General features: G+C 35.7%; 1 protein-coding gene and 4 long non-coding RNA genes across 19 annotated transcripts; 2 read left to right on the forward strand and 3 right to left on the reverse strand.

Annotated features, from left to right (window-relative positions):
- Positions 1 to 320,659: 320,659 nt before the first annotated feature.
- Positions 320,660 to 323,470, reverse strand: LOC121077387. Its single transcript, XR_005824012.1, has 2 exons — positions 323,299 to 323,470; positions 320,660 to 322,453 (listed from the first exon to the last, which is right to left on the reverse strand). It is a non-coding gene; the product is annotated as an uncharacterized LOC121077387 (long non-coding RNA).
- Positions 323,471 to 366,150: 42,680 nt separating this feature from the next.
- On the reverse strand, positions 366,151 to 415,565 carry LOC121077154. Of its 5 annotated transcripts, XR_005823923.1 has the most exons (4): positions 415,449 to 415,565; positions 391,965 to 392,089; positions 380,531 to 380,657; positions 380,110 to 380,136 (listed from the first exon to the last, which is right to left on the reverse strand). It is a non-coding gene; the product is annotated as an uncharacterized LOC121077154 (long non-coding RNA). The 5 variants fall into 5 exon arrangements; XR_005823922.1 differs by lacking the exons at positions 380,110 to 380,136; positions 380,531 to 380,657 and adding an exon at positions 366,151 to 367,237; XR_005823924.1 differs by lacking the exons at positions 380,110 to 380,136; positions 380,531 to 380,657 and adding an exon at positions 376,652 to 378,329.
- PCDH11X (protocadherin 11 X-linked) lies at positions 372,078 to 860,134 on the forward strand. 11 transcript variants are annotated; one of them, XM_040572066.1, is made up of 8 exons: positions 372,078 to 372,462; positions 372,917 to 373,930; positions 425,031 to 425,614; positions 443,946 to 443,993; positions 447,094 to 449,580; positions 602,356 to 602,427; positions 727,827 to 728,025; positions 857,149 to 860,134. In XM_040572066.1, the coding sequence occupies exons 3-8, from the start codon at positions 425,075 to 425,077 to the stop codon at positions 857,538 to 857,540; spliced, it is 3,738 nt and encodes a 1,245-aa protein (XP_040428000.1). In that variant the 5' UTR covers positions 372,078 to 372,462; positions 372,917 to 373,930; positions 425,031 to 425,074; the 3' UTR covers positions 857,541 to 860,134. The 11 variants fall into 11 exon arrangements, with proteins under 11 accessions (XP_040428000.1, XP_040428001.1, XP_040428002.1 ...); XM_040572067.1 differs by having other exon boundaries at positions 372,917 to 373,151; XM_040572068.1 differs by lacking the exon at positions 372,917 to 373,930 and having other exon boundaries at positions 857,149 to 857,388; positions 858,374 to 860,134.
- On the forward strand, positions 812,471 to 813,719 carry LOC121077156. The gene is made up of 2 exons (XR_005823926.1): positions 812,471 to 812,662; positions 813,616 to 813,719. It is a non-coding gene; the product is annotated as an uncharacterized LOC121077156 (long non-coding RNA).
- Positions 838,744 to 860,165, reverse strand: LOC121077155. Its single transcript, XR_005823925.1, has 3 exons — positions 860,041 to 860,165; positions 847,335 to 847,345; positions 838,744 to 838,755 (listed from the first exon to the last, which is right to left on the reverse strand). It is a non-coding gene; the product is annotated as an uncharacterized LOC121077155 (long non-coding RNA).
- Positions 860,166 to 1,153,433: the final 293,268 nt, after the last annotated feature.

Below are 1,153,433 nucleotides of genomic sequence, written 5' to 3' on the forward strand. Positions count from 1 at the left end.
ATGCTTCCTTCGAAGAAGCAAAAGCATAATTCTGAGCAAATAATTACTAGGAGGAAGTAATATGAATCAGAATTGAGGAAAATGTAATTATTTTTTCCCCTTCAAGAAGCTATGAAATACTTCATTGTGCATTTCCCAGTAATTTTCCTTGGGGCATAAATTACTACTTCACTTTCTACCTGGAAGATTTTTCCACACAAAACTGTGGAAAGCACCCAAGCACTAGTCACATCCCTACAAAGAGGTAATCAAGCATTTTGTTTAGATTTGACAAACCTCTATAATTTTTTTTGATTTACCTGCAAAATGCTATGGAGCTTTAAAAGAAGTGCAAGCAGTTTTATTCACAAAGTAGAAAAGATTTCATTATTATTCTTTTGTGTTTCAAAAAGTTTCATATTTTGAGAATTACCTCAAAAATAATCATAATAATCAGACTCATCATAATCATGTTTTAAAACACACATTATTCTAGGAAAGTTTCATGAAAAATTGTATGTGTAGCAAGAGTCAAGAACATCTACTTACACAATGAAAATAAAGTTATCAATCTTTAAAAAAATCATCCTAAACACCACCACTAATTAGTACTAAGCTGGACCATCAGTCATTCCTAAGAATCCCACTGCATTTGGGTACTGAGATATGTTTTCTGATCTGGCCCTAAATTTGTCAAGTGGGGATGCCAGTAACCATAAAGAGGAGGGCTAAATGACCTGTCAGTTGCCAAAATGAACTTTAAACAGAGCCATACACTTACTAGTTTTATTATAACAAGTCAGTTTTACTTTGGCTTTGGGGGATTTTTCTTTTTTGCTACCCCTAAGCTACACATCTTACATTTTAATGCTACTACACTGCACAACACAATGCCCTTTAATGAGTAAGGTATTTCATTTTCTGAATGCAAACCAGATTGCAGAAGAAGTTAGTAAGCAGAATAGAGAATTATATATTTCATGTAGGCTGAAAAATTAACAATATGCATTTGTTTTTCTTTTTGGCTTTTATCCATCTATTCTTCTTTGTACATAAAACATTACTCGTTAGCCCACCAGTGAACTGTTTTAAAAAACACAGGATGTTCTGGAGCCTCTTAAAAAGACAGAAAAGCAGCAAAAATTAAAAGACATATACTGAGCTATCTCCTTTACAACAATCTCTCACAAAAGCCAACTTTATTTCATTTCTAAAATGACTCACTCAAGCACAAAATGACTGATCATTGCATTAAATGTTGTTCACTGCATATATTTAAGCCAACTAATCAAAGACAACCCATCCTACATTTTTATCAATATCGTATCTATTTCATGATTAGCAAACCAGCTGTCAACCTTAATATGATTTCTCAAGGTTAGGATAATCTATGAAATTCTGATGCGAACAAAATTCCTAACTGTATTTAATATATTTGCCGAAACAAAACTACATAACGCAGCAGGGCAATTCTAACTTTGATCTGCCTGTTACAGAAGCCAGGACACTTTAGACTGGAAAACAATTTGGTGTATGCACCAATCTGCACCAGGTGCCTGAAAGTTAAGTTTCATCATGTGACATGACTACGTCTAACAAAGTTATGTGCTTACCCTACTCAACTCACTGTAGTTCATAAATGTTTGCAGATTTTTATGCCTTTTCCTTTCCTTTCCCACGTGACAGGCTATGAGAGATCTGAACTGGAAGCCAGAAAAATATATGCTCTCCCAATCCATCTTCAATTCCTTATGAAAACTAGAGATTAAAAAACAAAAACTAAACAAAATAACAAAAACCCCACCACATATCTAGTAGCCCACACATGCTGTGCATCAAGAAACACAAAGGAACAAACACTTCCCATCTCCCTCTCCCTTTCTCTCTTCAAAAAGATCCAAAAATATTTTTGTTTAGGCAGTTGAGAATTATTATAGATAAAACAACAGCTTTTTAAAACTCTAAATATAGTAAGGAACACTAGGAGATTGAAAAGCACCATATCCTTTGAGAATGCAAATACAATCCAAATTGAAAGCTTAGGAAGAAGGGGACATGACGATGAGGATGTTTATTATAACTCAGGTAAAAGTAGCTCCTTTCATTTCTTATAGAGAAACACTGAAATACAGTTTTTGAAATGCTGATGCATTTCAGACTGTATCCACAGTTTCTAAATCTCACCTCTTCAGCTGCTGATTTGGGATTTTAGCACCGCAGGGCAGCCAAGTTTAGAACAAATGCTTTCAAGGCTTCCTGTTCTGCTTGACTTAGTCACTTGGAGAAAATTCAAACCAATAGAAGAGAACAGAAGGGTATTTTTTTCCCAGGCTATAGTTTCTCTGTTTGACTGATTCCTGACCATCCTATTAAGAAAACTTCCAAGTTTACCAGCAAATGTAATAAACATTAGACAAACTGCTATTTCAAGAAGCTGTTCTACAAAATCTCTCAATTAAAAGTTTATCAGTAGTCTCTGTATTAGTGAAAGAGTTTTTATTGTTATTATTTATTTCATACTTGTAGGTGGAGTATTGCTGGAAAAAAGAGGTAATTCACCTATAATTATTGCTTGTTACAGTTTCATCTTCTATATTTGCAGTTTTCTTGACCTTCAAGCTCCCTCCTTAGAATGCTACTGTCAATCCTTGCTTTCAAACCTTCTACTAAAAACCTTAACCCTTTCTTAGTGCAAAAAACAGAAGCATAGCCTTTTTCAGCCAAATCTTGCAGGGTTGTCCATCTTTTAAGAAACAAAATACAGTTATTCCAGTTAGGTACACTAACTGATTTTATCACATACAATAATACACATGCAATGTATTTGACAAAATCCTTTTCTAATACTTCTGTAGTAAGATTTCCCTGCAACAGCACACTCTCCTGTTAGGCAAGTGGAATTTATGAACAATAACAACAGTCTTATAAAACTGACCTGTAAGTAGAGACAATTTCCATATGCTACTTGTAGACTTTTGTAGACATATTGTTAGGAACGAGGTGTTAATGGTCCATCTCTATGGGAGTTAGAAGCAAATATGTTAAGTAATCTCATTTAAATAAATGAATACTAAGCACTCATATTAAATTCCTATGTACAGTAAAATCACAAAAGGGGATAACTGGTGCTACCACCTAAGGCAGGGTGGTCTGACAGAAGCATGGAACTTATGGATCTAATTCCTACATTACTTCAAAGGTACACAGTAGAGACAAACCTATTGCACAGACCTGAGCAGGACAGCTCTGCACCTCCTAAAACAGCACAAAATCAGAGCGCAGAGTAGGCATTCCAGAAAAGCAGGAGGAGGAACGCTGCTTGCATGTTTTGTTCCTGCCACTCTTCAAGGAAAGAGAAAGCGTTTTTTTTTTGTTGTTGTTTTGTTTTTCCTAAATAAATAAATTACAAGAAAATCCCTCAACTTTCTGTCACTATTTCTCAGCCAGCCTTGCACTAGAGCATGGCTGCTGCTGGGCCAAGCAGACAGTCATGTCCCTGTCTGACTACTGATTTGAGCCCTAAGACCCAGTTACCTTGTGACTTCCAGCAGATTCTTTACTGATGGAAATAGATTTCCTTGTAGGAGCTACTCATCTTAAAGAGCATTCAGGAATTATAATTTTGGGGCAAAGAAGTGACATTTGACAGGTTACTCCTCGGTGAAGCATAACTGGCAGGGTTGGTCAGCCAGCAATGAGCTTGGTCCCTAACTGCACAGGAGAGAAGGTAGTTTATTGAATATAGGTCTACCCCAACCACCAGTAATATATAGTGCCTGATGCACAGAAACCTTGAGATACTGGGTAGGTTAAACTGACCTAGAACTACATGGTTTTGACACTCTATAATTCTTTAACACCATTAGTAAAACATCTGAAAGCTAAAATACTTCCATGTAAATTTTTAATGCATTTTTTCTGATAAAAATAAATTCATCTAGCATAACAGAATTTTTCTAAATAAGCTCTAACATGAGTGGTAATTTAATTTTTGCAGAGGCTGGTTTTGGTTTTTCTTTTGGTTCAGAATAATATTGCAAGGTGTCCTCATCATATTTTGCAGTATTGTCTTTCATTTTTCACTGGAAACCTACCACATATAAGTTCTTCATAGAGATAGGGTATGTATTACTATTCCAGGCTAAATGACATAGCTAGGACAGCACATCAGAATCCCACAACATCAAATGGAAATTAATAGGAAGAGGGATGTAACTGAGGTAACAGTAGCCTGTTCTGTACTAAACTAGCAATTGAAAATAATCGGTAGGTAGTATTTATTTCTTTTATCTATTCCTGATTACCATTAGTCTGAAAACCAACCAGCTTGTCATTACAATATAGCCATCATTAAATATCAATTTTGAAAAAAAAATGACAATGCCATATTAAACAAGAAAATCTTTTCAAGTTTTCTAGACAAATGTAACATATAACTTTATAAAGACATAAAATGCTTTCACTTATTACTTTACAGGCAAAAGTCTCCATGCACAGTATTCATTAGATTGAGTTAAAATGGATGTTTTGGATGCTAGGTCAGCTGAGGCTACTTTGTAAGTTCTTTGTAAAGAATAACAATTTCAGGTTTTGTCTGACTGTATCAGACAGACCTTTCACAACAGCTATGTCAGGAAACAAACTTCACAGGCTATCAGTGCCCTTGAGTGCGCGGAGCATACATTCACATAGCAGACTTACAAGAGTTTCTCAGAGCACGTTGCTCACAGATCTGCCAGACCTGGCAGATTTAGCAGCAACATTTTAAGATGGCCCCAACTGTCCTCCAGCTCTCGACCAGGCTGGCTGGGTGTGCTTCTACAGAACAGCTCCCCCAGTTCTGCCTAACGAGCTAAGCCTCAACAACTGGCCAAGGTGGATCAGCACCACGGCGTCTGAGAGTACTATGGGAAGGTGAGCTGCCATTAGATGATGATTCCTATTCTTCCTGCCACCTCACCCATGCAACAATGGCGGAGCTGGGAAGCCAAGGACAAGGATGCATGATCGGAGCACTCACATGACTTCACCACTAACAGAAGTTGCTTTCCTGTAGCTGCTGCCTGCTCTTTATGAGCTTGGTAAGGATTCTTAACCAAGTGACAAAGTGCCAAGATCCAAAGGAAGAAAACTGTGGGAAAATAAAACGTATCTACAAAGCTGAAGCTATTGCCATCAGAAAGCATTAAACATTAGTAAGTTTAACAGGGTGATTTACAGTCTGTTCACAGAAAACAGGATATCTGAAATCCCTCATGTTTTCCCCTTTCTTGAGACAAACAAATGCATAAAGCTGAACAAATAACGGAAAAGAAAATCTTGTGTGAGTTTTCAATTAAAATTAGGGCAAGAAACATTCTATGCAAAACAACCTTTCTTTGAACACTGTAATACGAAAGCTTCCTAGCAGTTCATCTATTTGGATGATGATAACAAGTGATGCACTCGGCACTGAAAAAACAGAAAGCTTGTACTCAAAGAGCCCCTTCCCCCATAGATGTATTTTCCCGAGCATCGCTTCTAAAATATGCCTCTGGGGAGAAATATCTCACCAGTTTCAGAATGCTACAATTTTCTAACAAACCCGCTGCCAAGAGAAAGAAAATATTTATATACACCTAAGATGTATTTATTCTCTTGTACACTCTTCTGTGAGCTTAAGGATATGTAGAAGTGATCCTCTTCACTGCTTGTAGTTAAAAGTGAATTGATATGTACAAGGCTGATGAAGAGTTATTAGATGAAGCATTACGTGACATTGCAGAGACTTACAGTAGCAAGGACAACATACAAGTATGTATGTCTCCCATTTTTCTGTCTTTAATAAGCTTGTGTGTAGCTAAACTGCACAGATAAAGGCAGTTTCTTATGTTATCAAAAAATGACAATACAGAGGAAACAGGAACTCAAAAGGCTAAGGTGAGAAGGGACAAGCTACTTTGCAGTCCCTAGCTAAACAAATGCATGGTGAGACAAAACAGAAAAAGTCATCTGCTCCCTCTTATGCATATAATCATGCAAAAGCCATTTTACATCCTTTTTTTATCCATCTGTGATAATACAGAGATGTATCAGAACTGAATTGCATAGTCCTTCGCTAAAGCATGTGATCTATTAGTAAAAGATCATCTCCTCTCATTACTACATCATACCAAAATGTTGTATCATTCTTAACTCATACACAGGAAGGATGTTAGAAAAAGAAAATATGCTGCTTCCTGTTTGTGTGCTTGGTGGTGACCTCAGTTAGTATCCACATTTTTTACAACGCGTAACAACTGCATGAAAGCATATCCCAAGAAAATAAATCTCACAACTGAAAAAAAGACTTATTTTTATCCTAAGCATTTGATTTTCTAGGTAAATCTGGTCTTTCTGTTACAAAAAGAGAACAGAAAGAGAATTTTTAAACAGAAAAAATATCTACATAGTTTCACACAGTATCATAAAGGACACAGAATAAAACCTTCCATCATGGCTTTAAAAAAAATGTTTATTCTAAATGCACTAAGGCCACCTAAGTGTTGTATCTGTCACAAACTGTTCAGGTTTTATAATACTCCTAAACTTCACAAGTAAGCTGGATTACAAGAGCAGTAACCCCTTTTTAACTTTGTACTTCATGTAATAAGAGCCTTATCTGCAATGTATTTTTGACTGAATTCCAAGTTTTCTGTTATAAGAGCCTTACATAGTGGAACCATGTATTATCAGCATTCTTCTGACCTTATTGCCCTTTTATTCTCAAGAACATTCACTAGAAATTCACAAATAATTTTATGGCATTTAGCAAGTCACCTCAGAACTGCAGATGCTTTTTTTTAAGAGAACAGTTGGAAGAAAATGATAATGGGTGATCCCAAAAGAAAGAAAAGTGATTTCAATATCCAAAAAATAAACAAATAATCAATTCCCAACATTCTAAAGGACTGAAACATAAGATATCAGGTTTCCTGTCAAAGAAAATTGGAAGAAAACGTGCATGAAATGAATGAAGTCTAAGAAACAAAGCATTTCTGGGAAATTGGGGCAGGGAGGAGTTAGACAGCATGCTTTTTATGACAAGAAATGAGCTATATTATGTGAGGGACATTCCTGGAGGAGTTTGCGAAGTTACCCTGTTGCAAGACAGAGAAGATGCATTCTGCAGCACCTGTTTCTCTTCTGTCCACCCTCTTAGAGGCAGGTCTGAGTTCTGCCTGTGCTGACAGCCCCCTGTGGCCCTACTGATACCTTCTCTCCTTCCAGACCTCCACCACACCTAGTTGACAAGAAAAAGGGTAGGAGTTCTTACATGACAATCAGATAACTCTTGGTTGATGAGAAAGAGTGATGCAATGCTGCAGCAGAGATATGTGGACATTTGTTCTTAAATACTGGGTTTGTTGGGTTATGGAGGTGTAAGTAAGTCACTTGATTCTATGTTTCATTTGCACCTCTTTAAAATAATGCTGTTCCATGCTCACAGCTTCAACACAGAACTAAAAATCTACTCAATATGACTGAGATAAAGAGAATGGTTTCTGCCTTCTCTCTCATGTTGATCTTCTATTAGCTGCTTATTCGTTTATTCCCCTTTCTCTCCTTCAATATGAAATAAAAGCAATTCCGAGAGGAAAAGTGTTTGCTCAGAGTAAACCTTGTACCAGAAACTTGGGATGTTCAAGGGCTGGGGAAAAAAAAAAAGTGATGGCTCATAGGAAGTGGAAACAATAATAACTCATTTAATATGTGCTCCAGATCCCTCGCAGAGTACATTAATATGAGCCTTTTAAAATTCAAGTAATAATTTTGTATGTCTTTTCCTTTTGAGCCTGTGTGAAACACCACCCTCTCCTGGACTAAGAAAAGAAGGTAATATTATCCACACTTTATGGATGAAGTAGAGAAGATTAAGTGTCATGCCACAAATCAAACACAAGTCTTCAGAACAGCTCCTGAACCAAAGTCTGGTACTTTAACTGTATGATAACTTTCTTCTGCCAGGTATTTAAATTTTAGCCCAAGTAGTTCTGGAGTTTCCAATAGCACAGAATTCATTCCAGCACCTGTCACTGATGAAAGTGAAAGAGATTAGAGTTCATGACAAGGATCCTATCTGTATCCTCATTATCATATTTTCCCCTTACAGAAGAAGATGGGACGTGGCTATGGAGTGCTGCCGAAGGAACTGAGAGCACTAGTGGAAATGAAAGAGCAAACACCACATTGCAGGGGCTACAGCAATTTTCATGAAACAACACTAACACAGAGTAAGTCTTTGTAGTTTTGCTTGGCTCTGCCTGCCTTAGACACCAGTCTGGACCTAGGAGATAATAAATATGAAAGACTTGAGGGTGAAGACTTCACAGGACAGGTTTCTGGAGAATTGTCATTCTATCTTGGCATACACACATTAGGTATTATACCAAGGTGACAGAAAGAATTAATCAGAATTTCTAATATTTTGGTAAATAATACTTCATTACTATTATCCTGCACTGAATTTTAAGTTTGACATCTGATTTGCAGCTGCTGACTTTCCTTTCCAGGCTTGCATTGACACTGCACATCTTTTAAGCTAACAACACTTGCCCTCTCCTTAACACTTAAGGGCAGAACATGGGCTGATTAAACCCAGATATGGACCTTTCACATATCAAAAAATAGCAGCATGAAATGTAACATTTGAGGGGAAATACGATGAAGCAATACTGGGGAAACACAGGTCCTGGAATACATTGCTTCATGTTGCTCAGAGGCTCATCTCTCTACAGGCATAATAATATCACAGCAGTGTAGATTATCTAGCCCCTTTACTACACTTTCTTGATATGGTGGTAAAGGCTGTCAAGGCATGAAAAAAGAATCCTAAGATATTCACTGCCATGCATACACCTTGGAATTAAATGAAAATGAAGTTAATAGATTTCATTTTTAATCCTCCTTTGTTATTAAAATGATATTGTTAGCTGCTATTCAAATAACACATAGCAATGTTACATGTGGAGAGGAGAAGGTGTTTCCTCATCTTCTGAAGCTGAATACAGGAAGCAGAGGATCTACAAGGTACATGTATGGATGTACCCAGATGTACGTATGCACCTTTCTATACTCAGCAGCTAGAACTATGTAGATGGTATTTTGCCATCTTCAAAGATCTGTTATCAATTTTAGCCTTAGCAGATACCATCAATACTGATGGTATCTGCTCAGCAAACCCTATTAAAAATCAAAATATCTTTTTGAGTCACTACAGAAAAGATTAACGCTACAAACAGATGGCTTCTGTTTCTGCCAGAGAGGAATGTTCATTCCATTAAATCCAATTTTTGTTGATTTACATTCATCATTAATATGTTTCTAATGAGATCCTAGGAATGCCTAGGATCATGCTCAGAAAAAACAGAACTTTCATCTCCTAAGATTAGAAACATCTTTAGCTCAAACTTTAGCTTGAATATGAAGTCCAAGTCTTGGCATTCTGAAGACCTGTATTCTGACCTCCCCAGTCCAGCAGGCAGAAGTTCCTACAAGGAACATGTGACAAACTAAATTTAATCTCATAAATCTCATAACCTCATTTTGGTAGTAATATTTTGGAGAGAAAAAAAAATAATAAAAAATGCAAAATTTCAAAAAATTGTAAAAAAAATTTGCAAAAAAAAAAAAACCTGTCTGATATGAGTGTGGATATTTTATATATTAGAGAAATACCATAAGGATAAACACCAATGATTTTGGAAATGAAAAGCCTATATAAACACACGACTCCATTGAAGCTGATTTCAAAACTCCTAGTGGCTTCACTGGGGCAAAAAATTCATTTTTCATCATGGAATATTCAGCAAATGCACATGGTAACTCATACCAGCTTACTCATTTAAGCCTTTCCTGAAAAGGACACGCTTATGCCTGAAGCACACTAGCGACAGCTTAGCTTCTGAGTGGAAGATGCATGTTATCTATTTCAATCAATCAGTGAGCTATAGATCAGTATGACAGGAAGGTTCAGTGTTAAAAAGCTAAATGAAGACTGCTTTCTGAAAAGTCTACTTCAGCTTTAAGTGTAAGTTGCCTGTCTCTGCTGAATCTGCAATATAGACCACAAAGTTAAGCACTGAGAAGGATAAAATAAAGATTAAATGATTGGTAGCAAGACCAAAAGTAAACAGAAGATCCTACATCTTATGGTCATTAAAACAAACAAAAGCAAACAAACAAACAAACAAAAAAACAGAATTAAATGCAGCAAGAATATTTCCAATAGGGATATGTTTTTTAGTTCACAGCTTGGTTTTAATATTTGAAAATATATTTCAGAATTCTCATTTAACTTTCAGATCATGATAGAAAATTAGTGTCTTGATTATATAGTTGGTCACTCCCACTGATAACTTCCATGCTGAAGAAATAACATCAGCATACATAGCCACTCAGCCATGGGAGTTAATTTTGTGTTCTAAGCTAAGCTATTAGCTTATTATTATCTAAGTTATTATCTAAGTTATTTCTAAGTGCTGATTTATGGATTTTATATAAAAAGGTGGTCAAAATAATACTCAGAACTCCAAAATCACAGTGGTATAAGCTATGCAGTTAAAAGTCTAGAATTCAGAAAAGTCTTATGTTGTCTTCATAATCTGTAAGACTGTAATGCAATCCTTTGCATAGTATGAGTTATCGAAGAAAGCTTTTAAAACAACAGCAAATTAAGCTTGTAGAACTACAGCAGTGTAGCAAGAGGCAGGCAAAGTCCATTTTATTCTCTTGCAATATTCAGGCTTGAAACTTGGAAGTCTTTTGGTTTATTGCTGTTATTATTATTGAAAGATTTTAAGTTTGGAAAAGACTATTATCTCATCTGATCCGACTTGTGTCTATCACAAGTTATTAGCTCTCACATCTCAGCCAGATCTCTCCACGAAGACCTCTAAAATGGAGTATTTCACTCCTCAAGAAAATGTCAATGACTGAGTTGCCAGATATGTCAGAAGCTCCTACAGTGGAGGAAGCCTGATCAAGTGATGCACCTGCAGATGAACTCACAAATACCAAACACTCCTTGCCATTATGGGAAGGAAGTATAGTTTAAATTTCCTACTGATCTGGAAAAAAAAGCTTCACCAGCTTTACCTGTCCTTATTTTCTTTTTGCATATGTGCACAAACATTCCCCAAACAAATAAGATTTATAGGCAGGGCTATGTAAGGTGCCTGTTTAAAGCACACATACATGTTTTAACACACAGACAAGCCCCTCCCCAAATCTATTATGATTTAACATAAAGATATCCCAGCTACCTAGCAGAGTAGTACAAAGCCCTTATTTTGAGCCACGCTAAACCACTCTGATAATAAAAGTAAGTGAAGTCCCTGTCAGCAATCCCTGTCAGCAATCCCTGTCAGGGATCCTAAGAAAAATTCAAGTAGAAATGTGAAGTGTACTTCTAGTGAAGCCATGAGGTTATAGCACAGTACCAGACTGAAGACTCTGACTCACGCTTGCTAGGCAAACAGCTGTGCAATGTAAAGCTGTACTTCCCCCAGCTGTTCATTATCACTTAGCCAGATGTTACCATCCCTGTAGCAGCAAATGAAACTCGTGACATCACCTTCTCTCTTTCAGTGCTAGCTGGTATTTCAGCACAAAGTGACTCTGATTGTCAATTTGTATAAACTATGAATGAAACACAGAACCTGTCTTCCCCTGCTCAGTCACATCAGCAGAACTACATTTGCCAGAGCTCCACTATCAGAACACTGAATCCAGTTGCATTTACAGAAGAATCTTTTCTGTTCAAAGTTCAGCCACACACAGGTAGCAGGGTAGCAGTTTTCTACCTCTAAGAGAGCTAACTGCTAACCCTTTCAAAACCAGGCGAACACACAAATGTCATTTTGGTAGATTCCTCTGCAAATCCCAGCCTGTCAGCTTTACCTAAATTGCTGTGCATTACATGTCTTCTCAGCATAGAGACAGCTCTCAATGCTGAGTTTATCTGTTTCAGCCCATTTTTATATCTATGCTAGAGTTTAAGCGAGGTGAGCAGACAACTGAAGCCCTTCTATAGCATACTGCTGCTTTACTACTTGGTATGGCCTCTGAGGGTCTTTGGGCTCTGAATTACAATACAATTTCTCTCTGCTTCAACTAATGTAGGGGCCTCTATAAAGATAAGACAAGACTTGTATTACGTGAACTTTTACAGAAGTTAGTTGTTTTAATAGCAGTCTCCATGGACAGCAGGCATTATATATTCCAAGATCAAAGACTTCTTTTTAATTTAGCAATTAATCATCTTCTCAGCATATTCACAAATAACAAGCATAGTTAAAATCTTAATGCCAAGGTATTACAAAATAGGCATGCAAATATCCCTTACAGCTCTTGCAACACAGTCTCAGTCTTTGAAATTACTTGATCTAAAGACTTAGTGATACTGATACTGCTATTACAGTGATACATCCTCCATCCTAATTAATGCAGATTTCTGGTCCATGATAGTCTGCTTTTTCTTTGACTATTCAACATTCAATAGCAGCAGCAAGACCAGAACCTTATCATACTAATAGTTGAAAGAAGACAAGTAGACAGATCTTACTGGCTATTTATTTCACTGTTTTTTTTTCAACATTACATATTGTCTAAAAAATAACAGCTGGGTCTTCACAAGCAGTGGTCAGCAAATACATGCCAATATGCAGAGCCCATTCATCAGTGAATGAGACAGCATGTAAGATGTGGATAGGATGGCTGTGAGTGGAGAAAAAAAGGAAAAGAGTGGAGAAAAAAAGGAAAAGGCATATTAGTTGCTGAAACAAGAAGAGGACTGTGAGAAATACATTGCTATATACACCCAATAGGCAATTGTTCCAGTTCCCTTTAAAATAAAAAATGTCCACAACTGCTAAAGTTTTCCAGATCACCACAGAAAATTGCTAAAAAGATATCTTGATACACTGTAATGAAGAATGAGAACATCTTCATTGCTGGCAGGAGTGGTGCTGTATACTTGTTATCCTGTTTGAGTGGAAATATTAGAATCCCATTTTTCACCTGATCTTAATTTTTGCTGTTGTTCATCAATTTTAATGCACAAATAAAGAAATAGTAAGAAAAATTTCTAATTGCTTAGGATTATTTTTCATTTCTTTTTGCTACCTACAAACTTGCATGCAATTTCACTTGAGAAGGACTTGAAGGTTCCAAGGCAAGGAGATCTCAAGTAAGACAAGGGACGTGATTTTCTGAGGGCAGAACTAGGCTGCACTATTGGTAAGGACGAGATTCCTGACATGGCAAACAGCTTGCAGCAACCAAACACGTCCTAGTTCCTCAGTGATGCTCTACCTATGCCCATAATTTCATTAAGTTATCATTGTAGGATTCACCAAAGTATTTTAACCTTTTTTTAGAGAGTTCCATTAACAAGAAGATTTTCAGGAGCTGTAAGAGTTGTTTAACTTCTTTCAGTCTTTCAGCCATTTTTATCCCATCTGCTATCCATGCAACTGCTGCGCTGTTGGACACACATAAAAACATGACACTCCTGGGAATGGCTGTGGCAGAAAAGGTTCCATGCATATAGACCCAGTGGCTACACATACTATTAAATTTAACAGCACAAAGGAATAAACAATTACTGAAACTGAAATTCAATTGCCTATACTATGAAATTGCTAAAAAAGTTCTGGTACAGTTATAAATAAATCTTATATCAGAACGTAGCTCAGACCATGGACTATTCCCAGTAGATATTCTGACTTTTTTGAATCTGTTCTGGAAGCTCAGTGAGCTTGATGCTACAAACACAGTCTGTCCCATGCTCCTGATTTATTAGTAGAGCTACAGCCTATCGTTCTATGAATTAGGGTAGCAGGGCTGCAGTAATCAATCATAGTAAATGAACATTCAGAGTGCTAGACAGGCATGTATACATTTCACTTTACTATGCACAGACTTGCTGAACAGGACACAGTATATTCAAAGTTAGCATGTATATAGCAATATACAACCACCAGTTGTCCCAATACAAAGAGCTGTTGCACTGTTCAAAGAAGCAGCAAAGTTGATTTAGCGACACAAGAAAATGCGAGGCTATCACACAGGAATAGCACTGTGCAATAACAAGACAGTTGGAAAACCTACGCCCAGGTTTGGGTGCATTGAAATGGTCAGCATGGACAGGTCTGGTTAATGCCAACAATTACTGTAACGCAGTTATATGCCACCTTTCATTACTTCCTGTTTTTTACAGGAAAAAAATCTCTGGGATAAAGTAATTTCCTGGGTAGAAGTTTTAGGAATACAAAGCTCACTCTTGCTGAGACGGGCAGTCTCTTTACAAAAAGAATCACATTTCCTCATTCTGCAGCAACTCTGCAGCATATTATTCTAATCAACCTTTCATTACAGTACGTTCATCTCTCCTCAACTCCTTGTAGCTAAGAAATTACCGCTGTGTATGTTCTGGCTCAGATTGCTTTCTCTTCACACCTTCACCATTGCTTGCCAGGGTCAAATAAAATTGTGTGAAGAAGAAGCCCTTGCAACCAAGAATGGAATAAGAAGTCAATGAGAAGCATTATTCATATACATACAGCATCTTTTCTGCTCCATAAAAAAAATCAGGGAACAAAGTAGCCATCAAATTCTGAGTTTAAAATGTATGTGGGGTAAGGGCATATGCTTAGAAACCTTTTGAAAAACTTAACTAAAACCATCACATAAAAATATACTTGTCAACTAAATCAGCATTAAAATAGTTTCTAGGAGATAAATAATTCACAGATTTTCACAGTTAACAATCTGCTTTCTGGAAATAAACTTCACAGTTTACTATAAAATCATCAAAGAGGGATTAGGTAGCTATTCAATTTACTGGAAAAATGTTACACCATATCATTGAGACTGAGAAAATGACTAAGGAGCTGAATATGTTAGAGAAGATGTAATGAATCTGAACAGTGATAGAAATTCACTATGTATGGAGTCATTAATGTTAATTTTACGAATATTAAAATCACCAAGGGGAACAAATTTGCTGGCACTAGAGTTGATAATGGCTAAATAGTCCAAAAGATTTCATTTTTTAAAAGTTTAACAAATGAATTTTCATCTTCGAATTTGGAGATCTCTTGCAACATAACATATAGAAAGCAGAAAATACACATGGATCCTTCACCTTGTACAGACTTGCCTACTGGCTAGAAATAACTTTGGTGGCCACCCAGTATCTTTTGACAGTTAAGTAATACAATGATGAGAAGACAAAAATGCAGACTAGCACCTTTCAGCTGGATGGGCTACTGAAATCCAATAGTGTAGTGCCTGTTGGAAGCAAAGGGGCTTCCAGTACCTGCAGTGGAAAATTCATCTGTCGGTGGAAAAGTCTTTCTGGTGTTTTAGGATTTTTTTTTTATTCCTGTGACAGGTGCCAGCATCACGGTTCTCCCTATTTTTTGGGCAGAGGACATGACAGGATCATTTTATGAGACAACAGTCTGCATCTTTACATAGAACATCTGATATGCTGTGTACAGCACACAAATTAAAAATAATAATTATTATTATTAAAAAGAACCCACAAAACCAACATCTTTGACATAAGTTGATTTAACCTTTGCTGTGGAAGTGAGGTTACAGAGAATAACAATATTCATTTTTAAATGATTGTAGTTTACTATGAAAAATTCTGTGCAGTCTTCAACCTTGCTTCAGGGCATCATCTTATCATTAACCTTACTCAATCCCTCCTGGCCGTTCCAGGAAGAATTGAAAAAGCAAAATGGTGCATGTGAATATGCTACATGCACAGAAGCACAAAATGGAATTTGAGGTGACATGGCTAACTCTGCCCTGAAACAGCTAAGTGAAGTTTCCACAAGAAACAATTAAGTATTTTCCTTTTCTTCCAGAAAACTGTGTTACTCTCTTAAACAACAAATAATAATTATCAAATGGGAATCCCCTCTCTCTTCTGCTTCGTTTGTTTTTCTTCATTTTGTGCATCTTGAAATATATTATAACAGTAGGAGATTTTGTGTGCACACTATTAGTAGTAAGTAATAGATCTTCAGCATCTTATGTTTCATAACTACTTTTGGAAACTCTTCAATACGAGTGTTCTTTCCTTTCCAAATGTAGATCTTCACAATAATTTACCACAGTTACAATGTCTCACATTTGGAAAAGTATGCTTTTATCTCCAATAGTCTCTAGTTTCTCTGAGAAGAATGGAAGTTCCAGGGAAGTTGACCACTAAGAACTTGCTTTATTAAGGTAAGAAAAATTCACTTCTTGATTATGTAAGTAAAAGGGAAGCTATATCAAACAGCAATACTTATTCAAGGCATAGTTGACAACTCATCTTACACTGAGAAAATGATTACTTTAGAATCTCAGAGGCCATAAAAACACATTTTCAACTCTAAGCATCAAGTTGAAAATGAAATAAGCACAGCCTAAAAATACAGAACCTAAAAATCTTACATCTCCAGACCAATATATATTTAGGAATGTGTGAATTGGGAACCTTGGCTACTTAAGTTTGAAATGACAAGGAAACAAAAAAATTAGAATGAGCCTCAGAAGCAGCAAATTTATGCCTACTTATGAAAATGGACCCTCCACATTCCAAAAAATGCCACTCGTATCTCCTGCTATTGCATGCTGGACACTACAGTGACATTTCCAGGCAATTTCTTTATTTCATTTTCTTTTACAGCATCTGCCATCATCTGTGATCTGAAAACACTATAGGATTGAAGAATCTGATCTCTCATCACAAGTCAAAACTTTTTAATACAGTTTGCAAATGAATGGTAGCGAATCCGTCTCCTAATATTTGCTTGACGTTCAGATTTCTGAGCCTGAGTCTCTAGACTCAGTTTCCACTTTCCCTTTCCCTCCAACAATTTTAATCACCCTTTTTCTCCACTCCTGGAGAAGTCCTTGCTGTCTCCATTTACTACCATTAGCAAGCAAGCAAAAGCTAACAACAAAAAAGTACAAAAAAGAACAACAACAACAAAAAACTTATTTTTATTTTCTGAATTGACCTGTTTGGAAATTGATTAGAAGTTCTCTTTAATGCTTTTTAAAATTATTATCACTTAGAAACAGCAAAAAAAACATACTTAAACCAAAAAAGAATAACTTCTGAAGTGGACTGTAACATCCTGAAAGTTTCTTCTTAAAATTTAAATATTCTAAATTTATGTCACTGAATTGTCTGCTTTCATTTTCTTCAATCTTCTACTTGAAGACAAATATTGAAAAAGACTAATTAGTTTCTATTGTAATGAACTGTAAAATTTATAGAAGATTATGAAATTGAGAAGCATAGAACAATATTATCATTAAGGATTTATAGCTTATAAAATTCAAATTATATATATTTCATAAATTCTTTCTGATCTTCATAGCTATTATGACCTTCCCAACTATCTTTGCTGTTTCTTATTTCCATCTGGCATACTCTCAGATTTTAAGAGAACATTTAAAAGTTGCACAGAGCTAATGAAAGACAAGTTTTTACGTGGGTCGTCAGTAACAGGTATCCTTTTTTTGGTTAATCAATATATTTTTCTGTGGCTTTCTGTGTGGTTTCATGTGAGAACTACAACTCAGAAATAAACACCTGTCCTGGCTACAGTGTGTGTTTAAAACATCCTGTTTAAAACATGTTTTTTACAGTAATTAAAATAACAATGACCTTTTAGCATAATATAGCATATTATGGTACTCTAGAGAGAACTAAGCACTTCTTTTGGAGCACTATTATTTCATACTCTCTCCTTTATATCAGCTTGTTGACAGGTATATTGTAGGAGTGGAATTTAGCTAAGTCCCCCTTTTCAACCCTAAATCTTCTATGCTTTTTGTCCTCTTGTGGCACAAACAGCATAATGGTGCCTTCCCAAAAGCTTTGTAGCTGGCAATACTGACACCTTGCTGAGAGCAGGCAGCAAGTATCTTTCTAGTGATCTAAATTGACATTCTTCTTTTTCAGCTCTCTCTACTATATATCTTCTTGATAGAAAACTACCATATGAAGTGCTTCTGAGGTAAAGAAATTCACTTCAGAGGTTTGGGAGATTTTTTTCCCCTATTTTTCCTTAAATTCACGGCTCTCAAAAACACTGACAGTTTTGATGGAAGACGTTGCTGCCAGCAAGAAAACAGATGCAAAATTGAGGAAAACGTGTGAAATGTTGAGAAGAGTAAATCAGCACTTCAGCATCAGAGTCAGTATTTCATTATTCAGATGCAGTAGGCTGAGCAAAAAAGATGAAATGTGTCAAAAGTAAGAAAGAGGTTAGTGTTGAAGTTCACTGAGAAACCTCAGCACCTGAGACTCCTGCTCTGTAGTATTTGTAATTACTCTGCAAAATCCCTGTGCTTCTCTGACTCATTTTATTTTCAGTCAACATACCTAAGCATGTTACTGGGGTATCTTAGGTTCACTTCACTGTAATTTTACTGAACTCAATTGAAATTCACCAGTGTAAAGCTAAAGCTACACTGCAATGAATCAATCCCAACAAAACTACTTACTTAAAAGTACATAAAAGGTAATACTGAAAGAATGTAACATGTATGGGAAAGTTCAAGGAAATTAAATTCCTTTTTGAAAAAAAACATCTAAAATACCTAAACTGCAGCAGGATTGGATTTATTGCCTATAAATTAGATCTCATAGGGCTGAATGTGGATACAGATGTATGATTATCAGTTTTGGAGGGAAGGACATGTATTCCTGCACTTATTCCTGTTCACGTTTTTAAAGTAGTAGCATTATGATCAGTACCTCTTGACAGAAATGATCTGCATAAGACCAAATAGCGGCTAACCTGAGGACCAAACTCCTAACAACAATACCACGCTGCACCACAAGCTGAAGTCAAGCCCTAATTCTGGGATACGTCATTGCTTCCAGAACTCACCACCACGACAACCACACTGTACCAAAGATAGGGTTAATTTAAATCTAATTTATTTTAATCTAATATTCTTCACTTTACTGTTTCCAGCAAATAATTCTTCAGAGGCAAAAAATCACAGAGTAAACTACACTCTACCAGATCAATTATGTCGTCACTTCGTACCCTAAAATGTGACCTTAGGTGTTTGGGGTTTTCTTTTGTGCAACTCAGTTTTAAAGATAGATAGATGCTCACTACTGTACCCCATGAAGAAGGAAGTTCATTTTATTTTATGAGGGTGGTGAAAAAGTTACTTCAAAATCCTTCACAAGTTCAACTCATTTTTTCTAAGCGTTTTCTGGAATGCAAACACATTTTTTTTCTACAGTAGTCACAAAGCATTTCTTTTTAATCTTTTCAAATTATTTTGTTACTACATCCTATCCAAATCAGCTTTTGACGTCCAGCTCCACCATCAGTTTTAAAAAACTGCAATTGTAAATATTTTAAAACAAAATTGGTTTAGTAACAAACAAAGTTTTCTAACATGCCAGTTAGTAATTACTACCAATAGCAATTAGTTATCTACCTATCCAACAGCCTTAACCTTTCTTACACTCTGTAGACTACTCACAGAAACACTTCAATCAGATGAGTGTCCTACATTTTCAAGAATAGCCTTAGCCTCAGATTTGGCAATTTGGTTTTACAGACCTGCTCAGGATTCTCAGAAATAGGCATCAGTATCCATCCTCAGATAAGAAGCAGACACTAAAAAAAACGTCATACCCATTGTGCCTTGCTACTTCAGTTTTCTATGATCAAGAAGAACAAGAAGATAACGAGGAGCTAGCCCACAAAGACCCTGATAACATAATACATAAGAACATAATAAACATAGGAAAACATAATAGTTATTAAGGACTGATTTCCTTAAATAAAGCTTCTCTTCAGTGTCAACTATCATTGTCTGTAATTTGTATTCAGCATTCCCATGTTTTACTTTTTATTAAACCAAAATATTGAAGAAAAAAACCTGTACTATCATTTTTGAATTATGTCTTCTCTAGGCCTTAGTGGCAAGTCTTCACTAATCAATAAATTTCATCTATAAAACTAAATGCATTGCCAAGTATCTGTCAAATGAAGAGTTGAGGCGACAACTAGAATACACATTTTGAAAGCTCTTTTAACTACTTTTCCTTCCCAAACAAGCTTTGGTTAGTCTGAAAGATTTTCAGCCTGATTGTAATCTCTCAGTCTCACTGGGGAACATACCGCGATAATACTGTGAATTAATATTTCATAGTTTATATTGTGAAAATAGTAATCTATTTTCCAATCCTCACTCTAAATGAATAAGGAACATTTATCATTTCCAAGAACAATAGTTTTTATTCAGATTGTGCAGGAAAGAAAAACAGCCATTCTAAAATAAGCAACTGACTACTGCATAGAGGAAGGAAAGATGAAGGCAGGTTTACAAGAAATACAAAAAAGAAATTTCTCCTTTTTATTTTTCTTTTTCCCTTGATCAATTTCTTTTTTTCGAGGTGCTTTTTTAACAATGAGGCAAGACAATGTACTTGGCTCTGTCAAATCCAACATTGTTTGCAGAAATAACAACTTTCTACACAAAAACACACATTTCAACAGATAGCCCAGCAGATACGTCTTTCAAACGGGACAGACAGTCCTGAAGTTTTGTACCAGTTTTTGGAAAGCAGTTTTATTCCTTAAAAACCAGATATACTGAAGTTCACATTAAAACTTGACCTCCTGTCCTGAGCAGATGAAAGAAGCAAGTTTCTGGAAAGAAAAACAAATAGAAAAGAAAAGAAAAAAAAAAAAAGAGCAAAATCCAGGCTGGAAGGCTTTAACAGAAGTGGAAGTGGTAACAACTAAGAAGACTTTAGAAAACCTTGATACACAGAATAAATCGTTTTCTATTCAAAGCCTTTCCACTGCCAAGGAGTTCCAGATGACGCCCCTTATTTCATCTGCAGCCCTTGCATGCGCAGCAGAAGGAGGCGAGTGCTTTCACAGGCGGACTTGCATCCCAGAGCTCCCTACCAGGGAAGAAAACACCTCCCTTGCTCCTGACCCTCTGCGCAGCTCTTCTCCCGCTGCCTTTTTTTGCAAGGCATCACCACAAGAGAAGGCAGCCTACCACCCCGCACTCCATCCTTGGCAGCTCTTGGGGGTTGTGGGTGAATTTATGCAGGAAGCCATTTAAAGGCCGGCGGTTTACTTGGTTAGTGTCACCGCTCTAAAGAAGTGGTGCAACAGCTTTCAGAGATAATATTCCCTTCTACCAAAGCCAAAGGCACTTCTCTCTCAAGCAAGGCAGACTGTCACAGCTGTATTTGACATGACCCCTTTTAAACCCAGGGGAGATGTCTCACCCTCCTGTCCCATCTCGGGCCCCGCTGTGCATCAGTGTCGAACCAGACACGAGGAGCAGCCGCAGGGCTGTGCAGCACCTCAGGCAGGGTGGCTGCTCCTCCAGGCCAAAGAGGGACTGGGCAGGGCTGGGGACAACAGCAAGCTCTTCTTTGCAGATGCAGAGCGCCCAGCTGCCTTCCCCTGATGGCCACTTCTCTTTGCCCCAGCCCACGACATCGTATTTCTCACTAAATGGAGCAGATTCCCATGAAGTCCAACTGCAGTTATGCATTGCCATGCTGATGGACTGGCTTTGAACCTAGTCCTGTGTAATACAAGATGCTTGCATAAAAGTACTTCTAGCAGTAGATATGAAACAACCATGAAGCCATCTCAAAGTTTTTATGCCACTTTAGTTATACATGTGTTCTCTAAGGCCAAATTTAAGGTTTACTAAAATATGCAAAGCTTCAGGGGTCCATAGCACTGCCCTAAACTAATACCAGCACACATGTTCGCAGGGAACATGGGCAGGTTAAGGAGTATTTTTTCCGTTGGATCAGCAGTTCTGAAAGCTGTTCTTCAGAGGGTCTATCACTAGGCTTCCATACAGATGTTGACAAGTTTGCCCTATATTTTAGCTTATTCTTAGAGTGATTTTTTTGTAATATATGACCAAGATAAATATTGTGTGGAAAGCCACAGTGTGTTTTGATTGCCTATAGATACTGCAAATAATTTAACAAGCACCCTCATGGCATTTCTTGCTGTAAGCAAAACATTTCTTTTCTTCTGGTTAAAAGAAATGTTTATTATTATTATTATTATTTTCTTTGTAAAAACATTTAGGAAAGTACTAAAAGGAATGCTTCTAGTATAATCTTTTATGAAACAAGCAATGTAACAAATTTCGCTCCAGGTCTCATTCTATTAAAATCAAATCACGCTTGGCCACCATGGACTGCAAGTTCTAATAAATATTAAAAAAAAAAATCTTTTGAGATTTTGACTATTACAAAAGTCTTCAATGGGCAAAATTCCCTACACAGAAATATGTAAAAGATTCCAACCATACTATGCTGTATTAATACTTAATTAATTTTTTTGTTCTAATTAACAGCTACTGAGTACCCTATTTACGATTCTTTTCTTTCCTCTGATAATCTCTCTCTCCCTAAATACAGCATCAAAACCAGATTTGGAATACCATCTTTCTGAACACTTTGATAAAATATATTATGAGCTAGATTCTGCCCAATATAATGCCCCAAAAGCCACAGTTTCACAGTGAAATAACCCATTTTGAAAAGAGCTTTTCTCCTCTGAAGCTCTACAGGATTAGCAATCCATACAGGGCCAAAAGAGCAGTTTAGGTATACAAACTGGAATATACTGAACCCTGTTATGGGACAATGCACAGTACCCCAGAAAGGTGGTAGGTTTTTTGTTTTTCTTCTTTTTTTTTTCCTTATTCTTCTTCTTGGAGAAAATAAATTAAAAATATAAAATAAAATTAAGCTATTTTTGCAAACATTGCTTTCCACACAGGCCTGCCTTTTTAAAAATATACATTCATAGTGCTAGGAACATTGTTATTGAAAGTCAGTGTGACTGTTCCAGAGGTGTAGATTAGGAAATCCATTCAACTGACAGGAAGTATTTACAACTAAAGCCATGTCCTGATGGCAAATCTATTAATGTAAATCTGTGATAATGACAGTGATTTATGTGGCTTGCATTTGTTCTCATTATTTTCACCTTAAAAATATATTTTGTTTTCATTTGCATTTATTTGCACCTGTTTACATTTCCTTTACTGTCAATTGATATCTTTCTTCACAGGGGCCAGACTGTTTTCTGGAGCAAGGGAATGGTCTTGTCTTAGAAAAGCAGTTCCCAGTGACCCTCACTGGTGCAGAATATGTACATTAAAGGTAAGAGAGTACAAGTAAATAAATTCAGCTGCTTTGGTGCTATCTTTGTGGAAGGACAGCAGAACAGCAATGTTCTCATTGCAGTCCAAGCAAATGACCAATAATTTTGCCATTAGTAGCAGAATAAAACACAAACAAGGACTTTAACTGTAGCTCCCATGCTATTTGTGGCTGAGATGCACCTGAAAAGTTGGCAATTAGTAGAAAAATGTGCTCTTCAAAAGGCTCTTAAAAGTACCATTACATCTGTATTTACTTAGCATTTTCTCTAACTCCCTTATTGGAAAACAAGCAGCAGTAGTTTCAGAAAAGGTAGCGAGAGAACAAATAGCTATTTGCCATTTTTATGCAACTAGAAGGAATGGCTGAATTTCAGAATGCCCAACTTAAAGACGGACAAACCTGGAAAGATGCGTTACAGGTTCAACCACAAAATACATCTCCAGAATAAATTCATTACCCCATTTATTCCAAATAGAGATATTAACTGCCAACTGCATAGTCTATGACATTTGAATTGCTTTGAAATTTTGAGACTCTGTAAGAACCGAGAGATTTCAATGCTCTGCTCTGTGTAGTTCACTACAGTGATGCAGAAGCAATAGATTTAAGCCTGCACAATTTCAGAAAAGCATGCACAGGCTCAGCCATACAACTCCTACTGATCTAAAACCATAAAGTTACCTAGAAGTATTCAAAAATGCAGGACTATAACTTCAGACCAAAGCAGAGTAATCCTGTTTTCAAAGTTCCCTGATAATAGCTGCAGTCTTTTGAATTTGCCTTGAGTTTCAGTTTGAAGATCTACAAAAAGATAGATATCTCTAAAGGACGCTTCTCAAGAAATGTCAAACGTAAACAGACTTTGAAGGAGTTAAACAACTGTTTCCAAAGCAGCAATGATCAATTTTAAGCTCATTTCTTGTTTTAGTTTGATTTAACAACCCAGAAAGGAGACCTCGACACAAAGCAATAACATGCAGTGATGTGGTAGGTTGCAGTGTGATTAGATATCGCTGGGTACCAATATTAATTCTGGGGTAATGTATGCATATACAGCACTTTGCAGCTGACTTCATTGTAATATGTACAGAGTGTACGTTCTGACAGCTGTGTGTCATAACAGGATCCCATCTCTGTTTGACATGATTGATGTGCAACCCTCGAGGCTACTATCTTTCACCACAAACAGGTATTATACAGGTAGTTAGCATGAAAGAGGTATCTTCTGTTAGAGGGAACCAAAGGGAGAAAAACAATAAACTCAAAAGAGTTGCTTTTATTTAAAAAGCAGCAGGAAAGAGAAAAATAGTTCTTTAAAGAAGAACTTTTCATCTCACACTGTAGGCTTAGAAGATAAAAATGCTTCCCAATTTTCATATATGAATATCTAAATTCAATCTACAGACAGAAATTGAAACAGGAGTGGCCTGGTTTCCAAATATACGAAACACTTTCAATTCTTATGATCTCTCTTATTTTTTATATCATGCTGGCTTTTAAGGTATCTCTGTATTGCATATTGCAAGCTCATGCAGCTTTGTTGTGCCCAATGTCCAAACTAGCCAAATGTGAACCAGCTGCAGGCAGCACGCTGGCTAAACAACAGCTGCCATACATGAAATACTTGATGGGGCTCAAGGCTGTAGTAACTGCACAGAGAAATGAATTGTCGCTTTCAGGTGAGCTAGCTCACAACATTCAGAAGGTGCCCTATATAGTCAAGTACACTGCTCAAGTGCCTCATTGCTCTGAAAGATGAGTGTAGCATTTAAATAATGGGCTTAGATGGGAAAATACAGGAATCTACAATAGAAAATGGTTGTCCTCAAATGCAACTTAGTGTGAAATGATGGCTATTTAACAGCTAAGTGAATAGGTAATATTGATTTTTTTTACATAAAGACAGTATCTGTGACTATACAGTTATTCATGTGGGAAGGGAGTTATGGGACGGTGCCTTTGGCATAGCAAGTCCTGGATCAAAAGTATCACCACAGAGGAATCCAGAACTAGAGACAAGGATGATTCTGACTAAATGTGGGATAATCACAATACTATAAAAATACAGCATCTACATCTAGTATCCCCTCTGCGCACACAGCTACTTGATATCTGAAACTCGTTACAATGAGACGTCCTACCTCTGCTTTTGAAAAGAAAGGATGCCTGGGGAAATTAGGAGATTCTGTAGCCTAAGCAGAGTCACTGTTGTTCCCACTTCTCTTTTGTCCAGTGACCAACTCTCTATGTAAGTGGAAGGTGCTAAAGTGAAAACCCTGTCCAGGGGTAACAGGTACCCCACAGGAAAAGTAAGTTTGAAACACTTTCATCTTTTGTCCAAAAGGATTCATTTCCTAGTGAGACATATAATTACAAAGGTGTTGCAACTACAGTGCAAAGGTAACAGTAAATATTAGGGGACACGTTTTAAGTACACTTAGCAAATCCAATTCAGAAGAATTAATGAGCATTTGCTTCAACAATCCCAATAATACTTAAGTGTGAGATATGCACAGCAACTTAGCACTGTCAGAGTAGAGATATCATTAAGATGGTCCTAAAGCGCAGCTTTCAACACTGGGATACATTAATTTAAAAAAATGATTTATTAACAGCCATATTCGAGTCATCCAGTGGGTTAGGCTGAATACAAACTGACTCAGAATGAGCAATGGCTGTGGCAGAAATAGAGAAATATAGTATAATAGTAAAGGGAACTATAGACTTTTTTTCTGATTTTCCCACTTGAAGCAGCTGTACGCAATCTTAAACGTTTCCCAAGTGCCCCGAAACCATTACATTCTGCTAACGGGTTGATACCCATGAGTACTGCTGGAACTACTCTCCTTCATCCCTCATTATTCCCACTTATAACTATAATCTACCAACCATAAGTACTTGTTCTGTAGGATAACTGCTTCACCATAACTTCACAATTAACTGTGGCCACACCGGAATGCATGGATCTAATACTAACAGAAGTCACAAAATAAAACCCCCAGAGTGTGTATGGAGGATCACCTGGAAATTTATTATGCTTTGGACTCATATTAAGGAATCATGACTGGACTGCTGTCATTCACATCACCACAGAAAAAAAAGTTAAAAATCCTCTGAAAATCTATGTGCCTGCCTATATTTGGCACTGCCATCGCTAGTGACCTATGAAATGAAAATATCCATCTCTAACAGTTAGCACCTTTTTTTCCTGAAAAAATATATACGCGTACCTGTCAGCTTCAGAGCTGAGCCTCAGAAAATCAGGAGAATTAGACAATTAAGTTCATTATTGATTGACAAGTCAACAATATTTCCATATCGTTAAGCTATCTCAAAATACAGAAATAAGAAAACCCACAGTATGGGTTGCTTAAAAAGAGCTTAAAAAGCACCACACGATGACTGCTATGAAATGAAAATCATTGTGCAATTAATCAGAAGTACTGCTATGGAATGTTCATCACAAATAGGAAGTAAAAGCTTCCCGCCTTAAAAAAGTAATTGACAGAAAATCATCTCATTTCCAAAGTAAAGAACATTGTTTGTGCATATATTATTTCAAACCAGACAGACATCAATTCCCAATTCATTGTCTTCCATGGAAAATTAAAGCTTGTCAAGCTGGTTTAGTCCAGAGCACTAAAAAAATCTCCTTGCAAGCAGATTTTCAAGAAGAATAAAAACCACCACACTTTATTTAAAAAGAAAAAAGAAAAAAGAAAAAAAGAAAAGTACACTGATCTAAGCGTAAGGGTCCAGACCAATATTACACCAAGTATTTTGCAAGAGCCCCAGTGTGCAGATGAAAACCTTCTGCTCCACTGCCTGAGTTTGCTGTCTCAGCAGGTGCCTCAGTGCAGCCCCAACAATACACCTGCACAACGCTTCCCAGGCCAGAGCAGCTTGCAGCAAGCCAGAGCACTCTGCTCATGCAACTGCTTTCCAAGCTACCCATCACTTCCTCTGTCACCAGCTACCCTTCCCACCATCATTAGTTACCACGTATTATTCCTGTTCTCAACAAAGTAGTTATGGCTCATCTTAGCCATCAAGCATTGATCCAGAAGTGGGGGGGCTCAACTCTCTGTCAACAAGACAACTAGCTTACATGCAATGATGTCAAGAAAATTAACTAAATAAATATGCATCTCATGAAAAGGGTGACCAACACTTTTCTCAAGCAGGGCAAATATAGTCAATGGTAGAACATGCATCGAGATCGCTACATATTAGCAAAGTCAGCCCTGGTTATTATGGCATTTCAGTATTCTTCACACCACATGAAAAACACTAAGTACAATTCTTTTAAATTAAATCTTCCAAGCTCATAAAAAATAAAATAAAATAAAATAAAATAAAATAAAATAAAATAAAATAAAATAAAATAAATACTGCCAAAGCAAAAAGCAGATATATTTTTCAGCTGACAAATGACTGATTATTATTAGACGTTTTGTACTAGATCTGTAACATCAAGTCTCCCCTTTGAGAAATTCTACAGACCTTTCCCAACAATTCTGAGGCACATTTATGGACAGTATATGGCTTTTCAAAGAAATTGAACCTCAGAATTTTGTTTCTATGACAAGAAATAAGATTTCAACTCCCTGTTTAGGTTCAGGAGACATACTGAGGGTCAATACGGTCTGCATATTTAGACCTCTAGAGTAAGCAGAAGGTGAAAAGGCAAGTAAATCATCTTAAAAATACAAGAGCCCAGCCATAAAAATCTATTGTTTATCCTTTACAGTGATGATATTTTACTTTCCAAATAAAAATCTCAGTTCTCCAATGAACAGAACTATTGAAGTAACACTACTACACTATTTTAATTTCAGGTATTTGAAACGATACCATAAAATGATCTGAAGTATTGTTGTCGCATAAATCTCAAAGCACTTTCCGTGTCCTTAATGTTGAAGTCTAAAATTGTTTCATTCTTTAGCTGACAGTGCACATTGTAAAAGTTGCAGTTTATCACTTCTCTTTCATTCTTTTCCAGCAGTTACATTACCACATCCTCTTTTATTACTATTGCAGGATGTCACTATATAATGACATCATAAGGGAAGAACAAGGATTTGCCAGTAATAGTTGGAACTGCTCTGCAGTGCTACAGAGCTCTACATTTCAGAGAAAAGGAGACAAGCTGACATTTTAGCATGCTGAACATGTGCACTGTCAAATCTATTGCCTGTCACCACAGTCCCTTGTACTGGATAAATTATATCCCACAGTTGGGTAGTACAATGGTAATTCTGTTGCCATATGCTGTGCGCCAAAGACCTCATGCCACGACAGGGTGCACTATAGATCATGCTTTCCTATGTGATGCCCATTTTCTCCCTCATCTATGAGGGACAAACCTTGTCTCCTTTAAGATTTTAATCTACCCAAAAGAAAACAATGCCTCCAACAAGCTGGAAATGCAATTCTGCTTAAACAAAGTGTAGAGAGAGACAGACAGATGGACAAAGAGACAGAAAAAGCCCAATGTTTTTTTCAGATTTTGAAAATGACTAGCAATGTCCTGCTTTGCATGCAGAATTCACTACATATCAATCTCATGGAAATTCCAGCCCCAGCTCTAAATAAATAAGTCAGAAATAAATGGAGTCAAGAACCTTGTGATCAGCTTCACACGTTTTCTCTATCAGAAGCTCTGCAGTGTTTTTGAGTTTCCTTGGTTGGTTGATTTCATTGGCAGCAGCTCACACATAAAGAAAAGAAATATCATGAGAGTAGAAAGAAAATAGGTAGAGCCCTCTAGAGCATGTTTAAGAGATTTTGCTTGTCTGTTCAATTTATTACTAGATTTCATTATTTAGCAGAAGTGAATTGAAGTGGTTGATAATATGCCACGAATGATTTCACCCATCAGCATCCAGCTCAGTTCAGGAACAATCCAAAGCCATTGCTGCAGCACTAGAGCTTGTCACTGGAGAGAAGGAAGGCCTGTTCTAAGTCCTTCCCAAGGTAAGGAAATGACCACATCACACGTGTCACCTGAGTGAACAGACAGGCTTCATCTCACAGAGCATAAATAAAGAGAAGTACATGTTGTGTGTAACTACAAAAGAATAGACTATAAGTACCTAACACCTCACATGAGGAAAACTCCACTAGGTGCATGGCTTGGACAATGAATGCACATACAAACACTTATCATATTCTAAGAGATTCAAATAAAATACATTCCCTAACATATGCCATGACAGGGTGCATGTGCTATGTGCAGCCATACGTACTAATAGCTCATTTGCTTCAGTAATTTTGTTTAAACTCTGGGAAGCGAGAAATTTAGAAAGGGCAATGTAAGTTTTGCATAACTATAGCCTCTGCAATGCAAAGACTTGCTATACAAAAGCATTTGGGGTTAAGAACAAGAAAAATCTTTATTACCAATTTGTTCAGGTATAGAGAGTCTTTGTCACATTAATTTCTCTTCATCCATAAATCAAGAAAGAGATTGAGATATCCTTCCAAAGAATCTTGCAGCAGTGTGAACCCCAGCCCACACCAGAGGCTTCAGATACACTGTTGGCAGACTGTGGAGTCAAGGAATACACACACTACCTGCCAAAGGCAAGCTGCCCTGATAGAATGCCAACTCCCATGGTAATATTCTTCTTTTACCTTTTTAAACAATGAGTCCAGATATTTGTCATGCCAGTAGGCAGTCTGTAAGCTTCACCCCAATTTCAGGGTTACTAGAACATAGACCTTTTGATTTAAGGCCCTTTGCCTTCAGCTAAAATAGAGCTTACTCTAATTATCTTCATTATAACATCCATAATTTTGGGCTCCCGTGGGCACTAAGGGTGTAACAAGGATGGCATAAATTTTTACATCCACTGACCTCTAAATTAGCACAAGCTTATTTCAGTAGAAGAGGGTACAAAGTAAAAGAAAGTCCTTGCTTTCCGCTTCCTTCACAAATATGTGAGAGAAACTTTGTGGGTAGGTATGTGAGTCCACGTCATCTGCATGCCTGTTTATCGGTGATACAGACAGCTTATGGACCAGATGCTGCATGCATTCAGGCTGTTTTCTGCACTTCATGGCCACACTGCCATAAAACGCAGAAAGGTTTATGGCTACATTGAAGAACATTCTCACATCAAGTCATACACTTGTAATAGCTCCTGGACACCACCTCTCTCTGTAAACTGTACAGGAGTTACTCATAATACAGCCAGAGGGACTGAAAGCATCAGCTGGTCATTTACCGTAAGAAAACACTGTGAAACCTTCCTTAGCTTTGGGGGTCTCCATTTGCCCTAGGGTTCCCAAGACAAGAGAAATGTAAGAACAGAAAAAGTGATCAGGGTGGGGAAATTATTATTGTTTTTTTTCAGCTGTAAGAAATTTCACTGAAAAGCTAAACATTGTTCCTAGATGCTGTCTTTTCTAATAAACACACCCCCTGTTGTAGAGATCCAGTTACCATAGTGAAATAATGAAAAAATGGACACAGCAGCATGTGGGCAGTGGGCTGTTACTTACTTTTTCATTGTTACATTCTTAAGTTATTTATCACAAAATATAATGAACGAAACCATTGCCTCTTTGTGCAAGGTATGACACAAATCCAATAGCCCCTTTTTGACAAACAAAATAGTAGAAGGTGGAAGCAGATAAAGCATTAAATGAGAAGCAAATGTAATGGCAATATGGAGAGTATCTGAGAAAAAAAAAGTTTATGTTCGGTAAACATTGTACCTAGGACAGACTAACATATATGATTCAGATATTTAATATGAATATTTACTATCTAGAACCTGGCCAGAGGTTATTACATTTATTTCACGTATTCCGCCAAGACCTGTCAGACCACCTACTCTTAAGAAAATACTATGAGTGAAATCTGATAGGATTTGTTACTTCTGTATTTCTCTTTTTCATTTTAGCATGCCCTGCTAGTCGGCAATTACTTCCTACTGTACAATCTATTAAATATTCATGTGAGATATTATTTGCATAGAGCAGCTTTTCTCTGATAAAAAATATGCTATTCGTTCACTGCTTAGATGATTGACCTAAGGTCCCAACTTTAAACACACAGTTATATTGATTGTGAAAATACACTTGGAAAATTATGTAGTTTATATGCATGCATTACTTATACTGAGTCATCTTGAAGCTTATAATTTAAGCCTCAGTGTTTCAGGTAGAATAAAATAGCTTCAGTAAGTAAGACTGCTTTGATTTCAGCTTTGCTCCAAGCTTTGCCAGGCAAGCAGAAAATCTTCATCGTTTGAAAGGTCTTGTTCATATAGAATGTATAGTCATGCATTGATAAAATCGTATGCATTCAAACCATACCATGCCTTTGTCCAAAGACTGTTTTACCAAACCCTTTTTTAATCTTATGTAAATAAGCCTATATCCTATATTAATGAAAGCTCATCATAAATGAACAATGAATTTAGATTTCCAAAGCACTGCTGTGACTACTGCATTATACATAGCATAGAGAAGACAAAGAAAACTAAAGAGCTTCCTTCAGACAGGAATAAAATCCCCAAACTAAACCAAAAGAACCCTAAGCTACAACAGGAAGATAAGTTAACAGGATTTACACTAAAAAGAAATTTACTTCTTATGAGTGTGTCCCCTTGAGGAAGAAAAATTGAAATACCCCCAATTTTTAAAACCTTATCTGCATTTTATTTTTCTGCCCTTCCCACTACACTGGAACAGTTTAAGAGCACAAACATTAAAAAAAAAAAAAAAAAGTGTGTAGGGGGAGAAAAGTAGACATTCTTTGATTTCCTTCCTCTTCTGTCTGGATTTTGCTACTTTCTTACCTCCAGTCAGCTGCTAATCCTTCCTAGGTCCTCTCCACCTTCTCTGTCTCTTGTCTCCTTGCTCTCTCTCAAGTCCCTTCTGTTTTCTCCCCGTCTCTGTCATGGTCTCCTTTGGAAGACATCATCTCTACTATGGTATTTCACCATAAAAATCAGAATAATGAGGAAAATTACAGTGCAACAACTAGAGGAATGAGATTATCCTGGCAGTGTAGCTCACTATGACAGGAAATCCATGTCGCAATGAAGCCTGCTCACCTTTTAAGTCTCGCTGCTCAAAGTAGATCTCAGGTTGTCTACAAGCCTTTCTTTGCTGCCTGTGTGCAGATAAACTGCAATGACTCTGCAATGCCATTTCATTTCAGGAGTTACAGGTCACTCTACTGCAGATGTAATCAAAATGCTGAGGTAAACTATGTGTTTGAAGAACAGACTCCCTTCTAAAACTTTGGAATAGGCCTAATATACTGGGCACGTTTGTCCACAATAAAAAGTCAGGAATATGGTGTTCTCCTAAATCGTAAATTGAGGAAAAAAAAGTTCTCCAAAGAGAGTTAATGCTAATATTCGGTGTATGCAATATTCCACATGCTAGCCTGATGAGTTCTATATTTTACCTGATGTTCTCATTTAGTTCTGTACAGACAGTAAAAACTTTAACCTCCCTGGAAACACTGGCAAATTCCTGCTGAGTTCTGTTACCTGAGAAACTCACCCATGGTACTGCAGGGTTATGGAGGTTGCCTGGCTTACTTTTCTCTCATTTATCAACTGAAAAGTTTTTTTCTTTTTTTTTGGCCAACAATGAAGTTCAGCTGCAGATACTAAGCAGTTCTTTTTTTCCATTCCAAAATCCAATTCTTCCATGTTCCTATATGTGCATATGCCCTTACTTTCCTTAACTCCTTTCAATTACTCTGTTTCATTAAAAAGATGAAAAATCCAGGGAACATATAACCAAATTTCAATTTATAAAAGCAAGTGATAAAGAATTGCCATCATTTGTACTCACTGTGACATGGTAGAGAGCCAAGCACAATCAGCTGGACTGGAAAATAGATGCAGAGGCTCTTATGGGACTGTATAACATACTGAAAGTAAGAATAACAGGTAAGAAGATCCTCTCTCCATTGATGTATTACAGCAAATGCATTAAATGCTTGTAATATTAGCTTTTAAATTCTGTTCCAAGACATTCTTACTTCTTAAAAAGAGAGGACAGGGAATTCTAGCAGCATTTATTTTCAGTTTTCAGAATGATAAATACAATTATAAAAACAAGGTGACCATATACAGTGGACAACATCCACCAAGCATAAGGACAGCGTGGGACCCCACTGAAGCTACATGCTCTGCATCCTACTATTTTTCTGTTATTTCTTTATATTTCATCACAAAGAAACATATCGTGTCTCAAAGAGGAAAGTCTACCTAGTTTTACTAAATCTGTAGCACTAGGCAAGACACAAGTTCCTTATGTGGTACCTCAGCCATCTGCAGATTTAGACTAGCATATATTGTTTCACAGTATATTTATTTAGACTAATTTCTAGTATATTAACTTTGGTATCCCAACATAGCAGAGTATATATTTCAGTTAATACTCCCCTAATAAATAAGATTCTTCTCAGTGTGGAAAAAGTCTTCTTAACCTGTCCCATAAAATGGATACCACATTTTAAAGACGTGAAGTACGCTATACGAACAAATGAATTTTTACTATACCTTTGCATTTTTTTCCACAACATCCAGAAATAGTCAACAGTGAAACCAATCTTCTGCTACTTTTTGTATAGATTTTTACTTTCATCCATAAAAAGCTCTTTTCATTTATTACATTGTTTATTAAATGATTCAGTAGAAATGTTTCCTGATTGTGGTCATTCAACAGAACACTAAACTACACTAGAACTGGAATACTCTTTCTAAAATGCTCCCAAGTCAATCTGAGGCTTTTTCCTTCACATTTTTATCCAAGCACATTTTATAGCGAGAATGGATGTTTCCTACATTGTTCTTGCAATATAGGGAAATATCCATAAAATGTATTTCCAGAAATAAATCTGTAAGAACAATTCACATCTCATGTCAGTGAAAATCGAGAATAATTCCATTAGTGATTCTGAAATTATCTCAATGTAAATAATAATTAAGTAAAAGAAAACATAGACCCTTTTGTCTCCAAGGTCTATTGCTATACAAATAATTAATTAGTGCAGCTTGTGTGCTGTGGGCCTGCCTGTCTGACCACTGAGCAATTAAATAAAGTAATTCTAGGAGCTGTAAGTAGTTGCTTCTGGAAAACATACTCTCCTTCAAACCAAAAATATTTGTTAGCAATTCACTTTTTACATCATTATAACCTAATCAGTTGTATGGAGACTTTTTAGCATCACTATTCTTGCATTGTTATAGCAATTCATAATTTAGTCTAGCACTAACAATCTTAACAACAAAGTTTGGACACATTCCAGGTAAAAGGGCAAGGGACAATTTCTACCAGACACATTAAACATGCATTCTATCACTACTTAATATTTCAAGTAAGGGATACACATATATTGAGAGATTACGATTTTCCTTGGAGACAACTCACAGGCACTATAATCATTAGCTAAATGCCCACCAACTGCATTACGGAATACATCACCATTTTGATTTCCCCAAAAAGCATAAAAATCACAAAAATAGGAATAAATAATTCTTATTTATGGCCTGCTAAGAAAAAAAAAAAAACTAAAATTGTTATACAAAAGTTAGCAGCAGACAAAAAGAAAACATGACAACACATTATGTCATCAGGTATTTGGAGCCTTACCCGAAAACTCTCTTCGATAAGAGATGAGAAAACTCTGCTAATAATAGTTGATGGGAGGTTACAGAAAAAAGAATGTAATTCAGACACCTGAAGGCTCCTCTAACCTTTGCTGGGGATTCAACAGGGCAGAGATGACTCAAAGCTATCATTAGAACATCCTGTTGACCATCAGGCGCACCAACACCGTAACTGAGAAACAGTTTCATGCGCAGGGGAACAGAAAGGACTTTCACAATGTGTTATATTAACATAAAAAAGAAAGAAAAGGAAGTCTAAGCAGTTGGAAAGATATTAAATGTTTTCTTTAAACTTATGTCCAAAAGGATTTCTGTTTTCTACTTTAATTGAAAAATTATGGTTAGGATTAAATGTGTTTATTGCAAACCCTATAAAAAGAAACCTAAATAAATCAGGGACTTTTCTTTTTTTTGATATTCCGAAAGCAGTGGCATCACTGACCAATGATCAATAATACATTAGCCTATATCCCGATAATTCAGAAAAGTATGGTTACAATTTTTAAAGTTAAGATTCTATTCTGTATTACAGTTTGATGCAATTAGAATTTTAGCCACAATCCCCTACAATTACTTATACTTTAAAACAGATGTGTCACAGGGGAGAGAATTTTTGCCTTGGATCATCATCAAAGCTGTTCTTTTATGCAGTCTTTGTTGGCAAAAATGTGAGGTGTGGCTCATGTGAGGACTACCATACTCTCACAGAGTCTGAATGAAGAGCTCACATCCACCCAAAGCTCCCTTCCAGTTAGTGTCTGGCTTGTTCAAGGAAGCATTATCATCTCTAGCAGTTGAAATATTGAATGGAAACATGAAATCACAACCAGGCCTTGCAATGCTAGTGAGAATTCCCATCTTCTTGTACAGTGCTTTGCAGCTGGTCTGAGATATGAAACCGAGGTAACTGTTAATCATTCTAAAAGGTTTGTTTTGCAACCACTGTTAAAGCAGGGGTTCATCAATTCTGTGCAATTAGGTTCAGAAACTACCCTCCTCGCAGGGGAGTATTTAATGCATCTAGACAAACACAGATGTTTCCCAGTAGTCCCTAAATACTCTCGTGTTCAAAGATTCACAACATTCTTCAAATCAACTATGCTAATGTCTGCTCTCCAGTATGTTATAACTTGCCTTCAGCAGGATCAGTTATGTTTAGGCGTAATTGAAAATTATGGTTATCACTAATATTTTCCTCTGTCACTGAACTGATCCAGTCATTATTTCTATCAAAAAAAAAAAAAAAAAGAAAAAAAAAAGGAAAAAAAAGGAAAAGAAAAAAAAGAAAATTTCAAAGGAGCAATGCTGACTGAAAAAAAAATAATCTGAAAAAGCAATGGAGAGATATATTCATCTCCAATTGTTCCTTTTTATAACTGTTAACCAAATTTCTCCTGCTATTTAATCCCTATAGATTGTGATTATCTTTCTTTGTCTTCACTGAGGTATTCTGATAAAAAATTAATTAGAAATTATATTCTTTCCCCTATTTGTGACCTAGGGATTTTCAAAGACCCTTGAGATGTCAAGGAAGTAAAAACTTATCTATTTTTTCCTTTGGCCAGCTGAAACTTAAAAGAAATTTTATGCCAACATCGAGGAGATGCCATTCTTCACCTATGCAGACTCAAAAAGATCTCCTGACACCTATTTTGTAGGTCTGTTTTTCCTTATAAAAACACAATAATCAGAGTTTAACAGTAAATATAAACAGATTAAATAACTGCTCTGACCTACATCTAAAGAGAGAGATATAATATAATCGGATTCTTAGGTCAACCCTTCTTATTCAGATTTTCCAAAAAAAATCTTTTGTGATCAAAGTAGTACATTACATAATAGTATATTAGTTATACCTTGAAGTATACCTGGAGATTTCAGACATAAGAGTTTACTCAGAAACATAAACTAACTGATATGATGTGGATGCAGGAGTCTGTAACCTACTTACCCCATTCTGTTAAAAGATATTGTGTCTTTAGTGGGTTTTCTCCCCTTCTAATAGTTCCTTCATCTCTTTACTCACTTAACCTTGGTTTGAACAGTATAAGACAACTTTGGGAGCACAGGATGGCCTCTGCACTGAGAAGCACATCCCAGCTCATTCACCAGTGAAAGAACAGGAAGGCTAAGTAGGCACTACTACATAAGGAAAGCACGAGGGGTAGATATCACTGGAGGAGAAAGAATGACCTGACAACAAAATTGTAATTCAGAAATACCCCAAAGGAGAAACTGATGAATACTATTTTTACCTACAATTCACAGCAAGAGGAAGTGCAAGGTTCAATTGTAATATAAATACAGTTAAATCATTAGAGGAAGCTCACCAGGCTAATGGCAAGACCAATACAAACTGAAGTACTCCTGGCCTGTTTCATGACAGAGACATGCTGAAAATTAACAGCAACCTGTGACCCAGCACCCTGGATCTGGGTGGGAGTAGAGCCTGCGACAATACTACTCCAAGGATATCAACTTAAATGAATACTGAAAGAGGGGTAGAAATTCTGAACTGTTTAATATCAGGTACTTCCAACTTCAAGCCTATCCTCTGAATCCCCAAAAGAATAGTGTACTCAGATATAATTTTGAGTAGGTCTGAAAAGAAGGTTGTGATTTTATTCATTTAATACTGGCTGCTCTACAATAATACCTCATATAAACAAAGGAACAGCCCAGTATTGCTTGTAAGGATCACAGAATCCATCCTGATATGTTTTGGCTTGAGGCATGTGCTTGTGGTTTTAAGCTAATCCCTTAATCACTGATGTGAAAATTGCTAGGGATACATACAAACAGGATAGATAGGATCCTCAACTCAGCATCGTCTTCTTTCATTTCAAAGAACAAGCACAGTTTGAAGAATAAACAATTAACATTTGATGTTATATACCTAATTTAATTTAGGATAACAGAGGGATATCTTTACAACATACATAATGAAAATGCAAAATAAATAAATAAATAAATAAATAAGAAAAACAGAATAGGTTTTATTCAACTGAACACAGAAAATAAAGTCACTATACAGAGTCTAAAGTTAGGATTTATTAAAGGAAGCTGTAGAATGAATAACATAAAGCCACTATGAAAAGGACCATAACAACTAGAGAGGAATCTGCTCTCCTGTACTGCAGTGTAAATTAGTAGTACCTTCACAGAAACTAATTGTTTAGGCTGCATCAGAGTACTGTCAGGATTAATAAAATTAAAACCTTCTACACCAATATTTATGGAGTATTTTGGAATATCTATGCTTAAAAATTTAAAGTGTCTTTGAGATTCATTGTTTATTATACCATAAACTAGTTCTTTTTTGTTGGGAACGGTAATCTTCAGAATTTATCTCCTGAGAAAACAAATGGTAAAATGAAATTCTCTGAAGATTTTTTTGTTTCATTCTGCTCCTTTCAAAGGGCTTTTAGACCAAGCAGCCCCAGATTAATTAAACCAGTTCATAACTTCTGGTAGTCTGATTTGTTAATTGACTTAATTCAAGTCTTATAAGATCTATGAAATGTAAATTTAAGTTTTACAGTAACATGAGAAGTATACAGAGCCTAATTTTCAGTTGGACCTTTCTACCCTGTTTAAGTGTCCTATTTACTGATCTGCAAACACTCCACACTTCAGAAAGCCAGGGCTATGTTATTTTAGCAACAACAGGGTTATAACTAAGCAGCAAGAAGAGAACTATGAGAGCAGAAAAACAATAAAAGGTAAAAAGATCAAAAAGGACACACCATGTGGAAGCCTCATACATGCAACAGCAGCAATGGCTACAGTTTCTGTAAGGTATTTAATACAAAATGAAAAACAGAGACTACTTTTTCCTGAAAAGTTCTGATTAAAAAAAAAAAATCTCCCAAGAGTTGCTGACTTTCCTAGTTTGTGGGAAAAAGATGTGTTCTTTCATTAATGTAGGATAATATTCTGGGTCACAATAATGCTATGGTGAAAGTTTTTTTTCGCACAAACAGCATATGAATTCCTTTAGCTCTCCTTCACATATATATCAACAAAGAACAGGAAAGCACAAGATAAATCGTGTTTGAAAATCAGATGAAACCTCTCTGAGACCATGCTATTACAGTTAAAACAGTCTGACAATTCTAGAGCTTATCTGAGGGAATGACTGGTCTCATTCTATTTTCAGGTTTACCATTATCCTATATAGCTTTAATCCCTAAAACTTTGCTGGATTTCAAACTATCCAGGAAAAAAAAAAAAAAAGAAAGAAAAAAAAAAGAAAGGAATTTTTCATGAAGCAACTTCACGCTCCAAACTAAATTAGATTTAACTGAATTAAAGCCAAATTGATTTCTGAAAAGTCAGCTTGCAAAGGCAGAGAGATAGATTATCTGTTGAGTATTGGCTATGTAGTAAGAAGGAGGGGCTAACTTAGCTCACAGAAATTAAGGTTTACTTTTTGCTCTTCATCACGATTCTGAGCAAACCATTCTTTGGCTCAGTCTTTTTATAGTTGCTGAATAACAGTGCCTCACAGGGATGTTGTGCTCACGACTGCACTAACCATCTTAATGAATTCAGTACTCCTGAACAGTAGGTGGAAGTACATCAGATATTTACATATGAAAGACAATGCAAACACAAGTGTTCACAGGTGCACAAGGGCTACTAACATTTATAATGCTATTTGGGTATTCAGATGAAAGATCAAGACTTAAATTGTTACATGATACATAGCAAAAGTAGCAAAAGGCTCCTTAAAATACTAAAAATAATTATGGCACCCTTTATTCCTTCAAACTTCTGCTGGAAAAACAACCATTCAGGTGTTATGTCGGGGAAAAGTATCTAAAAAGAATCCTGTTTTAAGAATGCCTTAAATGTAATTGTATATTTCAGTTTCTCAAAATCATCCATTAGTTTTTTTCTGCTTACCCTTATGAATTCACATACTTGTCTTCCATTGTGACTTGTTTTCTATTGTTGCATTTTCTTTAAATGCCACGGGAATACTAGACATTTTCTATTAGAATGTTAAATGCTTAGGTCCTGTAAGTGCCCTTTCCAACTAAAGCTTGCTAATACGCATTTTTTTCTTGTTGGTCTTTAATTGCTGGATTAATCTATGTGAACATATTTTAGTTTTTTCCATTCATTGAATAAAAACATTTTCAGCAGCAAAACCAAGGTTTTTCTCCCATGGACAACTGATAGCAGATAAAGCCAGCTGCTACTGTTTCAGGAAGGCCTGAATGATCTGGGTATGGGAAGGAGGCATTCCTAGCATAGCAATTTCCTTTCATTTGTGCCTATTTTCCTCATGACACTTCCGATAGTATTTTGGAATTGAAATACACATTTATTCATAACAGATTTATATCAAGGTGGAGGGTGGTTTTTTTTTTCATATAAAACCAATTCACTTTGATCAGATTAATTTTTCTCTATATACATAATTGAAATCTCTTCACAAGACATTTTTTATCATTACATACTGCTATGTTTTCAAATTTACTCCTTTTCTCCCTTTCTGGGTATCTGTTATTGTTAACCCTGATTCTTCAAAGTCTCTCTGGAATTAATACAAAGCTTCAATCTCTCAAATCTATTCTGGCAGCATAATTCTTTTGTCAATTTTCTTTTCACTCAATAACCTCCATTCTTTTATATGGTTTTATTGACTCTTTTAAGAATATTCAGACCTTAAAAGAGGTCTGAATAAAAAGAGAAATATGAATCTTTAGAAAAGATGATCAAGACTTTTGTCTTAACATTTAGAAGGTAACTGTAGCACACCTTCTTGAGTCTTGAACAAGATTTTTGCTAGTCCTTTCCCATGAATAAACAGGATAATGTCTAATCCTACATTAATGTTCAAACAATTTTCCTAATATTACAAACAGGAGAAACCAATTTTTCTTCTACGTATCTGGATGCTAGCACCAATTAACTGATTTCAATTCCTCATAGCCTACATCAATTACTGCCAAGCAGTAGTAGACATTCCCAAATTCACTACCTTGCTGAAACAAGGACAACTTATCATTTCCAACCATCGCTTTACCTAACAACAATAATAATAATAATAATAATAATAATAATAATAATATGCAATCAATGCTGAAGATTTTTATTTTTCATATCTTGTTTATTTTCTAAATTACATTAAAACCTGAAAAGCAATTGCAGCATTTTAGGAGACATTTTTTCTCAGAAAGAGCAGTCAGGCATTGGAATGGGTTGCTCAGGGAAGTGGTGGAATCACCGTCCCTGGGGGTGTTCAAGGAAAAGTTGGACCTGGTGCTTAGGGACATGGTTTAGTGGGGTGATATTGGTAGTAGGGTGATGGTTGGATCAGATAATCTTGAAGGTCTCTTCCAACCTTAATGATTCTATGATTCAATTGTGGAGAAGCCATCAAGGAGAAAAATGCTTGACCAGACGTTAACTTACATAAATTCTGTTTCAGAGTTTTACCCCTTAGTAAACTTCAAGAAAAAGACTCCAATACAAGGTCAAATACACTTCCAACAGTAATGGATTCTTGCAGTATTTCCTATACTTCTCCTAACATTTTATAAAATTTGAAAATGATTAGAAATAAAAACTAGGCAGTGTTTTACCAGCTCTATTATGTTACTTGTGTAAAACTGGCACTATGTCATATAAGCACCACTACTGGTATTACTAATAAATCTTAATATAATAAATCGATAATTTAATGTCAGAACTAAAATGGAAATATTTGTATTTATTAATTTGTAGCTTCTGAGCATTTGTCTTTCATTTGGCTAATGTCTCCAGAGTACAGAAGTTTCCTAAACAAAACAAAACAATAACAACAGCAGCAAAAACTTATACCCTTGCATGAGAAAGAGGACTGTACAGTAAGTACTTCTCTTACTTTGATTTTATTTTTTGCAATTTTCAAAATTGAACTTTAAAAAATTATTCCAATACCTTCACTTTACATAATCCTTATAATTAATCTGCTGTATTTTTCTGTTACGTAAATGGCTATAGAAGGCTAACACAGTGTAACTATACATCAAGAGGTATTTGTGATCTCTTGCTTCTATTTGTCTTTGGAGCCCAGTGATACTAAAGAATTGTCTCCTAAAGAATCTGAAGAAATAATTTCTGGAACATCTGTAAATTAGATTATTATGAATCTGCAGAACTTGATCAAAGCCACTCTGTACTCATGAGCAATAATTTCACTGATTTCACTGCCCTTTGGATGAGGACTCAAACCCTAAGAGTTGATTTGCTCCAAATACAGCCTGGGAAATGTTCAACTTGCAACTGAGTACAGACTTTTAGAGTAACTAAGTTGTGTTCCAGTTTATTATTTAGACCTTTATTATTATCTATCTAACCTGTTTGTAAATCTAATCCAAATATAAAAATTACACTCCCTTATGATGCAAGAATGATGAAGAATTAAGGCAGGTGTCCAAGATAAAACAATCAGATTACACAAGAAAACCCCAACATGGCTGTTTTTTGCAATTTATTTTTACATTCAATTAAATATTGAATAAAGCTCCATACTGGATATATATTCCTGGCTGTCAGCCTCTAGCTCTGTAAATAGCCTCTGTGAAAGCTAGCCTGAAGTATTTTCATTTAACAGATAATACGAAGAATCACTGATCCTTTAATGATCTTCTCAAAAAGTCAAATTTTTCCAGGAAATGGCATTGTATATAAAAATCTGGTATGAAACTTAATATAATAGGAGATGTATTTAATTCAGAAAGACTGAATATATAGATATATATATATATCTATAATATATATATATATATATAATACAATATATAATATATATATTATATATATAATATATAATACATAATATATATATTATATATATATATAATATATAGATAACACTTCATAGTTTGAAACAATTCACCCATTTTCTGTTCTGTCTTCCTAGCACATATATGCAGAATTTGAGAATGGCTTCAGCTACGAAGAGCCTTTGAAGACTAATTTAAATATTTAGTGGGATGGTGATGTAATTTGCTAGCAGAAGTTTTTGTTTGCTTTCTTAATCACTTTTTAATTGCACTGCATCCCTCTCTTTGATAGATAAATCAGCACTATGGAACACAGTAGAACAAGGTATCTGAATGTTATTAGTCTTCTATGAAATAAGATATTTCATTTCTATTTCCACTCAATCGCTTAGTTTCTCAAAAATCTTAGATGCTGCTTAGTCAAGTTACTTGTAGAAGTATACACAGTAAGGTTAGTAAGATGAACGGGATTCTGACCTTGCTATTTAAACAGTTTGAAACAATAGGAAGCATCCTTCATCGCTCTCAGTTAATAAGAAAATTGCAGTACGCACTTCTGTGTGTACTCAACCAGAGTATCAAGCAGATATTCAGTTCAATATTTGCTAGCTTTGGATTATCCAGAATTTTCTCGTTTGTTGTTAGTCATTTACCAAACCCATAAAATCATCAGTGATTTTAGGTGGTAGGTATGGAATATTCTAAGTTTAATGTTTTCATCGCTGAGTCAGTTATGGAATATTCTAAGTTTAAGGTTTTCATCGCTGAGTCAGTGGCCTCAAGGCAAATATTTCTTTAATGAAAGAAATATTGATTTTCTTTAAACTGTGATTGTTTCAAATGCCTTGCTATTTTTCATACAACTTGATTTCTTTTGTCCAAAAAAAAGCACGTGCCACTGAGCGGCTGAGTCAAGATTACCAAGAGCACTACATACCCAAATCTCTCCATGTCTATCAGTGGAGGCATGACTGGCTCCATTCATTATAATGACATATGTTTTGCCACTGTTGAAGAGTTTCTTCTACCTCTTCAGAGAGGATAACCTCAGCAGATAACAAGGCAAATCAGTGTTCATGACGTTGTTCTCAGCAGCTACCAGCTGCTTCAAGGTATGTTTATTCACCTTATGGAGAGACACCTGGGGTACCAGGTGCAGTGTGTCTAACATCATCCAAAGGTTATCTCCTACAGAGGATGCCATGGAGGCTGGTCCCATAAACATTGCATAGCGGTAGCCTAGTATCTCTTATGCACTGCATCATTCGTAGGTCTCTAAGACAGAGTGTGTGTGTAGATAACCAGCAGAAGGGGATGCAGCTGAAGGCTCCAGGCAGATGAAATAGACATGGACTCAATATTGAACATTCTATTTAGTTAGCAGAAGAGTTTTCCAGGAAAATGGGACTTTTTCCTACATACCTTTAAACTGGTAAATACTTTCCCTCTATACTAAGAATGGGGAAAATGTTATATCCATTGTAAATACGAATTCTGTTTCATTGACTGTGCTCTTATAGAATGCCTTTTGTATATGAGAATGCCTTGTATCTCCTGGTAGATGTGTACAGAATGCCATCTCTTATAATTACACAAATAATGAAAGTCTATATTATAAACTTTTGCTGCATATTTGCATTCACATAATTCTTTTCTTTTTCTTTTGAGGTATTGTCTTTTGATATTGTAAAAACTCTTTTATCTCACCTGAATGTCTTTCAGAGTACAGGAGAAAGTCAATACTTCTATAAGCTTTCTTCCCCTGTAAGCCTGTAATACTCTTATGTCATTAAGGTATGTACTTAAAGACTTGATTGTTGGCTTTCATTTACTTAATACCTTGGCAAGTTTGCAGTACTGTCACAAAATCTGTTTAGTAGCAAAGCACACAACTGTTCTGCTTTTTAAGCTAGGCTTATTTGTATAAATTTATTCCATAGCCTGCTCATCTTATTTTAATGGCCAGATGTTCTTTTCTCTCTCCTTCTTAATAAACAAATACCCTTAAATAACCAGACATTCTCAGAGTTCTTCATCCTAATGGATTTGATATTTCCACCATTATTTATTTATTTATTTTACTTTTTGGCTGTTTTCTCCTATGAAGGATTAAGGGCACTAAAGATATTTCCAGCTTAAAAATATCTGTTTGAAAGAGATGGACGGAAGTATATCAAAAACCTCCTCTCTGAAGCAGTTCACTTCAATATCTAACTGCAAGCTCAACACTTTTTCTAAAGTGAGCCTGACATCTGTTTTTGTTTACCATTTGGTAATGACATGAATTCATACTAAGAGGATGAAACAAAATTTAAATATAAGTACTCCTTTAGATGCACTGGATAGAGAATATAGCATTTTCAAGACTCTGCTCATCTCCTCACAGTCTACATGAATGGTAGAGGATGGCTTAGTAACGTTAAAAACACCATTTAGGTTTGCTACTAGGTTTACAAAAACAATTCTCATTCTCAGAACATCTCATGGGGGGGGGAAAAAAAAGGCAAAACAGAAAACCAACAACCAAACACAAAGCAAACTTTTCCATTTCTGAAGGAGTATTTTAAATCAATTTTAGTTCTGAGTGTAAGCATTCTTTTAAAGATATGCAACTGGATATGTTCTTCACCAAAATTAGGCTAAAATCCATTGTAAAATATGAAAACAGACAGTGTAAAATTGAAAGATGATGAAAAGAGCAGACCTCTGGCAGAAATCTAACTTTATGAAGTTATTAGTAATTTGCTAAAATCCCAAATAAAATATTTCAATTCAGTACTGTAGGATTAGATCCTACATTACATGTCTGTATAACCCTGTCTGTATAGTCTCTTCCTCTACATTATTTGATACTGACTCAGTGCCAAAGTAGGTAAAGGACTGAGGCTAATCCAGTTTTGCGAAGGCCCTCTTCCTAGAATTGTTTTCCTGCTTCTGAAAAGCCTACAATCATTCATATTCATGATTAAAAATATCTGTATTCTGAGAGTAAGATACAAGTACTATAGTTGCATCTAAATGACATTGTCAGAAATAGTCTGTATTTAATAAAGTCAAATTATGGAATTTTACCACTGACAATATATTTGTAAAGTTCATTATTTAACACAACTCCATTGCTCTGTTCTAATCCTGTCCTGTGTAAAATTAAAATGGAAACTGAGGCAACAATGAAAAAAATATTTTATTTAGCACTATTTTTCCTGTCCTATTTTACTATGTATATATGCTGGATATTTTTTAAAAATAGTTCACAATGACACCTAGGCAGAGCTGTGCTCATCTATTCTAATCTTGCAAGACCACAACACATTTCAAGCTTGTAAAATGTGGTTTATACAAATTACTCGTGCACAGCTGACCCACAGGCAGCACACAGTGAGTGCCAAGTGAAAGTCCTAGATTTAACAGTTCAGGCAAAATCCCAGACACAATGGTAGCTGAGGCTGCTCAGCCTATCATACTAAATTGCTCAGTCTTTGAGGTGGGAGACTGCCAACTGTTAGGGCACTAACTTTCCTAATGCTTGAGTCACTCATGTGGTAAAGCTGAGAGCCACAAGATGCCACTCACCATTCCTTTTATCCCTTTGGAAAGGTTCTGGCTGCAATGAGAAATAAAAAGGAGGGAAGCACAAAAATAATGAAACATATGCAAAAAGAGCAAGAACAATGTACTCCAATTCTAACAGTTTTTACATCCTAAATAGAAGTTAATGTGCAGTATTCTCAAAGGTGCTGATCACAGAGCCCTGGGAATCGGTCACTGACATGCTTGAAAGGCATTATGCACCCAGCCAAAACTGAGTTTCCAAGCCTCTTTTGATGTCTAGGCATCAGGTAGTGTGCACTGAAGTATGGATTGCTTCCCCTGAAATTAGTATCTTTCACTAACCATCAAATCTCAGTGTTTACTATCCTGACTAATGATTTTTACTCAATTAATTATTTTAAACCAATCAACTCAGAAGGTTTTTGTTCAGCTCAAAAGTGGCTTAGATTCAGATTCTGTTTAACCCAGGCATATAGTGAGATATTTCCGAGATACACAGTTACAGAAGCCTGTTGAAGTATGCTGGGCAATAAATACTCATAGGCTTAAAAACAGGCCTGAGTGGGGACTTTACGCTCAACAGAAAAACTTATATGGATATACAGAGATTTTTGCATACTACGTTATAATGATCCACATCATACATGTTAAAACTTTCATCAAAAAATGGTTCATCACAATTGTAAAAGTGAAGTGTAAAAGTGAAGGATAAGACAGGTAGATTGGTATGCCCAAAGTTCTCAATCATCCAGAAAATATTAATCCTTTTTCTACCTCTTGCTCCAGGTGCTTTCTGTCAACTTTCTAGGAGATCCATATTGCCCATAGAAAATAAATCTTTTTAAATATTAACTAGCTGATCTATAAACTCATAGTACTTTTGTTCTTTTTTGTTTGTTTGTTTGTTCTGCAATTTACTAAATTTACCTTTTAAAATTACTTTTAGAAATTTTCAAACAGAGAGAAGACAATTAACAAGATCCCTAATTTTATGGGAATATCAAGGAAGACAGAATAAGTTAATGTCTTAGAAATCTTTTTCTCCCTTTTCGATAGCCATATTTAAGGAAAGAGAGGAGTAATATGAATATTATGCAAAAACGTAAGAGAAGGATAATGCAATCATAGAGGACTTCAAGCACTGATTTAATCCTCAACATTTTAATTACGGATTTTATAAATTAATTTTGATTCTTCCTGGAAAGTTCTTCATGGACTGTGTTCTGAAGTAATAATATCTGATATAATTTATAGTGTTAGGGAAATCCTATTACAACTCACATATGATTGCCTTCTGTGATAGTAATTACTCCCTTCCTAAATTTTGATTTAGAGGTCTCATTTCAAACGAAGGCACCAAAGCCAGGGGTAAAATGGTTCTGTCTCTTGAAGACACTAAGGAAATGCTCCTTTAACCCTACTGAAGCAATCTTGAAATATTCCAGGTAAGGGATATGTTTCCTGGTGGGCTTTTACATTTTCCTGTATTGGATTCAGGAGAAACAACTTTTCACAACTTGATTATTCTCCAAAGCCTTGTATTGCTAAAACCAATAGCTAGATTGTGATCATAAGAAGGGCAGGACAAAAATGTTTCATGATTGAGCCTTGAGAAAATACTTAGGAGTCCTTGGTAGGGTGGCCACTAAAGATCTTTCCTCTTTTGGCGCTACCAAATACCTTACAGATTCCTTCAATTTTAGTCCTCTTTCTAGATCTCTACAGTACTCATCAGCCTGCCACATTTTGTATGTTATTCCTGAAAAGTGAGAGCTCAGTAATATAGTCTTTGGCCCTTTATCTTCCAACTCTTGTTGTTACTCAGAAACTACCAGAGCTAATTCTTTGCTTACACAAATTGTCCTTTTTGTTTTTCTGCATCTAACTGATTTGAACGTAATTAACTCCATTAACTTTCATGGTTACTTTTTTTTTTTTTTATTATTGATACAAATGAAAAAGCCTTGGACCTCTACATACTAAACTTAGCACTGTGGGGAAAAAGGCTAGAGAAGCCAGCTACCCTGGAAATACAGTTTGTTATTTATAACACTATCCACACACACCACAAGGATTTCTGAGACACTCTCACAACAGACAAAACAAGGTGCATTTCAATTTATATGAGCACTTGTTTTTGTAAGGATTTAGACTATTTCAATAACCACTGATTGACATAAAATTAAAAGGGAGAAAGAGTAGTTTTGAAAGTGTTTGTGCGCATATTTAACTTGGTGATGTACTGAGGGAATGAATGGACTGCCTCTTATGACCTGTATGGAAAGACAGTAGAATAAAAATGTGATTCTGCACTTAGCCTTTCCTTTTTAATACCTGTCTCATCTCAGATTTGCCACCTTCAGATGAATTACTGCTCCTCCCATGCATAGTGTGAATTGTTTGCTGTATCTCTGAAGCAGCTGCTAAAACTGGGCTAGAGTAAAATCCAGTGATTTATCCCGAGTCAGGGGTGGCATGCCTCTCTACTGCACCCAGCAGCACAACAGAAGGACTTAGGTTTCTCCATCTTGCTTATTATTGGGAAGAAGCAAGTTAGTTCCACACTTGAGCTAGAAAAGTTTATTTCCTCTCCTATGTCCAAGCATTTGTTGTGGCCAGCAGAAAAAGAAAGGAGAGGTCACTACACCAACTGTCTCTTACGCAAAAAGACATAATCCCTCTTTTCTTCACATATTTAGCTAGATTCATTCTCCAAACAGAGATATACAAGAATGCACCAGATTGAAGATGTTCATAAGAAAAGTTTTCCTGTAAGGCAGCAAACTTACTGCCGTTTTAACAGAAACTACTTTTGCATTGGTATGGTCTCCCTTTGGACTTCTGTCTTTGTTTCGGCTGGGATAGAGTTAATTTTCTTCCTACTAGCTGGTATAGTGCTATGTTTTGAATTCAGATTGAGAATAATGCTGATAACACACTGATGTTTTTAGTGGCTGCAGAGCAGTGCTTACACAGAGTCAGGGGCTTTTCAGCTTCTCACACCACCCTGCCAGCAAGGAGGCCAGGGGTGTACAAGGAGCTGGGAAGGGACACAGGCAGGACAGCTGGCCCAGACTAGCCAAGGGGATGTCCTATGCCATGTGGTGTTGTGCGGAGCAACAACAAAATGACAAACATAAGCAAAGCTGGGGGGATTGGCCAGGGGAGGGGCAGGGAAGGGGCCGCTGCTCAGGGGGCGGCTAGGCAGCGGATGGTGAGCAACTGCACTGTGAAACACTTGCTTTGTATATTCCCTTTTTTAATTATTATCATTTTCCCTTCCTTTTCTGTCCTATTAAACTGTCTTTATCTCAACCCACAAGTTTTACCTTTTTTCCAATTCTCTCCCCCATCCCACTAGGCAAGCGCAGTGGGCGAACGGCTGCGTGGTGCAGAGCTGCCTGCAGGGTTAAACCACAACTTCTCACCATCTGAGACTGTGACATTCTCCTCTAGAAGGAGAAATGTATGTTCCAATCAAAACAGTCACTTTCATGGTAAGTTTATTTTAATCTGCATTTCAGAAACTGTAGCTCTTGAAATAGCAATCCTTATATAAACGGTTGTGAGCAGAAATAATATATTTCAGTGTATTAGAAGTCAAAATGAAGTACGGGTAGAAATTTCACAATAGTCCATAACAAATACCTGAAGTTTATAAATAGATGAATCTGACTGACACCTGGCTGAATTCTTCTTAAGTGACTGGTCTATTTTTTTTTTTTACACGAAAACAGCCCAGGCAAAACAGTAAGGGGGGGAGGGTGGGGTTCAAACTGAAACCACCGATACATGTGACAGAGAGGTACTCTATGAGACTTTCTTTGAATGTTATCAAATCCTGCAGAGAACACCAAAAATTCAGTGAAGAAAGGCTATCCAGTGATTTCATGGGAACCGTGAGGGATCGTATCAGCTCATGTTTAAAAAAAAACATTGCTCCACTCCTAATTCTATCTCCTGACAGATGGGACATGATTTTTATAGGCTGAAAAGACAGTAAGAGCACCCTGCAGGACATCCCCCCTTCCCATTACCTGTACACGACTGGCAGGGTCACAGGGTGATGCCCAGCACGGGCACAGCTCTGCTGCTGTAGACTGGGTATAAAGCACATTGGAAGCGATTTGCACAGCACACATTCAAACCCTGACTATGTGTTTAAACAATACTGTCACTTTCTTAGTATAACTTGCTAGATATGCCCTCTGACACAGTTAGTTTTTCTAAAAACCTCAAAGTAAAAAACGCAGGATGTAGCAATCCCTTCAATGTTAAAAGCTTTAGTTCTGAGCCTTTCATTAGTATACAGAAGGTGAGCCTCTAATTACTAATCTTTCACAGTCTGTAGCACCCTAGGGCTTCCAAACATCCTGGTGAAGGCAGGAAGGATATTTCAGACTTCATTTCAATTCCCTTAAACTTTCGTCAACAGCCTCATTTCAAATGGAAACTGCTCAGTGCTGCTCAGCTGCGCTGTCTCAGCTCCTGAGCTAACCCGGCCCTGAAAAAAAAATGCCTTCATTAAAAGAGATGGGCATGAAATAGGACTCGGTTTCAAAAACCTGTAAACTACTGCAACACTGAAAGATGAATATAAACTTTTGGGGCTTTTCTATATCATGAAGACATTTAGCCATAAAAATATTTTATATACGCTGTGGATGGTAAACTGAAGGAAAATACTGATCCGGTTGATATGTATGAAGCTTGTACCACAGCTTTCTTCTAGCCCTTTGCAGTGTTGCTATACACACACATGCCCCAGGCAGATGCTTTGGGGCTTGCATAGACCTGCAGGGAGCCTTTCTGAAAGCTTCTCCTTGCAAATTTGTGTCACCAGAAGGAAATGCTTCTCAAAATTTAGCAATTCAGAACACAACTGCCCATTTTGCAGGCTGGCAGAAAACATTTCCAAACTCTTTTCCCATGTGATGTGGGCAGACTTCTACTTTCACCTTCTTCTTCTTATATTCTTTAAACGTTTTTTTTTGGACATGATTACAAATGCCCTGATAGTTCAGTCTTACTTAATGGTAATCCTCCATAACCCAGTGCAAACCTCACTGGCCAAGTGATATATGAACTACGTAGTTATAACTGATGGCTCTTCCTAGGAAAGACACCTTGGATGATTAAATGATATTTCTACTTCATTCTTAATTCAAAACTGATTATTACATGTGGAGTTACTCATGTTACACTTCCCAATTTGAAAAATGAAGACAACAAGAGATTGAAAACCTCTTTAACAATGCCAAAGAAGGAGACACACAGATATTCACACACAGACACACACTCAAACCATGGAGTGCAATCTGACCTCTGTGTTTTAAACTGTGTTCAAAACCTCTCTTACAGTTCCTGTTGACTTCCAAAGGGAATTCTTGAAATCTAATAGTATTGTAGCTGTTCAGGAGACAGAAACTGCTGTCTTGAAAGAGTTATGATATAGTGCAGCTTGTTGAGCTACATCAGAAATGCACCACACCTTGTACGGCTGGTATACTCTTTTCTTACACTTTATGAAAATCTGTTAATTATCACTGCATAATATTTCAAAACCTGAGTGTATTTTCAACTATTTCAATTATTTTCAACTTTTCAAATCTTTCCTTTCAAAACCAGTTTAATATTCCACAGGAGTCTACCACGGTGAAGTAGTTGTTTTTTAATAGGAAAAAAGTTTTAAGTTAGTGGTCTCTAACATCGATGATCTGAATATTAAAGCACCTTTGACACTGATGACACAAGTGAACTGCGGTGCACTATGCTTCATATTTAGTATTCAGGGAAAACATGATCTGTAGCAGCTCTAAAGGGTAATTCTTATCTCTAGAGAAGAGTCTCAATGATCCCATTAACATTGATCACATTTGAAGAAGTCTCAGGCATAATACATTATTAATATCACCCGTTTCTGTTTTTTTAATGGTTTGAAAAGAAACAGGGGAAATTAGATAGAAATGTCGCCATTAAAATAACATAAGTGGTCAGACTAAAACCCACCGAAGACAGGAAATCCAGAATTAAAAGTTACTACTCCCACCAAGTGTCTCCAGACATTAGCTGAACTTGCATGCTATACTTTGCAATATTGAGTCCTGGCATAAGTTCAAAACAGGGTGACTAAAAGATGAGTCACCTCCTTCCTGCAGGTTTACGTCCAAACCTTAATGCATTTTTTGTGTATCATAGCAGTAGATGTCTTGTAGTTCTCACTCCTTTAGCACATGTGATTGTGCACAGGAGTTTCATCTTCCATAAGGATGAAATCAGGTTAAGAGGAAAAAATAAAAATTCTCAAGGGATTTGATTGAAAGACTGCTCAGAACGCTTGTCTCCCAGGCTAGATATAAAGTAAAAAAAAACACAATCAAAAATATGAAAAACAGAGAATATATTACCTGAGAAGCTCTTATTTTTTGAAGTAGTGAAAAAGAATACTTAAAAAACGTCTGCTATTACAATATTTAAGGCTACCTTCAGGATCCAGAACCAATGTTCATCTCACATAATATCAGTTCCAAATTTTCCATCAAAATATTCTGTAACTATTTTGAAAAAAGATGTAATTACGCATCTCCACACATGGACACCTTATACCATGTAGAAATCTGAGACTGAGGTAGAACCGTGACGGAGAGGCCAGACCACCAGGAGTGTTGAACTGTCCGAGTGACTGTCATGTTCCCCCAGCGCTAAGAAGTCTGCATAACCTGGACCAGAAGGGCAGGGGCCCTGACTGGTGAGGGTGTGAAGTGTGTGAGTATCACAGACTAGAAACCTTAGAAAAGGAGGAATAGAAATTGTTATCCCCCACTACAACCATCTCACTTGGCAAATAAATTTTAAATTTCACACCACTTGGTGGTATGGTTCCCTTTTCGAGGCCATTCCACCCCACATTCTGTCATGGCACCAATTCCTTACCCACAGACATGTAAGAAAAAAAAAACACCTTGACACCCTGTAAATATAGCTGTAAGCTTTAGCTATTCCTCTATGAACAATAAATGCCCTTTGGTATGTTAAAAGAAAGTTGTGTATTTCTATCACACAGTCACTTAAGAACAAATAGAAAGTTTAAGTTCACAAAACAAGAGTACATAACCAAACAAATTCCTGACATATAAATAGTTATGCATAGATTTATATTCTAGATAAACACTTTCTGAATTTCTTAAGTTATGAAGTTATTTGTGAATAACTTCACCAACTTTTTACACACATACAGATGAGAACAGCAGTGGGCTATTGGCAAGGTCAAGGGAATTCTCAGGGCACTAAGTAGGAATTCAAGCACCAACACTGAAGAGTGTTGGGAATCCTGCACTGAAGCTGAATGCAACTGTGCAGAATAAGTCTCTAAAGAAGACTCTACATCTCTATCTACAAAAGCTGATTTTGAAACAGATACATATTCAATTGGTTTCTCCAGAACATAGTCACATGATGTGCTAATAAATGAAATCACTAGTATTATTCAAGAAACAATGTTCTCATAATAAGGCATAAACACTGCTTTTAGAAAGGAGGAGGCTAAGGAAATCCTACACAGTCCTGTCTGAAAGCTGTTTTCTCTCCAAAACCTAAAATAACTAGCAAATTGCAATGGTTAAACCTGTTTATTCTACCTATATTATCTAGGTCTGACATTTTTATGACCTAAGAAAGATAGATCCCATAATACGACAAAGATTTGTAGGCTGGGGTCACAAACAGGAACTGCAAAACAAACTCAAAAATTGTCAGGTAGTTCACAGTAAAAAATTGCTCTGGCATTGCTATTATGTTAAATAAAGGAGTTTATTTAGCTGCCTAATCGATACAAAACAACAGCAAAAGTACCCTTTTCTTTTTCTTTCTTTCTCTTCCTCCACCTCTTTTTCTTTGCCAGTAGCAAACTTTCATAGTGGAAATGCCACTTGTCACTGTACCCGTGCATTTTTTTCAGCACAGCAAAGACTTCAGATCTATCTTCATCAATGAGACTATAGGGAAAAACATCCCCACTTTGTTGTAACAGATTTCCTTCTTTTTTAATGTGAACTCTTTAAAAGGTTACCACATAGCACTTCTGTACTAATGAATGAGTATTAATCTAGTTGGCTTATGGGTCTTTGTTATATGTAGTACAGGAAAATCTTATTTGATTTCAAACCAGCATCAATGATTTTACATTTATTTTTGACAGTATTCTTTGTCTAGTGAGAAGAAGCTTAAGTATTACATTATGTATGGATACATATACATATTTATATGAACTGACGTGTATTTCCACGCACACGTATATATATTTTATATACATTTATTTCTATATGTGTGTGCATATATATATATTAAAGTATGTGTGTGTATATATACATATATGTATAAAATCAAAGAAATGCAGTTGCCTAGGTTTTCTTTCAGACAGCAACAGCAAAAACAGCAGGGGGCAAGCAGCAGCAAAGAAACAAAAAGCTTTAGAGTGAGAAGCATAAAAAGGTCCCAAACACATTAGAAACAGATCTCAGTAACAGCATCTCAGCATTAGGGAAATATAGAGTTATGTTGCCTTTTAAAAGTGCATCCCCAAGCAGTTGATATCTATTACCATAAGCAGGTAAAATTCCAGTTCTATGTACATTTGTGAAGCAATTTCTTTCTTTAGGGGAGATATTTTCTATTTGTATCCAGAAGAAATGTAAGAAAGAGGAATTTATTTCATCACATTCATATTGTTTTTGAAGATGTGATTCAAAACCAAATGTTTTAATGATAAGTATATTTATATTTGTTCCATGTATATTAAACTAAATACTTCAAATAACAGGTACTTTCTTAAAAAAAAAAAATCTAGCAAGCTGAATCCCAGCAGGCACTATAAAAGTATGCAGAGCCACTAAAATCCAGTTACCAAGAAGATTACAGAGTGATTTGTACTAGTGTTCTTTTCAAACAACCTTGAGAAGAGAAGAGAAGAGAAGAGAAGAGAAGAGAAGAGAAGAGAAGAGAAGAGAAGAGAAGAGAAGAGAAGAGAAGAGAAGAGAAGAGAAGAGAAGAGAAGAGAAGAGAAGAGAAGAGAAGAGAAGAGAAGAGAAGAGAAGAGAAGAGAAGAGAAGGAAAAACCTGTCTCAAAACAGGGATAGTTGCCTCCTGATAAACTTTACATCTTTTTGCTATGTTTTTCTTAGCTGTTACCAAGGCTGACTGGTTTATGGTATGGTTGCTTGTGGTATGAGACAATCTCTTGCTAGTCAGTCTGGTATAGAGGCAGAGCTACAGGCTCAGCTATATGTGAAACCTATTGGCAGCTGTGGACATAGCTTAGGAAAAACAGCTTTCATTATAAGAGTAAGGAAGAAAGAGGGGGATAAGTGGCACAGACTTCAGGTGTCTAAGTGTCTTCAGGCTCTGGAAAGATGCATCAGTCAAAAGAGAGGCACCTATTCTGCCTTAGGCAGCTAGACTCTGAACCGGAGCTCACACATTATTATGGAAGGTTTTCACCCTTCTCTACTCCTTTCTCTTCCACCCAACCACAGAATCTTGAATAACCATTTCTGTTCATATTAGGGTTGAGGGAAAACTCTGCTAGTAAGCTGTAAACCCCTTTTTGTTTAAAGGTAGACTGATTAAAGTACTCTAAGTCCACACATCTATTTGGATTTTCCTGACATTTGATATTTGCTCTGGAGTTCAGTAAGATTAACATCTTGAGGTCAAAGTCACTCAGAGAGTAATGCTTACAGTAAAACCCATGCCATTCTTCTTCACACTGGCAGGTATTAACTACTCCCCTTCTACAACCTCAGGTACCAAATCAGAACTATAAACTTTTGTAAAAAGGTCTTGATCACTCTCAACACTTACCCAATTCTTTTTAAATATTGAAAATTATGCTTTAAAATAAATTCAGTTTCTTAGATAATGTCTATGGTCTAGGCAAACAGTGCCCTCCCACCCTCCTATTGTGAAAGTGGTTCTTGTTTGTTTACGAGGAACTTCAGCACTTAAAACACTCCCTTTTCTCGGTAGTGGAGTGGTGCAGGTATCCATTTCCCCTCTGCTGAATTTGTCCCAGAACATAACAGGAGGAAAAGCTGAAGAAATAGAGGATAGCAAAACACCTGCATCAAGATTTTTCAAAAACTCTAAGCTATATGTGCACATGCAAGAGTGGAGGGTTGTAGGGTACTGCTCTACAGAAAATCAGAGATGGTCTTTTCTTTTTTCCCCATTCTTGCCCATGAAGCCCCAGCCCTGTCCTTTTCCTGACACCAGTATGTCAGCAAATGGACCATTAACTGGCTCAGAGAGCTGAATAGCTAAATATATCTCTAAAAGAAGTGAATGGAGAAGGCAGTTAGCTGTCCAAGCTAGTTAAGGTTAATAGAAGAAGGGAACAGGACCACAGCATCCCCACACAAACCTAGGTTGGGATGGGTTTCTGTCCTTTTCAGAGCATTCCTCCAGTCCTAAGAACAATTTCAAGAGTAATTGTACACTTGTACAACTATTGTACAAGAGTGTTGGACCCTGGAACAGATTGTTGACCTTTGCCTAGACATTTGGAGGATACACAGCTTGTACTACTTTAATTAAATACAGGGACAATAGCCTGGACCAGTGGTCAGAAACTCATTAATGAGAACGCCTTTGCAGCTATCTTCCAGGCTATCTTTGTAAACTCTTCAGGCAATTGTATGGCTGAGAACAGGTCTGAAAATCTGCAAGAAGAATAAATGACGGTGGCAGCTCATTATCAGATGAGGGAATGAATCCAGATGGCTGAAAACATGGATAGGGAAAGTTCTACCTAGTTCTTTTAATTTCAGCTAGAATTTTTCCACCCACAGCATATCAGGGAATTAAGAAAATGTCTGCATAAAATTCCTATTTGTAGTGCACTTCTGAAATGTCCGGGGAAAGCATTTGATGCTCAGATACTGGGTTTTAATTACTGTACTTTAAAATTCAGTTTAAAAGACGGACAAGGTGAAAAGAACAGATATGGCTATACATCTGAACTTTTCACAAATCCCTCTTCCTAAAGTGCCTGTAACCAGAGTTTTCCCCAGGATTAACTTCTTGAGCATCCCTTCCTTCACAACCTCTGTCAAATCCCTGTTCAAAACCCCTGAAGGCAAAGCAAAACCACAGAGCCATAGCTATGAGATTCCTGCCATCAAAATCTAAGGCGTCTCCATAGTATTGCTACATAACACACAGTACAAGCACTTGTTAAGCTCACAATGGAACTGGTTTTATCAAAGTAAATTGTGATCAATCTCAAAAAAGCCTTTGTATTATAATTTAAAACTCTGCATTGGCAAAAAGGCTTCTAGAACTTGTAGTGACTTGAATTTTCCAAACAAGGACATACAGCTCATTGGTTTAAATGTAAAAAATTTGCCCGGTTGATTTTATTTCCCTTGGCATTTTTCCTTTTTTCTTGATGGAAGACAGCTTCATTGCTATGCTGATAAAAGAGCAACAAAGCTATATGATACTGCCACCTCCATCAAAAGTCACTTCCTTGTCAAAAATCTATATATTACTGTTGTAGCTGAAAGTGGCTTTGGTGTAGATTCAATGAAATGCTACTGGGAAACTCTATGTGCTTGCATTAAGGCTTTTCTCTCAGTCAGGGAACCTTTTTTTGTCTTTGCTATACTTGTCAACTGCTTAGTGGGCAGGCTGTTGGGAAAACTGAAGCTTTGAGAAGCCTGTTTTCAAGGTAATTAAAAGTAAAGATTTTTTCCTCTTGTTTTTTTGCTGCCCCAGGACTTTCGCACTTGAGCAGAAACTCCCTATTGAAGTAAACACAGCTTTCAAGAATGACATCTTCGGTCAGTACAGCTGCACTTGTGCAGCAGTGATTTTATTATGCAGTGCTGTGTTTAGCCAACTGAGAATGAGAAGACAATTAAAATAAAGCTCTTGTAGAGTACCTGCATTCAGGCAGACATATTATGCACTTATACGAGATAATATGCCTCGGAGAATGAGAGGGCAAAATTCAGCTAAGATGTAAGCTCTTTTGAAAAATACCCATCACCAGTTAAACTATGCCTATGTATACCAGAGCTGTTGTCATCTAAATAATTCTACAGTGAGCTGTGAAAATTAAGCAGAATTTCTGTGGCAGGAGAACATTGAAGGGAGAGAATTTCAAGATTCTTTTTTTTTGTTTGTTTCTGAAGAATCTTTTCTCTATGATGCTACCATTCCTAGATGAATCTACAAGTTATTACCAAGATACGTCTTGCTCAGATAGTGGGAAAACAGGGCTTTTACTTTTTAATTAAAAAGACTTGAAAAAAATTCTCAAACAGCCTGAACTTAAAATGTTGGTAAAAGGGGAAATCAGAAGTTCTTATCTTTACCCTGTACAGCTCTACAGCTCTTTCCAGGTCTTCCTTGGATGCATTCTCTTCTTTTCTTTCTTATCCTTTACACCTTTTTTTCCCTTTTTTTTTTTTTTTTCTCAGGGAACAACTGAAGAAAACTAGGCATTAAAAGACGAGAAAAAGACAACTCTAGACAAACCAGTATGTTTCTGTCCATGCACTCTCTTGAGAAATCAGAAGATACAGTGAAACTCACAGACATCAGACAAGTAAAATAAAGCCTCTAGCAAGGCCACAATAAGACATAATAGCTGCCAGTGAAATCTATCACTGTTCAGAGCCCACCTTAACAACAGCGAAGAAAAGGTAAATCTCCACTCAAAAGAGCTGCACCTGTTAAGAGGATGATGATTTATCTCCATGAAATATGACTGCAAATCTTCTAATAACTTACCTTTCTACCCTTCTATCAAAACACATAAGAGTGACAATCCAGTGGTTAAGGCAATTAAATGTCAGCTTCAAATTTTCATCATTTGTAACATTGGGAAATGAGGTCAAAAACAAATTATTCAAATTCAGAGATTAATTTTCAGACACTGTTCTCAAAATTTTAGTGAGAGCCAACTATGACACTCAGAAGTCAGTTTACAGGTTTAATGTACACAGATCATATGCTCAAATGCTAGAATGAAAACCATCTTAGGGTCCATTTGGGGTTTTGGGTAGAACTGTATGAAACTGAGAATTTACAGACTATGAGAAAAATTGGCATATTTGTATTTCCTTTGAAAACTGAAGAAAAGTAGGTTTAGTATTTTCACCTATATTTCATATATATAGAATGGCTGCAGAAAAGTTTCATTTTTAAATTTCATGCCTTAATTTAAACTTTTTTTCCTTAAGTATCAAGTCATTTCATACCAACACAAATAGGAACGCTCTGTATTAAAGGTCAAGTTATTTCATTATAGCCATCCATTCAGAGCAGGAAGAAGGGAGTATCTTTCAAACATCTTTCAAAATATCTTTCAAGACATTCTGTACTGCAGCTGCCCTTTTTTGAACTTACTCAGGTTTTGTTAGATTTATAGAAGTAGTAGGCTATTTTTGCAGTTTGTCTGAGATAAATGAAGTTTATTATTGATATGTAGATCTACAGAAACTTATTACTTAGAAAAGCTTGGTTAGAGAAAAATAACAAACTGGCACTATTTGTAAATTCTACCATTTGTGTGTTAAACTTTGTTTTGGTCAATAAGTCTTCTACTATGCAAGTAAAACTAGCAACATATATGTAGTGTTGCAACATATACGTAGTGTTAAACAACATTAAATCCCAATGTAAATTTGTTGTAAATGTGCATGTACTCTGTATATGAATTATATGCATTAAGAATTAGGCATATTATTGTTTTAAGGAACCTAGCAAACATAGATAGTAAATGCTTAGAAGATGAATATATGAAGTAAATGAATGTAGGAAATGTACAGATGTGATTTCCGGAACTACTCTCCTCAGGAATCATATCGAGAGCAGGCTTTCTGACGGAGTCAGGTTAATGCAAACTAGCAGGTCAGTGCACCCATTGATTTACACAAATAAATATATATTTATATGAGTAAAAATATAAATTGATGTTGGAAGTTCTTCCTGAAATAATGCTCTTATTTCTAGCATTTTCAGCGACTAAGTAAAAATAAAGAAAAATAACAGCATTAACAGCTCAGATTTAATTCCAAAATAATCTGAAAAGAATTATAAGGACTTTTTACTTTATTCCAAGTTAGAATAATAATTCTCATCTACATTAACAGTTTCCATCAAATGAAATCCAATGCAACTTTTCATGGAATCTAGGATTTTCCATCCTAATCTTTAATATTCAACTTATTTCTTCCCAGCTCCCAAATACAATTCTCCAATACAGTTCATTTAACCTCAAATCATCTCAATTTACTACATACTCTGTGAGGCACTTCTGTTCCTTTATAAATCCCATGAATTCATGTTGCATTGGTCAAACAGCAGAGATTTTTCTATATATCCATTTCAATTCCTATGCAGTGATGTATGAATTACAAGGATTCTAGAGAGCTCATGCAGTTCTGGTGTGGGCAGCCTGATGGGTCAGTCTCTGGGACCGGTGCAACATGCCCAGGTACTGTACACATCCATAAATCTGAGTTTGTTTCAAGGGCTTGGAGTAGGTTCACAGTGGAGGATATAACTCAAAGATTTTGTGGCCACATACTATGAAGTCTGCACAGAACATCTAATAAATGGATATTTTCAAAAGTCTAAAAATGTCAAGAGAGAAAGGAAACAACAAAGAGGGTATATCTGAGACAAATACCTGACTCTGCCGAATACCAACTCCCTATTGCAAAAACTAACAGTGCCAAGCCTTCTCAAAATTAAGTCACCAGTTTCTGTTTCAACCACAGCAAAGAATACTTTATTTCTTTGCCTTGATCTTGTACACACGCAGAACATTTTACATCACATTTTAAAAAAAAAAAAAAAAAAAAAAAAAAGATTTCCTTAACCTTGATACATGCATGGTATGGAGAATTGCAATCCAAATCCTTAGTTTTTTGCAGAGTTAGGATAGATGAAAGTTGATGTTAATAATGAACCAGTGATTGCAAATTCTCCTGATTGTAATACAGTTAATATAGTTCAATGTAAATATTTCATACTCTACAAAAACAGTAAGCAAGATTATATTTTGATATTTAAATCAATATTCATTTTTGTTTCCAGTTCATGTTTAGTTATGCAAGTGCATAAATATAACTGGAATCTGCAGACAAAAGCAGCTGTGCATTAAGAGGCATGTGCTGCAATTCTAGGCAGAAACATAGGTGGAATTCTGAGCTTCATCTGAAACTCCCTATTCAAGCAGTATTCCTAACGCCATATGTTGTTGCAGTTGAATGTTGTTAGTCTTCTAACATTAGTTGATTAGTCTTTCCTTGTAAATCTGAAATAATGAAAATATCTCAAAATACATTTTCACAGTAGAGATTGTACTTAATGGAAAAAAAATGGCACAGAATCAGTTAATTCTAACAAATAGCAAAGGAGAAAAATTAGCTATTTTGGATTTCTTAATTATGAAAAATGTTATTAAATATTTATACCTCAAAAATTTAGTAAATCTTATTTATGCTTATAAACCCATCATATATATCTATCATATTTGTATGTCTATGTTTTATAGGCATAAATAGACATGCATGCTTCTGGGTACAAATCTGGTATTTCTAAATAGGGACAAATATAAAAGTACTTAGTATCCAGGAATACACTCACAAAGAAAACGTGGTAGTAACTTGCTCTACGGCAGTTACATTTAACTTTGCCTGCTTCCACAGTTAAATCGGACTCCTGCAGCAGGAAAGCATACCCAGAAGGGTATGGAGAACCAACCACAGAGTCTTGAGGGTACGTCACCGTCATTATATTACATGGCATGATGCCCTAGCTGAGCTTGCTGTAATTACCCCTCCTGAGGAACAGGATATATTAGCCTGAGAAAACTACACCATTAATGTTTTTGCTGTACTACTGCTATTTTCCTATGAGAAAGGCTAAGGGGCTTCAGAAGATGAGGGTGGGGAACTTGTGCCCTTATTCTGCTATGACAGTCATGTTGTCTGTCAGGGAAACTTGCCAGATTGATCCCTTCCAGGAGCAGGGCGATGCCTGAAGCTCACACACTACAAGTGATAGAAGTACTGAGACACTAGTTACTTGCCCAGGAGCTAGAAGTGGGCCCAGAGGAAGGAAAGTGCATATATATGTACATGTACTATAAAAGAAACAGTAAGGAAAACATAATAATGGTCCAAGTTTCCTTTCAAAGGAGGGCAGTGACATTTAGAAGATGTGACCCTGGCACACAATTATGAGAAATTCAATCAAAACCAAAAAAGTTTCAGACAGGTTACTAATTCTAGCAGAGCAAGTTATCTCAGCAATTTTTTACTGAGATATACCCTGATCAAACATTTGGTTAATATGGTCTGGTGTTCTTATACAGTTCTACATACCTTAAAGCCTTCTACACCAGTAGAAATAGCCCAGCAAATAAAAAATTAAGAGCTGGGTTAGCAAAGGGAAATGGCTCAAAAACAGTGCAACAAGCATCAAGGCAGAGACAGTTTCCTTTAATATTACGATATTAGTAACTACGAAAGAACAAGAGCTGCTGTGGCTACATCTTCATCAAAATCCTGATGCTATTTTGGTATTCTCACTAAGGTGTTCTCAGTTCTTGTAACTATAGGCACCCTCATCTTCATACTCTTCTCAATTTCCATAAGTGTCTGTAGACCAAAGTATCAGCTGTCTCGGCATTATTTTGATAACCTACAGAGGCCCCTTCCAACCTCAGCCATTCTGTGATTCTGTGATTTTAGTTTACTTCCTTCAGAAAGAATGGTTGTAATCTTCCCATGAAAATGGGACTTAGGGGACCACAGTTTTTCTCCCTTAAATGTAACCTGTTGCTTCCTCAGGAATTCCCAGTTCCTGTAAACCTCTGGCATTGCTGATAATTACAAGTAGGAACCTAGCAGATTTTTCCTGCTGTACAGTGTTTTGAAAGTTTGAATTTGATGTTAGCATCTCTCCTCTGGTACAGAAAACTCATGACTATGTCTACTTATGGATGATTTTGGTTGTAACACTGATGCTGTGGTAAGAGTTGGTGCCCCACACCATTAAGCCATCAACCTCGGCGTATGCCTAGTGTGAGGAATCTCCAACTGTGTACCACTTCTAATAAACATAGATACTAAACCTTATCACCTGAAGGCAAATTAGACAGGAAGAGAAAGACAAATTTATGTGATCAAATAGATCGCATCCTTACAAACTGTGATAACATATATGTAGTATAGAGATAATGTGAAATGCATATAGGTTATTACAATTTCTGTCCAAGATTTAAACATAAATTACATTTAAATGTGTTATTCATAAGCATTATAAAAGAAAAGAAAAATATCTGTTCCATTATCATCAGGATTATCATTATTCTCCAGCAACGTAAATCAGATGTGGAGTTCCTTTAAATATACTGTCCTGTATTTGTTTTCCTACTTTAAAGCAACCTGGAATGTGTTCACATGGTAGAGCTTACTCAGGGATAATGCAAAATAAATGCATTTTCATAAGAGATCCATTTCAGTCTATTGCATACAGGTGTATCGAAGACAGGCTGTGCATATTAAACCTCCAAGTAAAAATCACCTGAAAAATATTGCTATCCAAGCACTTTTTCCTATTTCCAAAACTAACTGAATCTGCAGATGCACAGGATACTTAACAAAGACTAGGGATAATGTATGCTTTATTCCTTTTACTTGCTACTTCCTCCCACAGCTCTCAGCATAAAGGTCTAATATTATATGACAGAATGAGAGAGAAGAAAGAACTTTACAAATTGTGCCAAATTACATTAATTCATAGAAAAGGACATAAATTAATCCTCTCTTTTCTGTGACTGAAGGCTAGGTATCAGTGAGCAAGTATTCTAGGAGCTCTTATTTCATTTCTGAATTGAGAAACCTTCATTAATTTGGACCATTAATTGTGGAGATTCATTACGGGCATATTTTCATCACTATAGTTTCCTTTAAAGTATTCTTAATGAAATGCTTCTATTTTCACACAAGCCTGTATTCGAATTAACTTGGGCAGCTTTAAAAAAGCAGCACTATAAAAAAGGCAGATGAATGAGCCATGTGCTTACCATAAAATACTATGATTTACTAATAATGCTAAGCACACTTCAGTATCTGGCATTACATAATAAAGGCTCTGTATGTTTCTTGTATAGAATAGAGAAACACTTTTTCCCCTTAAGAACAAATTTGTGCATCTACGTAATCCTGTCATAAAAACAGGCTGATTTGTCTACTGGGTGATAAGTATTAGTTTCAGGTGTTTTTTTTCCCTGCTCTATTTTCCTTCCAAACTCACACAAAATTCCCAATGACATTAAGGGAACCCAAAATGTGTGCAATATGGAGAAGTAAAAGGACTCCTGCAGTGTTCAAGTAAGATACCTAGGAAAATCTGGATGAGCTACACATTAATTATCTACCAGGTGCAACCGTTCGTAAAATATGACATAAATAATGGGAAAACAGTGCTGGCAAACATATGATACACACACACACACACAAAATGCACAACTTCAGGATTCTGAGACATAAACCTGACGTAGTTAATTGGACTTAAATCGTGAGGCAAAATGATCTACAACTTCTTCTTCCCCATTCTCTGGACCTGTCCTTATATGCCTTTGTTTAGGATAAACAAGAAAGCATTCAGATCCTATTCACAAGTATCTCATACTAAAGTAATGACTGCAGGTATACAAAATCATTTAACTTTTGTTTTAGTATATTCACTGGCACTATCTATGAGTTGGATTTCCTTTCACACTGTTTATAATAAATCCAATTTTCAATTAAAAGAAGATATTAAAATTATCTTTGTCTCATTCATATCATTTCCATTAGTTTATTTTCACATTTAATTACAAATTCTTCATTTTATATTTAAATTAGACAAATAGGTTCTCACTGAAAATACCTTTGATACTTCACTGCAATGTATCATCTAGATAGTTCTTTCCTTTGACAGGTAACGTAACACATTTGTAGGTATTAGTTTATTAATTGAATAAAATTAAACATCTTTTTCAAATCTAATTTCCTACAGTGTTACTGTGGACTCACATCAGGAAAAGTCCATTGAAACTAACTGCAGCTGTGCAAATGCTCCAACATGTTGGTATTTGGAGTTGCATTTAGTAAGCCCATTTCTAACCAATATAGATTTTAAGATATGGGTTCAGTGCTATCAATGACTTAATCACAACCTTAACATTAGGAAAAGGTTCTTCACCGAGAGGTGGTCAGGCACTGGGACAGGCTCCCCAGGGCAGCGGTCACGGCACTGAGCTGCCAGAGTTCAGAGGCGTTTGGAAACTGCTCTCAGACATAGGGTCTGTTTTTTGGGTGGTGCTGTGTGGAGCCAGGAGTTGGACTCGATGATCCTTGTAGGTCCTTTCCAACTTGGGAAATTCTATGATTGCATGATTAATTATATCTTAAACAGTTAGTTGAGACCAAAGAGGTAGACTGCTTGGGTTCACCCAACTTTCGTTTCATTTCATAGCCAAAAATATGCAGTTTGCTCTTACCGTAACCTAGACTGCATGGAACAATTTGTCCTGAAACAAACAAGATTGGCAGAAAAATCAGTGTAAAATACAACACTTTTTAAATTTATTTTATTAAAGAAAAGCATTTTAGGAGTTTTGTTTTGTTTCACCTTTGTGAAAAAATGTTTCATAATGCTGTATTCCTTTTAGCACAAATGTCCTTAAATGTCACTGGCTCATTAATGCAAGTATACTTACTTCCGCTTATAATTATAGGTTAGTTATGATTAATGTGCATTTTTGAAATGGTACCTGTTCCACTGAGGATTATTAAAAATGGATAATTAGAAGCATCTCCTTGAGAAGTTAATATTCTAACACTTAACCTACATAAGTATTTGCACATAATAATCACATAATTTAAATGAACAATTCCAAATTGTTTGAAATGCAACTTAAGGTAAGTCTAGTTTTCCTAATCCTTCCTATCACTGAATGGCAAAACAAAAAAAAAAAGAAAAAAAGAAAAAAAAAAGATTCAAATATAAAAAGGGGAAGCAAAACCAAGCAACACACAATACAACAAGACACAGTACAGGACCCAGCGTATCTTAATAATAATCAAGCCTTTGATCAAAGCCCAGGTCTCAGTCCTGGAGGATGTGAGCACTTTGGTCTCACAAAGCTACATCCTGCTATGGGATATCCCTGGGGTCTGTAGGCAGTGAGGTGCGTACTGTGTCCTTATACAGGGAAGAAAAAAAAAAAAAAAGCCATCATCACATGAAAGGTTTTTCTTTTACAGGAAAAAGAGAAGACCATAACTTTCCCAACAGACAAGAAGATGTGTGACTTGCTCTGCAACTATAGTCACTTTGTGCTACCTTACAAAACGTATGAAATTTCGGAAAACTTACTGTGAATAGGGCATTTCCAGAGATTTCACTTGACAGCTGTATGAGGCCTATCACTAGTAATCTGGAATTTTTACTATCTGAAGTTCTTATTTAACCTTTTTATTTGATAAATACAACCAATCTAAATTGGTGGAGTGCCCTACAGCTAATGAAACTACTGGCAGCTTCCCAGACCACTGGGCTATATGCGCAACATTTTAATTCTGATAGCACATTCATTCCTCTCTCAATATGATTTTAGTGATCCATATTTTTCCCTGTATTGACACAGTTATTTATGGCACTCCTCAGGTATAGGCCTTGGGTCCCATTCTACATTTATCTACTCCCATTAAGTGGTGTCATTAAAGACATTTCGACAGCTCTCTCGGCACTCTATGAATGTTTGTGACATTAAAGCTTGAATGTCTTCAAATTTCCTACAGCTAAATGTTGACAAGCTTGAATTCTTATTTATTGGTTCCCTGCAGTAACAAACTGCATGTTCATCTTTGACAGTTCCTTTCACAATGAGCTTTATCCACAAAAGGCTGCTGTTCTGAAAATGCATTTGAATAAACCCACCTATTTTAGAGGCCAAAATTATAACAGCACTAAGAATATACATGTAATATGAAAATGTAATACTGAATCACATGTACTCCTTTATATCAAGCCAGTTACATGTAAAAAATAGCTTTAGTTGCTTTTGATTAAAGGATTGATATGGGATGAAGGGAAAAGTATGTAAGATTTACTGAAATTTTATCCTAATTCGCGAGCACCACTAAAAGACAAGGTTCCCATAGTCATAAATTGCAGATGCATATCAGGATATTATGTCACTGTTCAAATTCTAAGTACATCATCACATACAGAAAACTCAGAACATTACAAATGAATTAATTTGATTGTTACATCCTTTCAGATACATTCCACTAAATGTTTACTAAACAAACCCAGCCAAGAAAGTGAGATTTCCTATGTGTTTTCCCATTTTCCATTAAGCTGAACATCTTAAACAATAAGAAGGAAGCAGAGTAGTAGTTTGTTTTAGTCATCTGAAGAAGAGAAAAAAAAGTTCATCTAAGGCATTAGGCTCACCTAAGAACTATGTTATCAAAAAGAAACAAAAGAAAGGCTAAGTGATCATCAGTATCAAGTTAAGCCAATAAGTCAACAAATACAAAAACAAAAGAGTATCCTAAGCAAGTCTTCAGGGAACAGCATAGACAGAATATTGGAAATATTTGTTTAGACAGAGCCTACAAATTCTATATAGACAAATATATACAAATTTAAAGGTATTGTAGTCTCTACCATGTACTAGAAATGTCCAAACATGGAGTAAAAGAAAAAGATAATCAAATGATAGTGCAAAAACTTTGCTCTATATCCATTCATCTTTCAAACATGGTTGACATGAACATCTTTGTTTCCTGTGCCTACACATCTCCTTATACCTTGTGCTAGTGTACTCAATATTCAATCCTGGGTACCATTTTACAGTGGAAATATAAGTCATGAAATCTACTTATGGCAAAGGCAAGAAACAAGCCACCCAGAACCCAGAATAAATAATTCACAAAAGCATAAGGCCAACATAGGAATGTGTTCTCCTTATTTGCAGTACTGAAATACTTTTCCAAATGTTTAGAAATAGGTATTTACAAATAAGAGTCAAGTGACTTCACTCTGGAAGTCATTTTTCCCCTGGTATCAGCAGGATAACATTGATTTATTTGGGGACAAGTTCAAGCCCAGCTTTTGTTCTTTGTAGACTGCCTCTCTAAAGGTGAAACTCATAGTTCGAATCTTATACACCAAATAAATTCTACTTAAATCTACTTTGATGGTTTAATTGGGGTGTATGGCTTGTGTTGGCCTCCTGCAGCGTGTTGGATTTCACTCTATATTATTTGACCTTATCGTGAGAATAGTGTTGCATCTTTTACTGTTTGTTTTATTCATGATCCTGAGGTGAATACAATAAATAAAAGCTTGGAAAAGCATTCTTGAAGCAATTCCACTGTTAGAGAAAACCACTCTTTACCTTACTCCTGGGTAAGCAATGGGACTACAAGCACCAGCAGTGCTCAGGTTAACTGTTCATTATAGATACATGCTTTGACTTCATTTACGATTTTACAACACCCCCCCCCCCCCCCCCCCCCCCCCCCCAACCCAGTCTTGGTTATTAACGTGGTGTGAGGCACAAACAATACAGAATACGCAGAATACTCATAAAGGGAATTTTCCTCTTTACCAAACTATTCAGCGTATATTACAGGAGATGGTCACACCTAAATCAAGCAGGGGAACAATTTCCTTGCTGATGACCGAGTAGGATTTTCAGATACATATACAAAGTGCATATTTGCGCTACACTTGCTCCATCAGCATACAAACTACCTTTTGCTTGTTCTGCCTATGCTCCAATAACCTGCCAAGTGAACCAGTGTGCATCTAGAAATCACATTGCTTCATTAGAGCACTACTTTGCTCACATTAATAAAGACCACTGTTACTAACAGAGGCTTGTTTTCTGGAACTAGTGTCATATTAATAGGTTTACATGCATTTCAGGAACAGCTCACTCAGCTGCATCTTGAAGTGCTTTTAACTTGTCCGCCCTTAAGGTTTTAAGTGTGCTAGTGAGAAAAGGTAAGTCAAGGGATACTGTAGTGTCATGATGGAAACAGCACCCACCTCCTGTTGGCACAAACCCCGCACCTGGATGGCTCCAGGCCGGCAAGTTCTTCCCCTGAAATTCCCTATTCCCCCCAGCGCTGCAGAACTGCACAATGTTGCTCTGCCCAGAGCACTGCTCCTTTAACGCTGACTGCCTCTGCAGCAGCCACAGCTGCAGCCACACCACACAGACAGAATTGGGCAGGCATTAGAGAGCAGAGCGAGGTAGGCAGCAGTCCCTGATGCAGTGGCCTGGGTGTGCACACACCTGAGGTATTTAAACACAGGGAAGACTTGTTACTGAAACACCACCTTTGCTTTTAATTCCTAGGATACAAACCAAAATCTCAACTCAGGAAAAACCTTGTTTTCAGAGAGAAATGAGTGGGCTCATATACAGCCAAAAAATTTCTGTATGAATCTATGAAGTTCATGCTTCCAACATGTCTTCCACTGTGCAGAAAGAAGAAATTGAACAGGGCCATATTGCAGATGTGCTGGGCAAATTTGAAAGAAATATTCCCTACAATCCCAACATTACCCTCAATTCCACCGATCATGGATTCAGCGTCCTCCAACACCAATCCAAATACAGAAGAGAAACAAGGATGCTTTTGGAAAACAAATGTGACATATCCCTTATGTAAGTAATGGATAATAAAAATGACTATCAAAACTAAAACTGAAGCTACTTCTCTTGGTATTACCTACCACCTGCAGCCCCATACAAACACTCTCCAGAGAAAGCACAACCTTGAAGGAGGAGTAAGAAAGGCTGTAAGTCCCTTGATAAAACTATCCTCATAAAACAAACACACTCCTGCCCTTTAAAAGAAATGACAGCCCATGACCTCACGTTCCAGGTGCTTTTTGTGTCTGTAACATTTTTTAAGATACAGATAGTAAGTCTAGAGCAAAATGTCAGCCATACATACACTTTAACAGTTTAAGGAGAAGAATTAGTTTAAGAAGAAAAAGAAGACAAATCCCCTACCCTTGCAATTTTTCTCTATTTCTAGATATTGATTGTACTGAAGTTCATAATATCCACTTCACTAAGACGAGAGGGGTGATAATAGCAATTATCTGTTCACAAAGAGACATATAAAAGATCTATTAGGAACAATGCCAGAAATTAATTTAAGAATAGATTTAGGTGAATTTTTTAGTCTGAAATCTTTAAGGGACTTAATAATTTACATATTCGCTTCACTGACTATTCAATATATCACAATATATAGCAAGCTATATAAAGACTGAAAAAATATATTTCATCTTGACAGTGCTGACAAATTCTCTTCAACTATTCTTTACTATAAATACTCAGAAGTCCAACAGACCTTCATTTCACAAAGCAAGATATCAAGAAGTAAGGCAATTTCCAGAGATTTTTCTCCCCAGAGGTATCCTTCCTGATAGAGGAATCTACCAGTCTGGATAAAAAACATCTCTTCTTTGCCAAATTACTAGAGAGTATTTGTATGCCCTTGATCCATCGTGCTCATCCTGTGAAGATATCTAAGGAGGAAAATGCCCAGGACAACTTAAATTTTCCCTCTGGCCACAGATACTAAATTTAAAATCCTGAATAACTCAAAGAAAGAACAGAAAATAAATTCAGTTTCATCTGACGCATCTTGAGGAACTCCAATTTAATTGTACCTTCCAGTCTTTGAGAGAGAAACCTATTACCTTAATGCTGCAGATAGCTCCAAAGAGCCTCCCCCTTTCTGGAAATCATGTGACAAACTCTTTTGGTGCCATCTGATGTCTCAACAGCAAGTGAGGAGTGCTTCCACATGCCACACCATTGCTCAGCACCTCAGAGATGATATAGTGCATAGTGAAAGTATGAGTGTAACCCCTGTTGCTGCATAACAGATGTCAGATGCATAGACGTTTCTGAACAGGGCAGTAACACACATTTCATTTTAGGCCTAATAAATCATCCATTTAAAGATTCTAATATATCATGGTTAATACCCAGCAGTCATCTACTCCCTGGAAAGTCTACTGCAAAGTGTCAGAGTAAGTCATATATAAACACATTAAATTCTAACAAGTAGATGCAGAACCATTGAAATCACTGTACCTCAAAATCACTTATTAGTCATACTAATTTAAGGCAACACTCTAAAAATAAACCTCTGCTTCATAAGTCTAAGCTATGAATCACCATAATATATGAATCACAACTTCAAATGCAGTAATGAAAAGACATGGGAAAATAATACGGTTTGTTCAGGAGAGTGCTGATTATTCCATTTCACAGAACACTGAAAAAAAACAAGTTTCATTATTTTTATATAATCATTCTGAATTGCAAAGTCCTCCACATATCCAGCCTATTTAAACTGCATTTTAACAATGTAATTGCAAGAGATATTTCTTTCTGTCTTCTTTTGAAAAAAAAAACTAGACCAGTAACAACACCTTAATTTATTTTCATATTCATTATTCTAAGGGGCTGACACCTGGAGGAAACTATTTTGTTTACATTCATTCATATCAGGGTACTCAGCTGGAGAAGGCCCAAGCAAATAATTAACTAATCAGTGGAAGAACACTGCACTTCCCAGTACAGAAGAGATACTCAAATTCCCAGTCTGTGACAAAGATAAATTCACATACAAACATGGAAGTCTCAAAATTTGACATCTTTAAAGATGAAACAAAAAATTGTTTAAAATTTTGACTATCATTGTCAACCTTTTATACACTTAAGACCCATGAATCAGTCATGAGACTATGCTCATCTGTATATATATTGGCACAGGGAATTTAATAGCAGCTTCTAATGTTTGGTATCACTTCCAAGCTTATAGCAGTGCCAGCCCTTGAACACACATTAGCCTTTTCATGGGAGTTAGTGGAATAAACCTTATGCAAGGGATGCATGCTACACACTTAAGATGTACTTTTGTTTATATTTTCCCCATGTTCCTTCCAAGTTTGAAAAGGTCTGTGTACATTCTTGATTCAATCTCTGATTCCTACACAGAGGAATAGAATATAAAATCTCCTGTTTTCTAATCTCTGCTTTCAGGGACTGGAATCAGAAGTATTGAACTTAATTTGCCTAGACCTAACCTCCCTGTGTACTACCCAGATATCTTAGACCTTAATATACAGTATGTAAGCATTTCACTTTAGGATCAAACACTTAGAGTTAGGCACCAAACTAAATTTTCAGGTTTTCAAATCTTTAAGTGATCTAGCCATCATTTTCATAAAGAGTCCTTATGTTTACATGCAAGCACTTCAATAGTCATAGGGGAAAATACTATACAAGACTATTTGCAGCTGTTCTTGAGCAATGAGCCCCTCCAACACAACGTACTTCTTTGCACATGTTACATTTGTACTCTCATGACATTTTGATTAAAAATGTAACTAATCTTACAAGAAGTCTTGCCCAAATGCAATCAATTATACTTTGTCCAAAATGAACCTGTAGCACCTTTGTGGAAGAAAAATGAGAGGAGATGCTGGTTTGTTGAGAATCTCTATTGATGAATGGACAGCGAACTGCGAACATACCAACTCCATTACCATTAGAGACAAATTAAAACTAATGCACTTCTTTGTATTTCATGTGTTAAACTTTTCACCCCAGAGACTGACTAAATTGGACTTTGGATCTTCTGAATCTTGCTAAAGATTGACTAATGAGCCAGTAAATTTCCATCATGTGTTTCCTTGCCCTTAGTAATATGTTAAATACATAATAATTGGAATAGTTTGATTAACAGATAAATATAGAACTTGGTCAGCATTTACTAGGTACTAATAACTAAAGCTCTTAGTTTTTCAGAGTATCGTAATATACTACGTGAAGTTCAAGCTGATGAAAGTATTCAAGCTAGATAAAAGTAGTTGATTCACAAATCAAAGCTCTATAGCACAGTTGGGCTTTCTGCATTTCAGAAACCACGTTGAACAGGTAGTAACAGTTTGCATTTTAAATTTGTGCTCATTTCTTCAGAAGATATAGAGAAACTACATGTCCCTCAAAGCTATATTCTGCAATAGCTATAGCAAGAAATAATACAAAAGAATAAAAAATAACACAGCAGACTAGAGGTAATGGCCTAATTTTCTTGTCTGGTATGTTGTAAATGTAATGTTAATCTTAAAAGTACAACAATACATAAGGAGAGAGATCCCAAGCCGATGTAGTCCTGCTGACATTGTTGGAGTCCCCATTATTTACACTAACTAAATTAACAGCCCTGTAAAAGTGCAAAAGCAGGAGAAAATTACAAACTTAGATATTCATGAAGAAGGAGAGAAGAAAAATATTCCAGACTAAACAATGGAAACAAACAGTGAATTCAACGATCTCAAGAACTCCCATGTCCTAATAGCACTGCAAGAAGTATTGACTAAGTTGAAACCATAAAAAATGCGTGGAAGCTTCAAGTAATTTTTAATGACATGAATTACACTTTTTTTTTTTTTTTTTAATATGTATTAGCTTCTGGTGCAAACCTCTACATTAAATAGATACTCTACATATATGTCTACTATGCTACATAGACTGAAGGTTTAATACATTTACTTTAACAGTGCACTTTTTAGTCTTGTGTGTCTGAATGTTTAAAAACAGATTACTGTTAAGATCTGATTATTTTGACATGATATTTTATTAACTAGATTTTCTTATGACACAAAGCAAAGAAATTCATTGGCTTTAGGTGAAGGTACCACAGATGTAGTATTACAAAAACAGGGTATATAAATGTAGTTCCCTAAATTAGAATACTGTATTACAAAGCTTTAAGAAGTCTGCACATTTCTCACATACATATTATATACATATATAAGCGCACAATAGTCACACTTGTTTAACATAGTTACCTTTCTTCTGTACTAGCCTATGTATCTAGGTACTTCCTATCTGTTCTGAAACATACGCATCTTGATAGAAAAGGCTGCAATTACAGAAAAACTGTAACTCAAAAGCTGTTTTCATCTCTAACTGTTCATTTTATTTCCCTCCTAAGACAGATAATGATTGCTGTCTCAACTATGAGACACCTCAGACCAACCACATCCCTGTTGCAGTGACTCTGATCAACTTGGCCCAATTAACCTGATAAATAACAAGGACAAGTCATCAACGATCCTCTTACATGTCCTTGTCTCCAGTGAAAGGCATACTGTTTAGATGTTTTGAACAGTTTATAAAACTATGGATGATTCTATACATCTGCACAGTTATTGAGGAGTTTCAAAGTGGCAAGAATATCTTCAGAAATGGCTTATTTCCAACACTGACTTCTAGAGATGAAATTATTGCCAGGATCTCTGACAGTCTGGAGATATCGAGAGACTTGTTATTGAGAGCCTGGGTCCCATGAAAGTCAGTGGTTCTCTCCTAAAGACTATTTGCAACTGCATTGGTTTTGCTAAATTGTTTGTGCAAAGCTAAAAAGAGATTAATTTCCTATTTGATACATACAGTACTCATGGGAGGGAGTAACTATTAAGACACCTAGTTCAATCCGAAGGCATTTACAACTGACATTAAAAGACTATTCTAATACAACTTTTGGAACTTTGTGGACAGATTCTACACCAAATGATTGGGAAAGAGAAAGAAAAGGCCACATACAAAGTGGACATTTTATTAGCATGAATTCAGAAAAGATTGTCTATGAACCAAAGATGAAATAATTCTCCACTAATTTACATAAGGAGTTACCTTTGAACCCCTCCCTTCCCCCCAAAAAAAAATTTAGCTCCCTTAAATTGGATGATTCCTGGAGAATAAAGATGATGTTATACTTGGGTCATGCCTTGGTTTTAATTAGTGAAAGAGAAAATAACAGATACTAAATAGCCCACTATATATTTTCCATATTGTATAATGACGATTTATGTTTTATTTAAAACTGCTTATGAATCTTGAAGTTATAAGGAACTTTACATTTCACATTTAAGTGCAAGTAGTATACCAGTACCTTGGCACTGTAATATACTCATCAAATATCTACAGTGCCTACAGCTGTCATCTGTCAGTCTTCAGTACATTATATTTCCGGGGATGTCACATCACTGGGGTACTGACTACAACCCCTGAGAATGCAGTTCTAGAAATAGGGATGTCACTTTCAGGAATGATGCAGAAGCATAACTTGTGACAGTTTTAAAAGTTTTTATAATACTCAAGCAGATGCACACATTGAGTACATAAAGCATGACTCACTTTACTGGCAGGCCATATCGTTTGCCTAGCGCATTCAGTATTTTCTTTTTAGATGAAAGCCACTGTATTAAAGTAAAATGAGATATGGCTGTTATATATTCAACCACAAATTCTAACACAATTGTGACAACAAATACAACACTAGTTATATCTTTTTAGATGTAACTTCTACAAGTATATTTACATATATGTGTCTTATGAAAGTATCATTAGAATATGCTAATTTTTGAAAACTACTACATTACTTGGACGTATTCCTTATTATTTTAAGCTTCCTTTCCAAATTAGATTCATCAAGTGATCAGAAATACAATCAGGGACATACAAAGTAGGTATTTACACATCAAAAATTTTCCTTTGATGCTTTAGCTTTGTCTAATATCAGTTAGATAAGCTGTATGATACAATATGTGTTTTGTTATTTATGCATCCAGAAGTGTTCTATTACAGTAACAGCTTCATGATTGAAGCTATAAAAAGATGATGGGCAAAAGATTCCCACTATAAAAGCATTTTGAAGACACTTACAGACCAGGAGTGGCCAATAGTTTGCCCATCCCCTGCAGTTACACTGATTTATGCAAAAATCCAACAACAAACAAACAAACAAACAAAAAGAAACATTTTTAGACCCTGTATCAATATTTGCCACAATTTTTGAAGTTGCAGGTATAAAGACATATTTTTGGTATGAATGTAAGGACATTTCTGTGTGTCAGGACAAAAATAACAGATGTAAAACTTTCTACAGCTGACTACCCAAGGCAATAACTGCACTGGAAAAGGTAGCCGTGACAATATCTAAGTGATAAGGAAGAGGTATTCATAATATCAAATATTATGTTTTATTCAGATGAACAGCCCTCTGAATGCTAATTCCAGACACAGATGAAAAATATTTACCTGACATTTACCTGTCCACATGAACTGGAAGGAACCACGTTGTGGCTTAAATGCTCAATAACATCAATCAGAACAAGGATGCAAGAGCACAGCAAGGTATGAAACTACTTCAGAGTTTAGCTGCAACCTGAATTATATTCTGTGTACCCAGCCCTCTCTATTTACTGCAAAGTGTGTTTAAGCTTAAAATTAGTAATTGGCGGTCTGAATTGTACCTTGGCTAGAATGCCCAAAACAGGTTGCCCAAAGGTTTGTAGGGTCTCCCTCCTGGGAGATCTTCAAAAGCCACCTGGACACAGGCCTGGCCAACCTGTGCTGGGTGCCCTGCTAGAGCAGGGGATGGACCAAATGGCCTCCAGAGGTCCCTTCCCACCTCGGCCATTCTGTGACTCTGCAATTCTGTGGAAATAAGCACATATGTGCATATGTATATATGCATGTGTATCCATATAGAAATAATATCGAGATATCTAATGAAATAGGCAGGCTACATATCAAAAGGAGTTTAAGTATCTAATATATAGATTTATGCTGCATTTTTATTACCTAAGCAAGACTTCAAACTCTACAAACACGTAAGCTTTTAGTAAAAAGTAAAAACCGTGATTCAGGAAATAAAGGATACATGCATTCTAATGTATTTCTATTCAAGGAAGATAACGTTCCATGATTTATCTACCTCAAAGTAATCTCAGAAACATTAAGTAGCACTTAAAAGTTTTTCACAAACACTAGAATTAAGGTGCTCTTCCCTGAAAAGGTCTTCCACAAGTTTATGAAATTACCAGTGACCTCCCCAAAAGCTGCAAGTGTTCAGATTTACAAAGCAGCAGTTACATGAACCAGTGAGCAAACTGTTCAATACCTATCTATCAGTCAAGTACAATGGGCTCATTCATTCTGACATCGGTCGTTAGCTCTCCTCCGAACAAATCTGGTAAGAAAGCATGTAGCAACATGTAAGAATAAAGGAAAAAAGGATATATAGAAAATTACATACTGAAGGAACTGAACCACATACTTAGAGCAGAGCTCACTCAATGTCTCCCTCTTTTACTTCCACGAAACAGAGATAAAATGAGTGAAAAAATAAGGGAAAAATGTTAATTCAGAAAAGTAAAAAAAAAAAAAAAACATATTTACTGAAATTTTAACTGCAATTCTTTTCCTGAAAAGATGAAAAGGCGTAAGAAATGGGTAAGTGGGCAGTTTCTTTAAAACTTTTCCAATTTTGTGTAACTTCTGTATGTGTTGTTTTTTTTTTTCTTTTTAATTCTAATCAGCAGCATCCCTTGTGAAGTTATTTACACTTCCTTACCAGTTATGAATAAAAAGTAAAAATAAAAGACTCTGCTCTGAAATATCTTTCAATTTACATCAGTATCTCTACAGACAACATTGTTATTCTTTACTTGAGCTATTTCCAATTCAGATTAAAGTGAAAGCATATCCAGTCCTCACTAGCAATTTAAAAATCCTCCACTCATGTGTGCCAGGTTTTATATATTTTGGAATATATGCCAAAAAGTGTCTGCTTAAGATAGGATGTTTTAGGAGACAGAATCAGCTGAGAAAGAAAATGAATAAAACAATCACAAAAAAAATTTTTTTCTTCTGATTGAATTTTTATCTCATCTCATTATCATGCATTTGCTTATTTTTTCTAAAGCCAGTGATACTGAATGCTGATAAGATTGTTGGTGCAGGTCCAGACCATCACATAATTTAAGAAACTCGCACATACATTTTAAATAAATGAATCTGTCTCATCTTGAGAGAATTTCAGAAATGGGTTAAAGAACCAATCTAAATACTATAAATATCATAGTAAAAGTGATTGGTGGCAGATATTAAATTATCTAAATGATTCACTTCTGCTCTTGGAATGCTCTGTCTGGTGTTTCTAACCTGCTGACAGATATTTGATAGCCATGCTCCTATGGCAGTGACCAGCAAAGTCAAAAACAGCACCTTAAAGGTAATCACTGAAAGTACGTTTGCTGTGAATAACAGTGAAACAGCAATTTGACAACTATCACAGGAAAAGGTTTTCTTATAATTCAATGACAAAAGCTATTATTTACATAGTTAAAGTTATTGACAGTGTCCTGTGCTTCTAGAAAATGAAGTACACTGGCACTCAAGCATCTGCAACACAAGGAGTGACGAATTAGCGTTCTTCAAATTAAAATACCTGAAAAGTTAGATGATGTATTCATAGAATAAAAACTGAAGCAAACTTAACTGCCCCTCCAAGTGGCCACTTGAAAGAGTCACTGCATTCATTACCACAGCTCTGGGTCCTGAAGGGATCGGCTGAAGCAGCTCCCTTGGGCTGCACTGAGAAATGACATCCAGGGACCAGTATCGAGGAGTAATCTGTTTTCAAACATGTGCTTTAATGTAAAACATAAAGTAGAAATCAGGAGTGTATTCCTTCCATGTAATAAAAATTTTAAAAAGGGTTTACTTCTTCTGCTAAAACATTCTCCTGCAATTAAAGCAAAACACTAAGAGATATGGAAGCTACCTTATTTTCCACTCTCTCCATATTTTCTTCATTTACTTTTCATGAGCCCTACAAGGCTCTTTCAAAAATGCAGTTGCTGTGTTTGAAAGGGTTATAAATTTCATGGGTGAAGAGTCCCTAACAAACATGCTGGGACGTGTTATTGTCATGCCACTTCTTCTTATATTGACAAGTCAATGAAGAAAGTCTGATGTACTTTCCCCAGTTCTGATCTACTGCAGCTTCTAAATCTGATACGGGAAAGACAGCTCAATATGAGACATAAGTCAAGGTGTGCCAAGACCTCTGAGAATTCAGTGAACAAAGATTTCCTCTAATTTTAAGGTATTAGTATTTGTGAGACATTTCCGCTTCCCATTGAAACACACACTACATTATCCAATAAAGTTATACTACTCAGAGCTCAATCATGAAGCTTTTCTAAAGAGAGAGAGAGGAAAACAACAACAACAAAAAACCCACTTTCTTTAGAATAATCTGAAGATACTATACGGTTTAGTTGAATTGGGCTTATCACAAAAATCAAGTCACTGGGAAGATGGGCCAATTTCCATCCCAAATAAAAATGGTCCATAGGCTTCTCTATTTACGGCTGTCTATTCCTGGCTCATGGCTATTCCATGAGAGGGAGACCACAGGGATGTTGAAATACAATCTCTCTCCTTCCACTAGTTCCAAGTTTCTGAATTTAGAGGTGCAGGAAATCACTACTGCTTTCACCTCAGAACTAGTGGGATCAGCAAGGATTAGTGGAGAGTCGTAACAATGATTAAAGAACTGGGACACAAACATTATAAAGCTCAATCTATTTATCTCAGCAAAGAAAGTTTAAAGGACACTCAACTTGAGCATAAGTATCTAAAATATATCTGAGACCAAAGAGGACAAGTGCAGAACTTTACATGCACACAGGAATACCTAGTTGAAAAAGCGCAGCCTACAGATGCAACTGATTAGCAGCAACAGCAATTCTTCAGAGACAAAACTGACTGTTATCATATATATGTCTGGTTCAAAAAGGCAAGAAGACACACTGAACAAATGTGCTTACATAAAGTGTAGAAATCCTCCTCTTTTTCTACTAGCTGATAAATCTTCGATAAAACACCACACATGAAGAAAAACAATGAGATTCCTGAAGAAACCAACACAAGAATGAAGAGAGTAAAGGTGACTTATCAGTAGGCATGATTTTCACAGGCAGTGGAAAGCACTTTAAAGTCTAATCCATTAATCCTGTAAGTATATTAAAAGGATGCTAAAAACACGCAAAATACTCAATTGTGGGACTAGTGCCACCAACTAACAGGAACTTTCAAACAATTAAGAGACCTGTGTCTGTAACTGTATTGCTCAGTGACCAACGTCTCAGCAAGCTTCTCCATTCCTACATTGGATAACTATTGCTTACATGGTGATGGGATGCCTTCAGGACTCCTTAGAGGATGAGAGTCAACAATGCTGGAAACTGAATTTTAAACTGGAATTCTTCCCTTTGGAAACACTCAGAAGAAATGCCGCCAAATTATAACATTTGCAGTAGGAAGATCTGTATTTCTGGATGATTCCCATTACTAGGGACTAACCACATAGGATCATTACAGGTTACATTTTTCAGCACTTTAATTTTTTTAGTTTGGCAGGAGATGATAACATCCAGTGAGGTGACCCAACTTCAAATAATTACTATCAAAATTGGTTCTGCAGCTTCAATTGGAAAACGTTTTCTTCTTCACTTCCTGCCTGAAACCACTGTGCTGCATGGGTGCACTTCAGTACCAACTAAAATAATTGCAAGAATGCATAGGTTCAAGACTGTAGGATTAATTCTTTGCCAAGGTCTCTCTCTTTTTTTTTTTTTTTGTGACATATTCATTGATTGTGCTTTGTTTGCATTTTCATTGTATTTGCTTTGATGATTAATCAGTTGCAATTTTTATTATTTAGAACATAAATTACAGTACTTAGTTGGAAGTAGACACAAGTGACATGATATGGTCTACTTCCACTTTTAGGGACTTGTCATCATCCCAAGGTTAAAGAATATTTTGCCACTGACTTAAGTTGATACTGAAAAATCATAAGTATAATCAACATGAGGACTTTAAAATATTGTATTTCTGTAGAGTTGGATAGAGGTTCATATCTAAACAGAACTGGGGCATGTAAAAGAGATTTAAAAATGTCTTTCTGGGCTTTACCCCTCAGGACTCCCTGAGGCTGGATTTCCAGAAAAAATACAGTGCAAAAATTGATGAGAGAGAAAGGTTGATGTGGGATACAAAGCATTTGCACATGGTCCAAGGAAAAGATGTCAAATACACTTCAGTAAATACTTTCTAAAGTACTTACAGTATTTGAAGTTCCTGAATTCCACAGAATGCATAACTTCTCTATTTTCTGTTATCTGAGGTGGGAAGACAGTTTGGGAACATTTATAAGCACAAGTCAGATTGACTACTTTTCTCTCCCAATCTGGATGATTATTTTAATAAAATAAAATCTTTAAAGACACAGGATTTAAATATTCAAGAAGGAACACTGGAATACCACATGCTGTATCACAGCCAGAGCATTTGGTCTGTAGGTCAGAAAAGAAAACTTACAGAAAAAAGCTTGCTGACAAGACATTTTCTTATTCAGGCGGGAAGTGTGAACACATTATTAAAAATGTACTTGTCATGGACCAAAGAATCTTTTGCATGTCATAGATCTTTCTGAACATAATAGTTTCAAAACTCCACAGAAGAAACTGCTGAGCTTCACTGAAGTTCCTGATGAAACTGCAGAAATAATTTCTCAACAGATTCTGAAGACTGCTAAAAAATATGAGTTGGAAACAAAAGTAATGAGTTAGTCTGCAATGTCAATAAAAACTGGAAGACTCTTACAAAGAATGATTGACAACATCCTGACTAACATAAAAAAAATGGAAGATAAAATAGTTCTTAGTCATAATATTCACACAGTCTATGGCAGCAGAGAGACAGCTTTGGATTCCTTTCCAGAACATACTAGAAGACCTGCCGTAAAGGTGTTCAGTGTGTATCTTATTCAAGAAGACTCAACACCTTCTGTCATTTCATCTGAACAGATACTGAACTACTAAAATCTTCTCTGGAACTCACTAGTGTCTGCTTTGAAGAGAACATTAAACCTGTTCGCAGATTGTTGCAGTTGCTGTTGAATTTAATTCTTTTTTTCCTAACCAGGCATCCAGAGTCCAACAGTACTAAGCAGGCTATTTGAAGATCCAGTAGAGAAAAGCAGATTTGTGTAGCTCAACCTCAGTGTTACCACATAACGGTCTCTCCATGATACTACAAAGCTTGTAGAGAAAACAAACAAACAAACAAACAACAACAATAAACCACATAATTTAATCTTGTTTATTTGTGCCAGAGCTTTTGAATAAACTAACCTTCAGAAGAGCTTACAGTTAGAGATACTGATTAGAAATGGTTACACAGCTGTTGAAGGAATTGGAAGGGACTCATACTATTATTTCAATGAGGCTCATCCTACCAACAATACTGTGAATCATTTGAAAGCACAGTACCAGGATACAAATGACCTTCAGGATCTGAACTACTTGTTTCTTAGCAGGATGCTGGCTCTAGAGAAGTTACAGGATATTATCAACAACATTAACATCGGTAAGTTTTTTTTGGTAAGTTCCCATACTTCAGTGAGTTCGTCACTTTAATAATGGTAAGTAAATTCATCGACAGAAGAAGGTGCAAAGTTTTAATTTCAAATCCAGCATGAAGATCATGAAGGAACTTAGAGTGTGCTGTAAGTGGACAGCTTACAATACAATTGAGAGATCTTTTCCACTGAGAAAATTGTTTCTGACTAACACAAAATATTAGGACTGGGAAAATATAACCATGGCAAACTAGGCTCACACCAAAAGAAGTTTTTAATAAGCTCTGAAAATTTCAAAGACAGAGAGAAGACTGCCTTTTTTCTTATATTCATAAATATTACAGTTTCATGCCTCACTTTAAAATGAATAGCATTCCACTGTGTTCCTGTCAGAAATGGAAGAAACTACTGGGAAACCAGAGTGACTTTCAAAGCACAGTCAGTCCCTGCAAACTCCGAGTTCTGTCTCTCCCCATCACGTGAAAGCTTGCAGGTTGTACCAAAGCCACTTTTGTGGTGCTGCTGAATTATTTTTCAGGATACGATGCCTTGGGTATATTGATAATCCATGTTTTCTTCTCTTTGTTGTTTTGTAGAAATAAAGTGCTTTCAAAATCCTTTTCCACATCAGTCCCCGCAAAAAATCTTCATATTCCTGTAAGATGCTTCTCCTTTCAGATAACAGGACAGAACTGATGAGGTCCGTAAGCAGTTATCAACACCCCAGAAGAGCTGTTAACAGTTTCTGCAGGCATCTCCATTAAGTAGTTTCCATCTTGAGTGAAGTATGGGCCAAGAAAGCCAAATTGTACTGCTGATAAGTAAGTCTATCCCACAATACAGGCTCATTTTTTTGGTTCCCAGGAAGATAAAAGAGCTGTTCCCTGGGAAGCCCTGGGAGCTGTTCTCTTGCCTTCTTTGGCAAAATGCATTGGAATGCTATTTTGGCAAGGATACAAAATATACTGGAATGCTCATTCGCTCTGAACATACCTGGCGATAAGCAGCATCCATCTCCCAAAGATGACTTCATTTATTAGCATAAAGACATATTTGGCAAAAATTCTCAGATTACCTTAACGGTAAGGAAGGCTAGAACATATTTACGACAATGAGTAAATTAGCTCAGACACAGCATTTTTTTCTCATTTTTAAGCACTTCATTTATGAAGGCCTCCTTTTTTTATGAAGGCCAACTCTTTGTTTTCAAGGCTGTGGCTTTGTCACTGAGACAGGCAGAATGAAGAAAGACAGGAATTGTTTACTTGCCCCAGGCAGGTCTTCAAAAGAAAGAAGTTCACCTAGATTTCTGTGTCACAACTCATAAGGTGGATATTAAATATATATATATATATATATATATATATATATATATATCTTGAAATAAGAGAGTCTTAGCCTTCCAGTTATTCTAGAGATGGAAAGAAAGTTCATTCCAAAGCCCTGACAACTGGACAGAACAGTAAGTATGGCCATCTTTTGAGTGGATCTCATGCAGATACCATGTACATAATTAGAATGGAAAATGTCTAGTTGAATCTAAAGGACAAAATTTTAGTTTTAGCTTGCATTTTTAACTAAATTGAAATCATTTTGTTGCAGCATGCACAGTGCTATAATTTTAGTCTGTTCATCTAGAACAAAGAGTAACATGTTAATAACCTTAGACATAGCTTTATATCTATATAACCTTAGATATTATATACATATATATAACCTTAGATAATCTTATATTTATATAACCTTAGATATAGTTTTATAGTTTTTTTTTTAATAGATTTATCCTTTTGTGTGTGTGTGTTTGTTGAGACTTAGCTTACACTGGAGCTGCACTATCTAAAACATATCATACACGTAAGAAAGGATGTTTTGTACATCCAAGAGCTGGTGCTGATAGCTAAGCAGAGAGAAGAAACAAAAGTATAGGAAGGAACAGAATTAACATACTGTGAAAAAGACAGAAGTAGAATCCACCTCCTAGACTCTGAGTTGGTACCCTATCCACTCCAATGTATTTATTTACAGGGGTCTACTTCAAATCAGTCTGAAAAAGAAAGACTTTGTTTTGAAAATATTGCTTCAAAGAGACTGTATTTCATGTAAAATGCTTGTAACTGGCACTCTCTTTAATTTTCATGAGCCTATAGCTTCTCTTCTATTTCAAAATTTGGTCCCAATAATGAAAGGGATGATGGGTGCTTCTCCCCATTTCTTGCAGAAAAAATAATAATAATAATTCCTTTGGAAGCTGCATGAAGGAAGAAAAAGAAAACACTCTATATCAGGCCACTGATACACCAATCCTGCCTCACTACTGTTGCTTTGGATTGGTTTGGCTCCTGAGGCAACATACATTCCATGAATCAAAAGAATGAACCTCACCGTTTCCATAATATTGCCTTTTTAATGAAAGACTGGATGGATCTGTCCATTTGTTGGAACTAGAGCCAGCACCATTATTTCACTTTCTCAATTTTTGTCAACATATGCCTTCTCCTTTCTTGAAAATACAGGTTTGTTTTTAAGGTATTTTTGCAAAAAGCAACTCACAGAGTCTGTACAGAATTTAAATCTCTTATCTTGTTTTAAAATACACCTTTGATGCTTCAGTAATAAGTTTAAAAAGAGTATTTAATTAAAACTATTTGAGGAAAACTTGATGAAAATTAAATATAAAAGATAAGGGTTTTTGCATTTTATGAAGAAAACATCCAGCTACGATGAAGAAAGTGCTTTCCTTTGTACATTTGATAATAAAATAACCTTTCCTTCTTTCATTAGTAAACCAAGGCAGTGTACTTTTTCTTAACACTTTTTAACCTTAAATTTTTTATGAAAAGAATTTTATAAATGTCATGGACTGATAGAACCAGCTGACAGTAGGTATAATGAGAGATTGGTGCTATTACAGAAGCTCTTGCAACTAGCATTGCTACCATATCTTTAGTATGACCTACAGCACCTCTGTTACAGAGTTCTGGCTCTCCAAAATACAAGACAACAAAAGAAAGTGTTATTTTCAATTTAAAATCTTTCTTCGCAGTACTGACCAGTACAAATACAAAAAGGGTGGTTGGTGACCTATGGATGTGCTGCAAAGCTAATCTGTCACCAGCAGAGGTGAACAAAGCAATCAGCAGACCACAGCAAAAAATTATATCCTATGCTTTGTACACTGCTGCAGACACAATAACAGCTGTCCTTAATAGAATACGACTGCTGGGAGAGATCACCATTTGTTTCTTGATGTTAGTGTCTCCTTCAACAAAAATAAACAGTAATAACAAAGGCAGAAGCTTTGTTGCTGTATAGTGCACTGGCTCTCAAGAGGATTTGGGAATTAAGATGTCTTTAGGAGGTCTTCTTAAAACACAGTATCTCTTGAAACCTGAACAGTTTTTCAGTATATGAGAATTCAAAACAGAGGGAGAGAAATTCCTTCTAGATATCCTATAAAGCCCCTTACACAAGAAAGGACACTTACACTTTGTATTAAGAAGCAGCTGTCCTCGTTTTTTTCCTGGTTTTGTTTTTTCTTTTTTCTAATTAGCTTGACTATTGTCATTAGTTGTCAACAATGTTCGGGTGAAATAGTCAATGGGTATTTACTACTACTAGAAGAAAATAATGCAGATAGAGAAGAAATATAAAGTAATATGTTTTAATTTGAAATTTTAGAAAAAAAAAACAAACATATTAATTTTGTGGCTTTAACATTTTTAAGACTTTGTTTTTACAGAATATACCAAGTCTGTATCAGCTCTCGAAAACATCCTAAGAAGCAAAAACTAAGAATGATCAGGCAGGGTAAAAGAAATTCAGATGTACTCTCAAGGACTGTTGTGAGTGATGGAGGAGCTTACTGATAGTGTTGGATCTTCCTCTTGCAGCATAAAATAACTGTATTGTTCAGAGATGCCAGTAAAAAGAAAATGCTTTCACAACATTGGCAGTCTGGATGAGTACTTTTCAGAAAATGTCATATAGATTCATGTACTGCACCTGATTCACTTCTGATAAATTAGATTTGCACTTGAAAAGCAAAGGACGAAGTCAAATGCACAGACCTGTGGGCTGGTACACAGATGCCATCTGTAAAAACTACGTCTTCCAGAAAATGCTTTCCTGATGTTCAGTGGAGAGCAACCCAAACTCTCAATGTATAGTCATACTAGTGCAGAAGTGAAAGCGTGAAAGCGTGTCGTCCCCCCCCACCTTCTGATCAAGGCAGAAACTTAAATTTAAACTACAAAAAAAAAAAAATTACCTTCTCTATCATGTCTAATATACACAATATATGTGGTCTTGGTCTTGACAATTTCACTTCAATGTCACAGTATTCTTCACAAAACAACTGGTAAACATGTTCAAAGAGTCCAGAGTGATGCAATGTGTATGATGCAGGCATCTGTGTTATTTTGCCTTCACTGGAAAACTAACAATACTACAGCTCCCGACTGTTTGATCACTCTACCGGATACCATGAAGCATAATTGATAAATGTCAGATCTGCTTTGTACATGAAGAGTTTTTACTGTGAAACACTGCTCTTTGAGCTGAGGACAAGAGTTAATTAAAAAGTTGGTACCAAAGATAACATCCTCAGCAGGCATCATCTATTGATCTCTTCAGCAGCATGAGAGAGAGACTGATATGAGATTATTAAGACGTTCACATAGCGCAAGGCTTGCCACAACTTTTCTCCATCTTACACGCGTTAAGATTGGATACTTACAAACTGTAAGAAGTATGAAGAGCAGTAAATCATCAAGGAAAAATATGAAGCCCATACTGCTCTTTCTCCATGCATGTTTTACTATTCCTTTTCAAACTCTGTCTATAAAGCCACAATTTCTTTAATATATATTTATCCTCCACTTTTCTCCTACGGCTATTAATTTCGTTTAGAACCTGGAAATTTTTCAAACGCTGCCTCTGCACTGTCAAGCCTTACCCTGCTTCCCATGGCTGACACTCGGATTCTTGGCACATCATTGTATAACTTAGTTTTTCTTTACTTATCCTATGCTAGTGTTTAGGATGGATGCTGAAAAAGGTAACAGGACATACCAGCAAGTTCTTCAGTCCACTGTACTATTTTATTTTGTCAATCAATTTCCTGGCATTCCCTGGCATTCTTCTGCCCATTAATATTTTTTGTAAAATTTATAGTGTACGGGTTGCTCAACCAACAACTACTTCATTTAATTTGGCAACATCTTGGAAATAAAAGAAAGCACTTGTATAAATACATACATATATATTGCACTTTTTAAAAAACAAAACTTATGGTGGCCTAAACTCTCTCTTTTCTTTTTCTTTTTTTTTTTTTTTAAATCTTGCATGTTGCTCTGAGTAAGTAATCTCCTCTTCCCTTGTGGTCTCTTGCTGAACTAACCAATTTCTCATTACACTTAGTAATAACCAAGAATATCCATTTCTTTTTTCTCTCCCCCCCCCCCCCCCCCCACCCAATATCCCTTCCTTCCCATTTTGCTGGCAGTACACTGCACACACCCTTGTCACGTGCTGCAGGTTTTAGCTCTCCCCTCTCTGTCTTGCTTCAGACAAAGGCTCCACTCACTCCTGTTGGGAACGCATGGGTCTGTTCCCACTGAACAACCCAAGGCTCAAAGCCTGTGCAATGTCCATGTTTTTTTTGGAAATACCTTTAATCACACACTGCCAGCTTATTTCATGGCATCAGACTCTTTATTGACTGAACCTCAGCTTGAGAGCAGTCTTAGAACTTAGCTTTCAGATTTTTTTTGTAATTCTATTTTATTGCTATACAATTATAAACCATACACTCTGGGAGGATGCAAGGAACACAGTAACTAGCCTCAATTAAGACTGGCAAAGAGAAGAGAAACAAATTTTCTATGTGTGTTTGAACTCCACAGAGTTATAGTGAATGATTTTCTTTCTGGTTCAGGAAAATAACAGTTAACATTATTTGAATGAAGTGGATTGGGTTCAAAATAAATCACCTTCAGGGAGAGCAAACTACTTTTTATTTAGGGTTCTATTATTCACTTCTGTTTTAAAGACATGTTGTTGGGATCTTTTCAAAAATGAGACGAGACCTTCCATTTGTGAGACCTTGTTTTCTGAACTGGCCATTCTTGTTGTGACCTGCATGGTGCTCTGTTCTCTTCTCTAGCCAAAATACGTTGCTAAAAGCCTATCTTTTTATAGCATATTGTAATTATTTTACATGGCAGGATCTTGGAGCAGCACCATGGCAGCTTAGTATTTATATTAATCAAAATTAAATTAGCTTTTGAGCCTTCCAGATGGAAATCCCTTATTGTCAGTGACTTCCTGTTGAAATTATGGTGTAATTCAGAAGAAAAGCCAACTCAGAGCCCAAAGCATTAAGTTTGTTGGGTATATCAGGACCATATCAGAATGCAGAAGTGATCATCCATGAACAGCATGACTAGAGGATCTTTACTGTAACTTAGTCATTGCATATTCAAGAAATCAGGGGACAAGTGATCACAACTTTTTAGGATTGAGACTTACACAAGCAGGCCTTTCCATGCATTATTTCAAACTGAATTTAAAAAAAGACAAAGATATAAAACATCATATATACAAAGAAAAGGACATGGCCTGATTGATGCATCAAAAAAAAAAAAAAAGTAGACAAAAACATTTCTAGGACATTCAATAGAATGAGGGGTGCCTCATGGCTTTCAGCCAGGGTAGAGTAAATCTTACGAGATGCACACACAGACTAGTTGGCCAAGTGCATAAAAGCAGCAGAGGAGCATGAAAACTTTGTTGGTGCAGTGGTTGTCCAGTTGTGGCCTGGGAAACCTGACTACCTTTTCCAGTATAGCACGCAAAGCCAGAAAGTCAGTTCATCACTGGCATAAAGCTGAGGCCACATGTGAATTTCAATGTGAATGGAATCTGATCATTTAAAATACTCCATGTAGTAGAATACGATGAATCAGGTCGTATCTACGTCCAGAGTAAGTTAACTGAATTCAGCAGGTCTGATTATAAAAAAATATTAATCAAAAAGAAAAGTTGTATCAGAATTTATCCCATAGTTTTGTTATTACAATTACTAAACATGCTGGGTAAGTGATTTCAAAGACTTTCACACTGATTGGGGTTTATATGTCAACATGGTGATCTTTGCTACATTTTCTATGACTCAGGCAACAGATTTTTTTCAGTGCTGAATCTCTTCATGGAATTTCCACAAAATGCAATCTTCATGGAGTTAGGATTTTTCTTGTACTCCTGTCAATGCTCTCAATTAGTGACCATAAATAATTTCATTTTTATTATCTTCCTTGTGCATTTTTGAATTCCCTAAGGCTCTGTTTTGAGCTCTAAGCTTTTGTGTATTTACATGCATCCCAGGGGTGTTATTTTCCATCAACCTCACTTCACTTTTAATTGTTATTCAGATTATGTTTAAAAAAATGCCATTTTCTCTGATCACTCAAAAACTATCTATGCTCACACTTTTGCTTTAAAGCTCTGCCATCCAGCACATTTTTTTTTCTTCAACACTGATAAGACTAAAACTCTTTCAACCAGCTTTCTACAGCTCATAAAGTCTTTTTCCTTCTCTCTTATTTATATTTCTTATGATTTAATATCACCTTAAAGAGCACCCCCACCTGGGAATGTTGAGTTTTCTGGTTCCAGTCTATCTTTTAAGTGATTGGATAACATATATATTGCATTGCACCATCTCAGCAACAGCTTTAAGCAAGTGCCTGACACATCTGAAGCTGCTATTGCCCTCACGCTTTTGCAAGATACAAAATTAACTTGATTACTTTTACTGTCTTGGCAGCAGAACTGATCCATGGATTACTAAGAATCAGCTGCACATACTGGGAATATTGAAATCCATTGAACCTAATTCAGCATTTGCTATCTGTAATTCTATCGACCTATGCCTTGTCTTTGAGCAATATCTGGCTAGATACATGAAGAGGTGAGGAAAGCACATAATTTCTAGTTGTCACAGAAATGCTAGTTAATCATTTCACCCCTCATTAAAGGTGTAATCCAGCTTCGCCTACCAGAGACAATGCAATACCATCAGAAATGGTAAACGTGTTGTCATTAATAATATGTGTAATTTTTCACCTATCCACAAAAAGCAAATCTATCTACATAGATTCGGGGGGGGGGGGGGGGGGGGGGGGGTGAAGGTGCTAAGCAATAGGTATGGTACTTTTTATGAACAAAAATTTCTAATAATAAAGGGCTACCTAACAATATGGAAGCAAACAAAAAAAGGAGCACAATATTACCGGTTTCGATTTTTAACATAAACTGAGAAACCAAGCATTAGTATTAATCCTCATGCTATGCAGCTTAATGAATATGGCAAGAAAACACAAAACAAGGAACAAGAACACGGAAGCCAAAGATGATTATTTAATCTATGTGGCTAGCTAAGGAGGCAGATATTTTGACTGTTAGTACCATGGTGATACTGACAACTAATTTACAACAAAAAGCAGCAGCTTCAACTCCGTAAAGGACAAAATCCAAAGAAAACCAGAAAGGCATTATGCAGATCTTCAGATTCCTTTTTTTTTTTTTTCCACTATGTTGCGCAAACCTTGATTTTACTTCTGCAACTATGCTATCATGAAATTGGGCTAAATGAGGAATTTTACTATAAAATACATACAACTACATATGTCACTGCCTTCTACACATTAAAAAAAATATTTGGCATTTTTGGTACAAACTGCTCCCTTCATAAAGACAAAGAAAACCCTGATGCCGAACTGGAGAACCGATCTTTTGTCCTCTCCCCAGTGACTGCTGTAATCAGTTTGATACCTGACATGCACATTCTACTCAAGGTGCTGCATGACAACCATGCTTTGAACTTCCAACATTAAAAAAAAAAAAAAAATTGAATTCTAGCAATAATTTATTTTTGTTTAACTGCTTTTCATATTTTCCTAAAAGGTAATCCTTTGCCAATGTAATCTGCCAGGTTAAGAACACTAGAATATGAACAACGCTTCTAAAATAACTAAGTAAAAGTGACACCTTTTCACATATGTGCACCTTATTGTTTTTATTGCATTTTATTCCTGTTAGCTTTGCAAAGCCAACATAATAATGGGAAAAAGGAGCTGAATTCCAGTTAAGACATTTGCAAAACTTTTAATTACACACTAAAAGCAAATTTTTTATTATTTATGAACTACAAGCCAGAAAGAACCTATTGGACTTTCGTTTTGCAAGATTTCCAGTTAGGAGAATTATATATTTTTTTCCTTTTCAGATGAGAAAACCTGATCTGGAAATTACTAAGTTACTGTAAATTTGGAACATAATGGCACAGGTTTTCAGAACAATTCCTTCAGAGTATCATTTAAATTTATTTTTTTCACCTAGGAAGCAAGCTAGGCACTGTGCCTGTCAGCCACTCCTTCTCAAGATACGAGCTTATTTCTGCCTGTACACCCTCTCCATTGTGAAATCCTGAGCTGACACAGGAATGCCATTCCAGCACTTATTGAGAAGATCAAAATGTAAAGTTAGCAATCCTAACCCAGCCATCAAAGCAGGATATTTTAATTCACATCTCTAATTGTTTGGATAACCACCTTGCCAGCAAAAAGATGACAGATTTACACATGCAGGCCAGACTCTCAGAGGTGTGGAAGAAAGCAACTCTCACACCTGCTGTGATGTTACATGCTGATTTGTCACCCACTGAAACCCTTATTAATCTTGTAGAACCATCCATGTGGGTCAGAAGAGTTTTTTGAAAATATAGTTTGCTTTAAAATCTTGAAGTTATATTTTGGATGCAGACATACTGATTACTGCTACGTCCTGGATCTATTTTCCTTATCTTTTAAAGGATTGCAATAATGGTCAATCAGAGAACGACAGGAAAAATTCGGCACTTTCCCCATTTGGTCTATCTGTTGCACAATGCTATCATCTTTTTACCACTTATGATGTACTGATGATAAAAGAAAAAGCCTAACCCAATTAAAAGTAGAGGTCCCTATTCTGAACTGTGCATGGATTGAAAAGAAAACAGAAATTTGATATGTAGAAGTATCTGTTATGACAAATTCTATTTCATAGGGTAAAATTTTGTAACTGAAACTGTTACAAGGGATGTTCAGAGATGCAATAATGTTTTAAACACCAGGATATACCATGAAGCATTTCAGAAAAAGTTTAATTCACCTGTAATACATAACTGGATAAGAAAAGCTAACTGTGAATATATAATCAATAACGTGGTGTGTGCCAGTGTAATGGGATATATAAAAGCTTTATGTTCTCTTCCAAGTCTCACTTCAAAACAATTCAGCAAATACCACTCTTCACTAAGCTTACCAAAGTGATCATTAAACATTCCAAACTTAAGAAGATGCAATATTTTACATTATGTAAAATAATAATTGAATTACTCTATTTTTCAGAACTTTCCTCCCATACATTTGATTAGGCATTATTATATTTTTTTTGTTAGTACTTCTACTGTAACAAAGAAATATATTTAAAGGCTGACCAAAATATGCAATAATTTGTATTTTGCCCCTAAATTCCATTCAGAGTTCTGGCTATCATCTGTATTTATGTATCATATACATAAATTATTATGTGACACATCTAAGTATTTAAAAAAATGTTTTACAAGACCTCTTCTCCATAGAGGCATATCTGCAGCATCCTACAGGACCAACAGTAAAGGAGGAAAGACTGCTATTTCCCTGGGAACCTGGCAGTGCTACACCTCTATGTTATTACCTATTGAGATGAAGAACTTAACACAACTTGCCAGACACCATCCCTAGGGGACTGGGAGGCAAGTTAAGCACTTCAAAGTGCGTGACATTCACAAGCTCCATTCCTAAGAGGAAAAGTGGCTAACAGCTCCCGTCTCTCCATGACTCCACTCCTGCCTGATAACCTCCTGGGAGATATAATACACCCAGTGAACCCAAATCAGAGATGTCAGAGAACGGCTGTGAAACCCATCTGTCCTGCTGACCCTGTTGCTCTTTGGGTCTGCCCATACAGAGACTAATCATAATTTAGGAATGGCCCTGAGGCAGAAAAAATGTTTATGGTGCTATAGTAACAAGTCTTAGGGGATTTAAGAATCAGTGCACTTTGTGCCAGCTCCCTTTGACTGCTGCAGCTAACAGCTCATGCCATGTGCCTGTTGGGTGAGAATGAAACCTATCATACAAGAAGGCAAAGAATGCTCTGCTAACCTACTGAGAAGCCCCTGAAGCGAAGTCAAAAAGGTTCAGCAATTAATCATATACCAATACAACACACTGGATTAATCATATAAGGATTTTAACAGGAGCAATTAGGAGAATTGATGGTTAATTTTCTGACCACCTTTGAAATCTACATAATAATAACAACAGTAAAAGAAAGAGCTATGAAAGCATTAATAGAGATTGCCAGTTAAGAAATTTAAATATGTAAATAGTAGACTGATACGTCTCAGTAAAAGTCTACTATTAAAAGCTTGAATAGAATGTAGACTGATATGTCTCAGTAAAAGTCTACTATTAAAAGCTTGAATAGAATGACTACTCTTGCAAGTGGGGTAGAAAGGAGAACAGCTTCACTTTAATTTAAATTGGACATGGCAGGTTCATTACTCTAAACTGAAAAAAAAAAAAAAGCATCAAGGTTTCGGTGGTAAGGACAGTGAAGCATAGGAACAGATGGGCTCTGGAATCCCTGGCACCTCCATCAAGAACTGACAGGCAGTCATCCAGGCTGTTAATTGTCAGCACACCCCAAAACAGTTTGGCCAAAGCCAACTAGGATGCTCCCATTAAGTGCCTGGGCATGGTTTAGGCAATTGATTGCAAGCACTAAGAACCATTCAGAGTTGGCAACGTGGGTTAGGTGTTTATCCATCTAGACATAAGACATGCGGTAACATTTCATTCTCAGGGCCAAAGAACAGAGCCTGGATTACTTTAAGTAGTAAAATAAATATAATTTCTAGTCCTTCACAACCCAATTTGCCAACAGTTCTGTAATATGTTCTAAGCTGCTCACTAAGATACAGTCATAAAGCAACATTAAAAAGAAACTCATTACATGAGTTTTGAAAAGAATTATTCAGTGGCTCAAAGGAGCAGAAATTGTTAAAGACAATTAGGCAGAACAAGTAGTAGAGTAACTTCTTTCACCTTTAGGTCACCAATTTAAACTTGATCCAGCTCAGTGGTGACTGGAACTCATTACCTTCTGAAAGCTTTGCAAGATAAATCACTTGTCTTTGTCAATAGCTTCTCATGGAGAAATGTAAGCATCACCGGGCCTGGCATTCCCTGGTTTTATTAATGTTAGCATAACCAGGGCCGTGGCCAAAGATTTAGTTTTATTATTGGGATTAAACTCCTGTTTGCGCCTGCAGTTAGAACACCATCTTTTGACTGCAAAGTAACGTGGGGTCATCTCTAATGAAGTGAGGTCACTTCACCTTACTTACAGTAATGGTTTATGCATACAGAGATGGAATTCTCGCACTTTTTTTTAAACAGAGACTGAACTACTGTGCTCATTTAGTTCTGATCCCTTCAGGTGCCAAAATATATGAGGCACAAAGAAGGTGCCAACTATGAAACGTCAACAGCATTGTTACTTTTCTGCTACTATTTGTTATCACCAAATTCAGTTTAAAGTCAGCCTATCTTAAGGAGACATTTGGAGATGAAGATCAAATTAGAGTGTAGTATGGTGTACATTAGGAAGTAATGGTGGTAGTGAAGACTTTAAATGCTGAAAGCTTAAGAAGGGTGAAATGATGGGCAAGGTATTAGAAAAACTAGTGAGATTTCATTTCCTGAGTCTGGCTATTTGAATATTCTTTAATCAGCACAATTTCAAGACAGTAAAGAAAGGAATAGCAATAACTGAGATGGGAAGCAGTTCAGCTGAGAATGGAGATCTGAACAGAGGATAAGTCAAGAGAAAAACAAGGCAAATTTGCTTGGGTTTGAAAGGAGCTAACACCAAGATTTTATTTTATTTTTTATAAAAATATCCTGATTTCTCTTGAATTCCTTCCTTCCTCCCTCTATAGGTCAACCAAAGTTCCTGTTGTTTATTCAGAACAAAAGTACATTACACAATTTCCTTCTGCATACTTTGAGGTTTTGTAAATATATGAGTAAATAAATTGTTAAATGTTACAATGTTAATAAAAGATGAAATCTGCCTCTAGTACTGACTATACCAAGTGAGTCTAATATTGTTATAAACGAAATAATCAGAATAGCATATCACAGCATCTTTAACATGGGGTGCTTAAAACCTGTATTTTTATTCTCTTAATGATCTGTAACTTCTTCTACCACTCATGCCTGCAGTTATGGAAAAATTATGCCACTGAACCCAATAATGAGAAAACCTGTCATCAGTTTGAGACATTTAGTTTAAATGTCAAAACAAAGAATAATCAGCTTTAGGCTTTTCTTTGAGGGAGGCTATGAGTTAAATAATATCATTTAACCTACATCAGACTCACCTTTCTTTCCAAAATCCTAAGTGACAGGCTGAAAGAAGGAATTAAATCTCCTTGCTCTCCTTTACTTGGACCAGGCTGTCAAGTCAAGGCAGGGTAACTCTGAGTGATCCATGTGCATATTTCCCAATGCTGTGAATAAGAACATAGCAGCAATGAATTCTTCTCATTCAGTTTATTATGAGTTACATGTTTTAAAGGTTTACAGAAGAAGAAACCACATCTAGTTGAATGTACTGGGACAGCCTGTCCTCCAGAGACTCCAACAAGAGGTACAAAGCACACCATGTTTCAGTAGACTATATGAGGATAAGAAGGCACCAAGAGCAAGGGTATAAGTGATGCTGTAGAAAAATCAGCCTCAGGTAAAAATCGTGCAGTGAGGGACAGCTGCCAGAAGTCAAAATGTTATAGAAAAATGCAGAAATTCCCATTAAATCAGAGCTAGCAACATTGCTTTCATTAATGATTTGTCCCTAAAAGGCAGTTGCATAATTTGTACCCTCCGTTTGGGACTAGAATTAGTCCTGTGTAAATGTACTCAGTAGGAAGCACAATACAGTTTAAGTTCCTGAGTATTCTGGCAAGTTAACCACCAGTGATGGCTCTGATGACAGGACTGAACTTCTCAACAAGCCTGTAAAAAGCTGGAATGCCACTCAGCTATCTATCCACAAACTACTTAATGAGAACACAACATAACACCTTTGAATAGAGATCAGTGGTGTACAAAAAAAAAAAAAATCCATCTAATGGTGACTACAGGCAGGAGGAGAACAGAAGCCAGGCAACGGCATGGTAATGTAGCTTACACAGGACCAAAAAGGTCAATGCTAAAGACTGGGATAAAAGCCTATTAGACTGCTTCAGTTTTCACACAACACAAATTAAGGATTGCCTGAGTAAATTTTAAGTACAATACTTCATGGTGTGACTACTTTCTCCTCTTCTCTCAACCTGAGCACTGGTCAATATGCACTATTCAAGCCAGAAATCTGCAGTGTTACCTTTTCCTTTGACAAGTAGCTTATTCAGTTGAAATTAGACTCCAATCAGATGTTGAAATCAGATGCTTATAAGAGAACGTGACACCCTTCACCAAAGATTATTTTCTTTCATATACAACTTCATCATTAGTCACACAATCTTAATCTTGATTTTGTCTCTAGACCACAGTGACAATGTCTCATTCTCAATATATTGGTAAGCCTGCATTGCCAAAAATGCATGAGGACATCAAATACTATTCTGCAGGATCATCTGTATTTTCTTTATAAACTAAACCCTATTGTATCTAATTTTGTGCTCTCCAGCAGGATGCATTGTTTATTTTGCACACAAACACAGCATGATATATTGAAGCTTCTTGTTCTCCTCAGAATCAATAAAAACATCCAAATCTTTACACATTTCATTGTGTAGGTTATGCCCAAATAAAGACTAAATTTTTATTCCAGCTAATTTTACAGAATTGTTTTCATCTCATCCACTCCATTTAAAGGTTTTGGGTTTGTAGCATCTCTTTCACATTGTAGCTGAGGCACTGTGAGCGATTCTTTGCAGAATGAAAAAGGGCCTACCATCAGACAGAGCTACCAAGGCACTGGATATGATCTTGTGCAGAAGATCAAAAACAGAGTAAATATAAACAAAGAGCCAGTGTGACCACCATTAGTTCTGCAAAATTTGAAGTAAAAGGTTTTCTCCTCAAAAAAATCTCCTGTAAAAGTCTTAACCTCCAAAAAAAGACTTCAGATCTGTGCAGCCAATGTAGCCTTAAGGGAGCTCAGTTAAACTACAGAAAGCAAAGGTCTGATATATTATTTATGAACTATGACAAACACAAAGAAGAGCACTAAATTCTTGTCACTTGCAAATGGACTAGGTGACTTGTCCTAGACAATCTGACTAACAGGAAAGGATATAGAACAAGATTAATTATTTCCACAGATGAATTTAATCCTTATGAATTGAGACTGTAATATAACTGGGCAGATGGAGGCAAAAATACAGCCAGGCACAAAGTGAGCTTCTTCACAGCTCCTTGCTCCTACATACACTCCTACACAAACTCCTGACCCACACACACCTACTTTTCCAGACCAGAATCCCTTTCCAGCAAACTGCTGCTTAAACCGAGCCATCTAAAAATATATAGCAGTTTTACAAATTAAACCAAGTTACAATAGGACTAAATTAATTTTCAGTTGCATGTCAATTTCAAGCAAGGATTTGATGAGAGCTTTTCAGAAATGTAAAGCTAGAACACAACCCACCCTTTTTAGAGCTTAAAAGCAGAAAAAAAAAAAAAAAAAGGAAAAAAGGAAAATGGAAAAAAGCAAAATGAAAAGCAGGAGAAGCTGTGTTATATCATAATGCTCTGGAATCAGAGGTTGCCTTTTCAGGAAATTTGATGGGCTATTCTTGAGTCACTCTCCTAAATTCTGAGGTTTAATTTCCCCCTTATCACACAGTAAAACTGTATCCACCATCCATTCAAGCAGAGAGCAGCAAGGTATTCTCTAGCCTAATCTTAAAAAACAAACAAAACAAAACAACAACAAAAAAAACACTAACACAGCTCAACTTATATCCTATCATTTGCTTTTTTACAGGACAGCCCCAAGAGTTGAATAAGAAACTCCAAAACCCCTTATAAGCAAACTACACTTTCACAAGAGTTGCATACAATTACACAAAAAGCCAATCAAGCTTAAAGTCTGACAGTTACAGTGACTCTGTATAGCAGGATTATATGTAACTGCCAGTGAACTGCTAACATACTTGTTTCCTTACTTAATAATGAGTAATTCTCCTCACAGGGTCAAGAAACTCCCACCAGAAGGGGAGCAACCATGCAAACATGCCTGCATGCACACATGCAATCATGTGTGCTGTGATTACCTGCACATTTCTGAGTTAGGTATCTGCAAATCAAAAGAGCCTAGGAGACACATACAGTGCAGTGAAAGGAAAAACTCACCTCATCCTGGCTTCTGCAAAGAGGCTGCTTACAGCTGGGAAACGTGGCACCACCTTCAAACCATGTCAGTGCAGGGCTATGACAAAAGCACTCATTCTATGCACACAAAGAGCACAGGTGTTTCTTTTTCTGTCTTCTCCTATACTATACACTTCTCATGTCTTCTTTCTTTTCCTTATGTCTTCCATCACATTTTCCTTTGTTATCTTTCCCACACATTGGCTAGCCTTTCCCAGATGGAGGTATATACTCAATAAGGTTGTTTTCTAAGTTTAGACACTTCCAAAATAAAAATTAGCAGTGAAATACAGACCACGTAGAGGTCAAAATCCCAGTCCTTTCACTAAAGGTAGTTCTTCATCCATGGTCTTTTCATAGTCTGAATTAATTCAACATCACGTTGCAATGTTTCATCTCAAAACACTAAGAGTGACTGTCCTTTCTTTCAAAAAATAACGTGCAAAATCTGCAAATTATTGTTGAAAAGTGTTTCTTCTTGGTATATACCATATACCTTGTCTTTTATATTGCAGTATGATAATACTGATACCATGTTTAAATGTTGTACCACAGCAAACAACAGTGGATTATTCTACCTGCCACTGCAAACAGATTTTCAGAGTTTCATTTTATTCACCTTAAAATATGGCCACATGTATCTTATGCCTTTTAAGAGCTTGTAAGTTTTCAAAGTGATATTGTATCAAAATATATCAAAATCCAAGGCCCATCATTGTTATTTCACACTAAATTAATATTTTGGATTAATCATGAACTGGAAATAAATCCTACCAAGGTTCAGTTTCCTAAACACCACTTGAGGGTTATTCTTCCCACGTTCCAGTACAATGCTATGTTTTTAGAGAAATACTGCAAATATAAATACAGCATTTTTAAACAATGTTCCTTTTAAGTTAAATTGAGTTTTCATACTGGACTTATATTGCCAGGTTTTCTGCTGGGATTGTTCACATCTCATTTCAACCGTATAACTTACGTTTACTATACACACTGTTGTTATACAGTTTTTCACAGCACGTAACTTTTTCCCTCACCACAACACAATTTAACAGAAGTTTATATTAACATTTTATGAGTGTTCATTAAAGATTTGACTAAGCACTGTTAACTTACAAGTCTAATATACAAAAAACTTAACAATAATTATAAAAACTTCACCAAAATATTAACAGCAACTAAGTAGGTTCCTTATATAAAGGTATTATTTTTTAACAGAAGTGCATACCATTAACATATGCTGCCTGTGTCATGTCCTAACATAAGCCAAATTAAATGGATATATTAAAAAATAAAAGTCAGTCAGACACTTCTCCAACAATTTGAATTCTTTTTCAATTCAGCCAAGCTCACACATTTCTTTCACTGAAGTTAAATATTAATTCATGTCCTTCACTCAAAATGAAGATGTGAAAATAGAATTCTCAGAGCCACAGAACTTTTTCTATAATACCTTCTCCTTTTCAATAGGAAAGACCTTCAGGGTGGTAAACCCTAGTTCAAAAGTGGTATTTGTAATGCCCAAATCAGAAGGGGAAGGTGCACCACATTGAACTTTAATGTAGACTATCAGGGCACTAAAATCTTTTTCCCCTGACAGGAGGGTGCACAAGTCCCTTTGTAGCTTTAGCACTTAAACTCCTAATTTTCTAAAGATATATATATTGATTTTTTTTTGTTATACGGACAAAGAAATACCACTAGAACTTCAGTCTGAAATACTTATTATTAAAGTATGTTTCTTATGTCCTTCAGATGGCTTAATGCTATTGGCTAAGCCACTGTATTGTATATAGACTTAAGTATACTATAATGATCATATTTGTTCATGTGGTATGATAAAAATGCATATATATAAATTTCCACATGATGTGTGGCATGGAATGTGGTATCTCACCATATTGACTACGGAATATTCCTAACAAGAGGAGCAGACTTGTGCTATGTCTACAGACCAGATACAAAAATAAAAGTAATTGCAAGTAGGATGCCAGTAGCCATCTTCAGGGGAAGGTGAAAGAGAAAGAGAGAGAAAGAGAGAGAGAAAGAGAGGAAGAAAGGAAGAAAGGAAGAGAGAGAAAGGAGGAGAGGAGGAGAGAAAGAGAGAGAGAGAGAGAGAGAGAGAGAAAGATATAAATCATTCATTTAACTTCTTTCATTAATAAGGCTGCTTCTTATTTTCTTAGGGTTGTCTCCTGAACTTTACTTACGAAACCCACAGGCTATAACCTGACTTGATTTATAAGTAGAACTCTCCGATGAGAGCAAAGAGGAGCTCTGTTGATAAACGTATAGTGCATTATGTTCAAAAAATGTAGGAAAAGCTCCTGAATTTTGTAAAAACAATGGAATTTCTTATCCAGACAGGATTCACTTTGAAGGTAGAAGACATATCCAAAAAAATAAAGGACACAGCAGAGTTCTTTAAACTTTTTTCTTACACATTTCTAATACCTCCAGTAAAACAGATTTTTTTGAGTGCTTTGATTAAGTCTACTTATCAATTCCACACAAAGCTGCACATGAATGAGCTACTCTTCTAGCCAAAGGGCTGGGGAAACACAGTCAAACCAGACATTCCCACTTCTTCTTGCTTCCAGTTCCCAAAATCCTAGCAGTGGGGCAATGGGGAACACAGGAAGCTTCAAACTTAGCAGAGAAGAATGTATACATTGTGCTGCATGTTACGTACACAAGTGAAAATACGAGCATCTCTCTAAAAAAAAAAAAAAAGAGAACTACAATCAACTGAAGAGTGAAATTCGGCTGTAATCAGAAAGCAGGTGAAATGTTGATTACAGTACAATGCCATGTAGGAAGAAATAATACATAATTCCTGAAAAATCAAATACCTCATTCCAACACCATTTAAGGAACAAATTTTCCTGACAGACAACGCTTTCATTATGTATTAGCTGCTAAACTAATCAATAAATAAATACAAAAATTTAAAACTTGATAAAACTTTTTTAAACATCAAACATTTCAAGTTTTAACTGGAACTAGATTGATTTTTGTGTAACAATAAACCTTTGAGATTTTGTATTTCATAAGGTTCCAGAGGAAAGGTAATTTCCAGAAGAAAGGTGCACCGAAAGGAAATCTCAGAAAATATGAGATTTAGCACTCATTGAACGTACACTGTTCAATTTAAATATTGGCTGTTGAGCTCTGCATTTTAGCACGTTGCTCTAATAAGGAAGAAAACTGACATCAAGCCTCATCCAAAATCACTACAATATCAGGTTTCACTAGAAGTTCTGGGGAAGAAAGGGCAAACCTACATTTGCTCCTAACCTGAATTTATTGTTTGAGACTTCCTCCTGACACTGAAAATAGTACTAAATCTAGAAAGAGGAGGAAGAGGAAGGGAAGAAAAACAGCCTTCAATATTCTATGCTGAAGAAAAAGCAACTATATAAATCAAAAGGCTGACTGATCAGTATAGAGATTTTTAATAGAAAAAATATCAAGGGGAGCATACCATATGGATCAAAGTGCTTTTCACATATGTTGGTTTTTTTCATTTGAAAAGTAACATATGTGAGAAGATGCATAAAAAGTGGTTTCTGAAGGTCTCATCTGGCTTATTTTTAATTGGAATAATATTAGATTTTCTATCTGACTGAATAACAGCTGACTGCGGTTGCTTCACTAAGTATAACTGCCAGCTATAGACTGATAGATTTGGATTCTATTTTCTTTGAATATGAAAGGTAGAGTCAGGGATGCTAAAATAATTGCAATACAAGGAGAATGAGGACTACACAGCATGAAATGCGTATTAGCCATGGAAGGTTATATATTTGTATATCATATTTATATATCTATAATTTTACTGGGCCTTTAGAGTCAAAGGATTTCACAGCTTCAGGAAGGCCAAAAGACATTTAATCAGAGATACCCACTTAGAAAATCACAACTCTACACCTCCATATACAGTTGCTTGAAATTTTCTAGATAAAATTTATTTCTCCGGTACTGGTGTCCCTTGACAGAAGTCAGAAATCCAGCTACGTGTTGCCTCTCTGCAATGTATATGCTTTCTGTGTGATGGTACCATCAAAAGTGATTAAAAAACTAAACATGGATCAGATAAAAAAAAAAAACAAACAATGCATTGATAAGTATGACAGCAAACATTATCAGATCGTGATTGTTTTCATTATACTTAGATTTTTATAGATATTTATTATAAATATTTAGATATTTTATATTTATACCACTCTCAAGTGAACAAAAGCCTAATGCTAAGGAATCTGCCAGTAGACTCCTTCAGCCCCTAGACCTGAAATGCAGATATCCCTTTGTCACACATGTAAGCAACTAGGAGCGTTACCTACCCACCTTCTTCTATCTTTGTTTAATTCATATCTGCAAAAATAAGTTTATTCTCATTATAAGTTATTGTTCTCATTTATAAGTGTGTAATCCAGTAATTTCTACCAGGGGAAGGGTACTCTTTTTAGTTCAAATTACAACAATTTTACTGCTGCTGCTAATCAGCTTGAAAAGTTCCTGTATGAATCAGTACAGTCTGTCCATCTCTAGATGTCATGGGTCTCTATAAAAGGATTGAGGTACTTACCAGGAAGTCTTGGAGATATATCTCTTTAGCTGTAAAAATCTAATGTAAACCACAAATTAATTATTTTGTTCTCTGAAGAAAAAGATTATGATATATGAAACTTCTAAAAGATCCTAAGTCAGGTGCTCAAATGAAACCTTAACTAGAACTGACACGGTGTTAAGAATGATGCCAAGCCACTGCATAACAAGTGGCTGGTTTCTACGAGCAAATGTCTGGGCCAGCTCAGTTCCATTAATGTTTTACTCCATTATCTGAGAGCTGACATCTTTTCAGTAATTACTGCAGATGATACCACCTCTAGTGTAATTAAAGAACGATTATTTAGAGTGAAGGGAGCCAAGATCATCCCTATTCTCTGTTTAGGCCAAAGCCAAAGAAAGGGTTGTCAAATAAAATGGATGTTTTGCATTAGGGAGCAAAAAAAGGGTGATGTAAAGAGTCAAGTAATTTGATGGGCAACGCTGTAGTGGAATTAATTCAATATGTTCAATATGGTCAGTTCCATGTGTAGTAATATTGGACAGATGGGTATGATAGCTATGTACTTTCACTGCCTTTGCATTAGTGATTCAGTACTTACAAAGCAAACCTCAGACAGTTCCTGGCATGTTGCCCAGTGAGAGAAAGACTGGAAGCAAAACACATTAAATGCTCCTGCAAATCCACATACTCTGCAACCCTTCTGAAATGAGCCTCTTTCAAAATGACCCTTTGGACACCAACCAAAAAAATAATCATCATCATAACATGAGCCTATAAACTTTTTGATTAACGGTTAAATAATAATGAACGGGAACTGAAAGAGCAATTCACTTTGAATGAATACTAACGAGAGAGGGTTTGAAGTATTCTTTGTTTTTGACAGTAGCTAGGTGTACGGACTAATTACATCTCTTCCTTAAAACAAACTGCATGTTTTAAGGAATTATTTCACAGAAGAATGGAGTTAATGAATGCACTCTATCAGACCCAGGAAGGTAAAAGATCACAACTGACCAAAACATATAATTCCTAATGCATTAGAGTTCAGTGTTTACACAGCAAAGGTCATGTCTGGTCAACTAGAGATAACAAGTTTTCCCTTCAGAAACTGATAGAAAGGCAGCAATTCTCAGACACATAGGGAATGATGTAGAAACAGTTGCAGTAATTTTAGCTCTGTGGACAGTATAGTCATCTTCTCAGGCATTTGCACATGACTCCTATAAATATCTGCCACAGAAGACGGGTAAGTTCCAATATCCTGAAAATGAACATCTCATCATTAACATTTAAACAACAGATGCAAGAAGAAATCCGATATTGTCTGGAATCCTGCATGCTGGTGGCCTTGCTAGCACAGTAAGATGTCCATTGACCGGGTTCAAATACTTGACATTCACAGTCTGTTTAGTTCAGCTATCTATTACTTCAAGAGGGAAACAACAGCTCATATATATATTACCGTTTGACCATTTCATTTTGGAGCCTGGTAAATTCCAGATTCAGAAGTGGGGTTTGTTTTACGATTAAGCCTTCTGAATTGAAGGCTGGGCTTCCCCTTTAGTTACAGGACAAAGTATTTTGAAAGGTGAGAGAAAAAGCTTAAAATTACAAAGAACTGGCAGATATCAAAGACTGAAGGTGGTGCAGTCAAATGAAGAAATACTGACGTTGAATGATAGTTCTATTAGCAGGTTTTTGTTACTTCCTTGAAAGACATCCTCCTCTCACCAGTATGACAAACTGCAATTCCAGACTGAGGAAGCTCTGAGATTTGAGACAGACAAACCCCGGAAACATTTTTTTCCTGAATGAAAAAATAGCAACCACATCTGTCCATTTACCAGACTGAGGTAAAAGTGCTAAGACATGCACACACATTCTCTGTGAATGCTGAGTACCGGAATTCCTAGAGCTGAGACCTGAACACATCCTCGTGCCACAGCAGGATCACTCCCTTTTCTTCTGGTCCCTGTGACTAGGCGCTGGTTGCACACCACAACTGATGGGAAGAAGCAGCATGCCTGGGTGGACCTCCAGCTCTGTGCCTGGGGCAGGCCCAGCTGAGATGCCATCTCCTCGCTCTCTCAGGCAGAGGAGAGGCATGAACGACTGCAGCCGCATGTCATTTAATCTGAGGTACTTCAGGACGGGACAGAGAGGAGTCCTGTCTCTGAAGTTTGCTTCATTTGCTTCAAGAATAGGCACCAGGTAAGGCAAAACTGATGGAGGAGCATCTAGAGTACAGAACTTCGTGAAATAGGCCCCTACTTTGTTCAACTGTGTTAATACTTAAACCCTTGCTTGATTCTCACGGGGAAGTAAAGGATGTTAGAGGGAAACAGAAGATAACTAGAGAGGGTAGGTAACAGCTGAAGATTATATGTTTCCAACTTTGGCTGTTCAGTCTGGATGACTCTGTAGACCATGAAAGTGTCCTGCAAACTGCAAAAGATTGTGCCACATCGTCTAAGAAAAAAGTGAGCTAAGCTAGGACAACCTATAGAGTGCCACCACTTACAGACTTTTAGAGCATACTTTTTCCATGAGTAAGATTTTTCTACTATTTTTCTATTACTTTTGAGTAAGCAACATAACATGCAAGACAAATGAGAACCTCTGGCTGAAGAATAGGCAACAATAAATAAGCAGTTCAGCCTGTATATTTGTTTTGTCTTGCAGCCAAGCTAGATATGGGATATATTTTCTATGAGAATGTCTCAGAGCAACATTTGCATCCATTCAGCAGCTTATGTATATGCTCTCCTTAATGCAGATCAAAGTCTAGCGTCAAAGTTCTCTGCATAATACATATAAACAGAATGCAGCACCTTCAGAAATAACATCCAATACATGTTTCTGATGCACTTAATGTGATTTTAGTGCATGATTTACATCCATTTAGTTCAAGAAACACGTGTAACAGTACTCAGCAGCTCAGTACACAAGTAAGAAATGTATGACCTCAGACAAGTAACAAAAAGCATTCACAGTATTTTTTCATTAAAAAAAAAAAAACAACCTTAGGTTTAATTCTTCTTTTTGAAGTAATTTTAAAGTTTCTTGATTTGAGACTGTTCAGAGTTTCCAGTACTTAGACAGAGACAACACATTAAGTACCCTATAACTCCAATTCAGTTGAATGCATTGTCCAGCGAAGAGAAGAGAGCCAGAAACCAACTACACAAATATAATTGAAAAGCACAGAGATGACAGTGCATGTGCAGCTAGGGCCATCACTGTGCTCACAGTGAAACAGACACTGTCCAGCATCCGTTTGCCTTGGTTAATGTGATTGCAAGTGCCTAGATCTCATGTTCCCTTTGTATCATCTGCATTATTCAGAATGCACAGCTAGTCTCAAACCAAACCAAAGAAATTCATCCAACCATTTACTTAATTTGATAAGCCATTTCCTTTCTTCCTGTTATAAAACAAGCTTTTTTTTTTTTCCTTCCAAATCAGCTATCAATTGATGTCCTTAATATTACTGGAGAATTTTTTCAGAACTGCAGATATAAAGGAACAGATAATACACATGGCAATATTTTAAAGAAATTCCCTTGAACAGGATGCAGCTCATATTACAACAGCTATAGTTTTTCACCATCCATTCTGTCATTCACCCAAGCAGAAACCCTTTTTCACAAAAAAAACCCTGTGTCAAAATAAATTTGGTCCATGTTCTTGCAATACTGTACAAGACTGTTCTTACTTTTCTTTTTCTCTGCTGTGGAGCACTCTATATCACTTACCTGACCTATGTGCAAGAACATTAGCAACTTCTATTTTGGGAAGATTTTCAGTGATTATACAGCAATTCATTTTTCGTTTACAGTAGCTACAGACTGCAACTCAAATATATGTCACAGACTTTCTTACCTAATTATTTGCTCTAAGGCCTTCTAAACTGGAGTTGTTGCTTTACTCACATTACTTGCATTTCAGAACACACAAAAAAATACCACTACCTCAAAACAAAGAAAACTTGAATGGGATGATTCTTCAGATAACTTACAGTTGATGCTGCTGGATATGGTTGCCACCGTCATGGGCTGCATCCAAAGCAGTGTGGCAAGCAGGGCGAGGGAGGTGACACTCCCCCTCTGCTCTGCTCTCTTGAGTCCCCACCTGCAGTGCTGCGCTCAGCTCTGGACCCCCAGCACAAGAAGGGCATGGACCTGTTGGAGCAGGTCTAGAGGAGGCCTCAAGGATGACCAGAGGCTAGAGCACCTCTCTTTGAAGACAGGCTGAAGGAATTGGGGTTGTTCAGCCTGGAGAAGAGACGGCTCCAAGACCTTATAGCAGCCTTCCAGTACCTAAAGGAGGCTACAGGAAAGCCGGGGAGGGACTCTTTGTCAGGGAGTGTAGGGATCAGACAAGGGGTAATGGCTTTAAACTAAGAGAAGGGGGCTTTAGATTAGATGTAAAGAAAGAATTATTTTTCTATGAGGGCAGTGAGGCTGTGGCCCAGGCTGCCCAGGGGAGCTGTGGCTGCTCCGTCCCTGGCAGCACGCAAGGCCAGGCTGGACGGGGTTTGGGCAGCCTGGGCCAGCAGGAGGGGTCCCTGCCCATGGCAGGGGGCTGGAACTGGGTGGGCTTTAAGGTCGCTTCCAAACCAAAGCAGTCTCTGGTTCTGTGATTCTATGATCAAGACATTTGTTTCTATCAGTACCAATAACGTGAATTTCTCCCCTCGTTTTGTTAAATGAGAACCCTGAATAATGGAACACTTAACATGTGCAGAAGGAAAGTACCCTCTCCTACACAGAGAAGTAATTCTGCGACTGTTACAAGTTAGGTGTTAAAGCTTAGGTTTACAGTGTGGAAAGTAGAATGGACATTTCTGGCACTTGCTGTAAGAATCAGAAGGAAAGGGAGGACACAAAACAAAGTGACAATTTTTCATTAAAATTGTTGTGAACTTTCTAGGAAAAGGCTTTTCAACACAAAACACTGACAAAATTTATTTTTCATGTCTTAGATAGAATTCCTAGCTAAATTATGTAAATAAAGGAAAGAGAATGAGACAGCTTAGGCTACCAAAATTTGCCAAACAATCCAGAGATTAGAATCCCAATATATGATGCTAGATACTCCCTGGATATTGGCTCATTAACACTGACTTGTCTGTCTGTCTTTGATGAAATTAATATTAAATATTTCCCTGCAATATGAGTAAATTAATTTCTATTTTTTGCTACTTATCAGTGTGCTTTTGGCATCAGAATTATTAGCATCCCTATTCTCTACTCTTGCTCATTAAGGTTTTTCATAAAGGTGTCACATTGTTTCAAATGTAGAACCCAAACGCATACTTTAGGGAATCTGGAATATGACTTTTTGCCAGTTCCTTTCTCACAGATTACTATATATGCAAAATATAATTGATTATTAATAATTATAAATATATGTTTGGAATGAAATTTCAAATCTGAAATTTAATATTGAGAAAGTTAAAATGTTACACTATAATCACACAAATTATAAATTATCATAATCAAATTAAATGATGACAAAATTCAGTATGTAAGCTTTTCCCATACCTATACTGAATCAAGCAAATTTCATATATATCTTTCAAAGCTCTCAAGATATATAGTTCTCTAGGCTTTAAATATGGTGACATTACAAGAATCATACAGCTTCATTTGGAGGTCTTCATAATTTTTTTTCTAGATGAAAGGAAAAGATATCCCTGATATCCCCTGTGATTATCATGGAAATGATTGACATGGCCAATTCTTTGCTGGGAATACCACTGGAGTATGATTTAGAAAGGAATTATTATCACCCTCATTTTACACATTGAGAACCGATGTGCATATGGGATTAAGTGATACAAGTCACACAGAAGACTCTGCAATTGAAAACTGTCTGTTCATTGATCCGCTTTTTCCACTTAATGAAAAGACCCTTCGACATCTGCCTTCCACTTCTCATTTACACAGCCCTGTAGTATGGTTTCTATCCCAGCTGATGACAGTGTTTGCTACTGTAATAGAAACACTTCTAGTGTCCCCAGTAAACTGTTGCTCAACATTCTAATCTTTGCTTTATCTCATTTCAATTGCTAAATTGCTGAATTGTTGATTGCATGCTTATAGTATTTTAAAATCATGTTGTAATTATTTATTTTGAGAAGGATTTTTATGTTTGTTTTTAATCCTATATTACATATAGGCAGAAGTGTATTTGCATTCTGCCAGTAGGTTTCTTGCTAGAATTCTATGATAAAATACACTCATATTTCTAATTTTTGAGGTCACTCAGAGACTAAATATCATCAACATCACATCCATACATCCCTAATTTTCAGAGTATCTATGATGACAATAGATGACCTAGTCGAAAACTTATTGCAGAGAATGTGCAGGATACCAGTCAAGCCACTGATTACTTTTATTTCTAGTAGTGTATAATATATATTTCCACTTTGTTTCCTTATTGAATAGATATTTTGCCGATTTTTCATTCATCTAACTCTCCTCCACACATTTTTAGCCTTCTTTTTCTTACCTTCCATTCTACAGTTATCTATGACTGCTACCTATGTGCAACTACACTTCCAGTACTGCAAAGAAATTAGGTAATTTGAAGAAAGTTACACAATTTACAAATGACCATGAAAGATCTGTATGGACATTTAGAAGAGAAAAATTGGCTAATTATTTTGGGAGTGGTGGACCTACTGGGGGCCTTTGTACTATCTTTCTCCCTTTACCACCTACTTTCAAGAGGTGACGAAAACCTCCACAGAACATTCTAGTATAACTAGGCATCTCTCTGGGGACCTTTTTTTACCATTTTTTAGTCAGTTAACTGACTAGCAAATAAATAAATAAATATGAGAAATGCTGCTTATTATTAACTCTGAAATTCTGATTTTCAGATATTTTAATTTCACCTAATCTGCAAGTTAAAAGTCAAATTCAAACCTGGTTAGACCCTGACCTAGACTTTTCTAGGGTGGGGGTTGGAAAGCTTATTTATAGCCTTCCTTTAAGGTTATGAAACCTCAAAAACAACAGTGTTTTAAATATGAGCCTTCAACAGCTATATCATCTTCCAAAAGCAAATTTCTGTTTTATGTAACGTGAAAAGTGAATGTTACCTTAGGCTGTGATTCTTACTTAAGTTCATACAGGGCTATACCCTAAAAGGAAATTCCTTTTCTGAAATGTCAGAATAAAACTAGGATAAGGGGATGACTTATTTTCTGCCTGATGCCATTTGATTCTGAATTTAAATTAGCAAAACCTCAGGAAACTTTTTTTTTTCCTACAGAATCTTGTGGTGTTTCCCATGGGAAAATATCTACAAGTGAAAATGCAGTCGCGAAAGACTGATGTTAAACACAGGTGTCATTGGAACTGCTTAGACTTGTTCATACAATTGTGCAAAAAAAAATAAATCATTAGTTCTCTTTGTTGACCTTTTCTGCATATTATATGAGGAAGTGTTTACAGTAAGCAATCAAAATCAATGCTTTAATATCTAGCAGTAGAAGTGTAACTCTGGCTCATGAAAGTAACTTCAGTATTTTAAAATCTTTATCAGAATCAATGCAATCACTAAGAAAAAAACACATGAATGACTTAGAGTCATTTCACATCATTTTAGTAGCCTGGAGTTGCCCTCTGTGGTCCCTGGAAGACATGTTGGAAGACAGTTGCCTCTTGGGACTGCATTTGTCACCATCTATGTTAACAGCTTAGGCACTAGGAAAGTTCCTGCCTGTCCAGCACATTCTCTTGAGTATGTCCCAGTGAAGGGTGCATAGGAAGAGGACTGGTAGCACAGATGTCAGGAGATGAGTCTTTCTGAGACTGCTGGCAGCCAGGAAGACTCTCTGGCTTGTACCCAGATATTGGAGAGTTCACCTGAATGCCTTTGGACCCTCTGACACCATGGGAAGCCCAAGTGGTAAAGTACGAGACATATCAGCTTTCCCATATGATTATAAGAAAAATCTCTTCACTGTGAAGGTGGTCGGGCACTGGCAGAGGCTTCCCAGCGAGGTGGCTGATGTCCTGTGCTGGGCAGTGTCCAAGAGGCATTTGGGTGATGCTAATAATGGGCTTTAGCTTTTGGGTAGCCAGCCCTGAGGTGGTCAGGCGGTTGAGTTCAGGGATCTCGGTAGGCTCCTTCCAACTAAACTATTCTATTCTAATAAACACATTTCATTTAAATAAAGGCGGGGAAGAACTCATAGAAGACAGTATTTAAAAAAAAAAATAAAAAAATTATTCTCAAGCTTTAGAAAACAGGGAAAGGAAAATATTCTAAACAGTGTACTCACTAAAACCATTACTTCTACCCAAAATGACACCTTGTACATAGAGAAAATTGCTTGTATAGTATTAAAAAGAAAGGAAAAAATACTTCCAATATTTTGTGTGCAATGCAATATCACTTACTAAACACAATGTATTTCTAAGGAGCTAAATTACAGTTGTGGTTACATAATTTTCAAGTAAAATTATGTTGCCAAAATTCATATTTTCTCCTATGTTTGAGTTGTGCTTTCTTATGTAAAGACCACAAGGGAAAAACCTTTCCATTTTGCAACCAATTTGCGTCATAAAGGAGCTTTTAGAGAGGGGTGGTATTATGTGCTGTCTAATGTATTAGCAGAATTATCAGCTCAACCTTGATTCTAGTAAGATATTTTATGTAAGAGGGAAAAAGCCAGTAGCTTTTCATGACCCAGGACATGGTTTTGATACTGACCCTCCTGGCTGGAAAAGCTTTATCTCCCTGAAGCTGCAGTTTGCCTATAGAGCAAGAAGTACCAAGAGAAGCCAAAGATGCTGCCTCCCATTGCTCTGGCACATCTGCTCTAAACCCTAATGAAAGCATCACTTACTACGATCTCAACAGAAATACCAGCTGTTTGTGGAACCGTTTGTGATTGTGGACTACTACAGCATTTCATCCTCAGTCTGATAATCATCTTCATATTTTGTGTTTGTTAAATGCTAGCTGAAGAAAGCAATAGATTTCCATTTAAATGAAATGTAAAGTCTTTAACATTTAACTGCAAATGAGCTGCAGTGAGAGAGAAAGCTATGCAGTTTTTTGTTTCCCACAGGAAACAGTCCACTGTCCAGAACACTGGTCTTAATTCCTAGTAGATTTAAAATTCTATTATAGCAACCAACCATAAGTATCTTTACCAGAAGCTTCAGAGTAGTTCCAATCATTAAATATATATATATATATATTTTTTTTCCAGTTGTGCAACTCTTCCAACTATTAAATATTAAAACTTTAATTTGCCACTCAGGTCAATTCAAGAAATCAAGTAAACTCCACAGAAAGTATCCTACTGGCCTTTCTGGTAGAGCAGGAGGCTGCAATGAGAAGTGAAATAGAGGCAAGGGGTCAGGACCAGAAAGATTTTACTTGGATAGCATTTCGCTGTGTTTACTCACTACTAACCCAGTACATACATGGGCCTACAGCATTTTGGATTCACCATAGCTTACCTGAAGAAATATACAAAGGAAAAACAGCTCTATGAACTCCAATGCAATGACAAGCAGTGCGAATTTCTTCTGGAATACATTTGCAATATTTAATCTGTATTGATACTAACTTCAAAAAATAAATCAATGGAAAAGCATCAAAGGGGCACAGCATCAGATATATTAAAAGTATACTACCTCAGAGCTAGAATCATAATCTATATTTCACTAATATATAAAGTGTATTATTCCACATATCACACTGTACAAATAAACCAACTGAGCGAGAATGTGATCAGTAAAAGCAGTCTCTCAATTTAATTATTTTTAAAATTGGAAGTTGTGTTCAAGAGAAATAGGATGGTCAGGATTCTATACCAAGGTATTTTCAATCTTGTTACCCAAAAGCAAATTCCAAAATACATTGCTCTAAATAGATAAAGGCCTATTCACAACTTCCATAACGCTGCTTTGACTTTTTAAATCAAAATGAAAAGTTTAACCATTCCCAAATCAAAACACTTCATTACAATTCAATTTAGCATTAACCTATCTTGACAAGCTGCCACAGTGCCTTGTCAGAGCTATAATTTATTTGCCTTATCCTCCTGTATGAAATGGGTTCTTTGACCTTTGATAATGAACTGTGGTGATCCTTTGACACTCTCAGGGTATCATTTGGTTCAAAAACAACAGCAACAAAATCAGCAGCGCATCATGGGAATTCAGCTCAGAACAGAGTTCAAAACAGATAAGAAATCAAAGAATGAGGAAAGGATATACTTAAATCCAAGAATTAAGAACCCATTAGAAAAGCTATCAACACTCATACAAGTTAGGCACAATAAATATATCAGGACAGCGAAAGATGCATTCAGATTACTAAACCCTAAACTACTGTGTGATTCTGAACAAAGAAAACACTTCAGTGATGTATAGAAAGTAAAATTTGAATAGTCTAGCAGTTGTTTATTCAGGACAGAAGAAATGCTCTGAGTGTATTCTAATAAAGTTTGAAGAAAAGAAAAGCATTGGTTAGAAACATACAAATCATGTAAAAAGCCACCGTTGTGGGTTAACTGTGGCAGGCAGCTCAGCCCCACTCAGCCACTCACTCCCCCCACAGAGGGATGGGAAACAACCAAAAGATCAAAACTAAAGAGAACACACGGGTTGAGATAAAGACAGTTTAACAAGTAAAGCAAAAGCTGCATGTGCTGGCAAAGCAAACTAAGGAATTCATTCACTGATTCCCATCGTCAGGCAGGTGTTTAACCATTTCCAGGAAAGCAGGGCTTCATTACACCTAACAGCTACTTGGAAAACAAATGTTATTAACCCCAAACATCCCCCACTTCCTCCTCCTTTCGCTAAGCTTTTGTTACTGAGCACAATGCCATACGGTATGGAGTATCCCTTGGGTCAGCTGGGGTCAGCTGTCCTGACTGTGTCCCAGCGTCTTGCCCATCCCATGCTTGCTCGCTGCTGGGGCAGTATGAGGAGCAGAGACAGCCTTGTTGCTGTGCAAGCGCTGCTCAGCAACAGCTAAAACACCAGTGTGCTGTCAACACGATGCTGGTCACAAATCCAAAACATAGCACTATGACTGCTATGAAGAAAGTCAACTCTATCCCACCCAAAACCAGTACAGCCATTAAAAAACGTTAGGAATTGAATCTGACTGCATAGTTCTAATTTTGTGTTAAGATGTAAACCTGAAGAAATAAAAGCAGCAGAAGTAAGATATCAGGGGGTAATTCCAAGAAGTTAATAGATAGTATCTGAAGATCATAGAAAGCCCAAAATAGCATCCAATAAATCCCTAATCAAGTTTGAAAAGTAAACATGAAATGAAGAGAGCACCAGTTAGAAAGCAAATTTAAAACTTATTTCTCATTCAATCCATCGAGAATTGCACTATGCCTTGTAGCATATACAGAATACAAACTAGTTATTTCCCAAATAAAGGTGTTTCTCTATGATCATCTCACCTGTGATGATTGTCTGCCAGTTCCAATTAAATTCAACACAGAAAGAGGCTAAACTGAGGGTGCTAAAATGCATAACTACAGGTACATAAAATCCTCTCCTTGGCTAACAGCTGATAACATTGACTAACAGTCTGTTAAATTACAATAGACCTGTTTGTGCAAGACAGATTTTAGGTAGACATTATGAATGACAGATCCCCCCCCCGAATTACAGAATAGTCGATACGCAACCCAATGGATTATTAAATTAAGGGAAATACAATGAATCCTGCTGACTTTATGCAACTACAAATAATAATGTAGAATAAAGAAAGTACAAGCTAAATTGAATAAAATTAACTAATTGAAGGGTCTTTTAAAATAAACATAAAAGTAGAATTCTCATCAATATGTCCTTCTAGCAAGAGCCCAAAGGACAGGTTCTTGACCTTATGTTGTTTCACTTTTATTCTGTCAATTGGAAAGAAAAACATCCAATCTTCTCTCTGGTAAATGTCGCAGATCCACAATGATCAAAATAAACCATTGAACTATAAACTGGATAGTCCTTGAAACCAAAGCAATCTGGAGAGCTTGGTAAGGTGCATAGTAAAGTACTGTTTACTTTGATAAAGCCATATATAGTCATACCTTTAGTAAGAAAAGAATGATGATTATACAACAACAGATTTTCTTCTGAAAAGCAATGGTTCTTGAAAAAGCTATTGATATTTCATTGTGTAATCAGCTAGGATGTAAGATTTCAGCAGAATCCTAGAGGTCTAATACTCACAAATAAACAGAATTAAAACAAACAAACAAAAAACTCAAGTAAGCAAACATATTCAGAATGCCATAACAAGCTTTGGCCAAACACTAAATATATATATATATATATAAAATAAAAATAAAAATTCTATTCTAAAAATAAAAAATCTATTCCACAAGGATGGTTAAACACCTGGACTATATGTATACAGAAGCTCGCTACGCTTTATTTATCAAAAAGCTTAAGGTCAAAGGTTTGAGATCAATTATTGCTCTATAGATAAAAATTTTGGCAATTGGCTCAGTCTACCAGACAGAAATATAAGATTAAAATGGCTGGAAGACAAATTAGAAACAGTCAGAAATAAGGTTCTATTTTGTAACATTGCCAATACAGGGGAAAACAGAAGATTTTTCAACACTAATTGTCTTAAAGATGAGGCAGTTTATTTTTTTCTATAAGATCTTCACCAGTTCAAACAAGATTTAATTTATAAAATCAGACTAGATGACAACAATACTCCCTTATGGCTACATAATCTGTTATCTAGATGCCATCAGTCATGGCATCTTACATAAACAAATATTTCATTTAATGAGATTTTAAAAACTGATAGTTAATTTTGGAAAAGCAACTTGGAATAATTATTTTTCCTTTAATAATATAGATTTTTTGTGTCTATTTTAACTTCTTTGAATTTTTCTTCTTATATATACCTCATGTTTCAGCTTAGAAAATTAAATATAAGCTACTGTTACAAATGCAATACATTCTAAATGTATTATACTGCTAAAGTTATCTTTATACTTACATTTTTCATCAAAATATCACATTTTTTATGACTTACAAAATGTCAGTAACACAAACTTTCATTCGCAAACACGATTTCTTATTGTGATCCCATTTTTATCTAAATTGAAAATAAATTATTAAAAAATAAATAAAAGTGATATAGTAAGAGTATTTCAGGTAGCATTAGTTGGATCATAATATTCTTAGACTTAATTGCATGCTGCTCCTCCATGTCACTTTCACATAATATACTGTCTCATCCTCTCTACTTTTTTATATGCTACCATTAATATTTAACTACCAAATATCTTTTACTAGAAGACATTTATAAAGTTTGGACAACTAGGAAATAACCATTCATGTACCAACTATAGACTAAATTATACTCCAGATTGGAAAGCCCTTCCATCTAAACAGTAAATCTACATACATCTTTGCTAGATATATATAAAACAGTTGGGTTTAGATATTCTCCTAAACAATTCAATTCAGGACTTTGCAATGTTATTTAAAATATTAGGTATGAGTAGTCATTTTAATTTCACAAGCTTAACATTAAACATGTGCTTGAATACTGTGTTGAAATATGGACTTAAGACTGCAGTAAGCATCAGAAGATTTTGGTCAGTTGTGAAAATTACCTTTATAGATTTAAAACAAAAATAAAAACAAAAATAGCAATATCTTAAGAAAAGACTGTGACTCAACACAGGATTTGCTTCTCGGTAGGTGCAGGATAAACTTACATACGCACAGGATCATAGCAGTGAGGAGGATCATAGCATCATTTTCAGCTCTGTACATGTTAAGTCCTAGCCATTTCCTTTATTTAAAATGCTATGGAGTTTCTGCAAGACTAAAAACATCTTTCAGTTTTTCTGACTAAACAACATGTAACAACTTTCCTCCATTTTTGCAGAGGCTGTTTTTGCTTATTTGTAAGGTGAGGGAGATAACTGCTGTCAGCCTGATTTACAATGTTTTGTGTCTTTCCAATTCATATTAAACAAATAAATACTAATCAACCCACCAACCTCACTCTAAACATCCCTTTTGCTTTAAATGATGAAAGCATTCTCATTTGTTTCCTTCTCCTAAAATATATGTTTGTAGCTTCACTGTGAAGTTGCAGCTTTGTGTGCCAGTCTACAGGGCCAACTCTGCAACAGTGACAGAAGTTAAATGGAAGCCAGAGATGGAGCTTGTAATTCTGTGAAGTACACTGGAAGCTTCCAAAAGTGTTAAATCAATCAATAAAAACAACAGGATTACAATCTAATTTCAGCAAGATATCATTCATTGTTTTACTTCCCTCAGAAAGCCTGCCATTGAAATTACCATCTTCTCAAAAGCTGCTTTTAAAAAATCTTCGTGATTTGTCAGCACGTTGTTACTTGGCATTCAGAGCTGACAGCCTCTCTGAAGAACCATTACAGGCATTCATTGAGCTCTTCTTCTGCTAACTCCAAGCATAACTCATATTTGTTACCATACTGGCAATCACAAGTGAAGACAATTTTCTCATGGTAGTGTTACAGAACCAGTAACAGCTGATGATACATAAAATATCTTTAGCCAACCGTACAGTAGCAGGTGATACAAAATTCTTTGGAAAAAAGAAAAAAGAAGGATACAACAGGCAGAAAAGTCAAAGGGAATACATCCTGACTGTGAGAACAGAGCTTTGGGTTCAAAGAATTAGATCTAAAGGCAGGTAAAAAGACAAAGGAATACATCTTTCAGGGAAATGAACACAGAAGTAATCCCGTGTTAAAAATGTATTTGGAAAGTAACCTATTGCCATTTTATTGTCTTTTTAAAAATAGAGTTCTTTTTAGAAACAGGCATAAATACTTGCACTTGTTCTAAATTTGATGGGAAAGCATACTGCCTAAAGGTTTTGAGAACCATCTGCTCCCCAGAATTTAAAAATACGTTTCCTATCTATGCAGTACTGTAACATCTTGAAGATTCATGCTGTAGAAACACAGTACTAAAAAGGTTTTCCTTTCTTCTCCCAAATAAACATTTAAGCCAATCAGCATGACAGAAGGTGCATATTAGACAATGTTTCCACCACTGAGGAAAAGCTATTGAAATAACAAGATCCAGATGTTACACCAAACTGAAGTTTATCATCCTCAGAACCCCCCCAAATTGTGTCTGATGTTTCATGCAATGATTGCCTAATTTGCAAATGTGCATTTTCTCGCTACATGATAGGAAAAAGTACACCTGTCAAGAAACCTGTTTTCGACATGCACTGAATGACATCTGCAGCAGCTAAGCATCAGGGGAATCCAGATACCATTAACTTAGAGTACATCTTGCTCTGCACAACTTCCTCTGGAAATCACCAAGACACACAGAGTAAAGAAGCCCATTTATTTATTTATTTATTTTTGCAGCATCTGCAGTTAGATTGAGCGGGGAAAATTGCAAAGGAAGATTTTTGAATAATAAATTCATAGATTGTTTTACAAAATTTAAAATATTTAATTTTCAACTCTGGGGGTTTAGAAGAAATTAAATTTGTTGGTAAGGTCACAGGACTAGACAGTCTGCTTCAGTAATGAAGTTCAGTAACATTTATGACCTTCTACAACAAATACAGAACGGCATTTAGAATTGTCCTGGTGAAATATTTTTGGTATCATCTTATAAAGCCTTGCAATAGACATCTAATCCTCTATTAAAACTGACAATGTAATTCTCAGGATCTCCTAATTTCTCTATCAAAATCTCACTTCAGGTGAACTTTTCCCATGACATTTTGTAATGTTTACTTTTAAGACTTGAGGAAGAGGAGAAGGAGAAAATACCAGACTCAGTAATGATTAGCCAAAAGCATACCTGTGAGCACAACTGGACTACCATGTACGGAAAGCATTGCAACATCTGTCCCTATTTTTATGAATGTTTGCATTATATTTTTAATCAATTATTTTTATCACATCTTCTACACATTTCAACTAAAATCCTGACCCCTAAAACAGACTGTGGCCCCAAAGACCTTATGCTCCGAGGGAACAGGTGATAGAATGAAGAAAAAATGAGCCAGACACAGATGGATGAGGACCCTGATTCAGCAAGGCATTTAAGTGCATCTTATTACAAAATAACTGAGTAACCACAGTGATTTCAAAACAACTGTTCTTGTGCTTAACGTTAGGAACAGTCTTAAGTATCTTGCTGAATCAGACTACATTAATTTTAAAGGTCATGTAAAGTGTCAGAGATCTGCAGACTGAAACATTTCTCCTGAACTCGTCTAACACCTTCAGCTGAACAACCTTATTTTTTGCTCTTTATACTTGAGAGTATTAAGAACTTCTAAACCTTTCTTTAATATAAGGATATTTTCTGAACACAGCTGTTACTTCCATATAAATCAACTGTGCCTCAAAGGATGTGATATACATAAAATATAATCTAAAGAAGGATTCTGTGGCACATCTAATACTTGCATATTTTTAAGCACAAAATATATCTGGGCTTAAATATAAGAGCAGAAATTAGAACATAGCAGTAGAACAAAAGAAAATGAAAGAAAACATCTCAAATGGTAACAATCCAACTTAAAAAAAAATAATAAAAAATCTTCCTTTCACTGACAAATCCATGAGTGATATAGAAGGACTAGAACAACAGCGATGGTATGGCTGTCAAGATATTTGATTCATAGATATCCTAGCAGTGGAACACACTTTTGCTTAAAAATAACAGTAGAACATATTCTAGAAGTCTTCTGAGAGTCCTTACAAGCTGGCTCATGATTCTGTGATGGATATTTAGATTAAGAATGGCTATGCTTAGCATGTAATGCAATTAAATGAATAAATAATATTTTGAATAGACTTCTAGACGACAAATGAAATGTGATATCAACCGAGACTTAAATATGTTTAGGAATCTAAACAATAAAAACATCTGTACAAAAAGATTCCCTCGAGATAAGAAGAGTTTTGTTTCAGGAAGTATGAATTCTTTTTTATTGCAATGTTCTGATACCTTACACAAGATATTATGACCATACTCTCAAAGATAGTATAACTTCTACTAAAATTTTAAGTGTCACAATACCTTTAAATATTGCACAAGTGGATTTTAACCTTATTCTTACTGTTCAGCAACGTACAGTCTTCACCACTCAGAAAGTGAATGATACAGTTCTTTCAAACCAGTTCTTTCATTTAGAAACTCCAACTCTGTGTTTGTCTTCCCACCTGTAAAATGGTAACAGTACTCTCTTCCTGCCATTTCTGAAATGTATGCAGGAAAAAAATAAAATAAAATAAAATAAAATAAAATAAAATAAAATAAAATAAAATAAAAGGAAACAAACAAACAAACAAGGTAAAAGCAGAGTCTTTCTTTTACTGATTGAAACTTTTAGTTGTGAATGATGGGGCTCTGACTTTTAGAACTTGTTTTACTTATTAGACTTATTTTTCACTGTAATGTAAGAGGGACTTTTTCCACCAGGATTGTATTTGATGGCTAACACCTGCTTTTGTGAAGGACTTCTCAGAAAGATTTGTAGTGTCTTTCTGTCACTGATATCTGAACAGAACTTAATGTTTTTCATCTACTACAAAAGTTTGGAGTAGGAGGCTTCTGAAGAAGCAAGCAGATATAATGCTGGAGTTAAGCACATCTAATTATCACAGGGTACATGATTTGTCATGTTCATTCTTTTCTTCTCATAAAAACTGCTGAGATGCTTAACTTTAAAATGCAATACAGGTATCACACAAGTGAATTATTTTACTTATTTTCCATATATTCTAGCTCAATAGCAGTTCCACTATAGCAATGGTTGAAAATTGCTTACTATTTAATACAGCCATTCAAAATGCTCCGAAATCCACCTGCTGACTCAATGCTTTCATATTTTTATGGTCGTGGTGGCGGCCAAAATATAGGGTAACTTGGAAAACACATTCTTCAGATACAGGTCAGCTCCCATAAAATTAGTTTGTGTCACCGTTTTCTAATGTTTTTCTCTTTAATTCAGAACTTAAACGATGGACTATGACATGTATTTTCCTTATGGTGAAAGAAACACTATAAAATAGTTGAAGTGAACATTTAGAATCACGGCATAAGAAAATGATGCATAAACTGAAATACACCTTTAGGTTAACCAAGGACCTGTTCCACTGAGGTTTACGACTAATCTTTTCCAAGTGGCACGACAGGTCCTGACATATCCCTGGTAATATGATATTGAAATCTATCCATATCCATTTTCTAGGAGTACTGTGCACATGGGCTAAATCTAATGATGTTTTGTCTGAAATTCAAATTGATGACTTCAGTGTAATATTTTAAACTAGTGACTTACCTTGAAATTACTGTAATGAACATTAATTAACTATAGAGAAGACAGGGTAATACAACCATGTGTTTTGCATGACTGAACCGAGTCTGGCTAAGAGAAAGAAAATACTAACTCTCTTGGTTAAGTTATCTCAAGTTCCCTTGCTAACATGAACTGCTTGGCTTTTGTTAGCTCTTTAACAGCTTGGTGGCAGAGAATGAGGAACAGAGTAAAAGAATTCAAGTATACTGTGTGATGAAGCAAAAAGAGGCCAGAAGTGTTGTAGCTACTTTTGCAAAGAATGCTTGTGTAAGCTCTACAGTGCGATGGCTTGGGCAATTCCAAGTAACAACTTCTTGTTGTGAACATTCAGTGTAGTTTTGAAAATCTATTTTAACAACTATAGAGTTGATCAACTGAAGCAACCTGCACCCTTTCTTCATCATTTCTTGATGAAACAAGCAACATCCTTTAAAAAAACATCTAGTCTCAAGGAATTCACAGATGTGATAAGAGATCCATCAGGCACAAAAGAATCCAAGCACCAGGCTACCTACGACCTTCCTGCCTTTTACGGTGATGGCAACACAGCATTGCATGGCTGTGGGACACTAATGAGATGCAATGAGCAGCACAGGCCTAGCAGAGGGGCGGAAATCAGAGATTCTGGTGAGGAACTGAAGACTGTGCACTGCATGTACCCCCCAAAACGGACGTGTGAAGAGCTGCACCTCCCATTTTAAGGCTTGAGCATACCTGAAGTTGTGTTCAAAAGTTTACAACTTCCCCTCACTGAACTTAATGCTACATTAACCAAGTTTTGTGGCACTTTGTTTATATCTTCTTTGATACCATCTTTTCAAACTCTACACAACACAGATCAACAACCGATTAGAAACCAAAATATCAGCGGAAACAATTCTTACACATTTACACTTAATTACAGCAATACAATCATAAAGACATCACTTATACAAAAACTGGAGATTCACAGCTATAAAAAGAGTGAAGACCCAACTAAGAGGTCAAGAAAAAATGGGGTCTTACTAATATGCCATTCTGAACTGCTATGGCTTGATAGTGGAATGCAATCCTTAGCAGAGAATCTTCTTGCTTTAGTAGTCGTAAATTAAACCGTTAACACAATTTTAATGTATTTTTGTGATGTGAAAGAACAGAACTGTCTTATGTCGGAAGAGGAAAAATATAGTTTAATAAATTGTCTGAGCCAATATCTTAGTAAGGTTTATCTTGCTTCTCCAAATGTCTCATACAGAATGTTAAAAAAATACAGACTAAAAAAGGCCTTTAAGTTAAAAAGGGGATTTGGATAGCTAACTTTTTTGTCTTTGTTAATGATGCCACAGCCAATTACAGTTGCTGAATTATTTGTTTTTATAATGCTACAAAATAATTCTGTTTTGTTGGCATATGTGGGTCTGCATTCAGAAATACTCAAAATCCTCAGAGAATACAGAGCCTGTATTATTCCCAAAAATCCATTCCACAAGTGACTAAACATACAATTTTTTCTGTGCAAGAAAAAATGCTTCCTATCTCAGCTTTCAATGTGCAACAGTATCACTGAAATAAAAACCATTGAAAAAAGATAAAAACCATGAAAGAAAATGTTACATTTTTAGGGACCTGTTTATCCAGAATCAAAAAAAAAAAAAAAAAAAGCACCCAAATAGTATTAGCAAGAGAATAAAATACAGATTTTACAGAATGAATTCCAGAAAAAAAAAATCTAAACCTATTTTTAATAATATTCAATGTGCTTTTCAGACTGCATATTCAAACGAGCATAACAAAGATCATACTTGAATATTTTATTGCTCTTCATCAGAAACTTTTTCAAAATCATCCTGGCATATAAGAAAGTAGGTGTTTTCAAATGGATACTCCTATAGAAAACAGTGAAATGAAAAATTATTTTGCTACAACTATAGGACTATTTTCATCCTGGCTTTTTTCCCTTGTTCTTAAGTGAAAAAGTGTAAAAATGAAAACCAAAAAACATTTGAGCATAGAGCAGGTAAGATTAGACAAAAGGGAATAAAGCTAAAGGTAGACTTGCTATTATAAATTAAAACTCTGTAGAAACTCTACAATATTCCATAGTAGGTATTTTTATTAAATCAATGTCCATACGTTTAATCCCTAACCATGACACAGCACTCTTTCAGAAAGTCTTGTGTACAGGAATTCGTATTTAACTATCCATTTAGCTCCTCCCAATGTTTATGTTCAATTAGTTCCTCCCAGTATTTATGGTATTGTAATTTGCTTGATCAGCCAATACAGCTACATTTATAATTGTTACCTGACAAAGGCATTATTGGTATACATACAGAATAGCAAAACCTTAAAGCACAGGTCCTATCTAGCCCAGGGTTCTGTCTTCATGTTTGCTGGCCGAACAGGGGGTTTGTGGACCAGTGCTCCTTACTTGAATACTCTCTGTCTTCCCCGAGAGCTACTGAATTACCTCCAGTTAAGCCTAGGTTACCATCTGACTGCTTTAGAAACTTGCAAGAGTAGATCACAGTTAGGGATTCAACATGGGATATTTTGCCCTTGCAGTTGATATGGGCAGCATCTCTGGACAGTGCTTTATTCTAGACCTTTGGTCTTACACAAAGTAAAACCCAAACAGAACAAAACACTCTACCAGATTACCTATTCTCAGTGCCCCTGGTGAAATCACTTCTACTTTATTTGCATTTCCGCATGCTTTTTTTCTATAACTAGGAGCTTTATAACTTTCTCAGTTAACTATTCAAACAGTTTTTGCAAAACAACTAATAGGAGGATTAAATTGATTGCTGCGGACCAAAAGGTTAAGTATTACAGAAAAAGGGATGAATTTCTATACCTCAGCACTTATAAATGATGATTGCAGAGTAGAAAAAAAAAAAGCATCTTTCATCCTGTTTTACTAAAACAAACTTGAAAGTGCTTTTCATTTCCAACAGTTTAAAAAAAATAATAAAGGACCATGTTTTCATGACTGAAGTAAATCTAAGGAGTTTATTGTAGGAAGAATGTCTATGTTAAGACCCCACCTTATACATTTATTCATATTTAGCTTCCTACAGTGAAAAAAATGACATGAAAATAGTACTGCAATTAAATCTCATAGTAAATGTTGCAAATATACAATAATCCAGTATTTTTAAAGGCATTGTATTCTGTTATGTATTCACTTAATAATTAATTAAAATTAAAGCAAACAAAAAAAACTACTTAAATCATATCCTGATATCTAAAATTTCTGACCAGTTATTGTTAGCTGACCCTGCTTTAAGCAGGGGGTTGACCTGAGGACCTTCTGAGGTCCCTTTCGATCTAATGTTACCTCTCCAAAGAAAGAATATAACATCACATTAATTTACAAGATTTTGATCACAAAAATAGATTCACTTTGATGGTACTACATTTAAGGACGGTCAAGTTGATTCTGTTACTCAAGTGATCTCTCTAATTCCAGAACTGTCATTAGTCACAGCAATATGCTCCATTGGAACTGATGGAAGCAGTAGTAGGTTATGCTTAACCTCACAGAATTCAAGTGTAATAGCTTTTTGCTTCATTTAGACCATCTCCACATGCACGTTAACAAGCAATATAATTTTTCTGTAACCGGTTTTCTAATAATTTTGCATACTAAGAATCTTTTCCTAAAACTGAATTTTTCTAAAAATAGAGTCACCGTTATTGATCCAGAAGCATAGCTTTCAAGTAAGCAAAGAATGAAGTAATATGGAGAACCTATTACAGAAAAGAACAATTTACTGAAAACAATAATTCCAGAGCCTACAGATCAAAAAAGGAAGGGGGTGGGGGTGTGAAGATTTAAGAGAATTGCAGCTATCTTATCAAGGTAGTATGGTGAGTAAGCTCATAAATTGTTGCTATAACTTATTTATAGTTGATAGAAAGATATAGCTGATAGACAATAGAATAAAATATGAGTGGCTGTTTCTTGGGGAGTGAAGTGATAGAAGGAAGTAGAACAAATATAATGTGTAAGGACTACAGAATCTTTATAACCATTAGGCTGAGAAATCTTCATTTACAGATTCTACAGCACTGCAGTAGAACCATGACTCTATACTTTAGCAACCTTGTGAAAGAGGACAATGATTTCCGAAGATGGAAACGGGTAACATACAAATCATTACTCGGGTGTGTTCATATTTACCTTGAGTTCAAGTACTGAAAAGTTTCCTTGATTTCTCTGTAGATATGCAATCAGTTAAATAAGCTAACAGCAACTATTTTAAATTATTCATTTGGCCTTAATGTTTCATTACTTTGGAGAATAAACCAGAAATAGAAGGCTTCAACTTTTGATGATCCTCTAAATGATACACAACACAATTTAATGCCACTGGCAATAAAGCCTTTTTCTCTACCATGAGCACCTTGATAGGACAAAGAATCAGCATCTCATCTCACCAGAGAAACATGAAAAAAAAATATACTGAAAAACATTAAGTTAAAAGGAACATAGTAACTGAAAGTTCAGACAAGATGCCATCAGCTTTGAGAATGGCATGACTGGAAGAGATGGCAAAGGAAAAAGGCATAGAAACTTTGTTGGTACTAGAGAACTTCAGGTTAAATTTATTTCACCAAAGAATTCGTTATATTCAACGCTTCCACTGCAGAAATGTATTGCATCTACTGACTCACTGCAATGAAGCTCATCAGGGATTTAAAATCTGTAATTGCAAAGTCAGGAGCATTTATTACCCTCGTCTTGGTACAATCTCTCCCCAGCCCTCTTAAGTAACAGAAGGGTAACAGTTGCACTAAAGAAGACTTTGAAATATATCACCATCTGTGCCTGCCAGCACTGTATCTACTTTTTGCCTAGGTCCAGTATCTTCTGCTGACAATATTCATTGTCCCTCTGTTGACTTACAGAGCAGCAGTCATACTTCTGTGGACTGACTTTGAGCCTTTTCCCTGAGGGCATCAGGCAGCTCTCACTCCGTAAGAATTTTGTATCTGCCAAAGCACTAGGAGTCAAACAGCCTTCCTCAAACACATCCACAGCACGAGCCACAGAATCTTCTAGGGGAAAGTCAAAGAATTCAAAAACATATTATACCTGATGAGTTCTATAAAAATACACTCTTCAACCCTTTTGTCTATAGGTGAGAACATTAGAGACGTAGAAACTTCATGAAGTTATTCTGATACTTTGCTGAACACATTCAGGCGTGAAACCAGTACTGTGATGTGAGACGAAACATAATAAATAGGAACGCTGCCTGTCTGAAAGGAAAAGTCAGGGTTGTTCTACTTTTGCTCAGTCTCTCAATATAACTTACATCTAAGGGTATCTATTAAAAATCCTGTTGCTTTTCTCTTTGATCTAAAGGTGTCAAGGAAGCATCCGTTATAACACACTGCCTATTCTTTTAAAAATCTGAATTTCCTTTGAATGGAAAATCACATAGAATGACATCTTTTTTAATGTATGACAAAAATGCTGTATATTAGGAATTAAAGAGATCAAGACAATTGACAATAAAGACTACAAAGGACTGGTAAATCAATAGAATGAATGAAATGTATGAAAAGGAAAAAAAACACCACCCACCATTCTTCTTAGACAAACGTGGCAGACAACACAGTAGGGAAGAATAGAGTAAGACAAAACACAATAAAAGAGTGACTGTACTATTAAAGAAAGAAAAACTTTGTAGGTATCAATTAATTGACTAGGATCATTATTCAAAACCAAGTCACAGTATTTATCTTACTTGTCAGTAGTCTAGAGAACAAAAGAAACCTGAACACAACCGAAGATCAACAGAGTAAATTATTGTAGAACTAGATTATGGGACTGAGTGAAGGTTTACTGATGAAATTGAATGAAGAATGACAAACAAGTACACAGACAACAGCATCATTTGCAGTCTTTTGGTAGAGAGGATAGACAGTGAAGGGCATCAGTAACTCATAAGGTTTAACTATTAAAACATAAGGCTTACTCACTAGATGCAGTTTTAAACAGAAGTTTAAAGTATAGCTCATAAAACCCACCAAAAACAGGTTAAAATTCTTTCCTAGCATTGTCCAATGTCTGACAGTTTTTTTCCAAATTGTCTTAAATGACTCAAAAATTTAAATTCCACTAAGAGTCGCTGGAGAAACATCAACATGTATCCCTCCCCAAAGCCTATTCCAAACCCACTAAAATTAGTGCAAGTTTGTCTCTGATGTTATGTAGACACAGAAACAAACACTGAAGGTGATGCATTCTTCATGATGCCTTGCATATATATGCTTACACAGGGTCCAGTACTAAGATGACAATTAGGTTTTGGATAATAAGGTGTACACACAGCTCTTGACACTCATTGAAGAAAAACTAGCATATTTCAAGATCTGCTGAAAAAAAAAACACAACAACAACAACAACACAAACAAGCAACAAGCAAGCAAGCAAACAAAACAGAAAACCACCAAAAAAAAAAAAAGACACAGGTATTCACCTTCCTAAATTGGAACCAATTTAATTTGGAGGGTGGAAGGGGAAGACAAGAAGAAATAGCCCATTGAGACCAACTGCTATCAGTTTCATATTTTGCTATTTGTATGTGCAGCTATTAATGAGCCCAATTGAAAAGGGCCTTCATACCTCTGCCATGGCTGCTTGACATGAATGACACTTAACGTCTGTTCTCTGCTCATCCCTCCTCCCATGCTGCCTGCACTCCACTGCTGACTAGTCATTCGGACTGTGACCAAACCTGAACAACCTTCTTTGAAAAAAACCTTCCCTAAAGCACACTCACCTAAGTATAAAGCAGATACGTTGTTCTTTCATTAGACCTGGATAGTTCACCTACAAACTAATAACCATTCTTTCCCATGGCAAAATAAATAAATCTGGAGACACCAGGCTGAACATTCCCAGAATAATTGAAGATTTTTTTCCCTTTTGAACATTTGTCAACAAGCAGGATTATTGAACAAAATAAGTTTCCTTGACAGACTGATTTCAGCTTTTGAGAAAATGTATTCTGTCAACAAGACAGAGTAAGGATTTGACAAAATAATATGTCCGAACTGCTGAAGTGTTTGAGTTTTCTTCTCAGGCATAACAATGAGAGGTTGTGTGTGCACACTGTCAAAAGTAACTCTTTCAACATTATATGCATGTTTTCTCCTCAGGTGTCAAAGTCAAAGACAAGGTCTGGCAACCCCTCTAATGTCTTCATATAATGAGCCACAGCCAGAGAGCAATATCATTTACAGAGACTGACCTCAGGACCCTTAGACAAATTCCTTTCTAAGCTAAACAATTAGCAAAGAATGAAGCAGCAAAAGAAAAGGATGACAACAAGCAGAGCACATAAAAAAATAATCCAAAAGAAAAAAAAATAAATCTGAACGTTGCCTGGGAAGAATCTCTAGGCTAAGAAAGTCACACAGTTAAACCCTCGTTCTAAAATTGTCTGAAGGTACTGGCACTCATCTTACCCAGAACTCTGTACTCCATTTCAGAAGCCCTGCTCCTGAAAAACACTGGTAAGCTTTCACATCAGTCATGATATTCCTGCTAAAGCTGAATTGCCTTTTACGAAATTATTTGCTGGAAAAGCTATGGGGGAAGAAGGAGAAGGCAGTTTCTAGTCTTAGTGGTTTTTTCTGAATTCAGCTTCTCAGTATAGGACTTCCGGCAGTAAAAACATCCAGCACAAACTTCTAAATCAAAGGTGAGATTTAAATACTTCATTCTTGTCCTCACTATCAGATCAATGTTGGATGCTGATAATTTATAGCTACCAATATAAAAGTGCACTGATAGAGTCAGCAACGGAGAGAAGCTAATAAAGAAATGGGGAAAAAAGGAAGAACATTATTTACAGCATGCTTTGCCTGCACAGGAATGCGCTCACCGTTGATATTTTTCACTGGGATTTGTTCTGCTGGATATACCATATTTCCTGATGGGTTCCAGTGAGGGGAGTTAAAAAATAAATAAATAATATAAAACCCCAGGCATTACAATTGTCAATTGTGAACAGAATTTCCTGAGTTCTCCATAGTCTTTATAAACAACTTGCTAGGAGATTACCTTTCACAATTGAATTAACTAAAATAATTTTGATACTTAATGTGGAAGTTCTTCATGTTTATTTGTGTTGCTGCAATAAGCAACAACGAATTTTAAGAACCTCTCTCTAGACTACACCAACTACTTGTCAAAGGTTTTACTGCACTTCTGCTTGGTTTTGATGTTAAATATGCATTTCTTGCTGTCCACATGTAAACCTGGCATTAGGCTTCATTTAAGGTCTAACCTTTTTTGGTATGTTCTGCACCTCTTAATGAAACAGGCATAAGCAAAATAAAATGTGTCTTTCCATGATCGGAACATACAGCATCAAAATCCAGGTACAACTTGTTTCACAGCTGGAGTAAAAGCCTTGACAGTAAGTTTTGCTTTTAGCAATCTTACCATATTAAGCACTATTTCCAAGTATGAAGACACCCTTTTCCAAGTCAGGCACTGCCTTTTTTTTTTTTTTTTTTTTTTTAAGCAAATTTCCAAATTTCAAGATATGCTTAAGAGTTCTCCAATGCGCCTAGCAGGGAAAAGTTACATTGTCAGCACTAAATGGTTGAAATGGTCAAAATGCAAGAAAAACATGACCAAAATAATGTAGCCAAAGAAATCAGTGCAGGAAATGTTCAACAGTTCAACAACAAGCTATTTTTCAGACACTTGAAAGCCTCATGCACCAAAGCAGAAGAAACAGACTGGGCAGTGTGGAAATAGTGAGACTACCAACAAATTACACAAAAGATAACAGCAGGTCTTTACAAAGAAAAAACTTCTGGTCCAATGTCAGCACTATAAGCTGAAATAGAGCCTTCAGGCTCATCTCTTAGAAACAAATCCAATTCGATACAAGAAAATATTACTCACAGTTAAACAGAAATTTGCTGCATTACTGAAGATGGTACCAGGTTCAAAATACAGGGTGTGCAAATGTGTGTAAATACATGACACATATATACAGTCACCACAGCCTATACATAGAATAAGCAAGCATATATATGGATATGTTTGAGTGTGCATGTGCATATGCACACGCACACAAAGGCCCTTAAAGCAAACATGTATTTGCTACTTTCTGAAAGAACATGTATAGGTAGATAAATTTATTCTCAGAATGGTCCTTTCAGTAACTCCAGAATGTCTCCTGAGGTTTACCATTTGTGTCCTATTACTTTAAGGAAAAAGACCTGATGAATTTCAAATTCAGTAAAAGCATGTTCTACAGTGTTCTTGCATAAAGAATATGACATTTGAACAAATATAAAAGGTTTTTAAAGAAAGTTTATAAATTTATTACATAAATATTTTGAAACTTGTTAAAATATTAAAGAAATAAATGCCATAGCTGAACGCTAGACTCCTGTGCCAATTTTTTGTCTGTAAATTTCCCTTGAGGTCCCGTAAGTGGCACTTCTGCAGCCTATGTTCTTAAAGCCCCCAGGATCTTAGAATTTAAGATCAAAAGATCTTTTAAAAAACAGCAGGTGCTAGAAGCTTTTAATATATAAGATGCTGGAAACGTTAAAAAAAAAAAATCTGCTTTTCACCCTATCCAGCTATATATCTCATGAATCCCGTGAGCAGGTTAATCTTTGACACAGCCTAGAGCTACTTTTATTGTAAGAAGTTAAGCAAAGAATGGTGTACAACCTGCCACATACCAGTCTAGGATGTAGAGTGGTTTGGATTATAGCAAGCTACAGCACACATTAGGATTTCTATTAAAAATAAATAAGGTCTTCTCAACGTTTTTCTCCTTAAGAGGGAACAACAAAGGATGCAGACTCAAAAGTGAATATTAATCTTCCAGTTTAGCTTTGTACTAGGGTATGCCACAGAGCAAAGGGAAATAACAAGAGCTAGTGCAATCAGATAAGTTTATACTGGCACATGGGTGGCTTCTTATCATTCAGATCAAAGGATGCGCCTTACTGGATCAGACCTTCGGTGTGCGTGTGATCCGCCCTAGGAGGCTGACATCGCCATATAATATACATCTAACCAATTGTGTGCTTTTGCACAGAAGCTCTTTGAAAAGTCCATTCTTATTGACCGAATGCTTCTAGCTACACATTCCACAGTCTGATTAGGTAGTGCAGCACTCCTGTATTTCCTTCTACTTGTTTTTAATTTCTTTCTCTTTGCAGTCATAGCATGTCCCTTTGCTTTCCAAATGCACTGCAAATTTTTTCCCCTGGCACAGCACCCATTAAAAAACACCAAATCTCTGAATATTACCAATTAAAACAAACAAACAAACAAGACAACGAGTAATTGGAAATCTGATACCACAAAACCAAAACAGCTTAATCATTACCTATGGAAGTCTTAATACACACTCCAGATGGTCTAAAGTATTTTACATGAAGCAGTCTCTTCATGCCATTGCCCTGCAGGTTAGGCCAAAGCCCGTACTCAAAAATAAACAAATGAAGTGCAATTTCTCCAAACATTCAACAATCCCTGTGGTAATAGTAACTGTCTTTACTTTCTTCTGACATTTTGTAGCATCTCTATTACCTGTTTATGCTGCACGGAGAGATAACACCTAGTGAGGATGCGCAGATCCAAAGGAATATTTTTCATTACCTTTAAGGAATAAAAGAACTGAAAGAACAGTAAATACCATAAATGCTCTCCAATAAAAAAGTGTTTCTCTGAGGAGCTACCAACAGGCAATTCACAGCAAAGGAAAATACGACATTCATTCAAAAAAGAAAAATAGTTACCTGTCCTGGATTATAGTTTATGTTTCCAAAACTTCTACATACAACAGGCATAAGTGCTATTCTTTTACTCCATGAAGAGGAATGCTTGTATGCAAAGATCCTCTCCACGATTCCAATGTAACATCCAATGATAACTTTCACCATTTGGGTAATACTATTTCCTCCAGAAGAAAATTTTCATTTCTCCATGAGAAGTTGGGCAAACACCAGAGCTAAGAAAGAGCACTGTAATCCTCTCAACTGAATTTTTATTATTTTTTTTATTTTTGAAAGTCTACAGAATATGAATAAAAACCATTTTATTTCAGTCTTTCTGTTTGACAGCTTTTCTGAGGTGGCCATCTGCATTAGTTCTGCATGCCTGCCAGCTGACAAGTTCTGTTTGTTGAGCAGATAATTGTAGCTGTTTTATTTTCCCAGTAACACACTATCACAAAACACAAGAGCGTTCAGCTTACTTTAGATATGTTCTTCAATATACAGAGGGCACTGAATAATAGTGAAAACCATTTTGCCTGACAAGCAAAGCATGAATGTGTCACATCAAATACTTTGTCTTTCTCAGTATTCCTTCAGAACTGATAGCATTTAGCCTTCATATTTTACAAGACAGACTTGCAAAGATAGCTGCAAAGAGGTCATATTTCAGGTACACCTTTTTAGAAAGTTTTCTTCAGATTTAAAACTTCATTTCTAAAGTCTCTAAAATATAAAATAGATAAGCATGCATTGCAACTCTTACATGAAAAGAAGGAATTCGTTAATTCAGGGCATTTTATTATACCACAAACATAAATATTTATAAATATTTATAAATAAATATTATCCTCTACAAATACATCTCTATTTTAATGAACTCTTTCAACATTGAAGTTCCTAGGGATGATTTTTAATTACATTCCATTTAGTTGTATTGCTTTCCAGAAGTTTTGATTGTTTTTGTAAGGACAGACAGCCAGCTACTGAGTTATTCAGCCACAAATTTTCAGAACTGAGGTCTGGGAGTCATTCGCATGCAGTTCCACAGTAACTAAGCTAACTTAAAGACAGTCTTATTGCTGACATTTCCCTTGCTGTTTCTTAGGCATTTCTGAGCCTATGCTTTTACCTTACTAGTATTTGTATAAGTCCAGAGAAACCATTTTCAGAAGCTAAATTAGCTCCAAAATGGTATCTTTTTCCATAGGGTCAATATTCAGGGAAACAGCTCCCCAAGCCCTCTTACCACAGAGTAGCCTAAAGGCCAGCGTGGTGCATGGCAGGAACACAAACTTGGCAGCAGATGGGAGGACTGGACCCCACAAACTGAATTTACATCAGTTCACACTTCCATTTATACCAGAACCTGATGAAATGATTCTCTATCAAACTGGAAGGTGAAAACTTTTTTATGTTTTGAATATATGAAATTTTGAAAAAAAAATAAAATATATATATACACACACATGTAGGGCACCAGCACACACGTAGAGTGAAACATCATGCTTTTGTTCACCAGAACAGGAATACAATCAGTACTGCATATGAAAAAGTTACACTACTACACAGACGGAACTAAAGATCACCCTGTTTGGGCAGCTGATTATGATGGTCACATGTAATGCATATAAAGCAGTTCTTCTTCTTCCTTCCATGCTGGCTACGTGTTATTTAATCAACTCGGGTAGGATACCAAGGGGCATATTGTAGATCTTCAAATAGCAAAAAAGAACCTTTAAAAGAGGGAGCTGCAAACAGGTAGAGAAATTAAAAATAAGAATTGCTTGCCACTTATATGTGGAAAACATAATTACTCAATAAGTATCTCATGGGAATTCAAGTCCTGACCAAAATGCTGTACCTCGTATAAAGAAAGAAAAATCTCTCATAAAGGAGAGGAAGAGGATCTGAGATGCAGGCACTTAAATGGAGAAAAGTAAGAGGAACTAGAAGAACCAGAATAAACTGCTGTACACAAATGGTTTAAGGCATGGAAACAAAAAACGCAGTGCCTACTTTTGGCTAAACTACATCTCACCAACCTGAGCTACTAATGCTATCACTACACTAAAGATGCTGCCAAAAGCAGCACACTGCAGGTAAAAGGCGATTTACCAGGGCACATCAGGCCTGTTCTATTCCAGTACCTGCAGAAGAATCAATAGGCATGACTCCCTGCTGCCCGGCCTATGCTCTGCTCTAGGGTCATTTTATTTGCTCAAATGATTCAAGAATACCATGAAAAGAAATAAGATCCATTACATACAAGCATTTGGACTTATGACTTGTCCCTCTCTAAAATCAATGGCAAAATTCATCCACATCCTTTTGTCAAATACTGTTGCACTCAAACGCAGAATTCAGTTTTTAAAAATAACTTTTAAGTCTGTATTTTCTTATTACTTTGTGTTAATCAATCATTTACACATCAATGCTATGCCTTTATAATCCCATTATTTCATCTTCACTGATTAGCTAAGAAAAGTTCCACATTAACTGCAAAGAATAATTGCTAGAACTTATTAAGCAAACTTTTTATATACATAGTTCAGATTTGATTTTTCTTAAGATCAAGCCTATCATGAGTTATCACATCAAATTCCATTTATTACTAGTTTAACACTTTAAGGCCGAATATTGAAGTGACTAAAATACAAGTACTTGTAGCAGCAGACCTACATGTTTATCGCTTGTATACTGGATGGGCCGTGAACCTCCTGTATCAATGCTCTAACTTAAAAAGAAAACCCTGCAAATAAACAGTGCAGTACTATGCATACATACATGCATAAGCACACACGTAACAACAGCAGCCTTTTTTAATTACTTATTATAAGCTGATTTTTTTTTCTGGTCCATTAAGGGAGAAATGAAATAATTACACTTGCTAGTACTACAAAGAATAAAAAGCCTCATTTAAGGGCACAAAATACAGGGGTAAAATCTTGTTGAATCTCTTTCTCTTTCCATGTTTCTCCTTCCATTCTTTACAGAGTGGGTTACTTCTAGCACAGTTAGAAGCTTACAGTTTAGCCAGAGAATTTTATAAATGGTCTTCTTTCCAGGAAATAAAGGAGATTTATCTGCATTTTAGAAAGAAACAGGTGTAACAGTTGAAAGCACAATACTCAGGAAAAATAAAACAAGCATTTGTTCAGTCTTTCAAGATCCTTTTTTTGAGTGCTTGAGTTTCTGCCTTTAACGCATCTCTTTTTGTCCCAGTTGGTTATCACAGCATATCTAAACAAGATGGTATTCTCCTCCTGACTGAGACTTTATCAGATCAATAATATCCTTTAGGTTTAGTACATCTTCATTTTTTAATATATAAACAGCATTAATTTGGAGGAAAATGGACTGAGTGCATGGAATTTCAATGAGATTTTAAGAACTATATACTTAGCAAGGTAAATGGTATTTTACAGAATGGCTAACACCTTGAACAAGAACCACTATGAGGCAGAAAGGGAACAGAAATAGAGATGATGAAAGCCTACAGGGAACTGACAAAGTTATCTGGGACTTCTATGGAACTAAAATCATTTCTCTGAGGAAGGGAAACATGCAAAACTACTTAATTTTTAATCTGAATTTTAATATTTAAAGTCAGACCGTCTCAGCTACTTCTAACTAGAGAAGGGCTAATGTAATGTAAGTACAATATTAGCTTAAGATAACAAACTGTGCCAGTTAAATGCTTGGCTCATAACTAATCTATATGTATTCTCTTTGCATATGAGAAGCCAAGAATAAAGGAAAAAGATGACCTTTCCAAGTAAATAAGATAGTACAATTTAATTGCAGAGACATACAAAATTAGAGCCATGGTTTTGTAAATTACTGTGTATAATTAAATTGACAAAGACTAACATTTACTTCTTTAAAAAAATTATGCTAATATACATATGCAATAAAATGTACTTATGTAAGTAGAACTACTAGAGTACTGCAGCAAAATAAAATTGTAAACTAGAATACCACACAACTGTAGAGGGACTCTGCCCAATTTTGACAATGGTAGAGGGACAAAAAGGGACGTTTATGTCCCTGTTCCACAGCTGTGTAAAAGGTCAGTGTTGTTACAAGCACCAGACTTCCCAAAGCGGATGAGCTAAAAAGGAGCTGCAATCACACTTTTAGCTCTACCCATTTTCTGAAACCAGAGGACAGTCTGTGAAGCTATTTTTCAAGTTATTTCCAAGAATACTACTGCATTACATGCTGCTGGTCTTTTCACAGCATAAGAGAAAGAAAACAGGCATGTGGACACAGAGATGGGCAGCAGTTTGTGCAACATATTTCATCATTGCAGTAAACACAGGAAACTCTGCTCCCATTCGAAGCACAAGGCTGTACCAGAGGAAATAAATCTACTAGTGCATAAGCAAAAAAAAAAAAAGGAAAAAAAGATGATACAATTACAGTATGAAGTAATTATAATTCATATAATTCAGAAAAAGCTTTTCTGAAGTTAAAATTTCTAACAAAGTTCTCTTTCTTCTTTCGCTGTCAGCTTGGAAATGAATTTAAAATTTCTTTGTATTTATCTAGTGCTTGAGGGGTTGAAAATACAAATATTTGTTTTAAAGATGATGCATATTAATAGATATTTTAGTTAAACCAACAAACACTAGAATGACAGGCCAGCTTTGATTTACAGCAATACCATAAATTATCATCAGGACAGAGAATTAGAGCCATGTGTTTTCCTAATGAGCATGACTAAAACTTGAAGACTAAAAATACTGTGTTGCAATTTAAGGACACTTCACAGTATATTCACTCCTATTTTAGTGTCCCACGTTAAAATCCCAGTTTATTCAGGAAAAGTCTCTTGCAAATCGAACATCGAAACCCAGAACTCCCTTTGTTCACTGTATGAATTGAGAATGGAGTATATATATGTTCTAAGGGTGTCTTGCCGGCACAATACTTTCACAGATCAATACAAAATCTATAGTGTTTAGAATACTTATGTCTCCTACATACAAAAATACCATATGGCCAAAAACAGCAACACGGGAAGTTCCACACAACCATGCTTAAGAACTGCCTTTCAGTGAGGGTCACAGAGTGCTGGCACATGCTGCCCAGAGAGGTCAGGGAGTCTCCGCTGGAGACAATCAAGGTCCATCTGGGCGCTTTCCTGCTCAACCTACTGCAGAGAAACTGCTTTTAGCAGGGGGTTGGACTCTCCAGAGGTCCCTTCCAACCCCTACGATTCTGTGATTCTGTACTACTATTAACTTATTCTTGCCATCTTTTTTTTTTTATATTCTTTTGTCTTCTGTCCAGAATTTGTTGTCTCGTAGAATTTTTGACATATTTCAGTTTTACACACTGTCACAAGTTTTCGGGGATACAGTCAACAGGTGTAAACAGAGTCAGTTTGTGTTCACATATCTGTCACACATTTCAATAAGAAGCTATCAGAGATTTTCCTTCAGACCTTTCCTAGGCACTTGAACACATGGTGAAGTCTAGTATTTAAAGTTCCCTGCAAGATTTTGCTTACTAAGTGAGTTAATTTAGTATGTTGGACACAACAAGTACATCAGTAAAGCGTCACCTATATGAAGAGGAAGTCATTAGCAGACTAAATGAAAAACAGATTTTTTTCAGAAACTAATTCTAATTTACTTTGAAAATTATGTGAAGAGACAACATGCACTAGTTTTGCACCTTCTGTCTTTGGTGCCTAAATACGAACATTGCCATTCCTCACTTGTCTACAGATACTGGAGATAGGAAAAGAATCTTCCAGTGACATAGTCCAGATATTGAAACTAAGCAGTTCATAAATGTTGATTTTGTTGACATTTAAACACAGTTCCACTTCAAATTCTTATTCCTCTACTATATTTTGAGATCATTTACCCCAACACTTCCAAAAATTTATTACAAATAATTTCTCCAAATGCTTTCAGAATAGAAATGAAAAATGCTTCATAAAAAGTTGTAGACTGGGAACAGTTCAATTGTTTACAAAGCAAAACACTTTAATTACAGATGACTAGAATCCTGACTTTTTTTTCCTGTAACTTTAAGTTCTAATTTCTGATTAATTATCAAGTCTTTAAACAAACAAACAAAAAAAAACTTTTTTTTTTTTAGCTCTAGATTGGAAATCAAACATCTTGGTGCACTTCTGTCAATAATAAATAGATACTGCTTTTGTCCAAACAGATGGTAAATTTAGCACAACAGAAAAAAAACAGAATTGTGAAAACAATTGGTTATTCTGACCAGAGAGAGGAAAAAAAAAAGGGGGGGGAGATAGATTTTTTTTTTTTTAATTCTTTTTGATCCAAGAAAGATCTTTTGCTTTCTTCCTGTTCATGTAAAAACCTTCATAGTAATTCACTTTGCTTTGGAATTCAAAGGAATTCTGAAATGTCTGAACACAAATCTGACGACAAATCTATTCACCATTTCTGCAATGCAATCTATCACCCACCATCATAAATGAAAAAATATGGCACTGACCCAAACCTGTTTTTTTAAGGGAAGGAATGAGGCAATTCACATGTGACTTGTGGCATTCCTCATGTTTGCAACTGAAATATTACTATGAGCTATTACTTTTTTTTTTTCTTTTGAGATGACCAAGAGGAGAAGAGCTATGTGGCAAGTTGAAAGACAGAAAAGAATCGTTCTCTTATACAACTTTGACTTGCTAACCATGTAATATACTGTGAGCGCAATTGTGCATGATATGAAGCATCCTCAACATCTACTATGAGGAATCCTACCATCAAAAGCAATAGCAGCAGAAAGTACTTCTTGACTGCCTGACAGCATACATTTTGAGCTTTAAACAATGTTTATCTCTCTGTAATAACAAATCCTTGTCAAATAGACAGTAAAAAAGTCAAAGCCAATCCTTACTAATTCGTTTAGTATAAAATGAATTCAAACTTAAAGAAATGGGATCCTCAAATGTGTTCTCCTATTTTTGAGTACCTCTAGTTTAGGTTGGGCAGTACTTTCAGCAGAAGAACAATTTTATCCTCTGAAAGAAGATTATTGCGTGATTGTGCATTTGAAAACTGTCAAGAGCTATGATGAGTGGAGGTTAATGGAAAAGCGGAAAAATGGCCCCAAATGTTTACACATCCTACTCAAAGAGATTAAAAAAAAAAAAAAAAAGTTGAATACTGTATTATACACAAATAACATGGGAGAGAGTGTGAGAGTGTTTCCCACCTTTGGGGAATGAATACTTGGATTAGCAGTCCCAAACACTGAAAATGTTCATCTGTATTAACACAGGTTCTAGAAAAGACCTTATTTAAGTGTAGCAAAGTGGATATAAACTGTCATATAGATAATGGGAATCTGAGTGCTTTGTTTTCTCTTAGCTGCACTTTGTCACTAACCTGTGGAATCAAAGCAAAGATTAGCAACATGTAGAAGGGCATATACAAAGTAAACTAGTCTGAGAGACAAGAACTGGGTCATCTCCTGTCAGCTGTGCAAACTTCTACATGTTACAGAGAAGAAAGCAAAAAAATACTGGTAAAGTTATTTCAGTGGGTTTAGAGTGCTGACAAACTTGCCATGTGAAGAAACTCCTTACTGTAACCTCACCAAATGCAACATACAATCTTATTCAGATCTGCACAGGCTATGCCAAATTAGGACTCCATTTAAAATTAAAATCAGTATTTGTATTTTTTTTTTCCTAACAATCATGAGTTGTTTATTCTGTATGATTCTACCAGTAAGGTTTGAGAAACAAGAAAAAATTTGTAGTAAGTTACCCCAAATCACATATGTTAAAGGCTGGGCTGAAAACCATTTTCATTCCAGGAACATTCTTATCCATTTCACAAATTCCCTCTGACTAGGTAATTCTTTTAAATCTTACTGAAACTCATCCTAAAATAAACTAAGCCAGAAGTAGTAGATAGTAATGCAGAGATTTAAAGCCTAGGGACGTTGGAGGAATATTCAAATGCATGGTCTCAGATAGAATATAGAGCTTGACACTGGAGCTGATGAGCACTGTTCTGATAATATGTTTTATTGAAAAATGCTGTCTCAATGAGAAGTTAAAATTGCATTCATAACACTTTGAATTTTCAAATTCAAAGCAAAATTTCCATGTAAAGCCTGTCCTAATTCAAAGCAACTAGATTTTATTCCAGACTGTAAGTATGCAGCAGAGACATAGCAAAAGTATATTGGCCAAGAAGGACGGCACAAGCTTGTAGTTCCCTTGAATGAGGGACAATGATTTCCTCCAGTGACAGAAAGCATCAAGAATTTTTATTAATTAGGTAAGCATTCAGGTAAGCCCACTGTAAAGCAAATCTTGCATTTTTGTTCATGCACTGTTATTGAATTGGGAAAGAAACAAAAAATACAGAGATCTAATCAGAAAATTATTCATTAACCCTTTTTTTTTTTACATAAATCTGTTGTGTTTTTTTTTACATAATACATCTGTTTTTTTTTTTTTACATAAATCTGTTTTTTTTTTTTACATAAATCTGTATATACGTAGTCAGCAACACTTATAACTATACTTAGAGGTAAGCAACATATCCATTATAATGAATGACCCAAGCCTTTCTATTTGTTTTGTGTGACAGAGTAGAAAAAGAACATAAAATCCTTTAAAATAATTAATTTGACATTAGCTTTTCAGTAATTCTGGGTTAGCAAAGGAGAACACGTTCAATAGCTTGGATATTCTAACACATTCAGTTCATTTTGCATACACTCCACTACTCAAAAAAAAATCATAATTTTATGTTTGTGCTGCATCTGTCAAGCACTTTCAAATTAATTACACTTTACATTGATTTTTTTTTTTTTTCAGGCATAATTATTAACCCTCAGAAAGTCTTCTAACAATCAATTTATACTTAATTAACCTCTCTCTGACATACCCTTTGGTATTTCAGTTGACACACTTTCTAAAAAGTTAGTTCCAACATGCATGAATATCTCAACTTCTTGTTACCATTCTATACTGCTTTATTCCAGACTGCATCACCCAGGTCCATCTCACCAACTGATTGGGTCAGTTGAGCAAAGATCTCCAAGATCAATGAACATTGTATATATTCCAGTGCATAACAATGCACTATGAGCAAGTAGTTATCAGATCCAGAGTGGCAGCCCTGGGATCAGCAGGTTTAGCTGTGACAGACAGCGTTCTTGCGCCTAGCACAGGAATGGCTAATGGTGGTCCAGGCGGGGAGATGCTAATGCAACAGTCCACGTACAAGCAGTATTTTTTGGTAACTAGCATTCATCACATGCTCTTTGTTCTACAGCAGAATAATGAAAAGCAGAATAAGGCAAAACCAAGATGGTGATACAAGATCTAGTAAGCAAACTCTTCAAGGGCTGTATAAGACAGCTCTGGATTCTTACGAAGAGAGTTACTTTCTGTAGTTTAGACAGCTGTTGAACAAGATGATCACAATTCAAGTCTTTTCACCTTGTACTAGCTTAATCAAATAGATTATACTTCATCAAAATATTATGTTGTACAATACATAGTGTATATGGTATGTATAATTAACATAGCATATATTCCTGTAACTATCCACTAATAAATAAATAAATTAGCTTGAAATTATATGTATGAGAAAAGAGCGTTTCCTTATGACAAACACCAAGAAATCATTCCACTGAGAATGAAACTCAGGAGGGAATCCAGTTTTATCTGTGACCAGATAAAGTAATCTCCCTCTCCAAGTCAAACAAAAAAAAGTATCTTAAAACGGGCTACACTTTCTTGTATGATGTCCTTGGCTCTACTTTTTTGCCTCATCTCAGAAGACTGCAGGGCAGCAGACAGCATGAGATTAGCAACTGAAGTCTCTGCACCATTAAGAGCAAACGCTGCAGCAAAAGCAGGAGAGTGGAAGCACTATCGACTGAATACTTTCAATGTCCGTATGTCCTCAGCACCCTGCACAGGAGCTGCAATCGATTACTAGAGCCTAAAGGCTGGAACAGCTCTGTGACCTGACCATGAATTTCCTGAGCCTTGTGCACGCCAATCACATTAAACCACTCTGCAGAAGCCGTGGTCTTGCATCCATTTCCACCCAACAAACTGCATATTTCATAAATGTTACGAGTTCCACAGGTAGACCAGCAAACATTGCAAACTTCTATTACTCACACATTAAGCTATAACCAATGCAAACAATTCTGCATCCAGAAAGGATGGTATCTATACTGAAATGGTTCTTTCACTCTCTATGTGTGTGAAAGGTTTTTTTTTTGTTGTTGTTGTTGTTTTGTTTTTTTAGTATAGTGAAATGAGGAGCACCTCACCACTTTCCAGCTGAGCTACCTGGTATTTTATCATTAGCAAGTATCAAAAGTACTAATTTAGGCTACTTAACAAAGTTGGTACTTATAGAAAGGTTACAGAAGACTTGTCATGAAGCATTTGATGAATTGTCATCATGGTTTGTGAGGATGTGATCAGAAATTATGTACAAACGTCTTTTCTGAAGACAATAAGAATCACTGAAATAGATGTTATTAAATGCACTTGATAGTTATCATTATGCTTGTATTTATTTTTAATTAGCCAATGGAACTCCCAATTTTCACCAATAGGAGTTAATATAGAAGATAAAAAAAAAAAAAAAGGCGACAATTTATTAACAGCAGTGAATGAAAACGGACACAGTCCTATCCCATTAAAAGCAGAGACATGCAGGTTGGTATGACAGCCACAGACAGGCTTACTAGAGATCCCAGCAGTCACGTAAAGCCTGGTATCCGAAGGAAAGCACACTGCATTGCTCAGTTTTATCATCATGTTGATTTCTCACTGTGCACTATTGGGAAGACCTAACAAACTGTTAGCGAAGTATAGGAATAATTCAATTTCTGAACAGAGCTGCAGTCACTCAGAAAATCTCACAATTGTCTTTTTACCTTTCTGTAAAATTCTGGAAGGGCTCAACAAGCCTTGCGTGTCAAAAGCTGCTAATGCCTATAGAAGCTTTCTGACCCAGGCACCTTCACATGGCACACATCTCTCTAAACTTACCAGCAGTACAGCTGTATTGAGTTTTCTTCCTCACATACCCCCACTTTAATTGCTGCTCTTCTGGTCACACTCTTACTGCCATTTACTTCAAATATCTCTTTACCTACTGCTTCTGAGGTACAATGCAACAAATCCATCCAAGTTTAGTGTCATTATACCTGACATTGCAGTTAAACATACAAAAAAAAAAAAGGGCAATTTGGCCAAATTAATGTTTTCATTTGCCACATAACAGTGGCAAGCAAAGCATCCTACGTAATCTCCATAAACCACGATCATTTATTTAAAAATAGTAATATCAATGCCAATAACGAACTTCAAGGATGCCATCTTAAAAGCTGAAGTATCCACAGTATCTAAATAATTTGTATAAACCATCAAATTATATCTTTCTATACCCATATAGTGCTTCACATTTTCAAGAGTAAAATTCAAAATTCATTGTAGAGGCCTGTATGTTCAGTTATTGATGTACTTTTATTAGGAGGAATAAAATAACCAAAATAGATTGCATGCATTTTATTTAGTCTGTCAGATCGGGATCGCAGTTCAACAAGTAAAACTGTTCATAACAGCTTTCCAACTATATGTTTTACTTTCTAGTTTTATTTGTAAACTTCATAACGAAGTTTTGTGTCACTGATCAGGATAACGCTAATTAGTCATTCAACACTAATTAGTGTTGTCCTGATAATCCTCTGGTGAAAGTGATAGTCTCAATAATTTACTCACCAGCTCTCTCTTCAGAGAGAACACACAGTCTCCAAGAAGAATGTGTTTGCAGGTACAGAACTGTCTCATGAATGAGAAGTTTCCTCCGAACCTGTGGGGAAAAAATAATATATATAGATGTCCTTACCAAAATTTATCATTGACTGGCTTCCCTGGAAAAATTAGTTTTGGTCATTTTACATTCCATATTGAGACTCTCCCTGTACCACTATATTTATTTAAAACAGCAACAATGACAAAACCCCACAAAATATTTTATGGTAAAATCCAAGAAGAGTGGTGTTTATTTCATTTTAATTTGAAATCTATTCTTATTGAAGATGCCCATAAAATTTAATTTGAGAACCATAACTTATATCTACAGATTTTAAAGCAGTCTAAAGAATTTTATAACAGAGATAGAATTTTCTATTAAATTGCATAGGTTTCTAAAGTTTTATTGAATCCGATTCAAACTCTGCACTAGACTATGAAAACAATGTTAAAGGGTTTTTACATAAAAGGAGACTGTAGGAATTAAATGTCAGAATGTTTCTGATTCTTCCAAGACCGTCTCTTGCATATGAACACTAGCACTTGAACATGTGCTAGTCAAATCATAAATTACTTTTGCACATAAAGTAATGCAAGCACATTTACATATCTTCATGAGAGTCAGAGTTTAAATGAGACTGCTACTATTTTAGAATACTGGAATATTTATTTATTTATTTATTTAGGTGCAATGAAGATCCAGGTCAGTTTTGGGAAATGCTGGCTATATAGTTATACAAATAACTGCTTTAATATTACAATAGAAAAGAGTTTGCTACTACAAAATCATAGTCAATGGAACTGAGCTTATAACTGAAATGACTTATGTTGTCATAATAGCTGAAATGAAAGAAAATTACTGAAGCACATTTGCAACACAAAAGCACACTTTAAGTGAACAAAACATTGATGATGACATTTTTCAGACAGTAGTTTAGTTTGCTCTTTCCTTGTAGTTATGCTACTGACAATCAATTTTTTAAAATAAGGTAATATTTGGGGAATAAACATGCAGCTCTATTTTCCACACAGAGAAGAAGGAACCAAAACAAAGACATTGGAACTTACAGAAAACCTGCCACAAGGTCATGTAAACACATGACACTATTATTATTATTATTTTCTTTTTGGCTGGTGCAGCATCAATCCATCCTCAGGCACTAAAGATTATCAGACAATTTTGCTGACCACTGCTATTGCTTCTAATGTGCAAGTATCTACTTTAAAACTATTTCATCAGTATAAGTTCTTTTTCTGCAACCTAATTCTATTGAGAAAATAAGAAGGTTGCAGTTTAGCTATTCTAATCCTACCCATTTTAACAAACATCTGTCCTGCATGTTTATTCTAGTGTAACAGCTGGCCACACACATTTATGTTACAAGAATTTGTTTTGCACCTCTTTGCAAATCTTTGTTTCAGTTTCCTTCTCTGCTGTACTTACCGCTCTCACCTTCATCTGACTGAATCTTCTTTTTTTTCCTCTTTTCACCCAAGAGAGGCAGTACTACTTTATTTGTTTTCAAAACCTGGATTTTCCATTATACTTGTTCAGTAGCTAGGCTACTTGATGCCATACTAAACCAGTTGATTGGATGAACAGAAGTAATACTTATGCCTCTGAGAACAGAGCAGATAGTTTTTCTAAAAATATATGGGTCTGGTTGATTGCAGATTAAAATAAACTGTGGAGCCAACAGCTTCCTCAGAAAAAAAAAAATATATCATTAGACAAGAAGAAAAAAGGATAGCATCTTTTTGTGATTCACAAAAGGAAGCTGAAGCTTTTAACATTACAGGGGGAGTAGGGTGTAAACGAAACCTTCAATTTTTAAGACAACGTGGTTGGCTTAAATATCTATAGAAAGCAGTCTGGCATTTCATTCAAGTCTAATTCTAACCAAAAACTGTAAAGACGTAAATGCAATACTAAGAACAAAAATCTACCTATCTTTGGGTTAGCAGTTCATATGCCGCAAAAGCTAAGAGTATCCAAAGATCCAGTGCTGCCATCATACATTTGCTCAGCTTAAAATGTGAAACAAGTCAGCAATTTCTACCTATCACTTTACTTTTCAAGTATCTCCATCACAACTGGCACTAATTAATGTTGCAAAGAAGTGGAAGATACTAATTCAAGTGGAGTGCCATGCTAGAAAAACTCTGCTGCTTCTCCGTTAGTACAGTTACAGCCCTAATTGGCTGTGGAAACCCTAATTGGGTGTAAAGACTGAATATTCCAGGGAGAAAAAACATCTCCCTTTCCATTCAGAAACAACTACTCTCAGCAACACTTGGAAGCAGCTTAGCACGTGCATTTGTGCTACTCATGACGAATATGCCTTCTCAATATTGAAAAGCTTTTATCCTCTAGGAGTATCTAACATTTAGAAGCATTATATCCAACTTGGAGGTTTCTCAGTCTTGTAGACGAACAACTGGCCATTGGGTTGTGGTTATCTTTTAACATGAACTATGCATTAAATGGGGGAAAGAGGACACCCTTTCTAATATACATTTTTTCTTTGTCCCTGGGAGGGAGTAGCTGAAAAGCAGAAATGCTGTCAGTATCAGAACTGAGTCCCTCACTCTTTCCTTCTGAAGACACAAGTTATGTTGTATCTGCAACATTTTCCATTCCAATATATTTTGCCTTTCAAGTACTACCAGACATCAATGAATCTTCACTCATCTCCACACTCTGAAGAGGCAGTGTGGTCCCCATTGCTCCTCTACTGCTTACATTAAAGCTAAATCTAAGTTTTATGCTTTGCCCCAAAATGCTGAATCTTACAAACACCCGAGATCACAAATACATCACATAACTTTGTTAACAGAGTTAACACCCTGCACCCCAGTGAACCTGTACAAAACCGTACTGGATTGACACCCACTTCTGTTATGACATCTACTCAACACATCCCGTACTACAACTATTACCAAATGGAAATCTTAACACACATTTTGAAAATCTTGGACACAAAACTGTTTTTGACAATCTATTGTTGAACACAAGAGTATAAATTAACCAAAAAGCCTTTACCGTTCTGCACTGGGTGTACGTGTTCAGGTTTTGGTGGCAGCAGTGTGGCCACGAGGCCTCTGTGAGATTCTGACTGGTCCCAGCTGTCACCAGGCCCCAGTGCAAGGCCTGGCTAGGCCCAGCAGCGCTGCCACTGGCAAAACATGGAGTAAGGGCAAAATGCTGCTCAGCAGTGAGAAGTGAGGGCAAAAGTGTGAGAAACGTCCTTGGCAACAGCCAGGCCAGGGAGGAAGGAGGGACAGAGGTTCTGCAGACATGGGAGTTGCTCCCCCGCAGCCTGTGGAGAGACCAGAGTTGCACAGATATCCACTCTGCACCCAAATAAAAGGAGCGCAGTGCTGTTTCATGGCAGGTTCTGGAACAATACCAATTCAGATTTCACTGCTATTTTTTTGTCAAGCAAGAACTGCATGAGCAGGAAGAAGAGAACTAGACAAATGTAGATTCATTCACTTTTCCATAAAACTATGTAAAATTGAAATCACATTCTGAAGGAACAAAGAACAGCCAAAGACAAAATAGAGAATGAGGTAATAAGCAACCCAGAAATAGATCATGCTGGAATAGCCCAATCTCTTTCATTTCATAAAATAATTCCTTGTCCAGAGAAAAGAAATACAGTAAAATCTCTTTGGACTGCAATGAAACATGTTATACTACACATTGTAAGGCATTTTATTTGAATGGAGTAAAAGCGATACATGTGTTAAAGTGTGGATAAAAGGAAAAGAACAGTGTTTTCTATGTTTTCTAATGAAAAATAGATGAATATTAAATGATCTTAGAGGTCAAGTTTTAATATTCAATATTTCATTTCCAATCTGGCTGCAAAATACTGGAACTTGTTAATGAAACCTGTTAATAATAACAGTAAGTCATCATCGCCACAAGAAAAAACTAGAAGTATCTGTAGAAAGATTTGGATGACCTTGAAATCATGTCTTCAAAATCAGTTGCACAAAGAGCCTGATTTTTTTTTATTTTTTTTTTTTACATCAAGATATGGGCTTATCCATTGGAAATGACACAGGTAAAGTCTAGATAAATCAGTCAACAATGTCAGGCAGTTTTAAAACAAATATACGACACTAATGGTACAGAGCGGTAATTTCTAAACTACATAGGTTTGCACCTAGACTAATATGACTTCATTTCAATTTTTTACAACTCTAAGCACCCATGTGCAAGAAGTATTAATTCAACAACTGAAACAACACTACGTCTGCCACTTTACATACTTGCTAGTTTTTTGAGATAATGCATTACATTCTACAATTTTATCTTACGGCATCACTTCTTCACTCACTCTACGTCTTTCTACCTTGACAAAAAATTGCTTATATCAGCTAAATATTTCCAAAGTTTTCTGAGCTTCCTCAACCGCTATCAGGTTCTTTCCCCATGGTGTTACGTGTCTGTCCTTTAATTGGCTCCTGTAGCATTCAACTCACAGCAGAGTGTTCCTAGAGTAATGAATTTATGTGGTGGAACAGATAATTAATCCCAAATCATCTTAAGAGGTCTTCAGCTTTCATTTTTTTTAATCTAACTGAACAATTTCCTATCTCAATTTCTGGTCACATCTATGAGGGAGGACTTAAGAGATTTAAATATGCTTTTAAGTGTATGTGTGCATAGACACACACAATTCCATGGGACTGAAACAGGATATCTCCAGTTGTGTTGAGGCAACTGGTTGACGTGATTGAAAGACTCCTTTCTGTCACGTCTGAAAGGCTGTGGTGAACATGGCAGGTCTTTGGTCACTAGAAGGCAGTAAATTCCACATCCAGATAGAAAAGGGCAAAAAGGAGGTTCCAGGGAAATACAGGCCACCCTGCATCAGCTCAATCAGGGGAACACTGCAGAGCAAATTACTGTGAGTACCAACACAAGGGAGATACTGATAAACTAGAGAAGGTCTAGCAGAAGGCCACAATGATAATTAGAGGGCTGTCATATTTTGCACGCGGAAACTGCATATACTCGCCTGGAGAAGGCTTAGGGGAGAATCTCACTGTGGTTTTCGACTGTCTAATGGCTTACAGAGAGGATCAAGTCAGATTTTTTCCCAGAGGTGGACAGCGAAAGAATATGAGGTAATCATCCTATATTGCAGTAAAGGAAACTCTGAGCAGGTATACGGGGTAGAAAATAACAGGAGGAGTGTTTGACCCCTAAAATGGGGCTCGGAAGCTGTGGAATCTCCTTCTCTGCAGTTTCAAAATTCACCCAGAGTAACCTGGACTAACTTCAAAGTCAGCCTTGCTTTGAGCAGGGTATTAGAATAGATAACCTCCAGAGATCCCTTCTCATCCTGATTTATTCTATTATATACATATATACATACTCATGCATACACAGAGCTTCTTTTTGACTACAGCACCACACTGCTCACCTCACACTACAAAATAACTATAGATACATGGCTTCCCAATTTCTGTTGGACCAGAGAATGACCCTGAATTGTTAGCATTAGTCTCTTGTTGCACACTCCCAAGCAACATGCTCTTATTCAGGAGGATTATCAGAATCAGTAATGGCCTTTGCTCCTGCATGGATTTAGAGTATTTGCAAGTATAACTTGTGCTGCACTGAGGTAGGCAGAGTAAACAAGGCTATAACAAAGGAGCAATACCAATGAGTTCTGGTTATCAATGTCAGGCTTCAAAAGAGAAATTTCAGTGCTGAAAAGATGAAAATCTGAACAACTGGGACTAAACAGAGTTTCTCATTAGAATAGGAGAAAGTTCAAAGATGTGAAAACTTAGTTTTAATGGACATTCTCTACATTCTCTTTGCTATTTGTTTTCATGCACTACATTTCTTAAGACAATGGAAAACTAATTCCTTACTTACATAAATAAGCACCATGTGGTGTATTTGCGTGTTCACTACGATTTACACAAAAGCTAGAGAGAAAAAAATATTGTACTTTCCAAATACAGTGTGACGGTTAGAGCCTGTCATAATGATAAAAGCACCTAACCTTGCTGTCAGTAGATGTCTTTCTTGAAGTAGCTTTGGAGCTGAATTTCCAAATTCAGTGAAAACCAGTAAGATTAATTCTAACATGCACAGTTCATTACCTCTCACAGAAAACACCATCAACAGAGTTTAATAACTTGCTTCTAACTGTGATGTCTCCAATAATAATTATTGATTACGTCAAAAAAAATTACATTTTGTATAAGACTACTGCAGAACACATACAGTAACTAACTGCCAGCTGATACTTTGCCAATTTGATTTATTAAGAGTTATGCATACACAAGTGGCATCTAATGTGCTGGCTGCCTTCCTGCTATGCCTACTCTATCCTAGTCCCTCCCCTTCAATGCTAATCAGTGAGCAGAGCATAACAAGGAGATAATTACACATTGCTTCTATTTGTGCCAAGAGACTTTATGTAAATATTTTTAATACATTCAGTTACTTTTCTCTAGCTACAGGTTACATTATAAAGCAGAAGTTGAGAGAGAAGCATTCAAGCATTGTTGTGTGGTAGTAACTATTCAGACCATGTTTAAGATGATACTAAAAATGTGCGATTTGTCTTTTAGTTTGCTTAAAACATATGAGAATATTTATTTTGAAGGCAGCAAAGTAGAAAACATTCAATAGCTAAAGTAACTGTTAATATTGAGTGTCTGAAATTGAATCAATATATTACATTTTTTGGAGGCCAAAACGTGCTCTACTATCCTGGTACTTAAAACTGGGTATATGCAAGCCATTTTATAATTTTAGTTTTGTAAATATCCATATGAAAATCACTTGAATTTTTCTTTCTCTATTCAAAAAAACTCACAAACTCTCATAGTAATGCCTAATTCTCTCCAAGTCAGTGCTATGAAAAACTATCAGAAAATTAGAATACTCCATAGAAAATACAGATAAATACAACAATGAGCTTAGCTTGTGTAATGTTCATTAGGAGAAGCAGCAATTAACATAAAAAAAAAAAAAAGCCTAAACAAGACACTAAAGATTCAGGCTATTACTAGCAAAATTTATTTCCTTTGTTCCTTGTTTTAATATTAAAATTAAGTTGGAAAGCAAACTAGATTTTAGTATTCTTAAACACATAGCTTTTCATATTACAATAAAAACAGAGGAACTGAAAGAAAATCCCAGAACAATTAATTCTAATTTGTTTATACCAAAAACAACACTGTCCCTTGGAAGTGGACACCTTCATATAAAGTCATTAGACTGTTATTTCAATGGGCAGGGATGAGCCAATGGCAACTTGCTGATAACAATTAGATGAGATGAAATTAAACCATGCACTCTTTAAAAGAGCAATGGTGCTCCTGATAACAGAGACTTAATCGTTTTACATGATTGGCCACATGTCTGGAACTTACTTCACTGCAGACTTAAATTTAGTATTAAATGTGCATCAATAACAGTGTGCAAATAAAAATCATGTAAGCAAACTGATTTAATGCCAACCTAATGAGACTGGAAACTCTATTTAAAGAATTACATTTGAACCTTTATCAAATAAAGTACTTAAGGGGGATGGGGCTTCCCTGAATTTACTAGGGTAGGATATTTCAGTGGCTAATGAGAGGATCAAGACTAAATGTCAGACTAAGTAATATGATAAAATCTTCATTTCTGCTGCTTGCCAATTCAGAGTCTCAGTTTTCATACACCTTGTTGTATGTAACAGGTTAGTAGGTCAAATTTGAATTTCCAAAAATAGTAACCTCCTTTCTAAATGTTCATTCTGAACATACCATCTGAAGTCCCAGCATCCAAAAAAGATCAGTGCAATACTCACAAACAAAAAAAAATTACTGAATGGTCAGGGGTGAACCAAATTCCTAAATTCCCAGTTACTGACAGGTTCTCGTGGAAGCTATAAGGAATATTTTTAAAGGTTTGTGATACAAAGACAAATACATTAATGCCTGCAAATATCAATTTTATTTATTTATTTATTTTCTGCAGCACTAACATAAAGTAAATGACTTATATGATGAATAACATTATTTATCCTGTCTGCCCGGTTATGGTTAAGTTTGCCTTTTTCTATGACAGGGATTTGCACATGATCAATGTGCAGGCAAAATATGGAAATTCACAAACAAGTTAGGAATTGGACATATGTAGCTTGACTATTTATTTGTATGTAAATTATCATATTTCCTTAATAATTTTGGCTGCTTATTAAATTTAGAAAATCAGTAACTTTTGGAGACTTGACCACCGTTCCAAACACTCCGATTTTCTGTCATAGTGACCTCCTTGCCATGCTTTGGTTTTCCAGTAAAAACAACAACAATAATCTAATTGAAAATCAGAAACAATATCATCTGATTTAGCTAAGCCAGCACACTGCACAACCAGAGTTAGGTGGTGCTCAGCTCTCAGGCTATGGTCTACTTCACCAGAAATGAATATTTCCACATGGGTTATTGCTGCCTATACAATACCTAAACCACAGAAACGTGAAAACATTTGAACATAAACAACCCTATCGCTTTATGCATGTCAACAACTACAACTCTATTTCAGTAATTTTTCAGGCCTTCCCATTTATGCTTCAGACCATTTCTAACCAAAGGCACTATGTGGAACATTTTTAAGGATTAACCTTGAATAAGACGGCCTTTAGAAATAAACATTTTCAAGAAGATCAGCAGAGGTGGGGAATGATGAAAAAGAAAGGAAGTCCAAAATGAAGCTTTCAGATTACCTTTAAAAATGTGCAGGAATTTCAAAAAGGATAATAAAATATATATTAAAATATGATTTATTTTTTTTACCCTCTCATGTTTCAGCAAGGGACTCTAAATATCATCATGGGAGAAATCAATTTGCAGCAGCTGTGGACTGCCTTGAGGGCTTGAGGAGCTTAATTGGAAAAATGTTTTAAAAGTTAAAAGGCCAGAGTCATGTCAAGTACATGAAGCAAAAACTCACAGATGTTTTTAAATTTATTCATTACACAGTATTAGGAAGGATGGCATCATTGTAAGTAAAAAATGTTCCAAATGATCATTAAAAGCTGTTCTATTGATGAATTCTAATCAATTACCAAAATATTAATACAAGCACGCATATTATATTTTAATCTATTTAAAAATTTCTATTAGTAATTTTTAAGAATTATCTTTTAATATGTATTTAATGTACAGAAGCTAAATTTTCAGGTACTTAGAAACATAATAACCACTTAATTAAAGTCAGGATTGAAATTTAACAGTTCACTTAAACTACTCCTCTCCTAATTTAGTTTTCTTCTTTATGTTGAATTTAGTGTTCATGCAGGGAGAAAATCTGACTTTCATGAAAACTGAAGCCCAAATGCATACATATGAATGGGCACAAAACCTCTGGCTTTTAATTTCAGAGCTAAAATGCATACTTACTCTTTGGCTTAACTGTACATAGAAATAACGTTGGCTTTAAAAGCATCTGGTTTTGCTGAGTTACTCAGACCTTAAGGATGAAAATAATACAGGAGGGAAATAATGTCCAGATAAGTGGCAATTCTACTGTTCGCCATTACCTCCCTTCATTAGAAGTGTGTATTTTACCTTTCCCATCATCATCCCTCAGCGGTGTTTCTTAGGAAGCAGACAGCAGCATTCATTACCCATCATTCCCAAGGAGAGGTTCTTCAGCTACTGCTCTCTCCAGTGAGATATGACGTGAAATGTGGATAAAGCTATAACCAGCACATCTCATCTGGACATACTCAGTACATCATGTATAGCTGATTTATATGTATAATGTGGCCATTTTCCCATGCTTTTCTCAAGATTGTTGGAAACCCATAAATCCAAAAACCAACAACACTAAGAGTTGTAGTCTACCTATCACTCAAACCAGTATGTACAAGTTTGGTGTTCACATAAGCACAGTAGAGGTAGGTATGCAAGCATTCAGCTCCAACACTTCCAAAAAAAAATTACCTGCTCAAAGACATTCATCCTACTATTACCTCAAAACATGGAATTGCAAAGACTGATCACTGACGATCATAAGTGTTTATTTTCAGATCAGACAACTGGTTGTATTTTAAGAGGCTACTTTGAGATGAGTAGTTCTCATAAATTCTGCTCTTACTTATTACTCAGTCATCTACCTTTGAAGGCTTGCACAAACAGGCACAGCACACGTTCTTAGAGATTCCAAAAATTTTTAACATGAAACTTCAGATAATTCCATCAAAAGTGCCTTACATAGGTCATCATCAGGTTAACTGCAGAGTATCTGGACAGAAAAAGTTTCAAATAAAGTGGCAAGGACACTATCAGAAGGCTCTTTCTTTTTTTTTTTTTTTTTTTTAATTTCCCTGTAGAAATACATTATTCCACTAAGTATGTTCAACTACAGCTAAAATGTAATCCAAAACTGATTCAATAAACAATTCAAAGAAAATGCTGCTGTTCTGGAACTACTCCAACCATACTAGAGGTAAAGGAGGTCATGAAAATCTTAATGTTTTGTCTCATTCTTTCACTGCAACTCAAATGGCCTTTGAGTACTATTCCAGATGTGCAATGGCATTACGTGTCTGGAGAAAAAAAAAAAAAATATATATATATATATATATACACCCTTGATTATACTTTGGTAGCGTTAATTTACTGCACCACAGCAACAATAATTGAGCAATGATGCCACAGTTCATTATATCTGCACTGGCATTAGTAATGTTATTCTATGAATAAACAGTCTGTAATTTATCATACGAAAAGGTATAAACAGATTGTTCTAATAGTGATTAGGTTTATACAATATTTCTAGGTTTTTAGATTGAACATATTATCAAGGACCTCAGCTGTAAGTGGTATAAACTGTGATATCCTCATTGGTCTATTTACAGTTTCTCAGTCTAGTGCCAAGCACTCTGTGGTGTTACAGAGGATTATTTGTTCAGTAATTATTATAATTCTTCTGTGTTCTGCTTCTTTCTATCTTCTGAGTTCTCCCCGATTCACCCTCTGCTGGAGTTAGTCTGAAATCCTGCACCACCAAAGCTCCTTCTCCACCTCCTGCACTGTGACACAAGACCCCCACCCAAATCCTGTTACCTTCTGGGCATCTTCCACATCTCCAAAGACTGTTACATGTTCTTATATAAAAATCACTATATTATGCTGATAAAAACCCAATGCAAAAGAAACCAGTCCTAGTCACTGCATCACAAAGGCTGTATCTTTTCAAGTAGTAAGGTCAATAAATGTTTTACCTAAGAAAATATTCAACAGCCTATTTCTGTTCAGAAAATATTCAGCTAAACAGGTTTTAAGTACTTGTCTGTCTCCCCATTGCAGCAAGCCATATTTAAGGCTGATCTCTATCATCTCCAAATCCATCTGCTTGCCAACTTCTCTAGTCTCTATCAAAGACTAGTAATCAAAAGCCTTTGATGATCTTTTATGTTTTTACAATAAATAGCTCTGAAGATATCTGTTATAAAAATTATGGATAGTAGTGAAGCTACGACACAGAAGTCCTCTACAATAAGAAACTAGAATTAAAAGATGGATTAGGTCAATAATTGAACTAATTATTGGGAAAGGAGATTACACAAAGCCCAAAAAATTATACTGAGCCCCTGTGGAATGCCTTCTTGTGACGAGGATATGAAGAGCCCTCACCCACGTCAGAAATTATTTGTCAGGAATACAGACGTGAATGCTAGGTAAACGGAGTCCAAGAGACCGCTTGTTTAAAGAAATATCTATCCAATCATTAAAAAAACAAACAAACAAAACCCCAAAGTCCTTCTGTAGAACTTCCTGAAGTCTTGGCCTTTGTCATAGATGCAATCTCAGCTGCACCTGTGAGGTTCAGCTTTTGTTTGAGGATACAGAGGTGAAACTCGGTCACTGGCTCCAACTGTACACCTAGAGCTAGCACGAGGCTGAAAGAGTGCAGGCTGAGAATCGGGTGATTCAAAGCACCTATCACTTTAAAACTTTATTAATAAACATGTAGGCCATGTACAATGGACTTGAGCCTCTACTGTGCCACTCCAAGTTTCTATCTTTGAAATTTAAGTAATTATTTTTTCAGAATGATATTACTAAAGTGTCTCAGTTTTAGCAGTGAAACCATTCAGTATTTTCACCATGTATGTGTACAATACTTATTTTTACAGTTTCACATAGCTACTTCCAAAACAAGTCCAAAAGCATGTTCACAGCTGGAAATATCCCTGAAAGCTTTTCCCTCTTTTTTCTTTTCCTACCTCATTGCAAAGAACCTTGAGCATCTCTAGCTTTAGGGTTTATTCTGCATTTGGCTTTCTCAGTGCTAAGAGATGCCACAGTAAATAACACATGCAGTGTCAGAACGCAGAGGTGTATTTCCTGATTCCTCTTCTGTTAATAAATCAGAGAAAACACCCCCACCTTTTTATTTTAAAGATATAATTGGAAACAAACGGCTAGGTTTGCAATATTTATCTTTCTGTATTCAGACTATTAATTGGGGTGCACAGTCCTGTCACTGTTATTTAGCCTTGACTAAGTCTGTACTCCTCATGGCTTCCTCTGGCAATAAGTCAACAGAAAGATTTGCTGGGAGCAGCCCCAGCTTTGCAGTCTCTGCTGCTGCAGAAACCCACAGGCACCATCGGATTTCCCCCTGGACCAGGGCAGCCTGCCCTCTGACACCCAGCAAGGACAACCTTCTCCTAGGGCTGGGGCAGCAGCAGCTAGCTGGAAACATCTGCACAGTAGCACTTCCACAACTGATTGTTTTAATTTACTGGTTGCTGTTTCATTTACACACCCTGAAATTTATTTTATCGTTTTCATTTTCTACTCATAATACACACAGGAGGAAAATGAGTCAGAAAAGTCATACCAGAATAACCTTTCAGGGTATTTTGTAGGTAGATGGGATATTCTGATATGGAACTCCATTATTTTTCCATTTAGGCATTACAATATCCTTTAACTTACTCCCATTTTCCCTGCCTAATTTGCCATCTCTTAGATGCCAAGAATGTGTAGAAATCTCTGAGGGGCGTTTCTCTCATCAGCAGAAAAGGAACATTGGAATAATGACTTTCAGGCACTGGTGGCAAGTATTGTATTCTCAAAAGCATAAGATCAGAAATGGAAAAACTCCTAATAGGTCACCTAATCTATCTTTCTGCACAAACTGAGTTCTGCATAGCTGAAATATCCTCTATTTCGTTAAGAAGTTGTCTGCTTTGGATTCCATACTCAGATTTCTTTCTAGCAATACAGTCATATGCTCTTCCCCATGTCCCCTTTCAGTTTCAAGGAGGAGTTGAAATTCAGAACATACAAGAACAAAGGATGAACAAGCTCAGAGAGTTGTTACATTAAAACCACCATCTTAGCCTGACATAACCCAGACTTTTGGGCTCTGTATTAACATGAAAAAATATTAGACAAGCGTAATGTTTCTGTGGCAATAATTCCTTTCTAAATGTATTGGAATAAATTTAATCTTGATGAAACTCCATCTGATGCCAATGCAGTGACTACTGCCTTCAAATACACCTCTAATTCTCAAGCCAGGAGGAGGAGATCTTGAAATTCTGGAATAATGACCTGTCTTACACATTCACTGAAGTTACACTTTAGCATTTTTAAGAAAATATAATAATGTTTGCAAAAGCTAATAGGTCCATATTTGCTCTCTGCTTACTTCCACAACTTTGGAGTTACACCACTACTTTATTTGTGTTACTGTCATAAATAGGGACTTAAAACATTAAATGGCCCCTGACCTAGGCATGTTTAATCAAGCTACACTATTCAACCAGTTTCATTAGCAGAAGCTGTGACACAGTATCTACCCAGATCCATATGGTGTTAGCAAACTTCTCTAGACCACAGATCACCAAAAGGTGCTAATCCTGTCAGGAGTTTCAGGCCATAGTCTTATGCTACCAGGGGAATAAGTCTTATTTTTAATACATCCTGAGGATGAAGGAATTAATTGAGGACGAAGAAACAAAAAAGTTTATCTTATATTCAGAGAGCTGTTCTGTGGATCTGGAGAAAAAAAACACCTCATACGTTCAGTTGAGTGGCAAACAGCCACAGATGGATGAGGAGCTGACCTTCTAAAGCATCATTCTGCAGAGCTGAATTAGTGCAAAGGTATAAATAATCACCTATTAGTATTGCAGCAGAAGCAGTGATTCTGTCATACCGCAGGCAAGATTTTGTTTGTATGTAATCACAGTTGCTATGGGGTAGACAGGAGTGAAGAGAGACAAATAAATTATAACCTTTTTGCAAAAGTAAAATCAAAATAGTTTTGTGGAAGCATTTAAAGCAATAAGAGTTCTTCCCAAATGGGGCTTCTTGTATTCATTTTGACAGCAAGGGATTTTTTTTTTTTCCAGATCACATAAAAGCAAAAAAGAGAAAGTTTCTGTCATAGCTTAAGCCAGTAGTTTTCTCCTAGAAATGTGTTTACAGTTTCAGTCTCAACAGGGAGGCATGTTTTGCATGTAAATAGCAGGTGGTTATGGAGAGTTACTTTGACAGCTAATGTCTTGAGCTGCCTTGACATCTGTGGTCTAATAGAGTGGCTCTGTAGTAAGCGAAGTTCCTGATGAAAGGCAACCAAATTAAGTGGAGTTTTTCATCTCAGCTTCTAGCCGGCTATACCGCGACCATTCAAGGGGGAATGAAGAAATGATTAAAGAGAGATTGCACTCTGGCTCTGGTGGCAACTGACATAAATGAACTTGAAAAGACAAATAAGACGACACTAATTTTAAAGCCACAGTGGTTCTTCTCAGTCAGCTTCACTGGAAATTGCATTGCTGAAAGCACAGGTGGTCTGACTCTTGCCCAGAAAACAAGCAATGTCGTGCTGCGACAGAGGGGGAAAGTCAAATGCACCCCAAAGAGAGGCAATTAAAGTCTTTATCTTATTTCTTCTTTTCTGTAAAGAATTAATAGCTACCATGTTCAAAACATCTCCCGGATCTTGTGCTTAGGTTTAATTCACATTTTCTTTCTTTCACCCTAAATTATAACCTGAAAATTACACTGCAGATCTCAGGAAGGTACATGATTCTCAGTAGTAATGTCTCTGCCAAATAATTGATTTCCCAGGCTTTAATCATGAACTTTCCCGTTTCAGATGACGGCCCTTCCTGTTCATCTTCTCTTAGAATCACCTGTGACTTACGAATCCTACAAAGATGCTTGGGCAGAAGTATGTTATCCTCATGAGAGTCAAACAGATTCAAGAACTATTAGAAAACTCCCAAATCTGTAAGACTCTATGAAACTACAGCAAATGTACAACTCATCCACAAAGGCGTTTATTTATGTTTTGTTTTGTTTGTTTGTTTTTTCATATGCGGATTAGAACAAGGGATTTTCAGGCATTTAAATGATTCACAGTTCAGCTACCAACACATTCTGGCCCTTCCTACTAGACTTTTGAATTCAATTCAGTGGCTTTCTTGCAATAGAAATTTTATTCTTCAACAGCACTTATGGAAGGCTTGCTACAAGAGCTGCCAAAGACATATTTTAAACAAAAAATATTAATGAAAATAGTATAGCATTTTTGCTGAGTAAAAGGCATTTTCAAGATATTGCCACTGTCTGATTTTATGGTACAATTTCAAAGCAAAAAAAAAAGCAGATGTTGAAGCATTCCATTCCTTCCTCAGACTGAAAACTACATTTTCAGAAGTGTTCTGGATGTTTCATACAACTATGAAATGAATGGGAGTTCAGGCAGCAGCTGCTGTTTTGCAGCATGCTGCTCAGACATTTCCAGGGAAGCCACTCTCCAAATAACAAGTGAGAGCCCAAAGTGCAAATGTGGCCGTCTTCTCATGGATTTGCACATTTCCGTGCCACCAGACCCTACAGTGGTGTGAAATATTCTTTGAAGGGAAAGAACAGTGTCACTGCTAATCTGTTTTCTCTGAGAAACATCCCAGTTGAATGGGAGCAAAGGTGAAAGCTGCATTTGAGACATGTAAGATACAACATCAGTCTGCCAAGCTATAAACAAAATGACAGTCCTAACCGTTCCTTAATTATTCTGATTCTACTTTGCCTTCATATTGGTTGTTGGCAAGTGCACTTTATTTTGCCCTACAGTTCTGCTTCAGAGAAAAACTGTATTTGTCCTGCCTTCACTGTCTGTCAGAAGGATGACATTGTACACATGGCAGTCCTAGAGGCATCTGTCTTGACAGGTAATCTCTTACATGATGTATCCTGAGTCTATGTCTACTTCTTGCCCCAAAATGCAGGTAGAACTAGAAATATAATTGGAATAACATAGTACTGGCTGCTGCTTCTTCCATTCTATATATCTAGTTGCATCAGTTGTTATGTCCAGGGGCGTTAAGAAGCTATGTGCATGTGGGGAAAGGAAAAGAAACTCAGATTAGATCAGACTCTGCTGAAAATTAAAACAGTGAAGCTCCATAACCAAATCTTGAAAATGAAACATTGACAAGAAGATAGTCCATAATAATCTCCTAAGTGTTTTTGCTCTGCCAACTATGTGCTAAAAATAGTTGGAACCCACATTTGACTTAAGATGAAATTACCATGCAAGTGACATTTCCTCCTTTTGCATCTCATGATGAGACTTTGACTTGGAAGTCACAAACAATCAGAAGAGTTTGTTAAATCCTTGCCATTTTCTTTCAACTCCGCACCCTTGACATCATTAGCATTGATATGACTATAAAGCCATTGCTCAGCAAAATGAAGTTAACCACTTATGTTCCAGAGAGCACGAGTTGACAAGGAAATACCTAAATGCAGGGAAACAAACATGCCTGAAAATACGCGGTAACAAATTTCTGTTCAGCTGAGAAACAAATAGGCAGGAGGAAGGCTGCAGCTGAGAACACGCCCTGGGGGCAAGCCGTGGTTACACAAAGCATTGCTGAGGCCTGATCCCGTTAGTGCATGAGGGTATGGTCACTCTCACGCTCAGCCTAGCCCCGCTGTGCCCCTCTCACGGAGCTGGTAGCTGTTCACACCCTCCTCACCTTCCTTCTCCCGTAAATTGTACAAACCCAGCTATGATGACAGATTCCAGATCCCATCCTTCCTGAACTGAAACAAATTTGAGCACTCCCAGGAATAGAGATTCACCTCGTAGGAGAGGTGAGAGGTGCAGATGGCCTTTTTTTCCACCCCCCCGCACCCGATCTAAAAAATCTAATCCGTAATAGATCATTGTGATACTTTGGTATGCTTTGGTCAAAAATTCAGCTATAAACTTACATAATTCCTCCTGTAGTGAATGGTATACAATGTGTGCACAACCACTCTTCTTGTATTTTAACAAATCTGTATGTTAGCAGGAGAAAGCTACAAATGCTCTCACTCTCTCTGTGAGAGATGCAGAAAATGCAGAATTGCTACAGGGTACACTGAATCTACTACAATTACCTCAAGTCACTTATAAAAACACTAACTGCTGTAGGATAAAACTTTCAATAATAATTAATAAATTATTGTATTACACCATTTTAATTGAAATTTCTCATTAATGAAGATACAAAAAGTGTAATAGCAGAGCTATGGAAAAAAAATTAAGATTATAGCGTATGAAAAAATATATGTATGTTGGGTGTCTAATATACATCTGCACGCATAGGTATGATTTATTTACTATAGACTAGCTATCAGTCTCTGAATGAAAGTTATCCAATGAAGAAATAAAGAAAAATATCAGAGAGCAGGAAATAAAACAGAAAACACCTAATTAGTAGCTGTTGGTAACAACTTAGTATGTCTAATTCAGAGTAATTCCTCTGTCAAACTATACTTCCACTTTATCAACCAATATTCTCCTTTGTGCCAAACCTGTCCAACAAAAACAAACAAAAATGGAATTGGAAAGTTGCAAAAAACAACTATAAGTAGTGAATGAACACATCGATACAAGAGTATCTTTTCAGCAGGTCATACGAAGACCCAGGTGGTACCAAGTCTTGCATAACACAAATAATGATGTTTGATAAACTGTATCTTCCAACAAAGCAATGCTATGCTTACACTAAAATCATTTTAGAATTCCATTTATTTTTAAAAATGCTGTGGAAAAATAGGTCCTCAAAAAACTATACCGATTTCCTCTAGACTACAACTGCAAATATTTCTCAGTATAACACTGATTTAAAATCACTAGCAGGAAATCATTTTGCCTGGGAAAGCAAGCGGACTGAATTCAGTCCAGCTCCGAGGAAACAAAAATCTGTATCAGAAAAATCAGTTCAAACACACATTGGGCACCTCATTAGAAGGCTGACAATTAATGAGGCCAGAAAACTAACTGCATTTTGTTCCTAGGAATAGTCTTTGTCAGATTACAGAACAGACACATTGACAAAGCAGTATCCAAAAATGATATAGGTATTGTCCTTGATGTTTCTGTTCCTTGCAGAGAGGACTCCTGTGCCCAAGAACAGCAGTTAGTGATATTCAGATGCAGTTAGAATGAATCTTAAAAGAGGTGTGATAGATTTTTATCATTACTCTTAAATTTGTTTGTTAAGATTAACAAACCACATTTCCAAACCTGATAATGTATTTACCATTCACATTGACATGCCACATTACTAATAAAGACTGTATTTATTGCCATTACTATTTATTGCCACTCTTTTTATAAAATCAAAAGAATAATCCTTTACAGAAATGGCTGGTTAACTTAAGATGTTACCAACCCTTGAATTTTTCATATCTTAGACCTCTTTGTTTTGTTTTGAATAAAAAACTGTCATCGGAATATAGTTCAGTTTTAATAATCTCAATATCAGCTCTTAATTAATGCTGAATAAAAGTGCATCTGTTGCCTGTAGTCAGTGTGTGGCATGCATTCATCATATACAGTGTATGAGATGAAGAAATCAGTATATTGATTTTTTTTATGCAATGCATCTTAGCCATTGTTATTCTCTATCCTGTCAACAGCCAAAATGAAGTGTTCAACAGAACATGGGAATGAGTAACTGAACTGAGGCCAGCTTTCAGTTTTTGACTTGGCATACTTTGCTCTTTCTTGATATTCCTTATAAAATTAATCCATTTGCTACCACATCATGTTTAATTAGTATTGAAAATGATTCTCTGAAGTCCATTTTAACATCAGCAGTTTCTAGGATATATCTCCACATTCTGATGATGTGATCTATTTTTTAATTCTTTTTACTCCATTTATTAAACCTTAATACACACTCTATCAAGTAATCCAGAGGTTTTCAGTCTGAAACTTTTATATTATATATTTTTTTGATTTTTTTCAGTTTGAAACTTTTATATATTTTTTATGATTTTTTTTCAAACCATATTTTGATTAGTATTGATCTATCCTAGAAAAAAAATATATATATATATATGTAGTACCAATCTAACCCTGCTGATGCATTGTAACCACCAATATAATCTCAGATTCACCTGGATTCAGCCTCAGAAGGCATTCTTTCACATCCCAGCTATTGGGTGCACATTACTTTACCTTTTGGCCTACCTGAGTGGAAAAAAAAAAAGAAAAAAATGTAAAGAAAAAAAGAAAAAGAAAGAGAGGTTACTACCATCAACATGTTATAACTATTTTAATCTCTATCTTCTTCGTAACGCCTTCAACTGCTCGATGTATAAAGTGTGAAACCTCTAGTACAGTTCCACTTACAAAAGCCTTGTGAAGCAGAAAGCAATTACTGAACTTCCCTTTAGGATCTCCTCTGATATGATCCTACAAATTAAGCTCTTCTTTGTGTATTGGATTATGATGCCATAAAGAATCAATACAAAGATTAACACCACTTATCAAGCAGGCTGCAATGCAAAACAAATTACCACAAGACAACGGAATTCTCTCAGTGTTTTTTTTTTTTTTTTTTTTTTTTTTAACAAAATCCATTGCCATTTAATAATTACAGTTTAATTGGATGTAGCAATTTCTCCATATGGACTTTGTGACAGTGAAAGAATGCTGCTCACAAAATTTGAATGAAGCTGTTGCCTCAGGAGGCCAGCAGAAAGGAGGCCCGTAAATATGTTGATAGTAACCTTCTATACAGACTCACGTAGGGTCCTTTTTTATTCTTATTACATGTGTGTGCAGCAACCAGACAGCAGGACTCCCAGTCCCAACTGGGGGGTTCTACTACTCTGAGATAAATAAAATATGTGATTAATAATACACACTAGAGCAACATCAGTGCTTTATAAGAAACTGGAAAATATATTCCTGGAGAAGAATCACGTACTTTACAACAATTCTACTTAGCATTCTGTTTTTCTTCTCACTTATAAACAACAGCAACAGGACAAAAGACAGCAATTTTAATTGTAAAGCAGCTTACTCATTTTATAAAGGGAGGTGTACTCCTGCTGTACATAATGGCATAATGAATTCCTTTTGAAATGGGAGAAGGAAAGAATAATCCCAGAAGCTCTAACAGATAAGATGAAACGCCACCCTAATGCAATCTGCGTCTTGTTCCCACCACAATAAGTAGCAATTTTTTTGAGCTAATTGAACGCTTCATTGTTCCCAATAACCGGAATGAGTGTGGATGGGGAAGAATCTGCTTACACGGGAATAATTTTTATGTAATTATTAATGAAGTTGTTTATAGTTCACTTTGTCTGTGTAGCCTATAAAAATGCCTATATTGAACATTCAGCAAAACTTAGACGAACCATTCGTCTCATCTGAATAGGGGGAATGGATCAAAGAGACCAGAACATACTTTCAGAAGCTTTTTAAATTTTAGTTTAATAAAGTAGAGTCCAACCTACAAATCTCCAGTGATTTGTCAGACTGTAAGACTTTTATATTTATGTATCTCTCTATTTGACTTCATAAATCCTTCACATGTTTCTGCCCAAATGTTTAAGACTTTTACTTTACTGTATTGACTGGCTTTGGATGAGAACTTTTTATGGCTGTCAGTGTTTGAAAAACTTGGGTTTAGTATGAAAACAGAGATTCTCTGGAAAGAATTCTGAACGAGTATTATGGGTTCCTCCAAACTCATAACAGGTTATATTTTTTAAATGCCATATGGCTGTGACATTAGAGATCTTACAGTCCAGTCATGCTTATATGCAGAATTATCGCTTGCACTCAAGAAGACAGCTACCATAATCAGAAGAGCAGACAGAGCCTAATAAGATACAGAAAAATCCTGGGTTCTCTGAAGACCACTGTCTGATTCAAAACATCCTATAGAGTGCTAACAAATGGAAACAAGATTTGAACCTAGATGGAATTTTTCTTCTGTATATATCCATTATTTTTTTCTGCTGTGCTTAGTGGTTAGAAAGGTATTTATTAAGCCCACATATTATATTACTTGCTTTTGAGACCATAGTATAAAAAAAAAGTTAGTGATTGGATGACTAAATTAACACTCTTAACAATAGAAACATCACTTCAGCAGTAGTGGGATACAAAAATCACCGGTGGGACGCTTATGCTGGGGCGAGAAGCTGCACTATTCAGGTGCTACAGAAAGCACAAGTGTGTATTAATGGGCCACCAGGTGATGCCAGGCATGAAGATATAGGTGAAGATTAGGAATCTTGCAAGGGTCTTAAGCTTTAAATAACATGCTGTTAGAGAGAGTGATGATGGATGCTATCCCAGAGCCCAAAGAACTAGTAAGCCAAAGTGAAACATGTGGCTGAAAACAGAAGGATTTCAGAAGCAACACCTACTATAAGTGCTCCCCTTCCACTTAATTCATAGTTTTTTTATTTGTTTTAACCCAGATGAGTTTGCTGATCCAATTCGCAACATGACTCCGTAAACAGTTGTGTTTATATAAAGGAGGGAGCACTGTGCCATAGCATGACACAGAAATGAACGGCTCTGGACATGGCAGGAACTCATGCCAGCATTGTTGCTGAAATTATGAGATGGTCGAGAAGGCTTCTCTTCGCACCTCAAGGTACGTTCTGCATTGTTTTAATTGTCTGTGACAAGCATTTGATCCAGAATAAAGGCAAGGTGCAGTTGCTCTACAGTTGAAAGGTGCCCTGAAATTAAATTCCACCATGGTGACAGAATACAACTTTAGGAAAAAAAAAAGTATTGTAAAGCTGTATATGTTCAAGAGAAGTACAATTTGGCTTTTGACAATAAAGCTTTAACCTGATATGGAAATCGCCCTATTTTCTAACGGTGAAAATGCAAACGATCCTGTAACAAGTGGAAAAGCAACCTGCCTCTTATTTGACTGTCAGAGAAACTGTATGAAGCACTCAAGAGGATGGGAGTGGGTTCATTCCTTACTGATCCTCAAAGGGATGCTCAATACATTATCAAATGGACTTCCAGCCATGGCTCACCAGCAGAAAACCACAATTGTCCTTAGAGGTCTGCTGTATCTTATGCATACATGCACAATTCCTATAAGGTTCAGTGGAAAGGATACAGACCAAATTTATGATACTCCAGCATCTGCACAAATGCACAGTTCTAGTATCTACAAAAAGGCAAACAGCTGTACTTAATCTCTCAGCTTGCTTGCACTATCACCTAGTGAAGTTACAGAACTGCTTGCAATATAAGGAGTGTTCAAATCCCTAACTACAAATATCAGTATAATTTACAAAATGATTTTCAAAAAGATAATAGAAGCACAGGATGTAACATAACCTTCCACAGTGAAACATTTGCAGTGAAGTATGTATGAAATAATATCAAATATCATTTCTCTCTTTTCTCTTATTCTGGTTTTTAAATACAGTAAATTTAGTCCCCAATAGAAACTTCTCATTTCCCTCAAATTAGCTGCCCAGTGCAGATGAATTTCTTAGATCCAGTCTGAAAGTTCTCACAACTTCTGATGCTGGCCATTTTTATATAAACATTGCTTTAGGTCTAAGCCCTCTGCAAGCATTTTCTGATCCTACACTTTCACTATTCCAGGAAGAGTGTCCATGGTTTGGGCAACCTTCTTTTTCACGGAGGCTTTCCCTCCAAGTCTAAGTGAGCTCAGACTTCAGATAAAGCATTTATCCCTATTGGATCTGTAAAAGAGCAGGTGTTTGCAGAGACAAAGAGCAGCCTTTTCCAAATGAGTTGGCACTTTACTAGTCAACTGGAATGCACTATTTTAGAATTCTTAGGTTAGAATAGCAAAGCACTGAAAACCTATGATAACAGACTTACCTCTCTGCTTCACAGTAGCTGTAATTTCCCAAATTTTGCTCCAAGCAGCCAGTTCCAAGTTCAGTTCTGGAGCAAACGCTGCCAGTTCAGTAGCCCCATACTGTGATCCTCTGACCCTGTGCCTGGCCAGGGTATGGGGGAGCTCGGAGTAAGCTGCATAATCCACCTAGATGCAGGCTAAATTACCTGTGCTTAGTTTTATGCTGCCGTGGCTAAGGTTTCTCCTGGCACTGAAACAAAAGTGTTCCCAATCCACGCTAAGCTGCCGTTACTGCTGCAACTAGTGAACTCTAACTTTACTGAAAGAGAGAGACCACAGAGAGCAATTACACAGCAAAAGACAGAGGTTGAAAGTCTGGAACTGAGACGGCAAGATTTCACATTTATGATGATAAAGTGGATCTTCAGATTTTGCTTATTTGTTACTTCATTCATTAATTTTCACCTCATTTACAGTATTTTAATAACTGCCATGAAACAGACTAATGATTTGCATTATGATAAGAGTATTAAAAATAATGCGCATCTCTATTTAAAATGTTTAATTTCTGTGATTTCCAAGGCATAAACTTTGTTAAAAACAGCCAGGAGTTCACTGCGTATTTTAACCATCTCAGATTTAAATGCCATTATTAAATGATAGAACTATTTTCCTTAATGGGTAGACAAAAAAAATCCATAAATTACTGAATAAAACTAAACTATTTCAGTGTAGACCTCAGACAATATATAATTTTGTTTTAAATTCTTTCAAGGGAAACAAACCCCCAACAAATCATATATTTTTCACCTTTAAATTGATTTTCAATATTGTTCTGCTTTATTTGCTCTCTCCACATGGTTTCTTCTTTTTCCTTTCAATTGCACATCTTTTTCTGATGTGTAATTTCCTACTTGCTTTTTTTTCATTTATTCTATTTTTTCCATTATCTTTCCTATTATTTCATCTTCCTTTCTGTTTGTCAATTTCATGCAGGTTTTGTGTTTTTTTTTCTGTTTTTTTTTTTTTTTTTTTTTTTTTTTTTAGTGTGGCTTATTGTTTTGACATGCCTTTATTCTTCTCTATTGTTGCATTTATTTTTATTTAGTTTTTTGCTTTCATTGTTCTATAGATGAGTTACTATGCCAAGTCAAATCCCTTTTCAAATTTTCTTTGAATAAAAGATGAGCTGCTCTGGAATCAATCCAGACGTAGCTGCCAAAATGAACTGGTCTAGCACAGCTTTCTCTGGATCATGTTCCATGATCATTTCACTACCACTCTAGCTGTAAGAGGAATACAAGAACTTTCACTGTGAATCTCTTTTTGCTATTTTTGGTGCCTCTGATTATCTCAGTTGCATTTCAGAGTCAAATCTATGGGGAAAAAGTCTCTCTTGTGCTGCTACTGATGGAAACCTTCAAAACAAACAAAAAAACAACAACAAAAAAAAAACAGTACCCATGTAAACAATAAAACAAAAAAAGGACTGATTTCCTACAGCTCTGTTCTGCTGGGATTCTCCTGTGTCTACTACTTTGGGTGTTTTGAGGTGATTTTTGTTTGTTTGTGGGTTGTGTTTTTTGTTGGTGTGTTTTGCTTTGTAGCACATTTTTATGCAACTTGCACAACCTGAACATTTTTGTATTTCTGCCATTGTGTCAACCCTGTTTGTAATGTGACAATGGATTCTGACTCAATAGTTTCTCACCATATCCATTGCTTAATGTAGCACTGGTAAATTGAACACTCCTGACAAATAGTATGTATATGATAATGTCCACTGCTGGCTTCAAAGTCAGTTATTCTATTTCAGATGGGCAGGATGGATTTTTCATGTTTATTATGAAGAGAGTAATCTTTCCAGTAGTGTTAAAAATGCACATAGTAGGATCAAAATCTTTTACGAGTTATGCAAAAGTTCAGGTCTGCCCCTAAATATTTTGTTTAATACATTTAGATTACTTGTGAATTCTTACAACACACCTGAATGAAAAGGCATTACTTAAATGCTTATTATTGGAACCTGAATTATTAAACAAAGCTACTATGTGTCCAGGTTTTCCACCCTTATCATAGATTCCTGAATGTCTGACATCTTTATGGATCCCTTTACATGTACCCAAACTATTGTTTCTACCAAAAAAAATGAATATATTTACTGCCTGTGTACAGACAAATTGCAGGATTCAACTTATTTTACTGCTTTGTCTAAAGCACACAGAAATCCTAAACAAGATGTTTAGTTATCACAAAGCAGAACCTACTGTAGATGTCTAAACTGGCACAAGGCCAACCTTGTAGCACTGACCAGAGTGTGAAGTGCTGAATATACCTACCAAGCACACTTTATACAGCTTATTGGTGCACACAGGGGGAGTCTGACACTTCTATAAAGCTATTCAACTGGCTTTCACTTCCACGGAAAGTACAACACATGGACAAGTACCAGAATTACTTGGTGCGCCCAGAACACCCACATAGTCATGCCACAGACCATTTATACATATTTGGGTCCCAGAAATTCCAGGCTAAAACGTGTTAACTGTACAAGCACAAGTAAATTTGTGCTAACAATCATAACATCTTCAAAAAAAACACAGGTATATGGACACATGTCAGTGGAAGATTTTGTGGCCACTTGAATGCCAAATCCTATAAAGTCCAGGAAGCATAGCTCAGAAATAAATATCTGAGCTAGTTTTGAGCTGTTTCCTTATCAAGAAAAAAATAAATAAATAAATAAAATTTAAATAAAAATAAAAAATAAAAATATGTGCACCCACTACGTAACATCCTGTTCTGATGCTTCAGCAGAATGCCACTCCTCATAAAGGCATTGCCTGCCTTGTTCATATCTAGCTCAGTTATTTCTGCATGGCAGCACACAGACAGAACTTTACATCCTTATGTTATGGAACATTCATAGGCCAATTTCCAAACAATGTAATGCAAGCTAATTACATTTTCTTCTACTGTGCTTTCACTACGGAAATAATAATGTTCTTCATTTTTGAGTTATTATTTCCACTGTGGAGGTCTCTATTTACATCATCTCTAACTTGTGCGATGTTGCACAGGCTTCTAATGCCATCAGAGACCTCTGCACCCATCAGTTAATTTAGCAACAGAGAAGTGCTCTTGGATGAATTGTACATTTAAGGATCAAGTCTGTGGTTGCTCTAAATCTGAAGTGATAACTTCCTCTTTAAGAAAAAAAAAAGTAAAGAATTTGAATCCGACACCATCTCTGCTATGCTGTGCTTTAATAACACTGAAAGCCACAATGAAAGTTAATTAGTAACACTACATCATGTATACCTGCAGGTATAAGAAACAGTGCTAGCATACTGTCATTCCCAAGGTAGTTCAGGAGAACAACTCCACATCCAGCAGTCAGTAGAGCCAAATTTCAACAGTATTTAAAAATACTTCTTATTTAGATTTGGAAAACAGCTTCTTGGAAAGGAAAACATTGACTCTACTAGCAGGTTGTACCCAAATGTTTCTGAATCTATTCAGCCCACCTATAATGAAAAAAAAATGTCAATCAGCATATGTGTTTGTTTTTTAAAGGAAAAACAGAGGAGAAAATTGGATGCAAGACAGCATTATGTTTATGAATGCAATTAACCAGAGGATGTATCATGCATCAGCACATAGTACTGATAGATACAAATTTGCATATATGGCACAACATGATACAGAAATGAGCAGACACATTCAAATAGGTAGACAGAAAGTAAAACAAATGCAGTGAAACAGAAACAAAAAAAAAATCTGACTTCCGATACTAAACCAACACGAGGTTTATGTTTATATGACTGGAGGAAAAAACACCTATTAGCATGCTTTGAGTCTGTTCTCACCATCTATACCACCTCTTTCCAGGGAAACTTACAGTCTCCCAAGTCAGCAAATCCTGCTCGATCATGGAAAACGTCTTCCTTTGGAAAAATGACTTTTTATATTTATTTTTAAAAAGAAAAGAGTTCATTGTCCACCAGATATATCAAGCAAAGAAAATTTGTTTGTAGAGGAAAGCCATATAACACAACTATATCAAATTGTGAGTAGTCTGAATTAATTGTTGCATTAAAAATGAGAGATTGGATATCGTATTCTAGGTTACATTTTTATCCAGAGGAATTGGATATCCATTTTAAAAGTATGCATTTTCAAGAAAAGTCATGAAAGCGTCAATAATAGAAATGCATGTTGCAATACTGTGTTCACAATCATACGTGTACTTCAGATGCCCTTTCAGATGCTTCAGATTCAGTACAATCCAACACCAGAAATGCTGCTGGGCTCCCAGCAGGAGGAGCAGGAGGGACAAGACTCACTTATTTTCTTCATTTCCTTGCACACTGAAAACTCATATTTTCATAGTGCCAAGTAATCCTACCTTCGGGGCTTCCACCTTCCAGGTGTCTTTTGTCCCTTCATGTCCAAGACAACTACTAAGGCCTTCCCCTGCACACAGGGAAGAAACTCTCCTCTAGCAACTTGGACACTTTTAGCCTTCTCATAACACCTCCATCCAGTTAGTAGTTACAGATAATGCAGGCCAGCAACGTTGATGCATTATACTCTCCTAGGGCTGTACTCCAACATATTGCTCATTTTTACTGTTCCCTAGATCACAAATAAAGGCATCTCTCTGCATTGTGACAGGGTTTTGGTTGCTAACTGACTCCACCTATTACTATTACTGACTCCACCTCCACCTATATTACAAATGCTAATTAGAAAGAAATATACTACAGAATAAATCTAGTAATTTAACTTATTTCTTTCTACAAGCCAAGTACTTGAAGGGTAGGTCGAGCACAGTCCTATTTACAGAATTTGACTTATGGAACTGTCCCCTCCTGTGATATTACTGGAGAAAGAACATATGAAATGATCTAACAGATTAACATGAATTTTTGTAGTGGCTGTGGCCATTATTGGCATTCTTCAATTATCATTGACCTTTATGTTCTAGGACAAATACTATTCCCTGGAGTAGCCACTTAGAAGAAAATCTATTGTGCTGTTCCTGAACATATCATTTTTATGCTACTTAACAAAGAAATGCTGCTTAACCAGCTAATTGTAGAAATTGTATGTCATCTAATGATAGGTCTTCTTGCTAGGAAAGCTACAGTAAATTAACACTGCAAATGGGATGGGGCAATTCTGCTGTTTTCTGGTAGTCTGTAAATGATAGATGTTCCTGGCATCTAGAAATATTTTTGCTTTGTTTCCCAAAAGCTGTAAACTCATTAGCATCTCATCATATTCTTGAGTGCAAAGCCCCGCAGCATGCACCGGACATCTGGGAAAAGCTGTAAAAGCAGATTAATCACTGCCTTTTTGTGATATGGTGAAATCACTGGAAGGATCCTTTACTCCTGGCAACCACATTTTTGTTCTGTTCTTAATCTCTAATCCCTTTCTCTATTCAAAATAATGTTAACATGAAACCTATTTTCTCATTCAGGACACTTAGCAGAAAAACGTGTATTTGTCAATATATGTTGCACAACTGAGGTGTTGAATTTTATCTTTAGCAACGTAGTATTCACAGTGATTTTTTGCTAGATGTGACCGGTAAGACAAAGGCCTTCCTTTGGGAATAATTTATGTAACTAGCTAGGATATATGTAATCTACATGTCCTTCTTCAAGGAACAGCCCATGTCCTTATCACTGAACACAGGGAACTCACTTGCCTGTTGTAATCAGAATCAAGTTCCTGAATGGGCATTTATCTGTCAACTTCCATTGCAAACGACACAAGTATCAGAGGATTTGATTAATGAAGAGTATAAGGCAGAGCCAATGCTGAGGTGTAAAGACAGAATAACAGCTAATAAAACTGTCTCTTTAAATATGCTTTCTAGTCTGTTAAATGACATACCTGTTAGTAGCAACAGATTTTCAAGTGAATTTTCAAATGACGCCATCAGTTATCATTGAGAAAAAAAAAAAAAAGTAGAAGAAAAAAAAGTTAGAAATGGCTGACAGGAAGAAACCTTACCTACCAGATCTTGTCCACTGAACCTTGGGTGCATTTCTGTATCATGTTCACACAAGAATTTATTTTCAGATGTTCATATCCCCAACTTCATTCTGAGACCTTATCCTGAAATTTTATATCACATTACAGTTCTTCATCCATACACTGAATTAGGATCATCCAATTATGCTCTAATGGTTGCAAGAAATTATGAACATATCTCTAGTATTGAAAGTCACAATAATTAAAAATATTACTAATGAGAACTGTGCATAAGCAAAAACAGGGTTGCAAGTGTACAGTATGTCATAAAAATGCATCAGCCAATACTTGTAAATCTGTCTTTAAAGTGTATTTATCCAACTGTGGACATAATGCACCCACTCTTGCAATGCCAATATACTCTGACAGTCTGGGCTATGCCACATCAAGCTTCTGGGATAGATTTCAGAAGAGAAGTCAGAAAACGATATCCGTTTCATATATATCACATAAATTTATATACATAAATGGGATCACAGTAGATTTGTGTACAGTAGAATCACATGGTTATCTACTTTGAGGAGCAAAGACCTAAACTCTTGTTGAAACTTCCTAAGAAAGATAAAACAAGAAAGTATTAAACATTGTTTTTATTCATCCAGTTCTTGATTCCAAATGGTAGTTTAAAAAACTACTAAAAATGCAAGTGAAGCCTGGTGGATGAAAAACAATATGAAAAAAATCTATGTTTTTTTTTTCAGCAAACAATATACATACAGCCAAAAGACCTATCTGTATTATGTGAAATAAAATTTTACCAAATTGTTGTTTTCTTACACTCAAAACAATTCACAGAAGTAACCCTTATAGGAAGGAAAGACCCTCTCATTCTCTGAAATGTTCACTTTAAGAATTAAGCTTTAAATTCAAGAGACTTTAAGTATCTAGAATCAGATAGAGCAGAACTTACAGCCCAGTTCCTCCCACACACTGCTCCCTCCACATTTATCATAAGACTCTTTCAGCATACGCTTATCTTCCCCTAAAGCAAACTTTCTGAAGGTGCTCTGTTGTTATGACTTAAGCTGTACAGCCAGAGCAAACTAGAAGCAGATCTCTAAACCTCAGAGATTGACACTGTTGAGGATCATCTTGGTATATCATCTGCTTTAGTTTGAAGAATTATGACGGTATTACAGGCTTCACTAGCTGTAGTCTCTAAAATACCTGCAAAAAAGCTAAGAACTTCCAATGCTTGGGACTTGAGTGCACATAATACAAAAGCTTCCTTTTGTTTTCAGAAGGAAAGAAGGAAGACATCCTGGATTTGCTAAGGCTTCTTTTCCACTGCAAAAAGGAAAAGCAGAAGATACCTCAGGCAGTCACTGCTCATTGGCTAGCAGTGGACAGAAACTCGTTTAAATAAATGGTGACCTGGTTTCCTGTTTCCTATTTCCACTGATTAAATAATAGCAGCGTTAAAAAGTTGGGTTTCTTAAATAAAGTGAAATGTGCTTGGCCTCTTTTTTTCTAAAGTAAAATAAATGCTACATACTTTCCACTACATTGCCAAACCCTCCTGCTATCAGATCTGCCATTTCTGCCCCAGTTATTTAAATTAATCTTGCAATTTGAGTTGATGTACTTCTACACAAGTACCAATTACAAAGAAAGAAAACAAGCCAGCTCCACACCCGATGTACCTTGAGCTTCACCAGTTTATACCAGATGAGTATCTGACCTCAACATGTGTTAGATCCCAAGCCCTTATTTTTGTGTTAGAGAAAAATTTCACAAAGCCCTGTTAAGGCAGCATGGATATTTCTAGTAGACACTTTAAAAATAAACATGAACAGTTTTTCATCAGACAATTCCAAAGAAAAGAAAGCCAGCAACCAAGCAGATTTTTCACTATTTTACCTACGCCTTTCCTTTCATACATGCAAATAAAAATAAGAAATAAAAAATAAACACAAGGGTGTCTTGCTTCTAAATTACTGAAGAGCAATTAAATAAAATAATTTTCAGAGGTATCTTGATCAATAATTACTATCCTATCTCTATTAGTGTTTTGAATTGCATTATATTGCTGAAAATGTAAGCCAACATACCGCCCTCTGGTCATGCTAAATGCAAGTTATTTTCCAAATTGCTAAAGTCATAAGAAGAAAGTTACTTTTTTTTTTTTTTTAAAAAAAAAAAAAGAGCCTATTTTTACTAAATGGAGAATATAACAGCACCTGATTCTCATGTGTGTCTTTTTGAAGTAGAGGACTCTGATCCTCCAACAAAGTAAGGGAGGCAGACACTGTAATCATCAATTACATTGTCAGAGAGAGCAAATTACATATTAGCATCCAAACCCAAATAAGCTGAGGGAAATTGACACAAAAAAGGAAACCGCTCCCTTCACTCTCTTCCCCTGCTGCAGAGATAAAACAGGAATTGATCTTTCATAATCTAAATTAAAAGTATGAAGAAGGGAAAAAAAGAGAGACATTCTTAAAATATTCTCTTTTGACTTGGACTATGCAAAGGCTTCTACTCCCACATAAAATAGAGGTCATTCTTTATAAGGCGGTAATATTTAAAAATGTGTTCAGCGCTTCATAAGCATATAGAAAGGCATGGTTTTGGCAATACGATTAAAAGGAAAAAATATATAGATGTAAAAAAACAACAACACTTGAAAGGAATATAATACTCGCAGAGGGAAACACGCTGTTGCCTTTACATAGTGTATCTTTTCATTCCATAGGCAGCCCCATTTAACTTTAGGTACTATTCCGATTAAATAAATGGGACAATACTTGATCTCAAGTGATCAATATCATCATTAGCCCATGTTTTACCAGCTTTCATTTTTAAAATACAGCTCTTAGAAACAAAATATTAGAATCACAGAAAACTGTGAGGATTTCTACAGACTTTAGATCCAGGTAATTACATTAAGCATGGCAGAAGTAGGATGCTGGTCCACAGATGCAAAACAACATAGCTTTTAATATAAAATACCAGTATTATAAAGACCTAAACTTAACATTTGTCTATTTTCCAGCCCAATCAATCTGGTCTTTTTCCATATAAAGCATAGTGCAAGTATTAGATTAAAAGTAATGGTCATTATTTATGCTACATCTTAAAGTAATTAATCTTGAACTCTTGGCAGAAGGACCAGAACTTGTATTTTATCATGAACTAAACCTGTCCAAAGGGCAAGTAACTCTTTAGTGTTGCAATGTGCTTCTCCTTTCTGTATCTCTTAAATTACTAAATGCTGACAAATCTTCCTGATGGCATTTCAGAAGTATACAAATATATATAAGTTATTTTAAAATAACAAGCTCTTAGGAAAAAAAAAAAAAAAAAGATAAACCTACATTCTACCAGAAGATGGATTCATTTGGTGAGAAACTGTGCTATTTGCAAGCAGTTTGACTCACTGCATGTGAAAAATAGAGTGGCACTTGCTATCTGCCTGAGTGAGTTTGCTGTAAACAAAGCATGATGTGAACAGGAGATGCTCCTGTCACTGCTTGAGTTCTGCCTTTTTCTTTTTCTTTTTTTTTTTTTTCTAAACCTGGAAAAAAGTGGAAAATAAGGTCTTACATTTGAATGTTGAGTCCCATAGGCTCAGAGAGCTCGTGATCTGCCCTAAAACGAAGCTTCGAGCTGTACCGAGATGAGATGCTGGACACACTGACCACACAAAAAGCTACAGGATGCGCTGGGGTGGGCAGGGCCCTTGGGGCCCAGCTCCCGGCCCTGCCCCAGACACCCAGTGCCACATCCCAGGGAGGAGGCCCCACAGCCTCCAGACAGCCAGCACCAGGTCTTTGGCACCCATGCAGCACACAGGTGCCTCCCAAAAACATCGCTTAGGGAGACTGCGCTGTCACATGCCTAAGGCTACTGAGCACCTCTGTTAGGTATACCAGACTACATCTCAGTAGTCTTTACAATACCAGTTTGCAACCATGCCAACACCTAACTCACTGGGGGAAAAACCATGCCTTTTGCCAAACAAATGCCAAATGCATAAAATGCAAGTATCCACAAAACTCATCCCTGGTAAGACAGCGTCCACTTCCCAATGGTATTCATCATGCTGTCTGCAGAAGCTTATACAGCTCATTCCTGAGGGTAAGATATTTTCTTAATGAACAGCAAGTTTTGCCAGACTTACACTGTTACCTAGTATTTTCCCTGGCATTGTGTCAAAAAAAGGGTTTTAAGGCTTATGTTAAGAAATGATGTTTAGAATGATGCTGGGCCAGGCCCTGAGCTGTTCTTAATCCTTCATATGTCTATTGACTCCCACAGAGCCATGGTAATTCACACCAGCTGAGCAGCTGTCCTATCTGGAAAATGTTTTATCCCTTGATCTGATAAAGGAGATCTTCACATAAAGCCATGCGGAGTCATGCATGCTTCTGTAAGAAAAGGGAAAGTTTGATCCAAGATCAGGAACAGACCCTTTTTGATTCACAGTAGTATCATCAGGCTTGTACCCCAACTTACACAGTCAGCTATTATTGCATTGCCTATGGCAATTTCAGTTCAACAAAGAAAATCAGCACTTATCTCAGTATCAGAATAACACATGTAACAACTCCTTGACAATTAGTTTCAAATATCTGACGTGTCAAGCATAATATCAAGAACTCCAGGCCTTGTGGAGCCCCAAGCTCTGTGCCCAGATGCAGCCCCATGGCCACCCAGACAAGCTTGTCAGCTGGGAGGGTGACACATCTGCATGACCTGTGTCAGAGCTAACGCAGTCACTGGCCGCTCCACCGCCTGTCTGAGACAATTGGCTTGGTCCCGTTCTAGATGCTTGTGATGAATAAGGTACAAACAAAATGACAAAAAGAAGTAACGGAATTTACATTTCAAAGGTTTGAAGCATTTACTGGAAGTTATGAAATTGAAAAACCTTTAATCCTTCCTTTCTGGGTTAAATTTAAAAAATTCTTATCGTGAGCCCTGTCGTGTTATCAGGTGAAGTCAGTGGAAGGTTCTAATTGACTTCAGCTGTAGAATGCGTAAGGGATGACAAAGATACTCAGGCACTACAAAGAAAACTGATGAATTCTATTTTACAGACTGCATAACAAAAGGGCTTTGTGAAAAATCATTTCTCATTACTCTGTAAAAGAGGGAAGACCTCAGAAAATATTCCTACTCTTGGTAGCAGCTGAAGATCTTAACACAAGAGAAATGGAGCAGAAGCCATCTTTGTGCTGATACATTACAGTCTGTGGTGTACATTACTTAATCTGGATTAGTCCAATAAAGCCATACGTGTGGTGAGGAATGGAGTTTTTTAAAGAACTTGGGGATTCCTGCAGGAAAACCACTATAAATGGCAGTTATGTTGATACTGCTAGTATTTTATTAATCAGCTACTGATCAGGAGGTTACAAGGCTTTACACAGCAGAAACTCACCAGACTATGCACAGCTACACACAGAGAGGAAAACACACACACACATCCTACTGTTTTTTCTCATCTCTTGGCTCCTTGGAAGAGAGAATTGGTTTAGGAACTTAAAGTTACTTTATAGACCTGGCTGCAAAACCAAATCATTTAAATATAATTAAAAGAAGAAATGAAGATATCACATAAGTCTTTTCTTTTTGCAACTGAACTTGCAGGACAAGACTTGAAATGTAGGTGTATAACCCCACATACATAAATATACAACATACAGACATACATATACAAATAATGGAAAGGAGTAGTCTACACCTTAAAAATCATAAAGGCTATGAAAGAGCAAAACCCATCTTTCCGCATTCTTTACATCAAATTATGATGCCCTTTGACACTCTGCTATTATATTTAAAATATTTTAAACTATATGTATATAAATTTTAATTGAAGAGTATTATTCCCTGACTATGTCATTATTTTTTCCTTTCAAGAGACTTAAGACAATTCATGTTAATAATGTTTATCTAGAAAACTATTAGAACTTTTTGACACATTCATTGTGATCTAACATAAGAAACATTCTCAAAAAATATTTCAGGGTTTTCAAAACAAAATACTAGATCACAATTGTTTTTCATACAAGAGCGCTTCCTGCCTATAGAAAAAAGGAAATATCAGCTCCCAAAAGACGTTTTCACTTTTGATATGTGCAGTCATTTAGACTTACAGTAGCTGACCAGGGATTTTCTTTGTGTATGTACATTGCTGCCGTTGTTTTTAAGCACTCAAAACCACAAATGATTTGAGCCAATACTGACCTTTAAATATCAGTTATACCACTTTGCGATAAATTAATGTTGCTGCTTGAGAGCTGTGTGAGGCGCACAGAACCCTGAGGATTGAGTGGCTTAGTTGGTAGCACAATCAGTAGTAGCTCTGATTAATGAATAAATACAGATGGGACAAATGAGAAATAACTGAGCTTTTTCCTTTTATGTCTCAGTCAAAAATAGAAGAATAAAATAAAATCAAAAAACAGAGGCAGCTTTAGCCTCTTTTCCATTACCAGGAATCACTAAACAGTGGGCTCAGCTCATCTGCGCAGTGCAGAGCAGCAATGCAGTAATGGAGAGGATGAAGAGGAGGATTGTTACTGCTGCTACTTTCTCTATCGCATTCTACAAGTCATCAAGATTTGAACAGTGGATGCTGACCACATTTGCTTGTTGCCTTCATTGACCTCCTCCCAGTCTTTCTGGGACTGGGTCCCTTCTCACGTGGGCACTGTGAAAAACTGAAACTACTGGAAGAACTGGGAATCAAAAGCAGTTGCTATTCAGTGTCCATGGTGGTCTTTTATGCCATAAACTTACAGGCTGTGCTCATTCAGTACCTGTCTCAGGAACATCCAAATTAATAAGCCATAGATTATTTTAACCTTACTCAAACTCTCTGCTTGGAGTTTAGACTTTCAATGTGACTTTCTTCTGTACTTCTATTGCGCACACACCCTGATCATGCTAACTTCATTGTTCCCTCCATCTGAATTATCTTTCTGGACAAACTGGTGAGGCATTTTCTACAGTCTCTTATATCTAACAGAGTTACAACAAAACTAAAAATGAATTATCTTTAACGTGACAAAAGATCTTTGTTTTATATTGTAAAGAATTAAGCACTGAAATTGTTTCCACAACCCACCACTGGAACCCAGCAATACTAAAAAAAACAAAACAAAACAAAACAACAACAACAAAAAAAAAAAACACACACAGCATACCAAGATAACAAAAACTGAAAAGATACAGAGTTCCACTAGCTAAGACTTTTTCCCAATATATATATATATATTTTTCCAATAAAACATTTTAAATGAAGTACATCATTATTTGTGACATCCACTGATCAGGAACATGCCTGAGGAAGAAATGTACCTTATGGGTAATGGGTTCCATTACTATTCACTTCAGAATTTCTTGCATATTCTTTAAAATCTCTGGTACTGGTCACTATCAAATAGAATACTAGACTAGGTGCATTCCTAGCTCCTGTGGCATGGAATTTCATTTATACTTTTCATCTGCATATTGAAGTGAAATATGGTAACATACAAAGGCGATCACAGGAATGCTAATAGTAAATAAAATCTTCCAGAAGAAAAATAAAATAATATATATATATATATATATATGTATAGGCTGAAAGTGAGCTAACTGTATTTGTGAACAGAAAGCATTCTATGTAAAGTAGTCATATTGCCAGTCACACTTTTGCTACAGTATAGTTTAAGGTCAAATCATGTTTAATGTCATGTGACATGTGGATACGATGCAAATTCTCTAATGTAATGTTACAAGAATACACATAAATATTTCAAAACTAAGTGGAAAGACAAACACAATTCATCTTGTCTAAACACACATTCTCTTTTCCCTGCATCATCCTCAGTAGTTAAAGACTATGATCTACTGTAGACATTTCCAAGAATATAAATCTTGCAGCAGCTGCTAATGATTCTCTGGCAAACACACAAAAAAATAGAAAGCTAGATTTTATTTAAAAAAAAAAAAAGCTATAAATGAAATGCAAATTTTGTTTCTTTAAGAATCAAGAGAGTGCTTCAGGGATACACCTGAAAGAAACAGTTAATAGCCCAGTATGGAATTAATAGTGAATGGATACCTGCAACAGGTTATGTTACTTACTTTACCTATAAAAAATATTCACATAAATCCTTCCACTACCACTTGTATCCTACTCTTCAGGACCATGTGTAAAAGAAGGGCATATGCTGACATCTCTGATGAGAAGCTGTCGGAGCTTTCATGATCATTAAAAGCAAGAGAAATATTTACACCCTGAAGTAGTTAAATTTCAGTGGAAATCATTAAAAGACATATATTTCCTAATAGTTACACTGGACATGAAACAGAAGCTGTGGACAATGGACTTCAGGCTACTGGTACTGCAAAATGCTCTCGGCCCATAATATGCAGTAGGATAGAAGAATTATAACCATCTCCTCTGGATATAAATGTATAACATTGACAGTCTTTGGACTTCTATTTTCTTCATAATTTCCAGGTAGATGAGCATAGTGTATGGAACTCAGTAGGCATAAATGCATTATATTAATGTCACAGGATATTTTCACATATTTCATAGGCAAACTCATTAGCTGTGAAAGCGTAATAAACAGTATTTAGTAGACTTCCATCTACTTTGGATCTTTTATTTCCCTATACCATTCTTTCAAAGATATGATGAAAAAAATATTTAAAGTAAAATCATGCACAAGAATTCAACAGGACCCTGGATTTATAAAGAAAATATACCAAAGATGCTATGCCACATCTAAGGAATGTATTCCACTTAGTTCAGAAATGTGGCACATCCAACAAAATGGAGTGCTGTCATTACACTAACCCGTTAATAATGTTTCAACAAAATGAAGAATAAGAATATGCCATTCAAATGGAATTGTTTGACTTGTGCTCAAAGGTGTTATCTTAGAGACATAATATTAATCTCATTCTCACATATAATAAAATCTGCCATGCATGAATAATACTATTTATATACATATTAGTATGAGTTTAGGGTGTTGTGTATGTCTCGATACAAGTCTCAGTCTAAGCAGGAGTGAACTCTGGAAGTATGTGACAGTAACTAATGCAAATATGAGAAGGAAGAGATGACAAACTCTTATATGCTCTTCTCAACTTTTTTTCTACTGCTTCAAGAACTGATATGACTGTCACCTCACCTTCTCTACCCATAAGAAATAAAAACGTCTTTGAGAATAGGATCTATTAGCTGCAGCTGATTAGCACTCCAAAGATGATTATTTCTTCTTGCACTGTTTCAGAACTTTTTAACAATATGCAATAATAATTGAAAAGTGAGGGGCATCAAAATCAACTACTTAAGATGAAGAAGGTATTGCTGAAAGGATGATAATATGTAAGAGAGAAGTACTTACATTTGGAGGCTCAACTCAGCTATCTAGATAATTCAGCTCTTCCAATTGTAACTAACATGCGTTACGGGTTTAAGATTGCAATTACTTTCCAGTTATCCTCTAACATTTAAATGCCTCTTTACGAATGCGGATATGTGAATGCTGATATTCACATCATTTGTTATTGGTGACCAAATGGCAAAACTTCATATAAAAAAATGTATCTTCAAGCAATTTCCAGAAAAGTAACAGAAACCATGTTGTAGGTAGAGGTACACAGTAGAGACTGGAGCAAGACTGCCAAAAAAAAAAAAAAAAAAGTAGTATCTTTTCTAGAAGAGACTTTGAAGATGGATAGTAGAAGAAAAAAAACTAATAACCTAAAAGAAAGATTCTTGAAAAGAATTCTTGAAAGAAATTACATAGTGGAAAAGGCTGTGATACATAAGACTGAACATGATGGTGAGAAAGTTTCAGTAATCAGCTATGTTAATCTTGTTCAAAATGTAATAAAAGACAGATTAGATACAAATGACAAACAATACACCCAAATTTGTGACAGTAATCAGAGGACAAAAAGATACAAAACAATGTAAAACATACTGTGATCCACTTCAAAAGAGATCAACAATGTGAACTTCGGAGCTTAAGGAAAGTTTAAAGTGGATGAGTTCTAATGTGGACCTGAACTGGCCTTTTACATAATCTCAGTCCTTCCCCAGTCCTTCAGTTTTCCAAAGGACAGTCATTCTTGGCTACGCTGCTGGAAAGCTTAAGAAACTCTGGAACAACCAAAAAAATATGGCAGTGCTAGCATTTTCAGTTCCAAGCAAGAATGATGTTTGAAAGTCACATGTTAAAAGGCTGCATGCACTCCAATTCTAATTCTGTAAGAAGCAATGGCTAGTAGGTCAAAAAACCATTTTGATTGTTAGTCTAATTTTATGTCCTCAATATATCTGTAACAAACAAAAGTTACATAGTCTGAAAGCAGATTATGATTTCAGGTTTGTAATTAAGCAAACCTCTAAATCATGCTGATACAAAACCAATGACAATTTGGAAAAAAAAAAGTAATTTAAAGATTGTGTTTTTTGCTTGATATTTTGTCCATTATAAATGTTGTAGATAAAATATATAAATACTATATATAAACACTGTTCAAACCCAGACTGTGTTTCAAGGCCATGCCTCTGGATGCTCTAGCTTTTAAAATGAAGACTCTGCTCATAACATCTCAGAAGTTCCCTTGGACTCAGAACAAAATGACAAAAAATTAGCAACTCAGAGTGAAAACAAGTTCTCAAAAAATTAATAGCTTCCTTGCAGCAGTATTAAAAATTAAATTCCTTGGCCTCTGACAGTGCTGTTTTGATAGGTCACATGCTATTACATCAGTCATGTACTGTTATGTTAGTATGTTGAGATGAATCATGGTAATGCCATGGAAGCCAAGAAATGTCAAACACCAATACCTTGAAATTAAGGCAGAAACAGGCCTTATATATGCTTAAGCCTTTTGACTCACCACAAAAATATTGCACTCACTATGAAGCAGAAAACGAAGTATTTTTCCCTCCATTTGGATCTTTTTTTAAGTACAAACTGTAGAAGTTTAAACACCGTAAGGTTTCATCTTCTCAGACTGTCAGCTTCTCATTTTAAAGACAGATAAATTAATTAATTCACCCCCTTGTCATTAAAAAAGTAAATAATTGATTCAGTAAGAAAGAATGATGGAAAATCACTGAGAAAATGCAAGCTTGTTTTGTATCTGTGATTGAGGTAATAAAACAATAACAACAATATGGATTTCCCTCTGTTTTTCCTAATGGACTATCAACAACACCTAAACCGGAATTTATTTAAAATAGCATACTCAAATTCAGGTTACAAAATATCTGTAATTTTAATACCAAGTCAGGACACTGACTCAGCTTTAATTCTTTTCAAATATCTGCAATTAAAAAAATTATAATTAAAGATAAAATTAGACTGGCAAACAGGCAGACCTCTGGTTAATTTCAGTAACAACTATTATCTTTACATATTTAGCAACTCTGCTAAACGCAATATTTCCTGATATTACAACAATCCTATACGCAGTACTGACACCACTTCTAATTTAAATATCTATCAAAAGGTCTTTATTTCTCAGTTTATCAGATGATTTACATGTGTATTTGAACGTCTTCATTTTCCTTTAGAGGATGAACACATTTACCTGTATTTTTATTTCTTTTTCTGGTAGATCTTAAGCACATTTTCTCTCCACCCAATTTAAATATATAGCCATATAGATGCTATCCTCCTTTTGTAGCATGTCTTCCAAGAAACAGATTAATAAGGAGTCAATGGCAAAGGCTCTGCAATAGCACCTTCATGGACTCTTTAAATTATTCCACTGCAAGTGTTAACCTCCCACTGCATTTACATTTGGAAGGTTAGTCCTCTTGAACTCACTCCAGGCATTATACAGACTCAGAAGGCTAGATTTAATAAGAACAACTTGGTCAGAGTAGCTTAAATTTATACATGTACAAAGGGAACTCATTAGAAATGCAGTTCACATAAAGCCATGCACTTATGCATTCAGATTCTGGCCCTTTTTCTACTTTGGCAGAAGAACATGAGGAGAAGGGAAAAAAAAAAAAAAAAAAAATGATGATCAAAAGCTATGGAAGTTTTGCAAGAAGCCAAGTTAGTTCATAAGACCATAGAACAAAGTAATGTTATTTCCTAAGCTGATGTGGCCTTAAGTGTCTTAAATATGCCTCAAGCATGCTGGAGGCAAACAACTACTACAGACCATCCTACTTCTCGTCTACTTTTTGTTCATTCATTAAAGAAAGTTGTTCACATTGTGTCTTCCCCATCCCAGTCTTCCCCCTTCTTTGAAAACACATTTAGTTACTTTGAGAGTACATCTGCAAAATATACTCTTACTGATGCATTTACTTCATACAAGTGTGCAAACACATGGACATACACTTTTGCATAATTGTTTGTTTAATCTTTCCTTACGAACAGTGTTGCTGTGATATCCTTTGCCTGTATATTTGCTATGCTTAACAGAATTACCAGCTGTCACTAAATTCATGTGCTGTTCATAAATATAACTAAATTTTTTGGACAGCTGTTCATCTGGGAATAAACACACTCATTCTAATAGTTACATTAGCTCTACAAGTATATGTTTGTATGTTTGTTTTTAACTTTCACTCAATATAATTAGTTCTGACATTCTCCCATGAAATAACTTTATATGTGTTAAGAGTTTTCTTACTTTCATTTGCTTTAAGCCAATCAGCTACCATATGTGTATATATATATATATATATATATTATTTTCCATAGCAAAGCTATAACATGATGGACTTCAAAAAAATCCATCCTGAAAAATCTGTCCCATTACAAATGAAGAGCTGATCTGCTAAGTGTATCAGTTAATACTCAGCACACCTTCCCCTGACTTTTAGTCAGCAGAACTCCTAGCTGAATTTCAAATGATCAAAAACGGGTGCAGCAGCATTTTACCCCAAATACAGAAGCCTGCTTACCTTCAAGCACAAGGTATCCTACATTGTCGAATGCTGATAGGATAACAGATACAGCCTGGAGATATAGGCAGGTTAGTATGGGAGGGAAAGAGCAGGTGGGAACTGGATTTGAATCACTATAGTCATAGGGTAACTAATTCAGTAAATGATCATGGAGTCAGTGGAGACTGGTCTCTGTCTCATGTACCAATACATTCAAAGCCAGCAAGAAATGATAATCTGTATCTGGCAGAGAAGACATTCCTCTTGGTGCTAAGTGGAAGGGGCCAAATTTCAAGCTCATGACTCACAAGTGTTTCTGGGAGCTCCTGAAGCAGATTGCCTTTTGCTTCTTCACAGGTGCTGCTGTTTTTCACTGCTCACCATATCAGGAATGATTAACTGGTATCATCTGCAGACAGAATAATTAACAATTGGTCACAGTACAGTTAAATAACTTACTCATTTTGAGAATTCAGCAGAAAATTCACTCATTTTTGATTCACTGAGATTTGAGCAACTTGCCCATACAGCATCCACATACTTCTCTGTTTCTGTGGATTTATTGGTGCCCTGAGTATCTATGAATCAGATCTGATGTACTTTAACATAAGCATCTGAAACACATTCCTCTTTATGAACATTGGTTAACTTCTCTGTGAGGATTGATATCCTTCTATTTATCCACTTCTGTAAAAATAGTTCAAATTCACAAGGTAGCAAAGTTATTATTAATGATTACGGTCGACTGCAGCAGAATGGTTAGGAACTCCTGGTTTGGTACATCGTCTACTTAAACTAGAATGAACAGATGAAAGGATGAAGGGGAAGAGATACAGAATTTGAATGAAATTTTTGAAGTATGAAGACTGGCTCATATTTCCGTGTACTGGCTTCAGTTTTACGACAGAAGCATGCGTAGTTTAAAGAAAATTGAAAATGCAAGTAGGAAAAAGGAAGAGGGCAGTGAAAGGGATAAAAGACATGCAGAATTGAATAGCAGGGACAGAGAGAAGACTGGAAGCAGAAGATGCTATGAGATTAAAGTGGCAGAACAAAAACAAGGGGTAATAAGGATTATTCATCACTTACATAGCATTCAGGTGATGTGGGCCACATATAGAGAACTGCAGTGTCCTTTACATCAAAATGTATTTGCAAGTACTAAGTATATAGCCTTCCTAATACGAAGTGGTATATGAAGTTTTATACAACCACCAAGAATTTTGAAATTCTAACAGAATTAATTCAGTAAATAAGATTCCCTACTTCTCTTATGATGCCAATAACCTGCGTGAAAACTAGCAGCATGCTAACTGTCAGCACTGGCACTCTATTCCTTAAGATGCTTTTACTAAAACTAATAGTGTTCACTAGATTGTGTGGATTAACCCCAACTGAACAAAAAGGCCCCACTGTAAAATATATATTTGTGACTTGATCCAGATAAGAACAGTCGTCATGCTAGGGGTGGTTGTGATGTTGCAGGAGAGGTCATTTTGCTTACTTGGCCTCTTTGGCCCCTGGAAACAAAGAAACAATGGTAGATGAATGACTACTGTAACCTAAAACGATGAAAGACCACATTTTTTAAAATCTCAATGCAAAGAAAAACAGCATTACATAATGTTTACACTTCAAAATTCAAACATGTGATTGATCAACCTGCCACTGGATGTCACTGTTCTTTGAGAGCTGAAAACATTTTAGGGAAGAAAATGGAGGGGGGAAAAAGACAGAAGAACAAAAAAGCACCCTGTTTTCTACAGACCTATGAAGTAGTGCATTCAAAAAACTTAGATTAAGTAGTACTTTTTAAATTCTTTCTTTTAGCCTTCCAGAAAGGTTCTGTTTAGTAGGTAGAAAAAGGTTCTGTTTAGTAGGTTCTGAAAAGAACTCTGCAAATGGCTTGCATAAAGCCAACAAAACAAAAAGCTGTAAAAGCATTCCTCAGGTGTTTCACAGACATTATCAGAAAGAGATGGTACAGAAAAAAGCAAGTGGATTTTCCATTATTCCAACGCACTTACTATGTTCTGAAGGACTGTTATGATAAGGAAAGGAGTCACAAATCAATTTGGATTTTACATTCCATTTAATTGCATATATTTCTAGTATTGTGAGTCTTTCTGTGCAATCTGTAAGCTGCCATCAGCACAATAAAGCTGTTCGTATCTGTAGCACCACCATAACCAATTTTTTCTAGGAAAGATGTATTTTGTGTCTGGGAATCAGAATAGAATTTTTGGTTGAAGATTGCTAGGGCTTGAATTAAGATCCACTAGAAATTATAATTAAAGCCCGTTTTCTAATCTGACAGAATGAAATGTCTTAAAGTGGGCAGAAATTTTCCCATATCGTTTCTCTTACAGAAAAACAGACACGAAGTAAAAATACTGCATCAGGGTAGGATTAGTTTTACAGTATTTCAGGATTGCCTGCCACCGCAGCTATGCTTTGTTTCACTCTCCAGGAAGCAAAGCAATACAGAATCTCCTGTTTTATTGCTGAGGGATCTGGCAGCCATCTGCACAGTTCCAGAACAGAGTATGACTCATACATATGAGATATACGTTATTCATGAGATGTTCCAGAGTTGCTTTCATTCTCTTGTGTAAGAGGTGAAAAGCTGTGTCAGCAAGGAGGGCTGCTCAGTAAATTGAGTTCTGTGTAGAGAGGCACCTTTGCAGAGAAACCTGGATCCACAGATCTGGATGCTAACAAAGCCTGGGAACTTGGCAATCCAAAGCAGACAGTGCTCAGCTCCATGAAGTGGCAGGTTATACAAAAAATCAACATCAGCTTTTGCTGCAAGGTACTCCTAGAGCACTCCTCATCATTTGTATGCTTGAGGTGTAAGCATCTTGGGAGTCTTAACAGTGTTTTATGGTGTTTGTAGGGTGCAAGAAGATTCATCACCAATACTGCAGATTACTGAAAATTTTAAAAGAAATCGAAGAGGCAGGCAGAGGTGAGAATCATGCTGTCTGTTTCTAGTCGCTTTTTTAGGTTTCTCAACAGGATAAAATGCAAAATAGAATGACTATGTTCCAAAAATAAGAATTATTCATACATGGTAAGTGATACAGTGAATTCAAAAAGCCACAGAAGGAAGTTCTGGAAAGCCTGCTTGCCTCTTCACTTGGGGAACTAAGACAACTGCTCTATCTTCCAGAAGTAGCTTTAGTTTTTGTAGATTCCTGTCTCTCCCTTAACGACACCAGCTACCCACCATGTTCCATGTGGAAACTAGTTTTAATGTCAGAATATGCTTTCCTAACTACCGTAAGTCCCCAAAGCTTCTTTGGGAGAATAAACACCCTTTTCACAAAGTTCCACCACAGCACTATAAAATATCTCTGGGTGACTGACTTTGTCAAATCTAATGATCTTCATTAAGACAACATAGATTTCAGTTTATTTATACCTGGACTGCAATTTGCTCAGGAATGAACTTTCAACATTAGAAAAGACTGCATATAAACACAGTGTGTTGACTGTAAAGTCTTGTTGATCAAATCCCCTTCTTCAGAATAATCATTGGCTTTGTCAGTGAGCCTCCCTAATCAACGATGTATGTAATTACTTCACTGTGTAGACTGAACTTAAGAAGCATTCCCTAATGCTCTAAATATATGGATACCAGTGTTTAAATATCCATTATCATAAGTACTGTTCAAGATGCATTTTTTTTCCAATGGATTTTGATTGGATATACTGACATTAAAAATACAGGATTATAAAGACACCAGAAATCAGAAAGCTCTTCTGACATGGAGACCAAGTATTGGTGGGAATAGCTACAGTGCTCAATTTCTAGTGGGGACTTAAAGTTGAAGGCCCCCCACACATACACTCAAAGGAGTGCTCTGATCAAAAGAGTACTGGTTGTTCATATTTCAGTGCTTTCCAGTGAAGCAAGAATTTTGTCACGAGCATAACCTATAGAAAGTAAAGTACCTTGGTAATTCCAGGAGAAAAGTGTATAGATATAATAGCATCAGCAACAAAAAGTCTAAAACCTCTGGGTTATTTTTTCCCCTCCGCAGATAGTTCCAATGCATCTCAGAAACTCTTTGCTCAGCACCAGAGACAGAATGGTGAACCTGACAGGCCAAAATGGTAGGCCTACAAAACTCTCGTGTCTTACATTTTAAGTCATCACTTCTGAAAAATCAAACACATATTTATATGGATACAAAATTACATAAAAATGTTAAAACTTTATGAGCTATACATCGTTTTAAATATGTTTTTTCTTACTTACCATCTCAGTAGAAGAAAGAGCAACTATATGAAACAATGGCAGATTTCAATACTGCTGATAAACCTGATGATTACATTTGTTGTTCTTAATTGCCCAAATAACCCATTCACCGATGTGCCCACTGTTCGTTTTTATCTGTATCTAAATAATAATTTAACTTGAAAACTAAAACCCTCTACTTTGAATTGGTCATTCTGTACAAGGTTACCAACTGGTAATCATTTTTTTCACGCCATACATTAGGCAATGATCAGTGTGAGACCATTTACATCTAAATATTAAATGAGGTTACTTCTAAAGCTTCAAATATTTTGGTGTTTGCCAATTCACATGTTTTGAAACAAAGTACATGGAAAGTTTGTACTCCTCAAGAGAGAAAACCACATTGGCTCTGGTCACAAAAACTGTAGAGAAAGTAGTGCAGCGCTTTACCCATGCTATTGAATTGTAACTCCCAAGGCTTCAAGTTCTCTATGCAAGCTCAGGGATAACAGCATCACATGCTAAAAATACCCAAAGAACCTAAAGGCACCTGCAATGTTCTCTACTTGAAGATCCTAACTGTACTAAAATCTGCTGACCTAACAAGTCTCTAACTGACTATGAACTAATCGCTACGGAAATCCCACAAAACTGTTACTACTTTGGAAATACGAAACTTTGGTGACACAGCTTGACCTTTCTCTGAGACCTACAGCAGAAATGTGTATGACGCGTGCTTGTAAGAACACTGATGCAGCCTGCTGTGCACCCACACTGGCACCTGCTGCCGCTCCTTCCGCACTAGCCAATGCCTCCACCTGCATGGATATTCTGATTTGTTAAGGTGCTAACCACCACCATTCCACCAAGTCATTTAACTGCCATCTTCTTGTCCCCTACAGAGGGGTGAGAATTTCACTCCCAGTGATATACTAAATTTGAAGAACAAATTATTGCTTCAGAAGTTTCAGCAGAACATTTATTTGAGCTTATCGTCTTGGTCTTCTTGCTTTTATGCATGCAAAGTAATAATACAAGGACATCATCAAGTGCAGCTCTAATATTGCCTCGCAATTATGGCACCAAGCTCTAACTACATTTACTGTCATTTTTTAAGATGAGAATTCCCCCTCCCCCCCCCTTTTTTTTTTTCCTTTTTCTGAGTTTAAGGGAATAGGAAACCACACAGAAAAGTATGGCTATGAATTTTAATTGCTGAGCCTTAATCACAAAACATAGTGAGAAAGAGAATTAGCCAAATACAGTATAGCAGAAAAAAAATATTCATAGCTATGCAGATTGCCATAATGACATCTGGGACTGTCAAAACTGGCAGTTGAGACTCTTACTTCAGGATAAAGCCCCGAACAATATGCATATTCTAAATTCCCATGAAGTTTAACAGATTTAACTCTCAATGCCTTTTAACCCTCAATACTGAAATCTTTGCAGTAGGTCATAAGACAAAACAAAAATCCAAAAACCAGGCCAGAACTTCAGTTGATGGAAGTCTCCACTTCCATTGACTTCAAAGACTAATGTAAAGCAAGTAAAGATGATCAGACATGAAGCTTAAAAGATAACGTTGGCCTAAATTTGAGATTTAAGATAGGAAGTAACTCAGAAACTACGATGTTTGTAGAATAAAACATGTTCCCTTTGCCAGACTTTTAATTCATTCATTAATGCTTCTCAAGAGCACTTTTATTTTTCCATTTTCAGTTTTGTGAGCTGCTGCTTTCGAGGAAAACCACAAGCTGAATTTAATTGTAGTTACAGAAATACAAGACTCTTCTCAATATTTCTATGCAGCATGTCACTTGGTACTTTTTCCCTGTTATATATCGAACTATACCAAAATTAGTTCTAGGACTGTGCATGTTTTTGAACAACTTTATGAAACCTTAATAACTGATAGCAGTTATTTAATTTCATTTTCACATATTCTAAAAATGCTAGAGAAAAATTTAATGCAAAGTCCATTAACTGCAAACTATACCATTTATTTTTCTTATAAGTATGTTTTCAGAAGCAATTTCCTTTGTGCTGTTGAGAATTTCCTGTTTCCAGAGTAATCTATATCATTCTGAGCAGGATTGCACAGTACAGACAAGGAGGAAACAATAAAAAAGCGAGCCAGAAAGTTATAATGTTGAACATTATACAAATCACTATAGGTCCTATGAGAGATATGTTCTCCAGATGGTTTAGTATTGAAAGTAATACTCTATTATTTAGAAGTATTTTAAGCTTCTTCAAGTTAAAAAAACAAACAAACAAAACAGTGTTCCCCATCCTGTATTGCCTGTCTCCCAAGAGTACTGCTATGAATGGTGGTCTTAGGAGACATGTAGAACTGATCCTCCCCTCTCACACTTCCTTGTGTTCCTCTTCCACACCACACATTGCCTTCCTAACTTGCAGCTATTTACTGACTCATCAAACATGTTGTCAAGACTCATAAGTCTCTCTAGAAGTAAACTATTTCGTTAGTACTCATTCAAGCTTTATTGCACTTTTTTTTTCCTTTTCTTTAATGATTTGAATTTGGAGACACAGATATTCATGTTATCATAGTATTATATTAGTATCATAGTATCATTTATTCATGTTATCATAGTTATCATTATTTCTGTAATACATTTTATAGTTAAAAGGTGATTAACTGCTGGAACAGTTCTACGTAAAACCACTAAGAATTTATTTGCAAGCAACGGTTTCTATTATAACTATAATATTCAGGACAAAAATACCTTAAGGATTTATTTTTTTTTGTTTCACAGAAGTCCTGGATTTATTTATTATTTTGCATAATTGCATAGCATAAAAGAAAAAATTATGACATGCATTCATATATTTTTCACTAATAAAGTCATTAAAAAGGATGTTGTTTTTATTAGTAGTTTGGCCCCTTTCAAAGATTAGCAAATACTGAATTTTTCATGGAAGTTCTTTTTATCATCCTATAGTACATTAATAGATGAAATATTCATTACTTTCTTGTCCTGGTAAGCATTCTACATATGAAAGACAAATATAGGTAAAAGAGACAACCTGGGAAGTCAGAGATGAGGCAGAAATACTTGCTGATGATGCCTGAGTTGCAAATCATTGTCTGGTCTGCTGCTATCTACAGTTTATTCAGTGATTCTGGAATAGTTTAGCCTTTCTTACTGTATTTTACATACAGAATTTATTACAACTATTTCACTTTGAAAAAGTCACAAATGCTGAAGTCTTCTGTCTCTAGCAGACAGTGCAATCTCTTACATACAATCTTTCCTAATGCTTAAAGTTAACTCAAGAGATAAACCACTGTCTTGGTGTAAGCAGGTACAACAACCCTAAAAAGAATCCATCTTCAGCTGCTTATGTGAGGGATGAATTGAAATCCAGGTGTACTAAAGTGCAGCTAAAGTATGCTTGCTGGGCAAAATGATCAAGCTTTTTTTTTTTTATTTTTTTTTTAAATTCTTTCCTAGAAAACTTTTCTAGTCCACTATTTCTACACCAACTCAGTCCTTTGCAACGCATACTACACTGGTCTGAGATTCATACAGAATTCATTCTGTATTTCTACCTTTTTATTTTATTTTATTTTATTTTTTTTACTTTTGTCTCTTTAGAATGGTAAATAATAATTAAAATATATTACTGAACTAGATAAGGATCTACTTAGAGCTTTTATCATCTTCTCTTGTGTGAATTTAACAGCGAGCCAAATGCTTTAAGTTTCAAAGACGTTAGTCATGTAATTATATATCAGAGCATGACAGAAATCACACAAAGATCAGAAGAAAACCTCAAAAGAACTCATCTGAAGGAACAGTTTCCAAACTTGGCAATATTTTATATTACAAGACAGTACATTAATAATATGTCATGGGTGAAGTTCAGGTGAAAAATTTAGACTGGAATGTTAATAACATCATTTCCACATCATATTAGGCAACCTCAGCCAACTTCAGCTGTGCTTGTACAGCCACAAGAGGTCAAGTATTTCAGTTTTTACAAATAATGAAATATAACCCAAACAGTGCTCCTTCTTATTCTACATGGGAAAATCTTAAATGAGAGGATGAAGTATTCCTTATGGCTAACCGGCATACTGTGAAAACACAAAATTCAAATATCCCGCCTTCTCTTTTCTCATCCAATATCCTAACAAACTCCCTGGTGCCTGGATGCCTGTGGTGGCACTGCCTGGTGGGGCCAGTCCCTCTGCACAGCTGCTACCTGCAACATCACTCAGCCGTGCTGCAGCTCTCCTGCCTCCAACAGTGGAATAAGGCTAACTGGTTTGCCTTATCACAATGACACATTACCAAGCTACTGCATCTAAATCTTAAAAGCAAATAAAACAAGTCTCATGGCTAACTTCTGTATTACTGTTCTTAGACTGGTGATTAAAGCCTGCAGGGCTTTTAGAATAGGAGCTCTCCTAGCTCACTTTTCTAGAGAAAACTATAAGCTCTATCAACGTTCTAAACCAATTTCAATATTTATGCTGCATTTCTTAAAAACAAAACAAACAAAAAAAACCCATGCTATATGCATTGTGGCTCCAATGGACAACAGTCAAATTTCAAACTCTACTAATCTCAGCACAATTTATACTTTAATTCAAAATGATTTTATTAGGTCAGTGGAGCTGCAGTCATTTACATCAGCTACAAAATGCTGGGGAACAAAACTAGGAAACAGAGCTGGAAGGATCCTCTGTAAATACATGGCCTGACTGCATTTTGACAAGATGCAAAAGAAAGAAGTAAGTTCAGTCATTTTAACATACTTAGCAGCTCTCTATAAAGAAACTGAAGTAAAAATAATGTAGAGGATTACATTAGAAATTGTTGTGCAAGAAAGAAAATTGAAAGACTACCTTTCCATTAGATTTATTATAACATGGCACATGGAAAATGAATACAACATCAAATGCTACCTAAGAAAACTGGGGCAGATGTAAAACAGTTCTTCAATCAAAATAAGTAAGCTATACTGTTTTGCTGAAAGTATTCCAGCAGTCATGGTGGGTTTTCCTGCTACCTGATGCCATAGCAACAATAATCCATTTTTTAAATTGTAGTAAGAAGGTAATATATTATCATGACAGCTGCGTTAAATGACTGCCTCTCCTGTGTTATGTTCTTGACTTTACACAACAATGTTAAGATGTTTTTTAACCAAGTTTTCAAGATGAAAATAACATGGTGTCAAAATATTTTTTCTAACCAATCAGCACTATTGAAAAACATCACTGAGCTTTATGTTTCCATGACAACTAGTCTCAAATGTTACAAAAGCATTCCAGATTTACTTACAAAGGAGGGTTCTTATATGAAAAAATGGTTCATGTAACACTGTACCATGCAAACTTATGTATGTAATACATGCTCACAACAAAACATGCTGATAGTTAACTTCTTTAGATTTAGTTGTGGGAAATTTTCAGACATGAGGGATATAATACACTTCATATCATCTCTGTTTTAATAAAATACAGATATAGCAATGAATCTTTGATTAGAACCTGTAAACACAAGAATCTAAAACTTATTTTTTTCTATCAGACAGAAAAGGGGCAACTTTGTCATTGATGGGCAACTGTACAAGTAAAAGAGAAAGTTATCATTCTGTGGTTTCCTTTTATTTTATTCTGTATACTTGCACCAACAACAGCTGAGAAACTCAACTTCGTTGCTTCTACAGCCAGCTCATCTTGTGATTCCAACAAATTGTGGCTATGGAAAATAACCCACTTTACATACTAGTGGAAGAGATGGGAGATGGCTTATCAAACACAGCCTGCTCTGCTGCTTTGGAATTAACAATTCATTATCATATCTAAAATCTACCCAGATTAGGGGAATAGTGTGATTAACTACACTATCAGTTAATAAACAACATCAGAGTATGATAAACAAAAAATGACATTACATTTACAGTAGATTTGGAAATTACCAATTGCAATTTACAATCTATTTACAACTGTGTAGATTTTCATCAGTGTTGTGGATGGGCAAAAAAAATGAATTTCTGGTACTGTTGCACCCACCATTAGTAAAAAAAAAAAAAAAAACTCTTAAAGCACATAGTAAAATAATAATGACAGTGCTTAAATTAGGTATTCTTTGACAATTAACTTGAACTTTTAATGAAGTAGTAATATCCTTTCTCAGTAACACTGCTATATGCATGTTCAGTAACTCTGAGATCTACAAAAGGAATGAGAAAAAGAGGGGTTATAACCTGTATGAAGCGAAATGGAAAGTCAAGGATTTAGAATAATTATTCACTTTTAAATGGTTGTAGAATATTCTTTTAACTCACCTTTTCACAGATGTGACTTTCTTTTGATTAAAAAAAAGGAGAATTTGGATGTCACTAACAAATGGGTTCAAAGTTAGTAAGAATCTTGGTTTTAATTGGTTGACATAATTCAAGCTAGTACATTATTACAGTATGGAATCAAATCAAGAATAAAAGAGATGTCAAAGAGGAGTTACATACTTGATTCTTTATTAATAGACTATTACACCTGTCATTCTTGTGACCTCCACTAGAAATGTTAAAGAAATCAACTCAGAACAGTATTTTTCATGACTAAAATGGAACGAGGAAACAATTTTTGAGCTTTATCCAGATGTTCATTTTATTACTGGTATTGCTTTGAGTACAGTAATCAATCTTTCAGCAAGTACTGTTAGAAAGTGGAGGTTACATTTTACTTTGGCTAGGAGACTCAGGGAAAGATTGCTTAAAACCGTACCCTACCCACACCGCCAAGCAAAAGCTCAGAAGGGTCATTCCAAATGATTTCTATGCAAGACCTTAAATGAAAAAATATTCCCAATTCCCCATATTTTCAAGTGATTTGTCTGCCAAGCTAGCAAGTTCTGGTCATAGATAATTCTATGGCAAAGTACAAGATTCAATGAAGTGATCAATCTAAATGAAGTATGAAACACAAAATGTTTTTCTGCATTGATTTCACCACATCTTGCAATAATCATTCCAGCCTTCTTGATTGACTCTTAAAATTATAGCATACATTTTTCAGAGTGATGCATCTATAGCATCAAATCAATATATTCTTGTGTTCTGGCACAAAGTACCCATTATTAAATACCTTTTAGAAAGTGACATTAAACCCCCATAAAAAAGACATATTCAAGTTCTGACTGGATGATAGCAAATAGTAATGAACAAACAAAACAAACAAAAACACAGAATGAGGAATTCTGAGGAAATTACATTGTTTTGTAAGGATACAAGCACGAATCCGCTATCATAATTTGGCCTGACAGTTAACTTGACAACTGACGTTCTGTATATCTGCAAGAGCATACAGTTTTTCATTCAGCAATGTGAAAAGCCCTACTTTCCTTCTGGAAACTGGAAGCTAAAGAAAGCCATCAAGAAGATGCTCAAATAAAAACATATGCTGGTCGCATACCTTATCTATTATTTTGGTTGCTTAAATTCTTATTCTTCCATATAAAATTTATTAGCATTTGTATTTTACTTCAAAACTTATTTTACTTAAAACTTAATATCCATCTTATGATATTCTTTTTTTCTTTTAACACAATTCTTCAGTTGTTTATATTATCATAATCTCTGTTTTAATTTGAAAAAGGCTTTTCCCTTTGAGGAAAATACATTCAACATTTTAAGCATGTTATACAGATTTATAACAAAATTTCAGTGTCTTTTTTTTTTCTTAAAAAATAATGGCTTTAAAAATAATTTCCAAATTAAATTCAAATATAGGTAAATGTACAATAGAAATTAGAATTGTAAGAAGCGGTTATTATTATGCATTTATAGTTTTAACTTATAACTAAAAAAATGTAACTCAAATAACTGGACAGGAATAGCAGTTGGAAATCCAAGTACTACAATAGCTCTTTGCACGACCTTTTTCAGTTGACATTGTCCAAGAAATTGTGTATAATTAAAGTTTATCTTCTTACAGACCAGAAACTGTATCAAACATAAGGGTGGAGATGATAACTTTTAGATGAGACCTGTACAGAAAAAGCACTTGTATGATTTCTATTTTAATTGCTTACAGTTCCAATAGCTTGATGCTTTTGAGAAAAAGGTTTCAAGAAGTGTCTGTTTTTGAGACACTTAACCTAACTGGAATACAGTCAGAGTGAAAGAATTTATATTAGAATACTAGAATTGTGTCTAGTATGGCTTTTCACTTCTGCTACTTCTACTCCTGGACTGGACAGATAGGTTTCAGGTCGGGGATCTCTTATTTGCTGCATTTTCACTTTTGGATGTATTTGTCTGTATTAGAAGAAGCCGGAAGATAGGTATTTAAAATATATATCTTTTTTTTTTATGCCAAAACATTTTAATTTATTTATTTTACAGCTGAGACCATGTGAATTTTTCCTAGAAATTCAGCAGCTTTTTTGATGAATTTTATTATTGATTATTCTTGGTAGTAACAGTTGAATTTGTAAAATCATTTGACAAATTGCAAATACCAGCCAGGACTCTGAACTACTTAGAAGTCATTCCTGGTAGTCTTGCTAATGCTGATGGGTTAACAGATTGCTGTATAACTTCTATGCCCATACTAAAATAACTGTCAGGATTTATAACCTTCATACTTTTTTTAGTTTATACAGTAATTTATTTATTTATTGGTCTCAAAACAAGAAGCTGAAACAAACCATGCATGATGAGAGTGTAGCTCAAGAACAAGCTAAGTAGACTTGAAGAGCCAGATGCATGACCAATGTATCTGTAGCCTTCCTGGTCAAGAAGTGGCCAAATTTCAGAAGCTGCAGAGTTCTGCAGATGCTTCAGTTAAAGTGGTTTAATTACCTGCATTCTAACGTGGGCAAAAAGAAACAACCTCATGACCAAAAGCCCTTTCAAATTCCATCTACCCTATACAATCCTTTTCTGTACTTACCCAGTCTTGCACCACCTCCTCTGGTGCCCACAGCTGTGCTTTACATCATTTCAGGATTGAATCGGACTCTCTGACAAGGCCCTGGTAGCCACTTTAGGTAATATTCTTATAATCAAGAAATTGTATGAAAGCCTTTGTATTTAAGCTCTTAGGTCTACAAACAGTTCATAAATACCAAGCACTTAACTACCACAATGGTCACTGAGTTAGATAAGTGCAACTGAACGTACTCTACAGATGGAAGAAAAAGGCTGAGAAAAGTCAAGCAACCTTTTTCAAATGATGGCAGCATCAGAGAACAGTGAACCTGGCTTTGATACTCCCCAAACGGAAAGAATTGAAGTCAAAACAATTGTGAAGTTTTACCTTTTTTTCCTAAGTGCTTTGGATGCCAGAAGCAAATGAGCATGGCTTTTCTTTGACTGTTTCCTTGCGACAGAAACCTCATTCACTCCCACACATGAGGAAGCAGCCAAGCCAAGTGTCAACAGGAATCGTTCAGTAAGAGTTCCTGAGTCACTCTCTCAGTTTCCATTTTGGGGTTTGAAAGGACAGCCAATAACTTCTGAAAAATCTTTTTGAGAAAACAAGGTTGCTTGGAATGAAAAACAAACAAAACAAAACACTGCATCCCTGATAGTAGCACAGAAAACATTTAATCCTAGAAATGTATACCAATCAAAAAACTGGAAAGCCAGGCAAAATAAGTAATCAACCACTGAATATGATACAAAAGCCACATATAGTTCTGCTGATCAGCTCAAGTTTCTCACTGCCTTTCTAGCACATTTGTTGACTGCATTAAAACATACTCAAGGCTGTAATATAAGCACACAAGTACTGAGCCAGACAAGTTCCTCTGTTCTGTCCTCAATGGTGGCAAACTGTGGGTACGTACAATTATTTGATGCTGTGGCTGGAGACAAGGTGAACACACAATGACACTTCTCTAAATCAAGTGAGTCACCCAAACTCCAGGCGTTTGCAGCACAAGGAGCTTTTCTGCCAGCACTAGGTTTATAATAGTTAGCTCTGAACATTTTTTTGTATGTTTGTGTACAGCATTTATGACCCATGTAAACTTTCATCATATCTTTGTGGCAGTTCCCTAGTTTTAGCCTGCTCTGAATGAAGAATTTCTTTTTTTTCTGAGCTTGGCACCTTTCAGCTGACATTCCCTAGTTCTTATCTGAAAAAGAGACAGACATTCCCAAGAGGTCTCCTTCACTTTATGTATGGTTTAGAGACCTCCACGTCTCAGCTATCCTTTCTTCTGGCTGAACTATCTTGGTGTGTTTCATCAGTCATTGTATGGAAGCTTTCCATACACTTGTACATCATTTTCAGCCTTCTATGCAACTTCTATTATACTATCTTCTTTTTTAAATGGCAGAGACAGAGGTAGTACCTAAAGTATTCAAAACATAACTACACGACAGTTTTACAGAAAAGCTTAATAGTGTTCTATGTTTAATTTTTTTATTCCTTTTCTGAAAAATCCTAACATTTAAGATACTTTTTTAGACATTATTGAGAATTGAGCTACAGTGTGATGCTTCCAATCAGTTAATTTGTTTTACCAGGCTAATGATTTCAACAACAGAAGAGTCATTCTCCTATGGCAACATGGCACTTACTCTCTGCCTGCACTGCCAAGAACAAATGCGTTGTTGGGTTCGTTAATGTTACCTGAAGCAATCTGTTGGCCTCACTGCCTCTACCTGTGGGCATGCCAAATTCACAACAGAAATAATTGTTTTAATGTCTTTGTCTTGTTTGTATGTTCATTTCAATAACTGCCCTCCTCCTGTCCCCCATCTGAGAATGAATTCAACTTCCTGGTCATCACTGAAATATTAAAGAAACAAAAGAGAAAGGGATACTTTCTTACTGTTCTTTCCTCAGCCTTTTCAGTAAGGTATTTTCTACCTTCACCAAATACATAAGCAAAGTAACAGCAAATTTTATTACACCTCTTTTGTATGTAGGCCATTTAACTTTCTTGTACATTTCTCCACATCAGCCTCACCTGCACCCTTGCCAAGACACTAAGACAAATTAAAGAGGGAGGGACAGATTTTCTAGGAGACAGTTTAATATATTCTCATCTTTGCCCTGTGCAAGACTCTTACCGCCTTCTCACAATTACTCTTGGGAATAAGAAAGGAGCAGAAGGAAGGTTTTTGTCTTTACAGACAGCACTGCAAACTTTTTTCCTCAGTTTGGCTGGACAATCTGGTCTCTCTTTGTTCATCCACATCTAGAATTACATTTCAAATAGGCCAACTAATTGCCAGAATTACAACCACACTGACATAGAGGTAAAGCCAGACACTGCCTTAAAATCTACACACAGGATTACATTCACGGCTGTCTACTGCCCACATTTTTTCAAAGGTCTTAGGAGGAATACACACTGTGGTGACTGCCCACTACCACCACTTCTGAGCTACCTTTGTAAACTTTTGTGGCATGGATGTCGTTCTGCAAAGACATGGAAGCACACATGGAATAGACTGAAATGAGCTCAGTGCAGAAACAAATGTGTGGCAGTTGAAGATAATGACTGTATAGCATTTCATGCAAATTTAGCACTTCTCAGGGTTAAGGCTGCATTTGCAGAGGATTCATAAAGACATTCAAGAAAACAAAAAATATTACTTCTAGGAGTTTGGTCTAGAGTAATTACCAGGTCTCTGGAGAGACAACTCCAACAGAAGCATGAATGCTTCTGGAATATCCCACCTTAACCATCTTCAACATTTTAAATCACAAAATATTATTAATCCCACATGGAGAATGAGACTCATGCTGAAGTCACTCTTCTTCCACTCCTCAGGCCTTTAGATATAGCTAGACAATTGAGAGAAAACACTTTCAATTGGAGCAATTCTTTAGGCCAATTATAAATCTCTGAAACCAGGAGTTTATAATAGCAACACTGACTTAACTGTAATACAGCCTCACTGTAATAAATCAGTTGCTTGTCTTGTAAGTCACATGTTCTATAAATCAGAAATTTGGAATGTAAATCTCAGCACTTGTTCATAAATCAGCAATACTGATCAACACCAGGAATAATATTTTGGCAGTAAGTCACAGTTGGCGAAGATGTTCTCCTGTGTTAGCTCACTTAAAAATTGCTTAAAGCTGTATTTCAGGGATTCTCCAGCTGAGTCTCCCGAATGCATCTGGTGCACCCTGTGTTAGTGCAGGACAAGAACACAGCATGAGGCAGCCCTGATTGTTCAGAGTAACTTTTGTTAGTCCAGGGGGATGTTTTGGAAAGACATTTCTGCTACTAATGTTTGTACCATAAAAGCAGTTAGTACCCAAGCAGACATCTGAAAGGTAACACCCCAGGTTTCTGCAAGCTGTGCGTGCCTACTTCAGAATCCAGCAATCTTGCTGACGGATGAAGCCCATGCTATCTTATTCCACTACACTTAGTGCTGGGGCAGGAATGGGAGGCACAAAGATTCAGTGATACCTCCGTTAGTGCTACAGACCTGTCCCAGAAAACAATTTTCCACCTTTTTGTCTGGCTTACAATCCAGACAGGTATGAAAACATGCATGGCAAGTAGTAGGAAATGCATCCAACAGGGTAAAACAACAAGGCTGAAAGAAATAAGCTATTATTAGTTTGGGCTCATCAGCTACTATCCAGCTTAATGCTACAGCTCTTGGAACCTCATCTCATCGCTAACAGCTACTATTTTCAAATACGTATCAAACGTTTTACCTAAAAGGGAAGAAAACATAGCATGAATTCAATAAGTATTCTGGTTTATTTTCTGGCTTGTCAGTGCCAACTTGCCAATGGTTTTCTTAAAAACAAACAGAAAAACAACAAAAATGGGGAAGTGAATTTCAAACTTTCAGGATCCTTTCTAGTTCAGTGAAAATGGCACAACATAGAAATAACACTTCTTTCTAACATGCATGTTTAATGTGAAGTACATTTCTAAGTGAAATCTATTTATCTTTTCAGTGCAATCAGTACCCAAAACAAACGCACACACATAAATGTTTATTTAGAGCAGCATGAATGGTCAGTGAATGTTTACCGAAATTAGGAAGGATAATCAGGGTTCAGGCTTAATTCTTTTTCCCTTACATCCTTCAATACATAAAAAAAAAAAATAATAATAAAGGAAAAGTTATTTGCTCTCTACTACTGAATTTTGAAGAACTTGTTGCTGGACCATTCTGCATCAACAGAGAGCAATGCTGAATGAAATAAGTTTCTTTCCTCACTAGAATTATATACTGCCTTTAATTTATTATTATTATTATTTCTCGGTATTCTAATATAAATCAGTGTAATTTCTGAGAGTTAGACTAAATTTGCTTTCTTTCCTAAACTACCACTAATTCTGCAGATTCTATGGATTTGAGATGGTGATTTCTCTTGTGGAAACCTGTAACCTCCAAGGGGCATAACTGATACTGCTCTAACAAATACTGCACCAGAAGAATCCAGCTTCTATTAACGGTGTTGTTCCCTCGGTTTATAGGAACAGCACACTGTCACTGATGTGACACTGTAACTCAGCTCGAATGCAACTCTTGAGCTGTCCATCTACTTGCAAATTCCAGTGGCTGAACTGGCAAAATAAATAAATGCCATTAAAAACACTCCTCAAGGTCTCCCAGCAACCCTTGTACACACAGAGCAGGATTCCACGAACAACCAAAGGTGTGACCTTAAAGAGCGTTCTCCAAACATGACTGCCACTGCTTTTTCCCACAGCACTACAAATGTAATTAAATGACCAAATTAAAGGGGGGGGGGGGATTCTGTGGAGCCATTAATCATAACAAAATGGTCCTGTGCCATCAACCAACAACTGTGAAGGCCTGATATATGCCTTTTGCTCCAGTACCTTCTTCAGAGGCCTCTTGCAGAAACACATATTGGGCATAACTCACAGCAGCTATCAGAAATGAAGAATTCTGACAGTTTGTTGCTTCTCCCCTCTGCCCCAAATCCTTGTAGATTCATGCTCTAGAGGCAGGAGAAGAACATTTCTGTGGGATTATGGACTATGGATTACAAAACTGGTTTATTCAGAAAATTATACCAGAAAATAGAGGAAGATAAACATCCTGTATAATTCTCCTACAATTACAAATTCGGATAACAAGACTGACATGAAGTCCCCATTTAAAAAAGTATTTTCATATTGTGTTTATGAACATTGAACTAGTCTGGTATGTTCTATTAAAAATAATAATAATAAAAATTCTCTAGCAACTTTCAGAGATGTAGTTGAGGTTCCAGTTTATTTTTGTGATGTTTTGTACTAGAATATCCTTACATAATGCAGATACCCTATGTCTGAATGCCTTTACCTTCACAAATACCTGGAAAAAGGGAGTTATAACAGGAAACATTAAGCAAATTCAGTATAAAGTTTGCTATGTTATCATGAAGTAATTATGGAGTATCTGTCATTTGCCTTTAGAGTAAGTAATAACGGAAGAATTAAATTTTAAATTAATAACTATATAAAAGATGACATTTATAGTTCAGCATTTAGGACATTTAAAATGATGCAGTGATTTAAGTGTGGCATTTGGCACATGGGAACAACTACAAAAAAAAAGAAAAAGATCATTACAACAGCTTTAGTTTTAATGAAATAAGTATCAGTTACCTACTTCATTTCCGCTGGCACTTTTTATGTTAACATTTTCCTAAAGAATTTGATTAGTATTTTAGAATTTTTGATCAAAGTGCGTTACTGGAAAAGGGGCCATCGAACATACAAGACATGAGGAGACTGAGGTCACTTCCAAGCCAGATCAGTGTGTGTCACTACATGCCTACATGCTCGTGTTACTTAGACAAAATCCAGTACAATCCCATGTTGTATCCTTAACTCTACTCACGACATTTGCAATCAAACAGTGAGACATTGCTGCCTATTAAGTGCCGAGGAATGTTTTCTCTGATGCTCCTGGAGCTTCTTCCTGGTATACACTGTTTTATGAAACATGTAGGTGGAGAGAAGTGGAAGAGTATCAAGCCTTGTAGCAAGTGAATGCTTACACAGGTTCACACAATTTTTTATGACATGTAGGCAGCTGTGTTTGTGTTTTTGAATCATTTCAAATTATTTTGAAGTGATATTAAAATCTCCACCAAGCAATACATTTTAAAGATTCACACAGACTGGCAAACTGTAAGAAAAGTATTCTGAAACATAACCTTTGATTCCAAAGGGATTTTGTAACTGTGCAAAAGGAAATTGAAAGTATTTGATAGTTATTTGTAAAGAATAATGTCCAGACTTGTGAAGGATTTTAATAGCATGTTACAATGCAGATAAAGTATTTCTGCCATACAGGTATTTCCAAAGAATCTCTCAAGGATTCTTGACCAACCTTCAGTAATTGAAAAGATTATAAAACTGTTTCTGAAGTACAACTGAAAACTGTTAAAAGTATGCAACTATGAGCAGGTAAGGTTGTTCTTTTTACAAGCTTATTTCCCTAACAAAGTTTACACTGCTCCATTGCATATATTTTGACACTCCAGAGAAGAATTTTTTTATGTCTAGCATCTAAATGTTCTCATGTGTATGAAGGAGGGGATTAAGAGGATAATGAAGGAGAGGTAAGCCCATTGTCAGCAAGGTGTTAACTTTACTTGCACTCATCTTTTTTCTTGTACAGGTCATTATTTTTGCTGACTTATTCTTCCAGTGGATTAAAGACATTAAATGCAACTTACAGATGAAAGCAAAACAAAACATGGACACAATGCAGTTTCTCAAAATTCAGATATTCATTTCCTGTCTCTCCATGGCTTTCTTGTCCAGGATACACTAGTTTTTGAAATATTATCCTCATAAACAACAAGAATTTTAAGTCCCATTCTGGAAGATCATTTTTGAATCATAAATGAAACTCTGAGGCAGATGCAACTCACCTCCTTCTGTGAATGTAAAGTGAGATAGGTAAACATAGGTAAATGTTATGTATTTCAAAACACACAAAGTTTAATCAAATTAAAGCTCTGTTTCACATTCTTTGGCTCTACTTCCAAGGAAACATTTCTATTCTAACTAGCTGAATATTTACTTTAATACACAGCACTGCAAAATATCATCGTACTTCTGTTATTTGCCCGAAGGAAATTCATTTCAAATATGAAACTTTTACACAATATTTACTGTTCAAGTATTGCAGTTTTTATTAAATGGGACTGGAGAGGATGCCAAGGGATTTAACGAGAGAATTAATAACAACCATTACTAATTTAGGCTTATGCACTACTTTATTGCAAAAGCAAGGATGAAGATAGGAAACCAGGGATAATCCAATTGATACTAAACATTTTGAATCTATTAACTGTATTTGAACCAAACATTTTTAAAGAGAAGGCTACAGAGCTAAAATAAGACCCATAATCCATCTGAGATAGCCTACAAAATTAATCTTTTTAATTTTTGTAAATGTGTGATTATAGTGTGCAAGTACATCTTCCTCACCTTTATATGATCTACAATGATTTCAGTGACATCTCCAATATATAAATACAAAGTTAAACAAACAAACAAAAAAACACTACTGTAACTCATCAACGAAGCTTAAAAAATATTTCAATTGGCAATTCTTTTTTAAGTAGGAACACTGGAACAAAAACAGGACCACAGGATAATTCGGACTGGAAGGGACCTAAGGAAAAATCTACTCCAACCTCCTGCTCAAAGCAGACAGAAGACTGTACAACCTCTCTTGGGCAACCTGTTCCAATGTTTGATTGCCCTCGTCTTACAGAAGTTTTTCCTTAAATGCTCTCAGAGGTAAGTAAAGATATGTAAGGATATCTAAGTGCAGTCAGGACTGCAGTACAGAGAAAAGGACTTTACATTTTAAAAATATGATATACCTCATTTATACAATCAGCCAGGGTGAGAAATGAGTCTCTGGTTTAATTTTGCAATTAATGAACTGGTCTGCTATTATAGTATCTTTACAGACAAAACAGAAAAAGCGCAGAGAAACCCCACGTTATTGGAAATCCATACCATTAGAGTCTCTCTTTCTTTCAATAGACAGGGTGGATGCTCTCCTTTTAATTCAACATGAGCATTCTAAATTCAATCCGCTCTCTGTTGGTGTTATATAACAACCATTTTGAATTAACTTACTCTTTCCCTAAAGTTACCTATAATATGTTAAGTGAATAAACAATTCTGTTTCAATGGCCATCACCGCAAACCAACAGAGGTCAATGGTTTAATCTAATTTAAGTACAGATGCCAGCAGAAAAAAAAAAGAAACAACTAAGCCTCACATGAGTCTCAACAATGTTCTTTACGATGCAGTAATAAAATTTCTATCTGTAAATAAACAGAAAAATGTTACATATAATAGTTTTAATGAACATCAGGCATTTATGTTTCATACCCAATTGTCTTCTTAGTTCTTCAGTCCGTCTGTAAAATCTAAATTTCAGATCAGATAGTCAAAACAAATATAGAGGAAGAAGAGGAGAGAGTCTAACTGAAGCATTCAAAAAGCATTCAGGCATTTGTAACATAAAATCTAAAATGCTCTTTCTTTTATGAAAATATTAATGTAAGGATAAAATGTTTCTCATGCAGTTGCCGCTGCAAAAATTCTCCCCGAGTCTTCCTAATTTAAAAAGTTAATATTTAATTTAAAACATTCAAAGCAATGTGTAATAGGGAAACTATGGATATCTTAAGTGAATAATAACTGCCAGTGAATTGCCTCTTCTGTGTATGGTTCGCATTACACAGCTAATCCAGCAGGCTCAGTTCTACCGCCATAATTTCTAAGAAAGTATCTTCTACATACCTAATTCTGGGTATAAGTACATGTTTTATATACACTTTCCACTCCTCCTCCAAAATACGTTAACCAATTAAATCTGTAGAATCAAGCACTCAGAAATTTGGGTGTGACAGAACTACATTGTTACTACAAACTTACAAGTACAAATTATGTAATTCCAATTCCATGATCACACAACATTTGTTTCCACAGGATCCCTGCCTCACTGAATATGTGCTGTGAGCTCACCACACAATTCACGCTCTCACTTCTAATGAACTGCTCGCTATTCAAAATCTCCACTTAAACACAGGAAATATTTTCTGTCCTCTGGGATCACAGAGCATCCGAAGTTGGGAGGGACCCACAAGGACCATTGAGCCCAGCTCCTAGCTCCTCACAGGACCACCCAAAAAACAGACCCTATGTCTGAGAGCGGTGTCCAAATGCTCCTTGAAGGCTCAGTGCCGTGACCACTGCCCTGGGGAGCCGACCACCATTCACACAGTAATCGAATTCATCTAATCCAGAGAATTCTAATTCTTCCATGTATGTATTATTGGCTTACAAATAATTAGTTTGTTCATTCAGGTAGCACCCTTCTAGTCTATTTTAGAAATAAGAAAGTGAAGCACAAAGGTACTTCAGTTACAAATCCCCACAGATATTGTGTGCAGCATTTGTGATATCTACCCGCATAGTGCTATCGTTATGTGGAAATCAGTTCTCATGGACTTGCACTGCAGGAGAGCCCCCTCCACAGAACAAATGGAGGAGCCTCCCAAACCAGCAGTCCACCGTCGTCCTTAAACACTCTTTCTCTAAACAGTCATGAAAGACAACTGCTGATGGGAATGGACTGTTCAGACACACAAACATGGGTTTTCTCTGGAGCCCTGAAGAGCAGTGCTACTTCAGATTTTCTTTGCCCTCCCAAGTTTTTACCTTGCCCTCCCAAGTTTTTATCCCTGCCACCTCTTTGCCCTTCTTTGTTTAAGCCAAATCACAGCCTCCAGCAGAACGAGTGTAAACTCCTTCCTTTTAGTTCACGCACATGCAACCATGAGAGTCTTCCATGTTTAATGGCTTCAGGAGACAACGTACAGACTGTCCAGCTGGCAAGCAGGAGCTTTGGAGGACTACAATGTGCTTAACACACATTGATTTTTAAATAATAATTTACTTTTTGCTCACCTGTACAGAACGTGTATATGATGAAATGCTAGCAAATTTGCATGGCTTCTTATAGGAAGAGCAAAGAGCATGTCCCCACACTGAAATAATCTTATGATCAAGTTTCAAGGTCATTCTGCAAATGATGAAATTTTTTCTCCATGGATCACAGTATCATACCAGCATAACACCGTAAATTACCTGAAGATGATGCGGTTTCTTAGACCTTACCTATCCTATCCTATCCTCCTCAAAAATGTCAGACTAAATCCCTCAAAATTTTTCATTCCTAAACAGAACCTAAACGGAATGCAGCAATTAAATTATTCCCTTCTCATTCTTTTCAAGGTCTTTCTTATGATGAAAAAATAATGAAATTCCTCCGGAACTTAAAAATAACCCTCTAAGGCAGACTCCTGCCATAAAAACATTTCAGCATGAACATTAAAGCCAGCACTGAAGACAGGAACCTGTCACTGAAGCTGTTAGGGAACTTTCACAGGAAATTAAATAACAGCTCCTTTACAGGAAGCACATGAATATGGCAGAACACACATATATATATTAATCCAGTGGCTACTCTGTGGGTGAATTTTGCACAAAAATTTAGGAAATCTGAGTGGAATTAATGGCAGATAAGCAAGACAACTTTCCCTTCATTTGTTTATTCCAACAAGGAACTTCCATGAATTTATCAGTCAAAAAAAAGGTCAAAAAGCATACATAATCCAGCAGTGTGACATGGTAGTGAACTTCAACAGACAGAATCCAAAAACTTTTCCTCCTTTTTATTAATTAATTAACTAAATGGGAATATAAGTGGCCATGTTTCTTTCTTTCTGTTAACAATCTAAACAGATTCAGTAAGCACTTACCACTAATTATTTATCTGTGTTTTTTGTTGTTATTTATAATGAATGGTAAATAATATAATAGAATGCAAGAATATGCAGAAGACATACAAATATCCTTGCATCAAGTAGCTTAAAAACTATCATCATCACAAGTCTATACAATGTTGAAACAAGCATGGAGTTAACTTTGTGGTAAAAATCCTTTACGGAACAGATAAATCTTATGCATTGAAAAAGAACTGAGTGTTTTATGCTAAGGTATATAAAATTAGCTACAGCAAATGACAATGAAGTACATTAACTATTAATGGTTCTGATGACCATTAGCTGGAATTATGCTTGAAGCATTAATGAAGATATAAAAGATACCCCAAACAATTGCAAGAACAGGAGCTAAAACACCTATGCTTAGGAACTGGTAAGAGTTATTCTACAGAAGAAAAGCTGCACTGCACTGCAAGCTGTCATAGTCCTGGCACAAAACCTGTTATCTCTGGAGGCCTCCGATCCGTAAAATCTCAATTCCTGCATTGCTTTCAGGAACCTCAGTTTTTATTACTTAAAAGTCAGATTGCTTTTTGTTGCTCCCCTCTCATATAAAACCCAATGCAAGGTGATTTTTCTTTCCTGTACATCTTTCCAACTACCACTCCTATGTTCTCGTTCCATCCCCTGTGTTCACCAAATGAACCGCTTGCATTTGCTCTCAGGGAAACGACCTCTCCAGCTCTGCCCCTGCTCCCTGCACTGCACTGACACTGCTTTCAGCAAAGTCTCTAACTACATCTCACTGGTTACAGTTCAGAATCAATACTCGTTTCATCCTAACCGACCTGCCAGCCACTTCTGACAACCATCAGCCACTTTCTTTTTCATGGGATCTTACCATTATTAACTTCTGTGTCGATCCTCCGCTGATATTCTTCGAGCATTCCCAGACCAGCATCCTGAGCGCAGTGAATACAACTCTGTGTGACATCCCTACTTCTTCCCTGTACCCTGGCTCAGGGTAATCTCTCAAACAAATTCACTGCTTTACAGGACTACAATAGCCCCAAAATCTCACTCCTGTGTAACGATGTCAGCTCAAATCCCATCATCTCTGCATCACTTACATTTAGTTACACGCATTATTATCTTTATCTACTTAGAAAAATTCCAAGCTGCCTCTCTGATATAACTTTGTGAATGTCTAGTCAAAAGAACAACTTCAGCCTTTCTAAAGCAGAGTTTTTATGCTTCCCAAAGCTGCTCTAAATACTTACCTTTGGTGGCCACCGAGATTTATATCACCGTATTCCTGTTAGCCCCCTGGTTAATAGTAACCTGTTCCACAGATCCATAGCACGAACACATGATTTTTATGACTCCGTTCTCTCTCCCGCTGCAGGGCCATACTGACTTTCCTTCGTGGCACTACAGAGATACCAAGCTTCACTAGAAGTCTTCCCGTGTAGGAATCGCTCCCTATCAGTAGGCTCGTCATTCTGCCACTAAAAAGGGGAATACTGAAATGGGGAATTACTGAGAAGGATGAAACTATGCTCATGCCCACTGCTCCACAGAGAGGCTAAGTTAAGGCAGAAATAAAACTTTTAACGCTCAGGGATCCACCGACCTTTCAAAAGATACACACACCCCGTCATTTTTCCTTCCTCTTGATTAAATGGCAGGAAGATGAGATTTTTTTAATTTTTTTTTTTAATACGAACAAAAATTATACTAATGCTTGAAAGCACTTAAAAATGCAGTGCAGGGAGGTAGTTTTCCACCAAGACGAAGCAAAAAATAAAAATAAAATAGATAAAATAAAATGTCCATCACCAAATAGATCAGATGACTCCATTCTCCTCAGCAACCGCTAGTTCCAAACACTGTAGGGAAGTTAAAAAGACCGTGGACTTTGTTGTGTGTGTTCATAGAAGCCCACACCGATAAATAGTGTAGCTAATATTATGATTGATTGATGTAATCGAAGTAATTAATAGCAATTATGAAACTCTTGCATTATAACCCTCATTCCACAGCCTCACTTCTTTCTCTTTTTTTTTTAACCCCGATTACACCAAAAGTAGTTCAGTCAAAAGTCATCAACTGTTCCAGCATCCCCACCCCAAAATACTGACTTCTGGTTTTGCAAGAAAGAATTAAAATCTTTGGCACAATCTGACATTTTCCCTTTAAAATGTAGTTTTGCTCAGTGTTCAGCTTTCTTTAAAAAGTGTTTGTCATATTTTAAGTTGTAACTGTATCTAACACAGAACACGATGGGAACGAGTTCAGTAGAGACTGAAAACCTCTTCTGCTCAAACTTTCTAAAAATAGCCTGTCAGTTCTCCCCCTACAAACACTAATTAAATGAGAAATTTGTATTTCTATAAAGATAAAAAAGCAATTCCAGTCCTAAAATATTTTGCTGACTAAAATATTTTGAAGAGGTAGTCATTACAAGCATAAACTTTCCTTCATTCATGATCTTGTGGTCTGCCACCTTGTATAGATGTCAGGCCAGGCAAAAGGGGTGGGATCATACTATACTCGTTTGAGACATTTACACCTCAGATCATAAATCAAAGTGCTGGTGCTCTATAACGAAAGATCGATGGTGTTTTGTAGAAAGACCCTATAGAATTTTATAAATAATGAGAGTTTAGTGGAATGTGCAGGCAACATAGAACAAACTAAATTTTTTCCAGAGGGGTTTTTAAAACCACATCTTAAATGTGATAAATGTGGTGTGATGGGAAAAGCCACCTATGTTAATGTGTTGTGCAGCATAAAGTGTTCAAAAATCAGAAGCCAGAGCATTTACTTTCTGCTGTTTAATGGTTAAGTGGTCATTTCATCAAGACATTTTCTCTTGTTACAGCAACAGTGGGTCACAGCTAGCATTTCTTAAGATTTTATAGATGTCACCAAAACATGATCTTTTTTATTAGCAAAGGTGTTGATCTGAATATTTTAACATATCTGTAGCTCACTGAAATGCGCTGCAAGTGTAACAAATATTTCTGCAAATTCATTGCACTTCACTCTTAAGCAACGGGGTAATACAGTCATCAACTAGGGCACTGTCTGGGAGTCACAAGGATAGCTTTTATTTCTGAACTTAACTTTCTGATCGTAGGCAGGAGGGTGTCATGAAGCCAGATGCCTCCTACGTCAGGTGCAGGGCAGCACCGATTACCCCAAAGGCTGAGGATTTAGGTTGAACAGCCTCCCTATTTCCTTTTTTCCAATTTTCATTGCTCTCTGCTGTTGCCCCCACTGACATGGGAGGGAGGGGGCCGGTGCTGGGGATGACAATGCAGAGAGTGGACAAAAAGCTCTTCCTTTCTGCCTCTCTTCTACCTCAAGGACCTCACCTCCTTTCTCTCTCTTTGCTCGGTACGAGAATCAAGCCTTGACTCCTTTGGTGCCTTTCCTCTCCTTTCACTAATAATGCGGTATTGCAGCACAGAGAAATGAGCAGAGCTCAGCAGAAACAGGGATAGAAACAACAGCTCAATCACCTCTTCACAGATAGAAAGTTGAAGCAGCAGTTACTCCGATACTCTTGAAATGATCCCATGAACCAAGAATACTGTCAGGGAGCCTTGACAGTAAGGTATTATGGCCCAGGGCTACAAAACAAAGTCTGAGCCTCTAGCCTGGGTAATAATGTCTGCCTGAAGACTTTTTCCTATAGCGTTTCCTATACAGCTGTCCCAATGTACCAGTGATGCTCTTAAAACTTGCTTTTAGCAGACACTTTAAGTCCTCAAGAGGAAAGGGATCACTTGGGAAATAAAAAAGCTCTTCTACCATTTCAGTATTTAAATCAAATACCGTTATTAGTCTGGAAATATAAAAGTTTCCTTATATTCCCTTCTGTGTTCTCCCTTGCTTACTCTTGAAATGTAAGAGTGTTAAAAGTGACAGGCCACTTGATAATTACTACACGAGATCACTACTTGTCAGCTTGCATGTTTTTTTTACCCTCTACACGTCTAGGTGCTGCTCTCTCCCAGTCTGACGTAGGAATCCTGGTTCAGTCAAAGGCAGAATTGTTAGCTGAGCACACATCAATACCAGATCACTGACTCCACAACGCTCTAAGTTCATGTTTTCAAATGGCATTTGGAAGGAGGTAGATGTTCTCTTTGAACATAATTTTACTGAGTAGGTTACGTGAGGAATGCAGTCTTACTAGAGTTTCTTTTCAGAGGTATGCTGCCAATCAGTTTGGGTTGCTTTACTATTTTAAAATCTGTCGAGGAAGTTCAGAGTAAATAATGGTTGCCTTTCTATGTCATCGTAAATCAAAGGAAATAATGAATAAAAACTATGTTCCACTTCATAAAAGTTCTTTTTACTCTTCTAATAAATTGAAACTTAGAAAAATACGAATGTAAAGACTATCTCTATGTCTAATGCATCCAAAAGATTTCAGTGGGGAAAAAACAGTGGTAACTGATAAACAAGATTTACCTGATTACTGCTTAACAACGTTAATTAATGAACAGCTGTGTTCACAAGCTTAGAAGTGGTGGGGAACACTGAATTCTTTTCTTGGTCCTTTCAAGGTCATTATAGCCTTTATGCTCTAGACAGTGGTAGCCCAAAGTCATACAGTTAGTTTTAAGTTATTGCAAAACGTTGATGTTAATTCATCTAAAAGAACACCTATTCATTTTGATGTATTTCTAGAAGGGACTTAGCCTACTTGGAGGCTGCAAGAAGTCAATAAATTTCATCAGCGTTTATAATCTCTTGGCAGGGACTGAAAAGAAATGATGAACTGACAAAACAGAGAGAATCAGTAAAGTGAAAATGCTAAGCCAGTCTTTGAAATATGCATACCTTCTTGCCTCAGATAAACAGAGACACAGTGCAGTTACAAATGCTGATATCTGCTTTCCTACTCATCGTAGCTCACTGGACCTTCTGCTCTACTTAAATTTCAGAAAAGCCAGACATAAAATTCAGTAAGTTAATGAATTTTAAAATCAACTATCCCTACCACGAGTGTTTTGTATCTATCCATCTGTATGGAGAGAGACAGAGAGATGTTAGCACGAACACTTAGCACTGTAAATATTTAGGTTCGTAGTTTTAGTCTGCTTATATGAAATCCCAAGTCTTCCTATTGCCTTTTACTTACAGAATAAATTACATGTTATGCAATGAATGATATTAATTTACTTGGGAGTTTCTGGCCACTTACTGAAAAATGCAACTTTTTTCTTTTTCCTTTTCCAACTTTCTAATTACTAAGACCAACTGTCTGCCCATCTCAGGACTTCCAATCTAAGGACAAGAAGTCTCTTCCTATGTGACAACGAGCTGAACACTCTGGTTACTTATCCAAGTATTTTGGTCAACCAATGCTCAACCTGCTCAGTCTGTTTTGCTCAGGATCTCTTTGGGTCAAGTCTTCATAAGATGCCTCACAAATATACAAACAATAAAAATCAAGTTGGCAACAGTGCTCAGTGCTGTTCTGTGACACTCGAGAAACCAAAATATCTACGGTATTTTCCTGATACAGAAGTGTGAATTTAGAAGTATCCTAGTAGATAAATAAGAAGCAAACATAGCTGTGATAGCAAGAGTAATTAAGAAGTTCAGGTTTAAATGAATACAAGATACAAGGTCCCAAACACCTGGAATGCATACTTGAACAATTAAGTAACTTCTGTGATTCTTCTGTTTACTACACAAACTGCACACATTTATGCAAAACTGCATGCTAAATTACAACAAAAAAATCCATATAAGATACTCGTTAGAGCTACATATCGATAAAGACTTTCAACTGTTGCAGTATTAAAATGTTAATCCGTGCTCTGTGACAGAAAATTGACTTTACTGCCCATTAAGTACTGACACATCTATTAATGTTTTTGATACTTAAAATATTAATTCTTAAGCAGGTACCACATGGGTATGTTAGTCAGCTTAGTGGAAACTAAGGAAAAACTTTAAGAAATTGTGTCTTTAGAACTGTCATCTTCAGTGAAATAGGATTTTTTTTTTTTTTTTTAAATGAAAAATGATTACTAAAGGCACTAAGGAAGCAGTATGGGAATGTCTTTTTAAAGCTGCTGTTACCAGAACAATACTCAAAGAATTTGTGGAATTTATTTATGCCCTGAAAGACATAAATTCTTCAGTTGGAAGAATGTGCTCATAAGCACGTGCAATAAAACATTTCATATTTTTAAACAAAAGTAACATGAACAAAATGCCGCACAGGAAATTCTTCTCATTGTTATTACATCGTTTTTGATATATTTTATTTATTTTATCATTCTAAAGAGCCTGCAGGATGAAATAATGTAAGAAAGAGTAGAACGGAAATTAAACAGTTATCATGATGGGCAATAAAATTCTATGTGGGAGACTAAAATTCCATTATTCTACAGATCAAGATTGTTGTTTAACCTAAAAAACAATAGTCCTTGCATATCTTCCCTCTCCACTATGATCGCCAGATCTAAAAGACCTTTACATTATGTTATCAATAAAAGAGCCAGATCCTTTGCCAACTTAAAACACTTTACATCTATTTTAATCACTTTACACTAAGTACCTTTCATATTTCTAACCAACAGCAATCAAATTGAAAAACCCTGTTGACATAATTAACTTAATCTACTGTTCCAAGTTACTACGGCTGAGAAAGACACCTGCAAATGGAGGTTTGTAAATTCTTTGTAAAGATTACAAGCCGTTGTACTCAGTACACATAAGCAAGTACTGGAATTATACCTCTGATAGGCACAGTGGTTTCTCAGTGGAAACAGGGTCATGTAAATAAAGACAGCAATATACTACTTCTCTACCTCTGACTCTTTCTCTCTCTTCCATGTTGCAAGCAGCCCACTAATAAGTGGACCCAGGAAAAAAGTAACTGGAAATTCATCTGAATTTTGTGGTAATGTTGTGGTTTTATTGGCTGAAAAAGTAGCCTTTCTGCTATTTCCAGGGCAACTGTTCCATTGAAGAAGTGACAATATTTTAGAAAACACTACATGTAGACAGGGAAAGCTTCCTCTCTCAAACAAAAATATGGCTCACATTTCAAAGCTATATCTCTCCCTGAAGTGTTGAGTGCATCCGTCGCTCCTAAGAGTACAGTAAAATTCAACAAAATCTATGTAGCTTCATATTAATAGTGGAAAAACAATAAATACTCTCCAATTACTCTTACATGTAAGAAATATATTCCTTCAGGATATACCTTATCGCTTCAAGCTATGAGAAAAAACTTAAAGACATTTTAATATCTGGGAGGAACAGACTTATAACATGCATGCAGTATGTAGAAGAGTTAATATATAGTAACTATAATAGTCAGACACTAAAAAATTATCTGCTTAGAACAGGTGACTAACCCAGTAATTATACATACATATTTAGGTTGGACATTTAGCTTTCAAGTTAATTACCAGCAAAAAAAATTAACCTGGGGTGTCAGCAGGAAATTAAAAAAAAACTGATGTGTTAGAAACACAAAGCAGAGCAGTCTGCTTCAAGGCTCAGATCAATTTAATTTTTTAATCACTCTCTTACACATTTATTCTATTATTCATACTCAATTTATTCATCCCAAGATGCACCTGTGAAACCGCTAGATACTGAAATTTTGGTGTATTAGCTTTGGAAAAGTTGGGGTATATTTACTTCTGAAAATACATGAAAAATAAATAAGAAGTTTACCTCTTCTGCTTTGAGTGGTACATAGCTCTCCCTGCATGAACACATAGTTTAGTTTTAGCTAGCTAAAGTGACACTAGATATTATACATTCAATTAAAACATTTAATTGTGGAAGCTGTTTCTGAATACACATACTCAAATTCACCAAGGTCCAGATCCAAAGTTCCTGAAATTAAAAGTTTTCAGCTGGCTTTCCATCAGCTCCTGCACTCCATAAACATCATCAACACTTAGCCAAGTCCCTCTCTCTTTTAAATCTACATAGGCACTATCTATTTACATTGTCTCAAGCTGAAACAGATTCCTGTGATACAGTCACTTTTCTCTTGACACTTGGACAGAGAACAAAGTGAATAGATTCCGGGGACATGCACAGTCATCTCGAGCCATAAGTTTGCTCTGATTCCTTTGCTTTTACTATCTGTGTTTGGAAAAAGATAGGTGAAATATATCCCACAGCCCTTCATTTTCTAAACGCATTATAATTAAAGAACCAGGACACGAGGCATGTTAATAAAGTTAAAAGACAGACTAATTGGGACTTTAAATCAAACCAACCAGCTTCAGTTCAGGTGACATTTACTTTTAGTCCCAAGATTTTCATGCAAGGTGTTTACGCAGCAACCACCTCCCCCTCCTCTGCCTGCCTGTATGGCGAGGTTTTCAAAACCTGTGCTACCATAGCCTGAATTTGGGATTTTCTGAGGTGTTCAGACAGAAGCTTTACAAAAATCAAGGCAAGGAGAGGCTGAATGCTGGGAAAGGGCTTTATCAAGAATTTACTTTGCTGCAAATCATGTCTATGAATTTGCCTTATTCCCCTGGAAGTATAGAGCAGACTTCTACCTCATACACATAACTTGTTCAACTGTCCACTAAAAATAATTTAACCTTTTTTTAAAACACTTTTTTCCCCCTGTATTTTTTTTCTCTAACAACAAATTTGTGAAGAAAAAATAGGAAATGCTTATGCTCTAAATGTAGTAATTTTCATGTAGTTTGTAAATAAAAGCTTTAAAATGACCTAATTTCACAGCAAAACTATGCTCAGTTCAGCAAATGGAGATCCATCTGAGATCTGAATTAGGAATTCTTGAGTTTCTGATCTTCTTATAAAATATTTTGATCCCCAAAAGGGGAAATAAGTAAAAGCTTAGAGCAATTTGAAAATGAAGAAAGATTAAGTGCAGTTAATGAAGTCTGGAAATAATTTCATTTAATTATCACATCTTATATTTTGTCATTTATTAATCTTGTCAATGAAGTGAACCAAATTATCACTTTATCCTTCTTTATTTGAAATTAAAATATTTTGTTATGCTTATGTGGGTCTACTGAAGCAGCTAGGTGGTATTTTAGTTTCAAAGCATTTACGAAAAAAACAAGATGAAGAACACTGGTGAACGGCTTTAGTATTTCACCACATCCCACTACAAGAAGCAGGAGGAGGGAGTGTTATCTCTCAGATTATTAATTGCATAGAATTGAACAAATAATGGAAATAGAAAAGAGGATGTACACAGTGGCATTATCAGACACTGATGATAGAAGACCAACTGACCTGGGCGATGAATTGGGTGACTGCAGCCCTCACACCTCGCATGCGAGGGAGTGGACATCGTGGCAGCTCTTACTCAGACCACAGGGCCTTACACACTACAACCCCACGCTGCCCCCCACATGAAATATCATATTTTCTCTTGAGCCAGTTCCTGTCACCTTTCGCCTGTTCACTGGCATCTTACCACTGAGAGTTCTTGCAGAATATGCTGACAAAATTTAAGATCATTGACCTGTAAGCTCATTAGGTGCCATCATTATAAATACAGAGGAGTCTCAGAAGTTTCAGGAGATTCTGCATCATGTTCTGAGTGGTCAGTCCCCTGTTTTTGTACACTTTCAAAAGCCTTCATGTAAATAAATGTAACTGTATCTGACCATTATGATGGCCAGATCTACAAATTCCTCTCTGGGAGGAAAGGAAAATAGAGGAACATAAATTGAGATATTCCTTCAGCAACTAATACTACTGGTAGGTTCTCCAGAGGAGAGCAAGGCACAGAACCTGAAAGACCAATGAACTGTGTGAAGGCAGGGTGGAGAATCCAACAAAGCCTCATGCTTCCCTTTGTGCAAGTTAGCATCACTCTCCTTGCTAAAGCTGTTGAGGCAAAAATGTGAGCATTTAAGTTAGTAATTTCCACTTTCAACAGATTCTTTACTGAAGTTACAATGTCACTGACAAATCTGGTTTTACATCCATCCTTCTATTTCTTTATTTTTTAGGAAAACGTGGTACACTACAATTTTGATGACAATTCTAGATTATTAAAATATGTTACTCAGAAACCGGGGTTAGCACCCAGTTTGAAACAAGATCACGAAAACAAGATGCAAAAGTACAAGTCCTGCTTCCAGCCATAACTGCAATGCTACAGATACACTGGGAGCCCTGAAAAATGTATGTGGAAAATTAATTACTAACTGAACATTCAAAAATGAGATCTCCTACATTTTGGTGCATTGCACCAAAATGGAATAACTTCTTCCCACATTGTGATGTTCTTGTAAAGAAACTTCATATTATTCTGGGGAAGAAGGGAAGTCAGTATGACAGAGGTATAATTGTCTTTCTTCTCTTTGTTTACTAATGTTACCCACCTTAATTATTAAATTTCTTAAATGCAATATGTGCTTAAAAAAAAACTAATCGATTGCTGCATTAATCCAATGCTGTGTAATATACAATTAAAAACAAATTGAGAGTTACTGAGTTACTATTATCCAGAAATGCATATTAAGGGAAAAGTGTGTATAGGACTATCACAGATGTTTAACGTACATGTTCATCACTCACACTACTGGGTTCAAGAACAGTTCAAGAGATACAGTGCTTATTCCACCTTCTTAACTGACTTGACTTTTGGGTGCTTTTTAAAATCTCATCCTTGTTATTCTCTGGATTCTTTTTATTTCATAACGGCAAACCTCCTCATGAATCAAAGGACTGAATCATTCACTGCACTACTCAATCTGACATACAGCAAATTCTTCTGCCCATACAGCACTGGATAGAAATAGGTCATATTGAGGTGAAGGCTCAATATTCCATTATAATAAAATAATGGCAATACTTAGTATGGCTTTCCATCTCAAAGAATTTTAGAAACTATTATTAATCTTCATACTTTGCTATGAACCTGCACGGACTAAGTGAATAATTTCCATATTTCTTCCTTTTTGCATTCATATGTCTTAAACTTAAAAATGGTATCACTCTGGTTGAAAAGCAGAGACTATAAACTAATAATGGACATTATTTTTAGAAGTATTTTGGTTCTTGCAGCTTTTAAAGCAACACTACTCTAAGGCCAGAGAAATTATAAGGTATAAATGGTGTCCTGTATCTTGTTCACCCAATTGTTATATAATCTTGATATTAAATATAGAATTATATGAAAACAAATTATTTAAAAATGCCAGAATGCAACATACTTTAATAATCCAGTAAAGAAAGTAAATTAAAATCCTGCAAAACCACATTCTTATTGGCGGGCTCTAAAACATACAGTTAATTTTTATTATTTAATAACTAGGAGACTACTAGGAATATCTTACAATACCAAATATCTTACAATACCAAAATAATCAGAGCTTTTTGTATGAGTTTCCAAAGATACTTCCCACATTTTAAAAATAATTAACTTAATTTTCTCCAAGTGACAGACCAAGGAGCAATAGTTTAATTTCCCTGAAATGTAACAGACACACACCCAACACCCAAGTACTGTATTGCAAAGAATTTTAATTAAATCTGTATAACAAAACAAGGAATGCTTCAAATCTTAATTGAAAAATCACCAGCTAGAGAACTGAGACAGTGAAACAGTCCAGAAAGCACTGAGATACAATTGACGAACAGAATAGATGAGAGTATTTCAAATGGTCTCACTAGTCAGCAACTAGTCTAAGTACTGCAGTCCAAATAACAGCATTTTAGTGATTAAGAGAAATAATTTCTATTCAATTCCTCCTTTGCTTTGAGAATTATACTTCATCCTTTGGCTGAACACAAAACTTCATCATATACCCTACCAAACCAAAAGGCTTACTGTTGATATAAGCATTTTAGATGTTAGATACCAGCCTATAAGCAATACAAGATAAGCAGGTATTTATCATCACTTCTGCAGCTTTAACCTGTACTACAGAAATCACCACCTTCTTGAGGGTCCTTATGAATGTATTTGGAAAGACTGGCATTTGTGGGCTTTGTATCAGGCCACTTGTTCTGTGCTGTTACACCAGGTGAATGCTGTAAAGAACAAGGTAACAGTTGAGCTTTAGTCCATGATACGAAATGAAGCAGTTAAGTTCTAAGATTTTGACATGGGAAACCTGCCAAGGCCAGATGGAAATCTCAGCTGTCATAAGCAAAGGTCATTCTGTCCTTCTCAGTACAAGGTGTTGCTAAAATTCTGGCTGCTATTCATACAAGTTCATAATATCTATCCCTTTTAATTAGGAGCTAAAATTACTTGTTTATGTTATATGTGATTTTCTTCTTATTCATTGTCCTGTCTGTAGTTAGTTCTACTTTTTAATTATAGAAGTCCATCAGATAGCCCTTGAGGTAGTGCTGATCATATAGGTTTATATTTCTGAATAATTTGCTTAAGGGAAGCTTGAATAAGTCTTAAAGGGAATCTTCGATAAGCTTTTGTTCTTTTAAATTATTTTATCATAATGCAGCATTTTCAGAAAGGGCAATTCTTGCTGAATAAATAAAAGGTTTATTGATGACACTTTCATAGTGGAGTTTTAATGAAACTACTTCTAAAATACTTTTACAAGCCCTGCTTAATCCTCCGAGACTATCTACGAACAGCTCTAATCACCAAAGGTGCTTAATGTTGATGATGTTGTCCACCAGAGAAATGTACAGAAATACCTCTTATATAACTAATCATTATAGGGTGGTTGGTACTTCTTAAATTTCTTTTTAATAAAACATGGAATCCAAGGTTTTTGTTATAAGAAGCTACCAAAAAAATAAAAAATAAAAAAATAGCAATGACTGTTCAAGTTCTTCAAGCATTGATGAAAACATATGCATGCAAAATGACAAAGAATATTTTAAAGCAGGAAATAATACCACAGCCCATGGAGCAGTAGGAGAAACAGTAGATTTGAAGGACAGCAAAGAATGTTAACTAAAAGATCAGGAAAACTTTCAATTTGTACTAGCAATAGACAAATAATGGTTGAACCTTCCTGAGGACTCATGAACAGATTAAATACATCCTGAAGCACCTTTAAGTCCTACTTTTATAGCCAAATGCCTTCGTCTTTCAATAGAGTCCTTCACCAAGGGCTGTCAAGACAATTACACAGAGGCAGGAAGAAAGGTCCCTGCCTTTGTTTATTTATTATGCCTAAAGAGCTCTTTGAAGAATTTGTAGTCAGATTCTTGGATTCTGTCAAAATCTGAGACCAAGTAAAGTTGATTTCCAATTTCATTAAATGAAACCTGAAAAGTTCTAATACTTCATTGTAAAGGACAGAATTAAAAAAAAAAAAAAAAAAGTTGGTTATCTCCTGGTCATTGATGATGATATATGATGGCTTGATATCTTCATGTGAAATCAGAGTGTAACGAACCATGGGTTCCAGGTATAAAGAGCCACAAAAATGGAGGCAAGGATTTTGAAAACCCAGTGGGTCAAAGAAAAAAAGGCAATTAACCTATCCTGTCTCTCCTACCACAAATTCGTTCAGCCCAGAGAAGAGCAGGCTGACTGGAGGCCTCATGGCGACCTGCAGCTTCCTCAAAAGGGGAGCAGGGGCGCAGGCGCTGAGCTCTGCTCTCTGGGGACAGCAACAGGACCGGAGGGGATGACAACAGGGTGTGGGGTCAGGCTGGGTATTAGGAAAAGGTTCTTCACCAAGAGGTGGTCAGGCACCGGGACAGGCTCCCCAGGGCAGCGGTCACGGCACCGAGCTGCCAGAGTTCAAGCAGTGTTTGGACACCGCTCTCAGACATAGGGTCTGATTTTTGGGTGGTGCTGTGTGGAGCCAGGAGTTGGACTCGATGATCCTTGTGGGTCCCTCCCAACTTGGGATATTCTACGATGCTATGATAAAAGCATGTAACCAACTACAGTATCAAGTAAGTCTTCCTATTGCCACGAGAGAGGGAGAAGGAAAAGCATTCTGTAAAAGTTCGAAGGTACACACAGTATGTCCTCTTACCTTTAAGCATTCTTCCACCTTCTTACTCACCCCAGTCCTGTATCTGCAACTCACCCAGTTAGGAAGTTGCATGGTTAAGTACCTGTTGTGGTTTAGCCCGGCTGGCAGTCAAACACCACACAGCTGTTCGCTCACCCTCCCCCCTCCCTCTCCGGGATGGGGGAGAGAAACAGGAAAGTGAAGTCTGTGAGTTGAGATAAAGACAGTTTATTAAGACAGGGAAAAGAATAACAACAACAATAATAATAATAATAGTATTAATAGTAATAATGTGTACGAAATAAGTGATGCACAATGCAATTGCTCACCACCCGTTGACCGATGCCCAGCCTAACCCTGAGCAGCCGGCCCCCACCTCCACCCCGGCTAGCCACCCCTATATATTGTTCAGCATGACGTCAGATGGTATGGAATACCCCTTTGGCCAGTTTGGGTCAGCTGTCCTGGGTCTGTCCCCTCCCAGCTCCTGCTGCATCCCTAGCCTGCTCGCTAGCGGGACAGAGCGAGAAGCTGAAAAGTCCTTGGCTTGGTGTAAGCACTGCTCTACGACAATTAAAACATCAGCATGTTATCAGCGCTCTTCTCATTCTAATCCAAAACATAGCACCCTGCCAGCTACTAGGAGGAAAATTAACTCTGTCCTACCTGAAACCAGGACAGTACCTGACTTGAACATGTGAATTAATGTTTGTGTTAATAAAATGTATGGCATTTTTTCAAAGGAAACAATAAGGTTTTAAGCACACTATATTCCGTCTCCTAAAAAGAGGAAAAGCAAACCATCTGGGTGCAAAACCTTCCATTAGTATTATATTTATTGCCAAACACTTTATATCCTTAAATCCAGCCTATAACAATTTCAATATGCCTTACAGCACATCAAATGGACATCAGATAAAAAAGGTAAGAAATTATGCCAATGATCATAATTATATATAATATAGGCATCTGCAAAGTATCACACCAGAATCGGAAGAGGCTATTTTTAATGTTAGCTTAATATTTTAGCCATTATTAGTTTCCTCTTTCTCCTTCATTTCCCATATGAATACATCTATCAGCATTAGTATGTGCAAGAAGAAGTCACCAGTCCTCCTCACAAACTAGCACAACATAACACTCTGCAGAGGGCACCCACGGTACAGTCAGAACACATCACTTTTTGCCACTGCATCTCTCCTTCCCAGTAACTTTAACTACATAATAGCACATTTAAAATTGCAAGAAACATAAAATAGCAAAAAGGCTTTCTTGATGGCAGCATTACAATGCATCATGTAGTCCTGTGAAAGAGAACAAAGTATACCTATACAGAGTACAGTCACTTTTCTTTTCAAATATCATCAATGCTTTTAAGCTTAATAACTGATTGTGAATTAATTTTCTGCTGAGAACTACATGCTAATACTAGATACAGCGTATATCTGCTATTGTTATTTTTACTCCATTTTCTCTACTGCCTTGTTCCTTTGAAGGCTTCAATCTATTCAAAGATACAGAAGAAGCTTCTATCCTAAATGAAAGGGGAAATTCAAACAAACATAGTAGCACATATCCTATATGACATAACATTAAGACTTTTTACTATTTTAACAATGAGTTCTCATAATTGAGGCAAGCTACTGTCTACAGTAGGAGTGCAAGGAAAAGCTCATTTAAAGTGTTAACTAAAAGCATATTCTCTCTCCTTTGTCCTACTGCTCAAACCATTCACACCCAATGCACTATTTTTTCTGCTGACGTCGCTGCTTCTTTTCCAACACTGCTGCTCACACAACCTCTTTTTCCCCCCATCCTTCAGAACCGTAATTTCTGGGCAGTTTCACAAGAATTTTGATTGCTGTTGTAAAGTTTATATCATTGCCATCCGACAGCTGTTTGCTGGCCTTTGTGAAATTAGTTGATGGTCTCAGTTCATTTCCTAACAGGCAGGTGGTCACAACTTAAAAACCAAAGCATCACCTCCATTGGCACAAAGACTTTTACTCAGGAAAGGATGTGAGCATATGCTCACCAGCGGGTGAAATATATGCTTAGAGTACAACACATCTATAAGTGCTCTTTTGTGATGGAGGCTGATCTTTGAATACAGAGTGAAACAGCAACAGAGAATGATCTCTGGTAGGTAATCGTAGTGCAAAAGATCTAACCATTATTGGTGGATGACTCCACTTTACTACTGTGAAGCCACAATTTCAGGGAAGTCTCGCTGGTGACAAAGCTGGGCTAGTACAGCTGGATCTGTTGATACACAGTAAGGCTGCTCGTGAAATTGGTAGAAAAATACATGCAGAAGAAACCAAACTTGAATACTCATGAATGTTGGGAACACTTAACTTGCTAGCTACTCTAAAACCGACAGTTAAGTGCTGCAGTTAAGAGATGTCCTACTACAAAATAATTTGTGAGGATGTTACATTATTCCCTGTGTGCGTTTTCTTTACTAATTCAAAGATCAGCCTCCGAGAAAAAAAAAAAAAAAGGAAAATGTTAGTTTAATTACTTGAATTCACCGTGATAAAAGCAAAAATTATACAATATCTCTATAGGCAGCTTACATATGGGTTCAATATAATCATTTGCCATTAAGAAACTTGCTAACCAACAAAAACATGTGGCAATTACTAAGACATCTATTAAGAATACTGTAATCTGAATCTTTGAATTCAATTAAGACATGATGTTTATTCAAGAAATAGAGAGAAGTAGAATGTACTATCCTTAGAAAACTGGTAGGATATGTGAATTCACAACCAGTACAATTTCCTCATGAGAAGCAACCACTTAGCACTGTATCCCTGTGTTCTTTTCATTTGAAAAGGAAAACAGCTCTACATTAATGGCAGAGCATTCTTCTGAGAGCACCTACTGCTACTTAGTCGTATTTCCAGTGGAGAGCATTTTTTCTCAGATTCCAGTAAATTGACTTGCTCTTCCTTTATGTTGATTAAATCATGTCAGCAAGTGTTTTAATTTATATCCTCTAGCTAATGAAGTAGAACATGATTTTCATTTTGGGACAAGGATAATAGTAATTAAAAACATTTTAGCTAATCATACCAAACATCCATTCTTAAAATATATATTCTACAACTCTACACCATAATTTATGAGTTATGATGTTTTAGCTAACCCAGTTTGAAATGGCACAACTTTGTAAGCTGACAGTTGGTTTTGATAACAATACAGCAGCTACTCAAAATGGAACACCTCAGATATGCCAGCAATAGCTCTGAAGGTTTTATGGTAGCCAGGTCAGGTCAGGTCACAACTGCAGACACAAAAACGCTTCCATCAACACACTAAAATCTTAGCTAAAACCTTCACAAGAATTAATGAGAAACCAAATCTGAGATTTTTAATTTCTATTAATAAATAATTTCCTACATTTTCTACAGCTATTGTTATGAAGTTTTCAGGGAAGAAAAATATCGTGGGTAAAGAAAGCCTTCCCTTTTGAATTTTGGTTTTTGATTTTGGTATTTCAAACAAGTTTGGACTTCATTCTCATTTTCAGCTACAATTCAACTCAGAAGCTTTAGAACAGACAAGAATCTTCATTTTCAGTCATTGTGCTTTGCTTAATATACTGCATTCTGGTGCTTGTGCCCACTACAGTGAACAAGTCTAACGCTGGGAGAGCAGGAACCAAGTCTGTAACACTGTGTTGTGTCACGATGCAGCATCAGACCTCTAAATATCATAATTCACTAGGTTCTCTGGACATGCAAAGTTCTTTAGCCACAATCATCTTAGTGATCTTTATGTAAAACAAAAGATGAGAAGTAAATTTTAAATGACTACTTCTAAAATAAGCATTGAAATACTTTTAAGCTTGGGTGGTGTTTTGTCCTCCAATGATGAAGGAAACTTCTCTAAAGCAGACTCAATATTTTATATTCCTATATGGTAAAAATATGATTGATATAATTGGGAGCGTACTACTTCTTCATGTATCTACTAACTTAATTTTATCCTTAAGTTTTTGACATCTCCCATAAGTAAATATATCCCATATAGGACATTTTGCCTTAGCAGGTATTCATTTTATTGAGCTCCACTATAATTTGTTAGTCTTATATGATGCCTCAAGATGTTTCATGCATTCTGAAAAGGAAGCTAAAAGGGAATAATTTGCATATATTACTTAAGTTGTACATGTTGTAAATATTGATCTGCTGATAGAGGAGCAAGAGAAAAAGTTATTCTAAATTAGCACTTGAGTTTATGGTTTCTAAGAGTCACTTTCCAGGATCAATTTTTAAACTTGGTGTAGAGGTTACAGCTTTGCTCACCACTGAAGCTAAAGCCTATTCAACACTCCAAATCTAGTCTGTGACATTCAGTATATATCATGGCAATCTACAGATCATGAAAGCTCTTACTTTTTTTCTTTTGGAGTTACTCCACATTTATTACAAATGGTTCACATCTCAACTACTGCTCTTTGTTATGCAGACAGTGAAGATACATTTCACTATTTTGACCTGGTATTTCAGCCAACTCCCACTGACTCTCAAAGATGATGCACAGATATTCTCGCATAATGATTTAAATAACTTTGAAGCTTTTTCTCTCTGCAAAAGTGCAAAGCGGTAATTTACCTAATGCCTGAGAACAAAAAAACATCAATAGAAAAGCCCACCTTCATGCCAACCTCCACAATAACTATCCCTCTTGGATAGGTTCTGGTGGAGAATTACAAATCTCGGGAAATATGAATAAACATAAACAGGAATCAGCTAGATAAAATGATCACAGTATATATTAGCTCAAACTAAAATGTCACTCATTTAAAAAGCCTACTGTCAAATGTGACGAATACGTGAGGCTTGGGAGCACATCTTTTTCTTTCACAAGCTCACAGCAGGTAAAACTGCCATGGCCAATGTACCATTCTGATTAACAATGTAATTGCCACTATTAATAAAAACATGCTAGATAAAAGGTATCAAATATTCCACTGATTGCTCACACCACATCAGTATCTCAGTAACAAAATATGGAAGGAGGAGGTAAGAACGCATCATCAGGATAAATGTGTATCTCACAATGGTTCCTGCACCACCATCCCCACTATCAACCTTCCCACACCCCAGCCCCAGCACCCCCCACTGCTTCTTGTTGGTCATTCTTTCCTTCTGTTCTTTCTGCGAGTGAACAGCCAGAACACTTACTTTCTATGCAAGACCTCTCTTCCTTAAATGACTGCATATACTGAACTTCCCCTCCACCTTCCTAACTCTCCACAAATGCTCATCACCTTTCTTCAGTCTCTGGTAGGGTCTTCTAATCACTTTCACTCTCCTGGAATAAGCAGTTGCACAGAGTAGGAGCAAAGCCTCCTAGACGCCACCAGGAGAAAGTGATTCAACTTTGAATTTAACTGTAAATTTCAAAAATCAAATTAAAATCCAAATCATGATAGCCTTACTCCACCTCTGGAAGGACAACTTCGATAAGTAAAAAAGAAAAAAATTAGACCCTAGGGAACACAGAGTGCCATTTGAGAAGCAGAAGAAAGTCACACTGTTCTGAATCCAAGCAATTAACCTCAACAAATAAAAATCTGTATGCTGATCATTCCCAGACAGAAATCATACTGCTTTCCTCTGAAAACAGTTCCATTCGTCCAACTGATGAAAATTTTAACATTATGTCATATCTTACCAATAATGAAACAATCCTAAAAATAACAAAAAGCTATGATGGATTCATCTACAGGACTGGACAGCAGTTCCATACAACCATACTTTTGGGTTTCAGTCTTTGTTCAAAATGCAGTGTTTCTGCTGAAGTTGTCTGATGTACTATTTCATGTTACAACAAAACAAAACACTTTATTCTAGCAGAGAATACTGTTGGGCCCATTTTTTATTGCTGGGATTTTTATTTTTAAGGATTTTCCAGACAAGCAAATGCTTTTGCTCTGACAGCATTTAATAACAGGTTTGACCTTGGAGTGTCTAAGTTTAAATGATTTCACGGAGTACACTACAGCAGAAAATCAGGGGCCAGGGATTCTCTTCCTTATTTTAATTTTATTATTTTGGGAGAAGGGGGAATCCCTTGTTTCACAGAAGAAATTACTTTTGAGCCATAGTGCAAAGACTTTTTGCATGAGTGCATTAAGAGCCACAACTTTTTTATGCTTACTGAAGTTGATATATGACTGTCACTTTTGCCAAAAGTAACTGTGCTACCTCCTCCTGGGAATATCCCTGCAAATACAGTACAGAAAGCAGAAAAGAATTGGTTTGTATTTAGAATGTGTTGGAGAAGGAATATTATCCTAACAGACAGCTTGAGCAGCATCCCTTCCTGACAGCCCCATGGGCTGATACAGCTTATAGAGTCTCTTTGTGAGACTGCAACCCAATCCTTCGCTTTTCTCATGGTCTCATGTCCAACATTACTACTCTGATGCTGCTCATCCTCATCACCAAGCATCACTCCCAGGAAAGGCATAGGTTATAATGCATAACTAGCAATGACTAGTTTGCTGTATTTTACCTACAGAGTAAAACATGTAGTGTTCTTTATATCTGAAGGGACAAATATGTAAGTAATTAATTTAGAAGAGTAAATTTCCAGAATTAATCCCATTCACATATTTGGGGCTTTTTCAATTTATTAATTTCCTATATATACCATGTGAACTTTCAAAAATAGTGAAGACACAGACACATACACAGAGTAATTATTTCATTTTAATGCTCAATAAGAATGAAAATTAACTTCTGATGCTGAAGAGAAAAAAAGCTAATGTGGTGCAAAAATATTGTTTGTTATGTTTGGCTTAGTCATTACATAATTAAAAGATGAAATTATCTTTGCTAGAGCTGCATTAATCTTTTTTTTCCGCCTGAAATAATACCATCCCAACTACAACAGCACGGATAGAACAGTGGGGCATGGTCCCTAACGGTCTAATCATTGGTTTATCTAAAAACACTCACAGGGCATCAAAGTGTTGTTAAGCCACTGCCCTTCCCTGTTCTAAAAATCCACCAGGTGAGCCATTGCAGTGAAAATAACAATGGAAAACAGCACAAAATAATTCATTGTCAACAGATCTGCAGAGAAAAACAACACTGCAGACAGAATATTGATTGCTGTAGGTAAAAACATTTCAGATGTACTCTGCATCAGAAATACACAAGCCCGCTTAGGTACCATGGAATAATGTTACATTTTATGGACATTTCATTTTCATGAAAAAAAAAAAACTCTCTAAACACACAGGTTATTAATGTTCTGTACTGTTCTAAAGGACTTTGAGTGCATTTGAAATGTTCACTGTGGTAACAGTTACACAGAAAAAAAAGTGCTTCAGCACTGATCTCTGTATAGGATTCCCCTTTTTTAAGGGTAAACACACAAAAAAAATATATAAAAATTCTGAAAAAAATATGGTTTTCCTGGTGCATCACACAATTTCATAAATAGTAGAGGAGAAAAAGAAAAGACAAAAAGATATTGAATCACAAAGACAATTCAAATAATTTGACCACTTTGTTCTTTGTCCTGGAAAATGAAGATGTTGATAGAAATTACGCTCCTTTACTTGTTCACAAGTTATCTTCTGTTTGATAATGACATTTCCCATGCAAACCTCTCTCTGTATTTGTGATTTTGGTGGGGATGTGTATTATATAATTTACATTCAGAGTTACAGAGATACTCGGAAATGGCAGAGAAAAACATCAAAGTTGCAGTGACTGTCACTGGTGACTTCTAAAGCAAGTATTGTTTAAAAAAAGAAAGTGTACGTGCAGTTAAACATATCAACATAATTACAAAGTAAAAACCATAAATGAAACTGAAGGCATCAAAAGCATTGCATTTAATATATACATATATGTATTTGGAATTGTGTATTTAACTCATGATCATTGCAAAACCCATTAGATTTCACAAATGACAGTTACTAATCCTTCTCTAAGGCCTCACAGGGAAAGCCATTCCCAAGCAGGCACCCCCCGCTTATCACCACCCTGACCAAGGGCAGGTGGATTGTTCCCATTTGTTATCCACTGTCTCCCAGACATTATTCAGATGTTTCATCTCAAGCTAAGAGACCTAAATACAACCCTATGATGTATCGACTTCTTTGTCCCCCATTACTAGGCTGTAGTCTCTTTCAACCACAAGCACTCCAACTGAATTTGTATTTTAGAGCAAATAGAGCTAATTGAAAAGTCCTTAAGGACCTTTGGGTGGTCCTGTGCGGAGCCAGGAGTTGGATTTGATGATACTTGTGGGTCCCTTCCAACACGGGATGTTCTGTGATTCCATGAATAAATTATTCTATTGAACCCACATATAGTGCAGTTGCAGTTTTCTCTTGACTCAGACTAGTACAAAATGAGTTTCTGAGATTCCTTTAGAATGCAGAATAAAAATAATTTCTTCCCTCTTTCTAAGAGAAATTGAAATTACAATTATTAGGGAATTTATACAAGTAGAGCTAGTATTAGTATCATTTACATTATATCAGCATTCAGAAGCTCAAGCCATCATAATGGTTTCCGTACTAGACATTCCTTATTCACAGAGCAGGAGATAACCCCTTATCTTGAAAGTCACACGACTGAATGGTAGAAGACTGCATTAAATACTCCCATTTCCCAGCTGGGGAGCTGAAGTACACCACGTACTGTGCTGGTGGTCACACAGCAAGTCTGCAGATGAGCTGCACAGTCAGTCCTATTCTGCACCTTGGGCCTTAGATTGGTACATGGGCTTGCCACAAAAATACTTTGTGCAACAGGGTTGAACTTTATTAAGCCTGGTCAAGAACAGTACTGCAAGGATACCCTGAAATTAAGTATTACCTATAGTTTCTCCTTAATGGAAATTACAGCTACATACAGGCACTAAATGCTCCCATCTTCAGGAAAAAAAAAAAAAAAAGAACAAAACAAAAAACAACACCACAATGGAATTCAACTCACTACCAGTGCACAAAATATACAGTGAAAAGTTATTTATCTCCATTTGGCTAAAATTCTGACATTTATTTACAATGAGTAGCACAGGGATAGCCAAGCAGACTTTATATTGCTGGTGATTATCTGCTATGACTGGATATCATTCTGTGACTGACAGTTCCAGCTTCCTAGGTGGAAGTAGATGAGGACATACTTTTAATTGCATTAACCCTAAAACCAAATTTAGAACTAAGCCAATAAGAGCTTTTCAATGTTCTTGCTAAAAGCATGAATTGGTATAGAGAGATCTCATGCCAAAATAAAGTCTTTAGTGCTTTTAACTTCGATGTGATTTAAGAATTCAAAAGTGACCACCTTTCTAAACATTATTATAGCAATCAGGACGCTGGACTGATAGGACTCTGGACGGATAAAGCATCACAAGAATAATTAATTTCTGAGACTTACAACACTCTTTTAAAATACCAGCTAAAGAAGAGATTTGGGGAAGGCGCAGGGTGGGGGACTGTAAACATTCAGCACAACTAAAATTGTCTGAAGGGCAGAACACAAAAATGCCTCTCAGGTCACACTCCCCGCTGCTCAGAGCAGGACCAACCAAAACAAGTTGCCCTTGACTGTGTCTTGTCGAGTTCCAACCATTTCCAAAGACAGGCAGACCATAACCTCTCTGGCTGCTTGAATATTTTCTCCTCAAAAAAAGTTCTGTCTTCTGTTCAAAGGGAATTTCTTTAATTCGTCTTGTCCCCCTGCCTCATCAGCACCATCCTCTTTTCCCAATCTGGTATTTACACACACTGACAAGACCCCCTCATAGCTTTCTCTTTTTGAGATTAAGCAACCCCAGCTTTCTCAGTCTCTCCTTATAGGAAAGGAGAAGTTAGAGCACACCGGATGCATCTCACCGATGCTGGGATGGGGGAGGAATCGCCCCCATGGTCCACTGGCAAGGCTCCTCCTAGGGAAGCCAATGTTGCTGGCGGCTGCCCCAACCTCAAGGGCACGGCTGGCCCACAGCCAGCCCGGATGCCAGGGTGTTTTTTTTTCTGCAAAGCTGCGGAAAAAAGTTGCCATACACTCAGCCCCAAGCTCTACCGCTGCATGGGGTTATTTTTCCCCAGGTACAGAATTTCACATTCCCCTCTGCTGAACTTTGTAAGACTCTTGGTTGCCCATTTCTCCAGCCTGTCTAGGTCACTTGGAATAGCACCACCACTGTCTGGTGTATCTTCATTTCCAACACGATGGACAACAGGCAAGTCTGTGATAGCAAAGGATCTCACTTTATGAACAAGCTTTTCATCAAATAAATATTACTTTCTGCAATATAGATAATTTATTCTTTGTGTATAATTGATTTGTGCCTGCACTTAAGAATGTCTTTTGAAATCCATATTATAACTAATAATGCCACGTAGTAAAACGCAACACTTTTAATTTAAAGTTAATTATTTTCCATTACTCAACATTAGTAGACAAGGCAAGAACTTTAGCTTACTGCCAGAATGTAAAAGAAGTTATTCTGAACTCATAATACATGGGTTTAACAGCTTAATGTCAAGAAGCAAAACTGTAAATTAAAAACTAAGGATTATACAGTATCACATTTGGAAATTTTGCATGACTACGGATAATAATTAAGGGAAGCAAAATATTCTTGAAACATTTCCCTGAAACCTGCAATTGTAAATAAACTACTTTTCTAGCAGCAGCACAGCATTCTGTAATTACACTAGCTGTAACATTGCTACAGCATTTGAGCCTCTTACTGCAATATACTGATGCATTATTCAATACTTTGTGGCAGGTATTTCTAATTCTTCCTTTTATCAGTAGTACACAAAAGCCCACTTCGTATAGGTTATCTAACCACAACTGGAATTGGTAAATCCCAGGTATGACAGAGAAAGGGAACCTTACTCACTGCAGATTTATAAAAGTGCTACATTGGAGGCATCTTTCAGAAACAGAAATCACGTGTCTGGAACACAAGATTCTTTGCTGCTAACTAAAATTTGAAGAATCAATAATCTTCATAAGACATCTGAAATAACGACTGCCGATTTTCTACAAATGCGAGAAGTTTTTGAAATAAACACAACGCCTGGAAATGACCACCATCTAATTTTGAATGTATTTATCCTCCAAAGAAAAAACATTCTCACAGGAGACTAGAAGACAATACTAAACTTTAGAGATGGAGAACTGTAACCCTCTATGGAGAGTACAGAATAAATACAAAAGATACTAAGAACTACATGAACCATTCAGTAGTTCAGGTCTAACTGACTGCAGAACTTAATTCTCATTTTCAAGAGAGATGCTTTAGCTCTAGTTAAGGTTGTGAGTGGGATTAATTTAAAATATGATTTGGCCCTTTGATCTTTGAAAGAAATAAATTCCACTTCAAGTCTCACTACTACTTTTTATCCTGATCAGGGGAGAAAGTGTTCGAGCCTGCAGAGAAGGGGCTTAGAAACGCACGTGGAATTGCCCGCAGTCGGGTACGCAGCAAGAGGCAAAGGGGGCAGTCAAGCCAAGACGTCAGTTCTGTCACCTTACACTCTACTGCCATTTTTTCATGCCTCAATATCAGGTCAGAACTTTTAGATCTGTTCCATTTAATTGGCCTTTGTGAGGACTGGGTACTATAAGAAATACAAAAATGTCACTTTGGGGCCACATCTGAGAAAAGCAGTCTAACTTATGAAGTTCTCCCATACACCTTTCAGCACTTGCAGCTAGCACACCCAAGCCACCTGCTGTCTGACACACTGCTAGGTGAGCTTCACACCATTCTTTGCTTGACCATTTCAGTATTTAATATCTATCAAGTAATGCTTCCAACAAAGAACTGTTTGCACTAGGGAAAAGCAGTAAATTGAAATAAGGAAAACAGAATTGGCCTCGGAAAATATACCTTTAAAATAAGATCAGCAACGTAATTAACTAAGGTAAAATTGTAGACCTCTAATGGTTTTGATTATCATTATAGAGTTTTTCCACATAAAAATCTAACTCTTCCCACATTGCTGTATAACTCATATCACAGAAAAGATGGCACTAAAAGAATGGATGCAGAATAAAACATTTCAGATGATGAAATGAAATTCCAGTTTGACCTGTAACAATTGTTGCCGACACAGTTCACACACAGCATGAAGCACTTTTTACTATATGAACTTTCTGACTACAGTGCTGAAACCATGATTAAAGTTTTCTTTTCAAGGAATCAAATCAACACCTTTTCTCAGCACATTAACCAGGTAACAGGATCTAGCTAAACAGGTTCTAATTCCCTTACATCAGCTGGTGAGACTGTGCCTTTTACGTTGTGTTTCTTTAGTCAGAAGTGATGCGATCTAAGCACAGATGGCAGGTGCAGTGTAAAAAGTCATGCCTAAATATACTTCAATATGTCAACAAAAATTAAAGCTCTGTGTTATGTAAAAATTGAATCTTAAAAAAAATGAAAAATCACATCTATCACATCATTTAAATTACGTCAAAAAAAAACTCTGAATGCACTAAGATTAAATCCAAATCTGTGCTTCCCAAATCCCAGTGACTACTCTTGGAAACAGACTTCTCCCTTCTGAATAATTTTCTTTTGTCCTTTAATTAATTTTATTAACAGATTTTTTGGCTGCACACATCTTTATGCCCTCCCTCCCTCTACACAAACTCACCTTGGTGGGTGTACAGGAAAATAAACTGTTGGGAATACAGTACCATGTGTGTGTTAGCCAGCTAATAGACAGCATATCAGGAAAAAACAAACAGACTCTCATCTCTTCCAGTTCCTTAGATGGCAGCAGGCCGAGCTGTTTTTCCTCATTAGGGAAAGAAATATACATGTAATCTTCATAAAGGTGGAGTTGCTCTCATCGCAGAGAGAGGGAAGAGGCAGTCTCCTGTATTACAAGTGGGCAACTGAGCCTCGTGCAGGCTTTGTGCTCACAGCGCCAGACAAGGAATGCCTGGCCACAACGTGCAGAAAGTCACTGAACAGCAAGGGCAAGCCACCACTGAGCCAAGCGAATCCGGGTGTTTTCTACCATGTGGGAGGAATGTATCTGTACCAGAATGGCAATTTGGTCATGCAATCACTTTATACTCGATGGCACGAGGACACGAAAGCTGAGACGTGGCCTGACAGGAGTGCTGGATACTCTTGTCTATAGGTTGGTTGTTAAAGCACTCTCTCTGTGAGCCCCTCTAATCAGGTATATGTTGAAGCACCTCAGCGCTTCAACCCAGACAACCCGATTTCTGTGGTGCCACCTCTGGCACAAGCACAACGTAGACCATCTCTTTCAATGCTCAAACACAGCAGAGGAGGGAGCAACAATACTTGTTAAGGTGCCTGAAAGCCACGGTTTCACAGGACTTACTGAGTAGCGACATGTTGTTTCCCAGCTAATCTCTCTTAGCACAGAACAGTCCAAGATAACATTCATTCATAAACCCCCAAACAGACTGCATAGGCTGTTTACTATAACCCAAGCAGGGACATTTTGAAAAACTTGATGCTTTACCTATTTAGATTAATACAACAGACAAACTTATTCCCCTGTCTTGACGCCTCTCTTCTGAAAAAGTAGCAGTCAGATTTTCAGTCTCTGTGTATTCCTTATGCATCAGATTACGTTCGTTCAGAAGTCTCTGTCAATACAATTAGAAGTACTGCATGATTTGCATACTAATGTAGACTGGATTTGCACTTACTTAAAATCTTTTCCCTTACCAGCTTGGAAAGTATTGACTTTCATGGCTAGTCTTCAGTTTGAAGTCTTTGGAGTAGTCCAGAGGGCTTCAACATCCCCACCTCCCCCAAAATTTACTCTGTTCTCTCCTTAAACAGATTATCCAGGCACTTTCCTAATTGACAGGAAAAAAAAAAAAAGTAGTTTCCCTGACTAATTATGTCTGTCCTGGTTAGACTCCTAGCTGTGCACAGCCACTGACCAGCCCCTTGTCTCAATCAGGTGCACCATGTCGCTCGTCCCTCCCTGCCCCAGCCCACCTGTACTGTTCAGCATGTTTCACGATGGAGCATCGCTGGTGCCTGATGTTCTCAGTCAGCTTGAACACTGAAGCCACACATGGTGTAATTACACGTGCACCTCTGTACCGGCCCTTGACTGAGAAAAGGCATGATGGCAGTTAAGTGCTCTGGGCCGACGGACTGTGTAAGTCCCCTAGCTTTAAGCAATATTTAAGGAAATCAGCTCACATTTACTTCTGCCAGACCGTAAGAGCACAAGTCCACAAACCCCATGACACAAATTACTACGTTCATGGCATACGATAGCTTTTCAGAAAGAATGTGTTCATATCGATTCAGTAACTCCATCAATTCTCCCTCTGTAGGGCACAGATTGTAATCATCTGATATCCTCGTACTCTACATCTAATGCAGCAAAACTGTTGAATAAAAATATAACTCCAAAAGACTTCTGTCTTAACAGTATACGCGCACATATGCAGCACAACAGACCACTGGCAATGCACTTAAAAAACTTTCAATCTCATCAATTAACAACAAATAAACAGTGCTGTTATAGGCCCACGGAAGTCGTAACATCCTCGCATACGGACAGATGCGCCATTGCAACAAAGTCCCTTCTGCAGGCACAGGAAGCTTTCCAGATAATCTGTCCTTTAGTCGGTACGAGATTACTTTTATTTTAATGGATGCTGGTGTGTGAAGGAGAATATAGAACCAAATTTTATTTCTGAAATGTCTGCATCAATAAAGATGCCTAATTAAGGTATTCATGAAAGTATACAAAGTTAACTTAACAGGAAAAAATCTAGAGAGTACTATTACATTTCCCCATTAAACTAATTTAATTTGGTTATAACGCAAATTCTAATAAGATGATATTATTAACTAGTTCAATTTCAAAATGTCTTATCTTGTTTATTTTTATTATGTTACTAAGCAGAGTAGCAATTGACTTAATTTATTTTATTAAATAACATTTCTCAATCCATTTTAAAAGGGACAATGGCCTATTTCTGTCCTTAGGCAGTTATTGTGCTGCCATTTTAAACAACACAATGCGCTTAGAGATTTTTTTATTTTTATTTTTTTTTACTGGTTTCAGAAACTAGCATTCAAAGCTGTACGTATTCTTTTTGCTCAAATCTGGCACTTGGCATGCAGTTTAATGAGTGTTAATATTATTGCTACTAATGAATAGGGAAAAAATTTATTTCAGTTAGTTTACCTTCTACAGACAACATAGACTAATTTCCATTATCATTTAAAGGAATTATTGATGAAGAACTACATAGCAATGCTTTATCATTCTTCTAAATAGAAACAAAAGAAATTCCTCCATAACATGTTAAGGTGCTTTCTGAGTTTCTTCAATTATGTTGTATTCAGTATACAGAACACAGAAAATGTAATATGTAAGGTTCCACTGGCAAATTCAAAACTTCCCTGTCTAAAATCTGGACATAGCTGGCTAGAATAAAGCTAGTTACATGAAGTTATGCAGAGTTTGCTAATCCTGTGGCTTCATGGCTGCTGCATTTCACTCCAGGTGTTCTCAGCATATACTGGGTACCACCAACAGTGTACAAAGCAGCATTCAAAGCGGCGACCCATGAAGACAGCATTTCAGGGACTGGAAGGAACCAGATATCCCTGCAACCATTACTGGTTGCATTACCTAGTAAAGGAGTCTTTAACCTTGGCTAAACACCCTGGAGCAGGAGCCTAGTAATACTGAGACTACTAGAAAGGATGCACAGAAAGGCGTAATGTTGGCAAGTGAAACAAAATAAACACATCTCTGTGCCTTGGAGGTGTTAATTATCACTTCTGATTTCTCCTTCCCCTATTGTTATCAGGGCATTCCACTCACTATCACTTCACCTGCAACTTTGTCCTTCCCCCATCTAGTCTTTCAGATAACCACCTCTGCATGTTGAAGATTCGTCATGTTTTCCATACTTAGACTCATTTGATCTGCTAAAATATTGATATTAGTTAACATGGTATATGCATTAGAAAAATCAATAAAGACAAAGTTTTGAAGTCCACTATATTGATATGGTTCAAAACCCAGAGTGTTAGCAAGGTTATTCACTGTCAAACTAGAATGAAATCTGAGAAAAAAAAAAACAACCTTCTGTTAGTAATGGACAAGTAATTTTCCACTAAAGACCTTAATCAAAGTAAAGACCTTTCTAATAGATAATATAACATAAACGTATATGTAAAATAATTACAAAAATATAAACAGATACTTGCATAAGCCAAGGTTGTCCACTAGCCGCATTCTTTTTTATCTCAGTACAGAATATTCCAAAACTAAACATCCTGGTCATAGAGGTCAGACTAGTTTAAAAGCTTCCATCTGCTCTGCCACATTGATTTTCTAATGCACATAACATGTTAAAATGAATATAGTCAATAGTTCAGCAGACTAGACAAATCAGAGTCCAGAAATGCTGCAAAGACTATCCTGATGCTTCACCAATCCCGAGTATGGCCTAATGTCAGGAGAATAAATGGATTTAATTTAATGTCAAGGGATTAAGTTTTATACTTCATTACAAGTAAAGTTAAACACTTCATAGACAATTATAAACACTATAATATGCCATATTAGTTTGGAGAAAAATGGTATTTTAAGTCAGAAAGTGTGAATCAACAATGAAAATCTTGGGAAATGTCATGAGCACCTCCCCTCACGTGTCAGACAATATGGGAAACGGGTAATAATTTGAATTGTGAAGAAGAGAACAATAACAGATCTCATCAGACTTGTAAGAAAGCTTCTCTGAATTCTGTTCATCCAGTCAGGTATAGTATGTCTTGATAAACAGGTATGTTTACAGCAATATACCTTTTATTTATTGTAGGACTGATTTCTATCAAAGAGGGTAAAAAGCCAACATTAAGAACATGAACTTGTTTTAGCATAAAGTCATAAGAAACATGTTTTTCTGTTTCAAAATTAAACGTGAATTTTAAGTTTTATTAGAAATGCTACTCCAAAGAGGTGCTTTTTGTTGTTTTTATTTAAAAATATAAAGAGGCTTCTGGGCCAGTATACATGAAAACTAACGTGCAGCCCAGGATGGGCACTGGGATGTGAAGATCCAGCATACCCTTGACGTCAACAGGCCTTATCAGCCTGGCTCCATAAACAATTGTCACAGCACACTTGCACATAAAAGTCGGAATAGGAGATTTCATGGTGGCATTTATTATCGATTTAGTCTTGTAGCTGTGGGAAACATTTGAGATTTTTTTCACCTGATGCAAGCTGCACTTTTTAGGTGTCTTTCCCCTACTGTTACCTAGCTCAGAAAAACATTATAACGTAAAACATTTTTCTGAAATAGTGGTTATCTGATTACACAAACTTCCTCCCATAATCTCCTTTAAGCAGGAACTTGAAAATAGCAATACAATACCCTAGCCTATAAACAAACACTGAATTAAAGTTTTTGGAGACCACAAAATTTTGCAGTTCCAGAGACTGTGTCCATCCAAAAATGCATTTCTTTGATCATATGGTTCTAAGTTGTAAATTTGGAAGGAGTCATCAGGGTTTCTTTCAGCTGAAAGATGCTTATACTTCAGGAAATATAAACCTCTGTTTCCTATTAATTAACTCTCATAGTGTATGAAGACTTACAGTACATTCCTGCATTTCTTTTCTCTTATCAATGTATTACAGAGTAATGAGAGATATTTGCTTGTTAATCCATTCATCTAGTTCATTATCATCAGGGTGAAAATATTAATGACCTTCACGTATTAGGAAACGAAGAGAACACTAGCAATACAAAGCAAATGCTAGTAACTACTGAAACAATGATGAAGTACATGGATATCCAGTGAAAGTCTCTTGCTTTGCTGACACCTGGTAAGTATTAGAAACTAGTACCTAGTTACTGAATACAGAATAAAGAAAAACTTAAATAGTATTAAGTTAAAATTAGAAATTTAATTCACTGACAGTGGCTTATGTTATATAGAGGGTGGAGGAATTTATCTGCAGTGCAAGCATTTGTTTCACTACTTCAAGGTAGTATTTCTATAAGACTGGTATTTCAACTATGAACCAATAGTAATTAATGCTAAATATATAATAAAATGTCATGGAGAAATCTCTCATAGTCATGTGTACCCTTGGTTCAAAATGATTATGCCCTTATTTTTCCAAATTCTACTTTTGTCCTCTTCCTTTCCTCCCCCTTCCTCCACAAATAAAATATTACTGTTGTTACGATTTGTCAGGTAGAAGGTATCATAAGAAGCGTAGATAGAATTTCCAAAGTAGTTGCTGTATCATTCCTAGTACAACTGAAAATATATATATAGAAATAGGACATTAACAGTACCAGATTATCACACACAGAGGCAAGAATAGCCCTAGCTATTGGCTACTTTGAGAAGAAATCGAGTCATAAAACTTTGCTGTCACTCTTGTCCGTAGCAGATTCTGAACGGGTTTGTAACCATGCGCTGAACACTCAAACTCTGAAACTTCAACCCAGACATGGGCCAATTCCTTCAACGGTCACATGCATAACACAGTTTTTTGCTATTCACAATCAAATACATATAACTAAGTGCTTGTATGCCTGTGAGATAATTCTTTTGCCACATGGTAAGACTGTTAAAGTCTAATATTTCTCATGTACTAATGACATTGTCGTCATAATGAAAAAAAAAAGTGGTTTTCCTGAAGGTATCAGCATTTGTCACTGCACATGATCACTACTGCCACTCAGGATGGATATCACATAAAGTGCAAACAATTTCAGGGAAACTTTGAAAGATAGACAGATTTAGTCCACACCACAGCAAAGATGTGCCTATGCATAAATTACTTATTCTCACTACTGCTAACAAGACTAGAATACAGCTACTTTGTAAAGCTCAGGCAAGTCATTTCAGACATGGGCTGAAGGTGCTTAATGGATTGGTAAGCTCCACACTTTTAGCTTTGGCTGAATGTTGTGGGTTGGCTTTTTTTTTGTTGTTTTGTTTTGTTTTTCAATTTGAATTTATTCAAAGACTTTCTGCAGAGCTTGTGAAGCCTAGCCCCATCTGCCTATCAGATATGTCAGAGAGCTGCATGCTTTTAAGCAGGTCTCTCTCAAATATGCAAACAAAGAAAACAAACAAACAAAAACAACAACAAACCAACTAATTCAATTATTAAAGAACAAACTTCATTTATATTTCTGGATATGATTACACTTGGCAGCAAACTTCTGCATACTTCCAGGAGAAGATTATTTTAGCTGCTTTAAAATATTACTGAAGTCTTCACTTTTATTCTAGACTCATCATTTAGAGACAGTCATCATGAGACTTTCATACCTTCCATTTCTTTTAATCAAAATGTAAACTCGGTATATATTAATTGAGGTTAATCTTAGTTCTAACAGATACAGCCTTTTTCATGAGTTTAACTGAGTTCCAGTGACTTTGTGTTAAGTCTTATCAGCCCACTTCTGCATAGCTTAGCAGTAGCTTTTCTTGGACATTTCCCCCTAGATGTTTACCTTGACTAATGCTCACAAAGATGAAACACTCCCTTTCAAATGTTTAAGTGATGTGAACTTAACCTCTTCGGTATCTACAACCTTCTGTGACTTCAACTATGGCTGTGGGGGATGGGGGCTTTTGCTTCTTTTTCTTCCTTTTTTTTTTTTTTAATATGAGGATCAATTATTACTTTTTTTTCTTGCAGAAGGATTTCACATTTATAGCTGACACCCTTTCCTGCTACAGTTTGACATAAATACTCATCCTGTGGTCACTGCAGATCCCATTCATTTGTAGACAAATGTTTCTTGGCAGACAAATAGATTAAGAATTCAGATTTACTTCAAAACTTTACATTATATATCAGAACACAAAGTGAATAAATTGCTGGTTTATTCTGTTGCCACTGTTGAACAAACACATGAACCACTGTTCACCTCTGTGTACTACCTGAGGAGGACTTGTTTTAGTAATCTCTGGTAAGAAAAGATAGATTTATTTTGATATCGTCAATGATCAAGACTCCAATTAGTTTACACAGAAGCAATCTACATGCTCATTTCCAGGACTGCTGAAGTGAAAAAAATTGCTCACAAAAATTAATTTGTGTGAGCTAGTGATGGACAACACCCATCCATCACAGTGCTAGGTACTTAAATCCTTAGAAACACATGACAGAGACTATAAAATATAACAAAGTACTGATAAACTTTAATTCTAGAATGCTGCAAATGCTGAGTTATTTCCGCAGAAGGCAAATTTAACACAGAATATAATTCATTAAGTAGATCTAAAGCTATCTGAATGTCAGCTTTCCAAAATACTGCAGAAAATACAGCCAAAAAAAAATAGTAACCACTAGTGTATCTTAATCAGAAGGTTAAAAAAGTATCAGTTCTACCCAGACCCCGGCTCCCCCGGCTCCAAACTCTCAGCAAGCTCCAACTCTCAGGACAGGCAGAGGAACGCTGCCCACTGCCTCCCCACTGACCTGCACCTCTGAAAGTAATCCCCATAAAAATCCAGAGAAAAGGAGGGCCAACAGATTGTCTGGAGGGCAGAGACGAAAAGGCTGGCTATTACATAATAAAACAATAGGAATAATAATAACAGTAATAATAATAGCACTTCATTGCTAAGCTTCCTTAGAAATTTTGCTTTATTGAATACTGTAAATCAATTCTGATTCTGGAGACAGTGCTGTAACTCACACACAATTTAATTACAGGACCTGGCGTAATACAAAGCCAGTTTACACAAGAATCTGATTCAGTGCGTTTACAGAAATTTTAATGTCTTCATTGTACTTTTATATATGAGAGCTCCATTCTGCAAGGCCAGTAAATGTCTTGGTGGCTCACACTGATGGATGTTGCTTAGCAAATCCAGTTTCTTCCCAAAGTACTTTGACTCATTGGATAAAAAACATTTTAACATTCAGCTGTTGGTTGTGCTTTTTTTTTTTTTGCCTATAAAGTGTCTACCATCTGAAGTGTTGCTGTATGTTTTTTTCCTAAGCGCTTAATCCTAAAGAAAAAAGACCAAAGAAATGGCTCTTCTTGCAATTGAAAAGGAATGATCAAAACATCAAATCATTTCCCCAGCATCTGCCCTAGAATTTTGCCTAGCTTTCACTAGTACTGGGAAAATGAAGCATCTGAAACTAGTAAGAGCACAGAAAAGATTTCTTCTTGTTGACATAGCTGTCAACATTTCTCAATAAAAAATAAAAAAGAAAAAAGAAATAATTTCATCAAAACAAAGTGTCTTTAATGAAGCTATCTACATTGGAAACTTGCTTCTTACCCTTTAATGAACAATTTGTTATAGAGACTTCAATGCTCCTGTCTTCTAATTGACACATTTTTATACCCAGAGTGTTTTTCTCTTTCTTTGACTATATCCTGTCAGGCAGGACTTAGATACAAAACAAAATTAATTTGATTCTGTTGATTAAAAAAAATCTGTCAAATGATTCAAACCATTCTGTCAACAAAACATCTCTGGCTACTTTCAGATCTTTCTTGCAGATGCAATTTACGAAAGAGTATGTTTTCTTGAAAATTTATTCATAATTTTAAAATGTATAGTTCAAGAGCCTTATCTCCTGATGTGCTGAATGCCTTTGTTAACATCTTCAACTCTCTCTGAAGGCACAAATGTGAAAGAAATTGTGTACTTTGCAAATTCACATTCAAAGCCATCACATGTATTACAATTTACTCTGTCACAAACTATTTCCTAGTCTGTCTCCAGCACTTCTAACTTTTATTACTACAGATCCTGCCAAAGGGCTTATTAGACAAAACAGACTTTAGTTATTTATTGGTGGCATTAAATCAAAAAGCCAGATTTGCAAATCAGATAAAATTTTCTTCCTGATTTTTGTATGAACTCAGAATTCTTGTGGAACTTCGTATGCACCCATTAGCTTTTCAAACAAACTGATGACCAAGAAAAATTAGCTTTGGACAAAGCAGAAATCCTTTGGTATTTTACTATGATAAAAAATACAAACATGCATTTGCAATATATTTTTTGGAAAGTTATATACATATTTTTTCATTTTGGCTTTCATTTCTGCATCAGGAATGCCTAAGATAGAAAACAGCTGAGATCAGAGATAGAAAATAGCTGAGATCAATGTTAGAGTCATTTCACAGAGCCTGACTGTACTGTTGAAAGTAGTAAATTTGCTTCCAACAGAGGAAGAGTCTGGAAAATGGAGCAAAATCGCACCTACTTATGCACAGCTATGACATCTGCTCATGGCAGTCTCATTTAGTGACACTCCTCAATTATTTTTTTTTTTTATTTTTTGTAAAGGGGATAAGTTTGAAGGAAATTGAAAAATTGATTGCACAGTGCATTGAAAACCTCTGCAACTCTTAAGAGATTCAAGGTTCTTTTTTATAGCTTTATGTCTATATGACTTTTTTGGCACAAATAGTATATATGACATGTATGTACGTTAGTTTTCAAAATTATTGTTAGAGTATAGCTGAATGCCCTGCTGTTTTTCCACTGTTCTTTAGCTTAAAGAACAGCAGATACATCTTAATTTTAGCATGGAAAGGACGATACATTACCCTCCAATAGCAGTTAAACTCTTAAATTAAAGATGTGCAGTCAATTCCTATCACTAGGTATTATTTTTCCTATTTAAGAATAAAAGGCCCCTCTACACAGTATAATGAAACTACAGAACACCCATGCGTACATCTCAATAGTGTAGCACTGAATATTCATCAGCATAGAGCCTAGATGGTCAAATAATTCTCAATTCCAAAGTCACATACAAGGAATAAAAGACTGATTTCAAACAAGGGCATCTAGGTCTTGAAGCCTGTTTACAATATGGATTATATACATCATATTACTGTCCAATAATAATAACAATAAAGCCTGGATATCTCGATTTCAAAAGTGTTGTTGTTGTTGTTCTGCGTGGGGTGGGGGGTTACAGTTCCTAAATTATTAGAAACACAAGTGCCAATGATTTCAATAAGACTTGCAGTCATAAGTCATTTAACTGCCTGTGCAAACTACATGTACTGGAAATTTCACATTCCTATAAAGCTGTTTTCTGTCAGCACAGTGAATACTTTACTAAAAAAGAATTGCAAACAAGAGTCAAGAGAAAAAAAAAAGAGCTATTGAGACAACAGCTCTGCGTAAATCAAAGTAGTTCTAATGAATTCAGTGGAGCAAAGCCAATTCAGGGAAGCTAAAAATCTGTCCAAATATATTGAACAATCAGTCAAAATTGAGTGTAGTTGTTTTCATAAACATTATTATACCATTTTAAGATCAGTTGATCTATTCAGTTAATTAATTTAGATATATCTATGCCTAACACAAAACATGTTTTCACTAGAATAAAAAGGACAACACTATTGATCCTGAGGTGCTGAGATATTGTCAGTTTGGCACTTCAGATAGAATTCGGAAGGACAGTCTATATACTCCTGGTTTCATCAAATTAGACATCCCACGCAACCTAGAAGATTGCTTCAGGGCTGTATCAAATCCCCAGAAGGCCCTAAATACCCCAGCAGACAACCCTGAGGCTTTGAAGAGGTGTTCACCCCTCCCCAAAGAGCCCACTCACGTAAATCTGTCTGCAAGGAGAAATAGTGGAAAAAATACATACTCTATGGCTGTGCTGTCCTCTTTATCCACATCATGACTAAGAAAGAAAAGATAATACATGCAAAATCTGTCAGGAATTCTCTAAAGTGGGATTTTGGACAAAGATAAAGTCTTAAACAACTTAAACCACCCGCTGTTTCTGGCCTACTTTTGAGAAACTCAGTGACTGTTGCAACATTTCCTGTAACATTACCAGTTCAAGGTAACAAAAATAGGAGCTGCACAAAATTTCACCTTCATATCTTCAAGATTCCTTTGGAAATTTTCTCACTGCTTTAAAATGTAAGAAGCCTAGAATTATTTGGTCAACAGTAAATACTGCAGTTTTTACATCTTTAGCCAATTTTGCAAAAATGTTCTCCAAGGACTTACTGAAAATATTTATTTTCATCAGGCTTAGAGATCTTTGCCCCCACCCCCCTTACCATATTTCAACTATCACTGCTGTTAACCACATTAATAACATATCAAACATTATGTATTTTGCAATTTGGGGTAAATTCACTGCCATGCTATGGCACTGTATTTAGTGCTACACTGTAAGTCACTTCTCACATAAGTCTAATTTCTGACTGGGGCACTTCATTCACAGAGTAAGGACACACTTATGAGAATTTATACTCGTATGCCTGCAAATGGTTTCAATTTAAAGACAAGAGATCAAAAATGGCAAGCATTTCAGTAAAAATTCACACAATACCAGTCAAGATTTCCCATATTTCTTGAATTTATTGCTTGAAGCTTATTTTTCTTGCAATTCTGGGATCCAAAGAAGGGCAAGAAAAACTAACCTCTCTATCCTCTTCATGACCAGAACACCTTAACCTGATACACAGCAGACAAACTCACTGGTAAGGGAATGAATCCATTTAGAAGAGAAAAAAAAAAAACTGTCAGGAAAAATAAGAAACAGACAAAGTCTTCATTTACTGTACAACTAAAATGATTTCAATGCACTGAGGTGGGGGAAAAAGATTTAATTACAGTGGTGGAAAAAAAAAGGCAGAAGAGATTTGATGTTCCACGATACTGAAATTTTGAGCATTTATTTTTGCTCAAATTAAGTGGGAAGCACCCATCACAATCCTCAATGGATCATGGTAAGTGCAGGAGAAACTAGTGTTTCCCATGTATTTACAGTAGCACAAATAGTGAGACATCAAGTCAGTTTATTAAGAAAGCACATCAATTAAAAAGAAGGAAAAGCAAATGAGTGAGAAAGCAAAGAAAAAAAGAAACATTAATTTTGTTTTACAATATAAAAATTCTTTATTACAAAGATTAGCTGTATCTGTCACTGTTTCATCCTGAGTACCAGAACAATACAATTTATAATCACACAGTGATTTTGGATCACATATAGCAAGGTATTTCATGCTCCATGGAGTAAAAAATGTAGGTCAGGACCCACAGGCTATAGTCTAGCTATGCTGCTGTGAGTACAGTATTATAGTATTATTCTTTTGGGAAAATAAAAAAGCATTTTAATTTCACACACAACCCAATGATCTTCAAATATTCTGATTCTTTTACTCTTAAAAGGAGACTGACATCTAATGCCTGAATGGTGTGAAAGTCATCTCACCAGATGCAAAAAGTTTTCAGTAGGAAACCAAGTGGAAAATGTGAGTTTTGCCTTGCTTGTAAATGAAAGGCATTACGATGGGTCAGGAGAACTGCAACCGATGTTGAAACCGGCAGCCAGTTCATTCACCTGTACATTTTAGCATAGACACCTCCTTTCTGCTCTAACAGATTTGCAATAAATTGGTTTAACTGAATGGCTCTTAAAGAATAACAAGGCTTATTCAAGACTATCTCTTCCTAAATGCAAATCATCTATAGTTAAACTCCAGAGTAAGGCTCATTCATTACAAACCTGAAAAAGTGCCTAGGAGAAGACAGCAGCCTTAACAGAGCAGGTAACAGAGCACTGCTGCTGAGAAGTTACGTGCCTACGTGCTGGAGACAGATACGCAAGACTATGGGTAAAAACAACATAAAATACACTGCACATACAATAGTGGCTCAGAAACATGAGGTACCAAACAAGTTTTTGTTATGGAAGATCTATTCAGGTCCCAGTTCATCTTCCGCACCTGAATGAAGATGTCCTGCAATTGAGATGAGCCTCCTGCTGGCACATGCCCGCTTGGATCAGCAGGCTACCCACCGGTGGGGAATTGCCTTCAGAACAGCGCACACTAGCTTTCATTTCTAATGGAAAACTTAGGTAAGAAATTGAGAAGTACACCTTGAACCTAACAAAAAAGGTCAGTTTCAAAACAGACTTTATAAATTAGGTAGATGTTTTGTGTTGCTAAGTTATATAAAACTTAATAGCATGCAAAAACCAGCGTAAATACTGGAAAACATTTGAGTTCAACATTCTCCTATTATTAATAAGAAAATCTCTCTTAGATTTTCTCAGGGGATCTCTCTTAGATTTTCTCAGTGGAGATGTGCATAACAGCATCCAGCTACCAAAGTCCAACCTTCAATTTGATAAATCGCGATTTTACAGGTGGAATAGGACGTAGCTTTTTTTCAAGGCATTTAACACAGTAACAATAGAAAAAGTCACCTTCTACTTGAGTTCACATTGGGACTCATGATGAACCTAAATTCCCAAGTTTGTCTGAGATCCCACAGGAAAGACAGAGGAAGAGAAAAAGCAGCATCTGAAAAACAGATGGGTCATATCTCCTCTTTTCAGTGTAACTATTCAGATTTCTTGTTTACGATTCAAGCCTTTCAGCCACTTACATGTAAAAGTGCCAGACAGTATGGGCTGCCTACTTAGAAGACCATATCACACTAATGTAAAAGGTTTTCCTTCAGTCAAATATTGCAGTATATTCTGGAAATAAAATGAAATTAAGCATACCGGTATTTGACCATTAAAATGAACAAGCTTCCCAATCTATCCGTTCAGTAATTTAAAGCCACTTCATTATAATAGTGCCTTTTATAAAGTAGTAATATTATGAGTGCTTCTAGTTAAACTATTAAGTTTGTCTTTTTTTTAATTAAATTTAGTTACTCCCTTATATAGAAGGGATGAACATATCTAAAACTAAAATTGTCCTCATTCTATGAATATTTATACAGTTTCTTTCCTGAGAACATATTTTAACACCTCAACAAGAAAAATCTGCTCATGTGAAGATAAAATGCAACATCAGAGCAGCACGAACATGCGCAAGGTCACTGTTCTTCTATCATTCAGTCAGAGCACTGCAAATTATTTGTCTAATGTGCAAATTGCTGAGCTGTTAATGGTGAGATTCTTAACACTTTTAAGCACTGCCAAAGTTGATCTCCAGCTCTCCTAGTCTAGAAAACAAAATGCAGTCGCATCATCTTCACCTATTCTTAAATATTCCAGTTATATGTACTTTAGTCTCCGAAATACACCAAGTGTTTTGGTCATTTTCTAAAAGTGCAAATTTTAAGAAAGTTTAAAGCCTCAATTTGCAAAACAAAGACTAAAAAAGAAAAGAAAGAATGGCTGAGGTACTGCTTTCATTCTGAAAGTCTATGGAAGAACGAGACTTTTACAGTGACAGGCTATGGTAAGTATGCTTTTACAAATAACAGGCTGTACGGATATCAAATCCCTTTTAAATCTCCAATTCTTTTCGTGCTGTCTGCAGTAACAGAAGTACCTTAAAAATGTATTAAACATATCCAAGATAAACCTTTGCTTCCCCGACTTTTATTAGTCGTGCCTTCAGTCCTATTATATTATACCAGCCCCAAATGAAATGCTTTTTTACATTTAAGAATGCTACTTAATCATGGTTTGTTTCCCAATATAGGTGAGTTTTGCACCACATGTATTGTGCTCAACACTTGGACATAAAGGTATCAATTATATATCAAAATAGCATCAATTATGAATATGTATTCATTTACAATGTCTAAAACAGCTAAAAAAATTCACAGAATAAATTACTAAGAGAAAGATCACGAGAGCTCCAAGTGAATCTGAAGGTGTAACAGCATAAATAACAAATACTGCTTTTCAGAACTTAAGTATTTTTTAAACACCAACTTGGAATACTACTAGAACTATGTACCTTCTGTACAGGACAGAACTTTTCTTCATGCATTTTTCAAAGCAGGATTATTTGCTTCATTTTGCAACAAAGGAGGTTACATGACTCGGAAAATTTCACATCACTACTCAGTAAGAAAGACAGAAACCGAATCCAGCTCTTCTGAACTTTAAGCTCCCTGTCAAAATAGACATTTATTCCTCATTGAGGGGAAAAGAGTAAGAATAGGAATAAGTAAATAAATAAGCAAAAAAATCAAGCATTAAAATGTAGGTAATAACAAGAGTATTGACCGAAGAAAGGATTTCATTCATTGTATTTGATTTACAACAAAAGTTTTCCTATATACAGTATTAATTTTACATATGGATATTGCTCTAGAAAAGGTTCAAGATATGGATTTGCATCCATACATGAAATTGCAAATAGTCAAACATACTAATTCATGTAGTCCTTTGACTTTTGTCCTGAGCTTTGTACAAAACCAATACTGGTTGTTTTTAGGGTTCTACATAATGATGAGCAGGTGCCAGCATTTCAAGTCTTAGGAAATTACTAGCAAATTAATTGACAAGTTATGTATATTAAATTTGTTCTTTCTGAACGTGTTACAGTTAAAATGCTGGGAAGATAGGAGATGTGTCTTTTACAGAAAAATTTACATTGGTGTGGCCTGAAAGCTCATAGCCAAGTTACCTGTTGACACAAACAGGAAAGATCTGCTGACTTTATCACAGTTGTCTATTTGTAAATATTAAATTATACAAATAGCTGTTTTTATAAGCAGAAACTGTGATTCTTGGTCTCACAACTCCTTCACTCTCTTATTTTTAGGATCTACTTTCCAGCTAGAAAAGAAAAAGCAGACTGACAATCAGTTTATTGCAAACTGTTCCAATTATGCAGTCACTTGATTTCAAGTGTGAATAGTCTGAATATGATACAAGAAAAATGCTGGAATGGAAATAACTGTTGACAGGCTCACACCTATGGGAAACAGGAAACATATCTACTGTTTTAGGGTATTGTCATGAAACAGCCACTCGTGTCTCCAGAGTCTCTTTCAGGATTCCAGGGAAAGACTAGAAGGCTCAAAGTTTCTTTCCTCCAAGGTTTTTATTAGCAGAAATTCATTCAAATTCAAAGACTCCAACAAACAAGCAGACAAGCAGAGTTAGATACAAGTCCTCAAGGTATCAAAAACTAGGTGTGTGTTTAGTGTATCTCACAACTATTAAATTTAGCATAGATATATTTTTATTGAAACATAATGCTCAAATGCAACCTTTTTGCAATGCTATAAATATGCTTAAATAATACATGCCCTACAGATTTCTGCTACATAATAATCAATATCAAATACTTGCCGTTTAAAAGTCTGTTGTAGCTAACCAAAGATAGAAGAACTTAATCTGCATTACCTTAAATCATTTACTTCTCCAGACACTTATGACCAACAGTAATTTAGGCAGCTATGTACCAAACAAGTATGTTTAAACAGATTGCCTTTAACAAAAAATTGGTAAATGTTAGGTATCTTTTGAAACCATCTAGTTTCTAGGCACACATTCTAAAAAAATACCCACCAAGCAAGTATCTACATGTCAGAGTATGTTTGGCTGTACTGAAATATGAATGTTGTCCCCTTTAACACTGACATTATTTATTTTATTTCTCAGTGGAATTTTAATAAGTGGGAAAATTTTAGTAAATTAAGTAATTGGCTGGCACTTCAACTTTTGTTTACACATTTTGTAAGTGCAAAACTTATTAAAATAATCACCATTAATGTTCCTATTGGAAGTGAAGAGGAAGATGATGTTTCTGTTTCCTTATAACCAAAAGACAGCTGAAATAGCTAAAAGCTTCAAATCAGAAAAGATGTACTGTAGAAATGCCTTTTAAGTACCTTTGGTGTTTCTTCATAATGGACTCCAGCTGTGGATTGTGCAAGACCCATGAAACACCCTGCAATAGAAACATTAAAGGGCAACGATCCTCTTGCCCATCAGGTAACTACACCTTTGTAGGAAGTCAACTGAAGAGCACTGATTGCGGCCACTCTCTTTTTAGCTTCTTAAACCCCAATAACACCAGCAAGCAAACAGCAAAGAAGTACCTTAGCAAAATATCACGGTGACTTTACTCATTGCATATTGTATGCTGAACTCCTTTAGAAGGAGCGTGCTGGGCAGCCAACGAGAGCTTCTCCTTCTTGCGGGTCCAGTGCCCTGAGAGCCCCAGCCGGGAACAGAATCACAGCTCCCCTCTTCGGGGAGGGTGCCGCGGGGCATGGGGACAGGCCAGCGGTGTGGGGACAGCCAGTGGGGCAAGGCTCTGGTAAGGCACTACCAGCAAGGAACTGGGAAGAGAAGTGTGGGCAGACATCATGAGGGACGGAATGAATTTTCAGTAGGCCTAAAAGAGAGTGTTTTTGCATTCTGCAAAGCCACTGAGCACTGCAAGAGTGGAAAATTTAGAAACAGGCAATTGTTTTTACAAATATACATGTATTTCTATTCTGTCTCAACTGTTTAGTTCTATTTTTAGACTGTAAAACTTGTTGCTGAAGACTGCACCTTGATAAAGCTCAGTCCTTGGAAGTCAAAACCTTTTTGGTATCTTTAGGGAGCTGAAGACAAGCAAAAGGCATACAGCAGACCCCTCGACAACCTCTGACCAACTCCTGGACTACAAACTGTTTCTAAATACCATGACACTGTGAAATCTGCTACTACCTTTGAGTGTGAATACATTTTCACCCTGTCATTTGAACTTACTCTAAAGGCAGAAGTTCACCTACAGCCACCACTTCTAATCCCAACAAGAGGGAAACCCAAACAAAACTCCACAGAAGCATAGCAACAAATGTGTCAAGAAAACAGACACAAACTGAAGAGGAGCCATAGAACAAAAAGGTGACCATCAGCACTGCAGTCAGTTGTTTATACAATCTTGTTGCAGCCATTGACATGTCTCACACATTTGAATTCCAGTTTTGTTCTACAGCCTTCCGAGGAAAACAGTGCAGCAGAGCCATTACTCTCGCTATCAGTGCTCTCACACAGGCAGCTGAGATGAAATGACCAGAAAGGTGTACTTGAAAGCTTCCAGACCCTCACAGCTCCGCAGCGTGGCCTTAAAACGAACACACTGGCCTTAAACATGGCAATGCATGTTACATTCAGATCTCCAGAGGCCATACAGTTGGAGCTTCTGTTTTCATAAATCAAGAGTGAAATGTAGATATAGCAATAAGCCACATTTTGGCAGTACACAACTGTGTATTTACTCATGCATAAGAGGGCCAAGTGGAAGCTGGTATGTAACAGGCTAAATAAGCAACTAAATCACTTATCAGTGTAACATAATAGGGGAACAGCGGAATTCAGGCCAGAATCAGGAAGTAATTTGTCCACACAGAAACATCATTTAAGATACGTATGTTAATTTCTGCTGGTGGTTGTTTAAGTAGTCTCATTTTTCTGAAAAGACAGAAACAGAAGTACTATCCTGCTTGTCTGCACCCCAGAGACTGGCGAGCTGCCAGCTGAGTGACCTAAGCCTGAGGAGGAGGAGGAGGAGGAGATCTCCCAGGGCTGACACGGTGACCACGCACTGCCCCGCTCCGACTGCGCAGGGACCTTGGAAGGAGCTTCTCCTCTGCCCGGCCACCCAGAGCCTCAGAGCTGGGACTTAACCCAGTGGCCGTGACAATGAGGAGACATTTTAAAGGAAAGGGAATATAATTTAATATCTGTAGAAATAAACCACTGAGGTAGGCATTAAGAAAACTGCTTTATAATCAGTAGGATATTTTGCTAATAAATAAATATGTTTACTGTCCTACCGATTGCAAAGAATCTCTGCTGATGTTTCTTCTCAGTTGCTTATTTTTTATTCTACAGTTGCACAATGTCTGGCACAATGGGGCTCTGAGCTCCTCTGGGCCTCTCAGCACTGTCATCATAGCAATCTAAAAAACTGGTGATAGAAACACTCAATATGAGTAAAAATATAGATATATATTCCATTTTCCTGAACCTTGGTGACCTCCTCACCTTGCTTGCCTGAAAAAAATACAGCTTTAAACGTGCATGCTTATGAAGTAACAAACATGGATTATTTACACATAAAAGGCTTGCATCCAAGGGTCCCAAGGTATCTATAAAATTTATTCTAACAATACAGTGATGAAGTACACTAAGTAGGAACCACTAAGCTCTTTTGCAGGTGGATGAACTTACACAATGTTTTTTCAAATATTATCAGTAGGACATATACTCATGAAACTGTTTATATTTGCAAAACAAAATGCACAAAGTTTTGCTTCTATCTTACATCTTATGCCTTATTTTTAAAAACATATACCAAATTTTAAAAATTATAAGTATGCAATAAATAAAAAGCTTTTCACATTTGAAATCAAGTTTAAAAGGAAATAAATATCAGTGATTAAGATTTCAGACATAATATTTGTTATTTAAACTATTCATAAAAGATGGTTTAAAAAATTCCAGCTGATAAACACTATACTGTCTAGTGTTTCGACAAGTTTGTTATTAAAAAACAGTACTGACAGAGGGAACTCCTGAGGGCAAAGGTAAATAGAATGTCTTGTATTTTTAGCCTGAAATCTTAAAATCAAAGAAACAACATACAGCCAGAGAATGTGTTCTTAAATAATTAAGAAAATATGTTCTTTACACCAAACCTCTTCTCTTTAATTGTCCCAATTAAATGAATGTTTATATGTTCACATAAAGAAGTAAACTTATGTGTAAATGAAGTTCTTACACTAAGTATATGGTGGTTTCATTCACAGGGATATGCAGCCCTGTTGGATGAAACTGAATTGAGTAAGTATTAAGGAAAAACAGGTGCTAGTTCAGTATAAACCTGAGCTGCGGTGTGATGCATCAGAATACTTCATCCACATCAGTTCAAGTATTTCCACAGTCCATCTGTTTGGATAACAAACACTCAGAATACAAAAGAGCTGCCAAGTGAGGAAATCATTGACACCAGCTGGGAAGCAGGTCTGTGCTCAGAAGAGAAAACTAGAAATTCAGAAGGCAAATGCTGATCAAATACACTTAACATCCAGAAAGTGGTGTTTGCTGGTTGTGCCTGGTTGTTGCCTCTCACCAAAGGAAGCACTGAGGACCAGCAAAGCCATATGACAGACCATACTGGAGAGCCACTTTCCGCAGAGCTCCATCTTTACTTTAACGCCCTGTGTCTAAACCAGGCTCTTAGAGATAACTACGTCCTAAGCAATTGCTGCTATCAGTCCCCCAAAACTAAACATCTTAATGGCAGTGATATGACACTGCAGATTAGCTGATGGTGCTGGCTTTTAAGCTAAATCACAGCTGCAACTAGCAGTGGATTAGAGACAGGCGAAATTGTGGTCCCAAAACAATAACCTTACACACAATGCCACAGCGAAGCAGTAACGTGCATCGACTCATGGGTCACAGCTGAATGAAGCACACAACACGCCGCAGCACCCAATTTCTCATTCCTCAGATATCCTTTCACTTGTTGCTTCTGAAACCTTAATTCTGTGATTTGGCTGGTCATCAAAGTCTTTATCTTTTTAAAATTTGATAACTTTCAGGCAGAGCCGAAAGCTAACTGAAGTCATTTACAATCCACAAAGACTTTCTCAAGTCTTGAATAATCCCCTTTGTGGTCAGTTATTCATTTTACATGATACTGTTCTAAAGCAACACCAAACGAATGGTATTACATCCTGATATATGCTGGACTGAAGAACGCTGTCTGCTCTACAATCATTATAAATGATGTTTTGGGGTGAAATTAGATACATTTCTTTGATATTTTAAGGTTAAGTAAGTACACCAAGCTCTGTACCTGACCTGAAGTGGCCTTAACTGTGTCGGTAACCAACTGCCTGTTAGCTTAAAGGAAGCTGTGCTGCGCAAAAAGACATCAACCTTAGAATTCGAGATGAACTTGAAAAAAGAAATGCAAAGTTTCAAAAAGTCTTGTCAGTTACTCTATATGGCAGTAAAACTATCACTTTTTTCCTACTTAGTAGAAAAAAAACTAAGATTTTTCCCTTCGTATTTCTTCCCCCATAGCCACATCTATGTTCAGACTGCAGCCAACTGTCTGACATTCTTCCTTCTGACTGCTCCTTGCTAGGCACCCCTCTAAGTCTAACTCTCCCACTGCTACAAGTAGTCTTTACAGCCCTTTCTTCGGTTATATGGCACTTGTGTATTATGGAAGTTAGCTGAGGCACACTAAGAGCCTCCTGGAACTAAGCAGAACTCGCTAGGGCTTGTTTACATGCAAATACTGAATAGGAATAACACAAAGATGTGAATCCAAACCATTACAGCAAAATTAGCTGAAAAAGATCAAGACATTTTTATATTTCATTGGGAGCATCTTACAAAAGAGATTTAATGACGTGAAAATTAATAATTCTTATATGAAAATTACTGTGTTCACCCATAGTATTCTGTCTCAAATCACACATTGCAATACATCCATCCACAACTGGTGGGTGGTTCCTAGCTAGGGAAAGTGGTAAATGCTGGGCACGGCTGCTGTTCAGATGGATTTCAACAGGCTGGAAAAACAAGCCACTTCCATGCAGCTAAGTGCAAAGTCTTGTATCTGGGATGGAATAACCCCATGCATCAGTACAGGGCAGTGATGGGTAAAAAAAAAAAAAGGTCTGGGGATCCTGGTAACAGACAAGTTATTACGTCTCTCTTCATTGATGTGCAGTTCCACATAACACCTGAATTTTCTCTGCTGGATACTTTTTCTGTTCATTTTGTTGCCTTTAAAACTGGTTATACCCTGGTCTCCAGGTTGCCTTCATTGAACAACCAGTCTTTGGCTACAGACATGAGGCACTCAGAGCCCTAGAGCATCTGGTATCACCCTGGGCTTGCAATGGGCAGCCCCGAGTGTACCCCCATTAAATGTCAAGGTACATGCAACACCCATGCCCCCAGATAACGTACAGCAGAAATAAATCTACCAACCTACAATTTCATTGTAGGTCAAAATGACAATTTCATTGTCATTTTTATCATTGTCAAAATTCCAACAGTTTTGGTGAGTCACTCCCATTAGAAGGGAATTACGGATTGTAACTTTCAGCAATTACTCCCCTCATGATCACAGTAAGCCTAATCACTTTTACTAGTATATCCCTTACCTAATTGTTTTAAATAAACAATTAAACTTCTCAACAAGTTTCTTTCAACTTACAATTTTATGCATTTCTCCTCAGAATGGGGAAGAGGAAGTCAAGGGGTAGTCAGGGTCTGCTATTTCCAGTATTGTCACAGGGTATTTATACGAATCTCCTTCAATCCATCTGTAGGAATCCTACACCAGCTCCTCAGGAAAGGTTGAAACATCTCCAAATTCAGGCTTGAGCAACGAAAGTCTAGTCAGCCACTAAGAGAAATTTCCCAGCCCAGGAAATTAACTTCCTTTGGTGTAATAATTGAGGTGATGCTGTGATCATTCTCTTCCTTGTGTGAGGTGTGGCAGGTTACCAAGGCCTGATTACAGGGGTGAGGGAGAAATGAAGGCACTGCCTATCCCCATGGGCCACAGCCAAAAGAGATTTCTTCTACATATGAACAACATCTGGTGTTATGACTAGAAAAATGCATCTATGAGCATTTGCATGTGAAGTACATGTAAAGCCCTGACTGTCACAATTACAGAATCGTCAACACTACATAAGTTACAAATGGTAGCTGACGGTCTTCTTGGCTGTGAGGGACCAAACGGCTAGCTCTGGCCTTGTGCTTCTTGTGCAAGAACTGTTTACCATAAGCAATCAGAGTTAGAAGATAAATTTATTACTGTTTTAAGGCTTTAAAGTATTATAAACAAGAACTTTATTTCACCAAATAGTCTCACTTCTTCTCATATCTGAAATTGTGGAAGAGTATTATGTCAAAGAATCCTTTTTTTTTTTTTTCAGAATCACATAAAAGCATTTTTTTTTTCTGTCCTACACAGTGACAAAACAGTGGGACATACTGTACACATGAAGGGACACTCCCATTGACACAGTTACTCTTGCCTTCTCAAGCTGAGCGTCTTGTCTTTTTTTGGAGAGATGCAGAATCCAGAGTGAAGTATAGTGTAAGGCTTCTGTCAGTGCCTATTTCAAATGACCTGAATAGCCCATCACTGCTTTGTCAGTACTAAGCAGCATCCCAATTCCAACAGCTTGTTAAAACCCCTCATATTGAACTGCACTATCATGCATTTTGTATAGACCGCTTCTTTTATAGTCTGGTTAGCAGATAATAACTACAGTTTAGTGAAGTTAAAAATGCCTTTTTTCCCTTCATGTGTCTATGAAGATAACAATCACACTGGGCCAAATTCCACAGGAAATAACTATGCCACAAATAGCCTCCAAATCTCACTATTTCTGTTCTTCAGTATAGTGGGTTTCTTCAATAAATCCAGAAGTTTCCCACAATTTGTGTCAAATGCAATATTTCGAAGAAGCTTTGCTTTACAGAGCAAAATTTTAAAAAGGAAAGTATACTACTTTGTGCAGAGGGGAAACCAAACAGCATCATATAGACTGGTATTTACTTTGATGCAGTTTTATGCACTCCTCTCCCTTTCATTTACCCGAAGCTAACCAGCTGATAAACAGAAAAATGTATCCTAGAAACCAAAGATTATTCACTGGGGAGAACAAATTACAAAACTGTTCTTCATGCCCAGTAATCACTTAAATCGCAAACCATTAGCAGCAATCATACTGATCACATAAAACAACTCGCATCCCCAAGAAGCAGCTAACCGTAATCCTTCAGAAAGCAGACTATTAGCAACTGTAAGATTTAGTATTGCAAACAGATAATGATTTAAAATGGCTATTAAAGGACTATAATATCAATAGCCACTTTACTATGAAGCTTTGACCTTTGACTACTGAACAAAGCAGTATTTTAACCAAACTATTCCAGTGAAACTCTTTTCTTATATAATGACTTAAAAATTTAGTGTTTACATATAGCAAGGACTTTGAAAAATATATTGAGTGTTGAAGACATTCAACTACAATTTGTAAATGAAACCTTTCTACCCAAACATCACAACATACCTGCGATCAAATCACTAACTGATTTCCAAAATACATTAACCTATTTGTCTTTCAGAATCCCAAAAAGCCCTTTATATATCCATTGCCATGCAATTCTGTTATAAAGAAATTTTCTTGGGATTTTGAGGAGCATCCAGTGAGATCCTTCTCAAATATCCTTGCAACATTCAGAGTTTCATTGCATCACTGACATACCTTTTATATGTTTTAAATTGCTGCAATAAGGAATATACAAAAGATCCAAAAAGATAATAGAATTCTTAACATAAAAGAAAAAGAGAGTTTGTCCATTCCCTATTTCATTCTCCTTTTCTGTGTGCAGATAGCATCCATCCCTGCAGTAGGTAGCTGTTCAAGCACTCCAACTTCAGAGCAATACACTTGAACAAAAAGGAGGGAAAGAAAATGGGGCTTTGCTGAGCCCCAGGATGAGCCAACATAAGTAAATGTGGCTAAAATGAAACACTGGGTAAAAAGAAAAGTCCAGAAGAGAAAAGCAGCAATGACTAGTAAGCAACAGAGTAACTGGAACCAGCTGATGTAACTACACAAACATAGCAATTTTTATTACATTTCTTTAAATACTTTGAAGTGCCTTAAATTAAGGTCTGGCTTTCCTGCAGCATGCCAGGTAAAACAGATGTAGATGATTATATGTCATTTATTAATATGGTATTTCATTGCCAGATTCAGACATACCTGAATATGAAAAAATAAAGATAACACATGAAGCTAGAAAAACAAATAATCTTTGATAGTAAAAAAACTCCAAACAAGGGGTTAATGTAGGAAATCCTACAAGCCCATAAATAATAATCATTAGAAGCCAAGTTTAATTTAGTATCTTTGACATTTCTCTTATCTGATTCTTGTCCTAGAGTGCTCTACACAAAAATAAAATTTAATATTAAAGATAAAACTAATAGCCTCCTATAACTACATTAAGTCAAACTAAATTGATATTTATATACTTCCTGGTATGCAGTCATTTATAACCGTAAGCAATTACAAATATATGTGGCTGAATACTTCGCAATACTAGCCTTTGTAATGCTGGGAGAATGAACTCATGATGGGCAGTAAAGCCAGCCTTATCTGCAAGCTTTTTGGGGCTGAACAGAACTCCCAGTCTTGAAGAGACAATTCTGTTTGAGGGACCTTCAAGCTGGAGTAAACCCCAATGAGAGTGAAATAGGGAACACGAGGGAAAAAGGAAACTAGCAAAATACAGTTAAAAGTAACAACTCTAATGTAAAGAAAACATTTTTAGGTATGCAAAACTCTTATGTTTGGATAGCCTGATAATGTTTTCATCACTTGCAAGTGATTTACAGTCATTAACACAACTACAAAAGGCAGAAAGATAGAAAACAGATACCTTGGCCAGTTCACCTGGCATCTTCCTAGAGCACAAGAACTGGTCTGCAGGATGGGCAGAGCACCTCACAACTCAACAGCTCCACAGACATAAATTTGGAGAATTGGCCCAGCCCAACAGCAAGTAACCAGGCAAAAAGGGAAGCCACTGCAGGAGAACAGGGACAGGCTAGCTGTCTGCACACCCCAGGCACCAGTAACCACTGGATTAGGGTTGTCCTTGCCCATTCTATCCTTTCAGTGTCTTAATTATTTAGTTTATGGGCTACCTATCCAGGAATTTCCCTAATTCCTTTTTGAATTATCTGAAATTATCTTTCGCAAAAACCTCTTACGCCAACAGATTTGCAAAGTTTTCTATGCAACAGTATTTTCTAGCATCTGTTTTAAATTTCTCTCTTACCAGTTTTAATTAGTGATTCCTAGTTCTAGAACCAAGATTTAGTGATTAACAATTCTGCATCTACTTTACTCACTATCTTTATGGTTCTGTAATCCTCAAGTTTTCTATATCTCTGTCTTCTACTTTGCTAACTGAAGAACTCCAGCCTTTTTAGCTTGTCCTTGGTAAGGTAGCGTTCTCCATCCTCTTGATTATCTTATCTATGATATTCTATACTCAAGACAGAGTCATAATGTTTTAAATGACATTAATATTGTTCTCAATATTTTTCTTGATAATAGAAAAGACGAAGTTGCCTTTTTGGAGAACAGAGCCAGGGATCTAGGTCACTTTTCTCCAGACTCATTATTTTAAAAATTATCTACAATGAAATTTATATGGCACTTCTTTTGCATGTTGGTTATATTTTGTGTAGTACATCTGGTACAGCATGAAGACTACCCAAAAGAGCTCGTTTATCTGCAACCTTGCAGACTTCACTGCATACAATCTCAAAATTCATCACAAATCACAGTCCATTTCTCTGCTAATTTTATGAAAGGAGCCCATTGAAGAGCTGTCAATGTTTTCAATAATTATGCCTACAGATTAGAATATATTAAGACTAGAAATGGCATTTCAGTTATGTACCTATTATATAGGCTAATAAAACTAGCCGTAACTTGCTATTAACTAACAGTAAGTACTGCACAAAACTAGGGTATCTTAGAAAATATCTCCTAGTTGTAAATTTGAACCTCAGATTAGGAAGAGTAATGCAGCAATGACACGTGCTACTTTCCTGTGGGCATTCTGTGGCAAAATTCTAGTGACAGTGCGGCCTCAAAAGTCCTGAAGGTTTGGTCAAAGCAGAATGTAATTATCAGACTACCCATACACAGGCACACAGCAAGTGACAGAAGATGCATCTAGCTTAACAATAACTAATTGCATAAGGTTTCTGAGTAACAAAGTTCAATGATAACGTTAAGTAACTACTACCTTATTTATATTGAATCTTAATGAACAGATGTACACCAGTATGTGTCTCTTAAAAGGACACACACATATTCCCTACCTTCACTTTGCAAATTCACAACAAAGCTTGCTGTGTATCACACGGTGACAGCGAGACGACTTGCACACTATGAACAACTCTCTTGATGAGACAATATTTCAATTTGCTCCTATACATACTTTCATCTTATTTTCAAAGATAAAATTCCAGGCAGAAGTATATGAAGAGTACTCTGGTGCAGAACCAGGAGAGAAAAAACTAACAAACAAACAAACAAACACTGCTTTAGAGAAAAGACCCTTCAGGCTTTGGAAAAAATTGGCTTAGTGTCAAACTGTTGTTTTGGATGGATTGCAATGTTTTTTTCATTGGGCAAAACTTAAGTGATGAGAGAAGCAGAACTTGCAGTACTAAGTGCTTTTGCACCTTCCCTTGTAGCTTTCCCCATCACTTTTAATTAGACTTTAAACTATACAACAATCTTTTCAATCTTTATCACTTTTGTTTTCCTTGTGTATAACTTTACATTCACGACAAGAAAATATCATTTATAAAGCTATAAAGTTCCAGACAAACCCTTCAGATCAGACTATAGAAGGTGTTATTTCATCTTTAGGAAATGTTAACTGTATCACATATTGACTGCTTCACGGATAGGATTTTATGGTCAGCTTCATAAGAAATGCAATCGAGTAGCAGTGATGGGCTAGCTGACTTTGTAGAAAAAAATATTTCCTTGCAATCTCTGCAAGGAAAATAACTCTCACATAAAGAGAGTAAGTATACACTAGGTGCTCTCTAAACACAAAAGTAAATAAAAATTTTCCATGTATATTAAAATCAAAGTGATATTTTTAACAACGGGAGCTAGTAACACAGACAGGGAAACCATCCTTCAGCAGAGAGCACCCAGGAAGCCCAGCCTCAGGCTTGGCAGCCTACACAGCGCAGTGCTGCGTCCAGAAGAATCAGCAGCAGTGCGACGGCAGGCCAGTCACGTGCCTGCACCTCCTTCAGCTTCAGGCTTGCATTTTAACACACACACACAGCAGGAACTCCGTAGCACCACCTTGCACCATACCGTAGCAGAGGTGAACCGATTTAGGCTCCAAGAAGCTAAATAACAGGTGCCAAAATTTACCTCTAGAAAACATTCAAAATTTGATACAAACTGTACATACGATGGTGCATATGTGTATCTATCAATCTGATATTTCTTCTGCAGGTTTGTACATACCTTAAGAGCATTTAATATTGTTTTGAGGTTTTTATCTGTATCATAAGTGCTGGTAGAGTGAGGTTTATAGGCCATGGATCAGGAATGTCACAAGCAGAGTCCATGCCCTGTGATCAAAGCTGGTCTGGTAACACCACACCATTGTGTAGAAGTCAGAGAGTACCGCCAGCAACACAGGCTAGAAGCTATGAGATAATTAATTAGGTCTAGATAACTATCCAGACCTTGTTAAGAGGCTATTTGAAGAAAGAAGAGGCATGACTAATGTCCATCTTTGTTACCACAAATTTTGCATCCCTTTAAATCTCATCATTAAAATCAGGCAAGGAACATGAAAAGGGCTGCTGCATAAAACCCAATCAGAGAAAGAAAAAAGTGCACTGACTTTGTAAAAGCACTCTTCTCTCCAGCTGTCTTCCCTTCTGTGGTGCTACAGTGTGACAGCACCAGACTCCCCAGGCTGGGAGATATAAAAAGAAAATTGAAGGGCTTGTTTCAGAAGCTCGTAATGGTATTTGGGAGGAAAACAAGCAAGAAGGAATGTAGGGAGAAGACTTCACAATAGTTTTCAGAGCCTAAGTTAATCCTCCCAGAATCAGTGCATGGAAGAATCTCTTGATTATGAAGATGGGATAGGAGGGTAGTTTCTCTCAAGACCAAGTCAGTTTTGATGAATATTCTCCTTCTTCAAGAGAAAAAGGGTCTTACTTAAAATTAAGAATTAGGCCATTAACAAGCAAACAGGAAACAATGTAAAAATTGTTATAACAAGTATCACAAAGAGTAGGAAGAGCTATTTCACGTGATGCAAAACAAAGACTCTTGCAACCTTGACTTGAAAGTTAATGGTATCATAATACTGAAGTTTTTCTTAAAGTGTAAAAAAAAAAGATACAGCCCCTGCATAGATCACTTGTGTCACTCTTGCTTCCCATGCTGGGACCAAATGCTATACAGAATTAGCTTCACAACACTGCAATTCGTAAGCCAGACAGTCCAACTGTGTTCTCTCTCTTGTGCAGTCATTATTTGAAAGTCAAAGCAACTGTGCTGTGACGTAACATGCGAAACGCACCTCCACCAAATCTGTTCTCAAATCTGAAGTGAAGGAGAAAAAATGTGAACCGTCATTTTTGAATTATTATTATTTTTTAATTTGTGAGGTATAGAATAGTAGGAGTTCGTACTGACTCCTATAAGCCACTCATAATTACCAGGCAATGAAAATAAAATTGAACAGCTTCAGTGGACTTTATGAACGCACACTCCTCTTCCCCTCACCAAGCCCTGTTTAATATGCAACTGGGCTATAATGTTTCTTATTAGGGAGACAGCTTAAAATTAGAACTGTGGGAGAAGTGATTGATGACCTGAGTTCCCACAGCCCTTTCAATGAAACATATTCCATTTCAAAATATGTTTATTATGAATTATTGGTTTGTCATTGGACTTGATGATGATGAAAGTAAATTTATGTGAACAACTCAGGCCTCTGCAAGGGGAAACACTTTAATTAGGTAACCTTTCCCTCACTCTTTTCCATGCTTTACAGAAACAGACACTCTTGCTAGAATTTTATTCTTTGCATACAGAACCAGTTTATTGATTGAATAATGTTTCTTAGTGTGGAAGCCATTTACTGAATGTCAAAAAATGTTGTGACCTCAACCCCTTACTCCCAGAATAAATCATTAACATCAGTGTCTCAGGCAAACTTTTACACTATTTGTGCAAAATGATGAAAAAGCATATTAGCACTGGACTAGAGAACAAACATCTTCTCAAGATGTACTTGTAATTACAAAATGTTCAAGGAGAATGGTTCTTGAAATTCAAACTGATTCCCCCCCCCCAATACACTTCAACTTCCAGAATTACAGTTTTCACAGCAGCCCTAGTCTGAGGTTTACTAATAAAATCCAACACAAGGAAAGAGAAGAAACCCCTATTGACTACACAACCATACCTCAGCTTGCCGCTGCTTAAACAACTAGTATTCCCTGGAGCACAGGGACTCCCTTCATTCACAATCCAGCTGTTATACTGCCTCTGTTAAGCAAATTGAAACCCAGTTGAATATGGTTATTGTCATCATCTCTCAGTCACAAGAAGTACCATTTTAACAACAAAAAGCATTATGGAAATGCTTCTTCCCCTGTCCTACACAGCAGTGGTTATGCAGGCAGGACCTATCTGTAACAGAGGAACAATAGTTCTCACTGGCCCCCGGCGTAAGAAACCGACTCGGAGGGACGTTTGATAGCAGGGTGGTATCAGACTCAATATGCACGAGTAACTGCACCCACTGTCTTCAAAGCCCTCAAATTCCTTGGCATCAGCTGTTAAGTCGGCGGTTCAGCTGACCATAGATCTCATTTAAAGTAGAAACTAGCTCTTGCCAGAGTGTGATGAAATGATTGCAAGGCCTGTAGCAAAGGATAAATTAGATTGCAATTAAAAGCATACAGGAAACAGTAAAATGCTCCCTATAGAGAAATTAAAGGAGCTTCTGAAGTTTAAGGTCACTGCACAGTGTTGGTTGAAGATCCACATCAGCACAAACACTCCCACACCCTTATTTTCCTTATATTTTAACATATGCTTCTGAAATATCCCAATTCACTTTTGACTCTTACCAGAAAGAAAAATAAATACCCAGTTTTTTTTTGTTTGTTTGTTTGTTTTGTAAAGGACACTGGTCTGGGCATTTTATTAAACAGTACCTGTGGTACCTCAACTACAAGGATCACAACTTCAAAACAGCAGAAACACCAGAACTGTGGTAAACTGCACAGTATGTTTCACATCTGGGGATATAATTTACATCAACTTATCAGTATATCAACATTTTCATTGCACATTCTAGGGTAGACTTCAAAGATCAATGGCAGAGGACAAACCAGCAGGCCAGGTTTGGATTTGCTACTGAGAAAAAAATCTCAGTGCTACAATTAATACATCTCACTGGAAACTGTAAAGTTTCTCTATCCAGTCTACTTAAATTAATCTATTTTTCTAGCACAATAATTTCTAGCAACTTGTTCAATTGGTCCATTTTTTTTTTTCAGTAACATGTCTCTTCAGCAGTCACATTCATTCTCAAAAACACACACTCTTCCACTCTAGCAGTGAGTTCATTCATACTTGAGTCAGACTTCTATTTATTTTACTGTTTTCAGTTAGGTTGTACTGTTAAATTATAAAGTGATTTATACAAACTATGAGTTACGTATTTCAACCAGGGTCTTTTAACGTGCAAACTTCAGAGCAGTAAAAGTGATCAGCCAAGCTGACTGTCCACTTCTTTAATGTAAAATTGATAATGTAACAGATATAACAATACTAGAAAAAAATGTACCATATATCAGGTACAAAACTAACCATTCCTTCTGTCTTGTGCTGATTCCTATACCTGAGGCAATTTAAAAACTAAACCGAGTATTTCTTGAACTTAAAGAATTATAGATCCGTGTCTGTCTATATATTTTTTTTTCCTTCTTGGAACACCTCCCTAGTTTTGTAAGACAACCTGACAATCACAGACAGAAACCAATTTTACTGTACTTGATAGTCTTCCAAGTCATTCTATCTACTTTTATTTAATTCCTAGATAAGTGTGTCTACAGAAATATATTATTAAATATAATAAATTAAATACAATTAGAGTAGAAATATACCAAATGTTCCTTTTCTTGGGTAAGAAATACTCCGGAATAGCACTGAAAGCATACTTCTAGGATACAGGAACAGCAGCACTATCCGAGCTCCAAATAACAAAGATTTTCCTAAACAGTTCATTTGGACTTCAGTTTCATTAGGACTGCATATTACAGTTTCTGCTTAGGGCTGATTTGTTTAAGCATACACTAGAGGATAGCCAAGCCAAAGAACAGTTTTGAGAGATCTACTAAATGGTTCAGTAATAGTCTGAATACTAGCAAAGTGGATGTGATGGATAGTAAATAGGGAAACACTTATTCCACAAACAGCATGGTTTCAATTTTAAAATCATCATCTGATAGGAAAAGAATATGTATCTTTATTCACTGGCAAACAGCTGCTCTCAATTAGCTCAACAAGTAGGTAGCATGAGTCGTCTTCTCCTCCAACAAAGTATAAGCCTATAATCAGACTGATATTTCATGGAAATCTGCAGCATTCTTAAAAGTATTGAACATTGCTTTCCTTTCCCCCCTTTGTTGAGAGCATGCTTCATGGTGCCAAACATTTTCCAGATGAAGCCACATTCACTCTTGGGTAGTTACAAGGGAAAGAGATGAGAAGAAACGGAAACAAAAATCAGAAAGGTAGCCAGATTTTTCTTGTTCCTTTAGTTATTCATTCTGATTTATTCATTCTGATTTATATATATATATATATATATATATATATATATATATATATATATATATACACATACACACACACAGGTCGGCTGGGCGGGGGGGGCAGAGTATTTTGAGTAAATCCTCTCTCTGTACTACAGGCAAAGTAGAGATCTACAATTCTCTCTGGCTCTGCACTATTATCTACCACTACCATGCTGATTTTAGTCTTGTTCTCTCCTGGGTTGTCGGCCAGACAGAGCTTGTAATCTGATTTACTCCAGAAGGCGGTTTGTAGACATCTAATTTTATTTCTTTATCTAAAAATTGCAGGGTGTGTAATTTTATCTTCTATATTGTATGCCAGTAAAAGTACAACTAACATGATATTCCATACTTGTATATTAAATCCAAAATCTGTTAAGATATTACATGCACAAATACCTGTTCATTTGAACTCTTAATGATCTTGGTTCCAATGTCTATCTTATCAGTCAAGCTTTAGAGAATCATGAACATTAAACCTAAACCATTAAGAATACAAAAATATAAGTTAAAAATAACATATAAAAGAAAGCCATTGTGTATTAGATAACTACATATATGTACAGATACACGTACGGTTTAGTTCTTCTGCGGAATTTTCCATTTAAAAGCATCGATTTTCTTTGCAAAATGCATCACACTGTAGTACACAAACCTCAACACTTACTGTAAATTGTCTTAGTATTACCTCCTATTTTACGAACACCGAAGTCAAAGAAAGCTAGACTGATCAGTTTGAACACCAAGCAAGAACAGTGGGCATGCTGCAAAATGCCCACTGGACTTAAGTGTTCAAATTAAGAGCATTAAATTTCACACTTAAAAATGAAAATTTATTACTTACATTTTGATTCTAATGACGTGTAGTAGCCCAAAACTGTGAAAAGTAAGGTTACAGATTTCCTAGATTCCCCAGACTCTAGGAGAAAACTGTTTTTGCTACATTGCTGTTCTACCTATAATCAGTGGCAGAAGCCAACCAGAAAGAGCTTCATGAATTGGGAAGACAATTCCTCTGACTCTGTGATTTCAAATTTTTCATATCTTTAAGTATATATGCTTACATGGCTTCCAATATTACAAGATTCCAAAAGATTGGTTTGGCTTCAGATTCAGTATTTGTTTTCAGCAAGCATGTTTTTCTCCAGATGCCTTGAAGACCAGGTGAGCTACAGTACAGCACAGAATACAAGAGGAATTTGATATTCACGAGTGTACTATCAATAGAAAAAAAAAAAGCACTCTGCCTCCCTGTTTTCTTCCTCTTCAGCACAGTAGTACAGCTATTAAACAGATTTATTGATGGTATGTATGATTATTTCAGCAGAAATGGGAGGGAGCAATGGATCAGCATTCACACCTCATTTCCCATCACATCCCACCAGAACAGATGACCTCTCACGCAGTACACCCAGCTGATGGATAGTACCAGAGAACATGAGAGAATTGATGTCCAAAACAGAGATACTATTTTTCTGGCTTTGTCACAGGTAAGAGCATAAATTTGTTTCCTGTATGTAGAGACGTGTTCATTTGCTTTCAATGTACAAAGCAGCAGAGCAACATAATTGCCATCTGCCACTTCATCAAGGGAGAGAGATACAACTTTTAATTCTTTCCTTTTTGTTTTGGTTTGCAACCCTTTTTAATGATTTTAACATAAACTAAACCTATGCAATATGAACTAAGAAGTTTTCTAAGTAACACAGAGCAATGCTTTCACTTTACAAAAAAATATGTATTTTTGATATATAAAGTTGGTAGTCTCATCCGCTCACAGTCAAACTCACAAGCCTTCAAGTAAACACCGCATCTCAAATGTCTGCATGTAAAAAGTGCCGGTGCTGGGACGGGACTATGACAGACTAAGTCTCTAAAGAAACGATAGCACCTGGTGGTGCATGCATCCAAATGTCAATGAAACGCACAGCCCTGGCAGAGTCCCAGGCACAACTAGCAACACGCATCCACTTTGAGCAGGGCCCTCCAACACTGCACTGAACAGCACTCATGTTTTCTACAGGTGATAAACATTCTTTAGTGATGAAATTGGGAGCACCACTGAGGCAGGAAGCTTTGGATTTTAATGCATATAAAGGTTGTTTGACACTAGCATTTATGTTCTGTAGCTTGCAGAGTTCTAACTCTTCTAATCAGAAGAGTTAGAAAACACGCTGCCAGCACTGAAAAAGTGTACTCCAGCTGTAGAGGAGGGCTCTGGGATTATAAACCAGGTATTGTTCTGTGCTTGACAAGCACATTTTTTTTTTTAATTTAGTTTGTCATCTCTGTTGAGTCAGAAAGCATTGCCAATAGTCGGTATGATCTAAGTAGTTAAAGCACGCTTGCAGTACATTTTTAAATATGCCATTTCAATGTAGTCTTCTCCTATTTCATAATTCTTGTGCAGCACGATGATTCTGCAAGTATTGTAAAGGTTTTGTCCACTTTGTTCACTCCTCGTTCCTTTCCCTGTCATTTCCCTCTCAAAGTGCTGTCCTGAGGTGCAGCAGCAGGTGCAAAGCAGCATCACACTCCTTACCACCAGGCTGCTGATAGAACCCAACGCTTCCCTCTGTCTTCCAGACTTTCCATCATTAGGGAAAGTTTAAACTCAAGATCTTTTAATAGATAACTTTTCCTAATAGGAACTGCAACAATGGAGATAACTAATGTAAACTATATGTTTGTAGACAGATCAAAAGTAACTGTTGGGGCACCGTCCGTGGCTTTCAAAACATAAGAAATTAAAGAACTATTAATTTTTATTAAGAATTAAGTTATTTCACACATAACTGACATCAGTGAATTGAATTATTTCATTTAGATAAGCTTTCAGGGAGAACGCTTCCCAGTCTGAATAGCTTCTCTCCAGGAAAAGCCCCCAGGGAAACAAAAGGATGATTTTAGGAAAAAAAAAATGTAGCATTTCTATGCAAGTTGTATCAGTTACAGCATGGAAGCGTGCTCTACCTTTCATAAATATACACACCCACAAGAAGAGTAGCTGTGATACTTCAAAATACATATTGCATCATTCCAGCCCTATGCAAGAGACTGAATTAAAAATGTTTACCTTGCCTGGATATAACGAATGTCATATATTTATACCCACCCTAGTCATGAGGGTGAGAGCAAAGTCATTTCATTTTTTGAGTAGTTGCTACTCATGATAGATTTCTTCTGACAAAAAACTTTTCTATTTAAAATAATGTAGAACTTCTCTGAAGGCAAAAAGACCAGACATTCACCACAATACCAGGTTCACTTTCACCCTCTTCATCTACACACTTCAGGTAACCCAATCCATTCATTTCTTTCATATATAAACTTTTCAGTAGTGCATACCTCTCATTAATGAAATCCCAAAGCAATGATGAGCTTGTTATAAGACTAACTTGATAGAGATTATTATTCAGTAAGGATACAGCCAGTAAAATAAAAACAGCTTAAAATCAGCATTTGGCAGTGGCTATCAAATCCAGCTTGTTACACAGTGTTACCGTCATTTGTAAAAGTGCACTCTAATTAAGGTAAATGAGACAGCAAGAACACAGTGACATTGTTAACTTAATGACCCACAGCCAAATTATTTAAAACTTCTTTGAAGTTCAACTTAATTGTAATGGATATAATATTGAAGAATTTAAAGAAGCTCTGGATGCCTTGTACAATAACCTTAATGATCTTTCTCTTCCCTCCCTTTAATTTTTGTGTTTGTGTGTATATTTAGAACATTGCTTACAATCCATGTATTTAGTATGGAAGTGAATTCCAGTTTATATCTGGTCCCATCCTCACAGTAATTGACATCCAAGTTCCCCAAAACAGTCACCATGCCATATTTTAAACTAACAATGTACCAGAACCTGGAGGTTATTACGAGGACATTGAGTTTTGATCAGACTCTGTTCTGTCGAGTGAGATTTTGTCTATACAGAGAAGGATACTTCTGTAGATTGTAAAGGCACTTTAACATTTCAAATACAAAGGACACAAAAACCACTTTAAATTAATTACCATCATAATTGCATTTTGTCCTGTTCTAGAACACAGTCTCAGAAGCACCAGAGAGTATTGCGGGTTTCCAACCAAAACAAAACCCATTAAAAATGCAGCTTTACTGCAAATGGCAAGTTTAAGTTACTCTGGAGACTGGTAGTGAAATCCAATGTACTTATTTTTCTTACCTAAATTATGAATGCACAGTTTTCATCTGCAGAACAAGAATGGATGTCTAATTCGAATGTTAGAAAACAGAAATAGGAATAACATTTTATTATTTTGTTTTATTTATTTATTTTAAATTATTTGATTATGGGATCCAGGAGGATAATTATTTTAGACCTCCAACATAATGCAGAAGAATTAGATGTGTTTAAGACCATTGGGTACAACTCATGGAAAAGATCTGGAGCATTCAGAGATGTGCATTTCCGTACTGGTTATTATGGAGTAAGGAAAGAGGCAAGAGCAATTTAAGGGAAGTTTAACACATAAGGGGGGGGACACGGGACTTTAATCAGCTTAGGCTGCAGTCTTTTGGTGCTGAACTGCTACAGAAATACTGCACACAGCAAGTCCAGCCACTAATGAAGGGCACAGTTAATTAGCATATATTACTGTTAGAGACAGTTTTGGATGCCCTTAATTCCTTTAGAATGATCTTTTGTTTCATACAAGACATTAAAAAGACCCAGTAATACTCACAGAATTCCTCTGTTAACATCTTGAGCTATAAATGCCAAAGAAATTAGTCTGAACGCTCTGTCATCCCCCTGCTCCGCGACACAGGTGATGACTTCATAAGCTGTGCCGCCTGTACTACCTCATCGCCCCCTACTTTGCTCTCAGCGAGTCGAGCACACGGGGATGGGGCTGCTGCAGTTTTTACTTTGAGAGCCAAGTGAGGCTCTCAGGCTGCGAGGCCAAGGGCTCCAGAACATGATTCAGAAAGATCAGTGCGCTCAGCGCTGCCAGCTTCATCGGCTACCTCTTTGAGTCCTCCATCACAGAGGAAATCCCACACACTAGGTCCTGTTAACAAAAATACCTCACTTCTCCCTTAAGCAGAATCTCCTTTTCCCTTTGTTTGAAAGCTTCTTGAAACACCTACGTTTTATTTCTAACTGAATCTTGTTCCTGAACAACACCAGCATGGCTCAAACACGGTACCGCGCAGGAATTTCTCCCTTCAGTAACGCTGCGGCAGAGCAGGGCAGTAGGCTGTAAGACAAGAGTATCAGTAGTGAAATGGATGCCCCACACAGCCAAGCCCAGGCTGGCTTAGGAAACCAGTCATATTACTTACTATTTCAATAAGCCGATCAAACTGCATCTTACAACTATTTAGATTTTTTTGCCTCTTCCATTTCTATGAACTCTTGTTCCAGAACTGTCTTTAATTAACATTATCTTCTTACATGACAGAGTTTGTTTCTGTTTCAGCGGAAACAGTCATAGCCTAAAGCCATCATTTAAGTACAAGCAATACTAAATTTCACTAAAGTGAAATTAGTTTGAATTTGCTTACTTACGCTGTTAATCCCATTTTCTTTAGCAGAACAGATAGATTACAAAACTAAGCCTTTTCAAATGTATGTCTTATTATAAATACATACCAAGAAGGGCAACTGGCACTTACAGACAAACACTTGAAGATTTTGGTCTCTTGCCATTGTCACATGCTGCCTGGGCAAACGGTCACATCACAAAGCTGTTCTGTTCAGCAAAATGGGGCTCTGACCTCTTAAGCCTTTATTTCCCACCTACGCACAAAGATCAACCTTCCCATGGACTTAATGCAAGTTTTCAGATTTAAGTACTAATGCTACACATGCAAGATAATAATTAAAAAAATCACATTGGCTGAAGTAAAAACTAATATGACCCCAAGTGTCTTAGTAAACTCATTTGTTCTGTGCAGAATACTTGGCCATGCATAATTGGCTATGCATAATAACCATAGTATTACGTGCTGATTTTTGTGGGGGCTCTGCTTTTCTCTCTTTAATGACAGACTTTTATTTTGGGACTTTTATTTTTTATTCCCTGAAACCACTATAATCTGACATTAAAACTGCCTTCCGACTTCCTGCCTCAGTTCCCATTGCCTGCAGAACAGCAGGTGCAGTGAGCAGTTGCTGGTTCCTCAAGTTTTGCATGCGTGCAGTCTTCACATAACAGGTTAGCTAAAAATACTGCTGTCTGCTGTTCACTTACATAAATAAATAAATATATACTAGGGTGTTATACTATTAGCTGAACCATGAAAAACAGTTATTAGCAATAAAATAGTTCAACGGGTGACCAACTGGCTGCTCTCAGCCCATGGGAAGTCAATGCTGTTCAGCCACTGGCTTTGGATTGTTTGCTTTCTGCCTGCCCAAGGAACAGAGTTAGACCCTTCAAACAACAGTACTCATCTTACAGCCAGTAGTAAAGCTGCTCCTCTGGAATTGGTTACGGCTGACCAAAAGCTTCCTTTCAAGCTGCTTCAGTGTCTTCCCAATTGTAAATCCCTTCTCCTGTGAACCGTCTGCTGACCAACCAAATTTGAGTTCCAGCTTTGGCCTCACCATCACTCTTCTGAGTTTCTTCTACAGAAGCACCTATTTTAAAAAGGTTTGAAGGAAACTCAAACTCCAGAGGTCTCTGTCTATTCCTCTGCTCAGAATTCAGTTTACAGCTTCAACAGTTACTAGAAGTTCATCTCTCTCTTTCTCTCTCACACACACAAATTAAGTACATATCCTCACCTTAGAAAACTAAGCTGTTGGAAATATGAATGTTTACAAATAACATTAATAATTCTGGTCTAAGTTACTGACAGTCAAATGAAGGGAACTGAATTCCACTTGCTTGTATCTGTCAATGAGTTGTCTTTTACAAATAACTTTCCAAAATTCAGATGAAACAACTGGAACCTTCCTGTTGCTATGAATTCTCACTTTATCAGTCTATGATGAAATAAGCTCCAAATCTGATGTAGATGGCTTTCATGCCATTTGAAGATTAATACAAACAATAATAGAGATTTGTGCTGCATTTTCAGGAAAAAAAACTGGTTTTATGTTTACCATTTTTGTTCTTTAACCACATAATTTTCAATCTTTCTACAGTCAACTCAACAACATATCAGATTATCACATAACATAGAAGAACAGAACATTACCAGCATTCTCAGAAATGCCTTTTTTCTTTAGTCAGACCAGGTGAATTATCTAAAATTTCTCCATTGGAGAAAAGATACTTTTTCAGAGCTGCTTCAGAAACTCCTTAGTGACAAAGTACTTTCTGTACAGAGCCTTATTCTTAGAGGTGAAAAACATGACAGCCTAATAATATGTTGGGACTTCAGAGACAAAAGGAAGCTCAAAAAAAGTACTAGAAACTGGATTATTTAACTTTCACATTTTCAACACAGATGGGAAGATGCTGTCCTTTAGATGGCTTCATTCTCTTTTTAGTCGTTTCAGTGTTATTCAAGAAGTGAGTAAAAACTGAAAAAGGGATTTGCCTTAAAGAATCCCCAGTGCAGTGCTGTCAGCTCCCTTCATACTGTCTTTTAAATAGTATTTGCAATTCAGCATTAAAAACTGTCACCTTTTTTAATACAAAGTTTTCTATTATCATAAGTGTGAACTCTAAAGACTGGTTTTGTTTATATCAGTAACTGCTTGTGAATGAATGGAGTGAAACCCCAACTTCTCTCCACAGCACAGCAACTTTAGATAAAGAATCAACAACCAGTATTTGACAGTACTTCTCCCCAGGTCAGAGCCATTCAATTTCCGCACCCTAGAACTGCGTATCTCAAAAGCACTACTCTGAAGTAGCGGAGAAAACAAGTGCAGATATGATTTGCATTCTTTAAGACCCTCTCCCCCCAAGGCCAAATCAAATCCTGTCCACTTACTTATAGGCATGGATGTGTATGTAATACAGCAACAACACAGCAGGATGTTAGATGAAGAAAAGATGTCGAGACAAGAAGAATTTCCACTAAAACTGCTCCCAGCCATTCTGTCCTACAAAGCAGCAGCACACAGAGATCTGAGGAAAGGTTTCTGTGCTACAACCATCAGCCTGAAATGCAAGAACGAGTCTGCAGCCTAATGTCTCAGCCGGCCGCTGGATCTGGTACTGCTGTCCTGCTCATAAAAAGTGGTTAAAATTGTGCATATAAAAGTTAAGATTGAAGGCCAGTTACTCATTTCTCTGGCTTGTAAGAGCTAGGCCTGCTAAGCCACTGTAGTCACCCTCGGTAGATCTTATAATTTCAGCAATGCTGTTTCTACAGAGTCAACCAACACTGCACACATCCTTTAACAGATGGTTGGAGAGAGTTGTAATTTAGTTCAAAGAGTTCCTACGTTGCATGATGCAACACAATGCACAGACCCCCCAACGCAGGCCAGGGCGCCTATGATATACTGTAAACCGAATGACCAAAGGAATCAAGTTTCCTTGACTGTGATTTCAGCCTGAATATATATTATCTATGAATACTTTGGTATAATGACATTTCAGTCACAATATCCAATACTAAATATTTATTTCAAGTTTGAAATTTTCCGAACCATTAGGCTGATGATCAGTTTTAAGAATCATACATAACAAAGAGTTGAGATAATGACAAAAGCAGAAAAGACTGTTTAGGAATTAGCAATGGAAAAATAAAAGTTAACTGATGAAGAATGGCATTTATAGCCCATGCACCTTGTACACAATAACTTTTTTTTGGTAAATCCTACTCCCAGATATTGCTCAGATAAGTATGTCAAAACTCATCAATATTAATTTCTAGCAAGCCTTGGAAAACTCAAGAAATTCTAGAAGACAGGAATGTTATCACCAAAAAAAAAAGCATTAGTATTCAACACGGAAACAACAAAATTGAGGATGTGCATTTAACTTCTGTGAATATAATATTGTCAGTAACCACAAGTCATAACTTTCTGCAGTTACCATACAAGAAAATTTATTGCACTTCAGCTTTTTCTCTTCTATGCACAGAGGACATTACAGTGCATCAAATATGCACTGTAGCAACTTATTCCACCGTAACTGTCAACCCTTCTACATTTGTTAAAACAAAACTGGTATGAATCAAGAGTTATCTGTTAGTTTGAAAATGCTCTTACTGTAACACCTTGTAGACTTTCATATTCTATAGCAAAAATTATTTCATATTTGATAACAACTACTTATTCTGCCTCACAATTCATTTTATTAAGCAAGCTAGTTCCCACTCCCATTGCTGGATTTTACTATTTCTTTGTAAAACTCAAACTCTTAAAACGCAATGTAGAAAGGTTGACAGTTATTACTGTGCAATCACTTGCAGTGCCCAGCTGCTATAAACCTGTACTGTTTTTGGCTGGGATAGAGTTGATTTTCTTCATAGTAGTCAGTTATGGTGCTATGTTTTGGATTTGTGACCAGCACCGTGTTGACAGCTGACCCAAAGGATACTCCATACTGTATGGCATCATGCTGAGCAAATAAAAGCTCAGCGAAAGGAGGAGGAAGTGGGGGATGTTTGGAGTTAATAGCATTTGTTTTCCAAGTAACCGTTAGATGTAATGAAGCCCTGCTTTCCTGGAAATGGCTAAACATCTGCCTGACGATGGGAAGTAGGGAGTAAATTCCATACATTGTTCTGCCAGCATGTACAATTTTTGCTTTCTTTCTTAAACTGCCTTTATCTCAACGCATGAGTTTTCTTAATTTTGCCCTTATGATTCTCTTCTCTATCCCGCCGTGGGAGTGAGAGGCTGCACAGGGCTAGGCTGCCTTCCACAATTGACGCAAAACAAAACATTACAAACTTTTCTGAAATATTAATTTTGACTTAAATTAATTCTTATTAAATAAGGGACATGAAAACCGATTACAAAAACATCTTGAAAGAAATGAACAACCCAAGCTTTTGAACAGTATTTACACCACAACTACTTCTGTCTTGAAATCCCGTACTGATGTAACAACATAAAATCAAGCAGAACTATTGTGAACTTAAGCAGTGACTTTTCTACCCATCCTTTTCCATTACATCTTTCACTTCAATATCCCACAGCAGAAGGAAGCAAAGGGCTCCTGATGAATGAATAAAACTCAAGGAGCATTAGTGGTAACACATATGCATTTGCACTCTGATGTCTAACATCACACCTAATCTATTCCTGCTTGAAAACTCTCACCTTGAATACACCAGGGATTTGTTGTTTCCCTGAGCTGGTATAAATCAGTGTTATTTGTTAGTTCTTAAATGTTCTCTGTTATAATATCTTTTAGTGCTTCATACTGTATAGCAAAATGCATTTCATATTCCATAATCTACCTACTTTTTCTACTTTGTGATTTTTTTTTTGTTAAGCAAGCCAGTTCCTACACCCATTGCTGCATTTTACTATTATTTCCTTTTGAAACTCTAATATTACTTAGGTGCATCTCTGCAGCCAACATGTTCTGTTCCTTTAGACAGAAAATACATTTTCAGCAACTCTCCTTATTAACAGAAGGCCTAAGCAATCTTTAGTCTGTTTCCACAGTAGGATACCAGAAAAAAAATAAATCAGTTCAGAGACAGAAATGCATATGGATAACAAAAATAGAAAAGAAAAGGTAAAATGTAATCAATGCTTACTAACTTTCATATAGGATCTAGAGACTTTAAATTTGTTTTACACTGACATTATAATTGGCTTCATTAGTCTTGAAAATTGTCGCTGCAAGTCAGACAGGCTGACTGCCTGGCTCCTGCAGTTAGAAAATAACATTAGAAAATGCTAATTGCTAAATGAAATTTCAAGCTAAAATGTCCTACATGAAAACACATTGCACTTTAAGCACATAGATACAGAGAGTTTTAAAGCAGACAAGCAGAACAGAAATTCTGAAATACAAATCCTAATCCCCAAAGTGAGAAAGTGGGTGCATTACAGTTTGTAAGACTGCAGCTAATTTGAGAAAGGACACACAATATGCCCAGGAAACACCAAGGCTTATAATAAAACAAACCCTACATGCTCTGCTAAACTGTTTGTTTTGCACTTTTAACATTTTATACATTTCTAAGACACACCACACAATATAAATTTCTAGGAAAAAAACTGTTAAAGATATTGCTAAATGGTAGAAACATGAAAAAAGCTCCTTTACATTCTTTGCTTAATGTACAGTTGCATCCTTGAAGTACTTATCAGTAAGCCCCACCAATACTTCTGTACAAGGCAAGTTATTTATTGGGATAAAAGAGGGGGAAAGCAATTACAAGATCTAACTTTAATATAAATGTTTTGTTGAGGTTCTCCTTAAGCAGAAATTTATATCTTAACACCTTTCTGCTATTTTATTAAATACTTAGGTATTCAAGTTTGCCTCTAGATGTCATCATCTTTTGCCCAGTAGTTCTTCATTCAAATATCAGCATAAGTTGCAAATGTCTATGAAAAAACATGATTTCTCTCCTGCACAATGGTCTCTCTAAAATGGGCTCTTTCACCTGATTATTCCACTGAGGCTTCTCCAGACTGTTTGCCCAACAAACTTCTTGTAAAACAGTACACTAACGGAAGCATTGCAAAACTGGAAGATAACTGTCTCCATATGAAATCCAGAATGGATAAATCGGAAGAAATAAGCTATTTAAAAAATCCTTTGAAACCTGTCATTTACTTCGCTGTTTCAGTTGCATATGATACAAGAGTGAGAAGATGACTGGAGACAGTCTCCTGATCTCTCACACAGGAGAAAAAGGACCCTAGTCAAGAAGAACTTTGCAGGTCTGAAAAGTCAGCTCATAAATCTCAACAGACTTTCAGAGCTCTGTTTCAAGTTCGGGATGCAAATGCCATGAAGATCTTGTCTAGAAACAGATACTCAAAAATCTGTACAGGGCAAGATTTTATTAGGGTCAAAATCTAAAAAGGTTCAGGAGAAATTAGTGAAAGTAACCAAAATCTCAAATAGGAGTCAGCCTGTAACCTCCAGTCTGGGTAGGTATTAAACTAAACCGAACTGAGAATTGGGTCAGTCAAAATGCAGGAACGTGTTTCCTTATCACCCCTGAAGCAGAGGAGGAAACGTTCAGCAGCTACAGCCAACAGTCCCCAGAGGAACTGTCCAGGGAGGTGTCCTCATTGCCCTCCAGATGCTCCACAGGCTCTGGCAGCTGCTATCATTCAGTTGCTGCCACTTCTAAGATGACAGGAAGACGGGGGGTGTTGGCTTGGAAATTCTGTCCCTAAATCTTCTTAGGGAGGAGAAAATATGAGTACCACTGCCAGCATCTTTTGAGGATGAACTGTACATACACACAGACATAGTGAGCTATTAGTTACTGCTTAGGCTTAAATAAAATCATGAGGCATTTATTTACTGGCAAAAGCTAACAATAAGCAGCACCTCTGACACTTCTTTAATATTCTGTGTTTAAAAGATCACAAAGAAATTTGTATTTATATATTATGCAACAAAATAATCTGGCAAGATGCATTTTCTGTGTTTCACCATGTGCTTTGTAAGAGATAACAATTACAAATGCTATTTTCTCCTGTAAGGCTACTGTAGTTTTTAAAGTAATGTTTATGTATTACTACAAGATATGTTTTCCTGCAATTGTTCAGATATCCATTGGAGACAAAAAGTAGGTTCTGCTTATTCCAATATTCTCATGTAAACAATAAATAAGTAAATAAATCAGTTAGCAGCAGGCCATTACGACATGCAAAGGAAAAGTTGTCTTTCTTCTGCCTAGCCCTAAGGAAGTAATAACAGCTGTACTTCATCAAATCAAAGTTCATTCTAGCACTGTAGAGTCTGTAGCACTGTAGTCTGTCTCGTGCTCCTCACTGCAACAGAAAGCTGATGCCTACAGAAGAGTCTTAGGACAAGGCAAAGAAGATAAGATTTTTTTCTCCTTCTTAGCCTCTGTTTGTGTTCACAGACTCTGAACCAGAAATGGCTAGCTCATTTATTAGCTCTCATTTCATTAACCTGCTCAACCTCTTACCTCTATATCCAGAACATCCTGCGGCAAGGAGATTCACTCTCAAAGTTTACATAAATTCAAAGCATGAGGGACGAACTCACAATCATTAAGCAGCACTGAATAACAGAGATCTTTTCTAGACTTCTGCAGAGTTTTGGGGGTTTATTCCCTTACAGTGTTAATGGTATGGACTCCAGGCCTTGACAAAAGTGACTGAGATTCAAGGAAGACTGTTCTAGACACAAATACAATGGTTTAACGTTCCCATTTCCATGAGATACTTTGGCAGTTGGCATCTTTGGCATCTTCATTCCCAGGAATTTTATTTGCTACTACTCTTCATGTTGTATTTGTGTAAATCATTTATCAATAGACCTTCTAGATGGGAATTCTTTTGTATGAAGAATCAGAATACTGAAATATAAAGTCAAGCTCTGTTCTAACTGCTCTTGACAATTTAACTCTTTGAAGTCTAAAAGACTTACTGAAATTTAAGCAATGCATCATCTAACCACAAAACAATTCTCCTTACCATATACCTCTGCCTTTTACTACCACCTTTATTGCTAGTACATATAACATCAGCTGATTTAATACATGTAAAAACTAACATTTCTCTAAGGATATCATTGAGCAACTAACTTATAACTTCTGTCTGAATTCTGATTAATGAAATATCAAGCATCAGGGTCCTTTTTTTGTCAATGTTTGAAGAAGGTAGGCTTTTAATCTCAAGCACATGCAATATTGATCAACTCTGAAAACAATAACCACACAGTGATCTCTATCTTATTTTACAAATACTGATGCACTTCCAAATACAGAAGTACCTTGTGCAAAACTAAATTAAGAAGAGGTTTATCCCACCTATTAATTGCACTAGTAGCAAGAGATGTGTGCTGAGGTACAGACCTCAATAGGATTGTTTTTGCAATCTTTTACTGACAGCACGCAGGCCAGAATAAGCGATATACATATTCTTACAAGTTTTTGTAAAATTCAGTAGAAGCATCTTGGATGGCTGAGATATTTCATAAAAATTGCTCTAAGTGTATGGAAAAATGATGATGAATTCTGTCATGGGACTAATGTCAGCAGGCAGAAGATCCTGCAGGGACTGTAAATATTTCAGATCCTGGCAAGTAAAGAGACTTTAGTTTTTAAATGTCTGAATACAATAGTATGAAATTCTAAAACTACTAACTTAAGACATATTCGAGATTACTAACAAACACCAGAATATCTCCTGAAGTATTAGTCTAAAACGTTCTGTAGTTTTACTTATTGAATTCTAGCACTCAACTCCAAGGCAACCACTGTGATGGAGCTTTCACACTGCCGACATGTCTCAACCAACAGTACCTGCAAGACAAAAGAAGTGTTGATAGCTAAAGGAAATATGTTTGAGATTTTAAGCAGATTAACAGCTGACCATGCCCTACACATAGAGAATCATAAAACCAGTATTCTGTCTTACAGACAATAGGTATCTTATAGTGGTTATAAAAGTTTGATAGAACTGCTATTTAACTTGAAGCATAGCTACAGGTAACCATAGCGGAGCAAACCTGACTGCGCTCTGTGTATGACTTATCATGACATAGTGTGGGACGCTTCTGCGTAAAGGGGAACGCTGAGCAAATGGCTTGACAGTCTTGACAAGAAAAAACAGTATCCCTTGGACATAGGAAAGAAGTTAAGTCTCTACTGCTCGTTTACTTTCTTTTCTGATTCCATGCTCCAAAAAGGGACCTTGAGGCTACCCTTTATTTAGCCTGGTGTTTGAAGCTTCGATCTGTTTCTCAAATGGCCAATTCTGTTGGGACCTCTGTTGTCACCCGGCTTAGAGGTAAAGGTTTTAAAGAACTTAAAAGCTTTCTGAAAGAAAGCTACGAAGACATAAAAGTGAAAGGAATAGTGTGTATCTTGTGGTTAGCAGTATGGTCTAAAATATTTGCATGAAGGGTTGCCAAAGATTCCCTATAGTCTATAGAGGGCCATAGTAATAAGCATGTATGTGACATCAGACCTGATAGAACATAACAGCTCTCAGCAACAAGATCCTTTTTAATCCAAAATAAGCACACTGTTAATCATCGTACTAGTTTTAAAAAATACCTATTTTTTCCACTTCTGTAATGTTTTCCAGAATAATAACGGTTATGGCCCTTGTCTCAAATGGATTCTGAGGCAAAGTGCTGTGAATTCCTATGTCATCAGCAGATGGATCTTGTGCCACCTGGATGAAGTTTTGCTTAAAAACAAAACAAAAACAAACAAACAACAAAAATACTTGTGTTCAAAGAAGACATGACAAAAAAACAAAGAATTGATGAAGAACATAGAAAATATTTTCTAAGCAAAAGTTGGCTGAAGAAAAACATTTTTGAAGTGATACTTCATTTCCTAGCAGGACTTATCAAATTTAGCTAGTAGAGAAAGGAGAACACTGCATTAAAAAAGGAAAAAAAAAGTAAGTCTTAATCTACTAGTCCACCTCTCATAATTATTAACTGCCTTACATGCTTGCAAAGCCAAGAGTTCTCTAAATGGGCTTTCTTTCATCTTCTGCACATCAACAGAAGATTCATAACCCAAAACCCAGCATTCAACTTGACAAAATATGAAATTCTACTATTCCTATTCTCATCAAGTATTATGCTTCTTTGAAGAGATCAAAGTTGCATCATACGGAAGGCTCTGAATCTATTAAGAGCACTTGGTTCTGGAATCAAAATAAACAAACAAATTTATTTTGCACTTAGAATAAAAATATCAACCAGTGATAGACAGAAATGAATGCATTCAACTTAAAAAAAATGATTTTAGAGAATAGGTAAGCAGCTGGTACCATACAGTTCACATTGCATTTTTCAACCTTTCTCCATGACATAGATGTTTCAATGGAACAAAACAAATAAAGCAACGGGGAATACATTAAGAACAAAATCTGGTGGGTAGGTACAGTCAGCACAGTTCAGCTGATAGTTACAATCTCAGTATGCTTTCAGGGGCTATTATCCTCACTTCAGCATTCTGTTTATTGTTTTAGTCCATCTGCAAAGCATGAACGCTTGGAAGTATACTATTCTTTCCTATCACAGATTTTGTTTGCACTTAAATATTGCCACGATTGAATAGATATGCCCTCTCATATCTGCCATAGATCAAAAAGTTTCTTACAGATGGCTCTTCCCTGAGAAGGAAATACAGTAATTAGAATTCCTATTTTCTGTCCTGACCACATGGCATCTATCAGTTTATTAGCTGTGGATTTTCAACACTGACACTGCCCACAGGATGCGTTGTGCCCCGTTTTGAGTTTTAAAAGACAAAATGAAGGTTACTGTAACACTTAATCAGGATACAGGGGACTAGTTTTTCCACTGTTGCAAGCAGGCTGCAGTTCTCTGGTTGAAAGCAACCGCTGACAGTCAGTCAGTCTTCTGTTGGCTTCCTACCTCCTCCATCCCGCACACGACTCCGGCTCTCACAGTGGGGTACCTGGATGGGGTAAATCCACCCAGCGCCGTCGGCAGTCACATCACTTGCTCGCACATCTGAGGGTTTAGATATAGAGCAATGATCTGTGGCTGTGGGCACGCGCTATTTGACACAAAATCACTTGATCATGAAAACCCCAAACACCTAAAAGTTTGATCTGTGCCAACCTTATAATTCTGTCACAGTTCTCTCTGGTCAATCGGACTGCTGTATGATGAAAGGAGAATGCCAAAGAGAATTTTGTTTTCTTTTAGTTTAGAAGACCAAACACCATTACATTTTCAGCCATTTATACTTTAATGAGACACACAGGTCCTCATCCCTTCAAAGAGTAAAAAATGGAAGGTATCAGACTTGACCAAAATTTCATCTCACATTCAAATGTGGCCTACTGATAGGCTGTTTGATTACTGAGATTACTGGAGAAATAGGTTTAAGTATAAAAAGTAAATGGCACTGAAACACTGGTAGGCAAATATAACCTTTTTCTTTCTTTCTTTCTTTCATTTATTTATTTTTGTACAGTAATTCAGAAAAACATCCTAACTTAAAACTGTCAGACTCATCCAAATCATAAGCCAAACATTCTGAAAGGAAAGCAAACAGAAGAAAGAAGTTGCAGTTTGGTTCAGACCAACCCATAACAACACCAAGATGGACAGAAATAAAGGTTTAAAAAAAAGGGAGAGAGAGAGAAGAAAAAAGAGACGTTAAAAAGTAAATCTTTCCCCAAGGAAATATTCTTATAAATATAAATCTGTTGCTATTGAACTTTAAGAACTCTTTGTCCTAGGTCATCTTTTTGTATGAGTGTGTTATGTCAAGATTCACTTGACAATAAACGAACCAGCCTATTTATTATAGTTACCTATCCAGTTTTATAATTTGACTGTATATTTTTGCCTATATATAATTTGCCTATCTATATGTAATTGAGACAGAGGTTATCCATTACCTGAAATGACATCATCCAGAGACCAAAGAGTGAAAGAGGAAGATGAAACAAAAAGGCAAAAAGGAAGACAAACACACACTTTCAGGTTAAAAAATAAAAAAAATAAAAAACACCCTCACTGGAACAAGAACTCCTACCATTGTTCAGCCTTTCCTCAGGCCTTCAACTTCATGGATATCAGCGTCACTGTCAAGCTTGTGTTACAATGACTTGTCCCAAAGGCAAGATTAAAATCAAATGGTATCCACTGGACCAAAAAGTCTGTTGAGAAGCAAACAGCCATAGAAACTCTACCCCACCTTTCACCCTAAGCCAACATATTAATGCTAATTGTCAGCTACAACAGTTGAGGCACCACAGGAGGGATTTTTTTTTCCCCTCTTCTAAAATCTAAAATGTAGACTTTTCACCTCCTGCCTCTCACTTGGAGCCTACTTCTCATTAAAACATGACAAAGAAGTCTGATAGCAGGTGTTTCTGAGAGTTGGTATTTTAGATAACTTACAATTGGATTGTGGGTTGTTGTGTTTTGTTTTTTAAACAAAAGAATACAAAACTTATCCAGAGGTCTTACAGAAACCGAATCTTTTATTTTAAGCATAATTTGGAGGTAAAAATCAAAGCAGGAACTAAAACTAAAATCTCAGCTACAGCTGAAAATCTTCTCTGTAGTGTTGAACAGAAATACTAAGGTGATTATGTAGTCCCTTAAGCTGAAGATAATCAATGCACAGTACAAGTTCTATTCAGCAATTCCTCCTGCTCTGGCAACTGGAATAGTGGTATCATTATTAATGGCAGAAATCATAATCTGCTACTCCAGCAACAACTGTGATGACACAGATCAAAGATAAGCAGTAGCTGACAAGGAACTAGAAATAAAAAGAGGCCTATTCTAGATATAACACTGTATTCCACAGTGAGCACTGAACAGACTGCAGTAGAGAAGGGACAATACTGTCTAAAAAGGCAGATCAAATCTGTTTTCCAAAGATTCTTCACACATGACTCCTGAAGTTGTAAGGGTAAATTACAACCTGCTGTTTTGAATTATCTGCTCAAAATACATATTTAATTTATTCTTTTCTTTCTCTTCACTGAGAAAGAACTGTGCTCTGCACTTTGCTCATATAAGCAAAGAATTATCTGACATGATCTGAATCCTCAGCTCTCTCGGTATTGCATACACACAGATCAGCTAGTGCTCTGTGCTTCCGTAACTCACCAGTGTTGCGAGACAAGTACTAAAGCTACCCAGGGCACTAAGGAATATCACAACGGAGATCCTAATCTGTGCTGGCATCCCATGACCCCCTCAGCTGCTTTGTATGTGGCGGCTCCCACACATGGCATATGCTTCAATGTAAAAGCAAACACAGCATTCATGGCTGTGTGTTCTTGCAGACCCTTCAGACTGTTTTACCATCACTAGAGCAGACACACACAACATTACCATATTCCCTAGGTAGCTTCTACAGGGGCAAAATTTCACCTGCACATTCACCATGAAGTCACCAGAAATGGGATAACAAGCAGGAATTCAACTGTAAGCATATAAGCAATGTTTTCTTTTTGTTTCAGCTAGTGTTATGCCTTAATGTTAAATTTGATGCATACTTATGTTTGGGGTTTTAATTTGTTTGTTTGTTTTTACATCTTTGTAAGGCAGACAATGAATAAAGAAAGTTTCAGAGAAGACATCCATTGATTATAGCAGGCCGAGAGTTAAGGAAGCTGCCCAGTTTTTCTTGACGCAGTAGCTTGACAGTTCATATTGAAATTTGTCATTAGTTTTGCAATCTGTGTGTGATTTTAGGTATCTATCAACATATTGATTATATATATACTGCATTGATTTTACAGCTTCTGTCTCTATAACGGAGACCTTCGCCACCGTGATAGAGAGGGAGTACAACAACCTGAAAATCCCGTGGCACTGCACGCCACGAGCCCACTAGCGGGCAGAGACCACCGCTGCCCAGGGTGCGGTGCTGCCAGTACGCTGGGGATCCATGCAGCGGGCAGGGCGCCAAGCGCGATGCGCTCTGCTGCTTTACCTGACCTCGCGGCCATTAAGCACTGGACTGGGAGCAAAGCACAGCTGTCAGCTTCTCTTTCCACAATGTAGAGAAAAGCCGACAAGCTAAACCTGCTCTCCACATGAAATAGTTTTGAGAGTGAGGTTAAAAACTCATGAACGGTGCGTAAATTAAGGAAAAAACTATTTCTCAGCATGCAATGTGTTAGTTAAGCACCAGGGTGAAAATTCCTATCAGGATACTGACTGCTTTTATTCAGCACGTCTTCTCACACAAGCTATTTTGCCACAACATCACAGGAATACTCATTCTGCGGGTTATGCTGTCACCGGTGAAAGGTGTAAGGACAGGCAGCATACCTGCAACGTTCAGTCATATAAGGTCCACAGGGCACCACAACTGTCTCTTCAAAAGAGAAAGATTATATTTAGGAAATAAAAATAAGTGTTTTTATTGTCATTTGTGTTTTTTGTCGTCTTTTTTTTTTTTTTACTTCAAGCGTAACACATTACATACGTAAACCTGAGCACCAGTATAAGCACCGTATGAGAGCCTATAGCAGACTGATTTCATACACACAGACTGACAACAGCACAGTTCGAGTGCTCAGTTTTCACTCCCACAAAACTCCATAGGATTAAGTACAGGTAAGGGTATTAAGGCCCTTACGCATTTGCGACACTTGGCACTTCTCACACACCTCTGCATTTTATCAATACATATACACATTTTATCTTCCCTATTCTTTGAGGATAGCAGAACTGCATTGGTTGTACCTGAGGTACCTATTTGATCGGCGTACTTTCAGTGTAAGACTTGATCACAAACAGCAAACTCCTAACTCTCTTGCAGAAAGCATCAGAGGCTAGCTGTGAATATAACTGATGATTCCAGCAAACCAATAAAAAAACACAGGTAAAGCCCCAGTTCTTCAAGTCCTGTACACCACTTGGAAATTCCTGTGGAGAAGTAGTCAGATGCAGCTGTAGCAAAACATCGATCCAATAGCTGCAGTTAAATGATTCCTTTAGTTCAACATCTGAATTGCAATCATGTTGTTATTCCTGGGTTCTCTCTCTTTTTTTTTTTTAATGATATGCTAGTATGTCTCCAGACTTAATTAAGCAGAATGCGAAACATGGAGGATGGAAAACTCACAGCATACAATCATCAACAACCTAACCCCAAAAGTGTGAATCATTACTACTAAGATTAAACAATTTCCTCTTGAGAATATCAAAAACAAACTGCAACCCCAAGTCCTTTCACTTTCAAAGTCAATTAAATGCATTTTGCAAACAGATCCTGCATGGAAAAATTAAGTAAAAATTAAATTAAAAAAAAGTTACTGCTTCTCTAATTAAGAAGTTTGTGCCTCAAGTTTGGTTTGGACCTTGGGATCTTCCTAGAGGGAGAACAAAGAGGGGAGAGTTCTTTCATATTTATAGACAGTGCTTTAAAGAAATTTCTAATAAAGGGATGGGACTTGATACAGGATGCCATGGCTGTCCCACTCACTGCAATTCTCTTCTTTGTTTTAGAAATAATGAATTAACCACCAGATGTTTCTTCCACCCACAACATGTGTGTGAAAGGAATAAACCTCTACATAACAAAAAATCATTTCATGTTCTTTGTGAGTCATTCAGAAGGATAAAAGATGCTTCTGAAAATAAAAGGTATTTTTGCTTCCTTTCTAATAAAACAAAGTTGATTCTAAACTGATTTACCCAAACAATTACACAGTTGACTTTTTTGGTAATTTCCCCCATTGCCAAATCTCAGCTTGAGGCTCTGGACAAAGTAATGTCTTGCACAAAAATCAGACCTCAGAGGAACTGCAGCTGTGTATTCATCATGCTTTAGAAAACCAAAAACATATTTCAAGGATTTTTTTATTTTCCCTGAGAGGAAAGATATTTCGTGTTAATATTCTTATGTAAACCAGTAAATGGTTTACTATTTTCATTTAATTACTAAGGGCTTCCACAAAGCATTATGGAAGAACAGTAACAAAAATACTGCTGTTCACAAAGTGGAGTTGGCTTTGCAGTCAGTTTCCAGATTTCTGCACTGGTGCACTAGCTGAACAGTAAATTGTCAAAGTACTAGGCAGATAAAGCTATAGGAAATAAACCCAGAAAAATCTAAGAAGTATGCACTACAAAATACAATGCTGCAATGTACATATCACAGCTTGTAGAAAATATATAAAGCTTCTTCACAAAAGACTTACGTTCTTTTATTTGCCCACTGCTTTCTAATGCCATCTTCATAGTTACATATCAGCTCCTTATCAGATTTGAGAACACAGTTCCTGCTCTTTTCAACACTCAGGATTATCAGTGATCCTTTCACTTCTCAGTGCTGCTCTGACCCACACCAACTTACTGGCGGCCCCGAAAACTTGTCTTTGCCCCAGGACTGCTGGAGCTCAGCAGCACTAGTCTTGCCTGGCTGCCCTTGCTCATTACCTGTGGAAAAGTCAACAGCACAGTCTGTTGTATCATGAGAGCCAGCAGACGACACAACCAACATTTAACACCTATACTGTGGTACCACCTTGTGCCACCAAACCTTGAATTGGAGCCACGCTGGAAACCTGAGTGTCCACACCTTAACACACAGGAAGGCATCCAGTGGTCTCTGCACATAAGCCACATCCTATGCAGAAGGAACACAGCACTGTTTTCTTACTCCAGAATGAAAGAGACTTGCATGAATGCTTTTCAGAGGGGAATGACGGAACTAATGGAGCTATTGCACTTTTCCCCAATGCCACAAATGAAATACTGCTTCCATAACACCAAAACCCACCAGCAGTGTGTTTGGTCCGGCTGCGGTGCCTGAACGTGGGGCTCTGATCGAGCCCCACCATTACACTTGTACTGCCGGAGGCACCACCACACCTGCAGAGGAATTCCGAGCACAGAAGTAAAACCGGAGGAGGGGAAGGGGCAGGGAAGATTAAAACATTTCTATGAGGTGAAACCTTGAATCAACGCTTTGAGAAGCCAATGCTAGAGACAGAACATGAAGTAGAGATACTACAAGTCATAGATTAGTTAAGTTTGTACAAAGACATTTAAGTATGTTAGAAAAAAACGATCATTATTTTAACGTGACAGAGTATTTCTCACAGCAGGACATCTACTGGCAGAGGATGCCAGCTAATACCTGGTGGTTGTGTAAATCTCCTTTTGGGATTCATTACAAACAGCTGGTAGGTAGATGGCAAAGATGCTCAGAGTCCTGTAAGGACAGTAATTTGCAAGGCTGACAAGGCTTTGTTGCTGTCTCCCATTGTCCTTCCTTCTGCTTTTCTTGTACTCAAGTCTCATAATTTTTTTTTTCTCTCTCTCTATTACAGAGAGTGCTTCAATGGTAATGGTAATGTTATTTTTCTTCCTTTGTTGACGTAAATTGGCAGACACCTGTATTTGGCAAATAATCCCTGCAAGGCTCTTAAACACCCTGTCAATGGCCAACTTGCTTCTCCAATCACTTCAGGCTGGTAGGGAACTGCTACTGCCACAGGCAATCAGATTTACCTACTCAGCATTACAGGAGAGAAGCAGATTTGTATTTCTTTTGCTACTTACTTTGTTTCCTAGATTAAGGCTTAACATTAAAGATCTTCCTTTGAGTCTCACACTAAGAAGCTAACCATGCCAATACTGAGAGGGCTTACACAGACTTAATTAGAAGGAAGCAGAATTCAAGAATATAATCTGGAATCCCGTCCCCATCCCCAAAAGGATACATAAAACACTATTAAAGGGTACAAAATATATTCTTGGGTTCAGAAGTAAATGGGGGAGTTACAGATATAAATACTCCAGGGTAGATTTTCTACTGACAGAACTATCGATTTTTATTAAAACAGTGTGTACATGCAGTAATCCAGAAAAGCACACCACGCGTTGCACATGAATTTAGAATCCACAAAGCAATGCCTCACTCTGACCGACAGGTTGGATGGCATACTGGGTAGCCCTTACACAGGGGTTACTGCAATTAATCAGTAAAAATCTCTGACAATCCTAGACAAAAGTAGGAATTTGTTTGAATAATAATAATAAAAAAACAACTATGAAGTTTCCCTTTAAACTTGAAAACAAAATTTAAATGTTATCGATGTTTTTTACCACCAACCATGATAGCATATGCAGTCCCTACCCTCTGGGCCATTCTTTCCTTATCATCTCCTCATTGTCGTTGATAACAAACACAGTGTATAATTGGACTCTGATTTTGTGTAAACTCGTTAAGATGTAGCCAGCGGGTGAGTCAGTCACAGTGCTTTTAACTCCTTGAAATGTTTGAAAGCATGAAAACTTTCTTCTCTGCTATCAATGAAAAAAATAGGTCATAAAGAGGGAAAATAAGCAAAACCCTTAGCGTGCTGAAAAGGAATGCCAGTAACCAACTAGAATTTAAGGATGACCAAGAAAATAATGTAACCATTATGAAGAACCATTCCTCCTATGCCTTAATCACTCACAGGAGGATTGGAGAGCAGAAATCTGTGCCTGCCTTCTCCATGAGAGGGGATTACGATGTTGCAATTATTGGTTGCATATTTTTGCCAGCCAGAAAATGAACATGTTTGTCCAAACTCATGTCCTGGATGATTTCAAAGTCTCATTTCTCCTCACCCTTCCACCCACCCACCCCCCACCACTCATTTGACGCAAGTGACAGACTTAATGAAATTTTTAATAAACGAAACTGGTGCAGGGTGGGCTTGGCATTTGGAAAGTTAGAAGCAGTAGAATAGATCTACCTAAGTCCTCCAAAACACCTTTAAAATGCTGGATGAAAACAGGAAGAATTTGAGAATTACAGAGCTAGGACAGGGAAAACAGAGGAATTACTTTAAACATCTGATCTTAATTCCCAACATGCCTTGAGAAAATTACAGTGGGGAGCCCATGTATTGTTTCTGCTTACATACAGAAGGTACTTCTAGCCTGAAGAAAGATGAGAGGAATACAGAAATCCACATGTGTCTGTTGGTCTAAGACACGCTTAGAAAAGAAGGAAACTAAGCTCCCTCTCTGGATATAGTATAGGAAAAAAAATGACGCTTTAAAGATTTTGTACTAACGTAGAAACTCTGCAGCTGTACGGTGAGCACAGGCTCTCAGGAGGCAACACAGAGTTTTATACCACGAGTCCACCCAGAAACACAGAACAGCGACCACCTCTGGCCAGATTCTGAGGGACCGTGCTCGTCTGAAGTGGAACACAGTGGTCTGACGGGTGCCACCTGAACACAGTTTAGCAAGGAAAGACATCTTCAGCACTGTAAGGGTATAGAGGGATGGCATTTTTCCCCAGTCTCCTCAGTATATCTTCATTGTTCTTTAAAACAAAGTTACACCAACAGTTTACCTGGTATAGCTGCTATGTTTTTGAGAGCAAGGGAAGAATTTCTCTTCTGGTGAAGAACCGAGTAAAACCACCTAAGAAACTCCCTGGAAAGTAAAAACGTGTAGGGCAAAGATCCATTAAACATGAAAATTGTGCTGTAGGTGTAGACTTGACAGACCCAGGGACAAGGACTTTGAAGGCACCGGGAATAAACCAGCAGGCTTCCTCATCACAATACAGAAAAGAAATAAAATATTTAATGAAGAGACTATGTGCAGTTTATTCCATCACAGGGAACCACTGAAAGCTCCTGTGCCAAAAAGCAATACTAGGAGACAAGGCTGCTAGAATCTGCAGGAACCCAGGTTGATTGCTTTGTTTCTCTCACACGTCAGTTTTCTCCAGAACACCTACAAAACATCTAAATTTTAGCTACTTAGGGAGTTGATATTATTAGAAAAATGACTAAATAAAACTGCTTAAGACAAGGAAAGCTTCTGGCATCACCTGGCAAATTAATACCCATTAAATAAGGGTTCCAGTTTCTACGTGGTCTGGCAAGGTCCTGTCACACTTCAAATCTACTCTAATAAGCTTTCACACTTTGGGAGTTAGTTGAAACTGTGAATTTGCATTGCTTTTCTAAGTATATTTAGAGTTGGCTATAAAGTATATTCTTGTTAGACTGTTATGCCTTGATTCCAAGCAATGTAAAGATTCTGATGACCTCAAAGTATCAAGCAACTTTCAAAATAAACAGCTCCTGGAAATCAGCCAGTAAAGGTCTTGCTAATGGGCTTTGCTTTCTTCCATTCGGCTCCAGCTTAAACCACAAAAGAGGCAGATAACCAAGAATCAACTAAAAATGTTCCTATACTTTTACTATTATATCATTGTAAAGGGAATTTTTAGAAGTTTCTTTTCCGACTAGCAAACATCCGAGCTACTTGTCCACTGCTGGCTGCTGTCATCTGGCAGCTCTATGAACTGCATCATACAGGTCTGAACTCTTAAAATGGCAGTTAACATACAAGATTTTTTACATTGATGCCGCAAGAATTAGAGTATATTTGCAGTTGTTTACTCATAAACAATACCTTGTAAACTTTGTCAGGGTTAGAGATGTGGAGTTCTGCCCTTTGTTGTGTTTTTCTTTATTCTCTTTTTTTTTTTTTTAAAGAGAATTTGAAACTTTTGTTCCTATGCTGAGACGTGATTCAGCAGCACTGCGTAAAGCTTTTCAACAAGTCAGAATTCTTCCATCCATTTTTAGCGAAAGAAAGAGGCTGTGTGGGAAGGTATGTGGAAATTGTGGGAGTTCAGAGAACATTAATTATGTAACTCAGCAGGGAACAGGAATTCAAGAAGCAGAGGAGAAGCCAACAGACTGAGCAGTCAAGTCAGCAGTAAGAGTAAGCTACTGCATCTTCAGAGGCTTTAAGTTACATGTCCTCCCTCTTCTTCTTAACAAAGCTGTCACTTCTTCAGATTCAAAGCCAAAAGGAATCCTTAAAAATCTTTAAGCCACCACTGAAAAGTTCATAGTGGCCAAACATCAGAAGTACAAAATAACCTTGAATATCTTGCATTAATCTTTTAAAGTAATCTTTGCTTCTCTAGGCTGTCTGCTCATCTGGAACTCATTTTAGCTAGATATGAATTTACCCGAAATCCAGGATGTCCAAAAATCTGAAGACAGTTTCAATACAGAAACAAGCTTTATAATCTGAACTGTCTTAATTACAGCAAAGTACAGTAAAGCTAGGGTGCATATGGAGCCCTCACCAACATGAAAGCTGTGCCAAGTAAAAAAGCAAAGGTTACCTAACTTTGCATAAAGTGGAAGAAAAGTCTATTTCTATTCTGGAACATTTACAGTGAACCCAGCAACGTTCCTGAATTAACAGCCTGAAAAGCATTAATGATTGATCTGGACAAACCCAGCAGACAGTGGCTGCTCAGCTACCCAGTATTCTACGCTTGAGCACATCAAAACCTCACTGTGATAAAATGAAACCAAACGAAACCTAATTTCTCTTGAACCATGGTATGCAGTGTAAACATGGTGCATTTTATAGCTGATGTAAAATACTTTCCCAATTAAATATTTGCAATCACCCACAGAAATGCACTTCAAGGAAAAAATGGCAGAATAGGTCGTAAAACGTCCTCTATAATTCCTGTTTGTAATCCTAGAGACCTACTCCCTAAAACATTTCAGGGGAATGTTTACTTCACGCTTTCATAACTTGACTTGGAAGACAAAAAGTTTTTCTCCATTTTGAAAATGGAAAAGACATTTACAAAGAAATCAAAATGCTAGTGCCTCTTTTTTGGGGTACATGGTGATGGAAATGCTCCTGACAAAATTTTTCTCCTTGCTGATGTTTAGCTCACACCTAAGAAATCCCTGCAGAAATATTACAAAGATAGAGATATCTTTTTAAGTAACTGTTTTCTGTTAACTTCAGTACTTTCATCCTGAAAAGCACTAGCACCTTTTGCATACATGAAAATTCCTGAAGCCATGCTCTTTCTGTATTCTGACTGCTAGAGTAGGACACGCAAGACTGTAAGCATCTCTTACGGTACTGCAAATATGATATTATCAGGATTGCACAAAAGGAGATATAAATATTAGCAGCACAATCTCATGTGTGACATTTCATATTCAGTGGGCATACTAAAAGTTTGGTTTGGGTAATTTCCTTCTATTTAGGTAAAATGGTGAAACTGTCTTGTCTGTGAATCTAGGTTCAGAACAGCAAAAATGGCCTTTCGGTGAATATCTACTAGCTCTGTGGAGCGTTCATCTTATTTTCTTCTCTGTACTTCTTTGCTTGTTGGATTAGTTTTGGCCTATTGTCTGTTTGTTCACTCTCCTGCTGTCACATACTGACAGCTGCCCTCCTCCGTTCTTCCTTACTTCTTTCTGGGGCTTCTCTTCCCTTTTAAACATTCATGCACAATTTCATCTTTCTTCCACTCACACCAGTTGCACACAACAGAAGGAGCTGCATAGCGATCAATTGGTAGCTGTCCTTTCCTACATATTTCTAATAGAGATGAATACACTGTGCTATTTAGGCTTCTCTGACAGCTTCCAAAGAATCACAAAATGCATTACAGGAACAGTCATCATTTAGCGTTTCAGCCACACAGGTTTCACAGTCACTCTCGTTCTTACAGCTCCTAACAGAGGCACATTAGCACTAAGACTGCTTATTTGCCCCCTGGCAAATTGTAAAGCCTCAGCTGTTGCAGACCGTGATTGATTTGGGTCTGATGCAGTGCTCTACAGTTGAAGACACCCAAGCATCAGCTAAGTTCTTCCCAACACGCCTTCTGCAGATCTTTATATAGAAACCACTCCATTAGTGGCGCAAATGTGATCTCAATGGACAATGATTACACAAAACAACAGCACTGCACAAGAAAACAATCCAAACATAACCGATAAGGAAATTGCGCACAGTAATCTCCTGAAGTGTACAAGTTATTGCTGAAAACTTCTGTACATCAGTTGTGGTTTTTTGTTTGTTTTTACTGCCACCGTGCAGCCATGTGCAAAGGGCCCAGCTACCACATCTTTATTTGGCAGCTTTCTCTCCAGAGAAGCAGCAGGGTAACAGTGAAGCCTTTCGTGACATATTGCTGCTCCTAGGAAGGCTCTTCTGTGAACTAACCCACCACAGCCCCCTCTTAACCACCTGTATCACTCGTCATGGAGTGGCCAATCTCTAAGAAACTGAGGACTGTAACCAAGTCATCCTAGGGGTGGGAGAGCTTTAAGGATTCAGACAAGTTTCGTTCTGTCAGCATCAGGCAGCTGTCTGATGACGACTGTGAAGTTTCTAAGTACACAGCCAGCCCTGCCAGCAGATCTAAATCGCTATTTCCAGTGGTTCGCACTTTTAACGTATTTATTACATACTCAAGATGGGACATTGTGCTTTTCTGCTACAAAAATTCATTATCTTATGAAAGACTGTATGGAGTTACTTCTCTGGGTGACAGAGCTTCTGTTAAATTCACAGTTAGTATGAAAATGTCTTATCCTTTGAATAAGTGTCCCTGAAATTAGTGTTGTCTTTACCTTTGATAAAATAAAAGAAAATCCTGTAATGTTTATTTTGTTCCTCCCCCCCCCATGGAAGGAAAGGAAAGCTATGATTTAATCACTTCACTACTGCCTACACTGTTTCTAGATGAAATATACAGGAGCAGATGAATTCTTGGCCAAGTGCAGTTTATTTCCGTTTTGTGTAACAGGGATTTCTTTTTAAGATTGCAGGGGTAGGCTTCTTGCACATAGAGATGCACACATAATGGGTTTGGTTGTGTTGTTGTTTTAATTTATATAAAATTAGAAAAGCAGGAGCTGTGTCTTATGACTGTCATCAATAGTTACGTGCTGCTCAGCCATTTGGGCATGACAATATTATGAGCAGCATTTTTTTTTTTTTTTAAATGGTGAAATACAAGTATGAGTTATCTAAAACTGAAGACTGAATTTGAGTCTTCAGTACTCTGGCTAAGTTACCTGTAAAGGAGAGGATATCCCTTTCCTGCAGGAGCAGTCACCTCTGCGATCTGCTGAGGCTGCTATGGCAGGAGTACAGTTCCCAAATCAAGCAGAATTACCTCAGTCATGGACCCCAGCAGAGGGAACGCGTTAGCAGTGTTATGAACACCCCCAAGAACTGGTTAATCCTATGTATGCGGGAAGGGATAAATCGAGCTAATTCAGACACTTACCCATGGAAATCATCTTCGGACACCTTAGTTAGTTGACTTTAAGTTGTATGTTGTGAACTACCCTATTTATGGTTCCAAGACTCCATAGAAACTCAAGAACTATTAGTTTTAGTACCAGAGCAACACACCAGCACCAAGATAAAATATTTTGAGTGTTTTTTGCCTATAAAATAAGAATAAAACCACTTTTCTGAATTCCAGTAATGATGTCAGATGCCAAGATACTATGGTATCAAGTGTCATGGAAGTACTGTTCCGGCATATGCAAAGATGAGTTAGCCTACCTGGGTGGGTGGGTATGTTTTATAACCCTGCTCACAAAAAAAAATAAAGGTATTCACTCCTGATAAACAACTTCCTAATGCCTGGATGGAAAACAAAAACAAAAACCTATACAAGACAAAAGTACTTATGTGGATATACAAGAAAAAAATCTAGAAAAATGAGATGCTTTTGTTTTCACTATACACATTGCCGTGAAAAAATTATGTTCACCTAAAGCCATATTCACACAGTATATTCATTTTTTATATATACATATAATCACTATTTCAGCTGGAAAAAAAAAGTGAAATCATGATTTCAGTGTAAAAAAATCCAAGTTCACAAAAAGTTGCAAAATTATGGGCCGAACCCTGTTTCTGGTCAAATCGAATCCTACTTCAATGGAGGTGTTTTCATCTGCATCAGTACAAGCAGTTCAGGACCCCAGTCTTTCACTGTTAAGACATTTCCTTATTGAATTTCATAGTAGAATATCTGTCTGAATGCATTTGAATGAAAATGATCCAGCAATCTAGACTGTATGGGAAGAATACCACGAAGCACAAATAGTTGCAGGCAGAAGTAGAAGCAGTCGTTGTTTTGCTGTGAATCCATTTGTGCGCAACGTTTTACTAGACAGCTGATTTTGGAATTTCAGCTTAGATTACAGCAGTTCACTGGCAAGCCACAAAATACATCTACAGACCAAAATACTTAAGAACAAATCCTTATAAATTAATAACAGCAAAAGGCAATCATCCGTATTGCTCTTTTGGGTCATAGAAGATTCAGTTAACTGAAGAGCAATTTGATATGAGGGTGCAGCAGAATTGGCTGTTTTCTGAAGAACAGAATTTTATCCAAACAATATAAAAAGAACAAATTGTACACTACAGTGCACTCTATTCTTCCTTGTATTTGAGAGCTGAGTTCTACTGTTATGGTCAAAAGTACACTAGCATTTAGGGATCTAACTCAGTTGGCTTCAAAAGAAATTATGTACATAGTGCCCCTATCAGTACGAGCTTTTTGCCTTCATCTTAGAGGTATACACCTTCATGGGGAAAAAGCAATTTAAATGCAAACCAAAAATAATGACATGGATGTTCAATTTAAGCTCTATTCACATACTAAACTTAGTGTTTCTTTAACAAGGAGCTGAGTCAAGTCTGTTTGAGCTCTAAGAAAAGGTATTCCTTCGCAGTTTCCTAGATTTGCAGGTCAAATGCTTGAGTAAGAAGAGAAAACAAACACAGGAATTTGTTTTCCAAGTAAGGTTTTTACAAGTGGTATATGCCTCCCTTAAGCACCGGTTGAGAAATGTTGATTTAAATATTTGCAATTAAGCAGGCAAAGGAAGAAAAGCCAGATTCAGCTCACAGTTGCTGAGTGTGTTCTAACCTCAGAGTTTCATCTCCTGGAAGGAGGAGGAAACAGAAGGAAAGTTCCAGCATTTATCTGGATTTACCTCTTTTTTTTTTTTTTTTACTTTTGAAGTGCTGAAAGAGAATTATTCCATTTTGAACAGAGCATTTTGCTTCTAGTAACACTGTTCATTTTGGCAAAATGAACCAGAACAACATTTCTGTAAAGTGCTACATCTTTTGTACACTGTTAGCAACTCAAACAGAAAATCAGTTATTAGATGTAATTTGCTATCAGCCAAATAGGAATACATTGAAGTTCTGGCTTTGCATGGTGTCAAGAGGAAGAGAACAGAAAATGTGAGATTTGTGGTTAGTGGAGGATTTTCCTTTATAATGCCGTTAACATTGGTTGTACAGTTTGGGGAACATATGTTTTCTTTGTTTTTCATTTGTCTGTTGTTTTTTTTTTTTTTTGAAAGGCTCATTTCTGTTGGAAATACTAAAATATTACACAGCATCACTTACAGATTTAGGTGCAACTTTTCTTGTCATCTTTAGAAGCTAGAAGAACTCATGAAGGATAAGAAAAGAAAAGCACTGCAAAGCACTGCACAGTAGAGAAATTTATCCTAAATCTGAGGTGCTACTGAATAGAGAAAGACATCAAAATACAGAATAAAGCAAAGTAGGAGGCAGTAAACAAGAAGTAGAAATTGTTTATAAGCCATTCACAGAAAGATTGCTTTCACAGAAATAATATTATAGAAGATGATTGCTGTTATATGTTTGCTATTAAAGCCCAAAAAGCTTACCACCAAAAATAAATCAGGATCCTTTGATTCAAACCCAAGAAGAGCTTTACATTCCAAAAGTCAGTCCACTGTGAGCTTTTAACTACAACTATTATTTGTCTCCTCTGTGTAGTTTCAGGAGGTCACTGGCAAATAGTGGATTTTAACATGTGCATACAAAAATACTACAACATCATCACAACAATTGCTTTGAGGATCTCAAACTGAGAATCCTTTTCTGTGTTGAACTGCTGCCTAGCCAGTATTGCCCAACAGCTAGCAACAAACAAAGTAAAACATCAACACCTCTAATTTCTTGCAATGTCTATTATAGCTTTAATTACTTTGCTAACTTTTCTCACCTTCTTCCAGGGGACAGGGGAGTGGGGAGGAGGGTAATGTTTGAAAACAAACCAACCAAAAAAACCAACAGAACTCAGTACTGAGACCAATATTTCACAGTCAGCACTGATTCACAAACCTGTAGGCATGCTACTTGCAAGTTACTTTTCTAAGCTGTTGAACATTTCTTCTGTCCCTGTTTACCTTACCTTCTGCAAGTCTAAGCATCCATATTTTTTTAAGGTGCTTATGCTAGTTTTGGCTGGACAGAGTTGATTTTCTTCACAGTAGCTTCTATGGTGCTATGTTTTGGATTTGTGACCCAAACCGTGTTGCTGACACACTGATATATTGGTTATCGCTGAGCAGCACTTCCCCACCAGCCAGTAGGCTGGGAGGTGCCCAAGAAGATGGGAAGGGCCCAGCCAGGACAGCTGACCCCAAAGGGACATCCCATGCCACATGAGATCAGGCTCAGCGATAAAAGCTTGGGGAAAGGAGAAGGAAGGGGAGGGAAGGTGGGAAACACACGTTCAGAGTACGTAGGTTATATTCTGCTTTCCTGACAGCAGCTAAACATCTGCCAGCTGATGGAAAGTAGGGAACAGATTCCTTGTTTTGCTTTGCTTCCCCATGTTTTTTGCTGCACCTATTGAACTGTCTTTATCTCAGCCTATGAGTTCTCACTTTCACCCTTCCAATTCTCTTCCCTGTTCCATTGGGGAAACATGAGCAAGTGGATGTGCGGGGCTTAGCTGCCTGCCACAGTTAAAGCATAACAGTGCTAAAATATCCCGTAGCAATATATCTACTAGTAAGTGACAATGTTAGCAGCTCTTATCAAAGACAATAATTAGATATGCAGGATAAGGAACAGAGGAGGGTGGATAGAAAAAAATACGTATAATGACAATGACATCTCAAACTGCAATTTTTCATCAATATCTATTTTTCATGCAGTAATTATAATGCTAATCTGTTCTTTTGTGACAAAAAGGCACCTCCAAGTTATTAATGACAACTAATATCTGTAATATTAATTTTATATAAATAATTAATGCAATAATTTATATACTAATAATGTAATTAGACCAAGGTTATGATCTCTGAATAGTAGATCAGTACTCAGTTCATGTTGGTGTCTACTTTCTTCCAACACAATGTTTCTTGAGGCTTAATTAAGGCCTGCTGCAATATTCAGCCTTTATTCAGTATATAAATATTCTACTCTCTCTTTAGTCTATTCTTGCTCCCTACCCAAAAGGACTACATTTAACTTTACGTCTGCACAATTTGTAATACCGTAGAAAGGCAGGTGGACATCAAGGAGTTACACAGAAGGAAAACACCAACTGTGTGCAAGCAAGCTTCTTCCCCACGAATGCAGTGTCTGGTCCAGAAGCCTTTTTCCTCCTGACTACCCGTCAAGCCTACTGCAAAGTTACCCACAGTACAGATAACCTGCCTAAAATCAGACACGTACCTACCGGTATTCCAGGAAGAAACAACTTGTACACCTGCAGTTACTACCCTAAACCCATGTCCTCTGCAAGCGCCACGAGCACCTGCACCAAGCTCCATTTCACTGCCTGGGCTTTGGTAGGGCACTAACCACAACTCACAGCACAGCAAAGTAACAGGACAGATACCTGAGCTGCCTCCCAGTACCTCAGCAGAAAAGCTGTGTTTGAGAAAACTGAAAGGAAAATACATGATTAGATGTGGATTTGCTTAGCATGATGTAAGTGACAGGTAAGCAGCCAGAGACACTACAGGGCAAACTGTCAGCTAAGGGTGGGAATTTGTAAGACTAAAGACGTGATTGGTTTCTCCTCCTCATTTGCGCTATGTTACTCAGAGCATGTAACGTGCTGTCCTGAATCTAGAACATGCTTTCTTCTAGCTCTATTTTGTGGCCTGTGCAGTTAACCTTCGTGAAAGAAATCTACTCAGTAAAAATTCCGCAAAATAAAAAATAAAGTAGTTCTTTACTCAAATTTGGAAAGCAGGATTTGAAAATCGTTATGTGAGTTTTGTATCTTTCTTTTCACTGCTACTAAATGCCATTACACCAGAATTCTAAAGGAACATAATCATGTAATTTAAATAAAAATACAACAACTATGAATGGGAAAAGTATACATGAGAGACAGTGATGAAGTCAAACAAATGAATCCTTCCATTCCAGTCCTGTTTACCTCTTTTCTGTTGTGCAGGGTTCTAATATCAGGGCCTATGCAAACTGCTCACAAAAATCACTCTAAACTCATAATAGTTCCCAGTGGCCATACGTGTCTCTGTACACAAATCTATGCAGCTCTTAATTGACCAAATGACCTCTCTCACTTTGTAAACTGAGTTGGAAGGGTGAAGCAAGTTCTCACTTCTCCTTTTGATGTACTACCTTATTTCCAAAACACAGAGGGGAGGGCTGGGACACAAGTAAAAACTACAACAGAGCCTGTAAATTACCTTATCTTAGAAGAGAGCTTCAGATTTCCTCTGCTCAGTACCCATACTTGTCCTATGGGCAAACCACATACCTACTTAATTCAGACTAAGTTTAGACACATGCAGCATCACAGTGAAATGTTTTCTCAGTGGGCCATAATGGTTGTTGTACTGCTTTTCCATTCCCAGACTATTTGGGTATCATCTAGCTCTGCTATTTATCAGGGCCCATCTATGCAACTCAGACGGCAATAAGCGTAAATGAGAAGGGAAAACACTGCACTGTTTTCCATCCTTATCTGTGTATCATTCATGTGCTTACTGGATAGTTCTTGGCAGATTATTCTCCTCCTGGTTCCCATCAACAGGAACCAGATAATGCATCTGCTTTTCACCCTATGGACTGATTGAGAAAAAAATTGGCTGAGAGTATCCCATTGCAGTCTAATAATAGTCATTTAGATTAATCTGAAAACATGCTTTCTATTACAGAACTCCAATTTCCTAGAAGAAATGTCTTAAATGCATTAGTAGTATGCTGTTCAAGTCTGCTTGGCACAGATTTTGTCTTCTTTCTACAACTCTATTACATGAATTTATGAGGGATATATTTCATCTTTACAAACAGTGAAACCTAAATAGTAAAGTCAGATATTCAGGGTTGCTTCTCATCTAGTACCAAAGGACAATTTCACTGTAGTGGCTGAACCACATCTCATAGGAAATTGTTTCAGTTGGGACCCCTGCAGTTATGTAACTCCTGAATCACTTCAAGTTGTCATTCTTAAAAATTCCATCTGTTTTTCAAGACATGCTATGTCTTCTTGCAAATAACTCTTCTGGACTAGCAGCTGCTGCCAACCACTTCTGGATGTTTCTCTGACCATCTTCTCAATGCTACCACCACCTCAGTCCTAGAACCATTTGCCAAAACAACTAGCAATTAAACAAATGCAACTACACCTAAAAAAAATCCAAAATCGCTGACAAACACCCAGTTAACATTTATATGTACATTTTGTTAGATTTGCTGATCAGAAAGACAGTATCCAATGGATGAAGAGAAACAATATAAATGCTCTAATAACTTTTACTGAGTTAGTATGACAATGTCTGGAGAGTACAATTCATCCAAAATACTGTACATTGACAAAGTCTTGATTTTAGGAATGGTTTAAAAAATAGATATTAGTGCTTCTGAAAGGCGGTGACAGTCTATGACTGGGAATTAAGTTGTCCATTTTTCCTCAGGACAGGTAGTAAGCAAACAGAGCAAGTGTTGAGGACACTTCTGACACGCCAAGCAAGGGACAGTGATGGAACTGGTGAATCCATCAGTGACAATTACTGACACCGCGTCCTGCCAGATCACTACAAGATATTAACCCCCCACCTGTGATCTGAGATCAGCTCTCTACCACCAAGCCATGGAAAACAGGAATAGAGAAAAAAATTGCAGCCTGCTAGAGTAGGAAGATAATCATTGTGACTAGACTAGAGAATTATTGAGTCACTGAATGAATACTGAGTGTACAGCAAAAAAATCTGAGACCTCTGAAATCCTGCCTGTCTGAACAGGCTGTGATGAAAGGTGTCTGACAGGAGCAGCACCGATCAGGATGTTCTGTCACATCAGGTACGTGGCAAATCGGCTGCACTCTGAGGGCCGTGCAGTGCACAGCTCCCTTTACCAACAGGGAAGGTACTCTTGTTGATGGGGTATTCCTCAGGACAGCAAGGGAAAATGAAGTGGTATGCAGCAATTCAGCCAGCCATGTTTACCCAAACATTGCTACATATCTTAAAGTTAACTCAAATTCACCACTTCTGTTGTTTAGGAGACTGCCTGTATGAAAAATAAAGATCAGAACTTCATGTACTTTTGAGTAAAGCTTACATTAAGTTCTGGGAGCCAGAAGACCGCTTACTGTGCTGTGATTCTGGAGCACGATTCCAGAGTTTACGACCATTCCTGTAACACAAATGATCTTCACAGGAACCACAAAGTGAATGAGCAAACGGAGCAAGTTAACCTGTGCATGACCCACTCAAGATAACCGGCCTTGACATCTATTTCATGACCAGACAGTTTTGGAGTTAAGAGCCTCCCACTACCGTTCACTTGAACCTGGTTCTACTGAGACACTTTCAGCAGAGCTTCCACAAACTGACCCGAGCTCGTACCTCTTTCTAAGGCAGGAGGGAGTGCTGAATCTTGCACAGATGGTAACTGATGCTGTACTCCGCAGTACTTGCCGCTCTAAGGCCCTTTGCTAACTCAGAGCATTTCCAGATAATCCAACACACCTGTACCTTACAACACTGCCCTTTAAACTACTTAGTTTGTTGTGTTCTCAGCTTATCCTGATACTATATTGGACTCCAGGTGCTGGCTATGAAAATCCATAACTAAATGCTTAATTTCTCTAGTATTTATCTTTTATTTTTTGAAAGTTAGCAAGCAAGCAGTAAAGAAAAAAACTGTAAAGCTTTGTAATTTCCCAATCCAAACATGTTGTCATATGGCAGTCTCTTTCCTGACAGATACACTGCACAGAAGAGGCTGCTAGAAATTGTAAATGCCATTGTTCAAACAGGATACTCGGAACCCAAGAGGAGAATCTTGGCAGCTTACTGAGAAATCTTCTGCTCTAAACAACAAAATTAGGGTGAATCACACATTCTCAATTAGCTGAAATATTTTAAAAGCAAATGAATGAAGGCAAATTCAGGACTGTGCCATCTTCCATAGCAAAGAAACACACTCCTATAAAGGTAACTTGTGGGTAAAACACAAGCTATCTCAGTCTTAGAATTAGTCTGCTAGAATTAAAATCAGGGTAAGACTGGAAAAAATTGTCAGTTAGTCACTGAAGCGTATCAAACTTCCAGGTAGAAGTGGCTACTGTTGAAAACACTATTTGAAGAAGCAACAATGCTCTTTCACATTAAGATGGAATCTGATGAGCTGTTAATGATTTAAATCCTTTTTTTTTTGGTTTATACTTCACGAAAGGTCCACTCTACAGTCACGGTTTTAGGTTTATATTGCAGGCAAACCCCAAGAAAACAAGCACGCTAACCCACTCCTCTTGTCAGAGGGGACTACGCAAAATGAAAGGAAGGGACCTGCCGTACACACCCTGCAGCTTCCCTAACGCTTCAGGACTCCGGGAACACAAACGCAGGACACTCTGGAGAATGCGTCTGCTCAGCGGCACAGCCCCCGATTCCAGCACTGCACAGAGAGCTCTGACCCTGCGGGGATCAAACACCGCATGGGGCGATGGCGGATCTCAGCCAGAACTGCTGATCACGCTTACCATCCATCATGCTCACGTCATTACAGAAGTGCTTTCCCATCTTTCTTAGTTCGAGCCAACAAGCCAGGTCCATTGCAAAGTAAAATGATTCCATCTAGCAGCTACTTTTCTTCCCTTTCAGTAGCATTTAATTTTTAATGTCAGAGTATATTCGTCTTTCTCCTTCCAAGCAAAATGTAACTCTTTATCTCCCCTCCAGAATCCTATCTCCAGTTCTCCCAAGCCAAATAAATATAACTTATGTTTTGCAATACTGCTTTTGGGTAGCTCTTATTCTTGTTTTCCATTGCTATTAACAAATGCATTGATCTGTGTTATCAGTGAAGAAATCTGCTCCATCAACAAATAACTCAAATTGTTTAAATTCCAAGGGGCTGGTAGACATGCACGCGTGCATGCACGCGTATTTATTAGTGCGATTAAGGGACAGGCAGAGAGTTTTAAAATCTAAATTCTATTTTTAGAATATAAGTTATCCTCAGCAAACAGCCAAGGAGCGAACTGAAATACCCTAAAGTAAGCTGTTTATACAGTTGCAGAAAATGCATGTGGCTTTCGTGACAGGGCCTATTCCCATTCCACTGTGCACGGCATCACAGAGGGAGCTGGCAGTTCGGGGGCTGAGGGCACGTACACCTCCTGCAGTTGCAGAGGCAATCTGAGGCTCCTGATAGACTCCCACACCACCAAAGGTTTTCAGATGTTTATGAAAGGAGTACAGCATGATGCAATAGACAGAACAGAGGAAAATATTCTGATAAGCAGTTATCCCATTCATTCTCTCTTCTGCTGAATGCAAGGAGCTATGAAGATGCAGGCATAAAGCAGTAACAGCATCCAGGAAAGCACACTGAGCCCTACTAAGGGTGAAAATTTTGTGTTCTCTGTATCCTTGGTATTATTACCTTAAACCAGCCTGAATTCAAAATTAATCTGGAATCAAAACATTTAAACGTGTGTTTTTGAATAAATAATATTGAACAAAGCAGTATTCAAAATGGATGATGCAGATACAAATACAAAGAATCAAGGTGGAAAACAGGAAATGAAATCTGTGTTCACCCTACTAATTTGTAAAGTCCATCTGTCCTCCTGTCCAGCTGCCCTGTGAAAAAGGCAAAAAGTTTCTCTCTTGGATAAACTGAATGGAAGGAGGAAAAAGCACTGAATTGTTTTTACTACATCAGGAAACTATGCACAGATTTCATTTGCAAAGCTCCTGTCAGTTACAATCTTCCTTTCATCACACTAGTCTTATGTATTTATGTAAACATAAATCACAAAGAGGCAATAAATTGCTGATTAGTTTGTGATTCAGTTTTCATTTATGCCCTCTGCAGAAAACCTGAATGCAAAGTCTTTTATGAAAGCTGCATATCCAACCCTTAAAACATTTTTTAGTAGGGAAAAATTGTGAAAAAGTCACATCAGACATGACAACGATCACGTGGGGCAGGGTGAGAAGATCCCAGTTACAAAATTATGGTTAAATGATTATTAGTTTAGGAAAACCTACTATATTAGAGCATTTGAAGATTACTTGGTTTTAGAAATATGGAGTAGTTAAAGATTTAGAATAGTGAATTATGTTGCCTGATTAATTATAGATTAAACATGCTTTCAGAAAGGAAGCAGAAGTCACTCTTGTGCAGGTTTGCAAATACAGGTATATACTTCTTTCCCACTTAAGAAAGCTTTCACTTCAGCTTTCACTTAAGAAAATACCAAGAGAAAACAGGGCAGTTAGGCAAAACAATACTCAGCAAGCTAGGTAACCTTGCATCATTACTTACAAGCAGTGACAAGAGCAACATTAAGGGTAAAATATTACATATTTAAATAACATGAGTAATTGCTGTACACATCTATTTAGCACCCATTCAGGAACGAGTTGAACAAGATGTCTCTTTCTTCTAGCTAAAAAGTCTATCAGCCTCATTTACAATTAACAACACACCAGAAACAAAGCTGTCAGAGCATGAAAACCTCACTGGTGAGGGTTTACATGACACCAACGTTCAGATTTCAGTCGAACTGTTAGCATCAAGTTACAATCAACTCAAAGAACTGCAGAAGTACTATAGCTGTAATAGTGGAAATCGATCTTCCAGTCATTGCAAGTTTTTTCTAGATTTTTTACAAAGAGTATAAAAGGTCAAGATAAAGACACACAATCCTAAACTATTCTGTTTTTAAAAGGGAGTCTGAGAAAATATAAATGTCTTCTTGGTTTTGACTGCTAGAGTAAACATACCATATCTTGCACAGGCAACTACTTATAGAAACATTTTTTAAAACAAAGTTTCCTATGAGGTATTTTGAGAAAAAAAATATACTTAAGCTGCAAGTTCCATTGTAGTTTTGCCTTTATAGAAATGCCCAAGTCAATCTAAATCAGATAAATGCCTATTTAGATAAATGCAGTGTAATGCCATTTTACTGCTCCCCACTTCTCATGATTTGCTTGCTATGGTTAAATCTAACGATCATGTTTCCTGCTTGAAAATAGTGATGCTTTCTGACCACCTGTGGTGAGAAGTTTTTCCACGTACATGATGTAAAATAATAAAATATTGTAAAATTTTATTATCAGGTACACTTTATACCTCACATTAGATTCCCAACAGGAAAAACAAACAAGCAAAACTTATGGCCTGCTCTTGTTCCCAGCAAAAGTGCAGTGACATAATGTAAGAGCTCCTTGCAAAGCTCAAACTAGCAATAGTGACAGCCAAACCAGGCAATCGATAACCAATATACTACATGACCACTCTGAAAAGATGTCGGTACAGTTTATACATGTATTTGTACATATATTACAAAGAATTTTTAACCGAGTGAAGAATAGTTTAAAAGATATGGATACTTACTGAAAGTTTAGTCATATATTTTAAGTCCCATTTTAAGAGTTCCTGAATTACAAGGTGAAAGTCAATTGCCAGAGTCAGTTCTCTAGTGGAAAATCACTTCTAAAGTTTTTTTTTTCAAGTTATTTAAGAAACTTTCCAGTGATTTAGCTACAAAAATAGCACTTGTAGCAAATACTACAGGGAGTAAATTAAAGGCAATTAAGTTTCAAAACACAGAACTCATTAAAGCAATGCTGCTATACCTGTGACTAGAAATAATCAAAGAAAAGGCCAACTCTGGGGAAGAAATGGGTTTGTGTTATGGGAGCCTTAGAGTTACCCTGTTTCATTCTCTTTAGATAAATATGATTACAGAAAAAAAGTAAAAGTTGAAATACCATAAGAAAAAATAATGACAGTAAAGGAACTTGATCTGCACAGTAGGGAAAAATGGTAAGAGTGCAAGCTAAAGGCTTTATAAATTACCACTGGTGGAAACTAATTGTCATTGCAATTGTAGCCTTCATCAAAACATATCACGAGATAATCACCTGAAAACACACCAACATCTCAGTAGTACCTCATACTACACATACTATTTTGGACAGTAAAAGCACTTAAAGCAATGTTGTGTAGTTTGTTTGTTTTTTAAAATACAAACACCACATCATTTTTTCCTCCCTCACTTAATATTGTTTGTGGTTTTTTTCTTCCTTTTTGGCCTCTTTTCCTCAGCTCGGCTGAAAAAAACATTTTTCATCATTCTGAAGGCAGGTAAATGGTTAAATAGTTATTCTAATCTTTGATAGCAATAAATAAAGTCTCAGCCTCAGTGGCTACCTGCCACTCTCAGGACTATAACCCTTAACAGCTTCATTGATCCTGAAAAATACACCATTTTAGGAAGTCATTAGCACAAAGATATTTATAAGACACCTGCTACCTACTTCGCAATTAACATGTAACTGTCGACTCAGCATTGTAGGAAGCAATACTGTCTCAAAGATCTTTGCAGTGAGCCAACCCAAACCATCACAAAGTTCAAGCGTCTCTTCATACAGACTGGTTTGGAAGTCACGAAGAAACAACTGCTACAAATAAGTCTGGGTATTGCTTAAGAAGAGGAACAGTCGTATAAGGATAAACGCTGCAAGAGAAACCTAAACAGGGAGGTACCTATCACAGGTAAGTTACAACGGCATCCAGCAATAGAGAAACAGTGATGATCTCAGCACACACAAACAAAACTCAGGATTTTTGTGACACTACCTCAGTTGTACACAGACCGTAATGCAGAACACAGGGTCCCTCACTACTTGATCATATTTGTTCCCTTACTCAGTGACAGGTGGTCAGTGACACACGGTGAGGGCACGAATCTACCATTACACTTGCTGCCCTGCCCACCCTCAGCACGCACTGTGCCAGTAGCTAGAGCAAGGGTGTAAAAGGGATCAGATGAGCCCTAAAGACAGCTGCTGCGGCCGGCTCAGAGCGTCACAGATTCTGGAAGAAGTACAGCCACGGGGATGTTTGGCACCTCCAGGCTCACTGGGGCTGCAGAGGCAATGCTTCCCTGCAAGTCCCTCCCAAAGCCTGCTTCCTTCTGTTTGAGGACAGAGAAGGAAGTCTAAGTTTTTCCCTCAGAAACGAACAGCTATTCCTGTACTTATTAAGCATACTACCTGTATTTATATTTAGAAACAGCGCGTTCTTACTTCCTTGCTGTGAAGAGGTGCTTGTGCTCAGAATACTTCATGTTTCCTGTCTGATTCTTACCAGAACCAGCAGCCCCAGCCCTCAGCCTGAGGGAGGCAGGAGCAGGGAAGCATCGGCAGGCAAAGCACGTGAGCTGTGGGGCACCAGAGCACAACTGCAGGGGCACGCAGGATGACAGCGAGAATCAGGAAACAGTTTTTTAAATGGAAAACAGCAACAAAACTAGATAGATTGGAAGTCTTAGAGTGGAATAAGAATTTAGCATTATAGCCCTGCGCATGAAAATCAAGACAGTAACAGCCCACTAAGCTTTTTTTTTTAAAAAAATCTAAAAACAATCACTGCAAAAGCTTATCTAAAATGGGGTATTTGTAAGTCAGGCTATTCACAAGTCCTCTACAGCACCACCTTCTCCTGTCAGACTGTACTGACTTAACTACTGTTGACAAAGTATGCCCAGCTGTTTTCCCTTCAGCTGTTCCTATCTATTTTCTTTATATTCCTGGTGCACAGCTCCAGTAAATAACGTGCAATGATTACTTGCTTAATGCTGTCTACAGAACCCTGCTACTGCATGCCTGCCCCAAGTTGAGCAGGATGTGTTTGCCACAGCGTTTCTCTGCCCCAGCTGCCCAGCCATGGGTGAAAACACTGGGTCTGCAGCTTCCCTTGGCACCGCAGCCCACGCATTTGAGGAATCCAAAGCAGCGTTGAACACAAAGATAATCCTGTTTCCTTCAGTCAAGCTCAGATGTATGGGAGATGGGGAACTAACTCCTTTTGCCATTTAATTATAAGGAAGGTATGTGCATGTCATCCTCACAAGTTTACCAGCATAATTAAGCCAGTGTTTTCTAAGTGACTTTTTCCACAGTGAGGTGCATATTATAAAATAAAATAAATTATCAGTTGCATGTTCTGTTGACAGCTTTTCCAACCTTGGGAACAGAGATCAATGCTGACTGGACTTTCTGATGAGACAGGGCTTTATGCTTGCATTAGAGGGACAAGCAAATGATCTTGCTTAATCTTTAAGCACTGACAAAAATTAATAAAAATAATTTTTAAAAAATCAGCACATTAGACAGTAGTAAAAGACAGAAGATCATGCCTTGAGAAAGTGCTAACACGCTAACTGCTTATGGCGGCCCGTATTAGAAGGGCGCTGTATCAGTGGCTATATTCCCTCAAGACACTTTTTTAATGCAACAGTTGCCAGTATAGCAGAGAATAGGACAGAGCCTAGGACTGCAATTCAAAAATTGAAATCACCATTTCAATTGTAGTTAACACTCTAATCTCATCTTATAAACAGCTAAGAAGTCTATCCAAAATAAACTGTGTGCAAAAGTATGACCTTGACTAGAACACAAGGACCTGATTTTGCTTGTTAATACTTCAGAAGTGTGCAACAAATTCGAGGACCACCACAATCTTAGAATAATCAGTGACAGAACTTGTAGACACAAGGTTTTTACTGTCAAAATGTGTGAAGTACATGTACAGAATCCAGCGAGTGTAAGTACAAGCAAAGCTTTGTCTTTCACTTGGTGCACAGTGAATATTTTCACAAAGTGAGCACTGCTGAAGAAACATACCTTCCGTTCTGATTGACTCATACAGTGCTGCAGGTGCTCATCTTTGTTCAGTTTAGGCAAGTACATTTCAAAAGAATGATCAATAACATAACCCTACAGGCAGAACTGTGCCAAAATGTCTAGCTGATCACATCCAGGAGCAGATCCAGTAAAAACACTATTTGTTACAGTCACAAGTTGGTGATGGTTTCATAACTAATATACAGAAATATGTAAGAATACATATACTTTTAGGAAAAAAAAAGAGACCAATATTTATGGTTCTGAAGTACAGCCTGTGCTGCAATACATCATCAAGATATTTTGGCTCAGCCTTCGCTTCTCAAGAACCCCTATCATTTTGACAGAGTAATACAGAAGCAGTAAGCTACTGGTGAGTATTCAAAGATCATTTCTTCCACATAACGGATGTCAGGAATCCTCCAAATGAAAGACGAGGTTTCAAGTTCAGATGGTGTAACTATGAGATTTAGTTTAAAAAATAAACAGTAAAAAAACGCATTAGACAAACTATAAGCAAGGAAAAAAAAATAGAGGTTTGTTTGTGGTTTTGTTTGTTTTGTTTTTTAAATAAGCCATTCTGTTATCAAGTTTTCCCCCTTTACAGACAGCAAATGCCTGCAGTGTTATGTAAGGGAAAATGTTCTGCAAGAAAGACACCAGGTTGTCATCAATACAATTGGCAATGCAGTCTGACAGACTGAATTCCTTCCTTGCAGTTATATTAATCATACATACTATATCACACAATTGGTTTTTTCAGGACTTCAAGCATGTTCACAGAAGTGCATACGCTTTGCTGACTTTCTAGCACTCCAGTATTGGCAAGAGTGTTCAATGAAGTCTTGAATTACTAGCACATGTTTCTGAAAAGAAAATTTGGAACGTGCATCTGCACCAGAATCCTGAGAGGAGGAGTTATGTCTATCCAGGGAAGGAATGTTAACGTGGAAGCCTGTCACCGAAGTCTCTAAGTAAAACAGCTAGTTTGTTATTCTTGTCACTAGTTAACAATATCACCTTTGAAGGCACAAGCAAAGACTTCGACACGTAACAATTGTTAAAACATTTTTACAGACAGTTTACAAATTAAGAAGCAAGCTATCCAAACGATACCTAACACAAATTAGAATACTAGCATCTTGTTTCAATCATTTATTCTTACAATGAAGTTTAACACTTTGTTAATTAAAAGTCAGTCATTATGATGACATGCCATGGCTGTCATCTTCCAAATGTTCTTACTGGTAAGAAAGCAACTGCTAAGTATGCTAGGTCTGAAAGAGAAAGCTTGTATTATAACCATGCAGTAATTACAGAAACAGACCTTCTAAACAACTATTATTATTATTCCCATACTGACATACATCACAGTATTATATGAAAGGCTCCCTCCAAAATAGCAGTATTAACTATACACTATAAACATTTTTGCTTATCAAGAGAACAGAGGCTGATTACGAAGAACATTTCTTGGGAAATGGAAGCATTAATCCATTATTATAGTTTTATTATAGTTCTTGCTTCGATAATATTTATGTATGAATTTACATAATCCCCCTCTAAAATCCTGCTGAACAATCAGAAAACAAACCATATATATATTAAAAAAGACAATGCATTAAAAAAAATCAGCTCAAGTTGTAAAAATTACTTACAAGCATTAGAGGACACAACCACATAATGGCAGACATTAGACAAACCGTAGCTCAACTTTACTGCCCAAAGCTTTTGTTGCTTAGCTGTCCATTACATATGACCAGAAATGCACAAAACCAAGCTGTTCACTTGACTCAAATTGAATACACTGGAAAAGCAGAAAAGGGGTCCTGCCTTTTAAGGCTCTTAATACCGATCATCACCCAGACACAAAAGGATTGTAAAATGAAAGGTTTTAGAAGCAGAACATTAGAAGTCCTTCAGAACATTTTAAGACAAAATACTATTTTCTACAGTGTTCCCAGTTTCATCACCCACATAAAAAAAACCACTTCCTTTTGGGAAGTGCTTGTGGAGTCCTCATGTACTGCTTGTGAAGTAGTAAAAGATTATTACTAAAAAGACACCAAGAACTTTAAACAGATGGGGTTTTGAACTCTAATAAAGAGAAGATGAACTTCTACTACTACAGTCTTTACTTCCACTTTATGTAGTATAAATTACACCCACTGTCCACATTTACTGAGCCCTATTAGGTTCGTCTTGGCTTCTTCTCATTGACAGTGCATAACAAGGCTGCTCTTGAATATAAGATTCCCTTAAGGTACAAATTCCTGAAGTTTTCTTATCTCAGTATACCTTTATTCCCATCTGTTTATCATATACTATGAACAGCTACTCGCTTTACACTCATTAAGGCTGCAAACAGAAGGATTTCTGTTGTCAAGGTACATTCTCTTCCTCTTCTTCAGAGAAGGGTTTTCAAAAGGAAGCAAGAGTACCAGTGATGCAACCCCACAGCCGCATGAGCAACAAGCTTAATACTTGCAAGGGACTCAGCAGTGGCCTAGTACCTGGGGTACATTTCTGGCTGCTACTCCTACAGTCCAGCTACAACCCTCAGCTAGTTTAAACCCCACTTGGATATGTCAACATGAGCGATAGATATTTTCTTTCCAAAGGCTTTTTGCATATAAAAATGCCCCATTATCAGTTCCTTAGACTCTTACATCTCTGAGCAACTTTGAAACAAGATCCACTGCAGCTTAACTAAAGCTGGACATGAAGGCTATGGAAAACCTGATTTTAATTAGGTCACGAGAAACGACTAGTTCTCTCTATCCAATCCCAAGTGAAGCATCACAGCTGTACAAGAAAAGGAACTTCTGGACTGAACAAGATCCTAAGACAATCAGCACCCATGACAGGACCAAGACTATCATACCATTCTCATGGACATCCCTCTTTGAAAAGAAAAGGTATAAACTCATTACTTCACAGCTGTAGAAGGATCAAGTCAATTGTACCTGTCAAAAGAAACAGGTTTTCTCCCAGATCTTCCAGAGTTTGGCTCTGGAAAGTTTTTTGCACACTGCAGATGGATGATACAGTACTTCATTATGACAGGCAGGGCAGAAAGGCCAGGGGAAGGCAGACTTCAGGAGAAAGAGACTGAGACTAAAGAACAGGGGAAAGGAGTAGCCCACCTGCTGAGGCCTTCTAAAGCACCACACTGGTCCCGGAACGCGAATCCATTCATTTTATTTCCCACTAACACTGATGGAAATAACTTCTCTGATCCTTGACTTCCACAACAAGGAAACTAGGTTTTGCAAAGATAAGCACAAAGAGCTTTACTTGCTAAAGAAAAAAAAATACACTTTAATTGAAACAGATACATGTACATTGAAGCTGATAAGATGGTGGTGTGACCAAGTACTCTACTACTGCTTTTCTTTATGCTATTACTTGCTACTGTGTCCTGTGTTGGAAAGTAGATAGCTTTCTAGGTGGAAAAAGAACATTTATTATAATCTTTTGCAATAACAACTGCAAAAACAATACCAGAGAATAAGATAGAAAATGAAAATATAAATGTAATTACAATGTATACTTTAAAATTAATAATTCATAATTAAAATCGTGAACATTTAATATCCTCTCTCCATGGGCAACGTATCATCCTCTCAGATCGCTAACTATACTTACTCAACCTGTGTATTCCTTTCTTCAGTCTATGCATTTCTAATCATTCACTTTAAGTCCAAACGTCACTCTTCTCAGTGTTATCATTAAATAACTACAGGGGGCTTAGGTAACATTAAAGACTATAATGAATTGGAGGGGAGAAAAAGTACAGTCAATAGAAAATACACAGACACACACAAGATAAAACAATACTGTTAGATATACATAATTGTAATTTTGGTCACCTGCAGAAAGAGTTATCAACATATTAAGCAACCATCCCCTTTAATTGAATTTTGTATTGCACGCCTCTTTTAATCTCTGTCAGGTAATTAACTGATCAGTTGCACAGCAGCACCCAAAGAAATACCAACATTTTACATTAAAATGCTGCAAAGCTCATTTGAGCTTCCAATGGGCAAACTATGTGCAAGAAAGAGGCAAAATAACGTGGGAGGGGAGAGTCAGTATTGGAGACACTACAATTAGTTCTGTTAAATGGCTACGTCATGTTCAAAATAAATATTTAATTAAATTTCACTGAGTCGATACAACTTTTATCATGAAATCTGCATAGAGTCTCAGCTGTAAAGGATTTGTAGGTCTACCGAAAACAAATTAATATTAAAGTCAAGTTTAATGGAAGTCTTATGGACCTAAGTTCCCTCTTAAGTACAAGGTATGAAGCACCCCAAAGCCTTGAAGGAAAAAAGGCAAGGCAGTACCTTCCTGATTTGCGAAAAGTAAGGATGAAAAGAAAAAAATACCTTCATTAGATTTCAGTCTGAAGTAATCTGAAACATTTGATACAACAGTAATTAAATAATCCAACAGACAGGTACGCGTAAACTTATTTACTTTACCTGCATAGCTGTCACAGCTAAGATGATTCTGTGGACCGATCCCAAAGATCTTAGAGCCATTCCTTGTGTGGCTCTAAAAAAACCACACTGAAGTAATATTAAAACTTTAAATATTAATTCCCCTTCTGCTCTAAAATTCTCATTCTAAGCTGGCTTCTCTCCAGACAGATAAGCCAATTCACTTAAACAAAACAAATAAGACCGACCAGGACAAACGCAGCTTTACTTGGAAATCAATGACCAGGTCACCTAAAATGGAGGTTTGCATTTTCTTCATGATCTTAATTCTGCTAGGAATAGCTTAGTATTTCCTTATGGAGCCTTGTAAGAAGTAATAATAAGAACTTGTAAACATTGATTCATTTGTTGAAATAGCTTCATATGGCTCTCACGGGAACACAAGGAGACAGCACAGCCTAAGTACCAACACAGCTGAGCCACCGGAGAGCAGCAGCAGCCTACCCCTCATACCACTGAGGCCTGAGGATTAACACAGTTTCTGTCACCCTGACACCACATTTGGTGATCTGACCCACTTAGAACCTGCTCTTCCCCCATCCTTGCATCCCAGGCTTTTATCTCCCATGTATTTTTATTTATTTATTTCTCCTCATATTATTCTGTTGCTATACCAGCATGGAAATGTCACCATAACCATAAATTAATAATTGAAGATGATAAAACTGACGTTTGTCACTTTATAGCTGTGGCCTCCCAGTTACTATTGCTAAGGATAATGCAAACAGCCTTCTGTGACCTTTCATTTTTGGTTCTTTTGTTGTAGCACATGCTTTTTAGTTGAAATAATCTAACCTACAGATTAGCACATTGGTTTAACAGTTATCTGAACCCTTAAACAGAAGCAGTAAGCTCTTTATCAGTACGCAAAGGAGCTCTGTCAGTCAGTATCAGATGAAGCCCCACAAGAAGAAGGATTCCACTGTATGGCCACATGTGGGGGGAAAAATTAAGGGTGGCCTGAGCTAGCTTTGCACTTCACCTACTTGAAAAATAATCATAGTATCATTAAGGTTGGAAAAGACCTCCAAGGTCATCTGGTCCAACCATTAATGGTAACTTTAAGAACAAAAATTCACTACTGTTACAACTGTGACCAGGAAGTTCACGAGCAGTGCATTTTAAGCCTGATAACTTTCGTCATAAGGGTACTTTCTAATTCAGACTCCCTTGCTCAACAGCCTTGCTACTTAAAGTCTGCCCGCCTGAACAAATTACACAAATACTGTAGACGTAGAACATTTGAGAGCTAGCTATAGCCATATATTTTTTACCTTAAAATTATAAGCATCTGTTAATTAGAGCAGTCACAAAAATTAAGCTTTAAAGTGATCTTTTATTTAATTTTGTCTGAGTCCCTGTCCTACTGTCAGATAACGCTTCTATCGAATACTTTTATTACTTGGGGAAAACCAGGATTTGCAGGGGGCAGGCGGTAGGCAGATGCAGACTCCCTAATGGCTCTGCTCATCTTTTTTTCCTTGCCTCAGACACATAGCTGCAACTGTGCGGTATTATCAAAAAATTAAATCAAAAATTAAAACTTCAGGGAGCCTGAATGTCTGGTTCTAGTGACACAACACCTAGTCAATACTTATCTTTTCAATTTGCTAGCAGAGCTTGCTTTTTAGCTCAGCATTTAATAGTTTCCGTGTTGAATTACACCTGAATTATGTAAGGCCAGTGCAACAAGGCTGCTTTGCATCTCTACAGCCCATGTTCCATGCTGATCAATTAGGCCATCAATTAATAATGTATTAATTTTTCTTTCTTCATTAAAATACTTGGGGGTTTCTTCATTAAAATACTTGGGGGTTTCTTCATTAAAATACTTGGGGGGAGGGGGTCAGATGGCATTAAAAAAGCTTACAGTACTAAGAAAAAAAGGTCCACACAGATGCAGATATAAAGGTAATTGACCAACAGAAGTACATTTAATGACAGTAATAGAAAACAGCAAAAGTAGCACGCATTATAGTTTTCATAAACTAGCAAAAGCCAAGGTAAAACAGCACGGTTCAGCCCTTCGCCTCGGGAGCTGCAGTTGGTGGCCATGGCTGTATCGCCAGCTTCCCACCTCCTGGGCACGGCAAAACACAGCTGCCCACACGCAGTGAAGGCTCTCCATACGCATGTACATGTACCCTCCATACGCATGTACATGTACTCTCACACAGGTTTTCTTAACCTATGAAAAATAACAGCTAGAAACTTCAACTGTAGCGCCTTCCATGAAGATCAAAGTATTCCCCTTAACTAATAAAATTAGAACCAAGAGTTGTTTGGTCTGAAAAGAGAAGCTGAAGAGAATTCCTAGACAGTGCTTGGGCTACACATTTCCATACACTCATCTGTAATAAATTTAGATTGTGTGACTTGTGACTAGAGCAGACAATTTCACATTGAACTTTTTTTTTTGGTTGGTTGGGGCATAAAACCTACCAGATGAAGCTACACTCCAGAGCTCTGATCACTAGCAACCAGCTTTGTGTGACCTATTAGCCACTGCCAGGAGCACAACTAGCCTTCAACAACACATGTACATGGATTTTGCTGTGTCAGAACACTCAAATTGGTTAAGAATTAGTATCAGAAAACTATGGCCAATACAGACTGGGAAACTACCTTTCTACATAGGCTTAGACAACTCAAAGTTTTTGTTGTCTGACATATATAACATACAGCAAAGTGATACATATCAGACTGAAACTAATACCTAGGGATGAAAACGGCAAAGAAGAGTAAGGTCCTACTACCCTTTTAACTTACCTTCTTCCTGGCTATAAGGAACTGTTTAGGAATCGGGAAGTTGACAAGGAGTGGTGGAAGGGAGAAGTGCTTTACTCAGTGTAGCCTTATTTATTGACGACAAATGGCTCAAGTCATATTGAGTCATTCCAATCAAAGAAGAAAAAACAAGAACCAAAACAAAAACAAATCAAAACACAGAAACATCAGTCCTGTGCCATGGAACAGTGATACAGGAAAAAAAAACATCGACTGGATTCTCTACATTTCTTGCTTTTGGTGATTATTTAAGTGCAGAAGGTTTTTTCTTTCATTAACTTAGAAATTTTGTACAGTAATAAGCAGTATTTCAACTAAAATTTCTACATCTACATTTCACAGAGAAAAGACACTTTTACCTTCAAATCCCTAAACATGCCAAAGCACACATATATTCTCATTTTTTTCTTAGGTACGACACCATAGGACTTCAAATTAGATCTGTAAAGAGCAGCAAAATAACCTCATATATATTAAATGTACTTTTCCAAATACAGAATTTAGAAGGTCTAAGGCTGAGCTTAAGTATGAGCTATAACCCGCAGAAGTAAGAGAGGCATTCCCCACAGTTACACGAAGTTAAGAGTATCACCTGGCATTAAGAGAGGAATAGACCTTTTGCAATGGACTTTGCATCTTTCAGCTCCTGAGGCTTCCTCCTGTCATGCTTTGGTTTTTGTTGCTTGGTTCTGGTGTGTTTTTGTTTTGCTGGGGAATGGTTTGGTTTTAAACAGGAAATGGCTGTGACCTGCAGCAGACAAGCTCTTTCAGGCAGGATTTGATCATTCACTTTCTCACTCGTGAATGTTAGAATTCCAAGTCTACTATAGATTTGCCACTTTTCATAATAACCACTGAAAAGGGTTGGTTCAAAAGTAGGTTTTCTTCAAAACTTTTTACTCTGGTACGCACACACACCTGTTTAACACTCATGAATGTGATAGCTACAAATTATTTCTTTTGAAAGCTACCACGCAAAGCTACAATGAGATTCAAAGCAACTATAAAGACTGCGTGTTGATACACAATGATGATTAAATCTTTCAGCGTAGCATCAGTAATAAGAAATATCAAGAATAAAAGCAGAGAACAGGTATTAAACAAAGATTATTTTTCTGTTGTATTACTATGAGCAAAGATAATCCTGACAAACTTTATCCCCCCCTCCCCCCAAAAGAGTGGTTATTATTCATGACATATGTTTTTGCCTAAACTTGTCTTTAATTAAAAGCATTTTTATTTATTTTTACTACTTTTCCAGATTACAGCAAGTAGGAGGAATTTTACCTATTAACAGTAATTTCAACAGTATTAAATAGTAATAACAAAATACATGTCTTGGGACTTCGCAGTTATTATGGCCTACTTAACCTTTAGGCTCCTTTCTTTCTAGTCTTAATTTACTATTTACAGAAATGTAAATAAGAGTTCTCCATTTCACCACTGCTTTTTACATATAGCTGACAAGCATCCAAAGCAAGACTTCTCAGTTTTATAGAACAACGCCTTCTGTAGCTATATATTGTGCAAGGATTTTGCACATTTTAAGCACAGACTCTAGCTCTTCTACTCTGATATCATTTCTTTGTGGGAGAAGAGATCATTAAGCAACTACACTCTTGGCTGCTTACTATTCATCACTTCAAAGAGCACAGCACAATTTTTGATGCCATCTGAGAAAGGAAGACAATCCTTTCACTTAGCTTCCTCAAATTACACTATATATACACTCTTAGTAAAAACCTTATGACAACTTAGGTTACCTGGGTCACTTAAGAGGTGGTGAAAAAATGCAGGCTAGCTAAGTTACCAGTAAGAATCCAGGATTACCTCAGGTGATGATCGTCCTTGCCTAAAGAAAACCCAAAGAAACCAACTGTATGTTCTAGCTGAGAACAAACAGTGCAAGACACTTCAGTTTTATCTTGCAGACAACCTCACGTAACACCCACCAAATTACTCTATTAGGGCACTTCATTTATATTGCAAAACATGCATCCCAGGTGCTGACAGCAGACAAGACGCACATGTTGAAAGTCAGTGCCCTCCTAAGGGCCACAGCTGCTGTGCTGAAGGGCCCACATTAAAAAAAAAAAAAAAAAAAAAAAAAAAAAAAAAACCATTAATTGAAAGACCTCAGTTCTTCAGAACCCTGAGCAACCACTCAAAGATTTAAGTATAGGGAATCACAACTTTCTTGCTGAGGCATGCATTAATATTCAAAGGAAGACTGCTTTGCACTGAAGAAGAAAACAAAGTGTTTTCTAACATTCTTAGAAATAACTTGCTTTTTTACATGTCAGTGACCACTTATCACCCAAAATAATAGATGCATCTATCAGGTCTCATGGTGGAAAAAAGTAAAAATTGCTTTATCTTGGATATGGCAGGATGGCCCCACTTCTGCACGCACAAAGATGCTGCAGACCCAATGTCTGGGGTTTCTGTGGAATGTCCTGGGCAGACCCTTGCCTTTGCATAGTGTTCCTTGGGTTTCTTTCAGTCAGCCCCTGGCACGCTTTGTAACTGCAGAGCACAGAAAGGAGGTAGGGATTCCTCTGAGTGTTCATTGGCTGTCTCCAGGTGTCCAGCAAAGTTGCCTGCAACAAGTCTGGATCCATTTCTGGATAAAGACCTTACCCTTTTCAAAAGGAAAGTTAATGTTGATTGCAGCGAGGCATTCGATTTTTCCTGTACACAAATTAGCACATACTGGTCATCCAGATTACAGGTGATTCAGACAATGACAAAACTATTATTTTCATCAGTGAATAGCCAGATTATTCTTTCTTTCAATCCATGCAAGATATCTTTCCTGCTCTAATACTTAAATCTGTATTTCTTTATGTGACTTGGCACTGTGCAACAATAAAACTCAGTTTGCAAGGTATATGTGATGCAGAGGGAATGAACCAAAAAAAAGGTATCAGATGTCCTTTAATTGAAATTTTAGCTAGAAGTGATGTGGGAATATGTAGCCCAAAACTTGGAAAGATGCCCATGGGGAATGTCAAGATTAGGACCACCAAAATTCCCTAAGTTAGTATTAAAACCAGGAATTAGATACCTTCTCAGACCTTGGTCAGAATAGTTCCAGCTTCACAAGAAAGCCAAACTGCTACTTGCATGCTACTGTACTTGAAATAATACTTTGATTTTTCTTTTTTTTTTTTTTCCTACAATTCATGGATTTTAAATGTAGGTCCAGCCTAGTTAATTTTTTCACGTACAACCAGCTATTTCCCCTAAGCTATAATATGGCTTATACTAATTTAAAGACTATTGTACTTTATATAAAGTCCTTTTTATAAAAAGTCCTACAATATGCAATATAAATTAAACAAACACTGAATATATTGGACAAGGTGGTCCACTATTTTCAGTTTTCCTTTGCAAATCAAGACAAAACAAAGCTATATGGAAAAGGGTTAATTGTATTTAGTTTAATCAAAATTTTGGTTCTAGTTATTTAACTAACTTTCAATGTGCAAACTAGGAATATTACCAGAGCACTGCAGAGTCCCAACACCTGCAACATATATCCTGGAGAAATTAGGAGTTTTGCATATAGATAACAAGCTTCATTAAAGCCAGATTTAAAATCTTCAGATTAAAAAGTCTAAAGTATAACAAATTAGTAAGTGTACAGAACCCCTTGGTGAGTAGCCTTATTATGTCACCTGGTATTTTCTCCATGGAAACCTGTATTTCTGAGTAATCTCAAAGGACTGAAATTCAGTGTTGATCTTGAGTGTAAGCTAACATTGAGAATACTAGAACTAAGAAGTTGTGTTATCACACCTCATTTATTTGGATTTTCTTCCAAAATGGTATATCAGCATTTCTGGAATAACCTCAGAAAAGGTAAAGAAAAAAATGTTTGCCTTCTTTGAGTTAACCATACTTATTAAAAATGAAAAAATAAATTACAAAGAACAGCCAAAAAAATAACCCATAAATGCTTTGATTTTCTCTTCAGCTGTGAATAACAGGTAAGTTATTTTTGATGCTTTTGAACCATATTGCAGTCCTTGGAAAGCATGAGAAAAATGCTGCAATTCCATATAACTTCATTCCCTTTGTGTAATACCAACAGTCGGCTGGAGAGGGGAAAAAAAGGGGGGGCGGAGGGAATGTGGCTAACAAAGGTTCTGCAGTGTTCAGACAACCCCTGGCATCGCCAATCTAGCAGCTCTTAACCAGTCTCAGGAGCAGACGACTCATGAATGTGGCAACCTGCCACTTCGCCTTTCTTTTACTGGTCCTACACTGAATGGACTTCAGTCTTTAAGAATCTGTCCCTGCAATTGCCCAAATCAAAACCAGATTATGATGAGAACCCATTTGAGCAGTTAAATGCACATTTTGCTTATTCAAGTGTATCTGCCGAGGACAAGTTTCAATTGTGTTGGTGTAAGATGCCATAGATAACATAAAAGGACACCACGAGGCACTGACTAATAAACAGGTTATAAACATCATTTAAGAGTCCCATTTTCAGAGACTTGGCAAATGCAGCAGAAGCTGCCTGGAATCAGCTCAGTAATGTCCGTTTCTAGCTGGAATTTCTGAACTTCCTCTTTGCTACTATGGTATCATGCCAAACTGATTAAGAACATGCAACAGGAGACAGTAATTTATTTTGTTTTTCTTTAATGTAAGACTATCTCATCATTATACTAGGCAATACGTTACTCAGCAAGAGCTGTCACTGCAATCAGCACAACATTCATGGCAAGGGATCAGGAGGAGACAAGCAGCACGAGACTCTGGTTGCAAGTGAGCACTGAAAAGGAGTCTCATGAAACTCAAGACTGAGAAATGCTTAGTTTTGCTCACCCCCACCCCAAGGGCACGACTGCCTCTCATTAGAGTCTCAAGGAATTATGAACACCCACACCGAAAGCAGAACATGGCCCTAAGTCTAAAAATTCTCCAAGTAATGAGCCGCAATGTGAAAGGGGGGCAGCAGAAGGAAGAGGTAGCTATTGGACAAAAGTTTGCCGTAACAACCCCTGCTTGGCGAATTCTCTGCCAAGCAATTTATAGCCACAAGAGGTACATTCCATTCCCTTAGCCTCCAGTGTCTTTAAAAGTTAAAACTTCTTTCTTGCTGCAGTTTATGGCACATTTTTACTATGTGTACTTAGGAAGCAAGCAAGGCTGACTAAACAGATTTCCTTCATGACCTTTACTACTGTCGGCTGAAAACAATTTAGTCCATTTTAAGTCATTTGAGAGCACTGTAAACATTATCCAAGGGGCTTAGGAATGACTGCCTAAACCATGACCTTTCAAGCTGACAGATGACAAAAAATTCTCCACTTTAAACCATTTTAAAAGATATGATAAAGGTCTCTTATCCTGCTGAAACAAAAAGGAATTTTCTTTTTACCACTACAGAGGTAAAAATGCTTTTTGTTCCATTTAAGAAATAGTCTTTTTTTGAGAGGAGCATGGAAAAATGAGGGGAATAACCTCAAGTACCTGGGTCCTTTCTCTCTTGACTAAAAGCTCGATTCATCCAATTAATATAAACTTGGAACTGAAAAAGGGGTAAGCAAGTGACCAAGAAAGTTAGGCCATGCATAAAGGAAAAACCTTACCATGAAAATACCTCAACTGGAAAATGAAAAGAGAAACTATCCAAGCTGATTTTATTAAAATTTTGCATACATACCCATGTTTCAACTGATTCATACTCAAAGCTAGATCTTTCAACTGATTCATACTCAAAGCTAGATCAAAGCTCTATTTCTTGTCAGTCTCATTTATATTGGAAGTCAAGACATTAGTCATCAGTAAATCCCGGCCACAATACAAAAGCTACTATGCTGTGCTATATTTAAAAAAAAAGAACTTTTTGAGATGCTGGCTCTCAGTCTCTTGGTCCACTAACTTGGTCCCTTGGCTCTGGCAGCACTCTTTTTCTAGGGCTGCAGCTCTCTCACTGATAGACAAAGCACAGATGTAGCATGCTTTTTGGGCAATGACTACATTTTAAACTCTGTGAAAGTGCGCTCAGCACACGAGATCCCAGATGTCGTGCTTCCTGGCCTTCATGGCTGCTTACACACGCTCTGTCCCAGAATTGCAGCCACACAGGTGGGTCGTGGCTGCAGTTTCTCTCTTTAGCCTGCACCTTGGTTAGTCCTAACGTTATCTAGGACCTCAGCTCAGCCAACCTACAAAAGCAGATGGTCTTCCTACCTGTTACCCAGCTTGTACTATCTGATTTTTACCAAATGCTTATCTCCTTCCATTAACATTAACCTTATTTGTTCCATGGCCCAGACCTTTGCTACATTCCCTAACTTCCCCAGAACCGATCTGCCTAACTCTAGCTCATATACTAACAAAACAGAGCACAACCATCTGCTCTCTGTTGTCTCAGATCTGGTAAACTGGGACCAGAATTTCTTTTCAGAGATGTACAAATAACTCATTAATAATCCCAGTTACTTTTACATAAGCAATCCAAAAAGGATGCAGGGGTCTTGTTACTTCCATGAACGAGCACCACAGCACGCCCTTAACAGAACTTTCTAAAATACTCTCTATTAAATACTTGAATTTACTGTCAAACTTGACTGATACATTAGACTCCTTCTGCCTTAAAAAGGGAACTGAAGAACATAAGACAGACTTTTAGTATACTGGTAGAACAGAGAACAAGTGCAATGACTACACACAAACTCTGCCCAGGTAAGAACCTAACGACAAGTAAACCAACAGGTGGCAAAATCAAAATAAATAAAAGGAGATTATTTCTTCACTAATTTTAAGCTGTTGTTTCAATGTCCTCCTGATCACTCCAAGTAGACATGGCATTGTGTGCTACACCACATGCATAACAATGTTCAAATACAGAATATTCTGTACATCGCTGTATACAGAAGCAAGGGAGAGTACAGCCAAGAAACCCCTCTGGAAAATTTATACACTGCTCTTCAGCATGAACATGACATTTTTCAAGTGGACATCCATCACACTGTATTAGTGTACCACTAATACAGCCTTTCTGTCTGCAGCTTTCCTAAAGTACCCCAGTCGTGCTCCTGATGACTGGGGTTATTGTTAATTGTCTTAAGTGCAGAATTGGCCAAAAGGTTACACTGTCTGTACAAAATGAGGTTTAGTGAGCAACAATGTCAAAAAAAAACCTAGCTCATCAAAGCTGTAGCATCAAACACTTCAGTCCTCCTTCAAGAGTACTGGAAATCAGTCTGCAAAGCTAAGTGTTTTCTCTCTTGATTTAAATAATCAGAAATGCAATAGGGCTTTTTTTTTTTTTTTGACTTTCATTTTTGATGCTGATTCACACAGTCTAACTGGTGGGTTTTCCTATCCAGCTAAGGGATGCTGTTCTCCAGGTAAAATCTTTACATAAAACAAATCTATGTTATGTGAAGATGATAGACTTCGATATTTTTGCCTACTTCAAAGCTAAAGGAACACACTGCTCATGAACCCACCTCTATTCAGAAGAGGGCCTTACTTAACAGAAGAATCAGAAAATGTCCAGAAAAAGAAACATATCATGTGTGATTCCATTTTGTTATTATACATTCGATACATTTAAAGTAGGATCCTCTCAATGCCTTATAAAAGAACTACAAAGGATCAGATCCAGTGTCTAGTCAGTAGAAGTTAGAGAGGAGTATCAGTAAAAATGGAAGCACAGGATTTCTAAAGCATGAACTGCATCCAACATACAAAAGAGGAGATAATAAGAGAAGTGCTTTTCTGCTTGAGGACATGAAGAATAAGGTGGCTAAAATACACAAGTCAAAAATCACAAAAGTTTCACTTAAAAATAATGAAAGAATTCTGAACTTGAGAGAACATTGTGCTTTAACGCATCTTGTCGCTGAATGGAGCACAGTAACGGCAGATTGACACAAGGGGTAAGTGCCCAAAGACAGCATTCAAGCACTCCTGTATCTGCCCTGAGAGTGATCCGATGGATCTCTGCTCCTCCTTATGCTTTGGCAACAGCAATATACACGTGCAATTGGATTTAGTTCTCTATTGCCACGCCCAGAGAACTCTGCAGTTTCCTCACAGCATCACGGTACATGCACTATGCTCATCTCCTGGCAATACAGAGAGCACGACTGCTGGGGCTGGACCAGTTCCAGCAGACAGAAGCCTGCTCAGGATCACTTCCCGTCGTGCTGAAGGGTCGACTCCGTCTCCTCCTCTGAAATTCAGAAATGGAGAACGCCACTGCCTTGGGCACCTCCTGCACGAGAAATCATGAAAGAGCTCTTCAAGTGAGGAAAAAAAAATCTCTTGAAAACAGATCCAGCTTTGGCCTCACAAATTTGCCTGCTGCCAATGCTCAGCCAAGCCACCTCAAAGCAGGTAAGCGCACCAGCTGAACCGCTCCTGGGAAAGGCTGGCAGCGCCGCGGCGGTGTCAGTGCAGCACCTCAGCCATGCTTTCTGACAGTCTGTCGAGCACTGACAGATGTGGTGCTGTGGCAGCCTACTTACAGAGTGCTGGACTCCGACACTGCGTGCTGTTACCTCCATTACAAGGAGCTACATGCTTCAAAAATGACACCCATCCTCCTCTGGCAACCACTCTTGACTTTCAGTGAAAGGGCAGAACACTTAAGAAACCAAAACATAACCTAGATATTTTCCCAACAGTGTAACTTACAGATTATGAAAAGTAAAGTCAGAAGAGCAAGGTAGTTAATGCACGCGTTTACTGGACCCATATATATAACCATTTAAGTTCATGAATTTTGATAGAATTGCTCCTTTTTTTAATAGCCAAAAATTTCCAGATATAGATCTCCATGCAATTTACAAATATTACTACTGTTATCCAACATGTCATATTTCTGACAGGTAAAATACAGAAAATGAATCATACACAGCCTGCCTGCATAAACAGTTGTAAACACATTACTTGAATTTTTACTAGAAAAATTGCTAGATGTCTTCTGCAGTTTAGGAAACGTGGTGAACCGATTAGGTGATTTACTAGAGCAACAAAGGCAATGCAGTAACTCGAAGAGAACAAGTTTTCACATTCCCACCCAAGCGTGGCGACAGCTAACCAACTCCTCCTCCAAGCTCCGGGAGGAAGCCCATTAAGACATGCATATTCACATGCATCTAGCGCAAGAGAAAGCTACATACATTTTCAGCAGCAAATTAAACACCATGATAGAAAAAATCCTACTATGATATTAAGGCAGATTCTAAGAAAAGTTTCAACTGCTGCTGTCCATTTACTTATTGCATTAACTAATTAATTTGTCTATACAAGACCAGTTGTTACCTTTAATAGATACCAAGTAGAAACAGTTCACATCAATAATATGTCATGCTCATTATTATTCTAAGTGTCTTATTAAGACATTGTTGAGGTAGAAAATTTAGATACAAAAGACAAAATTTTAACTTTTCTGAAATTTTCACTGGTATAATAGAAGTATTTTACAGCCACCACTGAAGAGAAATGATAATACCTTTTGCTAATTACTGCAGTTTGCAGTTGCCATGGAATATTACACTGATACCTTGGGACATAAAAACTGTAGGATGCAGATTCTGTGCTTCAGGGCAAAGTGGGAGAAAGAAGCTTGAGACACTTTAGTTAACCAAAATATCAGACAGAGTTCTACTAGGTGCTGATGGCACCAAGCTCTTATCTTTGAATTCACTACACTACCCACGCAATGGTTATCAAATCAAACTGCATAACAGAGCACTACGACAAGTAAGATGCACATGCATATTCGTAAGGAGTCTCTCCTGCATTTCAGCAGGGAACTGTTTTCATGCAGACATTGGCAGGTATTGATTTTATTCAGTGTGCAACTGTTATTTATAAAATAATAAAACTAGGGCTTCCTGATTTGATATCATTTGTGATATTCTGATTTGTTTTTTTAGTTTTGTTTTTGTTGTTGTTGTTGTTTTCAGTTCCTGACTAGTTCAATTAGCCATTCTCTACTCTGTATGCAGACTTTTGGTAACACCATGCATTTAATGTTAATTTTCCTTTTTCTTCACAAATGTATACAGCTTTCTTTCAACTGAAAGCATTTAATACATAAGCCTAGCAAAATCTAAGTACGTTTACACCATCACTTCATTATCTTAAAAGCATAGTTGGGTACAATAATTGTATCCTGAGTGGGAGAAATGTTTGTATCACTTGCCTCTGGTTCATATCAAACCACTAGTAAGCGGACAACAGCCCAGAGAAACATTCTACTCTCATTAAAAATAAAAATGTTACAAGAACAAATGAGTTATTGAATTCCATGGCATAGCTGTTTGATCTACCAGGAATTAGTCTGCCAAAGTTTGACCTTCTTTTACCTTCTGACATGCAATACATAAAATAGTTTATTTATCACTTCAGCCACAGTCTTCTGTATCCAACTCACGAAGGATCGGAATTGTACTGTGGACCTAATCACAGAAGAGATGCTTTTAAAGTCAAAGGGGAAAAATTTCACAAGCTCTTCAGTCCAGAAGTGATGAAGTCATCTAGCCAGATTTTCAATAAGCCCTCTAAGAAACTAAACCAATTTAAAGAAATCACAGTAAGCGATGTCCAATCTGCATTCCCAGAAATATTTTCATAATGCATACTTAAGTAATCAGCCAGTACCGAAAAAAACAGTTTCAGCAAGTCTTGCAGCACAAAACTCAGGGTAGAACTCCCCACCCCCACCCCCCCAAAAAAGACAACTACACAACAAAGCTACATACACAGTATGCCACAGTATGCATGCATGATGTTGACATCAGAGAGAGATGAGAGACCTTGTTATCTAACAGATAACAAGGCACAAGATTTGTTAATGAGAGATTTGACTTTGTAAGAAAATACGGGTAGTTGGCAGGATCGCCAATAAAAATACCACTTACTACAAAGTGTTACTACAAAGTTAGTGGTTCCACATTTAGTAAGTCTTATAACAGTTCCCAAGATCTTCAGTGTAATTCTGAAGGTGGTGCAGAGAGTACTCTTTAATCCTTTTCATGCTACCATACAAGAAACAGACAGTCACAAACATTTGAAGAGGACCACATATGCCCTGACATGTAGAAGACCCAAAATTTCAACAAAAGAAGTAAAAGAAGCAAAACGCATTTCCATTTCTGACATTAGAGCTGGGACATGGGAAACAAGACAATGGGGAGTGACTGCTGCAGCCATATGAACTTGAAAGTTCTGGGAAGCACCAAAAGCAGATGATGCTCCCTTTTGCAAAAGCCTGTCACTGCCAGACACCGAGCTCTACCCAGTACAAGTACAAAGTGACATTTAAGACTATTACTCCATGTGCCTTCATTCAAAATTTCAACAGATGCGCAGGAAGTGGTTGTTCACTGGGTTACATCTGGTCCAGGTGTTTGTCTAATGCTCTCTTCATAAAGAAAATTACCTGATTTTGAACTGCATTAGAAGTGCAGAAGCAGAATACTCATGAAAATTAAACAGACACGATTCAAAGGTTCAAAAAGATATCAAGTCCCAAGCTAAATTCTTTTGGTAGGGCCTTCAGTAATCCAACAGAATGGATTTCCATAGCTATGGCTCCTAAACTGTGACAGCTCCATGTTTATTCAAATTAACCTTCTAATGCTTTTTTGGTTCGTTTCCCGAACAAACTTGCTAGTATGAACAAAGAGAAAAGGAATGCAGGCTACCTAAAATGCACTGAAAAGCCTTTAGCATTTATTTGGTCTTCTTACCTCACAGGAATACTACTGAGAAATTCTTAAGAGGGATATATTCAAGCACCAATAAAGAAAGTATAAAAACTTCAAGACTACCAGTTTATAATCAGCATGTCTTCTGTCAAAACATATACATATATATATAATTCAGGGTTGTTACTGGCTACATTCAGAACCATATATATTCTTTTTTTATTCTTTTTTTTTTCTTTAACATAGAAACTTGCTAGAAATTCTGCTATGTAGATTTACTTGGTACTCTATGGTACCACATAGTAACACATTATAAAATGCCTTGAGGGAGAGCTGAAAAAAAATCCCTATTTAAATCATCTTGTTCCTTTTAATGTCACTTAGCTTGATACTGTAACGGTCTTTGTAGTAGCACCCTGTCGTGTCTGCTGTCTAAAATATTCTACTGTAGCCTAATCAGCTAAACACTCTTTGTTTAGGTCCTAATCTTTCCCAACTTTTTCCTAACTGCTGAACACCTGCAGAGAGCTCCCATGGTTATCTTTGTGATACAGAAACATAAAAGATGAGACATGGTGTGAGTTAGAGAAGCTATGCATACATGACAAAAACCTCAAAGGATTTCCAGACTGTCCATTTACCATGGGATTTTTCCTGTAGCTCATCTTTTATGCAAGTAAACTCACAATATTGCATTGAACTGTTGTTTTGTTAAATGAAGAGTGAATACAATTCTGTCTCATTTACTGAAATACTGAACACCCCTTATGTAGCAGTTTAAATGAAGGCAAGTAGAGAAGAATCTACATCTACCTGTCCCTCACTCCTTCCCTTACTTAATTTCTACTACATCACTTATTTTATCAGGTGTTACTTCCATTATCTTTCTCATAGTGGACACTGTTTCCTCCCATGCAGAGACCCAGCTACTTGAATAAAAGTCTTCCAGACTTTTTAGAAAGTACGCTTCTACCATAAAAGAATAATGAAAACATGCACTTCTGTAGAAAAGCTTTAACATCTTGCACATCCTCCACACTGCAGTAGATTTTAACAAACCAGTTTGTTAAAAAAACATTCAGTTGCTTCAGGGCTTTTAAAAGCATATTCTTTTCTGGTGTCATACCACTTTGAGCTATTTTGTGTCATTCCCTTTTCCCCTCCTTAGACATACCAGCACTGCTAGAATCTGCTTTTCTCACCCCTGAGGATGTGCGCTTTGCCCTGCACTGCTCTCCACACTGGTGCAGAAAGCAAGAGAAAACAATGGGAGTGCACTGGATCCAACTACAAGAGCACCAATACACAAAGATGCTGCAGAAGACTTAAGACACCATGGGTTCTGTTTCGTACCCTACAAAATAATGTCTGTTTCATAGACAGCTTACGACTGATTTAATTCCATGATAAGGAATCAAAATTAGACAAAAGAATTATGGTACCTTCGCTAAGAAGACTCAGATATTATAGTTCAATGTATATTTGTTTTCATTTAAGAAGAAATGTTCTCACTCAATGGCCTAATTTCCTTTAACGCAAATTCACAGAATCACAGAATAGTTTGTATTGGAAAGGAACTTAACGATCATATAATTCCAACATCTAATTCTCGATCCTAAATACATTCCAGAACTGGTAGGCAAGAAAATCTGTCCCCATGATGTTGAAGATTTTTACCAAGTACCAGTAATCTTGAGAGCAGAAAACACATTGTGAACAGCATTTTTTTTCCATCCTTTTCCAATCTTGCTTTTTTGACCAGGTATTTCAGGTCTCTACACATATTATGTCAACCATGCATATTTTCTCTTCACACTATATTCACAAGCTTAGAGAAATCAAATGAAGTCCTGAGAAGTTCCAGAGTACAGATAGCAATTGTCAATTTTGCCTTGCTTATAAGGCTACTTTTAGGGAAAACATTCCTTACAGTCCATTTGCCTTGACCATTAAGTCTCTGAAATACTGATTTGGAAGTCACCTGGGAACACTGCTGGCAGGAAAAGTTTCTCCTTCAACTAGAAGGGGGATTTTTTTTTTTAGATCCCTTGCGTAAGCCATGCAATACAAGCTTCTACTTGATGACAGGACCTTTACAATGTTTTTTAAACAATATTGCAAGACATTGCAAAGTTGCTGTTACAAATTCTCAGGGAACAGCAAGGAGATGGGCTACTCTAAGAGCAGAGGGAAGCCAAGAAGTGAGGGCGATCCCACCACAGGCTGAAGCAGCTTCACCAAACATGACACAGCCCCACAGGGTCTGGAAGGGTCGGGCTGGGAGAGGGACAGCTTCCCCTGAGAGGCCCAGACAAGGCAAGGTCCTGGTGCCTTTGGGGAGGCCAACAAGCAGCAGCAGAAGACAAGGCCAGAGGCAGGACCAAAGAGCAGGCTACGAGATAAATCCAACCTCCCTCGTGAAGACAGAACCAGAGAGGAGACTGGGGACAAGCTGCCCACAGAACAGGTCTAAGGCCCATCCAGGAAAACCATTCAGTAAATCATGACAGCAGGGGACACAGCTGGGACACGTGCCTGTGGTATACACCTCAGACAAGGCCAGGGTGTCTTGGACCAATGGACAGACTACAGAGGGGACCTGGGTGGGAGGAATCCTCAGGCAAGCGGCCAGAGCAACCAAGGCCTAGCAGTGCAACCACAGCCCTGACACAAACCAGTCTATGTTCTAGCAGAGGCTGCTGCGTACTTCACCGGCTCACGTGCCAACATCTGTTTTACTTTAAGACTGTATCAGTTTCTATTAGAAGGATTTTAACTTGAAGCCCATGGTGAGGTTCAGAAGAGGAGTCAGAAAGGCATGAGGAAATTCTTCACATAGTTTTGAAGAACAGACACTTGATCAAACAGAAAATTAAAATATATTACAGCACTTGGAAAACAAATTCCAAGCTTCATAATTTAACCTGAAAAAGATCTGTAACATACTCATCATCGTGTGCCAAGTGAAAAGGGAAAACATAATTTGTTCTCCACAGATAATATCTGAAGCTTGTATTTAGCCCCAAAAAACAGTGAGAATGCAGAATTGTATGAAATTCTAAACAGACATGCTATTTTGAAATGATAAAGTATCAACCGCAGTTGAATAGCCATTATACTGCTTGCCACACATATTCAGTATTGGCTTTTCTACAGCATTTTCCATTAAATAACTATCTGCAACAATGAATGAAAAAGGAATGAAGTAGCACAGGTGTGTGTCCTGTTAAAATAGCGATGAGATATGTAAATCAATGAATTTCTCTCTTCCCTCAGGCAGAAAAGGTACATGAATCAATGACGACCATTTTAAAGCATACTTACTACACTAAGACAAGAATGAGATGGGTGTTAAAAAGCAAAGGAAAAAAAACAACAACAAACATTGTCAAGAGGGTATCTGGGTACAGATAACCAACACTGGATGTAAACAGAAAGCACACAATGTTCATTAGCAGCTACATCTGGCTTCCATGTCTTCTCAGCAGAGAAGGCTGATGACTAACTGGGCTCCTAGTCACAGAACAAGTGTCAACAAAAACAAACAAACAACAACAAAAAAACCCTCAGATCTCAGATTCTGTGGTTCCCAGCTAGATCCCTTTGCTTCAGATCCTTGCTGTTCAATCAGCATTAGCTCTGTCTTCATGTAAAACAATCTCTGAGCTTACTGAAGCAGGAGAATCTTCTTAGCAGAAGGCCAGCTCCCTGTCCAAAGCCTTTCCCAGCACCAGTTTGGTTTCCCTACCTTTTACAGCATACCATAGGATGTAAGAATACAATAGCCTTTCCTCACAAATTGTCCAATTTCTTTGGTCATTAGTAAAGGAACACAAGGACATTTTGGACACTTAAAGGGAAAAAGACATTTAACAGTAAAGATGCAAGGATATAGTTTATATACACTTTTGCAAAGCTTTAGAGAAATTCCTGTATAAAGATCAAATCTAAAGAGTTACTTTACAATATCTGAATTACTGGGGTAGATTAATAAAAGCAGATTTCAAATCAAAGGAGACTTGCAAGTGGGAATAGTTTTGAAGGAGTACAGCAAGTACAGGACTGCCACAAGAATCAATATTATGATGAATACTGTTCTTTTCACTATCTCTTAAGATTTATACAATGCCACATGGACTGGAGTGACAGTATTCACTTAGAGTACGAAGCAGGGGCAGTCAGCATTAAGCAAGAAGGTTATACAATTCACATGCATAAAGGGATCATGCTACTATGAAGGGGACAGTGATGAAAAACAAAAAGGAACATAACATTTTAATGAGTTATATCCTACAGAGATGTGCCGAGGAAAGACCTATTCTCAGAAACAATTGTATTTCAGCAACACAAAGAAAGGCTTTTCTTTCAGTCTGTATATTTGGTAGAATTACCACCAAAGGGAAAGAGTATTCTGTGATAAAGTTGTGAAGCTGCATTTATATAACTAGTTTCTTTGTTTATAATAAATAGAAACTCGGGAGAGCATAATACAAGAATAACAGGAAGTAGATCAATTTTGTATGAGGACCTAAAGTTCCCAGATGACAAGAAATAAGGTAGAGTATTCTTAATGGGAATGTGATTTATTTATGAATACAGCTGAAAAAATAGAACATATGGACAATATCACGTCCTGCCAAACATTATACCTTGGGTTTAGTAGGAGTTTGACTAACAGGATCATTCAGGCCAGGATTTTTGTTCTTATTCACAGCTTCTCGAAGCCATGAATTTACACCCATGTTGTTCAGTACATTGAGGTGCCCAAGTTTTCTGAATAACTGTTTTAATTACATATTTAACAAACATTTTCAATACACACACAGAATGAATACATGACATCTTCACTTTTTAGAACTGGAGGCGTATTTACTGTTACCTAAACTGTCTCCCAATATATACAATCTCACTTTCTACCTTCACACATTTTCTTATACCTTCACTACTTATTGCTCACAGTGTCAAATAATCTCACCTGTTCAGCATAAAATAATGTTAATTGTCAGCTCCATCAGAAAGAAATAGTTAAGACCATAGATTCCGTAAATTCACCAGTAACATGAAAAACTAAGTTTTAAGCTCACTAGTCAGTAAGCTCTCTCCAGTTTCTCTTTGTTACAACTGTAACTTCAGTGGCCAAGGTTTTCAGCTTTATCATAAAATTTCAATGAGCCGCTGGCCTTCGTTCAGATGAGCCCAGCATGCAAGCTTATCTTCAAGCACCTGTTTAAACTCTACCAAATTCAACAGTATTGAAATATGTAATAAATGAAGACACAAATACACAAGCATACAAAAAAACAACCGTACATTTTGTATGCAGTGAAAAGTACAATAGCATTTTCAGCAACATTACTTCACAACGTAAAAACTTAGGCAATCGTTTCGATGTTTGGCACGCAGCACAAATGGAAAAGGATGTTAGTTTAGACATTTTGATTGTGGGGAACATGTAAAAAAAAACATACATCATTACCTAAGGAATGTTTCAGAAAAGAAGAATAAAAATTCTAATTAAAAATTGCTAACTCCTATTTCAACTAATCTAATCCCTTTATTTGTCAACCTTTCAAACACTACTATCAACCACAAATGACACCTAAGCTTGAGAGAAAGCTGTAATTACAGTAGTGATTTTGTAAGGGAGTTACAAAATGCAAGTATTTCAGTTTTCAATTAAAATTCAGGGAAAACGACAATAATTCTACAACATGCTGGTGATCACAACATGAATCTTCAGTTGTGTGGTTTTTTTCCCCTCTTAAAAATTGTCATGCTTTCAACTGGTATGCTGTGAATGATAAATTAAACAGAGCTAGCCCCTTCCCCTCCCTAAATTAGAGATTTACCTGCAGCACAGAAGCAATCCCACTAAATAAGAAACAAGTATATTGTAGTCTTGCACTTTGCAAACTCAAGTAGGTGAGAGACACCATCTTCTGAACTGAGGGTAAATCTGATTACAAAGACCTCATGCTCAGGAATATTTACTGCTTCATTAGCTGAGAATACAAGAGGGAGCACCACCAAAAATAAACACGATGGAAACTTCCCAGCAGTAGCTAAGAAGGTGTCCCATAAAGGCTTTGGCCTCTACAAATGGCTGGAGTAGCAATGGCATCAAGAGGTCTATGTACTTATGAAAAAAGAAAAACAAAGATTACTGTGTGGGGGGGAAGGCCCTGCTTTAGGTAGGAATGAACTATTTAAACACACATTTTAAAAGCTTAATTTTACATATATATATACATATATATATATATATATATATAAATTGCTGTGTGTGGATTTCTAACAACATGATAAAACATTCTCAAGAAAAACTTTGTTTCATCTCTATTTAAAAATCTTGGTGCCTCCCAAACACAGCACACAAATCGAGCAGAGAAGATAGACTTTGGAGACAAAACATACCAACTAAAACGTATCGTCGTGCACAAACATTTTACCAGAAACACTGGAATAAGATCGACAATATGTATTAGAAAACGTCTGAAACTATATCATAAGAACAACACCCAGAAACCCAAGGTGTCCCTTTTCTCTCAGCAATCCCTGGGCAATCAAGGGAGACTACTTCCTCTTGATACTCAGGCTGAAAACAATGGTTCAAAGAAGATTAATTCCAAGGATTTTTGAACAGGTCTATGCTAGCCATCTTAAACTGCGATAGCAATGGAGGAAGCCATACAACTTGACAGGTCAACAACATCATGACATGGCGGTGCCAACCCCTGCCGCTCCTCACGGCACAACATGGTGCCCTGCCCCTCACACCGCGCCACTGCCGCACTCTTACCTTACCAGGGGCCACAGCCCCTGCCGGATTCTGGAAGTGTCAGCCTCAAAAGAAAGCACAGCCCAAGCCGCTGCTCACTTCACCTTGCTCTCCCTGCAGACAGCACGGCAGCCCACGGCCAAGTAGTGCCAGCTCTGGAAGCTTCCTGAAGGTGGGCGGCAATGGGGGCGGCACAGCCGGGCCTTGCCTCACAGTGGCCCTGCATGCTGTCCCTGCGCTGTAGCTGCCCAGCTGCTGGCAGGCGTTTTCATGGCTTCTGTAAGCAACTTGTGCAGGACTTGTGTAGAGGTGAGGAGCAGCATAAGCATGCTCTAGAGCAGGAAAAGGCAGTGCTTGGGTGCACCTGTAGGCATCTGTGCGTCGAGCCACCTTGTGTCCCTTGTAGCTGCTGTGTTCTGCCTCCTGTGATCACTCGACAAAGCCCTCCTCTTCTCCTGATCCCTTACTTGGCAAGGTAGGATGACAGAGAATAATTTAATGTGTGTGTTTAGGATCAGTAAGTTTCCTGTCAATTAAATTCAAGCATTGTGAGTTTTTCTAGTGGTAGACTTTATGTCTTTTCATTATTTATTAGAAATGAGCTAACTAACCCAGATATTAATGAGATTTGGGGCTTGTGAACTGTGATACCTGCCAGGTTGTGAATACACAACATACTTCAGCGCATCCACAGAAAAGTGAAGGTAACTCATAAAGTTGGTCTTGTGCTTTGCTGACCCTGGCCTCGCTTGCAAACGTCGTGCCCTGGCTTCACCACAGACTGGCCTCCTTGTCACAGTGCCTGACATGGCCGCTGTCCGCAGGCCAGCTCTGCTTGCTGTACCTGGCCCCCCGCTGCTCCTGGCGTTGCTGCTGCCTTGTGTCCCACAGGGATGGACGGTACAGTGACAGGGCCCCACCTCACCTGCCTCCCTCGGCCCACTGAGCACCACAGCCTCAAGTTCAGCCATCTACCTACTGTGATCCCAATGACCTTGCGTTTTCTTTATCCTGTACGTACTTCCTGTATTTTGGGGCCTAGATATGTGAGGTTTTATCTGTACAGTTATACATAGTGTTTGCTGGAATTCACCTCAGAGATCTGTATCAGCCACCTGCCCTACTTGTTGTTTGTGTAATCCATGATAATTATCATAGAAGATTTGATGTTTTCTTCTAGCTCATTGATGAAATGTCAGGCAGTGAAGGAGAAAAAAACAATTACATTAAGACCCTATCAGAAGGATGTCAACTGGATGACAGTTTCCCTCTGACTTCTTAGTTATTAATCCCTTAAATGCATTGTTTTAATTTCTTAATACGTCATTTCCTAGAATATCAAGATTCCTGATATTTCATGTCCTAGAATATCAAGATTTCTTGTTCTAGTTGGCGTTGTTTGTTAGTATTTGGTTTGTTTTATTCAGCAAATAGCTAGTTCTGCATTACTGACACAAGGGCATATTAAGCGAAGCCAAACAATAAGGTGGGCCACAGCTCTTCCCTAAACAAGATACTTGCCCTAAAGTTGTACATGAATAAAAATATCCTTAAATTCATTGCTTAAGGGTAATTTCAAAGTTAGCAGTTCTGCTTCCTCTGAAAGAGTCTGCCAGTGTTTTTTATAGAAAAGGCTACAATTAACACAAGATCTTTTAAAGAGACAGAAAAGTAGAAAAAAACACATAGAAAATCCCAAACAGAAAAAAGTAATGATCATGAGCACACCAATTAGCCTCACATAAAAATAATGGAGAATTAAATAAAGTTTACGATTGGCTATATAGTTTCATATGGATTTTGTAAAAATGGATTCTATTTACTTACTACGTTAGAAAGTGATAATGAAAAGTGGTAATTCATCTGGAATTTCATAGTTATTATCGTGTTTTAAGAAGGGCAACTCTGACGTTGACTTTCAAAAGAATCCTGCAGATTTCTTTCCAGATTAGGATAAGGTACTTGGGGACTGGAGCCCTGGTGCTGTTGTCCCAATTCATGCAGTTGACCTGACCAGTAGCTCTCTGATACCTTCAAGCAAAAGACATGCAACCCACATAGTGCGTACGGATACAAATTTTACCTATGCTTTCATGTTGGGAATCATTTATCAATGAGTCACATGCCATGGACTGTTCTGTAAACAAACAGTACCATTTAGTCTTTGACCTAAGAAATTGCATTAGAAAATAAAAATGTTAAGTCATGGTGATTCCCCTACTTCTTCCTTACTTACTATCCAGTTATTTTTTAATCTTTAGCATCACAAAGCTTTAGGATGATAATTATTTTTTGTACTGTACTTACAAAATTAAGGAATGGGTTCTTGATAATTTGGTTGTTTTTGTTCCTAGTATAAACTATTTTTTAACTACTTTTTGAATTTAACAATAGTTGAGTGAATGTTGCTTTCCTGAAAACGCTGTTCTACACCAATATTGAAATACCTGTATTTCTATTTTTCTTTTATAGCGAGCTGTGAAAACTAGTAATTTCTTTCTTTTCTTTTCTTTTTCTTTTCTTTTTCTTTTTTCTTTTCTTTTCTTTTCTTTTCTTTTCTTTTCTTTTCTTTTCTTCTCTTCTCTTCTCTTCTCTTCTCTTCTCTTCTCTTCTCTTCTCTTCTCTTTTCTTCTCTTTTTCTTTTTCTTTTCTTTTTTCTTCTCTTTTCTTCTCTTTTCTTCTCTTTTCTCTTTTCTTTTCTCTCTTCTCTTCTCTTCTCTTCTCTTCTCTTCTCTTCTCTTCTCTTCTCTTCTCTTCTCTTCTCTTCTCTTCTCTTCTCTTCACTTTTCTCTTCTTTCTCCTCTTTTCTTCTCCTCTTCTCTACCCTTCTCTTCACTTCTTTCCTTCTCTTCTCTTCTCTTCTCTTCTCTTTCTCTTCTCTTCTCTCCTTCCTCTCCTTCCTCTCCTCTCCTCTCCTCTCCTCTCCTCTCCTCTCCTCTCTTCTCTCTTCTCCTTTTTTCTTTTCTTTTCTTCTTTTCTTCTTTTCTTTTCTTTTCTTTTCTTTTCTTTTCTTTTCTTTTCTTTTCTTTTATTTTCTTTTCTTTTCTTTTCTTTTCTTTTATTTATAATTTTCTTTTTTCTTTTCTTTTCTTTTTTCTTTTCTTTTCTTTTCTTTTCTTTTCTTTTCTTTTCTTTTCTTTTCTTTTCTTTTCTTTTCTTTTCTTTTCTCTCTTCTCTTCTCTTCTCTTCTCTTCTCCTCTTTTCTTTTTTCTTCTCTTCTCTTCTCTTCTCTTTTCTTCTCTTTTCTCTTTTCTTTTCTCTCTTCTCTTCTCTTCTCTTCTCTTCTCCTCTTTTCTTTTTTCTTCTCTTCTCTTCTCTTCTCTTCTCTTCTCTTCTCTTCTCTTCTTTCTCTTCTCTTCTCTTTCTCTTCTCTTTCTCTTCTCTTTCTCTTCTCTTCTCTTCTTTCTCTTCTCTTCTCTTCTCTTCTTTCTCTTCTCTTCTCTTTTTCTTTTCTCTTCTCTTCTTTTCTTTCTTTTCTTTCTTTTCTTTCTTTTTCTTTTCTTTTCTTTTCTTTTTTTTTCTTTTCTTTTCTTCTCTTTTCTCTTTTCTTCTTTTCTTTTCTCTTTTCTTTTTTCTTTTCTTTTCTTCTTTTCTTCTTTTCTTTTTTCTTTTTTCTTTTCTTTTCTTTTCTTTTCTTTTCTTTTTTCTCTTCTATTCTCTTCTTTTCTTTTTTCTTTTTTCTCTTCTCTTCTCTTCTTTCTTTCCTTTTTTCTTTTTCTCTTTTCTTTTCTTTTCTTTTTTCTTTTCTTTTCTTTTCTTTTTTATTTTCTTTTCTTTTCTTTTTTTTTCTTTTATTTTGTTTTATTTTCTTTTCTTTTCTTTTCTTTTCTTTTCTTTTCTTTTCTTTTCTTTTCTTTTCTTTTCTTTTCTTTTCTTTTCTTTTCTTTTCTTTTCTTTTCTTTTCTTTTCTTTTCTTTTCTTCCCTTCCCTTCCCTTCCCTTCCCTTCCTTCCCTTCCCTTCCCTTCCCTTCCCTTCCCTTCCCTTCCCTTCCCTTCCCTTCCCTTCCCTTCCCTTCCCTTCCCTTCCCTTCTATTTCTTTTTTTGATCCAGCCATACCATGTAAACATTTTAAAACACATTTTTCTGTCTAGCACATTTAAAAAGTATGTGCCTGTTTACAATAGCAGGAAGCAGAACTCCCTGATGGACTGATGCAATTGCTCAGTACCTTCCACAACAATGATATGTGGAATCCTGTGTAATTGTTCAAACAACAAGAACAGGATCTAAAATAGTCTGTTTTCTCTCAGACATTTGTAACTTGAATTTACACATTCATCGTCCTTTATTATATTCCAGTTACTGCAATAAGATAGGCAATGTACAAGTGGGTAAATAGACTGTCAGTAACAAGCCATCAAGTAAATGCAATAATATGTGAATTCTTTCTTTTGTTTTGACATAAATCACTTTTAAAATGTTTTACTTATTTTTTTATTCAAAAATTAAAAAGAAAGCAAAAGAAAAACACTGAAAATAATAACAAAAAAGGCCATGTTAAATATTGCAACTTTTAGGTCTTAGCCAACTGCTATTTCATTCTACCTTGTATACAGATGTTAGGCATAGCATCTGTAAGTGCCCCATAGGCTGTTTTCTCAATCACTTCCCCATAGAAACCACTCTGCAGATTTTCACTGGTATGGGTAGGTTTTTATTCAGGCCCAGAAAGCCTGAAGGATCAGACCAGTTGTCTGCTCAAAAATGGCATTTGGTTTTTCATTTACAGGGACAATCTGTCATGAAAATACCAGGAGACAGAAACATACCTCTGTGCAGTCCCTTCAATTGTTCACTGCAGACACAAAGGATAGAGCAAAGGTTGGGCAACTAGCGTCTCTTCCTCAATTCTCAGCCATAGAGCAAAGAGATGTGAGATTTTGTTTCCCACCCAAATGTCTCAGCCAACAGAGAAGGGAATGAATACAAATTTAATATGCTTCTGGTCAAAGTTCAGCACAGAATCTTGTTCTTTGCTGACTAATACACACAGATCTCAGGGTACTCAGCTGTGTAAAACAGAGAAAGAAGAAATGAAATGTACAAAATGTTATGGCTTTGTTCTTTGTCCTGGTACCTGGAATAATTTCTGAATTAATTTCAGTGTCTTTTTCACAGCATCATATTTCAATTTGCTTCTGCACTTACCTTGTAATTAAGTGTTAACCAAATTACTTCCAAAGAAACATTGAATTTTGATAGAGAATTCCCTTCAAAATCCATTATAATTCATTCTGTTCTTCTCTGAAGGCTATATATTAGTATTTACTTCTTTTCTTGTGTGAACAAACACCAATGTTTTTAATAATCAACATATTTTTCTTTACATTTCAAAGTGCAAAAATACACACAGTGACAGCCACAAAGTAACAATAACCTTATTCCAAGAGAGTGGTGGCAAACCAACATTTTTTCTTGCTGTTACGAGCCATGCAAATTGCAGGTGTTTGTATTGACATTTGCTTAATATGAAAATATACTTGCAGGAAAATATACACTATCTGGCATCTTTAGCAGTCATTCTCACCATTTTCTATGAGATTGTAAACATGTGGATACAAGCAAAGAAAACATAATTGAAGCCGCATTAGTAATCATTTAAAAATGGTTTTAAATTATGATGATATTCTTTCACATTTTCTAGAATAGGTTGTTTAGTAAAAAAACTCAAACAGTGCTGTTCACAGCTGGCTTCTCTCTCTGTTTCTGTTTTCTTTATTCTTCCAGTCCCAGCACACCTTTTACACAGCCCCACAGCAGTGCTTCTTCACACCAATATGATGCGCCAAAATTCTCTCTTTGTTTTACAGCACACAACCTGTCGTTCTGCTGCGCAGCCCACTGCAGCCTTCTCGTTTCCCACATAGACTGAGATTCAAATCTCAAATGATATCAAAAAGCAAAGCATTCCCACTCCAATTTCATACAAAGCACAGGATTTCAGATATATTTTTATGTGGAAAGCCAAAGTCTACAGCAAGATTTTACTGTCATTTCAAGTAGTAGAATATTGTGAATTTTTTACTCATTTTTACATTATATGTCATGATTAAAATGAAGTAGTATTTAGTGTAATGACATTTTTAAGTGTTAACCAATGTATTCTTATGCTAGAAACAAGTATATCCGTATGATCAGAATTGTAAGTACAATTCTTGGTAAACATAAAAATCTCTTTTCTTGTTTTCCCTTTTTATGCTTTTGTTTATGTTTTTAGAACAATTACTAAATGAAAGATAACTGAAAAAAAAAGCTGCTGCCAATGATAATGGAAATTTACTGTGTTGTGAAGGACTCTTAGTTTGTCATTCTTTAATACTATTAGTCATAATATTCATATTCATGGAATTTTTAGGGTGTAAGCCAAAAAAGTAAAATTAATAGTTTATTGTGTAGCTGATCTAAGCCAAACGCTGAGAAATCCATACACATCTAGTGGTGTTAGGCATTTTTAATGCATCCTGCCTAGCCTCTCTAAAGTCACCTTCAGAGCTTACAATATTTACCTTCTTCTCCTTTCTCCTTTTTTTTTTTTTTTCCTTTCGGTACAAATTTTGCTTCTTTTTGTTTTCCATGCAATACTGCGCATCTTGTGTGAGCTTACCTGTGGTTAGGACATGATAATGCTGGTACAACACTGGAACTAAGTTTTCTTCTACACAGCCACGGGGCTACTAGGACCTTCATGTCAGAGCCTGAGGCTTTACTAGGCCATAGTGGTCCTGACCAGCCTCCTCTGGGGCCATCCATGCCCAAGGGCCCGGGAGCCCTTTCCAGGTGAGGCCAGAGCCCACAGCCCCAGCCTGAGCTCCTGAGCAGGGGAAGCAGGGAGGGAGGCGCCGGGCTCAGCTCCCTGGTAGGCAGCGTGCGGGAACGGCACGGAGCTGTGCCTGGGGAGGGTCAGGGCGGACATGAGGAAAATTCTCTTTACTGAGAGGGTGGTCAGGCACTGGCACAGGTGTTGATGGCCTGTGCCTGTCAAGATGGATGAGGATATTTGGATAATGCCCTCAGTACTGTGCTTTAACTTTTGGTTAGCCCTGAAGTAGTCAGGGAGTTGGTCTCAATGATCTTTGTATGTCCCTTCCAAGTGACCTACTCTATTCTATTCCATTCCATTCTAAATATTTGATAGCTTAATACCAGCTCAAACTCAACATCAGCTTTCATGAAGCTACATCATTTTTCTTTATTCTTTTTACTTGCTATTGCAGAAATTAACTCTTTCCAGTTTGAAAATGTGGTACTATAGCCATTTCTTTTGTCCTTCTATTTTATAAGCTGAATGTCATGCCTCCAAATATAATTAGGTCTTTCTATTTTTCTAATCTCTGTTTAAAGTATTTACCTGCATTCTTTTTTGTCCTAGTACTTTTCCACTACCTGCTTATACAGCATTGCCCCGTTTCATGTTTAATTGATAACTCTTCCCTACTTCATATATATATATATATATACATATATATAGCTGAAGATCAACGGTCATACAAAAAATACATGTACGATAGAGCAAGGAATTTCTCTCATGTCTTTGAAGTCCTTCCAAATCTTGCATATTTTTTTTCTCCAAGTAATGGTAGGCAGTATAAATGTAGACTATTCTTTGCTAAAAAAAACTAGGATCAAATTATTACTTTTTATTTCTTGGCTGTACTTATTTCATCTTGATTTCTGTACCTCACTCATGCGTCTTTCCTGAAATTCCATATCCCTCTTTTATCCTAGTTCCTACTCTATTCCATTTACAATCTATCTTGCTTACCCCATTTGCCCTTACTGTATATTTTCATACTCTTCATGCTGTTTACACGCAGTTGCTTAAGCTCTAGCGGCACTTTCCAGCAAGAGAGCTGGACCCCAGGTACACAAGGTATGTTTATATCACTCTTGAGTATAACTATTTTTCTTCTGAAATGAGGCATGTGTATTTAGCGTCCTATCATTCACATTTTTTCATGATTACATATAATAAATATCATATACTATAAGGAATCAAATAGAAATACCATTTCTGATGCAATTATAAATCACCCTTTGTTGTTTTCAGTCTGTACCTACAGAGATACACACCAGTCAACCTCTCCTTCACAGAAACAACCGGTAAAAACAAACAGATCTCCTTAGTGCTATTTATCTTTTAAGATCTTTCTCCATAACAGAGTTGTGGCAGAATTTTCTCACAGAGTCAGTGTTGTTTTTGCAATAAACAGACCTTTATTAGATTGGGGGGAGGAGAAAATGTGCCTGACACACGTGATTTGGAGATCTCAGTGCTCCTTTCACAAGAATGGAGGCTGATAATGATGAAGGGACCTTTGAGGGACTCCAGGACTATGTACACCTCTTATTTTATGTTAGTCTAATAAAAGTGTAGCTGCTTCTACAATTCAGCTGTCTAGTTCTGTTGGCAAGAACTATATTTTTCAATAAATCATTTTCAAGCTTCTTTTGATATCTAATCCCTTGTGTCGATGATATGTTTCTGAAAAAGCAAAAGCAAAAAACTCTCCTAGGCTGTTTTTCAGTGGCAAGTACTAGACAAAATGGATCCCAAATGCTGCCACGCACTTATAAACAGTTGTAACTATATAGTGTGTTTACAGTAACGAAACTCCCAGTACTGTCTCAAGTAAGTAACATGGTATAGTATTTGAGGTACTAGTTGGAGCCTGGAGGCATGAGTTCTGTTCTCAGTCGTTGCTCTCCCCATCTTGTGTGTGACTCGAGCATGTCACTCTGGGCCTGTTCCCCATCCTGCTCCTCACCTGCTTTGCTTGCAAGTTCTTCAGATGCTAACCCCTCCCTTATATGACAATCCTACCACTGTGAGGCATCGTTATTAGAGAACTGTGTAGCACACTAAGTGGATAGTAATAGGTAATTCATCGCTCGTGTACAACATATACTTATCACTTAGAAAATAGTACAAAATAAAACTTAGAGTTGGCCAACTGCCATTTTGTCATTATCAATTGCCATTTGTCAACGTTTGTCACTGCTGCAAACTTCCCATATTATCAGTGGTCATAGAACTCCGAAGTGATGGACATCTCCCTGATGTTCTTTTGAATATGTTACAGTTTTTCCTCCTAACTTTGAAAAAAGGTTATAGTGACAGATTCTTTAATAAATAACAGGATTGCTTGGTTTGTACACTTCTACCATTGTGGTATCATATCTGGAAGTATGACCCAAGCGTAAGGATCAGACATGGAGCCCTTGATCATCTTCCTTCAACCATGTTTATCGCCTATACAAAAAACACCTTTCATGTTACGTCCCTTTCAAGAGTATTGTAAGCCTTAGTAGATCATAAACTTTCAAATAAAATAATAATAATAAAAAAGTAATTATCATTGTTGATCATTACTTAGTATCATTACTTGGTCTTCTAATGTCACTCATTTATTCCATTTCTGGAACTTCTTTTACATCTAAATGTAACTGACTCAAATCCATGACTTAGTAAATAACTTGACCGTCTAAAGAAGATAATGTAAATACAAGCATACAATATTTTATATTCAGAATAGCATAAATATGCTCTCATCTCACTTGTCAACTAATATGCATGTACTTTTCACATGGAAGCTTTAATGTGTTAGGCATTTTGCTACTTTCGCGTGCTGGCCAAGGAGTACTTCCACATGCATTACATTCCACATTCATTGCAAGCTAATGCATTATACAAAAATAATTTTTTTAAAATGAAATATTTACATTCCTTTGAAGGTTTAATAACAGATATCCCAAATGGCTGCATTTTCTCATTTCTGCATTTTACAGTAATTGCTTTACTCACTATGTAATCTTTGGTGATTTTCCAATTAATTGCCAACCCATCTAACTACCTTTACTCAGTGTTTTATTTCTGGCTTTTGAAAAATTTTAGCAGCTGTAAAAACCATCATGGTAGTGTTTTTGACTGCTTATGATCTGAAAATGCTATGCAGACATTAATTAAGTCAGATAATGCTATTTATCACACACTACTGTGATTGATGCAAGTACTCTGTAGACTGTGTATGTGTAAGCAATTCAAAGCACAGTCATAGTTTCAGTCACAGGCAGAGTTTCATTGGTAAAGTCCTCTTATTAATTAGTGGGAAATTTAACTCACAGTATCAACAACATGACATGGTAAATTGTTGCAGTAAGTAACAGCAGCCTGAAAAATGTTAAATGGCAACAAAATCTACTCATTTCATTACTGAGTCTTCATATGCTTTGCATTTGTATAGACTTTACTGTATTGAGTGTGAACTACTTGTCTCTCCAGAAAACAGGAATTAGGATAAGGACAGGAGTCCTGTGCTGCAGTGCCTTGCTGAAGAAAATAATAACAAGAATCACTGAAAAAAAGAGAAAATAATATAAGACTTAGCTGTGCGGGCTCTGTTTGGCAGAGTTTCCTTTTAGGCCCTAATCGCAGGAACGAGGTTTGTTCTAAATTGTTTGCATTTGCTTCCGAATGTCTGGAAATTTGCTCGTTAGGTGTTCAGGTGGAGGAAAAAGCTTTCTCAGGTGCAGAAAGAAGTAATGCTGTGCAGCCAGTGGAAAGGAACATTCAAACAATTATACACCCTACTGCTTCAAGTCATATTAAAACAATCTATAAGCTAATTCAATGCTAACACAATGTCTCATAAATGGTAAGCGGGCCGGATGAACATCCTGGCTGAGCAGGCTGGATGAACACCTTTCCAAGTTGAGAAATAGAGTAGCACTGCATTGTTCAGCAAGGTTTTAACTGCCACTTCTGTGTTTAAAGCGGGTATATAAAATCAGTGTTTCTAACACAGATTTATTTCTGGAATGTGTCAGACAGTTCAGAAAAGATTATATTCTCCAGCACTTCATATAATTTCCGTAGTGGTCCTTTAATTTTTGTAAAATGTACATTTTGGTATATATGTTCCTAGTTCTAAATTTATTGCTTAGAAGAAAAGCTAACAACTAGCAACTAAGATTCTGAAGTTAGATGATCTTTTACCTACATGATTCAATTCCAAGATTTTCTAGTATGACCTGGCTAGGGAAATTTAACCAAAAGCAGTCAAATAGAGGTTTAAGCCAGTTCTAATACAAGACAGTTCACCACCACCCCCAGCTCCGACCACAATTTATAGCTAGTCCCGTGGGTGTGGTGTCAGACACAAAAAAATTGTGCTCAAACAGTGAATTTATAGTAGAAGTATCTGGACTTTTTTAAAGCTCTCCTGGTCTTGTTTAAAATCATGTTCCTGGCTAGTTCAAGGTAACTAAGTAATTTCCATTAAAACACAAACCAAAATGGTACCACTATCATTAAATAGGAGGAAACTGTAAAAGACATTGAAAAAACATCATCACCGAGGTAATTTTCCCTGAGTCCTAACTACAAAGAGGTTGCAGCTCATAATAATATGGAATCCACACTCTGATCTCTTCAACTACCACTGTCTAGCCAGTTTAGGTAAAGAAAGAAAACTCTATATAAATGACAGGGGAACTTGGACTTTGAGAGTCTAAGGTATCTATCAATGAAGTAAAGACCCATAGGAGAATGGGACCCCGTGGCCCAGCGGCTGATAAAGCTGTGCAAGGTGTATGAACTCAACTGACACTGAGATTTAATGTGTTTTGTTTTTCTAAGGAGGGTATTCTTCTTGATTTACTCTCTCTTTCCTCTCAAATTGCAAGTGGTCAGTTATGCGAACATTTGCAGTCTTGATTTGAGTAGGAATATCTATGTTTGGAGACAAAAGATTGAAAAAGTGAACCCTGGGATCTCCAATCACAACTCAAAAGAAGTCATAGTCTCTTAATTTAGTAACATTTAGCACCCTAAACTAAGATTTGGTTATTTGACAGTGGCCGTGAGGTGTTGAAGGATTGCCTGTCTTAGAAAAGGCTGCCTCAGAGTTTAGAAAGGGGCTAATACAAAGATCTATTAAAAGTAACAGCATGTACATCAAATTTCTGCAGGCACTACTAATATTTTCTCTTATTTTTCATTTGATGGACTGCTGATGGACTGATTTCCTCATCTCCAAGTGCCCATTTACAGCTTGAATCTCCCTTTTGTAATGTAACCATGCTCCTACGAGCACAAATTGTTAGGTATCATAGAGACAGAAAGATTGTTTTTATAACTGGCAAATCTTTAAACGGATCTTGGAATGTGAAAATCACACTGAGCTTTTTTTGGTATGCCTCATGCTTTGTTATCTCTAATACTAGAGCAGCCAAGATGTCTCATGAAGCATAGTTAAAAATGTGACTGTAGTTACTATTTCCATGTACCTCAAACGAAATGTTCTGCTACTGGAACTCATTTAATTCATCTGTTAAAATAGTGGTTAAATACAATGTCTTCTCCTGACTGTCTTGATTCTTCAAGGTGAATCAGGAAGATTACGTATTACCAACTTTCTAACTTTTTTGTTCTTTGTTTCCTTTTTTTTCTGTGGAGCAAAATTTTGGCTCTAAGCTACGAAAATTTTCCCACTTTAAGGAAAAAAAATCAAGAATATAACAACAATTATCTTAAAGAACTGAGGGGCATTATAAAATTTGAGGAGGATGCTTAATGCAGCTTTGAAGGCTGTTATGAGGACTGACAGGTCTTTCAACTGAAAATTCAGTGGCTGCCTAGTCTTTCAGATACCTTTAAATTTTCCAAATACTTTCTTGCGTATTTTTTCATAGTGATTCTATTTGATGAAAAAGTAAAGCAAAACAAAACAAACAAAAATGAATGTAGAAAGAGAGTTAAACATGAGAATCATGAATGCTGGAAACTCAGGGATTACCAGTAAGGGATCTCCATGCAGACAGAATGAAAGCATCATCTTTCATATCCTGGAGTATCAGTAGCATCAGCTATATTTATTAGCTGGGATATAGTGAAGAGAAGTACTTGGAATCATGCTTACGGTACTACTTGCATGAAATTTATAGCCTCATCTTTGTAAAAATGGACTGGTGTTACAGATCTGAAAACCTACAGTTCTCATAAATGAAATATTTAAAGATACTGTTGGAAGTATCTTCCTGCTTCTTCTGATTGCTGTCTGCAAGGCATAGTAAGTTCACTTATCTTTTTTTTTTTTCTTTTTCCCAAAATTACTTTATGTCTGGAATGTATCTGAAAATTCAAGACAAGAAAAGACTGCCCAGAAAGACAAGGTGGTACATACCATCTGTCAGGCATCCCCAAATGTTAATTACTTATGAGTAAGATTTAAGATCAAAATGGAAATGAAAATGATCTTCAAAGAGTATCTGAAGAGCCATGGCTGTAATTCAGATCTCTGTATGTCTTGATCCTTTTTTTCTACCACTTCAGTCAAAGTATGATACTTATTTTTACAGACTATGTATTTTAGCATATACTGCTTGTCTGGTAAAACTTTCAACAGCACTAAAGGGCAATGCCTATTGAGAATGAATATTACAGGAAATCTTATATTTATACATGACTCAGACTGTAATTAGAGAGAGACATTTAACAGTTTTGGTTTTTTTCCTTTTAGGTACTATGTAAAAAGAAACAACAGCAAATTTCTTCATGTTTCATTGGTATTGTTAAAATGACAGAATGGTTGGGATAGAAGAAAAGATCAAACTATTACTCTAATTTTGAACCTATAGATCTGAAGTGTTAGATCCAAAGCAGCCCAGTACTTCTGGTTCTAAGTTACATCCAAAACTGAGCAAAATATATTATTTTACCCTTAAGATATAGAAGAATTTTTTGTAATAACTTCTGTTCACTCAAGATTTTGCCCTGAGAGGAACAAAGACTGCACAAAAATATCTAATCTTCAGAGGTTTCTATGCTTTACAACGAAAAATTCCTGCACAGAGAATAATCTCTTGAAAAGAACTTATTTACTTAGCCCTCAGGTAGAAGAGTTTATGCACACATAGAAAATCCAGATAGTGTCTTACAGTCTTGTGTATCTCACATGCAGCCTCTATTCACTTCTCTAAAAATGAGTAACAGAGCTTCAAAACAGCTGTATGCAGGCTCGTCTCTCGGATGAGTTGAAGCTAAGCATATCTATAATATGTTTCCCAAAAAGACTAATAACATTTTACAATAGAAGACTGGAAATCCTAATGCTCAAATTTTCTTCGAAGAACTGTTTCTTTATATCCTTTGCTCAGAAAAGGCAAACTGGCTGTTGAAAGCCCCTTGTTTTGCTTAGGAATGTTTTTGTTGTTACTGCCCCACAGTGGCTCATTGGAATATGTATGCAGGGCGGTTGTTTTTTTCTGCTTGAGCAGGCATTTGAAGAGGGGGAGGGTTGCCAGGGAATCTTATTTTCACTCAGACTGCCTTGCTAATGATCTACAGTTATAGGCAAATACAGCTATAATCCAAGATCACAATTTTTTTTCAAGGCCTTATTAGAGAGTTAATGTATTCTTCTTTTCAATGTATAGATTACATTTTCCTCTTGCAAATAGTTCTTTATATTGTATGTAATAGAAGGATTTAATAGATAAATGGAGGACTGATTCAGAGAACAGGCATTTCATTGAGTCCTAATAGTGACAGTGAATCCTGCAGGATGTCATGAATGGTAAAACCCTCAATGAGTGTAAATACACATCCGTGCGTGTAAATACTCTTTCACACACTGTTCCTCTGTACATACTTCTCTTTAATAAGACTTATTCTGAGAACAAAATCAAAACATATCTTACAGTCTCAAAAATGTAGTTCTGTATTATATATTTAAGACACATGTATCGATCAGGATCTCATTTTTAGGTTAGTGGTCTGATAGTTTTGCTAATAATTTTTATGTGGCACAGCTACCACTTTGCACAATAGACCAAATTCTCCTGCGCACTGTGGCTTTGGATTGCTCTGCAAGCATCATCCATCTTCCAAAGCAATGAGGAGGCTTCAGTCATGCATATTTTCATACCACTTCAACTCTCTGCTGTGACAGTAGGCAGTAAAAGGGAGGGTTAGCCTAGAATGTTACGGTGCAAGTTCAACCTTTTGGCCCTCCTTGCCAAGTACCTTCATTCCGTATTGAGACATCAGCCTGTGTGCACAGCAGCAGTAGTGTCATGGTAGTTTAAGCACAAGTATCAAATTGCTTTTTTGAATTATTTTCCTACCTCTTCTTGCAGATTTGTGTTTAGATACATTTAGTCCAATGCTCAAATTGATTTCAGTTTGAAAATGTGATTAAAAAAAGGAAAGTACACTGAAATTCAAGACTGTTTTGAGTCAGTGAAGCAGGGAGACTTTCGAAATTCTGAGTCACCCTTCATTCTGACCTTGATTTGCAATATATAATTTAGTGAATCTCACATCACATCAGATGCTCGTTGGGTTAAAAAGATCAGTGAGCTTACCTGCCAGTACATATGTAGCTTACCTCTTTGTTTTCAGTTCAGCTTGTCAGCATACTAGTGATCTGCGTTCCATCTGCACATGGAGGGAGAAATGTTTCTTCCTCTTAGTACATAGGCTAGCACTGCACTGTAGTTCCCTTTTCAGCTGAAGACTGTTTATGGGGCTGAGCATACTTCTGCTGTCATCCTAATTTTTCTGCATTGTTATTGTACCAGCACAAAGTTCTTGAAATGTGTTGTTTAAAATGCTGGCTGCTCAGCAAATGATCTAGTGCACACAGCATTGTAATAACACAGAAATCTGCATGTTGAATTTCAATTATGCTTTAAAGCTTTTTAAGCAGAGTGCTTACACTTTCTTTTCAACATGCAATGAAGTGTTAGTTTGGTTTGGGTTTTGTTTTGTTGTTTTGTTTTCTTTCTTTTTCTAGAAACATCAGCATAGCAGGGCACTGGAGAGCTTCCTTCTGTTTAAGTGATTGTTTACTTTAGCTCCTGTGCCCTGTGGAAAGCCTGCCTAGTGAGTGACCATATTATAAAAGAAACTCGCTCTGTTTTCAAATCAGTTAATGCATTATATCTCTCTCATGAAAGAGAGGAAATTAATTCTGTGAAATGCTTTGTACTTTCCAGTGTTTAAATACCCGGTGCAGTAATGCGTTTTGAGGTTGGTACAGAGTAGAAGGGTGCCCTATTACAAGATTTATTTGCAGAAATTTGTCACTGGTGCATGCAGACAACATTTGATAGGGATTGACTGCTTAGGTCATGAAATAAGAATCGTTATTTACTGCTTTGGACTGAGGCTTGCAACTCGCTAGCAATTATCGGCTTTGTTATGGGAAACATTTGGGTGCACCACTCTCTGCCAGGCCAGATTTCATTGTCTTTCTCACAGACCAAAAAGAACATCTTTGATAACTTTAATAAAATATACAGGGGAAATAGTGCGAAGCTTGATTCAGCCATGGTGGCAGCGGAGAGGGAGCAGAAGAGGATTTGTACAGTAGCAGAGCATTCTCATTGTCACAAAACATGGTCACTATAAATTTAACACCGGAATGCAGTAAATTCTCACAGCCTAGACTACTAAGGCAATCCAGAGGTCACCAAATAAGGAGATAGGCTTCTATGCCGTAATGCAGCAGTGTGCAGAAATGCAGGCATAGAGCCTAAAAGCAATATAATCAGGTTAGTGTGGCTGAATATAATTTTATTAGCCCAGTTTGAAAGGCAGAACTAAGCTGCCCAACTGCAAATTGTTTTGATGAAGCCGTAGTGCTTCAGGGGTCTCTGCACTCTACTGCACTGGTCTGCGTAGTAAATCCATGATCGGTCAGAGGAAGGTGAAGTAAGTTGGATTAGGATAATGGCATCATCCTCATTAGCAGCAAAATCACAGGCTGCAAAAGAAAAGCAAAACTTTTTTTTTTTTTTTTAAAGTCGGGGAGGTTGGGATAAGCTAGAACAATTTGAGGTTTGAAAAAACGTAAAATGAGAAATACTAGAAGCTTATGTCCCTTCTGTAGGAGCCCACCTAATAGTACACGGTTCTTCAAGCTAATGGACAGAGGAATGATGAGAACCAAGGTTCTCATTAACAGCATCTGAAGAGAAAGAATCCATAAACTCTGAATAACCACTTCAATAACCTTACTTACAGAGGGGTGCAGTTTAAACAACAGTTTATAAAACAACATAGGCTCAAAAAAGAAGATACAGCATATAAAAATATTGTTGCAAGTAGTTCTAAGAAAAGTGAAATACCACGGGTAGTTGGTAACCAAGAAGACAAGTAAAACGTAGGAAAAAGTGAAGGAAGAATGATTTTAACTTGCTCCTTGTGCAACGTAAATTAAAAATGGGAGTACTATACTATAAAAAAAGGTTGTAAGTACATTTCAGGGGCCCTGGTGACAGAACAAACCACTTTAGCCCTATTTTTTTTCAGTTTAGTACAATGTCACCAGAGTCCCTTGATGTGAATAACTTTATAATCCACAGAAACCTCCAACACTAATTCTCGGTTTACGCATGCATGCATTTTGCTTGTAGAAAGCAAGAAAACCAAGAGTAAAATTTCAGATTTTTCATAAGTAATGAATCCAACTGTAGTCTTGAAATACTATAATAACCTTTACCTTTCCAAATTTTGGAGGTAACGTGTTTAAAATACTTTGCTATATGAATCTTGTATTTTAAAAAATTACTTCAGAGGATTGCTCAAAAAATTAAATTCAGTAACAAAACTTTGTTAGTTACACACAAATTACGATCTGTATTTATTATAGTTTAATAACAAACAATATTAATCCATTGACTCAACTATGATGATGATAAAGGGGAAGGAACTTCGGTGTAATACCCCACGTTCACAAGACAGGACCTCAGATATTTAAAACTGAATTGTGATAAAGCATCTTCTCACAGCCAAGAAAACAACCTCAATACAGAAATCATGACCCTAGTCACCAGAATTAGGATTATCTCATATTTTCAAGTAGAACTTGGCTTCCTCTAGAACCATTGGTGTTAAAACAAGTGAGACAGAAAGAACTCCTTTTTGGTAGCTGCCAGCATTTAAGTTAAAGTGACAATAGAAGAACATCCTCTAAGCACACATAATGACTTACACTCCAGACAAAAAGGGACTAGTCACAAGCAGGCGGGTGAGAACAGAACATGGTCTCCTGTACCTTGTGAATATGCTCTAACAACAGAGCTGCTTATGGCAAAAGGCCATGAGGGCTTCATCCCTCCTTTCTTGTACATACCATCTCACTTCTCAAATTGTGTTTCTGGAAGGGTTTCCATGCCTTAAGTGCCAAAACAAGGGAAAACCTCATACTGACACTAAGCCCCGAAGAGGGGCAGAAATTCAAGATAAGTTATGTTCCATGTTTCTTCCCTTAGCATGCTAATTTTTGTTGATCCTATTCTGCAAGTATAATCCCAGCAAAAGGCTGTGTAAGAAGCCTACACTTAGCTTTACCCTTTACCTTTTTTTCTTTTTAATTGTTCCTCTTATCAGAGGTAAAATTAAGTTCAGTAGTACTTGTTGGTGTTCTGTGCTATTCTAACAATGTAAAGCTGCTTGAAATTTGCTCTCTGTTAAGCCAGATGTAGTCTGTTTCTATCAGCTGAACGATATAAAGCAGCTAGAGCTGGTGAGTCTGATCTGAGGACCGTTTCCTCCTGAGGCATAACTCTGTTTTGCATATTTGTGTAATACATACAGGCATCTTTGAATGTATTATATTACATTTTTATTTTAAAATAGTTAAGGTTAAGAAAAATATCTATAAGCACATGGCATTTCTATGACTAGCTCCTACATCATTCAGCACTGAGAGAGCTTAAAATGGATGGGAGCACTTGAAGAAGACTGTATCTGGCTAATTTGTGTTTGTCACTACTACACGTGTATGTGTCAGTGGTTGGTGATTCATGTTTGAGGAGATGACTGGCAAATACCAGTCCAAATTACTGCAGGAAGCGGATAGACAGGAGGATAGCAATTTCACACGTATTACAGGGTTATAAAAGCAAGTTAATGTTAGGGTGCTTTGAGCAATGGAAAATATAGTGATACAAATAGGCAAATATTTGTTTTTGTCTTATTCATAGGCAAACACTGAAAACATTTCAGAAAGATACTGAAATAACTGTAGAGGAAACTTAACACTAGTCTGAAAAACACTCAGCTTTGCTTTCATTTCGCATTAGTCATTGTGAGAACTGTCTTCTGAGATACTGAAGGTATTATCATGGTTGACTACGTTACACTTAAAACCCTCAGGGTAGCACTACACTTACCTGTACATAACCTGCAATCAAATATGAAAAATAAATATTAAGGCACATTTTGGAATCCCTGAGGCCTTTTTTGAGTGGCTTATGCTGTCGACTTTAGTTTATATCATGTTTTAAATTTGGCAGATACATCAACAGCAATGCATACTTTATTTTCAGTTCAGATAAAGCGTTTTGTTTAACCATGGCTTGAATATGCCCTGAATTACATGGCAGTACAGATTACAGGTTGAGATTTTTTTTCTTCATAGACTAAAGCGAGACCTTTTGTAGTTCAGGTCTAAAACAGATCAGAGTCTCTGTTCTTCATTTACAACAGACAGATTGCAAGCAAATGAATAGAAGCAGAAGGAGAGATGGACTACAGTACTTCACCTTTGCCTTTTAGTGTGCTGACCCATTACCCAGCAGAAAATTGTATTCTCTGAAGAGATCTACAGTCTGTGCCTCTGTTTCACATAGTGAAAGAAGGCAGAGCTCATTGGGAATTATAATACACAGTGATATGTAGTCAAAATATAGTTCAACGATGCCATAATGTACATACTCAAGTGGTAATCGTAAATCTGGCATTTATTGCTGCCGTACCTGGGTGTCTTTGGATTAGGACATGACTGTCCATAGTGTAGCTAGACACCTGGATAGCTCTGACTTGTGTTGGAGGATAAACCACATGAAATTGAGGAATGTTTTACTGAGGTCAGCTTCTGGTCTTACTCTCCTCTCACGTCCAGTAAGCCTGACGCATAACAGACATTCCTGTTGTCAGAGCTAGATAAGATTTAGGCTTGATCTCATTTAAATTTTATCAGCATAGCTGTTGATCAGCTGTTGTTATTCATACAACTATCCTGATTCTAGAGTTATCTGTTTAACTGCTGTTGTACTGATGCCAGGGTATGCCAGTAGAAACACTTTTATACCTGTGTAATTGGATCTACACTAAAGCGATTGAAATAATGATAAAAGCAAAAGCTGGTCTTGTCTGTGCAGGGATTTTTATGAGCAGAAATATATTGCTATAAGCAGGGGTTCAGGCACACCAGTGACTACAACAGCAATGCATTAAAGCATACTATCAGCTTATCCATGGCAACTACAACCTGTGTGGTCTAAACCACAGTAAAAGCAGGATGGGAGTGTGTTCCAAAGTTTAAGTTAATGTATTTTACCAGGCCTTTGCCGTGGGCAGAGGGCACTGACTTGGTCAGTTACTTAAGGTCAGCTGATGAATTATCTTCTTAAGCTTCAATAACTTGTGAGCAAGTCTGAGTTCCCTCTTTATATAGTTAAAGCAATTTAAGTCACTTTGTGGTAATGTTATGAAGAAAGAGCAGCTTTGGCCTAGTTTGCCTTGTCCTGCCTTTACATTTCTTCAAGGCATGCAAACAAAACCATCAAAATCATGACAGTAAATTCTTTTCAGTAGCCGTCTTCTCTACAAAGAATACAAATATCAAAATTTTCCACTGCTGAAAAGCCAAAAGAAGTGTTCATGATAGCAGAAGGTAAGTAACTTAAGTATAAGCTCTGTGAATAATTAAGAGTAGTAATTATAAATCCCAGCTACCTGGAGTTAGGTAGAGATTGTCCTGTTGAGTTCTGTATTTGAATTTATGATAATGATAATGAAAAAGATGGTAAATATTTATAGATAATTTTCAACATTTATTCATAAATATGAAAATTGGAACTGAAAAAGTGGCAAATTTTCAAGCTTTTGCCCAAGATCCATTGCTGGGCAGGAAACAGAGCCCATCTTATACCCTTTCAGAGAACTAAATTATTATTCTCCTCAAATTATGATCATTTATAGTATATATATATATATATACACATAATATATATATATTGTTAGGTCCTATTAAGATAAAGTTTAATCAAATTGTGTTCCATTATATATATGTATAGCCAATATCATAAATAATCATAACTCAAATGATAAATATTCTGGGCTATTTACTCTTAGATTTATCAAACTTGATAGTATCACACTAAGGTTTTTTGATCCATGTGCTTATTTTGTAGAAGAAGATTCAAAATATCTTTAGAAGTTTTAATGACATCATTGTGATAATAACCTGAAAGACGTAGTCTTGAAAACTCATTCCTTCCTAAATCCGTTTCATCAAGAATAATTAAAGTGTCTTTAATGAGAAGTGCAGAGTCCTGCCCCTGGGGAGGAACGGCCCCAGCACCAGGACACACTGGGGGACTTCTGGCTGGAAGGCAGCTCTGGAGAAGGGCCCTGGGAGTCCTGGTGGACACCAAATTGAACATGAGCCAGCAATGGGCCCTTGCTGCTAAGGAGGCTGACGGTACTCTCGGCTGCATTAGGCAAAGTATCGCCAGCAGGCCAGGGGAGGTGAATCTTCCCCTCTGTTCAGCACAGGTGAGGCTGCACCTGGGGAGTCCCGTGTCCAGCTCTGACCCCCCCAGAACAAGAGAGACTTGGGCACACTGGACAGAGTCCAGCGGAGGGCTGCCAGCCTGATCAGGGGCCTGGACCACCTCTGCTGTTTTCGGTGGCTGAGAGAGCTGGGACTCCTCAGCCTGGAGAAGAGGAGGCTCAGGGGGGATCTTATCCGTGTGTACAAATAACCTGAAGGGAGGATGGAAAAGGATGGAGACAGGCTCTTTTCCGTGGTGCCCAGCACCAGGAGAAGAGGCAGTGGGCACAAAATGGAGCACAGGAGGTTCCCCCGGCCCTCAGGAGGCACCTGTGTGCTGCGCAAGAGCTGGAGGCCTGGCACCGGTGGCCCAGAGGCCGTGAGGCCTCCTCTCTGGGGTGCTGGGTGCCCAGGGCACGGCCGGGAGCTGGGCCCTGAGGGCCCTGCCTGCCCCAATGCGTCTGTGGTCCACAGCTAAGATTATGAGTGAAAACAAAGCAACAAATAATGCAAATTACAAGCAAAACTTTTTTTTTTCTTCTCTAGGAATGTGTGTTTTAAATGCAGAAAGATTAATTGAACTTGTATAATATACAGGATTAACATTTAAAACTCTGATCTAATCCACTGAACACCAGTGGAGGAGTTGAGAGAGGTTTTAGCACAGGCTTCGCCGGTCGGTCACTTGATGTCGAACTGTCCAACAACTTTGAACATCACTGATGATTTGTCCTGGAGCTCTGTAGACCCATTTTTGTTTCCTAGTTAATTTTCAGAGAACGTTGATGAAATTAGAGTGATTAAATGCTTAGAGTGAAACTAGGTGCTCAAGTTTTGCAAAGTATACTGATACAGCTGAAGTGACAAAACCTAAAAATCTTTGATTAATATCAGTTTAAAAATAGTTCAAGTTCAGGAGTTGAGAGAAATCCTTTTTGCACCAGACTGCTAGGGCTTTTATTACCCTGATTATGTCTGTAAAAAAAATCACAGCCATAAATGCCATAGTGGTGCAGCTAATTACACATATTTTTAAACTGTATACCTAAGACACTTAAGAAAATGTCACTTGTATATTTTTTGTCTCATGTTCTTTTCAAATAATGGGCATAAGTAGCTATCTTTTGAAAGCAAGCTGTGCTTCAGTATTAAGTACTATAAGTACAAAGTTGTTTGTTTCTTTAAATTGCATTTATTATTAGACTCCGGAAAGAAGTACATGCTAATTTCACTGGATGAATGCTAATTTAAGACCTTCAGGCTATGTTGGTAGCTACCAGTTATGAAAAAGAATAATCATGTGTTAAGAAAAACAAACAGTAGTTTGTTGTTGATCGTCTTACTATAAATCAAATGCATCATCTACAACTTTTACTGTGTAAATCAGAATATTATTTCATTGCATTCAAAATTACCAGGATTAAGACCATTTTTTTTCCTAGTTTTTCAGTTTAGAGAAATTCTGTGAACCTACAACTTGGCTTCAACATGGGAATTGTCTAGGACAGCAAAAATTCAATTTTTTTCCAAGGAGCATTTTCTTCTTTTGGCAACAACAATGCTATATAAAACTTAAAATACAACTGATTTTCTTCTACTGGTTGGAAATCTAACATGGAAATTTAAACAAAAAGCAAAGGAGGCCTAGGCAAAGCTTAATTAGACAAAGGTGCAGAAGTCTTGCTAAAAACGACCATCAATGTACTTTTAACTGATTTGTATTGATGTTTGATTTTTGTTTTGTAAAATTCCTGTGAGTATATTCTCAGCACTGTGTCTGTGTTTTTAATATTAACTGAGAAATATGTTGATTTAAAACCTTGTGTGGTACATTTATCTTGCTGCTTTGTTGTGGCTGTTTGTTAAGCAAGATCATGATTTGCTATAGATGCCTTGTGAGGGTAAAACAGCTTCATTAATAATCAGTAACTAGGCAGTGAAATTAAATTACAGTGATTAAAATTATCTGGTATTTTTTCTGCTAAATATTATCCAAAAACCTTTTCTAATTTTTTAGTTGCAAACCTATTGGAGATCCTGAAGGAGTATCATTGCCTATGACTCCCTCTAGTGAATCTGCTATGGGAAATGCAGCCATCTACAGATAACAGCCATATGAAGTCACCCCGAATTCTTCACTAGATACATTCTTCAAGTCTAGAATAAAGTTTTTCATAATGGCAATCGAATTCTCAATAAATTAAATTGTTTTTATAAGCAGTGAGATAAAATATTCTAGAACACACACTATTTGGGGAAATTGATATTTTGCAGCAAATAAATAGTTTCAGATGCAAGGAGCCTGTCTTCCTACTATTTAATGGAAAACTCTGAAAAGCCAATAGAAATACAAGCTTCTGTGTTTAAAATGAATAGTGCTAGTGCGTTCCTAGCTTGATACTGTTAAATCGATTTTCAAAAAATGCTGAGAATCCTTTGTGGGATAATTGGGAAACTTCAACACAAAAATCAGTCTAATTCACTTACTGCATCATTTTGTATATCACTTTTTGCATCAGTTTGTAACACAGTCAGACTGAACGTCATAATCTGACGATGTACAGCCACTTCACTGGGTGTACCTAGAATTTACGTTCTCATTAACAATCTCTCATTACAATTTTAGAGTCTTCTCTCCACTTCAAATACTTGCTAACCATTACCATCAGCTGATGGTATTTTTACACTATCTCAAAAAGCTTTTACAAGCACATCTTCAATTTTCACAAGCATTTTAATAGTGTGTGAGTTTTATTAACCTCAAATATTATATATTTTGTCTCTATATAGATAAACTTTGGCACAGAGAAAGCTAACACTTCTCCTTGTCATAACTGTATATCACATTTGTGGTCAGGTTTGGAAATACTACCAGTCAGCTCTTTATAAATAAGGGCCTACATCCAGTCTGGTCTCCACAGAGAGCTCAGTACATCTGTCAATAGGAAATGATAGCCTGTTTCTCTCTGCATTCAAGAAGATAAAGGGAGAGATTGCATTTGTTCATTAGTCATAGAAATATTTTAGAAATGGGAGGAAGTTACTACTGAAAAATCACTTGTGATAATGCAATAATTATTTTGATTTTGGATAGGAGTTTTCTGCCTGCATATATCTCGTGGTTTTATTTTTATGGGTATTTCAGTAAAATACTAAAAACAGGTGAAGTTGTGATAAAAAAACAAAAACAAACAAAAAAAAATGCAAATTCAGATTTTGTTTAACAAAAATACTTTTTCAGGTGGTATATTTTGTGTCCACACCTAATAGCCAAGAATGTAATGATAGACTATAATGTCCTATGAGGTCAAAGCAAAAACCAGGCAAGAATGACATATCAGGCTATACTGAATCCTTAGTTTTCTTGTCAATAAACCACTTTATGCTCTTGCTTCGAAAGGCAAGTCCTAGTATGATACATAATCCTATAAAAAACTTAATAAGAAACATTTTGTTACAAACTGAAGGAAAGGAATCCATATCCAAGTGGTATGCATTTCTGATAACTCTTTCTTCCAAAACAATCCCAAGCATTTTCGAAATGAACAACCTCCCTCACTACTGTAATACAGAAATCTTCGGAATGGGAATTACTAACCACTTGGTAGCAGTACCCAGTGAGAAGTATTTATACACATTCTCTGCTATTATTGTGTCCCTGGATCAGTTCTTTATTCAGAAAGTCCTATCTACTACGTTTCAAGACTAAATGTTTTTGTTTGCTCCAGGTCTGTGTTCCATTCTTGGAAACTATTTTGCAAAAACAGTTCCTCTGTCCCCTAACACACGAAGGATTACATGCTTCAAAGTTAGGTTCAAAGATACCGAGACAAGGGACACAACTGTTTCTTTCCCAAGTCCTGTTATAAAAACAGTGATAAACACTTCTGAGATTCAGGTTACAGAGCATGAAAAGCCAGGGCTCATCATTCCCTGCAAATCATGCATCAGAAAGCAAAGTAATACGGCGTTTATGCCTCCCTCCTGCTTCCAGAAATCTGAACTTCAGAAATATTTTTTTTCAGTGAGGGTTCATCAAATCACTACCTCATTAGCGGACTTTTTCTAACTACTCAAAGATTCTGCTTACTGGAAGAGTCTCCTTTAGGTTTCATTCTTCGGCTACTAATTTGAAAGGAGGCCAAATTCTCTTGTTACTGGTGTTACCGGACTTCTTTCGTGACGATGATTGTCAAATAATAGCATTGCTTATGTGTGGTCTGGACACGCCTTACCTATCCAGTGGGAACATACTCACCTGAACAGAATCTATCTTCTGAAACAGTAAGGCTGCTGTAGTTTCTGATTCTAAAAAGGGCTGTGAGCCTTATTTCTCAGTTTTGTCCTGACTCTAAGACAGAAGCAGTGAGTCCCATCTGAAGCAGTTCCTAGTGCACCACTTCAAAAAAAACCCCTTTTGTTTATTTACTATCCTGAAGAAAAGAAGACAGCTTATCCTCATAATCTTGGTATTCCACACATGCTAATTTCAGTCAGCAAAATAAAATAAAATAAAAATAAATAAAACATTAAAAAACTGGAACATCTGAGTGCACACTGGGCCTAGTACAGAATGCAATTTGATTTAGATGAGGTCTTTAGTCTCCTGAATGTATGTACTTCAAGGAAATTTCAGAAATCTAATTTTTGGAAAGGAACTCTCTTCAATATTATATGGACTAACAAAATCCTCTTGCTAAAAAGAAATGCTTTTCCCTTTTGTGAAATACAACGTACTTAATACTTTAAGAAATCCAGGTCTGATAAAGATTTAAAAGCATTTTATTTTAACAGGCCTTTGCTCCCTCAGCAAGACAATACAAATAAATCCAGCACACTAGGCATGTAAGGTACACATGAAATCAATGGCATTTTTGAATGTGAAAAGTTTGAGCTATATCAAGCATTACGCCGATGATATTTTTATTCAAACATAATTTGTGCAACATTTAAAATATATCTATTAGAGAATTATTACTTTTCAAATTTAATAAGGATCTGACAGGCACAGAAATTAAACAACTTGACAAATGTCAGGTTGAGGAGAGTACCTTGGAGGAAAAATGGGTCTTCCCAGATCCAGATTAGTGCCTGATTTACCCAACGCTTGTTCTGCAGCTACAGGTGAGGCAGAAAGGCGTTAGAACCCCTAGAAGGAGCAAAGGAGGGCGCTGCATTTATCCCATTGCTTGTCGGATGAAAATGGCCAGGGCGTTTGAAACACTCTTGACAATCCTTTCCTTACAGTCTTACAAAACTCTCCTGTCACGATGGTGGGGCTTCTCTTCATCTTTGTTACTAGCTAAGGGTAAGTAATTAATGTTTTATAATTGATGTGACAGCTGAATCAAGAATACTTTCTAAAAAGTGCAACTGAAATTTTCAGTTTACGTTCAAAGTTTGTCTCCGTAGCATCGTAAAACTGTCTCTCTTGATGGGTGGTTTTGGTGTCATAGAACTGCCTCTCTGTCCAGAAGCCACAGGAGCAGTTACGGGTAGGTGTGACCTGCTTCACTGGTTCCCTGCGAGGCACAGGGAGACAGGTCCATCGGCTTCTTCCATTGCTGCCCTCCACAATAAACAGCTAATTTCTGTACTCGTGGTCATAAATTCAAAATCTCAATCAGGACTCCAGATGATTATTCTGTAATTGCATACACAATTCAGCTGAAAGGAGAGTAAAGAAAAAATATTTATTTAAGACCAACCAATATTTGAAGCCCTATAATGAATATTAAATAGTATTTAATGATGTTTATATGTTAAAATGGTTAAACAAGCCACTAAAATAAGGAAAAAAGAACCACCCACGAAGTGACTTTTCATAATCCCAAGTAAAATACCATGAAGTTATTTGGAAATAAAGTAAGTTTTTTGTTGTTGTTGTTTTTGGTTTGGTTGGTTTTTGATTTCTTTAATAGGAAATCACTTGTAAGTGCATTAACTCCTAAGGGAACTTATATTTATAACAGCAGGTAACAGAATAGCCTTTTAGTATTTTTTGTTTTGAATATATGAATAGATATGCAATCCTGTTAGTGTGCATGATTCTGAAATTTATAGCTTTCCAGTACAAGCTAATTTAAAATAATGAAAAAAATATTGTTTATTCTAGCATTTTACATGTCTAGACTGCTTCTTAAACACAAGCTGTGCTGTAAAGTACAGCAAAAGACACAATATATTTCAGTTTTCCTAGTCTGTTTCTATTTTGCAAGACATAAATCCCCAAACACCCTTAAAGATGGAGAGAACAGCACAGACTAACACTTGTAAAGTTTATAAAGTTAATTTAAACGATCAGTTTCAGCAATATTATATTCCTAAAATAATTTCTTGTTATCAAGGACACAAAACAAATATTTATTATACAAAAGGTATCCGGGAATTCCTGAGCTAAAGACTTGGTCTGATTCTTGTCTTAAGTCAGCTTCAAACAGCCCCTGTGCTGGCAGTGCCGTAGCTCCTGGCCAGCAGGCGTGGGGAGCCGCTGCCCGTGTGCCCAGCTCCTTCAAAATCTTTCCAGGCTCTTGGCCCACGCTCCCACTCCAAAGGCATGCCCTTTTGGTATGGGCGCGTGAACTCTCAAAACGTTCAGGATAAAAATCAAGGTATTCTATACATTATTCAAGACATTTAAAAACCATTGTCACTTGACAACTGAGATAATAAAGTTAGTATGTTCTACCTCCTGCTGTTGGGGACTGGACTTCTAAAGGTCCATACTGTAATCATTCTGGCAACAGCCCTGCAAGACAGCAGCCGCCTCTGGTGCCTGGCTCTCGCTCAAAAAGGCATGTACTTAGAAATAGTAACCCTACTCAAAATAATACAGTCTGAACTTCCTGCATATTATCAATCGGGGTGTAATGTCTCCTCTCTTGGAATGAAAGGAATAGGTACCATTTTGTCACATGACAATTGTCCATCTAGAGTTGCGGCTGTAGGTTTGTAGGTCTGCTGTTTCTAATTAATACTGTATGCATATGATCACGGCTAGCAATATTTCCAGTGGCGTAAAACCACGATTGCAGCAGAATGTTTTATAGCAGATATGCTCTAACTGCTCTGAAACTAGGTTTTCAACTAGCTTGCATTTCAGACATTTATGAATCTGGGTGGAAAAAAAAAGGTGATTTGTCATTTTCTTGGCAAAAAAAAGTATTCCTACAAATATTTTAGAAAAGTTGTTCAGCCATTTAAAATTACAGATCACTGCAAAGGAGGGGAGTCTAAAAGAACCACTGTATTCAATGTGAAGTCCAGATACAGTATCAGCTGGCAGTTAGGAAGCACGGTGCAACCTAGATAAATATTGCTGCTACAGAAGGAAAAGAGAGGGAATATCCATTATCGAAAAGCAGGAGTAAAAACAGTGCTAGTGCTCCAGGATCCCAAGTGAGATTTGTTTTACATTTTCAGTAAATGGGGATGAGGGAAAAAGAAGAGAAGGAAACTATTGTTCAAATAAGTATATGGAGAATAACTTGGGATTGAGGCAAAATCATATTAAAAGATGTAGTAAAACGTAGTTACAATTTGTTTTTTGAGTTCTTCTGTTGGTGTGACAAGAAAAAGAGAAACAAAGCAAAACCACACAAGGCCTTCAGCAGAAAAAGACCTCCAACCTTATCTGTCACTCATGTAAAAGTAGCTCCTTTTCGTTCCCTACACCAGTCTCCACACCCACCCCCTTCCCAATAGCCAAGGGAAGGCTTGTGTCTCTTATTTTCTTGCATGGAGACATAAAAGTGAATTACAATCTTTCTTGGAGACTGTCATCTGCAGTGGCCTCTCCATGACTTATCTGGGTGACCAAAGTAAGGCTGCTCAAGCAATATATTCTGTATGACCTTTGCAAAAATGCTGAGAATTCGTCCTATAGCCAGTGCATTTTTAAGAGGTTATTCCGTAACAACTCTAAAGCCAGTAGCTGTATAAGATCTATGAGACTTTTCTCCTTTTGTTTTCAGCAGTTTACAAAAAGGCACTGTCTGGAGGAAGAGAAGCCATAGAAATAGCAATCGGGGAAAGGCGGGGAGAGCTCCCCTCTTCCGCGAGGCAGCCGCCTGCAAGGCAGCCGGCGCCAAAGTAGCAGGGACCTGGTGTTACATAAATTGCTCAAACTCAGCCACAGCACATGCAGCATCCAGCCCAGCAAGAGGGAGACAAGAATCAGCTGAAGTTACTGTATGGAAACCATATTTCGGATAGTTTTTCTCTAAAGTGGAAGGCTTAGAAAGGAAGCAAGCTTGACCTTCACAGTATGCAAAACTTTGGCTCTGGTCCTAGCTCTTTTCACATGTGAATAGTTCCTGTGGGGCCTCTTCATGTGCTTAGAGTAACAAACAATTTCAGGATTTAGACCTTGATCTGCACCAAGGGTAGCAGCAATACTTTCTGATATGAAAAAATATTTTTTGTTCTTAGTAAAGTGATGTATTTGCTACATGAACATAGTTAATCCTACTCTGACCCTTCATTTTTATGACATTCCTGGTTTGATTTGTGAAGGGGTTTTGCCCTTTTGGAGGGCACCAGTTTGCCTCTCAGATCAGTTAAATAAGCCACCAACTTCTCAAACTTTTTTTTTTTTTCTTTTTTTTTGGCAAGGGAAATGACAATATTCACTTTTGGCTGTGCATTTCAAATATAGTTCAAACAGAACCGCTGGATCCATCCCAGCTCATCCCTAGCCACCACTCTGAAGAGCAGGACGTGCTGATAGCTGTCCGTGCTGCAGTGGCTGGTGCTGGTGGGCTCGATCGCTCTCACGCAGGACAAACTGGCACGTAGGTCTGTACGGCTCCCAGTAATATTCAAATATCTTTCAGGATTTTTTTTTATTTTTTTTTCCAAGTAATAATCTTAATTTTAATTTAATCGAAGGCAAGGAGGACAAGTGCCCAAATACTATCATTTGCCTCTTTTTAGGTGCAAAACTGTTGTCTGTTGGAATATGCCTCTCATGGACTTGGCTGTTGTAGAAATCCCTTGTCACGACAGCTCAGCGAAACAGGTATGAAAAGGATTGGCAGCCAGTCTTAATCTGTGTGCCATCAACACGACGTAAACCAAACTGCATGCTGCTTTTGTATTTCGTCCCTTTGTTGCTTATGTATGCTTTATTTCACATTTTATTAAAAAAAATATGTTGATAAATAAGTGTATTAGAGTTGTGGCCTTCTCCTCCTCAGCTTTGTGCTGCACTGCGGCTGGGACACGAACCCTCTTTGTGGGTAATGTTCTGTTTGTGCATGAGGCACCTCTGCTGCACGGATATATATGGGACCAGGAAAAACGAAGTGACAACTTATTTCACTAAATTCCTAGAATTTAGTACCCAACATAGTAAAATACAATGGGCGATTGGTCAAACTCGGGCAACTGAAATACAACGTGGAAATGTAACCTAGAAGAAAAGGAATTACATCTGGTCTGTGGTACTTTAGCATGGTTAATGGCCATGCAATTGTTCATTCTGGTCCATGTTCAAAGCCTCTCATTGAATATATGAGTTAACAGGTAAAAATGGAGGCAGTTCACTGAATGACCGGGGATTTTTACAAGGTGTTTTTAGAACTCTCTCTCTCTCTGAAAAAGGTACGTAGGGAGAGGGTTTGTGGTGTTTAAACTATATTTAGCTATAAAAGTGAGACATTACCTACATCCTTCTATAGCGGAGAAGGTAAATCAAGGCTTTCACATCCATTTCCAAACTATTTTTAAAGGCCACATGCAAAAGATTAGGCTCTTGGGGTTAAGTGCAAGTTCTCTCGTTCACCAGAACAGCGCCTAAAACTGCCTCCGCACCCAAGAGCAGAGCATAGCGAAAACGCTATTTACCAGTAATTACCGCGTTCACTAAGAAGTGCCTACTGCAGGCATCTGGCGAAGCGCTGCCAGTAACTCGAGGTCCCCCGGTCACTAACACCGGCGCGGACGCCGAGCTCTCCCTCGGAGCGGGTTTCCGCACGGCCGCTCCTCACCGGCCGCTCTGCCCCACGCAGCCCCCGGCCCAGGGCCGGGCCCCAGCCCCGAGGCGCGGCGGCGGCTGCGGAGCCCCGCGGAGCCTCGGGGGCCTCCGGAGGCCCCCGGCCTGGCCGGGGGGGGGGGGGGGCGCCCCGGCCCTGGCCCCGCAGGGGCCGCCCCCTGGCGAGGCGGCGGAGCGGCGGCTCCGGGGGGATCCTGCGGGAGGGGGCGCCCGGCCGGGCCCGGCGCCGCCCCGCCCCGTGGCGGTGATGTCAGCGGCGGGGCGGGCCGGCCGGCAGCGGCGGCGCGGGGCGCGGGCGGCCGCGGCAGAGCCCAGGCGGAGCCGGAGCCGGAGGAGCCGGAGTCGCCGCCGCCGGGACAGGGCGGGCTCGGGGCGCCGCCGGCAGCGCTGCCCGCGCCCCCCAGGGCCGCCGCGCCCGCAGCCAGCCCCGGCGGGGAGGGGAGAGCCCGGCGGCGGCACCGGCACCGGCGGCTTCCCCGCGGGCGGGAGGCGGCTGCCCGCTGCCCTCGGGGCTCCGCCGGTCTGCGCGGCCGGGCCGAGCCTCCCCGCGCAACTTGGGCGGGCGGCCGGACCCCTGCGGACCCGTGCGGGGCCGCCACCGCCGTCCCTGCCTCCCGCCGGCTGCGCAAGCCAATGGGCAACAAAACCCAACAGAAATAAAACAAACTCAGGCTTACCTAAAAGTTAGGAACCCCCCCTTATTTTTTTTTCCTTTTTTTTTTTTTTTTCTCCCGCTCCTCCTTCCCCTTTCTCTTTCGGCCTCGCTCCCTATGCGGGAGCCGCCTGCGGCCGCTGCCGGGCAGGAGCCGCCGCGCTGGGGAGCGAGCAGCCCGTGCGGCGGGGCAGCCTCCGCAGCAGCCCGGCTGGAGGGACGGCCTCGGCGCGCACGGCACTGAAGGTAAGCAGGGGCGGCAGAGGGGTTTTCGCACCCTTTTGTGTTGTACCTTCTGTCCGTCGCCCCCCACCCCCCTCTTCAGCAGGGCATCGGCGGTGCCTCCGGAGCGGCGTGAATGGCACGGAGCCGGCCAAGTGAAATGCAAGTCTGCTCCCCTGGAAAGCACATGGAGCGCACAGGCGATTGCAAATGTGTGTTTGTTGCTGCTCCGCTACCATAACGCTGACGGTCTCTGCTCGCAGCGACGGCGGGGAGCCAACTTGCACGGCTCAGGAACGGGGAGACCCGCGGTCTGCCTCTGACGGCGGCTGGCACAGGCTGTTACGTTTTGTTGGATGTGTACCCCCCACCGCCTCCCCAGAGCATCCCGGCGTCCTGTTTGATTTGCTGGGGTGTCGGGTTTTTGGTTTTTTTCGGTTGCTTTTTTTAAATTTTATTTTTTTTATTTTCCCCCCAGATAGAGCGCCTGGTGTTAATGAGAGAGGGAGAGCGATGGGGAAAAGGAGGAAAAAAAAAAAAACCATATGGAGCATTTTATTGATGTGATCATAATCCTGTAATGGAGATTGCATTAAATGAGGATTGCATCAAAATGCCTAGCTGCTGTGGGGAGATGGGAGAGCAGAAACTATGCTGGATTGTAAATGAAGTTCTCTGATTGAAGGATTTCCTTAAACCATGGAGAGGTATCTGTAAGCTTAAAGTTGCTGTATATGTGGAGTACTGGAATGGGATAAAATACAGATCAAGCTGAAATATTTTAATTTACTCGAGCTCCGGATGCAGTTAGAATCGGTTAGAGAGGCACTGCAGTGATGTCCAATGAATACTTGGTTTCAGCTATGGAGACCACAGAAAGGCAAGGATAAAATATTATTTAGCATTTGGGGAAGGATGCTTCATTTATGACTTTTGACATAATGGCACAAAGCCTACAGCCTGCTGGTTATGAGCAGAAACCTTGTAGGCGATCTGGAAAGCAGAGGATTTATCTCATTTTCCTTTTGCAACCTTGACATAGTTGCCTTTAAGAAGTAGCTCCGAGTTATCTGACAGGAGGCAAACGGGGACTTATTTGCCCCTTCGGATATTAAAAGAAACTGTAAGCTTGAGAGAGAGGGACTCGACTCGTCTGATCTTGTCTTTCTGAGCTTGAGTTGATAATGCATTTTGAGTAATTGTTGCTGCTTATCTCAATTGGCAAAGGAGGGGAGAAGATGTTCAAGTTTACTGAACCAAAGCAGAGCTGAGGACAGTAGATAATATCAACTTACCCTTGCCTTCTTTTTTTGCTGAATTTTATTCTGACATAGAAAACTGAGCCACAAAGAGCACCTTCTTCAAGCCTTATTGAAAGGAAACCAAGGAAACCCAAAGAGAACAGAAAGATTAAGCCAAAGATAAATTTTGACTTTTCTCTTGTCAGCGGTGGAAGTAGCGTTGATCTGTCAGGTTGCATAGGTCAAAGGAGGTAAGATAGGAGAAAAGTTACTTATTTATTTACTGCTGTTTTCACGTACACAGAGAAAGTTGTTGCACAACTAAACATCATGAACTGGGAAAGAACCATTTCTTAGAACCACCTAAATTATAACTTAAATAAACAAAAGAGATAAGGATACTGTAAGGATACTCATCGGTATCTCTGTGTAACTGCAAAGAGCAGGTTAATGATAAAAATTATGTAGAACAGAGCAAAATATCTGAGGTTTTCACAAGTAATTTGTTTTCCTATTTGAGTTGTCTGCAAAATCAGAGCTAGTGGCTCCACTGTTGAGTGTCTCTTGTGCTGTATATTTAGAGTAAAAAAAAAAGTTGAGATAGAATTTATTTATTTAAAATAATGAAATAAAATGAAGAAGAGCAGCTTAAATGTATTGAATTCCTCTTAAGCATTTTGTTTTGGCAAAAGGAGACTTGTGAATGGTGTGTAAGAGATGGGTTTAGAATATTCATGGCTATACTCCAGGGAGCTTCGTGTTAGCTCAATAGGCAGAAGGTTCTTCTTCCAAAGAGATACGTGGAGAAGATGTGCTTAAATATCAAGCCATGTTCAGATGAGACTGTTGGTATCTACATTTCAAGACCAACTGTTAGGCTGCTGAGGGGAATGATGCTTAATCTGGAAAATAAAGCAAGTATTCCTAGCTCATTTCTTAATGAGAATAATTCATTAATTCATTGATTAATTTTACTTTGTACGAATGTTCCAGATGTGACTCTAATTTTTACCAAGTCACAGCTGAGGAAAAAATGTCTTTTGAGAACGTGGTTATCCATGCAGATCGGGGTCTGTATATTTTTACAGAAGAACTCTTCACTGCTTCATGGCTGCATTGTTCATCCTTGCAGCGTTTCTTCAAGTGTGAGCCTTGCTATAGTTAAAGGATAATTTATATTCAGTGTAGTACTGTCTGCTCAGTGGAATTGGCTTTATACATCACAGCCTCTGCAAAAAAGGAGATCAAAGATCTGAACCTGTGGTCCTGTATTGCATTTGTATTCTACGTGGACTTGTGTAATCGTATACTGGAGCCATTCACACTCCCATAGTTAAGAATTATGTCAGTCTTTCCATTAAAACACCCATTTGTTTAGTAATTTAACATTTAAAGACAGGCTCTAAGCTCAAGTTAGACACATTCATATAGTTTAAAAAAAAAAAAAGTAGATATCCTAAGCTATGAAGTACAATAACAACTGGCATTTGCTAACGTAGCACTGTTAAGTTGAATTTATAGAAAGCTTGGTAGAAAGTAATGCCCTGCCTGAAAAAGGTGGAGATGAAAAGGAAAAAAAAGAATTCCTCTCAGATCTAGAAGCCCTGTAGAGCCAGGTGGGTGTTTATACCTGGATTTTAAAGGGGTCTGCGATCACTAAGCAGGCAGCAGGGTTTTTCAAGTAGGATGGCACTGGCTCAAAACAGGAATTAGTTAGATCTCAGTTTACTGGTTCAGTCTGAGGTTGTATTAGAACTGATGCCTTTGGCATTATTCCAGTTATTTCTTGTGAGAAGTTAGAACAAAACACAACTCCAAACCCCTTGTGTTAGTCTGTCAAGTTACGCTTTCAATAAGCTAAAAAGGACAAGATGGTTTTGATTAACATTGATTGTGTGACACAGGTGATAAAAGGATTTGGGGGATGCTGGTGCTGAAGTGTGCTTACCAAGTGGTTCACCGAAGATCACCACTGCAGAAATCATGCCCTTCCATCACAGGTGCAGGGAGTGGTACTAACGGTCAGCTTACACTTACATGGAGCCCCCTTTCTTCCAGAGCATCCCAAAACCTTTTACAATTGCCTGTCTTAATTAGTTGGTCATCTTCCAGCAGTGGAGTAGTTGCTTCATCTCTGCAGACAAAGTAGGTGAATGTTTATAACCTCTTCATGTGTATTTTGGGTTAGAAGTGACAGACTGAAAATACACGTGGATTCAGTGCTACAGTCCTGTGTTCTGCGTAGTACCCGTGGTCGGTGGGCAGGTTCCAGATACAGCTTGCTGTAGTCCTAGTGTGTTGGGGTGGATGGAATAAATGGTGTTGTTTGAATGAAAAATTTTTATCACTTAAAAATTGATAAGGGAGATTAATAGTCTGCTGTCCCTGTTACCTCTTTCTGCAGTGAGATCACTGAGAGGGAATTTATAGCAGTTTGTCTTCAGCATGGTGAAGTAGTGGTGACCGTATCTTTCTTCCTCTTGTGAAAATTCATGCTCCCTGCATATATAAAGGCAAGTAATATGAAGCAGGAAATTTAGGGTGGAAATGGGAATTTGATTATCCCTTAAGATCTGTGGGGAGACTCCCATTCTCATTATCCAATGGTAAAATAAGGAAAATAGGTTTAAAAGACAGTCTTTTTCAATTACAGCCTCTGCGTTAGTGGAGTGACTTGCCAGGAAGCATAAAAACTCCTATAGCTTTGCATATTTAAAAAAAAAAAAAAAAAAGCTCCACTGTAAGAAGAGTTTAAACTGTCCTTAAAATTTTCTTTGAGGTGTTGTATTGTGAGCAATAGTCAAATACGTGGAAAATACATTTTTGAGTGATAATAATACCGTTTATTTTATCTGGTGGAAGTGAATGGTTACATATATAAATTTTTCAAAAAACTTTTTAGAACAAAACTCTTGTGTCTAAATCGAGGCAACAAATACTGTTTTTCTGTAATTGTTCAGTAAGATTTCAGATTTGAATGGAAAGAAAAAACTTACCCCACTTGCAGGGGAAGTTTCATGAAAGTCCAGTGGAAGTTAATATAAAAAACAGAATATAGCTCTAAAAGAGCATGGAATGTAATCTGTAGATACAATCAAATCGTGGTAGTTCTGACAGTAAATAAGAAACTGTAAAGGGTTTTCTGAAGTTGTGTCATAATTAAACATTCTTTTTATTTGAAGTCCTGCCTGTATCATTGCTTCTAATATCCTGCTGAATATTGCTGCGTTTCAGGTACACTTAGAAAATAAATGTTCTCCCATAGATAACGTAAGACTTAGTCTTCTTGATCCAACAGAATCTGAGTCAAAGCTTCTTGCAGGCTGTGAAAACATTTCTGTTGGAACAGTGCCTTGAATAATTGCTTCTTGCATTACAAAACATAACAAACTTTAACTTCTGCCACTTGCTTAGAAGTCAAACGTTAATATGGTATCGAAGGTGTTGCTGTATAGGATTCTTGCTTGCAAGGGTGGCAGAATTTAGGCTGTTAAGCAGCAAGTGCTTTACTAACTTTTCAGGGGAAGTTCTGTTTAAATTACTGTTGTTTTCCCTCAGGTAAGTTATGACGTACTCCACAAGGATTATTTCGTTGCAAGCGGACATAACTAACCTGATCAGCAGAGAGCTAAATATGTTCTCAGAGAGACAAATGAACACAAATTATTGCAGACTTCGGATTTCAGTAGTGAAAATGTAAGCGGAGGTGGGCCACTGAATTTAAAACCCATCACTCTGGGGTTAAATACGCCTAAGAAACTTGAGCTGTGCTAAGAAACTTAGCCTGTTTCGGTTACCTGCCAGGGGAATGTTTTGTGTTGAATACTGCTTTGATTTGACATGGCTGTTTAGGGAATGATTTTCTTCCTCTGAGCTGGTCTAGAAATAAGATGTCACTGGTGATGTAGTTTGCAGTGTTTACATTGCATCCTTAAGGACATGGTTTTATTATTTTTGTAAGAATTTAATTAGTAATTGCATGAGCTTTATGCTGTCTACCAAAGTAGCAGGAAATACATACTAAATAGAAAAAAATCCATGTAAAACTTTGCAGTGCTTTAGGCACAGAGTATTTCATTTAACCAGCTACTTACACCATCATAGTTACTGCTTTGTGCTAGCTTGTTAAATTAACATGTGTATGTATGGAAGGCTATGATCTGCTGGATCTATGATCATGATACCTGGAAAGCCACACAGTCTTGTTTCTGGCACATAACATGCGTAGTTGCCCACCAGAACAAAAATGGAAATTATTTGGGGGATGACAGAAATACAGGTTCCATTAAAATGCAGAGTAGGGAAAAACTTAAAATACCAAAATAAATAAATAAACAAAGGCACCTGCCTACCTTTAGTCTGTAGCAGATTTCATTAGATGGTCATCTCTTTTGATATTCCTCCTAAGAAGGGAGGTTTCCTGACTTTGAGAAGGAAATGAGTTTTATTTCTGCTAGTGGAAGTCATAGTTTAAACTCTTGTTTAGTCAATTGTGCAGGATTTGTAATTACTTCTGTAATTATATAAATACATTTCTTCCTGTCTCTTGACAAACAATTATGAAACCATGTGTCCTGGCAGGCATACAGGTCACTTTAATAGCTGGTTTTGCTTGGGTATGTGGTAGGGTTGGTTTTTTTTTTTTTCTTCCTGCAAGGGAGGGTAGCTTCAATAAGAAGCATGTGTCATGGGGCAGGCTGGATTCACAAATGGGAAGGAGATGTTAATCAGACACTTAAGATGTTTACGACAGAAGTATTACACTTGTCGATGTTAAACAGGGGAAGCATGTGTCATAGCATTCCCGAAATCTTAGTAGAAAAAGTGCAGAGGAACTTCACCATTAAATCATGATGTAGTACGAAGTGCAACATGCGTATATAGTGCTGGACTCAAGTAATTTGGAACCTGAAGCTTGCTGTAACAGCTTGTCCAAATTATAGTTGCCGCAAGTAATTTGTAAATGTACACAAGATGTAAGTCATGAAACTAAAGCTACCATTAAAGGGAGTAATGGCTTTATTTTGTCACTCATTTAATTGACCCTTAGAAGATGTATGTTGCAATGCACCTTGTGTTCCAGATCTTAATTTACAACAGCAAAGTAATAATTCTGGGGATGAAAATTGGTAATGAAATGCATAAAATTCATCTTCTGTCCATCTTCTGCCTTGTCTGCATGTGAGACTTTACCAGAATGAATGGACATCTACTAAGGGCTTCAAGTTAGTTTTCTGTTATCTGAATTCTGCTACAGGAGGTTAGTTAAGTGCTTGTATATATGCAGAAGTATTATTGTTAAAAAGGAATTATCATTATATACAAAAAAAGGAATCATTATTATAAAAAGAATTATTCTTTTTAAAATTAATGTTCAGGAGATGTGTAATTTCATGACTCTTTAAAGAAAACTGGAGAAAAAGTAAACGAAACATTTTGTGTTCTAGTTAGTTTTTGATGATTTTACAAGCCAACTGAGAATGGCCTTTTCCTCTGGCCAAATAGAAGTTAAATTATCAGATATTGCTGCTTTATCTTCTGTGTTTCTATTGTAAACTTGAGGAGGAAAAATCACGTGCAGTTGAACAATTATTAGTTAAATCTGAGGAGTGAAAGTTACAGAGGAGTCTTTAGGTACTGGAAATAAGTGTATTTAATTTGTATATAATCTAGAGTACTGATGACTTCAGAACAGAACTACATATAACATTCTTGGTATTTGCATGCTCTTACCGAATTCTCACATTCTTCATATATATGCCCCTTGAAAAGACTATACGTCTAGGAGAACACTGTAAACCACGCTTTCTTAACACAACTTGTCTTTAAAATACCTCTAAAAAGGCTGCAGAATCATGGCCTATCAGTTTCTTTTTTGTGTGTGTGACAGTGTGCACAGTTATCAGTTTATATCTTTAAGAGTTTAGCTTTATCTACATGTTCAAAGAAAAACATTTTAAAGAACTGCTCTGAAGGTACTCTTAAAGCATAATACAAAGTATGTTTGAGATGAGTTTATAACTCAACGTGTTTCAACAAACAAAGGAGAGGGAAAAATAAATAACGTACAAAAGATGTTTGGCATATCAGGGAAAAAAGATGACCACTTCAAGCAAGTGCACGTGAGTCAGAAAGCAAAGACATTAATAGTCTTTGTCAAAGAAATGTGTTACTAGTGTGTAGTCAAACTGTTGTTTTCTTAACTGGGGAATGAGGTTATGATGTGTCAAGCATCCATGGTCTTACAATGAGAAATGAACCAGTAATATCTTCCATCTGTACTTCTGTGTCAGTACTGAGACATCTGAGCATCACTGAACAATCTGAACCCTGTGTGCTCAAGGAAGAGATGTTCTTGGTGACTAAATACAAATGACTCTCAAAAGAGTTTGGGTGTTGTTTGTTTTTGAATGTTTTAATGAAAGAGTTTAAAAATTCTTGCTTTCTTCTCCAGCCCCTGAAAAGAAAGAAAATTGTATTTACGTGATGTCCACTCATTGCTTGTACCTCATTCATGTTTTCTTGCATTTCTTCAGCATTAAGGGTATTAAAACTAGTCAGCAGCAGGTATTTAAAATATGGTGTAACTCAAATGCAATAATTCTACCAAAAAATTAAAAGCAAACTATGCACATAAGTTAAACCTTTGCAGTCTTCACCAAAGTTGCACAGAATAAACTTTTAAAATGGATGATTGTCCTTTTTACTCTTTCTGTTCTATTCAAGTAGATTTAAAATACTTCTACAGAGAAGAAAAGGGGGAGCAGAAGAATTAGAAAAGCTGTGATAGGAATGAATCTCTTTTATTAAGACTATGTGGCATCACGATTTGTTAGGTTGGGACCTGTTACCTTTCACATTCTGTATTTCGTGGCTCGTCAAACAGAGAAGTTTAAGCATTGACCAGCCTTTGAAGTTGCGTTAAAGTTGAATAGAGTCTTCAGAATCAAGTTCATAGAGTACCTGAGGTGATTCTGCCTAAACGGAAACAGTTCCAAACGCTTCTGTACCTTTTTTCTTTTGCTTCCATCCATTAGGAAATTTATTTCACAGTTTTGGACGTGGAAGTGCATTTGTATTAGACCATCATTTGAAATGAGGTTGGATTTAGTTTAGTTTCTTTGTGTGTATTGCTTCTCCTAACATTTCCATGAGTGATGGAAAGAGGTGTGATAGCAGAAGATTCACCCTCATTCACTGTTACTAAGTTGAACATCCAGCACTGGAAAAAGTCCTGGTTATATTTTAAGATGATCACTCTAAGCATGTATTTCAGTCAAAAAGAGAGATCGCTTTTACTTTTTGCTTGTCAGAACTTTAAAATCCAGGTTGTCTAACTGAGACAATAAACAGAAGTTAAAACACAGGAGGAGGGGTTGATTTAGTAAAAAGAGAAAGAACTGACAGAAACTTGTATAAATTTACAATAGCTCAAATTGTATATTTTTATTTATTATAGTCTATATAGGGTGGACTAAACCTGAAATCATTTTTATTGTCTTAAGTTGGAGAAAAAGGTAAATGTGCTTGTAAATTTGTTGCAATAAGACAGTGTTTTTGTGATTGTATTGTGTTACACAGCTCAAATTCACTAAGAAGTTTATGACAAAATGAATTGAATTTGGTTCCAATTTTGTGTTTGAGCAGTGTTCTTCTGAATAACAATGTAGGTTATTTTAAAATTACCAATAAACCTTTATTAACGACATATTACTGCTATGCGGGACTGCTTATTTTCTTGTATTACACAATTTGTTCAGCAGCTGCTTGCTGTAGGTACTTTTTCTCTTGCTAGCTTAAAGCAAGTGTCAGGTTTTGGTTATTGTTGTTTAACATCACTGGGAAAATATAAACAAATAGAATGCTTTCCTGTTAAGTCTGACAAAAGATTAAAAATGCTGGGTTTTGTTATGAGTCCCCTTAATATATAAAGTTGGTATTTTCATTGCACTATACTTAACAAAAATAAATATTTAAAATTCATGGCTGAATCAAAAATAGTGCAACATCAGTCTGCAAAAAAACATTTACAGTCTCAGTTCATTATGTGTAAATCATTTTGGCAGGTACAGTACTTCAAGTTTTATTGTATTATAAACACTAAAAAAGCTTTAAAGAAATCATTGAAAAAAAATTAGAGTAAGTGATTTAGATGAAGCTGGCAGGTGGTATAGTATAGCTATTGTGAGATTAACTAAATTCTAAAAATTCAGTCACTTCAGAGAATTGGATCTATGTCGATTTAGTCATTGCTGTAATAAGTCATTGCTGCTGACCAAACTGCAAGGCAGTGGTTGATGGATGTATCAAACAATCAACAGAAACTACTTTCTGAACAGTTTAGGACACTTTGGTGATCATAGTGATAATTGTATCTGAACATCTCTTTAAATGCTGTCCATGTGGTTATATGTATATATAAGGAATATGCGTCACCATGACCTTACAAATTTGTCTGAATGGGAAGGCAGAGGGTAAGAAACCTCTAGTGAAGTCAAAATTTCAAATGCTTTTGCAAACGGCATCAGAAAGTTACTGTGGTAGTAAAATACCTGCTGAAGAGCCGAACACTTGTTAGACATGCTTAGACATTTCTTTGTTTGATCGCTGAGGCAATTATAAATTTTAATAGAATATTTTGTGATCTATAAGAAGAGGTTGAGGATGGCATCATCTTGTGGACCACAGTTGTCATTTTCTCCTCTTTCTTTTAATAAATAGAACTTTGGCTCATGTAGTTCTTATAACCTCAGCTGTAACTATTTCGGGGGGAGAAACATGTCAAGTTATTTCTGTGTTGGCAACATCTAGTTTCTTTCTCAGATTATAGAGATGTTACTCAGCTTTATGATGGGAGCCCTAGTTTTATTGAGTTCTTTCAAATTGAAGAGTTGCCTTCTGTCCTTGATGCCAGTGTGATTTCAGGCTGGGTTATGCATGCTAATTTGCACTAGATCAGTTTTCTTTTTTGTTTTCCTGAACCTAGACCAGTGCTTTCAACCGTGTTTCTTAGCAATAAAATTCATCCCTGGTTAGGTGTGAATTATTTGAAGCTCAAAGAGAAAGTAATGTTGGTAGTAAACCAAAAGAAGTATTGAAGTGCTTTCTCCTTTGTTTTTGCATACTAAAAAAAAAAAAAAAAATAATATTCAGAAGAACCCTTGGAAAAATTCAGATCTAATGAAACTAGACTAGGCTGCTAAGCAGCCTAGTGTAACTTAGAAACTTTGAGCAGGTTTGGCTAGACTGTATCTCCAGACATGTCTTCCAACCTGAATTTTTCTATGATTCCATGAGAAAGCCGCTAACTCTTCCATGTAGGACATACCTTTTACTTCTGTCTTGATTGGGATTTTTTGCTCAAATCCAGGAGCTTGCTATATCCTTGCGGATCTTATTGTTCAAGGAGTAGTAAAGAAGTGAGGGACAGGAAGAGGAACCTACTAGTGAACAGGAGAGAGCTGTTATTTCTGTTCTTGCACTTGGATCTTAACATTGTTTGCTATTCCTGTCTCAGTGTGTGCTATCTGATGTAATTTTGGAGACCTCCTTGAACTGAGGTTATAAAGACAAGCTCACACTTCAGCAAGTCATCTGTTCACTGCCTTTCTAGAGTGCTGTTCTAAATACAGTTTAAAGTACTGCTTTTGATCTGTGAAACACCTTTTAGTTTTATTTTGATTTCTGAGGAAGACTTGCTGTGTGATTTTATTCTTCTGTGAAAAACAGTAGAAGAGCAGAAGCTTCAGCTTTAAACATCTGAGCTGAGGGCAAGAGAACTTGAGATTGATTCTTTTCCCTTGGTACTACAAGACCTAAGTTAGTTGACATTCAGAGCTGTAAGACAAACCCATTAATCTGTATTTTTCTGAGGGTTTTCTGGAGTGGACACATTAGATGGAGTGTAATTTTGTTTGTATTTGTGAAGAGTATTCTGCTGATGCTTCATGTTGATGATTTAGTGCTCTTTACTACAAGAGTGTCTGGAGGTTGACACATTCACTACAAAAATGCATGAAATGAAGTTTCTGGAGAGGGACTTATCCATATAATCCATACAATATACTAAGAGAAGAGATGATAAGGTTGAGAATAGGTGTTGTTTTTTATAGACGTAAATTTTATTAGTTTCCCTAGATGTAAGATAAGACAACTGTAAATGAAGCTAAAGTTCTTCAAAATTCTTATCAGAAGCTGAATTTTTAAATTGGTCAAAGGCCTGCCATTTTCTGTTGAAAAGCATCCTAGAAGCTACCTGTTTGGTTCAGTGTTCTCATTCTGCTTAAATATTAGTACTTCACTGCATTGAAGCTTCTAAATAGTACTCACTGGCGGTAATGGAATGAATGATCTGGGTTCACTGAGGTAAGAAAAAAGACCAGAACAAGTTGTCTGGGGGGGGGGTGTGCGGTCGCTATTCTGGGAGGTTTTCAGGACCAGAATGGATAAAAACCTGAGGAACCTGCACAGACTTCATGGTTGACCCAGAGAAAGAGATTGGATTAGGTCACCTTAAGAGATCCCTTCTGACTCGAATCATCCTGTGATTCTGTGTCTTATTAGCTCATAATATATTTAAGGATACCCTTGACTCTGCAAGAGCCTTCCATTTTTTTCCCTGAGTATGATAATGTTGTAGGCTGTTATTTACATGCCTTTTAAGGCAGATCTGCAGACAGATATGCTGTGCTATATGGCATTTTAGGATTATGGTGTTTGGAGAGTGAAAGAGATGTTTGCAAGCATTTTCCTAAAACCTCAAAAATGGAATAGGTATCACTGAGGGAAGAGAAGGAATTTTGTTAGCTAGCCTTTTCTAAATGTCTTTCTTTGTCTTGTACTCCAGGCAGTAGTTCTAGTATAACAATGTTTTGGTATGTGACCGTGTAAGCAGTTACCTTTTAAAGAATCCTTACTCTTACAAAACCTCCATTTTATTCTTAGTTTCATCGTGGAATTATTCGTCAAAGTAGGCAGTCAAACCAAAATTGGGCACTGAGAACTAGTGGTGAAGGCTGCTGAGTCTGAAGTAGCTTTTTTATTTTTTGGTTGTTAAAACTAGATTAGACTGTCTTTCAGGTACTTCCACTTATTTTCTGTTCTGTCTGTACTACATGGTATCATTGGTATGTTTTTTTTTTTTAAATGTCTAAAAGGGACATAATAGTGCATATGCTAAATCTGAAATCTACCTTTAAAATTTACTTCCATGGGTTTATGTTAGTTTATTTGGGCTGATTTTAACTGAAAGCTCAGCAGAATACTGAATGCACTCATTTAGTATTTTCTATCCACGATTCTTGCTGTACCATTTAATTATCCATTTTGTTTCTGCTTTCTGAACAAGAATCCTTTCTCTTCCTTTAAAAATACTTAGGTGTTAATAAAATACTGTGATAGATCTCTGCTGTCTGCAGTTTATTTGTAATTGCCTGGTCAGTAAACACAGTTGTTACATAATGATGGACTGTTCCCTGTTACACTGAGGAAAGTGTCTTAATTATTTGTTTATCTTAATGAGTGTAAAAGACTGCATTGCATTTATACCATAGATTGTCTCAGATTGATATTTTGAGGATGACCTCCCCCCCCCCATTTTAAATAACAGCAGATGGTTTATGGGAAAATCTTTGGAAGGCCAATAGGCTAAATCAAAGTTTCCTTGACTTTCAGGAAGTACCCTACAGTGGGACTGTTTTTCTAACAACAGGAAATTTAATAATAAAGCACTAATGCACAGTATGTCATAGAACTTCCTAAATATGCCAAATGTTCCATAGAAAAAGTATATTCCGTTTACAAATAAAAATTAAAAAAAAGTGCAACATTCACTATCTGCTTGTTAGCATGTATTTTAGACATGGGACTTAGGCTTGCTTCAAGATGATCTACTCTGATAGTACTGAATATAAAAATGTCAATATAATTATTCATCTCAGCAGAAAATCATTTTTGCTGTTTTTTTTCCCCTGTGGAGGAGGGGATGAACTGGTTTTCTATTATTCTTTATCATTTAGGTTTTCTATTTTTACCATCAACTGGGAACATTTCCCAGTTACCTTCCATCATGTATTCAGGAATGGGCCATCTTATAAGACAAATCTCAATAAAAGAGATGCCCTGATGAGCCAGAATGAACTAGTGGTAATTCAGCAAAAGCTATTCCTTGACTGATGATCAGGAAACATGGTCAGCTTTGGATATAAAGTGAACTACTTAACATTAGAATAATGCTAATCCAGACTGTCTCTAAAGATATTACAAGTATTCAGTTGTAGCAACTTCATATTAAATGCTCTGAATGAGGCATGTGTATATGAACAGATTCTGTTTGTTGTTGCATTGGTGCAACTACAAGAAAATAGTGTTATGCAAATATAAGTTACTATCCACAGACTCAGAACCCTGGCAGCTGTTCTGATCCTTCCCTTGTCTGAATCAGCACAATTTTTTTTTTTGAAAAGATACTTCATTGCAATCACTGCTAGGCAAGACAGTGTAATTTGTATGTATAGTTACCATCATAGATAATATATTTATGAGCTGTATAACCATGGGGAAATCACAGATTTTCAATTTCTCTTGGAAAATCTTCATTATTAGAAGGTGTTACTGGAGTATTGTTTGTTGTAAGAGAAGAAATTCAAGTTCAAGATTTTAATGAATCTCTTGAGAGAATCATCAGATTTACAGGTTAAAAAAGCTGTAAACATTCTACCGGGAGTAGTCATTAAAGAGAAGATGAATGTGAGCTATCTGTACTTTTCTTACGAAACAGAAATCTTGAAGATGATTTACAAACCAAAAATGTGTTTATCTTTAAATGGTCTGTATTGCTGCATTATATAATGAAATACAAAGTAAGGTTAAAAGTAAGTCTTGTTAGCAAGATGAGATGCAGTTTCACTGTTTCGTTTGGGGAAGTTTATAGGTAAGTCAGCACTGATCAGAATGTTTATGGAAGAAGCCTGAGAATATTGCCTTGATTTCTAAGTTTGAAAAAGCATTAGAGTGGAAAAAAAAAAATCCTTCCTGCATAATCATCTTGGACGGCCTTATGTTGAAAATTAGATTTTCTAAGTTAAATAAAAAAGAATTAATAAAAGATCTGTAGATTAAATAAATAAATTTGGTGAAAACAGTTCGATTCTCTGGTGAGTTACTTTTTTTGTAAATCAGAAAGTGACAGCATAGGACTGCAGAAAGACTTGCTTTTCCACAAGGCACTTCATACCTTTGATTATTCACCCAGGCTTGACTGAGCCAGCAACATACTAGTGCAAATTCATAATTTGTGATGAAATAGCTTGTTTAATCCTTGCTTTTCTTCTGAAGTATTACAGATGCAGTGAAGGGAACAGTTTAGAATATGTTGCTAATAAAAAAAATTGCAAATATTTTGAATTCATCAAATATTGTTGCTTCAAACTTTTAAATTGGTCATCTAAGATGTGTGAATATTTAATTGAAGTTGTCTCCTGCTTCTTCAGAAAGCTCTAGAACTGTCATGAAGAAGCCACTTTGTTCGTAGTTTGGGTGAATTTTTGGCATGAGTTTTGTTTTGTTAGTGTAACTCTTCAGTGGAGCACAAATGTACTGAAAACTTGGATAACAACAAAACGTGAACTGTGTCCTAACCGCATCTGTTGAACATAACAGTAGTTTTGAATTCATTCAGCTTTTGAATAGGTCACGCCCTTTGCAAATAATATGCATAACAAACTGCTGTATTCAGTGCCTCATCATTATGAATAGTGTGTATTTCAGCTGACACAGCCCTTCACGGTATGATTTTACTACTTCCGTACATGACTGAGAGTCTGGGCTTTTTGTCATACTGTAAATATTCAGTAGTTCAAAACAAAATCACCGTGATAATGAGAGGATTGATGCTTCCTAATACTTTTATAAAGATTACCTGCCATTGAGTACTTGATTTTTTTTTTTTAAGATGTGTATGTGCATTTTCCTTTTTTTGTTAAAAGCATGCATATGTTACTTATATCTGTGCGTGGACATGCTGTTGTCATAAAAGTCTTACTGTTATACGTTACTTATATCCTTGGTCTGAACTAAACATAGTGCTTACAGGTTTTTGGGCAAACTTCTTCATGAAGCATTCCCGGCAAAATTCATTGCTGAGATACCAATGCGCAGAATACTCTTAAGGAGACTTCCAGTCTGTGTATGATGATGATGTGTATGATGATGAATGTAAATCAGGACAAGAATAAGGACATCAGGTTTCTTCTAGTTTAAGACTGAAATATCACAGAATGTAAAGGAATATGCTCATTCATGTAGAATCAATTTTGTGATGTAGACTGTTAGTAAAAGGTGATTAACAGTCTTGTGTTTTCTAGTGGCATTATCTTTGTAAAAGTAAAGAACATCGAATCTAACAAGCTGCAACACTGATATTTAAGACGCATACAATGTTCTTTTAGCGTGAATTTGCACTTAGACCATCACTTCTCTAGATGACTGGAGAACATTTTGCTAATTCTCATGTATACACTATCTGCTACCTGTTTCTCTCCCACTGACTCCTTCTTTTCTGCTGGTATGAGCCCTAAAAGCAACATCTCTCGTTATGAAAGCAGTAGATATCAAAAAATTATTTGAAACCCTGTGACTTTTTCCTTCACAAAGGCTTGCAAATGTGGGTTTATCATTATTTATTTATTTATTTATTTAGGAAAAATGCCAGCTAGTGCACAGACAGTTTTTCTCTCAGAGCCTAGTGTTAAGGTTAACAAGTTGTCAATAGCTGCATGTTGCCATTATTACAAAACCCTGCTGCTTTCAGTTCAGGTTGAGGAGTCTAATAAGAATGTTCATTGTTTCTTTTTTTTTTTTTCCCATGCTTCTCATTCCCAGCACTCACCGAAGAGTATGTTTTAAAAGTTGAATGGCTTTTGGTGGGGTGTTGATGAAATTGTTTCATCTTACTGGCCAGCATGATACTGATAGAACAGCAAATAGTTCACTGAGATGGGGGGGAACTACTCCCCAAACCTGCCACTGTTTCTTGAACTATTTATAAGAAGAAATCTAATTTTAGAGTAATTTTATTCTACAAAATTAAATTCAGTGTTAAGAAAGCAGAATATATTTACATTATGTAGCACAAGCACTCGTGTAAGACTTTTTATAGCAATAAAACTGTGCACATCTTGATGGATGTCTGTTGAGACATGCTGACAAAAAATGGGTCTTATCTATCATGTATCATTCAAAGTTACAGTATCTGTTTTTGTTTTTTTTTTTTTCAAACAGAAAACCTATGTAAAGTATTTAATGAAACAAAATATTTTCAGTGCTTAAGAGCTGTTTGCTGTTCTTTTGGGATATCCTATGTATTAGCTTTTCGATATATTGCTCAGTGAAGTGTCAACTTTGGGAAAAGGCTGGTAAATGAATCCTTGTTGGTATATTCTTGTCATCAAGCAATCAGTGTGAATTTGACACTGATCCAGGAAGAGTTAATGTATTGAAATTATGAGTTCTACATGCTCATTTATTTCCAAAAGAAACCACCAACAATGACTATTAAGAAACTCTAGACTTGGGTGTACTAGGAAATCTGAAGCTTGATGTCATGAATATGTAGAAAAACATCATATAATTTGATTTGGAAGAGTGAAAATGTTCCAAGTAGACAAAATAATAGTGCTAACAATGGTACAAGAGTGACCAATCTAACAGACTACCTAACCAGGAGCAACAAAAGTCCTATGAGACTTCTCTTTCCAGGAGTTTCTGATGCGTCAGAATAAGAAAAGAAAAACAAACTGGGCATTCATGTTATGTGTCAGGAGCTGACTTTCAGTCATTAATTAGGTTATGCCCGTTTCATGTCGGGAAAGGATTAGAGTTCAGGAAAAAAAGAGTACACTGTGTTACTCAAGAGCACTGTGTTATGCCATTGTCTGAGATAATGTTGGACCCTACCTTAATTCTGGTAAATTTACAATGGAGCAGGAGAGGAAAAAAAAAAAAAAGAGCAGAGCCCTAGATGAAAACTTCATAGACGTGAAGACATGGTTGCAGATGTACATGGTCAGCAAGCCAAAGAACTGAGATGAATATGCTGCAATACCAAGGCAAAGTGCCAGGATGAAGCGAAAGTGTTCAAGGAAACCATGGCATTGGAGCCTCATAATAAAGAGAAGCTCTGAAGCAAGACATTCAAATACTGAGGAAAAAATATCCAAGAGCCCTGATACATTTTGCCAAGCTAGGAGAAAGCAAGAAACAAGGCAAAACATTAAATTCTCATGAAGAAGCACCCCAGTGTTGAAGGAAAATGCTGATATGTTCAGATAAAATTGATGGTTCTAATGCAGAGTGCTTAACAGGTAAAAGTTAGGAGTACAATAGCTTCAAACTGAATGCCAGAGCTGTGGAATTTCTTTGGTGCCTTACCCACTGAATACTCACACATTTTTTTGTCAGTATTTATTTAAGAAGTAGCAAGGTGACTATAAGATAAATGGTACCCTGTAACTGGTGTGGAAATCTGGTGAAGGAAAATGAGTTGCAAGAACCGAAGACACTGCACTTCTAGCTTATTTTCAGGCAAAATGTGACAGAACTGTAGAACAAGGGAGATAGGTATAAATTCATGGAGGCTCAACTCAACCTGAAGTAAACTTGTCTCACTAATAATGGTTGCAGAACCAGTGATGACAATTTACGTGTGAAATTGTATCAGTTGTTGTGGTTCAGTGCACCTTGAAAGGGAATACTGTACGTATTATATACGTGTTGATGTCCATAGAGCTGGAAATCTGCCATTTGTCTATGCATTTATTTTCATTAGAAATTGCTGTGTTGCCAATTGTATAGACTATAAACTACTAATTTATGCAGGGACTGACTTAGATTGCCAGCGATACTTTTTGGGTAGTTGCAGAGCTCTTCATGAAGATTTTTAGTATGATGCCAGAAGAGACAGTTTATTCTTTCCCTTTTCTCTGTTTTTTTTTTACAGTTCTGATTAGTGTCAATTATCAGTATGACATAAATACTACCTCACTTGATAAGACCTGTGTTGTTTCACTTATCCTCATCTGTTTCTTTTGACAGCAAATGACCTACACTTCCAGAGTACACAACACCTTGTGTTCTGTGCAGATTCTGACAGATTGATTGCAACAGAACATAGATATATGCATTTTGCTCACAGATTCAACATGAAATATGGCAAATGTATTTTGATTACCATCTTTCAGAATGTCCTTTTCATGGAATAAAAGGAGAGACGTCTGGTGCAAGGTTTTTAAAATCTTTAGAGGCTAAATCACACAGATCCACTAGGAAGGATCCTTCAGGTTGGTAAACAATGATCTTGGAGCAGCTGATATTTCATCTTTACCCTTCAAGTTTTTGCAACGTTGTTCTTTAGCACTGAATGCATTATAACTCCATAGGCATTGGAAATTGTGGGAGAATTACTGGAGATTCAGAACAGAATTTGTACATAGTCCAAGTCCCTCTTGGGCAAATATAGCACACTGGAAACTTGGGAAGAATGTGAATGATGTAACCAAGCTCAGCTTCACAAGAGATTTAGAAAGAATATTTAGCTTCCCAGAATGAGATCTGGGCAAAGAAATTTTGTCTTGACCAAAGGCAGCAACTCATCCAGTTTATATTCAGTTGTGCTGCAACTCAAGCCCCTACTTCTGCTCTGTTCCATTCTACCAAAGAAGGATTTTTTTTTCAGAAATACCGTGTGGTTCTGTTCGACCCAGCTGATTAAAATTAATTAAAAAAAATATTTAAACAAGTTCCGGCATATTGTAATGACATATAAACAATTAAAAATACTTAAATGATGAATCTGTGTAGTAACAGCCAGCTGCAGAATACTTACAAATGGAGTATGTTAAACCATTTAGATAATCCAAATATTATGTACAACAGATCTTGTACTAATTCATTATGAAACAGCAATTTCATTTAATCATTCATTAGCTATTTATAAGGTGTCTGCATAGTAAGTATGCATACAGATTATTGTTCAGCATGATGGCCAGTGTAATGATTGCAAAAGTGTCACCCATGTGTAATCACTAACATTTGTTGGTTTGGTGTTGCTTTGTGTTTGTTTTTTTTGGTGATCATTGTTTTCAACTTACTAGAGTTACCAAAATGACTGTAGGTTATGGTTCTCAAACATGTATGTGTAATAGAGTGAACGAGCCTGACTTCCTAAGGAAAAAAAATACTCAAATTATAACAAGTAATTTGTTATTCATTTCTGGAATGTGTATTTACCGCTTCCATCATTGAGACAGTAAAGCAGGTAGCCGAGAAACACTGTAGAATGTTCTTGGAGGTTTTCAAGGCCCAGCTGGCCACAGCCTGAAGCAGTCTGTCTGGAGCTCAGCACTGGCACATACCTGTGGAGGACATGGGACTTAGAGCCCTTTCAAGGACTCTTCTGACCTGAACAGTTCTGTGATTTGGTGGGACACTGAGAAGAATGCTATTAGTTATGTGTTATGTTTGCAAGGTTGCTGAACTTGATTTTATTGTAGGATATAATGTTAGACCGTGATTAAACAGGAAACAAATCCAGAGGAAGCAAATTGTGTAATACTCTGTCATTCTATGCTGAGTTATCTTAATCATTAGTATTAAAAAAAAAAAAAAACACCACCCACGGTGCTTTGTTTTTTCATATGAATGACATGTAAGTTTCAGCTTCCCTGTTGTGATAATGAGTTTCTTTGTCTTACTGTACTGTAGGTGTAGGGTACTGGAGGATTCAGTTCTTATCAGCAATACACTGCTACATACCTTGCATACATATCTGTATAAACCTACTTATCTGATGATTAAAGCTTTGTTAACCTTGATCAATAATTTGTTACCAAAGTTAAAAGTATCTAAGGATTTAGGTTACCAAATCAGACCACAATTATAATTTGTCCCATAACTATTTACTATTGTGAAAGATACACACTGCTATTTCCAAAAATTGCAATGGTCTTAGTTTAAGCTCCAAACAGCTTTAGAACATAACGTAAAATGGTAATACTAATGATAAATGTAAAAATGTACAAAATCAAACATACAGACATCTTGCTAAAATTCAGCTGATCATGTACAAATACTTTTCTTCCAAGCCTGGTCACATGCCTATCTGCCTGCTTCAAAAACCAGGATGTGCACTAAATTACATATAGATTTAGTATGACTGTTAACATTCTTAGAGAGTACTAATGGGGTTATTTATCATATATACTCTCACTCCTAAAATGAGTATGTGAAGACTGGAAGAGAGCTTGTGGGTTTTAACAGTCCTGAACCTTGCTACTGCAAATCCCACATCACGTGGTCCCTTTCATATATGAACTTAGAGTATTTACGTCTTATAAAGAAAGTGGGAAAGAGTTAAGATTTTGATTTAAAATAATCCTTTTTATCACATGCTTGGGAACTTGCATTCTTTTTTTAAGTAAACAAACAAACATTTCTCTTGGTATCAAAGAATTGATAAATTTTAAAAGTCCATTTCATTTCCGTAGTGATGCATCACTTTGTTATATCAACTTTAAATGATTAGATGCAAAAATGTAGTGCTGAGGTATTTGATGTTAGCTAAGTATGGGTTTATTGTGAGGTGTACAGTCTAATAGTGAAAATGCAAATTATTTACAGACCAAGTAGCTGTTGGTTTGTGATGCTATATGCAAGTGCACCTGCATTAACTTGTATGTTTCCCATTCTAGTTAAAACTGAGCCTGCAATTTGTTGTAAACGTCTGTATTCACAGGTTCCATTTTCAATTTAAATAGATTTATTTTCAACTGTGAGAGTGAAATTTCCCTCTTTAGGAACTTCAAAATGAAGAGACAAAAAAAAAAACCAACAACAAAACAAAACGAAGCCAGGTTTTTTAAAAGAAAAACAACAAAATTCAGCAATTGGTAAAATGAAATGGAAGGTAAGGAGAGAGAACTGCAAAAAGCCAGACTCTGAAGTCAGGCATCGTTACTTGTGGGCAATGGGCGATGTGGCACAACACGGCACTCAGTCAAAATGAGTATTGCTTAAGCAACAGTGATTGAGCTTAAAGTTCTTGAGCATTAATGACAGACTGAAAGAAGCTGCTAGCTTGTGGTAATCAAGAGAACTGATCTAGCTGTTAATTGCCAGGAATACCTGCATTGAAATCTTCATTGCTATTGTAACATGAAATTGATGGAAAAAATGGTAGAGATTCTTTTTGTATAACGAGCATTCATTTCCTGTTTATCATTTTTTTTCAGTTTGTTCATATCACCTGAATATGTTTCCAAAAATAGAAAAGAAGAAGAAAATCATCCAAAATTATCTGCAAGGGCTTGCATAAAGTATTGCTTTTGTTGCTATCTAGAAGAAAAATACGAGTTACAAGTATTAGGATAGAAGTATCGGTAACTGAACTATAAAAACCAGCATGAAACCAACAAAAAAATCAGCAACAGTGATACCACAGAGACAAAGGATAGCAAATAAATAAAAGTCTTGCTTTGAAGGCTGCCATGGTGAACCGATAATTACTATTCAAAGGTGTGGAAGCCTGTCATTCACATAATCCACCCTAAAAATTAATAAGACCTATTAATTGAATTTGACCACATCAGGAAAGTTTTCCAATATACAGAACTGCAGGAGTATTCTCTGGATGCTTAGATCTATTTTGAGTTGGCTGTCAAGGCATCTTTGGAGTCTGGGTTCACTATATTCTAACCAAGAGGCAAACTTCTTTCCTGCGTAGTAACACTGACACCAGTCAGCAGAAGCATTACAATGCACAGGACTTTCTTAAACAGGGAAGACTGGTGATAGGTTGCTTTCCATGAAGAGAAGTGGCTAGTGGGACGTCCTCTGTCTGTCTGAATCTGCACCTGCAGATGTTGAAATGTTGAAAACTCGCTGTGAGTTTTCAGTAATCGGATGTGATGTTTATTATTACTATGAACAGATATATTAATCTGTGAACTGAATACACCTCTACACATAGATATACTGTGATTTTAACATTTACTTTTTTTTTCAGAAATCTTAAAAGAATCCATACCAAGTAATAGTCATTTAATTTAGACACCACTGGTAAACTAGGAGTCAGCTGATTTTATTTATAGCTCTATGAATCTGAGTGACTGAACTGAGATCACTATGAATGAGCTGCAATACCTTGTATATTAGATATGCCATTTACTTAAATCTTCATTAGGTGTTCAATTTACATTACGATTAGGCAGAAATTACTGATTTAGAAGACATATCATGGCAGGTATGTACTATCTGGCAAAATAGACGGCCCTATGCTGAATGTTCTATTCCAGTTACATTTCTGATTCAGAAATTGTATTGAAAAGGAGAAGACGTAAAAGTAAACAAAAACAGTAACAAAAATTTGTGCAGACTTAAGTTACAAGTTGAAATAGATAACGCTGTTTTATCTACAGCTTTCAGCCATTAACAACTTGTTTCCAAAGCATTCAGTCATCCAGCATAGCCCCACTATGCATCCAGTATTTTAGGACTCCATGTGGGAAAATGGCCTTTGCAGGGAGATTTCTTTCGTGGTTTCCCCCATACACACAGCCGTGTGAGACCGAACTCATGAGAAGGCTCCAATGTCTCAGGTATTGTATATCATCGTAATTCCAAATGCTTCAAGCCTCGCTTATGTCAGAGAGGATCTGACCCTTTCTACAAAATTAGTGAAATTATTAGAGCTTTCTCTACAACACATCGCTATGGAAAGCAAAAACATTTGGGAATAGCTAGTGCATATATGGAGTATCCTTGTCTTCAAGGAACTTCGAAAGATAATTGCATTACAGTTAGTGGTTCATTTTTAGTTTTTACAATTTAAATTCTGTCATTTCCAAAATGTTCTATTTAAGTTAGTAAAAATGTTTCTATAGAGAACCATATAATAGAATCACAGAATGGCTCGGGTTGGAAGTGACCTCAAATACCTGTGGTTCCAACCCCCTGCCATGGGCAGGGATGCCACTAGAGCAGGCTGCCCAGGGCCTCGTCCAACCTGGCTTTGAACACCTCCAGGGATGGGGCATCCATAGCCTCTCTGGGCAGCCTGGGCCAGTGCCCCACCAACATACTGACTTGCCTTGCACCCCAAAGAGAACGTTTCTGAAGTGACATCATTTTACATCCATTTTGGTACTCTGAAATTAGTTTGATGTGAGCACACAGTCAACCTTCTATGCATGCTCTTTTTACACCAATGCACTTACACTGATTTACATGAAATTACATCCTGATGAAACATGAAATTTTATTGTCTTTTAGTGTTAATTTGTAACATTAACTTCCGGAAGACAATTACCTGAAGTTTAGAGTGAACTGTTCCTTAAATGCATGACTGCAGTGAATTGTAATACTTGTCCTTAAAATTGTGTAAGGAAAATCACAGACTACTGAGTACTCAGCCCTGAGTCCTGAAATCCTAGAAGTGGATTGCGTGGCAGACCATTCGTAAGTAGCAGAATTGGCAACCAGCATCTAATTCAGTTTCAGTAAGCAAGGAAGCCAGTAAGCTAAGTTATGATCTTGTATTCTTTACAAAGCAAATCAAGGAGAAGAAAAATCACATTTGTTAGTTCAACAGACCTTGGAAAGCTCTTACTTTATAGTGCTGCCTGATTCTGTACATCACGTGAATATCCTTTTATTTGCTACTAACAAAGTAATCTCTAAACTACTTTTCAATTTATACTTAACCGTGTTGATTTGCGTGTACGCAGAAAAGAAAATGATGAAACTTTAAACCCAAATCTATATTCTCAGAATTTGATATTCATGCAGGTTTTATTGTTGGTGCTGTTTGTTTCTGGTTTTTGTTTGTTTATTTTTTCATGGAATTTTGATTAAGGTTACTGAAAGAATTACATGCTGGGAAAGTGATTAAATTCCCAAAATTTCATGAGGAATAAGAAAACTGTATCTTGCTTTTCAATTGTCTGTTAATGCTACTGAGGGAGGCATGCACAACTACACACTTGTATGTTCAAACCAACCAAAAGATTTGTATGAAGCTGAAGTGAAAGCTATAATTGGACAAGAGTCCATGAGTTATTCACATCTCAGAAGAAACACTTTTTGGTTTGACTTCTGCTTCAAGTGCTGAATAATTTTTGCTTGATTTTTCTGTGGGAAAACCAGCTTTAATAAGAATGTGAACGCATATGAATGTGTGTAAATTAGATTAATTACACGAACATCAACTAAAATTAGTATCATGCATCCTAAATAAAATGTAACCATTTAGATAATTACTTTGGTTTTTGTTTTGTTTTTAAGGCTAATCGTAAATTTAAGAAGTTACACCTTCGTTTAGAACTGTCAGTTAAACATAATATGGTCTCAGTCGCATTGGTGTGATATAACAAAAATTTCCAATCTCATCTAAATTAAAATACATAGCAGCTTCAACCCACCCAGTTGCAAAATGTATCAGAACCTCACTTCGTTTTCTGTTTCTAGGGTAGCAGCACAGAATATTTTAATTCGTTTCAACACTGCTCTCTAACCTGTGGCAAACATTTGGTGCCTCATTTTGCCAGATAAATTATACCAGAGGATTTGAATTAATAGAGACATCTTAGTCTGGTGGGGATGAAAAACCCGAAGAAAGATCTGCTTATTTAGTCTTAACTGCTACACAGTAATATACTGTGCACTATACACTGTGCAGCTGTTGAAATCTATATGGTGAACTCAAGCAAGTGTAGAAGGAAAAAAAATGGAAGAATACCGAGCAACGGTTATTGAGATTGCAGTACTGAAGCTTGAATGGATGTATTTTACCTGGGAGAATTAGGGGAAGCTTGTTTGCTGCATGTTTTCCTCTTTATACTGTTTCTGAGTTTTCAGTCCTGTGGAGCAACTGCAAAGACTATTTTTTTAGGATTGACAAAAAACAGTGAATGAGAAGGAAAGTTATGTTTGAAGAAATATTTACATGCTTTTCTTTTTTTGGGTTAGATGATTTCTAAAACATGGGTTTTATTTTAAAATTACTTCTGTTGTGTTTATTTCTTTACTTCTTACAGTAATGATTCTCAGCATCGCCAGTATTCTCTCTGACAAATAGTACTGGCATGAAATAAATCATTTGGAAATGAGGGTAGTTTGAGTTTTAGAATTTAGATTATGGAGAACTGAAACGTTCTCGTCAGGATTGACTGCTGAAGGTGAGGTACAAACATAAACTCGCAACGCTTGCCTCAACAATCTAGGAATATGAAGTGAGTGCAATGAATACATTTATTCCTGAATAACCAATATGAAGTGAAAATAGGTACGTACTTTATGAACTTCTGTTCCTGGCATGAGAACAGTTACTGTGAGTTTCATAATTCCATCTCAGCAAGTTGGAAGGGAAAAAATTAACATAAAAAAAATACAGAACATTACATTCTTAGTGCAGAGTTTGCCCTTTGTTCCTATAGGTGTTCAAAGATAATATTGGAAACATAGAAGTTTGGTTTTGACTTTGATTTTATTTTTAAATGGTTGCTTTTGCATTGGTGATATACAGGTCAACCTACATGAAGCCTACCCAACGGAATCAAAACAATTCTCAGAAAATGTGCAAATTTAAGTCCCACCTTTTAGTACCAGTTTTACACCATAGTATGTATTTTTGTTGATAAATGCAGAGGTGCTTACAGTATATTTTCCTTTTTTATGTAGTGATCCTATTTTTGACATGTACTGATAATTTGAACTAATGCCATGTAAAAGGGTATTTTCTTTTAAAAGGGACTTGTTGCTCATTTTCACTAATAAATGCTTTTTAGTGATACTGCAGACCTTATTATCTACACAGTATGTTACCTACACAGTGAACGGGCTGCTGCAGCAAGCTTCTTCCTTTTTTTTTTTTTTAATAGTTCTTAAAAAACATTAATAATTTTCTAGTTATGGTAGAAGTTTAAAAGAATAAGAGGAAAATAAAGATCTTAAAGTTTTGGACTTTTTCTTAAATTACACGATACACATGCTGTTCCAAATGGAAAATGCTAACTCTTAAATTTGTAGTGTTACGCTTTCCTTCATATGCATGCGTTTGCTACTTCGATATCGAAAGGCTTGCTCTGATTTATAAATGCTAAGCATACAAGCCAGACCTAAGGCAGGGCGAGTATACCTGTGCAAATACTGAAATGCTCATGGTAAAGAGACCAGAAAGGATTGTGCTATCAATTTCAGTTTCCAGCTGACTAATAAACTACCTTTCTGCTATTATTTTTATAAATTGAAGCTAGCTTTGATTACGTATCATAATTCTGACTTCATGTATTTTTAATATTTTAAAGGAACAAACATCAAAATATTTTGCAAATTTCTTATTTTTTGTACTGTGTTTTGAAATCATTTAGCAAAACATTTTACAGGTTTTATTGACTATTTCCATTCAGACAAGCTACAGACTCTGCACAGAAGAGAACTTTCTGGTATATAAAAAGCTCTTCAGTTCTTTCCAGAATTCAGATTCCTTATGTAGCAGCGTCTTAGATTATTGTCCGGATTCATCTGGCTGGTGTAGATGTCAGTAACATCCAGGCACGCTTTTGTCTTTCTTGTGGGACACATTAGTATACCTTAATTCTGAATTGCCCTGGCAGCTGTACGTCAGGGAGTGTTGTCAAGAATTATAGGTACTTGTTGGCAGGGTAAGAGAATTTGTTCATTAGAAATATCTTTATTTTCACCCTTTTGCTTAATGCATAATGCCTCCTGCTTGTATTTTTTTTGACTTCCTTTAGACATTAGACTTGTTTCACCTATAAATGAAGGATTGGGCCATTAACTTTACAGCAAAAACCACACCAGATTAAAAAGAAAAGAAAAAAGAAATGAGAAAATATAATTGGTATAAAAGTTGTCTAAATTAAATTTCTTATTATTTTTCTTTAAATAATGAATTATTCAGTATTTTGGTGTTAATAATTAAACAGAACCCAAAGTAAGATATCAGCAGGACGTATGTGGGATGGGTGGTAGTTCAAGTTTGATCTAAAAGGCTTGCCTTTGTATTGAAGTTGGGTTGAAGCTTTGATCTATTTATAATGAGTATTCTAAGGGTTTACTAATTATTTTAAACCTGAAGAGAATCTCATAGTCCATTTTTTTCAGTTGGAAAGGAACCAAAAATAAACCCTGCTGGAATATAAAGGCAGAAAGTCATAAAGTTCAGGCATGTTTTTTAAAGTTAAAGCACGACCGCCTACTGGCTATAATTTCAGATAAGTTTAGGGGAAAAGATGTATTTTCTCTCTCCTTTTTTCATTCTGTAGCTTAAGGAAAATGTCTGAGGTAGTTCTAACTTTTGACTAGTGACATGGCATCCTTTATTTATTACATCCATTTAAAAAGTTTGTAACCATAAACTTGAACTGCTAATTTATTTATTTATTTATTTTGGAATTGCACCTAGATAAAACACACATCAATTTCAGTTACCTACTATATTTAATCTTTTAACAAACTAAATTAACTAACATTCTTGTTTATGAGAAATTGTGGGATCACAATTAATTTGTGAAGGGCTATTGTATATAACATGTTCACAACTACACAGATACAGATTGAAAAACAAATCTGAATTTACTGCTTAGAACATTGCTCCTGATTTCAGAGGGTTTTTTGGAAATCAGATACTTGTGCCTGAACGTTTAATTCCATCTGTAAAGGCAGAATACTTATTCCACTTTGTTACAGTTTATTTGTACAATGACTGTAATTTCTCAATGGCCAAACTTTCTTTAAGGTCTGCAGATACAAAAAACACAATGTCATTTTCTAGAATGATCATTATGAAGCAGCAGTGAAAGTAATCAGGTGGACATTACAGACTCCTCTAGCTGTATGTCTACAAACAGTACAGCCTGTAAGATGCATAGCTGTAACAGCTGTAAATTTCCATTGTCTTTGAGGGTTCATATATACCTATTCCTCAAAACACTGGTAACCAGGCTAGGGAGGTGATATAAATTGGCACCACAGCAAGCAGAAATCCATTTAAGACAGTTCTGTAGATTCTGGCTTTGAATCAGTCGTTTCAAAATCTGGAATACTACGTGAAGTTTATTTTTTTTCTCATTATGTGGAAAGTATATTTTCTTACACAGATGTTATTTTAACTTACTTGGTGATGAGGATGAATGCTTTCTCTTGCTGAAAATGCATACTGTTATAACAAACACTGAATCATTGTTCCTGAACTGAACGTAAAATGGTGTGCTTAACTATGGTAATAAGTGCTATTTACATCATGTGAGAAATATTTTTTCCATTTGCTTGGAAATTTTCCATTTTTCAAGGTATGCTGCCTAGTTTAACAAATCCATAATACATACAGAATACTTTTTTTCCCCCTTGAATCAGTATTTGGGATTAAAGATGAACCTATTTTCATGGTTCAAATCATTTTCATTAGCAGAAAGGAAAAACATGCCCAATAAGCCTGGTACTGCTACAAATTATTTAAAATAGTTCTGAGGAGCAGTTTTTGCTTTTTCAATTATGCAGAGTGCTCATCAAGTTTTTGTCTTTGATAATCTTTGGCTGATATTAAAAAAACTGACACAGACTTTTTGACCTGACACAAATGTGATTCCTGTGAAGATTTTTTTATACCTTTACCCTGGCACAAGATTAAAGAAATGAAAGTACTGCATCCCACAAATCAAGCTCATATTTATACCTGTATTTTATCCTTGCGATTAAATTTTTATAGAATTATAGAATAATTCACATTGGAAGGAACCTTGGGAGTCTCGAGACCAATCTCCTCTTGCTCAGAGAGATGTCAGCGCTGAATTCAGAACTGGTTGCTTCAGGCTTTGCCCAGTCAGGCCTTGAAAACATCCACAGAGAGATTCCACATCCTCCCTGGGCAACCTGTTCCAAAGCTTAATTATCCTGAGTGATTTTTTTTTATTTTTATTTTTTTTCCCCCTAACCAACCAGCCAGAACCTTCCCTGTTTCAGTTTATGACTGTCTCTTGTTCTTCTACTGTGTACCTCAGTAAAGGGCCTGGCTGCATCCTGGAATCACACACGTCCTGCGTGTCCTTTTTGCACCCCAGCTCAGCCACGGATTCCCCGTGAAACCAAGCAGGTCTCCTGGTACGTCTGCTCCTTTTCCTGCGTTATCAGGATGGAGTCCCTGCCTAAGCTGAGCGGCATTCTGAAGTCCAGGGTGTGATCTCCGCTACTTGTCTTCCTTTGTCACCTTGGCATCTTGACTGAATATCACTTTTCCATGGTCACTGCAGGAAAGGTTGCCGCTGATTATCACATCCCTGGTTAGTTCGTTTGTGCCTAGCAGACCCAGCAGTGGGACTGGTAATTCTGTGCCACCATCTCTGGTTCTGTCAGCTTGGGGTCCAGAAGGACAAACAATTCTTAAATTATTTCCTCATGGGCTAACCACAGAGCTCGATTATACATCCAGCTTTCCAAAGATCAGCCCACGTATTTCATGAACCTAGTTCTAAGCAGTTCAGTTGTCCACATTGTAGGAAGAAAAAGACATGGTCTTTCTGCAGTGACTTTTTTTAATCACCATTACTGAAGTAGTTCATGAGATGCTATTTAAAAAAAAAAAAAGTCAAAGTGGCCCTACTTCAGAAGGAAAAAAAAAAAGGGTTTTCAGAGAACCTGACAGTATCATCATGCAAATTAATATGCTGAAATTATTTTTAGAAACTGAATAACCATGTTTATCATTAGTTTTTTATCTATAACTAGACTGCTAGACTGGTATAACTCATCTAATAGTACATGGTAATCTGTCTGTTCATTAGCATACTTGTAGAACTAGACACATTTTTGCCAAATGCAAAGAGGTATAGCTATTTTCTGCTAATTAATTACTGGTTGACCGTATAAGACTTTGTCACTGGGACCTACCTGGAATGGATAATGAGACAGCTTGTTATAGATTCAAATGAATCTAGATCTAAGTGGAAAGTACATAAACCAAGAATATTAGAGTTAGACCTAACTGATCACTTAATTAGCTGTACCAAGGAAAAAGTTTATAGCTGAAAAGATCTTTAAGTGTTCATTCACAGGATTTTACTTCCCAGGTGCTGTATTTCAAAGCCATGTAACACAAAGAGAAGGTCCATGCAATCTCTAGTTAGTAATATGAGATTTTTCAATGTAGTTTACTACAGTAAGTGGAGTTTATCGGTGTCATCAAATGCAGCACTCGGGATAAGATTTGCAATGCCATAATATTAGAGATGGCTTATGCCACAGTAAGACCAGGAATACTGCGACAGTGAATCTCTCACACACCACACCAAGATGAACATTGACTCCAATTGGACTAGAGCAATGGGAGTCTTGCCCAAATCAATGGAACATCAATACAAATCAAAATACAGGGCTGTACTGTTCTTTAAAATTAATTATATATCTATGTCATTGACTTTACTGGGATTACACTGGGGTAGGCTTTAGTTTGTTTTATTTAAAATACTTTTTTTTTAAAATCAGGTAAGAAATTGGGGGGGGCTACTTTTCTTTTATGGAAAAAATATTTCTTTTTTCTTTCACTTCTCCCATCCTTTCTGTTTTACTAATGTCAATGCAAAAGGAGATACTTAAAGCTCATAGCTTCCTCTCTGTATAATGTGCAACTGGAAACCATATGTGATAAACCACAGTGCTGAGAAGTCATAGTTTATTGAGCAAAAGCGTACTTAATTGTAATTTATTCTGATTAATTACAACTTATTGGTGAGTTCAGACACGCTATAGTAATCCATTAGCTAAGGAATATACAATAAAACTGATGTTTTTCTTCTCTGCTCTGTATTTTGCCAACGTAGTTGACATGCGGAGAGGGACACATGGTTTACAGCTTGTACACATTTTCCTTGGGTTGTGGTATTTTGCATCTGAACAACAATTAAATATGTAGTGTATAGAAGATAACAGTAACTAGGATATATGCAAAAGCCTTATTCAAAAAGTATTAAGCTGTTCTCAGTGTTTGACTTTAATATTTTAAGCAAAATCTTTTTTCTGTTGTTATATTCTAGTACAACAGACATTTTATGTAGTAACATATGAAAAATATTTCACTGTTTATAATTTATGTTAATATAAGAACACATTAATTCCCATTCAAGGAAAATTACGCTTTTTCTGCCATGGTTTAAATATACACTATATATAGTGGCAATACATTGAGCAAGCACAGGAGTATTCTGTTTATAAGAAGAAAAGTTTTAAAAACATTCAAAAGCAGAAATTTCAGAAAGAACTGAGGTCTATTTTTTATTTACTGAGGTGTATTCATTATTTAACATAAAAATAAATTGATGTGTAACAACAAAATGAAAAAACGAGAAATGTTTACATACCAGTGACAACTGAAAGTATAAGCAATGTATACAAATAATCTTTAAAAAACAGGCTTTTTTCACTCAGTATTTACTATGTTTAAATTCCCCGAAGACTACCATAATTAGTTTTCTGCCTTACAAGTAATTATGAGCACCTGTAATTAAAAAATATATATATATATATTTGTGTCTGAGATACAATCCCTTGGGTATTTTTCTTTTAGAACCTTCCTCATTTGCTCTTCAAAGTTTTTTCCACTAACTTCTACTCTTGGGATACTTTAAATGGAAGGAAATGTTACCCTTCAATTACTTTTAATACCAGATGAGGCCTGAAGCAATACTGAGAATGTTTTTCCTCCCCATGTCATAGGTTCAGGATAGCTGAATATTGCCTGATAAGACAGGGAGATAAGCGAGGTCTATATAGGGTATAGTTAGACCAAGAGTAGCCTTGAAATGGTTTTACGTGATTAGCATTTAAGTCCTCTGAAAATGTCATAGCAGAGAGCAACAATGTATGGGTCCCTATTAATTGCTCTACATGATTCACTCCATGATGGCCACATCGTTTGAAATAATTACGAAGCAAGCAAAAATCTCCCTTGCTGTGAACCCCGGTGACAAGGGATGTCTAACTGATGTCTTGCTGTCTACTGTGGGAACAGTTAAAAACTCAGTTTTAATAGAGATGTGAATTTTCCAAGTAGCTGGATCTTAAGAAAGATATTTGTTAAGGGATGGTAAGCCAACACTAAATATTTTCTCACTGTTCTGTTGCACCCTTTCTCAAAATAGACTTTTTGGGAATTATGCAAAACCACAAATCAGAGCACACTTCTGACATTGAAAACCCTGGCCTTATGTTTCTCTACTCTTCTTTCTCCTTGGAAGTGTAGCAGGTCAAACTCTAATGAAATAATTCTTCCATACCTGAACACTGGCATTAGCTTGAGGCCAAAAGATTTCCTCAGTAAGGATTATTTAATATTAAGCTTGCTTACTGGGAGAAACAGCCAAGATAAGGGGCGAAGTCCGCAAAGAATTGCCCCTTAATTTGACAAACCTACAGTGCTGACTATCCTTGAAAACAATGTGCCTCTCTCACAGTGTATTGATCTTAAAATGATCTTAATATTCATTTCAGCACAGTAGATGAATAGTAGACGTAGTAGACAAAAATTAAATTTTGTGTTTTCTTAAGATACCTTGCAATTTCTGTTCATTGTATCACTAATACAATCCGATGGAACTACTTTATGTAAGCAAATTCTCAGTGACAATTAAAAATCAGTGAAACTGATTTGGTTTAAAAACCACTGTGGTTTAAAGGTTGTCAGATACAGTACATAACCCTAAATTCACATGAGGTTCAGTAAGTGTCCTTAGAGTATAGAGATACGCAGCCTTATGATTTTGAAGCTACAAGTAACATACACAGTACAGGACCTATCAAGTCTTCTCAAGTCCCAGACAAAATGTCCATCATGAGAAACTTCTCAGCTTCCCATGAGGAATTCAGTCCTTTCCTCTTCTGTATCCTACTTCTGTAGAAAGAAATGCCAATTGCACAAGCTTAAAGGAGAAACGTGCTGCCCCAGTCTTTGGTCTGGCTGACTGGGAGACCAGGAGTCAACAACTCCTGTTGTACAGATGAATAAAAGCCAACTGGCTCTGATTTTTGTTTTCATCCCTCCTTTAATCCCTATTAAAGACAATGTACGTGCTCTATTTCTGAAGGACAAAAACATCCATACACTGTTTTTAAGCTATAGCAGTTTCAAAATTTCTCTGCCTTCCGTGGCATATTAATACTAAACTGAGAAAAGGTTAATTAATACCAAATCAAGAAGTACAGTATGCTTCAGAATGCCTTTCCTCTGTCCCATCATGAAAATGCTTTACAAGAGCAGGAACAGTATGAAGCTATTATATCAGCCCTACACTTGCCTCGGAAATTACCTATTGAAGAAGATATTTTAAGGACTTGTGTTCATTCCCTTTAAGACCCCTTAATTTGCCAGAGACTCAGCGCCACCTGGTAACATTTGACCTGGTTAAAGACTGCATTCAAAGGAGAACTAATCTAGATTCCTCAGCAAGAATATAAAAGAAAGCAATCACTGTCTTTTCAAAATTTGCAGTGGTCGTGGCTGGGTGTCTTCACCTTGTGATTGTATTTTCCCAAGAGTCTTTCTCCCAAAGAAGAGGTTGGGATGCTATTGTAATGTCAAATCTGACTCACTGTTACTATTAAAAGTTAGCAGCTGTAATTAGTGGAGAATTTTGAAGCTGCAGTGTTGTATTGTCAGTTGTAACAGCTTTTAATTATCTTATTTTTTTCTTTAAAGTGATCAGCTTTGCAGAAGTTGAATGTGCTTTTATCATTTTTTTACTCTGGAAATGAGCTGACACATTTAATATAATTTAGATAGAAATACTGTTACTGCAGAAAACAATTGGAATCTGTTAACTTTTTAAAGGATTTTGAACACAGGAGACAGCCATAGTGCTTAGAGGGATTTTGCCATCATCCAATTAAAATAGTCCTCCATTCTCTCTAATACCATTTTGTCTGGTCTTAAAATGCATAAGACTAATTACATTAGTGCACAGAGGCTTGCATGGCTAATACTATTGGCCATTTCCTCAAATAGAAGAATTAGAAGTGATTAACCACTTTCCAAGTAACACTAGTGTTTCTACTGCAGGACTAGATTTGGTACATAGATATGCTGGCATTTCTACGCTCCTCTTGCAGCAGTGCATGGTACTCGAGCTTCGAACAGATGCAACTGTTGAAAATGCAACTGCCCGCTCCATTGTCCCTCCAGCCTGCTTTAGCTCATCAGAAAACCAAAACCTTTTGTTGTTATTCCTAATCTGGTTTTATGCGGAGGATAGAAAGAATAAAGATTGAGCCTTACAGATTAGCCTTATAATAGGACAAGGCTTGTTATGCATGACTTGACTCTCCTGAAGTCCCTTCCCTCCCTAACAGAAAAATAAGTTTGAGATTTCCAGGGAAGGACCCCGGTTCTTAAAAGATCTGAAAACACTTGGTACAGGAGATACTTGTGAAAAAGAGTAGACTTAGCAGACTGTTCAGTGGCATACAGCAATCTAGGAGGCTGGATACAGCTAAAGAAACGCTGTGTAGTATTGTCATTTTTGGCAGGCAGCATCCTTGTCAATATGCGTGAGCAGTCAGAAGAATGAGAGAACCTGTCACCCAAGGGATGTTACACACTGATGACAACAACCAGTCACAGGTCCTCCACTCCAGACACGTGTGTGTAGATTAAGCAAGTTCCTTAACAGTCATCACTCTTAAAGGAAAACTGCTAGGCAGCACAGGACAGGCAGCATTGATAGTGCTGCCATTCCTGCAGCCAGTATTGATGTTTTCACTTCTTGGATTCAGCTTCATCGTTGATTCCTCAGGACTGAGAAAAGTAAAATTTCTGTCAGCTTCTGGAAGCCCAGCAAAACTGAGTATGAAGTATATGAGTATATATGAGTATATATGTATGAAGTATATGAGTGTATATATATATATATGTTTATGAGTATAAAATCCTTATATCATGATATTGTCCACTGTAGCCCCATTAGAGACCAATTTAGCCCTTGATTCTTAGTTCTGGGAATGCTCTCTCACCACAGCACGATCGTAGTAGAGGAATTTAACATTCATTCATATACAACGAAAAATCCATAATGGGACAGATTCATGGTCATGTCACGATCTGGTTCATTTACTCTCTTTTTAATTATCACAGACGTTAGTGGCTCTATCATCCAGTCCCCAGATTTGGGGAGGCAGATAATAAATAGTAGTTCTATTTTTTTATTTTTTTATTTTTTGCTGTTCTTAACGTTTGAGTAGGGATATTGTGGATCAAATCACAAAAGCAGAAGTTTCCAATCAAGCAGGTATGGATGTGTTTCCTTCACCTTTCTAACACTGGCTACTGTATATCAAGAGAATGAAAATAAGACTATACTGTTTCAGAAAGGATAAATTGTTTTTTACTGTGGAACTTTAAAATTTCACAAAATGCTACAGGGGAATTTGATTGTATTAAATAAAAATTTTAGATAGGTCACGAACACTTAAAATTTGGCAAATGGGAGATTTCACTTACCACAAAGTAGTCTTTTCTTTCAAACATATTCAGAATTTACTTTCTGTTCTAGGCTGGGAAAAGCATTATGGGTATAACACCTCAGAGTGATTTTTTTCTTGTTATAAGTGCCCATCATCAGTAGTAGATAGAGCACAGTCTAAATGGATAAAGCTGCACAGCTATATGGTCACAGTCACCTACAGAAGAAGTCTTTGGGAAAGAGAAGTCTTTTTTAAATAGTCCCTTGAGCTAGATTTATAAATAGAGGTCATGTTCCCTTAAATTTTGGTTCAACACTCAAAAGAACTTTGTTTCACTGAATGCTTATTATTTCTTCTTCATGTGAACCATGTATATATAAATACACACATGTACGTCCTAACTTTACAAAATGAAGCAGAAAGATAAGATTCAGGGTGTTATACTTTCCAGAATAAACAGGTTTTAGAAATAGTATTCGACTTGAGCTTCAAGAGCACAGGCTGAGATACCCAGCACTGGATACACATTTCCCAATGCTGTGGGAACCTAAGTCCTACTGGGGCTTAGGAGGACTAAAGCATTGGTTCTGCCTAAACCATTTGTGATTTCACTTACTTTCACTGAGACGTATCGTATCCAATTAGAATGTTTGAAAATTAGTTTATAGAATTTGAATAATAAAATATTTTCAGTATCTTCTAATAACTTGGAACATAATCTTACCACAAATATCACTATTTCAGCGAAAGCATAGAGGGTAATTTATAGCTGAGTATAGAAACAAAGTCTTTCTTTATGTTGAGGGACTGTTGTCTGCTTCTTGAGATTATTAAATTTTCACTCCAGTGAGTGTACAGGAAAGCAGTATATCACCAAGATGAAATGGAAAGCTTAATAGGCACTGTATCTCTTGATGTTTACAGAAACCTTGCCAAATATCTTAAAAGAAGCTGAATTGGACTCTAAAATACTGACACAAATGAAATTAGGAGGAAATTCCCCTTGCAATGGTAATACCAGATGTGTCATTCACATTATTAAAATTCTACATTGTTCTTCAGTCTATTAGATGAGAAATTACGTGTCCAAGAATAATAGAAAATCTTAGTTGCAGAAAAAGATTGGCATTTATTTTTTCAGCAAGAGGTTGAAATTGTACAAGAAGCTTGATTATTCACAAAATTAGGTTTTAAAGAAAAGAAGTCAGTCTTTCATAACAAGAAAAAGGTGTGTATCTATTCCATATTCAAAAATTTTACAGGAAACTGTCAAAATCCCACTTTATGGGAAAAAAAATACTAATTCTCTTATTTTTGCAGAAATGTAACAAAGTAAAACGATTTTGATAGCCAGTCAACCAAGGGTAGTGTTAATTCTTGCAAAACTTCTAAGATTCTTACGGAGTACTTGTTACTGTTAGGCACTAGGTGGCCTGCTTGCTAAAACATAACAATGAAGACTTACACAAAGACAATTTGCAAAAGCACTGGGTGAAAATAAATAAATAAATAAATAAAGCCTCTTTCATTTTTAACAGAGGATGATACATTTGAACTATCACATGCAAAGTCATATGTGCATATACAGGAACTCTAAAGATAGTACAACCTACTTAAATCCAACTTAGCACACAATTATTTTGCTCTTTTTTTGCAGAGAATTAATATTTAGTTCTCTGTACGTTTGCTTAAGGACGACCAGGAACTCATTCATGCTTCTAGTGAAAACATTCTTCTCTTACTCTGCAATGTCTTACCAGTGCTGGTGTTGTTGTGATATCCACCTATATGTGACCTTTGTCCTTCCCACTACTGTAAAAGATCAAAAGTGCCCACAGACAGAGAGGATACTAATTATGTATTCTCCAAATCATAAGCTCTTAGTTCTCTTGAGCAAAGTTAAAAACTAGCAAATAAAAGGTAGTAGTAACATTTGTTTTAGAAACCTATTTGGGTTATTGAATTATGCTCAGAAACATGAAAAGGGTCAGTATTACTTAATGCTTCTAAGGAGCAAATGTAAAAACTAACATTTTAGGAATGAGTTGCTCACATTTGCTCAGCAGTCTACAAACAAACAACAACAACAAAAAAATGAAATTAAGTAAACAAAGCAGCATCTTGCATCTTTTTTTTTTTTTTTTCTTTTAAAATAACTGAAGGCTAGATTGATCTGTACTCCTCAAGTCTTGCAACCTGAGCCCTGTGCTGGAACAAAACATGATAAACTCTTCATCATTTTCAGCAATTTTAAAATTTTCGGTTGTTTGTTGCTGACTGTCATTAGTGGAGATAAATGCTAACTTGAGGTGATGTTCAGCTTAAGCTTTCTGACATTTTCTTTTCTTTAAATAAAACAAAAAAATGTATAATTTGCATGATTTTAAATTTTATGAAATAAAATGAAATAAAATTTTTGATAGCAAGTCTTCTTTAAAAATAGTTGTACTGTTCAACTATATCGTTAAATACTTAACTACAGGTTTATTTCAATATGATTATTCACCTTCTTAATTTCAGGTCAAATGCAAGATTAATGAGATGGCTGAATTTCTAATGATTGTTTTATCTGTGTCTGATAGAATTCTAAAATATTAGCAGTCAAGGAGAGTGCAAAGCTTTTAATGTTCTCCAGAGACCAGTGAAAAGCATACATCTGAACATAATCTGCATTCCAGACAACACTATTTTGGTCATCAGCTTAGAAATTCATCTTGCAGATATTTTTTAACTGGATTCCCCTAATGTCTCTGTGTTAAAACCAATAAATGAACAAACAACAGAGAACCCCACTGCACCGATGTCTAATTGTATAAGAAAGGATGCTGTGTGACTAGCATAATTACTTGTTTCCTTTCTCTCCTGAAATCTTCCTGAAATCATCTGAATTTAAACAATGGATTCTGATAACTGAATATATTTTTCCAGGAACAAACAAACAAACATATATATCTCAAGCTCATATTTGTGTGTTTTAAGTCGAGTAAGAGTAGAATACACCAGCAAATACATGGCAGAATACTCTTGACACAACAAGTTCCATGAAGACGTCTCATTTTTTTCTGCTACAAGAAAACATTGCATGACGATAGAAGAGGAACTACAAGTATTTGTATTTTTGTGATTTGATCAAAAAGTGTATGCCTTCACATTCCAGACAAGCCTGAACATAAACCTCTTGAACTGATTTAAAAAAAAATCAGACTTGTCAGTATCCCTCAGATACAGAGAATTATTCTCCATTTGAAAAAATGCAGCATCCATCCACACTGTGCACTAAGGAATAGTATACTTCCTCAAACTCTGTCAGAAAAAGAAAAAAAAAATGTGATATGTGGCATACAATCAAAAAAAGCAAAACAAAAAAACATCACTAATGCTGGTATTGGCAGTAGTCAACAAATAGATGATATGCATGCTTCTCCTGATGCATAGAGACACATCACTATGAGACTTTATACTGCCTCTAGGAAATCATCATCTCTAGATATGAGAAAATAGGTGTCATGTACCAAGTCTCATAAAATACAGTGGAATTGTATTAGACAAATAGGCCTGCAAAACCCATAGAGACATAAGACATTATATCACTCTTTTTAATAGTGTCAAGTTTGAGAAAGTTCAAAATCTCTCATAATACTTTACAATATGTATGGGACTACTATCATTAAGTTCCAGTAAAGTATTCCAGTAATCTTGTCAAGCCATCTGATATTTGTTTCCTAATAATTATTATTAATAATTATTAATAGAAATAGTGGCTACTTTTCAATACCATAATACTTTAATACATCCAGACCCTATAGCAGAACAGAACAACTGTCTTTGGAAAATTTGCTCTAGGGCTTAATACATACCACAGATGATGTAACCTTGGAATTTTGACATATTTTTGTAACAGAATAGCAAGTTTTCTTTACTACACACTCTGGGTTTGAATTTTGTAAGTTCTGAGCACCTGTAATTTTACTGGAAATCACTAGGAGTTCTAACTGATAGTTACATAAACACCATCAGAGGTTAAAGATTTGAAATATTATTTTCTCTATTCACTTAATCACAAATCAATATTTCTAATTCTTACACCAGTAATTGACAGAACAGTTAATCTTATCACTGTTCTTATACCTCATCAAGCAACATATAATTATGTCCTTATGTCATTTGCGTTGATCTTGCTTAAGTCATTCAAAACAACTTTTGTGTATGAAGAAAAACATCCATTTTCTCGGTAGGTCTTAGATTTGGAGGCATAATTAGCTGATGAAAAGGAATACTCTTATCTAGTGTTTTCATGACATTTCTGTTACAACATTAATACAAACATCTAATCTCCAGAAATAACTGAAAAGCCTTTGGTCATTTCTAGTTGACTGAAACAGGCAGTATTATCACAATAGGAAGCATAAAAACTTACAAATGATACACTATTTAATACAATCCCATGTTATTCAAAGATTCTCTGTGTTGTGATTACTTCAGCTAGTAGGCTGGTGTGTGGTTTTTCATATTTTTTGTGCTCTTTTCCTAACTTTTTTTTTTTTTGCGTTTAAATAATAAGCTGTTTTCAATGGGGAAGTCACTCCATTTATATGCAAAATTAGCTTTTTCACTTGGGCTTCTGGAGTACTGGCATGACTTTTAGACAAAATAGGGGAAGACTACACATCTCTTTTAAACCTTAATAGTTGTTCACACTATTCCTTTAAGGCTTTCCTCATTTAATTCTTACTTTCAAGAACCAATATTCCATTTTCTTCAAAAATGTTCTATGCAGTGCACCAGTAATGATAAAACGCATCATGGGTCCATAATATTCTCTCAGAAAATGTGCTTCAATATAATTTTTAAAAGCTTTTTCATGAACATCAATGGCCTATAGGACTCTGATATACCAATGTATGCTGTTCTCATTATTAATATAGTGGTGTCCTCTTTTTCTCATTAAAAACCTTCAAAGAAGTCATTCATCCTTGTACTATGTCAGAAGAATGTAGAAGGACGCATGACAAATAAGACCCCAAACCTGCCTGTTATAGATTACAACCCTTAGTCTATGCCACATCACTTGTGCCTGGACATTATATGATTCTATGATCATTGGCAGTAGGCTGACCACACTTACTCAATGGACGTGTATTTCTAGCTAGAAATATTTTGTACATCTTTTAAATCCCCTTTTATTTAATTGTAATTGTTGACAAGTTTCAGTGGGGAGGTAGTGAAGAAATGCAAATAGCACATTTTCCATTATTTAAATATGAATTCATAGGGAGGAGTCATAGTATCTTCAAAAAAATTTGTGGATTCCTGTAAAACTTTAAAAATCATTTTTTCTCAGATTCTGTTAAGCATCTACTTTACCACAATAGGCTATAGTCAAGAGTATAGCTCATTTTGATATGGCCTGATACTTGTAATAGAATCTAAAATGAAGTATTCAATGTTGACACATAAGATTCTATGTAAATACTGAATAAAGTTCTGTTGTTGAGATACGTAGGTTCTCTCACGTTACTCTTAAGATATGGCATTGAATTTCCAAAGCAAAATGGAAATTGAAAATCTGGCAAATTTTGTAAACCCTGCAGAAGATGCATCTGATTTCAGTAGGCTTTGAATCAATTTAATAGGAAATTGTTTCCCAGATCCTCCACTTTTAATAAGACATTTACTATACAGGTAAAACAAAATTTGAAGCAGAAAATTGGGTCCTGCACATCAATTTGCTAGAATACATTTAATAGTATCTTTATAATTCTGTTCCATCCAATTCTGTGACTCTTTTTATTTTTTTATTTTTTGTACAAATAGTCCAACTGAATGTTGCTGTATGTTTTCTTCCAAGTCTAAAGAGCTATGCTCCATCATTTCCACTGGATAATTTAGTTTTCAATCCCCTTTCCAGAATCACTTTAGTGTAGCGCTCCTGGCACAGAACTTCAGTGCTTTGAGAAGCAATCCGTGTGTTTGCAATCTCTACAACAGTTTGGGGATCTGTCAGGATGGGAGAAGCTATGCACTAGAAAGTATTTTACCAGAACAGTTAGAGGATTGCAGTGGTGGTAGGGTTTTTGGGGGAGTTGGTTGGCTGAGCGGGGAGGGGTGTGCTTCTGCTTCACTTTTTTCTGTTTAAATAGCAGAGAAAAATATTTTACATTTTTATCTATACAAACTATAGAATTACATGGTTTATTATACATATCAATAAAGCAGGACACTTTTTAATAATTAGAAAGAAAATTCTAAAATATTTAGACTAATTCTCCTGATAAATGTTGGCATCTTTAATAGTCGTGCATATGCCGATATAGTCACTAAAAGCTCAGTCCTATACCATTAGTATATAAAGCATTAAATTTTGTTGCAATTCATACATAATTTCCTATTCATCCCCTGTTTAAAAGTTACATCAAACAATGTGAAATAACTCAATTTGCAGAAATCACAGTATAAAGTAACCATTGCTGTTACTACTATCTTTGATTACTTGCATGGTAGCAATGTATTGAAATGAAGGTCACTTTATGCTACAGAGGTATAGCAAGGAGAGAATTTCTCCTTAACATTGGAAGAACAGTTAATTAAAGACAGTTGGGTCACGAGGAAATAATTGGATGGTATTACTGAATTTGAGTGATAGAAGAGCATGAGAGATAAACGCACGTTGTTAATGTTGTAAGATATGAATTTTGAGGCTTGATCTTAAGCCAATTAACTAACAATCTTGGATCAAACTCATGCTATTTGTGTCCCACTTAGTAAATCATGAGAAATCTTATTTCAAACAGGTTTCCTTTTTCTTTTATATACTTTTATTTTCTGTAGTTAGTAGAGGAAAAAGGGTGGTTCACTTTTCCTCGTAGAGTTTTCTAAAACCACATGGCACTGCAGCTGTTATTGCTAACACCTTCAGTGTATACAGCACCTTTCATTTTGGAAGATCCCTGAAGTGCTTTACAGCACTAAATACAGGGATTATTTCTCATACCACTGAAAGTCTGTACCAAAAGTGTTGCACTGAGGGAGCTCGGAGAAAGGGAGCACAGAATAATTGATCCAACTGAACCTATGAAACACAGGCATTTATGTAGGCCGACAGCCTGTGGTAGCCTGGGCCAGAACGTGCAGAGAGCAATACTCTTTTTAAGTGCTTATTCACGTAAAAATTTACAAAAGCTATAGCCATTGCCCTAGCTTTCTTTCAACATATTGAATGAAAAAGGTGACGCGCAGCGCTGTGCCAGCTCTTACCAAGTAGATTTGCTGTTCCACGGGTGAGAGGTCCCTCAGTGTTTTGTGGTAGTCATAGGTGCTACTCGCGTACCTTGTCCCATGCCTTGCACTGGGTGGTGCTGGGGGAACCCCAGGTGGGAGATGGCAGCAGGGGAGCCGCAGGAAGGAGATGGTGGCATAAAGGCAGCTGAGCGGGGAGCCTCCTGCTGTAGGGAGGCTGGTGGCGTCCCCGGGAACCTTCCAGAAGGAGGCGGTGGCCATCACAGCACTGTCCCGCCTTCAGGCCTGGTGCGGGGGAAGCGTCAGCTGTGATACTGTCCCAGCCTCCCCACAATATATGCCACAAGGCCTTCCACAGGTAGAGGTGCTGCCTCTCTGGGCGTCCAGGTGAGGAAAAAGGATGGGTTTTCCTAAAAGAGGCTGGTGGGCTGTGGAGGGACCGATAAGCTCTGAAGCCAGCTGAGCTCAGGCGCGCCTCTCAGGAAGAAACTGGCCTGCCAGGACGGTTAGTGGAGGGATGTCTACCTATTCTCTATTTCTTTTTTCTTTTTTTCCCCCTCACCTGTAACAGGTGTGTGATTCTGACGTATTCCGATAAAACTTCTGTTCAGGTGGTTTGGTTCTACCCTTGGAAAAGCCCTTGCTGTCTGACGTTATCTTCTCATAGGAGAATCTTTTGTGTTACATAATGCAATTTTTTATTTGTGTTGTGTATTTAGGTGGGGAAAGTAGCTAAGAATCTGATTACTTTCCTAGCTTTGGACTTATATACAACTTAAGAGACTGTTTTTTCCACTGTTGTAATTTGTGTGTGTGTGCATGGCATTCTTACAGCTTCCAGGGTTGTGTTTAAATTTGTTATTTATAAATATTTATTCTTTTGTATTGCATCCATGTGTTACATGTGACAACTTTGGACAAACAGGCTGTTTATTGGTGAGAATTGTATGCCAAAATATGGAAAACCTCTTTTGTGGTATGCTTTATATTTTAAACTTTTGATCGGTACCTTCTAGTTAAAATCTCATTTACATTTAAGCCATCTATTAAAAGGACAAAAAATCCCATATGAAAATGGGTAGCTGCACTGCTAGTGAATGAAAAATGTTTAGTTTCTTTTCGAAGCCATTCCACGAGAATCTTAAAACTTTTTTTTTTTTCTGTATTTTGTAAACCTTTGCTTAAAGGCAGTGGGTTGAATAGGAAACATTTTGCTGCTGTGAAGTTTTTGCAAGAATAACAGAGTGAATGTGAAATTTCCTGAACTGTTTTATTCTTATGCTTATTTTCTTCATTGTCAGTAATATAAGTTCTTTGATTATTAGCTAGTTATTATAATTGTGAGTAATTGAATACATTAATTAAGGACTGCATAAGTGTATGAAGTTTGTATGTTTGAATGTGTTTGTTCACGAGCCTTACAGCATTAGAAATGGAACAGAAGTGTCCATTTTTAGACAGACAGAGGGGAAGCTGGAATAAACAAATCCTAAAATATGTTCTATAAATGCTTTGTTACTGTAATCTCCTGGGCCTATGTCATGCGAGCACACTGAGAAGATAATAGAGGTAAAGTTCAGCACCTCCTTTCCTTTCAGGCTTGTAGGAGTACTCCGAGGACCTTTAAAAAAAATCTGAGAGTTAACTTCACAGGATGCCTTGGCTTTTGGGAGTGTGTTATGCTGAGATAGAGAGAAATTGATGGAAATATGAAAGCTTAAGACTAAAAAGAAGATTTATAGAAAGAGTAAGGTTTTGGTATTAATTGAAATTTAATACATGAATCCTTATACCCAGGGGACAACTTTTTTTTTCTTTTCTTTTCAGAAACTTGATGCAACTAGTGCAATATTGCAGATTACCAGGGTTTAACAAGGATTTCAAAATATAAATAGTTTTTCTTTTTATAGTACAAATCTTAATTGAAAGAAAAGAATACTATTTTTTTTCTAAATGTTTTGGGAACAATGTACTCAAAAGTGGAACTTTTGAGAAGTTTATGTTAATTCAGTTACATCGTCTCAATGTTTTGAACTGAAGGGGGTTGAGGTAAGAAGGGGGCTGATTTCTGCTAGTCTACAATGACAAAATGTCATTATGCATATGCCTGGGCTCTAGTCAAAATCATATTTACTGTGGGTAGGTAATAGATGATATAGCATTCAGCTGTAAGCAATATTTCCATTTTTATTCAGAAATACTTGAATTGTTTAGTAGACACTGTGAAGTGTATTTTTTCTATTCAATAATGAAAGTTATTAACTGGCAGCAGGTCAATAATGCAAAATGCATTATGTATGAAACAGGTGATCTTGACAATCACTGCTTCAAAGGATTTGACACAAGTGACTAAACTCAGATTTACTTTCTCTTTTGAATAAAAATGCATTTGAAGTTGAAATACATCCAATGATCACATATGTTCATGTGATTTCTTTTTGTGATACCACATGCTCTTGCCATTAGCTTATGGATGATATTTCTTTGCTTTAGTAGAGACTTCATTTTCAGATTTGAGGCATGAACAGATTTTCAAGGAGCAAAACTAGAGCAAATTTCACTTAATGCAAAAAGGTGTTCATGTGTTGAAAAACAAATAAAAAAATAAGAAAATGACATTGCAAAAAAAATCAAGTTACTAATAGTGTGATTCACATTGTTTTTGAAAGTTTGTCATGCTCTACAATTTCAAATATATATTCACTAAAACTCAATGTTGTGTTAGCTTTGGAGTTGTAAGAATTATTTGCTTTTTTAAATGGTTTACAGTGTTTCTGTCAAAGAAAATTATATAGCCATGCTTATCATCAGGGAGATCTTCACCTTTTTTCCCCCAATATTTCTGTCCTCAACCCTTAGCTTTCTGTGCAGCTCTGGTACAAAACTTTACAATGCTAATAGCAGGATCTACTATTTCCTAGAGTTGACACTATATAAATAAACTTCATATTGCATATTCTCACAGTTTTCTTAAATAAGTTACAGGGTATTTTAAATATATTTGCTGAGTGATTGGTAGATGCGTTTTCCCAAACATGGATTGTGCTTACCATTTTAGTAAAACAGTTTGACGGATTAATTTGGAACAATTAAAAGAAATTACTGTTTATGCCAGATACCAAAGTGATTGAGTTCAGTTTGTCCGTACAGCATAATTACTGCCTGTTGTGTATTTGTGGTTTTGCTCACTGTTGCCAGCATCTCGATACAAGTTTTAATAAACACTCTTCCTATTAGTTATAGATTAGTCTCAGGAATATGTAATTCAGCTTCAGTAAGGAGGTACGAATTTCTTGGTTTACACACCTTGACTGCTTCTTCATGTGGCTGCAGAAATCTGTCCTTTGCATGTTAACTTGTAATTTCTTTAGCTAAAGAGTATTTCTTAGCATGGGGGGAAGGGGTGCGTTAGGAGGAAGGAAGCAAAAATAAACCTAAAAATACTCTGTTTCTAAAGCAGTGAAGACTGAATCAGGAGAGCATGGAACGGCAGAAGCAAGTTGTTTCACGGTCATTTAATTCTTTTGTTGACTTCAGTGGGTGTTAGGTGGTGTTTTCATCTGGTGATAGGAACTTTCAGATTCATTTTGTTCGTCTCTGGAAAAAAAATCATATTAAAGAAACATCATTGAAGTCAGTACCATCACGCTAATAAAAAATAGATCTAAGAATAAATCAGTCCTTTAGTGGATTTAGAGTAAAATCATATGAGGGAATGAATTTGAAAGCCTTGAGAATATAGCAAATTGTCTGTTTCTCTTTGAGGTAGGTCTTTCTCTTTGAATATGATCATGAAGTATATTATGTAGGGAGTGCATTAGGTGGAAAAATACTGATGGCTGCAAAATAATTTCACTTTGAAACAGTTTAGAGTGTGAAAATGAGTTAAGGATGTTCGTCATCATTTGCTTCTTTGGTGTTAAAAAGAAGAGGGAGATTCCTGCCAGGCTATAGCTTTAGAGTGTTTCTTCTTGTCATCAAAAATGGTAAGAAATACCAGTAAAAGCTTTACTTTTATTTTTTATTTTTAAAGGGAAAAAAGGGAAAAACAAGTTAACCGCCATCAAAACCAGTCAGTCTGAAGTAAAATATTGTATGTATGATGATGAGGGTAGACATTGCTGTATTCAGCTATGTTAGTGACTTACACCTAAAAACAAAACAAACAAAAAAAACCCACAAACCAAAAACCTGTGGTACCAGAAAACAGTCCTAACGGTCTAGCAGCTGAGATTTACAGAATAAAATTGAAATCTGTATCAACATCAAACAGGATTCAGCAATTCAAAACCTCTGAAATATAGTACAGAACTGTTTCATTGTCAGTGGGCACTTCAGAGGGAGCCTTTCTGAACTGGAATAGTTAAAATAGCTCAGTCTTCAGTTAGATAATATTATAACCATGCTACTGTCTGAAAAAAGAGAGTCCATGTCATGGGGATCTTTTGCTTTGAGGAACACTTTTAACATAGTGATTTCAATACTCCTATTTAAGGGTTCAAGGGTTGCTAGCAGCAAATGAAAGGGATATTATATTGAAAAGTAGTGGTATACTAGCTAAATTAGTCTATGTAATTAAAGTAGTTCGGGAATATGAAGATAAGAATGGGAGTAATTTTCAGGGTTTCTTCTCTATTGTAATTTTTCAATATTTAGATACTGTAGCCGTTGTGAACTTCAATGCAATATTCCCAATTTATTTAAACAGCCTATGCTCCTTTTTTTCCTCAAAACTTGTTGCAGTTACAAAATATTATCAAATGTTATTTGTTCATACTCTAAATCATGTCTGAACCTAGGTATCAAGAAATAGTGCTGCTTCTACAGTTGGCCTCTTCACTGCATTTGCTACTTCTCTGTGATTTTCTTAAGTAAGAACTTGAAATCCAGTCCCTTATTAAGGGACCAGATTGAGCCTTGTGTATAAAGAACATATTTAGATTCTACCTTCACATCATACTCCATTAGGTACTTGTAGGTTTTATATTCTCTCTACTTCTGAAGGTAGATATGATTTGACAACTACAAAAAGAAGATGATAATGAACGATGATAATATGGGGATTGTCATTAATATTTAGTATATTGGACAAAAAAGCAGGTGCATTTAAGTGCATAGATGCTCAGATGAAAGAGCAAATTTGTAATTGCTTTTTTCCCCTCCTACCCTCCATTCTGTCCATCTGGTCCATTTGCCTTTCTAGTTCAGAAGTCAGCAGTACAGACACCAATGAATTCTTTTGAAAGCTGGGAAAATGGCTTGGCAAGCTTATTGTTACCTCCTGTTAAACAATTTTGTTTGTTCTTATTTTTTACCTTTTTTTTAATTTTATAAGTGTTGTTGAATGTTGGAGCTTATGACAGGTGTTTCAGACCTGAGCCACTCTATTTAGTCTTCTGTGTATTTTTTATTTTTTATTTTGCTTCTATGTTTCGGTCATCAAGAAAGGTTTTGTCCGCACACTGTACTGTGACTGACCTTCTACTCAGTTCCTTTCTTTTTTCCTTTTTGTATTTTTATCTTGCTTGTCTTTCTCAGTTCATCTCTTTTTCTACCATCTGTTACCATTCGCATGCTCTCTTTTGACGATTTCACTTAATGTCCCATTTTCGTTGACTGTGTCATCCTTATTTGCGGTTTCTTTAGCCTTTCATTTTCTTCTAGGATTTTAGAATTCTAGAAATGCTCAGATTTCGTAAATGTCTTTCAGAATGATGCTTGGTTGCTAGAGAGTACCTCCTGCTCCTCTCTTCTTTGCATTGCCGTTGCCATAGTATTCCCATCAGTGCTATGACACAAATGACAGGCAACTTACAGCTATAACTACATAAACAGGTTGCTTAAAGAACAACACTTTTCCCATGGCATAAGAAGTTCATCATATGTCTGAACAGAAGACTTGAGTAATGTTGCTCCCCCCATTAAAGGGCCACAGGTATAGAATAGTTCTTAAAGGTTCAAAGCTGTTCCTAAAACTGCTTAGAAAGGCAGGTAAAGACCATTTAAAGACAGTTTATTATCCAGAAGTTCAAGAATGATAAGTCATTGCTGGTTGTTTTCTTTATCTTAACACCAGACAGTTTTCTACTAAACTCCTAACAGTCCGTGCTACATGTCTATGCCATTTAGTTTTTCAGGAAAATCTACAGGGATAACATACATTACAAAAAGTTATGTTAGTATTTATCTCACATGATTTATAATAATGGTGTTCTGTTATTTCCGTGTTTTACTATTTTTTTAAAAATACAAAATAAATACAGTTTTTATAGAATGGTTCAGGCTTTGTCTCATTTTAAAAAAGAGAAAAATATACTAGTAATGTAATATGAGGAAATTCCACCTCACAGTTTTCCTGACTGACCTCTTTGAGTCTTTTTTTGTTGTTATATTGTAGTCCCTAGAACCTCTACCGTGGCTAAAACTGGAGTTAATGGAGTTCTTATTAGTTAATTTTAAATTTAAATTATTTACTGGTACTATTAGGAATTTCAGAATTTATTTGGAAAACTTTTTTCATGAACCCTTTAGAATTTTTGACTTGTACTCACACTGAAATTGTTTTCTAAAACTTTCTTGATTAAACACAAACTTTTGTTTCTAGTACAATTAAAATTCCCAGTATCCTCAAAACTAGAGAGAGAGGAGCAGAGTAACGTTAATAACCCTGTTAATAGTCAAAAAATGTACTATATAAATTTACTTGGAAGATATATGTACATGTATATGCAATATTTTTAATCAATTATTATGATTTATAGACAACTCTTCTATCAATGTTATTACAGAATAATTTGGGATAGGGCAGGGAATTTGGTTTATTTCTAAATTTGTTTCATTTAAATGCACAGAAATGAACTGTAGGCTTAAAATATTACTCCATGGACATCAGGATCCCTTTTTAGTATTTTTTTAGTTTAACTTCTAATAGAGAAGGAAAAATTGGCATAATTGTGCCAATTAGTGCCAACAGTACGTGCAGGACATGCTGCCATTCTGAAATTTAGTTTTGAGGAAAAGGTTTAAATATCAAGTGTTCACAATAACCCATACATTTTTGTTGCTGTTTTGTCTGGAAACAATGTAAAAATAAAAAAAATATATAATATAATATATATATATATATGTATAAAAACTATAGTCAATACAGAAATTACTTTTCTGAAATAAGATCTTTCTGCAGTTTGAATGCATGTGTGCAGCTCCTTTAGCAGGTGTGATAATTGTTAGAGATGTGCTGACAAATAAAATGCACACAGTTAAAAATATTATTAGTCAACCTAATATATTTGTACAATATCACCACAGTTCTTTCATTAAACTCATGCTGCTACCATAGTGTTACTGTTAATGATAATCAGTATCTGCTGATGACTTCCCTATTTACATATTTAAATGGAGTTTAATATTGTAATGGATTTATAAAATGGCTGTTCGTAGAACACTGTTTCTTCACTCCTGAATACCTGTTCGATGTTGTATCATGTTGACCTACTGAAGTACTGCAAGTAAGTCAGTGAATTACTAAAATAGTGCAGGTAATGCAGTACCTATGCCACATAAACTGCATATCCAGTTCTCACCGCTGTCAGTAATCTTATTCAGGTTAATTGAATTACTCCAGTGAGTAATGCGTTTTTTCATAAACGAAGACTTGCAGGATTGGATTTTTCTTTCATGTTGTTCCTTATGTATAATCACAAAGCCAGAAAATGCTTTGCAGTTAAATCCTGTTGCTGTGGAAAGATACACCTTGCAGATCTAGTTGGAATGTTACAGGAAGTTACTCTCACTGAAAAGCAGGTTACAGAGTTGAAATGGAATAACTATATTAGTGTTCCTAATCTGTCTCACTGTAAAGTCAAATGTTTTAATTTAAATTACCATGGAAGTGATACTGCTGAAAGGCAGTAAGTAAAGGGTGAAGACAATTACTGGCTTCAGTAATTTCTTAAACAACTGCAGCTTGGTCCATGGGAGTAAATCACTCTGTGCTATGACGGAGAGAATAAAATCAGAAGAGGAAGGGGAAAGGTTATTTTTTTTTTCACCTGAACAGTGGAAAGAATGTAGGTGTGCTAATACAGCTATATTTGAAAAAGACACTAAGCTGGTAGGAGCAGAAATTTCACTAATTAAAAAATTATTTTTAGAAAGAACTCTTGAATGCTTACCTTACAAAAATACTGTTCTAGATTATCTTAAATTCTGCAAAGGCAGAATGGTGTAAAGATTAGGCAAAGCAGCATGTTCTATACATGGAGCTATATGGTGTGTTTTCCTCTAGAAGTTGTCAGCTGAAGGCATTTATCTGTATGTACCTATGTCATCCCCTTCTATTTCTGTCTTTCCATAAATTTAAGGTTGTTAACAATCTTGAGATGAGAATATATTGTTATTCAGAAATTAGATTGAAAAGTACAAAATGTTATTTTCTTCAGCCCTAAACAAACCTGTATCTCATTTTAAATGTGTTGGCATCTCAGAGTATTTAGTTCATATAGGAGCAGATTTCACCAGATTCACAACTACGTAACATTTCGTTCAGTTCAGTCTCCAGTAGATACATTAAGTACTGTCACATACCAGAAGGGAAATTATTTCTGTGCAGTCTGTCTTTTATTTATTTATTTATTTTAATCAAAGAAAGCACAAGAAATCCCACTGTCTTGGAAATTATCCAAGTATTATAACAAGTACCCAAGATAGAGATTATTTACTGGTATGGTGGGCTGTTGGAGAACTGAGACTGGTACAGGGTTACCCTTGGTGCTAGGAAAAATCTTTTAGCCTTATTGCTACGTTGAAAAGTTCCAGTGTTTGCTGTGCTCCTTCTTTGTTAGAATTTGTCCTCTGTTGTGGTTTTAGACCCCTAATCCAAATTTCAATGAATTGAATGGTAGTATTTCTGTTTATTTCCAAAGCTCAAATTGGATCTTGTCTCCTTAGAGAAAAGGACTGCTGTATTACTGTCCCTTTGCTAGAAAGACTTCCACCAACTGGTGGCTGAAGTTCACTATCTGCATAAGGTTTTCTTGCTAGTTTAAGCTCCTTTAATAAAAATAACAGCAAAGAAATCTGGTGAACAAATATAATGAAATTTTGTCAGTGCAAAACTTGGGGGCAAATTAAGACGAGTATTCTTGGTTTCCCATCTCTAAGCAAGTGGTATAAAAAGATCTTGTTCTCAGCAGATGGTTGCTTGCAAACTCCTTGCCTACATTTTTCCTTGGAGACAAGAAATTGAGGATAAAGTGGCAGAGGGTTCAAAGGAAGAGGTTTTCTTAAGGAGAAACGAGAAATCTAATGGTGGAGACAGAAATAATGATTTATCTTTGTTTTTATTTATTTGTTTATTAACTCTGATCCAGTTCTAAGATTCGTACCTCAAGTATTTAGGAAGCAGATGGAAGTAGAAATATGTGCAAGAGATTTTATGTTTTCTGACGGATTGTTAAGTCAAATCTCATTTTACTAATTGGGTTTTCAATCAGTTCAGTTTATTTCTTGTAGAAAGAGTAGTCCTTTCATATCTTCATCGTTTGAAAAGCACAATATTCTGTAATTTTTAAAATATTTTCTCTCTTTTCCTTTTTCCAGCTACTCTTGGTGTTCTCCACAAATATTCATTAGTCATTCTGGAAATGGACTTGCTGTCTGGAACCTACCTCTTGGCAGTCTTATTAGCCTGTATTGTATTTCAATCTGGCGCACAGGAGAAGAATTATACAGTGCGGGAAGAACTGCCTGAAAATGTCCTCATTGGCAACTTGCTCAAGGATCTTAACTTAACGCTGGACCCAGATGTCCCCCTTTCCTCACCGTTACAGTTCAAGCTTGTGTATAAGACTGGGGATGTACCGTTAGTACGGGTGGAGGAGAACACTGGTGAGATATTCACAACTGCCAACCGCATAGACCGAGAGAAGCTGTGCTCTGGCATCTTTAGTGAGAATCGCTGCTTCTATGAGGTGGAGGTTGCTGTTTTGCCTGATGAAGTTTTCAGACTGGTCAAGATCAGATTTCTAATAGAGGATATAAATGACAATGCCCCACTCTTTCCATCAACAGTTATTAACATCTCTATACCTGAAAACACAGCAATTAATTCTCGCTATTCTGTTCCATCTGCCATTGATCCCGACATCGGTGTGAATGGTATTCAACATTATGAACTTCTTAAGGTGGGTTTCTTTTCTTCTGTGTTATTGTCTTTGTGTTACTGCTGACCAACAGATACTGCCAGTTGTCATCAAAACATTAGAAATATGAAGCTGTTTACTGTAGTAGTGGTGCACTGTAGATAACTGTCTTGAAATGTTAACCTGAGAGCATTATAGTGCATCTTATATTCACTTTGTAGAAAGTTGTTTATGTATGTGTATCTGTGTAACAGTGTGAAACATGCACATCTTCATTAACTTTCAACCAGCAAAGTATTTGTACAACTTTGGCTAACAATCTTCTTGAGCCACCAAAAATATGTTCTGATCACCACCAATGTGACAGACCTGAACGGAACAGTATATTGCAGTGGGTTTGTGTCTCCCTCTTGTGTGACTGTTAGATTTGAGCAGTAGAACTTCACTAGAAGATTATGCGATGTGTTTGTTGTCTGTCATAGAGAAGCCATCAAACAGCAAGACAGACTCTTCTATTCTGGAATAGCTGATCTGTGTACCAACGAGTTATGGTAGAATGGAAATGAATCCAATTATCAAAGTAGTTTTGTAATGTTTGGTCAAACATCATGTTTGAGTAGGAGAAACTCCAAGATATGCCTAAATGCAAGGATAAGAGTACCAGTGGCCTAGTAAGAGCAGATATGTCATATTCTAGCTTTTACCCTTTCTAGCTAATGACAGAAAAACTCTGGAATTAAGGAGCAAAAGAACAACATGTTAGCATGTTCCAACAGCTGGGAAAGGTTTGAAAAGGTGTGAGGTTTGAATTTACTTACGTAGAGAGTACAAGGAAGAAATGTATCCTAAAATGGTTGTGTTACTACGTGGGAAGCTGAAAATGCCTTTACTTCCCTTGATTTGGAGTGGGAAACTAATGGGTAGTTAGCAACCAGATACCCTCATCACTGATTGCAAGAATACAGAATATGCAGGCCATTATATTGCTTGATTGACTTGACAGCAAATATTCACTAATACCAGTACTTACTAGCAATTTAATAAAAATAAAATGCTGCCTTGTTTTAGCTCCTTTAAATTGCTTATGGTCTCAAGTGATCTTGGCAGTTCAGAGGCCAAGTAGTGACAGACTCTTTCAGAATACTGCATGCTGCTCACTTCTGGTGAGCTTTTTAAAATAACATGTTGGTCTGTCCATTCTCTTTGTAGTCTGGAAATTTAAGACTTTTAAAGAATTTACTTTTTTAAGCAAAGACCTCAGTGCTTAAAAGTTTTTAGCCTCAGTTACAATGAGAGTAGACAGACCTACACATTATTTTAGGTAGATCGCCAAAAGTGTCCGACAGGATATCATCTTCCTGATTTGGCATTTTAACTGAAAATCTAGGGAATGGATAACAGCATATTAAATAAATAACAGTAGAAGTAGAAAATACTAAAAAAAAAAAAAAGCCAGGGGTATAGACAAAATGTGGCAAAATAATACACCGTCTACATGGACAAATGTTAGATAATTTATCCAAGGAAAAAATGCTGTTATTGTAGGAAAACAAGAAACACAAAAAATAGCAAAATCATGAGTCCCTGGGATTGAATGAGCAACATTTTAGGTCACCACAACAGCAGCCTTGTTTTATGTGTTTGAGTTGTGTGTTTATTCATTTTTGGATTGTGTCAGAAACAGAATGTAAGAGATCAGCAGAAGAATATCACACAAGTGGGAGCTCATCTAAAATACAACCTACAGCTCTGTACATCTCTTTACCAAAAATAGTTTAGCGTGCAAGGCCTTGTCTAAAGATCAAATGTGACATGAGGTGGTCTGCCAAAGAGAGCGGTGCAAATAACCCTTTTTTTTTCCCCCCATTTACTTTAGTATTTGAATAATAATAATAATAAAATAAAACCAGTTATACATTTATTTATGTTTCTCTGCTGAAAAACTGTTTTTAACAAATAATAAGGGAAGGAAAGGTGATGTGGATGAGGACACGCACTGAAAGTTGTGAATTCTTGTGCTAGATGTGCTGCAACGAAAAAAAATTTGTAAATTCACAGCCCTACAGACAGATCTCCTAAATGAATTAATTGCATTTTTCTCTTGCATGCCTGCTTGTCAGGTGATTCTTGAGTTATGGATTCACTGTCTTTTTAAGGCAGCAATAGCTTGGAAAGTATCTCTGAATCCAAGAAGCAGTTTATGACAGCCAGATACCATTTGGAATAATAACATCGCTGTATTATTCCATTCAGGTCCTAGTAGTTTTTATGATGTTAATGCCAAAACTGACCATATGAGTAGGAGAAAAAAGTGGTAGGAGGGAAGGATTCTGGTGAGCAGGCAGGGAACACAGCATATATACAAAGATCCATTCATCACTGTGGAAGAATAAGGATATGAAAGAGGAAGGGAAGAGTAGTGCATGCGAATCCTTTCATGGTTAACCCGAATGCCAGGAGCGAGAGTGACAGACACACAAAAATGATGTTGCTTGCCTTTTCTCCCAAAATGCTGCTTGAACGTTTGTTATTCCACGCTGGTTTTGGGGGTGCACTGTGAAGATTCGCATGTCTTCTGGCCTTCGATACATGTTAACCTTTTCCTTCATTTTATAATCAGCATACAGAAAAGTGAGGAAACTGCAGTGCGTAAAACTGCACAGTGTGAATCTAGCAGGGCTGATGTGGCAGCGTTGTGGGCTGCTGGGGAAGCACCCGATAGCGGGGTGGTGGGCAGGGCCGTGAACCTGGAGGGCCACAGAGAAGTGGGAGGTGATCAGGTAGGCAAGTCACTTCACAGGAGCACACAGGCTGATGCTCTAATATGCATACAGCAACAGAGAGAATATGTTGAGCTGTACTTTAGAGAAATTAACATCAAATTAACAGGCTGTGCAATAAAGAGGAAGCTCTTCAGTTATATTTCACTTTTAAAAAAGGTTAGCTAAAATGTACTTACAGTCGGTATGGAGCCAGGCCTATTCTCCAGGAAGAGAAAGAGATTTTTGCCATACCTGTTTTTGCTAACTACAAACACATCTGAAAAGTTTAGAGATCTTTAGCACACTTTCAGCAACTCTATTTTGTTCGGAAGAAAACATTTACGTGTTACAGTATTTCCTCACTCTGTTACTCAGTGCTTATGTTACTGCCCCCCTCCTAGTATGGAAAAAAGATTTCATGTAATTGTTGTATTCTGTTTCTTTTGCAAAATAGATCGTTAGCGAATTATAAAGTCTTTTTACTTTGCAACTGACTTTATTTGAATCTTCTGCCTCTTTCTAAAAATCCTTTTAAGTAGAAGAAAACAAAGGCAAAGAAATTGTGCGCAGCATTATACAAGATCATAATCCTCTGCTGAGGTGCCCAAAGCTGACAACAGACAGGATAACTTTAAGGGTTCACGTGAAAAATGGTAAACAATGTTTATTATGAACAAGGCAAGGGAGAGTGAACTTAGTTGGAAATGATTTAAAGATAAAAGAAAAAGCATTCAGAATGAGCAATTGCTCTAAGTCTAGATAGGAAGAAAAGATGGCATAACACTGATAGTAGGAGAAGGTGATAGGAGGGGCAGCTAAGACAGATGGTGACATAGTTCAGGGAAAGAAATGGCCAGATAAGAAAGCAGCGATTTTGTCTCAGTTGAGTATAAACTGGGAAGAATAGGGAAAAAGAAAGACATTCACGAAGAGAAGTAATATGTTAAAACCGGAGGATGAAAGAGCAGAATTTAATTTGAAATGTTAATCAGTAGTGACTTCTGATTAAGGATGAATCTACAAACACTACATATTTTTATGAATGCATTGTATGTAATACGATATGTACGTAAATATAGTTTATTCCAGATTTTTTTTTTTTGTCTGAGGCCTTTGTTGTCAATGCCAAGGTGATCCAGTCCTCAGAGGTCTTCCATGATGAGTGGGAAGTGAAGTAGGTTTGTCTTTTGTCCTCTGTATCTTTTCTTGATCATCTGTAGTCTTTTGCATTCCCCTCTCTGCCCCTCTAACTGGGGCTGTTTCCTCTGACATTCGTTACCTTGCTTTGGTTTTGAGAGTCCTCCTTGCTGTGTATCGGGCAGGCTGCCCGGCCTGTTCGCAGTCCCTTCTGCATGTTTGGTTCTTTATTCTTGCGTCACTTGGCCTCCTCCCGTGTGCAACTAGACGGGTCTACAAGCCTTGGTTCACATCTTCCAGGTCGTCACATTGCTGACATACGCAACTAAAATGTGTACACATTGTGTCTGGTAATGCCACCGCAGTGTTAGAGGTAGGCGCTGTCATTGATGGCGCTGCTTCAGAATGTGTTTGTGTCCAAGGTAAGCTAATATTTAGTATAACCCAATTAATACACTTAGAATTTACAAGTGTCGCAAGCTTCTGCTTTGACCATAACAATTTTCATGTGAAGCATTTCTTTATTCTCTTAGCTGTTAAAAAGGGGAGCTGTTTCAGAACAGTTTTCGAACAGGATTTCAGCGTGGAGCACTGTAATGGAAAGTCACCTTTGCTTGCTTATTTTAAATTTGTATTATTGATTCCTGAACGTTTCTTTTTGACCAGCTATACCACATAAACAACATGGTGCATGGTTGCAGGAATACCCAGTTAGTGGCAGACTAGAGTGAAGGCAGAACTCTGCACTTACAGGGGCAGGGCTGAGAGCTAAACTTGTGTTCCATCAGGTTGCTGCTTGCTTTAATCTGTGTCTGCTTGGGGGAAATTCGATTGGTGATACTGCTATAGCTCCATTACTCCTACCTGTTAGAGTATTATTCTTGTATTTACCTCTCATCAGATGTAGCTGGTGGATTCCTTCTAGAATTATATAATAATCTTTTTGTAGCTGTCAGTTGATACCTCTGGAAACTGACAAAATAGATTCTTACTCAGTCTCACAACACGTCAGTCTTGCCTCTGATGAGGAGTTACCTCTTGCTACTGTAAATCATCTCTTGTGATGTCTTTTAGTATAAGCTTTCCCCAGTTTCTGATACCGTTTGTCAATTCCATTACCCATGGAAGATGGCGATGACGAATCTTCATCAGATTTTTAGACTGCTTTTGAAACAAGGTTATTTCTGAGCCTCACGGGAGTTTGGGATCAAGTAACTTATGTCACTGCTTGTCTGTGAAAATGGAGAATGGAAGGAGATGAATTTTATGTAAAATGAAAGCCAGGAAGTTAGTTAAATCAAAATTACAGAGTGGGACTAGATTTGTACTTAATTCAGACCAGAAAGTAGGATTTATGAAATCACTGTTAAAAATGATACCGTAAACAGCGATACAAATGTGATAGACAAAGAGACTAACAATGAAGGAGGGCAGCAAAACTTCTCTGTGGCCTGTTTGCCTTTTAATGTTATACCAATACCTAGCGGTTGAGTGCCTTGGAGAGAAGGGAGGGAATCACAGTTCACGTCCCTGCGAGCACAGTGCACAGCGACACAAACAGAACCTGTGGATACCTCCCCGCTTTGGGACACCTTAACACAGGCGGTCACTCACCAGAACTTCTACATTGACCCAAGCATCAGTTGTTCAAACCATCTGGCTTCTGTCCTTTTTTATGCTTTCATTTCTTTAAATGGAAGCTGAAGCAGCAACCCTTACTTTGCTCTCAAACCGTGTTTGAATGAGGGAGCACACCACAGCTAATCATGCTGAAATTAATGCAGATGATTCTTCTGTGTAGGCTTCACCAGCATGAGAGGACAATGGAGGGGTATATTGTCCCTTTAAATAGGTCACAAAAAGCCTGGGGTGGTTGCTATCAACATCTGCCTTCTGTGCAAAAACTGCCGGGATGGAGCTTTTTCCCCATGTAAATGGACCTTTGTTACTATTGTCAGGTCTTACTGAAAATCGCTGTTAGAGACTAGTAAGATGAGGTAAGCTCCAACTACATTATTCTGCTGTTATCAAAAATCCTTTGTACATTTGTAGAACCCACTAGTATCAAAGTATTTTGCATTTTCTGATTAATTTTTTTTATTAACAACCCTTTCTAGCCATTGTCTAAGGAATTATGGCCAAATTATAAAAAATGTCTGTTCAAAATCCTAAGAATTTTCGTTTCACAGACTTTTTTATACTCAGAAAATGTTTGATTTAGATAGGAAATTTCTTGACTTCCTGACAAAGCAACTACAATAACTTTTAATTTTTTCTCTTCTGTCAAAGCTAAATGGTTAGTAATATTTCAAGATTTGCTTACAATAAAAAAATCAATTATACACATACATATATCCCATGTACCAATAGTACTTAAGTATTTGAACTTAAAACTGAAAAATAATGAGAAATAATGGTTTTGTTAAAAATTCCATCTTAGTTTTGAAAGTGCTTATATACAAGATGAAGACAATATGTGTGATTAAAAAGATTTTTTTTTTTTTCCTCCTTCCACCTTCAAAATGTAGTTTAGGCTAAGGTTATGAGTTTCTGTCCACATAGAGGGGCGATAGACTTAAGAAAGACAGATTTAGCTCTAAGATAGATTTAGGAAATTTTTTGTCCTGGATGTGCACTCCAGTCAAGCTCTAAGGTCACCCTCTAGTGCCTGTAATTTAATAAATACGGGGAGTTGGATGTGTTGTCTTTCTATGGTAACTGCTAGCTATCCTTTAGAAGAGAAAGATTTGCTAGGACAGACTGTGAATTATGACGACTAATTTTTTTTGTTAAGTCTACAGTGCTGATGGGGAATACGTTGGAGCTGAAACAGCTTACTCTTTCTCTGTCACTGCCCAAGGATCAATGTATTTGTTTAATATTATAACACAGCTTCATTTTTTTCACATGGGTAGTTACCACTGTAAGCTACACTGTAATACAAGTGCAGACAATACAATGTGCAGACTTTTCCTGTTAGCAGTTTCCTTAAGATATAAAACCTATTTTGAAATAACGAGACGTATTTTGAGTAGAATAGAACAGAGAGTTTATCCAGCTTTCAGTTTAGGTGAAAATTTTTGAGTGGGTGGATAACAAGACGTGAGCTGACGTAAGCTATAAAATGAGATGCAGAAACTTGAAGGATGCTTATGAGTGCTATGTGACATCCTAGTGTCTTGAAACGCTCCCCTGCAAATTTATAGAGGGACAAATGACTTTCATTTTGGTCTTATTTTTTATTGGTAATCATAGGAAAAGTTGGAAGGTGGGCTGTGGGAGGAATTTGATTTATAAGAATCTGAGAGTAGTATTCTTATCCCTTAAGTCTGTCGCTATCCTTGAAAATATAGTGGATGTATTTGCTTCTCACCATTTTCCAGTTACTTAACTTCAGGTATGTAAGGAAATGTTATTTAAAAAAAAAAACAAAAAAACACTTCCCTTTATTTAGCTCCCTTACCTCAAAGCCTTTTAACTTCAATCTTTAATCTTTCCATCAAAACAATATTTTCATTATTTTATTATGTTTTTCAACATCCACCTTCCTACAAAGCCCTCCCTCCATTTACACATTTTTATTATTACATGAGTATGAACATGTGTAATCCTTATGGGAAGGTTTTGTAGTAGAGTAAAAAATATTGCCTAGTAGTAATTTGTCTAGAGAGATCTGGACAGTTAAGTGATCACCTATGAACATTGTTTTGAAATAGTCACTGGATTTTATTTTTAAAGGGGAAAATAATCTGATTTGCATTCTTATAGCTGTGAATCTGTACTACCAACTGGTGGTAGTTTGATTCTAGTGAGTCAGGAGTCAAGGTAATTGCTTCTTGTTGGTTGATACAAGGCTCCTTTAGGGTGGTTTATGGCATCACTACTGTAAAACTGTCAGGCTTCATTGTCCTGACATCCCTTTGGGGGGTTGACTGAAGACTGGAGGAGAAAGTCTTGCTTCCAGGCACAGTAAGTTCAGCGAGCTAGGGTGAGGGACAAGTTGGTGTATCTTTTTGCATTCAAGGCTCTGATTTTCACACTAGCTGTCACGAAACAATAATATATAACTTAGCACGTCTCTGTGTGGGCAGGATGATAGACTCAAGCTGGAAGGCACAAATCTGTCAAATGGAGATCTTCAGTTCATCTGTCTTACATGAATATTATCTTTTGCTGATGTCCAGACAGATTAGTATGTTAGTTAACACAGATACGGTGATGCTTTTTGAGCATAATAGACTAGGGATTTGCTTACATAGTCCTCTTGAAACCAAGTGTGTAAGAACACTTAGAAATAAGTACTGCATCCCTGTTAAACTCTTCCAAAAAAATGTGTAAATACTTCAGTTTCATCTATATGGACAGAAATAGTCAATTAAAAATGTATAATGCGCTCAACTAATCCACAGTAAAGCAGTAGCAAAACCAAAGAAAAATCCGGTATCTCAGTAAAACTATAGTTAAGTTTGCATATGTGTATGATACTGGAATAGCAAACAGGAGTGTCAAGGAAAATTTTTTAAAGTGCTGCTTACTCTTAAGCAGTTATATTGAACTGTTCTCCTTCAAATAGTGAATTTTGCCATGTTTAACATACAATGGCAAAGTAACACACCTCTGAGGAAAATGTATATATAAAAAAAAAATCAGTAAATTCATATTTCATGTTCAACTGATTTTTTCCAAACTTGGCTTAATTTATTTTATTTTATATATATTTTTTTAGGAATATTTAAAATCTTTGCAGGTTGCCAAAATTTCTAATATCAGAAATATCTGAATTAACTGCAGGTGTAAAATACATGGAAGAAATAGTGTTTTCCAAATGTCATTCGTGTTACAAGTTTTAAAGTTAGCTTTTTAAGTGAACTTTTTGAAGGTCTTTGAAAGTTTTAAGCAACAGTGTATGGTGTTTTTAATGTGCTTGTTTGTTTTAGATAGCTGTAACTTCCAAGCTACTTTGAGGAAATAAATTGTTAATAGCTCAAAATAAGTTTAAGTTAACGAGTTGAAGGCTTGTGAGGGTCTCTAAAGCATGTGAATATGGAAAGCTCAAAATATTTGTAAAAATGCTGAAGGGTCATTGAAGAGAAGTTTTTCCAACAGTTAATTGTGAAAGATAGTGGCTAAATGTTTCATAAAATATGCAGACAGACAATAAAAATCACTAGGAAGATCTTTCTGAAAGTTAAGTATGAAGCCATGATTGAGTCTTAGCGATCAAGACTTCGTTTGATTTTAGTACAAGCTGCCCCGAGTCTTTAATTTGTGTTTGTGACATGCTTGCTTTAAAATGCTTGCCACTCTTCAGTCACCAAGGGTAAGCAACTGTTCTTTTTGTTTGACTCGACCTCTTTTCTGCTGGATGTAAGCAGGAAAATGACAATTTTAATCGGATATCAGTACAAAGTATGCTGTTGTTACAATTGCATGTAGATTTCTTGCTTACAAGTATATCACTACTTGGAAAATTAATGTGAGTTACGACAGCAGAAATGTGCATGCTGTCTCAACGTATTTCACGTTCTTCCTGTGGGTTATATTTAAACACGTATGTAAGTCAAAAAAAAATTAATTGTTACCTACTATCATTAGCCTTCCTCATGAGAATCTAACAGCTGAAATTCAGCTTTGAAAAATTGATACTCTCACAGTATGGAATAAAATAAAGGAAGTAAATTTATCAGTAGTTTTTGAAGAGTAAGTGCTTTTATCAGTTATAAAAGCAGCTCCTGTTGATTGTTTAACCCATAAAACAGAATGGGTTTAAAAGTTTTTCACATGAGAACAATTTTGAAAATGTTATATAGAAATAAACTCCAAATTTGCCACCAAGGAATTCAGGTGAAAAGAAGGATGCCACTGTATACTTCGCTAACATTTGCATTAGGATGCTCTTTGATACCTTGCATTGTTGAAAAGTGCAAAGATAGATAGGAGTGACAGTTGTATCCAATGGGACTTTTTTTTTTTTTTTAGTTTTCTTTCTTAAAATGTTTGTACTAAACTAGAACCTTATTACTAAAGCAAGCACCATCCAAGTATGAACAATTTAGTTTGAATACCATTGCTTTTTTGATCAAATTAAAAGTAGTTATTGCAAGTTTTAGGAGAGAAATAGCTAATTATGCTCTGTATTGCTTCAAGGGTTGTAGAAGTTCTTAGAATCCATCGTAATTCTAGTTTTGCAATCAGTTTGTGAGGATTACTTTCTGCTGCTTTTACTCATTGTGGATGCAGCAATACAAATTTTACTGATATTTCAGATATCTGTCGTGAGAAACCTTTGGTTATATTAACAACAGGCTTCATATGAATCCTAATATGATTCCAATTCTATTATTAAAAATTCCAAGTTATTTCATGACTAGTCTTCTCCACACATATGTATGAGGTGACCAAAAAGTTGCTACTATTTTCAAAATGCTCAGCAAAGAAACCAAAAAATAAAGGAGAATTATAATATTCACCAAACTTTTAGATTTTTCTTTTGCCCCAACTCACTTTCCCATCACCTCTGTTTTTTGAGGTATGTTTTGAAAACATTTTTTTCAGTCAAAACTGTCAATTTTTTTCTGGTTTTAGTTGTCATGAAATATAAAATTAAAATATTAAAGAAGCTTATCCAATAATGATGTTATTGATTTAAATTTTACTTTTAGCTTTCTCTAATATTGGATTGTTAGTGATAGAGATATAAATAATTCTTGCCATTTTTAACTGGAATATACAGTCTGCAATGTTTTTCTTCCTTTCAAGAGGAAGTACAGTGAGGAAAAAAGATAGGTCCAAAATTATATTCTTATAGCTGTCAAAGAATACGTTTAAATCCACTGTCAGCCATGGATTGTGGCACTTGACTGCATTAGTATGGTTATTTTTATTCCTGAAAGAAAGGTTTATTACAAAGTAATTTATATTCCCTGGCCCAGAACTATAATGGGTCTGAACACTGAAGTCCTGTAGAGCTTTTGAAGCTGGGACATGCAGCAAAGAGCATTTCAGACAATTTCAAAGAAACAAAAAAGAAACATTGGTACAAGGAAAGAATTCTGAGTCATCAGCTGTCAGTATTGAAACACATTTTTCTCACATTGTGCTATAATTGCTGGCTCTATTAATGTGATGTGTATTATTGCTTCCGTTATTGCTGATGTTCCAAAGTCAAATTATTGTAATTTTTTTTCTTTGCCTTATCAAGAAAATTGTCTTTTTTTTTTTTTTTTTTTTTTTTAAGAGTCAGCTTGTTCCTCTGTGCTTTTCAGGATGAGGTATTATATGAGTTTCTCACTTTAAGATTACTTTTTCTATTCATTTTAAACCCAGTCACATAATTTTCATCCTCATTTCCATTACGGACTTTCCAAGCCTATTTGTTGTAGCACATTTAAAGGTATAAACCAAGTAGTGCTTTCCATTTTATTCCCCATCCTCTTTCCCATGTAACTTCAAAAATAATATGTTGCCAGTTATGTTAGTATTTACCACTGGTGAATTGACCTTCGTATGGAAAGCCAACATAAAGTGTGAATACCGTAATTCGAAAATCAGTCATATAAATTGACCGTAAATGAGTGATAGAACTCCCCTTCTTTCTATCAGTGTTGCACACCTTTTATTGTTTCACATAAATGAGATATTCATCCAGGCTGAATATCCAAGATACCTGCTTTGCTTGTAAAATATCAGAACATGAATCAGTTCCTTGAAGTATTGCTAATTTTACGTAGGATTTTACATTATCCTTAGTTATTTTTAACCTCTGAAGTAACCCAGTAGTTGTCTTGTGCTCACTTAAAAAATAATAATTTGAATAATTGAATAATTTAAGGCTGGACCTGCCAGCATCACCCAGAGTTCTTGGCAAACATGTTGGCTGACCAACTGGGCCTTTAACCAAGTTAAAGAAATAAACTTGTTAGTGTATGTTTGATCTCTGCTTCTGAGGCTTTTGTTTGTATTATTACTCAGATTTCGAAGTGTCTTGTTACAGCTTTGTGACCTTTGCCGTATACCTTCACATCAGAAGCTTAGATGGATTTTTATTCGTTTCGTCTTTCCTTTTCTCCATTTTCAGTCTCAAATAGTTGTCTCTACCAGCACAATTGGTTTTGTTAAGTACTAAATAAGACTGCAGTAGACAGCATGAACAGGAATAGAGTTTTTTTTCTGTTTCTGTGATGATCTTTGCTTTCAGGGTTGCTTGTGAGGGTGGGGTCCTAAAAGGCAAAGGTGCGTGCACTTCAATCATACAAACAGAAGAAACAAATAAAAAACATTGAAAGAGTTTGAATGAAAAATGAAAAGGACACAAACCATTCTAATGGCCTGTCTTTTAGCAGTGTGATATATGGGTGCACAGTGCTTATTTACAAAGTTCATGACTTCCATAAATGATCATTTTTATCATCTGTCTTTCTTACTAACCAGAGAGAATAAAACAAGCAATTTAAATCAAGTTTTTTGTTTTGTTTTGTTTTGTTATTTAGAGCAGGATTGTATGAGAAATAGTGGTGTCTTCTTTAAGGTTGCCTAGGCAGTTTTCTAAGAGACTGAAATCCTGTTCTCATTCTGTAATGGTATCTAAAACAGCAGTATTTGTACTTTCATGGTATTTTCTATAAATCATATATTTTGTGCTCTGATGTGATTGATTTGTGAGGGTCACTGAACTGGGAGATTCATTGTGGATTTGTTACCGGCTTGCAGAGTAGTTCTGAATGAGTCACTTCTGCTTTCCGTGCCTCAGTTTCCTTATGCGATATGAGTGATATTCACTTGACCTGAGAGTGGCCTTGCTAGGTAAAGGAAGATTCATTTAATCTTCCAAGCTTTAATACAAGCTCTTGCTGTAGTGCTGTGTGCTGCCTGCCTCTGAATGGACTAAAAACTAAATGCAAAGAGAGATGTAAATACGCGTATTCCTCTGGAGCGATCGGTTGGCTTTTCCTTCTGGGCAGCTGTTGGAACAAATCAGGTTGTGCCTAAGAGCACGATAAAGAAAAACTTTAATAAAGCTTAGCCCTCCTGGAAGCTCTGTCCTTTTAGCTATCATACTCGCTTTCAGTAATTTACTCTAGGATTTGCTGTTTTGTTGGAAGCCATAATGCTGAATTTCAGAACAGTTTTCATTTAATTTTACATTTTACAATGGATTCATCCACATATACCCACAGCAGGCCTCTTGTACAGTAACAGTAAAGTTAATTGAGGGTAGAAGTGGAATTTTAACTCTGTAGGTAGGATGCGTAACAAATAGTGCTACCTTATGATGCTCTAAGCTGTCATTCCATATAACAACTGAAAACTGTTTTGTTGTACTGAGCGGTCATGTAGATTTCTGTGCAATAATTAAAATAATTGATACAATCCCATTTTTTTTCCTTGTTTTGTTTTATTTCAGTATCTTTGAATTTGATGTCTACGTGATGACACATAGTAGTTGGTAGAATTTCCTAGGTGTTTTACGAATAGTAATATGTCTAACAAAAGTTACAGTGGACTGTTCATTTAACTCACTGATACATAAACGTGAGAAATTGAACTCTTGTTCACAGCTTAATAGCTTAATACACAAGAATCATAACAATACATTAAACGCTTTATTTTAAAGAAGTAGAAATTAAGCAAGTGTAAAAATCGAGGTCTAAACTAAGTCCTTGTGTCAAAGCTCAAAATTGTTTAAGGAGAGTTTGAGGCGTGTTTCCTTTTCCATGTTGGTGGTCAGTCTGTAGAACAGTACGGTGCATGTCTATGTCTAGTCAGAGCTGCACACTTGATTAACTTCATTAACTTACAATTTTGCTTAACTTTAGGTTGTTTTATTTTAGTAGTTTGGGTTTGGTAGATTCAGTTGTTTACACCACCGTCTTTTTAGAATATAGAAGCTTGAACTTCTTGAAGAATTCAGAGCACCTGTTCGTGCTGTGATGGCTCTGTAAGTTGAAGTTACCATTGCAGGGGAGTAGGTGTGAGGAGCGCAGGGAAGGCTCCCGGTTCTGGCTTGTTAGCAATGCCACGCTGCCACACTGGTGGTTGCGATGGTGTTGGCTGCCAAAAACCTGGTATTTTCCACTAAGGAAGGAGCACCAGGTCCAGTTTCTGGGTGCATGTTAAAAGGTTTTACTGTATCACAAACAGTGTGCCTAATGTTGTTTGGAAACATTTGTCTTAGGGCACTGAATTGAGCTCAGGAAAGAACTTTGAGCTGACCCAGACCAGTGAAAGCTTGCCTTTTCTCTTACTTGGATTACAGGTTGTTGCTGGGCAGAATTAGCTTGAACGATCTTCGCTTCATTTGCTTCTTCTGGAATAGTACAGTCTGTCTGAGGCCAGTCACATTGCTGTCATATTGAAGTAGTAACACTTCAGCTGCTTGGTTTATTCTCAGGTTACTTTTCCTGCGGAGATACCAGCAAAGTGAATGATAGGCTGTAAGATGAACTGCTTCATGCAACTTTACCCAGGAACTGTGCGAGAGCTTGTCTCAGCCCCGAAGTTTCGATGGTTTACAATTTATTAGAGAATATATGTTACCTGGTTGGACTAATCTAGATCTTTGCAACAGGAGGTGGATATTATAGTTCCCTTCTGATTTTCATGCTTAAAAGTTGTACATTCAGTGTATATTCAAGATTTAACCGTTAGTAGTGATCAAAAACAGAGCAGCAAAAATGGAATGGCATGTTAGGTGTTTGGTGTTTCCCTTTTAAACATGCCATTTTAACAGTCTGAATATTATTACCTTTCTTGCAAATCAATTACATCAACTAAAATTTAACATGACAGCAGGTAGATAGACTTACAATGTGTAATTCAGCAGTGGATTTGGTTCTTTAGACTACTGCGTTAATAACTTCGTCACTGATTTTAAGTCTGAGAAATAACGTGTGTATTCAAATTAATGACAGGTATGTGGAGGACAAGTTTAAAATGTATTAGATAAGTTGTAGGTGTAGCTTTCCTGGAAGACTTTAAAAACTACTCCTCTCTATGTATCACTGTAATAAAATACTAAATTACTCCTCTCCTTATATAGTTGTAATGATTTGCGTTGGAAGTAAGAATTAGAATGAAATCGGAATTTGATTTTTATAAGAAAAAAAATATTATTGCATATGATTACTTCTAAAAGTGTGTATCAAATACACTTTCAATCGTAAGATTTTGGATCCCAAACAACTAAGAGGGAGGCATTTTTAGGAATATAACTTAAACAGAAAGTCACGACAGTTTATATACTGGAATCCTCAATATACACAGGTATCACAAGATTTCAGAACTGGGTTTCAAGGTGCAATGACTACTGTACAGTAAGAAAATGCATCTTCCTTTTTTCTTTTTCTTTTGTTCTATTGAATCACATAAATAGGAGTCAGAAATATGGGAGAAGGAAGATGATGAGTTGGCTTTCTGATAAATCCAACACCAGAAAATACATTTTTGGTTTATCCCCAGCATCTCCTGATCAGTATGGTGAAGACACCGTAAGATACTTCTGGAGTATTGAAGAATTCAATCTCTCTGGAACTATTTTTAGTACTTACTGGCACTCTGTATATCTTCTGAGCAACTCTTTCTGATTTATTAATCTGAAATTGCAGTATTATTTATTAACTTCCAGTGTGCAGTGAAGGGGCATCTTGCATTTGTGTTATATTACACACTTTGCTAGTTTAAAATGGTAGTTCCACTGTTATTTTCTCGTAGTGCAAAAAGGATAAGCTTTCATGATTTGGAAAAGCACATCTTCATTTATTTCAAAAGCAAAAAACAGATGCTGTGGTAGTTATATGTCCCACACAAACTTTCTCTTCTGAGTTTTACAAAACCCTGCAGAGGGTGGAGGCCTTGAGATATGCTAACTATCATGTTCATTTTAGCAGTGTCTGCACCAGGCTTACAATCTGTAAAAAAAGTGTTTGTGAGTGTTGGGAGAACCTAACTGTTGAGAAATCTAATCAAAAAGGAATAAAAGATCTCTATTATATTAGGTTATTTGTCATTCTATTACATTTTGCCCACATTAATTGTAAATTTTCTGCATTGAGATTGTGTCTTTTAATGTCAAAGTTCATAACGCAGTGATAACAGACATGAAAGTATGGACTCTGCATGTGAAAGAATGTCCTCGTGATGAAAATCCAGAGAAGATATTATTTTATTAAGTTATTTTCTTAGTGTTTCTGGATTTCAGAAGAGAGGTGTGTGTGTGAGATATTCATGCCATTCAGACAAAAATTTCTCTCAACACTTTGTCCTAAAAGTGTTAACATAAAAGGAAGATAACAGTGGTTTTACTCGCTGGTGAACTTCAGTTTAAATGGGCCTCAGATCAAGTAAGATACTCTTGCTAAGTAACTTCCCGGTAAAAGGTTAGGATATGGGTTTGAAGATGCCATCCGTTTAAAGAAATCATATACTTTTTCTTAGCTGAAATATTTTTTAGGGTGGATAAGAGGAAACAAAATAATTTAATGAACATTAGTTTGCAAACATTTGTACTTTTTAACAAGTCAACCTATCAGAGTTTTTTTTTTTTTTTTTTTTTTTTTTTTTTCCTTCCATTTGTCATGAGCCAAATGTGTATGCGTCCATCACCTTCAGTTCCCACTGAAATTACCAGAAGCTGAGGATCCTGGACAGTCTCTGCTTGAGGGTAAAGGAATTTTCAGAAACATCTCAGTTGTTTCTGTTTTCTTTTATACAAGTGGCTGTCAGTTTGAATCCCCTTCTGCCTGAGAGTACTGATATGGTTATAGAGCAGGTAGTGAATAGGAGGGCATTGGGGATTCACACTGCTCCAACACCCAGTCAGCATTCATCTGAGAGCTCTAAAATGTGGGATTAGGAGCCTAAGATACATTGCTTGGCTGTCGGAGTGAAATGAGGTGGTGATTTAGAGCTGTTCTGAACAGCGGTTCAGAACTGTTGCCTGTTACCACCAAAAGCACAGCGATGCATTAGAGAATTACGTGACTAAAGCAGTCATTTACGTTTATTTGAAACAGAGTGTAATAGTGATAGAAAAACATGAACAGAACTCATAGGAATCTTGACCCACAAATTAAAAGTCTGTAGTTGTTCTGACAAAGAGCTAGTGTTTCAAATGTGTAAGCAACTTTGCATCTGCAGCGTTTGTGCATTGTACAATTTTCTTATCTTTGCAATTTTATTTTCTCTTTTGAGGTACTGTCACTCAATTGACAAGGTAACCAACTGCATTAATTACACACACATAAGTAACCTTTCTGTAAACTGTGTGCTGATAGGTGTATTAACTCAGCACCCTTGAAACAAAACAGCTGTCTAACAGGCTTTAATATTCTAGAATGCATGAACACGTTAACTGTACACTGTGAAGTATTCACAGACAAAGGACCTTTATTAGAGCCTCAATACTTAGGATATTATAGCTCTGAGTGTAGTAATAGGCACCAGTTATAGGAATTTGTATCCGTTATTGCCTATCATGTAGAATATTTTGGGTTTAGGGTTTTAGCTTGGCTTTGGGAATTCACATTTTCACATTCAAAGTGTCAGCTGTGAAAGAAAATGCAAGTTTAATTTTCACCTTTTTTTAATAATATTGTCCATTGTATAGCTGTTGTCTAGTTTTATGAATTAGAAATTGAAACTCTGCTACTATAATCTTTCCTTTGATAACGCAGCACTGTAGTTGCGTACCAGTTCCATATGTCTTGACAAAAGCAGACAAGGAAGCAGAGGCTGAGACCCATCTTTTAATTTTTCAGGAGAACTGCAAAGGTTTTCTGTCTTGCTACATATGAAATAATTAGCAGTTGGCAAACAACTGCATTAATTTCTGGACTTGCTTAAAAGATTTTAGGATCCTTTGGATGCAAGACTGTGTTTCAGCCAAAGGTTTTATTCTAAAGTAATTGCTTTCAAGTAATTCAGGAATTCATTAAAATGGGAACCTGAGGTTGTGGTTGTTTTTTGGTTTTGTTTTTTTTAAAACCTTTTATGTTAGCTGTTTTTGTATGGTTATATAGCACAATATTCTTCCCCTTCCTTCCATTTTCCCTATTTGTTTGAGAAATTACTATGTTCTATCAACTTATATGTGTAAGTGTATGAGATGTTTTGGACACAACAGACCATACCACTGTAGCTGCTCTTTTTCCTATTTCTCTTGAAGATGAAGCCCACTTTCCAATTTCTGGACTGAAAGAACATTCATTGCAATGCAAATGTAGTCAGCATCCCATGGATTTTGTGAAATATTGTGATAAGAGACTGTGATTGATAAGAGACTGTGATACCTCAATGTGTATAAGGCAAGTTTATGTGTAGGCTTTAGGTGCACCTTGCTACATGCAGTCCTGTCTGTAACACTTCTAGCTCTATAGATTATTATGTTAGGTGTCCATGTTTCATTGTTTATGTATTTATTAACCTACCTAAATGTTCCATTTTTTTAAAAACTCTCTCATTTTTTATTTACTTGGCAGCCCAAAACAGCTCCGAAAAGGACATTTGGATCCATTACGAATGACCAGGTAAATATACAGCAGGCAGAGTTCAACAAATATGCCAGTTTCATCATTTTAGAGATTATTTTATGCATGAATACTCTGAAAGGATTGTTATAAAAATTGAATAAGGTAACAGAACTGGTTATAGCTCTGATAAAGAATCTTGTGATTAGGGCTCAGAGCCTCTTAAAGCTAGTGTTGGCTCTGAGATGGGCATAGCTTTGTTCTGCCTCAGATAGCTAGGTTACATTGCTTGAACTGTCTTTTTAGATTTAAAAAGTTAACATTTTTTTATTTCTCACTCCCGTCTTGCTATAGTTATGAAGACAAAGTGACGGATTTTTTTTTTATCAATTAATTTAATGGTGAAGGGTACTATATAAATCTTAATTACCTATTATACTACTTCTCAGGACACATAGCCTTCCTAGTGTGAATGAAACCTTCAGATCACTGGGATAATGTGGTGACTGAGGTATACTTCAGTCCAAATAACAATCTATCCCTATAGGAAATACTGACTTCACCGATGTTTTGATGATGATAGATCAAAACAATCCTGAAGGTTTTCCTTCACGTTTCTCTCAGGCTTTTTAACTCTCAATTTTTTGCTCATGCAGGAGAGAATTAGATATTTGTAATCTTCAAAATTTGTTTCCTGAACGTTTCATCATTTTGAGGACTGTTTAGAGTGGAAGAATTCTCTCTTAGAAAATGCAGTTGTTAAAATGCAGCATAACACCATACCTAATCTTATCCCTTAAACAACGTGAAGCAGATTTGCCTAAATTAGGAAAAGGCATAATTTTTGTAACTTTCTCTTTATTTCAGTGCTTTAAAAAGATGTATAATCCTCTAATGAATAGTAAGAAATTATCTTGAATACCGTCTTTTTCCATATAGAAAAATTAATCAAGTGGTAATAATTGACCTGGAAGAGCTCTTTGCATTCTTTTCTGTTTCTCCAGTAGCTTACTGCTGGTAATGGAGAATTGAAGCTATATATTTTATATCAAGTCATATGCTATAATTAAAAATATCTTTCTCATAGTTAAAAGAAAAGCAGAAATGTGTATGCATATGTATAGCTGCGTGTATTGAAGGTCTATATGAAGTGTTTGTTGTAGTTGTGGGATCTAATGACAGAATAATCAGTGCCCATCTGTCAAGTTGTGTACAAATAAAGAAGGAAAAGATAGCTGACTTTTTTTTTTTTTTTCCTTTTCTCCAGCTTCTGTTATATTTTTCTGGAAATCTATGTTAAACTATAGAATATGTAATTCATCATTTCTGAGTAGTTCTGCAATTTATTTCAACTAACTTCTAGCCAGATTGAAGATGAAGAGGAAACCCACACTTTGCCTTCTTGAAGAGATCAGTGTAGAATTACCATTCGAAAAATTAACCTAATTGGTTCAAAATGTAAATCTTACACTTCTTGTAAGAATAATCTTTTCATGTCTTCTGTTGAAGAAGCCAAAGTTGTATTTTTTTTAATTGTTTCAAAATGTATTCCAGTTCACTTTAGACTGTCCCTAGTTGCAACGTAATGTTGTTACAAAGGCTGTGCAAGTGGCACAGGAATGTTTGAAATGTGGATGAATTGTTCTTTTCCATGAAAGAAATGATTCCTTATGTAAGGTCAAATTCTGGCTTGGAGAAAACACATCAATGAAAGAGTACAGCCTTACACAGAATTAGACCTACAAATGCATTCATTTAATGGTGGGTAACAAGATGCAGTGAATACAAATCTTTTAACAACAATGAGAAATAAGGAAACTTGCATATTGGGAACACTTTCTTTCCCTTTGGTCTGAAGTGTCTCAAATCAGTTCAGAACACACATAATTAGGACTAAAGGTGAGAGACAAGCACAATAAATGCAGAAAGAACGAGGCTAGAAGTAGTTGTTGCAAGAATGACACATACAAAGAAAATCCTAATTACTCAGCATTTTTATCAATGCTTTCTTCTCCTGTTTATCCTGTACACTCAGCTTTAATGATCTGTGTTTTAGCTCTGCCCTTATGGAAAACATGGCTGCAAAACTGCCTTTACATCCTTTCTTCTTCTGAAGGTTGAGTGATGGGAGAATAGAAAAGAGGATAATTGCGATATTCTTAATCTCTGCTCATCTGAAGACACAGCAGAGGAGGGAATCTAGTTCTAGATTCCAATTTTTGTATTAGCATACTCTGTCAACACAAGGGTTTTTAAAGGAAGCCATGTTTGTGCAATACATATAGCATTTGCTATTCCAGGGATGTTATGTATTCAGCAATCCCCGTGAAAAGAAGTGATTATTTTCGAAGTGAATGTCATAGTTCTGTGATATCTTTTAAAATGAAAATATATCTTCTCTTCTCACTTGGATTGTAATTTTCACTACAAATAGAAAATAAATCATGATGAAGAAAGGAATAATTTTAAGGAATTTATGTATTTCTAATAAGCTGTTATGGTTTAGTTTTGTCTGAACAATCTAATGACTGAATTGTGTAGTGAGCCCCTCTTCGGTGATGTGGGTGGTGGTTTTTGCTTTTTTGCTTTGTATGCTAGGGATTTCAGATCATGTCCAGAGTTGTTCCATGAACTGTGAAATAGTCCCTTTATCTTTGTTGTTTTCCTTGAAATTGAGGATTGGATTAGATCATCCAGTGTATGCATACTACCTTGCCTTTGGACATGGTTGAACTTTGGCTACATTCCTCTTCTTAACACTCACTGGTACGGTACAGAAAGCAAATTACATCTGTCCAGAATTCTAACTTATTTTATTTTATTTTTTTCTGTAGAAAGAGAGCAATTGATTAAAAAAAAAAACAAAGACAACAACAAAAAGCAATATATTGTGTGCCCCTGCCCCCAAAACAATCAAACACAAAACCCCTGTTATTCCAAATTATTGGTTTCTTCATGTGTTTGCTCTGAAGCTTTCTTAAGGCTCCTGGTCTTAAAGCATAATTGGATATTGCAAACTAGCAGTAAATACACAAATGTGTATTCCTATATACCTCCACCCCCCATATATATGTTTCATGACGATTTCAAAACATTAATGAGATTATTCTCTGCATAATTATACTGCTGTGCTAAAGTATATTCTTTCTGTGTCTTGTAGGGTCAAAATGTGTTTGGTCTTGATATAATTGAGACACCTGAGGGAGATAAGTGGCCTCAACTGATTGTCCAGCAGATCCTGGATAGGGAGCAGAAGGATACCTATGTGATGAAGATTAAAGTTGAAGATGGTGGAAGCCCTCCAAGATCTAGCACCGCCATCCTGCAAGTCACAGTGACTGATGTGAATGATAATCGCCCAGTCTTCAAAGAAAATGACATTGAAGTTAGTATTCCAGAAAATGCTCCAGTAGGCACCTCTGTTTCTCAGCTCCATGCCACTGATGCAGACCTGGGCTCAAATGCACAAATCCACTTCTATTTCAGCAATCAGATCTCCAGTTTGGCCAAAAGGCTGTTTGCCATTGATAATGCCACTGGTCTTATCACCATAAGAGAACCGCTAGACAGAGAGGAATCTCCTGTACACAAATTAACTGTTTTGGCAAGTGATGGCAGTTCAACTCCATCAAGAGCAACAGTGACTGTTAATGTCACAGATATTAATGACAATGTCCCATCAATAGACACAAGATACATCATCAATCCAGTGAATGGGACGGTGCTTTTGTCTGAGAAAGCTCCACTTAATACAAAAATTGCATTGATAACAGTAATGGACAAGGATGCTGATCTGAATGGAAAGGTTACTTGTTTTACAGATCATGATGTCCCTTTTAGGCTGAAGCCAGTGTTTGATAATCAGTTTCTCCTGGAAACAGCCACATTTCTAGATTATGAAGCAACACGGGAATATGCTATTAAAATAGTGGCTTCAGATTCAGGGAAACCTCCCTTAAACCAGTCTGCAATGCTCCTGATCAAAATTAAAGATGAAAATGACAATGCCCCAGTTTTTACACAGCCTATTATAGGTCTTTCCATCCCTGAAAACAATGCTCCAGGTACTCAGCTAACCAAGATAAGTGCTACAGATGCCGACAGTGGGCGCAATGCTGAGATCAGCTATATTCTGGGTTCTGATGCACCCCCCATTTTCAACCTTGACCGCCGTACAGGCATTCTGACAGCAGTCAGGAAGTTGGACAGAGAAAAGCAAGACAGATACTCCTTCACTGTACTGGCTAAGGATAATGGGATGCCACCCTTGCAGACCAATGCTACTGTGACAGTGTCGGTCCTGGACCAGAATGATAACAGCCCTGCTTTCACACATAATGAATATAATTTCTATGTGCCAGAAAACTTACCCATGTATGGCACAGTAGGGCTTATCACAGTAACAGATGCTGACGCTGGAGAAAATGCTGCGGTCACTCTCTCTATATTAAATGGTAGAGATAATTTCATTATAGATCCACTTACTGGTGTAATAAGGCCTAACATTACCTTTGATAGGGAACAGCAGGGGTCATATACTTTTCAGGTGAAAGCTGTGGATGGAGGAAGACAGCAGCGTTCCTCAACTGCCAAAGTGACCATCAATGTTGTTGATGTAAATGACAACAGGCCTGTTTTTGTTATTCCTTCATCTAATTATTCATATGAGTTGGTTCCAACATCATCCAGTCCAGGGTCTGTAGTTACTAAAGTCTTTGCAGTTGACAATGACACAGGCATGAATGCAGAGCTCCGTTACAGCATCATAGGTGGGAACTCAAGGGGCTTGTTTACAATTGACCAATTAACAGGCAATATTACTTTGAAAGAGAAGGTAATTACATCAGATCATGGCTTGCACAGACTGGTGATAAAAGTCAATGACCTAGGACAGCCGGAGTCTCTTTATACTATAGCTCTTGTGCATTTGTTTGTGAATGAGACAGTCACCAATAGTTCCTATGTACAAGAGCTAGTGCGCAGGAATATGGAAACTCCAGTTGGCCAGAACATTGGGGATGGTGAGATAACCCCACAAACCAATGATTATGTCAAGATCATAATAGCGATTATTGCAGGAACAATGACAGTTATTCTGGTAATTTTTGTTACTGCTTTAGTACGGTGCCGCCAGACGCCCAGGCACAAAGTTGTCCAAAAAAACAAGCAGAGTGGTGAATGGGTTTCCCCAAACCAAGAGAATAGGCAGATCAAGAAGAAGAAGAAGAAGAAGAAACGCTCTCCAAAAAGTCTCCTCCTCAACTTTGTGACTATTGAAGAATCTAAGCCTGATGATCCTGGCCATGAGCACATAAATGGCACTTTAGACATTCCTGTAGAGCTAGAAGAACAGACTATGGGAAAATATAACTGGGCCACCACACCAACCACATTTAAACCTGATAGCCCAGATTTGGCAAAGCACTACAAGTCTGCTTCTCCACAGCCTACCTTTCAAATTAAACCTGAGACTCCTGTACCCCCCAAGAAGCACCATGTCATTCAGGAACTGCCTCTAGATAACACCTTTGTGGTGGGCTGTGACTCACTCTCCAAGTGCTCATCAAGCAGCTCGGACCCTTACAGTGTTTCCGAATGCAGCTGTCAAGGAGGCTTCAAGACCCCAGGCCCCATTCACACCAGACAGGTAATGGAAATTTTAAGGTTCTCTCTTTCTCCTTCACTTCGTGCTTTTCCATTCATATAGCTCTACCTCTAAGCACTGCATAATAACTTTCTCTGCAAGGATTAAAAGTTTGAAAGGTTGTGTTTGATCCGGGCACTGAAATGTAAACAATTTGAGATCCATCAGTGTTAACGGGAAATAATTAAAGTGATTACTGGCTGTAAGGAAATGGAGCAGAGAATTATTTCACTGGTGGGTATTCCTGACTGCAGATGGCAGTATGGCACTTCCTGCATTACTACAGTACGTTGTGCAGCTCTGTGAGACAGAGGGGTTACGATACTGTCCTCTGTAGTATTGTATGCTCAAGAATTGAAGTAATCTAGGCCAGGTGGAAAGCAATAAAGCTTTACAGGATCTGATAAGTGGTTCTTAATATTAATGGAGTCTGGAATTGCAGCCTTCATTTGGGCACAGCTTTACTTCAAGGTCCCTCAAAAGCAGGCAAGGATTTTCCTCTGAGAGCTTCAGTGCCATTTTCAGACTAGAAAAGTACTGGACTACTTAAATCTGGTAGAATGACGCAGTCAACAGGCAAAGCTAGGGGAAAATTGGAAGCATCAGTATAATTCCTCTCACTTTTTAGCTGCTATGCTTGATAAACCAGATACTAGCTTCTCAGAAATTAAGTACAGCATAGGAAATGTCTAAAGACTCCTTAATTTAAAATTAAATTAAAATGAGGACCTACAAGACACTATAGAAAGGCTGTAAGTCACTGGAAATTGAATCTAATTTCCATCCATGTTCTGAAAAAAAAAAATCATTAATAATAAAACTTTGCTGTTTGTTTGCTGCTTTTTCTTCGTGAATATCACAGAGTATTCAATGAAAATAGTTTTGTAGTCAAGTTTTAATTGGTGAAGGAATCAGTCATTAAAGAAACAATATTTCTAAAGAGTTTGTTATATCATTGATAATATATTTTAATATTATTGTTTGGGAACATATCCTCAGCATGACGAAGTCTGCTAGACTTTTTGCTCCAGTTGAGGTTTTGAATTTTCTCCTGTGGGCTTTCTTTTATTACCACTACAGTGATATCGAAATGTTCTTAAAAAAACTCTTTATGCACACTACGCATCATATGACTAAAAATTACAGAACAGGTTGGTTATTTTACTTTATTCCCCTTAACAACACAGTTTTGTATGGTAGTTCATATTGCTATATGCTCTAAAACATTCATCTTTTGCTTAGCTGCATTAACTGATAAATTGAGGAAAACACACTAGAATTTCTTACTTCTAAGACAGCAGTGGAAAATGTGTAGCTTTTGAGATTTGAGTATTTTGTATTAAAGGTATTTGAATGTGTTAATTTCAGTTGCGTGTTAGAAAAGCCTTTTCCTAATTTATTCATCTTGCTGAACTCTCATAACTCCGAGGAGGGTGGTGCTGTTTCAGCATCTCTGGAGGCCTGATCCAAGTGATTTTTCAATTGAGAACAGGGACTCCAGTATAGCTCCTCTGAGCCAAAAAGGTTCTTCCATTGTCTGCTCAAAAACACTTCGTAATGCCGTAATTCTGCTAACAAAGAAGGTAAACTCATGACACTCTAGGTTTTTACTAACCTAGTTCTTCCATTTTCAGGCACTTTTAAAGTAGAATGGAAAGCAATTCTCTTCTGCAGAAGCTGGTTGGAAAAAAGTGTTTTCTTTTATCTGTACCTTAAAGGTCAATGACAGGCGTTTCCTGTCGGGGAGAGCAGGATAGAACTGTTTGCTTTGCAATGCTCATTACCTGACAGTAGCTTATCTTTATATAGCTGTACCTGAAAATATATACGTGTATTATATATAATAGAATATATAGGTATGATGCTCAGAATATACCATAGTGATCTGAATTTTCAGAAAAATGTAGGACAGCCAGGAGAATCGAATATAATAAGTTCAGTTAAAAAGACAGATGTGCTAGATTGAGAAATGAAAATCAGAAATATGTTTAATGTGAGAAAAAATATTTTACTTTAACAATTACTGTGATGCATCCCTTTTACAAGCCAGAAGCTCTCTGAAGGAGGAGACTAAAGAAGATTACACTCACTGTGAAGATATTTGTTTTCATTTTCTAATGGATGTTGATATTAACAGGCTTCACATCTCAACTGTTCTTAGCTTTGTCCATGCAATGCAAGCCTAAATTTCTACTCAGATACTTGAAAAACTGAGTTAAAGATAAAAATTTATGTGGTTTTGTTTCGTTTTGTTTTATAAGCTCTAAATTCTGTGAATGTCTGAATGGTATTGATTCAGGTCACTAAAAAAAAGGCAATTATTTCTTTGCTGTACTGTTAAATTTGTTGAAGTGATCTCTGAAATGACAGAAAATCATAACAATTGTACTCAAAAAACATGCAAGAGAAGATGAAAAGGTTTTTATACTGAAAAAATAAAATATCTCTTCACTGGCCATGTGGGCAAATAAACATGGGAATAGCAACAGCTGAAAGTTTTATGGGGAAGGAATCAGAGACTCCTGAAGCAGCTGAGGACACATTGGATCATCGACTACAGGAAGCTCAAGAGAAAAATGTGTGGTGCTAATGGTGATACGAGGAAGAAGAGAGAAAAAGCTTCTCTGTGTAGTTGTGTGTGAGGAAGGGCAATGGAAAGAGATGTTAGTAATATTTTAGTCACACAGTAGGAATTAATGAATACTAGTGACAGTGAATTGGAACCTTCAGAATAGCATGCTTTCTTGTGGGATGCTGTATGGAGATGTAATCGTATTAAAGAAATTTTGCGGTGTGATACATTGTGAAGGGGCTTCTTGTCCATTATATGTTTTTTCAAAGTAGGATATATAGCTTGTAAAATCCAGCTAACTTTCAGTGTCATCAGGTTTTCATTGTTTCAGTAGTCATCAGCCTCTTAGCAGAATGTATTTCTTTGGTAGAAAAACATACAGCACATGTACAGTTTATCTGTCTGCAAGCTTTGTAAAAGCTTAATTGCTTTTGACATTTACCTTAGTGAGAGCAGACTCTATGAACTATTCCATACTGTCACAAATCTTTTTTTTTTATTTGCATTGGAATGATGAAAAGAAAGGACAGTTTTTTTCAGTCTAGTTTTCCTGCAGTATGAAACTATTTTTTAATCTGAAAGTTTCGCTCAGGTACTTTCAACATTCAGACAATTCAAATGCCTGTCTAGGTAGGCAACAACCTGTCTAATCGAAGCATGCGTAATTACGCTATACAATGTTAGCTCTGGCAGCTGGGCTCTACAAAACTATGGCCACGAAGGTTCATTAAAATTTCCCATGCATCCTCCTCCTTCATGTCTCCTTCTTTTAATTAATGTGATTTCCAACATTCATTCATTTGAAAATAGTATAATGCATTTTATAGGAACAGAAAAAATCTCATAAAGTAATCACCTGCTCACTGAAGAAGGGTTCTGTGGCCTGTTTTATTGTCATCTTAAACTTTGACTCCAGGAAAAGTTTTATTTGACCTTCTGTTAATGAAGAAGCGTGACTGGTTACGAAGGCAGCAGTGGCACAACTTGGTTCGGTTTCAGTCCACCTCTCCAACTGGTAGAGCTGTAATATATCATCACGCTCCGAATCTATGATTTTGTGCTTGGTGCTCCTGCCTGCTTTGCAGTGGACTGCAGTCTGTATGTTAACATCTCCACTGCTAGCATGCTATACCATCTTTGGAAGGTTGTTAAGAGAATGAACAGGCATGCAGATTGATTTTTCTCATGTTTACTGCTGTAAATCTTCATTAATTGATTTTATTTGCTAGGATTCTGCAATGTGTGACCGTACCCATATGTATGAATGGAAATTTCAAATGGCACAGTGATTTCTGCTGAACTTGTTTGTTGGAAACTTACTGGAGATAGAAATTCTATTTCTTTTAAAACTCCATATGGAAAGTAGACCTCATTTAAAATACCTTGCCTTTTGGGGGCCTACTGTCTCACTAGCAACTGCTTAGACATGCTAATAGTTATGGTATATTTGGTCTTCTGGTTCTGATTTGAAATGTGGTGAAATGTCATTACAGTTTTCCACTTGCTATGAGAGCAGTGTGCTCAGAATGTGAGTTAAAAGAATATTGCGCTTTTCCCAAAACAAACAGCTCTGAAAACTCACCTGATATATAAATCCTTAGATGAAATATTTGTTGTTTTGGATAATAAGTGAGTTTAATCTACTATCCTGTAATAATCAGTAGGCAGTACTGATGTGTCTGATACTTGAAAAGTGTATAGGTAACACCAGTGTTTTTCACTGACAGATGCGGAGTAAGTTACGCTCCAGGAACATTTTCTTCTAAACATCAGATAAGTTTGTTGGTATAAGCCCTTCCCAGAAGCTGCTTCAAAAGTGATCACTATGATTCTGACTATTGTTATTTTCTCTTAACTTTCTGGCTGCTAATTTTGCTGGTAATTCTGATATGCTGTGATATATATACATTTCAGAAAGAAATGGAATTCACATCTGAAGAAAAAAGATTTCACTGAAGGATAAGTGAAACTTGCTGTCTCTTAAGTTAGTTAGCAGTGACTTAAATGTGCAGTATTACTGAAGCAAAATTGGTCAAGAAAATGTTTTTCTTCTGTGGAACAATTTGGAATTTTTTTTTTTAATCTATGTTTTTCACTGAAAACACAAGGGAAGGGATATCTGAAAATGGTCTCCATTGCCTCTTAATAGAAAATAAAAATTGAGCAAAAATGGAAAGAAAACAAAAAAGAAATTAATGTTCTCTTTGAGGAAAAAGTGAGAGAATTTGAATATGACACTTAAGTAGAAAATAACTTGGAAAAAAACAAAGGCTTTTTTTTTTTCCCCAGTAGAAGCTGTTATACTGACTTTATACGGAAGTTGTTAGACAAAGTTCCAGCGTTACCAACTGGGTGATTGTTTGGCAAGCTAGAATGATGCTCCACTCCCTCTCCAATAACAGCTTGCCTTGGACTAGTAGCAGTATAAATATGTATGATTTTTCCTGAACATTAAGCACATTTCACCTTCATGTTTCCAAGGCTGAGCTGAAGCGTTTTCTCTTTTACTCTTAGTGACCCAAGCTTTTATTTTATTTATTCATTTTTTTTATTTTAATGGCCTATATCTACCAACCATTGTCAACAATGAAGTCTGATTTAACTTCAGTTTAATTTTCACACTTCTTTCTTTTCCTATTTTCTCCCAGAAGGTGTTGCATTCAATGATCTGCACTTGATAGCAATTTCCTGACCAGTGAGTGACTAGTGTCTTGTTGGCTGTGTTATTGGTAGTGTTTTCTTTCCTGAGAGATAATTGATCTGAATGGCTTCATTTCAGTGAATTTTGTGGACTTTAACTCTGTTGATGATAAACATGGATTAAAGATGCAAAATAACTCTTCAAATCAAAATATTTTATGCTCTTTTTAGTTCTTAGGGAATATGCTCTTAAATGAAATCTGCCAAAACTCTATAGAACCTATTTTAGGTACTGTGATAGTCTTCTGATGTATCTGTACGCTTGATACAGCACTCGGGGTTTCAAGCTGATAAACTAAAAAGTAGTAAGAAACCTAGGGTAACGTATGTAGAAGCCGTTTCTGTGACTCGAGTTTTAGCATTTTTGTTGTGTGCATATAGAAGTGTGCAGATCTGTGTGTGTGTATGAAAACCTGTAAACACACACACGCACACCCCAGAGTGGTTGGTTACTTTGAAACAAAATAGTTAGGTACTTCTCAAACCATAATGATTGACATGGTAGAAATTTGGAAGGAAACTTTACGATATATGGGGAAAAATATGCAGGAAAGGGCTTTTCTCATGCTGTTTCTCTGTTTGCCAGCTCTGAACGTCATCGCATCTGATGTTATATACTGAAGTCGTACGTGTACACAATGATGTTAAGCCAGCAAACATGAAAACAAGGAAATAGCACGAGAAAGCCCTTGTCCTGTCTCTGATTGCCGAAGAAATTTATCGTCTGATCTCCAGAGGGGTTTGGAAGTGACGATGAACTGTTCAAGCTGCCCTACTGAAAGGTATCAAGGGCAAGAATTTTTTAAAAGGAAAAGACAAAAAAATTTAGTACATTGTGCTATAGTGTTCTATAACGTAGTTTTGCTAAGAAAAAAGTAATGTGACCCATCATTCCTCACAGTTGGCAATTATGGTAAATCTATTGTTTTCTAATTTTGCTTGTAATCATCTTCTTGTCCCAGATTTTTTCCTTATTTATTTTAGTTGAAACAATTAGAAGTTTTAATTATATAAGTATATTAAAGGGAGCAATAAATTTTATTCATGCTTTAAAAAGAGAATGTAAAGTTCTTTATACTCCCTGCATTAAAAAGAAAAGCAAATGAATTGTTGTCATATATAGCACCATTACACATATTAAGAATTAAGTGGTATTTATATCTATTCCATAATATTTTTAATGATAATATTGCTGCTATGAATCATAAATAGAACTGATCAAATCACTGCTTTCTCATTTTATAGGCACAATAGTAGTAGTGAAAAAGTACCTTCTGCTTTCTTGACCACCATTTTTTGTAAAAAATGATCACCTTTTAAATAACTCAAAAGTATACACTTAACTTCCTAAAATAAAATCTAATTTGCATTTTGCTTGCTGGAATCTAGATAATGCATAACAGGTGCTATACAGCTAATTGTTTCAAATACTTTTATTTTAGAAAAAGTCATAAATCCAGTGGCTTACTTTTTAGTGTGATAAAATAGGAAATAGTATACATTTGTTGGAACCTAGAACTTCTTGCACTGTTAGCCAGCACGTGGGGAAAAAAATGGCTTTTTTTTTTTTCTCTCCAAATTATTTCTCTATATAGTTAACCTTTTTTTTTTTTTTCTTTAATTTAAATTTGTTTTGTTATTTAGTATGGCTCATTTAACAAATATAATTTAGGTATCATTGCTTGGTTTGCAGCCTGGTTGCAAATTTTTGTATATTGCTTTGCATTTTAGAAAATAATGCTTAATATGTATCATCTATAATATTTGCATTTCATACGCAATGCGAAATCTCTTAGGAAGCAAAGGAGTATAAAGAACCCTGTTTTCTGCACTTATATGAAGACATGTAATATTAGTTTGCTAGAATAAAATGAATGACATTTTAACTGACATTTTGACTTTTAACTGGGATGTATACAGTATGTATAACTTTCTTTTAAAGGCAAAATTATTAATGATTGATCAATTAGACTACAACATGAAATTACACCTTACTGTATGTTTGATGTAAAGATATTTATAGGCTTGTACTTAATATTCACGTTGCCTCAGTTCTTAGACTGCAGAATGTCTACCATGACTGTTGCCTATAGTATCCTCCACATTTGCTATCTGGCTCCTTCAAAAATGTGTATTTGGCTATTTGATCTGTAAAATAAATTCTATTAATACTGAAGTATGTATTGTAATTTAGCATATTGTATTGCATAATTATAGCTATGACTGTTAAAGAAAAAAATTAATTCCTATAATGAGATCATTTTCTTGAGAAGATGTTTATGTATCTGTAAGACAGTTTTGCTGTTTCTAGTTACCATATCCTTGCATCATTTACGCTTCAAATTAAACAACACATTCAGTGGTTAGACATACAGTAATGATATTTATTGACACAATACCACAACTCAGCCAGTTCTTGTGGTTTGAAACATCATTCCGGATATAGTAAAGAGTTTATTCAAGATGTATTATTGAGTGTAACTAAAGATGGGTACTGCCTATTGCTATTACGGTTGTTTGCTTAGATGCCTCATAGTTGGGTGATGGGAAGCATGTAAAGCTCTTTGTTAAGAGTAATTAACCTTTGGCCTGGTAGAGTTCTTCATTAGGAAGACAGTAGGATTTCCTGGACTTCTTTTTCTGCTTTTTCTTTCTTTATTGAATCTTTAGATTTTTGTCCTTGTAGTAGATAGGTTTGATATCCTTGATAATAGGTTTGATTTCCTTGATGAGAAAACTCATGTATGTAAAATCCATGTTTGATTAAGAAAAGCACCAAATTATTTGAATGCTTCTTTTGAGCCTTTTTTTGAGACTTTTGAGGTTTGGTTTGTTTTGATTTGAGGAATACTGATCTGAGATACTGGACAGGGTTCACCTGCATGCTAGAGGACTGCACGCCCTCTATAAGTGCCTACTTTCTTACACTAAGTATGAAGAGAACCTTTGATAAGTTGTGCTTGCCATTTCTTGAGATGAATGTTAATTGTTCATGAGAAAAATACCTCATGGGACTCTTTATTTCTTTTGTTTTTAAACTAGCTGAAGATCTATCTTTTTTCCTGGTATTTCACTGGTCAGATCATTATATTCTATAAATAAATAGTTCTAGAATAATCTAGGATGATTTTAAACTTTAGAAAAGATAATGGATGAAATAAAGGCTCATCAGGTGGTTGGATTATTGGTCCAAATCAGTAATCTCTCTTCTAGTTCTCTCATGAGTCAGCACAGCCAAATACAATAACCCTTCAAATGCACTAAGGGAAAAAAACAGCAACCTCCTAAGTGGTTCAGTTTCATGTGTTTCTCTGTTTCCATTTCTGGTTTCTTACATCTAAATATCACTTTCTAAAAAGTGATTCTTTTACAAGACTGGAGTAAGACTAGTTCAGAGAGCTCATTTCCTTCTGATGATTAAATGCATTCATGATAGTCTCATGAAAGCCTAATGTGTACTTAGCAAATGCGTATGTGTGCTGAATATTAATTTATACACTTTTCAAGGAGGTAAAGGATAAATGGAGGCCAGTCAAAAAGATTCTATAGTTAGGTTTTTATTTTTTTTTTATGAATATTAGCAACCTGAGTCAAAGCTAGGCATATGTCAGTGTTAAAAACATTTTTTTCTCAAGTGTTTTCACCTACAGAAATAGTCTATCTGGCTGCATGGAAGTCAGAGTAAATTAAGAACAAGAGTTACTGAGTTGACCACATTTAAAACTGAAAACTGTATATTTTCTTTGGAATATCAAACACACCTTGTGTGTTATTTTATTGTGGTTTAGACTGTTATTACTATGATTCACCATCATCTCAGTAAAATTCTTGAGAGATTTATCCTTTTGTTCTGTGCACATTGCCACCCTTGTCACCAGTGCAGAAAGATCTTTGTCTATAGATAGTCCTAGAGTTTGTTTTGGTTAGCTACAGTGCTATGTGTGGCTCAGCAACAAGAATAGCTCTTTATTTGTTGCCAGTTTTACAGTGTAAATTACTTGCATTGCATTGCAATGCCAGCAGCCAAAGATGGCTCAGATTTGCTGTCCTGCATCCTGTGTCATATTGTCAATGCCTGGATTTCATATGGATGCGTGTCTACCAAAGCTCAGTGCCACTCTATCTCAAACACACCCTGATGTCAAGTGAGTCACTCCAAGGAAAAGCTATGGCACACAATCTGCAGGTTGCTTGAAAGCTGCCTATCATATCAGAAAATATATTGGACTTTTTATTGGTGGTTTTTTATTGGACTAAACCACCACAGGAGGATATCTCTATATCCTTCTGAATTTCTTTGAATAGAGCACTGCTAAAGGGCAATAGGGTGCTGTCAAAAGCAAAGCACATTTATGGTGTAAATAACTTTTTTTTTTAACATAAACTGTAATGTTGTTTTTGTTGTTTTTGTTATTACACACTTTCAATGATTTCCTATTCTACCATACTACAAATATTTATGGCATAGCCTGGTGTTAAGTATTATTTGTAAAATCTTTTTAACAAATCTTTTTGAGTATATATTTTTGCTTTCATATTGAACTACCAAGCACTGTTCCTTTTATGTCTTATTTATCTGTTTCTAAAATAAATTCTGTTTAAAGATTATATTTATATATGTTTTGGAGAAGCACTGTTTTTAAATACACCTTTGGTCTCTTTGCTCAGTGCATGCACACTGTCAAATCTATACATATGCCAATATTTCTTACAGTGATTGGAGTCTATAATTATTAAAATAAATTTACCACACAGAGATTACTAGTAAGCATATTCCTTAGCAGCACGTACTTTTTATTGTCATTTTCTTCAAAGAATGTGGTCTAAGCAGGACTTTCCAAGAGTTGCACATCCTCTAGCAATGTTTACATGTATGTGTGTGTTTATATATTTTGTATAGATATATATAGTCTACATATATATATCTGTGTATGTGTGTATTTTCTGTGCATGTGTATATAAAAAGAGCATGAAGGTGTATGTACACACACATATATCTCATATTCAATTAGCACAGGTTACAGGCAGCATATTTTACATAGAATAGAACTGTAGCTATATGCGTATCTCAATACCCAATATATGTCTTTTGCTGTGAAAGATAGCCAAGCTTTACACATTCCTTTGAGGCTGGTCTTCTCTTTTGGGAACGTTCTGTGTTCTGTATTCGAAAGTGACTCTTGATAAGTTGGAGGTTAGGATACAATATGATAAATGTAGTTTAAATTTCTCTTCTCCGAATATGTCACTTTTCAGTTCTGATGGTACATTCCAGTACTGACAGCTGGAAAATACGTCCCTCCCTATTCTAAAATATATATTTTTTTCTTGTTGTATAGGTACTCTCTTAAATCTCACCACCGAAAATGTCATGAAAATGATGTTTCTCTATCTCCTCCAAATTGTGAGCCCCTGCAGATTTCATAAATAAACATATGTAAATCGAATCCAGTTATTTAAGTTCATATAGATGGATATTAAATAATTATGTTATCAGGAGTTTTTCAGGGGTATAACTGACTTCTGCAGTCTTTTAAACAACCTTTTTTCATTTGTATTTAGTATATTTTTCCTTTTTAGGGAAGGTGTTCATAAAAGCTCAAACAGCTTATTTACAATAAAAACTAAATGGTGATATCAAATATTTGAGGTTTGACTTCCCATTACTGAATAGCAGCTAACAATTATCAGCTGAATTCCAGTCCTTTTTCTCAGTATATTTTTCATCCTTTTTCTCCTAGGAGATATCCATGGCAATTAGATGGATGAACTGAGTTCTTCTTATGTTCTCTGTTTACTGCTGGGCTGTGATGTTATTTGTCTTTCTTTGTGATCTGATCAGCAGAGTTTGACATGAAATTTGAATCTAAGACCTTTCCTCAAAAGAATTTCCTCCTTTTCATTGTCTGGCAGTTCAAAAACTTCCCTTTCATCCTGTACATAAATTGCAAATAAATCGTAGGCATATAGGCCCCTTGACACTAATATGGATCTGAAAGACTCCACTAACAGACCCTCCCTTACAAAAATATTTTTTTCTAGGTCCTTATCTAAACTATCGATGGGCTGATCCTTCACTCCTTTGGCTTACATACATGGTTACATACGTTGGTTTTATTTTTGGGGGGAGTGAACACAAATTGTTCTGAATTTTCAACTCAATTTGTTGATAAGTTGATTTGTACAATCTTTATGCTAAGAAACATGAAAGCATTGTGAAATATTTGAAAGAAACTAACAGACTACAATATTAATATTAATTCTTGCACCCAGCTAAACGAAGAATACTTTTGCCTCAGCTATTTAATGCTATATATCTTTCAAGACTGTCTGTCAACCAAAGTTGGCAGGGTCTTCCATGGACAAGGTCATGATCACGTTCAGGACCTAGGCAGTGTTAGGATAGAAAGGGAAAAAAAAATCGATAAATAAAAGATCCTGCTAGTGTATATTTTTTCTTGTGGTAAGATAGCTCTATCAGTGTCTGAAGTTCTGCATTGGAGAACTTTGCAGATGTAGCTTTGAGTCGCATTCTGCCACGTTCAGACATACTTTCTTAATTGGCTTAATGTGTAATTATTACTATAAATAAAAGAAGCAGAATGTTGCCTTCTACCTAATAATGTATGCGAACACATGGATGTGTGTTCACACATGATTTTAAAGTTTGGTATCAGGCTTACCTGGTGCTTTTAAGGTAAGATGTCTAAATTATATTATTTGACTGATTTTTATTGACTGTTAGAAATTTTGTTTCCCTACCTTGGGAAGTTAATGTATGTTGAACTGAAGGTGAAAAACAAATGCAACTTAGACTTTAAAAGTGTATGGTACAGTTACCTTTGCTATTTTAACTGGATGAAACTACTTAATTGTTAAGGATATTACAAAAACTTTGCTGCATGATTTACCTTTTTGCCTTTTTTAAACTTACCTGAGGTAAGTGTATTAAAATGATAGTTAATATATAACAATAAAAAGTCTTCTATCTTTGTCACATTTTATTTCTTTAAATAGGTTTGAAATTAAAAAGGTACTCTTAACCAGTTATTGTATTCCTCCCAAGAGGGGAGCAAAACATTGGTTTGTGTTCTCAATCTTAGCAGAAAGGAGGCAGTGACTTCTGCAGCCTGCTGAGATTTTGGTTGCTGTTGATTTCAAAGTCAGCATCCAGAACTGCTGCAATTTATAGAAAAATGTCTCTTCCAATTCATGTTAAACTCAGGACTCAGTGAGAGCTGCAGCTGAGAGTTGCTGCCATTTGTAAAGGTATGTCTGATACTGTTATTACCAGCGGTAATCAGCATTGTTGTATTCACTGTCTTACAGTTCATGCAGAGTCATCTAGATCTTTTTAGAATTCAGTGGGAACAGTGGTTATACCAGGAAACCTACAAGAAAATCCTGTTCTCCTCCCTCAAAATACACTAAGCTACTCTACCAAATACAAATATCTAATACTTCTCAGAGGTACGTCTGATAGGACACATTGAAGTAAGATAATTGTATGTGGATCTTTATTCTTCATGCTAAGTATTTACTGTTTAACTCTTACTTTACTCATTATAGGGCTGTAGAAGCTAGGGCGCAGACATACGCACAAAAAGAGATATTTTCTAATACTTTCACATGCCTGATTTCTCTATCAGAAGGTATTCCAAGATATTTCTTGCTGTTTAGTAGCCTGTCTGAATGCATTTTTGAATGGCCTGAAGTATTTTTTTTTTATTATTTTAATCTAGCAAAATTATGTCAGTAATTCAAAAGCAGGGATGAGCAGATTGGTGTTATTGTGGGGCAATTGTCAAACCTGCTAATTCCAAATATATTAGGACTGAGGATTCCTTCAAACTTCATGTTAAATCAAAGATAGTAGCTTCTAAGTATGTGACGAATATACTTTCAGAAAGTAGCATTACTATTATTATTATTACTATTATTATTATTTTCATTTTATGGCCAAAGTTATGAAGTTACACGTGATAAGTGATCTCTGCTGATTCAATTCCCTTTCTTTGTTGTATTTATTGTAAGGTCACTTCTCTGTATTATTCATTTGACCAGCTTCCTAACTCAAGGTACTTCATCTCTCATTCATCAAATATTTTCCTTGTTCTCTCAGGGTTTAAAAGAACATTAGTACTTTTATAGTCTAACACTGTGTGAGATTCCTGTTTCCTGCTCTCTATAAAAAGAGTTAGGATTGCATTACTTATGTTTCTCTTTTTTAATATTAATGTATTGAAACTGTGATTTATTTTTGATCTAACACTCTGGACATCACAGAAGCATTTAGGTTGGAAGAGACCTCCAGGATCAGCTAGTCCAACCTATGACATACTTAAGCTTTTGCCGTAGGCATTTTGTCAACTTAGTGTTTGACAAAAGCATATTGGAAATAACCAAAAGAATTAGTATCGTATGTACGAATCTCATCTGTCAAAATAAAATATTTCTTTAGAACATTAGTGAGTCGTAGAGCCTGCCTGCCTGCCTGCCTTCCTTCCTTCCTCTCTCCCTCCCTCCCTCCCTTCCGTCTGTCCTTCCGTCTGTCCGCCCTTCTGTCCACCCTTCCATCTGTCCTTCCATCCTTCCGTCCTTCCGTTCTTCCTTCTCTCCCTCCCTCCTTCCCTCCTTTCCTCCTTCCCTCCTTCCTAATTGCTTCATTCTGAATGAGATAACTTGTTTGCAAGAGGGAGGTGCAGGATAAGTTGTTTCCTTACTCCCAGTCTAACTTTTGTCTGTAGCTCCACCTTTCTTTTCACTTTTAGATATTGAACCATCTTCAGCTTTCACATCATGCCTTACTAAACTTGTCTTCATCTGTTTCAGTCTTGAGTTTAATGCATGTAGTATCATGTTGCATTGTCACACTCTTTGTCATTCCATATTAGTACTAATATAGAACCTATGGATATTCACACATAAAAAATTTAAATCAGTGCTGAAAACCGAGTATATTGGGAATTTGGCTCCTTGTCAAATCATTACTTTCAAGAAAGTACTTTTTCCTATTCACCCTATTTCTGGGAACCTAATTCCTCCAGGAGAAAAATATTTAGCATGGGAGACTTGAACATTCTTTGACTTTTTTGGAGCTTTGCCTATCTTGAACCTCAGGCTGGCATAAATTTATCCCAAAGGAACATAGCATCTAGAACTAGATTCCATCTAGTTCTACTAGTGAAAACATTGATAAGTGGACATAGTCACGAATGCTTTACTCACAAAGTAATTAATCAAACCTTTTCAGAAACTTATGACGCTTAGATATTAAAAGCAGATAGAAATGATAGAGTAGTGCTGTCAATCTGAAAACCAATTGGTAAAGGAAGGCTTAATTGGAGCGGAAAATGTTCTATTGATACGTTCTGTGTACAAGACACACGATGGCACATTTATATGTACTCTTTCAGCTACCAAGAATTATTTATTAGTTGCTGTATTCTGGCTTTGAAACAATAAACATGGATAAGACAGCACGTGCTCAGTTGTATAAGGGTTCCAACATCTGTCCTGACAATCCTCTTACAGAAAGTCCTTTTGGAATTAGCAAATGACAACATAAGTTCTGAAATGGATATGAAAATGTTAATGGGGGTTGGGGGGAATTAGAGGGAAATATTTCATTATGTCATTGCCCCCTTTTAACACATTAACTGCTTGAACTGTTTGTTTTTATGATTCCAGATGGTAGCAAGATGCATAAAGAAGAATAAAATGAAACAGAACAAATCAAATGCTTGGCTGCTGTTCAAGAGCAGTTAGGGCTAAGCTTTATTAAATTCACATGAGGATATGATAACTGTGGAATTTCACAGAATGAACTGCAATAATCTTACTTATGAAGACCATCATTCTTCTTGAGATAGATGGGAGAATATAAAATTTTGCCACCAAAAAAACCACACCCCAAACCAAAAACAAGGCCCTCTTGAAGCCTATTTTCAGAGGGCCTTCACTACTTGTGTGAAATCTGCGTGTACCACAAGCAAAAAGAAACATGCACAATTCATTCTTACACATCAAAAGTTCTAAGGATTTGTTCTTTCTCAGCAACAAATTAGAGAATACTGCAAAGGAAGTTAATATGCTCTTCTCTGTGGCATATAGAGTCCCTTTAGGGATAAGCATATTTATATTTAAAAAGGAAAAATATTAAATTTTAAAATTATATTAGACATATATAAAAAATGAAAAAAAACAAAGCTGTCTAACAAAATATATATTTTTTTTCAGGATATAGTTCATGTTGTTGATGCCTTTTTTGTGACTGTAGGTCCTTTTTTATGCTTCTGCAGTTGAATTGCAGTCTCTAACTCCATGTTTTTCAGACATCTGCTTTGTCACTTATAGAAATTATGTTCAAGCAAAAATATTTCAGTTATTTTTCCCTCATTTCTTTGCATAGGACCTCTAAAATACAAAATGTTTTCCTCAAACATGTTGAAATATTTTTTCCTGCCAATACTTGCAAGATATATTTTGTTAAATTCTCCATTTGAAAATCATTTAAATTTTATGCCATTCATAAAGTAAATTACATTCTTGTATCTAAAAGGAAGGAACAAAAACTGTAGAACTCAGGGCTAAATTATACTGAGCATCCAAATCTGTTAAGTAGCTGTCCAGGGAAAAGCAAGGGAAAGAATAAATCCAAATCTGCTTTTATATTCTCTTTATGTTTGTGAAGTCTGCACAGGGAAAATACATTCTTAATCACTCCTAGATATGCTGGTAGTGACCATCTACTATGATTACTGATCTGCTCAGGGTTTACTAAATTTCATAGTAGTAGGTAAAGAAGGTATGTAACAGGTGGCGTAATTTATTAAAAACAATCATATGCATTCAAGTCTCGCAAAATCTGGTATTTGTGCATTACTGATGGGCCATGTAAAGTACTCCCTCTCAGTAGGGTCACTACATTGATCAAGAGAAGAGGTGAAAAGGAATACCCTTTAAGGAATATATCTTGTAAAAGTTTCTGCCTGAAAGTTCAAGATTTTGAGGTAGCGTAAAGGGTAACTGATATGATAACTGCAATAGTTGCAAATGCAAATGATTTTTTTATTTTTCATTTTTAATTTTAATGTTATTTTATTTTATTTTATTTTATTTATTTCCCCCCAGATACATAACATTTTTTTAGTAGTCCACAATATGTTTTCTCTTTTTCCTGGACAGTATACATATATATGCTAACAGCTGTTCTGCCATTTAAGGGAAAGTATGAAGTAAGTTAGATGTGCTAAATCAGCATAGTATTTTGTAATGATTTTATGCTGGGTACAGGAACAGTGCAAATATATGTTATGTATTTTGGAACTTTTATGTAACAAAAATATTTTATAGGAGCTGCATCCTGTAAAGTGAATTTGAGAAGATTAGACTAGTGGAATCTTTTGATCTTATGTGTGTGTTGGAGACTGACTTCTGTGGTTTTCAGTCCTGCATTGAAATTATTCAAAATTAGCACTTTGGAATAAAGGGCTAGCTGCATTAAAAGAGAGGAGTGAAATATTTTGAATATTATATGAATCTTATGTCCAAAATATAAACTTCCGCTGTAACGGAAACTTTATCTAATAATTGATTGTTTATTACTTTTGAGTGATCTTACTGTACATGTGATTACTGTACATTACATATGTTCACATGAAAGTTATCTTTTAGAAATACACAAACCCAGAGCATGGTTTGCAATAACATTGGGAAATATTATAGTACAATAATTACAATTTTTTGACAGGTGACACTCACTAAAATTTATCGATTCTGTATCAGGAAAAAAAGTGTTGAAGGAAATGGGAAATCTTTGTAGAAACTGAGGAATCATTGCTTTCCAAAAATTAGGTATAATTAGAGTGGACGTCACATGGAAATATAATTGAAAACAATAGAAGGCAAGTGCAGTTTCAGTATTTTTATGTAGTCACTTTTAGAGGGAATTTGGGTAGTGCCAAACATGATAATCTTGTTTGGGGGGGTTTAATAACTTGTTCACTGTTACTCCCTTTGAAAATGAAGTAAAAGACAGAATCTAGCTGCTTGATAAATTGAAGGTATTCATCAAAGCTACAAATGCAAAACTTACTGAAGGCTGCCTTTACTTACTCCTGAAAATAATAGTCTGATTGTCTATATAAAAATAATGGCCAGAAAGAAATCTGTCATATGTCATAACAGATAGATAACCTTTTCTCTTTGTGAAACCAGCCCAAATAAAACCTCTCAGATTTAATCAGAACTGTTCTTCCTTTTCCTATGTCAATCAAACCCTGCCTATTGATAATTCGAACAAAATAGCATTGAGAACACAAAGTCTACTTTTGTCTTATTAAGGTGAAAAGATTCTGCCAGGGTTTGATAACATTTGAGATGCAGAGGCTGTTACAAGAACATAATGAATATCAAATATATCTGCAAAAAAGACTTTTTGTCAAGATAAAATCCCAATGAAAAATGCCACTTATTCTTTATTTTCCACCGGACAGGTTTAAAGCCTGCAAATCAAGAATGTAAATCTTTATTTAATGGATGTACTTAGTTTAGTACACTGTGTCATCACACAAATGGGAGCCTTGAATTATTTAGTTCTCACCTGATCCAATACATAAATCACAGAATCACAGCATCACAGAATTGTAGGGGTTGGAAGGGACCTCAGGAGATCATCGGGTCCAACCCCCCTGCCAAAGCAGGTTCCCTAGAGCAGGCTGCCCAGGTAGGCGTCCAGACTGGCCTTGAATATCTCCGGAGAAGGAGACTCCACAACCTCCCTGGGCAGCCTGTTCCAGTGCTCCGTCACCCTCACCGTGAAGAAGTTCTTTTGCATGTTGGTGCAGAACTTTGTGTGCTCCATTTCGTGGCCGTTGCCCCTTGTTCTGTCCCCACAGACCACTGAAAAAAGGTCGGCCATATCCCTTTGTCTCCCAAATAAATAAAAATAATGAATAAAATAAATAAAATATGAATAAATGAATAAAAATTAGAAACTGTTCTTCTATATTCAAATACAGAATACTCTATTAATAAACCAGAATTTACGAATAGATGCCACAATCTTATGGGTAAATCTTTATAAACTTGTATTTCAAGAGAGTGCTGTAGCGTTTGGACTGGTTTCAATGTAAATTTATAATATATACTCTGTGGATTGTTTCCAGAGGAAAAAGGATCTAAATAGTCACTTATAATTTACATACCTGAGTAGTACTATGTTTGTTCCATGGGAGAAGAAATCAGATTGGATACAATGAACAAAAAGTTGTCACATTTCATATAATATTTCAACCATCCTTCTTTGATTTGAAGATAGAAGAAGGTTATTAGCTTGTTGTTAAATCTTTAATTGGTTTATGTTTATTTCTGATTTTATCTAGCTGTACAACATGTCCGACACTTTGTTAAGGATGTTATTCAGTACAGAGAGTGGAGAGCTAGTACAGGATATTCCACTGCTGATCAAAAAAAATGCTACGTGGTGGGAATTCACAAGTAAATGTGTTGTAATCTCCCACAGGGATTGTGGAAGATTGTCTTGTGCTGTTTCCATTCCATGATTGGTGTGTGGTTGTAGGCTTTGTATGGATTTTCTTTTTGTAATTGTTTTTGCCTTAGCCATATTGTGGCTGGAGATTGGAAGGAAAAGAAAAAAAGATCAGAGAAGCTTGATAGTAATTTGGTTTTCAAAAGGGAGAGACTGGTTGATCCAGCTATAAACATTTAAGCTGGATCAACCAATAACCTTTGAATTACAGAGACAAATGCAAACTGTGGAACCGTACAGGGAAGCAGTACACTAGCTGTAAGCAAGAAGTGAGAAGGAAAGGTGAGTAAGTAGGACATATTGTAATAGTATTTTGAGAGGATATCTAAAAACTGATATACAACAATGGAAGTAAATGGCCAACAAATATGATAAAAGAAAACTGAATTTCGGTGCTGACATGCAGTGTTGATGAAGATGAGTGGTTTTTATTTAATATGAGACAGAGTTCTAATTCACAACATTGTGAAGATGGAAAAACCTGTACACTGTAGTGTTTTTGCAAAGGGAATGGACTGTATTCAGGTCTGGATAAGATCTCACTGAAGTAGTGATCATACCGAATCCCTTATACTGCTACAAATGAATGTTCTGGGTCCTTCAGTGGGAAAAATGCTGAAGAGTGATGATCTAAAAGGTTCTGTTTTTGTTTTTTCAGTCTTTGGGTTACTTAATTCTCTTTTGCAAATAAGAATAGATTGACTGGCATGCTGGATCAGTAAATATGTTGTTCCAGGCCTAGGTACTCAGTTGTCGGTGGGCTGAGGCAGAGGCTTAGAGGGGGAGAAAAAGCAGAGTCGTATCATTCACTTAGTATTACATAACGCTTGATAGTGAAGAAATACATCAGAATCTCATAGTGATTTCTTCCAAGTGATAGTAATTTTCCCTTTGAATGAATGTGAAGGTAGTAGAAGTATATTTATGAAGGATTTAGGCTGGAATTCGTTTCTTCTGTAGGAGTTGAAAGAAGAGACACACCTAAAGAATCATCCGCTGTGGCTGTCTCAAGTACACCTCAAAGGCTGAAATGAGTCACTCTCTGTAACTGTTTTTTCTCCATGCGCTGTGGGAGGAAACTATACGAACACTTAGCTTTTAGGTAGCTAAAGATGAGTAAGATGATTTCTAAAATATAATACAAAAATGACTTTAAAAAGTAGGGCTCACAAAGCTGAGAAGGTTTGGAGGCTATGACCTTTGGTGCTATAGGCATATATGTGCTGTGTTAGGAACAGTTGAGGTAATTAAATAATAAATAATGAATGCAAAAAGGAATTTTTAAAGTGAGTGACAGTATTGTACTCAGAAATTTTCACTTCCATTGACTGTAATTTTAGACTGCTTATTCCATTATAACTGTATGCATGCTGTTACAAGTTGCTTAAAATATAACTAAAATTTAATCTGTAAACAGAAATAAAATCTCTGATATTTTCATTCATTTTTATAGAATAAACATTTTATATGCTATGTTATAAAATCATATTCTTAATTTGTATTACCTTTAATTTGTACTACCATAATTTGTATTACCACATGTAATACCATATTTTTCTATGTGTATTTCCATTAGTCTGTTCACCTCCTTTATTCTTTGCCATAAGCTGCTAAAGATGCCAGTGCTTTCATTCTGTTGTTGTTGTTGTTGTTATTATTATTATCATTAAAACATTTAATTTATTACTAGGGTATTTACAAAGAAAGAAGGACTTTGGAGAACATGTATTTAGTATATCAGCACATGCCTCCATACTGCCAGCAATCTGCAGTGGCTCCTGGTGCATTCCTATACTCCAAAAAACATGTCTGAGGAGAAAGTGTTGTCCTCAGCCAGCTACTGTAATCACTTTCTTGTTTGCAAAGTTCACAGGTGTCAACATGCATGTTTTTGTTTGCTATGATAGCATTTAACCTTTGGAGAAAATGTCATTCACTCTGCTTTATGACAGCAATCACTATCAAGTTCAGCCAATGAAGCATTGGTCAGTTTTGTGAGTTTCTTTGGCAGCACATCATTACAAGAGAAAGTTCATGTCATGATGCAGGAGAAGTCAGAGTCAGTGTCTTTTGAGCTTTATTACTATACTGTTCCTTAGTATCTTGCAGCAAAACATTTGGGGAAAAAAAGTTCAATAAAAAAAACATTTTCAGGAAATGCTAGGCATCTTACTGTATAAATACTACTATCGAAGTCTAAATGGTGATTATGGCTTTAAAGAGTTCATGTTACTTTAGGACTATTCCACCAGGACTACTTTCAGAAAAACGGGATTAAAATTATAGTTCACCATAATAATTCTGAGATGGGACATAAACGGAGAACATCAGACTCAGTGGCCTGTCTTCTTCCCAGTAACCTTTGGAAGACTAGCAGTGTAGTTAAATCTTTCTGTGAAAGTGTAAGAGTAGAAGCTGGAAACAGAGTGATAGGAAAACAGGAAATAGACACTTCCTTCAAGGGGGAGGATTTTATCCATTAAATTAGTCAGATTCCAGAAACTCCTAAAATGTCACAGGAATTTCTGAAGCAGAATGAACTTGTTGCTTTGCACAGCTTTTGGTAAAGTCCAGGAATTTTGATGAGTGTTAAGGAGTTTTTATTTTATCTTTCCTTTAGAGGGAGTACTATTCAGGGGGAAGGGAACCTTGTGATGTGGGAAAACTGAAGTTAAACTCCACTGCAATAAAATTCTGCCTTTTATATAAAATAATAATAAAAAAATAATAAAAAGCAACAACAACTATTGTTCTTTTACTGTTGGATGTTGATATACATCCCAAATCTCATAGGTTGCCATCCCATGTCATATTAATTAACGCTTTTACTGTGATGCCCACAAGGATTTCAAAGTCTAATTAGCATCTGACAGCTGAACTATGTTTTCAGCATAAGTACAGCTCCCAACATGTCAGCATTCACATGTGTTGGAGTGGCATGATAAAGCTGTTGTTAAACTGTGATATGTTTCAGACTGGAGGGGTTTCAAACCTTCCTGAGCAATCCAGATATTCACGTGGAAGATTAAAATAGAAAAAAAGTAAAACTATATTCTAATCTAGTTTTCATTAAGATAATTCGACTAAATAAATAAATAAATACCCTTTGATGGCTCCATTTTGGTAAACCTTAAAAAAAGAACTTCTTTATTGCTCTTTATTATATAGCTGTTTTTTATTTCATCAAGGCCACATCTTGAATTGATTTAAATGGAAAATCGAAGGTTCATTTATTATTTGATACTCCATCTCATTTGCTTCCTTTTAGTTTGGAGAAATAGCTTGCTTTTATTGTATGAATAATAAAAGGCCAGGGAAAAAGTGTAGTAATGAAAAAGAATGATATTCTGTAAAGTCATCTTTGCAACATTATACATTGCATTGCATTATATTTGCTCATAGCTTTGCATTGTAAGAAAACTACAAGGGTATGATACCTCAAGAGAATAAGCCCTATGAAATGATAGCAAATGTTATCAGAGCATAAGGTGTCTTGCTAACCTTTAAAAATGCAATTGAGTCCCATGTTCTTCATTCTTCATTTGAGCAATCTGCAGCTCTTTAGCAGTAAACAAGTCAGTTGAGTTCTCACTTTATATATGAGTTGAAATTTAACAGAAAAAAATCTTTCAGAAAACCATATTCATGGAGGTTCATTTTCAATATTCCCATTTTGCTTTCTTTATCTACAGATATGGATTCTTCCACATAAATGGATAGTTATAGAGCTATCTCTGCCCCTAGTGCCCTTCTCTAGTCTTTGTTTCATTTTTTTTCTTTTTCCTTTTTTTTTTTTTTTTAACATGCCTTGAAGTCCATATAGCAGTCTCTGCTGCCTGTTTCTTCCATCCTACCTTGATGTATTAATTTAAGCTGTAGAACTTTGTAGGTTAAAAGTTTGGAACCATCTGTCCTTCAGTGCACTTTGACATGTTATATTTAATTTCTTTGTTCAGTATCAAAAGATTGCTGTCGCTTGATAGGAAGGGATTTGATTGGAATATTTTATGAAACCAAGCATCTTTGCATGATCTCACATTCTGAATAAAAAATGAAAAGTGAAGATAAAGTAACGGAGCTACTGTAACATGTAAACTGTTGAAGTTCTGAATCTGGAGACATTACCTGATTTTAGCACACTCTCTTACTTACTTTTATTTTTTGTTGTTGTGAACAACATCTAGAAGCCAAATCAAAGGCCTTCTCTTTGTTGCTAAAGGTTTCTTGCTTGAATTAACTTATATACAGAAGCTGTCCTGAGGTAAAACCACAGTAAAAGGGCATATTAGTTTCCCCACAATGAAAGGTAGGTGAGGTCAGACATATGCTGAGGCACATTAGTGACTAGGTCTAATTCATCTCACAATAAAACGGAAGTGTATTTTTGTCTCACTTTTGTTTTTTGTTGTTGTGCCATGTTAGGTTCCTTAGAACTGGAATGTCTCACACACTAACTGCACAGAAGTAAAAAGAAAAAAAAAAAGTTAACCATGAAATCAGTTAAATAATATAACTTAATTTCATAATTTGTCCAAATTATCATCAGGAAGAGATTTTTTGCTAAAGGCTTTGTTCGATGTCATTGGTCAATATGAGATTCCGATCAGATATTTTCTGAAATTTTTAAACGTTAAAGGACTATGACATTAATGAATTCAGTAATGGTTAATTATATGCATTTCTCTTGGTTTCCTAAAAGTATCAAATGTACCATTTCTTGCTATCTGGCAAGAAGCTTCTCAAATCTTCAAATTCTCCTCTATTTCACACTCACAGTAAGAATTCTCTGTGATCAAGTTCTTTTATGTGAGTCAAAATAGAGAGCCATAAGGATTAAATCCAATCCATTATTTTATAGATTATCTAGGCAATTGAGTATCCTAAGTTCAGTAATAATAAAACCAGTTTTCTCAATTACTCAAAGCATAGATATTAATTTGCATATGTAGATACTGATATACCAGGGTTCTTCATTCCTTCTGCTGTAACAGAAGTAATTTAAAAAAATGCCGATTTGGCAATTTATTGGCATTAAAGACCATTTTCCATCTGTGAAACTGTAGACAATGGTGTATAAATACTAATGTGGTAAGTTATTTAGTATGTAAAATATAATTGAAGTATAAAAATTTGAATATCATACTTATTTCTAATTTGGGAACAAAGATCAAGGAACTGTGAAAGGTATTTGCTATAAAACATCCTTTTGCGGTAGGCAAAGGCAGCTGGGGCTTTGTTGAATAGAGTGGAAAAAAAAATCATCAAAGAAAGGAAGCATGAGTTTTAATTTTATGGCTTGAAGAACCTACGATAAACTCCATTCCAAAAAGAAAGGGACAGAATTTTGAAATGTGCTAATCTTAAATCATGTGCAAAACCTGCTGAATATATTAAATAGAATTTTCTTTTTTTTTTCTTTTTTTTTTTTTTCCCCACAAGTATTGAGGCTTGGTGTATATTGAAGTCTACCATTTAGAATGAAATAACAACCAAAAAGAACACAATCAGTACCTGTTCTTCCCATTTGCTAATGAACATTTTCCTGTAGGTAGTAGAAATGCCAGTGAGGTAGTAATGCAAAACCTGGCTGTTTGAAAGATGCCAGATAGAAGTCTGAGTCTTCATTCAGAAAAGTTCTATCACTTGCAATTCCAGCCTTACTTGCACTCATTGTCAGATAGTATCTGTCAAATTTTCGTAATTGAGATAAATCTAAAGAGTTCAATCTCAGCTGAGTGATGTTCTCCAAGTTCTGGTTTTATCTACCTGCTTATAAAATAAAGATGATTAATAGATACTGTCCACATCTTTATAATAGGTACACCATCACAGCTAAATAGATTAATCTTCATCTTTGTTTTTATTTCTCGAAGTTCATCTACTCCCGTTCTGATAACTGGGATAGTATCTATGCAATTCCGTTTGGGGTTTTGCAATCTAGGAAAACTGCAGCTGTGCACAATATTAAAAACCTCAATTTAAAGTAGAAAAAGTCTTTTCATTGTGCATTTATGTAAAAATAGTCACACACAATCAAGAGTATCAGAGAGATCTTTCAAGATCTCATCTCATCTCAGTGATGTCGGATACAATAATTACTGAGAGCATTCCGCGAATGTTGAACCATGACAGAAATGTGTTTGCGACTCTTGAGTTAAAACATAAGCTCTTAGAAGCATACTATATGCTAGAAAAGATTGAGTTTCATTGGAAGACATACCCCACTTCCACTGCCTCTCATGATCCCAGCCTTTCATCTAGCCTAAAAAGCTGCAATGGAGGCTTACTGTTATGCTCTAGATAAAGTGAAGGATGGTTTGGCATGCTAGCATATATGTTAAGATGCCTGGCTTATATGTTTCCAGCACTTGTAGGTAAGCAGTGTTTCGTTGTTTTTCCAAAAGGCACAACCATTTATTCATACCATTCAGAACAGGCAACACAATTGCAGCTGTTCTTAAAGACAGGTGGAAAAAAAAAAATCAAATCTATGTTGGATCTACTTGTGCAATGTCTACCTCGAGTTTCTTTCTCTGCATTTGGCAGAATGCAAGGAATGCATGATTGGAATGATGTACTGAAATGATCCACCAGCATAAATTAACATAGCTGAACAGTTATTTTAATTCAAAGTGAGTAGCAGTGTAGTGACATTACACAGTGATTACAAAACCGGGAACATCTCTTAGCCTGGCCTTGCATTCTGTCAACCCAGGAAAATGCGTCTCAGCCACTCAAGTGAGAAATCTCTAGATCAGTTTTTATTTCAGCTGCAAATAAAAGAATAGCTCAGCTGTACACAATGAGCAAGTGATTCACATTCAGATTAGGCACACACACTCTTGAGTTGTTCAAGAGAATTGGTCTCTCTCAGTGGACAGTATAGCTGAGGCCTCGTCCTTATGTTACATGCGGGAATGTGACTGATTTAATAAACCTGGTAAATTCTTTATCACCAGATGTTCTTCAATACAGGAGCTATTCTCAATATCTGATTGCATCACTTACAAGGATACTATCTAGAAATACGTGATACAAAATGCATATCTGTGACTAAGTCAACAGTCCGTGCCTAACTTCCTGTGATGTTTTGAGGCTTTGTTAGTTTTCATATAACATCTTAAATATGAAGCATGATAGTTAATTTAATATTTGTAATTAATATGCAAAATGTATTTTATTTCGTATCTTTATTTGCAGAGAAGTTATCTTCCGAGTTTCAAAATGCTAATGTACAAGTAAGTTAAATAAATATATGTAACTTTGCATGAAGTCAACAAAACAAAACATTGCTTGAATATAACAATGTGATTTAGCTACATCTAGAATGGAGTAACGTACTTGGTCATGATATCTATAGTCTAGAAAATATACTTGGGAATTTAGTGGTGGCTGGAAAATAGTAAGTGAAACCATTGTGTTCTGTTTTTAACTAAGATTAAAAATAACTTACTGGAGGTTTCATGGTCTTACTAAAATCAGAAGGCAGCTGCTAGTTTTACTGTCAACCTGGGTCATTTAACCAAGATTTGATCGCACAGAGGAATTGACTCTATTTTCTGACTTCAAAACTAGTGTGCATATCAGTTTTATTTTGGATTGCATTTTGTTTAGCTGTCTGAATTTTGTGAAAACATTTTTCCGTAACAATTGAGGAAGCATCCTTAATTAAGGATGTAAGTGTATGCTTATGTCATATGGCAGTGAAGAAAGAAAGGAGAGGGAGGAATATTGTTTGGCACCATAAATCAATATGCACAAAGATGCTGACACTATTTGTATATTCTGTTGTGAATTCTCTCTCTGCTTTCCTGTTTCCATTAGCCGTTGCTATTGCTTAGAGAATGAATGGAGCTCAATTAACAACAAGAAGAAGATTCAAAATGCTTGTCTGGCACTGTTGTTCCAAAAAGCAGGAATCAGACCCCCCCCCTGCAGATTTTCTTCACTAATGTGCTTCAGTTAAAAATCTTGCTAAGGCTGTTTTTAAATGTTTGCTTCCTAGCTTTTCAGAAGAATTTTCTTAAGAACATTGTGCCTCAGCACAATCTACATTTAAAACTTACTTTATACGTGAGGATGGAAAATACTATGTTTGCTTGTATTTCAACAGTAACAGATTGCAATAATCGCCTTGGCTTACCCTGTACTCCTCCTTCAGGCAAAGTTCCCGGGGAAGTAAGACTTCAATGGAAGTTATGAGTAAGGAGTTCTGAACAAGATCCATTATGATTAGACATGTATTTTGAAAAAGCTTTCAATGATAAACTGCATAGTTGCAGTATTGCTACTTTATTTTACATTTAAGAAAGATCAATGAGATTTGGAGTCTTCTGAGAGATGAAAACTGTTAGTGAGAAGGATGTTCTCAGAGTTTTCCTGAAGGCACTTGTCTAATTCTGTCAGGCTCTAAAAAGTGTAAAATACATTGTGTGAAAACTTCTACAAGGAGAAGCTTTTTTTTTGTCAGTGTAATGTAGGATGTAGTCTTCTCATTTCATAGGAAATATAGTGGACTAAAGATTAAAAAGCTAGCAACATTACAAACAAGTAAAAGATTAAATGGGGTCATCATGCATACAGACAGTGAATAATTCAGGGTTTTGCTGTGTCATCTGTAGAGCTCAAATATTTCAAAAAGTGTAGAATCATGGTATCCCGAGTTGCGGTAGCAGCATAGTTTATGAACAACCAATAGACAAATATAGCCATTATGTTGGTTAACTGGCTCCAAGTAAGCGAGGTCAGTGCTTATGTCTTGTAGGGAGTTAAGCTGATAGAAGGAAGCATGGAGCATGTAGTCAGGTGCACAGCTCAGCAGTCTAACCTTAGCTGTACATCTTACATTGGAGTGCAGGGTCAGGTTTATAAACCTAAATCAGACACTTTATACTTTCATTTTACTTTGTTTGTATGATAATTGGTTTTCTCTGTGGAGCATGAGATGGAGGACATTAAATAGCAGTTGGGAGTGAAACTTAGCGCTAGGCAGTCACTGGATAAGTAGTTAGAAGTGACAATGATTCTCTCTAGGGAATCATGTACAGGGTGTCACCTGCTGGCTGCAGCACAAAGGAGCACCACAAGGAGACTGATAGGAAATAAAAAGCATACAATTAGGAAACACAAAAGCGAAAATTACTTTGAAACTCAGTAGGGGTGCACAGCAATCCACTGCTCAGAAGCAGATGAAAACTACCTAGGTCAGAATCGAGTCGTCCAAGTTCCACATGGCACTACAGATAATGAGTCCATTGCCAGTGAATCAGTCAGTGCAAAACTGACTACTTAAAGTGTCAGAACTGTCAAGGACAGTTTGACTCATCTGATGACAGCGTTGAACTCATGTCACTTGCAGGCAATCAGCAAATTAAGTTTGAAATCTCAAAAAGATTATCTCAATTTAAGAGACGACGTGTGGATCAATAGGCTTTTGGATCTTTTAGTAAAAGAAGGATATACGTTGATTCAAGTTTACAAGCTATAGACAATGGCCTGTTAAAGCAATTATAGCCGGACGTCAGGCTGGTTGGAAATCAATATCTTCAAATGTGAGATATTTGCATTTCTTTCTTCACAGGCCTATTCAAAATAATCTAATCATTTTCCTCACTCCAGGCTTCGAGTTACTGCTGTTTAAAATGCACTATACATTCTACATTCAGGATTCTTAGAATCAGGTAATACTATTAGAAACAGTCTAGGAAGAAATGAATGCCAGGTCTTGATTAAAATTACTGTCATGTACACCCTAGGAGAGAACTTAAATATTCTGTGAAATGAACTTGATTTACTGTCAGTTGTCTTTACTTAGCTTTCAGGTAGATGTAAAGCACATCAGTACAGTGATGCTAGCTTATTGCAGATGTACTTAGCCACACTTCCAACAATCTTGATGGACTATTTTGATTCTTTTAGTTCTTTCTCAGAGTAGTTTTAAAGAAACACTAATTAAAGCTTTTCTGTTGAATAATACATGTGCTTCACCCTCAAAAGTTTAGCTTAGGGGACTCACATTGACAAAAATACATTATATTCCCTTCACTTAATTTCATTAGTGGGACTTCTCTTTTACTTTGTGGGAACATGCAGATTTTCCTCCAGAGCATGTTAGAGCACAGAACGATTAGCAGAGCATTAGAAGTAACCACAGCCCAGGAATAATGTCAGTGAGCCCTATGGCAGTACGCGAGTTCCAGGGCAATTTGTAGATGTTCTGTTCAATGGTGTATAAAATAGGGATGCACTGTATTGTACTTGAGGCACTTTCTCTAGAATTCCAGCCAAGTCTGATACACTAAATAATTCAGACTTGTACTTTCCCATGTACCAAGCATTAAACTTCATATACTTTATTGACAACTGAAGAACTTCAACTTAAAAAGGGTTGATTTTTTTGTATGCAAACCTAGAAAAGGTGGTTTGATTCTTATGTTTTTGCTACCGAAAATCAAAAGAAGTTCTACTGAAATCAAGAGAGTTTTACTGGTGTGAAATTAGGTTAAGGAAGAAGAGAATCGTGCTCTCATGAAACACTAAAAGGCAAGGGGTGACAGTAGAATAGCATTGGTATTCTACTGTGAAACTAAGCTTCCTGCAATAATGAGTGCATAGCAGAGGCCAAACAGAAAGCAATACATTTGGGTTCAACATCGCATTCACCTTTTATGGTCTGAGAGCACACGGGAACAAAAGGAAATACGGGCAGTGATTTCAAATATTTCTTGTTATCCTTTTATTTCTGTACTGCTTTCTATTCCTTTCTGTCAGTTATCAGTGATCATCATTTTAAAACCACTTGTAGTTCTGGGAACAGCTCGTACTCCTTTGTTGAGGCATTTACGATTGTCAGTAAAACTTTTCAGGCTATCATTTTATTTAATGTAAGCCAGTCTTACTCTCTTTCAGGCTAGTAGAAGCATTTTCTTTTTACATCAGCCAGTCAAGTTGCATGGCTGTGCCCTGTGTGTGAAGTTTTGAATTAATGTTCTGAATTGCATTGCACTCATTCTCATTTCAGGGTAGGTCTTGCTCTTGGTGATATATATCTGCTCACTATCTGCAGACAATTTGCCAACATTGATACGAGTTTATAGTTACACACTATTACTAATAGTTACGCACTATTATTAATGCTTTTTTTTTTTTTTTTTTTGATATGACAAATCTAGGAAAGTGAAGAAACTCAAAAAACCTTTCAGGACTATCCATTTTAACATTTGTTCTGTCTAGTGCAATTCACAAAATTCACATTACACAGTTATTAACTAGCAGTAATACAGATTTTAAGATTATTTTCTATAATAAATAAATCCCAATGAATAAATTTCCAATTTAAAATGGTAATACAAATAAAATACAAGGCAAAACTGACTGGCATTCTGCCACTTACTGAGTTACTTCACAGTTAATATCTGCAATTACAGCTGCTGTTTTACAGATTTGAAATTACAGTTTCATAACCTTTGCAGTACTGCCATGACTTTCCCCACTAGGTCACCCACTCCTTCTCTTCTTGGTTATGTGATCATTTCTTTATTGTGTTATCCAGCCAAAAATCATCTCCTCTTTTATCCTCCACTACACTTCCGGTGCATTTTTGTCACTTCCTTTTCTGTCTCCCTCTAGATAATATAGCTGAATATGACGAGTTTAAAGGCCATCACAGTACTGATGATTCACAATTCTACACCCATACTCTAGATCAGATATCTCCTGTAGACATCTAACTGAAACGTAACAGTCAGAATTATGCGTCTAATTTTATTTTCTAGCCGTGACTGCTGCTATATGTTGTTGGATTGCATGCAAATTAGCCAGTTTTGAGGATGGAATGCCACATTAAACCTAAACAGTGGAGTACTAATCCAGATACAAGCTATTCCTTTCCCTTCAAAGAAAACAAAAGCACTTGTATACGTGGCAATACAGGCTTCTAAAGAGATCAATTCTTCTTATCCTAATGTGAAATAAGACAGCAGCAGAACTAGTGTTTTTTTGTTCCTGACTTGCATACATAATTTAAAGACAAGGCTACCCATGCAATCTGGTTTATTATATATACACAGCAAGTATGTGACCCTACACAACAGCTAGGCAGTGTTACAGAACATGTTCCTGCTTTTTCTTGCCATCATTCAAAGACGTTTTCTCCAACAGAGGAGTTTCGTTTTTACCAACACTCTTTAGGATACAGCTTTCTGATAGCATAAGTAATGGCTTCATTAACACAATTAAGCCATCCACGCAACCTTATTTTTGCCATTGTTTTTGTTATGCCCTGAAGCGAGTCCTTTCAAGGTTGCATTCTGTATTTGTCCACAATTGGTCATCTCCATTAATATTCCCGTGGCTTCTGGTTTCATCTTGTGATTGTTCACTCACAATGCAAAGTTTGTAAATGCTCGTTGACATTTCACACTACAAAATAACGGTTTATTAAAAGCATATATATTTGTATGTATATAATACTTTTTCAACATCCTGTTGCAGAAATAGTTATAAAACTAGTTTTTAGACTTGTTTTCTTTATGTTTGTTGGATTCTCTTCAGGTTGCAATATCTCTAAACAGACTGCTTCGCATCTGATACTGCAATCAGAAGCATGTTGTACTTGAATCTTCCTAACATGCTTTTGTGCCCACATCTTTCTTGGTTACAAGTGAATTAACATGTTTTTACTAGATTTTGCTCCAACTTGGATATTAAACTTGTCCATTTGGTTCAAATCTAAGATTGTCCTGAAGGGTGAGGGGAAATGATCTTTCACTCAGGGAATTATTCAAATTTACCATGCAGCAGATGTGGCATTTTAAAGGCACAGTAATATAAATAGTGAGTACAATTTTGATATAATTTGATTCTTCTTGTCCGTGTCAACTTGGATGCACAAGATTCTGGAGACAACAGAACTTTCCTCTCTCTTATACCGTTCATGCCCTTTTTTCATCAAATTCTTCAAACTGGGAAAAAATTAATTAGTAGGTGACTACATATAAATATGAGGAACATTTTGTATTGTCTTACAAGTTCTTACTTAAAATGAGAAGTTGATAATAAAACATTAGCAGATGTCCTGAAGCAATGCTAACCTCCCACTTACTTCACTTCTGTGTTGAACAGTGAAAGCTTTTCAGTTTGTTAGTGAACCACAGATCTCTCTGTTTTTTGTTTTGTGTTCTCACATTAGGCGATGCATCTGCACACCGTAGCTCAGACTTGAAGTGTTTGAAGTGTACTGCCATGTGCAGTACTGTAATCAACTATGCATGCAGAGCCAATTTACTTTTTGGGCTTGACCTCACATTGGGATTTCCATTTCTTCTCTCACTGTGAATGTGGGGAAGTACATAGAGTTTTTATCAGTTTATTTTATTCCCAGAAGTTTCTTGTGATGCACAATAGCATATCTCCTCAGACACTTTCTGCCTTTTCAGTCAGGATTTTTTTTTACACTAGCTTCTTGTTTAACATTGACTGAAACTATAGAATAATATTCTTCCTTTTCAAAGGCAGATCCCCCCCCCAAAAAGTGTCTGTTGTGCAGATACTGTCCAAATTTCAATGACAGCAGTGTAAGCATGTAGAAGATATTACAGCTGTTCAATAAAAATAAAAATGTATTATTGGTATATATATAGTATGAATTTTGTCTTATAAAAATTGTTCAGCTTTTTAAAGTTACTGTCTTATTTTTAGCCATACAAACAGAACTAGCCTCTGTGCATATACACATTAGTATAAATCAAGGATTATGGATTTTACAGGCAAACTTTATAAATCAGAGTGCGTTGGCTGTACTTGTGTAACGTCAACTTTCAGTATTCTTGAAACGTGTCTTCTGAAAAGAGTGTCTTTCCACATAGCCTACGGAAGTGAGTTTGAATGTGTATGTTAGTGCATTAAGTACATACCAGTTTAAACAGTACTAAGTTTACTAACGTACCAGTAAACTGTGCTGTTGCTAATTTTAACAACCTTTTTCTTTTTTAACTGCAGAAAAACTTAGATATGTCTATGTGGAAATGTTGCCCAAGTTCATAAAGAAAACAAAATTCCATCAGTCTATTCTGTGCTTAGGATGTAGGAAAATAACAGCACCACAGGTTTTTCAGGCTTATAAAAATCAAATTTAATTTTAGCCCTCCCTTTTACCATGCTTAAACGTATACAACCGTACTTAACTGTGCTTGATTGTGTTTAAATTCTGCCATTCCGATCTATTGCTATTTAGAAACATTTTGTACACTTCATGTAGATATAAACAAGCAGAGGTAATGCTGAAAGCAGTGGAGAATCAGGCCAAATATTATTGTCCTGAAAGAAGCAGCAGTCATTTGAAGTGAATAAATGTACATCTAGTGTATGAAATCTACATTAAAAAATAATAATAATCTTGATTAATATCTATCCTTTTGTAAATTCTAGATACCCTATTCCCAATCACAATATGCATATTACTCCTCCCCAGTCCATAGTTACTTGACCAAATGAAAACCGATGTATGTTTTAGAAATATAATGTAATATAGAAGCAGTAAATTACTAGACATCCTCATTTTAGAAAAAAAAATAATAATTACTGTATTTAATTAGTCTATTTTATCTTATTTCTTTCCATGACAGAAGCTACGCTATGGGATGTACGTAGTTTTAAAATAATCTTTTCGCCCTCTTCCCCTTGAAACCTACACTACTAGACTGAAAAATGTAAATGGCAGATGAAATGGAAGACAATAATGTATCCAACCAGTCTATTATTGATGGCATAACAGAATTTCTCTTACTCTTTGATCTTTCTTCTGATTGTTACAGGCTAGTCAGAAGAATAAAAATGAGCCTTCTTACCTGGAGAAACATCTAAAAAGGAGATTTTCCTATTCAACCTGTATAATAGGACTTTCCCCCTCCGTCTACGTGAAAATCTACCTGTTTAAAACTGCAAAATCTCTTTAATTACTATCATAATTAAAGTAAACCTGACTAAAATTTGTTTCCTTGCCATAAAAGAGATTGTTAGACATAAAATGTACCGCTCATTATAAGTGAGTCACCTAAAAGGGCTATTTTTATTGATTCCGAGTCTTCCTTTTCATCTTCCCCCAAATCCATTCTCCTGGTGAATGCTGAAGGGTTTTTTTTGTTGTTTTTTTTTTTTTTTTTGCTTCGTTTCTTGATTTAAAAAAAAGAACAGTAGATTATAATCAACATTGTTTCACTGCTTGACTTCCTAAATACTAGGGACTGGATTATGAGCTTGCCTCTGGATAATCAGGAAAGGCCAAGAATTGCCTATTTTGAAAATCCTTTCTAACCAGTGGGTAGGAATCTGTATCTAGCAAAGCTGATAGTAGCTTTTAATTCCTGATTAGTGCCATTTGAAAAGCTGTAGAAATTAACTGTCCAGACAGTAATCAGAAAGCAGAGACAGACAGAGGCTGGGAATGCTTAGTGGATAAACTTCATGATTATTAGCCTAACGGTAGAAACCTCATTGCAGTACCCAAAGTAAACAAGGTTTTTAACTTAAAAATGGAGTAATATGTACTTAGGACTAAAAAATAGATGAAGCAACTTATATATAATGATAGGAAGTCCTTTTTGTGCTACTTAGTTTAACTATGTATAGTGGAATGAATTGCCGTAGCACCGGCATTGTTGGTTCTTACTTCCAGTGCCCCTTGGACACTTTCCTGACGCATACATTCAGCTGCTTGGCTTGGTTACACTTGTGTCTCAGTTTAACCCCTAAATGCTTCAAGATTTGAATGGCCTCTGCTTGCTTGCACTGTGCACCCGCAAAGGAGAAGGGAAGAATGGAAACCTAAGGGTGTCCTTAGAACAAGAGCTATTTTTTGCTCCTGTTCTTGAAGGATTAAGAGTTATGCCCAAAAAGCACAGGAGATAACAAACAGATTATTTTTCCCTCTACATTCTTTGTGTCTGTGTATGCTTCCATGTACCAATGAGATTCTTGCCACGCCAAACTTCCTATCTATGCACATTACAGAACCAACCCTTTTATGCAGCAACCTTGAGAAGAGAAAGTGTAACTTTTAAGATTCAAAGCATATCTTTCTGTCACTAAGAACACTTCGTTTATATCTTAGATTCCTTGTTAAACTTAATTCTTCCCACATTTTTCCTTTCCTAAAAAAATGTTAAATGTTACACTTCAGAATATGGTGTTCGGAGCCTTGTTTTCAGTTTGAATGAATTCTAGCAATTTCCTTCAAATAAATTGACTTAAGGCTTCTCTTCCTTTTCATTAGCGCAACTATTCAGGTTTTAATAGGAAAAGCAGTTTAATGAATTTTTAAAGTTATCAGCTGTTAATGTTAGGGTCTGGGCTATAACAGTAATGCCTGGAAAAATTAATTCATGACATTCTTAAAGATGTTCCAAAATATGTTTTTTTATTCTCTGAACTGGAAAAAAAAACATTTGGCAACATATCTAAGAATGCATAATGTTCTAAAAAGAAGCTTCATTTCACATCTGCTATGTGTGTCATTGGTGTTTGTGTTTGTGTTTTTTTTTTATTTTATTATTATTTTATTTTATTGTCTAATTGCACCATCTCCCTATGTGTAGGAATGAAGGAACTAGTTAGGATGCTCAGAGATTTTATAAGAATTAGTTTGCAATGTGTCACACAATTCATGATTGTCTGAAATAAATATAATCCAGCACTGCCAGTTAATCTGAAATGCAATGATTCACCATTGCTCCTTTAGGATATAGGAATACTTTAACTGATTTAGGCTGTTGTTGTTATATTGTAATGTCCTCTGAATCCATCACACAGAAACTCACTGGATATCATACATACAGATATACAGTAAGAGAATCAAATTGCAACTACAAATTATTAAGAAACTTAAGTATCATTAATTAACCCACCTGTCAGCTTTCAAGCTTGTGGAACTTCAGATGTTTTGTTGATTTTCGCGTGAACTTCACCCATTATTTAATTTCTTGATCTAGTTTTGGCATGGCTCTGTTTTACTCCCCCTTTTTAAGTCATAGTGACCCAGTTGCCCAGTGCTAGTCACAACTTTATCTTCTTCTTAAGATGTGAAAGGAATTGTCATGTGTGACCTTTCTTTTTTGAATAATCTTAGGCATTAACAGAAAATAATGCAGAATGAGTGTTCTGAAATTCTTTGCTGGAAGTGTCTTTTCTTCAACACTGCAACTCCATAGTGAGACAAACTCTTTGTTGTGGCACTGTGTATGTGCTTAGCTTTCACTAATGTGACATTTCTTCCTCTCCTTGAAAGTTATGTCATTTTTTTAACTAAATATAGTACAATGTAGATCTTTCCTGTAATGCTAATATAACTCAGTTACTCCTAGCATCAATAGTCTGTCATATGATTATTAATAAATCTTCAACATAATGTAGGTAGAAGTAGTTGGATTTTTTTTGTGCATTACTTGACCAGATGTGTTACTTCTCCAGAAAGGGTAAATTCACTTCCTCTATGGCATTTCTGGCACTTGGGATTCCAAGCACAACAAATAACTACCATAGTATCAATCAGTCTAATTTTTTTCCTCTTCAGGCTTGAAAATAGGTGGTATATAATGCATGGAGGGGGGAAATATTGAATGTAAGACATATTTAAGTCTTAATAAGAGTGAGAGTAAAAGAGAAAAGTGAATGAATGAAACATGATCTAGAATATAACAAGCTGAATCAATGGTAGAGTTAACAGTAGGAGATGGGAGAAGTCATAGTTTTTGTTGAGTTGGCAGGTATGTTAAAGCAGAGAAACAACAGCCAGGTTAGATATTACAGTTGCAGGCAGAACAAGAAGACTTAGTTACAAGAATCATGTGAGACTTAGTTACAAAAATCATATGAGCACTACTCATGGAGAATTAATTTAAACAAATGATTGTTTCCATTCATTTAAAGAGTTGTTGCCAATTTGAAAAACAATGAGAAGTAAAAATTGATGGTAAATATCTAAGAAACTGCCAGAAACATCAATTAATTAGTTGAAGTTTAAAAGAAGTGTAATGATCAGAAAAACTAACACAAGGTATAATGAAATTAAATTGAAATTAGTATGTGTGAACTGGAAGTTTTTTTATTCATGTGTCTCCATGGAACCAAAGAGTTATGTATTATACTCTGTAAAACAAATGAAATTCTGTACCTTGCTTTGCAGAAGTCCTCTAATGGAATGGTGGGAATCTGGTCAGAGTTCGGCTCCTTGGTCCATGAGACCAGATATCCCAATCATTCAGTCTTGTCTAATTTTTGTCATGTACAATTAGAAACTTCTAGAAATGCAGGAAAGGAGAAATAGCCAACAGGGAGCATTTGTGATCTCATGCTATTATTTGGGACTTGTGTTCTTAAGAAGACTTACAGAATGAGGACTTGCACGGTATCTTTCACTAATATAACCATGATTTTTGCTAATATAATAATGATTATATGAACGTTAACCAGTAACTGAATTTCAACAAATTAATTAATGAAGAAATACTTTTAAGAACTGGAGAGCTCATTTTGATACAATTGAAGCATTTTCTAAGGCTCCAGTTGGAAACAACACATGACAGTATCAGTGCACTTCTCAGGTATTTTAGCTGTTCTCTTGTTAAGAAGTTGGTCATTCTTGGTAGCTTTAATACGAAGGGGACTGTTGTGTTTCATTAAATGGTCCATCCATCTGCAGGCTAAGAGATAAGAGGATCGCAGAAATAACTCTAATATCTATCAAACTCTATGGGTTTTTCTTTTTTTTTGAATGGGGAGAGGTATGTTTCTGGTTTAGGATTTTTCACGTTAGGATGAGAGCATTTTCTCATTGTTATCAAGTAAATTAAATAATTGGCAGGACTTGATCACTTGAAGCATAATATTCCTGTGCAGTTTGGGACATGAATGTGTCCAGGGTGATTGTAATTTGTCCACTGGATCAGTGCATAAGTACTAATGTTAATATGGTCATAGAGGGATTTGTTAAATGTACAAAGTGAATTCGTTATAAGCTAAATGTGAAATCATTTACTTTTGATTAATGTAGTTCTGTTTGAGAGTCTGGAAAGCAGACTGCTTATGGAATTTTTACTAATCTTATTTTGCATCTTTATTTCAAGGAATTCTAATAGGAAAACAGCAAAATAAAACAACCCTTTTTTAGAAACGATATGATATGTACAGGAAAACATAGTCTTGTTTTTAATATGAATTTTGACAGACAACATTTGGCACAGTTACTCTATGGAAGTACAGCTTTAAAAAGTAATTGTAATTGAAGTATCTTTACCTTCTATTTGGGGTAATTTTAAGACAAGAGTAAACTTCATTTACTGTACTGTCTGTAGGTTTTGGGTGCAAATGCAGTAGTTTATTTCTTCAGACAGCTCATCTCACCTAACTGTTTTCTCATGCAAAACTCTCTCATTTCATTGAATTAAGTTAAATTATGGACTGTTTTCTCATGCAAAACTCTCTCATTTCATTGAATTAAGTTAAATTATGGACTTGTCTGGCTTTGCAGATACTTCAGGAAAGCCAAAAAGGTTATCTGAGAAGAAGCGGACCTGTGGATTCTTCCACTGTTTGTTGCTTGGCTTTTTCAAGAAAATGAATATATATTTTTCTTATTAATTTTTCGTCTCTTCGTTTTGTCCAATTTTTTTTTTGCATTTTTTTTTTAATATTTTTATCTAACTATCAATGCTGAATGAAGCACTAGACTAGATAGAGGCAAATTTTGTCTATTTGGTGCCATCACTTTGCATTATATTATTATGAAATTTTAAGCTCCTTACTTTTAAAATAAAGATCAAAGCCGTTGGCTTTATCCATCACATTTTTTTCGAAAGCCAGATAAATCACAGAAGTTAAAGTCACTCAGAACAACTTAATGCAAGTCTACTCACAGTAGGATTGAAAACTATGAATTAAGCTCGTAATTAAAAAAAAAAGTACTGCAAAGTTTAAATATTGGGTTCTTTAATAGATTATAAAGTATTTGAAAGGAGCATATTTTTATGGCCCATGTTCATTGTTATTATTAAATACATATGATCTTCAAAACTCTGGTTTGGTGAGATCTTATGTCCGCTCACTGTAAGAAAATAATTTTCTACTTCTGTCCTTGAAGTTGTTTTCTGCCATTTAAGTCATTGTTGTCCAATAATTATTATATCTAGATGAAACTGTGACTATGTAATGCTTTACAAGATTGCATATCAATTTCCCTAATGAGATTTGGTTTAGAGAAAGAGGTCTTTTTCTGCTAGGTACCATTTTCTATGCTTTATTCACCATGCTTGATTCACTTTAGTGAATAGCTGTTCATGTTACGTATGTGCTTTAGAAAGCTTTTAAAAATAGCTCTAATAATATGTTGCTGGTTCGTCATGTATCTTAACTCAGTATTTTACTAATCGGCTTTAATATAAGTGTGCACTAAGCTTTGGTTGATGTTTTCTAGTATTGTCTGTTACTTTGTCTTTTTTTTATTTTTTATTTTTCTATTTTCCTTATTTGAAAAAAGGATGGCTTAGATTAGTAAGAGCGTCATTCATAAAATTCTTTAAGAGTTTGTATATCACTCTGCAAGCATCCTGATTGCTCATGCATTTTGCCTGTGCAGTTTGGAATTAGGCACAGATCCTTCTGGTGGGTCTTTATGCTTCTTTCAGTGTTACAGTCATTGAGTTCTGTATTACTAATACAGCATGTGTCTCAAGCATCTGTGCAATCTCCTTGGCAGTGAAATCACATGTAGCGATTTCTGTTCTCTGAAGTCCACAAGAAATTTCTCCTTGTTGTTCAGAAAATTGTGGCTCATATAGCATACAAGTTGATACCCTGCATGGTGCATACAGCAGTTTACAGCCAGACACTAGATCTCATATCTGAGAGGAGAGAGAATGTTAAGTGTTCTTTCTCTACTTGTTGAGTTTGGATTAATTTTATTTATGATAAGGCTATTCCTCAATATAGAAAGTGGCAATAAATGAGTAAAGTAGGTCTGGTTTTAATGTCCAGTATATGATGTGCTGAATCTATTGAAAACTAATTCTTTGCTAAGTTTCTTAAAGCTTTTCATGATGTCTGGATATTAGTGAAAAGAAAGTGCAAGTTTGTTTTCCTTTTCTAAAACCCACTTATTTTACTGCACAAAATACCATGAAAAGTTTATTTTTTAAGCCCTTGCTCTAAACACAGAAGTAGTTTAGGAAAAAAAAAAAAAAAAAAAAAGGAAAAGGAAAAGCCAGTATCGGTGACCCTAACCAAGGAATAATCATTTGGTGATTGGCTGGAATAAAATCACTTGTCCCTTCATCCTTCATGCTGGAGTTTGCTTCTTGCTCACTGCTTAAGACCTGGGTACCCAGGCCCTGTGCAAATGGCACTCAAGGAGACCTTCACCTTTTCTGGTGTGTCCATTACTGCAGTCTCTTCCAGGGTGGTAGGAATACCTATCTACACTTATTCTGATAAAATCATGTTGCCACAAGCTAATCTTTTAATTTTCTTATCTGCTCAGTATGTAAAAGGATACACTATATTTTATTTTGACTGTATGTTACGGGAGTTCATGTAGCAGATTTTCAGTAGTCCATCTTTACAAGTTGGACTCTCAATTTTTTTGCGTTCAGAGACATTTCAAAATGGCTGCAGTAGAAAAAAAAAAATCTAATTTCAGGGCCAGTGTTTAGAAGTTGTATAAAATTCAGTTAAGAAATTAAAGCTTGTGTAGCAACAGCAGTGAGCCTAAAGTACCAGCATTTTAATGTACTGAATACTACACCCATCTTTTGCAAAGATTTGTATTGTTCTTATTATTAAAGCTATTAAAATGCTATTTGTTAGAGAAGTGGTTTTCACTTTCATTTTTCACATTGAAAATAAACTATATTCACTGTTCTGACATAAGTCTGTAGTGAGCTTGTTGTATATATCTGCAGTGTACTGATCTGCTGTCGGAATAATCATCTTCAAGTTATACAGCACCAAAGAGAATTAATCTTTGGCAGGTTGGTTGAAAAAAAAAAATAAAAAATAATAATAAAAAAAACAACCTTAGCCAGATGGTAAAGGAAAGTGATATATGATGTTTTATTTTACAAATTGTGATTAATTTCAATTTCATTTTATAATCCTTGAGGACTAAAGCTTTTAAAGTCCTGAACTTGATTTGAATAAGTATGGTGACACTTAAAATCCTAAACTGAAATATAGCATCAACTGAGTCACTCTGCCATGTACATAAATTTAGAATTAATTTGGAAGACTGTAATTGGCATAGAGGACGTATAATAATTATGTAAAAAGAGATTTATTGTTAAGTGGAAATCAGACTATTGTCTTCAAGATTTCAGTTTGGATGTAAATCTTGAGGATACAACTCAAAGCAAGTATTAGTTAATAACTTTGAAAAGCTAGTTCCATTTCTCCTGCAAATTATAATTCTAGCAAATATTAGCTAGCTCCCAGGTTCTTTCTCCACTTTCTTTGATCTTCCATAATGAAAAAAATTCAGAATGGGAGACTTGGGATACTGCAACACTGCATATTTATCACTTTGGAACTTTTGCCTAGACTAGATCACTTGATTTTTAACTTATGTATACAATTTTTTATTTATTTATTTTTTTTTGTGTATCTTTCCTAAGAAGGATGACTTCAAAAATTACATTTGTACTTGTTCTGCAGACTGGAAAGTAATAGAGTTTTTAGTTCTCCTTTAAAACTGAGGGATGCTGCTCTAGTGGATTCCTAGATATAACAGCGACCTGTTCAGCTTTTTCACTAGTGGTAATGGCTTAACCTCCTTTTTGCAATATTTGTTTCTCTTTATAAATGAAAAAGAAAACACAGAAGTTAAGATTGGTAAAGTATGATAATAAATACAGGAAATTACATCTGAAATCTGCCATTTGGCCAAACAATAAAGTGTGTGAAGAAAATAATGCATGCTTATATATCTGCTAAAAAAAAAAAAAAAAAGAATCAACAGAACTGCACTTTACGTTAAATAAGTACATTTTTCTGTGAGACGGTCTGGCATTAAGCTGAGTTACCATATCTTTTAAGGCACTATTTTATCAATGTATATTGGTGGCTGGGGTGAATGCTGGAGTTTTTTATTATAATTTTAAATTATTTCCATAGTTCATTTATTTCTCTTACAAAGTGTCATTTATTCTGTGCTAGCTTGTTCTTAACACTTCTTAGTCAATTTTTTAACTTCCATGAAGTTCCCACTGTTAAGCAGAAGAAAATTAAATTTCCTTGGATCACAAAACTCAAGAACTTTGATAAATTGTTTCCTTCATTGCACTTTCCTGTTAGTCTTATTTTTCCTTTTGTGTAGAAAACATCTTCCATAAATAGTTCACTTTGAGCATTACTTGCTAAGGCTTTTATTTTGACCTTGAAGATTTCATTTCATTTCTGAACTACTATCAGATATCTCTGATCATCTGCAATCCCTTTGGAATGACTCCTGGAAGCAAGCAGACAATTTCAGAGAAATCTTACTTTTACAGGAAAAAAAAAAGGCATATTTGCATTGGCCACAATTAGGGTGAAACTTCAAAGTTTACTTTATGACCTTCATTTTGAAACCTGAAATCAAAAAACCTTCCTTTTTGTTTTATAAAGATAAAAATCCTCCAAATGAATTGCATGATTTTGCTTAAACATGAATGGAAAATTGGTTTCCTGAACTCTTAGAATTTAATGATCTGAGACAAAAGTTAATCCTATATTTTGTTTTGAAATAAGAAAAGAATTCACACAGCCAAAATGGAAAGTATAATATTATTATAACTTCCAACAATGGAGTTGTAAGCCTGTTAAATTACATCTGCTTAAAATACAACTGAATTTGCTTCCAAATATAAAACTATAAGGAAGATCTTCCTTAGATATAAAATCTCAGTAAATCATTGTAACGGCAAATAACACCCTCTTCATTACACTTTTCTACACAAAAATTGAATTTACTTTTTTTTTTTTTTAATGTAAAACCTGATGAAAGAGGAAATTATCTCAATAATAGCAATTTCAAAAATGGTAGTTTACTTCCATTTATTGGTTATGTGACATAACTAAAAAAGTTACTAGGAATGCAACCCATGGCCCATGAATGAACTATCAGCAGCTCATGGGATCTTCTACAAGTGTCTTCTCGGTCAGGCTGCCTTTTTAATTTTTAAAAGGAAGAGCTTGAACTTTTACTAACTCCAGCTGTTTCTTATATCACAGTTGTGTTTTAGTATAGAATTCGTCTATTATGCTTGGGTTGTACTAGAAAGAATTTCCTCCTTGTACAACTCCATCATCTCTAGATATGGCTTGATGCCAGTGAGATTATTTAAGAGTATAATCAGCCTTTCCTGTTTCAACAGGTATGTTTGAATATTCAAAAATGCTCTTTCTGATCTTCAAATTTTCTCAGGTTTTGGGGAATAGAATCTGTCAGTCCACATCACAGGAGCAGCTAGTGTAGAAACTTATTTCGAATGCAACATATCTTTGTTATTTTAAACTATTGTGGGACAATCACAGATTGCAGATATCTACTGTTTTGTTAAAATGGTGCCATTTTCAGTATAACCTGAGTTATGAACACATGTGGCCATGCAGTGCGATTTGCCTTTTCTAGAGTACAGCTGCAGAGCAAGATTTTTTTTAAATACCTACGGCTGGATTATTGCCATTAAAAATGATCAACCATTGATTGTGATGTACTCTTCAATACATCTAAGCTGTTCTTTTGTTTTGTTTGGATCCATTTGAAATCAGATATGCACAATGAAGGCAACAGGTAAGCAAGAAAGTATCTTGAAGTACTATCAGGGTTTGATAGCAGTAGTATCTCATAGTGTAACTTTCTGTACAGATGGTTTTGTGTGCCTTTTGTGGTTATGCATGTGCATATGTTTATGTGTGTGAATAATTCTGTCTGGGATGTGACTTTGAATTTTGAGAAAGTTGAAAAAGAGTAAATGGTTAACAAATTTATGCTTTGGGTTGCTTCTTGCTAAATCAAACACATTATTCTACTTCTGCCTTGACATCTGAAGTTAAATTCAAGTTATACAAATCATGTGGTTTTATTTGTTTGTTTGTCTCAATATACAAGTTTTTGACTTTAGGAAATGAGTTCAGGAGTGTAGGGAATATCCAAATCTCAAAACAAAATCTTGTGGTAAATGGTTAAGTGTTGATAATGTGAAAGAATGGGGCATATATTTTCCTGAGAGTTAGTATCAACACCTAGTATCAAATAGCATTTTTTTTTATCTTGTCATAAAATCAAAATGAAAACGAAGATGCTTCAATTTGAAGAAGCTGTCCTCTACTCTGATTCGTTTTATTCTTCCCTTGGGGTAGATAAGTTGCTAGAGAGGTAAATGCCAAATGTCTTACACTACAGTCCTGTACAACTGATGCTTCTCCCACTCTGTGATACACACCACTTAATTGCTTACTTAGTCTCAATGTATGTTGGTCCATTTTATCACCTAATTAGATTGTGTTTGAAACACCATTTGATAGGAACAATCCAATCTGCTTTGCCATTTGGTTCTTCATTAATTTACTTCCAAGAGTTTGTTTTTACTAAAAAAGAAAGAAAAAGAAAGAAAAAGAAAAAAATAAAGCTTTTTTTTTTTTTTTGTCTACAAGATAGCTAACACATTAGCAGTCTAGGATTACAAAAACATGCTGAAGAAAGCACACAATTTTTTGGTAGGTTGGCTCTGCATTCCACCTGGATTTCAACTTCACTGCATTTTTACCTGGGGAGAGCAGACGCATACGTATTAAAAAGTGCCCAAACCTCAAGTGCTCTTTAACTGTGTGCAAAAACATATGCTATTCCAAGCTTTCAGAACAGTAGATATCTGCAATCTGTGATTGTCCCGCAATAATGTTTGATAACTGAAGATATTCTGTGATGAAAGAAACTGCCTCCTTCAACCTTTTGTTTTCCAAGGCTGATTGCCTGTGGCGTGATTGTTTTACCTGTGTCTGAACAAGAGAATACGCAATTTACTCAGTGCTTTAAATCAGGGAACTCACCATGAATGAAGAATAAAATGTTGCCCTCGCTCACAGAATGGCACTATGGACTGTACGATAATGTAAATTTAGCACCTATAGAATTCTTTGTGTTGTTACAAAATATGTAATGAAACTTCATTTTGTCTTGAATGTAGCTAGATCATTAAATGCTGTAGGCAGCGTACAAAGAACCGCAACACCCTTGCAGATCTGTAGACAGTGGATAAGCAGAAAGGAATTCTTAGAGTTCTTTTAATGTACTATGTATATATATACATATGTATTGTACAAAAGCAAGGTACAGAATTAGACCAGAAAAACAGAAACTTGTTAATGAACTTCCCATTCGCTATAGTGATTTTGCTAACCACAGTTAGTCATGTTGTGCAATGAATCATGATTCTTTGAATAATTCTGTATTTCCCTCCCTCCCCTGCCCAACACACTTACTTGTCACAAAGCATTTAGGTCTGAAAACTATCCTGGTGAATAATAGTAAAAAGGAAAATGTAAAAGAGAGATGTGACTGATGCATTTCAGGCATTGAAAAGTTAAGAACTTGAGAACTTATAGTCTGAAGTCAAATGGCTTTTCTTATGTTTATCTATACCAGCACCTTCTTTCTAGACAAGAGAAAAAAAAGTGGGCAAGGAGGGACTAATTCTTGTCAGCTTGTGATAGTGTTTGTCTTAGTTATGCTTTTGATTCTGATAGCCTTTAATGCAGTTTACTTTCACAAATTAGTCCAGCTTCTACATCAATGAATTCCCCATTTTAACTACAGGGTGTCTGAACAACCAATTTGTTTTGTGTTTTCACTCATTACTTTGTAGTTCCCCATGATGCCCTACAAAAGTTCTTCAAGCCTTGTTCCAGTACAAGGAAAAAGTAAATAGGCATTCTTTGCCATCTCTGTGCCACTCAATTTATAAATTTTCTATCACACTCTCAAAAGTCAACTCTTCTGGCAGAAGAGGAGTTGTTAGCTGTCTCTGATACAGAAAGTATCCCATATTTTTGATTATGCTGTCTCTGCATTTTTGGAAATACCTTGCATATTTTTTCAAAGGGTAGAACCAGGATTACATACAGTATTGACATATCTAGTAGTGCCCTAGATGTTTTTCATGATTAACTGCCAGAAAATTACAGCTGCAGACTGTTGTCAAGGAATAAAAGTATTTTTAATATTTAGATTGATATTAACTGACAACTAGATGAATCTGAGGTGCAGGTTTGCTTGTCATTTAATGTTTTTCAAATATCTGACTTGAAGTGAGAAATAGCTCTTGCTTTAACGTATTTACATCTCATATTTGAAATCAGAATAGCAATAGGACAATTAAGGATCATAGTATCTCTCACATACATGAAATCAGTGCCTTGTGACATACACTTGTCAGCATTATAAAGAGCTCCATGATATAAGAAGACTTAATGTTGACATAAGAGGATTTAATAAGAGAATTAATTACATATGTGCTTCTTTTGTACAGAACCATAAAATGACTTGTATAGGCATAACAGCAGATAAATGATGGCACTCTCTTAAAAGTTTCTATAACTTTTGAAGATGTTTTTGCTTTATAAATACCTCAGCAGCAGAAGGACTAAGGAGAATCTCCATCCCTTACTGGGGAGCCTCATGGCTCTCTAGAACTGCCAGAAAGAAGGCTGTAGCAAGGAGGGCATTGGTCTCTTTTCTCAGGTGACACGTTACCACGTGGCATGAGGGAAAGGTCTCAAGTTGTGCCAGGAGAGGTTTAGATTGTTGTTAGGAAGAATTTCACCGTGGAGAGGGTGGTCAAGCATTGGAATAGGCTGCCCAGGGAGGTGCTGGAGTCCCAGTCCCTGGATTTAAGAGACATGTGGACTTGGCACTAAGGGATGTGTTTTAGTGGTGGGACTGGGTAGGTCAGGTTGGTGGTTGGACTTAATGATCTTGAAGGTCTTTTCCAACCTAGATGGTTCTATGATTCTTTGTTGCCTAGTTCTGTACTCAGAACACACATTTTACAATCCAGGCAGGAATAGGTACTAGCCATTTATGTTTTATGTTCTTTCTGCATGTTTACTGCATTTGCTGAAGCTGACCCTCCAGCTTTAAAACAGAGGAACAGAAAACAAACAGCAAAAACACGCAGAAGAAAAAGCATTGAAAGTCAGGAAACTGCAGTGGCTATTTTCCATGGACTACTGTGCAGCAGTCCTGTTACAAACAGATTAAAACAGTGGGGCAGCAGTTGTGCTGGTAGTACCAATATCTGTTGGTGTTATTTTTCCCCAGACATGGAGAGAAAGTTTTGTTGCAATTTCATCTTTAATATATACGCATTTCCAAAACGAAAACAATTTTGATATCTTGGACAAAGTGAATATTAAGAAACTGTAAAAATCCAAATATCTGATTGCTTATACTTTCATTATTTGTAAACACTCAGAAGTTTTCTAATGACATTGTGGCTGCTAATCTGAAATTTTCCTGCATGCAGTTGACATATCTCAAACTTTGGAAGGTTTACAGATAGTGATTCTAGTTTCTGAGTTTCAGTACTAATATGTCTGAAGCTGATCAATGGAGGGTAATGAAAAACAGTAATTTTTGCAAGGAAGTGATCTCAAATTAATGAAGAGATCTTTATTTTATTTTATTTTATTTTATTTTATTTTATTTTATTTTATTTTATTTTATATTTTATTTTAATCCCTGGTTAGATATCCATAACTTATTTGCCTTGAGCAGACCAGTATTAACCTCTCCCTTCATGGTTGAATAATCAAATGGATTTTCTATTTTTTTCCAGTGCTTCATTCTTTTGGGACCAGAAAGGTGACAACTGATAACAATCCATTACTTTAAACAACTTCTGTATTTCAGAGAAAAATGGGGACATTCAGATCTTTACGTTATCCATACATGGAAATGTATGAGAAACGTACACAAATCCATCTTTGTTCAGATGTCCACAAGATTAAGCAAGAAACAGATTAAGGGTACGTAAAACAGGATAGGTTGAATGTTCTAACATAGTGAGAATTGAGTTTTGCAGTCTATAATGTAGCTCTACAGTTGCTTAGTTGACAGTGGCTAAGGCTGTGAGTGAGGTTGTACACTTTTTGCAAGTCAGCAATAAAGAAAAGTTTGTTTTTATCTTGCTTGATATACTTTGCTTGTCCTATTTTGAACCTCTTTCTTTTCAGAGTTGCTTTCATGAAAATTATATTCTATTATTTGGACTGTAAGGGAAAATCCTAGATATCTGTGATCAAATTTCACATACAGTATGAATAGGCTTGCTATACTGAGATCTGAATTTATAGAGAGTGATCAATTGAAAGCACATCATGTTGGTCTTCTGCAGAAGTCTTTCACAATAATCAGAGGGAGGAAAAAATCTTTCTGCTTTTTAATTTTAATGACTCTTCCTTCCCACAAACTGTTCAAACCCACAGACACAATTTCCTTACTTCAGTTTGAAGGCTGTTGATTTTGCCAAAAGGTGTGATAGGATTCATCCACCTTGAAATATTTTGCATCATCATAAATACAAGCTGTTTTTGTCTTCTGAAGAACTGTGCCTTTGGGATGTCCTGTCACTGTCCTGATGTATATCTGAAAAATTAAATGAACATAAAATCCAAGTAAATTCTTTCCTTGTAATGAGCATACACAGAGTCATATCACAATATTCACTAATGAAATGGGATGGAAAGTACACAAATGTTTGCAGTTCCATGATTTTGTGTGTGTGTGTTGTTATATTTAACACAGACTAATGGAAAAAAAAAAAGAAGAAAAATACACGATGATTGCTTTTTATCCTGAATTTTGTGAAACATGCAAGAACGTTTCTTTGTGTCAACACTAGCCTCTTTCCTAAATAAATCTAGGTATGGAGGCTGGAGAGAAAGTTTTCTGCAAATACAGTAGCTGAAACTCATTCATGTCTAAACCAGCAAGGAATTTGGGAATATGCACCCAATTTTCAGCCTTTAGTTTGTACACCTCAAGTTGTTTTTATCTTAATATTTCAACTCTTAAGAATACTTGTGTGCTATTTCCTATAAAAAGCATATCTATCTTCTCCCTCCTTTCCCAGAACAAATAATTCTCTTGTCTGACTCTCCGAAGGATGGGAACAGCTAACCATGATGCTAGCCTGACTCTTCAGTGCCGCTCATCTCCTCCTGACTTGTTGCTGACAATAAGGGTGAAACAAGAGCTGGTGTTGTTTGGGCAGCTTGAATTGAGGACAAATGAATCAAGTGACATTTGGGAAGACAAAAGAATAGGAAATTGCTCCATGTGAGGCTGCAGAGCTACTTTGAACTCTATTTTATCTACACTAGGGGACCCCCTCAAGTAGATATTTATCCCTACAAAATGCACTACTTCTCAAATAAGTGAAAAGGTATTATAAAACTTCGTGGTTTTTAGCACATCGGAGCTAATCCAGGATTTTGTGCTAGTTAATGTGTTTATATACAAATATATTAGAAAGATAGTCTGTATACAAATGTTTTTGAGGACAATAGGAAATTGAACTCAGGGGGCTGAAAGCCTGAAGATTGGCTCAACATTTTGAAGTGTGTATTGTAATGGGAGTTTCCCATCAATTTGTCTGCTGGTAGTTGTGAGATACGACTCTTTGTAGCTAGAGGCAGGAAGAGTTTTGTCCGAGAGCTGTTAATTTAAAACAAACAAGAAATAATGAATAATAACCTTACTACCAATTTAAACAGGAGTTTTTTTTTTTTTTTACAGTACAGACTAATAATATTAAAAATTAAATCTAAATTGTAACAGTTTTCGTAATACAGTGGCCTAAAGCAATAAACTTAGTACATATTTATGAATTATTGGTACTTCCTATCACCCTAAAAAGCAGAAGTTCTTCCTACATAAAAATTTACATTTGCGAGTGGTCCAAACGCATAGTATTGAATAAGTGTAAGAGCAGCTGAGAGACTGGCTTTGTTAGTTGTGGATTAACATAGAGCCATCAAAGTTTCTGCAAACAGCCTATTTGTTTTTAGAAATGTCAAGTTCTTACTAAAAGTTTTAGTCAAGCAAAATTAGTATTAGAAATTATATTAATTATATTAATTAGAGTATATGAAGCTATATTAACCAGGATTTAATTTATTTCTACATATATATACTTTTTTTTTTTTTGTATTAGAAAGCTTTAAATGGTTACACCAACACTAATTAAAATAAGTGTACAGAAATCCTTTTCTATAACCAGTCTGCCTCTCTTGTTCAACTGGTTGACTCTGTGATCCTTGTGTGTCCCTTTCAACTCAGGATATTCTGTGATTCTGATGTCAAACCATGCAGATAGTTATAAAACAGAATTTAGAAAAAACTACTTAAATTTAAATAATTCTGAATATTGCTGTATTTCATGGATCATTAAATGTATAGCAAACTTCATTGTTTCCTGCAGGTCTTTGAACATAATGTCAGATACTGAGCTCAAAATAACATGGCAGTTTTCTGAGCTTTGCCTCAAAATGTGCAAAAAGGAGCATTTAATTGAATTTATATCCATATATAGTAGTTTAAGGATCTTGCAGCCAATTATAAAGACTATAGCAAAATTTTGAATATTAGAAAGACTGCAAAATTACAATTTATTTCTTAAGATTTAACGTTTTTGCTATGTAAAGATAAGTAAAAGTAGTGATCATAATTGTTGCTGATTTTTGGAGTTTAAAATGGAACTGCCTGCCCCTCAAGAGACCTTGAGGGTCTCAAGGTCAAAAGAGACCCTCAAGAGAGCTACAAATCTCTGGTGTTGAGTACCTTGGCTTCTCTCCTTCCCTTGCCCTCTTTTTTCAGACTAAGCTCTGACAAGCTTACTGGGAGCTATAGAACATCAATACAGTATTCCGTAATTTTATAATGTCGTCTAGGGAGGAGGTATTTTTGTCCCCAGTGCTTTCTTCAAGAAGCTTTCAGCAGAGGACTTCTGTCCTATCATTGCAGAGAAGAAATACGCTCGCAGTTTCAATGAACAGTGGAGCAGGCTGAGGAGAGGGGGAGGCATGTGTGTGTATCAGAATGATTTTTTCACTTAAAAATCTGATAAATACTACACAATGCTATTTTTTCTGCCAGAGGATATCCAAAACACGAACATGGGGATGATGGGTCTTAAACAGAATTTACCAAAGATCGGGCCTCTGTGGTCTGGTATTTGGTGTCCAGCAAAGATGACATAGGGCATGGTGGTACAGGCTGAAGGAACAATGGTGTTGCAGGCTGAAGTTTAGCCAACCATTTCCAACTTGGTATACTGGCAAATAATAGTCTAACACTGATGAAAATATACTTAGAGGCCCTCTGATGTAGTTAGCATTGCTGCCAACTTCAGGTGCACTGTATTTTTGCACTGAAATTTTCATGAAATCTCATGTGCATTTTCCTAACAGAAACACAAAAGGCTTCTTTTTTCTTAAAAGATGACTTTAAATTCTGCTCCTGAGTTTTCAGGTATGTGTTTCTTAATTAGTGAACTGCACCTGTTAGCCTGTAAATTATCAGCTCTCTCATTATAACCTACAGGCATGTGCATTCTTGGTTTTGGCAGATAGGTTGGAGGGGATGGGGGGAGTTGAGAGCTGGAGGTGTTTTGAGTTGATTAAAAAAGTGGCTACTATTAGAAAGAGCTGTTTCGTTGCCTGAGGTTTAGTTTAATCTGGGGAGAAATTCTTTGGAAGCCTTTGGGCATTTACAAATATTTCCACATGTCAAGGCAGTTTATGTGGTGAAACAGTTTTGAGCTGTGAAATGAGTGACTAAGTGCAGTGACCTGGGTTGTTTTAAAGTGTTCGTCTTAGATAATGACGCATTGGCAATTTAAAAATCATTCTTCATTAGTTTCAGCTGAATGCAAGCCAGACTGCTTAGCTTAAGAGAAAAAAAAAAAGAATACTGTGTCAACAAACTAACCACAGGAGGCTCTTGCTTCATAGTGATGCTCAAAAATGTGCTAAAATGTTAGGAGAGGGTGGGAAGCCAAAGAATAAAACCTCCTTTTGTCTGATCTGACATGTAAATAAGTGCATTGATCTGACGTAAACAAGTGGATTAATCTCAGTTCTAATGGTTTGCAATGATCAATATGCTTTTGTTATAAACTGGTACTTGTAGGAGGGGAAGAAAAACCCTCTACCTGCCCTTCACCGATTCTTATCATAAAAGAAAACATTAAAGGAACAGCAGGACAAGATGTATATTTCAAGCAAAACAGAAGAGATTTTCTTTTCTGTTTGATTTTGCACTTGGGGAATTTTACTTCATCTCTCCCTTCAAAGGTAGCAGAGAATTCATTTACTGTAGCCTGAGGTTATGATAGCAAAACAAAGGCTTGCAGCTTAACATACTTCAGAAAAAAACAAAACAAAACAAACCCAGAAACACAAAATAATTCAATTAGGCTAACTGACTTAGTTGTTCTTGGACACTTGTGAAGCTAGGAAGGACACACAACATCTGTTTTTAAAGGAGGTAGTCAGTAAACTGAGAAGAAAAGGAGAGTCTGGGAAAATAAAAGGAGAAAAATTGACAGGGGGCACTTGGACAAGAAACATCGCTCAGCTTTCAGTTCTTCACCTGGTGAACAGGTTTTTAAAGTGCAGACCAAGAGGTCAGGGCAAGAGGGCTTGTCAGTTCTACAGGTAATGACTTTAGTCAAGAAGATAAAATGTTCATTAAAGTTGAGGTAGCTGAATATTTTTACAGGTGGACGTATGATCATGAGAGCTGTGTCCTAATGATAACACAGCTGTTTCTTCTCTAAAGAAAGTTACCTAACCTTAAGTGAGTAATTTGTCTTCAAGACTTGATGTATTATCCTTTTAAGTGACTTTTTCTGCTGTCCTGAGACTTCATCTGATGAATTTTGGAAGTGAACAGATGTCAGACAAGCCTCCATTATTTCTAGGATATTTTGGTTCGCTGTACTGGAGATATTTGAGGCCTTAATATGGTTGGATGTGCTGATATGAGTCCCATCATATTCCTAAATTTAGTGGCTCAAGACTTTTTGACCTACACAATGTTGTATATGAGCTTGAAAATTATTTGGGGATAAATTTGATATGTAGAAATCTGGTGGATTTTTATTAAAAACAAGGACTGCTAGTGGTTTTTGAAGTAAACCAGCTTTGTATCAATCTGTATCAAATCTCATTGATTTCCTCATTTAAGGAGTGTATTTCTCTAAACTGCACTATCTTTCAGTTCCAAGTCTTCTCTAGCCAAAGTAAGTGCAGCCATTTCTGCCATCTGCTTCTAGTCAGCATCCCATTGTTAAATGTTTTTAAATAACAAATCAAAGTTTAATTTCTTGGCAGCCCCATCCAATCAACCTGTCTTAGATTTCCTAATCTGCCATTATAATTTTTTTTTCTCTATTATAGGGGAAAAAAGTCAATAAATGGAAACTTGAACCTCTAATAGGAAATATACATCATAAGTATATGTGAATATACTAAAAGTTATTTATATTATTCCTTGTGTCTTTTGCCATCACAGAGGAAGTGTATTGGCAGCCCTCTGCACTGTTGACTCCACACCACTATAGTTGTTTCCCTGGAAAGGGAAGAAAGCTTATGTATGCCTGGGCTTAAGCGTGAGCAGTCAAACTAGGATTTATGTGTGTGTAGTGTGATCCTTAGGATGCTTTAGCAAATGGACAATTCCGTTTGCCTCCTTTGCCCAGCCCTTCTGAACTCGCTGGAGAAATTTCCTACTACCCTGCTTGCAAGTGTCACCTTTATGACTAAACTTATGTATCCTTTGAAGGGTGAAGTTTTAAGCTCTGCTCCTCTCCAAATGCTGTTCTTTGCTTCTTTGACTTCAGAGAAGAAGGAATGCTAGCCGATCTTTGGCTCATCTTCCCAACTTCCCTATTTTTCAGGCTAACAATTTGAATGGGCTTGAAACAATTTGTTCCTTAACTTTTATATAAAAATGTCAAGGGAGAAAAATTATTCCCTTCTTCCCATGTTATTTCAGTTTGCCTTTCATACACAGTCACCCTAGTGATATAACTCATCCGTTTTTAAAGCAAAACCAGATATAAGTAGTACTCTTGGTTTTACCATTTTGTATCCAGACGTTTCCATGGTGCTGAAAATTGGTTTTTAATCTCCCCAGTTAAAAATAGAGTTTAGTTCAATAAACAAGAAGATGAAATCAATTCTCTCTTCTCTTCTCTCTCTCTTTTTTTTTTTTTTTTTTTTCTCTGGGAGGTGACTACATCTTTCCCAATTTGCTACGTATTCAATTCTTCTCCAAATCTTGATAAGTAATCCTGCTTTTAAAAGCATATTTAGCTTCATTTTTGGAGATGAGAGTTACAGATGGTGAGATTTTTGTAAAAAATATTTAATCTGGAAATAAACCAAAGAGGATTTAAAACTATGATGGGAAAAAACAGATGAAGAAAGGAAACCTGAAGTGATCCAGGATGTTCAAAACACAGCTTAAGCCTGTTATATTTAGTATTTTAGGGCCTGTTTACATTGTATTGTTCTTCTATACAGAGCTGTAAGCTTAAATTTCAAAACTTTTTGTACGGACATCATCTTTTATACCAGTAGGGACCATGTGAATTTAGAAGTTCTGTTTCTAACATGATAGTCCACTAATGGTGAAATAAACATTTCTTAATTTAAAGAAGGTCAAAGATTTTTGATCGTTTGTACTTTTGACCTTCTTTCTTCAACTCAAAACTTGTGTTTTATGCTTTTATTAATGAATCAATATTTTTAAAATTGTAAATTTTACTAAAGGAAAAATATTGTAGAAGTCTGAAATAAAAAATTTCAAACAGGCGTATGAAAGAAGGTAGTGGAAAATGTCTCTGTGAGATTGCTTTCAGTTGAAGAGCTGTAACAAACAGCACTTATCCCTTTGTTAGCAAATGTAAGATCTGGAGGCATAAGTGGGCAGCTGGAAGTGCTAAAAAGGCATAGTGCTGTTTTTATAACAATAAAAAAAAGGAATTGAGTTTCATCCCACCTGTGGAAGACCTTTTAGCATTTTAGAGAAAGAGAAATGTGTGCTTGTCTGTAGAACGTTAAAAATCACTGAATCAGCATAGCTTAGTGGATATTGTTTCAGGAAAGAAACTTTCAAGGCCTTTAAAAGGGCTTCAAAAAGTGAATATGTTACATAAATAAATAGATATCCTTAAGGAGATAGATAGTTCATTACTTCTGAAAAAACAACTTTCTAAGTATGTCACAGCTGGGAAAGCTGCATCTTTTTACTCCTTCTTAAGAAGTGATTCCTTTTCGCATTTTATTTTAATACCCAAAGGGAATGATATGGACCACAGTTAGAGGCTTAAAAATGTTATGTGTATCACTTATTATTTGATTCTTTAAGGAAATCTGCTTCACCGAATAGGAAGATGGGAGGAAAATGGAGTTTTGTTTGGTTTTAGTTTTGTAGCAATTTAGAGTCTTCTTTTATAAGCTATGAAGGAGAAAAAAAAAGTTATTAAAGGATCTTTTCATGCCTATGATTGCCAATTTAAGTTATATTTTTCTTTTGTCCTCATGACATTCCAGTCATTCCAAAATGACTTTTGCCTTGGGATCTAGATTCCTTCTGTAAGAGTCTTCAGCTATCCTACGTCTAAACTCAGCTGTGGCTCTGCAATCTCAAAATAAAATGTGAACTAGAGGAAAAACACTCAAGGTGAATTTTGTAGCTTTTGCTAAACAATCTTGTGGTCTAGAAGATTCTTATTCATATGTATTAACATGCTGTGATGCCCTTAGAAGGCAGCAAAGTCCTGAACAAAGGTGGGTAGCCTGCTCTGCCCTCCAATCCATTAACTGCTCCTTCCAATTTGTCGTTTGCAAACTTGCTGGAAGTGCACACCATCCCCTTGTTCAGACTGTTGACAGCCCCAGTAGCAACCACTGAGGAACACCACATGTAACTGGCTACCAGTTATATTTCGAATCAGTGTCCAACCCTTTTTCTCTTATCCTTTTTTTTTGTTTAGACATGACTTCCGTGTAGATGTGCTGCATAGTCATCACTGAAACTGAGTTGGGGCTGACAATACTGGACGTCTTTCTTGCAGTTATGAAGATGAGCGTAATATTTGCCTTTTCCTAGTCATGGGACCTCTTAAAATCATCCTGATCTTTGAAATGACACAAAGTGATGACTTTGTTCAGCTCCTTGCACAACCTTGGATGCAGCTGATCTGATTTCATGCCTGATCTTGCATGTGACCAGCTTATCCAAGCAGTCCCTACCTCAATCCTCCTGTATTGTTTGTAAGTTTTCTTTCCTGCATAAACTTTGCTACTAGATGCAGGCGAGTGCAGTGACTGCAAAAACTTGCAAGTGAAGACTGAGGCGAAGACAGCACCAAACACCTCAACCTTTGCACAGCTGCATTGAGATACATAGCACATAAGGCTGTTACAGTCTTCCATAAGCGCTGGAGTTGCATACTCTTTATTGAACTGTTTTCTAAAAGAAGGTTATGTTTTTACCATGAGGCGTTGCTATTAATCTGTAATAATACCAACTTAAAGACTAGTAAGAGTACCCCATCGCAGTAAAACAGTTAGAATACAACTAGGGATTTTAAGAAAATGGAAACTGAAGAGGTAGTATGGGTTGAACATATGGTCAAACAGAATGCTTTCTTCAGTTTTTCAATGAAAGTTCTGAAAAGCAGCCAGAAACCATAGTCTTGTACTGGTGTGCTGACACATAGTACCGTCAAAACCTCTGAGGTCATTCATGCACTTTAATTATAGGTGGGAACAAATACCTAGTTTAGTCAGAATACTGTCTGTTAGTTAAGATATATGTAATACATCTTAAGATATCTTAAGATATATAAGATACTAAGATATATGTAATATGTCTTAGCTGCCTCTTATTTCTCTGAAAATATGGCTGAAATTTGTATGCAAGTTTTATCTTGTCTCTCATAAGATTTATTCTTTTCCATGTTTTTTTTTTTTTTATATAGTTTTTTGAGTCAGACTGCAGTCAGGTACATGGTTTATATGCCTCTACAAATAGAGATATTATAAAATGGGTCTAAGCTTAGAAATAATTTTTCTTTGAGTTATCTGGACATGTATTTGAAATTGCAGCGGCTGTTACTTTTACATTGTCAAGCTGACGAATGCAGATGAACATTGCCACTGGAAAGGGGAGGGATACCTTGCAGTATAGGATATGTTATTCAGTGTTTGAGATCTGTGCATTCATTAAAGGTAATGAGTATCCCAAACAGGCAGCCCTGTCAATTGCAATGGTAATGAATCAGGAGAGCTGAGTTTTCCATAGATCTGAACGTATTATTGTGAAAACAGTTTTAATGACTTCCTGACAGAACACAATAAAAACGTAGTGCAGCTAATTAGTTTTGTTTATATTCCTCTGACAAGAGGGCCATGGCATGTGCTTGTTATTCCCCTTGGACTGCAGTGTTTGGTTTTACTATGTACACTTTATTTTCCAGCATTTAGTTTATAAAATAAGAATGAGCTTTCTGTTTTAGTCCCTTCTTCCTCTGATGCCTGTATCAACTGTGTGAAAAAGTCACATAACGATTACAGTTTCCTAGAAAGCTGTATTTTTGCTGGAAAACTTGAATTAAACATCTGGACATTTTTCTACTTTCTTTGCTCTTATATGTTTCCATTCTTCCTTTAGGTTAGCCATCTTTACATTTAAATAAAATAGATTTTCCTGTACAAGCATATGTGCCTGCTCTTTTGTAAAGAAGAATAGCTAAAAAAGGAAGAAGAGCAGGAGATAGTTTCATTAATTGATTTAGAAATGTAAGTTTATAATGGTAACAAAAATACAACTTTATCTAAAGTAGTACTGAAACTTCAGTGGTAGTAAGAGTGATCAGACTACCAACCATTCTTCTTAAAGGATTACCTCTATATTCTGCACAGAAGTAACAATGAACATAAAATTCCTGTGCTGAGAGCAAAAACCAGCTAAAATATGAGCCTTATTCTAAATTTGGGTGAAATTCCTAGCGTCTCTTGGGATACTTTTCTGTTAGATACTTTTGTCCCTGTTCTGATTCTGATAAACATATAGTTTATCTGACATTAATATCAATCTGGGAGCATGGTTTTACCCAAGCTGGGTTCTTATCTCTTACTAGTATCCATAGTACAGATGTAAATAAGGTAGATGGGTCAGCCAGGAAAAGATTAAAATTAAAAAGAAAAAGAAAGTCAAACAATGAACTGAAGAAAAAGTACAAAATAGTATCTTTGGTTGAAGTCCTCTAAATGCAGATCTTCTTAAGCAGTGAAGTTGAACAAAAAGGCTGAACTCTTCGGAGGTTTATATCATTTCTATATTTATTCAGTTAATGTCTTTTGTTATCTGGAGGTATTTAGTGATTCTCTAATAATTACATACATGTTTGTACTTTTATTTTTTATTTTATTTTATTTTTTGTAATAACGTTTTCTTCTAGTCACTTCTAAACATGACCATTAAAATTCAGGAACTGGATCAGCTCCAGTTGTTTTGGAAGTATACAGAGTTTTATCATTTAGTTCTTGTTGCTGTTCATGAAAACTCAGTTAGTGGCACAATTGGAAAAAAAACAAACAACGCCATAAACCCGTTTTCAATTCTTACTTTGATTTAAAGATTTTCTATTAATTAAAATTTATTTGTGATTGAATATTACCAGTATTACAGAAGCAATTAGAAGCTCTGAATAAGAGTTTATATCAGAAACTATAGACATGGTAAGCAAGAATAAGAAAGGCTATTTTCCAACAAACTTTTAATCTTACAAGATAAATGTATGGTGGAAGAAAGGAAGCTTCTTTGTCATCACTTTACAGATCAGACTCCAACAGTCTTTTCTTTTATTTTTTTTTCCATCTCTCTCTCCATTGTTGTCTCTGTCATTTGAAATATCTTGAACACATAGACAACCAGCTTCCTATAACAGCAGAATTTCCTCCTGGGTGCCCAAATTGCATTAGTTACTATAAACCATTTTATATTATATTGTAGAATACATAGAAGTAATGAGCCAAATTTTCAGTACAATGGAGCTTTCCATCATTTTGCCAAGTCAAGTAAGTGACTGAGGGCAGCTTTCAACACCCTGATTGTGGGAGTGTTCCTACCTGTGTAGAAGCAATGTATACTGTAAGAATATCTCTATTACTTTGGCCATTTTTCACAATTCTCTGCTAAGCTTGCTGTTCGATAAATTGCATGGAATTATAAGATACTGTATATAAAATGCTTATAGGACACTGGATATGGGGTATATCTCAAGGTAATATGGCCAGTTCTTAGTAAAATATGGTCAGTAAAACCAGATAAAGCGGAGTTTGGGTGTTTCTGTAGTAATAACATCTAAAACAAAAGAAAAAAAAAACAAACAGTTCTCTATAAAAAGCAAAGCATAGCATTACTGAAGGAGTTTAGGGTTTATCCTAGACATGAAAACAGAGTATATGGGAGGAGTGACCTAAGGAATAGAAACCACTTGAATAAAAGAAGAAACTTACTTATGTCAGTATTTTAGAAAGATATCTTATTCAATATCATTCATAGGAAACCTGTATTTAGAGAATTTCCTTCTATTTCTTCGATATTTCACTCCTAACTATATGTTGCTGAACATTGTTTCTTTAGAAAAGAGCATTTTAATTTTGTGCAAAGAACAGATTTCTTGATGTATTTTAATACAGGATGGTAGAGCTACAACTACAAATACTTTTTTTTAAATTCTTTTTTTTTTTTTTTGTCTTGTTGTTGTTCCTTACAACCTACAAGGCAATTTACTTTTATTTTCCTTTTAATATAAACAAACACTTCCTAATTATAGTAATCAGTTCACATGCAGTAATAGCATTAGCTGTGGTAATTATTGTATGCATCACCTGGACCTATTTGGTTTGATAGAAAAAATCAATAATTTTCAAGCAGACAGGAGTGTGATGCTGATTATGTGTTTGAGTGATCAGAGATAAGATTGCATTTGATTAAATGAATTCATTAGAGATTTTAGTAATTAATATTCTTTGTTAAAATACAAAGAACTCATAAATTAATGCATATGCTCTACCCTTGCTGATAAATCATCATGCACGTTGAATGCCATGATTTGAAATGGAAAAACAGAGTGGCAGCATGATATCAAGGATTCAAAAAAATATATATAATAAACAAACAAACAAACAAAACACCATTCTTTAAGTCTTTCTGTTAGTCACTTATGCAATACTGAAGATATAAATTCACAGAGTTGTAAAGTCTTGCTTTTGGTGCTGTCTCATCTATCAGATAAGCAGTCTTGTATGAATTTCTTTTTCTCTACAATATGAGAACAAGAATGTATTGTTTTCAGCCTAGCTGATTACTGATCTAACCAGCAGATAGTAATACATAGCTTAATTAAAAATAATAATAATAAAAAAATCTTGCAGTCTCCTTTGTGTTTAATGTTTCAGGATAAAACATTTCATGGAAGATGACTGATCATGCGAATGGACAAGATATTCAGCATTAATGTAAATCCAACACAGCAAGATAATTGGTAGCTCATATATGTAAAGAAAACTTAAATTTTATTCAGAATAAAGATCTTGGATAGAATTACATAGTTCAGCGCACCAATTTTCAGATTTGTTTTACCTAACCACCTAAGTTATTCAACAAAATAAAAAAGAGGAAAAAAAAAAAAAAAACAGACCATATCATACAGTATTCCTACAATGGATGTTTTTTGTATGTTTTATACCTAAAAATGAGGTTGTGCTAATTTTAAAATTCATTTAAGTTGCCTGGATTTGTGTTATCAACAAACTAGTAATAGTTTGAGCAGGAATTGCTTTCATTTAAAATAAACTTAGTAAAACCTGAAATCTTGATCAACGTGAATCTATAAAGGTTCTCACTCAGCTGCATTATTCAGCAGACTGAATCGAACCCCTTTTTGGATACCCTGATGGATTGTGATCTTTTGAAGAAAAGCATTGTAGATGTGATTTAAAAGGTCCACAAACAAATATCAGAAGTTAAAAAAATAAGTGATTACTACAGTTTCCCTGCTATGTTAGTACAGTAAATACTAAAGACTTAAAAAACAGGACTAATTTGAGGTACTACATTTTGTGCAGTACCCTCAGCAGAACCTCAGCAGAAGGTATGGGATGCGAAGACGAACCCCTGTTTCACTTCCCTTACTGTAGGTAAAATGGATTGTCCTATACAGAAATAGAATAACAAAATAATACAGAGTACATTAATTTTTTAATTAAATTATAGTTGCAAATGTGGTCTGGCTAAGCAGCAGTGAATCCTGGCTTTGCCCTCACTTTTCAGTGGACACAACACAAGGGGACCTGTTATGAAGATGAACCTGTTTAAAATGCTGGCTTTACAGAATCCATAGTACAGTATACAGAGTACATACGTTAGAGTATTCTGAAGCCCAAAGAGTTAAAGTACCCTGAAAATATTTAATGATATCAGTTTGTCTCAAAATGAGTCCAGAACACACTCACTAAAGCAGTGAATATACTCACTCATTAAACAGTCTCTCTATATCCAAATTGTGACAGAGGGATATTCTCTGTCAGTAGTATTTTTCTGTTTCTCTTTGGGCACACTGTGTGGAAAAATAACTGCCTATGCAACATTTATATGTCAACTCTATCTTGGAGAGAGTAAGGAAGCAGTAAAGAAAAAGAGGACTCAGGTTCACATGACATGAAAACAATTGGGAAAAAAAACTAGCACCAGCATTAATTATGCTACACATTAAGTAACATGTTTATGAAATGGCAGCTGCATGTGTGTTAGACAGTTCAGAGAAATGCGAGCTAAATACTCAACTGAATGGAAAGTTATTCCATCACTATGGTAAAAGCAGAACCAGTTATTTGCTGAACGTTGCTGAAGGTCTAGCTCTGCATCCCCAAAAGAAAGTTTCTGTGATCAAAGGAGGCATCATGTACTCATCTTGGAACACTACTATATCCATGACCAAAGAGAATCAGTGGAGAAGCATCCAAATTACAGGGTAAGAATGAAAAAGAGGTGGAGAAAATGCCAGAAAAGTATTCTGTACATCAAGATTATGTTTTTTTTTTTTTTTTTTTTTATAACTGCATGAATTTATACCTACTCCTCTCAGCAACACTAGGCTACATGAAAGTGCTTCTCTGCACATTACAAATTATTCTACAACAGCACTAACTTAAAAAATTGTGCTGCCTGAGGTGCTTGTTACTGCTTTATCTGTAGACTTGAAAAGGACAGCAGAATGAGAAGTTGCAGGCAAGTAGAAATAATGACCAGAGGCCTGGAGATGCTTCTGTCTGAAGAGTGACTACGAGAAACAGAAATCTTCAAACTGAAGAAAGGGCACCTGGTGGGAGATTTGATATGACAGAACTCTAAACCCATGGGTGGAATGAAAAAAGGAGATAGGGAGCAACTAATCACTGGTCTCCAAAAGATGAACGAGAAGACATCAAGTTAAGTTAGCATCTAGAAAGTTCAGAAAAACTGAAATTCCCAGCTAAAGTTAAGCTCTGGAATATTTTGCCACACAGTGCTGTTGATAACACATTTTACATGAGTTGAAATCATAAAAAAATCCACTGGGAACTTTAATAACAAAACAGTGGTAGTTGTTCAGGAGGTTGCCGAGTCAGAACGTAGAAGAAGCTGAGGAAGAATTCTAAGGTTGTGTGTTGTTGTGTCCATCCCTTCTTGGGGATGTCACTAATGGGACATAACCCAGAGTTTGACAAATCTGTAATCTATATGGCTGTTCTTTAACATGTAGTTTTCAAAGATACATCAAAGTATATTTTGAAATACTAAAGCAAGCTGGATTTTAAATTGGAATTGACAATTGAATGAAGTGCCTGCTCAGAACTCGTCTAGCTCACAGCCACAAGATCACTAAAACCACAGCAGCTGCTGGGGACAGAACTCAACCAGGCACTGGTAAAAATCGAGAGCTGGAAGCAGAGCAACAGGGCAAGAACCTCTTAAAATAGATCAGACAGCAAAGAAAATGCTATGTAAATATGTGTATATTTTTTTTTCTGTGATTAATTTCAGAAATAATGCTGCATGTGAAGATTTTTGAAGGACATATCGCATTATCTGTAGTACTTCAGTAAATTGGACTGTATTACAGAAATTATGCTGCAGGAGAATTTCTTCACGTTTTTGGTATGTGGTAGGAATGCAAAAAAAAAAAAAAAAGGAAGACTATTAAGAGCATTTATGGAATAACCTAAGTCCTTCCACAGCCTTAATTTATATACAAACAGATTCTGTCAGCAGGTGACAAGTAATACTAAAGAGGTTACCCTTCTTCTAGGGATGGGATTTAGCCCTTTCGGAGCCTGATTGTTTACAGAGATGAAGAGGCTTTCAGGGGTCACCAAGAGAAAGGATAGGGCAGGGAATCTAATATATAACCCTGTAAGTTTAAGTTTCCACCAAATGAGCACAGGGAGATCTCACATACAGTGATGAAGCTGAGCTGGCTTTTCATGAAATATAGCACCCTTTGTCGCAGGGCAGTGCAGCCGACTGCTGGTTCCAGAGCTGTGGCTGTCACTGCGCCAGCCTGCAAGGGCTGTTTCTGTAATTGATCAAAGGTGCAATTGTTTCCTAGTTGGCTGCCAGTGTCCTTGCTCTTCTTGCAATTCTACCTGCAATGTCTGTTTGTTTGTTTTCTTCTAATTTTTACCAGCCCCCTCCTGCCCTCAAAGTTAAAGAAGCCTACAAAAGCAAGTAAACAGAAAGTTTAATTTGGGCATTGTCTTAACCTCAAAAATGCTCAGAATCTACATTTTTGTGCCTTGGAAGGTCATCTGCAGAGAGTGTGAATTGTATGCATGTTTGAAAGAGAAATTATGATTGCTATAAACTGGAGTAAGCAATGGAAGAGAAGTTTTTCCTTTTCTGCTACAAACACTTTTATCTCCCTGGCACCTGTGTAACAAATACCAATTTAATGCTGTGCAGCTTCCAGAGCTCCCAACAGTACACAAATTTAATCGATATCAATATAAAACAGATGAGTGATTACCTTACTTCAAGACTATAATTTTTAACATTCTTTTCACTCTGTTTACTATATCTTAAATTATCATAAAGATAGGATTACTGTAACAAATCCAGTCCAGATGTTTTGTTTATCAAATTCTGTTTTGTGTTTTTGTTTTTGTTTTTTCTTCTTTAAAAGAAGATGATTTCTCCTATTTACTAGAAGCAGAGTTGTTCTTTGGGTTCACTTAACAAGTACTTCCTTTTAGTCATTCCCTATTGGAAAAGCTTTTGAAACCACTGTCTTTAGCCTATTAAAGCTGAAATATAAAGTCTTTCAGAAAGCCATTTCATATTCTAAATTTTATAGGGTGAATTGCTAAGTTGTCTTGTTTTGCCACATTTTTTCTGTAAGTAGCAATCTTCAGGCAAGCATTTCTGAATCTCAAAAATATTCTTGCTTGACGTATTAGTGCTACATCTGGAAACTTTTCATGAGCTCTAGCCATATTTATCATGGAGTTCACTAGACTTCAAAGTACCATTAAAGACTGTAACAATTATCCCTAATGCTACACAACCTCTGTACTCACAAAGAGTTTGGTTATGCTGAGCAACACTGACTGAAGAAGTAATCATGATTTAGGAAACCAGATCAAAGCATTGTTTTGGTAGAATGTATTTAGTAGCTTTTTCTGTGACTAGTGATTAAAACATGTGTCATTAACATAAAACCTTGTTTGTGAACAGGTAAGAGAGAAATTATGCTGGTACACAAAGATTCATAAATTAGTTTGAAATGAGCAGGTGAGATTCAGCCTCCTATCTGTTGGAGAAAAGTGCATATAATTTTTGTATACGAATATGCATTATTTGTAATCTATACGTTTGGATATTTTTAATATGAATATATATATTCTTAACTACTATTATCTGATCACACCAAAAGTGTGTATTGTAACCTGACTAAATCTTAGACATCATTTATAAAAATTTGTCCATGTGCTAGATTTATTGTGTTTTCATGGCAGCAGGGTTTGGGAAAGAAATAGATAACTTTCTGGACAAGGGTTGCAGTTTTTATGGAGTTGGTCTTTCATTTGCTGATTTTGTCTGCACGTTGGAGAAGGTGGGCAATAGTTCTTTTTACATTTGTTGAAAAAGAGATAGAAGGGCCAAAGAACTGTCTCTTAAAATTTCTAGGTGTATTGTGTTTCCAGATTTCCTACGATTTTTATACAATTTTCTTTATCCAAATGGGTAAGAAGAGTTTCATGAAAGTAATGTGAAAGCTTAATAGTAAAATGATGTTTTCAGATCATGAAGTGAAAGAAAAGATTTGAGCCATTCCAGACATTTCAGTTTGGAGTTTTATGGAGAGTCTTTATTATCAACTGTAATGGTCAACAATTCACACAGGACCAACAGTTTGTGGATCTTCTGCCTGAGAACAGTTCTTTTTTTCTTTTCTCTCTTCTTTTTTCTTTTTTTTTTTTTTTTTTGTACTGAAGCAGTCTGTCAAAAATCTGCTTCTTTTAATATATGCTTCTTGCCTAGGCTAAGAAGTTTCTTCATGTACAGATTTCATTTGCACTTTCTCACCTTTGCAGGAATGTAGTTCAGCTACAATTAACACCTTTATTTTTTTTTCTAATATTTTTAAACACCAGCGAGAAAAAGAGAATCTAATATACAATCAGTGAATTATCTTGGATAATTTTGTAGCTAGCCCCAGATGGGGGAAGGCTGGCCACCCTGGCTTCTTACAACCAATGCATTGGTACCAAGCAGATTTCAAGTCTGTTACCCCTTCACCCCTCTTTCCCTCACCCCTGGGCCTTTCAGAATTTATACCATTTAAAATCAGTGATTTTCCTTTTATATCATTGAGCCAGTAGCTACCACCATTTCACTTTTTTTACTCTTCTCTTCTTGGCTCTATCCTATTTTCTCACACTTTCTTTCTAACAACTTATCAATTTTCTCAGTAACCAGCGCCAGGGTCATCCAGCTATGCTGCGTCAAAGCTAAGCCTCGGATCACAGACAGCTGAACCTCTAGGTTGAGAGTTATATCTCTAGGATAACTGAAGTGCAACAGGTTTAGGAAATACATTTCCTGAACAGATCAGCCTGGATTGGAACTTAAGTGAATATTTAAATGTTTCCTTTGGCTTTATAAAATAAAGATAGAATTGTCATAATCTTAAGTTTTTCCTAAATAAAGGTATTAGTTATAAAGTTTGAAGAAGTTTGAATTTGAAAGTATCTAATAGAAACATCTTTAATATCATAAATTTGTCTTCCTAGATCAATCAGCATTAAAGCTTAGTAGTGATTTTTTTGTTGAAAGTTTTCCAAGAAGCAGTATTTTTCAGGGAGCTATATTACAGTAATAGAGAATACTTTTAAAGGTTAGGTATATCACACAAAGTAACAACCAAACATGTTTGTACCACTCATTCTTACTGGATGTACTTAAATAACTTTTTATATACACTCAGATATTAGATCCTGTAAGATCTTTGGAGAGATTTCCATGATTTCAGTGGCTAATGAAGATAAAAACTCCATCCTTGTTTCAGTCAAAACAATCTGTATGGAATATTTGAACTTAAAATTCAAAGAAATTGGGGAAAATAGTGGGAACTGAATTACTTCTAAATTCCTGTTCATTGCTCAAAGTTGTCAGAAATTAATTTTAAAAGTTGCTGGAAGATATTTAATAGACAAGGGTTGTCTTTATTAGTGAATCCCTACTCCTCTTTCACTGATTTTACTGAAGTCTATGACTATACAGAAAGCTGATGTTAAGGACTGACTCACAAACAGGAGTTGCTTAACTTGACAGCTGTTGTTTCTGTTCAAAGTGGTCTGCTCCTCTCCTTAGTTAACAATCCCATGTTTGTGAATCAGCAGCTTAACCACTATTATTTGTTTCATATTATGTTAAGCAGTCATTGATTTTTGGCTTTCATTAATACATTTCCAGTAGTTTTCAATGATTCAGTGAATGTTAAATGGGTATTAGAGCCTACAACATGGAGGCTTTCTACAAGTCACATGTTTAGCCATCTCTATTTGTAAATCAGAGTCCAAAGAATGGTACAAACTGGATATGTTTGTCATACAGTAATATCCCAAGCTCATCTGTAAACAGTTCCTAGCTACTCCTCAGTGATAAATGATGATACAGTCCTTGACCAGAACAAAACGACACCCTGATAAGGTTTACATGAACGGTGACAGGAGAGAGATGCAATCAAATATACACAATTTTCACATGCAAGCATGTGCTTGCTTTTATTATTATAAATAGTTAAAGTGTAAGTAGTAAAGCACTAGATCCTCATTTCTGCTGTGGAATTATACTTAGCCTTGTGTGCTTATCCAAAGGAAAGTGATAGTTCTTCGCTTCCATTTGATATGTTTTTTTTCTTCTCCCTCCTGCATAATGAAGAATGATGATACTTTTAGATGTTGACATTTTAGAAAGCTGAGATGGTATGTAGTAGACTACAAATGATGAAAGCTTAATGAAAGTTATTTTCTCATAATGGCTCTAAATTGGCTATTTTGCAGAGCGAAGTGAGTCTAGTGGATTGAGATTGAACTTCTTACCCCTCTGTAATCCTGTAGTTACCAAAAGTAATGTGGGATCCAGAGTTAAGAGAACTGATTTAACTTCAATTTTCACATTATTCCTATATGTAGGAATTTGTTACTTCGAAGAGAGGAAGGATTTTTATGTCCTGATATACTCTGTTGTAAGCCTGGAAGTCAAAATTTGAAACTATCTTTTATGAATATACTGAAAGATAATAATGTAAAGCAGCAGGAAATGGGGATTTTAAACTTCTAAACTAGGATAAAGCTTTCTTATTATTCAAATTATGAACCAAAAGATTTTACTGTTCAAAACATTTCTAGGTCAAAGACCCAGTCCTCCAGCATTAGTCATATCAATAGAAAAAGCTTTTTTAAGACGTGGGTATAAACAGTTAAAAAGCTAATTAATATACATTTTGTATTTGAATTTGCTGAGCTGTGTTGCTATATATGGCTTTTTAAGAGCCATCATTAAAATACAATAGCATCTGTTCACTCTGTTCACACCTTCATGAGTACAGCTGAATCTTGTCAACGTTCATGGAAGTTATGAATGCTAAATGAGAAGATATTTTTTCCTGAGTTTTTAATGCACACTTTTGCATTTTGGAAAGTCCATGAAATACTGAGAACATAACAGAGAAACAGGGATGGAATATAATGCTATATGTATATCATCTATGCATACTATTAAAAATACACTATTTGTGTTAAATGCTATAGTAGCATTTAGTAAACTACATCATGTAAACTAAGATTTTCCACAAAGGTAGAAATTCAATCTGCCAAGACAAGGGTGATCAATCCAATGAGATATCTTTTGAAGATGGTCAGCCTTGATTTCTTATAGAGTAAGAAGGTTTAAAAGATATAATAAAATGCCACAAACACATATCCAGCTTACTGTTTCTTTCCCAGAAACTTATTTTAACCATATATTATAACCTGATGGAAAGTTGAAGGGATATTGGACCAATCTGCTCTTTCCTGCTTGTATGTGACCACCTTCGAGAATCAATATACTGTTTACTGTAGAAGCCTTTAATTGTTCTCATTTTAGTCTAAATCTCTTTGCACTCAGCAATTAGTAGATGTCGGTCTGTTTTTTTCCCAATTCTGTCAGTTTGAGTAAATAGTATTGTGGGAAAATTCAGTAAGTCATCCTGTAATCATTTAATGTATGTACAGCTTGAAGGCTCCTAAATCTTGTTTCTATCTGGGGAGTTAGGAAGATTGCTCCCCAAAACATAATAAAATGCTAAATTTTCCCCAATCTCTCTTAAAAAAAAAAAAAAAAAAAAAAAAAAAAAGATGAAACAAAACCTCCCAAAGCACAAAAACCTTATTTCAGAACACATTTTTCAGTACCTAGAATTCATGAATATTGTCATCCTTATTCATGCTGACTTTCTGAGGGCACAATGATTTCGCACATTCATGCTACAGTTGGTCATAGATCCAGGATACTAAATCTGAGACATGCTAATAAATTTCTAAAAAGTTGCAATTTTTTTCTGTCCTCAGTTGTCAGTATTTAGATACAAACCTATATGATCTAACAAATATATTAATAATATTTTGGGATGTGTACATTTGTAAGAAAGGTTGACTTTAGTTCTTGTAACTGTCTGAGTGTAAAAATAGGGTGGTAAAATTTTGAAGGTCATAAAAACATCATCAGCATCCTGGGCAAGCACAGTATCAGAAATAGAAATGTTTTTTTAGATCTGATGTAACTGTATCAGTTTATTAAACATAAGCTTCTATTCTAATCTGTAGGTGATTGGTAGAATTAGTGAGAAAAACCCTGCTTTTGTAAATCTCCATTTTGCAAGCCTGAAATTCCCAGTAAACTGTTTGTTCATCTTACCAATTTAATAGAAGTATGTTGTTGAACTTCCTAAAGATATATTCTAGTTGCTTGGTAATGGATTGTGGAACAATTCATTTAAAGTTCAATGAACACAGAACTAGAGTAATTTATTCAAATCCACCACTTATTAAATCAGGATTTGACTTTTTTTTTTTTTTTTTTTTTTTTTTTGACTAATGAAATGGACTTGAAAAGAATTAGCTAAACCTCTGTGGAATTGTGACAAAGTAATTCTGATGACTATGTTGTCTATTAAAGTTTTACTGCCAGTAAGTAAGTAAAATGGAGATGAATACATTTCCCATTGTTTTGTGGATTGTCAGAAAGGGATTTATATTTAAACAGTTTATTGTCTCAACATCCTTCTCCTTTCAAGATAAGTAACATGGAAATAATATACTTGCATTTTTAGTAGACATCTGAAGCATCTGAATATTCACAAGATGTGATGTTTTCTTTCTCTTTCACTAGTAAAGTGAGTTAAAAAACAAAGACAGACTGCATGTGTGGAATTGGGAGAATTTTCTGATGAGCATGAATAATTTAATTCCTTGAATTTTAAATGTTGCAACAATAAATACATTTATTTTAAGTATCAGTTTTGGCCAAATTTTACGAATGCGTGTATTTCTAGTTGGATAGTTGCTGCTTCCTTAATCTAAAACATAGACAAGACAAATATAATGTGACATATTCTAAAATGTCAAGCTCACCTGCAGTCACTGGATTTTACCATGGATGTCTACAAGCTTTTGATCAGACACATAAAGTTTATTTTATTTTTTGTACAATCTGAAAGAGGGATGCAAGGGATTCTGATGGTTGTATGGGTGTTATAGCATTATCCTCATTCTACCTATAAATCTTATCTGTAGACCAGGGCACGAGAGCCATATGTCCACTAGGAGAAAACAAAGCAAGTCAAATCCACGAGTTTACAAACTTATTATAAAACTAGATATAACTAATGAAAAAAAAATACAATTCATTGTCTCCCTGGTGAGATAGTCTGTAATGTTTTTTTCTAAATACCAGTCAAGTGTGGGATCTCCAGCTATATGCAAGTCCAAGACAATTCATCTTATTTTCTTCCTACCCATCTTCTGTTTTGAAGGGAACTCAGATATGGACAGGGTGCTGCTGAGAGGCCATGACATGGCAATGTCTGCTTGTGTCTAGCTGCAAATTTTCTCCTAGGCAGAGTATCTGACTCAGGCAAGTACCGGAAAGTACATTTATTTTATAGCAAAAGTGTGTTCTGTGCTTCCTCTGGTTGGTTTCATCACAGGATAAAGTGGACAAAGAAGGTGTACATGTATGTTGTAGCTCTTATTATCTAAGGATATAAGCTAAACAAAGTTTGGGTGTAAGTCTTGAGGCAGATAAGCCGTTCTTCACCAGAGTAGTACTCTATTTATGGAGAAAGGAAGAATTTCTGACAGTCTTCCAAAAGAGTAGAATATGAAAATATTGCAGTGAATTACCAAAAAATGACAAGTTGGTGAAATCCAAGTGTTACATCTTTCACAGTAGACTTTGCCTGACACACTTACAAATATTTATGATCTGCATTACGTATTTCCATGAGGAAAAGTGATGCGAATTAACCAAAGGAATAAAAATATGAGTGAAGGAATGGACTTCAGCAAATGAACAGGATGAAGCCATATGTAAAAGCTGCCTCTTGTGACTTCACAAGTATCATGATCATAAGGAAATTATAGGATCTTTCTGAGGGAGCCAGAAATGTTTGCTAATTTTGAAGATTTTTGACAGAATTAAGTCAGTCTTAAGGTACACATTAACTAATATTTTCTTAAGTCTGAGCACGCCACATGTGTATGTTCCCTTACATTGTGCAATGTCTGAAATAGGTTTATGTGACTTCCCTGCTTCACTGTACATTAGACCTTGTCTTTTGTCTCTTTCCTGCAGAATACTTTGGTTCCAATGCCACAGAATATCCGCACCCCCCCTTTTTTTTCTGTTATATATATTATCATGAAAATGTCATATTCTGACTTAATGAGAAATGTCTCTTGTTCTGACTTAATCAGAATTCCATGACCGAAGCCTCACTCACTCAGATGTGTCCAAGTACACATCTGTGCTGAAGATCCTCAGCATAACAAATGATTCTGTATGCTTGTCTTCTGGTATGGATGTCTCAAAAAGCCCATAAGCATACAGCAAAACACTGGCCACCATTTCTGGAAAATTTTATGCATTTGAAACACTTTGTGTATTTTTTAATTGAATAATTAGCTTCAATTATTAGCCAATAATTAGTCTCAATTATTAGCCAATATTTAACTCAGCGTTTAATTTCGCCCTGATAAATTAAAAAAAAAAAAAAAGACACAACTCTTAGAAAATGAGCAAAGTGGATTTAGAACCTTATATTACAATTCTTCTTTCTTATTTTATTTTCCAAGCTGAAAATCCATAGAAAAGAACAGTATTTGAGGAAAATGTGCTAAAACAAACTGGTATTAAATCTCTTACATGTGTAGGATCATACTGTTTTCTTTCAATTTGTGTGTGTGCTTGCCAAGATAATGGACTCAAAGCATAAAAACACAGGTGCCTTAACAAAGGGATTCAGCAATGATGTATGATCTAAAAATGAAAAGCTAAGAGCAATTGCAAACATGACAGTGCCTATCATGGGTAGCAGGGGTGAGAGGAGACATCAAGAATATTAATGGATTCAGAAGTAGCTAGAGAGTCTCTGAAAATGGAGCTAAATTGGACAATATGTGATCATCAGTGATGAGTGGATGTGGAACAGCAATAGTTAAAAGTAATCAGATATTTATAAAGAAAAGTGACATTTTAAACAACATGATTTTTGGATCCTAGTGTTTAATAAACAGTGTGATAGAAAACCTGTTGTTTGCAAAGATCTTAAAAACTAGTAAATCAATCCCCACAACTTCATTAAAATGGTAAAACTTTTCAAATGAAAAGGGAGAAAAAAATGGCAGAGAAAATAGATACAGAATATACTTAGAATTACGGGGCTTTTTTTTTTTTCTTTTTTTTTTTTCAGGAGTTCTGTAACTTTAATTTGTGATTGCATAACTAGCTGCTAATCCTTCCATAAATCTATTCACTCTGCTGCTTTTTTCCACCATAGTTTGGCTCAGTCACTATACTTAGAAATGTAATTATATAGAGAAAACTTTATAGAAGAGAATAATGAGAGTTTATTCCACTTGCTGTTTTATAAATGAATTCAGAACCAAAGAATATAAAATGTTAGAGGAATCAAATCAGTTTTGTTTCTTACTCAGACATATGTTTAGATCCTGATCATTATAGCTGATGACCATTTTCACCACTTACCACTTTTATGTACCAGACTCTTCCATGCCTAATATTTTAGTAAATTATTGCTTCTAGAAATCACTGAGACATGCACAATCTCGCACAAAATGTTTGTTACCTATGGGTTCACTGTATTGTGGAGCTATAATTGCGTTACGAGCCAGAAGTTAAACATCTTTAAAAATCACTACAAGAACTTGATTATTATTTTGACATTGTTCAAGTATTCGCTCATTACTGATAAATAGAATATCTTAATACTAAGAAAATTCTATCTGTCAATGTTGAAAATCACATAAATGTGGACTCCTTTATGTAAGATCCTTCAGATGTGAACAGGTGCCAAAAATGGATTTAGGTAATCATGACTAAATTTGTGGTAAAATATGCCAGCAATATTCCTGTGACTTCTGTTCCACTTTCTCTTCTTATAGTCATCGGTAATGTATTTATCTTTCTATTTTATATATCTAAGAAATAATTGATTAAAGTCTGTGTTTGACACATTGAATTTTATTCCCAGACAGAAATTCAAAGTGTGAAGTTCAGTGAGACTGGGGTTGTAGCAGCCAGCTTTGGGAATCCCATGCAAAATTATTTAAAAGAAAATCAAACATACAGGAGAGTATGATGACGGAAATCTAAAAATGGAGACAATGTGCATACTCTGTGTTTTCTTGCATCTACCTGGACTCTAAGTACTTCTGAAAAGAGCTTCCTTAAAAATGGCAACAATAAAATCTATGCATTCCCTAGTGAAGTCTTTATGTGTTGATAGCAAAATCTAATGGCATCTTGGAAAAAAATCAGTGCAATGAATCAGAGTAGACTGGGGTAACTCAGAATGTGTTGGAAAGAGGTGAATAGCACTGGGTGTTGAAGTAGTGGATATTTCATAAATGCATCATGTCTCAACTTACGTTCATTTTGTTAACTGATTACAGTACTTTGTGGTTTCTAGTGACACTGAAAGAAGAGGAGGATCATTTTCTGTATCTATGGCTTCTGACTTCTGCTTGAGAGAAAATAATGATGTTAACATGAATTTTAGAGGAATGGTCAGGAAGCACTACACTGCATGTGTCTGACTATGTGGGAACAGGAAAGTTTTTGCATTTCAGATGAAATTCAAGTTGCTGCTCTCCTTTTAATTACCTAGTGGCACCACCACAAATTCTGGTACTTATTTCAGAACTATTCTGTTCTCTTTCCACGTACATTCTGTTATTCATCAGCACTTTCCCCTTCCAGAAACAAAACAGAATCTCTGAGAAAACATACATGCAGGGCAATTGCTCATCTTTGAGAAGACAGAGAGTAAGAATGCTGCCATAACATTGTTTCTGAGAAAAAGGAAAAAAGAACAAAACCTATGTCAGGTTCAGTACATTCAATGAGAGAGCACAATACACAAAAATCAAACTGTAATTATGCAAAACAGTGATAAAAAGAAAATCTCTTTACTACCTGGAGATCCAGTCTCTAAAAGTTGTTAGGGTGTATCTGTAGGGAGCAATAATGAACACTGATCAAACTGAAGCATGTCAAAATGGATATCTAACTCTACACTTAGTGTATGTTATTATTAACTGTGCCCAGGTGATGGTGTAATTCTCTGACTATTCAGGTAATTGGGGAACAACCTTAACCACCAATTTACAAATCCCTTGGACTGATAGCAAAAAGAAAGATGCAGGAATTTGTGATTTTGTATCAAGCTTAATGGATTTGTTGGATGCTACAAGTTCGTGTTCTTAGAGTGGAAGGAGGAATCTTTGGAAGGAAATGCCATCACTTTTGTTACCTTCAGTGGGTTGTAAAATGGATCTGCTTTACTGAATGGAGTGGGAATAGAAAAAGAATAGTTATTTTTATTGTTTATTTTTGATTATTTATTATTATTTTAATTATTTATTATGTATCTTTTGACTTATTGTGTAGCACTGTTCTCAAGGTGAACTTAGCTGGTGTTTGGGACTTCCAGAGGCATAAGTAAAATATATGCGATTATGTAGGTTATTCAAATAGACAATTTTTAATGGGTGATTGTCTTAAATTAAAAACAATATTAAAAAATTAAAAAGAATGTTTAAAGAACATGCGGCTATAGTTATAGCATAATAGCAACAACTGCTTCTAGAGCTTAATGGCAGAGGTGTGCCATTATATGGCTGTTTTAACTTTCCATAGTAGTAAGAGTATTGGTAGGTTTCTTTTAAAAGAACAGTACAGAATATTTAAAGAGCTTTAAAAGGAAGAACTGTTTTTGTGCTGTATTTCTGCAGACAGTTTTATTAGATCTTTAAAAACGTATATACAAAGGGCAGCATTTCTTACCAAGAAAATGAGATTTAAAAATAACTCACATTAGTGGTCAATCCTTGTTATGTATGTTTGAGTTCTAACAGCTGTAATGATTTGTTTTAAAGGGGCCATATCAACCTGTGCTGATTTTTAAGCCTTTGCTGATTGATTTGGCTTGTTTGATGTATTATAAATCACACAGCTATAAAGTCACAGTAAAAATTCCATTAAACTTGTGAGGTAAAAAAAAATATCCATAAATAAAACACTGCGAAATGCAAGACAGCAGCAAATGTGCTATTTCTTCTTTTAAAATTGAGGTTTACTTTTACAGCCAAGGCCATTTTCCTGTGAAGAAAAACAATGGCAACAAATAAAAGTCTACTCAGAGCCTAGCTCTGGAGGTACCTGAACTTGAAATGCAACAATATTTCACTTTCCTTCACTGTGCCACTGTAAAGCTGATTTTGTAATTTCATTGCTCAGAACTGGCATTATTTGCTTTCAGACTAAGACTCTTGACCTGGAAAACTATTATGAAAAATATCTAAAACTGCTAAAAGAGGAAATGACTTTAAAATATGATCTATCTTAATACTAATTCTTTAATTCTTGTGTTTCCACAGTCTAGTATTATCCAGACTGTCAAACCAGTAACCATGATGAAACTTGCTCAAGCAAGCATTTCCAGTACGATTTCTTGCTGCTATATATTTTGTCTTGTGAATCTTCCCTTTAGATTTTCCACATTTAGGCTGAGTTGATAAAACCAAAGTGATTCTTTAGAATTGAAAAAAAAAAAATAATTCTGATCAAGATCTCAAAAAGGGAAAAATACCTAAAGTTTTTGAATTCTTTTAAAAAGTAGAATGAGTTGTTTAACTTACACAATTGTATCAGAATCTTTGCCATTTTCTTCAGACACACACACAAAATTAAACTTATCCTAAATTTAAATTAAAACAAATGTTCAATTTCATTTTTAATACCATTCTAAAGTAGGGAAATATTGTTTGAATCTAGTGTGTTTTCTTTATTTGTTTTTCTTTTCTTTTTCTTTTTCTATGGATATAATAAATTCAGGGTATACACACAGATTATTTCATTGTATCTTAGCAGTTTTGTAGATGCAAGGTATAGTACTAGAGATGCAAGATTCTCGTTCTGGGTTCTGTCATAACAGTTCAACATGACATATTTGGCTCGTTAGTTACGCTAGTCTGCTTGTACTGGAAAGCTAAAGGTGACATGTTTGTGTATGCGTGAGATACATGTTAGCTGGCTACTAAAACATCTGAAGTATCTTAAAGCTAGTCGCTACCTCTTTCATCTACGGGCTTCATTTTTATAAGCAGTAATGCTCATGCTGATGATCTACCTGCCTTTTTTTTTTTTTTTTTAATTTAATCCATCATTGTAGCGTGGCTTAAGAGCTTCTGATTTTCTGAGGTTCTAAAGAACATGGAATCCATTGCGTTGTTCTTTATCTATATTTGCATACTGATTGTTCCGCACTGTTGTCCTCACCCTGCCTCCTGCTACTTGCATTACTAGAGCTCCACTGTCGGTACAGTGGGTTCTGTTGGTCTCAGGCTCTGCCCTGGTACAGTTTGCATCAGAGGAACAGGATAGCCTCTGAAAAATGGCAACCCAGTGTTAGGTAACCATTAAGTGCTGGAAAGTCTCATTAATAATTGTAGTGATTGAACAGATGAGGTTTCCAAGCTGTTCTGGGAGGTACGTATTTATCCTATGCATACTATTTCAAACAAGTTTAGGAAAGAATACTTTTCCTACTATACAGACTTTTAAAGACATACCTGTGGAATCCTGAAGGGCATTCATCAGTATATAGCAGGCACACAGAAAGGAGGCACAACACAAAGATGTCCCATGGACCTACTCATTGCTGTTCACATCAATGAAAGAGTCGTAAAGAGGGGTCCATTCCTTTGGAAAGCCCAGCCTCTGACAGCCCAGCATTCATTCTCTTCCCCTTCTGACTAATCCTCATGCTGAGAGAGTTGTATGCCAGCAGGTCAACAACGCGTTTAAATGTACACTGAGCAAGAGCTGGCATTGGTCTTAGGTGCTGTGCAGTGCGTTACAGTACACAGTTGTGGCCCACCATGTAAATCTGTGTTAATGGGAAATCAAGGGGGAATGGCAAGAGGAGAACATAGTCACACCGTTATTATTATTGTTCTGAGACAGCATGTACTTGTAGAAATCAACGAATGTAACAGACAGTTGTATTACCTGGCAGGTGGGGATTTCTGCTCAGCTGGCTGGGAGATATATGAAAATGCGTAGCTGATTGCATATTTGGACTATTCCTTTCTGTGGGAATGAAAATGCTAATAGTTTTAAAGTAGTGGATATATAGTTGCCTCTAATTAGCATCAGTGCTCCACGTATTGCATAACAAATGTTGTAACTCACGAGTATGAGAGGGCAAATGCACACATTTGGAGTGTATTCCAGTTCACTGCGTTGTGTATTGATGCATAGAGTTTCTGCAGTTTCTCTATATCAAATTCTTTATCTTATTCACTTCTCACAGGATTACAGCAGAAGGCTTAGAAAGCAGCTTCTTTCTCTCCATTATTGTCGTCTTTTTTTTTTTTTCCTTATTTTTAACTTCAAGTATTTTTATGAATGTGTGGAGCACATCTCATTAATCTGTTAGCAGATTCCCTCGGCTGCTCTGTCATTTTGTCCAGAACTGCAGAATCTTGAAAGAAAACTTGTTTTGTATGTTTTTCTTGCATATGCAGACACTATTGCAATTAAATAGTAATGGACTTTTTGGGGGTTGTTTTACTCAAATGACATTCCTTCATTTTTCATGCACATATACACTGGGGTTATTGCTGAAGAAGGATTAGTCAGACAATTCTACCTTTTAACAGCCACTGCAGCTTTACAAGATGTGATACTTCAGATACTACAATGTAAAAGAAACCTGCTATTTCATGCACTGGGGTTAAGACCATCTGTTTTTGCTAAAGAAATTTTTGTATGTCTTTTGACAGTTAAACTGATAAATAACCGAATGGGAATTGCAAGTAGCAGTGGTAGCAGTGTGAGGTTTGTCATGCCAAGAAATCTCAGAGACCACCTGGAATTACTACCGAATGAAAAAAAAAAATGTTTTATTACTCCTGAGTACCCTTCCTTTAATCACTTTATCTTTCCTGTACACTGATGTCTAGCCTTCTTATCTCATGTTCTTCCTGAAGCTTCTTATAAACACTTTGGTTTGTTCGATGTTCTTCTTTGTTAAAGTCACGGGTTTTGCTCATGTCAGCCACAAACTGCTGCAAGATTATTGCTCCAAGATTACCATGAGTCTGTACAAACTTCTTGACAGGATTAGTAGGGGCCATTGCTGCTTCAGATAATGAAGACAGTCTAGACTGTTGAAACTGCAAGCAGCATGGATGTGTGAATACTAATCAGTGAGATGTTAAGACAGCCTATTTATTGTCTGAAAGTAGAGCACAGAAATGGTAAAACAGCGTAGATGAAATGGGTTCAGTATGCTTGTGGAAAGGTGGGAGGGAACTGTGGTACCTGCATTTATTTCAGCTACCTTGGCTGCATGTGTTCCCTTCAACTTATATTTGTAGCAAGAAGACAAATTAGATACTTTGGTACTCACAGCAGTGCTTATTTCTCTGTGTTTGGATAATAATGTGTGGGTAGATATTCACGTGTGCCAGAGTAACACAGAAGAGAAATTTCAGCATACAAATTTTCTGTGTTGAAATCATGGCCATTGCTGAAACAACTGCTGCATGGCAGAGGTTCAGTTTGTTGTCTCCAGCAGAGCTTCCCTGGTAGACCGGGGGCTATTGGCTTTGCAAAGATACATGCAGAATGCAGGAAAACCTTCTGCATTTGTTTTTCTTTTAGATTTCTGCTGTTAGGATAGCCAGATCTTAGAAAAGCAAAGCCTGGGTGGGTGAATACGTCTTGCTGAGCTGAGTAGAGGATGGCAGGCAGCATTTTCTCTTTGATGTCTGCTGCATTTGACAGAGTTTCCCGGGTGGCTAGGCTTCTTTCAGGATGATGTTCCTGTTAGAAATAGCTAATTCGAGAGACATCAAATAGTTCCCAATTTAGCTTATTTTAAAGAAACTCAATATTGAAATGAAGCAGATACCAGTGAGATACTAGTGAGAGCAGCGGGTGGGTAAATGTATGGGGTGAATAAGCAAAGGAGCCACTTCAGAGTACTAAAAAAAGGTCCATTTGCCTTATGCTGCTTTGGCTTCAGAAGCATGTCTTCTGAAAGTGTCTCTGAAATAAGATTTCCCTACTGTTCTTCCATACAAATACGAGCGTATCTGCTTGTTACTTGCATGTGAGGAATGAAAATTGAGGATGCTGAGACCCTTCATTCAAATACTAAGCATGGGTGTGAAAACATCAGTCACAGGAAATAGCACTTGGAGATGTGATGGAATATAGAGTCTGATTTTGAGCTAGTGCATGAACGTGTGCGCATCTCCTGCTTGAAAGAACACCTTGAAGACAGGTCCAATAGCTGAGGATTTTTTTTCCCAACTTCTGATGCATAGTTTATATCAGGCCCATGGATCCAGTCTTACCTGCAGCCTTCTCCTTTCCTGACATTCTTGGATGTTATTCAAGTGACTAATTCTAAAATGCCAGCTGGTTGCTGTCTTCTTTTGTAGCCCTTCCCTAATAATGGGATAGATTTGCTTGTGGTCACAAAAGCAGTAGTGATCTGGGAAGACCGGGCTTCCAAATCTATACATCCATTTCACAGTTTGTTCCTTAGTCAGCCAGACACAGACTGGAGATGACCTACTCTGGTAGTGGTGTCTTCCAGTTGTCCTCTCTTCTCTCACCCATTGGATGCTCAAAGAGAGCAGGTGCCCCTTGCTCATGCAGAGTGAAGATGATTTATTCATGCGACAAGCTGATGCTCTTGCAATATGCCTGACCAGCTGCAGACCCACCAGTTCCTGTGTTCTGCATGAGAATGAGTGGCTTGCTGCAGTATGAAGGTGCTCTTTATATCCAGCTTTCCCAAGAGCTTGGAACGTTTATTCCATTACACTCTGTACTGTAAAACTCCTTCAACAGACTTTCTGAAAAGTTAAACATTTGGGGTCTTTAACACATTTTAGTATTGCAAGATCTGCTTGCTGGATAGATAAAACTTTCTTATCAGCAGTTTCTCTCAGACTAAAAATCTAAGTGAATTTTTGACACTGAAAAGTTGGTGATGAATGAAGAAATGACGAGCTTTTTACTCACTTTGGCTATTATTTAGCATGAAGACTGGCAAACCTAAATCAGATGATATTTCAGATGCCTGAACACAATCAACTTGGAATCCATATAAAGTGATAAGCATATGTAAACAATAAGAATTTTGTTTACAATTCCTTGTATGATTTTACATTTAAAAAGCCTTACTGACACTAGAGAATGTTTATTATTTCCTATACTATATGTCATATATTTCTTTAATTTCATTTCACAGGCTGATTTATTTTCCTTTTTCTTAAATGTGGGTCGTATTTTGAAATGTGTTTATTCTCCCTCAGGGGAGGCATATGCCAAACCTAGGTAGATCTTCAGTCATATCATCCAGTAAATGGCAGAAAGTCAAATGACAAAGTTTTCTGAGGTGGGCATATGTGTTCATGCAGAGGTATTTGGCAACAAAATTAACCATTTAGCTCTTTGTGAAACAGCAGTGGTTCTCACGATGTAGCATTGAAGGAAGGAGCTTTAAACAATCCTTTAACAATATCATCATATAGATCTTCTTACAATTTTTGTAACCCTTAATTAGAAATATTTTCTAGGTGATTATTTTGTACCAGTCTCTTGAATCTCTAGATAAGGTTCACTGTATCCATCATATTTAATAGAACATAAGTAGCTTATCTTGTATTATTTATTTATTTATTTATTTTGTGTTGTTTGAGGAGGTTTAACGTAGGTGCACTAAGTGTAGTTCAAAGGGTGGCTAACGATGGCTATGGGAGCTACTGAGAGTTAGTGTTTTTCAATGATTTAGCATCTAGGTTTCTGTCTATTCTTTCCTTGCAAAACTCCAGCTTGTCTTTTAGCTGCACAAATAGACCTATAAATAGGATTGCTGAGTACTTTTAACTTACAGCGTCACTGAATATTGTGTGGTTATAGTGAGTCCTAAATCTATACATTTATACTGTGATTCATCATTTTAAATATGTAGAAATGCTAGATAACATATTTGGAAAGTTCCAATTATAAATAAAACAAAAAATACACAGAGTTAATCAGCAAAATAGAATTCAGAATGGAATCATAAAAACTTCTATTACCTTAAGTCAAATTTACATTGAATATGTCATTAATTGGTGGAAGAATATAAGGAAAAGCTCATCCATACCTGAAGTTCTCAATCAATGAAGAGCTACCATTTAATCCAAAATTACTGTGACAGTTGGAAGAAGATCCTCTTACATTAATTAGTTCACAGATACTTTACGATATCTTCAGCAAAACACCAAGATCTGGCTGTACTATTGAATTGAGGTTGAATATACTGGAAACATAAACTGACTAAACATCACTGTTTGCACCTAGGAAATATCACAGTGAAGATTATGCAATGTAAAATGTTTTTTTTCTTTTGGAATATTTTTCATGACTTTTCATATTTTCAACATTACAAATTCACAAGTGGTTGGGAAGTGTTTCTGTTTATAGTAGTCAAACATCCAGTATGAGATTATAATAACATATCACTCTGATTACTATTTTGCCTTCTTTCCTTTACTAGAGGATTGCATAATGGGTTCATTTGATGATACCTGACTGAATAAAAAAGAAGGTAAGTCTTTCAACATTGACAGCACTATATATATGTTTAATAGAAATAAACTTACTTGCAATCTCACCTAGAAATTTAAGTTACAATCTGAAGCGCAGCAATTAAAGACAAACCTGAGTCCAAATAATAATTAGAAGAATTCGATATAGCTATGTTCTCGTGCAAATGAAATTAGTTTTTGCATTTTGTTCACATGTTTGCAGAAGGAAATAAAATCTTTATAATGTTCTTTAATGGCGATAGTATTGAGATCTTTACTACAACTCTTTCTGCTGAAATGCTCAGGCCAACAAATTTATTGAGTGCTTTATTCCTTGCTTACACTGGAATCTCTAAGACATAAGCACATCAACTGAATGCATTACATATGGAGAGAAAGCACTTCCCAATGCTCAAGAATCAATTATTTTTATAGTTTCAATATCTGTTGCCACACTCAAGAAGTGAAACAGAAAAAAATTAAACAAATGGTAAGTGTTTCCAAGAATACCTTGACATACTGCTTTCAAGAAATATTCCAGTTTTAGATTACTTTTTGAAGAGGTACTAGAAACACTATTCTTCTCATGTATAATGCTGTGAAGATTTTTCCAGAAAAAATATCTGATTAAATTCAAGGTGAGTTTTTGCTGAATATTCAACTATCAAAATCCCTGTAATAGAAGTCCTGTACTACATTCAGTAGAGTAGAATTTGTACGTACTTTATTCACAGTAGCAATATATGAAATAATCAAGATTCTCATAAAAGGTATTCTGACTTCTTTCTCTATAGGGTAGTTGCATTTTCGTGGGATATTTCAATGTGCTCTCAATTTTGTAAGGTTGAGGCTTGCAGCAAACAAATACCATTAATAGATCATGGCAGATTTTATTGTGCACCCTCAGAAAGAAGTGAGATGCAACACATAGTTCAGATACACTTCTCGATATTAGATATTTCTTAATACCTCACATATCTATATTATATATTTGTTAATATTATACGTATTAAATTGTTATATTTAATCACAATATATTATAGCATATTTATATTATTAATTTAATATTTTATTGGACATATTAATACATATAGTGGTTTGGGTGGTTTTTTTAACATAATATCGTGGTTTTAATGCTTAACCTGCCACTACAACTGCTATTCTCTAACTGCGCTTAAAAATATATTTTTCTTGCATTTGTGTTGTTGTCATATAGTTGCATTGCTTTTAGATGTGTCTTCATTTTGGAAGAATTGCTGTATTGTGGAGAGATTAGACCAGTTTTTAGCCTGTGTGAGCTACCATCCCTTTCATCATACTTTATCATTACTAAGTGATACCATGAGAAATTCTGTCAGTTCTTCAGAAGAAAATCTCCCTTTATAAGGGAGTGAATAATGAAGAACACAAAACACAGGTTGTAGTATCAAACTTTTAATCTTGGTCTTTTCTTTAGGAGACTGTCTTCTGCTTACTGAAGTCTACTTGTATTTTGTCATTGAATTCAATAATGTGTAATGTAGTTCATTTGTTTCGGAAGTTAGGAGTTAGGTTTTGTCCTGAAGTCCCCTCTTGAGAAGACGATTACTACTATGTCTACTGGTTGATGGAATGGAGTCCAGTTTATCAGATTTATTACTAATATTAAATCGTAGCTCTGAAATAAAGGTGCTTAAATAAGCTGGTGAAAGGCAAATGCACAGACTTGGAATAAAGTGAGCTTTTTTATGTGTAGCATTTTATTTTTACATGCTTTGCATATTTTCACAGTCTGTGTTCAGTAAGAACCTCTGTCATAATCAAGTTTTGACTTCATAAGAGTAGTAGGATTATGTATTTTGTGCCTTCAGTTTATAGTCATTGAATTTGACTTCACACTGGCATGGTAACAATAACAAAACCAACATTGACAAATCACTTTGTCCCTTTAACCTGACATTATATTGTCTGTGCAGGCAGCGGCATGCTTTCAACTCTGACAAGTTATCTTTGGTTACCTGTCAGGTAACCAAAAAACACCACTCAGTCTCTGTGTTAAACTTTTGTGATTGGTTTGGAGAGCGGTTGGACAGGAGAAGAAATGGACTCATATATATTTGCATGTTAATGCCCTCTTTCCTAAAAGTTTATTCATACTTAGTTAAATATAGGATCACAAAAACATAAATTTAATTTTTGCAGTCCAGTGAGTGTATAAATTAGGACTTTCTGGTTGAGGTGGATTTAATGTCAGAGTAGGCAAATTGTCCTGTTTCTGACATAATTGTTTTGGCTTGGATAGTTGCAGATATTGATCAGGAAACCTTCTTATTTTTAGCAATATAATGTCTTCACAGATAAAGTGACATATAGATTTCACTTTGCTATGTGGCTTTAAGTGAGCAGCTTCATTGAGTGTTACTATTGAAGTCAAACCTGTAAAACAGAGAAGCAGGGGAAGACTTTATCAAAGCAATCTGTAATATTTAAGCAGAATGAAATTAGCTTGGTAAGAATGAGATCAAGCTTTAAGTGAGGTTCGGAGGGTAAAGAAAAGACGGCGTGGGAATAGCGATTACTTGTAGTTAATTTAAACTCCTGTAAGATTTTAAGGATCAAGTTGGGTTTTTGAGGAAGGGATTTCATCCAATTTCCTCTTCATATTTTTCCAACCCAAATTAATCTGGATATATTTTATGAGCTGCTTACATTTTTATAAGCGCAGAAGCACTTTGACCACCATCTGCTGAAACTTAGCTTTTGCTTATTCAAAACACACAGGAGTTTTGTTGCTGCTGTCTCTGGGTCCTAAACCTATGGGCTGGCTCTAGTCCTTCCCCACAGCAGAACACACCAGCCCAGACCCAGTTCTGTGCTTAGGAGGATAAATGATTCTTCTGCAAGGCTGTCTCGTATCCAATCAAATGTGAGTGCTCGAGGTTTATATTTTTGCTTGTGGGTACCTTTTGGTACCTATGTGCCTTTGGTATGTACATGAAGTCATCAAAAAAATTTCCTTTCTGTAGTTTATGAAATTGAAATTCTTTCACATTAAAATTACATTCTATAAATTATATTTTAAGGCACATTTTCACCATGTGTAGTTTCTCAGACTGCAGACTAAAGAAATAAAAGTTATCTGCTGCAGTGCTGTTTCTAGTTTAGGGTAGCAAAGAGTAGCTACCTGTATCTCAGCTCAAAGTAGGTAGTGAAAAATATTTCTCAGAGTATTTCTCAATTATGGAAGCATAAAGCTATCTGATCTTTTGAGTGTGCAGCGTGGCCAAAAATGTAAATGTTGTGTTCTCAGGTAATTCTATTAAAGTGCTATTTAGTACAACAACAACACATTGTCAAGTTTTGTTTATTTTCTGTTTAGCTTTTAATGCCTCAAAAAGTTATCATGGCCAATGATTTTATATCTTAAACCTATTTTTGTAGTACCTGTAACAACAGGTCTTAAACAACCTGTCTGCTACTAGTTGGATAATCTATTTAAAAAAGCACATTTTAATGAGTGAGTGATAAATACAGTTCCTTATTTGAAACCTAATACATAATTCACCTTCATAATATATTTACTGCCCTTCAAAACTATTATGCTGTTTTATAGTTAATTACTACTGCCTATATTCCATTCAATTACTAAGCTTCAGTGGTAAATCTGTAAAGATACAGGACTGCAGTATTCAGCAAAAAAGCATTTTAACACAGTGGCAATGTTGCTTTAGGGTAACCTTTCAGAGTCTCCTTTCTCACTTACCTTTTGTCATCTGTGAAGGTATCCTACCAGATAATGTTGTCCAATGACTGCAATGTCTTTTCTGCAAGCCTCAAAAGCCTCCAGAAATGTTTCATTTTTTATTTGATGTTAGTCTTCGACAGCTGTGGGTATACTATTATATAATGCTAATTTATAGCTGAATGGCATTTTAAGTTGAATATATTATAAATTGTCCCATTCTAAGTAATAAAATGAGCAACTGTGTAGAGAAATAATAAGGAAAAGATTAATTAGGTATTACATGGGAATAAAAATTACCTTGGAAATTGTATTTCAAGAGGGTATTTAGTCATAATTTTGCTTTTCTTAAAAATGTATTCGGATAATTAAATGTATGTTCCAATTTTAACAAAAATATTTATGAAAAAAAATCATCCCAGACAGCTCTGTAGGTGAATAGTGAGGTTTTCTTGCAGGTAGTGATGTAACCCCCACATTCAGTACAATTTAAGAACTATGAGGTAGGTTACATCCATTTATATACTTAAGTGAATATGAAATTACAATAGAAAGTTTAAAGTAAGAATAGATTAACCTTGTTTAAGGTTATAATAATCTTATACCTGGTTGATTGTTTTTAGGCTCAGACTCTCATGGTGAGATTTCACCTGGTTGATGACACTGTGAAGTGCTGGTGAATATCCCTTTTCTCTGAATGTGACTGCATGCTGAAGCTGGTTGCAGTGATCTTTTAGTGATCGGGGTGATTCATTTTGTGATCAAAAGGGAATATGAAACAAACCAAACAAAAACCCAGCTTCCTTAGCTGGGTTGCTGAAACAACTTGCTTCACAATTTAACCATCAATGTTCTGATGCACGCGAAAGACGGGAAACCAGTCGGTTGCCAGTAGTTTGGTGCAGACAGGAATTGTGCTGAGCAGCCAGCCTGTACCTGCTTTCCTCTGGGCAGCTAAGGACAAGTCCCTGAATCCAACCATCAGACTGCATTGCTAATGATTTTGTGTTTAACGCACTGACGAAACTGACCATGAAGTCAGGCAACTGCTTACATTCTTCCGGCCAAACCTTTATGTAGCATGAAGTGCTGGTGTCAGTCTTATCTCTCTTTGAACTAGATAAGAATTTGGCCCTCTGAGTTTGGAGTTGTCATACTTACTAGCCTCCTGTAGATTTTCTTTCCTTCAGATCCTATAATAAATATGACTTATATCTTTCAGTTTTGATGATTGTATCATTAAACAACTGTCCAAATCAGGGCATCTATTCTGATGGCATCCTGTATACAAAGCATACTTGCTGGGTCTACTGACTAGGAATGTGTGAGAAAATATCTTTTCTTGTCTGTTCTTACCTCTTTATTTCTAAGTTATAGCTCTTAAAATGTCTTTGTTTATCCCCTAAAATGAATGGCAAAGCTTCAATAAAACATTGGTGTAAGGATTATGAAAGTCTTAGCTCTCAATTCTTTTTAGTCTAATCTTCATTTTCTTTTCTTTTAAATCTGAACCACGTTTAAAATTTTATCCTTAATTATAAAAATCACAATTGTTATATCTTCAATTCACGAGCTTCTTCCACTTTCTAGTAATTACATCCTGGGGGAATAAAAACTTGCTAGTTTCTTTAAGGCTGAAATAGAAAGTCGTGAGTTTGTAAAATACTGTGCTCTTTCTTGACTAATACTTGAATGAAAGCACTGGCGTTGCACCTTCAGTTTGGTCCATGAGGCTGCTAGTCATTGTCACAAAACAAGGAATAATTCTTAAGCCTATGCAATGCTCCAGAAGAATTATGCTAAGGTAATTCTTCACTCATACACTTAGTCAATGTATTCTGCTGCATACAGTGACCTTGGCAAGGAGTTTTAAAAAACTGCTTCTGGTCAACATTTATAATGTGTAATTTTGCACTTCTGTAAATCCAAATATCACATAACTAAACCTACTTCTTTAATAAAAAAGAATCTGTACTGCAAGTTTGTATGAAAGGCTGGGATAAAATAAATGTACATAGTTAGCCTTTAGATTTGGAAGGGATGCAGGGAGTTGCATCTCTGAGTTGGTGATATCCAATGTTTTTAAAGACATGGAAGTGTGCATCTCCACAGAAGGCTTTTTGATTTACAAGGATATTACAGTATTCCTTGAAGAGAGTCAAATTCCAAAACTACTGCCACCTGAAAGTGTCTTATCTCCATATCTAGTTTCAATGAAAAGACACATAACAAAACATACTTAATCTTTTCTGGAGCTTGTCTAAAGGACACTGTGCACAGGTTGATAAAAAATAAAATATCTGTGGGTACACACACTTCTTGCTATCAGTTTGTTGCAGAATCTGTCTACCTGCAGGCCTTCAATTACCAGATGAGTAAGGGAAATGTTAGAATGTAACTTCTCACAGGACCAGCAGGTAACTAACTCACTGGTCAGTCAGATAAAGAGACATGCATGCTCAGGGAAAACAGCATTTGCTTCTCAATGAAGTATTAGAATAATCAATGTAATTCATTTATTTGGATACATTTCATAACTATTACCTAAATGAAGAATAAACATGTTTAGAACAGGTGAACAAGTAGAATGAGAGCAATGTGTTAAATCTGTTCATCACAGTGAAGAACTCAAAATGGAGATTAACTATAAAAGCTAACATGCTCCACTTTTAAATGGGCTTTTCTGACTAAAGAAACTTGAGGAAGACAGAATCCCTGAGGAGGTTTTGTCAGGAAAGCATCTAGAAAAAGTCTGTTGGATACATGAAGAGAGAGACCTTAAAGATGTAGTCCTGCTTTGATAGACTGTGTGCTTTTTTCTGTCACTTCTATTTCTTTTGGAACTATGAGGAACAGTAATGTCTGCATTGGATGTTGCATAAAATACTTTTATTTTCAATTTACTTTTAACCAAGATTGTGTTAAAGGAAATGTTAAGGTTTTCTGGTCATCATAAAACTGTCCACCAAAGGGTGTCATATACAATCAGGCTACTGAAACATGAATAATACTCATCTAACATTAACACATCACTCTGAGGTATTTAAAAAGTAATGGTGTGTATCCCCTTAGAAATTTCATAGGCCATTTAGTGATTTGCCTTTGAGGTGTGGAATAAAAGTCTTTCAGTGAGCAGTTTTAACTAGGATGGGTCTCTGGAAAGCAAAAAAGGTACTAATAGTGGCAGTCAGCAAGGTATCACGATGTTCTTCAAAATCTAAGTTTTATGGGGGTAGGAAATTTAATATCCATGCACACGAAAACACAATACAAAAAACTTGGGACCCAAGACAAGTATTTCCCGAGTGGGTTTTGGCTTGTGAACAGGGAACATTGTAAATAGAGTAATGTTCTCTGTACGTGTTGGTGTTTGGAAAGATGTTCCATGAAAACAAGTAAGATTCCTTTAGTTTGAAAATGCCAGAGTATTTACTTGCTAAATAAAATATAAAGAAAGCTGTAAATATGCTTCATTACAACACAGCCTGGTCTTTAGAGGATTTTGAATGGCTGTTGTGCACAGTGGAAGACAAATTAATCTCTCTGAATCTCTCTCAGCTGAAACATTCTAATGTTAACTAACAGTTTCTAGTGATCAAAGTGATTTAGTTAAATTATTTATTTACATATGCATTTAAAAGTTTTTATTGTTGTAGCCCAAGGGAAGAGAGAGAATGGGGAAAAAGAAGAAGAAGGTCTTAAGATAATTACCTGAGATTTAGGAGCAGCTGCCCTGCCTTGTCTACTTTCACAGTAGGGCTGCAGTGTCTTCTAGCTGCCTAAGATCTCCCAGTTTCCACATGGTCCTTGCTGTGGCTTCTCACAATTAGAAGTGAAGTCATATCTGTCCTTTCTCTTTAAGTAATAATCAGGGTAACTGATAATCAATATTTTCATATGTTGAAAAATCAGTTGCGCTATATTCTACTTTAGTCAAAATGGTTACTTAAATTGTAAATCTGTCATTTTTCCTGCATAATTTTAGTATTTTTTTTTCTTTTCTTTTCTTTTCTTTCTTTCTTTCTTTTCTTTTCTTTTCTTTTTTCTTTCTTTTTTTTCTTTCTTTTCTTTTCTTTCTTTCTTTTCTTTTCTTTCTTTTTCTTTCTTTCTTTTCTTTCTTTTTCTTTTTCTTTTCCCTATTGATCTCTTTATTAGGAAAATTGACAACTTAAAAATCAGGACCAAATTGTGTTTGGCACACAAGAGAAATCAGTGGAAGGCTCAGATTATAGCGTTGCTATATACATACATTTTTTCTTTCCTTGAAGTTAATTAGTTGCAATTGCATATTGCTGCTTTCAGTTAGTAGTTTAGCTGGTTTGCTATGTGGTAGTGTACTGCCTCAGGAAACAAACCAATAAATGCCAGCTAATTGGGGTGCAAATTGTTTGTATTGGCGTTGGAAGACTGAAATCAATGCTATATAACAAACAAAGCAACTAAACTATCAAATCTTTATAGCTCAGCTTCAGAATGAAAACAGCATCAATTTTTGGTTATTAAAAAGTATCTGATATAAAAAAATGATGAAGAGAGAAATTACCAGTTCTTAGTATTTCAAAAACTGGCAATTCTGTTTCATTTTCTAATGCCTTTGGAACTTTGATAAAGTAAAATAAAATGAAAACAAAGAATTAAAAACATTTCGAAAGGTCAAGGAGAATGATGTTGATGTTTTGTCTTACCACCTTTACAACTGTGGAGACACCAATTCTCAGAACTCTTAGAAGGAATATTCTTTTGGCTTTCAAAATGAAATAAATGTAAAAGAATACCATTCTGCTATTCCCAGAAGGAGAGTCATCAATCTGTATGCTTTGGCAGTCTTTACTTTTGTCATCTTTAGGGCTGCACTTTAAATGATTGTCTGTCATACCCGTATAATAAAACATATATGAAAAAGGGCCTAAACAGTAGTTAAATCATTTGTTACATTATTTTTTTCTCCTGCAGAACAGAAATTCTTATTAAAAGGTTAGTGCAACTTCATATTTTGATTTTTTCAGCTATTCTTTAAAAGAACGGTCCCACGGAGAATTATAGAAAATAATTAGCCATATATATCATGTTTGTGTCCAGACTTCAGCATGTATGTACACATATCCGCATATTATTATATAGATATATAGGATTCTGTAGGAGGAAACTTAATAACAGGTTGACTTTTATAATTATTTATCTGTTTTGAGATTTTTCTAACAAAAACAATAAACTCAGCATTCTGAAATGTAGAAATGGGGCAAAAACAGATACACTTTTATTTCAGATGGCAATTTATAATACTAGCTATGACTAAAAAGACAACTGTAATAGGAAGCATAACTGATTAATTTCATTGCCTCAGATCTGCTTTATGCGCTTATCAAATATGAACAAGACTTTTCTTTGTTGTGCATGAATGAAAATCTATTAAATTGCTAATTGTTGCAGTTACCTTTTACAGAAGAATCAGTAAGTGAAATATTCTAAGATTAGTTTCAAGTCTGTGATGTATTATTATATTCTGCAGATAGGACATCATTATGTTAAAATAAATCATGACTATTTTATTGAAGTTATTTCACATTACTATGATTTTCAAAACAGCTGAGGTTTGACCACACTCTGCTCACATTGGACTTGGCCATTTTATTCTTTTTATTTTGTTACTCTGTTTGTGTACAGTCTGAAGAAAACCATAATGTATTAAATGGCACTGACAAAATATAGAGATTAAAAATGTTCAGAAGACTGCATAAACCTCTCTGTAAATCTGTCTGAGATCTGTAATTTAATCTCAGTATGGCCTGATTGACACTTATTTTTCCCCAGTTCTGGTTATAGACTACTTTTTTGATGTTGTCAATTATTTGAATGGGCTAGATGAAGGCTTTAAAACAACTTTTCTCTAGTAGTTAACTCCCAGAGAAGGATTAGAGTTGAGGTAGTTTTTTCTTACAGTTTTGTAATGACTGATGGTTGCATTCATAAACACTTGGAAATTGAATGCTCACACTGAGTATAGTTTGATATGTAAACCTGATTCCACCTATGGATCCATTTTTAGCACAGTATAAGAAAATGCAGACAAAAATACCAAAGGAAAATAAGCGATTTTTTTCCTCACTTTTAGATCTTAACACTTACATAACATTACTTCTTTCCTGTGTGTTACTCAGACTTCAGATTGTTTTTCTGTGTAAATAATCGTACCACTATGCTTTTCTTTTCACTTTCAGATATATTAATTTCATATTAATATAGTCAGACATACTTCCCATTTTCAAATTTCAAGGATACTTCTTCTTTAGAAATTTTTAGTATTTTAATTTTTACATTTTCTCATTTTCCTGTCTGCCTGCATTGAGTTTGGACAGTATACGTGGGAGATTATTTTTCTTTTTGTCAAGTTTAAAAAAAATGTATTTGAATAGCTCCATAATGATAACTGCAACAGTTCTCTAATTCAAACAGTCTACAAAAGTAATATCTCCTGGAAATATTTTAACCTGATTAACCTGATCTAATGGAAGTAAAGGGTTTTTTATTTTACTTTTTTTTTTTTTTTCAAAAAGACTCACTTGAAAGAAAATCTAGTTGCTGCATATTTCAGTTTTGTTTTAAATAGTGATCCTGAATCTTGGAGGCTTTAAGGATGGGCTTTTAGCATGTAAATTGTTGAAATTTAAAAACTGAGGATTCTGATTCAAGGGGTATGCAAGCCATTATTAGAGGGAGGTGCAACTCATCTAATTTTACCCAGCTGTCTAAGAAGACTTAAATTGTTATGAAGGTTCTAGAGACTGCCATCCTATAAATCAGTAAATTTTCCCTGTCATATCTATGTGAGAATGCATGCCATCCTTTTACAGACATTTTTAATTATGCTAAGTATGTTAGTTGTTGACACAGATCACTGCTGATAAACAAAATCAAGAAAATAGTTGCAGTAAATGTATGCTAATGCTTATTAGTAAAAATATGTAAATACCACCTAAAAGACTTAGTAAAAGACTTAAAGGCTATTGAAAGTTGTAGTCTTTGTAATGTTAAAGTGCATAGCACATGAAACTGGTTTTCGTAAGTACTCATGGTCTTATCTTGAAAGTTGACTTTTTAAAGGTCTCTCTTCTCACTGTTTCAGAAGTAGCTTACCTAGAAAAATTACTCTGGGATACGACCATCATAATGCGTTCTTAAACTGCTTTTAACTCATGATCTATAATAAAGATAATGAGTCACCTTACATTCTACCAGATTGGTTTAAAACTTAACTTCAAACCACCTTACAGTTTAAGGGACTAGGTCAGGCTGTGAGTGGAAGAAAGGGTCTAACTGTATTCAAATGCTGATTTGAGACAAAGCTCAACTGACTTGCAGCATTCAGGATGTTCTCTGTCAGGACAAGACCATATTCTGCCCTTTGGACCTCTCGTTAAGTTCTCAATTCTCAATAGAAGGGATATATTTTGGCCATTTTGTTATTCTTTGTGAACCATTTTTGCAGTGCTTTCTCCTTACCTCACAAAAAATGTGTTTGTGTTCAGCAGAACATGCACACTCTTTTCCTTTTCATCTAGCTCTTTTCCTTGTCTTTCTTTCTGGTGCAATTAATTCCATATCTATATATTATGTGTTGATCTTGATGTACACATTCATTCCACTGAACTGAAACTCTGAAGTACCCTAACATGTGATAACTATCAATTATTCAAATTTTCAATCATAAATTTTAATTTGATTCTGAGCATACTAATCTAAGGGGATGTTAAGTAACCTTTGCAAGATACGTAGACATATAAATTGTGCATTAATGCCTCTCAACATCTTGATAAGTGCTCCATTGTATCATACATTCTTTATCTCCCAGTTCTGAAAGCCATTGTTAGTATTTGTAATTTTCTTTGTGAATTTTTAGAGGTCGATTCCTTACAGAGCTGGTCTACAACTGTTTTGCATTCATTTTCATCACAGGAAAATAGTAGGATTGTAGGATTGTGTGCGAAGAGTTTAAGGAACTACTCTTGCCAATTATCATCAAGTAATCACGGAAAGATCTAGGCCATGAAGGGTCTTTGGATGTCTTCTAGTCCAAACTCCACTCAAACCTGGGTAAACTTCAATATTGCATTAGGTTACTCAGGACTGTTTCCAGTCACCATCATGGGAATGGTGGTTCCATAAAATCTGGGCAACTTTTCCGACTATATTTTTGAATGTTAAAGGGTCAAAACCAAAAATCACTTTGAAGTATTATGATTAAAACATAATAGTTGTCCTTTAACTTCAGGAGGAGCCATTAGTTAGCACAATGTGCTCCTCCATGTGAAATGAAAACACTAACAAAAAAAATCTTTTTTACCAATTAATTTTATTTTTAATTATTATTACTTTGTAAACATCTTTGAGTTGTCATCTAAGAGGAACAGCCCGTAAGGTTTCTTTCAGCAAAATGCTGCATAGAAAAAGCATTTTTTTTTCCCAGAGTATTAAAGACTCTCATTTGATTTAAGAATCAAACAAAACTTTTTTTGTGAATTACTGTAAACTGTAAAGAATTGTTTGGTATTGTTGTAGTACAGGATTATTTGTAGTAAAAGGATTAAATAAACCACAGAAAACAGTCAGTGGCAGGAAGAAGAAATAATTTGAAAGTTTATATTTGGATATTTCCTAAAGTAATTGTTAACTATGATAAGTAGAGGCAGATTTTATAGCACTGCAGTATACCTGACAGGAAGTATGTAACAAACTGTTCAATTGCTAATGCACTGGTATTAACAGAGCAATCCATGACAATTGTTCTATCATAATTACTGAGACATGTAAAAAATAGTGCACATTGCTTGATGTAGCCAGCCAAATGGGGTCCAATAATTGTCTGCTGCATCAAACTGTAAACTCTAATGACTTTTGAAGGTTGAGTTTATGAGAGCAGTTCATTATGTGTTCCAAAACAATGCTTTATTTTGCTATTGTTTCTTCATTATGTGGATAGGAAGCACTGTAGCAGAATTGGGCTCAAGGGAACCAGTGTCTACCAGTTGTTTAACCTTGTGACATTCCACTAAAAAGCACATTTCTTTTGAAATACATATACATGAACTTCTCTGCTGTTTAGCATTGATCAGTACTCAAGTAAATGAGTTACTATCTTATTAACATAAACAGTAAGGCTTTAGTGATCCTCTTCACCCTCCCCTGTTATATCAAGTGGCTTAGGGATTTCTGCCTCTTTAAACTGAAAGTCAATTTAAAACAAAACAAAAACAAACAAACAAACAAAAAAACACCACAAACAAACACATAGTTAGAAAGCTCTTTAACAATAGAAAACTATTTTGAAACACCATCCTTCTGATTGCAGATGCATCCATTTTAACTTCAATATTCATCTTCCAGTATAGATAGTTCTCAGACTTCTTGTCTTCTGTTGTCAGGTCTATCTGTCATGCTTTTCTGTCTCTCCAAAACTGTACTAAACTATGCAGATACTGCATCAGATTTCTGTAGTAACATTATTAGTCTCCATGCCGAAGTTAGCAAAATTTCTCCCCTTTATGACCTGATAAAGCAGAACATGAAATACACGTGTCTTACTCAGAAACAATGAAAGCATATTTTAGAAGCATGTTGTCCCTTTCTTTTTAAATGTGTGCACACAGGTAATTTCTTTAAAAAGCTAGGAGTTTGACACTGAAGATGCTTGGTTTTGCCACATTATTTTTAATCTTTTCTCCCTCCCCTTCACCTTTCAAGTTGTAGAAAGCCAACTGGTCAAAATGAGTGGAACATTTCTAATATAAAGTAGACTTACTGAGTCTACTTTTGTAATTGGTTGTACATAATTATAATTGTCAGCATTTATTTTTAACTCTCAGCAAAAGGTCAGGATAAATAATATGTTGAATCAGGGGAACATGCAAGATTAAGGCTAACCATGTAACCAAGAGCATTTAAACTCTAATGGAGGTATATCTGTCTAAATTAAAGTTTGATGTTGTGGGAACTAACTTTGATTTCATAATGTTCTGAGCCAGTCATCCAAGTTATCAAAGGTAGTATCCCTATAAGAGAGGGAGAAAATATCAAAAAGAACCCTTTCCAAGACTAGCTCCTAGATACTTAATTGTTTAGCATCTCTGATAGCTTTCAATCCATCCTTACTTGTCAACACAGCCTGAGCTGTTTCACATGATGTTTGGATCTGTAGAATCACAGGAACATAAGAATCACTAGGCAGCATAACCACAGTTTTTTGTGTCTGCTTCTTTGTCTGCAAGGTGATGATGTTGTAGCTTATTTTTGAGGAAATTAGCAAGATGAGTATCTCATTAGATAAGTGAAATCATTGTATAGATATATGCTATCATTTGATCAGAATGTAAATTTAATCTTTTGCCTTAAAAAAAAGTATTGCCAGAAGTCAGTAACTGTGCATATATATTTGACAGAAGATGTTAGGTGGTATCAGATCAGGGAGTTTGGTGTCTTAATCTTTGCTTACCTTTTTGTCATTTTCTCATTCAGTTCCTAAATATCTTCCGGTTGTTAAATATCGTTCATTCTTCTGTTCATGTACAGACACTCCAGAAACGGGATAATCAGCAGTGGGATACTGATTTCTGGATGCACAAGCCTCTTGATGGTTCTGTGAGATGGGCTAGTATCTGTCATTTGGTCTGTGTCTCTCTGAAGTTAATGTTCGTTTACAGTATGTGTAAATTCAAGTTGGCATCTAGGCAAACAGAAAAGAACAAGACCGAGAAAAAATGTAAATGTGAAAACTGCTTCTTTCAGTCTACTTCAGAGGAAATGGAGAAACAAATAATGCCCCTTTTGGACTTAGGATTTGGTCAAAGAAGCTAAGTAAACAGAGCCATTAGTCTTCACTAGCCTTACTCTAGTGCTTCAGCAGGTTCAGCTTCATTCACTTGACTGTTTATAAATAATAATAATTTTTAAAATAAATAAAACAAAACAAAAAAAAATTGATCTTAAGGTCCCTTGGCTTCTTTTGGATCTTTCCTGCTCTCCCTTAAAAGGTACTATCCTACTGTTGTTTCTGGCTCATCCAGAGAAACCTATAACGATTTGAGAAGATGCTGTAGGTGGTTGACCACCCATAGGCACTATTAACACTTCATGTCTCTGGGCACAAGAACATGAGCACGAGCTGGTTGCTCTTAGACTTCAGCTGGCCAGAACCTTACAGGTTGCAAGATGGCTCAGGAATGAGTTACATGAGTGGAGGCACAGCTGTAAGAAAAGGCTTGGATGCTTTGGAGGGTAGTGGCAGGCACTAGGAGACTTGAAGAGATGGTGAATAAGGATGCTCTTACTTATGGATCATTGTAAAGTAATTGCTGTACACTGTAACTATGTTGTTTGTGAACTTTGAGAGCTCCTTAATGGCTCGATATACCAAAGGATTTCACACCCCTTTTACACCAAGGGTATGTGTCTGCACAGTGTGCATAGCAATGAATTCAGCCTCAAGTCAGTTAGGGGCATGAGGCAGTCCTGTGAATGTGAATTCTTACTCAGGAAACTGCTAGAATTGTTGAATTGGCTCACTGTAGTAAGGAATTTAAGAATTCATATATAGATTCTTCTGTAATTAGTGTTTGCACAGATAATGATCCTTGTTGGATCAGAGTTCCAGGAGTTACGTTTAACAATAGACAAATAGAACATTTTCCTTTCCAAATTATGAAATAGCAGTTATAATTCTCTATAATATCATTCTCCTCTAGGATACCATCTCTGATTTATCTATCTAGTATCAAAATATTCTATCCACAAGTTCCATTTGTTTTGTTTCAGCCCTAGTACCTCTATTTTTTAGTATCAAGCATCATGCCATGTAGTTCATACTTCTGCCTAACATTTATTGCTCTGAATATACTAGGTTATGTTATGGCATAGGATAATAGCACCAATTTATATAATTCAGTCATTCTGACTTGAGGTGAAAGGTTAATTTACTGCTTCTACAATTTGTTTTCAGACCTGATGAAACATTTCAATTCTGCAAATATAATTTGTTTAGATATGTTTCTTACTTGATATGTGAAGAAACTAAGTCAGAGTAATTTCACTGTAGCATATGTCTTAGGATATAACTTGTGTATAGCTACATGGCTGCAATAGAAATACATTGCATTTCCTTTTAAATAGATTAATCACAGGACTCTTGTATTCCATCTGGAAGTGCAAATAAACAGCCAGAATGAAGAAGAATCAAATGGTTATGGTATTTTTTACTCTGTAAAATATGCAACTTCTTTGTAACAGGTTATTGTCAACAGACTTAGGTATGAATATACTTCAAAGTGGCAAGGGGAAGTTATGATTTCAATATGTCAGTGTAAATCCTATGTGATTTATAGATGAGCTCTGTTGGATGAGTCAGAAAATAAAAACAGTTATTGGGAATGTGCTAATAACAGTTTACAGCCTATCTGACAATGTTTTTCTCATCTGTACAGAAGGAATAATCAGCCTCATTAACATAGTAAGACTTATTAGTGCAACTGACAATTTGCAATCTCTACATGCTTTTATAGGAAACGCTGAGAAATGCTGATAAATATTGTTTGATTAAGAGGCTGAAAAGGACTTGCTGAAGAATCATATTTTTGTCATTTGTTTACCTGAGATCTCCAGTAACCCATTTCTGTGAAACATTTTTTTTAGGAAGGCTAATATCAAAGATTTTGAAGGCTAATATATTATCAAAGATTTTACTTAAGTACTTTGAAAGAATAATGGTATGAATTTTCTGTCAAAGTGTATCAGAACTAAATTATTCTCAGTACTTGCATTTGAAAAGTGCATGTGCTTTAAATGTGATTTTAAACAACTGATCATTAGACAAATCTCAGGCCCAGTTCCATTTAGTCAAGTGGGATTGAAACTCTTGGCATCTGAAGATTTTTATCCACCAATTTAGAGTGTGGTTTTAAAAATCATAATCTAAATTAAGAGCATACGCTTTTAACGGACAGAAATATGTTTAATTCACTTTGTGCATAATCTCCTTCCTATTGGAATTGCTGCTGACTGTGTTTCTGTCTGCCTTTTAGTAGATTATAAGGTTTGAATACCTGCATATCTTTAAAAGTAGCTATAACTAATAATTTCTACCTTTACTTTAAAAGAATTTGGCAAAAGTACTTGATTTTGGAATTCATCCTTTTTCTTCAACTGACATAATCTATTATAACTTTTTTAGCTACTGTCTGCAAGATTTAATATATATATAATAAATAATAAATAATAAAATTTAATATATATATATATTACTAACTTGATTTTTTTTTTAATTTTATTTTATTTTTTGGAGTGTGCAAGTTGAATTAGCTTAATAGGGAGATTAGTGTTGCGATCTTACCATCTTGAAGCACACTTCCTTCAAATTGTCAAAACTGAATTCTCAAGAAATAACTAATCACTTTCTGAAAACTGACATCATATTGCTATTATCCTTTGAAAAGAATTAGTGGGGCATTTTTGCAAAAATCTAGTGTTTGGACAGAGCTCTGTAGGTAGTTCCACCATAGTTTCTTGAACAGCTTCTGTCGCATTCAGATTAATGCTGCAGCCTTGCAGTAATTAGGGATTAAAAACTAAAACAGTGAGTTCCCATTTATGCTTGACGAAAAATTGCTCTTTAATCTGTGCTGCAGGGTAATGTAATCAAAGCACCCACATCAGATAGCTGCACAGAGGCAGCCATTTGCCCTTCAGCATATATAGAGTCTGAGGCAAATTGCTTGAATATTGGCATGAATTTAATATTTATAAAAGAAAAGAATATGCAGGTATACTATGAAACCAAACTGTAGGAGAGCTGGCGTGGAAGAACTAGCCTGTTTGATATCTATTTCTGAAAGTAAGAGATGGCAAGAATTAATAGACCACCTAGTTCATCCTTGCAGTACAATCTAACAAAATCTAATAAGCTCAAGCCTTCAACTAATTTGATCAAAGATTTTAAATAATCAAACTACATCAAAATCATGCATTTTAAACAGGAATCCAATCAAAGTATTCTCATTATGGCCATACAGGTATACATCTGTATGCATCTCTGTATGTCAACTGTGTACATCTAGATAGACAATCACGACTGATATGAACACTGACTCTAATAACCTTCAGAGAGAAATACAGAAGTTTGAAGCCTAATTAGAAGTAACGTGAACAGAAAATTGGTTGGAAGATAGATGTTAAGACAAAGTTGCTCATACTACAGAAGAAAATACATGCTAGAGAAAAGCTTTTAATCTTTTGTTACAGAGATTGAGAGTGGAATTTCTTTCCAGCAAAAGAAAAATAATTATTTTAAAATGAGAATTACAGATTTTTGAGAATTCATTTGTTGTGCTAGATTGAAAAACAGATGTACAACATATGAAAATTTATAAAAACATTATCAAAATCTGATTCTGAAATGTTTTTATTTGAAGGCAACTTTCACTTAACTCAGTTTACCTCTGTTATTATTAGCTAAAGGACAGTGATAATTCTCTGAAATACCACCTATCTCAAGGAGTGGAGGAAGATATTTGTCCTTTGCAAATCGTCAGATAACAGTGATCCTGTAGAGGTTGTATTTAAATGACTAATAATGTCTTGCTTCCTGACATTGAAGGAACGGTTGTCCTTAGCTATTTGTTATTTATCCTAAAGAAGGAATTTTTTATATCCCTTAGACATTTCAAAATACTCAAAATGGATCTATATTTTTCTCCTATGTTCACTCCATTTGTCTACAAAAGTTTTGCTCTGCCTGTTTTTCAGATATACAGAATAGTCTTGTATATAAAGTCTTAATGGTTCTTAATATTGCATTTTATGCAATGTCTATCCATCTCATATATTATGGCTTTCATCTTTCTTTGACTGAAAGGAATATTTTCATGCTTTTATTTTTTTGTAATTTATATCTGCAATATCATATTATAGGTGAATCTCCACAGATTTGGACTATGTGGCACTTAAATTCTAAGTACAAACACACAAACATTCTGAGCTGGTTTTGAATCACGTAATAGATTAATTTTCTTTTAATTATCTTTTTCTCAAACTCCTAAAGTCAGCAGTCTTTGCCCAGCAGATAAAGATATTTTTTCAGGGAGAAATATCAATAAAAAATAGACCGACAAATCCATATTTATCCACTTTTTCTGGCAGTTTGCAAACAAATACCTTTAGAGTAGAATTATTACCTGCTCTGCTGATAAATTTCTCATCAAAGCCATATGCATTGAATTTAAGTGTTTCTTCCAAAACTCTTACTCTTCATTCCTTGGACAATATTTATTTGAAGTTCTCACCTAGCAAAAGAACATTTTCAGTATCTTTGTGTTCTTAGACTTGATTAGTACTGCATTTTCAATGGATGAGTTTTCATCAATGTGTTTATTATCTTTGTTTCCCTTCTGCCCTTCTTAAGGAGATATATGTTTGTTTGTTTGTTTGTTTCCTAAATATGCTTATCGCATCGTTATATCTTTTTAAAAAGAGAATCTTCCTCACAGTTGTAAGTATTAAAAATGTTAAGTAGCATGAGAATTTACTATGGTCTTAGGAAAAAAAAAGGAAGAAAAAAGGAAGAAGGAACACTTATAACATTTATTTTGCTACTTTTTTAACAATAATAGTTAGTTCTGGAGTAGAACTTAAAAAAGCTGGCCTAAATTCCTGGCTCTGCCTACATCCCCCTTCTCAGGGCAGGGGGAGAATTTTTTTTATTGGCTGAAGTAATATGTTACTTCAGCTACCAAGTAATTACTAGAGATCAGTCTTTGTCTTCAGGGAAACATAAGTTCAAATGTAAACCACCAGATATCTATTTAGTTTACTAAACCATGTTCTGTTTGTGTGAATGTAAAGGTTTCTGTTAAATGCATGGGTATAAATGAATCTACATTGTGTGTATTCAGGCCAGTATAATGGTCTGAAATAATTCCTGCTGGTTTTGTATTCCTTAATAAATAAGTTTAGCTATGATTCATATGGCTCCCCGTAACTCACTGATGAAGATTATTTCAGGCTTGCATTTCAAATATGGAAGGTATCTCACTGAAAAATAACATTGATTTCTGATAACAAAGGAGCATAAATTTTCCTTGTGCACTTTGTTTCCTCTAGCCAATTTTTTTCTTTGAACTTCTCCCACTAAGCTTGCTGATAATTTTCATTATTTAAATTTCAAGAAAAATCAACTTAAAATTTTATTTCTGCAAACAGATGTACAGAATGTGACATGCCTGATCAGTGTCGATACTGCATTTAGTAAATCAAACATACCTTTTTATACACAAAAGTCCGTGACTTTACAGAAGGAGTATTTTTTTCCAGGCTTATTGCTTTTAGGGGATGCCTATAGTAAAGGCTGCAAATCAGAATGATAGTCAAGAAGAGAAGCTTGATATCCGTTTCCTATATGTCCAAACCACTCCATTTACGCATAGAATTTGATTGCTAGGCATAACTTGCAAACTTTAAATTATAAATTAAGCAGAACTATGTGATTTTTGTAAATTTTATACAGTTACTTCCAAGAAAATTAAATACAGTATGGAATTTTATTGAAAAAATGTTCAGTAGTTTGACAGGACGAAACTTTTAGTATCAGTAAGTTAAGGAATTGTGTTTCTTGTGTGTGGCACCACTTAAAATAATTGTCTCAAAAACATAATCTTGATGTGCTGAAATTGTTATCAAAAAGCATACTAAAATATTGGGATGCTTTTTAAGAACTTGCCCTGCCTGAAAGATTGCTCCTTATGAAAGAGGCAGTGAGAACGGAGATGATTAATAATGAAAAGAAAGAAAAGATGAAGAAAATTAACTTATATTAACAAATACTGCAAGAACAGATAAAATGCCAGCATCAGCATCTGTTACTCTAAGTAGTAATACTTCTGTTTTCTTCAGCTCAGAACCTTGAAGAAATACTAGAAGAAAAGATTTATTTGCTTAATATTGAAAAAATTCAAGTAACTGATGCAACTGAATTGTCTCGTTTCATGGGTCAATTCCTGATTCCTCTGCTTCTATGGGGTGAATGTCTCTCATAAATCTTGGAACTCTTACAGTGAGATAATTGACCCTTGATTTTTATCACACTTAAAACCCTAAGAGAAACAAAGACCAAGACTTGTGTTGGGAAGCTAAATTGGCAGTTCTTCCTGACCTGTGGACTGACCCTATCTCATCTGTCTCATCATGAAGTAGAGATAGTTAACTCCATTACAACTTTACAGGACAGTAGATAACTTGGTTATCACATAGAAGAGAAGCACGCCTATTTATTTATTTATTTTCTTCCATTTTTAAGATTATCTGCTTTTATATACATAAATTATTTGTGTAGTAACTTGTTTTTGACACAACAAAAGGTAGTAACTTGTTTATGACACAACAAAAGTCAGTTTAGGCTGAGTGAGTAGTGCAGAGGGCGCAGAGAGAAGCTTAGGTAGGCAAAAAAAATGTTTTGTTCTCATTTTGAATTGAAGATTAAGCTGTTTTAAAAAAGAAATGTGTCTGTCAAGCTGGAGAAATATGTTAGCAAGTGGCTTCCTCTAGGCTTTTTCAGTCCTTCCTGTGTTAGTTTATTCATACGTACATCTGATGGTAGACTTGTGTCAGGCTGAGTAAAGTTCTTAAAAGTCTCATTATTTTAACAATGAATGTTGTTACTTTTGTTCTAACTTTCATGTCTTTTAAATTTTATTTTGTCAGCTACATCTTTGAAGTGTTTTCATTTAGATCTATTAAAATCTGATTCTGAAATATTTTTATTTTATGGCAACTTTCATGACATCAACTTAACTCAATTTACCTCTATTATTATTATTAGCTGAAGGACAGTGATAATTCTCTGAAATACCACCTATCTCAAGAAGCGAAGGAAGATATTTGTCCTTTGCAAATCACCAGATAAAAGTGACCCTGTAGAGGTTGTATTTAAATGACTAATAATGTCTTGAATCCTGACATTGAAGGAAGGGTTGACACTAGCTATTTGTTATTTATCCCAAAGTAAGAGTTTTTAATATCCCTTAGACATTTCAAAATACTCAAAATGGATCTATATTTTGGGGATGTTACACTACAGGTAGGCCAGTGGCCTGCATTTTAAGGTTTCATGCTGTTGCACAGCCATTAGGAGTAAATTGATTAAATAGCTACTATAACTCTTGTTAGCAAATTATTCAATCGGTCTAACAGTACACAGAATTAGTTGGTCTAAGCATTCATATTTGGTGGGATTTGTTGTAATGCCTCCTGAAACTTAAATTTATTTGAACTTGAAATGACTCAAAAGGCTAATACCTTGACTGTTAGTTCATTTTATTAAGTTACTGGTGACTTTATAACAGCATTACCAAAGATAGATTTTTCTTCGCACTTTTGCAAACCTTGAGAGAAAAAAATAAATAAAAAAGATTACATATGCAGTAGCACAGGATATGCCAACATCAGACTTACCTGAACAATTTAGGAGGAATTTACGCTGAAACCCAAGGACTTTCTTCCATGATATCGTGAAGTTCTTCAGTATTTTAAAGTATTGCGTTTACCTGATATTTTTCTATGTCCTCCTTTAAGTACTGTGGCTCTGTTATGAATCACTGAAGTTCTGGAAGTAATTTTTGAGTTCATAAAAGTCATGGAAGTTTTATAATTAGTTTCAGAGAGGAGCAAGACTGGAAAACAGAAGATAATTAGCTACAAAGAATACGTCCCCATTAGCAGCTGAAGAATTTGGTAGTTTTGCTTGGAAATCACTCTGGCAGCTGTATGCCAGTTCTGATACAAATTATGCTTCTGAAAAAGGAAACTCTGGCAAGTGATTTCCATAAAACAGCCAACCTCAGAGCCAGCTTGGTCCAGCTGGACCATATGGAACTGTCAGCAGTGGCAGCCCTATCCCACTCTCCCCTTCCTTCTCAATCCGTATGGAATAGGAAGAAGTCAAGCACCAGCAGATTTGGCAAGCTAATTTTGGTATTAAGCAAAGTTGTTCCTAGGAGAAAAAATATTACCTGGGGCATTACTGTTTCTTATGAGTTCTTCCACAAGTCATTGCAGTGGTTCTCTGGAGATCAGTGCTTTTGAAGTGGCTGGAGTTATATTTTTGGCTTGATAAGTTCCAGAATAGGGTAACTGCCAAAACAGTGCAACCCTACATTTCTCTACCTCTTAAAAATGATGCATCTTTCTGTTCCTACCAGTGTATCTAGAGTATGTCATATAAGATGCAGTTATCATGTAAATTATGTAATGTGTGTCAGGAGAAATTTTATCCAAAAAATTGGAAGATATCGGTCTACAACACCTAGGTTATTAAACCGCTGTGTATGCTGGGAAGGAAATGTGAGAAAAGAGATTCTTCTACATTATTTTAGGATCAAAATTACATGTTGATAAGGCATAAAATTGCTGCTCTGAAGTCTCAAGTTACATGATAACACTATGAGATTTTATGAAAGCTGAAGGCATTTGTCTCATCTCAAATGGAATATAATTGTGCAATATATGTCAGATAAAGGGGTTGTATGCTGTCTCAGGCAATACTGCAAGACTGCTTTTAATGAACAAATATATTACTTTTTGTTTCTGTTGCTTGTATTTTACCTTGTTGAAAACAATATTATATCTCTTTTCTAAAAGAATAATGCTACCTAATTGAAGAAACGTTGCTGTAATGGACAAAAGATCAGATGTAATTTTTCCTAATTTCCAATTCATCTCTTTTGCAGAAAGTAGCCTAACAGAAGAGGCATTTAAAGAGTATTAGTTCTTAATGGCTGCATCTGTACTGTTCTGTATAGACGTCCTCAGGGAAAAGAGGAATCTAAATTTATCTGTACATATTTCCTGTCTAAAGCCAGCTTTTAGAGTTGGATCTAGAATGATCATGTGGATTTTTCTAAAAAGAAACCTCATTTCTAACCCCTGCTATAGAGGCCACTCGAGGATAGGATACCTGCTATTCCATCTTTACAAAAATAGTTCTGGAAAAGATGAAGGAGAACATATGGGAGTATTTTCTAGATGGGCCCTGGCATCAGTGAATGTAGAATATTCAAGTAGGCACACTGGTGAAAGTGTGCAGAAAGAGGAGGGATATTTGCTTCCTTCAACTTAAGAGAAATCGGAAAGAGCAGACAATTTTTCAAACAAAGAAATCTATGATGGGTTTATAATCACTTGGTAATTGTTTGGGGTTAAATGGCTAAAAACACTGGATTGAAATCCAGAGGTGGTTTTCTAACTAAAACTTGCCAGTTTAGGCTAATCTGCAATGTGGTATCGTTATTAACCATTTTGTCCGTATGAGCTTTTATTTATGGCTCAGAAACTGTGATTTTAAGAAATGTATGCTCTGAAAATTTCAGTCAGTTCTAAAAGTAACATAAAGATCAGAGAAAATGTAGTCTCTGAAAATCAGTCTAATTAGAATATCAGTAGCTGCATTTTCAGTGTATCTGCAATAAACATCATGGGAAATTAGCAAGATAATTATGGGAATTGTTACTCAATGAACTTGACTGCTTATTTGGCAGATAGTCCATTTGTACTGAAGTGCTTTGTGCAATGTGAAAGACATTCTACTGTTCTCTTTAGAAATAGATTCCGTTTTATACCAAGTTCTCCAAGCACTGTAGTACATTTAAACACTCATTTAAAGGGGAAAAAAATTGAAAAGTGTAAAGTTCATTTTTAAGCAAGTGATTTTGCTTGGTAAGATACTGACAAAGAATAACAGGAACTTCTTTTTTTTTTTTTTAAATGGTCAGTGCATGATCTTGATTTTTAAAGGACCATACTCAAAAAAACTATGATGCATGTGCATGTATTGTAGCATAAAGAATCTTTTTAGTTATTGTTACTTTTTATTTATTTGCTGCTGAAAGAAGGGTTAGTTTTGAAATAGACATTACAAGTATATAAACTACGATTTCACAAAAATGCTCAGCAAAAATAACTCAAGACAAACTTTCTGTGAGAGATTTGGCCAAGATTTGTCATCTTTTTGCTTTTATTTATTTTATTATTTATTTATTTATTTATTTTCCTGTTGCACAGGCATGAGATTGGGTAAAATATCGTAGACCCTGATTTTATTATAACCAATTAAATAACTATTGTGTATATTTCTTCTTTTACCCTTTGCCTTTTGCATGCTTTTGATTTTACAGTTACTGTCAATACAGTTCTTATTGCTTTCTCTCTCATGCTAAGAGAAGATTAATAGTGTGTGTAAGAAAAGAAGAGATGTACTGTACAAAGTTTGACTCTCAAAAGAAGTCTTATAAACTGTGAGCTCTGACAGAAGCATACACTTATTGCTATTGTTTGGTATTTATTTAAAGCTGCCAGTCTGATAGTGATGTTGGTACCATCCCCGGAGAAGAGAAGCTTTATGCCATTGCCAAGTAGCATCTCTTTGATTAAACACATCAATTAATTCTGCTGTAATCTAACAAAATGGGGTCCTTTTGACTTTAACCTTTCTTAATGTGGCATGTCTGTTGCAGACAGGAATGTTCGTAAATGATGAAATAATGCTGTTCACACCAAAGAATGCTAATTTTTCTAGTAGAGAGAGGCCATAGCTAAACACTTAGATATCCCTCTGGAGTGCATTTAGATAGCACCATTAGCCAATATTTTTTATTTATCATGAACAGCCGGTATTATTGCAAGAGTTGTAATACTCAAGTCCTGCAGCTTTTGGGGCCTTTCAAGACTCACAGTAAACCTGCAAGAATGGTGAGTGCTCCAGTCCAGTTTTCAGTTATGTTCTGCCAAGCTGAATTTTTTTTTATGCCTTAATCCACAGAGTTTCACTTTGTATGATCTGTCCTTGCACCACTGATGGCAGGGAAGACATGGCAATTTACACTGGATAGTGAAGCTTGCTGTATGGTATTATTTCATCCATATTGTTCCATGTGTATGATGGATTTGGGAATTGTTAAAAAGTTACTGCGCAAGTCCATTAATTTGTGTGGTATCTGAAGCAATCTTAAATGAAGTGGCCCCATTTCTCAAAGTTATGGAATCCATCACAATCTAAGAAGTAATATGCATGTGCCTGTGTAACCATTGTAAATCTGTAATAAAGGGATAGGAAAATATTTTGCCATTTCCCATTTTCATCTAAGCAAGTTTTTTAATAGAATCCAATAATTACTTGACAGCAGAGAGAATTAATGACTGAAAGAAGTCAGCATGGAATTTATAAATCTAAGTTAATTTTTCATGTTTCTGCCATGATATAGGTTAAAGATTTTTTATTTGTGTTTTTGTTTGATTGTTTCTGCTCTGTTTTTCACTAGGCTTCCCTGCAGGCTAACCCTGGCTCAAGAAAAGCTCAAAAAATGTTTTAAATAAATATACAAGGCAATGAGCCAAATTAAAATAAATGAAATTAATTGAAACCCCAATACTCAAATTCTTCAGTATTTCTGTTCATAAAGTGATACAGTAATAAATGAAGTCTAGAGTGACAGAGAAGAATGTAACTTAAAATTACCTTTTTCACTGTAATCCAAAGAAAGAAGTCATGAAGAAGAAAAAATGTAAAGGTATGACAACGCTTTTATTTTTAGTTAGTAATGAATATCAGTAATAATCATTCTTTAAGCATTGTAATAATCTGCAGTATGCTAATATGTGTTCATTACAAAAATGTTTTCGGAGGCCCAGAAGTAGTGCTGTGACTCCTGTCTGTTTTCGATTGTCATGTATAGTTCACTGCTTTCATCTGAATTTGTACAAATGTGCAAATATCTGTGATGAACTAACAGAAAAATGCTCATGACTTCTGTTTTTGCTGAAGTGAAGCTCAGGATATCCTAACACTTGTCTGACTTCATTTTCAATTTTTTTTTTACCTTGTAAAGCCACTCAAAATCCTACATTTATAAATCAGAGAACAATGTCATGTAATGAAAAGTATGTAATCCCATCAAGTAGAATTGAGATGTTTTATAAATTATGATGATTGATTTATGATGATGCCTACTGTTCCCCCACCCCCTTCTGATTTTTGGCATGATTATACAATCTAGCTCTGAGTTTTAACCAGGAATTCATGCTGATTATTTTTCTTTAGCCATTAATGTAGGTTAACTCCTCACACATGAGGCTTATTGATATTTTTGCCCTTCTAATGAACGTTGCAGTTCATCTGGTTTTATCACAAACTTTTTTTTTTTTTAATAGTCATGAACCTCTGTGTGAAGACTTTATCTGCAGAATCTACGATGTACTTTTTATGGTACATACAGGGAAGATGTGCCAGCAAGAGACACAGAGTTGTTTGTTCCTTTTTTATGTTTTATCCGTACTAAAAGGCCATACGCACATTTGGAGTGAAAAGTCTGAGTCTTTAAATTACTAGAGAATGGGATCTGGTTTTAGACTGAGTAAGAAAGGCTCTTTATTTCTCCCTGGAACTGACAAAATAATGAGTTAAATGCTGATAGTGCAGTGACTTGGCAGGCAGATGGTACAAATATAGTATACTAAAGAATAACTCACTTACTGTCTTGGACATTAACTATAGAGTATTCTGTTGAGAAAAGACATGTTGATTGGTGGGATGGATTCTCCTTTTTGTTTTAGCCCAGAGGCCAAAATGTGATTTTTGTGAGTGTTAGGAAATGAGTAAATAGTTTGAGCAGATTTAGGTCTGCAATACAGATTAGAAGCAATTAGAAAATTGCATTCCTTTTTTTGTTTGTTCTGTTTTGTTTCCCCCTCTCATTTTTTATCTTTGCATTTTCTATTTTCTTTCAAATTTGAGTAAGCCTCTAATGTTGAAGGTCCTCAGCTGCTCTGCAGTAACAGGACGACAGAGCTCAATCCAGTAAAATGCTGAGCACTCTAAACGCTGTGCAATAAAGCAAATAAGTGCATACTTACAATTAAGATGATTTGTTTAACAATGAGGATTTCAGTTTAACTGCATTGTAGGTTTCTTTTTGACTTTGAGGAAAAAGCAATGTATCAACTTCTAGGGATAAACTCCAATTAAGAATATGTTTATTTAGTGGTTTCTGTTGATGTTACTACCCTAATACATATCCACGCTAACTGCATTACTTCATTATTAATGTTATATATATGAAAAATGTTGTAGCTTGACTGGAACAAGTTTTGAATGAAATCCAGACTTTGTCAAGTTTTCTTATGCTCTGGGCTGTTATGAGTTCTGGAGTTCTACATGCAAAAAATGTTTACTGTTTAATGTTGAGTGATCAAATCTCATCTATGAGTACTTGAAATACTTTTGTGCCAGTTTAAACCATTTCTCATTAACATTTTTTAGTTTTTGTTTAAGCATGTAAAGATCCCTTTTATCCTACTCTGTAACTCAAGCAGTGAAATGCTGGGAAAGGCAATCCTGTTCAGACTTTGTTACAGGAAGACTTAGCGCATAAGCCTGGACTTTCTCATTATAACAACGTCTTGATTTTCTGCTAGTCTGCAGAGCATCAAATTAAACTTTTACAATCCTGCAACTGAATTCTTGTAGACTATTGCAAAAAATAAATAAATAAATAAATAAATAATCTCAGAATTACTGCCTGATTTATGATTCAAATGATATTAGGAAGAAATACTGTCCTTTTCCTAACTTTGAGGAAAAACTGTACATTTGACCTTATGTTTACTGAAGACAATAGCCAAGTAGCTGCTTCTACCTTTCAGGCCAAGTTGACATCTCGGGGCTTTATTATAGATTTGCCTTGAGGCATTGGCTCTTTCATTTTGCTTGATTTAAAATAACAAAAATGTTTTGATTAAAAGGACCAGCCAAAGCTAACTTCAGTGTTTACCCTGAAGCATGATCCCTGTGAACACATGGGGTTTATTCATCCAACCATTACAGAAAATGGTTTAAAAAAATTACTCTTACATTCACTGATTTCATTGTAAATGAAGGCCCACAGCCTTCCCTGAGGGCCTGCCATTACAAAGAAAGGTATAGATTGAAGAGGAGGGGAAGGCTTGTGTGTCTAACTCAAACATGTCAAGCGTTCACTTCTTTCCTGAAGAAGAATAATGCATTTAATTAGACTATCATTGTGACAAATTGGTTGTGATGAGGCCGTCTATCTCAGGAGAATGATGCTAATCTTTCCTGTAGTTTAAAGGCTCTCCAGTGTTGGCATAAGATAGATAAGTAGTCTTTTGGGGGGGCTGTGCGAAAAGAAGAAATTCTTACTATTAAAATAATTCAATTCTTTGATTGTCTTGTATATGTATTTGTTTAAATGAAAAATGGTTTTGAGGACATAAAGGTATTTACAGCACTAAGTTCCATTAATGACTTAAGCAATGCAGAACTCTGTTGATGAGTGCATAAGACTTCTGCCCCTGTAGTGAAAGCCTCAACCTACAGTTTAACCTCACTGTACAGTAAGGAGAGAATTAGGTACCTGTGGAGGCTGGTCCAGAAAGCTACTTACTGACTAAAGGACCATTCCGAATGGAACTGTATGGCCCATGCTTTGCAACTGAGACACTTTAGAAGACACTGTGTGTCTTTTGCTCTGCAAAACCAAGAATTCTTTCTTTAAAAAGGTATCGACAAATTTATTTCTCAGTATTAAGCATGCCTGCTTTCATTTCAGAATGTGGCCTGCACCGCATCACCTCCAAAAATTTAACAATGAAAAAAAAACTTCACTAATCTTTACAAATATTTTCTATTACAGGGCTTTGCATAAAGAGCAATAAAGTATTGTTCTGCAGTGCTTGATGCAAATTTTGAATGCTTGCTTTAACTTGATAGGAGTGGTTTTTTAGAATCTTGTGAAATTCAGTAAAAATAAACACTACTGTAAAGACTATTGCAGATAATGTTGAATTGATACAGTTCATCACAAAAGGCAGAAGATCGAATAGGTGAAACACAAAATCTTTGGTGAAACACTTAAACACTCCTGACCCATCACCATTAGCTAAGGACAAATGTTTTGCCATTTCTGATGCTGTACCTTAGCCTTTTGTAAAGGATCTCCGCTTTTTTTTTTTTTTTTCCTTTTCCTCCTTAAACTTCTTGTTTCATAAACTTTTGACCATTTTGTTATTCTCTGGCTTCAAAGCACGGTGAACAAATATTACTGTGCCTGAAGCCTCATTGGAGTTGATTAAAGTAATAGCTTGCTATCTTTCATATAAAGTATTTCCAAAAAAAGATTGTACTTATGAACCTTTCTGTTGCAAATAATCACATCTTAAGTTTTTGACACCTATAATAATCTCTAACTTTCTGAGTGACAAAATGTGAGTTTTTTCTTAGATGTAGTTCTCAAAAAGGAAAAAAAAAAAAGGCAATTTCTTAGTGTCTTGTGGCCTGTCTGCCCAGACCAAGCTTCTCTGAGCAGGCAGCTGCAAAAAATTGACTAGAAAATTGAAACAGTAGAAGCATATCAAAGTTGGCATTGACTAACAATTGTGAGCCCAACAGTTTGGCTGTTGATTCAAAAGGAACAAATAGAATAGGAGGAGATTGGGGATGGGGAAATAGCTTGTTGCTAACACCTTGGAAAGCACAGACACTTCACTTTGCAATGACTGGACTTACTATCTAAGGTATTCTAGGCAGCATCCAGCTATTGCCTGCCTTTCATTCATTTATTACAAGATGCAAACACCTGTATGGTACAGCTGGGATGCATGAAGACGAGTATACTTTGTTGGAATGCTAACTAGCTCTTTTAAGTAGCTAAACTCTATTAAATTGACAGCCACGGTGTTATAGCATTAAAGGTCATGGGAGGCTGTTAGATGTGTGGTAATTATTTCCCACTGTTACATACTGAAGTATCAGCTGTATCTATTGAATCAGTGAGATATGTTTTTAGAAAGAGCTGTTTCCTCTCTTCCTGCAGGTTTACCTGCAATAACATAACAGATAATCTGCAAGGACTTTCACCTGTTTACAAGGTGACTATATATTCCTTTAACTCTCTTATGCCAGCCAGTTAAAATGAGTCTTATAAAACTGAAGCTTATATTGATGAAGAATTAATAAGATAAGTGCTGTTCTTGAATAAAAGCCTAATGCAATAGACTTATGGGGAAAACATTGTTAATCTAGACAGTTGATATCACAGAAGGAATCTACTTATTTCTTTTTACTGTAATTGAAATAGAACCCAGGACATGGTGAAGATAAGAATGCTTATGTGAGCTGATCTTTATATGTCCACTTAAATGTCACTTAATTTGTCCATTTATTAGCTGCAAATATGGAGGCTCCAGTGCAAGCATTCTACACTGCTTGACTAACAGTGAGCTGCTGGAAGAGAGAAACAACAGAAGTTGCTATATGCTTGCAAGATCGCTGCTTAACCTCAGCTGGGTTGTTTGTAACAGGGAAATGGTGTCATCTTGTTTCAACCCATGTTTGTTAAATATAGTATCTGGTATAATAAAAAGTAAGAGAATGAGTATATGTGTGTGTATGTGAAAGTAATCAGCTTGAAACACCTTGTTACTTCAACTGAAGGATTTTTTTTTTTTCTCTCAAAGATCAGATTCAGGAGCTTGAATAGCTCTGCTGGCTGCCTAGCACAACATTGTCATTAGTTCTAGCAGCAAATGAAGCGAATGTGCTTATTAGAAAACAAACTAAGAGAATTCAATTTCCCAATGATAGTTCAAAAATCATGATGTGGTTATATCTAATATGTTTAAAGGAATTCTGCTGTATTGTTTCCTCCAGCACATGTTTAGTACTCTCAGAAATGGTTGTTCATTTGCTGGAGTCAGAGTTTGGTTGATGTTCTGCAATATGTAAACATCTGCTGGAAGATACCCAATTGCTGCTATATAATTTCAATGCCTGAACTGGGGTAACACTTTTTATGATGTGGTATATCTTGATATTAATCCAGTTATGACTGAAGATGCACTTCAATTCTTCTAGGAGATAGAATCATTATCTAATAAAAGCTAGTTATTTTTCTTCTGTCCTTCCACTTTCCCAGATCTCTGGCCTTTCTGCCGTGTTGAAGCAGGAGAACCAAATACAAACATTAACAGAAAGCTATGAAGCATGTCTCAGAGGAAGAATTAGGAAAACAAATGGTTACTTAGAGACTGATCTGTAACTTGAGATGTATTTTATTTGAAAGGAATATGTGTGGGGGGCACACCTATCAACAAATTTTCCTTGCAGAAGGAAGAAGCACATTACCATGGAAGAGTGAAAGAAACATGGAAGCAATAATGTAATGTGTGTAGCAAGGCGGGAAGCATGGTGGAGTTTTGCAAAAACTTTAAAAACAAAAACAGCAACAAAAGAACAACCCTACAAACCCAAAACCCAAAGAAAAAGCCCTTCTGGGACTTGCTCCAAGAGGTGAACAAAAATAGGGGTTGGCAGCTGCAAGCAAGAGCTCTTCTCCTTTTTGTTCACATACTGCAGACATGACATTTGTCTGTTGTACTTGCTGATAGCTGCCCTGATTGATTCATGTATTCTCTGTGTTCCCTGATACAGCGTCACTGCCATTTCTTGTCAGGTGCAACATCCCTATTTTGTTTGCTTATTCTGATTTTTGTCTTGGGTCACGGTATAGTCTACTTGACACCTTGCAGGTGAGTGAATAGTTATCCATCCTACCACAAAAGTACAGCAGATGACATGCTAGTTTCCAATACGTGTGAAATAAATTGTAATGATTGCCTGGGAGTTATGTAAATTTGCAGGTAGACCCTGTAAATATCGCTAAATCTCCGAGTGTAATGTACTGCTGCAAATATGTATGAATTGGGACAGCCATCCTAAAGCAGTGCAGCAGAGGACTGCTTTCTGTTGTGTTTCTTCACGGCTCCTTTTTTTGACACAGTTTGAGACTCTTGTTAATGAAGTCTGTTTCAGTAAACTTCACTACTTGCCTTAAGAGAAGACAGTACAGAAAGATGTGCAGAAATGTGATCCTAAATATTTTAAGCAGTTTCATGATGTCTTGTCTATTTTTTCAGTTTTAACTGAATAATTGAAATTGCACATGAAACTAATCTTTGTCTTTCTGAGAGGAATGTCTGGGGACTCTCTTAAGCATGACACTGGAAATTAACACACAGGGTGTTACGAGTTTCTGTCACAACAGCAAGCAAATTATAGTATGGATTGCTATGTTAAAGTGTCAGCTGTTAAGCTTTTTCTCTGTGGTTCTACAGTTTTGGAAGCCCAGTCTTACAGGCTGTTCGTGGGGCACAGAGTAAATTTCAGTCAGTTATTTCAGATAGGTCTGATTTTTGCACATTTACAACTAAATACTACAGGAAATCGTCTTTGCATAGGAAATGGTATTCATGGGTTTTTATACCAAGAGAGAAGTATCATCCCCTACTTAATAAAAAATAGATGAGAACTGTATGTATGCTCCTACGCGCAAAGAAGGAATTATTTTAATACATGGATAGAATTTGATATACATGGAATAATAGCAAAGCCTAGTCTTCTGCCTGAGTTAGAACCCAGAGGTATATCCTGAATCTTTCCCATCTGAATAATGATTTAGTTTTGTGATTTAACACAAAATGTCCATGTAGATTAATCCAATAAGAATGTTTCACTTTGCAATATTATGATGACTTTTGGGGTTACTATTTAAATAAATATATAAATTACTTCTTTTAAAATTGTGAGTACTTCACAAAAGAATTCCCCAACCATATCCTACAGCTCATTAATGACAAGTTCTTTGTTTTTTGGCCTTTTAACTTTCTTCCAACCCTTTCTGCCAAAGGTCACATAATACTTCACTGCCACGTGGCAGGAGTAGCGAAACTGGGCATATTTTCTCTGCAATTTTGAATGATTCGTATCATGAGTAGCACAACAATTCTAATGAAAAATATTCTGTTGAGTGTTTTGCATTAACTTCCATGGCTTTTAAGTGCTACTGGTCTTACCTTTAGCATACAATTCAAGTGACAGGATTATTTAGGTGGTATTGCTTTATGACATGAACATTTATTGCTACTAACTGGGAGTTTCTCAAGCATGGCTGAAGTCCTTACTAGAGATGTCTTTCTTCCAGGAGGAACTGCCACAAATTAAATTTTTGGTGACCCAGAAGCTTACTGGTTAGCTCAGTTGTGCTTGGTTCTAGTAAATTTTGGTCATTCATTATGGTAGGTAGTGGGCGTTTTGGTTTATTTTGCTTTTTTAAAAATCATTCTTGGGAGCCCATAGAAATGTAATAGTAAGCCACTTCCCTGCAGCAGTGAGAGACACTTCAGAAGAGCTTTTCTGATAGTTTATAAGCACTGCCATGATGCAACACCTGCACAGTTATTTTTCAAGAGCTCCTTATATAAACCTAACGTACAAACAAGCATTGTATGTGGCATTAGTTTGTTAGAATTGCCACCTCTACAGTGCTTAAGAGCTGTTGTAAGATTGAGGCTTAAAGTACTTTGTTTCGTGTATTGTTGATGGATTCTACAGAAAAATTGAGCTGTTGTTATAGGTGCATTAGATGTGTTCAACTGTTTGAGTTACAGTGTGACAAAGCACTACTACTAAAATTATACATTAGGAATTTTGAAGCAGAAAGTCAAAGGTTGGTGACTAACAAGTGCCTGTAGGAATTCCCACTAAAGTGTGTTTTGTTTTGTTTTAATCTATTGACAAGGCTTCTGTTATGTTACAGCCAAATTTTTGCTTTAGGAATACGATAGATGGATTTTTTTTTTTTCCTGATCTCTGCTGGGTTTTTGCTGCTGGTCATGGGGAAGATGTTTTTATTAATGTTTCTTGGTTTCACAAACCTTTTTTCTCAATATCTAATTTTGATGGAGATTTCCTGACCAGGTCTGCTTACAAGCTAAGTTTCTCAATACCAAAATATAAAAGCAGGTAATAGGTACATATTAAACATTTATTAAATATAAGTATCAAATATTGGGGAAACCTTGTCAAACTTGAGCTGTTTCTTCAGCTTGTTTCTTCCAATTCCTAATCAGGCATCTATGTACGCACATGTATAGGCATGTAATACGTCCCTTCTATTTGGAGTGGCAGGGTGGGATTTACACTATCCAAAAAGAAAACTACAATCCTGGGTGCAGTCTGAATGTAAACTGGAAGTTGTGGGAGATACGGAGAAAATGTCAGAACAAATCTTTCTTGTACTTTGCAAGCCTGTAACTGTGTTAGATTGAAGGAAGACTATTGGCTTTAGCTCCATTGTGATCCGATGCTTTAAATGATTTCTTGTTCCCGTAAGGACTGATGGAACCCCCAGCTGGGGAGAGAGCTTACACTGCTTTTATCAGAGTGAGGTCTGCATTTCATTTTTTCCTCAACAGTCCTTTATTTATTTTCCCCTGGTTGTTAGTGGCCAGTCCTTTTCCTGGGTCTTTCCTGCACTGACCTTTCTTGTGGGCAAGGTGAACTTTGCCAAGGTTTGTCTAAGGAGGTAATATAAGTGCACTGACTTACTTGTCCTAAAGTCTCCAGCCAATTAAAGGTTAATTGGTAAGAAATGGGCCAAAGCTGCAGCGAGAGGATGAATGCACACACAGCCCGTATTAGGTGATAAAAGGACATAGAAATACTAGTGGTACTGATGGTTTATATAAAAATGTTTTAAGATTTTAAGATTGTGCTGGGGTATTTCAGAACCTAGGGTATGGTAATTCTTGGCAGATGGTGGACTTTGAAAAGAAATCTGTTCGTTTAGAAATAAATCATCCAGAGAGAAAAATTACAGTAATTTTCTTGACCTGGAGAGGGTCTGGCAAAGAAGTTGTCAAAGGTTCAGTTTGTTTGTTAGAAGGTTTATTACAGTTTGTTAGAAGGTTGTTTGTCTTGTTGCAGAGGGAAATGCAAAGGAAAGATTTCAATAAAAGCTGCTTGAAACTGTCATCGTGACTCTATGCTAGCAGATAACACAACGTTTACTTTTTCCCTTCTTTTGCTTTCCCTTTTCTTTTTAATGAATGCTAATCACCTGCTTCACAAATAATTGACCTCATCAAACAATGTTCTTTTAATCAGTTGCTTTCATCTGGTCTGGAACATTTAAATTAATTTAAATAAATGTAACTTATTTTTCATTGATTTGAAATTTTTAGAATAATTTTCTCCAATTAACCTCAGCATGGTATCTTCTCATTTACAGTGTTTAATATAATCACAATAGAAGGATATATCTCTGTTCTTTTAATTTTGCATGTTGTTTTGCCAAGTAGACTACCAGAAAACAAGTTAGACCTGCTTTCAGATTTTTATAGTGCTATTGTATAGTCCATTATATATTTGTATCATATGTGTTGGTTACATCTCTGCATACAGAGTTAGCTTCAAAGGTTTTTTTTACCTGATATTTAAAGTAAATAAGAGTCCAAGGACTGGACTCATCCTCTAGAAATACTGGGCCAGTGATAAAATTCAGTCTTCTCATCATATTGAAAAAAACAGTGCTAGGATTCAAATCCCGAGGAGGACTATCAAATAAATATGTCACATAGGTATTCATTTCAAAAGCGAAGTAAATGAAGTGTGTCAGCAATATCTGTCCTCTTTATGTTGTTTGCACATATTTTAAAGTGACCCAAACTCCCAGCTTCAATCCCACAGAACTTCCAAAGCTGTTCTTGTTCTTTTTAGTCAATAGCCCTAGATTTGCCTTTGCTGGCAGTTTTCTCTTTTTCTACCTATCAAGAGTAGAATTTTAAAATGCAAAGGTTATCTACTTGTAAGAGCTTCTCTTCAGAGATGAAAATACGATATTTCTTATGATAAACAGCTCATTGTCCGTTCTTGCTACACTGACAGGTCACCAGCATGAACTGAGAAAGTTTGATATTGCTTCTGTTTTCTGTTTTCCAGATTATCGACAGCATACATCTGTACATCATTACTAAAGCAATCTGATAATATTATGTAGTCAACACGTAATCAAAAAATATATATATTTTATTCAAAGATTCTCTTAATTATTCAAGAAAGCTACCGGAGCACAGTAGCTATGAAGCATTATTTCTCTTGTTGTTTTTTTTGCAACAGATAATATGGGTTGGTCAGTCTGGATACAGCACCAAGAGTATTTTTTGGTTTTGCTTAATGCAAGGAAATCTGCTTTGTGTGATTGCATGACTGAACCAGGAAGCAAACTTATGACCATTTTGGTATGTCACTGTAGCCCTGATCTTAATTTATATTTAATTTCTGTCCTACCTGTGAACTAACTGGAAGGTCGGTGATCAAAATACTAAGGATGATTTTAGTGATGTTAATTATTTTTCTTCATTAACCTGTACGTTTCAAAGATATACTTGTGTTTGTTCATTTTTACATCTGTATTTTGTTTTATATTGGTGATCTTATTACTGTATCTCTGGAATTAGCGGACATGAAAATGCTTCTTGCTATGATGCGCTTTGCCATTGTTCTGCTTTGTCGACAAGTACTTTAAGCCTAGGGTTAGTTTTCTCCCTAATAAGCAAAGAAACCCCGCACAAAATTAAAAGCCACCATTAAATTCAAATGGACAAAGCACCGCTATTAATTTGAATGGAGTGGTTCACTGAATCGGGGCCACGGGCTTAAGGCCAAATGGGTGGTTATCCAAGCGTGAAACAAACTGGCAGGTTGAAATCACTGTCAGTCCTTATCGACTGGTAGAGAATTTGGGGGTTCTTGCGTGTCTGGTCATGGAGTTGTTTGGGAACACGTGAGTGGGAGCCTAGCCTGTTTTTCTTGCCACTGTTGGATGCAACAGAAATGTTTCCAAAACAATTTTCTTTAATAAAAGTACTGTATATAAAGGTAATAACACTGAACAAATCATAGCACTTACAAACCGGAAAATACGTTTTTCTTCTGTCAAGCTGTGACTTAACAGAATGCTGGATTATCGTGTGTACACAACTTAGACTTAGTTTAGTTTAGTTAGATGGTATCAAGGCCTCATTTGACCTGGAGGATGGTGTGTTAATTGAGTAAAAATGTGTCTGTCAGCCGTATTCAAAGACAAATCTTTACTCTAAACTAATCACATTGTCTGGATTTATTATTATTTGGGGGCTATAACTTCAGAAGTGAAGTTAACATTTACAATCAAATGTTCTAGAACAATTTATACAGCTGCTGTGTCCAGCTGTCGGTAGGCTTGATAACAGAATTTAGAGATTATGTCTGCTTTGTTTAAATATTGCAATTTGGAAAACTCTAATGTTCCAGTGAGATACCTTTTAAAAGAAAAATTTATTTTTTTTTAAATCTTTATCCTTTCATGTTTCTTACGCAATAGTTTCTGCACGTAGTTCTGTTTACTTCTGCCTCCCAACCCTTCTGGCGTTGCAAGTCAGTGTGATTTGAGCATTTGAATAAATCTTCCTTCAGTTTCTTCTATTTTTTTTCTATGTGCACTCCAGTCATATTGGAGGAGTTGATGTGTATATAAATCCCATTCAAATCAAATAGAAACTAAACATTGATAAGATTATGCCACAGTTTAATAAATGCAAGTCCTGATATTTCAGGTAAATGGTGAGTAAAGGAGCACACAACTTGACTCAAGGAAAGTTGTATCTGGGAAAATGTGTTTAAACTTATTGGGGAGCTTTGTTTGCTGATATTAAGCTGCTAGAATTACTTAACAAATGCTCTTGAGCCTGTTTAATCTAGAACTATATTTGTTTTGTTGTTGTTTTGGGGTTTTAGATCTTATTATATTTGTCTGAGTTTCCATGTTGTTTGAGCAAGGAGCTAAAAGTCAGAAGGCGGTATTCAGAGAGCGAGACTGAGGCTGCAGGAACAGAATTGTTCTCAGGAGACCTAGCAAAAGCCGGGCCAAGTCTCCCATGTCAAACAAAGAAGATTCCTGTGTGCAAGAAGAAAACAGGCCGAATACTAACCACACACTGGCTGAGATAGGAAAATGTAGGTCTTGTTAAACATCCTGCTTCTTTTGTGGAGATAACAAGCTGATTTGCAAGAACATTCCTTCCTCTAAACTTTATTAAAATACATGCAATTTTGTCTAAGTAATGTAAGAAATAAAACATACATTACAGCTCTGTACTACAGATTAATGAAACCCAGAATATAATTTTTAATGTTGGGTTTCTACCTATATAATGAATTTACTTTGGTCCAGAGTTTAGGCTGAATTTTACTGTTTAAAATATGGACGTCTGAGTGTTTAATAGCATGAATTATATTTGAAAGGTGGTTTTTGTGTGTGTGTTTATGTGCCTAGTTTCATCAAAAGTGTTTTGAGATTCACCTGTGTGCCCCCGAAGGTAAAAGCTAGATACTTTCTTACACTTTTCTCATTACTAGGTACATTTGCATTGAAACAAGATAATTACAATACCTTCTGCTTACAGTAGGTTCCCCATGTACTTTTAATTGGATGTGGCCTCCTTGATTTCATTTTGTGAACAGTTATGTCGCTTGCTATGCAATGTTAAACAGTTTGTGTTTCACCCTAGAAGTGTGTGAAGTGATTCATAAATATGATAGGATCATAAAATCACTTTGTTGGTATAAAATTGCAGATGGCGAAAAGCAATCCAGAAACACCATGAGCCGGCATAGATAGTCAAGGAGGTGGGTACTTTCAGGAGAGGGAGGGAGACATGGAGCCACACTTAGCAGAGCAGAGGGTTCATCTACTGCAGCTCCTCCTCTCGCCTTGCCTCTGTCCCCCACCCACAGTGGAAGTGAGAGGAGCTTCCCTGGTAATTGCAGAAAATTATGTGCAGATTTCAAAAGACATGTGAGGAGGCTAATAATGTTCTGTAGAGCTAGTGGTTAGCAGTGGGAAAATGAAATTTCTTTTTTATGCTGTGGTATCCTAAAACTCTGAAGATTCTGCTGGTGTCTTGCAGAAAGACAAGTATAATGCATTGTGCCAGTCTTCTGTTGCTTTGTCCTACCATAATTGCTGTGTCTTTGCTCGTGTTCATTTCTTCACTATGGGGAGCTTAGAGTTAGCTTGTTAAATGCTCTCAGTACCTTAAGCAGGGCATTCTGCAAGTGCTTTTGATATGCTCACAGGGCTAGAAAAGCCTTTGGTTTTTTTTTTGCCCCTGTTCTTTCTGAGCACTTTCTGTGCATCTTGCTTATCTCGGGTGTCACTCTGCATTCTCCCTACATGATTTGTGGCTACTTCGTTGTACATTTCACTTTCTTAACCACTGTGGGCTTGGGTTTTTTGGTCTTTCCCTCTTTCCCCTCTCTTCTTTCCCCTCTCTTCTTTCCCCTCTCTTCTTTCCCCTCTCTTCTTTCCCCTCTCTTCTTTCCCCTTTTTCTTTCAGCCGTCAGTTTCTGTCAATATGCAGTAGAAAAGAAGCTTGTACAAAAAAAGATTTTAACACAATAGCCAATCTACGTCTGTACCTAAAGACTTACCTTGGTGCTAAGCCTGGTCTCTAAGATGTCTCAGATATCTCTATTTGCTCATTCCTTTTTCTTTCATGAGGATTCCATGTCTCTCTTGTAAATATAGTTTTAAATATAACAGTCATGTCATGATCACAGTTTGCGTTTGTGTATTTTGTCAAAAAAAAAAAAGCTTCCCATGCATTTACACTGTACTTAACAGCATTCAGAACAATTGAATAGAGGTGTTACATTTAGGCCTAAGTGGAGTTGGAAAAATGAGCGGTGTCTAACCTTCTAATGTGTGGGTTTTTTGTTTGTTTGTTTGGGAGGTTTTGTTTGTTTGTTTTCCCGGATAGGCACAAAAGTTTAAAATTAGTTTCTGGTACTATTCCATTTCAGGGCAGGCTTAATGCTCAGATTGGCAGCAGCAGGCAATGTGCTCACTGTTTCACCAGACAAGCCACACATATTCCTTCACTCTATGGTAGAGCAGTGCTCAGCAGCCTACTCATCAGATAGCAGTCACTTGAAAATAGCTGGGAGACTATCAGAACCAGTCAGTTTTTCCATTTAATTTCCAACTAGAATAGGATAGCCTTCTAAAGGAAGGCTTAATTAGAGGTAGAAGAGCTAAGCCTGCATCTGAATACAGACATTTGTTTTCTTTGATAGTAGCCAGTCTTAGCCATATCAGCAAAAAGTTCACAAAGATTATTATGCTTTGATTCTCAAACAAGTTTGTGTTTTTTTCATCAGATCCTAAAGAACAGACACAAACTTCCAATCCAGTGACTTTGTACTGTTACCTTGTTGCATAGTTCTAACAGCTTTTTCATGCATTTTGATGTTTGGGATTTTAATTTTTAAACCAAGTTCTCTATTGCTGATGAAAAGTCAACATCAAAGATACTAATTTGGAGGCAGGTCTTCTCCTTGTCTAAAAGAGAAACAGAAACATTCTAGCTATCTGATTTCCAAGGGAATGCTTAATTTTATTATGCCAAATGCAGGTGCTACATATTAAATGATAAAACTCTGCTAGCAACAGTCACTCAAAGGTAGAAGGCCACAGTATAATGTAATTTTAAAATGGGAATGTGGGGTTTATGCATATGGAAGAGGATAATAAAAATTCTTGATTTTTGTATTACCATTTGCATAGTTCAGAAACAGAATGTCCCCTGTCTGTAGTTGAGTGGAAGGTCAGAGGGTTTCTGGTTTTAATGAATTGAAAATCTCTTTGTTATGACAAATCCTACTTTCTTGAGCAAATGCATTTTCATTTTGCCCTTGCTACAGTCATTCACGTTTAATATGAAATGACATACTCCTTCCATAGACATAATGCTGCAATGTGTTTGGGTTTAGTGTCCTTCTGCATTGTGCTCTGTTCCTAGGCATGGTATCCATACCCAGTTCATCATAGGGATACCAAAGTATGACATTAACTCAGATAAAAGCAGATGCCAGCTGTCTATATCTGAATATTACACCTGTTTTTCTGTGATGGTACTGTCTCTCAAGCCTTCACATCCAGACTTGGGAATGAAACTTGGAAAGGAGTTGTGGGATATTACGCAGTCGGCATCTGACAGTAGGTGTAAGAAGTGGTGTCCTCTTTGCAAGGCTTAGGTAGCATGTTGAGTATTTCAGAGGGCGCAGGTATCCTGAGATTTTTCACTGGACAGCTTTTGCGAGACGATGTCAAAGCGTTATTTCTGTGATGAGCTTTTTCTGTGATTTCAAGAACTTCAAGAAGAGTGAGGCTGCTGTGTAGGTACTGGGGAAGGCTCATTGACCATGAGCACTTTGGTAAGAGAAATGTGATAAAATAGACCTTCCTGGTACAGCAAGGAAATGTCCTCCAAAACCATATTTTAACAAACAGTCTTGTTTTTTGTTTGTTTGTTTGTTTTTAACACTTCAGCAGTACAGTGGTAGGAAGTAATACTATCTAGTTCTTATGAACTGCTCACTGGCTCTTTCAAACATTGTACCTTCAGAGTTTTTCAAGCAGAAGTGTTTTTTCCCCAAGGTTGTTAAACAATATAGCAGATTTATATTTGCTTATGTAGCTTTTGTTACACTTCATGAACACTTCATGAATGCTTTGAATACTGAAAATGTCTCAGACAACTTAGGGAAAGCTGGTGGTTTTATTTATTTATTTATTTATTTATTCCCTGTAATGTTTTGTTTTGGATCTCATTATATTTGGACTGTTCACTTATCTAAAATAAAACTGTCACAGTTCTCCTCAATCTTACATTTGCTATTTATCAATCTAGATATATATGGGCCAAATAGAGGACCAAAATGCTTTAGACAAGTTTTGATAAAATTATTATTACTATTATTTTCTAATTCATTGCTACAAATACGTTTCTTCAGTCCTGACTGTCTTTTCAGTAGCAATTGTCCTTGCTGTTTTTTTTCAGTAGCCATTTTCTTTGGTACATGGAATATGTATGTTGCGCTATACATTTAATAGCACTCTGAGAGATGTTTCAGATTGCTACTGGGAATCTTCTCTGTGGATAACTGGCCTGAGTTGTCGGGCCTCCCAGGAAATTCATGGGCTGAGTGTCCTGGCTGTGCTCACAGATGCAGCCCTGATAGCCAGCTACAGCACATTTGTAACTCGGGTGCAACCTGGGCTTTGATCCTTACAACTGCCTTATACCTTAAATCCCACAGCTCTTGCCACAAGAACTGAAGACTTCCCAAGTAGAAGTGACTAATTTTAAGAGCTGATGAAGTATACCTTCGGTGGTTTTCTTTGAGTCAGATTTTATCTATTTCTTTGGAGACTTTGATCAAAGTGATATTTATTACAGTATCCATATTATGTAAATAAGTACAGATTTTTTTCTCGTAATGGCTGTACAATGCGAATGTAATTATATTTGAGGAGGTGCAGAATATGGAGTCTGTTAAAGTGTAGAGTTCCTTACACCTTGAAGAGCAGTAGCAAAAATTAAGTGCTGGCTGAACAATGTTATTAATTAATGTTGATACAGAGGCAGATAAAAATAGGTCTATTAAATGCATGCTGTTTAATTAGGTCTTCCCTTTAAAGTCATGCAAAACGTACATAATTATACTAAGTATTGTATGCTTGCTCTATAGAAATATCACTTTGTCTTCAACGTTCCTTCATGTTAATAAGTCCAGTAAGTTATTTCACAATGCCAACCCCTGAGAATGTGTTGGTACTTGCAAAATACTGAGTACATGAACAAAACAATTCAGACACTTTATTCAGTGAAACAAAGGAAAGCACCCTTTCTGTCTTCTTAGTGATCTTATTCACAGCTACATGTAAACTTTTATCAATTTCTAAGGCATTTCAGAATGTTTTTAATATTTATTCTATATCACAATTAAATCGCCCTTGTATTAGAGAATGAACAAATATTGAAAAACAGGCTAAGGGCTAAAATGTTAATGCTAATATAGACACAGTATGTTATCTAGTTTATACAGTTGCATGTTAATGTAAGATAGAGTAAATTGCTTTTATTATTTTGCTAGTATATTCATTAGTGTGCTTATGTTCAGTTGTACATGTATATAATACTTATACTATACCACTATTCTTTCTTATACTAAACAAAACACTTTCTCACAGGGCTTTCAAACCCCCCTTCTGGCTTCTATTTGTGTGTCCTCATACTATTGGTTCTGGGAGCTTTAATATCAGTAACAAATACCTTGTTGGAGGCAATAATCATTTGACTCCTATAAATAATTTTGAACATTTTTTTTCCTAACACCTAGCATATCTACTGAGAAGAAACTGTTTTTAGCATTTTGTTTGATCATAATCAGTACCTATTCAGGAACTTAATCAGTGTTCCTGTTATAAACCTGCTTCATTCATACCAGTTCCTGTATTTTTATCACAACCTATTTATTTATTTATTTTATGTCTTAAAATACCAAATTTTTAATGATAAAAATGCGCCTGTGTCCTGATGGGATACTGTTAATGATGATTAATTATAGTTAAGGAAGGAAAATATTTTTTTGCACATTGGTGACTGGAATGACATAAAGACATTTGTACATTTTTTATATATATTATCAGAATGTTAAAGTATTCCCCTTATGAAATCTAATGTAGCATACAGTGAAGGCTATAGTGAAGTTTCAGATATGTGTCTCCCTCATGTAGTCTACTCCTTGATTCCATGGCTGCAAAAAGTCACGTGCAAGGTCTTATGCTCATGCAGCATAACTGGACCTCAGTAAAATTTCATACTTACACTGAGCTCAGTGGTTTCGCATCGGTATCTGGTTAAGCTATGTTTCTAACTCTATGTAAACAAGTAATTCATCTGAAATCACAGGGATGGTTGTTCGGGACTTGAAGGAACACAAGCAGGAAAGCCAAAGTCTGTTTCTGTATTGGAACTGTAACTCTTTGTGCTTTAGTAGGATTTGATATAATCAAAATTATTATCTTTATGTTTTTAATTAGAGTCTTTACATATATTTTTGGTGAATGACTGGCAAAGAAAATGCTGGCTTTGTTTGGAATTGCAGATCTCATAGTACAGAGTTAGCAGCACAGCATGCAAATGGTTACTCCAATAAGGGCTGGATACTGCTTTGGGCACTGGAGAAAAGCTTGATCAACGGTACTAAAATCAGAAAAACATTTACTTGTTTTCATAATATCAGTATCTCATCATGCTCACTGTAATCATAATATGAGTGTGTGAAAATGGAAAAGAATTGTCTCTTCTAAATGCATTAAAAACATCCCTCTCCAGGGAAAATGATTCCTAAATACTCCTCCTATTGAAAACGTTTCATAGATTCATCACAGCCATCATGCTGTCCACACTTAGGAAAAAGAGAGGAAGCAAAACAACTCTCCTCCACACCTCAAATTAACTGTGTATCTAAATTAGGGTACATTGTGTACACTGACAAATTCTGTTTTCTTATTTTGAAGCCTGCTGATCAAATCGTGTTTGGAAATGGCTTAGACTCCAAAGTGAGTTCAGTAAAGCAGTGCAGTGAAGTGTAAAGTAACAGCAGAGAGATTAAAAAAATCCTGCATGTATATTTGGAAAACAGTGAAAACAGAAGTTGTTAATTATATATATATATATATATATATATATATATATATTATATTTTTTTGAACTAAGTTATCTATTTCATACTGTGTTTTGTTAAAAGCTGTATAAACATGGCTGAGCTAAACTGTGTTGTGCTCGTAATTGCCACTGGTGTTTTAGTACAGTATCTGTTAGGAAAGTCCTGGTAACCTGTGTAATATTCTGCTGAAGTTTGTGGGTGATTTATTAAAAAGTGAGTGTTTTTTTTTGTTTGTTTTTTTAAGGCGATAGTATTCCTAAGGGAGCTTATGAGAGCCATCATGTTAGCCCTATTTTAGGATGTGCCTTATCATCATCAAGCCATAACCAGTTTATTTTGAAAATACACACAACTGGCAGGTGGATGAAGTTTTCACAATAAAATTCTATAGAAAATATTTCATTGAAAATAAATGAAATATGTTTCTCAAATAATTCAACCTAAATTTGATTCACCAATTACCAGTAGGTATGTACTAACACAGAGGAGATGCTAAAACTTATATATTTAAAATAAATCCTCCTTCACAGGGAAACAAAAGCACAAATGACACTTTTTTATTTTCATCTGAGTGATTTTTGTAGCTTCAAAAATACAAAATAAATTATTAGGTTACCGATTGTAACAGAAGATAAGGTGTGGGCAATTGCAGTGAGTTAGTAAGCCTAAATCCATGTCAGTTTAATTAATAACTGCTTGAATCTGAAAATTTTGTAATCTGATGTGTAGAGTTCAGTGACTGTTCACCCTTTATTTAGTTTGCATTGATGACCGTGACGTTTTCAGGGTTGGGATTTGATTTTCAATATCACTGGAGGAATTTTATCCATCTTCCAGGCTGAAGCGAGTGCTTAAATTGGTGGTTACTGAAGACAGATGTAAGTGTTATTCTTATCGCCACTTCATGTAGTTTGCTTGTTTTCATTGTCCAGTTTTTCACCCGAACTACACAAGAGGTGTTTTAAAACATTTGTGCTTGTGTAGTACATTGGCTGGCAGTGTGCAGTCTGTTCCACCATGTTTTTATCTGCTGCTGCAGTGTTACAACATCACAGAATATTATTTGATAGATAGGGCATATCACTATAGGTAGCTTCACTGCTGTTAAGAGACTTGCACAGTAGCTCAGATCACAGCTGTGATCTTCCAATTAACTGTCATTACTGGTAACAGCACATAAACCTTGCAAATAGAAGGGACAACCACTAATGTGCTCAGCAACTTTGCCTTCTGGCCTCTTCTTCTGAAAAGACGCATAACATTAAGGTTTTGTTTCAAACTTTTTCTTGAGGCTGGAACTATTATATATGTGATGTTAAAGATATACAATCTAATAGACATTTTGTGCATGAGAGAGTTTTTTTCATTTTTTTTTCAAATAAATGCATATGCTATTACTATTTAAAGCCCAGTATCTGTGATGCTACTTTGTAATACTAACATATATTATTGGTTTTAAAGTGAGAAAAGAAAAACGTCTGTCCGTTTGATTTACAGACAGCAACACAGAACTACTGTGCTTTACTGATTTAAGTGTTAAATTCTTGAAAAAAAGAAAAAATTAAAAAGAAAAGAGTTAATGTTAGGTTTCTTACGAGTGCATCACCTATTGTAAGTAAGAACTCTTTGATACAATTCCTATTTGCAACCTGGTAATTTGATGCATAGCCTGATAATGCAAAATAAGTAAATCCTGATAAATCTAAATAATTTTATCCAGCTTGATTGTTCAGGGTTCACACCAGAAAGTGCTTCAGTGTGTACCTACAAAAATTCAGGAAGATAGAGACTCTCTTTCCTAGAACTGTATATATCTTCTAAATGTGGACTGTTAAAGAAGAGGATATGTTAATTATTTGTTTATCACTTTGTTTGGACTGAGTAATATTGCTCAGGAAAAAAATTATTTGTAAAGTAGGCATTGCAAAGTTAGAGGAGTTTGCAGAATTTAGCATAGTAATAGGATGTGTATATTTGCTAGCATTTCTGCTCTTTGGAATAGCAGTTTCATTTCTGGAAACATAAAATACTTTTTCATTGTGATTTATAGGAAGATGCTTCAAGTAATTCAGTTTGATAAGTAGGTTTTTCAAAGAATGATTAAATGCTTCCTGTTCTCTACAGAAATAGATACATGCTTTAGGTTATTGTATACAGGCTGGCAAATTGCTTCATAATGCTTTCTGTCTTATTTCTGTACCCAGCTCTGAAAAGCAAGAACCCAATAGCTCCTTAGACATCAGCATAAATGATAAACAAACTTGAAAAGGAACTTTAGTAAACAGGAGAAGCCTTTAAGAATCAGAATATCTTCCTGGCCAGGCACCATTGTCTTTAGCATCTCTGTTAAAAGGAATTCATACCTGACAAAAGAGGCAATTAGTTTGCTGAATGACAACAAGAAATGTCACCACTGGTAGTAAACTGATGACTCTATTCCTTATTCTGTTGGCAGGTCTTATTATTATGAACATTAAAGTAATCAGTTCCCTGTCACTTAAAATCTGTACCTGCCTCTTTCTCTCTTCAAATCCAGTTGCAGGCTGTATTGTATCATTTATGTACTGTTTTTACTAATCCTTGCTGGCCTGAAATATTACAATAATCTTGCAATCTTGGTAGAAATATGGCCTGTAATAAGCATGAGGAAAAATGCTGGCATATAATCATTGTTGAAGTGCTGTTTATAGCTTTGTAATGACACAGGGGACCTCCACTGATTTCAAGACAAAAGCAAAGAGGATGTAATTTTAAAGTATATTATTAGGAAAAAATTATTTTGTAATGAAATGTAAATGAAGTAGAGTTTTTCTTCTTTGTTTTTTTTTTTTCCTTTTTCCTTTTTTTTTCCTCAGCTGTCTGCAGCAGCTCAATTCCTTCTTGGTATCCTGGCATGGTCTTTTCATAAACAGATTCCTGTGAAAATGTTATTTATGAAATGACCAACCTGACAATGGTTTTGCTCCTTGTTCTGGTTTTCTCTCTCTGGGATTGCTTAACTAAAAGTAGTAATTACAAAATAGCAATCAGCTGGTTTTAACTGATCTAAAAATAAAATAAAATAAAAAATCAAAGCCCTGTTTACCATAATTTAGGAGATGATATATAGGATAAATAAAGCTGCCTCTTGATGTTTTGTGTAGCCCTGTGGAACACTTGGAAAACAATCCTGAATTTCCCAGTTGGCTGGATGCAGAAGATGTATCTGTGTAATTATTTTAGCTCAGATAGAGTGATCACCTAGTGTGCTTCACTTCATTTTGTGACATGGTTTTGAAGAATGCAAACTGGATTTAGTTGAAGTGAAGTGAAGGATATGGTTTCAAGAGGGCCTTTCTGTGCTTCAATTCAGAGTTGTTGCTTACAATCAGGTTAGACTGGAGCAAGACTGAAGCTCCTGAAACATTCACAGGGCAAACATCCTGTATGGGTCACAAACCATTTCACTGTACAGATTTCACTCTACAGCAGACTCCAGTCTCTAATGGGATTTGATCTTTCTCCTCTGTGTTGGTATCGTGGTTTAAACTTTGTCTCGTCCAATTGTTAATTTGAAATATGCTCAGTTCAGTCTTAGCAAACCTAAGTGTTAAGAATGAGCTGGCTGGTCTTTTCTTGATCTTTTGCTATGGTTGTTGCATATGGTTTGCCCTCAGCCGTTGAGTCAGAGCAGAGCAATGGTTGCCTCCACTAATGCTCATTGAACTCCGAGCAATTACTCCCACTGTATAAGGTTACAGCTGTGTTATATTTTTATTATCATTTTTAAGTAGGTTCAGGGATGCATGTAAAAATAAGCCAATGTATAGTCTAGGAAAACCCTCTCAAGAAAAAGAAATAGAGATTGCTGGTTGCAAACTTGTTTGTCTAAACTGTGCATTTAAGGAAAGAAAACCCTTCATTTCACCTCTTGAGTTATGTGGAAAACACTTCTCTGAAAAACTGTGCTGTTGCTCTGGCTCTCCTGCTGCAAGGCACGTTAGTATGGAGAGAGAATCTTAACTTAATGACATGATTCATGGCAGTTTCAATTTTGAAATCCATCACTGGTATAGCACATTAATGACTTACCATAACACCGCTTATCCAGCAAGCATGCAGTTCTGTTGTTCAGTCTTGTATACGTGGATGGCTGCTGGCCATACAAACAGTCTGAAGTGCGATTAGCTAAATACTTTGATGATAACTTTCAAAAAACAGTCACAAGGTAAATGGTGTAACTCGTTTTGGCAGTTGGTGATTTACAGGGACATTAACTTTCAAGCTCAATTGACAGCCTCGGAGCTATGTTTCATATAAAGTATGTGCAGTTTGGAAAGAAAGTCACAGAGACAAAGAAGTCATCTATTCCATTAGAGGAAGTACGCTTTTAAAAATAACTTTAGCATTATTAAAGGAGACATTAATGAACTATTACTCTCCCAACATTTTTCTTGATCTAAGCAAAAGCCAGACTTGCTGTTACAGACACTTGCAAAATGTTTTTTATGCTGTTATGACAAATTTTTATATGAGATTGGCACTTTGGGAGATCTTCCACAGAAGAATCAAAAGCAAAAAGATGAGGAAAAACGAACAAACAAACAAACAAAACCAACCAACCAAACAAAAAAGATTAGAAGTCTTGGAAACTAGGTAACACTGTTAAAAATGGTCTTCAAAATAGATGACCACTCTGCAAATGTGTATACTATGCAAGAGATCTTGAACAGAGTAAAAAATATTATTCTAGAATTAAGTATCTCTTCACGGATACTTCAGAGACTTTCTAACCTTATAATTTAAAGTTAACTTTGTACTTAAGAGACTCTTTTTTTTGTTGTTTTTTTTCTGATTGGATCAACACTTCCAAGATGAAGTTGATGAAATAAGTGTCGATGAAATAGGCTTGATCCTATTTGCTTTCTCTGTTTTTCTAGTTTAATCCATATTTTGTACTTTTAATGGAGGAGAGTTTTTGTCTGACCTTTTGCTACCTTGGTGAAATCAAGTGATATTTAAGAGGTTGAATAATTCTTTGTGTCAAATGAAAAGAATTGCAATTTTTAAAGTTGTTTTCCATTGAATGAGATAATATATAGATAGAGTGTACATATTTAACTTTTGTGTCTGTTGTGTATCGAACTGGCATAAAAAAATCATGTAACAGTTCTCAGTAACAAAAATTATTGTCTGAATTTGCTTTAGGATGTTATGTATTTTCAGATATATCTCTTCAAGAATTTAATCTGAGACCTAAATGCTAAAATATCTGCTCTGGAAATATGTATCCCAGTCTAAGTAAAATGATTCATGGGAATGAACAGAATGGTTTCATCCTACTGTTCCACTGTGCAATATCTGACCCTGTCCACTTAAGAGGGGTCATTAGCATACTTATAGCAGGAGGGCCATTGTATCTTTCATTTTGTATTTCTACTCTGCTAGACTAACTGTAGGTATTGGTGCTAGGAGCTGCTACTTTCATTTAGTCCTTTCCTATGAATTACCCAACATACCACCTTGGACAATTCACTATATCTCTCAAATTATTTTTCTGTCATTGAAAAACACAGTATAATAGTGCTTACGTAGGGTGAAAATTATTTAATTCATTGATTTTACTGTAGTCTTTGTGCTTTGAAGAATTAATTACTTAATTACATTTGAAAGGGCTATAAAATGTTGCCAAGCCTATTTGTTCTTTACAAAATCCACCTACCCAGAAAAAACAACAACAACAACAAAAATACATCAGTATATAGAAAAAAGTTATCAGCTTTAGGACTGCTCAGTTAATATTGCAGATGCCGTCTTTTCACTCTAACTGTGCATAAAATTGAGGGCAGTGTGAGTACATACTCAAATTTAAATAATGTTCACACCACTTCCTAAGATTTGAAATGACTATTTTATTTCAAGAAATAACAACACTCAAAATGAGGCTAGCTTCTGTGGCAATGAATGTAACATGATCTACATATCATATGTAAGGTAGTGCTTACCTTTTCCCATGGTGATACTTTCAGATTACTTGCATGGTGATATGTAAGAGCATTAACAGAAATCTCTCTACTTCAGCTTTAGAAATCTTGTTGACATCTCTAATTTAAAATACTCATATCTTTGTTTAATTAACACCTGTTAATTTACAGGTTAATTAACTGGGAGAAGTGAAGTGAAAAAATTTCTGCCTAATTCTACTTAGTATTCTATTTAAATTAAAATAGTTATATGCACACTCACATATTGTCTTAATTTGATCTCCATGCGTGTTTTCCAAACAAAGCATCCTATGTTTAAAAGAAAAGCATTCATTATTCGTCTGCAAGGATGAATTAGCTCTGTGGATAAAGTGTGTAAAGAGAAAGGGAAGATGAAAAAAGAGATTTCACATAAAAGCAGACCTGTAAGGAAACCAAGCTAAGTCTGCCACTTCCACAGCATTGTGCTTTCAAATCTATGTAGTCTTTGTATTCTGGGGACCTGAGCAGGGGGAGGGGAAAGAGGGTATAAAACAAACCTTTCGAGACAAAAGAGGAATTCACATTTTTATCTTCCAACTTCTAGAATGCATTTACTGGAGCCATTCATTCTGGCACTCACTAAAAGTGCTTTCCGTAGGTTTCCAGTTGCCTTGAAAGCTTTCAGGGTAGAACTGTTGTGTTAGCTTAACAATCATGTTGTGTTCTTAGTAATCGTGGTGTGTTCTCACTGGTAGAGTTTCAGAAGGCTGTATTTCACTGGTTAGTTTCTCTGAAAATCCAGGAGATTGTTGCTTTATAAATTTAATTGCGTTGTGAATTCCCTCTTCTGAGTCTGATTCATTGGTTGGCTGAAATACAGTTCTGCCTCTCAGGGAGGTAAAATCTGGCATTAAATATTCTGCCACCTGGAATGAAGTGCCTGGAGAGAAGCAGGGATGGTAAGAGCAGCTCTGAGGTGCTCAGAGGGGTCTGAAGGCCATTCCAGGTGGGAGCCCTTGTGTGAAGGGGCAGGAGCTCTGCCTGCATCTCAACTGGTCTCCCGTGCCGTAGTGCACTGTCAGAGGGTGCTGTTTTATGGGTTACTTTGAGGCTTGGGATGGGCATCTCCTTAGGTGTCATGGAGGTGTTCCTCTTATCTCAAAGAAACAAAGCACATAATCAAATTCAGTGTCGTTAGGCTACAAGTTACAGCATTAGCATGTGGATGTTACGTGTTTCACGTTGTAATTGTTAATCTTACGTAATTAGTTGGAGAGTCTTTTCAGGATGCTGATCCCTGTCTAAAAGCACAAAGCATTTTTTCTTCGTGGTGGTGATCCAGATGGCTAGTTACGGATAACTAAAAGTATAGAAGAGCAAGTGAAATTAAATAAACGTTTGAAATTCAACTCTTACTGCAAGAAGGTTTAGTTAAGTAATTTTAAACACCGGCAGTTCAGTAGAGGGCCTGCTTGTTCTGTTGTATTTGAAATGCTGAAGAAGTTTTTCAGCTTAGAAAAGAAGAAGAAAACCTGAGAGGAAAGTACTTGAACATGTTTTTGAAACAAACAAACAACAACAACAAAGAACAATTCTAACTTCTGACAAAAAAAAAAAAAAAAAAGGACTAGAAATCACAAAGGTGCAGAAAGCTTTTTATCCTTCCTTAAAATAAAGGTATACCCACAAGGACTAAAAGTTCCACATAAGCCCTAAGGGATTTTTGTAGTTAGTGGCTTCTGCAATTATATTGTATCTATGATGTTTAACAATATTTTTGAGAGACTGAAGAAGGTTATTTGATTGAAAAAGCACCCCTCCCCCCCCCCAAGAAAAAAACACCACACTATCAAAACTAGATACTTTGAGAGGTGTTAAAATTCACAATAGTTGCATAATTGAAACAGATGATATGGTTATTGTACACCTAAATATGTTAGCAAATTCTTTTAATTTGCTTATTTACCTTTAAGAGATTGTAGCATTGAGATAGGTAGCATTGTTTGCTACCTATCTCAATAGGTACATATGCATATATCTAAACAGTACAAAAGCAGGATAAATGTTAATTGTAAGTAGCATTTTTATTCATGTAATAAAACTATATAAACTAAAACTATATAACATTTGATAAAATACTCATAAATTGATATGCAGCCTGTATTATGCCCCCTAGGAAAATAAGCATACTCTATTAATCACTGTTAATATTTTATGGTATGCTGAAAACCAGTGACAGCTAAGATAATATATATTAACAATTGCACAGATATTTGTGGTCATTTTGTTTTTCATAAAGATACAGGGCACAAAAGACAACTTTGAGAGTTCCTTGGAAAAGTAGATCTGGGCTCAATGAGTTTTGCTTTTATTCCAACATAAACAAAGCTAGGTTGAAAGTATTCTTACTTTCTGACCACAATTGATATTCAGTACAGGCAAAGTGTGCTGTTTCATACTGGTGGGACATCCCTGCACATATCGGTTTGTGGTAATCAAATTTATTCTCGATGGGGCAAGTCTCTTGGTGACAAGTTTTATAAAATGTGGTTGTTGTGCTGCTAGATTACACAGCGTCAGTTCCATAAAAATTGACGTTTTCCTGTTTTTCTGTGAAAATAGGATACTCATGGGTATGGACTTTCATAGGATTGTTTTATATTGGTAGGGATTTTAAAAACAAAACAAAACAAAATTATACAGCCTGACTAGAAAGGGCTTGCTAGAAAAGTCCGGAAGACTTTCCATCACCTAATACATGGCTTTTTACCATGGACTGATAACTTTAAATAAACAGTCACCTTTAAATGAAAGAAGTCAAAGCAGGTGTGTCCAAGTATGCATGTACATATATATGCATGTAAGCTACAACTTAACTCCAACAAATCTGCAGACTGGGACACCAGGACCAAAGGAGCCAAGGACACCCCTGTGTGTTGGCAGTTGTGCAGGGCATCTCCCTCGCGACCCTTTTAGGTGTATTTCCTTTACTTCCTCTATGCTCTAACAGCTAATGATTCTGATGAAGAACTTAGCTGTAAATTTTAACATTTGGCTGACAAGGTCAACGGGCTTGCCTGCTTTTTTGTTTGTGCAGTGCGCCTAACGCCGTGCATTTGTTGCACCTCTAAATGTGCACGGTTAGCACAGAGGGGCAGCCTCAGCAGTTTCACATTCAGTACAGTGCACAGCGCCGTGGATGTTGTGTGTGATAGCAGACTTCCCGAGATTTACTCGCACGGCCAGTTGGTGCTGGCTGATAATGAATGGGGTGATTTACGCATGCTAAGGGCATGGTTAGAATGGACTTGTTGACATCTAAAAGCACAAAAGTGCACGCTGAGCCTCTGGAAACTGTAAAACCTTTTTCTTCAAGTGAATGCTTACTGTGCATTAGGGAGCTGACCTTAATGCCCCACAACATTTAATTTTTTCTTTTCTTCTAAATTCCCTGAAATACTCTTTTAAAACAAAAACCAAAAAAACTTCTCTGTGTTAAAACTATTACAACCCATGGCTTTATCTCATAAAGCTTATATTTCATTCTTTTCTGTACAAGTCAGAAACAGATTACTATATTAACACACAGGATTGGAAAACGACTATCACAACACACTCTAGCAAATACAGGACAACATGTCTTCCATTAATGTTATGATTTTCTCCATAAAGAGAAAATTATTATAAAATATAATTTCTATTATTGCTGAAACTCCGTTTACCACACTGTGTAACTTACTGAAAAGATCATTGAACTTGCCTCCTAGAAAAAGTTCACTAAGATTTTAAAGTGGTTTATTAAATTCACAAATTCCCCATTTCTCCCTGCTGTCTTTTGTCCTGTACGATAAGTCACAATTTTCTAACTGTGCTTCTGTACTGAGAACTTGTGTTTTTCTAGTAAATTAATACTAATATTTTGATAATGTTTAAAACATTTACCTTCTAGGTGAATTACTGGGTATCCTGTATCGGTAAAGATATAAGGTTCCTTTGAACTCTCAAATACAGTTAATTGAATTAAGCTTTTAGGAATGTTCCGGCTTATGAATTTAGCCAGTACACATTATTATGTCTTTAACAGCAAAATAAAATATTTTGCATGTTTTACAGACCATTACACAGGAACTGTGTGTGTGGTATGTGGTAATGAAATCTCTTCTGTAGGTAAGTTTAGAGGCTGTTGGTGCATTATGCTTGCAAGTGTCTGGCTTGAAAGATTCTGCTCTAAGACAATTTTTCTGTGTTCATATTGCTTGCTTTCTTAACCCTCTTATTCCCAGGTAATAGTGTGCTATGGTGTAAACTGTGATCTGCAAAAATAGGTTAATATAATGATAAAGTAAAGGTTTTGCTAGTGCTGTGGTCACGCGATCTGTAGTGATTTGGAAGTGGGTTGTGATAAGAACCATGAAATGCCCTGCCTACAGCAGGAAAGTTGGGTCATCAGAGCTCTGACTTCCAGGTGCAGAAGCGAAGTCACCAGAGCACACACATAGAGACGTCTTGGCACAGACTGCTTGTCAGCAAGAGAGCTCCTGTTGTGCAGGGGTTGTTTCACTCTGGAGACAAGCTATGGTTTGCCAGCTTGTATCAAACGTGTGTGGACAAATGCAAATCTGCAGAAACAAGAAACATCGTGTTGCTAAAACTGTAAAGTACACCAGAATTAACATGGGCAAATGTGAGTTGCTTACAAAAAATGTGTTAGAATTGCCATAGGGTGGAATTATCACTTAGAAAGATCTCACTCCCACAACTCAGAAAGGTGTAAAGGTGCTGGAAAATGAGATTCTGCACTGCTCGCTGGAGATCATGTCTATTTTGACTTCATTATTACACCTCTGAATATTGTTACTCTTTAATGCCATGTTGTCAAATCCATGGTCTTACTGGTGATGTGCTCGGTGCTCTAACCATATATTGAATGAGGTATTTTTTTTTTATTCCCTTAAAAACTAATTTGACACACACAGTCCTTTCTTAAACTATAATTTTGCAAGCAGTCCCTCTATAAGTTACTTGATCTGCAGATATACCTGTGTATATCAGTACACATCCTCTTACACCATCCTTTTTTTTTTTTTTTTTTTAAACTTGGAAGATGAACAATACCATTCCTTTGAATATTTCTGTAGGAGTGATATGTTTACCTTATATATATCCATTTTTTTCCATCTTTGATGAACTATCAAATAATGTATTGTTCTTTCCAAGATAAAGAAATGTCTCATGTGAAGTTGAGTTATTGATTTGCTCCATGTTGTCTGGAAATTAAAAGTAGTGAAGGAAGTATTCCCAAACTGTAAGCGGGAAAGGCACATCCTAAGAGAAGCTTTGACTTTTGTGCACATTTGTGTGTGTGAGAGGGTGGAGAACCCTTACTGGTTTAAGCAACATTTCTGTTTGCAGCAGCATATTCACAGTGCTCCTGCCATCTTCCAGCTCGGATGGACAGTGAGACTGGGAGCACTGACTGGTCCACTGGCTCTCTCTAAACCCACGTATGATGGCAAATGCTTAATGTACAATGAATCTTTCTCCGCTGCCACGAAGAAATACAAAAATGGAGAAGAAGGATGATTCCAATTTTCCTCTTGCAATCCAGAGATAAGCCTTCAGAAGAGTTGGAGGAGTCAGAGGATTGATTTGTTGTGAAGGATAGTTAGAGGAGACAGCAAATCAATTTACTGAAGCGAGAAGTTTGTGGGAGGGTCTGCTAGGACCTGCGGCTGGGGAGGACTAAGTTAAACGATGCCCCAAGGTAAAGTGATGTAGATAAAGGCGGACATTTCTGAAATGAAAGGAATGAATGCAGATCTCAAAGCAGCAAAGAACCTCCTATTGTGCTTGAGAATTTAGGATAGAGGTAAATTATAGAGGGCAATTGTTGGCAGCAAATTGCTTGAAGAAATTTTGAGAGAGATATTTTCATAAGGTTTAAGGACTGAGAAAGAAAGAGAAAATAAAAATCAAATCCCAATATGCTTCTGGGAAAGAAATGCTACAATTTTTTTAGAGTAAACCTGATTTCTGATTGTGATATATTATTAAATTTTGTAATGAGATGAGTATTTAATGCTTTACTTAAGCTGTGTAATTTCCATTGTAGTCATTTTAGCTTTTTATGATAAGATTCTTCCACACTAAATTTTGCTGAAACAAACTGTTTTTCCTAAAATGAATCATTCATGTTTTATGCTACAGTAGAATACTTCTCTACAGTCAGAGATAAATGTAAGAAAGTCTTTTAAATAGCAAAGTGGAAAAATGATTTCCACACTGGCTTTTTTCCTCTAAATCTTGTATTTTGTAGTAGTTCATGCATACTACCAATGTCACCCACTAAACCAGGTCCCTAAGCACGAGGTCCAACCTTTCGTTGAACGCCCCCAGGGACGGTAACGCCACCACCTCCCAGGGCAACCCATTCCAATGCCTGACTACTCTTTCTGAGAGGAAAAATCATTATCTCCTGAGAGGAAATCATTATCTCTGAGAGGAAAAAATTATCTCCTGATAATCAGAGATTTATGAAGATGTACTTGTTTGTTGCCTTACAGATGTTTTCTGTAAGAAGGAATGCAACAAATCCACATGTGGCAAGTTAGAATATGAAAGAATATGTGGCAGCCAGAATATGAAAGAAGGTGAATAAATTGTAATAGGAAGTATATGACAAACTTCGAAATAACTCTATGGAAGAGAGAGCTTTGTTGATATTTTAATAATTTTATTACAGCTTAACTAGTAATAATTAACTAATTGTGTAGCATACAATATAGTATTTGGCTGAGATTTTCCCCTTACTTCATCTCTATGTGTGTTCTCCTATTCTCCTAGGAGAAAATGTTACTAACTTAAGTTTTTTAACTGCAGGAATGGGACTGGCACTTCAGCTGGAAGTAAATGGATATTATATTACGATTTAACGTGACTTTCTTCCATCTTTTTGAGTAGATTAGAAATATGAAGCTTTTTTTTTCCCAGTTTTTAAATGGACTGTTTTGGGATGCTGAACGACACTGACACAAGCAGTAGCCCTTTTGCAGGTAATAATGCATAAATGGGTCTGCTGAGGATTTAGTATATCTTTTGATGATCTGTCAGCACATAGCATTCTGTTACTTACACAAACTGAGTAATCACCATTCATGTGGCACAAACCCTTTGGCACTTTCATATCACTGTAGGAAGTATACGAAGCAGCAGTTACTGGTGACAAAAAAGGTAAATGCTGAACAATCATTCATAAGATCATTGATTATAAAGCATAATCTGATTGGTGAAAGGAACTTTTTTTTTCTTCTTTTTACAAATTTCCAAGGCTGAAACCAGTAAGTTCTCTAAAATTTAATCTGCTGAACTATGTATTAATTTTAGTACTGTATTCTCATTTTGGTTTGTTTCTACCTTCTGTTATTTTACATAACTTTCAATCAGTTGGAAACCTTGCCCGTATCTGACAGCAGGATTGTGCACTTAACATGTATATATCATTGCAATAAAAGACAAAATCCAATATTGCTAGTTCATAAAGCTAAAGATAAAATATTGTACAGTTCTAGTACTCATTCACAGTGAAGGGAGGTTATGTAAAATTCCCCACTCAGAGGATTCAGGACAATGCAGGATTAGGTCTGTTTGTCTTAAGGTTTATATTTATCATACATATTTAACATAGAAAACAGTTTTGCTTTTTTTTTTTGATCTTAAGTAGTCCAGAAGTCTTTGTCCATCCCTGTTGATGTGTCCTTCTACCATCAGTTGTGTGATACACACTCGTTTTGCTATGTATTGAAGCATCTGTGCTTGACGGAACTTTTATGTATTTTTTTATGTCTTTTACTGCTTTTATTAATTGTTTTATCTGTGATTTATAAATTTTCAGTGGATAAATTTTCTTAGTATAATCAGAGTATGTCTATAAAGGAGAAGAAATGTCTTTTAATTCCCTGTTTCAAAAGATTTATCTCTAGGTTTTTCAGTTCTTTAGTATCTTAATCTGCAGTGTCTCTTAGCGTCCAGTGACTGAGCAGCAGTAACATTTTTGTTCCTCTCATTTTCATTTTTATTCAAACGTCTTGTTTGCTAAAGAAACAGAACTGGATGACTGTATCAGGCTGTTCTCAGAATAAATTCCTTGGGCTGGCCAATGTAGGTCTTGCTGAGTGTGCTTGTGCCAGGCAGTCTTCTGCACCAGAAGGGAACACAGACATTTTGAAGAACATAAAAAGTTTATGATGTTTGCTTTCTGACTTCCACTTTACCAATATTGAAATGCAGTGTTTGTGCTCAACTATTTAGAGAAGGAAAAGGAAGAAAAGTTGGTGCATTTGTATAGTCAGCCTGTATGTTCTTGCCTGGAAAATTCCATTTGGTTCAGCTGACAATTTTTGCATGGCCTCTTCTTTCTTTCCTGCTGCTGTCTTTCAGATAAGTTTGGAATAGTAAAGAAGAGAAAAATACTACTTTTACCTTGGACTGCTGAGGCTGCATATCTCTATATGTATAGATCATAACAGCTTTACATGCTTGTTCTAATGGTGCTTTATCTTATGTTACAATGGGACTGACAAGAATATTTAAAGGTTTGTGGGAGCAGGTGATTTCCACTTCCCTGTTTCAGAAAGAGGTAACTTAAATAACTTCTATTTGATCTCTCCTGTTGGTAATGTTTCAATTTACACAAAATATTAAGCTATACTTGCATTTACAAAATAAAATTGTCTGTGAAAATAAAGAATAATGACCCAGGATCTTTTCTGTTAGTTGATGTTTTGCTTTGTATTGTTTTGCTTTTGTAGTAAGCCTTGGACTAATATTGCTCTTATAAAAGTCATTTGGAGTGAGTTCAGATCTTTCATTTTAATAGTATTACATGGGGTGCAGGAATCTGAAAAACAAACAACATAACCTGGAAAGGTCTAAGGGCTGCTATCATGTAAATTGTGAGAGTGTTTCTTATTACTTAGGATGTTGAACTTACACCGGCAAGTTTAGTGTAATAATCCTGAGATAACTGAATGTTTGCTCTAATACATAAATCATGTGTATTACAGAAGATCATAGAAGACTTGCACAACCTTTTAGAAAATTATCTCAATCTTTATAAGTGACATTATTCCCGGTCTGCTGCATATTGACAGAAAAATGCACTTTCTAATAAATTAATAAGTGGCCACTGTGTATGATTTCACTGCCATATATTATTTCGCTGAAAGTGTGCTTAGTGTAAGACAAATAGCAATTCAACGTGAATAGTTCAGAAATCCAGTGATGGCAATTTGCTATGTTTTCGACATTGCTTTTCATGTTCCAAATGCTTATTTGCAAATCTCTTCTATTAAGTAAGATATGCAAACCCCTCAACCTCCATCGGAATGATTCTCCAATTATTTTTATCTTAATAACTATTCCTAAAAGCTCAAATTATGTGTGGAATGCATCACCTGGAAGAATTAAAGCAAAACCCCTTAATAACCAGTCTGCCACTTAGTTTAGCATGTATAAAAACTCCGCGTAGTAGCTCTTTTGATATTTTCCTTAGTCCATTGTGATGTACTTTTTTTTTTTTTTTTTAACTACAAAATAAACAAAAAAGGAGGAAAGTTTAACTGGGGTTAAATATCTGTACTTCTGTCAGCATGGTACCACAGCCTCAAAGGTGACATCCACAGCCAGGCAAAGTTTCTGATAAATTGTAGGTTCCCATCTTCCAGAGTGGCATAGCAGACAGATTTATGTAGGTCAGCAAGAGAAGTTATTACTGTTATTATTTATTATGTTTGGCTGAAAAAAAGGTTACAATTTCAGAATACTTTCTGTAGTAGAATTATTATTCCCTTGACAGCATTCTCTATTAGCACAGCTAAACGAATAATATAAAAGTAGGATTTTTCTTGTAACTTTAGAAGGGATTCCAGGATTCCAGATGTAGGGTGAAGATAAGGTTCATACCCGTGGATACTAGTCTCACCATTGGAACAAGTAAATATGTATTTTCATGTTGCTTATGTTGATGGAAAGCCAATGTGCATAGCTGTACAAGGAAAGGGAAGGAATTGCAGAGGCACTGATTTCTTTTGGTTAACAAGAATGTAATACAAGTTGAAATAGATTTTACTGTAATAATATTGACATTTCAAGCTCTATCCTGACCGCAACTAAAGTAACAAAGGACAGAAGAATACAATTACATCTGTTTATGCTTGTAAAAACACCGGTATGTATTTTTCACAAGTTCTGTTGGTATAGCATGCAGACATTCTTGACTTAAGCAGGGTGATGAATCTACTTTGCATTTATCTGCTGTAGAGTAGATGGATGTATGCCTACCTATAATTATCTTTGCTGACTCCTACATGCATTTCCCTCTTCCTCCCTATTTTAAAAGTTACACTGTGTATATTCAATCTGAATTTTATGCCACAGGTTAGGATACATGCTGAATAATTTACTCAGAGAATTGATAAGAGAAAAATTTATTTCCAAACACTTTTTTTTTTTTTTATCTCTTGAGGGATTATTTATTGTACAAGTACTTGTTCTGGACATTCTTTTGCCACCTGAAGAACAATCTGACTTTTTATTTTACTTCGTATACTAAGAACTACAATATGCACTAGAAAAATCAAACACACTTTATAAGACAAATAGTCACAACTGGGGATAAGGAATATAAATAGGATGACATCAAATGAAAAAAGCTGATGATCCAACAAGGCTTCTATAGATCATGTTGTTTTTAATGTCAGGAGAATTGTAGATTAGTCTTGCTATTCTTTATAAGTAAGCCTATTTATCAACTTTCAGGAAAAATCTAATTTAAGGTGGCACATTTTCCTTAGTTCTGCCACACTTCAAAGCTTAAAGTACACAAGTTTGTCAGCCATTCTCTCCTGGCTGTAATCAGCGTGTGAGATTCCCATTCAGGCCTTTCTTCATCAGCCAGGTCCTAGCTAGTCCTGGCTGCCTCTGATAATGTAATTTTAGTCTGCTTGATTAGTAAAGTTAAAAATAAATAAATAAATAAATAAAACTAGGAAGTCTTAGCATTTAACACCTTTATCCAATTCAGACTTTATGTTGAAATAGAGAGAACAATTTAAACTGCAAATGTTCTCTATAAGAAGCTGGATTTCTGTAAAGTATAACTTAGTCACACCATCAAGAAAAAAGATGACAAACCCTAAGGAAACAAAAACATTTGGACAAGGTGGATTCTGGCAGAGGTTATGTTGTATTTCCTGGATTATTTACAGAAAGAGAAACTATTTTTCTGAAGAGATATAGCAAGAAATGTGAATTTTAACAATTTTGGAGAAAATATGCAAGAATATAAAAAATCATACTTATGCTAGCATGTATTACATTTTTAACATGATGCTTTATAACTGAGTCACAAAATGGATTTGTGTACATTTATATTCGTTCTTTAAAAGCTGAGTAGAGCTCAAGCAACTAAAACAAGCTGTTTGATATTATGCTCTTTTTTATCCATTTCACTTGATGTAAGAATACCTTAGCATATAATGTCACATTAGTTTTATATATGTAAATACTTTCAAGTCAAAACATGTCGTGTGAGCATATTTTGTCAGCTATTATCACTGACATATTTACATATACAATCTAAAAAAAAGTTCCATGTTTATAAAAATTTAAAGTAATTTTGCTACTTTAGGATTTTCTGAATTTGTGGGAATACATTTGTTCTTACAGTCAGAAGGAATTTAGCTATGCATTGACTAAGAAATTTTTATCATTTCTGAAATTGGGGAAACTTGTTTGAATATATTAGCAACGATGTGCAAGATAAAACAGATGTGAAACAGTATCTGATTGCTGCTTAAATATAATAAAATCAGCTGAACAACAAAGTCATGAATAGCACATTATCGTAGATAAGAAATTTTCTTAGGCATTCCAGAATGCTGATGTTCTTACAGAGAGCTTTAGGATAAATCCATATAATTCCCCTGTGTGACATTTTGAAAAGCCCAGAGCTGTGAATATCACACCTGATTGCTTTTAAGTCTAAAGCTTTCATGTGCAGGAAATAATGTTTCAATTAAAAAGAGAGGGAAAGGGGAAGTCATTTGACATTACTATATTGCATTCAAAATCAAGTACAGAAAATGAAAAGGAGAGCTGCTGACTCAAATCAAACAGACTTAAATATTTGTATCAGCTGTTCAAAAGGTTTTTAGGTCAAAAGTGTAATGACATTACAGTATCAGGTCTGTAAACCTGATGGTTTCAGTCTCTTGATTATTGAAATTTTGCTATCACTAGTTACCAAACACTTGTTTTTCTTCTCCATTTTTCCCACTTCAACTCTGTCATCATTTAGTGCCTACAGTCTATAAATTCCCTCTACTATAATTTGTAACAGTGCAATTGTGAAGATACTAAGATTACAAATACTGACAGCAGGTAGAAAGAATTTCTACCCATTACTAGACTGACATTGCTTTGTGCTTTTCCATGTGAAGTGTATTTGATTTACAATTAAAAGTATATACGTGCACTTGTAAGATTAGTGAGCATTTTAATTTTTAATACCACATACAGTATCTGACATTTCCCTGGGGATGCAGAGGGAATCCTTCTCCTTGCATAAAGACAATAGGATGCATTTACCCTAAAATTGCCCTTGAAATAGATACTTCTTCTAGTAATGTTCGGAATAATTTCTCCCAAATGACCTCTCCTTTCCTGTAAGATGTTTAACCATTAAATCTTGAAATACAGATTTGGCTTTTGCTTATGGATGGTTTTCTTTACAGAACCACTAAGAAAAGGATTTTGCCATGTGAAGATACCTCATGTAGGAATTTGCTGGCAGTATAAAAAGCATTGTTCTTGTATGGATGACCTCCTTGCGCAGAATGATAGTTTTATCCTTCTCTACATCATTATGTTTGCTGTACAAAAATCCTGCTGTGCTACATCATAATAACATGTAATCTTCTTGCTCAGTTTAGCTGAGATTTAAGGAGCTGCTGTTCATGGAAGCAGTTTTCTAAAGTCTGATCTATAATTTACCAGAATCAACCAGGCAAAAGAGCAAGAGGCTTTATAAGAGGGATACAGCCCTTAAAACTCTTAAATGAAGATTAGTTTAAAGTTTTACAATCCGGTACAGAACCATCTGGCAAATCTCATGTCAGGCTTTGTTAAACCCCTGAGCTTTCCTAGGATGCTGTAGTCACTCATCCCCACCCCACAGCTGGCCCTTATCATCCATTTCCCTGTCTCCTACCAGACACCGGCTTTACTCAAAGATACATTGCAACAAAAGAAGGTAATAAGTAAGTGAGGGGCTGCTTTTTCTAAAGTAATAGTATAACAGCTCTAAATAATGGAGGCTGTGGGTGTGCAGCACCTCTGGAAATCATGCCCTTATAATTGCTGTCTGGCTGTATATGCACTAGGTGATTTATTACATCTTTGAAGAGGTAATTGCAAGATAAAAGCTGCCTGTTGGCAGAACCATTAGAGACTTGCTGGGTTAAATTGTGGCATTTGAGGCCAAGGAATCACTGGGAAGACATACAGCAACATCACAGGGCATTTTGATATTTTCAGAAAGGGAATCACAGTTGTTACAGCCAAAGCAATGTAGAAGTTGCATAAATGGTGATTCCAGGTGGCTGTTTGGCGTGGAAAGCCGATTGTTCTCGTTGTGCCTAAATCACATTTCAGAGATCTAGACTGTGGGTTCCCCGCTGTTAGCTCCACAAAGGGTTTAATCTGTAGTTCTAAATTGTCTTTTTGTTCTTTGGCAAAAGGCAGACCTAATGTGTTTCTCAAACAGACAGCAAAAACATTCCCATATGAATCACTACTATCATATTGATTTCAGCTATCCTATGGCTTTCCCACATACTTCTATGTCATACAGATTTATTTTCATATTTATCTAAAGCTTGGAAGTATAGAACAAAGTGGTTTTTTTGTTTGTTTTTTCTAGCAGTATGTTCCATCAAATTAAATTTTTCACTCAAATTAACCCGTCTGATCACCTTCCACGTGAAGGATCACAGGAGGCTGAAGGAGGCGATTGCAGGAATCCAATTACCTGAAATCAACTCACAGGCAGGAACATGGCATTGTTAATGGAGATTATCTCCTCCTCAGGCTTATAGCATTTCTCTCTCTCAATGTGATGATAAAGATGTCCTCTCTGGACAATGAAATTAGTATACATGATTTCTTGATTATAATGTGGGACAGAAAAACACTAAATTCTGCAGTTCCTCTCTAAGAATTGTTGCTTTTGTCTGTTTACTTTAAACGTAACTGCAAAAGACAAAAGCAGCCCCAAACAAACATATGCAATCCCGACCAGACTTTGATAATGTAACGTGCTAACACACTACTTACAAAATGTCTTTTGCTGTTTGTTTCCTAAATCTCACTTTAAGCAACAGAGTATTTCAGCTTGAAAGACAATTTCATAAAGCCCTTTTTTTTTTTTTCTTTCTTGTAAAGTGCCGGAGTGGAACACTTTGACTCAGACAATCTTAATGCTGCCATAGCAATTTTGTAAGGCACCAGAGAAAAATGCATCGTATTATCTTTGAATTTCAGTCTGCCTTTGCTTCTCACAGCAATCAATAACCATTAGTATTATTGGTGGTAGTATCTGTCTAGATAATTTTAGGGCTTTTCCAGAAATCAAAATACATAAAACAAAATTGTCATGTCATAACTTTTTCTTTACTTTTTAACTCTAATAAATCCAGCTTTTCTTTTAAGAAAAGCAAAAACCTGTCAATAGGGAGGTGGGATGAAAAAGAGCTGACACCTAGCTGAACAAATCCAGTAGCTAGTACTGGAATAAAAAGTTTGAGGGCCAGAGCAAATTCCTTTTGTGGACTGGAAAAGTGATAGTAATTGAAAAATTAGTCATATCCATGGGTCAAGTTACTTTTTTTTTTATGATTATTTTAAAAGCTTCTTGTGAAGCTGAGGCCAACCAATTAAATATAATTTAACTTCTTCCTAGCTAAAAGGGAAGAATTTTCCCATGGTTTCAGAGCGCGTATTTTGCACCAGAGGTGAGCCTGGTGGCTCAGGATTCCCGGATGGAGAAGGTGAAGGGATGCAGCCGGCCTCCAGTGGCTCCCGCGTAGCAGGGTGTGGTTCCCACGCACAGATGGACCTGGCAGCCTGCTCTCTTTGCTGCTTCTGCCGCGATGCGCTGTGGAGAGGGGCAGGCAAAAGGGAGAGCTCGGTGGGTGGCTGTCAGACAGGATCGTGGGGAGTGGGCATCCTTCTTCCTCAGGCAGCTGTATCCCACCTCCCTGACCTAGGCAGGGCACTGGCGGGGCAGGGTCCAAGGCAGAGAGTGCTGGAACTGTGCCATAGGGCAGAGGGAGCACAGGGCTGAGCCTGCTGGAGAAAATAGGTTGAGCAAATTAGCAGTGTCTTGTTTTGGCTCAACCTAACCTGTACGGACACTGGGAGCTGAACAGTGTAGGGGGAAGGTGCCATCAGAAGGGAGATCTCTGCACATACAGTTGTAAAATTAGTTTGAGAAATCTCAATTGCCCAAGAGATTTCCCCCTCGTATTTCAGAATGGAGACCGCTAGTGCGGCAACTTAAAGATAAAAATGAAGCCTGACTTAAAATGATGACTTACATGACCTTTAGAATCAATTTTAAAATTTATTTTCTCTTGTAGATTTTGTATGTGTGGCTATTACCTGCCAAGCTGTCATAAGTAATTATATGTTCCTTAACTTATTGTTCCTAATAAACAACAGAAAATTTTCATGATGAATTTCATTTTTGCCTAAAGAAAAGATTAATAATTAAATTGATCGAATGTTAAAGCTTTGTTTTGCTGTTACAAATAGATAGACAATTCCAAATATCAGCAAAATATTTTGTGCACAGTGTTTTTACTACCTGGCTATTACACTGGACTTTATTGATTGCTGACATAGTTGATCCGGATAATTTGTAGGCGGTCGTGTAGGAGATGACTGATGTGATCGGCCATGTGATAACTCAATAAACTAAAATTTCTTTCTTACTGTCTCAGTGAAAATACCTGAAAACTGGACTTTCTGCAAATAGACGGGATTGCCTGGCCTTGGGGAATAGTTGATAGGAAAAGTGCATTTCTCACCGGGCAAAAGGGATCCGTAAGATAGAGGAAACTTTTAAAGCCAGTGAGACCCTTGGTGTTTTTTTGTTTGTTTGTTTGTTTTTTGTTTTGTTTTGTTTTGCTTCTACTAGTGCCTATACCAAGGCAGCTATGTAAGATGTCAAGTAATGATGTAGAACAAAATGAGTCTTCGTCTACTCAAGAGGATGGGGAAGGTGTTGAATGAATGGTGGGTACTGAATCAGTTGTCCAGATACGCCCTGAGTTTGTGGAATGTTAGCTGGCTGTAACAGAAATGACAGGTGTTTCATCAAAAATGAAAAGAACCTAATTTATCCTAGAAGTCATGCTTGCCTGCTAGAAAAAAAATCTAATCTGTGCATGTACAAGAGCTAAGGGAGCTTTAATGGCACTGCTGAAACCATAATGTAATATCCAGGTTGAAATCATTCCATCTTTATCTCATTATGAGTACAATTTTCTTCTATGTGTGAAACTTAAATGTCAAATTGAGGAAGTCGAGGGAACATAAACAAAAGACTGTGGGCATATTCCTATTGTTTCTTTACAGAAACAGTAGAAACTGCAGAAGGTTGTAGGAAGACGCTCCAAGCAAAATGGGGGGATAAAGGCTTCCAAAAGCTTCCCGCATTTAGTAAGAGCTTTTTTATCTGTGCTGGAAGGAAGACGCTCACAGGAGGATTGTCTGTCATTACCACATTCTTCCTCTTATAAAAGGGAAAAGGGAACTTGTGGATAAGCACTACTTACGTGATCCATGAAGAATGTGCGTGTCTCAGCGAGCTGTAAGTAGGCAGTGCGTAGACTGAAAGCACAGTTGCTAGAGTAGCGCGTAGTTCAGAACAGGTATTTGCACAATTTGAGTTTTGCAACATGCTGAGTTTGAAGCTGCAGCAGATGTGCTGCTTGTTAGCAGCCCAAGTGCTGGTTGGGAATTGTAAGCTACTTTGTGTATAGCCACAGCTCACATGGATGTATTTTTTTTTTTTTTTTTTTTCCCCCCCAATGAAAAGTGGCAGTGCAAAGAGACTGCCTGGTTCTTTGTGGAAACCAGACTGGTATCGTGTTAGAGCCTTTAATTTCCTGAGCTTTCATTCCTTTAGTTCTGAAACAGCATTGTAAAAATGGAATGAGAGCTAGAAGGAAGATGTTTTACTGAATCCCCTGTTGTGATTCAGTACCTTGTGTGAAAAACCTCAGTGGGCTGAGAGCAGTGACTGCTTGGTTGGTTTTGTTTGTTTGGTTTTGTTTGTTTGTGTACTTTCTTCCAGTGTTACAGGATGCAGGCTACAGACAGATGGGTAGTTGCTCCAGAATCTGCTTTATCTGTCACTCTTGCTGTGTTGCATACTTTCTGATGCTTGTCTTTGGAGGGATGAAGGGGTATACTTGGGTGCTGGGCAGTGGGAACAGTAGGAAGCAAATGAAGAGCACAAGGTGCTGGTCTGTAAGAAGCTCAGCATTAAGAGGTGATCAAGTCTTCAGTAAGTTGTATCTAACTCTTAGAGCATTGTTTTAAAATGTTACTCAAGAGTTTTGGGTATTGTCTCACCTAAGTGCACTTCAGCATCCTTTATGATCTCATTTTAGGGACGTGGTTTAGTGGGTGCTATTGGTGGTAGGGGGATGGTTGGACCAGATGGTCTTGGAGGTCTTTTCCAAAGTTAATGATTCTGTGATTCATACACTTGCTTCTTGCTTTTTCTCTCTGCTCTAAAGTAAAATTAACTGGACAAATGTTCTAGAAAAAAAAAAAAAAAAGAAAATGATGTGCAATTCCAAGAGAAACTATTTGTAAAGAAATACTCAGATTTTTAATGTCAGTTCCTGGCAGGTTATTCCATATGGAATTATTATGGTATCTTGGCACCACAATTGGTATGTTTAATAATTTTCAGTATGCGTTTGGGTCCCTTTTATGCTTGATTATTACATTTAAAGAAAGATTATAAGGTAGAATACATTTGCTTTTGAACATATGAAAAACACAAGCTGCCCTTTCCAGATGCATTCATTTTAACTCTGTATAGCATTCACTAAATCTGTGGTTATTTCTTTTTTCTTTTGAAATGCACTTATTGTTCTATTTCACGAATGAATCATGTTCAGTTGCTACCCCAAAATATAACACAACAAAAATGGTAAAAATGATTGTCTGTAATCTATTATTACAGGCAATCGAACCTGCCAAAACAAAATTGCCATTTAATAAGGTGTGTTTTTTTTTTTTGAAATGAGCCCTGTGAATGTTCCATGTTAACTGAAGTTGCCCACAAGTTCTGTATATTAAAAAAATGTTTCCTTTTTAAGTGACCGCATTTTACTGTATATGACAGAAAATCCACTGGCATATCTCTTCCTCTCTTTGTCAATCCTTGCAGTCTCCATGGGCATTTAGATAGCTCTCATGTGAGACCTGGATAAAATGCTATTTATATTGAATATTGTCAAAGGCCTTATCCAACGGCTAGCACGTTAGAGATGTATTTCTGGAGGAGGAAGATCCTGACACTTAATAGTTTATTTCAGCACAAGACCTGTTCTGTGAACTTCATTGTTTCCATTTTATGACTGAAAGAAGTTAGGCAGAAGGAAAATATAGGCGACTTGTTTGTATTTATGCAGCAGTGTGCAAAGTTCCTTCCCTGGGAAATTCATGCAGAGAAAATTAAAAGGAGCTGACATACTGTTCAGTGCTTAGTCCCAATGCTTACAAATCTCACATATTTATTACTGAAGCAGAGCAATTACATATATTAACAAGTATTTGCAGAATGCTTTGGTAATATTAAAAAATAAAAATATAAATGGAAGTATGAAGGGTCAGCAAATCTAATTCTCTGAAGATCACTTTAATCTATTTGATTATACAGAGTTCTGCTTTACGGTGGTCAATCTTGAAAAAATTCCAACGTAGTGAAAAGCTGGAGAAAACAAGCTATTAACTGCTCGGTCTTCTGGGCTCCAGCTAGGAAGAGCATTAAGGAGAGGCAAGGGCTATCATCTGAAAATGTGATCTGTCTGTCCAAATAATGGAGACTTGAAATTATTCTTCCATGGGATTTCTTTTAATTCACCTACTTAAGTTTAATTCCACTTAAATAAGTGGATTTTTAAATTTCAGTGGAACAATTTAAATTCACCTATTTTAGTTAAGTCTCTGTCCTTCTCTCAGGGTGTGCATTCAACACAGCACAGCCTAGGGAGGAAATGGCAGAAAAACCAGAGCTGTGTTCTCTCTGAAATTTTGCTCCTGAACCTTGCTGTGTTGGCAGATGACTTCAGGCTTTTGTCTGAGGTTTTCCGTCTGTACTCACAGATGGAGGTGTGCACCCCCCACACCTGGAAAGTTAAAGCTGCTCTATGAAAGTTAGGTTAATTGGCTGCAAAAATATCAGACCTACAGTCTACTCAGAATGTATGCAGTCGTCAAATATTATGATTATTTTGTATGAATTTTGTGCATGAGTGTTGTTTTATTCCCTCAAGAGAAATTAATGCTGATTGCTGATAGAGTAGTTGAACATATAACCTAATACATACTTTTCTCTCCTAACAGCACACAAAAGAAATGGGAAGACCACAAACTCCTTTAAAAGAAGCAACACTGGAGCCTTGGACTCAGCCACAGGTAGGCTGGAACAACTTTTCTCATAATGCTTTTTTCTTCAGAGGTGGCTTCTGTATGTCTTAACAGAATCAATCTAAAGAAACATTGCAATGGGTAGCTTTGCTGTTCTTAACATCATATGCCAAAATGATTTGTTTTGCTGTTAACTGTGTTAGTGTCCTTTTAATTGAACTTTCAGGATCTGATATAGCTTTTGTTCTAGGGTACAAATGCCACAATTATATTTCCTTCCGTTTCTTAAAAGAAGGAAACTTCAGAGCTTAAAAGACGGCAAAACTTCACAAAACCAAACCACTTTCTGAATGGTGTGTCAAGAAAACTGTGAGCATCCTCTGAAGTTTGTGGAGTGCTATTTTGAAAGGAAGGTTTGAAAAATCAACCTATTAAACCATAACGATTTACCCAAAAAGAGAGCAATACCTAATCGCGCAAAAAAATAATAAAAAAAATTAAGAAATTGGGAGATTAATATGCATCATATATGTTCCTTAACACAAAGCGGTTTGGATTCTTTGGCCTTGCATTTGTGTATTGAGCAAAACAGTTATAATCTGATGACATGCAGAAGTTCAGATCCACCCTTGCTGTTTGTTCCCTGTGTATCAGTGTACTGAACAGCGCATTGATGTGTGGCTTCTGAGTGGCTGGAAGGAAGGAAAGAGCCAGTTCATACTGTAGGTGATACTGGACGTTGCTGTTCCAAGGATAAGGGTTGGGGACTGTACAAGAAGAGGAGCTGGAGCAGGGTGGAGGTGAAAAAAAGAGCTGGGAGGACAAACCTGGAGAATCGGTCTTCTTTTGCAAATTGTCAAGGGAAGATTGATGATGCTTTTTATGGATGTGGGGGCATGTTTCTTTCAGCAGCAAATCAGTAATTCATTTGGCACAGTGCCTCTTCCTGACACAAGAACCTACCTCTGTTTTCAAGGTTCACTTGTTGCTAAGGGTGGCAGTGAATCCATATCTGTAATGCCAAAGTTGAGAGTTTGCTGGCAAAGACGGAGAGAACCAGGCAAAGGTTACAACCCCTGATCTGTAATTATGGTGTTACTGAGTCTAGAGTAGGTTCTGCCATGTATTTTCAGTCTGTAAGAAATCTGACCAAACAAAAATTCTCCTGTTTAGTCTCTAGATTTAAAAACTAAATATGTGTGATCCTAAAGTTTAGGCTTGTTTTAGAGGCGTTTACTCGAAAAGCACATGGCAAACACAGCACAGGGATTTTGAAATAGAAATGAAAAAAACACACATCTCTATTATTGCTAACTTTGTTCATGTTTTAGTATTATTATTATTTTTTAATTAGTTGTGATTCTAACTGTGTAGGCTTTTGTAGTACAGTCTGTACAGCCAATTACAATTTGCTAACATTGCTGGTAGTTCTTAACAGGTAAGTTCTTCACTGTAGTTATACTTGCACGGTATTTATATCCATGCACTTCTTCATGCAGCCTGTGCCCGGCCTGTTTCCAGGTACTGTATGGCCCAAACTCCCAACGCCTCTATCCAGACAGTTTCTAATCACAATCGTTAGGCGTGCATTGATCTGTGTCTGCAATCAATAATGTTTATGTACAGGACCACAGGAGCTTGCTATGGTCCATAGTTACTAATAGACAGTAACTCCTTGTATGCAGGCACACAACTATTGAGGAAAATGTTTTGTTAAGTCTGTTACTGCTGAACAGCTAATGAATCATTGCGGAGGGATAGCAGGCCCCTCCTGTTTCCTTGCTTACGGCAAGTGTTGCAGGGAAGCAGAGAGTTTGGGCTTAGGGCCGGATTTCAGCTTGCTGGCAGACGTGAGCGAAGTTTGGCTTTTGACTTGTGAGAGGAGGAGGCGAAGCACCTCGATGCGGTGTTCGTAGTGTAGTGGGGCTCTGGTGCGTGAATGGGGGTGATAGAGGTGATCTTTTGCAGCCAGTTTTCTTTCATGCTTTATGTGACTGCTGCCAGTCATGTTGTTGAAGAAATACTCTGTTGGACTCTCCCAGTGCTGAAAAGAATCCTTGTTCTTCCTTGTTCTTCCGTGTCACCTGATCACTTCTGAAAGCTGCATTTGCCACTGCTCTGTTTAATAGCTACCCAGATTAAAACACGTAAAACGCTTTTGTCATTTCTATTCATTTGTTGAAAAAAAAAATGTATATATTTTTTAAATGCACACAAAGAAGCTAACACCCATATGCCTTTTTGTTTCATGGAGAGAAGAAATGTAATCAACAAAATCAAAAACTGCTGGAGCCATTATTGTTGCACAAAATTAAATTAGTTGTTAATTCTTTCACGGATGTAATTCTGGCCCCTGCAAATCCCTCCTTAGATATTTTGTATAAAGTGAGTAAAAATTCATGGCATGGATAAAAGCTTTGTCTATTTTATGAGCAACAGGCAAATGATCCAAATGGTGCTCATAAAGCAAATGGTTCCCAGCTCTAAAAGGAGGAGGAATATATTTAAAAGCTGCTAGAATGAACCATGAGTAAAACCAACTCCTATTTACAAGACGGTGTTATTTACATGAAAGTTTTTTTTGATTTTTATTTTTTTCCCCCTGAGGGAAAGACTCTCTACTTTTGTCTACTTAATAATAACAATAAAAAATCATTACATTTTCTTGGGCTATTTACTGCATTTTCAGTGTTCAGAGTTGCTGTGGGATACGTTTTATCAACAGAGTGAGTGAAAGAAATAGCTGAGAGCACAGCTTCAGTGTTCAGGGCCAAACAGTCAGTGAAGCAGAAAGCACCACATCTGTCCCCTAATACCAGGAGGTGAGAAGCTGATACACATTAGTGGTTGGACAATTTCACACAAAGTCTGACGGAAACAAAAAGCAGCTCTTTCCATGTGGAAGGAGGGTAGGCTGTATGTTTCATGCTCTATCACAGTTCTATTTTCCTTATAGGCTCAAGGTTTCATCTCAGAAGTAGCCAGTTAGCTGACAATTTTGAACCTGAACTGATCAATGATAGAAAAAGTAAAGAACTATAGTGCTTTGACAGGCTACTTTATTTTTATTTTATTTTATTTTATTTTATTTTATTTTATTTTATTTTATTTTATTTTCTACTTCAAGATGCTTTTTCTTTGTTTGGCCATGATTTAATAAATTCCTAAAGCAATATGACTTTTCTAAAGTAGGAATTCTTTTTCATGGCCATGCCTTTTAACTTGCAGTTTTCTGTATTTTTTTCAGTGCACTCAGTGCATGGAAACTGATGTTGCTGCCTGGAAAATAAAGTATGAGAGACTCATTCTGATAAATCTGGGACAAGGCCTTTGCAGATAAAGAATGTGTGCTAGTAGTTGCCCAAATAGACTTGTCATTGGTTTACAAGCTTTATTTAAATGCTAAGTAGCATGTATTCCTGTGGTTATATTTTTCTGCTTTGCCTGATTAAACAGTTAGCTGATAAACCCTGTCAAGACTGTTCAGAGCTGCTGCAGTTAAGAATACCTATTTATAGCCTCGATGTTTATGGTCAGTTAGACATAAGGCACTTTATAATCAAACTAATCTGTGATTGTTTAAATTCGTGAAGATTGCTCATACTATTTTAAAATCTGAATTTTGTATGGTAATGCCATACAATTTACAATTTCTTACAATTTACTTAGATAAATCCAGTGAGAACACAGATTTACCAAAATAAGGGAAAAGAACAATGAGACAGTTACATTGCTTAAAACGGCAGCAGTGGCAAACAGTGAGTTTTGCCAGCATGGCAGACACAACAAAATCTCCGCTGTTCAGTTGTACTTTTGATTTAATCCTTTTTTGTTGTTGTTGTTATTTAGAGACTCTTACATGACTATCTATTCTATATCTATCTAAAGTACTGTCTGTGAGTGATTCCTAGAGGTGTTTCACAGGGTACAATGTGAGAAGGCGGTGTTATTAGTGCTGGAACTTTGTTTATTAATTCTAACTGCTCCAGGTGCTCTTACTCACTTAAGATAATGGCTAAAAAGCCAGGGTACTGTTGCATTAATTTTCCTGGCCTAAATGTAGCATAATTACCTTAATGAACACATTAATTTATCCTCTTCCCTCACACTTCTTCCTTCACAGTGCTGCGTAGTCCCAGTTGTCATAGGGAACCCTGACCACGAAGGTTTGTAGTTCTCCCAGGAGTTCTTAGTGAGGGATGAATATCCAGGGATTAAGATTTGTCCGTCTCATGTTGTGCACATCCACATGCAGTTTATAAATAAGCAACATCCAACATGGCTTTATTACCACCTGGTGTTTTATTACAGCAGTGAGTGTGACAAGCAGGAGCAGTAAGATACAGACTGAGTGAAACCATTTCTCTCTCAAAAGCAAAAGAGGAAAATTATTTTTTTCTTCTTTGGCATCTCTGGTTTTGCTTTTTTTTTCTTTGTGTGCAGTGTACAGTTTTTTTTTTTTGTTTTTTTTTTTAAACGATTACTTTTGTGGAAAGGCAAAAAAAGACTGAAATCTAATTACAAATGATAGAGCACAGTATTTTTCTGCTCAATTTTAAAGAATCACTTTATAATCTTGGAACAGTGGATAACAACATCACTAAGCCAATATTTTAACAGTAAATACGTTTGATGATGGGAATTGCTACACTAATCTTATATCCCTCCACAGTATAGTTAAGAAATCCACAGGGGTTTTACTAATCAGTTTTTGTAAAGTAAATCAAGTCATGTAATTCTCGTTCACTCTAAATGCTCTGCAACTGCGGGCAGAACTATGTGCATTATTTTTTGTTCTTTTCATCAGTTCTGTACCCTCATTTGCAGTCGAGCTCTCCCCTCCAATATGCAGGAAAGAGACTTTGGGAGAAAGAAGTCTCCAAGCACCCTCTGTAAGACAGAGCTTGCCTTATAGAGAAGGCAATTCACCTTGTCGCCCTGCCCTCTGGGTGGAAGGGAGCCCTGTGGTTGTCACGAGTCCACCTCCCTCACACCAGCAAAGAGCCTCCAATAGCTACGGTCTGACCACAGGTGCTACTACACCTCGCATACACGTTTCAGCTACATAGACCCCAATTTTACTGACCCTAGAGTTTTTTGCAATATGACATGTATGACAGTTCTAAGAAACCATCAACAGTAAATCAAAAGATGTTTTTTTCTTAGCTTTCTTAATCAATAGAGCATTTTACATTAGGAAGAAATATTAACACTCATGGTTAAATATTTGAAGAGAAGCAACTAAGCTATTCTGTGCATATTTTCTTCCCACAGTTCACAGGAACTGAATTATTCTCCATAAAGTCCCGGTGTGCTCTTTTTTTGCCTGGCTCACAGCTTCAGCTTATAGGATTTGCAGTCAGTGGAAGTCAGAATGAAAGTAAAGCTTATTTCTGACTCAGTGTCTTCTGCTTAGATACAAATCATTCACCTAAATATATCTATACATTGCAGCCTTACCTTGGTAACATTTAGTGTTTTGAATCTCTGTGCTTAAAATAATCCCATTTTGCTTGATGCCTTAATAAATTTATGTATGCCTCAAGTATGTTTTTTATTTGAATGGAACTTCAATTTTAATCCTGAGTTCTGACACCGAAGACTTGGTAATTAAAAAAAGAGAGAGAGAGAGAGAGTGAGATCAGTGCAGAAAGTGTTAGGCTTCTAAATGCAATTAGAATTGCCCACAGAAATATTCAAACTATTTTTGAGCACTCCAATCTTAAAACCTGATCCTTTGTCTCTTAAAATGGAGGCCTCACAAGCTAGAAGCTAACTGGAAGCACTTGGTTGTTTTGGTCTGATTTGAGTACCAACAAGAATGAGGTAGTATTTTATTCCAAATCTTGAGAGAAAAACATGCTAACTTTTGCACTTTGAAAATAATTATATACACTAATAAAAGTTTAATCTTTCTGGCATGAGCTGGTGCAGCTCCTGCCTACCAAAAAAGTACAAACTTAACCTCTCACAGATAACAACACTATTTCATTTTATCTGTGTTTCTAAGTTATGATGTGTACAGTATTCCTGACATTCTACAGAAATAATGCATTCAGAAATCAGGCTATGGTTCTGAAAGGCAATTTAATAATTGGAAATGGACACTAACCATTCCCTGTTTAGTGATCAGTTTCCATGATTGTTGCATTTAATATGGAGTAGAAGAATAATAATATGACGTATGTAAAGCATTATATAGATATATATTGTGGTTGAGTTGGTCCACTGGGACTATTCAGCTGCAAATTTGAAAAAGGTTAATTGTGGGTGAATTTATGAGTAAATATAAGTTGAATTATTTTAAGGTGTTTATCAAAAGTTAAAAATGCAATTATTTTCAGGATTATAAATGATCAGAATACTTCCTTAGTGCTTCTGATTTGTAAACTTTGTCTTTGCAAGATATTCAGGAGGTTGTTGATAACATTGGTTGCCTTTTAGCTGAAGTGCTACAAGAGTTGTTTATTGGGGAAAACTGGTTAAGATTTTTTTTTAATGTATTTTTGAGAGCTAGTGAGAGTAGCATATCTTGGAAAAGAGAATGTAGGTACAGTTAGCTTTGAATTTTCTTGGAGTTCTGGAAGATGGAAAATATTTTTTTTTTGTGATAATAACTAAAAATTAATAGTGTTCCAAAAAATGGTGCCTCAAAGCATGATAGGCAATGTAAATATTGTGGAGCTTTGTATTTTATATATGTTGTTATAAATTGAAACCAAGAAGATGGGAAAACTACAATTGCATTTTGTTTTTCTCTGTGTGAAGCTTAATTTAGAGATGCACGCACGTATAGTCTTAACTATTCATAATCTAAACGAACACTTCTGTCATAGAGCAGTGCTGCTTAGATAACCCGCCCAACAATAATAATTATATTAATTAATTAATCTAGTAAGGTTTTGGTCATTTGAGATGCCTTGTGTATATATATATACATATTTAGAAATAAGTTTTTTTTCAAGATCTAGTTTTGCCATAGCATATGATCATTGGAAGTAAGTAGCTGATGTAGCTGGAAAATCACTCAGAGAAAATAAGAAAAAAACTCATGATAGCAGAGTCTTGTGAGCACTGAATTTGCTATCGATTTCAGCAGGGGACACGATTACAAAGGCAGACAAAATTCCCGTTTCATTTAAGTTTATCTGTTGGTTTTTCAGAAGAGCGTATGATTCTGTGATTAAAAACTCTTGGTTTGAACTAAGCTACTGTTCTGAGTTAATTAAAATAAATGAGAACTCGATAGACAGTTTCCATACAGTTTCCCTTGGTGTATTTTCAGACGTTTGGCTCTTTAGAAGCAGAAAGCCTGTCACTTTGCGGTTTGTGTCTCTGAGGGCAGACACTTGCATGTTTGTCTGTGTCAGATTGTTCCATGTATTTTCAGATCCCAAATGTCAAAGCTGCTGAGTGGGAAATTGAGGGATAGTGAAGGTTTCAGGTCCTTACTACCTTTAAATATTTAAATCTTTTTTAACTCATTCACTCAGACTTTGAAGAACATCTTGTCCTTTTTCGCCCACCACGACAGCAGTGCTCTCTGTCTAATTGCTTTGGCTCACACTGTTAAATCTTTTCCTTCCTTTTGCTTATGACATGTCAAAGCTGTTGTTACAGCCGTGAACAGTGGTGTAAATGGGGAAAGAATTGTTAACAGAAGAAGGGAGCTCAGCTGCAGAACATTACCTGCAAATGCAGTCCAGTGTGCATGCAAACTGGTAACCCTGGAATTCACGCTGCCAATGTGCCTCTTACAGGAGCTATGGGAGGGGAGAAGACTGCTTAGATTAGGCAGTTGATTTATTCTCCATTGTTATATGCTGAGGTGGATGAGATGGGGTACTCAGTAGTGAAACATCCCGTGATATCGTTTAAAAAGGGCAGGTAGACAGCTACTCCTTCAGCTTGTGAGGTGCTGGAAAGCCCTGTCAGTGTTTAAGTAAATCACCATGGACCAGCTTTCAGAAAATGTAGATGAGATCTTCAGGGTGCTTAGTTATCTATTGGGATTGTCAGAACAGCTTTCCTCCTGACAGTATTTCTTCTGAAATCTGGGCAAGAAAGCAGAGATGTCCCCATTATTTAGGAGAAAGCACTGAGTAACAGAATCATTAAGTTGCATCGGACTGTAACTTACTTGCTCTGAGCTGTGCTCAACATGCTTAAATCTTCAAACAGAAAACATAAACATGGCATGATTCACAGAGGTGTCAATTTTTTCTGGTGTCCAGTTCGATGTCCCTCGCAGAGCAGTTAACGGTGCTGGAAGGCTGAAGCTGTACTAGGGAACAGCAACATCTTCCTAACTGCTGCAGCTGACGGGTGTATTGATGCATCGCCGAATAAAAGGAGCAGTCTGTAAAGCTTTAGGAAAGCATGAACATAATAAAAGCTTTCCAGTGTTGTGTTTTAAACCGTAAAAATGGTATCAGCTTCAGAGAGGACCTTTGCATGAAGAGTGGGTGTGTGAGGGTGTGATTCTGGATGTGTTGGGCTTTTAAATGTCTGTTAATCTCCTGAGGATCTTCTCTCCCACTCTAATGCCTTTAGAAAACTTTTATCCACTTTTTCTTGGTGGTGGTGTGTTATTGTTATTACTATCATTTGTTTGCTTGCTCGTTTTCTATCAACTCATACAAGGTTTAATAAGAATGCCTTCCCTCCTGATGAATTAGCTACACAAATTTTATTTTCCGGGATAGCAAACAAAGACTACCATAAAAGGTTCCGTATCACAGGAACTAGCAGAAGTAGGCACTAGATGCATCATGGGAGCTGTTCACATGGAGGTCGTCCACACTGGTCCTGATCCTGTACCACTGAACATTTTACTACTGATCATAATGGAAGAAGAACAAAACCCAGTATCAGCTTTCAGGGAAGAGGGCCAAATAGCAGCAATTACTCACAGTCTCAGCAAGGGCCCTCATTGTACACTGATCAGACTGTAGTTTGTGTATATTTGGTGTTGGAAATAATTTTTAGACTAATTTTTTTTTTTTTTTAAATTGAAATAAGCTATTTCATCAGTCCGTAAAGTTATATTATTATTGTGTATTCAGACTGTGGTCTATGCCTCTCCTGGTTGCTGTTGCCAGGTCACTTGCCCTCAGTCAGTTTCTCAGCTACAAAATCAGTTGTTTTTCTTGAAAGATGTTTTGTGGGCTGATTAATTTTTTGGCTGAAAATTATTGCATATAAAGCAGATATGTTCCAACTTGGTGCCCCAGTGGCTATCCAGTAATGGATATTACATATCCATTCAAAGCCCAAACGAGATTAATACCACTGTTCTCTCCATCTGCCTTTGAGAAAGAATCCAATAAATAACGAGGCATATAAGGGAAGATTATCACATTATATTCAGCATTTGCAGTAGCTTATTATAAGTTGTATAAACTGGTATCATTTGTGTATTAATTATTGAAAGGAGACAGGAGTCCGCTCAGAGCAGGTAGGCACCATGCCTGCTTTGAGCTCTTCACCCAGCGCAGCACCAGCCTTGCGGGCTGCTCGCTTTTCTCTCCCCGCCTGCAGTGGTTTTACCCTGTTGGCTCCTCAGGCCGTGCCTCATACGGACACAGAAAGAAAAGCTGCAGGTAAATTTTGCCTGCCTCTTCAGAACATCCTGTACTGCAGAGCCTGGCCAGCCTCTTGAAAACTTCTTATTAAGATTTTATTGGTTGGCTTGATCTGCAAGGGACTGCAAACAGGGAGGGGATAAAAAAGCACTGTGGAGATTTTGCCTGTTCTGGTTGCTTTTAACTGCAGATTTCAATGCTGTGCTGTGAGTGTCGAGTCCAGCTTGGCCACACAGCTCCCTTGCAGAAGCCCCCGATCTACAGCCAAGTGTCTATGCAATGTGTAGGGAAGGAAGTGTGTCCTGTCATAGTTCAACAAATAAGACCTTCTTGCATAGCTCTTCCTTCTGTGTCACCTGTCCTCCCATTGCGTATTACTGCACAGCAGCAGCAGCTGCTGATTTTCAAGCAGGTCATGAAAATAATAGCAGTAATACATACCCAGAAGGACTTTCAACAGAAAGGGGAGATTGTTCTGGCAGCAGCTGGAAGATGATTCCAAGCCATTTCTGTCCGTCTGTCTGACCCGGCCTCTGTCATCTTCCAGCAGCACAGGTTTTTGTAACAGTATTTGTTTTCTCTTAGAAACTAAAATATTTTAATTTACCATCTAGCCAGGAGATGCTGTGGCTTATATGTGAATGCAAAAAATGAATCCCAATATCTACCAATACCATCATTTTTTTCCTAAAGAATTGAATGGATGTCATTCTTATGTAATTTAAAGCTTTTCAGTAGAATATGTTTAAGTAGAATCTTCAAATTTTTCATACCGACTCAAAATCTGTACTTATTTGTAAGATAAAAAATTAGCATAATGAATGAAAGGTTTATAAAGAAGACTGCAAGAAGAAAATGAATGGTGACAGAGGAAATACTTTGGGTGTCTATGGGTAACTTTGATAATAGAAATGCAAATTTTACTTTGACTATACTAATAAAAGTTGCTTTGAGAAGAGGTATTTCTCATTAGATGTAACTTGCATCTGCACAACATGGTTTTCACATCAAAATAAGGTAACTAAATTCTCCAGGCCATCTGTCCTGTTCCGTCTAGGAGACATGAACTCTTTTTTTGATGATATAAGGTAGTTTTTCAGTCTATATCATTCTTACCATGCATGAACTCTGTCTTGCAATGATCATACAACCTTCTTCTGTACTATTATGAATAAGAATTTTACAAGCCAAGTCTAATTGATCTGTTTATTTATGAAGCTAGATTAAGGAAAATACCATTAGAAAAGAATGCCAGGTTCCAGATAGTAGATTTTGGTGCTGCAGACCAAGACCATCGTTTGGAAAACGATGACCAAAACAGTACTCTATATTTTGAATTTCTTTTGACATGCTTCTATACTTTCCCAAATACCACACAAGGATAGTAAATAGATTTGTTGTGCATTATGCTGCTTTTCTAACACCAATGGATATTTGAAGTAGCTCAGGCACAGGAAGGAATTAATGTTGCAAACACGATGACACTCGTTGGTGTTTGTAGTAGAATTCATCATTCCTGAAAAGATACTTATTGTACTGCTTTGTTTTTAAATCCATAAATTTTCACCAGTAGCGGAACACTTGAATGTCGCTATATGACTGCAGGATGCGTGGCGTAAACTATGAAACAAGAGAGAAATTGTGCCTTATGTTTAATTCGTCATACCCTCTCAATGTGTTGCCATTCTCCCTCAGGATTTTAATCTAAATTCCTCTTCACTCCTAGGCAAAACTTCATATTAAATAGTCAAGTTGCCATGAGTGTTTACTCCTGTTGCCATGACTTGTGGAAACTTCCTCCTGAGGTGCCCACAATTAGTAAATATGATGGCCAAGATTAGTTCTAGGTGCTCATTTTACAGTTCAAGGTTTTCAGGGCAGTATCTTCTTAATCCTGAGATACTAACAATTCCTTAACTATTTATAATGTGTGGACAATTTTAGTACTGGGTTGTTTATCTGGTAATATTCTGTACTTAAATTTATAAAGTTCAATATTTCTTAGAATTTACCCTCCAGATCACTGTAGTTCTTGGGTCTGTGGTTCAGATAACGTGATAACGTATCTTCTTCATTCTGTATGTTTAACACAGAAGATGTGTTTGCTAGAGGATCTTGCATGGCTTTCTGGGTATTTATGTGTAACCTAACTATGGACTATGAAAATCCAATCCCTGGTTTTAATGGGAAAGAAATTCAATTTGCACCTGTAGAGGAAGAGACCAGGAAGAGAGTGGGAAGTGTAAGGAGCACTGTCTGCTCTGCAGCTGAGATGTGTATCTTAAACTTACGTTGTTCTAATGCTGGCTTTTAATCAGGACAACAGCCAGTGCTGATGGATCTAAAGAATGCTTTTAATATGGATTCAGTATATATATAAACACCACTATTTTGCTGTATCTCACTTCACAAGTATTTGATTGCCTAGGCAGGCATTCTACAGATGAAGGAGTTGTTCTAGCAGATGTGTCGGTAGAAGACCAGGCCTGTAACTGGCATAAGCGTGCTTCTAAAATTTAATGTTGTTCTGGTTGTGCTTCTTCTTGCTAACTTTATACAAATGAGTGAAAGTATGGAAGTATTACTTAGGATTTTGTTATATCTCTTTGTTTTGTGGAAGAAAAGGACGAAACTCTACTCTAAAACTGGTGGTATCGTTATTTTGTTTTGAGAATGTTATTACTTTAGAAAATTTCTGATTATTTTATTTTCTGAAAATTAATGTACTCTCTGTAATCAAAGATGAATTTTGCTTCCTTGTCTATTCTCTTGTATTTCATTGTTTTTTCCTTGCTGTCTTCTGCCATTTTTCCATATAGTAAAAACTGGTCTTTGCAATGATCCCCTGGCATATGTGAGTTATGATTTTCTCCTTCTGGACTTTGTTTTTGAATGTTATTGATCATTTGTCAAGACCCATAAAACTTTTCTTAGTCACAGTTTATTCCTATCATTTGTATCCGCCAATTTTACTTTTGTGTTCAGCAGTTTGCGTATGAGGTGAGTGGGACAAGACAGTCAGGTCTCGGTGAGAACAAAGCTCTTAGTCCTTTTGAATTCTGGTTGCTTTTTTCTTTAACTGTGTTCATATGTATGTCAAACACAGATCTTTGTCTGTTTAAATAAAAGTAATGATGCTTTGTGTTCTATTCCATTCTCTCTGTTTCAGGATTTACAGGTGTTGTGACTCAAGAAGCATCTGAACTTTCTTTTAAAGAGAAGAAACAAGGGGGAGTAGGTTGCTTTATTTATTTATTTATTCTCAGAACATTGCTAAAATGGAAGGCTTCTGGGCTTGGCAGTTTTACAGCAACTTGATAAAATAAAAATAATTGTGCCATCACTATTTTATCTTGCTTCTTTCAGATGTGCTTCCTTCAGAATTGCTTCTTTCTTTCATATATGTGGAACTCTGCTTGTCAGAGAGGCAGTCTGTTCACAAGCTCTGCCAGGTTGAGGGTTTGAGAGAAAGTAAACAGCTCAATTGGAAACATGGATAGCAAGCATTGCATATACTCTAAGAAGCAGAGATATGCTGCTGTATTATACAAGAGTTCACTTAATGAAAAAATACTGTTTTCCTCTTAGAAGGAATGAATCATTCTTGCTAACCATGGTAAAGTAATCCAATCACGCTTGACAACTGCACTCTACTCAGGCAACTTTTACTATCAATTTTTTATAGCACCTTTCCTGAATTAGAAAAAGATTTTTGGTCCTCTGTTGCAATATAAACTGATGTTTATATGGAATAAATCCTCATGCTAGAACTACCTAGAAAGAACCGAGAGAAAGAGCTGGGAACTACCTATGAGAGCTGGGAGATGAGCAGTTACTGAAGAAGTCTTTTCCTACATATGAAATAGTTGCTCCTCATCTATTCCGTATAAACTGAGCTCCCTCACCTGGCACATGGAGCAGGAATGGTGATGGGGAGAGACAGAATGAGGAGGAGGTATGAAACAGGTTAGGTGATATTGTAATCAGAAACAAGGTAAACTAGTTCCTTAGGAGGGAACACACAAAACAATAGGGCAGAAGACCAAACAAACATAGCTTCAGAAAATCCATGCTTCTGAATAAGATTGTTTAGGTATGATAGATGCATTTTCAAGCTGATCCAGCTATAAGCTAAATACCTGAGTTGAAGAGGAGAAAAAAACACAATTGAATAAAATCAGTCATTGGGGTGTAGGCTATTAAATGTTGTCAAGTGGTAAAGACTGGATATACTGCTCTAAAACTTAAGGAGATAGCCAAGCACCTTTGAGTAAACTTATACTCTTTAAATCAGAAATGAAAGTTCGTTGTTTCTTTCATGGCGTTATATGTCAGGGGCCAGTATTCTCAGAGACTGTTTCACAGCGTGAAATTACAGTTTTACTCGGTTCTTTATATTTCTGACCTTGAGATCTTGATCATTACAGTCTATCTATCTGACAGCTGCAGAGTTCAGAAAAAGTTTAGATTCTCTAACAATAAAAATCTCATTTTGTTATAGTTAAATAATGAGCAATGCTGTTCATGCAAAGTGAAAGAAACCATATTCATTTTGTTCTACAGAGAACATAGCACAGAAAATCCACACAACTCATTTGTTTTTCTTCTATAGCTAAAGAGTTCGCCGCACAATTGCATGAAAATGCAAACTGAAGTTTTAAGTAGGCAATATTTCAGACTATTTAGAATTGCTTTCTTAAAATAACAAAGCTTTCATTGATTTCTACTTCCCTAATATGTTTTAGACTACAAGGTTTCGATTGTTTAAATTTATGTAGAAAATAGGGGGAATAGATAGGGTGTGCTTACACTATGGAGACTCTCACAGGACTTCAATTTCATGTTTCTTTATGCATTGATCTGGCTTTGTTGTTTTGTGGTTCTGCCACCTTCTGAGGACTGAGCACTAATTGCCAACTCTGTGGAAGAATGAAGAGGACCTAGTAACCAGATTTAACAGTGACAGCTTGCTGTCCTCTTCTCTTACCAATGGCTAGGAAATGCATTTCTTTTTATGTCAGTTAATACACGAATACATTGAGGAATACAAAGTCATCAATAGTAGTCATGACTTGAAGTTTTCACTTTATAGACCTGCAAGGAACATATAGTAAAACCACTAATAATAATAATAATAATAGTGCCTACTACTAGTTTTGGTGAATTTTTCAAAAATATAATTTAATCTCCCTTGTAATTTGTGTTACACTTACTATTTTTCTCAGTAATACAGTGTTGGAGTATCATGATGCATACATTATTTCTGACACATACTTGTAGCTGGATTGCACTGAACAAAATGTCAGATATAGTATCCTGAAGGGAAGCAGACTTTGGTCACTTCTTAACCTTTTCTGATATTTTGGTCAGCTTTTATGGGGCGAGAGCAGGTGGGGGAAAAATTACTTGCTTACAATCATCATATTTGTATTCTTCTGAATGTTCTTCTTAGGGATGCTTGCCCTAGAGTTAGCTACAGTTTCCTAACACAAAGAAGAAATTGCCTCAGAATAAAAGCATACCAGAAATTATAAATCTTCCATAGTTGCAGTAAAATATTGGAATAGAAAGGAAAAAGTAATATTGTGTGTTATATGGCCTATTACTGACTTCCAGGCATTATTACATAGCAATCAAGGCTTCTGTGCAGAGTGGATGGAACTAAATGTATAACTGCTAATTAAGCCTAGATAAAATAAATTTTACGTGGTGTTTCCTATAGGTAACATCGTATGACTGTGGCAGACTTTACAAGGAAATGAATGCCAAATGAAGAAACTGCTCTGCTGCTGTGCATGTATTAGTTTTCCTTAGAAAAAAATATCAAGAAATATTCTCTGGTTATCGTATTTGCCACAGTGGGGTGTGAGGTTAGAAGGAATTTTTCAAATGCTATTCGTGGTTTTAAAGATTTTCTAGTTTAATTGTAGAAGCCAGTGAAGAGATACAAGGAGATACAGCAAATATGGACTTTTTTTTTTTCCTCTGTCAGCTAAGAGAGTGGTAACTGCCTATTTTATATCATATTTGCAATCCCTGTGTGTTGAATGGAAACAAGGCTAATTCACAAGACTTCTTAGAAATTCTTTGTTTTAGAAATTTTCATTAGATTTTTAATTTATTTGAATTGTTTTCATTTGATAGTTTTGTTGTTGATGCTCTTTTTCTTAAACTAATCTTATATCAAGAGACCCATATTCTTTTTTTCTTCTTACAGTGAGTTTGGATATGCAAAAAAAAGAGTAAGATGACTTGCTGCTTAAAAGTTACCAGAATGCAAAGACAACAGAAAGTCTAAAAGTTCCTTAAGTTCCTCAGGAATTTTTTGGCTGCCTTCTTTAAATTAAGGGAAGTGTGAAAGTTTAAGAGCGTGTTTTTACTGGTAAAATCTTTACTTTAAAATAGTCCCTCGATGTCATGCATGAGATAAATCATAGCTGTGGTTGTTTTGACACTCTGGAGTGTAGTTATATTATGCACTGGTTTCCCAAGAGATCTTAAAATTTAACAAGCAGAGGCCAGTGTGAGTGATGAAATGAGGCAGCAGCAGAGCCATTTCAATTATACTTTTATTACACAGCCATTCTTCGTGGAGCACTTCATACTTTTTGTATTGCTTACTAGAGTATGAAGCGCTCCATGTAAAGGAAAGGTAGCTCCGATTTTATGACTAAGTGGACGGTGTGATTTCAACTTGGTTTGACAGCAGTGCTGTGGTTGTAGCGGCAGGAGTAACACAGGAGAGAGCAGGGAAGAAAAGGCTGCTCTGTGCAGCTGTCATGGCTGAGGCCCTCTGCAGAGAATGCTGTTTTGAGAATTCAGAAATAATCTAATGAACTGAGGTAATTGCACAGATTTTAGGTTTCCCTTGTTTCATTTTGAAGATGATTTACTGTTCCAAGGCTATGCTTAACAGAGTTACCTTCTTTTTTTCTTTTCTTCCCCGATAGGCAAACTCAATGGTTTACTATTAAACAAGTTCCTTATTATACTTTTTTCACTGCTGGTTGCATAGTTATCTTCTTGTACTGTGAATTCTTCCTGAATGTTTGTTTTTAATATAGGTTATCATCTAGAAAGCCTATTAAATATTTTTGAAGTGGTAATAGCGTAACTTACACTTTAGATTCCCAATAAAAGTTCCCTTTACATGTGAAAACAGTAACAAGTGTTATACAGATTACATGAGCATGTATGTAGTTAAAGATCTGAAAGTTTAAACTGTCTTTCTCACTACATTTTAAGGAGCAATTTGGAGTTATCATAAGGGAATATGTTAAAGTAACTTCCCATTTAAGACCATAATAACAGCACCAGGCACTGGAAACCCGGTTGGGTTACCTAGGATATTCAACTTCTTTTTTTTTTTTCTATAGTAAATTTATCAAGTGTCCTCTACTTGCTTTAGGGTGTGCACCTTTTTGTATTATTTCATGTGACCCTTCAACCCTTGGTATGGTCGAGTTGGCTCCACTAAATGCACAACCAATGCACATGTAACCCAGACAGAGAATCACCAGCGTTTTTTGGGACAGCACTTCAGGGAGGAGACAAAAATCACTGCTGGTTCTTTCGTGATTGAAGCGTTGCACATATTCTGGTCAGGCTACAGTTGATTGTGGTTATTAAATTCCCATCAGAATATACTAAATTTCATTCTAATGCAGTGTTATTAGAAATCTCCCTCAATGTCTAAGGTAATTGTTAATTTAGAGCACTTGTGTCTTTCTGAGATTAGCGAGAAGGGAATCTATTTTTTCTCCCTTTACAAGCAGACCTGTTAAATCCTTTAGCTGAATGGGTAACGATTACAAGTCTCAGCTGACAAGCTACAATTTTTTCAATTCCTGAAAGGTCGTTTATAATAACAGAAATGACTAGCACAGCACACCTACAATATCTGTGTTGTGAGGGAACTCTGATTAGAATTTCATCTAGTACCAAGGGATACACTTTTTGTATGCAGAGGGTGGCTGTTAGACTGCTATTCATGTCCACGGCTACCCTGGCCAGCATCAAATGCTCACATTCCGTTCTTAGGAAAAAAAAAAAAAAAAAGAGAGAGAAAAAAAGTGATGGTATAAATGCAAACTGCTCCCATTGATGGAATAGTCTTAAGTTCTGATTAGAAACAGATGTGCAATATTTCCTGTTACGGAAAGTATCATGTAAATAAAAGCTGTAAAGATACAGGGCAGTGTTAGCATAAAGGAAAAGAGGGAAAATTAAATTTCAGAATGTGCAATGGGATTTTTTTTTCTTCTGTTATGTTTGTGCTCAAAATTACATACTTAGTGTTTGAGAGCAGAGCTCTATCTCTTTGACAGTGTTGGGAGAGAGTCTTGTGTTTTGTGTTATTTAATTATTTTTCTTTGTTCCTGCTATCTTTTAACAATGCTGGTATGTGTGTGGAATTTCTGGTGTAGGTCGAATACTTCTGGTATAGTTGTAACTCTCTAAAATTCAGGAAGTTTGTGAACATCACCACTGGATACAAGACTGCAAAGATTCTGCAGCTCTGCTTTAGTATATCTTCCTCGGGTTGTAGTGAAATTCATACAGTTCATGTCATGATGTTCCTTCTTTTGAACCTTCAGACCCCAAGTACCTGTAAGAGCCCAGCAAGCTTCTGTGTGTTGATTCAGGAGTGGTAACTTATGTTCTGTTCTTTGCTTGAACCTTCATATACTTCAATATCTATTGTGAAATCTTATTTTCTCTTGTAATATCTGTGATCTGAAGTTAGATACTTATTATGCCCCCTTTTTTACTTTGCTTCTGAGTTTTAAAAGGAGCATTTTCTGGACAAAATGAAGTGAATACCCTGATGCAAAGAAGTTCAATCAAAATTGCTTCTCAGCAATTTAGCCAGCTATTCTGTTCAATTTTGGACGAATGATGTACTTCTCTGTTTCATTTTACTTTTTTTTAATCCTTCCCATATAATAGACTGCCACAGTATAAAGAATGTTCCATCTGACAATATGCATACATATTTTCCAGGAATAAATTAGAACATTTCCCAGTGCTCCAGGACATCACTGTTTAATATAGGCCAATAGATCAAAGACAACTAATGTAGTTTCCCTCCTGGGTCTGTTAAAGCCAGTATAAATGTGACCCTTTATAACATGTTCTGTATTATTTAGAAAGCCACTGTTTCGCTAGAGTTAATCTGTTCAAAAAGTTATTGAATTTGGGCTTCTTTTTAAGTGCATCTTTCTATGGTACATGTGCTTATATAACTAGTTAGCTTATTTTATGTAACCAGTGCACCTACAATACCATGTTGCATTTGGACTATGAACCAGCGGCCACAAATAATTTCTCCAATTAGTAACTTCACATTTCATATATAGAGCCTTTACATAGTTAATGAAACAGACAATTACCAGTTTGCTAAGGAATCCAGAAAGGAGTATATTGAGGTGATCCTCAATTCTTATTTTTATATATGTGATTAACCTATACAAAGTAATTTCTACTTGCGAAGAGTAAATTTTGTGTTGTGATATCTGTAAAATAGCTCTGCTATTCTTGTGAAATGTCTATGTGATTTCCTTCACAATACCACATAAGTAAAATTGCTATGTTCATGTGTATGTAACAGAAATGAAGAGTATTTGAATTATTTGTATGACTGGTGTATATGGACTTATTTTCAAGAGATTCCTGTGTAATATGTTGCTTACCATATTAAACACTGGCAGCATATTTTTCAGAGTAAGAAAATTTGTGAACTTTACTAGAAAAGGAATTCTTTAAATGATACATCATTAGTCTAAATATTAGCGCAAAGAAATGTCATCTCACCAATAGAAATGAATGATCACAACCGTAACGTGATTTGAAAATCTCTCCTAACATTTAGGTGATGCTGTATTTATTACCTGACTGTGAAGTAATTATTAACCTACCACTGGGAAAAAAGGAACAAAATGCTTTGTTCTCCTATGAAAATCAGAATGAGGAATAAAAAAAGTTTGTCATTTTTAAGAAAAACTCCAGGATTAAAAAGTCAACATCTTTCTAGTATCTATTCGGTATTTGTTTCTCAGATTATGAAACGGTGCAAAAGCAACTTTTTTATAATTTGCAGTAGGAGAAATCTGTGATAGCTATACCCAATTTATAGATATGTATGTTGGTTAGCTTACAGATAGAAACTAGAGATGTTAGTGTCCAATTTCATGATTAGATATCATTGATGCTATTTCATAAATACTATTATAATATGAATAGTATTAATATTATGAATAGACTTTATCCCTGGTTTATGGGGAATAAATGTGGAAATAACTGACTGATAATATTGCTTATTTCTGTGAATTTCTGAGATGTTTTTGTTTTTATCCTCACCAAGCTGAGGAACCATGAGTTCCTGGGGGTGCACATTGCTGGATGTCACGACAGCTGACAAGATCAATGTTCCAGCCTTGAGCTCATACATTAAGTGACCCAACTGTCTGATTGGGCTGTGTAATACAGCTCTGCAGTGCTTCATTCCCACTCTGTCACACACTGTAGTTATGTATTATCCTCTCTTACACAATTTAGCACACTTTGTCATACGTTCATATGAATTACATCAAAGATCAGTAAGGTCTTTTATTTTCCCTTTGAGAATGAAACTTAATCCTATGAAAATTAACGGGCATTATTGTCCCCACCCAATCTGTGTTGTAAAACTCACAAGATAAAAGTTGAGCATTGTTTGCTTAATTTTGCACTGAAAAAATGGTACAAGCAATAAGAGTTTTAGACACATTAAAAAAGTCTGGTCACAGAAATCATTACTTTCTGCAAGTAGACACAGAGAATAGTTTATATGCTTTGGATGTTAATATGGAGAGGGCATATGTGGCAGACTTGCTGTTTCAGACTTAGACAGTCTTACAAGTGATTTTTTATTTAATGAAATTTCAAGTGGCTGAGGTAAAGCATCAAGTTCACTATAAACAAATCCTTTATTATATAAACAAATGAGATTTAAATTACAGTGATTTTTCACCTGATATAGATCAGTGCAAAGTAAATAGTCATTTACATTACACCTTGTAGCTGCAGTGTATGAATATGTATTGCAGTGCTGACAAACAGAGACTGCACAGGAGAAAAGGATACAGCCCTGTTCCTTCCTCCGCCTGGCTTCTGTCTGGGAGCACAGGATCAGGGGTCTGTGTGCATCCAAGGGAACCTCCCTTCCTGCTCTTGCAGCCTGTGTGGGAGGGTGAGGGCAGCTGAGCCCTATGATCCTAAATAGCAGCTCATGTCAAAGGAGATAAAGGAGCCTCAGTCATTCTCATCAGTCTCTTTGCCTTGCCTTGCCTTGCCTTGCCTTGCCTTGCCTTGCCTTGCCTTGCCTTGCCTTGCCAAACTAATGATTCTTTCTGTAAAATCTGATCAGTCAGGAAGAGGAAAAACAGCTTGCATCTGACCTTTCCTTACATTAATGCTACAGGGCTAAAGCAGTTGGATTTATTTATTCTTCAACAACTGTGTATTTTAACATAAGTATTACTTGCTCAATTCCTAAGTGTTGGAACCATGTTGGCCACTGTGACATGTTTTGGGAAATGACCAGGCTTGGAAAACTTGGCCCAAGAAATATCCAAGAGGCAGCAGCGAGTAGAAGCGCTGGGGCATGGGGTGGGAAGGGGGCGGCTGCTCTGCGGGGTGGCTGCACGGTGTCTGGAGGGCAGGTCCAGTGGTGCAAGACCGGCTGCACGCAGACACACACACGCGATGGATGTGGTTTCTGGGTTGCGTGATTTTAAAAGAAAAATTCTTAACACTCAGAAGGGAATCCTATTACTGGGTTTGATCATTACATTAGCTGTCAGGGTAGCTACAAACTGTTTTTTCTACCTTGTTGACCAAGTGGTCTGTATGTGTCTCTCAAGTGCTGGGTAAGGTGGTAGCTGTTGTTGTCATCAGGCAGAAAATGATTCCTATCAGCAAGTTTGACCTTCACTTGAACTATCAGTACTGTTAAGTTGTTAGTAATACACATTTACTCCAGCCTGGTGCATTGGAGAACATTTTCCTGACCCATTTATGTTTCTCCCGTGTATCCATAGTATAGCACTTATAAAATATTTTCCTTTCTCCTGTGCTTTAGCACTAATGATTAATAGTAAACCTAGTGATGAATGTGAACCAAAGGGTAGCAATTATAATTTCATTAATCACCTAATAATTGGGATCCAGGGCTAAACTGTGACTTTAGACTTTTACATCCTAAGGAATTAAAGAGAAATTTCTATTAATCACTGTCCTAGCTGCTGACAAGGCCTGCTCTAACAATAGATCTAATCACTTCAAGATGGGCTACAATTAGAGTGAGGATGATAAAGGAGTTCAGCATCTGAGCCAGCATCTGATCCCAGGAGGTTACAGGAAGGAGCCTGTCTATTACACCAGTGATTTGACTTTAAATGTTATGCATTAAAGTCATGTTTCCCTGGAGATTTATAAATGTTTAAAGCTTTTAATAAACTTAACCTGACTTCGGGAGTATATTCAAAGCCAGATGGTTTGTTACAGTTTGATCTCTCTGTGGTGATTTGGCATTCCATTTGCTGGGTCATACATATCCCCACACCCCAACCTCTCCAATGGAAAAAAAAGTATTGAAATTAAGGATTTGTAATATGTTTATTCATTTTTTCGCACGGAAAAATGTCTGGTTGCAATTTTCTCATTGTTACTCAGCTTATTCATAAGGTTTGAGCAGATGTGTGATAAAATGGTAAATTAGAAAATAGTGCTGTACCTGATTTTGTATAGCCACAGAGGAACTTTGTCGTAGCATTAACAGCAAATATGCCAGGCTACTTGAAAATAGGGAAATATGCTGTGTATTTCAGACCTCCAGCTGGGAAGACCATTGTTTGTGTAAGTCTTCCAGAGAAATTCTTCAAGTTCACTGGCTCTCTCTTATCTGGTCTAAGTACAGAAGTAAATGAAGCCACCAATGTGCAAGCAAGATTCAGAAAATAAAGACTCCATGCACAGAAAAATAATGAATTTTCTAAAATCTATATGGAGAGATAAGCCACGGGTATCCACATTTAAGATACTGAAATGATGTAACTAAGGCAACTGGAATAATAATTTGACATCACAAAGAAGCTGGTATAAATGGGATTCCAGGGAGTTGTGTACATTTTCCAGAGGTATATTTAAACTCTTTCAAGCAAAAATGGCTTGTCAAAGGCATGAAAATCTGTTGGAATTATCAATGCTTAATGTTTATGTTTATCAATCATTAATGTTTATAGTAAATCTCTGCAATTTTTTAAAAATAAACATTATAAGTAATTTTCTAAAAACAAATAGAGCATTTAAATGTTTGCAAATTAAACCTTCTAAGGCACAAACAGTATGTGATTTTATAAGTGGTTCCGAGTTTTGAGTATTCATAGGATATCACTTAGCTCTTATAAGTACCAGGGTATAAAGCAGCCTTGCCCATGCATAAAAAACTCACTTAAGGCCATTCCAGGGGCAAGATTATTGAAAGCATTATTAAAGCGAATGAGTTTTGGATGTCGATTAAATATTTGAAGCTGGCTAATCATACATGGGATAATTCATCTTGTAGAACAATATAATTACCTTATATATACATAAAGTACCACTTCGATCCAAATTGTTCATTTCAAGGTAGTGTTAGAACCGTGCTCTTTCTAAATCATGCTTTTGTTCAGAAGAGTGGATGGCTTCCTGTTCCTAGTAGCAATCTAAAACAAGAGTGTAGGAGCCTTTCTTACGGTAGTTACTTATGAACAGTGCAAACGAAGTCAATGGAAAAACTGCTTTGCACCTTGTTCATGAAATGAACACGTTTTTGAAAAGTTGAGTTCTAGTCTTGACCAAGTGATTAGGTGAATCAGACCTGATTGAGGTGAGGCAGAGAGTAGTTCAAAGACACAATCTGAGGTAAAAACAGCACAATCAAATACTTTGTTATTGAAATAGAGCTTTGCAAATAATTGTAATTTTCATAGTGGATTTAACTTCCCTTTCAATTCAAAGTTTGTTTGAAAGCAAGTTTTGTTGTTTTCCTTCATGGTGTTTGCTATTCCTTTTTTTTTTTTCTTTTTTTTTTTTTTTTTCAGTTTAACTCTGTGAGGCAGTGAACTGTTTGCCTTGGTTATTTGCTTCATCACATTCAAATCTGAGCTGTTCAGCTCAGTTGGTGTTGCTGCCTGTACTGCTTGGCGAAGCATGTGTCTCAAAAGGAGGATTTGATAAAACTTCTAAAGCTTTAGGTGCTTAGAATAAGCAAACAGAAACTGTACCTTTTGTATCTAAGTTCACTAGAGCTAAAAGGGGCTATACCTCTTTGTGTGGCTCATTTAAGTCCCTGGTTCTCTTCAGAGGGCTTTAAGACCTTTGTCCTTTTACTGTGTAAAAGCACACTCCTTTTCCTTAAGGTATGCTTATACTGAAATGAGAATTTGGAAGTCACTGTCCATGAGAATTTGTACACACAGAAGACATTGCTTGGCAGCATGGAGAGAAGAACTGTCTTGAAGACTGGAGTAGGTGTCTTTTAAATTCAAGTGAATTGGATTTTATGCAGCATTCACTCACCTCTTACAGTATGTTTTCATGATTCTGGTTAAGGCTCATTTTTCCAAAAAACCTCTTAAAAATAGAGGGAAAATATGAGTGCCAGAATCTTTTATGAGCAAATGAACTCAACTTCAAAGCTGTGTTTGTTGTAATAGTACTGGATTAAATTATATGACCTAATTATTACATGAAGAAAAGGTGACTAGCATCCTTTTTAATACAGGCATATTATGACATGTAACTGGAAATAATTTGAAGATCATAAAATTAAACCTCAGCTGCTGTTATTACACTCCCCTTTCTCCTTTCTTAATGAAGTTTCAAATCTGTCAGCTATGTTATATGAGGCTGTACAGCAAAAATATAAGGACAATTTACAATTGTGAAGAAATGTTGGTGTTGACTGAAAGTTTTATTTGGCTTCACTAACTGAAAAAAAAAGTCTTTTGCATTCTTGGTATTCGTCAACACTCACCACAAAATGACTGCATACAGAATTTTGAGAATTTTAAGTGGAGTTCAAAATTATTAGTCTGAAAAGAGTCCACTCTAGGATGATGTGCTCATTTTAAATGATATTGTAAACAATGCAAGTCTCAGCATAGACCAAATGAATAAAGAAAGCTAAATTTATATAACAGCATGGAAACAGAACACAAAGAACAGAAATATCGAGATGAAATGTTCCCAGAAAACAAATTACTTTTAAAACTGTTTGCTAACTATTACTGTTAGATTTTTGACACTGCTGCAAGTTCTTAAAAGGCTTATGTAATGTCTTTTTACAAATATATTTATTTTTTGTCTCCTTTTTTCATAGTGTTGATAGCACTTTGTCACACAGGAGGGTACACAAAACACAAGTTTTGTCTGTATGTGTTTTGGTGCAGTTCCAGTTTGTTAGAATGGAAATGAATAGACATATACTGTTTTCTGTTACTAAGGGCTTAATAGTAAGGTTAAATAGTAACTGAAGGTGTGGGCTTTACATACCATCATTTAATATTCATGACTATGATTTTTTATACGCTTTTACTCTGTATTAATATATTTGGATATATAAAGAATTTGTAATATAGAAAACATTTCAAAAGTGATCTTGCTCTGCTGATCATATTGAAAAGCAGAGCATGAAAAATAAAGAAATGAAAAAAAGCTCTTTATTTGTTCTTAGAATATTTGCTTCCTTCCCTCTCCTAATACCATTTTCTTCACACTTTCTTTCATACTTGCACAGATTTTTATATATACTGCATAATGAATAAAATAGTATGATGTTATGCCCTCAGATAAGGATATTGTAGATCAACATACTTTAGAATTACTCTGGAATGAAGTTTCTCTATAAGCAATTCTGTATATTGTAGTGAATGCTTGTATATGTGTTTTTATTGTTGTGCATTTGAGATGGTACATCTCAGGGCAGCCAATTTCTAGAACTCCTTGGGTCATGAAAAAGACTTCTTGTGCTTTCTTCCATGAGTACTACAAATAATAAAATTTCCTTATTTGTCCCTTTCTCGTAAGGACTGAGAATAGCAGCAGCAGCTGTATTATGGCAAGTACTGCCATTTGGGATCCTGCTGGCAGATAATATAGTGTAGCAAAAAGGTGTCATTATGATGACTCATTTCACCCAGGTTGTGAAAGGCTGTGATTCATTAGAGCCAAATATATGCTCAGAACATGATATCTACTGCAGCCTGAAGTTTTACAATAATGGCAAGGCAAGAATAAAGTAGATTTTAAGAAGAAGAGGGGAGAAGGAAGATCCTCTACCATCAGTTGAACATATTAATTTTCAATTGACATTGAGCAAAATGAATATGCAATAAAAGTAGAAAATAAAAACAGTAAAAATTTAAAATGGTGGAAGAGAGGCTATGTAAAACCACTATACAGTTGAATATTAGGAATAGCCAATATTCACACACCTTTGCATAAAATCCTTTTATGTTCTTCATTGTTGTTCTTTCAACGTATCTTCCCAGTTATGGGAATCTTGGCTTAGAAAAAGATCTAGCATGCTTATTTGACATTTTAAGATAATCAAAAGATTTATGTTGTTCTTTGTTTGTTTGTTTGTGTAAGAATACATTAAGATCTGTGGCTTGAAAACAGTTACTGGTGATTTAACTATACTCAGTAAAGGTACTCTCATAAGTCTTGTTGCAAAATTAGGATGTGAAGTTATTCTTAAAAATTCTGTGAGGAAACTTTTTTTTTCATTTACATCAATCCTTTAAATCCCTACAACTTTTCGTAACAAAGGGCAGAAGGAAAATAATTGCTAGATACATGGAGATTTTGTTTAGACAAACAGGAGAATATGTTTTTTGTATCCTGCATCTTACACTAAAATTAACTTTAGATTCTAGAAATTCCTCAGATTTTCAGCATATTTAATTTATTCTCTCAGTAAATTTTGTTGACATCTACCTCCTGTGATTTAGGACTTTAAATTCACCTTGAACTTGAACTTCATACTAACTGAAGTAATCTTTCCATTACTTTGTCTTAATTTTTGGCAAAAGTTGTATTTGCAAATATGCATAGTGTGCTTGTGTATGGTATCAGCTCTATGGCATTGTGGATGCACTGCTTTGTTAAATGATTTTTGGCAATAAATGGTTGCTTTTTCATTTTTCCCTCATGGTGCTTTGCTCTAATATTGAAATTGTCTTATATTTGCTAGAGTTTGTTTTCATTATAGATGCCATCTGTAGAACAACTTGGCTTCAGACTATGTTGGAGAATATACAACCTCTTCAGTAAAAGTAATTCTTATGTCAAGATATGGGCATGCTATGGATTGTAAATTTTGCTTTTATTGCCAACCTCTGCCAGATTTTACTTGTTGCTCTGTGCAATTCTGTGTTGAGCAAAATATTTTCATTGTTATTCTCTGAACGGTTAAGGACATCATTTCAGGATTAGAAGGAAAAAGGCTTCTCAGTTTTACTTCTTACTCTTTTTTGTTTGATGGTGTTTTTTTTACCCACAGTGGAGCAAAGAATGCATGGCTTGGTACTAGTATTTTATTAGTAATCTCACTACCAGTGTTTTTTTGTGTTTTTTTTTTAATGGGTACTGCATTTCAGGCATCAGAGGGAACCTCCCTTACCCAGTCACTGCCATTGCTAACCTGCATACTATTATGATAAGAAATGTTTTCATTTATTTGGTCATAAATGCTATGGCAGCATGGAGTGCCAGCTCTGCACAAGGTGTTAGAACCTTACAATTACTAAAGTTTCCATAAAGACTTTGGTGGACATCAGCTTTCCCCATCCCCAGTGCGGAAGTTCCCATAAGATAGCAGTGAGGGACCGTAACGCTGAGGGATGCCTTTTCTGTTGGGACTCACCTTGCGTGGCACGTCCAGCAGCGACACATCTCAGGGCACAGGGGTGGGTGTGTGGTGTGGCTCTGATCTGCTGTGTGTGGCACATCCTGTGAAAGAGACTCGAGTCTTTTGCGTGAAACTTGACAGGTCTGCCATATGGGATCTCTAAATATTTTAGTGAAGTAGAACGCCTTTACAGACAGTACAAACATGTACCTGAGTCTGAGCACCTTGTACCAAAAAGTTTCCATGGGCAGAAGTGTATGTCCTGTACCTGTGAATCTGAGGGTAAGGAGTGTTAAGGGTGGTTCACAGGCAGGAATCTTTGCCTCTGTTCCCACACAGGTGTACTTGTGCTGGATGTATCTCTTGTCCAGTAGTTGTGCAGCAAGGGCAGGGTCTTTTCACTCAAATTTTCCTGCGTTTGTTTGCAGGTTTGGATTGCAACAGCACCATTCAGGCACAGTGGTGGGCTACAGCATGGGAGCCACGCTTGAAGCATCCAAGGCTCAAGGGAATATTGGCCACACTTAATGTGTTATTTCCTTAGATGCTCTTGCACCCTCCTTTATGTCCTAGTGGCAATGGAAGAGATGTGGCCAGATGGTAATGCTTTATTGGTGTACTGCTGCACTTCATCTGTGTTAGGCTGTGAAGTGATGGTTAGGTGACCTCTGCTGCACAGCGAATGCTTCAGCTGCCTGAAGTCTGCTCTAACTTACCCAGGTGACAGAAATCTATTTTCTAACTTTCATCACTAAGTTGAAGAGCAGCGTAAAGATGGTTCTGCTTTTTTTTTAATCTTCTGCTGAGTGTCAGCAAAGGTGAATGACAAGCTTGATGCCTTGAGTTCCTTGCATAGGCATAGATAACAATGTCATTTGCAGCACCTCACTGCTGAGCATATTTTCATCTTATTGTTGATCAACATTGTAAATCTTAGAAAAGCAAAGATTTTACAGATGTGCTTCGAATTACACTGCGCAAATGATACTATGAATGCATTGTGTGCATCTGTTTTACTGAATTATGGTATAGTAAGTAGAAATATTTAATCTCCAAATTGTTAGCATATCATTGCCTGGGAGGTGTTGAAGAATTACTTGTTTGTCTTGATTTGTAAAATTAGCTCACTGAACAGATATACAGACTTTATAACTAACTGACTTTATAATTAACGACAATAACAATAATAATTTTGCTTTTCCCACATTCTCCCTATCATTATTTATGTTGAACATGCATAGGCAATAATGTTATATTAGTGTAAGGTAGGTTTGTATTAGGTACATTGGCATTGAATAACTTTCCCTTTTTTTTCTTGGCTTGTTTTTTGTAGCTTGCTTTTTTGCTTTTTTATTTTTAATTAAGGTAGATATTCCTAGTTGTGCTAATGGTGGTGGATAATTTGTGAGGAAATCAGGTATCTCAAAAAAGTCTGCAAGTTATATCCTTTTGCATTTGTTCTTTTTTTGAAAATAGACAAGAGTGAAAGACCATTTCCTCTATTTTGCTTTTGTCCAATTTGTGTAGTTAAGTTTGCATCCATTCTATTAATACTAATCCTAAATATATACATATAGCCAAAAATTATAGATAAGATTTTTTTTATAAATGTACAATAGAATTTTTCTAAAAATATACAGATTTTGTATTAAAACTCTTTAAATATTAGAAGTTTAAGGTGTAGGTATTGTTTTGTTTTAGTATTGAAAAGAAATAACCAGAAAATTTAAGGTCACTGTATCCATGGCTGAGAGAAGCTGTCCTGGCAACATGCCACAAAATGACACAGTTTATTTCCTTTATTCCATCAGAAAATGGTAATTTGTTGATTTAAAAGGTATCATCCATACTTCAATCTTTATTTTCCATGCCTTTGGGAATAGCTGCGGTTCACTGCTGGTTAGACCGATCTGCCCTGATATATGCACGTATAAAAATGTGTAGATGCATTGGAGTTTTCTTGTGAGGCTTAACTAGCTAGTATTGCTTAGTGAAAAGTTAAAATCAAAGCATTATGATGAAAACAATAAATAGCATTGGTTGAGAACACAAATGCACAATATGCAGTGTAAAAGATCCCAAAGCGTGGCACGAAGTAGTCTGTAGCCCTGTATGCCATGAACAGAGGGTTGGAGCCATGTGCAAACTCCTTTGGTATGATTTGGGGTAGTGCTAAGGGAAATCCTAAGGATTGCAATTTTTCTCCCAAGCATAAAGCCTGTTTGGGATGTATTGCCTCTGCTTCAGATGACAGTTCTATCATTTTACAAAACATATTAAAAACTGTACTTCAGTGGTTTAAGAATGGCTTAGTATGGGTGGGATAGTTTCTTTCTGTAGAAACTCTGTAAAGACAATCAAAAGTCTGCAACTCATATAAAATTATTAAAAATTTATAAAATGATTAGACATTTGCAATCAGTTGCAAATGAAACTGCACTTAACTTAGCCATTCACTGGAGACTCTGTTATGCAAAGCGCAAAGGATTATGGGAGGATAAGGATGAACTTTCCTCTTAGCCACCAGCCCTGAAAACAGCGTTGTAAATATGAATTATGAGTGAAGTATCTATTGAAGCCAAGAAGGTGAACTAACACTGACTAGATGTTCAAACCAGAATGTCAATCAGCATGATCACTGCGACTCATCATGCTTCACTCCCAGCAGATGGTCTGATACCACACTTGTAATTTATTAGCTAATGGGAGACACTGTATTAATTTAATACTCTGCTATACTGGCTTACTGCTATGTGGTGCAATTTTGCTTTGGAGCATGACCTCAATGAAATCAGCTTTAAGTCTATAACAGCACTAAAATAAATCATGTGTCTCACCATGACACTCCTAAATGTTGACTAGTAATTAAAATTTGCATGGAGATGCGCGTATGTAGCCATCACCATGAACTGTGTTTTATAGTCAGATATCTTTGGTATTTATGTATTAATTACACTTCGAGCCCTTTGTCTAGTTTTGTAAGGGTGAATGCAGTCCTCATTTGAATTGGTACGAATCCATATTTCAGACATATTTTCAGAATATTGTGACTCCTAATTTTATCTGGTTTCAGCAGAGGGTTGAATGCCAAAATACCTTTGAGAAGCTGGGAAGATTATTTTTTTCTAAAAGTGTTTTATTGACTGTATGAAAATTCAAAACTTGCTAGAATCTCTCTTGAGCTAAGAAAGTCTCAAGATATTTTTTTTTTTTTTTTAAATTGAAGAAAAAGTTAGGAAGGCACTTTTTCCATTACCTTAGAATTAATATTTTATTTATATTACTTTCATGATGTGTGTCTCCATCAGTCTGAGATATATGGTCAAGTGTATTCTTTCCATTTAACTGCAAGTTTTCAAGGTTCTCTGGGGACGTGGTATCCAGTATTTCTATTAAAAGAGAGCACACAGAATAGAGTTTGACTTCCCTAAGGGAAACAGAATGAAGTTGGCACAGATTGCTCTATAGATTCATAAGCAAAAAGGGCAGGAGGAGGAAGATGTGAGATGTATGTTCAGTCAGCAGCAAGACTTGGTCGCATTGGCGGCATTCAACACTGGGTCACTAGTTTAGGAAGGTCATCTGTATAGGTGAATGATTTCACAATTTGTAACAATAAAGAATCATGTAGGTCCTTTGATTTCCAGCCTGCAAGATTGGGAATTTTATGACTACACTTTGGCTTTTGCTCATCATAGCACTCCTGCACAGCTATACTGCATCTAGTTCTTAGCCACACTTCTGTGTGTATTTACAGCACTGTGTTTTGTCTCTCTGTGATTTGTTTGATGGATAGCTGCCTCTGAGTTATGCTCCATGTTAGTACAACTGTTAAAATAAAGCCATGTAAATTTTAAAGACATAAAGACAGGTCCTACATTTAAAATCCACTAATAGACAGTACATAGTCAACTATCCCTGCAAGTTACAATGAATGTTTATCTTTGTACTGCATCAGAATTTATCACAAATGCGGGGGGGGGTATGGATTTGTAGTTGAAGCTTCTAGGTAGTCTCTCTAAAAATTAAGTTTCCAGCCTTTAGATGGGAGTAAGCAGCATGTATCTATATGAAATTTGCAGCACCAAATTCTCTCTTGATTAAGGCAAGGAGAAAAAAAAATATTTACAGCAGTGTTCACTGGTTATTGATAATTAGTTTCTAGTAGTTAATAGAATAGATGGAATTAAACCAATGCAGTTAGCTAGCAGTGTTTTGCCAGACAAATAGGATTTAGTGGTATGCTGAAAAAAGTTGGTGGATGGTAATGGATAAGTGACAGCTTGTATTAATTTCAAAATGTGATGCTCTTTCTTGTAGGTATGGTAGTTTCTGAATGTTAAATGAATGATTCCTACACTGAATTCTGAAAAACTAGTTATGTTAGTTTGGAAGAGTATTTTAAAGGCAAGATTGCAGATTCTTAGTAAGAATATTTTCCCTCCAAAATTTGTCTTATCATCTTAATGTTTTGAATCTGTGGTGAATAATGGAACTGTGGTGGCACTGGAAAGTCTGTAATGCTTAATATTTTGTGAAAACTGTATGAATATAAGAAGCAGGAAAGCAATGAAAATGTGGCTTGTGCTAAGGAGACTAAAGTCAGGTATAGAATGTCTTATGTGCTAATGAAGTCACAATCTGTGAGTACACAAGTGTAAACTTGGCAAAAACTAACCATTTCACATATGATTGGTAACTGAGAGAGATGTGGATTATTTTTGATTTGTGTTCTGGCCTGAAAAATGTGACCATATCCCAGAAGATCCACTCTGGGACTTAGCCCTTAATAAGTTTCCTTGTAAAATTGTATGGAAAATTTACCATTTTAAGAAAATTGATCACATTGTATGTGATGAATTCACACACTTGTGTGTAAGGTTTGAGGGATGTGCAGTGCTATTTAATCAGGTCTGAATTAGGTAATGGCTAGCAATGATAATAATCAAAAAGTCTTGATGGACATTTTTGGAATATTTCTTTTTTTTCCAGGATGAGAAAGCCAAACACAGAAGTGCATCTCTGACTGTCCTGGTCTACTCCTAGCAAAGTAAATAAAACATGATAATGCCAATTTACAGATATTTCTAAACTGCTTTTAAAAAGAAACAAAGAAAGAATCCTAACATAACAATATCAATTACTTAAATGCCTACTTATCAGTAAAAAATAAATATAAAAAACTTTCAGTTATTTCTTACGCTGATCAGGCAGTTATGATTACCTCTTTGTTTGAAAAGGAGTTTTTCTTCTGGAATTGGGATCTTGTTAAAGGTATACAAGCTTTTCAGAATGAAACTCATTTGAAATAGAAATTTAAATGTTACATATCGTTGAAGATGATATTTTTTTTCTCCAAGATCCTCTTGTTTGATATAAATGTGTTGATTTCTGTGAAACAAGTATTTTAAAATACTAACTCTTTGATACTGATCTTGTAAGCAGTTTTCAATCTGACTTTATTTTCCCACCAATAATATATTTCCTGCTGTTCGGAAACTACATGCAGCTGGATGTATTTCACTTTGAAATATTCTTATATTAAAATGTAGCACACAATGATAAAGTGAACTTCACTGATGTTAATTCTCCATTTAACCATGCCAAAAATTAGTGACTAGAAGTTGTAAAGTAAGGAGAGGGATTATGAAGCAAGTGTGGTGATAAAATGATGATGTGTTTGGCCTTTGCTGCAAGGGTACGTGGCAGATCTGTGTTGACATTGCCACTGAAAAGACTTGATCAGTCCTAAATTAGGCTTGTCTTGCCTAGGTCCACAGGCTGTTGCCCTTATTTTTTATGAAGAACAAAGGTTTTACAATATTGGCAGCTTTTCACATCCATGACAACTAGCATATCACTGGCACAAGTTCCTTAACTATGGCACGAAGAGAAAATATCAAATAAAATGTGACTGCAAGATTTTAATACAAAGTAATCTACTTTTCATATTTTTTTAGTAACGCGCTAAAGTAACATGGCCATAAAAAAAGATCAAATGGAACTGTTAAAATCTGGTGGAGTCTTTATAAACAAATATAAAAAGAGAGACCCCAGAAACTGTTAGGCAACCTCAGTAATTGCCAGCCTGACTGGCTCACCTTGTTGCAGCTCTCTTGGAACTGTCTACAGCCCAAAAGAACCAGATCAAGATGTGCCTGACATTATCGCAGCCACAGGTGTGCCCTTGCAACTAAAATGAAGTTGTTTGATAAAGACTCGATAGTCAAAAACAGAGCTTAAAATAAATGAACTCATCTGGCTGACAGTTGTTAAGGAACACACAGATGTGAAGGGGGTTTATCAGTGGGGATTGGGCTAATTTATTGGAAAGATGACTTCTTCAGTGGGCATTGTTGGAGTCAGTGGAGGGCACAGTCTGATACTTCCAAATTAATAGTGTCTGAAAACAGACCTGAAATCCCAGGTGGTTTCTTAGATTGGCCTTTTGTTTAAATAAGGTTAAAAATGTATTTTTATGTGAGAGTTGACTGTTATAGAATTATAGTAAGAAATAAATACACACCCAAAATGATTTTTACGTACATCTGTGTTGAAAAATATTTAAAAAAAAAAATACACAGCGAGAGAAATTGTGACTTGATTTCAGAATGCTGATTAATTTAGTCCTTGGTGTACATTTCCCCAAAATGGTTAATGCATCTGTTGAACTAATGAACTTTTCTTAATTAATACAAGTTTCAATTTTCTCAGAGCAAGAGCATTAGAGAAGAGAGCAATGAATATCACACAAATAAGCACACATTCACTACATTTTTGTCAACTCTATGTACTACACATGCATAGATGATGAGTTATTTTGCTGCATTTATAGAAGATAACTAAGGAATGAATCTGTACTTGCATATGTAAACATACATGGAAATTTCAGGACTCTCTCCAGAGTATTTTTATAGGTAGAGTTTTTGTCTCTCTGAGACTCTTTTTCTTTGTTTAGCTATTTCAAAGAGGTGAAATTCCTACAAGCAAAAATCAGTTCTTGTAGTTAAATTGCCCTATAGATCCTAAGGTGGAAAGGTTCCTGCTCAGTGTGGCAGCTTTTTTTTTCTTACTAATGTCTAAAATTAAATCGCCCCGAGGCCTTGAGCAAATGGCCAGCCTTGTAAAAGAGTATGTTCACCAAAGTGCTAAACTAAAGGTGGCAGCAGCTGAACTGATGGGGATTCTCAACGGAGCACATGGCGTACTGCTCCGTGTTTGCCTGAGGTGAAATTACAAAGTGGTTTCTGTCTGTCGAGGCAAGCAGGTAACTGAAATAGTAGCTCAGTAGCTGGGAATGTAAAAGTCGCTGCCTGCCCCTGGCCACTCGCCTTCAAAGCAGCTGTCACCGGTGCAGTCGGTGCGTTCGTACTGACATGAAGGTGTGCAGAACCATCTGAGGGCTTGGGAAAACATATGTTCAAACGCAAACTTCCCTGCTTGCCTGCAAGCATCATGCTGTACCTTTTCATCCTCGGGAATACAGCTAACTGTTTCATAGCTCTGTATCGTAATAGGAAATTATTTCCTTTACTGCTTTTCTTCCATTTCTGACTGAGTTCCCCCTCAGTATGTGCTTTGGACAGAACTGCACTCATTTGTTCCTCGCAGTCCAAACCTCCATGTTCGACTGGGCTGGAGGCAGGAGGCTGGATTGCAACCTTCAGTTAGTGGAGGGCAGATCCTTCAGGTCTGACCTGTATTTGGCAGGCTGAGTGAAGCCAGCATTTCAAGTGTGCAGGCTGCATGTTTGACTTCAAATTCAGGAAATTTCATTTCCTCTATAATTATATTAAATGCTTTAATAAAGGAAAAGGTATTAAATAGATCATTCCTATTTATAAAATTAATATTTATGCTGTTATTCTGCTAAGTAGCTATTAAGGATTGTCAAAGATGATCTGTAAGATAAGAAGCTAGATCTTAACTATGTAGACTTCCGTGGTTAAAAATGCTGACTGTTCATCCTCTTTTTGAAACAAAAAAAAATATTTATTGAGGTAATGCACAGAAGTGAAGCAACCAGGTGTGAGGGAGAGAGGGAGGAAATACAGCAGTTGTGAAGGTGCACTCAGATGGATGTTCTGTTTTATGGGATTTCTTCTGAAATATACCTCCTGACACCCTGTGTGTTCGAGAACCTTATATCCAGTTTCAAGAGTTCTTTATTTTAGATCATGGATGCAGCAGCTTAAAGATCCCTCTAGGTTTTTCTATCCTTAAATTATCTTCCAGTTTCTCAGAACAAGTTCTGAAGGACGTCGGTGATGCTTTACAGTACTCCTGTGTCAGTACACAGTCCTACAAAGGAGTTACCTTACTGATGTGCAGGATTATGCTGAATATGGAAAGAAATCCCTGTTTCTTTGTACTTGCTTGCTTGTCTGGTCAGAACCAATCAGTTCCGGCAGGAGAGGAAGTAAACTGCTGTCAACACAGGGCTCAGAAAGAACTCGCAAGGAGTAATGGAGCAGTGAAACTATGCCTGATTCAATTCTAAGGGTAGGCAGATTCCTGTGACTTGGCTGAAACTGAAATTTTAAACAATCTTTTAAATCCTCAAATTTCTTTTAGAAGGTGCCCTTCTAGTATAGTGCATATGTTTTATAAATGCTTTTATAATGTTTTAATATTTTAGTACTTAATAAAGACAACAAAAACAATTAACAGTTTAATGCTAATAAATTATTTTGCTATAAAAATATATTTTTATATTTACCATTATATATTTACCAATATATTTACCATTATTTTCCAAACATAACATTAAGCAATTTTGCAATGTATGCAAAAACCATCAGCCAAACAAAATTGTATGAATTCTGTGTCTGTGTTCTCTCTTATGTTTTCTTCAAAACTAGTTTTATTATTACTTTCTAAAGTACTGATGGACCTGATGTATGGATTAAACTCTTCTATTAAGTAACAATTTAAAACTTTGTTCTTCTGTACCTCTGAGTATTACAAATGGATTTCAAAGCCCCTTTTGAGAACTTTAAGCTTAAAATAACTTTGGAGAAAATAAATTCAAATTGAAGATATGGTCTAAAGAGCAATATATAAGACTGTCCTTACTGAAAAAATCTTACCCCCAAACTTCATATGTGTATTTAAACTCAAAAACATTATTTTATCAAGATAATATTATATTAGTTAATAATGTACAAAGTATAGAAAATGGAATTGACCTCTTTGCTTTTCATTTATCGGCAATGTTGTGCTTCTATTTCCAATTCTGGGAGTTATATTATTGATGATATTACATGACTCACATTAACCTTACAAAAGTACACAGGACAGAGGGAAGAACTGTTATATTTGTGTACTTTTAGTAATTTACACTTCAAAGGTCTTAATGTATGTTGCTTTAATGTACAACCATTCGTGTAATCGCTATTCATTCTAAAGTACTAACACCAGAGATCCATCTATGTTGATATTGAGTTAGCAGTATAGATTGAACAGCTGCTAGATGAGCAATATACACATGCAAACAATAATCAAATGCTTCCTTTGAGATGGAAGCTGTAAAAGAAAGCATCTTTAGAGTAAGAGTGCTTTAAAAAAAGAGAGTTTGTGCTCATGAACAATGAACATAAGTAAAATCAATGCCAGGAAACAGGTTTATGCCCCAGATCCTTCCATTCTTCATTCAAGATACTTAGGTGGATGCTTACCAGTAAAAAGATAAAATGTTTTCTACTCCTTGCAAGGCCCAAATATCTCAAGTTGAAAAACGCAGAGCTCTTGTGAGGGCTGAAAGGGGTCTTCTTACAAGTCCCTGTTTTTCTCCCCAGCATTTACAGGAAATCAGTCATATGAGTATGATGATTAATCTTTGTCTTACATTGATTGAGCTGTTTGTACAAAACCAACTATGTTAATATACAGCTCCATCTGTAGATAATACAGAATGCTCAGGCACTATAGTGAAACAATCAAGAAAAGCAGCTCACATTCTTCCTGGGAGAATACTAAGAGAATACAATACAAGAAAAGCAAATGAAAATGTTACCTAAATATCAAGTACCAGTATTCCTTTAGTGTTTATATAATACTTTGTTCAAAAATCTGTTCTCTCTAATATTCAGTAAGCTTATTTGTATTTTGAAAATAGGATTTGGTTTTGCTACACTCATTTTTAACTTGTATAAATATTTGCTTGTATTTTCATATTTAACTACATTGTATTTCTTTTTTTTCCACTGTCACAGATGTAGACGATTTTCTATCCCTTCCCCCCAGCGTTTTTTGGCAGCTAATGAATGTAGCCCTTTGGATCTCATCTCATCTTTGGCAGGATATCTGGAATTGATGTCCTAGGATGTGCGTAGCTAGCTCAGTAATGATGTTACAGGAAAACTAAACACTCCAAGCTACAAAGCTCTATTCAGAAATTTTATCTCTGATCCAGAGGCAAACTCAAAAATGCTATAGTACTGTGAATCACAAAATGAATATTCAGTAATGCGCTCAGATTGCCAAGGGAATGAAAGGGTGATCCTCTAAGGAAAGCATAATACCAGCAAGTCAGAGTGCTTGGACTCCTTGTAAAAGGAATGTGATATATTCTTGAACAAGTTGCTTAATTGTTTCTCCATTGTCTTCAGAAGTAAGTGTAATGATGCAATACAAAGTATTGTTAGTATATGGGTTTATATCCATATTCAATGTCAAGATCCTACCATGAGGGACTCTAAAGTCAGTTTACATTTCACCTGCTTAAACTAATACCCAGTTCTATGAGAATAACACAGCAATCCCATCTAGGATTTATTCAGGATGCTAACAGGTGAGAAGAGCTATTAAACCGTACCTGAGCTGATGTGAGACAGGTGGAGGACTCTGTCACTCTTCTCATCTCTTTGGAATAATTCCTTAAATACTTCAACCTGTGTCAGTTGCAGGTAAAACCCAGGGTGGAATTAATTGTCTCTGCTCTTGTTAATCCCTTGGCTGTCAGGACTCATCAGGTATTATATTCTGCCTGCCTTAGCAATCTCTAAGATGCAAATTCTGTGGCTGATGAAATGCTGCTGGACTGCCTCATATAGGTGTATATTATGGATTTGGGTGTCATACATTAATCTTATATTAATATTTCTCTTTCTAGTTTGATCACTTTCTTGCTCAGTTTTTAATAGCAAATAATTGAAATCCTTTAAGTTTTTTCATGCAAGTAGGCATTTCTTTTATTTATTGGTTTGTCCTGAAAAATCATATACTCAGAGTTCCAGTTCCAACGGATGAAAGTGTACTCCAGTGCAACTTGTTAGATGCATAGTGTTCTAATAAATTTTACATGATGATGACTGCATTGACAATAGCAGCCCTAATGCTTTACTGAAATCTAGCTACCTGGATGCTGGGCACTAGCAGTCATGTAAATGTTAAACCTTTGTGTAAAATAACAAGTCAAAAAGATGAAGTGTTATGTATCTCCATTTAACATCTGAAAGGGGACACAGAGACTTAAGCTATGTCTTTAAGTTTCAGCTAGGAAACATCAACTTCTTAAGAAGCATCATGGTCAAGCTTCTGTTTAAGTGTTTCTTTTACACAATATTTAGGCTCCTGCACTGTTTCACTCTGACTTGGTGCATTATATGGTCTTAGGAAAAAGACCAAATCATTAGCTTAATTTTCTTGTGTCTTAACAATAGTAAAATATTGATAAAATAGTATGCTGTATATATTCTAATTTTTTTTGTGAAGACAGGATGATAAATCAACCATCCACAGACCTTAATGAGGTTAAAGTAACTGCATTTGTATTTGTTTCAGATCTGTGGTTGTTAATGTTTAAACTTTTTCTGCTGTATTTGAAAAACTATACATTTTGAGTAGGCAGTACAGTTTTGCTCCTCCATATGACTTGTACCTACAAAGCTTATGTAGGGCTTGGTATGTTTAGTTCTGCTTCTTGCCCAAAACATTCTTCCTGTAATTTTTATTGAATATAGAAATCTTTCAGCAGCTCTATCTTTAGAAACTATTTATCTTTGGAACTACGGGATTTCATCCCTAGTGACAATGAATATGCTTGTTACGTATAGACCTGTAACAGTATTTACTGCACATCATGTAGAAAGAATAGCATATTCCTGTAAGATTACTCACGTTAAACAGGGATATAGCTGCATGTTTTCTACACACATGTAATTATACATACATATCTATATAGTAAAGAGAACAATTCACTGTGAAGTAGTGTGTACCAGGGAGCTTCAGAGGAGTAGGAATGTTTTTTTTGTTTTGTTTTAGTAACGCAATTAGAAATGTGGTGGTGGAGAATAGCCAATAAACACTGTCCTTGCACGTTGCCTATGCCCATTCGTAGTTTTAAGAGTAGAATAAATTGGAAGTATGATATTGCATCAACAACTTTAACTTGGAGAGGACAGAGAAAAATGTAATATGAAGCATGGTGGACAGAATAGGAAATGAACAGAATGCTGTAAGAAATCATACAGAAAAATCCTCTCACTCTTCCCCCTAAAAACGCATGAGCCCAAGAGCTGCCTCACCTCCAACAATCAACAACAAGTTATTTATTACTAAAGAAGGATGCAATATATTTCTGAGTGGAATAACTAATTTTAAAACTGTCATTTTTTTCCAGCACTTCAAGTGCTAGAAGCCCAGAGTACTTTCAGTACTGTTATCAAAAGTGGTTTTGTCCACTTTATTAGGCTTTTAGCGTAAAATTGGATCTTTGTGGATTTCTTTCTTTTGTAGAACTGCAAATGTGTACAGAGACTGTTTTGATAAGCCTGAACGAGCAGTGGCATATGTTTTGAGTACTATTAATAGGTTGGAACCAATGTCAAAGAGAACATATGTATCTCTTCTTCCAGCCACCTCTTTTGGCTTCTGTTTGAGCACTGATGCCAAATAAATGAATAAAACTTGTCAGTCCTTTCAGGCCATTCATTAACTTAATCTCTTTTTGTTGTTGTTGTTGTTAAATAATTTCTTATTACTCTGAGGGATACCAACATTTGTAGGGTTTTTTTTGCATTAGTTTGACTTTCAGATTTATACACTTATTTCCTGTGTGTCAAGCAAAGGCCTTTTCCCTTTTAATGGTTTGTGTGTGTGTATACTTACTTAAAAGTAGAATACTCATTTTTTGTTATTTTTTGGAGTATAGGATTCCCTACAATTCTGAAAGCTGCCAATAATCAGTCCCTCATTTGGACCGGTGTTTGTTGTTTATTGAAGAGTAAGACCTCTTTAAGTTTCCTTCTTCTAATTCTAGGATTTAAATACTGTTTTAAGAGGTCATTGGTGCTTTTATCTGTTTTCCAGTAAGACAAAAACATGGGCCAAGGGGTTATGATGCTGTTCTATGTACTGCTGCAATGACTGAGTTAAAGGTAGTGAAAAGAAAATCATGACCAGGGCAGCACAGTAGCCTTTCTTCCAGCCTAGTGTACTGAAAAGGCTTAGGAAAGGGTCAGGTGATGAGAACTAGCCCAAGAGATGGGCAGGAAGGTGTAGTTTGAGATACAGCAACCAGCAGTAAGGTGGATTAGGCTTCTGGAGGTCCACAACCTCAACTTCCTGTCTGGTCACATTTTTCTGTCATGAACACTGGAGCTTTTAGATGCATTGTTGGAATACCTACTGAGTAATAGGACAGCCAAATGGAAAACATCCTTCCTCTAAACCTTGTGGCTTCCAAAGGAGGGAAGTCAATATTCTTTCATAGCTTACCCATCTCATAGCAGTAATTGTATGGAGTGATTATAACATAGATGTGTTTTGGAAACATTAAAATTATAAATAATATAGGTTTATTACTTTTATTCTTGCTTTTAATAAGACAGATATGAAATTATAAAGCTCTGTTTTTTTATGCAATTCTATGACTGTCAGTATTCCAGGGGGAAGGCTGTCTCCAGGAGAAGGTATCGGACTACAAATATTGCTGAAAGATTCACTCTTAACTTGCTTTACTTTGTTAGAAGTTTTTCTGTTGTATTTTCCTCAATAGTATTTTTTTTTCCGTGCTTTAATAGACTCATATTTGTAAAACAGTTGAGGAGGTGAAATATTATTATAGGCCAGTGACAAGTGGTCCCTCAGGGGTCTGTCTTGGGACTGGTACTATTTAATATCTTTATCAACAACATAGACAATGGGATCAAGTGCACCCTCAGCAGGTTTGCAAATGACTCCAAGTTGAGTGGTGCAGTCAATACAAGAGAAGGAAGAGATACCATCCAAAGGGACCTGGACACACTGGAGAAGTGGGCCCAGGTGAACCTAATGAGGTTCAACAAGTCCAAGTGCAAGGTGCTCCACCTGAGTCAGGGCAATCCCAGACATGAGTGCAGACTGAGAGAAGAATTCATTGAGAGCAGCCCTGAAGAGAAGGACTTGGGGGTTCTGGTGGACAAAAAGCTTGACATGAGCCAGCAGTGCGCGCATGCAGCCCAGAAGGCCAACTGCATCCTGGGCTGCATCTGCAGAGGAATGTCAAGCAGGGGAAGGAGGTGATTGTCCCCATCTACTTTGCCCTTGTGAGGCCCTGCTTGGAGTACTGTGTCCAGGTTTGGGGCCTCCAGCACAAGAAGGATGTTGATCTGTTAGAGTGGATCCTGAGGAGGGCCACAAAGATGCTCATAGGGCTGGAGCACCTCTCCTATGAAAGAGAGGCTGAGAGAGCTGGGGATGTTCAGCCTAGAGAAGAAAAGGCTCCAGGATGACCTTATTGCAGCTTTTCAGTTCTTAAAGGGGGCTTATAAAAAAAAAAGATGGAGAGCAGCATTTTCTCAGTCAGATAATGTCAGGACAAGGGGGAATGGCTTTAAACTGAAAGAGGGGAGATTTAGATTAGATATATGGAAGAAATTCTTAACTCAGACAGTGGTGAGGCACTGGCATGGGCTGCCCAGAGAAGCTGTGGATGCCCCATCCCTGGAGGTGTTCAAGGCCAGGTTGGACAAGGCCCTGGATGACCTGATCTGGTGGCTGGCATCACTGCCCATGGCAAGGGCTTGGAACTTGATGATCTTTGAGGTCTCTTCCAACTCAAGCCGTTCCGTGTCTGTATGGTATTACTTTTATCTCATAGATTGCACAATGTGGAAAATGAGGTCTAGTGGACTTCCTTAAGTAGTCATAAGGTTCATCTGGGAATGGAGCATGCATATCCCTATATATATATATATATATATTCTATATATTCCTTCCCTATATATATATTCTTCATCGTAACAAAAAGATATCTTTTTCAGGGTACATACATGTGAACATAGCACAGAGAAAGAAAACTCCTGATTAAGGCAGTTGAGTTACTAGAGAATCTGTATTTTTTTTCTCGTGTGCTTGTAGATATCTGGTGTGCAAGAATGTGTGTGTTAAACACTAAGACCACCACTTACATTCTAGAGAGGCTGAGGAACAGTAAGCAATAAATGAGATTATTGACCTACTTTAATAAATGGCCTGTTGAAAGAAATAGCTTATGTGCATAGTATTTCTTCTATGCTACATAAAAATCTCTGATGTGGGCCTGACAGATCTGTTCAAAGAAAATATGTATTGTACGCTGAGCTATGTAACATGTCTTGATTATTGATGTTTGTTGTTTTCTGGCACAGAATGATTTTGTTTGTTCGTTTGTTTGTTTTAAAGAATTCCTGGTGTTATTCTTAACATTAAAGAACCAGGAGCTGGGCACCCTTGTTGCAGGGCTTCACATGGTATGCTAACTGTGCATGTTGTGTGTATCTGTTTTATAACCTATTGAATACTGCTACTCTTCTATTTACTTTCAAGGCTGTGTGTGTTTTTTTTCTTCTTCCTCTTTTTCCAAGGAAAAAAATGCTTAAATTTGTGTATTAAATACAATTCAAATGAGTCTTTTATAATTATACTTGGAGCTTACGCATCTTAACAAACAGCTTTTTTTTTGGGTCAGCTAGATGATGCTGAGACAGCATAACACACTTTTCTGCAGCAGTTACCTTAATTAATGGGGCTCTTGGGTGCTTTCTCTTAAGTCCTCTGCAAGCTCCAAAAAAGCCTCCTGATTCTTTAACCTTTCTGACCAGAACAGTGCTATTGGTGGAAAAAAACAGCTTAACGCGAAAGACAGTTATAATAAATTAAAAACAAAAAAACTTTTGCTTTTTGGACTTTCAGAATATGAGCCTATGCATTACCTGTTTTAAGAGTTTAAGTTAAGCAGGAACAAGATGGTTCAATATTTTTCTGTATTTTCTGAAGAAACAAATATATCGCTTGTCTGTGTCATTGTCTGTTAAGAAAATGCTAGTGAGAGTAATATTTGATGCAATATATTCCCATTTGTATCTTTATGACATTTTGCTAAACATAAAAGCAAATGGGAAAATAAGGTGCATCGGGGGATGTTATGGCTGAGAGGGAAGTTTATCACTGAGCTGTCATTGACAACTGAAAGAATTCATAGACCTAAGTGTCACAAGATAACACATTGCTAACAGCAACTTATTTAAGTATATCATTCTGAATTTAATCTGTGTGCTACCTTCAAGGTTAGTAGCTAGAGGATACTTGGATCAAAGAAGATAGAGTAGGAAAGAATCTATTAGATTCCAAACCAAGTGCTTAACTTATTAAATGTTAAAATGGGTTTATCACCTGCATCCAGATCAGTGTTGCAGTGTTTTGGCTGTCCAGAAAATGGTTCTGTCCTTGAAGACTAGGCATCATGTGTACCCTGATCTTCAACAAAATGGTACATGAAGTGAGCTGAGTTTCGTCTTCAAGAACAATTGAATCCCAAGAACCCTTGTCTGTGGTAACTCACACTGTAATGTTAGATTGGGTATTTTAAGGAGAAATGAATTTCTATCAAGTTGAGTCTGAACATTATTATTGAAAAATTAAGGAAAAGAACAAAAAAGATAGGAAATTGTTCAATTGCAGAGGACACTTTAGCTTAATATTTTACTTTAAATATGCAGCCACTTCTTGTTAGCGTTATATCTGTCTTTTTTCCAGAGGAATTGGATTATCCACATAGATCAAGTTGACTCCACTTCTTTCTCCTTAGCTGTCTCCCAAGTACAAGGTTAATTTAACAATAAATACATTTTTAAAGGTTCTGGTCCCATGAACATGTTCCTATTGACACAGACCTCCAGTAACGTTCTCCATGGTCAGTTCAGCTTTGCATGTCTGTATTACTTGATTAGATTTCAAGGAGATCCATGTAGGTACAGTTGTAAATCTGCTTGAATATATAGGGCTGATGAATATGCCTATATGAAGTCTCTTGTGGAGTACCAACCTCAGGTAATATAGTTTTAAATTAATCACATTCATTACAAGTTCCAAGTGACTGCAAAATAAACATCTGGATCTTTCTGCTGTATGGAGAAACAAGCTTTATAGGGTGTAGATACTAAAACCCTAAGACATCTATTTCAGCAAACAACAGAACTGATAGAATTATGAGGGGAAAAAAAGAATGTTACACTGCCCTTCATCATCGTAGAGAAACGTGTGTTTTTTTCTCCCTCATAAGAACCTTGCTAGCAAATTAAAATACACAACTAGCATTTCCAGGTATGGATTGAAACATTCTGTGTAGTCAAAGAAGGTCTGGGAAGAGCAACACGCTTTATAGGAGTCTTATGAAGCCTCTGGACAGGAGCAAGTAGGGATGTGTAAGAACCTAAGAGAAAGGTTGTGTTTGTATGCTGTGATTTTGAGGAAGAAGTAAAATGTTCCTAACTGCATTATTAGCTTGAAATGATCAAGGCAATTGAACTAGTTCCAGATTGAAAGTCAATGGTGTTGTGTGGAGGGAACTGAAGGAAAGTGGAGAAGATGCTCATGGCAGATTTCAATTGAAGTGAGCAGGTATTGTTGTCCTGTGACTTCCAATAACCTTCAGTCTTCATTTTGAGATGATTTTTAGCTGCCTCTCCTGACATAAAGACATCTAAGTTGAAAGGCTGGTGTCAAAAGCATTGGGTTGCTCAGTTAACACACTGCCTCTCACCTAAAATACTATATCCTTACTATGGGACATGTTTCATATTACTGCCTGGTAGGATGGAATCCATGCTTCCAAATACATTTTTCACCATTTACAGCTTTCGATGCAGTGCCTAAAGCTTGATTTGTCGCTTCAGGATGATTCCATATCAAGTGCCATGAATCAAATTATTTTCTAACACAATGGGGTTAGCACCTCTCCTGCTGTGACGAATGGTTTTGCAGAGATACCAAAATAAATGCTCCTCAGCAATGAGGTTTATCCCATGTTTCGAATGAAATCTGCCCACTTGTCCACTCTTCAGTTAGCTAGAGAGCAGCACAGGAAATTGTTTTCCTTTGAGATAAATGCGCAACAGTATACATCATGGGCTCTTTGGAATTAATTGTTCTTGGTAGAAGGATTTCACTGAATATGTGGAGCAGCTAGCTACAGAAAAGTGTCTGTAAATTGTCATTCCATTTCAGTACCCCTGGCAATGTAAAAGGAAACTAAAACTACAAAAACTGAAAAGTCTTGGTGTTTCCTTTCTAAGTCTATATGCATATCACTCCTTATGTGTTTTTGTAATTCTTTGAATGGGAAACAATATATATGTTAGTTTTTTAGGCCTTAAAAACTAGAACCTTTTTGGGGGGTTAAGAATACAAGTTAATTTCAGGCATCTTTGCTGATGTGAGTATTCTGGCCCTTCAGTGAAGGAAAGATTAACCCATCCATGTTTTTTCCTTTACTTAAATTAGATTTGAAAGGTTAAAAAAATAAGAACACTGACTTTCTTGAAGACTTTTCAGTTGAATACGTTCAAGCATATAATATGAATTATTTTATCTTTCCATCCATTATATGCTAGCAGAACATTTTAATCTCCCTTTGTTGATGAAGTTATCGAGTCACATTGCAGTTTTATGGAGAACTTAGATCATGATGGAGAGAATAAAACTGAGACATGGTGGGGACATTTTAGGTGCAAAGAGACATTCTACATTTTGTGGATCTGGGCACACACACATGAACACACACGTGTAAACAAATTTTAAAATAATTGTATGTGTTAGCTTCCAGAGTCTTTGATATTTTTTCCCCCAGTCAAATGCTTTGACATTCAAATGGTGTTTTCATCCTTATAAAATGTTAGAATAAAAACACTAGGGCTATACTGGAGGTAAACTAGGGTTACTTTCTAAGTGCTTATTTGACTGCAGCAAGCACTAGCATATTATCGACAGAACAGTTTTTCTTCACATGAAGGTTCACCTTCATCTAGAAGTTTATGGGACATAGTTTTGTATGGAAGCTTTTCATTTTTACAAATACAGTTTTATATTTTATACAGGATATTTTCTGGACATTCAATTTTATACTTTTTTTTTTTTTTTGGATTGCATGTTACTGATGCTTTGTAATTTCTCCAAGATGCTGTGCAGGAGGAGACATATTGCTCAATGGTTTTGTGTATTTTTATACACGAAATACTAGCCATCTACAACAGGTACTGTATTTCACGTTTAATTTGAAATCCCCATTGAGGTATACTGGACTGCTGAAAACTATTTGGGTAGCTGTTGAAGCACAAAATCAAAGCCCATAGATAGTGTAAGAGACATTTCTTACTTTTTTTTTGTTGTTGTTTACCTCTATCAAAAACAAAGCAAAACAAACAAAAACCACAAACCAAACCAAACAAACAAAAGTGTCAGAGCTAGGGTTACAGCTATTTGAATGGATCAGAAATGTTTTAATTCTCTAAATTGCAAAATCTAATGAAATTGCTGCATCGGTGGTGCAACAAATTTTGCAAGGAAAATCCCATGCTTGTGTTACTTCAGTGTTGCTATTATCTATAGGAAGGAACTATGCACATTCACGTATGCTTGCATGCACACTTGCTGAAAGAAATATTACAACAGAAGCTTCAAAATGAATAAAGGTCTCTGATATAGAAAAATCAGACTTAATCATGTAGCATTTATATTAGCACTCCTATTTTACTGGAGACAAATTAAGGGGATGACTTATTAGAAAAAAATTACTTGCACATGCTATAATAGCAATAGTTTAAGAATCCTTAAGTGCTATCCCAAATAATAGAAAGAAAATTTAATCATTAAGCCTCATGAAATCTTGTCCATTTTTGGTGTTTTGTACTTTTGTAAGGCTCTTTGGTAGACTCATCAAAATTGCAGCAAAGTATATTTAAGACATACACATTCTGTGTGTAAACACGTAAGAACAATGAAACAAGAATTTCAATATATAATTTTATAATATGAATTTTGGCATCTGCCAGTTCACTCTTGTCCAGAAAAAGTCATACATACCATTTGCAATCCATTTTAAGAGAAATGTTTGGAAATAGTGCATTTTGAGATGCTCAGTGACTTGTCTTGAACCTGTATGAAGCCAAAATTCTATTTTTTTCTAGTATTGTAACTATTCTGTAATTGTGAAATATAAATACATGTGAAATCTCCATTTTTCATAATTTTAAATGTGCATGACTGTATCTCAATAGATATTTCACATCTGTTTAGTGAAAAACTGGATTAAAATCTAGAAATCCCGATTTTATTTTTTTGCGTCAATCACAAATACAAATCTAGGCTTTTGGGGTTTGATTTTATTCTAGCAAAATCATACTAATATAATTTAACAAGGTAGGTTCCAGATCATCCTGTTCAATACCTTGACAAGTAGTAGAATGTTTTGCTCCTCCATGTTCCATGGAGGCAATTTTTGGATATATATATATATATTTTAGCAATGGTACAACGTCCAAAATATTAATTCTACATGCTGCAACAACAGTAACAACTGCTAGTTTGCTAACTCCTATTAAAGTGATAGAATGTAACAGTATTAATGAACTCCTTAAAGTAAAGACAATGATTATAGTGATAATGAGCAAACCTCTTCTATGTTCATTAGTCACAGAAGAGTATATTTTTATTATGAAACTAATTTCTGTAGAAGAAGCTCATAGTGTGATTGAAATCTGAAGCATCATTTGTATTAAATATGACAAAATTATTTATAAAGCAGGTATATGAATCATGATTCAAGGTTTTACATCTTTTTGACTTCCAATCAAAACTGTATTGTTGCTCTTAAATGCTTGTGACTGACTTTATCTGTGGTAGCATCTTTAGTAACAGGGTAATGTGTTTTTCTGATTGTTGTTGAGTGAAAGCATGAGTATATTTCAAATCAGGAAATAAAACCAACATTGATGCAATTGCAGTAAATGAAATAAGAACGTTTTAATGATGAAAAGAAAATCAAAGGCACTTCACTTATGTAAGCTGAGTTCTCTGGCACTGAATGCCTAGTTCAAAAATTGGGCATGTAAAACCCCATGCTCTGAATAGGAGGACAAAGTCAGACTCAGTGGGTAAATAATGTCTGTTTATTCCCTGTTTGAGGAGCAGAACTTCGTACTTCAAAAAAATCACTTTTCTGTATTTGTAATTATTTTCATTTCCATTTCATTTTTCTCGTTCTAACAAGAGACTATGCACCTCTGTATTCTTATTCATTGGTTCTGCAAATTGGATGGAGAGTTCTTATTTTATTTTAATTTTTTTTAAAAAAGGTGCTTGGATCTCATTATTATCACTTGAGGAAGACTCTGGTAAAAGCTGTACACAGGCTGTTTATAGTGTGGAATCACATCCCTTCGGAATCAAATCAGTATAATACTTACAAAGCTTAATGGTTGCTTATCATTAAACATGCTGGTGCTTTGCTGTTGCTGCTAGGAAGGGGGCTGGTCCCCCATGGGGAAGAAGTGCTTTTGCTACCCACACAGTGTGGACCTGAAGCCAGAAGTTACAGAATGACAATCAAGTAAGAAAATTTTTAGCACTGCAGTATGTGTGAATAGAGACCCTGCAGAGCAGTCTGTGTGAACTGAGACTTCCTAGACATGTTGGAATCCTCTGGAAAGAGCTGAAGTGGCAAATCACCCAATTTTCCTCTTTTCTAGCTAACAAATTTGTCTGGATGACTTGTAACTCTCTCTGCTTATGAATGAGAGCTTTCAATTTAAATATATCAGTCCTGATAAGAAAAAGAAGATTAGGAGACAATGACATCTGCTGGCTTTGGAAAGAGAAGACATCAAACCAGCATATTCTGACTAGACAAAGACTCTGTTTTTTAGCAGTCCATTATTTTCACTTTGCCCTGAAGCTGTGAACCTGTAATGTAAAAAAGGGGGCACAGAAAATACTGCCATCAAGAACTGGCACCTTGTGATAGAGAGTGACTGCTGGCTTCTACTGTGATCCTGAGCCTGTTCAGGAGGGCGTTTCAGAGGGAAGTAAGGTCCTGACCATCAACTCAATGGCAGAAGTTACTTCTTTGGGGCACCCTTGTAAAACTTTCCCAAGAGACACTTCTGGTGTACTTATTTTTTGCATCAAAAAACAACAATCAGAGCTAACTATCCTTCAAGGAAGATGCTGTCCTAGAAAACCAGAATAAAAGAAAAAAAAATGAGAGAACAAATTTATGTTTTATTTCTTCTTTGGGGTGCTGTGACAGATCCTCTTTTATATTTTTGTGTTGAAACTCTTAATTAGTACTGTACTACATATAGCATCTCTCATCTGGCAATGTCAGAAATCTTTAAAAAATAAGTTAATAAGAGGTGCCTCTCTTTTTTGCAAAGTTAGGAACTTTTTATCCAACATTTCCAGTATCAGTTGTTTGGAGAACATAAGATTGGATTGAAAATCATAAAATTTGCATTGAAGATTTTAGGGAGATTTTTCTGTTTGCTTTGCAGTCTTGTTTGATTAAGACTCATATTCTAAATCCCTCTGCAATCTCTTAAATCTCTGAGTATCATGTTGTCACATCTCTCCAGAAGCAGAGATCTAAGGAAAATATTGAATAGGAGGTGTTTTGATTTAAAAATTGAGATTTTTTTATTACCATTTGGAAGCATTTGTAGCACAGTAGCCACCTGAAGGAAATGGGCATTCTTTGTTTCAAAGATTTCTTCAGGGGCCCAAAAGCTGGATGGAAACACCAGAAATAAAGCCTGTTCCTGGTCTCTGACTACAGTGAGTCTTAATGTTTCTCTTGAATAGGTAATCTGAGACAGAGATATAAAAAGTTTGTCTGCAGTAAAATTATGTCCAAATGTCTGTGTGGCTTTTGAATTCATCGTTCAGACTCTGTATAAATGGAAAAGCTGATTGCAATACAGGCAGGAGACTCAAGGTACTTATTATTTAGTCTCTGTTGTCCATTTTCTATTCATCTTTATTATAGCATCTGTCTTGCCTTCTACCACTTACCCTCAAACTCCAGAATTTGACTTACTAGCTGATAACTACTAAAAGTCAGCATAGTGGTTTTTTTTTCGTTTTGTTTTCTATTGTAATCATACTTTGAATGTCTTTTTCAACCTGCTTTTCCTGTACTAAACTGTACTAAAAGGAAAAGTGGAATCTGTTTTCAACAGGATATAATAGCATACGTTTGAAGTCAAATGGATATATTACAATTATGGTTCCACTTCAGAAACAATTGTGCTGTGTCATCACAGTGCTTTTGTATGTGAAATATAATTTACTTATTTCAGAGGGAGAAGTGTAAAAATATTTCTGTGATTCTGTCAGCAAGCTGTCATTCACTTTACTCTGTAATAGGTGAGCTTTGTTGTCATTTTTGCTCTTTCTGTTTTGTTGTTTTGTTTTGTTTTGTTTTGCTTTTTTTGCTTTAAATCAAGCCTGGTCATCTAGTTGGCACACTGTACCTGGATTTGTATGAAAAATGTACTGAAGTATCACAAAAGCAAATTAAAAAGATTAGAGTTCTCTGCACCCATATAGGCATGTTTGAAAACTCTTCTGTATAGAAGAAAATAATAGTTAACATTCATAACACACCTCATAGAAATGCATTATGTATTGTTACCACATCAGCTTGTAATATTGGTACGTGTCTTCAATACCTTGCTTGTGTTTGTAATTACATTTAAAAAATTTAACTCCCCTATAGTACAATGACTAGTGGAAATGCATGATTCTTTAGGCAGACATTTCCTTTCAGACTGATCTAATGACTTCAGAATATGTCACTATTATTAAAGCTTATTAACTATTGATACGCAAAAATAAAACTTAAAGTGCAATAGAAGACATTAGTAAATATACTCATTGTTGAAAACATTTCTGCAGTGAGTTATCTGATAACTCTTTTGATTTGGGTTCTGTGTCAGATGCACTTAATACCCTGAGTAGCTATATTTTGCGGATCATTGGTAGCTTTCATCAAAATTAGGCTAGGACTGCTCCAGTGGATGAGTGACTGAAGTGTTCCAGTAGAGTGCAATAATTAGTCTAGAATAATACAATATCCAGCTAAATTCTTGGCTGGAAGCAAGATTTCCTGGACTGCAACAGGGCAGCGTTCACCTGATGCTAGAGAAGAAGGCAAAGTACATACTGTAGAGGTTTTCTTGTATGTTTACTGATAGATTAATGTTTGATGTGTAAAGGGTCCTGCAGCTTTATATCTGCTGACATTGATTGCATATTTTGGTTTTAATTCACACAACCACTTTAAAGTGGCTTTTCAGTCACCTGTTGATGGGTTTATTATTTTGTTTTGCTTTAATTGTGGAGAGGAGTCTACCACAAGTTTTGAGTATAAAATATTACATCTCTCCAACCAAATGTGATGCTGGAGAGGCACCTAACTTCATTGAAAGTGGCATTGGTGGAAAAGTCCTCTTTCTTTTTCTGTTCACACTAAAAAAGCCTGTTTGCAGTCTCAGTGACAGAACTAAATACTAAAGATTAGGACTAGCACATTGTTTTTTCTCCATACCAGTGAGTCCTTCCTTAGCAGCACCAAGGAACAGAGAGAGAGAGAGCTACAGTAATTTATCAAAGATGTGCAGTAAATCTGTTGCACCTTCTTGCCCATGAGCTGCTGGTTCAGTTCTTTGTTATCAGTCCATAAAATGGACTCAAGACTTTGCCTGTTGCTTTCTGAGTGCATGTCTGAGGTTCCTTTAATTCTTCATTTACTTTTTCTTACCTCTAAAGGCTCTTTAAATGTCTTTTTGCTTTTCTCTTTTTGCTTATTTTCCATTAGTGGATTGTGGAGAACCCAAATGTTCATCTCAGGTTTGCAGTACTTGGGTGCATGTGATATGCTCTGGCACTGTAGCAGCACTTTTCCATATGCCTGCAGCCCAGCCCTGGAAGAATCTCGGATTTGTGTAACTACAGAAAAAAAAATGAAAGAATCTGGCTCAGCTTTTCCAGCCCATTTATCATAAAACAGATTTCCTTCTTCTTAAGAGGCTGCAGAGGAGGAGCAAGAGAAATTGGACATAAATGAACCTAAGTTGAAAAGATCTGTGTAAAATTTCAGCACTGTTTTATTTTGCAAATGTATTTTTTCTAGTTTTGCAACTAATGGCAAAATTAATGGATTAAGATAAGTTTTTTTCTGCATGCTAATGACCATGGCTGGAAAATCTTTTTATGTATTTATTTATTTATTTGTTTATATTTATTTATTTTTAAACATACACCTTTAAATGTCTCTTTATAAAGTACCATGAAGTTTGGTTGATTTTAAGCTAAATGGCAACCATCTAAATTTCTGACCTTGTATTTTCCTACTGAACTATATGCTTTGATCTACTTTAATGTAATCAATTACAGAATGAAACTCTGATTTGGAGAAAAACAGATGATTAAGTGTTTTTGCAAAATGGAGACAAATAACCATCTCTCCCTGTTGTCAAACACATTTTTTTTTTGTTTGAGAGAAAGTACAGGTATTTTCATTGTATGTTGGCTGTGCTACTTAATGAAATCGACCTATCGTTACAGCTCAAAACTATATATAAATTACATATTGTTACAGTTGCTATGGCAAATAATTACCATTATTTAATGGTAGCTTATGAAACCATTGAATAAGAAAGGAAATGTAGTTTTGAAATGCAAAATGCTTTTTCTCTGGGGAATGTATTTAATACCAGCTCTTAATTTATATTATTTTCATATTATCTGCCCTCATAGTTATTTTAAATTGTGTCTCTCTTAAATATAAACAGGTACACAAAGAAGGCCGCTTGATCTGGATAGGCTAGACCGATGGGCTGAGGTCAACTGTATGAAGTTCTACAAGGCCAAGTGCCGGGTCCTGCACCTGGGGCGCAACAACCCTGAGCAGCGCTACAGGCTGGGAGATGAGTGGTTGGAAAGCTGCCTGGCCGAGAAGGAACTGGGAGTATTGGTTGATAAGCAGCTGAATATGAGCCAGCAGTGTGCTCAGGTGGCCAAGAAGGCCAACAGCATCCTGGCTTGTATAAGAAGCAGCGTGGACAGCAGGTCTAGGGAGGTGATTGTCCCCCTGTACTCGGCTCTGGTGAGGCCACACCTCGAGTACTGTGTTCAGTTTTGGGCCCCTCGCTACAAGAAGGGCATGGAGGTGCTCGAGAGAGTCCAGAGAAGGGCAACGAAGCTGGTGAGGGGTCTGGAGAACAAGTCTTACGAGGAGTGGCTGAGGGAACTGGGGTTGTTTAGCCTGGAGAAGAGGAGGCTCAGGGGAGACTTCATCGCTCTCTATAGGTACCTTAAAGGAGGCTGTAGAGAGGTGGGGGTTGGTCTATTCTCCCACGTGCCTGGTGGCAGGACGAGGGGGAATGGGCTAAAGTTGCTCCAGGGGAGGTTTAGGTTGGATATTAGGAAGAACTTCTTTACTGAAAGGGTTGTTAGGCATTGGAATGGACTGCCCAGGGAAGTGGTTGAGTCGCCATCCCTGGAGGTCTTTAAAAGACATTTAGATGTAGTCCTTAGTGATATGGTTTAGTGGAGGTCTTGTTAGTGTTAGGGCAGAGGTTGGACTAGATGATCTTGGAGGTCTCTTCCAACCTAGACGATTCTGTGATTCTGTGATTTTTGGACACAAAATATAGCTGTATGTACTCTGCAATCCTATTTGTTGTACTTTCTAGTTTTAAGGATGTTTTTCACTCATTCTCCAACCTTGTCTCTTTCCCATCTTAGTGTTAAGAAACAGTGCCATTACCATCTCATAAATTAGTCGTAGACTGCTTCAGGCTTGTCTAACTGTGGCTCACCTCAGTAGGATATTGCCTTCTAATATCAAAAGGATTTAGATATTTGTCATAAATGACATTCTGAATTATAGCCAAGAAGATATTATTAATATAAGTGCTTGATACTGGCCTCTTCAAAAATTATATGTTCTATCATGCATGAATCTTATGGGATTGTTCATAAAAATCAACAAATATGCCTCTTTGCAGAAATTTTCTAAATAAAAAGTGAATCACTGTGGTTTACTCAGGAGAGGGAAAGATGCAACCACATGTGTAACTAAGTAGAAAACTTGAAAGCTCAATATATTTCAAAGGCAAAGATGGAAATAAATCTTATGGGTACATTATGTTGTCAAACCCAGCAGTAATTTTAAGATTAATTTGCCTCCCAATTATTGATATGTGTCACATTTCACTGGAGTTGAGACAAACCCTGTTTATTTCTTGCCTTTTCTCTACCTCCATCAAAATTTGAAAGGTGTATAATATAGAGAGAGGTCTGGATCTGAGACTTATTTAAATAACAGATCAATCCAGGGCTTTGTACAAGCAAACAATATTGGGAATAATTGCAGATTCTGCACAGGTCTAACAAATCTACAGCAATTAAAATAAAAATCTAGCATTTATTTGCAAGTGTCATGCAGTGTTGTTCCATCTTCCTGACAATAAACTGATTTATACTATCTCACTCTGGTAAAGCTTGATCAAACTTGGTCGTTGCTGTTTTTTCAGGTACTGTTTGTTACTCTACTTAACGTTAATATAGGGCATAGTAATAGTGTGCATGCTACTGCTGAATAAGCTCATTCTAGCCAATAAAGATGATACAACCTTGCAACAGAGACTGTGTGAGCATCAACTGGCTTGAAATCCAGATTCTGTCATATGCAGTGTTGATGGTCTAGCGTTTCCAGGTTGACTTCTGTTTTCAAGGAGCCAAACAGAAATGCTGGATGTAGTTTTAACTTTACAAAAGTGGTTTTGGCTCATTTCTCATTAGTGCACTTTGTTCATACCTCAAATGTAAGAAAGGAAGAAAAATGAAAACTTTATAAAGGAATGTGATATTTAACACAATGTAACCTCGTGATTAAATAGCTTAGATTTGGAAAGGAGTAGGTATTTACAGTATGTAAATAAAATTATTAATTACTTAAGATATTGTTTACCAAGATTTTTAAACTTCCTGATTCAGGGTGTAAACTAATTAGTAGGCAATGTGGAAAAAAATTCATCACTACATGGGACGAGTTCATGAAAAGCTGTGGATGAACAAAAAGAAAACTGCCATGAGGTATTAATATACCAGCAGAGACATCACTCGCTCTTGACAGGAGATTGTAAATGCAGAATGCTAGGAGAAATAATCCTCACCAACTGGAGAGCTGAAGTGGGGATGGCAGCAGCTCTTCAAGAAGGAGGAAAGCTTGAAATAGTGTATTCAACTTTCTTTGAAAATGGTATCTGTAAGAATGGGCAATAATTAGATTTATATCTTAAATAGGCCTTTCTCAGCAGAGACCGCACCATGGCTTTTTTAAGCGCAGGTGGTGCATTTATCTTTCTGAAATGTGAAAATCTTTCTTAGTTTTTTAGTCACCAGAATAACAGCTTACAAGAACCTAGTTCAACAGTGCAGTTAAATCAGCGCTGTCTCAGTTTGTGGCAGGGCTGTTAGCCTGTGGTCCAGGAGTGCTTTGGCAGGCTTTGTGCTCCTGTCGGTAATGAGGGTTAGGAATGGGCAATAGCTAACAGAGGTCAGACCCCTCTAACAATTCACCTTCTTCCCACAAGCATATAAAAGGAAAAATAAACCAACATTTTATTCAGCAGCACAGTGCTACCACTTTGAGCACTACAGATTTCTCCCAGCCTACACAGAACCCTGTGCATCTTTGAGCCACTGTAGATCCTTTCTCTTACTTGTCTGTAGCCTGAAGGATTTGCTGATAGTTTCATGAGAAGTCCAGACTCCTGACCCCAGCACACTTATCTTCTCTGTCCTATTCAGAGAAAAGTGTAACAGAGAGAAGCTCTGTTCTTGCACAATGCTGTGCGGGGAGCCTACCAGGGAGCCTCTATAGCTATCCATATTCCCAGATCTTAAGCAGGAATTCATGAATGCGATGGTGGCATAGAGAAACATATGCCACTGTTCAGCTAATTAAAAATTGTATCTGCATTTTTTCTTCTTGTTGTTGAATTTCCAGTGCCTTTGGACTTCTATGCATTTATGTGTATTTTTGTGGAGGTTTGTGTGGGACTACAAAGTGAGTGAGTATATCTGTTAATCCTGAACAGGAAAATGGATGTCACAGAAACATAAAACTACGGAGTTATTTGTTTCTGTAGGCAGAGTGATATTGTAATTAAAGGTAATAAAAACATGGTAGGATTCAGCTTCTCTGTTCTTTACAATTAAGTGTAACAAAGGAACTGTGGAGTTAAAGGTAGTTTGCATCAAGTATTTTCTTGAAAAGGGACAGAGTCCGAAAGCTTTGGAGAATCAAAACATTTGTTGTTCTCATATGCAAAAAAGTGACCTAAATACTATTTCTCTGCTTCTGTTTTTCTGTTCCCATAACACTAGGGAAACTCCAGTGACATCATAGTTCATGAAGCTTAACAACTCTTGCTTCTTTCTGGCTACAAAGAAAAGCTGATTTCAGCATTTTGTTCCAGCTCAGAATTCTGGGTGTGGTAGCAGAAGACTAATCTCATACCTGCCTGTGTAAAGTATTCTGAGACATGGAATAGTATGCTCTTGTAGTGTGCAGTGTTACGAGCTATTATAAACTTTGTGGATGTCTTCATACCTATCTTGTAGCTGTGATGAGTGTAAGGGTTTCTGGTTACATATACATTGTGAAGCAGAATAAACTTACAGGAGCTCCTATATTACAGTATGTATCAAGCTGTATCACAGCTGCAATATGTATATTTCAGTATACAAACCAGAGTTGTTGCTTCTCAAAGTTCACAATAGTGATATTGTAACAAGTCGAAAGATGTCAGGTTACATCTCCATTTTACAGAACCGTTCTTGCAGCTCTTTTCCCTTCCAGTCTAACGTTTTTTCTAAAGTGGAAGATCATTAATAATTGTACTGAGGGAATTATTTTTCTAATTCGTTGCATTGAAGTCAAGGATTGATGATATTCTCACTCATTTCTCAAACTTGCTCACTATTATTTTAATTTATTTTTCTAATTGTCTTGTTATTTTGTTAAATGATTGGTGTAATAAGGCTTTGCAAGGCTTTCAAAATCAAAAAAAAAGAAACATTCAATGACATATTTCAATCCAGGGCATGAAACCTGAAAGTTCCTGGGCCAGACTTTCAACAGATTTTAATTTTCTAAGTAGTCAGTTGACGAACACAGTGCTGAATTTGGAACTGCACATTCATCTGTTTATGTAATTTGCTCTTATTTGGGATTGCCTGCTTTTGTCAATAGGCTGTTAGACCTTCGGCTCGTGAAATGTTGGCTTGGATTCTGTTGCTGCTTTCTCTTTCTGATCATGGTTCTGACTGAGTCTTTCATTTGGCAAAGTGCTTGTAGGCAAGCAGTGACTTTTTTTGTAAGAGTTTTCTGGCTGGCTGATTTTTATTTTTTTATTTTTTATTTTTTGCATGGTTGAGAACAATACAAGAAGTAGTGAAAAGGAAATGGAAGAAAACCGTGAGTCACAATTGCGACTGACTCTGATTCCTGAACCCTCAAGCACATGCTGCTGTTAAACCCCAGCACATCTGCAGTCAGCAAATAAAATCCTAGTGAGAAATTAGCAGTGTTGAAGTGATTTTGAACCTGGCATTCCCCTGGAACTGTAAACTGTTGCATCGCCAATATCCAGATGAAGATACCAAGATGAAAAATTAGTAAAATTATGTTAATCTAACTTAGCACTTAAATGCACAATTTCAGTTAACTGGATACTCTAGTTTCAGTTACTTATCTACTTTAAGTCTTCCCGAGTGAATAAGTCTAAGTGCTTCATTTAGATGTTGATGGTGTTTTTCCAAATACCATTACATCCTAGTCAAGCAGAATATGGAACATAACTTGTACAGTTACAGTAGAGTTTACTGTCTTTACTTCCTACTGAAGGGAACTGGAGGGAAGTAATTTCCTTCATGTGCTGACAGCATGAATTAGCTTATGTTTGCTGATTAGCACAATAATCTTCCAGTAATTCATTATTTTTCTGCATGAGTTTTCACTTCAAGTGTTTTTTATTGGTACAGCATCTTTGAATTTTGTGTGTTTTTCCAAGTGTAATTAAGACTTTAAGCTCAAAGGGGAGAAGCACGAGTAACATCTAAACGAGAAATTTGTTGCAGTAATGCTTAATACTTCCCAGAAAGACTGGAGAGAGATCTGACTCTAATCTGTATAGAGGAATCAAGATAGAAATCATTTTATATTCTTTAGGGCTTGCATAGTGCTTTGTGTTTGCGGAAGGCTGTGCTAATGTTACTGAGTGGTTGCCTGTGGACTACTGAGTGCCTGTGTCCCCTTTGATTTATCCTGTACACTGGAGTTCTGTAACGGTAACGCAGCAGTTGGAAAGAAGTGTTACAAAGTGTGACAAACCCAGTTTCCTTTGAAGAGTTCAGCTGCCATGATGCATATTTTACATCTTTCTCTGATATAAAGAGAGGTGTGAGTTCCTTTCTGATGTTACATTTTGGAGCTGGCTATACACATTTAGATTTGCCTGGAGCCTGAAGACGTCCATCAATATAAAACACTTTATTTTGGGTGAAGGGGCAACAAATCTTTTGTAACTGGATAGAAGAAGCGAGTTTTCTAATACAGTTGACCTCATCTCAGGAAGTTAGAAAGTGTTTGACACAAATGCTGCTAATTTTGCAACATACTGTGTAGGCTGATAAATATTCTGACTTAAAGAAGTATTGTAATGAAGTCTATTGAACGTTTCGGGAAATACTTCAGGAATGTAGAAGAAAATAGGAAATTATCTGCAAGTGTCTGCAGATGTAGAATTAAATCCAATAAAAGCATGCCTCCCCAGGAAGCTTAGCTAAACTGAGAAATAGGCAATGAAATGATGATATAAAATGAAGAAATTTTGAAGGATGAAGCAGAAAGAATACGGGGAAAAAAATGTGAAAGAACAACAAATCTTTCAATGTAGATAAGTGATTTGGTGTGAAAAGACTTTTTTTTATTTAACTTAATTGTGCTGTATGTTAAAGCAAGAGTCAAAGCTCCAAGACTGAGACTTTATCTCATCTGTATAAATCTCTTCTGAATCTAGTGTCATCAAGTTTTCTGCCAACCCTTAGGCTATTGTTTTATTCAGCAATGTGACTGATTAATTTTAAGAAAACAAACAAATAAAAACCCATCCATGGACGTCTGCCCATCAAGAGAATGTTTAGATTGTAGAGTTAAACAGAGAGAACCAACAAAATGACCCCTCTAGATAAAAATAGCCAAAAAAAAATGATACTGTTTGTCTTTCTTTGGTATATCCAGTCTGTTCTTTGTGTTGAAGCTTACATATGTTCTTTATTTCTCTAAAGCTGACATCAATTATCAACTGAGGGACAAATGTATGAGCTACAAAATAGAGGTAAAAACAGAAATATGAGATTACCTCTTTAGGTTTTGATTTTTCTTTTTTCAAGAGGTAAATAAATACACTTTTTCAAATAATCCCACAAGGACATCATTTAGGGAGAAGAAGCTAAGCAAAATATTGTTCCTTCTCACAGTGGGATACAACTAGCTGAAATGTCTTCAGGAGTGAAATTTGATTGTAATAATAGACAAAGACCACTTTGAAAAGCTCCTGTGATAGAAGGTTTTTGGGATCTGGCAATGCTAAACTGTGTACCTGAAAGACACTTATGTACATAAAGCCTGAAGAGAAATTATTGTAATCAATTGTATTGTTTTTCCTCACATTTCAGAATGGGATGCAGCATACACAGTATTACAAAAATCAAGTGAGGAGAAAGGGATGTCATTTTAATTCATCTAACTAAATTCTAATTTTCAGGCCCTTTGTCTGGCTGAGGAATAGCCCTGGCAGGATAGTCACTGTTGGCAGAGAAGTTTATTTCTTTCCCAGAAGAAAAGAAATCAAAACAGCTTTGCACTGATCAGCTGGCACAGACTACCGGATCAATGGTTGGCAATTTGCAGGGCTGTGCTGTAGATAAGGCTGTCACATTTTGGCAGTCTCATCACTACCAGTCAGCCACATAATAGCTGATAGGTCCCTTTCAGATAAAGATGAGAAGAGGACAGAAAACTGAAGAGAAACAGGAGTGAAAGGGGTATGGAGGAGGAAGAGAAGATGACAAATCAGGATTTTTGACCTCACATTGTGGTTTGTCCTTTGGTCTCCAGTCCATTTAAATATATGTTAATATTGCTGTTAATTTTTACAGCTTTCACCTGATAAATAGTGGCACTTGACAGTTGTTTTTTTTTGAGTGTATGTCTTTTATCCTTCTGAAAATGTGCGGATGTGTCCTGAAAACTGAGTCCAAAACTCTCCCTCCCCTAACCCCCCAAATCAAAAGCATAGGTTCAAGGTGTGTGCTTGAGATGCCAAAAATATACCTGTTTTATGTATTAAGATCATTGTCTTTCACTTTCTTCAGTGTAAATATGACATAGTGCATATGTTATCTTGAAAAAGGAAAGTAGATTTTTGCCCAGATACACTCTTGGTCTGTTATTTGTTGCAGCTTAGCAATAGTTGATAGTCTTGTGGTTTCTTTCTGTGAAGCTTGTGTCCTAGGGAAGACAAGCTAGTTAAGAAGTGAAAACAACAGGGAAAAAAAGAAAAAAAAAAAAAAAAAGAAAAAAAAACACCACTTAAGCAGCAACTGAATTATTTTCAGATGTTTCTGGTTTTGAGAAGACTGAAAAATAGCGCCTTTCTCTGAATTCTGATGCTTTATATTTTTCTAGCAGTTCATTGGATGTTAAAAAGAAATCTGTTGGTGACTGGATGACAGTACAGTGACAAGAGGTGTGGGAATCATTACATTAATACTGATAAAGCTGCTAAATATGCATAGGGAGATTCAGACATTTCCAGAAGCATGAGAACACACAGAGTAAAGGATTCATTAGTTAAAAATGCCCAGGCTGTTCTCAATCAACTTGAATCTTGAGCTTACGTTAGATATTCACAACTACAGGGAATGCTCTTTAATTCCAATGTCTACTGTTGAACAGCCTTCTAAAAACAGTTATACGCAGTGTAGGGAATGAGTAATTTTTTTTTAGCTTTTTCTTTCAAATTTGCAAATTTTACTGCTCGAGATAGAGATTTGTGAGGGAGATTTGTAAAGGAGATTTGAAAGCCTTTTCCCCCCCCCCCCCCGAAGATACAGTTTTCAAATGTTTTTATCAAAGCAGTATAATATAATATTTGGAAATCTCTATACAAATCATCTCTGCTATTTCGTCTTTCATCCTCTTCTTTGTGAATAGAGGGAAACCACTCTTTCTGATCCATTGCAGACAAACTGATGAAACTGCATGTAGCTGCAGTTAGGTAGAACAACTCTCCCTGAAGTCCAAAAGCATTTGCAATATAGTCAGCCAAGTCTTTGATACTATTTTCCAACTTGATTTAGACAATTCTTATGGTGCATTGCACCACTTTGTTGTGACTTATCTCAGAAATGCCAAAAAGAGGAAAGGAAAAGAAAAGAAGGGAAAAGAGAAAGAAAAGAAGGGAAAAGAGAAAGAAAAGAAGGGAAAAGAAGGGAAAAGAAAAGAAAAAAGAAAAGAAAAAGGAAAAAAGGAATAGAGAGGAGAAAAGAAAAAAAAAGAGAGGGGAGGGGAGGGGAGTTCCTTTCCTTTATTGGCATTCTAGGGAATTAGAGACCAGGAATGAGAGAGCCACAGTGGCAGGCTGACATGGATTGTTTATTTAATTCTTCCAATTTGTTCACCTTAATGAAACACCAAAAGGTTTGACTGAGCGGTAATTAACAAGAGAGAGCCTGTCTAATGAAACCAGTACAGGATGATATTTGTTTCAAGGATCAATAAAAGACTGTGAGTGAAGATCATACCAGTATCATGCAGGAAAACAAATCGCCTTGTGTCAATCAATTGTCATGCTGCACATGCATGAGTCTGTGTGAAGCATTTTAAATATTGCATCAGTAGAAAGACAGGAAAGGAAAGGATTGGTAAATTTGGAGGTATCTAGTACTTAATTTGTTGGTCTGTCAGGTACTATAATTATAGCTGCAGCATTCTTTTTCTGTGCCTTCAATAGTCATTACTAAGCAATTCTAGTGACATAATCAAATTAAAGTACGCTTCTATTAGAGCGCACAGAGTCCTTTGCGTAGAGTTTCTTTGTACACTTACTATTACCGCTTGCAAGTTTTTAGGAAAACAACATAGACTGCATTCCCAGAAAGAAAAAGAAAGAAAGAAAGAAAGAAGAGCAGCTGATAAGAAAGATACTTCCCTAACAATCCTTTTGGCCTTCCATAGGCAGCAGTTGGATTCCCCATTGTCACTAGTTGACTTAGCAATTAATAATGCAGCAATTTGCAGTGAACTTCCAGATCTCAGTGCACAAGGCGTGATTTTGTTTATACAGTAAAGTTGCTACTGACAATAACAGAGTAAAAAGGAAACAGTGGTAGAAATGTTATATCTCAAAATGCATAATCAATTTGATTATGGAAGAAATGGAGTTAGTGTCAAAGAAAGTTAAATATGTGCTACACAATTTTTTTAATCCCTGTGGATGCAAAGATGAATTACAAAATTTCATTAGAGTTATTGGTAGATTTCCATGATTCTGTACTAGAGCACTTTTTTCTTTTTATTCACCTGTATAAAATAATTAGAAAAATAATATCAGAGTTCCATCTAATGTATAATTTGTTAGGTATTCAGAAAAACTCATTTGGATGATTGGAATGTATTCTTAACACAAATTCAGATACTAGACATACAAAAAACTATAAACAGTAAAATTTGAAATTGAACTTTTGTCTGTCTGTTTAATCCAGTGAGTTATATTTGCAATGGACTTTTGTTCTACTCATAATTTTAGATAATAATTATATGCTTCTGTTTTTCACCTTCTCAATTTCCCTAACTTTCACAAAGATGTATGGTTAACATGGGATTTATGGGTAATTAATGCATTTGGCTAGTGTAGTAATTCCACATATAACATTAGCACAATTGGGAATAGAATCTTATCCTAAAATTCATAGTTGTTAGATATATCATGTAAAATTGTGAATTTTACATGCCTGCTGATGAAGTATATACTTATATATGGATATATATATATTTCTGTGTTCATAAAAGTCTTTGATTGACTAGAATTTGAGCTGGGAAGCTTTGGAGTATTAATTCCATGAAATTTCTTCTGTTAACCAGAAATTTAAACCCTCATGCAAATCTTATGGGCATCACTGAATCCAGCTGCAGAAATTGTATTCATCAATTGCATTTGTAACTGACGGACAGTTTTTAAAACTCCTCTAATCTTATGAAGTGGAAAATAGCTCTGACTGGTTTCATTCCTTGTGTGGCAGAGTCCCAGTCAAAAAACTGCCTTTAGGAAGTGGAATTTGTGTCGATTAGTCAACCACCAACAGCTGCAAACAGGAGGTAAGGCAGTAGAAAGACAGTGACTATGCTTTTTGTCAAAGTATCAAAGACAAGATGATCCACAAGTTGCTCAAGATGGCAAGAATTATAGGCCAGAAGCTGCAACAGATTATCAAGAGAAAATCATCTTTAGGCAGTAAAAATAGTAGTTTTGTTTGTCAAGATACTTCCCTGTCAAATTATTGGAAGACACATGGGATAATGTGAGCAATGAAGATTGCTTCGGTGACTACTCAGAAACATTATTTCTTATAATTTCACTCATGTGTATGTATGTTGATGGTGTGTATATGAAAATATATGTGTGTGTATGATGACACAATTAACTCCTGTCATCAAAATCAAGTAAATGGGTTGTGGAAGGGTACGTGACAAGAGTGTGTTCAGTTTGCAGCCTTTTCTTTGTGTGACAGAGGCATTATAATGGGATAAGAGAAAGACCATACATGGTGAAACAGATTTACCATTGATTAAAACCCTTTAACAGCTTTCAGTTGTAACAGTGAAACTGTCTTTCTGCAACCATCAATTTGGCAAAAAAAAAAAATCTTACAAAAATAATTCAAAAATACTATTTGTGAATATGTCAAAAATCTAGATTTCATTAATCAAAATGAGATGCAAGTCATCACAGCCATTGAACTATAGAAGTAGTAAATGAATACAGTTATTTAGGATCCAACCTAAGCTCTTCTACATTAGGTACCGGTTTTGTGCTGCTTGTCGGTTACATCAGTTGTTGGGAGTTCTTAAAAGTTCTTAAGTGTAACAATTTGGAAACCTGAATTTTACAAGGCTTGATTGGTAAAAATTGCATTTAGATATATAGATATATGTGTATATATATATATTATATATATATTTTTTTCCAGTGACGAGCATGTGAACCATGAGAAAGAAATGTTGCTGACAGGAAGATAATTGAAATCTTTTAGGTGCAGCGCTAGCAAAATTTCTGAAAAGTAGACAAAGGCTTATGTTAGAAAAATTAACTGCAGGGACTTCTGTCCAAAATAGATAACAGCAAATTGATGTGTTTAATCATGACAGCCATCGGAATGATCATAATCTTAAAGATAGAGTTATATGGCAGAGTGCTGGAAGGTCACAGTAATAAAGGGCAGCCATGGTCATGTGAGTAGGTCTGTGGCAGCTCACTGGTAGATTAGCTCCAAGTGCTCCAAGCTTGCAGTAGCTCAGGACAGCTCCTTAAATTTCTCTTACATGAAGGATATAAATGATTTACACTTCTTTAGCTATTTTTCTTTCATTATGTTTATTTTAACACTATAAATCTGATAATGTTGTTACACTACTTCTGGAAGAGGAATCGATCCTCCTCCACATTTTACAAATGATACAATTGAGAGGTTAATGGATGCTAGATTGCACGGATATTACCTATGTGTTAGTCCGATGTTGATTTTAAAAAAAAAATCTTAAGAATACATCTTATGATAAAGCATTACAAAGACATTAATTTGCTACAAGTGTGACCCTGTGTCATGACCGATAGTGACCATTTCTCTAGAAATCTGTGTTCCAGGCCATCTTCTTTTTGAACTAGGTATTCATACCTATCCGGAACAACGTGCCTCCCATTGGGGTACATACTTATTCTGCAGGAGTGAACTCCAAATGGAAGAGAACCATACAATACATGAGAAAAATGCCCATGTTTTACCTGTGCTTCTGTTAGGACACTTGCATCTATTAAAGTAGCACTGTTTGTTCTTTTGTTACTATTGAGTGTACATATATAAGTTGATAAATACTTCTCCTTTATTTGATACTTTTTCCTTTTCTTGTTTTGAATTTTTTTCTAATGTCTTAAATAATTTGTTTTTGAAATAAGAGCACATGTTTAGAGTATGACTAGGTACATTTTCAATGTGGAGAAAAACAAAACATATGGAAGACAATTACTTTGCAAAGGAACAGAAAAGTAACTGTATCTAGTTTTCCGGTTTCATGTGCAGTTATAACAAAAACATTTAGAATGGAATGGAACGGAACAGAACAAAATAGAATAGAACAGAATAGAATGGTTAAAAGAGCATCCTACTTCTCAGTAGCAATAAGAAAGCTGAATTAAAGTACATTGTGTTTTAAATTGTATTTCACTTGTAAATTGGTCTGGAAATTTGGGCAACTTATAGATATTCTAAAACAGAGCATCCACCAAAATATGACATTTTATCAGGAAGGCCAAATTATTGGTTGAAATGAGTTGGAATTGACAAGATAGTCTTTTGTAAATACAAAATTCCTGAATTTCTTCGTATTTTTTAATATTCCTTTCTTTCTAAATTTGATAGGCTATATTCATTTTATAGGCTATATTATTATATAGGCTATATTCATTATACTGAAACAACATATCTAAATCAAGCATCCAGACTGATATCTCAGAACTAATTATTAGTTGAAATTAAGAAAAGCTAAACATGAATAGGTATGCCTTAATGTAACATGTGAAAAGGCAAAGGAAGCATGCTCTCAGGTCTGGCAGTTTTGCTTTAGTGCTAATGTGTGTTGTGTTTGTATCTGAAAATTTTCTAATATCCCATGTGCAAAAGTAATCTCACATTTGTTTGACACTTGTGTCTATGTCTGGGTTTTTGAAATTAGGTACATAGGTATCTATGAAGTAGTTTGTTTTCAGATGCTAAAAGAAAAGGTTTCTATCTTCCATTCCCTGTAATCTCTCTCTCTCTCTCTCTCTCTCTCTCTCTCTCTCTCTCTCTCATGTATGTCTGTCATTTTTATCCTAAGAACCTGTCTTTATTGTTGAGGACTTTTTATGTTTGACATTTCAGCCATCTCTTGTCCACAGCCTTATCATTCATGTTGGTGAAACTGTTTATTTGTAACACCACTAGCGCCTAAATATCTATGAGAGATTTCAAGGAAAAAGCGTGAGGAAAAAGTGACTTGTTTTTATGTTGTATCAGTATTCATAGCACTTGTAATTGCTGTTGAGTTGCAAAGAGAAAAAAGGAAACCTATTAAACAGATAAAATACTATGTATCTGAATTGTGAAATGATGGGTTTAGCATCTAATCTAGTTCAATCTGTGCAGATGCTGCTGGAAAGACTTAAGGCTATTTCATTCTAAAATTTTTGCAAGTAGTTACTTTTACTTGTATTTATGTGTTTAGAGTAAGTTGAGTTCCTTCCTTTTGAAGGATACAGGCAATTAAATATGTGTTCTTTCTTTTCTTTTCGGTAAACAGAAAAGAAGAGATGTCAGCACAAACTATTGTGTCACACAGATTGGAGGATATGCCAGTGTGACTGGTTGCTTTCCTCCCTAATACTTTGAAACTGTTTCTTACTGTTGTATGGATTGGGTATATGACAGGTAAAGAAACATCTACTCATTTAGGATAGAAAAATACAACTGTAAAGTCTCTAGGTGTTTGGTTTGATTTAAACCCATTTGCAGTTGTGTAAGAGAGAGAATAAACCCTAAGGAAAGCTATAGAACTGTGATGTATTGCACTACAAGGACTGCATTAGAGTCCCTGTCTGGTAGTGTAAATAAAGACTTTTATATTTTCATTTATTGATTGTAATTCTAAGAAAGCTTCACGTTGTCCAGTAGAAGTGGCTGAAAAATAATGTATGGAAAATCTATTGGAGATACAGAGGCATTTTAGAAAGTAGAGAACCATTAGCTTTATCATCAAAGACAAAAGTATTGTTATATACATGCTGCTTTGATTCTCTGAGAACCTATTGCTATTTCCCCTTGTGTTGAGATGTTAACAATACCTTCAGTAGAAAAGGCAAAATCTGTTCTCACATAAAGGGATGTGGCACTTTTTAATCCATTTGTATTTTCTTGAAAGCCAATATTTCCTGAAAAGAGTGGATCCAAACCATCTGCTATTGGTATTATTGGATTTTTCTCTTTAACTAACTTCATTATGACCAGATTCAGCTCGGGGTTCTCTGAAAATACATGAGTACTGGTCAGAGTGTGTGCGGGGGGTTGGGGGGATACTAAAAACTAAACAAGCTCAACTTGGAATCCACAATGTAGCCCCATTTTTAACAAAGGTATGAGAAAATTGCACAGCAAAGTCTGTGAAAAAAATTACATATTCCATTAAGGCTATATTCATATTTCTTTTTATAGGCTTTTGTATCACTGAAGGTATAGAGGTTATGACATAGTATGTAATATCTTCAATATTTTAATAGAAATGACTGATTAATGTTTCACAAAGCATTAAAATTCACTAGTCACTTCATTAGCTTGTGAAAATTAGCTCTTTTCAACACAGCATATATACATTGTGCTGCTTTTCTGCTTTCTGTCTGGAATAAGTATATGTAATATATACAGCAGTGAATGTCTCCTTCAAGGTTTTTAACTATCAAAATACAAGTGCTTGAGTAGGCTGGAAGCACTGGCCTGAGTTCTACCACTTTCATGATTCTCAGACTCATGAATCATTCCTTGTGGCCCAGATATCATTGTTAAAATGGAAAGGTGTGTTAACAGTAAAAAGGAAGAGATCACAGCTCATATTAGTCAATCTAAAGCCATCTTTGTGAAGTCTTGCCTTGCAATCAAAATCTGTTTTTACTCACGTAGATAACAAAGAAAAAAAAAAAAAACAAAACACAATGATCATGATCTAAAAATTCCCTGGGTATATCTAGAGAGATGTTTGTAGTCATCTCTTATTTATACCAACTCGATGAAAGAAAGAAATAGCATCAGGATATATAGTTTGTCACCTAGTCTTTGATCAGCACCTCTATAGGAAATGCTACTTAGGGGGGAGAAATGTATTCCATGATCATCAAGTCACAGTGTTTCTGTGTCCTGAGCACTGATCAACAGTGGGAAATGGTGATGTGAAGGGACGGGAGTGTTAAGATTTAACTGGAAGCTTTGCTACATGCAATAAATGCAAATAATATACAAAGCAAATATTTGTAATACGCCACTTACCATTAAGGCATAAGAGAACTAACGTCTTGAAAAGAATTGAAGGAATAGAACAAACAGCTGAACCAATGACACAGAAACACGGTCAATGGTTCTGCAGAAGCACTAAGCAAAGGTGTGCTTTTATTTCTCTAGAAACGCAAAATAACTCTATTGATTTCAGTCATATTGCCCTGGATTCACACAACTGGAACAGAGGAGACTTCTGTTTACCATTATGTAAATCTGCTTAGTGCCTATTTACTTGTCTAGGATATTTTCATCTGTGTACCAACTAACGGTGCTAGTAATTATATATCTGTTAAATTCTGTAACTTGATTTTTCATCTTCCTAACCTTCACACTGCAAATTCAAATGCTTTAGAGGGAAGATGAATGCCTCTTGTCTTTTCAAGTTAGAAATATTTAACAAATACCCATACATCAGCCATCTTATAGACTCTGCAACATTTCTATGTTTGGTACCCTGTTGCAGGAAAAATCTGCAGAAAACATAGACCTGTAATTTGAAATTTGGTCATTATATATGCATTAAGATGTATTAAACCTTTCAGTGTAGCTGCTTATTTTAAACGCACATTTTAAATATCAATTTTATCATTAGAAAATATCAAATCATTCTACTATTATGTATGCTGAGGAAACATAGCGAGACTAAGAATATAGGAATACCACAGGGACTGCAAACAGCATTCAGCCTATTCTCATCTCTGAGCACATCTTGCTAGTACCAATGGAAGCTCTTTTCTCCAGAGAAAGGAAAAAAGACATTGAAGTCATGCGGAGTCCCTCCTCAGAGACAGACGAACGGCAGCCCCTCTGCTCACACAGATTTGGTTCCATGTACTGCAGAGTACATCAGTCAAATCTCACCCAGAGTCAACACACTAAGCAATGTGTAGGACTCCTTGATAAATCCCAGCCAGCCTACATGCCCACTTGATTGTATTTTAAAAAAATTTAAAATCAAGGTAAGTGAATATAAGCCAAATATTAACTAAAAGACAACATTGTTTAGAGACAAAAGTTGAACATTGAAAGTAACTTTAAACTTAGCATATACTAATGGTAATCACTAAATCCTGTGTTAACTCCCTATTTCAGTAGCTGCAAGGACCTAAAAGCAGCAAAATGACCGGTTTAAATCTAAAAAAGCAATGGTGTTTAATTACATGCTTTTAACATACATTTAATAATAGGTTTATTTTTCTCTATTTATGGTTTACACACACACATATCCAGATATGTAAAATACGATCCAGTGCATCTAAGAGATACCTACACTACTTACAAATGAGCCTTGGCTACAGTGCTGGCTTATCCTGTAGACGCAGGTAAGCATGTAACCAGAAATTAGTGCAAGGGTTCATCTTTCTCCATGCTAGAAATCTCGCAGGCTTTTTCACTGCATGTCCCAGCTTCGCATTCGCTGATCAGGTGGTGGGAATTGGGCAGCTGCAGCTTTTCAAAAGCTGAAGAAGTTCTGTGTGCAAACTTGCCAGTTGTTTTTAAATAATTTAGCGTGTTTATAAATGACTTCACACAAGACAAACATAGCTCGTGGATCCAAAGTTTTAACATTTTATCGTCACATAAGCATAACAGTAATATTAAAAGAAAAATAATGGACATTTTTTTCTGTTCTTTGAGGTCATTATGAAGAATTTGCTTATCACAGTGCACTGGTTTGCTAATAAGCTACATGCTTGCTTAAGCCAGAAAATAACATGGGCAGGATTGTGCCTTTACTCTGCAAGTAAAGAGAGTGACAGTAAACACACTGCCAATTTTTGGCTAATAGTTTTTTGTTTGTGTTTTTTCCTGTGGCCACCGTGAATGGTCAATCTGGAACCTGAGGGACAAAGCAGAACCTGTGTGACAGATCTGGAGGCCATGACTTCACAGAAACATAGCCAAGGCTCTGTCAGGCTCCAGCTGTTAAACACAGCATGAGTTTCATAATTTCAATTTTCCTGCTGCTTCTCTGTTTTAGTCTATTTTTCTATATTCTATTTTAGCTGGAGTCTCCCTAATTTCACAACTCCCCCATGGTGTATAGGATTTTTTTTAGCTGTAAGGATTGTGAGTTGTTGCCTTGGAAACACAGTTGTGCATGCAGCTGTTGTAACTGTACTTGTTACTTCTGCTTTATCACAAACGGTTTCAAAGCTTTTCTGTATTTGTCTGACATTTTTTGATTCTGTAACTCTTTATAACGATATGTTTGACAAATTACCGGAGAAGGAAATAAAACCTTAACCTTGCAATGTACAGAATGCCCCCAAGATCCTGACTGAATCAGCTGTTTTCTTGGCCTCGGAAGCCCCAAAAGCCACATTCAATCCCCTGCCTACCTATCTGGAAAAAATATTGAAATGTAAGATTTTTTTATTTATTATTGTTTTTTTTTTTTAAGTTTTGATATTCTCCATCAGAGCTTCTATCTGCAGGACCTGGGGACAGCCTGGGACTGCAGCTCCTCCAGGTTTCCAGGATGAGAGCAGACATCTGCAGGAATGTGCCTGTGCCAGCCTGGGCCCCGGCAGGGTGCTGGCTTGCTCAGACAAGGACAGGTCCAGCAGGTCCAGTAGAACATAGCAGATGATGCGTGAGTATTTCACCCAAGTAGAGCAAAAGCCTTTCCTGTGAAGGCTATGTTGGTACCAGAGAAGGACTGCTGTTCATACTTGCCGCCTTTCTTGTGAGAGTCCTTAAGCCTTTCCCTGGGGCTGCCTTGAAGTGAAAGTTGTTTGACCCCTTTCAATACCAGGAAAAAGGGCTGTTAGATCTGAGAGAAACCACACAGGGCCCTCTTCCAGGGCAGGTTCTCCCTGCTTGCCAGCTGGTAACTAATGCCAAAGCTCAGAGACTGCTGAAATGCGTAAGACAGTAGCATAGTTTGAAAGTTGTATATGTTCGCTTTTTTTTAGCCAAGGCTTCTAATTGCCAGCATATTTTCAATCCATATACCTGTCAACTACACCAGTTTAGCTGGCATTGCACTGCCTTTATATTGTCTTCTACTTTTATAGCAATATAAAAAATGGTTCGTTTTTTGTATGTCGCTCCCTCGCTGGCACTCAGACTGCTGAGCTTTCCCATTTCCCCTGTGTGTAAGATAAGCCATAATAGGAGCAGAGGAGGACAGGTGGGCACTATTTCTGTTACGCTTTCAGAAAGAGGAAAAGAATGCTGCACAAATGAATAGAAAGCCTGCTAGCTCCAATAAGATACTAAAATGTTTCTGTCTCCTTGCATCTAACTGTTTTCCATGGACCCCAGTACATTGCAATGCGCATGTCTTGTGCTATGCATTGTTTGTAACTAAATTTTTTTAGATGTCTTTTCCTGTGAAAATGTGAGTGAAGTCAACAATTTAAATTGCAGTCTTAACTGTTTTAGATGAATAACCTGCAGTTTGATTAGAGTTGCCGTGGAGAAAGGTAACCTTAACTTACGAAGTGATGCTTACAATAGTGTAATATAGTTCAACTTTCTCTTTCAATTTAATGTCTTAAGCTAATTTAACCTTAGTACGTTTATAGTCTGCCTTTTGGTTTTGAAAGGATTTTGTTAGGAAAGCCACCTAAAAAACAGAACAAAACAAAAATATGTTGCCAAGTAATGTGCAGCTATAATACACAGTGTTGAAGCAGAGAAGGAATGGTTGTTCATGCTTGCTTGTAACCAACCTCTATAAACTCAGTGAATATATGTCCTTTTCGTACAGAAGAATATGTATTATAAAACGTCATTCATATGATGAAAAGATAAGTTAACAAAATTATATTCCAATTGCAATTGAAAAACTCCAGGCAAAGGACTGGATAGTTGGATAGTGGATGATTCTGGAGTTTCTTGAGCTCTGTCTGAGAAGTATATAGAACATCCTGCAAGGCAATCATAATCCAAGGGGCCATTTTACCCCTTGCTTTTTTATGGCTCACTCTTCAGAATAAGAGATGTGTCTGCAAAGAAGCACAAGCCATATCTTTATTTTCATTTTACATTCATTAAGCTGACAAGGCTGATGTAGGAACTGTTATATTGCAACAGTCGCTCACTGTATGGGAAGAGGATTCACAGGGCTTATGATCCTTTTGTCTGGGCAACTGCAACAAAGTGAATTCAATGAAGTTCAGAATTAGAGCAAAAATGTGAAGTAAATGATAGCATCAGTTTCATCTCTATAATAGTTTCAGAATATAATAAAACATTAAAACAATTATGATCTAGATTGTTAGAATGTTGACACCTAAACTAATCTGTATTTTTACAGCTTTTATCACAGTATCTGAAATATTTGCTTCTACCATTTGTGTTGAGTATAGAAAAAATTGTATGTGACTCCACAAAAGAAGCAGTATTCTGGAGGTTAGATATTAATGATCTTTTAGCATCTGTAGCTTAAGCATTTAACTTATTAAGAATTTATTGAGGTTATGCCCTTGGTTGCTGATTGGAGTGAGCTGTGAAAAACATTGTACAGTGTTCTATTGTATTCTGAGATTTTCTTCCTCTGTCAGCTCTTCCTCAGAAGACAGTGTTTAACATAATAACTTTTACAACAGAAGTTTCCAGAGCCTGAACTCTGGAAACATAGCCTAATTTGGACTTGCATGTTTTTTGTTTGCTTTATTTTTTAACTTGACTTGGGTGATCTTTTGGTTGGGAATGAGATCTTCAACTGCAAAATGCTACCTATGTAATAATACAAACATATGCTGTGCTGCACTACATTAGCAAGAGTGCAGTCAATAGGTCCAAAGATAGGATTGTTCCCCTCCATTCAGCTGAACATCACCGAAGGATGTTAAGCAGAGGCCACCAAGATAATCAGCAATCTGGAAAACTTGTCTTGTGATGAGAATCTGAGACAATTGGGTTTGTTCAGCTTGGAGAACAGGAGGTAAAGGGAAGGTCTTGTCTGCAGTTACCTAATCTGCAGTTACCTAATAAAAGGGCAGAGAAAAAATGGAGTCAGACTTTTCTCAAAGATGTGCAGTGGTAGAATGAAAGGCAAAAGAATCAGGGTACAAAGTGGGAAACTCAGTTAGATTAAAGGAAAACTATTTTCACCATGAATGTGGTCAAACATTCAAACCAATTTCCCAAAGATGCTCTGGAATCTACATCCTTGGGGACATTCAGAATCCAAACAGGCATTGCTTGGGGCAAGCTCTTCTAGGTGGATGTACTCTGAGCAGGAGGTTGGACAGGGTGAGCTCGATAGGCTACTTTCAATCAAAATTACTCTTTGATTTTTTTTTCTTCTCATCAAACTTCTCAAAAATGTATTCAACATCTAAAAAAGTAGTTGTGTGGGGGAGGCTTTTCATTTGACAATTCTTTTTACTGATTGTTCAGGCACAGATACTCGATACTCATACAAATTGGCCAATATTTGCCATTGTGGAAAAAAAAAACAGAGAAAAATGAGAGAAAAAAGCCAGACAAACACTAGTGAAGGTTGTCCAGAATGCTACATTTGCTACAAATGATAGCATCTTAATCTACGCACTTTGTATTTCCTCAACTCTCTTCCCTATCGTATTTCAACTGTCAAACTCCAAAGTCAAAAAGTTAACAGCTTTGCAGATGAACTTCTGCTTTCCCATTCCTAACTGCAATTGCTTCTGACAGCCTGCGTTTGCCTATCTCTGAGATTCACACAGATTTATTTCCATCTTGGCACTGAGGACTGGCATCAGGCTATTAAACATACAAGGATGCACTGAGTGAATACCTGTCAATATCCTGAAGACACTTGGGGTCTTAAGAGCCTTTAGGGACTTGTGCAGGTAAGGAGATACCTCAGTGATACCTCAGATACCTCTGGCAGCTATTGCAACAGCCTTATGAACTGAAGATTTAGGAGGTTTACTTACTGCTTTGTTCCTGGTTCTACTGATAGAAATCCTCTGTAATAGGAAAGGGCAGTGGATACGGTGCTTATGAAATTAAATGTAGAGAATTAATGGTCACTAAAGTATTATTTTCTGTCACTGTTCGTACCATCGAGAACGCAACACTTTTCCAAAGAACGTCAAACCACAAAACAGGATTTTTTTGTTAATACCTTAAGACTTTGTATTATTAAATCCAGAGATGTATATCTTATGTATGATGATCATTTGTCACCTTATGTGGCAAATTAAACAAAGTTTAATACTTTTTAACAACAATCTTTTCTATAAAATATGAGTCTTTGCAAAGTAGCAATGGTGACTTTTTGACAGAAAGTGTAAAAGATCTTCTATAGCCTTTTATGAGCTCTCTTATATTAACAAAGTTTAGTATAGACCTATTCTGCCTTCTCAGGACAGTTTTATTACACTGCAATGCATTCTTCAGTGCTTTGCTGGAAAAGAAACTGCTATGATTGGTGTGCAGCCCCTGCATAAGATGAAAGTGGTAAGTTCTTCCCTCCAAATGGCAGAGATGTGTCAAAATTCTGCATAATCTCTAAATGGTGGCCTCCAGTCTCCCATTTCTACCATACTTAAATGTTTTGGCAAGTTGTGGTAAAGGTACAAAGCACTGATAGTGTTCTGTTACAAAGGTTAAAAAAGGTTAGTTTGACAGGTCTTGAAAGCACTGATGTAAAAGTATGTGGCAAATCCATTCCGTAGTCAAAGCAAGGGGGAATAGGGGGGATAACTTGTTATTAATGAAGCATTTACTGTTATTTCAGAAATAACCAGCACTGGTCACAGAAATAGAAGGAAGATGGTTTCTTTAAGGTACTTAATCTCTGAGGGGAGAAACATGGAGACTGTGCTGAATAAAATTTGGACAGTGTTGCCTTTTCTTTTTTTTTTTTTTTTTTTTTAGCTACCATGCCTACAGGTACAATAATTAGCTATTGACCAAAGCAAGAGTTTGATGCAAAGACAGAATGTCCTTAAAATGCCCTGTACTAACAAATGAGTTATTGAGTCAGCTGAAGTAGCTGGTAAAAAGTGCGGATCTGATATTTGTTAGTTAGTCCTCTAAATGACTTTAAGCGTAAAACCCCAAAAGAAAACTAAGAATCAATTAGTGAGTATACATGTGCCATCCTATATACTATGACAGGCAAACTGTTGGAAGCTGAAAGTGTTTTGTAACTCCCTTTCAGCATGGTTGGGCTTCTTTCTCAAATCTTTGGACAGTTAGCTGATGGTGACCCTGCTCTTCAATTTATCATTTTCCCTGCAAGAAAAGAACTAGAGGGAATAATGGTTTCCCATTCATTGTCTTTAAGCGAATCAGATTTCTGGAGCTCACTTTTTTGTTGTTGTTGTTGTTTGTTTGTTTGTTTGCTTTTGTATTCTTGAGAAGAGGCTTGCCATTATCATGGAGCTTACTTTGCAGTTGGAAAGAGTCAAAAAGCATCAGCGTTTTTAAAGCTCAATGAAGCTTTTCTTTTATGATATGTTTTCTTTAATAATATTCCAACAAGTTGATCAGTACATTGAAGGTACGTATGTGTATGTATGTAGAAGTATGGCTAGGCATACTGCTTATAAATTAAGAAAGAAAAAACAAACAACAAACAGCTAAGAACTCACAGTAGCTATCCCACAGGTGAGAGGGTGAATTTTTAGGGCCATTGAACACCGTAAATGTGTTCATTGTATCAGTGCTTCAGAAATACCCATTCTAAATGACTTTGTGTTGATCCACTGTGAAAATTCATTGTGCTCAATTGCCCTCAAAATTTCTCATTTCTCATCTGTGATGTTGCAGTCTGCTGACTGCACACTGGACTGCTGTACAAAGCATGTAGGCACCCTGCTGCAGCGTCTTAAAATACTTTATATTGCCTTCAAGCTTTCCATGTATTTCTTAATAACTGAATAGAACTGTGTCTAGGGCTTGTATCTATGAGACTTTCAAAGATGTGAATACATTTCACAGTGAATTTGTAAGTTAAAAGGCATGTGCACACAACAATTTTTGTGTGTGTCACAAATCATATGCATCTAACAGAGAAAGGTGGGAAATGGAAATTTGGCTATAATTTTTAATCATAACTTTGATTCAGAGAAATCAAAACCACTCACATATCATTTCAATTCTATTCATGAATTTAGGGGGAAAAAATAAAAGAAATAACCACTGACATAAATAACTTTCTTTATCATGACTGGCAAGAAGTTGAGTCATAAAATGATTGTGTCTTTTTTTTCCCACATTTTTTCTCACTGAAAACAAGATTTGTGTTTTTGTGTGTGTGTGTTTGTTTGCTTGTGTTTCAGCTTTAAAAAGGGGCATTTTAGTATGTTTTTGATGTGGCTTAAAAATGCTCCTTTAATTTACTATATTGTCTGATTTTTTATAAACACCTATGTACATCATCCGTTAAAGTTTAGGAGAAACAAATGCTTGTTTTGGAATAAAGAATGAGTGAAATTTAAAGATCTTTCCACAATATGTATAGAGCTGTCTCATTTGGTCCTTCTTGTGTTAAAACAGTTTGGTTATGGCCTGTAGATGCTCTCAAGTATTAGAAAAATTATATCATTATAAAAACCTGATTGGATTGACAGAAGCATTGGCCAAGGAAGGTGAGATAGTGAGAACTTTGCATTCAAATTAGATATGGCAGAAAGTGTCTTGAGGACTGCAAAGTTGCAAATTTAAAAGAAATGCTGTTTCTTGTTCACCTTTTAATTTTATGCTTTTAAGTTGAAAAGACAAAATCTTGTCTGTAATGTAGATGTTGGACACCTCTGTCCTAAAAATTGGAGCAGGAGATACTTAATCATTTTAGAAGACTGTTTCTTCTATTTAATATGAACTTTAATTATGTAGTTGTATTAAAATTTGGCAGGAGCAATGGTTCATTTTTGACTTGCTGTGGAGGGGAATACCTCCTTAAGCATCATACAAACCACTGCTGCAGGAATGATTGTGAGTCAACTGGAGAATGCCAAGATGCCAAGGTCAGACTGCCTCACTCAGAGTCTACTAAGCATGTGAACTCCCTAGTAACTATTTAATTCATATTTCACTACAAATTTAGAACTGTATTATTTACAGCCTTGAGGTTTTTAATCTTTACCACCAAAAATGGGGACAAATATAAATAAGGTGGTTTTTTTGTTTGCTTTGTTTTGTTTTGTAATTAACTATCAGGACAGTCCATTTGCTTTCCATCCCCAGTCTGCTCTGGTATTTGTTTTTCATATAGATTATATGTAAACAGGTGACAGCTGTCTTCTAGGGACATAAATATCAGAACATCAGTCTTTTTTTTTTTTTCCTAGAAAAACAGTATTTGAAAGCACATTGCCTTTCTAGTCTTGAATGTTAAGTATACAACAAATTATAATCTTGGCAAACATATAAAGCACTTTTGTGTCCCTGTATGTCTGTACGTTCATCTCTGGCTTCCAGTAATAATGTTCCGGGTGGCAAAGAAGTACTAACTCATAAATGATGGTATAAAATGTCATAATTCATCTGTTCTTCATGTTTAAGGAAAAAAACTAGTATTCTAAGCCAGAAAATATTGTCTGATTTGATTTTATATAATAATTGTGTTCTTTTGAAGATCTTGAGAGCAGAAAGGTCTCCTTCATTTTAGTGATACTTTTTGTATTTAAATCCATAAAATGAATAGTCATTCTTATAAATAAAATAAAACATCAGAAATATTTTCTTCTGACTAGGCTTGTGAAAGCTGGGTTTTGTCTAAAATATTTGCTGACTTCAGTCATCCATTTCTTGTGAAAAAAAAAAAAATCAGGTACTGTATCACATAATCTCAGCAGGTCCCTCAAGAGAAGACAAGGGCCAGCTCAAGTCTATTGTCTAGACTCAACTGTTCCATACTCATCATCTTTATTCTTTTTATTCTTATGCCTCAAAGTAGTTTTAAAATGGCAAAAGATAATAGGAATAGTTGTATGAGAGTGGTATCACTGGCACCTATGACCATATCTATAAAAAAGAGCTTTTCTTGTAATATAGCTTTAATTTTCTTTTACTTAGCTTTACTGTATGTCTTCAGCATTTCACTGCTGTTTTTATGATCCCAGTTATTTCAAAAACATTCCCTTTCACAGTAAAATATTATGTTTATGTAGTCTTTGAATTTATACTTTTACATAGTTACAATTGCTTCTTTTGTTTCAATAAATTGCATTTTCATTGCAATTACATTCCGTTTCATAATTCAATCACTTGTAATCTAAATAAGTACAGGAAATCTATGCTTAGATGTGCAAGTCTGCTGAGAAAGTGAAAGGTAACCCAATTCTCGTCCATACAACTTTTTACTTATTTGCTACATATCTGAGGACTAGGTTTGTTGGGATGTCTTGCAGAAAATAGCATTAATGTCCAGTTTGGTTGAGGACTTGCAATAAACAAACAGAATTAATAAAGCTATTAAACAACTGTCTCTGATGACCTCTTTCTGTATGTACTGTGGCTGGTTTAATTTTTAGGTGGTCCTACGTGAAACCAGGAGTTGGACTCGATGATCCTTGTGGGTCCCTTCCATCTCAGGATATTCTATGCTTCTATGAACTATTCTAAGCCACTTCCAAATACAGACAGTTGAGAACAGCTTATCTCTCACTGGTTTTGCTGCATCTTATGGACTATCTAGGTATTTTCCATTACAAGCTAATATGCATTTAAATTTGTCTAACATATTTTCCAATGTCTGCAAAATCTAGGTGGAAAATAATGCTTTGTTACAAGCTCCGTTATCAGCCCTCTCTAAGTACATTATTTCATTTTCCATTTGTCTAGGTTTGGGAATATTTGCATCTGAACAAGATAGCCTTTTTGCCAAGTTAAAAATTATTATTTTAGAGATGAAAGGTTTGTTAAAGTATGCCCTTATCTGGAATATTTTTAAATGAATTGATATGTGAGGAATAGTTTTGTGAAATGTTCTGGATGAGCCTCTACAGCTCGAAGTTAAATTATTGGTATTAAAAACCAGCTCATCTAAAGTAAACCTGGAAATCATTTCAGGCTTATATTAACTTTTGAAAAATGTGGAATTTGAATGAAAGAGAACTGGTACAGAAAAGTATTTTCTGTATTTTCCAGTATCCCTTGGAAAATAAGCTCTGCTATTTAAGTCCTGCTAAAATGACTTTGATTTTGTGTGGAGACTTTTATTTGGTTTTATGGTGGCATGAATTCACTTTACTGTTACAGCTTGCTAATACATACAGGGTTATAAATCTAAAACATACTTTCACAACTTTTCCTCATAGATCATTGTTGATGGTTCATATTTGATTCTATAATATCAAAGATTTTGCTTGAGAAAAGTAAGACTGCTCCACACTTTTCTTTTTTTTTTTTTTTTTTTGAATCCTTTGAAAACATTAAAATTCACTTAACATTTACCAAATTTGACTAGGAGTCAAACGAACTCTGGCTTCTGTTAAGTGAATAATAGCATTTCTGCCTCAGCCTTTTCCATAAGCAGCTGAACACCTTTTCTCATTTTTCTCATCCACCCTTTGCGACAAAACATTCCAACCCACAGCTCAAACAACTGTTATTAAGGAGGCACACACCCAACGGGAGTGCTGAGCCCCTTGGATGTTGATATGTGAGGTGCTCTGTACTACAGTGGGGCAGCAGAGCTGTTGGCCTGCCTCGCAAAGTGTGACAACCCTGCAGAGGATGTAGGCACTCCTGAAGCACCTCTCTTCAAACCTTAGCTGAGTAATGAAAATAGAAACTGCTTCCTTTAACCCAGCAGCCTGTGAGATATATTAGCAGAGAGGCTACTCAGACATCTTGCAGTGGGGCTGCAGAGCAGCATCCTCCAGGAGGGGGTTTGGGCAGGCTGCTAAGGAGAGTCATTTCCCTAGCTGTCCCAGTTCAATTTGTTGCCAAACTGATTTAAGCCTCTAATACTGAGTTAAATGTGCTAAAGTGCTGCAGGTGGTGTTTGTCTAGAAATTTCATCTTCTACTATATTGCAGTGGGTGGCCAACTACTCGGAGAGGGAATCTGTGTGTGTACTGACTCCTCTACTCTTCCCTGTGCGCTTTGCTCTATGCTCTATGCTGGACCTGCTTAGAGTTTTGGGTATTAACTCGAGAACAAATGAGCAATATTCCAGATTGTAACTGCCAAAAGAAGCAAGCAGTTGAAGAATATTTCAAAAGAAGTTGTCTTGTGACTTTTCATAGCTTTGAATGTGGGGGGTTTCTTTTGTAATTTGTCTAAATTTGGGGGGGTTCTTTTCTCAATGTAGTCTACTGTAGTCATCTGTCTAAGTTTTGTTTGTTTGATTGTTTTTCCTTGTAAAACAACACACGGAATCTGATTCAGATATAAAACAGCATTTAGGCTATATTCTTGGTTGTTTGTGGGCTAGTTTTGTGTAGACTTTAAAAAATATCCTGATATATTTACTCTATTTATGCTTTCTGAATATTATTGCATGTCACATATAGAAAGTTTATAGAAACAAATGCCAATGCATTTCTAATATATAAGTGTTGTGGGTTAACCCTGGTTGGCAGCTAAGCCACACTCCATACAGTAAGGTTTATTTCTAAGGATCTTATATATGCTGTGGTAACTGATGTGAAACAAACCTAAGAAGAGTAACCTTAACCCACAGGTGCAAAATTGTTTGTGCTTCTTTTTAATGGAGTGAGTTGACATTACCCTTTTTCACCATCATTTCACTGCCCATTTGTTGATGGAGAACAGAGTGCTGATTTTGTTCGGTGGTTTCTTCCTTTACATTCAGTAGTAAATACCATGCTCCCTTCACTTTATAGGCCAGGGCAAAAGTCACATAAAGGATATCATTTCTTCTTGTAACAAAGATCTAATTATTTAGTGTAAAATGTTTGCTCATCATGTCTTGCTGCATGGCTGAACACTCAGGATGCTGATATGAATAGTTAATCCACTGAAATAGCACAAGTTGTTATTGTCTGAGGCATTGCTTGTTGTCAGCAGGAAGGATCCAGCAAGTGCCTCACCAACATCCGCAGGGAGCTCGTTAAGCTCCATGATGTTTGTTGCTGTTAATTTAGTATGTCATTGCTTACAAGACTGGCCCAAAGTCCACACTGCAGTTTAGGGAGGAATAGTGACAGGATACAATATTCTTTCCATGTTTGGTAGAGGTTTTCTTCCACCCGTGAATTTCAAGTTATTTGAAGATTAAATGCAAAGTAGCTCCATATTACAGATTTGCAGTTTGCTTTCATTCCTTAAATTAGAATGCCATAAATTGCAGCTATACATGGCACTACCTTTACATTTTCTAGCTGCCTTGTCAATTGGGTGGCCTTTTACCAGGAACAAATGGATTGAAACCTGGGTTTTATGTGAGAGTTGGGGGCAGGCCACGCATCCCTGCCAGCTGTCCCACCTTTCGTTCTGTAAGGCGAGCGACCTGCATTAGCCTTGTCTCTGGTGCAGTAACCCAACACCTCCTCCTTTCATGTTGAGGGGAGGATTTCTGATGCATCTGCTGCTTAGCATAAACATGGAGAAAGTGAAAAAATCTTACTCAAAAAGGATCCTTGTGCTATGAAGGTTTTTATTGCTTAGCCATAAAATATGACAACTTCTAAACCACTTTAATGGAACTTTTTCTATCAGAGATTGATATTATATATGAAGGTACCCAGGAGGAACCTATTCACATGTTGATCTATTGAGTTCTCAGGAGAAATTAAATAAATAATAAATTGTACAGACATGATAAATTTGGAGGAAGCCTTTAATCAATTATTAATTGATTATTCACATGAGCACAACGCTTGTAAAGATCAAAACCTAATTTTGACAACATATGCAAAGTTTTCCTTTTGAATTTAATAATATATTCTCAATCTGTTGTTCATTAAGGTGAACATCTGTGAATTCATTAATTTTCCTCCAAGCTTGCTGCACCACGAACTTCATTTCTTTAACAAATTTTCCAAAGAATAATCCCATTACAAGCTTAGTTTGTAATACATACAATGACAGCTTCGTTAGCGTGCTTATCTTTCTTTTGGTCTAATAAGTCTTTGCAACAAAATCTATTCCAAGGTGATATAGGGCAATAAGACCAGGAAGAGTGTATAAATCTGATTGAGGAAACTGACTGCAGAGTTTGAGATTTTACCTAATCTCATAGAAATGAAACGGTAGATTTTCTAAACTGTTGTGATTCTTAGCTGTAAATTTCTATTTGCAAGGTACAGAAAATATAAATTTTATCCAGCATGATATTTGTCTTATGTCAAAAAACAAAACAAAACAAAAAAACACCTCTGTTGTAAATTCCCTCTTTTGCTAATTTTACATTACTATTTAATAGAAATTATTGTAGTTCTTGATTAAATTTCAAAGCATAGTGGGAAGGAGAAGGAAGAAATGGGCTCATGATTCCACCTTGATTTTGAATTTTTAAAAGAATATTTGTTAGTAAAACTGTACTCAAAGACAATATCTATAGGTGTTTCTGTAGACACTTTCCAGGTGACATAGACACTCTTCCCACTTACTGAGTACAACTGTAATTGAAATCTGCATGTTTAACCCTTTCAGGCATGTATATAAATAGCTGCCTCTTCATTGGCATTTTTCACAAAGCTGATGGTAAATGAAATACTGATGTTTCAGAGAAGATGAGTTTCACACGGTATTAATACGACCAGTCCACATTAGGATAGCACTGAGCAGAATTTGCAGCTGTAGAAGATCGTCATTGTGCTCCTATGTTTAATGGAATAATTTAGGCATAGAGACAGAAAGAAGTCTATGCTAAAACGAGTACAAGCAATTTTAAGTAGAAAACCTGTAGCTAATTTTCAGTCCTGTAATTGAATTTGCAGGATAGCACATAAATAAAGCTAGGCTTTTTTAAAAGTTGGATGCTTTCCACTACATAACAATGTTTTTTCCCAAGTATTTTCCAACATACTGAGCAATTATATCACCATGCTGCATGCCTGGAAACTTCACCCATGAAGCTGCCTATGCAGTGTTGCATCAGGGGAGCTTCAGAAATACATGCCAGTTGACTGTTTGCTAATAATTGACAGCCTGCTCAATATGAGTTGTTAATTTGTAATTTGCTGTAGCACGCTCAGGCATCAGTGCCTGGTCTCTGCTGTGTCACATCCTAAAAAGAGGTGCAAAGGTGCTTCTTCAAAGCCTTTTGGTTATCTTTATGTCTTGCTCCCACTAAAAGTTAGAGCAATTCTTAAGAGGTTCAGTTCCACGCCCAAGCTTTGAACAGTTTCAAAAGAAATTCGAATGAAAGAGGATTATGTTATGAAATACACGACATTCTTTATATCTTTCTCTGATGTTGTTGGATTACTTGCATTTAGTAATTAAGCAAAAGATTTTGCAAGTTACCAAGTAAAGTGGTGTTAGAAAGTTGACATAATGACGTCTGTGAGATTAAGCAGTCTTGTCCTTGAACTGTACTACTTCACAAATGAGTATTAGATTATGTATATTTGAGATTCAATCTTACGAAATACTGCGTTCTCTCAACCTTTTTTTAAAGTCAATGGAAGCCGAATCACCTGGGTTGAAGCAGAGAACATCGAGCTCATTGCAAGATTAAGACTTCACTATAACTTATGCTCTTAACATTTTAGATAATCAATTGATCCCTTTTGAACAGATAGTATCTGTAATAATGCCACATTTCTACATCATCTGAAGTCAATTAAAATGCTTCTATTATAGCTATATTTTAATCAAGACTTACTGGGAAATGGAAGTGAAGAATTCTGCTTTTCTTAATAGTACCACTTACAAAGAGAAAAGCTGACTGGAAAATCAAATGAATTATGTTCCTTATACATCCTTTAAATGTCCACTTTCTCCCAAAAAATGAATTTAAATTACCTCTATTTAAAGAAGAAAGTATTTCAAAGTCATGAGAAAACATAAATGGATCTTTCTGGACTTTGCACATGGAGAATTCAAGTGTAATTCATTAAACCTTATTCTATAAATAGGAACCCAGCAAAATACAGGCTGTCATAAATAGATGGTAAGTTGACATCTAAGTTTAATATCTTCCAGTCCTGTCTACTTACAGGGCTTAAATTAGAGGGCATGCATTTATTTATAAAGTAAGATGTGGAAGAAACAAAGTTTTATATACAGAACTGCATGGAACCGAATACACTATAATTTTTTTTTCTCACTCTTCCAGTCTGAAAACTAGGCTGGTTTATATATATAACCACTCTGTACTCTGCTATTCAGAGTCAGCAGCAAATACCTGCCTTCAGAATCTCATTCTGAGTAGAAATAATAGGCTGTTGTATTATTTCCGAACTGGCCAGTATTAGTATTACTGTGTACTCCTTTGTTAAATTTTGAAGGGTTTCAGGGCCACTGTTGAGAATCATTTGCTAGTTTTTGGTAAAACATAATTGTGTAGTTAAAAATCACAGTCTTACTGTTGTGGTTTAACCCTACAGGCAGCTCACCACCATACTGCCATTTGCTCACTCTCCCCAGGTCAGATGAGGGAGAGAATTGGAAAAAGGGCAAAACTCATGGGTTGAGATAAAGACAGTTTTAGAGGACAGAAAAGGAAAGGAAAATAATAATTATATTTTTTTTCAGCGAGAAGCTGAAAAGCCCCTGACTCTGTATAAGCACTGCTCTGCGACTACTAAAAACATCAGTGTGTTATCAGCATTACTATTCTCCTAAATCCGAAACACAACACCATACCAGCCACTCTGAAGAAAATTAACTCTTACCACTTGACACTTGCCAACTGAGTCATCTCACAAAACATGATCTCACATACTTGTTCAAAGAAAATAGTTCATTGCATGTTTACTCTAGAGGTGTGGGGATTATCATGGACATTAAAATTTATTTTGAAAATCTAAAGAAATAATAAAAATGTAAATCTACAGTTCCTCTAACACTGTCATTTACATTTTGTACCTCTGTGGTGGGTAAACTCATGAGCTTATTTAATTAGGAAAACAAAGGCTGATTTGCTATTTACCACATGTTAAGAATGGAAGAGAAGATACTGCATTGGCAATGAATCTATTGGTCCTGTGACAGATTTGAGATTAAGTTCTTACACTTCCATGACATTTTGAAGTAGACCATTTTTGTTGAGGAAAAGAGAGAGGAAAAGGAAAGGTCATGTCTCTCTTATCAGGCAATCATAGTCTCCTGTAAAATAGAAATGTCTGTTTAATGTCAGTGAACAGCCCAGATGGAGATTCATATTGGAGCAAAACATCTACACTTTATCTTACACCTTAAAGTTTATACTACTTAAACCTTGTGATAACGGAATCCTAAGTTGTTTTCAGATGGGATTCCTCTAACATTACACCATAATCCGTCATTCATGCAGACCACCTTTTTCGTGTTCTCCTCCAAAATTAGTCTCTCTTGACTCCTGACAAAACAATCCTTTGTATCACACAAATATCTAAATACACTAAAAGACTCGTTGAGGCCAGACTCACGTTACTCCAATAAAGTATTCCACAATTTTTGCTCAGAGTGGATTTTGCAAGTTCTTTTTCCTTCCTGGCAGAATGTATAGCCTGAGCAGCCAAGCAAATCATTGACCAAAGTGATTAAGAGCAGTTGTGGTGCTTATAAGGCAAAAAGGAACGGGTGGTAAATAAAAGCATATTACCTACATAAAGTTTGACTTCATAATTCCTTTGAGCTCTGTATAAGGAACAACTTCATTTCTGTACTGCTTTTTGGTTTATTTAATTTCTCTCCTCTGTCTTGTGAATCTATTTCTGCCATGTATATTTACCTAAATAATTTATTTCAATAAATTATTGTTTTAAAGCTTTCCTTTACCTATGAAACAAGATTCTGTTCTTCTTTTTAACCTTCACAGGCTATATAAAAATGGGAAAAAAATATTGTTGGCAGTCATGATAGTTTAATTATAGTAATAAGAGCAATAGCTTTTACTTCATTGCTCAGTGGAGTTATGCTCTTGAACATAACTCCACACCTCAGCTTAAAAAAAAAGAAGTATTTAAATGCAGTCTACCTTGAGGTTAAATGTATGTATATGCATTTAAATGTTTTGTACACATAAGGGCTTGGAATAAAAATGGGTAAAATTGGACCACCTGTAAATTAATATGCTTGAAGGAAGTCTTGATATTTCTATAAACTAGAATAAAATCATTTTAGAATGTATCTTTTTTTTTTTCTTTTGTGTGCCTTTGTGTGCATGTGTTGTCTTTTAATTAGCTATGTAACTTTTTTTCTTACTGTGCCCTTTTACATAAGGAATATCCTTCAAAGAAAAAATACACTTTTTTAATAGCTAACACTTTTACGTTATTTCTGGCAATAATTGGTGAATATTATTTAATAAGTAATGATTGAAATAACTCTTTCACAGAAATTACCTATTAAGGAATTTCAGAAGTGATGGGAAAATATAATGCATTCCATATTCATGCAGTTTGATTTAATACAATACTTAATGTAAAATATGACATTAATTGCTTATAAATAGTTTCTTATTCTCTAGATACAATTTTTTAAAATCCTGTACTATCAGAAATAATGACCTGGCATTATGCTTTAATCAGTCAATGTCTTTGTTAATATTAGGTATGTTGGAAAAGCAGGAACCATTGAAAAATATGGAAGCTTTGGTTATTTAGTCAAACAGAGGATTCCAAATCTACTGGAGTCTGACATCCTTAAGTAGGTGAGGTCCAAACTTGGTTTTTGTGAATATTTTGACAGCTAAGATTGCAAGAAAAGTAAATATAAGCAATTAGTTTGTTAGCGTTTTATTCTCTTATTCCATTTTTCCTGCCTTGTCCCTTTCTTCTACCCCCCCACCCCACCGCACCCCCTTTTAATTTTCTCCCGTTTCTTCTACTTTTCTCCAGTAGCTTCATGTCACAGCTACTCTACTTTTGGCCTATGGTAATAGTTTTTAATAGTTTTTGTTTGTTTGTTTTCTTTTTCAGGGTCAGTCCTCTTCTTACTCCCTCCCCTCTATCTTCTGCAATCAGCTTTCATTTTTCATCCTCAAAACTTTACTTTTCCTGACATTTCTTTCCTTCTTCTTGTAACCCCTTGGAAGCTTTTTGGCTAGAAACAGAAGACAGCCATCAACTCACAGTCCTCATAAGCCACAAAACACAACACTCATGTCTGTTGAGCACAGGCTACAGCGGTAAAGTCAGTGTATATGCAAAGTCAAATGCATATACAGGTACCTCTAAATGGTTTTGTCCTAGATTTCTGGACTTTGAGGGGCAGAGCTTTGTGTGTCACCTTCTCTCTATTTCCTTCTCTTTAGGGACAATGAGTTGTTCATGTAAGTTGTGATTTGCTGTTGTTGGTATTATTTTACATTCCTTTTCAGATCAAAACACAAAAATGTCTCTGGGTTTCTTGGGAAGCTTTAATCTTCTAAAGTAGGTTTTATTGAAGACGGTTTTTGTTTGTTGGTTTGTTTTTTACTTTCATGATAAGTTTGATAATTACATTAATAATTATTCTTTCATGTTTTCCATTTATGATCAACAATTCATCTGATTCTAGATCTCAAGGAGAACTCAAAGTTTTGGTAGAGTAAAAGCTATAACAACAATTAAAAGCAAAGACAGTTTATACTGGAAAGAGAAAGTTGAGTTTTAAGGGTTCTGGACAGTTCTCTGCTATTACACTACCTCACTGTAATGTTTATACCAGGTGTGAGTTTCAGCTATGACAGAGCAGAAACCTGTGAGGAGAGCACAGTCAGATTCCCTATTATACTAAGTAACCGTGTCATCTAACTTTCTTTCATAAACTAATCAATTTCTGCCCTAAATCCCTGGAGCTGCCATTTAAATAACTGGGAGCTCAGTGTGTCTTATGTTTTCAATTTACAAAATTTATCACTTCACCTCTGGCTTTATAGTGCGGATGTACTGAATCTGTACACTTCAAAGGAAATTTAACAGTTGGAGTTTCTAATAAATCCTTAGCTTACCCATCTGTATAATTTGTATTAACACATCCATTAAAGTTTTGCTTACAGCATGTAGATTTTTTTTTTAGAAATGCTTAAGAAAATTGAAATAAGGAGAAAGACAATAACAACATTTTCTACATTTACATATAATAAAAGCTCAGACAGTATTTAAACAAATCGAAACAAAAATGTCATTTCTTCCTCCTGTTATAATTAACCAAGTGCCGTACAACTCCCAAGCTATTTTGCATCCCAGTCTCTCAAGCTGGGAAATATTGGACTCCATCCTTGTCCTCTTCCTTGAAGTGATCTGTAATTTGGAAGTTTCTGCTATTCTCATAGCACTGGGTCTGCTCATTGTTTTTTATATTAGTATTCTGTTAGACCATGAGAAATTATTGTTCTAGTACTATGGTTAAATTTAATTTACCTGACAGTTTGTCTATGGGAGGTAAACACTGGGTGGATAGTGAAAGCTATTCTTCAATAAGATTTTATATACCTCATGACCATTTTTAAAAATAATTATTTATTCTATTTTCAAAAGAGAAGGAGAGAAAACTTGAATTGGTTAATTCTACTGTTTTGCTTTGGTTTATTTTTTAAATTTAGATACCCTGCAGGGGCTTACTACCCCTCTCCTGGGATGAATGCACTTGCATTGCTGCTAGTATGAAAGTATTGTCTGGAAATTGGGAGATTTAGACTCTTAGGTATCATTGGTCCTCTGTGTTGCAGTCTATGAAGTTCAAATAGTTTTTTAATATTTTTTTCCTGATTCCTAAATCTCATGACACACTGTAAAAATCCCCCTTCCCCCACTCCCTTTCTTTTTTTTTTTTTTTTGGAATTCAGATAGAAAGCTTTTTTAATACTTCAATTTGGCCACCAAAGGTAATGTCCAAACATTCTCTTCAGCTTCTTTCATCAATTATTTAAAGGACCGTTGTGTGTGTTTGTGACAATGACACACTGGCTTGCTCTGGCCTCATAAGCAGAAGGTATTAGAAGAACTGTAGTTCATCAGTACATTGGCAGAAATGTTGAAATATGAAGACATTTCCAGTGGGAATGGGGAATGCGTGCTACATTTTAACTAACAAAAATATTTATTCTTAACATCAGTAATCATCTAGAGTCAAGTTGACTCAAAGCTCAAGTATATATAGCCACCCCCAGACTGCGCCTGTTTATCCCATCAGCTTCAGTGTAGCTCCATACAAAGAAACAGGCTGTGACTGTCTCTTGCTTAATTCAGTTACAGGAAGATAATCTTGTAGAGACTTCAACTGGGAAATTCAAAATATATGTAGGGGTGTGAATTTTCGGATATGCTTTATATTCTGTTCTTTTACCATGTTATTAAACATGTTTCCTTATTCCTTACAACTGCCTTGATTATTTTCTGTTTTGTCATAAAATATTTGCTTAGTAACAGGCATGGGAAATTGGCAGTCATCTCTGCATTTTTGCCTTTGATTGTTAGAAGCTTTGAACCCATACAGATCATTTCACAATTCAGAGGGGAAAAGTAAGCCTGGCAGTTGATTTCCAGCTTTTAAGGAACATGCAGAGCAAAATATTTATTTACAGTGATCACAGTTCTATTGTTCTCCATACTAGAGGAAACAATAATGCCTAATCAGATACTTCTGCAATTCAGAACCTAAAATTATCTTGACTTTTACAGGATTAGTTTTAACCTCTATCACACAGATTTTCTTTCTGCTGTTCTCCTCAGATTTTTTTTAATGGCAGAAAAAAATGAAGACAGTTTTGCATTTCTCTGACTTCAGGATAGAAGTCAGAAGGTTTTATTACCAATCTGTCTGTCTCAAGTTAATGAGAATATATATCAACTCTATGCAAGATATTAACAATATTTATCAAAAAGGTCATTTTTCACATGAATCTAACATTATTCTTCGCTTATCTAGTAGAATTCCTCTGAATTCAGCAACTTAAGGAGATTCACTAGAAAAAGTGGCCCCAGTAGCAGAGTCTGTTGTGGGACAGAGTAAGGTGAAGCTGGAATGCATCTTAGTCACAGCTAGCAGAGTAGGATGCTCAGTGTTTTTGAGTAAAGATAATTTCTGCAACTGTATCTACACGTTGTAGGGTATTTAAACAATCTTTTGATGTGAAAGGCACTTGTCTGAAGGGGACAAGAATTGAAGGAACCTAGTGAAAATATATTCAGAGGATGTTGAGTCTCATTGTTCCTAATCATAAGGAAATTGAGGTGAAGTGAATGTTGTATTTCGGTCCATTTCTGTTTCTTACAGAAGAGAAGAAGCTACTGCTGTCAGTTATTTGGTTGGGTCACTGAGCATAAGTTTAATGTAGCAAATGAAAGGGTTTGGAATTTGTAATTGTTTTGGTGATGTGAATGAGATGAAAGTTGCTTTAAAAACTAGGAAATTGCAGAAAGAGAAATGGAATTACAAAATTATTCAATGAAAAATTAGAAAGTATTAGAAATACAGTTTCAGTGAAGCTATCAGTCCTATTATGTATATTTATTATAATACAATCCCATATTGTTCTGTCTTGGAAAGCATGAGTATGAATCAGGTTCATGGTATGAAGTTCCAGGTACAGTGACACTGTGGACAGAAGGATCTAGGGGATCTTGTGTTTACTTACTGTCTGCCATAGAAGAAGAAGGCATGGCAGGAGAATGGTTGTACATTTACATTGCATAAGAGAACTGCCTACAGTCCCCTTAAAAGCTGTCTTTTCTCCAGATAAATCAAAAAAGTATACTGAAAAAAAAATTACTATTACTATTGCAAAAAATAAAGTAATTAGTAGCTATGAATCACTAAGCTACACTAATGGTCTGTGTATAAAAATTATTAAGAAGATTAATAATTAAGTATTCATCAGTAGTATGAGAAAAAATTTGAAAAGTATACAGAAACACTGTATGCTTCTTCAGATTAAGCAAGAAGAACAAAATACTGAAAAGTTCCTTATTTATTGAGCATTTCTACCTTGTAAATGAGCCTTGAGTCCTGGGAGAAAGGTCAGATGTAATTATGTTCTAATTAAAGATAACTTTATGGTTTACGTATGACAATGAACAAATTAAAGCTCCAATGGCATCCTTAAGTCATTGATTTTGCATGCTTGTATTTGAAATTTAATTTTCTTGAACAAAATAATTTAGATGTTATACTTTATAGTTTTGCAGAACTTGGAATCAGTCTTTACAGGTACACTGAGTCTCGTGCTATGAAAGACTTGTAAGATGAATGTCTACATTTGGCAGGCGTGTATTCCCTAAAACCTCCTTAGCGTCTTATTATGAGTCTAATTCAGCATAGGCTTCAGTCTATGAAATCACAGATATTGTCTTCAACGGAATCTGTACCAATATTTTTATGAGCCCATCACTTTCATATTTTAAAATGTATTGTCCCATCTAGAAGTGATTTCTCAAATGTGAGTAGGAGAAAGGCCAGGGTTGGTCATTATGTTTCCTTTCAGTGAGCTCCTAATACTGTTAACTAATTCATTTTTATTTTAGAAGGAAATAACATAACTTTTTGTCTTTTAAAATTCATCTGATAACTGCAAATAATTTGATCATTTCCACTTTCTAGACAAGACACATCATGGTCAACAACTTAACCTAAGATATGGAAGGAATGTTTCTATTTTCCGTGCTTGAATTTTTGCATATCTAAAAGTAAGCATCAGGAATAGGCCCTCTTGTATAAGAAGAAAATCAGGTGACCATGTAAGTAATAATCAGCAAATTCTAACAACAGTTTTCTGATTTTCAGATCATGTCACGTAATCATGTTTTTACAAACTGCTTTGAGTTACTGCATACTCATCTTCCCCTTTTCCACAGAGGTGCTGAATTTATTTATCCCTAAATACTTATCTCATTGAGCTGTCTGACATGTGGCAGGCCCTGATAATGATCCAGGCATGCTCAGAAACACTGGTTCTTTTAGCAATGACCAATAAAATTATTGGATCAGCTCTGTAAGAGCTGTGCGGTAATCTGTGCTTTCACAATAAATCCCACAGGCCTTGAGCATATCCAAAATGCTGAATATCTACTTGCTGTGCTTTGGAGGTTTGGATGTTTGACAGCTTGGGAATGGTGGACCCACACTGCATATTCTGAATATGATACAGTCCTATGGTGTGGAAATCTCAGTGAATAAATTTGATACCTTTGCATTCCAAGTGTTTTCCCAGAGGAATATATCAAGATTGAATAAATGTTTTTAAAAAGTTTTTTTCAAACTTCTGAGGAGTTTGAAATTGAAGAGGTAGAAGTTTCCTGGTTTTGCTCTGTAAATGAATTTAAAATCTGTTGTATAAATTAGCTTTTTTTTTTTTTTCAATTAGAACACTGAACAAATGTTTTAGCTTAATTGACATGTACCTTCATTTTATGTTCATTATGTTTATGCAAAACGTTTTCAAAAACTTGATTTACAAAAATTTTAATTTGGTTTGGGAAGCATAAAAGTGCGTTGAGATACAGATTTCTGATTTTCCAATAACTCTACTGTTGTCTGAATCCTTTTTCTCTAGTTTGTACAGGGAAACTACAGACAAAATTCCATTTCTTGACATGTTTGTACAGGCTAGGTCATAAAGGCATCTATCAATTTGAGTACTTAAATCATTTTGGGCTTTGAAATCTGTTTATGTTGAGCACAGAAAAGCCTGATGTATAAACTTCTTTGGCTTCTTGAGGTTAGGTGGAATAACAATGCAGATTTGGCTTCTCTAAGTATGTTTCCTTTAGAATTTGATTTTTCATTTTTAGGGAGAACAATGAATAGAAACATCTTTTTGTGCTGTTCCATGCAAACATTGGGTCTAATAATGCACAGATCAGTGTCACAAACCTGGTTACTGAAAGTTAAAACATGGTATAGTAGTTTCTCCTATCTTACTTAAGTGGTACATTGCAACAGAAGAACTTCCTCATTTAGTGTTTGAATAATGTTCTTGAAACACAGATAGTCCAAAATTTTCTTTTATCCCTAAAAATATACATCCAGGGAAATAAAATGAATAAACCTAGTATGCTAAAACAGAAATGGTGGTGAATTCTGCACAGTCCCTGACAGGTAAACAAAACTGTTCCATAGCCATTCCAGCCTTATAAATAAAGCACAGACATCAGAAATCAACCTCATCTGTTTTTACTATCTCTCACCCTTTGTGTTCATATTTTTCAGCAGCTATGTGTGCTATGAATCTGCATTTAGGTATGCAACTGAATGTCTATCTACTATGTACTTATTAACAGGTGTAGTGTTCAATTCGCTGATTGGGATTGAGGCATCTTAAAATACTGTCCTGTGTTTTAGCATTTTGCATGATATGTTTCCCCAGTTTTGATTAAAAAGCTTACTGTAGTAAGAGAAGCGTGAACCACCATGTTTGTTATTTTTCCACGTTTGCCAGCAGTGAAGCAGATAGCATACAGTGAAACTCTCCCTGATTGCTTGCTAATCTGTAAGGATCTTTCTGGTTGCCTCATTACTGCATCAGCAAATTACAGGCTGCTTGTTTGCTCTGTGCTTGACTAGGTCTGAGGCACTGCCAATACATTCCATAAAAAGTAATTGTGTTGTTCTGCATTAAAGCCTTCTTCAGATGTAGTTATGCAGGGTAGATTCTGGCATGTTTGTAATCAGCACTCGTTGTAACATAAACAATTAGTGATACTGCTCAATGATGTATACCACACGATAGCATATATGAAGTCCTATTTATTACTTTCAGCAAGAAATTAAAAGAGATTGTGACTGTATGGCTGTGGTGATAGTACAGTTTCCCTTGAGAAGGATCTATAGGTTTCTGACCAAGATCACCAGTGCAATAACCTCAGACACCCCAGTGTCTCTGCAAACACAACCTTTCATTGTCATTCTCTGCTCAGTTCTCAGTCTCTCACATTCAGTTTGTCTGGGGGGAAAAAAAAAAACAAAAAACACCGCTGGTTTTGCTACCCTTCTTTTCAAGTATTGTAGCAGAGCGTTAAGGAAAGTTTTGCCATCTTATATGGTTGGGCTGGTATAGATGGTAGATCTGCTCTGTGCTCTGGGAAGGAGCAGAGTCTATTCATTCTGAAGAGCACAGAGCCTGCATTCTGCCTATCTATGGTGTAAATGTATCCTGAGAAATTTTTTTCCATGTCAGTGCTCTGAGCAAACAGCCACACTTTGATCCATGAGGGAAATAGTCCCTGGGAGATAATCTGAATAGCAAAGCAAAAACCAAACTGCTCTTTCTGTGCATCTTTGATGCACTAGGATTTAATTTACTTTATGCCTAGAACTGCTTTAACTTTACCTAGAGGCAAGGTGCATAAAAACATAGGGTGTAGATTAACCATTATCCCTTTATATTTTTCAACTCAATCAAATTGAAGCATGATCTTTTATGACTTGTTTAGTTTGGATCCACCTAAATTAACTATGAATTTCTTGCAAATCCTTTATTATCACAATATACTTTCAAAGAAATTTCTAATATAAATATGGCTTATTCTATTCCGCAGGTAGATGTTAACATTCTCATGTCCTTAAATGACAGCAACACAATATGCATGTCCAAAGAAGAGAGTTGCTTAGTATAAAAGATCATCCTGTAACACAATTTAGACATCCCAAATTGTTTGAGTAGCAGTGATACAGCTGTGTTTTATCAGTGGGAACTCTGACATCCAAGTAAATGAAAGTCAAGGTATATACAAGAAAGTGCATGAAATTAGATGTACAAATGAAATTGCAGTATTTAGGTTCTTAAACAAATTTTGACCTATTTTTTTCTAAATGTCAGCCACTTGCTATTCTCATCCACCTCACAAGGACAGATTTTGGTTTTCTATATATGGGAATGTAGCTTTAAACACTCCATTTTGAAAAAGAAGCAAGGTAAAAAATTGAAGTCCCTGTGTTAAGCCTGAATCTCTGATCTTCTAATTTGCAGTATTTTGAATGAATATTTATTAAAACATAAATAACTGTGACATAGTGACATTAGCAGTGAGGACTTAGTTCTTAAACAAAGCTTATTTCCACCTACAAATAAATGAAGTTCAAATCGGACTTTTAAGTTGATTCATGTAGGTTTATAGATTTTTTTAATTCTGTGATGACTTATCACAGGATGCCAAACAGCAGCTGCCCATTAAGTTTTCACTCTGTCAAATGCTGATTTGTATCTGTGCTAGGATTCTTTTCCAGAAACACTGGAATTACTGTGTTGTCTAATAAGCAAAAGCAACATTCTTACCAGTCCAGATTTTAATTAGAGCATTAAATTGTAGTATTGTAGAATACTAATTTTCTTAACTGTAAATCCAAACAGATTTTGTTAAATTTTGTTGTCCATGGGTCAGAAATCCCTGCTTAAAGTAAACTAGCTATTGGTCTCAAAAGGAGTTAAAAGGGGTTACTTCAGGCAGTGTAGGCTCGGTAAGGCAAGTGCATTAATATTTCCATCAATTCCAGCTAACTTACAGTATTTCACTGGTCAGATCTAATTTGTTTGATGAGACATCACTGAAAGATGTTATCTATAGTGTAAGCTTAGAAATTGATTGTAACACATAATTCAAGGGCACTGTTTCATGCCTAGGGCAAGAAATACTATTTTTCTCTTCATTTCATTTGCTCTTTTATAATAGCTTACTGTTGCCAAACTGTATTCACCAGATTTGTTTTTAGATTTATAGAGAAGCAAGAAAACCACCACCACCACCACCACCATCAAGATGAACCAACCTCTCTCCTCCCCAGAAAAACCCTAAACTATGTATTTTTCAGACAGACCATTCTGTAAAGTCACTTTTGTTTATTTTTGCCATAGTATGTTGGAAGGCAGGAATATTTCATGCAAATCAGATCTATTTATATATGCATTTATAGCTACACATAGCATAGTTAATTTGATTATCTCATTCTTCAGTCACTAAAAGAAGAGAACTAGACTCTGTTAGAGTTTTAACAATATTGTGAAATTCACATTTTAAACAGACTCCACTGGTACGTTATGTATATACACATATACATAGATTTACATGTGTGTGTACACACAAAAACACAGCAGTCATGTCTTTAGCTAATACCCATTTAGTATGCATCTTAAAGCTGAATCTTCATGTCTGGGACTGAAATTCTTACAATAATTGGCATAAGTTTTCCTGCTTCTTTGCCAATTGGTTCTTATTTAAGTCTAGGGGCAGCCTTCTGCTTTTCATTCTGAGAGCTGGAGCTTTCATTAAGCATGTCCCAGGATGTTGTGTATTTCAACTGTTTTCTTCTGTTCATGGTGGTTTATTCCCCCTTGTAATATGAGAATATACTGTGATGAGTCAGCTGAATACTTAAGGTACAACTGAAATTTACTGCTGCATGCCTTTACCCTTATCACAGTAACTCCTCTGAGACTACAGACATAAATACATTTCCTTCTGTACAGCTGTCATTCTAGCAATCTAGGAAATGCTGACATTCAAAGTATTAAAATAAACCACCAGTAATTTTCCACAGTTCCTGTGAAAAATTCAGATTTCAGACAATTCAAACATCATTGACCTTGAATGTAATTTATGATGTTTTTGTTGTTGTTGTTATTGTTTTGTTTTTAGGAGGGACTGACTGTTTACTTTTCCTATAATTGCTATTAACTCAAATGTGCATGCTTTCAGTAAGTAGTAAGCAGTGTTAAAATATCCTGCATTAGTACACACTTCATCTGATAAAGGACACAGGAATAATTTGGGTTGCATTTGATAAAGTCTTTTCCGAATTTTGAAGGTTGAGCTAATTAGCTAAATTTATCAGGACAGTAAATTCTGCTCTTTGCTTTTAGTGAGAGCACAGAGTAAGAGCAGCCAGTCTTCTTAGAAAATCAGGTCTCTATCTGTCATGATAGCTCATCTATTTTATTGCTCACAATGGAGTTTATGTCACCCTATCTTGTTGCTTTGTTTTATTCAGAACAAATTTTTCTTTGTGTAGTTAACGTTGATGCTGTTTTATCCTTCTGCCTTGGTTTCACCATGTACTTGAGGCTTTTATGTGTGGAAATGTATTGTTATAATCACTGTGTGAGTGATTGGTCTTTCACATTGCAAAACTCTTAGGTGTGATTTGATTGCTAATACGATAGTAATTAATGGAGAATTAGTACTGAATTATGTCAAATAACTCTTTTCCTGCTCAGATACTAGTCTGACTTGCCAAAAAGTTTCTTTTCAATACTTTGGAAAGCCAAGTTGCACCCGTATGCAGTCATATCAGTATCCCTCCCAGGGTAAGAATTTGTGTTCGCTCAAATGTAAGCTCCAAGTATCACTTTGCACAACATGAGGCTGGACCCACTTTTTAGCTTGATTTCTGTGGTCTCTTCCCCATCTTCCTCTGAAAAACCATAGTTTGACATCTCATGACATTTTTTGGAGTTTTTTCATTGCAACATTAGAGTTGGTTATTGGACATTGGAGTACATTCAGTGGCCTCTTCTGTGCAGTGACTTGTGGAATAGATGTTCTTCATCTCTCTCTCTACTACCCATGTATATTCTGATTGCCTGTGGCCGTAAGGGCCTTGAATCAATGAAGAAGTGAATGCTTCCAATGCTTTGATTGTGCTATTTAATCCAATCACTATGTAGATCCAGCATTGTTTTTCAGTGTTCGTTTCTCATTCAAGCAAAATTACCTGACTATTCATGTGAGGTTATGCACTGAATATATTTGATGCCCCTCATTCTGAGCATTGTCTTCTCAGGATTCAACACTTTTGTTTGACTGAAATTATAGTGACTGAAATTATAACAGCACTGTTATATGTGCTGTTGTCATAGTTCAAATTAATTTCCTGTTTAACCAGGATACTAACGAGCTGCAATGAAAAGAAGTACAGCAGGAGTCTGCTCAGCTGGGAACTGAAAAGTAAAGCAGTGGTCTTTTAAGTTCTCAGTGATCACCTTTCTTATTGGGGAGGCTCTATGATTCTTCTTTTTTAATATAATTTACCTTTTTGTGATAGCACAGGTGTACTTACTTGAATGACATTCTATGCTGAGCATCTGCATCCTTGAAGAAAATTGCTTAATTTACCAAAATTTGACCTGTGCATATTTCAAATATTTTGGTGGATGATGGACTTCATTCATCTTAATTTAAAACAAACAAACAAAAAGGCAGTCCACTTGGGTCAGCTCCTCAATTTTAGGACTTTTATGGGATCTACAGGGCTCTATGCTATGTATGAAAATGAGCAGCTCTGGAAGAAATGAAGGACCTTTTTAACCAAAAATGTGTGGTCACCATTCTGAGTCCTTTGTCTAATCAGAACAATCACAAGAATGTCATTATACTTCTTAGATGAATGCCCACTCCCCAGTATTGATCAAAAGAAAGGTTTTCTTCTTTATTATCACATCTGAGTTCAGAATCTGTAAACAGTATATTCTTCAGTAAGGTTTTTATGTACACCTGTTGCCATGCTAAGGAACTGGAAGTCTACAGAAGGTTTTGGTCTTAGATCACACATAGTCACCTGTTCTTGCTATGCTTCAGGTTAAGTGAGAATAATATTCATTTCTCTTTATGAAGGAATACTTAAGATTTGTTCACAAATGTTGAGTAAGTACTTGGAAGGGAATCCTGAAAGCAAATTACTTGAAGAAGAATGTTAAAAGATTAGGCATTAAAAAACAAAACAAACAAAAAAGCAGTAACATGTATTAAAGAAAGTAATAATAATGTATTTCTACTTCTCAGATACTAGATTTTTAAATATAGCTTTCCATAATAAAAATATACTATTAACTAAATCTTTTTCAAAACAGGAGCATTCCATAAATTCTGGCTTTATCACCATTTTGAGGCATACTGGAATGTTTTATATTGTTTTTTTTCCCTATTAAAAGTGTTTGCAATCAGATATATTATGTCAAGTTCACCACTGTTCTCATTTCTTTTTAATATTTTATATATTAAGTAGCTGCAACAAAGAATACTTTTTCTTTCCAGAATACTAACAGAGTATTTTCTGCCATCATTTAAGAAAAGGATTAGGAATACTGTTATAGAAAGGTAGGAAGATCCCTGGCTCTTAATGAGCAATCCCTAGGATGATGTTTGTGTTGTCCTCTATCCCTGTGTTTCTGATCAAACCCTTAGATCAGGTCCCACAGAAACAAAACATATCTGCATTTTAACTTGTGCCCAAGTAATCTCATAACATTTTGTCTTCCCAAAATGTGCCACCGTTGAGATCACTGTGCCTTGCTAGCACTATATGGACTGATTTTTCTGTCTGCTTTCTTCATAACCACCAGTGCCAAAGCAAGCAAATGAAAATGAGAGAGGAAAAGTGCAGTGTGCATTGGTGTAGGACAGAACCTGCAGGATCATGCAGTAATCTTTCAACATGTGTCAGACCATTTCCCAAAAGGCAGTTTATTACTTTGTCACCATCCTCACACAAAAAATAAATAAAGTGAAATTACTCAAACAACAAACAGCTGAAAAGAAAACCAAACCATAGCGAGCACCTGCAAAGGTGGACAGCTGTGCATTGGCATACATTAAGGGGAAGAACATTCCGGAGTCACCAAGCAGAACTTGGCTTCATGAGCAGCTCTACTTGACAAATTTCATGTCCTTTGCTACTCATCTGCAAGCTTTCATCATTATGAATTTCCTATTCTGAATTACCTGTTAAGTATTTCCTACAGACAAATGTCAGCTTGTGAATTGCTCAGATGCTCCTTTTTGTCATTACTAGCACTGATTGCCCACTCGATTAAATGCTCCAAGTTTCTTACCTCCCAGGCAGAATACAGCTGCAAAGAGGGAGAGCATAGTAAAGACCCCACACCAGAATTAAGTTTGCATCCAGACTCTTTACTTCTGTTTGCATACAGAAGTATGAGTCTGTTCCCAAAATGCTTGTGTTCGGGTTTACTATTGAGTAATGGAATTAACGAAGTAATGGCACCGTGGTTCCCTCACCAGTTTTGACCCTGATGTCATATAACAGTTATATGAAAAAAAAATAATAATCTATTTATGCTGTTTCTAAATGGCTATTGTAAAAAATCTTTGATTTTGGAAAGATAACTGCCTTAGGTATCAACACATGCTAGAAGTTCAGAGTCATCCAAGCATGTGGAGCTCATCCCAGTCCATTTTGCAGTCATACAAAGAAGTTGTGACCCAATGAGGGCATGCTGAGCTGGAGTGGTATATATGGCATTGGGGTACTGACTGGGAAAGAAGCAGATTTTTGTTCTTTCCATATCCTGTACCCCTGTCATTATCTCTGCATCCTCCTGAAGTTTTCCTACAATCACCAACATTCACAAGCAAATTAAGTTTCCAAGTAGATGTTTAACTTTTTTGGTATTGGGGTAAAGTAGTGTAGAAGGTGAAGTAGTGAAAGCCCTAGACACTGATGTCTCTTTTCTTACTGCAGAAACAAAAGAAATGAACTCAAGATTGCTCTAATGTGGTCTCACCTATAGCTTAAAGGGTTGAAATGATTCCCCCTTGATTGCTGCACAATGCTTTGGTCATAGAGCTCTTTCTCTGCTGGAGTTTCATCTCATTAGTTGTACCACCTCTTTTGCTGTAGTCTGTCAGGACAGCTTGAAAGGATATTGATTAAGGGCTTAAATCCCTTTTTATCACAGCTAATTATAATTTTGTGGCCAGGTGCTAGATTTGAAGACACTGCTTTTGGAGCAGCCTCTAACAAATGGAGGGATGATTAGAACTTCGGTGAACTGTTTACTAGAGTTTTGATTGTTGGCTATCCAAATTGGTATTTGTAAAAAGAGTTTAAAGAGGAAGATTTTTCCAGTTTTCTGAGGTATCTGTTAAAAATTCAGAGCTTAACTTCATAGTGAGTACAAGCTGCTTTTCATCTTCCCTTAACTGCACTATTGCTTTTCAAAATTTTGTGGGGGTTTTCTGCAGAGCATGCCACAAAAAAGTTGCTCAGGAATTGGCTCTAAGGAAGCCATTACATTTCTCAGTGAGCTGTTGGGCCCACCTTTGAAAATGACAGATGAATAATTAACTGGTGTCAAAGGTCCTGATGTACTAATTAACTATAATTATGCTTGTACAAGTATCAGCTCAATGACTTTTGCTTTTTGCTTTTTTAATAATGTTTGCATGTTTATAAAATATTCATTGTAGTGAGATGCTAGAATTTTCTTGTTATTGCATGCTTATTTTTTTCTTTCTGAATCTAAACAGACATTTATAATTGCATTTTATCATCTCAAATTACATAATATTTTAGTTAATCTGGGAAGTATGCTAAAACCAGGCTATTTTGGGAGAAGAAACAACACTAATTATCTAGAGATTGAATGAGATTGATACTGTTCTTTTCCAGTTTCTCAATTTGATTTCTCCATTCCACTTTCCAAAACCAGAACTGATGCAGGATATGGTCACAGTTTTCCTTATTGCTACAGTTGAGTAAGCATCTCTCCCAGTTTCCTCTGCAAACATAATCTTGTATGCTGCAACCATTACCAGTTTGCTGCATCCAAATCACAGAGGAGGTCACTTGACTTCTCCAGTAATTTTGCAGTCAAAATCCTGTGGCAGGCAAAACCCCCCACAGCTTCTGTGCAAAACCAAGAATTTTTGTTAGTCTAATTGAAGCCCTAATGATCTAAAAAGCTATAAGTAGTCCAGTTACAGTGATACTTCCACTTGTAATTCAAATTAAATACCATTAAAATTAATATATGCAAACTTTCTAGTATCTTCCCCTTTCTCGGGTGTTAAGTTACATTTCCACTGTCTCCCTGCTTAATGGGTTCGTTGTGGAGGGAGATGAAAATACATCAGATGAGAATACATCAGCATTCAAGCCCTTTGCCAGAAGTGTGATATTGATGTCAGTGGTTTCTTGTTCCTTGCCCTAAGCTCCAGTTGGTGTCACCTTTGTGTGCTTGCTAAATGTTCTACACCTTGGTCTTTCTTCATTGGACTACTTTCATTCACATTTACAGTATATGGTGTCTTCCACATGTATTGGATACTTGTTCTTGTCTTCTTTTTGTTAGCCCTAAAACTGGTTTTACCCAGCTCCCACGGGTGCATTCACCACTACTTTTTTTTTTTTTTTTTTTTTAATAGATCTCAGGGCATCCAGTGTTATCCTGTGCCTGCACTATTAAGGCTGCTGTAATTCTGTGCCTATATTCCTCTATGCTGCATTTTATCTATACTCATAGATCATTTTACCTAGAATAGCTGCATGTTATTGCTGTCTATTAGTTTCATGGTTTATATTTATAAGGGTATATAAAAAACGATAGATAGTTCACTGTACCAGAAGTAGAAAAACAATTGCACCTGCTTTTCTGATTCTTGCTGCTACAAGCAAAGCAAGCAAACAAGAAAGCCACATCTCTGTCCAAACACAGCAAGCCCAGACACAGCCTGAGAACCTCCGAGGTCTGTGCTGCGGCTCAGCACAAAGCCTGGGGCCTGTTCCAAGCAAAGGCAGCACCATATTTACTGGCTACATGCAAAAGTACAAGTTACCTGGAAATTTATTCTCTATGAACATACCAGAAACTAAACTCTTTTCTCTTTCACCACAATAAGCTAAAACCTATAACTGTCTTTTTCACACTTACCTGTTTGCAAACTTAATCTTGTTGTACTCACAGTTCTTGCTCCCCAGGCTTGTACCTAGATCTGCTACACTTGTGTCATTCATACCCTGATATTGTGTGTATTTTCCTTACCAATGGATAACTTATAAAAGGTACCAAGCAGTGAGGTATCTGAATGCTGGCAAATGATAGTTGAACCCACTTAATAGTGAATAGTGAGGATGAAATGTATGTCTGTGCATATTCCCTGAGTTCTTAAATTCCGAGTTCTGGGCAGAGGGAAACAGGGTTGTGTCTGGTGGAGATGCTGAGTAGTAAGCACACTAAGAGAAAAATCTGGACTCCCACTAATTTGCAATAAGCATTCATAATTAATTGCAAGTATTAAGAGTAACATTGTTCACTCCTCCTGTGATTTTCAGCACCCATTTTTCCCTCCTCTTCCTTGATTGCTAATCATATCACCTACAGAATTGCTTTCCTGATGCATCTCACCCATCTGTGGGATCTGTGGGCAGTCTCTCATATGTACTTCACTACCAAAACATATACTTTGATTACTGTATGCCCATAGAATATAATTTGTCTTTTCAGAAGCTTAAGAGTCAAAATATCCCAGAAGGCCATTAAGTGGACTTGTCCCTCAAGTCTTAAGAAATAAACAGAGTTCTGATTTGATATTGTTTTGAGCACAGTTTAAATAACCACAATATCCCATTTCATGAACTGTGTGCTGTCTAAGGCTCCTTTGTATTGATTTTCATGTTTGGGAATGCCACTGTGGGTTTTTGTAATTTTGTTTGTTGGTACTGAAAAGAAAACTAACAGATTAAGAGAAAGAGAAGAATAAAATAGTTCTTGCTATGTCTCTGAAACATCTTTTTTTTTTTTTTTTTTTCATATGTGGCAGGCTTTTAGTATTTGTCCAAGCTCTCAAGGATTTTCTATGTTAGATTAGTGAGGGTCAGTGATTCTGAAAAAGTAAGATATGAGGGAATAATGAAAATGTCCATGTGAACAGGATATGGGACAAAAGCAAGCTGTTGTTGCATTGCTGTGTCTGTACACTGTGGCAATAATGCTGCGTGATTGCAGTAATGGACCTGAATGGATAATAAGCAGGTGGTAGTTTTTTTTTGTTTGTTTGTTTTTGTTGTTTTTTTTTTTGAGCAGGTTAAACTGTCAGCCTATCCCTAAAATATTCTTCTGTCTGTCTTACTGAGTTAGCTGTAGCTCTTCCAGATGCTGTTTTTTTTTCTCTTACTTTGCAAGCAGAGATGTTACACCAGCTGGCTTTTTCCTGTTTGTAGCTCCTGTGCTTCGGCAAAGGTCGGTATGTGAAGTTTTCTGCTTGACTTTGGCATGTAGTATTTGATGCTGTACTAAGGTTAAATTATCCATTTAAGCACTGTCTGAAATGAGTTGTCCTTTGTTCACTATGCTCTTATTTGAGTCATACTGTATAATAAATAATGAATGAAAAAGAAAGGTTGCAGTTCAGTCACAAATTATTATTTGCAGAATTACTGCTGACCTCTCATTAGCACTTACAAGTGTCAGACCAGCTGTTGAAGTATTAAGGAGATTGCATAATGAAGATTATTTTATTAAGATATATGGCTGGCCAGTAGACTGGTCATTTCATTGATTTCAGAATTGGATCAGACTATGAGCAACCTTTGTGTAACTGAGGAATGACAAGGAGAAGAAGCTAACTACCTTGATCAACTTTGACTATAGTATTTTTGGATTTGCCTACTCTTTGAAAGAGGACCAAGTGTATTAAGAGGTAGCTCATTCTTCATTCAAGCTTTCCTTTTTTTGAAGAAAAAAAGTTCGTTTCGAAAGCAGGATTTTGTATAATAGTTCAATAAGCTGTTCCACAGTTAGGTATTACATTTTCATTACCTATTGTAAGGCATTCACATAGGCACACACAGTCTGTTCCCCAGTTTAGTGGTTTTGACAGACAAATTATATAGGTATCTTGAAAGTATAAGCAACATGGACAAATACAATGTCTAAAATACATTTTAGTCAAAGGCATGCACCATACTGTTACTAGATATCACCAAATCAGGGAAGATAAATGTCACTTTGACCTTGACAGTGAAAAAGTGGAAGCTATTTATAGGTATAAATTAAGGATTGTTCTGCAGCATGCCCCTCCACCCCACTTCTATTTTGTCATCTGTTTTCTTACCAAAAATCACCTAACTTGTAAGAGATAAATAAGTACACATTGCTTAGGAATGACATATTTTTTCTTTCTGAATGAAATCATTCTTGGCATGCAGTCACCTTTCTTCACACCTTCCTTTTCCTGGGAGAGGTAGAGGAGTATGCTTGTTTTTGGAGTAGCAACTTAAAAATATCTCCAGGTGTAAATCCAGGGCTTATAAACAAAGGAACCTGGGGTCTGCTATGTGTCACACACTAGGGGCATTCTGCCCTCCTGATGTACTGCTGGAGCTCCAGCCTTCTAGTTGCTGTTTTATGATAACAGTGCTTCAGCATCTTAGCATTTTTATTGTGTATGGAAGAATCAATCTTCCTTGCAAAATACCCAAGGGTGAGTGAGTGTGCTTATGTGGCAAATAGTGCTATATATGCTAGATTATAGCCACAATTCCAGTGTTGAAAGATATTGTGTGATCTGTCTGTAGAGTTTTACTGGATTTACATATGAGTAAAGTACTAATGGCACAGTCATGCAGTGGCTTTGTGTTCAACTGTTGACGGCTGGGAACCTGCTTCAGAGAGATGAGCATGAGTAGTGACCTAAAGAGTGACAAGCTTTCAATTTTCTTTGATGACAGAGTCTTGTACAAATATAGCAAAGTAGATTTAATGTATTTAAGCAAATGTTTATTTACTTATTTGTTTTTAATTCACTTAAATGGAATTAAGTAAAGCCAAGGTGAAGCATTCTTTAAACTTTGGATTTTTCAGATTTCTTCTGTTTCTGAGTTTTGCTTCAATTTCATGAAGAAGTTCACTATTGTTGTTCGGTTGTCTTTGGATTTTTTAGGGTCAGACAATTCGATTTTGTCTGAATTTGCATTCTGGTGAACTTAAATTAATTACAAACACAGAAATTAACCAACCAACCCCCACCCCCAGCAAACAAACAAAACAAAACAAACAAAAGAAAACCAGATATGCAATGCTTTATTTTCATGGATGGGAAAACAGCCATTGATTGTTTTACTCACGTTTTAAGCTATTCTAGCTGGGATAACAGAGATCACTACACTTAAAATGTAAGTTTTTTATAATTGCGCCTTCTGCCTCTGGGGATCTCTCAGTGGGAAACTTTGTCAGACATTGACAAGACACTGACTGCTTCAGTTTTCCATTTCCGAAGTTAATTGTCCGCTCTTCCCTCACCACTATGAATTGATCAGTTTTTCATTTTTCTTTTATCTGCAAATGTACACTTACAGGACTGGTGGACAGTAAGGCAGCATTTGGTAGATGTCTGTGCTAGATTTCTGAGCTGCAAAACAGACTCATTAGACAAAGTCTACTTTATGTTTGCTTGTCAAGCAACAAGTATCACAGCATTTTAGTTAGAAATTTCTAATTCAATGGCATCCCTTTGTTTGAACACAACCATAGCAGTGGGGAAAGTGCATGCTTTCCCTGTCCGGATGGCGCGGCCTTCAGCCCCTGTGAGAAGTGCAGTCTGGAAGCAGTAGTCATCCATCATTAACAGCAGAATTTGACCTTTTTTAGTTTTATTATTTTTAATGAGCCTAGCATTATGATAGTTAAAGCAAAATAACTCACACAAACCACCTTTCACCTGGTAAGAGATCCTTTTGAAAGAGAAAAAGAGAAACATATTTGCACATTTGCATTAAGGTACAAGATTTCTTCCAACTGTGATTAACTGTGACTAAAATCAATTTGTTTTTCAATGTTTTTCAGTCACTGAAGCTATCAGGAAAATAAGATTAATTTTTCTCACAGGAATTATCAAGTTTCTTCAAAATAGTTTAGAAGTCAATCTACATACAATAATATAATAATTTGAGTGAACAAAACAGTAAAAAGCTGAGGGCATTGATATCATCAGCTGTCTAGAAATTAGCTAGATCCACTCTGGCTTCTGTTTGGAATTAGGCATGATGTTGTTCAATATTTTTAGAAATTAGACCAGTTTAAGCAAACTATAATTAAAATTTAAAAAGAATTGCTATTGTTTTTTTTCGGGGGGGGGGGGGGGAAGGAGGAGGGGCAGGGGGCGAGGGACAGAGTTTATTTTTGTTTTTTGAAGGTTTTGTACAGGCTGAATATTTGGTTAATCTGTGTGCTGCTTGTGGCAAGATGGAAAAGAATACAGTTTAAACTAGAAACGCTGGTGTGACAGCTAATGTGTTTTTCAGGAGCCTGTTGAGTAAATCATGCCTAGCAGTATGACTGTACTGCAGCTTTGTATATGCACTGGGGGGTGAGTTGGTTCTTGGCCACTGTACTTTAACCTGGGAATTAGCAAGGACTCCTGGCTGGCCTGTTGTTGTGGGAAGGGGATGCATACCATTGTAGTCACAGGTTTTTCACAGGTTGGTGTTGAAAATGAAGCAGAACATACAGTGCCTATGCAATAATTCAACCCAAGCATATAGACTGTTATGGGAAATTTTCTATTACCATTTTCAGTGTTGCTATTTTTTTAACACTTCAGTTAGTTATTTGAGTGTATTTGCATCTGGAGCTGTAGCAATGTGTTTGTAAGAGATGTAAGCTCTGACAAAATCAAATCTTTACAGAAGAATGTATAAATGTGTTGGTTTGTGATGTAATGCCTTTAGGCATCCTGAAATCTGATTTTGATTTGCATTGATTTGCCTGTATTTTTGTTTGATTACTTCTAGGCTTTTATTAGAAATGTGGTCATTGCTATTTGTTCCTCCATAGGGCTTTTACATAAATGTGCTACTTATGCAGGCCACTCAGTTTTTCATTGGTCTCCTGCTGAATTCAGCTCCACTCCCATGTGGCTTTGGAGCCTGAAAAATTAAATAAAACAATGTAGTAGTGGGCCTGGATCTGAGCAGTTCTGATACTCTGAGTTTCTGAAATGAGTAACTGAAACATTTCAGCATTCATTTAATACGTCTTTCATGAAACTTCTGTGCTAACACTTCTGAAGGTTTCTAGTGCTCTTCTATCGCAGGTCTTTGACTAAAGAGTATTATAGAAAAATATGATCATTTTCCATAGAATGTTATTTCTTCTGATATTCTGGTACAAATTTTGACAATATTGAATAGCAATATTGATGTAGGAAAATCACTGAATATTTGTCTACTAATGTTTCCTTTGTGAAGGGAAATTTGCCATTTAAAATAATATTTACTTTTTCTCTGAGGATGTCTGGTTTTGTCAATGACAGCATGTTGGGACTCAAGATTTAGCACTCTTGTGTATCTTTGAACTGATCAGTATGACCATGTGTTAGTTTATCAATCTGGACTTTATTAGGGCTTTCATCAGTTACTTCACTCAATAAGTTTCACCAGTGGGAGGGAGATGGGGTTTGGGGGAGATTTGGATAAACTCTGCTAGATGTAGATAATGTTTCTGTCTAGGGTGTGATGGTACTACCTAGAAATATTTTAAAAGTCTGAGTGAGCAGATTGTAAGATTAAACTCAGAAAGGAACACCCAGGCTTCTAATTGAAATTCTTTATTATATTGTGGAGCTGGTGAGATGACATATGCGACAGAGTTCAGTCCATGTGCTCAGAGCTGCCTGCAATGCTCCAGTGGTTCTCCTGGAATAAGTGGCACATGCTGGCAGGAGCACTGCTGGTGCATACAACTTCAGAACAAAAGATATTTCTGAAGCCATATTTTCAAGTGATATCAGATAATTATAATGACTCAATCTTAAGCCTTGTGAACCTGTAGAGCTTTTAAGTGGGAACTTTGCTTGTCAAGGCACTCCTCTCTTAGCTTGGAGTTTCTTGTCTCTAATTGGAAGATTTCCATTAATGAATTGGTCTTTTATTCACAGATGGAATATTTGGCAGAATCCATCTTCTGCGATCACCAGTTTTCCAGTCTTGTTAGAGCAGATAAGATCATTATTGTTCTCTCACTTGTTCGCAGAGGTTTAGTGTTAGGAGGTATTACTAATGGCATTTTTTAATCTGTATGGCTCCCTTGAAACAGACTGCATTAGACCTTCAGTGAATACCTGTTAGCATTGGCTAAACTAGGCAGAAAACGGTTTTATTGAATATCTTTCTTTTGGCTTTGTGGTGTATGTTCTGGGTTTGATATGTTTTTAAGTGACGCCTCATGTGTGTGTGTTTATGGGCATTATTCTTATAAAATGCACATGCGTAATTCCCTGTTTGGGGCAGACTGTGGTAGCATATTGGAATGTTTTACAACCGGTAAATACTTTTTTTTATATATACATTTTGAGAAAGAAAAGCTTTTTCTCTGTGGAGGTATAGTAGATGGAGAACATGAAATGTAATTATATCTTGCATAACAGTGTCCCTTCTGTCCAGAACTCCTGATTTCATTTCTGGATTTTACCACTGACTTAGCTTTAACCTTAAATCACAAGAGTCAAGTGGGCATAGCTGTTTGTGCTTTGGTTTGTTGATTTGTAAACTGTTTTAATAACTATCTTTTCTGTTCTGTTATTCTGAAACTGAATTCATCTTTCTAAAGCCCATTGGAATAAAGAATGATATATATGTGCAAAGTACTATTACACTATAGGCTGTTTTTCAAATTTCTAACATGTATTGTCAGTCTGTGGCAGTTATTGTATATTTGTATCACTGAGAAAAGATTTACTGAAATGCAAAACCCACGGGATGCAAAAATACTTAATGTCTACCTAGCAAGTGTAAGAGTGCATCACTGATAAGGAACTTTGCAAAGTTATGCTGATACAGCGATGTGCTTGTGGAGTGACAAGCAAATTATTGATTGGAGCTAGGAAGTCATCTTCCTGTAGTTGTTGTTAGTCTTCTCTTTCTACTGCGAGTCCCTAGGGACTCAGTGGGGAATTAGACTAGTCTGTACCAAGAGTGGATTTATAGTCTTTAACTGTGGAAAAAATCGGGTTTATCTTTTGAGGCAAGGTTGTAAACAATTATAGAAAGTGAATTTGTTGGCTGGGTTTACAGTCAGCCAACACGAGGGCATATAACAGGAGAGGAAATGATTGTCTCCCAGCTTAGGGAAATTACTTGCACAGTTGCTTCATCTCTTTCATCAGAGTCTCTTGGCATTAGTCATTATTTCTGTTATGAAACAAATGAACATATCATGGCCTGAGTCTCAAAGGCAGCTCTGGAGATGTAGTTGAAAGGGATCTCGATCACTTCTGTTTCAACATTCGTGACAGCATTTACTATCTTCCCACCTTCCTACATGAACACTAACTGAAATCTATGCTTGATTTTGATTGTGTTATGTTGAGATATGGTGGTACATTTCTCTCGTAAATATATTCCTGTATGTGTTTCAGCTACCTATGTCAACACAGCCCAAACCTTTAGAACTTATGGTAAGAGTACAAATAAGTTGGTTTTGCTTCAGGCTGCTGCTTCATTTCTGATTTCATGGTAAACTACTTTGAAACCCAAGCAGTGCTGCCAAACTTCTTTCAGTCAATGAGCCTGCCTCAACCTTCTAAATTTATTCCACTTAATCTTAGACGAGCATTGCTTTTATGGGGAACGGGTTGTTGGCTTTCGTAAGAAATTATTTTTTTTTTGGTTTTGATATACTAGAATGAAATCAAAGTTACTTTAGTTTGTATTCTACACAAAGGTCTGAATCCAGTTTTCTGGAAGTGAAGCTTCATCTCCTGCAGCTTTAATTTCCCCCTTGCAAATATCATGTTTTTCTATTTTCTTTGTTATGTATTTTGAAATGTTTAAAGGTCTTACACATTACAGGTATTATTTCTGCTGTTGAATTGACTACAGCATCAGTTCTGCAGCCATTCCTCCCCTCCCCATCACCCCCTCCTGTAATACAGCTTCTTTATTAGGGTATTTATAAGCAGTGTGAGCAATTAGCTTTAACAGTAGCTACAGATATTTTTGATTCCTCAACACCATATGAAATTAAAAGAAGACAGCAGAATTCACCCATTAAAGGCCCTGATTTCTGACTCCTAATAAAAACACATTTCAAAGTCTGTTGCAAGGGAAGTTGTTTAACAGTAAGCATTTACCTTCCTCTTATTTTTCATCAAGTACCAATATGATTTAAAATAAAGTGGGATTTATTTTAAAGTGATGATTAGTCTCTGGTATAATGAAGGGTCCTGGAAGCGTTTAATTAGGCAACAACAAAAAGCACAAAATGAGCAAAGCTGATTCTGTAGATAAGTGATGATCATACTGAGAAAAATCAAAGTAGAGAAGCCTTTTGCTGCTAATAGTTTAAGTGCATTGCACACCCACTGCCTGCACTGAGTACAATAAAATGTTCTATTGCACATTCTCTCCATCATACCCAATATATGATCCATACTCCTGCAATAATAGCAGAGATAATTAATTCTGGCTTAAGTATTTAGAAAGTTATTAAGTGCTGCAATTACAGGCTTTCCAAATGGCAGTACAGAAAAGCAGGAAGCTATTCTCTACACTCCCCACCCCACCCCCCCAATATCTGAGTGTGCTGAAAAACTTCAATTCAGTAACGTAAGGAAAAAAACCCTGCAGGAGTGCATCTTAATGTAGTGTTAATTGCATGAAGGAAGAATATAGCTCAGGAACACAGAGGGTGCATTTCGTAGAGGACAAATAATCCAAAATACAAGTTTGATGAATTCCCTTTGTCTCTGTGCTGTGGTTGTTGCAGCACTTTTGTTTATATTGATCTGAACGGCATGGAAATTTTCTTTCATCTGTCATTTACATTCATTTTACCTTGTGCAATTGCCTCTGCCAGCTTACATGCTTGTTTTCTGGTGAATCTATTAATATTTCCAGTACATCAAAAGAATTTCTTTTGTGCAAGGGTAGAATATAATGCAGCTAAAGTGTAGGAGGTCTCCTAGCTTCAATTTTACCTACTAAAAGTTATTAATGAGTTCTGTGAAGTAAAGGAAAAATCAAAAGGAGAATGCTAATTGCATGCTATAGATTTTGTTCCATTGCTTACTCATTTAGTTGGTGACTTGCAGAATAGGATATTTACACAGTAGCTTTCTTCTGATTGCAATATGCCACCTGAATTGACAAAAAAGACCAAATGTCAAATTAATTAAAAACAGTATGCGAAGGAACATAACTAGTACTGCAAGTCTGTATTTAAACATTTTGCCTGGAAAATGTGTGAAGTGCATTTTTGTTTTGTGCAAAGCATAGACACGCTGTATGCCAATGAAAATAAGAAAACAGTGAGAAATATCTTGAAGAGTAGAATTAATTTGAATTCTTTATTCAGGCAAATTTGTGCATAATGTTGGTTCCAGGGTGAGCAAACAGGGCAGTTACCATGTTTATTCAGGAGTGTAACTGATATAGGAGTGAAAGTCTGTCTGCATGTATGTGAAGAGTGAGCATGGAAGAAGACAACCGTGCCCATCATGTCCACCTGTTGCCCACATGACTTTATACCAGCTGTTTTGGCATTAATGCTATTACCATTCTCTCCAAGCCCTTTTTTCCTGCTGTTTTCCTTCAGAGGTCCTCTCTTGTTCTCAGCAGTCTCACTTCTTTCTCCTGACTAGTAAGAATATAGTGTAGAACCAAATCATTGCATCTGTTTTCATATGGCTGCAAGTTACAAGGGAATTCTGCGCCATTGTGCTTTTCTGTGTCACCTAGAGCAAGCAGTTACCTTTCTTGATCATCTCTGTTGTGTGAGAGTTGTGAAAGTATTGTGGATTTATTGGTTGCATGTTTATTGGGGCTTGTATGGTGAATATTTTCACAGAATTGCAGGATCACAGAATGGTTAAGATTGGAAGGGACCTCCGGAGGTCAGCCCCGGTGCTCAAGTAAGGATACCCAGAACAGGTTGCCCAGGACCATGTCCAGGTGGCTTTTGAAGATCTCCAAGGAGGGAGAAGTCACAACATCTTTGGGCAACCTGTTCGAGTGCTCCGTCATCAATATAGTAAAGTTCTTCCTGATATTTAGACAGAACGTCTAGTGTTCCAGTTTGTGCCTATTGCCCCTAGTACTGACACTGAACACTACAATAAAGAGCCTGGCTCCATCTTCTTTGCAGCCACCCTTCAGATATTTATACACATGGATAAGATCCCCCTCCAGCCTCCTCCAGGCTGAAGAGTCCCAGCTCTCTCAGCCTCGCCACATAGCAGAGGTGCTCCAGGCCTTTGATCAGCCTGGCAGGCCTCCTCTGGACTCTCTCCAGTGTGCCCAAGTCTCTCTTGTGCTGGGGGGGTCAGAGCTGGACATGGGACTACAGGTGCAGCCTCACCAGTGCTGAGTAGAACATTTAATTACCTCTGATTATTTATCTCTGATTATTTACCTCTGATTTAACTGAACCTTACATGAAATTTGAATAATCCTGCAGGAAAGATGGTAGAAGTATTAATCTTTTGTCTATCACATGAGGAAACAGAAGTAGCCACTGCATCTCCTTAAGGAGTTGCAGGAGAGGCATTTGTTGTGCCCTTGTGTTCTTCTCCCCCAGCCTCTTTCATTTTTCAGCTCTTTGAGTCACTTCTACTTGGGCATCTTTCCACAGGTGTGGGGACTCTGTCACAGGATTATGTGATTTATGAGTATGCAGTGATGTTATTTTTGGTATTATACAGTGAATGACTGGTACTAACTTGCTCTTAAGCAAAACAGCAGTATGTTCAGTGATGCTGCTGCAGGCCCTTGGTGGTCTGTGCAAAGTGGCAGCTGGTAGGCCTGAAAGGAAGGCCTGGCCTTTGTGCTCACTAGAGCTGCCCAATCCTCACTTCTGTGCATTTCTCTCTCTCTTCTCCTTGGTGTGTTTTTTTTTTTTTTTTTTTTCCTCCCATTAGTGTATTTCTCAGGACTCCTTGAGTTACTTCTGTCTTGCTCTCTACTTATTTTGCATGGCTTTAGTTCATATTTTCTCACTCAGGTCAGTAACGTTATTTTTCAGTAAAGCAACCCAATGTCCAAGGTCTGCACATTATCAAACAAGGCCCTTGGTGACAGACATCTGAACCTCAAAAATACAAGCCTTGAGTTACAGCTGCCTTCCACAGCTGCACTCTTGTTGTGGTTTAAGATCACAAGCCTCATGTTTGAAGTCGGGGCTGGTGTTGAGTGGAGGCAGCTGCAGGTGTGGCAGCTGTGCCATGGGCAGGTCGCATGCACTTAAGCTGCACATGGCTGCTTGCAGCTTGCTGTGGAAGAAAATGGCTTTCCTCAGGCTTCAGCCAAAGGCTCGCTGTTCTCCTCACTGAGAACTTCATTATTTCTTTATGCAAATTAGCATATGCTTCATTGTATATTTTGCTCTGTGAAGAAAGATGAGTAAGTAATCTTAATAGTCACACGGAATGACTGCACTGAATATAGAAATAAATTAGGAGGATTAAAGAACAAGGGAAGGCTAATGGTTCTATATTTTGCTTTACTGAAATCACACAAGTGGTGAATTCTGAAAGACAGTTATATATTCTGATTATCTGAAAGGACAATTGCAGAGACATAGCTCTGTAGGAGGGAAGGATAGTGTCAATGATACAATACAGCACTTAAATTCATAACATTTTTCTCATTTACAAATACGTATTTCAGACATCCATTTAAGAATGTTAGTAGAAGGTAGCTCAACTTATTTTAGTCATTTTGAATATTTCATGTATTCTACTCTAAACAATTTTAAAACTTAATAATTACCAAGCTGATAGTATAAGCCATGAAAATAATGATGAAAATGGGAGATTTCTGACTTTTATCAATTAAAAAATAATGCTTTTTGTTAAAACAATTTGGAAATTAAAATAGATATTTCATATATTTGAAATAAGTATTTTAATAGTGTTCACAGTGACATGTATCCCATAGCACCTTTCCTATTTACAGTAACAATATTGAAACAAAGCAATGCTTACCTGTCAAAAATTCCTTTATGTCAGCATATAGAATAACTTCTCCTAGGAGTAAAACTTTTATCTTGTGATTAGAAAGGTAATTTCAGGATACATGTTCTGACCCTGAAACCATTCTTGGATTTTTCTCAGTGGTATCTCTTCTGGTTAAAGTTTTCTCGATCCAAGACAGATTATCCTGGACCACTGGACTTTAGCAAATGTGATGCTGATAAAAGTTGCCATACTTAAACGCTATAATTTTACTTTGTACAAAACAAATACATCATGAGCTGCATCATTGCTTGTGAATTTTGGCCTACAGATTTTCTTTATACTCTCTTGCCTCTTCTTAACCATTTCACCCAAAGGTGGACTAATTATAATTGCCATGAGAATGTACTTTAGATAGGTTACCTCAGATTACAAACACACTGTACATTTAAAATTAAGAATGAGTAATCTAGGTGGCTAAAGGATGTTTGCTGAAGGACAAAAAGTTAGGCTTTACAAGCAAATATTGATACAGGTATTACATATTATATATTATATATAAAACTACATAGTAATATCCTTTTACTACCTACAGGGGGCTTATAAAAAAGATGAAGAGCAACATTTTACATGGGCAGATAGTGATAGGACAAAGGGTAATGGTTTTAAACTAAAATTGCGGAGATTTAGATTAGATGTTAGGAGGAAATTCTTTACTTTGAGGGTGGTGAGGCACTAGCATAGGCTGCCCAGAGAAGCTGTGGATGCCCCATCCCTGGAGGTGTTCAAGAACAGGATGGACAAGGCCCTGGGCAACCTGATCTAGTGGGTGGCATCCCTGCCTGTGGCAGAGGGTTGGTACTAGGTGATCTTTAAGGTCCCTTCCAACCCAAACTATTCTATGGTTCTGTGAATATTCCCCCTTAACTATCCTATGCAACCTGCAGGCACAAATTCTGTAGAGCTCTGATTTATTCTGTAGGGTGAAGTACAGCTGAACTGATACACAGCTACCTGTGGTAGAGTATTTAAGAATTGTACTGTAGCATGCCTTAACTATGTATGTCTTTGTATGTCTAATATGTATGTCTTTTCCTGATTTCAGTACACTTTCAACTCAAGAACCGAAATAAGATATGTCCCATTTTTTTGAGAAATACTAATAAAAAAATAGCCCTATTTTGGTTAGAAATGATGAAGGCACATTTTCAAGCCTCTTCAAGTGAATATTTGTAATGGCTTGTGAAGTTCTGTGCATGTATACTGCTTCAGAAAGATTTGACCTTTAAATGAAAAACTGAATAGAAAAAAAAAATCGTGAATGGAAGTTGAATCAGGTTCTTGAGATTTCTTCCAGGTCTCTATAGCTCTAATCACCTCATTGTGCTTGAACTTAATGGCTTAGCCTTGACTGGTATGATGCAAAAGTAGGAGCTGGAGGTTGGTGAGTAATTCACTGGAACAACATTTATTATTCCATAAATCTAAACCTAATAAATAAATAAATATATATATATTTATCTGAGGCACAACTGAAATGTATAAATTAACAGAATAAAATTAGAGCTAGAGTGCTAGGTACATTTATGAAAATATAAAATCCGTGCTATTTCAGTATTAACACAAAGAAAATGCTAGGTAAGCAGTACTGTTGCTTTTAAAATAAATGTTCACAATTGTAGTAACATCTGATCAGTATTTCTAGTAAAAAAGATCTGTTGTTGGGTTAGCATGCAGAAGTAATGTCAAATATTACCAAAATATTTCTAAATTATTATTTATTATGTTATCATTACTTATATGGCTTTGCCTACCAGAAATCAAGCATTCAAGATAATAACTTCAAAGATAATAACCTGGAAAGTGAAGAACATACTAAAAAAAGAATCAGAATCGAGACTTTCCTATTTCTCAGCCTTAGCAACAACACGGCTTTAGTGCAACTTTTGTGTGTAATTTTTATTTAATCACATGTCAAATTGAAGACTTACATGAATTAAACTTCAAAAAGCATGCTTTCAGCTTTCATTTTGACATCTAGTTAGCATACAATAACTGCCTTTCAAAAGCAAAATAAAATGCTTGACAAGCTTTAAATGTTATTTTCAGTTTTATTTGCTCTTTTATTTCAGTTCTTTGTTGTTATGTTGAGAAGTGAAAAAAATCAATTCAATTATTAAATGTTACTGGAAATTGTTGTATTAGAAACACTCTGGTACAAGGAGGATGAGATTCTGAAAATAACTATCCATTGAGGTTCTCAGGCAGAAGTTTGTGAAGTCCCAGGTTTTTAATGTTTTGGGTGTTGTGGTTTGTTTTTTTTTTTTTTTTCAGCAATGATTCGTCTAATGAGTTTGTTTAATGGCCTCTGTGCTGCAAAAGCATCATCACTGTTTCATGCATCATCACTGATGCATGGAAGCATCAGTGCAGCTTCTAGTTACTGCAGTGAAAATGGCATTCATAAAAATTTACTCCTGAAAGCAATAGCTAATAGCTGAAATATATGAAATTTTTACTTTGTATCGGTTAGGTAAAATTTCACATGCCTGCAAGAAATGCCTATAGGGGTGTATAGGTATAGTTTTTAAAAGGCATCCTGTGTTGTTACAAGACAGTCTTGCAAGATTACTTCTCATCACTTCAGCCAACTATGTGTGTGAGGGAACCCAGTTGCAAGTGATTTCCATTTGAGCAGGAAAATGGGTACCTTATGTTCCACTGTTTTGTGACAGGAAGTAATTCTTTCATTTAAAAACTACAAATCTGACTAGGGTAGTCATCCAAATTTAACTTGTGTTTGTCTGGGCAGTCAACCAAGCTTTCATTTGCCTTATCAAAATTAATAGATTATGAGTCTTGTGTCTAAATAAATTAATAAAGTGAAAGGAGTTATTTCAATCAATAATGAGTGAAAGCCTAAAACTATTTACATGTCTCATATTACTCTGGAACAGTTAGAATGTTAATCACAGTGATGAAAGGTAGAAGTATTTATCAAAGCTTTCTGTTCTTTTGAAAGAAGCCAGATGCTGTATTTTCCATTAGTAATTAGTGAGGATGTAAGATACCTATTATTAAATCAGGAGGACTAGATAAAATTATAACAAGAATGTCAAAAGGAATTCTCTGAATCACACAGGTTTATATTGGGTTTCTGAAGTTTTAGATATCTGAAATGTAATGTTTTGCCAGTATTTAAAAACAAATGTGGTAAACTAGGAAAACACAAAGTCTGTTTGACTTGACAAACATATTGAATATCAGAAGCTGAAAAGGATGCAATTGATAGTAGAACAGTAGCTGATACAGTTGAGCATGTTAAATAAAAAAGAGGGTTGGTTCAACAAGCTTGATCTGTATGAGATGACAATTAAGGCTGATAGTATTGGCAATAATTGGGGGGGTTGCTTTTTCTTGTGAGGTGGGGAAAATGCTGATTTTAATGTCCACAAAGTTTGGACCTGAATTTATAATACTGAAATCAGCAGGATACTGTCACTTTGATGTGCACTGCCTCTCCCCTTCCCCCAGCAGACAAGCCCTTCATTTTGCTCTTTTCAAAAAAAAACAGTCCTGTGCAGGACCATTGCAGGCCATAGTGAAGAAATTTTTAAAACAAACTAAATCTTAAAAGCTAAACCTTAAAAGGTGGTTACAATAGTGGTTTTATTATTAGTGAAGTGTTTCGAGCTGTGTGTAATATTGGTGACCAAAAATGTTCAGCATTTTATGTATACTCCAAAAGAAAATACAGGTTAGTGTTGGCAAAAATTTAGAAGCTATTCTGATTTGAGTGATAAATGATAATGAGCTCCATTCTGTCTATCTATTTGTCTATGCATCTATCTCTATACAGAATATGTATGTGTTTTTATTTATATATATATATATATATATATATGGAATTAGGCTTAAACTGTAATCCAGTATCAATAATACTGTAATTTAGCTTCTCTGTAATGTTTGTCCAAATGTAATTGTCAGTATCATGCTGGTAAAGACCAAGGCTTCATCTAGCCTGTGCCCAGCAGTGGCCAGAAATGTGCCCAGGGAAGGCAACAAACAGGGCAAGAGTATATGAGACATCTCCCCGTGCTCCCAGCCTCAGACTGATTTCAAGGCAGGCTGTTATCATGGTCTGCCCAGAGTAAACCCCAGGGGATCTTTCCCCCTGAACCATGCAAACTTTTTCATCCACAACACCTTACGGCAACGAATTCTGTAAATGTTATACTTCCAGCTTGCTGGAATGACTCCAAGGGAGATTGTGATGTTTTAAAGTGAGCTATTGAAAGCTCCCGAGTTTTGGTCTATGCACTTGGCTTTTGGGGCATGATTTGGAAGAGATTTTGTAGAGTAGAAAGTTCTCAAACTAGAAAAGTGTAGGATCTCTTGGTTGAACAGGGACATAAAACGCCCAAGAATTTTTATTATTTTTCATGGATTTAATACTATCACTTCAAAACAAAACAAAACCCTCAGTTCATGAGCAACTTTAGAGTGAAGATCTGATTTGCTGTTCATCATTTTTTGCTATAATACAGATCATTAAGTTTCAAGAATGTGAAACTGAACTGTATTTTATGTGGAAAAGAGTCCTTCAAATCTTCAAAGGACTGATTTACTTTTTTTTTTTTAATAATGCTTTTTAAAGAAAAAAACGTAGGGAGTGCCATATCTTTTAAGTTGTGGCTTGTACCTTAAAAGGAGTACTCTCTTGAAGTGATATCTTGCTTCAATGTTCTGTGCTGCAAATCAGTATGTGAAATGCAGACTTGGAAAACAATTGATAGAAACTGTTTGGACTGTAGTAGCTATATTGCACACTATTAAATTTAGAGAATGAAAAAAAAATAAAAATACTGGCTTTTCTTTTTGAGTTTCAGCAGAAAGATTTGTTTTCCATTGGGCTTGGGGTTGGATCCTTTTAAGCTGTTGAGAATTTTACACTGTAAATCTCTGTCAAAACACATGGAACAAAAGATTGTAGTTATGGAACGAAAGGTGATATAAAAAAAGTCTATAAAGATTAGAGCTGGAAGTTATACTTTGATTGGGGATTTTATTTAAGAATAGAATTAGCATTTGTCATAACTGAAGATAGTTATTGTTAAATTATTTAAGGTATTTATTTCATACTTTCCTAGCATCTGAAAGACGTAAGCAACTAAGAAAATAGATTTTAAAGTTAAAAAATATTTTGAATAGTTCTATGTTCACTGTCTGCATACTAGTGAAGAAACATACTGAAGTAGTCCTTTTGTTTTATTTGCATGCTATTTTAGAGCATCTCCTAAATAAGGTCTGTTTTACATCAGAATTATCTTCTAAATAATATAATTAATTCAATATAAATTAAACACTATTTTTTTCTTTATGATCTCCTTTTAAAAAGATATTAATTTGCTTCAGTGAATGAAGATAATAAGGTTAATAGTTTAATGTGCTTCAGTTTATGTCTGCTGCATTTTCTATTACCTTTTTTCAGTTTTTGATTATAAATTGGCTAACCCCTGGTGTATAATTCTAGAAATCATCCCTTCAGTGTATCCAAAGCTATTTACTTAGGCTCATCTTTTATTATTCCCTCTGCCACAGCCTAATTATTGTAATGAAAGATTGAACACAGAATAGTTTGGGGCTTTGATCAGTCTTCATATAAATTTCAATAATGGGAGTAAAAGGTTTGAGGTCTTCTGAGATAATTTGATCCCTCCAGACACACTGCTTTTACAAAATGCATTTCTTTTTCGGATACCATATGAGACCTCTGACAGAATTTGTGGCTGGGTTCATGACATCTCTGGAAGCAAAATTCTCTTCCGAACAATAAAAAATAATTTAATACTGTTAAATATATCAGAGCAATTGTATAATATTGGACATTTTTCCTTAAATTTTCCCCTCTTTTACCTATCAGTCTCATTGTTTGTATTAGAAGTTCCTACCTACATCAGCATTTTTGAAATGCACTAAGAATACATAGGAGTTTTTCTTTCATTTTTCTCTTTTTGAAAAAAAAATATACTGTCATTCAAATAAATAAAACAAACCATAATCCATGTTATTCTATTACTATCAGTGTTAACTCTTTGGAGATAAACAGAAAAGCAGCTGGAGTCTGAGGATAATTTGTAATCTTATAAATTGAAATTTTAATGCCTCAAGGAGGAAATTTCCAAAATAAATGTGACAGAAGATAAGTCACAGCTTTTGGGAAAGTTTTATTAGAATGACTTGTTCCAGATCATTGTCTGATATCTGCATGAATTTAGAAAATGGTAGCACTGCTATGTAGAGAAAGAGATGTGTTGTTGCTGTTGTTGTTTTGTTTTGTTTTTGTTTTTTTGACAGTACTCTGTCATCAGTGTTATCAGGTGTGGCCTATCCAGGGACACTATCAAAATAAAAGTCATGAGCCTTTAGCTGATTCCAGTTTATTTAAAATCATATATTTTTCATCTTTCCTACTAATAACACCTTAATTTATGTAACTAAGTATTTAGAATTTTATGGTTAATTTGGGGGATACTTTTTGAGATTTAAAACTTTTTTGGGGGCATGGATTTTGTTTCTCTTCTCACTGAGCTAGGCAGTTAATAAAACAACTTCATTACTTTCTCGTCTCCTTTACTTCAGCTGCTAAAGAGTTTTTGCTGTATTTTGACTACAAACCATAAACAGAAATATTCATGTGTGTAAACTCAGTGAATCCTCATTGTACATAATAGTAACAATTGCATTCCCAACGTTTTGCAAAAACTAATATTGGTATCTAAATCTAACACTTGGGCTGATAACATTTTAGGAATATTTTATTCTTAACATTCAGTGGTAGCTTGGAGATGAGAAGATACACACTAGCATGAGTACCAAATAGCAACGTGCAATGCAAGACAGCACAAGGCAATGTAAAACTCACAAAATGTGCATAGTTTTTACAGACAGATTATGCAGTAAAGGTTGATTTCTCATAGATATTGTGAATATCAGACTCATTTAAGACAAAAGCAATAGTATATTCAATTCCTACATGCAGTATTTGTACGTCTGTGCAGGCCAGGTACGGTTTTGTATGCAGGGAGCAAATCAGAAGTATTGCAGGAATATTTTTGCTGGATCAACTCCACTAAACTTCATTTTTTCAGGTTTTCAGGTAACAGTAGACTGAGACTGCTGGTATAAATAAGGCTCTGAGAGGCAATTGCCAGATAAGAAGTAGAATAGGATAAATCATATTAGTTATTTCTGTGGATCCATCTGTCTTTCTGGACCATGCAGAGACGCCGCAAGTATCTCCACCCATCTGAGGTGGGAGAAGGATCAGATAGGTGGCAGGATGAGCAGGAATACTGTCCCGGGCAGCCCTTCACAGAGCCCTGCTGTGGCTGTGGGATCAGCTGCAGACAACTAGCTGTAGGGTTAAATAATAAGATTCTTCAGGTGACACCAAAACTGGGGGTGGTGGTTTGCGGCTTAGCTCTGAACTATTCACTGTCTGCATTTTTTTTTTTTTTCCAGTGAGCTCTAAGGCTGCTCCTGCAATCCCAGGACGGATATCCTTGCCCCTTTCCGTTCTGTGTGATGAGGAATAGTTCTGTACTTGCTTTTCTAGAGCTCTTCAGCTTATTCCTTGGCTTGATCTATCCAATTTTTTCTTAGACTACTGCCAAATGAGGGAGAATCTAATAATTGAAAATCTGGTAAATGTACAGAGCTGATTCAGAAAGCAGGACTGGAAAACACATTATACTTGATGATCAACAGAAGAAATCATCTGGAAAAACAGAATACCAGACAGAACAAATGCAAGATGCTGCACTTAGGCTGCAGTTATCAATGGCACACACCAGAAAGGGTGGCCCCCAAAAGATCATTGGAAAAGGAGCTTGGCATTATAGTGGTTGGCAAGGAAAACATTCCTTGAAAAAGACAAAGCAGTAGTAGAACCTGTGGGAGATGTGAAATGATCCTTCAGCTCTACTCCGCGCTTTGAAGATCTCAGCTGAATCTCCGTAACAAATTTTGAGTAGTGCACAGAGAAGCATGTGAGAGCATGTGTGCAGGGAAGAGCACTAAGAAATATCAGAAGACAGAAGACAGACAGAAATAATGTCTGCTTATTCTGAAATAGACCGAAGTGGCAAATACCACAAAGATGAGTGGGGATAACCAGACCATGATGGATGGGACTGTAGCAGTGATTTATTTTGTAACAAGAGTCAGGTTAGACATTAAAAGAAAACCTATCCATTAGTAATGGTGAAGCACTAGAATATACTTTCTGGAAAAGCAGTGAATTTCCTACTGGTAGCTTTTAAGAACAATTTTGACTCACATCTGTCAGGAATTACATAGGTAAAGTTGATCTTGCCGTTTTCTTGGCTGTACCACACTGTGCAGCAGCTGTCTTTGGTCATACATAATAATGTCACAGTGGAAGAAATTTTGAAAAATAGATGAACTTCATTCACTTTTTAGCAAACCCTTCATACAATGAATGGCATTCAACACCATCACCTATAGTGACCAAATCTGACAACATCTGCTGTACTATAAACACAGTGTGTATATATATATATATATATATATATATAATATAAGTATATGTAGGTGAGCTGGTTTTTTTTGCATAATTGCACGGTTCTCCAGCATTACTAATCCTAGCAATTCTGGAACTGGACAGTTTTGCATAGCCTTTCAAATGAAATTTTGAATATTAAGCTAAGTACATTTCATTTTTTTTTTTTTTAACATTTGTGTCCCATGTTTTCAAGACACAACTAGAAGATCTGCTAATTTCTTTGCTCCTATATATAAAAATACTGTGACAGATTTACCTTTCAGTAATAATGAAAATGTTGTCCTGTGCCTGATGCATCGGGTCCTTTATTCACCTAGCCCTTTCTTCAAGCCAATAGCCATACTTTGGCAGCTTTCCTTCGCTTCCCAGCTTCCAGTCTTTTACTGTTAAGACACAGATCTGTGTTATAATGGAAATCAAAGGGATTGTAATGAAATGTCTGAAGCAGAGTAGTGGAATCTACTTTCAATTCATTAGTTTAATGGATGTGCAAAATCTATTAAAATTGTTTTCAATACATAAGACATGTTATTGTTTGTTCCTTCTCTGACTTGGAAGAACACAACAATATTAGAAGTGTGTCACATTTTTTTAGGCCCCAAAGTGTGGAGCAGCTTTTAATAGGAAAGAAAATGTCTTTTGAAAACTATAAAACTGAGCAGTGAAATAAATTGAGCCTCGAAAAGTGATTGAAATCTCCAAGTCAATATACAAAAGGCATCCAAAGACTTGTGAAGTCTGACAGAATCTCTTTAGTTTGAGGTGTCTTTCATTTTGCATCAGGTCTTACATTTTTAAAAAGTAGAAAAAAGCAGTGCTGTCAGGTGAAGCAGGTTTGAAAGCAGGCTGCCTGTTCATGAAAGCCTGAAATTGTGCACAACTGTAGATAATGTGTCTTCAGCAGATAACTGAAATAATACATTTCCTAAATTGGTTGCATTAAGCAATTACTGATACTGTAGTAGAAACCATATAATTTTCTTCCTTCCTTGTAGCCTCAGCGCCGTGTCACATTTCACCTACCAGATGGCTCCCAGGAAAGCTGCAGTGACAGTGGGCTTGGAGACCACGAACCCACCAGCGGTGCCAGTACATCGCACCCTCTGCCCCTTGGCTTTCCCCAGGAGGAGTACTATGAGCAAGCATCGCCCAACAGCCGGACAGAAGGAGATGGCAACTCAGACCCCGAGTCCAGTAAGTGATGAACTCTGGTTGTGTTGGTCATTAAAAAGAAGCCCCTTTCTGATATTTAAATGATTTAAGGCAGTGATTATAATTGAATGTTGATTTTAATATGGCCAAAAAAAGCCCTACATTTCTAAAAATGCAGAGTAAGTATGTCCATTGGGAATGAAACGGTCTTGAGCTGTAAAGAGTTTATGGATTACCTGGTATTTTTATAGGTCTGAGGTGCTTTATGTATGGGAGCTTTCTGATGAGGTTAATACTGTTGCCACAGCAATCATACATGCTGCTCCTAGGAAGTTTACGCTTTCTTATATGTTTCTGTATCCAACATTAACGTGCACACTAGTTTGTGTAACACAAAGAACTTCAGGATGACACTACAGTCTTTAGAAATAAGGGTTTATTGATTTGTCTTTTGAGAGCAACTGTGATATGTAGTAATTATCTCAAGAAAGTGTGTCATATGACTTAATTCAGCAGTTATCACTGGCTTTTTATGATATTGAAAACAGGCAAATCAAGGTGAGCTCGGGACCATGCTAGGACTATAGATACTAGTTTTGCTTTCTCTGCCTTGACATGATAGCCACTTAGAAACTCCACTGTACAGGCAACTGTTAATTATCCAGGGGCTCTTTATCTGGATTAAATTGAACTGTGCCATTGATAAAAAGACACCTGAATGTGTGGAAACCTCTAAGGCCTTGTTAGAGGCCTAATAAGTGATTTGGAAATACATCTGTTCTGGGCAAAACTTGGCCCAAAAGGTGTATTTCAGCTGCTTTATTATATCATGAAGAATGAATTAGTAAGTCCAATGCAGTTGAAATAGCTCTGTGAGAAGGTAGTTACATCTCTGCACTGGCAAATACAGCATCCAGCAGAGAGCATTAGCTCTGACTCAGAGCTGCCTTTAATAAATTCAGCTTGGCTTTTGGAAACCATGCTGCTGTCTTTGTCTTGTACTGCTTGAGACTAGAGTCCGAGGGCCTTGTGTGCAAAGATGAGGTCTTCTCTCTGTTTTTCTTTTAGTTTTTGAACTATTAACTGGGGATCCTCAGTTTTAGACTTTTAAAATTTTGTAAAGTTAACCGGTTCCTGAAGTAATTCCAGATTATTATTTTTTTCTGAGTTGATAGACAGCTGGCAAGAACCAGCAGAAGTTTTGAATATTCTGTTGAAAACGTAACTCATGGTTTGGTTCTGTGTGTGTTCATATATTTGAAGCTGTAATGTACCCTTAAGAATATTTTAGACAGTCAAGCTGAATTTTTCACAGAATGAGATTTTAAGGGCTACATATATACCCCAAAAGAAAGCACATATCAAGTATATATTGTATGTGCTGCTTTTTCGATGCATACACATGATCTGAATTTGCTTTCCAGCTCCGTCCTCCTTTCGGTCTTTGTAACTCTTACTTATGCTTTACTGAAGTGAGCAGGTTGTACATAAAATCAGCATTTGGGTCCTCTTGTACAGAGGGCATGGTGCATGGGAATTATTAGAACAGGCATGTGGATGCTGTCTTGCTATTTAAAAAGAGGCTTGGGTTTTGGACTTGCCAGTGTTTTTTGAACCCGTTTTTTGCAATTGTAGGAGAAATATTACTCATGACTCTTCTAAAATGTTGGCCTAAAACCAATATAGCTTTAACATCTGAATCTCATTGACACATATCACTGTGCAGGCACCTGATGTCTTTTCAAGTGTGAAATTTGAAGAAAGTTTAATCACCTGTCTAACTACCTGACAGCTCAGTTTTAAACTTGAAATCACAGTTTAATTAGCATTTACATTTTGTGGAGATTCTTTGCCCTTCTAACTTGTTTCCTTTTGAAACAATTTAATTGACACAATATAGCTTGATGCTACAGTATTAAAAGTGTAGTTTGCAGTCCTTTTTAGCATTTTATGCTTATATTAATGGCAGCATCTAGTGGCAGAAAAACATGTAGATATAAATAGATATCTGTGATGTGCTTTCATACATCTAAGTAAAAGAGAAAAGGAAGACCCGCGGCATATTTATGTTCAGTGTACTGCTAAATATGAACTAACTTTTACTGGGTAAAAGCAACCAAAATACTTTCTTTAACGATCTATGAAAGTGTTCAAACTGAGGTTCATTTCACTCATCTGTACATGTGTGGCAAATTTAGTCAACAGTGAAATAGTGGAAAACATTCTGAACTGATAGTTTCCACTACAAACATGCTGTTAGGGTTCTTTTTTGTTTGTTTGTTTTTAAAAACATGCTACGGGAATGACATGAAGCTACAATATGGGACGTTCAGGCTGGATGTCAGGAAAATGTTCTTCATTGAAAGGATTCGCTGGAAAAGGCTCCCCTGGGAAGTGGTCATGGCACCAAGACTGCCGTTGTTCAAGAAGCATTTGGACAATGCTCTCAGACAATGCTCTCTAATTTTGGGGTGGTCCTGTGTGGAGCCAGGAGGCTCCAGGACTTGATGATGCTTGTGGGTCCCTTCTAACTTGGGATATTCTATGATTCTAAATCTAGTTTGGAATGGCATAATCTATTTGAAGTACTTCTATTCTTGTTTCATGGACCAAAATGTTTTTAATGTAAACAGAGAGTATGAAAAGAATATACAGTCAGATAATATGAGTAAATACCTCAACTCATACAGCAGAATAACCATAGCCTTCATTCTGTCTTAAGATCTCTTGTATCTGACCTATCTTAATATGAAACCTGTCTAAAATGTTAAGCCTGATTAATCATCTGATGGTGATTTAGTTCAACTTTGCCAACCAAGAACAGATACAGTTAGGATGAAACAATTTCCATAATGTCCAGAAAATACTGGGACATTAAGTGGTTTATGAATGCAGATTATGGATGCCACCTCACACAGGAATATATTCAGAGGTGTTTTCTCCCTCTTGTTTTTCCTGAATACAGCTCTTTGGTTTTATTTGTTTCTCTACTATTGGAAATGATTTTATTTGGGAAACTATCCATTTCCTAGCAATAGCAAAGCATTTATTAAAAAGCACTTAAAAGATCCTGTATTGGAATAAAATAAAATAACCAAAGCTGAGAACTATTGGTGAGAGGAAGCCTTACAAATTCATATCCAAAATAGGACTGAAACAAGAGGGTAAGAATTGCTCTAAGTATAAAGTGGTTAAAAAACTATGAGCAATTGCAAAGTACACCTTTAAAATTAATTGGCTGTACTAATTAAAATTAGAAATAGACTATTTAAAATGATTTGTCTTCTCTTAATTTTGTAGCCTCCTCATCAAAGCATACAGAAGTAATGTGCATTCTAGTAGGTGCTTCCTAAGGAAAAGATGCCAATAAAAACTAAGTCAATAGTAATATAGAAATGCACGTAGGTTTGTAGAGAACATTGTCCTTAAGTAACAGCACTAAAGTGTATGGTGTTAAAATATTCTCTGTTAATAAACTGCTCAAACTAACAAGGATGCTTCAATAACTCCCCGTGCCCATGATTTTGACCATTCCACCTTTCCCCTCCCTGTATTATGTTTGAATACAAAACACACCACAACCATAGACAAAATTTAGCAAATTCCTTTTAGCCAGACTACTCCAGCAAACTGTCTATCAATGGTGCCCACTTAGTGGTAGTGATATTGACAGAAGGGTTTGAAGTAAAAGGTGCATATTAACTGCAATTTTGCTTGGTTAATGGATAAATGTGTAACATATTAATGACAAAATTTCAAACTTCTCATATTTTTAAAGCCTTATCAAAACAATCTGGCTATTTTTTTCTTCTAAAAATGCTCTAGGTGCTCAACTATTCTGTGATTCTGTAAAAAATAAAACTATTTTTCCTATTTTCATTTGGAGAATATAAGACACCCAGTTCAGCTAATAAATTGGACAGAATAAGAGGAATATATGATAGCAGTTTACAGAAAAAAAAAAGAGAGAAGTTGTTTATATAAAATAATATGCAATTACATAATGGTAATTGTAAGCAAAAAGAAAGTATAAACAAAACTAGTTGAAAATTAAAGGGCTAGTTAATGAGATTACAGGCTTTTGAATGGGACAAAACTGACATCTTAAGGACAGGGGGCTCTCCATAAGGATACTGAAGATGAATTGAGAATATACAAAAAAGGGACTAATAACTTAAGAAAGTTGTATTCAAAATCATAAGATGTAGAGCTAAGGAGAGGATGGCTAAAAGGCAAACTGATGTGCACTTTAACATAATGGTCACTTCAAGCTGGTCTTGCCAGAGGTGTGTTTGACTTCTTGTTTGTATATCCCAATTGCACCTTCTCTTGTGGTAGCACAAGCATTTGTATAGCTATTTGGTGAACTGAATAGAATAATTACTCTAGTTCAACTTGATCTTGGATCAGAAAAAAAGTTATATTTAAGCAGATCAGTCCCCCAATCCCACATGTGGACATGCAAGTAAGTGAATGAGGAGCTAGGGCAAATCTTGTGCTCACTTTAAATGATTATCGAACTTCAAGAGAATTAGTCTTAAGAATTATCCATTAATCTATGGTTATTTAGCCATGTAAGAAGGAGGTTTGCAGCAAAGATGACATCTGTTGATTATTAAAAGTAACATGAATTTCTTCCCCCAAAATAAAAGAACACTTTCACCTTGCTTTAATTTTTGAAAAGGAGGATGATGACGGGAGCAAAGACAGGCTGGTGAAGAATGACGATAATGGAAATAAAAGTCAGAGTTGGTTCAGTGCCTTCATGTGGAGGAGTGGAGATACTCTTCCTCCCAGAGTATCAAAACCGGTAGTGTTTCCCTTGTTTTTCTGTAATTCGAAGAGACAAGGTGTCAAGAAAAAAAAAGTGCTTCTGAATAACTAATGACACTTTGGCCAGGCTTCACTACTGGAAAATGTTTACAAGAAAGAAACTAAGATATGCAAAAAGAAGAGAATAAAGGGTGTTGTATATTTCCCAAGGATGGTACAAGATTAGCTCTATTATCTCATTTCAGTGACACTTTTTTAATATTGGGGAACACATGTAGTTTTAGTCTATATAGATTTAAGACCTAATAACTATCATTATGACATTAAGGTTGAGCATTAGTAATTAAGAAGGAGAAGACACATTAATACAAGAAATGAAAAATCTCCTTCATTATCTTTGTTAATGAGTTTGACATTAAAAAGTAGGGACATGTCAATGAAATATTCTGCCATCTCAAAGCCAAGCATCACTGAAAATACAGAGAAGGAGGTATATGACAGAAGAATTGGATTTTGCTAAGGATTTGGAGTAATAGCAGTGGGATGAAATCTAATAGTCGCAAGTCCTTCTCATAGGAACTGGTGTATGTAACTAGTATATAAATCACCAGCAGAAAATGACATAAAGCAAAAAAAAATGAGTATTACAAAGATAAGCTATAAATCATCAGTACCTAATGTGATGTGAAAAAATCCTCGTTTACTCCTGGTACAGAGGAAAAAAAGCAAAAACAAAACACACAACAACAACAAAAACAACCCACAAGGCAATGATGATACCACAACTGGAATATTATAAACAGAACTGACTTCAGAAGTTAAAGAGAGGAGAACTCACTTGATTAACAGGTGTAAAGAAATATTATTAATAACAAGGGAATAGAATGCCTATACACAGAAATAAGAATTAATATTGGCTTTTTTAAATTGCAAGTTAAAGGCTGACTGGGGACTCAAACTGCTTTCAAGTAATACGAAAGAATAAGGGAAGAGAGATTCTGGTGGCTGAGATGAAGTACCAAGTTGCTTCATGGACAAATGAATAGGTCGTCTATAAACCAGCAGAGACCAGAAATTCTGAGATTTCAAACTTGAGAACAGTATGTAGAGAAGCAGGGAATGAGAATACTAACTTCATTTAAACAGAAGCCTGATAAATTTTTGAGGGGGCAAACAGAATGCCCACTGTAATAGCAGCAAATGTACCCTGTGATCCAGGAAGTCACCTTTCTATGTTCACGGTACAAAAGCTGCCGGTGCGAGCTTGCTGAGTCTCAGTACAGTGTTACCCCCCTGCTTCCAGCCCCAGCACCAGGTGCCCACGCGGCATTGCCTGGCTGAGAGGCTTTGCCTTGCTGCTGCTGACTGCATGCGCCGATGGAGCCAAGCTGGTGGCCTTGGCATTCGCAGGCACTGGGGGAAGTTTGCCTAAGTAACATCCAGGATCCTATAAATCTCATTGATGTCATTGTGAAGAAGAAAGAGTCAATGCTGCACACTGTCGAAAGACAGCCAATGATAGGAAGCTCTCTCTCTCCCTGGAGAAAATGGCTGCATTTTTGACCATGCTGACTTGTCTGATAATCGGAAACTCTGCAGTTGCTGAAATATACTCTTTAAACATCATCAATAACACTGCTCTGGCAGCTGGACTTCAGACCTCATGCTGGGGCACAAGAAAAAATAAAATTACAGCATTTTGAGTATCTTGTTCCCTGTCCAGATACTGGGCCTAGGTGTGATTGCCAGACGATGTGATTACTTATTTATTTATTTATTTATGTTTTCGATTTTTTCGTTCTCTTCTTGTGTGCTTTTAGTTCCACATTAAGGCTGAAATGTAGCAGTAATATTTTAATTCTGTCATTGCTGAATTGTAAACATACTATAGCAGTTAGGTCTAATTTGAGAAAAATAGGAAGACACTGTCATTAATTAAAGGTAATAAATCTTGAGCTAGAATAGATCCCAGTGTAGCACATCTGCCCATTGGGTGCCTCTACTTCTACTGTATTGGTTTTTTCTATCCCCATGGCTGTGCACTAATTATTAATTCTGAAAGTGCTGAGGTAATTAATCTTTCTGAGGCAACAGAGTTTGATTGATCTTCTACCTTTTAATCAAATTAGCTTGTATGTAGGTGAGAGAATGTAAAGGCTGACTATAGTACTGTACCACTCTGTAAAATGCCCACTTTTCTGATGACCTTCTGAGAGCGCTAGCATGAATCGCATGTATATAAACCATGAGGGCAAACCCTGAGTGGCCATTTGACTTAAAGGATGGGGAATGGTCAGAAATCAAAATCAGGGTGTGCTGCGTTTTAAAGTATGTCTCCTTTAGAATGGCAACTTTACAACTTTTCGGCTTATGTACAAGGGTATGGAACGTCAGTTGAGGCTGACAAGAGTGTGGGTTTTCCTGATGTTTTAGCTATCTGTTTATAAAATAAAATTACTGACTAGTCATAAGTACATGCAATGAAGCAAGGCTCCTATAAAACAAACCATTATTCTTTAGATTCTTGATAACTGGAGATTGGAGAGTGGGGAAGAGGTCAGATTGGAGAGGTGAATTTACAATGATGCCGATGACTAGCTTTTGCAAGTGGATTTTTACTTGTACCGAAGAGGTACAGATTGCATATTCAGAAACAATTCCATAATTTGGTAATTTGATCCCTGAGTGCCTGACTTAAGTATCGTTAAAGCAGCTGACACAAAGGGGAAAAAAATGGACAAAGTGAATGAAATGAAAAAATACAAAAACAAAAAGATGCTGGATCTCAGCTGACCCTAACAGTCACATACTGAAGAGGACATCACTATAATTGTTATAACTCTGATTTTAAAAATCTTTTCCTTCTTGTAAATAAGGAGCACTCTATAAAATATTTTATATAAAATAGTTTTTGATGTTTTCTTATTGGTATCAGACTATAGTCTGATATACATAAAGCCTTGATGTACATTTTCTGATTTTTGAGGATAAGGAAGATAAAGGCACATTTTCCTAGATACATCATTTTCTTTCACACAGAATCAATGGGGAAATTTTCTATGTTGCAGCTGTTCTCTTTATGGCCTCCCCAGCACTCTGTTGTATCTTCTAGACTACATGCTGGGATGAAGTAATTCAGGCAAACAGTAATACTGTGTTTGTGAATTCCATCTAATGTTATTCTTGACTGAGGTTTATGACAGAAGTTACTCTGCATAGAAAGATTAGAAAGAATAGCTCCACCTTACAGTTTAGAAATCAGTCATTTCTTGTGAAATAATAAGAAAGGCTTTAAAGTGTTTTTTTTGTGGTGGTGTTTTTTTGTTTGTTTTTTAATAATAAATGAGATCTGACATCTATAAACAGTGATTTAGTGGCAGATGTTCTGTGATATATATTTATGTTATCACTTAAGCTGACATGGTAATGGATAATCCTATTTTTTCTGTTTGAGGTTTATCAAAGTTTTAAAATATATCACTATGGCAAGCAGCCTGGCAGGGCAGAGGTGGAGAGAGAACAAATTTCTTTCCTATACTTTTTCAGACTCCTTTTATATCTGACTTGCTGTCACATTTGCAGTAAATAGAGGCCCTGAAGTTTGGCTGGGTAAATAGAATCCAATTTGGAGCACCCTGAATCTGGGAACATGTTAGGGGTATGATGGTTATGATAGCTTGAAAAGTCACAAAGGGCACAGATTAAAACGGAAAGTTTATCTGTAATATATGAAAGCTGAAGTCATTGATAGAGTTCCCTTCTAGTGACAGCTTTGAAGATGAGTGTATCCTACCTATCTTAAATCTAGTTATGGATGAGATAGAACTTTATCAAGAAGAAGCAGACCTCTGTGAGCAAATCAATCCCTTATCTTGTCCACAGTGTTTGAAAATGACAAGTGTGAAGACCTGGCACAAGTGCCAAGCGAAAGCAGCTGTCACGGGGGCTGCCAAGTCACCCAGCTCGAGCGAGTACTCCATCAGAGGGAAGAAGTGGCCTTCTCTTGACAATAAGCTTGTCTTTACTTCCAATTTTTACTGGGCCACCCACACAGTAAAATAATGTTCGTATGACATTTGTGTTTCTCTTACTTCTGAGCCATGAGGCAATTCACCTCATGTCTTACTTTGTCTCGTACTTTCACTTGTTTCTTATTTTTAAGAAAAGATGAGTCAGTTAGCTTTCCTTTCTTTTTTCAAGTTAAGATAATCAGTGGCACCACGAGGAACTTTTGAATATATGAAATACTAAGACATTTGTTAGTATTTAGTTCTTGTTTTAAAGGTAGAAATATAGAAAAGGCTCCTTTTTTCTTTTCTTTTCTTTTTTTTTGGTATTTTAGATGACTTAAGCCATGTGAAAAATTGCATGTTTATAATTGTGTTTGAAGTGTCTTAATTCATTACCTGATTTCACTGTGATTAATGAAAAATATATCAAGACATATATATTTAATGACTGTCTACAGCTACCAGTGTGTCTTAGAAGTTAAAAGGAAGAATTGAACAAAGAATATTCCCAATTGTCAGTGCTCTTAAAGTCACAACATTTGCTGAAACAAACTTGATCAACTCAACACATCTAGTGATTGTAGTCCTTGTTTGTGTAGAGATGTGGTCCTGGATGAACATCCTTTAATCTGATGTTTTTCTTGTAATTGTGGAAATTCCAATCACAAGTGGAATTGTGATTGGAAATAGGATCTAATATTGAACTATCCATCATCATGTGTTCCTTTCATAATTTTCTTCCTGCTCGCATGCTATCTTGGTTATTTGTACATATCCATTTTCATGTTTTGGTTTAAATTGAACTCCCTGGATTACACACAGCACGTCTGCTATGTTTTGCGTGGCTCCAAGCACAATGCAGCTGTTATACTTGTGTTATGCTTCTAGTACAATTGCAGTAGAAGTGATCACTAATACTTTTATAATATATGAGACGCTGATCTATACAAATAACATGCTGTATTAGCAATGTTTCCGAGTGCATATCAAGTCTTTTTGTTTTCATTTCATCCTGTAAAAATAGGTAGTTAGCTTGCCTTGTATTGGATTCCCTAAATTCAATCACACTGCTAGGAATTCTGTGAATTGGGTAACTCATTATGCTTTGAAAAGGCAGGAGCCTTATGTGGATGAGATGTCAGAACATGTGCTGATGGTGCTGTGAAGTACTGTGGTAGGCTAGCATTGTGCTGGCTTAATATGTAGAGTCACCCGACTGCCAGATCAGCCATTTCTCTTAGGTTCTTGCAGTAGGAAGTTAGTTTAACTTTACTTTTAAAAGTAGCTGGCAAATGTCGCCTGCACCTGTGCATTTTAGTAACACTATTTTGCTGATGGTATTTAAACAATGTTTTTGTGTTATTTGTGTTACTTGTGTCTGTGATCATCACTGTTGCAGCCTAAACAGCTTGGCTTAGATGAGATAGTGAGATGGAACAGGAGTTCACAGACATTCCCTTTTTTCTTCTTTTTGATTTTTAAAGAAAAAAATATTTTTCTGACATGTCCTACTCTCAAGCAGCATTGCTGCAATGCTTCTCCAGATACTTTTTAAAGTTCTACTTAAAGCCTTAGTGCTTCAAAATAAATTTTTCTCTAGGTAACAATCAGAAGCAACAACTAAAATGCTAAAATGCTGTTTCTGGGATAAGGACCTGGCCAGCTAATTCTGTATGGTCTATTGTACTTGAATTCCTCTCATCCAGAACAATTGTTTCCTTGACATATCAAGAAGAACAGTGGCACTATTTCAATAGCTGTTTTTTTGCGTCTGGTTATCTTGACTGATGTTCCAAAACCAGTGTCCCAGAAGATGAGTCCTCTTTGGGATGAGACGTTATAAAGTCTAGCCCTCACCTAATACTTTAACAGAAAGCAAGCATTTCCCTTACGAAGGTTTTACTTGTCACATACCAATCATACACCAAAGAACTTTTCAGAAAATGAAAGAAAACCTCTGCCACTCGGTAGCAATACATGGGAAGAAAAACAGTGGCAATAGGAGGAAATAGGAAAGGTGAGAGAAAGCACTTTGAAAACTATAAAAGCAAAACCTGTTTTTATCATAATACAACTGATATTAAAGCTCTTTATTCATATGCTAATTTTCCCCCTGGGGGTCAAATATCACTGATTACAGATTCTGCTGGGGGCGGAGCGCTAAAACACCTGTCTCTAAAATTAGCTACTTACTTCTGCTTTTTGGGAAGATCATAAACAGCTCTTTCCATAGGCCCCATTACAAGTCAGCATGTTGTTACTCTGACCTACTCCCATACTGGAATGTATTCACAGTATTGTGAAAAAATCCATGCTCAAGAAGATCTGCAAATAACACAGTTCCTTCACCATTCATTGCTATGTCCAATGAATGGAATAGCATTTGGTTATGTCTGTGTGTGGGGTCTGAGTTGTATGATACTTAGGAGTTGAGTCAATGAAATTATGATTTATATGTTCTAAAGAATACGAAAGGCTAAATAATCAGCTTGGATATTGAAATATCCAGTTTTCCATTTGAGGATTCATGATTGCAAGATATGTAGATTTTGGCAAAATGCGAAGGTACTTTCTCTTCAATTTGTTCTTATATTTTTGTTCACCTCTGCTAAGTTACAGAAAGATTTCAAAAGTACAATGCTGTGAATTATTCTGGAGCTGGAAAAGGACAATTCTCCCTCCCTCCTTTCCTCCCTTCCTCCCTCTCTTTCTTTTTTTCCTGGACTCTTCTGATTTTTTAATGCAGTGAAGTATTTCTGTGGAGGGAGTTTGTGCCTGGATCATTGTATGACTCCTGGCCCTTAATTTGTGTCAAAATGGAGCAAGTTGACAAATTTGTGTCACAGCTTCAGAAAGTTATTGTCTCTGTAATCCTATAACTGGCACAATAGAAGAAAGGATCAAGGAAAGAGCTGTGACGTTACTATGACTTACTTTGCTACTGATATCAGCTAATATAATAGTTAGTAGGGCTCTAACATTAATACTTAACTGCTAGATAAATTTAATGAGTACAGTTGGTTTATTTGAAACTGCCAGCCTTTGTAACAAGAAAGCTGACTCACTAAATCTCACTGCAAGCAGCAGGAGATTTTCTGTCTTTGAGCTAAGATGAGACATATCCAGTGAGGCCTTTAAGGAGCATTTCAGAGTAGTGTTTGTTTCATATAGAAGACATGCTGTGACAGGCATCTTGCAATCAGAGCCCTTCTCACAGAGCTGAAGCAGTTGAAAGCAAAGAGAGGAAAAGAGAGATTCACATTACAACATGATTAAAATTGCCAAGGAGACAACTGTCCACATCTTGATAATTGAGTGCACCAACATAAAAATCAACCACTCTGATAGACAATACTGCCACAAATCCCAAGAAAGACAAGATATTTGGGAGCAAATTAAACAAGAAAATGCTCTGAACTTATTCTAGCTCCCGGGTTAGGAGTAAATTATTATAGGAATTACAGAATTTAATATATTAATATTAAGAGATCTTTACTGATTATAAAATTTACCTCATAATTCCTTTTTTATTTTATTTTTTATTTTTTGTAAATAATGATTTTTAGGTTTTGTTTTGCCTTTGAAACATAGTTGAAGAAACTCTGTTCTCCTTTGTGCATTCATCATTAACCTCTCCCATCTATTTCTAATCTAGTAAATTCAAGAGAAATTATACTACAGTTAAGCAGATGTTTTCTGTTTTGTATAACTATCCTTGCTGAATAAGGAGAGAAGATGATATGTATAGGGGTACATTAATATTTTTTGTTAAAAAGTGCTTTACAGGCTGAAGAAAACCCTATACATAATCATAGTCAAAAGTCAAGAAGTAAAGAACAGGAATCTGATAAACAGCTGTGCTGCACAGTGGAATCAGAATGCCTTACCCAGTAACAATTCCAGAATGAATTTAAAAGAAACGGTAGCTGCTCATTTTCTTTAAGACTTTAGTTTAACAAGTCTGTGAAATGTGGGTTTTGTTTGTTCTTGTTTCATAACCACAAAAATAAAAAACAAGTGTTTAACCCTCCGATAGAGCTGCAATTATTCTCATAACACTTTTCTCTGTACCACCAAGCTGTGGTTGCAGTGTATTTTAATGCTAGCAACCACACCACCATCATCTTAATATTCCTTGAGAATCTTTTAAAGAAATGCTGACACAAAATAATAGTATCATTATAATGTTCTTGCTATCAGTTTGATTTTTTTTTTAATTATTTTTCAAGGTGATCTTAACAGTCATTGCCCCATTTCACAATGGAAGTGCCAGAAGTGCAGCCTGAGGTGTTTGCTTGCCCCAGTCCGGTGCTTTGCACACTGGCAGCATTGCAGACAGAGCGTGTGATTACCACTGACATGTAGACACAGATTATCCACTGTATTATTCAACTGGAACTGGCATTACCTAAGTAGTTTTCTAGGTTATTTGGTTAGTATAGACTGTATGTCAGAAAAGATCTTGGCTTTTTAGCCAAATGATTGGCAAGCTGAATTACAGATGGTCCAATCTGTGAATTTGGAAACCAGATCGAGACAGCTTCCTGCACTGGAAGACGAACAAGTAGTTTCTTACCTGCAACACAGGTAAAGCTTCAGAATATATAGTACAGTATTGTGTTTCATTTATGCTTGAAAAATTGATCACGCTCTAAGCACATACTGCAAATGTATCTAAGTACTTACTGTGAATGACAGAAACTGTGTCTAACATCCTGAACATCCTGCACTAACTGTTCTTTGGCTATTAATGCACAATTTTAAAATAAGCACAGAGGTGCTTATCTTTAGAAATAAGGATAGGGGAGTTCACAGAGAGACTTTTCTGATCCAGAAGCTGGAATGGAAACAGTGACCCAGTCAGCCTGTATTTCTAATTCACAGTCACAGTTCTTTTCCCCACTAGCAGATGTACTCTGATCCATAACTGTGTTGCATGCTGAGGTAAAATGTTAAATACAAAGAACTGCTGTTAAATAATAAGGTTATGACACAAACCAAAAGGAACAGGTATCTCAAGATTAAAGACTGCATTTCTCCTTCAACTTAAGCTGCTATAAAGGAAGAAAGTGATGGGTTTTTTGTTGTTTTGTTTTGTTTTTAAAAAAGGGGGGGGGGAGAAAAAGCTGGAAATGTATCTTAAACAGATTTTTTAAATCTAATGTCAGTGTGTATATTTCTAAATAAGACATATTTGTATTCCATTGTAAAAATACTTGCATGGGGGCAAAACACCTGCTTCTCAGGTGTTTGCTCCATATGTACTCTACTCAAATTATCATCATCTTTTTGCATGTATAGATACTTGTGGAGGGACATATTTTAATACAGGTTTCTTTTTCCAGCAGTAGAAGATGATTCCAGTAAAAATATGCTATCTTTATTCAGATGTCCTTGGTAATAAAAATATAAATATGATCAACTGTATATTTTAACAGTAATCTCTTTACAGACTTTTTTTAATACTTCAGTATCAGTGGTAATTCAAAAACGTGTTTGAACATAGAACATTATGTGTGTTGTCTCAGCTTCTGTTGCATTTCTGCTATGAAACAATCCTTTTTCATAAACACAGTACTTTCCTGCTTAGCATGCGATCAAGTTCTTTCTGGAGGGAAAATAAAAAATTGTTAATTGTGAGGCATGTTTATGCTGCAGCACTGTGCAAGTGCATGAACCCACACTCATCTAACACGAAATAAAAGGTTATTCTAGTTTGTAATGGAAGCCCAGAAGTCTATCTTTTCCAGCTATAGAAAACAGTATTTTTGCACAACTGAAATTTTACTGGAGCCAAACATTACTGAAGTCAACCATCTTTAAGAATAAAATATTGGTGGCCAAAATATTCCTTTTTTTTTTTTTCTGCATTCTTGAGATTGTTAATGATATTTGCTACAAACCTATTTAGATTAAGGTTTACTATATTTTAAAATAATAATAAGCCTATTTTATACATATCTAAGTGATAATTTCTGTATAAAACAGAAAAGCCTTTCAGCTTACTGCTGACAAAATGTACAAGTGTACTCCATACAAATCTACATATAAACTTCTTTCAAGTCTGTACTATCTAGCATTAAATCCAATAATATATTTTTACTTAATTTTAATCAACCACACTATTAATGTTAACCATTATTAATGATAATAAATATGACCATTAATATTAGTGGCAATATATTTTAGCTTAAATTTTTATAGGATCTATGATCTCCACTTGTAAGTTTCCTGTAAAAGGTGTAAAAGTTGTGTTGTGCTGTTCTTACTGTTTTTCATCATGCAAATGTTACATTTTTTCAAGACATTAGTGTGCTTTTAATAGCTGTAAGCCAGCCTCAGCAACTTATATTGATTGCTAAGGCTTTACTTGACCATTTTTAATGTATGACAAGTAGGAAAACATGCTAAATTCTCCTTGAGGGCTGTGTGAGTCATATGTCCACCCAGAGCTTACCTTTGGATTGTTCACAATCTTTCTGACTCTTGATACTGTACAAGGAATAATTTCAAGTACTGAAGGGAGAAATGGAAAAATTAACCCAGTCTGAGAGGATAAGTATGTGAAGCTATCAGTAAGAAAACACAGCATTGTGTTTAGCATACTTCATTCTAAAATCAGTAAGATTTCAGATTTTTACCCAACTTTGTAGTTCTGTTTCCACAAATTCCTTTTTCTGGAGGAGAACTTCAGTTAAAAAGTGGGATGCCACTTTTCTTGCAGAGTTTTTAAGAATATGAGAGCTTGCTTGAGCATCCTTGATGGAACTTGCATTTATTGCTGTTGTGTCTGTTCACTGCAGAAAACATATCAGTTGCAAAATCTATTTCTAAATTGCTGTTTGAGAATCTTGAACTAGAAGACCTTCTGGTTTATTTGGTGTGAAAATAATTCTAGCTTCACGTGTAAAATATATAATATGTAAAAGTAATGTTACATTGATTGTACTCGATTTGTCTGGAAAAAGATGTGCAACCCTGACTGAACTGGGTAATTTGCAGACTTGATTTTATAGAACAGACAGATGAATGACTGAGAAGAAAATAAAAATCTGAAAAGTTGGACAGAACAGTTCTGTGAGACAGTACAGCTTTTCTTTTTTCTTTTTTTGTATGCTTCAGCTTTTTCACCTGTTCAGCATCAAATGATGGGACTGTAATACACTTTTCCTCAGTCATATCTAATTACCTTTCAGCAAGGCCCTGGTTTGCCCTCCAGGACCTTTTGTGAATATTTTATCTAAATAATTATCTATCACCAAGTAGGTCTCTGGTATAGGTGTGATTCCAGTTATTCCTGCTCTGCCTTTTGTGTTCTATTTAGACTTTTGAAGGATGAATTTTCTGGTTTAATATTGGGCTTCAACAGTTGCATCAGAAAAGAAGTTATATATGACACAGACCTTTGGGACAGATGCTTTTTGGCGCTAAATACAATGAAATTCTGAATAGTGGTTAATGACAAGAACTATCAATCCATAAATCATTACCAGTACTACGCAATTACAAATGCTAAGACGTAAGTTAGGAAACTCAGTTCACCAGTGTAACAGGTACAACCAAGGCCAAACTTCATTATGAAGCGGAAGGAATAAATAAGTGGTATATCTGCAGAAATGACAGCTTCTATGAATAAATGCAAATAAATTAGTCACAAAGTGGTTTGGAGTGGTGGAGGAGATTACTTATTTTTTCCAGTAGCAAAGGAAATAGACAAAAGACCATTGCTAACATATAACCACATCTAAAAACTGGCTATATTAGTAGGAGGAGATAGAACAGAAGAAAAGTTTTGTTAGCACACAAAAGAGTATATGTGTTCTTTGTTAGACAGATACTTTTAGATGATTCTCTAATATTAGTTTAAAAGATTGTAGTATCCTTGTTGCTTTGCCTTCAGCAACCATAGCATGTTATGAATTTGAAGTACATGCATACTTGTGTATAACCAAACCTTTAGCAATGACTCCTTCTGTAGATTTCCTTTTTCAAATTCCTTGGTAATTTGAGAAGTTGAAACTATTTGATGTGAGAGGTTAGGGCTGTGACTAACTGACAAACAAGATGGAATTGCTCATCTGTAACACAACTGTGTTCAGCACTGTTGTTCAACAGTGATCAATCAGCTGAACACTGATCGTAGACTATATCCAATGAACATTAACGTACTTTGACTTCAGACCTTTGAATGTATTACAAACTTACTGTCATGGGCTCTTGAAAGATGAGCGGTTTCCCACTGGAAACTAAAGTGAAACTATCAGGGTAGTTTTCAAAGCATCCAGCAGATATCACATGCTGGTAATTATTTTACACATTACTCACAGGTATGATACCAAACCAAAGGAAGATCTAGTTAACATGCAGTCTCCTATAGACCATTTTGTCCAACAGTCTGTGTTTAGTAAGTGTGAAAGGAGGAAATATATTAATGTAAGTTTCAAATAACCTTTTACATTGAGGCTGTGTTAGTCACTCTGAACTACAAAGACAGATTTTTCCAGTCCTCCGAAAAACAAACTATTCCTAGATTTAAATTCTGCACATTTGATCAGTAAAAATTGTTTTGAAGTATATTATATTTCCATTTTAGCATTGAAACTTACAGGTGCTCAGTATGTCAGGCTTTAGCCTGTGCTCATTTATAACGAGTAATTATCTAACGATCATAGTGTAAGGCATGCATGAGCTCCTGTAGCAAGATTTGGAATTTTAAGGAAATGCTGCAGATCAAATGATAATGTCTCATTTGTATTCTTTCAGTTCCCTAGCCACTATTACACTTCATAAAACAACTACAGAAATGGATTGCAAACATGCATCATTTCTGTCTGAGATGTGCAAAGGCTCAATGATCCTTAAATAGTACCAATAATGCCTTTCATGCATACAGTATCATATGATGATACTGTACCAAGCAAATCACACATTTTATGAAATATGTTTTCAATCCTGTCTAGTAGCACAGCACTACTAAGACCTTTGAGGATAAAGGTAACATTAACTCTGCTTGACTATGTAGACATATAGATAATTTTTTGTGTTCCATTTTTTGTCATCCATCTCTTTAGTTGGAGGACCTGGTGATCCCTTTTTTTATAGCTGTATCACGCTGGAAAACTCACTTCAGAGTTTTCTATTTCTAGTCTGGTCTTTACTGTCATGGGATGTATGTATGAAGTCTGCAATTTGAACAGAAATCTCTATTTGCAATCTAGGTATTGAAGGATGTTGATCATACCATCTTCAGCATCAGATGTCGTAAGGCTGATTCATAAGTGCAAGAAAATTTTGTCTGATTCATCACCATCATAATCAGGTTTCACCTCAGATGTAATGGGCTGATGGACAGAGGATATGCCTACTTTTCTGTTGTCAGGGCCCAATGGACACTCTCCAGCTGAATGTGTGGATGGAGAAACGGCCTTTACCTTATCGCTAATGACACAAGCTTCCAGATTCAAGCCAACTGTGTTGAATCAGGAAAGCTAAGACTGGGGTTTTCTGGGATCTACTGAGCTGTGTTTGTCTTACAAACTCTAGGCCCAACAGCATACTTAATCTCATTCATTGCTCAGGAAAAAAATACTTACAGATTATTCTGGACTCTCCCCCTGGTGTGACATGGTCACATCTTCACAAACTGTCTAATTTACATTGTCCATAAAATTCAGATGATCTTGTAAATGAATTTTCTGTATATTTTGCCAGTGTGTGTTAGGGAAATAGCACTGTTCTGTCAGTAATACTGAGAAAAGTATGCAGGCTTCAGACTGGGACTACATGATCAAGATTATCAAATCCACACCAGTCATTTTTTCAAGGTCTTACTGGTAAGAATATTGAAGGGCTTTATACTGATGCTGCTGTTGTAACAGTGACACAAGTTCTTATATGTTTAATAATGACTCTTTTGCTACAATAAACTAGAGTGCGTAAGATAGAATAATGAATATGCTGTACAGACAGAATGCCACTGGGAGTGATTAAATACACTGTTAATACAGTGGAATATTAACTTTTAAAGAAGATCTTGGAGTATTCTAACTATACATTGAGAAACATACTATGGTTAATTCATGGCTACATGTTAAAAATATAAAAAAACCCTATGCTTTTCCTGGAGGCTCAGATCCTGTTCCTTGTGGATCATGTGGATAAGGAAGTCTCTGGTAATAGGAAAAACTTATTTCATAGTATTATTCTCTGTTCCAAGAGTTGCACATATTTAGATGCAATTCTGTACTGAAGTTCAAATTTAGTTCTTTTGTCTTGCAGAAACTTCTTCTTGGTGTCTCTCCAGTGAGAGTAAAGACTATATATCTCCATTTGTAGGTTTGCATCATGCACCCATCACTGTGATATCTAACACCAGCTGTTGACAGAGTGGTTTTATCCTCTAATATTTCCCCAAAGCTGCATGAAACAAACCAGAGGATCTAGAAATTATATGGCACATATAAATTGTATATAACTCTGCTACTTCCTAGGATTTTGTATTGCTGTTACATGGATTCTAGTGTCTCCTGTCAGTGATAACCCTCTATCATTGAAACCAAAGTCGAGGCCAAAGCATTCTTTATTGTGAGAACTGTTCACATCCACATAAAACTTGCTATGCCATGGTATTTTATGCTAGCTTAAATCTATGAGTTGGTTACTAGCTATACAAAATTTCCATTGAAGAACTTGAAGTCTTGCATTAATATAGTTGACATAAGTAATGTAAGGCAGGAGAAGGAAAATGTGTCAGTCTGAACCAATGACACCTTTGCACTGCATGTTGTTATTTTACTAACTGAATAGTTCCATAAATGACATGGTGTGTTGATAGAATCGTAGATAAATTATCTGCTGAGTCAGATGCCCTTCTTCCAGTGTGCTTTTAAATATCTAACTGACAAATGTTACATTTTGACTTATTGTAAAAGTTGTTTTGCTTGGCTTTTCATTAAGTACTTATTCATTTAACAAAGACAGAATGATGTATAGCCATATTAAGCCTGAATTATATGATTGTTGTCGGTAATGGCCATGATTTACATGTAGAGTCTGTTAAGGTTTTAAAGCCAAATATTCAGAAGAGAGTAAAATAAGAATCAAGACTTCTTGTGTAATCTCAATTTGGTGTATTTTGCATATACTGTACGCTATTCACTTCGGTCAAATCTTATTTTTCTACACATCTTGCTTATGTAGTCATAGAATGGACAGTGTGGCTTGAATGAGCGGCCTTTCAATGTTTATTTTAAATCTGTAGCAGGTAATCTCTACTATGCAATTACTGAACCTTATTTAAACACTGGTCTGAATAAAGACTACAATTCCTCTTGCTCCTCAGTACTTCCTTGGTCCTGACAAAGAGAGGTAAGGAGCACAGTAGAGGTGGAGATAAAGGCTCCAGTTGGCACTAGCACAGTTGGCAGTCAGTGATCTTTGGGATCACAATCTAGTTTAGCTGAGCAGAGGAATAGGGCTGGGGCATGATGTTGGAATCTAGCTACATATTTCTAACAAGTCTACAAAAGAGACTTATATGCCCACTTGGCCAAGCACTGCCTCCATAGCCACTGTTTGACCTGCTGACAGCTGAGACAAGAAAATATGTTTAATCTTTGCCAACTGGCTGGCCAACCAGCACACGTGCACCAGAAGTTGTTCAACCAGGATAAAAATTAGAACGGATTGATAAGAATATGAGGAGGCTGGAATATATAACAAAAATATAATTGAGGCATCTAGTGCCCCACTTCCTTTCTCAAGTAAGGCTTTCTCCTTTTAATTGAGGTGTGGTAATTTAAAAAGGATCCATTATAAAAAGAACAGTAAAATTAGTGAGATTTCCTTATCAGTTGTAAGTCCCTGTTTCAAAGAACGTACATGTCAGAACTTTCAAATTACATTATCAGGTTTATAGCTAAAGTGGAGAGAGAAAAAAAAAAAAAGCTTGAATGGCTGCTTATAAATGGAAATCTTGGTAATGTATCCTTTTAAAATTTTTATCTGTCTGTAATTCTTATTTACACAAATGGAAATCTGTTTAGCAAAGTAAATGTGGTTTCTAAAGTTAAAATAAATGAAATAGAAATGTTAGTATTCTATTTTTAAAGAGATTTAGGAGTTTTCCATTGACGGTAGACAATTATTCAGCTTCCATTCTAAATTCTCTATTTTTCACTGTGTAGGACATATGCTTGTCTATATGCATATATATGCATATTTATCTGCCTTTTTAATGTGAACAAATTATGCGTGCATTTGAACATATGTATATATAGATACTTACATCTCATATCCCACTGACTCACAGCTTAGTTTTGCTTAATTCAACATTTTGTCAAGGAGACTGTCAGGGAGCAGTTCCACAGTTTGTTGGGAAAGACAAATATGCTCATGGAAGACAGTCGTGTGATTGGAAATGATGAAGAGCAAAATGCTTCAAGTCCACCGTGGATATAAGCACACAAAACTGAGTTCACTGTTTAGCTTTTAATCTGCAACAGTCTATGTGCATTCTCTAGCTAAGTTGCACACTGAAACTCTGAACAGTTCCAATGAATTCAGTGGGTCTACTCTGAGTGAGGGAAGTTAAGTAGGTGCATAAGTGTTTTCAGGCTTTAGGCTTCACAAGCTTTCATAATTAGTACTCTAGACAACATTAATTAAAGAGTACTTTAGAAAGAATATAGCTGTTTAAACCTCTTCAGTGGTTTGCATCTTATTCAAGATCCCAATCAATGCAACACATGGATAATCCATTCAGAAGATGAGGCTGCGTTAGTATGATTATAGTTAAATATAATCTGTATACATCTTTGCAGTTGTATATAACAAACACAACTTTATAAAGTCATTTCTATTCAAGGATAATTAAATAAAGGATAGTAATAATGAAAGACAACAAATATTTTCTATTTTATTATAGTTTCTTGCAAGTATTGTGATCTATGCTAAACAGATATGATGAAGAGGCAGGATTTCCTGGGGATAGCAATATTTCTCTTACTTCCTTTTTTAGTCTTGGGACAGAGTTAGAAATTCGTGTCTACCTCACTCATCCTCTTGTTACTGTATAATTGAGGAAAAATTAAAAATAAAGCAATGACTAATAGCTGTAAAATGCTTTTATGAACAAAAATGCCTTCTGAACTGTTAAGCATTGTGTTATATCTAATTTATTGTGGAAAGGCTGTTTTGATTTTTGTTCTACTGTATGTTTTATATAATATAGTCTTCCTACTTCAAAAAACCATCTTCAGATGTAACAAATCTTTCTATGTATGATTGAGAATTAAGATTAATGTACGATTGACTAATTAAGATCCCCTGCAGTAGCTCTACTTAAGGCTTAAACACAATTTTAATTTTTGATACTACTTGCCTTTTATGCTCTTTTCTTCACATATTGACATAATTTCCAAAAACACTGATGAAGAAAATTACTGCATCTTACACTTGATATAGCAGTAAAGGCACAATAAAATTTGACCTGTCTTCCATTTAGTGTGTCTTGATCAGAAATAGGACAATCACTCAGAACAAATTATTTTGAAGCCTAAAGCAGAAAGGATATAATCTTTAAGCACAAAACTACCTGATGGGCCTTTAATCACCCGACAATTATAAAAGATCTCTGTCTATTACTGAAAGAGAAACAAAAGACAGAAATAGAAATAAAGACAATGACAAACTAAAAGTGGAGAAGTGTGCATGTATCTCCTGTACTATTTAAATACTCAATGCCTACTACTCTACAATAATGGGAAAAATCCTAAAAAGACCCTACAAAGTTTGAGCGTCTGCTTGTTTTCCTGTAATGATTCTCTCTGAGGAAAAAAAAAGAAAGAAAAAAAAAAAGTGGTCAACCACAAGTACCTGTGGTAACGTATCTCAGATGCGGGCAAGCTGACAGACAGCGCAGGCTTGGAGTGCCAGAGAAGGCAGTACTGCAAAAATCCTTTGCGCTGAGATGGACTTACTGAAGACCACAGAAACTTGCATCTTCAAAATACTGATCATATTCCTCCAAGAAGGTGGACAAAGATATACAATTTTGTAGTTGTTCAAATGTTGTTTCTATATTTTCTTTGAAAGACCATTTTTAAGTATGTATTTTCAACTTCCTCTTTGCATTGCTCCCACATATTCTACTTAGTTAAATGAGAGCCACCATTATAAAATCCTGATTTGGCATGATAATACAGTAATTATTAAATAGGTAAGATTGAATCAAAACCTTTTTTTTTTTTTTTCCTCCAGCTTCAACTCTGTGTCATTGACTGCTGATTATAAATACTATTAGTGAAACAGAAATCAGCACAGTGTACTCGAGTTACTTTTCAAATAAAGGTTTTTTTTCAGCATTCAGGTTCCCCATAGGCTTTTAATCAAGGTTATGGGAAAGTCCATAAACTTTCTGCTGAATATTTAACAAGCTGGAGGTCATAGCAGACATGAGATCCCAAGGACAAGTGAAATGAGATTGCAATCAGAAGAGCAGAGGAGACCTGGAGATAAGTAAAGCTTTGCCCACAGATAATATCTAACAGAACAAACACCAGAGTCACGTTTTCAAGCTTCTTTTGTGAGACTTAATTTTCCCAGTATAAACAGCCATAAAAGAGGGTAAATAGAAATGGGTGGTTGCACTGGTTTTAGTCACTGAATTTAATCAAAATGGTGATTGAAATCCAGCCTGAAAAAAGTCTAAAAAATTAAGACATATGATTATAGTTACACACCTTGCTTTTTAACAGACCTGATATCCTACTTCCCTAACACCTTTTTAAAACAAATTCTGTAACCAACCTCTGTTATACTGAACCGTAATAGCTATATGTGTTTAGCGAAGAACTTCTGGTTGCTAAATCTATAGAAGTGCACTGTTTTTAACAGTACGGTTGTGACAATACTTTTTGGTATACAACAAATGGGAAAGTAATCTTGTAGAAACTATTATCCAGGCCTATGCAGGAGCTATACAAATGTAATTATAATACTCTGTGTAATGTAGAGATTGGATATTCAGAAAACTTACCTGTAATGTCAGGCTGATGCAAGCACATACACTTCTGCAGACTGTAGGCCTGTAGCTATCTTGTTTTGCCTGTTCAAGAAACCTGCTAAAATTAATACACAGTGTCTCAAGCAAGCGTGCTTCCATCCATGAAAGCATGGAGAAGACACTGGTGGGAGTATGTAGAGGCTATGTTGAGTTTGTACCCTGGGCTGGCTTTGCAGCAGCAGAGCAGAGGCAGTGGTGAGAGCTGCCTGCGGGGCCTGCAGGGGCTGCGCGGGGCATGGGCTGCGGTGAGCGTTTAGGAGGTGGTGTCAGCTTCCAGCCTCTGCTTTTTTGGTGATCCTTGGAATTAACTGCCCAGCGACGTTCTCTTCCCATTAGTTGTTGGAATTTTAGATGTACGTTTTCTGAAACTGACGCTTTGTTTATTCTTCATTTGCAGCAAAAAGTCGCTGAAATTTTTAATGCTTGGCAATGTAGTTTCACAGCCTGCTCTGATAATGAAAGCAGTCAGTCTTTGAAATAGGAGCGTAGATATAAATTTCTTTTATAAAACCAAGTTGTTCTATGGCTTTTTAACTGATTTTTTTCCCCTTGTGTGAGAACTATTAAAATATTTGTTCTCAAAAAATCTGCTGAACTTCAAACTGGGATTTCTGTTAATGTAGAACTGTATGGCAGTAAATCTGGCTATATTAGGTAGAATGTACTCATAATACTGGTTCCATCTTACTTATCATAAAAGAAATCCTGATGCTAGCTATGCCATGCTAATTGTTTTCTGGCCTTTTCTTACACAAGGTACTGTTAAGGAGCCCAAATATTAGGGATTCTGTGACAATAGTTTTTGGCCCACCGTGATTTCCAGCACAGCCTCTCATAAATCTTTCTCTAATCTCACTGCCACTCATGCAGTACAGCTGGGCTCTGTTTCCCATGCACAGAGACATCCAGGGCCTCACACTGGAATGATGAAAAAATTATGCACTTCAGGAGAAGATATTTTTGCAATAAGCTCTTTAAAAGCAGAGAAGAAAGCACCTGTTTGGGTATTTTCCTTTGCCAGACTGGCCTGATTTAATGAGGGGAGACTTCTGCATGGGGTCATGTGGAATGAAGACAACCTTTCCTAGGCAGATTTGAGTGGGCTTGATCCATAGCCCTGTGGGTTTTCATCATGCTGTCATAACAGATCTCTGCCACTATGTAAATGACTTTATATTGGGAAAAAAAAAATAAAGGCATTATTTCTGATGTTTTTAAAAATACAAGAACAACTTCGTACATGTTTTAATTCTAGTCATAAAATAGCAATCAACCATTGCAACAATGAAATGTCTGTGATATAAATGCTGAAAAACTTAAGGAAAGGTTGGTTAATATTGAATGTAATCTCAGTGCTTCACTTGTAAGAAATTGATGTTTCACTTGAGACTGTAGTGCTTTCAAATAGAAATGCTGAAAATAAGTCTATTGTAAATATCCATTATATACGGTTTGTTCACATATCTTTTTCCTTTGCCAGTCTAAATCTTTTTGCCAGATATTTTTCCATACTCAAATGCTTCATGTTTTCCATGTCTCAAAGGAAAAAACCAAAACAACAACAACAATAATAAATGTTTTTGCTTGGGAAATTTAACGTAGTTTTATATGTTTTCATTTTATTTTATGAGACACTAATAAAATGTATCTGGATTGATAATATGTAGTCTGACAAATGAGTTACAAAAATATGAATATGCATGTTATATAATAGGAAAATTGATAGGTAGTTACATAGGAGGGCAGTCAAGCAGAGAAAAATGACAGGAATTTTCAGAAATGAATTTAAGAGGTCAGTATACATACTTTTCTCAAATATTTTCTTCATGATCATATTTTTAAACATTTAACATAGCTGTTTATTATAGCTAAATAATTTCCTAGATAGCCAACCACAAATGATGTTTACATAAAAGTAACGTAAGAATAGATTATTAGGGAGCTTTATATGATTTCTTTTGACCTATTTAGGAGTTGGATTTTCCTTACAGTTATGAAAAAAAAGTGATTTGTTTTGTTTTTTAAAGGAACATTTTGTTTTAGAGGCAGATATTAAACAATTAATTAATAAATATCTCCACACCTCTGCAAATCTACTTTAAATTACTAAATTTTCAAAAGAAGTTATGGAAGAGATGGATGTTTGAAAATTAAACTCACAATTCCAAAAGTAGAACATAAGATAAAGCTAAGAACAGTCCTAAAAAAAAAAAATTAGTATAGAAATAAATCTTCAGATGTATTTTTCAAAGCTCTGCTGACATTTTTCATTTTTCCAGTCAGTTTGAGATCATTCATTCTCATTATTCTCAAGCATAAATCCAGCAATAGTATCCCTCCCTTCACAAACATTCTAGAGTGACTGCTCTGTGCTGTTACTGACATCTGAGCAAAATAATAATTAAAAAAAAAAAGTTATATATTTAAGATCTGTAGGTAGAAAAGATGCATTTCATAAAAATTTAGTCAAAAGATCATCAGACTCATCTGAAATGGTTAGGAAAGCTTCTGGAATAACAGTCATAGAAAACGTTTTCTTGGGTTTTGGCAAGAGACGATAGTGACTGACTGAACTTACTGTCCAACTGCAAATGTTAGCTAGACACATTACTGCCAGCATTAGAAAATCATTTACTGTGCTATCTGAGTAGTAAATGTGACAATGGAAATTGGATTTCAGATTTCAGAGCTACACAGCTTGCCAGGGACTCATAACCACTATTATCCTATGAATCTTTTTTTTTTTTTTTTTTTTTTTTTTTTTTTTTTTATGGTGCACGAGTAGCTTCCTGTTAATTTTGGTGACTTTGTTCTCCTAGCTGCTGCCTATCTTTTTGCTCTGTAAAGAATCTCCCACAAAATCCATTCCCGTTTCTGTGTTTTACTGAAAATTTCTGATGTTTTTTATGACTTAAAAATATCAACATTGAAGTAGTTATTAGTCTAATGGATGTCTGTGGTCCATAGAAAAGTAGAGTAGAGCATACAATTTCTTTTTCAAATGACAGATCAATCTCACTTTCAAATGAAGTACTTATCATCATTCTCTTTATAAACAAAAAAGCTCAATTACATTTACTTTAACTTTTCTAAAAAGAAAAATTAACAACTTGGTATTAGTAAAGGTAACGAGATTAGCTATGTTAAGCTGTACTTATAAAATAATATAAACCATTTATATGTCTGTGAATTTAAATTTTATGTTGTGCAACCTTGAATAGATTTTAGAATTATTAATATGAGAAGTCCTGATACAATGGGCTAATCCTTGTTAACCTAAACTGAAAATGGAAAGATTTTTCACAATCATATAGAACTTGAGCTGAAGGAAGATGCTCTGTTAGATTAAGATTTGTGGGAAAATAAATGACAAGCCCCATAGGGAAACGCAAAGCTCTATGATGCTAACATCATAGAGAAAGAGAGAGAAAGAAAATATTGCTGAGAGAATGAGCTAAAAATTGATCTATAGGCATGATGCTAATGGCAAAAAGGAAACCTTTTGTTAATTAAAAGTTGCCATTTTTCTGTCTTTGATTTTCCCTTTTTTACTACATCTTCTCTTAGATCACTGTGAAATTTTCTTTAACATGCTCACAGGCACAAGCACATAATGCTGAACTCTGCCTCCTAATACTGGCAATTAAAATGGTCCTGAAATAATGTGGAAAACACAGATACATATTACCGTTATTTCAGAATGAGAAAATGCTCTTATTCATTCAGCATTGGTAATTCATTTTAGAGTAGTTATCAGAAATTCTAGATAAATTCTCTGAATGGAAGTCTAGAAATGCATATCTACTGTCATTCTGAATAGGCTTTGTGCCCATTTTGTGCCAACGGCTGAGGTGTTAGATGCATCCATAAGGATTTAAATTGATCTTTTGTTATTACTTAATATTTGTGTTTCCAGATGGGGAAAAAAAAAAGTATTATTTTTAAGTCTGCCTGCTGGAATTCTGTAACTAGTACCTGTTAGTTCAAGCTAGATTTTTCAAAAGTTTCTATAGTATTCAGACCATATGCATGTGTTGTGGGAAAAGAAAGAATCTGTGCATACACAGGTTGAAAGGGAAGAGTTCCTGATTTTGTTCATTAATAGTATTTAGAAAAGTAATTATCTATCTCCTATAACAACCAACTTTTACATAGCTTTTCTTTTTCACCTGAATTCTGTGAAATTCGCAATTATGTGTCCTGTAGCTTTGCTAACATTAGGAAATTATACTGTCTTGCTATAATGCTCCACAAGGAGTTTACTATTTGTGAACTGTGAGTAAAGGTTACTATTTGATCAGTTATGTTTGCACTTTCCCAGGCTTGTTAAGTGACACTTCCTTTAGAGTACAGTTTTGCTTTACAATGACAGTTTTCAGAGCATGGACTATTATTTCATCAACAGAACAGAAATCTAGCTAATTTATTTCACCAATGACCGTACCTGATAGACGGCACTTGCTATGAATAAATGCGATGTGAAGACAAATTAATAGTTTGTTATCATTTGCTGAAGCAAGAAATAAGAGATCTGGGAGTCAGCTAAATGAGCAGGACCGCTGCAATGGTAGAAACCAAGTAAATATCATTTACAGTCCACGCTTAAAATATACTGGTAGATTTCAATCAAGACGGAATAATTTCCCACAGTTGTTTGTCACCTGCAGTGCATTAATAATAGATAAACATTCAATGGTGCTATTAAGTGTTTTTTGTTCTTTCAGTGTGATTAGGGAGAGCATCCATATTCTGAAATGGAGCATGCTTAAGTGGAGGCATACTTCTGAAGCCTTGTCTTGCAGCAGGGCAAGCAAGAGTCATCATTCACATAACTGTGCATGTGAAAAAGACCTTCTAGCCAGTCAAGTAATTGGGACTTAAACATACTAAGTGATACGTACTCCAGTTCCTAAAGAATCTGAGAGTCTAAGTAACTGGTGTCCCTTGAATACTGAAGTGAGTTTCTTTTTGTTTCCTACAGAAATTTTCCAAATAATCTGCATTATATTATCATTGGAGAAACCAAGATATCCCTCTTTAAGATGCTGAGTCCCTTCAGAATGGTTCAACAAAGTCCTTGTTTCCTGCTGGGTTCAATAGGAGTTTGATCAGGGAGTTATTAGCTAGAGGTAAAGGCTGCTCTTGTCAGAAAGGACTTTGTGTGCTGCGGGATTTGATCTTGCCATGCAGAAGGACTTGCTCGTAAAGGACGCAGTGAAGCCATTTAGTTAGCTGTAGTTAGCTGTCTGGCTGCTGCTTTTAATTAAATCCACCACCAGCCAAACAACTTGGCTTATTTCCATGGCCTTGTGTCTTGGGGGGGGGGGGGGGGCATGTGTGTTTGTGTGCTGTTGTTGTTTTTTTTCCAATTTGAGGATAATCTAAATGCTACAGTTTATTTGTGATTTTGACTAAAATAGCACATTGCTTCACTCTTGTTAGCTTTGTTAATTGTACATAATCTCATGACCAATCTAGACATAGCCCCTCAATTTTGCTTTTATATTATAGTCCTCAATAAATAAAATCACTCATATCATTAGTAGAGTTAAGTAAGGAGTAAAAAATGTCTCAGAGCAACAGTCTTTTCATTAAATGGTTGTGTTTGTTATGAAGAGTTGTAAAGTACCTGGGGAAAGAAGTAAGCTTATTCAGTATATAGTTATTTGCTGATACCTTGATGGATTAGTTTACAAATTATGGCAGTTAGACATATGCTATTATTTATACAATGGCTTTTTAAAGAAAGTTCATTTTTAAGGTAAACAATCAAGTAATTCCTTATATGGAGATGGGGGAATACTTAACCTTGAGTACAACAACATTAACTCCAGTAAGCCTAATGAATTATTCATGCCATTATCTACCTTGAGAGACATCAAATCTCTCTGCACTGTCTGCAAAGTGCAGTTTACCAAAAAATGATAGCTCAGTAAATTATATTTGTATATCTGAACATTAAACTAAAGACGGTACTGTGAAAAGGCATTGGTGGATATACCCGTATAATCCATGCAGAAGCAAGGTCCCGTATGTCATTTCCTAATTCACTTGCAGTCATAACTCATTTAATAATTTGTTTGCAAGGAATGTCCTGATAGACAAAAATCATTTAATATTCAAAGATTCATATAGCAGTAATAGAGGACATAATCACTACAAGCACTAGCCTTTTTACAAAGAAGCTGTTCCTCATGATTTCTTGAGTCTGGAACAACATCCTGAAGTATGAAATTGTCTTTTTCTCTATTAATTTGTGTGGGTGTTTAAATGTTATTTGCCTTTTGTTATGCAAACTGTCAAATTCTGGAAGGAAAGTGACTATTTTAAAAGCTCTGTTGAGACTGGCATTGACATTTTCATTGATGATAACAAAATCTTCTCTTTTCAAATTATTTTTCTCAGCCTTAGGTCTTCAGACACATGCTCTTCAAAAATATTTCCTGCTTTCTTGTATAAACTGCTTTCTGTAATCCAGAAGGGCTACGGGACTAGGCCTAACATACCATAATCAAAGTTTGAATACAAAATTGCCATGCTTTGTTCCAGAACTTCCCCTCAGAAGCTTAAAGATATGTTTATGTACAAGTATTTATAGTTTTTGCTTTCTCTATGATCTGGTCCCTATCTGGACCTCAGCACAGAATTCACCATGGCTGTCTGGTATGACCTTCTGACTTATGCCTCTTCTTTAGAGATCGTTTTTCATACAGTTTGTGCCAGGAAATTAAGCTGACCATTTCTTTGCCATAGAGGAAGATGTTTGATCATGCAGAGTGGGTACTATATCTGTGAAATTCCTTATCAAAGGAAGCAAGAAGTTCTAAGGAAACTAGCAAAATATTCTAGGGGAAACTAGATACATCCTTGGAAGAAAGATCCATGGGGGATTATTAAACAAACCACATGAGGTTCAGGAGTCTGCAGAATACAGTTGATGACTGTGAGGGTACAAGAAGAGTTTTATCCTTCCTTGGGCACATGCTTACCAACAAAACTAGACGCATCATACTGGGCTAGGTGAAACTTTGGCTTGCACTAGCATGGTTGTTTGCATGTTCCTGTAGTTACTAAATGGTAATCATTTGTCTGGGGCTTTTGAAAAAGAGAGATTATAATGCAAGTTAAGATAGGTCATAAATGAGGGCAACTGGAGTTGTGAATTTACTCTTCTTGTGTATTACAACTTTATATTTCTGCTTTCTTATTATTCGATATAAGGGAGATTCAGTAAAAATGTTGAGCTGAATTGTAAACTTATTTTTTAAAAGACCAGCTGGGCTTTCAAAAACTATGATCCAAATAATGAGATGATGTCTGAAAAAAAGGAAAATATGAGAAATAATGACTTTCTTGTGTGAGAATTTGTTTTTTCTTTCACCTCCTTTTACAGTAAAAGATTAAAATCTTAATTTTCGTGTGGAAAGCTAATGAGTTATTGCAATAATAATGCAATTGTGCAAGTTATTGCAATAACAATGAGTTATTGCAAACAGTATCCGGTGCTGCATCCAAAGCAGTGTGGCAAGCAGGGCAAGGGAGGTGACTCTCCCCCCCTGCTCTGCTCTTGTGAGCCCCCCACCTGCAGTGCTGCGCTCAGCTCTGGGCCCCCAGCACGAGACCTGTTGGAGCGGGTCCAGAGAAGACCTCCAGGATGCGCAGAGGCTGGAGCACCTCTCCTACAAAGACAGGCTGAGAGCACTGGTCTTGTTCAACCTGGAGAAGAGAAGGCTCTGGGGAGATCTTGTAGAGGCCGTCCAGTAGCTAAAGAGGGCCTCCAGGAAAGCTGGGGAGGGACTCTGTCAGGAGTTGCAGTGATAGGACAAGGGGTAACAGCTTTAAACTAAAGGATGGGAGATTTAGATAAGATATTAGGAAGAAATTCTTTAATATGGGGGTGGTCAAACCCTAACCATTCTGTGACTCTATGATTCTATGAATAGTATTGAGATATTATAATCTGAAGATCCCCCAGATTTTGGTGGGATTTTAGCTGACATTACTGGAGTGCTACCCAAGACCTCACATCTTGAAGAACATCTCAGAAAGGTTCGATATGCAAATTGTACTTTTATCTGTTGACCTATTTGCAGTCGTGAATATAACTTTTCTGTCTTATTTATCACTAAGATTTTTAAATGATATTTCCTCATCTTAGTAACTATCCATGACACTTAGAAAGATGTTGGGGGAGGGAGGCATTTGATAAGGACACAGACATAATTTTGCTGCCCGATATACATAGATGCAGAACTCCCACAGAAAGAGATTTATCGTTAACTAAACTTCAGAACATCAAAAAGATTAAAATTGAACCCTCTGGCATCTTCAACTCCATATCAAGATGGTATTACCAATTTCCAAACATGCTCACTAATTGCTTTTTTCTGTGAAATGTCTTTTAACCCATTAAAAATGCTCAGGGCAAAACCCATGTGTTTTATGGATTTAGCTCCTAATACTTCATAACGCACAATATCTCATAATTGTGATAAATCTCTAAAGACTCCCATGATCTGAATCTCATCTTTGCCTTGTGTGCTATGCTTGCAGCACTAATTATGATTTTTATATATATAATATGAGAATTTGCTAATTTTGAAATAGCCAAATAATTTAAAACCAAAAGCTCAACAAGACCTGATTTCCCATCTGAAGGTACAAGTACAGGTGAACTTTCCCAGCTCTAGAGATACCAAAATTAAATAGGATAGATAGCATTTTGTATGTAATGAACAATCACTCTTCATTTTTGTGCCAGTTCCAACTTTTGCTGAGACTTTTAATCACAATATTTAGAAATTCTCTAGCCAGTGTCAAGACTGGCAGGAAGATGTTGGGACTGCTGCAGATCCCAGTCTTTTGAATTGTTATATATGATAAGGGACTACAGAAATTCTAAATATATAATCTATGTCAGTGTGGACTCAAAGGGCGAATGCAGCACTATATGATTTTGCAGTCACCTGGAGTGTCCTGTGGATTATTTTAGAGGTGCCCATCAAGTATTTAACAAGTCTGCCATTACAGAGTAATTTTTATTCACCTTTTCATTGTAGAGCTAATTTCAGTCTTTTGTTTTGACTACTCAGTGGTTTTGGAACATTTTCTGACTGATTTCACAGCTTATAATTTTAAAACTATATTGTCTGGAATACAGAAGGCTCAGTATGATGTCTGACGGTTGTGTATCTCTACAAAGAAAACTATTTTTTATAATGATTTAAATAAAACTATCTTTATCTTCAAAGTACTGACTTAACCTTTTTGCCAATAGAGATTTTGCTCATCTTAAAAGTGTTTGAGAATGGGAGGAAGTAGCTGAATCTAATTCTTTTTTTGTTTTGTTTATCTTTTTTTTTTTTTTTTTTAATCCGAATATTGCCACTGCAGCAAAAGAATTGCAGGTGGAGAACATTGGGATTTACAGAGGCTATCATGGGTAGAAAGGAACAGGGCTATATAAGAAAACAGCCTTTACATTTGTTTTACAATTTTAATTATATTTGTAGATTTGCATTAATCCATTTAGTAGTAGAATATGATGTTGCTGACCACATGAATTGGAAGAAATGATTATGCTTTCTCCCACCAAACGCACTTTTAAAGAGTATGATATCATCTTAGTGCTTTTGTCTTACTTTGTTTCCACCCTGGATTGGAATTTCTTTCAGACAAAACTTATAGTACACATACATATATGAACTATACTATTCTATTACATACGTACCCTTAACATCTGTCATCTCTTCATGATTTCTTTTATTAAGTATACTGTTGTAATTTGTCAAGTCTTTAAGGAAAAGGAAGTGGGAATGTTATCTAAAACAGAGAATAAAAAATATCTATTGATATTTGTATTCATTAGAGATCACTAAAGTACTTTCCATGATTCATACTGTATCATAAAACTTCCTCAAAATTTGTTAGATACTTTGAAAACAATGTCTACTTTTGGTGATTAATATACCTTCAGTATATTTACTGTACTTTTAAACACAACTCCAGTAGCACAGAGTGAAAACTTCAGTGCCACTGGAAGTGAATGAAAATATATTGATTTAAAATGAATTTATTTGAAAATCTCAAATGCTTTTTTAAAAATTACAATCCCAGTGGTACTGAGGAAAAAAAGTACGTTTTTCTTATGCTTATCTTGAACTGACATAGTGAAAGTAATCAGTATTTGCTAATTGTAAATCACTCTAGTATTGTACAAAATACTCTGAAAAATACTTCTTATAAAATGATCTGCAACCGCCTGTTTTACTTTTAGCTATTCCAAATTCTAATAGCTTTATACTATTATTTTTTTAATAATGTATCCTATCTTACTCTCTTTTACTGTGTACCTACTGAAGCTGTAAATGATCAGTTGCAAAGCAGAAGTCACAGGAAATGTACACTTTCCTTATCTTTTTTTTTTCCCATTTGATTGTGGCTTAGTCCTTTTCAAAATCAAAACAATCTACTTAATTCTGTTTTGCAATTGGTCCTGAGGTAACAATGTCTTGCAGATACATAAAGATACCACATCATATTGAGAAATATACAACTACTGTACTTATCTGATTACTATGGAGTTAGCTGTAGATTGTGTATGTTATTAAACAACTACTGCTGGAATTGATTCACAGAATTCATTTTGCATGTTTTAACAAATTTTGAAATATAGTTGATGAGTAACAGGCATACTTAACATAAAGTAACAAAGATAAATTCCATCAATTCTGAGTATAGGGGAGAAAAAGAATATTCTCAGAAGATGTCAGAAGACAGATTTATGGATTGCAGTATAAACCATGCTCAGCAAGTAGATAGACATATTCAGTTGTGTATGACTACCTGGTATATGGTTGTCAGAGGCCTTGGACTGTGCTGGAAGCAGACGTATTTGCCTCTCACATTTACAGACAGGTCAGGACTGAGGTCACTAACAATAGAATGAAAGAAATCTCAGATTTTGCCTACTAGCATTGTATCTTGGGATGCAGCTCTGTTCTGCCTATGTTCAGTTTGTAATGCTCCCTGACCCTTACTCTGTTACAAATAATCAGAAATATTCATTTGAGAATGGCAATAGCTTTGGAGAAGTGATATAGCGTATATTATAAAAGGAAAGATACATCCAATTCTCATAACTCCTTTCAAATTTTATTGGAAAGCCTTCAGCTGAGTATATTCACATCCTGCTTTAAGAAATGCCACAAATAATATGATGAGCTGGATTATCCTCAAAAAATTTGTATATGTGTATATTGATTTCACAGTGCAGAAAGGCAATCGTTTCTACTTTCAAACTGATAGAACATATTGAAATATTTGAAAAAAAAAAAACCTTTAAGGTCAGTTATCACTATTAAAATCATAAAGTCATGTAGATTAAGGAGTGCTAACATGGTACTGCTTTGTTTTAAATATTTCTGCACCTTCCTGTTTTTCTCTATAAACTTGAATCATTAACATTAACAGCCTGGAAAATTTTGGTTTTCCACACAATTAATGAAAAAATTTAACTTCTGGCTCTGATTTCACAACGTGGTCACTTGTGACAGATAATAAAGAGCAATGCCCTCTTGGTACTACCATTCACATGCATTCAAATTTAATGTAGGGAGTTCTAGAAAGAATAATGAGGCTCTTCTAAACATTAATGTTGAATTTTGGAGATGACTTTTTTGGATATTTTCCACTTATTCTTTTGAAACTTCTTATATTTTCTATTTTTGTTTGTTTCGTTTGTTTCTTTGTTTCTTTGTTTGTTTTCTCTGCAGGAATAAATTATAGAAATACTTGAAACTCTTGCTGCTGCTTTGTGTTCCTTTTTCCATAATGCATTTGCAAGCTGATACTTTAATAAATGAAATGAATTGAGGCAGAGCAAGGAATGCAAGATTCAAGGGCTTATTAAGGCTATGTTATGGTCTGTAAGGTACCATCCCAGCTGAAGTTCTCATAGGAACTCTAAGTGAAATTGTCTTTTCTGTGCAGTGCTAAGTACCTATGAATTTTTGCCTAACAAATATCTTCCTGCAATTTCTATCTTAAGGCTTTGCTTTTGGATAAGACATGAAAGTCTGCTGAGTTGTAACATTTGCAAGTGTTCAGCTTGCTTCAGAAAAGAAAGAAAACCTACTGCTGTAGCTTCCAGCACCAGTGGAAAGTAGAAACTTCAGCGGGGACAGGAATCACAACTAAGTTCCCATTTCGTGCCTGAGCTCTTAAAACTTCTGTAGTTTTAGCATTGTTATCATTAATTGTAGGAACAAATCAAAGGTAACGTTACTGGACGTGGCACTGTAGTGGGTATACATTGTTTTCTAAGACATGGAAGCACAAAACACAGCTCTGAGGGCAATACTTTTGTATTTTGCAATAGTTCATGTTTTCTATACTTATGTTTAAATATTTTTCTATTTTGCAATTGTTCATGTTGTCTATACTTATGTTTACTTCTGTTTTGATTTATATTTGTTTTGGTTCTTTAATAAGGAGGGACAATTCTGATGCCTACGGTACAATGACATCTAATCATACTACATGTGGCACTAGTTAATGGAGGCTTCTGGGGCTAGGAAATCTGAGCACGGTGTATCTACATACGGCAAGTGCTCCAGCACATATAGATGGAAGTCTACGGTTCTTTCTGCATAGGTAACCTTGTATTTGAAAGAAGTAAATTTAGATAGAAAGCTACAGCACATTTAGTGATCTGTACTAATTCCCCATGCAGATTGTCTGTATTTACTGTTACTTGGTTTCAAAAGGGAGAGTGAACTCTTACAGGGGATTCTTATGGCACGTTAACAGTGTCTGTAAGTGGAACAAGTGCAGAGCGCCCTATAAATTTGCAGCCTTATTTACTGCATAATAAGTTCCCAAGGGAGATAAACTCAAGGTGCAATGAACCATAGGGGCTAAGGAGACACTGGAGGCAAAAGGACTCACCAACATTCTTCATCTGGTAACTCATAAACATTGCAAAAATACCACTGTAAACTCTGAGACAGCCTAATTTTATCCAAACAGTGCACTGTTTTAACTTCACTTGTTACCCTAGAAATCTTCATGTGTTTCCCTGGTAGTTTGTGTGATGTTCCTTTAAGGGAACAAAAATCCATTTTACACTTAACTCTGTTTGATAATGAATTCTCTCCCATCTGCTTACAGGTGGTATGGTAGAAATGTACTTACATTTCCTTATTTACTCATGCCTTGGAGTCATCTTTTAATACAAATATCCATGAATCTCTCAATAATCTTGAATTGAGCCTTTTTCAGTTCCTGGCCAGTATGTCCAGGCCACATTCTTTATTGCAATTTTTAGTACATTGTTAGGGGAGTGCAATTCTGTTTTCTTCTCTCTGAAAAACTCCACAATGCTTACAGTGCATTCTTTATGCAACCAAGCAATAATCTTTACCTAATAAATAATTCCGGAGTGTTGCTGCTCTAACCAGCTTAGTTTATTTAATGCAAGGTATGGCACTTCATATTTATTTTCACTTGCCCTGGGTAATGCATTGTGCATTTGTGTAGGATTTTTTTTTTTTTTTTGTAAAAGAGTTATCTTTTGACCCAGTTTTACGGTAATTGTACACAACTTCTGCCTTGCATATCTTATATATTGTAAAACCCATCAACAAACCAGGAGAGAATTCCTCCAAAACAAAATCATAGAGGAACTAAGTAGCTGGCCACAAACTAGGCTTTTCTTAAGACATTGACAAAAGAGCTACATTGACTTATGATTCACTGCAGCTTTCCTGCCAATTCTTAATCTGCAGTGTTGGTTTGCTTCTTATGCACTGAAATAAGCAATTGTCTTATAGTGGAAATAGAGCTCTAAACATGTATTTAATAAGTAAAATGTATATGTGCAAGATATTGATTCACATGATTGCTTAGAAAGATAAAATTGGCCTCTGTTATTACAACTTCCAATCACAAAGCTTTTATTTGGATTTCACAGAAGACGACTAACATGATTCTTTGCAACTTGACTGTTTTCATGTTTAAGGAGGTCAAATTTTTAATTTTTTTTTTATTCTAAAGTATCTTATTACTTTCTATTACTCTTAAATGGTGACAGCCAAATACTATTATGTATTTATATTTTTGAAATTTTTGGTACTTTTTAATGTATTAAACATTTATTTAAGACTATCCTTTCTAAACCCAGTGTTGAAAACACCTGGAAGTTCTATTTTTCAATTAATATTCCAGACTGAAATATGCATCAGTCCTTATTCATGTGCTGTCAAATAGTCTGATGAACTGTTCATTTGTCACAGTAAGTCATTTTTCAAGCCCAGTTAAGACCTGCCAGAAAAGGATTTGAGGTGTTCAATTCGCTTATATATAGTTAAGTAAAAATTCAGAAAAAAAGTTTTTTTAAAAAAACCTGGCTCACTAAAGTTAAATGAAAATAGTACTTTGGGGTAAAATAATATATTTTGTTGTTGCAATATCAAGTTTTTGTTTTTGTTTTTGCTTTTTTCATTTAATAAACACAATGAAGATGCATTTTGAAATTATGTTAAGTAAATGTTTTGTTATTTCACTGTCAAAGTCTTCAAGTTTTTGTGGATGTTTTGGTTTTGACAAACAAACAAAAATATGATCAATGAAATGGCTGCTGTTTTTTATATTTTGAAGAAATAGAATTCCAGCGTAAAGAATCAAAACTGTTCTAAAATCAATGGAAAATAATAAGGATAATTTTTCCTTAGATCAAATAGTGTGTTCTCAGACGGGACACATGGCAGGCATCAGAACCAAATGCATGGTTGTATAGATATTAATCAATGTGGGTACAGGAGAAAACAAATCAAACCGTGTTTCTGGTTGCTTTAATGTGTTCTGCCCACTCATGAGAAAAGTGGCTGGTTAATTCATGATGTAGCGTATGTAAATGTGGATTGAAGTGACTTAAATAAATTTACTCTTCAGTAATTCAGTAGAAAACCAAATTGAAAACTTTTTTTCATTGTTCTCCATATGCAAACCTCTCTACAGGTACTTTTTTGTTATTATGCTAGGGAAGTCAATGCTTTTAAGTATTTTAAAGTTTATTTCTGCTGCAGAATATAAGCCATAGAATGAATGAAATAATCATTGTGAATTTTAGTATATTTTGCTGTAAATAAGTATTATTTTCAACATATGACTACATACCATATACATTATAAAACTTTCTGATTTGCAGGGATGTGGCTGAGCAGAATTGACAGTCTGATGTTAACTAATTAAATTTGGATATTTGACTTCAAGTAGTTATGTTTCAGCAGCTATTATTTGGTCTAGAATGCATGGGGAGAAATACTAAATTTCTGTCAGTTTGCTCATTTACTCTTGTAGATCAAGTAATAAAAAAATAGTAAAATAACAGTCATTTCTAGAATTTGTTCTTTGTCCACTGGTAGCGACTGAGAGTTTTTCTCTCTGATCTTTCCTTGTACTATCTCAATTATGTATTTCTGCAGTTTCTAGTGGAAATGGCAGAAATGCTTTGTAATATCACATTGGTGTTTTTTTTTTCTGATTGTAATCTTATTGCAATGAATTAAAAAAGAAAAAAAAAGCTTGGTAAATTTTCTTCTTGACCTTGTGACCTTTTTTCCTACATTATCAAATACTTTGTCAACACTATTCAGTTAATCTCTGTAAAGCTTCTTGTGTCGGTTGTTATTGGATTCCATTTTAAAGGTGGAAACAGGCAAAAAAAGACTTAATAAAACACTTTTATAATTTAGATTCTCTACAATGGAGAGGAAATAGCAATAGATTGTTCTTACTGTAGTCAGGTTCTTTAATCACAAGACCGTTCATATTATTTTGACTGGTTTTAACCAATGTGTATTGACTATGGTAACTCCATAATTAAAGAATCAATATAAGTAATCTGTTAGTAGGCAGTTTACTTCATTTAACATTCCTTCTTCTTGGGTTTGTATTTTTTCTTTAAACAAAAGCTCTATTAATTACTTCTATCCACTCTCTATTTATTTCTGTTAGCAGTTCATCTTTATGGTGTTCTCACTATAAACTTAAGTATCGACTTTGCAATGTTCTGCAATGCTACCAGAACTGATGACTTTCAATAGCACAGTTGGTTTTAATTACAAATATTATTGTCTAGTTTCAGGCTCTGGTTTAATTAGCTTGTTTTCATATGAATAACATGTATGGCTTTAGAAATGAGTAAATTTTTCTTTACTCATTTGAAGGTGGACCGGACAATATAGCACACGAAGGATTTGGGGAATTACCTGTTGCTTTAGATGAAAGAAGTCAGCATCAGAGTTGTGTTTTAGGAGAACTTTACAATAAACAGAAAGAATTCTAAACCAAACTGCATGAACAAACACTGAAAAACCATTCTGTAATTATTTTATCTACTTACATATTTGGTCTTGTGACCCATCATTGCGTAATACCGTTTATATATTCAGTATTCTGTTAAGATTAAATGAAAATCCTAATGGGACCTAAAATATTGTTTTCTTATCTTTTTTATTTGTCTGTTAGCTAATGTTGGTGAAAATGAAGTTGTAAAACAGGAAAATAATTAAAGAAATAAAACGATAACAAAATATTAAGTGTGATAAACTACTGAACATTAAAAATGTTATTAATTGAGTTTTGTAATCAGTATTGTAGGTTTCTGGGGAAAACCCACCCAGTGAGTAAGATCTTGTACTTCATTAATTCCTATAACAAGTTCCAACTTCATTTCTAATCATTGCAGCGGTAAACTAAAGATAACTTTGATGTGGGTACTTACTCAGTCGTAGAACAAGAAAAGGACCGATGGAGGCTCTTGTTCACACAGCTATCTGCTATCTGTATTAATTTTTCTGAGTTATATACTGTCATGCAGTCCATAAGCAATTTCTGACTCCTCTAACTATATGGAGACTGATTCAATCATTCCCACAAAATGAAATCTCTAAAAGTACAAGTACTGCATTTCTGTTCTTGATGAGTCAGTCCACTTGATATTCAGTCAGCACTTGTAAATATTCCTCAGTTTCAAGTATAGTTCTTATTAAAACCTAGAAATTTGGATAGTAGAGTGCTAATTGTTTCATAATTCCCTCAGAACCCGTCAATAGCTGCAAAAGACACCTTCATATGGAACAGCCTTGAGCTGCCTGCCATGCTAGCTTTCGTACTGGGAACATTGTAACCCTTCCCTGCTAATACCTGTAGCCTGCTCCATTACCCAAATTTGCTCAGGTATCTCTTTGCCCAGGTCAGATGCTTCTAAACTGCCCCAAATTGTACATAAGCTACCCTTAAATCATATAAATAAATAAATAAATAAATAAATAAATTTAAATGAACTTTCTTTCCACAGAACTACACAGAGATTATTCCATTTTGTGTGATGATATAGGCAGCAACAAAATTTTTGTTTATTGGAAGTCAGCTTCAAATGTTATCCTAGGAACAATTCTCTTTCTGGAAGTAGCAAGGCAAATGCTGTTGATCATTATAATGAGCCTATTAAGCCTAGTCATGGGTTTAACTCCATCAGGAAAAATTTTAGATTATTTTCTCATCTCTTCTATTCTGTTGAGAATAATTAGTAGAATGATAATCTGTTTACCTAAAAGAAGAAGAAGAATTGTTTCCTAATCCCAACACAGTGCATGATTTAAAACAAGGACATTAAACTTCTGAGTGTTTGTTTGTTTGCTTGTTCGTTTTAATTATAGTTAGGGATGCCGTAAGTGTAAATGAGGTGATACGGTCAGTTAAGCTGTTTTGGGGTGCTTTTCACAAGCACAGTGCCACTGAGCTTGCTTGACTCTCTCATGTCTAATAAGGCTACTAAAATTTTCAGATGCTTTCAGGTAGGATGGATTTGCAATTGCAATTACAAAGATAATTCCCCAGCAAGATGACGCATTCAGGTATGTGCTTAAAATGGCATTGCATTGTAATACCCAGTAGTAGCCTTACCCTTCTGATAGTCATTGCAGCTGAAGTATGTAGAAGCAGATACCAGGGACACTTCCAGGACTCTGATTCCAAAGTGAATAATCAGCTGCATTAACAACAGCATTGTGTATTTCCTGAAGATACAGAGACACCTTGTAATGTTTATGACTAGGAATGTCTGCTGTCTAATGCTTCAGCTGTTTTATACACAGTAAAATCCATAATGGTTCTAAGTATTTCAGATACCCATGCTGATACAGAAACTTATTATTCCTGAGGAAAGAAGAGATGCTTCTGGCATCTTAAATGCTATATACACTGCAAGCTATTATTTCTCTTAAAAGAGAAAAATAAAAAAGTATACATGCAGAAAAAAATATCTGTGTTCTAGTGACTAGAAAAAGAAATGAAACAGCTAATTCCTAAATCATTCTTACCAATTTTTAGGTCATTCGAAGGAATAGGTACTTTGTTTCATGACAGCTCTTTGTGATCTGGTGCATAAGGACATCTGTGTGGTTCCAAAGGTGTTTGGATTTGGTTTGAATTACTCTTTATGAATCAGCTTTTCTAGTGCTTTCTTAAAAACCGTTCTAATCTAAATCACAGACAGGATAAGACAACAATCACTTCGAAATATAAATTTTTTGAGGGTAATTTTTCCTATTGCCCAAACAAGGTTATGAGGCAATATTGACTGCAGCGTTGGTGTGTACAATGAAGGTATCTAAAACAAAACATCTTGGCTCCAGAGTTGTACCTGAGGTCTTCAAGTCATTTAAATCCCATTTAATTTTGATGGAATCATAATAACTATTTCTACTCTAGTGCATTAACCAAGCACTATGCTTAGTTTGTTACATTCTCTGGCAGGAATTTGCTCTTTACTCCGGCATTGATAATTATAAGTTACAGTTTGAAGGACACTGTGGGAGGGAATTCTGTGTGTACTAAAAGTAAGATCCAGATTACAATAATGACCATGTTTTCATGTAGATCATAAAAAAAGGGCTTGTACCACCCTGCTGATACATAAGAAAAAATGTCAATTTCTTACTCTAAGTACACCAAAAAATAAAAGATAACTTGAGATAAAAAAAAAAATCTATGACTGGTAACAAATTATGACAATAGAACAGAAATTTTAACTAGGTTATATATATATATAGCAATCAGCATTAGTTCTGAGAAAAGGTACTGACAAAACTCCATGTAGTGTTTAACACTTTATGTCTCCCCAAAAGAAGTAAACATCAATATTGATTCTCCTCCTGTGAATATTAAATATAATATACTTTTTGTGATAATATTAGAATAACATTTCTTCTTGTGCTTTAATGCCTTGTTTCTGCATCGCTAGAGAAGCTGCTTAATATGTGCACAACAGCAGCAAAATTGTTAATAAAAGAGAAGCAGTTCACAGTGTAATGCTTAAACAAGTACTATTGATAGAACAAACAGTGATCTAGCCCTGTAAAACACTGTCTTCTAACCAAAGAAGCTTGTTGTTTTTATGGAATTTTTTACAGAGAAGCAGATCATAAAATATGTTCTCTACAGAATACTTTTGCTGAGCCTGGAGTATGTGCTTGCTGAGAAATGGATTGCTGAGACCTCTGTGGAGATGCCTGCTGTATTTCTTAGTAGACTGTTTGTGAGAACTCTTCTAGAAAATGTGAGGGCATGTCATGTTACCCAGTGAAAAGCTATGTTACCTTTGTCTGCTTCACCTAACTGCTTTGTAAGTGCTGTGTGTGTGCAGGTATGTAGCAGCTTTAGGTTTTAGTGTGTTGACAAGTCAGACAATAAAGCCATTTCTTTAGTGTTATACATACAGTCTTATTTTCTATTCACTCACTTGTGTATCGTATTTATGTCCTTGTTATTTTAACATCTGTACAAGCCAGAGAGATCTGAGGTTATATTAAGGCAGTTTGTCTCCTGCAAAAGTTACAAAGCAAAAATGATTACATACTGAAAAACCGGTTGTATCTAATTGCAAGAATAGTGTACTCTCAAAATCAATATCCTTGAAAGAAAAAAAAAAAAAAAGAATTAAAAGCAATAATAAAAATTATTAGAAGTTAAATTGCTATGATATATTAGGATATTTTACTAAAATGGCTTCCTATCTTTTCAATGGTGCATTGAAAAGTACGGCAGGATGGATGGATGAGTCATAATATCCATTATTAAAAAATGGTTAGGACTCACCAATATCCTAGGGTCATTAGGTAGCTTAATGGGAAATAATGCAAGATCCAGAAAAGGCCTATCTTGCCCCATATCTTCTCCTAATTAGGTGGAGTATCTGTTGCAGTGCTTCCTTGTAGTCCAATGTGTACACAGTATAACTTAGTTTATGCATCATTCTCTTAACAGATAATGTAAAATGTTTTCCTGAAGGAAGTAAAATAGAAATAAGACTTTCAATAAATAAGTAGAATGGCTGTCATGCATGCAGAAATGCAAAAGTAGAGTATGTAATGAGAAGGCAGAAACTGATAGAATGACTAGCAGCTATTCTGACAAACCTTAAAGCCTGCCTTAGTGTAAACGTGTTCTTCTGTAGCCTTTCTTTTAAAAGTTTTGAAAGCATTTCACTTTTAAAAGTGGGATGTATATTGTGCAAAGTGGATGACATGAATAGTCATTTATCACGACTGTCTTTGTTCTTTCTTATCCTGACAATATTTTCTTCTTAGCAATACTGCACTTATTTTATTTTTTCTGTTTAGCGATCTGTTTAATTTATTCATATGTTTCTTGATGGCTGAGTTTCTGCTAATGACATACAGACTAGGGCTTCATAAATCTTTGTAATGCACAGATTTATGGTGCAATGTCATGTGTTAGCACACTCTAGACCATCAATGGAATGAAGGTGCAGACTGGAATACTTTTCAGGTAGGATTAATATAATTTGTGTATGAAGATCCTTTATGTCATAACAGGGTGGATAGACGGTAGGTTGCAACTTAATTTTCTGTTATTTCTTTAACTAAGCGTGAAGCATGGAGTATATCTAATTGCATCACTGAAACTGTACTTTTCTCATTACATGTTAAAATTTCTTTAAATCAATAAATTCCAGCAAAAAAAAAAAAACACTTTTCTGTGGATTTTTTTTTCTTTCTGTCAAGCTTTGTTGTAAGGTGCTCTAAGTATGCTGAGCTACCAGGTCCTAACTGCCTCAGACTGATCGTCAAAAATTTGAGAGTATCTTTAATCTTAATTTCTCTCTACCTTAATTTCTTTAGTTCTAGTCCGTCACATATTTCATCTCACAAAACCTCTGTGAAAGCAGACTCATTAATATTAGTGAAGCCAGATACCCCAGTGATCAATGTTATAGAAGAGGTAGTAGAGAAATGAATAATTCCCCCGTCAAGAGGTGAACAGATCTGTCCTGAGAGTTGAGTTTGATGTGTGCAATAAAAATGAATCAAGTCACACACTAATGAAGACACACTAACAAAATGAACTATGCATTAAATGAATTCTCTGCACACAATACCATAGAATCAAAACCTGTATCATACTGCAGACACACAGAGACCTCAAAGGTTACAAAGAAAAGCTTGGCTCAGGCATTCAGTACTCTGAGTACTTGACTTTTTAAATCTTAACACTGTTCATCCAAAGTTAGTGTGTGAGAGAATATATGTGTGCACACATGATTCCTACTGATTGGTCAAAGTTTGCATATTTCTACAGCATATGGGAGACTGTACATACCATATTTCATATTTTAAAGATTGCAAGAAAAAAAAAAGTGTCAATGATGGCAATTAAAATCCATTGTGCCAATATAATACACTGCCGTAGTGTGCTTATGACTCTTGTTCTTCATTTCCTTGCTTTCTTTGGGCTATCGACATCTCTATAATTAAAAAAGGTTGAGAACTACCTTAGAAATAAAGACCTAGAAAAAAACCCAAGCACCTCTGACTCTCCCGACTTTAGGCACTAGCATGTAGATAATGATACTATGTGGGCAGTAATGACAAAAGCTACTTATCGCTTGTTTTGTCTTAGTAATCACCTTGGATTCAGGCTGTTTTCTTTTTACACCACAATAAATAATACTGCATTTAAATAAGAAAGCAAAAATGAGATGAGAATGCATAAAAGAGTAAATTGTGTATGACCCAACCAATGAACAGTGCAGACAGTACATGTTTGGAATAAAAGTTGAGGTAGTTAGCTCCCTCTGAAAACTAATGCAGGGCTTATGAATAACTCCCAGGAATGAACAATGCCAGATAAATGGTTGTTTCTGCCATCGCGGTTTAGATTCTTAACCCTCTGAAAAGAAAGACAAATTGCATACAGGATTTTTAAAAGCCTTGATGGAATTATCCTCATGTTTCTCTTAATATTCCTTGAGGTAATCATCACATAACTCATTTTTAAATGAGCAAAAATCTCTGCTCTTTTTAGAAATAGTTTCAGTATGAAATGCAGTAAAGACAGTCTTATAAGAAACATTTCTTCTTTTTCTTTCTTTACTGAATTAGAAATGGGTGTATTTAAAGGGCCTCTCTGGTTCTGCATATCATGGTATCAAAAAGCTTGAGTCTGCTGAGGCATGAGGAGCATTAGAGTGATATAATTTACAGGATCACTGTGGATCTGTAGTTTGCATTCCTGGCTGAGGAGTTCTGAACCAGGAAGTTCAGATAAGAACAAGCTCAACACATGTCTGCCTATTCTCCACCTGAATGGACAGCAATGAAGGGAATGAAGAATCAAGATTCAGTTTTTCTGTGAAGTGTAAACATTGCTAATAGGAAATTAAAAGGAAATAAAAATTAAAAGGAAAAAAAAGCAAACACAAAGAATCTGGAGCACCTACAGGCAATCTGGATGTGCCCAAATACTCTGCTTTAAATAGCAGATTAACCTTGCATACCTCTGACATGGTGGTGAGCAATGGAACAGGTTTCCCAGAGAGGTTGTGGATGCCCCATCCCTGGAGGCATTCAAGGCCAGGCTCGATGCGGCTCTGGGCAGCCTGCTCTAGTGGTTGGCAGCCCTACCCAGAGCAGGGGGATTGAAACTGGATGATCTTTAAGGTCCTTTTCAACCCAGGCCATTCTATGATTCTATGATTCTATGACATATCCTTCAGATATTGTACAGATACCTTAGACACATCTTTGAGTGCAGCAGGTATCCCTCAATTGTATCTTAGATCGGATTATAATGGGAAGACTTTTTCTCTTACCATATTGCTTCTAACTCATCTTCTTGGTGCTGAATAGCTGATGTGCAGGTTAATGATCATTTTTTGGGGGTGCTCTTTTTTTGGTGCTTTTTGCTGCTTTTTTTGGTTTGTTGCATTGTTCTATGGACGTGAAGTCTAGAATCATCAACATGTACGTACCACTGAATAATGTGATTATTGGTTAATCTTGAATCTGTGAATGATGTTCAAAAATAATCAAAGGTAGGTTCCACTCAAAATTATCACCTGAACTGGAATTTACTTAGATGTCTGTTGTTTGCCTCAAATAAGTTAACAGAAACGTCTATTAACTGCATCACTTGAGCATGCAGATTAGTTATTTTTACTAGGGGCCCTTCTAGTTAACAATCAGTTAGTGTACAGATCTTCCAGAAGTGTTTTATTTTTTAATTAAGCTGTCACAAGTAAAGAAAACATTGCAAAAGTGATATGACTTTCAAGGAAAGTTTTTTTATTTTTCTACAGTATCTCAGGACATAAAAGGATATAACATAATAAATAGAATTTAGAATGCTTTCCTTTTTTTGCAATGTTTCCAAATATCTAGTACTTCTAGAAAATACCTTTCTGAGAAAGTCAGAATCAGTCACTTCAGAAAGTGTCAAACTCAAAAAGGTTGTTTATTGTCTAGAGAAAATTTTCAGAGAGGCTGTTGTTATTGCCTTCAGTGGGAAATAGAAGTTTTTACTATAAATATGTTGCTTAATGAGTTGACTTTTCCAATTTTTAAATGTTCCTTTTAAAATATTTTAAGAAGTCTCAAAAAATTCACATTAGATAATATGAAAGATGAAGCATGTACTGCCAATTCATTTTTTTTTTCCAAAAGTTTAGTTAAAAGACACCTTCTGGAGGTAAGAACATGAAAGAGAATATGTTTGCACACAAAGAATGAGTGTCAGTTCAAAGATACCTGTAACCTTCCTATTTAATGAACACAAACTAGTCATAGCTCTGTCTTATAATTGCAGTCAGACCAGCAGCAATCTGAACTAATGTTATTCTTTCTTCTCTCAGTGCTCTGATTATGGTGAAAAGACAGCAAATGCTCTGCGAAACTATTGTGCCTGAGATGAGGAGGAATAACGGTAATTCAAAACTACACTAGAAATTGTGTATGGCGATAAGATGCAAAACATAACTGAAATAACATCTAGTCTGACAGAGATCTAAAAGAAAATGCTGCATTCTGATTCTTTTCAAAACTATCTTTTAACTCCTGGCTAATTTACCTCCACTGTTTTTTACAAGTTCATTTGTCAGTAACGACTACAGGATTTTTTAGTCATTTTCCCCTTCCTTGCCTGAGCAACTGAATGCTATGGTGAGCACACCAGTTTTAAAAATATTTTATTTATTTTTTTTCCTCTGAGTCTCATGGTCTAACAATAATAAAAATCTTATTCGACTGTATATTTTATATCTCTTTTTAGTCTTATATATCACAAAGATACACAAACATGTACTGTGTTCAGTTGAAAAATTGAGAAAATGAAATACAAAGAGTTTAGATGCTTGAGGTCACACAAGATACTCTAAGTAGATTTAGAAATACTCATGGTCTCCTGATTCTTGTTCCTTACCTGTTATTAACACTGCATCCAGCTATACCTTTTCCCAGGATACAAGACAATCAGAACTGCATTTGAAAAGAATATTTTGAAATCAGAGTTGTTAAAACTTTACTCAAGGCATAACTAAGGTAGCAAAATTTTATTTTTAAGAAACATTATTTTTTATCAGTCTAACAATAATACAAAATATGTATCAACTCTGATGATTTTTATATTCATAATTAGTAAGGTTCAGCTATTAGAGAGGTACAGTGCAATTTGTATTTATTGGTGAAAATCTTCCTAATGATTACACTGTGGTTCTGAGGATTGAATTCAGCGCACTGCTCCTTTAGTAGTCTTATTCACTAAGATTACATTTACTAGTGGTATTATTATGATCTTTTGTTCTTTTCACTGGAAAATTTTCTCATGCTACAAATATTTCAACAGTTCTTTCATGTAAATATATTTTTTCCAGTCCCTATATTCTTCTATTTTGATAAAGAAATGAAAGAAATTTCTACTAGAAACAATATCATGATAAGTTTTCTTTGAGGTCTTTTTTATTACAGCTGTTAGAAAATTGTTAGATGAAATGCCTGTGACAGTGAATACAGACTTGTTTCTTACTGCATGTCTAGTGTTTTACTCAGAATATCTTAGTTAAATATTTAGACTTCATTAGAACTCCTTCATCACCTATTTGCTGAATAACCTCAATAAGCAATCTGCCTTCATTTACCAGGGCTGCTAAAAAATTTACTTGATCTTAATTGTGTGCTACAGAATTCCACATTTTCTCATGTGTTTTAGGCTCATTGGTTTTAAAGCAACATGGCAATCCAAGTATGTATTTTTTTGTGTATGAAATACCTTTGCAGACTCTTGTCTTTAGAATGCCATTATTCAAAGATGAAATCTGTATAAATCAGGATGTTTATAACATTTTCCATTTGCTCTCCTCCATTTTTTAGTACAATTGTATAGAAAGTAATTTCTGTTAAAGGAATTTCCGTATCTAAAGAAGGATTTTAAAACTTTGCAAAGCTCATAGATTGTGATCATTGTAAATGATGTCATTGTGAAGAGCTTGTGTCTGAAAACCAATCTTACAGTTCTGATGTATTATTGATATGCTTAATGAAACTAAATGAGGTTTTAGGATCTTCGTGCTTGTTTACACATGTGTACACAGGAAAATTAATGCAAATGAGTTCTGAAATTATCTTAATTCGTTTTATCTTTAGTTTAGTAGTGAAATAAGCTAAACTAAATTAAGATCATTTTAATTTTAAACAGGAATATCTACACAAGGACTTAGGATAATGTAATTAATCCACTTCAAAGTTCATCCATTTTAGTTAATTCCAATTAACCTTCTTGAGGATTGTAATGTTGGTAAATTTCTGTAAACAGCCTATCTTTAAAGTAGTAATGTGGATGAACAGTAGTAGTTCTGGCAACTCTCTCCAGAATGAGAGCAGAGAACGACTTTGCTGAAGATTAGACAACTCACTTTCTGAGGAATATTACAAAATTTTATCAGACAGTCTTCTGAGGAACAAGCCAAGTATCCCAAATGCTGCTCGATTTACATAGCTCAACATGTAATACGAAATACTGTAACTTCAGCATTGTCACAAATATCAGCATCCTACTTTTAAGAACTTCAAGACTTGTAAGCATTTGTATTCATACAAATGTACACTTCTCTCATCAATTCACTAAAGTGACATTCCTTTTTGATGTGAACAGATATATCCAATTGTGGTAGTTTTTTTTTGTTGTTGTTTTTGTTTTTAATATTGAGAGCCTGTTTCATTTTTTCTAGTTAATTATGTCGATTGAGTGAGACTGTTAACTTCAGAAGACTGTTAGCCCTCATGATTCATCCTGAATCCTCATTGCAGAGAGTGGGTTCTGATTTAAATGAAAGCATTATAACATGTACATCTTCTTCTGTTACAGTTCTTTGGGATTTACATCACTTCCAGTTCAGGTAATATGTTTGGAGATAGAAAAATTCTGATGCAAAACCCAAGTAAATCTGCAGTGTTGATCTAATATGATCAAATGTTTTGCCAAACACGACACCTTTAGAAATTTCTGGCTTCACGCTCAGATTTTGGATCAACATTGCATTCAGAGTACTGTCAGTACTGTTCAACCATACTTACTAATTTCATTATCTGATCTTGTCAGATTCAGAATTTTATCCTTTTTCCTATCTTTTACCCTCTATGTCATATACAGATCACAAGTCACTTATTCATGATCACTTACAGTGTGCATACTTGTTTATTTATGCACAGGAAATAGATCATGGAAATCACCGGTGTCTAAAGAGAAAGCATTTTTAAATTAAATAGAAAGTCATTTTGTCCTACATTCTTTTCAAACTGAATTACCATTTAATTGCACAGTGTTTTTACTATACTGCATCTAATATTACATTGCTTAGTACTACAATTACAGGTAGGATAGAAATATATGCAAAAAGTGGAGCGAATCTTCAGGTCTGTTTCTATGAGAACTTTTAATGACTGCTTTATCAAAAAGCAATAAACTGAAAATTTATAAGAAAGTTCTATCAAGACCTTTAACTTCAAGTCTCCAGAATCTTCTTCTTTACTATGATCTGCCCAAACATATGTCAGAATAGTATCTAAAAACAAACTAACATTTTTTTTTATTTTTTTTAAGTTTAAATGGAATCACTTAATATTGGACAGGTTATATTCACACACCTTACTTGAAATTAATTTTACTTTATTTTCCAAAACTCTTCCTCTCTTCACATATTTTCTCTTCCCTTGAGTGATACCACGAACAGCTTCTATCTCTTTCTTGCTCTAACTTACTGACATTTACTCTTTAATCAGTTCCTCCCATTAGCAGAAGCAGATTTCCACCTGTTTCTCTGTTTTCCTCCCTTCAATATCCTACGTTCATTCTGGATGCTTCAGCCTACAGGCTAATGATGAATTTCTTTTGAGCTGTTTATTTCCTTGTTCAAGTTTTCATTTAATCTATGGCCCTACTACAACTTTTCTCTACACCAAAACATCTTCTCTTTACTATTTTGTTGGACACTCTTCTTTCTTTGAGGCAAGTTGTTTCTCCTTTTCAGTGAATGTATTTAATACTGCCATCAGCCTTTTCTTGCATGTCACACTCCCTGTCTTTTGGACTTGTTTCAAACTTCTCTCAAGTCTGTGCTCCCTTCTTGGTCTTCCCTTGTTTCCATTGAATTTTTTATATCTCTGCATATATATATATAAATGTTGTCATTTTCTTCTGGGAAAAAAAAAAAAAAACTAAAAAGAGTGATAACATGAGGTGTATATATATGCCATCCTGTTGGTTTGACATTCTTTTCTCCATCACAAATACCCTTCATTACAAAGAAGCACAAGTTTCTCATCTGCTTCCTATTCGGACTTCTGCTTGTCCTATCCACATTTACGTATACTTTTTGCACTTTCATCTTTCATTTTCTTTTATTTCCCTTGACAATAAAAACATGATTAAGTGTTAAGCCTCCCAGCCTTTAAAAAAAAAAAAAGACCTTTAACACTGCTTCCATTTTCTCCATTCTCTTTGTTTTATTCAGTATTCTCATTAAGGTTGTTTGAAGCACTTTTTCTCACAGTCTCACCCCACACCAGCTTCTGCAGTCAATTGAAACTACTGTTACTAAAGTTTTTAATCACACATTTTTAGCTGAAAGTCATTCTCATCTTACCTGAGTGATGAGATGCTTTTAACAGTCAGCTATGCGCTTTTTGGATATCTTGTCATTCCTTGTGTTTTCTTATTCCATCCTGCTACGTAATTTGTCTGCACCTGTCTTCCATCTGTTTTACTGTTTTGTTCTTTAAGAGCACACATCTTTTTTGTTTGGCTTCTATTTGTAGGGCATAATTTTGGTAATAATACAAATGATAAAATTTTAAATGAGCTTAGCTTTTTTCTTAAATCATATTGTTTCACTCAAAGAAACTAGTTTAAATAACTCTGAAAAGAAATTTGCAAACATACAGAAATGGCTTATTGAACGCAAATGGTTAAAATGAAACATGGTGCCAGCATTAACTATTTTAGCCACCTAAAATTCACAAAGAAAATACTTAAAATTCCTCGAAGTCACAAATGATCCCAGATAATATCTGAAAGTGTAAGCTAAGTATCATTTCCAGGTAGTGTAACCTGTCAGGTGTACAGGAACTATAATAGCTGAAACTGAGTAAGTTAATTTGCATTTATGTGCATTGCTTGTTCAAAGCTCACATGAAAAAAAAAAAAAAAAGCTTAGTGGCTCAATGTGGGTGTGTTATTTCTGAATACCTAGTTTTTCAAGTAGAAAAGCATTAAAGTTCTGTTTATTTTTTCTCCTAAATTTGATGATTTTAAAGGAAAAGGTTGTATTTTTCGGAAAATGATGGTTTGCACCATGTTATGGTATTGTAATAATAGAGCCATAGTAGAGCCATATAGGTACTAACTTCTTGCTGGAAAAGTAGAATGTTCAAAGAGAATTTGTTTCCTTTTATTTTTTGGGGTCTCAGCAGGAGGTTTGTTTTAAATTAGTTATCCATGGCAATGAAACAGGGTTATAGCCAATAAAATTACTTTTTCCTGATTTACAGACAAGCTAAATTTGACTTCCCTTGTAAATTAGGCCTAGCTATAGGATAATAACCACAGCTGCCTAGAGGCTGTGTAATTTTTTTATCCAGTAATTACAACTCTACATTATCTTCTTTTTATATTAGTGATGTTCCATCACATAAGTAAAAATGGGAGAGAAAAAAGAGTGGAAAAAAAAAAAAAAAAAAAAAAAAACACTTTATTCTACACTATTTATAGCAAGTCATTCCAAGTAATAGTGGTGCCTTTTCCAGCAACTTTGTTTAAAAAAAAAAAAAATCACTTATGTCAAATTCCATAGATAGAAACCCAATATTTTCAAAACTGCTTGAAACTGCTTGTCTATGCATATTTTTCGCCAATACCTTTGAGAATTGTTCAGCAAAATCTAGCAGATGTCTTTGAAAATCTACCGTGGAATATCATGCAATCTCTATACAACAGAATCTCATTGTATACACAAAATGTTTCCAAAACACTTCATGACAGGGGAGAAATGAAATGGCTCGTAAAACATGAACTTCTGTTGTTGACTGGATTAAGCTGTTTTAATGAAAACAACATAATGCAATTCTCTGATTTTTAGTGAAAGACCATTACAGCAGAATGGAATTTTGTAGCTAATCTGAGAGGTCTGACACTACACAGAATTAGCTTAAATTCTGTTAGTCTTGTGGTCAAAGTAGGTAGGTATGTCATTTTTAACATATGCACATACAATTTTAGATGACCCCAGTCTTCTAAACATTTTTATTTACAATAAGATTTTGAAACTATAATTTCATATACTGAAAACTTGAAATTTTGTATAGTCTTTTAATGCTTTGGTTGACACTGTGTACACCAACATAAGCACGAGACAACCATTGCATATGAGTTTTGCAAGCAGAATGACCCAAAATAGACCTCAGGAAAGACTGACTATTTTTGCGTCTGTTCTTAACATTAAAATGTTATTAAAATGAATATTGTTTGCAGAAATACAGATAGTGAGTCAATATGTTATTGCATGTTCAAGAATGCTTTTTTTCATTTGTACTTTTCCACAGGATTTGACCTTTGATAACAATAAATTTTGTTCTTGAACACTGAGGAAAAAATGTTCTAAGGTTAGTCCATAATAAAAGAGACTATAATTTAGAAGTAAATTCAGGGCTCATTAGAGATTCTCTGCAGTGGCAATTATCATATGAGACTTTTTATATAAAGTAAGGAAAGAAAAACAGCTATGCAATACATATTCATAAAGCTATATCCATAAAGTTAAGTCTGAAGTGTAGGATTATTGAATTAAAGTAATTCAACTTTTCAATGAGAATGCCCTTAAACATCAAATAATCATTTCTGCAATCTTTATTATTATTGTCCATATATGATTCAATAATATTTTACTTAGAGACTAAGATTAAACTCATGACTCTATAATCTCCAATACTATATTCTTCATGGGACCTCAGGTAGAAAATAGCCAATAATTTACTTTTCATTTAACCTTAGATAAAAGCTAACCAATTATCTTCTTTCACAACTAATACTGATTTAGAAATGAAAACAGCAAGAAAAGCCCTTTCCTTAGCAATAAAGATTCACTGTGAAGAACAATGAAGAAAAAATCTTTTATTATAAGTGCAATCAGACTAAACAGATTTTTTAAATATTTTGTTGCTTCAAACTTTAACAGAGAATTCTATCTCCCTGTTTCCCTTTCAAGAAAATCTTTGCTATGGCAGTAACATGGAGTAAGTAGGGAATCATATGCAGGGGCTCAGGGAAGCAAGCCATGAGCCAGGGTGGGTGAAATGACTGTCCATAACAAGGCACCTTCTGATCCAACCTGTTCCCTGGCTTTAGACAGAGGTTTGGATCAGTTGTAGGTTATAGGACTACAGTTGGATATTAGAGATTTGTGTGGGGAGGGCAGGGCTCTACTTTTATTACCCTCACTTATATGCAATGAAAACTGCTGCTTAATCGTCTTTTTAAAAGTTACAGTTGATTAAACATTTGAAACTATGTCATACAGAACTGGTGAGAAGTGGGAAATAACAATAAATAAATAAATGATCACAGTTTGCAAAAAACATGTAACTAAGTATTGTGGTTTACTGTATACCAAGAATCCCTAGGGGGCCAAGCAAAGGAGGCAGCGGGCACATGGGAAGTACAGGCTCATGATGATACTAGAGATCCAAAATGTACAAATGCAGATCATGAGTGGCCAGTTACTATTCAATGAGGAAATGAACATCTTTTAAGTATCTCATGGTCAAAAGAAAATATAAAGGGAGTACTAAAAAAGATGTCCAGTCCTTGCAAAACACACAAACAAAGGAAGAACAGAAAGAAATAACAGGCTCCAATTCTTCTCTGCTGACAGGGAGTCCACATATGCTTATCTGCAGTGGCAATATTTGATTTGCTATTCAGTGCAGATCGTTACTGCAGATTCAGTAATCATTTGTAAAGTACTACATTTTACTTTACGTTTGGGTTAAGTAAATTAGAACTGTTAAGAGCTTTGTATGTCTGTATGTATGTGTGTTTTCTGCTGCAGCCTTTCCACATGACAAGGTGATTGAACCTCAGCACCAAGTCAGAATAAACTTGGAGGTAAAAAACATTATCTTGTGTGACTTTTGTTAATCTTTTCCTATTTCACAAATATGTACTAGTGTTACAAAATGTCACTTCTCATTATATTTGCAGAATTAAGACACTACTGTAGGAATACAAACAGGTGTCCCCTTTGATTGGCACCAAATAACGCATGTATTTCTTCTTGAGTTTTCCATCTGATTTATTCTCAGGATTTTCTAAAGGCATGGTTTCCTTAAGGAAAATTAAGTTGCTGTAAAATAGAAATAGGGAAAGACTTTTCTGCCAAAAGTCTGATTTTTTTACACCACTAAAATAACAAAAATGTAATTTTCACATCAGTGATGCAATTTAATTTGAACTTGAAACACTTTTTAATCAGTTCACAAGAATGTAAAACTATTCCTCTACAAGCTTACTTCTCTCAGCAGCTGTGAGAAGCTGCAATTAGGTTGTATTTTCTGTGGGCTGACAACAGGAGGACTATAATCCTAAATCAAAATGACTCTTTTTAAGCATAAAGCGAACAGTATGCTTGAAATCCTCAAATAAAACTGTGAAGAAGTGTTTCTGCTCCTTAGGTGAGAGAATACTACAATGGGAGATGTAGTCAGCAACAGGTTTTTAAAGAATGGGATTACAAAGTTTTCTGTAGCTCTTAGGAAACGGTGTACCTGTCAGAAATGCTGTTTAATATCACACAGCTGCAAAACAGTGAGCAGAATTCAACTGAAACAACATATTTGGTTTCAAAAGTGCTAAAATAATTTGGAAAATATTTTGGCGTTTATTAAAAAAAACCTGAAACTAACTATATTAAGAAATGGCAGGATTTCATTTGTAATTGAGGTGAAATTAAACTTCTAAACAGACAGAACTTCTGCATTTTAGTATGTCAGACTAAGTACATGTTCTTCTGCACCATAGCTCAGATCAGAAGGAGAAATTGATTGTTGTGAGGTTGTCATTGAGGAAATTACTACAGTATTTGTGTCATTTATGCTTAGTAGAGATGATAGCATGTTTTTTTTGTTTGTTCATTTTTTGTACTGTTTTGTTTTGTTTTGTTTTTGTTTTCTGTTTTCTGATTTGGCATCTGCAGTGATTTACATTTTACAGAGAAAAAGAGCTCCTCTTACTGCCTTAGGTCAGAAAAAAATCACTATTTGTGCTTGTGAAAACTTGTAGTGCGGGCTAAAACTTTTGCCTAATCTCAGATTGTGCAGTGATCTTGCTGTGATGAGCTTTGTGGGAAAGGTTTTTCATAAACTGGTCATTTGAAATGTGTTTCCAGATCTTTCTATCACACTGCAGCATAAAAAAACAATCTAAATCATCTGCAGATGTAAATTACTGCTTCTTTAGCTCAGGATCTGCTACCAGAATTTGTGCAGAAATTTACACATAGCCAGAAGGTTTGCTTTGCAGAAGCAGTTCAAGCTTTATTTTATATCATTGTGTGGAAGAATATGTAAATTGTAGAGGCACCAGACTTTTTTCTTCTTGCCTCTAAATGTACCATTTCAATTCTGCTACTGCCAGTTTGCCTGAGCACGGTTGGATTAGGTCAATACTTCACGCTATTCCTGAAGCATCCTCCTTTTCCTTAGCGTCTTTTCATTGAATAAATTGTACTTTAAGTCAATACAGAGCAAATCACTGTATTTGGAGGCCCTATTGCAAGCAAAGTCATGCAAGAGCCTCTTTATTTTGAAACTTTTTGTGGATAAGAGTCAGCCAAAATTAAGCACTGGAAAAATGCAAACAGAATACTTTTTTTCACAGAATCACAGAAACATTTAGGTTGGAAGAGACCTCCAAGACCACCTAGTCATTTTTTTTCTTGAACTATGTAAATATATAAAAACCTCCTGCATTTTGGCATATATTACAAATTCAGTTTTTATCTAAAAAACAACAACAACAAAAACAACAAACAGCCCTATGCAACCTGAAGTATCAGTTTGGGAGTGTTTAATCGTTGTCACTGGAAAAAAGAAAAGTAGAAAACCAGGTTTAAAGAAAATTAGTTCCACTTTTTTTTTTTTTTCTAATATTCTGCACTTTAAAACAATTTCTTCTTTTTTATTTGGTGTTTGACCCATTATTCTGATAACAAAAGAATCATTTTCTCATTTCATTATCAATTCTTGCATTAAAAATGATTACACAATGGAAAATAGTTTCATATCTATTATGTAAATCTTCATGATAGTGCTGTCTCCTCATTAACAGTGCCCAACATTCTGCTTATTATCAGACGTTTTTACACATGGTTGTAATTCTGTCAGACTGCTAACTACTGCTCAAATTCAGCATGCTTGGTAACTGCTGGAAGCTTCTCCTGGAAAACCTTCAGCAATTTTTGTGCGATAATATCACAAAGATTATGCTGTGTTGTTAATACTAGAAGTCTGCACAAGAGGACATTCTCTCCTGACGCTTGACATGGAAGGTCCATGAGTCTTGCCATTGTTTGTCAGGAACAGTTTTAATATTTCACATTCAGGCAATTTGTTGAATACTGAAATACATTTCAGTTTCTTCAGTACCATTAAATTTATGAAAAGACAAAAATTCAACATACGACCAAGTCATATACACCTGCTGTCAGCTGAGACAGAAAATGGAAAAAGCAAGTAAACGAATAAAATATTTCTTTCTTTATGGTATTTTATTACTCAAAAGGAAACATGTAGTTAACTGAAAGATAAAAATATTCATAACAATAGGAACAAAGTTAAGTTAATTTTTATTTTTATTTTTATTTTTTTTATAGCTGTTCCTTGTGGTCTATTATCTGTGTTCATGAACGTATTTAGATTACATAAATCTAAATCACTGTTTATATATTGTTTATATATTTATATTTAAAACATATGCCTCAAAAAGTGAGTGAACACAGGGGTAGGACAACTACAATGGACACTGCTTTCTGAGACACTACTGCAGAATGACATCTATTGTTGGGAAAGGATGTATTTTTTGTACAAAAAGTACAATAAATGAAGAAAACGTACATAAAATGAACTTATCACTGACAATGGCATGAACCTGAGACACTTTCTTTTCATTTAACTGCAAGTCAACTTCATACGATTATAACGCTATTAAAGGCACCAGCTCTTAAATAAGGAAAAAAATAAAATCATTCTAAGCTTGTTATCAAAGTTTTCTTAGTCTGCATGAAAAAAATACTACTCAAGTAGTCTGCTAAATTACCAGAAAAATGATTCTGCAAAATATAAAAATTGTATAGACAGAAATCAAATCAAATAGCTTCATTAAATGTAAAAGCATACCATGTTAACATAGTATGTATGTTAATTATAACACCACCAGATATCTTCCAGATGGAATGGGAGATGGGGTAAAAAAGGCAAAATGGTACAAAAATTTCAGACAGGGTAGAATTTTTTTTAGAATGATAGAAGATATTACTAACGTAACAAAGAGTTACACAAAATAATACATGACATGTGGACACACACACAAATATATTTGGAGTTCTGTTGTCTTCTCTGAAATAGAAACCTTAATAATATTTTAAATAAGCTTATTTACATATCATATCCTAAAGTGAATATTCACGATCTTTAGCAGAACCTGTAAAATATTTGGCCTTTATAATTGAAGACTGAACTTAGCTTACATAGCCATTATGTAGGTTTGGCTATTTGGTCAACAATAAATGCTGTTAGTTTGGACTTTACACATCATGCAAAGATGCCATGCAGCTCCTACATAAGCACCATAAGCTCCTACATAAGCACAACATAAAGCACCATTCTGAAGTCACTCTTTGGCAAGTAGGACCACAAGAGATAAAGACCAATGGCTTAAACATTGTTGCTAAAAAAACATAAAAATAAAAAGTAAGCCCACATTTGGTGCATGTCAGAGATAGGTCAGCTCTGACCAGTACAGAAGTGTGAAACAAATGTTTTCTTGCATTTGTCATTTTTCATGCCACTAGGCTAAAGCATCACACAGCAAGAGTCAATACATACCATATGAAGGAACAAAAATAGTAATTCATACCATGGGATGAGAGGAGACCAGCTCTTGGAAGAATCTGTAAACCAATTTCCAGACTGTCATCTTTCACAATTGTTAAGATTAGGAGGAGTCTCAACTTGAAAACAATGCATTACTCTCAAATCTGCAGTATGCCAGAGATTGCTTTATAGATCACGTTTTTCCCTTGCAAAGTCTCAAGGTCGAGAAAACACAAGAATGACCTGATTGCAGAAATATGAGGCTGACAGCTGCAGCTGTGTTAAAGCTTTCTGTCTATAAGTCTGTGCTGGAGGTGGCTAAGAAATGGCAGAAAGATTCCTTGGCAATACTAGAAGACGTGTCAGGGCACACTTCTGAAATGACTAAGTATCTATTTTAACATACTTTGGTTGGTTTCAATAGTGATGTTGTCACTCATGTCATATTTTAGTACATCAAACACTACATTATATAAAATAAATTTCTAATTCGGTAATAGGTCTTGAAGTCTGTCCAAAAATCTGTCCTGTCCTGACAGATATCATTATACCATAGTTCTGTCAATCTATGACATTCAGAATACATAAAAAAGTTTTCTCTCAGTTTACATACCACAGCCAAATAGGTGTACAATAAAAGAATTGATGTGATTTATATTGTATATTGTGGCAGGATTGTGAAGTTATGAAGTAAATAATTTTAAGCAATTATTTGTCTCTGAGAAGACAGGAAAGCCAAGGGGAAAAACTTTTAAAAAAACTCAGTATTTATTAAATATTTCCTCAGGTTTCAATGACTCAGTCAGAACTGGTTTCTTAAGAATTTCGTAACAGTTGTCTCAAGGAAACTCGTCTGTTAGATGAGCTCACTGACATCACACAGCTGAAGACTGAACTAGACTATATCAGTTCTTTCAAATAGTCACACTAGGCTGCTTTATCAACAACCCTTTCAGTATGCAAGGGGTTCTGTGAAATGATCAAAGAATAGTGCAAGTGCTTTTACTACCCAATGATTTTTGTTTCTATTTTTAACAAACCCTTTGTACCCTCTTTCTAAAATAGCCATAGGATTCTTTAAACACAGCATTAAATCTCAGTAATGGCATGAGTACTTTTTTCTTACTGTACTTTGTTGCCTGTTGGTATGCAAAAGATAGTAAACCAAAAGACACCCTGTAGGGTACACAACTTCTTCCCTGGGGAGGGGGAGGAAAGTTCAAATAACATATAGCATAGGTGAAGGAGTCTTAGTAAAAGTATTTACTCCCTAATGTTCTGTCAGGTAAAATTGTGTAAGTGTCAAGGGGAAATGACTATTTAGAAAACAGAATACTGCTAAAATTATATTAAATTCAGGAAGCAGAACCAAGAGATAAACAGTAAAAGAAGATGAAAATGGAGTTTATAGAAAATATTATTGCAACTTTGTGTCCTTTTTCAGTCTTTAGTAATTTTTTATAGTGTTCTATACAACCTTTTTCCTATGAGGTCTTATGACTTAACAGGGAGAAATGGGGAATAACCCTGTGAGACAGGGCTTTGAGGCACATGGTTCAAATGTGACCTCTGGATTTCAGCATTCAATAGAGTCATAGAAACTGCTGGTTGTTTTGTCACATTCAAGAAATGTAGTGTATGCAATCATGAAGCAATCTTAACAGTTTTCATCCACGCTTTAATAGGTAAAGGATAGTTTCTCCGGTAGATCATAAAAGATTCTGGCGTTATTTTGATTCAAATCTATCAACAGACCAGTAAATAAGATACTTTTCATCACTTCTTGCTGGTTTTAAACAGTTCAGGACTGCAGCATGTTCAGTGAAAAGTACATTATGTGCCTCTTGACGTCTATACTGAACATTTCCAATGATTTTATATAAGTATAGTTTTATGAAACAACAATAAATTGGGTAACAGATTAGGACAATGCTATGAAGAAAAAAGGGGGGGACTTACAGCTTGGGAAAAAAAACACACACAAACGCAAAATAATAACAAACCAAGACTTGTTCCTACTGGCATTTCTGTGGGGAACATTTTTAATGTGGTCAGAAGAAATGTACTGTGAGTTCTGTTTGCAAAAGAAAGGAGAATCTGTCTAGACATACAGAAACACACACACATATACACACCCATTTCTTCACAGTTAAAATTAAAAAAAAAATAATAAATTGTTTAATAAGAATCCTAAGTGATACAAAGTACAAAAACTGAGAGTTCTAAAGAAGTTGTTTCCTTGCTTGATGAGTATTACAGAAAAGTCAGCAATCTTTCATTTCTAAATACTGCCAAATTCTGTATTTCTTGGCTGTGTCAAAGTGAGCAAGTATAAAAAACATTTTATAAAACATGCTATGTAGTAAGCTTCTGTCCCCATTAGCTTTGTACATAGCTTTATACCTTGTTGCGTACACACATTAATGTACATTCTCTACTATAAATCAGATTTTTAAAAAGAAAAAAATTAGTCTTCCCCAAGTTTATTGTTCATCCAGAGCAGACAGAGTGATTTAAAGATTGTCCAAAACTCTACTGCTATTTCAAACAGTTTGGAAATTGTTGCAACTTTCACAAGCACTGATTAGTCATGGTTTCTGCTGATGAATTTGAAGCATTAACAGAGTGAAACATAAGTCTTTATTTACTTCTCTCATTTTTTTATAAAGAGAGGGTTAAATGAAATTATTTAAAGAATAAGCACTTAGGTTCTAAGAAAGAGCAAAATATATTAGTCTGAAAAATCTCTATTATCTCTACAATGATACATTCCTATTCTATTTTAAATAGAATTTAAAAAAAAAAAAAAAGTGGAAGAGGTAGGAAAACAAACTGAAGAAAGAACAGCTAGGCTTAACACTGAATATCAAATCTGAACTGAAGCATACAAGTTGATGCCCTGTTAATAGAAAGCATTTACATTCCAACAAATCAATATGTTATAAGAGGTAAAAATATATGGAATTTGGTTTGCCAGCATTTTGATTTTTATAATATAAATGCAGTTAGTGATAATATGTATAGTTAAAATGCTAGAGGCTTGAGGAATGGAACTATGAACAATACATGGAAACACTTCTTCAGTGCTTTATGTGCTCTCCAGATACTTTTTTAACACAGGCTGTATGCAAGCAGAATTTCTTTGCACTTTTCTGAGTTGCTAGAATTCACGGGATACCAGATCATCTGCTAAGCTGTGTATAAAAGGAATAGGTCTACATATACATTCCACAGGAGCTTTGACAATAAATTGGTAAAAATGAGTTCATAATGGTAGGTTATTTTTGGGGATGCAAACTTGCTGTATCATGACCTTGCTGCCAGTAGATACACTTTTCTTGCCTGGATGGAGTTCCTGAAAAAATCAGCGTGTAATCATGAGCGTTTTATCAAAAGTTCAGAGAGAAGATACAGTCACTATAAGTTTGACAGGGTCACTTTGAAAATGCATTCAGCGTGCATTCTTGCATACCTGCTTTAGGAATGCAGTTCAATCAAAGGCATTTCGAAAAATGACTCCGTCACTAGATGCTTCAGTTATGGTAATATCTTTGGATCCCATTTCCTTGGAAATTTAACAAGGCGTATTCTAAGGATATATGCCTTTAGCTAAGGAATGTCAAATATTCTATATGCAATTTTTTATGAAAATAAATGTCACTTCAAAACTAACAGGAAAGCACTTCTTCACTATTGAGGACCATTATTAAATAGTTTTTTTATATATAGAATATACTGAAAAGTAATGTAAGAGAAAAAGGATCTAAGGCTGAATTTATTAAAAACATTATATGTGTTTTGGTTATGTTTGGTAAGTTGTCATGTTCTTCAGGTGGTCAGATATAAGACAAACAGAGAGTAATGAATGAACAGATGACTAAAAGTTAAAATGAAATTGGGTTCTAATCCTGTCAAATATCCAGTCTGTCTCCTTATGAATTAAGTGAAGAAAGAAGCAGTACCTTGTCAAAAAGCATCCAGCCTGGATTGCAGAAAACCTCTTTTCTAGTGTCCCTTCTAGACCCTCAGCAATGAGTGGAGTTTGTCGCCTAGTTGTTAGCATTTACTACTGAAGGCTCTTCCCCTTCCAAAAATAAATGAATTGATAATTACATTCCTCTTCCTGGATCTCCATAGTAATGCATACTATTATATTACAGTTGGTACTAAACTAGGATAGTGAGTCAAAAGTTACAGGTGCCTCAGAGCAGTTGTTTTTTCCCCCCACAGTAAATTCACAGTTAACATGATGTAATCCAGGTTTAATAATAAAAGCCTAGAGAAAATTAGAACTGCAGTTACTTAGATTCTGGCTTCATATGGTCTTTGCTTAGGGCCTGAAAACTCTGGAGTAAAGGAATCTCCAAGACCCACCAGCTCAGCATCAGATTTGCAGAGCAAGCGCACATTTTCCATGCAGACAAGTTGCGTGCATGCAAAGTAGACCTGGTGTTGGACACATCACATTTATTGTGTTTGCACAGAATGTTTGCATGTCACATACACCGCAAATCTAACTAGGACATAAAGACACCCAAACAGCACTATGCCAAAACTGTGATGACAGCTACAAATTTGTATGCAGAAAATGTTTTAGAGTTGTGCCATACTGACAGAGCTAGAGACCAATATATATTTTAAGAGCATTTTCTCACAGAGGCAGAGAAAGCAATATTATAAAGTTCTCACCCAGCAAGCAAAGTCTCAACCATGAGGCAAGGAGAAGTAACAGGGGATGGGCCCAAAGTGTAGTTACTCTTCAGAATGGCTTGCTGATATGCTTTATCACGTTAGCTTTCTGTGATCCTAACAGACATGGGTATTTCAGAGTGAGAAAGCCTTATATAGTTTGATTTGACTAAATAATAACTTTCTTGACAGTAAGGTGTGATTATTTAGTTATTTCAGTTGTATGATAGTATAACTAATCACTGAGGCAGGCATGAGAAAGCTAGAAACACTTTCAATAGCATCTCACATCATGTTATACTTTTTGATTAGAATGTTAAAATTCCCCAATACTGGAGGAAATATGCCAAATATAATACTAGAAGCACAGATTCATAAAGTTGTGAAGAAAACTCTGGAGGGCATTTAGAGTTTGCCTTGGCATTTGAAAGGCCACTGGAAAAGCAGCACAACACTTTTTGTAAGTAAAGATTTTATTCTTGATCTTTACATAGGAAATCCAAGAAAAATCTTGTTGTTCTTCCCAGCAAAATGACAAAAGCAATAAGTACTTTTGTCTGCCACAAGAAAGACTGTCTTCACCGCAACCTGGAAAGGGCAAGCTATGTGAAATGTTCTGTGGAGAAGACAAAATAATGGATGTCCAGTAATGAATGTCCAGTGATACTGGTATTGAAGCCAATGTATCACGGAGTGATATAGGTCACTCCTTGCTCTTAGCTGCTCTATTGTACTGCTAAAAATCTTAGAAAGTATCTAATTCTTAGATTAGAAATTATATTGCCCTGGAGATAGACTTTTGAGAGGACTGAAATTAAATAAAATTAAAATATTATACTCAGTAATGTTATTTACAACAGGGTAATCTTAGTGAACTTATACCAATTATATGGGTGCTGATGAATGATGGAATTTATTGTTTCAAGAAGAAGAATGATAAATATGCTTCAAGTGCATTTATTTCTGCAGCAGATATTGAATAAATATTTAATTCCAGTGACTGGTCATGTTCTTCACTATTCATGATTTTAGGTGGTCACTTCTAAACAAAGGTAATTTTTAAGTGCTTCTCTACCTGGGCAGTACTGTGTTTTTGCTAATAATATTATTGAGTTTAATTAATTAAGGTTAAAAGTCAAAAAACACCAAATTTAAAATAAATATGACATAAGATTGCTTTTAGAGTAGGTTCGTTACAAGAATTTGATATTACAGTTTCTACCCACAGTTTTATTTACAAGTTAATTCAATACTAGCATTGCAGAATAAACCATTCTCATTGCTTAAACTTAATTAAGAATGCATCCCTGCTAATTGATTATGGTAATACTTTCATAGAGATTACTCCCTAATGGCTATCTCAGGATATTTTCTGCTAATTATGTAGCAAATTCCTTTTGTGTTCTACATTGTCACTAAAACTAAAAACAATCTGAACTTCACCTTGGTACTGCAACGCATATAAGCATTCTCCTAGAATGTCTAGAGACACTGAATACCCTTACTTAAGCTTTTTACTATTTGTTTTTCAAAATTATGTCAACCATATTTTCTGCTTGGGGAACAAAAAAAATAAATAAATATAGTTTGTAAAATACAGTGCATTTATAAGACTGCTTTTGTGCTGTATGGAAAAAGGGGGCCAGACTGGATCAAGGTTAACTAAGCTTGTATTTGATTCACAGATGCCATAAGGAAATAAAAATGACTGCATTCAATATTGCAGTAATTTTCTCTCAAGTGTGAAAAATTCTTAGGACAAGAAGGAGGTGGCTTAGTGCTGTGCAGAGATAAATCAGTAAGGTACAAAATGGTTGAATTTGTATGGAATAGTGAAAATTTTTGCAGATAGCTGATTAAATGATTATTTCCCTAAAGTCCAAATATGACATAGAATGTCTGAATCACTCGTTAATGAGTACCTATCTAAATGAGGAAGTGTTCAAGCTAGTTGTGTTATGTCCTCTCATGTCTGTGTGTGATAATATTCAATGATAATTTCACCTTGGTTATATTTGCAGATTTAGGAATATAATGTGAAAGCTATTGCACTGCTTTTAGCAGCACCATTCATCCTGTCAAGATGTATAATGAAATAAGGACTACAGTAATATTTTGTATGGCTTATTCATGGTTTTGTAACTATATACTTCTCATTAGTTTCATAGATCTCTCCTTCTTATGTAAAAACTGACAAAAGTGAACTTAGACCTCTACATCCAACAACATATATGAGTTAGATCTTGCACGTGAATTTGATTTTAATTTTTCAAAATTTCACAGCTTCACATTTGAGACAAATGAGATGTAACCCTATGAACTGATAAACTCCATCAAAATGAAGACCTCAGTCTGTGCATACTGACCAACATAACACATTTTAGGAGCTGATTTTAACCCTGTTTTCTCAGGCAAACCGTTGCTTTCCTCATAGCAGCTCAATAAGAAAGGGGATCTCACATTACCAAAATATCAGCAGGTGAGAGAGAATATTAGTAACTTAGTTTTGATGAATTTCACTGCTAGGTTGATTAAAGTTCAGTTTCAGACTTTGCATTGAAGTACTGAAGATGCATATAGACATTTCCTTTTGTCGACATCTGTGGGTGTGAGAATATATGGAGCCACCAGCTGTTCTCACCATTCTTCCCCCAACTCCTTTGTGTGTGATAACTTCCAGGAGAAGCATTGCAGGAGCAGCTGGTAACTCCTTATATTATCACGGGAAGACCTGCCAGAATTTCTCTTTCAACAGCCTCCTTAATGCTCAGGTTTTGTGCAACCGCCCATGTGCTGGCACTGATGATTTCTTCCGACAGAAGCTTGAATATCTCCACATATATAATTGTGAAGATTTTCAATAGTTGTGACATGAACTAAAACAGTCTATTTGAAGGAACCCATTAGAATAAGTTATGCAGTGAAGAACCCATACTTTTACTTGAAGTTTAAAGGAAATGGAGTATAGTTCTACCTATCCGTTTCTTCAGATCTATTTATGGACTTGCAAGTATTTCCCATATAAATTGTTTTTCTACATGACATAAAATTATATGAAGTTTTGCATTTTACAATGTGGCCCTTTCTATCAGTCATAAAATGGTAACCACACAGGATGTGTATGAAGAGAATGTCACTCAAGCAACAGAAGGGAGGAAAAATATTCATGTACAGATATAATGATTAAGATTTTTCCTTATGTGTCAATAAAATGCAATCTGTGAGCTGTAAAGTGAAAGTGGTAAGTTTACTTTTTTCCTAAACTAAACTTTGAAATGCGCCACAGAAATAACTATTTTAAGTGAATTTACAAAAAAGATGATATTTTTAAAAGACACTAAGTTGGGGATACTCTGAAAAAAATCAAAGCATGTATTTGGCATTCAGCAAATACCTCATTTCTTTGGTAATTTTGTTCAGAACAGTTTGTGTCTTTCTGTAAGCACACTGCCTTTCTGATTTGATTTTTTTCCCCCTCTCTTGCATTATCTTTGACATTTAATTTCCAGATGGGTGCTTAGTATGACTGATGCTTTTTTTTTTTTCTTTTTTTTTTTTTGTAATCCAATCCTGAATTCATTTTCAAGGCTGCAAAGCTCAATGGCTGCCAGTTAGGTACCAGTATTTTTGTATATCTATATCTGAAATCCTTATTTGATTAATTATTAAATACAAATTAACATATGAAGAATCACACAGGTATCTGGGTCTCATCAATTCTATCTTATCTGATATATTTTGATCTGTTCTTCATTGACATCACTGTCACCATAGTTACCACCAAGACAAGTTAGAAAAATGTCTCAGTAAAAACAAAGGAGAAAATATCACTACTGTAGGGTCCAAGACAGCAAAAGATTGCCTAATAGTTAGAAACAGTACGCAGTACTCAGATTTTTTGCATTCAGAGCTTGTTACAGACATGTCCTGTTTAAAGTTGATGGACGGGAATTTGACATAAGTGTTGGCAATTTCAGTGTGAGAGTAACCATCACCATGGGTTAGTAAGTACTTTTATTTGGCTTGTAAAAGCCAAAGGTGAGTACTGGAGATGAACAAAACCAGAAGAAAATATTTCAGAGGATATTGAAGAAGTGAAGAGCTTTTTTATTTGCTTTTTAAAGAACAGTCACTTGAACAATTGAATCTGAGTAAAAGAATTTGTCAACTGAGTAGGCAGAATAAAGTTCAGAGGAAGTCTTGCTTGCAGTTTATTACAAAAAGTTGATTAATATTAATATTATAGAAAACAATGATTTAATTTGCAATAGTTCCGTACCCTACTTGTATGGGATCTCAGTTGTCCACATCAGCGCACAACTTTTTTTTACTTCTTTGTTTTTTCATTAAGTAAAGACAGTATGGCTTATGGGAGCATTACATACATAGCATGCCATAGACAGACAGACAGCATATGAATACATGCATCCTTTGGCTCCAATGTTTACATTTTATTCTCTATATAGCAAAATGAAATCCTTAGAGATACTTGAAACCTGACAGGACACAACCTTGAGCAACCTGCTCTAGTTGACTCTGCTCTGAGCAAAGGGTTGGACTGGATGGTCTCCAGACGCACTGCCAGCCTCAGCCATGCTGTGGAAGTGGTCTGACTGATACCCTCTTTGTAGAGTAAAATAATAAGTTCTGTCACAACTGGTCTAAATATGTGGGGGAAAAAAGAAAAAAAAAGTAACAGAAAAATGAGAAAATTCTCAGAGCAATGATGTTTGTGTTGCTTACTAATGAGGATTCAGCCCATATTCTTTGACTATACGTTATACGAAAATTTCACATTTTAATTATTAAGAATCTATAATTTGGAAGGCTCACTGGTTATCGTATATATATATATATACTAGTTAGTAGATAGTGCATGTAAGATAGTAAATGATGGAGTGGCTCAACTCTTGGATAATGTTAAGCAGCATCACTGTCAAATTATCAAAAGCTATTTCACTTTCATGGATAATGCAGGAGTCCCACTCTGGTCTAGATGAATGAAAAATTAACTATGACGTTTTATATCTCTTAAAGTATCTGACTTGAATTTCTTATTTATTTATTTATTTATTTATTTATTTTACTCCTGTTATATATATTATATTGACTGGTCCCATTTAACCCTGTATTTTGATTGCGTACCTTCTTTCAAACTGCAATGAATGTTAACTTAATATTCAAAATGCTAAAAAGAAATTCATAGAATCCTAGTATGGCTTGGGTTGCAAGCCCATGCAGTTCCACAGGCAGGGACATCTCCCACCAGCCCATGCTTCTCAAAGCCCCATCCAGCCTGGTCTTGAACACCTCCAAGGATGGAGCATCAACAGCTTCTCTGGGCAGCCCATGCCAGTGCCTCACCACCCTCATAGTGAAGAATTTTCTCCTAACATCTAATCTAAATCTGCCCTCTCTCACTTTAAAACCTTTTCCCCTTGTCCTATCACTACCTGCCCATGTAAAAAGTTGCTCTCCATCTTTTTTATAAGCCCCCTTTAAATACTGAAAGGCTGCAATGAGGTCTTCCCAAAGCCTTCTCTCTTCCAGGCTGAAAATCCCCAGCTTTCTCAGCCTGTCTTCATAAAGAGGTGCTCCAGACCTCTGAGCATCTTTATGGCCTCCTCTGGACTCACTCTTAACAGGTCCATGCCTTTCTTGTGCTGGGGGCCCCAATCCTGTATGCAGTACTCCAAGTTTGAGTACTCCAGTGAATTATAACACTGGAGTATAAATATAATACATAACACTGTATAAATATATACAGAAAACTGTTTGAATGTCAGCTATATTAGATTTTCCTGCTATATATACTATGTCTAATATTTCTTAGCTAAAAGCAAACAATTGATGTTAAAGAGAAAAAAAAAAAAAAAAAAAGATTTCGAAGTAGAAGCTTCCCAGCACACGAAAAATGTGCCTTTGGTGACCACGTATAATTCTAGGATATCCTCCAGGTTTATATTAAAATTGTTAAAAAGTCAGATTAACCTCTAAATTCAAAAATTCATACAGACTTTTAACATAGAAGCTATGAAAACTATGTCTATCTCTTTTTTATCTAATTACATTAGTCTCTTTAAAAAAACAATGCTGCTATGCTTTCTGCTTATTGATATCACAAAAACTTGTACTCTTTGTTAGCACTAATTTATTCAGTTATAATGAGTTATTGTTTTGTTATTACAATACAGAAAATATGCAAGGGTTTTATTAATTTATGTAATCATCAACTGTTACATCATTTCTCCTGTTTACTAGTTAGACTGATATAAAGCTATATTATGTCTTTTTTCAGTCAGCTTCATTTGGACATCTAATGATTAAGAAACCAAGTTCAAAGTATAAGATTTGTTTTTAAGTAGCCTATTTTTTTCTTTTAACAACTGTATGTAATGCAATGACAATCAAAGCGTCATTGTGCTTGGAGGTATACGTACATAACAAACCAACAATACTGTGTTAAATAACCAGCAATCTTCAATACTGCTTTACCTTGTCAAATACCTTATTTGGAAATAGATCCGATAATAAAAGGGTTTAATAATAACAGCTTCCACATTGATTTGTTCTTTGTCATACATTTATGATGTGAAAAATATTTTGTTGACTTCCTTTTAAAATGCATAATCCAATATTAATAGCTGTACAAGTTAGAGCTTGTATGTCGGGTTTTAGCACTGCATGATTATTTTTATGGCTGAGTCACAAACCCCATAGTAACTGGAGTTAAAAATGCTGATAATTGTTTAAATCTACTATCATTACAGGCTTGAGAGATCACGGAGGTCGTTCAAGACTACAAAACTGTCACCATTTCTGACCTACAGTGGTGGTGAGAGTGCAGGACTTAGCAGCTCACTGAATTATGAGGCTTAGGAATGGTGATGAATACAGTACTTCCAGAGCAGGGACAAATATAAGCACATTTAGTGAAAATACAATTCTTTCTCTACTTAGAAAACTCTCTGATAGTTTTATAAATTGTTACTGGGCAAAAAGAATTCAGCAACAGATAATTTGCTGTTAACACAATTACAACTCTAATGGCTGACTAGAATTTTGTTGTGTGACAGCAATCTGATATCCTGCCACAGTATATTATGCATGGGAATTTCTAACCACAACCCATTAGAAAAAGCCACGGTATTGCTTTTTTTGAGTTCCTAGCTGCAATTAGGCAGCAGTGGAACACTGTTGCAAAGCTTTTATGAATAGAACCCAGCATGCCCCTGGGCTAGAGAAGTGAAGGGATAGCTCAGCAGCAGCAGGAGACAAACTCACGTTTTGAGCAACACTGTATATTGCATGAGAAATGGTTTTTAATGTGAACAGCCATCTACATTCACCTGGGTATTATAGGAGACTAAGTCCTTGACAACATCAGTGCTGCCATTCATGATTTGAGCAACTAACAAATACCGCTTTTAAACAGCAAGGTGCCAAATTCTGTTTATGGAAGTTTTTCCACAAGTTAACCTCATAAATAGAGCTAGTAACACAACTGAATCTTATTAGGTGGTAATTTCATTCAGAACTGTCTTAAGGGTGGTTCAAAAACTGAGGAAAAATTAAGAAAACCATGCTTTAAAAAAGTAACAGGTGATTCAGTTTGCAAAGTTTTCCCATTAAGTTTTTTGTTTGGTTACCTTAGGGCTTTGATTTGTGGTGATTTCTTTCCTAGAAGACTGAGAGAGATTGGCTTGTAGAGCTACATTTGGGCAGATAAGAATAAACCATCAAGAACTGTCAACATATGAATGTACTTAACTTAGATAAATCAATGAAGGACCTTAGTAAATGTCAAAAGATGAAGAGCTTAAAACAACTAAATTATAGGGTTACAGAGACAATGCATTTGCAAGCAGGGTGAGGAAGAAATCAAGAATGAGAGAGAAGGCCATATACTCATGCAATCTATTTCCATTTAAAAGTTCCTAATCCTGAATTTGTGTTTTTGTGTGTGCGTGTGCGTATGTGTGTTTAAATAAATGCTGTTGTGTTCACTCCCAAACATCAACTGGTTGCAGAGAAGTCAAAAGGGTAAAGCCTCTGAAATGTTGTTTCGTCAAAAAAATTATATAGAATAACATTTACAAGGGATTAAGTGCTAAAGCAGAGTCACAGGTGAACCACCTCGCCATCTTTGTGAGCGTAACAGTTGAAGTAAAACACTGAAGTATGCATAGTTTATATAAGCTGGAATCAAGCTTACCTTGAGTATATTAGACAGTTATGAAGCTGAACTGATGCTGTCCAGCATATTAAAAGCACCTATTGCTATGTAAGTGCTAATACTTCACTACTACAACTACTTAATACTAGTGTTGTTGCTGATACGTAATATCACTTTTTTCAATTAGTAATTTGAATTAAACCAGAACAGCTAGGCAAGAAAATTCCAGTATCATGGTATGTGTATTATCTGCATTTGGGCTATATTTATCATCTAACCCTAGTAGAAATGTTCAGGTAATTTGTACACCAGTAGATCTGCTCATATAATAGACAGGCACCCCGAAGGCAACAGTTTTACCATGGTCCCTAACTGCTGATTGAAGATATGCTTGAAAGATTCTTGATTTTCAATTGTAAATGGTAATTAGATTTAAATCAAAACTATTTTGATCACTACAGGTATTTTTAAAACTGAAACTCTTCAGAGGTCAAAATTTCCAATCAAGATCCAAATGTAATTAAAAATGTACTGGGAAAGAAATGAACAGAAAAACTCCATAAACAAAAAATAAAATGGAACGGTACAAAATCTTTCAATGATATAAGATGAGAGGCCTAAAAATAGACACTCCAGAGTGGAAAAAATCTTACTTTCAGAGCTCCATTTATTTGAAAAATTGTCTTCCCCAATCATAAGTAAAACGTTGACATTGTCAAATCAGTGAGAATTTTGTCTTTGACACTGTCTGTATTTCAAATGAAAAACAAACAAACAAACAAACAAACAAAACCTAAAACATATTCTCAGTTCATTTAAAGCAAAAGAGGAAAGCAGTCATTTGACCAGTTCTACTTACATAACAAATTTTATTCTGTCAGTTAAAGACAGGATAAGGTAGTCAAGTCAGAATTTGTGAATCTTGTCTGTGCCTACCACAATGCATTGTTCCTTCCAACGTTCATTCTTATGTGTCTGTTTATAAATCTACTTTAGAATTAGTAAGCGCATAAGAGTACTCTCACTCATATAACCTGAATTGAAAAGATCTGTAAACTAACATTTGTACAGTGCCCTCCTTGTAGTGAGCCAGAGCCAGCCAACATCATGAGCTCCTCTGCTGCACTATAGGATTTAACAAAGAGCTATATAGAGGCAGAGCTGAGATTTTTTGTGTGTGTTTAACCAAATCGACACTAAGCCATCTTCTAAATTTCCACTCAGATGCACAAACTTCCTAGAAGTAAGGTAAACAAAGTTAAACATGCATGTTTGTGCTTTTAAAATATTAAAATGTAAGTGAAACTGCCAAAATGGGTAGTAATATTACTTCAGAGAAGCAGAAGCTACATAAAATGCAAGAAAAAAGACACAAAAAGCATGTTCTCCAATTCTGAAAGCTGACATTTATGTTCAGTCTAAACTAATGATAATTTAAGATTTCTATTCTTTCATGAAAACAGCCAGCGAACTTACAAAAAGGAAGATATACTAAACATTTTGAAAGAAAGTTTGTTACCCTATCAGGAATATTTAATATGCAGGATGCATTTATTCTGAAAATATTTTTTAAATCCATCATTCTCAAAAATGCCTTTTTTTTTTTTTTCTGTCAACATAGCAAAAAATGAAACTATGTAAAAAGCCTCATTATCCCATAAATGCAGATCTGAAAGCCTTGTCAGGCTGCCTATTGAATTAGCAAATACAAAAGTTGAGCACTCTGATTGATGCTGCTCTGCCAAAGCAGCAGCCAAGAGGATTTAGGTAGCTTTACTAAAGCTGGGTTGTATGGAAAGACTAAGTATTAATTCTTAATATGGTCGAACACAAGGTTGGAGCACGTCTGCTGAGACTGCTTTTTCCTTCTGTTAGATTACCAGATTCAAGCTTACTGTCAAAATGCAGAACAGAGGTTTAGATGTGAAGTACTAACTATATTCCAGAAAAAAAAAAATCAGTATTAACCATATGACAGTTCTGAAGAAAGGACCCCAAACCCTCCTTGAAACTGAAAGAAATAGAATGCATACAATGCAGAAGATGTAAGAAAATGCCCTATTTTCAACTTTTTTGGGGGTGTGGGGCTTGAATCTTTAAGAAAGGAGAACATGAAGAACAGGATCCATTGTAATTGCGAACAAAACAAGTTGAGAAGCAGATATGGCTGCTCTATCTTGTTTATATGAGAGCTTTAGATAACTGTGCCTACTGCAACTGCTCCATCAGCAAGGTAGTGTTAGGGTCATGACTTCTAAGGCAGCCTCTGCAGCAAGAAAGGTCCCTTTTCCCACACACTACTATTTACAGGAGAAGGGAAAAAAATCCAGGACTGGTTATAGATTTTTTTCATGGATGGCAAAGTTTAGTTTCTCTTACATTCAGAAGCCTTGAGGTAGGACTTTTATGATTATTTAGGATACATTTGTCTACAGCACATTCTGATTAAAAGGGATTTAACCTATTTCTAACAGGAAAAAAGTCTGTAACAAAAAGAGCACCATAGGTAACTTGGTCATTGTTAACTGTTGCAGACAGAACAAAAAATGAATACTATAGAAACGGAGTTTTCAATTTTCAAAACATTTCTCAGGCTGCTCTTGTCTAGTCTTTAACATGAGATAAATATGAAACGCTTACAACTAGACTACTCATACTTTTTCATCAAATACTTGTTTTATTGTCTGTGTATTCTGTGTTTCCAGAAAGTGGTAGAAAATAAGAATGACATCCAATAACAAGCTTACTGCTCATCAACACCAAGGCTGTGAACTATTAAAGTGTCTGAAAAGATACATCTCTGTAAATGTATTTGATGTGTAGACTGTCATGTTCCTATCCAGACCTTATGATACTGTGTTTGTGTCCTTTGTACGTGTGATACCAACTACACTGCATAGAGCAAAGTTTTTACTATTTTTAAACCCCATTTAAATTTTCTGGGGAAAAAAAAAAAAAAAAAACACTTTAAACTAGTTCAGTGTTTTTCATAATGTGACCAGCAGTTTCACTTTGTGTAAGGTGCCCAAGGGTAGATGTACAGCAGAATTTTATATCCTAAGTTATCTGGGTCTTTTCCCTCCCTTTCTCTTTTTTTTTTTTTTTTTTTTTGAGGTTGCTGGTTTGAATAAAATAGACTGAGTAAGTTTCACACCTGTTAGTTAGTTTTTCTGCCAGGGAATTTTGATCATTTTCCCATTATGCACAAGCTTGACTTATTTTGTGAAGTGTTTTTTATGTTTGCATTTTATTTTGCAAAGTTATTTTCAAAAAGTGTGGTTATAGGTTTGCCTTGACTTGGTGGTTGCAAACTGGGTCATCTAGCAAGAAGTCTTCCATATCTCCTCTTAATTTAAGAGGGCAACTAATCAAACTCTAAGGTTTCTAATGCATGCAGAAGGAGAGAAAGGATTGAGAATGAGAGGCAACCAGCACAGAGCAGACATGCAGACAGATGTGGATGCCTCAGATGCAGCAGACAGAAACAATTTAGGGACTTAGAGCAGAACGAATAAAGCTTGTAACAATGTCAGAGTTGCTAGACTGAGAGCAAGACGGAAATAAAGGCCTTTCCAATATCCTGTAAAGACACAGTGACAAAGAGGGTGACCTGTTTATAAATCTGTCAGGTTTATTGTCTCATCCTGATTTTGAATTATTTAAGAAGTTAATAGCTCCAGATGTGTTCTAATTAAACTTGGCTTTTGAGTTTGAAAACCCTTTTGTCTATGGTCCTTATAAATAGAAAATCTACACAGATTCAGGCTCTCAAAGTCTGGCTGAATTGGAGCCTTGCATCATCTCAAGCTTAAAACATTCAAATAAGCACTGCATTGTTGAGACATTATTGCAGCACAGTGGCAACACTTTTGTGACTAACGAAACAGCAATTTATTACCACTGTTAGCATTTTAAATTGGTTTCCGTACTCTAGTTTGCAGCCTAAGAAAAAGAAAAAAAATCTCATACATGCTGAGGAAACCTTGCTAGAGATTTTGGCAGTTTGTTTTAAAGCCATTTAATGCCCATTTCACTTTCTGGGAGTTGCATGCACACTTAGGTATATTTAAACTTGAGTGATTATCAGAAAGGTCACAAAATAGAGGGAAAATCAGGATCTAGAAGAGCCCTTTACAAATTAAAAAAAAAATCACTTGGTGCAAAAGAAAATGAGTATTGTACAATTTGACTTTCAGAACTGTAACCAGATATAATCCATGTCCTATGACAGTCTCTTCAAATAACTTTGACAATGAGAAGGACACATACATTTAGAAGTGTTTGTTGTCCAAATTCATACGAACTAACAAAAACTAAGAGCATCTGCTTAGGTCCTGAGGCACACCAGTAATTTACTAGCTGATCTTTGAAGAGAAACACATTGTAAAATCAGCAAAGTACATAACTCAAACTCAGCTCATATAGCTTATAGCTAATTTTTGCCTGGCAAATAAGGATACAAATTTGATGAGCTTTAACATACAAGATAATAAGAGTAGTCCCATGACAGGGAGTACTATACAAAAAGAAACAGAGAGAAACATGAAAAGCTAATTGCTGTAAATTCTCTGCAGCTGTAATGAAATACAGTAAGAAACATCCCCAAGCCATACTGCATTAGATTCACTTGCATAGAAATCGAGAACTGGTTAAACAAGCAAAACTGAGATTGAACACTCTCTAGCTCAATGGCTCCAATTTCATCACAATTTTTACAAGAAAATGTATGCTGTTTACCCAGCATGCACAAATTAAAATTAAGCTAAAAATGTTTTTCTTTGTTCTTTTCTACTTTACTTTCCAATGAGCAATTTTTCTTGCACAAACACTGAACAGAGCAAATAACAAGCTCATTGAAAATATGAATCAAGAACAAGTAGTTGATTTCTTCTCTTTGCACTGAAAATTAGGCATACAAATCAAGTACAGCATTGTCCTTAAAATGCATCTTGCTGGTGCAAGGCATTAAAACATTCTTATACCTGTAAAAGTAAGGTTAGAGTTAAGAATACAACACTTCTCACAATAAACACTGCCTACAGTCCTCCATCCCCAAAGGTCTCTGCAAGATTAATCGAAGTAGAAAAATTAACCAAAATGTATAGACTGAAAGATTTCAGTGTTAGATTATTCTGTGGTAACTCAGGTTGTTATATTTGCTATTACTGCTGTCATGTCTCACTGGAATAAAGGTTAGGAAAAACCAATGTACATGAAAGCTACAGTCTGTCATGAATGATATGATCAGAATTTAAGCTTATTTCAGTCATTCAATTAAAATTAAAATTTGGTGAAAACTTCTGTTTATATTTTGTAGTTAAGTCATTTCCTCTTTTTCAGTTGGCAGTTGAAATGGTAGAGATTTATTGAATAAAAAGCTTGTGGGTGTTCTCATATTCCCCATTCTTACTGCAGTTGACTAACATATTGAACAATTAAATCCCTTTCTTTTCCAAAAAATGCATTACTCATTTTCCACTTGAAGATCAGGTGTCAAACAAATTTTTGCCTCATAATTACTGTTTTGCAGTAATTTCCATTAATTAAAATTATATGAATAACACTGTTTCTAAATTCCTCCTCAGAAAAAAAACAGTGTTTCACTTTTTAATTCTGCAGTTTATTTTAAAGGCTAAACTTTGACTTTACAGCAAAAAATACATTGCACTAAATATAAAGCTCTGTTTGTTACAACTTACACTAAAAACATCTTGTTAATTTTATTCTGACACTTCTCATTCTGTACATGATTTTTGATAAGTTGAGTATATTTAGTGCTGAAGTGCTTTGAATGTTCTTAGCTTGACAGAACAATAAATAAATCAGTAAGTAGAAAAAATATTTAATGCTGCCAGCAACTGTTTCCATTTTAAGGAAAAAAAAAAAAAAGAAAAAAAAAAAGTGGTTTGTTTTCCCAATCTAGAAAACAATAGTTTGCTGTATTACAGTGAAGTGGCATAAAACTGTCCTATGTCATATTAGCACACTATGTATTGTATACTGCATGAACATTTTAACCTTCAGAAACCAGAAGACTTCAATTACTACATAATTAACCTCGAATGCCAAGAATTTTTGTTCCGTTGTTTATTATTATTATTATTTTGAACAGTACAGGTGTCAACATTAACAGATTAAATTTTTAGCTCAGGCTGTTTCATATGGTCTTTGAGCACCTAAAGTGAGGTTCTGCATTTTATATAGGAACTTTTGCTTTTATCATCCCCACAGTAAAGATATTCATCTTTAGATAGGGCTGGATTGGTTATGTGTGATTATTCTCGGCTAGCACAATAGAAAGCCAATACCTATTCACTTACGGAGTAGGAGAGATGCTTTATATGCACGCTGGGTGGCAATAAGTCTGCCCTCCTCTTTTGGAGTTTCCAGAGGCTCTTTACAACACAATAGACATATTTTACTGGTCCTGAGTAGGAGTTGCAAGTGCAGTTTTTTTTCCTCTTTTGTGTATTGACAGGATTGGTAGTTTGACAGTCAACTACTTTAAAGAGACTGAAGATGTCTTTTTTTTCTTTTTTTTTTTTTAATGACACAGGCAGTGAACTGGTGGTGTGTTTGATATACAATTCACCAACTATTCAGCACAAAGTGAACTTTGCCATGTATAGACTTTAGTCTTATTAAACCATCACTTGGGAAAATAATAAGTAATTCTAAGCAGTAGGCCCAAATCCTAGTCTTACTGCATGACCATCCTCCAGCTATTGCCATGTCTGACAGTGAGAAGCTTTCAACATAAAACAGAGTTGTTCAAAATAGGAAAACGGTGTTAGCATTGTCCATTAGAATGTGAAATAAGTGTAATAATTCTTCTGTGTTCCTTGAACTTAGTGGACAGGTTGATATAACTTATGCTAATTATATACTTAGCCAACCTAACGATGTCAGCAATTCAATAGTTACAGAGGAGTATTGTGAGTATCCAGCTGTGCAATAGGACTTCCAAATAAAGCACAAATCTTTGTATTTGGCTGACATGCAATAATGCACCTTTCAAGAAAGGAATGCTACAATCCTTTAATTGCCACACATTAAGAAAGCAATTTTATCAAGTAATCAATAGGGCAATCATTTAGGTAATTCACATCATTTCTGCAGGCATCACACGTGAATAAGCTTTTGCCTTAACATGAGTTAAGACCTGGTCTTCCTGAAGTTAAATGGTTCAAAATGGATTTTGAACCTAAACCTAGTTATTATTATTATTATTAATAATAATAATAACTTTTATTATTATTATTTTTATGATTTTAACATACAATTAGGCATCAGAAAGAAGTGAAAACAAGTCATAGAAATGTGAGTTTATGAAAAGCAGTTGTGGACCTTCAGTTAGAACCTTTCTACACAGGATCTGATTAAAAAGTGGCTCATGCTAGAGAAAGTGGGCTAGAAGGTTGCTTATGTAGGGACTGAAATCAAAGCACAGTACGTAGATTTAGTAGTATCATTAAAAAACAACAGCAACAACAAAGAAAACAAAACATTTCTAAAATTTTAAGTAGATCATCTGTTTTCTAATCTTCTTTCAGATCTGTTTTCATTGGGCATAGTGTAGTCACTAGTTTTCTTTCATCCAGCTTCAGATGATTTTTTTTTTCCCCTATTAAAGAAATTTCCTTTTAGGTAATAAACTAGAAAACTAACAAAAGGCAAACTGCAATAATATGCTTAAGGAGTAGCTGTAACAAACAAACAAACAAACAAACAAACAAACCACGTATTTCAACAATCTTTCCTAAATGATCCTGGAAACTCTAGATTGCTAGTCCTGAGTGATGTTTTCTAGGTACAAGCCAGGTAGACCAGAGATGCTATGCATTAGGGGAATTTTTTTTCTTTTTTTAATAATAATGGGAAGAAGAAAAAAAAAAAAACACATTGCTACAGGAATGTACTTTCGCCCTGCTCTGGTTAAAGGATTTCTGACAGGCTGGAAGGGGAGTTCATTCTCCATGGCCCATTCAGTCATTGCCTTCTTTCTTCTCCTGAGGCTGCCAACAAAAGTGCCAATTAGTAGCAATTGTGATGGTGATTTCCGAAGTGCAGTTTAAAGGATTTCTAACTGGGTTGGAGCTGTTGTCAGTTGACTGACTGGAATAATAATAATAAAAAAAGCTCACTGCTTCAACAGAAGCTTGTTAGACTTTTCTGTGTGATCTGCTATGGATAGCGTGAACTGGAACAGCTTTTGCATTCAAAAGAAGGATTTTCCTAAAAGCATCAGTGAGCACTTGGCTGTTTTATCTGTTCTAAAAAATTTTAATTTTAAATTCTGTTAAAAACAAAAATAAATGAGGATCTAGAAGTAGGAGGAAAAAATAAAATAGCCCGTGGGACATGCATAACTGTTTCAATACACCAGGATCCCTGAAGGGTAGTCTTATCAAGTGGAAAAGATACTGTGCATTTTCCTAGTACAGTGTTACTGTGATAGAACCATATCCACTAAATGGGTTAAAACACAAGAGACCTGATATACTGAAGTTTTGTGTTGATGTTTTACCATAAACATCAGAAAGCAATATATGCTGACAAGCCATACAAAGAAATAGGCATTTATTTTTCGTGTATGAGGGAATGCTTGAACTACATGTCAAAAATATGAAACCATTTGAGCATTAATCTTTATTTAAAAGATTTTTCTTTATGGTAACATTAATAATTAGTTTTCCTATTTCTTTCCTTACTAATTTGTTCATACAGCACAGTAAGCACCTAGTCTCAGACTTAATGAACTCACCCTAGCAGCCACTGCACAAAACAACTAACAGTCTTAAGTTTCAGAACCATATATATTAATTACATCAAAATCATACCTTATTTTACAGTTCCATTATAAAAAAAATAAAATAGACAAATAAAAAACCACCCTCATGTATGGGCCAGAGGGAGTTGCAGGAGTGCAGGTAGGCTGCAGGCCTTGCAGGGTGGTGCAGAGCAGTCAGGCCCATGACCTCCATCATACTCATCTCTGCTGAACTTTCCAACCTCTGAAGTGCAGAACAGCTCTCCTTTATTCCTAAGGATTGTTCCTGATACAGGTGCTTCTTAGAAAAAGAGGATATGACTGAAAAAACACAAAATAAATCTCACATCTAATACCAAAACATTGCATCCCCCAGGAAAGCAGTACTTAGGTGGGAGCTCCTAACTTCCATAATGCCAGGTCCCACCTAAACTCTGTGTCCTGCTTTCTCCTGCTTTTCTTTAATACTCAGCATGGCAGTAAAACCAGATGGGAGCAAACATGGTATAAAATCACTGTCTTTTGCACATGCAATATAAATTAATGATTCCCTACATTTGTGAAGGGGAATGTTTGTAAGGTAGTGTTCCTACACTGCACACACCTGGGGAACCAGCATGGCAGTGGTGGGCTGTGACTGTGTGGTCTGAATCTGCAGAAGTCAGGCTGTGAGTAAAAATGTGGGGTTTGGATTGCTTTGAAACATTTAAATTGACTATTTAATAAAAACAATGTAATTTGTAATTATTTCTTTTCTAGAGAAGCAAATCAGAAGTCTGATATGTGATGTTACTTCTCACTAATTATGTATGGTGATTCCAGGATACTTACCAGGATTTTGGTACCCCTACTAAGAGATAGTGAATACTTCTAGAAACTGTTTTTGTAGTTTAGAATATTGTATATGCTATTGCCTAGCATAACTTTTACTCAGAGGATTAAAAAATAATTTTTGCTATGTATATCTGTTTTCAGAATGGAGTTTAATCAGTTGTTATACAGCTTTATGTAACACCGCTCCTGTTTCCATAAGCATGGATTAAAACTCCTGATTCTGTACTGGTAACTTTATTCACTTTTAAGATGCACTTTTCACACATACAAAATTATATTCTGGTTACATAAGTGACAAGTGCCTCAGAGCCTGAGAATGTTCTGAAATGTGCAATATCTTTCCTATGGAGAGAAAAAAGGAGGAACCTCAATTAATAATACTATTGGCAAACAGACTGTGTGTAAAATTAAGGGAAAAAAGACCACTAAAGAGAACTGCTGGCCACAACTACAGAGTTTCCACCTACTTCCATTTCTATTGGGTGTTAGAGAACAAGAATCAAAATCAATTTTTTACCTTTTAACCAAATGAAGTCTTATTTTTTAAAAAATCAAATTTTGTGTATAAAAAAAAGTGTTGTGGCTAAGGTATTTTTTATAGAGTGGATTTTCAAACTGAGAAATAGTACAAAATTTCCCTGGAAATGATTTTAGATCCTTGACTCTTGTCAGAAATAGCATCAGTGTGATTAGTAGACCAACTGATCACTGAAGTATTACTATTCTACTTCGTGTTCATAATTACAGTAACAAATGCTTCTGTTGATTGCAGCAGTAGACCCAGAATAAGAGAAATGTCTAAAACAGTAGCAGTGATCAAATTGTCTTTATGTAAAATTGGTCATGCATGGATCTAGTGTCTTTCTCTCAGTCTAAAATGTGTCTGAATATCTATGTATTTTAACTTAAGTGTCTTATATTAATATTTTATATAAACCAAGAAAGATCCCTATAATTAAAGTATGTCGCATATTTTAGGCACAAGCAGTTTGCCAAATTCAGACTTATAACCACAGAACACTTATGGGTTAACAAATTCAGCCTCTGTTTATGACTACCGTATCTCATAATGTCTTTTATGTCAGGCTTTGTTTTAAAAATGATTTTTATGCCTGCTTGGAGCTATCAAATTCCTTTAATGGTTCTTAAGTTTTCTAATTTCCATGCCAGTTTACTCACGGTAACATTTTTGTTTGTGCTGACATTATTCTTTTAACAACTTATTCTTCTGATCCTTTTTGTTTGTTTTGTTTGTTTGGAAATAAATTATAATTGCAGTTTGGAATTCGTTTTATTAGGCAAAAGGGCAAGCATCCTTTAGTCCGTTCTTGATGAGAGAGATCACCATTCATCAGTTGGTCTTAATAGTTCACCTCTATGCCCGTACCATTTTAACTTCATTTTTTTCCACTGCTGGTTACAAGAATTCTAGAAAACCTTCTAGATGAGAACCTCATTCAGTGAACTAGAGCATGAGTGTTTCCCAATATGTATAGAAAAATAACAAAAATGCTTGTATAGAAAAACAAAACATATTTTTCACAATCATGAGAACTAGGGAGAGGGGAGCAGCTAAGGCAGTTCTGCAGGTACCCATTCTCTCCCAGTCAGAAGCACCTCTGTAACTCTTTAAATATACCTAAGGAAGGGAAAAAGGTGATACCTCAAAACAGAGATAGGAAATCTGAGGCATTAAAAGAGGTAAAGGGGAAGTAAATGCTAGGGTGGAAGAATTTTGGTACACAGTCATTCTGTGTTTAATTAACATTCAAAAGATATTTTCATCTTGTAACATTTCCTATGAACTACCCCCTGGGCTACCATTTCCTGTTATTAGTACACTTAAATTTTAATAGTGTGAAATTTCATTTTACCATCATCCTCAAGGTCATCTTGGTCATCTTCATGGTTGATGTTCTATTGCCCTTCAATCTGATGGCTTCCAATTTCCTGTTACCAAAAAAAAAACACCAGTATCTCCTGCTTTTTTATGGGAAGTCACTAATATTAGATAAGAAGCCTCCAGCCCAGCTGCTCCTTTTTCTTTTGCAATGTCTTTGGTAAGGGCCCTTTAAGCAGTTCCTTATCTATCATTAGAGTTTTTTACTACCATTTTCTACAGATTAACTAGTAGTTTCCTATATGTATCAAATGATTAATATTAAGGTTCAGATAGATTAGTTCTAACACATTTCCTTTATCTATAAATTCAGTAATCATTCTGACATCCAAAGCTGTGGTTAAACTCATGCTGTCTGTCATTTATTATTTATCTCTGTGTCCTTACAAGGAAAGGAATGTCTCATAGGTTTCTTCCATCCATGTGGAAGGGAAACTAATCACAAAAGAGCTAAACAATAAAAGGTAGCTCATTTATTTCCAAACCTAATTTATACAGCAACTAACTCAAGTCTCCCTTTTTTTGTGGAATTATAATATTCATGTTTTTATGGCTATATTGAGTGCTGTCTTTCTGCCTTGTTTCTCTGAATAATTCACACTGGCTGAAATTTTTCCTTTGGATATATATATATATATATATGTATATAAAGTCATGAATGTGTAAATGGAAATGGAATAAAACAGAATTATTGCAATGTGCCTAGCAGTATAGTACACAAACATTTTGATCACCTGGCTCATGAGAGCAGTCCAAGTATTTGTAGTAGGATTTCTTATGTTAACCTGGAAAATCATATCCACTTTGTCATTGTTCTAAAAATACAAATAACAAAAATTTCAGGAGTAAATCTTATTCCTCTAAATATATCTATAATATCTTAAAGAATTTTATATTTCCTGGTTCAACAGGCTTTAGGAGTGAAAAATCACTATATCTCAGAGGCAGGGTGCTTCCGATCAGCTCATTGGCAGCATCCTGCCCCTGTGACACTTAGTTTCTACTGAGTCAGTTTACTCTTCCTTGCTTTCAGTGAAACCTAACACTTGCTTCTGAGTACCTGTAGCTGCTTTGAATCCAGATCTCACAAACACGACTGTGGTGCGCTACTACTCAGAGTGAAATCAGTAACAGCACATACTTCTCCCACCCTGAACTCTGGGTCTTTATCTAACCAAATTAATCATATTTTACAAAGATCTATAAAATGTTAATTAGATCCCTGATACTTTTTTTGCATTTATTGTGGAGATATACCCTATTTCTTGAAATTACTCTTACAAAAATTAAAATGTTTAGTATTAGATAGTGTAAAATAGTGGGTTAGTACATGCATTATACTAAACACATTTTATGTATTGTTTGCTACTAATCATCAACCTACTCATCGCTTGTGCAATCTTATGCTACACTCCAGAGATACACTAGTTTCAGAATAGAACCATAGAATCATAGAGTATCCTGAGTTGGAAGGGACCCCCAAGGATCATTGAGTCCAACTCGTGGCTCCACAAAGGACCACTGAAAAATCAAACCGGAGAGAAGTGTCCAAGCATTTCTTGAACTCTGAGAGACTTGATGCTGTGACCACTTCCCTGGGGATTCTGTTCCAGTGCCCAACTGCCCACTTAGTGAAGAATCTTTTCTTAATATCCCACCTGAACCTCCCCTGAGACAGCTTCTTGTTGCTCCTTATACATCGCCCCAGATCCTTCACTGTCTTGGCAACCCTAAAGTAGACGACATATTTTCTTCAGCAGATAAGATCTTGCCCTATTTCCCCACTTCTGTCTGCCCTTCTCACTCCTACATCAGGTTTGCTGCTGTCTCTGTCCTTCTGCCTCCTCTACCAAATGTGCATTGATTGTTTGTGAACCTTGAAATTGGCTTAGTTGATCTAAAAAATAAAAACAAAAACAAACAAAAACAAACAAACAAACAAACAAAAACATGTCCTTCCCCCCCCCCCCCCCCCCCCCTTTTTTTTTATTTGATTTACAACAAAGTCCTGCTAATAGCTGTACTGGTGCAGTTTGGAGGGCCAGCAAAATGAGTCACAAGAGTGATTGCCTAGACTGGGTGTATTAAACACTTTTGAAGAAAATGTATTGTGTAATTACATCCTGTGTCAGCTTTTCAGGGAAAAGCTATGTGTCACAAAAGTGAAATCTATACTGCCTTGATGTATTCCTATTGCAGCTATTTTTAAAATTGTGCAGTTACCTAGACTTTAATATCTGTTTTTCTCAGTTATATTGTATCCTAACTTAGCAATGTACTCTAATGTGGTGGTAGCAAATTTTTGTTGTGAACAAACTATCCATACAGCTATTAACAATTAATCTGGGCAAATTGCATATGGATGTTAACATTCTATCCATCTAAATGGCGGACGTTCACACCTTGGTAAGTGCCTTATTGTTTCAATTTGGTTGTGAACAAACAATATAACCATAAATTCTCAGGCTGTTCAGAGTCTTTGGAAACAGAAGAGCTAGAAATTTTTAGTTAAAATGCTCAAAATCTTACCAAATAATACATAACCTGCAGGAATTTCTGAAATTCATAAGCTTCTCTTAATGTTTCACTTCCAAATTTTATTTCCATGAAAACCTAATTTTGCTTTATACCATCAAAACAATGTGCTATAGGGAAACAGTAGTATTGCATTAATTTGCATTTAGGATTCCAGAATTTTCTGGATCCCATACAGGAAACTGAAAATCTAAATTTTTTTGTTGTTGTTGTTCAGTGTATATGAATTATCTGTATTTACCCAACTACTTTCCAGGTATTGAGGTTAAAGATACTGATATGGAAGAAATTTCATTTAGGGACCTCATCAGACCCTCCTCTCCTTGCCCAACAAAACTGAAAGAAATATTATTCAAACAAAAATGTTTGTCCTTAATTCATTGGATATATGGGTTGCATGTTCTAAAGGCAAACCATGAGAAATCTTGCACCTGAAGTTTGAGGCTATTCAGTTCCCCTTTCAAAGCAGAATATTTAAATATGATGAATGTCATTGTTTTGAGAAAATGTAGTGAAAAATATGTCATTTGCTGTAGAGTAATTGAACGAGTCTATAAATAGCTAAGCTGTAAAATCCTGTCTATTGTCTATGAAAAAGTTAGACTTTATTTTGACCTGATGTATCTATGGTATGCTAGCCTGGTTTTGTATCTAAGCTGTCAAAGATTTCCATAGATTTGAAAATCTATCCCCTGTTCCTCATATTAAATGTCACTGTCAGTTTACTCTATGAAAAATGAAGTTTATTTGATGTGGTTGTCATGATACTTGTGTAAGCAGTGCACCTATCACTTTTCTGTAAAGAAAAAACTGACAGGATAGGTAGTCAGACTTGTTTTCTGCAATGACTTTTGCAGAGCAAAGCTGTAGTAATGTATACTTTCTTTACTCAGATAATTTACAGAATACATAAACATGTAATAGCGTAAAGAAAAAGAGCACAGTCAGAATACATGCTACACAGGAGGATGTACTGTGTGCAGGTTGGTATAGCTGGAAATGCTGCTTGGAAACAGACACATGCACAACTGTTCTTGCCTATAGCAAAAAAATCATTATCAAATAGTTATGAGGACTGATCTGTATATATTCACAGCTTATTTATGTAGATTTCTCAGGCTGTTTCTTTCACTTGGAGGAAAGGACCATTTACTTATTGGACAATTAGTGATGAGAATATTCTTAGGGTCTGAGCCATCAGCCACCCAGTCAGGCTACAAACTACTGAGGAGAAATGGAGAAGCTAAAAGCTATTCCATTTTAATAGGGAATTCTCCTTTGGGGTGAGAAAACTCCAGTAGGAACAAGATGTCCATTTGGCTTTCATGCCAGTATGCTGGCGTGGCGTAAGATCTATGGAGTTAATTCCTACATCAGTGAGTCTGGCTGTTGGTAAAGTTCATGAAAATAGGAGAAAACTAAATGTCTTAGTTTGTTCATTCTTGAATTTTATTGTTTATCAATGTTTTCCATGCTTCCCCTAAAATATCAATATTGGGTATTTTTAACCAGTTGACACTGTACACTATGAACATTGTGAATGGAAATATGTCCCTAGAAAATGACTTGTCATGCTGGGACAATGTATATGAACATGACCAATCTTACATTGTCCTCATGTGATGAATTTGCACTTTGAAAGCAGTGTTTCTTCAGGTGGTTTTCCAAACCTGTCTGTTGTATTGAAATTGAATTTTATTCTAAGTTTTTGGTCTCCATTGAAGTTGTGAAGTTGTTTTCTGGCCTTGTCTATTGTCTTTTAGGATTATTTCTGTCTCTATATTTTTCCATTGGGTAGATTCTCCTAGATTAATCAGTGTATATATACATTTGTATTCACACTGAAAGCATTGTATACAATATTCAACTACATTTGCAAATAACTCAGTACTTTATCACCCACAGGACTCCATTGCAGTAGTAGAAATTTGTGTAGGTTCAAGCCACTGTTTCAGAAGTATATATGTATGCTTTTTTTAACAAAATTATGCAGAACTGCTGTGGTTTTACTCGGGTGTGCAGCCGAGCTCCACCTCAGCTGCTCTCTCACTCCCCCTCCTCAAAGGGGAAGGGAAAGAAAATACGATGCAAAGGGCTCAAGGGTTGAGATAAGGATAGGGAGATCACTCAACAATTATCGTGATGCACAAAACAGACTCAGAGTAGGGAGATAGTAAGATTTGTTGCCTATTACTAACAAGCTAGAGAAGTGAGAAACAAAGGAAAGAAAAAAAAAACGCCTTCCCCCCCATCCACCCTCTTCCACCTCCTCTCCCTGAGTGATTAACACTGTCCTTAATTGTGGTGTCTTTAAGTGATGAGAAATCCAGGCATTTAATAATTCATATAGCAGCCAGGAAACAAATGCCACACCTAACATAAGTTTAGGTATAAACTTTCTAATGAGATTTTACAAATTATCATGAATGAAATGAAATTTATTATTGTCCTGGTTTCAGTTAGGACAGAGTTAATTTTCCTCCTAGTAGCTGGCAGGGTGCTATGTTTTGGATTAGAATGAGAAGAGCGCTGATAACATGCTGATGTTTTAATTGTTGTAGAGCAGTGCTTACACCAAGCCAAGGACTTTTCAGCTTCTCGCTTTGTCCCGCTAGCGAGCAGGCTAGGGATGCAGCAGGAGCTGGGAGGGGACAGACCCAGGACAGCTGACCCAAACTGGCCAAAGGGGTATTCCATACCATCTGACGTCATGCTGAACAATATATAGGGGGGCCGGCTGCTCGGGGATAGGCGGGGCATCGGTCAACGGGTGGTGAGCAATTGCATTGTGCATCACTTATTTCGTACACATTATTACTATTAATACTATTATTATTATTATTATTGTTGTTATTCTTTTCCCTGTCTTAATAAACTGTCTTTATCTCAACTCACAGGCTTCACTTTCCCGTTTCTCTCCCCCATCCCGGAGAGGGAGGGGGGAGGGTGAGCGAACGGCTGTGTGGTGTTTGACTGCCAGCCGGGCTAAACCACAACAGTTATGTTAATCACTTTCCTACTTCAGGAAGTCTAACTTAAAGTATTAGTGTAGGCTATAATGTACACAGACCTGCAGTATATTCTGCTAAGTTGAGGCACCATTTTAGTGACTTAGAATGTCAAACTTGACTGAGCAGTTATAATAAATAAATGTAAAAAAAGGTAAAAAAAAATAAAATAATGCAACTGTAGCAGGATTATTAATATTATTATATTAATATTATTAATAGCCTCCCAGACATAGACACTGTACAGAAACAACAATGGCTGTGATGCCAAAAAGTAGGTACAAAAACCAGGCAGATAAGAAGCAAGGATGTGACTAGAAACCTGCAGTTTTTCCTTTCAACCACTATGATTTCCCATAATTAAAAAAAAAAAAAAAAGTCATTGGTCACCTGCACTTCTCTTCATATTTTGTTTCATTTATTTTTTATTTTTAGAGTACAGTTCTCACTACAGCACTACAGAGCTAATTTGTTTATCCCTATAATTGTACTTGTATGTTCCTATTTGAAGTTGAACTTGAGCACTTCAGAGTTCTTCTGATCCTCATAAAGCAATTTTGAGGTCAAAATTTATTCTATGGGAGAACTGATAGAAATAGTGAGGTCATGCAGAAAGTACAAGTAGCTAAGTTAGTCTCCAGATGTAGGACAGCTCTCCAGATGTTTGGTGGTCTATTCTCCCATCTACTGGCTCACATTCTTTATCTCCCAGCCATCACTGAAAACTACAAAATACTGATTTTCTCTTAATGTTTAACCTAGTACACATCCTAAGAAAACAATCACCAGTCTATTTTTTATCAACCTATAGCACCTTCAGTAATGTCACTTGAACTCCTCTAATACAAGGGAAAGAATTTTGGTGGAGAGATGTGGTAAAGCTGTGATGCAAGATCGTGGAGATTGATGCAGAGTTTCTAAATTCTTCACGTCCTAAGGAAGAAGGGCATAACTGGAAAGCTGGCCTGTTCAAAAGCAGCACATGAAGGTTGTTTTTCCTTTGGGACTGATGATTAATCTGCATCACACATTGCCATATGGTATTCTGTACTGAACATTAATAAGAATAACATGCTACTTTGAAATGATTAGTATTTAAAAAATATGTCAAGAGTATTGAAAGGATTACAAATCTTCATGCTTCCTTGCATAAATGGTCTTGTGGCACTTGAGGTAAAAAAGACACTTTTCACAGGGTAGATTTGTCTCCTAAATGAAGAGTTTTGTTCTTTTTCCTGTAAAGTATCCCTTTTCAAGTCAGGATTTGGGATTAGGTGGATGACTGCTTTGATCTGTGCTGGCCATTCCTCTGACACTCCAGTTCTAGGAGTGAAACTTGTTGCCTTAAAGATTTTTGATCATTTGACTGCCTTGGGAGATGGAGGGCTGCTCCATGATCAGACAAAAGGCTGTGATGGGTTGAGATTTTCAGTCAACCTTTAACTATCAGTGAATATTTTCTGACAAATTAGTCTACTACTAACTACTAACTACTCAGAAGTAGTTGATAGTAATGAAAATACTAAGGAGCTGCTAACTCTGTGTGAGTAATCTGTGCTTCTGTAATTAAGAGGACATCAAATAATCTACTAGAGATTATACTGTAATCTACTAAAGATTAATTTTTTTATTTATTTCACGTGTTTAATAGTTATAGCAAAAATGCCCTTGTTTAAATTGGAAAGGGTTTGAGAGTGGAATAAGCATATGTTTGAATTTATTCCCCAAATGCTAGTGTTTTACAGCTATTCAGAAGCAACATTACTGTTAATGAAGGTCAATGTACCTTTGACAATTAGATAATGTCATAAACAGGGCTAGAATTTTTGGTGAAAACACTGTTTAACGAGTATGTAAAGAACTGGAGAATAACGGCTACTTAAGTGATGAAACAATAGGATCTTGTTTTGTTCTTATTTTAACTGGATGAATTACTGAACTGTGCATGCTTGTGTACACATGCATGAGCATATGAGCACATATGAGCACACTCTCTTTCCCTTTCCTGTACACATCTTTACAAAAGAATGATTAAAGTTTTTTTAACGCAAAACACTACGTAGTCCCTACTTTCAGGACAGCTTCACAGCACATATGGAATGCACAGGCTCCGGTCTTTGGCGAGTGCTGTGATTCAGTCAGGTAGTTAATAGTTCCTAACTGTGACCATCTTGGCTTAGATTTTTTTTATTTTTTTTTTAAATAGATTTTAAATAGTTCCTACTGTACAAATTCACTTTAATGCTCACTTCAGAATTGTTACCCAAAATATCAGTTCATAGAAGAGTATATGGTTGTATGAATTTTATGAATGTTTTATGTTCTCAGTCAGTCTTAAGTTTGGATCGTAGTTTCTATGGATCAGTGACACTGCATAGAAGAGCAGTTTACCTTGAAATCAGTAGGCTGGAAGGAGATTGTACAAATACTTGAACGTATCTATCAAAACACATGCTGGTCCAGAAACTTACATTTTTAATACTTCATTTAATGCTTAAAACAAACAAACAAAAAAACTAACAAACAAACAAACAAAAACAAACAAACAAAAAAAAACACCAACCCTGAGTGTGTAAGCTTCTATGACTCTACTAAGTGTCATTATCATTTATTGATAGCAGGCGAAGATTTTTAATGTGGGGTGAAAATGATGAAGACAGTATCTTCAATTTTAGAAGAAAATAATGGAATAGAAAAGAAAATAGCTTATTTCTTCATATTGTTGTGTCTAAGAAATTCTGAGTTCTGTTCTTATGTGTACACTAAGCTATGCCTGTATTGTATGGGTTTTGGTTTTGTTGTTTATTTTTGTTTTAATCCAGTTTTGGGAGTGATCTGCCAATTTAACTTTGTATATATTCACAACCATAAGATCCACATTTTGAAGGACAGTCTGTTGCATGTGCTCTAGCAGGCTCTCACAGATGTCCCTTGCTTGGGGCATTTACTCCAAAAACGCATGTCCTCAGTTTCTCTAGCACTGTGGATATAGCATGCCTAATCCTTTGTGTTCTATATTCCCTAGGATCTCTTCAGCTGTCATAAAACCTTAATGAAGGTTTGGGAACTTTGTCATTCTGACCAGTGTTTTTCAGGAATGTGTTCTAGGTCAGAGACACAAAACTGTTAAGTTCCTGAAAGTAGACATGGAGATTTTCACACAGAAGTCCATGTAGTTGTGATAAGGCTGGGCTAATATGAGGTGCACTGTCACAAGATCACCGTCTCAGCATTGTAATTCTTTGATCCTGAGACATGAATTTTTTAAGAGAAAGAAAAGATCATCTAGGAATTAAAGTTTCTTAATAGTATGTCCAGCATGATTCACAGGGAACTGTGTATGTGTTTTCATAGCAAGATGAAGCTATGTAGGGGGTGCTTGAGAAAAGGTTCTGAAAAGCCTGAGTTAGTCAGGGGCAGAGAAGTCTGATGCAACCTCTGCAGTACCTCAGTACAATAATCTGTGGACTAATATAACTAGTTCTGGGTTTCATGTGGTGGAAAAATCTATTGTTTCCATTCTGAAAGAAATTTTGGAAATGAGCAAGAATCTCAGGGCAAGGTTCAAGGGTGATCCGTATTGATAGAATTAGATACTCCTACCTTGTCCAACTGTATACGGCTTGCAATGTGACTGAACTGATATGGTAAGCTTAGTGTTTTTCCCTTTGTTCATTTAATGCAAAAAAAAAAAAAAAAAAGCCCTTCCACTGATTTTCAGTAGATTCTGGATTGAACTCTCAGGCAAAACCAGTGAAATTACTATAGAAGCCAAGGCTAAAGCCTTTAATTTCACAGTACGCTGTATAATTACAGTAGCTCAGACTCAATAAAAATACTAGTACTTTCAAAATTTGTTGCTGTTCTCTATACTGTATTAAGTTATGTATTCATTAATAAATGCTCTGATAAGATGATACACACTTATGTATGCCTAACAATGGAGCCATATTCCCGTGTCAACAAACAATAACAATAAAAATATAAACAAATAAAAAAAACAAACAATAAAGAAACTTGATTGAGTATGCTTATAGTACAAACATAATTTGAACGCGCAACACTCACCTTTCCAGTGTCTGAGTGGGTACCAAGTATTGACTACTTTTTGTCTAGTCTAGCAGTTATCCCAAGCTGTTCTTTTTGAGTGGCAGAGAAGAGAGTGCTTGCATCTTGTCTCCTCTTACACTCCAATCTCCAAAGTACAATCTGATTGTTTTATTTTGTGTTGCTACTATTAGCAAATAAGTTTGATTGTTTAAATGCATTTGTGTTTGAAAAGACTTGCTGCTAGGAAATATTAGAAAAAGATATGTAGTTCTAAAAGAAAAGTACTTTTTATTGCACAAAACCCCAAAGTTTAAGTATTCTAAAGAAGCGCTCTTGTTGCTTCCTTCAAATATGCAGGTAAAATGTCATGATTCATTAATCCTTTCAAAAGTGGTTAGCCATTAAATGGTATAATGTAATAATCAATTTCAGTATGAATTAATAAAATGGAATTCCAACATACAGGCTTTTTTGACACTTATGGGAAGAATTCAGTGAAGAATTCCAACTTATTGTTTTTTTGTTGTTGTTGTTGTTTTTTTTCTGTTTAAAAAGAGGGGTTTTTAATTATTTTTTTTAAAGGCAAACGTTGTATACAAACAAACAGCTAATAGTCAAGAATCTTTGTTTAAATTTCTAGTGAAGGCTCGTTCCTTGAAAGAGGTTAGGTAACTTTCTTTCATTCACATCTAAGATATTCTAGTGTCTGATGTTTACCTTGAGCATCACTACATATAACTTCCTGGGCCCTTGTGAAGGTTAATACCTTTAGTATGTTAAAAACCTGAGTATATGTGTTAACACAACTCAGGTATAATTTCTCCCCATTTCTGTAGAGTCTCCTGTTAGGTACAGCCTTGCTATGACAAAGATTGAGCTCCTTTGTATTCTACAATTGTTACCATTATTTTATAAATTAAAATACTATATTAAATTATAATTTTCACTATTTTACTATGAGAATTGAAGACACTAATACTAATATAATAGTATTCATATATATACTTACTATGGCATAGAATTAATATATATATATAACGTGCATAATTAGTATAGTAGTAATATAATTAGTATAGATACTAATTTTACTGAGAATAGTAAATGAATATAAACACTCGTTTGCAGTGCATTTTCAGTTCTCATGAACACCACTCCTCCACTGCTTCAGACAGCTCCTGAGCTGAAAATTGTGACAGGTGATGGTATAGCCGTATACTTGGTCATCGTCAGAGCCATGATGCTGGGGCAGGTGGTCTTTTGGCATGACCCAGTGCAAATGTTCTTATATAGTGAGGTTAAGGTGTTTCCGAGGGAGAATTCTCCCTGAATTGAAATATATGTGTATGTTTATATACAGAAAGAGAGGGAGAAGTTTTTTCTTGTGTACATTAGCATATAAACATATACATTTAACTTATGATGAATACATTTAAATTATGAAATGTTTACAAAAAATAAATGCATTATGTTTATATGGTTTTCTTCAATATTCGTATACATGGATATATGTGTATGTGTTAAGTTTATATGTTTCTTGAATATTTGTAACTATTTAAAAATTTAAATGTGTGTATTCATATATACATATTGATTCCCATGAACCCATACTGTCCTTAGACAAACTTTTCATTGATGCTATTGCATCCATTGCTATGTAGTTTAGTCTTTAGTAAGTTTAGTCTTTTAAGCTATCTACTTATTCACTCTTCTCCTTATGAGCAGTAGTATAGGATGGACCTCTGTTAATATGTCACTTCCAACGTAAGTTCATTAGGCTGCAACAGGGAAGTTTGTGTAAAGAGAATACAATTTTCTGAAATTAAAAAATCTGATTTGAAGTCAATAAGGTCCTGTGATTTCAAATTTATTTTTGTAGTATTTTTAGTTTGTCTGGTTGATTTGGCAATGTTAGACCTTCTTCAAGTTGCGAGTTCTTTTAGAAGTAGTATATTGATATTTCGTGACGTTAATAGGACAGTAGGACTGGCAAAATTGCAATGAAGAGAGGCAAATGTGTCTCTTATTCTTGTGTTATGATCTTAAATTACTGGCAGTGCTTTAAATGGTAAATATGTTTAGAAACTCTGTAAATTGTCAAAAGACATTGAACTGATAGTGCAGATTGTACAAAAATACTATGCTTCCCCCGTACAAAACTGGCATAAAACTTCCAGAACTTCCTGTTCCTCTGTTTGTCCTTTCCACCTTATTTAAAGTAACACGGTTTTGTACTGTAAATGCTTATACAGTGCAACTCAGCCAAACTAGTTTTACATGGGCAAGTTTAGTTATGGTAGCAATCTGACCCCAGCAATATAGACCACAGTGTAAATTAGCAGGACTTCTCAGCATAAATGGTATAGACAGATCTGCAGGATCAGATACTTTTCAAAGTGAACACTTTACGCATTTGTTTGTAGGCACAAGACCTATGGCAAATATCTGCACACTATTCTTCTCTGTGGATACATGGATAGAAAATGATGCACCTTAGACAAGGTATTTTGTATCAACCTATGTTTTATTCACTTTCTTGGCAACATTCTGAGGAAACAAGACATATCAAAATTAAAACAGCAGAAAAAAAATTGGTTACTGAGGTGAAGTTGAGAAAAGCAAAAGTGACAGCAGTTATATGAAGAAGCGCTGGCTCTTGAAGTTAAGCTGCTCTGTCACATACTATCAATTGGACTATTATCTGGTACAGGAGGACTGTAATAAATTGTCAGATTTTCTTCTTAGCTGAAATGATGGGATGGAAATTGTGCTGTGTATTTTTGGACAGATATGGGGGAAAAAAAATCTAGCATGTGGCTGATTTCCTCACATGCCAGACCTGCCATGGTGCACAAACCCAATTTCCAGAATGTAGCTCTTAGAAATCTTGTATGACAAAAGCTGAGATGGTTAGTAAAAGAAATCCCGTGTCTTAGGAAAACAAGGTCAAGCAGGAGGAAAGTCACTAATGAGAGAAAGTGATTTGTTCCTAAAATTAAGAAAATATATCATCTCATGATTTTATGATTTTTATTTGTTTATTTTTAATTTTCCTCCTTGCCAGGGAAAATTATGAGGAAAGCAGGCTTTGGTTCATGACTATCTCTCATTGTGTGTGTTTTCAGACTTTTATACAAGATACCAATAGCAGTTTTTACAGGTCCCTTGATCAATGTGCAGAAGTAGTCAAAATGCAAGCAAAATATTCAAGTTCGTGATTCCGCTGTGGAAAATAATATATAAAAATATATTTATATTTATTTATAATATCAAATTCAATCTCAAATTCTCAAATTATAATCTCATATTCTAACTCACCTAACTCAAACTGATCATGACAGAAATAATGACATAGATATCTATGTTCTAAAAAAAAAAAAAAATTACTGAGAGTTTTTGAAAAGAATTCTTGTGATTAAGATTATTCTCTAGAGGAGATTTTAGTAACAAGTGATTTTTCATTTCTGAAGAATAGTCACTAATTTCCAAGATTTTTCAGACTCCATATTTTTTAATATTACTAAGGTTCAGCTGATATCTCATGTCTTGGTTGTTATATTTGTGTGCTTGATGTCAGATAAAAAATGGATACTAATCACTGAATACCCACATTCAATATAGCAGCATGGGCTTGGCACCATGCTGAGGCTACTACACAAACTCTGGCCCTAATCTCTTTACAGTTCAGGTGAAGAATGAACGTTTAGTCACTTCTAATAATATATATATATATTAACTTATGGTAGCATAATATGATAATTATTTTGCTCACACAAACGGTTGGTCGGTTTAGGTCAGCTGCCCTATCGATGTCCCCTCCCCACCTCTTGCCCACCCCCAGTGTACTGGCTTTGGGGAGGTTGGAGAGAGTCTTGGTGCTGTGCCAGCACTGCTCAGCAATAGCACAAACATTGGTGTGATAGCAATGCTGTTCTAGCTACAGCACTCAGTGGGCTGCTGTGGGGAAAGTAACTCCAGCCAGCTTGCCCCAGTACAGTGATAATCTTATATTTCGGTCTGGAAAGATTTAGAATGACAACATACTATACAGAAGTGAGATTATAATAAAAGTCAATGTCCTTACAGTAAGATATAACTTGAACATTCCCTCTGCTGTACCCAGCTGTTATAACTCAAGACACCATTTTGTAAAGATTGCTTTCTTTTTTACTATATCCTTCAAGTATGATACAACTTCTTGGTTTTCACACGTGACTGGATTTCACTAGGCCTTTACATTTAGAAAATACAAATATGGAAATATATTTTATAACTAACTTTGAATAGCATTTGAACAGCAGTTAATTTGATTAATAGCAGAGGATATTTATCAAAATGAGCTATCTAGATTTCTTTCTTATGTCTGGGACATGAGTATGATATGGACCTTATGACCAAGTGAGTTTGGCCTGCCTCCATGTTCCTATAAAGTGCGGTGGCAATGAATGTTTTAAATCCTATTGGAAGTTGTCAATCCATGTTTCTATTTTGATTTCTTTTTAATTGGAAAATATGGTTTCAGAGGTATACAAGCATAGGTTCAAGTTTGGGGTATACAATTTCTTACTGTCTGTCAAAACCTGTGATTTAACGGAAACTAAGGAGCATTTCTCCTACTTTAAGAAAAACTTGGATTATTTTATGAGGTGGTGCCATTACAATCGATTTTTTTTGGGGTGCTTTTGGTGTGGGTATATATCTTCATTTTGTGGTTGAAGCAGTGGGCAACAAATCTTTACAAGCCTTTACAAAACTTACCAACCATGAAACAGATTTCACGTACCATCTGCTGTGTGAAGGACACATTAACGTAGTCCCCCATTTCTCAAAAGCATCAGCACTTTCATGCAAATCCCTATTCTCCTACCTGTACTTTTGAAAGTGATGGGGTATACTATCTACACAGTCCACTGAATCATATTTAAACTGTGCAATGCTGTTTGCAGGCAGACTAGATAGCTAGATACACCTAAAATGCAGCACACTGAGATGTGCACACTCGATGTTTTCGGTTGAGGTAGATGTAGTCAGCTACTTAATATGGATAATTACTATGAGAATTAATTTTATACAAAGTCCCATTAAGGGTATAACACAGTTTTATAAAAACAGTTAAAACTTTTGGAGAAGGGTAAACTCATGACATTCAATGCTGAATTAATAGCAGTTCCTCAAAGAATTAATCCATTATTTGTCACAGTTGAAGTTACTTTGCTGAAATTCTATTTGAACGGTGAGACAAAACCCAAAGAGAAAAATGAAAATGCATTAATAATGAGTGCAATGGGTTTTGTTCATATTACTGACTGAACCAAATCATTAAGCCTACTTAAATCAGGTGTAAAGATTTTCCATCCACAGTGATTAGAATGACTTTGGTGCACCAGAAGAAATTAAAAAAATAATAATAGTCTTATAAAACAAAGGTCTTATTTTAACATATGTAGATTGTGACCTTACTGTAGGCTTTTACTTGTCTTTTACTAATAAGATGATCTCTGCTTAAAAGGGCTAGCTCATTGGAAGCTTTCATGACAAGCAATGTCTTCTACTTATTGTTTAGTGCTGAAAACCTCAAAATTATTTTTTTTATGATGATGCATTATTTGTCAACAAAAGTGATAGTCAGCAAAATCCAAAAACATTTAACCGTTCATCAAAATCATTAGGAAACACCAGCTACCTGGAGAGACTTCCAACCCATAGAAAGCAAAGAACAGGTAGTCTGTAATATATCACTTTTTAAACTCTTCATACTGTCCCAGTAGCACTCGGGTAAATTATAGTGCTGATTTACAAGTATTGCTTATATTCTACTTTGATATTCATGTAAATATTGTATAAAGTTATAGCATTTAAACGTGGCTCAAAGCAAATCATTGCCACACATTCCAAAAGTATTCATTCCTTCATCTGGCCCTGAGAATCCAGATGTTTCCACTTCCTTATGACAGGAAATGCAATCTCGAGCTTTGTGTCATGGATTCTGTGCTATAAAAATACAGTCCCATGGAATGGGACTGATTTAGGGAAGTGTTTTGCAGTTATATACATTTAATTGATTCACTTTTATTATGGAATAAAAGAAGTCTTTCCTTAAAAGAAATAAGGAAGGTATGTCTGGTATAAAACTTTCTCTTTACTGGTAGGGTTTATCTCTATATTATTATTATTATTATTATTATTATTATTATTATTATTATTATTATGTGTGTGTAATGAAGTTTAAAAGACATTAAATTCTGTATCTGGAATGTCTGAATTTACTACAGATTGAACTGGGAAGTTCCATTGTGTAAAGCAGTTTTCCTTTTTATTTACATCTTACAGCTCAGAGCTATCCCTATTATATAATAAAAGAAAAAGTAATGAAAAAGAAGCAAAAGAGAGATTTTAACTGTTAGCTGTAGGGCTTTCTTGTCCTTCAACATTGATTTTACTAAATGCCATCGGCATAATTCTATTCATTCTTGGGAAGTGATTCCCTAAACTGCAATATGAAACTTGGCTTATCACCTTAAAGACAATCTTTAGTCATTCTGGAAATCTCATATGGGAGTCTCATAGGAAACGTTCCTTTCATTTGCTTACTATGGTTGAGTTTCTGATCATGCTATCCAAAGACAGTGTGCTTATTTTCATTCATTCTTTCCTCTGTCCTATTCATAAATAAGCCTTAAAGTCTTGTGGTGCTTCAAATATGACATTTTAAACTATATTTTGGAGCAGTAATAGCAAAGTGAGGAAAAATATTTATAATCTATTCCAAATTTTTAGGCAGAACCTGTCTGTTCCAAATCAGTGTTTTGTTTTTTGTTAGCAAACCAGTTGTGTGTGTATATATATAATCTTACAAAAATGCTTGCAATCTTAACTGTGGATTAAAAGGAAGTGTCATGTCTCATTCCAGGATAAATTAATCCAGGAATTGATTCAAAATGTATTAAATGAGCAGGCTCAGTTAAACTTTGCATCAGGCTGTTTTCAGAAATGTAGCATGAGAAAGAATTTTAAAGAATTGCACATGTTGTTGGAATATTTAGAAGTGATTTCAGCATAATCATTGTCAACAGTATAAGTAGTTAATGATAATGTCCTATGCTTCTGTCATTTGTCCTACTTGAATGTGGTCTCCATGTTAGTTTATAAAGATTTGAAGTATAAAGTTAGGAAAACAGAAGAAAATTAAAAAAAAAAAAAAAGCCAGATTAATCTCTCTTTGGCTGTGTAAACATAATTCTGTATATTGAATTTAGGGGTCGCTAATCCCTTACAATCATGTTTCTTCCAATTAAGTTGCAGGGCTTTAAATACTTTCAGTCACAGGAGGCTGAAGAAACAAGTGCAATGTCAGGAAGGGGAGGAGGGTAGTAATCCTAAATGAAAGTAATTTTATTAGGAGAGAAAGCAAGCAGCAAACAGAAGTTCTGAAGTGGAGAAGTTCAGAAAACAAAAGATTCTGCAAAATGCTCCAACCCCCTAGGGAAGTGAAGAAATAAAATTGGGATTTTCAGCTTGATTAAAGTTTGATTTATGAGCTGCTTTTTTGTTAACAGCAGTGGAACAGGAGGAGGAGAAAAAGGATTTAACTTGTAAGGGAGAAAATTCTTTTGGAAATTGCCTTCAAGTTCATGGAGGAGTGTTTGTTTTTTTTTTTCTGTTTTGTTTTTTTTTAAGTGACAAATGGAACTGCCTTGTAAGTACTCCCCTTCTAGCCTCTACTTTATTCTACACTTCTCCACTTTCTCCCTCTCCTCTTCCCACCCCCCTCAGCAATAACAGCAAAAAATGCATAATTAAGTTATTTCAGTAGCATGGATTATTACTAAAATGATAACAATTTTGATTTTTTATTATTGTTCAAGAGTAAATAGCTTAATATTGGGGCATATTGCCTGTTGCATTCAGTCTTACTTAATATTCCATAAAAATGCATCAAAAGATTTGGAAGATCACCAGCTTTGTTTCCATACACAGTGGTCTTTTGCACTGAGGTTGTTATAGTTGGAGGTCATGATGTGGAAGAAAATAGCAAGAAGTGCTGAACCTCTGTGCAAAAAAAATGTTCTTTCACAAATATAACAAAAATAAGGAAATGCAAAAGGATGAAGTGTCTCTTATAGGTAGGAGGATGGCTAAAGTTAGCAGGGAGTGGTAGGTGGTACGGTTTTCCTCTTAATCTGTGTATGGAAAGATTTCTCCACCCATGTTTCATCAAGCTCTCACCCCAGTTTCATGGCTGGTGATATGAGCTGTTAGTCCAAAGCAAATAGTAGAGCAAACAGTCGTTTCATACTGTTGTCCCTATCCCTGCTAAATATTAGATAAGTGACTCCTGGACACAGCAACTTAAGACAGAAGTTTCCACAGGTCCAGTTCTCCAGAATAGACCCATGGTGACATTTTCTCTTAGATTCAAGGAAAGATAATATATTAAACTGGTTGTTTAGTGCACTGAAGGAAGTGTTGTTATGCTCTCAATTCTTTGTAAGTAATAATGGGTTCACACTGGTTTACAAACTGAAATTTAGTATTATAGAGTATTTTCTGAAGGTAATTGTAGGAGTAAAATTGTTTTTCAGTTTGGATTGACTCAGAAAGTTGGGATTGACTTTTTTTTTTTTGTAAATAATATACAATATAATCTCTAAATAAATAAATAATCTCTAAAAATGACAGAAGGTATTCTCTTCCCTTGTACCAGTGTGCACACATAGTATTGGGTTAGATGCAGCAACAGTAAGTACTGGTGTATGTAAATTTACAAATGTCAATCTGTTATGTTGTCTGAGATTAGAAAATCCAATGTAGTGTCTTTGTGCTGAATGTTGTCTTTATTACAGTATATGCAGTAGATTGCTTCTCCATGTAGAGATTTGTCCCTACAATCCTTATACCTTTAAGACCATCTTCCTTTCACTTTGGTGTTTCTAGGCTGTATCTTTACCACTTAAAGAAGCTGAACTGTCATCATATTCCTGACTGCCACTAAGTTCTTGGAAGAGAAGTGGGCTTAAGTACTGCTGATAAGGGTTATCTATAATTTAGCACAGAAAGCAGAAACTTTCAGGGTAAAAATTCTGCCCTCTATCTACTTTTGGTACTATTTTATTTTTAATGTACTCCTACGAGACAGCTTTGAACTCTAGATTCACATAAAAGAGCCTCCAGCCTTATGTCCTACAAAAAGCACATAGAACTCTTTTAATCATTCTTTTTATTCCTCTGACTTGACTGTGATCTCTGTTCCATTCTCACTGATGGAGCTGGCACTTTAACTTCACCCAAATTTATTCTTGATCTAATTCAGTGGAATGCACAGCAGAACAAACTTTCTGAGCAGAATAATAGCCACTTAAATATTGTTTAAGCCTAACACATACAGAGGTAACTATATCAGTTTCTTCAAAATTATTTTACATCTTTGAAAAATATTCTTCCTCCTGCTTATTAAGGTGACATCTAATTCGCAGCATGTCTCTCATAGGCTACATGTTATTTTGTGATCATTGTTACGCCTTTGGTGTTAGAATATTTTTTAAGTGCCTGCCTCCATAGTTGCAGAATATTTTTTGTTTTCCTGAAGCAGAAACTGGGATGGTTCTGCTTGAAATATATGCTACTGGAAACTTCACTTACACATTCTCATTAACAATGCAATCTACCATTTTACATCATGTAACTGGTTTCCAGGCCACAGCAGTGTGAATTCCTGCAGCGATTTCCATCAGATTGGATTGGTTCAATCAGCAGAAATATATTTATTGTCCACGTTCTCAGAAACACTGTGATTACTCAACCTGATGAAGAATAATGCTTTGAATTTTATTACTATATCAAAACTTTGGGTCAGGTGGGAATTGTTACATTTTTCCATCCACTTCTGAAGGAGTAGAACTGTAGGTCATCTCCAGTGGAATTAGGTTTAAAAGTTGGGACATCTTTTCTTGCTAGCTAGTACATGAAATAGCAAATAAGCCTCTACAGCATGGATTCCTGTGTGTGCATTTGTGTGAAATATTTTTTCAAGAAACTTTTTGTTCAGCAGCATCCCTTCAGTAAAGGACTTCCTAGAGAGCACATATAAAATAAAGGCATTATTAAGGCGAAGTATATCCTGAATCAATCAAAAATTATTATTATCCTCTAGATGGTATTTCTTGGAGTGCTTATTTGCTAGGAATGATATTTTGTCATGTCTGAAATTACCCAAAAAGAAATCGAAAGGGCTCCCAAAAACTTTAGCCATGCAAGTATATCTAATTATGTTATACTAACATGTGGCTTCCCAAACTTTCAAAATGGTAAATATAATAGATATCTTTATCTTATAAGGATATAATGCACAAGCTGGCCATCAACACAAGCTCATATGCAGGCCTGGAATGCTCTGTCCCTCAGCCTTTGATTTGGTACATGAAGAGAATCACAAATAATCATGGAGTTCATAAACTAGAAGCAACAGCACTGTCACAAGTGTGCCATGACTATGACAGGTCATTTCCTTACTGTATTAACTGCTTTACTAGAAACCCATTTTTCCATAGGACAAAATGGGACAATTAAGTTTCCGTTATACTTTGGTTAGTTCATTGTTACTGCATACTTCAGTCCATCTGATCCAAATTGGTTAAATGTTAAAACAATTTGGCCTCTTTTCAGCTCCAATTTCTACTTTCAGAACCTGAAGACTGAGAACTCTGTCTTACTAAAGGGTAAACTCAATTTTATCTTCTGTTATATGAGCTAATTTGTGAGGGGGTCTTATAATGTCATGTCTTCAAGGAGATTGCAGAAAGTTTCTTAAAGTTCAGGCCAAACATGAATTTGCTGTTCATGTTACAGTATTAATTAGGACTAACTTGGATCTTTTCAAAATGTCCAAACTCTACAATTCAGGAAGTGTGAAGTGTTATCTACAAGTGATCTGAGACTTGAGCCAAATTCCATCAGAAGCGTATTTAGAGTAGAAGTCAGGATTTCTCTATAGAATCTCTAGCTCTCATTAATCCATTATTTTTCAGTCAACCTTCAGTTCTTTCTTCATTAGTCATTGTCATATTGCTTGCATTTTTACAGGGGCATGGCACCTCATTATTACATTTGGCATACTCTGGCACAGGAGAATGTATTCTGATATGATACAGTGTTATTACTTGAATGAAAACAGCTCTCATTTTCATCAGTGTTCTCATTGTGTAGTGTTGCATCCAGCCTTAACAGCCAATCCTCAAAGAAGAATAACCAGACCCATCAAATATAATATAAGCAACCTTAAACCAGATCCTAAGATGTAGTTCCCTTTAATGAAGAGAAGACAATACTTTCTATATAAAGAAGCAGTGCAGTACAGGCTACCAGAATGATTAATTCTGCTTAACCCAATGCTGAAGAAAAGGGGTATCTGTACACCTCATTAATTTTTGTTAGTGTTGCATACATGCTTTGAATGTGGTTACACCTCTCTGATTAGTTATGGCCAACTTTGATTCTCCATGTTTAAGTTGCGTGATTTCTGTGAAGGGTTAATTAAAGGGTTTTTGATTTCTTTCTTTTGCTAAGGTATCCATTCTGTGGACCATCCATCAAATTTTGTTTTCTCAGGTAGCCTGTTCATCTTGTGGATCATATATTTTCTCATATAATGTGTTCATCTGTGAAACATCTGTAAGGATATGTTTCTCCTTTGGTAACAGATTAACAGTGTTTTGAACCACGTCTTAGACATTTTTTGCCAAGAAATGCTTGAGACTGCCTCAATACATTCTTGGTCATCCAAGTGTTCCTAGCATTCTTACTCCGGGGTTTCCAAATTTCTCAGACTTCCCAAAAATTGAAGTTATGTAGCAATAGCAAAAGAATATATATGTGTGTGTGTGTATAATGCTTTTCTAACAACTTGTTGCTAGCATCTTAACAGCTCATGTTAATGAGAATTCTTAAGCTGCTTGCTTGAAATCATTTGATTCTCTTCAGGCAACCATAGTACATACAATAATACAGTTGTTTGTTTTTATTCTTTTTTTATTAAGGCTCTCAGAAACATAGAGCAAGGTACATCTGAGTCAGCATTCCCAACACCAATTTCAATTTAGTCCAGGGTTAGTACTGTTAGTACTTTGCTAACAAAACAACAAAGTGATTCCCTACAGTGCGATGATGATCACGATTCATTGTAGTTGCTGGTTAATGCAGTAACTGCCATGCCAGGTTAATCCTCTGTGACTCTTTATGGTGGATTCATAGAATCATAGAATATCCCGAGTTGGAAGGGACCCATAAGGATCATCAAGTCCAACTCCTGGCACTGCACAGGTCTGCCCAAAAGTTTAGAGCATGTGACTAAGTGCACAGTCCAATCTCTTCTTAAATTCAGACAGGCTTGGTGCAGTGACTACATCACTGGGGAGCCTGTTCCAGTGTGCAACCATCCTTTTGGTGAAGAACCTCTTCCTGATGTCTATTCTACCTAGTTTGTTTTTTTTTTGCAATTCACTGTATTGGTACTTTATACTATTTTTTGTTCTAAGAGTGTGGGTGAGCAGTAAAGAGGAAAGCTGACTGCTTTATCATGGCTGCTGCATCTTACACATGTGAACACTATGGGTCGAGGACGAGCATGCCAGTTACAAGAGGTAATTGGCAACAGCTGAGGTCCAGAGAGGTTCATCTAAAAGCTCTAATCATTTGGGATACACAGTAATAACTTATTTATTACTGTTGATATATTTTAATGAATGGCAGTTGTCATGGATGCTATAGCAAAAACATTAAATTCTTGATCATTGTCACTGATATCTTGATCAGAGTCACCGACTCTGGCCCTGCAGGAAAAAAATACTGTTACATTAGTTATTGCTTCTTTAATTAATGCTGCTTATAATGCTTATAAAATGAACTAAAATGTTGTTCAACGGTAAGCTGAAGTTTTTTTTCTGGTATTTCTTGACAACTTGAATATGATAACAAACTAAGCTCCGTAAGAATGACCATTAGGAAAGCACAAATCAAATGTTAGGCTGATTTTCCATTGTTTGCAAATTTCTGGCTTTCTTTTCAATTATCTGAATATAACCTCTGCAATCCAGTAACTGGAAACACATCCCTGCCCATAGTAAAAAAGGCTAAGGAAATCTCACTCTTCTGAACATTTCTTTAAATAGTGTGGATGTTGAAAAAAGGCAATTCAGGCAAAACAAGAACAGTTCTGAACATAATTTGTTGCTACACACTTTCTCTCACCCAATGTAAACTGAAGTATGTGTTTTGAAAAATGAGCTTTTACCTATTATAAAATCTTTTAAAATATTCTCTTTTTGTGACTCAGGATGTGAGATGGTTCTGTGAAGGGTTAGTACAGAGAGATAGCTTGTCCTTGCTAATGCAGGCATATGGTTATGGGCTACCAGGGAAGGATCCATCCTGCTCTTCTCTGTGCCTTGGCCTTGCATTCCTACTCCCATCCTTGTGTTTACTCTGATCATTAGGTTGGTTTCTTTTCAAGCAATTGTATAATTTTAAGCACGTCTTCTACTTAAATCTATGTCTATTTTAACTCCTCTTTTAGTATTCACAGTCTAAGTTATTTTGTATTAAGTGACCTGAAAGCCTGACTTCTGCCTATAAATAACAAATTAAAACAGAATCTGGATTTTAAGGCTATTTCCTGACAGTTATTCACTAACATTGAAGGTAATGTAATTAATTACTCAGCTTCTTAAGAGCGCTGTAATGCTGATCTCGACATAGCTAGGTTGGAAAAGCATATTTGAACTTTTTGTTGTTGTTGCTGGATTTTTATGTTAAAAAAATAATAAAGACTATGCTATAATTATTTGTACCTTTAAGCCATGGCTATGGGGTGATTGCAGATCTCTGGATTTACAGATAACAATCCCTTCATCACTCAGTTGTGTGTTTTATGAGCATAGGATTTGTACATTGTGATAGTTGCTATGGTATCCACATGTGTACCAGAAAGATTGTGGGAGAAGTGTGATTTATGTTAACAACACACTGAATGAAAAGGAAAAACAAAAAACAAAAACTGTTCAGAGGTGACTGCTAGATTTTTAGTGTTGTTCGTCAAAACAAACAAACAAAAAAACTCCACCAACTTTCTTTAGTTATAAGGCTAAAATTCTGATTTTATTTATTTATTTGTTTATTTTCCTAAGGATAGTGCTAACTTGGAGTTACCCTAAAAATCTAGGCATGTCTGTGGTATTGGGTGTGGAAATGTTTAATATAGCCTGATCATTAATTTATTTATCTATTTGTTTTTCCTGTTAGCTGGTTCCAGAATGCTCTCCCCTGATCTTTCAATTGCTCTCTAATGCCATAGTCACTCAAGGTAGAATTTAACTTCATGAAGGGGAGATGTGTGTTTGCCAATATCTGTTCTAAGTAGTACAGCAAAATACTTGTTTCATTGGAGTAGCCAGTGGCCCAGTAGTTGCCTTTTTATTTTCTTCTGATTCCTCAGGCTGGACTGCCAGTAACTTGGTAAGAAAGTTAAGTGTGCTCAGCTCTTTGAGGTAAGGATGGGGAGAGCTGACACTACACCTTAGCAGCAACCCTTTCCACGAGGTGCAGCAGTCAGAGCTCAGTGCTCTGCTGGGTGAAGCACGGCTGAGTCGGCTGGGCATGTGGCAACAGGCAGAGGTCAAAGCCCATTGTGTGGGACCGCTCAGCATGATGCCAGAGCGAGACGGATGGGAGAGCCTATATTAAAAATGAGCTTTTCCTCTTTACGTTTGAATTCTGTCTTCCTTCCAATTAAGAGAGGTGACCACTTAATTCTACCTAATTAGAGGGTTTTTTAAAATCCATTCTCCATTAGTGGCACTGTACATGCAGGATCAGCATCTTACCTTTGCTGTGAACTCTAATGGATTAATCATTTATATTGCATAGTCTAATTACTGCAGTTCAACACTTATTTACTTTTGACTTCTAATTGACTTTATGAATGCCATTATTTATATTGTATGACTCCTCAAGGAGGAACTCTGATAACATTATATATTTTTTTTTTCAGTAAGAATAACAAAATACCTACAGAAAATATTGTTCAAATAGAGCATTACATGGGTAAATTTGTTCTTTGGCAGATTATATTACGTTTGGAAAACGTAAATATTCTTTAAGGTAGGCCAAAAACTGTTGTATTCACACTTTTGTAATTTCTCCAAATTGATGATTCTCAGTTTTACTTAGTAGTTTCCTGATTGTTTTCATGCTACATCCTGCTTAAGGTCTCTGCTTTCTGAGGACCTGCAATGAAGGACTTTTTTGTTTTGAAAAAGAAGCTTTTACCTATGTGGATTGAAACAAAAAGCATCCCGAAGATTCAAAAATCAGAGGTACATGTGAATGCAGCTCTATAAAATGGTGTCTAAATATGACATTTTCCTTGATCTTTGAATTTGATTCTCAGAACGTCATGTTTGCTTAGGCTTAAGAGACATGACAGTTCTTGTGTGTCATTGGATATCTCTGGTGTCAAAATATAGCAAATTTAGTATAAAAATTCACTGTCCCCCCAAAAGAAAGGGGGGCAGATGTCAGCCTCTTCTTTTCAGCACTACATATTCTTCTGTAAGGACCTTGAGATACAGGTTGCTAATTCTGTAGCAAATGAGAATTGAGGGAATACATACAGTTTTTCTTCTCCTTCACTTCCTTGTGCCGTGTTGCCTGTCAGGGGAGCAGAAAAGTGTCTTGTGCCTGGCTCTTAAACTGACTCCACAAAAGGGTTTGAGTAAGTTCTGCACAATATCTGCATATCTGCCATCAAGGTGAGGAAGCCTGACCTTCTGTACTACAGGTTTGAAGAATAATCTCCAGAGTTGACTTTGCAAATAACATAATAGTGTTTTAATTATTCTTTGCGATTTGACTGACTTTTAAGTGGGATTTTGTTTCCCCTCTGGATGCCTACATACTCTTCAGTGGAACGGTGAAACGTTAAGCCTCCAGTCGTAGCTAAAATAGCCCCTATACATTTTGTGGAACAGTTTACAATCTCTAGATACACCAGACTGTTACTGATGAAAAGTAAATTATTTTTATTACGCTGTCTCTAATTAATATTTTATTTATCCATCAATAATGAATAAATTTATATACTTTTCTTTCTTGAACTTGCTATCGCTAGTTATGAAGTGGAGAGGTTATTTCTTTCCTACCTAGAACCATTTTGTCCTTCAGCCTAGTAATTTACATAATAATCATCTGCTACCTTGAAGACTAAGTGTCTTCTACCTAAAATAAAGTAAATATTTATTGGCACACTGCTTTATTTCATAAAGAGAATGTTTCCTTGAGAGAGTAATTGGTAATTTGTTTTTTCCTGCTTACTAAATAAGCTTATCGAGTCCTTATACAGAATCCTTAATATTGTTTTTCTTCCCTGAACATGAATAATTGCAATCTTCAGGAGAACTGATTCCTAAGTTATCTTTTTCCTGAAATCATAAATAAATAAATAAATAAATAAATATCATTCACAAGTCGAGTTATAACTCTATTTTCTGGAAACAAACAAAGAAACAAAAACCCCTACACTGAGTCCTGTAAACAAAATGATCACAGTGCCTGACAGGTACACAATACCTGCAGACAGTATTGGTTCAAAGAAAGACAGGTCTGCTTGGCCCTTTAAAGAATAAGCCAGCTTAGAACAACATCTAATAATGAAATAGATTTATAGGTCAAATTTGTTGGGCTGTAGAATGAGAAAATATTGTAAAGGATAATGTGCTGATGGTCTGTCAATATTAGGACTAAAGTGGGAGTCAGGTAGAAAAAAAAAGTAGGCATTTCACTAATTAGAAGTGACATTTATTAAAGGAGAAAAGTCTGAATTAAATTAGTTATAGCTCATCTGGTACTAGCTTTCTTTATATCTGAGAATTTGGTAAATCTCATCTAGAATGCTAACTCTGTCCTTCCACTTTTTCCCTCTGAGGCATCTTCTCATTTAGTAATGTCTTTCTTCAAAGTTTTTACATTTAGAACAGAGCTCTCTTTTTTTTCAGGTCATCTTTTATTTTCTGCACTGAAATATACAAATAATCCGTTCAGAGGCAAAGCAGTAGGAGAGTTGTGTACTCAAAGTAGAATCAGATCTCTTCCTTTAAACAGAAGAATAAAATACTCTGCTTGTGTAGCAAGGTAGCATGTGAAAATTGAACTTCTCCCTGTTTCAAAAGGTTTTTAAAAGTAATTTCTAGCATTTAGCAGCCTCCTATTTGAAACCTAAATCTCTCATTTTGGGGCGTTCTATGTGGCCACTGCATTTGATTTCTTCAAGTGGGCAGTGGTATTATCCTGCAGCCTCAAAGAGGAGCAAAGTGATGGTCAGAAAATGAAGATGTAGCCCATTCTTTCACTATAACTAGACATTTGGCTAGCTGTTAACAAAGTTGCACATGCTTGCTGATTTGGTGACATCTGGTTTGCCATTATGCTTACTCTGGATCACATGAGATGCATAGTTATCTATATGATCTGCATCAGCAGCTGTTTAGAACTCAGAGAATACCACCTTCAAATGCATCAGAAGCTTTCAGTAATGTCACATAGTACATTGTAGCTGTACCTTAGAAGCTGTTCTGTTGTAGTTAGTATTTCACGTGGAAAGCATACCCCTTCAATCTGTCATGTTTCTCACTCTTTAGGTTAATAATTTCTCCTCCTTTTTGTAAAGGTGATTCTACTGCAGTTTGCCTTGCGTTGCCAATCACCCAAAGTTTTAAGTTTTAGGCTCAGCTTTGAAAAAACTTGAGGAAATGCAAAGTTACTATTGTTACTGTGAACTCCAACTGTCAAGATGCATTGATAAACTGGTAAGAAAATGAATATACAAGGGTAGAAAGAATTACAGATAGAGATAGAAGGATTAGTCTGTGAACTACCAGCATGACTTGCTGTAAAAATGTTGCTTCAGGCTTTTGTTTATTATTTGGAAAAATTCTATTTAAATGCAGATTAGATTTTCTACCCAAAAGTACAACTTATTCTTTGTTTAGGAACTCAACAAAGAAGAATGAATACAGGGTGTTTTTGTTTTCATTTCTACACGAACTTTGGCAATCACATTGCTTATCCTGTTATCTAGATTAGATATGCAAGCTGTGAATATAGGACTTTTAACAGTTTGTTTAGAGACGGTAGTTTAATTAATAAGTGTAAGATTACCATATTCCCTTGTGATGAAAAACTGCACCTGAGAAGTTGTAATTGGCTACTGACTAAACATAAGGCCTCACCTCTGCATAGGGTATATGGGAAGGGAGGGAACCTGGGGAAAGGACAGGAAAGACAAAGAAATGAGCAATAAATTAGATAAATATTTAATCTGTTGTGAACTGAAATCATTCTCTATGCAGCAACTTAACTATTTGTACCTGCTATATATTCTGTAATCAATCACTTGTTAAAACACTATTTCATCTTCCTTAGAAACAAAAAATGAAATTAAAACGATTCTTTATCAACTGTTGGATCTATGAAGAGTACTCCGAAAAGTCTTTATTTTAAATAGACTCCCAAATATCCAAAGATTTCCCCCCCTGCAATATAGACTTGCATACTATAACAATATTAAATTATAGCTAAGGGAAACATCCCAATCATTTCCCATGGATTTATTTTTATTCTTTTATTCCTTCTTGCATGTTGTCTCCAGCATCTCCAGCGATGCTTACTTCTCAAAATTTGATGAGGTTATATATATTCCTAAAAGCAACTTTTAGATAATCTCAGCTGTCTTTATTAAAAACAAATAAATTAAAAACAAGCCAACTTCAAAACAGTGATTTGAAGAGATTTTTTTCACCTTTTTTTCTTTGCTAACATGATTTATGAGCTATTCACCGTGTTTTATGACAGAAGTTGCACAAAATGATTGGCATGAACTGTCACTGATATTCAAGTACACAGGTGCTTGAATTCAAGTATGTTTCATGATCTGAGACTCTGACCCGATTTTAGAAAAGTATAAAAGTAGTTTGAAGTCTTCAGATAGAAGGATAACTTGTTGTTTTTTCTAATATCTTACAGGAGAAGAAAAGCACACTTGGCTGACTAGAAATCAAGTATGTTGTGTAAGGTTATCTATTTTACTAGTCATTTAGCATGATCAGTAAATTGGTATTGGTCGTTTAGCATGGAAATAACATGCTAATGTAATAGATCTAGTGTGATGTTATGGTAATGGTATACCAGTTAGCAAGGTATTATTTTAGTATTAGTTTCTTAAGAGCTTGACCACTGAGAATATAATGAAGATTTCCTAATGTATCACCTATCTTTGTTATGAAGTAGAAAAAATAAAATGATCAAGACTTTGCTTTGGGGAGGTTGAAATTTTGCCTCATGCTAGGTACATTGATGCAGTGCTCTGCGGGGTTTTGTTCTTCTGTCATTTTGATGGAGAAGCTAAAGCAGTAAGTATTATAAAGGGAGATGAAAGCTAGTTATGCCTGAGCTGACTTGGATGTAACTAATTGATCTAGGCATATTGTGTGGACTGCTGAATAGACCTCTATATGTAGTTGTACATAGCCCTTCTGAATCAATTCTTAACTTGTTGCCATCTGTATGATAATGATTTGTAAGATTTACTTTTCCACAGATGATGACTGTATTGGAAATAGAAAGGGGGAAGAGCAGACTTTCAGCACTCAAATATTTTACACTTTCTTCTGCATATGTCTCCTTTCCCTCACTTCATTATCTGTCTTTGTATTTAGCTTGTTCCCTGAGGAAAGAAGTGTTTAACTTCACTGCACAGAGACAGTAGTCTGCCTGTAGGGGTTAGGAAGGAAAGTTTACAACCCATGTCAGAAATATACATGAAAAAGTTTTCAAAATAAAATACTAATCAGTAGAGATAATAACACAGTAGTTTTGAGATATGCAGATGTGTTTGTATTTTTACTTACATATGGCTAAATTTATTTTTAATTTGCATACAAAAATCATGGGAAGAGTTCTAACTGTAGTCCAATCTACTTTGTGAAAGAACTGAAGTTAAATTCTGAGAAGCACCTTGAGGAATTTCTAGAAATTGCTTTATCATATAGAATTTCATGAAATCATTACATTTTATTAATTTACAGTTAATAATATATTCGGATTTATCTTATGGAAAGATTTTATACCATATCAAATCATCAAAGCACATATACTCCTGGGATTTTTAGTGGTTTATAAAAATAATGAGCTCTTGTCACAGGAGGATTATTTAAAGTGTATATTGGTTTACTGATATTATATTTGGTTAGATTTACTAATGACAGTGGAAGATAAATCATTAACATGTCTATTCCAAGTAGGAGGAAAAATAGAAGCAATGTATAATATAACAAACAGTTCAAGCAGAGCTTGAAATAGAAAATAGGTCATTCTTTGGAATGCTTTCAGAAAACTATAAAAAGTAAAGAAAAACTAACTTTGTTCTAGGAAATTTAGTATTGCAATATAGATTTCACCACTTGGATATAGAGACAAAGTTGTCATACATATGGTCAATTTTATGTGAATAAACTTATCAAGGAAAAAAGCTAGACTTGCTCTCCATACTAAAATATAGTGGAATTTGTAAGGCTTCACAAAATTCAGATTTTGAACTTGGTGAAGTTCAAATAGGGAGGTTGGAACTAGATGATCTTTAAAGGTCCATTCCAAGCCAAACCATTCTGTGATTCTTATGTTTTCTCCTTGAGGTTTTCTTAGGTGCCAATGGCATTGATCACCACTCCAACAGATATGCATTGAAAGTTTAGTGTAAAAGAAAATGTGTGCAAAAATCTGGTATAAGCTTGCTCAAGTTGGGCACCCAGAAATAATGGAGATTTTACTTAATTTCTTTGTCTCAGTTTCCCAGCATGCAAATAGCCTCAATAAAGCAAATAATCCAAGTGCAATATTATTTATGTTCATGAAACTTTTGGTTGTGCTGTGAAAATGACATAAAAAGCATGCAATGAAATGAATAAATCTGCATTCAAGACAAGCCTTTGAAAGTATTAATTAAAAAGGTGTATGGCCACATGCTGATTAAAGTAGATAAGGAGAAATATTGAATAACTACCTACTCTCTGAATTGGGCCCAAGGGTCCTATGAGAAAAATAGTATATGATAATTTAATTAAAGTTTGCATCAAAACACATTTACACAAGGGAGATGAATTAATACTGCAGAATTTGCACTTCCTAACTTTTCAGTACTTCACTGGGAAATGTTAACTTTTTTTTTTTTTTTTTATAATATAGTGTTTCTTCACTGTGGCATTATGTACTGATCAGACACTTGGCGTATTCACCCCACTGAATTTTTTAGATTGAAGGCATTAATATAATAAAGTATATATCTTGAATCTAAAATGGAATGCCAAAATAGTGATAGCAGTGAAGTTGGAAGCATGATTCTATTTGGTTTTGGAATATGAAAGAATGGAAGGGGGAAGAAAACTAGGATGTATATTCTGACTGAAACAGCCAGATAAACCTACATACTTATACTGATATTTTCATACCAATATTTACAAATATTTATTTAAGCTCCTTTAAGATCATCTGTAAAATATCTAGGCAGTGCATAGTAAGATTTGTATTTCTTGAGCAGGTCTGGAGTACTCGTTGCTGGTTTTTGTTTGTTTTTTCCCTTCCCCAGGGAAACTGAATTACTCAAGTCCTGAAGTCGCATAATTGCTCAGTGTGACAAGACAAGGAACAGAAAAATAGCTCTGGTACATAGAGAATTAGAATAAAAGTATATAAAGGGATAGATAAATGGAGTAACAATCTTTTAGGGAAATGGGTGTGTCCAGTATACAGCAGCTTCTAGTACAGGAGAAGGGAAATTCCTCCTTTGCTCCACCTGGTGATAAAATAACTGGGTGAAACTATAACAGCTAGAATATTGCCTGTAATGTGGTGATTAAACAAATGTTTCCAGTCTTTAAAATAAACGTCCACAAGTCATATTGCAGTGGTACCACATTCATGACAGTACCACAGTGCTTTCCAATTCTTCTATATAATGAAGTTATAATGAAAAAAAAAAAAAAAAAGAGAGAGAGAAAAATCAATTTAACACCTAAAATGTGTTATAAATGCTGTTTTCTCCATCTGTTCCTGGAATTCAGATTATAAGTAGATACCTAGAAAGCATAGCATACTTAGAATAGTAGATTACTCGATCTGTTAATTACTGTTATTTAAGTGATAATTACAACAAATTTTGAATAAAATAGATTAGCGTTACATTATGCATTATTACTATGAAGACTTCTGTCTCATGGATCTATTGATTAACAGTTTGCAACACTCAGAGTATCAGTAACATTTCTGTAAAGCTTTGAAAGCCACTGTCGCTCCTGCACTTGTGTGGTGGTGCCCCTCTGTACCTCCTAGGCTCTGCAGTATGCAAATGGACAGCACCTTAATAATTGCTTCTGCCTCAAGACAGCACATAGGGTGAGAGGCCTGTGAGTGTAAAAATAAAAAAAAAAAAAAAATCAGTGTCAGGAACATACATATTTTGGCAGTAGAGCCTTGGCTTTATCATTTATTTGTTTTCTCCATGAGACTTTAACGTCCTTTTCTACAATGGTTCTGCAGTCATTACAATTTCATCTCCCAGCATTCAAACAGCCCAGTTGGTGGGAGGCTTTTTCCCAGCCATGATAAATTATTCTCTGTCAGAATCCAAATCTGTCTTTTCAAGTCTGATCATTTTTGATGAATTTATTCTGTTAACATGAGCTTGAATAGAAGCAATAGATGATAATGAATTAACTCTGAGCATATTAATGACATCTCTAGGAGACTACAGATGAATTAAGGAATAAATAGTTGAAGAGGTTCAATAACAGTCTGGTGAACATTTAGCCAGCAATTGACTGGTAGCTTTTCATTTAGGTCTTTTTGTATCCTATGGTTAATTAAAAACCACAGAAAGATCTTAAAGCAGCCATTTGGAATACGGACTAAGTATGAACTGCTCCTGCCAACCATATTTGCTGTAGAAAAGACGATTGTCAAATGTATTCCACTAAAGATTAGGTAATGTCAACTCCAGAAATTCAGGATTGTACCCTCGTAAAAAGAAATGAATGCCAAACATCTTGAGAGCTTCATATATACATCTGCCAGAGCAGCACATACCCCAGACTTAAAATATCTTTTCTGTAGAGCTTATGAAAAAAAAGAAAAAAAAATTACATGCTTTCATGGATCTGCTTTTATAAACAACAGATGAGGGCAGTATAGGGAGTTCCATCTCTAGCAAGAATTGTTCTGATGTAATTTTATTTGGTTAACTTTGATGTATGCATGCTACATCCAGGATTAACAAACTAAATGTAAACTTTGAAACTTAAACTTTCTAAAGTGCTGGATGCTAAGCTTTAGTGACTTTATAAGAACTGAATGTTTTTTAAATCCCTTTCTAAGGGATCCTCTGTCCTATGTAGTAGAGAAATGGCTGATTGAGTCTCATGTACTAAGGAAAGCAGTAAGTTCCTTGACAAATCTGAATGGCAGTGTTTAACCTCATTTAATAACACATATTAGGTTTTTATTAGCCTAGTCAGACTTATATAACAGGAGTATAAATCACTTTTTTTCAAAGAAAATTATGGTCTATTCAATGTATAAAAATACAAATAATTTTCTTTTGTTAGGACATCTTGTTATGCAAATAGGTCTGAATCAAAACTGAACACTGACTCTCTGAAATTAGGAGTTGCACAAATACCTCTCCAGAATCCTCAATTTAGACACATAGCATGTGGTGATACAAAAACTATGTTTATGCAAATAACACAATTTAGAGATAATCAATTTTATATTCCTATATTAAAACATTTCTAAAATAATGGAATTTACTTTCCTGAAAATTTGGATACTTAACTTTATATCCCCACTCTTTTATACTTGGTGAACTCAAATATTTTTTCTAAAAATAAGCAAAGAAAAAACAAAATAACAAAAACAAACAAAAAAACACTTTGTTTCAAGAGTCAAAATAATGCTTGTGGTTGTCCTAACAGTGATTGAAATGGGCTGAAAAGATTACTGTCAGCAATTGCTTTCTCCCATTTTCTGGGATGATATTGCTATTCCTAAAATCTTCCAGAATAATCACAGCCATGACTGTTCCCTAACGCTGTTTTTTTTTTTTTTTTTTTTTTTTTTTTTTTGCTATGAGAAATCCTCTCTTTAAAGAATTGTGTCAAAAGTTGATTTGGCCTAAATTATCCCCATCATGTGTCAGTTGTCCAAAGTGCTGAGAAAATCATCTGATTTAGAAAAGTAAACTACCCTCTATCACCCTAGTTCAAATTAATATATTTTTATATTTTATTTGACAAATGGTTTGGAAAAGTAAAAAGAATATTAAAGAAAGTATGAAAGTCACGGTTGGAGGTTGTTCAAAGGAAACCAGATGAGAATTAAAACTCAGCAGTGGATTTTCTGAGAGTTTTTTTTTTTTTTCCCTCAGCAAAGAAAAAGGGAATGTTTATAATATATATTTCTAACCTGCAGTCATCCTTGATGCCAAAGACTTCTTAATAGTTGGAAAAGACTTATGTGAAGTGATATGAGAAACTTAACAATCAAACAGCAAAACTACAGTGGAGAAAGTTGTCACAACTGAATGCTTAAAGAGATAACTGTGAAATTAGTGCCTCATCAGAATCGTGCCAAAATTTCTGAAGGTGCTAGCAATCCCTTGAAAACCCCAGTTAGAAGGTAGCAGACAACACATTAAGTGGTTTTGTACTCACGGGGAAATGATGGAAACTCTATTCAGGTATCCCCTTTCTTCTTTTAAATGTCTATTTTGAATGAGGGTCTGAGCTACAGTGCAGATATTGCTCCAAATCACTCAGAGCCACTCTCACTTCTATGCCTGACTGGAGCACAATGAAGTTTGGATTATGCTGTTTTAAATTATCACCCATTTGAAGTAATTTTCTTTATAAAACAAGATTAAAATGACTGTAATTCAAAACATTTTACCTCAAATTGATGTGAAAATTGTAGGGGTCATATTATTTCCATTTTTCAATTTGACAAAACATCTCACTCCATGTATAAGCTTTTCTGTGTTGTCACTATCTTGAGTGAAAATGTGCATTTTACTCTGTGCATTTTACTCGTTCCTGATGTGCCTTATTTCTTAACACTACTTATTTAACTTTCTTAAAGAATATCTTTATATATAGCCTATTGTGGTACTTAGGGAAAATATAAACACATTTAGGAGGTCTGCTTACCTCCTTTCTACCCCACACAATAACAGTCTAACTTCATACTCTTAAATTTGTTCTCTGGTCTTTCTACACACCTGATGGTTAGATGATAAAGCAAAAGCTGATGATAAAGCAAAGCAAAGAAAAATCTGTAGTTCTAGCCGGAAGGAGTTGGAACTTAGATTATGGTGACTCTTATGTACATGAAACTTCCTTCTTTCATTTGTTTTCATATTAATACCATAGTAGGAGTCTCTCTCTCTCTCACACACACACACTCTCTCTGGAACAAATCATTTATAAAAAGAATAGCCTCATCTCTTCATCAGAAATTTGGTTCGTAGATAGGCAGTTACATCAGTAATTCTTAAAAATCCAGTAAATTCTGATGTACTTACATGAGTTCCCTATAAATAAGGGCATTTGTTTCACCTAATATAGAGTGCTTCTTGCAATATTCCTTCAGTAGTGAAGTTCAGAACAGTACTAAAAAGTATTGCAAAATTAAGCAACTTGCAGAAGTTTATGGCTAAATTAGTGCTAGTGAGAATTAAAACTGTAAAGATTCCTGCCTAAAGAATACAAACGTACAAATGTACTTAGACATAAGTCATGCTGTATGCAACTGTAAGTGCAAAAGAATGCCAAAGTTTATCACTTAAAGTAATGGTAATATGCATGTCAGTTGTCAGACCCTCAAAACCTGGGAAAGAGCTGTTTTATATGCTAAATCTGCAAAGGATAATTCATTCCGTACTAGGGGGTATGATTTCTTGAGTAGAAAGCTTTAACTAGTACATATGTATAGGATAGATTTAAAGTGATTATGGAAATGTCACTGCAGGACAATACATTATTAGTAGTCCCTCATATGTTGTATGCTGTCCCCTTATGTTTGCTGATAATTAAAAGCAGATTGGGATGTCATGTTAAGAATGAGTGCAAAATGTCCCTTTTATCATTTGCAACAACTATGAAGTAGTGGTCTTTCTGTATTCTTCAGTGATTGTTCTATTTGCGTTGGTGACAAATGACATCTTTCTCCTTGTAATGTGCCTGCAGGGTTAAATGACTTTATTATTATTAATGAGTCATTGCTCCAGCTGCCCAGAAAGAGAGGGAACAGAAAACATAAGTGATTTAGAACTAAGTAATTACAAATGTAATTATTACCTTTCAAATTTCATTTTTACATCAATCACAAAGTTGTTAATCAAACATGGCCATCTCACATTTTGGAGGGGGGTCTTTGCTGAGTAGATACCTGGTTCCACTGAGGGCAGTTTGTGGCAGACTGACAAAGTGGTAATGACAGAAAACTGCTGTGAAAAAAAATGGTTAGAAAATGCTGTCTAGCCATCAAGGAGCCTGCAGTTCAGAGGGTTTTCCAAGAAACAAACCCACCTGGGCTTCAGCCATATGGAGTAGAGTGTCCTCCTGGGGAGGACAAGAGCTGCAGGAGGGGAATCCTTTTGTCCTGTGGAGATATGAAATGTCAGTCTTACTTATCTCTTGTCTTTCCACAAGGTTGTACATCATGACTAATGAGCTTAATAAGTACAAGAGATCTGACATGCTGCTGGTCAGTTTACGGAAATTTTAAAGTGTGACTTCTTGAGCATACAATAGTTATCCGAATCACTTGTAAAAACTTGAAAATCTAGCAAAACATAATTATTAGGTGGAGCACAGGGCTTGTTCTTCTGTAGTAATGGTAAGGGAATCATAGGGAATTTAGGAAGTGGAAATGATTGTGGATTGTGTTAGACCATGCTGCAAGTATAGTTAACTGCAAGCAATGTTGTTTTTCAGAAACATAGGCTGAACTTGAAATTTATTGTGAAATGGAAAATCTGAGGAAAAGCTTTGGCAAAATGAGAACATGTCCTTTCAATACTGTCATCTCTGCATAATGTTAGAATAGCAAAGATTCTCATCTTTTAAAAATCTACTTGGAATAAAATGAGAAAATTGAAACTACTCGTTTCCATACTTCATACCCCAAAACATCATTTGAATCAACAGGATCACAAAACAGGTGAACTTGAAACATTTTTGATGGAAAAATGCTTTGTCAAAAAAGCTTCAGCCAGCTTTACTTACTTATCGAACCCAAGAAAACAGATATAATGCTGTTGAACATCCAATCAAATGTAATATCTGTCAGCGCTATAAACAGTATTACTTAGATTTCACTATAAAACATTGCATTCAAACATCATGAAAGTGTCTAGAAGTATTCACAAAATAAATTCAGGGCAACATATTAAGAATAAGAACTTTTTTTTTGTTTTGTTTTACATTCTAATAAATAAAAATGCTTTTTTTTTTTTTCTTGGAATGCAATTAGAGTCACAGCATAAAAGCCACACAATATTTTTAGAATGTTGTAGGGTTTTTGTTTTCTGCTTTATTGGCCTTTGACTTTAAATTTCTGTTTGTGTGTATCTGATGAAAACACAATTTCAAAATATCTTGACCCTCTTGGGTCACCACAGGAAAGAGATGCTTACTTAGTATTGGATTTTTTTATGGTTTTCTTTTGAAAATTAGTATTTCATTAAAGTGTCTGAACCATGAATAATTGCCAACGGTTGTTCAAGGACTTAACAAAATTACTTAGTATTCTATTTTAATTTATTTTTACTGTAAAGTCAATACTTTTTAAAATAATAGCTTTTTGAACTTCATGAAAACAGAGCCCACTTGGTGTGGAGAAGCATCAGAAAACTTACTCAAGTGAATATAGGGTGTAAATACTGAAGTTTGAAGCAGACCTGTAGGTCCTTTAACCCATACTTATCACTTGAAGCTGTTGTATGTGAGGTATCTCAGACATACCTGAAAAGGAACTTCTGCTTGTCCCCTATTCATCACCCTGCATTCTGCTGAGAATGACTTTTTCACCTCATCTCCATATAAAGTCACAAGTGTTAGAATTCATTAGTAGAGTAGTATGAAAGTACTCTAATACTTTGATGTAGGTCTGATATCAAGAATAAATGTTACTGACCTTATTCCACCTAGAAATTCTTTTTCCTTATCTCTTTGAAGTTCATCTGTTTTCCTATCTCCAAGGCTAGATCTTTGTTCTCTAGCCAGAGAGCCACAAAAGATAATTGATTTTTTTTTTTTTGATTGCAGTGTCCGCAGCCTAAGCTTAAAAAAATGTGTTTTCTTCTGTTTCCACATCAAATGAGTTTATGTAAATTCAATGTTTCTTAGTTCTCTTCATGAATCTTCAGGCTTTAGAGGTATTTAGTGATTTATAATAAAATCACTAAGCTGCCTTTCTCCCTCGTGCACTCTCACACCTTAAACTTTAAAAACTATTTTGTATAATTACACTGTATTCACACTGTGGACACTGTAAACAACAATATTCTTCTCTAAATCTACATATGTATGTATATATACATATTTGAGTGTAAGTAAGAATGAAAATGGGAGTAACCTCTTTAGCAAGGTTTGAAGAAGAGAGAACCATTGTTATGAATTATCTGTAGAAATGACTACTAAATGCCACTGGAATGGCAAGATACCCAGTATAGCATGGCCAGCCAAGGTGGCACACAAAAATGTGTGATTTCCTGCATACCTGTTGATTCCACATTTAGAACATCTGGAGGATAAACCTTCCTCAGAGTATGATTTCTCATGGGATCTGGTGGAGGCAAGCTCTGTACATGAGGCTGAAGACTAAGGGAAGTGGTATGTCCTACTTGTTCTTGGAATAAAAGGGTTCAAAGGCTAGAACTTTAGTAATTTATTTAGGTTTTTAAGTTACTGAGATCCATACAGGAAATAAAATATTCATAGGAATCTGCTCCCACAGGGATTATATTATAAAAGCAATATATATATATATATATATATATATATATAATAACAGCAATGATTCAGGGTTTCTACATTCAGCTTCTTCCTCCTGACCTTATTAAAGTATCCCAGTTTATACTAACAAACTATTCTGCCCTCCCTATTTTATTGTTAATGTTATTTCTGTTCTCTTAACGCAGCAGAGACCATTAAATGATGTTGCCCACGTGGCCGCTTTTTGTCACGAGGGTAATTCTGGACTGTAATTTCCCTATATTATGCTTGAATTCCTACTTAGATTGAGTACCACATTTAGTATATACACATGGGGGAAAAAATGAGGGGGATGCAGGGGGAACACAACCCATTCCTTAGGAGCTATTGGCTGAGATGAGCAGTATAAGGTTGTCATCTTCATCACTCTGGTGAGTTCCTGCTGAGCAGAGAGCACTGAAATTGTGATGGGAGCTGTTTAATATGAAATGCTTCAGTAAATGAGAGGCACTTCTGGATGCTGACAGAATAGCATTGGCACTGCAAGCCATGTATTCATATATGTGCTGTGTTGTGAAAATATGAAAAATAGCTCAGCAATGGCATAATTATGGGCAATTTGCTTAATTGCTTGCTAATTGTTGCTTGCTTTATTATGAAACAAGAGTGCTCTGAATGTAACACTGGATGGTTTGCATCCAAAATGTGTCATATTCAGTACTGGCTTTTCATTAAGACTTCAGCTACATGGTGTTAAATTCAAGCACTCTATCTATATCCTGTGTTTTAAATTGTTTTCTTAATTTTTTTTGAAATTATTTTTGAATTCTTCATACAGTTTATAAAAATCCTAAGCCTGGACTGATACCATGCAGTCTGTCAGTTTTTGAACTTCTATTGAATCTGAGCGTTTTGCTAATGAATACATTTACAAATCTCTTTTGATCATTATTACGTATAAGTGGATAAAGGTGGAGATGTTTTAAGGTTTGTCCAGGAGATCATGGTGTTGATTGTCCAGCTTTCAGAAATGCATATCTCTTTTAACATGCACTCAATTTTTTTCAAAGGGAGATGTACCATTTTTAAAGTTTGGCCCAGACTTTTGGAAAAAATGTTCTCTTATAGTTTGAACAAGATACACTGCTTTGAGCAGGAGATTAGTCCAGACATCTTTAAAAGTCCCTTCCAACCTAAGTCTGTGATTCCATGATGCAAGGGATGGCTTTTGTGACAGACTGAAAAAGGAACTGGTCCTCTTGATGTTGTCCTAGTAGTACCTCTCCTTTTTGGCGGAATGGAGGGGCATAGGGTTAGAAAAGAAAGTATACCATGTATACACTAAGTATATGCTTCAACATTATGAGAATGCTGATAACACTGTCAAACAGCCTGTTTTCGTTTGAGAATTCTCTATGAGAAATATTCTTAAACCTGCAACAAATATTGAGCAACAAATGTCAAAGTGTGCAGCATTCAGTCTACAAAATACATAGCACCAAGTGCAACCTGCATTGTATTGTTCTTCGGCTTTCATACCCCATATGCAAGAAGAACAATCAACATTTATATTTTCATTTATATTTATATGTACTGTACGTGGGCTTTATAATTACAGAAAGTCTCTAACCAAAACAAACAGAAAAAAAATCAAATAGTATTTTTTTTATAATTGTTTTGACTGAAGGATAGCTACCTGGCAAGGTTGAAATTCCACATTTTAAGTAGAAGTAAATATTCTTACTGAAGACTGGTTTGACCTATAAATGATAAAGACTGTGGAACAATGAACAAAGTCTTTTAACTACTGTGCTTTTAGTTATACTTGACAGCTCTGATCTAAACATTTCATAACAGCTGACAGACCCCTTCTTTAAAAACGTTCTTAGTTCAGAGGCAGACAATTTAAAAAACAGCTTAATTCCTAAAACAATCTGGAGTTCAAGTGACAATGGTAAATTCACATGTGCATAAGTGTGTTCCATTGTATGAATTAAAAATTATCTTTCATACGACTTGCATGTCATGGTTGATGAGCCTCCATGTAGTATGAAAAAATATATAAAATTAAGGTTTTATTAATGAGTGAAGAAACAAGGCAAACTGGTAAAAGTTGAAATGAACATATTGTTAATTTGTAATACGAGGGATATTTACAGTTTTATTTCCACTTATAAACGTGTCATATCTTATGTGAGAACATGTTACCAGACACTGAAAACCATTATTTCTTCTGAAAATAATCAAAGACAGCAGGAACCTTCTTTTACGTGTTTGTTAGAGGCAGATGTCACAGATCCTTCCTACCAGAATACTTATGGGACTAGAATAATCACCTACATTACCTCTTTTGAATGAGAGAAGGGCTCAAATTTTTTTTCTTTTCACCCACATTAATCAATGACTTGCAAGAAGTAACTGTTGCAAACACTTGCCTGCATAAGAAGATGCAAAGCAGAGTAAAGCTTAAGGAGGAGCAGCTAGAAAATGCCATGCTCGATTTATCCAGGCTTGGATAAATGCCACTTGAGCACTGAACTTCACACTGACACAGCTGTGTGGCTTGAAATCCTCTTCAGATGGTCTTTTGGGATGCTCTCCTGACCCAGCCTGAGTCCCTCCTTTTAAGGGGGCAGCAAGTGGTGAAGGGGAAGCCAGCTTGGGTGCTGTGGACAACATCGTAATGCTAGTTACAGTGACCTCTTTACATGTTAAGTCAGTAACAGAATATTGGAAATCAGCTGCTTTATATCTTAAGGTGGCACCGTTGATATGATATATTGCTGATAAATAGCTCTTTGCTTTGATAAAATAGGGAATTGTTAGAAATATAATTTTTATAAATAAAACATAGCTTGGATGGCGATACAATGCCAGGGCTAGGCAGCTATTTAGAATGATTTCAAGTTCTAATGAAGCAGTAGAATGATATCTTAGAAAAATAGAGAATGAATTATACTGACTGAAGGAAGCTACATTGCATGGCCTGGAAGAACAGTCAAAAAAGATGATGCCTGGTGAATATTCATGAAGAAAATTTCCTACATTTTGTGCTAGTTCATTGAAAACCAGAAGAATTATGTTCCAACAGTCATTTTTTTCCTTGATTGTGCTAAAAACATTTAATACTCCTGGCTTTATATATTTATTTTTACTTCATACCAAGACAAGGCTGTTTTGTGTCTGAGTTATCCTTGCTAGTACGTCTTACTGCAGCAGACCAGTTGTTGAGATTATCTAAGATTCCTTTAAATGCAAATACTGGAGACCTTATGCATCTCGCAATATATTTATTGTCTCACTCGCAGTTAATTTGTTTTCCTACAGCATACCCAGTCTCCTAAAGAAAACCTCAGGGCCACACTAATGCTGTGGCCTATATGCAGAAGATATAAATTAAAAACAAACCAGTTTTATTCATTTTTCTTGAAATCTTATTCCTTTTGAAGTTAGTCTATGGGTTAAGGATATCATTGATTTTATTTTATTTTTTTCTTTCTAATGAGTGCAGTATATTATAAACCAAAGCTTGGCTGTTACTTTTGGAAAAAAAGATGTCAGACATCATACAGAAAAGTACTTGTATTTGCTAAATACGTTTTTACTTTCTATTCTCTTGCAACACTGCAGAGATACTCAGTAGAAAAGGGTTTTAACTCTTCAAAATTAATAAGAACTGTGTATTTTACATGTTATTAGTCATAAGCAGTGATGAAAAACATAAATACTCTGACAGTCAAGATTACCTGTACAAAATACATATACTGAAAGATTAACTGCTACAAAAAGTTTCTTTGCAATAGTCTGACAATGCAGGATTTTTATGTAATGGAACCCAAACCTAAAAATCAAAATAACTTGTATTCACAGCATATGATTGTGCCCATGAAGGTTAGGTAGGTTGTGCTAAAGGTTTGTTTGCTTTCTTTGTTTTCTGTTTGTTTGTTTTTGCTAAAACTCGTGTATAAATCTCATTATTGAGAGGATAAATGAGAATGTCATTCTGACAACATTGTTGTTCTTCACATGTTAGCATGTTCCAAGTCTACAGGTAGTCTGGCAACACATGGCACAAAATTACTGTCCTACTGATATGTCAATATGGTGTAGAGAATGCTTTGTAAGCGACCTTTTATTTCTGCAGTTCCCTTGTCTAAAGCTCAAGTTAAGTATTGCCAAACACCAGTTTTGATGGTTTAATTTTGTTTACTTTTTTATTCTAGGTTGAGATAGTACTACATTATAAGTATAGTAACTAATTGCTGTGGAGATCTAGCAACACATAATAATTATTATTTCCAAATAAAAATAGTATTTTTCCGGTTTCACCTAAGTAACAGAATTTTAAGAGATGTTAGAAAGCCTTGAGGAATGCCTGGGGGGATTGGGTATCAACAAGGTTTTGTTAATAAATGCAGAAAATATCAGTTTCTGCATGAATCAGTGCTAACTCAACACTCAGTCAAGGACATACCTGTTTTCTGTGAGTTGCCTTGATTAGAAGAGAAGAAAACTTGGATAATTAAAGAGCTTAAAGAGCTTGTATATACTCAAATTTATGTCTCTAATAGCAGATAGTAGGACACAGAAAGATTAGACTAATCTACCAGCAGTAACTTTTTTTTTGCATGAACTATTTCCTCTACTGAATTATTTCCATATTTATATCTCTGACTGCCCATCAAAGCTGGATTAGTATTTCAACAGCAAGGTGCCAAGGCTTTGTCAGGATCACATTCTAAAATACAGAGACAAGATGACTGAAGACATGTTGAAATGCCAAAAACAGGGCAAAACAAAAATATTTATAAACAATCATTTCTTTATCAGGCACATACTCGTACAATTTACTTCAGGAGAAATAATCAAGGACATAACATTCAGGAAACAACAGAGAACCAATTGTCCACTTAACAGTGGTAGATTTTAAAAAGATGTAACCTGTATTTTGGTCAGCAGCATTATGTATTTCAATGACTGAAGGAACAACTAAATTAATTTGTATTGAGATGTAACATGGAAATATGCATTAGTGCTTTGTGGCTTTACATGCAAAGTATTCAACATGCAAAGTATTTATTAGAACAGAAATACAGCATCTGTTTAAACACGTCTCAAAAGATGAGAGGCTCCCACTCAGAACTCTTATTTCAATAAGTAATTTGTAGCAGCATACCTTCTCCACTGGTTGTGAGCCACTGGTTGTGAATCCAGTTCTGAATATTTTCATGAAGACAAATACTAAAAATATATATGTATCTTTCAGAAAAAGGATGTTCTTGCAGTTTGTGAAGACAACACAATGCAATATCTAATCAGACTCTTTCTCTCTTCTGATATACTTAAACCATGTACATAGCAAGATAATATAAAATTAAAGTATATAATATGAAAAATATTTCAAGGAATGATTTGTAGTATTTGAATTATATTAATTTGAATTTTCAGAACATGGTAAACCCAGAATAATTTAAATGAAACAGATTAAGATTGTTTATGTATTGCAAATTATGTTTTTTAGATTTAGTAGCTTACTTTGCCTTTGAACAAATGATAATTTCTGTAATCTCTTTTCAAGGGCATAAACCTTGCATCTACTCAAGAACTCTGGTTTGATTACTAGTAAACTACAGAGGCTACAGCTTCATTGGCTATTACCCTTTGATTTTTCAAGGTTTCCAGTATTGAATGCACAGAGAAATCAATTCTCTTTAAAACAGTTGTTAGGCTGTCTTTCATTCTTAAAGCTCTTGAGTGCATCTTTGAAGCCACTGCACCATCTTTGGCTATGTGTCCAAATTAACTTTTTTTTTTTTTTTTGCCATAAACAAAGCAAAACCAAACAGGAAATCCAGCTTCAAGAGAATATTTAAATAAAAATAATCAAATTTTAATTTTTTTTCAAGTAATTGTATGCAAACATATAGAATAGTGGTATTAGGTTAGTATAAAGTTTTATTAGTTTGTTTGTTTTTACGCAAGGGACAATTTCAAAAAATAAAAATGTCATAAGTAGAATGTATAAGGGCTTTGGTTACTTGACTGAAGTCATGGTATCATCTGTTGATGAAATTTTAATAGTTTTTCTGATCATACTGTGGGCCTCAAACTTGCAAACGTCTAAATGTTCATTTAATTTTTACAACTGCAGGTATTTTCTTTCCCAACTGTGTCCATTATCATTGAACTAGAATTGCTTTGTTAACCTTGATTCCCTGCATATGTCAGTCTTCAGATCTTTTGATAATTTCTCGTCTTTTTCTGCCCTCCCAGCTATCGAAGTAAATCTCCAGAAAGCCCTGGCTGAAGCCTCTGAAACCTGCACCCAGGAGTGTCTCATCCTAGGCCATTCAGACAACTGCTGGATGCCACCTTCTTTGACACAGTATCAACAGTCCAACACCCCTTTGCCATCATTTGGCTTCCAGCAGGGCTGGGGCCGAGGAGCCAGGCCTGACAGATGCCACACTCTTGGGAGGTCCCTTCCAAAGGATGACACTGACAAAGTCCAAGGTGGGCTCAGGCCCCAGTTCTACAACACCTGTGAAAGACACTGCACCAGTGAAGATCCTGTCAAAGTCATCCCTCTGGCAAACTTTGCTGTATCCCACCAGACACCAGTGTCTGGGAGCAGCACTACGTTTATCCACGAGCACCAGCTATAAATGCATATCTGACAAATTCGCTATTTCAGGCTTTAAGTGTAACTTAAGCCTAACTCTGTTCTTAGTGCACATACAAACTTGTTAGGCTTGTGAATATTTATGTATATAGAATCCTAAATTTGAATTTGAATTTGAAAAGCTAAATCCTTAGCACTTAGTTAAAATTGACCATAGTTCTTGGCAAAATATATAAAATGGGGAAGAAAACCCACAACCCAGAACCTATCAAAAGAAAACACAAAATCCCACTGATTTTCTTATATGGGTCATATAGCACAAATACCTGCTAGCAGTTCTTCCTCTCTGTTGAAAGCAATTTCTTAGTACAGTTTAGGGAATATTACAGTAATATAACTTACTAATTTTTTTCTATCTTTGTTGTTATAATTTATAGCATATTCATAGATTTCACCTTCCATTTGCTTAGCAATAGAGATCAAGCAGGCAATGTCTCATTTGATTACCTTACATAATAGAATCTGTAAGAGCTACTTCTTAGGAAGGATGGTGTATGTTTTCAACAAAATTTATCTTTCATGTAATTAAGAAGGAAAATGTACTCAAAGACATGACAACTGCTTTTGATTTTAATTTTAACTGGTTGAATACACAGGTATTTATTCTATGAAAGAATGCAACAGATGAAATAGAAAACTCTTAACTAGGCTTTTCGGTGTGAAATTGACAACATGACAATACAATAAGGATCAGTTGTTTGGTTTTTTTTTAATTTATTTCTAAGATTTTATTTTCTACAATAATGGAAGCAAAAGTGTGATAAATATGCTTTTCAAGCTATAAGTCTAATTTTTTTTTTTTTTTTTATCTTGCAGAGCTTGCTTTGGCTACTGTTCCTGTTAGTTGAAAATTACATGGGCACTGCTGAAAACAGTAGGAAACTGGGATAGTTATTTTGCCGGTGTCATATTGTGGCTTTAAGCTACTGATGTTTAAAATAATATTATAGTTATGTATATGTTTGTTTTACAACTATAATCACCTATTACAAGTATTCAGTAGAAGATTAGCTAAAATATTAGTTACTTCACTCCAAACCTATTAGATAAAGGAGTAGTTGTCATTGTAGCTTAGTTTATTAGAGAATTGCTGACATTTCTCAGCAAAGAAAGAAGGTAATGAATGCTGGATAACTATAATTATAAGTACACCCCGATTATGTTATTTGATAAAGTCTCAAGATGGTTCTCTGTAAAGATTAGAATTTTTTCAGTGTTCTGTTAACTGGACATATTTATATTCTTAATAGTGGCAGAAAAAAAAAAAACTAGTAAATTCTACAGTGGATTGGAAAGGAAATTCCTTTCTTAGATAAAAACAAAACAAATTTTTTCCCTTCTAGTATTTTGTTGCTCTTTAGCCATTTAGCTATTTCATCATTTATGATACCAAGATTTTTTTCCTTATCAAACTGCATAACTTTGTTTAGTTTTATTGATACTTTAAGTGAGACAATCGAAGTTTTGTGGAAGGAAAAATGACAGTGTATGAATATTTCTTGTGGATAGATTTCTGTGTAGGCTTCATATTGTAACTTATGTGTAATTTATTTAAAAAAAAAAGTGTAAAAATGCTGTAATATTAGCTGCTTGTAAAATTTACAGATGTACAAGTTGTTGAAGGTTTCCAATGAACACTAAAAGAGCTTCTCTTATGTGCCCAGCAGGTATAAGTAGCTTTATATATTGTTGTCCCAACTGTAAATCTATTCAAATCACATTTACATTTTATGTGCAAAATAAAAGAAGCTTCACTTTTGATTTACTGATAGGGTTTAATTAATAAACATCAGATTATCTAATGAGGTACTTCTGTTCTTTTTTTATTTTGTTTAATATATTTTTCAATAATGTTTAGAAAAAATGTGGCACACTGCTTCCCAGTTGCATGTAAATCCAGGGTAAAAAATAAAAAATAAAAAAATCCTTTGGCTACTGACACACAGTAGTAACACAGCTCATTTCCAGTTCCAGGAAAACTAAAAATTTGACAAATTAATTCACACCTAATATATACAGAGCCTTTTGTTGTTTACTTTGGAGACATTACAGTGAGAAAATTCATCAGTCCTTTTCAGGGATACACAATAAAAGCTTATCTGTAGTTTACACAGCTTTACCAAACATATTAATTGTGCAAATTTAAAATAAAGCTGACATGTAGTACTTCCTATTGTAAGCAGAGGACTTTAGTTTTAGTTAAAGATGGCTGCCATACCAAGTGGCAGCTGCATTTGAAAACTTTATTTGTTTATTTATTTATTTTGCCTTCAACATTTCCTTTCTGGATGAAGATTGTAACTGAAATTTCCTGGCAAAACAATCAATTTCTACCACATTAGGAGTTTAATAGGAAAAGATAAAGATACCAGAATTATACTTCCCCCCCCCCCCGCCCCCCACAGGTAACAAAACAATCAAACAAAAACCCCAACCCTTTGTTTTTTAATTTTTTTTTCTTCTGAGATATGGAAGAAATTAACTGCCATCCTTTCTCCAAATAAAACACCAAAAATAAATAAAAAAAAAAAAAAACAGAAACCAACCAAACAAAAAAACCAATTGCTTAAACAAAAAGAATTGTAAAGTTGAATCTGATTATAGGAAGTGTTAAATATAATATCCATGATTTTGTGTTATGGTATTGTAAAATTCTGTCAACAAGATAAATAACACTTAATTGTAAACTTATTGGGAGTAAAATTATGCCCTCATTTTTATATATTACATATATAAAATTATGCCTTAGAGGTGACATTTTTTCTGAAAAAAATGTACAAGTGGCATGTCAGTATCCAGAGGAATAACATTACTATAGACTCTTTACACATCTTGCCATATATATAAATAATTTGTCTAGTGCATAGGCTGTATATTTTTGTGTAATTTTTTTAGTCACTTATTTCATCTTGTGTGAATTTGTGGAGAAAACAATCCTGTATACAATATACAGTAAAATGGTAGTTACATGATTAGATTTGTTTCATACAGTGTAACAGTAAAAGAAAACCTTTGCCTTCAAAGTAATGTGTCACACAGTCTAGCCTAGATATTTTTTTTTTCCAAATTCAATACATGCTTGTTGCACTTTGAACTATTGCATCAGATATAGGTAGTGGTGGCAGAAAGAAAGGTAACTTTTGGTTATGTAAAGCAGTCAAGTATTAAAAAAAAAAAAAAAAAGATGAACTGAAGTCAGACTGGTTGAAGTAAAATATATCAGTTCTTTGTTTTCATAAGCTGTGCTGTGTAACTTAATTCTAAAGGAAGAATAATTAGGCACGTCTACTTGGCCAGACAGAGACTACTGAGCACCTGCTCTCTCGGCTGTGAGCTGGCCGGATGCAGGTCATTTAGCTAATCATCATGGCAATGAGCCCATGCTAATAGGACCTGAGGGTTTATGAATGTTAGCATGACAGTTAGGTTGACATAACTTTAGTTATGTGAGTCTGAATCCAGACAGGTCTTTTTGCTTGGCACACAGGTGGAGAAGTGCAGCCACTTTGTATCAGATACTCATGAGCCCAGTGTGTGCAGGGTTTTTTTTGTTTGTTTGTGGGTGTTGGTGTGTTTTTTTGTTGTTGTTGTTGGTTTGCTTTTTAAGAAGTGGAAGGTTGTTCTGTTGTATTCTGAGCGAGCTCTAATCCAGTGTGCAAACACATCAGCCTCAAGTTACCATTGTTACTCCTCTTCTAGTGTCGCTGGGCCAGAGAGTAGACCTAAATAATTTCTAGTCGCTAATGGTTGATTAGTGCAAGGTTGTTTGATTCAAGCTTATAAAGCTTTAATTTGAAAAGCTTAATCATTGTATTTTGTTTCCAACAGTTCTAGCACGAGTTTTTCTTTTGCAGTTTTAATACCAGTTCCTATCAAAAGGTTATTGATTAAATGTTTGCAGTTTACTACCATTATTTAATTGGATAAACAAAAAGGGAGGGATTGGTTTGTGCAGACACAAAGTAAAGTTGAAGGCAAAGATTTTATTTGGTATATGTAGGAAAATTGTGTATAACATTATCCCTAGAGAAGAAAGAGATTGATGATTTCTTGTAAATATTTCGTTTTGTATTTCTGGAAAACCTCCCTGCTCTATGGCATACTACAGGATCTGAGAGTGATCAGTGTATGTCTATGTACTGAAACAGCCCTAACCATGCTTTACAAATCATGCAGTTGGACATCATATATCATAGTCCAGCAGCATTTAAAGTCCAGTAAATTTGCAGTAGTTCTATTTCAGGTTTCTGTACAGCATGTTGTCTTGTTATTTACAATGCTTATTAATAAACTAGATCCACAAAAACTGTTTCCTCCTTTGCACTGTCTTCTTTTTGTTTCTGAAATACAGGCATTTAAAAAGTACTTTTCGAGCTACACTTCCCTCCCATTCCCAGCAGAAAAGTTAACTTAGCTTGCAGTTGCTTCATCAAATTGGGTAGCATGCTTTTGGTAGACAGTAGAAACATTCACACACAATTTGTACACCACTCTAACTTTTTATTATAAGATGTATTTTCCTCTTCTGTGTCACTTTCTTCACACCATGCTCCCAGCTCCTACTATGCCTCTTGTACTCTTACTTATTGAAAATTATTACATGCTGGAGGTGGGAGTACTTATGGGTTTTGTTTTGTTAAAAAAAAAAAAAAAAAGCTTTTTCTAACTGAGAGAATATGGTTAGTAAATTGTTGAGCTGAAGAGATTATCCTCTCACTATGGATGTCATATAATGAAGCAACAGCCAAACAAGGAACTAAGGAAATAACATTTCATACATTTTCTAAAGTAGTTAAGTCCATATTTAAAAGTAACTCTTTTGATAGTTCTCCTAACATCAAGGCAGTAGTATCTTATTCTTTAACACAGGTATATGTTAAGCACAGCCTTCTTTTTCATAGGATCCTTTCCAGGCAGGAAAATATAAAAGCCATTTTGGCATCAAAACTATGCATGAGTACGTTCTTTCATTGGCAACCATTACTACATTAGTTTTTATTCTAAAGAATATACTGAGCCTCCAAATTCAGAAAAGAAAAGAAGAGGGAGAGGAGAGGAGAAGGAAAATATTAGGAGATAGGAGGTTTTCCTGGTTTGGATCATAAATTCTCAAGTTGGGTTCAGTAATGGTTTGGAAGGGCAACCTCAGGAGGCAATGAAACTCTGTGGAATTTTACAATGTTATTATAAACCAATTTTAAGAATAATAGAGGAAGGCAGAAATAGCAATACCTGAAGATCTGCATAATTTTAGCATTGGTGGTGTAGTGCAAAAACTGCAGGGGGATTGCAGAAGTAATGTTACCTGAGAGTCATTGTTTTGCTTTGCGCCCTGTGGGTACAAGGGAATGCATGGTACTCTTCTCTGCCTGTGTTGGAAATATTTGGATCCCAGACATCTGTTGTGTAGCTCCATAGAGTGCAGCATTTCCTGCAAAGTGCTGCAGCACTGAGGGCTGGCAGTGTTCAGAAAGCACCTCTTACCTTTAAGATGGACTCCAAGACTTCCTGCTAGTTATCTGTGGTAAGGTAATTGCTTTTAAGAATGTACTCAGGGATGTATTTAAAGAAGAATGTGGGTTTACTGGTAGCAGGCAATATTGGAGATGTGCTGCCCATATGTTCATTTAGCACTTTCTTTGCCTTTTCTACAGGTTTCTTCCAGGTGTGACCTTAGGACTCAGCTGTGTATCAAGCAAAAGAAGGAAATGAGCAAGTAGGTAGTTTCTACAATCGGCAGAAGACAACTCTCCTACTTTGTGTGGTGGTGAAAGTCATGCTTTCAGGCGGTACATATGGACTCTACTTGCAATTAACAAATATTTTTTGAAGATGTAATTTTTTTCTCGGTCCTTACATTCATGATCCAGCATGAAAAAGTTATTGTGTGATAACTGCAATGAAACTCATCATATGTTTACATTTTTATTTTTATTATTTTAGTGATATAGAGGTATTTTGGTGGGGTTTAATTTCATACTTAAAACTAAGGCTCTAATAGTAAATGCATTTGTGGTCTGTAATCTGCCTTCATATTTAGTTCAAAGTAATCTTTTTCTCAGGAATTTAAATCTGTCGGTCCATGCTTTTTTGGATAGCTTTTGCCCCTGTCCTTGCTGATGTTTTTTCTTACATGGTTTTTCTTTCATAGGACTAGGAATTGTCTTTGTATTTATAAGAACAAAAGTTAGTATGTACATGTAGAACAAAAGAGACAGATAAATAAGGTGCCTGGAAGCACTGTGCTAGCCTTCAGCTCATAGCTTTAAGCTATAAGCTGGGATGTGTTCTAGAGCAGACGAGTAGGATGTGCAATCAAAAACATATTTTCTAAGGCACTGAAATGAAGTTATTCATTGCTACTGCAGCTGTTACATATGTAGTAAAAGAGTTGATTAACATAATTAGATTAAACTAAGAGAAATTGTTTTTAACCTGTACTTAGCTTGAAGTTGTTTTTTAGTCATCAGAGAGAATAAAAGATTCCATGCCCAAAAGATTGTCTAAAGGTTTTGAAAATCAGCTGCTCTATAAAAGATGTATTTTTGCTTCTTTGTTCTGTAGAGCAAGCTTCAATTTACAGATGTAGGAAACTAAAATAAACTGGTGTATAGTTCTCAGGAGAATAATTGAACCGAGGTAAGTTAAAATTAGACTGAAAAGTGAAGTGAGTGTAAGTGGGGGAAAAAAAGAAGGTGAATACCTCAGGAGAAATACTATAAAGAGAGAGGCAAGTAGGCAAAATGAGCAACTTTTCCAGTTAACAAGTATGCTAAGATTCACTGGGTTGTTGACAGACTTAAAAAATAATGTTAATAGTAAAGATTTTGTACATACTTCAGATTTTAGTTTTGCACTACTTTTTTTTTTAAACCAATAGAATTGACATCTGTTGTGATAATGTAGACATATCTAGAATGTGATTAGACTTATTTAAAAGGCCTTTTTATGAGGTAGGACTACAGGTTAATTTCTAATAATTATAAAGGATCTCTTTCTATTGTTTTGCAAGAGCTAGTGCTTTCAAATGATTCTAACAAAATGGACCATAAAGATCTAAAAACTGAATTTCACAGAATCACAGAGTGGTTGAGGTTGGAAGGGACTTCTGAAGATCATCTAGTCCAACCCCCTTGCTGAGCAAGATCACCTAGAGCACATTGCACAGGATGGCATCCGGGTGGGTTTTGAATATCTCCGGAGAAGGAGACTCCACAACCTCTCTAGGAAACCTGTTCAAGTGCTCTGTCACCCTTTTAGTAAAGAAGTACCCTCTCACATTTAGATGGAACTTCCTGTGCTTCAGTTTGTGCCCGTTGCCTCTCGTCCTGTTGCTGGGCACAACTGAAAAGTCTGGTTCCATCCTCTTGACACCCTCCCTTCAGATATTTATATACATTTAATTTCAACAAGAAAATAAAGATGTATAATCTATCTACACATAAACAAACACATTTTCAATTTAATTTTATTTGCTTTTGAAGTTCATCTATGTATATGAGACAGGTGTCATCACTGAGCATCACACTGATTACTATTTAAAACCTAAAAATATTCATTATATTACGTAGGTGTGCACAAAGTCAAATCTGCCTGTCTTGGCAGATACAAGTTGTTTCTTTGTTTTAATTGCAGCAGAGACACTTAGCACTGTGCCTGCCTGGTAACATAGGAAACATAATACAAGACCTTGACATCTAAAAAGATTAGACTGTCTGAGCTGACTGGCTGATAAAAACTATGCTGATGAAACTGGCAAAGCAAACAAGTCTCTGAAACCCTAAACGAGTATTTTAAAGGCAGAAAAATAATGTAAAGGGTCATATTTGCAGCTTACAGGATGCAAATAATGTATTGCACAGCTATACCCATATAAAAATTTTTTACAATGAAGCATGTTAAAAAAGCCCTTTTGTTAGTTGAATTTGCTTTCTTGCAATGATTGCACACAATCAATCTACTTGGATTTTTAAATGCTTTTTATCTGGTTTCATCCTATTGAATCGCAAATGTATTTTTGACACTGTAATACTACTGAATATTAAAGAAAATATCAAATTTTCTTCTCCAAAAGCTGTCATTTCAGTCTACGAAAGGCAGTTATTGAAGCCTATTGCTGTTTTGGAAATGCTTGTCTGAAATTCCTTCAAAATATGCTACTAAAATATGCAGAAATGACCAAAAAAAAACCACTAATATTAAAGATTTATGCTGTAAAATTTGGGTGAATTTGCATATAAATGTTTCCTCGGATATATGAAATGTAATGAAAATTCAAGAATGTTAATGCTTCCTCTACTCAGAATACCTGATGTAAAGTGAGTACATGACAGTAATTACAATGAAAGTAAATCTAGGTAGTAGGCTAAATAGAAGCAAACATATGCACACATTTGCCTATTACATACTGGAAAAAAGTGTATTCTTCATGTCTGCTTCTAACTACACACAATATCCAAGGTAGATACCTCATGCTTGATTTTAGGGGGGCGTTTTCTCTAAGTTAATTGTCTAAAGTATTTCTAATCTGGGTATTAGGAAAAAGGTAGCTGTAGGGCTAATTCCTTCAAATCTAAAACTTAAGAATCTGGATGTACCCAGCTGATGATGGAGGAAAGCTACAAGATTATGGTTACATGTCTTTTTATATGGCTAAAATCAGATACATGTAAGGTCTGGTATTTTCATAAAAGGTTGTATTCTGTATTCTAAGTATGAAAATTAGTGTGATTGGTGGATAGCAAATAAAACAAGCCCAACCCCTCGTCTCCCATCAAGCAAGACTACTAAGCTCTTCAGAATAGTTTGCATGGCAGGATGCACCTGGTAGTGTTTTGTTTTTCATGCCAGCTTCCTGTCAGAGGGGTATAGAGAGGCTGACGTTTGATGTATGCAAAAGAACAAAGAATAGGTTTTGCATTAAAGCCAAGTTGGCAAATATTTTTGTTTCCTGTGACAAGTTTTGCTTAACTAGCACAAGAGACAGCCATGCAGAGAAGTGTGCTCCTATAGTGCAAAACAGAATCTATTTAAGAAGGTAAGAACAGTTGCTGGGTTTCCACTTCCCTTTCTTTACTCCCTTACTAAATGTTGCATTGGCACATCACTTTCTTTTTTGTGACAAGTCTTTCGGAAAGCTAACAGGGAGCCAACTGTGCTTAGGCATGTGCACCTGTACCATAGAGAACCAAATGAAAACATTAAATAATGTTTCTCTTTGTGCAGGAGAAACATCAACAGCAAAAAGATGCTGCAAGGAGCATTGCCATAATGCAGGGGAAAAAAATGATAAATTGTCTTGTCTCTTCCTGGAAAAAAAAAAGTTTTATGAACTGGGAAGAGATTTTTTTATTTTTATGAGTTTACCTGTTTGCTAAGTGCTTTTATTTGAATAACCGGTGACTGTAACAAACTAAAACAAACAAACAAACAAAAAACCAATTTTTTCTATGAACTTGGTTGCCTATATGTAATAGCTGATCACCTGAAGGAAGGCCACACTTGGGGAAATAGCACTTCATTGTGAAGGTCATACTGGACTGATCTTGGTGATATCCCTGGGTCTCCTTTACTTGGGAATCTCTTGCAATGTCATCATCGACGTCATAGAGTCACACAAACCTGTCAGTGCCATTTCTAAAAGGAAAGGACTAAAATCTATTTTTTCCAGTACATTGTTTCAGTTTTCACCAGATCCTTCTATGCACATTTCAAACTCTATTTCTCACTTAAGATTCACAGGTTTATTTCAACCACTGGTTTGACAATTTATTGCTCATTTTTAATTCGTTATTTGCTGGACTGTGTCAACACGGCATGCTCTACTCATTTTCAAGACTGAGTTGCCAAAAGCATATAACTTAATAGCATCTTCCTTAGTCATCACATGTGCCTAACACACTAAAAAGGCGGCACCAGAATTAGGATTTTTTTTGGCAGCTTTCTGCTTTCTAGAAAGACTTCCAAGTCAGGAAATTTCCAGAAACACCTATTCTGAAATGTCATGGTGGGCTTTAGATGGAAGCTACTTAATTAAAGTAACACTGGCTTCAGTAACACCAGCTTCAATAATGCTATTGATTGAAATTTACAAGAAACGTGTAAAGCCAGAAAGTTTGAAGCAGACACAATGGTAATTTCAGACTGTGATTTGATGGAAAAACATCTTTAGTAGTATTCTTCAGGGCAGTTGACCTGAGATATACATTTAACAACAGAAATATGCACAGCTAATAACAGTGAGGAAGCTGGTATGAAGTAAATGACTACTAGAGTTATGTTTGCTTGGTTCAGTTGCATATGAATATGCACATTAGTGTAAATAGGTACTGTGCTTTTTTATTTAATTAATATTTCTACATCATTTTCTCTACATTTTCCCCTCAACTTTAGTCTTTGTATCATAAACATTTCTTAACTACTGGAACCCACTCCTCTTTTATTCACCTCTTTTTCTCAAAATTCTTCCGTTTCATTCCTTATGGCTTCATTGCCTAGTTACATAGTTGCCTTCACAGACCAGGTATGGCACACACATCTGTAATAACAACAATATAATGGTTGTAATAATAATTACAAATACAAATGCAAACAAGCTCTGGTTGTGATTGCCATGCAGAAGGTTCATCTTCAGAGTAGGAAAATTATTCTTTTATACAGCTACCTTATCATTCTCAGGTGTAGGCACACAATAAAGTTACTTATTCATATTGTATTTCACACAGACTTTATAAACTTATTTGCCATTTTCTTAAAAGGAGTTTATGGCAGCTGTAGTAGCTAAAGGACTTACAGATTATTTTTGTAGATGAATGTTCCCATTTTTTGCTCAGTTTAACACCGATTTAAAAAGCCAGAGTTTGCAACTATTGATTCTATAAATGAGAGTTTGTGTAAAGGGTTTAAAATGTAGTGATCAATTGAGTGCTGTGTTCAGCTGCTCAGGACAAGTCTAAGAATTTTGACGTAAGTAGATTTTAACTATACTGCCCAATAAAAAATTTGGATTCATCAAGGTTGTTGCAACCTTGTGTAAAAACAAAAGAAAAACAAATAAACAAAACATATCTTTATTACAGTATGTGAGAAAAATCTCAAATAATTTTTTTCATACAGGATCTTTTGTGGAGCTATTTTATTCACGATTGCAACGGCGGGCATCCTGTCCATCATGAGCGCATTTTAGTAAACAAATCATAACCTTTTATTCCCTATTACCCGACGCCTGATCACCTCCTCTGTTTCCTCATTGGCTGAGTACTACAGGTTCACAAGCTACTCGACGCTCCTCTATACCATATATGTACAATTTTTCTTTTTTTCAACCCTTTACTATTTCCTTTCTTATGTTTTGAGAACGTGTGATCTTTGTTTTACTGTTCTCACACTGCTCATCCTGTTTTTCTCAAGCTTCTACCTTATTTTGGAACAGTGAGACCTTCTACTTTCCACTTATCTACTTAGTATGTCTCCTTATTATGACCACACAACTACCTTGGAATACAGAAAAGTAATTCTCTACTGCAAAAACACAACTTTGTTTCTCACACAGTAGATGGTATAATCATTTGGTAAAATTCCTTTATAGTCCAGAAAATTGTTAATTTATAATAGTATCATTACTATGGAAAATTGTGTATATTGAAGCAAACGTGATGAAGCTGATTTGAGCAAACCAGTAAGTATTGTATCACACACTTCTATCCTTAAACAGCATAGTTAAGAAAAGCTGGAGAATAAGAAAAGGTCAGGATAATATCTCTGGGTGCTACATCAGCTTCTTCTTCTCTGGAACAGATTTTAACAAAAATGAAAGCAAATTTACATCTCAATTTCTGTTTAAGAGAGTTTGTATTCTTGAGTAATTTATGTGCGATGCTAGAAATGAAACTAGAAAATATAACTGAGCCTTCTGAATCTTCCTAAGTTTGCAGTTGGAATCAATGATCTTTGTAGGTCTCTTCTAACTGAACTATTTTATCATTGTATTGTGTTATATCAGTCAGCAAGTGAGATTAAGAGAAAACAGTTATGCTACTGAACATTTAAGGAAGGCAGGCAAAACAGAGTTATCAAGAAAGGACATCCTGATTTCTAATGTTATCACAAAGTTTTAGGAGTTTGATTCTATAAGGAATGAAATTAAACACTAAAATATATATTAACTTCATAACTTTTACAGTCAACTTCTTACACTGTCAGATGCTCTGCTTTGGGCTCACTATCTAAAAAATTATATCTTTACAGGTAAGTAAAAGTCATTCTGCTATCACTATTTTTAACTTTATCCTTTTCACACCTTTATATTTTAGGCTAGAAAGAAAACTTTATAAAACTTAAGCACACATATAGATCATACAAGGGATAGCAACATTTTAATTAACTGTGGTTAACTAATTTACCTACATGCGTACCTTCATACCTGTCACAGGAGATTGTGCAGGCAGACTGCAACAGCAGGATCATTATGGGATTAGACAAACCCATAGGTTAAAGTTAGACAACCAGACACTAAAAGGAATGGGCAGGGGTACAGCTTCTAACACCCCAACACAAAAAGCGTGACCGCTGTGACAAAAGTTGTGACAAAAGTGTGACAAAAGGTTACTTAGTTCAGTTGCTCTGAAGCAGCGTGCCCAGCTCTCCCTATCAGAGACTAAACACAGATCTGGACACACTTCTACTCTCACCGAGTAAGGCATTTCTCATGTGATTGCACAGCCTGTCAGGGACACCTGGACAATTAACAATGCTCACAGCTCACTGGAACTAATCTTGTATCCCAGGAACCTCTTCTTTAATACGTCTGTAGATACGGCCTTCAGAAGATTTTTCTGCATAAAGCAAGTGGTTTTTTAAATTTTCTCCCTATCTTTGAATGAAAAGTTTTAAAGGCTTCAGACTTTGCGGCTGTGATTTATTTTTCATTTGCGCTAAGTAATATTACTAGTGGTCCTAGTAATTTTATTTGTCCTTTGTCCTTTGCAATTTTCACACAGTTTTTGAGAATACAGAGATATTCCATGTACTGCTTCATAAAAATACTCAAAGCTATTCTGCAAACACACATTCATCACAGCGAAGGCATGGAATACTATTGCCTCTCTGTCATGTATTGTACAGAAGTCAGTGCTGTTCTTCTCTGGCATTGAATCATCTGTTCAACACAGGTTACTCACCCTTTTGCATTATCAAGATTGTATTTTTCCTCCCTGAGTAATAGCAGTTAGACTATTTTCAAAATGACAGCTTAAGTGGCTCCATGGTTCCTTAATCTCTATTCAGAAGTCTTGTCTCCCTGAATATCTTTATTGCTTTCTTTAAAAAGCAGCTTGTGAGAAAGGTAATACATTTTTAATGCTACATGTCATAAAATAAAATAAATACTCACTTTTTGAAGAACCTGATCCACTAATCAAGAGTAAATGAATGCATCTGAATTATTCAAAGAACCTCAAAGAGTGCAACTTGTACTCAAATTGAATATTGTGAATAGAATATTCGCAATATAACAAAATCTCTAGTAATATTAACTACTCAATTTTCATAACAGGAAATGGGATTTTTATATTTATTTTTAATCAATGTAAATATTTTACCTTCCTTGCAAGGGCGAAAAGGTCCAGGCTAGGTTTCTGCACTTTGTTACCCTTACCATCATGGAACAGTCATCTAAATAAGTGTTTCTGCTCATATGAGCAAGAGGGTTAGGGCAGATGCCCCACATTGCAAATGAACCAGGCAAAACTATTCTTGGGAAACAGAATTATGTCTCAGTTAATGGTGAGCTGCAGTTTGGTGGTTATTAAGCAGCTGTGCAAAGAACATGCAAAAAATGCTACCATTTGTTGTGAGATAGTGAGTATTGCTGATTTGATGGCATTTTGAACCACTAAGTGACATCATCAAGGGCAAGACAGGAATGAAGAGATCTTAGACATTTACTTAAAAACAGCTCCTGCAGCCAGAATTTGTTTCCTTCCTATTACAGTCTATTTATATCAATGAATTTTCTGGCATAACTTCAGGAGTTTTTCCTTGCTGTTTCTGTGATCTAATGTTTAATTCCTGAGATAATCAATTCTTCCTTGGTTTCATTTTGCCCACTCAACACAGAGTGGTTTCCTAGTATTTCACCATCAATACATTTTTTTCAAGGGACAAATGGGGAAAGAGGGAGGAAGAAGTGTTCAAGAAGACATGCATATCATCTCTCAACATCTGAAAAGTAATGGCATGGTGCTTCAGACATAGAGAAACTACATTTCTTTGGGGCTGATATGCTAAAGACCTGCTAGAATACTTTTGAACAGCCGTTATGAAATTAGAATTTTGGTTATGTAAACCTTAAAACCAGTGTTGAAGTAGCATATTTTAGACATCTAAATATTAATTTTACCTGGGTGCTGCAATATAAATCATATAGCTATTTTTAAACTAAATCAACAACCTGGAAGTTCTATACTTCCAAAGAGGCTTTGAAATTGCAGCTTCCAGTTGGGAGCCTGAGATTTGGCAGACATGCCTAAACCCATGATCCTCTTCCAAGAGATATCAAATTTATTCTCAGATCTACTAGCAAGTTTGAGACCTCAAACCCAATCCAATTCCTATTGAAATCAATGGATTGTTTCCACTGAGTTCAGTGGCCATATGTTCAAACCAAATGTGCTTTGTATTTTCTGACAAAAAGAATAGATGGCAAGAGGATTTTTTTTTCTTTTTAATCTTGGATAGTGTTTTCCCTAGAGAAAAGCCACAAGCTGGAGCTATGGGATTTACAAACCTGTTTTGTTTAGTCCTGAAGGAACAAAACGTCTCCAAGTGCCTACATTTCCATTAGCTTTATGTGCTATGTCTCTGGAATAAAGATATTTTATCTGCTTATTATTTCAAATCCATTGAAAAATCTGCAATATATTGAAGAAAAGCATGTTCTGCTTGGAGTATATGCAAATTTTCTTCAGGACATAATATTAACCTGGAAACATGAAATGATGTAGATATTGAAGTCTTTCTATATTACCTGAAATGTAAGAAAGAGTAGCTTAAGTATTAATATATTTTCCTACCCAGTTTTGAGAATGCTTAAATGCATACATGGGTAGATTTTAAAAAAAAAATATTTTCAATTAATGGTAGGTAAGCGATAACTTATATATACATACACAAAAGTACTTTTTCATTACAGTGTGAGCAGGTCAATGCAAAGCCAGAGAGAATGTATTTATCATACCTTCTATTCAATCTAATCTATTTTTAAATCTGTGTTTATTCATCATAAATCTAATAAAACATACTCAAATGCACTGAAAGGACAACCTCAGTAATGCCAGTAGATTTATGTGTTAGGAAAACTAGATTTTAACAGCAGCATTACTTTCCATTTCGAACATGTGATAAAACTTCTGCTGCAGTTTGAGAGTTATCCAACAAAACACTTCCTTGTTTCAAATATGGCAGGCATGTGAATGGTTAAGTTGGCAGAATGCTACAGATAAAAAGTTAGGCACATTCTTTACCCAGATGATTTTTTAATAATATGTGTTGGAGTGAAATATAGATAATTCCATTTAAATCTTGAGTCCTTGTCCATATACTTCTGCTGGGGTCTGGAATTTCCAGGAGCTGAGACTTCAGAACCAAAACCCAGTGAAGTTCACCAGAAGATTTTCATCAGCTCTTCTTGGATTTTTAATCATATACAAAATGATTAAGGATTCTCTTATAGAAGATAATAGTATATCATTTATTCTTAATGATTATTTTAGGGACACCTGCTATACCTCTCACTAACTGTTAAAAAAAAAAAAATAAATTACTTAGCATTAGTTAGTAAGGACTATTTAAAATTTCTATTTACATTGAAGATTAGCTCTCTTTCTTCCCACCTGAAATATTTTGCATATGTTTTTTGCCCTGCTGTTACTGCCCTGTACATCACCTTTTTCTCTTTAGATTATTATGCTTAAAATAAAATAAACAATTCTTTATTTGCAGTGTATTTTTATAGAGGAACACCTCTACACAAATAATTACAAGTGTACTAAGTCTTTTAATTTGTTAAGCTATCTTGTTATGCATTGATTTTGAGATCAGTATTTAGCATACACTGATCTAATCTCTTGTATAGACTGAATCTGGGAGCTATACAGAAGCAACTTTGTCTGGATGAAGGGATGACTGGCTGGTACAAGACCAGTATACAGGATTAGTTTTGTGTATCCCAATTATGTAAAAGTTTTGGGAGGTACTCAAAACCTAATATAAATAATTTGTAAAAACTGATTTTGTTTTAAGTATAATATAGAAAACACAAAGCATTGTCAGTGTGTAGGAAAAATATCTCAGTTTCCTGTCTTATCAGTCAGTCACAAAGTATAATTGGCCCAGCTACATAACATGGCATGAATCATTAAGATGACATTATCTTGTCTTCACTTCGTTTCTGTTATATATCCCAGATCTGAGATGGGCAGCCATTTTTAATACCGAAAGCTCTCATATGCCAGGTCTCACATGAACTAATACTGTCCTCTCTCTTATTCAACATCTATCAGATCAATAGTAGATAGCATGAGATGTTCCAGACTCAAATGACAGTGGCACCTGATGATACAGCTCATATATCAAGAGCAAACACAATATCATCCAGGTCCTCGAGTGACTGGAGTGTCTGCACAGATGAGAAGCAGCTGTCTTGGGACTTTCAGAAAAGCTAATACTTGAACCTTTTCTCAGAAACAGACCTAGCTGCAACACAGGTTTGTATAGCTAAGTCTGGATCGCTTCAATGCCTACATTTACCCTGCAGTCACAGGTTCATTTGGTCCTGTCACTCAGGAATGACATGTTTAAGTGGCAATAAGCTCACAAGTAGAGTGATTAGAAAATTATGAAGGGCCTCTGACAGGTGAAAAGCAATTAATTGCTCATCAAAGAACTAGAACAAAACTAGCAAGAGCTGAAAGCATACAAAAGGAGGTGGCTGTACATGTGTTTGCAGTTCACGTCTGGCATTCCCAGTCACATGATACTGTCACTGCTTAGCACTTAATCGCTTCAAGAGACACAATAAATGACTAGAGGAGAAAGTCTCTGTGTTATTAAACATCATTCCTGAGCAACAACATCAGCTCAGGAAAGGCTGAAGCTACAAATGATTGTTTCCTGAGAGAGTAGCAGGAGAAAGCATTGCACCTGCTTTAACACTATCATAGTGTCTTGCCAAGGTATGCATCCACTGGGCTAGTCAGACAATTGGCTTGAAAACAATACAAGCTCTTTTATGTTTCATATTCATGGCCATCCAGTTTGGTTATTGAGCTCAGGGATAGATTGCCAATAAACATGACATTATTCAATCTGTGCATGCTCACTGGTATAAATCAGAGAATAGTGTTAAGATGGAAAAGACCTTTGAAGGCTATCTGATTCACCTCACCATCCCAAGCAAAGCTAAGGTTACGGCAGGTTGCTTGGGGCTTGTCTCCCTGGGCCACACTCCCACCTTCCCTGTGAATTATTTTTCGCTCATATCTAATTAGAACTTTACCACTTACTTACTTGTTTGTGTTTTACTTCTTTGCTCTGTGTTTCTACTAGATTTTTTAAAATCTTGTTTTATTTTATTTATTTATTTATTTATTTACTGCTGCTTTCAGTTGCTTCTGGAAGCTTTTTAGAAGCTTCTAGAGCCCGTGGCTTCTATCAGTTGTGATTGGTTGTTAGCTGACTCCTGCTTGGCTAGTTCTTAAATAAAATGCATCTACAGGGCTAGTCTTTGGCTGCTAGTTGCTTGATTGGGTTGATGAGCACATGTGGTGGGATATGCCCCTAGCTGGTAAGGGGCAACCTGTCAGAAGGGGCTGTCTACATGTGGTAAGGGGCTGAAAACTTCCTCAGAGGGGCTGTTGCAGTGTTGGTGCCATGCTGAAGGGCTCAGCTCTTCATGCTCTAGGGAGGCAGGGAGGGCCTGAGGCCTCCCTCAGACCTATTGAACTGATCTTACTTGAGCAGAGTTGCATGTTCTGGCCAAGCATGCAAGAGGGAAAATGCATCTTTCAGATACGGTTTACTTAAGTAACATACCAGATAGGAAACTCTGAAAACAAACAAACAAACAAACTCTATTCTGATTCTTTTTACATTTAGACTTCCTTCATGTTCCTTATGAGCAGAGCTATGCTATGTTGCTTTTACAGACTGCTATCTCTGGGACATCTCCTGGAGTAGCTGTAAATGGATGCTTGAAGAAAAGAAAGACAAGGCACCTCTATTAGCTGAGCTTGCCACCTAATACTTTCCCTGTAGTTTCAACTACTTTTACTTGCCTCCTTACTTAAGCAGATGTAGTTTCTATGTAGCTAGTAATGCCTATTGCAGGATTTCTCTTCTGTGGGCTCATCCAGACTCTTACTGAACATATGTAAACTTCTGGCACCAAGGATGTTCTTTGGCAAGGAGTTCCATATCCTAATGACATACTATGTTAATGCTGGACTGATGCAGGTTGGAACCTGCCTCCTGGTTATTTACTTGATGACATCTAGTTCTTATACTAAGAATACAGAGAACAAATTGTTACAAAGTCAATGCCACTCAGGTATACACTAGTATTGTATCCTCTCTCAGTCATTTCTGTACCAGGCTGAAGAGTCTTCGTTTATTTGACCGTTCCTCATAAGGAAGCCTTTTCATAGCATTGATAATGCTTATTGCCATCCTCTGAACCTGTTCAAGTTCTATTATATTTTTCAAGGTGAGAGGATAAGACCAATATGCAATATGCAAGTTATCAATGAATCTTGTATTACTGTGGTTGCTTGTGTTGCTTTCTCTTGCTTTCTTATACAATAATTGATGTTTGCCTTGCCTTTTGGTCTGCTGCTGAGCTGATATTTTCATGGAACTATGTATAACAACCCCCGATGTCTCAGTCCTGAATGCTAATACTCACCTCTGAGCCTGTTGTTTATATATAAAATTAGGATTGCTCTGCTCACTCAGCATGCATCGCTTCATGTTTTTCTTCTTGAGTTTTGTCTGCTTTGAGTGCCCAGCTGCTCAAACTTAAGAGTCTTTCTGTAGTTCTTTGCAGCTGCTCTTTGTCCTTACTGCTTCAAATGACTTTACGTTGTTGAACTTCTAACACCTAAGTGCTTGTTTCCCTTTCTATCTTGTGAATGTTCAATAGTCACAGTACAGATCCCTGCAATATGTCATTAGTGACCTCCCTTCTTCATGAGGGCAGATCATTTACTCCTACATTTTGTTCCTATCTTTTAACCAATCATTTATCCATGACATTCCCTCTTATGCCATGGCTTTTCAGTTTCATTCAAAGCCTTGATGGAGAAATTTGTTGAAAGCCTCTTAGAAATACATGTAGACTTTTATCAGTTTGATCATTTTAGCTGCATATGATGACCTTGTTGGAGAATTCCTTGAGGCTTATGAGGGCCAATTTCATTTAACAGAAGGCCTGCTGATTCTCTCAAAGTACATTATTTTTATCCAGATGTCCATTAATTTTTTTCTTTACACTTTCTACAGATGTCAGACTTCCAGACACTTTTCTCATATCTTTCCTGTCATCCTTCTAAAATTTGGTACAATATTATGCTGCCCCCGATGCTCAAATCCCAAGGTGATTTTAAATGAATGGTTATTCACTGCTGTGAGTAATTTGGCTCTTTGTCTTCTTTGTCTTAGATGTCTTGAATGAGTACCATTTAGTTCTTGTGATTTGATACTGTTCATAACGTCAAAACATCCAGGAAACTGTTCTGTAGTCATTTCATTTTCAGACAGATCATTTGAGCCCTTCACAGAGGAGGATTCTGGCAAGAAAATCTCCTCTCTGCCACATTCAAAGAATGCTGCTTCTCAGAAACAGTGTTATCTTCTCTGAATGTTTCTCTTGGAATACGTGTATTGACCTTACAGACTTTTTGAAAGCATTTCTGCTGTTGATGTTTATGGAAAAAAGCTTTGATTCCTTTTGCTTTTGTTTCTTGATTTCTTATTTGGTTGACTTACAGTGTTTTTATATTTAGTTTATCAACACTTCTGTTTTTTGTTCATTTTTTTTAAGGGATAACTTATTGTGTCCAATAAACTAGAGGGAGCACTATAACATTTTAAGATCTCTAAGAAAATGGAAATATATTTAAATATAATAAATGTGCTTATTTAATTCCACTTAAATATTTCATTTGATCAAAGGTGTTTTTTGTTGTTTTTCTTTTTTTTTTCTTTCTTTCTTTTTTTTTTCTTTTTTTTTTTTTTACAATAGTTTGTACAATGGCAGGTACATTTCTTTGCTGAATATGGAAGGATTAAATTAGATGCTTAAATATTTTGCTGAATAGGGGGCTTAACTCATAATTCATAATACTCTAAGTGATAGTTAATGTATCAACTACGAAGAATAAAATTTACCCCAAACACCTTGTACATTCTGATTAAAGCCAGTTGAAGATATCAAAGCTCAGTTTAGCAGAATTCATTGTTTTTTTTGTTTTCCTTCTTTAACAAATACTTAAATAGAGTTAGACGTACTTTCCTTATCATTACAAGGTAGCATACATTACAAAAAAAATTATCCTGAAACCTGTTTTCCTTTCATTTCTAGTGAGTTTTTAGCCTTGCAAATCAAGGGATTTGAAGTGGTTATTATTTTCTTCTTTTCGTTAATGTTCATTAATTGCAATGCCACTGTTCAGATAGAGATTTCCCAGGTTAACTGAAACTCTCTTGTTTGGTGGACTAGTTTTAGATTTGCTGTAGCTTGTCTAGATCTCAGGTCTTTCTTTTCAATTAGTTTCCCTAGGGTTCTCAAGTTTTATGAGATAGTGGAATAGTAAACAGGTGTTCAGGCTTCAAGCCCTAATGCTTCTGATTAAAGCCATGAAAGATTTGCTTTCCTGTTACAACTTTCAATCGAAGTAAACATGCCAATTCAGGGTTTTCTTCATGAAGAGATTCTTCATTGTATAAAGAAAAATAAACCCCTATATTTATTCAGTTTACTTTCTTTAGAGGTTAAATGAACTTGGAATATAAACTGCTTACTTTACAGCTATTTACTTGCTTTATTATCTTCCACAATTTACCAAGGATTTCTAGCAATATATTCCACACCTCTAATCAGACTATCTCCAAGATAGCTTTTCAGACATGCAGCATCCAGTTACTTTGGTTAACAGTAAGCTTTGTTTTTCAAACATTCCTACCTAGACAGAAATAAAAGTTACATGTTTACAGCCTTGATGTGAGACAGGCTAGCTATAGCACAAATTTTAACAAATTTAGTTAAAAATACTGTCTTGATAGTAGAAGATACCCTCTTGATACACAAGAGGTGTGTCCCTAAGGCAGGTATGCATATATGAATGATGGACCTTTGATTCCACAGTATTGAAATATAAGCCATGTGACATGCTGGTATAGGCACTCAGAAAAGGTTTTTAGCATCATCCTGAAGAGCTGAAATTTTATTCTGCTTTGTAGAAACTTCTTACACAGGACAAATATATTCTAAAAGGGTCTTGTCTCACATGTATAGGCAAGTCTGGGACTGGCTTGATCAGTTATATAATAAAAGAAAAAAACTTTGTAGATGTCTGGTTATTGTTGGCTGCTTTGAAACCTAGAGAGGCTAGAAAGAAGCCTACTGTTACCAAGATTAGTAGCTGATATCAAAATTAAAGTGTTGGCTAATGCTTTTTGATGCTGGAGAAGGCTTTGGGATAATTATGAAGGTTACAGTAACAATGTGTTACTGAATCTTCTAGATCGACAACAGATTGAGTGAAGGAAGTATTAGTGATATATGTTTAGCTTCAGTACATGTGTATAACATGAAAATAGTCGAAGTTTAAGGCAGGGTATAGAAAGAGAGGTTCTGAAGTAAGATTACAGGGGGACTAAGTAATGCTAAAACTCTACAGAGTGTGGGTGATTAGTTTTGGTGTAAGTACTTGGTTAGGCTTGGTTGTACATTCAGTTTAAAGCTGAGGTGCTAAGGTTTAGAGTGGGGGCTGGAGGTGGCAAAAACTTGCTAAATGGATGTACAGCCTATAAAATGAGGTGAAGGATTTAGTAGGATGTATTGAAAGTAGAACTGATGTGCAGGTTATATTGATGGACTCTACATAGATTGAGTTTGTGCCACTGTAGAGACTAATCAGTGTGTTTTTTGTTGTTGTTTGTTTGTTTTAATAGCTTTTTGTCACCAAGATGCAGTTAAAGGTTGGGTTAGGTATTTATGTTTAACACTAATTTTGATTTAGATTTTCATATGGATGCAGTTAAACCCAAAGTCAGGGTAAGTCATGGTTATCGTGAAAAAATGTTATTTGTTAGTAGGACCAGTCCTTGACATCTTCATAGTTCATTTGTGCAAAACTGATTAATGGTTTATTTTTTAATTTTAGTAACGGTGTAAATGCTTCTCCCATTGAGAGGCAGAGCAGTTTAATAGATAAATCTTCCAGGTCCTAGAGGACCAAGAATGGCTTCATATTGGCAGGAATCATTCAACATTCTTGAACGTCTCTAAAAGCCATTTTATCTTTGTACTTTGTGTGTGTGGATATATGTGCCAGTCTCTTTTTCTTCCAGATAAATGATTGCCATCAGTGGCTTATCAAATATAATATCCTTGAGCCTGTCAAAATTTTCAGCATCATCCCGTTGCCAGTTAATTTCCCCTATCCCAGACTATGTGTTCATTTTTCCCATACAACACTGATCAAAACAGTTGGAGAGTTTGGCCTCCAGACTAGGCTTTGGCAACTTCATTTAAGTGTTAAATTTCATTTTTCCTTTCCAAATTAAAGATTGTGTTCTCATTGTCTCCTGACTCCTGCTGAGTTTCCTTCTCAAGAAGCAAGATGCTACTGATTTCTTCCTTAATGCAGATGCAGACAGTGCTAATACCACCCCTCTGATGGGTTTGGAAGAGAGTGGAAGCCAAACACTACCAGGAGCTGCCTCTTACAGATTTATTTAGTGTGCCATGGCTCTTGACTCCCTCTTCTGTGGCAGTCTTACTCTGGGATGCTGAATAGAGATGAATGAGCTGTCATGTCACACCATGAATTGTTAACTTGTCCTTTGAACAGTGGTCAGTGTAAAGAGAGTACTTTGTCTTAAAAACATTTCGTTAGTGTGTTTAATTCCTTTTCATCTTAAATTCAGTCTACCCATCACCCCTTTCCCTTTCCCTTTCCCTTTCCCTTTCTTTTCTCTTTTCCTCTTCCTCTTTTTTCTTTTCTTTTTTTTTTTTTTTCTTTTTTTTCTTTTTCTTTTTCAGTTGCTTTCTCACACCAGATTCAGGGTCATTTGAATTGCAGACAGAGATAAACAGTTCTAAAAAAGAGTTCTTTTAAAGAAAAAATTAGTCAGATTTATAAATTTGAATTCCTGTTTGCACCCACAAGTAGTGGTGTTTCATTAAGTGTTTTCCATAAAATAGAAGGCATTGCTTGATATCTCCAAGCTTTAACAGTTCTAACAGGAGGTTAGTAACTCTCATTTGTAGAGATAGTCTCCATATAATGAATAAGAAAATCCAAGGCAATGAAATTAATGAGAGAAAAAAATGTTAAGAAATCAATGACAAGTCAATGACAGCTGAATGCAATTCATATAAATGCAACTAGTACTAAGAGCCATCTGTGAAAGACTCAACTAAAGAATAATCTGAACTTCCTGAACTCTTCACTTTTATTTCTACTCTTTCTTTATATGCATTTTATTCCTGTCAGGAAAGCCGCTGCTCTTCCAATAGTTTTACAGAAGATGCAGTAAACTAACAGACATGTACAGTGACTTCCTTACAACTAAAAAAAAAATAAATAAAATTAAAAAAAAAAAGTTGGTGCCATCTGGAGTCCTTGAGGATTAAACAATTTGCTTTTAAAGAATGTGTTTGACTGCATGTTCAAAGGTGTTTTCTTATATATATTTTATTATGATAATATTAAATATGGCGTGATTAAACAGCAGCCAAAATAAGCTGGCTTCAGCAAAGAAGTGGTTTTTAATTTATTGATTACCATAAGATCCAGGGGTAGAGTTCTATAAATGTACCTTGGAATACATGAGCATTGTGCTGCACAAATCATGAACTTCAGTGCATTACATTACAGTGTCGTTAGTGACTTGAGTGTACTATTTCACCATGACAACAATTACACTCATCTTCTATAACATGATTTTGCAGCTCTGCTGTCACGTATACCACTTGCTTTTAAACAGTACAGTAGCCTATAAGATATTAAATAAGCTTAAACATAACATAAGGAGTATACAGTACAGCGTTCTTTAGGGTGTTATGTCTCCATGGAATGGTTCAATTGCAGCAAAACACCAAAAAAAAAAAAAAAGGAAGAAAAAGAAATAACACCCAGTTCCAAACATAAGTGGAGACTTATGCTAACATCGAGAGTGGTATAATTATATTAGTTTGAGTATACCAATACATTTTCCTGGGTAGATATGCTTTAACCATATTTTTAAATTTCTGTTACCAGTGGCCAAAGCGTGATTGAATGTAATATCTAGTTTATGCAGCAGGACCCTGAAATAACTCTTACTCATATCAGCTCAGTTCATAGTGACACACAAAATCTAAGTAGGAATTTCCAGCAGCATCAAAGTAACTAATAAATCTTTCCCCTCTCAGGAAGTTAACAGGAGATTATCAGTCAAACAAGGATTATCTCTATCCATCAGGATACTGCCTCATGTTACACCTTTCCTTCACAGGGATATATTGGAGTAGCTTACTGGTACGTACTGTGAATTTAAAACACGTTCTCTTAAGAGTAAATATAATTGTGTTTACATTTTTTTCACATCAACCTAGATGTTACTACATCTGATGTTACTACATCTCTGTAGTTGCATACATATAAACCCATGTAACTACTTGTAGAAATTTTAATATGTATCAAATACATCTGCATCTATCTATCTGTCTATCTAGATTATTTGGCGGGGGGGGTGGAAGAGAAGGGGAGAGAGTGTTAAAACATTTTATTCTAAATAAATATTCTGTATTTTCATACTATTCATTAAATAAAAACCTTGACACTCCCCCCCCCCCCCCCCCCGAGATCTAATGACGTCTTTTAATTTTTAATTAATCAGATTCTACAGGACTAACATGTCATTTATATAGATAGGAAAGAAAAATGCTCTATGTACTAGAAGTAAAATAAGACACAGACTGAATTTGAAACTAAAAAATATTGAGAAGTTTAAAATTTTAGGAAAGTGTTAGACATATCTTGTATTCCAGTTATCTACCTTTGAATGGTCTTGTATTAAGTCAGAGATTGTTTTATAATCAGTTTTGCATTATGCATGTTAAATAAATGATGGGTTTTCATCAATTTAAAATTAGGAGATCAGTATTTCAAGTTTGTCTTTAAATGAAGTATGGCAAGACATGGCAATATTCCTGTGAGGTTAATTTTCATATGACTGTCAGGAGATTGATATTTCTTCTGTGTTTGTTTGGCTATATATGTAGAATTTTATTCAGATATCAGGCCAAATCCTAAGATTAGTGTGACCATCACACTCTTACCCTGAAAAATGAAAGAGAATGAGCTCAACCAAAGAAAAAATATTTACATATTTGGCCATAATGATTTCTCAGTCTGCTTCTTGCATTTTCACCCTGGGACAGCAATCCTCTGTTGCTCAGCACTGACTTGTTTCTGCAGTCCAAGGATAAATGGTAGAGTGGTGATGAAGACAAGTAGCAATATGATCATCTCATTGGTACACTGCAGCATGTGCTGTCTAAGAAAGCCACAAAAGCCTGAGAACTTGTGGAAGGCTACAATTTGTGTTTATCATTCATATTTTATGGATAACAACTCTTATTTTCTGTTGTGAAAGCAACAGCAAGCAATAGCTGGAAAGCTGTCAAAATCACTGAAGTGTTTAGCAGTGTTATTCCAGTGACTATGTTGAAGACTATCTGTGGAATTCAAAGCCATAAAACATATCTAAAGTCAGGTCCTTTGCTTATCTGTTTAAAATGGTTGAATTTTTTGTCTGAATAAAAAGGTGAAAGAAATCAAAAATAAAAGGACATATGAAGACTGTAAACAAATACAAATTATTTTTCAGTCCTCTGTTAACTTGGACATTTTGGAATGAAATGCCAAATTATTCAGAAAAAAAACCAATCACATAATGGTAGATGAATGTGTCTGAAAGAGCTTGAAAAGTCACAAGGACCATCCCTTTTTTGTAAGCTGTTATCAGCTGTCTGTCTTGGCAGTCTGTTCCAAAATTTACCTGTCTCTAATGTTACAAAGCTTTTCATAATGTCTGACTTTAGTCTGCCTTGCTATAATACTGTGATTCACTGCTGTTTATTGTGCTCTTGTGAACACTGAAAGCATGACCTTCGTCTTTGCAGTAGTCTCCACCACCTGCACTGCTGTGACTTTTGCTCAACTCAATTCTTCAGTCTATCTTTTTAGATAGGGAAAAAGTTCTTGTGCTCACAGGGGTAGAGACCTGCTATCTCCTTCATACTAAGTAATATTCATATCCTTAACACTTAAGGCACTTCTAGCTGAACTGTACAGGCTCCCACAGACTAGCTGTTATAACAGAATTCTTGACAAGTTGAGAATGTTAATGTGGATGTTCCTTAATCAAATAAAATTGCTTCATTCTGTGTCAAAACTTAAGAGGTTTTCCTAATACAGTAATATTGAATAGTGAGTAGTTTTGTGAATTTATCACAAAATGATCTATTCCCAGGTCAGAGTATGAGTAATTCCAGGCATATGGTAATATCTCTTAAGAAAGAACATAGGTGATGTCGTATCCTGAATATATCCCATAGGTGAAGCAAATCCTCAAAGTTCAATGTTATAATGCTCTAGATAAAACATTTATTGGAAAAAAAATAATGGGGGAAAATTATATTACAGTAATGTCCTTAAGAAGCATATCTCTTAATCATACACTCAGAGAATTTTCAGAGAATGAACATATATAAACCCCATCTTTTATCCCCAGTAGAGTATCATCCCTTCCCCTCCATCCAAAAAAAACAGAAGAGAAGCTGGATGAGTTCAAGTGGTCACACCTCTTTTATAGTCAGAATTTTGAGCAGAAAAGTTTTATGCATTAAAAGTCAGGTGAAATTGCAAAGGTATGAAGATCAGACATGATTTTATGTTCAGAAAGGCTAAGCAAAGACCTACATCTCATTCAGGTGAGATGCACATAAAAAGCAGAAAAAGCTCAAATAATATCAATTATTAAACTTAATAGAGAGAAGAAACCAAATGACCTTGAGAGAGCACGGACTGTTCCTCATTCCTAGTACTTGTTATTCCCATTTTCCCTCTAAATAGACTTTGCTCCATCCAATTCTAGACTGCTTACCAATTTCATCTGTACTTATGGCAGGCAGGTGGTATTTGGCAATAGGCCAAATATTCTTATTTCCTCAACAATAATCGCATGATGGTGCTGCAAGGCCAAGTGGAACAAAGAAGAGTCTGCAAGACTGGATAGAGCACTATGACCTATCCAAATGCATCTTCTGTGCTATCGGAGAAAAGGAAGGCTAGCAGAAGATGTTTTGTACAAGCAAGTGAAAGTCTTTATCTGAGACTTAGAATCAGTGTTGTCTGATTCATTCTTATTCTACTTACCTACATACTAAATGACTATCTTATTTCCTCTGTAACTTAAGGGTGTAGTAATATTACCAGTACACTGAACATAGTTCAATAAATAATCTAGACAATGGCAAAATTGGATAAAGTCAGCATGAGTCATGTAGCAGACTCCATTCAGAAACAATCTTCTATTATCCTGTCAGTGACAGAAATTCAGGGTCTCTTTTGCTGCATTGGAGCTATTGGCAACATGTCCATCTCAATGCATAGCCCAGTAAAAAGATAGTAAGTGTGGAATGAACTTGGCTTTTCCTTCTTGTACTCTGTGTATCACCTGATACTCCCAAGAAACCCCACCTCTTTGTAACAGGTGGGACAGGTGTAACAGGTGGGACAAAGGTTGAAAACAGTCTGGTAACTACTTTGTCTTCTTTGTAACATAGATGCGTTGACATCTATCTCAAGTTAAGGCAGTGCTTACCTGAGAAATTTAACCTTCAGTCTGTTGCTAACAAAAATCACCTCAATCACCTTGGCATATAAAGCTAGCAGAAACTGAAAAACAGGCATCTGTCTTGTATACGGTAATCCTGATACAACTGAAATGGCCAAGGCTGCACTTAAATATAACCTGGGAGTTAAGGCATGTATTTTTCTATCATCTCTGAATAGCCAAGACATAAATAATCTGTGACAACTAGTTCATCTACTTGAGGTAGCTATACATATTTGCTTTAACCTGAAGAGAGTGAGTCAGCAGCAGCTCAGTATATAAATGTGGGAAAATAATTATCAAAATATAAAATTAAAATTCAAGCTTTTCTACCAGAAAGGAGACCCAGAACAGTGTGAACAGTGAGAGAGACTGCTCAGTAATTATCCTCAGTGTGCGTAGTTGTTGTTGATTTTAGGTTAAGTCTCACATAGGTAATATTGGAATAGACTAATTTCAATGTGCGTATAACAGCAGAGAGAAGATAATCTTAATTCAGTACAATTCCTTTTTTTTTTTTTTTTTTTAACAGCTGTATGTTCTAGTAGCAGTCCTATTTCATATTTGTATATGTAGACCTTGTATAAACACAGAACATGGTGATCCCAGCTCCAAGGGGCTTCGAAGTACAATATAAAGCATAGGTCAAGGTAGACTAGATGAACATGTATATAGTGTTATGAGTGTAATGAGGCCAATGTGATGCGTTCCAGGCACAGGTTCTAAGAAAGCATGGTAGCAAGTCAGCTGCTGGAAGGATATTAAGAACTTTTCTGGATTTTCAGAAGCAGCTTTCCCTACAGCAAGGACATCGTGGGAGAAGGCACAAAGGGGCTTTGCTTGAACACACTGCTGACGCACAGTAGAGGCTGGTATTACACATTGACTGAAAGTGATCATTCAACATTCAACAGAAGAGAAAGATTTCAACCATGAAGAACATCTCAGGCAAACTGACTGTGTTTGCTTTGAGACAGAAGAACATGGGGGGAGAGGAAGAACATTAGAAGATATTCAGAACTCACACTTTAAGCACATGCGTTTTTACCTCAAAACTGGGCAGTCAATGTGAATTCTTCCTCTTTTTTTAGCTCAACTGATTAGCAATGACTTTATCAATTGTTAAAACTGCTGTAGTCAATGGTGTGTCATTGCCCTAAACAGAAGAAAATATAGGAAGGACGAAGGAGGAATAAGTTTGGCATAAAGTTGGGCTCCTGTATAATATTTCATATCAACCCATTGTTTGTGTTGACTGACAGCATATTTTCGTAATTCTAGCATTTTGGTATATATGCAGAAAGTGCTATAACCCACACTGAAAATATTCCATTGGAAACCATGAAATAGATTAGGATTCAAGGTTCTTTGATTTTGGAATCAGTGGGTCAATCCACTGTAGTGGCTGCTAAATAGTATGTAGAAGTCTAACTCTCTTTTTTAATTACTCTGTTAGGAACAGCTACATAATTACAACATTAGAAGGATCATAATGGGCCAGTTCTGTTTTGGTTCTTGGCTACTCTACTATTGTAGTATGAGCATGCTCCATGTATAGTTTTCCTCTCTGCCTTGAAAAATGTCATGGTCTTATTACAGATTATATTTATCATTCTTGTTTTTAAGAGCAGGAAAAATGAGATTTCAGATCTTTTCTGGCCTAAAGGTTAACGTCAGCTGAACCTATGTAAATTAAGACAGAATTGGACATACAAAGTGAAATATTTAAAGTCATTGTCTGTCAGGAAATGTTATTCCATACCTGGTCCTAGCATCAACTTTTAACCATCATTTCTGCACTTGACAAGACTATTGCTACAGACAGCTGCCATATATACAGTTTGTTACTTTGATCTGGGATTGTCACATCATGTATTTGATATCTGTATTTTGACATGCCAGACTTTGCAAGTTTTTTGTAGCTGTGTAGCTGCACAGGCATATGAGGATTTCTTTTCCAGTAGTGAAAAATGCGTGAAAACTGAAAGGTAAAAGTGGTAGTACAAACAGCATGCCACATTAAGTCCTCCTGTCCACATGGAAGAATTTCTTAGTGATTACTAAGAAATGAGTTAAATTGTAGTAGATTTCTTAATAAATATTAATGTAATTATAGTGGAATGCATAAACAAATGCAATCCACTAATGTCCTGCTAACTATATGACTCAGCTTTATCATATACCAGATCAAATTTACCTCCTCATTATGATCTTTTTGGTAAATGTAGGTCATCTATGCACATAAATCCTTGTTTTCCACTGTTAGTAAATCTATGTAGTAAGAAATGTAGTTAGTTTCTTCCTTCAGTGCATATTAGGGGTTTGTATCTATGTGCAGTGTGTATCTATGTACAGTATCTCTGGTTTACATTATGTTTCTCACCAAAGACAAATCTGAAGTTTCTGAGTATTCTTCCTCCAGGAATAGGGTTGTAACAAAGCTCTCTCTTCTCCGTAGCTTTAAAAAATGAAGCACATTATTTCCTTCAGCAAACTTTCAGTTAGCTCACTGTCCCAAAGATGGGTCTCTCCAGCTAGACTGGTAGATACAACAGTGCAGAGTGAACCACTGCTGTGATTATCCACTTATGAGATTTAAAAAAAATTACAGAATCATGGTAATTCTAGGCACTTACGTGTTGCTTCTCTCTTTCTAGACATTTCCTTCCTATGTATTCCATGAATTAAAAATCTAGAGTACAAAGGCATCACGGGATTTTCTAAAAGGCTGCAGAACTGGATATAAGGTATTGCACAGCATAGGAAGAACCAAAATTACATATTTGCTGCCAGCTTTCATCATGTTTGTCCATTATTATCTGTTCTTGCATATTCCTGCAGGAATTCTGGGAATCATCATATACCTGTTTAAAACATGCTGCAAAGGGTACTATGAAAAAAGGAGAAAACACCAAAAATAGTGGATTGTGGAGTCTGCATATCATCTGAATCATCCCTATTACAGTCAGCACTCAGACAGTTCATAGATGATAACATGATGTTTTAGAAAAATCTGCTTAAGCTAATATTTTCAGTTGAGAAATCAAGAATTCATACTTGTTTGATTATGATATAGGAAGGATAAATGCTAACTGTGTTCTACTGTGCTAACGGAGACCATTTACCGTGTTGCTCTGTTAAGCAGATTTTCTGATCTTTAAAACTCTGAGCATATCTTGTGCACATCTTGTGCTCTGGGCCAGTAAATCAGAAGTAGATTTGCCTGTTGGCTAAGACAAGTGAAGATTCAAAAATATTCCAGGTCTTTCCTTGGCTCCAGACCTAAGAGGGACATCTTCAGATCATCAAGAAGTGATGATCTCATTATAGAAAGCAGACCTGTCATACTCCACTGTTTAATGTTTTTACATTTTAAGACACTCCCGCTTGGAAGAGGTTTGCTGAACTCAACAGTTTTATGTGGAGCTAATCTGGAAGCTGCACACTGTGTACAACAAAAGAAAACCCTTTATAACTCCTTTCTTAGATTTTTCTGGACTTTAGGGGGTCTATTTAATTGGCAGTGCCTCTTTCCTTCTCACCCTGTTGTGAGTTAGAGATTGCTGCAGTTCCTTCATGCATGTGTGCATTCATACATGTTTATATTCAGGGTGTTGACCACTGTTTAGTTCGCGCAAGGTACTGGAAATCTTGGTCCAGATGAGAAGCTTCATTAGGAGCTTCAGTATTTTTTGTTTGACCATGAGTGGTTTTTGCAGCTTTGTATTAAAGACTGTTAATGCTACAGTCTATGTCTTCCTCAGTGCTCTGTGACGATGGTGAATAAGAAGATGCATGGGCCAGGAGATTGAGCATGTGAGTGAAATCACAAAACCACGGTTTGGGTTGGAAGGGACATTAAAGATCATCTGGTTCCAAGGCCCCTGCCATGGGCAGGGACATCTTCCACTAGACCACGTTGCTCAAAGCTGCGTCCAACCTGGCCTTGAACTCTCCCAGGGATGGGGCAGCCATGCTGTGTCCCAGTCGCAATGCCAGTATGATTTTAGGCAGGTTTTCCAGTACTATCTCCCCACATTTCTAGTTCATTAATGTGTGGTAAGAATTAATGAGTTAATATCAGTGCTGGGAAAATATGCTAATATGTATGCTTCTAGAGTTATGAACAACACAGATGAATTCACCTTCATTCATTAAAAGGAAACGTGCTGTTAAAAAATATGTACATAAAGTATAAAAAATGTCCATACTAAAACAAGCAATTTTTAACCTTATTTAGGTCTGATGTCTTTCTGTTTAGAGGGCTTAATCTTTTCATAGAGAGCTATAAAGAAAAATTATTTTTTTAATAGATTACAATTACAGTCTAAGTTGATTTATTATTTGGCTCATGTTGTTGCTGAGAGCTGGGCTGTTAATTTTGCTGGATGGTTTTTTTGTGTGTGTGTGTTTGTTTTGGTGGTCTATCTTGTTCAGTTTCTCATTGTATTTTCTGCCTCCTAAAAATCCTTCATGCTTCCATGTCAGCTAGGTACTACAATTTGTAACTCAGCTATGTACTACAATTTGTTGAGGATGTAGCAGTAGAAAAAGCATTACCCCTTTCAAATGTGACATTTGGTGTATTACCTGCATGTGCAGTATTGTCAGGGGTGTAGTTTCTGACCTGCAATGCATTATCTGCTCTACTGATTTTACGGCTGTTTATCACCAGTGACATATTTCTCTCCAGGAACCTGCCATTCTTCTTGTGCCTGGTTTAAAATACTAAATGCAGACATACTGTCTGAAACTAGGTGCAAATTTAAGAGTGGAATGAAAACAGATTTTTCTTCTTTTTAACAGTTCCCTTCAATGTTGTTAGTTAAACATGGTGCCGGGTAAGCTTCTTTTGCTACGGTAACAAATATCATGTTAAAGAGCAGAGGCACTGCAAGACTAAAATTAATTATGTATGCTTTATGCTTGTCTAACTAACCACACTGTATTCCCAATGAAATACTTAACACATCTGTGCACTCCTAAAGTCAAATAACATCACTATAATTTGAGACTTATTTCAAGCAGAGAAGAAAAGATTTCGTTACACCTACAGGAAAGCTATTCTTTTTGAGGGTGCTTTTTTCATTTGTATGCTGTGATTGTGCACTACTTAATTCAGTCAAAAATTCTAATTGAGCTTACTGGCAGACTGCCTGATATTTGGCACAGTAGGAATCTTTAAGTCTGAACCTTTGGGGATGTTTTCAGAGGAACGTATGTCTTCTATTTCATGCTTTATTGTGGCAGACGGATGAGAACTTTTAAAGCAAATGTTAAGACAGTTGACATAAAGTAACTCACACTGGAGTTTGTTCTCCCACTGTTGCTTTTTAAATGATAAATATCAAATACTCTATTTCATTTAGAATGAGTGAGTATTTGATATGATTTTAATAATTCTGCTGCAATGGCTAATTCAGTCATGGAGCAAGAGGTTAAATGTGAAAAAATTGTCTAACAAGACTGATTTCTGACTAATCAAGCCCTGCTAGACTCTAAAGTTGGTATCTGAAGGAGTTAAACAGGGTAGTCATTACTTGACAGAGCAGTGTGTGTCATGGTTTAAGCAGATATAATAGGATAAAATTAAGAAATATGAATATTTAGGCAACAGACAAGACTACTTCCTGATAGTAATATCTGTTCTAGTTTAAATGGTCCCTCGAAAAAAAAAAAAAAAAAAAAGCTCCTAGCAGGGAATATTTAACACCATGCTGAACAATATGCTAATCCTCACAGGAACATTACTGAATTGTCAGCAGGATGAACTAGCTGATCCCTTCCATCTCTGCTCCTTTTAATTTCAATCTCTCTTAAAGTTTCTGCATGGTAGAATGTACTGCTTCATTTTCTTGCATTCTTTAGAATTGCCATGTCTAAAGGCTGGAGAGTCAGCTACTGCTGTAGAACATCCTTTGCTTTCTTCTCATTTCCCTTGTTTTTCACAAATAGACCTGTCGATGAATGGCTCTAACTGAAACATTTAAGATCAATTTACTTAGTTACATACTAAGTATCTCTGTGCTATCATCTGGATGCTTTCTTATGACCTGGAATCAGTTCTTCAAAGCTCCAGGACTCATGGACATATGTACATAAACAAAAATTGTCCTTTGAAGACTTGTCATCCCCTCTACCTGCCAGGGAGAAGCTGGAGGATTTACTTGAACGTCTGTCCCCTTTTTGCCTCTAGAAACATGGACATAATTCCTCTTATATAGAGCTTATGTGAAACATGATATCAAAATCATGCCAAGAATGTTTTTTTAACTCTTGAAAGCATTTTAGGCAAGACAACAGCTTTCTAATTTTCAGTCAGTGGACTTTTATAAATCTAGGGTGTTAAATGCATCTGTTTTTTAGCACTACTTGCCACACTACTCTATTCATAAACTTATTTTAAAATATGTTCATACATTGTGAGAAAAAAAAAAAAGCTACATTTTAAACTTTGAGATTGATGACCTTAAATGTATGAAGTTACTTTAACTGATTAAATGAAAATCTATTGTTAGGGAAAATAAATATTGTTGGTAAACAAATTCAAATCTAATCCTCCATCTTGTGTTCTGCTACAACTTGCTTGAGGTCTTACAAGGACAAATGTCCTTTGAAGTTCTGGTCTGTGGTCCCTTGCAATTTTCTCCTCTTGAACTCAATAGTCTTTTGAAATGTGGATAGCCACTGAAATATGTAAAGTCACTTGTATGGTCTAAAACTGTCTGTGGTCCTAAGAAAATTCTTTAATAGGCTATACATTACTGGGAACTAGTACAATTTGAAAATTATCTAAAGTCATCTAAAGCCTTTAAAAAGATAAGGACTTTGGGTCAAATTCATAGCATTCAGAAAAACAGTGAAAAAACAGTCCAAATCAAGAATTCTAGGTGCTGGGTATCCCAGTGGGCAAACAGGCCTAATTTTAGTCCCCTTTTGCTTACACAGCTGTGGCATGACTTCATGTGCTGGTCAAGGTGTTGCCCACTCCTCACGCATGGCAAATGTTTTCAGCAAAGTAACTTCTTGCGTCTTCATTGTTTATTGTTATTAAATATCATAGATATTTAAATATCATAGATACTTCTGTCCAGTTTATGTATACATGATGAAGGAAAATGTTTACTGTGAGATTCCTAATTGTAGTTGGTGAACCATGAAGTCTCGTTCCTATAATAGTCTCTGGTCTTCTCTCTACCTTCTTAAGATACTGAACCTTGAGTACCGGAGTATTGTTTTTTCATGTCCATTCCATGTGCACACACCCAACAATTCTGGAATGTTTGCCAAAGAGCTGACTCAGGAGAGGACTTTTATTTGTCACCTTTTTTTTTTTTTCTTTTTTAAACTATTACCTAATTTTATGGAAAGTAAAATAATAATAAAAGAGATGTATGCTAAACCCTGTTGGAAATACCTTTTTTTCTAAGGTATGATCCACATTTTAAAGGAGATAAAATTGAAATGCTCCCATTAACTGTAGTATGAATTATGTGATTACTTGAATGTGTGTGCAATTCGAGAAATTAAGTAGAAGCTGTTTGTACATCTGTGATCACTGCAATTTTACTGTAAAATATTATTTCCTGAAGTAAAAAAAATCTATCAAAATAATATAAATCATGATATAATGAAAATATATTGACTCTTTTAATAGCTATGTTGTGTAGTACGTGTTCTATAAATAAAAGCAAACATTTCATGACTTATGACGATTTGTGAAGGTATTAGATACAATGGATCTGACTCAGAAAGGCTTCTGGTAAATACTTATAAATATGGTAGAACTTAGTTCTTAGCTTTCTGGGAAAGCCAGTCTCAAGATCTGAATTGCTGTTGAAGATTTTGCAAGGTTCTAAGAACAGTGGTGGTAAGAAACCAGGAAGAGAGAAGCCTTGCACATCCAGGGAAAAAGCATAGAGAGGTTTACAAGGTTTTTTGTATCGAACAGTAGATCAACAGAATAAAGACTGGAGGGGAAACAGAAAAGACCGTAAAGACCAGAGGAAGCCATAAAGAACAGATTCCCAAGCACCTCTAAGGAATAGGCACTCTCTCATTAAGAGCTTGTTATAGTGTATGTGTATATATACGATTTGTTTTGTTTTAACAGGGCAACAGGCACTTCGCATAATGTTTGAGGGCACTCAGAATGTAATTGAGATCAGCCACTTATAAACCTTGTACTCAAATAATTATCTAATTTTCCAGAGGGAGTCAAATGAACATTATATATATCACCATATACAAAATAGCATAAAATGTGTCATTTTTTCAATAATCATGAACCTTTCAATTAAATATGCACATATTATGTGATGATTAGCATTCTTTTATAATTGCTGTGTCAATACTGACAACCGCTTTATTCAAAGGAATTTAAAAACAGGTTTGAAAGAGGAAGTGGAACAATACTTATTGTGTTGTCTGTAAACATAGAGGAAAAAAATCAAAACCATATTTACTTTACATTGTTCTTAGAAAAAAATCAGCTTTTTTTTTCCTCCTGTTTTATTATAAAACTACTTACATTGCTGTAGTCTTGATATAAATATGATACTATAGAATATGCAACCAAATGGATGTAACTCAATCTGTAATTCACTTGTTTTTCCAGATAGTTCATATTTAATTTTAAGAGCAATTTGAAGTGGGTTACATCCTGCACTGCTCAAATTTCCCATGTCTCCCTTGCATGCTTCCCTGAAGCTGGGTTTCAGGTTCTTATGCCTTTTACTGCAGCGTTGGTCCCTGTCTGTTTAGGACCCTGAGCAGGCTGTCAGTGTGCGTGATCACTGCAGCAGCTGGACCTCCATAGAGAATGGACAATTGCAATCCCACAGATATGCCTGACTTTCTTTCAAGGTACAACGTGGATTTCGTTTACTGAGACAAAACAAAACTAAAAATCTGTTTTTAAGGAAGTAACCTTGATGCTCCACTGTATTACTTGCTGCTTACACCACAGTTTTTCCAGGTGACTATCAATCATCAGATTGTCTTGGACATACTAGTACGAGTAAATGTACTTGTCAAAAGCAAAATATGTTCATGTAAAATTCATACAGTCTAATGGGAATCTTCATTTCATTAACAGCTATTGGGATGTAGTTCCTTCATTTGGACGCAGTATGAGAATAGAATAAATAGAATCATAAATACACATTTCTAATATGTTGACTATTTCTTGAAGTGTATAGGATCTATTGCTGGAGGTGGTACAAAGAAAATTTATTTAATAGAGTTCAGTAACTTCATACATATATTTGAGCATGTAAAGTGCTACAATGTATTATAATGTACACAAAATCCAATATGCTCTATACACAATCCCATCTGTTTTAGATGTGATGATTACTGATCACAGCAGACGGCACAAAGTGTAAACAGTTAGCTACATACAAACCAATATATTCTAATTACAAGTAAATAAATTTCATATACAACGCAATTAGTTGTCATAGAGACTATTGTGTTTAATGTATGTAACTGATCTGTTTTGAATTACCAATTTAAGTAGACCATTATTTAATAGACAATATATTTGAGGATAGAAAACATCATATCATACAACAGAAACGATATAATAAAATGAAAATAGTACTTCAAAGTACTATTTAAATTTGTTTGTTTCATAAATAAAATAATTTCATATGGGAGAAGTTATCTTGAATGCTGTCAGTCATCTTACCAATCCTTCTGTGATACTTGATTTTGTAGGAACTTATCTCTAATCTGTGTGAAACATGATAGATATAACTAGGACTTCACATAACCACAAATTTCACTAGGAAATTTAGATCAGGATAGAAAGACTTAGCTATCAGATGAACTTTCACACTGGCATAAACTAGCAGCACAATGACTGCAGAAAGTCTTATTCACGTGAAGACAGAAAAGAATGAAAATCATACATTATGGTACTAGAGGTTTAAGAAGCAAAATCTACATTTCTTTGGGAAAGACAAAACATTTCCAGAAACACTGAATAACTTCAGGAAAATAACAATTAGAAGAAAAATAAGACTCTTCACAGGAATTTGATCAAATGATCAATTTAAATACAGTAGGAGTTGGGAAAAAAAGATCCTCCTCTTTTTTTCTTCTTTGCTGGTAGTTAAAATTTGATTCCTGAACTGGGAAAGACAACACAAGTGGCTGCACAAATCTAGCAGTACTAACTGCTGTTCTGGGGAGACATTACAATCCAGAATCACAGTATGATGGATAGTGTCCTAAATGTAAAATCACACGATGTTACCTATACAGTACAGAGACTGAGGCATAGGATGTTGACAGCTAAGACAACTCAGAACGTCTGAGCTTAATGTAGCTACATTAATTTTGGGCAGATGATTTCTGAAGCAGAGCATTAGAGCAGGTCACAAAAAATATTCTGTGGAATTCTCTAGAAAGAGTTTTCTTGGAAATTTTCACTGAAGGTGAAAATTCACATTGCATCAGTGGCATGTATTATATATACCAATATACCAGTTACCTCATATCTTAAAGGTAATTACTAAAGGTGTAGCTTTTAGATTTCTTAGTATTAAAGTCAGCTTTGGGGTATGATGACTGTGTCTAGCCATCAAAAATCTAGCATGTATCAGCTTGAAAATCTCAGAGTGGTAGGAAGAGATTTGCTGTTGGTAGAGTTAAAAAGAAAGAAATTTCCACTTCCCTTCCAGTCCTCTTTCTTCTTTTGTAACTGCTGTGATTATTCCAGATGGCTGCATCCAGCTCATAAACAGCATTTTATCTAGTCTAGCTGAATTGAAAGCAGTAGCTTTGTCTCTGGTAATCGTTAATAGATAAGCTCCTTTCATTTTAGAGATGTTATTCTCAGCATTAGTAAATTCACAGTTAGATGTTTTTTCCCTCCCATTGAATATGCAGAATGTGACTCTTAGAACTGCCTTAAAGGCTCCCCAAAGAAAGAAGATGACACTAAAGGGGAATTTATTTCAAAGAAAAATTGTATTGCTTGCAAAAGAAAATGAATAAACTTGGGAATTCCTAGCATAGAAGCATTAAAACTCCTTAACTTAAACTTATCCCTCTTTCCCATTCTAGTCCAATCTCTGAAGAAGAGCAAAATGATCTGAAAAAGCTCCTGCATAAATAATTGATTTCATTTGCTCTAGATGTGGATTCCTCCTGCATGAAAATGTTCTTGCGGAATATAGGTTGTAAAGCTGGAAGAGTGAAGGATTTGGTCTTTTGTTTAATACTCTATGGTTTCTTCTGTTTTTCCTAGCTGTGCTATGTGGTTTTGGCAAAGGGAAGAAGTTCTGATACAAAAATAACTGACATTTACTATCTAGGACCAATAATTTCAAAGTGTACCATAATTTCTTTCTTACAAGTTTCATTCTTAGCTCATGCCATGATTACGTTAAGGCGGTCCTGTGAAATTAGAGATTCCAGATATAATTCAAGAAAATAGCTTTATAATAAACCCCCAAATAAAGTGAAAGAACCACGTGAATAGTGACTTTGCATTTTTCTGAAGAAGAGACAGGGAGAAACTGCTATTATCCTCTGTGGAATAAGCAAATAGAATTAGTTTGCCTCTCTGAGGTATAGACATTGTATCACACACTCCCTGGTGATGTGCATCCACATACTTGATAGCCCACATTAAGAGTGATAATTTCCACAGGTCTCTCCAACGGTAGCAAAATATCTTAGTGTCAGACAAACCTTTAACGCACATCCTACCCTTATTTTTATAGAATCACATCACTATTGTAACTCATGCAATACAGCAAGGAAAACCTCAATTTTACAGAGATGGGAACAGAATATTCAGAATTAGGATTTTGTACAGGCCTGTAGTACAAAAGGCAATTTTACTGCCTTTCTGTGAACAAGGATTGGTGACAGGTATTACCTCCAGTCCACCTGGAGCTGTCAAAAAAATGAAAATCATGAAGGAAAATAATCAGCTCATGAAAAAGTTCAGGCTGAGATTTGTTTCTCATTTGTCACAGCAAAAACAAGAAACCTTTTATTCAGGAAGTTGGAGAGCTTTTGACATTAATCCTGCTGATATGCAGGGAGAATAAATGAGGGATTTTTATTTTCCATGTTTTTGTGTAGCATATTAATGATTTTGATAACAGCATGAGGATATCTGGCTACTGCCTAATATGTTAAATTAAATTGCTATGGCCTTAAGACTGTTTTCTTGTGCCATTGTTCTAGTAAAGATATAATACCATATGGCTGCTAAAAGCCTGTAGAACAAGATCAAGCGTAACTTGGACTATGGTAAAAATAACCTCTGCAAGTAATTTCATTAAATCTATTTAGCTTATAGAGAGACATACTTGTTTTTCCTTCATTTTGGACCAGCAACCTCCTTCATGTTCTGTGATACTTAAGTGTGACGATAGCTATCTAATGGCATTCTTTTTAGAAGTGGTTAACTCAGCAGACAAAGAAGCAAGGAAAAGCAAGAACCAAATCCATTTAAAAAAAAAAAAAAAGGAAAGAAAGAAGGAAAAAAAGATATGTTTTTATTTAAATTATCAGTCCTCCTAAAGAAGCTGAAGAAATGTAACGAGGACTTAATTTAACATTGGTACTATCACTGGAAATAATAATTTATCTACCTTCCAATGAAGTGAAGTAGATGACAAACATCACTTGACTAATATTCACAATCATTCAGGTCCTATGGGAAGGGCTATTCACAAGTGATCATAGTTTGGAAAAACAAGTGTGAATGCCTTATCTTGAAAATACATGCAACATTGATGCAAACCACCATCTCCTGAGCTACTGGGTGTGGCTAGAAAATGGTAAATCTGTTTTGTCAGATATTCAGACAGATTTGCTACTGCTGAGTGATTGACTACAATTTTATAAGGCTCTGGTGGAAGTTAGACCAATGGAATCCGAGAGCAGAAAATCTGGTTTCTTGTCTACTCAGTCAGTCTTTGGCTTTGAAAGACTTGTGTGCACAATAGAATCATAACTTTTGTATTGTTACATTTCTTCATCCTGTGGTTTGCTAAACAAAATCTCTGATCAATTGATATATTATTTTTTATGTGTTGAGGACAGCCAATTCTTTCTTTAGTTAACTAATTATCATGGTATTTGCAGTTAGGAAACACAGTTATAATCAGATGATGAAAGGCTCTGACCAAGACAGCGTTATTTGAACTGAGGAATGACGAACTCACTGGAAATGCAGGAAAGGACTATCCAGCTTAACCCAAGAGAAGTCGTATTGCTGAGTAGCTTTTTTCCTCATCTACTTTTTATTGTAGTCTTCCAGTAAAAAAATAGATGTGCCAGATTCTACTACTTTCAGCTACCTCATCCTCTCTTCAGCTCTCCCGACCCTCCTTTTATGTAGTCTGAAGATTTATGAAGGAGACATCAGTCAACCCAAACACATTTTGCTCTCCAGGTTGAAATTTCTTTCAAAACAGTTAACTCAAGTAACAAAAGTGAAGTATTTCTAACACTGAGTACAAAGAACTCTTGATTGCCAAGTGCATGTATGGGTGTGAATTTGGACAGAAAAAAAAGAGAATCTGCTATATTATTATTATTATTGTTTATTATTCTTATTATTATTTTAATATGACATATATTTCAGTTCAATCAAAGTCTGTGATTTTGGAGATGGAGTATACTACCTGTATAACTTCAATAAACAAGAATTATGGAGAATTTTAGAAATTAAAAAAAAACCCTACTTTTTACTTTGTTTTGATCTACAGAAACACTTTGAAAAAAAAATCTTAAGACTTCAGAACTCTTTTTAGGATGTTAAGCATGAATATTAAGCAGTAACATGATTTAGACAAGGTTCTCAGTACTATAATGGAATTGGTACAACAGAACTCTGAAACTGTATACAATTCTCAGAACCAGCAACATGTAACCCTCCTCAACTCTTCTGAAATATGTTTAGAAAGAGATTTCACATTAATGGAATTTTTTATACTCTTCATGCCTAGAAAAAGGGAAATGATGCCTAGGTGTCTGCCTGTGAGTCTCTGCCGTTAACAGATATTGTCCGGTCAGAACAAATTAATTGCCAATACAAAACATTTCCCTAATGTCTCTCTGTGAAAAACTTAGATTTGAATTCCCAAAGTGTAGAGCAAACAGAAAGATAGATTCTGTGACCTCTGGGAGAAGCCATTATTTACAGGGACATCACAGTCACCCAAGAGAACCCTAACCAACTTGATAGTCAGACTCAACACTGATCTGAAAATTAAGACAGGAAACTGTATATAGATGTCTCATAAACTTATATTGTTCTTGCTTGCTTCCTTGTTTTGTCTCCTTACTTATGAAGAGTACACTCCTGGAAAGAGTAACTGTGCTAGAAGTGATTGACAATTGCTGTGTTAAGTTCATTAGTGATCATGTAGAAACTGGAGCACTCACTATTTTGAGTTCTGATATAGGATTCTATTAAGCCATTACTAGTTTGTAGAGCTACCTATAAGGACAAGTAAGGTGAGGCATGAGGCATTAAAACTATTGTGAAGTCCTAACACTGTATGTGTGCAGCAACTGAGATGAGAGGGCAGAAGAGAGAGAAATGTGCTAAAGTCTGCAGAGGCATGCACAGCTAGTATTGTGAAAATCCAGTATGTTTGCTCCATACCATCCAGACTGGGTTTATAACATCCTACTCAATCTCTTCACTCTGATGTACTGCTATTATTGTTCTACCTATGTAATTTAAATTATATTGAATAAAAGCTTGGTGCCAACCAGCATATCTGTAATAAGTGATTCCAATTAAACGATTTACTTTGCTTTCCCTATATTTCACGTGTTATTAATATATAAGGATATAATTGATTCCGATTTTTATTTTTTTTGGCAGAAACCTGACTTAATCAGTACTCCACATACTACTACAATGATAAGTATAAATTCTAAGTCATTTTGAACAGGTAAAAAATACATGTAGGTTTTACAGTTTTTATAATTTTTTTTTAATAGTATTTATCACTGTAAACCCCCTTTTACAGATTTTTCTAAATGCTTCTTCACTTAACCATGAAAGGTATTAGAAAGGATGAGTAGTAGAAAGAATGACCTGAAAATTGCTACTTACTTTCTCATTATTTTTTTCCATGACTTGCATTTACGTGTATTTCTGAGGCTTTGCTTTTATTTCTGGGTATTACTGGAAGGCAGAATTAAGGAAAAAAAAAAAAAAAAAGAGGGCTACTTTGGATTACAGAATGTGGATTGCTAAGAGGAAGAAACAACCATCAAGCAAAGACCCGCAGAAGTGTTTATGCCAATCTACCACATTTTCTTTGCCGTCTTATGGTATCTTCAGCTGAATTTATTGTTTTCCGGCAAAGGTTGTGATTTCCTAAGTGCCTAGCAAACAAGAAGAAAATTTACTTTTTCTACATTTTTTTATTTCACATTATTGAAATAGTTTTCACTAGAAGGTAAGAAAAGTACTGTTACGTACTGTTATGCTAAAGATCTCATTCTGGACTAAAAGAAAACACATCTTATATGAAAATATGAGAATTTATTGCTAGCATAATCAAAATCTTAACCATCTCATCAGAGAATTACAGTTAATTAATCATGGACATTCTGGAAGGAGTTGGGTGGCAGGGTATGTCTTTTCAGGGTATAGTTAAGTCCTTTGCTCTGGAGAGTATGATGCAGGTTTTGAGGGTTTCTTTTTCCTCTTCTCCTTCCTTATTTTTCTATTCACCTGCTTTTTTTTTAATTATTATTTTTAAATATTTTCTAACATTTTTATATCTTTCTCTTTGTTTATTCACCTGCAGCTCCAAATTATGTCCAATTTTATTAAATATGGTATGACCAACAGATGTCACCTACTTGTTCTTTTTTCTCTGTTACCTCTGAAAATAGTTCTGCCCAGCTCCTGGTCAGCACTTCTTGAACCAACCATGTGAGAGTCATTTATGGCCCTGGGGGCTCCAGTGCCAGCCAGTGCCTGTTGGTTGTCATCCAAAGCCTGCACACTTCTACACATCAACCTATGTCCCCACTCTTGATATCTCTGCTATCGTACCAGGCCTCTTATTCCTCCTTATTCCTAACATGACATCGTTATGCTGCAGTCATAAATATCTAATAACTCACAGCATAACTGAATTACTTGTTACTGTTACCTACATAAAAACAAAGTCTGTGACCAAAGGTTTCCAAAAGAAACCAGGCATAGCCACTGGGCCTTTGGAAATATTGCTGTTGTGGCTACACCAAGTAAAACACACCTGCTGGCAGTTCAATTAATGCTTGGACAGATCCTGACTAACCTTAGTCCTGACACCTTGCAAACTCAAGACAAAGCCTGTTATTATCAATAGAGATTCAGTAACAGGCTATTTGACTATGAGAATATGATTTCTTTTCAGCTGTGGCATGAAGGTTTCAACTTTCAAGCATGAAGGCTTGTGACCATGTGGAAGTGAATAAAATGTTCTTTTTGGTGCTGCTGATTCTGAAACAACTCTTTTAGCAACTGTGAGTAGAAAACTTGGAGTGTTTTTATATATTGAGTCTTATAGAACTTTCATTATGCAAATGCAACAAACAGAGACACAGCTAAATCAACATTACATTTTATTGCATTAACTTATGAAATTCTTTTAATGGCATTAACACCAGTAGATGCATTTTTCAACACTATCTGAAAGACAATAACAGCAGTCAATGACTTAGGTAGCTCTTCATTTTCTACCATGCTCCTGGGCATTTTCAGCAGGGATAAACAGTTCAAGAAGAAGATCAAGTATAAAAAGAAAATGTTATTTGGGGGGGATGATTTTTCCTCCTAGCCTATGCATCCCTGTAACCTGTCTTTCAGCTTAGTTCACTTTCGCTCCAGATGAGACAGGTCAACCATTACAATAATGTTGCTTTTATTTACCTAGCTTCATGTTTTTTGTCTAAGACAGAAAAAATTCACTTGCATTTTTTCAGTGCCTGATTAGATAGAAATTACAGTGTCCTTCTAATCAGAGGGAAATAAACAATGTTGTGAAGATACTGCTAGGTAATATTCTGAACTTGTTAAAGTATAAATTGTTACAAGTAAAAAACATTTAGCATGTATAATGATAGTCGACTAATATTTATGCAATGCTTATAATCAACTTTGTAATTTTTGACTGTATTTACAAACAGATTAGCTTTATACTTAGATCCCTTGAATGGGCAGCTGAAGGGAGCCATAAAAGAGGCATGTCATTCTGTGCTCTATAGCTTGTATTTTACAGAAAACAATTTCATGTAAAATACACAGAGCAGAAGGTGCTTGAGCACAGGAACCTCCCTTCTCTTTTGTAGTTGTTAGATTCCAATGTCATGCTTAAACTAGCCTATATTTAGTTCAATTAATTTTTAATTCTTAAACTGAAAGAAAGTCACTTAAACAGGAAGATGAAGCTCTTTATCATGCACTATAAAATTGCTAAAATGCCTTAGATAGTGGCCTGAAAAGTCTAAAAGTCAAGTTCTGGAGGCCTCTGTTCCACAAAGGGAATTCAGTCGACTGTCTTAGATATAAAACATGGGAAGCAGTATCTCAGAAGAGGATCCATGTTAAATATTGACCTCTGAACACAGAGGACAAGGGGCTGTTACCAAAATCTCCAAATTGCCAAAAAAGTGCAAGTTATTAATACAAACAATTGCATCTGGTACTTGGAAATCTACTTCCCATTCAAGGTTACCTTACATGCAATGGATAAAATTCTCTCCATATACTAAAGGCACAAGTGCCACCAAGTAGAGAAAAAGATTAATAAGGTCTGTTCAGTTCCCACCTGTTCTTCTATACATCAATGTCATTGCTTCCTTTGATTTTACTGCAACAAAACATAACTTTAGACTTGAATATAAATCTGACTTGCAAAGTTTACCCATTGAAACATAAGATATGAGACTACAAAAGAGAAAGTCGTATAACAGAGTGCTTTCTTTACCGAAGCAAATTCTTTTTAGCTCCTTAGAGAGGTAGATAGTATAATGTGGAAAGATTGCACTTCTCACATTCTGCAAGAACAGTTTATTCATTGTTCTGACAGTGTTTATTTGGATCTTGAGGAAGTAGGTTACTGGAAGTGTGGGGAAAACATGATATTTGCCATGAATTATCCTCCTTAGAAATCTGTAATATGGAAAAATTTCAGTTACCCAGTGTCGTTTGAAGAATGATTTTGGCATCAGAACCTTATTTTGAGGAACAGATGCTAAGGGTATTTTCATAAGAAAAAAACCTCAACAGCTCTGCCCCCTGGAAAAAGATCAACTAGTGTTGGAATACAAGCAAACAACTTATCTAGATGCAATATTCTAGAGCCACAGACTAGAATGTTCTAATATGTAGAATATTTCAGGTTGGAAGGGACCTTTGGGCATCAACTCATCTCCCCCCTTCAAAATAAGACTAATTTGGCGAGGTTGCTCAGTGCCTTTCCCTCTCAAGTTTTTAATACCTCCAATGATGGAGATTTCACAGCCTCACTGGGCACTTGTTACAATGTTGGACCATTTTCAGTGTGAAGAAATTTTACTTATGTCTAACCAAAACTTTATTTTGTTACAACTTATGTCCATCACTGCTAGTCTTGCTGCTGTGCATATCTGAGAAAACTCCATCTCTGTCTTCCTTACGAAACATTCAATAGGTAAGTGAGAATATATATCAGATATCTCTAAGGTTAACTTTACATGCAATGTAAAGATATTAGATATTAGATATTTTTAAAATAAGAGATTAAATATCTCAATTTTAAAAAGTTTGTCTAGGTACTGGGAGCTCAAAACTAGGCAAAGTGCTTTTGATGTGATTCAAAAAAATGCTGTATTCAAGGGAATAAACACTTCTCTCAACGTACTGGCTATGCTTTTGTAAACGCAGCATAATACGAAGTTAGTCTTCGTTGCCACAAGGACACACTTCTGTCTCATTTTCAACTTTTCCCTCAAGACCTTGAGATCCTTTTCTGCAAAGCCAATTTCTGGACAGTTGGTGCCCTCCCAGTTGCATAACATGGGGTTGTGATGTTCCAAGTACAGACCTTTGTATTTCCCTTGCAAAGTTGTTGAACTTTGTTAGGTTTCTGTTGGTTCATTTTTTTCAGTCTGTTGAAATCCCTCTAAATGGCAGGGAGGGCAGCCAGGGAGCCAGTTGTCACCTACAAACTTGCATAGGATGCCAAGCACCCACCTTCCAGAGAGCCAGGCAAGTGGTGGAGTCTGTCCCTGGGGGTGTTTAAGGAAAGGTTGGACCTGGTACCTAGGGACATGGTCTAGTGGGTGACATTGGTAGTAGGGTGATGGTTGGATCAGATGATCTTGGAGGTCTTTTCCAACCTTAATGATTCTATGATTCCATGTTAAGTATGAGGGGCCATGGTAACCGCCTCTAACAAATGCCAGTTTAATCAGCTGCCAGGCAGACTTCAAACAGCTGATGCATGTTAGGTCTGACATTTGCTCTTACTTTATATTTAGGATAATTTCTTTGTCTATTTAAGGAATTCCATAAATTAACTGTAATTTAATCACTTGTTACATATGATAATAATACTAGTTTTTTACAGAACTCATTGAAAATACAGCTAAAGTAAGTATTGCCTACAGAATTTGTCCTGATTATCTACCTGCCAATATTTCATAGAGGCTGTATACAGCTATACAGGTAAAATTCATCATGTTTATTTATATCCGAAATCACACAATGGTATTAACAGGGGCCAGGGCAGGAAAAAAGGTAAGCTGGACCTTCTCATCTGGAAGTTATAAATCTGACAGTAGTTCTGCTATAGTTTCCTCAAACTTGTTTTGGCAGTCTGAAGCAAAGTAATCCATACTTTCCATTGTATGCATTGGTTGGCTGACAGCTCCCAAACATGCGGATTACCCAGACTAATATTTTTTATATTAGTCCTGTGCTTTAACCATAGCTATCTTCATCTGGGAATCCTAAAATCAGAAAGTTTTTCATACTGAGACATCAGTTTCTCATGTTAAAAATAATAAAAAGAAAATATCAAGAAGTATTAGAAACTGTTCTTTTCCTCTGCTTTCTACTATTTTAAATATTAGTGCTCCCTTCACAAATGAAATAGAGTGTAAGAGACCTGACCATGCAGAAGTTGAAACGTTGTAATGAGATGGCAACACATTCAAGATAGCAAACGTTTGTAATAAACAACACTTGGCTCTATTTATCACTACTCTGGGATATCTAGACACAGACGCTAGTACTGAAATAGGACCATAAAAGTGAAGCCAAACATGTTCAGAAAATGTTTTTCTGATAAGCACAATCTCACAGAGGTTTTTGCATGAGTAAAATGAATGTACTTGATTGAATGGTACCAAGCAGTAGATAGTAAAGCTTGGCAACAGATTATCAGCTCTTTAGGGGAAAAAAAAATCTAGTTATGTTAGAAAAGGAGTTGCCAAGATATGTTTGGCAGCAAAATAGTTGTGTAGTGAAAAATAATTAAAAATATATATATATATATATATTTTTATCAGTGTTCCTGAACATATCGAGATGAACATGCTCTTGTTTTTCTGAAAAGTCGTGCAGGTTTGTTGGTCTCATTGAAAGGCATGGACCCCTCTTAAATATAAAATTGTAGTAAAGAAACTACATACAAGCTTCCTTATAGATGTAGGCAATCTAGAAAGAAAATCCAGAATTGCATTATTCTATAACACAAGTTGATTTCATTGAATCACTTAATACACTGTGTATTAGATTCAGTTCTTAATGTACGTAATTCATTTAGGTGATGTTTCTCATTTGAAAGGTGATGAACCCTGGTTGAAGTGATATCCCAGATGCTGTGGATATATATTTAATTCAGCAGTGTGGCTGATGGTATGGCAGATGCAGGAAGTGATATCAGTAACTCAATGTGTAGCATGCAATTCAGGGTCTAGCTCACTGAACAGATTTCTTTCTGCACTTCAGTACTGTTTATATACATGTAAACAGTAACAAAGTTTCTTTTTTTGTCTGAATTTTATCATTAACATATATTTTGAAAACAAAGAGGTATAAAAGTACCCTTGGAATAATCTATTGTACTATTGGAATAATAGCTCATGAAAGAGCTACTAAATTTGGATATACAACACATGATCTGCTTTAACAGCAAACAAAAATGACTCTGTTTGGTGAGAACAGGAATGGAGATTTCTGGAGTAAATGAAATGATATGCTTTGGAGTAAATCACACAGATGACAGCCACCATAGTTTTTGAAGACTTTGCCAATTTTTGTCTCCTAATGTAGAAAAAAATATCTTTGTATTGTCAACAAAATTTACTAAATTTTAAAATCTGAATGACAGATCAATCAAGCTCAACTAAGCATTACCCTCAGACTCCCTGTGAATCTTAACATAAAAGTATTATAGGTCAGAAAGGTGAGAGAAGCTGGGGGCCAGAGACACATATAATCTTTGGCACCCAGGAAGGAAATAGACAAAGCCTTAGATATTATTGTAACATAAGTTGCTGTATTTCATGTTCACAGTTTCCTGACATTTTCATGTAAGCGTAGTGCAATGGCTACAGATCTAATATGGCAAGAAAGTGCTGGGTTTCCTAAACCAGAAAATGATAAAGAATGTTTTTACTGGGATGCTTTCAGAAAAAGTGTATCTGACAAATATATTTTTTGTTTGTTTGTTTTACTTGACATACTAATCATACTCAGAAAAGACAGAGGCATTAAGGCTAGAAGAAGATATGCTTACGCCGTTCATCCAAGGGTCTGTATGCCCAGTGTATCTTCAAGTTCTATTGACACTGAGTGTTTCCTGCAAGACTAATGGGAGCAATGAGAAATGTATTCCTGTCCTGATTCTGTCTTTTGCCATAAGTGGAGCCACAACGCTAGTGAGGTTTTTTTTTTTTTTTTTTTTTTTTTTTCTTGAGGGATCATAATGGGCAACGATCTGAAAAAGAAAGTGTAACCCCAAGGATTTTCCTTTTGTACTTCAGGGTAATGCTTCATGCCATAAAAATGTTACAGGAATAATACCAAAAGAATGAATTTCCATCTGCTGTATAAATATAGCTACACAAAGGCAAGAAGTGTAATATCTACATTATCATACATATTCTGTTACATGTATTCATAAGATTTCTCTGTTCCCTAAATTTAAGATGCTTTATATTGCAGTCTTGAATTTAGGAGAATACAGGTAATTACCTTAGATTTGACTAAGTTAAACTAAGAAATTCTAATTGGAATGTACTGAACCATATATTTCCTAGGCCAAGTATAAGTGAGTGTGAATATTTTTAATATTAACGATTTAAAGGGTTTTTCTTTTTACAGTTACACAAATAAATTTCTTAGTTGCTTTCTACACAAAATTAATGTCGAGGATATATTTAACAGTATGTGAAGTGGCATAATACAGAGCAATAAAGCAACCAAGTATGCAGGTGATGTTCTGTTCTTAAAATTCAGATACAAAACGTTCCATCTTTTAGACCTATGTATGTTAGTACTACTGATGTATGGTAAGGTACAATCATGTTAATTCCATTAATTTAATTTATTTACACTAGTATGAAATTGTTTTCAATGATTAGGACATAGCTTCAGAATGGCAAAAAAAAAAAAAAGTTAAGTAACAAATTTTGTAGGCCTGTGCTTCATGATGAACTCCTACAGGTCTGTGTTTCTGAAGGTGTTCCTCTTAGTCTGTGTGTGTATCCTTAGTGTTTAGTACAAAGTAAACCTCATATGTGCAAACAAGTTCATTAAAATTGCAAAAGCCTGTAGCACATTTCTAACAGCTTGCCCAAAGGTTAACATTTATAGTTTTGCACTGCCAACATCCTGCTTTTATGGGGCACATTTATATGCTAAATTGCCTATTGTGTTAAGTTGTAAGTTCCCATTTAGCAGCATCAGGAATAAGATTTGACTATAAGTGTTTAGATTTTATTAGTGCTATGCTAGTCTTCTTAACTGCTCAAACTTCGTACAGGCTGAAAATTTGCTGCATCGTCTACAGAAGTTCTTATGTACAAGATGTGTTTAGAAACAGCTGAGGATAAGGAGACTAGTAAGAAATGTAAGACATTGCTCACTGATTGGAAAAAGGTTCCTTATTGCCTCTCACCTCCGAGCAAATCCTAAATGTCACGTTTAAGCAATTGTTGCATCTAAACCAATCTCAGTAACAATCCCTTCTCTAGTTAACAGGACCAAAAAGGTCAGCTGAAAATATTTCAAGAAGAACGGTGTTTTTATTCATAAGTAAATACATTTAGTCATTTTGCTTTTGCTGTAGGTTACTTCCCAATGCGTGACCTAACAGAATAAAGTGTGATATATCAACCACATAAACTTAAATGGCAATTTTTAGCTGTATATGCAGTTCTCGAAGGTAAAAGAAATGTATTTGGTAATACACTTGTGTGATCACTCAGTCTTCCTTACTAACATGTACTTCTCAGGAGATTCTGGGACTATGGGAGTCACCAACTTCAAAAAAGCCTTTCAACTCTAGCTCACCAGTTTGTTGGAGTCAGGGTTTGATTTCACATACTACTTTAAAAACATCTGTAAATATTTGCTGTCCGTAGTAGTGACTGCAGTCTGTCAGGGGCTACTGACTATTGAAAGGGACATGACAAAGCTAATAAGAAGCCCACCCAAGTCCTTATACTACACTTTGCCTGAAATTTTAAAAAAGAATGCATATAGAAATTTCTCTTTCAAAGCCTCTGTCAAAATTGAGAATGTGAGAGATTAAAATAGTACTCTGCTCCTAAGCTTTTTCTAGCATGCTGCAAAATAGGATTCAGATGAGATGTGCTTCACAATCTAACCAGGCCATTTTTGCGGATTTATTTAGGTTTATACACTGTGTGTAAGAACAATGCTTTGCTTATGTAGACCATCAAAGAACTTTGTAAACAAGCCATTTAAAAACATTATTGTTATTGTTGTTCTTAGTATTAGACCATGGCTAGCTGTTGACCCCAATCATAATGGGAAAACATAAAATGGAACTTCACTCTGTTTTTAAAAAAAAATAAAAAATAAAAAAAAAAATGAGAATGATGAAACTATTTTGATAAAATTGAAAGTTCTTAAAGGCAAGTAAGAAAAATAAAAGTAAATACAACAGGACTGCAGAGAGTTAAATATGACTGCAGAGAGTTTTGAGTGTGCTCTGCAGAACTCAAAAATTTTCAGGGATTGTAAGACTGGAAGTGAGAAAGGTGCTTTCCAAGTAAAGTACAGTATTTCCAGAAGGCAGAGAGTTCATATGAAAACTGAGGTTACTGTAGGAACGTGTCTAACTGACCACCTTCTCTTTGTTGGCAGCAAGGGCTGCAACCCCTAGCAAACGCAGACAGGGCTTTACCTATTAAGACAAATAGTGGGAAAAGACTTGAGGAAATCAGCGCAGAAAGGTTTTTTTTTTTTTTTTTTTTTTTTTACATGACCTGTTTAAAGTTACATTTTCTGAATCATTTAGGAAAAAGACTTACTTAATGCTACTTAATCAAAGTTCTCTGCAAATAACTTAAAGGTGACAGGTCAGCAAAGACAAGCTTATTTAAAGATGGTACTTTAAGATTTAAAATGCTAAGAGTCTTACCAAGTCTAATCTGCTAAGAATTATAATAAAGTAAAAGAGAAGTTCAAACCTTATTTATTTCAAGATCAGAATTATTATTTTTTTGAAGACCTTACAAGCAAAGAAACAGACAAGAATTAGCACAGCAACTCACTCTCTAAAAGCGTACAGCTTATCTACACAGGTAATTGGATGATGATTGATCACTTCTGTTATCCAAAGTATTTATGATTTCTGGTTGATTATTCTCTATGGTCTAAATGAGTTCCTGTATTTTAGGCAATTATTTACTCTGGGGTTATTTTCTTGTGTACAGGCATGACATAGCATCTGTAAATATGCTGTGACACTGTGCTAATTCTGAGTTCTTCTTGGTTGTGATTTTTTTTTAAAGAGTTGTTGCTGTACTTTGAAATGAAAATAGTGACCTTAACAAGCACTATCGTTATTACGCCTTCAAGGGACTTACACATGCTCTCATTCACTCTGATACACTATTTCTGAGTAGCTTAGTGGTCTGGACCTATTAATTTGCTGAAGACCCTGAAACAAAACGGGGCTATGCATTGCCCTGTGTTGGTTTGTTCAGATACATTGCATAATAAACCACTACACAGTAGGATTTTGATTTCAGGTTAGTAATTGGAATGGTATTTTAATTAGAAACGTACACCTAGAACTTTACTTTTCCTATGTCAGTTACATGGTGAATATGTAATTGATGAACAAATCCCGAGTGATTTTCTGCTTTTTATTAGGATAAGAAAAAAAGTGGGGGGTATCCAGTGAAGATATTACAAGCTCCTGGAATGAGAGAGAGAGTTCATTGCCATAATGTGAGGCTGACATGTGGGAAAGGAGAAAACATCTGCTAATGAAATTGAGTGAACCAGAAGTTTAAAATTTTAAAGACGTCTTGACATAACCACTGATATATTACTAGCTCAATAACAGAAGAACGGGGTTCTGAGGGGGGAGAAGAAGATTGCACCATTGTGCATTCTCTAAATGAGTGCCATCCCACAAAAAATGTAACACAGGACATGTTTTAGATCCATTTGAAAATTTGTGAGGCACATGTGTCAAGCATGTTAAGAATAAAGCAACAAATCCAGACAATTTTTTAAATACCAAATGATGTGCTTTAATTTGGAATGAAGCAATTTGTGTTTGGAGAATGCCTTTAATAACACTGACTCTCATTCTGGAAATTACCTACTTAGTGCAGGAAATTTCTGATTATTTCTACAGGTAAACAGAGTATTTATTACATTCAGAAAACAACAGGAATTTACATAGCTGAGCCTACACATACTCTTGTAGCATTTTTCTTCTCCTTTACATTTATAATAAACATGAATTATAGATGGAGACAGCCATGCTTTGTTTAAACTGTTGCACTAAGTACTCCTTGACAGTAGTAAATCAATAGTTTGCTTTCTCATACGTTTGAATGAATGTAATAACCGGAATAAACAATTAATGTTGGATACACAGGAATTCTCTGCAGCTAACCAGTATTAAAATAATAATTCTGTTCCATTGTTCATACATTTGTCATTTGTTGATGGTCACACATTATTGACTTTATGTATTATTTGACTAATTATTTGATTCTCAAAGTTATTTTGAATAACTTAGTGTTCACTTAAACTGATGGCTGAAAAAATTCTTTCATCAATCTCCAACTAATAAGCCAATTAAGACTGGCTTTGGAAGATATTAACCAGATTCCAGTTTCTGTTTTTGCCACCTAATGCTCCTGGTACTACAGTGTCACTTGGGTAGTTAATTTGTTAATTAATATTTTTTTTTGGAGGGGTGGGTGGGTGGGTTGTTTGTTTTAAATGCCAGTATTGGTATAATTTATACATATATATACAGTACTAAAATGGCAGTAACTAGTTGATAATTAGCTTTTAAGTCTGCCATGAGCTCTAGTTAGGTTATTTGGATGCATCAAAAGAGAGTAAGTGAGTGAAGTTGTTTGGAAGAACTTTCATTAAGCTTCTGCTACCTGGTGTCATGGTCGTCATTAAATTAGTGGTGGAAGCAAGACTGCTTGACATTCTGTGGACAAAAATGAAACATTAAATAATAAATCTTGCAGAGCTTATTCCAATTTGTATCTTCTCCTTTTAGAAACAGAGGAATTGGAACCACTTATGTGAGAGAGATGCTAGATGAAATGTTCGTATTTCTGTTTTTCTGTCTTTGCTGAGCAAAATCGAGGAGAAAGGAAAATCTCTTCAGAATTCCCATCGCACTTGCTGATGCTGATGATAAGGTCTGTACCTAATTCTTAGAGAAATTAATTTTCCAAACAATGTGAGCTCAGACTATTTCTGCCAAATGTGAATCAACTTCCTCCACCAAAAACTTCAGCTAAGAGAAGTTTGATTGGCTATATGTAAGGTCTAAGTAATTATGTAAGACAGTCTGGTTATTAAAAAAGTCTGAATGCATACAGTTACAAAGGCTTTTAAAGACATAAGTGACCAGAAAGAAACAATAGTTAAGTGACTGATTCTCCCCGAAAATATGCAGACACTTGCCCAATGCACCTACTCAGTATGTATGAAGTCTTGCAGACTTCCTGCAGGCTGTGTTCTAGGGACTGAATGTGACCTTCGAGGTTTGGGGAAATACTTTATTTTCTGTTCTCCACTCTTTCGAGAGGAGGGAGGAGAGACTTGTTCTAAAAAGAGGAAACACTGAGCCTGAAATCTTCATGTTCAAAGATTTCTTAATCTTTGATTCAATAAGGATGGAGATTCAATTTCTTGCCATTAGACCATTAGCTGCATGTTCCTGGAAAAATGCTGATTAGGATTGGCCTTGCACTCCCAGATCTGATTATTGCCTGCCCAGACAGTAAACTGAGTCAGTTAATAACTTTGTCATGGACAAACGATTTACCATAGATTAAGGGCTGGAACAAGAAACCCAAACAAGTGGACCTTACATCTAAGGAAAAAAAGTCAGCTATTTCTCCCCTATGAAGCTTCTGCTTTCTCCAGTATAGTCTACATTCTTACATTAAAAAAAAGAAAAAAGTTTCTGCAACCACATAATGGAGATCAATACATGGAAGACATCCTTGGTTCCTGTTTGATGATGACAGTGACCAAATCTGTCCTGGACAGGAAGCATCCAAAGGCATGAGTTTGCCTTTGTGAGACAAGAGGCTTAATTGATAGCAGTACTGTGAACAATGTCTTTCTTTGCTTTCTGCCAACTCTGCGAAAGGATTCTGAATAGTTTGTGTGCAGCCAGAGGTATTGATGTTTAAGTGATAAAAAACTTGACTTTGAGCATTTTTGTCTTGAGGCCTGGATAATTTCTAATACTTTTACAAAAATGAAATGAAGCCATTGTATTGCTGCTGAAGCTCCTATGGATAGACACAAATTTTAAAAAAAGAAAAAATGCCAGAGTCATTGCAGCTTAGAATTGTGTAAGACTTCTAGAGGGTATTTCAGTTACAAGTCAATGTAATTTAAAAAATAAAGTAACTAAAAGCCTGATTCTGTCTTTTACATTTCCATGAATGGAAGAGGTAGAGCAGCCTTCTGAGAGATTCTGGGTTTCCATCTCAGGTAGCTGAAGTCATTCAGTATGATAGGATACACTGTACTTGTTCCAGACATTTTTGACCATTTATACAAGCATACAGGATTAAGACACTCACCAAGACTACATGAAGGGGAGGGATGAGGAAGATCCCATGGCAAACACCAACCAGGCAAATCTCCACATGTTACAAGGTGAATATTTCGTCTTAGGCTGTTGTACTGTGTAGTCGGTTTACATGGCAAGGTTTTTGTGGCAGGGGCCATAGGGGTGGCTTCTGTGAGAAGAATCTAGGATCTAGAATCTAGAATCATGTTAGGTAAGGGCCCTGCTGCTGACCAGAGCTGAGCCAATAAGCGATATTGTTTTGCGCCTCTGTGAGAGCATATTTAAGACAGGAAAAAAACACTGCACCACACAGCAGCTGGGAGAGTGAGAGGAGTGAGAAACAGCCTTGCAGGCGCCAAGGTCAGTGAAGAAGGAGGGGGAGAGGTGCTCCATGGGCCGGAGCAGCAGTCCCCTGCGGCCTGTGGTGAGGACCATGGTGAAGCAGGCTATCCCCCTGCAGCCCATGGAGTACCACGGTGGAGCAGGGTTCCACGCTGCAGCCCGTGGAGGAGACCACAGTGGAGCTGGTGGACCTGCACTGATGGAGGCTGCGGCCTGTGGAAGACCCCTGCTAGAGCAGATTCCAGGCTGGACTGTAGCCCGTGGAGAGGAGACCATGCAGGAGCAGGTGACCTGGCAGGAGCTGCTGCCCGTGGGGGACCCAGGTTGGAGCAGTTTGCTCCTGAGGGATGGACCCCGTGGTACGGACCCATATCTGGAGCAGTTCTTGAAGAGCTGCTGCCTGTGGGAAGCCCATGCTGGATCAGTTCACCAAGGCCTGCATCCCGTGGGAGGGACCCCACAGCACAGGGGACGAGAGTGACCGAGAAGGAGCGGTGAAGAAGAAGCGCTATAGACTGACCACAACCCCCATTCCTCCGTTCCCCTGCACTGCTCGGGGGGAGGAGGTGGAAGAGGGTGGTTGGGGGGGAAAGCACTTTTTTGTTTTCTTTCCTTTGTTTCTTGCTTCTCTAGCTTGTGAGTAATAGGTAATAAATCTTACTATCTCCCTATGCTGAGTCTGTTTTGCCCGTCATGATAATTACTCTGCGATCTCCTCGTCCTGTCCTTATCTCAGCCCTTGAGCCCTTTTCATTGTATTTTCTCCCTGTTCCTCTTTGAGGAGGGGGAGTGAGAGAGCAGTTGTGGTGGAGGGCAGCCGCCCGCCCGAGTAAAACCACCACATACTGCTATCTGCTGGACACACAGAGCAGGGTTTGAGTCAGGCATACTTTATGACTTTATTTGCTTGTTTTCATTGCAATCTGTGTGTGGGAAGAGTAAGACAAAGATATCTTTTTTATTAAAATTAATGGAAAGCATTCTTTTTCAACATGATATTCAAAAAGTTATTTGCTAAGAAGTGTTTTAGATGGAATATTCTTTATTCTTTGGATGGAATATTCATTTGACAGCAGTGTAATCTGCAGTACAAAAAACACGTGAACAAGAAATTGAGTCTGTGACACAAGTGTTCAGCTTTCTCATTGTCACTGAGGGTTATTACTCTGTCCTGTTATGCACTGAGGCCACAGAAACAAAGCCTGTCTATGCAGCAGGCGTCCCTTCTTTAACTGGGTTCACCTGCTAGCCAGTGCTTCTAAACTCTGGATTTCCATTGGTTTCCAGCATTCAGATTTGTCAAGATCAGTAAATACAGGCGTATCAATTTAAGAGCCTGAACTGAGAGATGACATGCATGTCATCTGATGTTCTCTTTCCTGTATTTCAGCACACAGGATACAAAACCACTTCAGTCAGAATAAAGTTTCTGACCTTTAAGTGTCTTCTTTTGTAAAACCTTGGCTAGTGGTCCCAAAGGGTAGCTGAAAAAATGTAACACACTTGAAATTTAAAGGTTTGTCTGATGTTTAGGTAAGGTAAACCTCCAAAATTGAAAGCATTTTTGTTTTCAGGTTGTAAATAGCATTAAAGGATGAATTTGTGGAATATGTTGGCTTCAGCAAATTTTGCAAGTCTTAATACTGCATGCTTATATCATCTTCTGAAAATTCGTAAACAGTAATAAGACTGGGGCTCTCACTGCTAGCACAGCAGTGACTCCAGAGAATTCATAACTGTGGGTGGCTATGATACAATCTCCGTGGGGTAAGAGTTCAATACCCAGCTCTTGTGAACTGCCAGGCAGACAGAGCTTTCTGACATTTCCTTAATGGGATGTAAATACACTATGAAGAATACAAGACAACAAAAATTATTATTTTTAAATAAAATTTAAATTTTAAATAAATTTTAAATTAAATTTTGACAGTAGCAGTCCAGCTACTTTTAAAATTTAAATTTTATTATTTTTTTTTAAAATAAAATTTAAGAATAGTCCACAGATCTATCTCTTTGTCTTGTTCTAAGTAAGCAGGATAGATTTACAAGAGAAAAGTAAAACTATCTTCTTTCTTACTTGCTTTGCCTTTCTGCCTTGGAAACAGGCAGATCTACTGGACACTAGTATCCATGGTTAGGGGATGGAAAGTGCAGCTTCTCAGACTCTTTTTTTGGCACATTCTTTTTACACTTGAGGTGCAGGTAGATTAGTATAAGCTCTGCATTAATGTGGAGGTTAAGATGGTGAAAGATATTTTATTATTATAAAAGACATTCCCTGAACTATCTAATTTCTAGAAATTACCTCTTCTGCAAAGATAACATTGCACATAAGTAAGAACCTAAATTTTAGGTGAAATTTTGCTTCATGTCCCCAAATGAGAGTTGACTTCTATATGGCAGATGGGGAAATATTACTAAAAACACTCCTCTTTTAAGCTTCCTGGAATGTAGATATTTCAATTTCACTGTTTGTGTCCAAAATGAGGTGTATGTTTGGGGAGGATGAGGTAAAACATGGCACAAATTCTTTGTAATAGGAAGAGATAGCATTACTGTTAGTTGTTTCCTTGGTTATATTCATAAATAACCAACACAAATTCCTCTTCTGGTGAAGTAAACACTGAGAGATGGTTAATTTCAGTTTATTTTTGGTCTTCTAAATTCTTCTATCACATTGCTTTTCCTTGTAATGTTTAACAATTTGTACATATTGCTCAGGTCTTCCTGTCTGCTCCCCCCTCCCATCTATACTGAGCCAAAAAACTTGTGAACTCTTTTGCTCAATATATGCCTTTATTTCAGGTATTTCAAAATGATTTTGTACCTAAAATGGGGACTGGAGTGTTGGAGATTAGCATGTGCCGAAACAACGAAGATGCTTCATGTCAGTACATTATTAAAAATTGAAGTGGAAAAAAATAAAAAAAGAAAGAAAAAAGAAAAAGAAAAAAAAAAAGAAAAAAAAATCCTCTTCATTTTGTCCTTGAAACCTCACAGAGAGAGTTATTTCATAAAAGGAAGGAGCAGAGGTATTTTTCCAGTAACTGACAGCAGGACTGTGTCACTTGCTATAAGGATCTGATGCACTTTAATCCTTAAGGTTATTCACTGCATTTCCACTTAGGCACTTACGCTCTCTCTCCCTGCCTCTTATGCTGTCATACATATTAGTGTGCTAATAAATGCATGTGGGCATAACTAGCTGGACTGCTACTGTCAAAAAGTATCTTTTTAGTTTTAGACTAAACTAAAATTTTGTTAGAAATTTTCCTGAATACTCAGCATGCTGAAGTGGCCACAGTCACCAGATTTGTAGTTGGATGTCTCATCTAACATAAGAAGGTATGGTATGGTAACTCATGGTGTGTTACTTCAGATTACTCAGTAATGTCAAATTGACATTTCACTGACAAAATCTATTTGAAAAGTTTGAGAAACCGGCCAGTTAAAAACTTTCAAAGGTAAGCTTTTGCTTGTTTACAAAAACATAAATACAAAATGAGAGAGAACATAAATATGAAGGTTGGATAGGGTTGGTGATTCCCAAAAGCCAAATGACAATTAAAATAAAATAGGACTTTGAATTAAGATGAGCTAATTTTAATTCCTTTCTCCCACTGACTGGCTTTAATAACTTTTAAGGGCAATGTTGTTCTGCATGACCACACCAATATTGCATCCTCTTCTAAGATGTGAGTCCTCCTCTGCATTTTTTTATGAATTACAGGGAAATTAAAATGACTGATAATTGAGTTTGTAAAAACAGTTTGGCAGTCATGAAAGTGAGGCTAGTTTTGATACAACCAAGATGCTTGCTGGCATTAATTTTTGTTGCATTAGGAGGAAAGAAGAAAGTCAATTCCCAGATAACATTTACTGGCTAATCTAAGGCCTGGTGTCCTTACATTTTGTTTAACCTCATTTCAGATGTTTGATGGAATGTGGACAGATAATTGAGTGCAGGATCAAGTCTTATTCCTGGAATGGCTTTTAGGGCTACTGAAGTAAATTTTCTCAGTGCAATAACATCAAGAAAGCTTTAAGTAACTGGAATATCTTGGGGTCAAAGAGATACAAAAGCACTGTAATAAGAAAGGCTGTCTTATTACCAAAAAAAATATGCGAACTGAAGTCAGTAAGATTCTCATACCAAAAATAAATAAATAAATAAAAATCAACCAAACAACCAACCAAAAAACCACAAACAAATAAAATATACCACCGCCACCACAAAAAGTAATGAAACACAGATTCAGAAAGGGATTTTTTTAAAATACTTTTTTTTTTTTTACTATTGCATACAATAAAGTGTGTTAATTCCAGTAGTGCTTAGTCACTATTTCCTTTTCAATGTATCTACAATGTACTGACTGTCTGATCCAGTTCTACTGAAGGTGATAATCACTTGCTGCCATACCAAAAGGAAAAGCAAACTTATTATTCTCATGGCAGTAACAGTTTTTTGTTTGTTTGTTTGTTTTTCAATGACGGAGCAAGTGTACTCCAATTATTTGACTTCCTGTCAAAAAAAACTAGATGTTACTATGTTTGCTTTCTGCTTTCCAGTCAATGTGCTTACAGCACTGTATTTTCTAATCTTTCTGGTGAGCAGGCTGACATTGCAGCACCATAGTATAGTCCGTTACCTTCTGTCACATCTCCTTAGATCTAAAGTAACATGTATATACTAAGACACAACCTGATGAAACACAGCACACTGGGAACATGAAATCATGCTCTTTCTTGGCCTTGGGGACAAGTGTAGAAACTGAAATTCTAATGCAAAAGACACTGCAGGCAACAGTGCATTTGTTTACTGGCTTCATTGATGAAATGATTATTCCACTTTCAATAATGAAAAAAGTTGGTAATATTTAATGAAAACATTTGCTGAAATGTGTAATCTCAACGTACGTTTTTTTGTTGTTGTTGTTTTTGTTTGTGTTTTTTTTTTTTCTCATTGCCTGTTTTGCAAATGTTAACCGGAAAATCATAAATGAAGAGACAGCCAATCTAAGTCATTCCTACTGCTTATTAGAAACCAATTCAATATGTGATTAAAAAGTGTACAAGCTTTGTTCTGATAGTATTCATGAAGTGAATTTTATTCTGTAGAAATAATTTTTCTGTAGAAAGATCATATATAGAAAGCATGTCATGACAGATTTATCAACAAATTCAATTAAACTAAAAGCTAGAATGTCTGCACTAGCAAAATTGTACATGAGAAATTGCTTTATGAAGTTAATGATAATACATTATGTCTACTGACGATCCAGCCTTCTGGCTCTAGCTGAGATTTAAAAACAGCAAAAAGCAAACCAGAATCCTTTGCACCATCAAAACAAAAGAGTACGACCCTTTTAAACTTAACATGAACTGAAGGCTCATAAATATATTACTAAAAAGAAATTGTAAGGTGTTTACTGCTGGTAGAACCTACCCATTCAGGAAATGAAGTTACTGCACAACACTTAGATAAAGGGGTGCAGGTCTCCTCTGCAACTACCTAGCACACCTTGCATTAAATGGTTCATCCCTTGCCCTTTCCAAATAGAAATAATATTAAATTATTATAAATAACATTTTTGCTGGTAGGACATCAAGCTGGGGAGACAGAGTATGACCAATATTTATTAAAATACCTTTAAGTTCATACTATTAATTGAATTAAGCTTTTATTATTAACCACAGGTAACTAACTATTCATACCATATATCCACTCACAGTTCAGACACACACATACTCTCATATGGTCACTCACAGTTACATAGATGGAGTTAACAAATGGCAGGCCAACTCATGGAGGGTCACAGTGATCTTTTTGCAGATTCATCTGGACCACCAGCCTCCAGACCTTATCAGACCTCAGAAGGATTTAAACACTATCTCTCAGTATACACTTAGTCTCTCTTTAGCCTGCTATTTTTTGTTAACTACCTGTCCGTTCACACAGGTTGGTACTTCCAGATCCAAAGGACTGAACTTTGAAAAGTGCATACACAAAATGCTATGATACATTGTCACTTGTATTTCTGCCAGGTTATGCACAAGGGGTGGAGACTGCATAACCATATCTTGTATACTTGGACTACAGGGGTAATGTTTGTTTATGGTTAGGATTCATTTCCTGCATCCTCGTGGATTAAAGAATCTGTAGCCCCTTTTGAAAGGCACTGCCATTCAAGTAATTCTTGGATGTTGAAAAGCATGTTAAGGTAAGAAAAAGAACTGCAGAGCTCTCATTTGAATTTCTTTCTTAATTTATAGGTTCAAGAGGGGAAAAAAATACCATCTATTGGATTTAACTACTGACCATATCACTGATACTTGAAGAATAAAGGACTCTCTTCTTTTCTCTTGGGGTGCTGCTGGATTTTGGCTTGCTCACAGTAGTCATTAGCAAAAGAACAAAAAGTTGATTTTGCTTTCTGAGTACTGTCAGCTTGTTTTTATTTCCTTATTGGGTACTGTTTCTGTCTATTTGTTAAAAGACAAAAGAAGATCAATATTAGTGTTGAAAAGGAGCCTTGTGTATTCAACTTTGAAAAGTTCTTCTGTAAGCACCAAGAAAAGAAGTAGTTAAAGAAAAAAAAATGCCAGAATTAATTACCACTGCACTCATAAAGCAAAATTGCCTTTCCAATTGAAGATAACAGAGTGGAAAAAAAAAGTATTTAAATATTTTCAAGGAAAATGAAAATGGACTGATAACATACATTTGCATTTCAGCTATGTTCATACCCTTTCATTTGACACTGATGTGTCTTAAATGATTTGTTGATACAATGGAAAAATTAAAAGAGAAAAATAAATTCTCCATGTTTAAAATATTATGAAAAAGGCATGATTTTTATTTCATTTGTTGGCAAGAATCATTGAGTCATTATAATCTTTTTAGGTTCCTATCTCTGAATATCTCAGTGCATTCATCTGGGCATTCCGTAGATGAAGAAACTTTAAATAATTTATGATCCTACCGGGAAAAAAAAAAAAAAAGAAAAAAAAAAGAGTCTGTTTTGGCTTTTTTATTTTTTTATTTTTCTACAAGGGAAATAAAACATAGATATATTACCTGTGTGCTTTTGAATTAAGATACTGATAAAAAAAATAAACATAGCTAACAAGTTAGATATTAAGTCACTACTAGATTAAGCAGAAAGTAATTGTTTGATTCTCTACTGTATTAAGCTCTTTTTCTCTAAATTTCACACTGAAGTCCTGACTGATTTCTAATCAGTTATGAGCATATTTCTTGTATAGCTTGATACTACAATGCAGAAGGCTTAGGAAAAAATCTCTACGATCTTTTCAGGTAAGAAGCATAGCATATCATTCACCTGAGAAAAACTTACCTACTAAGAGTAGAATTAATGACATCTTCTGCTAGGCTTCTCTGAGATTCCCATCCCAGTTCACATATAATTTGCGAGCTGCTTGCCAAGACAGAGCTGCTCAACACAATTAGACTTTCATGTACTAATGAGAGCAGGAAGAGCTGCCAGAAAAAAGACAAGCAAACCAAACCAAAAATTCCTACTAGTTTGCTGGGAGGGTGAGACAAAGTACATCTAAGTGAGTTGGGGAAATTAAAAGCTGGCTTGGTCGCTGTTTGTTCATTGACAACATTTCACAGAGCATATATAATAGGGGAGAAAAGAAGGAAGGCCATCAGCTGATGTCTGCCAGTTCTGCAGGTTTCACTTTACTGCCTCTGGTAGCTACCCTGTAAATACTTAGATATTTAAAAGAAGCAAAAGCACTAATGTAGGAGTAACATGAGCCACTGTGACAGACTATAAAGAAGCTTTAAGCTTCAGTTATCTTATTTCTTTGTCAATCTTCTGGTCCCTTTCCCACTTTCCCAACCTTTAGTATTAAATGATTTGATTGATGATATGAAATTCTGAAACAGGAAGTTCAGAGGGAGAGAAGGGTGTTCATAGTTGCAGCGGATATTTGAACGGGGACACCATTTAGAAACCAGTGCTTTGTAGATGAATGCAGATACATATAGCAAGATGTGTGTGCATGTTTGTTCCATAGTTTCATTAACCTCTCTCTTCAAAAGCTGACACTAAAGAGCCATAGTCTAAGCTTACAAGCCATTTACTTCTGTGTGTAGATTATCAAGATTTGTCTACTAAAGTAATCGGGCATAAAATGGTGTCTCAGGGCATAGTAATGGTATCTCAGGGCACAGTAATTCTTTAAGTACTCTATAGGTAATCATTATAAGAAGGAAAGATATTTATCTACAGTTGATTTTGCACAAAATATCCATTCCTTTTTTCAGCCTGTAAGGCTAAAGTTCTTTGTTAGAGTTTTTGTTTGTTTGTTCATTTGTTTGTTTTTTAACACTTTCTTGAGTGAATAAAAAATAATCTTCCCCCATCATATCCAGCTCGAGCCAGCTTTGGAAGTTTCAGAGGTATCTTTGTAACATGCCACCAATATACACAGAAAAAATGAGAGAAAACACTGATCCAGAAAACCTTTTATTTCAAGCAGTTAAAATGCCACTGTTCTGAGCAAAACAGTTTGTATTTATAGTCTATACATAATGCAATGTAAAAAGAAAATCAAGAGCTCTTTAGGACTGTACTTATTTTTTAATGAAATCAAGGTCAGCATCTAGTTACTAATAAATAACTCTCAATAACAGATCCTTACAAGAAAGAAAGTTATTTCAGCTTCAGGCAGATAAAAGGATTATTAGAAAACAGTTCTGTTTCTGTGTGTGTCTGAATGTTTAAACATTTGTGAAAAATAATACTTTCATATCGTTCACTTCAAGCCCATATAAACAAAAATATCTTGTTCCACCCACTAAATGAGGACACGCATCTAAATGTTATGGCTTCAGGAGTGTACTCTGGGCCAATAATGTCTGTGTTAATACGCACACCCAAAAAAAATAACAACAACCAAACTTCTTTTTGAAACTATGATTGTGCTAAGATTTTGTCAGAACTTTTCATAACAGTGTTTTTTTGTTTGTTTGTTTGTTTTTTAGCTGCCCACTTACACTTTATCATACTTACTAGGATTTTCTGCAGTAGCATACTGCACACTATGTAGTACACTTACTATGTAAAATACCAGAAAAAAGGTTGACATAATGAGTCATTACAATTTAAATCTTATTACACAAAGCTTCATTCAAGTCAATATACATAGTACAGAACCGCAGGGGTACGTTTGAGCCTGGTGTGAGTGGAATGAGTCATGCAATTCTCATTATAGTTAATAGAAGAAACACGTCTATTGCCTCATGTGAGCCCCTTGAAGTGCACCTCACAGTTCATATTCAAATCACACTGGGAAGTGGCTACTCCAGTAAACAGTCAAAATAAAATAGCTGTGTTTCAAACCTTAAAGTTCATCTGATTCAATTTTTATTTTTTATTTTTTTTGAAATGACATTGCATCATATTAATGACCAAATACAAACACATCATTGGCACCAATGATTACTTCTGATTGCCACAAGGATAAATGGAGCCTTTCATGAGCTAAAAAGTAAGGGACATAAACCACATTAATATGGAGCATGTCTGTCCTCTCTTCTTGTTAACTTCACTGACTGCTATCTTTTCCCTTCCTACACTCATAAACATTGTTGCCCATGTAGAAATGGTTGTTATTCAATCTGGCTGCTTCCTTATTGAATTTTAGGATATATTTTTAATTATTATTTTTGTATAAACTATGCTAGAAGACTAATGGCTTATATACTTATGATTTTAGTTGCTTGTTTTACTAATGGCTTGTTCCAGCTAATTAAAGGAAATCTCCAGGAAATCTCTTTCTTCTGATAAGTAGGTTGCACAAACAGCTTCAAGGAGAATGCATCCTTCTAGCCACAAATCTGTACTTATAACTACCAAGTCTGACTGCATACTCTGGAGCGGTATGTTTGTAAATTTGGTATTATTTTTAGAATCAGAGTTTCATGTGCCATTGAAAAGTGATATTTATTATTAATTATTGAAATTTTAAAGTAAGTATCCTATAAAGCATTGTTAGTTATGGACAATGATCTTATGGTTTATAATCAGGCATAGTTTTTACTGGGCATATCTACATTAAAAAGGATTGAATTCTCGAAAGAGTGTATCATATCTTTCTAGTTAACAAAACGGAATCTTCTTTTAGTGCTTTAGTTTAGTTTATCGGTGTACATTAGAGATTTTATTTATGTATGTGAACTGCAAAATCCATCTGGCTTTCCTACCTTTACGTTTTCCTAATTCTTCCAGAAGATGAACAACCTAACTATTTAATTCAGATAGCTTACATTGTTTACAGAACTCCAACTTATATAACTAAAATAAAATCACTCCTCCAATTATCAGAGAGAGATTTTGAAAAACAAAATTGCATGTGTTTTGAAAGCAGAAGCTAGCTTAAAAACAAAACAAAGCAACAACAACAGCAACAAAAAAAAAAACCACATATTTACAGATTTTATTAAAGATGAAAGCTCTATAGAGCATGTGTTTGAATTCGTTTGGAAAAGAATTCAAACAGCTCTTACTAAATCCTCAAAGAGCAGCAAGGTGCAGGTTACCAGTGTAGTGCTGCTTCTGCAGAATGGCAGCATCATCAGGTATTCAGCTTCATTGCTGAGATTTTGCAGAGAAGCAGTAAAGCACCCTTTATCCAAAGGGCTTGCAAAGGAACTTTCTGAAAGAGCAGGATTTCCATTGTGTCTGTGTTGTGAGCTTGGCAGCAGTATTCATCAGCCATTATTGATTTAGAAGGAAGCATGGCTGGAGTGAGGAGGATTGATCTGAATCCTCCCTTGGCTAAGTTAACTATTGAGGGATCTATTCATATCAGGATGAAGCACTGAAGAGTGACCTACAATCATAGGAAACAGGCATCTATCTTTACAATTTGTGTGGAAAAACTCTGGTTTGGTGTCCTTTTTCCTCCCTCCATTAGCTTTTAGAAGCATTACCTTTGGAAGTCTAGTATTTACTGACTTTTATTCTATGCATTCAGTGTATTTAAGGGACTAGTGAGGCAGTTTCCTCTGAGATGATCTGGGGAAGGGATATGGAAGAAAGAGCTCTTGACTACTATTCAAGCTAGTCTTACATGAGAAAAACCAAAAGTGTCCAATCTGGCTTAGCTGTGCTTTATTAGTCAGTCTTTCCTGTCCCCAAATGTCTTTTTAGCATCTCCACAAGTTATTTCTGTGCTCAGTGTTGCCATTCTTGTCTTTCCAGTTTTTATATTAGTTCTCTTCCAGAGGAATCTGCAACTCACCTTTCTCAGAGACAGGACCATAGTCTAAGTGAACCCAGTAGAACTGTCTTGCATTCTCCTTGCTGAGATCCCTTACCTGAATACCAGCTGGGCTTGGACCTCTCAGCCCTGTAATCACATGGGCCATATTTCATCCACAAGCTTTTGTCCAGGTTTTATCTTATATCATTAATATTTTCTACAGATTTTACAAGTACAGGTTTGCCCTACTGACAGCCATTCAAAATGCTGTTGCAAAGAGCATTTCTCTTCTCCTTTCTTTTGCATCCTTTCCTTCCACACCCCCTCCATTTCTGTCACATAGCAGACAACCTGACTGTCATGTGCCTATCTGGCCTTTCCTCCAACTTGTCATTTTGCATGAACTACTGATACATCAAGTGCCACCATTGATTAGCTTCTGATCTCAGCTTGTTCAGCTGTTTACTGGAGTTAGGGACAAACACATTGGTTCTTTCCGTTGTGCTGTTTTTCACGCTGTAGAGGTCTTTTCTACAAAAATACATACAAGGCCATTTCAGGGTTTACCCCACAGCCTTTTCCAGGGAGATATAAGTACCTTTTTCTTATATGCTACTAACTCTATCTTTATGGCTTCCACTTGGTCGAGCAAGCACATATAAGATTTAATCTCCTCCAAAAGAAAAGACAAACAAAGAGCAACAAAACAAACGAACAAACAAAAACAGAACAAACAGATGTATCTTTCGTTATTTTCCTGTTAGTCTCAATTTAGACTCTGTTACTGTTCCCACAGTAAACTTAGCAAAGGTAAGATTATGTCTATACAGAATACACTCATTATGGGAATTAAGCTATTTATCAGCTTCAAATTCTGCATACATCAATAAATGACTTGTAGTTGGTACACAATTTGGGACATCTTTTTCTTTCTGTTTACTTTATCTACTAGCACAACAGATTCCCTGACCTGGGAGTAGGGCCACTGTATGCTACTATACAAACAAATAATAATAGTAATATTATTAGTAAAGAAATTCAGAAGCAAGACCAAGGAGTTACAGTATATAGGTTTGTAATAATTTTATATACATATGAAACCAATATTGTAATTTGGAATGTAACCCTTAAAATCAGATTATTCAGACCTGGCAGCCCTATAGGAAAGGAATAAAGAGAAGATAACCATTTAAAATAAAAAAATAAGCGTGGAATTCAAAGTTTTTGAGAAGCTCAAGAGCTCAAGACCTTTACTTAATTTCTTGATTTACTTTATCTCAAGATATTTACTAATTTAAGTACTTCAATCACATATATTGAAACCAATATATATTTGAACTTTCCCCACTCACTGTGCTTTGCTTTATGTGGTGGAGCACCAGCTGTTAATGGGATTTCAGTCCAGGAGAACAGATTAGAGTCAATCTGAAGTAAAATTCCCTGAAATGCGCACAGCATGGTTGTTGGGTTTGTGTTTCAAAGTAAAAAATGATAATAATAAAAAAATCTTAATGTGCACACAGAATATCCATTTGAAGATATTAACTGTGAGAAGGAAGGTTACACACTTCTGTTTGCATACATTCCTGTTATGTGGACAATAGAAATCATAATTACTCTTTTTATGATTAATTAAGCTAGGAAGGAAACATGAATAGTCCAGTTCTTCCTGAAAGAAGAAACAAATATTTTTAAGCAGAGTAGTGAAATCCAGAACTTTGAAGGATCCAATAAGTTGCTGACATTTTCTCCTTTCAAAAAATTCTGTGTTGTGGCCCCAAAAAAGCTCTGGCTTTTGAGAGTTATATTACATTTTACAAATTTCTCACATTTGCCGCTAAAATCACTGGACTGCTTACTTTCTTCAAAATAAAGTGATCATCAATTCATCCTGTATATCCTTTATATTACCTTTACATTTATGAGTCATAGCATATTGATTTTTCCCCTATATTGTAATTAGTCTGATGTTCCCTTAATAGACAAAGTAACTATTTGCTTTGTATAAACCCTACTATATGTATTTATTTTCTTCTCTGTGCTGTAATCTGTGATTTACAAAGGGCCACTGCTCAGTAAAATGGTGAGGTGCTAGTTCAGCCTGATATTGTTCAAATTAAAAAAAAAAAAAAAGTCTAACTGCCAGTCTACTGTTACTAGCACTTTTCTAGTACACGTTCTTTAAATTATCTGACTTCCCAATAAGTTGAACAGTGCATTATATTCACCTGACAACTGTTCAGATAATTATCTCATAAAATGTTTGATCCCTTCACAATGTTCGGTGTTGGCTACTGTTCCCTGCTCCATGCTGTGCAGTTCTAATTTATCATTCAACTTTCTGTAATGTTGAATATTACCCTGAATTGCACATCATACACATCATACTGCCTTCAATCTTTCACTCTCTTGGATATAACATACAGCATTGGACTGTCATTACGGCATCCTCCATCAAAATCTTTTTTTTCTTTCTTTTTTTTTCCCTTCTAAAACCCTTCTCAGTTCTCTAAGGTGGTTACAGTGACCTGAAAGTACACTGCCAGTTCTATTTCACATGGTTAGTGAGTGAAAAAGCTCCATAACATTTCTTACAAGTGTACATGTCACCAAAGCCCCACCAACTCATACCTCTCCCCTGGGTTTTCCAGGTTCTTAACTTGCCTGTTTCCTGTCAAAAGATATTTTCATATTTTTACCAGGGAATGTATAACTTTGTCTGTATCTATTTAATTTAATTTAATTTAATTTAATTTTATTTAAGAGATCAAGTGATATATTAGACCCTAGCCCCTTTTGCCTTTTCTACATTTCTGTGGAAAGAAAAAAGAACTTCAGGCAGGAGAGCCCAGTAGTCACACAATAGATTCCTCTTTTAAAATAACAATTTGAGACTGAACAAGATGTAATTTATACATTATCTTTTAAAACTAAAGATTACCTACAATTTTGCATTAATGTTTAGTCCATGATCCCAGTGGACAGCACTTAAGACTCCTTTAAACTAAGATGAAGTACATAATGATTAGCTCAGATTGAATTACAAGTATTTGGCTTCTTTAATATCATTACAAACAAGAAAGAAGAACCTGTTAATGGAATATATTTGGGGCTTTTTCTTACTGACCATGATGGCCATGAACAACTCCACTGAGGAAAAAAAGACCTGTTCTTTATTGCCAAATTATCATACTGCAATGATCAAGGCAAGCATCTTGATTTGCCCGTGTTTCACTTTTTTTTTCTGGAGAAATATCATTATTCATCACTTGTTGCCCTCCACCTTACAAATTTTACACTTTTTTTTTTTATAAGAAATTTCTTCAGCAAAAATGAAAACAAATATCAGCATCTGTTTTGGAGAAGCGTTTTCCAATCCACTGAATAATGACTGCAAAGAGAACTGAATTCATGAAAAAATTTCTACTGTTGATCCTACTGCTTTTGAGTGTCTGTCTATCACTGCAATGCAAATGATTTAATATCTATAATATTACTTATATTTAAAAACAGGTGTTTTGAAATGATAAACATTCATAAAAATGTAACAATGAAAAGAGAATTATCTGCTCTCACATGAGCAAAATGTACTGGTATTTTTGCTGAAGTAGATTACATGACCTATCATCTTAATAATCAGGAATATTTCTGTATTTTAATCAAATATTGTATTTAACAATAGCATAATTTAAATTTCCCTTGATTAAAATAGATTTTAGCAATATAGCCTCATGTCTCATACATCAAACTCCAGAGAAGAAATCAACACAATAGTTGGTGGTAAGAGAACTTGAACATTTAATTATGGGCAATTTATTATATGAAATAGCACTGGAAATTCATCTTCTTATATTAATTTTAATTGGGGGGCTAGCATTTTAGCAGGCCAATAAGCCAACAAGTCAAGGAAAGAACAGATTAACTAAATCTACATTGCAAAGGACGATACAGAGCCTGCATGTAGAGTAGCTTCTCAGTTGCTCCAGCTCTTAAACAGATTAAAGGGATGACTACCATGTACCCCCTCAACTAAATATTATTCTTTATAATGTTAGCTTCCAAGTTATTTCTCTGATGCTCTTCAAACAGTAGTCTGCTCATTGCTGGATGATATTGTAACTGCTGTTGTTTGGCTACAGGAGAAACTATGCTCTAAAATGACATCAATTTTGCTTCACTGAGAATCTTCCCTGATCCTTTTGCTCCTTGCTTCCATCCCAGTGTATGTGTGAAGAAGAGTCCTTACCCCATCAAGCAAGGAGTCCTTAGCAGAAGCTCTGCACCTACTATTTGACACCTATTTCATTTAACTTCAAGCTTATATCCACTTGCTAACAGATAAATTCAATTAGCTTTTACACATGGAGCTAACAAAAACGTATGAACGGTGAGGGAAGCACTGCCATCACAAGAGAAAAAAGCCTGTCTAAACTGAGCTACCTGGTGAGGCAGGAGGGAAGCATGTTTGCGTTGTTATACAGCATACAGCTGAATGATGGCTGAACAGAGCTTTCGGGCCTTTTAATCTGTTCTTTGATGATCTCTGAAACAGATCAAGGCAAAGCTGTTCCTTACCTCTCTGACAAAATGTACTTACTGACTTCTCTGCATTAAACATAGCCTCCTATAGTGTATCTGAAAATTAGGCTCAGGAATATCACCTACTTACTCTATTTCCTTCTGCTCAGTATCTGCTCAGGGTCAAGCATTTCATGCCTGACCCTTAAAATGCTTTGGACCCAGTCCTGCAGTATTTCGTTCAATAGCTAAGTGGGACAATGTCCTTAATGAACTGAGGCCAGGATGACTGATAAAGGGAGCCATAAGGAATGCTGAAAGGAACTAGTAAGTCAGATCTGATTTGTTTGTGTATCAATGTAGAGGGCCTTTAGAAGTAAAGAGAAGAATTCTAACAAATGATGCAAATCCTGAAAGTTGATATTATAAGAATCAATAGATACGTAGTAAGAAAAAGCAGTCATGATTGGATATATTTATCAAAGCCCTTGCCATCTCCAGAACAGATAGTTCCATAGTTTATGTTAAAGACACGAACACAGAGTAGCACGAGGGAACAATCAATTTGGGTCAAAATCACTTTCGAAAAGTATGATAAATAGTATTTGAGAGACTATGGGGATTCTTCCTATATAGTCCAAAAGGCTAGTTTAACTCATGACTTGGTATCTTTCTAGTGTTTATTAAACAGGGGAAAAAAAACACCTGCAATTTTTAAATCCCTCTCATTGCTACCAGCAGCAGTTAGGCCCATATGTACTTTGCTGTGAAAGTATGCAGGGTTCTTCAGCAAAGTGTCACCAAACCCACAGGGTAGGATGTTGTCTTACTCACAGTTTCAGTTACCAGTTGGAATATTAAATGAGTGACAGAAAAATAATGTTCTTTTTGAGGAAGACATTTCAAGTTTGCTCAGCTTAAATTTAATGAATAACAGAGAAAAAAGGGTCTGTGACAGGCATCTCCAGTTGCAAAAGGGCAACAAAAAAGGGAAAGTTCTTTTAGTTTATTATTGATATCTCTATTCCTGCATTCACAGATTTAGTTCCTAAACTTTTGAAACAAAATGGAGAATGAAAAGTGCAGTATAACATATAATGAGATGAGCCGTTATCCTAATGTTTTTTCCTGTTCTTCTCTTGATTTCATAATAATAATAATTGATAGTTTTGAATATTCCTTTCATAAGTATGTCCAAGTATTCCATTCTGTATCTGAAAAGCATTTCTATCACACCACTGACTTCTGGATGCTAAACTCAGAACCCAAAATAGCTTAAAATTCATCAAGTTAACAGTAGTAGCATTGGCACAGGGCATAAATCCTTATTTTGACATCCTGAAGACAGTGTTAAGTTTTCTGTTGTCTTATTAAATTGTATCAGACTTGCCTTGCATAGAGTACAACCAGACTTGATAAATGCTTGGCTTCAGCTACATTCTGCCATTTATTTTCATACTGTCAGACCCAATTCATAACTGCTGTTCATAGGCAGAGAGCAGGGAATGAGGGTGTATCTTGACTCAGCTGGTAGTGGGCTACTAGCTACAATACTTTATTTCTGTTCTTGACATAATTTATTTTCATTTTTTTTAATAATCTATTATGTAAGGATAAACTATTATAAACATGTGATTTAATTAGTTTTTGTTTTGTGTCATTTTGTTTAATCTCATTGACCAGAAAACATATATTTTTATGGGGAAAACAAAACAAAACAAAGCAACCTAGAATCTGAAAAGGACATAGAGGATAAATGCAACGCTCAGATTGCTGGAGTTAATATAAAGCCTACGATCACATCTTTTAGTCAGGTTAAACACAGTACGATATTACTGCTCCAATGCAGCAGGTAGGTTTGAATTATCTTGAATACTTTCAAGGGATGGGGGTGGTGTCTCAATAGATTTCACTTTAGCATGGTCTTTGGGCGGTGCCTTCCTTGTCTCATATCCAATATTCAATACTAGGGACAGATACAAGAAAAGGAAACTCATTTCCTGTGAGAGAGGCTGTATGTGTTCATGCACCCAAAAAAATGCATTTTTCTCTAGGGGCTTATATATCAAGACAAAATTTTGGATCCTGCAATGGCTTAAAAAGCTACCATAAATATGTAACTTAAACAACCTAAAAGAGATTTGAAGTATAAATTCTTCTCATACAGAGTTGTGCCCCAAAATAACAGATATTTTGATGATGTTCCTGCCAAGAAAACACAATTGTTAATAGTTATCAATATGATTGTTTTTCTGCCAATAAATAAAATGAAAAAAAATAATAAAATAGTCATAATATCTATAAGCATATGAGTTAAGGTCTGTAAAACCCTTCTGTAAAACCCTTCTGTTTAAGCTGTTTGCGAGCAGCTGAGAAGTTAAATGGTCCTTATTAGGTCCTCATCTATGACTGTCTAACAATAGATGCTTTATCACATATTTTATAACAGAACAAGTTGTAGGACTTCATGGCTTTCATTTTGCTTCTTTGTGGCCTGATACTGTTAGCATAAATGATTGATACAGTTCAGTTCAGTTTCCCTTACACCTTATGGTGGATTTGTTTAATGTCTGCCTCCCTTCTCACTCATCATTGCTCTGTGAATGCCTAACACGCAATTTTTACTGCAGAGGCTGTAGTTCATGGCTGTAGTTCCCCTTCCTGACAAAGATGTCTTCCACTAAACTGGGCTTACTACCAGCTCTGAACTGACATATTTTCCCCATGCTCTTTATATGCCAGTGCTATTTATTTTAGTTGGTGTATAGACTAATAGAGTGTGAAGTGCATTGCATACTGGCAATAAAGTACATTGCATGCCAGCTTACTTTACCCACAATTTGATCACATTCTGTAAAAAGAAATACGCAGGTTCTGTGTTCACAAGGAATACTTTGGTGTGATTTCCTCATATTCCAACTATTCTTTTAAAAATAAACCAAACTAAAAAACTTATGAAAACTTTAGTAATTTTGAAGAAACCACACCATGTAAAATGCCTTAAAAGGCATTTAATTGACAATCTTTTTATCCAATATAACTATATGGGTATTGCTTAGACTACCAAAAGTCCTATGTGCTACCTTCTGAGTATTATCTTTCTTATAAATCAGCGTTACTATACAGATGCCAGATTGGCATCCCAAAGAAGGCTGAGTGAGCACTAAAAGCCGTGTGCTTGCTCCAGCATTGCTCCAGCAGCTCAGTGGCAGCCTTTCCTCTTGGACTAGACATGGAAGATAAACAGACATCTGAGAAATGCAGGAGGAAAATGTACAAAAAAGGGTTGTCTGAAGCAGACAGGATGCACAGAAAAGAACAAGCAAGGACTCATTCCTGGAGCCACTTTGCATTACAACTTTTAGATCTTTCCTCTGAGGCCAGGTCAGCTCCCATGGCCGTCAATGAAGGAAAGGCCACTCCCTCTACCCCTAGTGCCAGAGCATAAGGGTTGCCTCATACCTGATTGTCACTCAGACAATGTTCACCTTCCTTGGACTGCAGCATGAGCCTAGTATTTGGGCCCATTCCTTTGCAGGAACTTATGCTCTGAGGGGCAGTGAAAAAATCTTTGTAACGAAGCAGAGGGTTTAGCACTGTAATAGGTTGCCTGGTGAATTTTAATACTAGATTAGACATGTTTTTTTCTTACTCTATGATATTATATTGCAATACTCTTCAACTGAAAGTGCATATCGGCACCCTTACGGAATTTTTTTTTTCTTCAACAAGAAGCCTCCTCCTAAGCAAAGCTTAAGAGAAGAGTTATTTAAGCCAATAGTTTTCACATTTCCATTGAAATCATACTGAATGGTAACCAGTCATCCCAACAAATAGCAGAAAGAGGAGTTTTCAAACAAGTCCTGTATGATAGAAAACAAAGAATATTCTGAGAATTCTCAGTCAATTCCTGAATAATTCATAGATAAGAAAACCAAGTGTATATATATATATATATATATATATATACACACATACATACACATGTATATATATTTCAGTATACTTCCAAACTATTTCTGGAAATAGATTGCTCTACTTCCAACCCTGATAAGAGTGCCAGTGCTGAAAGTGGCTCAGACTAAATCTTCTAAAACTTCATTAGAAACAGAAGAGCACTTATCCAAAGAGACATCACATGACAAGGAAAGAAAAATAGCCCTGAAGTATGCATGTCATTGACCTGTTGCAACTCTGCAGTACAAGAGGTGTAGTAGAATGATCTTTGCACTAAAGGGGACTGGGTGAGGAAAGAAAACAAGGGGTAAAGGAAAAAAAATCAACACAAATTGCATGAGAAAAGAATCCATTTTTATTATTATGATGACTAACATAGAGTACCATAGAAATTAAATTGCACTGCAGATAGCACTAAATACTAAGCAGTGTTAGGATTTTATGCTTATACATGCCAATCTTGTTATAAGATGGTAAGATGTAGCAGAGTCCAGTGATGCTGAGACATGTCAGTACCCTTGGAAGCTAGCTCTCAGCATTGAACTCAGCCATCTCAGTTACACCACTGGAGTCTCTATAGATCACTGTGTGTGAACACTTCTATTTCAAAACCTCTGTATTAGGACTTTATAACTATGTAATAAAATCTGACTCCATTATATTACTTGGCAAGTAGACTTGATGTTTGAAAGCAATTTTTTTTTAAAGTGGAATTTATATTTTCATGGATTCTGCATTTGTAGCTGTCATCCAAGCTTTGTTTTGTTTGTGAACCTGACAGCTTTTATAGTCCTACTGGTTCTAAAGACCTTCCCTTGCCCTCCCTCCACCCCCACCCCTCACCCCAAGTTGGGGAAAGATCTGATAAGGCTGTTTTTCACTATTATGTACTGAGCCTTGCATAAGCTGGGATAGCTTAGCACTTTGTCAGCTGTAATACCTATATTCACTCCTTTTTAGGTAATAGAAGATCAATAGCCTTATAATAACATTTTATCTTATTTTTACTTTTAACTTGTCTTGCCACAAAAATGCTCCATGGGGGGGAACTATGTCACTATGATTGTATCATAATTTTCCAGCTACAGTACTGCAGGGGGAGAAATGTTCTCAATAGCATGTAGTATATTTCACTATTTCATCAGGCATATTTATTCATAGAGCTTGTTTATTATGAAGACATGTTAAAAGTGAAAATAAAACAAAATAAGTGTTTCTGGATTCTCCTATTCATCATTAGAAGCCATCAGAATTGCAAAGATGTCACTGTATCAAGCAGCCATTTTCTTTATCCCTTGGGCTTTTGAGAAAATCTTATTACAGCAACTGAATTTTCTCCAGATTTGGAATGTAAAAAAATAAAAAATAAAATAAAAAAATAAAAAAGCTTCATTTGCTGATTTCCTTTGCAATAGTGTATTGTGCACATTGTACACATTCCCCCCTCTCTCCCCTCCCTAGTTTCCTTCCCACCAGCAAACTGCCTAAAGGTTGTCTCATATTAGTCTGTTATACATGTTCTATTTAATCTTCTCTCAATTGTCAGTACAATGTTTTGCACCAACTTCCACAGGTTACTGAAGTGTGCAAAATAATCTAAACTGACTGACACAACACCTTCTTACCACCTGCACTCTGGTACTGCTGGCACTGATGGCCATCACCCACTCACCACAAGGCTGCCTGCAATCAAAGCCCTTCTACAGGAGCAAGGTCCAGCAGAAGCATGTACAGTACCATGGTACTGTAGCATCTTTGTCATCACTGTCTGCTTGTGGGTACCAATCAAGAGGATTAAAGCTGCTAACAGTACTAGTAAAACCCTCACCTGGTTCAGACTTCTCCAGCAAAAATTCTATGCGTTCGTTATCTTCAATTACATAAGGCATTTGCCATAAATTTGTAAGCCATTCCCACCTGCCTAATTTACCCTGTCTCTTAACTAGTTTATAGTTAAGCTACTAGTTACCCTATTGGCAGGACACCAGTGACTGTATGAAGAATTTGCTGTGCAAAAAGCTGAAAGGGAAAACCAGGAGGTTTTAACCCATTTATGCAGACAAAAACAAAAACGGAATTTAAGGGAATGTGTAGTATATCAAGAACATTGATTTATAGAAAACATAGGCTTTTCTTCTCATACTTACTTTTTCATCAGCATAGTTACAGAAGAACTATTCTGAAAACTGAATCAATTGGTAACCACTGTTGCAAACCCATTTAAAAAGTTGGTGATGCACTAGAGAAATGGAGCAGAGGATAAAGAAGCAGCAAGCACTAAGATGCGAGCAGTATAGCTATGTGAAGATCTATTCCTCACCTATTCCCATTTATCAAGGCAGAATGGTAAAAGGATTCTAAAACTAAGTATTCACATTCATTACAGTGAAAAAGAGATTTTCCCTTCACTTCTTTTGATTTCAGGAGTGATTAGGTTCAGCTGTGTCTCTTAAATTGCTTGGTAAGTGTTCTATCTCTGTCATTTCTATAAAAGGGATAATACATTTCATTGTAGCATTTTCACTCAAAAGTGATTGGAATCGTATTTAAAAAAAAAAAGAAGAGGAGGGGTCAAGGTATTATTCTGAGGTCATCAGGGTGTTTTAAGATTTGATTACTGTCTTTCTTAAAGCATTCTCTATCACCCCTCTTCATATCCTATAAATAGGAGAACCGCCTCTCCTTAAAAACAGCATTCATGGTCATATTAGTATTTTTACAAGATCTATTATCATCTGCTAAACTACTGAACACAATTCATTAGGACACTCTTCTGTAGCATCAGACTGAGTGAAACCATACTATAAACGCCAAAGTTCTGTCACTTGTGGCAGCTGCTTTAGTACCAACACCATGCAAAAAGTGGCATGGAGTGAAAAATATATAAAAAAAAATCTGAATGTAGCTGTCACTTGACCTTGGCATGGTAGAATCAAAAACTCTGAATTCTGTAGTAACTATTTTTCTTCAGCACTCCCTGCTTGATTATGAAACTATTTGCATCCCACTTGCAATAATACCACTTCTGCTTTTACAATAACAGACATGACCCAGGTCTGATATTGCAGTTGAAGAACCCAGATTCTACCTTACAGTGGGATGTATGGTCTTTTCTTGGTATTGCTGCTAGATGAACACAAAAAAGGAAGGAAATTTTAGACCTTACTTCAATGGCATGGGCTAACAAGCTTCGCATACTAAACTGCAGGAAGAAAAGGCGGAAAATCATTGAATAAGTAGCTAACATTAAAAATACATACAGTACCAGATGCTGGTTTGCTTCTAAGATAGATCTGCAGTATCTTACCTTCAAATGAGATTGCATCCATCCTGGAGTTTGAATTAAAGAACAAGTTATTAGAGTATAAAACATTATGTCCCAACTAAATATTATCTTTGTGACACTTGTCCAAACTTCATTTTAGAAAAACAGAAGAAATAGGAAATAAATAATATAAAGTTTTGGAACAGAAATTCAAAGTTTATTTATGGAGTTAACTTTCCTCACAGCAGCCCACTGTGCTCTGCAGTCATAGCTAGAACAGAACTGCTATCACACAGTTTGGCTATTGCTAAGCAGTGCTGGCAAAGCATCAAGACTCCCTCCAAACCCCTCAAAAGCCAGTAGGCTGGGCTTGGGCAAGAGGTGGGGAGGTGACCGCCAGGGCAGCTGACCTAAATTGACCAAGGGATATTCCATACCATATGACAACGCACTCAGCAATAAAAGCTGGGAAAGCGGAAGGAGAAGGAGGGCTCTCATCCTCCCAAGCAACCGCTATGTGCACAGAGGCCCTGCTTCCCAGGATGAGTCCAAACATCACTTGTTGATATGAAGTAGAGGATGATTGTTTTTTCTCTTTGCTTCCATGCAGTCTTTTTTTTTTTCCCTCCTATTTTTCTCTTTCTTTTCCGTTTAATTAAATTATCCTTACCTCATCCTGTGAGACTTTTTATACTTCATAAAGACACACAACCCTCTTGAGAAGGGGGAATGAGAGAGAGGTTTGGTGGAGTTTAGCTGTCTGTTGGTGTGAAAACACCACAGGGACAGAATATAAACAGGTCAAACATGAAGTAGTTATAGCCACCAATACTTTGCAGATCAGATGCGAAGATGTCTTTTATTTAATACCCTTCAATTGATTTCTCTTCTAAGAATTTGTCAGCTCAGCTCACACCAAACATTCAGACATTCTCTTTGTCAGCTCAAACTCAGATGAGCCTGTTTTATGCAACTGGAGATCATACATGAGCATTTGGTATATTACTTGTTGAGTCTGTGAATGATGTTCAAAGAAAGGATAGATCAGATGTTGGAAAAGACTATTTTAGGATTTCAAGGACAAAGTCTTTCTCATTTGGTATATCACAGGCATATATTTGTGTATACAAAATATATGCCCATGGTATACTAAATGAGAAAGCATGAGATAGGCACCCATCTCAACTTCTTCAATACATTGCAAACGTGGATTTTGATCCCAGCTTCAGGTTCTGTGCTAGGACCAGTGAATCTGTTTGATCACTCAAACATCTCTTTCTCTTAAGCAGAAGGAAAGAACAATAATATTTTGACCCCAATATGCATTCTAAATATTGTGTTGAGATGTGTCCTAGGACAGCAAACATATTGTCTACTGCACCAGTTAGGGAAACATTATGAGCATATCTGGCACTATTTTGGATGAAAATAAACCATGATATGGGTTTTTCATTAGTAACCATGGTTTGGAATACTCAAAGAAAAAAAAATATCTCACAAATGGATGAGGAAGTATTTAATCCTGTCATCAGGATAAATACCACATTACCCATTTCCCGGACTCGGGTGCAGTAATTTGAAATAGATTAAGAGCTATCGTCCTTTTTATTAATTTCAGAAATTAATATTGTTGCAGGTGTAAGAAAAATCTTTGTGCCTTAAGACATGATTCCAATTAGCTGTGAGCACTGCCAGTCAAGAGTTGCTTCCAGTGTTCAAAAGAATTACATTAGAAGTAAGTGAAATCGGAATCAGGCCCACACATTTCAACATTGTTGGTTCTGAAGTCATAGAATAGTGCCAATACTAAACTTTTACAATGTATGGTAAAGGTCAACAGATAAAATATTTGGAACTTTTACTCATGAATACATTTAATTTGCTATTGCAAACAATTCAATTACATTCTACAGAATACAGAACTGCTTCTTGTTTTGCAATTAAAGATTCCTAATAACACAGTCAAAGTTTCTTAATCATTGTTCATTCTAGCATAAAGTAAATCTTGCTGTATTTGAAGAGAACTTAGTCATCTTAACAGCATCCATTTTTGTTTCTTTTTATTTTACAAGATTAGACTACTTAATAACCTTTATCATATTTGGCTGCAGTGGAAGTGTGAAGTAGAATAAAATTCTCACAGTGGATTATTTGGCTAGGACAAAACTCAGTTCTGTAATTATTATTTTTTTTTTCCCTTAGGTTTGCAGAAAAATTCAAAATTAATGGTCCTTTTTGCCTAAGATTACCCTCTGGAGTTACATATATTAATAAAGCATGGTTAGAGCCAGATCTATTATCTGAATATTTGCCAAAACCATTGATCTATTTTTTTTTTCTTGCTTAAAACATTCCAGGTTGAAGGAAAATAAATAGAAATGCTCAACATCTAAGCAGTCATGATTTTAATTGCAAATAATGATGACACTAAGATAGCCCTGGAGTGTTCGTGTACAATTATACTCATCCTTGAAAAGACTCAGAAACTCCAGCAATGGTCTCAGATATTGAAAGTCCAGGCTGGTATTGCTGTACCTTTGGAGTTCTACTGCAGAGTGGTCTTGGGAAAGGACAGTGAGCCCTTGTGGACTCACTGTCCCAAATCCTTAAAAACTGAGCATCAATTTCCTTTTAATGCAAGCTGCATTTTCTTTAATAAGAAAGGAGTGTTCAGTCAAGTTGATGAAGAAATGAACCAATCTGATGTTGAAGTTCTTTGCTTTGCTACAGTGCTTTCTAAATGGTGTCTGAACAGTTGGTCACAGATTTATTTACATTTTCATGTAAAGAAAGAAAATATTATCATTTTCTATATGGGAAACAGTTTCCCTAATTATTTGGCTCCTCTTTCTGCCACATAAACACAGCAATTTGTACCCCTCTCCTTCAACTGGCTGCAATTAGCAGCTACATTGCAATAAGCAGATTATGTTAATTAAAAACTCAAAACTATGTAAACAATGGGAAAGCTGACTAGCCATTTTCTATTTTTGCCAAGTGGGAGGAACACAAGAGCAATGAGCACCAAGCTTAATTTTTGCTGTTTATAATTCAAGTTACTCGTATCAAATAACAGCATTTTAAAAGTATTTTAAACAATTAACTGTCTCTGTGCACTAATTGAACCCCATCCCACACATGAAGTTTTACATCTGTATAAACTAAAAATAACAAAATAAAATGTTCATAAAATCAAAAAAGGTATAAGGGAACAGTTTTGCACGCATCTACTGAACTGTAATACTTAACACAAGCTCCCTTCTATGGCTGAATTATGCTCTCAAAAATTCATAGCTAAGGATAAAAGTATAACTTAGTTTTGCTTCTTTGGCAAAAAATATGAGCAAACTCTAGTATAAGCATTACCCAGCAGATGTGAATAAATTGGTACATTTTAAGATGTTGCTACAGTTTCATAAAAGCTGTAGTTTTGCTGCTGCTTAAAGTTTTGTTTTTGTTCTGTTTTCAAAGCAGGATTGCTTAATGCAGTGGGAGGAGTGGGAGACAAAAGTGAATTTGTCTGTTAGCCGCTACATTCCCAGTGCTCCCCCTCAACCTTGGAGATACCCATCAGTATCACACACTAAGGAGACATCACAATAACACAAGCAATGAATAGCACGAACAGAAAGGCTGTGTGCATTTATATGATTTGTTGACTACAGCTATGAGCTTGCCATTGACTAGACTTAGGGAAGAAGAAACAGAATGAAAGACTATAGCCCTCCTCCATTTCCATCAGGAAACAGTCTGTCAGGGTACATGAAGGAGACAGAATATTTCTTTCCTCAAGTTTGCACTACTAGGTACTGCCAATCAGTTACAAACAGGAAAATATAAGCAGGCATGGCTTCAGAGCAGTGTTAGACTGTTCCTATGTTTGTTTGGTTTTGTGTTTGCTTTTTTTGTTTGTTTGTTTGTTTTCAATGACTATATAGGCAATTAAAATGATACAGAAAGAAGTAATGGCTCATTCAGTTTGGGACTAGGCTTTCAGAGTGGCTGGTATAAAAATACATTTTCAGAGTATTGTTTTAATTACACTTTTGATCCAAATTGCTTCAGGAATGGGAATGTTCTCAGAAGATGTGAAAGTTACTGATAATTATCTTATTCACAGACCCACTAGGATGCCATATAATGCTAAGTATATAGGCAAAGGCAACAAGAACGTGATCATGGGAAGCTTGAAGAGGGCAGTGATTTAGAAGAACTGGCCACATTGTAAGATTTTGCACCTACTGTCTTTCCATCGTTTACAGGAAGTGAGAATAGTGAAGTGGTTCACGTATATTATGTTACAAAAATTTTCTTCTGTTTTAAGGGCAACACAGATTTCCCATCTCATGCTCCCCCACAGAGCTCCCAGCCTGTGGGAAGGCTACTCAAAATGAAAGTGCAGTTGATCATTTCTTTTTTCACATTTCCACTATTTTCCTTTTGAAGCCATGAACTTTAAATGAGCTGCTGTACAAGCTTCTTGGGGTCCAAATAGAGGAAATCACATCCACCACAGAGACATGCACAGCAGAAACCCCAAATATGACCATTATGTTCAGCTTGGCAGTATTTTTCCTGTTGGTAAGTTTTTGATACAAGCTTAGCATCAAGCCAGGCTGTCAAAGCCAATGAAATCTATTTCTGTGACATTGAAAGAGTTCTTGATGAAAGTCAATCAGTTTAAGGAATGCTTTTTTTAGCGAACCTAGAATAAAGACAGGAAAGAGGGGAATTTTAACAGAATTACTGCTTTTTCTCCTTACATTCAAAGAGATGAGGAATATGTGATAAATAAACCCACTTATTCTGCAAACAGTACATATCGTGCTTGATGTTAGTAGCAACATTTTAGTCTGACCATTTGCTAGGTGTCCTGTTTCTTAGCAGAATTAACAGTTTTGTAAAACCTTTTCTTTTGGAAGGAGGTTTAGATCTTGATGAAACCCTGTTTCTTGGTAACAAGGAGCAGCACTCAGTCTCTTGAGTGAGATAATTTTTAGTTTTCTTACTATAGAAGGAAGAATATCAAAGGGAGTGGGAAGAATGATAAAAGGGAGGAAAGCCAGCTTGGGTATTGTCTATGAAATTGGGTAATTTTTCTGTATTCAAGCTTTCATGGGATTTACTATACAAATATGTGTTCTTGGTAGTAACCTACTGCTATTAAGAACTGCTAGACTTACTGCAGAAGGTTTTCGCTTAAACACACAGCAGTTTTGAAGCTTTCTAGGTATTCTGGACTTAAAGGATACAAGCACGTAGCTTGTGAGACCATTCAACAACCATATCAAGTCCAGGGATTCTTTTATCCACAATTTAAACAGTTGTTGTTTTTTTTGTTTTTTTTTTTTTTTAAAGAATTCTAATGACTCCTTGATCCCCACTGAAAAAAAAATAATACTAAAAACAAGACAAAACAAACAAGCAAAAAAACTACAGCAATAAATATGTGTTTGGTGGTATTATGAATCATTAATTGTTCCTTCATATGGATTTTCCCAGCCTGGAAGCTAATTTACAGCTGTTTAAACATTATCACTTTACAAAAAGATTTACTTCTACATCTCAATTCATTTTCTGCTAGAGGTGTAATGAAAGAAATCTTTTCCCCAGTTATTATAATTGTATGAAAAAATTACTTAAATATTGACCTTGTCGATGTACCCACACTGCGATGAGCTAAAAGTGAATCAAACAATCTTGTAAACCCAGGAAAATAAGGATTTTTTTTTTATAGGTGTATATTGTCTCAAACTCACTTTTAAGACTGTAGTTTATGACACTGTAGAGATTTATGCAATCACCAAGAGAAAAAAGGGAAAAGAATAAAAAAATGGATATCCACTTCTGAAACACTGAATTGGTTTTATGGTTTGTTAACTGAAGAGCAATCTGTACTTAAAAAAACAAAAAAAACCAACAACAACAACAAAAACTAATTGTTACTTAATTTTTCAATAAAATAAACCTAAGAGCAATTTTCTCATCCAATATAAATCAGACCAATATATAACTTAACATTGCCACTTCCTTTTGCTCCCTTTTAAGCTGATGCTGCTCAGTTTTACCCAATGTTAATGTATATTTCATGTTCTTTTCTATCCAAATGGTACTTACTACCTTTCGTCTGGTTTCTGATCCCTGAACTAAAGCCAGAACTCAACACCAATTCTACATGGGGGGAAAAAAGACATTTCAAAATCTAGCATCTAAACTACCAACAGGCCTAGCTACATGATATACTCTGTAGGTAGAGCTCAAGCTCTACAGGGTAAATTATGCCACTTATGCCAGTTATTTAGAAAGTTTTAATGCTAATGTCATTAGATCTACAGTATTTCAAGGAATTACTAAATTACCCAACAGTCAACAAGAAAAGTTCAACAAGAACCCTACTGTGTTTTTTTTTTTTCTTTTCCTCTTCCTAGAATTGTAAATTTGAAGATATTCCTGAAAAGTTTTTATACTTCCATTAATGTTATTGTTAATTTCCCAGAAGTTTTTTGCTAAAACTTTTTAATGGTTCAGGGGACTGCTCAGCTCTCCTGAGAATAATGGTGCTTGTTAGCCAGGTCTCTTGTAATGTTACCTCAAAAATGTTTACATAATTTATCTGATTTTGTTTAGCCATACACAATGATTTTATTTCAAGTTTTTGGTTTATCAACTAAATCTGTTCATAAAGCCAGATAGTGAGTGGACCATGGGAATACTGCATTTTCACACAATGGAGGCTTTTTTGTTTACTTTAAATAAATAAAAAAAAATCCATAGGGAATTGCATCAAAGCTACTTAAAATGCAATTTCACAGTGAGGCATTTAAAAGTTGGAGATAAAATAACACTATCCATACTTCATTGTCTCTTTATGCAGGTCAGCTATTGCTATATTAAATAATCACAAACTGTTTTTCCTTTCCTAGAGCAGCAATCCTATGTAGTACAATGGAAACACTAAGTCAGCTGTTCTTGCAGCCCATCCTACCTCACACCAGACATTGCTCAGGGACTGGAACATTTTCCAATTTGTAAGAAAGATTTTGCTGTTTTTGAGATTTGGGGGTGAAGTATGGTTGGCAGAGAATCATACAACCATTGCTATTTTCTTTCCACTTTGACTCCCTGCCCCTCCAGAAGCGATAAACCAATCTAAAGAGAAGATGTGCAAAGCTCATCTTCAGCATGACAGCCCTGAGTGACCAGAATTTTGAGCTGACAAGGACATAAACTCTTGTAAGTGAAGTGTATTATTGATCTATATGCAGCTACAGTGCAGAGATCAGGAGAAGTTCAAAGCTATACACGGTTGTTAAATTCCTCTCAGATTAGTGGAAAAAAAAAATCTAATTCTTTTCATTGTGGTATACAAAACAAATAGTCTATTTTAGTATTTTGAATTTAAAATTGATCCTTTCCTTTGTGTAGTTTAACGCTTGAACTGATGTGGACTTCGATCCATTATGTAAAGAACAATTGGATTTTAGAATAAATTAAAAGCAACATACTATTTGTAAAAGAACCACAGATATTCTCTTATTGTGGGCATTTCAAAACAAATAAAATCAAGACTGTGGCTTAAGAAGATGCATTCAAAAATTATGAGTTTTTTAGAATGTTGTTAATGTTTATATAGATGACCTGGGAGTGATTCACCCTCTGAGCAATAATTTCTAATTTTGTTTTTAGTAATGCTCAGGCTCACTCCAAGGTTCTTTGCAGCCCCAGGAAGGTCTGAATGGTCTGATGGTTACTTTTTGCTGTGTTCATTGATATTAACATTTTATCTACCACTTGCATTATCATCAATGTTTAAAAAAAAACATGCACTCTAAGAATTAGCTATAAATGAATTAATTCCACAGTATTTTCAGAGTCTTAGGCCTATTTAAAATAATCTCATCTGCTTGATACAAATAAGTCTTGTTTAGCCCTTCCCTTCCCCCAGGTTTGATTCAGCTTTTCTCTATTGCTGTGGCAGACTTTTCAAAATGTGTTTGATCAGACTTTCTTTCTGCTTGATGTTCTGTGCCTGTGATTGACAACAGTCCTTTGTGAGCAAGCATTTAAGTAATGATGTATGGGCTTGTTAGGGAGCTGCTAAGTCAAGAAGAGAAATGAACAATAAATTAGAGTAAAATGGAATTGCATTTGAAACTTGGCTGGAGGATTTTGCATTTATGAGGACAAAGGACATTTGACAATCTGAGTCATCTTGCAGCTTTGCCTGTAGCAACTGTCAAATTAGTTCTTAATACTACAGGGAAAGGGATTGAACCACAGCATTGCTTAAAGTTAAGAGGCTCATCAGTAAATCACTGGCAATATTAACAATTATGAGCTACACATTAATATATTGAAAACACTCAGAATATTATGCTTACAGCAGAAAGCCAAGAGGTGAACATAATTTTGCTTTCAGAAACTCCCAGGAACCATGGCTTTAAACTGGGGAAGTTGAAAGAAAAAGGAGTAAATCAAATCAAGATTTTCTAGACTATAAGTCCTCACAACTATGTAAGAAGAATAATATCAGGAACTAAATCTGGATTTAGCAAAGTGTAAATGTAAGATGAGGGAAGTGCTTTCCTGCATATAAATTCAAGATTCATATGCACGTCTGTCATCCCTAAACTATGTCTAGCAGGATTCTGCAGTGTTCTTCCTTCATCTCAGACACCTTGTGACTACATTTCCATGAACATATGGTCCAGATAATGAGTATAGGTTGTGTGTCCACACTGGAATGAGGGAGGGCTGTGTAATGTAGACCAGTTCCAGTCTGCTCTAAGAGAAATGCTTAAGCTGACTGTTAATTATAAGCTATATTAGAGAACAGTATTGTCTTTCCAATTTCCTTACACATGCATGCAAGAAACTCTTAGAGCATTATACCACTTGGGATGCCAGAGGTATTTAAGTGCACAGAATGCAGATTCAGTGGTGGATCTGGGTCTGACAGTATTCTAGTGCTAGGAAGGCTCACACAGAATCCTTGAATCTGAACTATTTTTAAAAATATGGTGCATTTTCAAGCCAGCACTGGCTTTCATGATCACATTACTCATGATTTTAGAGACTAGCTTTCAATGAAAAAAAAAAATGTATGTCAATGACAATCAGCATAATTTCATCTTTCAAAATCTCTGTAGGTCTAGCTCAATATGCTGTATGATATTATAAGAAATCTATTGTGCCAGGCTCTACACCACGTTCAAAGACAAAACTGCACAATTCTGCCATTTTCTGGCATGAAAGGGGTCAGAAGGGAACAGAATTAGATATGTTGTGGGAATGGCCTGAGGTACAATTGCATTGACAACTCATAATGACACTATGGGATGTCTTCTTTTATAAGCTGCACAGGTCTTTCACACAGTAGGTATTGTCCTTTTAAGTGCTTGCACACTGTAATGAAGTCCCGTAACACTGACAAAAGAAGGATGATGAGTACATTCACCACCTGAAGAGTCTCTTATAACACAGGCCAAAGAAAGAAATTTCCTGAACTCGGCAGCCACTGTCCTAATGAAACTTCAGTTGGGATTGGTTGATCAAAAGTAATTAAAAAAGGAAGGAAAAAAAGAAACCTCATCAACAAGCAAACAAGTTAATTAATGTATGAAACTCCATTGGTACATATTTTTAAAGATGTACCCCAACTCCTACATCGAGCAGAGATGTCTCATGAAATACCTTGCATGTGACACAAAAATGTGATCAAAGGATCTTAGATATGTCACAACCATAATGAAGATTATGCAAACGTTGCACCTATTCACATTTTAAATCAATCAGTCTAGATTTGCTGAAAACTCATTTCAGATTTATGAGGATTTTGGAGGAGACTTATTTATAACCAGGCTAGAAGTATATTCACTTCTTCAAGTTTTACTATCAGTTGGATTGTTAACTGATCCTGAAAATGCAATAAAACTTGTTTGGACAAGTTATAGTGAAAAAAGAATGATTTTTCATAGATGTAGTTGAAATCAGAAAATGGCATCCAGTCCATGGATACTTTACAAAGTATTACATACTTTGTAGTAAATCTATTTCTAAAACAAACAAACAAACAAAAACCCTAAAAACTCCCTAAAAATAAAAAATAAACTAAAAATTCCCTAATTTGGAGTAAATATACACAGTTCTGAGGTGAGAAAAGGCATGTTGGTATAACAAGCAACTGTAAAAGTTACAGAACATTTAAGTAATCAATTGCAAGCTAGCTTGCACAATTAATTTTGCAGAGACCTGCAAGACTGTCACCAAAAGGCCTTTTGGACTGTAAAATTGCCAGTTATGAGAACACTTCTGCTTGACGCTCATAGCTCAAATTGTAAAAGCTAACACGATTCTAAAAAACTTGTTGATTCTAAAAACTAAGGAAAAAAGCTTTATACGCTATCTTGATTCAGGGCCTGTTCCCTTTCTAGGGAAAATATCAATGAAAAGCATCCTGAGGGACATAAAACTGGAAGATCTGAACTTAATGAACATTGACAATGACTATTATTGATGTCCTTATCACAGATGACAAGAGGTTTAGGAGACTGTTCTACCGTATTGACACTGTACTGGTTTAAATGCCTTTTTTTCCTTTTTTGAATCGGTACATTGCCTACTTCAGAAGCAGCATGGGAAAATCTTGATGCGCAGAGTGACATTTGTCACCGTTTTTTCCCCAGATAAGAGCACTAGCTCCCTGTTAGTCATCTTTCAAACTGAATAACAGCTGCATTAGCACAGATTATTCTCTGTCCATCAATTTTAATTTCAAGATGAGAAACAGGCAAACTCCAAATAAAAGAATGCTTCAATAATAGTTTCTCCCCTACCCTTCTATTGCATGCTCACTTCAACAAGAATATGAATTTGGATGCCAGAATACAAGATAAATGGAAAGGAGAGGTTAGAAACATTTATATACTAGAATGATCCAAATTGTAAAATGTTATAAAATATTCTTTAAAATATGTCATCAATTTGTATAGTTCTACTCCACTGAAACACTAAAAAAAAATAAAGAAATTTGAAAACAAAACAAAACAAAACATTTTAAACTCCAGACGTAAAAAGGGCATAGTACCCTCAAGGTACACAATTTATCTAACAGGTACATGCTCAATTGTTACGAACAATAGTTATGCAAAACTGCATTACAACTGCAGTCACTCAGATATCTTCAGTCAATTTCTCAACACAAAGTTTTAAATAAGATTTCTTAAAAAGAATTTTTCAAATATTTCTAAGTTTTCTAGGTTTTAAGCCTTTAAAATAAATGTTAAAAAAACACAATTTCAAACTTATAACCAAACATACTAGAAATATTTTCTTTAAAAGTCATAATCAAACAATTTCTGAAGCAAGAAAATATAAGCAAGAAAAGCTTATGGTATAATTGAGAAACTAGATATTACTGTACTTGTGTAAAGCGTAAAATACTCATAAGTAGTTAGTAACACATGAAAGTATAAAATCCCCAGCTCATTAGTATTAGAGCTTGGAAAAAGAGATTTTATTAAATAAATTAATTTTTCCATATAGCAAGTTCTAACTCCATACTGCTTGTGACCGGAAGAGTTAACCATCTCTGGATGACCAGGTTGCCCAGGGAAGTGGTAGAGTCACTGTCCCTGGAGGTGTCTAAGGAAATGGTATAAGTGGTATTTAGGGACCTGGTTTAGTGGGCAATAATGGTGTTAGGTGGTTGGTTGACTACATGATCTTGGAGGTCTTTTCCACCTTAATGATTCTATGATCTTTAATACAAGAAGTCCTCCCTCATTCTTTTTTTTTTTTTTTCATTTTAATTACAAAAGAGCTGCCACAAAAGAAACGAAGTCCAGTTAGCCACAACAACAAAAAGTGCATAGTAAAGTGCATATTAGTACAACAGAAATTTTCAGCTTTAATATCATTTTTTCCATCTATACCAGTACGTGCATATATAGAAGATGAGAACACGACTGTATTTTATCAGGAAGGTTCATTAACATTAAAATATGCAGACCAGAAACTGTCTCTCTCATAAAACATTGCCCAAGTTAAACATATGTACATCTCAGGTTGGATATCTTTGAAAAATAATTCCTCTCCATGTAAAAAAATCTTTAGATCTTTTCTTTGAAATAGGACAGGATTCAAAATGTGGCTGAGATGTGAGATGACTTGAGAAACAGCTGCAAAAATTTCATTTATTCAGGATATAAACGTCTAAAAAACCAAAACACCAGTCATTTGCACACATTCAAGAGTTCTTTGTGCTAAATTTCATTTACACTAAGATGAGTTTTCCTAGAAAATGCATTCTCATGCATTCCCATACCCTGCCCTCATCTCATTCCCATGCCCTGCTGGCTGGGCTGGATTTAGTTGGAAAATGTAGAGCAGCATAAACGGGTGAAATGAATGGAGGGATCAAAGCTCTGTGTAGACTCATAACATAATTAACTAAATACCAGTAATCAAAATAAACTCATCTTTAAACCAGGGTCTTCTGCTTTGTTCACTCTCAAAGAGCATCATGGCTAGATGTTCAAGAAGTGTTCTTCTCAAATGGAGCAGTAATATTGGGGGTGGGGGGAGGGAAGAAAGAGGGGGGCAGCAGAGCAAGAAGCAAAAAGACAAAAAAAAGCCATCAGGTAAGAGTTTAGCACTTAATATACCCCATCTCACATTTCTGTTGGTACAAAGCATTAACTGATCTTCATCTATTACACTTAAGTTTAAAAATAATGTGCTACATCCATTGCACACTTTTACTATTAAATTCATGCCACATTAAAATGACTAGCTAGTTCAGTATCTTACTAGGAGTCTAAACCAAGTCTACAGCATGCTTAGGCAAGCTATCCAAAAAACAATCGTCTGATGGAGTTCTTTATTTCCACTAGAGCTTTACAGAAATTTCAGTCAATGTGAAAGTAGCCAAGAGTTATGAACTGTCAACATGCTGATAGGAAAGTAAACAATGTAAAAGTGAAGCCAGCATTTGAGTCTCACAGCATGGTATATTGCTGTAATGGTTTAAATCATAAGCCAAATGATTGTTATTATAGAGATAGTGAATGTCATGCTTACAGAAAAATTGTGCATGTTAAAAATGACTGCCATTAAAAAGATAAGTCTCACAGGGAGAAAGGGACCTCAAGCCAGTAAGCAGACAAAATGCATTACAGCAAAAAAAGCAGGGCAGAAAGGGGAAGTCTTGTCTAATTATCAGATTCAGCTATCATTTATAGTACTCTTTACCACCAAGAGAAGGTTGGAAGAGAGACAGATACAAGGGCAGTAGAGTTATTTATTTATTTTTTTAAAAAGCAACTGAATCTCAATTCTAATTAAGAACATGGCATCTAAAATATGCATACCTAAAAACAGACACACTGAGTCTTTATAGGCAAGTCTCTGGCATTCGTAAGAAGACTTCTGCACATAAATGGCATTCTCCTTTAAATGTTATCAAAATAAAATAAAAATAAAAAAGACTGGCTCATACAAACTTGGAGGACCAAGATGAAACATAGAAAAATAGAATCATTTAGGTTGGAAAAGACCTCTAAGATCATCATATCCAGCTGTTAACCTAGCACTCCCAAGTCTACTACCAAACCATGTCCGGGCATCTGCACATCTTTTAAATATCTCTGGGGGTGGTGACACAACTACTTTCTGAGACAGCCTGTTCCAATGTTTCATGACACTTTTAGTGAAGAAATTTTCCCAATATCCAATATAAACCTCCCCTGGAGCGACCTGACTCTTGTCCTACCACTTCTTGCCTGGGAGAAGAGACTGACCCCCACCTCACTACAACCTTCTTTGACTCTGCGACTCTCCTCTCTTTTGACTCTGTGGAGAGTGATAAGGTCTCAAATAACCCTAGTTCCCTCAGCTGCTCCTCATATGACTTGTTCTCTAGACCCTTCACCAGCTTTGCTGCACTTCTCTGGGCATGTTCCAGCACCTCAATGTCCTTCTTCCAGGAGGGGCCCCAAACTGAACACAGTACTCAAGGTGCAGCCTCACCACAGTCAAGTGCAGTGGGACAGTCACTTCCCTAGTCCTGCTGGCCACACTATTTCTGATACAAGCCAGAATACTGTTGGCCTTCTTGGCCACCTGAGCATACTGCTGGCCCATATTCAGCCGTCTATTGACCAATACCCCCAGGTCCCTTTCCGCTGGACAGCTTTCCAGCCACTCTTCCCCCAGCCTGTAGCATTTCATGGGGTTGTCGTGCCTCAAGTGCAGGACCCTGCTCTTAGCCCTGTTGAACCTCATACAGTTGACCCTGCCCACGAATCCAGCCCATCCAGATTCCTCTGTAAAGCCTTCCTACCCTCAAGCACATCAACACTTCTATCTAACTTGGTGTCATCTACAAACTTGCTGAGGGTGCACTTTATCCCCCATTATCAAGACCATTGATGAAGGCATTAAAGAGAACTGGTCCCAGTACTGAGCTCTATGGGACAGCACTTGCAACCAGCCTCCAACTGGATTTAACTCCATCCACCAAAAAACTTTGTGCCTGGCCACCCAGCCGGCTTTTTACCCAGAGTAGAATACTCCCATACAAGCCATAAGCAGCCATTTTCTCCAGGAGAATGCTGCGGGAAACAAGAGTCAAAAGCTTTACTGAAGTCTAGGTAGAAAACATCCACAGCCTTTTCCTCACCCACTAAGCGAGTCACCTTGTAAAGTTTTTGAACCCAGAGAGAATCATGATTATGATCTCTAAGAGCCTCCTGCTCAACTCAAGAAAACGGATTTTCTTGAAATAATTCCTATTTAACTAGGACATTTCACACAAAACCTATTTGACTTTTTTTTCTTCTTCTTTTTTTTTTTTTTGGTAAGTTAATTTTGTTGGAAAATCTACTGTAACTTTTAGTAAGTTGTTCCAGTGGTGGTTTATTCAGTGTATGGTATGAGACAGAGAAGTTATGAAGAACCTACTTTGCACAACACATGGAAAGTTTCACTGATCCTGCACTATTTTCTTATAGCCAAGAATGTGAATTTAGACACACACAATGCTGTGAGATCTGATCTGATTTCTGAAGACACATTTATCTCTATACTGTGCTACCAAATATCCTTGAGGACACTCCTCTACCCAGTGTCATAACCTCTCTCAGAACATCAGTGTTGGAAAGCCCAGCTTACACATGCCAGCTTTGATGGTCAGCTTTGTTTCCAGTACAGCTGATGCTCAAACCAAATTTGTAAGCCTTAATAGCTGCATAGTCACTTCTCTGAGTTGCAGAGGTCTCTACAGCAACAGGCTGCTCTGAAACACCTCTGGGACAGAAGCCTATTGAATAGGATAGTTCCTCCCTACACGTGCCTTCTCTTTCTCAGTTCTCAGTTACTGTGCTCCCAGTTTGCATAGCCATCCATGTTCAAACATGAGGAAACATTCAGATCTACTTTGCTCGACGTCCGACATTATCATTGAGCTCCTGTGCCTTCCCAGACCATGAGACAACTGAGTAGTGCAGCAGAAAATACACCCAAGTGGACATTCTTGGGTATTCAGACAAGCTTACAACTGATTGCCCATTCAAATTTGAGTGGGTTATCCACTGTAGTTGCAGGTTACTTCCAGAATAAGTCTGGGGGGTGGAGGTGATTCTGTAAGAAAGCATTCGTTACTCGTAGGAGCAAAACTTTATTTACTTCTAGCCATTTTAAAGCCTCATTAGATATTGGCACTAAAATCCACTACGAAACTAGTATGTAAGAGAAATGTTCAGTATAGAGCATGAGGGTAGAAGTCATCTTTAAAAGTTATTCTCAAGGCAATCACTTCATATCTCTTTTCATTAAACAGCATATTTATCAGGTATTCATTTTGAATATATTTTTAAATGAAAACATTGAGCTCACTGTATTTTAAGATTCATAAAATACCAATGTGCTCTTGAAGGATTTTGTACTCTAGGCCAGTAGTTTGTCATCTCTGTTTCTCTGTTACATATGAAACTAGACGAAAAAAATCAGATTATCACTCTCAAAGCCCTTTAGGGGAAAACTGAATTAACATGACAATTCAAGTTCATGGAAGAAGGTACTTGTGCAAAGTGTGCATGACTTGTAAATTCATTTAACATTGATTTTGCAATTAAATTAGGGTACTTAAGAATACTGCAACAAACTTAGGAATGTCTTAGGTAAATGAAGCAGTATTATAGAAGGCTGAACTCATGCCTTACCTTTTACTAGCACAAGGATAACTGTTTTCCAAAAGTCTCTATGTCTTCCAGAAGTCTTTAACACAATATTATGACAAACAGAAAAGATAAAATATAGCTGGGACTTTAATGTTTATTGGGAAAATGATAACTGCAGGAGAAAGAAAGTACAAGCATAGCTGCTACAGGCCACAATCTGGGTATGAATCATATATTTACCACAGTCCATTGTTACTGTATTCTGGAGGGCAATATTTATAAAAGCGCTGGTATCTCAGGGCTGGCATATAATGCATTTATCAATGCTAATATGTTAGCGCAATTTAGTTTGTTCAGTTCAGCATGCTGCTTAAGTGTCCTTGGGAAGACATAAGAGAAGTTCTAAGATCAGTATGAACTAAGTCTGAATATGTGAATGTAAGCACCAGATGAAGCAGCAGAACAAGACTTAAAGGAATATCCTATTCTGATATAAGAAGAAATTATATGAGGCAATAAAGTGAGGCATGGGCTGCTTTTGCCAAATCCAGAAGTCTCGTGCTCTGACACAACCACAGGTCACATGTTGGAGGAAGACTGTGCTTTATGCAATAAGGGTGATAGCACCAAGGTTACAGCATGCCACATTTCCCACTCCTTTTCTAGGTAGCCCACCAGAAAAACAGACTGTAAATGGGTCTGTCTCAAGCAGGAACAAGATAATAAGATGGCAACATTGCCTGTGATTTATGGAGACTAACGCAGGCAGGATTCTGAAGAAAAGACCCACTTTACCACAACTGTGGAATCCAAAGGGTCCAAATGTCCAAAAATGATTTTGCTGTGCTGGGGAAGTATCTCAGAGACATGATGAGGATTGAATAATTGGTGTCTCTTATCCTGTGTTATGCATAAGTAACCCTGGGCAGACTACTTCGGCACACATATATCTGTGAGTATGACAGTATGAGAGTGAAAATAAGTTTGGAGATAGATAATGAGTAAAGTCAGTATATGTACAGATTTTGTAAATAAATACCAGCATTTTCTAGTGTAACTCCTCACACCTATACAAGGAGAAAAAGCAGAGCCTTGAATTTTTAGTGGAAAAGAAGTGGTTGCAGGAAAGGAAAGGGGACTTAATGTCATTACTTCTCCAGCAAACACCAAGAATTTTTGCTGAGAAAATCATTCCTTGTCAAAAGATGTCATGAAACTATTTGTGAAGGATAAACAGATAGAATGAAGACAAAGTCAGTTTTCATGAACTATCGAGCTTCATTTTTCTCTCAAGTGGTTGTTTTGTTTATAGACATTGATTAGAACATGGAGATTGGGGGAGAAAGGAGGTAGACACCTTTGAGTAAGCCATGCTTTGCTGATGGTAAATTTTCACCTTTTTAAAGAGTTTCCAGAAATAAACAACACTAGAATAAGTGCAGTAATAGAAGAAAAGATATAGTCTCGAAATTCAGCAGAAAAACTAGTGTCGTAGGTCTGCAGACCCTGAAAGGAAAAAGCTACTAACATTGCTGCAGGATCCAAAAAAGAACGGAACCAAGAGGTCCAACCTGTCAGGCTGTGAACTGGTGTAAATGACAGATTTATACCTAACAGCCTGCTCCAGTGCAGCAACCCACCAGCTAAAGAGTCCAGTCCTGGGATTCACTCATGACAGAGAGGTGAGCATTGGAAGCAGAGAGCATGATCAGGGCTTGACACACTCTATTTCATGGCTCAGTGAGTCACTGACATTGCATTTTAAATCTGCTGTATTCTAATAATCTCTTGATTATAACAAATGTCAGCATATATGAGCTTTACAAATATGACTCACTTATTAAGTAGTGGTGTAATCTGTACTTTTATTTTTTAAAACGGGATAAACAAACAGACAAATATTTTTGTTCACCCCTTTGTTTTCCAATTTTACTTATAAGCTTCCCCCTCCACCCCTTTTTAAAAAAAATTGTTTCTTCTATCTGCCCAAGGTATGGTGCAAGTGATATGAATAGTCATTGATGCAAAGATCTGTCATTTAAGAAAAAAGAGGCAATGAATAATTACAGAGGCAGACTGCAAAGCCCAAGTCTGATGAGCCTGGGATGCAGTTTCTTGCTCACCTCATGTGCAGGAGGTGGCAGTAAAACTGTGCCAAGGCTAGGGTGCTACAAGCATGAGGATTCATAAGACACCAACCTTCCCAAAGATTCCAAAAAAAAACCTGCACAAAGCAGTGTCAAGGCAGAGAATGCTGCAAAGCTACTACCATAACCAAGTCATGAGATTATGCAACTGTTGGTTGTGACAGCTGTTTTCTTTGAAAACCATACAGAATGAATCTACGGTACACATGAGGGCCTGGAGAAATGTCCAAGTCTAAGAGCAGCCCTTTCACACAGGCAGAATGGCAGCTATCTTGGTCTGACAAGCAGACCGAATTGCCAGCTATTTACTAGTATCAGTATGCACATCTTGACATGAAAGAGAGTCACAACTAGCAAAACCTACAGGTTTCCACAATGACCACACTGAGTGACAAGTACTAATTTCAGATAAAGATAACCTCTCTACGAAAATAAGAATGTCTGAAAGCAGAGGTGCATTGCAATATTAAGACTGGAAGAGATCTTCTCTACACTCTGGAGTTTGAGCATTTAAGCTCAGTTTTCCACCACTTTTGGAAGCTTTCTATTTTTCCACTCCAGATGAGTGCTGAAGAGTCTGTCTTCATAATGTAACTGTAGTCAAATTTCACCCAGCATCACACATATGGGGTATGCAAAACATAAAGCTTTGCATTCCCATCTGTTTTTTATGCCATTGCAGACAGTGAATATCACTATAAGACACCAGAGTTTTTGTCAGAATTCAGAGAAATTGGAACTTGATAACTTTCCTTTGTGTTTGCCACTTTAGATCAAAATGCTATATTTCTGTTTTACATTTAAAATGTGCCCTCGAGTACAGGAATACCAGAAAATACAAGTTATATACAGGGATCATTTCTTTCATCTCTCAAATGAATTCTCCTTTGGGATAATGAGGGATTAAAGAGCATACATCAAGTAGAGAACATTATTATGTCCAGTTATATTATTATGTAAATGGACAACTAAAATATGAAACTGTATATATGAGTCCAGCAAGGTGCATGGACTTTGATTTCCAGACAGACTTGAGTCAGGTGGATTAATAGGAGTGAGCATATTTGGTACTTTGAATTCCAGCCACAAACGGCACAATTAGAGGTGCTGTACAGCGAGTTCTCTTAAAAAACATGATAGTGTACCTGCAGCCTGGCCCCAGAGCACTTAACAAGGCACATGCATCAGCCACTGCCAGAATGGCTTTTCAAGCCATGCAGAAGCTCTAAGGTCACATCAGCTCTTAAGTGCTGTCTATTGAATTTTCAACACCATTCCTGAATGCTGGTGTTAACTTAGTCTTAACACAGCTCAGATTAGTTTAACTGCTCTGTACTAATAGGATCATAACACTGGAAACTGTGACCTTGCCCTCCCTGGCACTTGAAGCCTTCTCAGATTCTAAGAGTCTTTGAAATTCTTCAGTTAACATTACTAATTATAACTGACATTTCCTGGGTTTAAAAGCAGTGAAACATTGTTTTTAGCCTGACTGAGGCAATGCTAGAAGTGTCAAGAAAAGACCTTTATTTTCTCAAGCCCAAAAATGTTTTGATAAATGCAGAAGGCTTACTATCTTTGAAAGATACAAGATACTTTCGTATTAATAGATTACATACTAAATCGTCCACAGAAAAGTATTATTTCAGATATCACTTTGTCTTATTAAAGTATTACAAAAAGCCCAGATATAAAAACTATTGAACATGTTTATCACTGCATTAACATGCAGTTTCTAAAAACTTTACACACTTAGGCTATTACCTACAAAGACCCCAGATAAATAATTTTCACTGAAGAAGTTATTTCCCAAGAACATTTGTCTGGTATGTTTTACATGTAGATTCACACACAAAATAATATTACTAGCCAATATCGAGGGCAAAAATAAATAAATAAATAATTCTCACATACAGCAGGAAAAAAAAGTTGAAAAGGTACGATTGAGTGGTTTTAAGTAACTGTATCAGTATTACTATATAAGTCACTCAGTCACAAATGTGATTGACATCAAATAGAGCAGCTATTTTCCAGCTGTGGTCATGGCCCAAATAACAAAAGCATCATAGTGTTTTCATATAGCAAAAACTCAGGTACAATCATGCAAGCCTCTGTCTTACAGCTTCCTAATCAAATTAAATACTTCAGCCAAACACTGTTGTGACACAAACAAGTGACACAGACTTGTCTCTTGTTAAGATTTCACTTCAGAAGCATCAAGATCACATATATAAACCTCTCCCTCTTAGACACCTAGCAATCCACAATTGAAAGGGTTTATCTTCAAATTCGACTACCTGGGGACACTAACAAATTTCCTCTCAGGGAAGGTGTCTTATCCTCCCTGAAGGAAAGAAGAACTGTGAGAATGTGTAACAACAGATGTTCTGTGAGTCTCCCAGAAATCTCTTAAAATATAATTAAAATAAGATTTGATGTCTCAATCAAAATTTGATAGGGAGCTATTTGAAATGGGGAGGTGTATTCACCTTTTCTGAGAAAACTACTGTTTGTGCTGTACCCCAGCTGTGGGCGTGTCTTGTTCAGTTCCAAACATAAATTACACAGTCAACAGTTTAACATGCTGGCTTCGATCCGAGTGTATTCCCAGCTTTCCCTGCATGGAAAAAAAATCTTATGAACCTAATTCGGAACTATGAATTCCACTAGGTGCATGCAAGGCTCTCTAATGCTGGCCATAGCTCCCTCCAGCTGGATAGAGCTTGTGCAATATGACACACAAAAGGACTGAGCCACACAGGGAGTGTGGTTGCATTTATAGTAGAGCACATCAAGTGGTAAGAGATGCTTTCTGTGAGGCGAGAACCAGCATCAAGTGGCTACCAGTAGGAAGCAGCACACAAACTTGTCAAGCTTTTCTTTTGTCACCATTTTGATCTTCTGACCATGTCATAGCCACAGTATCATACTTTGTTGAGTAGAGATGGGATTTTGTAGTGCATGAAAGAAGCATAAGTAAACTAGAGGATTAGCACTAGTCTGAACATAAATCATCCCTCATGCTCAAACACACACACACACACAAAATATAAGCAGTTTTGTACCTCTGTATGCAACACTGACAGACTAGCCCTGAGGGCATTTGAAGATTTTAGGTACTTTAGTAGCATGCTCAAGCATCCCAAAGCACCACAAAAAAATTGCCAACAGTATAAAAATATAATATATATATATATATATAGTTTTTAATATATATATATATATATAAAACAAACTAGCAGCACATAGGGCTGGGACATGTCAATAAGGTCTGATCCCACCTCTAGTCCTCAACAGTTCTTGATCTACAGAGCTCCTGATCTGCTGTTGGCACAGCCAGTGAGGCTGCTGAGGACCCACAGCACTTGCAGAGAAACAGCATGCTGCTATGGATTGTCTCAACCAGGAGCAGAGTTTTCTAGAATTCCCAGGATGTATTTTCTCAGTTCTTACATATGCAAAAGAAAATTAAATGTGCTTTTAGCCATTTATGGATACAAACATTCAAAATAAGCTCAGCATAAACTAAATAAACCATTTAGCAGGTTTTGAAATGCAAGCCTGGATATATACATCTGATTACAATGAAACATGTTACATATATATTTGGTGCATAAGTTCTAGGCAACATAAACCAAGGGCACATTAGAAAAAAAAATCACCTAAGTTGTAAAGTACTCAGTTACCTTTCCCTTTATCATTGAAGCTTCTAACAATTCCACCCTTCCTTAAATTCTTCAGTTTTGCCAGTAACTAGTTATGATACAAAATGGCTTTATTGAAAGCATAGCCAGTATTGTAATGTTTATTGCAATCAACGTATATCTTTCCCCAAAACTATTCTATTCCAAGAAGATTTGTTCATTACAAAATAAATTTTCAATATAAATATTTGTCACACTATACAATTAATCTTTTTTAAATCTGAGCAAATGTAAAGTTTGAATCCTATTTTTTAAGTTGCTGTTCTTTATTCTTTTACCAGTTGATTCTTTTGAACTTCATCTCATGATACTTGATTAGCCTTCTTAAATATACTGGAGGTTATACATTCCTCATTTACGTCATTCATTAATCACTGCTCAATAAATGCTGTCAGAAAGCTGTCATCTTTGATGTCTCATTGTTCACTGCATTCTTTCTTGTTGGTAGTTAATCAAATGCACCCCTGCTGTGGTCAAAGCATAGCTTGATAGCAGTTTCAGAGGTGATCCAGCATTAAAACTCAAAGCTTATTGTAAAGGTTTAGTTTTTCTTATCACATGCTAAACTGAAAGCTTTCATTTTGCAGTCATTGGCAAATGACACATTGTTGTCATGCCCTTATGACTGGGTAGCTCAGAAAATAGTTCTGCCATCTAACAGAAGCTCACTGTAATGACTGACTAATTACCTGCAGCTCTAAAATGAACTGCAAAGTTTCCACTGCCAATCACAGTGAAATAATGTTCCTTCTTTTTAGAGATTCGAATTAGAACAATTGTCAAAATGTATTAAAACTTCAGGGGGTGGTAAATCAAATTGAAAGTATCCAACAGAGAAAAATTTCTGTCCTAGGATAAAATGAACATTTTCATTTCTAGTGTTTGTTCAAGACAAATTTACTTTGAAAATATTCAGAAATAAATTTTGCAAAAGCAATAGCTAGTTAGCAAGCAGACTGAAAACAAATGAAGTACAAAGTCAGAAAATGACAGAGGACAATGAAATAGGACTGCTTAAAAAGCTTATTAAAGTTCTTAAAAACTCACTGGAATCTTTGATAAAGAAGAAACTTTTAGAAGACTATTATAATACATACTAATCTCATAAATAACACACAAAAACTCATATCACTCATATTCAGCGAGTGATAAACAGTAGTCCCTAACAAGGAGCTGAGGCACTTAGCTAGTTAAGAGCCTGTACACTAAAGTCACTAAAGTCCTGTTTCTTAGATTTGTCTTCTGCAAAAAATCTAGTGGTAGTCACCCCTTATTAAGGCAACCAAGTTTGTAAGACAAGATCTTGGGAAGGGTATGTGTCAGGGGTGGATAAGTGTAATATTTGATATCTCTCTCTCACTTTTTTTTTTTTTAATACTGAAATCTTTATACTGAAATCTTTGTACTAGACAGCTTATGATCCAGCAGTGGTACACATAATTACAAAACCCATCTGTATCATTTTCGGATCTCTGTGCTGTACGTGTTTGCTATAGTTTTTGTGGAGAACACACATCTCTAATTAAAATAAGAGCTTGGTGGACTATTTATTCCTCTTTGTTACTCACTATTTCTCATTTTCTCCTTGTTTGAGATTGAATGAAAGAAAATATGATGTTTTAGCATGCAGACACTTTCTTTATTTTTTGTTTGTTTGTTTTTTTCAAATGACCGAAGGAACAAAATATTTTCCTTTCTCTAGACTCTAACATTCCACCTGACTCAAATCCCTGTGGCCTCAAGTACCATTTTCTCTTCTGTTACAGTCTAGAAATAAAAGTGCTAAGTTAATACATAGTCAGTCTGTTCATTCTACAATATGCCTCAGTGTGCATTTTGATCTTAAGAAGAGCAGCATAAAAAGTTGAGAAAAAATCTGAAGGGCATAAATCCGTGTTGTACTAATAGAAGGCACTGACCTATTCAAAATCTGGAGGCTAATTTGCTAAGGTTACAAGGGAATAATACCATCTCCACTGATACCTGCAAGGCTCAAAACAGTTCTCCAAGAAGTATCTGAAATTCACTGACCCATTTAGCCTAGCTCTTTTGCTTACATTGCTCAGTTTCTTGTGATATCACTACTATCAACCTAAGCTACTCCCAGACAGGTAAAATTTGAACAGATGTTTCACGAAGAAAGAAGTGACATCACTATCCTTACTCATGACAATCTGTATGATAAACGTCTGTTGAGGACTTCATTGCCAGCAAAAGACGGGCATTTGGAAAGAGAAGGGACTCATTAACATGTTTTCCAGTGAGATTTAAGTTCAGTTGTCTGATTTTTATTTTTTTTTCCTCCCAGGCACCAAATTTTTGGTGTTATATCAGTGCATTCAGTGTAGTTACTGAACATTTTGCAGGAATATACAAAATGACTCAAACTAAATCTGTGCTGTTGACTAGTGCATCAAGCTTCAGTGAAGTGCACGTAAGCCAAAAAATTGCATTAGGATGAATTTGGACTGTTATTCTTCAAGAAGACTGAGGGACATCACTACTGTTACAAAACAACAGATTGCTGATGGGTTTGATGTATATCTTATAAACAGTTATGAATTACTCCAAGACAATTGTAACTCCCCTTAGCTCATCATTTTCTTAGCAGAAAAATTTGAGAACACAAAAAAACAAAACAAAAAACCCAACAACAGAAAAAAAAAAAAAACAAAGAGGCAAGGAACAAAATGAAAGGGGCTTTTTTTTCCTTTCTTTCTTCTCTTTTTGCACAAATGGAGCTACTACTTGAGGAAAAAAACTAATAGCAAAACAAAACCAAGCCAAAAAAAATGTAGCTCCTATAGTAACTTTCCAATATTCTTCACAAATTTCACATAGGTGTTTCAAATTTAAGATTTTTGCATCCTGAGACAAACATGGAAAAAAAAAAAAAAACACAGACCAACCCTCTGCTCAGTGCCTCAGCTGTGGAACCAAGAGGACTCCTTTCATTTAATCTTATATAACATTGAGTCTTTTCACATTAAGAATTTCTTTACTGTCTGTTTTCAGGAAATATGAACCAACAGGGAGAAAGAATTTGACCTCTGCATTATTTTCACCTAGTAAATCTGCATTCTTAATTTAAAGTTCTCTGTTCTTTGTAACCAGTATTCTAAGGTATAATTACAAGGAGATTGAAAGCCTTTTTGCTTTCTTAATTTAATACTGTTGCCAACAGCTCACCTTCAGGATTTACGGTGACTTGGTATCTTGTCACAACATGTAAGATGACTTCAGTATCTTCTTTGTCTCTTTATTTTTCTCACTTTTTTTTTCTTTCTGTGATCATATATGTGTATTTGTAATTTCCTTTTTCTTTTTGTCTTTTTTATTGTTACTTCATTGTCTCCATAATTTGTTATGGGATTCCAGTGGACTCTGTCCTTTGTTTCCATCCTCCTTTTGGCTTTGGCTGCAACCATTTTCATTTTTAAATTTAATTATCCTTATTAAAATTTATCCAGCTTGTTTTTCTTCTCTTTTGTCTGTTTGATAACCTAATCACATTTACCTAGTTATGAGCTGCAGCTCAGCCTGATTTAAATAGAGCTCTTAATCCTTCATCAGAACTTCATTTCTGACCAGACATACAGTCAGCTTCTTACCTGGCATTCATGGTTATAACACATGGAGCAAATTTGACATGAAATGTACTTATTCAGGCTATATATTTTTAATTCTATCTACATACAATTCTACAGTTCTTCCTAAAAGGACACCAAGACAGCACCTATTGAAGAGACAAAAAGGATTAATAAACTGCCTTAAATTACATTCTCCAGTGGGAAGCAGCCTGTGTCTTAGGGGTAGGCAGATTGTCCTGGAAATTAGGGCATCTGCAGAGAAACCTTGTCAGGAACAGGCAACGTAACTTTATAGTCCAGGTTTCCCTAATGCTCAAAATATCTTAATGTAGTCAATGAGGGACCATCTCTAAAAGGTTAACTGGCCTTGGTACAAAAGTTTACGTATAAAACCTGGACCAACAAAGGAAAAAAACAGTTCTGATGACTATTTTGTAATGAATCAACTAGATGGGGAGGAATGGCAGTATGACATGGAGTCATACAGGTCACCAGTACTTGAGTTATTACCCGTGTTCCCCGCGTGCTGGAACTTTGATGACACCTGATGTGAGATTCCACTCATATGTCTAGAGGGATTTTAGAGGAAAAAACAACAACAGCAACAACAAAAAACAGTCCCTGTATCTGCCTCTTACTTTACTAGTGTTACTGGACTTTGCTTCCCATTTTCAGATCTATTTAACTTTTTCTACTGTTTTCATGGCTTTTCCTTCTAAATACCACAAAAAATACTCACAAAACACTAATTATAACCACTTCATATTATTTCAGTGCTCAAATATATTATGAAAGATTGACTGTGAAATTAGCACCTTTCCGAATACAGGTATTTACATGCTACAAAAGGACACATTTAAATCATATGTTCTGATGAAAAAAGAACAATATACTTGCAGTCACTAGTGCATATATGGGAAAGTAAGCAAAAGGAAAGCTGAAACAAAAGTCACAATTGTGTCTAAAGACTATCTGAAATGTCCTGATACAAAGCTTTGCATGTGTAACAGAGAGCCCTGTTCTAACATCTCTCCTTAGGACTTGGCACTGGAAACACAGCCTTTCTGCTTCTGGTTTACTCCATGTGCCATTTGGCCAAGCTGTTGGTGAATTGTGCATATGAATCTGGAATTCTGGAAATAACACAATGCTGGCAATAACAACAACCGAAAAAAAAAAAAAAAAAAGGTAATGATGCATGGGTGAACATCATGGCAAAAACATCTACTGTCAGCCTAAACCTTGACCTTAGTTATGGAAATGCCAGATTAAGTTGTTGAATTCTTGATGTGGGAAGAATTTGCAGGAGAATTAAAAAAAAGTTATCAAAAAAGAAGTGTTATCAAATAATGACTGTTCCTTTGTGCTGCTGAGTATTGCGACTATGTTGCTGCATCTACAGAATAGTCATATATCTCATACAGTTAAAATATAAGTAAATAAGCAAATGGACAGCCAAGAAATAGGTTCTTTCATGCAAATCATGACATCAGATATGCCACTTGTCCTTCCAACAAGTTTACAGCATCCTTACAGAATTCTATGAAGTTGGTGCAGATTTCAAACTACTTTTTAAAATAAACACAAGAGTATAGTTTTCTACAAATAGGTCATTGCAGTTGCTGTTGAACTCTTGTGAAATTATCCAACAATAAAATACCAATTTATCTGTTTCTAAATTGACAGAAAGTTACATTATTGTCTCTGCAACAAGGTAGAAAACATTCAAGATTTTTCAAGACCTTTCCCAGTGGAGAAGAAATCAATTAAATAGAATCCAAGTATACATTAAGTATAACTTGATTTAGATTCACACATAAGCGGTGTATCTCAGGTATGAGAGGACTACAAGTGATAGTGTTTGAAACAACTTTATAGAACAAAACAGTTTTCAAGTGATGACTCTGCTTCAAGTCTTCAAGTACTCTATTCAGATCAATTTTCCTTGCACAACTCAGAATATTGCATAAGAAAAGTGACAGGAGCACTTTGCATGTCTTCTACAAACACACCATTTATTTAGAGTTTAGAGAGCCTGGAATATTTACCTATGCTGTTATGTTTTGCAGTTTATAAGGTACCATTTGCTTCTAAAATAAGAGCAAAGTGCAAACTGCTTTTTATATCTTTGTATAATATGCCACATAGGAACTATTACACAGATCTGGTGTTGGAATTCATACTGATTTCTAATACAGCAAGTATAGCTAATTGATTACAAGTCTGTATGTTCTTATTTTTCTATCATTCTATCACACTCTCAAAACAAAATAGATAGCACAGCTATTTTAAATATAATTTTTGTAAATTTCATCCCCCTACAAATTAATATTACATCACAAGGGATATATAAAAAGGAGTAATACTTAAAAAGAGTCAGGCATTGAAAACTCGCAGATGCAGATTTCTCCTTCTAAGCCAAAGCAGGTATGTTTGTTCCTGTTCATGAATTATAAGAACACGTTAGGTTTGCTATAAGTCTTAGTGAATTCATTTATATGGTTATAGTATTGCATGTAAGAGAGAGAATTCATGTAACAATTTTAGAAGTCACACAAATGTTCAGCAGTCTTTTTTTGCTGAACTTCCCTTATTTAACAATAACATCAAATTGTTTTTTTTTTTTTTTTTTTCTAATTTAGTCAGCATAATTTTTAAACTGTTAAACTATTGATAGATGAGGTTGTTTATTGCCACACAAGGAGTTTATCACACAACTGTTGGTTCAATGACTATCCTTATAATAACAAGGATCATTCCTTATAGGTTAGTATTGCTCCCTGCATTAGCTTTGCAGTGTTCCTGCTGCTTGATAACAAAGAAAACAAAATGCCTGGCAGACAGACTTTTATATTGTGTATTTCTGACCAAAAGCTTCTGCTTTACAAAATTGCTTGAACATTCTCACTTTTAAATATCAGATGTCCAAATAAGCAGAAAGACTGATAAGCACATAACTCCATCAAAAGCAAATACTTCCTTTCAGATAAAACAAGAAGCCAAAGTTAATCTTTTTCTAGTGCTTAATACTATGTGAAAGATATTTTGCCATTTAACTCCAAGTCACTTCTGGAGATGATCCCGTGTTTAAACTGATGTATTCCTTGTTGCTATATATAATGTGTTCAGTATATCTATTGACTAAAGGAAAAGCATTAAGCCATTAGGCACTGTAATTGAAATATAAAGCCATTGTAATCATGGACATCGTGCAGAAGGGAGAAAAAACAAAAATTAAACAACAACAACAAACAACCTATCACCCCAGATATCACACTGGCTGCAATAAAAACCAGCCTTCGGTATTTGTTCATCTTAGTGAGACATTGTTTTTGAGTAGGTTCACATGTTATATTTCTTTCAAAATACAGTGTGTAGAAACAACATATGGCTTGGCTGAATTTTGAATCTTGCATTAGTGATAAAGCCAGGAAACATCACCTTTGTGCTACTATCTAAGAAGGTATCGTGAACTTTTCTGCGTATTGTGAATAACCTGGAATGAACAGACAGAATGAGTTCTTTAGGCTGGAAACATCCCTGAAGTATAAAGGGCTATTGGACTTTTATGACAGCAGCAGCAAGCAGGACAAACTCACACAATGTGGTAAAACAGCATGTGAGACACAAGGATAAAATAACAGGAAAAAAATTATTATTACCACTCCCTTGAACATGTCAGGACCTTTCCTGCTTTTCTTGGAAATGATTACTCAAAAAAGCACAGTAGAGGATGCTATGGGGTTGGGGGACACATGGGACACCCCAAACCAGCAGTAATGACATTCAAACTTTAAAACTTCACCCAAAGACAAGGTGAAGATGAAGAACTAATGCATCAAGTACTATCTAGTTCTTAGATTTTTCAAAACCTCATCTCTTTAGGAAAGCAATACAAGTTATTTCAGTACAGTCGGCACATGTCCAGAATAGAACAAAAAGAAATTGGACCCTGGGTATACTTTTCTCTAATACTTATCGTTTGTACTTTCTGTTTAATCCTGCTCTGGAATATTTAAAAAATTTGAAAATTCTTGACTTAGTAAGTTTTGCACTTACTAAGTCAAAGTAGTGGAAATAAATACAACTCCTCCAAAATACAAAAACTCCAAGTTTATTTCAAACAAAAACTATTTTTATTTAAGTGTATTAACAAATAAAAATAATATTATTATCTGAAATCAATTTATGAAATATTTTTTCTTCTCTAGAATAGTGATTTAAAATAACCAGGTAGCTTTATTATTTGTGGAACTGGTTAAGAAAAATAAAAGCAAGGTTTGGATTTGTAAATGACATGCATATTGGAACAAAACCCTGGAATTTCTATAAATTCAGATAACTATTCACTACAGCAGGTGACCACTTGCTTCACTGTTGAGTCTTTATGAGCATTAATTTAAGTTCTCAGAAGGCCAAGGTAAAATGGAGTGCTGTAATGATTCAGAGGCATTCTGATGACTTTGGAATAGCATCCTATGATATATAAACTATGTTTACTTTGTCATCTGCACAGATTAAGGGTGACAAATGTAATCTCATCAATGTCAGTGGAAAAGTTCTGCTGGTCTCAGTGGAAACAGAATTTACTGGGAAAATTCATAAATTACTAAGACAAGACGAAATTTAGAACCTCTCTGTTGTTCTAGGTTTATGTTAAAAAGCACAACCATTAACATCTGTTCAAAAGATCCCGTGACTGAACTAGCATCAGCATTATATTGTCATTATACAAACCAACTGAGACACTTCAGAAAGCTTTTGTACATTAATATCTGTTTGAATAAACATGCTACCAGGTAACCTCTTGCCAGCTCAATTCTCTTAAGTGTCCCCTTGGCATTTTGTGAATGGTGAGAAAATTTGATTCCATAAATAGTAACTGCTAGTCTTCAGTTCCAGTACCAACCAGAATTCGAGCAGTTCAATCAGAGTGAGCTGGCATGCAGAACCAGTAGTGTGGGTCTTATTCTGTTTTTTATATTTTGACAAAGTCAGGACCCAGGGACCAAAAAAAAACCATTCACCTTTCCTCCCCCTACCTCCCCACCTCTGTTCTATATTTCCCCACTCCTCTTTCTAAGCCTTCTTTATCAACAGAATATTTCTTTTTTTATTTATTTTTTCCCTTTTTCCTTTTTGTTTATTTACATTAATATAGTGTTTCTTGAACAGCACCCAGGATGTTGTCTTTGCACATCCCACTTTCCCAAACCTGTGTTGACACTACTGGAAATTCTAAGGTTCTAAGGCACAGAGATTTTGCATGACACAGCAGTATAGGAGTTGAATTTGCAGTTGGCAACAATGAGAAACGGTCTCCTTCCATAGATGAATCATTCTGGACAAACATTCTCTAGGGGCCTCAATGTCCTTCCTGTAAGACTCCTTGCCTAACTCACAGCCCAAAGTCTAAACTAGAAAAAGATAACTATGAAGAGCTTGCCTGGAAGCAAAGTCCACATCATGAAAATTCAAATAGACTAGCATAATCTTTATATCGAGAGCAATCCAAGCAAGGAGAGACAGTGCAAGAGAGGTGAATTCATGCATGTTAACCAACTAATAGCAAGTATTCAGGATCCCTGTTTTAGACAAGTAGTTTTGGATCTGTCACCCAGTAGGACCACATGGCAGAGCACCCTGCCTGTCTCACCTGATACAGAAGCACTTACAATAGCATTAGGATGACAGTGTGCTGTAGCAAACTACCTCAGACTGAGAAATGACCAAAGAAGTATTTAGAAAGACACACCATGACCCGATGCTCCCTCTGAAAGGACAAAATTTTCACAATTTACCCACTTGCAGCACATGAAAAAACATCTGTCTGGAAACACAGGAATAAATACATACATTCTGTCCTGAAGATTCTGTGTCTCACTAAGTCAGAAGTGCACAGAGTTCACAACACTGTTAAAACATTTCGGATCATGTTCACACAGGAACACTACTGTACAACACTGCAGCTCTATTATACCGGCAGAGATTTCCTTAGAGCCCTGAGCCAGAAGGAACCATAAGGGCTACTATAGACAACTTCATCTCTCTCCCACGCAAGCCGTCCCTCCACATTCCTCTTCTCTTGCACAGCCAACTGCATACCTGAGATACCTGAAATTAGTCCCACCTGTAGCTGAGTTGAATGCCAGCAGTTTCCTGGGAGTGATTCATTCTTTCACACATTGCATTTGTCACAAATTAAATCAGCCTTGTTTGAAACCAAAATCTGTGGTTGCCTGTCAAATAAAACAGCACCTCAGTTATGGTAAAACCCATCAACTTTTCTCCTTAAAGAAAAAGCAAAGGCAAAGCAAATCTACGTTCAAGCACAGAGAGAAGCATAATTTGTCCTGCTGTTCTGTATCTTAACTATACATATATACTATAGGCTGAGTTAAATAGGCATTAAATGCCTATTTAAATGCATTAATATACATTAAATAGGCAAATACCTACGGTCTGACCACTGAGTAATAATGCTTGTATCTATCAAGGAGATACTTTTCTTCAAAATCATACTTCTCACCTTTTTCATTTCCACTTTCCATTTCTGTTGTTTTTCAGTTGAAGAACTGTGACAATACTGTAAGTTTTCTCCAAAACACTAGCTGGAGGAGTCCATCTCATTCTCTTGGCAGCTTTGGGAGCTTGGCCTCCTCACACTTTCACCTTTGTGAGAGAAATCCCTCTTTCCACCTTCCAGCTGACTCATCCAAAGTCTACAGAGCAGATAAAAGAGCAAGCAGTCGAGTCTTGGCCTCTCAATTCACTTTTAGCTCTCTATCCATCAGAGTATCTTTTCTTTGAAGAAAGTTTAGTGAGTTCATACCTTTCCTTACAATTCATTCTAAGAAAGAAAAGAAAAAAATCCAACACTAATGTGAGTGTCTATTACAGTTAATCTGTAAGGATGATAAAAATTCTAATGAGGTTGTAACAGTAGCTTTACCTCATTGCTATCTTAAAATCTTTCTGAGATGGCAGCAACAGTATAATATCATACACATGCTACATCATCCCAGCTCTTACCACTTGTGTCATTCAAGCTAGTTATAAGTAAGGCTAGGTAATAACAGGATTTAAATTTCTAGCTATCCTCTGCACTGACTTTGTGAAATGTTAGCAGTGACAAGAACAGTAGGACTATCCTGGGATATCCTCTTGGTATTGTATAAAGTGCTCATTTGGACAATCTTTACCATAAGAGTAAAAATCTTTTTAAGATCTAACTACATGCATTTTTGATGTTGCTGAAAAACAGACCAGGACAACCTACTTATAGCACTGGGCAGATTAGATGACTCACTATCTGAATTCAAATCAGAATATAAGCCGACATAACTTGGGAAAACCAGTCTGAATATACATTTAATGACAAGAACTTTATAAAATTCCCAGGGGAAAAAAAAAAAAGTTTAAGAAGGAACTTTATATTTCCATATTCATATTCATTTTAGTTTCAAAACTACCTACATTTAACTTTTCAATTCAATAGGGTTTTTAGACATAATTACCAGCCAACTTTAAAAATTACTGTATTGTCTTTTCAACTATAAATATACTTCAACAGAATCAGCAGAGATGACAGGAGATACTGCATGATCTGCTTTTGAATTTACTAGTTTCACTATTAATACTAAATATACTTGTGTTTTTGAAGTGTAACTTGGAGTGGAGTTGTTAGCCCTGAGCAGTAATTGTTTTTCTTGCCCTATTAAATCACCTTGGAACAACTGTATACCTCTATCTTCATGCAAAATGACTAATGATTATTTAATGTAATTGTAAAGAGAACTACATGAGTGTTTTAGGCAACAATTTTTAGCAAAATTTTTTTTTTTTTTTCCATCATGTAAAAATAGTTTTCCATGATTCATCACTTAACTTGTTATTCAAACCTCTTCCAGAGGAACTATCAGACTCAAATTATTTAATGGAAACTCTATGTTGAACATCTTTCACCTCACTTCGTACTACTGATATAATCACATTTTTGTCTAGAAATAATAACTAAACCTTTCTTTGAAAAATTGAATTACACTGAGTTTTTTAATCACCTGGTGGGGAAAACTACAAAGAGGACTAAAACTACATTGAATACCTACAAAAATAAAGAGTCAAAATAACATCTCTGTTCTTTGCATATCATTTTGATCTGTACGTATAAATCATGTGCTTTGGTTGTTTCAGAACAAAAGAGGAAGAATTTTTCTTTTAAAGGGTTAATTTGTAAGCCCAAGAAAGAGCATCATTCTTTTAACTATTTACCAACTTTGTCTTGAATCAGGCTACATTTAAAGCTTAGATGTGAAGGAAAAAATACTATTCCTAGGGGGCATACAGAACCCAATAACTTTCTTCTTCATGCTTAATAATCTTGTATGTGAGGGACCAATCTAATTTGTGGAAATGAATTGTACCTTAGGGATATGTTATTTCAACCCAAACTGAATATACTATTCATTTTGAAAAGTAGCAATAAAGATTATATAAGATGTAATTCATTATTTTTCTAAATGTTCCATGATTCCACTGGGAGGTGAGACTTAAATAGCTCACAGGATGCCTACCTTAATTAGGTTGCTTTTCAAATCTAATATAACATAATTTTAACATAAAAATGTCACTCAGGGGAAGTATTCCATTTACAAGGATGATTAATGAAGTTTAAAGGAAAAAAGGGGATAGATCCATCGGTAATATAATGTGAAGGAATTTGAGAGGGGGATTGATGCACATGTAAATGGACATGTACAAATATGTGACTAACTATGAGCTACATACAGATATCCCTCTTATATTCATGCATGCCTACACACACTCATAGAAAAAGGCAAATTGTTACCAGAGCAACCACGGTCAGTTGTTTTTCTGTCCTCCATCAGAACTGGTTTGCATTTTTGCTAACATATTTTAGCAACTAAAAGCTTGGAAGAATTTCTTGCATAAACAAATTTATTTAAGCTTAATACTCATGTTTACATTTGTTAGAATCTCTTTTTCAGAATTACAATGCAAAAAAAAAGAAGAAAATTAAAATATTTTTCATAGATTTACAAACAGTTGATAGAAAGACACTGAAGTTTTAATTGAGGTACTTTGCCTCAATTATAATGTTATATATGTTAAAATATTGATGTGTATGCCATAGTAAAAGTAATTTCCTTTTCTGTATATAGAGAAATACTTCAGTTTCTCAGATCCCAGAATACAGTAATTTACATAGATATTGACTTTTAATGAGGGCTGCGGTCAATGATTTAATTTGTGGACTGCAACTCCACTGTAATTTCAGAAGGAACAATAAAAGTCGAAATTTAGGAGCTTTAATTCTCAGTGTATCCCTTTCTGAAGGCACTTAGTAGTAGGCTTTATAAGGCTTCAAATAGCTTTTTAGTTAAGTACTTGAGTTCCACTATTACCATGCACTTGCAGCACTCCATGTACCCAGCCCCAGTTGAAGTTTCTGCAAACTGGTGGCAAAATTTGAAACTACTGGCCTTACCTTTTCTGTATCTCAGTTAACCTATTAAAAAACATACCCTAAGAGGATTTACTTGTTCAAGGATTTATATATCTTAGGTAACTATGGTCCTTTTTCATATGTGTATATATATATATACACATATACATATACATATATGAAAAAGGACCATAGTTATATGAATATATATATTATATAATATATATTTTATATATATTATATATTTTATATGTTTTATATATATATATATTTTTTTTTCTGTGAAAAGGTGTAAAAACTTGTGAGTCAAATCAAACACTACATATAGTATTCTATGATAGGATCACTCGTGTCTTATACAAATGACCAGTCCATACTATATTTCTGGTCTACACTTAAAACAGATTGATGTATATTATTAATTACAACCTGTTCGTCAGAGACACTTTTCCAATAATAATAAAAAAAAGTATATTCTGCAGTGAAATGACATATAATGGTTAGGTTTGTAAACAGCATTTTTCCTCATAAATGGCAATGGGGATTTTGTAATACAATTTCATATATAACTTTGATTTTAATAGATAATGTTAAGAAGTACTTCACTAGATCCGTGAAAAAAATGTTATTAGCTTTTTTCTTGATGGGAGACTACAATTTTTAATCAATTTTGGGTCAATCTTTTTTCTAGTGTGTTCAGAACAAACAACAGATCTTGTTTTGAGTCAAATGAAACATTAGTTTTAGCTGTATATTTTAACCTTAAAATCTGGTATTTAATTTTAGGCAACTTTCTCGATGAAATGTCATTTCAAAATTAAAATGAAACAAAACAAACAAACCAAAAATGTCTTCATGTATCTTTCTTTTCATATTTTAAAATATCTTTCTGGAATTTTAGATGAGTTTTTTGTTTGTTTGTTTGTTTGTTTGTTTTGTGTGTGAGTGGTTTTTTTTTTTTGATAATATTTTCTATTGCCAAGTGAAAAAAAATACTCGGAAGTTTTTGCCAGTCCATACAGAACTGCAGACCCAAATCATAGTGAATCTCTCACCCAGCTGTGAACACTTCTGTTTCATAGCCCACAGAAGGTGACTGTTACTCACTGCCAGTGAATGAAACACCACACAGCAATCTTACTATTTCCTCAAAATATGAGGATGTAGTAATAAGTAATTCTGAAACCTTGAGAGAGTTAGAAATGACCAGGATTCTTTTGTTAATGATCAAAACACATTTAATCAGTTCCACATAGCAATTTGTAAAGCAAATAGGTACAGTGATGGATTATCATGTACAAGCATCATATACCCAAATACTGATTATTTGCTTTATAGTATAATATTCTCTATGTGTATTATTATGCAGATTTAAAATGAATTACATCTTCTGTTATGATTAACATTTGATACATCTCATAACATTTGACAGATGCCAATCTTTATGTATATATATATTTTTTTCTTTTAATTTCCTTTGTTTGTCTTCCCTGAGTCTATTGTTAGACTTCTTTAAACAATTTACTAAACTTGTCTTTTCTCTTTGGAAAGCATCAAAGTGCTTAGGACACATCCAAAATGTATCCATTTTGGACACATCCCACGGTAACAGTCCCATCCTACCATAGCAGGACTTTCAGCATGCAGAAACAATCATTTTTTTTTATAGATGAGAAGATCTAGGAAAAGAAATAGCATCAGAGCTCATCATTAACTCATTTACCATTCGGATCTATGCATATTCATGAATCAGTCAGTCACCTCTTTCTCTTTGGCACTGATTGACATTATGAATTGAAGGGAAAAGCAGCCTTTGAAACCAACACAGAAACTTCTACAGCAACCATCCAACATCTTGTGTTAATAACAGGAGACTAATCAGGCGGTAGTTGAAGGAAATTAAAAATACTACTATTTTACACAGTGATAATTATGTCCTCCAGGCTAAGGTGAGCACATCTCCCAAATGCAGTCCTGACTTCACTGCTTATCATTCCAGATCTGCAGGCCTACCCTGTCCCTATTGCTCATGCTTTCTCTCTGTGCCAGAATTTTCTTCAGGAACAGTTCAAGCAATATCCAAGGCTTCTCTGCATGGCCTTTCAGCTCCATGTCTTCCCCCAGGAAAATGCTTCTCTGTCCTTGTTGTGCAGTTCTCACGCCACACCCTGAAACCAGCTCTTCCTCAACCTGGAATATTGTCAGAGGTTTATAGGCCATCTTCTTGAGCTCCCAACTGCCCCCCAGCCTGTCCAGCAGGGACAGAACATGGATGATTCTTTGTGCAGACATGAGTATATGGCTGTAGGGTCACTGAGTGCACATACTGCTAAGGAACTCGGAAGGTCCACAGAGGGCAGGAGAAGAACAGGGCTGGTGAATTAAGAGTTGCCTCCCTCTCCCCAGGGGACAGCAAAAATATTGTACACAAAGGAACAAGTAAATCACTGTATGACCACGTCTTGCAGCAGTCCCAGACCTCGCACCACCTTCTGCTTCATAAGCATTTTATGCTAAGTAAGGGTCACAACATCTGTACCAGCTGCTTCCAAGACAAGCTGAAGGGACTTGAAAGGCTTGAGGGAGAGGAGTAGATCGATAAAGCAAATTGCAAAGCTCTCTTTGTCCTCAGTATCCCTCTGTTATGCTTGGCAGTGTAAGAATGATCTCCAGTTCTGTGTTCTTATTCTTTACCAGCAAATAGTTGTCTTTTCAAGGTGGCTTGCTAATAACACAAATATTTGAAACTAAATGTGGAGGCTTAGATTTTCAGTATTCAGATGGGATTCAGCTATGGTCACTGCAGCTTGGATAAGTGTGGGTCCCCAAGGAATAGGGAGAGGAAAAAAAAAAAAAAAAAAGGATTTGTGGAAGAAATATTTTTTCAAAGGAAAGGGGAAATATCAGTTGTAGAGTTTTTTTGTTTGTTTGTTTTGTTTTTATTGTTATTATTTCCTATCATTTTACAGCCTGCTCTTTGATTTTCTGTGCAAGAAAATCTGGCTGTCTTATCTGTAAAAGAAGATAAGGACACATCACATCACAGTATTTTGAACCAACTCTTAGCCTCAGACTCTGCTCTAAGGTCTCGTTATTCCCAGAGGATATAGATAGAAATGTCTGTCTCAGGGGTACGATTTTTTTTTTCCTTCAAATTATATGACAAGTCTTTAAGAGAAGTTATTTGTCCATTATGCTACAATATGTCTAGAAAAGGTATCCATCATGACTGAGGAAAAATCATTCATTTTCAGACCTGTCAGTCTGAGCAGACAAAATAGGTAGCCCTCTCAGCATGGAAAAATACAGGCAACTCATCCTCCATTAAAGTTTAGCACCGTCAAGGGACCTCTGACATCCAGTAAGTTAGTTCTTCCTTCCTAGCAGTTACTTTTACCTTTTTCTTTTTTTTTTTCTTTTTTTTTTCCTTTTTTTTTAAGTTCACGTTTAGAGTTGGAGTACAGCTATTTTAACTCCAATAGTGAGACAGAACTGAAAAAATGGAAAAGCTCAAGTGCATACTCAACCTATACCTGTGTGGTTCCTGAAAACAAGCAATTGACTTGATAGAGTTATATTCTACAGTCACAACTTACCCCTTGTTTGTGATATCCCAGTGAAAATTAAACAGTAAATGCTTAGTATAAGAATTCAGAAGAGAGGTTAATGAAACAGTATTAGGCAGGTGCAGCAAAATCATCATGTTTTGGAATGCATAGAGATTTGTCATATAATGTGATGATTGCGTTAACCGCTTCTCTGGCAGGAGATGTCTTACATCATATTCAAAGGAAATGCTTTATTAATTCATTTTGTAATATAGATTTTTACATGCCTCCTTAGATCAGATTACTTAATTAGAACATCACTATTAACTAAGTAAAACATACTATAACATTACTATTAATTAAGACATACTATAAAATATTACTATTATTTGTAAATATGAAAAAATTATCCATTTTTAATAAGAAATCTAGTTGCACAAGTTAATTAAAAGTAGAAATTGTGTTTAAATTAGGTAATGGTTAATGCTTCCTCCTCCTATCCCCCAAACCATATAGCTTTATGCAGAAAAAGAGAAACTTATTTGCTGGGATATTAGATATCTTTTCCTACTGAGATGTGTGTTGTTTTTTCTTTCTGTTAGATGACTCTGCCCACATTGAGTGTAGGATCCGACACTGAAATTCCACAATTCTCCCTCTAATGCTATTGGGAAATCTATGCCAAATAATTCCAAATTGAACCTGTAACAGGACAATATCATGAAGGAATAGATGCTACATATACTACATAATTTTATCTCATACTATACTTCCTCTCAGAATTATAGCATTCTTAGGTTTTTATTTGCAGCTCATCCCATATATAACAAGAAGATAGGAAACAAATATTCAAGTCCTTTATCTTAGCCCTTCATGACTTGGGCTCTTTACTGTGATTTCTCATCCAACAACACAAGACCACAGTCCTGGCAGGGACTTCCCTATTGTCGATGGTTTGCTTCCGCAGTATAAATATCTTATGATAAATCCAAAATAAGTAAAAGTTCTTCCCTTCACTAGCCAAAACTGAGGGTCAGTAGCAACAGATGCGTAACGCTTTGTGCTTTGCTTACTATGGGAACAAAATAATTCTGACCAAAAGGCAGATAGCAAATGATACATGCCATTTCTTTAGTCTAGCCTATCTTTACAATAATGGAAGTTAAATAAATAATTAAATAAAAAGGCTTAAATTAAAGCATATTTTATCACTCAAAAGTATGTACCTCAAAACAAATTGCATGTGTAATTGTATTTTGATCATTTCCTTATTATCTATTATAAGTCTTGTGTCTGAGTATAGATACTGTACAATTACTTTCAACATTTGGCATAATTGTTTTGATCTTAAACATTATTCTTTCTAAGAGAAAAATGCAGTACATAATATAAAACAAAGGAGGCATTTAAGAGTAATGATGCACCTCAACAAATCCATTTTTATTTTCCCATTTAATAACTACAGAGCTACTCTCATGGTTATGTGTGTGTCCATGGTTATATGTCAATTGATAATAAAATGATAAGTCTATGGTAACTCTGCAATTCCTGAAAAGTGAATCAGATAGTCTAAATAACAAAAAAAAAGCTATGTATCACCTGTCTGTAGCCAAACGTTACATTAATAACATTTCAATTAGAAAAAATATATTATTAGGCTGTTTATCAAGTAAGTGGCATCTATTTCACATAATTTTAGCCAACTGAAAAGTATGGACTATAGTCTAATTCTACAACATCAATTTATTTCACCATCAATTACCAGAAGATAATTAATTCCCTCCTAATTTGGCACACTGAATTGTCCTCTGGAGAACACACTCACTGACTACAGATCACTTCCATATGAGTTGTGTGGACTACACGCATTTATTAGCTAAATGTTCTCAGAGGGACTTTTAGATCTTGGAAGTCGACAACCTGACGTACCCTTCTTTATAACCTGATTTCCTTCTAACAAACATCAAGCCTAATTATTAAAATTTCTGAATCTTCAAGAAACCCTCCAAAACACACTGACAGTGAGAATAGAAAAAGAAAATACCTAGTGGACAATTGATATCCAACGGCAGGAAACTGGTTGAGTGAGATACACAGATGATCCGCCTGGTGAGTACACACTGAAGAAGAAAATAATAATTCCAAAATTGGAAAATGCAGCTTTGTGTTGTAGAGCTTAAGGAACAGAGCATATTTATTTCACCAAAGAGAAGGCTGAAGAAAGGCTTTCTCTACTCTGGGCCAAGCTGAACAGCAATTCTAATAGCTCCCTGTAGCACCCACAGTTTATCATCCTATCTTCATGTGGAAAACAAAATAAAACAAAACAAAATAAAACAAAACAAAACACAGTGCTTCAGAAGGGAGAAAAAAATAATAGTAACTCGTGGTAAGACAATATTCCTATGTGAGGGGAAACTAATACTGATTTCTGATTGGTCAGATGACTAAGTGAAGCTCTGAAGCATGAGACTGACTATTAAGTGTTATGTTTTTGTGAAAGTAAGTGTTATGAGAGTAGTTAGAGCAAAAAGAATATCACTAAATGCCCCAGAAAGGTATAACAGACCACCTGAAAGATTTAGCATAATTCCTCAGTACAAACAAGCTGAAAATTTCAATTAAGACAAATTTATTCACGTACATCTTAAAAGCTGTTCTACCTCTCATCAAAGATTCTGAATGATAAATTGCATCTTTGCATCATCTGTAAGAGCACTATGAAATCATAACCCTACTTAAGCAATATATTTCTCTAACCTCAGTTAACAGTCTTTGCATATAAAGATCTTAGTGTATTGCAGTATTTAAATGAAGCCGTGTCTAAGCACTTCTAAAGAAACATCAAGTCTTCTTTCAACTTCCTCATTGGTAAGAGCACTCTTTATGACAGAAAGCTTGAGTTTCCGAATTCTGGATATGTTTCATGAATTTTCTGTATTCCTATTTGATTACATTGATATTCCCTTTTAACTGTGGTAGTTTTAGCATGGCTAGGTTAAAAAAAAAAAAAAAAAAAAAAAAAAGCAAAATCCTTTAATTTCCTAGATTATGCTTTTTTTTTTTTTTTTTTTTTTTTTTTTTTTCATTTTTGGGCATTTTTTGAATCAGCTCTGAAATCAATTCCAATAATATATCTACTCACAATGACCATTAAAACACTTTTTAACTTACTGCATTTCTGTACAAGAGCTCCAACACTGTAAGCACAGAGTGTGGTCTTCATTTTGAAATGCATATCATTGTGTATATCAGTATTCAATTGTAACCATTTAATTAAGTGCTCCAGGTCATTCTTAAGATCAGATGTACTGGGCAGAAGGAGGAGGAGATTAATGAAGTTGTAACTTTTGCCCTGAAGGAGGATGGGTTGGTGCAGTGAATATGCTCCACCTTCATGGCTGCTGTTGAGTAGCCTCTTTGATCAGGTCATCTATACCTGGGATCTAATACCTTTCTCTTCATCACTATTTCATCTTAGTCATCATTTGTTGCCCCACAAATGTCATTTGAAAACTTCACTGAAAATTCTGTATATGGCTCCACATATTCTGTATATGTCTCCAGCAAATATTAATCACTCAGTAATTTCTCATTATCCAGTAATTAGTCTGTACTTTCTTTTCTTCCCATTAGCAACTTGAATTTATCTGTTCTGAGGGAGTCACTTCTAAACTTATTCTTCAATATAACCTGTTACTGCATGCAGTGAGAGCTTTCAATCAACATGTAGCTGGAGAAATCCAGATATGATACTGATTCTCTGTTTTGCCCAGGTCTGCAAGCCTCTCAGAACAAACAAATACAGAAAGGAAGGTTTGAAAAGACATCTTCCACAAAAATAGACAAGCAATGTAAGAATCAACATTGTGATAATCATTCTTATTAAAGTCCAAACTCAATGGTTCCTTTGTTTTATCTAGAATCAATATCAATCCAGTCAATATGTAATTATTCGCAGGTCATGATTTTCATTTTATCCAGTGCTGGGGCAATTGGACAACCTCAATCTTTTGGTGCAACCCCTATTTTCTTGTTAATGTTGATACTAATATTTATGGTCCAGGACTACATACAATTAGTTTCTCTAGGACTCCAGGACTTAAGTCACTTAGGCTAGGTGATTATACATGGTGTATTTTAGTAAATGTTTCCTCTTATCCTTCCCAGCTACAGCCGGTAACCTTTGGTTCACAAGGACCGGAAACAGATTTTTTTTTTTTTTTTTTTAATCCTGACATAATGGTTATTCTTTCCACAGGTTTCAGGTTTAACAATGTTATTTTTAACTCCCAAACTTTTTTTTTTAAATCTCTCTTGTACTTATTCTATTCACTATTGATATTCCTGTTCAGCCCCCCCCCACCCCCCTTAGTAATCATATAAGCCTTTTAACTAGTGATTATATTTACTACCCCTTTTAATATCCCTTATTCTCTTTTCAGTGCCACTGTCCTGTCTCTCTTTGATCTAGATGACTGCCTTCCACAGTGTAGCTTTATATAGAGAACAAAGTAGGGAATTTGCTAACTTTTAAGGACTTCCAATCTATGTGATTTACAAGACAGTAAATATTATATATCTTTATAACTATTGAAGCAAACATTCCTACCACTTCCAACAATCAGGATTACTAACGGTTTTGTTGATGAAGATAAGGCAGCCCTTAGTGGCCTGGCTGGCACAAAATCAGTAGAACTTTGCTCACACTGCCCAGTTTGGTGGCTATCCAGACTCAGGCTCTGCCATACGAGTGAAATCACTTATGGCTTCATAGCTGCAGGACTTGCTTTGTGGTACTTGTATGTTTGCTTAATCTTCCTGTAGCTACTTGCTTAAGACTGCAAATAATATTCGACTTCAATTTTTAATTTAAATGTTTAAAAACTGTTTACTCAATAAAGTAACAGAGATTAAACAGGTTGGAAAGAGTGATTTTTATAAGGGGAAAAATAAAGAGTCCCATGTAACAATCCAGAACACTGCATAGATAAATAAATATAACTAAAGATAAGAATGCTAAGAAAAAAAGAAAAAAAAAAAGAAAAAAAAAAGGATGTTTTGCCAGTGGTGAACTAGCTTCTTAGAAAGAAAAATCACTAGGATAGGATCTGTCCATTAATCTGCTTTGTATTCCCATCTGTGCAGGATATAGCTATGTATGAGTGCAATGAAAGGCTGCAAGAGCATTTCAGCACTCTGAGTTCCCCAAACTCCCTCCCCTCCCTTCTTTTTCAGATGCGGTTTCTAGCAAAGATTTGTGTTCTTGGCTCATGCTACTTCCTGGTCCACGTTCACCTGTTTTTAAGTGGTACTAGAGAGAATAAATGGAGAGCAGAACAGCATCTGAACAGCAGGATTTGAGTGAGCAGGCTGCAAGGTCCTTGAGGGAAGAGAAGCTTCAAAATTGTTAAATTGTTTTTCTCTGTACAACAGAAGAGATAAGACTCAGCTTTATCTGAACACTCTCTGGACCCATTGTTTTCCTCTTGCTGTCCTTACAACACCTTTACATAGCTTTGAAGTCAGACACTTAAAGAGTCTTAGCAACTTTCTGCCATTTATGACATTAATGGCTTTGGGGCAGCTACGAAAGGGCAGACTTATTGTTTATTTGCCATGCAGTTACCATTACATTTATGGTGCACTGATCTTTCCAATGAATCCAAGTTTTAATTACATACAGTCACACGTATCTTACAAACAAGGCACATATGTTGCTTGCGGTACTGGCAAACTCTTTTGTGGAAAAAAAAAAGTATATATAAATATATACAGATAGGCTTGAAGTTCTTTAATGAAAACGTCTTAGCTTCATTAACGTTTCTCTTCAAAGCTTTGCATCAGACATGAAGATATCTTTGGGCATGCTCAGCCTAAGTGATTATCTCCAACTAGAAGAAGATAAATTGTATGCAAACTCACTATCACGCACATCTCTCTCCTCCCTCACTCAATATAAAAGACAATTTTCATAAGCCCTACAATTTAAAAGGTGAGTTACTTATGTCTCTGTATTTCTTTTTTTTTTTTTTTTTTTTTGGGGGGGGGGATGGGTGGTTGGGGAATATAGTAGGAAATATGTAATAAAGAAGTCCTTTTTATAGGGAATCTGTAGCGAGGTATTCCCCTACTGTAACAGTACTCTGAAATTCCATTCTTTAAAAATTAGAATTTCAGTCATTTCTAATTTTTGTTTGTATTTGATGCAAATGCATTTTCTGTCCTCCCAATGGTTAATGTTTAAATAAAAAGCTTTAATAAATGTCACTTTTGAAAGTATTTGAACTTGAACACAAAGTCTCTTAATAATAATCTGAGACAACATGTAAATTATAAATACAGTAATGCTACTCTTTGACTTACCGGTAAAACAATGTGTAGCAGGTTTAAACTCAGAAAAGGACCTTCCACACTGAGAAATGAAGGATGTTATAACCCTGATCTAATATTTCATTTTTTTATCTTCTTTTTTTTTTTTTTGTAACATTTACAGATTACAGAAATATTCTGAATAATATGATTTTAACCCTCATCCTTAAAAAGATATCCTCAAAGCTCAAATGAACTACTATTTGATTAAGTACATATTAATGTGAGCCTGAAGGATGTCTATTCTGAGATCAGAGTGTGTGACCAAGAAATGTTACAGTTTACTAAATTCATTAATTTGATATAACCTGGCAGTACAAAAAACGTTTAAGTTTTTCAACAGATAAACTGTAATTTTGTTCTCAAGGGATAAGACAAGCAAAGTGTGGAAAAACAGAAGGTAGAACATGTAATCAATAGAAATTAAATCAAAGGTATGTTCAAGTATGGAAGGTACCATAACATAGCACTATTTTATTGTAAACTTACCTTATTCAATAGCCTGGAACATCAGACCCACAGGTGTGTATTGCTAACTGTATTGGAGGCAAAAGTGAGCCTATTGGAGAAGGAGTGGCAAAAGCACCCTATCGTAACTGGCCCAGAGGCTCTGTGCATCCTTGCCATAGACTACCTCAGGAGAGGACCCAAGAAGGACCCAGAAGGGTACTGATGAGCTTTTGGTATAACTGCCTTGGAGACACAGAAAATTAAACACCTGTGTACCTTGCCTGGTCTCTTGGAGATCCCTTCTGTTTTGGGGTTCCTGAGGGCTGAAGAACAGCAGGTGCTGATTGCTACCACAATGGTGCGCCAGCAGCTATATCTGATGTATTGATTATATCACACTTCCACAACCTTGCCAAGACAAACACCATATTCTTACAATGATGGAAGTAACCACTGGATGGATGGAAACATATTCCGTGCCCCTTGTCACCACCCGGAACACTATCCTGGACCTTGAAAAGTAAGTCTTATGGTGACGCTGCACCCCAGAAAGAGTTCCCAAACAACCTCATAGACACCTGGGCCAAATACCTCAGTATTGAGTGGGTATATCACATCCTCTATCATGCCTCTGGGAAAATTGAATGATATAATGAACTGTTAAACACAACACTGAAGGCAACGTGTGCTGGGAGATTCAAACATTGGGTTTACACATTTAGCAAAGGCCACCTGGTTAGTCAACACAAGGCAGACTGCAAATTGAGCTGGCCCTGCCCAGTCAAAACAGGATAAAATCCCTGTAGTGCACATAAAGAACACGCTGGAGAAGACAGTTTGGGTTATTCCTGCCTTGGGCAAAGGCAAACCTGTCCATGGGATTGCTTTTGCTCAAGGACCTGGCTGCAATTAGTGGGTAATGCATAAGGATGGGGGAAGTATGATGTATACTTCAAGGGGATTTGAGTTGCGGCAAGAATAGCCAGTGATTTGAGTTATATGAAGTTAATTGTTATATTATACTGTGTTTCATCACTACTATGGTTGCTATATGCCATATCAACAGTATTATGGTATGAATCACCCAGGTCAGTGAAGACTTAATTTTGACAGAACCCAGCAAAGTGCAACAGTGATAGAATCAGACGAGCACAGCAGTGATGGAACAAGAATGGGCTTCAGCATGCAACAATCCAACACCACACACCATCTCTTCTGCCCTGAAGGACTGTTATGACAGATGGAGCCCAAAGTCATGGACTGAACAAACTCAACAGATATTTTAAAGGGATGGCCCATAGACTAAGGGAATTATATCTGTGTGTATATGTCAAAAAACAGGAAAGGTGGCGGTGATTAATTGGGATGTATTGGAAAGTGTGAGACCTGATCATGACATAAATGGTATAGAAGAAGGGGTGGATATTGTTCTGGTTTCAGCTGAGTTAGAGTTAATTTTCTTCTTAGTAGCTGCTATGGTGGTGTGTTTTGGATTTAGGATTAGAACAATGCTGATAACACACTGATGGTTTAGTTGTTGCTGAGCAGTGCTTACACTAAGCCAAGGAGTTTTCAGCTTCTCACACTGCCCTGCCAGTGAGGAGGCTGGCGATGCACAAGAAGCCGGGAGGGGATGAAACCGGGACAGCTGACCCAGACTGAACAAATGGATATTCCATACTATATGGAGTCATGCAGAACAACAAAACTAGGTGGGTTGGCTGGGAAATAGGGCTGCCACTGCTTGGGGACTGGCAGGGCATCAGTCAGAGAGTGGTGAGCAATTGCATTGTGCATCACTTGTTTTGTATATCCTTTTATTGTTATTATTTTCCCTTCCTTTTCTGTCCTATTAAACCATCTTTATCTCAACCCATGAGTTTTGCCTTTTTTCCTGATTCTCTCCCTGATCACACTGGGAAGGGGGAGCGACTGTACAGCTATGTAGAGCTTAGCTGCCTGCTGGGTTAAACCACAACACAAAGACATCAGACATTACAAAGCAGTCAACAATTATTGAAGGAAACTTTTGGCTAAGGTAATAACTATCCCTAATAATGTTAGGAATTGTAAAAAAAAAAAAAAAAAAAAAAGGATACAGTTAAATACATCCATTCACACACCCCAGTATTCAGATAAACAGTCAGCATCCATTGTAAATTAAACAGTAAGATACTTTTCTTATTGTGCTACACATTTACTCAAACACATTTAGGGAAACAAATACAACTGAAACATAATCAGCAAATACAAATCCAGGTAGAGGAATGACAGGCAAAATCCATGGATGCATAGCTGAAATTCATTATTAATAACTCCTGAAGGTATTTACTCCTCAAATTTTCTGTTAATATAATCTTCATTTTACTGGGGCTTTTTTTATATGGCCAATGAATGCACATTCAGTATGGCCTCTGAGAAAAGTTCATCTTCAGGTTAGATCAGAACTGCTAGATAAACACTACACCAACTGTATTCCCCACACTAGCTAACAGGAACATGGTGGGAATACATCGCTCTGGCTAGTTAAGAGCTTAAGTTAGAGGTTGCAGTCTTTGAGGGTGTTTTATTACCGGAGGCCACAATGCCCTCTGAAACACATCAAAAAATGGAAGCAAAAAAATGGTTTTGAGATATCTCTTTGCTGTCAGTTGAAGGACAGACTGGATGAGAATGGCCCTTGAGTATTTGTGTTTTTCTACTGAATATAAAGTCATTGTGTACTCTCATAAGTCTATTTCTCCATTCTTTGCTTGTCCAGCCAGTACATGAAAGGCCTGAAAGCTGTCTTGTTTCTCCAGAGTTTTCATCAGAGCTGCTCTTTAAAGTTTTTCAGAAAGAGGCCGTGATGGATGGAGACTTGAGTAAAAGCCAAAAGGCATTTAGAAGGAAATGGTCTATGGAAAGAAAGTGCCCAGGCCTGGGGTAATTGAAACAGTAAGGAGATTTTGTCTGTCACAAGGGAAGCAAAAGGGAGAAAACTCAAAAAGCTCCAAAGTTAATCCTTAGGCAGCTACTATTTTTGATATTGTTGTTTTACTTTTTTTTTTTTTTCCCCGAAAAAGTGGACTGGCAGAAAGCAGTCAGTAGTTCCTGCTAGGCTAAAGAAATGAAACCTCTAACCTTTGCTGGGAGATTTTCTCCCTGCCTGTCCTGGTATGCTGATCCCAAATGCTCAAAACATGGATCAAACTTATTTGAATCCTCTGTCAAACTGAAATTTCTTTCACTGTATGCTCTACATATGCTAACTTCCCTCAAAACAGTTGTTGATTTACATTAAAAGCGCATTGTTCAAGCAAAATGGCTTGCAGGATTAAACTTAATTAAATTAGCTATTGAAAGGAAGATTTATAAAAAATAAATAACTCTTGAAATCTGGCAACTGTGCACCTGAACAGATCTATAACACTCATGGCAACTCACAAATCTATTTCAAATATTTGCTTAAAGAAGGTGACAAATATATTTAACATACATATATATCTCTGTCTGGCATCGTTGCATATTTTTCTTGAGAGTATTTAACCTTTGCACATTCACAGCCTATTTAATTAATATTTTCTAAAGTCATGATGAAAATGAAATAAAATTCAGACATACTAATTGTAAAAAGCACAGCCATTACTCACCAGGAAATAGTATTTTCCCACATTCAACCCATCTGCAGAATTTTATCCGTTTTGTGAATTTTACTCACATACATAAACTGTTTCAAGACAGTTAAATTGTATTTTACAGAGAATTCACTATTTAGCAAGAGCAAGAAATTTTTTGTCCCATTCCTGACCTTCATGGAGCTGTAAGGAGATACCTACATGGTCTTTCTGTCACCTAACAAAAGTGTCTGTTAGAAAACCAGTCACACGCTATAGAACCAAAAGTAGGAGGAGGATGTTCTTTGGAGAAATCCAATTCAAAGCATCTAAGTTAGATTCTCACTCTGAATTGTCCCATGAAAAAATCTATCCCTCTCTTTATGAATTTCATTGTAGCTTAAAGAGATTAGTTTCCAGTTTTGGGAACCAAAAGCTCTTGAAGTTAGCTGGTGCTACTATGCTTTTATGTACCAAATAGGGTGAACTAAACACATTGAACCACACTTCATCTACAAACGTGGTCTTAAGCTGAAACAAAATTTCCAGTATTCAAATTAAATTAAGTCACTATTACTGTTTGTTTGTTTTCATAAAATGACAGTCAATATTTGAAAAAGAAAAAACAAAAAGTATAGTTTTCAGTCTTAAACTGTTATCTACATTGCTGAGTCTGACAACAGTGTGGAAAACATTTTGACTATTGAAACTCTTGTTATTAACTCTTGCTATTTTCCATATAAATTGTCAGTGGCAGTTACAACTTTCCCAATTATATTTAACAAAAGTTACTTGTTATAAGGGCATTTACTCTCTGGAAAGAACATGAAAATGAGCAAGAAAACACTGGCATAAATAAAGGAGACATACATGAAGCAGAGCACACTGCACTGCTTAACTTGCTGGAGGTGACAGAGCAAATATTAAGCTGCACTGTGGTTAAGTGATTTTTGTCCAGAACAGTATCAACAACATGCAGTTCTGTTTTCCTCACTCATGGCCTGTCAGGCTCCTCTGAAATTTGCAGTATATCAGGTGCTCTCTCTGCTTTCCTTGACATAAGTCAACGATTTGTGTCCCATTCAATTTAGTTCATGTGAAAATACTCATAGCTTCTTGCCATATGTCAGTGGATGATAATTGCATTGATCCACCTTGCAGTGAGCTCAGTAAGGGCACTGTTCTGATAACTGAATAACCAGAGGCTATTGCTTGTTAGAATTAGTAAATTTGACTGTTTGACTTGTTTGATTCCAATCATGCTTGACAGAGTGATATATAAAGTAGGGAGTGTTAAATGTGCCAATAAATGAATTACTTTTCAGATTATGTTGCTAGTAGAGATATTGATGAGTATGCTTTGCAAGCTAAACATAACGGTTTGCCCCATTCTATTTTCTACTGAATGGGTGAATGTGCTCTGATAAAATAAAGAACAAATTTAAATTTTCATCACTGAAGAAAGAAAACAACAATGTTTTAAAGAGAACAGTATTTTTTTTCAAAAAATGTTCACCCTTCTACTTTAAAGTTCTCATCAGGAAAGAACTCAGAATAAGAATTATTTTCTTGAAAATGTGAATTTAAACAAAAAAAAGTTAGAGATAGATTTAAGACAACATTGTTGGAAATATAGCCAGAGTAGCATTATTTTGGGGTATAAAATTCTTATTAGCTAATGATTGCATCAGAACACTGTTCCATTTAAATAAATATATATATATATTTTGAGGTATTTAAAGCATCAAAGTCTTGGCTAATACCCTGAAACTCTTTATTAAAAATTCCCACAGTAGTCAAACATAACTATACCATCAGCGTGCAGTCTCTGCATTTATCATACAAGTGTACTTATATTTAAGACTCTTAATTTGAACAGTAAGGACTTTTATTCTCATCTCTCTCTTGTCTGTATGCCTTGAAAATATTTTAGAAGTTATTTTTCTAGTATTTCTTTTACGCAGAGTAGCTCTAAGGAAAAGAAAAGCAAAAAAAAAAAAAAAAGTAGATGTAGAGTAAGAGATCAACTGCCTCATTTTATATTGTCCCTTACCACCCAAAGCTCCAAAGAACTTCTATAAAAGGTGCTAGTGTTCAGCATCTGTTATAGAATAATATCAAGAGGATCGTGTTTACACTATGACTTACAACATGCAAAATATCCACTAGCATTTGTAGGACTTCGGTTGGTTTCTTAGAGAAGTCCCTTATGCTTACTTAAGTTTTGGTCAAACCGTGGTGTTCTATATACTAAATATTACAAGAATAAAATATTAGCATTAATCTAATTGCTGAATAGCCACATTTTGACAACCTTTATTGCTTTTCAGAGCACAGATCAAAGTAAATAGCATCAATAGCTTTAATGAAACCAAAACGAGAGAAAAATACTATGTAAAGTGATTGGAAGTATGTGTTTGGAAAGGACGCTATCCATGATCACCTAGGATTTGTAAACAATAATTAAAAGCCAAACACATGAGATTACTTCTCACCCACCTGTAAATGCATTTAAAAAGAAGCTATTTTTAATATCTAATTTTTGATTTGAGGGGAAAACAGATGTAATTATTTTGTAGATAGAAAAGGAAACAAAAATATTTTAACATAATTTGAAGGCATTTTAACCTCTCCATTAAAGTCATTGTTTGTTGTACTTATTTTACTGTTTGGAGTTCAATTAATGAAACAGTTGGAAAAAACATGTGTGTTCTTATATCATATTGTACAGTGGTGAATGTCCAAGGCACTGTCTTGTTGTTGCACTCAGATAAATTAGATTCCAGGACTGCAAGAATACCAGCAATAATAGCAATATTAATTTGCTGTATTTGTCATTGGATTGGCATTTTCATTAAAATTATATGTGTGAAAGGAATAAAGAACAAGATGCAATTCCTGAATGTTGAAAAATATGGTCATTAATTAATACATTAAGACCAGTTGGCTGTTATTCCCATCTTTGGAAAAAAACAGTACGTTTATCAGTGCATAGTCATTGGCAGGAAATTAAATTTCTAGGAGGAAAATTAGGATAACCATAACTCCTATGGTTTCTTAATTCATCAGCACAGCAGGATGAGCTCGAATAGCAACTATTGAACACATATTGAATAAATGAGGCCTTTAAAAAGAGTCCCGATACTTCCTGACCTCCAGATGATATAAGCAAATTTGCCTAAAAGTCAAAGGGAATTTTTCAGGTGGAGCCACATCTAACATTTACTGAAATCAGAAGACATATTCCAGTTCTAAGTTCCTTCAATACACAGTCAAGAATAACCAATCTTATATAATCAATTATGGTGAACCATAAGGAGGCCTGTTTTTGGCTACTACTGTATTTAACCACATGAAAAAAAAATACAGAAAATTTAGCATGTATCTATTTAAAAGAATGTTAACAACCTGGGCACAGGCACACTTAGTTTAACCATACATTTTAGATTCTGAGTGGAAACCTTTAAAACAGCTAGGATCTTTTTTAAAAATCTGAAGTGCTTATTGAAATTTCATCTATAATTGACAAACACATATTCATACAGAAGAGCAAAAATATGCCTTCCATCCTCCTCCAAACTATATTGTTAGTCGTGTTTTCTTACCTACTTTATTTTTTAAAACAGTTGCTCTAAACAACACTGTACAGGATAGGTATCAGATGAAAAGATCCCTTTAAAGAGTTTAATTTTTATTTACCACAGTATTAAGAAAGAGAATGTTTGATTGCAAATGATAGCAACAGCAGAAGGACCAAAAAAAAATGTATGGGGAGGGGGAAGAAAATAAAAGAAAGTGGCTGGCTAGGGATACTCAGTGCCTGGTTTAAATACTTCTACTGAAGTTCTGTATTAATATGCAATTACATATTCTGCTGATGCCTCATACAAAATTTCCCAAAAGCTTCTGGTATGGACAATTCTGCTGCTAAAGTAGAAGATACTGATTCATTCCTTTCTTAGGTTCACTTTTTGAAGGGTAGGCACACATGCTTTGTTGTAGGATTATTGAGCTGAGATCAGTAATACTAAAAATACATAAAGATTGCATTAAAATTAAGGTATATGTTTCATTTTGTTCAATACACTGTTCCTCACATAAAGCCACATCTGTTGTGAGTAATGAGAAAGTCTCAGAAAATTATAATAGGGTTATACTTAGGGTAACCTTTTGACTCTTTGTTCTCTGGGGTGATTTTAATAACATTATACAATCATACAATTAAATCCTTAGGATGTATATTCTAATGTCCCAATCAACAATCCACTCTGTTATTCAAGTGCTTGAATAATTATGTACATTTATCCAATGAATGCTTTCTTTACTTATTACTTCCTGTACTGTCTGGCATAAAACATTATCCTGTCCAAATGTTATCTAGAGACTTACATCCAATATGGAGTTGTCAGTTAATAGCTTTGAAACACAGCTCTTAAAATAGCTATTATTGTCAGTTCCATAATGCAAAAGGTATTCTTCTCCTGCACCAAGAAGGTGAGACAAAGAGATCCTTTATCAATCCAATAGAGAACTAAGATCAAGAAATCCTTACGTTCCAACTATTCTGATTTTTTTTTCTTTATCCACATCATTTGACCTTAATGCATTAATTTTCCCTCTCTAAGATGAGGGCTGTTACCAGCTTGTTCAACAGGCAGAGCTTATGAGCTCACCTGCTGCCATAAAATGTTTTAACTGCTTAAACTTTTATTATAAGAGAAAAGGGAAAAAATGGAATGTGGGATGCATAAGCTGACCAGCTGATAAAAACGCAGGTTTCGGTATAAAGTACTTTGCAGCTACTGTCCTAAAATAACCATTTTCGTTTCAAAGTAGCAAATCAATCCCAGGAGACAAGCACAGAGTCCATGAACAGCAGCTTGACTTCATTACACTGTCTTTCTACATAAAAATAGTTTCTGCCTTTGGATGCCTTAAAAAAACACAAAACCCACAAACTATGGCAGTTTCTGCACGAAAGAAAATGTGAACTCAACACAGAAATAATGCTAGCTTTTATATTATTTATATATGGAATCTGCAAGATTCCAGACATGAGTCTAAAAGACACATGTAAAATGAATCCCACCAAGTAAGAAACGAGTGAGCCAACAGTAAGACCCCTTTTGTATCAGTAACAAGACTGGTCTAAAAGTTTTGACCATACACTAACAATACATCAATGCAAGTCTTGAATCTCAAAGACCTCCTGTTTATTTCATATAACTGTTGCCACTGTTACTTCATTATTAAGGTCCTTATATATACAACAGCTTCGAGGTACTGCTTTGAATACATTCATTCATTTGTGCAGATATGTATATAGGAAAGCACAATCTATAATGAAGAAAGTTAATGCAAAGAAATAGTCTCAGAAGCTCAACAAACAGTAATTAGCCAAAATGACAAAAATCTGTACAAGGTCATAAATACAGAAAATTTTCTAATTCTAATCAGCCAAAGGTGCTACCCAGCAAACCATAATAAAACACAATAGAATACAATGCCTTGAAGGCCATGGTTTTCTCTTGGACCTGCAGCATCTTCTCTGATGTTTTTGAATTTCAGTATAGAAAATATTTCCACCTTCACACGTCTCTGTCTAAAGATCTCTCCATTGTAAATACCATCTTCCTTTAGTCTATGCATCCTCTCTAAATATGAAGAGTATTAGTTTTCAGTGAAGCCACACTGACAGAAATGAGTAGAAAATATATCCAGGTCTTCCTCAATGCTGCATCTGAGATAGCATGCATTCTTTGTGCAAATGCATTGCACAAAACAAATATAATGGACATTGCCTGTAACTCTTTTCAGCATGCTGCTCTCACCTGTCGCTGTTAAGATGACAAAAATGCCAAGAGAATGAGAAAGGTGGGAATTGCTCATGTAGTCGTGACTTCACTGGACCAAGAATAAAACTGAAGTCTAGTAGTGAGGGCCTGGGGCTTTGATGTGAGTGTGGGGATGGCTTCTCAGTGCTATGATTTATTTTTTTTTCAGATTTTTTTTTTTTCTGAGAATGCTCTTGAGTTTGGGCTGATGTTACTGTATTTGCTTTCTGCTTATTTTTATTTTTCAGGTGTTGAGAACAAAAATATTTTTAAAAGTCGTCATTCATAGTGCTATTGCTATTATAAGATTTTATGTTGAACTTCTAGTATGTATATGCTTTCCTCACAGAGTATGTTGGATACAAAGTACCACAAATGTATGAAGTAACATAACACTTTGGTTAATACTATTTTCTGAGGATTGAGCTGTGATAATCTAGGGAATTTGTATGTAATTTATGAACATACATTGATTTAATAAGAATCTACAGTCTTATTTCTCTCCTGCGCTGTTTCTGTGCGTTACTTATACAAGAGACTACAGGATGGCCTGGAAGACAGCAGTCTCTAAACATTTATTAAAGTCAGTCAGCCAGAAGCAGAACACAGTTGCTCTCACAAGGGAAGAAAAATAATTCTGAAGTGAAGAGTGCTAATTAAGATTTTTTTTTAATTTTCTTTTTCGTCCCTGTTTGTTACCATCTGAATTTTCCATTCCTTTCTGGAGAGGAAAGAATGGGAACTCCCTACTCGGCAAACTCTGTTTAACAGTAAGAAAACTTCAGAGTAGGGAGGACTGAATCCACCATGCTTAAGTTCCCAGTGGAAAGATTTAAGAATACATCCTTGGGATTAGGCAGCTCCCTATTCTCTTTGTAGAAATTGCCTCTCCGAGTTTTGTAATCTTTCCTTGTATTGACAAAAGCTGAACTGGGTTTGGATTCCGCTCTAGAAGCCAAGCATCAAAACTGAGGATCTGCAAGTCTTACAGTGACCCAGCACTCTTATTGATCTTAATAAGCTTTAAGAATAAAAGTTTGGAAACAATATATGATTTTCCTTCCAGAATCAAAGGATAACAAGGAAGAACCAAACAGAAAAGAGTTACTGGGATTTTGTTGTTGTTATTTGTTTGTTTGAAATCAGAGCATTTCTTCATGATTTAAAACAGTTATTTTAAAATTTTAGTCTACATACTTCTTTGAGCCACCAGCTATTTCTGAAGAAGTGAACTAAATATATATATAGGACAGGAAAGGAGTGTGTTCAGCATTTGAATAGACTGTTGATGTCTGTGCTACTCACTGAGTATTGACAACTCATCTTTAAGGAAGCTGGTCCTAGAAACATCACCCAAAATGGGCTTAAAAATAAGAGTTAGAATCTGCTGAGCCCTATTTAATTTTAAAGCACAGGCATACGAAGAAATCAGATGAATGTAAGTAAGGGAAAATTAATCAGCACTCAGAGAAAATCATTGAACAGGTAAATGTGTCTTCATTCTTTGCATTTATGTCTCTTTGAGCCTTAATTCTCTCATCTAAGCATTCAATGCTCCTTGAATCATGGCTAATTTATCACAAAATCGTATTTCTTTAAAATCTTTTCTGAAGTTAAATCAGAAGCTTTTCAGTTGTAGTTCAACTGAATCCAGTTTAAGTTTGAGGTGGTTTCTAATGAGAAAAAAAACACCACTGCAACAAACCATGATAATTTAAACTGATAAATTGAAGATTTCACTCAAATTAGAATGTAACAAATTCTGGAGTGCAATTATGAAAAAAAAAAAAAAAATCAACTAACCAACAACAAGAAAAATATCAAGCAGATAAAAAGGAAAAAAAAAAAAAAAGATAAGCAGAGTAATTGTAAGAGAAGAGAGAGAAGAAAAAACAGATTGTTCTTTATCTTATTGCAGTTTACTCTGTTGAAGCCAAGGAACTCTGAACAGTGTAATGAAATGATGAATCCGACCTAGTGCCTTTCCACATGGTAAATTTAATGTTACAGAAAATGGTATTAAAGTATAATATCCATACTTTAGGGCTTAACAGAAAATGACTCATGATAAACGTAGTGTTTTTTTTTTTTTGATTGTTTGTTTTTTGAAATGACATTAAAAAATAAATTTAACTTCTCTCTCAAACTCCTCCAATATTTCAGGGTATAATTTAAGAACACATTCTTCATTGCTTTCAATAATTCTTCCTTGGGATTAGGAATTCAGAACTTTAATAGTAACTTTCACATTCATGCATAAAGTTATGAAGGAAGCTTGTAGTAAAAATGAACATTTCTGAGTACAGAAAATATTATAAGGAAAGGCAGGTTACTGTTTCTCAAATTGCCTTTGAGTAAGGCAATTTCAATGACGTGAAGCATATTTTAACTTTTAGAAACTGGATTTAATGTACAGAGAATTAACTGTGTCAGTCTTTGTTATGAATGACCATTTACCTGCATATTGAAAACATTTTTATTGTTTTAAACCTGTGCAAGTTCTTTCAGAGAATTTACCAAATAAATGTTTATTAGAGTTACAAAGAATGTAAATGGAAGGACTGCTTGTGAGACATCAGTTTCCCTTGAACAAGCCAAATGGCAAGGAGAAGAGGAAAAAAAAGCCAAAAAAACCTATGTGGCTAAGTTGATCAGTTAAGTTTATTCTTCCTCAGTGTTTGAGGTTGACATCTTATGTTTTATGTTGAGATATACTCTTTTATGACACTCAGCTAAATGAAGTAATAAAAACTCCTGCTTTCCTAAACTACGGTATCAAGTGTCTTATTTTGTACTTGCAGCCCTCAGAATATCTCTCCAAGATTTAGAGAGTTTAGTGTTTTTATTAAGCCTCTGCCATGATTTAAAAGGAAAAGTCTTGGACAAAACTATTTGAGACATATCAAGAGAAAAAATACACTGACATCAATACACATTGATACACAAAATACACAAATTAATGTCAGACAAACAGTAGTAACAATTTTCTTTCTATTGTCACTAATGTCTGTTTCAGAAATATTTTAAGCTTGATTTTTCCCTCTCCTTTTTTTCTTTTAAATTCCAAGTTTATTAGCTTTGAAAATGAAATTCTCTTCATCACTATATGGTCATAGATCAATTGGTACATTCAGGTAAAGTGCTAGAGCAGTTGGAATGAAAATGAACCGGTGCAAAAAGTTGCAGAGATCACTCCATCATTCTGCTACCAAAAGCCACCGTCCCATGTAACGTGCTGAAGAAGCATCTGCAGCTAAAGAGAATTTCTCTTAAGGTCACATTCCTTCCTATAGTCATAATGTGGGAAAACTTCACAATGACAGCACAAACTATACAGAGGTACGAGGAGATAAAAGCATTGCTTCAGGTTACCTCTTCTGTTTGTCCCTCCCTCCTGACCATGACCCTAAACAGTCCCAGGAATAGAGTCTGAATGGTACATTCAGTTTTGGTGTTGGGTCTATTTCCCAACATAAACTGCATGGATTTTATAAAAAAAAAAGCACAGCAGGAAAATAAATTTCCATGACAACGTACTGCAACAACTAAACTCATACTTGGAACCATTTCTCATGCTAGTTCTTGAAATCAAAAAGTGTCTCTAGACTATGCTGTTCTAACTACAATCATTGTTGGTCCAAGATACATTGTCAGAAAGATGTGAATTGAACATCAAGTTCAATTCAAACCGAATGCAATGGCTTCAATACTTTGCAGTTACTCTTAACTTTGATATTTAAAGCATTATCCCTTTCACTGGAGATTCAGTGTTGACTGATCCAGCAGGCAATACCACCTGCAGCTTAGATCTCAGTTCTGTTGCACTAGCAAGCATTTGGCTGAGCCAACAGAGCTCGTTTCTGTTTTTCTCAATCAATACATAATTCTTCTTATTTGTGTAAGCTTTCCACATCATTTTATAAAGAGTAGATTGCTCCTGGAGTCAGGTAATAAAGCTTAACTTGCACCTTTACACCATTACGTTTTCCTTTTATGGTTCTCACTCTCACTAATACTGTGGCAAAAACAGGAAGGTGTAAATTGCAGGTGTTGTACAGATTGCAAAACAAGAGCTGGATAATCACTTAATTCCCATGGGGTAGCAATGTAACATCACCGTTACTGCCACACACTTGAAGAGTGTTTGGCTAGCATTAAATAGATGCCTAATTGGAAAATGTGCTGAAGTAACATTTTTTTTTTTTTAACATTCAAAGATGCATTTGAGTAGTTACAGAAAACCTGTTGTGTTGCTTTATGCAAATGCACCATCCTTAAGGGTCATTAACTGACTTGAACTGAAGACTGAATTTGTATCATAATAAAACTATATAATACAGTTTTGACAATTTATATTTTATGTCAACATTTTATATATTTATATTTATATTTATATTTATATTTAAATATTTATAAATATATTTATTTATTTTATTTAATATATATAAAAAAATATTTATATTTTATGTCAACACTATCCATGACTTGAGGTGAAACTCAACATGACTTGAGATGAAACTGAACATACCTTCAGGGTACTTTCTATTCCTTCAGGAACATAAGAAATGCAATCAAAAAGGTTTGGTTTCATTTTGTTCACTATTTTAGGTTTACAGTGCCTGCAAATCTGTACATGAATACTTAAAAGAAGCTGTTGGTTTCTACTATTAAATTTTTCTGAAACCAGTCTTTAGCCCAAATGCTGCTATAGACACTACAAAGAATTTCTCTCTCTTTTTTTTTTTTTTTTAGGAACTTTGGGGATTAATTTTTTTCTAAGTGGTAAGAACCCCCTAGGTAATGTTAAGATGTCACACAGCATTCAAATGCTGAAATATACTGAAAATAGAGAATAGAATATCACTTATTTGATGCAGATACTAGGCAGGACACACATATCTTTGAATACTGCCTACATTGTTTGATTACTGTATGAAAAGTAGATTGTAAATGTAAGTGCTTTATACATTTCCAATAGTAAAAGTTCTTTTTAGTTACTTAATTCATACACTGATCAAATCTTTATTTTATTTCAGTATAAAAATCAGAGGCACTAATCAAAAGTATTTAATTAATAGTAAAAGAGAAGACAAAAGCCACTGGAATGATAACACAGTTAAAGTTCTGTGAAAACTGTGATATTATTTAAAAAGAAGTCAAATGTTTGATGTATTTTTTAAAAATACCTTTCTTGATTTCAGTCAATATTCATCTCTTAAGTGATAAAATAAATGCTACTGGTGTTTCTTTTTGAAATGAATGGACACAAAAATGTTCAAAAGGAATCCTTTATAGACATCACGTGGCCACATCAGAAACCTTAAGAAGTTAAACTACATCAGAGTGAGAGCATTAATGCCGGCCTGAAATAGAGGCATTGATCGGTTAAGACTGAAATGAAGACCAAGTATCAAAAGTAAATTATGCCAACATTATTTCCTTGTTTAAACAAATAGTTATCTAATAAAATTAGAATATTCTCTGAAAATGCATTTGGAAATCCTTTTAAATTATATTTTTAACATAGTTCTCTAAACACCATTTTTTTAACATTGAAATACCATGATGTCTGTTAAAGCATACAAAAGTCTTTATTCTAGATGGTAGCAATAATTTACATAAACAGAAATTGAGGCACAGTAGTTAGGATTTCTGTTTTCAGAAGTGGATACTGATTGTAGATGCTCAGTCCAAGACAGGTTGCAAAACCTTAGTTTATCAAAGTTTTGAAAACTAAAGTTTCTCTGATCAATCCTCTATTCAGTCTCTGAAAATGAATCCTGAGAGTTTTAGTAACATTCACTAACACATGTGGTCAAGGAATTGTGAAATCCCATTTTACAGTATAGTCAGGTCTTTCCAAACGCATGCACCAAACCACCATGCTTTAAAATGTTATCAGCTCCTTTGAAAGCAGTCCGTAGAGACGCTTCAGAAAGCCAAAGCAGTAGAGCACTGTAAGGCTCTACAAAGGTGGGTGTCTACATTTGAATGATATATTCAGAGGAAAGTTATGGAAATGTAGTTTGCCATTAAAATGATACAAAAATAAGGTATTAACTTGATAGCAGTATAATATTTTGAAGCAGAAGAACAGAATTTTATTCATTTTAGTCACCTCTAATCTGAATCATGTTACATCAGTTAAGTAACAATTCATCAGAAGGAATGATAATGGACCATTTTTTTCGTGTCGCTTAAAAAAAAACACACAAAACAACACACACACACACAAAAAGCAACCAAGCAAGCAAGCAACGACGACAACAACAAAACAACCAAAACTTAATCTCAATCCTTTAGCACCTAATTTCCTAATTTGTTTCATCCCAGACAAGACACTGAACTCTGTTTTTTATTTATGCCAGGACCACTACCGAATTAAAGAAGGGTATGATATTCTTTATAGAGTACTCGGGGTAATTATCCTAGATTGTCCTCCTACTAGTTCTCTGCCTTGTTTTTTATAATATTATAAACTACACAGTATTGTAATTGCTTTTCTGCAATGGTACCTCTTCCACAAAGACATAAAGAGAACCCATTAAAGAAAATTCTTCCAGTTGCACAAAGAATAATCATGTGAAATTTTTTTCTTTCTTTTTCTTGTTTTTCATTTCACAAATGAAAAGCTATATGATTTCACAGATTTTGAAGGGATTTGAGGGCTCTGAATTTTTCCAGCCCCTATTCTGACCAATCCACTTGCTAGCTGGAGTTGCCCAGTCCTTGAGCAACCTTTCCAACAGTTCAGGCATCTCTCTCCTCCTGCCAGTTGCTGCACAGGGTGCTAACCTCTACTGCAAGCCTAAGTCCTCCTGAAACTTTCAGCTTCAACCTCTTCTGAGACTTAGCCTCTTGTCTGATACCCATACACATCACTTTTTCAGAAAGTTTTCATTATACCTTACCTAAAGCAAGTGCTTTATTTCATATTTAAATAGAAAAAGCAGGACATCAATATTGGACAGTTTTTACTGAGGCATTTCAGTTTTTCAAAGTTGGAAGTAATTTATAGAAAATTGTTTTCACTTTACTCATAGTTTCACATTCAAAGAGGGATATATGCTAAGGCTCTCCATGTGTGAATTCTCTAGCCAAACCACACCCTTTAAAACATAGGAACCAACACCCACACAAACAAATTTTTAATATTATCAAATTATGAATCACTTAGAGATTTCATCCAGCACCAACACAGTTGTGCTGGTAGAGTTTTAGAGAAAATTTCCTCAATATAATGTAAGTGTGATTTCAAACCCAACTATTTATTAGAAGCAGGTTTAGACCCTTAGTAAACCTGTTCAGTCTAGATAGGCCAAAGGGCACTATGATGAGATACTTAAATTCATGAAGGACTATTAGGCTGAATACTTTTTAACAATAAACACCTTTAATGGTAACCTTTATGCTTTCTTGAGGATAATGATTAAGTCCAAATCTGTTTTCCCTCTTTCAAGTCAGGGAGGTTTAGGCTGGATATTAGGAAAAGATAAATATCTCACCTGTTCACTGAGGGGGTGGTCAGGCAGTGGAACAGGCTCCCCAGGGAAGTGGTCACAGCCCTAAGCCTGCTGGAGTTTAAGAAGTGTTTGGACTATGCTCTCAGACATATGGTTTGGTTTTTGGGTGGAATTGTGTGGAGCCAGGAGTTGGACTCGATGATCCCTGTGGATCCCTTCCAACTTGGGATATTCTATGATTTTATGACAAGCAAGCTTATTGAATGGGATATAGAATATGCTCCAGTGAAGCAACTGGTTTCCATGGATACAGCTAAGACTACACTTCAGAATATTTTTTATTGCAATTCAGAGCTTAGAAGAGCTCAATTTGCCTTACCGAGAGGGAAGAAAAAAAAGAAAAAAGTATCTTTGGTAATGTGTCCAATGTGCAGTCAAAGAAAAATAAAACAAAAGTAGCATACTAAAGCAGTAAGTTGTATGAGAACTGCTGGTCTTTTAGTTAGAGATTGTTAAAAAAAGGCTACATAATTACAGTAACACCTGGAATAGAAACTTCTGAACATTGAGAAAAGCTATATGCAATTCTAGGATTTTTTTTGAAAACGTTAATTTTAAATGTTTTACCCTCAGATTTTTTTTATTTATTTATTTTAATCAATATCTTGTTAAAAATCCAGCTTGATTTGCTACCTAGGTCTTGTTTTCTTCCTAAAGAATGACTATCACACTGGAGTAGAAAATTTCTATTTGTGAGACAAGATTGAAAAAAAAAAAAAGATTGTCAATGATTTTTTTTTATTGTGTGCAAGAAACCACGTATTTTTCCATCATTTCTTTAAACAATTAGGTGACCCAGCCAAAACTTTTGTTGTTACTGTACAGTTCAGTCTCCCACATACTTCTGTATTTCATCAATACTCTAAGATAGAAATATTTCTTCAGCTACAAGTGTAACTATGCACTTTAAATGATTCAGTTACTATGGTTTCAATTACTAAGATCTCTCCTTCACTAAATGCCTTGCAGCAACCTCCATTTTTACAGAAAAAGTTAAATCATAGGGCTTGCTACCATAGAGCATATGTACTCCAGTGATATCTTAGGCAATTTCCCACAGATTCTTGAATCCAGACACCAGACTCCAGAATTTTACATAGGTCACAAAGAAATTCTGTTTTCTTTTTAGGAACCAGTGAGTAAGTGGAAAACTAAACTTAACCACAGCATGAATAAATTCATATTAAAAAGATTTAGTATGAGCATTGTAGTTAAAAACTTACAGCTTCACCAAAGGCCACATCTTAACTATGATTTTTTTTTCTTTAATTATTGTTGCTTTATTAAAATTATATTGATCTACATTAAATTCTTATTATTTTGTGATTACCTCCCTTGCATGTTTAAAGAACAGACATTACCTATCTACTCATTTTATATTTGTTCAAGAAGTCTGCAATGTTGAAGTATGTCTGTGAATTTATCTCCTGAAGTATATTTCCTTTGTCTATTCCTTTCCTAGTATAATCACTCCTAAAACACTCGCAAGTTACTATGCAATTTACCAAATCTGGTGAGCTACTATGACAAAATATCTTTTTGCCTCTTTCCACTGTATTCTTTGCTGATTGTAGAAAGCTCTATAAGACTACCTATCTGCAGAAGGCTGTCATATTTATTGTTCATTTCTCATTTCTTCTTCCAGACAATGTCATGATAAAATTCTGTAATGATCAAATTTCTGTTGTTTCATTAGGGCTCCTTTGTATATGTAAATATTTCATACTCTGTCTTTAACAATGCCTAGAGGTTTAGAGTAGTTTTACATAATTTTTGCCATTTCTACTTTCAGTCTTGATCCCAGTTAGCCAGAGGCTTGGGATTGTTGTTATTTGTTTGTATAATTTCAAATGCAATTTATAATTTCTGCACTGAATACTGACAAATTGAAAAGAAGATATAAGGGAAACATGAAGCAAGACAGCATTAATCTGTAACGCCCTACTGCAAATAAGCAAGCTGTCCCTTATAATACTCTGCCAGGTCAAGGTCAAAGAACATGAATTAAAAAACAAACAAACAAAAAAAACCAAAAACTTAGGGACTTATATTTGTAGAACTTAGTAGTTGCTCTATTCATACAAGATCATATAACTTTGAACTGTACTTTTCAACTGACATACACATTTTAGCGAACAGATACTATTTTTATTTTAAAGAAAGTCTTGCATATATATTTTTAAAAAGCCTATGCAATTTAATACTTTTGCTTGCCTACCTAATGAAAATATACACATATTTATCATTACTGTACATCTCTTTCTGGGAAAAGTAGACAGTCAAGAAATGCATATTCTTTATAATGGAATAACAAATGATACATTTAAGAAACCAAAATGGCAGCAATTTATATCTTTTTTTTTTTTTTTTAATTAAAATAATAAAAAGAATCCTTTATTTTGAATTAGGCTTAATAGAATTAAAATAGAACTCTTATCATTCTTGTAATCACTCATTCTGTACTCAGAGTTCTGAGAAATGTTTATTTCATTACTGTTGATAAACATGAATATAAACCTAGATTATTAACTTAAACATTAATTTTGATGCGTTAATTTGAATTTCTACATTATCTTATTAATCATATTGCAAATTGAATGCATCAAGGCTTATAAATTATGCTGAACAAAGTTAATCCAACAGTAACACGACACAAATCTTGATATTACTATTTCATTGGTAGTTACAATTCATAGCAATTGTAACTGGTAATTAAAATTTCATGGCATATATGATGTGATAGCATATATGATGTGATATAAATAACACTCTATGTATTAAATCATGAAATATTTCTTTTAAGCACACTTTTTATTTTGCTTCAGCATCACTGTCTCATTCCACATTTTTTCTTTACAGTGTTCATCACAAAAATTGCATTTCTGTAACTGTTGCTTGAAAATAAAATAAAAAATATTTTAAATTAAAGAGATTTGAACGCTTCTTTCCAGAATGAAGTTTCATCAAAATGGCCATGTTACTGCAGTTGACTTCTTCGGGCCATAAAGTTTTGGTAGAAATTATTGCAAGAAATAGACCTAATTTATAAATTTAGAAATGTGAATTCTGCTTTTGTTTAATGTTTAGGTTTCATGGACCTGTTGGAGCAAGTCCAGAGGAGGGCCACAAGGATGGAAAGAGCTCTGAAGCACCTTTCCTATGAAGACAGGTTGAGAGAGATTGAGTTATTCAGCCCAGAGAAGAGAAGTCTCTGGGGGAGACCTTATAGCAACATTACAGTTCCTAAAGGGGGCCTACAAGAAAGATAAAAAGGGTCTTTTTATCAGAGAATGTAGTGATAGGACAAGGGGTAATGACTTCAACTAAAAGAGGGGAGATTTAGATTATATATAAGGAAGAAATTATTTACTATGAGTGTGGTGAGGCACTGGTACAGGCTGCCCAGAGAAGGTGTGGATGCCCCATCCTTGGAAGTGTTCAAGGCCAGGTTGGATGGGGCTTTGAGCAACCTGATGTGGTGGGAGATGTCCCTGCCCATGGCAGGGGGGTTGGAACCAGATCTTTAAGGTCCCTTCCAAACCAAACAAAACCAAACTATTCCATGAAAATGTAAAAACCAACCAACCAACCAAACAACAGCAACAAAACACTTCTTTTTCTTAATTAAGCATAAGGACAAATACTGGTTAAATAATCTATTAAATTCAAACAAATATTTGAGGATTTTTTGCCCACCCTGTAATTTTCCATCTCTAATATACAGCTTTATAATCATCATTGTGAAATGACATTCACTCTGCTACTAAGTCTTGCTTTCTTTAAATAGATGGTTTATCAATTTTATTTTACCCATCCACTCCAGTAATCTGAAAATTGTTAACAACTCTTAAGTTATTGGTAGAATTAAAAAGCCTGTTTGGTAGATTTTTTTTCCCCTGACCTCACACAACCTGTATCACTCTTCATGCCCACTATAATGCAATTATTTCCCATATCTTCATAATTAATATTTTCTATGGCCCCTCTGTGTATACTCTAATTTAGCTCTGTGTATACTCTATTGCATGCCTTGTTTCATTTTCAGCCCCTCACGTAGTCTTTATACACCAGTGTGTCTGCTAGTGGCACTGAGTGTGTAAAAACAGAATTTGTCTGGTGATCCCACACTGCTCCCTCCCCTGCTAATCCCCCTGTATACTACTTCTCTTGAAATCTGTAGGAACTTAATTATCTTTGGGACTTTTGTCACTTTGCTAAATCAGGTTGAAATTGGCCAAGGAGCTCAACATTTACTGAAGGTAGGAAAGGATACCAGACAGAGTGCACAATCACACAAATATTGTTTCCTTAGGACACTAGGCTAAAATAACTGTAACAAATGGTTTGAAGGGAACCATCTCATGAATGTACCAATTATATTAAAAGCAAGTGATTTTTTTTGCATGTATTATCATAAATACACTGCTTTACTGTTTGCAAAATATCATTTAACTACATCCATTTTAAAACAAAAATTTCAATCTGAGTTTTGTTTTTGTTGAACAGCGAGGGGAAAATGTTCTCTTCAAATGTTATTAACTGGAAATGAGTGTAAGCTATGCTTTGAGGTCCTTATTGCAATTTAGATAGACAATAAGATATTATACCAAAAACAAAGAGAGTACTTGGTAGTAGAGATTTTTCTCCTGGTGCCCCAGGTGGCTATGGTAGACTTCCTTCTGTGCTCAAATGATTAAAAAATGCAATATATACATAGGATTGTGCTTTTTATAGAAAGGTAAATTGTATCCTCATTTGCAATAGTTATTTTTCCATTTCTTTCAAGGCTGGAAACAAAGAGTAAACCAAACTCTTGCATCATATAACTGTATATGCGAGAAGAACTTCAACGTTGGAGGCTTCCAGTAGTTTCAGTATTAATGTTATATAACTAAGAAAAAAAATATGCCTCTGCTCTGTCACAAATACATCTTTCAGGAGAGTGTTGAAAATGAAATGCTTATTGCTGTGCAGTTATGATAAAGAAAAACAACCAACCAACCAACCAAAAAGATTCTGGTCTGATGTTCAAAAGTGAGAGAAAAGATGATAAAATGTGTTTTGTTGTTGTTGTTGCTTTTGTGTGTTTTTTATTTTTTTTCTTGCATCCAGATGTTGCAAGCGTCTATTCTGCTCATAAAGTTTTTATAGATGGCCTTTCTACAAGGAGCCTTAATTATTTAGTCACATGGGACCAATGAGAAAGTTTATAATTTAGCAACTGATGGTTTTTGTGGTAGGTTCTATGTTGTAAGATGGCACATAGCATGAAAACGTATTCCTCTGAGGGTAATTGTGAATTACCTGCACAATTAGAGACATACCATTATACTAAGTTTAGTTCAAAAGCATTTGCAGAAAAATGCACTTACAAGAATTGATTTAAATATTGTTTTGTCTTCCACTTAGGAAATAAATGTTGGTAAGAAGAAGCCAGAGTGGAGCAAAGAATAGAATAAAGAATTTTTGCACACCCCACCAAAAAGACAGGGAGAGGAAGGGAAAAGAAAAAAAAAATATCCCTAAATTGTAACTGCATAATTCAATCATGCACAGATTTTATTGACTGAAATGTATACTGTACAAGGAGCCACTCTCAATTTCCTAATTTTTTTGCTCAACTATTTGTATTGACATTTGAGATTTTGGGGCGTTCCGAGAGTGTATAATGCTGATGATGTGATATTTGTATCATCACTGGAAGTCTACATATTTTCATTTTGTTAAATGACTACTTCATCACATAGCATGCTGCTAGCAATTTATTGTTCTTTTCTGATAATTAGCAATGTTTTGTGGTTTTGGCAAAATTATATCCGGGCAAAAGACCTTGGTGTGATGTAAGGGGATGACCCTGCACCCTGCGGAATGCCCTTGCTTAACTACAGCCCCAGAGTCAGGACATTAATTGGCTACAGAAAGTAATACATACAGATAAATGGAAAGAGTTTCTTCTGTTAACTGAAAAAATTATGTAGTAATTAAACTCAATTTAAGAGAATAAACATCAAAAGTTTTAGTAAAATAACACTTTTTTTCAACAGACTAAGCACATTAAGAAATATCTGAAGGTCAATTTCTGTAAGAATAGTGTGTAATCTTCACTAGGTTGTCACTATACAACTGAGAATACATTCTTCTTTTCCAAAACAAAACTTCTGTGAGATTTAATAATCAGGAAGGGAAAGTTAAAAAACTACCAGTGTAAACTGGTGTAAACAGTAATCAGAAAAACAGGCTACTCTGTGGAAGTAGATGCTTCATTCCAGTCTTTAGTGTTTTATAGTACTGAATTCTTTCTTACAAGTATAAAAGTTATTTGTGTCACCTTCTTAATTTCAAGTTTTTATTGCAAAATCCAGATTCAGAACCAAAGAACCCATTAAAATAAAGAAAATTCAGTCCATATTTCATTGCATCTTGATCATTCAGAGTCACCATGATGCAGTTGTAGGTTATCCCGCTGGATGTCAATTTATGCAATATCTTTGTTCAACTGCAAGTACAAGCAAGAGTAAATGGAACAATAGTTCTGAAAATCAGTATTCCAGATGCTAAGACTGGAAGTCCTGTAAGTATGCCTCTCTTAAATTATACAAAGTAGTAGAAGAATAGGTGTCTTCATTCACAAGACTCAGTAGGGTAATCTACACTCATAAAAGCCTTAAGCTAGATTGTATTTCAAAATGATCTCAAGATAACACAGATAATTTTATTTCTAGCTTATGTCCTACTCTAAACACACTCTGGCCTGCAGCACATCTGACTGATGTTATTTAGCTATGAAAAATATGGCTATTTGATTTGACATGAAAGTTAAAAATTCTGCGATAAAACAGATTAAAAACGAATTCAGCTTTTTACAGAGATGTTATATTTGAATATTTGAAATATCAAATCACCATTTTTAAAAACCTGATTTGACTGTTTGAAGGCTAAGAGAAAAATAGTCATTAACAATATTGTTCAAGATATTTTCAGACTACACACAAACAGAATGTTATGAAATAAACCAGAATTTATTCACTTAACACATAAGTGAAAAGATAATCTAACTGTCAGAGAAATTGTTGCAGATGTCAAACAGACTTTCTGGTTAACTTCAAAATGCTTCACAGGAGGATCCTTAACTTTCTTTTGTGTTTGGCCTTTGAAATGTCTTCTTCCACCCACCCCCCCCACCCCCCCTCATTCCCCACTTCATCTTCAGTTTTAATTTGAGGGAAACAATGAAACAGAAAAAATATTTTCCCTGAGAATAATAGTTGAAGACTTGAAGCTCCTTGCATTTCACTTGAGCCAAACTCTGGAAGAGGATTATAGGCTTGGTCAAGAGGGAAATGTTGGGGAAGACTAACAAGTCTGTCCATATAACACATTAAAAGATTTTCTCTCCACTTGGCTCTGCTAATCCTTACAGCCATTGTTGATTTTATGCATAATTTTCACACCATGACAGACTTTAAATTGAAGTGTTCATATGAATTTGAGAAATTTATATGAACTTTTAACAATATCAGAATAGATTTCTATAAAACATCACAGTTTCTGTCAGATATTATAGAAGATGCAATTTCCCTACCAGAATGTAAATAAATGTGTTTGAAAGTACATTGATTTTAAATGATATCATCTTATCCTTTAGACAACCAGGAAAACTCTTTTCTCACCTAACATCAGTGCACTAGAATCCAAAGCAAATCTGAATTTCATTATACGGTTTAATTCTTAATTTGTCCTTATGCCTTACCAAGCTTGCAGAAAAAGAAGAAAAAAAACATTTTAAATCCAAATATTTTTCATTGTTTATTCCAGTATAATTAAATGACAAAACTTAAAACCTTTTTATTATTATTCTTTATTTTATTATTTAAAATCTAATAATAAGCCCAAAGAGTAAATATTTTATAAAGGCATACTATATGTATTTTAAAAGCAAGAAAAATTAAAATTCAGAGTGGGAAGTTGATAAAATAATGGCAGCCCCCTGAGATTAAGCTGGGAATTTATTTTACAATAAATTGCAGTTTAGCTATTTGTGTAATTTACTCTACATGGATATAAACATTCACTGTGGAATATAATTATTATCTAAAACTTGTGTTCTTGGTGTACAGCTAACTGACATTTAAAATGTGACCTTCTGAAAACCAGGATTTGTTAAATTGTCAATGAAAAAAAATGAGACAAAATACTGTTGAGACAGCAGATGAGGTGAATGGCACTGGCACTCTAGCCTTACTGTGGGGGAAGTCAGTACTGTACTAAAAAGAAACCAAAGAAGAAAAGACAGAATTTTCCTTAGAACAGTTTCACCATTTCATAAAAGAAAGTTGGAATGATCATTGTGCATAGCATTAAACGGTCCATCTGGGAAAAGAGATCCCATTTAGCATAGAGGCTGAAGAAAAAAGAAAGAGGAGATTGGGTATGAAATCCAACGCCTTTGAAGTCAATGGGAATTTTGCCATCGATTTCACTGGGTCAGGATTTCACACAAAGTGGATGCAGACTGTGCTTTGTGATATCCGTATTGAATTAAGTTTTCTGATTGTAGAAGCTGTATTTAAGTCACACCCACATAAAGCCAATGTAGCAGAATAGAGTCAAATATTTTAAAGGAGAGAAAATTAAAAGTTTAAAAGTAAGGTTAAAACCTTCCTATTAATATAATCAATCATGGACAACAAGGAAAGCATATATCTTTCAGCATTTACTTCCAATATCTATTTTGCTTTTTCCCTTTTTTTCTTTCCTGAACATTCATGCCTCCTTCCTTCACTCCCTATACTCACTTTAACAGCTTAACTGAAAATTCCAGTGGGGGAAAGCAAACCGACTGAAACGTAATGCCATTTCTATATAATCAACATTGTTAAGCTAGACTGCTCAAATTCTGGGTAAAATTTGGTATATACACCTTGTATTTTTTATATACGTTTTATATACGTTTTAAAATTATTTTTATATATTTTATATATATTTTTATATTATTTTTATATACTTTTTCTGTAAGGATAAAAACTGTTTCAGATGCTTATTTTGTTAGTAATAAAACAAATGTAGCAGTAGAAAGTAAAATATGAGCTTTCAGGGACGAGGCATTTGATGTAAACAGCATTATAAATGCTATTTTTTACTATTCTGAACAAGCAATAATAAGTACAGGTCGTTAGTAATAACTCAAAAATAATTGTTTATAAAGGGAAAAAAAACGATCCCTACTGGGATCTTTCCCAAAAAGCGCATTCAGAAGTTAGATATGTTAACTTGAATGCTAGCAAAATGCATTTTCCTTGTCCAAAATTACACCTATGATGATATCCAATAATGTTAATAGAAACTACAACCAATTAAAACTATAATAAACTATATTATAACTAATATATTTTTATATGCTATAGAATAATTTGTCTCCTTTCAAATTAAAATTACTTCTGGTAACAAATGTTAAAAATGTGTATTCATTCCATACGTGTATTTAATGGAATCAGCAGTGCAAATTAATCAGATACTAAAGATTTAAGTTAGAAATAATGAAGGTTGGAAAGTGTTCAAATGTTCTTTACCTGCTTCTTTCCTCCAATTTGTTAGATGTATTTTTGATGCAAATATATCAGCATGCTTTCTTCTTTTTGCTGTCCTTGATGAAGACAGTCCCATAAGGGTGAAATGCTGGCCTCTCCTGTTTCTTCCCTGTTGTGTGAAGAGAACATTCAAGTTGTAACTATCATAATATGACTGATGCCACTAAAGCTGGCAGATCTTTGTCTACCAAGTTGCTTGGTTTTAATATTAAAATATTTTTGCTTACAAAATACAGCAGTTCAGAAAACTATTGTATATAAAAAATAGCACTGAACATTTATGAGGCTCTATGGAAATATTACTGCTAAAGAATATTTTGTCTACAGAGGAAGAAGGGCTTTATGAGTTAAAGAAAGCATCCTTTTGCTTCTAATGGCAACAGTGCCAAATGTTTTATTGAGTAAAGTATTAATTACTAGTAGCTACAAGGATCAGATCTAGCAGTCCTTTCTCGTCATGTAAATATTTTCTTTTAAAAATTGAAGCAATAAAGTTTTCCAAAAACAAATGGGTTACTGAATTTTTACTGGCAAGTGATAAAAAAAATGTCTTAGGTTTCATTTTTGGCTTTTGAATGTTAGGGTATTAAGGGGTATTGTTATTCATCACTAAGATATAAACATGAATAATAGAAAATAAAACATATTGAAAATTATTTGATCGGGCTTCCAAGCTATTGTAGTCCCTCATTGCCAGACCAGGTCTCCTCCATTTTCCTTAAGCTGACACTTAAGGTAAGCTCTATTCAAACAATTATTTAAACCAACACACTCACACATACTACCATTTGCATCACATCATATGCAAGCTATTTTAAGAAAAACAAGTGTCACAGGACCATTTTTTAAAAAATTTATTTAAGCTCCTAATTCTTGCCTGCTTAAATCACTGTAAATCCACAGTTATCTATGTGTCTATGAAGATCTATACAATCTATGGCACCTGGAGACTCATACTCTCAGCTATCATTTAAAACCCAGATCCCAAGAGATTTGCTTTGACATATGACTATAAATTACATCTCCTCGAAAATAAAGGGACATCAGGCTAGTTTTGAATTTAGGTGATTGAAAAATTTCCTTCAGTTTAGTTGAATCTGTAAGATCTTGCTATTATCTATGAACAAGAAATAAATCTCTTTGAACATCACAAGTATTAAATGTAAAGAAAAAGCCACATGATGATGTATAAACAAGCTGTTATATACACTGAAATAAAACTAATTGCTAACACAATGTCCCAGAATGATAAACCTTATTTTTAGTTCAACATATGATAATTTTGCTGTATTAAAGTCCTTTTCTTCTGATAAACAAGTGAAAGTTCTAAAGTTTATCTTTTTTTTTCTTTTCATTGTTGTTTTCTTTCAAGCATCCTTGTGAAAAAAGACAGTTCTCTGTAAATGTTTCCAGAGGCATTTGTCACTCATTCATCCTTTAACCATGTTAAGCTTTATGCTGCAAATAGTAATACTCCAAACCCTTCCAGAAATTAGCAAAAGAATGCATGCAATTGAAACTAAGGCAACAGTCACTTGATACTAAAGGTTATGCTGAATTGTATAGTCAAAAATATTTTTCAGAGAGCCTCTTGAGACCAGGAGCATGTATAACAGACGTAGTCTTAGACTTTGTGTCACTGAAGCTATTTACAAACTGAAAGTTCTTGTGCCTAGATCTATTAGTTTTAGGGTTCAGCATGTTATTACGCATTAAATGAGCAAATTCTTTGGAAACACTTATTCACATAAATTCAACAGAAAAATAGTAACTGTTTTGATGATACATTCTGAGATTTCTTTTAAAACATTTTTATTTAGAATACATCATAATATGTACTGAGTTCTCAACATTTGTCTGTTGAGACAGCTTTGTTTTTTTAAGACCAGTTATGCACTTGTAATAAGAAAAGCCCAATTATATATCAACACTAAGATTTTCAGGCAACCCTGATGGTTACTCTTGTCTTGCCCAAATCATAGGAATCACAATTCTTCATAAGCATTTCCTTGTGATTTTTCTCACAGTATACATTTTAGTCCTGTCTTGATTTCGTTTCCTGGATTGTTTCTAAAAATGGACAACAGACCTGGGATGGAGAAATGGGAAAGACTGGAAGAAGAAATGGTGATGCTGTGTTCAGGATCTCTAACATAAAATTTAGCTCTTGTTGTCTTAAGGGGATGGGTCTGCACAACCTCTCAGCACATTCTTAGTTTCCCCAGAGCTTCAGGACTTGAACAAAATTGTTTCTGGGGAATCAAATTGTTGACATTCTGGGTTCCAGAATTACTTTAAACATCAGTTTAAATACACAACTAGGTTTATTTATTGACTAGCAGTTGTTATTTACAAATATATTAGCAGTAGCAACCATTGGGAGAAGGAAAAGCTGTTAAAGCTCCAAGATAGTGTCGTCACATCAGCATTAAAGCAAAGAATATATTTAAACTACAAACAAGAAACTGTTTTATAACTCCAGGAAGGGTGAGATTCTGAAGCAGCCTCCCCTGAATAAAAGGAGAATGAAAAGGAGGGAAACATAACAAAGAAAATAACATATTTTTTAAATGAACCTTGATAAAGTTAGAGAACTAGTCTCAGCGTAGGAGGGTCTTTCTGAGCCTATACTCCCAATAAGATTAAATTGATTGTTGAAATTACTTCAAGCCTAGTGAGGTGCTGTCCAGTGAGCCTTTAAAGGTATGTGCACACTTCAGAAAAAGCAGGATGGGTGTGAGAAATCTGCAAATGAGGGCAGGTTTGCCTACAAATGAGTTAACAAGAAAACCTTGCAGTTTGGTGGAAAATGAAAGAATCCCCAGGTTGTACTACAAATTCAATGAAAAACACAAGAACTATCTGTCTACACAGCAAAGGCTGTAAGCATACAGACTGGAAAGAAAAATGAGTATCATGAAGGTAATCCTTGTACCAATTCATCAGGTGGTTTAGTTCCTTGCTAGTTTGTCATCTTTTATATTTTGTGCTACTCTAGATCTAAGCCTTAAGCCATTCTATAAACACTGCCCTTCTTAAAGAGCAGGGTGTGAATGATGTAGCATTTGTGCTTTAAAAGCATTGCTGTGTTTTTAACCATTTCAAAAGCTTTGTGTAATACTAGACTTCTAATGAAGTCTGCTCATTCTGTCTCAATATGTTAATAATGTATTTTCTAGTGAAATTAATTAAAATCAACTTCTGTTATTGCAGTGAAAGGCCAATCAACAAAACAAGGAACGGTAGGCTGACTTTTGAACACATACAAAAGGACAATAATGGAGAAATTTATGGAATCACTAAATAATTAATTCTTCATTAGTAAAAAACAAAAACAAAACAAAAAAAAAACTATGCAGAGTTCCCGCATTACAAAATACTGAAGGTCACAATTAACTGTCACAAATTATAATTTGCCTTAATTTCAATGTAAGGGGAAAAAAAATCCTCAAGAAATAAGTGGATGGCTGGTGGTTTTTATGGAGAGGAAGAGGAGGTTGTGGGTTTCAAAACACAAAGGAAAATGCTTACTCGTTATACACAGCAAAGGACGGTTGTGTAACATTGTCCTCTTCACCATGTATCTGACACTGTCTCCTTGGGATCAAAGCAGATCCTGAACACCATGGGGTTCGACATCAGGCCTGTTCAGCTTGCAAGGATAGCTGTTTTATGCAGCAGGTTACCATAGCAACTTACCCCAATTTACATTGTGAATAGCTGCATAAGTTAATGTGACTCAATGTAAGCATTCACTCCCAGTGCAAGATTTCATCTTGTTAGTGTAAGACAGGCAAAACTGCTACGTGGATGTCAGAAGCTGAAATGCATAGGCACAGCCATTTACATGACTTAAACCCATCTTCTTTACACAAGGATTCTGTCTTTTGAGTGTATACCTTAAGCATATTTCCTGTCTACAATCTTTAATTGATAGCTTCAAACCTAGCTTTCACAAATAGAAGAACTTTTTCTGTGAACTTAACCTGCACAACTACATAGAAGCTTAAACACTGTTCCTCTTTTTTCCTTCCATGTGGTGTGCAAAAATAAAAACCAATAAAACCCAACAACAATTTCTTGCATGCACTTTGAGACCAAAAGTCAGATTCTTGTGCATGAGCCCTGATTCTGCTTCTGTCATTGCTGACCTAATTTAGCCTGAAAATTCAACATCAGAGACTTATTTCTAAACATAATGCTCTAAATTAGAGCATTGTACTCTAGAAATTTTGTGGTGGTAACTGTTCATATGGATTAGAGGCAAGACACTAAAACTCAGTATTTCCCCATTTTTTTAATTATAATTACACTTGGTCTTAATCAAAGATACTACTAATAAGCATTAATCCCACTTATATAATTTTGTAATACATACACCTACATACACACTTACAAAGGCAGATTTCAATGTGTGAAGGAGCTACTGAAATAGGGCTAATCAGTTTTACAAACACAATAAAGAACCAAATATTAGGCAGAAGTTCTTCAGAAAAAAACTGGGAATTGTTTTAGACTGTGACCAAAGTATGAGTCAATGTCATGACTTTGTAGAAGGCAAATGCCATACTGGTATCTACAAACAGGAGTCAGTACTCGCAAGATATGTGAAGTGATCCTTATTTACCCAGCATGGATAGAATTTCTATTGAAACAGGAGTTTCAGACATTGTGTTCCAGGAGATGCATGGAGGAGAGCAGTGAGATGGACGGGTCAAGAGAAACATCATGCACTAGAAAAGAAACAGTTAGGTACTATTTAGCTGAAAGACTAAGTTCTTTAAGAATTTAAGAGGCCCTTGAAAAGAGGAAGGAAATAATCTGTTTTTCATGTTTGTGGGTTTAAATTGCAGTGAGAAATTGGGCCTGGGAGTGAAGGGGAAACCTTTCTCACAGGAATAGTGAAGTCAGAGACTATAGAAATCTGGGGCAACTACAGAGTCTTCATCAATTGAGGTCTTAAGGAATATGTCGGGCAAAGTTTTACACGGACAGCATGGTATGGTCAACAGGTAACAGATAACAGAACAGTTCTATTTAAATTCTTTAAAAGTGAGTACATTATATCTTGTACACTGGAAATGGAATACGGTACTACTGATAAGGCAAATAAAGATTTTTCTCCCAGTTTGTTTTTTATTTTTTTAACTCAGGTAAGCAGACGGACAGTCATAAATAGCTTTCACTTTATTGGGTGAAACCTTAAACAGTGACCTTAATATTCCTTGAGTAAGGAGGAGAGAAGCAAGAGTCTAAAAGGAAAAGGTTGAAAAACTGATTACCATGAGACAATGAGCCCCATATAGTATGAAATGAACATTGATATTTCTTCTTCTAAAAATTCTCACGTTATTTCAGATCATTTTTTCTCAGAATTTTATTGAATTATATTGACTGACTGCATTTATTTATTACTATTCAAAGATAATTTATTGATCAATCACACAATAGTGAGTAGGTATACTCATAATCTGAGTTTTTTCATTCATTATTCAGGTGAAGAGTTGGTTTGGTCTCTCCTAAGGCACAGCTTTTCAGTCTGGAAGTCTTAATCATAATAATGATAATTACAGTGATTTAGTTTTGCCTGCTGCTGCTCTTACAGTAGGATTAACAAAATTTTTTTGAAGAGCCATTAACAGGAGCAAGCTTTAAGTCACTGATAGGATCCTAAAACAATAGAATGGAATGTATTGAGCATGAACTGAAATCAACCATAGTGTTAAATTTAAAATGTGTAAATCAGAGGAGAAAAGAGTTATGGGTAATGATTTTTCACTTCTGAGCTAATGGAAGGTTCTAACTGGATAACATTCTTTCTGCTCTGTTTGATCTGCAAAGACACTCCAATCAACTACTTGTAAAGGAAATTCTCCTTTAGCTGAAGTTTTTTTTTTTTATATACTTCTAAAATTTCACTCTAAAGTGATTCTGGATACCTCAATGGTCAATAATTTGCCTCTGAAAGCATTTATTAAGAAATGTAACTATTGAACGTATTTAAAAAATGGGAAATTTCTTTCTCTATTGAGATGTACTGTTTCTACTTACATCTGAGATCAGAAATATACAGATACTTTCATCAGTGAATTTCAGAACACACAATTATTGCAAGAGTTAAAAATCAATTGATACCTATCTTTCTGCTTGTCATACTTTTATTTTTTATTTTTTTGCCACGAATATTTTATGGATTTTTTAACTAGTGCATTCTGAGAAGAACAGCGTCCATGGAATAAATAAGAATACTGAAGTTACTGTAAGAGTAACTTCTGTATAAAGAATTATAACTTCAAAAACAACAACAACAAAATGGAGAGTTTGTCTTATCCCTGTCTTTTAAATAAAAAACTTCAGAAACAGGGTGGTGAAATGACATCCTGAAATAATTTAGATGTCTGAAAGCGTAATCTTAGGATAATTAAATTGGATGTACGTTTTAATTCTAACTCCATGTAAGCAATTGCTAATATTTACTGCAGTGTAATAAAGGAAAAAAGTATGTCATTTGAGTCTAATCATTCTAAAAACTTTTGAAAACTAGTACCTTTCATTAGACATAGAAGGTGTTGAAAGAGTTAACACTTCACTTAGGCTTTCTTAAATCTATACATTCCTCTTAGTCAATAACATACTTGAATGTGAGTGCATGTGAACACAGACAAAATACAGCTTTTTTTCCAAAGAAAAAGATGTCTTTTAAAGAGTCACTGCAAGAGTACACTGTATTGTTATGCACAAATTGTACTGTTATCCACAGATAGCACATTAAGTTCTACAATAGACCTCTGAAAAAGGAATGTGGTCTTTTCAGCTTTCTTGTAATAAATACTTTATGTATAGCTTAAAAGTGCATGGGCAGGAGACTATCCAATGTCTACTCTTTAGAAGGCCTCATTAAATAACAACTAACACAATTACAGACCCTAAAGGATACTGAAAATGTATGCAATACATACTGAGAAGTGTGATATTTAATAGAACAGAACTTTCTTTCAGTACTGCTGAAACAAACATGCAATGTTTTAGTGATAGGAAACAGATGCTGTCTTTGAGAAGCGTTACTGTAAGAAGAAAAGGGTGAAATATCTGTGGCTTATTACAAGCAAACATAATAAGATTCAAATTGTTACATGTCATGAAAAGAAGAAAAGGTTTTCAAATTGCATGCTTTTTCCAGAATGCAGGTACGATTCCTGGTATACCACTAGCCCAAGGGCACAACATATTGAATGACTTATTAAAGTTTCATGATACAAATTTATTTTGTAACAACACTGTAGGAATTTATTGCTTTCCATTACAGGAAGCAATGCTTCTCAAAGGTGTTTACAATTCTCAAATTGCAAAAATTAATTTTCAAATTGACTGAAGCATAGTAAGCTTCATGAGCTCCTCATTCTTCACACCCAGACCTAGCTACAAATACAACACAGCAAAATAGATTAGAACAGGCAAGGCACATGTATTAAAGAATTATGGTTTAGTGAATGAGCATCTTTCACTTGACCAATGACAATTCAAAAGATTCTTCCAAAGAGCAAAGCAGAGTCAGGCCAACAGCCTATTTTCACATTTAAGCTTAGAAGAACAATGAAATTACGTGCTCTTGCTGAACAGGGGTGAAGGAACACTTATCAGATTGAAATTTATTCTATCTCATATAAAAGCAGCTCATTGTTGAGATGCATACTACTAATATCTTCGCAAAGGCCTATGATTTTACTGTAAAAATGCTGCTCTTGTATGAGAGTATCACAGTAGTGAGGGGAAACGATTGAAGAAAAAAATAGCAAAATAAGAACTAGAAGAGCCAATCAAATTAGAAGTGGATATACTGGAAATTTACTAAATCTGATCTTTTGAACCCAATTTTAGAAGCAGCATGGCTGATAAAGTGATAAATTATAATCCACACATCAAACTTCAGTTCTGCTTCTCTGTGAAGATCACTGACCGGAAATTCTCAAGCCTACTCATTTCCACTGGTCCAGCCAAACAGGATCAAGATAAAAGAACTACCACACTTTCCAATGAACTACTGTGAAGGCTACTTAAACAAACAAAACCAACCAACAAATCAAAAACTGATTGTAGTGTAAAAATAGAAATAACTTTAAATGTTCAGTTCTACACATTTTTCTGTATTAGAGACTTCATAAAATATTAAATCACAAATAATTAAGTCTCTTTTGAATTAGCTTTTCTCACTTCTTGATAAATTTTATCAACAGACAACCTAGGAGGAAAAAATTCATGGCAATTTAACTGAATTACCCAATACCCTAGAATGATCTTGTCTTGACATTATTCTTTGTAAAGATTAAATCACATTTAACTCAGAAGTTAAATTTCTCCAGAAAATAAATTAGAATATTTCTTCTAATACAGAAAATTCAAAGTAGCTAAGTAAGCCTAGGTATATAACAGTTATTTAAAAACAAGTGTCCAGGTAAAACCCTGCATCCAGGTGGGTTTCAGTCTATCCTGCACCTTTCTGAATAGTGGCAAAATCTTAATAATCCCTGTTTATCAAGGAAGGTTATTCAGAAGGTTGTCAAGGCCTTGAAATCTGTTCCCTGCTCTGCTTAGTTTACATATCCTTTGCAAGTGCCCAGCTTGCTGCTATAACCCTGTCTGTCTCTTCTGCCCGGCATAATCTCCCCAGACAATGTTCAGCGTTTGCCCAGGAAAGGCACTGTCTGCTCTCTCTCTAGACAGTGTCACCTTGCCTGATCACTCCTTTAAAAGAGAAATAAGATGCACATTTAGAACAGAGAACTCAACCAAATGTTGTTTGTCAAACCATAGCTTGACAAATTCATATATATATGAAAAATATACCAGGTACACAATTTACAGTGGGGCTTGGAATCCACTTTCACAAATAATTTTTTTTTCAAAGTGTTATTTAAAAAAAAAAAAAGAAATTTAAATGAAACTTCATAAATTTCAGTATAAATGTATTTCAGTATAAATCTTTACTGTGACATGCCAACATATAATTGAAGAAAAGCCCAGGAGGTGTAAGAGGTTATTTTTCCCATGATAGGCATTTCCTTCTGATTATGCTATGACAGCTGGAAAGTAAGTCTCAATTTTTTTAGAAGTGAATTTAATTGCTTTAGAGAGTCAGTTTAGCATATCACTTCAGAAATGCCCCAAAGCTACAAGTAAACCCACTGTTAGCCAAATAGCTTCTTATTTGTAAACTTGGTTTAGGGTGCTAGTTACCAAATTATGTTTTTATTACCTTACTGAGTATTCCACAAGTGGCCTCCAAATCTTATCCCTGTTGGAACATTTTCAATTAAAAGTTTGATGATAAGGATCCATGACAGTCTTAGAACCATTGATGGTAGATGATGTGCTATAATCTAGTGAATTTGGGAATCAGGGACTTAAAGGTTATCCTGGCAACATGGCTAATCCATCGAGTGTAAGCAGTTCTAAGGAAAAAATTGTTTAAAATATGATTATGATTTTTAAAGAAGTGGTAAAATTCCTTTTCTGAAAAAGCTAACGATTCTCAGCTTGAAAGAAGCTTATCTTAAATGAAACAAATATAGTTTATAATTAACAGTGATTTAACTCTTCTGCGAATACAAAAAAAAAATGCTGTTTTAATTGTACAAAGTTTTCTAATTATCCAAATATCATGGCTGTATGTTTTCCACTACATCCAGTTCTTGGATAAATGTGGGGTAGATACTTTATATCAACAGATAAGGTATCTCCAGAGACAGCTTCATCTTCTGGAGGCATACCATTGATTTCCAAACAAAACAAAACAAAACAAAACAGAACAGAACAACAACAACAACAAAAGTAATTGCTATTGTATGTTTAAGGAAAATAAGGTAAGGCAACATACAATATGTATGAAAACATAAAATATTACAGTTATGCTGTACTTTCTCCCTGCAGTCCAAAATTTATAGGGCATGAATAAATTAGAAAAATTAATAATCATCTTGTATTTTCGATACTTGTAACATCTTGATAACTGTTTTACACTATATTGTAAAGCTGTTTTTTATGTCTTTTTTTGTGTGTGTGTTTGTGTGTGTTTTTCTCAAAGCGGTATGATACAGATTAATTCATTAGCCATGAAGTTCAAAAATAAGATGCATATATACATCCAATAATATCCATATGCATCTTATTTTTGAACTTCATATCCGTATTGGATGTATATATGCATCCTATTTTTGAACTTGCTGTTCATAAAAATGTGAATCAATTACTATTAAACCTTGTCATCTCATTGAAGATATGCTGATATCTTACAGCTTGTTTTTGTAGTCTTTTAGTAAGAGTAAGTTAATAGTCTTTTAAAAGTCTGAACTTATTCATAATTATTTCCTTCTTTTCTGAACAACAACTAAAAGGAAGCTAAAATGGAGAGGACTAGCCCAATAGGGTGAGACCATACAAAAAAAGTACATCAATATTGTTCAAGGGAAACAGGATAAACAAAGGCTGTAAGAAGGACAATCACTAAAATAATGCATAAACAAGACTGGTGGAATACAGTTATATTTCTCAAAACATACAGTTTATCTGGAATGAGAATTTATTTCAAGAAATAACAAAGGAACCCAACTCCTAAACATTAAAATATCTAACTGTATCTGAGGATAGCTCACTAAAAGGTTAATAAAACAAAGAAGTTAAAATATTTTTAATAAAGAAAAATTAAGCTATTTATTGTAGAGCAACAAGTGTAGTTTTGAAGATACGTCTTTAGCTGTTGGAAGTGTTTCTCTAAGTTGAGGATTTGACCAGATATGCTTTTCATCTGGCAAAAATTCTGTTGAAGAAAAGACGATGTACAAATCCTGTTTCTCCTTGTTTACAAATCTCTAAGTGTTTTACCGTGAATATTGAATGAAGGATTCGGACATTATAGGTAGTACAGTTGCTCGTTAATCTTAAATCATGCCATTTCGTATGTATACTAGGGAACCATACTTAGAAAAAGAACACACTCACCAGAACACCAGAATTTAAATTACATAAAAGTCAAGAGTACTGGAATATAGTGTTCTACCCTACTTTTAAATAGATGACAGTTAAGCAACAAAGGACATATATCTCAACAATTAGCAACAATACTAAAAAAAGATCTGTGTCTGCGTATGGATGTTAACTCATCTGCAAACATTAATGTGATTCTTATATTCCAGGTCACCATCAGTAAACTCATATTGATGTCCCTGACAGCCACAAGTATCCTATTATTAGTCTCACCAATTTCCCTCCTTTCTGACTTTTAAAAGTCAGAACATTCTTACAATACATAGCAGAGTTATGATCAGTAATAGTAAACAAAAATATAAAAAGCTCCTGCAGTATTAGGCTAAACTTATAGACTGGAGTTATGGCTGAAATGTATTGAAATTTATATGGCTGAAATTTCAACTAATAGTCCAAATAAAGTCTGAAAATATAACTACAGGACATATGAACAACGTTGCCGAGGTGTGCAGTATGATATTTAGACCCATTTATTATTTTGTATTTTGCATGAGGGAATTTAGTAACTAGCTGTGAAATCTAACTTCATTGAAACATTACATTTACTAGATACAGGATACCTCTTTACAGCTGTTTATAGAGAACATAACTCTAATAATCTCATTTGCCTTTAAGTAAGCATGGAGTGTCCTTATGTCCTTTATACAGGAAAATGTCATTTAGAATCCACGTGTTGTTTGTTGTTGTTGTTGTTTTGTTTTATTTATTTATTTATTTACTTATTATGGACCCTCTGTGTTCCGGGTCAGCAGGAGTTACACATGTTTGCAGGTAGTACTCTGCGCAGATACTGTTTGCAGCCTTCATTTGAATTCAGTTAAAGAAACGACAGAAAGCTTAAATCTAGGAAATCAAGGTCACCTTGTTACTGTTAAAACAATGGAAAACACTGGGTAAATATAGCATGCAATGAAAATTCATACAATGATACTTTCATTTTCTTACTGGCATGAAGGGCTTTCTGCACTACATTTAACTGCCATTCTACCAAATTTCAAGCACTGCAGACAGATTAACGATCAAAATTGCTTCAATACTTTTCTATCTGTTGCATAGGATTATGACACTCCTTTTTCCTACAGCACAGACAAAGAAAAAATTAGTATGTTGCTTCATAAAAAGTCTAAATTTACTAGCCAGATATTGCAGAGAATGTGCAAAAACATCTTAGAGAACAGACGATGAATTATTTCTAGTAGAAGTTTTTGTTCCTTTGTACCTTTTAGCACTTGGCTAATCTCTAACACTTAGCTTTTGTAAGAGAATTGAGGATAGTTTCAACCATGAAAGTAGAAATTAAAGAATAAAAATCTGATAATTCATAAACATGCACTCACTGTAAAATCCAGAAAAGATCAACTCATCTACGCTATTTCTTCTCTTTGCTAAGCCTACTCTTACATTTGTTGTGACCTCTCTCTTCAAACTGAAGTCTTTCCACAGTCATAACTGTTTCTGTTTCCATGTTTGGACTCTGCCTGATAAACAGATTATACTTTCATTTCATCTCTCTCTTCAATGATATGTGTTAATTGCTCAGCAGTAAAGATATTTCTAGTCACCTATTTGAACATGTATGAGTCACCGTCATTTGTCATGCCTTATTGGCAAGTCTATAGCTGACTTTAAAAGAAAAAAATAAATCAAAAAGTCCAGGCAGTTTGAATTGAATTCATAATCTACTTTGGCAGGATTTTCAGAAGCACATGCCTCTAGTTTAAAAAGACTACAGCAACAGTTAGCATATTGGCTAACATGCTTCAGACAGAACAAGACCAACAAATCTAAACAGATGACTTGGTACAAAAAGAGCTGTCAGTGCTTGTCCAATGATGATTTACACATTTGCAGTTATTTTGAGATATTTTCAGCAGTACTAAACTCTCATTTACTATTTGTAGTCACTGATTTCTTTCTTTCTTTATTAGGAGATTTAATTGTGGAAAGAAAGTATCTTCATGATTCAGGCCAGCCACCTACAGTATTCTATTCATATGCATGGATTATTATGAACTGTAATCCATAAGGCATACAGTAACACAACAACCACTGTTCAAAATGACATTTAATTTCTTAGCGTTTGTGACCTTATTACACCAGACACTTATCAGACACCAAATAACAAATGTAAAACCAATGGTTCTCAATATCAGATTAATCACACATTTAGAATTCAGAAGCTTTTGATAAATTACTAAATTCATATGTTGACTTCTTCAAGCATTCAGTAAGAGCAAATGCGGTCCTGTGTAATCCATACTTAAAATGGATTTTGATGGCAGTACATCACGCGCTGCCCAGATTACCCCAAGCAGTTTACAGCATCACTGCTCCAGATGTGGAAGGCAGTTGTATTCTAATGGGAGTAGCATATAATTGGCATCACAATTGAAGAGGTCAGAGAACATCAGCATTAATTTGGTCCCAGTTTAGATGTCGACACAGGTATTAAAATAATGTATAACACCTTCTGCACCTAAACAAATTGGTTGGTCACTCCTGTCAATGTTAAGCATGTGTTTGCATGATAGACGTTGAAGAATTTTCCCTGTGAAAGGTCATGATCTTGAATATTACTTCTAAGATCAAATTGTATCCACCACATCTTTAATTTCATTTTAACCCTGTTTCCATTGATCTGTGCATCTGCTATTTCAGAGCAATGTTAAAAAGCAGTTCCATATCTCCTGAACAACAGAGGCTCTCTGCAAGGTCTCTATTTAAAAACTCATATAAGCCTTAAAAAAATCATCAAGTTTAGTACAGAAGGGTCATACCTTTTTCCTTATTTACATTTCCAGACAACTTCTTGGGAAAAATAAAAGGTGATAGAAGAAACATGTATAAACAAACACTTCCAGTTGTTTGCCACTCCTTTCAGCCTTATATAGGTAATATGGTAAAGGTTTGGAAGGAGTTCCCAGTTGCTGGAAGATAAAGCCAAGTTGCTGGATGACAATGTGAAATATTATACCAACATCATTTATAGTTCTTACAGTTACTTTCAGTGGAGATGAAGAACTAATGTAATATCTGAACCTTAAATACTAAGTTGATGATATTTCCAAATTTTAATACGTTTTTCTAAACTGAAATTTACTAATTATATAGGGATTTGAGTGACAGCTTCAGCTGTACTTATAAATCCTGTTAAACTGCAATGTAAAGCTATGAATATATTTAAAGACTAAATATATATTGGTCTTTATATTTATATGTTGGTATATAAAGATCAAATATATGCAGTTATCTGTATTCTTTCTTCACTTTTAGATTTCCAGATAAGCTGTTTTGTAAATGTTGGGAAACTATGAAGAAAAATAAAGTCTACAGAGCAGTTTTGGAATAATAAATCACTCTCTCTCTATATCCTGCCATTTCACAACTAAAGATTATTTTACACCCAGAATAGCGTTGGGAAATCCCATATTTTTACCAGTGCTAACTGTAAGTTGGACACATCAAGGGACCCTACTTAGTGAAAACTCTATTGGGATCTGTCAGATCAGGTGCCAAATTATATCGGCTTGTCATTAAAACATAATCTGTGTGTTTTATTGGATGTCTTCAGCTTTTGTCTGAAAATTAAATTAGGTCTGGGATCATGGAATTGAATAAGGACTGGTACTTTGAATCCCATTCACAGGGCTAACTCAGATTTCACCATCACAAAAGTCATCATTTTTAATGAAAACTTTTAAGAAATTTCATTCTTAACTATTTCTCTAATACCTTACATATGTAGAAATAGCAGAAGAAGCTAGGATCTCCAAGTCAGATGCTATATGAATAAAATATGTATTATTTAGCGATTTGTTATTTTCATCCTTAGAGAAAAGGCCTTCAGTAAGACTTTTCTGGGAGATCTCCCAACTGAAATGTATAAAATACATAGATTGCAAAACACAGCTGAAGTAAAGGTGTGAGTGCATGAACACATTATAACAAATTTTTCTAAGGCAGTCATTTACTTTTTCCTTATGATAAATGTAAAGTAATAGTACTTCACAAGTGGTTACTATGCCAAGGTAAGGTTTTCCAAGTTGATGTGATCAGAACCCAGTAAAAACTCTCATAGTCTTAACCAGTGCAAAGCCTGGGCTCAAAATTGGATGTGTAATTGTACCACTGCTACTTAAACCACAGAGAAATCTGCATTTGATGGACACCAAAGGCTTCAGAATGACACAGAAGAGAGTGCAACTGCATTCACTCAAGCTCTAAGCATCTAGCTGCAGATATTTTTATGTCAGGTAAACTATGCAGTTCTCAATCACTTTATTTTTTTTTATATCTACCTGTAAGCTGGCTATGATTGAAAGCAAAATGCCCCTTAGGCAAAGACATCACTTTTGAGTTACAGAGGCACTTACCAAAATTGTCCATATTAAGGTTCTGTCCATGGTATAACAATTTTCTTGAGGAAAAGAATATATCTGAATATTCATCTGATTTTATTAAATCAGTTCTCCTAGGCCATGCTCACATCCTTTGGGGTGTTTGATTTTCATGAACATTTGAGTGACTAACTTATTGGCATGCACATTTGTGCAAAGTTAATTTCAAAGTACTATGCACCACTATTTGCAGAAAGAAAGTAAAATCCACACACAAAAGTATTTGTGCTAGAAGGGCTTACTGCTGTGGGATTTATCTGATTTACCACAAAATCCCAACCTCCAGCAGTCAATATCTACTGAACTACACATGATCTCCAGAGTTCAAAATTATTTCAATAACTTGATTTTTTAAACTATTAACACTTGTTTAAAAAAAATAAAAAAATCTGCTGACAAACAATAACCAGAAAAGAGACCAAGCTTTTAAAGTGAACATATTAACTATTTAGCTCCATTGAATTTCAGCAATTATTATTTTAGTAGACATTTTTAATGGAAAATCATATTTGAAGAAGTATTGGAGAAAGCTTTTTCTTTATTTACTTTTTCATGGGAACAACAGAAATGCAATATTAGTTCCAATGTCAGCTTTACATATATTTTATTCTTCCTTTTATTTAATACCATCCCTCCAAAGAACAGATTCATTTTTCTCCTCCAGAAGAGTGAAACAACAGAGGATATCTATGGAAAAAAACAGCTTTATTTGAATTATTGAGTGAATCATTGTTTCTCCAGTTCATTAAACTTATCAGTAAGAAAATTCAAACTCTTATTTTTGTCCACTTTAAGGTACATATCACAGTTGTGTTGCTTGTTTACTTTCAATATAAAAGATGAATTAAAGTATTAATCTATGCAATCAAAATCTAATGGAAATAATGATAGTTTCACACTTTTTTTTTTTTGTAAAATGCTTCAATCACACTTTAAAGAACCTCTCATAAAATTGCAAGGAGCTGAGGATATAGCCTCAAGAAACAGGACTCCATACAGGACTTTACTCTTATTTTATGAGTTGCAGTTCTTAAACTACATTGAAAAAAGATTCTTGCTTGCATTTTTACTTATATTTCTACTTCAGAAATGTGTTTGGATTCTACCAGCTGTGGTTGTCAGGAAACATGCAAATAGAAAACAATAATAAAATAATACTTAGAGAGCTCAAAACAAAGTTTAGTCAGCCATATTTCTAGGTTAAGATGCTTCTACCTTGCTTATCACTGCAGGATTTGTAGGAAAGGAAAAAAACAACATATTAAGTTCTGCTGCCTTGCTTTTCTGTGATCAATGGAAGAACTGAGTTAAGAAATGTATCAGCTACTGGGGTAGAAAGGCTTATTGACAGTCTTTATAAAGATAATAAAATGTTTTTAATAATAAAAACACTCATTGCTCATGCATAAAGGCTCATTGTTATTACATTTACTATTAAAAATAAAAAAACTTTATAAGTTCAGAAAAGAACTAGGCTCCTCACCCTTCAAAATCTGCATGGAAAGAAGGGTAGGGAGAGTCCAGTATTTGGTTTCTCCTGAATCAAAGAGACATATAAAATAGGGAATCTGAAAGTAACCTGGACAGCTTGTTAGAAGAATGCCTCCAGCACTCCTGTGCTGCTCTGCCTCTGTAGAATCTTGCACTCACTCACAGCAAGTGCCTCAGAAAGCAGCATGTCAGTGGGATTATTGGGTAGGCAGAAACCTCGCCTGGGGAGAATTGTACCCTTTCTTATTCTTTTTGGAATATGATGTGCAGGGCTTAAAAAAAAAAAAAATAGACCTGAAGAAAGGAGAGATGCTAACCTGCAAAAATGTGAAAGAAAATAAAAGGTGCTCTGGGAGCCAGCACAAAATGTAGAATGAGCGAAAAATTTCTTATTCATACACATGAACATGACTACATTTCACTTCCTTTGCACATGACTATTCCACTTCTTTTTGTACTCCTACTTAACAGGCAGACAGTCTCCTGGGAATTCTCCCTCCAGGAGCTTGTAAGGGACATTATAAGTTTTCTGACCTTTACACTTCTCTGCTTCAGGGTCTCACATCACAGTTACCAAATCTTTACTCAAGGACTGTAGGCTGTCAGTCAGAGCTAGCTAATACCACTCTATCCAGACAGGTCAACAAAGAATAGTAACAAATGTTTAATTTGCAGGCCTAACACAGACATCATGGCAAAGCCTATAGGACTGTTTCTGATACGACATGGTAGAGCACGCCAAACTGTTTTCCCAAGCTCAAATTTTACATTTAAAGTTTTGTATTTGAACACAATCTATTTATTTATTTATTACCAATAAGATCAATTTGTGAAGATCTAATAAGAAGAGATGACACTATTTTTTAGGTCAAAATTTAAATATATTTAGGACAAAGAGTATTTTTTTTTGTTTTGATACATTGCAAATACTTAATTTGTGAAGAGTGAAATCTGACTTGCTTTATCCACATTAGTTTGCCCACATGAATGCACCTATGATAAACCCAGCATATTGTAATAACTCGCAGCTACATTAAAGGTCAAACAGTTCATCATTACAGCAGTGGATGGGGAAAGGGAGTTGGAGGGAGATAGCTAATTATCTTTTCTCTCCTCCTATTTTATCCTCCCGAGTTGCATCATTTTCTTTCTTAGATCTCATCCCTGTGTGTCTGCCTGGCAAACAGACTCCCCACGTGAGCTCCCCTGACAAGATATGGGGAGAAGTTCCAGGGCTGAATGTGTTCACACCAGGGTCATGACCCTTCCCTTTCCACTGTTACTAGATGATCATAATCATTAAATAGTATTTCTTGTACATATAAAAAAATATTTTTTTCCCTTTAAAAAACAAACAAACAGTTGTGGATTAAAGTAAAATTGTGTAATTTCAACATTTGTGAAAATGAAAAGAAGTCCATTAAGATGAACTAGCTTGTATTATATACAAAATTATTTACCTTTCAGCATAACAAGAAAAGTCCTGCCTTGAATCATTGACTTTGCCTCACATGTTAATTAATCCATTGTTGTTGTGTGTACAGTTATGTAAATGTTAGTTAGAGCTGGTAGTTACTTTGCCAGAGAGAAACGTGCCAAAATGTGGAGGTCTGTTACCCCTCCATTCCAGGTATCCATACGAAATTGAAAGAACTGAGATAAAGAAACAGCTAGCAGGGTAGACTTACATTGCACAGGTAAATAAAACTCAATCCTGTACACACACATTCTCCCCCCACCAAATGAAAATCAGACTTGCAGACACCAGAACATGAAAGTTAGGCCTTGAACCTAGAAATTAGATACAAACAGTTTAAGCCTACAGATTTTCATCACAGAAACTGTAACCTCTAATGAACAGAGGTTTGATTACTCATGACCCTTCCCGGGAATCTCCAGGTCAAGAGAACAGAAAATGATACTTGGTGAAAATTCTGAGATAGTGGATGTTGTATAAAGCCACAGTTGATATTTATTGACATGGTGTTTGGAAGCTTTAAGAAGATTAGGTCATACCTGGCCCTTGAGCCCATGGCAACATCAATGGATGTTCCACAAAGATTCCTGCTTTTAGCATTGTCATCCTTTATCTTAGCAAACATCAAAATCTGAGCACAAAAGACAGAAAATGAGCTATTGATTTTTCAGTATTGTCTTAACCTGCAGCTTAATTGAAGGTCAGTATATGTATTCCTGTCAAAGACAGACTTTTGCTATTCATTGTCGTTGTCTGACACAAAACTCTCCTCAAGAGGGAGAGCACAGATACTCTTCAGACAATGCACAAAAGGAGAATACACAACCTAACACTTTCAAAAAGTTCTCTAAGGAAAATAGAGGCATGGAGAAGACAAACTGCAAAGTAATTGGATTAGATGTCAAAAGCTTTATGGAAGCTGGGGCAGGGGGGAGGGAGATAAAAAAAAGAGGGGGAGGGACAGAAAGAGTGAGAGAAAGGCACAGAGATGAATGTGTATTTGCCATTATTAGACAACAGATAAATTGTCTCTTCAGAGAAAGTGGATGACTGTTTCTCTCTCTGTTCTGTTCACTCTCTCATTGAAGGGTGTACAACTGCAAACACTTCTTTTCCTAACTCTGTAAAATAGTAGCTTTTGTGAATAAAAGGAACTTGTTTTATTAGAAGACAAATGTAGTATGACAGCAAAACAGAAATTGCCAGATAATAGATAGAAAAGAAAATCCACATCTTTCTCTTATTTCCTGTTATTGCTCTTGCTTTGCTATCCTTCACCATCACCCTCTCATGAAGGATCAGGCTTTGCCATTTCAGATCTGTCATTCACAAAAGGAATTGCCAGTTTCTTTTAGCCATGTGGTACTTAATAGTACCACATTCCTGGTGAAGTATAACTGCTGTAACCATAGGACAAGAAGTTTTAACAATCAAAGTAAAGATCTTAAAAGCTCTTGATTTGCTTCAGAATGACAAAGAAGGAAAAGGAGCACCTTTGAAAACATAGTCAGGAAGCTGAAGAGCATTCATAGCCTGCAATTTTATAAGACATCTTCTATTAAACTTTGGTAATTTGACTTACAGAAAGAAAAGACAGTGGCAGTTTTACAAAAGACATCTTGCCGCATTAGTAAGCATAGCAAATGGACTATCCTTTCAGAAAGGTCATTTCCCAATTCATAGTTTATGTGAAACACTGCAAAGCTAGTAGGCTCAAACCAGTGGGCAGGTACTTTAAAAACATATGCTAAAGTTAAAGGAGTAAAAGCATTCACCCTTCCACAGGATGGAAGGCCAGGTACACAATATCAAACTAGATAATAACAAGGTTTCTCAAAAAAAATCTTCAGAAAAGAGCATTGTATGACATGATTATTTAATTTCAGACCATGTCTTAAAAATAGTATATACTATACCTGATATCCATAAGATCCATAGTTTCAAGGGATAAAACTAAGTCATGGAAAAAGATCTTTTTTCAAGAATCAGCTTATACAGAGCACTGTCACATGGAGAAAATAACATTTCAGGGGGGAGAACACAGCTAATGTAAAACATTACTAAAAGAGCTTGAAAATGTTTTCATGCTTCCTAAATGATTGTCCATGGTCTGAACAATTCCTGGAGCTATGAAAGCTGGAAGTCATACACCATGGCAAATTAGCCAACTTCTTTAAACAAAGTTAAGGAATGCTACAGAAACAAAACAAAGTTAAGAGGGAAAAAAAAAAACAATACCTGAACACCTTCACAGCTAAAGAAAGATGAAATCCTACATGATACAGTAATTTGGTAAAAATTCCTTTCACAGAAGAAATTCGATACAAATATAAATAGAATTTCTCATCCCATGATACTGTCTTAATGGAATATTCATTCTTCTAGGACTTCTTGTTGCTTCTTTTGAAAAGATTTTCTTCTTCTGTCCCAAACTGTGTATTGTGATTACTACAGACAACAGTAAAAATTGGCACTGCAGTGGAGACTCAATTGCAGATCTTCCTGGCTATATTTATAACCCAACACCACCTGTACATTTTGGATCTAATACAACATTGAGAGCACTACAGTGAGATTCTGTTTGGAGGCTTACGTCACACACAAGATTGCCTATACTTTCTTTCTAGGCTCACAAGTCTTTTACAGTAATTTATAACAGTAGAATTGACTCATAGTATGTATTTGTGTGGATTATGATAATTACCACTGTTTTTCTGCTGTCCAGAGAGAGCCCTCTTTCCCCCTTTTTTTATTGTATCATGTAAACTAAGGGCTGAGTGGACACACTTCAAATTAAGTACTCTATTATTAAATTCAGACTAACTAGTTCATATATGTTAAAGGAAGACTAAAGAACACAGAGAACTGACCTGTAACATAGAAACAAAGGTAAAAAGCTTAAAAACATACTTATCTTTTCAAGTAAAATATAGGTGAGATATTGAAAACAAGCTATTTGCCAAGAGCTGAACTTTAACCTATAAACATGCATATTTTCATACAGATGCTCAAACTCAGAGCTACAGAACAGCCACACCAGAATGCAATCAGTAGCTAAGGAATGTTATCTAATGAAGAAATAATGAATTTTTTTTTTTGGTGGTGGTGGTGTTTTTTTTTTTGTACAAAACTTATGAAATAATTCTGTTCCAGCATTAAAAAAAATTATGCTGATGTGCCATAACTTCACAACAAGTCTTTTTTTTTTTTCTTTTTAATATCTTGGAAGCTGAAAAAGACTTGACTTCCCAAGCGGAAACAGACTTGAAACTGAGCCAGCCATCTATGAGTGGTCCCTACAAAAGCAGTACAAGCTATGTTTCTATACCATGATCAAAAGCCTAAAAGAAATGACTGAGAATGGACTAAATTTCCACATTCCTCTTTTAGACACTGATAAAAAATCATAGATGCTATATTTTGCCTTTAAGTATCTCTGAAAGAGGTTATAAATGATTTAAACTTAAACTAACATTCTTATCTTTTATATCCAAGTTCCTTTTCTAGTTAATTTTTTGCTTATGACATCTATACAAGCTAGCTTTTATTTTTACTTTTTATTATTATTATTATTTTACTTTGAAACATTTCCAGGATATAATCAGGATTTATTTATTTTCTATTTCATCACTGCTATTTGACTTTTCCCTTCCTTTTAATTTTTCCACCTCTTTTACCTGTAACTTTTACCTCTTAGTTCTTAAGTTCAGATGTTTTACTCAAGCTTTCCAGAGTACTTTTCTACACCATGGCCTTCAACATGGGCTCATTTTTGTCTGGGTGTATTTATTAGAGGCATTTTAGAAACAGCTAACTATAACCACCTAAGACTATTTGCTTTGAGAAAGAAGGGCTTGACAAATTTAGGGAGGGATTTCTTAAATCTTGATCAGTTGGGCTTGGCCACACATAATAGACTGGTCTTCTTTTGTAGCTGTACCAATAGCAGAGTCAGGTGAGTTAAAGGAGGGAATGGTGAATGTCTGGTACCACAAAGAACAATTTTTCTATCTAAGCTAAGCTCTTCAGAAAGATTTTCATATTAAAACCTCCTATAGGTTTTGTAAACAAATGTAAAAATGATTCTTGGTCTCAAACTAAGAGTTTGTACTGCTAACAAATATTTCACATCCAGAAAGCACAAAAAGTTTTGGATAAACTTCAAATATCAAAGAATTCAGTACAGATAAATTCCTTAGAGTTTAAAAGAATATACATTTTAGAGGAGCCAAGACACTGAACTTAAATGTGTGTGTGTTTCTTGTTGCATATACGGATTTTTCCTCAGCTTTTCTTTTCTCACAAAATATTTCAATTTTGAAAGCCTTTTACAGCCTGCTTCAGCTGATTATTGAAATGCCCTTCTTATTAATTCAGAGTTTGTTTTTTTTTTGACAAGTTTTATTTGACAAAATCTGTATAATTATATCATCCTAATCAGCTTAGTTATGTTTCATATACTGCTGAAACCCTGGAAGAAAAAAACTTTTTGAAATGTTTAAACCAGAGGAAACCTCAATAAGACACTGTAGTACGTTTAACTGCAACTCTGCTCAGACTTTGATAGGAATATGACAGGTGCCAGTTAATGAGATAAAATATCACCACCCCGTTGAATTAAAAACAAACCAATCTCTGAACCTGGGTGGAGGAGTGGAGTTTTCCACATGGGAGAAGAAGTTTCTGAAAGCACGTATATATTAGCTATTTAAATTAATTATTACATGGACTACTACTTATAGGAGATATTTCACTGAATGCTGCCTCAAAAATTTTTAGAGTTTACAATCACTTTGTTTAGATCTTTCCTCCAAACCAACAGTATAACAAGCTACAGTTTTAGGGGCTTATAAGTTTGAGGATTTTTTTTTTTTTGGTGTATTACCTAGAATATATTAAAGGAAAAGTACCTGTGAGATTGTAAATTGAAATAGGGAAATTAGTGGAGAGACTTATACCACTACAGGTCTTAGAAAAAGATTTTGATACAAAATTTAGCTAAATGATACCACAGCATATCATTCACACAAATACCTTTTTCAAGTATTCTACATTTCTTGTGCAATTCAAATAACCTTCCTGGAAAGGTTAACCTTTTATTCTGATCTTTGCTGTATCTTCAGGTTCTTGTTTTCTAGTATGTTTATTTCAGCATATAGATCAAAATTATTGTTACGTTTTGTGTTGTTATTAAAATTATAACATTTAAAATACATCTCTACAGATAACTCACATGGGGACTCCTTACAGGAGAACATTTCTTTAAAAAAAAAAGTTTTTTTACAATGCTCAGTGCTTTTCTGTGCAATCATTTTCTACAAAGACTGTTATTTAATTGCAAGTGATTTCAGTCCTCAGTATTGTCTTAAATAAATAAGAAACTGAAACATTACACTTTGAGCTGATCCAATAACGGAAGTAGATGCTTTTGTTCCCTCAACCTATATTGTATCTTGATAGCTTATTTTCTCATTTTGCTGTACAGGTATTACAAATTGATCATCATCAATGCTCACTTTCTGCCTGAGTTCTGATTTTTTATTAAAAAAGCATAAACATAGTAAGTTTCGGTCTGCCTCAACCAAACTACACTTATTAGTATGGGAAAGAACTGTCTGGTATCAACTGTTCCGCGTTGTCCTTTCTGTATGTTATTATATGTGATCTCTAAAGTGAGGTACTTTTTTAAGGCATGGGCAAGTCCGCCCCCTTATATACAATTTTCACGGGATTAAAAATACAAATAATAATAAAAAATGGTACCCCACTTAGATATCATTTGAGCTGCAACACTTTTAATGCCTGCCATGAGTTATCAGCAATTTGGGTGCAAAGTATTTGGGAACATAGAAGAAGAATGTAAATATAATTAATACTTGGAGGTTAAGGCTTTCCATGACTTTACATTCACAATGCACTGAAATGCCAATGCTGCCCTGATCCCGCACATAATTTATTGCAACCCTCTTCCTGTATCAAAAGCTTTCTGAAAATCATCTCTATGGTCCTCACAGTTGTACCTCAACCATGGCAGAATATAACAGGATTATATGGCAGAGTATATCAGGAAAACATCACCACCATTACTGAAACTTGTCTGACATTCATCTGTAAAAGAACAATAACCCTGTACATTAACATTATCTGAAAGCATGGAAACTAACCTTAACCTGATAAAAATAGAAAAGAACTCTGTTATTCCCAGTTGATATTGCATTTGTTCAACATGCTCAGGGTAGGCAATTGCCCATTGCACAACCTCATATCTGTATGACTACTATTACAGATATAAGCCACGTACAAGGGATTCAATGTGGAGTTCACTGTGTATCTCCATTTTTGGTATTGAACTACCTGTCAAACATGATAGCTCAGTGTTTATCACACTGATGATTTAGCACATTTATAAAATGCTTTGAGAACTACAAATAAAATTCATAAAATGAAGTATCTTTATTTTACAGTTATCAGCTGAATTCTGAAAAATGATTTATGGAGGGTGCTTGTTTATTTATTTACTTAATCTTTGTTTTCCATTGAGGAAAAGCCACTAGTGAAAAAATATTTTCCAAGTGCACTAATCATCATCTGTAGCTATGAAGCTTTCTGATAGTTCTTGCAAGTTAAAGCACATAGAATCAACTAACGCTCCTCAGACTTCCAGCAGCCATTAGACTTTCCTGAGCTTGCGCACAACTGTAACAACTGTGTTTTAAGCAACAGCCTTGCTGTTGCAGCCAAGTCAGATGGATCCCTGCCTAGGCTGCTCCCTCAGCTGATTTGGTCGAAGAGAAAGTGGAGAAGAGGAAAAGTGTATGTTTTACTTTGTAAGGGTGTAGCCCTAGTCCCAGAATTTATTCACATCTATCTATTACCTGTAAAGAGGTGAGACAAAATATATTTGATGTATCATGTTTTAACCTAGTGTGTGGGGCAGAGAGGAAGATGCAATGGACTTTGGTAGCTCATGCATGAAGCATAGTAACTGTGCTGCACTGAGGTTTGTGACACACTTTGCTTGCTCTCTGGCTCAAATCCCTCTTCTGACGCCTATGTTCCTTTGCAGAGACTCCCCTGAGGCTCCTTAGCAGCTCATACTACGGGATATCAAAGTTACTGAGGAAAAAGCCTTTCCTCTTCAGAAACCACCTGCTATTGCCTCTTCTTCCAACACTTTTGAGTTCATCACACAGGAAATCGGGAAAGCAAAATTAATTCTAATATATAAGAGCACAAACATTGCCTAGTCGCACGTCTGCCCGTATCTGAAGCAGTATAACTCTCCCATCAAGCACAGGGAAGATATCCAAGGAGATATAGCTCTTAAGTATGTTCTCAAGCCATCTGTGAACATTTTAAAGTGCATTCCAAACTACACAGGAGACTATGGCACCATTTGGAGTGTAAGTGAAATGCATGGCACAGGGCTGGATCCAAATAGATTCTTTCTGTAGGGAGGTTAGTAGCAACCCACACAGGTTTTTTTGAACATTATTTTACCTTTCCAGAGCTAGACTGGTGAGTATTAGACTATATAACTCCGTGCTTAAGATGATTATTTTCCTTCATTAATAGCTTTCTATAGAAAGGCAAATCTTTTATGGACTTTCTTAGAAGCAAATCCCATGCTGATGCTGAAGCTTTCCTCTTTCCATCTTCCACATGCAGAAAAAATGCATTTGGAGTTGAAGAAAAAAAGAAAAAAAAAGTTGTTATTAATCACACTCCTAGGCCAGAAACTTCTGTCTGAATGAATTGCTTTCTTTCAGAAACTATGCCAAATTGATTTCTTTAAATAAAGTTTTATTTTAAAGGAGGTCCTGTTTTGTTCATTGTGAGTAAACTCTTATGGTAACAGCCTGTCTTTTGGAGTTAATTGCTGCTTGTCTCCTTGGATATTATCATTTGCATAATTGTGATTCTTTTCAATAAAAAGGGATTATATAATCTTGGAAAAGCAAACATCATTAAATTTAAATTTACATGAAATTAAAGGAATAGTGTTCCATGGTAACAGTGCTATTAACTTCCACCAAAGAATAAAGTCTTTAATATTATAAAGTCAATGTATTTATAGAAAATCATTTAGACTATGCTCCTTCTCAAATGTCATGCAAAATTAAAACATCAGACCATACTTTGAAGCAACATTACTGAAATAAATATTAATGTCAACTTTAAATTTTTGTAATACGGACATAAGGTTCTCCTGAGGTCAGTTTCATATTTCTGAGTAGGAAAATTTGTACACCTTGTAAAAGTAAAAGAAGCAACTGGACACCAATTTTATAAATAAGAGTAAACTGAAGTACGCCATGATAAGTTTTCTGTGCCTTCCAGCATAACCAATGATTGCATAAATGAACTTCAACAAGCTGCAGTGAGATTCTGAGATTATAGCAGAGTTTTTCCTGCCAGGGTAACTGGACCATTTACCCCTTCCTTTTTTAAAATATGGATTCATTTGTTGTATTTGTTTTTAATTGCCAGAAACATTTGAAATTGTCGAGAGAACATGTCAGGCTAATCTAATTAAGAAAGCGCATTGTAAGCTGAAGAACAAAAACAAATTAGTTCAAAGGCCTGACACTGAAGAGCTACAAACTTGAATTTTCTAATGTTGTGTCAGTACATTTTAAAATAATTCTTTCACAATGCATTGCTGCACATTTAATACTCAAATAATTTAAATTAGGCCAATCTCTAGCATAAAAATTAAAAAAAAAAAAAGAACCACTCACACCTCCCTTCCACTTTATTTAGCACTGCCCAACATCCCACAAAATTTCTACTCCCTGTCAAGAGAGCTATGTATTTGGTGTCATAAGAGCATTTCTTTCAGTTAAATCACCAAGGTCAATAAAGACCTTGATTGTTGCAACCTCAAATCAGTCAGTATAGACAACATAACTATGGAATGTAATACAGCCACCTCTCTTCTAGAAAGGGTAGCCTCAAAAGCTGAAGTAAGATGATGAAGATGTAATTCAAAGCACAATCTATTTTTAACAAAACAGAAACTGATGAGCTTCAAAGCTCAACTGAAACTTCGAAGCTCAACAATTTTCCTGCTCCAGCCTGATAACAAGTAATTTTTGCTTAAACTTTATAAGGTTAAATAGGCAAAAATTACAGAAAAATACACAAACTGAATCTAAATGTCATCATGATCTGAGGATGAGTGAGCCTGTTGCCTTAGCACACCAAGAAGCTCCTAAGCACAGCACAGTGAGCAAAAAGAATTCTTCCTAGAAAAAGCTATTGTCCGCATATCAAGGCATATTCTGGCATATTTTTGAGTTAAAGGCTGTTCAGAAAGACAGATAAAATCATCTAGACTGTGTTGCCCACCTTAGCCATAAGAAAAGAGTAACTGTATTTTAGTTGTTTTCCTCAAATGACAAATGCTTTTAACCCAGCAAATTAGAATGTCCCTTTTACCCTGCACTGCCATGTCTGCTATGAGGATTTGGGAAGATATGAATTGATGTTCACACCAAAGTGAAAACAACTTTGCCACTGTTTAGTGTGCATATTAAGATATCCAGAACAATAAAAATAACTGTATTTAACTGTATTTATTTTGTATTTGTTTTAGTTACGGATCTTGGCCGTTGTAATTGGCTGGGAATATAGACAAAGCAGAAAATCAGCCTGCATGTGCCTTGTATTTGCATTTCTTATTGCAGCCAAACATGTTAAATGTTACTGATTAAATATATATATGTATATAGATATATCAAGAGGAAAATAGTAACTACAAGTCTGTGTGGGGAGACCCTTTAACCATTCATTCAAGGGAAAAAATAATTTCTAGTTCTACAACTGCAAAATGTTGGAAGGCTTCCTTGAAAAGGAACACATTTGCAAAGTGCAGTAACAATGCACCAAATTAGTAATTCCACAAATATTCTATCTTGAGTTAAGCATATGATAACATGTCAAAATAGAGTTCCTCAGTGAGACATGATTCCATGTTTAAGAAAAAAAAATATGGAGAAGGAAATATTAGGTAACCATGTCTCAAGATTTCACCTTGAAATTAGAAAACATTGGCAAGCTTCATCTGTGCTTTCAGTGTGTTGCAAATGCTTGATGAAGGTTAATGGTCATTGAAGTAAATTCTGGAACTGTCCAAAAACATCTTGTGACATACACTTAGTAGTAATAGAAAAGATTATGTAAAGTAGTAGTAATAGAGAAGAAAAAGTAGTAATAGAAAAGTAGTAATAGAGAAGATTATGTACAAACTTTATATGGTGTGAAACATACATGAAATACATCCTCCAGCTTAAAAAGAATGTGTAGGGGGAAAAATTGTTCCAAATTACTGATGTCATAATTACTCTATTAAGTATTTTTTGAATTACTTTTGAAAGAAAACTTTCATTTTCAAAAGCTTTGGGATATTGTCAATGTATAACTCAGTAAAACAGTTTTCCTTTCTTCATAACTAGAAAGAAAGATAAAAAAACAAACAAAAAACCATGAACTTGTCACTCTAAATTGAAGTTTTTTTCCTAATTTCATCTCCAGATTTGAGATGTGGGTTATAGAGGGGTAACAAATAAATGAACAAAACTTGTAACCAACCAACCAGGGAACGAACAAAAACATTCTTTGGTGAAGTATAGTTTCGCCTCTGTAGTAACCTGGTAGAATCTGTGCAAGTGCTGAAAAAGACAAAAGAGGTAAGCTGGTTTACTCCTAGAAGTGGAAGGACCAGAAGTGGAACAATTTTTTCTAGAAGTGGAAGGACTGTGAGTACTGAGATAAAGCCACACCTACACATGCAGTTGTGAACAGCACACTGCTTGACAGGAATGGCTGCAGCTTTCACAGAGACCTGACAGCAAGGTTAATGCCTTGGATTACTACATGGGAAGTAATGATTGTGATAAAGTCATTGGCAGCCAGAACTCAATGAGAACCCAGGTGTTCTAGTCTTATCTAGATTTTCTCTAACAGACAGAGCTCTTCTGGACAGACGGTTGAAATTAAAATAGCTATGACAGTTCATTAACATTCTGGGGACAGCTGCTTTCTGCCTATTCTTTCTGACTGGACTGATTTTGTCTTTTGCCAAGTACAGATTTGTACCTCCTGTAACCCAGACAAACACACTTTGCAATGAGTTGCTGCTGGGAGTCACTGCAGTAGCACTGCACTGGTAAGTGAAGTACCACTCTCAGCCTGTGATTCTCTGCATTGCCTGGCTCAGACTAGGGGCTGCAGCACAGAAACAGACACTAAGCACACACAAACAACCATGTGTTTTCAAAAGATGCATATCAAAGTACTTATGCAAAAATACATCAGAAATTGTTACCATACTATAATACTATATATATAAGCATACTATAGCATAAAGTACAATATTATGATTTTCTGAGTACTTATTCAAACATTTTAATGAAGTAAGTGAACAAGAAGACAACAGCTGCTTGCTTTGGTTGAGGAAGGACAGCATTATTTAAAGATAACACTTGCACAGTCTGTAGAAAGAATGCACATTTCCTGTCCATTCTCTTAGGGAGACCTAAGGTGAGAAATTATAGTATGTCATCTGAACACTGCCAGATCCACTGTCCAAGCAAAACAGTCACGAAAGGGTGCATTAGAAGGAGAGGGAGAGCAAAACAGAGAGATCAGAACAGACTTATATCCACAAATTCTATTTTGTGGCATTTAGTATGAAAGTTGGCAGTTACATTTCAGGTGACAGATCCCTCAGTGTTGACATAAAGCCTACTATAAAATAATAAAATAAAAATATTTTTATGTCATAAACAAAGAAAAAGACATCTTGGCTGGTAGAATAAGTCTTGTGTTTATTTTTTCCCCTTGTAAAAAAGGAACCGTCACACTATAGCTAGCTGGACAAAAGAAGTGATTCACTAAGTGATACTTAGTGTTGGTGCAGCCTCACCTTGAATATTGTGTGCAGTTCTGGGTTCCACAATATGAAAACGATGAGAGCATCCTTGATAGGATGTCCTATGAGGTCCTTGAGAGCATCCAGAGGAGGGCAACAAAGCTGGTAAAAGGGCTGGAAGGCATGTCCTGTGAGGAGGAGCTGAGGGCACTAGGGTTGTCTGGTCTGGAGAAAAGGAGGCCAAGAGGCGACCTCCTTGCTCTCCGTAGCTCCCTGAGGAGGGGAAGTGCAGAGCGAGATGCTGGTCTCCGCTCCCTGGGAACCGATGACAGGACACATGGGAACAGCACAGAGCTGCACCGAGGGAGGTTTAAACTGGACATTAGGAAAAATTTATTTAATGTGAGGGTGGTCAAACACTGGCACAGATTTGCTAGCATGGTGGTTGATGTCCCATGTCTGTCAGTGTTCAAGAGGCATTTAGAAAATGCCTTAATACTGTGCTTTAACTTTTGGTTAGCTCTGAAGTAGTCAGGCAGTTGGACTTGATGATCTGTGTAGGTCTCTTCTAACTGAACTGTTCTATTTTCTCTTCACTGAAAAAAACGATTTGGGTTTTAGAAGATCCTCCTCAGTATGCCCATTTTTAAACACAGTCTGAATCAATATGCTTGCTTGAGGAGTCATAATTTCCTTTTAACTTTCTCTTTTTTTTTTTTTGTGTGTGTTTTTTTTCTTTTAAATATTTAGTGGGGAAAAGTTTTGATTAAGCTCTATAAAATCATATGGCTTAATACAAAACCCCAAGTCTGAGGAAGCTTTAACCATCTTGTTTCAGCTTCAAAAAACTGTTGAACACTTCAACAAAAAATGTTCAAATAATTTGGCTGAACACACACTTTGTGTGAGTGTTCAGCCAAAAACGGACTCTGGAATAAATTTCTGTTGGCAATCCAAACTGAGTTAATATATGTCTCCATGCAGTTCACTGCATGTTACTATACAATGTAAACCATTATGAACTACACAACCTATAAGACAATATTTCAAGGAAATATTCTGATTCGTTTTTTTCATGGAAGAACAGCATAATCATTATCAAAAGTGTGCTAACTATGAGTGCAGAAGCTACAAAAGATCTGATATTGCACCCTCAAGAAAACACAAAGATTGGATCATGTTTCTTCTACAAGAAAACAAAAATAAATATAAATAAACATGTAAATAAATACATCAACAGGGGCATTTCTCTGGAAATTTAAACATCCATGGCACGCTACTATGCTTTAGACCTTATTCTCAAGATTATGCAAAATATTAGCTGTACATTATACCCAATATGTGATTTTAAGTCTGGATTAAAATAGCTATTAAGAGATAAGAATTAATGTAGTTTGTTCAAATGCACAGCAAGCCAGTATTGCATGCAGCCTGCATAGTAGCCGTGTATTTTCCAGACTTCCACTAATGTAAACATAAGTTATTGCTGCCACCAACAGGAAGTTTCTCAGTATATTTTATCTCAATAGTTCTCAAAATTTGCCTTTCTATACAAAATGCTGTACGACTGCATTCAGAAGGATACTTTTGCTGTGATACGAAATTGACGGTCAACACTGAAAAAGCTGTACAGCAATTAATTCCATACTAAGTTCCCTACTAAACCTGAAGCATGCATTACTTTTCCTTCTCATGAAAACAGTTTACAGAAAACAGCCTACTATCATGTGTGTAATTCAATTGCTTACACAAATCCCCAACCAAACAACACAGAGTAAAGAGAGCACGTAAAATGGATGAATGGTTCGTTATGGTGAGTACCATAAAAAGTAGCATCTTTTAGACACTATCTTTAGACACTACCCGAATTTTTCACAGTAGCAACATACTACATATAGAAAGTAATCATGATTTGATCATGTTTAGTGTAAACTGATTGAAAAGAAAGAAAAATATTGTGATGAAAATCAGTGCTGATGCAGGTAAGGGGCTCTTCCTTTTCATATTCTCCTGTTGACCTGACCTTGTTTGGCATATATGTTTGCTTATCATGAGAGGGGAGCAGAGGGAAAAGAGAGGGAACTTTCTCTGTGGGATTTCACATGGTAGGTGGAGGGATGGTTTGCAAGTAACTTCACAGAGTCCAGGCTTTGGAGAAGGGCATGGAACATGGTTGAGAAGGTGCCCAGTAAGGCTGTACTATACAGATTCCATAAACAAACAAGCAAAAAAAAAAATTTCATTACAGCTGCCATGATACATTGATAAGTATCAGTGCTTCCCAGATGATAGCAAAATTATTGTCTGTAAGAACAAAGCTTTGACAAGACTAGTAGATTTATAAACAAATCAATTCTAATCTGTTGAAAGGTCATCCTTCCATTAAGACTGAGTAGGAATGAGATTAAATTACATGGTTGGCTACAGACATCTACAGCAGGGCACTAAGTATGGGGGAGGTTAGGAGCTGAGTTGCATTTAAAAAGTGTGGAATGATACTCTCCATCTTTTCTCCTGAAACATTTGCATGAGGCTGGCTAGCCAAATTTTGGTGAAGTTTAGCTTGAGATATATCTATATGGTTAAAGGAAAACATATGACTAAAGAAATGCTGTAATGACAGTTCGCTCTGTTCGTATACAATAAGTAATTCTTTCCTCTTCCTCTATAAATTAGGTCCAGCTGCTGAAACCTACAATTCAACTTTTGCGGCACATCCTCTGCTGTTTTTCTTCCATGCACGTTTTCCCTGTTAAAGAGCTTTAATGAATCTGTCTTAAAAGAGGTGTGGGAGGATAGAGAGACTGGTTATCTAAAGGCTAGACACAGAAACAAGGGATGTGTATATTCAGCTATACTGGACAAAAGTGAGCTGGGCACAGTAAAGGGACAGAACAGAAACTTTGCCCTCAGCACTCAAAATTCCCACAAGAAAGATTATGCCCTAAATAAAAGGATAATTTTTGAAGAAATACAATTAATGTCTGGATATCTCAGTTGACTCAATGTTTCTGGAAAGTCAAACATGAACAAGTCCAATGCAAATCAGCTTTCTTTGCTTAGCTGATGGCTAAACTGCAGCAGATTCTAGAGGATTTTTAAGTTGCAGAGACCACGTGTAGAGGCTGATGCACTGCATTGCCCATATTGATGCTAGCTTGATTTCACTATTCCCTTTTAAGAAGGTAGAAAAAACACTTTGCAAATGACTGCAAGAAAACAACTCTTCTCCACTTCTGCTTACAGAATATGTTTTAAAAGTACTTTTCCATTTCTAATATAAAGACAAAGAAAGCATTATTTATTAAATATCATTAAAATTTAACATAACATGCATGTAAAATATATATGTTTTTCTAACGTTTGTTTTAAACCTGTCATTAAATCCTTTGGCTTAATTAGCTTATACTGGCACCTATTGGTGGGAAATAATACCTGCATGCTCCATTATCAGTTATTGCTTGCTCTTTAATCAGGAACCACCATACTATTTGTAGTAATTACTGGTTTGTGCATTTCCCATTTCATTAGGAGAGTATCTTCCACTGTTTTAATTGCCCTACAGTAAATCATTGAAAAAAATGAATAAGGGGGAAAACTTCAAATTTATTTAAGAGATCTCCTTTTGATATATATATATATATATAAATATATTTTTAAAGAAAGTGCTCTAAAAAAATTCTTAACTAATTTAGGCTTGTACTCAGAAAATCTGCAGAATACACTTAAACACTGTGATGGGCCAGAATTCAGACAAAAACACAGATTTTACGTGGAAGCACAGCATATCTTAATCTTAGCAGGCAGACCACTACCCAGAGCCAATATAGAAAAGATAATTGACAATAATTGTTTGAATGGTAACTAACTACGATTTTATTGCTAAAATGTATAAACTAAATAAAAAATAATACATAAAAGATAAAAGGACTGAAAATTATTTATTATGAAAGTTATTCCTGAATGAAACTGATTTAGAAATAGTTTTCTTGCCTATTTTTTTTTTCCAATTTATAGTGGATCTGGTTATTTGTACAGAAAGGTGAAAATTCAGCTCTTCAGAGCCAATTTAGTTAGTAGTTTGTGCCAGGAAATTAAAATCATTTCAAGGATCTGTGCAACTGTGCTCTGAATGTACATCACCTCTAAATTTGAATCTTGATCTGGAGACACTTTTTCTCCTATGTGCTTAATAATATTTGAGATTATGAAAAAAATACATTTTGAATTTAAGTTTCACAACAGCTGCTCCCTACGATTTCCAGAAACCTTCTTTTCCAAGAAACCCAAATTTCAGCTGTCATGTCACTACTCAATTCAGTTACTTTACTATAGGTTTCTTGTGCCATTTTACATGTTCTAGGATAGCTCACGTAGCCTCCAGCTGCTGCTCGAGAAGAGAGCTGATGTACCATCTTCATACCTTTTAGCCCCACAAAAACGTCTTGAATGCCTGGAATATCTAAAAATGGCTTTAGCTTTCAATATTTAGGCAACAGAATTCTACACTTAATATTCAGAACAGCTTCACAAACATAGTTCCTTGTACTACCAGCTTCTCAGCCATATAAATAGCTAATATGAATAAACAAATTGATACAAAATTCTGGTTTCATGGAGTTCCTTCTGTAACTGCTCAGTTAGTTATCCTTTCCTATTGTTTATTCTATGAAATGTATCATTCAATCAGATTAATCAAATTGAACGGCTAACTTGCGCACTTCAACAGATATTATATTTCTATAGTGATTTTAGTTAATCTTCAGATACCGATTGTATCCATTGCACAAGGTGCAACATAGAAAAATATATAGCAAAGCCGAAAAATATCTGAAATGCATGAAACATTGTTTGAATAGAACTGGCTAACTTTAGCAATAAAAAGAAGTGCAGAAAAGGAATGCAGTGTCTACTAGACATTTTGACCATATCTTCTTTCACTTTGAGCTCTGTAAAGATGCCCTAAGCACACGTCTTTATGGCATTGTGGTTGTGATTTCATTTCACATCATAAGCTGCTATCAACACAGCCTTGTCATTGCAATTTGTCACACATACTAGCGTAAGCATTCTCTATCTCACTGAAATTTTTATCTCACCAGTCACAATCACAGACTGCTAGTTTAAAGCAGAGCTCTCAGACATTATGAGAAGATGAAATCACAAAAGATAACATTAATAGACATTGCCACCACCACAGAGACAAATACCATAGCTTTTCTGGAGCTTATAAAATCAAAGATAAAATGGTATAATAGACAAGCTTTCACATATGTATATATAGGAGTGAAAAAAGAGAACCCACTTAAAACACTCCTGAATTTCCCATGAAACATGTCCAACGCTATTTGTGGGAAGTATGATATTTGCTTTTATCTTTTATCATTTTTTGATGTCTCCCCTCTTCCCTCCACACTGATGCAATCTCAGGGAAGAAGCTTTGCTCATTCCTCAAGTCTTGAGTTTCTAACGTATTTTTTTTTCCCACTGTTATCCAGATTAGCTCTGATTGTACCATGCGCTGTAAGAAACATAGCCCTTAAGCTGGAGACTTTAAATTAATTGAGGTATAGATAGATAACATAGTATGTCCTAATCTATACTGTATGAAGAATTCTCAAGAACAGAGGCCTTCCGTGTTTTGAGCCTGTAAAATTCCTGCCAGACTTCACCTACTGTGCAGACATTTGATTATTCATTTGTGAATGGCTCTCTTTATAGAAATCTATTATCATCTCTACAACTAACAAATGAATGTTTTTCACTTAGATCTCAAAAACAGCTGAAGTCTTTTATTATAGTTTACTGAACTAAAATCAGCAACTCCACCTAATGGCAAGCATTGATTACAAGTTCCTAACTTTTTCTGGTTTCAAGTTAAAAGTTAAAGATGCATTAAAACTTCCTAATCGAACTCCCTGCCCCCCCCCAAAAAAAGTTTTTATGACCTTTGTTAGTGAGTTAACTTCTGAAAATATCCACATTAAAGGACTAAACATTCAGAAATATTTCAGTATCTATTTCTTATTAGTCCACTCCAATTATTTTTCTGAAATTCACTGAAGCATCAATAAGATACAAGAAGCATATAAACAAATCATAGCATCATGTATTAACTAATCATTTTTGATTCAGACATTCTGAATCTTAAAAATTAAAATTAATTTACATATTGCTCACTTAAACACAGGTTTTACGAAAACAATCCCCTAATCTGTGTCCAGTGCTGAACAAAATGTATATTACAGTAAGAAATGAGTATAAATAATATCAGAAAAGAGATATAAAACATATTAGAAAAAAATGCAGATCTTCTGGAATGTGTACTGAGCACACAATTGATGAAATGTCACGTTCAAAGATGTGTTTATTGAAAAATAAAAGATACAAAGATAACGTAGATACAGTCACTAAAAGGTTCTAGTAAGATATAGCAGTGAAATATCAAATATACAGGATGTGCTTTAAGATTAATAGTCCTTTCTCAATGTTTGAAATTTGGCAAATACATTAAAATAAAAGGAGGAACAGATCCTACAAGCATTTATATCTACAAACTCTTTGCAGCTTTTTTTGTTTGTTTGTTTTGTGTAGATAACAAGCCCTGCATGCGGTGCAATAAAGCATAAAGGTTCAAACAATAGGTAAGGGAAAAACAAACAAACAAAAAAAAACAACAGTATTTTCTAGAGGTGTTCCTCTAATTCTACTAAAAACATTAAACTGTTGGTGCCTATGCTTTAGCATATGTGGTTCTAGTGATCCAGACCAGTCCTGGTACCGTAATCTAGACCTTCTATCAATCTATCTATTGATAATATTTTCCATTTTTTCTCTTTCTTTTTCTAAAAAGCTCTTTAAAACAGTGAGCATCTTAAAATGTGTTAAAATAAAAATTAAATAAAACATATGTAACTGCTGAGTGCTATTTGATCTAGAAACAATCATGAACAGTTTGCTTTGCCTTGTTTTTACTAGCTTTGACATTTTAGTTCCAAATTCCTTCATTAGATTTTGTTCAAATAATATTTTCACTTCAGTTCAAGTCAAGCTGCTTACTCCTCACATAGACAACACTTTGGTTTCGTCTTGTTCTCCTTTTTCTTTTTATTGTAGAATGTAAAAATACATTTAAAAATATGTATATATTGTTCAGAAAAAAAAATCCAGGCTCGAGGAAAATCTAAAATGCCCTATTGTGAATACACAAGTTACAGTTCCATTAAAGAACAGAATCTAAACCAGAACAAAACAATACAGTAAACATTGAAGAGCAACAACAGAACAGCCTAAGATGTTCTACTTTGTACATTATTTTACCCACATTAGTTCTACAGAATGCCAAAACAGCAACAAAGACCAATTTCCATGGTTAGTTCAGATACAGTCTATTATATCAAGAAAAGAGGGTAACATTCCCCCACCCCATGTGTATTCCTTATGTTCTCATGTACCCAGTCAGAATAACCAATATTTAGAGTGGAATTTCACAATAACAAAGTGTTTTTATTTTATTTTTTTTTTGCTATAAATGACAGTTCAAAAGATACCATACCTATGCCTAGTTTCACTTGATGAAGTACTTCAAAAAAAAAAGTTTAAAACACAGTCACTTGATTTGTCACAGTCTGAAGATTCATATTAAAGTATTTTTCACAAAGGTATCAAATTAGCAGTAGGGCTTCTGAAGCTTTGGATTTTTTTTTTTTTGCTACCATGACATTTTATATGTTATGTACTTCAATTTATTCCAGCTTTTGCTTTCCTTATCATCATCTGAGCTGTAAAAAATAGATGCTTATCCAAGAATATACAACCCTTAACTTTTACTTAAAAAGAAAAAAGTATTTGAATGACTCAGGAAAAACTTTTGGGGCCTGATATTGGAGTTTGATTTCTCTACAGAAAACTGGCACTTCAGAATAAAAAACAGGTTTTGAAACATGCTTTGGATTGTTGCATGTAAGAACACAGTCTCACTCTTATTAAGCAGGGTTATAGAAATAGGACACACAATTTTAAAAGTACTGCTGGAAAAGGCAGTGACAGATGCATAAAGTGAACATTAACATTAATTACACCCCACCCCACCCTTTTATTTGATTTTATTTTATTTTTGTATCTCCTCTACTCCACCTGACAAAACTGCAGGGATCCTTATAAATGGAAACCAAGTAGATTTTTCTAAGGAGTACTTAATGACATAAAATTTTAGATGAGGAATGGGTATCCTCCTCAAGACTTGGCAAATACAAATGAGGTTTCTTGGCATGCGGAGGTACTGTTTAGTAAGATTAACTATACAGGAATTTGAGATCATAAGGATAATCAATTTGAAGGCTTGGATATAAGATGTTTGAATGCTGAATCCTCTAAACTGGATTGAGAGAAAGAAAGAGAGAGAGACAGACAATTCAGATAACTCTTCTGCATGTATTTCCTTTGGTGAAAAAATTGAGACAAAATTCCTAAGAAAAACAGAGATACTAAATACAGCTCCTAATGAAAAAAGTCAAGTAGAATTCTTAATGGAATGGTCTAACCGTGGGAAAAAAAATAAAGGAATATTCTATTCCAGACTATCTTTAGTCTACAAACTCCGGAGAGGATGAGATTTCAGCAAGTTAGGCTGTAAAGATAGAAAGTGATCCATATTTGCCTGTGGACACTAGGATGAGATGGCTGTTAAAGATAAAACTTCTAATGGAGGAGGAGGAATTTTGAAGAGTATGTATTTACACGTATTATTTATATTTACTGAAGCATAAAATGTTAACTTTTTTTTCTTAAAACAATAGTGTATCAAACACCTTATGTCATGTCTTTTTATTGAATATATATATATGGATGGTGATGCAGAAAAACAATTTTAAATAACACATTTAATAAATTTAATAAAAATCTGGGCTCATACAATATTGAACATTTTATAAAAACTATCAATATGGAACTATTTTTGATGAATATATTCACTTTATACTCAATTACTTGACAAGTAATCAGGAGAGGAAAGGCTGAAGCAAAAGAAAAAACTCAGAATAAAGGAGGTGATAACTAGAAATAGGTACAACGATACACAGCCATATTTGAACATCTCAAAGTTAATATCCACTCAATCCACTGAATAAACTATTATCTGAACAAAAGCACTTTAACTATTTCCCTAATTGAACCCAGGATGCCTTTTTCAAAAAAGGAGTTGGAATAAAGATACATTTAATCAAAAGTCCAAGGAATACTCACCAAAAACCACAATACACTTAACCTGAAATGTCTAAATCAAAACATTAGTAACTGATATTTTTAATACTGTATACTTTTATTTTGAATTATTATTTTTCCTAGAATTTTCATTCAGCTTCAAAGGCATAATGACTCTCAAAATAAAATGCTTGCATAATGGACTGTTTCTAACTGACTAAAGCCACTGACACCTTGGTTTTATAAACTCTTCCTAACTGATCAAACAATATATTCCCCTCCCTCTATGCAATTTCAGTTTTGACCTCATGAAGTTTATAAAGAAATAGTGAAACAGAAAACTGAAAGAAGCAAAATTTGCAGGGTGTCATTTGCACAGAAATTGTAGCAGAACTCGTAGATGACACAGACTGCTGAAAGCCTGAAGAGGGAAGGTACCAACACCTCATGATATAAACAGGCACATGCAAACATGACAAGTTCATATTTTAAGAAACCATTCAGGGCAAGGACATGATACTTTAAAAGTATCAAATTGTCATAGTATTGCAAACATTTTTAATCTATAAATAATCACATACTGTGCTTCATAACCTGATGAAGGAAATTCAAAGATATTCAGAGAGGGATCATTTTGGAAGAGTCAATGGAGGAGAAGAAAAAAAAAGGGGGAAAAAAGAAAAGAGACTCAAGGAGGATGCAGTTATTTAGAATTGCAGTTTCACCTTAAGCTTTGTCAATCCTAACTGTAGGATGCTACAAAAAATGGACATCTTCTCTTACCCCTCCCAGCCATGAATTCTTCTTGTGCTTAACCTCATAGCCTGTAACTGTACAGTGCAGTGCAGGAGACTGCTGATCTGGAGGAACACTAACCCAACTAAACAACCAAAGAGGGTTTTGCTTGTTTTCTTTTTCCTCCTTCATTCTACTGGCTAATTGTAATAAAAATTTTAAATTAAAAAAAAAAAAAAGGTTTTAAAAGTTATATAAACTTAGTAATGTAGCTTTTCCTGTAAATGGATATGCTGGTAATAGCACTTAAAAAAATTGAGTATATTAATAAATGTGCAGAAAAATTAAACATTTATAACTCATATTTTTATTAAAAATCTTCCTATCATCTTCTGCATTACAGGAAATCATTTCACCTGCTTAATGTTTTTTTCTGGAACAATGATACAGAATGACTAAAAGTGAATCAGTCAAAAATTGAACAAATTATTTTCTTTCCAAATTATCTATTTATTAATTGCATACAATTAAGGACATTAGAGCTAAAAAGTCCTCACTTGCCCTCAAAATTATGGCAGTAAAATAGTTTGCAACCAATTTCGTGAACAACTTAAATTTTTGCTTTCATATGTGATAAAAAAAGGCTTGACTTATTCAAAAAGTCTTCCAGCACAACTCCCACACAATGCTGGCAAAGAGATAACTCCTAGAAAAAGCCAGTACAATAAATGACCTCAATATGCTTTCAAAATCTAGAACATTAGTGTTAATGAGTTAATGTTAACTCTACAATACTGAGCAGAAACTCCTATCCCTTACTAGATCTTACTCTTTGAGGGGAAAAAAAAAAAAACAAACACCTTCAAAAGCAACCTACAGGGTTAAACCCTAATTAAATAAGATAAAGCTATCAAACTTGAGCTTTCAGATTTTTAAAATCTTCAGAAAAGTGAAGATTTTAGTCATAGTTATAAGATGCACTTATAAGACTGTTAGCTTCATAATTAAGTAGAAAAAATCCATAACATCAAATACATTCAAATATTTCCTCACAAGGGGGAGTGGAGAGGCAGGCACTGATCTCTTCTCTTTGGTGACAAGAGATAGGACCTGAGGGAATGACTTGAAGCTGTGACAGGCTGGATATCAGGAAAAAGTTCTTCACCAAAAGGGTGGACAGGCACCAGAACAGACTTCCCAGGGAAGTGGTCATGGCACTGAGCCAGCCACCATTCAAAAAGTGTTTGGACACCGCTGTCAGACACACAGTATGTTTTTTTTCTTTGTTTGTTTTGTTTTGTTTTTGAGTGATCCTTTGGCAACCCAGGAGTTGGACTAAATAAGCCTTGAGGATCCCTTCCAATTCAGATATTATACAATTCTATGATTTTGCTTTATTGTATTCTTACTTCTATTTTGTTTGCACTTATTTTAAAATGCAATATAGGCTAGACTTCAAGTTTGGAAATACAGAACTTTAGAGGAGAGAAAAGTTCTTTTTAAGGTTGTTGTATTGTAAATAGTTTCCTATTTTTCCAGTTAAAGGAATTATTGATTGATCAATCACTGAAGATTCATGAAAACTCTAGAATTAGGATCTCTAAGTAGCTTGCAGAAATGTTCTTTCTCTTCATAGTCTTTTAGTTTTGTTTTGATTCCAGATTTGAAGAAAAAATGTAACTGTGTTTACAGAAAGAAAAAGCACATTAAAAAAAAAAACTCTAAAATTGAGAAGCTCAAACACTAAAAAGACAGTAAATCTAGTCTGTGGCTAAAACTACAATCAAACATGAAAGTTTTTGCATGACTTGTGCAATAGAGACACACATTTATCTCTGCGTCAGTTGCGTCGCTTCAATGAGGAAATCATTTCTTTCACATACACAATACAGTGTGCTGATTTGCTCTTCCTAAGTACCTAAAGAACATAGATAAAAATCTCAGAGACATTATCCCAGTGAATACTGTGGTCCAGGTAGGCAGCTCTTGACATCCTTTGGTTATCTCATTGCTGTGTTCCCAAATCTATGAGGTACATGAGTATTTGGGAAGGCAAAGGGAATCCCCAGCAGATTACTAAGTCTCGAAGAGCAGAGGGGCAACTCTGGGCTCAAGGACTTCAGGCTGTCTGTTTGCAACATGTACCATAATGGGTTCTACCTTATTAAGTTACTAGAAATCATAAAACATCTTTTAGTCCTTGAAGTTAACTACAATCTTGTTTCTCCTTATAAACCTAAGCAGTGAGTAGATTGAATAGATAAAGCAGTACAGCGTTAAGGAGATGCCTCTCTGCTGATGATGTAAGCTTTGGCAATCAGAAATCACAGCTAAGAAGAAAAAAGCTTACATGTAAGAAAGCAAAGTATACTGGTGAAATAATCCTGGTTTATACCTGTGACAACAAAAGAATATCTCCCACCTGGATGGGTGGGTGGCTCAGATGGTCTTAAGTACTTGATAAATACATTTTCCAATCAGTAACTCCAAAGTGTATAATAACCCCATGTCATTTGGATTTTCTGTAACTTAATAAAACCCAAGAGAGTTCTTTTGAAATAAGCTGGTTAAGCTATATTACTTCTATATAAATTTAGGTTAAAAAAAGTCTCTTGTTGAAAAGCTAGATAAAAGTATATGAACTGTCCAGACGTAGTGTCTGCAGAAATATTTAATTTCTTTACAAGTCTCCAGGGATACTTTTGCTTGCAGTAACAATAGCAGATCAAGTAAATTTCATTTATTTGCAATACACATCATCACAGGTGGACCTGGTATCTTGGAAACATGTAAAAAATTAGGTTCTGGCTAGTACAGCCTAAAGACAGAAACACGAAAGAGAAAAATAAAGCTGAAGAGCAGATGGCACTGAAGAAGATTGGAAAAAAAAAAAGGAAATACAATAAAATTATCAATTTAAAAACAAACCAGCATATTCCTAAAATAGGTATGCTTCTGTAATTTTTCTGATAGCTTATTAAAGTTTCAAGCATGTAAAAGGCATACAGATATACCTTCAAGATAAGTCAACCACAAGTCAATTTCTGTACCAGAAAAGAAGAGCTTTCTGCTCCAGACACATTTAATTAGTTCGCCTAATGAGGCCTTTTAACATAACTGCTGAACTATTCACCTGCTGTACCTTTCAGGGGAAATATCAAATATATCAAATTTCCGGTTTAGCAGAAAAAAGTTATTTTCTTTGCAAAATGGAAAACCATCAGATGTTTTGAGGTAACTCTGGAACCTTATGAAAGTTATTTTGGGATCCTCTCCTCTCAAATAAGTTTAATCTTTTTTTTTTTTTTTAAACCATCAGATGAAATACATAAAATAAATAAAATCATTTAATTAAATAATAATTATATAATTATATGACATGTGAATAAATGACATAAATAAGGAGGATTAGAATAGCCACTTGCAAATGAGTATGTGATATGGTAGAACAAATCGGACATAAAAAATTCCCATGGCTAGAAACATATTTTGACGCAAACTTAACCTTGATTAAAGCCCTCTGAAATAATTTTAAAAAATGTTAAGGATATGGTCGGCACGTTGCTCTGATGTAAGCTGATCATACAACAGAGTTCTGTATAAGACAGTACATGAAATTTGACCACTAAGTGTAATACAATGTTACAGCTGTGGTAAGTGGGCAGTAGATAGTTAAACAGATAGGAACAAGGAGTGAGATGAAGGAAAGCAGCCATAACTAAAGTGCACCAAGAAGCTAAAAGCCAGAGATGAGACTGCTTTTCATACCTAGCAGAGTGATAAACACCCACCAGACTCAAAGGGAAGTCCTTGGCTAGTCAGGACAAGCTCAAGAAGGCTAACCCTCAAGAAGTCAATCCAGGGAAGTATCAGCTGAAGGGCCCTGACAGCCCTTCTTCCCTCACATATCATTTTTATCCAGCTTATTGCAACCTGGGCTGGCAATTCAAAAGGCCCCATTATTTTCCGAGTCCTATAGAAAACTCATCAGCTATGACTTACCTTAAAGCTTATTTTTGATGCCTTTCTAAGAACTGGCTAGGCTTAACCAGGAGAGCTTGGGATTTGGTATAGGTGAAATTCTTTAATCAAGTAAAGCAGGAAGTCAGTCAATACAACTCAGATGGTCTCTTCTAACCTTACATTTTCTGTATATTATGTGCATTGTGTGTGTATATATATATATATATTTTTTTTTTTTTCTTCTAATTGACAGACAAAAGAGGAACTGCCAGTGAACAATACATCTTGTTTTAGCATTTTGAGGCGTGGTATCACAAACTAAACAGAGTACCAAACACACTAAAATCTACTGATAATAAAATTGTTTTACAAACAGCAGAGTTTATTTTACCACTTATAGAACGAATCCTACCAATACTGAAAATGAATTAAACATCTAAATCCATCTTGGAGCCTAAAGGCACGTTCAAGCAAGAAAGAGAATAGCTATATGAAGTGGGAAAGTAAGTCTAGGAGAAAGTTAAAAAATATCTTTTCCTAGACTTCACCAAGTGATCTCCTTCAATCAACCATTTTAATAGGCGCAGACTGCATTGCCTCACATAAGACACAAAATAGGAAACACAAATTTCTTCGACTGATTATGTCATTACTAGTATGCAATTAGAAACACATTAAAAATACGAACGGAGGTTCAAGTTCAGGTAAGTAAGTAGAGACTGAAATGCACTGCAACATCTTATTTTGTTCTCTAATATCTTCACAACCCAACAGGAAGCCTAACACAAACTAATCATTGTAGAGAACATTAAAGTCCCAGATTTCAGCCTAACACAATATATTCTTGAGAGCAGGCTACAGAAGAAATAAAATTAAACTGTCATCTAAAATGTAAATTTTAATTCTCAGGGGAGGAGGAAAAAAAAAAAAAAAGCTTAAGTTTACTGTCCTGTCTTGGGGAGTTGCTTCCCAAGTATTTTGTTTCACACATGTTTTTTCAGATTGTGTGGGGGAGTATCAAAGTAAATTTGGGGCTTAACTGGAAATATATAACAAAAGGGTGAAATGTGCTTTGATAACGCACTCCACTGTGATTTTGTAGAACACATGGAAAATTTCGTGTCTTGAACTGATTTTTTTCTCTTGAATTCTAGATACTTATGGCTCAAGAAACATTTTATGTATTCATATATGGATGTAATTTATGGCATACTGGATTTATCGTAATCAAGACTTAGAGTTAAAATTAATTTTGTTAACCCATTTATTAGTTTTCTTATGAAGTCCCCGTTTCTACAAGCCTATATGCACACTCATCTTTATATGACTACTCCTGCTAAATTAATGGCAGCAGAATGAATATAGTGTAATAAATCCGTAGAACTACATAGTATCATTGCCTGAACTGTGACTTTGATTAGACAGCTTAAATGAAGTGAATATAATCATGTCTTATATATGAAATACTGATCATAGAAGTATTAATATTTGTTGTTTTATTGACTAAGTAGTAAGCAGTTTTATATTCTTCAAATTAATGCATTTAATTGCATTGAATTGGTGTGCAATTTCTTTATTTTCATTGTCAATTTTGTATAAAACCATCATATCACTGAAGAATGTAGGTATTTTTAATTCCTCAGTCACTCTATTAATTTTAAAATTTAATCATCCTTTCCAACATTTAGGATACTTGATAGGTCCATGAATTTAATCAGAATGTTTATTAAGCATATCTGTGGAAAACAAGGCTTCTCATTAAAGGGAATGGGTCAAGTTTTACACTGACAGCTGGTATCCACTTAGGTCACCAGAGGTTCTGATCAACACTGATTAAAGAAATGTGATACACACTAACTTGTTGTTTTGACCTTCATTCAATTGTTTATTGTTCTTCGGGTTTTGCTGTCTGAATGGCAACACAAAAATACACGAGTAATACAGAGGAATGACCTAGTTTCAATGTTGAAAGAAGTTAACTAGGGCAATACAGAGTTCAGTACATCCTTAGCTAACTTTTTTTGACTATGTTACTTCCAAAATTTAGCTTCAAAGTATCATATAAAGCCTGTTTTCTCATGGAACCTTTTTCACAAAAGGACAAACAGTCAATTGAATACAAACACATTATGCTCATTTTATTATGTTGGCTTCCAAATAGATCCTCAGCAGGTGAAAGATTTAGTGCAGTATTGAAGTGCTGAACGTCTCCAGCTTACCAAGTAGAAGTCTGTATTATGATTCTTTGTACGCAACCATTTTTTAAGACTTGGAGGGCAGAAAGGTTAAAGAGCAGGAGGAAAGGTCAAGCCAGATAAGTAAAAGTCCATATTTCATAGAATTACTGTTTTACTTATCACTTTCCTTGAGATTTGACAGGCATATTAGTGATTAGGTTATAACCTTCAAATAGATTTATAGGCTCTAGGGAATTTTTATTCAACTTACCCTTGGGGATGTCTTGATATAATGTCTTTATGTTGGCAGTTGTGATTTTTAAAGGTCTCACAGAATAATGAAGAAAGACACAAGCAGCAAATATCTTTGGATTCACTAAGTATTCTAGAAGCAAATACTTAACACTATTTTAAATAGCCTTATTTGCATTGTTCATTGATTTTGAATGTTTTGATAGTTTTGAACAGTTTTGACAGCGAATGAAAATCAGCATTTCTGCTTTGGTTAACTTTAGTATTCTGCTTTTGTCATCAGTGATCTTATTTCATGCAACACTAATTAACTTCAGGGGATTCTTTCATATTAATTGGACAGGTAAGCACTGAAGAAAACACAGTAATGGATCTAAGCTTATCATAGGTAGGAACAAGTCCACACACACACTATTACAATATAGCCAGTAAGAATTTAAATAGGGATTTTTTCAAAATCACGTATGCTTGGTTAGAACCAAACACAGCTGAAGCTCTGCCTTACAACTACACATTATAAATCCATGGAATTACTCAGCAGCTGACTTCTCAAAATATTTTCAGCCTGTTATTGACAGAGCTGCAATCTTCCCTGAGTTCTTACAAAACATGGTCTTGCCAAGTTTGCCACAAAAGACTTTCCAATCTCTACCAAGAAAGAGTATGAGATAAGATACCATTGTATGCAAAATCAAAATCATAGAATTGCTGATAGAAGCAACAACCAAAGACCAGACAGACAACCACCCATTCAGCAGTAAGACTTCTTTGGCTGGTCTTGGGCTGCTGTTTTGTCATTCTGGACTTCAATGCCATTTTTTGGGGAAAATCAGCCAACAGCTACCACAGTATCTGTGATACCTAGCTATCAGCCAACAGGCTATCGCAGCACCTGATCAATCCCTGTCAGTCTCATTTCAAAAGCAAAGAATTCCCTGCTGTCTGGGTGACCAAATTCCTCGTTAAAGATTCTCCTAGACTAAATCTCATCTGTCTTTTTCAATTTCATTGGGTCAATGCTCAACACTTATATTAAAATGAATGACAGCCTCTTGTATTTTGTTGTTAACACCCATCAGATACTTACGTGGTTGGCGCAGACACATCAGTTCAACTGGTCAAAAGCAGGAAAAAAAATACATCCCCACAGGAAGAAACTTACTCAACTTATTTCTTCAGCTTCAGAAAGTAGATACCTGCTTGTTTGAGGGCAGGAGGGAGAGAGGAGGGAGAACTGTCACTGTTCCTTTCACCCATTTGAGACAAAAAAAAAAAAAAAAAAAAAAAAACCATTGACCATCAGCTAGTTTCTGACAATTGGCTGTTTTAAAACTCCAACTTGCTATGGCCAGCTGTGCCTAATTTGAGTCACTGGTGCAAAAATAACCAGTCAGCAGGAATTGAGGCAATTATGGGTAATTCTGCTGTAGAGCAGTCCTGTATCAGAATCCCAGGATTAACTTCAGGCTGGTACTCCAAGGTGATTGAATGAAGAACACAAGGCTTCAGTAAAATCATCAGTAGTCAAAATTAGTTTTTATATGAGTTGATTTTGGAAGGCTATAACCTGTTTTATTTTTTATTTTTTATTTATTTACTTACAGGTGCATAGAGGTACATAATATCTTCTAGGGGCTATTTGCTTTACTGTTAAATATCCAGCCCTCTTGCTTATATGTTAGCCTATAATCATTTTGCAACCCAATCAACCTGTACAGATGTTTAGCAATTTGTATATCTTGCCTCATATTCCCTCTGCTAGATTGCAAAATAATACAGTAATTTTTTAAACTTAATTTTAAGAAAACATTTCCCTCTTCCTAGATAAAAAACATGTTATCTTTGTAAGGACTGCTATGAAATACATACAGTAAACAAATTCAGAGAGTAAGAAGTGTTCTTAAATCAGCCTTCAGTTCTGCTTTTATGTTAAAAATATGAGAGCAAATAGAAATAAAATTTGAAGTAACCATGTCATTTTGAAAAAAGTCTCCAGAAACAAACAAACAAACAAACAAAAACCCTAAAACTTCAGACTTTAAGATGTAGTTTAAGCTTTGAATGTAAAAACAGCAGCTGGATGTAATATATCACTAAACAGCATCCTTAAAAAAAAAAAAAAGTGTAGAAAAAATCATGAAAACCCAGCAAACAGTCCCATCATTAATATCAGTATTAACCAGACCGCTGTAAAACAACTGTAGCTTTGCTTTTAAAGATGACAGTTTCCACTCACTGCTTCTGACTGATGTCACTGTAACAGAATTTTTTTCACAGGGAAAAATTAATAGTATCTTAATTGTATGTGAGAATTACTACTACCAGTTTTTCAAACTCTTAGGTCGTATTATATATGTGAGAGATAAAAATATCAGGTATACTGACACTGTTGCCTGAAGTCAGCTTCTGTTGCGACAAAGCGTAGGCTCTCTACATCTAACAAGGTATAATTTAGGACATCAAGCCTCTATTCAAGCTAATAAGTAGATCCGTGTCCCTTCAATTATTTATTCCTTTAGCAGACAATTCCATTAACCCCCTCCTGTGCAATAATTTGTTCTGCCACATGTTAGAAAAATTATTTTCCAGCTGTTCAGCAATACTGCTACAGTAAATTGAAAGTATTTCCTGGTAGACAGCTGATACTCAACAGAGAGGTGAACAGTGACATCTGATACATAGAGGGTAATGTAGTAGTAAACAGTGTAAGACAAATGTTAAGTTCCTCCAGCTTAATGTTTGTGGACTGACAGCGAGATGCAAAAATACTTATGAATTATTCACTCACCTCAAGAAATAAATTATAGCTTTTCTTTTTAAAGCTACTACATAGGTGAGAACCAAGAACGAAGTGAACGCTGGCACCTGCTACATAGAAGTTATTCATAGCAAATTGTACAGTACACATATAGTTAAGTTCACCCACCATGATGTTTGTGGACTTACAATAACACGACATGTAAAATTGTAATAAATTATTCACTTAGCTTAGGTAAACAAGAAGTCATTCAATTTTCTGCACCCAAAAGGACTGTCTGGTGAGTCGATGAAAACAAACATTATGGCAGCAGCCATTGCTTTTGTACTTTATTTCATAGGAGGCTATACAGCCCAGAAACCTACAAACCTAGTGGAGTCATTTTGCAAAAAGGCTTTACAGCTACACCAAATGGTATCTCCACAGCAGTTACAAGTTTTTGAATGCATGCCTTGTAGTGCATAATTCTAGATTGATAGTGGTGAGTAACAGAAAAAGGAATGCTCACACCATGATTTTTTTGAAAATTGTATATTAGGCAAACAACTGCCAACCAGGTCTAAGGTAAGATGGGTGCAGCTGATGAGGCTGACCAGTAAGCACAAAGTAGTGGCATCCATGACGGCTCTGACTCAAGGGTCTGATTGTATTCAACATGTGAAATAGTCCAACATAGACACTGATCAGTTTTGTACTCATCCCAACTACAAAACTTCTTGTTTTCCAGAGATAGACCTCCAGAGAACTATAAAATCAAAAATTCAAGGGAAGAAAGAGTGGCACTTCAGTCTGACATAATTGATGAGATCAGTACAGAGGAACAAATAATGAATGGAAGGGTATGGCAACCAGAGACGGAAAAAAGAAAATGAACAACTGGGAAGGCAAACCTCTCAGTATGTCTCAAGACATCCTTTTTTTTGACTTAGAATAATATAAAACTTAGTGGAAGGTCAAAAACTTGTGTAATGTATGTACAAAAATCAAAGAATTAAGAACCCTCCCTGCCCCCCCCAAAAAAAAACAAAAAAAAAAAAGAAAAAAGAACAAAGAAACACACCATTCAGAAGGTCCTGTCTGACAACATACATGCCAGATATTTCTAAACAGAAGGGATATCAGCAACTAGTAGAGCAAGACCAATTCCCTGAACCCCTCTTTTCTGACCCCCTCTCTTTTCATTTTCTTGAGAGAACAATTTGTTTGTATTGTTTTTGTAAGTTCATTTTTCATAATGCTTATATATATATTTATAATCCTGTACCATGGATAGAAGATAGAAAGCCATTTCTTATAAGCAATTTTACCAGAAAAGAAACTATAGTTAAGCATAAGAAATAAATAAATAAAAACAACAATGTATAAAACAGAAATTCAAGCAAAGGAGAAGCTAATTTAATGCAGAGAAGAAAAGACATGGCCTGCTTTACAAATGCTAATGTATGTGACAGAAAACTATCAACCTCATTTCTCAATAGTAAATTTAAAATTCCAAGCTTAAATGGTTTACCAAAAATTACACAATAAGTCACTGCTGAATTCTGAAAGTAATCCCAAACCTAATCCCCAGACCACAGTGAGTCCCCAGGGAATTACTTACGGATGTATTTTTCACTGAAATTGTGCTTTTTCTTGTTTCATTGTATTTAATAGAAAACATGGCTCAACACCCTTTAAATTTATTACATTATATTTCATAAGAAGACAACAGAGATGCGTAGAGAATGAAGCTTTTCCTTAACTGTTCATGGGCCAGTCAGCCTGATGCAAACCCTGCCCTTTTTTTCCATGCTGAGGATTTGACCTTGGGTTAGGTGAGGGCTTCCTGTTCCTCCCAGCTTGCTGCACCCTCCTGCCTCACCATCAGAGAGTCAGGCACAGTCATTCTGTACATGACAGCAAAGTCTTGGAAAGTTCATTCTAAATGGGCAAAAGTAACATTTGTGACTCATTAAATGCAAAATGTTTACCTCACCTCAAAACAAGACACTCACAGTGAGTAGCAGGAGCAGGGCCCACAGGGCAGCCATGCCAATGGGGTGCAGGCCAAGTGCCCCAGCATGCGTAGGGACAGCACCCATCGCACAAAGATGCACACTGTGACATCAGGCAACCATGACAGTGTCGTGCCAGCAAGGCACAAGGCTGTGTGGGCAGGAGTAAGGGCATGGGCACAGCACCAACACAAAGGGCCAGTGCCTTGGCTGCTCCCAGGGCTGGCTTGAGAACAGGTTGCCAACCACTCACGGGCCCTGACTGCTGCCACAGTCCATAAAACAGACTCTGTAAAACTTAAATCCAGGTTTGGATGAAGGAATGTATGTTCCGAAAAATTTTATGAGTCCTTGTAACGTATGAAGAGAACTAGGAAATGACTTTTATAGCTGAAATCTTAGATCTGTGGCCTACTGCACTACCTCATGCTGTAATGATTCTTAATTATCGTGAGAGTGTGTACCACACAGTATTTTAAAGATTTTTTCACATCATCTCTTTATTTGTTTATATTAGCTGCAAGTGCAGCCATAATTTTAATTATCTGGATAATTTTTAATTATTTATAATATTATTATATATATTACATATATAATATATTATTATAATACAATTATAGTATTTTTTAAAGAAATTTTTGCTCCCATAAGGAAATTTTATATATCCCAGTCTGATTATACTTATGCAATAATGAAACTGCAGCTGAAGAAGACTCAGTATATCCACATCACTGAATTCAGCAGAAAAAATGATTTTATTCCATGATTCAGGATGCTGCTGGTCAACAACAACAACAACAACAACAAAAGTAGAGGAAAGTACTCTGACAGTGTTGAAAGACATGAAATATCACTTATATACTTACTTGAGAGTGACAATCGGAAAGGACTGGGCAAGGACATTGGAATGGAGAAGTGTGTTTCTGGATACCGAGTGACTTAGACAGATAAAAATGAATCTAGGAAATAACCTCTTGCTAGGTGAAGAGAATAAGCCAAAAGACACACAAAGGTGGGGAAAAGTGGCATGTATGAAACAGTCCATTGGAATGGACACACAATTTAATATTTATTTTTAAGGGAGATATGTGAAATCTACCAGTAATATGTTCCCTCCTTTCTGGTGCTGGTTGGTATGGCAGTAGTAAGCTATTATCCTCAGCAAGAAAATTCAACGGGCTGCACGGTCTGAGCAGTACATTGAAATACTCCAAAAATTGATGATGAAAGTGGAACACCAATATGAGGAAATGAAGGAATGAAGGAATTCCACAAAGCAAAAAGAGACATATGAATATGAAAATCTTAAAATAGAAATTAGAATTGCCTTTGTTGTACAGTTTATACATAATGCTACATAATCCCTTCATTTATTTTTTTCTACAGGTGGTCATTTTCTTTACGGAAGGTTTGGTATCTTCATTAATTCCCTAGCATGCAGCTTTTAAGAATTGATCTAGCTTACAGATATGCTACTATTAAGTTAATAAAATGATGTAAAAATACCAAGTTCCATATCAGGATACATGAATATAGTGAAAATGCCAGTATATCATTTTGGGCACCCTGTATGAGTATTTTTATCTTATTTCTGTGCTCTGATTCCCTAGTTTTAATTCTCTAGTTACATGGAGAATTTCCTTTTCATCTTACTTTTGACATTAAAAAAAAATAAATATATATGATCTTAAAGCACTCAGAATTTACAAACTTGTTACAAAAGCCAGATGGAAATTAATTCCACCTTAATAGTTTGATTTTGCTTATATATCATAACTTAGGGCAAAAAATGGAACAAAAATGAGCATTATATGAGCATCTCAAGTTAAAGGAGGTGAAGTCCTGCAGAAATACCATGATGATGGTTTTAAAGACATTATAATTCTTGTTAATAGCATAATGATTGAGAGTGAAAAGACAGCATTAATTCAGGAAATCTTTGTGTTAAGCTGGAGTTAGTATTACAAACAAAATACTGTATAAAAATACTATCTGTTTGTCTTGACAGTGAGCAATATTCAGAACAATAACTGGACTAGAAATAGTAACAAAATAATAAATCAAATAAAATAATAAGCCCTATAAGTAGTGCTTATGAAACCTCAGTTCATGATAAGAATATAAATGGAAAGTTCTAAATATTTCTTGTCATTTAAAAAAAAAAAGGTGAGTTTGAAGAAGCGCATAGAAAGATGATTGATGGAGTATGGTGGTATTATGAGCAATATTCTGGAAATGTCTCAACACAGAGCCTATAAATTTGAGTTCACACATCCCTGCCTTTCACACCGCACAGTTCCACAGAGGAATGTCTTCCATATGACCTTCCTCTTCATGCTTGCTTTATGCACTGTCTCTGTGTTAATGCAGACACTTATATTGTTTTTTTTTAGAAAATTGATAAGGAGGGGCAAACAAGGGACCTGTAAAAGGTTACCCCAAACCTTCAGATGGGTAGAATCCAGTCAGTAGCCAAGAAATTAAATACACTGTCAAACTCAATGGGTCACTTTATGAAAAGAGAAGAGCTATTGCTACTAATGCTGTAAAGAAAGGCAGGTTGATATTTTTCCTTCCCTAAGACCTACATACCCTAGATATACTTTGGACTAGCCTATACAGTTTATCAGATTAAGAAAAACGTGGATGCACTGGTTCAGAAGGTATAGAATCATAGAATCATTAAGGTTGGAAAAGACCTTCAAGATCATCTGGTCCAACCATCACCCTACTACCAATGCCACCCACTAAACCATGTCCCTAAGCACCACGTCCAACCTTTCTTTAAACACCCCCAGGGATGGTGACTCCACCACTTCCCTGGGCAACCCATTCCAATGCTGGTATACTCTTTCTGAGAAGAAATGTCTCCTAATTTCCAAACAGAACCTCCCCTGGCACAACTTGAGGCCTTTCCCTCTAGTCCTATCACTAGCTACCTGTGAGAAGAGGCTGACCCCCAGCTCCCCACAACTTCCTTTCAGGTAGTTGTAGAGAGCAATAAGGTCTCCCCTGAGCCTCCTCTTCTCCAGACTAAACAACCACAGTTCCCTCAGCCACTCTTCACAGGACTTGTGTTCCAGGCCCTTCAGCAGCTCCATAGCCCTTCTCTGGACATGCTCCAGGGCCTCGATGTCCTTCTTGTACTGAGGGGCCCAAAGCTGAACACAGTACTCGAGTTGCAGCCTCATCAGAGCAAAGTACAAGGGGATGATCACCTCCCTGGTCCTGCTGGCTGCACAATTTCTGATACAAGCTAGGATGCCATTGGCCTTTTTGGCCACCTTGGCACATAGCTGGCTCATGTTCAGGTGAGCATCAGTCAGCACTCCCAGATCCTCTGCACAGCTTTCGAGCCACTCTGCCCCAAGCCTGTAGTGCTGCATGGAGTTGTTGTAGCCAAAGTGCAGGACCCAGCACTTAGCCATCTTGAACCTCATCCCATTGGCCTCTGCCTGTTGACCCATCTTCCAAAAGAGTCCTTTGGAAAAAAAAAAAAAAGGAAAAAAAAAAAAAAAAGAGAAGAGCTTGGTCATCAGGAAAAACTTCAAAAATATTTTAGTTTTCCATTGGATCTTACAATGGTGTCTAAAACATTAAGAATAATTTCTAATAACCATTAACTGAGGTCCAAACGTATACAGGATCTATATGTCACCAACTTTAAAAAAGAAAGAACAATGTAGAACCAGTAACTGAATTTTGGCTGCACATCAAATGTAATGAATAAGTTCCTAATTGGGAACCCAAATGTTTATATAATTACTTCCATGGCATTTTCTCACTTATGAGACTAGTGACAGAAAACAGCAAAGGAGAAAAGTTATTTCCATAAGTACATAGGTAGGAACATCCAAGAAAACTGACCGCACCGAACCTAAATCATAAATTCCTAAAGGAGTGGTAACCTGGAGATAACCGGATGGTAAAAATTAAATAGCATATGAAGGACAGTTTGAAAAAATCTGCTCTTTTAGCAGTTTTCTTTTCATAAGAACTTTTAGTTTTCTGACAGTTGGTTTATTAGCTCCTTAACCGTTTCATATAGCTGTAAAATTTTTGAAAAGTTGTTCAAAAAGGTTTCCTTTCAGGAAACTGTACTCTGAACTGTGGTATCTGGTACATTTATAATGCACTATAGAGTCCATTTGCTTCTAATTTTAAATGAAGACCTGGTGTAGTAATAGATTAGATCTGAACTTGTTTTTAATTACCTGTAGAGTTTGTCATATTAAATTGGGTTACCTTTCATCACATTACTTGCGTGGCACAAAACGAATATAAACTGGCATAACATGTAGCATACTTAAAATACTTTGCTAACTATTTCATTTTATTGAAAATGAATGAGGTAGAAATCTTCCTCTAGGAAGGTAATTTTAACCTTAACTATGGCTTCTACTGTTAAGACCTAACTTCTGGGAGGAAAGTAGTTTATAGTGAAAAAAGTAGAATTTTTCAAGAGTGCTAAGACTGGAATGAAAGAATATTTTAAGATCTTATTTGAAAAAAATATAATAAGGAGAAAAAATATGCTTTTTACACACAGGTTTGAGTGTCAAAAAGATGTATCTGAACTGGGACTGGATGAAGTCTAACAGAATAATGCATTGCCATGCAAACAACTCATGTCTTCTGACTTTGAAGTAGGATCTAGAGAGCAAGAACTGCAAAACCCAAGAATTTAGCAGTACAGATAGATTAAATCTTGAAGTGCTTAGGAGACTGACTGTGCAAACTTGACACATGCTGTCTTAACAAGAACAAGAAACAGCTCACATGCCATTGGGAAATAATGCCAAGCTAATAAAATTTGCCTGAAATTTATTCTTAACATTCACCAAAACAAACTTACCATGAAAATGCATAACAAATAAAGAGTCTGAATGTATGTCACACATACAGAACTGGATATTAGTAAAAAATACCCATTTGAAGTACTTTTGAAAATCTGAACTCATGAATGATAGAGGATATTACTATATCTTTAGTGTCAAAAAAGCTCTTTAAAATTTTTCCCTATATTTTGTCATTTTTTGCTGTCATTAAATTTCATCTCATTCACTTTCAGAATGAAACATATTTGAATTCCCACCTGAATAGAAATTTAAACTGATGAAGATTCTTCTTTGTACATTTGCAAGACAAAGAAAGGTGACATTAATGGAACATGAAGCATCATGAATTAGAGGTAGTAAAATATTTAAACTTACTTGAAGTTGTTCTGTAACTATGACACCCAGTCCACACTAAAAGTACACATGAAAACTAATTAGTTTAGTGTCTTTTCTTTTCCTTTTCAGCACATTTTTAAAATGCAGTGATTTTTTCAGACACATACTCATCTCACAGTAGAGTTTTTAAATAAACTTTATGATAAATCCTCAAAAATCTTATTGAGCCAGTATTTATTAAATGGATATAGTAGATTTAGAATGATAATAAATTCTTAAGGTGTCATTATTCAACATGTCTCAACTTACCTCCTGCCTGACCATAGTTAAACTGTAAGGTTTTAGAGCCTTTAGATAGCCTTTTGACAGCAATAGTAGGGGGATAGGGATGAAATCTAATTAATTGTAAGATAAAGCTTGCAGCATTTGCAAATAGGATTATATGATTTAATTCCTAATGATAAGGGGCCTGGACTCCCAACCAAGATTCCTGCTATTGCTAGTCCTAACATTTAGTATGATTAATGCTGCATAATATTAAATAGACTTTATATAATTTGAAAAGTATGATTAGCCAAGATAATTTTTACTGAAATCACATTCTGTACCTTTGCTTACGAATGGTCCATGTTCTAACTTTAATATGAATGCAAACAATTATAGCACGTTTCATACCATATATTTTTCATCTTCTCTCTTTTACCTCAATGAATAGGATTTTTATATTTCTTCTCTGACTGCATGGTGAACTCATTTATATCCTGTTTCAGTTTCCTATCTGATTAGTTCTTTTCCCTACAGATTTAGTTTTGCTGAACAATGATGGTACCACACAGACAGCAGAATGAAGTATAAAATTCATACATAATCATGTAAGCAGAGATACAATGCCTGCAACTCCTATCCATTTCAAAGAAGCTGCCATTGTTTAATACCTTTAAAAGTTGCACTGCTGTTTATATTCTGCAGAATACATTATCCCAGCATATAGCACTGGATAATTATCACTCAATGAATGCACACTGTGAAGTAAATATCAAAATTGGCAGAAAAAGAAATGCCTTTTTTGCACTCCACACTTGTCGCCAGAATAATTATGTAATCTTTAGGGGGAAAAAAGTCTGAAAAGACCATTGAATGAAAACCTTTCCATATCTCTAGGTTTAACAAGAATACAACTGAAAGAACATATACAAAGCTGGGGAGAAAATTTTGAGGAAAGCTGATTGAATTTCCATCAAGAATCCCAAAGATTTTAGTACTATCAGCAGACTCAGATAAAACTCTATACATAAGCACTTCTCTGTCTTGCAATGGCATATAATAGAAGAAGGAACACCAGATTTCATTATAATTGTCAGTTCTATTCAGATAGGCATACAGTGCTACTGTTCCCTCACATGAAGCATTTTCTGCAATTTATAAGGCCATTTGGAAATGTGAGCAAGCTGGCAGTTTGTTACCATCTGTATTTCACAAAGCAGAGATGTTGCAAGTAATTTCCAACCAGAATTAAAATGAAGTGGTGGCAATCTCCCATTGTCAATAATCACATGGTCTCGTAGGTTGGACACAAAATTGGGATTAGGAGAGACGTGTCTTGCCGCTAACTTTAGCAATGCATTAGCATTTCCTACATTATCTAGCAATCTTAACTCAAGTACCACAACTACAGTTAAGACACTTTCCTGCTCCTATGCTCCAAATTAGTTCTCAATGAAAAATAATTCAATTTTATAAGGTACTGGGTACAGCAGTTTCCAGTAACATATCTCTACAGGAACTGCTACTTGTTGGCAATGTTAAACTAGCATTAATATTGGTAGGCCTTAGTTAGGATAAGTTAATACAATCAGTAGGATTATAATAAACAACCAGAACAGCAGACATCATGGATGAAACTAGCTTGAGTTACAAGGCTCAGTGGTCTTCTGTCTGAACCCATGGACAGTTAAAAAAGTCAATATGCAAAACTAATCTCATTCATTGTAAATTTGGAGCCAATTTAAAGCATAAAATATATCTTTCTTACTAAATGGAGACCTATTCCATTCCATTTCTCAGCCTTCTACCTTTTACATATTTGATAGCAAAATTAGAAACTGCTGTGTAAAAATTCAATCGCATGAATGGAGGAGTCCTTCAGATGGATCAGAGGAATATTATAGCAGCAGTTTCTCTGTGCAGTAAGAAGTGCCTGGAAGTGGCTTACAGTTGTGCCAGTTCCCACGTCACCTGTTAGGGATAAGATAGCACTAAAAGTAGGTCAGAAGTATACCACTTGACTTCATGAGAATAGAGCCCTAAACAATTAAAGTGTAGCTGCTGGAATAACTAGTGTGTGAAGAAGAAACGAAAGGGGTTAAATATTTGATGGAGTGATGTCAAAGCATCCCATTAGTATTTCTCCCCAGCTTCATGGCTTTTCTGAGAAAACTTGTAAGCTCAGCAGCAGCACTTCAGTTGCTCTATCTGAATACATAAAAAGCATTCTAGTGAAATTTGTGACCAGAAAACCTTCATGAAATTGAGAGCAGAAGAAAAGTGCAAGAGAGGTTTTAAACACTTACAATTTGATCATTGAAAAATGAGTATTCCTTCAGTTTGCACAATGCAAGATAATAATCTAAACATTAATCTCCCTTAACTTTTTGATACTGCCCATCTATACTCCAGTATTGTTACTAAACGTCTTACCAACAACTGCTAACTTTTACAATCTCAGTAATCCATACTACTGCAATGGAGCTTAGATTTAAGACCTGTTACTGTTAGTGCATTAATACAGTCAAAGACAGTTTGGAAGCAGACTAGGTGTCCAAGTCCAAGATATGACCCTCCAGGTACTCATTCAGTTTGGCAATAAACAAGGCACACTTTCAAGCTGTGGTTTCTCACTTCATATCTATAGTTCAATGTCAGGTCTACTGTTAACTGTGACTTTACAGGGGGAGGCAACAAAGACAACTTTTCTCAGCCCTCGTTCCTGGGCCAGAATGTGGTTATTCTGTCCTCTACCAGGCTTTTGGTGTTTCTGTCCTCCACCAGGCTTTCGGGACCTTGACAAAAGTAACACTGCAATCTATTATATGCTGTTCCTTGGACAAGATGCTACAGATTCAGGTTCATTGCTACAGTTTTCATGAAACATTTTGAAAACAGATGGGGATAACCAATGCTTTCTGAAAAACATATCCTCTGTTACAGAACATGACTGCAATATACCTTCTGTCAACAGAAATAGGATGTCATGCTGAAATCTATTTTACCAGGCACTGCTGGTCATATCATAGCTGTCAGTCATATGACAATCCCCTATCGCTGCTGCCTTACCTTTACCAACCAAGTCCCTTAAGAGTTATTGTATGATTTTAGCAAACTTCATTATAGCCTATGGAGTAAGCAGAGTCCTTATTCTCTTCTTTGAACTATGTGACATCTTATTTTGAGCTGAAGCCAGTAGTCAGTACATTAGCTGCTTAACTTAAGGTCACTGAGTAAGCAGCTTAATTTGTTTTCAGTAAAACTTCACACAGCTTGGCACTCGGCCTAGTAGTTTTAGGTAAATATTATTTTTTAAAATGATAAAATACTAATAACTCAAGATTTTTCAAAAAGTATTGAAATAGCTGTGGCAAAACCAAAACAATATATAGTGATCAAATGTTCTGTTGTTAATAGTTAATGTACTTTGAGGTTTCTTTTCTTCACCACAGGGAACATCAGACTGACCTAAGTTAGAAATCTCTTTCCATAACCCCCAAATTTGGATTCTTTTGAATTAATGTATTATAGAATTATACTCTCAGTTCACCTATTTTTACTGAAAACAGAAGCACAAGTAAATCGTCTGTATATGGCTTTGAAGTCACTTCAATACATCTATTTCTACATGAAGGTCTTAAAAAATCATTCTTTCTAAAAAAAGAACACTGTAGTCATTTTCCTGATGACATACAAAATGTCTCATTTTAAATTATTTCTGCTTACTTTTTCACAGGAGGAGAAAGATATTCCCAAACATAATGCATGAAAGAAAGAGACGAGAAAATCCACACCACAGACAAAAATCTATATGATTTTGCTGGGAATAATGGACCCAATCCACTAAATAGTTTTTGAGAAGCAGCCAGAGATCAAGAAACTGCCTTCTTTTCAACACACACACAAATGAAAGCAATATTTTCACAACTGGGAAGTATGCACTTTGTAATTTGTTCTTCGCTTCTTTCCATACACTTCTGTGCTTACTCTCTAGAGACAAGTCTAAAGCTGAGAGTCGGTATAAAACAACGCATGAAACATCACGACACTGAATCAACTCCTCACTAACATCAATAAAATGAACACTTTTTCAGACCAAAAAAATGAACACTTTTTCAGACCAATAAAAGTGATATTTGTGCAGGATGCTCAGTACCTAATTATGCAGTTAATTGGATTCAAAGGAGTGCCACAATGTATAGGCAGTATCTGTCAATAATAACTTTTGCTAAAAGTAGGGAGATGTTTCAGAAGTAAAAATACAGGCTAGGTATTCCAGGAACATTAATTTTTCTACTGAGAATACAAAAATATTTGTGTTCGTTTACACCTCTGTAGCAGATGTCATTTCATTTCTGCAAGTGTCTATTTGATTAAATTTTTTTTGCCAATAATGGATTTCTCTCAGGCACAGATTAAAATCAGCTTCTATAGCTAATTTCACAAAATAAAAATTTCCTCTACATTTACCAAAATGTCCTCTGTGGTCCTCTATGGTTTCTGATTCAAACAGGCAGATGGAAACAAATAGAACATCAAGAAATGAAAGTTAGAAGACACTAATTCTGAATATCTTCTGAGAGCTGGTTCATTTAGAGACCTCACTACCTGTGGATAATTTATGTGTGCTCATTCCAGCTATTGCTGATTTAAAATATTAAGACAGCTCACTAACCTCAGTAAAGAGACCCATAGGTTTGAAAGACAGGATAAGGCAAAAAGAACAAGCTTGCTGAGCACACCAGATGAAAAATTTATAATTTTAATATCTTCGTATTTCCATATTCTATTATTTGCTCATCAGAAGCTGAAGCATGGAATAGAAGTTACTTTATTTCTTTTCTGCCTGCAGGTATACACCAAGGCGTCAAGCTGATGAGTTGGTTCATATAACACCAGCTACTCTTATCACCCAGATAATTTATTTATACTGAAAATTGTGTTTTCCCAGGACGATGTTGATGCAGTATGACTGCCTTTTCAGTTTCTAAAGATGTATAATAGTAATATGGATACATATATTGATAAAACTTCATTCCCTATATGCGATCAAATATGGTATACAATAAGGTTTTTCAGTTACAAAGCTTAGGAAACCGATTGTACACCATTTCATTTTCAACCCAGTACAATATTTTCCCAATTTTTAATGTCTGAATGGCTGTGCATATTTAGTCTTTTCACTTCCACGTTAACAAACCTATACACAAATACCTGGAAGTCCTTCACGATGTATGAATGCTGTTTATTTGGTTTTGTTCCTGAAGAATTGAAGCCAAGGCTGTATTTGGAATTTGAATTTACAGAAATGCACAGACATGTCAATCACATGCATTAATCATAATGCATAAGTATAATGCATAGCAGATAAAATGTGCCTCTGGCATAATAAGTTGCACAATATATGTTTGAGCTCATTTCTAATGTTACACCAGTACACTAGGCCATGTGATAGCAGAAATGAGGCACAATCTACAGACATGTCCTACTGCAAGGCACTTTTGCACAGGAGACTTTGCTTGCATGTCCATGATCATTATCAGGTTCAGGTTAACTCCTTGTGCGATTGCTGACAGAATTAGGGCCCTGCAAAACAAGTAAAAAGCACTGAAGACACATTAACATCATCCAAAAAAAGTATTGAGACTCTTACTTGACTTTTTAAGTCACTTAGAGACTTGAACAGAGATCATTCACTTAGAGGTTGCTAGAAGTGAAAGACACTAATATTTCTTCTGAGAAGCATTCATTGATAAAAGTCAAATTATACAAATCAGGTTAATGAACCTGAAAGTAAAGGAAAACAAGCAAAAAAGGGTTGTACACATTTGAGGGTATGCTTACAGTTAGCATAACCTTTCTTATAGGAAATGAGCTTCAAATTCTCTGATTCTATGAAATTCTGAAAACGTGTGAATATATATATGTACATATATCTTTAAAAGAGACTTCTCTAAGCCTTTAGGGTTGGTAGCCACTGAGGTAGAAAACATCCTCACCTCTACTTAGACTAAGTCCTGTGCATTACAGCACAGACCAGAAGTTGAGTGAAACACTTGGAGCTTTGGTTTGTGACCAAATGACTTGGCAAAACTAAATTCAGTGATAATGAAACTTCACAGATTTACATGTCCTGAAAACTGTGGAAGCAAATTCAATATTGTACTCCTGGAGATCATTACAGCACTGAAATATTTTCATAAAAAGATAAAAAATGTGAAGAAGACAAACTGCTCACAGAATTGAATAGTTGTAGCAAATGACAACTATAAAGAAACTTTGCCAACTGTCCTAAAATGTTATACTTATTTGATATACTTATTTGTACTGGTGATTTCAGTAATTAAATTTCAAAATACTTAATTTTCAAAAGACATTTAAAATATTTACCCTAGTATGTAAGAAACAGTAACTTAACTGAGAACAGTACTAGTTAGCTCTATGGTAATTACCAGTATAATTTAGAAGTGCTTAAACACAGGTCATGATATCCTTACCAGAGATTATTCCCAAAAGATGAAGAGTGCAGTCTTTTAGGCAGTGAGGAATTTAGCATTGAAACATAGTAATGAAGGAGTTTGAAATGAATATGCCAGGAGGGGCAACAAAGTATCCCCAAGACTTACCATACTGTTGAGAAGGTAGGAAAGTTATGAAGAACAGCTGCTTGCAGAACTGTGTGATAAAGAATAACATTTTAACGTTCTTAAAGATTATTTATTCCTAAAATCTGAGTTTAGCTATATGAGATAATCCACATTTACAGCAACCAACTAACCTGAATAACATTTTCTCTGTTTGAATTTCAAAAAGCCTATGACAGTTTCAGAGTCTCCCTTTACAGAAAACCGTAAAATCCATCTGTTCTGATGAGCAGAAATAAATAAATAAAAACCTAACCTTTTTCACATTCCAAGCATGTCTGTTAACTTTCTCTATTAACACTCCTTGGATAGAAATAGCACAGAGAGTGTGCAAGAGCTAATATTGGAAAAGCTAAACAAAAGCTGTAATCAGATTTTAAAGCAGACAATATAAAGCATTGTAATTAACTGGGTTGGAATAAAGTGGTCTTTATTAGTGCAAATGAGCTCATCTGCTATAGGAATGAATATTTCACAATCTAATGCAGAATGTATTGACATCAGCCAAACATTTACATTTCTTCCATGGACAGATTGTTATTGACCTTGTGATGTGACATATCTACTGTCACTAAGCTACAAAATGGGAATCTCATCCTGCTTCTCCTCTTTTATATACAGAAAGCAACTAATTTGTCAGCATGCCAGCTTTAACTAGCTGAGATGAAGGTAAGCTAATTTAATAGGAACTGTTCAATAGCTTCGACCCACCTGACACTGTCAGTTAAGGCAGCTCCACATTGCAGTGTCTTTCATTATTTCCAGCTCTTTCTTCAGACTACTTGAACAGCAAGTCAAATAATATGCTTAGGAGTCAATAGGCCTGACTTTTTCTCAAGGACATTCTTTTGATGCCAGGAACTGTCAAGTGGGAAAATACGTAGTGTGAAGGTGAGAGGACACTAATTAAATATACATAGCTCTGGCCAAAGAAGAATGAGGCACAGCTTGCTATCTGAAAACTCAGTTGCCTGCTTGACTGAGGTCACAGCTGTTGACTTGTACAAGTTCTTAAGTTGCCGTCTCAGTATGAGATGCTTAAACACTCTTAAACACTAGACAAAGGCTATCTTCAAGGATTCTGTGTACAGTTATATCTGCTTTTGTAGCTTACAGACAGACATAAGAGATTCCTTACTCCAATTCAGCTATAATGAATATATATCTTTTATCTATTGAACTTTGAGGTATTATGGTATTTCCTGAAGCTACTGAGTGATATTATTAATGATGTCCATGCAGAAACTGACTGTATTTTTAGGCCTATTTAAAAGTGTGATTCTAACTAGAACACCCTTCAAGATTAAATTAGCTACAGTGAAGAGCAATGAACAACAAGTGATGTGTTTACATACATGCATTTGGATTATTTCACAGAAGTGAGTGTGCACATTCCCATCTGTGTCAAAAACTTTCAGGCCATGGAGATAATATAAAAATATCAGATGACCTAATGCTTTCATCCCTTCCCTCTGTTTTCTCCACATCCCTGGTTGCTTTCTTTTAATATATCTAATCTAAAATCCAACTCTCTACTATCCAGAGTTGAAAGTTTATTTACATTATAAAGAATCAGTACAACTTTTCCTATGAGCGCTGTTGGACATAGCTGTACAGTGCAAGTGTTTTCCAGAGCTCCCTGACCAGTGCCTTCCATCTTGCCAAATACCACCACCCTAACCTGCAGAGTCTTACATGCTATGTGCAACATGATTTGTGTTTGGCCTTTCACGGGCATCTGGGTAGCAATGGCCTGTACCTATAAATGCATTTGGATTTTTGTTCACATATTTAGGTAGGAAGAGGAGACTTTATAAGGCAGTTTACATGTAATGATGACTGTCCCTCCCTCCAGACTCAAGGGTAATCAAAACCCACATTATCTGTAAATGGACAGATGAGGAAGTGCTCAAAACTGGGCTTATATGAGTGAAAAATTATGCAAATTACCACATTTAATAGTTGCATAATTTCACACTAACAACTAAGCATTTCAAACTCCAGCATTTATTATTCCTACTACATAAATATAATGGTGTATCACATTCACTCTTTATTGTTTCCAGCCTCTTGCAATTTTACCCATCAAAGGAGAGAATGTTTTCCTGGAAACTGAATTCATCCTTCCCATTTTCCCTACTGACAATACAAATGACATTGCTTGTGTAGCTTATAAGAATGAACTTTCCTCATCAGCCACCACAAAGAACAACAGGGGAAAAAAAAATGTCTTGCCTTCCTCAGAGGCTAGACTGACCTTCCTCAGACTGTTCATCAGACTGTTTTCAGGTCTGAAAGCTGAGATTAAATATTGTCTGATAAATTACTAATACACCATGTAACAAAGTCTCTCAGACTATTTGAGAACAATCATAGGTCTCAGTTCATAAGCTTTTCAAGTTAACATCTTTTTTTTCTTTTTTCTTTTTTTTTTTTTTTTTTTTTTATACAGAAATAACTATTTCTATCCGAACACATTTACACGTAGGTTAAGAGTGATATAGTTCATACTCCTTAAGAAAAACACGTAATATGCTATTGCTGAAGGCAAAGTCTCCAGCAAATTAACAAATGCTTCAATAGATCCCATTTTTCACTTCAATTTTCCTTTGGTTGCATTTTTCATGCATACTTTATTAACAGTGTCTGTATATATGCATTAGTCCCTACAGTTCAAGATTTAGCTCTCCGTGGATAAATAATTCCACAGAGTTGAGGGATACCCAGGAGCTACCTCAGTTACCTTACTTGATTTCAATCCATTCACATGATGCTGTTACAGTTTAACAAACATACTGAAATAGCAGATACTTCATGCATAATTGCAATTACATATTTTTTGATGTCTTGGGTGTCAAATATACAGTCCACAAAACCTGGCTGAAGCAGCTGGCAAAACTAAGCTCTATGTGTTTCATCTGCCCATTCAGAAGAGACTTCCTCACAAATCCTCTCATTTACTGTGAATTTCCAACAATGCAGTGCTGCTTATTTTAGAGGAATACCTTACATTTATAAAAATGTAACTCATAGCAAATGTTGTCCTTTTGGGCTTAATCCCATGTAAGCATCTGCTGTATTTGTTAATTTCAGATCCTTTATGGATCTGAAACATTATGCTCCATATTCAGATATCATGTTACAATCACACTCCCCTCCTAAAGTATAGTAAGAAAAAGTATGTTTTGATCTTTTTCAACAATAGATAGTATTTCTGGAGATATGTTTTCAGAAGTATTGTAAGAGAGAGAGGAACACAGCAGTCAAGAAAACTGCAAGTGACAGTAGATTATGATAGGGCAAACTGGATGAAGGCAAAATATTCAGGAAAAATATTTTTGACTTAACATTCACCCTGAAACAATCACTATATACTGATGGTAGATGAGAAACATGAGATACAAAGATTTCTACAAAATAATACATCAACTCTCTACCCAATGTCTGTTCCATAATTAGTGCACCTTAGGCACCGATCCACCTAAAAAAAAAAAAAAAAAATTATTTTCCTCCCCTCATTTCTTCAGGGCAGCAAGTATGTCAATGTTTGTAAACTGTTATGTAAATGTATAGCACTATAAACATATATTTTTTTTAACAATGAAATAATTCCATTTCTGTGCACAAAATCCCAATATCAAGAATAACACTTTTCTATCTAAAGACTTTGTAGAAGCATAAATCCCAGTATGGCATAATAAAGCAAGCCCCACAACAGCCATTCTGTGTCACACGATCTTGCAGTTTCATGAGCATATTGAGGATGTTTTCAAAACTGGCCTTAAATGCATCTGCTCCTGAAACAGTCGCCAGTGAGACACACTTGGTCGCTGCAGCTGATTTGTGATGACTGGCTCAGTCTGTCAGCAGAGGACCTATTCTCCTATTCTGCCATGTCAAATAATGTCCTTCATATTTTGGAGATGAAACAAATTGCCATCCCCTTGTAACATGAGAACATTTATTTCTTTTGTCACATTTGAATGTATAAGGATATATTGAGCATCTTATTATTATTATTATTATTATTATTATTATTATTATTATATAAATTGAATTTACTGCATAGCAGCAACTGAATCAGAGAGAATCTGGGTAGCAGAAAATGATTCACTGGCTCCAGTCTTTATTGTGCTAGTCAGAAAAAGATCTTTATACAAGCCCTGTGCCTGTAATGCTGTACTCATTCAGGTCTCAGAAGGAGCACAACCATAGCATGGGCAGAAAAATATGTAAAAGGGTCTCTGCTGCTCTAACACGGTATCCTGCTGCTGCTCTAGAGCATCTTAGTGAAGTTATCTGCCTTGTAAAACATTGATCGGTGACAGATAATGCTCTATTCTCTTCTATTAAGACTGAAATTTTAGAATGGACAGTGTGTTTATGCATTGATATTTTTTTTTTTTTGGGGGGGGGGTTACTGTAGGAGTTGGTCAGATATAAAAAATTTAGCAGCATGACAGAATATTGAAAGACTCTTAAGTCTAACAAGAGCACAGGCCAAGTTTCTGGTGAACCTGGTCCATTTTGGCTCAAAGTTGAATCCAGAGGCATTTCTGTCATCTATGCTTCTTTCCTAAAATTTCAGACCTTTTGGTTAAGTGCCATTTTACAATACATGCCTAATCAAATTTGTTTCGTTTGGGGAGGGTGTTGCTTCACGTGTTGCTTTTTCCCCCCCAGATTATGGAAAATATTATATTATGCCATGGGATAAACTGTCCTATAAATTCTTTAAATTGGATGCTTGCTTGCACACTAGTGGTGAATCTTTACATTTTTTAATGTTAGAGTGGTGAAAAACTTCATGTACACCAGTTCTTAGGAATATTGTTATGTATTATCCTTGTTTAAAGCCAGAAACCTCAGCAGACAGCTTCTTGTAGATAGTTTTAAATAGGCAGGAGGTCATTACATCACTATCAATTCTCACTAGAAAAAAACAAAAAAAGTCTACTCTTTTCATATTGATTATATTTATACATGGCATTATAAACATTGGCATTTGATGTGTTCCAAACTGACATTTGCGTGGAACTGAGTGCAAGCAGGTTCCCACTTCATCAGTGAAAACTAACTGCCAACAGCTGATAAAGATTTAGATTGTGGTATGATCCTCAGCAAGAGTACCAGTGTTATCCACCTGCCTGAAAACATTGACTGAAGATATTTTAATGGCACTTTCACTCCACTTTTTTCTTATAAAAATCTACTGAGAGTATTTCATAAGGTCATTTGATTGATCTATGTGATTTAGAGATATTAATTTTTCCACCATATTTGTCAAATCACAAAACAGAGATGCTAATAATTTAGAAATGACATCTATGATTACTTCTCCAATGCTACTCTTGTTCAGACCATTTGTTTTGTAGTACTTTTTAGATTATAATGTAAACCTTTAAGTTAATCAATAAAACTAAAAATAACTATAAAATTTCATGTTACATGTATTGATTTCAGAAAAGGCATGACAGAGGTATATAAGATAACAAATGACACGAATCAAAATGCACCGTCTCATTGTAAGTGAACTAAGAGAGGGTTAATGAAAACTGGGAAGTAATTATTAAAATAGACTTTCCTTTTTTTTCTATTTTTTTAATATAATAAATAATTAACACATGGAACTCATTGCTTCCAGGCATCATTTAATGAAGAAGTTTATGAGGTTGGGGGTTTTTAAGCTTTGTGTGGGTAATAAGAAATTTGACATATATTCCAGAAAGCATTTGCTGCTCCAAGCTAAAGACCAGGGATATCATTTAAAAGCCAAGACTCAAAAAACAGCATACGCTTCAGGTTTATAATCCACTATACCATCAATATGATACTATGCACTCTATCATTAGAAGTCACAAACAGATTCACTTATGGAATTTATCACTGTATTAAAAACACTTAAACATTAGGTACAGAACAAATGACAAGCTATGACTCACTCCAGAAAGCAAATTATTATAGGTTTTATGTGTCAAAACCTAGAAACACCATTGAGAAAACTTGACTTTTCAGACTGATATGGCTGAAATATGGCACCTTTGAAAGCATTAAGAGGAGCTTAGGTGGATGACATCCCTCTATGACAATGATTTGTCTGCCTCTATTTGGACTTTAAGGAAAAATTTAGGAGCAGGGCAAGTTCAGAGCGATACTTCCATGGAAATGCTCCCATCATTCCAAAAACCCAAACTTAAGTGCATTCAACATACACTTTCAGTCTTGTAAATTCCAACCTGAATTAGAAATACCTAAAGAACACTTTCTCTGCAATTAGTAGATTTTATTTTTTTTTAAGGACAATAAAAACTTGTAGATTACTGGATGGGAACCTACAGTGAGACTCAGTGGTCAGGTAATTTCGTAATTTTTACCTAATTATCTATCTAGAAATGATAACACTGTAATATTCAGATATATAATGGCGTCTTATAAAGATACTTCATATTTATGAACTGGACTCAAGATAAAAAGCATTTATTTCAGGTTCTTTAAACTACAATTTCAAAAATTGGCTATCAATATAAAATTAATATTATATATTATTAATATATAATATAATAGTGTAACATGTGTTGGATATATGTACTATAAGTAATATTCCAATATCCAATTAGATTATGTTTATATATTTAAAATTTTGTATATTAAACAATTAAACATTAGTATAAATATCTGTCCCATTTCATTAACACTGGGAACAACTAGCAAAAAATTTCAATTCTGAGATTAGAAGAATTTAGGGTAAACTTAGATATTTTTCTAATTGTACATGAATCAGACATTAAGGGTTGGCAAAACTGACCCTTGAACAATTTAATCACAGAAAATGTCAACTCTATGTGAAAATGAATTGTTTTCAGAAAAGAAAAAAAAAAGTTTGATTCTCAACAAAAAGGAAATACTTTTCACTGCTAATTTTCCTGAAGCAATTACACATTTCATAGAATTAAGATGGACAGAAAACAGAAGAATTTCAAGAAACTGGAACAAACAACACAAATCCACATGTGACTACAAACACAGAAATACTCTGAAGTGAGATATCCCATTTCTTTGGAGAGTACCCTAATCATCAGTGACAGACAGAGCTTTTTTCCTCTCTTTGAAGACGTAAATTTGCAAAATGAAACACCTTCAACATGAAAAGATTATCCCTTTTCAAAGCTTAACCAGTTAGATTAATATTTGAAATTTGAACTTCGTTTTCCCCCATCCTAATTTGGTGCTCTTACCATCTGGATATCAGGAGGAAGCCGCATGGATTTGGTTGCACATCTAACTCATTTTTTCCTTCTCTTTTATAGTAAATAATTAAAAATAAAAGATGTAAAATATCCAAGTTCATCTTGGGTACAGAAATTCATGATAGAAAATGAGACTAGAGAAAAAGGTCCATTTTATATGGAAACAAAAAGTACAGTTAAAATAGATTTGATTTGATTTGATTTATTTTACTTCCAGTTTGATTCCCAAATCAAAAACACAATTTGCATAGCACCAAGGTAGAGTCTGTCTTACAAAATAAGAGGCTGTAAATATGTATATATTTACATATATATATAGCACCAACCAACAGCTATAATAAAAAGAAACAGAAATTGGACTGAAACTCATAGCTATTGATCTTCCCTTAAAGAAACCCAGACAGAGCTTTAGGACTATAGGAATTTCTCTGGTTTTCATGAACTGAGAGAGTAGAGAGCTAAGAAGATGGTAAAAAGAGAAGGATTTTGTGATATGCATATGGTAAGAATCTAATTTCCATATGACTTTTTAACTGCACTGGGTTATTATACTCTCCCAAGCAGAAGGTTTTACTTCATGTCTGGATTGAACACAACAGCTAGTTCTCTGTAAGTAGCCTACTTTGTATACTGGAAGGGTGGAAAGGGGTTTTGTAAAAACATTTTTTTTACCTTTTTTGGTTAGAAGTTTTGTGCTGTAATTTCATTGCAAGTGGCTGCTATAATTAGAGGTTAAATTTGGCACCTACACTCTACTTATCTAATATTTTGCTAATTCATTTAAGCTATAACGTAAGAGGATAAAAAATGTGTTTTAGGCTTCTGTCATGTAATTATTACCTTTTATAAAAAACAAAAATGTTTACCCAATTAGTAAATAATGAAAACTAATTTTCTTTCGGTAGCTGGCAAGAGCTACAACAAAAAATTGTGCAATTTCTGTCTTACATTTTTTTTTAATTTACCTGCTCTACATGAGCAATTTTTTTCCCCTTCACTAAGTTTTGCAAGGACTTTTACACAAATAAACATCAAAATTCTATAATTACAAATTAGAATCACTGATTACATGTATTTACAGTAATTACATAATTAGAGACAATTACATTAATTATACAAACAATAGACTGTATTGAGTAGCAATGAAAAACAAGAACATTCTCATGTATAAAAACATGCTTTGAGCTAGGAAAAAAAGGATTTATCAGCATTGAAATGCAAGACTACAGCACAGAGCAACACCACTGTATTCTGCAAACAGAACAACACCCTGTTCATTCAAGAACTAAAAACTCTTTATAAATAGCTTCTTACAAACATGATGCAGTATTTTGGGATACATATATCCCAAATAACATATGCAGAACTAAAGAATACAAAATAGACGTGGAATACATCTTTTCATATGCATCTCACTCCCATTTTCAAGAGCCCAATCTTGTGGCTGCACAAGCAGCTGAAGCTCATCATATCATGGGCAACCAATGTAAGGTGTGACCTAGCATGTGATAGTGCTTCCCTGTCTGAATGCTCCCACACTTGCGCTTGTGCTGAGGAGCTCACATATACAGGATGCCAACTATTTTTATTTGTCATTGTTTGTTAGTTTTCTGTCAAACGGATTCAGATCATTGTGTCCCAGAACAGGCAGAGTCAAACCTGCATCAGTCTCCTCCACACTGGTCACTGGGAGAAGTCCCTGAAGCTAGTGATTCCCAGAATCACACCTGTGTTTTTGCTCAGAGAGAACTAATTAGTTCAAACCAAAAGAGACATCATCAGTAAATTAACATGTATGCAACACTGATCAGGGGACCAGGAAATAGGACAAAGCAGGGAGACAAATGAATTGAGAGCCTAGTTGTTCCTACTATGTTTATCAGAGTTGTAGTGACTATTTCTCTCTTCATTAGAGCTTCAATGTACAGAAACTTTGGCTAAGTTAAACTGCATATCTGCTTTTAGTTGAAAAATGAATTACCAAGACTGTTTGTTAGGTGAAGGACTACAGGAAATGGTGTGCTCTAGAGTGCTGAGGGTGAGACAACCTTGGGTAAGACAATACAGGCAGCTGTTTTGTGAGTTTCACTAAATCTGTGACATATATAGGGTGTGTCAGAGAGGTGGAAAAGAATTCAGGCCAAAAATTCCTATATTAGATGGGCTAGACTCCTCTCACATCATTAGACTCCTCTCACGTCAAGAGCAGAAGCAGTTTTGTCAGTGTGATGCTAGGCTCAAGCTCTTACTTTGGGAAGCTAATACTGTTCTAAAACTTCTGAGTTGCAGGATGTGTAGCTATGTTCAGTTCTCAGCTAGTCTAAGGACCAATGTTCTGGTATTCTTCTTTTCCAAAGAGGCATGCCGGGGTACCGTTGAAGAAATCACAAATTCTGAAGCTCAGATAGGTCAAGGAAGCAGAAAAGTACATGCATCGTGTGGTGGGCTCTCCAGAGCAAACTGGTTAGCAGTCCACTAAAAAGCAGAAAAGCAACATAGACAGGAGCAGTCGGTCACATACATAACAGCCCTTCCTCACTTAATTTAAATTTTGATACAAAGTAAGCTCTCTAAATATTATTTGCTTATACTTGAAAGCATCTGATACCTAAGTCAAATTGTTGCTTAATATACATTCAGGACTGTTCTTGAACATCAACCCAAGGAAACGTTTACAGTATGTCACCAAGTGACTCTAATGTCCACCTATAGTCACCTGTTTTTAAGTTTACTGCCATATGACAGAACCCTGGGGAAAATAAATAAATAAATACATATATAATGATCCTATGTTATAATATAAAAAATATAATAAATTAGCAGGACAGCAGGACCACAGTTTGTTTCAGCTAATAGAATGTCTTGGTAACAATGATTTAAAACACAGTGAAGGTCTGTTAGTTCAATAAAAGGCCAAAGCTTCTGAGACCCACTAGCATACATCTTGCTCATTGCCTGCTCCTTATTCCTCAAATCCACAATGAGTTGCAGGTAGAGCAATTACTGTTTAGAAATTCAGCTAGGGCAGTCTGACTTAAACTCTAATTATGTTGTTCTTATGCTACCTTTGTATTTCGTGAATGACAACACTGGTGAAGGTTTAATGAGCTGTGAATGACTATACAAAATGTATGGGATCACAAAACCTGCTTCTGGTAATTTACATGAACAGTTACATTTAAGTGCCAAGGACTATGTCATGATCCATTGTTAATATACTCTCTATGTTCCTTCTTAAGATTGGTTGGAATACAATTATTTTCAAGTGACCAAGCTAAACCTCCCCATTCTGGTTTTTCTCTATCTGAATCACTCATTGATACACATGGAGAAGCCTGGCTATGAATATCAACTCCCTATAGGTTTTAACATTTAAAATATTTGCTACTTTCCTACTTTCCACCTAACATGAGTGGTTGTGTTTCTTTTTTGTTTGTTTTGTTTTTAAAGAGAATATTCTACATTTCTGTTTAACACAGTCACACTCTGCCTGTGCATTTACAGACTGACAGTACTCCCTGCCAGAATATCTGCAGGCACATAGCACTGCTCACAAGCCTGACAGAAGCCCTTGAAGAATAAACCAATATATTGCCTTCACTTGTGTGCTTTTTCCAACCACCCAGAATGCCATAGCTTTTATTCTTCATGTTTGCACATTGTAACAGAGAATAAGCTATTTCCTGAATGAAGGGGGTTTTGTTTATTTGTTTATTTTATGAAAACCAATGGTAATCTTTTAAAGTGTCAATATCAGATCTAACACTACTTACCGTAAAGTAATTTCAAAGCCTTGAAAATTACACATCAGAGGGACCTAGATTAACATAGTAATCCTTTAAGACAAGTCAGATAGCATTATCTCATTATTTGTAAGTATTCCCTGCAAAGAACTCTTCATCTTCTGTATATGCATTTGTACTTCTATGGCCACCTACAATGGCCATTAAAAAAATCCTATTATTCCTTATTATAAGAAATCTTCCATTTGTATCCCTTTGAGTGTCTCAGATCAGGAAATGGATTGACAACATGCATTCACTAATTATATATACAATCACAAGCTACCATATAACCAGAAGCTACCTCCCACACAAACAAGGAAAATCGTAGGAAACAAAGAAAACAAAAACAGAATTGAAGAATGTTCTTTTTTTTTTTTCTTCAATTTGAACTATAAAATTTAGTTTCAATGTATCTGAAAATGCACCGTAGCAAAAAGAATTCCATCTTAGTCCTTTACATATAGATACATGGACGCTATTACTATTAGAAGATCTATTTTTTGCATCCTACAGAATGCTCAAAATTATTTAGAGTACTGTAGTAATGTATCTAAGGCTGTAATGCAGACATGGAAGATAGTCATGAAGACTGGAAAGAAAAACATGATTATTGCCACCTCAAAAGGTGAAAAACAAAGATTCAGTATTTATTAATTAATTTATTTATTTATTTATTGTCGTTCTGGTTAAAGAACTACTAAAACAAATTACAGAGACATATAATAATTGCCTGGAGACGTCAAGCAAAGAATCTTGCCCTTGTTACAACCATCAGCTTCATAATTCAGCTTTTAACCTGAAATATTCCTACTAGTTCTACAGCACACCTGGTTAACATATGCTTCTGAAAATATATTATCTAAAAACCAGCAATGACAGAAGTTTCATTTTGCAACAGAGAAAGGAAAGATACATCCAGTAAAGAAGAGAAAGAATTCTCTACAGCCTGGGTTGACCTGGATACGCAGAAGTGCTGTTGGGGGTGCTATTCAATTTCTAAAAGATAGCTTCAGTGGGTAAATCATTTCCCTTCTTCCTGCTTCATTTTTGTACTTTGATGTAATTTTGCTCAGTGACCTGGTTGGTCCAAATAGCACATACCTGAAAAAATTAATTTTCTCTATGTGTTTTAAGTGTAAGAATTATTGTTCACAAATAGTCAATGTCAAGTGGTCAACTGCATTTGTTCACTAGCTGTTAAAGGATTCTGTCTATACTGGGATTAACCCCAGCTTTAATTACCCTGTGCTAAGAGTTCGTTTACATGCCAAAACCACATATTCTCTAGCATCTTTTGCAAACTGAGCATGCAGATCAGTGAGAAAAGTCCAATTAAAATAATACCACAATACAGCAGTAACAAGAGTAAGGTGACCTTCCATGGTGTTAAGAAGTAAATAGTGTTTTGCCAGTGTGGGTATACTTGTTCCCAAAGAAGTATTTCATTATCATGATACTTTGAAAAATGATAACCATCCAGCTGTATATGAAGCCAACTGTAGTGTGCTTTCTTTTCCACCCCTATAGATTTAAACAAGCAAACAAACAAAACCCACACGTATAGGTTTATTCCCATTTTATGTTTTATATCTATCCATCTTTAAGCATTTCAGCAATTCAGGTAATGGATTCCCTATGCAAAATGTAGGAAAAATCATAAATATCAGACTGAAATTGCTTAACCAGGATAGCCAGTAGGAGACAGTAAGGGAAGGAGTGATTCTCCCTCAGCGACTGTCTTAACATTACCCATACCCTCTCATCTAGATTTGCAGTTCTCATCTGGAGCTAGGAGCCTGAAGCTGCACTGGTCATACAAAACCACTCTTCTAAAGCAACTGCCTCTTTATCCCACTGTTGTATCATCCTTTGTTTAACAGAAATATTGCTCTTTTTTAACCCAGAAGATATCATTTGAATATTTACTGAACACATGGGATAGTAGATAAATAAGTAGATCGATTAGTCTAAAAAGGTCTTACATTGCTGTTTTACTTCTCCTAATAATGACGAGGAATAACAATTTATTTTGAGACACTATTGTGCAACAAACCTTCATTAATTAACAATCCAATGTAACAATAGTTCTGATTCCCTAAAGATCAATGCTATAGTATTTTCTTCACTGAAGCATTATTTATTCATACAGTAATTTTAGTTTAGTTTTCTAAAATACAATGATTCATCAAAGACAAAGCATTTTCCAGATAATTTCCAGATTAAAAAAAAAAATAGCCTTAAGGTTAATTACTAACAAAGAGCCACAAACTTGTCTCACATGCCACAGAATTTTCTATTCCAGACATATAATCAGGAGCAAACTGGCTCTCCTGTATCTTAGAATCTGCATCTTCTAATCTAGCATCTGCATTTCTTTCCTCACTCACCCCTAAAAAAATTCTAAACAAAACACTCCAAAATCAAATTCATGCTTCAATAAAGATTTTGAGAATTTTTAATATTCTTGAACTAGTAATGTTTAGGAAATGGACTTTATGCTTAGTTTCCACATGCATAAAGATATCTTGTGAATAGTCCACTTAATCTGTAGTCAAAAGGAATTACAGCATAATAACTACAGTTTTAAGACCTTTCAGACTTCATCAATAAATCTCTCTTTGATGCTATCTGAAGATGTGGAGAAGGTTGATCAATAATTAATGTTAATCATGTTCAGTCTTAATCAAGAACGGAACTACTACTCTTTTCAAAACCCAGTTCTGTTATGTCAAAATCAAATTTAAATAAAGCTGTGTGTGCAGAAAAGAGTTGTTAATGCTACCATAATTAGTTTGTTTTAATACTGCAGTTGCCAAATGCCCCTGTACCTTTTGCAGACTATTACATTTGCAGGCTATTATTATTTGCAGACTATTATTACATTCATTGATTATTACATTAATTGATTATTATATTAATTATTTGCACCTGCTGCAAGAAAACGTTCGGCTGATCATGTACAGTACACATACATGAGACTGTACAGATGGGGGGATTCTCTTACCATTCCAAGCCTACTGAAAAATTTTGCCCAGAAATAGATATATATTACCCAGAAATCTGAACAGTTCTGAAGACAAAAACTGTCAATGGAAGATGCATCAGAGTCACTCACCTGTGTCCTGTCAAAAGCTACTTTTATATTTGTGCTATGACTTTCCCTTAGCCTCCCAGGATCATTAGGTCACATTGCAGAGAATACCAATTTCATTTACTGCAAGTTATTAGGAAAATAAAAGTTTCTTCTTTAACCTGGGGATCAAAAAAGGTAAGTGCTACCCATTACTCCGCCCGATCTCTTGAGAGATGTCAAACTGAGCCTTTCTTTTTCCTTCTACACTTGAAAGAGGAGGTCACAGAGTAAAAGTCAAATATTTAACAACCCTTCAAACAATGTATTCAGTGCCAAAAGACCTGAGTCAGGGAAAAGGGGTAAACGTTATGTGAACTGTGCTCTTTTGAGACTGCTCTCTTTCCATTCTAGTTCTGCTAGTAGGTGTCTATTTTCACACATTATAAATTAGGTAAATGTTAACCCATTCACACTGACAGCTGCCTATAATGGTATATTTCACACCTCATGTAAATAAAAGACGATTTTTATTTTTAGACAGTATTTCTCATTCACACTAGCAAATGCCACTGGTCAAAGGACTGTTTCATACTATATTTTTAGCAAGAAGCAAGACAGTGATGAGTTCTTGAATTTTACCTGATTAGAACCAAAGATTTGCTTCTGAAAACTAAAAGCTTTATAATTTTAAAATGATAAAAACAGAAATTCTCCCCTGTAATGAGCCTACCTGGAGTGTTAATGTAGGAATTAATACTGCAACACATACCAATATTCTGAATGTCATCTGTTTGGATAGTTGCCTTGAGCTCACATGCATAAAATTAAACAAGTCTATAAAGATTTGTGATCTCAAGACCTTGTTAATGCAACCATTCCACAGCAGTCATATTTGACTGAAATCCAACAGTAAAAAAAGTCCTGTAAAAAAAAATAATAAATAAAAGACAAAAGCATAAAATGGAAATTCATGAGCAAGTATGTTGCCATGCACAATAAAGAATACAACTGATTAACTGCCTGGTAGTTTGTTATTGCTGTTTTGGTTTTGGTTATGTTTTGTTGTTTTTATCTTTTTAAGTAAATACAGAGAGAAATTTGCTCTGTATTTATTCTTAAGCATTCCTGATTGCTGCCAGATTCAGTCTAAAGTGCAGTCTCACATCATTATGTATTTGATTGACCATTTACTGTAACGCTGAATGACTGATCAATTGCCAGTTAAATTGCTCATTAAGAAAAAAAAGTAAAAAAAAATAGTATAGGTTTAGAGAAACTCAGCTACTCTATTTTTCTCCCAATCATTTCCTTGGTCTATTAACAGACAGCTTTTGTCCTACTGTTCAATAGCACAAAGTTAGATTTGCCTTATTCTGTGTGGTGTAAAGCACTTAGGCAGTTTTAAAGTAAAAGTACTTTTTGAGAAGAGCTTCTTTAGCGTGCAAATGACAGTAATAACATACATCTTAAATGCTAAATTTCCATGTTAAAGCATCAATTCAATAATCTGCAATCTGTGAAAAAGCAAAGTTATTTTACCGTGATTTTATTTGTTACAATGAACTGACTTCAATTCCCAGGAGGAAATATGCTTGCTATGAAATTTAAATTTAAAAATCTCACACTAATGGAAACTTCAATACACAGACAGAAATCTACTTAGTCAGCAACCACAAATAAGGACCACCATTTTCTTTCAATAACCTTTGCAACTTGTCTTCTAAGTTAAAAAGGCTTATTAAAGAATGCAAAACGAAACACTTATGAAGGTGTAGCCTCTGATTTTTTCTCCCTTCTACTCCAGCACTGAACAATGGAATCTGTGCACAAGAAAGCATCTGTCACCTCAGATGACCCCAAATTTTGTTCTTCATATGAAGCTTTTCTTTTTATTCTTGACAAAGTGCAGGGGACATATATATAATTAATTCACATGAGCAAGTCTTCAGAACTGAGATATCAGTGACTCATGAAACACAGCACTCGTGTGCATAAAAATCATAAAACTCATGGTTAGATTGATCACAGACCCATTTATAACATCATTGCATATTCTGTTTTTCTAGACAGATGGGTTTGCAGCACTTTGGCATCAAGCTGGAGGACCGTATGCCAAAAAGATAAAAGGTACCTGTACTAAAGCTCAAAACCAATTTTTCCATCTTATAACATTGTTACCAGTCAAAGCTTGCTAAAGCCACCGTCAATTTATGTATCTTCATTCACAAGCCGCCAAAAGAACAGAATTACCACCCTAAACACATGCTCATGAAAACATGTCATTAAAAATCCTCACATGCCGCAGAAACCATGTTAATGCCGAGAAGTTGATCTAATAGAGAGGACTGAAGCAGTGGAGGTAGATATGAGGATGTAACGAGAGTCTGAAAACCTTTGGGAGGAAATCTACAAAGTTCTGAAATGCACAGAGAAGCAAGGAAACCATGATAAACTGGTAGATGTGAGATCCTGGCCAGAAACAAGCCTGGAGGAGCAGACAAAGGCAGTGTTCTTGTTCTTCCTGACAGCTGGAAACACATGAATGTCACCCCCCATTTCCCCTCCACTGAGAGCAGGAGATGGAATATTGGTGAATCTGTTGGGCTAAGAAAATGAGGGAAGTAGTGTATCTCATCAGTTTTACTCCTACTGGCTAGGATTGCATTGTTTGCTGAACAGCATTTTAGAAAAGGACCGCTACTGTGTTCCGCCCCCCCCCCCCCCCATTATTTCAGTGCAGATGATAGAACTGCAATCTTCTGCAATTTTAAATAATTCAGTTCCTTAATACTAAAATAAAATGCCTCATGTGGGGCTATTAGATCAGAATATTAAAGGAGTGATTGTCACAATCTGCTTTCTTCTGTAGACAATCTTTCTTTTTCATTTGGGAAAGTATTTTTGCAATCCGTAATAGCATGAATCTCATTAGCAACAGCGAAGTAGAAAGGTGATAGGTCTGGGCCTGAGACACAGAACATTCTGGGCTGTGTGACTTTGGGGAAGGGGATTTTTTTTATTTTGGAGGGGAAAAAAAAACCAACCTCATAATCAAGCCAAAAAAAAAAAAAAAAAAACGAGATTTGGTATCACATAGGAATTTTGTATATTGGCAGTTTTGCACAGAAAGTATATGGAACATGCAGATGAAATGATGAACAGTTTAACACAAAAAAAATCCCATTTATCACATGGCTGACACCAATACCTATGAAGACTCTCAAGGCAGGGACAATTTGCTTCCCTTTCCAGTTTGAAACTCCACCCCCAGTGGTATAGTTTTAACATGTAAAAGACCTTGTAGATACGATGTCAGTTTAATCTAACTTTTGAGAATTTTATTACAGTAATTGAAGATTTTTATTACATTTTTAAAAGGCAAGTTTCTGAATTTGCATTTTCATATGTTAAACATAACTTTAATCCTATTACCATTATTCATCTTGGGTTTGACTTAGTTTGCCTGACAAAATTTCATCAAGTCTCTTTGAGAACAGAACTGATAATCTTTTCAAATTTATATTAATATAATATGTTCAAAATTATATTAATATACGTTGCCATTTAATGGGAATGATGAAGATAAAATAACAAAGTTTAGAAATATAAAGTAGGAATGAACCTCAGTACCTCAATTATATTCATGATTACACTCATGCATAAACTCGTAAAAATCATGCTGAGAGGAAAAATCTGAATTAACATGCTTATTCCTATATGATCTAAATCATAGAATGGTTTGGGTTGGAAGGGACCTTAAAGATCACTTAGTTCCAACCCACCTGCATACACCTAGACTAGGTAGTTCAAGGCCCCATCCAACCTGGCAAAAGCAGTACATATTTTTGATTCACAGACAGGATAATGGCTTAGATAGTTAACATAAACCATATGCCATAATATTCTAAGTGTGGTGACTGGGAGAGTAACTAGACTCTTAATTTACAAGCATATATTATGTACACTGCCTAAACCAGCAGACAGAATTGCAAAGGAAAAAAGAAATCACCTGTGGTATACATATCACATTTGTAAACAAAGATCTGGACTTTTTTTCATACATAACTCTTTTTGTGAATCCCTGTTATTTAACTTTTGTGAACTGTATTACTGCAGCTAGTTGCTTATTAGAAATACATATTCGGTCTTGGATTTTTATTTCAGTTATTTCACTGCTAGAACAACTAAAGTAATACATGAAAATAACTGAGGAAGCATTGGCCATCTGGAAAGATATTCAATCTGATTGTAAATCCAAGCAGCCCTTCACAATAGTAGCCTGAACAGATGTTTACCTTTACAGTTTTTTACTCTTCCCTCATTTTGGAAAAGCTTTGTTTTCCTCAGAAAACTTCAGTTTGGTTCAGTTCAGAGTTTTTTTTTTCACATGATTCTAGACCCGGGAACCAAAATCACATTCCATGATATAGTAATAAAGATAAAATAAGCACACAAATCCTTACTGAGATCCAAAAAAATAACCTCCTTGTTGCTATAATAAAGAGAATAGCAGACAGAGTCAGGCACAGGCAGCACTCAGCAATTCTGCTCTAAAACTTTATAAAAACCTTAAAGAGAAAAAGGAATAAATATGATTTTATTTATTGAAAAACAAACAAACAAACAAAAAACAAGGCTTCTAAAAAAACTAAAGAGCTTTTCAGATTTGACTCTATCTTAAAAACAAAATGTATACCTACATTAATCACATTCCTCTCTTTCAATATATATTGAAAGTCTTTATTTGTAATTCATATAAAGAAATAATGTAAAACAAGTAAATTTCAAGAGGTGGATTTTACTAAGTCAACTAAATATTAGGCCTAAAAGCTATCACTGCCCCTTTAACATTTACGTGTAAGTCTTTCCCACAGTAAAATAGTCAACTACATCCCCACTGAACTATAAAGAATAGATTTAGTGGATACATTATAGCACACTACTCTGTTAATACACCTTTGCAGTAGCAAGCCAAATTAAATGCTGGAGTAAGCAAGATCAATTCAGTTGTAGTCAGCAGAGATGCATCAGCCTACCTGTGATCACAAAACAATTTGCAAATGAAGAGCTGGCAATGTTGCTTAAATAGTGATGAATATTACCTGAATTTTTATTTTTCTTTTACATACATATTACTCTTACATTAACTCCAAAATAAAAATTTAAAGGAAGAGTTTATTTTATTACCTAATTGAAAATAATGACTTTTAGGAGGTACGTATTCTAATGTCTTTGAGAGGTAACTCTGACAGTGATTGTATTAGGTTACAATAGGAGAAACTAAAACATGCCCTTCATTTCCAGTCATTACATATATTGCTTCATCACGGCTTCATCATCAAAGGAAATAATTTGACAAAGATATTGAAGAGGCTTAAGAATGAAGTTCATAAAAGTGAAGCAGGTATGTGGAATATCATAGTGTAAGAACTGGAATGATCCAATATGAATGCGGTAAGAGAAATGAAGGTCAATGGGTGTATGAACAAACATAAACTAAATTAAAGTTTCTTGGGCCATGGTGTTCTAGAGCAGAATTCCAGCATTTTTACGCAGCAGAGTCAACATAAAGATCCTATCTGCTTCTGAGATGTTGCTTGATCAATTTATTTTACAATCCCTTACCTATGTCTGACTGCACTAGCAGGAAACTGAATTCAGTCATGCAGGGTGTTCCTTCCAGTAGTCTTCCTGCTAAGAGATATAAATAATATCTTAAATGCTTGTATTGTTTAATTTAAAAATAAAAAATAAAAATTGGTGGAGTGAATTTTCTGGTTAGCTGGAACTATTATGGTGGTATTGAGGGAAGGATGTTTTGCCAAGGTAGGTGTATAATTTGCAATGGCTGCAATTTGAGTGCGCCTGGATGGAGATGCCCAAGGAACTCGGACAAGATTATCACAAAATGCATAGAAAGGAAATAGCTGCTTCCACTTGTGCATGTACTTTTCAAACAATAATGTTTAGGCATAATCCTGAACAGATTAACACCAATACAGAACTAAGTAAAGCCACATTCTGCAATGGAATACTATTTCTCCTACATACAAATTAAACAATTTAGCAAAACCATTTAGAGCCACTCTGTTTTCATGAAAACATAATTTTGTTATCATTTTATGCACATATAAGTAAGCACAGACAAACTTGTGTCCAAACTATATGTCATTTCTGAATCCTGGTGCAAGACCAGGTTGTAACTGACAGTAATATTAAAAGCTCAGTTTGGCTACTGAGAGCAGTCAGCTAGACCAATAACTCAATTGTGAGTTCAGAGTCTAGAGGGTGGCAATGTACAGTTACATCTGGGAAAAGAAATATTTAAAGCTACACCTTAAACTTCCTGTAAATACACAGTTGTATTTTTACTCAGGTATTTATCAATTTTCAATAGAAAATGAGTCGGATACTCTTGCACTTAAAAATGTCTCTAAGGTACTAAACTCTGATACAACAATGCATTAATTTTCCTTAATTTTCAAAATATTTGAGATCTTCGCTCCACTGACATGCTGAAATCTTTCACATTTGTTATCAATGTCCAGGATGGGCCCTTCCATCTGTGGTAATTTGCAATAACCATACAAAATTCTTAAATATGAAGGAAATAGTAAAATTCAGATAATTGGTTCTTGCATTTGTAAATGAGTTAGAAAGTTCGGAGAAGAAAACAGCCTTCCTGATCCTAATCTGTTACTTTTATTAATAAGATTAAGAAGTTTCTTCATTTTATTAAAAAAATGTAATTAAAAATAAAGTTGAAAAAAAATAATCACTATTTTTAATACCAGTGTGCTGGGAAGAACTGGAAATCCAACTACGAATGATGCAGAGATACTAAAATTTCACTTTATCACAAGATAGAAGTTCTGTTACTAAAAATTCAGCAATATTCTGATGTTTCTCACAAGCATCAGCTTGTGCAAAATATTAACTCATAGCTCATTACTTTTAGATTATACATTTTATTTTATTTTTATTTATTTATTTTTAATATAAAATACTTTAAAGATCTGGTTTTGTAATTTAATTTAGTCCTCTTCTAAAATGCCATATTATTAGGTTGGATTATATCAGTATTTAACTCGGATCTTAACAAATGTATTTTTAATTAATCACACTGTTGTTTTTTTCCCCAATGAACTTCAACGGTTTATCTAAAACACTAATCCAAAGGCTTCCATGTCATATCATAAAGTTAATAACCTTGCTAACTACTTATTTGCTGACAGAACAAACTGTACTCATTTGCAGAATGTGAAGAATTCAGAATTTGAAAGAAAAAAGATCTTTAACAAGGTGTAAAGCACAATTTCTGAAAAATACTTCATCACCTAGCTACATTTAGACAATAGCCTTCTCTCCTCGAAAAACAGTCTAATTAAATACAGCTGGAGATAGCACAAAAGAATTTCATTAATTAATTGGCAACCTGCTGACACTAATTAAGCTATGAAAATTCAACTCCCTCACACCAGATTTTAAACATTAGTCAGTTACATTTGTTGGGAAGTTTGCCTTGCATCTCTAACACAATCAGAAGCGAGAAAAATGAACCTTGTGGTTAACATGTGTGGGAACAAAATGACCTATTATTGGAAAAATTAGATATTAAACCTTGCACTGATACAGAAAGGAAATTGTGCTATAGAAGCTCTTGCTGATAGATTTTTTTTTATGAGTGGGATTAAGAGCTTCACAACTACGGCCTCCTCACAATGTAGAAAAGGATCCCAAAACACTAATAGCACAGTGGAGGGTAATTACCTTTATTTACATTCCCTGCAACACCCTGTGTAAGGTGCTGCAAAGCTTCCCTTCACTGCAGCTGGTTGTGTAGTGATCCCCCAATCAAGATTTCATGTAGTAACTAACAGGAAACACAAACTCTTTAACCCATATTCTAAATCTCATCTAAGATATCAAATGAGACCTCACTTGAAATTTTAACTGTTAATTACACTGTAACAAAGGGGATTTATTACTTCATGTCTTGTGGTATACTTCCAGTGAGTGGTACTGCTATTATCTGAGTGGACATTAATGAATGTCATGTGGTGTGTGTTCTTTCCCTTTCCAAAACCCCAGGTCCATCTCATAACACGAGTAAGGTTTCAACAGCATGTACTAACCCTGATGTACACCCACATTGTTTTTATTTTGTAGCGTGTTCTTTTTTTTTTTTATTGGTTTAGATCATTAATAAACGTTGTCTACATTTTAAAAATCCCAGTCTTTATCATGCTGTAGGGACTATAGGAATCAATAAACAACTCCTTTACTTTAAAGTGCCCTCTTGTGTCAGCCAGGGAAGTGGCAGTCTCATTTTAATAAATAGCTTATTTGTTAAATGCATAATCTAAAATAATAAAAATAATTAAAATTAGGAGTCTAGAAATATATTTGTTCATATTCTCCCTCCAAACACATGCTCATTATTCTGACGTATGAGCTTCATATTGAGGCTGGTACTCAATGTAAAGCCAAATACAATTCAGAATTTCTGTACAAGTTAAGAACAGCTATGATTCTCAAGAGTGACTGGTGAGATATGAAGAACTACATGACTGTGTCCTTAAATGCTTTCTTGCTGTGGTTGAACTATCTCAAGTGGAAAAAGGTAAGCATATGCTTAAAAACTTTTTGAACTCTAGCCAAAAAGGAATAATCAGTCACTGAAAAACAATGGAAATCCTACTGCCTTAGTCATTGCTATACAGTGCTAAAAATCAGCTAGAGAGGAACATGCTTGCTACCCATCAGTCTCTTTACAATCTGTTAATTATAATACACAAAATACAGTCAAGAAAATGTGTTTTCCATTAAGGGCAGAAAAGAATTATCTTAACCAATGTACCATTCCTAGTTCTAATGTATATATATATATATATATTTATATATTTTCCCCAGTCATAATTGTAATATTTTATCCTGAGATTAGCATATGTTTGACAATACTTTTGATAATGCCATTGATTAATAGCAGAGCTAAAGTAGTTTAGCCTGGCTAGCATCCCGCAGTGTTCACACCTAACATTCCATTTTTCAGCCTATCTCATGTTATGCCACTTTAGCCACATCTTCAAAATGCTATGGAGTTAACAAAGCGACATTGGTACAAGAGGATGTTGAGATCCACTGCACCAGAACCTACCTGAAAGATTTACTCGGGTACAAGCAACCAAGATCAGATGCAATAAGATTATTCTAGACACTGAGCCTCAGATTGAGACATTTGATTATTTTTCAAAACAGATTCAACACCCTAATTTTAAAGGTATGTTTTTGAAAAATAATTATGTATGTAGTAATAGTCAAAAGGGAAGAATTAAGGGAGAATTGCTTTATTGCAAGTGAAGACTGAACTATTTTGAACCTTTGAAAACCTGGAAATATTTTCTTAGAAACTTCAGCACTGAATTAAATATTCTGCTAAAACAAACACATTTTAGGCCAATGTTCTGTGGCTGTGTCGTTAGGATCTAAGCTCTCCTTACAGCATTTGAAGAATATATATATACGTGTGTCTCAGCACATTCTAACAAACCACTGTTATGAGGCAGTTAAAATATATCTTCAAGAATGGCATCTCCTAGAACAAATCAGCAGGCTCTTCAAGGATGTTCCCTTTTAAAGAAACAAACAAAGAAACAAATATTTGAGACTTGGACAGCCAGAAGTCCACAAAGGGAGATGCCCGGAAGCCCTGTTCTCCTGTCTGATAGTGGATCTCAGTGGAATAGCAGAGAAAAATTTGAAAGGATACTGCCCCATGGGAGCTAGGAGGAAGATGAGTTTAATGCAGTACTTTGTCTCACTGAGAAAACAGCTCTCTTAATAACATAGGGATGACTTCCAGGCAGGATGGTCACTTCTAACAGTACTATATTTTTCATAAAACTACCAAAATAATAAAGGAAAGGAAGAGAATGCAGAAAATGGAAGCAATATCTTGTTTTAAAAATGGCCTTTTTCACTCAATTTTAATTAAAATAAAGGGTGCAGTAGCCCACATATAAGTAAATACTAATAGCTAAAAGTAGCAAGGTCTTCTAGTCTGGACTGAATCCTTCAGTTGTCATCAAGACAACAAAGTGAAAGTTGAGACAATGAAAGTTATTGTGACAATAGAAAGGAAAAAGGTTCAAGCCATGCCTGGGGCATGAAACGGAGAGTAAAAGTTAAAGGAAAAAATCATGAAAGATTCATGACTATCAGAGTCATATGTATTACAGTTAAGTGCATTCATTAAATGATCATAAGGAATATATGGCATAAAAATGAAAGAGAAGAGCACAATCTCTAATAGAACCTGATAATTTCCATGTATGAAAAGCAGCAGACCATGGCAACTACTTAAACTAAGATCACTAAATCTTACATTCCATCTTCCAGTGCAAGCAATGTTTAAGGAAAAGAATATCACACAGTAAATAATACAAGTAACAAAAGGAAATACCAGATTTAACTTTTAAGGCTCCACTGCAGCAGTACAAAATGAAGCATTCATTTGTTTTGAAGCCAGCGTGAAATTATCTTATCATTTTGAGAAGTACATTGGTTCTGAACATATACATCCCTAGCCTCTTGAAAATATGTATCCTAGTAAATGAGCTGTACTGTTTTGATCAGGTCATTTGATATTTGAAGATTTTTACGTTCCATTGTGTTTTATATAATCTGGTTGTATTATTTCACGTAGTTATAACATATCCTTTGGCCAAGGTTTTGACACCTCTGCATGAGATTATGTTTAACACCTCGTCAGTTGGTATACATATGCTAATCACTGCTGTTTAGCACCTGTTTTCTCCCTTCCTGCTGTTCAGGCACAACACACAAGTACCACAGCTCTCGGTCTTTACAGTATTTGCAGAGCATTCCACCGCTTTGAACAGCAAATCAGAGTTATCTTTTGAAAATATAGCAGAGAAGATCCTGTCCCCAACCTCAGGTAAACCAGTAGAAGTACTGAAGTAACAATTTATGTAAAAATACGGGGTGGAGATGGGGACGGCAACATGACACGACACTTTATTGTTTTATTATTTATTTATTAAAAGAGAGCATGTCAGCTACAGAGAATGGGAAGGAGCTAGCTGTTGGTGCAGGAACTCACTTTACCACCTCCAAAACTTCCTCGTGATCATTGTTCACCACGTTCTATATCATACAAGCACTGGTGCTCTGTGCTGACCTATTAGACTTGTTAAATAAGCATATTTCATAATAAAATAATCCACAGATTAAACACAATCCACTGATTTCCATGAGTCTGCCATCAAGGAATTCAGCCATTGGTACTCTGTGTCCCTGGCATTAACATATGTGATGAAGGTGACAAGGAACGCTCGAATGCCTGTTTCCCTGGCTCTGTCTTGATTCCTCAGTGTGTTCACTGAGCTCACAACTCAGCCTCTCCCATCATCTCAGTAATGTTATCAGTTTTCTTCTTGGAAGGTAAATGAAGAATTTGAGCACATGGAGAGAACACTTGTTAGAACTTCTTACAACAATATATGCAGAACCTTTGTTCACATAATTTTAAGGATAAATTAGAAGATATTATAGAACTTCAGAGTAAAAGTACTGTGTTTTTTCTTGATCGTGCCCTTTCCTTCAAAACATGAAGGGAAGGCCTGCCTTCTGGAAGTGAAAATGAAATGAGAGATAGAGAATCCTTACTGCAATAAATAATTATAACTGTCATCCAAGAATATACTGAATGACTTTAGTATGAATAATCCTCATGAATATTTTCATGATATGTACTTGAATACTACCACTGAAAAAAAAAAGTGGTGTGTCAAGGCTAAGCAATATAGTTGGAAACAAGCAAATAAACAAACAAACATGTCTCTGTGGGAGAAAAAAAAAGAAAACAACAGGGAAAATCTGCACACAGACAAGGGCTCAAAACAGCTGATCATCATACATTAATCAAATGCATTTTCAATGCATTGAACAAATCAGTTACTGCATGGGTATTTATTGCCATAAGCAATGAAACAGGCTGCTCAGAGAGGTTGTAGAGGGTTTTAAAAAACAAACTGAATGAAGTCCTGAGCTCACAGCCTACCCTGTTTAGGTCAGTCGAGATGACCTCCTGAGGTCCCTTGTAACCTGAGTTACCCTTTGATCCTATGATCTTAACATATAACAATTTCTGACTTTTCTTTGTTGTAGTTTTCCTATTCATTCTTTTTGTATTTTATAAATGAATGTTAAATCAGAATTCAAAAGCACAGTACAGCATTTTGCATTGTGTCCACTCCGTGATCAAGTAAAATAAAATACATCTTTTATTGTACTAGTGACGATATACACTATTGTCTCCCAAAGACATTGGACTGGACAAGTCTCTCTGGGGGTTAGCTGCCAGGTGTCTGAGAATCTATATACTCTGGTCAAACATAAAAATACTAGCAAGAGCAGTGCACGTGCCTTTTGCAATAGCAAGTTCATCAGAAATGTAAATAATGGCCATCCCTAATTTAAAATACTAAAATGTCCTCAAATTAATTTTAACAGGTAAATACCAACTATGGAACTGGAATTTATCATATGGCAAACTCTTGCCAAAATAGAATTACACACTGTGCCCTTGAGAGATTTTCACATTGTTATTTTTATTAGTCAGGACAATAGCATGTCTGCTTCAGACATTAGAATATTTCAAAATTCAGAGCAAAAGAACATCAGTGCTTCAGGCACTACTGCTTGAGCTTTCAGGATAACCTGAAGCATAATTTGGCTTCATGTTGTAAGCAGGTCTAGAGCCAAATTCAGCATTCCCTGCTGAAGTAGTCTACATATCGTATGTAGCTGTAGCACAGAAATGTATAAATGAACAGAAATTTGACCATTTTAATATGAAGAACAGAATACATTGCATAAAGCTTTCCAGCTCCTTGACACTGAAAATAATGGTATCTGACAGCTCTAAGGTTAAGTAACCACTCATTCAGCACAGCATCGTTTATCTGCCAACAGTATGTGTCTCGTGTTGTTACTTCAAAGAAAAAATTCAATAAAAATTTAAATAAAAACAGTTCTGTCAGTATAAAGCTTTAATATTTTACACTGTATTCAATTTCTTTCCTTTGTAAAGTGCTTTCATACTTCTCAAACTTGTCCTGCAGTACACAATTCTCATTATTTAAAAGAAAGACACCATGAATCACCTTTAAACACCTACATGTTTACTAAAACACTAACATTTATTTCTAATAGACATCACTTTAAAACCAGTTTCACTAAGTACTGTGGAATGCTTAATTCTATGTAGATTGAGAGAGCTTTAAGAATATATACGTTAAGTACTTCAGCATCATTGCATATAAGCAGGTTATGTGGTTAAGTATTCGTGATTCAGAATATAACATTAATGGTTTCACTTCTAAGGAATGTTTTCCTTCATGCATATGAAGTATACAATAGTCCTTAATTCCATGTGCTTTTTCGTACAGTACATTTGTTGTTACAAACTGCAGAATGTGCTATAAATAAACTTTGGAAAATGTTTAACAAAGGATTCATTTATTCAAGACAATGCCCTCTCTATATATTTTACTTTACCCACCCACATATTTTATGAATCTAACAATTACATACTGCAGTATTCAATGCTTATGTCAGACGTGTCAAAGTTGCTAGATACAAGAAATCCAACACTGTTTATAAGAGAGATTTTTTGTCTCTTCTGTAAGTGCATATGGCAAGGTATAGCCTTTCCATTTTAAGCTATCTCCCATGTATATTTTAATAATAAAATGATTAATCTATTTAGAATCATTTTAAACTATTTAAATCAGATATGGAGTGTAAAAACTTTCAGGAGAAAAAGAGAAGTTAGCCACTGGCCAGATGTAACTGATTCAGATTATAACAGCTTCAATAAAAACATTTTTTTTTAATTTGATTACACACCCTAAAACCAAAATTACCAATCTGCCAAAGCCAATATGTTCATATAAAGAAAAGACTGTAAAATACGATCATAACTACGTTCATATAAACAGATTCATATTTGATTTTAAACATTTCTTCTAGGCAGAAATTATCATCTTTTCTATCCTAGTCAGAAGTTTATAACCATACTACAAATTACAGCACTAAAATTTTGTGGAGAAGATTATGATAAAATTTTCATTACATATTAACTTTACTGGGCAAAATATAGGGATTAAAATAATATCAGAAATCACCTATTATCTTATTTAAGTATCTTTATGACTTTGAATGATAGTTGCTCCACATTTTGCTGAAATGCTTTATATGTTTTTAAGTCATAAACCTCTGCAACTATCTTCTTTATACAAGTGTTACTATAAAGTTCTACCATAAATTATGTAATAAGTGTTTAAATCAAACCAATAATATTAAATCTGTTCTTTCAATAATAAAATTCATGCAGCTGAGAGCTGCTCATTGTTTATTTAGCTTAAACTAACACCTGAAATTGTTTCATTGTAACTTCGGTTCATTCATTATCTTTCTTTTCTTTGAAGAAAAAATGTAGCTGCACCATCTCACTCCTGTATGTTGCACTGTTCTTTGGTGATAAATCTCCCTGTATCATCCAATTTCATTACCAGTTATAAGCCCAGGTGGTAAACACATAAGTTTAGCTGAAAGCATACTCCTATACTTGCAGGGGTGTTGGAGTTAGATGATCTTTAAGGTCTCTTCCAACCCAAGCCATTCTATGATTCTGTGCATAACACCACTGAAAATAATCTATCTGAAATCCCCAGACAACCTAAATATGATCTCAGACATCCATTACACACTGTTTATTACATTGATTTTTATTTGTTAGACTGCTCAGCTGCTATCCTGACAAGTGGTTATATGTCCCTGCCTGATGGGAAAAAACAAAAAACATACTCCGAAGTAAACCATGTTGAAATATAATCCACTAACACAGAAACACGATCAAAGTTATTATTTCTTAAATTACTTCAGAAATACCTCTGCAGTACATCCTCTACATATAAATTTTCAAATGACCCTTCCATTATATTCAGAAACATATATGGGTTTAGCTGAATGCTCTGCTACTGGACTCTCTAAGAACAGGCCATCTTCTGAAAAGCATAAGCAGAAAGGCAAAGTAGATACAAAACAAACAAACAAGTGAACAAAACTTATTTACTGGGGCAATTTTAGATGATGGTTCAAGAGATTTCATTGCCGGAACTTCAACAAAGACAAGACATTTCTAGAACAAAGATATGATGACACAAAAAAGAAGGAACATGGGTTTAGAGAAGGGCAAGAGCAATCCATATTTTTCAGTAGGCTGCTATCTTATAGCCTGGCTCAAATGCAATTCTCTGGGCAGTCTGTAGTTCAGTCTAAACCATGAAAAGTCTGACACAACTAATACTGAGAAAGAAGGTGTTGCAGCCTGCAGAAGTGAAGGGTTAGAACTGAAGCAGTCACTGACTGCAGCTATGCTAGCTTTAAGGCTCACTTTTCACAGCAGGACAGGATCAGAACAATACAGTGTTTAAAACAGAATAGAACAGAGCTTAGATATTTTAGTCGCCTTTGGAAAGTACACTAATGAGGCAGTCTATCTATAACATCTACTTCCGAGCAACAGGCACACTGAAGAGCTTTGCTTAGTCCCACAAGTCAAAAGACAGGAACAATCTCCTGCTCAAAAAGCCAGTCGAATTTTTGTAGTGAAAGTGAAGAAGAAAATTAAATGATGTGGCAGAAATGAAGTTCAGTTTTGCAAGTCCAAGATGGGATAGTAGACCCCCATTCCCTGTGCGCATATATACAATGTATACAATATACAAAATATTCTTTTATGATTTACTAATACTACACACATAAAGTAAGAAATCTTCCTGTGCAACTGTAACCATGCAATCAATGAAAGCCCAACAGTTAATCAACTGTAGCTTCATTGGTGATTACTTTATGTAAGGGCAGCCTTCTTCAGGTCCTTGATTTAAAATCATGAAGTAAATTCAATGCAACATGAGGCAGCCAGAAAAGCGTTGTCTGCTACCTAAAAATTTTGTGAGTAAAAATGTGTGAGTACACATTTGAAAGTTACCTATCTGACATACTAAAAAAAGCCTGCTGCTAATAATCATCATGAATGTAGCAGAGGATTTGATAGAATACCAGAAGTTTATTGTAATCAAAATGTGTTTTTCAAATAAATAAATAAAAACACTTTTAATATTTGTAGAACTCTGGTAAAACAGCAACTGGTAAATCTAAGCTTTCAACCAGTACAAAAACAATGAGCGGCTTGCTGATTTTTTCCATTAATTAGATATTGATATACTTCAGATAGTATTGATATACTTTAGATAGACATTATATATTTTTTAATTCATAAAAGTTTCATTATTTCGGACAAGTTTAGATGAAAATATAATTCCCTCTGAAATTCAAAGGCATTTCTCAAATAAACAGAGTTCATCTAAAAAATTCTCAGTGCTCAAAAGCATTGAAAGCTATGGACATTAATTCACAGAATCATAGAAACACAAGGTTGGAAAGGACCTACAAGATCATCTAGTCCAACCGTCCTCCCATCACCAGTACTACCCACTAAGCTACTAAATCATATTCGGAATTCCAAATAGTGGCTTTCATACTTGCCCTATAACAATGCAAAGTTATTTTTATTTATTTATTTATTTTGTAGTTCAGTGAAAGTGTAGGTCAATTTTTAACTCACTCATTGTTAAAACAAACTTTAAAGAAAAAAAAATATAAGAGAAGAGAAAAGATGGAAACAGCAGTGGAACAATGCTGCTTTGTTCAAAGAAAAATCTGCCAGAGGAAGAAAAAGCAATCTTAAAACTATTGGACAAAAACAATGGTGCAACTAGAGCTGAAGAAGCAGGCCTCTCTCTTCAAGGCTTCTCTAGATTTTCATTGATTAATTTGGACATATTGCAAAAAAGCATACTTAAACAGCATGGTAATAGATGATCTACAGAGCTAAATAGCAAAGTCAAACAGATACAGGACTCTGTTTTTCCTAACTCAATGTCTCAGTTTCCATTTTACTGCCTTTTCCACTCTATATTATACTTCTTCTGTGGTATATAACAATCCTTGGCTAAAATAAAAGAATAAAATTAATTTTGCTTCAAAACAAAAAAGAAAAAAAGATGAATAGTATAAAACATGTAACTCGAACCTGTCGATTCCAATGATAGGGTTTTATTGACCTGTTAGACATACGCATTATGGGAGTTAGAAAAAAACTTGTTCATCAACTACAAAGACAATTACTAACAACAACAACAAAAGTTCTAAATGCTCTATTTTGTCCTTAATTCTATGACTCTTTATGCCATTTTATGTCAAGACTAGAGAAAAAAAAAAAACACTCCTGAGCACCCGTCATTTTGCATAGGCTGGTACTACACTACTATGAAAGCAAAGTTATTTAAATAGTTGGTCTTGTTCAGAGAAAAAGATTTTACGGTTAAGAAATTCCTTCATTGTAACATGCAAAAATACAGTATTAGAAAACTTAATTTCTGGTAGTAGTATGCACATACTTACTTTTACAGAATGAGGAATAAAAACTGTAATCAACAAGATTACTCTTATTGATTACAAGAATATATCTAAACATTTATAATATCCCATGACATAAACCACAAGATCTTTAAATGAAACAGATGAGTGGAATTTAACTTTTATTAGTATTTTTTATTTTCTGTCTGCTGTAATATAGTTACACTGTTGTTAGGTGTGCTTAACAGATCCACTTAAAAAGAAAATGCTATCTGTTCTCCCTTGTATTTGCTAGAAGGGAAAGGACAGGAAAGTCACAGGTCATGGAAACACACTTTGCTATATGTCCAAGTACCCTTCTTGAAACTTACCTTAGAATTACCTACATGTACCACTTTGTCACAGCTGAAGATAAGGAATAACATTGTTTTTATAGAAATTGGAAAAATAAAATAAATTAAAATTGTTATCTTTTAACAAGATCAAGAAGGCAGTCTAACTACTACTTCAGAGTCATATTAACCACTTCAATATAAACTCTGTTCTTCCAATTGTCTTCATCAGTAAGGTCATCTGGCAAGAACCAGCCCTCACTTGTGACCATTCCTTTTTCCCTCCTCTTCTGGATGCTACTTTAGTTATCAGTTTGTAATAGTTCCACCCACCCCAGTGTTAAAGCTTAGACAAAATTTATTTAAATGTTAAATTTAAAAAAATCTATTAATCTTGGCATTTGCATGTTATTTGCTTGCTTTCAAAAGATTTTTCTTTCCTCTTTTTAATGTTTGGATTCATGAGTGATTTTTTTATTTTTTATTTATTATTATTATTTTTTTAATCTAGGAAATTAGAAAGACAAGCTTTCCAAATAATCATCCACATTTGGTAGTTTTCTAATAACATGCAGTAACTCCTCCCACCTGCCACTAGATATAGGTATTCAACACTAATAAGTACTTCTAATTCTTTATTTTATTTTATTTTATTTTATTTTATTTTATTTTATTTTATTTTTATTTTTATTTTTATTTTTATTTTTATTTTTTATTGAAAAGTTTTGCCATTTTATGGGATGTGGTATAATAGAGTGCAATTTAGTCACTGATGTGCACAAATGTTACCTTTTTGCAATGCCTCAGCAACAATAATGTCCTTTCAAATATGCTGAGAAGTGGCTAGAAACCTTCTGTTGCCAGAGGCAAGCTCTGGTGAGTAAAACTGTCAGCTGTGCTAAGACATCTCCACAGACTGTGTTCTTTAAGGTTAACATTCATCAAATATGGTAATAATTAAGGTGCATAAGTTGTTCCGTTTTTATATGGCCCAAAGAAAATAGCCACTGGATTCTCTTAAGTCTGCAAAACAGTTTATTTGATTTCCTCTTAGTGACTCTGTGTGAAAGCCTTGAGGAAAACATGATGCACAGATACTGTTTGCATGTCCTAATCATCTCCAGAAATAGATGATTAGACAGCACACAGGAATCAATAAACCCCAGGAAAACCTGTTAACATTCCAGCTGATAACAGAACTCCCATAAATTGAAAGGTGTTAGGAGTGGTCCCCTGATTTCTATGGTTCAAAACCTTTTTCCATTAACGTTGGTGAAAGTCTCACTTCTAGCTTCACCAGAAGCAGAAACAAATGAAAGTCTGATCGTCTGTTCAACCTTTACATGTCAGCTAAATAAAAGGTATTGCAGCATGCAATTGCACGAAGCAGTAATATTCATTAAAATGAAGATTTTTTTCCCCAAGTACTAGAGAACAATTGATACTTGCTAACAGAAAAGGAAATATTTTATGAAACAAGGTATAGAAGCACCATTTTCACTTGAAACAATATGGACTAAATCATTCAATCACAATTTATATCTAGAAGTGAAACTGTAGACAGATTTAAAAAAAAAAAAAAAAGAAAAAAAGAAAAAAAGAACGAGCTTGTCCACCAAACACATTTCTGAATAAGCTGAAGCTGTAAACTATGATCGTCAGTCACAGAGCAATAGCTCCGAGGTCCAGTAATTCTAGGAGTGACAGGCAGGCATGGGAGTCCCTGTAAGTATTGTTACAGCCAAGGTATTGGGCTGGAATTACAAACTACTTGGTAACAATTTTGATTCCAATCACAGCTTATGGCCCTGAGGAAATCACTTCATTACTATCTCCTTTTTTTTTTTTTTTTTTAAATTTATTTAAGGAGGAGGATGTACATTTTCCTATAAACCTATTTCAGAGAGGTAGTGGGCAATTACTTATGACTTGTAAAAATTTCTGAGGTAACAAATCTCTCTTTTGCTCAAGTCTTGTATTTTAAAAAGCCTGCATTTTTCATAGATCTACCTCTAAACAGTTCATAGCACTAGAAAAACTTACCTAAGTTTTGACTGTACTTCCAGACTGAAATAAAAGTGACCTAAGAAAGTAAAAATGGAATATATCAATACCAAACATTGACCCTCATTGTGCCAGGGGATAATTTTCAGAGCAATAATGATGTTGATGTATTGCAGGACCACTGCAATTAACACGATTGAAATCTCCTAACCTAGCAAGTATTTCTACACTAAGAAGTTGTATATATGCATAAATATATATGTCTCCCACATGAGCCTATCAATGATTTTTTGGCTTATTTTTGGTACACATATATTTCTATTTCATGTTTTATATTATATAAGCAGACATATGCATGGAAACTTGATGAGGTCAAGAGAGATTCCAGCCAGCAAATTCTGACATACTGCTTTTTATTTTACTTCACACTAGCCATCATTTTTATTTTTTATCCTAAATGTAATTTTTTTTTTCCAAAAGCTGACAATAAGCAGGAACCGTAATGAAACACTATTAGACTGGGAATTATCCATCAAACTTTAAGTATATAACTGTGGGGTTGAGAACTGTAGATTCTGTACACAGCCAACAATAAGATGCAGAAATGGCAGAATACGATCCATGTAAGATCACTGCCACACCCTGGACATGACTCTCTCTTTGTATTGGATACATGGACAACTGGGAGAATTCTGGGCCCTCATACTCTTACTCTAGAATTAATCTTCCAATCTGTTTCTACATGTGACCACATGTAGATATGGCAGAGGAAATCTGGCCAGTATCAAGAGCAGAAAGCTCTCAGAAGCTAAGCACTTGTAGATCTACCCAGAATTTGAATTGTGTATCATCCAGAAATCCTGAATGCTTCAGGTATAAGCTGCTATATTTCAGTTTTTTACATGTGTGCTGGGTCTGGCTGGGATGGAGTTAACTTTCCCTGCAGTAGCCCATACCGTGCTGTGCTCTGCACGTGTAGCTAGAACAGCAGTGGTATCACACCAGTGTTGTGTCTATTGTTGCACAATACTGGCACCGCATCAGGACTCCCTCCAAGCCCCCGAGAGCGAGCAGGATGGGAGTGGGCAAGTGATGGGGAGAGGACATCACCAGGGCAGCTGACCTAAACCAATCAAAGGGATATTCCATACCATATGATGTCACACTCAGCAATAAGAGGTGGGAAAGAGGAAGGAGAGGGGTGGAGCTCTCGTGGAAGTGTCTGTCCTTCTGAACAACCGCTATGTGCATTGAGGCCCTGCTTCCCAGGATGTGACCAAACATCGCTCATTGATGGGAAGTAGATAGTAACTGCTTTTTCTCTCTCTGTGCTTCTGAGCGGCCTTTGCTTTTTTTTCTCTCCTTTTTTTTTTTCCCATCTTCCTTTTCCTTTATCTCAAACCTTGATCTCTTTGTGCCGTATTTTCTCCCCCTTCCTGTTTGAGGAGAGGGAGTGAGAGAGCAGCCGTGGTGGAACTTGGCTGCCCATCTGAGTAAAACCACCACAACATGTACCTCTAAAAATATATCATACCTTTAAAAATGCATCATATTGTGATTATTCCTACACTGACTGAAAAGAAGATGAAAATAAAGCCCGTAATATTTTTTTTCACTATATTAGGCATATATATAGCATATATAATTATATACTAATAATGTTTATTATTCTTTTGTTCTAGAAATCACAGTCTTTCTCTATTAGCAACTATAGAAGGCTACTTCAGTCAACAGCGAATGACTTGAGAAACTGAAAAGCACTTACTTTGTTCCCCAAGGAGACCAAAAGCTTCAGATCCCTGCTTTTAACATGCTCTAGGCCTGAGAAATTGAGACATTGTCTTAAATGGCTGCACTGTATGTACTGCAATTCCACTGGGTCATTCTTTATTTAAATTCTCATCAAGGGAGGCTTGGGTAACATTACATTTGCAATATACTTCTCCAAATTCTGTATTTTGAAATCCAACTATAAACCTATAGCAGCTCTTTCATCAACTCAAAAATGCCAGACAGAATGCTTGCTTGGCAGCCACATACGAGTCCTTTGGAATGTTTACAGACAAAAATCCTCTACCTTGACTAAAACAATAAAGGGAATTATACCCACAGCTTTGTTCTGAAGATTTAAACATAATACAGCTGGAACAGAAAGTTAATGGTAAGTCAATGTTGTCTGACACAACTTCATGTACAATATTTTGGCCCATTGACCTTTTGAGGATAAAATACCTCCATTCAAATTGTAGAAATCTCAAGAGAGAAAACCACAGTGTGTTTTTTTTTTTTTAATTATATTTTTCATGCACTCCAACACAAAGAAAGGGACAAGAACAGAATACATCTAGAAAAGGCAATAATAAATAAATTTTAAAAATACATACAGCTATACAGTTGAATATGAGCCAGCAGTGTGCCCTGGCAGCCGGAAGGGCCAACCGTATCAACCATGGCATTGCTAGTCGGTCAAGGGAAGTGATTGTCCTGCTCTACTCTGCGCTGGTATGGCCTCACCGTGAGTACTGTGTGCAGTTCTGAGCACCACAGTACAAAAAGGATGTGAAACTATTAAAGAGTGTCCAGAGAAGGTTACTAAGATGATGAAGGGCCTAGAGGGGAAGACTTATGAGGAGTGGCTGATATCACTTGGTTTGTTCAGCCTGGAAAAGAGAAGGCTGAGGGGAGACCTCATCGTGGTCTACAGCTTCCCCATGAGGGGGAGTGGAGGGGCAGGTGCCAATCTGTTCTGCCTGGTGACCAGCGATAGGACCCGAAGGAATGGATTCAAGCTGCGACAGGGAAGGTTCAGGTTGGATATCAGGAAAAGGTTCTTCACCAAGAGGGTGGTCACACATGGGAATAGGCTCCCCGGGGACGTAGTCATGGCATCAAGCCTGTTGGAATTTAAGAAAAGTTTGTAATATGCTCTCAGTCATATGGTCTGAATTTTTGGGTAGACCTGTGTGGTGCCAGGATTTGGACTCGATGTCACGAGTCCCGAGTTCCAACTCGGGATATGCATACGACTATAATTCTATAATTCTATACATAAAAGTTATTAAAAGATGCATTTTCTACAGAATTAGGGCTGGATATTGACCAACCTAGGGTTCTCTGGCCCCAAAGATTCAAAACAAAATGTAAATTTCCCTTTTTGATTGTAGTATGTAGGTTTTCATTTTGCTTACATGAAAGATCCTGTCGTATACCCCTGTTCCTACTTCTTCCAAAATGAAGAAACATTGAATATGTACATGAAGAAACTTGTTTGAGCTGAGGCAGTATACTTTTTGCTAAAATTTTCTTATTGTAAAAATGTTTTTGGAAACTCCATCACAGAGATTATCTGATCATATATTTCATTATTTTGCATTTTTCTTACCAAATTTATTCAGCTTTCTGAAATATTTTAAAGTGAGGAAAGCCACAGGATGGCTTATTCCACATTACATACAACAGGAGCCACATCGCTCTGAAATCACAGTTGCTTCACTATCATTCTTACTTCCATGTTACTTTCTATTTGCCACCACTAATATTGTTGTGGAAATCATATCCAATACATATACTTCAGGAAATTAAAGAAACAGCCCCACGGAATACCAGGCAAATCTTCATAATGTTCTGTTGTTTTACTCTAATGAATAAACAAGAGAGAAAAGAGTTTCAGACATGCTAAGTGCCTTTGGCTGCATAAGTACTACACTGCCCCAAATCCTTCCACATGGTTCCCTTCCCCCCCAAAACAAACAAACAAAAACAAACAAACAAAACAAAACAAAACAAAACAGTAAAATCTTCAAGCCATCATGTCATCAGTTAATTGCTTTAAACTGTCCTCATTTTCAAGAAGTTCTGAACAACCCAAAGGAGGTCTTGTCTCTTAACCTGATTTTTCATCTTAACCTAATGAAAGAGAGTCACAAGGAACTATTGACAGTTGTGTCTAAAATAAATCAACATTTCATTTAAGACAGGAATTTTTCTTTCTTTACTCCAACCTTCAAGAGTACAAACAATAAGGAAAAAAACTGCCCTGCGTATATCAATCCTAGGTAAAATTTCCCTAGCCATGCTTCCTGTTTCTAGAAAGTTCATAAACTTGTACTGGAGTTTGGGCTAGTTTCATTAATGAAATACATATACTCAGCTCAGGATGACAGTGTATTGGGTCAGAATACACACCTGAAATTGCTCTATAGGTATTATTGAATCATCTTCTATCAATGTTAAAGGAAAGATGTTCATTCTCATATTGGTAACCCTTGCTGCAGTATTGTTTGTTTACTGATACCATGGTATCTTTGAAGTGCCACAGCACAGAGTTGCATAAAGGAAACTGAGAATTCCTGAGAAAAAAGCTTATCAAAGTTCCCATCATTCACCCTGTCATATTTCAGGTGAATATGCTAAATTCCAGAAAAAGTCTATTGCAAGGTGAGTTTACAGTTCTTTCTTTTAGATTTACTCTACTTTACATAAGCAACTAAGAGATGGAAGCCGGGTCTCACATTCTAGATAACTCCACTAATTAAGCAAATTAGATCTACATATCAGAATTCTGCCTATGAACTGCTGAGTATGAGATTATTTAGAATAAGGTCAGCTGCTAGGAGACAATGAGATTATCTCTCCTCAGAATGGCTGATATAGCTCAGTGCCTAATTAGGACGTTGTCTTTAAACTTGAAAGAAACAGCTGCAGGTCTTTCATACAGGCAGAGCAGAATCTTGGTGACTAGAAACTGGACTCCAGAACATTCTCTCTCATATTTTCTCATCTTCTGAGAAAGAAAATACATAAAATTCTGATATAGAGACAGAAGTACTTCCCAACACTTTTAGCATATGATAATATACACAAAATAAGTTATTCTTAAATAAGTTTATGAAATCCTCACTATAGGACTCCTCATGTGTACTATCCATCAAGAATCTTTATCTATAACTACCCACAACTAGTGGGTGAGGTAGCTAGATCTTTGGTTTTAAGGTACTTGCCTAGGTCTGACTTGTCACCTAATGCTCCAGAATGAAGATCACAGCTAGAAGTCTTTACCTTCTGGTTCAATGGGACTTCCTGCAATAATGCTGATGCCTCCCTTTGTGTGAGATGGAACATTTTCAATGATTGGTATAAGACTGTATGAGAAATTGCACAATAGTTTCACCTTGCATTATGCTGTATACAGATAACTGTTATACTATATTCACTTTATATTCAATATTTAAAATACCAGTTTGTGTAGTTAACCCTTAATTTTATGTTCTGCAAATTATATAATGTTTTTTTTTTTTTTTCACTTACCAGAAAGTTCTAAACAGGAAAATAAAAATACATGTATCAGTCTAAATCATGCTAACATATATGCCAATCTGTTAAATTGAATTAACGTTCTATCAAAAAACTGTCACATAAAGAGACACAAAACATGGTGCAGAATTAAAATCTGCAAAGACAGCTGCAGTTATACTCAGACTATAGTTTAATTTTATTTTTTACTTTTGTATGCATGCATGCACTATGTGTAATCTTAGAAATTTATTATTTAGTCTCACTAATATTAGTCAAAATAATTAAAATTCCAAATAAAAATCATAATAAAAATGCCATTTTAGAGTTTCCCACTTTACTACCAAAGAGGAACAAATAAATGAGATTTTTCAAGACAGACTGAAATAGGATTTCTGTAGCATATGATAAATAATAATTTTAATCTCTCATTAGAAAAAAAAAAAATCCTCCCCATTTATACACTTAATTCCATTAGCTGCTACAATTTATCTACTGGATACCCCAAGCTCAAAAATTCAGAACCAAATCTCCTGTCACAAAATGCGCATATTCACAGCATCCTCACAGACAAAAGAACTGACTGATTGAAGCAGTTCAATGATCAGGGATGTCTACGCCAATGAACTCCAAATATGGTATTAAAGGCTGTTTTTCCAAAAAACAAAAATATTAGAATAAATATTTTAATACAAATACATATATCAGGAGGAAACTTTTAAAATGTTTTTTATGTGTGAAGACACACTTTCTTTATAAAACACCAACGTAGCTCTGATCTGTTTTTCAGCTGTCTTTCTTTCTTTCTCTTTCTTTCCTTCCTTCCTTCCTTCTTTCTTTCTTTCGTCTTTGAGAAAACTTTCTTTCTTTTGTCTTTGAGAAAACTTACTAGCTAGAATTTTATTGAAAAGGGTGTTTATCTACTTGGAGTTTGTTAAGGAAGGACTTAAAAAGGACTTTTGTTAAGTTAAGGAAAGAAAATTCTAGTTATATTAAGAATACAAAAAAGAGGAGAGGAGAGGAGAGGAGAGGAGAGGAGAGGAGAGGAGAGGAGAGGAGAGGAGAGGAGAGGAGAGGAGAGGAGAGGAGAGGAGAGGAGAGGAGAGGAGAGGAGAGGAGAGGGCTGGGCTGGGCTGGGCTGGGCTGGGCTGGGCTGGGCTGGGCTGGGATGGGATGGGATGGGATGGGATGGGATGGGATGGGATGGGATGGGATGGAGAGACTCCACAAAATAACCATGTACTAAAAGTATAATGGATGTAAAACTGAAAGGAGGAATTAGAAGCTCTACATCGTTTATCATTTAGGTAACTCCTGTGAGTATCTGGCTGTCACTCAGTCTTCATCAAAACCTAGCATATTAAACAACAGGTATTGAAAATGACAGAGATGTTCAAGTAATATTCAAGTAGGCAAAATATTCACATGAGATGCAGATCTATTTTCAAGTCCATGCGCTAGTCAGTGCTACACAATATATGCACATTGGCTATGCTGAACCCTCCTTTACCTGCTTTTTCTGTTTGCTTGGGAGAAGGAGGATATTGGTTTGAGGATTTTTTTTTTTTTTTAATTTCAACAAATTTCATAGAACAGGAAAATGGTGTTCTTCTGAATCCTACCTGATATATTTTCAAAATTAATTACTTATGTGTTTCACAAGAGAATTTCAACTATTTATTTTCAGAAACACATTAAGAAAAGTCATTAACCTTATGGAAAAAATCCACACTAAACTGCAAATTCCAAAATCCATAAACCAATAAATGTACATTCAACACTATTCCTTGGAAAAATGGCATAAAGTAGTATCAGACTCATTCCCATGGTACATCTCTTTCCACAGTCAGCTGCTATCTTTTGATAAGTCATTAGGAGGGATGACATGTGTATCCTGGCACAACTAGATCCTAGGGAAAAGTTGACAGATGTTATAGTATAAATCAGTTCTGATGCACATTGCGTTGCCTCCAGAGGCATCTTCTGGTCTTCTACAAAAGGTTACTGAACCATATATAATATAAAAATGCAGATACAATTGTAAGGAATAAATGTAAGGTTCTGCTCTACCCCACTTAGAAAGTCTAATGTATGAATAATGTTCCATCTGCGCAATGGTCAAATGTGACTGAAATTGATTTTAGATGTACCACATGGAGCAGCACAGACCTTAACAAGCTTAGTGACATGGGGGACCTTGTCAGGAATCTGTACAAAATTCATGATACAAGAAATTTGTATAAATGAGAATCTGGGACAGCGAAGAATGGGGTTATATTACAGGAAACTTTTGTAGCAAGTAATCAAAATGAATCACATACTGAGTGCATTTTCAAATAGAATATAAAAAACTTTAGTCACATTAAATTCATAATAAACATGTGAAACACGTCAAATATGCAGCTACATATCCTGACCATTAACTTTTCTGGATGCATGAGTAATATCCAAGCAATGGGAAGAAAACAGTGTTCTGCTAACCTGTTTAGCCAGTAAGATTTTTTTGCCTGCAGTCTTAATCCTTTCACCACCTGCCTTAGTCAACATCAGGGAAGTAAAACCCACCTGCATCCCTGATATTCCAGGATTGCTCTAGGCTTCCTCCCTCATTTCACTCCTGTAATGCTAGACAACGATCCAATGACAACTGACAATTCTGCAGAGGAAAGAAAGAAGAGCTGAAGTAATAACATCCCACACTTTCTTCTTCTAATAGGAAATGCTCCATGACACTTCAATGCTGGAGGGATTTGATGTATAGAGAATTGCTGTAGCCTCTTGACTCTCAGTCATGCTTTTGCTTGTGTAATTCTGCAATCATTCTAAGCAGCCATTTTAAACAAAGCAACAGGAAGAACTTGTGTTTGATCAGTATTTGACAGGAGATAAAGTATGTTACAGCAGCACCTCAGTAATATTTTGCACATATTGCAAATATGTGCAATGGCAGTAAATGTCATTTTACTCTCCTGACTCTGTTTGATTCATGCTTTCTTCACATCTTGAAGGCTAGCTTAATTCTCATTATCAGGTTCATTTGGATTCAGCATAACATGAACAACCTGGTGAAAACACTCAACAAATATATCTGGGGAAAGAAAAACAGGATTTTTTCAACAGTTTGTCATTCCTCAAAATACCAGTTTTCTTATAAATATTCTACCACATTTATTGTAGTATTGTAAAAATAATGATAATGGTAATAAAAATGTTTCTTGTTTTGTTTTGTTTTTTAGTTTTGAAAATAAGCCATAAACATTTTTGATAAGGTTATTTCAAAGTAATGAGTTTAAACCATTAATAACAAGCAAATATATCTTATCTTACTAACAGTATTACAAAAGTTCTAAGTTTTTTAAGATGAATTTGTTCTTAGTCTTTCATTAATCTTTGTAAGGATTATGGATTTAAAATCTGCTGACAGAATGAAAAAGGCTGTAAGGTAAGTATTGTAAATTTCTGAAATGCCCTGTGCCAGATCTGGTGCCTTTATTCATTAGAAGCTCAGGACCAAGAAAAATATTTGAACAAGCACTTACTAATACTTTTACCTTTCAACCTGACCTATTATTTTCACCAATATGTAAATAATGTTGATGATATTTACCTCTGCATGTATTCATGCACTCTGTTCAACTCATTTCCAGAATACCAAATAATTCACGAGCTCTTTAAATCCTCCATAGCAGTCAAACAACTAACAGACAGGAACCATCATACCTGATGAGGCAATAGTGTTATCTTCATTTTATAGATGGGTAAATGAGACAGAGATACAACAAGGTTCCCTTCAAACTATGATGTCCAATGTAAAATATTTAGGGATACAATTTTCAGACTATTTAACTATACGCAGCACCTCTGCCAATTAACCAATGGGTTTCCAAGTTAAGAAAATTTAAAGAGAAAAGGATGAAGAAATGTGATGAAGGTTTAAATAAAATGCAATGAAACCCTGGCTCAGCTATAGGTCTGAGAAGTGAGATAGCAAGGCCAAAAGTGACAAAGTTTGAGAAGAGGTTTAGCACAAGCCAGAGTGTAAGTATATTCAGAAAATCAAGTCCCCAAAACAACAGCTTTGGTTTCAATAAGTAGTTATTCTTCCTGATCTAGTTTACTCTTTTGCATTTAAAAAACAAAAACCAACCAAACAAACAAAACAAAATGAAACAAAACAAAACAAACCAAACAAAAAAATCAACACAGAGTTTTGATCTTCTTCTAAGTAGATTCACAAAATATGTCTGAACCCTCATGTGCTGTTTGGGAAGACATTTAGGCACCACAAATTCATGAATTAAAAAGGTCTGTCAGTCACCAATTTAGTGCCATGATTTATCCCTATATGTTGCCCTGGCATTAAGAGCCACATAATACTTTGCTTTGAAAGAAAACAAGAGTAGCATTGTTCAAATCAGGTTTAAATTTATACATTGATTCCATAATGTCTCAGGCTGCTTTCTCTAACTCACTTCATAGAATTTAAAGACAAGCAACTGAAATAAAAGTGAATATAACAAAATCAGTTAGGTGTTTCTTCCTACCATCAGTCATTTCAATTTTCACAGACAGAAAGCAGAAATATTTCAAATAGTGATTCACCCAGTCTTCTTTTCTGGATTTTGACGTACTTTCTTTGCATTATTTTAAATGCATCACACTTTAAAGTGTTTAGGGATTGTATTCCCTGGCATATAAAAATTCTTCTATATAGACTTATACAGAGGGGACTGCAGCAGCTTGAACGATGGAAGCTAATAACATAAACACAGCATGATTATGATTTTATGCACAGAAACTTGGCAAGAGTAAGAGTGTTTTAGTGGAATGTGGCTATGCTAATACTCCCTCCTGTGAATAGCTCCTTTTCACTGCATAATCAAGATCTCCATACAGTGATCTGAGATGCCTTTCACAGAGCTGCTTTAAAAAATGAAATTATCTTCATTATTATTAATTTTATGAAAACAAATTGCCTTGGAGTTTAGTGCTAATTACTGTCCCTGTCAGATAACCCAATGAGAGGAGGTGTAGAAATTTATGCAACAAAATCACAAAGATACGCGTCACAACCTTGCAAAGTAACAAAATGACTTGTAATAAGCATAACAGAAACGTTATGCTAAAATGTCTCTAGTTGCATTTCCTCACAACAGAATGCAATACAGGACATATTTCCACTTATGTCTTAAACTCCAATACTACTACTTTCATGTTCAGAGAAAACTTCAAAATAAATTGTACACTTTTTATACTGTATTTTACAAGTTGTCAACAAACATAGAATGGTTCACATGGAGTCCACATCTGAATTTTGGCATGTATGGGTTTTTTGTTTTCTTGTTTTGTAAGTAAGAAGTTTTTATTTGAAGTCTTAATGAAACAAGTACTAAAAAGCACTTATGAAAAAACATTATGCTTTGGAAGTTTCTGCGCTGATTTCATTTATAGATGAAGGGTTCAGGAACAAGGAAAAACTCACTAAGCTTGATTCCTGTTATCACTTAAGAGCAGGCCAGATAAACTTTTGGATTAAATTTAAGATATTTCAGTCTAAAATCACCTGTCAAGTGTTCAACTACTGGCTTAGGGAACTCCAAGACAGTATTGTGTTACATGTCACTACATGATGGTAGCAACGCACAAAATAGGATCTTTGACACAGCCTGAAGTTTCCACAACTTAGAACAGCCTTTGGGGAATTCTTGTATAAAATTGAGTCCCAAGACACTTGGAGCAGTAACCTAAAGAGTCTTGCTTGATGAGACTGAAAGACACACAATAGGTTATGGAAAGCTGCAGTACTAATAACAGTTCATCTCAAAAACTAGCAATTTTGAAAAAGAATAGTTTTATTCTCTGACCATAAAATTGAGAAGAGAAAGTAGCTAGAAATACCTGAAAAACACTCCACACAAAATCCTAATTCATGCTGTTTCATTCAAAGAGGGGTCCAAAGGCTGTCTGCATTAGAAGAGGTGAATGTGGAAAATCCTACTGCTTTTAATGCCTTTCTATAAATTAGCGTCAGCAGAACTAAGTAATATGATGTAACATTTCCTACATAGTTTAATAACTGCTAGGTAAGAGAAATAAAAGTTTAAAGAAAGAAATAATTTTCTCCATTCTTTTTCCTCTATTCCCCATTCAACCAAGGATGTATTAGCTAAAGCTGTTCAATAAATCTTAGGGCTTGATTAAGTAAAAGTATTATGGAGCAAGAAAGAAACAAAACATCACTGTTTGGGTGCTGATGTTAATATTATGCAAAATCAAGCCAAATGCAGCACAAGTCAACAAACTATATGAAAATGGTCTGGAAATTTAAAACATGGATTTGAGAGCAAAGATTACAAAAAAAAAGAAGTCTAGATCTGATGAAAGCTGAGGTATAAAAAATATGTAAAAATAATATTACTATTTGATTAAAAATGGATCCATACTTGACTGGCACATGCAGGCTAGCCTAGGAGTAAATTAAATTAAATTAAATTAAAATAAAATAAAATAAATCATATATTTTATCTTGTGCAACTTTTTTAATTACTAGTTAAAAACTGCAAGTTCTATTATGAGATAATAATTTCTTGAACACAAGAAAGGAAAGGTAAACTGTGAATCTATCAGAGTATGCTTTTAATCCTGGGTTTCACATGCACAGGATGTAGTCATAAGAAAAAATTTCCTTTGCATTTTTTAGAATATACAGAGGACATGAAAGTTTTGCATTGACAAATGTGAGCATGGCAAGTGTTACCACTTACACTACATGGTATTGCAAGCAGGTATGTTACACTGGACACCCTTGAGATGTCCACCCTTTAGATTGAAAATGAAGAACTTGTAGATCTGCAGAACCAACACCCTCCTAATTCTTTATGGTGTTTTTGTTGGTGGCTGGTTGGTGTTTTTTGTTTGTTTTAAACCTAAAGGATTTATTTAAGCTACTAGAAGCAGTGAACATTTCAAGGGGGAAAAAATAATTTAAAGCACTTTGCAGATATCTAATTAAATAAATATATATAATATTTTATTTTTCTCACATGTTGAGAAAACAAATTTGAGGTTTCATTAGAGATGAAATATCAGGCAAAATAACACAAACATTGCATCCATCACAGCCTCATTCAGTTAATTAAATTCAGAGGCTCAGCTGAGTAATTTAATTAGTAGTACTGGACATATTTTCAAATTGTATGGAAGCAGGAGTTATCAATAATTTATCCTCCTTTCTTGGAACTCAGAAATACATTTCACTGTTTGATTTTAAATGGCCACGCACATAAATTTTCCCAATGAACCATGAATAACAGTTTGTTATAATAACAAAGCTATGATTAACAGTTGGCTAAATAGAAGTGGAACAGGGCTAGCACATGTGAACTGCACCTTATTATTGGAAGATGTTGGCTTGATGGAGTTATAGTAAACTATTTATTTTTTAAAAATCTCAAATGTAGATCTCCTGTCCAAGCACTTTTTATTTCCAGATGAGTTAAGGCTGTATTTGAACTCACTCACAGTATTCCCAGGTGACTTCATGAAATCATGGAGATTATTTTTTATCTAGCATGGAAGCTGTACTTATGACCTCAACAACTAAAAAAAAAAAAAAAAAGATTGATTTTGTTTTTCTTAGAAGGAGGAACTGGTAGTGGACATTACTCATTATTCTGTTAACCGAGATTTTGTTATTTTGTAAAATATAACTTCTGGAGAACCAGAGAAATCAAAGCAAACTTTTCTATGCTCGTAGCAGCAAGGTCTGTTCAACAAGCTTCTAACAAAACCTTGTGCTAGGTTTTGTTTTTTTTTTCTTTTTCCTACTGTTGTGTTCTCTGATAGCTCAGGTTGTGTACCACACTTGTTCCTAGGTTTACCTTTAAATCTGCCTTCTCTTCTCTAGCTCACAACATATTAATACATACCAATTTTTTTTACTGTTAAAAAAAAAAAATGTTCAAGTAGTGAAAGGCTAGGGAATGTCCCCAAAGTTTCATTTTTCAACCTTGGTTTACCTCCTAGGCACCATTAAATACAGTTGAGTTTTAATAGCATGCTAAGATCCCACTTTTTCATTGAGTATGTTACTGGGAAGTCATTCACCCAACTGAACGAAAAGCGACTCTGCAATCTGACTGCCCTGTTTTTAGTTGGTAGCAAGTAGAGGATTGTAAAAAACAGTGCATAGGTTTGCATTTAAGGTAGCAGAATACTGGCCTCAGCCATGGAGTTCCTTGGTTTGTTTATCAGATCAGGCAGAGATGTATCACCATGTGGATTTTTTTTCAGTCTAATGCAGTTGATACAGCAGCTGATAAAATGGGGAATTTGTTGTTTACATAATCTCAAATTCTGGGCACTTGCTGTTGCTAACTTTCCTCACCTATAATTTAGCTATAACAAGGTAATTAGTATTTCTTTACAGAAAGAAAGTGAAGTGGCACTGCATTAGACTGCCTGCATGAGAGCTCAACCTGAAATCACCATGTTCTACTTTTCCAGTAGAACATCTGTGAAGTATAATTATAATTAAGCACTTTTTTTTTTTTGAATATTAATTTTTCTAATGACACTGATGTAATGTCCTAGGAAACACTGAATCAGTTCTATTTCAAAGTACTGTATTATTTAAGAGCTTTGCCAGATGTTCTAATCATTTCACTTGGATGTTTCCACCAGGAAAACAGTTGCTGAGACTTGTGAATCTCCTGTCTTTGCCAACTGTCAAGGAAATAATTTCATCCCCAAACAGGAGGGGAAATCTGTAACAATCTCTTAAATAAATAAATAAATAAATGTGATCTTTCAGAAACATTGTATTGCTGCTGGTTTACAAAAGATTTTGCCAAGAACAAAGCTATTACTGTAATCATGGGCTACAATGAGCACTTCTGTGCTTTCAGTCAACTTAGCTTTGTATTTTCCTATTAGATCATGCAGGAGAAATTCAACACAGTCTGTTTCACTGTTATAACTGAACTTTTTTGAGGACCATATCCTTAACTGATAGATACATCATTGTATCTTTATTGACTTGAATGATCACATGGCAGAACAGAGCTTCTAAGGATCTAGGATGTGATCTCTCTCTAAACAACAATTTTTGTAATAGTAGTGAGAGACTCTAAAGAAGTACTCCAACTGAAACACATTTTACAATTATTCATTCCAACAGTCACAGAGTATTGAATATAAATTCACTTGTACTACTTCATAGCTGCACTATCTTAAATGAAATGTCTATGAAATGTCTTACTGTTGTTTATTTATGAAGACGAATAAAAGAGAGGCCTTTGTATCAAGAAGACTCAATAGTGACAATGAATGACTAAAATATCAAACTACAGCCTCAGTAAGAATCCTGTTTCTTGACATATATGTTATGAAATAGTTCTTTCAAAGTAACTTATAGAAAAATTGCTGTATACACCAGTAAGTAGTTGATCTCATAATGTGTCACGTGCATTTCAATAATTTAATTCCTTCACATACATTATTTTCAGCAAGAATATAGATTTTATGGATTGGGTTTCAATTTATAAATCTGAATAAGTGTAAAAGAAAATTAAGAGATTTGGGAAACGTGACTGAAGGCTGAACCAGAAGACCTCTAGATGTCCCTTTCCAACCTCCACCATCCCTTCACTCCTGTGAATGAGTGGCTCATTTATCTGGAGACAGAGAGGTAAAAGCGCTTATTGTCAGGATTGTTTTCACAAAAACAAAGACAAATTCAGGAGTAGGCCAAGATGTGCTTGGGCTTTGGTGGAATGATCTTTTTGTGAAATTATGTTTCAAGTTCATGTATAGATAAAGATGCTTGATTACAAAAGGTAAAAACCTGTCTTTATTTATTTATGTGTTGCCAAGTTGTACTTTATACGATATTAACCTGTACAGAAATAATTTTAATCAGCATGCAGTAACCAAGGTGAGTTTGGCTAGCTTCATAAAAATCTGGATCAAATTACTCTGCTAGTACTGTAATAACAGCAAATAGAAAATGAAATGTGCCAACATTTTTCTGTGCCAACTACTTACACAACCAACAAACATGTTTTGTATGAGTCCTAAGGTACAAGATGACACAAATCTTTTCATAATTATATTCTGTTCATAAGGGTTAGTTCGCTCTGGACAAATAACCTCAATCAGAGTACAAGTTAAATAATTAAATTTTAATGTATAAAGTTCTTCTAGATCTAATTTTTACATAGAATCAAAGTATACAATAATACAGTTAAAATAGAAGACACTTTATTCTAAATATTTTTCTTTTTTCTTACTGTCCTGGTTTCAGTTAGGACAGAGTTAATTTTCCTCCTAGTAGCTGGCAGGGTGCTATGTTTTGGATTAGGATGAGAAGAGCGCTGATAACATGCTGATGTTTTAATTGTTGTAGAGCAGTGCTTACACCAAGCCAAGGACTTTTCAGCCTCTCTCTGTCCTGCTAGCGAGCAGGCTAGGGATGCAGCAGAAGCTGGGAGGGGACAGACCCAGGACAGCTGACCCAAACTGGCCAAAGGGGTATTCCATACCATCTGACGTCATGCTGAACAATATATAGGGGTGGCTAGCCGGGGTGGGGGGGGTGGCCGGCTGCTCGGGGATAGGCTGGGCATCGGTCAACGGGTGGTGAGCAATTGCATTGTGCATCACTTATTTCGTACACATTATTACTATTAATACTATTATTATTATTATTATTGTTGTTATTCTTTTCCCTGTCTTAATAAACTGTCTTTATCTCAACTCACAGGCTTCACTTTCCCGTTTCTCTCCCCCATCCCGGAGAGGGAGGGGGGAGGGTGAGCGAACGGCTGTGTGGTGTTTGACTGCCAGCCGGGCTAAACCACAACACTTACATACCTTGATCAAAATTTCATAATAAATTGGACTGAGACTGATAATACTTATACAGAAATGAGTTTGTGAAAGCAAACTTCAAAGGAAGCCATGGTAGGAAAAGCAAAGGAAGTAGTTTATCACCAGACTCATTAACAGATGGTATGAGCATGTGTATCAAAAATAACAAGGAAAAAATAGATTAGAAATGTATTTTTTTAAAGGTGGCCAGTGTTTCTAATATTAATTTACATGTTAGAAGAAAAAAGTGAAAAATATATGCCATAACAAATGCAGTGAAACATTGAGAAAACTGAAAGTTTTATCCAAATTTTCCCAGATGTTACACCTGTCCCTCTTTTGTATATTATTTATAGATAGAAAATAAAAATTTAAAAAAAAAAGTTAAAAAAAAAAAATCTGCATGTGACTATAGACTTTCAAAAATATTTGTAGTAAACATAAAACTCAGAGTAAAGGAGGAAAAATAAAAGTTTGATATTCAGAAAAAGGATATGCACTTTGCCAGAAAGACATTATTTTTGAATCAATCCAATGAAGTTTTAATTACCTGGACAAAGCAGAATGGTTTTATTGGAAAATAAAGAAAGAAGTCCTACTTAATAGTCACATGTGCATTTTGATTCATGAGGTAATTAGGTAACAGTGCCATACTAGGACCTTGTTTATTGTCCTTGAATGTTCTGTGGTAGCTACATATACTTTTAGTAACTGGATACAAAGTATCAGTAATCATTGAAAAAAGGTGGTTTTCAAAAAATAAGTGGTCAACACAATTTGGGAAGTATAAAAAAGCAAGTCCTAGCACAGCAAAAAGGAGAAGCACTGATTTCTCTGTTTTAAATACATAGCTAGCAACGTGGTCCTTTTCTAAAATGTTCTCTTCATTATGTCCACAGAGTTTGCTAAAGACAATAAAAACAATAATACAAACGTGAAGCGAACCCATAGATCATTTTAAGACAACTATGAGAAAAAAATGGTATTTAGAAGTGCCTATTTTCCTGCCAGAACTTGTTCTTGCTATGTGTTATTATTATTATTATTATTATTATTATTATTATTATTATTATTAATTTGCATTTCTGTAATAAATTATACTAAAATTATTTATCTCACTAAGTGAAATATCTAATATAATGAATACACATTTAGCAATGGCGTGGTAACAGAATATTAAAAAATTAGCAAAATTTCCCGAAAAAATAAGAACTAATTAAATGATGTACACATACTTTTCTTCCAGAATTTTATCACAAGAACTCAGCAGAATAAATCCATTCCTAGAGCAATGAAGAATTAACTAAAATTAACGAAGAAATAACTGATCAAAGTTTTAAAAAGGCTACCCATCTAGCAAAATGGGTGTTATCACTGAACCAAGAGCACTAATATGTTAGGCAATTAATATCACAATATGACTGGTTAATTTTGGCTTGGCTAGTTGTTTAAGAAATAATGGAGAGTGGCAGACTTTTTTTTTTTTCTTATTTTGTTACTGGTAGTTTTAATTCAAAAATAGACCACTAGGCAGTTCTTCTCAAGTGTTAACAAACCTGTGCCCTCTTGCCAGCTGATGAATAAAGAAGAAAATTAATCCCATTACCTCCACTAATGATACATACGTCAACTAGTAACTCCAAACTAATGAGGACATGAAAAATATCAAGGTTTTGAGAGCTGTCTTTTTTTAAGTAGACTTGTGTTCTATACTGTTGCCATAATTTTTGAGCTGGTCTGTGATATTACAAGCTTATAAGCTATATTATCAGAATTTATTTTCCAATGACTGATTTGCAGAAATTCACAGAATTACCAGCAAGGCTGGGCACCAAACCTGCAGATCCATGATTTCAGTTCTCTGTAACCACTTTGGGGAACTTTACAGACGCCATCACATCAACAAAAACAAGTGGTAGTGTATTTTATTTCAAGAAAGAAACTGAGCATATAGTGCACTCACTTCCACACACAGCAAAGGTTCACTTTAATGGGCTCACCACATTCTGATTTCCATAATTTATTCTGTTATCAAGTGGCTGAAGTTTAAACTTACATTGCATATTTAGTCTAAATCAAATACTAGTGGCTTCACCATTTCATCAAGACTGGCATAAATAAAGCTGAGGAACACAGAAGTTTCCACGAACAGTAGAAACTGTTTTCATCCGAGGCCTGGACTACAAAAAAGGAACATAATTCAGGCATGAATTCTAATTCTCCACAAAACCCCTTATTATTAATGTTACCTTGCCAGTGGATTAGATTCATCATCAAACTTTACCACTATAGTCAACACCACTCACTATCTGAAATGCATCTTACTCTTTAGTTGAACATCAAAGTGAGAAAACCAAGCAAATTCTAATTATAAACAATCAGAAGGTGCAAGATTACTTGTTAAATATGCTTCATTTTAAAATGTCTTTCCCTTTTGGGGAGGATTCATATCCTCAGATCCTTCTGTTCATCTCACTTTCTATGTAAGTTCTCTCAAAAGTGCTACTGCACTTAGCTGAGGTCACCATATATGAACATACTTGAATAGCAGAAAAGCACAAAGGCTGAAAAAACAACAAAGGTTGCTCTAGAAATCCTAAAAAGATACATCTATTTTTGTACCTAAAGTGTTATTAATTTTTCTTACTCTGTCAGGAATATATGCAAATTGAATATCTTTTAAAAAACATTTTATGTAAATGTTAGATAACCATAAATAGCACTGCATCCTGTCTTCGGTGACATTATTCTCAAAAAGTGGCATCATGGTGCAGTTTTTTAATCTCATGCATTATTAAAGACTGAGATGCAGAGCATTCTAAGGGATTCCACTGACAAATGATAACCCTAAAAATAAGGAGCAAACACCTAGTTACATAGCATAGCAATCAGAAATCTAATTTCACATATGAATCAGTACAGTGTTCCTTACATTTATTACTACCTATTTTAACTCTAAAGCTATGGAGTTTTATAACTTCTCTTTGTGTTATCCAAATTTCCCAAAGCAATAGTACATTTTGTACCACAAAAGCTGATAAATGACATCTATTTACTGATGACAGTGCTACTGATCTATGTTTACTTTAAAAACCAAACTGTTAATTTTATACCTCACGAGGCAGGCTCCACTGATAAAGCTTTGCAAGACTGCCAGTAAAATACATTTGGTTTTGGATATTGCAAGCTATAAACAAGATAATTTGTTTCTCATGATATCTATTCTATTCAGTACACTTTTTGTTTCCTTTTGGTTAACTATACCAATATACACTGTGCTGTAGGTCTTTTTTTTTTTTTTGTCTTTTTTTTTTTTCAGCTGAGAAGTAAAAGTATGGATAAAGCAGTATGTCTGGGGGAATATTAGCTAGGAAAGTATCCCTGAATACAGTTCAACATTATCAAATTTGTATTGATTTTGAATTGTCAGAAGCAACAAACACACAAAATGTCTTTCTCTTGCCTTCTGATTTCATTACTTAATATACGAGACTCACTGACAATTTTCTGATGTGCTTACTTGTTTCCATCATGTTGTTGGGCATACAACAAGCATCTGCTAGACTTTTTTTAAGGCAAACATAATGAAAACGACAACTGGAATGTGCAAACGATAATTCTTGTTTATTAAATAAAGTTTGTTAAAATTATTTAAAATAAGTTGTCTTAAACTGTGAGTTAATCAGAAAATATTTTTAAAATTCTGTGATCTTTTAACTGCTATTCTCTTTTACTTAAAGTGTAAAAGTGGTGTTTTCCTTGGTGAAAATATCAGCTTGTCCACCACTGGTGGATGTTCCACAAGCAATTTGTTCAACATACAATGTACTTCAATGATGATTGCTTCAAAGAAGTATACATATTTTTATGTGTATTTGATCTCCTACTGATCTGCAAACACTGTCAGTGGGAGTGCTGATTACTACAAGGCTGAGAATTCAGTGCCATTTATTTTGTCCATTAACATTAAATAGATAAATAAAACATTTGCTAGCGCTCTTCATTGGATTTCAGTTTATCCTCTATAATAATCCACAGAAGACCCCTTTTTTATTCTTAGTTCAATACCACAAAGCTTACTTTTTCATGCATGAATAAAAAAGTTAATATTATTTCAGTGATTCAGTTATTTTCTTTAAATAATGATTGTTTCAGAATATGGAAGCTGATATTGCGATTCAAATGAAAAGATAAGCAAAATGTAAGTACTAAGGACGACAAATTTAAAATACTGACATGTTGGGCTGAATAAGCAACTTTACTGCATACAGTAACAGTAGGATGCAGCAAGTGGTTTTCATTTTCTATGTACCAGACATACATTTTTGCTGAGTGCGTTCTTAGCATTGTTAATATTCATACCTTACTGTGAAAATTCAGAGGATTATCCCCATGCTAAATTTTCACTCATTATTTTTCTCAACAGAAAAAGCATTTTTAATAATTCATTTAAGTTCACAAAAAAATGAAACAATACTGATCAATACATGAATTATACATAACTATCAATACATTAACAGCAGAGAAAGAAAGTAAAATATCTAGGATTTTTTGTACCTGTCTAGCATTGAAGATGGTGAATAAAATACATTGATAGTTTGATTACTTCCTTTATTAATAAAAAAAGAAAATATTTCCAGTCTTTAAAGATAATGTTTATCTGATATTTTCATCAAGGTGAGAATGACCTAGAAAGTTTCTCTTATTTAATGAACATATGTAAGCATATTTATTTTTATCAAACTGAAGAAAAATGTTTGTGGAAAAATAAGCGTAAATGAAGATATATATATCTCAGATGTTTAAAAGTGTTTAAAAGCCTATCACATAATCTGAGTCATTTGAAAACAAAGGCCTTATACAACTTCAAATACTAAATCTTAAATAACAAGTGATAAATACCTGAGATAGTAGGTTTGACAGCCTGCACTGTGATGTCTGACACTACTTATATTACTGTAATCCAAATGAAAAGGTTATCATTCGATCTTCTCTTACCTAAAAGACCTTGAACTATTATTAGCTTCTTAATAATCTCTACAAGTTACTCCTATAGTCTCCTATAGGAAGCTATAATAAATCTTCCCTCTCTTGGTTATTGAGGGACCACCACTCTCAGCACCAATCCTATCCCCACCCCTCAAAAAAACAACAAACAACAAAAAACAGCTACAAACAAAACAAAATAATGTACAAACAAACAAATAATAATAATAATAAAAACACCCTAGCTAACTGACTGTAGCTTACATTGAGATTCTCAAAACTTCATCTAAAGCTTGCAGATTTTTTAAGTCAAGGGCAAACAGCATGCTTCTTTCTGCAACGGCATCTAGGCAGGAGACTTGGGACTTTCTTGCCGAGAATTGAGAGGATTTGGCATGTATGAACCCTGCAGCGTAGAGCGAGTAAAATCTTAATTCGGCTTTGTGGTATTACCTGCACATCTATCTGCTGCACACAGATAGGGATGTACATAGGGCTTTTCATCTGCATTCAAACTCTGACTTTCTCTACAATGAGGTTTTATTGTGAAGAATAAAAGAAGAAAGGTGGAGAGCAGCGGTGCTTACTCCAGGTAGCAATGGGTCTTCTCCCCTCTGCCCCTTAGGACAGTGATCCTGAGCAGCACTGGAACCAAAGAGAAGTTCATGACCATTGACTTCTCTCAGGATGACATTTTAAATGTTTGAAGCCCTACTACTGCCAAGTGGAAAAGTGGGCTTACTAGTGGGTAATCTGGACCAGTGGTTTTCATCAATGGGCAGTACAAATCAAGTATTTATTCCAAATGTATTCAGGGAAGCTCCCAAAAGTATTCTGTTTTGTATTTATTTGGTAGCACACCTCACAAAAACAGGAAGTCTTGATCAAGTTGCTCGAGTCCTGGATTCTCCATTGAGACCCTTCCACATACTTCATCCTATAAACCATGAACCTTCCTGACCTAGGGATTGCTCGAGGATTAAATTTAGTCTGAAATGGCTCTTAGACATACAAAACACTACTTCAGAACCGAAGATTCAATCCTACATTTTCCTCATGGTTTAATATTTGGAGACCACTACTTTATTAAAATATTTTAAATTTTAAAGAGAAAGTTTTCAATAAGACTGTTACATCCGTGGCTGAAAGAGACATTGACATATGAGATTGAAAGGAACAACTGTCATTTTTCAGGCTGAGTGTCCATGTAGCAGGAAACACAATAGGCATCAGTCCATGATTCCTGAGCATAGCCTACAACTTGTAGTTAACATACAGTGTCAGGCAGAGAATTTAATTTAATTAGATCCAGCAAAAGAAAAATCTGTCCAAACTCTTAATCAATTACAGCAGTTCATTGGATACGCTCTTTAATAAATCTTACTTAGAAAATTAAGTTCAGCTTGCCTGTACATAAGTTCCTATAACAGGGACTGAAAGCACCCAAAACAATCAATATGCCATACTACAAAGGTAAGTGCAGAAAAAAAAAAAGTAAAAGTATTTTCACATACGACATGCAAAATAGCCTGAAATACACATAAAATATATATGAACCAGGAGGAAATATAGAAAAAAAATATGAAATATGAATAGATTTCGAAAGTGAATAATATCTAATGTACTTAGAATAAGAAAAGCAATCCCTATGGTGGGAGAAACTTGAAAAAAAAACAACTTATCCTTATATCCTATAACTCATGCATCAGGAAAGGTTGCCTGTGCTGAAAAAAATATGCCAAAAGAGGAGCAGAATAAGTTTATTGCTTGGAAGTCAAGACCAAATATCACAGTAGCTATACATCCTTGAGAAAGGAAGGGAAGTGGAGGTAATAAATTAATCATTTATTAAACAATCACAAGAGTGAAAAGAGAACATCTTACACTTTCAACAAAGGGAGACATTCTTGTAATCAGTTTTCCACAGATTACTAAGTAATTTTCTATAACATTAAAGTTTTATGTCATTGCAAGCACCCTTAAAAAAGGGGAGGGGAGTACAACTTGAGTACCTTTGAAGTTATTATTTCTTCACATTGCACTCCCTCTTTAAAAAGTAGAAACATGTTCTGCTTTCTTAAAAAATAGCTAAGGTTATGTGAGACATCTAATCAGACATCTAACCAGATGTCTCACATATCAAAACAGATATGACCCAAGACTAAAAACAATTTTGTAAAAGAAAGCAGAGCTCTTGTGCTACAATAAAACAAAGAAAACTGTAAATTCAGTGTAACTGAAATTACAGAAAAAAAAATGGAACAAGCAGATTACAGTATCTTTGACAAAAATAACCTAAACACCTATTCAGACAGACAAAGAAAAGGTTCAAAAACCCCTTTGTCTGTTCAAGCGGGAGGAAGATCTTGCTCACATTAGCAACCTGAAAGTGTTACTAGGTAAGGTAAGGACCTCATGCTACAGAGGCAGTAAAAGAAACCTAATAAGGATTTGAAGAAAATGCTCATTTTAAAGTGAAAGTATTATGGGGAAAAAAAAAGTTACAATTTACATTTGACTATTTTCAAATATTTCCTAGCACTGACTTTTGCAGCAGTAGGAGCAAAAACACCTTAAGTAGAGTTTATGCTGCATGGAAACCATCAGAAAATGAAAACCAACAGGTTCACAAGACAGTCCCGGAGCAAAATTTCAGGTTAATATCCATTAACTCTTACAATTATTGCCAACAGGGACCTAGTCAATATTTCCCTAACAATTCCCCCACTTTTTTTTTTCTTTTTCTTTATCTAGTTCTGTAAATTGCAGATGGAATTTAAACTTAGCATCTGTTGGTAGTTACTGATATATTCTTAAAAGCACTTGCCAGAAGTTCACTGAAGCACATTGTAGAGCATCCACAAAGCTTTTGCAGTTACTTTCATTACTGTGTCCTTCTCAGACAATCTGAGGTTTGTTTAGGGGCATCTGGATGGTAATTCCTAATGTATCAAAGAAGCAATTGTTAAACAGGACATATAAGTAAATTAGACATTGGAAATTCTATTAAAGGAATAAAAACATTTCTTATCAGCAAAACAAAAAGTATTAAAATAATCACATTTTTCTCCTAACATTTTCTCATTTTCTCCAGATTTTCCTTAGTTCACTCTTAGGTAAACAAGATGGAATAATAAGATACCAATTAAACATCATTTCAGTACAGACTTTATTAACACACCTGGATCTTAAAAAAAATAAAGTAAAACAAACAAACAAACAAAAAAACCTAGCCACCAACATTGAAAAGGGATTTTCCACAAAATAAAAATAACCTCTGTCCTTTTCTTCCTTGTGTCATAAAGTAGTATTACACCACACTTTTCTTTAGTGTCATTGACCAAAACACAATTAACCACTAGGGAAACAAGAGGAAAGTCTTATTTCTACCCTTTGTTTTCATATTCTTCTATGAGGACTTGCTTTGAATTTTAGGATTGGATCCATGGCTACCTTGTCCAATGCTTTCACAGAGTCCCTTGGACTGGGGAGCAGAAAGAAAGTTAATAGGATGCAACCCAGCTGTACTTGGTGAAGGCTTTGTGAAAAGGCCATGCTCAGCTCTGTCTTCTCTACTCCTAACATCTTGGTTTCCCTCTCCTTTAATTGACCCTTTCCATTTGTTCTGGAGTTACTGTATTTCTGTGTTCCCTGCTATCCTTGGTTTGCTCTGCTCCAAGTGGCTCCCCAGCACCTGACTCCATGCTCGACAGGACACTCATCACAAACTCATCATCACCCCAAATAATTTCATAAGCTGTCTAGAGAAAAGGCAGTTCATAGGGTTCTGGACTGCAAGATATATTGAAGCAAATAACCTCACTGCAAGACAGTTATTCTTTTCCTATCTTCCTACAATGCAAGATGACAGATAATTTGCTTAAAGGAAAAGAAGACTTCTATTAATGTCAATGAGAGCACAACTAATGCTCTGCAGAATGTGTCCTATAATGCCAACTTACATTTCTAGAAGAAATATATTTAAACTCTGAAACATGCTCAGTATACTACATATAAAGAGAACAAGCAGTCTAGAAATTAGGAACAATATAGCCAATTTTCATATCTGCCATGTCAATTCTTTTATAGAGTAATGTCTATAATTAAATATTTCTATAGTGTTTTAAAACTGTTTATATAAAAGACACTAGAGACAAGTAAAGAGTAGATCTGTTTAGAGTTGTCTATTTACACAATCTCAAAAGGCATAAGGGTAGTCTCCAAATTCTTTTCTTATTGAGGATGGTAAAGAAATATACATACCTTAAATTTGTGTTCATAGCATCAAGATTTGGTCAGAATTAATAAAATTGAACACAAATATAAAAGTGAATATAAATGACAAGACTCAGTGTCAGAACTTAAACTCTTACTGTGATTGTGATTTCAGATTGCAAAAGATGCATTTATCTCATCCAGATGTAGCTAAAACTACTGCCTAATTCAGTCTGAACTCATGAAAAAACCTCTGTGTGCTTCAGCACTCATTTATGCAGACTATTACAAGGCTACTAACAATACAAAAATATTTTCTGTGTTTTTCCTTTGATAGATTTTTTTCCTTGTATATCTTGAGTTGTTCTTTTTATTCTTTACTTCACTTAACACAAAGATGCCTGGAAGCAGTATAATATTTTCTCATCCTTATTTTACTGTCAACAGCACCACTATGACCTTATCAGACAAATTTATGTTGACAATTTTTTCAAACTGTATATTCTCTTGTGAGCTACTATAATGTGTATCTTTATATTATCTGGTGGAATTTAGATGTATGAGCATTTTTTTTAATTATAACTTTTTTTCCTCTTTTAACAGTATATAAAAAAAAATTGAAGGAAATCCCTGGACACATAAATCTGTGTTGCACTTTATGAATAAAACCAATAAATTAATATCAACACTTCTATTTCATTTATATTTCAAGATTAAAACTATGAAGTTTGATAATTAAGGTTACAATTGCCTGATGCTTCACACTAAAATATTATAATATTTTTTCAGGTTGAAAAACATGAAAACATGAGGGACTGCTACTTACAATACCATATCACAGCAAGAATGAAGCAAAGACACTGCTGAGTTTGTGAATCAATGAAAAAGGAATTATGTAATCACATTTAACTCTTATTAAAAGGGAGCTTCTAATGACAGCAAAGATCCACAAAACTTTCAGGTGAAAACCTTCCCTGATTATTTCAATAGTATTTTGTTGCACAAGGAAAGGAGAAAAATATGATTGTGGATAAAAATGTTCAATAAATTATAAAGCTGTAGAAATTCAACAAAATTTTATCTGAAAAAGTTTAAAAGCTCTTTCTTAAAACAGCATTACCGTCTTCTAACTGGTATTGGATAATTTCTCTGAACCAACTTAATTTTATTTCAAATTTTAGTGGAAACTTCCATGAGTTAATCTCATTTGCTGGTAGGCTGCACTGAGGAAAAAACAACAATAACAACACCCAACCAACTTTGTTCTCAAGAAAAGTACCTGCAATACACCATCGATCTAAATTTCACAATGGTCTCCATCCAACAATACACACTGATGAAATCCTGTCTGAGCACCCGTTGTTATCAGATCTATTTAAATTCTAAAGTAAATGAAAATGTGCTCCATGAAATAGAGTCCAACTGAAAAGAAGTATCAAAGGAGGTACAAAAGTTTGCTATCACTTCTGAGAGGTCTCTCAAGAGAAGCAAATGTCCAGACTTGGTAAACCCAGACTCAGAGGAAGCACTTGAAATCTGACAGTTTCCAGAATATCTTAGCATTGCCCCCACCTGCCCACCCACATTCATAATAAGTATCCAAGTGCATCATTCAATGCCAAGTCATGTACTAGCTTCTTGGAAGATTGTGAATGGCTGGAATTAGGGAACTGCCACTGAACTGCCACACTGATTTAACCCCACTCACACATATGTACCAGCTCAGGAAGAATTAGAATTCTGAATTTCAACATGTTTTTTTCTAGTGTTTTGGTTTGGAATAAAACTATTCTCACTTTGGTCTTAATTTTGGGAATGCTGGTTGAGAATCTGTGATATGCCATGGGAGATCCCAACTCTAGACATGATTCTTTCATGAGTGTCATTTTTTAACTTTTTACTTCTCTTTACTTCATTTTTATTTATTTTTTTGTCAGTCATCTATTTTGTTTTCATCAGTATAACATCTAAAGAGAGTCTGGAAGGATGTTGTGAAGGGGAAACCACAGGATAAAAATCAAATTCATAGTCCATATAGTTTGTTTGTTTGTTTGTTTGTTTGTTTTTATGGGGAGATCCATGGCCAAAGAATGATCATCTTCTATGACCCCTCGAAGAGTGATAACAGATCTTGCAAAGAGAATAGGAATTATTCCATGCAACTGGGTTTAGCTGGCATCATTACCTGTGTAGAAAGAGGGAGTCAGAACCACCGTAGTAAAAATGACCTTTATGATGGATGTTTTACCTTGCAGATAAAGCCTCTTGGGTGAAGAAAAATTGCTTTGCTGTGTCCCAGAATATATCTTGTCCACTTGCTCTCTGAGTGCTACTGGTAGAAAAGGACTTTAAGATTAAGGAGACAATGAAATTTCCTTCTCACTTTGAAAGCTGAAGGAGTAGATTTCTTTGGCAGGGAAGCAATAGGGAGGATTTAGCCTCCAGCCATGTGGTTTTCTTGCAACTCCCTCAGTTATTGTAGCATGGACTCATCTGTCTATTATCAGACAACACTTTCACTACAGTTCCAAATTATTCAGGGTGAAGATTATTCACATATCAGCTGGGACTTGGTTTCAGTGTAGCCTGTTCAGCAGTCCTTGCAAACATTTTTCACAAAATATCTGGGAGATGAGTTTTTATGGCCTGTCAATTATGATAAAGGAATAGGAAAAGGTTATATTCTTCAAAACATTACTTCAGAGATGCTTTTTTTTTTTTTTTAATTTCATGTGTTTTTTCTAATGAAAAGGCCAATGGAAAAATTAAAGTTATTTTACTTCTGCAGAACTTTTAGAAGCTGTGTGAATTCCTCAAGACAATGTTATCCTGAATATCATGTGGAGGAAGGAATTCCAAGTCCTCTGCCACAGAGCTGGGACCAGCCCAATGTCAGCAGAAAGACCAGTCCTGCCTCTTCCACCATGGCTGAGTTATGCCCCATGACTAGCAGGCAATCTTTACTACACACCTAATTTAAGTTGATCGTTTCTGTACTGGAAACTGAAGAAGACATATGACTCCCACAAAAGATTTATTACTGTTATATCAACTTTTCTTTTACTAACATTAATCTTCCTAGTGTCCATTATTGATTTAGTTAAAAAAGATGGTGAAATTAATCAGCTTCTTCAAATTATACCCATAAGCAATGACTAGAGGAAGAAAAGTCATTTACATTTTAATGCAGAATCATGTGGAAATATTTTGACAAGATGGCAAAGTGAAGTAAAAGCAAGCAGAATCCTGACTTCAAACAAATAAACAAAAATCCTTCTTGAAATCAAAACCTCCCGTTTGATCTGCAGAACGAATCTGAAAGCACACATTAATCCCCACCTGCATTTCTGCTTCCCAATTAATATTTTGATTTTGTTGCTGGGCAAGCTGCCAGTACATATAGTTCATACTACATAATTGTGCTGCTCTTCTACAAAAGTGACCTAAAATGACATTAAATAACACACTATCCATAGCAAGAGATGTCTGTCCTACAGCAAGCACTAGAAACAGCCAAAAGAGCCGTTTCTTACCATAAGAGTTAAGCATTGGACTCAGCAAATTCATGAAAGATGGATCAACATTTGACCTCTACTGTAGAACAAAACTGTCTCTTCATATTTTACTTTGTATGTACGTAGGTATAAATATATGTTTTTTCTCTATAAATAAAAATAAGACACAGTGACAAGTATTCTCTATTAGTCCTTCTAGCTGGATTGAAGTATACTGTGTATGTCAGCTCAAATCTTTGACTGGGGCTATGTTCAATTAATGTTTTGCTCGTAAGTACTCATAGTTGAGAACTGCCTAAAACAAGCTATTTGAAATATAGAATGAGCTAATCCTAGACTGAAAAGCAAGATACCATGCTGTACAGTTAATTTCTCAGTCACTTTTTATCATGAAAAATCAGAAGAATATAATGCCTTCCCCAGTGTTTGAACACTGGTGCACTCTGAAACAAATCTTAACCTTTTTAAGGTTTCTCACCACTTCTGTTTGAGATCACGGTACCATAGTACACTCTAGTCCTTTTTTCACTAGTGTACAGCTGAAGATCAGGGATGTGCTTTGTACTGTGGAGTTTATTGTCTGCCTTTGGAGACCTTTGGATAATGGTGAGACAGGTTTGTCACTAGAGGTTGTAGAGGCACAGAGAAAAATGCAAATGACACAGTGTAGTCTTTCTATACAAGCATACACAGACTATGTATGGGTCCAGCAGCATTTAGAATGTCAAACTGAAATGCTACACATTTATATAGTACTAGCCACTCAAGATGTTCCAGCTGAACACAGTGGCCTAACAACTCCTATATACCTTTATAAGGGAATAGGAATCCATAGAACAAACTTGCAGTCCTACAGAAGTAAATGGCTTTTGCTATTGAATCTTTCAAGGACTGAACACATTACTGATAGCAGGCCATTCCCCTGCAGTAATAGAAGATTATAATGTCTGTGATAATGTCAGAGGGCTAGATGTGCAGCATTAACCAACACAGCAGCCAACTGTAATGTATGATGCTGTTCAACTCATTTTCAAGGCTTATTCACTTCACAACAGCCTTCGATAAACTGCAAATCCAGTTTAACAGCTGAGCTGAGCAATCAATCATTCAGAAACAAGATTCAGAGCAGTCCTGGTGAACACACGGAAGGCAATTAGATGCCACTGTTTGTGAAATAATACTGGTGGGAATTCTTCTCCCTCATCTGATTTATTTCTGTCAATCTGCAGTTTAGATTCTGTGTCATGATTAACTCCTTTGTCCTGAGATACCATATAAATGTAACACTGCTATTATTAAATGTTTCTGAAAGTAATTCTGAACCTCACAATTGCTAAGGAAATTGATTAAAGACAGTCAGCTAGCGCTGCTAATTTGCAACTGGCTATTTTTAATGACAGCCTGATAAAATGAAATGCTAAGCCTGAGAATAAAACTCAGTTTATATAATACATTAACTTGTATGGAACACATTTGCATAAACATTTGTAGGATAAAATGAGTCCTTGGGCAGTTCAGAATATTCAGGATGGCTGGTTTGGAAGAGAGGCTAAACAAAACAAAAACAAACAAACAAACAAAAAAGATAGTGACTGCAGTAGCAATTTACAATGTCAAAAGTATTCATCAGAAGTTTTCAATTTGTTTAACTTGTTTGTAGGGTTTTACTGAAGAAGTTTTTGAATTGTACTCTGCTCCAATACCAGCAATTAAGTTCACTGAAGAGAGTTCAGAGAAGTAACAAAGATTATATTCCTGGATGACAGAAGTGAACAAGTTTGGACATGTAACTCAAGCATACATGAAGTAAGAAGGTATGCAGTGGTTTCTGGATGCAGTATGTGAATGTTGGAAAATTCACAGTGGAGGATAATACTTTAAAAACAAGTTTTTCAGAAATATCAGGATGATATTAAATAGAAATCCTTCAGAATACAGCTTTGAATAAATAATACACCTTTTTTATTTTTTTTTCCCAGAGAGATAGAAAATTATTTGAACCAATGAAAAGATAAAAACCTGCATTTATTGCTCTCCAGAAAGAAGCAAGGTAAAACTGAATACCTATGCCCTCACAAACACATTATACAGGTTTTCAAAACCCTCTGAAAAGCATCCATAAGAAAGACTATATATATATATATATATATATATATATCTGCAGAGAATGTGATGTCTTTATTCCATTGGAACTGTGTTATGAGAAAGTTTAAGTGATCATTATTTTAAAATAAATTAGAATATTATAGTGACAGAGACATACTTGATGCAAACACTGCAAATGCTTTGGCTTTACTGATGATCGATTTATTAGAAGCATTCTCAGAGCCCTGAAGATTTATTAACTACATTTTGAATCCAATGTAAATCTATTGGCTAAGCAGAAAGTAAAATAAAATTTTATGCAAATTTAGTTTTCAAAACATGCATATTTGACAGAGTTTTGAGTGTTTACACAGGGACAAAAGCAAATCTCTCAAACATTTGTTTGTGAGAACAGGACACAGCATTGATACATCTGTATTCAGACTGGACTTCATATTTTGAAAAGGATGTCTGGGCTGACAATATATGCAATTCAAGTGGTACTTCTTTCCTTTTGCCAGGTCTGACACCTGAATTCTTGATGAACCTCACACAAGGATCTGTTCCCAGATAGCAGGGTGCAGGTACTATAGTCATAAAGTAACAAGCAGTTCCATGAGCAAAGCAGCTATCACAATCCTATGAAATAGAGGTCTATCAGCTAAAAAAATCCTGTTTTCCAATAAAAGATGTGGAGATCAGAAGAGTGAACACACAGCTTCAGCGAGTTATTATCATGTGATAAGAAAGGACAAGCATTTCCTGAACTGTACCAATGTGCACACAATTATTTGCTGTAAATCTACATTTCATTTTCCATGACAACTGGCCCAATTTTCAATAATCTTCTAAAACACCTCAGTTAGGATTGAAATGTCTGTTATATTTTGTTTCATATGTGAAGACTTTGATTCATTTTGGATAACCGATTTTATCAGTATGAAATAGTGTTGAAAACATAGCTGTAGATACAGATCTCAAGTTATTTAAATATATAAAAGCCTCACAGATGCAATTAATGTATTATACATATAAATATTATAACCAAAAATACAAGTTTATTTCCATTATAAAAACAAGACCTTAAATGTATAATCTTACCTCCAAAATATGACTATGATATCTACAGCTCAGTATCTGGGATTGAGGAAACATCAATTTCAAATCACTGTCATGTACTTTTTTGTACGAAGATGTTGCTTCAGAGCAGTAAGTATGATGTTAGTCCAGTATTCCAGTATCTATTGGTATATAAAAAAAAAAAAAAAGTAATCTAAAGTCAGTAGACGTTATGGTAGCTACTAGAATCACGAGTTAAGTTCTGAAACAACCAGAAAACAATTACATTCCTATTTCACTTCAGTGAAAGAATATCTCTGCTAAAATAGTATCAAAATGAAACAGGAAAGAAATAACTTATTTTAACAAACTTTTTTCTAAGTCTAAAAAAAATAATTTTGAATTTATTACTACTCTTTGGGCTTTCAAATATTTGAAAATTCTCTTTGGGCTTTCAGTCTTCTTTCCCAACATTCTCTTTTCTTTTGAAAGTGCAAAAAAATGCATGATTTCTAAGATTTTGTTTAATTTTTTCTTCTTTGTTATTCCAGAAATTATTCAGAGTTTATTATACAGGTAAAGAAAAATCAATGATAACTGGAGAAAAAAATATATACCATTTTTAATGGATCTAAAGTCAACAGTGGAACTTTAATGTAGTCAACAAATGGAAGGTTTATGAATTTTCCATTAAAGAGAGTGAATTTCTTCAAGTATTTGGCCTAAGAACTGATCATTCAAATCTGATAATTTGGGATTTCCACATATTTATACCACCATACTGTGTGTAAATGAAATGAAAGGTCAGAATTTACAATTTATAGATGTTTTTGTTTGTATGTATGCAACAGAAATTACTTTATAATACCTATGAAAGAAAAAGCATTTTGGGGTCATTATTGTTTTAGATGTTTGCTGAGATATTTTTTTTTTTTAAAAAAGAATTCTATGGGAAGCGATTTTCAAATGACATAGCTTAAGTTAATGCAAGAGTGGATAACAGAAAATTGCAGTCTATTACAATTACTTTAAATTAAGCAGGCATTATATTTTTTGTAATGTCTTCACTGTTGCAAGAGAAAAGAATTTTCAATACTAATCATATAGTCAAATAAATTTATAATCTATCTTCAGATATATGCATCTCCTGATTAAGTATGGTGTTTAAATTCTAGTTAGAAAATGGATTTTCATCTGCACGTTGCACTTTAAAAAAGACTGACAGAACAGTTTTCTCCAGAATCTATCAGTCTCATTAAATGTCAGTAAAATCTGGGCTACATTTCAAGATCATAGTGTTTAATACACTCCAAACAAAAGTCAACATAAGCCAATATTCAAATTCAGGGCAATACTTCATTTTCTATCCAGGTAAAACTACAGCGAATATAACTCAACAGTCACAGGAAAAAAAAAAGAAAAAAAAAAAAGAAAAAAAAAAACACTTTATGATATAAACCTAATGAAATAGAGAAAATTAGTGGCTCTTTCCAAAGAATAGCAAAGGTATGTAGTCATTTTTATCCTAGTGTCTAAATATGATGCTTATTAGTTTTATAGATATACATATATACTTCAGAATTGAAATAATAAAAAGGATTATTTGACTGTAGTAGCAGAATAAGCAATAAAACATAAGTGTATGTACATCAAACATCAAACACTCAGTCTGAGAATCTAACCATTATAAATAACAAGAGTCAGTGTAGGAGAATACCACATCTACTACTATAATTTATTTTTCTTGCTCTTTTGGTGTAAGCTTTCTTTTTTTTTTTTTTTTTGTCCTTCCCCTCCCATTAGCCATTTGTGATTCATTCACGAATTACCAAATTTAAAACTTTTGGCATAGTTATTTTCACTAACATGGTTATTTTCACTATTTTCACTAATGGCATGGTTAAAATTATATGGACCATACATACATGGACTCTCAGTCAAAACTCAGTGCTTCTACTTCTTATAGGAGCATGATTTACAGATCATTCACCTATAAAACTCTATATAGGAGTTTATTTACAGATAGGTAATTTTAAACACTATTCACCTATTTGTTTTAGGTAAAGTACCAACCATTTATTTAGATATTATTTGTGATTTTTTCCCCTCTTCTTGTCATAAATCCTAGAATATAACATCCATATATACAATTTCTAAACATATCATCTTTCTCTCTGTATCTTTACAATTATGCCACGTCAAAATAGCAGAAGTAGAAGAAGGTTTACTGCTCTGGGCCAAATTGAGTGGGACTAAATTTATGAAAAACTCTTTTAAAATATATAAGCAAGCAATTAGGAAAACAAAAGATAGCAAAGATACTAGAATATCACTGTATGTATAGAAAATGAGTACTGCATTAACACAAAAATGCACCTTTAAGGACACACAAAGCCTTTTGCAGTACCTGTATAAAATGAGAAAGGAAAACAAAAGACATGAATTAATTTGCAGAAAACAAAACCAGCATGAATTTGTATTTTTTTTTTCTCTAGTTCTGTCAGCCTTTTTTATTGTTAGTGCAAGACAGAAAACTCCTTTCCATGACAGAGGGCAGGATCCACTGACATCTGCTTGGGAGAACAAAAGCCACACCTTTACTTCTAGAGACCAGTCTCTCTCCAATGCTTCAAAGTACATTTACTAGCACAAAATCATTGCCAGGTTTTGTCAGAGATCTTTCTGGTATTCAAAACATATAGCAAAACTTTTTCTACTGAGCCTTCTGTGGTGTCTGCCTCAAGATATGGATTGTGTGGTTATTTGCCACCAAAACTCATCTGATACAATTTCTGATCTTCATTGTGGATATGAGTAACCTCACACAGTGAGTGACTTAGACTAATCCCCTTTGTTCTATTCACATCCTTTTTCCTTAACATAAGTCACCACAAGCATTCTTGTTGGGGCATTTCCAAGTAAATCCTTAGTACATTTTCTTCTTCAAGTAAAAGATGTAGTCTCTGTCAAAATTTCATTTTGAAAATTTTAAATCTACCAATCAATCTTAATAAAAAACATTTTCATTCAGTTCTGAGTCACAATGTGCAAAAATATGACCACGGTTGACTTTTATTTAATTGACAGAAGTACAAAACCATCAAGAAATAACCAATAACTATACTTTCTTTAGAGGAGAAAAACAAAACAAAACAAACAAACAAACAAACAAAAACCTGAATGCAGATTCCCATAATACAGAAAATTACATTAATAAAGCAGCAACACCAAGCCAGACACTGAAACACTGAAGCTCACACACACATGAGAGATTTGTAGGCATTGTCAAATAGCTTGCTTCTGGCTATCTTCAGTCTTGTGAAATTTTCACATTAATTTTAGGCAGCATGAATTATCCCACTTTTCAACAGGAAATCCTTGGGGCATTTTAAACATGCTTGAAAATAAATAATTAATGCATTGGATACTATTAATTAGGAAATTCAGAAACAACTACTGTTACAGAACCTGAAAAGTTTTCCTAAACTTGTCAAGCTGTTAATAATAAATAGGGTGGAAATGACTAACTAACACAGTTAAATAACAACCATTCTAAACACTGAAAAATGTTACTTTTTCTTTTCTTTTGAAACTAAAAGAAAAAAAAAAGAAAAAGGGAAAAAAAAACCAATAACATACTGACTCTGCTATTTTATCCCTGACACTTCACTAACAGAAATGTGGATTTACACTTTAAGAGAATCTCCATTTTATCTAAACCTGTGGAACCAAAAGCAGTACCTAATCATGACAACATTCAAAATTTACTTCAAATGTTGGAAATACATATATTTACACTTTTTGTGTAACAACAGAGTTTTTTTAAAAATAACACTTGAAGGAGAATGTTTATGACCATCTTTACTTACAGCTACAATTTTGAAAATCACAGATCTATAGTTATACAGGTTATCATACAGCAACGTATGACTTCTCTAAGGCTTTAAGACAAAATATAACTAATTTGTTTTCCAGTTTCCACATTTTTTTAATAAAAACTCACTTTCATTGTAGTACTGGAAATGAAATAAAAGCACAATAATGACCAGGAGTAGTGAGCATGGATTTACCAACGAGAAATCATTCTTAAACAACAAGTTGAGAGGCTGGCTCATTGGATGAGTGGAGAGCAGTGGATGATCTGTATCTTGACTTTAGCAAGGTTTGCTATGTCATCTCTGTCCTGGTTTCAGCTAGAATAGAGTTATTTTTCCTCCTAGTAGCTGGTATGCTGCTGTGTTTTGGATTTAGGATGAGAATAATGTTGATAACACCCTGATGTTTTAATTGTTGCACTAAGCCAAGGATTTTTCAGCTTCTCGCCCTGTCCTGCCAGCAGGCAGGCTGGAGGTGCAGCAGGAGCTGGGAGGGGACAGAACCAGGACAGCTGACCCATACTGGCCAAAGGGAACAATTAATATGGGGGGGGGCTGGCCAGGGTGCGGGGACCGGCTGCTTGGGGATAGGCTGGGTATCAGTGAGCAGGTGGTGAGCAATTGCATTGTGCATCGCTTGTTTTGTACACATTATTAATAGCAGTACTATTATCATTATTATTATTATTTTCCTTTCTTTTCTGTCCTAATAAACTGTCTCTATCTCAAACCACAGGCTTCATTTTCCTGATTCTTTCCATCATCCCAGAGAGGAAGGGGGGAGGGTGAGTGAATGGCTGTGTGGTGCTTGGCTGCTGGCTGGGTTAAACCACAACAGGCTCCCTAGGTATCTTTGCAGAAAATCTGACAAGGCATGAAACAGATAGTGAACCAGACAGAGAAGCGGATTGAAAACTGGCTGAATTGCTGGGTTCAAAGTTTTGTGATCAGCAGCACATGGTCCAGCTGGAAGCTCTACTATTATACTAATGGAAAATAATTCACAGTAGTGTGATCTCAACAGGATCAAGGAGAAAGATGCAAAATCTGACAGTAGTACTATTTCATCTCTTTTCTTCCTTCTCCTAAAAACTAATAGATAATAGAGGTGGTAAAAGAGAAAATAATACAAAAAGAACTGCTATGGCATTTGAGGCTTTTATCAATATTCATCTTCAGGTGGCTAGGACTGATACAACTTATACACTACACTGGTATGACATAGAGCATCTAATTGTCAGGCTACAAAAATTGCAGTACACTGAGCAATAATGTTGTTGCACTACTAGTTCATTTATTCATGAACTGTGGAGGAAAATAAGCACGTGGAATGTATATAAATTTTCAGTTCAAAAGTTACTGCCATCAAGGGACAGCCTTAAGTTATACACTACCTTTAAAAAACAAAACAAAACCTTTTTTTTTTTTTTTTCCACCCAGGAATGTATGCATGGCATCTAATGAGCATACCCCTTAGCCTCTTTCTTTTGAAACAAAGTGTTCTTTTGTTGCTTGGGGCTTACACTCAGCCTGACATGCACTAGAAACAAAACTGGTCTATAAGTTTTGAGATAAGTACATTCGGTTTTCTGCTTTTTTGCTTTTTCCAAATAGTAAAACTCCAACTTTTCATTTAACTGTTTCTTCATCAGCTACTCTTGCACTGTGTGTGTTTGTACGAGATAAAAAATATCCTGCACAGCCGAGTATTCTACTGAAGGATACAGGCTGAAGGTAAAACAGACTTTTTTTTTGGCAATGACCAGAGAAGTAGTTCTATCCTGGAGGTAGTGCAGCCCAAAGAGCATTTATGTTTCCCTTGCTCCATTGACAACACTTGAAAACTATAAAAATCTTGCAAGAATAAAAATATCTGTCTTTGAGGTGTGGTTGTCCTGTACAACATGGGGCAAATTATATTTTTTACCTGAGCTGGCAGATTATAATAGTAGTCTGAAGCCTGGTGCTGCTCTGAGATCCATTTGCCACACTGCCTACGAAATGCAAATACCTTTGAGACAGGAGATGTCAAGGACTATCTAGAGGGAACAACAGACCATGAGGTCTTCCCTGTCTGGGTGAAATGATGGACTACACCGAGGTGGCAAGATGTCCAGTCCAGCAGTTCCCATAAGCTGATTTGCCTTAAACAAGCTTTGAGTACACTCCTAAAGTTGATTTGTTTTGATGGTTGCTGAATTTTGCCAACAACAGAGCTTCATAGGTATTCTTAGGTACAACTTACATTTTGCATATGGTCAGTTTAGTTTAAGATTCAATGGGTTCTATTTAAATCCAGTTAAATTGACTAATGCATGTATGATTTCCTTTTCTAATCACATTCATTTTCAAATATGTATAAATTTGAATCCCTCAATATTACAGTATGGCAACTTAGGACACTCAGACCTTTTTTAAAAGTGCCTAGCCAAGAGTCAGTTCTTTTAAGTTACCTTTAAATTCTGACAAAAATGTTCAAGTCTTTATGATAACATCAACATATGCTTTATTACTGAATAGTGTTGTATACCACCACCAACAAAAAAAGTAATTGAAAGTAATATTAAAAAAAAAAAAAAGTAATTCTGTGGTCTTATGAATGTAATATTATCGAGAGGAACAACAAATATGTATAGTTTTCATATTAAACATTGTTTAATGAATTAATTTAATTGATGGCTAAGAATTGCAATAAGAGAGATTTCTACCAGAGAGCTAATGCACTGAAAAACCTATATTAAACCAACAAAAACTCCCACACAAGACACTCATTTTGAATAGACGCAAAGACTTTAAACATGAGGTATTCAGATTTAGTTATGATGCAATTACAGATTATCTGTTCAAAAAACTAATAGTAGCTTCAGAAATCAATCAATCAAACAAACAAAAAAACCAACTCTGTAAGTTTTAGAGCAATATGTTAAATTAATTTCATTTATAGTGTTTTATACAGACACATCAGATACATTGCCATTTTTATAATTCAAAGTATTACTTATGAAAACAGGCTATAGAGTCAGTTCTTCAGACTAAGAAAAATAAAATAAACCACTAATAAATGCGAATAGCATTCCCTTCTTTTTCCTTATAATAGAATTTCTTTTACCATAGTTATCAAATTTTTATCATACTGCTTTATGCTTTCCTCTGTCCATCTCATGAGAACACGTACAAAGACGAGGAAGAGAGAAATGACAAAAACTTCTGGTGTAGTTGACATCTGATCTGAATTCTGATTAGCACCTGCAGTATCATTTAACTAGAAACAAGACCTAAAATCTCTCTAGAGAATATATGACTGTGATTTAGCTAACTGACATCTGGATGCTCTACATAAATATAGCTGAAAGAACATTTCCCTGGCAGTTACAAGCCTGACTGATAAAGTAAGCGGTTTGAGTACTAAGGCTTCAGGTGGCTCATTACATCTGAATTGACAACTCAAACATTATTTCCCTAAATCCCAAACCAGTTTCTACATAAACTCTCTGCACTACACACAGTAAAGTTTTGCAACCAACATGGGAGGAGAGGTCTTGTCATAGAATCATAGAAACATTAAGGTTGGAAGAGACCTTTGAGATCATCTGGTCCAACCATCACCCTACTACTACTATCACCCACTAAACCATGCTCCTAAGCACCACATCCAACCTTTCCTTAAACACCCCCAGGGACGGTGACTCCACCACTTCCCTGGGCAACCCGTTCCAAATGGCTGTATACTCTTTCTGAGAAGAAATGTCTCCTAATTTCCAAACAGAACCTCCCCTGGCACAACTTGAGGCCTTTCCCTCTAGTCCTATCGCTAGCTACCTGTGAGAAGAGGCTGACCCCCAGCTCCCCACAACTTCCTTTCAGGTAGTTGTAGAGAGCAATAAGGTCTCCCCTGAGCCTCCTCTTCTCCAGACTAAACAACCACAGTTCCCTCAGCCACTCTTCACAGGACTTGTATTCCAGGCCCTTCAGCAGCTCCATAGCCCTTCTCTGGACATGCTCCAGGGCCTCAATGTCCTTCTTGTACTGAGGAGCCCAAAGCTGAACACAGTACTCGGGGTGTGGCCTCACCAGAGCTGAGTACAAGGGGACAATCACCTCTCTGGTCCTGCTGGCTACACTATTTCTGATACAAGCCAGGATGCCATTGGCCTTCTGGGCCACCTGGGCTCACTACTGTCTCATGTTCAGGCGAGCATCGATTAGCACCTCCAGATCCTTTTCCTCTGCACAGCTTTCAAGCCACTCTGCCCCAAGCCTGTAGCGCTGCATGGGGTTGTTGTGGCCAAAGTGCAGGACCCAGCATTTAGCCATGTTGAACCTCATCCCATTGGCCTCTGCCCATCTATCTATCCTGACCAGGTCCCTCTGCAGGGCCTTCTTAACCTCTGGCAGATCAACACTTCCCCCCCAACCTGGTATCACCTGCAGACTTACTGAGGGTTCACTCAATTCCCTCATCCAAGTCATCAATAAAGATGTTAAAGATAATGTGCCCCAACACCGACCTGGGGAACTTGTCTTCTCTGAAAAACACACCCAGAATACATGCATTACACTATACAAGTACAGCTAACTGAGGGGGCAGAAATGCTTCATATATATCCAGTCCAGCTTATAAAAACTGTATTTTTCCAGAGGGATTCCACAGTTCATCTTCTATTCCATATTTTGCAATGAAAACTACAACACATCAAAACAGGTATCAACAAACACAGGCTCATTTCATTTATGTATAGGTCAACACAAACAGCAGGAAATTCAAAGTTGTACAGAAGTAGAAATCACTGGAAAAACCTGCTTAAATACTGAAACCTCTTTATGTTTTTATGGAAGGTTATTTGTCAAAACAATCGTCAAACATCTCTGAGCAGAGTCAGAAAGAAAGCTGTTGGACAGCCCCTCTGCACTTCAAAAATTAGGAACAAACTTGTTCAAGCAATTCAACATGGAGAAAAGGCATTTCAAATCAACACCTTGTGTCTTACTAGAAAAAGAAAGGGATTAAAATAAAGGAATATTCAGAATAAAAGTTAGTTAAAGTAAAACTTGAGAGTAGATTTATAGTGAGCACTTGTAAAATTACAGAATGATGCACTGCTAAACTATATTAAAAAAATAAAAAGCTTGTGATAAAGATACTAGGAATTAGCATTTTTGTAATACAACTGAACAGATCCAGTTTTTGAACAGATTTTTAATGGATTTAGGATAAAGCATTTCATTTTCTAAATTAAATACATATGATATATAAAATAAATGAAATTTACTCTCTCAAATAGAAAAAAAAAACAGTTGTATGCATTTTAGAATCAGTAGCAACTGCAGCATCTGCATTCCACCAAGCTGTTACCCAGTTTTTATAAAATTAAGAGATAGATTAAGGAGCTTTAATACGATAATGCATTAATATAATAGCGCATTTTGTTTCAATACCACTACAGGACAACTTTTAAAATGCAAAACAAAATTAAGTTGCAACATAACATGATTCAATCTAATTTGTTAAATCCCTTTTAGGTAAGTTTGCAAACTCTTTTCTTCCAGCATCAGCTGTTTTGGTTGCTAGTTAGTAACAACATTATCACTACTGCAAGAAAAGGTGAAGCCACTGGCACCACTATGGTGCATAGTGAAAATATGTGCTTTCAGCAAAGAGCTGCTTAAATAGACTGAGGGTAGAACTTTTGGACAGAAGAAATCTGTCCAAATAAACTGGATATGAGCCAAATATTGCAATCCTCTAATTTTCTCAAAAGCTTCCAAATTTTTGACTGTTATAGTTACTTTCTTGTATTGATATGATTAATCCAATTGGTAGGACAACTGGTTGTAAAAACCACAGAAGCGGAAAACTGAGCTTGCAGCATATTCTAGTAGCAGTACTTGGGAGTAGCTGTGACTTTTCAACTGGACAGAGTATGCTGGAGTGTATAAAAAAGGAAAATCTTGATTTTTCCCGATAGTGCAGAACACACTAGTTCTAAGTAGATTTTCGCAGGTCTGGTTAAAATGATAACAGGTCCATTTTGTTTAGTTTACTCTGTAGATTGATGATTCATTTCCTCCAGGTACAAAGCAGCTTTACAATTTGTCTTCTGCATTCCACTGCTTCTCACAGTTACTGAAACTGACTGGGTTAAAAAACATCAGATGCATCAGAAGTTTAAAAAATGTCCCCCTTTTTTTTTTTTTTCTTTTGCTTTGATGCTCCAGAATAGTTCCACAAACTTCTACTTTAGCAGAGTCAACGTGGCAGTAACAAAAACTTCTCATGTAACTGCCCCTCAGCCAGCAGAAAACCCCTTGTATATCAGGAGCTATGACACTTCCCTCTTTGTGCTATAGTAACTATTCAGTCTTGCAGCAAAATAGATGGAACTACTCCAGCAAAAATCCTTTTTTTTTTTTTTTTTTCCAAACTGATTAGTTAATCAAAATCACTTCCTTGATTGAGAAGGGCCTCCAGGATCGGCACATGGGAAATGGTGCTGGGGTAGAAATTAGCTGCCTGAGGCTGGAGGTGGCAGGACTGCTTTTGGCAGCAGCTTTCAGCATTTGCCAAACTACACCTTGTGGTGAACCCCATGAGACATCCCAGAAGATCAAAGGATTTGTTGATGTCAAAAGGGTCCGGTCCTGCTGTTCCCAGCTTCCCTTGCACTCGTTACATGCTCATCTGGCCTTGCAGAGGAGTGGTTTAGTTTTTCGCCAGCAAAATAACATTCAGGATAAAAAAGTGACAAGCAGTGGAGTTGGCACAGGAGAAGCAAGAGGAATGCCTGGCTTACAGGATGTGAGAGAGGAGGCCCAGAAGAAAGCAGCAAGCTCTTAGGGGAACTCCAAGGTGTCATGAAACCTCATGTTTCAAGAACTAGGTTAAAATTGCCATTTAAACAATACAATATTTCTGGCACACAAGCCTTCTACAGACATGAAACAAAAGAAGTGAGCTTCATTTAAATACAGGTTTTAAAACTGTCAAGAGGAACAAGGTCAGCATCAATTCTCTTGATCCCTTATTGTTGTGAAGTGCAAACTGCTTTTATCTTTTAATAGTTGAACTGATTAATATGACTAGTTAAAATTGCTAGCCTCTGTGGGATGAAGAAATAGAGATATATGTGAATATGTGTTGAATATTAAAGTATAAAAAATTGGTGAGAAATGAGCAGGCTATCCCCCCAAACTCTGCAGAACTCACAGCTTCTAGTTACCAATTCTGAATCATGGTTCCCAGCCTCATGTCAAAGCTACCAGCTGTGTGTCAGACACAAAGATGTCCTCATTTGCAACTGTTCCTCATTTGTGCTTCATTTTCAATAATACTTTTGGTCTGACAAAAGATAAGATAAACTAACTTTCATCTTTAGTCACAACACACACCCACCTCCCACCCCCACTCCCTCGTTCCCCACCCCCCCTAAAAAAAAAAAAAAAGAAAGAAAAAGAAAAAAGAAAAAAGAAAGAAAAAAGGGAAAAAAAGAGAAAGTTCATGGCTGGCACTGCTCTTAGACAACTTAACCACTGCCTTTTTTTTTTATAACCCAAAATATCTTGTTTTCATCCTGGTTCATAGTGCTGAGAGCTCAGAACTTTCTATAAAATACATTTACCTCGAAGATGGGGATGAATCCATTTAGATGAATTGTAAAGTGAGGTCTTAGCATTCAGTGGCACAAAATGACAGTCACATGCTGAAATGAATTAACCTCACTGGCTTGGATGTAATACCCCGTGTCTTTAAACATTCATTTCTACATTCCTAGAATTATTTAAAAAGAAAAACTCCTAAGATGTCCTGAGAGTAAAGGAGGGGACTGAAAGAAGTGAGCTCCTCGCTCTGGTTTTGAATTCTTAGTGATCTTAGAAAATCACTAAATCATTCTTCACTTTCTGCTTCATAAAATTGAGACAAACTTGATATATATCTGACACCTTTAATATGAAAAGCACTTTAGAGAAGCTTTTTGACACAAGATAAAAGATTGTACTTTGTCATACAGAGTAGCTGTATTACCTGACATGCTCATTAAACACCGTGAGAGAGCAACAACTTTCAGCATATTTTCCTCTTATTATTCCTCACTCTTTGACTGCGTTCAGGAATTATGGACGGAATTTTGCAGATTGCTTTAATGATTCAGGAAAGTAATTCCCTCGGAAATCCATGCAAACCTGTTCCTCAATTGTTTAGAAATGTTTTAAAGAGTCTTAGAGTGGGTACAGTATTTTCGTAATGCAGTCTTCTAAGTCCATACAATTGCAAAAATAGGAATCATTATTACTTAAAATCTCTGATATTTCTCATTATTATAAATGAAGAAGAATCTAAATTAATTATTTTCCCTGTCTGATGTCACTAAACACTACACATATGCCTACACAAGCATTCACTTCACAAACACAATTATTTGTGATTTCTGAGCTAATCTATGCTTTTGGGTCACCACTCAGAGCCAGCTCTGCTTCTTCTTCCTGTTTGTCTTTGTTGTACGGTCTGCACAGAGGCACACAGATAAGATGACCACATTGTGAACAGTACATGATCATTTTCGCTGCACACATTAGCCCAGCTCCCTTGGCTGTGCTTACAGCTATTGGAATTTCTCTAGCGAATCAGAATGATTTTTGGCACACTTCAGACTCACTCTCCTTCAGCAGAAATTGGCCTGCCTATTTTAGAAACAATCAGAAAACACCAACCACACACTTATTTGACTACCTGACCTGCCCTTCAAAACAGTCATTACCATGCAGAATAATAACATTCTGCAAAGAGAAAAGTGCCATTCTCAAGCAGTGAGTGCTTTTTGGAATGATTTCAGCATGCCAAACAATGCTTTTCAGCCAGTGAACTGACATCACTCCTAAAAATACTTTGTTCTATGTCAGTGAATATTACACCCAGACACACTAAACAAGGAGGCTGTATGTTACTTGAGGGTGGCAGCCAGACAAGACTGCTATCCCACCACCCATCTGCCTTTTCCACGTTGCCAAGTCCTAGGACCTTTATTAAAAACACTACTTGGGTTATGCAATTTGCCAGACTCTGCCCCTTTCCTACTACTGACTTGAACATAGTGTCACACTCGTGTGTAGAGGAAGGGAAAAAATGCGTCTCTGCCATAGACTTTCACATGGAGTTCAGCCAAAATACACAAGTTGTCAAAAATCTTAGAAAACTCTTAGCTCCTTGTCTATTTCTTTAGCTCCTCATGCCAGCAGACCTTCTGATTTTCCTCAAAATGAAAGTCATTATAGAGAATAAGTTAGCCAAGCGCAAAAGATTCCAAAGGGACTTCTAACAAGCTGGCATCTCCTCACATGTGCTACATCAAGGAGCACTACGGGAAAACTGCTGTAAAAGAACATGACAAAACAGTAGGCTGGGAACTGAGCTGGGAAAGGGCTCCAGGACTTCTCTGCTGAGATCTCCACCTGAGGCTACCTTGTGCCTTTCAACATACCCAAAGTTTAATTTTGTTCACCTACAGTGAACGTTGCCTGTATATAACAAGATATTCCAGATTCCAGACTTATTCCAGGAAGCAATCATTTCCAAAGGCATACAGCAAAACAAAGATCTGGAAGAAATTTGGAAATAGTTTAGACATTGCTGTCTGCCCTTTTAACCAAAAGTAAATCATGAATCCAAAAAAAAAAAAGAAAAAAAGTGAATAACTTGAATCACCCATTGAACTACGTGATTGCTATATAAAACATTTGAAGGTATTTAGATGAAGGTTCCAAATTGTATTTTGGGGATCAACTAATGTATTTTGAAAAACAAAAATAAAAATTGGGCAATACCATGCTGTTTACAGTGAATACACATTGCAGAAAAGTGTTATACAGAAGTGTAATTAACTCTCATTTGTGGACATCCAAAATAGGAAACTAAATACATCACTGTATTGCTGCTTGGCAAATAACCAGCACGCTGCAGGACAGGCTACAACTGTGTGTATTACGTCTGAGCTGTGATGTAATGAAGTGTTGTAAAGCAGAATGAAGAAACATTAAACAAAACAAAATATTCCCTCTCCCCACTGACTTTTGTTTCTTTGGGACTAAGGATGGTTTTCTGGTTGCTGATTGCCCTTTTTGGGGGAGTATTATCCTAGTTACCAGAAAAAATTCTGTATTATGTCTTTCAGCTTAAATTTTTCAGGTACTTTCAAAAGTCTTACCTGACACTTTTAGTGCTAGAAAATACTGTATAGGCCACAGATCAACTTAATGTACCTTTCTTCCTTTCTTCCTTTCTTTCTATTGAACATCCTAAGATTATTACCTTATAATTTTGCCTCTTCCCTTCCTTTTAAAGATATACCAAAGACAAAATTCTTTCCTTACTGTAAATTTTTGAACTTAGGCACTAAGGAAAGTGTACACATGTCACAGGGATGTGTGCACTATGAGTATCAGAGTATCATATTTTAAATGAAGTAGAACAAGAGGATGAAAGCTTGTGAGAAAAAAATTATGTCAAACTCAAGTGTGGCAGGTCTGCTGTGATCTTAAATATGTCAGTATTAGCAAAGACCACAACAAAAAGTACAGCCTCCATAATGGGATTACGCAGTACATCTTTTCTATGCATTCTAAAATCATTTCATGATAATCAAAATAAACCAAAAACAGAACATAGGAAGCTCTATGAAGAGTGCAGAAGTGCACTGTAAAACTTTAAATATACTCAGTGCAAAGGTACAGTTGGAATAGCAACTTTTAAAATTATATTTAGCCATTCTACAGAATACACAATAGTCTGTAAAATCCAGTGTTTGCTATATT

The sequence above is a fragment of the Cygnus olor genome, chromosome 13, assembly GCF_009769625.2.
Source record: "Cygnus olor isolate bCygOlo1 chromosome 13, bCygOlo1.pri.v2, whole genome shotgun sequence".
Taxonomy (NCBI): domain Eukaryota; kingdom Metazoa; phylum Chordata; class Aves; order Anseriformes; family Anatidae; genus Cygnus; species Cygnus olor.

What these genes read in the sequence shown, in the direction of transcription:
- PCDH11X (XM_040572066.1), top strand. Translation starts at nt 425,075, where the DNA reads ATGGACTTGCTGTCTGGAACCTACCTCTTGGCAGTCTTATTAGCCTGT. An exon ending in GATCCATTACGAATGACCAG is followed by an intron (nt 443,994 to 447,093) that starts GTAAATATACAG and finishes TGTGTCTTGTAG; the next exon opens with GGTCAAAATGTGTTTGGTCT. An exon ending in GCCCCATTCACACCAGACAG is followed by an intron (nt 449,581 to 602,355) that starts GTAATGGAAATT and finishes CTCTCCTAACAG; the next exon opens with CACACAAAAGAAATGGGAAG.